General features: G+C 46.6%; 4 protein-coding genes and 2 pseudogenes across 18 annotated transcripts; 2 read left to right on the forward strand and 4 right to left on the reverse strand.

Moving 5' to 3' along the window:
• Positions 1-2357: 2357 nt before the first annotated feature.
• Positions 2358-2916, reverse strand: LOC123455773 (annotated as a pseudogene).
• Positions 2917-19443: 16527 nt separating this feature from the next.
• Positions 19444-43157, reverse strand: Znf25 (zinc finger protein 25). Of its 7 annotated transcripts, none has more exons than XM_045137309.1 (7): positions 43114-43131; positions 32183-32275; positions 31960-32075; positions 27039-27165; positions 26648-26743; positions 23312-23375; positions 19444-22800 (listed from the first exon to the last, which is right to left on the reverse strand). In XM_045137309.1, exons 3-7 carry the CDS (start codon positions 31972-31974, stop codon positions 21735-21737), a joined length of 1368 nt encoding a protein of 455 aa, XP_044993244.1. In that variant the 5' UTR covers positions 31975-32075; positions 32183-32275; positions 43114-43131; the 3' UTR covers positions 19444-21734. The 7 variants fall into 7 exon arrangements, with proteins under 7 accessions (XP_044993244.1, XP_044993240.1, XP_044993243.1 ...); XM_045137305.1 differs by having other exon boundaries at positions 32183-32285; positions 43054-43123; XM_045137308.1 differs by lacking the exon at positions 43114-43131 and adding an exon at positions 42715-42869.
• Positions 43158-44007: 850 nt separating this feature from the next.
• On the forward strand, positions 44008-47402 carry LOC101601772 (annotated as a pseudogene).
• Positions 47403-60752: 13350 nt separating this feature from the next.
• On the reverse strand, positions 60753-154917 carry LOC101601485 (ankyrin repeat domain-containing protein 26). Of its 2 annotated transcripts, XM_045137294.1 has the most exons (33): positions 154610-154917; positions 150244-150358; positions 149741-149914; positions 143782-143888; positions 140521-140585; positions 137510-137543; positions 134474-134546; positions 133113-133173; positions 132868-133022; positions 128722-128848; positions 128257-128312; positions 124412-124505; positions 123110-123202; positions 122516-122544; positions 122355-122427; positions 119481-119548; positions 115733-115890; positions 113477-113522; positions 113231-113372; positions 108519-108732; positions 97888-98071; positions 96604-96741; positions 95030-95986; positions 92942-93094; positions 90840-90910; positions 90243-90336; positions 82621-82733; positions 81143-81272; positions 74311-74601; positions 73269-73483; positions 70544-70772; positions 62429-62474; positions 60753-61013 (listed from the first exon to the last, which is right to left on the reverse strand). In XM_045137294.1, the coding sequence occupies exons 1-33, from the start codon at positions 154849-154851 to the stop codon at positions 60880-60882; spliced, it is 4881 nt and encodes a 1626-aa protein (XP_044993229.1). In that variant the 5' UTR covers positions 154852-154917; the 3' UTR covers positions 60753-60879. The 2 variants fall into 2 exon arrangements, with proteins under 2 accessions (XP_044993229.1, XP_044993230.1); XM_045137295.1 differs by lacking the exon at positions 70544-70772 and having other exon boundaries at positions 60877-61013.
• A 41346-nt stretch (positions 154918-196263) lies between these two features.
• On the reverse strand, positions 196264-865807 carry Cacna1c (calcium voltage-gated channel subunit alpha1 C). 6 transcript variants are annotated; one of them, XM_045137293.1, is made up of 49 exons: positions 865698-865807; positions 794326-794647; positions 790214-790319; positions 444023-444162; positions 435430-435569; positions 403590-403748; positions 396004-396200; positions 387731-387834; positions 379359-379531; positions 343512-343602; positions 336190-336216; positions 328411-328571; positions 327253-327478; positions 319412-319619; positions 318152-318272; positions 306846-306960; positions 305989-306109; positions 305820-305889; positions 300423-300555; positions 299754-299883; positions 298284-298343; positions 298057-298116; positions 293592-293698; positions 289680-289767; positions 288620-288727; positions 287851-287903; positions 287445-287591; positions 285523-285724; positions 283004-283162; positions 282280-282390; positions 257633-257716; positions 256932-257015; positions 242489-242521; positions 239331-239459; positions 234563-234628; positions 233362-233453; positions 224894-225059; positions 224266-224393; positions 223625-223721; positions 221355-221457; positions 214458-214559; positions 212293-212420; positions 211652-211786; positions 209833-210185; positions 206264-206392; positions 202081-202187; positions 201374-201477; positions 199044-199379; positions 196264-196575 (listed from the first exon to the last, which is right to left on the reverse strand). In XM_045137293.1, exons 1-49 carry the CDS (start codon positions 865744-865746, stop codon positions 196264-196266), a joined length of 6576 nt encoding a protein of 2191 aa, XP_044993228.1. In that variant the 5' UTR covers positions 865747-865807. The 6 variants fall into 6 exon arrangements, with proteins under 6 accessions (XP_044993228.1, XP_044993224.1, XP_044993226.1 ...); XM_045137289.1 differs by lacking the exons at positions 257633-257716; positions 298284-298343; positions 387731-387834 and adding an exon at positions 388133-388236; XM_045137291.1 differs by lacking the exons at positions 256932-257015; positions 298284-298343; positions 387731-387834 and adding an exon at positions 388133-388236.
• A 62452-nt stretch (positions 865808-928259) lies between these two features.
• On the forward strand, positions 928260-986878 carry Dcp1b (decapping mRNA 1B). Of its 3 annotated transcripts, XM_045137302.1 has the most exons (9): positions 928260-928417; positions 934318-934358; positions 938656-938783; positions 970680-970746; positions 972728-972863; positions 977650-977775; positions 979134-979853; positions 983671-983919; positions 986744-986878. In XM_045137302.1, exons 1-9 carry the CDS (start codon positions 928271-928273, stop codon positions 986822-986824), a joined length of 1695 nt encoding a protein of 564 aa, XP_044993237.1. In that variant the 5' UTR covers positions 928260-928270; the 3' UTR covers positions 986825-986878. The 3 variants fall into 3 exon arrangements, with proteins under 3 accessions (XP_044993237.1, XP_044993238.1, XP_044993239.1); XM_045137303.1 differs by lacking the exon at positions 977650-977775; XM_045137304.1 differs by lacking the exon at positions 938656-938783.
• The last annotated feature ends 19479 nt before the right edge of the window (positions 986879-1006357 follow it).

A 1006357-nucleotide genomic window follows, 5' to 3' on the forward strand; every position in this document is an offset into this window, starting at 1 on the left:
GCTCACTCTGGGAGAAGGACTTCCTCCTTCAGTGAATCCTTCCTGGAATCAACCTCAGAGACCCACCCTAAAGGGATGTCTGTGGATTACTAAACAGATCAAGTTGACACCTTAACCATCACAAGTCCACCCCTAGTCAACTTGACACCAAACCATATCTCCTTAAATCATCCTTAATTTCCAAATGAAAATAATAACAAGCTCATAATTCCACCTAACATGGTATAACTATCCCACATACAAATGGAAATGCATAATCTTTTCCCCCATACAAAGCAAGGCTCCTAGAGGAATGCTTAGTCTCTAATATAATAGGTCTAATATAAATTCAACAACAGTTAGCTGGTGATATAATCTTAATATTGGGGCTGGAGAGATGGCTTAGCGGTTAAGCGCTTGCCTGTGAAGCCTAAGGACCCCGGTTCGAGGCTCGGTTCCCCAGGTCCCACGTTAGCCAGATGCACAAGGGGGCGCACGCGTCTGGAGTTCGTTTGCAGAGGCTGGAGGCCCTGGCGTGCCCATTCTCTCTCTCTCCCTCTATCTGTCTTTCTCTCTGTGTCTGTCGCTCTCAAATAAATAAATAAATAAATTAAAAAAAAAATATTGGTGTAGTTATGGATAAACACACTGTATCAAGGTAGGGCAGAAACATGGCAATTACAGTCCTCATTTTTGTAACTGGTCACATGCCCTTAGCTGGAATTTGTAACTACCTTCTTCTACTACCCATTCTGTATTTTCTCCACCTTCACCAAGCACCTCAGCAGGTCTTGGTTCTTTACCTGGAGGACTGACCTATACCTTCATTCCTGAAGGATCTGGGCCATTTACCACACTTCCTCAATTGGGTTGTTGCAGTTGTCCACTGACTTTGACAACAGGGCATGGTAACACTAAGAGATACCCTAAAGGATCTCCTTCACTCCAGACATACTCTTCCTTACCTCCATTGTGGAGGAGCAGTGCAATTTCCCCCTGGTAGTCTGGATCAATCACCTCTGCTATCACTGTAGCTCCTTTCTCAGCCTGTTCACTCAAGGGCATCAGGAGCCCAAAGTGGTCAGGGGAAGTCTCAGCTTCCAGTTCAATGGAATGTTCTTTGTGCCTCCTGGCAAAAGCACTCACCCCTCTGGAACCAAGACCTCTAGTCCAGCAAAGCATAAGATTGTGGGAATAGGAAGCAAAAATTTGTCTAGTGGGTCACTTGGGATGATGGTAACTGGACCATTCCCATTTCCACCCCTTGATTCTTGGACCCATGAATCGGGCTATAGGAGAAACAACACCATATATAGGAAGCTGATTCAGCCTGCTGGAGGACACTCCTAGTTGGTGCTGTAGCTGTTTCTTTAAAAGGCCATTTCACTGTTCTATCAAGCCAGCTGCCTCAGGATGGTGGGGCACATGGTAAGACCAGTGGATCCCATAATCATGAGCCCACTGCCATACTTCCTTGGTGGTGAAGTGAGTTCCCTGGTCAGAAGCAATGCTATGTGGAATGCCATGATGGTGGATAAAGCATTCTGTAAGCCCATGGACGGTAGTTTTGGCAGAAGAACTAAGTGCAGGAAAGGCAAATGCATACCCAGAATAAGTGTCTGTTCCAGTAAGGACAAAACGCTGCCCTGTCCATGATGGAAGTGGTCCCATGTAGTCAACCTGCCACCAAGTTGCTGGCTGGCCACCCTGCAGAATGCTGCCATATTGGGGGCTCAGAGTTGGTCTCTGCTGCTGGCAAATTTGGCACTCAGCAGCAGCTGTAGCCAGGTCAGCCTTAGTCAGTGGAAGTGCATGTTGTTGGGCCCATGCATAGCCTGCATCCCTGCCACCATGGCCACTTTGTTCATGGGTCCATTGGGCAATTACAGGTATGGCTGAGGAAAGAGGTTGACCACTATCCACAGAATGCTCAGCTTAGCTGCTTGGTTATTAAAGTCATCCTTTGATGAGGTCACCTTCTGATGAGCATTAACATGGACCCAAGTATCTTTGTATCCTTTGCCCATTCAGAGTTCTATCCACATACACCTTCCCCAAACATCCTTCTCACCAATTTTCTTTTTTTTAATTAAAATTTTTTATTGACAACTTCCATAATTGTAAACATTATCCATTGGTAATTCCCTCCCTTACCCCACTTTCCCCTTTGAAACTCCACTCTCCATCATATCTCCTCCCCATTTCAGTCTCTCTTTTATTTATTTTTTTACTTCTTGTCCCAGGCATTTTTTTAAATTTTTAATAAAACAACCTCACATTTATTGTCACACAGTAACAACATAAGGGCCATCAAAACACTATGAACAAATGTTTCAGAATTATACTGCCAACAGAAGACACCCCCAAAAAATATCTTGTGTTCTCATCTTCTCACTTCTCATTTCTAGTTGGAAACACTTTGTAGCAGGGTAATATTATCTCCCTTCAACATGATCCAACCCAGTTGTTTTCTTGACTTTGTTTTAAAATGAATTTCTTTTGCATCATCTAACATGAGGTTCATGTACTCATCAAAACCAATAATACATCCCTCTATCCGCATATTCCCTTGCTCATAGAGCCACACCTGAATCTGAGATCTCCTTCCTTTGTAGTGGTTTTTCTTCAAATTCTCCAAATCAACCAAACGCATCTTATGACCTGGCTTAAAGTGACTGGCTTTTATATTCCAATGTTTCAGTGTAGTCTCCAGTGTTCTATTATCAACACCAACAAAAGGAGTAATACTCAAATGCCATGATAATGTCCACAGGTAATACTGTGAAATTAATAATTGAGTGCTTGCAAGACAATTCTATGCATGCCCGGAGCTCAGATATTCAGCTTTTAAAATATATTTTGCAAGTATCTGAAGATCAAGTTGATGGGCTGCACCATCACTTTCTGCACCTTCAGGCCCTGGCCACGGTACGCCATGGCAGAACCTGTCACAAAGACCACACATATCCACTAACGCCGAGGAAAGCAACTTCCTGAACCTTTTTTTTTTTTTTTTTAATTGCAGAGTGACCATCTTTGTGTGATGGACTTTGATTTAACATGAAGGTTGAATTTATATCTAGACTGTGGTCTCCAAAACTTACAAACTACCTACCTCTCTTTTATTTTTATGTCATGATCTTTTCCTCCTATTTATGATGGTCTTATGTAGGTAGTGTCAGGCACTGTGAAGTCATGGATATCCAGGCCATTTTGTGTCTGGAGGAGCACGTTGTAAGGAGTCCTACCCTTCCTTTGGCTCTTACATTCTTTCTGTCAACTCTTCTGCAATGTACCCTGAGCCTTGGAAGGTGTGATAGAGATATCTCAGTGTTAAGCACTCCTCTGTCACTTCTTCTCATCACCATGGTGCCTTCTGAGTCATTACAAGGTCACTGCCATCTGAAAACAAAAGCTTCGCTAACCAAAATTGAGAGTAATATTAATATATGGGTATGAACATTAAGAGAAGTGCTAGTGGGCAGTTTGGTGAGCATAATATATACATGTAGCTAGACAGCAGCAGACATTACATCCCTAGGGCTCATGACTACCCCTGTTGTAGGTTTTCAGTATCAGGGTTGTATTCCCTCCCATGGAGCAGGCCTCCAGTCAAATTTGAGGGTGTTTGGTTTCCCTCACAACAGACATGCCACTCTTGTACCTGTTGGCTCATTTGGCCTGGCTGGCCAACTCACCATTTTCCAACTGTGCTCCTTCCAAGTCCTGGACCATCCAGCCAAACCATTGGCCACAGCCCATGAATCAGTGTATAACCGCACATCTGGTCATTTTTCCTTCCAAGCAAAATGCAAACCCATGTGCACTGCCCAAAGTTCTGCCCATTGTGAAGACTTCCCTTCACCACAGTCCTTCAGAGTTGTCCCAGAAAGGGGCTGTAATGCTGCAGCTGTCCGTGTCTGGGCAGTGCCTGCATAACGTGCTGAACCATCTGTAAACCATGCCCTAGATCTCTCCTCCTCAGTCAGTTGATCATAGGGCACACCCCATGATGCCATAGGTGCATGCTTGGGGACAGAAGGCGTTGTAACTGGAGTAGAAACCACGGGCATGTGGGCAACTTCCTCATGTAACCTACTTGTGCCTTCAGGGCCTGCTCGAGCCTGATCACATCTATACCACTTCCACTTGCTGATGGACTGCTGCTGCTGTGTGCATCACACTTCATGGCCTTGAGGGTCAGACAACACCCAGCTCATAATGGGCAGCTCAGGTCGCATAGTAACTTGACGGCCCATTGTCAAGCATTCAGTTCCTACTAAGGCCCAATAGCAGGCCAAGAGCTGTCTCTCTAAAGGGGGAATAATTGTCTGCAGATGAGATCAGGGCCTTGCTCCAGAATCCCAAAGTTCTCCACTGTGATTCACCTAGAGGGGCCTGCCAAAGACTCCAAACGGGATCCCTGTCCACCACTGACACCTCAAATACCGTCGGATCTGCTGGATTATATGGCCTGTGGGGCAGAGTAGCCTGCACAGCAGCCTGGACCTGTTGAAGAGCCTTCTCTTGTTCTGGGCCCCACTGAAAACTAGTAGTTTTCTGAGTCACTTGGTATAGAGGATAGAGTAACACACCCAAGTGAGGAATGTGCCATCTCTTTCTTAGTGGTAGGAGAGGCCAGGTGTAACAACTTACCCTTCACCTTAGAAGAAATATGCCTGCATGCCCCATACCACTGAATTCCTAGAAGTTTCACTGAGGTGGAAGGTCCTTGAATTTTGGATGACTTTATTTCCCATCCCCTGATGCACATGTACAGTCCAGCAACTCCAGAGTGGTTGCCACTGCCTGCTCATTTGATCCAATCAGCATAATGTCAATGATATAATGGACCAACAAGACACCTTGTGGAAGGGACCTATCTTCTGGATGCTCCCATTGTGGGAGCAAAGATGAGTTTACATGGCAAATCCACTCCAGCATCCCAAGTTCTATGTGCTTTTTAATCCCTCCATCAACATTAAGCCCAGGGATATCAGGCAGCTCGAGCTCATTCACAGTAGGCCATCTTTGGATCCATACTTCAGCCAACCAATCAAATAAACTCTTGACACCCCTTCCAAGTGCATGAGCTGCAGTGTTAAATCTAAAATCTCTGTTCAATGGGTGTCTATTTCAGTAAATTCAGCCAGATCTAATCTTATGTTCCTTCCTCCATCATCCTACACCGCTAAAATCCATTCCCCACGCTTCTGCCGGTACAAGTTAGAAAGCTCCTGAAATTCTTTAGGGGGGGGTGCCTCACCTCCTCTTGAGTCACACTTTCTATCTCACCTTTAGTGGCCTGCCTAGTCTTGCCTCTGGCCTAGAGGCAAAGATGGGTGGGCATCAAGGAGTAACTTAAGGGCATGGGGGTGGGGTGGGGGTCATATTTTCATGCAAAACAACTTCTGCAGAATCTGAGAGTTCAGTGTTCCCAGATTCTTCAGGGTCTTCCCACACATTACCATCCCAAGTCATAGGATCCCACGCTTTTCCAATCAGTGCCCTCACTTCTGATAGCCCTGTGAGGTTGGGATTTGAGCTTCATGTTGCAGTCAGAATTGCATTGCTGGCAGAAAACGCCTGACCAAGAGCAGCTTGTGGGAAAAAAAGGTTTATTTTGGAGAGGAAGCTCCATGATGGCAGGCACACAACAGCGTGAGCAGAGGGTGGACATCATCTCCTCACCAACATCAGACGGACAACAGCAACAGGAGAATGTGCCCAACACTGGCAAGGAGGAGCTGGCTATAAAACCCATAAGCGGGCTGGAGAGATGGTTTAGCAGTTAAGCACTTGCCTGTAAAGCCTAAGGACCCCAGTTCGAGGCTTGATTCCCCAAGATCCACGTTAGCCAGATGCACATGGGGACGTATGCATCTGGAATTTGTTTGCAGTGGCTGGAGGCCCTGGAGTGCCCATTTGATCCTTCTCTCTCTCTCTGCCTCTTTCTCTCTCTGTTGCTCTCAAATAAATAAATAAATAAATAAATAAATAAAACAAACAAACAAAAAAAAAGCCTTCCCTCAATAATACACTGCCACCAGAAGGCATTAGTTCCCAGATCTCCATCAGCTGGGAACCTAGCATTCAGAACATCTAGGGTTATGGGAGACACCTGAATCAAACTGCTACACTTCCAACACCTACCAGCCTGTGTTCAATTCCCCAGAGTCCATGCAAAGCCAGACACAAAGTGGCACATGAATTTGAAGTACATTCACAGTAGCAAAAGAATTTGCATGCCCATACAGACACATGCAAGTAAATGAAATACATTTTTAAGCCAAAGAGAAATAAGAATTCAAAAGCTAAGCTGGGCGTGGTGGCGCACGCCTTTAATCCCAGCACTTGGGAGGCAGAGGTAGGAGGATCGCCATGAGTTCAAGGCCACCCTGAGATGACAGAGTTAATTCCAGGTCAGCCTGGACCAGAGTGAGACCCTACCTCGAAAAACCAAAAAAAAAAAAAAAAAAAAATTCAAAAGCTAAACCAGGGAGCTCAAGTGCCTTATGCCTGTAGACCACATGACCTTCAAGGTGACTGTTTGGAAGGAGCCCAAGAACTAAAAGGCACTGAGGCACAGCACCTTGCCAGAGCATTCATGCCAATATGCCTTCGCGTGTCTCCCAACATGATATAGTCTACAGCTCAGTGTATGCTGAGACTGAGTTCAGATAATGCCTGTTCCCTGCCCACTGAGCTGCTACAACTGCCCAGCCGAAATATTCTAATGGAGACCATCCAAACCACACATGCTCACCGTGTGGCTCTTGCCCTCTACATATGCAGAAGAAACACTGCAGGTAGGGTTCATATTCGTTCTCTCTGCCAACCTCTCTTCTTTCTCTGCAAGGTCATTCCAATGCCCAAAATGCCAGGCACATAATATGCGGGGGCTATGTATAGTCGCTGACTCCACTCTTGTACTAGTGGAATGTTACTCTGGAGCTTGGCTGATGAGTTCCAGAGAGCCTTTTTCCTCATCTGTGGAAGAGTCTTGGATGACGCTGTATGTAATGGGAAGTAGAATTAATTGCTTTCTTATTTCTTTTAAATTTTAGACATCTATACAATGGATTTTTATCATAACTCACCCTCATATTACCTTCTCTTTCCTCTTCCTACTTCTGCTGCCCCTCCTTCTTTCCCAATGATCCTCCTCATAAATTTATGTCTTTTTTGTTTGTGACCCACTGGGTTTAACTAGGGTGACTTGAATGCGTAAAGTCGGAGGGCCGTACCACTGAAATGAATGAATGACTCTTCCCTGGTGACACGTAACTGGCAATAACTCTTCAGAAAAGTGTGGGGTCTCTTGAGAGTGCAATCACCATGTCACGTTGAGAAACAACATTTCACAGTATTACTCCCCATCCTCTTGCTGCCCCTTCTTCCCCTTGATGTTCCCCTGGTCTTGGAAAGGGTTATATAGCTGTCCTCTTTTTTTTATTGATTTATTTGGGAGAGAGAGAAAGAGGCAGAGAGAGAGAGAGAGAGAGAGAGAGAGCAAGGGAGAGAGAATATGGGCGCACTAGTACCTCCAGCTGCTGCAAGCAAACTCCAGATGCATGCACAACCGGGTGCATCTGGCTTACATGGGTACTGGGGAATCAAACCTAGGTCCTTTGACTTTGCAGGCAAGTGTCTTAACTGCTAAGCCATCTCTCTAGACCCAGATGTCCTGAATAGAGGTGAACCTTCAATAGTCACATTATCTACTGCTCACTACATAAAGAAGATTCTCTAATCAAGGCTGAGAGCAAATATATATATTTGTATACACACACACACACACCTGGAAAGCAATTTGACAAAATGTCTATTTAAAACTGGGTGTGGGGCTGGAGAGATGACTTATTTAAGGTGCTTGCCTGCAAAGCCAAAGGACCCAGGTTCGATTCCCCAGGACCCACGTAAGCCAGATGCACAGAGGGCACATACATCTGGAGTTCGTTTGCAATGGCTGGAGGCCCTGGCGTGCCCCCCCCCCCCGTCTTTCTCCCTATTTCTGTATCTCCTTCTCTGAAATAAATAAAATAGTTTTAAAAAACCTGGGTGTGGTGGCACATGCCTTTAGTCCCAGCACTTGAGAGGCAGAGGTAGGCAGATTGCTGTGAGTTCAAGGCCATCGTAAGACTACATAGTGAATTCCAGGTCAGCCTGAGCTAGAAAGTGAGACCTTACCTTGAAAAACAAAAAACAAAAACAAAAAAGTCTATTCAGTAAAACAAAAGTTGTAGGTTCCCCTCTAGGGCTCATGACCTCCTCAGCCATGAGCTTCTGACCAGGTTTATAGAACCAGGCATGGAATTCTTACTATAGAATTGTCCTCAAATCCAATCAGAAGTCAGTTGATCACCTTCGTGACAGTCATGTCACTGTTGTTTCAGTGGACGTACCTTACCTGGAAAGCTAGTATTATAGCATGCAATGTACACAGCATAGCAAGACCATGGGTGACTTTGCTTCTCCAACAGCCTGCATAGCACTTTCTAGCACTGCAAAAGCTAGCCAGCAGAGACAAAGCTTCCAACCAAGTTCCAGTTTGCTTTCTCTATGCCTTGTTGTCAAAGTGTATGATTGATATCTTCAGCAGTAGGATCCTGCCATCTAGTTCTAGTGGGCAAATATGAGAAATAGCATTTAGTATTTTGGGACCTCCCAGACCAACAATTCATAGGAAGGTATCCCACACCTGGCATTGGCATTTCTGTTTCATAATTATGATTTCTGAAGTATTGTTGACTCATATATGGTACCGCCATTCAAACTTGTCTGTCTTTGTGTTTATTTTTGAGGCATGGTCTCACTCTAGCCTGGAATTCAATATATAGCCAAAAATGGCCTCAAACTCACAGTGATTCTATCAACTCAGCCTTTCAAGTACTGAGATTATAGGCATGAGCCACCATGCCAGGTTTCGCAAAATCTTAAATTATATATTTTAGTTAGCTTATAAAGCAATAAAATTCAATATGGTATTTTAGAATCCTTATGTTTGATTACCCCTCCTCAATGCCATCCTTTCCCCCACTTCCCTGTTCCCATTTCCATTTAAACATCACCACCACTGCCCCTCCTTTACACTCTCATGGACATGCATTTCATTATTCTCTCCTAAAGACCTTTTTTCCCCCTCCCTGTCATTGCTCCATTCTTGCTTCCTGGCCTCTATAGATGCTCACTCTGACTTAAGTACAGAAATACGAAAAAGCTGGGAGTCACATGTGAGGGAGAACATATGACGTTTTTATCTCTGGGTTTGGGTTACCACGCTCTGTATAATATTTTCCAGGTTTACCTATTTTTCCTATGCATTTAATAATTTTCATCTTGCTTTACAGGTAGATAAAATTCCACTGTGCATATGTGCCACATTTTCATCATTTATCAGTTGCTGAGCATCTAGGCTGATTCTATTTCCTATGTATTGTGAATAGAGCAACAGTAAACATGGATGTGCAAGTTCTTATTCTTTAACTCTAATATAAATGTAAAGTACTTTCAAAATTACTCTGAAAATTTACTCTTGATGACCTATTGTTACTTAATTCCTCCTTTCTCCCAAGTTCCCTGGATCGGCACATCTGTGACCTGTTATTTTACCTTTTTCAGATTTTTTATTTTTTTGAGGTAGGGTCTCACTCTACCCCAGGCTGATCTGGACTTCACTATAGAGTCTCAGGGTGGCCTTGAGCTCAAAGCAATCCTCCTACTTCTGCCTCCTGAGTGCTGTGATTAAATGTGTGTCACTACACCCAGCTCAGATTTTTTTAGGTTATTTGTGTTCACATATGTGTGCTTACATGTGTGCATGCACTTGTGTGTGTATGTTTTCCAGGGTGTCTTGCCGCTGCAAACAAATACCAGATGCATGTACCACTTTTTGCATCCACTTTTTTTGTGTGTGTGTGTGGGGGGAGGTTATGCCTGTGTCCTGAGAAGTTGTGCAGGGTTGCTTTGCATAGAAATGGACTGGTGTGAGCAGAGGGATATGGCACAGGAAGAAAAATCTTTGGGTGAACTGCTTCCTGTTCAGCTGCAATTAAGAGATTACAACCTTTGAGATTGCTCCAGCTGACCTGCACTGGGATAACAGGAAGAATGCAGACTCTTTGGAAGGGGCCCGAGTGCTCAAGGAATGTCCTGTTCTTCAAATCTGCTTTATTCCCCCCTGGATTAACAAATTGGCACCCTACCTGGTATTGTGGAGTATAAGGAATGCTGAAAAGAGAGGGTCATTGAGTTTGCATCACAGTCTTGTATTTTGGAAATGGTCATGGGCAGTGTGAAGCAGGTTTGCTGGATGCCTGCATGGAGACGCCATGGGGACATTGTCTCAGCTTGATTTTCCCAGGGCTTTTGTATACTAGGAAAGCACTGTTCCACTGAGTTCCTCCCTCAACCAAAGTTCCTATTTCCATTGTTTTAAAGCTATACACAGAGTTGAAGTTATAGAATTGCATGGTAATTTTTTTAAGGTAGGGTCTTACACTAGCCTAGGCTGACTTGAAACTTACTCTGTAGCCCAGGCTAGCCTCAAACTCATAGCAGTTCTCCTACCTCTGCTTCCTGAGTTCTGGGATTAAAGGTGTGTATGACCATGCCCTGCTGGCAACTTTATTTTAATTGTTTAAATAGTAGACTGATGTTTTCTTTCTTTATGTGGTATGGTGTGTGTGTGTGTGTGTGCTGGCATGTGTGAGCCACAGTGCCATACGTGGAGATCAGGGGACAATTTTCTGGGTGGTCTTTGCCTTCTACTTTGTTAGTGGCAAGATCTCTCTTTGTTTCTTGTCTGTCCTTTCATGGGCTTCTGGGAAATTCTCTTGTTTCTGCCTCCTTTCTTATAGGTTGTGGTAGTTTGAATATGATAATTCAAATGTATGGTTCCACAGACTTAGGTGTGTAACATGGGTCTTCAGCCCTCGGCTGGAAGAGGAGTCACTGGGGGCAGGTCCCGGGGAAGATCTGCACTCCAGCCTAGAGGTGTGGGGAGTGCAGCTTGAGCTCTGGTAGTTCACTCTTGCTGGTGTGGGTGTTTATTTGCTGCAGTTGTTTCTCTGTGCTTGGATGTATGGAAGTGAGCAGCTTCTCCCACTATTGATGAAGTCTCCCCTGGATTTAGTGAGCCTTCAATAAACCCTTCCCCCCATAAACTGTGTCTTGTTGGATGTTTGTCCCAGCCATGAGGTATTGACTATAAGATCATTTCACTGGGATTATAGGAGCCTGACACAGCTTATGGCTGTTCTATGGGTTCTGGGAATGAGAATGTAGACAGTCAGAGCTGCACAGCAAGTGCTTATCAATGGAGCCACTTCCCAAGCCCTGCATTCACATTCTTTTGAAGAGTTACCATGTTATTTCCCATAGTGATTTTGAGGCAGGATAAAAAAGACAGGGAAAAATCTGGGACATGACAAAGGAGTAGGATCCTCCCCACCACCACCACCTGAGTCTGGTTGAAACCTCTTGACAGCTGTGAAGCAGGAATGTGAAAACAATTAAAAACTGCTTAAGGCCTTTATCCCTTCCCACCTGTAAATCTGCGGTTTTCTAGGAATCTCACTAGCAACCCCATTTACAGGGAAAGGATGTGCACTAAACCCCTTGTGTGAAACTACGGCTGTTGGTTTTATGTTATTAGATTGTAGCAACTTTGGAGCCACCCTTTAATCTCACTTATCAAAACAAAGAAGGCAGGGTCCCCTAGAAACCCATAAAAGAATGGGATCCCAAAAGACTTCTATATTCTGTATTCTTACATGTAGCCACCAGCAGGACACTCGAGAATCCCACACTCGGACAAACCCACATGCACGCTCTCGGGTGTGCTTTCGTTTTCTTCCTGAGTACTTTTTCTAGTGTCTTTAGTTAAATCAACTCTACTACTTTATCCCAGCTTTTCCTGGAATTCTTTTCAATGTTGGAACTACAAATCCTGGGTTTAACCTAAGTTGGGGGGGGGGTCCCTAAAAGTCTGGGAGAAGTCCTCACATTATTAATAGTGACAGGATGGAACCCTGTCTTGTCCCCATAGCACTGATATTTTGGGGGCTTGTCCAGGATCCATCGGTTGGTAAAGCTCCTTCACCACTGCTTCTGTTGATCAATATTCTTGGCTTGTATATTATCTGGGAATCTTTGCTTCTGTTTTTTTTTTTTTTTTTTTTTTTTTGTTCTATATATTGTTTTTTGGTTTATTTTTTCCGAGGTAGGGTTTCACTCTAGCCCAGGCTGACCTGGAATTCACTCTGTCATCTCAGGGTGGCCTTGAACTCATGGCGATCCTCCTACCTCTGCCTCCCGAGTGCTGGGATTAAAGGCGTGCGCCACCACGCCCGGCTATGTTCTATATATTGTTAATAAATGCCACTGGCACCAAAGATATCCTCTAGTCATCTCTACTCCATTCCTCAATCCCATGAAATAGTACAGTGCTTTGCAAAAGGACATCATTATAGGGCTGTTCCTCCCAAATGTCCTTAGCCACGCCCTTGCCTCCCACAGGGCAATCTGGCACAGAGCTGGAGAGCTGCTCCTGAAAGCAGCAGATCCTGAATCCAAAACACATTAGACGCGGCCACTTCTAAAACCTCTCCTGACCTTAAAAGGCACTCTGTTCTTCTTTCCTTGCCGATATCTCGAAGACACTGCGACTCCTATTTTACCTCTCTGAAGATGACAGCCTTAGGCAAATAAAACTGCCTTCTAAATACTGTTCTACCAGTTCTCCATTTAGGGAAATCTTAACATGGACAGCTAGACTTTCCCCTTGTGAGACTCATCTACTGTCTTCGATTGTGGGTCCTTACTAGGTGATATTTTGGTGAAGGGTCTTTCTTCTATATCTTTAAAAGGCAATACGGGGGCTGGAGAGATGGCTTAGTGGTTAAGCGCTTGCCTGTGAAGCCTAAGGACCCCGGTTCGAGGCTCGGTTCCCCAGGTCCCACGTTAGCCAGATGCACAAGGGGGCACACGCGTCTGGAGTTCGTTTGCAGAGGCTGGAAGCCCTGGCGCGCCCATTCTCTCTCTCTCCCTCTATCTGTCTTTCTCTCTGTGTCTGTTGCTCTCAAATAAATAAATAAATAAATTTTTTTAAAAAGGCAATATGGGTAAATTTAGACTCCAGGTGAGCAAGAGCACCAGAGCCCTCTATGCTCTCCCACCTGACCATGCCTGGACTAGGTCTGGGGTTCGGGAACCACCTCCTGTCATGGTAATTGCAGACACCTCGGGAATGAGGACAGGAAAATGCCACCTCTCACAGACCTTTATCTAAACAAATACCCTGGCAGGACTGTTTCTGTCCTCACACAACCGCTCTCTGGCCCTCTCTTGCTCTTATCGTTGCTCTCATGCTCTCCCTGGTCTGCTGTGCACAGCCCCCCTTTCTGACTCCCCCTTCCCTTCTTCTCTCTCCTCTCTCACCAATTTCAATAAAGTCTTAAACTCAATAAACCATTTGTTTCAGTGCCTTTATTTCCGTTGCAGTCAGGTTCACATTGCTGGCAAAAAATCACCCAACCAAGAGCAGCTTTTGGGATGAAAAGGGGTTTATTTTGGCTTACGGTCTCAAGGGGAAGCTCCATGATGGCAAGGGGAAATGATGGCATGGGCAGAGGGTAGACATCACCCCCTGGTCAGCATAAGGTGGACAATACCAACAGGGGAGTGTGCCAAACACTGGCAAGGGGATACTGGCTATAATACCCATAATCCAGCCTCCAATAATACACTGCCTCCAGGAGGTGTTAATTCCCAAGCTCCATCAGCTGGGAACCTAGCATTCAGAACACCTAAGTTTATGGGGGACACCTGAATCAAACCACCACATTCCACCCCTGGCCCCATGAACTGATAACCATCCATGATGTAAAATGCAATGCATTCACCCAACTTTAAAAATCTCCATAGTTTTTATCACATCCAATGTTCAAATATCCCCATAGTCCAAAGTCTTTTCACTGACTCATAATACCAAAAATAAACCAAAAAAACCCATAATGACCCAGAATAAACACTCACACTGCAAAAAATGGCATTGGGCATAGCAAAGAAATATTCAACAATACAAGATTTAAACAGGGCAAACATCAAACTCTGTACGTTCAAGTCCAACAACTCTAGCCAGTGACAAGTCTCCAGGTCCAATAACTATAACCAGAAAAAAGTCTTTGGGGTTCCAATCTTGCCCCTCCAGCAAGGTACTCACAGTCCTGGGAAACTTCATCAGGGGCCGGCAGCTCTCCTTGGCAGCCATCTCATGGTCCTGGCATCTACACTGGGTCTCCAAACCTCACAATCCATAGTTCTTACTGCATTTAGTTCTTTCAGCTCTGACCAGAATAGTGTATCAAGCTGTACGTACAGCACTGCAAGGCATCTCTTAGACTAAGGTTTCAAATTCTTCCACATTTCTCTAGAAAATCAGCTCCAAAAGGTCAAAGCCACAAAGTCAGGTGTCCAGCAGCACAATCCCACTCCTTGGTACCAATGTCACTGTTGCAGTCAGGTTTGTATTGCTGGCAGAAATCACCCAGCCAAGAGCAGCTTTTTGGGAAAAGGTCTATTTTGGCTTACAGACTCGAGGGGAAGCTCCATAATGGCAGGGGGAAATGATGCCTTGAACAGAGGGTGGACATCACCCCATGGCCAGCATAAGGTGGACAATAGCAGCAGAAAAATGTGCCAAACACTGGCAAGGGGAAACTGGCTATAACACCCATAGCCCGCCCCCAACAACACACTCCCTCCAGGAGGCATTAATTCCCAAATCTCCATCAGCTGGGAACCTAGCGTTCAGAACACCTGAGTTGATGGGAGACACCTGAACCAAACCAGCGCAGCAGGCTTGACAAGAAAGTACCTTTAACCACTGAGCCATCTCCCTAGCCCAGAATTTTGGTGTTGTTGTCATACAAACAAAAGCACAGCACATTCTGTGGATTGAGATTTAAACAGAGACAAACCTGTCTAGAAAATATTTTCATAATCTTCAAAAACTTATGTGAATACTCATATAAATAAAAAAGAATAAACGATCACAAATTCATTACAGTAGAATTTAATAAATATAAAATATAAAGCAGAAAGCACAGGGCTGGAGAGATGGCTCAGCAATTAAGGTGCTTGCCTGCAAAGCCAAAGGACCGAGGTTCAACTCCCTAGGACCCACATAAAGCCAGATGCAGAAGGTGGTGGCACATGCCCTGGAGTTCATTTATAATGATGTCTGGAGGCCCTGGTGTGCCCATATTCTCTCTCTCTCTAACTCTCTGCATCTTCCTCAAATAATTAAAAAGAAAAAGAAATAAAAAGAAACTAGAAAGCATATACTAGGTCTAAAAGTTTAATACTTTTCATACAAATATGATTTCAATTTTGTATGCATATATTATTCAACTGTCAATATATGAAATATAATTACAAAGAAATATTGTATATGCTACATGTTCATATGCCATATATTCCCACTCATATCCATTCATCATCACCTTTCTAAAATGTCATTATTTGGCTTATAATCTGCACCTCTTCAACCACCTGTACTCTAATAAAATACAAAAAGACTGTTAGTGAAAAGATCTTTTTATTGTCTGAAAATTTCTTTTTTTTTTTTCATCCAGGTTATGCCAGGCATGGTGGAGCACACCTTTAATCCCAGCACGCAGGACGTAGAAATAAAAGTTTCAGGTCACCCTAGGTGTTGCAGTCTGGTTTGCATTGCTGGGAGAAATCACCCAACCAAGAGCAGCTTCTGGAAAAAAGAGGTTTATTTTGGCTTATAGACTCGAGGGGAAGCGCTACAATAGCAAGGGAAAAGGATGGCATGAGCAGAGGGTGGACATCACATCCTGGCCAACATCAGGTGCACAACAGGAACAGGAGACTGTGCCAAACACTGGCAAGGGGAAACTGGCTATAACTTCCATAAGCCCACCCCCCAACAATACACTGCCTCCAAGGAGGCATTAATTCCTAAATCTCCATCAGCTGGGAACCTCGCATTCAGAACACCTAAGTTTAGGGGGGGGCACATGAATCAAACTGCCACATTTCGCCCCTGGCCCCATGAACTGATAACCATTCATGATGTAAAATGCAATGTATTCATCCAACTTTAAAAATCCCTATAGTTTTTATCACTCTTAATGATGTTCAGACATTCCCATATGAAAGGCCTTTTAACTGAGCCATAATACCAAAAAATGCCCCCTAAAAAGCCCACGATGGCATAGAATAAGCATGCACACTGCAAAAGATGGCACTGGGCATAGCAAAGAAATATTCAACCAATACAAGATTAAACAGGGCAAACACCAAACTCTGTAGCTTCAAGTCCAACAACTCTAGCTATTGACAAATCTCCAAGTCTGATAATTCTAACCAGCTACAAGTCTCTGGAGTTCCAATTCCATTCCTCCAGCTAGGATTCTCACAGTCCTGGAAATTTCATCTGGGCCAGTAACTTTCCTTAGCAGCCGCCTCATGGTCCCGGCATCTCTACTGGGTCTCCATGCAGGCATCCAGCAAACCTGCTTCCCACTGCCCATGGCCGTTTCCAAAACACAAGACCAAGTTGCAAACTCAATGACCCTGTCTTTTCTGCATTTCTTATACTCCCCAATACCAGGTAGGGTGCCTATTTGTTGATCTAGGGGGGAATAAAGCAGACTTTGAAGAACAAGGACAATTTCTTGAGCATTAAGGCCCTTCAAAAAGAGTCTGCATTCTTCCTGTTACCCCAGACTCAAAGGTTGTAATCTCTGAATTGCAACTTGAACGGCCAGCAGTTCACCCAATGATTTCATTTTTTCTGTGTCATATCCCTCTGCACACACTAGTCCATTTCTATGCACTGCAGCTCTGCACAACTCCTCAGGACATGGGCATAATAGCAAGCATCTCACACAAACTGTTTCTAGCCCAGTCCAGGCAAAGCTCTTTCTCACCCTCACAAGCAAAACCTTACAGACCACAGTTCTTACTGCATTCAGGTCTTTCAACTCTGACCAGAATAGTCCATCGAGCTGTTCTTACAACACTGCAAGATGTCTCTTAGGTCAAGGTTTCAAATCCTTCCACATTCCCATTGAAAATGGGCTCAAAAAGGCCAAAGCCACATAGTCAGGTGTCTAGCAGCAACACCATTCTCAGTACCAACTTACTGTTGTACTCAGGTTCACATTGCTGGTAGAAATCACCTGACCAAGAGCAGCTTTTAGGAGAAAAGGGCTTATTTTGGCTTACAGACTCAAGGGGAAGCTCCATGATAGTAGGGGAATATGATGGCATGAGCAGAGGGTGGACATCACCCCCTGGCCAACATAAGGTAGACAATAGGAACAGGAGAGTGTGTCAAACACTGGCAAGGGGACACTGGCTATCATACCTATAAGTCCCCTAACAATACACTGCCTCTAGGAGGTGTTAATTCTCAAATCTCCATCAGCTGGAAACATAGCATTCAAAACACCTAAGTTTATGGGGATATACCTGAATCAAACCACCACACTAGGCTAGAGTGAGACCCTATCTCAAAAGCACAAAAGAAAACAAATCCAAGTTAGTCATTTAAGACTGAGTTTGTAAGAATTGATTAATTTAGTGAACAAATATTTACTAAATACCCATTGTGGGGTATACAAAAATATATAAGAACTGGTACCAGCCTTGAGATCTATCATTTTTAATCTTACTATGTATCCCTGACTGGCCTCAAACTCATGGCAACCCCTCTGCCTCAGCCTCCTATGGGCCACCATCAAAGTATTTAGATTAGATGGAAAGTGACAGGTATGAATACCTGGGACAATGGAGAAAGGGTAAGTATCAGAGGAGGAGGGGGCGGTGGGACTACTTGACTTTGGGCAAGGCTTTAAAGGTTGGGTGGGGGGGTCTTGCCTGGCTTAGAGGAATAAGGACTAGATGCAAGTTATGTAGTATTTGTCTGTGGATAAACTGAATTCTCTCTTTTATTTATTCCCCCTGGGCATTTGTCAAAGCCTGTCCATCTACTGGTAGGCTGGGCTGTGGGGGCTAAGAAAGCTGCCCTCAGACCCACTGGATAGCTTGAGTTTCTTCATGGCCTACCTTCAAACTAGCCCAGTGCTTTTTTGCATGATGGTTAGGTCCAGGACAAGGGGGAGTTGCCCTAGTTCCTAAAGGGAAGCCCTGGAACTTCTGCCCCATTCTTCTCAGCCCAAACAAGCCACAGGCCAGATCAGACTCAAGGGTGTGAATAAGAATTCCCCCTCTTAGAAACAGAATGGCATGAGAGAAGGAACTGGTGTGACGCACTGGCCATCACACTAAACAGTGGAGGATGCTTCTTGTACATAACTAACAAAGTGTGAAATAATATGAGGTTTTTGGGAAATAGAGGATTGGTGGGCATTTGAAAGCAGTAGTGTTGAGAGACTGATTTTCATCTGTAAAAGCATGATCACTGAACCAAGGCTGTAACCAACTTGGTAACATCCAAAACATGGTCAGAAAGGCTACAATGTCACAGTTTGGTATGGTGCGCTGGTTTGAATTGGGTGTCCCCAATAAACTCATGACTTTTGAATGCTTGGTTTCCAGCTAAGGAAATTTGGGAGGTGGAGCCTTGCCGGAGATGGCGCATTGCTGGGATGAACGGTGAGGTAGCCTTAGCTTGCCAGTGTTCATTGGCATACTTTCTTGCTGCTGTTTTCTACTGCTGTGGCAGAGGTGATGTCCAGCCTCTGCTCATGCCATGCTTTCTCTGTGACATCACAAAGCTTTCTCTCAGGCCTGTAAGCCAAAATAAATCCATTTCTCCCATAAGCTGCTTCTGGCTGGGTTCTTTATCCTGGCAACAAGAAAGAAACTGCAACACATGCCTATAAGCACGTTTACTTATGAGTGTGTCCAATTTACCACTGCCAGTGTCTCACTGCTTGTCTTTGATCAATTTTCATGGCTACTAATTTATGTCTCGAGACTATGGTCAAAATATTTTCTCAGGCTTGAATTTGGAGTATAGGAACATTTGTTCTCATCAGCTAGCTTGGGAATGGATAAAAGCTAACATTTGAAGAACAAGTTCTGCTAAATGGGTATTTCAGTCATAACATCATAAAGTCAGAAATGGTTTAAGAAGCTGGATGATGCACACTTTTAATCCGAGCACTCAGGAGGCAGAGATAGGAGGACTGATATGAGTTTGAGGTCACCCTGAGACCACATAGTGAATTCCAGGTCAGCCTAGGCTATAGGGAAACTCCACTGCGAAACACCAAAAAAAAATTAAGTCAAATACCATTTAATATATGTAGCATAGGTAATCATTTTATAAGTTACTAGCTAATGGAGTCAGGTATTAAATAGTTTTTACTGTTAATTTATATAAGTTAAATATGACACAGATGAAACCTTATGAGAGGATAGTAAGGAAATGATAAAATAAAGAGACAATTAGCCATTGACTTGGAAGAAGATAAATGTGGCGTCAACTAAAAATTCATCTTATTTTAGACAAATTTTATTTCTTATATTTGCTACATTTCAACAGGAAATTAATTTTGATGGTATAACAAGTCAGCAAGTAAAAAACATGTTTCTTTGGGAAAAATACTTAAAGTGTAGGCTTTCATCATATAAATATAATGCACACAGTAAACACGCTACACAGAAATCACTCACTCCCATATTGTTGTACGTATTATACTTGACACACATAGCATTTACGAAAATCTACTTTTATACCATTTGCAACATTTTCAGCTGAGTAATGGAAAGCGTATGCTGTAAAGTGCCTTGTGGTGAACGTCTTAGGTACTGTGGGCCACGTGGTCTCTGCCACTACGCGCAGTTCTGTTGGAAAGCAGACGCAGGCCAAACATAAACAAATGGGTTTGTTTACATTGGTGCTTTCAAAGTGCTTTATTCATGGACACTGAAGTTTTCATGCCATACAATCTTTCTGGGTTACAAAACACTCTTTCATTTTTTTTCCCCCCAGTCCTGTACTAATATAAAACTATAAAATGGGCAGTGGATCTTGCTGATGGAGTGTGGTTCACCAACCCTTGGCCTTTACCTGCTCAGAATCTGCTACTGAGTCCCGGTAGGGAAACGAACAACCAAACCGAGTGAAGGCACTAACAGCAAGGGGGTGGGGAAATAAATGTTGGCTTAGCAACATTTTCTTTTCACCACATACTTCAGGAAATACAAATCGGAATAACAATAACATCTAACATATACTTCTTATGTTTTATAGACGCTGTTCTAAGTGCTTTGAAAATAGCAACCTATTTCAAGATTAAAGCAATTCTAAGAGGCTACCATCACTACTCATACGTGAAAGGAAGGTAAGGCACAGCGTGGCTGAGCCGCATGCCCAGGCTGGAGTCCGGGTCGAAGCGGCGGGAGCCGTTAGCTACTAGGCAGACAAGAAATGCAAGAACAGTTTGGGCTCTGCTACAAAACACAGATCATCCTATACCCTGTGACAACATCAATGGCAAGATAACTATTACTATTTTCATCTGTTTCAGAAACAGCTGAAATTTTTTGCTAAAAATAAATGTGTCCCTAATTCAAAATTTAACTGATCACAAGATAACTGAATTTTTTAAAAAATCAGTTTCTTATTGAAGGGTTGGTTTACTAACAAGTGCTAGGAAATAGAAAGGTTCATTATTATTTCAAAGATTACACATCGATAAATATAGTAACACTATTAATAATAGGCATTGTAGACATGAGGTGGCACATTTTCTCACACGTAACACCGACTAGACTAGGGACAAATGTCTTCCTGTGTACAGTGATGGGCAGGCACTACATGCAACTCAAGCATTTGAAGATTTTGTTTTACAGAATACTCACAGGCACATTGCCTACGTACCAAAGCCTTCACTGATGCTTCCTGATTATCTTGGCTGGACATTCGTAAGTTTCGATAATTATTTCTTTAGAAGAAACACAAACATTGGGACCAGTAACATCACTTGTAGTGTAACTGCACATCCTAGTACAAAATTCTTTGAATTCTTGTTGGTAGTACTCCAAATATTTAAAATATCTGTAAAGGTACAGTGTAAGTGCTAATGATATGATTGGCAGTCAATGAGACATCAACAAATGCTCGATAAAGGCTTCCATTTTTGTTGCAATCTTTGCACTTATTCCTCTTGAGTCCTCTAAGATGAATGTAACTCACATGGAATGGTTTCTGAAAATTCAAGGTACCCACAGGAGTTTCTCATGTATTTGCACTGGTTGGATGTAGTGCTAGATGCCCTAATAGAAAACTTGGCATTCCTTTAACTTACTCCTTGTGCTCTGGGTTATTTATATATTGTATAAAGTACGATTTCTGAAATAAAGTTCCTTTTATGCTTTACAAATTTGTATAATTTCTTCCATCCATGTCTCCCAATATTTAGTAAAGTCTACTGTGTTATAATTACATAATAAGTTTACATATTACTTTCTGTGCATTTGCTGATAATTCTATAAGGAAAACTTTATGACTCAAACTTTTTCCTTTTGATGAGATTTTTCTTTTGTATGAATTATAAACCTCCCCCCCCCCACCTTGGTTTTTTGAGGTAGAGTCTTTCTCTAGCACAGGCTGACCTGGAATTACTCTCAGGCTGACCTCGAACCCACAACAACCCTCCTACCTCAGTCTCCTGAATGCCATCACATGCAGATCCTGTATGAATTATGATAGAAAGGTTAATTCCCACAGAAAGCCTGAGCCCATATCACTTACGAGCCTTTTCCTTCTGGGTATGTGTCTTCTGATGGGAAGTGAGTTGTGACTTCTGGATAAAGGTTTCCCCACACTCCTGACACTCATAGGGTTTCTCCCCTGTGTGTTTTCTCTGATGTATAATAAAATGTGACTTCTGAGAAAAGGATTTCCCACAGTCCTTGCATTTATAGGGTTTCTCTCCTGTGTGAGTCCTTTGATGTAACCTGAGGACTGAATTCACAGAGAAAGATTTCCCACACTCGGTGCACTCATAAGGCTTCTCCCCGGTGTGCTTTCTCTGATGCTTGGTGAGGTCTGACTTATAGTAAAAGGTTTTCCCGCATTTGTTACACTCAAAGGGTTTCTCCCCCGTGTGTGTGCGCTGATGGACCGTGAGGGCCGACTTCTGATAGAAGCACTTCTGACACTCCTTGCATTTGTAGGGTTTCTCCCCTGTGTGAGTTCTCTGGTGGGTTTTGAGGTGTGAATTTCGGGAGAAAAGTTTCCCGCACTCCTTACATTTGTAGGGTTTCTCCCCTGTGTGTGTCCTCTGATGGACTGTGAGGTGTGACTTCTGAGAAAAGTAATTCCCACATTCCTTACACTGAAAGGGTTTCTCCCCTGTGTGTGTCTTCTGGTGCACCAAGAGGTATGCCTTCACATAGAAGAACTTCCCGCACTCAGTGCACTCATAGGGTTTCTCCCCCGTGTGTGTTTTCTGGTGTTCCGTGAGGTGTGGTTTCTGGTAGAAGGATTTGTCACACTGATCACATGCATAGGGCTTCTCCCCAGCATGGGTTCTCAGATGTCTACTGAGAGATGACAGGTGGTAGAAAATTTTGTTACATTCTTTACATGCGTAAGTTTTCTCCCTGGTGTGAACTTTCTGATGAATTGTGAGGTCTTCGTTTTTGTAGAAGGATTCACCACACTTCTCGCACTTGAAGGACTTCTTGGTGTGTGTCTCCTGGTGCGCCGTGAGGGCAGACTTGTAGCAGAAGATTTTCCCGCATTTGTTACACTCGTAGCTTTCTTCCTGTCGATAAGTTTTCTTTTGTCTTGTGGTTTCCCCTTTCCTAGAAAGTTCAGAATTCATTAGTGTATAGCGATTTTAAGGCTTGTATGTACTGTATATTCTCTGAGTAACTCTGGTGGCTGTTAGAGATATTCCTAGGTCCATTTGACTCATAAGCTTTATCCAATGCGAATATACACTGTATTAAGCGTTTATTAATTAGCATATGTTAAGTCTGATATACACTGTGACTTAACATTTGATATGAGACTTCCCCTACATTATAGTCTCAGGATTTCTCAACTCTTTAACTCTACTTCCTATAATGAAATTTCCTTTAATCTGTAGTTCAAACAAAAAATCAAAAGATAACTATGAAATTTGAGTCTCCTGATTGTAAATAAGTCTCTCTTAAAAAGAACATTCCTATTTGGAATGTATTCTTTGAGATTTAGTCCAGTGTTATTTTTCTCCCATTGAATGCTCAATACATCTCCTTACTTTCAGTACCCCAGGCAAGACTGCTCCCTCCTTATAAAGCTTCCCTCTTAAATATTAATTCTTGAACTTGCCTTGAATTTCCAGCTCGGTTTTCCTTGCGTCTGGCTCCAATGTTACGCTTATTGTTTAGGTGTTCTACAAAGGAATGAATATTTAATATGTTATGTTTATTGGCTTGATTGGTATTAGGCCAACCTACCAAACTAAAAGAGCTCTCAAATGTAAATTCCCTCTAGCCAACTGCTTTAGAAAAAAACTAACAAAGACCAAAAGTTTCATAGCAGGTAGGAAGGAATCTGGTTGTATTTCTAGGCACTTCGAGCACCGCTATCAATATCACTTTAGGAACTTGGCAGTGCAAGATGAGACAAAAGAGAAAAAAACATGGAGCAAAATACAAAAAATATTGATGAACAGGAATGTAGGAATCAGAAAATTGGATATGGAAAATTAGTTGACAAGTTATATTTAGTGGATATACTGGGGGGAAATCAGATGCAGGACTAAGATATATTCTTAAACTTAGGTTACTATGTCACAAGGTTCCTAGTACAATAGTACTGCATTCCAAGGCCCCTAATGGATGCCAGAAACTACAGAGAGTACTGAACTGTATAAACTATGGATTTCCCCCGTAGATGTAAATGTGTATCCTAGACTTTCACCTCATTACTTAAAGGAAGCATTTAAGGTTTCACTTTGGCGCAACTAAAATGTCTAGGATCATTACTTTTGTGCTTTAGGAACATCAGCAAGTAAAACACAAGATTTCTTCCACATAAGCACTGTGAACCCCTAACTAATTTGTCTGAAAACCAAGATGGCTGCTAAGTGACTAATGCCACACAGTATGAATATTCTGGAAAAACAGATTACTCATGTTTAGGAAAGGACAAAGTGGTCCTCCTATAGCATGCTACTTAGAATGGCACACAATTTTGAATTTATGAATTATGTCTTTCTATAATTTTATATTAAATACTTTCACAGTGCAGTTGGCCATGGATAACTAAAGCCACCCAAAATAAAACTGCAAATGGGTAGGGGTTACTGTAGTAAGCAATAAATAAGCTTGTACTCTACTTCTTTTCCAGTCAGAACAATCTAGATGTCAACACTAAAAGTGAATTTCTCAGAACATCTATTTCCCCATGTGCAGAAAATTCCTATTGCTTAGGAGTAATGTTCACCAGAACACGAGGACCTAAGAACACATATGTTCAGAAGGAAATATTTTTTAAGTCATAGAGACAGCTATCTATATGTGGATAAATTCCCAGTTGTAGGATTAGAGATTTCCACTTTTGAATTTATCTTGACCACCAAAGCCCACATTTCCAAAGCATCATTGTCAATGATTCAACAAATTTTGAATTCTGCTTTTACATCTTGGTTACTACATGTAAGTTACTACATGATCCTTGAAAATTAGATTATTTATCACAGTTCTACAAGTCAGGTGAAGTGGTCAATCCCTGTAATCTTAGGAGGCTGAAACAGGAGGGCTGCTGTGAGTTCAAGGGTAGCCTAATCCTCCTACCTCACTACCACCTCCCCCCGGCCCTGAATGCTGGGATTAAAGGCATGCACCACCACACCTGGTTTATACTTTGGATTTTTAAAAGGGCTAAATCCTTGTAAGACTTTTTAGAAAAAACTTAGAGCAAAAAAAGCAGACATCTCACCGGGCATGGTGGCACACAGCTTTAATCCTAGCATTTAGGAGGCAGAGGTAGGATGATTGCCATGAGTTCGAGGCCACCCTGAGACTACATAGTGAAGTTCAGGTCAGCCTGGGCTAGAGTGAGACCCTACCTCAAAAAAAAAAAAAGAAAGAAAAAAGAGTAGACGTCTCATTCAAAATTCATTCTTTCAACAAATATTTAGGGAGCAAATAAAATATACCAGACATTGCACATCAGCACAAATCCTAAGATACATGAACATGAATAACATTAACAGAAGCAGGTGAGATTCCCTTGCTGTTCTAGTACTCCAAATAAGGAGCAGTAGTTTGTAGGAAGAATTACCAGTGTTTTGTGTTAAGGACAAACACACATAGAAAGAAACGCCACTCTGCTGCAATAAATATAACTGATGAGCAGTGTAATGGTGTGTAATCTGAATTCAGAGTTGAGATGGTGCCAATAACTGAGTCATCTTGTTAAAGGGAAAAAATGAGAGAGATTGTGTTAAAGGTATTTCTAAATCAAGATTGCTACATACTTTCTCTAATGGTAGGGATTAGCTGAGAAGTTTAAAGAAAAAGACAAAAATCTGAGGCAAAACTAAGGATTACATTTATATATAGGAAAGAAAAATAAATCTGGCTTAGGAATCTCTGACAAAAGGGTTGGAGAGATGGCTCAGTGGTTAAGGTGCTTGCCTACAAAGCCTAAGGACTGGGGTTCAGTTCTCCAGTACCCACACAGAGCCTGGTACAAGCATCTGGAGTTCATTTGCGGTGGCTAGAGACCCTGGTATGTTCAATATCTCTCTCTCTCTCTCTCTCTCTCTCTCTCTCCCTCTCTCTCTCTTTCTCTCTTTCCCTGCCTCGGTCTCTGTGGTAGTTTGATCTAGGTGCTTCCTCATAAACTTAGGGGTTCTGAATGCTAGGTTCCCAGCTGATGTAGATTTGGGAATTAATGCCTCCTGGAGGGAGTGTATTGTTGGGGGTGGGTTTATGGGTGTTATAGCCAGTGTCCCCTTCCAGTGTTTGGCACACTGTCCTGCTGATGTTGTCCACCTTATGTTGGCCAGGGGGTGATGTTCACCCTCTGTTCATGCCATTATTTTTCACTGCCATCATGGAACTTTCCCTCAAGCCTGTAAGCCAAAATAAACCTCTTTTTTTCCAGAAGCTGCTCTTCGTTGGGTGATTTCAACCAGCCATGAGAACCCGATGCAGCAGTCTCTTTCTCACTGTCTCTCAATAAGTAGATAAATAAATAGTACTTTTAAAAGAGAATGTCTGACAAAAGAGGAAGTTAGGGCTGGAGAGATGGCTTAGCGGTTAAGCGCTTGCCTGTGAAGCCTAAGGACCCCGGTTCGAGGCTCGGTTCCCCAGGTCCCACGTTAGCCAGATGCACAAGGGGGCGCATGCGTCTGGAGTTCGTTTGCAGAGGCTGGAAGCCCTGACGTGCCCATTCTCTCTCTCTCCCTCTATCTGTCTTTCTCTCTGTGTCTGTCGCTCTCAAATAAATAAATAAAAAAATTTAAAAAAAAAAGAGGAAGTTAAATGGAGAAATGAAAATTGATGTGATCTTGGTTTCCAACATGGGCAGGTCAAGGACCTTCACTCCTTTCTAGAACTACAGAAGATTGTGAGATTGCTGGGAAAACATTTTAAAGCACTTGCGGCCTCCACTGGCTCTCTAGTGACGTGGGTGAGGGTTCCTGTGACTCACCAGTGGGGCTCCTGCGTGGAAACTCCACCTCCGATACCCATGGCTCTTTCCCTTGCCTCAGCTTTAAGATCAAATTTGGCTTACTGACACGATAACCTGTTAGTGCAAAAGAAATGATGACAATTGCTTAGAATTGAAGGACTCTGAAGGGTAGAGCATCAGGACAAACGTGGACGGGCTCCCTCGTGCTTAGCAAATTCATTATTTATTTGTTATTTCAACGGGGAGATGTAGGGATACAAATATTTTTTTCTGGTTCCAAAAACAGATTAACTTTGATGCCCTCCCCCACCCCCCGTTCCACACAACCTTATAGAGAATTTACATGTTCTGGCAACTGGGCAAAGAAGCACAAACCAGTGGGAGTTACTGAGAGGGAAGTTTTCCTTACCCACGGACACCAGGTGACTATAGTTCTCCAGCATCACATCCTTATACAGGGTCTTCTGAGCAGGAGTCAGTAATTTCCATTCTGACTTGGAGAATTCCACAGTAACATCCTTTAATGTCACAGGGCCCTGAAACAGTAAATTAAATTGAATATGAAGTGGGGACAAGGAGGTGCAAAGGCTGGAGATGTGGCTCAGGGTAGTGCCTGCCTTAAAATGTGCAATGGAGCGATGGCTTAGCAGTCAAGTGCTTGCTGGTGAAGCCTAAGGACCCCGGTTCAAAGCTTGATTCCCCAGGACCCACATTTGCCAGATGCACAAGGGGGCACGTGCATCTGGAGTTCGTTTGCAGTGGCTGGAGGCCCTGGTGTGCCCATTCTCTCTCTCTCTATCTGCCTCTTTCTCTCTCTGTTTGTTGCTCTCAAAAAAATAAACAAAAAAAAATTTTTTTAATGTGCAAGGCCCTGTATTCAATCCCCAAGACGACAAGGAACAAAGGTCAGGCATCCAGCTCATGCTTACCCTCCCAACACTAGAAAGGCTGAGATACGGAGGGGCTCTACAAGTTCAAGGCCAACCAGGGATACACCATGAATTGCAGATCAGTCTGGACTACAAAGTGAGACCCCCATCTCGAAAAATAAAACAAAACACCCATCAAAAACTAGTCTATTGTTCTGGAGAGATGGCTTAGAGGTTAAGGTATCTGCCTGCAAAACCAAATGACCCTGGTTTGATTCCCCAGAACCCACGTTAGGCAGATGCACAAGGCAGCACAAGCATCTGGAGTTTGTTTGCAGTGGTTGGAGGCCCTGGTGCATCCATTCTCTCTCTCTCTCTCTCCCTCTCTCTCTCTCTCTCTCTCTGCCTCTTTTTCTCTCTCTCAAATAAACAAGTAAATAAAATATGTTTTTTTTAAAAAAATAGTATATTAAACTAGGTCTATTTGTTTATATTTACTGTAGGGAGTTACTACATTGCTAAGTCTGTGCCCTGTATTGTACATTGATATTTGTTCCATACATATTTACTAAGTGACACTCTGGGCCTGCGACTCTGGTGGACATACAAAGTGAATGCAGCAATCATGTCTTTTGTCAAAGAGCTTCTATTCTGATGGAAAGGCAAAGATGGAAATGCTTGCCAGCAATATGTGTAGCAAGTGCTTATGTGGAAATATGTACAATGTTATGTGTAGTGCTTTGATTCAAGTTTGATTTCACCCATAAACTTATGTGTTCTGAATGCTAGGTCCCCAGCCAGTGGCAATTTGGGAATTGATGCCCCCTGGAGGCAGGGCATTGTTGGGGATGGGCTTATGGGTGTAATAGCCAGACCCCTTGCCTGTGTTTGGCACACTCTCCTGTTGCGGTTGTCCACCTGATGTTGGCCAAAGACGGTGTCTGCTCTCTGCTCATGCCATCATTTCCCCTTCCCTCATGGAACCTCCCCTTGAGCCTGTAAGCCAAAATAGCTCTTTTCCTCCCATAAATTGATCTGATCAGGTGTTTTCTGCCAGCAGTGTGAAGCTGACTGCAACATTATGCAATTACTAATTTTAAACCACATTCTTCAAAACTGGGTATAAGCCGGGTGTGGCGGCACATGCCTTTAATCCCAGCACTCAGGAGGCAGAGGTAGGAGGATCACTGTGAGTTTAAGGCCACCCTGAGACTACATAGTGAATTCCAGGTCAGCCTGGGCTAGAGTGATCCCCTACCTCAAAAAAACAAAAAAGAAAAACCAAAAAAAAAAAAAAAAAAAAAACCCAAACAAACAAAACCCTGGGTATAAATGACCTTTTGGGTGTTCAATAATCACACTTGGAGGCTAAAGCCAATGTAGATATACAATGTAGCTAAAAGGACTGCTAATATTTTGACCCATGCCACTGGGTCACCTGGGTCTCAGGGAACCAAAGAATGGCAGGACTTGTAAAAGGGGCCATGTAGCTCTGGCAAGTCCTCTTGGGCAGATAGGACACTGAGGCCCCACAAGTTGGTCTCCAGCCAGTGCACAGTCCACAGTCCACAGGGAGGAGGGTCCAGTCAAAGGAGAATGTCCTCAGTGCCTCCAAGGGAGTACCTGGTCAACAAGAGCCCAAGCCTTCCGAGCAGATGGCACAACTTGTCGAGGAACCCCAAAGGAGCCAAAGGGGGCTCCTCTTAAGTGCCCAAGAGTGACCTCTAATGAGGCTCAACTGACCTTACCAGAAGAAAGGAAAATGGTTAATTTATGGCCACCCGCAGGGTTTTAACACCCAGCTGGATAGTATAACCAAAGAATCCAATGACAGGCCATAATACAGCACACAGAGAACTAGACTGGACTCTAAATAGGGACAAACAGGGCCTGGGGAGATGGCTCAGTGGGTAAGGACGCTTACTGTGCAAACATGAGGTCCTGAGTCTGGCCTGAGGGGTATCCAGGCCACACATGGCTGAAACCCCAGTCCTGATGGGGGGTGAGGATAATAGAACTATTGGGGCTCGCTGGCTAACCAGTCTTGCCAACAACGGAAGCTCTAGATTCAGGGAGAGCTTCTATCATAAGGAAACAAGGTGGAAGAGGATAGAGGATGAAATCCAACGTTCTCTTCTGGCATTTTCACATATGCACATGAGGTACACATGTTGGCATACACCATTCTCACACACACACACATCGGAAAAATATAAAGAGATGAACAATGATTCAGGCCTTACGGACCTCCCTATTAAACCCTGAGTGTGGGTCACCCACATGCCAGGTAGGACAATTATTCTCACCCTAGCTATAACACAAAGATAAGTTCCATTTCTAAATCAGACAGTAACTATAACCTTACACTAGGTTTTGGTTTGTTTCTTTTTAGGCATTCTTTACATGACATGTACTCAGTGATTATAACCTCATAATATTTTTATAATTCTTTTGGGGGGTTTCGAGGTAGGGTATCACTCTAGCCCAGGCTGACCTGGAATTGTCTATGGAGTTTCAGGGTGGCCTCGAACTCATGGTGATCCTCCTACCTCTGCCACCCAAGTTCTGGAATTAAAGGCATATGCCACCATGCCCACCTTTATTTTTATAAAATTTTTTTTTTGGGGGGGGGTTCAAGGTACAGTCTCACTCTAGCCCAAGCTGACCAAGAATTCACTATGGAGTCTCAGGGTGGCCTTGAAATCATGGCAATCCTCCTACCTCTGCCTCTCTAGTGCTGGGATTAAAGGCGTGCGCCACCACACCTGGCACTATTTTTATAATTTTTAAAAAGTATTTTGTCATTGTAGGAAGAGAGAAAGGGAGAGAGAGACAGAATGGGCCTGCCAGGACCTCCTACCACTGCAGATGAACTCCAGGCACATGTGCCACTTTGTGCATCTGGCTTTACCTGGGTACAGGAAATCAAACCCAGGCGGTCAGGCTTTGTAAGCAAGTGCCTTTAACCACTGAGCAATCTCTCCAGCCCCAATATTTTCCTTTTAATTTATTTTTTAAATATATTTTCAAACTTTATTTATTTGAGAGAGGGAGGGAGAGAAAGAGGCAGAGAGAGGGAGAGAGAGAATGGGCGTGTCAGGGCCTCCAGCCACTGCAAACAAACTCCAGACACATGCGCCCCCTTGTGCATCTGGCTTACATGGGTCCTGGGGAATCAAACTGGAGTCCTTTGGTTTTACAGGCAAATGCCTTAACCACTAAGCCCCTTAATTTATTTTAAAAAATATTTTATTCTTATTTATTTATTTGAGAGAGAGATAGATTTAGAAATAGGCAGGTAGAGAGAGAAAGAGAATGGATGTGCCAGAGCCTCCAGCCACTGTGAACAAACTTCAGATACATTCACTCCCTTGTGTATCTGGCTTATATGGGTCCTGGGGAGTCAAACATGGGTCCTTTGGCTTTGCAGGCAAATGTCTTAACTGCTAAGCCCTCTCTCTAGCTTTTTCCTTTTAATTTAGTCCACCATTAGATACCTTATTGGAATTTTCCTTTTTAAAAAAATATATTTTATTTATTTATTTATTTATTTATTTGAGAGAGTGAAAGGGAGAGACAGAGGGAGAATGGGCACACCAGGGTCTCCAGCCACTGCAAATGAACTCCAGATGCATGCACCCCCTTGTGCATCTGGTTTACATGGATCCTGGAGAATTGAACCAGGATCCTTTGGCTTTGCAGGCGAATGCCTTAACCAATAAGCTATTTTTCCAGCCTGGATTTTTTTTTTAATGTTTTGTTATAGCATCAGTATGTAACTATGACTATGTGCTTTAAAAATGTTACCCTGGTACTGAAGATCTAGTCAAAAGCCTATGGCTGGGAAGGGCATAGGCCCTAGGTGGAGTAACGACTTCCTGTTGTTTGGCTTATAGGCTTGAGGGGGAAGCTCCATCATGGCAGAGAAAATGAGCAGAGGGTGGACATCACCTCCTGGCCCACATAAGGTGGACAACAGGAACAAGAGAATATTCCAAACACTGCCAAGGGGAAACCAGCTATAAAACCCATAAGTCTGCCCCCAACAACACTCTGCCTCCAGGAGGCTTTAATTTCTAATTGCCATCAGCTGGGGAGACTAGCATTCAGAATACCTAAGTTTATGAGGGACACCCGAATCAAACCACCACACTTCATCTACTTAAAAAGTATTTTATTTATTTATTTGAGAGAGAGGAGAAGGAGAGAAGAGGGGAAGATGGGTGCACCAGGGCTTCTAACCACTGCAGATCAACTCCAGACACATGTGCCACTTGGTTCATCGGGCTTTATGTACGTACTGGGAAATCAAACCTGGGTCCTTGGGCTTTGCAGGCAAGTGCCTTAACTGATGTCATCTCTCCAACTGTTCAATTTCTTTTGAGAATGGGATTTTAAACTATTACTACTTTTCTAGCACACATAGAATGAAACAAAGTGAGGGTTGCATAAATGACTTACCTTGAACTTCTTCATTTTTGGTTCTTTGGAAAGGGTTCCTATCCCTGAAAGCCAGAGCAGGAAAAGTTGGAAGAGTGGATTCAAAAGAAACCATGGGTCCCAGCTCTCGCAATCACCTGTGAGAAATGTTCACATGACATTTTAGTATGGCATAAGCCTTTGGGTAAATTTCCCTCTGGCTCATTTAGAAGGAATAAGAAGGACCGTGTTGAAATATGCCTACCTGTCCATTGATGAATTTGTTTAGCTTGAGGGCTGGAGATGAATAGATGAATGTGACACAATCTTGATGAGCCTGTGACATTTTTGTCTCCAGCTAAACATTTCTTAAAGATATTATTATTTACAAGGAGGGAGGTATAGAGAGAGAGAAAGAGAGAGAGAGAGAAGGAATGAGAATGAGTGGGTGCAACAGAGCCTCTTGACACGGCAAACAAACTCCAGATGCATGTGCCACGTTGTGCATCTGGCTTAATGTAGTTACTTGGGAATCAAACCCAGGCTGTCAAGCTTTGCAAGCAAGCTCCTTTAACCATTGAGCCCTCTCTCCAGCCCTCAATCTAAACATTTTTTAAATGAAATCTTTATTGATAAATACTTCACACAGCACACAATTTGTCCATTTACACAATTCAGTGGGTCCTTTCTAATTTTTATTATGTGTTTGTACAAAAGAACATGTATATGCGTGTGTGTGTGTGTGTGTGTGTGTGTGTATGATGTGTCCATGACCCTGCACATGCCACAGCACACATGCGGAAGTAAAAGTACAGCCTTAGGATATTTCTTCTCTGCTTTCACCTTCTTTGAAGACAGAGTCCCTTTTGCCACTGCTGCTGCGTGGGAGGTTCTAGATTCCCCTGGCTCTGCCTCCCACTGTCACACATGAAGGAGATAGTATGTCAGAAATTCAATATACTACTGGTGAAAGCCGAGAGGTCTGCCAGGAGCCAGCCCCCGGCTACCTTGAGAACCCCAGGGGAGTCAGATGCCTGGCTGGTGATCTTGGACAAAAGGAGATTACACTTGCTAATGCTTCTCCCTTCCCCTCTCCTTGAACATGAAAACCTCCCTGGCCCTGTGCTGGGGTGGGGGGGGGCACTTCACATTTCCAGAGTCTCTGCTGCTGAGGTGTGAATTGTCTACAATTAGACTCTCCTCCAATAGTCTGATTCCTCTGTCTTAGATATTCACACTTGTCTCCGTCTTTTTCTAACAACACGCACATTGGAATTAGAAATGTCTGAATCACTTTGTGTCCAGCTGTACGTGGGTGCTGAGTCATGGCTGGCAGGCTTACAAGCAAGCAGCGTTAAGTGCTGAGCCATCTCCCAGCCCGCAGTTCAACGGTTGTTAGTGCAGCATATTCACAGTATTGTGAAGCCATTCCCACTTTCATCTTAGACCACTTTTGATCACTTCATGCAGGTATAAAACAAAACATCACGATCATATTCGCCTCATTACCATGGTATCTCTCTTCTGCTGACCCTCTTCTTCCCAAGTAGTCCCTCTCCTTCCTTCTATGTTGTGTGCGTGTGCGTGTGCGTGTGCGTGTGTGTGTGTGTGCAGGTCTTGCGAAGGCAGCTATGGTGGCTGTGTGTTCATGATTGCAACAGCCATGTCACACCCAGAAGACTGCTCCTCACCCTTCAGCTCTTACAATCTTTCCATTCCCTTTCTGTAGCATTCCCTGGGCCTTTGAAGGGGCGAGAAAGATATCCCGTTTAAGGGCTGAGTACTCAACAGTTAGTTATTCTCAACACTTTGACCAGTTTAATAGTCTCTGCAATAACCAGCATCTACTACCAAAAGGAGGGTTTTTTTATTATTTTTTTTAAATATATTTTTTAAATTATTTATTTATTTATTTGAGAGCGACAGACACAGAGAGAAAGACAGATAGAGGGAGAGAGAGAGAATGGGCGCGCCAGGGCTTCCAGCCTCTGCAAACGAACTCCAGACGCATGCGCCCCCTTGTGCATCTGGCTAACGTGGGACCTGGGGAACTGAGCCTCGAACCGGGGTCCTTAGGCTTCACAGGCAAGCGCTTAACCGCTAAGCCATCTCTCCAGCCCGGAGGTTTTTTTTGACCAAAGGTGAGAGCAACATAAGTCTGTGGAGCTGACTCCGTGTTGCTAAACATTTCCACTGGCTCTTGAAGAACATATGTGTCGGTTCACTGATTAGCTATGAGTCTGTTCACAAAAAAACTGAACTCTTCAACACTGATTAGTTCAAAAAAGAGGTACCGACTTCCGGTTAAGATGGCGGCGTAGGTACCACGCCAAAACAGCCTGGGGGGGGAGACCAAAAAAAACTCAGCAAAATACACACTTTTACTAAAAAGTGAGGTGTATAGGAAGTTGAGGCGGCAGCGGAGAAGTAGAAGAGTTATAGAGCATCCAGAGCCTGCACAGGCGGGAACAGCGGCTCCGGGCCGCTCGACTACCCGCCGCAACCGCGGAACGGCAGAAAACCGCCGGACCCTCGGCTCGAGCCGCAGGACAAGCCAGGTGCGGGATTTTCCCCTCACACCGCGCTCTCCGCAACTCGGGAAACGTGAGGGGAGAGCGGCAGCGAGCAACGGAGGGAGGAGCAGACCGCGAAGTAAAAGCACACGTGGAGAAACGATACAACCAGAACAGCGCGGCTCCCTCCCCTCCCCTGCCGCCTGAACCCAGCTCCAGCGAACACAGCAGCGGCCCGGGACCCGGCCACGCCAACTTGGGCTGACGGCGGGACCCAAGCAGGAGCAGAATTTGGCAGCAACTTCAGCGGCTCCAGCACCGGTACCAGTGGCCCCAGCAGCAGCGGACCCAGGAGCGGCAGCGGTGACAGATCCCGCAGCAGCGACTTCGGGGGAGCAGCACCGGTGGACACGGCAACGGCAGCTTCAGCAGCGGTGGGGGCTCCGGGGGTGGCGCCTACAACAGCTGCAGAGACGGCGGCAGCGGCTCGGTTTGCCCCGTAGGAAAAGCAAGTGCCCAGCTCCAGAAATCAGAACAGCAGCCCGACGACCCAGGCAGCAACTTGACTGAGACCACAATCACCCAAGGTAACTGGGATTGCACCAGGGAAGGGTCTCACTTGGTCACAAGCTGACTTGGATACCTCAACAGACCAGAAATCTAAACCTCTTTGTTGATAGAGGATCTGGTCATTATAATAACTACTCTTGCATACATACTCGGGGCTGTTTTTGATGGAATGGGTACAGTGTTTACCTAAATTTTAGAATCTACCAGTATATTATTCCACTACCTTAAGGTCCTACCCTGAAAATATATTACACCAAATCAATTGATACAGCTAAGAATACACAGCTAGCTAGAAAATCCAAGCATTCACTTAATCCAAGATGCAAAAATATATACATTATAACACAAGAAACACTAAAAAGCAAGACGATATAAATCCACCTAAAAGTATTAATGCATCAGAAATGTCCTCCAGTTAGAAAGAGTTAGAGGAAATGCCTGAGAAAGAGTTCAAAAGAATAATTATAAATATGTTCAAAGAGGTCAAAGAACACATGAAAACAATCAAAGAAGAAATCAAAGAGGAAATCAAAGAGGAAATCAAAGGAATCAAAGAAGAGGCAGGACACCAATTTAATGAAATAAAGAAGGCAATACAAGACATAAATAGAGAAATAGAAATAATAAAGAAAAACCAGTCAGAATTACTAGCAATGAAGAACACAGTTAATGAAATAAAAAACTCTGTAGAAAATCTCACCAGTAGGATGGATGAGGGAGAAGACAGAATATCTAAGCTAGAAGATCAGGTGGCAGACCTAATGCAGTCCAACAAAGAGAAAGACAAACTTATAGAAAAGTATGAGTGGGAATTTCAAGATATTCGGGACACTATGAAAAGATCCAATATAAGAATTCAGGGCATAGTAGAAGGAGAAGAATTCCACTCCAGAGGCATAGTAGGCATCTTCAACAAAATCATAGAGGAAAATTTTCCCCAAATTGGGAAAGAGGTGCCAATACAGATACAGGAAGCCTTTAGAACCCCAGCCAGACAAAACCCAGAAAGAAACTCTCCTCGCCATATTATACTCAAACTTCCAAACACACAAACCAAAGAAAAAATATTGAAAGCAGTTAGAGAGAAAAATCAAGTTACCTACAAAAGCAAGCCCATCAGGATTACAGCAGATTATTCAACACAAACTTTTAAAGCCAGAAGGGCCTGGAGTGATATATTCCAAGTTCTGAAAGATAACAACTGTCAACCAAGGTTACTTTATCCTGCAAAGTTATCCATCCAAATAGATGGAGAAATAAAGACATTCCATGACAAAAGCAGGTTAAAGGAATATCTGAAGACAAAACCAGCTCTACAGAAAATACTTGATAGAATCCTCCATGCTGAACAAAAGGAAAAGCACACATATAAGGAACCTAGAAAAAACCAGCCATACTCAAATACCAGTTAACAGAAGAGAGCACAGGTAGAACAAGTAACACACACACACACACACAAATGGCAAACATAAATACACACCTTTCAATAATATCTCTTAATATCAACGGTCTCAATGCCCCAACGAAAAGACATAGATTTGCAGACTGGGTTAAAAAGCAGGATCCTACAATTTGTTGTCTTCAAGAAACTCACCTTTCTACAAAGGATAGACATTATCTTAGGGTGAAAGGTTGGAAGACGGTGTTTCAAGCAAATGGGCCTAGAAAACAAGCAGGGGTTGCTATCCTAATATCAGACAGGGTGGACTTTAGTCCGAAGTTAGTCAAAAAAGATAAGGAAGGTCACTTTATATTGATTAAGGGCACACTCCAACAGGAGGACATTACAATCCTAAACATATATGCACCTAACATGGGGGCTCCCAAATTCGTCAAACAAACACTATTAGAACTAAGGTCACAGATAACACCAAACACGGTGGTGGTGGGTGACTTTAACACCCCACTCTCATCAATTGACAGGTCATCCAGGGAAAGAATAAACAGAGAGGCATCTGGACTAAATGAGGTCATAGAAGATATGGACCTAACAGATATATACAGGACATTTCATCCAAAGGCTGCAGAATATACATTCTTTTCAGCAGCACATGGAACATTCTCTAAAATAGACCATATATTAGGACACAAAGCAAATCTTAACAAATTCAGGAAAATTGAAATAATTCCTTGCATTCTATCTGACCACAATGGAATTAAACTACAAATCAGTAGCAAGAAAGGCTACAGAGCATACACAAAATCATGGAAGCTAAACAATACACTACTAAATGATGAGTGGGTCAATGAAGAAATCAAAAAGGAAATCAAAAAATTTATAGAGTCAAATGATAATGAGAACACAACATACCAAAATCTCTGGGACACAATGAAGGCAGTTCTAAGAGGTAAATTTATAGCCTTAAGTGCCTATATTAAGAAATTAGAAAGGTCGCAAGTAAACGACCTAATGCTTCGCCTTAAAGCCTTGGAAAAAGAAGAACAAGGCAAACCAAAAAGTAGTAGACGGGAAGAAATAATAAAGATTAGGGCAGAAATTAATGAAATAGAAACAAAAAGAACAATCCAAAGAATTAATGAAACAAAGAGTTGGTTCTTTGAAAGGATAAACAAGATTGATAAACCCTTAGCAAATCTGACCAAAAGAAAGAGAGAAGAGACACAAATTAATAAAATCAGAGATGAACAAGGTAACATCACAACAGATTCCAGAGAAATTCAAAAAATTATAGGGACATACTATAAAAGCATATACTCCACAAAGTATGAAAATCTGAAAGAAATGGATGATTTCCTTGATCTATATGACCTACCTAAATTAAATCAAAATGAGATTAATCACTTAAATAGACCTATAACAAACATGGAGATCCGAGCAGTTATCAATAATCTCCCAACTAAAAAAAGCCCAGGCCCGGATGGATTCACTGCTGAATTTTACCAGACTTTTAAGGAAGAGCTAACACCATTGCTTCTTAAGCTTTTCCAGGAAATAGAAAAAGAAGGAATCCTACCAAACTCCTTCTATGAGGCCAGCATCACCCTGATACCAAAACCAGGCAAAGATAGAACAAAAAAAGAAAATTACAGACCAATCTCCCTCATGAACATAGATGCAAAAATTCTCAACAAAATATTGGCAAACAGAATACAAGAGTATATCAAAAAGATCATTCACCCTGACCAAGTAGGCTTTATCCCAGAGATGCAGGGATGGTTCAACATACGCAAATCTATAAATGTAATACATCACATAAATGGGTTGAAGGACAAAAACCACATGATCATCTCATTAGATGCAGAGAAAGCATTTGACAAAATCCAACATCCCTTCATGATAAAAGTCCTACAGAGACTGGGAATAGAAGGAACATATCTCAATATAATAAAGGCTATTTATGACAAGCCTACAGCCAACATATTACTAAATGGGGAAAAACTGGAAGCTTTTCCACTAAAATCAGGAACAAGACAAGGGTGTCCACTGTCTCCACTTCTATTTAATATAGTTTTGGAAGTCTTAGCCATAGCAATAAGGCAAGAGACACACATAAAAGGGATACAAATTGGAAAGGAAGAAATCAAGTTATCACTATTTGCAGATGACATGATTCTATACATAAAGGACCCTAAAGACTCTACTAGCAAGCTGTTAGAGCTAATCAAAACCTACAGCAATGTAGCAGGATACAAAATAAATACACAGAAATCAGTAGCCTTCATATATGCTAACAACAAACACACAGAGGATGAAATCAGAGAATCACTCCCATTCACAATTGCATCAAAAAAAATAAAATACCTTGGAATAAACCTAACTAAGGAAGTAAAGAATCTATACAATGAGAACTTTAAGACACTCAAGCGAGAAATTGCAGAAGACACTAGAAAGTGGAGAAACATCCCTTGTTCCTGGCTTGGAAGAATCAATATCGTGAAAATGGCAATCTTACCTAAAGCAATCTACACATTTAATGCAATCCCTATCAAAATTCCAAAGGCTTTCTTCATGGAAATAGAAAAAACAATCCAAAAATTCATTTGGAATCATAAAAAACCTCGAATATCTAAAATAATACTGAGCAACAAAAAAGAGGCTGGTGGTATCACCATACCTGATTTTAACCTATACTACAGAGCCATAGTAACAAAAACAGCATGGTACTGGCACAAAAACAGACATGTAGATCAGTGGAACAGAATAGAGGACCCAGATGTAAGCCCAAGTAGCTATAGCCACCTGATATTCGATAAAAACGCCAAAAATACTCATTGGAGAAGAGACAGCCTCTTCAGCAAATGGTGTTTTGAAAACTGGATTAATATCTGCAGAAGGATGAAAATAGATTCTTCTCTCTCGCCATGCACAAGAATTAAGTCCAAATGGATTAAAGACCTTAACATCAGACCGGAAACTTTGAAACTGCTAGAGGAAAAAGTAGGGGAAACCCTCCAACATATTGGTCTTGGCAAAGACTTTCTGAATACAACCCCAATTGCTCAGGCAATAAAACCACAGATTAACCACTGGGACCTAATGAAATTACAAAGATTTTGCACCGCAAAGGACACAGTGAAAAAAGCAAAGAGGCAACCTACAGAATGGGAAAAAATCTTCGCCAGCTATATATCTGATAAAGGATTAATATCTAGGATATACAAAGAACTCAAAAAGTTAACTAATAAGGAATCAAACAGGCCAATCAAAAAATGGGCTAAGGAGCTAAATAGAGAGTTCTCAAAGGAAGAAATACGAATGGCATATAAGCACCTAAAAAAATGTTCTACGTCACTAGTCATCAGGGAAATGCAGATTAAAACTACATTGAGATTCCATCTCACTCCTGTCAGATTGGCCACCATCATGAAAACAAATGATCATAAATGTTGGCGGGGATGTGGAAAAAAAGGAACCCTTCTGCACTGCTGGTGGGAATGCAATCTGGTCCAGCCATTGTGGAAAACAGTGTGGAGGTTCCTAAAGCAGCTAGAGATTGATCTACCATATGACCCAGCTATAGCGCTCCTAGGCATATATCCAAAGGACTCATCTCATTTCCTTAGAAGTACATGCTCAACCATGTTTATTGCTGCTCAATTTATAATAGCTGGGAAATGGAACCAGCCTAGATGTCCCTCAACAGATGAGTGGATAATGAAGATGAGGTACATTTATACAATGGAGTTCTACTCAGCGGTAAAGAAAAATGAAGTTATGAAATTTGCAGAAAAATGGATGGACCTGGAAAGTATTATACTAAGTCAGGTAACCCAGGCCCAGAAAGCCAAGCGCCACATGTTCTCCCTCATATGGGGATCCTAGCTACAGATGACTGGGCTTCTGTGTGAGAATGAAAATACTTAGTAGCAGAGGCCAGTAAGTTGAAAAGGAGACATAAAGGGTGGAGAAAGGAAGGGAGGAGGATACTTAATAGGTTGATATTGTATATATGTAATTACAATGATTGTAATGGGGAGGTAATATGATTGAGAATGGAATTTCAAACGGGAAAGTGTGGGGGTGGGGAGGGAGGGAATTACCATGGGATATATTTTATAATCATGGAAAATGTTAATAAAAATTTAAAAAAAAAAAAAAAAAAAAAAAAAAAAAAAAAAGAGGTACCATATATTCCAACCTATGAAACCTATGTCTGGCACTACAAAAAAAAAAAGAGCTACATGTGCTTCAAAGTCAGCAGGTTTGGGGACCATATCAGAGATCATCAAGGCCTAGTTACAATTTGACCCCAGACCCAGCCTAAGTAGTGACTCTGAATTCTATCTGCATTTGTGCCCGTGAGGCACCCCATCCACTCTCCTGCGGCAGGAGGGAGGCACTCACCTGCAGTGCCCAGGGCAGAACGGTGGGTCCCACTCCATCACTCTTCTGCCCATGCTTGTTTGAACCAATCTTACTGATACCCGAGCTGGCTGCTTTTTATCAGCTGGAGCGATTCCCTGGTTTCAGCTCCCTTGTTGGATTGGGGTCACAGGTGCACATGGCCACATCTAGCTGTTTAGGTGGGTTCAGGCCCTCATGCTTTCACAGGAAGCACTCTTAACCTCTGAGCTATCTCTCCAGCCCTAATTCCTTCTCATTTTAAGGGTAACAGTGCTGGAGAGATGGCTCAGTGATCAAAGGTGCTTGCTTGTAAAAATTAGAGATTGGAGCTGGGCATGGTGGCTCATGTCTTTAATCCCAGCACTTGGGAAGCAGAGGTAGGAAGAGCACATATAGCTTTTTTTTTTTTTTTTTTTTTTTTTTTAGGTAGGGTCTCACTTTGGCCAAGGCTGACCTAGAACTCACTATGTAGTTTCAGGGTGGCCTCGAACACACAGAGATCCTCCTACCTCTGCCTCCCGAGTGCTGGGATTAAAGGCTTGCACATGTAGCTTTTAAAACTCGCAATTTGAAGTCAGATGTGGTGGTGCACACTTCTAATCCCAGCACCAAAGAGGCTGAGGTAGGAGGATGGCAAGTTCAAGACCAGACTGGACTAATTTAATTAGCTAATTAATTCACAGTTTGATACCATAATCCCCAGACAGGTACTTCATGGTGCAGTTAGAGAAAATGAGGTGTTTTACTTCTAAGTTTCTTTTTTTTTTTTCCAAAAAATAGTTTTAAACTATTTCTTAATTTATTTATTTGAAAGTGAGAGAAACAGGGAGAGAGAGAAAGAATTGACACTCCAGGGCCTCCAGCCATTGCAGACAAACTCCACATGCATGTGCCACCTTGTGTATCTGGCTTAGGTGGGTCCTGGGGAATTGAACCTGGGTCCTTTGGCTTTGCAGGCAAGCCATCTCTCCAACCTTAAAGTTCTTTTTATAATAAGCAGAAACCACTTCCAGCCAGCCTGTTGCTTATAAGAGGCCTAACTGATAAGCCCAGATACCAACAAGCCAATCACAGACATTAGGTTGTCACTCCATAAGAGGGAGCAGAGATGAGCTGTGTTTTCTTCTTTTCAAAAAGAAAATCTGTCTCGGCTAGGCATGGTGGCACACACTTACAATCCAGCACAGGAGAGGATGAGATCGGAAGATTATCAGTCCCAGGACAGACTGGGACTGCATAGCAAGATGCTGTCATAATAATAGTAATAATAATAATAAAAATATCTCTCATTCTCCTCTCCAGAATTTAACCTTCCTCGGTAAAATTTACCAGTGATTTGTCAAACTACAGCTTCAAGTAACAACGTGTTCAACAATCTGCTGAGAGGCTGAGACACGGTCAGATCACACTTCACCTCGGTGTTTTGGTGGCGCTCAGGGCAACTGTTGTGTTAATGCAACCAAGTCTGCTCTTAGTGTAAGATCACACACAGAGGGAAACAATGAAGACTTCAAAACCCATCTTCTCATACTGAGTAAATCAGATTCTCTCTCAACTTGCAGTGGTACTATACATACATATATATATATATATATATATATACACACACATACATACATACATGTATACATATACATACATATATATGTGTATATATATATATATATATATATATATATATATATATATATATATAGATAGAGAGAGAGAGAGAGAGAGAGAGAGAGAGAGAGAGAGGTGATGACCAGATGTGTAGGTGCACTCCTTGAATCCCATCACTTGAGAGGCCGAGGTAGGAGGATAAAAAAAAAAAAAAGAAGGAGGAGGTGATTACAAGCAGCAGAAAGGATGGTTGTGGTGACGAAATTGCACAAACACAACAGGCAGTCAACGAGAAACGCAGCTCACCTTTACCGATTCCCTGTCGCACTTTCAAAATCCACTACCCTATTCCTTACAGCCCACGACCCTCCAGGTTCGTCTGTGGCCCTTGACAGCTGTGGCATATTAAAGCAGCCCTCCGCCTGGGACGCTGGCTCTGCGTCCCGGGCGCGCTGAGCAGCCGCCCAGCTGACCGGCCAGGGCTCCACGTCACCAGCCTCCGGGGGTTCCCCCTCTGCCCCCGCGCCCCGGCCCCGCGCAGGCCTCCCAGGCCGCCCCTCGCCGCACCGGGACTTGACAGCTCCGCTCCGGCCCCTGGGATCGAACCCGTCACCTCCCCGCCCCGCCCGAGGCCGCCACACACACCTGCTGCAGCGCGGCGCGCGGCCCGGACCCCGCCCGAGACGCCCCGACACCCAGGCGCACCGATGCCCAGGCCCGTTCTCGACCCCCGCCCGAGGCGAAGGACAAAACCCCGCTACTGACAGGCGAGGCGGCTCTGCCCATGCGCGGAGCCATCCTCGCTCCAGAACTACGTTGCCCAGAAGCCTCTGCGGCGACTCCGTCTGGCTTGATGGCAATGAGGTTCGGCTTCGACCTAAGGCCAAAGCGTAGCTGGTGGGCGGCGCCCCTCCGGGCCTGGTCCTTTCAAAGGATAATTGATTAGGACTGGCAGTCAGCGCCCCGGGCTGGAAAAGAAATTGTTGCAATGAATATTGATGGGTCATTGAAGTACTTGAAACTTGGTACCCAGTCCAAAGAACCTAGCAGCTTTGTCCCGGGTCCATAATTTTTACAACTAAGGAAATAATACGCGATACATGTAATGCACTAGAAAATATGTATAGTATATAAGCGTAAAGAGCCGACACGGGGGCTGGGGGGATTCAAGTGTCTCTGTCACACATATTGTTTCCTGATGGGAGGGAGGATGCTTAATTTTTTAAAAACATTTTATTAACTATTTTCATACATGTACATAATGTATTTTGATCATCCCCCCATATATTTGTGTGTGTGTGTGTATGTGTGTATAGAGAGAAAGGGAGTGAGTTTTGTTTTTTCGAGGTAGGGTCTCACTCTGGCCCAGGCTGTAGACTCAAGATGGCCTCGAACTCACAGCAATCCTCCTACCTCTGCCTCCTGAGTGCTGGTATTAAAGGTGTGCGCCACCATGCCCGGCTCCCAAAAATATGTTTTTAAAATTATCCTATTGGTATAGAGTACAATGACTATCTTTTCAGTAAGGAAGATATACTGTGTATAGAAAACAAATTATGTTCCCCAGAAATTAGTTTCCAAGGAGGGGAGCACTTGCCCATGTGGTTGTCTGAAGGGAATGGTGACATATTTAAGGCGGCTGATCACCTGCAGGAATTCACTCTGGCTCTGAACAGGTACCCATGGTCCATTTTTCACCTGGAACAAGTAGAGTGGCCTGTAAGAGTCCCAGGACAGACAATGTCCTGAACGGACTGATGGCTCAACCCAGGCAACAGTGACTTCACTGAGGTCATTGAACAGAACACAGGCCATGTGAAGCAACCCATTCGTCTATTTCAACAAGGCCAGGTGGGCTACCTGCATGCAGGCCCTTCTGCACATAACTGGACTCGGTTTTACAGCCTGATCACCAACCACTGCTTGATGGGGAAGAAGCTTTCTACCTGATACTCTACCTCTCCATTTCACATGACAGTTACTACTTAGACCAGTTCCGGCTCCCTCTATTATTCCCTCTGTGACGGCTGTCGTAGAGCAAGTGAAACATCAGATCAGTCACGGCTGTGCGCCACGGGGTCACGTATAAACAGCACTCAGCCTGGGCCTTACAAGGATTCCTCTTGGACCAGCACAAGAAGTTCTTTGTCCAACAGTGCCTTCTGGTAATATCAATGCCCAACTAGAAGAGGTTGGGGAAGATCTGGGCATTGGGGAACTGATTGAAAAAAAAAAAAAACCCAAAACTGAGAGAACTCCAGGATCTGCACCTGATTGAGAAAAAGAGTGTCCTGGCCCTATCTCTAAAGCAGCTTTGGCTATAGGTAGAGATCTTGCCAGCCTATGTTCCAGCAAGCATTGCTAAAATAAAGATCCTCTTTGTTGGAGAACCTGTTTGGGATGTTTGAAAATCAAAACGTGAGCCTTGCTGGGCGTAGTGGCACACACCTTTAATCTCAACACTTGGGAGGTATTGCTGTGAGTTCGAGGCCACCCTGAGACTACATAGTGAATTCCAAGTCAGCCTGAGCTGGAGCAAGATCCAACCTCAAGAAAAAAAAAAAAGGGCGGAGGGCTGGAGAGATGACTTAGCAGTTAAGGCGTATGCCTGCGAAGCCTAAGGACCCTGGTTCGATTCTCCAGGTCCCATGTGAGCCAGATAGATGCACAAGGTGGCACATGTGTCTGGAGTTCATTTGCAGTGGCTGGAGGCCCTGGTGCACCCATTCTTTCTCTCACTCTTTCTGTCTCTAATAAATGAATAAAAATAAATCTTTAAAAGAAGAAAAGAAAAGAAAGCGAGCCTGACTAGAAGGGGTCCATCTGGAAGAAGCAGGAGGACACTTTGTCGCAGGCTGCACTGGCTCAAGCAGCCACCGCTTGGTGCACTTGGCGCAGGCAGTGGATCCAATCCTGAGGACTGGAGCTGAGGATCTCCGGAAGCTGATGGAGAAGAGTCAAATTTATGGGTCAGATGAAGTTCATTAAAGACTTCCACCTTCTGCAATAAGGACAAATGGATGAGGCTTTAATAGGCCCATCTGAACATGTTTTTTTTAAAAGTCCCTACTGGAGCCTGGTGTGGTGGCACACACCTTTAATTCCAGCACTTGGGGGGGGGAGGGGGACAGAGAGGTAGGAGGATTGCCATGAGTTCGAGGCCACACTGAGACTACAGTTAATTCCAGGTCAGCCTGGGCCAGAGTGAGACTCTACCTCAAAAAGCCAAATAAATAAATAAATAAATAAAATTAAAAGTCCCTACTTAAGTAACAGAACATGCTATGAATGTGGTCTTTCAATGGTCAGCACTCAAGGTATTTCTAGATTAACAACCTTTACCCTCTGTCAATTGACAATTGAGAATCATGGAAAGGAACGCAGAGATGCTATTCAGACAAAAGAAGAGGCCATTCTTAAGACCCTCTCCTACCTCTTGGAAGCCACTAGATTGTGATGTGGTCTGTACACATTCTCCTCATCCCAGTTATTTTGGAAAAAGTATAACATTATTTATGAGTCTTTACTGCATGTGCGCCATGTCCAAGCTGAACTGCACTGCTGGGCCCCACACATGCAGTGTAAGCTCCTCAACTGCAAGCAGACTGTTGCAGTCAAGTGGTACCTAAGGAATCACATGGCATTCTTCCATTTCTTTTTCAAGGTAGGGTCTCACTCTAGCCCAGGCTGATGTGGAATTTACTATATAGTCTTGCGGTGGCTTTGAACTCATGGCAATCCTCCTCCATCTGCCTCCTGAGTGCTGGGATTAAAGGGATGTGCCAGTACACCCAGCTTTCACATGACATTCTTGGTAGATAACCTTAAACACTGTCCCCAGATAGACATTCTAGAGTCACATTCTCACAGCTGCTTTATTAAATCAATTCTACCCAGGACCTTGACAGCATTCAATTAGCTTAGAACCATTTTGTAAGCAATTTGCTGCTCAACCCTTTATGTTTCTGAACACATACCTCACTGCCTAAATGAAGTCCTCAGATCCCTGTCACATTTTTTGCTCAGTGATGTCAGAACCTGGGCTGTCCACATGAGCTTGGAGCTGTGGAGATGAGCATGGAGGTGTCCAGATGAGTGTGGACCTGTCCAGATGAGCGTGAAGCTGCACAGATGAGCATGGAGGTGTCCAGATGATCGTGGAGCTGTCCAGATGAGGATGGAGCTGTCCAAATGAGGATGGAGCTGTCGAGATGAGCATGGAGCTGTCCAAATGAGGATGGAACTGTCCAGATAAGGATGAAGCTGTCCAGATAAGGATGGAGCTGTCCAGATAAGGTTGGAGCTGTCCAGATAAGGATGGAGCTGTCCAGATGAGGATGGAGCTGTCGAGATTGAGTGTGGAGGTGTCCAGATAAGGGTGGAGCTGTCCAGATAAGGTTGGAGCTGTCCAGATAAGGATGGAGCTGTTGAGATAAGCGTGGAGGTGTCCAGATAAGGGTGGAGCTGTCAGGATGATCATGGAGCTGTCCAGATGAGGATGGAGCTGTCCAACTGAGGATGGAGCTGTCAAGATGAGCGTGGTGGTGTCCAGCTGAGGATGAAGCTGTCCAGATGAGGATGGAGCTGTCCAGATAAGGGTGGAGCTGTCCAGATAAGGGTGGAGCTGTCCAGATAAAGGTGGAGCTGTCCAGATGAGGACTGAGCTGTCCAGATAAGGATGGAGCTGTCCAGATGAGGATGGAGCTGTTGAGATGAACATGGAGGTGTCCAGATAAGGGTGGAGCTGTCCAGATAAGGGTGGCGCTGTCAAGATGAGCGTGGAGCCATCCTCGGTGTCCAGATGAATGTGGAGCTGCACAGATGAGCATGGAGCTGTGCAGATGAACATGGAACTGTACAACTCAGCATGCTTGTCAAGGGCTTTGGTCACCAGCTTTCACTATTGTTCACGATTTTCACTAGGATTAAGAATCACATTAACTCATATTTGGCTCCAACTACTGTTAAGACTAGATCATAAAAAATATATCTAAGCTGATGGAACTCTGCGAAGTTTGGGATGTGAAGACTCTTGTTCATAAAATGAAATAAGCCAATTTTATCTGGTTCTCAAGTCTGTTGGGATTCAATCCTATTCTGTAGCCGCTCACCACACGTCTGCAGCTTGGTAAGAAGGATGCATCTTTTCTTCTGTAAGCAAGCCAGAGATCAGTTCCTTCACATCATTCCCATAAGGAAGGTCACGTCCCCATAATAGGGACATTCTGAACTTGACCAACAAGGAGAACAGTGTAGTCAGCCATCTCTCTGCTGAACATGCAACAGCTCTTGGATCCTTTACATGGAGACATCTGTTGGAAGTGTTTATTTATGTGACAGTGGTTTATTAAGCATCTACTCTTTACCTGGGTACCATTCAAGATTGAGAGATATATCAGCAAACAATAGGGATCAGAAAATTCATATTTTCAGCTTTGGTTCATATGTAGAAAGAATTCTTCTTATAAATAAGTCAGCTTCTAGATGTTACTTCCAAGTTATAAAGACACAGATAAAACAGGCTTCTTCTGTATCTGTACCAAATAAATACACAGATCAATTCTTCCTTCAGAAACTTATAATCAAGAGCCTCTGATTCTCAAGGACCTTCCACATTGTGAACCTAAAGTTCTAATTGTCTCAGTCCACTCAAAGGGCAATTATAGCTAATACAATAAACATCAAATTGCTGAGCTTTAGAGAGTGACAATAGCCCCACCTTAGACAGATCACAGAAGTTCTCATATAGTCCAGCCATCACTGACAACCATTGAAAATCATATCAAAGTGAACAAAATAAGTGCTCATTAAACAACTTCTTCAAACTGGAAAAGAATACAGTGTTCTGGCCTAAGCTTTTAGTCACTGAAACTAGCCTTCATCTATATTTTCTATTATCATTGATACCTTAATCCCTGTAGTTGTTGACTAAAAATGATCCTATCCATTGTTACCTCTTAAGAAAGGGCTGTCAAAGTATGACCAGCTGCATTATCCCGAAGTACACATACACACACGAGAGAGAGAGAGAGAGAGAGAGAGAGAGAGAGAGAGAGAGAGAGAGAGAGAGAGAGAGAGAGAAGTTTCCAATCAAAATAACTAAATAAATACTTTCATAATACAATTAAAGCATATAGATAGATGTTAACAGGGTGAGTCATAGTTCTCACTTCAAAGGGAATAAGGATTTCTTCTGAGCCAGGCATGGTGGTGCACACCCTTAATCCAAGCACTCAAGGGGAAGAAGTAGGTGGATTGCTGTGAGTCCGAGGCCACCCTGAGATTTCATAGTAAATTCCAAGTTGGCCTCGGTTAGAGTGAGACCCTACTTTTATTTATTTATTTATTGTTTTTGTTCTTTTTTTTTTTTTTGGTTAGGGTCTCACTCTGGTCCAGGCTGACCTGGAATTAACTCTGTAGTCTCAGGGTGGCCTTGAACTCACGGCGATCCTCCTACCTCTGCCTCCCGAGTGCTGGGATTAAAGGTGTGTGCCACAATGCCCAGCTTATTTTTTGTTTTTTTGAGGTAGAGTCTCACTCTAGTCCAGGCTGACCTGGAATTCACTCTGTAGTCTCAGGGTGGCCTCGAACTCATGGTGATCCTCCTACCTCTGCCTCCTGAGTGCTGGGATTAAAGGCGTGTGCCACCATGCCTGGCTCATAACCCTACTTTTAAAAACCAGAAAAAAAAAACCAATTTCTTCTGGAGCCAAATATGAGTCATCACAGCCCACAAACCCAGATATGGGTTACTCCAAATCCACTTTCTAGCATGGTAACAGCTTCATAAAATTCTTTATAGTGACATAATAAAGAGAGTCATAAATCAAGACACTTTTCAGATACACTGGTGGAAACCTCAAGTAGGTGGATGAAAGCAAAGTAGGGAAAGCTGATGAAAACCTTAGCTTTTGTGTTGGTGGAAGCTAATGATCTGTTAGTACATTCCCAAAGGTTTACCAAAAAACCCACAGAGGTGGACAATAAATGATTATTAGGGGGACGAAAACTATCCCAGGCTAACTTGGCTCTGAACATGTAATGTTTGGTCTCTCCAAAGTCCTAGAAGTTCTAACCAGTTGATCAGCTTTGTTCAAAGTACATGCAGATGCTTTCCAAGAATTTTAGCCCACACAGCTGTAAAATATACACATATATGCATATAAGTTATCAGAGCTTTTAAGGGTCAAAGCCTGGGCTCTGGGAGTTCTAATGAGCTAGGCTCTCCCACTGACCTTACCTAAGTCATTTTAAGGAAGCACAGTGAAAAGCAGAGAAAGGAAAATAAATCAATGTGGGAACGTTGAAAGTAGGAACAAGAGAAGAGATATAGTGACCCTTCCCCCGCCCCCCCCCCCACGTGCATCTTCAGAGTCCTGACATGAGGCTTACGTTTAAATAGAGGGCAAGAGGAATGCATGACAAAGCACGCTGAGTGTCAAATTAACAAGGGGTGGACTTGTGGGAGCGAACTTGTATTATCAAATTGATTGTGTCCAGATGTGGTCCCATCCGTCACTGTACATCATCTCAACTCCTGGCTCCAGGCTGCCAGTCTGTCTTAGAAGTTGTCAGCACTGTGAGATCTTTCTCCAGGAATTAAGCGCTCCCTTTGAACAGCATCATGACCCCAGTCTTTTCTTTTCCCAGCATGGAACTCCTTGTATTTGGAACTTGACCCAGTGACTTGTGATATCTTTTTTTTTTTTTTTTAAGATTTTACTTTTATTTATTTATTAATAAGAGACAGAGAGAGGGAGGGAGGGAGAGAGTGAGAATGGGCGCACCAGGGCCTCTAGCCACTGCAAACGAACTCCAGGTGCATGAGCCCCCTTGTGCATCTGGTTAACGTGGGACCTGGAGAATCAAACCGGGGTCCTTAAGGTTTTGCAGGTATGTGCCTTAACCACTAAGTCACCTCCCCAGCCCGACTTGTGATATCTTATGCAAACATCTAAAGCCTAACTCCTAATGGTCCACGGTACTTGGCTTGTTGCTGCAACAAAATACCTGGTAAAAAGCATCTTAAGGGAGGAGGGTCCATTTTAGCTTATAGCTTGAGAGGACACCGTTCTCCATAGTGAGGAAGACGTGGTGACTGAGGCATAAAGCAGCTGATCACGTGCAGCCCATGGTCTGGAAGCAGGCGGGAATGAAGGCTGGTGCTCACCAAGCTCCCTCCTCTTGCTTCAGTTCAGGTCCCAGTCCATGGAACGATGCTACCCACAGCTAGGGTGTGTTTTCCCACCTTCATTACCCTAATCAGAGGCTTGTATCCTTGGTAATTCTTTAATTTTTTTTTTTTTGGTTTTTGGAGGTAGGGTCTCACTCTAGCCCAGGCTGACCTAGAATTCACCCTGTATTCTCAGGGTGGCCTCGAAGTCACAGCAATCCTCCTACTTCTGCCTACCTCACAGGGGTTAAAGGCGTGCACCACCACAGCCAGCTTCACTTCTTTAATTTTAGAAAGTATTTTAGCCGGGTGTGGTGGCACACGCCTTTCCAGCACTCGGGAGGCAGAGGTAGGAGGATCGCCGTGAGTTCGAGGCCACCCTGAGACTACATAGTGAATTCCAGGTCAGCCTGGGCCAGAGTGAGACCCTACCTCCAAAAACCAAAAAATAAAAAAAAAAAAAGACAAAAAAAATATTTTATTTTTATTTATTTATTTGGGAGATAGAGATACAGAAATAGAGAGGGAGGGGGGAAGGGAGGGAGAAACGGGGGGAGGGAGGGAGAGAATGCCCACACCAGGGCCTCCAGCCACTGCAAATGGACTCCAGATGCATGTGCCCCCTTGTGCATCTGGCTTATATGGGTCCTGGGGAGTTGAACATGGGTCCTTTGGCTTTGCAGGCAAGTGCCTTAACTGCTAAGCCATCTGTCCAGCCCCCTTGGTAATTCTTCATACAACCGAGTTGACAATTGAGATAAATCATTAAAGAGATAAATCATCTTGCCAATTTGACATCCAAACATATCACTTTAATCCATAACCTTCAGTGCCATAGATTCATGGCCATCTACCTCATAATGCGAAAATATACTCAGTCCAACTTCAAAAGTCCCCGTACTTGGTTGGAGGGATGGCTTAACAGTTAAGGTGTTTGCCTGCAAAGCCAAAGGACCCAGGTTCAATTCCCCAGGACCTACGTAAGCCAGATGCACATGGGGACATGTGTATCTGGAGTTTGCTTACAGTGGCTGGAGGCCCTGGCACACCCATTCTCCCCTCTCTTCCTCTCTTTTTCTAAATAAATAAAAATAAATTTAAAAAATATATATATATTGGGTTTTCAAGGTAGGGTCTCCCTCTAGCTCAGGCTGACCTGGAATTCACTGTGTATTCTCAGGATGGCCTCTAACTCATGGCGATCCTCCAACCTCTGCCTCCCGAGTGCTGGGATTAAAGGCGTGCGCCACCACGCCCAGCTAATAAAATATTTTTTTAAAGTCCCCATAGTCTTTAACAGTGTCAACACTGTTCAGAAGTACAAAATGTCGTCTGAGACTCAAAGGCATAGCTCAGTTGAGAGTCCCTGCACAACGGATAACAAGGACAGACTCCAGTAGGCAAGACGGCAGAGGAAGCATTCCCATCCGGAAGGGAGGAGTGGGACCACAGTGAGGAACACCTGGACCAAAGCAAGACTTGAGCCCAGCAGGGAAGACACCCCATCCCTGGCTGTGTGTCCTGCATCTGGGGCTCATGATGGGATCATGGGACTCTGCAGGGCTTGCCTTGCCACGCCTTCCCCAGCTCAGCTTCACGCAGCACGTGCCGCCTCTCTCGGGACAGCTCCGCTCCACACCTGCACCCTGGTGTCTCTGCGTCCCGAGACCTCCACTGCAACTTGGGCTTCACGTCCACAGCTTCATTGAGTGGCCTCCCAGGACATCTCTAAAGGGAACAGGACCCTGGCACACATTGTGTGGCCCTAGCGGCTCTCTGGCACTGCGGTGACAACCCATGATCTTCTCAATCCTTCAACGCTGTGCCTGCAAAAGCAGTACTACCTTGACAACGCTGCCAGGGTCTGTCTTCCCAGCTCAGCTCACCTAATCTGAAGACCCCTCACAGACATGCCCAGAGGCTTGTCTCCTTGGCCACTGTGGATTCAGTCAAGTGGACCCTTGATAGCAGCTATCACAGGACCTGAATGGACACCCTCAAAGGGGATAACTGGTAATGTAAGATGTCCTGCCTAACAGGACCAGTAGCTGGCCTGTCTTCTCGGACGTAGACCCCGCCTCAAATGGCCCATGAGCTAAGATCTGGTAATCTCCCCCTCAATACCTCCTCTCAGAAACTCACCATAATTCTTTCTAAGGGAACTGGCCCGCTGCAGCTGTACCATAGTGCAGTCAATGAATTGATTACTTCTTCCTTTACCTTGCCTTTTTAATTTTTTTTGATAAATTCCTTTTTATCCCATGCATCATGGCCTGTCACCATTATCCATGCATGGCATGTGTGTGTTTACACATATATACATGGATACGTAGCACCTTTATAGATGGCAGTAATTGGAAAAATTTTGTAAAACAAAATTTGTTTCCACACAATCAATTTATTTTTGAAAAACATTAAAACCTCATAGGAAATTCACTAATAACTTTGCAAAGATAGAAAGTCACTTTTTTTTTTTTTTTTTTTTTTTTTGGTTTTCAAGGTAAGGTCTTGCTCTAGCCCAGGCTGACCTGGAATTTACTACATAGTCTCAGGGTGGCCTTGAACTCCCAGTGAGCCTCCTGAGTACTGGGATTAAAGGTGTGAGCCACCACACCCAGCAAAAGTCACATTTTTTACATAAAGAAGCACAATCCATCATATCTCCTCAAGGTTAAAGATAACACCCTTGGGCTGGAAAGATGGCTCAGTGGTTAAAGGTGTTTGCTTGCAAAGCCTTCCAGTCTGGATTGAATTCCCCAGAAGCTACTTAAAGCCAGAGGCACAAAGTAGCACATGCATTTGCAGTTAGTTTGCAAAGGCAGGAGGCCCTGGTGCACCCCTACTCTTTCTCATAAACAAACAAATAAAATTTTGTTTGAGGCAAGCCCAACATATTGGCCTTTTTATGAGGGGCGGGGTGGGGGGATTGGCGTGCCAGGGCCTCCAGCCACTGTAATTGAACTCCAGATGTGTGCAGCGTCTTGTGCACATGTGCTACTTTCTGCGTCTGGCTTCTGTGGGATCTGGGGAGTTGAACATGGGTCCTTAGACTTTGCAGGCACATGCTAAGCTATCTCTCCAGCCCTAAATAAGTATTTTAAAAAGCTAACATCCTCAAATGAGATGACCTGACAATATTATTTGCTATACCTAAATCATCCTAAATTTTCAAGCTCCTTGGAATATCCATCTTAGTTTATTGCCTTTATCTATATGAATAGTAGTTTTCCAAATGGCAGTGACAACATGTGCCCACTGTCAGTGGCAGTGGGCACAGCCCTTGGGCACAGGTCTTGGACACAGATCCATGTTGCCTCCTTCAGCAGCCTGAGGAGTTCTTTTCAGAACTACTATTCAGGTAAAGATAGTGTTCTTCACTTTTCCATAGAACATAATGTCAGGATGAGTCAGTAGGAAGTGTAATAGGAATTTAAGATTTCTTATGTTTTATTATTTTATTTTATTAAACTAGACTACATCAGTCCACTTTCATACAAGTATATAATTGGGGCATATCTCCCTTCACACCCCACTGCCCTCTTTCTCACTGCTCTACTGTCCTGTAGGTACCCTTTGTTCCTCTAGACAGTTACACTTCTACTTTTTTTAAAAAAAAATATTTATTTGAGAGTGAAAGAGAGAGAGAGAGAGGCAGATAGAGAATGAGCACGCCAGGGGCTCCAGCCACTGCAAACGAATTCCAGATGCATGTGCCCCCTTGTGCATCTGGCTAACATGGGTCCTGGGGAATCGAGCCTCAAACTGGGGTTCTTAGGCTTCATAGGCAAGTGCTTAACCACTAAGTCATCTCTCCAGCCCTACACTTCTACTTTTATGTTATCTTTACATACGTGACTTAAATATCCAGAAAACTGAGGACCCACACAAGAGATAAAATTTGCAATTTTGTCTTTCTGAGGCTAACTTTGCTTTGTCTCTTACAAGTATCTTCAGTCGGGCTGGAAAGATGGCTTAGTTAGTGGTTAAGCGCCTACCTGGGAAACTGAAGGACCCCGGTTCGAGGTTCGATTCCCCAGGACCCACGTTAGGCAGATGCACAAGGGGGTGCACGCATCTGGAGTTCGTTTGCAGTGGCTGGAGGCCCTGGCGTGCCCATTCTCTATCTCTCTCTGCCTCTTTCTCTGTCACTCATAAATAAAAAGTAACAAGTATCTTCATTCCTGCCAGGGAAGTTATATTTTCCCCACTCGGTTTTAACACCTCTAGTTGGAGCTATAGAATATCTAATCAGATTGAAGTAGTAAACTCCTCCTGTGATGGTTTGATTCAGGTGTCCCCCATAAACTGAGGTGTTTTGAATGCTAGGTTCCCAGCTAAGGGAGATTTGGGAATTAATGCCTCCTGGAGGCAGTGTATTGTTGGGGGTGAGCTTATGGGTGATATAGCCAGTTTCCCCTTGCCAGTGTCTGGCACACTCTTCTGTTGCTGTTGTCCACCTGATGTTGGCCAGGGGGTGATGTCCACCCTCTGCTCATGCCATTGTTTTTCCCTGCCATCGTGGAGCTTCCCCCTTCAGCCCGTGAGCCAAAACAAACCTCTTTTTTTTTTTTTTTTTTTCCCCACAAGCTGCTCTTGGTTGGGTGATTTCTACCAGCAATGAGAACCTGACTGCAACACCTCCCAACCAAAAAAGTCCAGGCCCAGATAGAGTCACTGCTTAGATCTACAAAACCTTTATAGAAGAACTGAAATAAGTGCTAATTTCATAAAATTGAGAAGGAAGGACTGCTCCCTAACTCCTTCTATGAAGACAGCATGAACTAATACCAAAGCCAGACAGAGTCACAACAAGAAAAGAAAATTAAGAGACCAGGCTGGAGAGATAGCTTAATGGTTAAGGCACTTGCCTGAAAAGCCTAAGGACCCACATTCAACTCTCCAGATCCCACCTAAGCCAGACGCACAAGGTGACACAAGCATGTAAGGTAGCAAACGTGCACAAGGGGGCATGTATGTCTGGAGTTCGATTACAGTGGCTGGAGGACCTGGCGTGCAAAAGGCCAGTCAGTCTGTTGGGCTGGCCTCAAAAAAAAAAGTAAAAAAAAAAAAAAAAATTAGAGACCAATATCCATGATGAACTTAGATGCAAAATTTCTCAATAAAGTTCTTGCGAACCAAGTACAAGAACACATCCAAAATATCATCTACGTTAATCAGTTCATTCCCAGAGATGCAGGGCTGGTTCAACATATGAAAATCAATAAATGTATCATATAACTAGACTTAAGGACAGAAAACACGATCATCTCAATGTAGATGTAGGAAAGGTCTTTGACAAACTATAACATCCCTCCATGATAAAAAATACTGGAGAGCCGGGTGTGGTGATGCATCCCTTTAATCCCAGCACTCGGGAGGCAGAGGTAGGAGGATCACTGTGAGTCCGAGGCCACCCTGAGACTACATAGTGAATTCCAGGTCAGCCTAAGCCAGAGTGAGACCCTACCTCAAAAACTCACCCCCCCCCCATCAAAAGTGAATGACTTCTACATAAAAACCCTGAGTAAGTAAACTGAGGAAGACAAAAAAAAGCAGAGACCTCCCATGCTCATGGACTGGAAAGTTCATACTGTCAAAATGGCCAAAAGCAATATGCAGATTCTATGCAATTCCAATCCAAATCCAGCACAATTCTTCACAGAAATAGAAAAAATAATCTCGAGATTCAGATGGAAGCAAAAAACCAAAAATCTTTTCAGTATAAAGAATACTGCTGGTGGTATCGAGTCTCCCACCTTCCTCACAGCTCCACCCAGTGACCTCACAGGGTGTCCTTGCAGGGACCTTGGCCCCAAGGCTGACTGCAATCTCACTGGCTCCTGGAACCATGGTTGGACTCAAGGATCTTACATTTCCTTTGTTTGTCTTAGTTCCAGTATCAGTAGTAGATGGGTAACATGGTCACATTTGTAACATCAGGGAGGATAAACCTTGAGGAGCTGGAAACTCCAGTATTCTTCATTCATGCCTCCTCCTTCCTAAAGAGCCAGCTCTCTTCTTACTGTCCCAGTGCGCGGGCATCTGGCCTATCTGCAATGGTGGTAATTCTTAAAACAGTTGCAGCTGAAGTGGCCCCAGTCTATGTGCCCACATTTTTCCTATGCTAAACTTCCCATTTCTCACATCCTTCTGCTCTATACTTTCCTTTACCAAACACATAATTCGTCACTTTTTTTTTTTAATTTTATTTATTTATTTGAGAGCGACAGACACAGAGAGAAAGACAGATAGAGGGAGAGAGAGAGAATGGGCGCGCCAGGGCTTCCAGCCACTACAAACGAACTGCAGACGCGTGCGCCCCCTTGTGCATCTGGCTAACGTGGGACTTGGGGAACTGAGCCTCGAACCGGGGTCCTTAGGCTTCACAGGCAAGTGCTTAACCGCTAAGCCATCTCTCCAGCCCAATTCGTCCCTTTTAAATTCAACTTTGCTCACATTCTCAGGACATGGGCAGAACAGAGCCGGCTTCACAAGAACACACCGACTGCCTCCTGCCTAGCCCTGGCAGTCCTCTTTCCCCTCTAAAACCGATGTGCTAAGCCTCTGGTTTACACTTCTCTGCATTTAGGTCTTTGAAGCACCAATTGCCACTCTAGTCCAAAGTGTCAAATCCATATTTCTCCTGCAAACCAGTTCCAAAAGGCCAAAAAACCACATGGTCAGGTTCATCACAGCAATGATCCCATTTCTCAAAACCAATTTTCTATAGCAGTGTTTTCATAAAAAAAGTAACAAGGCACCACAAAGCCTCTATAGCTTGGTGTAAATAGTTGGCAGCAAAAATGGGCAGCAGCAGGGCTAGAGATGGCTTAGTGGTTAAGCGCTTGCCTATGAAGCTTAAGGACCCTGGTTCGAGGCTTGATTCCCCAGGACCCATGCTAGCCAGATGCACAAGAGGGTGCACGCGTCTGGAGTTCATTTGCAGTGGATGGAGACCCTGGTGTGCCCATTCTCTATCTCTCTTTCTCTCCCTCTCTAATAAATAAAGTGAACAAAAAATATTTTTAAAAAATGGGCAGCAGCATCCACATGGTGTTTCTTAAAAGCATATTTTATTTATTTATTTGAGAAAGCGAGAGAAAGAATGGGTGTGCCAGGGCCTCCAGTCACTGCAAACTCCAGACACATGTGCCCCTTGTGCATCTGGCTTACAAGGGTCCTATAGAGTTGAACCCAGATCCTTTGGCTTTGCTGGAAAATGCCTTAACTGGTAAGCCATCTCTCCAGCCCCCCCCCCCCATGGTGCTGTTTTTTCAAGGCATGAAAGAATCAAGGTTGAAAGAGTCAGTGTCCTACTGCATGGTTTCAGAGAACACTGAGGGCGAGCATTGTGAGGCAGGGTCTGATTCCTGCTAGGAGGCCTAAGTTGCAATGGAGACCCCAAGATGTTGGGGATCCCAGGACCCTGGGATGTCTGCCATGGAAAGCTGATGGCTCAGTGGGGCTAGCCCAAGGGAGAGGAAGCAGAGAAGTGAGGTTACCCAAGTCCTTGAAGAGGATGTCACCATAAGTCCCACAGACCAGACATACAGCTGCAGGATTTGGTGCTTGCCCCGCTGAGTGCCAGTGACGCTTTGTTCCAGTATTTCTTTGTTATGCCCCCATTCTTACCTCTCGGAATGGGAACTCTTACTCTGTATCATTTTGGGTTGGAAGTATATGATTTTCATTTTGCAGGAGGTCTCAGTTAAATGATTTCCTCAAGTCTCAGAAGAACCTGGACTTTTGAACAGTGTTAGGATGGCTAAGGACTTCTGAAATCAGATTGAGTGAATTTTGCATCATGAGCTAACCATGTGGGTTACGGGGTTGGAGGTCAGGGGAGGAATGCTGGGGCTTCACTGTTAAGATGCCTCCCAGAGGTCCTGTGTCCAATCACTTGGTCCCCAGCTGCTGGTGCTACTTAGGAAGGATGTAGAACCTTCAGGAGGTGGAGCCTTGGTGGGAGAAGTGAGTCCCTGAGGCTATGTCTTCCTCACTTCTGCTTCTTGACTGAGGATACAATGGACTATATCCCCTGCAGCAGTAAGCTGATTAATCTGTGGTTTTATTGCCTGAGCAATTGGGGTTGTATTCAGAAAGTCTTTGCCAAGACCAATATGTTGGAGGGTTTCCCCTACTTTTTCCTCTAGCAGTTTCAGAGTTTCAGGTCTGATGTTAAGGTCTTTAATCCATTTGGACTTAATTCTTGTGCATGGCGAGAGAGAAGAATCTATTTTCATTCTTCTGCAGATATATATCCAGTTTTCCCAACACCATTTGCTAAAGAGGCTGTCTTTTCTCCATTGAGTATTTTGGGCATTTTTATTGAATATCATGTGGCTATAGCTACTTGGGCTTACATCTGGGTCCTCTATTCTGGAGCAGTAAGCTGAAACAAACTCTTTTAAGTTTCTTTTGTCCAGTGTTTAGTCACAAGAAGAGTAATACAGTGGGGAAGTTAGGAAGCAGGATGGAGAGGCAGCCGGTTACATTGGTGATACTCAGCTTACTTTCTCCTTTTTTATACAGTCCACGACCCCAGCCAATGGAATGGTGCCCATGTTTATGGTCGGTCTTCCCACCTCAGTTTTCTAGTTTAGGAACTTCTTCAAAGCCAGGTCAGGAGGTTTTCTTCCATTATGATTCTAAATCTCATAAAGTCGGGCTGATTAAGCATCACAGTTCTTCACCAATGAAATGGGAGTAACACATACAATTGGCATCATTAGAAAAAGAAGTTATAGAGTTGGAAGTGTAGTTAAATGATAGAGTGAATGCATATAGAATACACTGAGTTATCAGATGGCACCCTATAAATCTGTATATTTAGAAGAGTAAAAACAAAAACAAGTGCTAAAAAAAAAAAAAAAAACAATCTCCCCCCCCCCCCCAAAAACTACAATGAATTACCTGGAGCTGGAAACAGTAACTCATGACTTTAACTACCCTTTGGTATAGACATATAGATGAATACAAGCATACACATGCATTATGTATAAAAACCTGTTAGCCACAGCAACCCAGGAGCAATCACAGCACAATTTCAGCATGCAGACCCACTAAAATGGACCTCAGATCAAGACAAAGACTCAGCTTGAAATACCTGCCATTGGTAAAATATGAGGACCAAATAAGCTTTTCCTCCATTATTCCTTTTTGTTTTATTAGCAATACAGAAGGAATGAAATAAAACCCACCTTTTGTTAATCATCACAATTTGACTTAGGCATGAATCATCAGTGAAATGCTAAACCTGGCAGGTAAAGGTGAAAAGCATCATCAGGTATTCACAGACTCCCAAAGTCTCTCCACATAACATATTCAAGAAATGTAAAAGGTAAATGACAACTTTGCCAAAAGACCAACCCAGCCCATACTCCTCCATGGAACCACGTGACTGTACTTACATTCGTATTTCCCTGAGGCCGAGGCCCCAAAGCCTGAGGTCCTAGAAGCCACTTATACTTCTGGGATTCTATGCACAGTTCTTACCGTGTGGGCTCCCTCAACATGGCTCTCCTTACTTCACGAAGCCAGGAGGATCTGTCAAAGCAGCAGGAATGTGCAATGCAGAGAACTCAAATGTTAGGTGACACTCTTGTCCAACTGACATAACCTGAATCCAGTCAGGAGGAAGCCTCATAACAAATTGAAAATTACAAAATACTGAACTTATGCCATTTCAAAACAAATACAAAAATCAAAGAAAGGGGCTGGAGAGATATCTCAGTGGTTAAGGCACTTGCTTGCAAAGCCTGACAACCCAGGCTTGATTCCCCAGTACCCACGTCAAGCCAGATGCACAAAGCGGTGCCTGCATATGGAGTTCGTTTGCAGAGACTAGAGGTCCTGTTGTGGCCATTCTCACTCTGCTTCTCTCTCTTCTGTCTCACTCTGTGTGCAAATAAATAAAGTATCAATGAAAACTTGCTTGTCAGGCTTAAACAGCTGACATCTGGGCATTTCATTATGTAAAATTCAGTTATATACTGAATAATACTTATAAAGTGTGTTTAAAGTTTAAAATCAGTAAAAGTTTATTAGTTTTTATAATACATATATTCAGTTTTCACATACATTTAATAGGAAACAATTAAAATATAGAAACAGTTTAATAAATAATTTTAAGATCATATATATTAGTGTATATACAAAATAATGGGTTTTATTACATCATCTTTACAGATACACACTTACATCATACTTAAAAAGCCTTCACTCTCTCTGTCCTACTCCCCTTCCCTCTGATCCCTCCCCAAATAGTTCCACTTCTATTTTCATGTCTTGTTTGAAATTTAGAAGATCATATATTTTTTCATCAAAATGTCTGGATGCTCTTGCGATTCTTCTGACGGAAGATCTGGGCTGGATTTAGTAGCAGACCCAAGGGGAGAAGCTCGAAGGAATCCACATTCAAGCTCAGCAGTGGCTGGAAAGAAAGAATCACATTCTTTATCTCAAAGACATCAGTTAACTAAGCATGAGTCAGTGAAAATAGTTAGGAGCCCTTCCAGTGTTACCGTAGTAAGAATAGAAAACAGGTGTGTACAACTCCAATACAAAATCATGACTGCGTACTTGAACATGGACTCACCACCACTGGGACCAAGTATCAAAGCGTCCAGATGACTTGTTGTTTAGTCAATAGCCGTCCGCAAAAGGTGCGCACCAGCAGCACTCGCGCGACACGAGGAGGGCGGTGCAGGCCACTCGCCAGCGTGAGCCTGCGCTGCAGGAAGCCGCGGGGCTCGGGGGAGACCCCAGTGACGGGGGCTCGCTCCCAAGCACAGCGCACTGTACTTAGGGGACCCGAGCACGAGGGCACTGTGCTTGGGGTGAACCTGGTGACCGGGCACTTGACCACACAAGGGTGACCTCTGAGTGTGACCTGCCACTTGTAAAAACCAAAACAAACCTTGGCTGGGCATACTGACAAATGCCTGTAATCCTGGCATTTGGGAAGTTGAGTCAAGATTGTGAGTTCATGGCTGGCATGGAATGCAGAATGAGTTCAAAGCCAGTCAGGGAGAAACAGTCTACACAGCAGCAGTCAAAATCCCAACACCAGACAAAAAGGCAGTCTCCCTACAGTCACAGACACTATGGAGGTGTGCTGTGGTCACCGTGGATCCACACAGAAGGGGAAACGACCGCTAAGTTTCCTGACAACATTTTGGTCATCTGGTGGGGCTGAGCTGTGAGCTGCCACTGCAGGCTGAGGGAAGCAGCACGACGGAAAGGGAGCACGCTCGGACGGAACGACTCGGGGAACCGTTAGCGGCCTAGTTTGGCTAGAAGCTAGACCGGAAGGGTAAGTGGGAAGTACAAGATAAGGTTGAATAACTTGACAACCATCAAATCATGTTTTTATTCCATACTATAACATTTGGAACTTTTCCTAAGGGCAATAGCTAAACCAATGGCAAAGTAAATGACAAGACTTCTAAAATGGCACCTGTCAGGTGACACGCTGTGAAGTGGAACTGCTTAACCTCAGCTACATGAGTCTGCTTTATCTGGCCATGAAGCAACAAGGTGACCAGGCCCGTGTTTCCCAAGGAGAGCACAGAGCGCAGGCTGCGAGCTTCCCAGGAATGGCAGACCTGAATACAGTGCTGAGCCAGGGGAAAGGGCAGAAAGACTCTGAGTTTCTCAAAAGTCTGTGAACATAAATAAATGTGCAGCAAGCCTATCATTCACTAGAAAAGCTTGTTTTCACACTTGATGTAATAAAATATTTAATGTAGAACCTAATCACAAAGCAAAGGAAAGGGACAGCATTTGACATTTACAGCTTATTGCAGAAATCAATTTAAATTTAATCCGTACATTTTGGCAACATACCTTCTTTTAGTTCTCTAGTTATGCTTTTTTCCAACTCCCGCTGCATCTAAAACAAGATAAATATTGCTTATAATATTTATTTTTTAAATTTATTTATTTGTTTGCAAGCAGAAAGAGAGAGGGGGGAGAGACAAGAGGGAGAGAGACAAACTCTAGATGCATGCACCACTTATTCGTGCATCTGGCTTTATGTGGGTACTGGGGAATAGAACTTGGGTCATTAGGCTTTGCAGCCAAGTGCCTTAATGGCTGAGCCATCTCTCCAGCCCACTTATGCTATTTAAATTAAATAAGAAACATTATCATGGGAATGATATGGCACTTAGAAAATATGGTCTTTAAGGAACTTTTTTTTTTCTTAAGTAAGGAACATTTTTAAGCTTATATCAAACTTTTTTTTTTTTTTTTTTTGAGGTAGGTTCTCACTCTAGCCCAGGCTGACCTAGAATTCACTATGTTGTCTCAGGGTGGCCTTGAACTCATGGCGATCCTCCTACCTCTGCCTCCCGAGCATTGAGATTAAAGGTGAGTGCCATCACACCCAGTGATGACTGTTTTTAAAAAGTCATATAACTAGGGGCTGGAGGGATGGCTCAGCAGTTTGCTTGCAAATCCTGACTGCCTGGGTTTGACTCCCCAGTACACATGTAAAGCCAGATGCACAAACTGGCGCATGTGCCTGGAGTTTGGTTCGTGGCAGGAGATACTGGCATGCCTATACAACACTCATATGTTCTGTCAAATAAATCAAAATCACATAACTATTATAAAGTCCTATTAATATTATATTCAGGTTACAGAGAACATGCATATTTAATGCTGCTTAGATTAATCTAATAAAAAGTACAATTAATATTTATTTATTTTTTTATGAGAGAGAGCCAGCGAGATGGGGGAAGGAGGAGAACTGGTGCACCAGGGCCTCCAGCCACTGTAATAAAACTGCAGACGCGTGTGCCACCTTGTGCACATGTTTGACCTTGTGTGCCTGCAGCACTTGCATTTGGCTTACGTGGGACCTGGAGAATCAAACCTGAGTCCTTAGGCTTTGCAGGCAAGCACCTTAACTGCTAAGCCACCTCTCCAGCTTTATTTATCCATTTAAACACACATTTCAGAAGAGTGATATTTACCTTATTAATACAAAACACACACAAAATCCAACTCCTATCTTACACCTTGTGATTTTCAGCAAAACTCTGCCCCTTATAATTGGTCAGTTTTTCCTTCAAATGAATTTTCTATTAAAAAATTAACATAGATATTGTATACTATTAATATTTCAGCACAGACTTCTAAATACAAAATGAAAAATAAAGTAATATTGTCCTAATGCCATGTGAAAATTCTACGGGCAAAAGACTGACTATGCTATCAAGATCATGACCAAACATGGAGATAAGTTTTCTAAGAAACTTACTGGTAAACTGGGCATGGTCCATGCCTTTAATCCCAGCATTTTAAGGGCTGAGGGAGGGGGATTACCGTGAGTTCAAGGCCATGATAGGGCCACAGAATGAGTTCTAGGTCAGCTTGGACTAGTATCACTCTTTGTCTCAAAACAAAACTTTCCATTTAAAAAAAAAAAAAAACCCAGGAAAATAAAGGGTAGACTTAATTTTCACTCTTGAGCTTCTTTGATTCATGATTTTCTAGAATTAAAAACAAGAAAAACAGCTGGGCATGGTGGCACATGCCATTCATTTCAGCACTCGAGAAGCAGAAGCAGGAGGATCTCTGAGTTTGAGGCCAGCCTGGGACTACAGAGTGAGACCCAGGTCAGCCTGAGCTAGCGTGAGACCCTACCTTGACAAAATCTAACACAAAACACAGGAAGAACAATACGCAGCTCTTTAATTCTAACGCTGACGTCTTTTCGGAAGGCAAAGCCCTATTTTAAAAACATCTGACCAATTAGCTATCTACTTAATTACGTACTGTTAAGAATGCTTCCAGTTACACTGCAAGTATCTCCATGTGCACTGTTTTTATTTATTTTGTACAAAAGCTATTCTCTTACTAATGCCTCAAATTGTAATTTGTGGTGGTAATGACATCATGATGATACCAGATGCCTTTACAAGGTTTAAGAGTGAAGTCACGGCTGGAGAGATGGCATAGCAGTTAAGGCGTTTGCCTGCAAAGCCAAAGGACCTTGGTTCAGTTCCCCAGGACCCCACGTAAGCCAGATGCACAAGGTGGTGGATGTGTCTGGAGTTTGTTTGCAGTGGCTGGTGTGCCCATTCTCTCTCTTTCTCTCTCTCAAATAAATGAATAAAAACTTTTTTTTTTTTTAAAAGAGTGAAGACAGATTTCTGACAGCTTTCCCATTTCGAGAGACTTTTTCTCTTATCATTTGTGACAAGTGTATCACAGAAACATTTCGTAAAAGTAACAGTTAATTCCAGGGTGAGAGAAGCAGCTGAAAGGTAGAGTGTTTGACCAGCACACACACAGCCTTGGGTTCAACGACCACGCCATAAGACAACAAGGCAGAATCAACAATGGCACCAACCAGAAACCCTCCTGTGTGACAACTTGACACTAGATAAGGGTTCCTTGAAAACCTTCAGTTAAAGAACTTAATATTACTACTGACAAATGCTATGTAAAATGGCAACCACACTTCTACAACACTTAAGCAATTATCAGTGCAATGTTACCTTTCTCCTCAAAGCTCTTCTAAATAGGAACTTCCTATATATTTTGTTCATATCGTATATCTACATACCTTCATAATACTTAAATTCTGCTTAGATAAAAAATGAAATACCACTTAAATATTATTTACTTTTGTACTTTTAAAAACATTCCCTTTTCTTTGGTGCTTAAAACTGAATTCAGGGTCTCTCACACATTAAACAAACATGCACTCTACCACTGAGCTACAACTCCAGCCCTATACTTAAGGCATAGTAACTATCTAGAACATAACGTGTGGGCTGGAGAGGTGGCTTAGCGGTTAAGGCACTTATCTGCAAAGACAAAGGACCCAAGTTTGATCCCCAGGACCTACCTAAGCCAGGTGCACAAGGTGGTGTGTGCCTGGAGTTCTTCTGCAGTGGCTGAAGGCCCTGGCATGCCCATTCTCTCATTCTATTTGCTTCTTTCTTTCTCTACCTATCTCTCTCAAATAAATAAATAAATAAATAAATAAATAAATAAATAAATAAATAAATAAATAAATAAATAAATGAATGAATGAATAAAAATGTATTTTAACAAAAGAAAACAATGTAGCATAACAATTCCAGTCAAGGTCATTTTTCCCTTTCAGTACCAAGAATTAGGTACTACTATGGCTTTTTTAAGCAAATTGGTTTTAGTTGATGTTCCCCCTTCTTTCCCCTCTCCTTCCTGGGTTCAGATCACATGTTTGCCCTCCTTGCCTTCTCCACTTCCTTGGCACCACCTTTTACCTTCCCTTGTTCCCCTTCTAGTGTTTTAGGCTTTACCCACATTTAATCCCATTTACCTTCCGATCCTGGCACATAATGCTAGAAACTGTTGCTCACATGTGCTGGGTGCTATCCACAGTGAGTCAGTGGGAATGAACCTGTGAGAACTTTCAGATCGACAGACTTGTGTAAAGTAAGCTTCCTGCGGAGTCTCCTGACCCGAGATACGCTGTGATATCCCTTGTGGGTAGGGGACTGAAACTTCCACAGAAGGACATGCTGTGCCTCGAACTCTGACGGGATGTGGAAAGCCCACCGCCTGAGGACTGTGATCCCGACGGGGCTGGGCTCTGGGCAGTGGTGGAGGGCACTGCTGTCTCTAGCTTACAGCTTCTTGCCTCGGCTCTGCAGTGCTCCTCGGTGCTCAGCGCTGCTCTGGCTTTGCCTTTCGCTGCTTAGGACTCTCTCTTTCCCCCGATTCCCTGGGCTGCACCACAGAGCTCATCTGCTGAGACATTTGTGGCAATCCAGCACATGGGGTGGGACTGGCGAGGCTGTTTGGGCCTGGGACGGTTGGGCTTGGGAGTTGGCTATGGGCCCAGGGTGGTCACTGCAAACTGTCTATGGCTGCGGGCATTTGGGGGCCGCCATGTGTATTCACGCTGACAAATATTAAATGACTGCTTATAAATCCCCTATTTTTCCATTGCCACACAGCTTCCTTATATTTCCCTTAATAGAAATGCAGACCTGGCCTTTAGGAACACGGCTTAATATGATGCTTGGTACGAGTTATGAAAGGAAAGATGGGAAAAATGTTTTGGTGACACTAAGCATCGTCCTAGTCTGTTAGACAAAGGCTCAAGGGCGTTTGAAGAGCACAGAGAACAGCGAGGGGAAGTAAGACTGCAAGCCAGGCATGGTGGCACACATCTGTGAGCGCAGTGCCCTAGAAAGCGGAGGCACAGCCTGCACTGCAGAGAGATCCTGTCACAAAACAAACTCCCGAGACCCTCCTCAATGTTGCCAGAAGAGAAAAATTTCCAAAGTTGTTAGTCTTCGTTTGATGTTTAACATTAACTTGAAATCTATATTAGCTCTTTATGAAGGAAAATACTTAATAACTCTTCCTTCCTTTTAGTTATTATTTTTAGTTGAGTATTATTTCAGATGGTAGAGAAATTTTAAGCTAGCCTTCATAAGGGGAGCATGTCTGCAACTTCATTCATATTTTTCAGTTTATCAAAAATATAGGAAAATAGGGCTAAGGACATGGCTCAGCAGTTAAAGATGCTTGCTTGCAAAGCTGGACTTACTTCCCCAGCACTCACATAAAGCCAGAGGCACAAGGGGGCCATGCATCTGGAGCTTGTTTGCAGAGGTAAAGGGCCTTCGTCTGCCTAGTCTATCTTTATAAATGAATACTTTTTTTAATTGAGAAAGGCATGAAAGTTGGAAAAAATAATCCCTAATTCCTACAAAAGGCACAACCAAGGCTCAGAGATAATTATAGCTTGGGTGAGGTCAAGAACAGACTGTCAGTTTTATTCCTAAGGCTGGGTTTCTTTTTTTTTTTTTTTAAATTTTTTTTAAATTTTTTATTTATTTATTTGAGAGTGACAGACACAGAGAGAAAGACAGATAGAGGGAGAGAGAGAGAATGGGCGCGCCAGGGCTTCCAGCCTCTGCAAACGAACTCCAGACGCGTGCGCCCCCTTGTGCATCTGGCTAACGTGGGACCTGGGGATCCGAGCCTCGAACTGGGGTCCTTAGGGTTCACAGGCAAGCGCTTAACCGCTAAGCCATCTCTCCAGCCCAAGGCTGGGTTTCTATATTTCAGGATTTCATTTCAGGTTTAAAATGTAGCACAAAGACCATGTGCTTGTAAAACATTATCATGTAGCTCAATAGTGCTTTCACATGAGATATAAAAACATAACTCTCTAATAAACTCCAAGTGTAAAGTTGTAATTAAAAATAAAGCAATTCAAATATTATTCCTATGTTAAGTACCCTCAATTTATACAGTACAAAAAATCTAAACCACATAACAGAAAATCTTAACAGAAAAATTTTAGGTGACCCAAACTGAAATTAAGAAAATTCTTCCTTAAGACAAAACCAAATCTATAATCCCAGCATGCCTAAGCCGAGATGGGAAGCAGAGACGGGAAACCTTCTGGAAGCTTGTGGACCAACTAGGCTGGTGAATGAGGCGGTGAAACACGAGAGGCCCTGCTTTTCAAAGAGGTGGAGGTAAGGACCGAGATCTCAGCTTGTCCTTGAGCTCCAAACATGCACAGTGGGGTGTGCACCTGTGCTCACACATGTACATGCATAACAACACGCGCCACGGGGTGTGCACCTGCACACACACACATACATGCATAACAACACGCGCCACGGGGTGTGCACCTGCACACACACACGCACATGCATAACAACACGCGCCACGGGGTGTGCACCTGTATTCACAGACACACATGCACATGTATCATATACACACATAACATGCACCATGGGGTGTGCACCTGTGCTCACACACACATCATAGCACACACACAAAAATTTTACAAGAACTTGTTTCTGGAAGCAGGGTAGAATGGCCTAGTGGATAAATGCTTGCCTTTCAAGCATGAGGACAGAGTTTGGATACCCAGCACTCACACAGATGCTAGACGGGCATGGTGGTCACCTGTAATCCCAGCCCTCAGGAGGTGGAGGAAAGGGATCCACAAGGCAAACTGGCTGCTAGACGGGCATGGTGGTCACCTGTAATCCCAGCCCTCAGGAGGTGGAGGAAAGGGATCCACAAGGCAAACTGACTCAGTGGACTAGCTGAGTGGGTGAGCGGGAGCCCGCTCAGTCAGAGACTCTACTTCACTCAATCAAGAGTAACTGAGGGAGGCCGGGAGTGGTGGCGCACGCCTTTAATCCCAGCACTCAGGAGGCAGAGGGGGGGGATCATCATGAGTTCGAGGCCACCCTGAGACCACAGTGAACTCCAGGTCAGCCTGGGCCAGAGTGAGACTCTACCTTGAAAAACCGGAAGAGTAACTGAGGGGCTGGAGAGATGGCTTTGCGGTTAAGGCTCTTGCCTGTGAAGACCAAGGACCCAGATTGACTCTCCAGAACCCACGTAAGCCAGATACACAAGGTGACACACGTGCACGAGGCGGTGCATGCATCTGGAGTTCGCTTGCAGTGGCTAAGGCCCTGGCGCTCCCGTCTCTCAAACTCTCATAAAAACCAGAGTGACTGAGGAAGACAACCGATGTCAACCCTCCACACTACATACACATACATGTGCACTCATGCAAAGTACGCCTACACACGTATGAATACACATGCACACACACTACACACATCTACATATGCAAAACAGAACTCTTCTTTCTCTAGCTACCTTGCATATTTTTTTACCAATTTCTCATCATATATTGGGGCAAACAAAGACTTGGGCTTAATTTCAATTATAATTTAAATGTAGGCAAAAATGATAAAGAGCCTTCATTTCCCTTTATGTTCTCATTAGTTTCCTTTTGAGAGGTGAGAAGGTTTACCTGAGAGGCGATGAATTATCAGTTACAGTGATCCAGTCTGCCACTGCTGAGATCACTTTCAGATCGTCAGAAATGGGTTCTTGCTAGGAGTGAAACCACGTGGTGGGAGGGGATATGGAGCTGTACATGGGATTCTGAAGGGGAAGACGAGGGCTGATTTGTTAGGAGCTGTTAGACAAAGGCTCTTTTTTTTTTTCTTTAAAGAGGCAGAGAGAGAGCGGGGGTGGGGGGGCATGCCAGGGACTCCAGCCATTGCAAATGAACTCCAGACAAATGTGCCACCTTGTGCATCTGGCTTACATGGGTCCTGGGGAATTGAACTGAGGTCCTTTGGCATTGTAGGTAAATGCCTTAATCACTAAACCATCTCTCTAGGCCCTAGACAAAGACTCTTTGACATCACTGCCACCTTAGCCATTAGTCATTCAAGTGAAGCCAAGATAGAGACATAAGTTAACTCAGTCTAGATTAAAAAACTATTATAATAGCATTAAACATAGTAGAGCAATAAACACATTTTATAAAAACTGAAATTAAAGATATCATGAACAAAACAGTAATATACACATATACAAGCACATATACACACATCGTAACACACACCACAGGATGTGCACCTGTACTCACGCATGTACACGCATCATAACACACACCACAGGAAAGTGGAGAAACATTTTAATGTAAAACTAAAATTAAAACATTACACATTTAATTAATGAAAAGCAATTACCACAGATTCCTTTCAGTAATAAATAACCTCGTATGGTTAAATGTTTAGATCTCACGGCTCACCTGTGGCTAGGAGTGGGAAACATGGCAGTGCGGGAAGTCACTTAGCAGGTGTGCCGCAGCACCTCCAAGCACACCTTGAGTTACAGGTGGCCATTTTCATTTCGCAAATCTGCTTTGAGCAGAGTGTTTACAAGAAACTTACAATGAACTGGTTTAGTAAACTTTATTAAACAAAACAAATGAGTTACCTATTAAAAATGAGAGCTCCAGGTATTTCAAAATTAGTAAATTTTGTTTTCTTTACTAACACTGATTACTGTACTGTTATGATGCGTTAAGTCACTGAAGTAGCTCAGTATAGACCAGCAATAAGTATTATATCAGAAATCTGAAATCCAAACCAACTAGATGATATGACTAACCTGGGTCAGGTAGTTCTCTATTCTTTTATTTGATGGCTGTAGGTTTGAGGTAGGAACCACCAAGTTTTCTCTTGGAATAAAACTTCCCTTGTATACCAAACCATTATGAAGATTTCCAATACAAGGGCATTCGACCACAGGCCTTGTACTCAGAGTGCTGAGGAGAGATCTGTTCTGCTGCTCCTCTAGGAGGAGTTTGGCACTGGTCTCCTCTAGCTTCTCACTAGTCCTGGGAAGATTACAAAAGGAAAATACTCAGTGTCTGTATTATCAGATTATATATATTATAATTTCCCTAAATAATTTCTATATTATATGCATTTAAAAAGTTCCATATGTAGGCTGGAGAGATGGCTTAGCGGTTAAGTGCTTGCCTGTGAAGCCTAAGGACCCTGGTTCGAGGCTCGGTTCCCCAGGTCCCACGTTAGCCAGATGCACAAGGGGGCGCACGCGTCTGGAGTTCGTTTGCAGAGGCTGGAAGCCCTGGTGCGCCCATTCTCTCTCTCTCCCCCTATCTGTCTTTCTCTCTGTGTCTGTTGCTCTCAAATAAATAAATAAAAAAAATTAAAAAAAAAATAAATAAAAACTTTCTAAAAAAATAAATAAATAAATAAAAAGTTCCATATGAGTGAATGAAATTTCCCAAACACTGTCTTAACACAGAAAATAAGTTAGAGAGCACCCACCAGAAATCACAGGTTTAAAATTATTCTCCAGAAGTACATATAGGAGGAGTCCTGACTGACAGGCAACTCAAACAAAGTGGGAGGGATAACAACAGTTGTTAAGGGGCCCGAGTTGAAGGCTCGCAAAGCATGCCGCCCATCTCTCTCTTGTTATGGGATCCAGTGTCACAAAAGTGAGACCACTGATTCATGAGACCACTGACTCATGTGAGGCAAAGTTTTATGGGGCTGGAGAGATGGCTTAGTGGTAAAGGTGTTTGCGTGCAACTGGTTTGATTTTCCAGGACTCACGTAAGCCGGATGCACAAGGGGATGCATGCATCTGGAGTTCATTTGCAGTGGCTGGCACACCCATTCTTCCCTTCTCTCTCTTTCTCTCAAATAAATAAATAAAATATAAAAAGAAGTTTAGAAAAAAGATAGAAAAGAAAAAGAAAAAAGAAACTGGTACACCAGGTCTGCATCCCACAGGTCAGGATTTCAGGGTGCAGCCTTGAGCTGCTGGGAGTGTCAGCTTTTACTGGAAAAAAACCAAGATGTTCATTGTAAAAACAGGAAGGAAGTCAAAACACAAAGTTAGGTGGAACCGAGGCAAGAAACATTCTATGCGATGTATCACAAAGGTATTCAGAAACAGAGAGGTGCAGGAAGGTCAGGGGTCATCCCATTTCTTAGACAACAGAAAACACCTGCATTTTGCCTTAAGGCTAAAACTTCTCCTGTATCTGTCAGGAAGATCACCTTGGGTGGTGGCCTCCACTGCGTGTGCATAAGGCAAGGGCTGCTCAGGAGGATGTTTCACCAGGTCTGCTGTGTCCCTTACATGCCATTTTCCACTCTCTCTCAAATAAATGACTAAATAACAATATTTTTTAAAAATGGTTGTCAATATGTGCAGACTAACAAATACACTGCCGCCTTCCTTCTGGGAAGGCTCTGCTTGTGATCCGAGGACATCGTTGGAAACACTTGTGCTTATGTGTAGCATGATGGATGCATAACATGTCTCACTAGAGACACTGCTTTAACATGAATAAATACACAAAAGCATTATGTTTTGCTCCTTGAATACATGTCATTTAAAAAACAAAAGGAATATTTGGAAAGACTTGAATTTAGCAAGCCAGTTTTGGGATTAAAAACCATGCTTCAAAAGCATTTTTAGCTGGGCGTGGTGGGACACGCCTTTAGCCCCAGCACTTGGGAGGGGGATTACCATGGGTTTGAGGCCACCTTGAGATTACAGAGTGAATTCCAGGTCAGCCTGGGCTAGAAAAAGATCCTGCCTTAAAAATTTTTTTTTAAATTAGAAATAAATAAATAAAAATAAAAAAGTTTTGCTCTGTCTAGTAGGAGAAATTAAGCATTTGACACCAAAAAGTAATTCAGAATAATAATCTTTCTTGGAAAATAAAATAGGTAAGCTGGTAAACTGAAAAAACAAACCGAAGCAGCTCGAAGGCAGTGAACTCATATCATTACCGAGGCATCAGACGCAGGGCCTGTCCTTTAACCTTTCACAACCCCCTACACATTGACCAAGGAGCTCTTTTTAAACATGTTGAAAATTACACTTTCCTTTAGTCTTGTGTTAACATTTCCCTATATCACAAGTATACCTTTATTTAAATTAGAAAAACTGTGAATTACAGTTTGCCTCCAGTAATCTCCAGTGGTAATTCCAAAGATCACTATCAGGTCAAATATAATTATTAGAGGACTCCCTGAAGACTGAGTTGTAATCTCCTCCCATTCCCCTCCCTAACAGTTCAACTTATTAATATTTCTATGTGAGGGAATTCAGACAAGCAATTCTAAAATAGTACAACTGTCATTATAGAAGTTTAACTATATGAGAACAAAAAATATATACAATTACCCTGCACTAATGTTTTAAAGTTTACTTGCTAACATATATTTTCTAAAATTATATTGCCTTAGTTAGCTTTCATATCCTATTCATCTCATAAACCTCATTAAAAATTATGCTGTAGACAAATTAGTGAGCTTATTTTCTATGATTCTATGTTATAACTTACTTGTTTAGTTTACTTGACAGTGACTTCCTTATTCTGAATTCTTCTACATGGAGTTGCTTATACTTTTCTAGTTCGAATTTATGAAAATCTTCTTGAGCTTTCATTTTAGCGAGTTCAGATTCCAGGTCTTTAATTCTTAGTTCCATCTGGTTTCTTATTGAAGCATTGTTATTCTCTCTTAACTGTTCTAAGCTTTCTTGAGATGTTGCTTGTGTCTGAAGAAAATTAAAAAGATATACTCTTAAAAAATTGTTACACAAATAACTGCATATTTGTTGCCTTTAGCTTTTTTTTTTAGTTCACAGACCAATTTTATGTGAAAATAGATGCTGATGTTGTAACATGGAATGTTTATCAACTATATTAATTATGAATTTATATTAATTATGAATTTAAAAATAATCTTTTTCTTCTGTATTTACTTATTTTCAGTCCTGAGAATCAAACCCAGGGCCTGATACATACTGGATGAACACTACCATGAACTGTAACCCCAGTAATGTATTCCAACAACAAAATCTGTTCAAAAACTTAAAAACTGAATGGTATAGCTTAATAACAACTCAAGAATATGGTGTGTTTTCTAAATCACAATGCTTCTTTTCCTTTTAATAATCTTATTTTATGCTAACTAGCTTAAAAGTTCAAGTCACATGATTCTCTATTTTTCAAAAAAATATCTATTTCTTTATGAGAAAGAGACAGAGAGAAAGAGAGAATGGGCACTCTAGCCACTACATACGAACTCCAGACACACGTGCCCTCTTGTGCATCTGGCTTACGTGGGTCCTGGGGTATCGAACCTGGGTCCTTAGGCTTCACAGGCCAATCCTGTAACCGCTATGCCATTTTCCCAGTCCCCATGATTCTCTATTTTAAAAGATCAATTGAATTATAATAATAATGAACACAAATACTTAGAAACTGATGCCACCTTTCCTCTAAAATCTATGGAAGAAACTGTACAGGAGAAATATACAGGAGTGTACCCTAAGTGTCATTAGCATTGAGATGCACTAAAGTGAATTACAAATAAATTAACCTGTAGAAAGAGATTGACTTGCTTTAGCTTTTCCACTAGATCTTGTTTTGCTCTTTCTTCAACTTCCCGTTTATAGTGTTCTACTTGTCCGTATTCTATCATATTTTCTTCTATGTGGCTTTTGAGGTTTACCACTTCTTGTTCCAATTTCTTTTTATTCTTCTCTAGTTTTTCACATTTCTTTTGTACAGTTTTCATAGACAGCAATTCCTGTTGAAGAAGCTGATTTCTTTTATCCAGATGGAGATATTTTGAAGATGTGGTTTCTAGTTTTGCTGTGAGGTCATCAACCTGCATGAAGAGAACAATGTCATTGCTAGCAAAGAAAGATGGCCAAGACCAGTGCAGTATTGAGCTAATTAGGAAAGGTCAGTTATAATAAAATGCAATCTGCACTGGTTTCTTAGAATGTGTGGCCCCTCAATTACTCAGAAAATCAATACTTTATGGCCAAGAGTCACAAAAAATTCTTTACAATGATTATTTAGTCACAAAACCTTAGCACTAATTTTAGATTTGTTTTTACACGATTGTTTTATATTTTGTTTTCAAAATGACTCCTTAAGTCAACACCTAGTAGAAAGTCCAGTAGAAAGTTATTCCTTCCTCCATCTTAACTTCCCATAATTTTTTCTAAATATTTAATTTTTACTTATTTATTTTACACAGGGAAAGATGCAGAATGAGAGTGAGAGAGAGAGACAGACACTGCATCTTTTCTTTTAGACTAGTTAGCGAGTGCAGCAGAAAGGACCTAGGAAAGAGCCTAAAGGCCTACCAGGGGAAGCTTGGGGCCTGTTGTAATTAACTTCTTTTTTTTTTTTTAAATTTTTTATTTATTTATTTGAGAGTGACAGACACAGAGAGAAGGACAGATAGAGGGAGAGAGAGAGAATGGGCGCGCCAGGGCTTCCAGCCTCTGCAAACGAACTCCAGACGCGTGCGCCCCCTTGTGCATCTGGTTAACGTGGGACCTGGGGAACCGAGCCTCGAACTGGGGTCCTTAGGCTTCACAGGCAAGCGCTTAACCGCTAAGCCATCTCTCCAGTCCTGTAATTAACTTCTTGTTGCTGGCAGCAAGTACCAGACCTTAAATAGTTTATGGGAGGAAAGGGCTTATTTTGGCTGACAGACTCAAGGGGGAGCTCCACGATGGCAGGGGACACGTGACACGAGTGTGTTGACACAACCTCCTGGCCAACATCAACAGGCGTGCCTGCCAAACTCTGTGAAGAAGAAATCTGTCTATACAGCCATGAGCCCATCCCCACTCACTGGCCCCCAGAGGATCCAGTTCCCGCACTGCCACCAGCTGAGGACCAAGCATCTGACCACGTAAATTTATGGGGACACCTGAATCAACAGCCACTGTGCCCCTGAAAAAACCTGACAGCAATAAATGATTCTGAATCCTTGGAGAATTGCTGTTGCAGAGTGGCTGGAAGTAACACTGACATGAGCTACACTGAAGAAAGACCTCCAGACATACAGGGACTAAAACGAGGCTCAACGCCTTTCTCTTAATTGCAGCCAGTCCACATGCCAAATTGCCATAATGCTAAAATCAGTGTCACCTAAGGGAAGATCAAATCCAGGCACTTACCTGGTCAAATTATGAGGCAAACAACATGACTGTAAAACCAGTTACTAACACTTCCAAATGACTTAAGGTGGCGCCTCATATTTTTTAAGACTTTTTTTTTTTTTTTTTTTTTTTTTTTTTGAGGTAGGGTCTTGCTCTAGCCCAGTCTGACCTGGAACTCACTATGTAGTCTCAGGCTGGCTTCGAACTCACAGTGATCCTCCTTCCTCTGCCTCTTGAGTGCTGGGATTAAAGGTGTGTGCCACCACACCCAGCTCTACTTAAGATCCTTAAGGGCACAAAATTCTCAAGGGTACTGTCTGAAAGCTTATCTCAAAAGATTGTGAGGGCTGGAGAGATAGCTTAGTGGTTAAGGCATTATGAGATTTAAGGATCCAGGTTCAACTCCCCAGATCCCACATAAGCCAGAAACACAAGGTGACGTGTGTGCAAGGTCGCACATGTGCACAAGGTGGCGCACATGTGCACAAGGTGGCGCACATGTCTGGAATTTGGTCATAGTGGCTGGAGGCCCCGGGGCATCAATTCTCTCTCATAAGTAAACAATCTAATGGGCTTGCCTCCTAAAAAAGATTGGTTAAAATGGTCTCTAGTGGGCTGGAGGGATGGCTTAGTGATTAAGGTGCTTGCCTACAAAGCCAAAGGGCCCAGGTTTGATTCCTCAGGACCCACATAAGCCAGATGCATAGGGTGGTGCACGCGTCTGGAGTTTGTTTGCAGTGGCTGGAGGCCCGGGCGCGCCCATTCTCTCTTACTCTATCTGCCCCCTTTTCTCTCTGTCTCTCACAAATAAATAAAAATAAATTTTAGAGCCAGGCGTGGTGGCACACACCTTTAATCCTAGCACTCAGGAGGCAGAGGTAGGAGGACTGCCACTGTGAGTTTGAAGCCAGCCTGAGAAAAACAAACAAAAATCAAAACAAAACAAAATTTAAAAAGAATCTACTAATGATGTGAATCCCAATCAAGTTTATAGAAAACTCAAAGTTCTAAAAAGAAATGCAGAAACAAAAACATTGTTTGCAAGACTAGATTAAAAGAGACAGACCCAGACAGTAAAACTGGAAAGAGAGCGAGCGAGGGGCCTTGAGCCTCAGAGGCTCTGGGAGAACAAAGCAGACTAATGACAGGACGCAGGGCAGATAGGCCATTTCTTTTGAAAAGCACAAAACACATAGCTCAGGGGCAGAGGAGAGTCAGAGATCAGGACTAATTCTTTTTATTCCTTAAAATATTTTATTTACTTATTTGCAAGCAGAGACAGAGGAGAGAAAAAGAAAGGGAAAGGGTATGCCAGGGCCTTCAGCCGCTGTAAACTCCAGACACATATGCCATTTTGTGCGTCAGGCTTTATGTGGGTACTGGGAATCCAGGTCATCAGGCTTTGCAAGCAAGTGCCGTAATGGCTGAGCCATCTCTCCAGCCCTGGAACTAAATTTTAATCAAAGAAGAGGAAGCCACAGAACAGTTTCCCCTTGGTTTTGGCAATCTGGCATGATTATGAGGTGGATGGTAGATAACTTGTCTCTAGTTTTGAAGACTTTGTAAGAAGAGAAACTGTGTTTGATTACTCCAATAATGACAATCTAGGGTCTAATAAGATGGAAAGATCTTATATTTCAAGCCAGAGCCTGATATCATATGAACAGACTTATGGTGGGCATTGAGGGAAAAATAAATTATATGTATTTTATACATATAATACATTTTTAATTTATTTATTTGAGAGAGAGAGAGAGGCACATAGAGAAGGAGGGAGAGAGAATAGGCATGCTAGGGCTTCTAGCTGCTGCAAATGAACTCCAGACGCATGTGCCACCTTGTACATCTGGCTTACATGTATCCTGGGGAATTGAATCTAGGTCCTTTGGTTGTTCAGGCAAGGACCTTAACTGCTAAGCTATCTCTCCAGTACCAATAATTATATATATGTATGTTTGTGTGTGCATGCCAGGGCCTCCAACCACTGCAAACAAACTCTGGACGCTTGCACCAACTTGTGCACTTGGCTTATGTGGGTACTGGGTACTCAAACCTGGGTCTTTAGGCTTCACAGGCAAGCACCTTAACCACTAAGCCATCTCTCCAGCCTACATACACCCTGTTTTTTATTTTCCTAACCAAGGCCCAAACTCAGTCCATATTCTACAGAGTACACCACACACATCCTGCTTCTGCCTTACAAGTGGACAGAAAGAGAAAAAAAGAAGGTTTAATAAACATCTCCCACAGAAATCTGCCACTTATCTGGTTTTAAATATGCTCAGTTCCCAAACAAAAAGGGGTGCCAAGAAGAAAAGGGAACACGAGGAGACAGAGCAGACGACCCCTGCTGGTGGCTGAGAAAGGCAGAAAGGTGGAGGGCAGGCGAGGCACGGTTAAAGCGGGAAAATGGAACACTGCTCCGCGCACCCACCCAGAATCCTGGGCAATGCACCAGAAAGGAGATAGGTGTTTGGGGTGTTTTTGAACACTGCAGAGTCATTCTTGGCCTTTGATTGGGCTGTAACCCAGGAGAAGGCAGAGCTCCTGTAATACGGCGCTTAGGAGAAGGAAAGAAGGCAAAGTGTGTAAAACAGGAGGGGTCCTCAGCAGTTAATTCCAAAACTAACATTTTTAAATTAAAAAAGAACGAACGAAAAAGAATGGACTCTTATTTGTACTAGACTGATTTTATATCATGTCAAGGAGTCAACAGGGAATAATCTGGCCATCAGCAAAACACCCATTCTCTCTATCTGCCTCATTCTCTCTCTCAAATACATAAAAGAGTTACAACTAAAGTTGGACACCCACCCAATACCACAGGTAAAAACAGCTAAATATAAGAAGCTAGAAAACTCTTAGGAAAAAAAGTAGGTTTTGTGTGTGTGTGTGTTGGTACACATGTACATACACGTATGTATGCATGTATGTGTAGGCCAGAGGACCACCTCTGGCGTGGTTCCTCAAGAAGCCTATCATTATCATTACCTCACTCAGCTGTAACTCACTAAGGAGGCTAGACTGGCTGGCCAGCGACACCCAGGGATCCACCTCTCTGCTCCCTTAGCACTGGGCTTACAAAAGGAGGCACACACAGCTGTTTAATGTGGGTTCCAGAGTGAATTCATGCTTGTGTGGTTTGACGGTTAACTCTCTTATGGTCAACTTGACAGGATTTAGCATCACCATGAAAAAAGATTTCAAGGGGATGACCTGAAGGACAGTCTAGCTGAAGTTAGCTGAGGTGGGAGGACCCATCCTGAGTGTGGGTGGCACCAGTCCTTGGGCAGCGGTCCTCGACTGAGTAAACACGAGAAGGCGAGCTGAGCGGCAGCCTACATCACCATTTGCTCCTGTGGACCTAATTCAAGCTCCGGCCACTGCGTCCCTCCTGCCATGGGAGACTACGATCTTGAACTGTAAACCAGAAAATGAGCTTTTCCTTCCTTCAAACTGCTTCCTGTCACAGACCTTTGGTCACAGTAATGACAAAATAACAAATACACACACCATTCACTTTACAAGCTATACTCTCTCCCCAGCCCAAATCTAAGTCTTTGTGATTAGATTTGACACTTTTTTTGGAAAGGCTGAGGGTGGCATACGCCTTCAATGCCAGCACTCGGGAGGCAAAGGTAGGAGGACTGCTGTGAGCTCCAGGCCAATCTGAGACTAGGATGAATTGTAGGTCAGCCTGGGCTAAAGCAAGACCCTGCCTCAAAAACAAAACAAAACAAACAACAACAAAAAGATATGGCAATTAAAATATTATCAAGTAGAAAGGGTGGAGAAAGGAAGGGAGGAGGATACTTAATAGGCTGATATTGTATATATGTAATTACAATGATTGTAATGGGGAGGTAATATGATGGAGAATGGAATTTCAAACAGGAAAGTGTGGGGGTGGGGAGGGAGGGAATTACCATGGGATATATTTTATAATCATGGAAAATGTTAATAAAAATTAAAAAAAATTATCAAGTAGGACAATGGGCGTGGTGGCGCATGCCTTTAATCCCAGCACTCGGGAGGCAGAGGTAGGAGGATTGCCGTGAGTTCAAGGCCACCCTGAGACGACAGAGTGAATTCCAGGTCAGCCTGGACTAGGGTGAGAACCTACCTCGAAAAACCAAAAACAAACAAACAAACAAAATTATTAAGTAGGGTAGACTTTATCAAAATTAAATATGGTTGTGTTGAAAAGACACCCTCAGCAAGCTGAGTAGCAAGAAATATTTGAAAGTCATGTATTTAATAAGATACATGCTGTATCTACAATATATAAAGGACTCTTATACTAAAAAAAAAATTAAAAAAACCATAAACACAATTTGAAATAAAGCCCTTAAAGAGACACTTCTCCAGATACACAAATAATCACAGGGAACACAACGAAAACCACAACCAAATGCCAGTCACACCATTATGATCAAGTATCGCCGGGATGTGGAGAAGTAGACCCCTCACAGGGCGTTGCTGGATTCCAATGGGAAGTAGCCACTTCGGAAATACTGATAGCTCTGGCTTCCACGCGCCTCTGCAGATACGAGCACTGAGCCGAGAGAAATGAAGGCGTGAGGGCGTGCGAGCCAACAGCTGGGCTGGCACAGGGTTGCTAGTAATTACCAGAGTGGAAGCCACCCAAAGCCCGCCAGGTGATGGCGGGTGGACAAGATGCATGCTCACCCCACAGGACAGTGTCCAGCACCAGGACACCCAATGCTGACCCTTCCTACACCAGACATGAGCCGTGACAGTGCAAGGTTGAGTGAAAAAGGCCAGGCCACACATCGTGGGCTCCACGCCCAGGAAACGTCCAGAATAGATAAATGCAGAGACAAAGTAGGCTGTTGAGAAAGGTACAGGGTTCCTTTGTAAAGTGATAGAAATATTCTAAAATTGTGGTGGCTGTTTAATTCTGTGAATATAGTAAAAAGACATCCAATGAATTAAATGGTATATTAATTATGTTTCAACAAAGCTGCTACAAAAAAAAAAAAAAAAGAAAGAACAAAAACAGGATTTGGTACTTGTGATTTGGGATCATGTAATGCTAAATTACAGCCAGAATTCAAGACAAGAGAAAAGCCCCAGTATGGCCTCTTAATAGGAAAAAAAAAAAAAAGCATAATTTTTACTGATACCAAGTCTATAAAATTTTTACAAATTCATGGCTTAATGCATTCATAGACTTACAGTACCCAAAATCAAGTGAATTTTGGTCCCAGATTTGATTAAAATTACCTTGTTTATTAGCACATTAATTGGAATATCCATTTCCAATTGACTGGTTTTAATATCTTGACGGAAACTAAGCTCTCTGCTTTCATATTCATTTAACTTCTTTTCTGCCGTTTTTAAGAGCTTCTTAAATCTGTAAAAATGTACATATTAAGTGAAGCTTTTAAAGAGTAAATATTAATAACTGTTTATAAATACACTGTTATCATATAAAAGAAAAAAATTTAAATGATGATCCTCCCTCATTTGTTTCAATCTAACATTTGAAAGTATTCTAATGAAATTACAATCTTAGGTAAATCTGCCATTTATATATGGAATAAATAAATGTAAGGATAAAGAATTAACACTGTAACCATATATAGAATACTTACAATTAATATCCATTAACATATTCTATGCACATAAAGTATTTAAAGTATATAATATATTCTTATGTTACAGAAAATACTTCTCTTACATATTAGCTATAACCTAGAGATCAGTAATAACCAAAGGGAAGAATGAAGAGAAACATATATGAACACATTAAGCAGATACAAAAAATACACTTTGATCCCTTCTGACCATTGTTTACAAGAAGGAAAGAAAAGAAGCTCAAAAAAATTCAAGGACAAGAAATGTAGTTCCAGGCTGGAAGGATGGTGTAGCAGATAAGGCGCTTGCCTGCAAAGCCTAAGAGCCCATGTTAGACTTTCCAGATTCCACATAAGTCAGATGTATAAAGGTGAGGCAAGTGCAAGATCACACACGCCCACTAGGTGGTGCAAGTGTCTAGAATTTGATTTCAGTGGTTGAGGCCCTGGCGTGCCAATCCTCTCTGACTCACTAAAAAATAAAAAAACAAAAAAAGAAATAAATGTAGTTCAGTAAATGCTTGACATGTCCAATGGTCCAATGCCCTGAGTTCAAATTAAAAGTAGATAAAGAGTACAGATTTAAATGTACTTTTTAAAAGGATTTAATTTTATTTATTTATTTGAGAGAGAAGTGGGGGGGGGGGGAAGGGCACACCAGGGCCACTAGCCACTGCAGATGAATTCTAGATACATGCACCACCTTGTGCAACTGGTTTGCTGGGTACTGGGGCATCGAACTTGGGTTCTTAGGCTTGGCAGGCAAGCAATGTCTCCAGCCCTAAATGTAATATTCTGACATTCAAAAATGTTTCTGCCAGGCATGGTAGCACACACCTTTAATTACAGCACTCAGGAGGCAGAGGTGGAAGGATCGCCATGAGTTTGAAGCCACCCTGAGACTACACAGTGAATTCCAGGTCACCCTGGACTAGAGTGAGACCCTACCTTAAAACAACAGAAACTTTCAGACTGTGGTCCAAGTTTTTGAAGTAAATTTTAAATCAGAGTAGAGTAAGTGGTTTAATTATGACAGGAAAATACAAAATGAATTTGTATTTGGGTTTTAGTAAAATTAGATCAACTAACAAATAGTTGAAAAGATTTGAAATATTAACACACTACCCAGTCAGCTCTTTTTCCAGTTCCTCATTTTTCTTCTGTTCTTCACCTAAATTACATTCCAAAGATTGCTTCAATTCAGTAAGTCTCTTCAGTTGCTCCTTATCATCTTCAGACTGGAAAACAGAAAATTATTCCTAAAAATCTATAGAGTCTAAATCTTTTTAAAAAAATTCTATTTTTTTTAGCGAGGAGTGGTGGTATATATCCCTGTAATCCCAGCACTTCAAAGGCTGAGGTAGGAAGATCACTGTGAGTTTGAGACTAACGTGGGCTCCAGAGTGACTTCTAGGTCAGTCTGGGCTAGAGTAAGGCCCTGTCTCAAAAAAAATTTTTTTTTTCAGGAGCTCATACATAATAATTAGATAGGTTTATAATCCTGATGCCAATATGGACTGTAATGGCTAATTTGTCAACTAACTGACAAGATCCACTTGGGGATGGATTACTGACATGCACCTCTGTGTGTTTCTGTGATGACTTTCCGGTCCTTTGGCTTTGCAGGCAAGCACATTAACTGCTAAGCCATCTCTCCAGCCCATAAGCCTTTTCCTTAAGGTGCTATTTGTCAGGTAAATTTGGTCCCAGTGAGAGGGAGGTAGAGTTAGGGTGATGATCCCTGAAGGTGAAAAGTGCAGGGAAGTTTGCACTTGCTAAAAATCAAAGATGATCCAACTTATCTCTTGCCTAGTTCCCCAGACCTGTTTTTCCACAAACAGCCAGGATCCCTCCCAGGAGGGAGGTCTTTCATAGGATTTAACCACTGTGGTTGGTCAAGTTCAGTCCCTGGAACTTGGTGTCAGGCTAACCTTTCTGAGTCGGCCCCGAGCCCTAACCAACCAGCTGTCCTCCCGTTCACCTGAGCCAGAAGACAGCCCGCCTCCAATAAGAGGTTATAAAGACCTTTGCAAGGGGAGGGCAGGCTCTCTGATCACTTGGGAACTTCCAGGTGGGCGAGTTTTTCCATGGGCTGGGTTCAGCCCAGGCCCAGGCCGGAGGGCCCTCTAGTCCTTACACTCCGCATGCGATCTTTATCCCCTCCAGCTCCCCACATGGCAGGAGCGCACTGAACTTTCTTTTCTTTCCACGCTTTTTTCCAGGCCCTCCATGTGGGATCTCTAGCCACCTAGGTGCCTTTCCCTGGCTCTGTACTTTCTTCAATAAACATAATAATTTCTTTCTTTCTTTCTTTTTTTTGGCTTTTAGAGGTAGGATCTTGCCCTAGCCCAGGCTGACCTGGAATTCACTATGTAGCCTCAGGATGGCCTCGAACTCACAGTGCTCCTCCTACCTCTGCTTCCCGAGTGCTGGGATTAAAGGCGTGCACCACCACGCCCAGCTGGTACACATAATAATTTAATAATTATCCTTCTCAGTCTTTTTTAATCTAATTCTTTGATTATAAATTAGAAGCAAACCTAGGGTTTAGGGTACAAGGACTTTCCTGAATCCTTAGCACCATGTTACAACAGCAATGAGTACAGCATCTAATACAAAAAACCTAGTACCAAGAAGTAGGGCCACTGCTGTGATAAAACTACCATGTGGTTTGTAGGAAATTATTCGTGGGAAAAATGTAAATTTGGGACTTTGGGCTACAGAAGCTCTACGATGCTATAAGCAGAGCGTAAGGAGTGAGTCTAGCAGGGGATTAGCAGATCGGATTGCTGACAGAAACACGGACAGTGGTGTCAGCAGGGATGAGGACTCTACAGGGAGCTGGGCGAGAAGCAGTTCATGTGAGTTCTGACAAGAATTGGGCTGCATTCTGCCATGTCATGAGAACTTGAGTGAGGTTGAATTTGATGGTAATGGACTAATTTATTCAGCAGAGAAAATCTCAAGACAGCACAACAATCAAACTGTCACATATTTATGTCTGTTTTTATATGCATCTACACTGAAAGAGAGCAAAAAGATTTTAAAAGTGAAGTTTAGACAGGAGAGGTTCGTGAAGTAGTTAAAGATTCTGGGTATGGAGACTGGCACTAAGAACACATGGTAGTTGGTAAGAAGTGAAGGAGACGAGGGAGAACTTCAGTCTGCGCTGGACAACAGAAAAGGTCCCCAGAGGGCGTCAACTCTCCACCCACTGAAGGACGCATTGTTTCCAAAGGAGGAGGCCTCAGAAGGGGTTCCCTATACAAGACAGCTGCCTAGGAAAGTGTTTCTCAGACTCAGCAACCAAGGCACCCAGATTCACTGCCTCCCGGCCCCAGGTGGGCTAAGCTCCAGCCCGGCCAACGGAAGGAGCGGGCAGCTCCGTCAACACAGAGCCGCTTTTGCAGGCGTGGGAGAAGCGCGGCTGAGGCGGTCGCGGCATTCTGCTGCATGGTTCCAGGGAAGTTTGCGACAGACGTCGTACAGTGGCCTCGCAGTAGAACCAGATCAGAACTGCCTGTCACCAGGAGGGAAGATCCCGCACAGAGACAGTGTGCAGAGATCCACGGAGGTCCAGACAGGGGCCAACGTCAGTACAGTCAGCTCACCTCCACCTCTCACCGTCCACACCTAACCCGCTTTCAACACCCAACATCATCTCAGCAGACCAGCTTGGTCCCGGCTTTTCCTTTGCCCCCTACTGCTGCCTTGGGTGCATATTTTGTACTGTTTTAGTTTTGAGTGCTGTTGTTGTTGTTCTTGTTTTTTGAGTCAGGGTCTCGCTCTAACTCAGGCTGACCTGGAATTCACTATGTAGTCTCAGGGTGGCCTCGAACTCTCGGCAATCCTCCCACCCCTGCCTCCCAAGTGCTGGGATAAAGGCGTGCACCACCACACCCGGCTCTTGCTTTGTTTTATGTAAATCAATAAATTAAATTCATCACATCTGTGGACTGAAGGATAGAAGGCATGTAATCAACTGATTTAGAAAAGGCCTGTGACAAAATCCAACATCCTTTTCATAATCAAAATCCTGGAAAGTCTAGGGATGAAAGAAATACATCTGAGCATGACAAGGTTATATACAATAAATTCATAACCAACAACATGCTAGATGGAGAAAAGCTCAAGGTCTCCCCATGAAGGGGAGGGCCTCATTCTCTCCACTCCCTGACAACACAGCACTTCAAGTCCTAGCTACAGCACAACATGAGAGACGGAAATGAAAGAGACATAAACAGAAGAGAGCGAAGCTAAGGTATCCTTATTTGCAGATACATCATTTTATAGTTTAGAAACTGAAGATTATACTAGACAACTCCTAGACTTGATACACTTTCAACAAAATAGCAGGATATAAAATTAACATATAAAAACTAGTATCTTTCTTACATACCAATGACAGCTGTACAGAGAAAGAGATCATGGAAAAAGTCCCATTTACAATAGCCTCAAAAAAAAAAAAAAACATGGGCTGGAGAGATGGCTTAGCGGTTAAGCGCTTGCCTGTGAAGCCTAAGGACCCCAGTTTGAGCCTCAACTCCCCAGGACCCACATTCCAGATGCACAAGGGGGCGCATGTGTCTGGAGTTCGTTTGCAGAGGCTGGAGGCCCTGGCATGCCCATTTTCTCTCTGCCTCTTTCTCTGTCTTTCATTCTCAAATAAGTAAATAAAACAAACAAACAAACAAAAAAAAAAAGTCATGTAATCTTGGAATAAACCTTACTAAGGACGTGAAAGACCCCTACAATGAAAACTTTGAAACACAGAAGAGACTGAGACCTTCAGAAAGTTAACGCTGTGGAAATGGCCATCCTACCAAAAGCCATCTACAAATGCAATGCAATCCCAATCAACACGCTGGGTCTACTCTTCACAGAAAAAGCCATCTACAAATACAATGCAATCCCAAACAACATGCTGGTTCTACTCTTCACAGAAAAAGCCATCTACAGATGCAATGCAACCCCAATCCACACGCAGCACTGCTCTTCCCAGAAAAAGCCATCTACAAATGCAGTGCAATCCCAATCAACACGCAGCTCTACTCTTCACAGAAAAAGCCATCTACAGATGCAATGCAACCCTAATCAACATGCCAGCACTGCTCTTCACAGAAAAAGCCATCTACAGATGCAATGCAATCCCAATCAACACGCCAGCTCTACTGTTCACAGAAAAAGCCATCTACAACTGCAGTGCAATCCCAATCAACACTCAGCACTGCTCTTCACAAAAAAAGCCATCTATAGATGCAATGCAACCCCAATCCACACGCAGCACTGCTCTTCACAGAAAAAGCCATCTACAGATGCAATGCAATCCCAATCAACACGCAGCTCTATTCTTCACAGAAAAAGCCATCTACAAATGCAATGCAACCCTAATCAACAGGCTAGCTCTACTCTTCACAGAAAAAGCCATCTACAGATGCAATGCAATCCCAATCAACACACTAACACTACTCTTCACAGAAAAAGGAAAAAGCAACCTTAAAATTCCTGTGGTTGCACAAAAGAACCCAGTCAAAGCAACCATGAGCAGCAAGAACGCCGCTGGAGGCATCACCAGACCTGATTTCAAGGCACACCGCAGAGCCACGGCAAGGAAAACAGGATGGCGCTGGCAGATAAGCAGACATGTGGAGCCGTGGATAGAACACAGGACCCAGGTTCCAGTCCAGGCCACTATTACCACTTGATTTTTTTGTTGATAAAGATACCAAAAATACACCCTGGGGAAGAGAGAGCATCTTCAATAAACGGTGCTGGGAAAACAGATATCTATATATAGAAGAACGAAGACAGTTGCATAAAAATCAACTCTAGCACGCATGCCTTTAATCCCAGCACTTGGGAGGCAGAGGTTGAGTTCGAGGCCATCCTGAGACTACAGAGTGAATTCTTGGACAGCCTGGGCTGGAGTAAGACCCTACCTCACTCAATAAGCCAATCAACCAACCAACCAAAGACAAAATTAAAAAAAAAAAAACAAAAAAACCTCCAAATGGATTCTGTCTCACTCTGGTCAGATGTCTACCATCAAGAAAACAAATGACAACAAATGTTGGTGGGGCGAGAGGGACCCTGCATCACTGATGGTGAGAATTCAAGTTGGTAATGTAACCATTATGGAGGTGAGTGTAGAAGTTTCTAAAAATGACCCAGCTATATTACCCCTGGCCATATACCGTAAGAATTCTACACTCTGCTACAGACGTACCTGCTCATCCACGTTCACTGCTGCCCTGCTCACAAACTCTAGGCAATGAGATCTGCCCAGATGCCCTTCAACTGATGACTGGATTATGAACATACAATACCCATGAAAAATGGAATTCTGAAATTTGCAGGAAAGTGGGTGGGATGGAAGAGTATATTTAGTAAGGCTTAGAAACATAAATGTCACATGTTCCTTTTCATATGTAGATCCTAGCTTTGAATTTCCAGTGATGTGTGCACATGTTGGGAGTGAGTGTTAAGAGGTCTGGAGGTTAGGAAGGGGACAGGGGAGGAGGGTGTAAAGAGTTTTTGTGGGAGGATATCAGAATACATGTGATATAAAAATATAAGAAAAAAGACAAAATGATAAAAAAAATATATGGGAAGGAAAGGTTTAAACAATGAGGAAGGGGAGAAGAAGGAGAAAAGGGGGTAGTGGGAATATGAACCAAAACTAAGGATGAATGAATAAGCCATATGGAAGCCTACTAGCTGGTTAGCCTATTTAAAATATAAATTAAAGGAAACGTGAACCAATGGTCCCTATATTAGTGGATAAAGCGAGCACCCCAAACCATATACTATTAACTGCAAATTCCAGTGTCAAGGTTAAGATTACCTGCATCCATGAGTTAGTTGTTGATCAGACAGGTCACAGGCCACTAAAACAATTAGGCTATTGTCGGTGCCCTTAGCTACACACCATAACTAGATGGTAAGTCTTTACTCCTGAAGACACACCACACTTGGTTTTCTGGACATACAGAAATTAAGTTGGAACCTAACGAGGTATTTTCTCCCTATTGGCTACACCATTATTCATGCTGGAAGGTGCTATGTAAGCTGCTGTGGGAGAAAAATCATCAAGAGTCCCGCCCAGACGTGCGCCCTGTGTGCTCCACAACTGACCTACCAGGCCAGTGTCCACAGTGGCATGACTGTTAGGGGAGTAACCAACAACTTCCCAATGGAATTTCCTGTCTGCTCAACAGGAGGTTATTCTTGAGTAGCACTATAATCCAAGAGCCTGTGGCTAGGGACACAGGCCCAGGGAGAGAATCACTACTATGCTAAGCTAATGGACAGGATTTCAAACTGTCCTCTAAATATTTATGCAGAGATGCATAGTTGGCAAAAAAATATCTATGGTGTGCTCAGCCTTAAAAAAGACATCTAGCCGGGCGTGGTGGCACACGCCTTTAATCCCAGCACTCGGGAGGCAGAGGTAGGAGGATTGCCGTGAGTTCGAGGCCACCCTGAGACTCCATAGTGAATTCCAGGTCAGCCTGGGCTGCAGTAAGACCCTACCTCGGGGGGGGGGTGGGGAAGACATCTAGAGCCGGGCTTGGTGGCGCACGCCTTTAATCCCAGCACCCGGAAGGCAGAGGCAGGAAGATCGCCAGAAGTTTGAGACTACAGAGTGAATTCCAGGTCAGTCTGGGCTAGTGAGACCCCACCTCGAAAAGAAAAGGACATCTAAACCACATCCTCCAAGGCGCAGGCAACCTCATGGGAGAGGACAGAAAGAATGCAAGGGCAGGAGGACGAGGAGGAGGGCTGTGGAATGCTGTCTTCTGGATACGACGTGGCCATTAGTCATGAACTCACATCACAGCAGCTGTGGTTTCCTGCACAAGCCTGAACCTGTCAGTATTTCAGTCATGGGTCGGATCAGGGAATGGCTCGTAAAATCCCACATCCCCCAGACGGTAGCCAGGAGTGCTGGGGGAGAAGCAGCCATGCTCTTTAGTGATGTAGCCAATGGTAATTTGCCTATACTCCAGTAAATACGCTCACATCTATGTTCATGTGAACGACCCTAATTTAACACAGTAGGTTAAGGAAAAAAAAGTTATAAAAGTCAGATGGGGATGAATTGGGAAGACTGGGAGGGAGGTAAGAAGGCAATTGATGGAAAATATGATCAAAATACATTACATACATATATGAAAATATCAAAAAAAGGAAGTTATCATTTAACAAAAAGTATCACATATTTTTTTTTTAATTAAAATCTTACTCCTTGGCTGAGGAGATGGTTTTGCTAAGTGATAGTTGTGCAAGTGTGAGGACCCGAGTTCCAACCCCTAGCGCCCGTGTCATGTCTATGCTGGGTGGGCACTGTGGCCACCTACAATCTCGGTGCTGGGGAGGCAGAGACAGGACCCTCAGGACCAGCGCCCTAGCTGGACTAGCCCCGTCAGTGAGCCCTGGGTTCAGGGGAGAGGCTGTCTCTAGACACGGAGGGGAGCGATCAAGACCTACCCAGTGTCAGCCTCTGGCCTCCACGTGCACACCTACACACACACACACACACACACACACACACACACAACTCACTACTGCATGAATTCAGTCAATTCCTCCTACAATGTCAAGGACCTGCACTCCTAGTGGCAAGCAGTACGCACATGAACACAACAAGGTGACGTTTCACAGTGCCTCTAACCTTTCTACACACTCGTACAGAATTAAAGAAACTTCCTTCCAGCATAAAAGAAATCAGTGAGAGAATTACTTACCAAATTTATGCTTAACAGACTTTTCTGGAGTTGTTCAATTTTCCCTGCTTGTTTTTTTACTGTAGTTTTCAACTTGGAATTTTCAAGTTCAACCCTAAAATGTATATTAAAAACAATTATTTCTTTTTTGTTTTTGTTTTTTGAGGTAGGGTCTCACTCTAGCCCAGGCCAACCTGGAATTCATTATGTAGTCTCAGGGTGGCCTCGAACTCATGGTGATCCTCCTATCTCTGCCTCCCCAGTGCTGGGATTAAAGACGTGCACCACCATGCCCAGCTTGTAAACAATTATTTCTGACAGATGGATTTGAAAAATGCCACATAATTGCTGATAAATGAGTCATTACAGAAAACTAAGTTTTTAAAAGCAGAGATGATAGTAGCCACATGTTTTTAGTTTTATGACTAACGTGTACAAACTACACGTCTTTTTTTGTGTGTGTGTGTGGTGCTGCGGTCACACCCAGGGCCCCACACGGGCTTCACATTAAGTAGCGTTTAAGTCAGCTAGAGTTTACTCATTACTGACAGAACTGCTGTACTACATGGCTTATTTGCATTATAAATACTCTAATAATCTTGACGTTTCTCATTATACTTGTGCAATTGGTCCTGTGTCTTCTCGGTGCACCGCACGGCCTCTGCGTGTTGATCCCGGGCTTCCTGCAACTAAAATGAAGAGTTTAAGAGCCTTCACGAATGATCCGTAACAGACACGCGCGCGTCGTGCTGGCGTCTTGCTAGAACGCAGGCAGGCACACCCCTCATCTGCGTAGCGTTTACAGCACTCAGGCGAGCTGCAGCCAAGTTACCGGAGCTGCTGCAGCAGGGCTAGGGCTCACAAGAACTAGCATATGTTATCTGGCCCTTTGTAGAAAAGCTCATTCACACTTGCTCTATGATGAAACATAGGATTCTTGAGACAACACAGATAAAACAGGGGGAAAGATGCATTCATATTTCTAATTCTCAACATCACCTCAGGTTTGATTTCAAAAATACACGCACCCATATGCACGTGAGCACACACTGCCAGTTATGATGAAAATGTGTGGCTTTAATGACAATTAATTGTCCTATGAAGCAGTCTCAGCGGCAGCACATCCACACAGAAGCCAGAATCCCTGGTTCTCAATCCCAGCTGGACCATTCACTAGCTCTGTGGCTCTGAGCAAACTGACTTTCTGCATCTCCATTTTTTCACTCATGAAGTAAGCGGCAGTTAACAGTTTCTACCTCACTGGATTATTGGGAAGATTAAATTAGGGACTATACATAAAGCTCTTGAAGAGAACACAATAGAGTGAGTGATATATCTGCTAATTATTGTTATTTGGTTTTTCGAGGTAGGGTCTCACTCTAGCGCAGCCTGACCTGGAATTCACTAGGTAGTCTCAGGGTGGCCTGGAACTCACGGCGATCCACCTACCACTGCCTCCCTCCCGAGTGCGGGGATTAAAGGCGTGCACCATCATGCCCGGCTATTTTTGTATTTTATTCCAACAAAACTTTGTATTTTAGGCGAGTGGTGTGTCGATGGACGAGGTCTGTATCAGTTGTACTGACTCACTCTTCCCACTACTGCGTGTGACAGCACACAAGACGACCGAGGCCAGAACACACCGCCAGTACTGAAGCAAAAACGACACCTCGTGCGTCAAGAAGTGACCGACACAGCCAGCAGACCAGTGGCTTTAGAACATGTGGCTCTTCCCAGCAACAACTGGTGCGTGAGGCGGCACTCCAATGACTATATGAAGATTATGTGGTACAGCTTATCAGAACAGCTGCAGCCACAGATCTCAGTTGGTCAAGTTCTAAAAGCCCAGCTTTTTTTTTTTTTTCAGAGTGAGAAAAATACGAACATTTGATGGAACATTTCTCCTCTATCTTTCCATCTTATATGTAATTCCTCAAAATATATTTAGAACAAAAGTCATGCTATGGGGGAAAGTACTTGCACCTGAGAGTCTGGATCCCCAGCATCCCCGTGTGCAGAGGTAAACACCCGTAACCCCAGCTCTGGGGAGGCGGAGACAAGAGGATCCCTGGTATTTGCTGGCTAGCTACTCTAGCTGAATGGGTGAGCTCCAGATAAAGTGACGAGCTAGGCATCGTGGCGCACACCTTTAATCCTAGCACTCAGGAGGCACAGGTAGGAGGATTGCTGTGAGTTCAAGACCACCCTGCGACTACATAGTGAATTCCAGGTCAGCCTGGTCTAGAGTGAGACCCTACCTCAAAACACAAAAATAAATAAATAAAGTGACAAGCATTTAAGAAGATACCTGATGTTGATCACTGGCCTCCACATGCACATGAACATCCTCTCTCCACATACACAAGATCAAGTGTGCATGCACACAGACAAGGGAATAAACTAATCTTCTTGAACTTTCCAAGAAAAAGTATCCAGATTTAATCTGCCTGGCCTCAATAGCAGTAGAAATATCACTAAAACATACTGACTAACATTAAAAAAAGTCTCTCAACTTCTATAAGGAGTGAAGTATAGTTTTCAACTTTCCTCAGGATACTTTAAGGAAAGCCATACAAAATTACAGATTGGAGCTGTATAAGTGCATTATAAAGATAATAAAATTACAGTGAAAATACAAAAGAAAACTGTCTTAAACACTTTGTTGTTTAAATGGCTGACATGTTAAATTAACATGGTGGCATGTTAAATTTCATACATACTTGACTTCCAAGTTGACTTAATTTCTTCTTTAAATCTCGTGTTTCCTCTTCTAAATTAATGCGGTGATGTGATGTAATTTCTAGTGAAGCCTCTGACATAGATTGTTTTTTCAGAGTATCAGCCAGTTCTTGTTGAAGCTCTCTCACTACTACCTGATAAAATATTTATTTTATGCACATCATCAAAATATTTTAGGAATATTTAACTCTCACATACACTCTAAAGCAAAGCACCACATACAGTAGTTCGTCTTTTCCTCATGCTTAGGTAAGGACTAATTAATCACACTCATGTTACACAGACAATACATTGAGCCTTCTAGCCATACCGCCAATGATCTACATTCATGGATTTACAACATTTAACAACTCTTTAGAAATAAGTAGCTATTGATTATGATAAATTATACACAGTGGTACACGTTCTCTCTCTCTCTCTCTTCTCCCTCTTTCCTCCCCTACTCATTTCTTTATTCCTTTCTTTCAGGCAAGGTCTCACTAGGTGGCCTAGCTAACTTCAATTTCATGGCAATTCTTTGGGCTCTGCCTCTCAAGCGCTAGGCTTAAAGGTATTGAGCCACCACGCGCAAGACTTTTTTTCTCTTTAAACTAGAGGCTCAATTTAAATTAAATCCTCTTCTCAAATCCTTCCAATAGATTCCTATCTTAGACTCAAAGTAAGGTCCTAGGAGATGCAGCCTTTGCCTCTCTTCCTGACCTCAACATCTACAACTCTGTCTGCTACTAACTGCATGCCTACTTTGCATAGGAATCCTTACATTCTTCGTTTGGAAACGCAGATTCATTCAATGACAAACTAAAAATTCAAACCACCTACAATTATTTCTGTATTGCACAAAGTTATACCCTTTACATGACAGTAATCAATCCTTCAAAAGTAGGAGCAAGTTATTTGTAAAAATGTTTAATAAACTGTAATCAAATCAATATGGCTTTGTTGACACTCACCATATTTATTCTAAATTATAGTTTAATGAAAAGTAGATGTCTTCAGAGTTAAAAGATCATAAGAATGTGTACTTTGAGACAAATATTTTCATGTAAGTATTGTGCAATAACCGACTGCACTACTGGAGCTCTGAGACAAATATTTTCAGACAAACTGACATGAAGAAGGCAAAATAGTAATAATATAAACACATGAAAAGCTATTGAAGGAAAAGCATTGCATCTACACTTTACTTTGCCAGTGGAACCCGAAATCAATGATCAAAACATACCACTTTACTAAAACATGATTTCAAATACTTATTTTAGGTATGAATAATTCCATTTATCTGTTTCATCGCGTTCTAAAATTTGGTGACATAAACATATTTAAATTAGTTCAGTGCTGGGTGTGAAGCTCAGTGGTATGACGGTGCTCATTGTGCTCAAGGCTTGGGTTCAATTCCCAGGACCCTAACAAAGCAAAACCAAAAGTCCTCTCGAAAACCACCCATTTGTGTAGAATAAAACATTACTAATCTCTCTCTCTCTCTCAATCTCTCTCTCAGCAGTTTATTTACTTAAACTCCAGATGCATGTACCATCTGTGTGCATGTGCAATCTTGCACACTTGCATCACCTTGTGCACCTGGCTTATGTGGGATTTGGAGAGTTGAACATGGGTCTTTAGGCTTTGCAGGCAAGCGCCCTAACCATTAAGCTATCTCCCCAGCCCAATTAACAGTTTTTAAGTCAAGATTTCAAAAGCAACAACATGTGTTTACTTAAGTATCTACCAGATTTAAAATAAAATTCTCTTACCTACAGTAGTATGCTGCTTAAAGCATTCAAAAATTTAATTTAAACACAATTACACATATTTTGAATTATAGTATGATATTTCAAAGAATGCATACAGTGTGTAACATCAGTTCAGGGTGCTAGGATACCTCAAACACGGCTGATTTCCTTGTGATGGGAATAAGGTCTAAGCTGTGTTTACTGCAAACCTGGTATGTTTCTGAGCAGATATAGCAAATGTATGTAAGTTCAGCAAAATTCAACAGTTAGCCCGAATGAAATACTCCTCTAAATTTACTTCTAGGAAGTTAAAAAATTTTTTTCTTTCCTGATACTTACTTCTCTTTCCGTTTTCTCGTTTTCATATTGATGCACTCTTTCTTTCAAGTGATTACATTCATTGATTAACTCCTTATTCCTGTCTTCGAGCATCAGATTTTGTTTTTCCCGCTCGGCTTGGAGCTTTTTCATCAGATCGCGAAACTGGTCTTGGATATTAACTACGGTCTTGTCTTTCCTGTCAACCTTGCTGTGCGCCTCATCCAGCTGCTGTCGCAGCAACGTGTTCTCACTGTGTAGTAGAGACAGTCTCTCCTCGATGGATTCCTGCTTTCCAATGTACTTGTTCACCTTTCCTTGTTCATTCTGATACAAGTGCTCAACCTCCTTCATTTGGCACTGTGCTTGGCTCAGGTCTCTTTGTACGTGTTTTAAAACCAAAGTCTTTTCTCTAAGAGCGTCTCTTGCATGGTGAAACTCAATTTCTAGACTATTGAATTTTCTTTCAGTTTTAGACAGCTGTTGGGAAAGGACCTCATTGTTATCTTTTAGGTTAGATATATCAAAATTCATCTTGTCCTGCAAACGACACCACTCATCTTTTGCTCTTTGGAAAGCAATTTCTAGGTCTCTCTTTGATGTCTGACTTTCACCATGGTCGTGTACAGCAGAAGCCAGTCTGGAACGGTAGGACTCAATTTCTGTTTCCAGTCTCTCTTTATTTTGTTTTTCATTCTCCAGCTTAGAACTCAGCAATGCATTCTCAGCTGTCAAAACACTGAACTGCCTATTGTATTGAAATACTGTTTTTGTAAAGGTTTCTTCTTTCAGCTTCATTGCCCTTTGGAGGTTTTCATTCTTTTCATTTGCACTCTCAATATCCTCCAGATATTTCTTTTCCTTTTCCTGGTTATGGTTTTTTATTGTGTCTATTTCCAGTCTTAACATGGCAATTTCATCCTGCAACTTGTAATTTTTATGCAATAGATCTTTTTCTTTTTCATGGCTAACCGAAACCTAAGCAAAACAAGAGATATTTAGAGAGAACTCAGTGTGATTACATAACACAATTTTCTAGAAAATTAAAGAACAGCATGTACAATAAAACAATGAAAGGGTTACAGTATATATAGTCTGGAAAAACTGGATCTAAACTTCAAGCTTATACACTATAAATTTATAAAAGTTAACAGATTAAAGACTGAATTTATAAAGGCAAAGGTATCATAGTTTTACAGAAACCCATCACTGGAAAAGCATTTCTTGTCAGGTGTGGGGACGCATACCTTTCATCCCAGCACTTGTAATGCAGAGGTATAAGGGCTGCCATGATAGTTGGTTTGAAAGTAGGTACAAAAAGATAAAGTAGGCACAAAAAAGACAGCGATAGTTGGTTTAAAAGTAGGTACAAAACTAAATACAAACACATTCTGAAAACAACTAAAGAAAATATCTTATTTGGGCATGGTGGCGTATGTCTTCAATCCCAACACTGGGAAGGCTGAGGTAGGAGGATCACCATGAGTTCGAGACCACCCTGAGACTACATAGTGAATTCCAGGTCAGCCTGGGCTAGAGTGAGACCCTACCTCGAAAATAAAACTAAACAAAAAACAAGAAAGAAAAGAAAATACCTCAGACGTCATCCTTCTCTGCGCCGTTTCTATCTCCTGCTGTTTGCAGAGGTGATTTGCCAGGATCCCATCTTGCAGCAGCCTTGCGTTCTGCTCCCGAGAAAGTTGTCTCTGAGTTTCATTTCGCTCCTCTACAACCTGGAAACAGTTCATTACTCTCATACCACTGTATCTATGGGGGTAGGGGGCTTCTAGCCTTAGAACTTGGGGAAAAAAAAAAAACTCAAGAGGAAATAGTCTATTAAAACACAAGGACCGAGCTGCAGAGATGGCTTAGCGGTTAAGGCATCTGCCTGTGAAACTTAAGGACCTGGGTTCCATTCCCCGGTACCCATGTAAAGCCAGATGCACAAGGTGGCACATGTATCTGGAGTTCGTATGTAGTGGCTGGAGAGGCCCTGGCACATCCATTCTCTATCTCCTTCTTCCTTATTCTCTCTCACCATCTTTCAAATAAACAAATAAAATAATTTTAAAACACAAGGACTTTAGTCTCACATGCATTACTCAAATTTTAACTGAACAAATTATACCTAACTTTGTCAGAAAAAAATTAAAATATTGTAAATAGAGTTTTGTTACTTTTAATGGGTTTGCATGTACGAGTTTTTTTCAATCAATTTCAGGCTCTGACAGCTGAAAGTTCCCGAGTGCACAGAGGCACCCGTAGTGTTGGCTGGCGAAGACCGAGCCCACCAAGGGCCAGCGCTGAGCAGGAAGAATCCTCCCACATGTGCCCAGTGCGGAGGAAGCCAGGCGGGCCTGGAAGGCTAGTACCAGCTCTCGGAGACCTTGCCCAAGAGCAGAGGCCCCAGCTGGTACCAGGAGCCCCCAGGGAATGGGAAGGTTTCCTAGCCTGCCCTGTTCCTCCCGTCTTCTCTCCCGACGGGACAAAGTCTGGGAAAGCCCTTCCGTATCCAGGATGTGCTCCAGCAAGCCCACTGGGAGATCCTCAGTAGCATGCTAGCTTGTAATTTTGAGAAGACGTCAATGAATTGTTATTTTAATGATGAAAGTCAACTTACCTTCCATTCTGTCTTTCAGCAAAGATATTAAGAGTCCAAGGGTCACAATAAACAATTTTAGTTATACATGTTATAATTTAGTTTAAGGGTGAGACACCATCAATCAACAATGTGCTGCATGCACAACGGTGGTGAACCACCAGCCTGTATAATGATGAAACTGCCTGGCCAATCATCATTAGGTCATTCTCATCATTAGAGGTCATATGATAATAGCCCCTCTTCACACACATGAAATGTTTAACAGAGATTAATGTACCTGGTTCAAGTTATCTTTCACAGTCTTCAGCTCCATGTCTAGTGCCCTAAGAGAGATTTCAAGTTGTTGCTTCACTTCCACTTCTTTATTATATTGCTCCTCCTTTTTTCTAAACTGTTCCATAATCTTGTCATAAAGTTGGTCAGCACTTCTTCTCTTTTCGCCTTCTTGTTTCAATGCAAATCTGAAGTTAAATGAGCTCATCTTAAAATTGTTTTTAGAAAATGAACTGTGTTATCAGCATTTTCAGAGACTAATACAATTTCTATTACTGTTCAACATTTTTCCTTTTCTATTACTCATGATTCTGCTACTTTACTCTTATTTATTCATTTTTGTTTATTTTTATTTATTTATTTGAGAGTTATAGGCAGACAGAGAGAGAAAGAGGCAGATAGAGAGGGAGAGAATAGATGCGCCACTGCAAATGAACTCCAGATGCGTGCGCCCCCTGTGCATCTGGCTTATGTGGGTCCTGGGGAATCAGGCCTCGAACTGGGGTCCTTAGGCTTTACAGGCAAGCACTTAACCACTAAGCCATCTCTCCAGCCCTGCTTCAATCTCTTTAAGGTCATTTATTCTTTTTGTGCCTATGTGCGTAGGAGCACGTGGGGGAGAAAACTGCATACATGTACACATGTATGTGGAGCTTACAGGCTGACCCTGGGTGTCCCTACCACTCTCTACCTTACTCTTCGAGACGGTCTCTCTCTAAACCTGGAGCTTACCAAGCTGGCTAGCACAGCTAAGCCAGTGAGCGGGAATTTCCTGCATCTGCATGTTCAGAGAATGGGCACTCACCAACATGCATAGAATTTTTCTAAAACACCGTTTTATTGGCAATTACATCCTTCACACACCTAAACGATACCTGGCTTTTTTATGTGGGTGCCAGGGATCCAAATTCAGGTCCTCATGCTCCCACGGCAAGCAGGCCATCTCCCCAGCCTCAGGCATCTGCCCTTTGTGAGACTAAGGGGAGAACCACCTCTTAAATGGTAACTTTCTAGGGCCCTGAAAAGTATTACAGAAAAGAAATTTTGGAATCATTCAGCAAAGTTACACATCAAAAGTTGCCTTCTTTACACAGTTGTAATGACATCTCAAAACAGGTATTTTAAACAATTTCAAAAGCTGCATTTTCACAAAGTACCTAACTTCACTAGAAATAAACTTTTATCTTCATGAAATACTATGGGTGCCCCTAAGAATGACGTGCAGTTAAGAGAGCACCTTCGGGTGTCTCCCATGTAACACGCCTGCATATCACTGTAATTCAAGACCAGGCTAAGGAATCTAAAATTTATGACCAAACTTTCCATGCATCTTTGGTTGCCACAACTTCAATGAACCTTATTTTTTAAAATGTATTTCTATTTTATTTATTTGCAAGCAGAGGGAGTAAGGATGCATCAGGATCTCTTTCCACTGCAAAGAAACTATCGATGCATGTGCTACTTTGTGCATGTGGCCTCACATGGGCACTAGGGAACTGAACCAGGGCCAGCAGCCTTTTCAAGTAAGCACCTTTAAACCATGGAGTCATTTCCCAGTGTTTTATGCATTCAGAATAAGACAGGGTCTTAAATAATGATTAATAAGCTCTTTCAATGGTGAATATTTAATTTTATCTGTGTATGAATGATACTGAATAAATTGATGAGTAACCACTTTTCATTTTATTTTGTATTTAATTTATGCTAAAGATAAAAGTGGAAGACCTGGGAGTGGCTGCTCACGCCCGCAACCCCAGCTCTTGGGAGATGGAGGTAAGAGGATCGCTATGAGCTGGAAGCCAGCCTGGAACAGTCTTAGACTGACTACAGGGTGGCTTGGGCTAGAAATGAGACCCATCTGGGAAAGTCGGCGGAGCTGCGTCTGTTTGACTAGGTGAAGAAGGTCAGAATAAGAAAAAATAAGACCGTTCCAAAGACAGAGCTTTGGAAAGTGACTGGCCAAGGCAGACAGGACACAGAAGGGCACAAAAAACCAAGGCTCACGCACTGGAAAGCAGTCAGCCCCGTCAAACCACTCAGAAGAAAAACCGTCCTCTGAAAGGGGTCACAGTGGTCCCAGTGACCCGAGACTGGCAGCCCTGCCCTCAGGACAGGCCCACAGCCCTCACCAGCCTCAACCCAGTGCAGTACTGACGAGAGAGCAGCTCCTCAGCAGATGGGGGACAAATCCTTCCTGCCACTCTGGCTTCATGACAGTAACGGCCTGTCATCCTGACAGGGCACCTGTGGTTTAAAAAGCTACACTGGGGGCTTGAGAACAGGGAACAAGCGCAGTTGGGGTGCTTGAACTTAACCTGCTAAAACCCTAGAGTGACAGAAGACCTGGGCAAGTAAGAGGGTTGCAGAGGCTTTAGGCCTGGACCAGAATGTGACCCTGACTCCAGACAACAACAACAAAACATACTTTTGCTTTTATTCCTCTTCATACATTCACCTAACTTATTCTTGCCCTTTCTCCCATTATTAGAATTTTTAAAAATTTTCCTTCTTTTCTGATATTTTTTCTGTTTATGTCCTCTGTGTTCCCACCTTAAAGAAACCCTGTATTTCACTTGTATGTGACTTTATGTTATTATTTTTGCATTTTTTATTGGCGAGAGAGAGAGAGAGAGAGAGAGAGAGAGAGAGAGAGAGAGAGAGAGAGAGAGAGATACGGGGGAGGGAGACACAACTCGCACGTCAGGATGTCGAGCCACTGTAATCGACTTCCAGGCGCATGCGCCACCTTTGTACATCTGGCTTAAGTGGAACCCGGAGAGTTGAACATGTGTCCTTAGGCTTCACAGGCAAGCACCTTAACCGCTAAGCCATCTCTCCAACCTGACTTTATCTTTTAATTTTAAACCTTATGTTCTCATTCTTTCCTCTCCTTATATTTATTTAATCTTACCTTTTTGAACTTTCTCATTATTGGAAAACTATTTTTGGTTTGTCTTTCATTTTTACTTTTTCTAAAGTCTCTCATTTTTTCTTCTCTTCCCTTCCGTAATATTCTATATTCCTCTTTTACCTTTCAATTATTTAACCTTATTTCATTTCTAATTTCCCTGTTCCTCCTTTCTCCTTTTATCTCATTCATCTATGAAGTTAAAACTTACTCAAGGTAAATATGAAGTAATAAGTGAGAGAAAGGACATTTGGTATTAGTTTTGTAAACTACCATTTAATGATCATTAGTGACATATTAGTGGACATAAGATTATTTTAATGTGTGATGCTATGGCTTTCACAGAAGTTTGTTTTCTCTGAGTTGTATTATGAATCAAGTCTATAACAGTAGACCACTAAATAAGATCCTCAAAACTCAAAGACATATTTATACCAACAGACACACAAATCACAACATAGGAACACAAGAAACACGACAGCCAGGCTGCAGGATTCCTGTAAAAGATAGCACTCTCCAAACTACTGAATTAAAGATACTGAAATAGATGAAATGTCAGGTGACGATTCCAAAACTTACTACTAAAATGATCAATAATCGCAAAGGGCACAAACCAGCACATAAGAGGCCTTCAGAGCCCCCAAAATATACATATTAAATACTTTAAGGGAAAAAAAAGTGTCAGTGTACCTACAAAAGCAAATACGTGGACAACTGTGAAAGTCTAAAGGTCAGGAAGTATGGAACACCACGTTTCATACCATGACAGTGAGTGACTGACAACCAACGCTGCAACATCCTGCCAGCCCCCCTCACAAAATTGAGGGACACTTATGCACCTTTCAAGACCAGCGCAAACGAAGGCATGCACAAGCACCTAGCAGAAGACGCCTGCATGGGCTCCATGCGCAGAGAAGAAAGGCAGATCCAGTCATGAGAGCACAGGAAGGAGTGAATGACTAGGAATGAGCAGAAGAACTAAGGAGAGAGAAGAAACCCATCATGTTCACACAAGCCAGCATACTTCTAAAGTGAGGACAATAGAAAGGAAAGAACCAACAGTAATCTACCCAACCTGAAGAGTACACAATAAAATTACTCAAATTAGTAAATACCTTAAATAAGAACCTTAAATGTAAGTGGCCTCAACTCATCATTAAAGAGACAAAGACTGCTTAGTGGATTGAAATAAAATAAAATAAAACCAAGATTGAACTGTTTCCTCACTGGTAATGATACCTGCAGACTGAGACAATTGACCTATAGAGCTATAAAGCATAGCTGTTCTCATATGTGACACAGGAGACTTCAAACCAAGGTTAGTCATAAGAGATGAGGAAGGCTATTAAATATTAATAAAGTGAACAACGTATCCAGAAGATGTAACAATTGTAAATAGATGTGAGTCGAACGTTAAGGATCAATTTTATAAAGCAAACACTAATGGGTACAAAAGGTTAGTGAGGTTCTGATAAAAACGAGTGATTTCAGTATCCCACTGCTGGACAGGTTATCCAAGACGAAAGTCAACAAAGAAACTTCAGAGTTGACTTACGTTCTAGGATGATGGAAATTAACATACACTCAGAGTACTCCATCTAGTAGATCTGAAATACATCTGTTTTCACCAGCCCACGGAATCACCTCTCAAATGCACGAGCTGGGGAGATAGCAAAGTCCGTAAAGTGCCTGCCTCACAACCGTGAGGATGAGTTTGATTCCCATTATGCATGTAAATAATGCCAGGGCTGGGGGCACACGCCTGTGATCCCACGGCACTGGGGAGGCCCAGACCCACGGATCCCGCAGCTCTCTGGCCACTAGTGTAGTCTAACTGTAAGCTCCAGGACACTGAGAGTCCCTGCTTTAAAGAGAGGTGGGCAGTTCCTGAGAATGACACCCCAAGTTGTCTTATAACCTCCGAACATGCACACACGTGTGCCCCACACATAAGAAGATGTATACAAACAAGAAACGCAGGGGTTGGAGAGACAGCTTAGCGGTTAAGGCGCTTGCCTGTGAAGCCTGACGACCAAGGTTACATTCCCTAGTACCCAGTGCATGTGTCCAGAGTTTGTTCTCAGTGGCTGGAGGCCCTGGCATGCCCATTCTCTCTCACATAAGTAAATAGGTTAAGTAAAACATATAAAATGGTTTTTAAAACAGAAATGCAAAAAAAAAAAAAAAAAAACCCAAACCTCCACAATTAAAATGAATCACATTCTAGGCAACATGTAAATACTCATAAATACAAAAGAATCAAAATAATTTCTTAAGGGCTGGAGGGATGGGTTAGTGGTTAAGGCATTTGCCTGCAAAGCCAAAGGACCCTAGTTTGATTCCCCAGGACCCATGTTAGCCAGATGCACAAGGAGGCGTATGTGTCTGGAGTTCGTCTGCAGTGGCTGGAAGCCCTGGCGTGCCCATTCTCTTTCTCTCTAAGTCTCTCTAATAAATAAAACTTTAAAAAAAAAAAAAAAGAAAGAAAGAAAAATAAAAATAATCATTTCTAAAAAATTTTATGACAGCATAGTGGAGAAAAACTAGAAGCCAATGAGAATCTAGAGAGATGACAAATACTTGGAGACTACAGAATACACTTTTTCTTTTTCAAAGGTGCAGACATCCTTTATCGGTTGCAACAGTAACTGAAGAAAGGGAACACATCAGTGATTGTCCCTGGGCCAGCATCCCCACATGTCACTGCTGCTGTCCAACAGCAAGAACATACTCCTAGCTGGGTGTGGTGGCGCACGCCTTTAATCCCAGCACTCGGGAGGCAGAGGTAGGAGGATCGCCGTGTGTTTGAGGCCACCCTGAGACTACATAGTGAATTCCAGGTCAGCCTGAGCCAGAGTGAGACCCTGCCTCAGAAAACAAAAACACTCCTGAGTGTTCAGTGGATCACTGAAGAAATTAAGGATGAAATTTAAAAATTTCTAGAAATCAAATGGAAATGAAACACAACATACCAGAACTTTTGGGATACTACTACGGCAAAATGAAGAGGAAGTGTACAACACTTAAACTGACAATTCAGAAAGATTTCAAATAACCTCGTGAAGTACTTCAAGTCTTGTTGGGGGGGATCAGAGCAGAAATTAGTGAAAGAGACCAAAAGAATAATACATAGAATCACTCAAAGAAGAAATTGATTCACTGGAAAAATAAACAAAATTGACAAAGTAACCAGAAGAGGGAGAGATGATCCAAATTAATAAAGATCTGAAAACAGGGGGCATCCTACAGATTTCAACACCATTCAGAGGTTTAAGATAGAAGAACTTCCCCCCACCTCCAAACTGGAAAATGTAGAAGAAATGGATAAATTCCTAGCCACATATGACCTACAAAAATGAAATCAAGGAGATATTAGTCACTCAAATAGATTCATAATAAAGAATTTGGTTGGAGCAGTAATAAAACATTTCACAAACAAAATCCAAGGAATGGATGGAGTTACCAAATTCTGCCAAATATTAAAGGAAGAACTAAAACCAATATTCCCCAAACTGTTCCACAAGTTAGCAAGGGAGGGCACATTGCCACACTCATTCTATGAAGCCTGCATTACTCTCACAGTGAAGTCAGAAAACAACACAGTAATAACCACAGTCCAATTTCCCTGATGAACACTGGATGCAAAAATTTTCAGTAAGTACTGGCAAACTGAATTAAAGAATGCATTAGGGCCTGGGCAAATGGCTTAGCAGTTTAGGCACTTGCCTGTGAAGCTTAAGGGCCCAGTCAACTCTCCAGAATCCACATAAGCCAGACACACAAAGGTGATGCACGCATACAAGGTGGCACACACATCTGGAGTTCAACTGCAGTGGGTAGAGACCCTGGCATGCCAATTCTCTTTCCCTCTCTCATTAAAAAAAAAGGATACCTTAGGAAGATCATACACAATGGCCAGATTTGTTCAGCCCAGGGGCATAAGGTTGGTTCAATACTCAAATCACCAAATGTAACAGATGTGATCCTATATTTAAAAGATCTTGCAGACTCCACCAGACAATTATTACACCTGATATATACTTTTAGCAAACTAGGAGGATACAAAATCAATATCCAAAAATCAGTAGTCATTCTATGTAATGAACTTCATGAAGAAGAAATCAATTATAAAAAATTGTCACATTCATAATAGTTTAAAAAACAACAGCTCAGAATAGGTGGGGAGATGGCTCAGCAGCCAGAGGCACTTGCTTACAAAGCCCTGGCCTGGGTCAGTACCCCAGCAACCATGTAGAGCCAGACACACAAAGTGGTACAGGAGCCTGGAGTTCATTTCCAGCGGCAAGAGACCCTGGCATACCCAGACTCTTTCTCTCTCCTTTGCTCTTGTTCATAAATAAATAAATACCTTAGGAATGAAGCCAGAAAAGGTGAAAGAGCTCTACAATGAAAACTTTAAGACAGTGAAGATAGAAATTGCAAAGATACTAGAAAGATCTCCAAAGCTCATGGATTGGCAGAATTTAGTGAAAATGGATATTTTACCAAAAGGTATTTGTAGATTAAATACATTCTCCACAAAAAATTCCAAAGATATTCTCCAGGGAACTAAAAAAAAAATATTTTTAATTCATATGGAAGCACAAAGGACCCCAAAGGACCCCAAAAGACAAAGCAATCCTAAGCAGAAATACCAATTCTGGAGGTATCACAGCACCTAATTTCAAGTTACACTAGAGCCCTAAAAACAAGTACTACATGGTACAACCTGTCACAAGAGAAGGGTAAACCAATGAGATATAATAAAGTCTCAGTAGTAAACTCATAAGCTATGGCCACATAATTCTTGACATTATGTCAGAAATATACATTGAAGGATAGACATCGTCTTCGGGAAATGGTGTCAGGAAACTGGATAACTACATACAGAAAAAGGGAACTAGATTCATCTCTCTTACCCTAAACAAAAATCAAGTCAACCTTCACCAAAGACCATAATGCAGAACAAGACACTGAAATTGCTACAGGAAAACACAGGCAAAGCATAATCATAAGGAAAGACTTTCTGAAAAGGGCAGGAAATGATCCCTATAACTGATAAGTGGGAGGACATGAAAGTAAAAACATGTACTGCATAGCACAGCAGTCACTAAAGTGAAGAGGCAGCCTACAGAATGGGAAATAATCTGCCAACTACACTCGAAACAAGCAATGACTATACACACTATGCTATATAAACAAGTACAAAAGTTAAATAATACCCAACTGACAAGTAGGATAATTAACATACAGTTTTCAAAAGAAGAAATACAAATAGTCAATGAATATTTGAAAAAGTATCTGACACCATGAGCTATCAACAAATTCAATGCTTTGAGATTCTGGCTCATTCCAGTCAAAATGGTCAACGAAACAAGTGACAGTGAACGTGGTAAGGTGTTGGGCCCTGAAAGGCCCAGGCGTGAGGCCTAGTGGAACTTCCTGAGCCTAGCTAAAGTTTGGCGACCTGTCTCTGGCCAGCTATGACTCAGCAGGATGCCTAAGGGCTTCTGGCCTGCTACTTCCTCGTGGTAATTATAATTACCATTTCAATAGTTAAAGTTTACTATTGGCCCTTACCTCTTCTCCCACCCTAAAATCCCCGCCTTCATCCCCAACATGATATAGGCAACTGCTCAGAGTAATAAAGCAAGTTGTTCCTGCATTGCAAAGACTCCCGACTCAGTGTGGTTTTTCTCCGGTGGCCAGGAGAGGTTTCTGAGTCGTCCGACGCTCATCATCCCCTCAACCCCTAGGGAGGAACCAGCAGGCCTGGTCCTTCCCTCGGCACTACCTGTGCGGGAAGGAGCCCCACAGTAAGGATGTCAAGGGGAACAGCCACAGTGGAAATCAGTATGCAGGTGTTTCAGAAAACCGAAAACAGAGCCACCAGGGAACCCAGGCTTACCACCCTTGGGTCTGTATCTAAACTACTACAAGCCACATTCTCCAAAAAACACCACATATCCATGATTACTGCTTCACTGCTCACAACAGTTAAGACATGGAACCGGCCTAGATTTCCATCAACAGATGAATGGATAAAGAATGTCCACACATATACATAGGATTTTTATCCAGCCATAATGAAAAATGAAATGATGACATTTTCAGGAAAATGGGTAGATCTGGTGACCATTAAATGCAAGAGGCCACACTCACAAAGACAGATGCATGTTTTCCCTTGTGTGGAACCTAGATTTAAATTGTACACGTGTGTCTGTGTGTTGTGACAGTTGAAAGTGGACCATGGATGAGAAGGAAGAGACCTTAAAGGGGGCGGGGTGGGGGAGGAAGGGTAACAGAGTAAGTGTGACAGGATGTGGTACTCAGAGGAAGGATGGGAGCCAACAATGCCGGGGCTCGCGGGATGAAGGGGCACAGGGCAGGAAGAGACGAGTAAGACTGAAGTATAATGACATACAGGTACGCGATGACAGAATGAAACCGATTACTTTAACGGCCACAGTAAAATATCAGGAAATCAAGAAAGCTTTTGCGCAGGGTGCTGCTCAGTGTTGGAGTGGGTGCTCACCATGTACAAGTGGCCAGGTTCAATTCCCAGCTCTACAAAACCAAACTCAAATATTATGTATTGAGAACAACGCCATTCATTCGCCGTGGGACTGTGTATTAACATGAACCGTGTCGCCTGGCTATGGCCATGCAAGCTTGTAATCCTATCACTTGGAAGCTCAGGCAAGAAGATCACAAATTGGAAGCCAGTGTAAGCTACACAGGCATCCTGCTATGTCAAAAACAAAAAAACTAGGTGTGGTGGCTCACACCTTTCATCCCAGCCCTTGAGAGGCCGAGGTAGGAGGATTGCAATGAGTCCAAGTCAGCCCGGGCTACAGAGTGAATTACAGGTCAGTTGGGCTAGAGTAAGACCTTGCCTCAAATAATAATAATAATAATAATCCTACAAAATTAGCTATTTTAAAACGTTTCAAGATATGGACTGGAGAGATGGCTTAATGGTTAAGGCACTTGCCTGTGAAGCCTAAGGACCAACGTTCAATTTGCCAGGTCCCATGTAAGCCAGATGCACATGGTGGCATGTGTGTCTGATGTTTGTCTGCAGTGGCTAGAGGCCCTGGAGTGCCCATTCTCTCAAAAAGAAAAAAAAGTTTCAACATATTAACCAAATAATTCATATTTAAGAATTTATTAAAAATTAGAAATACAGAAAACACTTTATACAAATGCTCCTTACAGCATTAATTCTAATACAATGAACAGTCTTAAAATACTATTATTTGCTAAATAGTGAAATTTCTATTATGTTTCTATATAGCCATTAAAATTTTCTTTTGAAGAATATGTGTTTAATAACTAGAATAATTCACAATTAAAAATTTATATTAGGTTGAGGAGATGGTCAGCAGTTACAGGCACATGTTTGCAAAGCCTGCTGGCCCGGGGTTCAATTCCCTAGCTGCCCATGTAAAGCCAGACGCACAAAGTGGAACATGCATCTGGAGTTTGTTTGCAGCAGTAAGAGGCCCTAGTGTGTTCATTCTCTCTCTCCTTCCCTCCCAAATAAATAAATAAATGAAAACAAAATTGCCTTATGTCATTTCCAAGAATTTGACACCTCAAAAGACTAACAAATTTTCTCCCTGCAAAAACTCCGCGAGGCAAGTCAGCACAGTGAGAACTTCCTACACGTATCCATGGTGGGAGGTAAGCAGCGTAAATAATGCTCTAACCGAAAGATGCCATACCTCAGACTGGAAAGCTCTTGCTCCCATTCCACTTTCTCGTGCTCTAACTGGGATTTTGCTTCTTTTGTTTCTGACAGCTCCTTCTGCACTTCACTGACCTTACATCCCATTCTTTTAATCTTTCCTCTGAGTAGTTCACAGTGGCTTTTGGTAACTTCTATCAACCTTCTGTATGAGTGAACTGCATCTCGGACTTTCAATAGGCTCACAATATCTGAATCAGGGAGAAAACAAGATACAAAATGAAACAGAAATACTTTATGTAAAGGACTACATCTTCTTTTACTGAATCCCTTCTTTCCAACTCATCTCTCTTCTATGTTGATGTCATAATTTCCCCCCTCCTAATATGCAGGTCTTGTGTAGGTAGCTTCAGCCATGGTGAGGTCATGAATCAAGACCATTCTGTGTCTAGAAGGCAGCACCCCTCCCTTCCTTTGACTCTTACATTCTTTCTGCCCCCTCTTCCACAATGATCCCTGAGATGTGAAGGACTCCACACCTCACATTTACCCGACAAAGAAACGTATGCCAGTGCCTACAATGTGGAACACGTTCTGATAAGCTCTGCAGATAAAACAAATGTGCTCCTTGTTCAACTATAGCTTAATAAGAAAATGTGGGCTACATCCACAGTGGGATTTTATTTTGCCATAAAAAAAATGAAATCATGTCATTTGCAGGAAAATGGGCAGACTGACGATCACCTTGCTGAGTGACTAAGCTAGGCTCATCGAGTCCTATGTGCCATGTTTCCTTGCATCTGTGGAAACCAGATTTAAAACGAAAAGCAAAGACAGACAGACAGACATGAGAACAGAAAGAAGACTAGTAGGGAACTAGAAAGAGACTGGCAGGAGGCCAGGGGGATGGAAAGCACAATGGTATCACTGTCTCCAAAGTAAGTGATGCAGCTGGATAGAAATCACACAAAGAAGCAAGTCTCTTGTACATCTATACACACTAACCACTAGTGGCTTTCATAGTGCGGGAAGGTGCTATGTAGGCTGCCGGGGAGAGAAAAGCCAACAGGATTGCCCAGTACAACGTGTGTTCTGTGAAACTGGCCTACCAGGCAAAGTGTGACATAGTACAACGGTAGCATGGCCGTTAAGGGGTAATCAGACTCTCTGAGACTGAATTTGAGGTGCTCTCCATGGGAGGAATTCATGCCTAAAATTATTAACTCGGTCAAATGACTACAGCAGGGGAGGTCAAAGACCCTCAGAGGAAGGCTATTAATATTGATTTGCTAAATCGATATGCTGTGCCTGTCAAACTGCTTTTTAAATATTTATGTTTATTAGTGGTGCTCTCAGTGTGGGTCGGAGAAACCTCTTTTGCAGCTGGGTGGTTACTGCAGGCACTCACAACTGGTCAAAACGCTGAGAATGAGTGACGGCTGAGTGCTCATACTTATTAAATAGGACATCTGTATCACTCCCCCCAAGGCTCAGGGAACATCACAGATGGGGAGGAGCACTATGGAATGCTGCCCTCTGGACATGACACGGGACTGCATGCATAAACTCACAGCAGTTCTGGTTATCTACACAATTAGGCCAGTACACATTTTGTCATGGCTGGGGGAGGCCTCATGAGTCCCCACTTCTTCCTAAGGAGCTGTTGGCAGTTAATGGTTGCAGAGGGAAAGGAAGACATTTTTTTCCGTGGTGCAGCTATTGGTAAGTTACCCATGCTCTGGTAAATAAGCACTCCATCCTCATGCAAGTCACTCTCTTAAAAAACAAAGACAAGAAAGAGGGGGACTAGTTAAGAAGCTGGCAGTGAGAGGGGAACAAGAGGTACTGAGGGGTAAGTACGATCCAAATACATCTGTGGTGGTTTGAAAGTGGAATGTCCCCCATAGCCTCACATGTTTGTCCTTAAGCCTTGTGAGAGCTCCAATGGCTGTCCCCCAATAAATTCAGGAGTTCATTCACGGTTGTAATTTAGATCTCTAGCTGCCTGGCTGGAGAAGGGGTCACTGTGGGCTGATGCTAGGCGGATCTGAATTCTAGCCCACGACATGCAGAGTGCTTGAGCTCTGCCTGGGGTCCCTGAAGGACGCTTGTTGCTTGCTTATGTCGCTGGTGGTGGTTTCTCTCTCCCTGTGGATTTGGAGTAGGGGGCCAGCTTCTTTCACCATTAGGAAACTTTCGTGGATCTGTAAGCTTCAAATAAACCCTTTCTTCCCCCATAAACTGTGTCTGGTTTGTAGGTTAATCATAGCCACGTGAGGCAGACTGCTCCAAGCCTCAGACTTAATCCTCAGCTGGTACAACTTTTGTGAGGTATAACCTCAATAAAGGAGGTATGTCACTGGGGAGAGGCCTTTGGATTTGGGTATTTTTAAATTTTTAAAAAAATTTATTTGAGAGAGAGAGAGAGAGAAAGAAAATGAGCACACCAGGGCCTCAAGCTGCTGCAATCAAACTCCAGATGCATGTGCTACCTTGTGCATTTGGCTTACATGAGTCCTGGGGAATCGAACCTGGGTCCTTTGGCTTTGCAGGCAAGCACCTTAACCGCTAAGCCATTCCTCTAGCCCAGCCTTGGGATCTTATAATCAAGCCCACTAGCTCCTCCTCGCTGCTGATGTCTGAAGATGTGAGCCAGCTCTGCTCTGCCATGCTTCCCCTGCTATGGTGAGACTGCCCCTTGAAACTATAAGCTGAAATAAACCCTCTCCTCCCACGAGATGTTTCTGGTTGGGTGTTTTACTGAGCAACAAGAAGGCAACGATTACACTATTATATACATAGATAAAATTGACAAATAAATTAAATTTAAAAAATTAACATTTTTTAGAAGATGGAAAAAGAAGTGTCCCCCCCCAAAAAACCCGACTGAGCTGGAATGCCTATTATTTATACATAAGTACATGCTATAGCAAAAGCTACTACTTGTAATAAACAGTCATGTCATAATTATAAAGCATTCAATCAATCAAGAAGACACATAATCTTGATTCCTTATGCACCAATAACTTCAGAATACATGCTGCAAAAACTGAAAGAACTGCATATATATATATATGTAATGAAGGAAGAATATACAGTATAATAACCTCTTAGACTCATCAAAAACCTATTTTTTTTTTTAAATGCAAAAGACTTAAAAAAAGATGGTTCACCAAAAAGACCTGTCAGAGTCAGGCGTTATGGTGTACACCTTTACTCCCAGCACTCAGGAGACTGAGGTAGGAGGACCGCTAAGAGTTCGAGGCCAGCCTGAGACTACATGGTGAATTCCACGTCAGCTGGGCTAGAGTGAGACTCTACCTCGAAAAACAAAACAAAACAAAAACAAACAAGAAAGACCCATCAATGGAAACTAAGCATACGGAAAAACACTTAACATATTTGTCATTGGTGTAATATACATTAATACTGTAATGATATGCCCATTAGAACAGATAGAACTTAAAAAAAACTGATTACAGGCTGTTTGTGAAGATGAGAAACTGGAACTATCATATACTATGGATGGGAATGGAAAATGGTACAAATGCTTTGGAAAACAATTTGTTAATTTCTTAACAAGAAAGCATAGAAGAATGAGGAGACTTTCATGAGTAATGGATTTGTTAACCACTTTATTACAGTGATTAAATATGTGTTAGGCCAGGCATGGTGATACACACCTTTAATCACAGTACTCAAGAGGCAGAAATAGGAGGATCACTGTGAGGTGGAGGTCAGCCTGGGACTATAAAGTGAGTTCAAGGTCAGCCTGGGCTAGAGTGAGACACTACTTCAAAAAACCAAAAACAGGGGCTGGAGAGATGGCTTAGCGGTTAAGGTGCTTGCCTGCAAAGCCTAAGAACTCATACTCAAGTCTCCAGGTCCCTTGTAGGCAGATGCACACTGATGCAAGCACACAATGTTGCCCATGTACACAAGGGGTGCACATGCATTTAGAGTTCATCTGTAGTGGCTAAAATCCATGGCACACTCACTCTCTCTCTACCAAAAAAAAGGAGGCCAGTGTGGTGGCACACGCCTTTAATCCCAGCACTTGGGAGGCAGAGGTAGGAGGATTGCTGTGAGCTCAAGGCCACCCTGAGACTCCATACTGAATTCCAGATCTGCCTAGGCTAGTGTGAGGCCCTACCTCAAAAAATATATACAAAACCCCCCATGTGCTAGTACATGTCAAAACTTACTAAAATGTCCCTGCATATATCAAAAACACGTCGGTCCAGCTCTGAAAAAGAGCTACCCTCACAGCTCCAAGAATGCACCAATGAGAGAGTGAGTGGAACACAGAGTGCAGATGGTAAACCTGGGTAAGGGAAGGGGTACACAGGCTGTAAGCAAACAGATCAAATCTGAATCGTTTAAAGCATCTAATGATGGTTTCAGATGAGAACCTGTTTTCAGGAGGCGGGACAGTGTAGCAGGGAAAAACTTCTCCAATCACGCCGTTCTCTAGGTGGCGGGCATGCAGCCGCACTGGACAAGGGCGAAGGCCCAGGAGGAGAGCAGAGTCAACAAAGACTGTGTCACTCTCACTAAGGAAAGTCCACAGGGAACGCTGGCTGACAGTGCCCAGTGGTCCTCGTCCTACTTGATTTAACATGAAGCAGGGTACTGACATGTGGCGCTGCATCACACAGCAATCCGTGTTCTATGACGAGAGCCAGGCAGCGTGAGCAGAGGTTACGGTAACACACATGGGACGGCCTTCAACGCAGACAGGAATCTTACCTTTACACTCCGTTCTAAGCTGCTCAATTAGCAGCAAAATACTTTCATAGTTAGGGTAAGGCAGTTCACAATCCTCAGAGGCTGTCTCAGATGATTGAGTCAAGTCATCAGAGTCCTCCACAGCACATGTTTGCTTCCTGACCTGCAAAATGAATACGATTTCAAAATATCCCCAAATATTTATACCACATATTAAATGAACAGAAGTGGTAATTACCCATTTTTGTATATAAGCAGAACAGGTACCTTGTTTTTTATCTTGTTATTTTTATTGGATGTTTTCCTTGTGGGTCTAAAAACAAAAATATAAAAACCCTCTGAGATTAAGTATGTAAAATATAAAGAACATTTCTTTTTATATAAAATCTGTGCATTTATCCTTTAATATGTCCTATTAATAAAGCTTATAGGCCATTCAAAATATAAGACACAGTAAGAGACAAAAAATAATATTACTAATTTTATAAGAATAAAGTTAAACTTATAGTCAACTTTCTGGCAGTCTAAGCAAAAGGAAAAACACGTTTTGCCTTACTGGATAGAAAGAAATATATCGTTTGTTGTTGTTACTGTCATTTAAAAAATTATTTATTTATTTACAAGCAGAGAGTTGTTGAAAGAAGAGAGACAGAGAGAATGGGTGTGCCAGGGCTTCCAGCCACTGCAAATGAACTCCAGATGCATGTATCATCTTGTGCTCCTGGCTTTTTGTGGGTATGGGGAAAATGATCAGGTCTTTAGGCATTGAAGGCAAACACCTTAATAGCCGAGCCATCACTCCAGCCCTCATTCTTAATAAAAACAAGCTTTTTTGGTCACTAAACCCCATATGGAAAAATATATTTAAGTCTTCATATGAGGAAAACACTTTCTGGATTTTTTTTTTTTTTTTTTTTTTGGTGAGACATGGTTTCACTCTGCAGAGTAGGTCTAGGATTCACTATGTGGTACAGGCTGGTCTTAAATTTAGGGCAATCCCTTTGCCTCAGACTCTCAGATGCTGGGGTCAGAAGCATGAGCTGCCCTGGTCAGCATGGAAACTTTCCAATGATGAGACAGAAGGCTTGGTTTTTGAGATCTACTTTGTGGTCACTATGTGGTACTGTAAGCACTGTTCATGTACTGAACTCATTTTGGCCTCAGAGCAATTCTGTGAGGAGACAAAGATGGAAGGCACTTGAACAAAACAGAAAACTAGGCAAAGAGAAGCCAGCTGTCCCAGCCTGTACTGAGAGTCAGCGGCAGACTTAGAACTTAAACCTAGGAACGGGGCACACAAGATACAAATAATATTTAGGGCTGGAGGGATGGCTTAGCTTGCCTGCAAAGCCAAAGGACCCAGGCTCGATTCCCCAGGACCCACGTAAGCCAGATGCACAAGTGACAGCATGCGTCTGGAGTTCCTTTACAGTGGTTGGGGGCCCTAGTGTGCCCATTCTCTCTCTGTCTCTTTCTCTCTCTCTCAGTAAATACATAAATACGTAAATAAAAAAGAAGAAAAAAATGGTAATTTTGTAGGCAACAGGGATACTGTAGCAGGTGACTTCTTTCTGCAACTCAGCAGATGTTACAAGCATTATGACAAAATTTACTCAAGATATAGCATTAAACTAAATGCGTTAAATACACTTTTAACCATGAAAGAATGAATATTCCATAGATTTAGTTACATTTTTAAAAAGTTGCACACTATACTCTTTTATGAATATGTTAACCCAATTATCTCTTTATTAAGTATCTGGATTATTTTCAACTTTCCTTTTTAAAATAGTTTTGCTTACTTGCAAGAGTGAGCGTGTGTGCATTTGTGTAGAAGTGTGGGAGTGCCAGGGTGTCCTGAAACTGCAAACAAAAGCCAAAGAAGGCAGGCACAAGTGCCCGGCTTTATGTGGATGGAAGCGTTGGAACTGAGCCTGCAGGTTTTGCAAGCAAGGGCTTCTAACCACCGTGCAATCTCCTCAGCCCTGTTTTCAACTTTTGATATGATGCTATAATACAAATCCCTAAGATATGTTACGTTTCTATGACTACAGTTAACATTTAAGTTATCTACATAAACACATCATGTATTTATCTACTATGTGTTATATACAACATACAAATATCAAATTACTAACAACGAGTGCATACATATGCTTGAAAGACATGTTTTCCTGTCCCAGAAAGATTCAACCCTAGAAACGAAGGTACTAAAGGAACAGTATATTTGAAATTATGATACATGTTGTTATCAAATCACCCTCAAAAAACACCAATTTCATTTGCCAACAGTGCATGAGAATATCTTTTTCCTTACCTTTGCCAATCTTGGTCATTATGTTAATATCTACTAACATGATTGAAATAATTGCATCTCATTATTGATGTTTTCTGACAACGAGCAGAGGATAAATATTCCTAATATCAGCATAAAATTTGTTAACCAAGAACAGAAGCTGAGGTTACAGTTGGTTTTACAGGACAGTAGTAATTACCTACTGGTAAACATCGCCACAGCCATACCTCTCATGCTCTTCCTTCTCCTTCACAGGAAACTGCTGGCCGTCAGTTTTTCCACCCTCTTCACTCAAGCCCTCGTCAGTGGCGCCAGCAGCGGGAGCACCGGCGTGCAGGTTTTCAGATAGTTCCACATCACTACCTTTGTACTGGTTTGCTTCAACCTTTAATGAAGGGTTGATACTAAGCATCACTTGCTTTCCAATCAGAAGAGCTTTTTTGTTTTCATGATTTTATCACTTAGCAATTTAACTGTCATGATTTTCATCCAAAAATATTTTTGGGTCTACTTTAAATTTATTATACAAGTCACTGAACTTTTGTAAATTATTCTTCACTTTTATATGAGTGAAAGACACAGAATTTCCAAAAACTTGAAAAAAGGTCATTCTTTTTTAAAAAATGTGTTTCTGTAAAATTTATTTGACATAAAGAAAGAGGCAGAGAGAGTGAGAGTAAGAGAGAGAGTGAGAGAGAGAGGGAATGAGAATGGGCACTCCAGGGCATCCAGTCACTGCAAACGAACTCCAGACGCATGCACCACCTTGTGCATCTGGCTTACGTGGGTCCTGGAGAACCAAACCTGGGTCCTTTGGCTTTGTAGGCAAGCGCCTTGATTACTAAGCCATCCCTTCAGCCCCAAAAGGTCATTCTTTTTTTTTTTTTTTTTATAAATTTTTATTTTATTTATTTATTTGAGAGCGACAGACACAGAGAGAAAGACAGAGAGAGGGAGAGAGAGAGAACGGGCGCGCCAGGACTTCCAGCCACTGCAAACGAACTCCAGATGCGTGCGCCCCCTTGTGCATCTGGCTAACGTGGGACCTGGGGAACCGAGCCTCGAACCGGGGTCCTTAGGCTTCACAGGCAAGCGCTTAACCGCTAAGCCATCTCTCCAGCCCAACCAAAAGGTCATTCTTTAAAATGTGTTCTAACTGGATGTTGTAGCCCGTGCCTTTAAATCCTAGCACTCAGGAGGCTGAGGTAGGAGGACCACTATGAGATCAAGGCCAGGGTGAATTCCAGGTCAGCCAGGAGTAGTGAGACTCTACCTACTCAACCACACAAATGTCTCCTTTCTTTTCACTACCTGGATTTGACAATGAAGAGTCAGATGTTAAAAATGTCAGACAGTGCGCTTCAGGAATGAAGGAAGCGCCCCTTTCAGCACTGAGCTACTCTTTCATCTAGTGCCTTTGACAGCCATGTTTTCCTTTGGACCCTGAACACCAACAAAGTAAGGGGGCCCAGTGAAATACGTAAGCTCCAGTTTGCTGCAGTCTGTGGAGCAGGGAGAAAGTCATGAGCTGCTGCCGTGGAATTCTGGCAAATGAGACGCAGGCACACTCAGTAGCCATGACCATGAAAATTTAAAACCCAAAGACATATAAGTAACGCCTACATTAGCCCCATTATCTACTTAAATGAGGAAAGACAAAACAATTCATTGAAAGTTCTAGGTGACATTACCTAGAAAGTTAGGGCACCAAAACAGGTGCGACTGGGCTGGAAAGAGGGCTCAGTGGTTGAGCATTTGCCATGCCAGCATAAGGACCGGAGTTTGATCCCCAGCACCGTGCAAAAAGGCCCGTGTGGCCTTACACGCCTGTCACCCCAGGGCTGGGGGCACAGGGGCAGGAGGACTGCGGGGCTTCCTTGCTCAGCCGTCTAACCAAGAAAAGGTGGGTCAGCGAGAGACTGCCTCAAGAAAACAAGGCAGGGAAGTAACAGAGGAGGACCCTGGCATGCTCCTCTGGCTTCCACATGTGTGTACACATGTGTGCATATACCAGCCCTCACCCACACAGCACACAGTACACATGCACCAAAAAATTTAAAGAGAAAAACTAAAGAGATGCTATAATTCAAAATGTTCAATCAGATAGATGCATCAAATTGATTAGAAAAATTAAGAGTGTGATTTTAGCAAACAATTTCAATGCCTTTCTGGGGTACAGAAAAGTTCATATACGAACGAACAGTTCTAGATGTTTTATCTATAAAACTCAGTGTACTTCGGAACTTAGCTTTTTACTTTGGATTCAAATAATAAATTTCTGGGGCTGGAAAGATGGCTTAACGGTTAAGATGTTTGCCTGCAAAGTCAGGTTCCATTCGCCAGGACCCACGTAAGCCAGATCCTCAAGGTGGCTCATGTGTTTGGAGTTCGTTTGTAGGCGGCTGGAGGCCCTGGCACTCCCATTCTCTCTCTGCCTCTTTCCCTCTCAAATAAATAAATCAAAATAAAATAAATACTAAATTTCTGGCTGAGGTTTATGCAACTCATTTGCTAAAAATCACACATGCAGCTGGGTATAATGGCACATGCCTACAATCCCAGCATTTGGGGCGCTGAGGTAGGAGGACCACCACAAGTTTGAGGCCAGCCTGGGCTACAGAGTGAGTTCTAGGTTAGCCTGAGAGAGTTAAGACCCTGCTTCCAAAAAAAAAAAAAAAAAACAAACAAACACATGTCAAAACTTACCAATGTTTACGAAACAATATAAAGTAAATGACTGCTTCAGCAGAGGCATTTGCGACTAATGATTAAAAAAACCCAAAATGTGTGGAAGTATATCCTTGCTAAAAGTGTTCATATTGGAATTATACAAGGTCCAGTGGCTTGAGTAGGAAATTTTTCAAATGCAAATGAATGGATTAGTTTGGCTGGAAGTACCTGTTTCAACTGTCTTGCCTGGATACACTTATCTCCCTTCTTACTCTCTGCTTCCTTCCTATTATTTCTTATTGTAGTGTTTAAACAAATGCAATTTATCCTTAAGCAAATGAGGAGAAACAAAAACAGAAACCACCTAGAGCTCATTACATTTATTTTAGCAATGACGACTAAGTTTATCTTGGTGCAGAAGATCACATGGTCTAGGGCTAAATGAGTTTCCCAGGTCATCTGCCACTTAGAAGATTCAGAGATAGCCTAGAGAAGATTACGGAATAAAGCTTATAAGAATGGTTTTCTTGATTCCTATTATTTAGATAGCATAATTATTTATAGGTACAATTTCCTACTTAGATAATCCTGTTTTATACATGAGGTTCTCATACACAGAAAATTGGAATATAATAAACAGTAAAACCAAAAACATGCTGGGTATGGTGGCAACCACCTTTAGTACCAGCACTTGGAAGGCAGAGGGAGGAGGATCGCTGTAAGTTCAGGGCCAGCCTCAGACTATACATTCCAAGTCAGCTGGTCTAGAGTAAGACCCTACCTCGAACCCCTGACCCCCACAAAAAACCCACAAGAACCCCAAAATGGTACTAAGTGAACTTTGACCTCTTTTTGAAGCCCTTCTTTCTCCAAAGCCAGGCACTCTGTGTGACATGTCTACGCCACCATTAACCTTTGCCTGTCCTGCCGTGTGTCTTCATTTACACATACTTTCATTTGTCTGCCATTGGGGGTAGAGAACTCATATTCTAATCACACACCGTGGCTTCGCAGACAAGTTGTGTACTGGCTGTCTTTGCTTATAATGTCTTTGACAACAGAAGTGCTGTGTCATTTTATCTTAATCATATGAATCATTTCTAGGAGGCAAGTTGTCCCCAAACCAAGAAGGCTTTTAGTGCATAGGATTTAGATATGGTTTAAGATAATTTTAAAATTAAATATAGAAGTGTAACCTACTGATCCTGACAGGGAGCCTGAAGACAATGTCATTAAGCCTATGCAAATTACTAAAGCAAGAAGCATCGCACTGAACTAGGAACTGAAAGGTAGCTTCTCAAGTACCTGTAGCTGGCTACTGTCACTGCCGCTCAGCCTTCTTTGCTCTTCTGATGACATTTCTATGTCCGGTTCTGCTGACATACACAAGGATTCAGTTAAACTGCTTAGAACAATTAGACAAAAATCAAGACTTTATAAAAACAGGTAAAAAGAAAACTCTACTTTCTCAACTGTTTGAGTTAAGCTTAATCTTTAGGTAATTACTTACTTTAAAAAAATACTTCTAATTATCTAAAACTTCTACAAATCTCTTAGAGAGAGCAGCTGTTCATATCCATGCAGATAAACATCTCAAAGTTTCGCACACTTGGGCCGTCAGAGAAAAAAACTTAAAATTACCAGAGCATCCTAAATTCATATTGCACACTATTGCGTCTTACAACAGTATCATTTAAACAACCCACTAACTAAATGAATGGTTTCCAAAATTACTGCTACATATTACACCTTTAATTTGGCACACACATTTATTACATTGAAAATCCACTATTTTGATGAATTTTGCCAGGGTCATGTGCGACCTTACGCTTGCCTCACCTTTGTGCATCTGGCTTATGTAGGCCCTGAAGAGTTGAACATGGGTCCTCAGGCTGAGCAGGCCTAACTGCTAAGCCATCTCTCCAGCCTTTTTTTCCCATCTTCTAAGACTCGGTCTACTATGTGAATTCTTCCCTGATTATGCTCTCCTCCCTAGACAAACGGGCATTGCTTCTTTTGGGATACCTTAATACTTCTCATCCTCTGCATCGTGATCTCTACCATGCAACTTGTAATCGGTTTCCTTTGCATGCATCTCCTTTGTGCTCCTATACTGGAGGGGACAATCTTTTAAAGCACCTTTCTATGGACAACCGTTTATTTATGACATGCAATAATTAACTGAGCTCTTAAGTATTAGGCACCAGGGTTAAAGAATTTAAATGAAGGGAAAAGCTGAGAGTGGTGGCACACACCTTTAATCCCAGCACTCAGGAGGCTGTGAATTCCAGGCCAGCCACAGACTACATCGTGAACTCCAGGTCGGCCTGGGCTAGAGTGAGACCCTACCTTGAAAAACTAAAAAAGAATTTAAATGAAGGGGACCAGGGATGACTTTTCTAAAGAATGAAGACCCAAACTGAGGGAATGTTCCCAGAAAAAAAAGTACTAGGGCTGGAGAGATGACTTAGAAGTTAAGGTACTTGCCTGCGAAGCCTAAGGACCCAAGTTCGATTCCCCAGAACCCACGTAAGCACATGGTGGCAAATGCATCTGCAGTTTGTTTGCAGTGGCTAGAGGCCCTGGTGTGCCCATTCCCTCTCTAATAAATAAAATTTAAAAAAAAATACTAGGATGTAACATTATCAATGTATAAATTAAAATGAAAAATGTAGAAATCTGAACTCTTAGACAACTATAATCTAATTACAAAAGGTAGCAAATGAAATGTGCTATGAACTACTTGAGTTATTTAAGTAGTTTGAGTTTATTTTGTCAGAGTCATACTCAGTCCACAAAGCAAGAGGAGCACACCCCGTTATGTGTAACCCTGGTGAAGGCAGCCATCTACGCATACATTAGTATGCTTCCGCTTCATATCCTCCTAGCTGGAGAGAACTCATTTGTCCCTAGGGCTAAGGAAGAAGAAATGAGTCACTTGTATGGCTAAGTTCCTTGATATGCAACATTCAGGCACTAACTAGTATAAGAGGTGACTGGTGATCTGTGAACACGCTGATGTGACAGGTCAGGGAAATGACAAGCTGTGCACTGTGACACCATCTGTTACTACAGACCTGACCTAAGAGCACCGAGTTAACTGGTAGATAAATTAGAGGGAGTTAATCAATATGCTGAGTGTCGCCTCAGAATTAAAACTGACTTCCTTTTTTTTTTTTTTTAAAACAGATAGAATTCCATTATTTTGCCTGGGCTCGCTGCAAACCTCTAGTTCCACACTATCGTCCAGGCTCAGGCTCCTCAGAGGGTGGAACGGCACACAGTCATGCACCGCTAAGCATGATAGGATTTTTGTGTTTTTAAATGAAACAGTGCTTCTTAAAAGCCAATGCTCCTTATGAACTCTTGACTAGTCATTAAGCCAAACTGTCATGTTTACGCTAAACACTAGCTGAAACAAAATTCTGATTTTGTCATTTACACGGTGCTCTGGTTAGAGGAAGAAGACAAATGTTTTGTTAAAACACAAGTTGACTTTTGTTGATGTTGAGTTGAGGTAGGGTCTCACTTTGATGTAGGCTGACCTGGAATCCACCTTGTAGCCCCAGGCTGGCCTTGAACTCACAGCAATCTTCCTACCTCAGGCTCCTGAGCTGGTAATAAAAGCAGCAGCTATCACACCTGGTACCAATAGGCATTTTTAAACTTTGGGGGAAAAAATATTAAAATCTCATGATTAACTGCTATAAATCCCTAGCAAGTACAGGAATCTGAACTGGAAACAACAGGGTACTGACACATAAAGGGAGGCATATCTGAGTAAAAGCTTCATCAAAAAAGCCCTTTTCATGTATGTAAATACAGTTTTAAAATACAGACACCATATGTCCAACCAATCTGGGCAAGTGCTTTAGAGTGAGAGCACTGTAAACGTTTCTAACACTGTAGTATGCTCCCGCACCCCAGAATACCGCACAATTGGGCTGCAGGGATGGCTTAGCAGTTAAGGCGTCTGCCTGCAAAGCCAAAGGACCCAGGTTCGATCCCCCATGTTAGCCAGATGCGCAAGGGGGTGGGGGAATGCATGTGTCTGGAGTTCGTTTGCAGTGGCTGGAGGCCCTGACACGCCCACTCTCACTTTCTCTCCCTCTTTCTGTCAAATAAATAAGTAAACAAAAGTAAAATATTTTTTTAAAACAAGAATATTGTACAATTTACCTGACCGGCACGTCTGCACATCCTTCATTCCTACTGCTTTAGTCAGAACAGAATGCTTCATTTCATTGGAGCACTAGACGGGTTTTGAAAGAAGACATTTAACAAATGTATATTTTACAAAATCAGTAGCTGATAATTCAATATGAAAATACAGTTATTACCTCCTTGTCAGGGTATTTTTCGAGAGTCTCTACAAAACAAGAGGAATGCCGTGTCAGTTATATGCAAGTCTGATGACGCCAACCGTGTGCGCATGCGGTTAGCACGAAGCCGCCCCTCATCCTTCCTTTGGAGATGCTTAGTTCACCCACCCTGCTCTGTTAGGACATCATGACAAAAATGCATGAAGACAAAAACATGGGGTCAAGTTTAGTAGAACATGCAGCCTATATGACAGAAGTGAGATGTTTCCAGCGACCACAGCTAAGTGCGCAGTTGCCAGTGGGAGCATGCTGATTGACAGAAGAGTAATCTTTAATCAATGGAGCAAATCATGGCCTTTAGGACAATGTAAAGGTTGATGGTAAAACATTAATAGCACATATCTTCAATGTAACACACCAGGACGTGTGATGCATTATACTACAAGTATCTATCCTGTCTATGAACTGCTCTATAATTTAGAAAGGACAAAGTTGTGAAACTAGTTCATGGAATGCCTCATTCACTTAGTAGCAAAGAAAATGTTCTAAGTGGACAGGCTTAGGCACATACTTGTAGAATAATATAGAACAAAAACAGCCATTTTTCCATACCCATGTGAGCTACTGGTATGCCTACATTTCTTGAATCCTCTAGTTTAGCCAAGTTTCTTGATCCACTCATGCAAGAAGGTATATAACCCACATCTAAGAAATAATGTATAATGAGCTTTGAATATTAAGATGATTATCAAAAAAGGAAAAGTAAACATTTGTCAGAAGTACTAAATATTAACCTCATATTCCAAAATTGGTTCAATGTTGGGCTAGAGAGATGGCTTAGCAATTAAGGTGCTTGCCTGCAATGTCTAAGGACCCAGGCTCGATTCTTCAGGTCCCACGTAAGCCAGACACACATAGTGGCGCATCTGGAGCTTGTTTGCAGTGGCTAGAGGTGCTGGTGTGCCCATTCTCACTCTCTCTGTCTCAAATAAATAAAACTAAATTTTGAAAAATTGGTTCAATGTTTATTAAAATAACAATTATAGGGCTAAAAGGATAGCGAGGTTAAGGTGCTTGTCTGCAAAGCCAAAGCACCCAGATCCGAGTCCCCAAGAGCCATGTAACGCTTATGCACAAGGTGCATGCACCTGAGTTCGTTTACAGTGGCTGGAGGGCCTGACATGCCCATTCTCTCTCTGTCTCTCTCTGCTTCTATCTCTCTCAAATAAATAAAAAATATTCTAAAAAATAAGAATTATAATATTCAGGGAATAAACTGGAACAGCTCATTTCTAAAATTAGTTTGGTTTAGTTGTCTGTATTAGTCTTTAATAGATTTTCCTGAAACAATTTATTGAAAAATTAGCTATACTTTTTTTTTTTTTTTTTGGTTTTTTGAGGTAGGGTCTCACTCTAGCCCAGGCTGACCTGGAATTAACTCTGTAGTCTCAGGGTGGCCTCAAACTCATGGCGATCCTCCTACCTCTGCCTCCCCAAGTGCTGGGATTAAAGGCATGCGCCACCACGCCCGTCTTAGCATCTGTCTTATGTGAGATCTGGGGATTAGAACTTGGGTCCTTAGGCTTCACAGGCAAGTGCTTACTTAACTGCTAAGTCATGTCTCCAGCCCATTCTCTGCCTTTTTAATTCTTCATTCATTCTTCTTTCCAAACTTTTCTCAGTCTTAATAGAGTCTTGAAACAGAACTAACAATGTGGGGTACTTAGTGCTTAGTGGCACTCTAAGTTTGTTGCCAAACATTCTAAGATATGTACAACTTACTACCATTTCACTTCACATTTTCCTAAACAGTGCACTAAATAGGCATTTTCCTTTGGCTAATACAATGTATCAGTGCTCATATTTTAAATAAACATCATGTCAAATGACTTTAAATATAAATACAGCTCTTACCTTCTACTTGTCCATTCACTATACTTTCTCCTTTGTGATCTGCAGTCAGAGACACATGACCTACACAATTCAGTGGAGGACTCTCAGAAACACTCTGTTAAAATGAGCACCAAGATACATAAATGTTTCCCAATCACTTTCTAAGATGGTATCCTAGTATCTAAGTATCTAATCCTACTTTTGAGTCTCTATGAAACATAAAAGGACATCTTAAAAACATACATATGTTAACACATTCTATTAAGACAACTTGTTGCAATAAAGCATTAAAAATTTAAAACACAGCCTGGGCTAGCAAGACCCACCTTGAAAAATTTTAAAAATAAATAAATAAAAATATAAAATGCTTCCAATGACAGTAATTCAGTGTCAAAGTAAAAACTTCGGAGACAGGGGAGATGAATCGATGGGAAAGACCACTTGTACAAGCACAATGACCTGAGTGTGATTCCCAGAACCCACATTAAAAGAAAGCCAAATATAGGGCCAGGGAGATGGCTCAGCTGTTAAAGGCACTTGTTTGCAAAGGCTGATGGCTGTAGTTCAATTTTTCAGGACCCACATAAAGCCAGATGCACAATGTGCTGCATGTGTGTGGAATTTGTTTGTAATGGGAGGAGACCCTAGTGCACCCATACTTATTCTTTCTTACATAAATAACAATATTTATTTATTTTTTCAAGATAGGGTCTCACTCTAGCCCAAACTGACCTAGAACTCACTCTATAGCTCCAGCTGGCCTTGAACTCACAGCGATTATCCTATCTTAGCCTCCTGAGTACTGAGATTAAAGGTGTGCACCACTATGCCTGGCCTAAGAAAATATACATTTTTTTTTATCCATTTTTTCAAAGTTTATTTTATTTGAGGGTAACAGACAGATAGAAAGAGGCAGCAAGAAGAGAGAGAGAGAATGGGCACTCCAGGGCCTCCAGCCACTGCAAACGAACTCCAGATGCATGTGCCCCCTTGTGCATCTGGCTTACATGAGTCCTGGGGAATCAAGCCTCAATCTGTGGTTCTTAGTCTTCACAGGCAAGTGCTTAACCGCTAAGCCATCTCTCCTGCCTGAATATATATATATTTTAAAAGCCAGGAGTTATTGTACATGTGACCCTAGTGCTCAAGGGCTGTAGACACTGTGTGCTGTTTGCTTGTTGTTCTGGCCTATCATTATAAAATTAAGCCCTCATTGCTAACTGCCTAGGACATACAAAAACTTCTTCAAGGGCAGGACAGTTAAAATCTCAGGAACATCTGGAGCACCAAATCACTTTTTCCGGCAGGTTATCTGAATTAATAAGTTTACTGAAACTTACAATTTCCAAATTGGAAATCTGTGTTATTCACCTTTCAACTTGCCCATTCTTTCTTTACACTATTTCTATTTTACTGTCCTTAGGTTTTGTTTTGGTTTTTTTTTAATGATAAGAGAGAGGATTGGCACACTAGGGCCTCTAGACACTGCAATCAAACCCCAGACACGTGTGCCCCCTTATGTGCATGTGTGACATTTCATGCTTGCATCACTGTGCCTGGCTTACGTAGGACCTGGAGAGTCAAACATGAGTCCTTAGGTTTCGCAGGCAAGTGCCTTAACCATTAAGCCATCTCTCCAACCCTACCCTTAGGTTTTAAGAAAAGATCTCAATATTCATTAGGTCTGCTCAGTGGGAGGGAACTCACACCTAGTACTGAGAACCAAGTCACAATCTTAAGCATAGGAAGGCCACAGGCTCTAGAGAGAAGCACCCACTCTTCTTTGGCTAGGAAGAGGGCATGCCAACAAACAGTCTCTTAAATAACTATGCTTAACCCTTGATCCATGCTGCTCTCTGTCTTGGTTGGAGAATCTGCTTTTTCTTATTTTAACAGATGGTAGCAAATACTGGGGAGAACCAACATCCATCAATATGACAAGAAAAGACAGATAGTGACTACCTAGCATGAGATGTGTCATCTCTATCACATCTGCCAGGGCCAGAGGATGTGGTGACTGGAACTCAAGGCCTGTTCTCACTCAGGGAGATGGCAATGCCACTGAGGAGACTAGAAAGTCATTAAAGGAGAAATTCAGAGGATACAGAAAGCTCAACGCTAAAGGAGACTTATAATGCCTGTGCCCACCAAGGCTCAGGAACATTGTGGAAGATGGGATGGAAGAGAGGGGGAAGACTGTGAGAACCACAAGGTGGGAAGGAATATCTGAGTCATTGCTCCCCCTCCCCACATTGACTGGTGCATTCCCCACTCCACAGTGGATACCAATAACCCCACTGAGGGCCCTCAGTTGAATAGGGGCTAGGGAGAGGGGAGAAAGAATATAACCCAGTGGGAATATGACCAATACGTGACAGTTCATAATAATTAAAAAAAATTGAAGACTACTGAGATCATTGTGCCATATATTTGTGAAAATATTCTATAGTTAATGAAAATGTTTTGTATTTATTGCCACAATTGTCCATTACCCATACCTTTATGGCACAATAAGGTCACTGATCTTCAAACAGGTTAAATTTTCTGCCACAATTCCATGACTTAATGCCAGGAGCATATACTAACATGTTGTTGACTATGTTGGTCCATTTGTCACTACCTGAAATTCCTAAGAGTCATCATTATTGATAAAATAATTCAAGTGTGGATTCCATACATATACATATGTATATTTATGTATATGTATGCATATATATACACATACTTATATATGTACACACAGTGCATTTCCTTTTTAAAAATGCTTTCTACTTAGCAAAAGACAAATTAAATCAAAACTGAGGTGAATCCACAAATGTACTATTTCTCATTCTTTTCTTTCTCCTAATATTTTCCTTGAAGACTTATACTTGACAACTCAGATAATGTACTTTAAGGTCCCACTAATTATTACAGCTCAGAACTCACAGTGTCAAGTTTCTCTCTAATCTCACAGTACCTTTTACATACCTAATCTACCATAGAATCACTCAGATCATAGATTTGCCTAAAAAGAATTATTTAGTCCCATAATCCAAGCTGACTCCTTGTGACTTCTAAGTCTTGGTTTTTCTTCACACTGTCTATACTGGCAGCATTAAATGAATTGTGAAAATTAGCAGAATTGTACTATGCAGCACTGCTTAGCATACAATTACTTTGTTAATTATAGGTTAAAAAATGTGATATAATCCTTCACAGGCATGTGCAGAAGTGAGAAAGTAAACTGAGATTCTTTTAATGTTTTAGCATGACTCAATGATTACCTGAAAAGTAACAACAGATGGGCTGGGGAAATGGCTCTGTGAATAAAGCACTTGCTGCTCAAGTGCTTGGACCACAGTGTGGATCCTGAGCTCCCCCACACGAATACCAGGTGGAGGATCCCCCTGGGACCCCAGCACTCGAAAAGCCAAGCCCGAGCATCGCTGGGGCAGGCTGGCTGGCTAGACGAGCCCCAAGAGCCTGAGCTCTGGGTTCAAGCAAGGTGGAAAGTGATCAAGGCAGGCATAAGACATCACACTCTACCCTCTGCATGCACGCACACATGTATATAACAACACGCAAATGTGCACAACGAAAACCGTATACAAAGAAAATACCTCAGAGCTGGAGAGATGGCTTAGCAGTTAAGCACTTTGCCTGTGAAACCTAAGGACCCCGGTTCAAGGCTCAATTCCCCAGGACCCACGTTAGCCAGAAGCACACGGGGGCGCACACGTCTGGAGTTTGTTTGCAGTGGCTGGAGGCCCTGGCATGCCCATTCTCTCCTTCTCTCTCTCTCTGCCTCTTTCTCTCTGTGTCTGTCACTGTCAAATAACTAAAAATAATAAACAACAGAATTTTTTTTTTAAAAAAGAAGATACCTCAGAATCCCATGGTGATTCTTCATCTTCTCCTAAGCCCAGTGCAGACATCATTTCTATAAAATGAACCATACACACTTTAATGACAGCACGGGTCACTGTAAATTTTAAACTCATATGTATCATCTCTATGAAATTACAGTAAGATAAAGATAATAGTGAAAAACAATTTCAGAGGACTGAAGCAGTTTCAAAAAATGTATTTTTTAATGAATATTATTTTTGGATCTATACACTGCAGTTATTTATTTATTTATTTGTTTATTTTTTATTTTGAGGTTGGGTCTCACTTTAGCCCAGGCTGACCTGGAACTCACTATGTAGTCTCAGGGTGGCCTTGAACTCAAGACAATCCTCATACCTCTACCTCCTGAGTGCTGGGATTAAAGGCGTGCGCCACCATGCCCGGCCTATACTGTAGTTTTTTGTAATAGTATTTAAACAGAAAAATTTTCACTCACTCACCACTTTTGTTATTTTTGTGTGTTTCATCAGCATTAGTCACACTGCCATTATTTGGCTGCTCTCGTGAAGCACTTTCAATATTAGCACCATTTTCTTCTTTTCTAACTGCTGGCTCAGTTGTTTCTTCCTTGAAAAAAGAGAAAAAAATTAAAATCTAGTCCAACCAGGCGTGGTGGTGCACGCCTTTAATCTGAGCACTCAGGAGGCAGAGGTAGGAGGATTGCCATTAGTTCGAGGCCACCCTGAGACTACTCAAAAAACAAAACAAAGGTAACGTTACCCTGGAAGCAATGTAAACATAGATCAAAGTAGTAAGGGGGAAAAGGATTATAAAAGAGTATTTCAAGTATTTCAAAATAGTGGGTAGGAAAGTGAATCCTGGTTTAAAAAAAAAAGATGAAAACTGGTAAGCAGACAGAAAATACAGAATTTGGTAAGTACCTTGATTGTGAATTGAGAAAAAGTGTGCATCCTTTTGTTGTTGTTGTTGTTGATTTTTATTTATTTATTTATTTGAAAATGACAGAGAAAGAGGCAGATAAAGAATGGGTGTGCCAGGACCTCCAGCCACTGCAAATGAACTCCAGACATGTGTGCCGCCTTGTGCATTTGGCTAACGTGGGTCCTGGGGAATTGAGCCTTTAACCTGAGTCTTTAGGCTTCACAGGCAAGAGCTTAACCATTAAGCCATCTCTCCAGCCCTTTTTTTTGTTTTTTTTGAGGTAGGGTCTCACTCTAGCTCAGGCTGACCTGGAATTCACTATGTAGTCTCAGGATGTCCTAGAACTCATGGTGATCCTCCTACCTCTGCCTTCCAAGTGCTGGGATTAAAGGCAAGCACCACCACACCTGGCGTGAACTGAGGAAAGGCTGGAAGGCAGGGTTTCTCCAAATTCAGCATTTCGATGCTATTTACTACTTAGTGAAAACAGATGAAACAGCAGAGTCAGGCTGTGATTACAGTTGTACATCGGCGTGCCACGGATCTGAACTCCGGTTCTCTTGCTTGTGTGGAGAGGGGCACTGAGTCATCTCCCTAGCTCCAAGGAGAAAGTTTTAAACAATAAATTGCTAGAATTTTAAATCGGAAGCCAGATTTTTTTTTTAATTTTTGTTTTTATTTATTTATTTATTTGAGAGTGACAGACACAGAAAGACAGATAGAGGGAGAGGGAGAGAATGGGCGCGCCAGGGCTTCCAGCCTCTGCAAACGAACTCCAGACGCGTGCGCCCCCTTGTGCATCTGGCTAACGTGGGACCTGGGGAACTGAGCCTCGAACCGGAGTCCTTAGGCTTCACAGGCAAGCGCTTAACCGCTAAGCTATCTCTCCAGCCCCAGAAGCCAGATTTTATGTAGTACACCTGTGGTCCCATTTATTTGAGAAGCTAAACAGAAAGATTGAGTGAGCTCAAAAGTTCGAGGCCAGACTGGAACAACATAATAAGGCACCTGACTGAAAAAAAAAAAAAAAAGTAAAATTGTAGATGCAATGTGATTACAGAATTTTCTTTTATGAACCAGGTATTAATCAAGAAATGTGAAATAATATTTTAAAATTTATAATAGGGCTGGAGAGATGGCTCAGTGGTTAAGGTGCTTCCCTAAGAAACCTAAAGACATGGGTTCGGTCTGTAAGTCAGATGCAAAAGGTGGCACATGCATCTGGAGTTCATCTGCAGTGGCTAGAGGCCCTGGTGTGCCCACTCTCCCTCCCTCTCTACCTAATTAAATAAATAAAAAGATTTTAAAAACACCCACCAGCCCAGAAAAAGCAGTGCCTTCAAAAAAAAAAAAAAAATTCACATGGCTTTTCCATTTACGTACAAATTATAGAGTGTTCATACTATACACAATAGTAGTTAATAATTGGAGAAAAGATCTAGGACATGGTGCCACACAACTATAATCCTAGCACCTGGAAGACAGAGGAAGGAGGATCACTGTCAGTTCGAGGCCAGCCTGGGACCACAGAGTAAGTGCCCAGTCAGCCTGGACTGCACTAAGACCCTACCTCAAAAAGAGGGGGTATCATTATTTAAGTTTAAGATAGTCTTAAAATAGTATCATTTATTTAATTTGTGTGTGTGTGTGTGTGTGTGTGTGTGTGTGTGCATGCACACACGTGTGCTACCACTGAAAACAAATGCCTGATGCTTGCCCTTCATTTTGCATCTGGCTTTTGGGTGCTGAGAAATCAAAACCTGGGCCAGCAGGCTTTGCATGTAAGTGCCTTTCACCTCTGAGCCATCTCCTAGCCTCAAGTTTAAGATCTTTATGTCTTCAAATACTGTTCAAATGTTTGCCAGTCAGAATCCAATATTCACATGGAAAGAGAAGAGAACAAAAAACAAAGTCAGGGCTGGAGAGATGGCTTAGCGGTTAAGCGCTTGCCTGTGAAGCCTAAGGACCCCGGTTCGAGGCTCGGTTCCCCAGGTCCCACGTTAGCCAGATGCACAAGGGGGCGCACGCGTCTGGAGTTCGTTTGCAGAGGCTGGAAGCCCTGGCGCGCCCATTCTCTCTTTCTCCCTCTATCTGTCTTTCTCTCTGAGTCTGTCGCTCTCAAATAAATAAATAAAAAAATTTAAAAAAAAACAAGGTCAGGGCTGGAGAGATGGCTTAGCGGTTAAGCGCTTGCCTGTGAAGCCTAAGGACCCCGGTTCGAGGCTTGATTCCCCAGGACCCATGTTAGCCAGATCCACAAGGGGTGCACGTGTCTAGAGTTCATTTTCAGTGGGTGGAGGCCCTATGCGCCCATACTCTCTCTCTTTCTCTCTCTATCTGCCTCTTTTTCTCTCTGTTGCTCTCAAATAAATAAAAATGAACAAAAAAAATTTTTTTTAAGTCATCAAAAAGATTCTTGAGTCTTAAAAATCGAAGAATTTACTTGAAAGAGTTAATTAATAATGAGGTAAAGGGCTCAGGGTATGCCAGAGTAGCAAGAGTGCTTGCCCAGTACGTGGTGAGCCTGGGGTCCAACACCTAGGAAAATAAAAAATTTCTAAAAGTAATACATTAAATAAAGTAAAAATTATATTCCACATAATTTTCTATATTTTATTGGCAAACCTTCCTTATTTAGTTGGCAGGAAAGTTGTTTTAGAAACAATCAAGTTTGGCCTGCAGAGATGGCTTAGCAGTTAAGGCACTTGCCTACGAAGCCTAAGGACCCACGTTCAAATCTCCAGTAGCCACATTAAGCTAGATGCACAAGGTGGTGCATGCATCTGGAGTTCCTTTGCAGTAGCTAGAGACCCTGATGTACGCATTCCTTTTTCTTCCTATTTCTCTCTCAAATAAATAATTATTTAAATATATAGGGATATATTTAGAAAAAAGAAATCACCAAGTTTGATTTCATTCATTTGGTATGTATATAACATATGTGTGTCCATTATAGGAAAATATAAACCAAAATGGCTCCAGAAAGAAATAATTTCTATATAACTTCCCTTAAGAACTTCATAGCAAGATATTTATTTTCTCATTTAATGGATATAAATGAGAAGTCCTGTTTCAGGTTCATGGTGTGAGAATTCTATCTAGCATGCCCTAGTGACATTCCCAGTAACACAAAATAAATCAAATAAAATATACCCCCACAAGTAATTACAACAAAAGGTACTCATTTATGTAACTGGAAATTTCAATTAATGAAAAGGTAAAATGAAAAACTTTATTGGATTTTCTTTTACTCTCAGAATCACCTAAACCAGTTACTTATTTTACACCCAAATTGTAAGATAAATTAGTCAATTAAGGATCCACCAAATGCTAAGTTAGGAACTATAAGAGCAAAAGTCAAGTATTAGTAACTCATAATAATCCTACAAAGACCTGAAAACAGATGGTACTCTGTATTATCTATGAACAAAATTTTCCTAGACTAAATACAAGATACCACTTGATTTAATTTCATACAAGGACCGAATTTCCTTTAAATTACTAATACCACAAGGAGTTACTAAAAAAAAAAAAAAACCACAAAAAAACCTAGGATGTTTTATGATTTAGTTTCTGCTGTGGCTTAACAGTATTTTTGCTTCTAATGTCTTTCATCAGATACATTTAATGTATTCAACCACGATAATGAGGAGTATTTGAAAAAATGCACAGGAAAAAGGTTTTTAAAAACCTTAAGGTCTTACCGTTGGGTCAAGTGGTTGAAAGGAAGGAACAGAAAAGCTTGGGGCTCTGACTGAGGTCTCAGGAAGGACTTCATCTGCATCTTCGTTTTCACTATTAGAATTGCTGTTGTTAAACACCATTCTATTTTCCAGTTTCCCAAAGCCATGTTTTGATTCTGTAACAATCAAACAAGGTAGATCACATGAAAATATTTGACATTTAAAGTCAGTGAGTGACATGAGAACAGGGTCTTCAAACAGCTTACGGTTTTTCCGAGACTGCTGAGCAGCAGTCCATAACTCCGTTAAGTTCACTTTGGGGACATTCTAGGAGAAAAGAAAAAAAGTTTTATGGATAATAAGTATTAAACTTTATGAAATAATGTTAATATTCATGGTACTGCTTCTACATGATCTAACACAAAGAACAAAGATCAGCCGGGCGTGGTGGCGCACGCCTTTAATCCCAGCACTCGGGAGGCAGAGGTAGGAGGATCGCCGTGAGTTCAAGGCCACCCTGAGACTACAGAGTTAATTCCAGGTCAGCCTGGACCAGAGTGAGACACTACCTCGAAAAACCAAAAAAAAAAGAACAAAGATCAACGAATCCTTCAGATACACATTTAATACGAACTCTGCCAATTACCAATCTGCATATCTTCATGGATAACGATCATCAGAGTGGATGGAAATATCATCAAAATGTTATTCCTGGGCTGGGGAGATGGACCAGAGGTGAAACGAACCTGCTTGCAAAGCCTGAAGTTCAATTCCCCAGAACCCACATAAAGCCAGATGCACAAAGTGGCACACGGCTCTGGAGTTCATTTGCAGCGGCTGGAAGCCCTGGTGTGCCTAACTCTCTCTGCCTCTTTTTCAAGTAAATAAAATTTTAAAATGGTGTATGTCTACTATTATGGTAGTTTACATACAGAACCAGGGACAGAGAAAAAAACTTACCTAAAATCTGTATCATAGAGAAAATAAAACTTTATCAAGAAAAAAAACAAAAATAACTACTTAGTGTGTTATAATCTTGAAACATAAGGGGCCAGGGAGATTTCCTGACTACTGTATTCAGTAGGTGAACCCATTAAAAACTGTTATGTACATTGCAAAAGTCACGTTCCTATCTAATTCTTGACCAAATTTCATAGTTTCTCCTGTTGTGGGAAAGCTTTTCTTGATGTAATTTTCCTGTCATCATGTATTTTCCAGCCCATTCTCTTTTTTAGCCCTTATGACCTCAAAGAATTTACCAGTCCTGTGGTATTTACCAAAGTAAAAGCACAAGTAAACTAATTATAGTTCTATAAAATGCTTTCTGCTGTCCAATATTGCACATAAAACACTGAATGCTAGACCACCACTAAATTTTAAGAGTCAACACTGGACTGGAGGGATGGCTTTGTAGCTAAGGCACTTGCCTACAAAGCCAAAGGACCCAGGTTCAATTCCCCAGTACCCCTGTACACAAGGTGGTGCATGCATCTGGAGATTGTTTGCAGTGGCTAGAGGCCCTGGTATGCCCATCCTCTCTCTATCTGCCTCTTTTTCTCTTTCTCAAATAAATAAACAAAATTACAAATAATAGTAATAATAATAATTTCACAAAACAGCACTTTACCTTGGTATCAAAATTATAGTCATCTTCATCTGATGTAGGCCAGGGGTCACCAGGACCAGGTGTGTTGGAAAGCCTTAGAACAAAAATATACAAAAAAAAAAAAAAAAAGGGTGAATTTAATTTTTAAAAGAAATCTGGTAAAAAAAAACAAAGCAACAACTTATATGTTAAATGTTTCTTGAGTGACATGAATAAAACTTGACCTACTGTCAAAAAGTATTATCTTTGCCTGTTTCCACTTCTGCTCTAAAAATTGAGAGTCAAAAATGCCAGGACTGAAGAGATGGCCCAGTGGTTAGGCACCTGGCTACAAAGCCTAAGGACCCAGGCTCACTTCCTCAGTACCCACATAGGGCACATGCACCTCGGGTTCATCTGCAATGAGTCAAGGCCCTGGAAGGCCCATTCTCTGTCTCTCTCAAATAAATAAATAAATGAAATATCTAAACAATATATCAAAATGGGGCTGGAGAGATGGTTCAGTGGTTAAGGCTCTTGCCTGAAAAGCCTAGTGACACTGGTTCGATTCCCTAATACCCACGTAGAGCCAGATCACGAAGTAGAGCATATATCTGGAGTTCATCTGCAGGGGCTGGAGTCCCTGTCACAACCATTCTCTCTGTCTCTCCCTGCTTGCAAATACATAAAGGTATTTTTTTTTAAATCAGTATAAAAGTCAATATACTTAATTTTTTAAAAAATTGTCTGTCACTGGGCTCAAGAAATAGCTTAGCAGTTAAGGCACTTGCCTGAAAAGACAAACAAACAAACAAAAAAGACCAAGGGCCCAGGTTCTATTCCCCTCATCTCATGTAAGCCAGGTGTATAAGATGGCACACATACCTTGAGTTCATTTGCAGTGATTAGAAGACCTGGCATAGCCATTGTCTTTATCTGCCACTTTCTCTCTTCCTCCCTTTCTCTCTCAAATAAATAAATTAATTTTTTTTAATTGCCTGTCACAAAAGGCTGTACTAAAAATTTTTTTAAACTATTTTTTATTGTTTATTCTTATTTATTTGAGTGCGACAGAGACAGAAAGAGGCAGGGAGAGAGAGAGAGAGAGAGAGAATGGACGCGACAGGGCCTCCAGCCTCTGCAAACGAACTCCAGATGCGTGCATCCCTTATGCCTCTGCCTAACATGGGTCCTGGGGAATCAAGCCTTGAACCGGCGTCCTTAGGCTTCATAGGCAAGTGCTTAAATGCTAAGCCATCTCTCCAGCCCTGTACTAAAAATTTAATTAGTGTCTGACATAACTTTCTACCAGAATTGAAATGAATCTGATAACCTGAAACAGGGTGAAGAGGTACACTGTGTCGTTCAAATAAACTAGGCAACTCAAAAATTATGTCTTAGCAGTTAAAAGCTCTTCTTGTAAAGCCTGCCACTACAGGTTCGATTCCACAGTAACCACGTAAAGCCAGACACACAAATTGGCACGTAAATCTGGAGTTTGTGTGCAGTAGCGAGAGGCCTTGGAGTACCCTTGCCTTCTCTGTCTGTCTCTCTCATGTCTCTGTCTCCATCAAATAAAATAAATAAATAATTAAAAAATCATGTCCTAAGTTCTCTTCAGTATGGACACCACCAGTATGTCGAGCACAACATAAAATGGCTTGGTGGTGCAAAAGCCTATAATCCAAGCACTCAGAAAGGGGAGACAGAAGGATCGGAAGTTCAAGGTCCTACTCAGCTACATAGTGAGATTAAAGATATTCTGAACTAATTAAAATCATGTATCAAAAGAGAGAGAGAGAAAGAAGCTGCCTAGATGGAGCACCCCGTCAGGCGTCCCTCTGTACATGCTCGCCCCTCAGTTTCAGGCGCGGGCTTACCTACAGAGCAGAGACCCCAAGGAAAGCACCCTCGGTCTTCCCCTTCCCCGGAGGCCTCGTGCGTCACTGCGTTCAGCTGGCGCAGGAGGCGCCTGACATCTAAGGTGGGGCTCTGATAACCTCACGTGCCTTCCCTTGTGGGTTATTCCAGCTGCTTCTGATAAGAGCTGGCAGCAGTGGTTTACTGCTTTTAATGAGGAGGAATTTTGCCGTACAACAGATTGGAATAATGAGGTACTGGTTACCACTGCAACTGTCAAAAACATTAGGAACATGGGTTGGATTGCTCAGTGGTTGAAGGTGCTTGCCTGCAAAGCTTGAGAGCCCAGGTTCAATTCCCCAGTACCCATATAAAGCCAGGTGCCAAGTGGCACATGCATCTGGAGTTCATTTGCAGTAGCAAGAGGCCCTGGGCCCATTCTCCCCCTTCTCTGCCTCTATCTGGTTACAAATAAATAAATTAGGATAATCTCTCGGAACATAACTGGGCTTCTCAAAAACAAACAAACAAACAAAACCCCAACTTTCAATCAGGCTGGAGAGATGGCTTAGCAGGTGAGACACTTGCGAAGCCTAAGGACTCATGTTTGACCCTCCAGGTCCCACTGAAGCCAGACACACAGTGACGCAGGCACACAAGGTTGCACACGTGCAGATGGGCGCACACGCACCTGGAGCTTGACAGCAGTGGCTAGGCCCTGGTATACCAATTCTATCTATCTCTCTCACAAAAAACAAACAAACAAACAAAAACAAAAAACTTGCAACCAAAGTTAATCTACAAGTATACTTGATTTCCTGAATGGATCTCATATGGACCTACATCTTGATGCCAGTTCTTCACAGGTCACTATCAATCTATGCAGAGTGGAACAAGAGTAGATTAACGAGGCCAGGAGGAGTGATGGGCAAATCATGGGTGAGCTACCTGCTACTTATGGAAACATGGGCCAATTAGTCAACCTTTCTGAATGACAGTTATCTAATTAGTTAAAAGGAAGAAATAAAGGGAGGAAGAGAAAGTGGGAGGGAAAGAGAGGTAACAGAACTAATATTTTGCAAAGTTCCTGAGATCCCTATAAGAAATAACAAACACTAATCACATCACATGATACAAGTATACAGCCTACAGTAGGGCACTCAACAGATCTCAGTTCTTGTCTGCGCATGCCCTGCTTAATTGGCGTAGCTTACTTACCTGCTTAAAGAGCCGTCCTCAGAACTCTTATCCACTGTGAAGAAAAGTGTGAAGTACATTTTAAATCAACAATAGAAAATGTAAAATAACACTATATGAGGCTTAATGTTTTCTTAGAAATATTTGCTTGCAATCACACTTAAGATAGCATCCTAGAAGGAATACTAGTAATGCTATTTATATGGAATGAATCCATTAATTGACACAACATTCTTCCTTTGTATGCAAAACTCTGACACCTAAAAATACACTGATATGCAAAAATTATGGCCATAATCCTAACTGAACACTATCATATCAAACTGGCAGAAAACGGAATCACTAGTAGAAGTGTTTTATAAAATGATAATCTCAAACAAAAGCAGAATTTTTCTGGACTAATGGCACAACGATCACTTATAGGAGAGTACTTATTTTGTTATGACACACCACAGCTTCTCCATATTTTCAGTCACAACTGTTCAACTTAGGGCGAAAAGCCTCACTACAAAGCTCGATCTCAAGAACTGAGCTCGGCATCCTGGCAAACACGGAAAGAGAGCGACAAGGGCCTGTCCCAACGCTCCAGCCGTCAGTGGAGAGGAGCGCAGCAGAAACCAGGGTGCTCACCCTCCTAACCCTCTTCTGGGGGAAATATTAAAGCGTTCTAAGGGTCTGGAGAGATGGCCCAGCAGGTGAACACGCTTGCTTGTGAAGCCTGCTACCTCAGATTCGATTCCCAGTTTCCATGTTAAGCCCGATGCACAAAAAGCTCTCTTAATTCTAGCTATTTCTCTACCTTACATGTGTATGCAAACAACGCTCCAACATCCTCTGCCATTTTACTTCCCTTGGGCCAAACCAATGGGGGGGGGGACAACTTGGGAATTTACTCAACTTTAATGAAAACTAGCACTCTGTACACTAACGTAAAAAAAAAAAATCATAGGAGCGAGGTATCCAACCTGACCTCTACCTTGTAGTCAGAGAAAAGCAGCACTGGGAAAGGAAGAAGCAACATGTTTCCAGTGAGTACTATCTGAGATTTTAAAAAATGCATAGAAAGAAAACTATTCATGAAAGCTTTTAGGATATGCTAAGAGTTGGCTTTCCTGTTAAGAGAAAAAAAACCTTTTTTTTTTACTTCATGAAAAATAACAACAACAAAACAAACAAACAAGACCAGAGTGCACCTTGGCACTTTCCATAGCAAAAGCCCTGCTTATGGAAGCCAGCGCTGGGGCTGCAGCTCAGGAGGAGCAGCTTGCCTGCAAGGAGACACGGGCTGGGCATGCTCAGTGGTGAGGGCGAGGACAGGAAACACCTTCAACAGCTCCACTCAGTTACCTGGGCACCTTAGTATCTCAAACGCTGAAAACATATTCAATGTATTACTCCCTCCATAGGATGACTGGGGACAAAGTAAACCCCACAGACAGTAAAATAAAGTAATGGTTGGCAGGGGAGAGAAGCTGGGGTGCAATGAATGAATGCAGAGCGAGGTATATGCAGAACAGTGACACTATGCTGACCAGGTCACTACAATGTCAAAGACATATCATACATTTGCCTAAAGCCTCAGAACCTGATCACAAGATGTCAATGGAGGCTTATACATTTCCACATCTATAAAGGTGGGGGGACGGCTGTAAAGGTGGCGGGATGGCTCTGCAGTGGTAGCACCTGGAGGCGAAGTTTGTTGGCCCAGGTTCAATTCCCAGCATCCACATAAAGCTGGGTGCAAAGAAACACATTAAAATCAAACAAAGAAGGCTGGAGAGATGGCTCAGCACTTAAAGCACTTGCCTACAATGCCTGATGGCCCAGGTTTGATTCTCCAGTACTCACACAAAGCCAGATGCATAAAGTGGCCCGTCAATCTGGAGCTTGTTTGCAGTGGCTAGAGGCCTGGTGCACCCATCTCTCACTCTGTCTCTCCCTCTCTTTCTTTATTTCTGTGTTCGCAACAATTTTTTTTTTTTTTCCCCCCGAGGTAGGGTCTCACTCTGGCTCAGGCTGACCTGGAATTCACTATGTAGTCTCAGGATACCCTCAAACTCTTGGCGATCCTCCTACCCCTGCCTCCCGAGTGCTGGGATTAAAGGCGTGCAACACCATGCCTGGCTGCAACAAATATTTTTTTTTTTAATTTTTTTAAGGTCATGACTATAATGGAGGCACAAGTATATGGGAAACTTTATGTAGCTTCCTCTTAGTTTTGCTGAGAACATCAAAGTTCCCTAAAATCTGAAGTTACTGAAGGGCAAGATATAGCCTAGTTGTAAATCATGCTCAGCATGCATAAGCCCTGAATTCCATTCCCAGCACTAAAAAAAAAAAAATAAAAAAAAAATAAAAAAATAAATTACTCATTAAGAAGAGTACTTAATAGCTGGACAGGGTGGTGCACGCCTTTAATCCCAGCACTCAGGAGGCAGAGGTAGTAGGATCGCCATGAGCTCCAGGCCACCCTGAGACTCCATAGTGAATTCCAGGTCAGCCTGGGCCAGAGTGAGACCCTACCTTGAAAAACAAAAAAAAAAAAAAAAAAAAAAAAAAAAAAGAAAAAGAAAAGAGAAGAGTACTTATGACAAAACTATCCCTATCATTTCATTTCACCTTTATAACATAAAATATATTCATATATAATTAAATTTTCTAACGATATGTATATTGGGACTGGAGAGATGGCTTAGTGGTTAAGGCGCTTGTCTGCAAAGCCAAAGGACCCAGGCTCAATTCTCTAGGACTCATGTAAGCCAGATGCACACAGTGGCGCACGCATCTGGAGTTTGTTTGCAGTGGCTGGAGGTCCTAGCACACACTTTCTCTCGCTCTCTATCTGCCTCTTTATTTCTCTCTCTCTCAAATAAATGAGTAAATAAGAAAAAAATGTTTTAAACCTCATCAAAATAATAGACTATGAGTACTGTCTACTAAATTGAAGTGCTCATACACACACAAATGCTCTTAACCTTCACATTTATCTAGGGCAAGACCACAAAGAGTTAAGTCTTTCTCAGAAATCTTACCTGAATTGCTATCCTCAGAATTTTTCAGTGCCTGTTCTTCACAGTCAAAACGTAGTTGCCTGTTACTAAGCATAAAAAAATTGAAAAAAACCTGCTATTTGAATCCTGAGCTGAAAAACCATTTATAAAGTAGATTAATTTCAGACAGTATCAGAGCTAATTTTAGAACTTTATCACATGCAATCAGATATCATACGCTCAAGCTTTAGTCTGCTTCTAGGTTAAGAGGAGGAGGAGGTGAAAGAGTCATGAACTGCAGGCAGTGTGGGTGACAGCAGCCAGCTCTGCGTTCTGCATAGGTCATCCTTATAGGCTGAATGCCACCCTCGAAAAATTAAAGGGTTCTGTGCTTTAGTTTACCAGGCTTTTATGAAGATGCAACAGTATTTTTAAAACTGCACAAATAGCAAAATAATGGAATAATTTGTTCTTTAGTGCTCAGTTATTTTGGAATCCCAAGTGTCTTGTCACAGCTTCTAATAATGTTGCCCTTATCATAAAATACTGTCTTAACCTGGGTGTGGAGGCTCATACCTGTAATTCCAGCACTCTGAGGCTGTCATAAAAGGATCATCATGAATTCTAGGTTATCCTGGGCTTCAGAATGAATTCCAGGTCAACCTGGGCTAGAGTAATACCCTGTCTCAAGAACCTAGCAGAGGGCTAGAGAGATGGCTGAGCAGTTGAGGCACTTGCCTGCAAAGCCTAAGGACCCATGTTCAATCTCTCTCCAGATCCCACATAAGCACCAAGGTGAGGTAAGCACATTCCCACTAGGTGGCACAAGTATCTGGCGTTTCATTAAGTGGCGGAGGCCCTAGCACACCAATTCGCTCTCTTTCTTGGTCTCTCTAAATAAATAAATAAATGAGTAATAATAATAATAATAAAGCAATTAAAATTTAAAAAAATCTAAAAGAATAAAAATTAAAAAGTTAAGTCTTGATTTGGTTATTAGCTACTTTGTTCTTGGTGATTATTCTACTCAAGCCAAACCTGCTCCTTAATAATTTCAAACTAAATTTACTGGTAAATATATTATCTCATTAAGTTGGATAACATAATTGTCTCACATCACTGAACTAACCAATGATATCCAGGGCAGAAAACAAGCATTGTGGCCTGGCTTAGACTAGTACTATTCTTTCTCTATCTAAACAAACTAAACCGCACAAAGTTTCAGTGAATAGTCTCCATCTCTAGCTTTATCTCTATATGACAATAAAAACAAATTTCTCAGCCAGGTGTGGTGGCACGTGCCTTTAATTCCAGCACTAGGGAGGCAGAGGTAGGAGGACCGCTGTGAGTTTGAGGCCACCCTGAGACTACATAGTGAATTCAAGGTCAGCCTGGGCTAGATGAGACCCTACCTCGAAAAACAAAAACAAAAAAATCTCTCTTAAACATAAATACTGATGAGTCATTACTTGAACTTTAGTCTTTTTAATTCATTTATTTATTTGACAGAGAGAGAGAGAAAGAGGCAGATGGAGAGAAATGGAATTAAAGGCATGCGCCACCACGCCTGAATCCAACTTTAATCTTTTTAAAGCAAGTGATCTACTTTACATGGAGGGAGTTCATCTTAAAGGGAAAATATTTTTTAAAACTGAGGCAGAGATGCAGGTAGCCTTGGTAAATAATAATAATAATAATAATAATAATAATAATAATAATAATATGTTGGTTTATTTATTTCTAAGGAGAGAGAGGAAGGGGGAATGGGTGGGCCAGGGCCTTTTGCCAGTGCAGATGAATTCCAGACATACGCAACACTTGGTACACCTGGCTTTATGTGGGTACTGGGGAATTGATCCCAGGCTGTCAGACTTTAACAAGTAAGCACCTTTAACTACTGGGCAAACTCTCCAGCTCCCAGCTTGAGAAATTCTTACTACTATGAAAGGAAAAACGTCACTTGAGTGACCAACTAAACATTGGTACTCATTCTGGGAAGGGTTATATGGAATCTATAATTAAAAACAAAAGAAGAAGAAAAGAAGGTGGTTCTGGTAGGAAGGATGAAAGGTAACAACGTTGCCATCCTGCAATAATATTTAGACCTATCAGATTGTTCGGAATGATCCCACTAATATTTATTTGTAGAACGGATAATGAAAAGCTTCAAAGAAAATGTAATGGTTAACAATCCCAATAATCTTGAATATGTCCTGAACTGAATTATGTATGTACATATATGTAAACACAGTCTTAAGTCACCCTTCAATGATACTGTAAGCTCTTTTCATATGAGAAAGCATACTTTGTGATAAGTCATTTTCCAGATATTATACACCTAGTGAAGGAAAAGCTAGGTGTTGAACCCAGTCTTGTGTGACTCTAAAACCTATCTTTTCCCTTTATTATCCCCCAATGGCTTATTTTCATTAAAGGAAAAGATTATCCATTTAAGTTTATCTTTTTTTTCCTCTGGTCATGCTAATTGAAAAGAACATCAAAATACATTATAAGTTAAACAGAGAAAAAAATGAACAGTGAGTAGTACTAACTATTAGACACATAGATAATTTAATGTCAATATTCTTCAAAGAAAGCAATTTAAAACAAAAAGCTACTGAAAAGGTAATAAAGGCCATTAATAAAAAGCTTAATAAGTGCCAGGTATAGTGGCGCACACCTTTAATCCCAGTACTAGGGACGCAGAAGTAGGAGGATTGCCATGAGTTTGAGGCCACCCTGAGACTACAGAGTAGATTCCAGGTCAGCCTGGGCTAGAGTGAGACCCTACCACAAAAAACAAAAAACAAAACAACAACAAAAAGGCTTAATAAGTGGCTGGAGAGATGGTTTAGCAGTTAAGGCACTTGCCTGCAAAGCCAAAGAACCCAGGTTCAATTCACCAAGACCCACGTAAGCCAGATGCACAAGATGGCGCATTTGTAGGGAATTTGTTTACAGTAGCTGAAGGCCCTGGTGCTTAACGATAATAATAATAATAAAGCTTAATTAAGTTCAATACTGAATTTAAAACAAACTAAAAGTCAGTACTTTGAGTATGGATCCCATACAGTTACTATAAGACCACAGTATCAACAAAATAAAGTTATAAAACCTCAGTCATTATAAAAGGGAATATGAGTTCTTCTACTTGTTCTTTGGGTGGCCAAAGTGAAAAACTGCTTTTCTAGCCAACTAATGGTGCTTGTTGAAGCTTTCAGTGTCTATGAGTGATTAAGGTCAGCCTTACTCCCACTTGTGTTTCTGACGAGAGACTGCTAGCACTCTAGAACACTACTGTACCTGCCCAGCTTGTCAGCGACGTAAGTCTTTGTTCTCCTCTTTACTAAAAAGTCCATGATATGGTGTTTGTTTTCCTTTACAGCAAGTAACAGTGCTGTGAGGTCATCCTATAAAACAAAAGCCATTTATAATTCCCAAAATTACTTTTTTTTTTCAACTGAACTGAAAAACTGTATAACTGGTCCCATGACCATAAACTTTTAATATAGAAAATAAACAAAGGCAGTTTCTCTCTCCCTATCTTTCTCTAAGGCCTTGCTGCCAAATGCCACTCCTCCCTTACTACAGTCCTCTCACAGCTCCGTTCAAGCATCTCAGGGGTTCTGCAAATCCTAGCCCATATTAGAAAATTTCCAATGGTATGCTTCTCAGGGGCAGTGTTGGTATCTTACATTTCAATAGTTCTGACAGAGTAGTAAAGGTCTGAAGCAAGTTACTGAATTAATAAGCTAAATGATCATCTCTAGAGCAGAGTTTCTCAACCTAAATTCCTAAGTTTTTACTTTTCTAGAAGTACCAGTCTGCGACAGAAGATTCCGTGAGCATCTGTGTAGTAACACAATTCTGTGTACACCTAGCACCATAAAAATCTCTAACTTAATCCTTATTCAAAAATACTTTTTAGTGGTGAACATTGACATTTGAGGAATAAGTTTCAGGGATTTAGATTTGAAATCTTTACAATAATGTGGAAGTTTCCTCTAGGTTAAACAAACCAGCTTGGTTCTCTTTTATATACAGAGCCAGGATCCCAGAACCAAATGTCACATACTTCTTCCTGCTCCATTGAGTCACAAGAAACTGACTCTGAATCAAAAGACCCAAACTTCAAATGAACTTTCACTGCTTATTAATAAGTGGCCCATGAGTTTTCTCTTATTAGAAGATGAAAGGTTTTGTTTTCTGTTAGGAAGCATTATTAGAAAAGGTTAATCTTGCTCACAATGATAATCCTGAGTATCCTGGTGTACAGCTACTTTTTTAAAAACATATTTTTTAAAAATTTATTTGAGAGAGAGAGAGAAAGAAAATGGGCGCACCAGGGGCTCCAGATGCTGCAAATGAACTCCAGACACATGCACCACTTTGTGCATCTGGTTTACGTGAATCCTGGGGAATTGAACCTGGGTCCTTTGGCTTTGCAGGTAAGCACCTTAACCACTAAACAATTCTCCAGACCCACATCTACTTTTCATTTGTTATTGTGATTCCACTTTAGTCGTGAATTAATAATTTCTTATTTTGAAAAAACATAAACCACAAATAAAAATACAACATTTTAACATAAGAATTACTGGAATAGGAGATGAAGTGAAGACAAACACTAAAAGCAATGAGAGCTGAAGAGATGGCTTAGTGGTCAAGGTGCTTGTGTGCAAAACCTAAGGACCCAGGTTCAATTCCTCAGCACCCACGTAAGCCAGATGCACAAGGTGGTCCATGCATGTGGAGCTCATCTGCAGTGACTAGAGGTCCTGATGCACCCATTCTCTCTCTATCTGCCTCTTCCTCTCTCTAAAATAAATAAATATTTCTTTAAAAAAGCATATAGAATCTATTCAATGAAATTATAGTGGTAATTTTCACAAATCAAGAGAGAAGGCATTTAGAACCCCAATAGACAGGGTAAGAGATGACCTCTTAATGACATACCCAAGATGTCAAAAACACAAAACAAACATACAGTGCTAAAAAAAATATGAGAAAAACACCAACTGGCTTTCAAAGACAAACATATCAGATCTCTCATCAGTAATCTTTAGCTAGAAAAGTATAATGTATTTCATTCTTTAAAAGAAAATAATCGCCAACCAAGATTGCTATATCTAGCAAAGCTATCTTTTATTTGCAAGCAGCGGTATGGGGGTGGGGCAGGGGCGGCAATCGGTGCGCCAGGGCAATGAACTCCAGGTGCATGCACCACACTTCGTGTATCTGACTTATGTGGGTATTGGGGAAGCGAACTTGGGCCATCAGGCTTTGCTAGGCCCTAATGCACCCATTCTATGTGCCTCTTTCTCTCTCTCCCTCTCTCTCTCCAATAACTATTTTTTTTAATAAAATTCTACCTCCTAAAAGGCAGACCAAATGGCTGAATCTTCACTAGACCCTTACAGGAAACACCTGAACTACAAGACACTGGAGAGGGTAGGATCAAGACTAACCTAAATCTTCTACATCTTCCTTCCCTCCCTCTCCCCCTTCCCCCCCTCACCTCTCTAACTCTTGTGTATTAGTTATGTTTTTCCTCATTTTCTTAGTGGGCACTGACCTGTAACCCCCACTACCAGCATGGGGCAATCATCCACAATGAGCTTTTGATCAGAGACACCTACAAGGTTTCCTAAAGCAATGACAGACTTGTCAGAGTACTTGATGACCCACCAAAGGTCAGTGGTAAGACCCTTTTGCTGCAGACTCCATATGCAGCTGACACATAAAATCGAACGACATGGCTGGAAGCCAGGAGAGAGTCAGTCCCCAGACAGTCAGCGTGTCTAGTGCCAGAAGGTGCTACATGGGCGACTGGGGGAAATGACCAATATCTGTCCAAGCAACTCATGGTCTAACCTAATTAGCAACAAATAACCTGGTGTGATGCCCACATAAGTGCAATAGTGGCACACAGCCATGGTGGGGAACCAACTGCTCTTGATTTGGCTAACTGATCCCCTCAGTGGTATGAGACCCATAGCTGGAGCTGGGAAACAAGTCAGAACCATATCCAAACATAAGCCCACTCTCCAATATCAAGCTATCATTAATCATGGGGTACATGAGGGCCTACACCTATTAAACCCTCTATCAAAAAAGTAAGTATTATCTCAATTTTACGGGTGCTAACTTACTCTCTGTTGGAGAATCTGCTTCTCTTTTTCAGATAGATGCAGATCCTAAGGAGAGAGCTGCCCCAACATACCTCAAAAGGGGCCCGACTGAAACTAAGGACAATTGGCAAAACAAGGAAGGGTGCTGTTTTCCTGATGATCCAGATGCCAGCACAAAGGGGAAGGAGACCAACACAGAGAAAAATCAACTCCTACCAAATCAGAGAGCCAGAGCCTCAGAGGCCCCCAACACCTCAGCACTGAAGCAGACCAAAAATGAACCCAACATGGCTCAGGGAAATTTTGCGGAAGAGGGGGCGGAAAGAATGTCAGAGCCACATATTGAGTCAAGATATGCAGAGACATTTTTCGTACCAATAACTGTGGGCTAACTCCACAATGCATGGCCCATATACCTCAACAAGGAGGGACCAATGGGAGGGGGTAGGTCATGGATGAACCTAAACAATGGTACCAAACTGCCTGTATTTGCTGAAAAGAAAACTAACTAATAAATTAAATTTAAAATAAAGAAAGCAATTACAGATATAATGTAAACACTATGAAAAGCTCAATAACATTCCTCACAGAAATAGAAAAAAAAAATTCCTAAAATTTGTATGGATGCAGAAAAGACCTTGATGGTCAAAAGCAATCTGTACCCCCCCCCAAAAAAAATATGCTGCAGGTTTCATCATACCTGGTCTCAAGTTATACCAAAGAGGCATAGCAGAATAGCATGGAACTGTCACAAAAACAGGCAGGTAAACCAACAGAACAGAATAGAGGACATAGTAAGAAACCTATACAGTTACAGCCACCTGTCAAAAACATACATTGCAGAAAAGTGAGGCTCTTAAGCAAACGGTGTCTACATGAAACTAAACACCTACTTCTTATCCTGCAAAAAACTCAATTCAAAGTAGATCAAAGATCTTAATGTGGGGCTGGAGAAATGTCAACAGTTAAAGGCACTCTCCTGCAAGGTTTAAAGGGCTGGCTTTGATTCCCCAGTACTCACATAGAGCCATATGCACAAAATAATGCATGTGTCTGGAGTTCATATGCAGTGGCAGGAGGCCCTGGTGTGCCCATATTCATTCTTTGTTTCTCTCTCAAATAAATAAATAAAAATATATTTTTTTTAAATCTTGCCTTTAATTCCAGCTCTCTGGGAGGCAGAGGTAGGAGGATTACTGTGAGTTTGAGGCCACCCTGAGACTATATAGTGAGTTCCAGCCTGAGCTAGAGTGAGACCCTGCCTTGGAAAACCACAAAACAAAACAAAAATATCAATAAGTGGGCTAATGAACAAAATAAATAGTTCTCAAAAGAAAAAAAATTACAAATAGCCAATAAATATTTAGACAAGTGTTCAACGTTCTTAGCCCTCAGGAAAGGTTTTCAACTTTCATTTTACCACCAGTCAGAACAGCTATCATCACAAAAAAAAACCACAACCAATGCTAGTGAGAATGTGGGGATATTAAAGAGGTTGTCTTTTCTCCAATATATGGGGAAAGAGGAATTCCTACACACTGCTGGGAATCTAAACTTAGGTACTCGTTGTGGATAGCAGTATGGAGGTTTCTCAAAACACTGAAAACAGAACTACCCAGATGACCCAGCTACAATAACCACTCTTGGAGCTACACCTCAGAGAAACACACCAGAGATACTTGCACCTCCACACTTACTCCTACAACCATCACAACAGCTAGAAAATGGGGCCAGCCTGGACTCCCATCAATAGATGGACGGATAAAGAAAATATGGTGCATATACACACGGGAATTCCATCCTGCCATAAAGAAAAATGAAATCATGGTATCTGAAGGAAAATGGGTGGAACTGCAGATCATTATGTTAAGTGCATTAAGCCAGATTCAGACAAATGCCATGTCTTCCTCATATGTAGAATCTAGGTTTAAAATTATATGTGTATGGGTCACAAAACTAGACAGAGAATCTCGAGAGGGAAGGAAGAAATCCTAAGGAAAAAGGGAAAGGGTAATGGGCTACACGTGACGTGAATGCACAATGAACGCAGGGGGAAGAAGGGAACCAACCAGATTGGTACTGGGAGGTTCATGGGAAGGAAGGCAGCTGCAGAGGGAGCCGAATTAGAAGAGTAAAATTATATATAGCATAATGTATATATTATATATATAGCATATATGCAGATCACATTACACACACACACACACACACACACACACACACATTAAAGTCATGACTTTGTATACTAAATTGTACTTTAGGATTGGAAAGATGGCTCAGTGGTTAAAGCACTTGCCTATCATGCCTAAAGACCCAGGTTCAAATACGAATACTCATGTAAAACCAGATGCACAAGGTGGCACATGTGTCTGGAGTTCGTCTGTGGTAGCTAGAGGCCCTGGTGTGCCCATTCTCTCTCTCTCTGTCTCTCTTGCTCTCAAATAAATAAATAATAAAGATACTTTGAGGGACCCACCACAGTGAGGCAGTGGCCTTGCCTTCACAACACTATGTATTTAAAAAAATATGTACTTTATGGGAGAGGAATGAAAAAAGAGAAAAAAAAACACAATGGTTCATCCATAAATTATTTTTTGCATAATGAAAGAATCTTTAAGGGGCAATGCTACTTAAATTTTTATTCCATCAATGGATTAAACCACTGATTAGGTCCAGAGCCTCCTGTATCCCTCAGACACACAGAGGTGTGCTTTACAAATCTCCTAAGCACTTCTCAATCCAATCATGATGAAAATTAACAACAAACATCACGGGGCTGAGGAGATGGACGGTGGCTAAAGGTGCTTGCTTGCAAAGCCTGCTAGCCTGAGTTCCGTTCTCACAGATGCAAAATGGCACGTGCACCTGTGATCCCAGTGTGTCTAAGACAATGAGAGGCAGAGCCAGGAGAACCCTACAGCTAAACACTCACAGGCCAGGTAATCTGACCCTTTGTGCAATAGCAAGAGACCCTGTCTCATACTAGTTGGAGCACAGAAACCTCAAGCTGTCCTGACCTCCCACATGTGCCGTGGCGAGCCACACGCACACACACATGCACTCACACACATGAATAACCATCATAGCATATCACTGCTGTATGTACTGTTTATAAGTTGGTTGATCGATACCTTGTTTTTTGCTTCTAAGTTTGCACTGTGTGCAAGCAGTTTGGCAGCTATTGATGCGTTGTCGCTGTACACAGCATAGTGGAGAGCAGTGTTGCCGCTGGCGTCCGTAACATCTGGGCTGGCACCATGTTCTAGCAGGATAGTCGCACATTCCTCTTCTTGGCATTGTATAGCCTGTGGCATTGCACCGAGAAATGTAAATTTAGGAATTCAAAATAAGTATTTTATAGCTCTTACTGATACATTTGAATGAAATAAACTCAGTTTTGTCCTAAGCATTTAAATCAAAGCCATCTCAGACTAAACACTGGGTAGTTTTTTTTTTGTTTTGTTTTTGTTTTTCCAGGTAGGGTTTCACTCTAGTCCAGGCTGACCTGGAATTCACTATGTAGTCTCATGGTGGTCTCGAACTCACAGCTATTGTCCTACCTCTGCCTCCCGAGTGCTGGGATTAAAGCATGCGCCACCACACTGGGCTTAACAGTTGGCAGTTTTATACATACCTTCATCAGAGGTGTTCTGCTCTCACTGTCATAGGCATCAATCTCACACTTCCTCTCTACTAGAAGAGTCACCACTTCCGGATGGCCAAAGGCACAGGCAAAATGTAGAGCAGTCCTACGAAAATGAGAGGGTTTTGTAGGAAATTAAGAGACCACCATCTCAAAATGCACCGCATGCTATTGTAGACACTAAACAGCATGAAATTCTCCTCTTCAAAATAAGCATTCAAGTTTCTCGTAAGAAACATACAATTATTCATTAGCCGTTATCACTCGCCACATGAATGGAAGCCACACCTATTTGATTTCTATGTGCTTGGTACCGGAGACGAGGCAGGACTCACACTCTGAGCAAGTGCTCTACCGCCTGGCTTCGATCCTAGCCCCCAGCAGTCTGTTTCTACAGAAGGAATATTGCCTTTGGATTTCACTCAGCTGGGGCTTGAGTCCTCCTTTGGTATCTTCCACTTGTCAGTTGCCACTGCGCCTCCCGACGCTTCAGTTTCCCTGCCCCCAAGAATGGCGACTGAACATGGCAGTCACCTCACAGGAGCGTCTATACAAAATATTCAGGACACTTTCTAACACCAGAAGTGTAGTGACTGTAGACTTTATGACCATTACTAGTACTTAAAGTACTTAACAAAGGCAACATTATAATGAAGCAAAATAATGTAATTATAGCTACTTTGAGAATTTTTTTTTTTTTTTTTGGTTTTTCAAGGTAGGGTCTCACACTAGTCCAGGCTGACCTGGAATTCACTCTGTCTCAGGGTGGCCTTGAACTCACAGCGACCCTTCTACCTCTGCTTCCCGAGTGCTGGGATTAAAGGTGTGCACCACCACGCCCGGCACTAAATTTTTAAAATAATGTATTTCAATAAGTATAGCATGGTTTTTTTTTTTTTTTTTTTTTTTTTGGTTTTTCAAGGTAGGGTTTCACTCTAGTACAGGCTGACCTGGAATTCACTATGTAGTCTCAGGGTGGCCTTGAACTCATGGTGATCCTCCTACCTCTGCCTCCCAAGTGCTGGGATTAAAAGAGTGTGCCACCACACCCGGCTTTTTCCTCACATTTTAACACCTGTAACATTGGAATGTCACTTATTGCAACTGTAAATGACAACATTAATTTTTGTTGTTGTTGTTGTTTTTTCAAGGTAGGGTCTTACTGTAGCCCAGGCTGAGCTGGAGTTCACTATGTAGTCTCAGGGTGGCCTTAAACTCAAAGCAATCCTCCTACCTCCCCTCCCGAGTGCTGGGATTAAAGGCATGCTCCACCATGCCCAGCAAAATTTTTATCTTAATACATGAAATAAAGTCACCACACAATCCACACCTTATGTTAAATGAAATACTATACATAATAAATAACAGAACCATGGCAAGCCAAGAAGTCACATAGATAGCAATTACATAAATGTTACATCTTAAAAGCATATGGGTAAAGAGGGTTGAATAAGAACAACAAACAGTCTGGGTTAAAATGAAAATTCAAGAGGCTTTCTCCATATGACTTCTTGAATGAGAAGTGTCAAAGTAACAAAGGACAGACTTTACTCCGAAGAGGAAAGAACAGGAAAAGCACTAGAATCAAGAAGGAGGTGGCAGAAGAGCTGAGAAGCGTGGAGAAACAGAGAAGCAGAAAACAGCCTGTGACTGTCACCACAGGTCCTCGGGAGAAGGGAAACCCTTTAAAGCCACAACCACAGGATAGATAAATCAGACATTCTTGGAGAAAGCAGAATGGTGGCCTGACCACAAAACAAGCTTTAAATCTAGTGATGGTGGGGGACTTCCTATGACAGTGATGCCTCCTGTGACATAGGACAGCACTGGAGAAGAAATCTATTTTACCTCACAGCCAGACACTATGTTAAAAGGGGGCCTACTGTTGTAAGAATGGACTGCTCTGGGTTCCTGGAGAAGAGGTGCAATTGCAATTCAGGAAGCGTGGGGGATACCAAGCCACAGTGTCTGGGCAGTAGACAGCCACAAGAAACACTTGTGGAGTGAGAGGGGTTTAACTGACACGTGATCTAGGGCTGTGAAGGAAACGGTGGGTAGGGAGCAAAACCTATCAACTGAAGATTCATTTTGAAGCGCATGGCCATCAGATTACTCAACCTCTAGTGTATGGTCTGCTTCAAAGAGCCCAGGTGCACTGGACCCTTAGATATCCACTGCATCCTCTCCCCCACCCTATGGGGTGACTCATGAATCTGAATCTGAAGGCACGAAGACCCCCCAGACAGACATCTGGGTTCTCTTGCTTCTCCCCTCCACTACAGAGCTCCAGGCATGGTTAGCCTCCTCCTTTTCTGACACACTCACAGGACAAGCCTGAGCGTGGACATCTGCCACAAACTGTGGGACAAGAGCTCGGTAACAAGTGGTACCCTGTCCAACCCACAGGCAGCAAAGGCAATGGTGGCTAGCAGCCACTCCACCTATTGAAGAAAATTTTTATTTATTTGAGAGAGAATGAGGCACAGGAAGAGAGAGAGAATGGGCGCGCCAGGGCCTCCAGCTACTGCAGGCAAACTCCAGATGCATGTGGCACCATGTGCAGCTGGCTGACATGGGCCCTGAGGAATCAAACCAAGGTCCTTTGGCTTTGCAGGCAAGCACCTTAACCACTAAACCATCTCTCCAGCCCCAAAGAAGAGTTTAAAGAGAAAGCAGCAAGGAAGCTCTCAACTGACCCTTTTTTTTTTAAAATTTATTTATTTGAGAGCGACACAGAAAGATAGATAGAGGGAGAGAGAGAGAATGGGCGCGCCAGGGCTTCCAGCCTCTGCAAACGAACTCCAGACGCGTGCGCCCCCTTGTGCATCTGGCTAACGTGGGACCTGGGGAACCGAGCCTCGAACCGGGGTCCTTAGGCTTCACAGGCAAGCGCTTAACCGCTAAGCCATCTCTCCAGCCCTCAACTGACCCTTGACCAGGCCAGCCCTCAGCCCATATGTGGCACTAGCCAAAATAAGGCTGTCACTGTGATGTGGGTTTTTGTTGTTGTTTATTTTTATTTACTTATTTGAGAGCAACAGACAAAAAGGCAGAGAGAGAGAAAGAATGGGCACACCAGGGCCTCCAGCCAGTGCAAACTCCAGATGCACGCGCCCCCTTGTGCATCTGGCTTACGTGGGTCCTGGGAAATCGAGTCTCAAACCAGGGTCCTTAGGCTTCACAAGCAAGTGCATAACCACTAAGCCATCTCTGCAGCCCCGTTTTTTATTTCTTTTTAAAATTTTCACTGAGTAGTACTAAGGACTAAGCCCTCAAGAAAAGGAGACATGCATCACAATAGATACACAACTACAAACTTAAAAGCAAGAAATATCAGGGTGGAGAGGTGGTTCAGCGGTTAAAGGCACATGCCTACAAAGCCTGCCCACCCAGGTTCAATTCCCCGGTACCCACATAAATCCAGATGCAAAAAGTGGTACATGCATTTAGAGTTGGAGTTCCTCTACAACAGCAAGAGGCCACGAAACACTTTCTTTTCTTTCTTTTTTCCGCCTGCTCTCTCTAGTAAATAGATAAAAGAATTTTTAAAACCTTGATATTCTTATTTATGTAAAAAAAATTTACATTTTGGCAATGAGTCTTCTTATTCAAGTACATGAAACTATCGTCCCACTTCAAAGTTTATTTTGTTAGACAATTCTTCCAAGAACATATTCACATAGGTGTACGTTAATATGAAATGAATATGGCATATTATTTGGAGAATTCTTAACCCTGAAGTTACGTTATGGGAATTTTCTCTGTATTTTTTTACAACGTATCTAACGTGTTTTAAATGTGCGTATAGAAAATAAAAAAGGTGTAAGTTAATTTCGTTAGTTAAATCACTTTGAAATAGCCAGTGAAATGCTGGATAATGAGATTATACGTGAATCAGGACGGGCTTAAGATCTTTTTATTTACTTATTGGTGTGGGTGTATGTGTCGTGGAGGAGAGAGGACAACTTTCGGGTATCAGCCCCAACCTTCTACCTCCTTTGAGGCAGGTTCCCTTTGCCAGCTGCAGGGATGCTGGGTTGACAGAAGCCCGCCACGACTTCATCTTTTCACACGTAGTCTGGGGATCAGAACTAAAAAAAAAAAAAAAAAAAAAAAAACCCGAGCTAAAAAAGAAAAAAAAAAAAAAAAGGGATAATTTTGTTTTGCAGCTCGTTAAAGACCTGGGCGCCAGACCCGTCACGGTCTGTGCGCAAAGTGCAAGTGGTGGGTGCCGCGGTGGAAGAGAGCCGAGCATCCTCAGCGAAAGGCGACGCGGCCCCTCGCCGGCCTTCCGGCCCTACGCCGAGGTGCAGGTGTCCCGGTCCCGGTCCCAGGCGGGAGCAGGAGCCCCCGTTACCTGTCCTTCTTGTCCCGGTCGTTCACGCCACTCTTGCCCAGGATGAGGGCGTGCTGGACTTTGGCCACGTCTCCCGCGCACGCAGCCTTGTGGATCTTGCCCAGATCCTTGTCTTGGACCGGGTACCTGGGCTGCGGGGAGCTCGCGGCGCCCTCGCGCCCGAAGCCCACGCAGTTGCTCCGCAGCCGGCCGGGCGCCAGGGGCGAGGGGCCCTTACTCCTGGAGCCGAAGATCTTCCTCATGGCCGAGGCTGGCGGGTGCCCCCGGAAAACCACCTCCCCTAGTCCCGCCGCAGCGTCTCCATGGGGAGCACGCGCCGCAGCTTGGCGTGGTTTCTTTCAGAGTACGATAATCGCCGACCCACGTTGCTAAACGCAACCACGCGCGAGCGCGTGCGCAGAAACGCCCGGCCGCTAAGGGGTGGGCGTGTGAGGCCCCGGCTCCGCGGTCTCTGAGGCCGGGCCACGCATGCGTAGAAAGGCCCGACAGCTAAGGGTGCCCAGTGCGCATGTCTCCGAGGATGGGCAGCCTGGACTCGCTTCCTGCTTGCGTCGGGAGTACGGTAGCCGGCAGGGGCCGTTCCCCTGTGGACTCTGCCCGAGTGTCGCCTGCTTGCAGAGGTCCACGGTCTGTCAGCCCGGGCTGGCGGAGCAGCCTCGGCTTTCCCGCGTCCGTGGTTGTTTTTCGGCAGGGGCTGGAGCCTTGTGGAGCAGTTGCGGTGGGGGACGGGTTATATAGGGGGCTCAGCCTTCCTGCCTCGACTTCCCCGGCTGCTGTTTGTCACCGCGGCGGTGCCTGGATTCTGCGACGTCGGGAGCTGAGGGCGAACCAAGCGGTCCGCGCACCCTCCCCTGCTTTAGCAGCTGTTGGGCAGGAAGGCTTTGCATGGGGGAGAAAGGGTGTTTGCATAAGGTTGTCGTTGGGAAAGAGAGACGGAAGTCGCTTTTCCAAGCTGTGAGAGCCTTTAATTTGCCGACCCATTAAAGTCGGTTGGGAGTTGGTGGTTGTGTAGAGGAGTCGGTGTTAGAATTACACAAATGGGTGAAATATGAGAAGAAATGGTACACGTTTCGGGGGGGGGGCAAGATGAAACCAGAATGACCTTAAAATTTTGGTTTAAGACTTGGAAATAGTAATTTTTAAAAATTGTTTTGGTTTATTTTTATTTATTTATTTATTTGAGAGCAACAGACAGACAAAGAAAGAAAGGCAGAGAGAGAATGGGCGCGCCAGGGCTTCCAGCCTCTGCAAACGAACTCCAGACGCGTGCGCCCCCTTGTGCATCTGGCTAACGTGGGTCCTGGGGAATACAGCCTCGAACCAGGATTCTTGGGCTTCAGAGGCAAGCCCTTAACCTCTAAGCCGTCTCTCCAGCCCGGCAAGAGTAATTTCTTAATAAACTGTTTCCTACAGTGAACTAATTTAAAGTATCTGCTTTGGAAGGTTTTAATAATGGTTTGATTATTGTGGGCTCAACAATATGAGCAGAGAGAGTGTGGGCATACCAGGGCAAATTAACTCTAGACGCCACCTTTATACATCTGGCTTTACATGGGTACTGGGGAATGGAACTCAGGCTGGCATTTGCCAAGCAAGCGCCTTTAACAGCTCAGCCATCGACACAGCCCTCAGTTTTTCCACAAGAAAAGTTATATTTATTACTCTTTGATATTTTTAGTTATTTGCAAGCAGAGAGAAAGGTGGAGAGAAGAGAGACAGAAAGAGAGAGTGGGCTAACCAGACAGAGCCTCCACCTGCTGCAGATGAACTCATTGCATGTGCCGCTTTGTGGGTGGGTACTGGGGCATCCAACACGGGTCTTTAGGCTTTGCAGGCAAGCATCTTAACCGCTGAGCCATTTCTCCAGCCCTTTTACTCTTCTTTTTAAAAAAAGTTTTATTTATTTATTTTAATTTGAGAGAGAGAGAAAGAATGGGCACGCCAGGGCCTCCATGCCACTGCAAAGGAACTGGAGACGAATGTGCCACTTTGTGCATCTGGCTTACATGGGTCCTGCGGAATTGAACGGAAGTCCTTTGGCGTTGCAGGCAAACGCCTTAACCGCTAAGCCATCTCTCCAGCCCCCCCCCCACCTTTTACTCTTATATATATAATTTTTAAAAATTATTTATTTATTTTTAAATATTTATTTATTTATTTATTTATTTGAGAGCAGCAGAAAGAGGGAGAGAGAGAAAATGGACGCGCCAGGGCTTCCAGCCTCTGCAAACGAACTCCAGACGCGTGCGCCCCCCTGTGCATCTGGCTAACGTGGGACCTGGGGAACCGAGCCTCGAACCGGGTCCTTAGGCTTCACAGGCAAGCGCTTGACCACTAAGCCATCTCTCCAGCCCCCTTTTACTCTTTTTTTGAAACAGTGTTTTATGCTGTAGTCCAGGCTGCCCTGGAATTCACTTTGTAGCCCAGACTGGCCTCTAACCCACATTGACCCTCTTGCCTCAGCCTTGGGGTGCAGGCATTACAGGCGCAATTCAACCACTCCTGACTCTATAACATTTCTCTGTGATTTCCTTAGGATCTTTTACTCTCCATTACAAATAGACTAGTTTGCTGTTGAGATGGGTTACATTTGTATTGATGTGTCATTTGTACGTCATTAAATCATCTATTGTAAAGCTCCGTGTACTTGTTTCTTCCGGTCTTGATTTGTGCTTTTGTGGCCATGTTTCTAATAGATACTACGGTTTTTATCATTGTTAATGGCGCGCCATTTCCTTTTCTAACAAAATTTCCTAATATCAATCAAGAAATTGCTGGGCATGGTGGTGCATGCCTTTAATCCCAGCACTTGGGAGGCAGAGGTAGGAGGATTACCGTGAGTTCGAGGCTACCCTGAGAATACAGAGTGAATTCCAGGTCAGACTGGGTTAGGGTGAGACCCTACCTCAAAAAAAAAAAAAAAAAAAAGGAAAGAAAGAAAGGAAAAGAAAATTTAAAGAAATTGCCTTATTTTATCTTCTATCTGTATAACCACTGCAAATCTAAAATACTGGTGATGATGTTTACAGATGTCTTGAGTGAAAATTATATAACAAAGCCATTTTACAAACTTTTTAAATTTTTGTTTTAGAAATAGTGATAGTCATATTTGTTGTTCCTTTCCATTTCTAGTATCTTTATTAGAAATATTAAATATTTTAATATTGGGCTTAAATATTTAAGTATTCTACATTTTTCTTCCCACAACTATTGAGATGACCCCAAGGATTTTTTTCCTATCTGAAACATTAACATTTTCCTCCCTGAAGTTGTTAACAGGGAACCCTGTTGGCACAGTTGGTTAGCGCACAGTACTTACGCGGAAATGTTAAGAGGACATATGCACTGCCCAAAGTTCTGTGCAATATGGAGAATTGACCACTCCTTCAAGGTAGTTCCAGAAAGGGGCTGTAATGTTGCAGCTGTCCGCTTCTGGAAGGTGCCTGCGTATGTTGTACAACCAACCGTCTGTACACCATGTCCTCTCCTCAGTCAGTTGGTCATAGGGCACAGCCCATGACGTCATAGGCGCATGCTTGGGGACAGAAGGCACTGTGACAGGAGTAGGACCCATAGGCATTTGGGCAACTCCCTCACGTAACTTACTCCGTGCCTTCGCAATGTGCATAGGCCCAGTCATGTAGATGGCACTTTCATTGGATAACGAACCCCCTTTCTGCACATCCAACCGCTTTCCTGGTGGGTCAAACAACAGCTTATGATGGGCAGCTCAGGTCACCTGGTTACTTAGTGGCCCATCATCAAGTGTTTAGTTTCTACTAAGGCCCAATAGCAGGCCACAAGCTATCTCCTGAAGAGAAAATAGTTGTCTGTAATGATGGCCTATTTAGACTTTTGCTACAAAATGTCAAGGGCCTCTGTTGTGATTTACCTGTGGGCTCCACAAACAGCATCCGTGCCTGCCACTGACGCCTCAAATACCCCTGGAGTGCTCGCTCATAGGGCCCAAGTGGTATAGCAGCCTGGACCTGTTGAAGAACCTCCCTTTCTGGGCCCCATGCAAACTAAGCACTTTTCTGAGTCCTTTGGTATTTAGGCTGGAGTAACACAACCAAGGGAGGAAAGTGCTCCCTCCAAAATCCAAAGAAGCCCACTAGGCATCGTGCCTCTTTCTTGTTGGTAGGAGGGGCCAGGTACAACATGGTCTTCGTGGAAGGAATATCTCGGCAGGCCCCACACCGCTGGACTCCTAGAAATTTTAAGTAGAAGGCCCTTGAGTTTTGATTGGATTTATTTCCCAGCCTCTGATATGCATATGTTATTCCAGCAACCCCAGAGAGGCTGTTACTTTCCGCTTACTTGATCCAAAAAGCATAAAATCATTACCACAGTAGACCAACATGCTATCTTGTGGACGGGACAGGCAATCAAGATCCCTGTGAGCTAAGTTATTACATGGGGCTACAGAAGTAATATAACCCTGAGGTAAAACAGTAAATGAGTTCTGCTGGCCTTGCCACCTGAAAGCAAAGGGCATCTGGTGGTCTTTGTGGGTGGGTATGGAGAAGAAAGCATTAGCTAGATTAATAGCTGCATACAAAGAACCAGGGGACGTGTTAATCTTCTGAAGTAAGGAAACCACATCTGGTACTGCATCTGTAACTGGAGCTAGTGATTAAGTTTCAGATTCTCAACTGTCCCTTCCTTGACTGTCTTCTGAACATGCCAAAGAGCACTGACAGGAGATGTGGTGGGAACCACAACCCCTGCCTATTTCAAGTTCTTTCTGCTGTCACTAATCTCTGCCGACTGTTTTCCCTGGTAGAGATAGCTCATGTGGCTTCCCAACCACTATAGCTCTCACTTCACAGATTAGGGAACCAATATGGGAACTCTACTGACTTCTAAGAACACTTACCCGGATTATGCATTGTGGGACCAGTGAAATCACCAGACAGGACAGTGTGAGAACCCGGTAGCTGCTCATTCCACCAGGTCAGATGCCTCAGCAGTCCCAGTCTGGCACCGGAGGCCTGGGGGATTCCTGGAGAGCTGATGTTTTACAATCCATGTTGATGAAGTTGGGTTCCAAATGCTTGAATAGGTTAATAGCAACAGGGTAGATGCACACACCAGAAAGCAGCATGGGCCAACAGGTAAAAAGCTCTGTCTTGGGCTGGAGAGATGGCTTAGAGGTTAAGTGCTTGCCTGTGAAGCCTAAGGACCCCGGTTCGAGGCTCGGTTCCCAGGTCCCACGTTAGCCAGATGCACAAGGGGGCACACGCGTCTGGAGTTCGTTTGCAGAGGCTGGAAGCCCTGGCGCGTCCATTCTCTCTCTCTCCCTCTATCTGTCTTTCTCTCTGTGTCTGTCGCTCTCAAATAAATAAAAATTAAAAATTAAAAAAAAAGCTCTTCTTCTGAATCTTTTTTTTTTTTTTTTTTTGAGGTAGAGTCTCACTGTAGCCCAGGCTGACCTGGCATTCACTCTGTAGTTTCAGGGTGGCCTCGAACTCACGGTGATCCTCCTACCTCTACCTCCCAAGTGCTGCAATTAAAGGTGTGCACCACCACGCCCGGGTTCTGAATCTTCTTTATTTGTAATCCACCTCCACTGCTCACTTTGGAGGAAAGCCTTCCTAAGTCCATCAACCCTTCCTGGACACACTCCCACAGACCCACCCAAGAAGCAGAAGCAGGTCTCTTACTTGATTCTACTTTTTTTTGTTTTGTTTTGTTTTTCGAGGTAGGGTCTCACTCTGGCTCAGGCTGACCTGGAATTCACTATGTAGTCTCAGGGTGGCCTCGAACACACAGCGAACCTCCTACCTCTGCCTCCTGAGTGCTGGGATTAAAGGCATGCGCCACCACGCCCGGCCCTGATTCTTCTTTAAAAAGAAAAATTATATGACAGAAAGAGAAAAGGCATAGAGAGAGGAAGGGGGAGGGTGCACCAAGGCTTCTAGTCGCTGCATATGAACTCCAGATGCATGTGCTACCTTGTGGCTCTGGCTTACATGGGTTCTGGGAAATCAAATCTGGGTCAAGTGCCTTAACCACCAAGTCATCTCTCCAGCCCTCGTACTTGGTTCTTACTCTGATCAACTTGACAATAGAATTTAACCCTCATAGTACAGAATTTTCTATCACTCCATGAAATATTTATCACTAAGTTCTTTCAAGAATGCAAGAAATAAACACATTCACAGGCTTCCAAAACATTGTTTCCCAAAGGTTCTAATGCCTGGAAACAGAATTTTTCAACAAAAGGAATTTAGAACTATCTGCCTAGCAAATAAAAATGTGTTGGTCCTGGAAGGAAAATTCGCCTCATATACTATACTTTTTCATTGGATGCAAAAAGTGAAGGTGGTCTTTGACCTCTGAGGCTATTAGTTGGTAAAAGCCTAAATCGGGTCTCTTTTTCAAGTAGATAACTTATTGGAAAGAAGCACATGAATTTCCCTCATTGACTCCAAGGAGGAAAGTTGATCTTAGCTTTCTGGTTGTATCATTTTGCAAAGGTCAAAACCAGAACCTTTTTTTTGCAAAGATAACGTACATGGGCAGCTCACACAGAGAACTGGGGTTACATGAAACATTCATCATGAACTCCGTTCCCTCAAGGAATGCAGGAGATAAATCTAGTTACATGTTTCCAAACATATCAATTTTTAAATTATCTCTAACATGATTTTTCCAAAACTGAAAAATAGCACTTTAAAACATTAAAGAATACTTGCTTAGGAAATAAAGTATCTTGATTCTGGATGGAAGATTCACCTCACTCTAACTTCTCTCATTTAATGCAAGAAGTAAAAACTGTATTAGGCTTTTTAGGGTGCTGTTTTATAAAAGCTTATAAATTTCTCCTTTTAAAAAAAAAATCCTGTGTGGGGCTGGAGAGATGGCTTAGTGGTTAAGATGCTTGCCTGCAAAGCCACAGGACCCAGGTTCAATTCTCTAGAACCCATGTAAGCCAGATTCATAAGGTAGCACATGCATCTAGAGTCATTTGCAGTGGCCAATTGCCCTGGCATGCCTATTCTCTCCCTCTCTCTCTCTCTTTGCCTTTCTCTCTCTCAAACAAACAAACAAAAATAAATTTTGTTTTTTGGTTTTTCGAGGTAGGGTCTCACTCTGGCTCAGGCTGACCTGGAATTCACTATGTAGTCTCAGGGTGGCCTCAAACTCACGGCGATCCTCCTACCTCTGCCTTCCAAGTGCTGGGATTAAAGGCATGCACCACCACGCCCCACAAAAATAAAATATTTTTTAAAATCCTGTATGTGTGTATATATACCAGAGCCTCTTGTTGCTGCAAAGAAACACCACTTTTTGTGTCTAGCTTACATGGGAGGTTTGGGAATTGAACCCTGGCTAGTAGGCTTTTCAAGGAAGTACCTTTAACTGCTGAGACATCTTTTTTTTTTTTTTTGCATAGAGTGTATCTTTGGACAGAGCTCTAAGAACAGGCTACATAGAGAGCTCTATGTGTTAAGGTTCCATTAAAGATTAATCAACAGTGAAATCCTGTTAAGGAATGCAGATACTAAATACAGTCAGAGGCTTTCTAACACGTTTTCTTCATCACTGCAACATAGCTTTTTCATAGTGGAGCAATGTATTTTTTTTTCTTTTTTTGGTTTTTCGAGGTAGGGTCTCATTCTGGCCCAGGCTGGCCTGGAATTAACTATGTAGTCTCAGGGTGGCCTTGAACTCTCAGCGATCCTCCTACCTCTGCCTCCCAAGTGCTGGAATTAAAGGCGTGCGCCATCATGCCCAGCTATATATTTTTTTCTTTTTTCTTTTCTTTTTTTTTTTTTTTTTTGGTTTTTTGAGGTAGGGTCTCACTCTGGCTCAGACTGACCTGGAATTCACTATGGAGTCTCAGGGTGGCCTTGAACTCACGGTGATCCTCCTACCTCTGCCTCCCGAGTGCTGGGATTAAAGGCTTGCGCCACCATGCCCGGTCCAGCTATATTTTTAAAACACTAAGCAATACTTTATCAAGATACAAAAGATGTTGGGCTGGAGAGATGGCGTAGGGGTTAAAACACTTGCCTGCAAAACCCGAGGACCCAGGTTCAAACTCTCCAGATCCCATGTAAGCCAGACACACAAGGTGATGCAAACACACCAGGTCACACCTGCACATAAGGTCGCACATGCACCTGGAGTTTGATTGTTTGTAGTGGCTGGAGGCCCTGACGTGCCAATTCTCTCTCTCTCTCTCTCATAAAAGGAATTACAAAAAAACAAGTTTTTTTTAAAAAAAAGATACTGATCCCGGTAAAAAGATTCACCTCACACAATCTTTTCTCATCAAATGCACAAAGGAAAGATGATCCTAGACTTCTCCAAGTGTTATTTTTGTAAAGGCCTCACACAAAGCTCTTGTCATGTAAGGATACCACGGGCAGCCCCATTAAGGATGGGAATGCATAGATAACAGTATTGCTGAGTCATCATGAAGGTTCTGTAGGAAATAAACACTGTTGCAGGCTTCCAAACACACCAGCTCAAACATGCTTCTTTCCAACAGGAATATTTCCATGGGAGAATAAATGAGTTGATCCCGAAAGGAGCATTCGCCTCAGAGTAACAGGTCATGGAGGGAATGAAGGAAGGGAAGACAATATCGGGTTTCAGAGAGCATCGTTCTGTAAAAGCCTAAAAATGACCTCTACTTACAGAGAACAGCAACAATGGAGGAATATGCAGTTGGTGCAGGGGGCCGAATTGACTGCGGCTCTATGAACTGTTCATCACCGTAGCAGTTCTCTTCTTGTTGTTGAGACAAAACACACCATCAGGAGCAGCGGATGAAAGACTTTATTTTGACTTACAGTTTGGAGGGCAAGTCTTACAGTAGCAAGGAAAGTGCAAGCAGGAAGCCAGCTCCCATCACATGTCCGTTGGGAGGAAGCAGCAAGAGTGTGCACCTAGCACTGGCCAGGAGAGCTATAAAGTCAGAAGGCCTGTCCCAATGACCCACCATAGCAAGGTTATGCTTCTCAAACACCCCTCAACTTTCCCAAATTACCCGCAGCTAGGGACCAAGTATTTAAAACACATGAGGCTATGATCTTATATTCAAACAACCACAGGGGTCACTAACTTTCCTCAAAAATGCAAGAGATAGGGCTGGAGGCAGATGGCTTAGCGGTTAAGGCGCTTGCGTGCAAAGCCAAAGGACAGAGGTTCGATTCCCCAGGACCCACGTTAGCCAGATACACAAGGGGGCGCAAGTGTCTGGAGTTTGTTTGCAGTGGCTGGAGGTCCTGGCATGTGCCTGTTCTCTCTCTCTCCCTCTTTCTCTGTCAAATAAAAATAAATAAGTAAATAAAAATATTAAAAAATGCAAGAGATAAACATTCACAATGTTAGAAAAACTTAGCTCAACTGCAGAGGCAGGCTTTATTCAGCAAAATCTGAGGAGGGCTCTGGCCAGGCAGGTCATAAGCAACTTCCCTTAGAGACTAGAGAATACTTGTGGGGCAGTGTGTATGTGTGTGTGGGTCATTGGAAATCTTTGGTTGCAGGGTGGCCCACCTTTTCTCCGGGCTTGGGCCACTTCCAGGTAAGGATAATCAGACAGTTGTTTTGGGTCACTCCAGGGTAGTGATAATGGGGATGGATGGTCTGGGTGGGATGGTTGGGTCACTTTTGGAAAACAATTACAATGAAATGGCATATCAAAAGTCCCAAAATGGAGACATTCTGGTTCTAACACACAAGCTTCCAAAATACTGTTTGTTTATTTTTTTAAATTGCTCTAACATCGTTCTTATCACATCTGAAAACAGAATTTCTCAATGTTAAGAAATATTTGCTTAAGGAATAAAATGTGTTGATCCTGGAATAGAAACTTCACCCCACACTGTTTTCTCATGGGGTGCAAGAAGCTAAGGCAGTCTTAGACCTCTGAGACTGCTCCCTGGTGAAGGCCTAAAATAGGCCTCTTCAAATAGAGAACTTCTTGGAAAGATACATATCAATTTCTCTCGTTGACTCCAAGGAAGAAAGTCAATCCTACCTTTCTAGTTACGTTCTTTTGGAAAGGTCAAGAAGAAAACCTGTTTTTGAGCTGGGCATGGTGGTGCACGCATTTAATCCCAGCACTTAGGAGGCAGAGGTAGGAGGATCGTGTGAGTTAGAGGCCACCCTAAAGACTACATAGTGAATTTCAGGTCAGTCTGGACTAGAGTAGACCCTACCTTGAACCCCACCCCCGTGACAAAAAAAAAAAACAACACCTTTTTAAGGTGATAACTTAGGGAGAAACATTAAGGACAGGTTCCATGGAGAACAGTATGGGCTGAGGTTACATGAAAGACTTATCATGGATCAAGTTCTCTCAAGGAATTCCAGAAATAAAGCCATGGGCTTTGGAACTTACCACATATATATATATATATATATATATATATATATGTATGTATGTATATATGTATATTTTTTGGTATATATATTTTTAATCAACTCTAATATGCCTTGTTCCAAAGCCAAAACCAGCATCTATTCAAATTTATTTTTTATTCTTTCATACATGCATTTTGGTTTTGCCCCTGTGCTAGCTTGAATCAGATGTCCCCCATGAACACATGTGTTTTCAGTGCCTGATCCCCAGCTTCTGACGATTTGGGAGGTGGAGCCCTGGTGGAGGAGGTGTGATGCCGGGGCAGGCTGTACGATGTTCTAGCCAGCACTCCTCATTGCTAGAGTTCAGTTCACTCTCCTGCTGCTGATTTCCCCCTACTGTGGCAGAGGTGATGTCCAGTCTCTGCTCATCCCATGCTGTCCCCATCATGAAGCTTCCCCTCCAGACTGTAAGCCAAAATAAACAGCTTCCCTCCCTCCCATCCACTGCTTTTAGTCAGGTGCTTTATCCCAGCAAGGAGAAGGTGACGACAACATCCCAATAATTACCCTCTCATCCCTCTCCCATTCCACTAAAACTCTTCTTACCAATTATACCAAACTACTTCCATGCTTTTTTTTTCTTTTAACTCACTGAATTCAAATTAGCTTTGCTTGCATGAGCATGGGTAGGAAGTTATTTGCTGGACATGGGCAAATTATCAGTGACTACGCTATTGAAAAACATGACAGGAGAGATGGCTTAGCGGTTAAGGTGTTTGCCTGCAAAGTCAAAGGACCCAAGTTCGATTCCCCAGGACCCACATAAGCCAGGTGCACAGGGGGCGCATGTGTCTGGAGTTCATTCGCAGTGGCTGGAGGCCCTGGCACATCCATTCTCTCTCTTCCTCTCTCTCAAGTAAATAAATAAATAATTTTTTTTAGAAGAAAAACGTGGCACTCTTCTCCCAGCAACTATTTACTGCCATGAGCTACCCTAGGAGATGTGGGGGTCTTATGAAGCCCTCCCCATTCATGATGAGATATTGACAGGCTCCCTCTTGTACAGGAAACCACAGCTGCTGTGAGTTCATGAGTGTAATGGCTATGTCATGTCCAGGAGACAGTATTTCACAGCCATCCTATGCATCCTCTTGCTCCTAAATTCTTTAAAAAAAATTTTTTTTTGTTTATATTTATTTATTTAAGAGTGACAGACAAAGAGGCAGATAGAGAGAGAACAGGCACGCCAGGGCCCCCAACCATTGCAAATGAATTCCAGATACATGATCCACCTTGTGTAGCTCTACCTCTGCCTCCCGAGTGCTGGGATTAAAGGCGTGTGCCACCACGCCCGACCTGGAAGTATTTTTTTTTTGGATCTAAGAAGTTCTTTCTGTAGCAGAAACCCACATGTATCAACAATGAGAAATGTTTGTTTAGCAAATAGACAAAATGTGTTGACCTTGGAAGGAAGACTCAAAGTTCTAACACAGGGCCGTTTTCACACGCAGGGTTCCTTGTTCCTGCCAATCTACCTTGCACTATTTGAGAGAACTGATTTTATGATGTATTTTACAAGAAACCTCAGCAAGCCTGTTTTATCTATTTAGGTATTAAAGTGTCTGCCTCAATGCTCAACTTGTATAAAAAAAATCCAGTTTTAGGTTTTCACATAAAGGTACCTTAGCAATTGGGGAGATAGCTCAGAGGTTAAGAGCATTTGCTACGAGCCTAAGGGCCTGAGACAGCCTGAGTTTGATTCTCCAGAACCCATGTAAGAATCTGGATGTGACCATGAACATCTCTGCCCCTAGACCTGGGACTCTCTGACCCCAAAATAGCAGCTCTGAGTTGAACCTATGTCAAAGAAACAGGCAGATGAGCAAAGAAAAGGAAGACACTCATTTTCTCTTCTGCCCTCCATGCGTGTGTACATGGAGTGCATGCATCTGCACACACGTGTCACCTCACATACCACGCCACACACACTCTTTCACTTTTTTTTTGTTTGTTTTTTAATTACACTTAAAATCTCATGTTGTCTATCCTTTTTTTTTTTTTTTTTCGTTTTTTGAGGTAGGGTCTCACTCTAGCCCAGTCTGACCTGGATTTCACTGTGCAATCTCAGGGTGGCCTTGAACTCACAGCAATCCTCCTACTTCTACCTCCCGAGTGCTGGGATTAAAGGCATGCACCCACCATGCCCAGCTAATGTCTATCCTTTTTTGCATTCAGTGAGAAATATCAGTGTAAAGTAAATTTCCCTTCTGAGATCAATACTTTGTCTTTTCTCCGCATGTAATCCTTGCTAAGTGCCATGTTTTCAGAAGTGAAAAGCAATACGCTACCGCATTTGAAAAGAATGGGCTGCTCAGAAGTCTGCTGACTGGCTTTATCTCTGGTATTCTTTGAGAATTTACTTTGTTATATAGTTTACAGGGTACATTGGCACACTTTTTTTTCTCTCTGCACTATATGGCCTTAATGTTTCTAAACTAGGCAGTCAAAGTGTGAATGTCTCTTATTCCACGCCTTACAAAATAATCCAACGTGGCTAAGCTTGATTTTTCCTGTTCTATGCAATCAGAGATGTCTCTGAGGTGAATGCTCCTTTCCAAGCTAATATTTCCTGTTTCTTAAGCACATAATCCTCACTGAGTAAAATCACTTTGTAAGCAAGGAAGACAAACATTATTGAGTGTATATACCAGGACCACAGCATCTACACGAGACAGTCACCACCAGAAATGATTCAGTTCTAGGGCCTTATAAAATAATAGTTCCACAGGCCCAAGATTGCTGCTCTTCTGCTCGGTGAGGTAAATCTCTGGGAGGTGACTCTTTCATAGGCAGTCAGACTTTTCTGTTCACTAAGCACATAATCCTTAATGAGTAAAAAAAATAAAAATAAAAATAAAACAAAAAATAGAAAACACTTTTCTCCAAGTGAGAACACGCCTGTGTGAGCCTATGGAAAACAAGGTATTTTTAAGCTTCTGTCTTTTTCTCTTCCCTTCCTTGACAAAACTTTGTTTGTGATGGAGTTTATAAAGAATCAGAGCACATTTTGGGGGGCTATACACCAGGACTTTAGTGTTTCTACCACTGACATGCACTGGGTCAATCATGGCCACTTAAGATGTCTGCAGGACACTCAGCATTGTGATTGCCTTTTCTTCTTTGACATGATCAGAGAAGTCAGTGACTGGTGAATATTCCTTTCATAAGCAATATTTTCCTTTTCCTAAGCATTTGAGCCACACTCTATAAGAACATGGTTGGGGGGGGGTGAAATGAGCATGAGAGAGCCTTGTGCAGAAAAGTGTTCGTGATGTAGCATTCATGAAACTTTTAGCACACGTCCTTAAACTACACTGCCTCGGTGTTTCTAGATTCTCAGCATGTGAAATCTGCTGTTTTATGACTACACAAAGCCATCAGCTCAAGTGGCTAAGATTGTCTTCTCTTCTTTACTCTGAACATTTCAGAACAACTTTCTGTTTCTTAAGGACATACTCCTTCCTGAATGAAAATGGTCTTCAAGAAAACACCATAGTCTTGTTTGTGTGTATCACTTCCACAGTACATCAAAACTAGACATGTTAGCCAGGCACGGTGGTGCACGCCATTCATCCCAGCACCTGAGAGGCAGAGGTAGGAGGATTGCCATGAGTTCAAGGCCAGCCTGAGACAACATAGTGAGTTAGCCTAGGCTAGAGTGAGACCCTACCTTGAAAAAGAAAAATTAATTAATTAAAAAATTAATTAAAATAAATAAACAAGCAAACAAAAAAAAAAAAACCCTACATGTTCAACCTTCATAGTGGTTCATCTCTAGGGTTTTATTTTTATTTATTTATTTATTTTTGGTTTTTCAAGGTAGGGTCTCACTCTGGCTCAGGCTGACCTGGAATTAACTCTGTAGTCTCAGGGTGGCCTTGAACTCATGGCGATCCTCCTACCTCTGCCTCCCGAGTGCTGGGATTAAAGGCGTGTGCCACCACGCCCGGCTCTAGGGCTTTATTGATACTTGATGGCTGTCTCAGAGGTGCAAGACTGCAGCTCTTCGGCTCAGTGAGAGAAGTCCCTGTGGGGGAAATTTTCCACGCAGAGTCAACATCCTGGTGCCTGGGCACACAGGCCTTGGTGAGTGGAGCCCTTGGTAAAAGAGGTGTTCAGAAGCTCGACACTGCTTCTGTATCTTGCATGCCTTGAGAGAATGAGTTTGTGGCGGAGTGAACAAATACATCAGGTCATTAGTGCTTCTGCCATTGAAAGGCACAAGGCAGGTGATGCTCAGCTGAAGACATTCACGAAACACCTGGACTCCCAAGATAATTTCGTTTTCTTTAGCACAGTGAGGCAAGTCAGTGACAGCCAAGCCTTCCTTCACAATCAGCATTTCTTCTTTCCTAAATACTTGATTATGCTATATAAGAACTCTGTTTCTGAGAGTGAAATGCATACAAAAGCCCATGAATAAAACAACTTTATCAGAAAAAATGTGTTTTCCTCATGCATCCTTCAATATTTAGTTTGTTATTTAGTGTTCATAGAACCTCAGCATACATCTTTGTCTAGAGTGTAAGACCTTAGTGTTTCTAAACTTGAAGTTTGCCCTGTGAAAGTCCTCTGTTTATTCATGTACAAAAATCTGATTCTCATTCATCTCAGCCAGCCAAGGTTGCCTTTTCTTCTTTACGCAATGAGAGAAGTCTCTGTGGGGTGAATCTTCCTATCAGAGTAGTATCTTCATTAAGCACATAATGGTTATTGAGTAAAAAGAATTTATAAGAAAATGGGATGGAGAGATGGCTTAGTGGTTAAAGCATTTGCCCACAAAGCCTAAGGACCCAGGTTCGATTCCCCAGGACCCACGTAAGCCAAATGCACAGGTGGCACATGTGTCTGGAGATTGTTTTCAGTGGCTGGAGGCCCTGGCATGCCCATTCTCCCTCTCTCTTCTCTCTCTTAAATAAATAAATAAATAAAATATTTTTAAAAGAGTTTATAGGAAAACAGCAACCATATTCTTTTTTAAAAAATTTTTATTAACATTTTTCTATGATTATAAAAAAATATCCCATGGTAATTACCACCCTCCCCACCCCCACACTTTCCCCTTTAAAATTTCATTCTCCATCATATTACCTCCCCATCTCAATCATTGTACTTATATATATACAATATCAACCTATCCAGTACCCTCCTCCCTTCCTTTCTCTTCCCTTTATGTCTCCTTTTTAACTTACTGGCCTCTGCTACTAAGTATTTTCGTTCTCACGCAGAAACCCAATCATCTGTAGCTAGGATCCACATATGAGAGAGAACATGTGGCGCTTGGCTTTCTGGGCCTGGGTTACCTCACTTAGTATAGTCCTTTCCAGGTCCATCCATGTTTCTGCAAATTTCATAATTTCATTTTTCTTTACCGCTGAGTAGAACTCCATTGTATAAATGTGCCACATCTTCATTATCCACTCATCAGTTGAGGGACATCTAGGCTGGTTCCATTTCCCAGCTATTATAAATTGAGCAGCAATAAACATGGTAGAGCATGTACTTCTAAGGAAATGAGATGAGTCCTTAGGATATATGCCTAGGAGCGCTATAGCTGGGTCATAAGCAACCATATTCTTGTATGTAGTGCTTCACAAGTAGACATTCACCACCTGTAGCATCCAGTCCTAAGGCTTCTCTGAATAACAACTTCATAGGCCCAAGACTGCTTGCTAGACGAGGGACTTCTCTGGAGATGACTCTTCCATCCACAGTCGACATTTTGTTTCTTAAGCACACAATCCTTAGTGAGTAAAATGCTTTTGTCAAGAGTGGAAAGATAGCCATTAGAGCTCATGATAAACAAGACACTTTGAAACTTTATTTTTTATATTTCCTGACAGAAGTTAGTTTATGATGGAGTTTGCAAAGAGCCTCAGCACAGCGTCTCCTCTGTACCCCAAGTCGTTAGTACTTGTGCCACTGACACGTGCAAAGAACACACACGCACAAGCCCAAGATTACTGCTTTCCCCTACACAATGGGCAAAGTCGGTGACGGGTGGATCTCCTTTTCGGAATTTGTATTTTCTCTTTCCTAAGCTTTTGATCTGTGCTGTGTAAGGATGCTGGTTTTGCAGTTGAAGGGAAATACATACAGCCTTTGAAAGAAAATGGGTTCTGACCCAGAAAGCTGCACATGACCACAAAAACCAGGGGCGCATAGCCTGGTAAAGTTTCTGACGATCCACTGCTCTGAAGAATATTGAGACGGCCCCTTCACAGGGAGAGGCAAGGGAAACTGAACGTCTGGTAGTCTGTTTTAGTCCTTTGGAGGCAATATGTATACCAACCTTGGCCCAAATCATCATAAAGCTGACAGTGTTGGTTTAGAGTCAGGATAAGGAAAGTCCTGTGTCAAGTGTGGGCTATATTATTCTAGTTATCTTTTTTTTTAAATTATTTGAGAGTGACAGACAGAGAGAGAAAGAGGGAGAGAGAGAGACAGAGACAGAGAAAGAGAGAGAGAGAGAATGGGTGCGCCAGGGCTTCTAGCCACTGCAAACGAACTCCAGACACGTGTGCCCCCTTGTGCATCTGGCAAACATGGGTCCTGGGGAATAGAGCCTCGAACCTGGGTCCTTAGGCTTCATAGGCAAGCGCTTAACCACTAAGCCATCTCTCCAGCCCTCTAGTTATCTTCTTACCCGCATGATCTAATGATTCTTGTAAGGGGCTACAGAAAATAATAATGTGGTTGTAGCTTCCAGCAAGAACAGCACAGCCTATTCGGTAACTCAGACCAGGTCTCCAGACAGACCTAGAGGGTGTTTAAGTCAGGCTTTAGAGGACCTTCCTTTCACAGGGTTAGATACTATATATTTTAGGCCAAACGTGCCTCTGTTATAACTACCCAGTTTTTCTTAAAAAAAAAAAAATCTTATTGACAACGTCCATAAGTGGAGACAATAAATCATGATAATTCCTCCCCACCACCCCGTTTACCTCCTCCCAAATTCACCCTTCACTGAATCCCCTCTTTTCAATTAGTCTGTATTTTATTTTGATGTCATTATTTTTTCCTCTTCCATTATGAAGGTCTTGTGTAGGCAGTCTCAGGACCTGTGAGGTCATGATTATAAAAGCCATTATGTGTGTGGAAGACAGCATTAGAAGCAGTCCTACCCTTCTTTTGGCTTTTGCAGTCTTTCTGCCACCTGTTTTGCAATGGACTGTGAGCCTTGGAGGATGTGATAGAGTTGTCTTACTTAGTGTTGAACATTGTCACTCATTCTCAGCAGTTTGGTCAGTTTTGGGTCACCTCATTAGTCACCACCATCTGAACACAAAAGGTTCTCTAGCTAAAAGGGAGAGTAGCATTAACACATGGGCATAAACCTATGTGTTTAGATGGCAGTTTAATGGGCATAATTATTCATTTATACAGACAACAGTAGTCATTACTAACCCTCGGGCTTATGATTTTCCTGGCCATAGGTTTCTGACTAGATTTTCAGTACCGGGCATGTATTCCCTCACCTGGAGCAGGCCTCTGGTCAAATCTGAATACAGTTGGTTTCCCCCATGACAGACATGCCACTATTGCACTGTTGGCCCATTTGGTCTAGGTGGGACTACTTTCAGGGTCTACTGCTGGTTGACACCATTGGTTTCTTCTCTCTCCCCAAAAAGCTGAATGCTACATAGCTCTTTCCAGCATTCTGACAGCTAGCCAACAGGGGTGGTTTTCAGCTCAGCTCCAGCTTGATTTCTCAGTGCCCTGCAGCCCCAGCGTGTGAAGGCTTCAACAATAGGAACTTACCATCTAGCTCTGGTAGGCAATAAAGAGCTTTGGCAACGCCCTGTAATGTTTCTGGGGCATCAGGGGCCTTCCTGACCAACAACTCACCGGAAGGTTTCCCACCCCAGCACTAACATTTTTCTAGTAACAGTCTATGACTTCTGGGTGCCCCATAGGATGCTTCTGCCCAAGCTCTCTTTTTTAAACATACAGATTATTGGCCAGCAAAGAAGTAGGTTTCCATATGGCTTATTCATAACATCTTCAATTTTGATTAGCCCTTCTCCCACCTCTCCCCGCTTCCATCCCTTCCTGTGATTCCACTCAGACCATCTTCCTGTGATTCCACTCAGACCATCTTCCTGTGATTCCACTCAGACCATCTTCCTGTGATTCCACTCAGACCATCTTCCTGTGATTCCACTCAGACCATCTTCCTGTGATTCCACTCAGACCATCTTCCTGTGATTCCACTCAGACCATCTTCCTGTGATTCCACTCAGACCATCTTCCTGTGATTCCACTCAGACCATCTTCCTGTGATTCCACTCAGACCATCTTCCTGTGATTCCACTCAGACCATCTTCCTGTGATTCCACTCAGACCATCTTCCTGTGATTCCACTCAGACCATCCCATCCCCGTATTCTACCCCTCTTCTTACATACACGCTATTCTCCCCCCAAGCCCTCCCCCTCACCTTCCCTCATAGCCCCTCTCTAACTTCCTGGATTCTACTACTGACTTTTACTCAAACACACATACAAATCTAAATATTTCAAGCTAGGACCCGCCTATGAGAGAGAAGATGTGGCATTTGAGTTTCTGGGACTGGTTGCCTTACTTACTATAGTCCTTTTCAGATCCATCCATGCCCCTGCAAATTTCATAATTTCATTTTTCTTTATAGCTGAAAAAGCCCTGCTATGTAAATGTACCACAACTTCATTATCCATTCATCAGCTGAGGGGCATCTAGGCTGGTTCCATTTCCCAGCTGTTGTGAACTGAGCAGCAATAAACACGGATGAGGAAGCATCTGTATAGAAATGGGTAGAGTCCTTAGTGTATATGCCAAGCAATTATATAGTCTCATATAGCTGGATTATGTGGCAAATTTAGGCCAAGATCACTGAAACTCACTCTGTAGTTCCAGGATGGCCTTCAACTCACAGCAATCCTCCTACCTCTGCCTCCCAAGTGCTGGGATTAAAGGCCTGGGCCACCACACCTGGCTTACAACATGTTTTTAGATGTTTATTGGCTATCTGTATGTCTTCTTTTGAGAACTCTATATTCAGTTCCATAACCCGTTTTTACTGGTTGTTTGATTTCTTATTGTTTAGCAACTACTCAGTTTTGATGCTACAGTAGAGAGATGGCCACAGACAATAATATATAAATGGATTAGTATGGCTTCATTCCAATAAAATGACATTTATAAGGTAAGCAGAGGTTTGTTTATTGACTCCCAATCCAGACCTGGCAGTATTTCAGTCAGTTGTACATTTACTTTTTTGATTTTGTCATTGTGGTAGTTTGAATTTATGGCCCCCCAATAGACTCTAACTTTGATTCTCCACTGCCTGACTAGAAGAGGTGGTATTTGTCGGCAGATCCTGGTGTCCAGCCCTAAGAGGCTACTGGGGCAGATCTGTTTCCAGCTTAAAGGTACGCAGAGTGCTTGAGCTCTGCCTGGGGTTCCCGGACTGTGCTGGCTTGTGGCGCTTGTGGTGGTCTTTCTCTCTGGGTGGATTTGGAAAAGGGGGCCAGCTTCTTCCGCCATTGTGGAACTTCCCCCGGATCTGTAAGTTTCAATAAATACCTTCCTCCCATACACTGTGCCAGGTTTGGAAGTTCTCCCCAGCAACATGAAGGTGATCATGACAGTCATCAACTAACCACTTTGTCACATGCCTATGGAGCAAAGCAATCTGATCACCCATATGCCCCTGCTGGCCCCTATAATAAGCATGGCTGGTTTTAGTTCACTCTATGATCAACTCCACTGAAATCAGCATGGAGTCTCAGGGGGTCCTACCCAGGCACTCTATGAGCACCCAGAGTTTTAAAGGCTTTGTGTTCCTTCATCTGTGTGCCTTTCAATGTCTTGGTGGAGGGAAGGCTTCTCCAGCCTTCTCAGTGAATATGGCTGCATGCTACATGCCAGTATTCCTATTAACAAGCATGTGGAGCCCTTCACTCACACCACGTCTCTGAAACACTGGCATCGCCAAGTTTCTGCCACCCCCAAGGGCATATCTAATGACATCTGAAAGCTCTACTCCATGTGTCCATAAGTGAAGTTGGCCCAACAGTGTTGTATCCCACTCTCCTTGGTCTGTTTCTGCCAATATTTAGATTAGATAAGCCTTGTGATAATCTCAGGGACTGAACCGTATGCATCTAAGTCTTTGGAGTATGTTAAGGGGGCTCCAGTTGTGCAGTCACTTAGCGCGTGCTGCTTACATGACGTAAGCTAAGACTGGACCTAAGCTGTGGACTCCAGCAAAAAGAGGGAATCATGGGTTCCTCCAGAAGAGTGAACATATTTTCATAGTCTTCTCACCCAGTAGTCATCACAAGGTTCTTCTACAAAAGAAGGCTAGCTATGGCAGTACCTGGCTTGCATTATCAAGGGATGCTCAGTGTGACATTAAGATTTGGGGGTTTTCCGGTTTGAATCCTTCTGGAAATCCCAATCCCAAGTTCCAAGGCCTCCTTATTTCTCAGCTGAGGCTCTAGCATGAACACAAAGAATGGACTTAGGCCATGACTTTGACTGCTGCTGGAGACGTTGACTTGCGCTGATTTTTCAGAAGGCAGCTTGAGTTTGTCCTTTCCTTTCTGAAAGTGCTGCGCTCACTCAGGAAGCGACTCCATATCACAGTCCGTGCTGCGCCATCATCATTGCCATAGCACCCAAGTTCAGCAGCCCCGGGGCTCATGGGGCATCTGTTTCACTTGGAGCTTTACCACAGCCAGGAACAGGTGGTGATCTCATTACTCGGAGTGGCACTGTATGCCCTCGTGAGCATCCCGTTTCCCACTGGAGGAACTCAGCACTGCCCTCCAGCCCTAACACAAGATGACCCATTTCTTTTTTTTTTTTTAATTTGTTTGAGAGCAACAGACAGAGAGAAAAAGAAGGAGAGAGAGAGAGAGAGAGAGAGAGAGAGGGAGGGAGGGAGGGAATGGGCACACTAGGGCCTCCAGCCACTGCAAACAAACTTCAGATGCGTGCATCCCCTTGTGCATCTGGCTAACGTGGGTCCTGGGGAATCGAGCCTCGACCCAGGGTCCTTAGGCTTCACAGGCAAGCGCTTAACTGCTAAGCCATCTTGCCAGCCCAAGACAACCCATTTCTAAATTACATCTCCGGTTTGTCTTCTCAGATCCCTTCCACTGTCATTTTTTTTTTTAAATCAGGGTCCATATTTATTTATTTGAGAGAGAGAGAAAAAAGAAGAAAGAAAATGGGCATGCCAGGGCCTTGTGTCACTGAAAAAGAACTCCAATAACATGTACCACCTTGTTCATCCAGCTCTACATGGGTACTGGGGAACTGGAACCCAAGTCATTGGGCTTTGTAAGCAAGTGGCCTTTAGCCACTGAGACATCTCTCCATCCCTGAACAGGAAAAATTTTAATATAAGGAATTGTAACCTGAAAAGATCATTATCAAATCAGAAGTAGTGAATGCAAAGATCAGATCCTGCAGTGACTTAGGAAGGAACTGAGAACCTTGAAGATGCTTTCTCTCCACCCAGCTCAGGCAGATCCAGTCCTGCTTGGAGAATAATGGCTACGGAAGGAGCACGCAGCCTGTCGGGGGTAAATAAACTTGCCAGGACTCAGGGGCCAGGATGGACCCAGAGTGACCCATTGGGTGGAGGAAAAATGCTGGAAGGCATTGCAGGATGAAGCAGGTCTGCAGGGTCTACAGACATGAGTGCGGCGGGCATTCTGATACCACTGCCCAGCTGTCATGCCAAAAATGAGCACAGCCGTGTTGAAAAGGAAGTCCCTGTATTCTGAAATGGTCCTACAGTGTCTCTTCATTGCTCTCTGTTGTCAACATGCTACTGATAATGAGCCGGCTGGCAAAGGAGACATGTTATAGGGTCAAGCTCCAGTACCCAGCATTATATATCTACTGCAAATCTTGTGCACGAGATGACAGCTTCTGTGAGATCGTAAATGGAACAACCACTTCACGTCCACCAGCGAGCATTCCGAAGCCCTTTTCCCCATCCTCTGGCTCTGACATTCTCCCACAATGTTCCCTGAGCCTTGGAGGGCATAATAGAGCACTAGACAGTTAGTAGAATCTTTTGAAACATGATTTTTAAAAACTTTATTGACAACCTCCATATATATATATATAGATAGATAGATAGATAGATAGATAGATAGATAGATAGATAGACAGACAATATATGTGATCATAATTCCCTCCCACAAATCTTTCTTTTCCTCTTCCCAAATCCCCCCTCCACTGAACCCATTCTTCTTTCCACCTAATACGTCTTATGTTATGATGCCATGACCTCCTTTCTCCTATTCTGCAAGTCTGTGTAGGTAGCATCAGCCACTGCGAGGTCATGAATGCCGCGGCCACTTTGTGTCTGGAAGACAGTATTGCAAAGCACTCCTCCCCTTCCTTTGGCTCTCCATTCTTTTTTTTTTTTAATTTTATTTATTTATTTATTTATTTGAGAGCGACAGACACAGAGAGAAAGACAGATAGAGGGAGATAGAGAATGGGCGCGCCAGGGCTTCCAGCCTCTGCAAACGAACTCCAGACGCGTGCGCCCCCTTGTGCATCTGGCTAACGTGGGACCTGGGGAACCGAGCCTCGAACTGGGGTCCTTAGGCTTCACAGGCAAGCGCTTAACCGCTAAGCCATCTCTCCAGCCCGGCTCTCCATTCTTTCTACCACCTCCACCACAATGGTTTCTGAGCCTTAGAGTGTTACCAAGATGGCAAACTTTGTGATGAGCACTCCACTGTCAATTCTTCTCAGCACTTTGATAATTTTTTACTCTCCCCAGTGGTCACCGTTATCTGAAAAGAGAAGTTTCTCTAACAACAAGTGAGAGTAACATTAATATATGGGCATAAACAGGCATTTAGAGGGCACTTTGGTGCATATAATATATCCATTTATCCAGACAACAGTAGTAGTTACCCCCACCCCTCCACCACTAAGGCTTATGACCTTCCCAGCCATAGGCTTTTAAAAAAAGATTTATTTATTAGAGACAGAGAGAAAGAGAGAGAAGAGAATGAGAATGGGCACACCAGGGCCTCTAGCCACTGCAAACGAACTCCAGATGCATGTGCCACCATGTGCATCTGGCTCACGTGGGACACAGAGAATTGAACCTGGGTCCTTAGGCTTCCTAGGCATGTGCCTTAACTGTTAAGCCATCTTTCCAGCCCTAGCCATAGGCATGTGGAATCTGCAGCAATAAGGTCTTACCATCTAATTCTGGTGGGCAACCAAGAGCTTTGGCGATAGCCTGTAATGTTTGGGTGACATCATGGGCTTCCCTGGCCAACAATTGGCTGGAAGGTATTGCACCCCGGCACTGAAATTTTCTTGTAACAATCTATGGCTTCTGGGCACAGCACTGTCCAACCCACAGGATGCTTTTATCCAAACTCTCTCTCTTTCTTAACATATTTATTACTAGCTAGTGAAGAAGTGGGCTTCTGTATGGCTTATTCATAACACACACACACACACACACACACACACACACACACACACACACACATATATTTTGGTTTTTTGAGGTAGGGTCTCCCTCTAGCCCCGGCTGACCTGGAATTCACTATGTAGTCTCAGGGTGGCCTCGAACTCAAGGCAATCCTCTTACCTCTGCCTCCTGAGTGTTGGGATTAAAGGCGTGCACCACCTGCCCGGCTTGTTAATAATATTTTAAAATTTTGATTAAGCCTCTTCCCACACACTCCTGTTTTCCATCCCCTCCCCAGACCCCCTATTTAAACCACTTTACCCCCAATAATCTACCCTTCTAGATATATATGTTGTATCCTTCCCTTAAATCTGTCCTTCTCCCCCCTCCCCTTTCCAGCTTTCTGGCCTCTACTACTAACTTTTACTTCACAAACTAACATAAACATTTGTAGCTAGGATCCACATATGATAGAGAACGTGTAGTGTTTGGTTTTCTGGTCCTAGGTTACCTCACTTCATATAATATTTTCCAGGCCCATTCATTTCCTGGAAAAGTTCATAATTTTATTTTTACAGCTGAATAAAATTACATTGTATAAATGTACCACATCTTCATTATCCATTCGTCAGTTGAAGGCTGGTTCCATTTCCTAGCTATTGTGAACAGAGCAGCAATAAACATGGATGAGCAAGCACCTCTATAGTAATGCATAGATGCCTTAGGGTATATGTCAAGGAGTGGTATATCTGTGTCACATGGTAAGCCTAATTTTAGCTGTTTTGGGAAACTCCATACCAATTTCCACAATGGCTGTACCAGGTTACATTCCCACCAACAATGGAGAAGGGTTCCTCTTTTTCCACACCCTCATCAGCATTTATTGTCATTTGATTGCCTGGTGATAGCCATTCTGACAGGAGTGAGATGGAATCTCAAAGTAGTTTTAATTTGCATTTCCCAGATAGCTAAGGATGTACAAGATGTTTTTAGATGCTTATTGGCCATCTGTTTTTCTTCTTTTGAGAACACTCTAGTCACTTTTATACTCCACTTTTTTAAAAAGTATTTTACATTATTTTTATTTATTTATTTGAGAGAGAGAGAGAATGGGCATGCCAGGGCTGCCCACCACTGCAAATGAACTCCAGATGCCCATGCCCCCTTGTACATCTGGCTTACATGAGTCCGGGAGAATCGAACCTGGATCCTTTGGCTTTGTAGGCAAACACAAACACCTTAATCGCTAAGCTATCTCTCCAGTCCTATAGTCCACTTTTTGATTGGATGGTTTGATGTCGCCACTTTCTTCTTCTTCTTCTCCTCCTCCTCCTCTTCTTTTTTTCTGGAGGTAGTGTCCCACTCTAGCTCAGGCTAACCTGGAATTCACTATGTAGTCTCAGGGTTGCCTTGAACTCATGGTGATCTTCCTACTTCTGCCTCCTGAGTGCTGGGATTAAAGGCATGTGCCACCACGCCTGGCTTGATGTCTTCTTATTTTAGCTTTTTAAAAAGAAATTCTTTGTATATAATCCTAGATATTAATCCTATGTCAGATGTATAGCTGGCAAAGATTTTCTCCCATTCTTTATTTTATTTTATTTGTTTCTCCTATTCTGTAGGTTGCCTCTTTGCTCTATTCACAGTATCTTTGCTGCACAAAAGCTTTTTAACTTCATGAGGTCCAAGTGGTTGATTAAGGGTTTTTCTTTTTTTCCAGAGCAACTGGAGTTAGGTCAATGTTTAAGTGCTTCCCCTATATTTTTTCTCCAGCAATTTCAGAGTTTCAGGTCTGATATTAAGATCCTTGATCCATTTGGACTTGAGTCTTGTGCATGGAGAGATAAGGATCATTTTCATCCTTTTACATATAGATATCCGGTTTTCCCAGCACCATTTGTTAAAGAGGCTGTCTTTTCTCCAATGACTATTTTTTCTGTCATTTTTTTGGTCAAAAATCAAATGGCTATAGTGGCCTAGGTTTACATCTGGGTCCTTTATTCTGTTGCATTAATCTACATGTCTGTTTTTATGTGAGTACCATGCTGTTTTTGTTACTATGGCTCTGTAGTATATCTTAAAATTAGGTATGGTGATACCACCAGTCTTATTTTTGTTTCTCAGAATTGGTCTTGGCTATTCAAGGTTTTTTGTGCTTCCAAATGAATTTTAGGATTTTGTTTTCTATCTCTGTCAAGAATGCCATTGGAATTTTGATGAGGATTGCATTCAATGTATAGATTACTTTTGTTTAAATTTGACATTTTCACAATATTGATTCTTCCAATACAAGAACATGGGATGTCTTTCCATTTCCTAGTGTCTTCTGCAATTTCTGTCTTGAGTGTTTTAAAGTTTTCATTGTAGAGATCTTTCACTTCCTTGGTTAGGATTATTCCAAGGTACTTTTTTTATTTGAAGCAATTGTGAATGAGAATGTTTTCCTGATTTAATCTTTGGCATGTTTGTTGTTAATATATAGGAAGGGTCCTTATTTCTGTGTGTTAATTTCATATCCTGCTACATTGCTCAGTGTTTATCAGCCCTAACAGTTTGCTGGTACAGTCTTTAGGGTCCCTTATATATAGAATCATATCATCTGCAAATAATGATAACTTATCTCTTCCTTTCCAATTTGTATTCCTTTTATTTGTGTCTCTTACATTGTTGCTATAGCTAAGGCCTCCAGTATTATATTAAATAAAAGTGGGGACAGTGGACACCCTTGTCTTGTTCCTAATTTTAGTGGAAAAACTTCAAGCTTATCTCCATTTAGTATAATGTTAGCTGTAGGTTTGTCATAAATAGCCTTTATTGTGTTTAGATATGTTCTTTTTATTCCCAGCTTCTTTTGGACTTTCACCATGAAGATTTCTTGGATTTTGTCAAATGCCTTTTCTGCATCTATTGAGATGATCATGTGATTTTGTCCTCCACTCCATTTATATGGTATATTATATTTATCAATTTGTGTACGTTTACCATCCCTGAATCTCTGGAATAAAACCTACTTGGTCGGGGTGAATGATCTTTCCAGTGTATTCTTTTTTATTTTTATTATATTTTATTATTTTTAGAGGCAGCGAGAGAGAGAGACAGAGAGAGAGAGAGGGAGAAAGACAGAGAGAGAATTGGCACACCAGGGCCTTAGCCACTGCAATCAAACTCCAAACACTTGCTCCACCTAATGGGCATGTGCGACCTTGTGCTTGCCTCACCTTTGTATGTCTGGCTTATGTGGGATCTAGAGAGTCCAGCATGTGTTCTTAGGCTCTGCAGGCAAGTAACTTAACTTCTCAGCCATCTTTCTAGCCTTCTGATGTATTCTTGTATTATGTTTGTCAGTATTTTGTTGAGAATTTTTGCATCTATGTTCATGAGGGAGGATCATCTGTAATTTTCTTTTTTTTTTTGTTCTATCTTTGTCTGGTTTGGGGATCAGGGTAATGCTAGCTTCGTGGAAGGAGTTTGGTAGTATTCCTTCCTTTTCTATTTTACAGGAAATTTTGAGTTGTATTGGTGTTAATTCTTCCATGAGTGAATCCACCTAGGTCATTACTTTTGTTAGTTGAGAGTTTTTTTTTTTTTTTTTTTTTTTTATAACTGCTTTGATCTCCATGCTTGTTATAGGTCAGCACTTGGGAGGCAGAGGTAGGAGGATCGCTGTGAGTTCAAGGCTGCTCTGAGACTACATAGTTAATTCCAGGTCAACCTGGACCATAGTGAGACCCTACCTCAAAAAAACCAAAAAAAAAAAAAAAAAGGTAAATTGTTTATCTTGGGCTGGGGAAATGGCTTAGCAGTTAAGGCACTTGCCTGCAAAGCCTAAGGACCCTGGTTTGATTTCCCGGGACCCACACAAGCCAGATGCACAAGGGGGTGCATGCATCTGGAGTTCTTTTACAGTGGCTAGAAGCCCTAGTGTACCCATTCTCTCTTTCTCTATATATGCCTCTTCCTCCCTCTCTCTCTCAAATAAATGAATAAATAAATAAATAAATAAATTATAAAAGATTATAAATGGTTTATCTCATCTTGACTTAATTTTGGTAGGTCATGTAAATCTAGGAAATTGTCCATTTCTTTCAGATTTTCAAAGTTAGCGGAGTATATATATATGTTCTTAAAATATGTCCTTATGATTTTCTGAATTTCATTGGCATCTGTTGTAATGATGCCTTTTTCATATCTTATTTTATTAATTTGTGTTTCTTCTCTTTCTTTTAGTAAGATTTGCTAAGGGTTTATCCATTTTGTTTATCCTCTCAAAGAACCAACTCTTCATTTTACTGATTCTTTGTACTGTTTTTGTTGTCGTTGTTTCTGTTTCATTTATTTTTGCTCTAAACTTTAATCATTTCTTCCTGTCCACTGATTTTTGGTTTACCTTGTTCTTCTTTTTTCCAAGGTCTTAAATGAAGCATTAAGTTGTGTACTTGTGACCTTTCTAACTTCTTTTTATTTTATTTATTTATTTATTTTGGTTTTCTGAGGTAGGGTCTTACTCTAGCTCAGGCTGACTTGGAATTCATTATGTTGTCGCAGGGTGGCCTCGAACTCACTATGATCCTTTTATCTCTGCCTCCTGAGTGCTGGGATTAAAGGTGTGCACCACCATGCCCGGCTTTAATTTCTAATTTCTTAATATAGGCCCTTAAAGCTGTAAATTTCTCTGTCCCAAAAAGTTTTGGTATGTTGCATCAACATTATTATTTGATTCCATGAATTTTTTGTTTTCCTTCTTGATTTCTTCAGTGACCCATCATCATTCAGTGATGTACTGTTTAGTTTCTATGATTTTGTGTATGCTCTACAGTTTTGGGTTTTTTTTTTTTTTTTGCTGTCGATTTGTAGTGTAATCCCATTGTGATTGGATAGAGTACAAGGAACTATTTCAGTTTTTCTTTACTTGTCAAGGATTGCTTTGTGTCATAATATAGGGTCTACTTTAGAGAATGTTCTTTGTGCTGCTGAAATGAATGTGTGTATTCTGCAGCATTTGATATCATAGAAAAATGAGCCTAGCAGATATACATAGAACATTCCATCAAATGTTGCAGATATTTATCTTTTAGAAGCTATTGAAGCTGGTGTGGTGGTACAGGCCTTTAATCCCAGCACTCGGGAGGCAAAAGTAGGAGGATGGCCGTGAGTTCAAGGCCAGCCTGGGATTAAGGGTTCCAAGTCAGCCTGGGCTAGAGTGAGACTCTACCTCAAAAAAAAAAAAAAAAAAAAAAAAAAAGGAAAGAAAGAAACTAAGAAAAAATTTAGTTTTAATTTGTGACCTAACATAAATTCTGCTCCAGAAAATGTATCCTATGTACTTGAGAAAAATGTGTCTGCTATTGTTATTGAATAATGTGTATTTTGTATACCTGCCATAAATAATTGGTTTACTATAAACCTTCTACTTAAATGTCTTCTTTATGGTTATTCTAGTAATTCTTGAGAGTAGGGTACTGAAATCTCCAAGTATTACTGTATTCCCTTGAATTCTGTCAAATTTTATTTCCTCTATCTTGAAGATCTGTTATTAGGTGTATAACTTTATAATGACTATATTTACTTGCTCGGTGGAGATTTTATTAGCATATTTCTCTTTTGTAACCTCATTTTTCACATAAAGTCTATTTTTTCTAGTGTTAGCATAGTCACCTCTGCTCTCTTTATTATTATTTTCAACAACTACTTTTTGCTGCCAATTACTTTCAGTCTATTTGTGTCCTTAGGTCTCAAGAGAGTCTCTTGCAGACTGCATAAAATTGGCTCATGTTTCTAAAAAATCCATCATATGAATCTCTGCTTCTTGACTGGACACTTTAGTTCATTTAAATTTAAATTTTGTAACAGAGCTGGCTCAGAGGTTATAAACGCTTGCTTGCAAGACCTGCCAGCCTGGGTTCAATTCCCCAGCGACCCACATAAAGCCAAATACACAAAGTGGCACATGTGTCTGGAGTTTCTTTCCAGCAGCAAGAGGCTCAGGTGCACTCATGCACTCTCTCATAAATAAATAAATATTTAAAGACGTAATTACCCTTTTGAAGAGATTCAAATCATTTTGCTATTTATTTTCTATTTTTCATACAGCTTTTTATCTCTTAAACTATTTTTACTTATTTTTTGTTTTTGAGAGAGGAGAGAGAAGAAGGGCCTCCAGCCCTTGCAATCGAACTCCAGATGTTTGTGCCACCTAGTGGGCATGTGTGACCTTGTGCAATTGCATCACCTTGTGCATCTGGCTTACGTGGGATCTGGAGAGTAGAACCTGGGTCCTTAGGCTTCGCAGGCAAGCACCTTAACCACTAAGCCATTTCTCCAGCCCCTCTTTTAAACTTAAAAAAAATTGAGACACAGTGCTCCTGTGTAGCCTACACTGTTCTCAACCTCCTTCCTCTGCTTCATGGAGTATTGGGGTCACAGGTGTGCACCGCTGCCCCACCTGAATCTCACAGCTCTTTTTTCCTCTATTTTTTTTTGCATTAATGTCTTTTTTTTTCTTTTTCTTTTTCTTTTTCTTTTCTTTTCTTTCTTTCTTTTTTTTTTTTTTTTGAGATAGGGTCTCATTCTAACTCAGGCTTAACCTGAAATTCACTCTGTATTCTCAGGGTGGCCTCGAACTCATGGCGATCCTCCTAACTCTGCCTCCGGAGTGCTGAGATTAAAGGAGTGTGCCACCCACGCTTGGCTTGGTTTTCAAAATAGTAACACATATTCTTTTCTCGTTTTCTTTTGAGTATATTTTATAATCATTTCCCATGTGGTTACTATGGGGATTAACATCCTAACATTAAAGCACCCTAATTTGAATTAATGTGAATTTAATTTCAATAATGTACATGAATTATGTTCCTTTTCAATTTTATCCCTACCTTCTCAGGTTGTCGATGGCACAGGTTACATCTGCCCTGAAATGTAAACCACTAATTATTTTAAATACCTCAGTCTCTTAAATTATGTAGAAAAGAAAATGTAGAGTCATAAGCCAAAGTTATGGTGATCCTAGCATTTAGCATCATGTCAAAAGTAGAACAATACAAAGTAAAGAGGAGTCTATGCAGAGGCAAGCCCTCACCTTTATTGGGATCTGCATGTCTGCATGCAGCTTTGAGTGCCTGTCTGGTGTGCAGGACCTAGCATTTAAATGATCTGGTAGTGATTGAAGTCCCTCAGATTTCATTTATCTGGAATTGTTTTAAATCCTCCCTTGCTTTAGGAAGTCAGTTGTATCCTGCGGTGGTTGTGCCCACCTATGACCCTAGCACTTAGGAGGCAGAGGCAGGAGGATAGTGAGCTTGAGGCCAGGCTGGAGTACAGGGTGGCCTCGAAATCACTGTGACCCTCCTACCTCTGCCTCTCAAGTGCTGGGATTAATGGTGTGTGCCACCACACCTGGCTTTTATTTTTTTAAAGACGGTGGGTTGACTGTTTTTTTAAACATTCATTTATTTATTATCTTATCTGCATGTATGTCAGAGAGACAAAGAGAGGGGGGGTCTGTTATCATAGATGCTTCCACTACTTTTTTTTTTTTTTTTTTTGCATCAGGCTTACATGAGAAGCTTGAGAATTGAACATGGCTGGCAGACTTTGTAAACATTGCTCTTAATACTGAGCATCTTTTCCTTGACAGTTCCTTTTGTTTTATTTTGTTTTTTGGTGTGGGGGGGTCTCGCTCTAGCCCAGGCTGCCCTGGAATTCACTATGTGGTCTCAGGGTGCTCTCGAACTCATGGTGATCCTCCTACCTCTGCCTCCCAGTGCTGGGATTCAAGACATGCGCCACCACGCCCGACCATTGTTTTCTTTTTAGCACATTGAAACTGTCAAGCCATGACCTTCTGGCCTCCAAAATTTCTGATGAAAACTGTGTTATTAGTCATATTGAAAATCTCTTGTGGGTTACTTCTCTCTTATGACTGCTTTTAGGATTCTATCTTTGTCTTTCAGAAGTTTATTTATAATGAAGCTCAAGGTGAGGTGTTTTTTTTTTTTTTGAGTATATATCTTGGAGTTTGTGGAACTTCTATTTATATTTATACAGACTGTATTAATTAGCACTATTTTATATTAGTGTCTTTAACCAAATTTGGGAAGTTTTTAGTTTTTGTTCTTTCAAACAATCTCTCTGTCCCTTCTTTGTTTTGCCTTTTGGGGTGCCCATAACAGATGTGTCTGTCAGCTTCATGGTGTCCCACAAAGTCTGTACACTTTTATCTTTGTTCTTTTTGTCCTTCATACTCAATAATTGTGTTCAGCTCTCTGTGTGCCAGTTTACTGATTATTATTATTATTTTTTGCTTGCTCAAATCTGCCTTTGATCTCCCAGTGAATTTTTAAGTTCTTGTACTGTTTGGTTACATAATTATGATGTCTTTCTTTGTAGATCCTCTATCTCTTGATTTCCGTTTTTAAATTTTTTTTTTTTACTTGTTTTTATTTTAGACAGAAAGGGAGGGAGAGAGAGAGAGAGAGAGAGAGACTAGGTATGCCAGCTCCTCTTGTACATATGGCTTACGTGGGACCTGGAGAATCAAACCTGGCTCCTTAGGCTTTGAAGGTAAGGGCCTTAACCATTAAGTCATCTGTCCAGCCCTTGATTTCCATTTTGTACAGAATTGTCTTCACTTCCTCCATGTTATCTCCTAGGTTTTTTTTTTTTTTTTTTTGGTTTTTCGAGGTAGGGTCTCACTCTAGCCCAGGCTGACCTGGAATTCACTCTGTAGTTCTAGGCTGGTCTGGAACACACAACAATCCTCCTGAGTGCTAAGATTAAAGGAGTGTGCCAGCCATGCCTGGCTTCTTTTAGTTTTTAGATCACTTACATAGCTGTTTAAAAGTCTTTGCTTAGTAGCTCAGTTGTTTGATTTTGCCTATTAGTGGGCCTTGCTTGCCTGTTTCTTGGTTATGTTTCGTGATATTTTTTTTCTTGTTGCAAAATGAACATTTGAATCTAATGTAAATAGAAATCAGATGCCTCCCCCTTTGTTGCTTTTCTGGCGTGTGTGTGTGTGTGTGTGTGTGTGTGTAGTGTGTGCATGTGTGTATGAGTGTTCATGTGTATGCCTGCACACGTGTGTGCATGGAGGTGCTGGAGGACAGAGGTTGACATGGACTATCGATCTCAGTTGCTCGTTCTCCATTGGAGTTTTGGAGAAAGGGTCTCCCAGCGAGCACAGAACTCACTGATTCCACTAGACCAGTCAGTCATCCCCCGAGATCTGCCCATCTCCACCTCCCCAGCTCCGGGATTGCAAGTGTGCACCACCACACCCACCATTTCACATGGTTTCTGGGGCTACTTCTGTGTTTGCACTTCTGTGGTTACAAGCGCACTGTGTTCTTAGTACGCATCCCTGACATTTGGGGGCTTGTGTGTGTGTGTGTGTGTGTCCACTGTGGTCTCCCCAAGCCCTACACAAGCTGCTTCTGAGGTGCTCTGCTACCTGTAATGTGCAGCTGCTAGTGGGCTTAAAGCTGGACTTGAACAACATGAGGCAGAATTCACTGTTCAAATACCCCTGTGGAAGTTTCAAGCCTTCGACAGACTCCAGAGTTCAAAAGAGTTACAGTGAGACCGAGTCTGACAGGGCAGATTTCTGGTACTGCTTACTCTGCCATCTTCCCAGAATTCCCTGGGACATTTAAAAAAAATCTGTATTTATTTATTCACATGTGTGTGTGTGTGGGGGGGGAGGAGTGTGCTAGAGTCTCCTGCTTCTGTGAACAAACACCAGGCACCTGCAGCCACTTTTTGCATCAGGTTTTAGGTGGGGTGGCTGGGGGATTGAACCCAGGCCAACAGACTTTGTGAGTAAGTGCATTTGACCACTGAGCAATCTTCCCAGGCCCTGGACAGGTGTTACTGTTTTGTTTTGTTTTTTTTTAACACGGGTAATTCTTCTGGAATTTTTGGCTGAGCAAACATAAGTTATAATAATAGCAAATCTTGCCTTTTACAATAACCTTCACCTTATTTACCCATTTCTTCCATCCCTCTTGTAGTCCTTCCTTCCTTTTTTTTTTTTAAGGTAGGGTCTCACTGTAGCACTGGCTTACCTGGAATTCACTATGTAGTCTCAGGGTGGCCTCGAACTCATGGCGATCCTCCTACCTCTTACCTCCCAAGTGCTGGGATTAAAGGCGTGCGCCACCATGCCCAGCCCTCCTTCCTTTTTTAATCTTCCTTCATCCAAACCAAATTTAATCTTTTCTCAATTCTCTAAGGGACACCACTTCTATTTTCTGGGATATTCATTTAATTTCTTCTGTTTTGGCCATTCTTTTCCCCATTAACCCATTCATTAGCAGGAAGAAGTAAACAATGAAAATAATTGTGGTTACGAAGTGAGGTAGCATATCTGATTCAGATCTCCTATATTTGCTCTAGCCCTGCTCCACTCTGGAGTATCTGAGGCAATTGAGGGGTGAGTATGTCTCCCTGTGACCTGAAAGAAATAGGAGGAAATTAGAAATATGGAAGAGGGAAGATACTGATTAAACGGAGATAGACATTGTTAAGAAATTTATTTGCAATTCTTGTTTTTTGCAGTTTTGTTTGTTTTTTTTTAAATAACATCATTCCTTGGATAAAAATGCAATCTTACAGGAATATACAGTAGCGTCTCACACAGAGATGACCCTGAACTCTCCTTGAAGGTTTTCCCTTCTAGATTCCCTTGGCCTTGCTCGAGGGGGAGAAGGCGCAGCAGGTGGGGCCTTTGACAACAGGAGTTTTCAACAATTACAAACTGTACAACAATATTTACAACAGACTGGTGTCGTGGAGCCTGGAGGGGCAGGTGTGGAGTGTGCAGATGTGTGTGTGTGTGCGCGCGTGTGCGTGCGTGCGCGCGCAAAACAATAGGCATGTCTTTTTCATACTTTTCTGGGAACAGGCATGACATGTGACACATTGGGTTGGGACGTGAAGGTAGGCTGAGGGGAGGCACGGGGAGAGGAGGGAGGCAGGGCGTGTTAGCTGGACCCTTGTGCATGGAGTTTTGCTTGGTAGCACTGGAAGGTTAAAATTGGAACAGCAACATCCTACGAGTAATCCACATCCCAGTGCTTCACTCCTTGGGGAATCTGTCGTTCTAGTTCTTTATATAAATGTGTGCCTTCCCACAGGTGGGTCTCAACTATTACCATCACAGATATGTCCACATCCAGCTCTTCCTGTCATCCATGGCCTATGTCTGGGGGTGAAGCAGTGGGGAGATAGCCTGTGTCCAGGCAGGTTTTGCAGGAAGGCTGGGAGGTGGACCTCACATTTGGGGGGTGGGTTGTAGCTGATGGGTGATGGGCGCTACAGAAGGAGAAAGGTGCCCGTAGCATTGGGACCACTGTGGCAGAGGAACCTTCTGCACAGAGCTGCCTGCTTACAGACCATCTCTCCCGGACTCCCAGGCTTTCCCTATCACGCCCAGCTTTTAAATTCAGTGCCGTTTCTCCTTGCTGGAAAGTCTTATTGGAAGGTAGGGTGGACTTGGAACCAAAACCCATCCTTTCTGTCCCTCTTAACGACAGAAAGGTGCCCTGACTGTGTCTGAGACACTCTCCTTGGGTTCCCTGGTCAAGTGACCCATGCTTATCCTGCTGCCCACTCCCTTTCTTCTTCCTTATCCTCCTGATCATAAATTCAAGGACTACCAGAATTCTCTCCAAGCCCAAAGGGGAAGTGAGCCCATTCTATTTCACTTCTTCACTTAATCTCTGAAGGTAGGAATCACCTTCAGAGCCAAGCATATTGTCACTCTGGAGGCTGAGGCAGGAAGATCTTTTAAAGCTGAAGGCCAGTGTGGGCAAGTTAGTGAAACCTTGTCTCAAAATAAAAACTGCTGGAGAAATGGTTTAGTGCTAAAGAGCCTGCCTCACACGCATGGGGCCTCAGGTTAACTCCCCAGTACGAAAACAAATTTACCCTCTTTGCGCCAGGCTACATAAGCACATAAGTGGCCGGTCACATATTCTGTAAGCCTCACACACCAAATCACTTAGATTCCTGAGAATTGTAGTGTGTGGGTTGCCCATGGGTGGGGAGGGCAGGGATTCACACCTCCACGGTAGGAGGACTCTGATGTAAGGGGAAAGGACTTGGCTCTGTTGACGTGACATTTTAAGATTTTGTTGAGTTAGCTGGTCTTGTCTTTCTTATTGTTAGCATAGACTTGAGAGAAATGTAACAGGAAAAAAAAAAGTCCCAACGTAGACTCTCCTCTCATCTCAGGACTGCACTGATTTCTAGTGGTCCTCTATTTGACTGAATTTCAAATTCCCTTCAGAGAGGGATTAACAAGTTTTCCTAACATACCTGAAAGACCGGGGGCTTCACCATCTCATGTGCTGTGGATCAGACCTCATCAGAGAATGGGAGCAAAAAGTGACAGCGTCTTCCCACCATGGGTAGTAATGATTTCATGATACTGAGCTCTGTGGGTTACATTTCCACCTAAGGAAGTTTCTTAGGTTCTTTCATGTGTCCCTCAACAAAGTCTTCTCTGATATGGAAAGGTTACAATGGCGAGACCAACCCTGATGCTTTAAGATCTCCCTCTCTTTCTCTCCTTTTCTCTTTCTCTCTGGGCATTATTCAGATTATCACTAATCTGTTACACTGGTTCCTGGTGCCACGACTGTTTCATTGCTTTAAAATAATTAAAAGAAATTGAGGCTATGGGCTGGAGAGGTGGCTTAGTGGTTAAGCACTTGCCTGTGAAGCCTAAGAACCCCGGTTCAAGGCTTGATTCCCCAGGACCCATGTTAGCCAGATGCACAAGGGGGTGCACGCATCTGGAGTTCATTTGCCGTGGCTGATGGCCCTGGCGTGCCCATTCTCTCTCTCTCTCTCTCTGCCTCTTTCTCTCTGTCTGTCACTCTCAAATAAATAAATAAAAATAAACAACAACAAAAAAATTAAAAAAAAAGAGAAAATGAGGCTAAAAGCAGAAGTGGCTTAACAGTCTGTCCTCTCTGGGTTGAGGCAGGGGGAAGGGCGACAACTGTCCAGGCACCCCCCCACAAGACAGCTGCAGGAGAATGACCCAGGCTTCACCTACTGTCTCTCCACTGGGACCTCCAGAGGGTCTTTTTCATAGTGAGGGCAGGGCCACACCTCATGTCCAGCCAGCTCAGCTGAGTGAGCTGGGGATTCCAAGACAAGGTTCGAATTTTATCTTTCTCACCTTCCAAAGCAGATCCCAGAAGCAACAGTTTCTCCCATGGGCCACATCAGGTGACTGGATGGCTTTTCACATGATGGGAGCTGGGACATCCTTTCCTTGTCCCCGTTTCTCTCCTGTTCCCTCTGAACTGACACTTGCCCCAGAGCCAGGACTTCATTAAGAAACAGAATTGGCACCTGGCGTGGTGGCCCACGTCTTTAATCCTAGCACTCAGGAGGCTGAGGTAAGAGGACCACTATGAGTTTAAGGACCCCTGGGGCTACAGAGTGAGTTCCAGGTCATCCTGGGCTAGAGGAGATCCTACTTTGAACCCCCCCCCCAAAAAACACCTAACAACAATAAAAACAGAATTAGCTAGGACACTCACAGCAATTTTTCACTACCCTGGGGTTTAAATAGCTCATCTGAAAGTAAGTCAGACAGCCTTCTCTTTTTGTCTGCTTGCTGGATGTTTTCTAAGTCCTGAATGAAACCATCTAAGTCATTCCAGGTTCCAAATGGAAGAGCCAGAATTTTGTTTCAAGCTTTACCTTATCTTTGTTCAGTTTCCCTGCCTGCAATATAGTCACATCCTTTGGCTGACTTCCAGGCTATTCCTACTTCTCAGCTATGTGCTGACTCTGAAATACTCCTGTGACTGTCATGTTCATCTGGTGGTCTGGAGTTCAGGGATGGTCACCTGCCCTCTACAGAAATACCTGGATATGGAACCAGGGAACCAGAAGAGGTAAAAGCCACAGCCTTGACCCTGACCTTGGATTCCTAGACAGAAGACTGCCTGTCATGTAAAGAAGGAAGTATCATTAATGGCTTCTGAATCAAAACAGGAAAATGTTTGTGAATCAAATAAAGACATAGGAAAGTCTCTCTCCTTTAACCTCAAGATACAAAAGAACCTTTTAGTGTCAGGCAAAGGAGCTCTGTCTGTGCAGCGTAGCCATGCACATGAAAAATCATTATTAGGGTATGGAAATAAAAGAAGCAGAGTGAGTCTGAAGAGAGATGAAAATGGCTTAAAAAAAAAAACAAAAACAAACAGAAGCAAATGACCTGTACTCCTTCACATCTTTTTGGTCCTCAGCTGAGGGCTGATTGCCTCCTGCAAGAAGGCTATAGACGCTTTATTCTATTTAAGACGGCCATGGGGGAAAATCCCCCTTTCGGTTCAGAATAAGACCGCCCATGTGAGCGTTGTTCACGGTCTTCACCACTCATTGTTCCTCTGTTGTGGTCCCAGGCATCATGTGTCAATCTTACACCAAGCGCTCACGGGGTCAAGCTCAGACAGACCCTGTCTTGAAGACAGGTTTTCACTCACACCTCCTTTCCTTCCAAAGGCAAGGGACCGGTGTCCCTATTGACCATTCTTACAGGGTTCAGCTGTGGGAAGACTGCTCTGATCTTCTTAGCCATAAAGTGGCCTGTGAGTGTGTGTGTGAAGAGCTGGGGAACCACACTAGGCAGGTCCCTAGGAGGAGCTGGGAGGAGCTCAGTCTGTAGCCTATGCCACTGGCCAACGGATTTGTAGATCAGAGGTTCCAAAGGAAGACAAGAGACCGCACGAGACTATGCATGCGTGCGTGTACGTCTCCCACCTAGGGGTCAAAATGTCCAGCAAGAACCAGATATTTAGTCAAAGAGCTCCCCTCTCCATCATAACGGAAGTCTTAGCACAGTGGTAGAAATGTGGGGAAACTGGACAAAAGATAACAATCTTCCTTTCTAGAAACCCTTGTTGCTGCAAAGGAAGCTCAACATTGGGTGGATGGTGTGTGGAAATCCAAGGAGAAATATTCCCTTTAGACTCTGCCTAATCTGGGAGCTTTGGGCACACCTTTCTTGCATTTTCATCATGAGCCCACGGGAGCGGACTCGTCTTTATTGGGAAACGAATGGTCTTTGGCTGGAATTACTAGCAGGCTCACGTAAACTCCAAGAAAGGCTGGGGGCGCCCTGGGACTGCCAGTTAGTCAGTGGGGGAATTCTGGGTGGATGGCTGGTTTCTGTTTCCTCCAAAGACTCCCTTTTCAGTCATTGCAGTGATGCTGATAGTGAATGCCTATGAGCCTGAGATGCCCCCTCCCCTACACACACAGTGTTTCCTCCATCCCTGTGAGCTCCTGATGCCATCTCCCTTTCCCAGGTCCCTGCCTTCACTGCCTGTCTGTCTGTCTGTCTGGAGGGGATCCTGCCTTCAAAGAAGTGAGGCCCCCATGAGAGTCACTTCTACTAGGACCAAGGCTCCAGTCAGCTTTCTCTAGTCTGTGGTATCTGTGGGTGGGTATATCATGTGTGACTCGTGAATATTCCTTCTCTGACCTTCATCCTCTCCATTACTACTGTGGAAACCAGAAGTGTGTGCTGTGGGAGTGCCTAGGAAAGCCAGTCTCCTCTCCCTCAGATTGCTGGTGCCTCACCACATGATCAGAGAGAACTGCAGCAGAGGGCAGCGAGCTGAAGACCCACGTAAAATACATCTGATTTTCCCAAAGCAAGAGGTGGGGAGTCAATCCATATACCTACCATAGGATGTTGGGCAGTGTGAGGGAAATGGCAACAAACACAAGATATGCAAAACAGTAATAGGCAAACCTGCCTGTGGGAAGCAGAGTGACCAACTTTCACCAGGGATGCCTTCATTCATTATGCAAATTAAAGACAAAAAACCCCAAAAAACAAAACAAAACAAAAAAACATTCCCTCTCCAACCGACCACATACAGAAAAGCACTTGAGAGTTCAAAGGTAAAGCTTGTCACACTCCAAATACAAAATGATTTACTTTACATGCAGCAAAATATACAAGAAGTGAATTCAAAAACAAACTTAATTCATTATATTCGCTTGGCACAATTGCAATTCAGTTTTAAAAAAATATTTGAAAAATACTGAAACTGACCTGAATTCAAGTATAACGGTTTCTTCAACAGAAACATTATCAATGCAATAAAACATTACACGGAATAGATTGAAACAAGATGTTTTCTTGAAGTTTTCCCTTAAGTTTTGTGGTTTTTTTTTTTTAAAAATACAGTTTTAATGCTGACACAACTCACAATTGTATTTTTAAATGAATATTATTGCATTGTTTTTGCATATCTTGTGGGACAGAAAATGCAAAGTTACTGATTCTCGTTTCAGAAGCAGAAGCAGACAGTGGTTTGTTTTTGCTTTCAAATGGCCCCAGATTCAGACCGCCCTGCAGTCAGACGAGAAAGGGGGAGACCCACCGACTTCATTCCTGCACAGGACACACGGCACGGGTGCACATACACACGGACACACCCCACTGCGGACACACACGTGGGACACACACTCTCTTTCCTCTCTCCTGCACTCAACAGACGTCCAGCATACAAGGAGCCCAGCCCAATCACCCAAGTGTGCAACATTGTATCAAACGCGTCGCCAGTGACCTGCAAAATCACACAGCCTGGCCAAACCGGAAATAAAATTGCTGCTACCTAAGGAAATTATAACAAGTCGTGGGGAGTACGCCGAGGCCGGTACAACTTTCCTTCGGCGCGATTTGTATTGAATCCTTCCTCCGTGGAAAATGGGTTGTTGTTGTTGGGGGTGATGGTGTGTGGGGGGGGGGGCGCGGGGAAGGAAAGGAAACCGTAACGTTGAAAGAATAAAAACCAAATCTGCCTTACATACACGCAAGTGAAAACAGTTAAGTGTAGCTACAGTTTGTAAACGCTCTTCTTCCCTCCCCCCCGGGAAAGCACACCAAATTAAAAATTATAATAATGATAAAGTAAGAGACTACCACCCCCCCTGCACCGGCTCAAAAAAAAAAAAAAAAAAAAGACCAAACCCCAGAAAAACTGTAACATGCTGTCAAGAAACCCATCAAATCATGAAACCCAGAGCGCGCAGCAGCAGTGGGCACCGAGGTGGGGGGGGTGGGGGAGCCCAGGAGGGACCCCGAGGTCGGCGTGCAGCCGGGCCCCGGGGCAGGGATGCTCCAGGTGGGCGCCCTGCGGTGGGGAACCAGGGGAGAGGGTTGGGGGGGGTGGCTCCTGGCTGCAGCCTCCGTAGATCCCTGGGACAGCTTCCCCACCCCCACCACCCCGACATTCCCGGCTCTAGGGAGACAGCCAGGCTCCGACAGAACATGTGCAAAATGACTGTTTATACAAGTAAAGGTGAAGACACCCGTGGGCTTCAGGGGTTCTCCGGCCGCGGGGTGGGGGTGGGGGTGGGGGTGGGGGACGGGGAAGATGCTCGGCGCCTGGTCCTCTGCATCCCTCCCTCCCTCCGTCCGTCCGTCCGTCCGTGGGGTGGGGGTGGGGGGAGGAGCCCGCGGACTCTGCACATCGCCCCGGCTCTGCGGCCAGTCCCGCCCCGGACAGCGCGGTGAAGGATGGGGGAAAACGCTGTTCGGTTGAAACCTCCAGGTCACGAGAACAGTGAGGCACTTCTGAAACGAACCCATTAGTAACATTGAAACGAATAAAAGGAAGAAAGAAAGAAAAAAGGAAAACAAAACAAAACAAAATTTACAAAAAAAAAATGCAAAAAAAAAAAATCAGAACACACACACACATACACACACACACACACCAAAAAAAAAAAAAAAAATTAAAAAAAAATAAAAATCACAAAAACCCACACAAGCCTCGCGCGGCCCGCGCCGGCGACTACAGGCTGCTGACGTAGGCCCGGCTGCCGTCCCGCACCGCCGCCTCCTCGCCGCGGGCCCGGCCCGGCGCGCACGCGCAGCTCTCGTCCTCCGCGCCCCGCCGCGCCGCGCCCGGCCCCGGGTCCCTGCGGCGCACGAAAGGTAAGAGGGTGCCGTTGGGGCTCGGCTGCGCTCCCCCACTGAGGATGTTGTCCGCGGCATTCTCCATCTCCTCGATCGTCATGTCGCAGGCGTCGGCCAGCTCCTGGGTGGTGACCTCGAGGAACTTGGGATCTTGAGCAAACTGCCCCAGTCCTTCCGAAATCAAGACCTGCCGAGAACCGAGGGGGGGGGGGGTCGGGGGTGGGGAGAGGTTAGATGTGCGGGTGCAGGCGTGCACACGGGTGCGTGTGGGATTGTATGCGTGTGTGTGCGACCAGGATGCACACGAGAAGATATATATATATATGTGTGTGTGTGTGTGTATACATATATATATATATATGTATGTATATATATACACATAAACATACATATACATATATATACATACATATATATACACATACATATATGCATATATGCATATATGCATATATACATATATATATATATACATATATACATATATACATATATACATATATACATATATATATATATATATATATATATATATAGACGTGGGGGGGGACACCGGGGGCCAAAAAAGAAATGAGGATGCGGGCTAGAGAGATGGCTTAGCCTGTTAAGGCGCATGTGCGCGGAGCCTAAGGACCCAGGTTCGAGTCTCTGTGTCCCATGTAAGCCGGATGCGCAGGGTGGCCCACGTGTCTGGAGCTCCTTTTGCAATGGCTGGAGGCCCTGGCGTACCCATTTTCTCTCTCTCCCTCTCTCGCAAATAAATTAATAAATAAATAATAAATCTGCAGTGGCTGGAGGCCCTGGCGTGCCCATTCTCTCTCTCTCTCCCTCTGTCTCAAATAAATTAATAAATAAATAATAAATCTGCAGTGGCTGGAGGTCCTGGAGCGTCCATTCTCTCTCTCTCTCCCTCTCTCTGTCACAAATAACTAAATAAATAATAAATCTTAAAAAAAAAAGAAATGGGGATGTGCAGACCGCAGGAGAAAATTTTAGGCCCGACTGTTGGAAAAACACATGGAACACAGAAACACGTGGCTCCTGGAGAGGCGGCGGGGCTGTGCTGTGCTCTGCTGTGTCCCAGGCCTTTGCTCCTCACAAACTCTTCCCAGGACCCTTCAGTCTCCTTTGAGGACAGTATCAATGTGTTCCCCTCACCCCCACTCCTGGACAGCCGTCTGCCTTTCCAGGCCTTCAGATCCTCCAGGACGATGTATGGAAGCCACAGCCTGTGCTTTGGACAGCCGCAGGGGGTCCCCGACCTTTCTCCCTGCCAGCCTGTGTAACCACCGAGGCAGAGTGGGAGGAGATGGCCGCGTGTGGGGTGGCACCTCTTTCTTTCCTTCCCACCTGCATTCCTGTCTCCCTTTAACCTTGCTGGAGCTGTCTTCAGAGCCCCTGCTTAATTCCTCTCTCTGCTCTTACCACAGTGGGATCTTGTGGGTTTTCAAGCTGCCTCCCTGTCCTTTCACTGTCCACAGCCAGCCAGGAGACCCCCAGAGAGATTTGTGAGATAAACGAGGGACCATTAAACCCAAACACAGCAGCAGCAGCAGCAGCAGCGTTTCAGAGTTAAAGTGACCCGAGAGGCCAAGGGATTGAACTCCTTCCCCCAGCCCAGCCCCGGGAGCCTGACCCCATTACAATGTGCTATGATGGGGCTACAACTTTTTTGTTTTGTTTTGTTTTTTCGAGGTAGGGTCTCGCTCTAGCCCAGGCTGACCTGGAATTCACTATGGAGTCTCAGGGTGGCCTCGAACTCATGGCAATCCTCCTACCTCTGCCTCTCGAGTGCTGGGATTAAAGGCATGCGCCACCACACCTGGCTTGGGGTGTGGGGAGGGCTACAACCTTATAGGACGGTTCCCTCAGGTGGGGAGAGTCGGGCCGGCAAAGTGTTCCCTTTTATGAGCTGAACTCCACTACTTATCTGGCTGGGAGGTTTGCTCTAGGCCTTCCTACATTGTCCCCCACTTCCTGCCCAGGTCAGTGATAGCTCCCCAAGCTTCCTCATCACAGGGCACAGCCACCTTTCCCTCTATGCTTGCTCCTCCAACCCCCTCCCCCTGGTTCTATGAACCGGTTTCTAGAGACCTTGTCATCTTCCTTTGGGTTTGTTCCAGTTTGCCAAAGGCCCCTAAAATGCCCTGCAAGGACTGTAGTGGATGCTGTGATGGGACACTGAAATCTCTCTTGCCTTAGGGGAGGAGGAGGAACTGAGGCCCCGAGAGGAGATGTGAACTCACCCACTGGTACAACAGAATCACCTGTCACATTGGACAGATTTCCAAGGCTCCAGGGTGATTCTCCTGAGCAGTGTGGACCCTGGAGCCCTCCAGAGTAGGAACCTGGCCCTGGTGCATGTGAGCACTGGGAGCAGGCACAGCATGCTGGTGCCTTTGCATAGTAGGCCTGCCACGGAATACCCTACTTTCTCCCTTGGCACCACACCCAGCCGTTAACATCTTTTGGGCCTGTGAGGTCACGACTGTCAGTTTCTACAGGCCACGCCATCCTTCTGCGGGGTCTCCCCAGATCACACTCCGGACTGACACCCAATCTACTTGGGAAGGAGCCGGGTGCTCCCTTCTCCGTACCAAGTACCAAGGCCCCTTGCTGCCGTGGGCATCTCCCTCCCCGAAAGCTTGGACTCACCGCTTCCACTAGGCTGCTGGCACTGCCATGGAACTGTCTCCCCGGAGACCCAGCCTGGCTGGGGACAGTGAGGGAGACAGGCCGGGCTCTCCGGACCGTGCTGCTGTCCCCACCACAGGCGGTGGCCTCCTCGGACCAAGAGCTGCAGTGAATGGACGGGAAGCTGCTGTTGAGTTTCTCGTTGGACTCAGCCCCCTCCAACTGCAAGGTGGGGATGGGCTGTGGGGGCCTGCCCCGGCTGCCCAGGGTGGCGGGAGGCGTGGGGCACGGCCTGGTGAACGTGGTGGGGGGATGGCTTCTCTGGAGGAGGGGGCTCAGACCCGCCACTGCCAACACCTGTGGACACAAGGAGCAAGACTTACCAGGCGAGATCAGCTCCCTGCCTTCCGGCCACATTTGGAGTTAGCGTGTGTTAACTCCTGCCTGGAATTCATGCAGCCTGCGTCCTCTCTTACAGAGTCCTGGTATAAGATTCAATAACCCTCCGATTTGTTTTACGAGCATTTCCGGCTGAAGGGATGGTTTCTTTGGTTTCAGAAACCTGCACTTGAGTGTGATCGTCTGCCTTGTCGATGGCTCTACCTGTGATCAGTTATCTGTGAATTCGGTCACTCTTGGTTTTCTCATCAGAACAGAAAGGACGACACTGCTCATATTATTCGTAGAGCCAGAAAACTACCAAAGCCCTATATATCCATCTCCCTATGGGGCCAGTGTGAAGTCAAGTAAGGCTTGTGAAGTACAGGGTCCCTCATAAAAATCTAGAAAAAGAGCAAAACAATAACCCCAGGAATTGTTTTAATGTTTACTCTGCGTTAGGCCATTAATAATAACATCCTGCCAATATCCAGCTCAGCCTGTCTTTGAACACCTGTTCACTCCTAAGAGTGCAGCATCACAACTGAAGATTTGACTTGCATGGTTGCCTCCTCTATCCCTACATAGTCAGGAGCCTCCCGAGGGAAGGGCCGACGGCCAGTACCAGCGACTTTCTCAACAGTGCCCGCTTGCTTAGACGTGGGGGAGACGAAGGCTGTGTGGTGGGAAAGCCTGTCTCGGAGAGTCAGAGGGGACAAGAACACCACCCCATCAGTCGAACAAGACAAAAGGGCACAAAGAGGGACCTAAGAAAACTTTCTTGCCTACCAGCATGAGAACAAAACTAACTTGGAGAACCAGTTCAGAATAACTCACACAGCACCCCCGCACCCCCACCCCCTGGCCACCCTGCTCTCCCTGGTTTCTGAAGATTCCCCAGCTTCTACGTGCCTGGAGGTCTAAGGGAAGTCTGTGTAAAGCTGTGTTCTGAATGTCGGCAAGTCCAGGACAATTGTCCCTATTTAGGAGTGCCCTAGCCTTTGAGCTGGATTGATATTAGTTTAAGTCACCATGGTCATATCACTCTCATTACGAGCTTTGATTGACGTGGTTCAAGGCCTACAAAAAATGATTACACAAAGGTGGTGCATGCCTCTGGAGCTTGTTGGCAGCGGCTGGAGGCCCTGTTGTACCCGTTCTCTCATTATCTCTCTTTCATTCTCTCTCTTGCTCTCTCAGATAAATAAATACGAATAAAATTTTAAAAATTATTGCACGCATAGGCCAATGGCAAGGGAGTTTATAATTAATAAGTAAAAAGCTAGATTCTCATTTGCCAGGAGATGATACACTGGCATGTTGATTTAAGTTTTTACTTGTTCTAAAATACCAAGAATGGCATCAATACTGGTGTTTGTGATTTCTCGATCTCAACCATCTCAGGATATAGTTCATCTACCGAGTCTCCCTGAATCTGTTCCTTTTCTCCTTGGATACCATTCCCTATTCTCTCTCCTTCTCTCTGAGACAAGGTCTCTCAAGGCAGTCTAGGCTGGCCTTGAATTTAATCCTCTTCCCTAAGTCTTCCCAATGCTTCAATTACAAGCACGTACCACCAAGCCCAGCATTCCCTACGCTTAGCCATGTTGCTGGCAGCGATGGCATTGTTCCTGTGTTCCAGTGGAAGGACTGTCTCTAAGGTCAGTTTCCAGGTGCCGTCAAAGCCCAGGTATGTCCCCATCTGGCTCCGTGCACATAGCGTAAGCTAGTATGTGGGGAGGGGACACCTGTGCCGTGCAAAAAGAGAGCACAGGAGTCCCGTAGCTTCTAGTCAGTATCATGCAAGGAGTTCCTACTCACCAGGATTTCGTAGGGTCTTACCCCGCAGCATCACAGACCTGCGGGGCATCTACGGAAGCATGGGTGGCTCTACCCAGGGGGTTTGTCGAGCCGGGGCTGGGATGTTCAGTGGTCTGAGACAAGAAAGTGGCTAGTCCTTAGGTGTGGGTTACCTGATGATGAACCAGATGCAAGGGCAGGACTGTCTTCTGAGAGATATCTCCACCTGGGTTCTTTTGTCGCTTCAGACACTCCAGGTGGAAAGAGGCCCTTCGACCTGCAAAGCCAGCCATGGAACCAGGATCAGGGCGGCATGTGATGATATTGGGTCTGTAATGACTTTGCTACAGTTTGGATCTGAAATGTGTGCCAGAGGCCAAGTAATTAAAGGTTTAGTCCCTAGATGGGTGGAGACTTGTGGAAGGTTTTAGATCATGGGAATGTGTCCTTGCAGGAAATTGTGGGACACTGGTTTGTTCCTGTCTATCTTTTTGCATTCCTCACCAGGAGGTAGAGGGCACATTCCCCACCCTCCATGATGCGCCACCTTGCCACTGGACCAGAAGCATCTGTCTTGTCTTAAAATCGATTATCTCAGCTATTTTGTTACAGTTAAAGTTGACCAACATAGGGTCATAGCAAGATGGGGGGCAAGGGTTACTGTCAGCGCAGCTCTCCCTCACCCCTCGCCTTGTCTCTGAGACCCACTGAGTCAGCTCCCTCCCGGCCAGATCTGCCTTTGAGATTCTGTCCTTGTTGCTTCGCAAATCTGCCCAGGTCGTCCAGAGAGGTTGTCTGAGGCAGGCCACCACAGCGTCTCAGTTGTCCCTAGGTCGCTCCTTACTGCTCTCCACATCTGGAGAGCAAGGCGTGGACTTACCTAGCGAGGCGGAACGCAGGAAGCCCCTCTTTGGAGATGGCTGCATCTCCTTCTTGTCCCCCTCTGGAGACGTCAGCTGTCGATTTTCATCATCCTGGTAGGAGAGCCTGGAACAGAGAGAACCTTTGGGACTTGTTCCTGGAGGCTGGCTGACAGGACCACTGTCCTCCCCCCCCCCCAAAAAAAAGAAGCTTTCATTTTCTTTAGTGAAGGCAGCCCCCTCTTTTGTACTTGCATGTAGGTGTGGGGGCAGGGCAGGGAGGCAGGGGCAGGTAGCAGGAATGTCTGCTCTGCTCTCTGGCACCACGGTTAATATACCAGGCCAGTTAGTTGGAAGCAGGGGTTGGGGTGGGAGTGGGTCTTATCTCTTTGTGCAAAGCTTGACCAGGAGCCTTAATGATGTCTTTTCCATGATGAGAATTGGAACTCAGGGCCTCATGCATGCTAGGCAAGTGCTTCAGCCCAAACCCCGAGCCTTGCATTTCTGATATGAGGTAGTGGAGGCTCTCTTGGGCACAGAGAAAGTTGGAAAAAATTCTAGGCCCTCAACGTTCTATAAGGAGTGGTTTAGTGCTTGTCTTTACACTGGCTCGTGCTATGCACCATGGCCACATTTAATGCTATTCAAACATATCCATTACTCCGCATGTCTTTCCTGCCCTACCACGCCTTCGCCATTAAGAACACATAAGCCGGGCTGGAGAGATGGCTTAGTGGTTAAGGCGCTTGCCTGCGAAGCCAAAGGACCCATGTTTCACTCTCCAGATCCCACATAAGCCAGATGCATAAAGGTGAGGCAAGCACAAGGTCACACATGCCCACTAGGTGGCACAAGTGTGTGGAGTTCAATCTCAGTGGCTGAGGCCCTGGCGTGCCAAGCCAATTTTCTCTCTCTCATTCTCTTTCTCTAAAAAAAAAAAAAAAAAAAAGAATACCAAAGCTATTGCCTGTAACAGTCAGGCAGTCATCTAGTCAGTCAGCAAAAAACAGAGCAGTTGCAGACCTTAGGGGCTTCTTTTTAAATATATATATTTTTATTTGGGCGGGGGAGAAAAGAAGAAGAAGAGGAGGAAGAGGAGGAGAAGGAGGAGAATGTGCATGCCAGGGCCTTCAGCCACTGCGAATGAACTCCAGACACATGTGCCCCCCTTGTGCACGTGAGCAACTCTGCATGCTTGCTGGCTACGTGGGACCTGGAGATTCGAACTTGAGTCCTCAGGCTTCACAGGCAAGCACCTTAACTGCTAAGCTATCTCTCCAGCCTGAGTTACAGTTTCTATACCCTCAGTATTCACAGACATACCTAGCTAAGTAGCACACTCCTTCATTTCACGCCATCACTCTCTGATGCTTTCTATTCTACTGTCCTCTGTGGTATTTCACAGCAGTGTCTGGGAAGTACAGCCGTATTGCCACTGCAGTGTTACAGGTGAGAACACAGACTAAGCCCAGTATTATCCTTGACACACGTTTAAAAAATATATATGTATATATATATATATATTTTATTTATTTGAGAGCAACAGACAGAGAGAGAAAGACAGAGAGAGAGAGGGAGAATGGGCGTGCCAGGGCCTCCAGCCACTGCAAACGAACTCCAGACGCATGCGCCCCCTGTGCATCTGGCTAACTTGGGTCCTGGGGAATCGAGCCTCGAACCGGGGTCCTTAGGCTTCACAGGCGAGCGCTTAACCGCTAAGGCATCTCTCCAGCCCTAAAAAATATATTTTTAAAATTTGTTCTTGCAGTGTTGGGGATAGTACCTGGGGTCTTATGCCTGTTAGGCATGTCTTTTTGTTGTTGTTGAATCCATCCCTGTTCCTAGCATAGGGGTCCTAACGATTTATAAATGCGCAAGGGAGTTTGTGGACTGAAACCCTCACATACATATGCCACTGGGTCCTGCTTTCACTCCGAACAAGCACACCCTCCCTCTCATCGAAATCCCTGCTCTTCTAGACATGGAATACTCCATGTCACCCTTGTTGCTTAGTCTGGTATACATGCTTGTGTCCCTCAGAGTTGGCGCCATTCTGTGGGCAACTGGTTGGCAATGTCCCACATCATCTCCCTCTTCTGTGATCTTCCAGCTCTCCTGAGTAGCTGGTAAAATTTCCTTGGGTGCAAAGCTGGTTGATTGATGGCCAGTAGAGCTTCTTGGGTAGGCCAAGTATTCAGCAAGGGCAAGAGCCCCTCCACATGCACCTTTCCTACCTTCCAAAAGCACGCGAGGCTGGCACGTCCTCATAGTAAGGAGCTTTAAGAAAAGGTTCTGAAAACGGATCTCTGTGACTCCTTTGAATGTCACCCGGAGTCACGAACACATTTTCCAAAGACTCTCGGTAGGCACATGTGTAGCCAGGTTGCTACAAATGTTTCATAAAACAGTACTCATCTTTGCACATTTAATGCATGCTGACATTTTCTACTGTCCTATGCTATTATTTTAATAATTATCACTAGTTTAATTGTACATTTATGGGCACTTCAAACAAGACCTTTGATGAAACATTTGTTTAAGTAAATGTAAGTATGTGTGCATACAGTGTGTCATGAGCAAGTCAGAGTAGTTGACTTCCATTTCCTTAAACATTAAAAAGTTTGGGGGCTGGAGAGATGGCTTAGTGGTTAAGGGAGTTTCCTGCAAAGCCAAAGGACCCGAGTTCAATTCCCCAGGACCCACATTAGCCAGATACACCAGGGAGGGGGCGCATGCATCTGGAGTTCATTTGCAGTAGCTAGAGGCCCTGGTGTGCCCATTCTCTCTCTCTCTCTCTACCTGCCTATTTCTCTCTCAAATAAATAAAGAAAAAGAAAATTTAAAAATACTGGCAAACTTATTTATGAGGCACAGTGTGATATTTCAACAGAGGTAAATGATACATAATGGATATCTCTGTCTTTTTACTATTATTTTCTGTTGGTACCTTTAAGCTCCTCTTTTCTAGTTATTCCTATAATATATGTATCCAACTCTTCAAAGCCCTGGCTGGGCTGGGGAGATAGCTCATTTGGTACAGTGCTTGCCTTTCTACTGGGAGGACCCCAGAGCCCATCTTAAAAAATTTAAAAAGCTGGGCGTGGTGACCTGTGTTTGTAATCTCAGAGCAGGGGAGGAGGTGGAGACCTGGGCTCGCTGGCCCATGCGTCTAGCCTATCTTGCAAATTCCAGGTCAGGGAGAGACCCTGGCCCAGAAAGAAAAGTGGAAGGCGCATGAGGAAAGACACCTGAGTTCCTCTTCTGGCCTCCACATATATGTGCACACACCACGCATGTGTACCCCACCCCACAAAGCACACCCTCTGACTAATGGATCTAGAGCTACACCTGAACTTCAGATGAAGACCTGGCACCACCCAGATGTGCCAACAGTGCCCTCTGCTGGGCCGTTTTAAAAAGAAGCCCTCTGATGAAACACTCATTTAAGCACCAGTCTGTCTGTATACCCTGTGTACGACCATTGGTTGCAGCCCCCAGAGTTTCAAGAAGTGACGTTTTTATAACTTTCCTGGAAACATTTTTTTTTTTTTGAGGCAGGCCAGGCTATGGAGGGGATCCTGGACAGATGGTATCTATTTGCTGTTGGGCACTGCCAGGCACAAGCTAGAGACTTCAGGAGACGGGCCTGAGCTGCCAGGCATGGCTAAGGATCCCCGGCCTATAGGAGGCCACGCCCTCTCCAAGCCTGGCACACTTGAATTTAGGCTCTGTCCATAGCCCTGTACCCTTTGGCCAGTTGCTTAGGAAACTCCTTATCAGCCTTCGCATAGCCCATCCCTCTGAGACCCTAGATCACCTGACCCCACCCACCCCAGCCATTGCCTACGTGCTAGAATCAATGTCCCTATATGCTAATTAGGCATCAGAAATAAACTTGGTACATCCAATCCCCTTAGGATCCTCCTCTGCACCCTCAGATGCTTATAGACCCATTTTCCCTGACAATAAACCGAGAGGAATGTTCACACCGAAATCCCTCCCGAAAGTCCTTTACTTTCGCGAGCTCAACCACCCCGGTTGCCTGGGCACCTTCGCGGGACTGCAGATGGCAGTGAAGCAAGAATCCAGGAATCCACAATTTGCTACCATCTAGCCCCAGGACAGGCACCCTGGGAAAGGCCTCGGTCTCCCCGCCCTCCCCCCCCCCCCCCGGGGCGGCCTGGCCAGGGGGCTGGAGCTCACATCTCTGTGGCCAGCAGGCTGGGCTCACTGCAGCACTCGGCATCTTCATCCATCCGAACGTTGCAGGCTCTGCCCGGAAATGGCTCCTCCCGGCTCGCCATGCTTCTCTGGCTCTCACAGGAGAGGCACCTGCGGTGTCCAGGGTGAAGACAGGTTACGGGGGACCTTGCTGCTGTAGGATTCACGGGCCACGGAGGACCGATCCCAACTCACCTCGGGCGCTGGCCCAAGACGTTTAGCCCACCCCGTGCCTCAAGTTTCCTCCCCTGTAGCACTGAAGTAATACAACGCCTTGCCTGACTCAGGGGCAGGTTGTAACAAATGCAAAAACAACAGCCCAGACAGTGTTTGGAAGAGTGCGAAAGACTGTGTGTTTAGAAGAGGCGTTCTGCACCATGCCATACAGGGCAGCACAGGTTAACAGACAGTTGGGCCTCTGGGCAGCTGGTTGACTCAGTGGACAAGTCCTTGGCGTCATATTTGGTGCATCTTTGGTTCGGATGCGGAAGAAAAGGCACAGAGAGAAGCCGCTTCACTGGGAGGGGCTGTTCTGAGCAGAGGGAGGGAGGCTGAGCGCTTGCTGAATCTGGCTTTGTCCTAAGCTTCAGAGCCCTGCGTACCTGGATGCACTTTGGACCAGAATGTTGTCCCCTTCTAGTCATTTCTTTTGCTTTAGCCAAGTGCTCCTCCTTTTCCTGCCTATACGTGGCTCAATACTTCCCTCCAGGTCTATTCCTATAGACGCTGCATGCCTGGGGGTCTACTCTCTCAGACTACGAGCCCATCTGGGATGATCCCAATTTTAACTGCTGGAGCCAAGTGCTGGGCAGGTGCCAGGCCTAGGAGAAGCCCAGGCAGGGCCCCGGGCAGTGTTCTCTGGGGGTCGTCTTTGGATTGCCGCCATGCCCCAGTCGGAGGTGGCAAACTGCTATGCCAAGCCAGCCTTTTAGAGCCGTGGGGAGGCTCTGGTCAGGGAAGGTTGTAAAAACGTGCTTTGGTATGGTGTGAACGGGAGACGGAGCAGGTGTCAGGCGGGCAACACCGCTCTCCGGGGAAGCTCGGTGCGCAGGTCTCACAAAACCAGAGGCAGCGCTGGACCACCCCTCTGCTTCGGGGGTAGACGGGAAGGAAGCCTGGCTGTGTCTCCTCTTCACTCGGTTGAAGCTTAGCACCCCAAGCTTTTATTTTTTTTATTTATATTTATTTGTTAAAGACAGAGGGTGGCTGCTTTCATGTGAGCCAAGGAAAGACAAGCCAACCCTAGCGAAAGCCTGTCTTTCTCTCAGGTCTAACCTGTTTCTACACCTAGCAATCCAGGGTTCAAGTGTTTAGTATCAAGTAAATTTTGCCTCAGATGGACTCCAGGTGGTTAGAGCATCTTTCCCCAGTGATCCTGCACACCGCTCTTTCTGCAATCCGGGGACCACCGCAGCGTTTCCCAAGTGTTTTAAAGCATAATTGTAGGAACATTACCGTTCAGAAGGAAGGTCAGTGGGGTCTATGCATGTTGTAAGATAATGAGTGTTTACAGCCACCGTCTCCTAACAGGAAAACTCATCCAGGAGTGGCTGGTGTGTAGACTTCAGACTCTGCTAAGTGCTTTTAGGTGGCTTACAATGTTTTAAAGATTTTAAAAGATGTGTAAGGGTAAGTTTGCAGCTATAATGGAGAGGCTGTGTATCTTCTGAAGTGACAAAACCCACGCTGAAATTTCAAAAGAAATACATTGTAATAATGCTGTCGTAAGTAACGTTTTCATGACTGCCTGTTTTCTATATCAACACAGTCATTGCGGGGAATATCCAGAGCATTATCATTGCTTAGCCATTGAATTAGAACATTGTTAGTGGAAATTGGAAAATTTATTTGTGACCTTCTGCAGAATTCATTTATTCTATTTCCTATATTTGCTGAAGCTAATAAAAGTTTTCAAACCAAAAAAAAAAAAAAAAAAGACAGAGGGTGGGAAAGAGAGAATGGGCACACCAGGGCCTCTAGCCACTGCAAACGAGCTCCAGACGCATGCACCACCATGTGCGTCTGGTTTACATGGGACTTGGAGAATCAAACCTGGGTCCTCAGGCGTCACAGGCCATGCCATTTGTATGTGCCATGTGTCACTAACAGGTGCCGTGGTGGGAGAAAAGAGAGTCCTGGTGTCTCCTCCCCTGCTTTTTCCTAAAATTCATTCTCTCATTTAATCTAGGACCAAGTTTAATAGGAACATACCTCTGAGGGGGCAATTTTTTTTTTTTTACTTGAGGTATTAGTAATGGATATAAACAGCCTTGGTTGTTAAGAAGAGGTTTTGGTACAAGGGAGAAGGTGACATTATTAGGAATGAATCTTCACAGGTGGTGGCGGAGGTGTAGGGTTGGAGAAAAGAGTTGATCCATCAAAAAAAAAAAAAAAAGGCAAGAGCAAAGTGCTTCATCTTCATAATCTTTTCTATGCTAAGCCAGCCTTTCTAACCAGCACTCAAAATCCAGTGCCCTGTGCTTCAGAGATGTCCCCAGGTCTCCTGAGTCCAAGGGCTCACTGCCGTTGGGTGGTTCAAGCAGCTAGTCTTCCAGAGAGTACTGGAGATGCGCTGATGGCCAAGATGACTCGCCTGCCATCCGGTGTTTAAATGACGCGGTTCCCATAGTGCAGTGGGTCTCACGTTTGCCTCACAGACATTGGGATGTGTAGGCTATGGGGGACTTGCACGTGGCCGCACGAAAATGGGACACTAGGCAAGTATGCTAACTCCTCCGATGGAAGTAGCATCCAGACACCTGACCAGAAAGACACGAGAGATTCTGAATTATGTTCTGAGCTGTAGAACTGGACAAAAGGCAATCTCTCCAAGAACCTGGCAAGCTGGGGACTCTGTCCCGTCTGCTGTTGGAAGAGCAGCCCCGTTGAGGGTGTGATGAGGTGCATGCAGCATCTTCTTCCTCCCTGGCCCAGGGAGCCTGGAGCTGCTGAAATGTGCAGGGAAGGAACCTCTGCACAGGCCCAGGCTGCACTTCCTGGGGTCTAGATGCAGCTCCGATTGTCCCTGGCATTTCATAGCAGTGCGTCTTCCAGCACGAAGCAGTGAGAAGGAGCAAAGAACTTAAAGACATGGTCAAGACCCCAGGAGCCATTCTGCCCTAGTGCTACGGAGAACGTGCACTAAACCCCAAATGCCCATCCTGGTGGTAAGGGGAGCTAGGAAGAAGTCATGTATGCATCCTCCCATCTCAACTGAGCAAAAGGCCAGGTTTGGGAAGAGACCTGGGGAAAGGGCGAGGGATGGGTTCTGTAGTATAGCCTCGAGCCACACATCCCAAGAGAGTCACAGGCCCACATGCTCAGGAGGGTTGAGAGAGGAGAGAGAGGCAAAGAGATTCGTCAGAAGTGTAACTTCCCAGCAGCATCACCCTGCTTATCCTCCACATGCCCGTCATGTCTGAACTGGAGCAGGACTTGGCACCTCTGGGGCACCAGCCTCCGCGGAAGCCGAGGCTGCAAAGTCCCTCTGTTCTGGTGGCCGGGCTGTGTGAGGCCCACGCCTGGGCTCTGATGCCCAACCTCCTGCTTACCTGTTGGAGCTGAGCTTGCATGCCGCCTCGTGGCCCCGGAGGACGGGAGATAAGTGAGGCCCGTGGTCCTCCACCGTGCCGGCAATGCCGGAGTAGCCGGTGGGAGGGAGGAGGCGGCCCAGGGCAGTGTTGTTGGCATTGTTGATGTTGGCATTGGAGCCGGTGGACGAGTAGCTGCTGGGTGTGAAAGTGGAGTCCACGAGTTTCTCATGGGATGGTGACTCCGTGTCACCTTGGTTGTTTCCTGTCTTATTGATGTGCAGTGGGCGCTGCGTGGTGAAAGTCTGGGGGAAGGTGCTCCGGCTGTCGCTGGGGTAGTAGCTGACATGGTTGCCAAACAGGCCCCCGGCCCTCTACAGGGAAGACAGAAAGGTAGGTGGAAAAAGCCCCCTCAATGATGCCCCCCCCCCCTTTCTGTGAGAAGCCTCACATGATGATGATGGTTGAGAAGCACAGGCCATGGGAAACCAGTTTTCCTTCAGAGAGAGAGACACATAATCCGGGTACACACAGAAGGAGAGACCCAGGCCCTCAAGTTTCCATGGCCTCCCTTAATTAATTGATGGACAAATGATGAGGGACAGGAGCTCCCTCCCTTGTGAAAACTGAGGCAGGCAGGAGGCTGCTAATGTGAGACCCTCCCTGGCAGTTCCCAGTGAAGCCCTGGAGACTCCAGTTGGATTTCAGGGACAAGTCTGGGATGGCCAACCGTCACAGCAGCCAGCTGCTGAGCTTGGCAGAGCTTATTGTAAGAACTGAGGGTTGGGGAGAGGAGCTGCAAGTTGACAGCCAGATCTTAAAGAATGAAATCCAAATGGCTCATAAAGCTACGAATCGTGTTGGTCAAATGGAATAGGAAGTAAGAATGAACAATCCACTGCCTCGACATCGTGAGTGCCTTTCCCCCGGGAGATTCTTCAAGATTCCAAATCAGGAGCAAGTGTTTTCCTTGTCCTGGAAGCAGTTTATGAGCCTGGTCTAATCCTTGCTATCAGGGTGACCCTGTGTTTTGGTGACAACCTTGGCTTCTGGGGTCTGGAGGGAGGGGTTACCCTGGTGCTGCGCTCCTGAGGCCATTCAGTGATGGTGGTGAGGATGAGGATGTGTGGGTGGCCATGGCAAGGAGGCCTGCACTTCGTGCCCTGCGTGCTCCATAGCTTAGGGGCCACACTTGGGACCTGGGGCAGGTGAGAACAGAGCCGTGGGACTACTCTGGCTAGTGGCCCCGCCCCTGCTGGACAAGGCGTTTCATCCAGGTGCCTTTGGGCTGAGGCAGGTTAACGAATTCTACATTGCGGCTCAGCCCTGGATAATTTCCCCACTGCCCCTGATGGCCAGCCTTAGTTTCCAGGAACGGAGGAAGGTTGCGGGGGGCCACTGTGACCTAGATGTCACATGCTCCATCTCAACGGGACAAATGACCCTGCTGCCACATGAGAACCCAGACCCAACATGGCCAGTTCTCCTGATTTTTTTTTTTTTCAAGAAAAAGCTAGAAGTTTGTATTTTTACCTGAATGTACCAGATGTTCAACAATTAATGAACAAAATAGGCCTTCCGATTAGGTCTGGCCTAGGATCCCACGCTGCACCTTCTAATGGAGAAGTTTCTCCTAGGAAACTTTGTTCTTAGGAATAGGTTCCTCTCCTTCCATGAGGGGACATCTAAATGGGAAGTGCTTGGAACCTGCCACAGAGGTCAGTTCCCCTCCCGCCCCCCCCCCCGCCCCCCCCCCTGGGGCTTTCTTGGCAGAAAACCAGCCCAGTGCTGCTGTTCCTTCAGACTGGCCTTTGTGAAGAACGCTAGTCACGGCACCTACCCTGAAGATGTCATCTTCAGAGGCAGCAGACACAGCCTCCTTCATGGCCTTGTCCAACTCTTCCTCAGCAGTCAGATCTCCAGAGATGGCCCGACGGATCTCAGGCCCGATGTCATGCAGCGTGCGCAGGCCGGCCTGGAACCCAAAGGGACCCATGAAGACCCTTGGTTCCGCCCATAGAACTTCCAGCCAACCAGCACCTTGGCACCTCTCTTCAAGCCTCCTGCCCCTCAGCTTGTCTACCAGGCAGCTGGGTCTCCTTGCCAAGGGACAGGCTTCCCTGTGACATCTCTTTATCACCCCCAGGGTGGAAGAATCCACTCATCGATCCAGAAGGAATAGAGATTATCAGGCATTAAGAGCTGTTTCAAGAACCCTAGCAATGCTCCCGAGGTGCAGAGGCTGGGAAAACAGCAAGGACTATTGAGGGCAGTGTGTGGGCACAAAGGCCAGAGAAGAAGGCATGTATCACCTTCCCTCCTATCCACCCTTGGGCAGGCTTTGAGCTCTCAGGGACTTTCCTTGTGAAGGGTCCTGGCCTCCAGCTGCCTGGAGAGACTTGAACCCTAGCTAAGGTCAGAGAGATAGATGACCAGGACCTTTAGCTGCCGGCCTGTCCCTCCCCGCCCCCAGCCCCTCACCTGAAGGGACAGAGCATTCCTCTGTGAAGGCTTGCCCACCAGCCCCTGCTCTTTGCGTTTCTTGAATTTCCGGAAGTACTCTTGGATCAGGAAAGTAGCATAAAATTTGCCGACTGTGACCTCATCATCTGAGACATACAGAAAGGAAAAAGAATTGGGTGATTCCACTGTAGTTTCTTCTTTTTTTTTTTTAGCACCTAAAATTTCTTTAATATTGTAGCTTTAATTTTTTAAATTTTTATTAGCATTTTCCATGATTATAAAAAAATTCCATGTTAATTCCCTCCCTCCCCCCCACACTTTCCCCTTTGAAATTCCATTCTCTATCATATTACCTCTCCATCATAATCATTGTATTTACATATATACAATGTCAACCTTATTTTTTATTTTTGTTTTTTCAAGGTAAGATCTCACTCTATCCCAGGCTGACCTGGAATTCACTATGGAGTCTCAGAGTGGCCTTGAACTCACAGTGATCCTCCTATCTCTGCCTCCCCAGTGCTGGGATTAAAGAAGTGTGCCACCATGGCTGGTTGTAGTTTTGATTTTTTTTTTTTTAGGTTAATGGAGGAAACGTATGTAAGAAGGTATATGGTAAAAAGTTTTCTACCCATCTCCTATCCGCTTACTTTCCACCGTCTAGTAACTAACCTTATTATTAGTTTCCTGAATACTTTTCCAGAAATTCTTTATGAAAATATATTCTTGGGCTGGAGAGATGGCTTAGCAGTTATAGCACTTGCCTGAGAAGCCTTAGGACCCAGGTTTGATTCCCCAGATCCTACCTATGTAAGCTAGAGGCACAAGGCGGTGCTAGCATCTGGAGTTTGCTTATGGTGGCTGGAGGCACTGGCGTGCCCATTCTCTGTCTCTCTATCTGCCTCTCTCTCAGTCTTTCTCATAAATAAATAAATTCTTATTCTGATTTTATTTTGAGACAGGGTCTAGGCTGGCTTTCCACTTCAGCCTTCTGATCAGTATACGCTACCATGTCTGCTTTTTTCTCCCACCCCCCCCCCAATAAAAAGGCAGACTATTGGCAAGATTATTTTTCACCTTGCTTCCCCTCCTGCCCCCCATGAATGGTGACCCTTTGCTAACCGTTGGTAGCTAACGCAAAAGTGACTTTGCTGACTCTCGCTCGGCTCCAGTGGTCATCAAACGACAATTCCCCTAACTGCAAACACAGTTCTATTTCAAGAGGGGTTTGGGGGGGGGGAGCTGGTGGAAGAAGGCCCTTCCTCCTATTGAAGTTGGGGGGTTTCCTTCAAGTCTGGCAGACTGGTCTATCAGACGCTGTGTCCCTGATGGGCTCGGTACTCAAGCTTACACATGACCAAGTCTGTGTCTCGAGGATGGGGAATGAGCCGGGCACGAGGGGAGCTCTGAGACCCCAGGTGAATGTGACTCCTTCCTCTGTCTCCTGTTGTCCGTGAAAGGGACAAAGGCTGGGTTGTCTCAGAGTTCTTGGTATATAATGATATATCTTGATATATAATGTCCCTTGAGCATTGCCAACTCCACAGCAGTAATGGGCCTTCCTTTCCACTTGGGAAGTGGGTCTCAAACAGGGGGGGGTGGATGTCAATTATTAAGGAAGCTTCAGCAATGTATGAGGTGTGACAGTTAAAATAAGTAATACACGTAATATACTTCAGAATGACAAAGGGTTGACAATATTCAACACTGTCTTGCTTCCTTGCAACACAGTTACTGGTTTTAATGGCTCACATCAGTTACTACAACTTTTTGTATAATTTTACTGAATAATTTAAATATTGGACACCTTTGCTCTCAACACACCTTATGTTAAAGAACTCTATTAATGCTGGAAATCACTGTAGGAAGGTTGCCTATGATTTTCACATGGGATCATAGGAGGAGCAATATAAAGCACTTGTTGTAAACATGGTCTTTGGCTTAATCGGCATGAGAAATTCTGCTCTGAGAAGAGCGAAGATAATGGCAAAAGATGGGAGGGCTCTCAGGGGACTTTTCTTCCAAGGGACTAGAGCTATCCCAGAGCAGTTAGCCCAGTGACTAATGGGGAAAACCTACATATTGTGGAGTTCCCATTCAAGTTCTTTCTCTAAGTTCTCTAAGTTGCATCAAAGGACTTTCCTGTCCCCATATGCAACTGTGGGATTGCAGGGAGCACTCACCACCTGCAGGGGGCACCACCTGGTCCAGGAGCTTCATGCTGGTCCGTTTCCAGATCTTCTTGATGATAGCCCTGAGTTCCTCATTGGCTTGTTCCAGGTTCCCTGAAGGAAGGGGTTGCAGGCTGAAAACATCCCCTGCATACAGTAGGAAGCCACCAATGGTGGCCTTAGCACTACATTTCCTTCCCCTCTTGCCTTTTCCTCCCCAGTCTTTCACGTCAGCTCTTTTCTCTTTTCCTTTCTTTCTCTCTTTGTTTTGTTTGTTTTTGTATTTCGAGGGAGGGTCTCACTCTAGCTCAGGCTGACCTGGAATTCACTCTGTAGTCTCAGGGTGGCCTCGAACTCTCGGCGATCCTCCTACTTCTGCCTCCCAAGTGCTGGGATTAAAGGCGTGCGCCACCACGCCCGGCTCCTTTCTTTCTCTCTTTTTACTTTCTCCTTCCCTGTCACGCCCCTGCCCTATGCCATCTTTTCTCCCCCACCTGTCATTCAGCCCAACCTGTGGTTCTCCCCTCCTCCTCCCCCAAGTTGCTTTTCTACGCCATCCTTCCTTCCCCACCTGTCACTCAGGTCCACCTGTAGTGCTTCCATTCCCCTGGCCCAAATTGCTTTTGCACTCAGGTAGCCCTTGGAGCCAGGGAGCCTGTAGCCACTCACTTCTTAGCTAGGGCACTAATCATCTTCACTGAGCAGAAAACAGGGAGGGCCGATGAAGGAAGAATAATCCATGCCTCGCCCCCCAACCCCCTGACATCACGCAGGGGCACATCTGTGTCCACAGGAGCTCTGCCCCAGTCTGCCATGGGGAGAAGTAAGATGTAAGAGTGGAGGCAGGAACCAGAAGACGTGAGCTCTTGTGGATTGAACTTCCTTTGGAAAGTCAGGCTTTTCCCTCCACTGGTGAATCAGGGTTTATCAGGTGCGTGTCCCGTGCAGCACAGGGGACATAGGTCTTACAGTGGTGGAGAAGGAGAACTAAGAAACAGCTGTGGCAGGTGTGCCAGACAGGATCCCAGTGGGCTCCCCAAAACACCTGCCCTTCCCCACCAGTGCTCACAGCTCTGCACAATCCCTACGGGGGAGGAGGATGTTACACCTGTAGTGGTTGGCTTACAAAAAAAAAAAAAAAGCAGAAGAGGAAGCCAGAGAGGTGGGCCCTGGCCGGCCTGGAAGAATGCGCCCTGGGAATGACATGAGGACGGCGGTCGCTCAGTGCCGAGTGTTCCCCAGCTGCGGGACAGCTAGCCAGAAGGTAAGTGAGGACTGCAGACCCACAGTGGCAGGAGATGAACTCAACCCGTGACTTGGGTGAGCCTGGAGGCGGCATCTTTCCTAGAGCCTCCAATGGGGAGCACAGCAAGACTGGTGTCCTGAGGTTAGTTTTGGGGTGCCCCACGCAGAGCACCCAGCTACTCCATAGCTGGACTTCTCATACTGGATTATTACTTTTATTTATTTATTTATTTATTGAGAGAGAGAGAATTGGCACACCAGGGCCTCAGCCACTGCAAACAAACTCCAGACGCTTGCGCCACCTAGTGGACATGTGCAACCTTGCGCTTGCCTCACCTTTGTGCATCTGGCTCATGTGGGATCTGGAGAGTCGAAACATGGGTCCTCAGGTTTTACAGGCAAGCGCTTTAACTGCTAAGCCATCTCTCCAGCCCATTGGATTATTGAGTTAATAACTGGCTGTTGTTTGAAGCAGGAGAATGTGTGGTGATTTGCCCTGTGGCAATGGTAAAGACACTCAGGCCACAGCTTCCGTCACCCCATGGCAGGTGACGGGGACTGGTGTGAGCACTGGGTCAGATGGCTTGAGGAGCACGGGCAGCAATGGGGAGGAGGACAACCTGAGGTTGTCACTGCAGAATCCAATTCAAGTCACAGCGGATGCCAACACACCCCTGGGCTCTAACAGAGGCTCCTAATGGTGAAGATGGTTTATGGCTGCTGCTGCTGTTGCTGCTGCTGCTGCTGCTGCTTCTTCTCCTTCTTCTTCTCCTCCTCCTCCTCCTCCTTCTTCCTCCTCCTCCTCCTCCTCCCCCCCTCCTCTTCTTCTTGTCCTTGTCCTTGTCCTTCTTCTTCCGTCTGAGATAAGAGTTGTCTGTGTAGCTCAAAATGGCCTCAAACCTATGATCCTCCTGCCTCGGGCTTCCGAGTGTCTGGATTACAGGCATGTGCCGCCCTTCTGGGAAGGTCAGTGGTTTCAGACACAGCCAGCGAAAGAATCCTGACTAAATAATGTTCAAATAAACTCATCATTGATACAGGGTTAGGTAGAGTGTCCCCCAAATTCATGCCTACCTGGAACCTATCTAGAAATAGAGTGCCCCCCAGATTTATGTCTACCTTGAGCTCACCTAGAAATAAGGTCTACGCAGATGTAACTGCTTATGATGTGGTCACACTGTGTTCGGATAGACCACAGATCAAATGTGACTGGTGTCCTCAGAATAAGAGAAGACCCACAGAGGCTCGCAGGGTGAAGAGAGAGGTAGACACTAGAGGGTTTGCAGCAGGAGCCACTGGAGGGCACGGGGTGCCTGTGACTACAGGAAACCAGAGGAAGACGGGGGACGCATTGTCTCTCCAGGGCCTCCAGGAGAAGCACCTTTTGTCTACAAGTGAGCGGCTCTCCTGAACTGTGCGGGGAAACAAGTTTCTGATCACTTGTTGTGTCAGACTCTGGAAATGAACATTCTTTTAGGCCTTGATTTATTCTCAGAATGATCTATGTCGCTGTGGAACGTCCCTGGCAATTGCTTCCTATCAGTGTTGTGTAATCCGTCCTCAAAAATGAAACATTTAAGTCTTAGGAAGTGAACAACTCACAAGTCTCAGACAGCTCCTCAGTTTACAAGGCTCACGAGGCCTCCTCTGTATGTAACACAAGCTGGAAATAGCTGCTGGGGAGAGGAGACTGTGCCATCAGCCAAGCCACCTGCAGGGCACGCGGGCAGGCAGACAGGCGCCATCAGGGACCAGCACTGGTAAGACGTCACCCATGTTGCGGTGGGCTCTTCAGCAGTGCAGCTGCCTTTGAGTCATGGGTACCCCTGTAAGAAATCCCTCTCCTGGCATTCTGTGAACATCCCAGTAAATTCACTGTGTCTCCAGGTTGCACTTTGTTACTTTGGTCTGTCACTGGTGTCCCGTGTCTGGGGTGAACGTTCATGGCTTTGCAGGAAAAGTTAGCATAGCATAACAATTGTGTCAAGTTGTTTTGCTTTTGTTCTTTTGTTCTCAGTGCTGAGGATTGAGCTCTGGGCCGTGCGTGTGCTAGGTGAGTGTATCACTGGGCTACACACCCAGCCCTAATCCAAGGGTTTTAAAACATCTCTCGGTATTCCAACAGACGAGAGCTCTGGTTCTCACGATACTTTTCAGTTCCACATGCAAGAACCTGGAAGGTGAGGACTAATATGCTTTATCCTTAAAAATTGCAATGTATGGGGCTGGAGAGATGGCTTAGCGGTTAAGCACTTGCCTGTGAAGCCTAAGGACCCCGGTTCGAGGCTCGATTCCCCAGGACCCACGTTAGCCAGATGCACAAGGGGAGTTCATTTGCAGTGGTTGGAGGCCCTGGTGCGCCCATTCTCTATCTGTCTATTTCTCTCTCTGTCTGTCGCTATCAAATAAATAAATAAAAATAAACAAAAAAATTTTAAAAAGTTGCAATGTTTTCTCAAATTTCTTCTAAGAACATGCCTTTGTCTCACAGTCTTACATAACAAGTTCACAGAAGGTCTGTTTTTAATGAGTTCTGGGACATTACAAGGCCCTTGGTGGCTATTCTGAAGTCTTTGCATTTTGAAGTTTTCTCTTTTAATTCTTGACTTGCCTGCGTGGCTCGGCAGCTGGCTCCTCTCCTATTCTTGGGAGTTTCCACTTCCACAACAGCGGCTGTGTGTGATTACTTGACAGCCCCTCTGCATCGCTGCCCCTTACTGGCATCATTTTGTTGGTATCTGGTTTGTCTGGACAGTGAACATTCAGCACTGCCAAATCTTGGCATCGGTGCATGAGCGGTTTTTTTTTTTTAATTGTTGCTTTTGTTCCTTTATTGGAGCCACAGCTCACATCATTAATTTTTTAAAATTATTTATTTATTTGAGAGCGACAGACACAGAGAGCAAGACAGATAGAGGGAGAGAGAGAGAATGGGCGCGCCAGGGCTTCCAGCCTCTGCCAACGAACTCCAGACGCGTGCGCCCCCTTGTGCATCTGGCTAACGTGGGACCTGGGGAACCGAGCCTCGAACCGGGGTCCTTAAGCTTCACGGGCAAGCGCTTAACCGCTAAGCCATCTCTCCAGCCCTCACATCATTAATTTATACCAAGCTTTAAGTACTATGATCTATTCCTCCAGTGATCACCCTGTCTTCACTCCTTGGAAAAGCAAGTCCTTTCCAGAAGAGGACTGTAATAACACCCACAGTGGAAAAGCTGGAAAGGACAGGGCTCGGGAGATGGCTCCACGGATAAAGTGTTGCCAACTCAAGCTAGGGTCCCTGAGTTCAACTCCCAGACCCCACGTGGAAAGCCAGAAGCCACGTGGTCTTCGGTCATCCCAGCATGTTGATGGCAAGATGGGAGTCAGAGACACGGACACACGCACACACACATGAACACGCAAACATGCACAAATAAGTGATAAAATTAAGAATTTTTAAAAGGTGGAAGGAACAGAGCTAAAGGAAGACGGTTCCACTACACAGTGATATCCACACTGATATAGTAAACTTGCTTCCAGTTTTCTTCTGTTATGTGCACATGCGCATTAAACATCCACACTAATCTCACACTGAGTCCTCGTACTGGCTACTCATGATGTATTTCTCAGCCTTTGCGCTTGTTTTGGTTTTATTTATTTTTTTAAATGTTAGCTCATTATTGTGACATGTATCTTGCCGGAATGATTTCCAGTCTTCTCATTTCTTTCATTTCTATTACTCTCTGGAAGGGTTTATCTGAAAGAAGGTACCACTCTAGGTGACTCAGTGGATTAAATTCCAGATGGCACCACCTTCCTTTATTTTAAAAATGTCTCAAAATGAGTGTTTTTTTTTTTTTTTAAAGTAGGGTCTCCCTCTAGGCCAGGTTGGAATTCACTATGTAGCCTCAGGGTGGGCTCGAACCCACAGCAACAATCCTACCTCTCTGCCTCCCATGTGCTGGGCTTAAAGGGATGTGCCACCATGCTTGGCTACAAATGTCAAAAGGAAATGAGACAGAATGTTGTGTCTTCTTGGACCTGCTACAGAGGGCACCTTCCATGGTATGAAGAGAACACTGGCTGGACGCCCAGGGTTAAGTGGTGTCAAACTCTAGTTTACATGTGAGATGTCTATGCAGCCGGTTCTAAGTGCAGCTTTGCAGACACATCCTCGGACATCTGGATTTCCAGATGCATCTGATGCTCACTTGGCCTTTGGAAGCCCTCACGGCCCATTCTGAGCCTGGTGTTCTTTGACCACACTCTAGGGAGCACCATAGCAGGCTGGAGGCCCTTGGAGAGTGCTAACATCTTCTTGGGTGCGCTGCATGCAACCTTTTGCATAGCAGTTGGTCAATACTGACCAGTGAGCGCCACGTGACCTTTGCCAGGGCAGCTGCTCACCTGCGGGCACCTATGTGCAAACTAGAGGTGGAAGTTCCCAGGGCTTAAGGTCTGAGTGGTGCTGTATAAGTGGGACCTTCACATTCGCCAATGTACGTAATGGACCTCACTGTACTTACGGCTCGTCACTAGAGCCCCTTCCCAGCTTAGGTCTCTCTAGTTTCAAAAGAGACTCCAATGCTTGGGAGACCCATTCGTAGCCATTATAAGTCCAGTATTGACATGGTACACTTGGTCCTGCTGCAGGTGACAATCACCTCTTTTAATATTTTATACCCTAGGCCTTCAAAAGATCCTCAGGGGCTGAAGAGATGGCTTAGTAGTTAAGCACTTCCTGTGAAGCTAAGGACCCTGGTTCAAGGCTTGATTCCCCAGGACGCATGTAAGCCAGATGCACAAGGTGGGGCATGCATCTGGAGTTTGTTTGCAGTGGCTGGAGGCCCTGGTGCACCCATTCTCTCTCTCTCTCTCTCTCTCTCTCTCTCTCTCTCTATCTGTCTGTCTCTTTCTCTTTCTGTCTGTCACTTGCAAATAAATAAAAATAAACAAAAAAATTTCAAGGGCTGGAGAGATGGCTTAGCGGTTAAGCGCTTGCCTGTGAAGCCTAAGGACCCCGGTTTGAGGCTCGGTTGCCCAGGTCCCAAGTTAGCCAGATGCACCAGAGGGCACACGCGTCTGGAGTTCGTTTGCAGAGGCTGGAAGCCCTGGCGCGCCCATTCTCTCTCTCTCCCTCTATCTGTCTTTTTCTCTGTGTCTGTCGCTCTCAAATAAATAAATAAAAAAATAAAAAAAATAAAAAAAATTTTTCAAAAGATTATCAGGGGCTGGAGGAATGGCTTAATGGTTAAGGTGTTTGCCTACAAAGTCAAAGGACCCAGGTTCAGTTCCCCAGGACCCATGTTAGCCAGATGCATAAGGGGGCGCATGCATCTGGAGTTTGTTTGCAGTAGCTGGAGGCCCTGGAGTACCCATTCTCTCTTTCTCTCTCCCTCTTTCTCTGTCAAATAAATAAATAAAACAATAAATAAAAATAGATTTAAAAGATCATCAGTATAACTCTTAGAGTTTGATGGAAAGGAAAATAAATAAGCTATGAGCAGGGAGACCGATCAAGAAGCAAAGGCAATGCCAGCGTGCCAGACCTCTTGGAGGCTCAGAGAACATGTTGTCAGTGTCTTGGGGGGCACCGATGCTGCGTGGACCAGAACATCTCTGGTGGGATTCCTCCCCAGTGCCCCCCATTCCCACTTGCCAGTGGTCCAAAAGGGACCTTACCTTCTGTTTTGATCCTCAGGGCTGTCCTGACCAGGGCAAACAAGGTGGCGTTGAACATGACTGTCCCATCACTGTTCAGCGGCATGTTCATGGAAACCAGGCGCTGGAGAGGAAGGGAGACAGAGCTGTAGAAACAGCAGGGCAAGAAGCTGGGAGGGTCCCAGAGACGAGGATGGGTGTGTTGGGGTGGGATGGGCGTGAACTTAGTCACTACAACATTTCAAAACCATTGTTTTCTTTCACTTTCTAAAAAATACCTTTGACACATGCTGGGTCACTATAAACACAGACATTGCCTACCTATAACTGATGGCCAGCCCCACAACGCAAGACCCATATTCCCCAACAAGGAGGGTCCCTGTGAGAGACAGGGAGAAGGCTAACGATGGTACCAACATGGCTGTATACACAAACTAGTAAAAAAAAAAATAAAATATATATATCTTTATCTTTGAGAGAGGGGAAGGGAGAGAATGGGTGCACCAGGGCCTCTAAGCCACTGTAAATGAACTCCAGACGCATGTGCCACCTTGTGCATCTGGCTTACGTGGGTCCTGGAAAATTGAACCTGGATCCTTTGGCTTTGCAGGCAAGCACATTAACTGCTAAGTCATCTCTCCAGCCCATTTCAGAAACTGTCAGGGAGAAGCTGGCTCTGTGGTAAGTACCTTTCCCCCCTCCACTGGTCCCCCCCCCCGACTCCTTAGACACTTATTTCCACAAAGAGGTGCTAGTCACCCAGACTTCTCTGCTTGTCTGCTCAGACTTAGGCATGGGTACGATCTCTGCAAGCAGTAGTGAGTGGCTGTGTGCCAGGCACTTCCTGCGATCCACCTGTCAGGAGGCACTCTCCAGTTCCCAAAGGAATACAAGGAGGCTTGTGTAGGGGGCAAAGTACACCCTTGTTCTGCTTAGTGACACATATACCTCTGCCTCAACCTGAACCCCAAGCTAGCTGGCCCAGGCAGGATGGCATTATTCTCCTCCACCCCTCGAAACAGGTGCCCCTGGGGTGCCACAAACACACATTAGGTCGTCAGGAGGAAGCAGCATGACTGCGCCTCGCTACGGCTATGATGCCATCCTTTAAATATTTTTTCATTTATTTATTTGAGAGAGAGAGAACAAAAGGAATAATCATGTCAGGCCCTTCAACTGCGTCTGGCTGATGTGGGTCCTGGGGAATTGAACCTGGGTCCTTTGGCTTTGCAGGCAAGCACCTTAACTGCTAAGCCATCCCTCCAGCCTAATGCCATCCTTTAGATGACATTGAGGTCTTTCTTTATGTTTGTCTTTTTGCCATACTTTCCCTAATAACAGGCTTGTTCTGACCCTCATGGACACTGTTTTAAAAAGCTTAAAGCCTAGCTCTCAGCCCACTCAGGCTGGTCTAGAGGTCATAGTGCATATACTTTAGCCCCCTCTAGGTGGCACTGATCTCACATCTGATTTGCACTTCTGTTAGTGTGCACGAGTACGTGTGTGTGTGTGTGTGTGTGTGTGTGTGTGTGTGTGTGAAGAGCAGAGCCTGGGACTCAAACTTAATGGCGCTCACTTTCAGGGTCAAGCAGGAAGCATGCTTATCAGAATCTAATGTGTTTGTTTTAATCTCTTTTGGGTCATAGACTCCAAGTGACGTGTCCTGGCCTAGGTAAAGTTTGCGTTTGCGTGGGATTTTTATGGCTCCTCAGATCCCGAAAGCCTGTCTAGCAGCCCTCTAACTTCAGAGAAAGAACTCCTTATCCCTCATCCTACGTGAGGAAGTCTGTCAGGATGCCTGGCTGGTGTGGCCTGATGGGCTGAATAAGTCCTTTATTAAAACAGGACACACGTCTCCCTCCTTGGGATTTGAGGCATTCATTCTCTTATTCTTAACAGAGTAAAAAAAAAAAAAAAAATTTAGACCTGGAAGGATCTTTAAAAGATAATCTAGGGCTGGTGGTATGGCTTAGCAGTTAAAGGTGTTTGCTTGCAAAGCTGAAGGACCCAGGTTCAATTCCCCGGGACCCATGTTAGCCAAATGCACAAGGTGCTGCATGTGTCTGGAGTTTGCAGTGGCCGGAGGCCCTGGTGCACTCATTCTTTTTCTCTCTCTCCCCCACCTTTCTCTCTATCAAAGTAATTAAAAAAAGATAATCTGGCTCATACTTGTTTTCTTAAGTACCTAAAATCAAGCATCACTTCCTGACAAGGTCACAGAGACAAGGAGGTATCTTGCCTCCTATCTTTGCTATTTTTTCCCCCAGAAACCCAAGTAGGTCATCTCTTACTTTGCAGGCCACACGGTGAGGACACAGCTTCCCAAACCCCAAGGGAGGCTGAATTCGCCGCAGCAGGGTCACCACGTCTAGGTGTTTGATTCTACCTCTAGAGGAGGAAGGAGGAGAACAGTCAGGGGGTTAGGACTCACTCACTGGGGGTGGGGGGCCCCAGAGGGACCCTCCCCATGGGGTGGCATGCTGACCAAACCCTGTGCAGGGCAGAATTGCATGCTAAAACTCCAAAACCAGTATACACACTACAATTTTAATGAAGAACTTTGTTATGCTCAAGGTGGAAGGGTACAATTAAATTCCAATATGTATTTAATAATAATAATAAAAAATAATAACTATCTGTCCAAAAGGCATTTAGGGAATACCAAAGGTGATTGATAAATAAGTCTTCTTACACCCGAGGGCAGGATGGGATTGAAGTCTTCCTGGCCTAAAATTCTCAATACAAGCACTACTGGCGACTCTTTAAGTATCCAGGCCAGTCAGAGGTACCTGGTCTCCTTGCGCTGGCCCTCAGTCCTTCACCCTGGGTCTGGTGCAGGCCAGTGCTTTAGTTAAGCCCACCCCATGCTGACCCATCCTGCACCTCTCTGACAGGGTCAGCTCAGAGTCAGGATTTCCCCCAGGACACTTACTTGGCCTCCGGGTCATACTCTGCCCAGATTCTTTTAAATTCGTCCAGATGATGGGGACCAAGGATGGACCAGTCCCTTGTCAGGTAGTCAAAGTTGTCCATGATGACAGCTACAAAGAGGTTGATGATCTGCAGGGAATAGTGAGCACGTTGAGGTGTTCTCCGAGCATCCTACACCCTTGCCACCGCCAGCCACCTCGTTAGGCAGCGCTCAGGCAGGGCGGGAGCCAACATTCCTAAACACGGCAATTTGCCAGCATTTGAAGCACTAACTGCTAAAACTTGAGCCTCTTGGAATGTGTCCCTGCGCCCTTGAACATCGTGAGGGATCAAGCCCCACGGGTGGACTGGACAGCACCTTTTGTAACAAACCGCCAAGGACAGAGTAGCTTTATGGGGCCGGGTTTCCCTTACTCCCGAGTAAGGCCTCAAAAGCCTAGAAAAGTCCTGTAGGACAATGCCACCATGGACATAGCCAAGGATGGCCGAAAAGGAGGTTGGCTGAGTTGCCCCGGGCCGAGGTGGCCAGCCCTTCTTAGTGGAGAGGCATCGCTAGGAACATGGTGCTCTCTAATGGGCTCCTTGCCGTGTCTGCACACCCCCCCATCCCCCTGAGCCCCAAGACTTGCCAGGAAAGCGCACAGCATGTAGAAGCTGATGAAATAGAGCACGGCAAAGCTGCTGCCACAGGGCGTCTCCGCCTCCGTGCTGTTGCTGGGCTCCGACTCCGGCGCGCACTTTTTGCCCGGCATACAGGCCAGCATGATGTCTTGCCAGGCCTCCCCTGTGGCACACCTGGACGAGAGAGACGATCCAGAGTCCCATCCCAGCTGACTGCTGTCACCCGCACAGTGAAACAGCCCTCGGCCTCCTTCCCCCCCCCCGCCGGCAGGAGCTACCGAAAGGAACTTGGCGTCTGGCATTCTCGGAATGCTGACATGATCACTAAATGCAAGTTTAAAGCATGATCTTGCACGTTTTAAAACTCTACGTACACCCCAAGTGTCTGAAAAGCTTGCTCTTGTTTACCCATGTGAAGTTTTTAGATTTAGCTGTTGGGACATATTTTATTTTTGGTTTTTCGAAGTAGGGTTTCACTCTAGCTCAGGCTGACCTGGAATTCACTATGGAGCCTCAGGGTGGCCTCGAACTCATGATGATCCTCCTACCTCTGCGTCTCGAGTGCTGGGATTAAGGCGTGCGCCATCACACCCGGCTATTTTGGACATATTTTAGTGTAGATTCATTTCATTTCATTGCTATACAGGTGTCTATGAATGCATCATTACAAATCAAGCATGGCTCTAGGATGGGTAGGTTTCTCTAAATATATATATATATTTATTTATATTATAAATATAGCATATTTATATTTATAATATAAATAAATTATAAAAAATAAGTATAGCATATTTATATTCATAATATAAATAAATTATATATATAAATATGCTATATTTATAATATATTTATATATTATATATTTTTATTTATTTTATATTTTAATTTTATATTTTATTTTATAAATTTATTAATATTTATATATCATACAATATATAAATATGAATATTTATATTTATAATAGAAATAAATTATATATAAATGTGCTATATCTATAATATATTTATATATTATATATTTTTATTTATTTTATATTTTAATTTTAATTATATTTTATATTTTATATTTTAATTTTATATACTTATTATGTATTTATTTTAAATAGTTATTAATATTTACATATTATATAAATATGCTATATTTATATTTATAATATAAATAATCATTATATTAATTATACTAACATATATTTTATTATTGTTATAAATATATTATATATTTATTTATTTACTTAATTTATGAGCGTGAGAGAAAATTGGTGTGCCAGGGACTCTAGCTACTGTAATCGGGTTCCAGATGTGTGTGACATCTTGTGCGCATGTGTGACCTCGTACGGACACATCACCCTGTGCAGCTGGCTTATGTGGAGTCTGGGGAGCTAAACCTGGCTCCTTAGGCTTCACAGGCGAGTGCCTTAACTGCTGAGCCATCTCTCCAGCCCAAGATTTTTTTTTTTTTTGCTATTACAATTATACTGCAGTGAGCACGCAGGTCTATGTTTTGGGTGTCAGCTTAGAATGGCCAGGTGAAGAAGGCGCTTCATGCCTTCATTCCTCTCAGCCAGACGTCCTTCACTAGTGTCATCAAAGACACACCGGCTCTTGCTGTCAGTGAACTTTAAATACTGTTGCTCCTTGGTGGCATGAAATGATACTTCACTGCTATGTCAACTTGGCGGGACTATGGCAATGGCTCGGTGGATAAGACATTCACCTCTCAAGCTGGAGGACCCGAGTTCAATCCCAAGCCTCCACGTAAAAAGTCAGACACTGACATTGAGACGGGAGGGGGGGGAAGGGGAATTGCCCGGGGGGCTCATGGTGAGTGTAGCAAGAGAAAGAAAACAGTAGCAGAGAAGAGACTCCAGAGAGACAAACCCTGCCTCAAGTGAAGTGGGACAGGCGAGGACAACCCAAAAGCTGTCCTCCACATTGCACATACATGAACATGCACGGATAAACATCAAAGTAAAGATTACTGGTTTGGGATTTTGATTTTTATCAAATCAATTGAATAGTATGCGCATACTTTTGTTCGCCTAACTCAAGAGTGATGCGTCTTCTTATTCGTTTGGCAAGTCCTTGATATTTTTATATGAATCACGTTGTGTTTATGTCTTATAAATGTCTCACTCCAGTCCATGGCTCATCTTCAGCTTTAGGACGAGTCTAAGCTTTTAATTTTTTTTTAAATTTTTTTTTGGTTCATTATTTATTTATTTATTTGAGAGCGACAGACATAGAGAGAAAGACAGATAGAGGGAGAGAGAGAGAATGGGCGCGCCAGGGCTTCCAGCCTCTGCAAACGAACTCCAGGCACGTGCGCCCCCTTGTGCATCTGGCTAACGTGGGACCTGGGGAACTGAGCCTCGAATCGGGGTCCTTAGGCTTCACAGGCAAGCGCTTAACCGCTAAGCCATCTCTCCAGCCCCTAAGCTTTTAATTTTAATGTGTTGAAAGTCATAATTTTTTACTCTGTGCCTTTAAGATCTCATTTTAAAGAGCCAGCCCTATTCAAGACATTCTCTTTTATGTTCTTTTAAAGCTTCATCTTCATCTTATTTATTTATTTTTTAATTTTTCGAAGTTGGGTCTCGCTCTAGCCCAGGCTGACCTGAAATTCACTCCGTAGTCTCAGGCTGGCCTTGATCTCACAGCGATCCTCCTACCTCTGCCTCCCATGTGCTGGGATTAAAGGTGTGCGCCATCATGCCCAGATTTTTAAAGCTTCTTTTTAATGAAAATTTTATTTTATTTTGTTATTTAAGGAGCTAATCAAGTATTGAACAATGTATTTTATTTTATTCTGTTTAATTTTTTAAATTAATTCTGAACTTTACTGTGTAAAATACTGTAATCATATCACATCTTAGCCATATTCCTATTGGGTTACAGTCTTGTAACCTCTCTTACCCACTCCCATTCCACAGAGGGTCCTCTTCAGTGGGGTCACTGGTATTCACCGTGGGGCTGTGAATGCATCAGCCAGTCTCTGTGGTGGCTAGGGGACAATGCCTCAGGATACTCCTTCCCACCTTTAGTGTTCAGCTGTCTGTATCTCTGAATTTCTGTAAAGCTTCTCAAGTTTGTCACAATATTTTGGGATTTATTCTTTTTTTTTTTTTTTTTTTTTGGTTTTTCGAGGTAGGGTCTCACTCTAGCCCAGGCTGACCTGGAATTCGCTATGGAGTCTCAGGGTGGCCTCGAACTCACGGCGATCCTCCTACCTCTGCCTCCCGAGTGCTGGGATTAAAGGCGTGCGCCACCACGCCCGGCGGGATTTATTCTTATACATGGTAGAACTATGTGTTTATCTTTCTGTGTAAATAGTGAACTTGCTTCAAACTATCTACTAAATGATACATTTTTTTTTACCTTTTGATTAGAAATAGCTATACTGATATAAATTTTATTTCCACTGATGTTTGGATTTGGGGCTAGCCTTTTCATTGTATCCCATGGCTTTATCTGCCTATGGGCTGAGGTACCTCATTATGCTAACTATTTCACAGCACATCATTTCTCTTCTTCTAGAAGAGTGCGTTTTGGCTTGCTGTTCTTCCACAATTGCCTTAATTCAATTTCTTCTTTCAGTTCCTACATCCATTAGAGTCAGATTATCAAATTCTATGAATTATACTGTGCAGAGATGAACTAAAATGGCATTAAAATATAAGTTGGTACCGGGGAGATAGGTCAGTGGGTAAGAGTGCTTGCCGCACAACCATGAAGGCCCGAGAAGGCCTGACTCACCCTGAGTTCGATTCACCAGCATCCATTTAAAAAGCAGGGTGTGGTCACACATGTCTGTGACCTCAGTTCTATGGGGAGCAGAAGGCAGAGAATTGCTGGGGCTTGCTGTGCAGCCAGCCTGACTGAAAATCGCAGCTCCACGTTCAGTGAGAGACTGCCTCCAGGAAGCGCATGGATGAACAATAGAGGAGGACTCCTGACATGTTCCTCTGGCCTCTGCATGCATGCACATGGAGTGCACGCATCTGTGTGCACACATGTGCATATACCACACAACACTGCACACACACTACTCCATCCACACACCACACCACACATACAACACACACAAATATAGATTAACTAGGGGGTCTTGATACTTCTATGATAGAAATCCTCTCTGCCATAAACATGGGCTTATCTCTCCATTTCCTGGGGACTTATTTTATGTTTTAAATAAAATTTTCTAGGTATCCTACATACATACATACATACATACATACATATGAATGACAGAGAAAGGGAGGGAGAGAGAGAATGGGTGCACCAGGGCCTCCAGCCACTGCAAACGAACTTCATATGCATGCACCACCTTGTGCATCTGGCTTACGTGGGTCCTGAGAATAGAACCTAGGTCTGTAGGCTTCATAGGCAAGTGCCTTAACTGCTAAGCCATCTCTCCAGCTCCATTTTCTTCAATTCTTATCCTTTGATTTATTCTCCTCATATTTTGCATTGGATAAAATTTGCAATGTTCTATTGATTAGCAAATGTGATAGCATCAGATCTTGTCTATCACGTTTACTAACTAGTCATTCTAAGATAGTGATTCTTTTTTTTTAAAGATTTTATTTTTATTATTTATTTTTGGAGACAGAAAGAGAGAGAGAGAGAGAGAGAGAGAGAGAGAGAGAGAGAGAGAGAGAATGGGTGAGCCGGGGCCTCTGGCCACTGCAAACGAACTCCAGATGTTGGCACTATGATGTGCATCTGGCTTATGTGAGACCTGGAGAATTGAACCTTAGGCTTCACAGGCATGTGCCTTAACCACTAAGCCATCTCTCCAGTCAGATAGTGATTTCTTTTCTTGACAGATCTCTTACCTTACTGGTGCTATTCACTGTGACAAGGTTTATTTGCTTGGATTTTCTAATTAGATTAACATGTTGTCTTCAAATAATGTCAGTATGCCTATACATTTTAATGTTTATTACCTCTTTTTTATTTTTTCAGTTTTTTCAGGGTAGGATATCGCTCTAGCCCAGGCTGACCTGGAACCTGCTCTATAGTTCACGCTGGCCTTGAACTCACAGTGCTTCTCCTACCTCTGCATCCTGAGTGCTGAGATTAAAAGCATGTGCCACCATGCCAGGCTGTTTATTACTTCTTGCTTTGCCAAATATATTGGAATAAATTTGTTAGAGAACTCTCTCTCTTTGTTCTTTAGCCCACGTTTTGATTGTGCTATTTAGTTCTTTGTATGTGCTGCATATTAATTCTCCAGTAGGAATATTGCTGGCCAAAATATTCTTCCATTTTATATGCTATCTCTTCACTCAGTTAACTGTCTACATCATCATACAAAAGCTTTTTAATTTCATGAGGTCCCTTTTATTGGTTGTTAACTTTATTTCCTGGGTGTCCAGCGTCCTATTCGGAAAGTTTTTACTCATATTTATAAATTGAAGAGTTTTTCTCTATTTTTTTTTCTTGTAGTTTCAAAGTTCCAGGTCTCATGTTAAGGTCTTTGATCCATTTGGAGTTGATTTTTGTGCATGTGGAATCCAGTTTTCTCAGCACCACTTTAACAAGAGGTTGTCTTTTCTACAAAGAGTATTTTTGTCAAAAAGCAGGCAGCTTTAGCTGTGTTAAAACTGAGCTAATGTCAGGGGTTTCTATTCTGTTCCATGATCTGTGTACTGTTGCGTCAGCATCATGCTATTTTGTGACTATGGCTTTGTCACACAGCTTGAAATCAGGCATGGTGACCTTCCCACCATATTTATTCTGATCAGGATTGGTCTTTTGTGCCTCCAGGAGAATTTTAAGATTTTTTTTTTCCTATTTATGTGAAAATTGGCATTGGAACTTTAAAGAGGATGACACTGAATTTGTAAATTGCACATGGTAAGATAACCATTTTCATAATGAATTCTTCCAAACCATTAGCATTGGAGATCTTTATATCTAATAGCTCTAATATTTTTTTCTCTTTTTCATGTCCCTAGGTAGGGTTATTCCAATTTTTTTTTTTTTGAGGAAACAGAACCAAGCTGCTTCCTATATTTCTTCTTCAGCTTGTTAATGATATATATATATGAATAGATAAATAAATATATATTAAAATATATTTACATATTTATTTATTTGAGAGAGAGGGAGAGAGAGAAAGAGAGAATGAGCTCACCAGGGTCTATTGACACTGCAAACAAACTCCAGATGCATATGTTACTTTGTGCAGCTGGGTTACATGGACACTGGGCCTGGACTAGCAGGCTTTGCGAGCAAGCACGTTATCCATTGAGCACCCCCTTTAGCCCAAGGCTATAGATACTTTGCATGTTAATTTTGTCATCTGCCACTTTGATGAAAGTGTTTATCAGTTCTAGCAGTTTTCTGGTGGAGTCTTTAAGGTCTCTGATATATAAAATCATATCATATGAAAATAAGGACCCATTGATTTTTTTTCCCTTTCCTATTTGTATCCCTTTTATTTGCTTCTCGTATCTTATTTCTGTGGCTAAGACTTCTTACACTATATTAAACAAAAATGGAGAGAGTAAACACCCTTGCTGTACTCCTGTATTTACTGGAAATGCTTTGAGTTCTTCCTCACCTTGTGTAATGTTGACTATAGGTTTATAGTATATAGCCTTTATTATGTTGGTATATATGCTCCTCCTAGCCCCAATTTCTTCAGGACTTCTCTCATGAAGGGATGCTGAATTCTATCAAAAGCCTTTTCTGAATCAATTGAGATGATCAAGTGCTGTCTTTCTTTATTGCTTTGTGTATGTTGAGCAATCCCTGCCTCTCTGGAACAAATACAGCCAACTTGATCATGATGAGTGATCTTCTGATATATTCTTGCACTGTTTGTAAGTACTTTATTGAGAATTTTTACATCTGTATTCACCAGGGTGACTGATTGATAATTTCCTTTCTTGTTATATCTTCACTCAGTTTTGGTATCAGGATAATACTGGCTTCTTAAGAGGGGTATGAAAGTGTTCCTTCCTTTCCTGCTTCATGAAATAGTTTGAGAAGCATTGGTGTTAGAGCTTCTTTTTCTTCCTTCCTTCCTTCCTTCCTTTCTTTCTTCCTTTCTTTCTTCTTCTTCTTTTTTTTTTTTTGGTTTTTCGAGGTGGGGTTTTGCTCTAGCCCAGGCTGACCTGGAATTCACTCTGTAGCCTCAGAGTAGCCTTGAACTCACAGTGATCCTCTTACACCTGCCTCCCAAGTGCTGGGATTAACGGTGTCCGCCACCATGCCAGGGTAAGAAATCTTTTGTTACTGCTTCAATTTCACTGCTTGCTATAGATCGGTTTAAATGGCTTCTTCTTGATTTAATTTGGGGAGGCCATATGCATGAGTAAATTTATATTCCTTTCAGATTTTCCAATTTAGTGTGGTACATGTTTTTAAGGTATGTCCTGGGGCTGGAGAAATGGCTCAGTCATTAAAAGCACCTGCTTGCAAAGCCTGCCAGCCTGGGTTTTGTTCCCTAGAATCCCTGTCAAGCCAGATGAATGTGGCACATGCATCTGTGATCCTAGCGCACATAAAACAATGGGAGGCAGAGCCAGGAAAATCTAGGTCACAGGCCAGCGAGTCTGGCAGTTCATCTGCAGTGACAAGAGACCCTGTCTCAAAGAAGGGATAGCACCTCAACTGCTAAGCCATCTCTCCAGCACCTTTTTAAAAATTCTTTTTTAAGTTTGTTTTTTCAGGTAGATTTTTTAATGTGGCGCTTAGAGCTATGAAAATTTTCTCTTAGAACAGCTTTAATTGTATTGTGTAAGTTTTGGTATGTTGTGTTTTCATTTTAATTCGTTTCTAGGAATTTTTTTGATTTCTTTTTTGGCTTCCTCAATGACCCTTCAACATTCTATAGTGTATTATCTAATTTCTATGAGTTTGTATATACTCTATAGCTTCCCTTGGTGTTGACTTTTATTGCACTGTGATCAGATATAATACAAGGAATCATTTTAATTTCCCCCAATGTATTACACTTTGCTTTGTGTTCTGACAGACGGTCTGTTTCAAGAAGGTTCCATGGGCTTCTAAGAAGAATGTGCACCATGGAGTGTTTAGATGATATATTCTATAGATATTTAAGTCTAATTAATGGATAATGTCATTCCATTCAGATGTTTCTCCATTTACTTTTGGCCTGGGTGATCTGTCAATTGGTGAGAAGGGGGAACTGAAGTCACTCACTATTATTGGTTAATCTGTACCTTTATCTCCAATAGTGTTTGTTTTCTGCAATGGTGCATCTTTCGCGTATATATTTAGAATTATAACGTCTTCTTGGTGGGCTGTGTCCCTAATCAGTATGAAGTGACCTTTTTTTTTCTCTCTCTCTCTCTTCTGATGAGTTTTGGTTTAGTCGATTTTGTCAGATATTAGAACAGTGACACCTGCCTGTTTCGTGGTCTCATTTGCTCGGGAAACATTTTCTCGCCCTTTCACCTAAGGCCACCCCGCAGGCTCCCGTGCCCTCGTCCTCACAGACGCACCTGAAGAGCAGCAGTACAGCCTGGGGGAAGGTCTGGAAGTTGTTGTTTCTGTTGATCTCGGTGGTATCATTCAGGGCAATCTTCCCAAAGACCTGGCGGGGGCGGGGGGACAGAGGAATTCGGGGATCAGGTGGAAGAGGGTCCTAGTCTGCAGCCACCGTCCAACAGCGTCCCCTGCCACAGGAACTCTGGGCGCAGCTGGTCTACGTGCCAACAGCTTCCTAGAGAGACATGCCGTCCCCCTTGCCCCGCACCACTACCCTGTCATGGACACATGTAAGAAGAGATGTGCCCTCAGCCTTCAGGCGAGGTCCCCGGCCCAGGGGAAGCAGAGGTGGAGAGTCAGCGCATGGTTGCCAAGGACGCTCTGGGCGGCAACCAGGACTATCGCTTTCTCTCCACGTTACCCCAGCGCACGGTTGGTTCTTGGATGCTGGAGTGATATGGAATGAGTGATCCAGGGCTAGGGCGAGCCCGATTCTTCCACGGCATCAGAGGCCTCTTTGTTTCCCCCGGTTTTCTAAAGCTATGTGTATGCTATAATCAGCCTCCCTGTATCAGATGTCAAGGCCGTGGTTTGAAGCTAGAAGGGTTTTTTTTTTTTTTTTTTCCTCGTGAGCTTCTGGATCATTCCGTAATGAGCAAATTAGGGATTTTACTTAAGGAGCTCCTGGTTGGTATGCACAGGTACTGCCCCATAGAACTTGAGAGGACTCATCTAGAGCCCAGTAGGGGATGTGGTGTGGGGATGGAGAAAGGGAAACAGCTCCTCTGGGAGGGAGGCTCCTAGCAGGGAGGGGGAGCCTTCTTCCTGTTCTGTTCTCCAAATCAGACACATCAGGTGTGGATAGAGCAGGGGATGCTGGTGGAATACACCCCCCCTTTCTGCTGTCTCCAAGAAGAGGCTGTTCTTGTCCTGACCCCCACTGCATGAATTGGGAGTCTTCCCCTCCGTGACTGTGGAATCTGGGCCTGCTACTGCAGGGCAGGAGGGAGGCTGTCTGAGCTGACTCTTGCCCAGGGCCTGCAGCCCATGCTATTTGGGAAGTTCCAGTTCTTTGGACCCTGAAGGACAGGCAGGCAGGAAAGCTAGAGGGAAGGAGGGAGGGAGAGAGGAAAGGAGGGAGGCAAGGACTTTGATGCTACAGGCAGTGTAAAGACCCAAGGGGGAGACACTGAAGACCATGGGGAGGACACCCACCTGCATGCCGATCACTGCATAGATGAAGAATAGCATCACAATCAGAAGGGCCACGTAGGGCAGGGCCTGGAGAAAGCAAAGGGGGACCATGAGGCCCAGGACAGGCTGGCTGGATCGTCTCTCAAGAAGCAAGCACTGGGGCTGGAGAGATGGCTTAGCGGTTAAGCGCTTGCCTGTGAAGCCTAAGGACCCAGGTTTGAGGCTCCAGGACCCACGTTAGCCAGATGCACCAGGGGGTGCACGCATCTGGAGTTCGTTTGCAGTGGCTGGAAGCCCTGGCACACCCATTCTCTCTCTCTCTCTGCCTCTTTCTCTCTCTGTCACTCTCAAATAACTAAATAAAAATGAGCAAAAAATTTAAAAAAAAGAAGCAAGCACTGGTGTCTCCGATTCTGTAGCTATCAGCTGCTGCCTGGCTAAGGGAGGCTGAGCACCTGAGCAGGAGAAATGGGCACTGGCTTCTCCCCAGGATGGGAAGTGTCTGTCGTCACCATGGAGAAAGGGAATGTATCATGGGGCACAGTGCCCACCAGACAAGCAAAGAGTTCCTAGGCACTTATTTATTTTGTATTATGAAGCTGGGGTGATGGGGGGGGGAGTGGAGTGCAGGGCTTCATACATGCCAACCAAGCACTCCACCACTGAGCCACACCCGCGTCCTAATCTGGGGTTTTGAGGCCGAGGCTGCAGGATGGTGGAAGTCGCATGGTATTTCCGCAGGTTCCTAACTGAACCAGGATGGAGAGCAGAGCAGGGGCCACGCAGAAGGGGACTGCAGTCGCTGCAGAGGAGGGTGGAGGAGGCAACTTATACCCTGTCTTTACACAGCCAGCAGTGGAGGAAAGGAGCAGCCCAGAGCCATTGCCTCGAAAACACCGAACAGGAAAATTATAAAAGATCATAGGTTCATACCCCGTCCCTCCCACGTGCTCTCTCTGGTAGCTTAGGTGCATTCCTTACCTTCTCTGAATCACAGTTTCCCTATTTGAATTATGGGAATAATCCTAATTAATAATCACCTCTTACGGGGTTGTGGCGTGTAGCTGACTTGAGACTTACAAAGTGCTTAGAGCAATGCCTCGCACACAGTTGGGTTTGCACGTGTTTTGCTCACTCAACCTATCCACCTGGCAGCTCCGAAGAATTAAGATGGCCACGTCTGAGGAGGCACCGTGGGCCTCAATACTTTTTGCGGGATCAGGGGATCCAGGCACGCTGGCTAAGGAGGTATGTTGCCCATACACCAGTAGATGGCATGGAGAGATGGCACTGCTCCAAGTTCCTTTTGTCACGGTCACTCTAGACACTTCCCATCAGAGGGTAATGGCAAGGGTGCCTTAGGGACCAAGATAGGATCATGCCGCTCCCCGATCCTGCTTCTGCTCCCATTAGGACAGAGGGTTCAAGCCCTAGAAAGCTTGATCCCCTCTCCTGTGGCTAAGAAGGGATCTGCGTAGAGAGCTGTGTGGGCTGGGGCATGCTTAGAGGAACACTAGTTTTGTGTGTAGCCTGGCTTGGTGATGTCCAGCAGAGAACTTCGGGTGGCCCTGGCTATGCCTTTGAGAAGGGACTTCAAACAGGGCAAGGTAAGGAGCCATCCAGTACTTGTCCTCTGGGTATAACCACAGGTATAGGCATACCTGGATAGAGACTCACCACACACCCTGGGAGATACTGGACTGGCCAGGGCAGGGGCACAGCAAAACATCCTTCAGTGTCTGGGGAAGTCTGAGTGGACGTGCATGGGAGCAGAAGCTGGCTTCAGTGAGGTCTGAGGGGCATCAGCATGGCCAGGGGCTTCCTATGGAGGGAATTTCTCACATGGGCAATCCTGTGCCCCTATGAAAGGCCTGTTTTCCTGAGGTGGAATGACCAGGATCTCTGAGAGCTTGGCTAGAGGAGTAACAGGTAGGGTCTTCAGATAGAGCTGAAACACTGTGAGGTTTCCCCAATTTGTTCATTCCACGAGGCAACCGGGTCTAGTACATGCTTTTGGGAAGTGTGGGCTCAGTAAGCCCTGGATTTGTTTTTTTTTCAGGCAGGGTCTCCCTCTAGCCCAGGCTGATCTGGAATTCACCCTGTAGTCTCAGGGTGGCCTCAAACTCCCGGCAGTCCTCCGACCTCTGCCTCTCAAGTGCTGGGATTGAAGGCGTGCGCCACCACGCCAGGCTGAGTCCTGGCTTTAGGAAACTACAGCTCTGCTGCCACCACCTCCCTTCAGAATGAGGCAAGTGGGCACCATCATGCTGCTGTCACACGCAAAGGGAGAGCCAGCCCCACATCTGCATCCTGGGCTACAGATCCTTCCTTCCTCGTCTGCTCCTGGGAGCACTGGAGGTCGTCCCTCTGACTATAGGGAGGAGCATGACTACCTGGAGCACTAGAGGTCATCCTTGCACTGTGGGGAGAGGCATGACTACCTGGAGCACTGGAGGTCGTCCTCCTGCACTGTGGGGAGAGGCATGACTACCTGGAGCACTGGAGGTCGTCCCTGCACTGTGAGGAGAGGCATGACTACCTGGAGCACTGGAGGTCGTCCTCCTGCACTGTGGGGAGAGGCATGACTACCTGGAGCACTGGAGGTCGTCCCTGCACTGTGGGGAGAGGCATGACTACCTGGAGCACTGGAGGTCGTCCTCCTGCACTGTGGGGAGAGGCATGACTACCTGGAGCACTGGAGGTTGTCCCTGCACTGTGGGGAGAGGCATGACTACCTGGAGCACTGGAGGTCGTCCTCCTGCACTGTGGGGAGAGGCATGACTACCTGGAGCACTGGAGGTCATCCCTGCACTGTGGGGAGAGGCAAGACTACCTGGAGCACTGGAGGTCATCCCTGCACTGTGGGGAGAGGCATGACTACCTGGAGCACTGGAGGTCGTCCCCCTGCACTGTGGGGAGAGGGATGACTACCTGGAGCACTGGAGGTCGTCCTCCTGCACTGTGGGGAGAGGCATGACTACCTGGAGCACTGGAGGTCGTCCCTGCGCTGTGGGGAGAGGCATGACTACCTGGAGCACTGGAGGTCGTCCCTGCACTGTGGGGAGAGGGATGACTACCTGGAGCACTGGAGGTCGTCCCTGCGCTGTGGGGAGAGGCATGACTACCTGGAGCACTGGAGGTCATCCTTGCACTGTGGGGAGAGGCATGACTACCTGGAGCACTGGAGGTCGTCCTCCTGCACTGTGGGGAGAGGCATGACTACCTGGAGCACTGGAGGTCGTCCTCCTGCACTGTGGGGAGAGGCATGACTACCTGGAGCACTGGAGGTCATCCTCCTGCACTGTGGGGAGAGGCATGACTACCTGGAGCACTGGAGGTCGTCCTCCTGCACTGTGGGGAGAGGGATGACTACCTGGAGCACTGGAGGTCATCCCTGCACTGTGGGGAGAGGGATGACTACCTGGAGCACTGGAGGTCGTCCCTGCACTGTGGGGAGAGGCATGACTACCTGGAGCACTGGAGGTCGTCCTCCTGCACTGTGGGGAGAGGGATGACTACCTGGAGCACTGGAGGTCGTCCCTGCGCTGTGGGGAGTGGCATGACTACCTGGAGCACTGGAGGTCGTCCCTGCACTGTGGGGAGAGGGATGACTATCTGGAGCACTGGAGGTCATCCCTGCACTGTGGGGAGCAGCATGACTACCTGGAGCACTGGAGGTCGTCCTCCTGCACTGTGGGGAGAGGCATGACTACCTGGAGCACTGGAGGTCGTCCTCCTGCACTGTGGGGAGAGGCATGACTACCTGGAGCACTGGAGGTCGTCCTCCTGCACTGTGGGGAGAGGCATGACTACCTGGAGCACTGGAGGTTGTCCCTGCACTGTGGGGAGAGGCATGACTACCTGGAGCACTGGAGGTCGTCCCCCTGCACTGTGGGGAGAGGGATGACTACCTGGAGCACTGGAGGTCGTCCTCCTGCACTGTGGGGAGAGGCATGACTACCTGGAGCACTGGAGGTCGTCCCCCTGCACTGTGGGGAGAGGCATGACTACCTGGAGCACTGGAGGTCGTCCTCCTGCACTGTGGGGAGAGGCATGACTACCTGGAGCACTGGAGGTCGTCCCTGCACTGTGGGGAGCGGCATGACTACCTGGAGCACTGGAGGTCGTCCCCCTGCACTGTGGGGAGAGGCATGACTACCTGGAGCACTGGAGGTCGTCCTCCTGCACTGTGGGGAGAGGCATGACTACCTGGAGCACTGGAGGTCGTCCCTGCACTGTGGGGAGAGGGATGACTACCTGGAGCACTGGAGGTCGTCCCTGCACTGTGGGGAGAGGGATGACTACCTGGAGCACTGGAGGTCATCCCTGCACTGTGGGGAGAGGCATGACTACCTGGAGCACTGGAGGTCGTCCCTGCACTGTGGGGAGAGGCATGACTACCTGGAGCACTGGAGGTCGTCCTCCTGCACTGTGGGGAGAGGCATGACTACCTGGAGCACTGGAGGTCGTCCCTGCTCTGTGGGGAGCGGCATGACTACCTGGAGCACTGGAGGTCATCCCTGCACTGTGGGGAGAGGCATGACTACCTGGAGCACTGGAGGTCGTCCCTGCACTGTGGGGAGAGGGATGACTACCTGGAGCACTGGAGGTCGTCCCTGCACTGTGGGGAGAGGCATGACTACCTGGAGCACTGGAGGTGGTCCCTGCGCTGTGGGGAGAGGCATGACTACCTGGGGCACTGGAGTCGTCCCTCTGCGCTGTGGGGAGAGGCATGACTACCTGGAGCACTGGAGTCGTCCCTCTGCACTGTGGGGAGCGGCATGACTACCTGGAAGGACTTGATGAAGGTCCACAGCAGCGTCCGGATGCCTTCCCCGCGGCTCAGCAGCTTCACCAGGCGCATGACGCGGAAGAGGCGGAAAAAGGTGATGGAGATGCGGGAGTTCTCCTCTGCGCTCTGGAAGCCATTGGCAATGGGAGGTGCAGTTAACACAGCAGGGGGGGGGGTGCAGGTAGGAGGAGGCACTCTGAGAAACACAGCCCTTGGCTGAGAGGAGGTTAGCCAGGGTAGGGTCAGCTGCACTAGACTCTCCCCTCGGGTCTTCCACCCCTGGTTCAAGGTGGGAGGATGGCATCTACCTCTGTCTGTCAGCAGGGCAGCCCAAGGTCTCTGCAGAGACCCAGCCCTGAACCCGTGGCCCTCGTTTCCACCCTCCTCATTCCTAGCTCTTCTTCTAGCAAAGGTTTTGGGCTCTAGTTCCAGAGCCACTGCCATAGGAGTCCCCTGCCCTTTCCTGGTCTGAAGAAGTGGTTCAGCCTCTCCCATCTGCTCTGCCAAGGCTTCTGCTCCCAGTGGGACAAGGCTCCATCGAAGGAGGCTAGATGGTGATGGCTCCTGCCCGAGCCGTCTGTGAGCCTGCGTCATTTCTATTAACTCCGCCCACCTCCCACCACCCTGCTTTGAGTGGCTGCAGGGGAAGGGCTGGCAGTGGGGGGAGGGGGGCTGCTTTGTGCCCAGAGGGTGGCTGGCCACAGCCATGCCTCCTTGTATGATCTGGAGCTGCTGCCCTGGCACTGCCCTCAGTTTAGGACCCTAGGAGGCTGGTAACTCCCCTGGACTCAGGAGCCTAAGACCTAGAGGGAATAGGGGTGTATTGGGCAGGGTGAGACATGAGAGGCATCCCATGCAGAGAGCTCAGAAAAGGCTGAGCCTGCTATACAAAAACCAAGGGGAACTGCTATTCAGGTTAGATCATCTACTTGTGTGGAGCCCTGATGGAAGGGAAGGAAAGGAAAGCGGACGGCATGGAGACCAGGGGGAGCTGAGGCAGGCGTCTGGGCTGGCGGGGATCTGTGGCTTAAGGTTCACCCTTGGCTTCTGGGCCTAGAGAGGCTTCGAGAGATGCAGACCTGTGCCTGACCAGGGCTCTGGGGTGGCTGGGTTGCCCTGTCACCTTCTACCTTCAGTTCTGAGAATAACAATGACTGGCTACCTCTTTGGCCCTCTTGCCCATGTGGGCAACTGGCTTCACTGAAGGTCCCTGAGAGCTGGTAGGAGACCCCTGTCCCTTCTCTAGAGCCAGTGCAGCCCACCCAGTCCCCGCTGATACCAGAACCAGGAGAGAAGGGACCCTAGACTTTCCTGTTACGGCTCCCTTCCCCCCAGCTCCTCAAGGAAGGTGGGGACTTGGGTGGTTTGGTCTCCCTTCCCTTTCACTTTTCCTAACTTTTACTTGTCGTTTTCGGATCAAGACCTCCTTGACAATGTCATATTATCTGCCCCCTGCAACAACCCCTAGCACTAAAGCCCCGAAGCTTCCTAGGCCCCCTTCCGCTCTTCCCCCATGGCCTGTTCTGACCGTTCCTGGGGGCTGGACGGGTTCACGTCACTCCTATCTGGAGGAGTAAATATAAGGAAGTTCAAGGATTTAGGACTATGCAAGAGGCAACATGGCAGAGTGACCAAATATTTAACTACCATGTCAGTGACCCCCAGGGAGATAGGACAGTTTGGAGACAGACTGTCCAGGTCAGGGCTGCCTTCCACCCTGAGAAGGCTCTAGAGAAATCAAGCCTTAGTTTTCAGACCCTCGAGGAAGGATGAGAGTGAAAACATTTCCTCGGTTTCAAAATCTGAGCTGCCTCATTTCGTCTTAGGGCTCCATGTGGTGGGCAAGCAAACATGTGAGGACTGGAGGGGAAGCCCCTAAAACTCAGAAAGAGGGGGCTTCAGGCAGTCACCCTGGTGGTCCTAGCCACTGCGCTGAAAGTCTTCGACCACCTTAATGTCTGCGTGGCTACCATGTGTGTTCTTTCTTTTCTTAGAAGAAGGGTTTTTTTCCCCAGAAGAGCACTTGGCAATCTTAGGGTTTTCATGCCTGCTGTCCGTTCTACCAAATTTGAGGAAAGAGGGGGAAAAAAAAAGAGCAAACTCAAGTGGGGAGTTATGAGCTGCAGCTGTGAAACATTTGCCAAGGTGATGCTCCTTGGACTTCTGGATCTGATGAGACATGAGTAGTGTGAACTCTTCGCTGACTTTCAGAACCCACCACCGCCCCTCCTTACCAACGCTGCTCTGGAAGAAGAAACACGTCCCCATTGCGATGGGACAGTTTTCTCTGTCACTCTAGTGATGATGATGGTGGTGGTGATTCAGTAAGGAGGCAGACTCAGGGCTGTTCCTGTGTTGCATGGTCACAGCCTCTTCCTCGGAAGCCTTCTGGCCAAGGTGGGCTGCTACAGGGATCACCACTAACCTAATCAATCTACCCTCCCAGGGCTGTTCCAAGGAGACGGCAGGGTCACATGAAGAGTTAGCACTACCACCCAACCAAAAGAAATTGTAGACTTGTACCTCGGGGGTGGTCTAACGGGATTGCTTTTCCTACCTCCTGCCCATTGCAGAAAAGTGGGTCTAGTCTAAATGGAATGAACTTAAGGAATTTAGAAATGTGTTAGGGTCAGAGCTAGAGTGGAAAGAGGAAAGACTCAACCCTCATACCTCAACAAACCCCGGTGTATGCCCCACACAGCCTTTTATGCAAGCTCACGGGAGGCTGCTAGTTCTAGATGCTGACCAGAAGGAAGCGAGCTGCCCTTCCTTCTTCCTTGCCTGCATCTTTCCTCCTCTCCTGGATCCCTTATCATAGTTCCAACAGGTACCCTTTACAATTGCCTTACATTTGATTAAACCCAGGGTCCTCGGGATATTTAACAGGAAATAGCCTAGGGGTCCAGTTCTCTCCCAGTGGATCATGGTGAACTACCACCCGAAGGAAGCTTGGCGGGGTAGAGGAACACCACCACACACAGTCTTTCGTAGCTCACAGGAGCACAGGCAGGCAAGGCACAAATGGACATAGTGGCCACATGCAACGGGAGCCAGGGCGGACTCCCTGAGACTCTGGAGGCTGGGGTAGTTAAGAAGGGGGGTGGCTAGAGGGGGATCATGGAAGCTGGGAGTGTGGTCTGGAGGGTTGATCTTACCATAGAGGGAGAACATTGGGTATGTTCAGCTGGCTTTAAAGAAAGGCAGACAGAGATAAGCTGTAATGAGTCTCCAACGAAGATGCCCGGTTATTCTAGGTCTCGGCTAACTCAGGTGCAACACAGTGTAAAAGGAAACAAGTGAAAGCAATGCACGAGCCGGGGCCTGGCGGGGCGGCTGGGCCAGGGGCTGTGTGTCAGTGGGCTTCTTGGCCAACAAGAACCCTCAGGATCCTCCTGAACTACTTGTTGACTGCCTCTGGCCAAGAATTAAATAACTCACCCCCACTATCGATGGGAGGGTGAGGTCTGGGTTTATAGATAGGAGCTTTTTTTTTTTTTTTTTCATTTTGAGTTAGCCTGTGTCCTAAGCTAACCCTCAGGCTGTCCCACCTTCCACACTTTATTCAGAGAGCGCTGGGACGAAGCCAAGTTTATGCCACCCCTGGGTTCGCTCTCACACAGTTAGGCAGAGGAGCGCCCATGGCTTCAGTCCAGGTTAGGGAAGGCTGAAATAACTGTCGCTGAGGAGGATCTAAGGATTGGGGGGGGGGTGGCCTCTACCTCCCCAGGAGGAAATTGTTCTCAAAGCTTAGGCACAGGCCAGGGATGGGCTTGCTTTGCCATACAGAAGTCCGGAAGTGTGTGTGAGTTGGGGGGACCCTTGGCCATGGTCACGGAACAGTGAGCGTTGAATTGCTTTTTCATCCTGACGGCCTTGCGCCTAATTTAGGATATTATCACTAGTGCCCTCCCCCCACTCCAAGAAGTTGTTCTCCTAGGACAGACGGCTGAACTTGTATTTTTGGGGGGTGGCCCTCAGGAGACACCCCGACTTTGGGATCTAGCGCTCAGCCTGGGCTGTTAGTGGTAATCTTTCCTCTCTACTTTCAGATGTTGCTCCTGTGTTTGTTTTTAAGACACAAACAGGGACAGGTGGAATGGAAATTTTGAAGGACAGAGATGTCCACAAATAGACATTTGCCTGTAGCCTGAAACATCTTTCTTGTTAACACAATTAAGCCAATTCCTTTTTTTTTCTTTAATTTCCCATACAGTGTGTGTGTGTGGGGGGGGGCTTCTTTGTGGGGAATGGTGTGGACACAGGGTGATGGGAGGGAAGAAGAATGGGCCTGTTCCAGTCTTTACAGACCACACTCTATGTCTCGGTTTCTACTTCATGGGGACTGCCGGCTGCTAGCTGCCAGGTCATCCACATACCTGGAAGGGTGGGGTGGCTATTTTGGATATTGGGTATATTTTGGATTTGGATATCAGACTAATATTGAAGAGAGAGAGAGAGAGAGAGAGAGAGAGAGAGAGAGAGAGAGAGAGAGACAGAGACACATACACACAGATCCATCCACACACATAGCAATCTTGTCCAAGCACCCAAGTCCCCTTCCCAGTGGTGTGAGAGAGCTGCCATTATGATCAGCCCAGCAGGTATCTCTGCTCCCTACCTCTGAGGCTGGTCCAGGGCTTTGGACCCTATATTAATAGAAAAGAAGTCCTATGCCTCTGGAGAGTCATGAGCGGAGAACGGGAGCGCTGCAGGGAGGCAATCAGCACTGTGGGCAATGCCAGGAGTTGCTCGGTCTTGGGGCTGGCCTGAGCCACTGCTTCCTTTCTAGGATCGCCCTAAAAAGTGGTCACAGGCATGTGTAACTCCCAAGGAGCCCCAGGAGTAAGTGCTTAAAGGGCTTTCTGGGCCAATCTCATCCAGAATAAGACCAAGGATAGAGATTTCAGAGAGCTCACCAGCTGGCGTTGCCCCCACTGAACCCACCTCTGGCCGTTAAAAAGAAATAACCCAGTTGATTGCTTGAAAAGTCAGAATACTTCATTGAAGCTTGTAAAGCATTCATCTTAGCTATCTTTCCTCTTGATGCTTTTTTACTTAGCCTTTTGTTACTTCCATCAAAGGTTTCGTCTGCCCTTATTTTACTTTAAGATTTACTTGATGACTCATATTTACATATCATATTTTACCTCAGGATTTAGCTTGAGTCTGATCATCTTGATTCTTAGTTCATTGTTTTGATCAAATAACACACACTTGTTTGATGGTCCCTAGGTCTTCACAAGAAGGGAAAAGACTTCACAGGAGCACAGAAGGGAAGATGAGGACTCTCTGGGATCTGCATGCCAGGTTCCCCAGCCCAAGTAATGGCAACTTTCCACAGAAAATTGAGAAACTCATGGGCTTTTTAGTGAGCCTTAAAGGCCATTCTGTTTAGAGAGCTTTATTTTATTTTTATTTTTATTTACTTACTTGACAGAGAAAGAGGGAGGGAGGGAGGGAGAGAGAGAGAGAAAAAAGAGAGAGAGAGAGAGAGGGAGAGAGAGAGAGAGAGAGAGGGAGAGAATGGGCACATCAGGGCCTCCAGCCACTGTAAACGAACTCCAGACACTTGCGCCCCCTTGTGCATCTGGCTAACATGGGTCCTGGGGAATTGAACGTGGGTCCTTTGGCTTTGCAGGCAAATGCCTTAACCACTAAGCAATCCCTTAAGCCCTGTTTAGAGAGTTTTTGACTGGCTGGAGTAATGATATGTTTACAGGATCCATAGTCTCAATAATAAATGACTGTTCATCAGTGAACAAGTTCTAGGTGAGAAGAAACCTAGGAATCCCTGGAGGGTGATCCCTCGACGGCTCTGCATGGCCACCCGAGTCTTAAGTATCTGCCTAGCTGCAAGGGGAATCCCTTACGGACCTAGAAGGGCAGTTGCAACCATGCCATAGGATATTGATGGCACCCCAAGCTTAGCACTTGAAACCCAGAGACAGGCTGCCTTCTTGGCCACTTTCTTCATGAACTCCTCATACCATGGGTTAAGAATTACCTAGCACAAGTTCTAGTTCTGGATCTAAACTCAAACTGGAATGCTGGAGCAACAATCTCTGACCCTCTCCCAGATTTTCACCCAGTTCCTATGGGATATAGTTCCATCATCTATGGAATTCCAGATGGAAAATGGTGGTAAGATTGCTTGAAGATTCATCTATAATCCTGCAGACCCTTTATTCCCCTTCTATAGGGAGCCAGAGAGCTCCCCCCAGCCCAAACATGTTTACTGACCCCACTATGGGGAGCCAGAGAACTCCTTCCTAAACCAGACATACTTACTTCCCCCTCTATAGGGAGCCAGAGAGCTCCCCCCAGCCCAAACATACTTACTTACCCCACTATGGGGAGCCAGAGAACTCCTTCCTAAACCAGACATACTTACTTCCCCCTCTATGGGGAGCCAGAGAGCTCCTTCCTAAACCAAACACACTGGCTGGTTTTTAACATGACAGTCTCTATAATGTTGAGTACTACACTCATTTTTGAGCAGCTAGCTCTTTCAAGGTTGTTTTCTCATGACACGGCCATTCTCAAGGATGTCAACATATTTGCATGTTTAACTTACTCTTTTTGTGCCTTTAGTACGGGGGAAATGAAGTGATTTCCACTCTGAGGCACATGGGGGGTACACTTTATGGAGTCCTAGCTAATGTCTTCAGGCCAAGTTCAAATGGGAAGCAAAACTGAATTCTTGTATCCCTGTGGCGATGGGAATTAGCATTAGGTTGCTAACAAGGGATCTTGGGAACACTGTTTTTCTGAATGAAACTCGGTGGGCAAGGCTTTTATTTCTACAGTCACTCTTCCCGCTCACCAGCATGCAGGCTCTTAACTACACTGAGCGGCCGAGAGGAGACTCTCAGAGGCCAGCGCAGGAAGAGCAGGCAGAGAGCTCCCCCGTGAGGATGGCAGCCAGGGTCCTTGACATTGCTTCCCAATGGCTATGCCACATCTCCAGAGGAAGATTTAAAAGGCAGCTGGGAAATAGCTCTGCACTTCCAAGTTCCTAATAGACAAGATGTGGGAACAACTTAAAACACCCATCACCTGATGAGTAGATAAAGAAAATGGAACCCATCTCCTCAGTGAGATAGTACTGAGTCATAAAAATAATGAAATCATGTCATTCGTAACAACATGGATGGTTTAGTGGTCAGCCAGCCACAGAAAGACAAGTACCAGCTGATGTCACTCACATGTGGATTATTAAAAAAAAAAACCTGATTTCATCCAAGTGAAGAGTAGAATGTGTTTGGCAGAGGCTGGGGTCACTAGATGAAGGAGGGGGCGGGGAGGGATGATCAAATTATAGTTAGGAATGAGACGCTTTGAGGTACGATTGCACTGTAGCAAATTGATAAATGTTTGAGGAAACCTGGTTTAAACATTACATAATGGATATAAATATTGGACATTCCATGGTACTCCATCAATATACACAACTTTTTTTTTTTTTTTTTTTTTTGGTTTTTCAAGGTAGGGTCTCATTCTAGCCCAGGCTGACCTGGAATTCACTATGGAGTCTCAGGGTGGCCTTGAACTCTCGGCAATTCTCTTACCTCTGCCTCCCAAGTGCTGGGATTAAAGGCGTGCGCCACCACGCCCAGTTTACAACTTTTATGTTTTGTTTTAATCAGTTAAAATTTAAAAAACTCTCTTTATCTGATAAAATATTTAAATTATTTAAAAAAGCTAGGGGTAAGGATCACTGGGGATCAGAGGTTGGGCAGTAGGTAGCCAGGTTAGAAAACAAATACTGTCTTCCAGGATATCCCCTTGGGACCAAGACTAGAGAGCAACTTGAAGGGATTGTGTATCATGGCCCATTTTAGTTCCCAAGGTGACACGGAGGTAAGTCACCTCCCCGCGGCAGGAATCATGGGCTTCTAGACACAGGACATCTTGCACATGGCTGGCTGCCAGCAGGTGAGGTTAAAGGCATGGGTGTGGGAGTCTCTGTTATATCCTCTTATAAGACGCACATCTCAGTAACTGAAGCTGGAGAGAGTCTACAGATGTCAAATATTAGAGGCTGGAGAGGGCAACAGTGAAGGGGAAGGTTCTTCAAACTATTAGCTTAAAGTGGAATGAAGCGGTTACCGCGCTGGGGTAGACGTCCTTGGCTTTAAGATCTAAGAGCTCAAATAAGAAATACAGGTGGCTGCAAGCAGAATTCTCATTTTTTTGGTTCTGGCATGAACAGAGATGGAGCTAGATCTGTGGAGGGCCACTGGGCAGAGAAAGAAGATGCAGAGGGCTAGAGGGCTGGCTTAGCGGTTAAGGCGTTTGCCTGCAAAGCCAAAGGATCCAGGTTCGATTCCCCATGACCCACGTAAGCCAGAGGCACAAGGGGGCGCACGCGTCTGGAGTTTGTTTGCAGTGGCTGGAGGCCCTGGCGCGCCCATTCTCTGTCTCTCCCTCCCTCTTTCTATCTGTCAAATAAATAAATAAAAATGAAATATTTTAAAGAAAGAAGATGCAGAAGGACTGGGCGAGGTGGGGGTTGGGCAAAGGACAAGAAAGGGCAGAAGGTAACAGAGTATGCAGGAGAAGGAGCCAATGGCCAGCATGCAGGAAGCCCGGAGCAAAAGTTTAGCCAGAAGAACCCCCTTCCGTATTTTGGTTCTGCCAGATACCACCATGCTGAGAGCCCTAAACTCCCCCCGAGGGTCTTCGCCCCAAGAGAACTGGTGGGGAGGCTCGGGGGACGGAGCATGCGGGCTCCTAGACGTGCCTTATTCTGTCTTCTTACGCTAAAGGAGGCTGGTGGCTGTGACAGACCTAGGAACACCATGACCAGCTGGCACAGTGTTCTCGCGAGTCACTTGTTACTTGTCTGCCCCAAACACACACTGAACGATACTGATGCCCAGATTGTTGGAGGATGTCATCCGCTGGGAAGGACAGCCAGAAGCTAGTCATTTAGCCAGCAAACAAATAACAAACCCATGGCCAGAATGAACGAAATCAGCAGTGTCCCTGTGTTGGGAAGGGTTGGAGGAGAGACCAGGCGGAGGATGGAGAAGAAAAACAGACAGAGGGTAAGGCAAAGGCAGGGAGACTCCAGCATGAAATTAGGAAATAGTAAAACAAACAAACAAACAAAAAAAGCAGGTGATTTCTTAGTCCAGAGCTCTAAATACGAGGGGAAATGGCATCTAGCAAAGTCATTGTACTTTTGCAGAGGGCTCTGACGTCACATAGCATGCCAAGGCCTGTAAGGGTGAACTGAAAGGCCCTGGAGACAGAGCGAAGCCAGGCACGACTGTTTCCTTTGGCTTTTCTATTTCACGAGAGAGCACGGGTCTGTGAGGGTGGTCCAAGTGATGAAACTCAGTAAGAAAGTTACAGGTAAATGGGGAAAAGTAAAGAGGCCCCGGGCAGAAGGCAAGAGGGCAAGGCGGCCATGGTGTGTCAGGCCTTCATTGGGACATTCAGGTGACTTAATACAGTCGAATTAAGAACTCAAATCAGGATAGGAAGCATTTCTTACATAAGCCTTCCTGTTCAAGCCTGCTCAATCCCACAGCTTCGAAGAACCCTTCCTGGCACCAGGCTACTCTGACAGGCCCGTCTCTCGGTCCACCTACTGCATCTGACCTCCGAGGGCTCCATGGCCGCTGTCCACTTAGCAAACCTCGGGGGACTCTGAGCTCCTCGCAATTCCGTTTCCAACTGGGCTGCTTGGAGTGAGATGCAGAGTCTCATTTCTGGGATGGAGTGTGACCGCTTAGCTGTCAACGGCCGGCTTTCTTTCTAAGCAGAAGGGGAAGCTGTCTTTGTAGGACCTTAAGGAGGATCCAGCTTAGGAAGCACCCCCAAAAATATCCTCTCACTTTGAAGCCATGTTGCCTCACATGTACTAAACTTTTTTATTTTTTTGAGGCAAGGTCTCACTCTAGCTCAGGAGGACCTGGGATTCACTATGCAGTCAGGGTGGTCTCGAACTCATGGAGATCCTCCTACCTCTGCCTCCCGAGTGTTGGGATTAAGCGTGTGCCACCATGCCTGGCCTGCACTAAACTTTTTAAGCTTTAGGCTGATCATTGCTTTCTTCTCTTTTTATTATTTATTTATTTTTAAATATTTTATTTCTATTTATTTATTATTTGACAGAGAAAGGGGGGGGAGAGAGAGTGAATGGGCACGCCAAGCCTCCAGCCACTGTAAACCAACTCCAGATGCATGCGCCCCCTTGTGCATCTGGCTAACGTGGGTCCTGGGAATTGAACCAGGGTCCTTTGACTTTGCAGGCAAGCGCCTTAACTGCTAAGCCATCCCTCCAGCCCATATTTATTTTTATTTTTTATTTGAGAGAGAGGGAGAGAGAACACACACCAGGGCCTTCAGCCACTGCAAACCAACTCCAGACGCGTGCGCCCCTTGTGCGCAGGTTTGCGCTTTTGTCAGTGTGGGTCTGGCTTACGTGGGACCTGGAGTTTCGAGCACGAGTTTTTAGCCTTCACAGGCAAACACCTTGACCTCTAAAGCCATCTCTCCAGCCCTCCCTTCTTCCCTTTAAGCATAGCTTACCAATTCATGACCATCTTAGTGCGAATCAGCGTATTAGAATTGCTTCATTGTGAGACAAGACACTTGGTAGCATTTGTTTCTTGGTGGTGGTGGGGGCGGTGGTGGTGAAGGGAGGTAATAAAATTAATAAGCTGGAAGGGAGCATCGGTGGCAACAGAAGGAGGGATACAGGATGTGTAAAGAGTGGGCTCTTAATTCAATGCAATGGAAAGAGGAGGTGTAGGGAGAAGTGTCACCCACTCAGCTGTCTCCACAGAACAGCCTTAATCTGTACACCCAGAAGGAGCTCAGGCCTAATCAGCAACTCTCACCTAGATTATGGTGGTCCCAGCACCCACGTGAGCCCTTTGCTAACCACACTGCATTGAGTCGGGGACCCAGTTCTGGGTTGGCTTCGCTGTGTTAAAGCTGTGAAGACCAGCACATTGCATTCCTGCTTCTGGTTTTCTATGTCCCCCCCTACAGCATGCGCCCCAGGCCCTGCCACAGAGGAGCCATTCACCGCTTACGTGAGGAAGATGGCTTGTGTCCAACGTGGTGGGCTCACGAACATTCTAGGATGAGTCCACTCTTTGGACCCTATTTTCCACCAATGACCCCACAGACTGTACTGGAAGCTCTGTTTAACATGCCTCCCTCATACCTATTTGGTCTCGTCTCTTATGGCAGGGGCAGGAAGGGGAGACTTGGGCTTTAAGGCGTGTTCAGAGACAGCTGGGCCGGTGGCCCCACTAAGCTCTATGGCTTAAAGGATGGAGGTGGGGCCGAGAGGAAGGTGGCTTTTCAGATTCACCCTGAGGGCTGGACACATGGCGGGCGGGCAGTCTCCATGCCCACAGCTGGTTTCCTTTCTGCACTGTCACAGAACCCAAGGTCAGGGCAGGAGCCGACAAGCCTCACTATTTTATGAGGAGCTAGCAAGGGTCAATTAGTGATTAAGGAGTCGTGCCTACTGGTGCGTGGTGGAGAAACGCCAAGATGCACCAGCTTGGGGGCAGGGGGCCGCTGCTCTGGAAGCTCGGGGCCAGCACTCTGCCATGTCTGTTCTTAGTTTTGTCCTGCAGCTGGTCCCAGACAACCCTGCCATACAACTGCCTCCCTTAAATGTGCCTCCCCTAATTCTCTCTCAGAGTGCAGATGTCAGCCAGCAAGGAAGGGCAAGCTGTCCTCGTCCTTGTCCCCAGGACCCTGTTGATTAGGACCATTGGTGCAGGGTGCAGACTAGCTGTTGTGCGAGCATTCCAAGGCGTCCTGGTCACCCATGGCCCAGGACAAGCACAGGGATGTTGATAAGTAGCTCTGAGTCTGTCAGCTGCGGGAAGACATCAGGTGAAGACCTTTAGAGTGGCAGAAGTCACTAATTCCTACTGCCGGGCAATGCCATGTAGGCACATGGACTTAGCCAGTGGGTTCTGTGACAGCAACAGCTGGAGTCCCAGGTAAAATGGCTTGTCAGCCACCGGCGATGTGACTTGGGGCAGAATATTCATGGCTTCCTTGTGTGCAGGACCGTCAGTCCGCTGATGACTCGATCCCATCACGTGCGTCACGTGTGTAATGTGCTTGGCATGACTCTTTCTTATGGTATCCTTTCCTCTTCCCTTCCTTCTGACCAGGCAAGGTCATAGCCAGTGGCATTAAGACTTAGTTTATTTATTGATTTATTTATTTTTCTCTTCTGGTCACTTCTGTGAACCAGCACCTTGCACCTAGAAAATCCTTCCACGTATCCTCCTCTGAATTTGCTTAGATGCCTCCTGTGGCCAGCGTTTTCTCCCCGACCCCCCCCCCACCCCCAAAACCATCTCAATGCATGTGAATTTCACCCAAGTGTTCTCTCCCTCTCCTGCTTCTGTGAAGTCCCCATAGGAAGCCAAGTGCCACGAGGCCCTGAGATCTTCAGGAGAGGGACAAGGGACACCTACCTCAAGCGATTAGAAAACGTACCCTTTTTAGATCATGTACAGTGGCAGCTGCAAGAGATTCTCACTCTTCTCCACTCAACCCCCATAGCATGCAAGGAAACTGAGGCGCAGAGAACTGGGTTGGCTGCTGGAAGGCAACTGGTTTTGTAGGGTGAGGCTGCAAAGCGTAACCACAGCTTTTTAATGTACAATAATGTGGGGAACTGGGTCTCCTAGCACTTCCCACTCTTCCAAACTCCTTCTAAGGCAGAACAAAGAATTCCGAAAGGCTGTCAGCCACTGTCCCCCCCCAAGTAACTGTCACTTGGGAGCTCAGGGAGTGGTTTCGGATGATATCAGAACTTTATGAATAACATGGTATCTCTGGGTTATACGTTACGGGCAGGGCAGGGAGGCAGTCTTGTTTAGAGGCAGGGTTTTTGAGAGGATGTGACTTAAAGATCTTAGACAGATCTCTTATGTGAGCTTAAGAAGCCACTGCTATAGATGTCACACACTTTGACAGACGAGGAAGTGATGTCCTAGGGCGTTTTGGTCACAGAAAAAAAGCAACGCTCAACAATTTGCCAGTTTTCTGCCTTTACAAAGCTCAGCCTTTACTTTCTGCACACTCCTCTCGTGCCTTGGGTGACAATGCGTTTGTCGTGTCTGTTTATGAGCCACTAGGGGAGCGTCCCAGGAGGCATGGAGGAGGCTGAGAGGAGACAGAATATAAAGGGTAGGCTAACAAAGACTTTCTTATTCAGAAAATTAAAAACAGAAACAAAGCCCTCTGTAGTTAATTAAAGGGGGAAATTACAGTAAGGAAAGTTTTGAAAACTGACTGCTGTTTGTACCCTGGTGTGTGTGTGTGTGGTGGGGAGTGTGAGATCTGCCTGCTAATCGCAGGGCATTATGGGTTCACGGCTAGAGACGCCCTGGCCTCGGACAGGGGTGCAGTCCTCAGGAGCAAGTCTAGGAAGGAAGGGGCGACTTCTCCACTGTTACCTTCACCACCGGTGTCTGAGTGAAATGCCCTCAGCTAAGGCAAAATTAAATGAGAGAAAAGCAAAAATGAGACATCAATTAAAGAAAAAAAAAACAGGGCTGGAGAGATGGCTTAGTGGTGAAAGCATTTGACTGCAAAGCCAAAGGACCCAGGTTCGATTACCCAGGACCCACGTTAGCCAGATGCACAAGGGGGCACACGCATCAGGAGTTCCTTTGCAGTGGCTAGAGGCCCTGGTGTGCCCCATTCTCTCTCTCTTTCTCCCCCTCTTTCTCTGTTAAATAAGTAAATGAATAAATAAAACAATGTAAGGGCCTTTTTAAAAATCTTCCCTTGTTCCTGGATTGGAAGAATCAATATTGTGAAAATGGCAATCTTACCAAAAGCAATCTACACATTTAATGCAATCACTATCAAAATTCCAAAGGCATTCTTCGTGGAAATAGAAAAAACAATCCAAAAATTCATTTGGAATCACAAAAAACACCTAGAATATCTAAAATAATACTGAGCAACAAAAGTAGGGCTGGTGGTATCACCATACCTGATTTTAACCTATACTACAGAGCCATAGTAATAAAAACAGCGTGGTACTGACACAAAAGCAGACATGTAATCAGTGGAACAGAATAGAGGACCCAGATGTATGTCCAGGTAGCTATAGCCACCTGATATTCTATAAAAGTGCCAAAAATACTCATTGGAGAAAAGACAGACTCTTCAGCAAATGGTGTTGGGAAAACTGGATATATATCTGTAGAAGGATGAAAATAGATTCTTCTCTCTTGCCATGCACAAGAATTAAGTCCAAATGGATTAAAGACCTTAACATCAGACCTGAAACTCTGAAACTGCTAGAGGCAAAAGTAGGGGAAACCCTTCAACATATTGGTCATGGCAAAGACTTTCTGAATACAACCCAAATTGCTCACACAATAATACCACAGATTAATCACTGGGACCTCATGAAATTACAAAGATTTTGCACTGCAAAGGACACAGTGAAAAAAGTAGAGGCAGCCTACAGAATGGGAAAAAACCTTTGCCAGCTATATATCTGATAGAGGATTAATATCGAGGATATACAAAGAACTCAAAAAGTTAAATAATAAGGAATCAAGCCAATCAAACAATGGGTTATGGAGCTAAAGAGAGCATTCTCAAAGGAAGAAATATGAATGACATATAAGCATCTAAAAAGATGTTCTATGTCACTAGTTATCAGGGAAATGCAGATTAAAACTACATTGAGATTCCATCTCACTCCTGTCAGATTGGCAACCATCATGAAAATAAATGATCATAAATGCTGGCAGGGATATGGAAAAAGAGGAACCCTTCTACACTGCTGGTGGGAATGCAATCTGGTCCAGCCATTGTGGAAATCAGTGTGGAGGTTCCTAAAACAGCTAAAGATTGATCTTCCATATGACCCAGCTATAGCACTCCTAGGCACATATCCTAAGGACTCATCTCATTTCCTTAGAAGTACGTGCTCAACCATGTTTATTGCTGCTCAATTTATAATAGCTGGGAAATGGAACCAGCCTAGATGTCCCTCAACTGATGAGTGGATATTTATACAATGGAGTTCTACTGGGAAATGGAACCAGCTTAGATGTCTCTCAACTGATGAGTGGATATTTATACAATGGAATTCTACTCAGTGGTAAAGAAAAATGAAGTTATGAAATTTGCAGAAAAATGGATGGATCTGGAAAGGATTATACTAAGTGAGGTAACTCAGGCCCAGAAAACTAAGTGCCACATGTTCTCCCTCATCTGTGGATCCTAGCTACTGATGATTGAGCTTCTGCATGAGAAGGAAAATACTTACTAGCAGAGGCCTGTAAGTTAAAAAGGAGATATAAAGGGAAGAGAAAGGAAGGGAGGAGGGTACTTAATAGGTTGGTATTGTATATATGTAAGTACAATGACTGAGATGGGGAGGTAATATGATGAAGAATGGAATTTCAAAGGGGAAAGTGCGGGGGGGGGGGATGGATAGGTATTACCATGGGATATTTTTTATAATTATGGGAAATGTTAATAAAAATTGTGAAAAACAATCTTCCCTCCCTTATCCCTCACAGTCATTTTTCCTGTAGAAATGTCATATCCTAGAGCATATATACATATCTGTATATACACATACATACATTATATATAGACATATATTTGCTTTGTGAGATAACACGGCAGGGTGAGAGCTATGGGCCTTGCCGACAGCAAAAGAATCTCAAAGGCAGTTCCGGGACTGCAGCGGACCCTCTGCTGTCCTAAGAAGGAAGTTATTTGTCATCCTGTATTCTCCTGCCATGGGGCTCTGCGTCCGTCTGCAAAGATGGTCATGTGGATCTGCACTGCTGACTGTAGATGGCTGAGCCCATGCCTCAGTCTCCTCTGCTCTCTTCATAGCACCTCAGGGCAGAGCAGTGCCCAACACCAGCACTAAACACAGAGCTCTGGCCTTTCAATTCCTAGCTGGAACAGTGCCGAGAATATAATCTAGGGCTCACACAGAGCCCTCGATTACAAAACTGGGAATCTACTCAGACAGGGAAGATGTTCAGAGCATTTGTGGAAAACTGATTTCGTCTGAACTGTCAGAGGGTTTACTGGAAGGATTTAAGCCTGAGGGTATGTACACACACACACACACACACACACACACACACACACACACAGAGAGAGAGAGAGAGAGAGAGAGAGAGACAAAGACAACCTGTGGTTCTCAGAGACAGAGGGGAAACTGAGGCTGGAGCTACTGGGCAAGTAAGGGGCTGGGCAATGGGACAAGGGAAGGGGCGTATGGAAAGTCTAACAGTCTCCTTCCCAAACCCAGTGGTTGGAAGGGGAGCAAATAGAGGTGTCTAATCAGCGGGAACTGGACTGATGAGAAATATGTCAGATTAGTCAATTCAGTAACTAGGGAATGAGCCAGGGTACATGGGGAGATGGGATGCTCAACGAATGGCAAGGGAGTTTCAACCATCTTGTATGAAAAACTCTAAAACATCTGCTCTGTGCTGTTATTCAATGGTTCTGTGCATAAAGTTTTATGTAAACATTCTCAAGTCTCAATCATAGAAAATAATGACAAAAATTAAAACAACACATGTTAAGGACTAGCTGCAAGAGAGCTTGCCTATAGTTAAAGAGAGAAGATTTAAACATGCCAGGTAACAAGACATGTGCAAGGACCAGAAGGAACTGCATAGGAGGAGGCAGCTCTGGGGAGGGAAGTGGGGGCATGGAGCAAAAGGCTGGCATCCGCTTGAGGCCAGGGAGTCAGGGCAGGTTATGAGGGATGGGGGTGGCAGAAGGAGGGAGGTCAGGCAGGTGCACAATCATTCCTTGTGTGGTGTGAGGCGTTCACATGGAACTTGCTTCCATGGCAATGAGGAAAAAAAAAAAAACAAAAAAACACCAGAAGAGCTCTCAGGAAATCACCCAACCATGAGAGAAGGGAGGACAAGCAAGTGTCCAAACATGATCAGTTCTTGTCTCTTCCATAGGGTCCAGGATGGGCCAAGCTGCCTGCATGGGCTGCTGTTCTTCAATTCAAACAGGGCCCGTCCCACTTAAAGGGAACCAGGCGGTTCCTGGGAGAGGTGAGGCTATGGTTGGCAGTGCCAGGCAAAGTCCTAGGCTCACCTCAGGGCGTTCCGCTCTGAGAGCGCTCCTTTCCAAGACGTATGGGGACAGAAAAGGCAACGGAGAAAAGTTGTGTCTAGAGATGAGGGGTTAGGGAAGATTTGAGTCCCAGCCTCAGAGGCTGCCCAGAAGTTGTAAAGAGCCCTTCATTTTCCCACTCCATAATTCACATAGCTGCATCCTCCTAGACAGCGTGAGTCATGCCAGGCTGATTGTAAAGGGAGAGAGAAAAAGATGCAGCGACAAACACAAAAGAAAGACTTAATGTGTTCTGGAAATTAAAAAAATAAATAAACGAGCAAATACAATCTCAAAGCAATAAGAAAAAAAAAAAACATTTGAACTAATTTAAACAAACCAAAATAAAAATAAGGCTGTGGGACAGAGAAAATTTAAAAAAAATATGAAGGACAAAAATAAAGCAGGGAGAGAGAGACGGATGTTAGAGCAGGCGGGGCCAGCTGGGGACAGACGCCATGTACTTACGTGTACCTCGGTGATTGCTATATCAACAATGCTACCCACAACAATCAAGGCGTCAAATGTATTCCATGCATCACAGAAATAGTGCTGCATGGGGCAGAGAAGCCAGGAAAGAGAGAAGGGGGAACAAACCAACAACAGAGGAGAAAACAAAACAAAGGGAGGAGGGAAAATGAAAAAAAAAAAAAGAGGCATGAAAGGAGAGAAGAGGAAAAAAAAAATGAGAAAAGAAAGAGGTTACGTGGGCATTTTAAACACTCTCTTACCACTCTACAGTTCTGGCAGCTCAAACCTGGGCAACCTGGTTTTCACAAGGTGGAGGGGCCTGATAGAAGCTGGGTTAGTTCCAAGGTCGGCGGGCTGAAGCCGCCGGCAGGCAGCTGGGCGCTGGCCCAACCAACACGCAGCCTTCTCTCCTCCTTTCCATCAACTCCGGGCCCTTGGGCCCAGCGCAGCCAAGGCAGAGCTGGGACAAGTGGAAAAAAAGAAGGACAAACTCCCACTTTTTTTCCCCCACAAGACGACGGCAGGTTCAATAAAAAAAGCATGACTGGAGGCGGGTAAAATCAGAAAATTAAAAACAAAAAAGAAAAAAACATAAAAGAAGGTAAACAGAGAGAGAGAGAGAGTGTGTGAGCGAGGAGCAGAGGAGGCAGAAGAGGAGGAAGGATGAGGGTCCCTGGGGAGGGCAGAGTGATACTCACATTAGTTTCACTGAGAATGACATCAATTATGCTCCCAATCACGATGAGGAAGTCAAAAACATTCCAGGGATCACTAAAGTAACCCTACATGAGGGAGGGGCAGGCAGGATGGGGATTAGAAAGGAATATTAGACAGACAAGAACAGAGCAACATCACCACCAGAATCATTGTCCAGGAACCTTAAGTGCAGCTGCTGGGGGTTCCAAACATGCCCATCTGGGTCCGAAGCCTGCTTGGGAGCAGCGGAGAGGCATCCGGGTTCAACCCTCCTTCCCTGTCTTGCTTGAGTCACATGGCCCCCATCCTACAGTCCAGCCCACCTCTCAGCCTCTTCCACAGAGGCTCCTGATACTTCCCAGCAGGGCAAAAATGGGCATGGGCACAGGACTGAGTGAGCGAGACCCTGGCACAGGAGTGTGGCTGGGCTCTTTCCTGTCTGGGTCTTTTCTGGAGATGTTCTATTGCCCCAGTTCTCTCCATTCACGGGCGGGGGGGGTGCCTGTCCAGGGGGCCGGGGAGATGTGGGACTGAACATTTGAAGTCACTTGGCTGTGGGAGTGGTAGCAAATCTCAGAGACAGCTGGACGGAACCACTGCGACAATGCCCCCGGTAACCTAGGCACTGGACAGGTGGAATCAGGGCATCTCTGTCCTGCCAAGATGGTCCAGTGGAAAAGAGGCAGATGGAGGTATCTGTGAGTCTAGGAAGGTTCCTTACAGTGATCACAGAGACAGCTCTTAAGTACCTGCCAGGGCTCCTTGATGGAAGGGTTCATGAAACGCACATGGCATTTTTTTTTGGTCAGGGACTTTCTTTGGCACAGGTTTGCTAAGGCCAGCTCGGTGGGGGTGGAGACACTAGCTTCTTAAAAAGGGAAGAAAGACAGTTGGGTCTTGGAAGGGAGGTTCTGGTACATGGGTTTTAGCTGTTTTCCAACTTTTTTTTTTTTTTTTGGAAGAGAGAAGAGAGGAGCATTCCTGAAGGACTTTTTGACATACGTGGTCTACTGTTCGACTCAACTGTCCCAGGTGTCCAGAGGGTTCTAAGCTCCTGGGTGAGCAGAAGCTTTTCAAAGAGCAGATGGGGTTCTGGGGTTCCAACTATTTGCCTCTCAACCCACGCTCCACAGTCCTCTAGGGCACCTGAGCCAAAGCTCAGGAAACTGCAGTGACAGGACAGTCATAACCTCCCTTGGCAGAGAATAAGGACTCAGACTAGGGAGAAAGAACATTTGTTCCTTTGGTTTCCCAGGGAGTGCCCTGTACAGTGGGCAAAACAGCAGTGGGCACATTTGCTCAGTAGAGCCATGGCTTTATTCTTTGAGCTCCCAGGAGATGAAGCCTGGAGGGTTTGGAAACTGGAAGAGTCCTCAAGGGGGTTCCTGGTTCTCCCCTGCACTCTCCAAGGCTGCAATACTCTTGCTTTCTTTTTCTTTCTTTCTTTCTTTCTTTCTTTCTTTCTTTCTTTCTTTCTTTCTTTCTTTCTTTCTTTTTCTCTTTATTTTTTTTTTTTTACTGACAACAGTAGAGCCCGTGTTCTGCCATTTCCTTCTGACTCTATCTAGTTCCCTGAGCTTCCCCATTTCCCGGCCATCTCTCTTCCCAGAGGAACTGCAGGACATGCTGTCCCAGGGCTGTTATTCTTAGAGCAGGAGGTCAGGCCAACAGGGAAAGGGGCCTCTCTGTTCCCAGGCACTTCTGCCCAAAGAAAACCTGTGCTGCCCGGCCCTGGAGGCTTTGGGCAGCCAGACTGGGGCCATCGCTGGCCAGAGTGCAGGTCAGGTGAGGGTCAGCCTGAGTCATAGGCAAGATCTAGATAACTTTCTGGAGCAGCTGTCTTGAGTCTCACAGACCTCTGAGATAGATGGGGGACTTTCTTCTTCCACTTAAGTCGTATGCTCTGAGCAGGACATTACCAGTCCCCTCCTGGGATCTCAGACATCACTCGCAGGGTGGGAAACACTGAAATAGGGGAGGGAGGGGCAGGTGTGAAGATCTCAGATGGACTGTTCCTATGTGTGTGCTTGACAACAGAATTGTAGGAAATGCTGGGGACTGTATCTATATGTGAAAAACAAAACAAACCAAAACTCTCTTTGAGGGCAAAGCTATTTCCGAAGGCAACAGGAGGGAGATCAAGGCAGGGATGTGAGAGGAGAAAGAAACAGGAGCAGAACCGAGGGCTGCTCAGCACCAACCTAGAAAACGTAGTAACCAGATGTTATTGAGGGATGGGACAGGAGGAGAGAGAGAAGGGTGGGAATCTCAGGGTTCAAGGAAGGAAGAGGAGCTGGAGTCTCTTCATCCACCAAAGACCTGAAACAGAATGGGTGGACGGCCACATGGTCTGCAGCACCTCTGAGGAAGGAAGCGAGGTGAAGGACAGAAGGGAGAAAAGCAGAGAGCAGAGCACAGGCTACGTGTTGGAAAACAGATATACACACACGGTTAATCCACTGATGAACACCCGGGGGAGGGGCTGGGACTTAAAGGGACTCTGTCAGCCTCCAGGCTGTCCACCCCTATTCATTCTGTCTCTTAGACTTCTTTGTTATTTGTTAGATAGAAAGAAATGAGACAGTCAATTTTGAATCACAGCCTTCCCCCACCCCACCCACTGGCCAAGGCTGCATATCACTGGCCAGGCACATTGGGATTATTCATGTCTCATGGCTGCCTTTCTCAGGCTCTGCTGCCAGAGAGTTGCATTGATTTCTCTCTCAATCTCCTCTGAGAAGCTACCTGGTGATCGTCACTGGCTACAGAAACCAGCTAGTGCCCTTGTCACCAGGAGGGCCTGGGGATCCAGCCGTGGGAGAGGCATGAGCAGCTGGGATTTGGGGTGGTGGAGCAACTCCAGGAGGATGAAGAGACCCTTTAAGGGCAGCTTTTCACCGTGCACCCACTTTCCATCCCTCTGTCCCGCAGCCCAGCCGTCCTCCTAGCTGGACCTTGCAGTGGTTTCAGATCCAGCTTTCGGGTCTCCATTCCCTCTGCCATCGTCCTCCTCCTCCTCCTCCCATGACTTCCACAAGCACCTTCTACTGTTTCACACCAGTTCCCGAGACAAAGCCCACATCTGTCGTTTTGGTTAGCACCTGGCCAAGTCCTTGTATGAGGGAATCTGGGAGGAATATTTTTTCCCCCTCCCCTCTTTAGAGTATAACACCTTAGTGTTTTGTTTCTTTTGTATGCTACATCCACATTGACATTTATACACACAGACTATTTTTTCCCCCCACCTTTCTTTTATTTTTTTGTTCTAGAAATCATTAGTAATTGGGGTTTGGGATAAGAATGAGAAAATGCATGGTCCTTTTCTCTTATAAAATCAGTTTAACTAGGAACCAGCTTGTACGTGTCACTCATACTTTCTCTGGTGACCGGTTCCAAATGGTCAGAAAGTCATGGCTGGAGAGGGTTTTCCTGGCTCTCCTCGAGTTGGCAAACCAAACCTCTTGCTGTCCAGTTCCTCAGAACCAGTGGGGAAGGGCACGCAGGGAGAAGAGTGTCTGCACAAACGTAAGCCTTTCCTTGCTGTCCTGACATGTACGGACTGCGTACCTTCCCCTTTCAAATCCCCTGTCACTGCAAATGTGTTCAGAAGAGGGGCCTCTGCTCTGGCCAAGCTAGGGGAGGATTGGTGTGAGTGACCACCCCCCCACTCAGTGCTAATCTGTCCCCCTAACACTGCTCAATCCCCCTCCTCCCACTGACTGGAGCTGCTGGGTAACAGAAGCCTAATGGACATTTGCTTCAGCAAATCATTTCAGGAAGAAAAATGGTTTTAAAAGTATCATTTGATGCATTGCATATTGCAAGAATTTTTGGATGTTTTCCTCTTTGGGGTTATCTGGGCCCTGACTCAACTCCATCACTGCACGTATTCCAAGTTGGAGGAGGCAACTATGTCAAGAGCATGATCTCTGGAGATGCACTGGTTCAAATCCCACTGTCACTCCTTAGCTGAGTAACGATGAGTCAGCTTTTCATTACTGAGACAAAGAACCTGTGAGAACTTAATGACGGCAAAGGTTAATTTTGGCTCATGGTTTCAGTCCACGGTCACTTGTCTCTTCCTCTACTTTGGGCTTGTCAGGTGAGGTGGCACATCATGGTGGAGGTGTTGTCGCCTCTGGCAGTCAAGCAAAGAAAAACAGGAAGGGTCCCTCCACCTCCTTCAAGTCCATTCCCAATGTCCTAAATTCCTTCAACTGGTTCTCGCCTCTCAGAGCTTCCACTGTCTTCCAATACAGTCATGGGCTGGGGACCATGGCTTCAACTCAGGATATTGGAGACATTTAAGGTCTAAACAATAACCTTAATGCTGAGCAAACAGCTTAAACTCTCTGTGCTGGTTTTGCCATGTGGAAAGTGAGATTGATTACAACGTTGAAGTGAGGTTTACGTGATATCATTCACAAATAAATCGCTTAGACCTGGGCCTGCTATGAGGCAGTTCTAAATAATCTATGGTTTGCTATTGAAACTAGATCAGGGCTGTCCAACCCACATGCCATGGGCCACATGCAGCCCAGGATAGCTCTTCATAGCGCCATGCACAGAATCACAAACATCCATCGTTTATCCGTGACTCTTTCATAACTCGTTGTGTGGTCCTTGAGTGCCGGCTTTACAGATGACCATGTTATGTTGCAATGTCACACAAAATGAACATGCTGGCTCCTGCTATTTGCATGCATGCATAGCTCCAATGTTACAGTGGTGTTCAGCGTCTAGGGTGTTATCTTCCAAGTGCAAACAGTGAAATTAACACCGCGTTACATGTGTTTGTGGCAGCTGGTGAATGAAATGCAGCGATTATCAGTAATGCAAATGATGGATGCTTTGTGGCACTGAAAACTCAGGTCTAAGTGTCTCCTTCACATTTCTCTGGCAGCTGAGATGTGCAAGGGCCCAAACCTAACTTTCCATCTTCATATCTATAAACTTCTGTAATAAAATAGCCCCTTGTCTGTTATCATTCTTTAATTTAAGCATAGGTTCTATAGACTCTCAAAAGAAAACAACCCCCCCCCACAAAAAGAATAATGATGGCCAAAGAAAGACTATTCAATGAAGTGAACAAATGGCTCATTCTTGTTGAGGTGAACAGACTCTCTGCTTACTTTGTAGAGAATCTGTAAAAGTTATTAAAGGCTATTACTTGAAAAAGGTATTTCATGCAAAAAACAGGCTGCCAAATTTGGTGTCAAGGATTTTGTTGTAAGGACAAAAATTGAAGGACCGGAAAAAGTCTTTCTCAAAATTCTTCATTGAATTTGCAACTCAGATTCTTCTTGTATAAGCTAGATATCTGATAGTATGTTTAATACAAACAAACCAAAACTATTAACTGTTGGCAAGTTTATCAAGTTTACGTGGCAGCTGTAATATGCCCTGAAAAAAAGATGGTGCATCTCTCAAGCCAATTCATTTCTCTAGACTGTAGACAGGGGAACTGACAAAGTTGGGCAATCTATCAAACAAAAGTTTGGAGAACAGAGCCACTAATTTTAACGTTTATGCTTTGGTGACAGATGGCAACACTGACATTACAAATACAGCTTGAATTGCCATTTTTATTAGAGGTCTGATGGTGAAAACAATGTCACTGGAATGGCTTCTTTAGTGCCACTCTAAGACACAACTGACTCAAGGAGTCTATATGATACAGTAAAAACAACAAAGAGATTTTCTATGTCCATTGTCACTGTATCTGCAATATGTACTAATGGCACCCCAGCAATCGCAAGTTAACAAGAGGAGCCTGTGGGGTAGAAGATGGTGTAGTTGCTGCCAAGACTCATGTTTAATTATCACTGTATAGTATGTCATGAAAAATTAAGTAGAAAGCCTTAAAAGTAGACAAAGGCATTCAAATTGTCATCAGGACTGTGAATTTCAAGACTGTGCATAAAGGTGAGTCACAAGGTGTACATGGTTCTAGAGATGGGCTGAGATGGGAAATAGGATGAAATTCCTATATTGAAGGCTGAAGGCCAATGTACAGACCTGAAGATAGACTGTGGTTTGCAGTGAAGACTCACACGTGTTTTGGATATACCAGGACTATGCAAAGGCTACTGTGGAGCACTTGCTGACTCGGGATGGAGGTTTGCCCTGGCTACTCAGCCTAGCTGGGAAGATGGACATTAAAAATCCAGGGAATGTTGTCATTGGTTATGGATGTTGGACCTGAACTACAGGTATTTGATGTTTACCTGAAGGCTACTGATATTGTATCGGTCTAGTGTCTCCTTGATAGGCCTTTTGGAGATGGAAATGTTTACTTTATGCCATTATGTGTAGGAAGTAGGTAACTTGTTTTAATTTTACAGGACTGACAGTTAAGAGACACTCTTGAATCTCAGATGAGACTTGGGACTTTGAAATAGTCTCAAAGATGGTAAAGATGGTCTGGAGAGATGGCTTTGTGGTTAATGCACTTGCCTGAGAAGCCGAAGGACCTAGGTTCGATTCTCCAGGACCCACATAGGCCAGATGCACAAGGTGGCGCATCCATCTGGAGTTTGTTTGCAGTGGCTAGAGGCCCTGGTGCACACCCATTCTTTCTCACTCTTTCTACCTGCCTCTTTGTATCTCTCTCTCATAAATAAATAAATAATAAATACAAAGATGGTAAAGATTATGGGAACCTTTCAAGTTGGACTGCATGCAATTTGCATTGTGATATGCCCATGAGCCTATAGGGGATAGGGGCGGAATGAGGTGGTTTAAACGTGAATATTTGTTCCTTACAGCTTCAGGTATTTTTTTTTTAATTTTATTTATTTATTTATTTGAGAGTGACAGACACAGAGAGAAAGACAGATAGAGGAAGAGAGAGAGAATGGGCGCGCCAGGGCTTCCAGCCTCTGCAAATGAACTCCAGACGCGTGCGCCCCCTTGTGCATCTGGCTAACGGACCTGGGGAACCGAGCCTCGAACCGGGGTCCTTAGGCTTCATAGGCCAGCGCTTAACTGCTAAGCCATCTCTCCAGCCCAGCTTCAGGTATTTTTTAAAATTATGGTTAAACTTCTTGTTCAAGACTCCAGCAACCTGTTAGAGGGGGAGGGTCACTGGGGGCAGATCTGATTCCAGACCAAAGGTATAGAAAGGCATTTGAGCTCTGGCTGTGCTTGCTTGTGGTGCTGGCTGCTGGCTTGTGTTTTACTTGCTGCAGTTCTCTCTCTCTCTCTCTCTCTCTCTCTCTCTCTCTCTCTCTGCTTGGATGTATGGAAATAAGCAGCTCTTTCTGCCATTGGTGGAACTTACCCTGGATCCGTAAGCCTGCAGTAAACCTGTTCCTCCTGTAAACTGCATCTGGTTTGATGTTTATTCTAGCAATGTGGAACTGACTACATAGTTGAATTCTTTAAATTAAAAAAATATTATTTTTTGGTTTGTCAAGGTAGGGTTTTACTCTAGCCCAGACTGACCTGGAATTCACTATGTAGTCCCAGAGTGACCTTGAACTCACCACAATCCTCCTACCTCTGCCTCCCGAGTGCTGGGATTAAAGGCGTGCGCCACCATGACCGGCTCTCCTTAACTTTTATAATAACAATAATAATAATAAAACCAATGAAGTTTTATTGCTTAGATATGATCATTTTTCTTATTACAGGTCACAAACTTGGCATTTGCCTGCTAATTTTAAGTCATTCTGGGTTGGGCCTCCCTTAATTAGGGTAATTAGATATGGAATTGTGGGCTATTTGTGGTGAAAGAATTCCTGCATCTTGAATCATGAATCCTGTTAGCCTTTGTGTAGTTATTGTTGATCAGTTCTCATCAATGTTTGTATATTTAATGTGTAGCTCAAGACCAGGCTTCATCCAGTGTGGCCCAAAGAAGCCAAAGGACAAAGGCTCCTGAGTTAGAGCTAATCTGCCTCCCTCCTAGGTAAGTAGCAGAAAAACACAGTTTTGGTGTGGGACCCATAAGAGGAAAAAGAAAAGCCAAATATGGGGAAGAGAGAAAGGAAGGGAAGGGCAGGGCAGGAGATCTTGAGCTCTTCTTTTATCTGTTTCTAAGGCTCTGTCTGCTCATCCTCTGGTCACTAATATGAAGATGCTCTTGAATGACACCTGGCTGGTCCCATTAACATTATGCAGATGGTCATGGCTTAATTTTGTCAGATTCTACCTACTGTAGACAGTAAACTGCCATATTTTAGAAAGCACTACTCAAACTAAGCAAGACATAGTCACTCTTCCTTGGGCTAGAGGGCTGGGCTATCAGGTGGGCCCATCTTCCATCTCTGATCCAGAGAGCACAACCATTATGGGAAAAGGCTTGTAGATGCGTGCCTGTGCTCCTGAACTACGGATCCTGTTTCTCCTCTGTCCAGAGCACACTCCTCCTCTGTGATCTTGTTGGAAGCTGCATGAGCTTCACGACAGGTAGTGGTAAGAAGGAATCCACAGGAAGATCCACACACGCTTTCACTGATGTACCAGGATCATGTTGTGCGATCTTCGAAATTTTAAGGTAAAAAGAATGATGTCCTTGCCTTTATTTGTTCTTTTTTTCTCTCTCTCTTCTGTTCCCTTCATTATCAATCTTAGATGGATCTGTCGCAGAGAAAGCCAAGCAAAGAAATACAGAGCACACCAGAACACACCCCTGGTGTCCAAGAGGAAAGCTGACTCATCTCAGTCAATCTATGGCCACTGACCCAGGACGATTCCCTCCTGAGGCCAGACCAGCACTGAAAAGCTACTTGAGCCAAAATTAAAAGTAAGGGTTCTGGCCTTAAAACAGAGAGGCAGAAAGGCCAGAGAATGGTGAGAAAACTGGATATACAAGACACGGAAATGGCAGAAACACACAGGAGCCACAGAAATGCAAAAACAGACAAGAAAAACCAAAGGGGGGAGATGGTATTGGTGGGAAGGGTCATTTAAGCTAGATAGTGGGCAAAGGAGAGGTGGACACACAGATGGTAGAAAGCAGGGGTAATGAGAGAGAAGCAATGGAACTTTAAGAGAGAAGAAAAGAGGACAGCAGAGGGAGAGAGAGGGAGAAGAGGAAGAGCAGAGGGGTTTCGCTGAAAGTGGGATCCTAGGGGTGGGTTCCAGGGCTCTGAAACGACCTTGCAACTCAGGGAAAAGAAATTTTAGTCAACACGAAATCAGAGGGAGTAATCAAGGCCTCTTGGTAGAGGCAGGGCCTAACATAGAAGGGGCAAAAGATGGCCTCTACTAGACCTACGGCGAGGGTCTTGAAAGAGAGTGAAGCCTCTCTCTGGCTTGGGGGAGCAAGGGTTTGGAGAAGGGCGTGAGGCAGGCTATAAGATGACACAGAGGGGCCACGATTGGTGGGAGGCAGCACCCAGGTCCTGGAAACACTAATCTTTCTGGGCCCTGGCTGTGGAGCTGAGAGGTTGGGAGACTGGCTGGAATAGGGCGAGGTGTTCAATGCAGGCAAGCAGTGGCAGAAGCCATGGCAAAGTGTCAACGTGTCTGTAAAGAGCTGATCCCTCATCATGAACTCAGCGGTAACTGACACCAAGCAGAGATAATATAAATCATGTTACATGCGGGTGCCACTTAGCCCTAACGGTAATCATGGAGATTAGCGGAGTCTAATGGAGAGGGCATAACAGCACACACAGCTGCTGGGGGTTTCTGCCTTCCCGTCAGCTCAAATCGTCCGGGGTCATCCCACACAGCCATCTACTGCAGGACAAGGGACAGGAGCAGGCCAGGGGCCGGGGCTGTGCCCTGGAAATAGGAGACCCCAGATAGGTGTTGGTGGCAGGGTTGCTTTCAGCGTGTCTGGAAGACTGTGTCAGCAAGGATGCACTTTTTTCCCAGACACCTTCTGCTCCAAGTTTTCCTCCCCATGAACGTTTGTTTATCTTGTCAACACACAGTGAGGGTTATTAGGAGCTGAGAAATATGCAAAGCTGGGTGCACAGACCTGAATGAACCCCCACAACAAGAAACCCACCTACTAGAGCAAGTGGAACTGAGGGCTATGGACTATAGTGGGAGCCTCTGCTTAATTTTTTTAAAAAATATTTATTTACTTGATACACAGAGAGAAAGAGGGGGAGAGAGAGAGAGAGGGAGAGAGCGAGTGAGCATGCCAGGGCCTCTAGCCACTGCAAAGGAACTCCAGACACATGCATTACCCTGTGCATCTGGCTTTTGTGGGTCCTGGGGAATCAAACCTGGGTCCTTTGGCCTTTACAGCTAAGTGCCTTAACCGCTAAGGCATCTCTCCAGCCCTTCTGCCTTAGTTCTATCTGAGCGCACTAGGGGATCCCAGTAGCTGATTTTCATTAGTCATGCTAGGATAAATGAGTCGATTTCTGCAAAGGTCTACTCTCATATTAAGGTGTTGGATGCTGGATTCCTGGATCAAGACAAGGCAGCATGCACGTGGTGCTGTGTAGAAAGGCAACTTCAAGTTCGAGTGCACAGCACGCCACCATGCAGCCATTGAAGAAGAGGCAGAGGACAAGTAGCTTTGGGAGTGGGTAGAACAAAGAAGGACAGAGCACTTCTTCTGAGCTGGAAGGAGCCTGGACCTGTGGCAGCCTTGTAAGTCATTGCTCCAGTGGTTCAGGCTCTGGGGGAGCCTTCCTCAGATTAGACAGGTCTTCTCCTGCTCGGTACCATTCACCAGCTCCCCTCCCCCCCATTCTACCCTATCATCCCCTTTCCCCAGGCTCCGTGCCTCCCCTGACTTCACAGCCATTCCTTTCCTAAGGGACAGGCATGACCCAAGCGAGCTCCTTGGTATCGGATGCTTGCACCAGCTCTGTGAATAACAGGAGAATGACGTGAGGGACCACGTCGTTTTCAGAGATGAGCCTCGGGCAATGTGGGCAAGTTATCTGGGCCTCAGCTTCCCTACCTGCAACTTAGGAATGACAGTACATGCCCCCAGGGCTTGGGAGGATTGTGTGACTATGTGCATGTGCGCGGTCTGGTGCTGAGGATGTGATCGGTGCCTACTGGCTGTAACTGCCCCTGAGCCAACGAAGGCCCTTCCTGCCCCTGAACAAGGAGGATGGACTGCAGGGCAGGTGCCCTGCTGGGGTTTCTGCTTTGCGTGGGTTGAGTTCATGCCATAATGCCTTCTAGGTTTGGGAATTCCTCTTTGCTCCCAATGGCCCCGTGTGTTCCAATTTCTTTTCTAGTGGCAGGGATACAGACAGGGAACCACAGTGTACTTTCCCACCAAGCTATTACCCAGTGTGAATAATTTCCCCCATCAAATAATTAAACGTAATAGCTAATGCTACCTTTCTCACAAGAAGGCTTTATACAAGTCACGTAATTATTATTATTATTATTATTTTTATCATTCATGGTAAAAGCACCAGGCAGGAAAGAAAGCTGTCACAATGTTTTAACAACGTGTAAATCTCTGGGCACAAGAGCTGTGCTGGGGAGGCCCCTCCTGAGGAGCACATTTGTGCCTGTCTACTGAGTACTGTGCGTATCAGGTACCCGTGGGCACACCACAAATAAACAATAATCAGGGGCATGCTGGTTCCCCAATCAGCTGGCTGCTAGGAAATACACGCGGGTTGGCTATACATTCACAGGCCTCTGGGCTCTGCTGGTAGGTTGTGACAGAGTGGTTGGAGCATGTCGTGAACAGTGTCCCTTCTGCCTCTTTCCCATTTCATTCCCCTTAAGTGGTATGTGTGGCGTGTTTAGGAGCCCAAGGAATCCATCGATGGAGGAAGGCACTGTGGCTTTTAATAGTTTGGAGGAGCAGATTTCAACTGAACTTGAAGTCCCAACTTCAGCCCAAGGCTGTGGTTCCCACTCACAGCCTTCAGGGGGCACTCTAGAACTCTGCAGAGCATCCTGGTGATCCCTGGAGGCAAAGCTGGCATTTCGTGTTTAGTGGGTGGGAACAGGGACACTGCTGGGCAGCCACAATTTCCATTGTCACTCCTAGGACTTCCGGCCTTGTATCTTTGCTTGTTCATTGTCCTCTGCTTTTGTGGGGAATGACCATTCTACTAAACACAAACTTTTTTTTCAAGGGGCTCATGTATGTTTTGATATGAAAATCAAAGAAGCCAAGGAGGTATCATAAAACACCTGAAACAAAATGGAGGTCCAGAAAACATGTCTAGGTGTCCACACAGGTTACAAAAGCAACCATTCATATTAGCTCCTAAAGTTTATGAAGATGAATTTTCTACGTCAGTGTGGAAATATGAAGTCCCAGAGTCCTATGGGTACATCTTGGGCTTCCTGGTCTCCCCTCCCCCAGCCTTGCCATTCTACTCACACAGCTGCTCAGCCTAAGAGGCGGCAGTTCATCTGGCTGAGGCCAGCTTGCCATTCAGCCTCAGTCCCCTCCTCCCTGCCTTCTTCTCAGGGTCCGAATATACCTAATATACCTCCAAGATCAAACCCTCTTCAACTTAGCTGAACTGCAGGATCAGTCCCTCCTACCCAGGGACACGAGACGCATTTCAGCGATCTTCGATTTCTTGTCTTCATCCTCATTTATGATTAACCACAGGGAGAGCCATTGCCACACTGACCTCACTTCATCTGCACCAATGCACTTAAGTTTCTGGCAGGGTCTAGACAGCTCCTTATCTTGTCCCCACACAAGAGCGTTCCTCACCAAGCAAGGAGCACTCTCATCCAAAAGACCCCACCCAATGGCTCGTCAGGGCACGTCAGCCCACACATAAGGCCATAAAGGGCTGTGTGTTCTGGCCTCTGTAAACTGGTCACAACTCCCATAACAAATTGAGTTTGCCCCTCCCCCAAAGCTTTGCTCTTCCTTCTACTTGCAACGTTCCTGTGGTTCCTTTTCAACTTCAAGGATCCAAGCTGTGCCTTCCTGACACTGTATGGAAACAGATGTCCCTTCCCCCACTGCTCTCCTGACACTGTAAACAGACGTCCCTTCCCCCACTGCTCTCCTGACACTGTAAACAGACGTCCCTTCCCCCACTGCTCTCCTGACACTGTAAACAGAGGTCCCTTCCCCCACTGCTCTCCTGACACTGTAAACAGAGGTCCCTTCCCCCACTGCTCTCCTGACACTGTAAACAGAGGTCCCTTCCCCCACTGCTCTCCTGACACTGTAAACAGAGGACCCTTCCCCCACTGCTCTCCTGACACTGTAAACAGAGGTCCCTTCCCCCACTGCTCTCCTGACACTGTAAACAGACGTCCCTTCCCCCACTGCTCTCCTGACACTGTAAATAGACGTCCCTTCCCCCACTGCTCTCCTAACACTGTAAACAGAGGTCCCTTCCGCCCTAGTCTGCTTCCCTTATAGCACTCAGCATCTCACCACTCCAACCCCCTTACATATTTGAGATACTTCCTGCCCTGTATTGTGATCCTGTAAAAATGGCATCCTTTACATCATCAAGGTGCTCAGAAAGTCTTAACAGAGCTGCTTGTAAGAGCAGCCTAGAAGAGAGACAGCGTAGTGTGAAGGTGTCAGGTCAGTATGGAGCCTCTTAGAGCAGTGAGCAATAGTTTCGAGATTTCTATATTACTGGATGATTATTTTCTCTAACAGCAACGCTCTCTTTCTTTTCCTTGTTTTTCAGTTCCATGATTTATTTATTCGTTCATGCATGCATGCATTACACTTTAACTGAGTGCCTTTCATGGGACATAATATGAATGCAAAATAGGTCCTGTATTCAAAGAACTCAGCAATCTGACTTGGTATTCACAATTTTTAGAGTGTGTGTGTTTAAAGTGGGAGATTTTAATACTTGTTTCATGAATTGAATGAGACAAAGAGAGACATAAAGCTCATTGTCTGATAGACACTTAAAAGTGTATGTTTTCTTATTCCATCCTTAGCTTTCAGATGCCATGTAATCTTTGATGTAGGAATAGGATCTGTAAAAATAAAGTAGCCAGTGTGTTCACTGACGGCTTCTTTTAGCTGGAATGCATGGCATGGCAAACCCAACCAAACCAGGCAGCCTGAGCTCTCCTGTCTGCCTCTCATCCATTACCAGGAGCACTGCCTTGGTGTGTTGAGTGCTCTGTTCAGTATTTGTTGCTTTCTTGGTAACTATTAGCCTGCAGCAAAACACTAGCCAAACACCACACGAGCAGAGCGTTCTTGAAATAAGTTACATGAAGAATGACAGCGGCCCAGGGACACAAAAAGAGAAAAATTTGTGCAAAAAAAGCTGGAATCTGGTGGCAGTTGCCACAGGAAAAGGTGAGTGATCATTTCAGACCTTCGCAAAGAGGCTGATGCTATGTCTTACACAACCCAACTTCAAGGGTGCATGAAGTTATGAAATCACGTCATACTATGCTGTAGTTAGGGTCTTGAACGACTTAGTTGTTTCCTGGCCACTGTGGCACTATTGGAAGGAGGTGGAACTTTCAAAGACAGACCCTGATGGAAGAAATTCAGGTCACTGAGCATATTTTTGAAGGGAATTTTGGTAGGGTGAATGGATGTCCCCCCAATAGATTCAGGAGTTTGTTAAAGCTTGTAATTTAGACCTCCAGCCATCTGGATGGAGGAGGTGTTACTTACTGTGGGCAGATCCTAAGGTCCAGCTCTAAGGTGTGTGTGTGAGTGGGGGGGGGGGGGGAGGAGGCATCTGAAAATTTCAGCCAAAGATATGCAAATTGGTGGTGTTTTGTCTAGAATTCCTGGAGTGCTCTTGCTTATGGTGGTGGTGGCTACTTTTCTCTCTCTGCATGGACCCGTGGAAGGGGGCCAGCTCCTTCTGTGATTATGGAACTTCTCTATCTGTAACCTTCAATTAATCCCTTCCTCCACAATTGTGCCTGGCTTGGACATGCATCCCAGCAACACGAGGCTGACTGTGACAGAATTGGTACCAGAGTGTGCGGATTTGCTGAGATGAATCTGACCATGTGGGTTTTTGTTTTTAAATTTTTGCAGAATCCAACCAACAAATATTTGTTCAATGTATGAATAAAATTGGATTTTGGATTTTGGGAAACTGTGTGATAGAGGGATGGGAAACCTACTGTTTGCAAGTGAAGTTGCTTTCTGGAGTGGTAAACCAAGTATTATGTATTATTCTGATAGAGTTTGAAAATGCTAAGTGTAGAAAGGATTGTTTTGGAAGTTTGGCCTATGAACTTTCTAAGGGGAAGGAAAGACTTCAGAGGACTTTGTTGGAACTGGGCTACTGGAATGAGGGTTGGCTGCATTCTGCTACCCAGGCCCAGACAGTTTGAGGTTAAATTTGTAGTGGAGTGATGTGCTTGGTTAAAGATATGGGATTGAGTGAAATAAGATTTAAAACTAGGAACCCTCTAAGAAGTTTAAAATTTACAGGCACAGAGACTGAGACGGTTTTAGGTTACTGACACTGCTATTATCAAACACATTAGCAATCTTAGGGAAGATGGCCTGACTTCTTTACATTAAAATAAGGGAGAGAATGCCTGAGGTGATTCTACCCAGGAAGACCAAATGGTAGGAATGCAAACTCATTTGAAAGGAGATGACTGAAAAAAAGGAATATTGCTGAATCCTGCACACCTGCTATTGGTTTGGGAAGCATGAAAAAAGTGTGGAGTGTGTCATGATGTGCACAGGGTTCCGGGAGCCACTGCTGAGACATGGCATGAGGTAGGACGTGATGACCCGAAGGAAGAGCCTGGAGAAGCTGTTGGAAGATGAACCATGGTTTGCATGGAGACCTGAAGATGTTTTGGATATATCAGGACTGTTCAAGGGCTACATGGGAGACTGTTGGGCTGGGATGGAAGTTTTCCCTGGCTATTCAGCCCAGCTGTGGAGGGGTGGGGGTAGAATTGGAAAATCCAGAGACTGTTAGTCACTGGTTATGATATCAGACTTGAACTTCAGATGTTTGATGTTTGCTTGATGGTCACTGAGTTTGCACTGTTCAAGCTTCTCCTTGTTATGCCTTATAGCAGTTGGAGATGTTTACTCTGTTGAAAGTTTATATCTTATTTGATTTTACAGGACACACCGCTAAGAGACCATCTTAAATTGAAGATGAGACTTGGAATTTGAAACTATCTTTTTTTTTTTTTTTTTTTTTTATGGGGTGGAAGGCAGGCAAATAACATAGCCAGCTTCTCTTTTTTTTTTAATTTTTATTTATTTATTTGAGAGCGACAGACACAGAGAGAAAGACAGATAGAGGGAGAGAGAGAGAATGGGCGCGCCAGGGCTTCCAGCCTCTGCAAATGAACTCCAGACGCGTGCGCCCCCTTGTGCATCTGGCTAACGTGGGACCTGGGGAACCGAGCCTCGAACCGGGGTCCTTAGGCTTCACAGGCAAGAGCTTAACCGCTAAGCCATCTCTCCAGCCCTGAAACTATCTTAAGTTGGTAAAGACTGTGGGGACCTTTGAAGTTGGACCAAATACAACTCACAATGTAGATGGTTAGGAATCTACTGGGGCCAGAGGCAGAACGTGGTAGCTGAATGTATGTCCACCAATAGATTCAGGAGTTTATTAAAGCTTGTAATTTAGATCTACCTTGGCTGGAGGAGGTGTCACTGTGGGTGGATCCTAGGGTCCATCTCTAAGGTGTGTGTGTATGAGGGGTGGGGTGGATCTGGAATTTTCAGCCAAAGATATGCAAAGTGTCTAGAGGTCCTGGAGTGCTCTTGCTTATGGTGGTAGTGGTTGCTTTTCTCTCTCTGCATGGACCTGTGAAAGGGGCCCAGCTTCTTGGGCCATTATGGAACTTCCCCTGTATCTGTAACCTTCAACAAATCCCTTTCTCCATAGCTATGCCTGGTTTGGAAGTTCATCCCAGCAACAGGAGGCTGACTGCAACAGGATATATTGGGACCTAGTCCCTTCCTGTCTCTCTATTTGCTTCCCAGATGTCTCAGAGTAAGCTGCCTTTTTACCACGTGCTCCCACCATGATACGCTGCCTTCCCACAAGCCCAAATGCAGTGTGGCCAAACTGACCACGAACTGGAACCCTCACAAGCATGAGCCAAATCTTCTGAGGAATGTGATCTCAGAGGTAGACAGTTAACATGTACTGTGGTCACGGTTGATATCTGGCTAAAGGGATAGAATAAATGAGCTCAGACTGCAATTGTAAAGGACCACAAACAAACAGGGCAGGATATAGCTTGAGGTGATGTTTCTTTTGCCCTGGGTCATGGGTGCCCCAGTCTTTGGCATCCTGCTAAGTATCACATGGGCAGCATGATCTTAAATCTTACTTTATCCATGTGACCTCGTATGGCCTCACCACTGTGCCAGTGTCTTCCTGTTTTACAGAGAAATAGTCACCTGGGGAAGGAGTGCTTGTGTGAGTTTCTTAATCCCTTCTTACTGGCTCCTCACTGCTAGCATGTTCAGGGTGAAGCTGGGGTGGGGTTCAGGATTCTTGGACTCCCATCAACCAGAGTCTTCTCTCTTTGTGGGATGTGGGTGCAACGGAAAGATAGGCAGAGAAATCATGTGACATTTGCTTTGCAGAAAACTAAACCATCACAAAAACTGTGCAGAAATGCATGGCTAACTTAACATTGTTGGATGGCAATTACTGCCAAGCGGTGCACTTATAGATAGAAACACAGTTGGAGAGAAAGTAGATTTCAACCAGTAATGTGATTATCTGGTGAAAACAAACCAAATTTGTAGAAGATTCTCAGCCCCAAAAGGGAAATAGCTCTCACTGTGTCCTTCTATATAAGCTGTCTCATTTTCCTCTTCTCTTCTGGTTCTTCACTAGTGAGGTAGAGCCTCAAAATGCCTTTGAATCACATATAGGAGAGAGAGAGTGTGTATAGAAGCTGGAGTTCATCCTGTTTGGGGGTGGGCACCAGTCCAGTACAATGGTGTTGAGAATCGTGCCTGCAGAATATGTCTGGCCCCTACCTGCTGGTTGTCCGGTGGGATTAGAAGGGAATGTTCTTCCTACTGTGGCCACTCATCCTTCCCCCATGATTCTAGGGGCTAGGTAAGACGTTGGTGGCATTTGCTAGACTTCTCTTGAAGCTGACCACCAGCTTCTTTAATACAGGTCCACGCAATCTCCTCTCCCCTGGCTATGTCAAAGGGATAGCATGGAGGAGCCTGTCCTTTGGTACTACCTTCTACTTATCACACAGGGCACAGAGAACATGCAATATTTGTCTCCAAATTAGTACCCTGGTCTGAGTAGAAAAGCAGGATCGGTTCCTTGTTGGTTAAGAATAAAATGGATGGGGTGGGGAGATGGATCAGTGGTCAAAGGCACTTGCTTGCAAAGCCTGATGGCCCAGGTTCAATTCTCTAGTACCCACATGAGCCAGATGCACAAAGTGGTGCATGTGTCTGGAGTTCGTTTGCAGTGGCTGGAGGCCCTGGCACACCCATACTCACTCGTTATCTCTCTCTGTCTGTCTTTTTCAGTCTCTCTCTCTCAAATAAACAAAAGATATATAAAAAATAAAAATAAAATAGAATGGAAAATGTATTACTAGGCTTGGGCCTGAACTGTCTGCTAAGGTTGTCCTCCCAGCCTCTCCACCAGCTCAGTGAGTATTGGGACCTTGGACCCTTTCCTAGACTCAGCTCCCTCCTGGAGATAAGAACTCCGTCACATAAACCAGTGGTTCCACATCTGCATAAAAGCAGACCCTTAGCCTCAGAAGTTCTCTTTGCACCCACAAGGCATGGATATATGGAGCGCAGCATCCTCAGTTGTGTGAGGAATGCTATTTTCCAAAGAGAAACCAGGTGCTAGCTCTTTGAGGAAAGAAGTTTCTAGGCTAGGACAGAGCCAAAGGAGTCGACATAGAAACTGGGCTGTGATTGTCTCTGCCACAGGACGCGCACTCCACAGCTGTGCTGTGCATTCTCATTACCTACTCTTGCCTCTTAGGTCTCTGATGTATCAGCTTTGAGTCCAGCCCAGTTCCCACCTGTCCCTTTGACACAAGCCCTGTGAAGTCAGCTGGCAGTGACACACTCTGCCTTTTCCACATCCTCAGGGAATTCCCCCACTATCTCTGTCTTTGGCACGGCTTACACACTCACTCATGTCAGAGATGATGACAGCTTTCTGACAACAGGGAATACAGAGAAGAGCTTGCTCTGGAAGCCACTGGAAGCCCTGAGACACACCGCACCCCACAGCATGCCTGGGTAGAAGAGAGTAGCGGCCATTGTGCTGGGAAGTCTGCGGTCACAGATCTCCTCTCCAGGATCCGAGCATTTCAGGAACAGCCTGGCCTTGGCTGGTCACGAGGAGCAGTGGAGAGCCTCAGGTTCTTTCTTCACTTAATCTGACTGCTGGGGATGTTGGGGAGACCAAGGCAGAGTGCCATACCATGCAGAGTGCCTCCACAGAGAATTCATGGGATCATCCTGAAGCAGACCTCCTGCTAGGTATGACTCTTCCTCACTTCCAGCCAAAACACTTGAAGAAGTCATGAGGAACCAACTCTGCCAGCTTCCACCAACTGCTAAGCTTACTGCTTTTGCTTCTCTGTCTTGAGAGGGCACAGCCACTCAAATAAGATCCCGAAGCTGACAAAACAGGGCAGCAGCAGACTTTGTGCCCTACCTTTAACTGGTACTCTGGGGCTGGAGAGATGGCTTAGCCGTTAAGGAGCTTTCCTGCAAAGTCTAAGGGCCCATATTCAACTCTCCAGATCCCACATAAGCCAGACGCACAAAGGTGAGGCAAGTGCAAAGTCACACATGCCCACTAGGTGGTGCAAGTGTCTGGAGTTTGATTACAGTGGCTGAGGCCCTGTCACACCAATTCTCTTTCTAAAAAAAAAAAATGAAAGATTTAATTAATACTCTGGAATTCTTAGCCATGCCCTCTTTGTGGACGCAGGCAGAAGTCCTAGCTCCAGATGGGTGAGAGGGTTTCTTGTGAGGATGCTGGGCCTAGTAGAAGCCAGACCAAGTGAGACAGTCTGGGGAAATGATGTGGTGAGGTTTCTCTCCCCTTCCCCCTTCTGGAATCAAGGCCATTGGGAAGCAAGGGTCTTGCTAGGTACTGAAATGGACAAGAACCAGGTTTTGCACTCTATTGAAAGAGCCAGACAAGAGCCAGGTGAGGGATTCTAGATCTCAGATTCCAGGGTCACTAAAGATTCCAAAATGCTAGCCAGGAAAATCTATTCAGAAGTCTGATGGGTGGGAAGCTGCTGTCTTCTCTGAGACTCTTCAGAGATGAAGAAGGGTGATGAGGCACGAGTGTGGAGGCCCAGGAGCACTCTCTGCCTTCCTTAGGCCCAGGTGAGCCTGGACAGAATCTCCAGGAGAAGATCCTCAGGATTTGTAGCTGCCAAGGACTGGAAAGATAGCTCCAGGGAAGGCTGGGGGAACATAATACTTGGGGGGGGGGGCGTCCCCAGAGCAAGAGGCTGCCTTATCTGGTCACAGAGTATACATTATATATGAGTGCATTTGTGACAGGTACAGAAAGAAAAGGGTGGTGAGGCAGATCTTGTGGCTTCACAGCGGTGAGGGGAGGAAGGGGTGCTGCCGAAGCCGGGACAGACAGACAAGATGCCAGCACCTGGCATGGAGCATGGGAAAGGAACATGCCCAGGACTGTGCCGCCCAACACAGTAGCTACCAGTCACATGTGCTTACATTTATATAAAACTTACATTAACCAAGATAAGCAATCCCTAAAAGTTAGTTCCTCAGCGTACCAACCACACGTCAAGCGTCTGATGCCATAGGAGATTAGTGGCTGCAGCCTGGCATACAGGCAGTGTCTCAATTGTGGCAGAGGGCACGGAGGCACAGAGTGACCTCAAGGCTCCATTGCATCACGTGGTGCTGAATCCTGACCGGGTTGAGAAGTGCCTGGGAGGTTAGTGAAATGCACCTTGGGTGTGTCTATGAGGGTGTTTCCAAGACCATCCGATGATAAAGGTCTGACTCAATCAATCCATGCTTTAATCCACTGACAGATTCAAAATGTGAATAGGCTCAGGAGGTGGTGGAAGGGGGAGTCTGCTTGGAAGAAGTGGACACTGGGTGCATGCCTTTAAAGACACACCTTGCCAGTGGCTCTTTCTATATTCCTTTGTCTGTTTTCTGTCTGCCACGAGGCTAAACTACTCTGCCCCGCCACACCCTCCCCACCACAATGGACTGACAGCTCTAAAAGCTAGAGTAAAACAAGTCTTTCCTTCCTTAAGAGGTCTCATCAGGTCACAGCAGCTATAAAGCTAATTAACATACATCCTTTTGGTTTGAAATGCTTTTAGGTCCCAATCTGTCTTGCAATGTGAGAGAGACCCCAAGGCTTCAGGGGCTCTTATTTAAGAAGCTGGGGCCAGGAGGGCTAATGGGTGGCCTTAACTTTGGTTCTATTGCTCTTTCTCTCTCTCTCTGGCTCCTCCTCAAGGAGATGGGTCAAGGCTTTGATCATAGACAGCCACCAGCATCACAACCCTCCCTTCAGGACTGACTATGTCCCGAAAGGACACAGCCCCACGGGGATGCCTCTAGCCATGACAGGGGTTGAAGGGTTGTTGATGAGCCTCAGAAGAGAACCTCTACACTCCCCAGCCCACACAGGAACCCAGAGGAGGAAGAGTGGTTAGGAACCTGCCATTAGCAGCACCCCTGCCTTCCTGGGCAGACCAACTTTGCTGGAGAGAAGTCTGAAGTGCTAAATTCATTATCAGCTCAACTTGTCTTCTCGTCCTTGGTCATCCATTGTCAACAAGTCCCAGGCCAGTTAAGTGGCGCCGGCATCCCTGGCTCACAAGCCTGCACTTGAAGAAGCATCTTTGGCCTCCCTCTCTCCATCAGGCCCTGTGTTGCCCTCCACAGTGAGGTCAAACCGTCAGGGTCAGCATGGGTGGAAACCTTGAACTCCAGGCTCATCCTGTCATCCCCAAGGGGTCTATTGTGTGCATATGTGTCCCCCTTCTTCCTGCCCTTCTCTTCCAGATAGAATCTCATTAATAAGCTTGTGGAGGGATGGGAGTGAGGAAGGCGCATAACTAGCAGGTTTAGAATTCTAATTGGGATTGTGCTGAATATATAGATCAGTACAAGGGGATTATCATCATCATCATTATTATATTCTTAGTAAGACTGAATTTTCCAATTCATGAACATGTCTCTTGAGAAATGAAGAAACCAGGAACATCAAGCTAACCAAGGGATAGACAGACCCACCCATCGATCAGAGAGATGAGGAAGACATGGTGAAGAAAACCCAAGCAGAGATACTTCCAGATGCCTCATTCTCGACTGTGAAAAATGCCCGAATGCTGACATCTGGATGTTGGGTGTCCCCCAAAGGCCCACGTGGCTAAGTGCCCAGCGTGGGGTCTAGAGGATGGAAGTTAGGCTGTGGGGCATGCATCCTGGGAAAGGAGTGTGGCATTCAAGCCTGTGTTGTTTTCCTGCTTTCTGGAGGCAGACATGGCTGTCTGGCTCCTACATATGCTGCTACCATGATGTGCCACCATCCACCGCCCTTGCTGGCACTGAGCTGGCCAAGGCAGCATGCCCTTGAACATCCAAAACTGTGTTACAAGTCAGTAGATTCACATATTTTGTAGTTATAATGCCAGGATGACTAATGCATGCAGCGTCTATCTCCTTGCTACCTAACTGTCCTGGCACAGAGAACATATATATCAGAATAGGTGAAATTAAATGTCCAGAATAGACTCTTACTTAATGGTGAGCTATGGAAGCTGTTGTTTCACATCCGTCAGAAGAAGCCACTGGTTCTTGGACACGCTTAAGCTACATATTTCTCTCTTGTGTTTCAAAAGGTTTCCACTTGTTTCTCTGCCTGACCATTTGTCCTCAAGGAAGAACACAGCTCAGAGAGGGCGCAAGGGGCCTCTTTCAACTAGCCAGTTATCTCTTGTGAGCCACAACAGTGGCCTTCACTGACCTATCACAAGTCCCTTTAGGGAACGTCTAGAAAATATCCCTTCTCCTTTCTCCTAAACTCCAGATTGACCCTGGCTTGTGAGAAGCAAATGGTCTCTGGATAGCTCTCGTCTTTCTCTAGGAAAACTCTCTCACAAGTTTTGCTCCATCTTTCTCATGACAGAAAACCAGGTATTGATGAAAACAGGAAGCACTTTATGACTTAGGCCACTCCAGTCGGTCACTCCCCATGTCATGACTCACGAGGTAAAAGCAATGCCCACCTCCCACGAGGGGCTAAAAATCTCAACCCTTCAACCCTCCTGTTCTCCTGGCCTGCTGCAGCTGTGGGCGGTGTTCCCATCAGGACCTCTGAGCCTGGGGTCTGGAACAAGCGCCCCGCAGGAGGTGGCTACGACAACTTGGTGATACTCTCTCTAAGGTCAGGACATAATTTATTCCCAACTGAGACTGGCCTTGCAAGGGAACATGTCGAAGAGCACATTTGCCGGGAGGAGAAGTGGTCCTGACCTCTCCTTGACAAGGGGCTGTTTGCAGGGAGCGCGGCCCCGTGTCCCCACAGAGACGTTCCTGATGGACAGGAAGAATCAGCGCTGCGTGAGTAGTCTGCGTCATCTTATAAGCACGTGTGTAAGGCTGCTTCCTTCTTCTTGAGAAGTACCCAGCAGAGCAGGCGACATGGGGACATGCCCGGGGGCCGCTCCGTGTCAGAGAATACACCATACGTACTAGAGCTCAGCCCAGCTCTGCCTATTAATAACAGTGTGGCTGATACTAGACACCTCACTTCCTTTCTCCTTACATTGGGGATGCTAACAGCTAAGGAGGAATCCCATGCCCAGAGCATCCTAGAATAAACAAAACTTTTAACATGTGATATATAGCCTGGGACTCATCTTTTCTCTCTTCCCCCTCTTCTCTTTTTCTGTGTTGAATCTGGTACAGCCAGTCAAGGATAGGAGGAGAAAGCTTAGAGAGCTGGGGAAATGTTCCCAAGCCTGTAATTATAATTCCCCAGACCTTCACAGGAGGTACTGCGGTAGTCACAGCAGACGTGGAGGTGTGTACTCTATGAAGTAACTGCCAGTCCCTGGTCAGTAGATGCCAGAGGTCCTGGTCCATGTGTAGAGACCAAGGATGGCAGGCACTCCTGCCCCAGGTCTGCCGCCGTGCGGGTGGGGTGGGGCTTGTAAGGAAAGGCATCAGTGATGCAAAGTGACAAGGGGTACAGCCTTTCCGATCCTGCCACATTCAGCCAGTGGTTCTAACCTTCCCTGACAAGGAGTGACAGAAATCTGCAAGCAAACTGTTATTCCTAAACTGGAGGGCATTGGGATGCTTTGCCTCAAAGAAGGCCACAGGAAGTGCTCCTGGGCTGGAGCCCCGCAGGGGTCCCGAGCAAACTCAGCTCTGCATGAACTTCTCACACGCACACGTGGTCTTGTAGAACCAATGAAGTAGGAGGAGGAGAGAACAAACAAGGGTCCTGCCTGGATCTGAGGCTGGCCCAGGAGAGGTTTGGTTTGCCAGGCTGTGGGGAATGGGAGAAGGCCTGTGACTGAGCTCACAGGGGAGCCATGGATCAATGCACGGAAGGATCTCCTTCCTGTGAGTCCCAGTTTATGGTCAGAACTTTGAGTTGAGGTAGCGTTTCAAGGAGTTGGCCTGGTTCAGCTCTTGGCCTTTGGAGCTGCTGGGGTACTTTTCACTCGAGAAGGGATGGCCCTTCACTGGTTTCTACCCCAACCCCCCTCTTTTAGCAAACACCCACCCACCCTCTTCAGCTCTTTCTCAGAGGCCTACCTTGGGTTTGAAGGCAATGAGCTTGAGGATCATCTCCACAGTGAAGAGCCCAGTGAAAAGCATGTTGAGTATGTTCATGGCAATTTTGAACAGGCAGCTCTGGCCATAGTGCTGTGTGGAAGGAGAAGGTGGGGAACCATGAACATGAGGCTCCAACTTCTTGTCGCGTTTGTACGGGAGCCTTCTCGGACCCCCTCATTGAAGAAGAACTTCCTTGAACTAGCCTCCCAGAAGAGGCTGACCGCCACTCCTTGGGCAGTCATGTGGACTCTGGAGACCCTGTAAGTTCTTCCCTTTCCTCTCATCTCTGGCAACAGGGGTGGCAAAAGTCTAAATTCCTGCTCTGATGGGTGTGATGGCTTCAGAAGGCTTTGAGCACTTGAGAGCCTTGGTATGAGCTGAACTTTCTATAGACTGAGGTGTTGAATCCATCTCCATACTCCATGCCTTACTCGGATGAACACCCCAGCTCACTCTCTGAGCTCTCTGCTTCTACTGCCTCTCTGTTATCAAGCCAGGGGGCTTAGGAGTTCTTAGGAAGTGTTCTAGGGGAGATGCACAAGTAGAAAGAGACAACTGATTTCTCTAGCTCTTCTGCTTTGTCCACCTCCCTTAGCTACACACAGGTGATGAGCTGGGTTGGCCCTGCAGATCCTTCACTGCACATCACACCTCAGTGTCCTTCCTAAGCAACACTGTGGAGCCAGGTCTCCTGTGGACTAACCTGCATGGCCAGGCAGATGGTGTTTAGCAGGATGAGGACGAACATCAGGTACTCGAAGTAGGTGGAGTTGACCACGTACCACACTTTGTATTGGTGCTGGTTCTTGGGGATGTACCTCCGCAGAGGCCTGGCCTTGAGGGCGTATTCCACACACTGTCGCTGGGAGGAGCAAAGGGAGAAGTTGGGGGTGGGGGGACATGAGGGAGGGAGGGTTAGTTACCTGGATACTGGGGGTGGATGCCAATGAAGGGTGAGATATGTGTGAAACTACATCATGCCATGGGGCTCACAGGTTTGAGTTGTAACTTGGAGCATGATTTGATTTTTCCATCACTCTTTTAAGGAGGGAGAAAGTCCCTTCTGGTCAAACATAATGTAGATTGCAAGCATGGAGCTAAATCTTCTTTTAAAATATTTTATTTATTTATTTGAGAGAGAGAGAAAGAGAGAGAGAATGGGCACACCAGGGCATGTAGCCGCTGTAAACGAACTCCAGATGCATGTGCCCCCTTGTGTATCTGGCTTACGTGGGTCCTGGGGAATCGAACCGGGATCCTTTGGCTTTGCAGGCAAATGCTTTAACCGCTAAGCCATCTTTCCAGCCCTATCTTCTTTTTGTCAAACTTGGTAATGCCTGGTGTACTGCTCAGCATGCATTTGACTCTTGTTACATATTGATTGACTGACAGCTGCTCTTCTCATTGATTAAGTGCCACACCACAGATTCTCTGTTGGAGTGTCTCTTGCCTCAATTTTTTCTTTTCTATCCTAAGTCCATAAGGAAGTTATCTGGCAGGATCTATAAGGTCAGAGGACACAATTCACTGACAGGGGAGGCTCTCGAGGTTATTGATTCTTGGGCCTCCAGCAAAGGTCAGTTCATCACTGGACCCAGATTCTCAAAGCAGGAGCTAGCAAGTCACTCTAGCCGACTTCATCCTCAGCACCATGTCCAAACCCTAAGCCCTGCCGACTTGACCTGATCTTCCACCTCTACCACCACGGACCAGATGCTAGACCAGGCTTTGCACATGCCCCTGCCCTTCTTCTCGCCTTGCTTTCGACACAGAGTCTACCCGGCAGCCAGGATGATGACTCCGTACCTAAGCAGCAAACTTCAAAGCCCATGGGGTGGGGCTGGGGTCTAGCTCCCCTGGCTTGAGGGGAGCTGAGCCTCCCCTTGAGCTGGCCCTTATTCAGAACATGTCTCCATGTGGCTTCTTCCCACTGGGAAATGCAGAAGCAGGTGACCTTGAGGACCACATTTCTCATGTCTCACTCAGGGAGCTGCCAGCTCATTCCCACAAGCTAACAGAACACACCCCAGTCCTGGGGATCACCATGTCACACCCACCAAAGCCTCTCTTCTACCCCCACCTCTGCTCAGGCCTCTTGCTCTGTTTTGAAAACAATCCATCTGAGTGGTTCCCTAAAGCCATGTTCCTTTCCACCCCAAGGGCTCCCTCCCTCACTGTTCGAGTTTCTCTCTTCTTTTATTTATTTATTTATTTTTGTTTTTTCAAGGTAGGGTCTCACTCTAGCCCAGGCTGCCCTGGAATTCACTATGGAGTCTCAGGGTGGCCTCGAACTCACGAACTCCTCCTTGCTTCTGCCTCCTGAGTGCCTGGCTCATTCTCTCTTCTGTGTCAATGTGCCAGCCTACCTGGGTACATTCTAACTTGTAACTTCTAGCAAGGACGCAGATTTCTTTTCCCCACAGAGCCTATTGTAGAGCATCTTTAAGTAGAAGCTTAACAAATATTTGCTGGCTGAATACATTTGCTAGACATAGGATTTATAGGGATTTGGTGTCTGCCAGGTCTGGGAAATGCAGGATTTGCATTTCTTTTCTTCTTCTCAGTTAATTCTATTTTATTTTATTTTTGCACGTGTTTAGGTATGTGGTAAGCATGTTCATATGTGGGTGGATGCACATATATATGCCTGTGCACATGCATATGGTGGTCAATGTGGGGTGTCTTACTCAATCGCTCACTACTAATTTATTTTTCTTTTCTCTCTCTCTCTCTCTTTTTTTTTTCCTTTTTGGTTTTCCAAGGTAGAGTCTCGCTCTAGCTCAGGCTGACCTGGAATTCACTATGGAGTCTTAGGGTGGCCTCGAATTCACGGTGGTCCTCCTACCTCTGCCTCCCCTCCCCCCACCCCAGTGCTCGGATTAAAGGCGTGTGCCACCACGCCCCCGGCTCCACCATCTTAATTTCTGAGATAAGAGCTCCTTGCCCTCACCAATTCAGCTAGATTAGCTAGCCAGCAAGCCCCAAGGACCTGGTCTCTGCTTCCCCAGTGTTGGGATGACTGGTATGTGCTGTGAGATCATTAGGATCCCCATTTCTCCTTCAGGAAGATAGGAGGCTCTTTTGTGTTGGAGCAGTGGATTAGGGACCTTGGTATCCACTTAGACTCTCTTCTGGGTGGGCCCTGGGCTTCCCACTGCTGCCGTTCCTTGCACGGGCCCTGTGTCCCTCCTCATCTCCCTCCTACCCTTCCCTGGAAGCTACCTGGTTCTTGTCCAGCTCACAGTTCTTGTACTCTTGCTCTCCCTGCTCCTGGAAAGTGACAATGACGAAACCCACGAAGATGTTCATCATGAAGAAGGCGATGATGATGATGTAGATGATGAAGAAGATGGAGATCTCCACACGGTAGTTGTAAATGGGGCCCTTGTCTTCTGTGTGGGAGTCAATGGAGCGATAAAGCAGCCTGTGGGAGGAGAAAGACCAATAGGGGGAACTGGAGAAGCAGCGTCACCCCCGTGGGATGATGGTTCCACCGCTCCCATGGACCCCTGTGATCTAGGGAGAACAGCTCCAGGCAGGAGCCATGTGGTCTTGCTTCAAGTCCAATGTGGCCTTGGGCAAACCACTGGACTTCTTTGGGACTCAGAGTCTTCATGTATCAAGTGAAGAAAAGAACCCCCTCCCCCCACTTCCTCACCTTACAGAACAGTTGACAGAATGTACACGGCAGTGTTTCAAAACTGCCAAGAGCCATTTGACTGTAACATGCATCACTGAGCTCAATTTCAAATGCAGAAATATTGGTAAATATTGAAACAGCTTTGCAAACTAGCATGGATTTAGAGGTGATGAGACCAACATAAAAAAATAAATATGAGAGAAAAATATCCATTTAGATAAAATGATACCAGTGTGGCCTTGCTTATTCAGACCATCCACAATGGTTTGGATCATCCTTAACAATAGTGGTTCGGTTCAGGTGTCCCCCATAACCTTAAGTGTTCTGAACCCTAGGCTCCCAGCTGATGAAGACTGGGGAATTTAACACCACCCGGAGGCAGTGTATTGTTGGGGGCGGGCTTATGGGCGTTATAGCCAGTTTCCCCTTCCAGTGTTTGGCACACTCTCCTGTTGCTATTGTCCATCTGATGTTGGCCAGAGGGTGATGTCCACCTTCTGCTCATGCCATCATTTTCCCCTGCCATCGTGGAGCTTCCCCTCGATCCTGTAAGCCAAAATAACTCAATTCCCCCTGCCCCAGAAGCTGCTCTTGTTCGGGTGATTTGTGCCAGCAGTGCGAACCTGACCGCCACTGTTTGTATCTGTATGCCCCGCATTTGGGTCTGGGCCGTGTGCCGCACTGAGCTGTCACTCCTCAAGGGCCAGGATGAGCCCCCCCCCTTCCTTGGTAACATGTACGCTACGTGGCTATTCTCTAGGCGTTGCTTACATACTGCCGTAGGATAACTGCCGCCCCCACCTGCCCAGAGAGTGGAAGTAAAGAGGACCCAACGGACAAGCTGCCTGCTCTGGGCAGTGCTGTGTGGTGACCAGAGGGCTGGTCCAGGAGGAAAGAGCATCACCTCCACTGGGGAACTGGAGGCCAGGCTTTCATCTCCTTTACTTTGCACTGTCCGTGAAGACCAGGCTATCTCCAACGAGCCTGGCACACAGACTAGTCAGAAACCCTCCCTGCCCTCGTCTGCCTTCATCCATGTCAGCTGCACACTGGAACTGGTGATACAAAACCATGGTGACCAAAAGGACGCTCTCCCTATCACTCCACGCCCTAATGCCACAAGGGTGAAAGCAACCCTGGCCCCCCACCCCCGCTGACTCTGTGGCTGCCGCTGAGCTTAGGAAGGGGAGTGAAAAAAAAATATCGCTCAGCTAGGTCGGAATTTCTGAAACATTTGTGGTTGGCGGGGGGGGGGGGGCACAGTTCAGCAGTAGAACACGTGCCTAGAATGTACACGACCCCAGGTTAGGCCCTCAGTGCCACCGCACGCGTTGGCACCTTTTACAAGAAGAGTCTGTGCTTCTCAGCGATCGCGTCCGCTGAGACTGCAGGGAGAGGTCACACGTGTGATGGCGGCGGGGGGGGGGGGGAACCTCAGAGGATTAACAAGATTTGGGCAAGCAGATCAGTGGGTGGCCCATGTCCAGGTGGCGTGCCTACTCACTCTGGCCACCCCTCGAAGGTGGAGACGGTGAAAAGGGCCATCATGGCCGCCAGCACGTTGTCAAAGTCAAACTTGCTGTTCTCCCAGCTGCGGGGCTGGATGATGGGGTGGTCAACCTCCCCGTCTTTATATGTGATGTAGTTCCCCCTGAGAGAAGAGAGGAACAGTGAATCCCGTGGGATCCTATTCCCATTCACACCGGACCCACCGCCAGGGACTCAGCTGAGACCACGCCATTCCGGCCATCTTAAGGACCTCAGAGGGCAGAACCTCGGGGAGTCGATAATGTGCCGTGTCACATCAGTGAGATCAGACTATTACGGGGCCAGAGGACAGCCCTCCCTCCTCTCTCAGCAAGCCACCAACCTCCCCTAGAATTAACTGGCGTCGGCTCACTTAAACTCACTTGCACTCTGCCTCCGTCTGTTTGGAACTATCTGAGCAACTGTAGAGCTTTCCCTGGAAGACAGAACAGCGTGATTAGAGATGTTCTTCAATCGGTGGCTCCATCAGAAGGTGATGAATGAGGGTGTCTGCAGCCCAACGGAGCGCACGACAGATCCAGACCCATGGAACGACTCGCACGCGCAGGAGCAGCAGTGAGTGGAGAGGCTCGGAGCTGTAAGAGCCACTGAAAGTCAAACCAGGGGGCTGCGACGTGTGGGACCTGGACTCTCCACGGAGATCTTGGGAGGGCAGAGGGAGTGAAGCTGCACTGGGAGGGAGAGGTTTGTGGGAGGAGGCCAGGGGGGAGTTTGAACAGGGGGAGAGGCAGAGGAAGAGTGTTTCAGGTGGGAGAACAGCAGAGCTAAAGGGATGAAGAAAGAGCAGAAGACAGCAGCCAGGCCCTGGCCTCGGGCCGCCTGGTGAAGGCTGCGTGAGATGATGCCATTGCTAGTCACTACTGCTGCGGGTCTCAAGCCAGGGAACAGACACACGGGGGCCAGGGGATGGAAGTCATCTGAAAAGAAGGACCGCCACTGCAGGACAGGCACTGTGGGAGGGGGTCTTCAGCTGGATGGGACAGAGCCTCCTTTCTGCTCCTTCCCTGACTGGGGAGCTTGAGTTGGTCACCCTGGCCCTGTGTCTGACACAGGCTGCTGCCCTCCCAGGTGTCTGTCAGCTTCCTCTCCTGGGATTGCCGATGTGGGGGAAGGAGGCGGAGCACATCTTACCTTGAAGAGCTGGACCCCAATGCAGGCAAACATGAACTGCAGCAGCGTGGTGACAATTACAATGTTCCCTATGGTCCGGATGGCTACGAACACACACTGAACCACGTGCTGCGGAGGGAAGGGGACAGGGCCTCAGACTGAGCAGCCTTGAGTCAAGCCTGGAGCCTCTTCAAGGAAGCCGAGCGGGCAGCCTTTCTGCTGCAAGGGGACAAACCAGGCTAAATAACCTTCCCAGAGTGATGAGACTCAGAATGCCAAGTCCATCCCCCTTGGGCTCTGGGTCACTACAGAGATTCACAACTTCCTAGCCTCCTGTCTGACAGTTGTGACAGGACCAAATTTAGTCTGGCGATTGACTCAAAAATGACTTCTCGGCTGGGGGTGGTGGACACGCCTTTAATCCCAGCACTCGGGAGGCAGAGGTAGGAGGATCACTGTGAGTTCGAGGCCACCCTGAGACTACATAGTGAATTCCAGGTCAGCCTGGGCTAGAGCGAGACCCTACCTTTAAAAAAAAAAAGACTTCTCCCTTGTCTTAACTCTTTGAGTCTTAGCTAGGTGGAATACCTTGTCATATCTGCCTGCTGACTCAGACAAGGGATGAATGAGTTACATTCAACCACCTTCAGACAACTTTTGGGAACCTGATATTAGCTTTATTCCATCTTGTACAACCCCTTTACATTAGGAGGGCAGACACCTTTCTGAGGGTCTCGTCCCCTCTCTGTCTACAGAGAACAAACATATTTCTTTGCTTATGTTGTCTCGGTGCAAATCTTTGCTTCTTGAGACCCTGGACTCAGTTTCCTTCTAATCTGTGGCGGGCATCCAGGAACCTCCACACCATGTAGGGGCATGCATTTTATGTAGGGAACTGCCTTTAGAAAAGTTTTGCTTAGGCACTCAGGCCATTTGAGTGACTCCAACCTGGCAAACATCTGGCCTGACCATTATCTGTTCCTTCTAGCCTATTCCTCATCTCAGCTGAGTTTCCACCAACCAGCAGGGTGGTGGATGGTTACTGGGTTGAAGGCTGCCCACCCAGACCCTCCTAGCTCACCTTTAGCCCCTTTGCCCGGTTGATGGCCCTCAAGGGTCTGAGGACTCGCAGAACTCGCAGGATCTTCACGACGTTGATGGCACTGGACCTGGGGGCGGAACAGGCAGGCGGTGAGCTGCCACGCTTGTGTTACATCGAGGTGTGACACAGGGAGATGGGTCCTGGCTGCGTGGCCCCAGGAAAACTCAAGTAAATGTAGACAGGTCTTTGCGATCTTTTATTCCTGTCTCCCATCTTTAATGGCTTGCTTGTGACACTTGAACTTTCTTGATCGTGAGTAAATGACACACAAAAAAGGTCAGGGGTAAAGCTTGCCTTAGTATTCCTGAGGTTTTGTTTTGATCCCTAGGACCAAGACAGGTAGGAAGGACGCACAAAAAGCAAGGTAATAGGAATTGCTAGCACACTACAATGTGTAACTGGAAGGGTGTCTGCAGTGTCAAAGGAAGGCCAGTGAGATCAAGATAGACCTGGTCCACCAGCCAAATTATCCAGGACACATTTCTTAACTTTTCTGAGCCCCAGATCCTTCATCTGTAAAATGGGGCAGTAATTAGCTCATACGGTTGTTCCAGAGATTGGAGAAGGATGTATGCGTGCTGTGTAGGAGTGAGCATGAAATCCTTATGAGTGCAGTAATAGTGGTTTTCGTTCTGGTCCGCTGCAAGCATCATTGTACTATACTCAGAAAGACTCCATTCATGGTGGAGGTTCAGGCCTGATGGAGGCGGCGGGTATTGGGAATGGACTTCTGAGGTGTCTCTAAACAATTCTCATACCATCACCTCTACAAGTGTATATGAGTCCTGCCCTGGTTCATGACATACTCAGGCTTCCAAGAAACAGCGGTGTCTACATATGTCAGAGCTTCTCAGAGCCCCAGGACTATGGCCGCTTCCTGGTGGAAAGAGGGCTTCAGGGGACAGGCACCCCCACCCCACATAAGTCCCTCAGCAAGATGGCTGGATGGTTTCCATCCATCCAACCCAGGTGGAGCTCACTGACTATACTTGGCTAGCAATCAACCCGGAAGTATAGCCTGGCCTCCTGGACACTATCTGTTTGAGGTATCTCCTCCTGCACTGGACAAGAGGTCTCAAACCTGCCTTGGAACCTAAAGAGTCCACCGCATTGGTAAGTGTTTTGCTCTTTCACAGGTCAGGAGAGAGCTAGAGCAAAGATCCAACTTCTCCGGCTTATGGATCTCTGTTCCACAAGATCCGAAGGGCACTGACAGGCATTGCTGTCACCGAGTCTCTTCCCACAGCACCTTGGAGAGTGGGCGGTGTGCACTGAATCGCAGTGGAAGGGAGTTAAGGCAGATGGCAGGGGCGGGGGGGGGAGGGGGCGTGAGAAGACAAAAAGGAGGAATTGTTAGTTCAAAGTGAAAGTGACTTAGTGGTAGAACAGTACTGGGTATTTCGTGTTCGTACTGGGACTCCTGGACCTGCAGAAGAAGGTGTACTATAACAGGAGTGGGTTAATATGATTGATAATAACAGAAAAGGGCCTCGTTCCCATGGTCCCCAGCTCATCCTAGAGATTGACCTTGAACCAACCTTGGGAAGAAAGACCCAAGACTCTCTAGGATGCCAGACTTTCTCTGCTATTGTTATAACCTTGAGCGAGTCTATCATCCTGAACCTCAAATTTCCTATCTATGAGTTATAATGGCATTAACCCTGCCTCCCTCATTAAGTGTGTGTGTGTGTTATGAAAGAATGAAATTATGAAGGTGCTTTGAAAGTCAAGTGTAAGGTTAACAAGCTCAGCTGTCAGAATGGTAGAAACTCAGAATCAGGTTCCTTTATGCCTGCGTCAGGTTTGTAACTAGACTGCAGGTGAATGCTCTGGGAAGTTCTTTTTTTTGTTTGTTTTTGTTTTTTGAGGTAGGGTCTCACTCTAGTCCAGGCTGACCTGGAATTCACTATGGAGTCTCAGGGTGGCCTCGAACTCACGGCGATCCTCCTACCTCTGCCTCCCGAGTGCTGGGATTAAAGTCGTGCGCCACCACGCCCGGCTCTGGGAAGGTTTTACAACTCAGAATAGGTCCTAGTCCAAAACTCTAGGGATAGACCTAGGCAAATATCATTTTTCACAAAAAGTTATGTATTTACTTACTTGCACGTGTGTGTGTGAGCATGCATGCATGGTGTGTGTGTGTGCGCGTGCTAGGGTATTTTACCACTGCAAACCAACACCAGATGCTTGCACTACATTTATTTTTTTAGTTTTTCGAGGTAGGGTCTCACTCTAGTCCAAGCTGACCTGGAATTCACTACGTAGTCTCAGGGTGGCCTCGAACTCACAGCGATCCTCCTACCCCTGCCTCCCGAGTGCTGGGATTAAAGGTGTGCACTGCCACGCCCGGCTTTTGCACTGCATGTTTGCATCGAGCACCCAGCTTATGTGGATGGCTTGAAAAGTGAACCCAGGGCCAGCAGCCTTTGCATGAAGATACACTTCTAACTGCCGGACCATCTTTCGAGCCTCCAAATATCATTTTAAAAAATATATGCATTTGTTGGTGCATCTGCGTGTGGAGGAAATGTGCGGGTGCAGGCACCTGGGTGCCACAGTGCACATGTGGCCATCAGGGGACAACTTTTGAGTGCTGGTTCTCATCTTCCACCTTGCCTGAGGCAGGATCTCTTGTTCACCAGGCTAGCTGGTCCAAGAACTTCTGGGAAATTCTCCTGTTTCTGCCTCTCGTTTTGCCGTAGGTGTGCTGGGGTTACACGAGCCCACCATAGCTGCTTCCTAGCTTTTCACATGACGTGTGGAGATCCAAACTCACATCTGCACACTTGCGCAGCAAAAACTTGATCCACTGAGCTTTCTTCCCAGCCCAAATGTCATTAAAGAAAAAAAAAGGGCTGGAGAGAGATGGCTTAGCAATTAAGCGCTTGCCTGTGAAGCCTAAGGATCCTGGTTTGAGGCTCAATTTCCCAAGACCCAAGTTAGCCAGATGCACAAGGGGGCGCACGCCTCTGGAGTTCATTTGCGGTGGCTGGAGGCGCATGCCCATTCTCTCTCTCTCTCTCTCTGTCTCCTTCTCTCCCTCCTTCTCTCTGTTGCTCTCAAATAAATAAATAAAAATCAACAAAAAAAATTAAAAACAACTACCCAGTGGATTCCTCTGTGTAAGACTGACAATCTGTAGTCTGTCTGTCTGTCTCCCTCTTATCTTTCCATAACACACACACACACACACACACACACACACACACACACGCGCGCGCGCGCGCGCGCACGCACACACACACAGATGGTACCTTGACTGAAGAGAGGTGACAGAAAGGGAATGGGGCTGGGCTGGACGATCAAGGTAAGTCATGACAATGAAAGGCTTTAATAGTTGTGGGGCAGCCGAGGGCCCTAAGTATACGTTGGAAGAAGAGTCAGGGAGGTACTGTACAGGACCTGACCTTGATTGTCATGACCAAATGCAGAACTTTTAACATATTTCCCTGGATCAACATACCCCTAAATGTCACATTATGTAGGGCATGGGTCTGGGAAAGTAAGTGAGGTCTGGTGGTGCAGGCCTATTGTCCCAGCTATTTAGAGGCTAAAACAGGAAGATGGTAAGTTAAGGTCCAGCCTGGGCAACTAAGTGAAATCACGTCTCAGGAGTGGAACGCTTGCCTAGCACGTTTGAGTTCAAACCCAACGTTGCAAAAAGGGGCAGAAGGAGGAGAAGGATGAGGGAGGGAGAAGGGAGGAGCAGGGATCTGGGGAGCAGAAGGGGAGGGAAAGGAGTTGCCATGGATTACAGCTTCCGATGCCCTGCCCCATTCCAGTCCCAGTGACACTGAGGTGGCCCTGCAAGAGGGCCTTCCTGGGTTTGTCCTCTGTGACACCCAGACTTCGCTGCTTGTCCCTAACTCGAGTTGAGAGAGCCCTACTCACTGGATGCCAAAGGAGATGAGGGACACGCTGACCACCAGCAGGTCCAGGATGTTGAAGTAATTTCGGCAGAAAGAGCCCTTGTGCAGGAAAGCCCCATATGCAGTCATCTGCAGGGAGGCACAGAGAACACGAGTGAGTGACACGCCAAGACGCCAGGCTCCGCAGACCCTGTCCCGCCCGTCTACCCTCATCTGGGGGCGACAGAAAAGACTGGAGGCTCTACAGGCATTCATTCAGCCGCCCAGGAACGACCCAGCTCGGGATGTCTGCGTGGTTTCTACGACTGCTGGACTACGCCACACTCTCTGTCCTAGAGCCCTTTCAAATGCGCCCCTCCCTGCCTCGCTAATGTCCCACTGTCCCTCACCCAAGGCCAACATGGTCCCATTCCTACAAGGCTGCCACCACTTAAGCTAGGTTCCCCTGTGCACAGAGCTCTCAATCTCCTCTCCAAATTCGCTTTACCCCCAGGGCCGGAGCGTACCCAGAAGTGTGGCCAACCACCCTGCTTTGCCCCAAACTCAGTTGGCTTTGCCACCGTGAGGTCCCACACCTCAGGAAAACCCTGTCTTAGGCAGCTGGGACGGTATGTCACCTTAGTGCCCAGTGAGAAGTTCTGTCAATAACTGTCGATCATCCTGCTACTCCCTGGCCTCAAACAGTACTTAGGATCTCTGTCAAGCTCAATGCTATGGTCTGGCTTCTAGATTGATCTGGGGCTAGTTCAAAGGTGACAGGTAGGCTCAGAGGAATGGCGTGGTGAAGAATACAAGCTCTGGGGCTGGAGAGATGGCTTAGCGGTTAAGCGCTTGCCTGTGAAGCCTAAGGACCCCGGTTCGAGGCTCGGTTCCCCAGGTCCCACGTTAGCCAAATGCACAAGGGGGCGCACGCATCTGGAGTTCGTTTGCAGAGGCTGGAAGCCCTAGCGCGCCCATTCTCTCTCTCTCCCTCTATCTGTCTTTCTCTCTGTGTCTGTCACTCTCAAATAAATAAATTTAAAAAAAAAAAAAAAGAATACAAGCTCTGGGCCCAGTCTACTTGGGTGGGCTCAAATCCCAATCCCACTGTATTTTGTGTGACCTCATGCAAGAGACTTAAATAACCTGTGCCTCACTTTTCCTTATCTGAAAATGAGGTTAAGCGTGATAAGCTGGCACGTGGTTGTGCTCATCCGTGGACTGATTACAGATGAACCACTTAGAGCCCGTTCCTGCACGTGGGAAGCTCCGGGTATGTGTCCTTTACCACTGCAGTTGGGGTTGGAATTCTGGATTGTTTCTGGATAAGGAAGCTGAGGGTTGTGACCTATAAAGTGGAGGTGATATTTCATGTCTTAGGGTTCACACAGGAACACAAAGTGGATATCCTCTGAGAGCTTTCAAACATAATCACATGTCAGCTGAACGGTTACTGTTGTAGGGTCTGACTAAGATCTCCTCCCAGAGAGATTGTAGAAAGCTGTTGTTCACTGCATGTGTTAGCCGATGGCTGTCCTCTCCCATTTTCTGACTGAAGTAAGCCTCAGGATGAGGATGTAAAAGGCCACAGGCCATGATGCATCTGCCCAAGGAAAAAGTTTGGAGCTGACCATCGAGAGGCTGACTTCAGCTTCCTGGTCATCTGTGGTCCAGTTTTTCTCTTTGGAAACACAGCGTGCCCAGGGTGGTGTTCCCAAAGGTGAAGTCAAAAGCAAACACCAGGATAAATTGGCAAAAAAAAAAAAAAAAAGTTCTTGCGACCTACTTCTCATTTATCTCCCGGAGCAGGGGACCACAGGGGACTTGGGCACTTGGGCTTTGCAGCAGTTTTTAGAAGCAGGGAGGTTACATAAAAGGTTGTGGGGAGACAGGGCTATAGATATCTCCCAAAGGCCTGCCAGCTGGAAGGTTCACTGCCCTGTGTCTCTGTGAAGTCCTGGGCCTCAGGGGCCAGGCCTGAGTGGCTCTCACAGCTGACACTGTGCCCTGGCTTAGCCACCTACTTGAGTCTCATAGAAGACATCGGATCTGTGCCTTCTTGCTACTGGCTTGAGTCTTTTGGGGCCCTGCCACGGGCTCCACCAGAGTCCTTTGTACCGGGGAAAGAGCACTCCTTAGACGGGGGACAGTGTGCCTTGGAAGAGCAATTTCTGTCCCTCGGCTTTGGGTCTTTTGGTCAGGGGACCCTAGAAGTAAACTGGTGCTTTAGAAAATGTGTTTTTGTTGGGGGGGGGGGCAAAGGACACATATCCAAGCGTGGTCAGAATGAGAATGACCATTTGAGAAAGGACAAGTGGTTGCTTGCAAAGGGGAGGGGACCTTTATCTGAAAGCTACGTGTGGCATTCAGAGCACCGGAAAAGGCCAGGTCGGGGACCCTATGCCGATGCTCTTCGACCTTGTTTTGCTGGTTGTCACCCACTTGGTCCTGCTTTCCTGAGAGCTTTAAGCCTTTACCTAGGAAAGGCCTTGGGGTTAGGGGACGCTTTTCTGAGGGGGGAAGGCTCTCTAGTTTTCTGCATTGGAGGGGCAGCCATCCCCACCCAACCCCAGGCAATTTGCCTTTCAAGGCACTCTTCTCATTATGAACCATCTCTTAAATCTTGTCTCTATGGTTGCTTCTTCCCCTCTCTCCTGGGCATCTTTCAGGCCAGCCAGCATGGTCCTACCTGCACTGCATTTCTCTTTTTAAGGACAAACAGCCCCAGACCCTTCGACAGTTCCTCCCAGGCATCCTTGCTGCTTGGGCCACGGCGCAATGCCGGGCTGTGCAGACAGACCCGTGAGAAGGAGGCGGACTGAGAATGGCGGGGTGGGGGGTGGTACTCAGAAGCACAGTGAGCATAAAAGAGATTGGAGGAGGCAAAGGGAAGAAGTGGGGGTGGGGAAGGCCTTGCCATGGCAGTACTTGCAGAGACCTCCTTTCTGCTTGCATGGCAATCTTGAAGAAAAGAGCACCATTGAAACCCTCACAGGAAAAGTCGGCATGGGGTCCTGAGAACTGAGCTGCTCTTACCTTGGGAAAGATCTCTGGGAGCCAGGGTGTGCCCGCCCCCCTCCCCGAGTCTAGTGTCCAGGAGAAAGGCAGCTCACCATGGAAAAGGGCTCCTCAAAGCAGTGCGTCGGAATGCAAGCTCTGGGTGCCCACTTCCCCGGCAGGAGCTGGGGTTTGGCCAGATCTACTCTTCCTTGAGCAGAAGAGAAAAAGCCAAGCCACACTCTTGGTGAGCAATGGGAGACGGGTATGCCAAGTGAGCTTGGTGGAAGTCGGGGGAGAGGGGACGGGCAAGGACATGGTGGGAGGCACACAGAAACTGCCCCCTCAAGTTATCTTTGGATGTGACAGAAAGGTGATGTCCACTGAGGGCTGGGCATGATGTAAGCACATCATCAGGAATGACAGGGCCTGTAGCTGGCCCTGACACAGAGTGGACATCAGCTTGTGTCAGCCTCCTGGGGTGGGGGGGACAAGGGAGGCTGAGCTTCTCAAGGAGGGGGGGCGGGGCATCCAAGCAAGAACCCAGAAGTGCTCAAGCTGAAGCCTGTTTTCAGATCCTGGACCCCCTCCTCTTCTATGCAAGGGGGCCACCTGCCTTGCTCAGAGGGAAGTCTTCCTCTTCCTGACCTGAGGCTACAGGAGATCAGCAAGGTCGTGTACTGCTTTATAAGTGCAGACATACACTGGGCCAGACATAGAGATGACTTCTCTCCTGGGAGTGTTGCTTAGACACGGGCTCTGTCTGGTTGCAGGGTCACCATGGGGCAGCATGTCCACCGAGCTGCACAGGGCTAGCCACAGGCCCGGCCACGGTGCTCATGTTCTGAACGGCACCCTGTTCTCTCTAAGCTCTTCACCTGCTTGTCCAGACAGTTCCCCTTCCCTGTGACCAGGGCGTCACAATAAAGCTTGTCATCGGGTCACCTCGGGGTGGGAAGCATTCTCTAGTTATGTGCTGTCAGGTCACAGTTGGGACACTGAGCTTCTACCCTTGCCTCAGGTCCACAGTTATTACTTTACACACTTTGCCCCGATGTCTGCCTCGGTCATGAAGAAGTCCCCCAAAGACAAGGGCCAAAATGACTTTCCCTCCTGCTACAGAGCTTTTGCCCTTTCGGAGTTAATGTGGCATTTCCCCTGGGCAGGAGGAGGAAAGGAGAATTCCAGGCTGTCAACTGACTGAAGAAGGTACACATGAGCACAGGTGTGGGGCGCTGCTGATAGCTCCAGTACCCAGCCAGTGATGGGATGGTACCCATGGCGACACGGCCAGTGTGCGTCCCTTCCAAGGCCCAGAGGTCTTTCTGGTGGGCTAAGGACAGGAGTGCCATAGGGTGGAGTCCTGGGTTCTGAGCTTGGGCACAGTGACAGCCTGAAGTGAGGGTACCAGAGTCAAAGAGAGAGTAAAGGAAACAGGAGAGAGAGAGAGAGAGAGAGAGAGAGAGAGAGAGAGAGAGAGAGAGAGAGAGGCATTGCTCAGGGGGTATTACCTTAAGGATAATTTCTAATGTAAAGATACTAGTGAAGACATAGTCTGCATTGCCTAGGATCTGAAAAATAAGCAGAATTGGATTAGTGGCTCAGAGAGTGCACCCGACACCAACCGGAGCGTGTGTGTTAGCGACAGGACAGGCAGCAGCAGAGAGCTGGGGCGGAGGAGGAAGGAAGAGCGAGAACGAGACAGAGAGAGAGAACGGGAGCGGGGATGGGGCTTTACCTTCAGAGCAATTTCAATGGTGAAAATGGTAGTGAAAACAATGTCAAAATAAAACAGAATCTGCAAAACAAAAAGAAACAGGATGGGGCGGGTGGCGAAAGGAACACAGGCAGGGTGGGGAGGGAGGTCAGTGGATGTTCCGCCAGAAAAGAACCAGCACTTCAAAACCAGGCCCGCTCCCGCACGCCACCAGAGCCTTTCCACGTGGAGAGGGTGGGAAGGACTTGGGGAGGACAAGTGGCACTTCTCAGCATTGCTCCTGCGTGGGGCTAGTGCAGATAGCTCAGCGGGTCCAGGTAGGAGTCCTCAGACAGGTGTGGGTATGGTGCAGATCGGGTGTAAGGGGCAGGAGGACTTCCTGAGCCTGAGCAGGTACCGGGTCTAGGCAGCATCCGCTCGGATGCCTCTCTCAACAATCCAATTTCTTTTTCTCTATTTATTTCTTTACTTGAGGTAGGGTCTCACTCTAGCCCAGGCTGACCTGGAATTCACTACGGAATCTCAGGCTGGCCTCGAACTCACGGCGATCCTCCTACCTCTGCCTCCCAAGTGCTGGGATTAAAGGCGTGCGCCACCACACCCGGCAATAATCCAATTTCTTTATAAACCCAAGTCAGATCACTGGGGTGCAGGGCAAAAGGCAGAAAGACTGGATTTCTTTTGGGATTGCCAGTCAAAATGCTTAATCCACATTGGTGTGTAGGGACTAGCTACATACTATGTTGGAGGAACTCTGCATTAATGTCATGGCCCTTGCACTTTGGTCAGGAAGTCTCCCAAGTTAGCTTCGGCTGAGGACAGGCCCACAGGATATGATGCTTGATTCTACCCAGCGGGTCAGCACTGTGATCATTCCTCCTGACCTCAGCAAGGCAGCCTGGGACCAAGCAGGCTCTCAGCAATGAGCATGTTGTCACAGGCGTGGCTTCAGAGGAGGGCCACCCTTCTTCATGCCTAATGTGATTTGATAAATCTCTGGGGGTTTGAGAGATGGTAATTTTTACTCTAGTTTTTAATGCTGTTCACCAGCGCCTTGGGTCTCTCCAAACTTAGATTTACTTGATCAAAGATGACCGAGGCTCTTTCAGATAAGGTCAGCCTTACCATTGGCACCTAGCTGCCAATGCAGCCTCCTGGTCAGAGGACCTGGGAGCAGGGCAGGCAGTTAGTGGGTACATGTGACTAGGTGACAGGCGACTTAAGCTTCTTGGGGAACATCCACAGACTGTAACAAGAACGCCTGACCATTGTCAGTTATCCAACCAGTCAGAGGCATTGGGGCACACGCTCACTTGCTTGGGGTCCCAGGATGAGTTTTCTATGAAAGCCCTCATGTCTTGAGTAAATGTTCACTGTGCACTACTTAGGAGATTCAGAACAGGCTCCTGACTGAACAGAGGTGTCAGCAGCAGAAGCTGTGGGCCTGTTCTGCTCCCAGGAAGGTAAGGCACGGAGGACAAGGGCGCATACATGATTCCTGAAGGAGGTGTGCTGCACGGGGTCCTCGGCAGCCAGGGAGATGCTGCTGAGCAGAATGAAGAAGAGGATCAGGTTGGTGAAGATGGTGTTGTTGACGATGCGGTGGCACTGGAGGCGGAACCTGTGGGCAAGGAGGGTGGGGAGAGCCACGTGAGGAGGGAAGGCATTGCCTGTCTCAGGAGCCTTGCCCCAAAGGCCATCTGATATACAGCAGGAGCTTAAGACACTGTTTAACTTTTTAAACTTTGCGTTTTCTTTTTCTTTCTTTCTTTTTTTTTTCTTTTGGTTGTTCGAGGTAGAGTCTCACTCTAGCTCAGGCTGACCTGGAATTCACCATGGAGTCTCAGGGTGGCCTCGAACTTACGGCGATCCTCCTACCCCTGCCTCCCGTGTGCTGGGATTAAAGGCGTGCGCCACCATGCCCAGCTTATTGACATTTTCTTAAGTTACATGGACAGTAAATTATCATGAATAGGAATGGTTTGCACGCTTAAAAATTGGGGAGAAGAGTAACTGCAGAGCATCTGACTTCAATCCAGTTCTCCTTTCTAACGGAGCCTCTCTTCACACGAGCTGTGGAGAGTGGGGCGTATCTGGGTTTACCCTTCAGGTTCAGATCCTAGAGGGAGCTGAGGCCCCCTCCCCCACCATTTCACACACCTGTTGTTGGGGCTGAATATAAAAAATGCACTGGCTTCTGGCATGGGCACGGCCTTTTCCTTAAGGTGCAGCTCAGAAAGGGGCCGAGGGCGTGGCCCCACAGGCATCTCTGGCTCTTCCTCATCTTCCTCTCCTATGAGAGAGAGAGAGAGAGAGAGAGAGAGAGAGAGAGAGAGAGAGAGAGAAGGTTTTCAAAAGCTCCACCACTCACTCTCACTACCTGACCACCACGTACTTCCTTCTAGACACCTTCCTTCCACAGCATCAGGATAATCACGGTTTGTTTCTGAGCTATCGTGTGCTAACCCAGGCAGATGTTTTGCTCTGTCCCAGGAGGCGGGGAGAAGATAGGTTTTCAGAGCCCACCTCTGTTAGAGAGGGATTTTGCTGGAAGTACATAGTAGTGTGTGTGTGTGGAGGGGTGGGGGGGAAACAATGTGTTCCAGTTTTCCCAAACTGTTCTGGTTTGACAAGGGAGATTCTCACATACCAGGACACACTCTAGTCCTGGACAAACTGGGATGGTTGATCATTGTTTAGGAGGGGCTGGAAAAGAGGACGGGTGAGCCCAAACACTGCCCATGTCACCTGTCCATCTTAGCTGCAGTCGGGAAAAAGGAAAGGCTTAGTCAGCTTTCGGAATGCCTTCCAGACAACCCCATTCTTGAAACTTCTATGAATTACAACCCTACACTTTCCCCCATATCAATTCCCAGAAATCATGTGGACCAGGCAAAGCAGGGCACTAGCGATGACCACAGCTGGCCCCTCATCGCAGGAGCTCCTCTGTCCTAGCCAAAGCACAGCGCGGGGAGACCAAAGTCAAACGATTCACTCTTTTGCCCGTAGCACACCGTCTGTGGAAGGAAGCACTTACCATGGCCTGGACAAATGCACTTAGAAACGCACAGCCTGGGCAAGTGACAGGGAAGCGTGGATCAACCCTACAGCCAAATGGTTATCATCCAAATCATTACTGGGTCGCTTTCTGAATATGCACCTTGTATGTAGGCTTCCTGTGTCTCAGTTTCTCCTTCTGGGATGGAGTTAGGGTCACGGTACACAGATGCCTCAGCACGGTGTGTGGCATGCAGCAGATGCCCAGAGAGGGCCCGCTGATCTCACTGGCATCTTAGGACTGATCCTGAGCCTTGTGGGCTGTTCTCCTCACAAAGTGTCCACTCAGATCCAATTATTTCTGGCCGCTCACGCAGAGGGGTTGACTGGTATTCCTCACAAAAGTTATGCAGACCCAGAACCCCAGAGCACAGCCAGCCGCCCTTCACCCCCTTGCTAGTGCTCTCCCCGGGTGAGCCGCCCTCACCTCCCTCCCTGCACGGCGGACAGTCATGCCACTGCCCGGCAGCAGCACCCTTCACCCTCCTCTGCAGAGTGCCTGCCCTCCAAGGAACCACATTCCTATGACTCCTGACAGCAGTCACGTTCTCTGTGTCTGATTTTCAGGGTGTCTGCCCTGATCACTGAGGAAGGAGGCGTCAAGCTTGGCATGTAAGAGCCCTGAGAGTTTTGATGATTAAATGTCTATGCTTTCATAGGGAAAGGAGCCACATACTTCCACCACCGATGAACTCCCTTGCCACGAGGGCAAAGCAGCGCCACCAGCTGGGCGTGGACTACAGCTTCTGAAACTGAACCCAAGTAAGTCTTTAGAACTCCCTGTAAGGTCATTACCTTGGGCACTTGATCTCAGGGATGGGAAAGTTGACTAATAGAAAAGGCAAAGCTGTGTGAGGGACCAAGAGAAATGAAGGTAAGGGTTTACAGGTGGCTGGAGAGGGTCCCTATGACCTCTGGGATGGACAGCCTCAGAAAAAACTGGGGCTCCTCAGAATGTGGGAAGAGCTTTTCTGTCTTGCAGCACAAGCATTGCAAACCCACGGACAGCTCCGCACCGGGCCAAAGGCACCGACTGATGATGGCCCGTGTGGGATACGCTTTTGTTAGTCTTTTGTTCTCGTGGGCATATCCTCCCATACTTCATCAGGGCAGCAAAGAAAAGCCAGGATTCCATTTTCTGCAATTGCAGATGATGGTCATAGATGAAATACGCCTGCCACCCCCTTTGCCATACAGAACGGGCGGGTCTGAGCCTGGCTGTGGAGGCACAAGGGCTCTCTGGTGTGATCTGTCTCCACTGTCTGCAGGGAGCTGCATCCTGGAGGACAGAAGGGCTTGTGGCAGATCTTTCTCAGGGCCCAGAGGGTTCGCCTTCTGTCTTTCTATTTAAACTGTCAGCATATACATAGGAGTAAAGCGAGCGACCCTTCCTCTACCTGCCTTCAACACTGATTGCCTGATCTAATTTTCCTTATCTCCCCTGTTTCCATTAGGAACATTTTTTTGAAGTAACTTCTAAATATTTCAGACTCCAGCGATAGCTTTTTTTTTTTAATTTAAAAGCAAGCTACTGAGCAGAATTATTATTATTATTTTTTAATTTCATGGTTCAAACTCAGATCATATACATTAAGTATTATGGAAAGTCCATTACGATTCAAGATTCTGTAAGCCCCCTTTCTTTCGAGGACCCTTCCCCCCGGAAGTCTTCCTATATTTCTTTAATCTACTTTTGCCCTGCTTAAAAAGATTTCCACATTTCATCAGAATTTGGAGAATCACAACTTAGCTAATTTTGCTTGTCAACATCAAAATGTGGGTAGCAAATTTGATAGCGACATTAACAGCTGTTAGTGTTTTTACCCTTAGGGTTGAGATTACACCTTTTGCATAAGTCTCCCTAAGTTGTACTTAATCACCAAAAACATCAGAGCCACTGGAACCAAGCACTGCGTCATCAGGATTGGTGACAGCAAAAATGCATCATTGGGTTTAAAGACTGGGAAATAGAGGGGAGGTCCTGTACTACATTTTACATCTCAAAAATAGCAAATGTCTTAGCAGCTTAATTTTTTTAAAAATATTTTATTTTTATGTATTTATTTATTTATTTATTTGACAGAGAAAGAGGGAGGAGAGAGAACGAATGGGCGCACCAGGGCCTCCAGCCACTGCAAACGAACTCCGGATGCGTGCATCCCCTGTGCATCTGGCTAACGTGGGTCCTGGGGCATTGCATCCGGGTCCTTTGGTTCAATTCCCCAGTACCTACGTTAGCCAGATGCACAAGGTGGCGCATGCATCTGGGTACTGGGAGATTGTCTGCAATGGCTGGAAGCCCTGGCACACCCATCCTCTCTTTCTCGCTCTCTCTCTCTGCCTCTTTTCCTCTCTCAAATAAATAAATAATAAATAAATTAATTAATTCAAAATAAAACATGTACTAATTGGAGGTGTTTCCTGCAAGCACAGCCACCATGTTGCATTTCATAACTTCACCACCGTTTTGGTTCTAAACGCGCAGCAAGCACATTCTGCACCGTGCACCAACGCCACAAACACTGCCTGAAACACCTTAGTTCGGATTAAGATGGCTGTGTATTATGAACCGTGTGCAAAGTCTTCTGCTGTTAGAGAAACATAATGGTTTAGTTAAGGAAACTTTTTTTTTTTTTTTTTTTTTTTTGGTTTTTCGAGGTAGGGTCTCACTCTGGCTCAGGCTGACCTGGAATTTACTATGTAGTCTCAGGGTGGCCTCGAACTCTCGGTGATCCTCCTACCTCTGCCTCCCGAGTGCTGGGATTAAAGGCGTGCGCCACCACGCCCGGCTCAAAACCAGTATTTTCTTACCATCATTCCTTACATTAAGTATCACATTAGTATATCTCTGGATTACGTTAGCATGTTTGACCTGAAGAAAATGTATTTGAATTGCTGACTTCAGCATCATTAAAAAAAAAAAAAAAATGGTTAGGGCTGGAGAGATTGCTCGGCAGTTAAGATGCTTGCCTGGAGAGCCTAAGGACCCAAATTGGGTTACCCAGGACCCACATAAAACCAGATGCACAACATGCATCTAGAGTTCATTTGCAGTGGCTAGAAGCTCTGGCATACCCATTCTGTCCTCTCTCTCTTAAATAAATAAATGAACAAAATATCAAAAACTTGTTACATGAAAAACAAAACCCATGCAAAAAGTTCTTAAATGAATTTTGTCTTGGAATTAGGACAGAATTTCCAATAATTTCTGAATATGGCCCTAAACATTCTTCTGTTATTTTGTATTAAGTATGTATGTGGATTAGTCTTTTTTTTTTTTTTTTTTTTTTTTTTTTTTTTTTGGTTTTTTGAGGTAGGGTCTCGCTGTAGCCCTGGCTGACCTGGAATTCACTATGTAGTATCAGGGTGGCCTTGAACTCATGGCAATCCTCCAACCTCTGCCTCCCAAGTGCCGGGATTAAAGGCGTGCACCACCATACCCAGCTTTAAGTATGTATGTGAAGTAGCATCCTCAACATCGATGATCATAAAATGATAATATCAATTCTTAAAAATGATGAAGATGTTCTGTGTCCTGCTGTATCAAACATTTGGCCAAAATTTAACTCTTCACATAAAAATAAGCAAGCATCTCCATCCTATTAATGTGCAAATTTGCCTTAGTCTTTAATAGATAGTAAAGTTATATATATATGTATATAAACAAAGAATTCTTTTAAAAGATCTTTAAGATCTATTATCAGTAAATGTTTTACTTGTAAGCCTGCTTTATATACCTTTGTACCTGGAGTCACATAATAATTTCTTGGGTGAGAAGGGCTCACCAATAGAAAAAGTTCACGAGCCTTGGGATAGAGGGAGGCTGAATAACAGACCCAAACCTGGGTAGAAAGAAGGCATAACAAGCCCTAGGGTTCCATAGCACAGTTTTGGGGGGCCTTTAACTCACAACAACCTATCATTTAGTTTAAGAAGAACTGAAAACAAAAACAAAACTAAAAACGTGGCACATAAAGGTTTTAAAAATAGGGAGACAGAAATGCTAACCACTTGAATGTGTATATATATATAGATAGATAGATAGATAGATATAGATATAGATATAGATATAGATATGTATGTATACTATGCACAAATATCAGCAATTATTACCTGTTAATCAAGAATTTACACATTGCTTAAGAAGAAATGTGAGCTACCTTTTGCACATGCTATACATGTATTGAATTATTATTTGTGGGGAACTGAATTTACCTCATGGATATTTTTGCAATTAAAATAATAACTTAAAATAATAAGTAAAGTAATTGAAATGCTAAGAAGCCCTGCTCAAATATGATCTTACCTCTCTTGCTAGTATTATGAGATGGAAGCTGGTAGTTCTTAAATGCAGACATGAGATGTTTAGCAGCGTGAGGTACTTGTGGGGGAAAGTCACAGTTCCTATCACCAGTGCTTAGCCATTCCCACACGGCTATTTTGCGGCTGGCTCTCTACCCCTGACCTCCCAATCTCAGGATCCGGTCATGCAACTGGTACCTGTGGCATCTGGGTTGGAGTAGGGACCTTTATCCTCGTTTTCACTGGGCTGGAGCTCATCTATGTTGATCTAGGCAGACAAGGAAGAAGGGGTTGAGGGGGTCTTGAAGCTCATTATAGTTAGCGGTCGTGTTCCAAAGCACATCTTTGTCCCCGGGCAGCTCCTCACCTTGGTGGTGGGTGGGGACTCTCCGTCAGCAGTAATAGACTTCAGCTCAATCTTCTCCTCCTTAGTCTCCTCCCGTGCCGGCTTCTCCACCACCTCCTGTTTCTTCTCCGGGCTGGAAGTCCTGGCCGGTCAGCAGGATGAAAGAACAGAAGAGTGGATGTTCACTAGCATGACAGGGCCAGGGTGGACAAGACCTGCTGTGATCTGAGGACAGCAGGAGCGGAGAGCCGCGGGATCTACGCCCATCAGACTTTCCCAGGGCACATCGCATGCACGGCTCTGTCCTACGTGCCGCAGGGCTGAGATATCCCTGGACTTGTCTCGCACCCAGTTGGCCTCTTTCAGAACCTCAGTCAATCCTCTCCCTAAACCAGAGGATTCTTGGTCCCTGGAGGGTCTCTGCTCAGTACTCAGCAGAGGCGCAACATGCGACAGTCCTGGATTGATGCTGACGGAACACAACGCAGGGCCCATCTTGCCTCCCCACACACTGATGGGGTCCAAAAAAGCACAGTCTGAGCCTTGACTCTGTTTCCTTCTGGAAGCTGACTTTCTCTTCTCCCCTCTTTATATACCAAATGCTCCCCTTTCCAAAGGAGGACCCTTTCATTTCCTAGGCAGGTAGGAAAGGGCAACTTTTTTTTTTTTTTTTTTTTTACAGATACTACATTTCACAACAACCCCCTGCCCCTTAGATTCCAGAATAATGCCTAGGAGCAGAGAATGATGCCCAAAAGTACTATAGGAAGGCTGACCCCCATGCCTAACAGAATGGCTCACTGGGCGAGCACCCAGCCTCCCTACCACCAGTGGGAATGGCCTTCCAGAACTGGGGCTAGCTAAGCTTAGAAGGTTACCTGGCCAGCTTCTTTCTCTCCTTCTCTTCTTCTTCTTCCTTTTGGGCAGAGGTAAGGCTTTCAGCATCAGCCAGGTTGTCCACAGCAATGGCCAAGAACACATTCAGTAGGATATCTGTTTGTGTCCATTCTTAAAGAAAATGACCTTGGCCTTGGGAAGCTTGATAGGCAGTGTTCAGAGCATAGCCATGTTCCTCCCCACCCCCTCTTTCCCCATTGCTGCACTCACTATCTGGAGTTTTTAAAGTGTTTTTTCTTTTTTGAGGTAAGGTCTCTCTCTAGCCCAGGCTGACTTGGAATTCACTATGGAGTCTCAGGGTGGCCTTGAGCTCACGGCAATCTTCCCACCTCTGCCACCCGAGTGCTGTGATTAAAGGCGTGCGCCACCACGCCTGGTTTTAGAGTGGTTTTTAAGTGGCTGGCTTATAGGTGGAATCAGGTTGGGCATGAGGTATCGGCCTTGGCTTGCTTTTCAATTGCTGGGGTTCAATTGCTGAGAAGAAGGCATGATGTCTATAGCAGAATGGAGAATGCTCTTGAGAGCCATTCATTAAAACTGACCACCGAGAAGACAACCTGTTTTCTCTGCCCGCTCTTCATGTAATCCTGCACATACAGACGCCCTTGGAGGGTCCGGCTAGAGCTGGTCAGGCCTGGAGAGTTCTCACTGAAGCAGCATTCCCAACCTTACCAGCCCCAACTCACACACCAACGCAAGCACGATAGGTCTGAGAACCTTGGAACAAAGAAATTATAGCTAGAAAAGTCTTAAAGTTGGTCAAGTCTAATATAAATCCATGAGTATCCATAAATTCACACCCTTTCTCATATGGAGAAGCTGAAGACTTGCAGGTTGGAGGGCTTGTCCAAAGAGGGTACTGGATACTTCACCCTTGAACCCTGGAACATGGGAAGAGCTTTGCACACATTTTTTCCCCCAGTTAAACTCACAGTGACTCCGCAAGCAGTGCTTACATGATTCAACTCCAAGCTCAGTATCCTTTATCAGAAATGCTTGGGACCAGAAGTGTTTTAAACGTTGATGCTTGGGAATATATGCATATACATTCTAATTTCTCTCGGAGATGGGATGCAAACCTAAACACAAAGGACATTTAGGTTGCATATCTACCTTAACACAGATCTTGATGGCAATTTTATATAAAGTTTGATAAATTTTGTGCTTGAGAGGTTTATAGTATGGAATTTTCCACGTACAGTGACCTACAGGCATTCCAAAAGATCCCAATACTAGGCTACTGGATTACGGGTGCTCAAGGTGTATGTTGCCCCACAGACACTAAGGAGAGCCTGATGTATTGGAGGTCATCTAGCTGGTAAATGTACACTTTGCCTGCAGGTGACATAGTGCCTTTTGTGGTTGTTGATTAGATAATTTTAACTCTTGCTACCAGCTTTTATAAGTGAATGTCATATAATTTGATCATAATCCCATCCCATTACTTTCTTTTGTACCCTCTCCCCAACCCCCTTCCACTGAACTCCTTCTCCTTTACAAATAGTCCTTCTATTTTTATGCCATTTTCTTTTTTTCCTTTCCTTTCCTTTCCTTTCCTTTCCTTTCCTTTCCTTTCCTTTCCTTTCCTTTCCTTTCCTTTCCTTTCCTTTCCTTTCCTTTCCTTTCCTTTCCTTTCCTTTCCTTTCCTTTCCTTTCCTTTCCTTTCCTTTCCTTTCCTTCCCTTCCCTTCCCTTCCCTTCCCTTCCCTTCCCTTCCCTTCCCTCCTCCTTCCCTCCTTCCCTCCTTCCCTCCTTCCCTCCTTCCCTCCCTCCCTCCTCCTTTCCTCCCTCCCTCCCTCCCTCCTCCCTCCCTCCCTCCTCCCTCCCTCCCTCCTTCCTTCCTTCCTTCCTTCCTTCCTTCCTTCCTTCCTTTCTTTTTAGGTAGGGTCTCACTCTAGCCCAGGATGACCTGGAATTCACTATGTAGTCTCAGCCTGGCCTCAAATTCACAGCAATCCTCCTACCTCTGCCTTCTGAGTGCTGGGATTAAAAGCTTGTGCCACCATGCCCAGTCTTGATGTCTTTTTTTGTTGTTCATTTTTATTTATTTATTTGAGAGCGACAGACAGGCAGAGAGAGAAAGAGGATGAGAGATAGAGAGAGTGGGCACACCAGGGCCTCCAGCCACTGCAAACAAACCCCAAATGTGTGCGCCCCCTTGTGCATCTGGCTAACGTGGGTCCTGGGGAATAGAGCCTCAAACCAGGGTCCTTAGGCTTCACAGGCAAGCACTTAACTGCTGAGCCATCTCTCCAGCCCAATGTCTTATTTTTTTCTCTTCTGCTATTCACGTTAAAATGGTAATGGGTTCAATATTGTGCAGGTTTTATAATGACAATAGCAGCTGCTATAAATTGATGAATGCAATGGTTGCTTCTTGTCCAGAGGATAGTGCCTCAAAGTGTTCATCCCCCATCCTCTGGCTCTTACATCCTTTCTGCGCCGTCTTCTACCTGAACCTTGGAGACTATGGTAGGATAGAGATGACTCATTTAGTGATGAGCACTCCTCAGTAATTTATTCTCAATACTCATCAGCTTTCAGTTCCCCCAGTACCCACTACCATCTGCTAAAAGAAGCTCCTCTGACCGGAGGTGAGTCTAACACTAATCTGTGGCCATAAATGAAGTATATGGGCACATAAGTATTTAAAGAGAAATTTGATGAGCACAACATATTCATTTAGTCAAATGATAGTAGTGGCTCCCTCTTAAGACTTTATGACCTCCCCAGCCACAGGCTTTTGGCTAGGTTTCCAGTACCAGGCATGAAATTCCTCCAGACCTCAAATCCAATCGAGAGAGCAGTTGGTTAGCTCCAAAACAGTCATGCCACTATTGCACAGAGAGCACATCTTGCCTGGATGGCTGGTTGTGTAGCACTCAGGATAGATCCACTGTTGGCTAAGACTGTTGATGCCTCTTCTCCCCTAGCAGCCCTGCTCCGCCCTTTCCAGCATTAGGACAGCTAGTCAGCGGGGCAGAAGCTTCCAGCCCAGTTCCAGTTTGATTATTCAGTGTCCTGGAACCACAGAGTCTTGCTGTCAAGTTCTGGTGGGTATAGCCAAGAGCCTTGGCAATAGCTGCATTATTTTGGTGGCCTGTGGGACCTCAACTACTCACTGGTTGGGACCCCAGACCTGACACTATGGATTCCCTTCAACAACTTATAGCTTCAGAAAGTAGCATTATCCACCCTCACAGGAAGTTCTTGCCCAAACTCTCTTTTTGTAAAAAAGTACATATATATTAATTATATATTTCAATTATCTAAGAAAGAGATAGGTTTCCTTATAGCTTTTCTATAGTGTCTTTAGATTTGATTAACCCTCCCCACAGCCTTTCCTATCCTTCAATTTCTTCCCCTCATCCCACTTAACCATTTCCACCCCAGTATTACACCCTCTACCTACACGTCCACTGCCCCCTTCTCTTAAGCCCTTCCCCTCATAGCTCTTCTCTAGCTTCCTGGCCTTTATTTTCTTACTCTGACTTACAAACAAATCTAAAAGCTCAAAGTCTGTATGTGACAGACAACATGCAGCATTTCTCTTTATCAGCCTGGGTTACTTCACTTAGTATAAAATTTTCCAGATCCATGCATTTTCCTATGAATTTCATTTTTCTTTGCAACTGACTAAACTCCATTGTGTAAATGTATGTCTTCATTATCCACTCATCAGCTGATGGGCATTTGAGACTGATTCCATTTCTTAGCTATTGTGAATACAGCAGCAATAAATATGGATGAGTAAGTATCCTCTACAGTAAAGTAGGCAGTGCTTAGGATATATGCCCCGCAGTGGCATCGCTGGGTCAGATGGTAGATCTTTTTTGGCTTTTTGAGAGACCTCTACACTAATTTCCATGAAGGCTGTACTGGTTTACATTCTTTCTAAGAGTGAATAAAGGTTCCTCTTCCCCCACACCCTCACCAGCATTTATTTCATTTTTTTGATGAGAACCATTCTGGCAGGGGAGAGATAGAATCTCAGAGTTGGTTTAATTTGCATTTTTCTTATGGCTAAAATTGTTGAACATTTTTTTTTAAAAGATGTCTATTAGCCATTTGAATTTCTTCTTTTGAGAACTCTCTGTTCAGTTCCATGCCCCCCCCCTTTTTGTTGGTTTTTCGAGGTAGGGTCTCACTTTAGCTCAGGCTGACCTGGAACTCACTATGTAGTCTCAGGGTAGCTTTGAACTCAGAGCGATCCTCCTACCTCTGCCTCCCGAGTGCTGGGATTAAAGGTGTGTGCCACCACGCCTGGCTATAGCCTATTTTTTGATTGGGGTGTTTAATTTTTTTATTGTTTAGTTTTTTTGAGTTCTTTGTATATTCTAGATATTAATCCTCTGTCCCATTCTGTAGGTTGCCTCTTAACATGGTTGATGGTTTCCATAGCAGTGTGGAAGTTTTTTAGTCTCGTGAGGTTGATTGTTTGCCCTGTTTCCTAGAAAACCAGGGTACTGTTCAGAAAGCCTTTTCCTATGCCTTGACATGGTCTCTACTTTCTCCTCTCATCCTTTCAGGGCTTGGGTCTGACACTGAGGTCTTTGGTCCATTCAGAGTTGACTTTTGTGAGAGATAATGGTCTGGTCCCATTTTTCTACATACGTATCCAATTTTGCCAGTACCATTGTTGAAAATGTCTTTTCTCCAATGTGTGCTTTTGACATCCTTGTCAAAAATCAGGTGGCTATAGTTATATGGACTCACATCTGTTCCCACTTTTCTATTTCATTGGTCTACATGTCTGTTCTTGTGCCAGTCTCACGCTGTTTTTGTTAGAGTTTAATTACCATGACTCTGATATGGTGTTACTCCATCAATACTCTTTTGCCGAGGGCTGTTTTGGCTATCCTTTTGTCTTTCGATACGAATTTTAAGGTTATTTTGTCTACTTCTGAGAAGAACTGCACTGGGGTTTTGATTGGGATTGCAGTGAATCATGTATTGCTTTTTGCAGAATGGCTATTTTCACAATATTAATTCCAATCCACGAGTAGAGGAGATGTTTCCATCTTTTGGTATCTTCTCAATTTCTTTCTTCAATGTTTTAAGGTTTTCATTGTACAGGTCTTTCACTTTCTTGGTTATAAATATTCCAAGATACTTAGTTGTTCTGTGGTTATTGTGAATAGGTCTGTTCCCTGATTCTCATTATGTTTGCCATATGTACATATGGCTACCACTGGGCATGGTGGCACATGCTTTTAATCCCAGCATTTGGGAGGCAGAGGTAGGAGGATCTCTATGAGTTCAATGCCAGCCTGAGAGTACAGAGTGAGTTCCAGGTCAGCCTGGGCTACAGCAAGACTCAAAACACCAAAAAAAAAAAAAAAACCTACTGATTTCTGTGTGCTGTTGTTGTTGTTGTTATTATTATTATTATTATTATTATTATTATTATTATTATTGAGGTAGAGTCTTATTCTAGCCCAGGCTGACCTGGAACTTACTCTGTACTTCCAGGCTGGCTTTAAAGTCACAGTGATCCTCCTATGGGATTAAAGGTGTGCGCCATCACACCTGACTTGGGTGTCAACTTTTTTTTTTTTTTTCTGTTTATTTTGCTGAAAGTGTTTATCAGCTTTAGGAGTTTTCTGGTAGAGTCTTTAGTGTCTCATACATAGAATCATATCTGAAAATAAGGATACTTTGTTTTCTTCCTTTCCAATTAGTATCCCTTTCGTTCCTTTCCCTTTTCTTTTTGCTCTAGCTCAGATTTCAAGCAGTATGCTAAATAGCAGGGGAGAGATCTTCTTGTCTGTATCCATTTAGTATGATGCTGCTATAGGTTTGTGGTGGATAGCCTTTATTATGTTGAGATGTGTGCCCTCCATCCCTAGTCTTTCCACTGTTTTTTTTTTTAATATTTTTTGTTTATTTATTTATTTGAGAGCGACAGACACAGAGAGAAAGACAGATAGAGGAAGAGAGAGAGAATGGGCGCGCCAGGGCTTCCAGCCACTGCAAACGAACTCCAGATGCGTGTGCCCCCTTGTGCATCTGGCTAACGTGGGACCTGGGGAAGCGAGCCTCGAACCGGGGTCCTTAGGCTTCACAGGCAAGCGCTTAACCGCTAAGCTTTTTTTTTTTTAATCATAAAATGGTGTTGGATTTTGTCAAAGGTCTTTTCTGTATTGAGATGGTCATGTGATTTCTGCCCTTGAGTCTATTGATGCATTACATTTACTGATTTAAGTATGTCGAGATTTCCTTGCTTCTCTGGGGTCAAGTTTGCTAGACTGAGATTGCTGATCTTTTTGATATGTTCTTGAATTTGGTTTGCAAGTATTTTATGGAGAATTTTCACATTTATGTTTCTTCAGGGATATTGGCCTATAGTGTTCTTTTTTTTGCTGGTTTTGTTATTAGTATAAATTCTGGCTTCATAGAAGGAGGAACATTTCCTCATTTTTTCTTTTATGGAATTATCTGAGAAGTAGTAATTTCAGTTCTTCCTTTAAAGGTCTGAGAATTCTACATGGAACCCATCTGCACCTGGACTTCAGGATGGGAAGTGTTTTTTTTTGTTTCAATCTTCTGGCTTGTTATAGGTCATTTAAACCTTAATCTTTATTTCACTTTGGTAGGTCATGTGGATCTAGAAAATCATCCATTTATTTTATATATATATATATTTTTTTTTGGTTTTTCGAGGTAGGGTCTCACTCTGGCTCAGGCTGACCTGGAATTCACTATGTAGTCTCAGGGTGGCCTCGAACTCTTGGTGATCCTCCTACCTCTGCCTCCCGAGTGCTGGGATTAAAGGCGTGCGCCACCACGCCCAGCTCTTATATTTTCAATTTGGTGAGATATAGAGTTTTTAAAAAACATTTTATTTATTTATTTGACAGATAAAGAGGGAGAAGGCGAGAGAGAGGGGGGGGGAGGGAGGGGGAGAGAGAGATTGAGAGAATGGGCATGCTAGGGCCTCCAGCCACTGCAAATGAACTATGGACACGTGTGCCCTCTTGTGCATCTGGCTACAGTGGGTCCTGGGAAATCAAACCAGGGTCCTTTGACTTTGAAGGCAAACGCATTAACTGCTAAGCCATCCCTCCAGCCCAGGTTCTTGAAGTACATCCTCATGATTCTTCCAATTTCATTAGTGTCTATTGTAATGTTCTCTGTTGGTTTGGGTCTTCTCTCTATTTTATTTGTTTTTTTTTTTATACTAAGAACTTTAATATGTGAACATACAGTAATTTGACCATGTTCCCATCCCTTTATCCTCCTTTGGCCCCTCTTCCCTGCCCCTATCCCCTGAAGAACCTCCTCTTAAAAGGTAGTTCTTCTTCTGTTTTGTTTTTTAGTTCTTTTTGTCCTCCTCCATCCTCAATGTCCAAATACTGATGATCTCTGAACTGTGCTGGTCTTGTGGGGGTACTGGTAACCAGTGTGGGATCATGAACGTACCAGTTGGTTCCTGTTGGGAGGACAGTGCCCCAAAGTTCACACTGTGAGGCTCTTAGATGCTTTTTGCCCCTTCTTCTGCCATGTTGCCTCAGCCTTGGAGTGTGTGGTAGAAATCTCCTTTAGTGTTGAACTCTTGACAGTCTCTAGCTGTCTGCTTTGATGAGTTTTGAGTATTCTCAGACCTCAGTGTCCGTAGAGACCGTGTTCAGGCTAGCTGTGACAGCAACACTCATATTCTTTCTGGGTTTGTCTTTTGGGTATTTTGGCTAAGGGTTTGTTGATCTTGTTTTTCAAAGAACCAACTCTTTGTTTCATCAATTCTTTTTATTGTTTTTTTTTTTTTAATCTCCATTTTATTGATTTCTGCCTTCTTTCTTTTCATCTTGTACTTTTTGTGTTTGGTTTGCTCTTGTTTTTCCAGAGCCTTCAGGTGCATCATTATGTTATTTATCTGCGAGCTCTCTGTTTACATAATATAGTCACTTTTGAGCTATAAACCTCTTGGGACTGTCATCATTGTGTCCCATGGTTCTGGTATATTCTGTTTCCATTTTCACTCAGTTATAGGAACTTTTTGACTTTCTTTCTGCTTTCTTTGATGACCCATTCATTATTATTATATGCATTGTTTAATCTCCAGAATTTGCATATTTTCTTCAGTTGTCCTTGTTTACATTTCTAGCTTTATTGCATTGTGGTCAGATAAAATACAAGGAGTTACTTCAATTTCCCTAAACCTGTTGAGACTGGTTTTGTGTCCCAAAATATGTGATCTATTTTAAAGTAAGTTCTATGGGCTGCTGGAAGAAGATGAATTCTGTAGTATTTGGATGAAATGTTTTGTAAATGTCTGTTAGGTCAATTTGACTGATCATGTCTTTTTACTCCATTGCTTGTTTTTTGTTTTTGTTTTTTTTTGTTTCTTTGCCCAGATAGCATGGTGTTTTTTTTTGTTGTTGTTGTTGTTTTTTTTTTTTTGTGAAAGTGAAGTGTTGAGGTCATCTACTGTTACTGTATTGAGATTTCTCTCTGTCTTTATCTTTAGTAGGATTTGTTTTATGTAAAATTAGGTGCATCTCTGTTTGGTACATACATGTTTGTAATTGTTATATCTTCTTGGTAGATTTTTCCTTTGACCAATATGAAATAATCTTTATCTCTTCTGATTAATTGTGGTTTGAAGTTTATTTGTTATATATCAAAATGGCAACACCTGCTTGTTTCCTGGTTCCATTTGCTTGGAATATCTTTTTCCATCCTTTCATCCTAACATGGTATCTATTGTTAATAGTAAAGTAAGTTTCTTAAAGACAGCAAAAGGATGGGTCCTGTTTTTTTTTTTTTTTTTCAGCCTATTAGCTTGTGTATTTCGATTGGGGAATTGGTACCAATAATATTCAGAGTTATTATTGAAAAGTGTTGTGCCGGTGGTTTGGGGTATTTGGTGCTCTCATAACCTGGATTTTCCTAACAACCATTCTAGCATTGGTTATCATTTTTCTACCTTGTAACCTCTTAGGTGTGTTTATCCTTCTCTTCAATGCAAACTCCTCTATCCAGTGTCCTCTGTGGGGCTAGGTTAGTGCTCATGAGTTCCTTTAGCCTGCTTTTATCATGAAAATCTTTTCTTTCTCCTTTCATTATGAGAAATAATTTTGTTGGGTATGGTTATTTGGGTTGGCAGCCATGGCCTCTCAATATTTAAAATACATCCTGTCAAGCCCTTCTCACTTTTAGTTTCTACTGAGAAATCAGCTGTTGTTCCAATGGACTTGCCTTTACGTGGCTAGCCCTTACAACTTTGAGCATTTTGTTCTGTGTATTTAGTGACTTCACTATGATATGAGATGGGGACTCTTTTGTGGTCTTGCCCATTTGGTGTTCGATATTCCTCTTGTACCCAAATGGGTATCTCTTTAAATCTTCTTCTGTAAGTTTTTGAAAGTATTTTCTATTTTTAATATTTGTGCCTATTCCCATTATTGAACATCTAATCTTCTCATGGTATCCTGAATAACTCTCATGTTACATTCAAATGTTTTTTTTTTAACTTGTCAATGGTTCTGATCAATTAATCCAATTTGTCTTCAAGTCCTGATATTCTGTTTTCCACTTGATTCATTCTATTGTCTCTTCGTTTGACTTGTATTTTTTATTTACAGCTTAATCTCAGTTTGGGTTTTCTTCAGGATTCCTATCCCTTTATTGAGTCCCATTTTTATATTCTGGTTTGACTTTCTCATTTCATCTGTTGTATTCTTTGGAATTCATTTCGGCATTTATTTATGTCCTTTTTAGATTTATTCAGGATTTCATTCATGCATTTACACATATCTTCTTTGAAAACATTGATAACAATTCTTTTGAATTCTCTGTCTGGAGTTTCCTCTAAGTAGCTCTCAAGGATATTGTCTATTGCGATATTGGCAGTTCTTGAGGGAGACATATTGATTTGGCTTTGTTTTGTTTTGTTTTGAGGTCGAGTTTCACTCTAGTCCAGGCTGACCTGGAATTCACTATGTAGTCTCAGGGTGGCCTCGAACTCATGGTGATCCTCCTACCTCTGCCTCCTGAGTGCTGGGATTAAAGGCGTGCGCCACCACGCCCGGCTTGGTTTGGCTTTTTATGTTACCTGTTTGTGTTGAGACTTATTCATCGGAACATAGTGGGCTGGCCATGGTTTTCCGCACAGCTGTGTAAGGCGAGTGATTGGAATGCTGATTGTGGTTGGTTTGTTTGCGTTCACCTGTCTTTGCTCTGCTCTGCGGGGCTCAGAGTCTCGCCTTGGACATACTTAGCGTTGCTTCCTGTATGAGGTAGCTGCTGCGACCTCAGTCTGGTGGCAGCTGTTTTTCAACTCACGCATGAGTTCCTGGCTCTACAGTAAACACATTGGCTGCCCAGAGAGGGGAAGGAAGAAATGCTTAAGGAGGAGCTGAGTGCCAGAACTCATAAACTCATTTGCTTATCCCCACATGTTGGCACTTTGATGCCTGGGGTCTGGGGGGCAGGGGGGAGGGAGCAGCTGAGTGCCCAGTCTCACAAATTCACATTCAATCCTGGCCCAACTGGTGGAATTTCATGCCCAGGGTGGAGAGGAAGGGATGCCCGGGAGCAGCTGAGCCCCTGAACTTAGGTACTCATGTGCACACCCCAGCTGCCAGGGCTCTCTCTCTCGCTCTCTCTCTCGCTCTCTCTTTTTTTTTTTTTTTTCGGAAGTATCTAAAACTGAGATCTCACTCACTCAAGTCTTAGGTCATGTTGTCATTAGCCTCTGGGCTCACTCTATCAAGGGTTGAGAAGAAGGTTCTAGAACTCGAGGCCCCAGGGATCTGCTCTTGAATTGGATCAGGGAGGGGATGCCAGGTTTGCTTGGGATCTGTCCAGCTTAGCCTGTAACTATACCCTCAACACCAGCTTCAGAAGGAGGGGGCTGATCAACGCACAAGGAGATCTGAGCTCCAGAGGGGCTAGGGTGCCCATCTCCAGACACGACCGCACCCTGGTTTATGAGCGGCTTCACAGGCCAAAATTCCCCGGGGGTGGGGGGCTTCAGACACCTATATTACGAACAGAGCCAGACACCTATATTACGAACAGAGCGTACTTCTTAGAGAAGGGCGATACCGCAGCACGAAAGTGTTCAGGGACACATCATGACTGTCTTCTCTGTCCCAGCTGCACAACACGCTCAGACCCCCTGGCTAATGTGGTTCTAGGCTAAGCCACACTTCCTCCCAAGAGCAGTCTTGCCTGGCCCGCCTGGGGCCCAGTGGATAGGCAGCCACAGCTGAGCCCCAGCCAGGGCCCGCAGGGAAACACCTACTGTGCTGTGGACTGAGGGGGTGGGCAGCAGTAAAGGATACAATTTCCACAGATGAAGAGGATGATGAAGTAAATACAGACTAACATCCCTGGAAAAGAGGGGCCGCCATAAGCCATGATCCCATCATACATCACCGAATTCCAGTCCTCCCCGGTCAGGATCTGAATGACACATTCCCACCAATAAGGGACACAGCGTTAGACCAACAGCAAACGTCCAGACTCCCCTGCCCTGCCCCACTGTGTTAAGCCTAATGTCCCAAATAACCTTTCCATCGTTCTCCCTCTACCTATTCCCTGATTCTCTTCAGGGGTTATCAGCCTGGACAAGTTTGCTCTTATCTATAGACACAGGGTTTGGCTACTGAGAAATACTATTAAGAGGGACTGACAAGGCTCTGTGGTCAACATATGCCCCACTTTCCACACACAGTATAAAAGATGACCACCATTAGCTCCCTGGGCACAGATGTCAGGGCCCTTTACAGCTGGGAAAGCATTCCTAGAGACAGTGACGGGCTGCGACCATTTGTACCAAACATCGGTCAGTTGATACTATCATTAAGATTTTTAGAAACATCCACCTATCATTCAGCCTTATCTATAAACAAGTCTACTTTTAAACTTAAATTAAGTGCTATTCTTGCTTTGCTGCAAGCCAAAATATCCATGAAAGCCCAGCCAGTCATATCACTTCCCAGAGGCAAGGACGGTGGGGAGGGAAAACAATCTCCCAACAAGAGCTTTTCTTCCTGTCTGTTTTGGGCATTCATACAGTTTACCTGGCTCAAGTGTGCCATGGGCAAGCAAATCTTTTCAAACCACTCAGACATTTTTGTTTGTTTGTTTTGTTTGTGTGTTTGGTTTTCAAGGTAGGGTCTCACTTTAGTCCAAGTTGACCTGGAATTCATATATGACTATATGACTTCAGGGTGGCCTCGAACTCATGGCGATCCTCCTACCTCTGCCTCCCGAGTGCTGGGATTAAAGGCGTGCACCATCACGCCCGGCTCCAGACTGGTTTTTTTTTTTTTTTTTTTTTAATCAATAGTCAACCCATCTCTGGAGTTCCAAGGGGTTGGGGATTGGGTACAAGAAAGTATAGGAAGAGCTCAACATTCCCAGGACGTATACCCTTCAGTGCTAAATCTAGGCTGGCCTTGTGCCCCGTGGAAAGATGATCCTCTCTCACCAACTTTTCAAGGCTCCTTCTTGTCCCAGCCCCTTGACCACTGAACTACCCATCCCGCCCCCCCCCCCCCGCCCCGCCGGCCAGAATCCCGGCAGAGAAGAGTCCATACCTGGAAGACAGTGAGGAGCGACTGCGGGAAGTTATCGAAGGTACTCCTGCGGGTCTGCATCTCATCAAAGTTGAACTTCCCTCCGAAGAGCTGCATGCCCAGCAGGGAGAAGATGATGATGAAGAGGAAAAGGAGCAGCAGCAGGGAGGCGATGGAGCGCACGGAGTTCAGCAAGGACGCCACCAGGTTGCTCAGGGAGTTCCAGTACCTGGGGACACACAGGGGGGTCAGCTGCCTCTCCCTGGCCCCTCCCCTTCCATCAGCCCTCTCGCAACGCGCCCCTGCTGAGTGTAAGTCAAGGCTCCGCTCCCTGCCTTCTCCCTTTCCTGGGGGTTAGGGGTGGGGTGGTGGTGTGAACTGGACTCACAATCAGTGTGTGGAGCTGTAAATTCAGGCCCCAGGATCAGAAATGGGCAACAATGAAGAGAGGAGGCTCAGGGGGCCAGGAGTTCCCACCAGCTCTGCCAGATGCTGGCTGCTCATAGGCCCTTGGAAAAGTCACTTAGCTTCCCTTTTTTCCTGCCTCTCTGTCTGGAAAGAAATAGAGATAACAGGAGTGTGTACTTTGTTAGGTTAGTGGGAAGATAAGTCCCTCCCTCCGTTCCAAAAAAAAAAAGTGCACAGTTGATAAAAGTTTATAATTATTGTTAACACTCTTGGTCTGTAACAGGGAAAAGAAGTCCCTTCCCCCACCAGTAATGTCTATCTGAGTGCATTCAAGCAGCAGCTGTCTCAGGGAGGCAGGAATCAGGCCAGCTCTGGAAAGAAAAGGGGGTACTGCCTGGTGAAGTTGGGGCCCAGATATCTTTATTTTTAATGAGCATCCCATAGGATTCTGACTATCGTGGATTACAATAAACCCATCATACTGCTGGGGACAGCTCCAAGCAAGAGTCCTCTAGGAGTTGGGTGGGGAGCCCCACCATGAGCAACGATAGGCTTTAGAGGGATCCTTGTAAAAGAGAGCCCTGTGCCCTATGGTCACCGAGCCTCTGCCTTATAAACAGAGGCTCAGGGGAACCCCTCCCCCCCTTTTTTTTTTCTCAAAAAGGGAATCTATTACTGGCTATTGGATGTGGCTTGGGTTCCTGTGTGAAGGGCAGTTCAGGATCATGAAATGCATTGTAGCAAAAGGCACATCGCCTAGTGTGGAGGGAAGCATATTCAAGAACAGAAAAAGGGCTGGAGAGATGGCTTAGTGGTTAAGCGCTTGCCTGTGAAGCCTAAGGACCCCGGTTCGAGGCTCGGTTCCCCAGGTCCCACGTTAGCCAGGTGCACAAGGGGGCGCACGCGTCTGGAGTTCGTTTGCAGAGGCTGGAAGCCCTGGCGCGCCCATTCTCTCTCTCTCCCTCTATCTGTCTTTCTCTCTGTGTCTGTCGCTCTCAAATAAATAAATAAAAAATTAAAAAAAAAAAAGAACAGAAAAAGCTCCTTTCCCCACAGCTGTACCTCTGGCCTGCTATTCTTCCAGAATGTGTTTCTCATACCGCCCCCCCCCACCCCGCCATTCCCAATCCCTTCAAGGAACTGTGCTTGCTGCTGAGGGGTCCTGTCTCTTCAGAGGGAGGTCCAAGTGACAGACACAGGTGGACAAAGAGTTTGGATGGAAATATGAGGAAATATGAGCTCCTTCCCAATCTAGGGCCTGTAGGGTCCTCTCTTTCATGAACTCCAGCTTTCCTACCTGCCAGCCTCCATTTGCAGAATACTTGTATACATTTATCTGTAACTGCTTTCTAAATGCTTTCCGATGTTTTTCATTCAAGACAATCTTGCGCCAAAATAGCCACTGAGTTTTGGAGGTTTCCCCATCAATATTTATTCTCTAATAAATACTTTGACGTGACCACAGCTCAGAGGAGGCCTTGCTGGTTTGTCTTGCTTCATGTCACAGCAAACCATAAATAGATCAAACGGTTAGAGTAGTATGTGAGGTTTTCCAATAGGACCCTGGTTTTGGGGGATACACCTGACTCTGATATTATCTTAAGGTGAACCAGGTCCATTACAGCTGGGATGAAGTAACTTATGTTCTAACCCATGAACACGTTCTTTCTGACCCAAACTGCAAGATCCATTAGTCTGGTGCCATCAGGACCACCCTTCCATCAGTAAGTCCTGTAATAAGTGGTGCCGTGTGTAACCCTAATCTGCTTCTTTTCTCAGTCTCACAGCACCTTGGGGCCAGTGCTCATACACTAGGACTGGGCCATTCTGAACACCCTGCCTGCGTGTCAGGCTGCCTAGAGCCCCTGTAGGGGAGAGGAGGCAGTGATCTGCTTAAAGCAAGAAGTAAGACCAATCTTGGGAGTTGGAACCCCTTCCCTGATTACACTGAAGGGTGCTCCCCCAAACCTGCCAGGAGGTAGTTTATGGTATCCTAAATGCCTTTTCTCAGGTCCTACTGGGATCCTGAAATCACCCTCTGTGGTGCTGGGGCTTGGGTGGTTCACATGTAATCAGTGCACTATTTGTCAATGAGCAGCTCTTTTGGAACCAGTAACTTTAAAGCATTTTGATAACAAGAACATCTGCATGTGGATTGAGTTCACAGGCTTCCTGTGAGATCTTCTGTGTGTTTGACTGTCATGGGATCATCTTGAAAAGTCACAGTGTCCATGTAGGTCAGAGTCTTACTTTCCATGAGGTAGCCAGACACGAGAATACAGCAGGCAAGAACCAAGGCTCAGCTATATCTGACAGCCACGGGGCCCCTCGAGGGAGCCAGATAAGGAAGCCCTGGATTCCAGAGAGCCAGACGGTATGAGGAGGAAGTCTGGCAGAGTAGAATAGATAAGGAGGCAGTGAGTAAGGGTGAGGCAGAAGACATATTTGATCCAGGGTCCCTCAAACACCAGGGAAGAGAAGCGTGTGACAGGTCACAGTCACTGGGAGCTCCCCTAGACATGAAGATGGTAGATGGTGAACACTGGAGGAGACAGTGGCAGGCTTATGGTCAAGAGGGTTGGCCATGGACAAATGCTAGTTAAAAGAGAATGTCTCCAGTGCTCCCCATGATGCCCTGGTTCCCCCCCCCCCACCCAAAGGGCTATCCTTGGAAAGTTTTGGGTCCCTGGAGCAAGGAGATGATGGCTCTCCACAAGAGTATAGGATCTCCTGTGTGTCCTCTGCCCCACATCAGGAAATGACAACAGCAGGGAGCAGCCTTCATTGTCCCTTACCCCATGGCAAGAAATCCCAGAGATCTATCTTCAAAACAAATCCTGACTCTGGCCACCTCCCCTTGTCCCCATCACCTAGCCCTGGCCACCGGTCTCTCTCATTTGGATTTCTGGAACCGGCTTGCCTGCCTTGATTCTGACTCCCCATAACAATTTTTTCACACCAAAGCAGGAAGAGGGTCCCCGTACAATATGAGCCATCACAGCACTTCAGCCTTCAACCGCTTTCTTTCCTACTTGGCAGAAAAGCCCAGTTCCTCAGGAGGGGCGGTGAGCCCACTGGGGTCTGGCCCTCCTCAGCCACTGCCTCCTGGCTCCCGTGCTTTCCTCCCTTCCTTCGCTCCAGTTATGCGAACTTGACTACTTCCACCACTTCCAGACACCCTGCTGGATGGGCCCTTGCTGTTTATTCCACTGACCCATGTGGGTCTCTAACAGGAAGTGGCATGTGGGGCTGGAGAGATGGCTTGGTGGTCAAGGCGTTTGTCTGCAAAGCCAAAGGACCCTGGTTCGATTCCCCAGGACCCACGTTAGCCAGATGCACAAGGGGGCATATGCATCTGGAGTTCGGGTTTGCAGTGGCTGGAGTCCCTGGCACGCCCATTCCCTCTCCCTCTCTCTGTCTCTTTCTCTCTCTTCAATAAATAAATTATATATATATATATTTAATATATATTTAATATATATATATATATTTAAAAAGAAAGTGGCATGTGGTACCTTTAGGTCCTACACAGAGTAAACTTTCCTGACCTCCACTTCAGCTCCTGTTCTACTTTGTTAAAAATTTTCCAATTTCACCTTCAGATAAACATTTATTTATTTATTTATCTTTGCTCAGAGTCTGTTTTCATGAAGTCCATGGGGGAGGGAAGTCACACGTGTTATTTGCATCCCTAGTCCTCTGAGAAGTGCTTGCCCCACAGAAGGTGACCACGATTTTGTTGAGTGGATGAATGACTGAATTTTACTATAATGTAACATGTTTACACGGGACAATCGGTGTGCCCTGTGGCCCGATATACATGCATGCATGCACACATACATGATGCATGCATGCATGTTGTGGGGTGGGAGCAAGCATAGGGATAGGGGGACCGCTTATGCACGCACCTGAGCCGAACAGAGGGTCAGCCAAATTCTGTGGTGGGGCTACCTGTGTATTTTCCATGGTATTTCCATTGCCATCGTGTCCCTTACATCCGTGGATGGGGAATTTCTGAGACTCCCACCTGTTCCATTGCCAGGCCATACATCAGGTTTGCCCTACGGTAAATGAGGTGGCCACGGCTTTGAAGCCCTTAGGGTACACTTTGAGGAGAACAATGTGCACATGTAACCCCATGCAGAAGAGCTCTCATACCGTTGGCTCAAAATCTTTGCTTTTTCATTTTATTTGAGAGAGAGAGAGAGGGAGAGAGAGAGGGAGATAGTGAGGGAGAATAATACAGAGAGAGAGGATGGACACGCCAAGACCTTCAGCCTCTGCACCACCTTGTGCATCTGGCTTACATGGGTCCTGGGGAATCAAACCTGGATCTTTGGCTTCACAGGCAAATGCCTTAACCACCAAGCCATCTCTCCAGCCCTGGCTCAAAATCTTAATGGCACTAGGTTGAAAGGCATGGGCCAGACTCTGATGAGGAGCTGACTGTGGTGGCCAAGTCCATAGCACTAGGCCACCGTCTGTGGCATTTTGCATGGTCATGGGCTTAGATAATGTCAAGACAAGGGTTGGCGGTGGGCGGGGGGGGGGGGCGGAGGGGGGCTCGCCATGCTATTTATAGTTTGTTTTCAATTGAATTTTACTTCCCTTCAAGGGGCAAAGTGGAGTTGTGCCCGAGGCTGGCCTGACACCTGTACCTTAGGAGCTAAAGAGCTGAGCTGGAGCAAGTGGCTTTGGCATGATGAGTATGCCTTGGAACAGATGGCTACACGGAGGAACACACTCTGGGGAACTGAGAGGCATGGCCAGGACCCTGCTGTGTCAAGAACGCTAGCAGGTTTCAAGGAGAGCTGATGTCTGAGGCTGCATGCTGCAGCTGAGAGTGGGACCCAGGTGGGGGCTTCACTGTGGCTAATACTGTCACACCCGGAGGCGTCCTGATGGCGGTTTTGGAGTGAAGGGTAACAGGAGAGGCCATTTAGCTTTTCTTGCTTGCAAACTCTCCCAGTGCTAATGCCCAAAGATGTTACTGCTGAACCTTGGTCTACAGCTGACTTGCCCCAGAACCATTCTCTTTCTAGGATGATAGCTGGTGGTAGGCCAGAAGGATTAATAGCATACCAGTCATCCAGGGAGGTTTTGATCCTAACTAATTAAAAAAAATAACATACATGCATTCACACATGAAAAACAATAAAAGAGCTTTGGAAAACAAAGACTTATGTCACTGGCCACAGACCTTGTGGAGAACCTGGGGTAGCCACGCTCCTCTGGTCAGAACAAGGCACGTATCCCAGATACAGAGTATAAGCCCAGTGCTGGTGGCTCAAAACCACACTGGTGCTCCCATGGCCCTCTGCCCCACCACTCTGGGCATCAATGTGTTTTAAAAGTATTATTTATTTATTTATGAGGGAGAGGGAGAGAGAGAGTGACAGAGAGAGGGGAGAGAATATAAGCGCACCAGCTCCAACCACTGCAAACGAACTCCAGATGCATGCACCACCTTGTGCATCTGGCTTGCGTGGGTCCTAGGGATTAGGATCTTGGTCCTTTGGCTTTGCAGGTAAGCACCTTAACTGCTAAGCCATCTGTCCAGTCCCAACGTTTCTTTTTCATTCTCCTGTTCTCTGCACCATCATGCCAGTATGTGTTCCTGACTACCTGTCCCCATTCACCCAGATCACTGTTTTCCCCTTTAACTATGGTGCCCCCGAGGCATCTGACTGGATCAAGTTCCTGCTGCCAGCGAGTAAGGGCACTAAAGAAAGCTAGGGAAACAGTTTAGACTAGAGGAGAGGACATGATGGAGGAGAATGTTGTAAGGAGTCCTACCCTGCCTTTGGCTCTTACATTCTTTCTGCCAAGGAGAGGTAGGCCTTTTTATGACTTCCTTAGTGAGTTCTTCCAGGTTCAAGAGTCATGATCACTTCTTCAAACTCGAGCACAAAAGTGCTTCAGTATGTAAATAGCGACATGACCTCCTGAAATATTCTTCAAGAGGATTTGAAAGGCAGAAATGTACTTGTATAATGGAAGGACCATATATAGGTGACCCTTCTCAACACTCCATTGAGACTGTCCACAGTGTCTGTTCCCAGCACATACTCTGGAAACTTACTAGTTACTGAAATGTTCTGAACTTACAAGTCTGGGGTTGGAGTCAGGTTTGCAGGCAGCATGGGATTCCCTAGCAGTCAGTACTCTGCATGCATAGCCTGTCTTGTATTTTCCTTACTACATTTCAGATTGTACGTTTCAAATGTATAGATTTCAAGACACTTGGAGACTTGAAAAGATGTAACTTCCTATTAGGTAATGGAATTATTTTTGCTTATAGATATTTCAAAATCTGAAAATACCATCAGTCCTTCTTGTACAGAGAGGGGCTATAGGAAACTTCCCGGTCAAGACAGATTTTAAAAAGTGGTTCCTTGGTATTGTTTTCACTTCCAGAAGAAAAAATAATTACTGATTAAGAGAATAAATGGTCAATTTCTTCAAGATACTATAATACCAACTGGCAGTAAAATCTCTTTTCTATAGGCACCTAAAATGCAAAACTGCTAACACAGGGAACTTTCTTTTGAGAATTATTTAAGAGGCAGTGAAAATCCCAAGTTAAAAAGATAGCATTTACCAGGCCCCCAGCAGAAGCAAGTGGAATCAGCAACTCTCTAACAAACAAGCGTGCAAAAATCCTTTAGGTTCTAGCTCAGGGCAAGCTTAGCCTGTCAGCCCTCCAGTTCACAGGGTGGTCAGGAGAAAATAAAGTAAACACCAGCACGCGTCTCTCTCCCTGCTTCCTGACTGTTGAAGCTATATGACCGGCTGCCTCACACTGCCACAGCCCTGCCTTCCCCGCCACGGTGAACTGTATCCTTCTTAAACTGTGACCCGACATAAAGCCTTCCATAAGCTGTCCTTGTCAGGTGTTTTGTCACAGCAACGGGAAAATTAAGTCACAATTACAACCACAGTGGACAAGGGTTCCACTTTCTGTTTTCTCCAAAACACTTAATACTATTATTTTTTTTTTTCTTAAATAGTATCCTTACTAATAGGTGTATTTATCTGACTTTGGGGGAGGAAAAAGGTTGACTAAGCCACTTTTTTCTACTTGCCTTGAATTGACAATTTCTCAACCTCCAGAAGCGATCTGTGACTTTGAGGTAGAATCAACACAGGGGCTGATCAAGCAAAGGCTAGATTTCTGTGATGGTTTTAAGAAACCATTCCAGCTGCCTACCTCTGGACTTGCTTACATGGCTGAGTAAGTACCAGTGAGTCAAATGACAAGGGTTAGCGGGCAGAAGCATTTCTGAGTAGCATGCCGCCTAAACGAATCACAGCTTCCCTTTGTGCTGTGTACGAGCAGAGGTTAGAAACTTCTCGAAATAGCACCTTGCATCCTACCCAGGCCCATCCTTCTTGGCCTTCCAGAAGACTTCTCCCAAGTCCATCCCCCAAAAAGGAAAAGAGGGCCCACACACCTGGTGATCTTAAAGATCCGGAGCAGCCGCACACATCTCAGCACCGAGATGCCCAGGGGAGACATGATCTTGGTCTCTACCAGGATGGTCTCCAGGATGCCCCCACACACGATGAAGCAGTCAAAGCGGTTGAAGAGGGACACGAAATAGGCCTGCAGGCCCAGGCTGTACATCTTCAAAAGCATCTCCGCAGTGAAGAGGGCCAGCAGTGCCTTATTGGCCGTGTCTGGTAGGTGCAGGAGCAGGTGGGACCCAAGCAGGGGGCCGAGCAGAGGCAAAGAGGAGAGAGGAGAGCACAGTCACTGTCATGGCTGGACAAAAAGATCCCACCTCTCTTCCTTCTCTTCCTCCCCCCTTCACCCCAGGACCTCTCCCAGCCACTCCTGAAAGCACCCCTGGGGTAAACCAAGAGGAAGGGGCATCCCATAACGATCGTCATGAGAGCCGTCAACATCTCATCTACCATGCCTCACTCTATACAGCAGCTCTGTGAGGTTTCACACGGTTAGTATTAAACCCAATGTTTTTGAGATAAAACAGGATGTTCAGAAGATTGAGTTGCCTAAGCCAATGGCCAAGTCGGGGCCAGGCTATCTGCATCTGGTCTTCCCTCCCAGAAGCCCTCAGAACCCATGCCACATTTCTTTGACCCCTTTGATAGGTTATTGATATTCTCCTAGGGGGTCCAGGCAAGGTGACAAGTCCCTGCTAACTCTCTCCGACTAGTTCTCTGTGTCTGGAGAGGTCACTTTCTGCCTGCATCTTCTTGTGGTCTGAGATAGACCACCTGGTAATACCACCTATTAAGTAAAGCCTAAGGAATAGAAAAATCCCTTCTGGGAGTTGGTAGTCAAAGATCTGAGAAAGCCAGACAAGCTATCACGTCCTTGACAGTGGGCCCCAGTAGTAAGTGTGGAGGCAGACAGATGGTTGGGGCCATAGCAGGGGATTCCTGTCTGTTTGTAACAAGACTCTTCACTTTACTGTGGGGCCTGAAAGCTTCCCCGTGGAGGTTCTAGCACGGAACCAGCAGAGAGGAACAGTTTCCAGCTACTGGACCGTTAACCTTCCGTGAGCGGTGAGTCCCTCCTGGGGACCCAAGGCTGAGTTAGCAAGAGGGGACGGGACCACGCTGGGGACGGGGAGTGGGCTGCTCACCTTGCACTTCTGTGAGCCAGTGGGGCTGGTTGTAATGTTCGGAGGCAATGGTGAGCGTATTGAGGAACACGAGAAAGATCACAAGCCAGTAGAAGACATTGGACTTGACCGCGGCACGGCACTTTCTTCTGCAGAAGCGGTTCCACCTGCGCCAGTAGCGGCTGGAAAGTGGGCAGAAAAGGAGAAGCATGGGATTGGCTGGGAGATGCAGGGTTCTGCCAGGGAGAAGCACGCCTGGTGGCTTTTCACCTATCACTGATCTGGCCATCCTAGTTTCTGGGGGCTGAATGCATTTAAATACTCGAAAAGATATCACGGGCACCTTTTAAAGTTCCCCGGCTGGTTATAATATGTAACGATGATTGAGTGCCATTAAGCTGGATGATCCCAAAGCAACTCTCCCATTTTATGATTCTGGGGTAGAAAGGTCCACAGCTTGTCTCCAGTTTCATCCAATTCATTAAGGAACTACATTTAACTACGTTAGTCACTCAACAGACAACGTGTTCAATAGCTGCTGCACTTCACTGGGCAGGTAGAGGGAGAGAGGCTGCAGAGAGCCTCACCAGAGACTGCCACGTGCAGAACCCCATGGCCAGATTTGATATCAGAAAACCAAACACTCTGCGTATCCGGCCACACTATAAGCTTCTAGGTTAAGGTAGAATGAGGAAGTCTGTTTTGGCTGTCTGGACTAGAGGAAGTGATGGGGCGGGGGCGGGGAAGGATAATGAACAGGCAGAGCGGACTGAGAGGAAGGCACAGAAGGGGCTGCCAATCTGGAGCGATCTGACAGTGTGGCAGCCTCTGCCAACCAAGAGCCAGGGGAGGGTGCTCTGGGGAGTGAGGAGAAGGGAGGGGCACTTGCCTCGAGCTGACCGGGCGTGTATGCAGACAGACTGACAAGGCATAGGAACGCTGAGCCCCAGAAAAGCCAAACTAGGGCCGAATCTTAATGCAACAGTCATGGATAAGCGCATTTTCCCATATCGCTACCTCTGTTTCCACCTCCCTAGTCTAGCCAGACAGTCCTCTAAACAAGCATGCTCACAGCAGAGACATTTGAACCACGTATTGCAACCCACGAGTGGGTATCTAACGGGTCACGACTGGCACAGAAAAGGGGAATAGGATGAAAAGTATCACAATGCATCTTGCAGCAAAATAAAAAAAAAATCAGCAGTGGGAAATCATCAAATAAAATCTTTAGGCTGTGTGTGTGTGTGTGTGTGTGTGTGTGTGTGTGTGTGTGTGTTAGGATGTAAAATCTGGTCTTCCACTTAAGGGTAATGGAAGCGAATAACAATCCAATACAAACAATCCATCTTTGTCGTGACTCCATATCTGCCATCGTCTGGTTAGAGATAACCATAAAAAGAAAATTTTAGTCATTTTCTCCATGGGATTATTCTGTAAAGCACCATGTGAAAGGTTTGATTAGCCCGCGGGGTCATGTAGCATCATGTGCAAACATGCCTGAAATGGCCATGGGACTGGCTGCGTGTGTTCTGTGATCGGGCCCCCAGCCTTAGTCCTCTACTCCTGGGGGGAGGTGGTGATGAAGAAGGGAGAGCCTTCTGATGTCACCCGTTCCAGTTCCATAGGCCAAGGCCAGCTTGCATTTCTTTCCTTTCTTTTTTTTTAATATATATATAGAGAATTGGCACACCAGGCCTCAGCCACTGCAGTCCAACTCCAGATGCTTGCGCCACCTAGTGGGCATGTGCGACCTTGTGTTTGTGTCACGTTTGTGCATGTGGCTTACGTGGGATCTGGAGAGAGATTGAACTGGGGTCCTTAGGCTTCGCAGGCAAGAGCCTTAACAGCTAAGCCATCTCTCCAGCCCCCAGTTTGCAGTTTGGGGCCCCAGGGGTCCCTCCACTCACACCGGCTTGGCTTCACCCATGTCTCCAATGCTGTCATTTTTCTCCCTAGTCTCTATAGAAGAGCCTGTTCACTGAGCCTTGGCTGGAGTCTATGCTGAGCTTGGGAGAACGAGGGACGCTCAGACCTGCATTCTGCCTTGACTGCAGGAAGAAGTCCAGATTGGGCCTGAAAGGTGGAGGGAAGGGGGATCGAGGTGGGTGATGTTCTGGTCTGACCTGTCCGTCCCTGCCTTTGGGACATTCCGTTACTGCTTGAAGAAAGCCCACTATGCAGAAAAGAGAAACCATGTTGCCAGGTAATTCCTTTTCCAAATACACTTTGGGGATAATTGAAGACTTCCAGACATCAAGGTGGAGAGAGGTTGAGGGAAGGGGACAATGAGTTCCAGGCAGTTGTGGTGAGGGATGGCCTGAGCTTGGTACTCAGCAGTCCTGTCTCGCCAGGACACTATTCAGCTTCTAGAGAAATCTGGTAAAGTGACTTTTTTCCCAGACAAATTAATTTTTAGGACACACTGATTTAATAATTTACAATTTCCTTGTAAAGATTATGTTTCAAATTTATAATACCACATTGTAAAAGTCACTGATAACTTCCATAAAGAGTCCAAAGTAATCAAGGTTGATTTTTTTTTTTTTAAATGCAGTGGATAGGAACTGATCGGAACTGTCAGGTTCATATGGGAAACTTGACCAAGGCTCTCTCTTCCAAATTTGGGGGTGGTAGATGTGGGGTGCTCTAAGGTCAGGCCTGTCACATGGGTCTGGTACCATTCTGTGAGGCTGCTCCTTCTCAAAGCGGGTCTGGAAAGTCACATGGAGCTGGGCTGGGGTGGGGGTAATTACTGTCTAGAGAAAGTATTTAAAGATAATTATACACCTCCCACTCTTCAAAATATAGCTTTGCTTGACAACTGGTTTCCTGGCAACCCTTCCTACTGTATAACAGATGTAATAGTTCATTAGAATGTGTAAACTATTTGTGTTTACACGTGCACGGAGGATATCAACATCAAATGATAAAACAGGGAGGAGCCCTTCTCTTCACATGAGGGAGACACCATTTACTCTCGAAATGGAACATTCCATATGGAACGCGGTGGCAGCTGCGCTCTGCCTCCTCCCCCTGGGCTCACCTTTCCTTCCCCCAGCTGGGGACCTTGATCTTGCCTTTTCAGCCACATAGAAAGAGTTCCCTCTCAACAGTTTAGGTCATCGCCATTTGTTTCCATCGTCTAGGTCCTGCCCACCCTTAAGGCTCAACTCAAGTCCCAGCATCTCCAACAGGGACTCTAGTCTCCTAACCTCGTCTCCCTACCCTTCAGCACCTGTTTATATCACTTATTTTATTTATTTTTTGATTTTTCGAGGTAGGGTCTCACTCTAGCCCAGGCTGACCAGGAATTCACTATGTAGTCTCAGGGTGGCCTCAAACTCACGGCGATCCTCCTACCTCTGCCTCCCGAGTGCTGGGATTAAAGGCGTGCGCCACCACGCCTGGCTTATATCACTTATTTTTTAAAAAAGATTTTATTTTTATTTATTTAATAGAGACAGAGAGAGAATGGGGGAGAGAGAGAGAAAAAAAAATGGGCCCCACCAGGGCCTCCAGCCACTGCAAACAAACTCCAGACAAATGTGCTGCCATGTGCATCTGGCTTACATGGGACCTGGAGTATTGAATCTGGGTCTTTTGGCTTTGCAAGCAAGTGCCTTAACCACTAAGCCATCCCTCCAGCCCAACATCACTTATTTTTTGTTGTAGGGTCCACACTTGTTAAATCCCAACTATGGACAAGGGAAGATAGTAACAGTTAATAGATACAGTCCTTGTGTACACAAAACCCACCCAGGGGACAGAGCAGCAGGAAAGGACACTTATTAGAATAGGCTAAATGCTGGAGAGTTCTGTGACTGTGTGCCCCCTGGCACGTCTTAGCTAGCCATGGAAGGATGAGGGGCTGCTCCCAGGGTGGGGGATGATCATTGCCTTACATCATCAGTTAACTTTTACTTTTATGGCTCCTGCCTCTCTAATTAGGTCACCCGATCCACAAGGGGCAGGGCTTCTGCTCTTCTACTTTGTTATAGATTTTGCATAATCCATCTCACGCGGCAGGGCAGATCACCGGAGCGACAGAGACACACTCTGCAAATCTAACTCCGTGAGAAAGAGGGGGCTCAGGACCTCCAGCGTCTTCAACCCAGGAAGGAGGGTGGGAGTGGAGAGAGGAAAGTGCCCCTTAAATATTTTTGTCTGGTGCCACACTGCTGACGGGCATCTACAGCAGTACTGGCCATGAAAATAATGGATGCACCAGGCAGTCCAGTGGCTGGAGTCCGTTCCCATCCTTTCTTTCACAGAACTAAGAACAAACAGCAAAGAAATTCATTGAATTTAATTCTTTTATGAGTAATAGCCTGAAGATGGGTTACTAGAGATTGGAGTGCACTGAGACTATACCTCTTTGCTTACAGCTTGACAGAAGTACAGGGATCTTTCTGAAACCTGGGCCCAGCATGCTTACAGTTTTGAACTCTGTGAGCTTTGCTCAGAACCCTGCATAGTGACCTTCCAGAAATTCCAACAGGCTACCAGGCCAATTCTTTAGGTTGTAAAAGTTGGAATCATTGATTACATATCTGTTTTCAACCTAGCCTGCACAATGAACCCCAAACACAGCAGATTCCTTATTTTGCCCAATTCCTTTACGTGGAAACCCGGATGACCAAGGGAGTGGATGTCTTAGTATTATCTCACATTAAAAGTTTATTGGCTTGCCAATTTTCCCCTTATAAGCTATGTCCTAATAATTCTTTCAAATAAACCATGACCTTGTATCATTCTGTCTTGCACACACAATGAGCCTGTTTGAAGCTCAAAGACTATAACTGTCATTGTTAAATGACTTCACTTACAAGAACTATTTGGAAAACTTTTATAATTCTGGCAGCACCTTGAATCTCTTGCCAGCCTCATATACCAGATACCATGAGTGGGCTGGTGGGTAAGCAGTCACTGGGTGATATTGCTTACAACGTCTAGAGTCACACGTTGAAGTGATGTTTTCACTACACTGGTTTAAATCAAAGTTATTATTTCCTGCTAATTCTTGGTACTTCCTTAACAGGGATAACAGAAAAAATTTTCAAAGCACATACGTGGCTTGCCTCCTACTTCTATGCAATAGCACGTGTCTTGCTGTTTCCTCTGTGTCTGTGACCGAAGAAGCAATGCAGATGCAGAGTCTAATCTACCTGCCCGGGCCTGACCCGTAGGACGGCCCAGGCTGCTCCTGAGCTGTGACGCTTGGCGCTCTCTAAGCCTCCGGTTCTGTCTACGGACGGGTTTCATATCAAACTACCAGCAACAAGCAATGAGCCACTGGGAATAGAACACAAGTCCATTCTCCACACTGTTCCTGCATGGTTAGGTGGCAGCTACGGGGGAGAAGCCCTTACAGGGGTTAGAAATGAGCCCCGTGGCTGGGAGGCAGCAGGCTGGACAAGGTGGGCTAAAGAAGGTTCCAGGCTTCCGCAGATTTCTCATTTTCAAGAGCACACCTCACTCTACAGACCACTGGAGTAAATGCAATGTTTTTACTCTTGGGATCAATTTCTAACTTGAGAGTGTCCCCCAACCCCAAGTGTGTGACCTTCCCTTTCATCTTCCATCCTCGGTGATTCTCTCATTTGCATGTCTTAAGCATAGGATTTAGAAGACATTTATACTGTGTCTTTAAAATATTTTTTTATTATCTTATTGAGTGGGGGGCTTGGAACTATTAAGAGTACCTCATGCTTTCTCAGCGTACACTTGTCAAATTTGCTGTTTTGTTTGAATGCTCCTCAAATCTGCAATCTTATCAATGCAAGGTGTTTCATACATTTACTCATCCACTCAGCGACTATTTCCTAAGGCTTTATTATGTGCCACCTCTCCACATGGTCGAGATCATGTAGTAAAATCTAGGTGGTGTTGAGAGAACAATTCTTATTTCTAGAGCTTTCATTTAATAAGATCCAGGTGTGCCTAGTCCCATATTTTTCTTAAATATCTTTTTATTTTATTTTTTTTCGGGGGGGGGTGTGGAATTAGCACATCAGGGCCTCAGCCACTGCAACTGAACTCCAGACATTTGTACCACCTAGTGGACATGTATGACTTGTGTCACCTTTGTGCGTCTGGCTTACGTGGGATCTGGAGAGTTGAACATGGTACTTAGGTTTTGCAAGCACGCACCTTAACCATAAGCCATCTGTCCAGCCCAGCCCCAGATTTTAAAAGTAGATCTTAGTTTGAGAAAAAGAGGAAGGGGAGGAAAGTCAGGATATTCTAGACCCAATGGAGCATGAGGGAAAGAAGGTATTTTAAGTGGAATAGAGTCAGATACCAGAGTCCTCATTTAATCTAGCACTTGGGCACCGAGCCCCACTAAGTTAGGAGGACTGCTTAGAAACAGGAAGATGTCATGGGGAGGTGCAGAGGCTTGGGTGTAGGTTCTGTAGGCTCTGGGAGAATGTCCTTCTTTAGCTTCCCACTCTGTCTTGCTGGTGTGGACAGAGTGCTGGTTTGCAGGTGGGTAGAGGGCCTGCTTGGGAACTTCTGGTCTTGGGAGCATATTTATAGAGTGAGGTAGGGCCTGGCAGGGTGAGGAGAGGCAGAGCCCAAAGTGGAAAGTTCAAGAGAGCGTGGGGATCACAGAGCAGATGCAAGGAGCTTAAGACCGGAAGCAAATGGAACTGGTTGGCCAAACCAGGTGGACCTGCCACACGTCAGAGCTGGCAAGTCAGGAGGACTTACGAGCATTCGGGATCTTTCTCACCAGGCTTTGATTCTGGGATTTTAGAGCTCTTCACTGCCTACGTTCAGACCCACCTTACAGAGTCACTAGGGAGAAAAGCTGAGCAACTCCATGTGCCAATCTCCAGGACTGTTTAAAACAAACCAGTGCCAAACACTCAGCTGGACTAGTTTAGTATCACTTATACTTCCTGCTATAAACTAGGGAGGCTATAGGAAGGTAAGACTATGTTATGAAAACTAAATGGCTAAGGTTTTTTTTGGGGGGTGGTGGCGCTACGAGTTGTTGGAGCCAACTCACAGTCCCGCCCTATGCAAATATCCAATGATACATTCAGGGAACACACAGGGTTAACAGGTAAGAGCTGGGCAGGTACCGAGTTAGACTCAAGTGTAGACAAAGCCCAGTGGCCGTGATAGATGTCCCTGCAAGCCAGTAACAGGAGCATAAAACAGTAAGTGCTAGTGACATCTGTAAAGCCTGTGGAGTGGGGGTCAGGGGACAGTGATTTGACCCCCTTGGGAGTGTGCTGAGGACGCCACAGGTGATGTAACCTCTGGGCTCCCTAACAAGTCTGAGTTCTCCAGACGAAGGCATGCACGGTGATTTAGGTGGAGGAAAAGTTTGACGAAAAGGCTTCCGTGTGCAAGCCAAAGGCACACGGCAGGCTGAATTCTCTGGAATGTTCTGGCATCCTGTCAAAGTTAGTGACATAGGCTTACGTGATTTCTGTAATCCTCCAAGTTCATTTCATTTCGCCCCATGAACATGGAGCAGGTCAAATAGCAGCAAGTGTTCACGTGTTCGTTTTAACTGGACTTCATTTTATGAGGGAGTTAGACACACCTGCCTTCAGTCTTGTGGGCACTGCCCAAAGACTTACAGCCCAAAGAACCAACAAGTCCTAACCCCTGAATTGCTTCTTTCCATAGACTCATGAGCCCCCCTCAAGGTAACCCTACATAAAGGAAGCAGTTATGTCCCTAACTGGCAAGGGTTATGTTGCTCACACAATGTGGCAGTCGAGGATCGAGCTGGTGGGGTGGGGAGGGAAGGAAGGAGAGTGCTTATATACGTAGATCACTCACCTGAACTTGGATTTGGAGATCCGGTGGCTGGAACAGAAAAAGAAAATATTAGCAAAGAACAGACACTTCCTTCCACGTAAGGAATTGTTAATCAGTCCCGGAGGACTCTGAAATCTCCCAGCCCATGTACGTGGGCACTGGCAGGATGTGCAACACAGAGCCTGCAGAGAGAGAACATTCTGCGTGTTTGAGTGTGGCTGGCCCAGCCGACATCTCTAAGGCTGGCGTCTTCTAGGTGTGGATGACCCTCACTGGAGACGGAGGGAGGTCTGGGAAGAGCTCCATGGCAGACAGAAAGCCTCTCCTACGGACAGGAAGACTCACCACCAGAAAAAACTCATGCCAGTGCCGACTTCAGTACTGTTTGCTGACACAGGCCACGTGAGCCAGCTGGAAATGCACAGGCCACCAATGTGCCTGCCCAAGAGCTGCTCACTAGGCAGAAAGAAAGGGCCCTGGATTCGGAGGTGAAACTCTTAACGCTGAAGTCATGGGCATCCCTAAAGCCTTGGAGAAATAGCCCCCCCCCAAAAAAAAATAAGAAAGGAAAATAAAGAGAGCGCCAGGCTTTGTGTCGCATGCCTTTAATCCTAGCACTCGGGAGGCAGAAGTTGAATTGCCATGAGTTCAAGGCCACCTTGAGACTACACAGTGAATTCCAGGTCAGCCTGAGTTAGAATGAGACCCTACCTTAGAAAACCAAAAAACAAACAAGACGAAACAAAACAAAATTAAAGAAGAGAAATTTGGGTAGAATTGTAGGAAAGGTAGGCTGGTGATGGCGACAGCCCCTTCAAAGGGTTGTCACACAGGAGAGTTCCAGAAAGGCGGAACTTTCCACAAGCCCTGCGACCACCTAGTTCCCCGAGGACAGGGTCCAAGGCGACTGTGAGGACATGGGAGGTGGGGAGAGGAGGCCAAGAGAGAGGCTGCTCAGTGAGAAGCTTGAAAGAGGGAGGAAGGAGGGAGGGCGTGGGCACTGGAGAGGAGAGGTTTGAAGGCATGCACTGGCTTGGCTTGGGTGCCAAGAGAAAGACGAGCGCAGGCGAGATGGCACGTGGAATGGCAGCACTCAAAGGGACACAGAGAAGGACAGGATGCAAGTGTAAGGTGACGGCGGTGAGAGAGAATGTGTGGCGTGGGAAGCAAACAAGACAGAGGCATCGGAAGCCATGTCCCAGCCAGGCACCAAGTGAGCTCTAGCACATAGCAAGAAAACACCAATCCCTCTCGTTATTTTTTTTTTAATTTAAATTTAAAAAAAAACCCTAAATGATATGACAGGTGGCAAAGCCATCATGCATGAGATAATTATATCTCTGGGGCACTGAGTAGAGCCAAGTGCCTTTACTGCTTTGAATTGTTAGCCAATAACCTTTTCCCACCCCCCAAAGACTGCCTGCTAGGCTTAGAGGAGTTAATCACATGTTAACCAAGTGTGTGGGAGGGGGGGCCAAGAGCCAAGGGTAGCCTATCTATTTGGAGCTACCGTTGAACAAATGGTTCTAGCTGCTAAATGGGTGACGGGGACATGGGCAACGCTTCTAAGACAGGGCCATGCTAAGTTTAGTGTCCAGGGTTGCTTTTGGGCAACTGCCTTATCCTGTGGTTAAACTTTCAGCCCCAAGGGCGCCTGAGTCTGGTTGTCCCAGGTCTTCAGGAAGGAGGTCTCTGGTGTGTGATTCATCTCTGAACACTTGTCTCTCTCACTGCCAGTGGGCTCTTAGACACTCCCCCATGGGGGACTCATTTTCTCCTTAGAGCATCCAGGGAAATTATTCTGAGGAGTGGGCTGTGAGAAGATCACGCTGAGTGACTGTGGCGGAGTCTTGTTCATGCCTGACCAGTGACTCTGGATCCGCTTAAGCATTGTGCCAAGCTGAACTGGAGGAAATGGGACATGTCTGTCAACTCCCACCTGGCTTTACATCCTGATGTCTAAGCGTGGACACCAAGGATAAGAAGGTTTCTTGTTCACAGGGGCTTGTGAGCATGACTTTAGGTTTTCTGGGCCTAAAACATTCGTCCTTTTTTTTTTTTTTCTTTTTCTTTTCTTCAACACTGGTACACTTCACAGGCAATCATCAGCAATGTGCAATACCCGGTACTTAAGGAGGTGGTCATTAGAGTCACATTTAGCTGGAGATTAGGGAGACTCCAGCTCCTGGGAGTGTCGGGCTTGGGTCCTCTGTACTCTTGTTTGGAGAGGCACAGGGGCCTACTTGATGAAAATGCATGAACACTCTGCTTGGGCATCTGCTTCCCCTGTGGGCAAAATAAGCCAGGGATCACTGAGCACCTTGCAATCGCAGCTCCAGCCATGGCCCCGGGGTGGGTTAGCCTTTGGCATATCTGGTTCCCACTGACACTTGAAATCTGTGCAAGCTGTAGATTTCTCAGAACTGCCGAACCCTACAGTGTACCCCAACGGGCATATGCAGCTTGCAAAGACCCCGAGTTTCTGCATTTAACATTTGTATTCATGCGAGGCACTATTCCCCCCACCCCACCTCATGTCTCAAGTGGATTTGTGAAGAACAAACCAAGGCTGGTAACTAGGCAACACATGAGACAGTCCCCCAACTCTCCACCGGCTTGGAAAAGAGATTCATTCACCTCTAGGCACGCCTTCTGCCCAGGCCTCTGGGACAAACTGTGAAGACCAGAATCCCTTCCTTCACTGATTTGGACATTCAAAATTAGAAGCCAACCCAGATCCTTCCTTGTTCAGCTTAGCTATTCAATCGGTATTGGCCACTCTTTGACAAATATTTGAACTACTTTAGGAGCCATTGATATTTTCAGCCTCTCTTCCCTTCTTCAAGTGTTAAGTATCGTGTGTTTACTACCTGCCGTGGAGACAGTTTTTCCTTGACTTGCCTCCGTTTTTGTGCCTCTAACACAGTCAGGTAGAATTGCAATCCTCATCAGTGCGGACAAGTCTGACTCAGCTTCTCAACTCTTCAGCACCTGCTGTTACTACAAGAAAGGGCACATTCTGGGCCTTGCCCCCTGCCCAGCCCTGCCCCACCTAGGGGGCACTGAGCCGACTGCTCTCCGTGTCTGGCTTGAGCCTCCGTTGCTGGTTCCTCCTATGTTTCGTGGGACCCAGGCCTTCCCAGTCACTTGTTATTTTTTTTCCCCCAGGGCTCCCAGGCAAATGCTAAGTAAGACTTGACGTCCAGTGCTCAGCTGGGCTCCGGTCACACGCATGTGGCTCTCGGCATAAGACAGATCACTCTACCTCACCTGGTTTGAGTGCTTCTAGGCTACAAAACCGACTGAAAATACACTGACTTGTTCCATGAGGTCAAGTCCACATTGATGGTGTCGGTCTCCACCGTAGGCATTGCTGCGCATCTAATGATCCTTTAACAAACCCGCTCGTTTGTATCTTCCACGCTATGACTCAATTTTCCCCCATGTTCTGTCCTCATCCTTTGAGAGGGAGAGAGTGGGTCTTATCAGGGTGACTTCCGTCGATGACCAGTGACCACTCATAATTCCGTATTCGTTATGGAACCATAAGATTTGTGAGCCAGGAAGGACCTTCATGCCATGTGGACACCTGGTGTGATTTCTCAAGTGGCAGGATGCATTATTTAGGTATCACCTCACGTGGAGCATAATATGTCAAGGAGACGCAAGTGGCCCCTTTGAAGCGGCCCCTGCAGGCAGTTGGCTTGCCATCCTGGCTTCTGCTAGAACCAATGGTCCTTCCAGCCCCTTTGCTCTCAAGCTGAACCTCAGAGAGGATGCTTGGCCAAGGTCATGGGGTCGGGCCGGGGGGGTCCTGATGCCAGATCATTTTCATGTTCCAGGGCACAGGTATGTTCCTTTCTGTGCTTTTCTTTTCAGCTGCTGCCTTGCGCTCCAAGACGGTCCTGGTGCAGTTAAAGGCGGCCCTTCATCCTTCCTGCTGCCTCGGCCTTCCCTCTCTGGCTTCCCTCTCCCCTCGCATGATCTCGCTGCTTTAATGGGCATCCTCTGTTGACATACTGCCCCCTCTTCCTTGATGAGACTGGCTCCTAGAATGGCGCTATAGGACATACTGACTGTCCATTCTTTCTGTCCCCACATTGCAACTTTGGCCTGGTCCTCTGTCTTCTCAGAACTGGGCAGCCACGGTGGCCACTTCATTGGTGCACCATTCTCTTTGCTATTTTTTTGTTTTTTTCCTAATGCCAAAGTAGTTCTTCAAGAGTACAAAACTAACCACGTCAGTCTTCCCACATGGCTCCAGTAACTTCTCACCCTCTCATGATCTGCAGGGCCTGCCTCACCGTCCCTCACACATGCAGCTGCCCCGCCTGGCCTGGGATCCTGTTGGTGCCTCTGATGGAAACCCTTTTCCTTACATTTCACCTCAGTAATTTATGCTCCCCCTAAGCTGTCAGCTTAATTTTTAATTCTTCAAGGAAGCTTTCCCTTAACCTGCCCATCTAAGCCTCTGCAACTGAACAGACGTTCTATTTACTTTCCCATGAAAACACTTACCCCAGCTTCTAACCGAGCTCTTATTTGTTCCGGGCCCCTTCCATACTACAGCATCAACTCCAGGGAGACGGTGGCACTCTTCTGAATGGCTGTGATGCCCACCACCCAGCACCAGGCTGGGTACTGCCACGATGGTTCTCACAGAAACGGATGTCCTGACGTCTCCCTCTCCCGGCTTCTGATGGGTCTTAACTATTTTGTTTGCTTCATCCTATTCCATGTGTCAGCTTTGGTTTCCTGTCTCCTACACGTCTGTGAGCAGCAACTCCTGGCCTAACCTCACGGAGGCTGTCGAGCGCCAGTTTTCCTCTGCTCAGACCTGCCCCTCATACCTCCACATCTCGCTGTCCACATAACACCTGCAGATCCTTCAGGCTGGGCCCTTACTTCAAATTTTTACCTCAGCCTCGTTGTCATTTTCTCTTCATAGACATTAGTGTTCTTTAGTCTTCATAGATATTGGCCTTCTTTATCCCCTTCCTCTGCCCACTGCCTCCTCCTCAAGAAAGCATCACGTTATGGTGCTTTCCTTGTCACTCCTCTGTCCCCCCCCCCCCCCGCCCACCAGGCACCAGCTTTCTCTCCATGTGCAAGTCCCCATCTGGACCTCATTTTAGGACACAAGACTTTAACTGGAAGCTTGAGAAATACCAGTCTCGCTGTGCCCTTAGCTTGCTCTGTTCCCATGCCACTTCTTAATCACATGCTAGTCTGGTAGGAACAGGGAGGCAAGAAGATGGAGAAGAGACCACCGTTTATTAAGTGCATAGCATAATTCCGGCACCGTGGTTGTGCATGCTGTATGCAGAATGGATGCAGCAGACCCGGAAGGCAGAGGACTAACGGCAACCACGTCCATAGACCACCTGAGGCCTGTGGAGAGCCTCCTCCTAGGCATGCCCGGCATCCTGACACTGTGGCATGATGCTGTCATTTCTCTCCATAAAGTTCACACTCCGAAGCTGGGAGTGAGTGGGGTGGCTCAGGTCTTTAATCCCAGCACGTGGGAGGCTAAGGCAAGAGTGTCAGAATGAGTTCTCTGCGTGCCGGCGCTACAGGACTGAGTTCTATCTAGGTCAGCCTGGGTTGGGGTGAAACCGTGTTAAAATAAAATAAAACCTACCAAAGTTTATATTCTAGAACTGAAGAATCAAGTTACAAATCTCTCTCTCTCTCTCTCTCTCTCTCTCTCACACACACACACACATACATAATCTCATAATGTTTTAAGTACATTTTCTTGTGTTGAGCTGCATTCATATCTATGCTGTGACAGATGTGACCAGTGGATTGTGGGTGGGCCACACCTGGTTGGGGTGATCAGTGTCCCTCCAGCGTTGCAAAAATCTTGATCATATTCTCTCATCCCAACCCCCACCCACCACCTTAATGACTAGCACACAGAAGGTCCTAGGAACTTAGACTACAAGGATCCCATCCGCCTGCCCCTAGCATTGCTATCTGGGGCCAACTTCCTGAAAATCAAATGCTTGTTCTTTACAATTCCAAAGGAAGAAGAGAGGGAAAAGGCTGGGATTGCTGCTTTAAAAAAATGTAATTAGCACCATATTTTAACAACATTTTGACAATAACTACTTTCCAACATGCTGAGAAATCTGCAGGGCAGACTCCCTGTGGCCACAGTCACAGTGAGGGTGGCAGTGGCCCCGTGTCCCCTGGAAGCTCAGCCATGCTCACGTCCCTGCCCCGGGTCGCAGGTGTGCTCAGGGCTGCCTGCCTGCAGCTACCTTGGAGAGGGGCTGGATCTGCATGGCTATGAGCCGTGCCATCCAAGAAGGGGCTCCTTCCCCAAGCCAGCATTTAGAAATGCATGGGATTTGGGCTGATCCCACACATGGCCTTCTGTTGGCAATTCCAGCCAGGGGTTGAGATGAGTTTACAGTGGTTGTACCCATGGCCATAGGAAAAGCCGACGTCGCCTTCCAAATCGGAGCCTGGATGGCCTCGGAGGCCTTGTTTCAAGACCGCAGGGCTACCTGACTGCAAACCTGCTTAAACTCGGCTCTGCTTCCCGAGACACTGATCATTGCATTGATTTTGCTTGTTTCAGCAACTAAGTCATTTCCCCTCCCCACCGTTCACTTTGGGAGGGGGTATCACACAGAGATGACTGGTTTCTGAAACATGACTATGATAATCCATGTATGAACTTCTCCCTCGGATTCCCAGCCCTTCTCCCTTCAGCCTGTCCCAGGTCAAGGACAACGCCCTGAAGTCAGGGTCTAGTACTTGGCCTCAGGAAGAGAGGAGGGTCTGGCTGGAGGATGGGCTGTGATGACCTAGGCTAAGCACAGGCCGGCATCTAGCCACTCAAGGTGGTATGTCAGGCGCCGACTTCCTCATTAGAAGGGAAGCTTCACAGGACAGTGGGCTCGTTATCCGGCAGTGTGGTGCATCATCTGTTGGTTTTTCTTCCAGACCACACTTATCAGAATGGAAAGGGTAGCCTGCTGGACCCAGGGACCTGAGCTCTTGTGAGAGGGGTGAGGGAATGGGGAAGAAATAGAGATCAAAACACCTCCCTGTCATAAAGCATTCAACATCTGGGTCAGCTCCTCAAAGGAGTGCTGAAACACCTTTGATTTAAACCCTACCACGGTGCGTGCTCCCCCCTAGGGTGCTTTTCTCCCCACATGGGGGGGCACACGTTGTTACTCAAGGTTCTGATCCTGCCCCTGAAGCAAGGAGCCAGATCATTCCCACCAGCTTCCTGGTGCGCGCGTGCGCATACACACACGCACGCACGCACGCACGGACGCACACCCCGGGAAGGAGCTGGTGCTAGATTCGCCGTGCCTACTCACGCCAGTCTCGCCCCGCAGTTTTCACCCTCGATGTCACCTCCAGCCACGTTCTCAGTGTTGACGGACTCCGTCTCGCTTGTGGGCATGCTCACTGTGAGTCACAAGGATGCAGGAAGGCGTCGAGGGTGGGGAGAGAAAGGGAAACAGAAGAACATTAGTATACTACATGCCATTTTGGCCCAGTGCTGGCTGGGCACCATCTGCTGGTCCATCTGTGAAGGCTGGGCCCTGGCATTGCCTTGCCAAGGCAGGGGGCTCCTTTACTGATGCCTGTCACTTATCTATGGGAAGACTGTTGCCAAGGACACTGTAAATGAGTGGGGATAGAGGAGGGGATTTGGCGATCAGAACACTTTATAGTACATGTCTGGAAAAGACTGGGTGTTTCCTTCCTTCCTTCCTTCCTTCCTTCCTTCCTTCCTTCCTTCCTTCCTTCCTTTCTTCCTTCCTTTCTTTCTTTTTTTCTGTCCACAACTTCAGAACATCAGAAAAGCACTAGGAACTTTCCAACTGCATCTACTAGTTACCACAGGGAGGGAGGCTCACGTAAGACTTTACCTCCCTTCCTTCTCCTACTGACTCTAAGGGCTCCACTCTCGAAACAAAAGTCCAGCTTGGATTCGCCTGGGCCGACTTCCAGATGGACCCGAGGACTTCCTTGTCCTTTGGCTCATGTTGCATCCTGACACGGTGACAATCTAGGGCCCTGCCTGAAGTGCTGAGCTTGGGGTGAAGGGCCTCTGCCAGGCTCAGGTGCTAAGCCCCACGCAGCATTGAGGGCAGTGGGAACGCAGGAGCCTAAGTATAGGATCCAGAGAGTCAAACATAAAAAAGGCCTTGAAGAGAGTTTGCAGGGACATCTGCTCCCCTCCAAACAGTCCCGGCATTCCTATCTCTAAGGGGCACAAGCCACATGTTTCCACAAGGGCCAGCCAGCCTGTTCAACCTCTGGCACCAAGGCTGGATTGCCAGGCAAAAGGGAGGTTTCTTGATTAGAAACCTTAGCATGGTGGCCTAGAGGAGGCTTTCGTTTAGTATTACTCTATTATTCTTCTAAGTGTAACTCAAACAGCTCTTTATCACTTTCTGTCACCATGTTAATGTGATAGGAATTAGCCTCAGCTTTAAAAAAAATATATATATTTTTTTTGAGGCACGATTTTGCTAAGCTCAGGCTGCCCTTGAACTTACAATCCTTCTGCCTCACCCTGCTGAGTGCTGGGCTTAGAGGTGAGTGCCATCACGCCTAGTGTGCTCCTTGGTTTTGCCCATACATTTTCTTTAGGGTGGTCTGGTTAAGCTCTCCTCCCAGAATAGAGCTCATCTGGTCAGAAAAATCACAACCCCTCAGCAGCCACCGTGCCCACAATTAGTGAGGGGATGGCACTGGTTGATGGATGTGGGCTTTCCCTAACTTTCTTCTATTTTAGATGAAGTGAAACCAAATGGATGAGAAGAGAATCATCTTAGGAACATGGAAGAGACGGACAGGAAGCCCTTTGACTCGCCATGTGTTTGGCTATCACATGAACAAAATCTCTCTAACCTAGGCTTCCTCAATTCCTCAAAAACAAAACAAAACAAAAAAAAACAATGCAGACATCATCTCATGGACTCTGATGGCTGAATGTGACTTAAGGAACTATCTAGCTCTACCAAGTTCCCTCACTTCACAGGAGGGATGTGATGGTCAGGGATATATGGTGTGTCTGGGAAGGACTGAGGATGGGGCACAAGGGCCATGTCCTATCGCTCTGATTTGTCCCAGTGTTGGCCAAGTCTCTCTCCTGTACCTAGGGGAGTTAATGACCAGGAAGCCGAGCGGAACTCTGGTTGCACCACGGGAGAGTGTTGAACAGCTCAATCAGCAGGGTGAGTTTTCCAGCATGTATTTCATTACAGACCAAGGTCTGAAGATAGGACCAGTTCTTTGGAATGGCTTAGCACCGGGAGCTGGAAAGTTGGACCTTTGGAGCTTTCTAAAAGCCTTGATCAATCCACACTAAGAAAGAAATCATGACAGTGTGGAACCTTCTGACTTTCAGTTTATCTATTTCTAGCCAACTCTATGACCTTAGGTGTCTTTGACTCTTTAGGCCTCACTGTTAGAAGGGCCAAGCTACATGTAGAAGGCCACCCGACTTTTGAGACACTTGGCTCCCAGACAGTCCTTTGTGTATAAGGTATGGTGTGACAGTGGCATTCCTAGCCTTGGAGAGATAACAAGATTAGAACCAAGCAAACATGGGCCTTAAGAGTAAGTATATTTTCTAAAGTCAAGGCACTGCTGGCACTGGTACCAACTTTGACATTATGAGTGACCTTGATGTCGGCTGACACTATCCAAAGGAATGATTGCATCTTCCATTGAGGAATGGCTGTTGACTCCTGATGGCTTTACACATAGAAGGAGATGTGGAGAGTCACCGTCCCCTTACAGAAACACACACGGACACAAGTACCAACACGTATCACAAACACGTGAGCACCAAGAGAAACCACCCTCCCATCCAGTCTGAGAGAGTCCACACACATGTACGCACACAGCACAGGGGACATTACCATGGGTTTCTGTGGAGTGACTAAACCAAGCAAACTTCCCTTTCTTCTGATCAAGCAAGCCCGCCGGAGCGCCTCCTTTCACACACCAGACGGTCAGTGTCAAGAACGGGAAGCAGACATCAACAGAACATGCAGTCAGTCAGCCACCGGCAAAAGAAACAATCCAGTGTTCACATAGAACATCCGTTTTCATATCCAAAAATTAACCAAAAAAAAAAGATTAAAAATCACAAACCAAAATGTATAAGCAAACATAACAAAATAGAACCAATCCCCCAAATCACAAGTATTAACAACACAAAACAAATGATGGGCCCTGAGTTAAAAGCAATGGTGGCCTCGAGGAGGAACTCTGGTCTACACTGAAACATCTATCTAGATACTTGGAGAAAGACCTTCCCACCACTCCAGGAGGCTGTCTCTTGTTCCCGTGCTCTTTGAGGAAAGTGTCCTTTCCACAGGGCCAGATGAGGAACTGATCAAAATGAATATCTGGGGTTGGAGAGATGGCTTAGCGGTTAAGGTGCATGCCTGTGAAGCCTAAGGACCCAGGTTCGATTCTCCAGATGCCAAGTAAGCCAGATGCACATGTTGGCACATGCGTCTGCCCATATTCTCTCTCCTTCTCTGTCTCAAATAAAGAAATAATAAATCTGTGGGGGAAAAATTAGTATCTGTCTTCACCCCCTTCTGGCGGCGGAGTGGCTCACTTCTCCAGCCTGTTGCAGGGAACTCAACGGAGTCCTTCTCATATACACCTGGATGGTGGCATTTAGGCATCGATCTACTTGCCCCTCTGTCCCGCTCATTCATTCATTTTCATTCAGTAAAACCCCATCCAGTGCCTGAGTTCTGGTCACCCAACACACATATGCATCTTCTTTACTTCAGATTTCCCAAATGCTTGTCTTTATCGTTATTCTTTATGTGCTAGGTAAGCATTTCATATAATTTTTTTGAGGTGCTGTGAACTGAACCTATGGCTTCACGTATGCTAGAAAAGTGCTCTCCCGATTAGCTATATTCCCAGCCATCGCTTAGTTTTCTATTTTCATAGTGCATTTCCTATTCTGTTTTCTGTTTTCTTTTTCTTTTCTTTTTTGTTTTCTGAGGTGGGGTCTCCCTCTGGCCCAGGCTGACCTGGAATTCACTATGGAGTCTCATGGTGGCCTCAAACTCATGGCGATCCTCCTACCTCTGCCTCCCGAGTGCTGGTATTAAAGGCGTGCGCCACTGCACCGGCTTTCTGTTTTCTTTTCAAGGGAGATAACCAGAGAGTCTGACTGGGGTACAAAGGTAGCTAAACTCCCTTTTGGTATCTACTTTTCACAAGCGTTAAGCTCCCTGTCCATGGGTAACTTTTAAATTTTTAAACAAATTTTTAAAATTTATTTATTTGCAAGCAGAGAGAGAGAGAGAGAGAGAGAGAGAGAGAGAGAGAGAGAGAGAGAGAGAGAGAGGGAAGAGAGACAGAGAGAAAATGGGCATGCCAGGGCTTCCAGCCACTGCAATGAACTCCAGACGCGTGCGCCCCCTTGTGCATCTGGCTAACATGGGTCCTGGGGAATCGAGCCTTGAACCAGGGTCCTTGGGCTTCACAGGCAAGTGCTTAACCCACTAAGCCATCTCACCAGCCCCCATGGGTAACTTTTTAAGGAGCTATATACAGAACACTCTAGTCCAGTCTGGGTTATAGCTCAAGAGGAGGGGGTTCAAGGAAAGCGGGAAGGACTTTCCTTCTGCATGGGAATGGGGAGGGCTGTGCTCTGCAATGACCCCTAATTCTTGATAGCCAATGCTTTAGGCAATTCCTCAGAGAGAGCATGCCTCTGCTTCATTTGCTAATGCTCTTACTAGTACGCCTCTGCGAGGCTGCAGGAGCAGCTGCTGGCAATGAGTAACGTGTGTGGCATAGTCACAATGTATGGCAGTGGATGGGAGGTGGTAAGTCAGCCGTCGGTCTTTCAGAGAGATTTGTGCTGTGATGACGAAACAGGTCAGAGGTTCGTCTGTTCTGGCGCGCAGCATGGAGGTCTTGTGGCTTCCTTTCACTTTTCTTTCCTTGGAACTCCGACTGTGGCTGAGGAACTTCTTTGAACATTCCTTGCTAGTGGGGATGCTGAAGAGTGGCTTATCTAAGGAAGGGGTCGGGCTAATTTCCAACCTGTAGAAAGAACCGTGTCTCTAGCATATTCATCTTTAAAACACAAAGCGTGGAATAGACAGAATCAGTGCTTGTTCTTTTTTTTTTTTTTTCTCCTCCTCAAATATCATATATGAGAACAGTAGCAAGAGTGAGTTGGCCCTCATTTTTCTTTCTGGAGAAAGGTACGTCTCGGTTTAGAACAATGACAAGCACTAAAGCAAGTGTCCCATGCAGACTTTGTTTCCTATGGACGTGTGGAAGGGTAATAGAAAGCTGGAGGGATGGCTTAGCTGTTAAGGCATTTGTCTGAAAAGCCAAAGGATCCAGGTTCGATTCCCCAGAACTCACATAAGCCAGATGTACAAGCTGGCACATGCATCTGGAGTTCGTTTGCAGTGGCTAGAGGCCCTGGTGTGCCCTTTCTCTCTCTCTGTGACTCTCAAATGAATAAATTTATATCTAAAAAAGAAAGCTGCCCATCATAAAGTGTCTGTCTGCTTGTGTGGTTGATAGAAGGGAACAAAGGCTCTGGTAAGTGGCTGAAAGACCAGAACACTGAGACCTGACAAACAGCGGCTTTACCCAGCATTTTATGGGACGTTAAGAATGACCCGTTTCGTTCAGTTTTGGTAATAACTACACGGTCATCTTTCAAAGCCACAGGAAGAGCTTGTTAAGTACATGGCCATGTATTTAACACGTGACAGACACTGGCCAGGCTAGTCGCTCATGGTGTAGAGATTCTGTAGTCCAGTGCATGGGTGACAGAGTCTCCATTTGACCTTATCTCTGGTATAGGTCACTTATCCAAGGGCTCCTGGCTAAAATGCCTGGAAGAGGCATTTGTGATCATTTATCCCATAAGCATATGGGGGAAAATAATAACTGAAGATGGGAGTTTGTGTCCTTGTCAGTAAAGGATTAGACAATGACGTGATAGTTTGTTTCCTTACAGTGAACTTCCTGTCCACTGAGTGTCCAAGTCACTGAAGTTTAGAATCACAAAGGCTGAACACTTATCCCGCAAGTGAGAAGGAAAGCTGATGTCCTCAATGAGCTGGCTGGAAACTAAGGCTGGTGGATGACAGAGAACTCAGGAGCCAGGCACTCCATTTCAATCTAGTACCCTTGGAAGGGAAGCGTTGAGTATGCTTCTCCAGACAAGGTCAGAATGATGCCTCTCTGAAGTGTGGTGGGGTTTTAAAGGAGGGTGCTGAAGAATCCAGAGAGGGTGCCTCTTTTCCGCCCTTTACTTCATTGCCACAAGATACTGTGGTCAAATGTGGGTTTCTGGGCTATCCTGCTCCTTGGCTTCTGATAAGAAGATTACAAAAAAATTTTAAAAAAAGATTTCTTTGGAAGAATAATTGGGGCTGAAGAGATGGCTTAGCAGTTAAGGCATTTGCCTGCAAAGCCAAAGGACCTTGGTTTGATTCCCCAGGACCCACATTAGCCAGATGCACAAGGGGTTGCACGCATCTGGAGTTCATTTACAAGGCTGGAGGCCCTGGCACACCCATTCTCTCTCGTGTTTCGGGCTCGCAGGCCACCCGGCGGTTCGAACCAGGATCCTTTGGCAACAGAGTCCAAGGCTCTAAGCGCTAAGCCATTTCCCAGTTCCCCCATTCTCTCTCTTTCTCTCTGCCTGCCTATTTCTGTAGCTCTCTCTCTCTCAAATAAATAAATAAAAATAAAGTATTTTTTTTAAAAAGAAAGAATAATTGATCAGTTACTTTCTTGTTTCTGGGACAAAATACTAGAACAGAGGCATCTTAAGGAAGGAAAAGGTAAGTTTCCCCTTACAGTTTCAACGGGAAGTCCGTCATGGCGGGGAAAGTGTGGCAGGAGCAGACAGTAAGGCCCTATCCTCACATCAGCACGGGAGAAGCAGAGCAGAGCAGCCAATGCAGAACACATGGCTAGCCTTCTCCTTTTTATAAAGCTCAGGAATCCACTGCAAGGTGCTGCCCATAGTTAAGGTGAGTCCTCCCACTTCATTTATGTAATCTAGAAAATCCCTTACAGATATGACCAAAAAGATTTGTTTCCATGGTGATTTTAAATCCTATCAAGTTGGCAACCAGAAACTAACCATCACAAGTCCATTCCTTGTAAACCTGACATTCAAACATAACCCTTTAAAGCCATAACCTTCCAATCCTTGTCCCTATAGGTTTACGGCTAGCTCATGATGCAAAATGCACTCAGTGTAATTTTAAAAGTTCCCTTAGTCTTTAACAGTACTGACACTTTAAAAGTTTAAGTGCAAAGTCTCTTCTGCGGTTCAGACAAGCACCTAGTAACCAAATGGTGACTAGAAAATAAATATATAATAAGTAATTTTCTCCATAAGATAAATTTTCTCCATGGGATAATGTGAAACTGGAAACCAAACGAATTACACAAGGCGAGGAATGTGATGTGTAAACTGGTGTATTCTTGGATATTTGGGCTTATGAACTATCCGAGGGGCCTTTGTTCTGAGCTATGAGACTCTGCCATGAGACACCATGTTGTGTTTTTGAGGAATGGTGGCACTGCTCATCTGGCCAGCCTTTCTGCAGCCATAGTCAACAGAAAACAAGGAGGTGTATCGCTCACTGCCTTTATTTCCCCTTGTCGGAAACAAATTCTCCATAAAATGAAAGAGTTATCTCTGGACAGATCCTTATGAAAAAAAAAAAATCTCCAGGTGGTGGACCTGTCCCAGGCTGGGCCAGTGTGTCCTTTAAAAGAAATTAAGATTTTGTTTAGCCACCCACAATGCCAACATAATGTAATACATGTATCCAAAGATGGACAAACCCATCTACACGAATTAAAAAATGACCTCATGATGGCAGCTAATGTTCTATAGCACATAGGATAACCATGGTGAACAACAATTAATTATCTCAAAACAGGAAGCCTGGGGTGGGGGACTACTTCTGCTAGCCCAGCATATGGGAGTGGATGTAGGCATATTGCAAGAGGCCCACTTAGAGGCCAGACTAAGCCCTGTCTCAAGGAAAAAAGGTAGAAACAAAAAACAACCTCTTTATTTTATTTAGAGTATTTGCAACACAAAGAAATGACATATGTCTGAAGTGACAGATATGCCAGTTACCTGATGTCACACTCATACATTGTGTATTTGAGTAGAAATGTCACACTTGATCCAATAAATATGTTTAATTTATGTGCCAAAAACATGACTTCAGAAAGGGTTTTGGCCAACGTTTGAGAATCATAGCAATTTGGATGTTACTAAGGAAGGGAAAGATGGGATAATCACTTAGCAATAAGTCCATAAAGGAATAGCAAGATTGTGAGTATCATATGTCTTTATTTTCTCTCTCTCCTCCTCCCTTTCTTCCCATTCTTGAGGCCATGAGGAGACAGAGGGAGAGCCAGTCACTTATAAGCCTACGCCTCCCGTCTCATGCACCATGGCCAACTGAGAGGCATCAGAAGATGTGAAATGGATTTGAGACCTTTGGTCACTTCTGAAAGCTCTGACTTTGTCTTCAGGGATGGGCTTTGAAAGGTCTTTGTGTGGATGGCAAGAACAGACAGCTTCTCCTGAGATTTACTAAGAGAACGACCAGTATTTATTTTGTGATATAGCTGGTAGGTCATTATCCAAACTGAGAGAACTAACCTATTATCAACTTTTCACAGCCCCTGTTGGGAGAGACTTGACCCCTTGGACCAGATGTCTCTGGAAGTCAGGGAGAGGGCTTAGCCTCCACCCTGAGCTTCCCTGCGAGGTGAAATGCTGGAAGCTACAAGGGCGAGTGTGGGTCACTAGCCTGCTGGGTTCATATTTCTCAGGAACACACTCTTCTGCATGGGGCCCGCCTGTACTGCTTTCTTGGCCAGATACCAATTTTCTACATTTATTTTTAAAATGATATAGCTAACATCTATTTTCCCAAGATCCTCATGGGAATATGACTTTCAAGAAAAATAATTCCTTACGTCCTGCCTCATAGAGTCCACTTCTGGTGATCTGGCCATCTCGTCTGATATGGGTTGAATGATGCTGTCTAGGAATCTATACACTGATGCCCAAAGTGATGGCTGAAGTCCTGTGACCAATCTAAGAACATGATCTTTAAAGAGGTAATTAAAGTAAAAGGGAGGTTGTGGGGGTGGGCCCTAATCTGATATGACTAGAGTCCTAATAATAAGAAATTTGGAGAGAGATGGAATGAAGACCATGTAAAGAAATAGGGGGCAGACAACATTATAAATCAAGGAGAGAGGCCTGGAATGGACTCCCAACCCCAGGAAGAGCCAATCCTGCCTGCACATTGATCTCAGACTCCAGTCTCTGGAGTCTTTATTTATTTATTTTTTTAAATTTCTATCATTAAATTCTACAATACTTTGTTTGTTGACACTACCTATTCAGCCCTAGTTCCTGAAGAGCTCCCCATCCAAGTTGGGCTGCCTTTCTTTTTGTCTATCAATGTGCCACATGCTGGCTCTGGGCATCTGTGCACAGGGCACCACATGCCACTCCCTCCTCTGGGAGGGTCTGACTCTCTCCCACAAACTCCAAACAAGAGACAGCATATCACAGTCCTTGGGCCAAGTGCAGCCTGCCACTTATTTCTGTGACTAAAGAAAGACCTCGCTGTGGCCATCGTCCTGGTGATATTCCATGGCCACTTCCACTTTAGAGAGCAAAACTGAAGGGCTGTGGGAGGCACTGTGGGGTCCACAAAGCCAAGAATGCTTACTACCTAGTTCTTCACTGGCAGAGTTCTAATCCCCCATCTACTCAGTTCTCATCTGTTTCTGGAGGCTCAGTTCTAATCTCTGCCCATCGAGCCCTTTATTCTCCTCTCCTAGAACACTGGGTCATTGAAAATCTGAAATAAAAACCTCGATGTGGGCTAGACAGAGAGCTCAGTCAGTAAAGTGCTTTCCTTGCAAGCATCAGGACCTGAGTTCATTTCCTAGAACCTACATTAAAAAACAAACAAACAAACAACCACCTTGTAACCTCAGTACTGTGTTTAGCCCCCTTGTCAAGCTCCAGAGTACTGACAGGCAGCATTCAACATGTCCTTTGTCTTCCACCTGTGCCTGCGTGTGTGCATGTGCTTGTGCAAACACACACACACAATCCCCTAGATGCCAGTTTTTGTCCCATTCTCTCTTAACCAAGTGACTCCAGGTAAGTTACTTCATTTTTTCGGAGCCTACACTTCCTCTTTCACAAAAGACGACCATGATATTCTTTTCCCAAAGAACTTTTGGTAAAGGTTCAGTGAAATGATATTGTTTAAGTTTTTTGTTTATTTATTTATTTGAGAGAGACAGACAGAGAGAGAAAGTGGCAGAGAGAGAGAATGCGCGCGCCAGGGTCTCCAGCCGCTGCAAACAAATTCCAGACACATGCGCCCCTTGTGCATCTGGTTAATGTGGGTCCTGGAGAATAGAGCCTCGAACTGAGATCCTCAGGCTTCACAGGCAAGCGCTTAATGGCTAAGCCATCTCTCCAGCCCGTGAAACAATATTTTAAAAAAATAAGTTGTAGGAAGCTGGGGATAAGGCTCAGTGGTGAAAAGTGTTTGCTTATGAAAACCTATTGGCCTGGGTTCAATTCCCCAGTAAAGCCAGATGCACAAAGCTGTGCGTGCACCTGGAGTTATTTGCAAGAGGCCCTAACACACCCAGTCTCATTCTCTCTCTCTCCTTAGAAATAAATAAGTAAATAATTTAAGTATGTTGCAACACGGTAAATGCCATAAATATTTGCTAATATTACCTCCTAATTTTAAACTGTTTTCCTTCAAGTTTTTTTTTTTTTTCATCACAAGTACTAGATATATCTCCCTGAGTAAATTAACCTTTATCTTGGCATTCTCTAGACTCCTAGTCTGGCTGTTTGGAATCACAGAAGCAAAGCTTTGCACTGCCCCAGTCCTCAGGACACTCCCGTATATCCTTTGTCCTGGACTCCAGGAGCCTGACCTTTGAGAGGCACATCAAAGGGTCCTTCCCTAAGGCTTCCCAGTGGGAAGCACAAGCAAGGTGTATGTGGGTAGACCTGTGGGAAAGGGGGAGATTCCTCATTCTTCTGACTGTGGGCTAGGGCTGGAGGACACTGGCTACACTGCCAAAAAGCCATGAGTCTGACCATGTGGCCCTCTGCATACAGCTGTCCTCTCTGCCTCTGGAAATGGCTCCCTCAACTATACCTTCAGGCTTATAGAAACAGCTCCCGTAGCTGCTATCCTAGGGCGTGCCATGCCCCTTCCTGCCTTCCTCATACCTTGCCCACGTCTCCATCACACCGCACTTTAAACCACCCTGTCTAGCAGTACCCTTTGTTCTCTGTGAGGACCTGACGGTTGCACCCTAGGGTGTAATGCAAGGATGTGGATTCCCAGCTGCTTGCAGGGCAAGCTAGTATGCTGCAATGACTGGCCATGGGTTCAGGGCTTCCTTAGCCACTCCAGGACAACTGGCTGAAATGAAGGACAAGAACTTATGGAGTGTGGCAGGGACCACATGAACCCAGGCAGGGCAGAAGTAGTCACGCTGACTGTGGTCTGGGTCCCCGAAACTCTCTTCGGAGAGCTATGGTATGTCCCAGCTGATTTCCATTTCTCTTGAAGTCTTCTTCAAGCACCTTGGAAAGTTGTTTTCACCACTTTATGTTTGATTGCTAGAGCATATAACCACAGTGACTCACACCGAACAGGCCTGTGCCCAACGTGGCATCCTAGAGACCTCCCTATTCACCAAGTCTAGGCAACATCAATCAAGGTCATTCTGACATTGGCCTTGCTGTCAAATAGCTCCAAAGCACTGCTGTGTCTTGTGCCCTTCCTTGGATTCATGGATAAGGTGATCAGGATGACAAGCAGAAAAAGCCTCTCTTAAGAAAGCGGGAATGGGAAGAAGAAAATCAGGTTGTAAAGAAATAGAAAAGAGGCGGTGAGAGAAAAAAGAAGCCAAAGTAAGCAAAGGGAAAGTCAGGTGACAGTAGCCTGCCTAAAATGGTCCTGGACAAAGGTACCGCCTGCTTCTAGAACCTTCTCAACAACTTCATGCCAGCCCAGGTCCAGCTTGGCTTTCTCTACACAAGCAATTAAAACCAGGTTAATTTCGAGCCATCAATAAGTAAACATAAAACAGGATTAAATATTAAGAAGCCAAACACGGTTAGACTCCTTAAAAAGGCTCAACGTGAGTGTGATGGGTCGCCATTGTGGTTATGATTGCTGCTGTGAGCTGGGAGGGGGCATAAATGACCACCCCGGGTCTGCAGCCCTAACAGGGGGAAGAAAGCCAAGGTCATTGTGATCTCAGCAGGCCATAAACATGCAGCGCTCACAAACAGACAATTCCTCTCCAGCACTGTGGCACCATGGAGGCATCACCCTTTCATCTCCGAGGCTGAGGATGGAGCCGGGGAGGAGGAGGAGGCAGAGAGGAAGCTCGGCGGAACCAGACAAGCTTCTTAATGCGGGTACCTGAGTCTTTTCCCCGTCCCACCACGAGCATGCCCATTAGGGGTGACAGGGTCAGGCTCTCGGGGAGCACGGGAGAAATGGTGTGTGACAATACAGAATCTCTCCACAGTCACCAGGCTTGCTGCAGCTCTGGGGGATGAGATTTGCACAGATCCTCCTCTGCAAACAGGTCACGGGCTCCTTCTGTAGATCTCTGTCAACCTAGTTCATTCAGTCACAAAGATCCTTCTAGGTGGGGGAGGGAGGATCCTTTAGACATGCTTTTTCTTGCTCTCAGGGTTTAGCAGTAGGCACCACCCACAAGACACGATGTGAAAGAGAAGGATGCGTACCCCGAACTTCTCCAGCTGTATGCAAGAACGTCTCCATAAATTTCGTTCCCTCCAGCGCGTGAGACAGTCAGTTCTGTCTTCATCCTAACGGGTCAGCTCTGTGTCTCATTGGTTACGTGCCAGCCACTCCTGCTCGTATCTCACAGGCACGAGCTGAGACCACCACGGGAGAGGCATTGCGGGGGCCCATTTTATAGAGGTGGAAACTGAGGCTTGGGAAATTCAGTCGCTTATCCAAAGCAAGCAGCTAATTAATATCCAGGATTAAACCAAGGTAGATCTAGAAGTCTATTGTTAGCTACTGTGTGTATCTGATGGATTGATAAATCCCTAACCATGAGAGGGATAAGGGTCCTGTGGACCCCTGGGAGGAGGAGGGACTAGTTGTGCAGGCTGTAATTCTGTGAGAGGATGTCTCTCTCTCTTTTTTAAAGTACATTTGTTTATTTATTTATGAGAGAGAGAGAGAAAGATAGAGCAGATAGAGAGAATGTGCATGCCAGGGCCTCTAACCACTGCAACTGAACGACAGATGCATGAGCCACCTTGTGCATCTGGCTTATGTGGGACCTGGGGAATCGAACCTAGGTCCTTTGGCTTTGCAGGCAAGCGCCTTAACTGCTAAGCCATCTCTCTAGCCCGGGAGGTCCCTTATTTGATGATATTGCCAGAACTTCCCTGCCAGCAACTCCATGATCACAGAGGGGATAGGAAGTATAGAGGCATACTCAGAAGACTGTTCTCTGGAGCCCGGGCCTGAGTCTGAGACCCGCCTGTGACAGTTTGGAGCTGTGTGACACGCCATGACACGTCTTCCTCTTAAAGGCTCAGCTTTCCCAGTATAAAATGAGATTGTAATCATACCAGAAATACACAATCAAGACAGGCATGCAAGGTTGTAGGCTGGTTTTCCATTTTGGTACAGAGAGGGTTGGTAACTTGCCTAGGGCCATATAGCTAGGTATTGGTGAATTTCACCAAGCACCCCTCCCCCTGCTGCCCCATGAATAACTTTGTACTGGGACTTTCTCACTGAACTCAGTATCAAGTCCTAGGAAATATATGAACCTCTTTCCACCTTGTGGGGGGCTGTCTCCCTGTTTACTGCTGTGCTCACTACCCTGTGGGGGTGAAAAGCTCGAGATGGTCAGAAAGGTACCACAGTTGAGCACAGACCCCAGGCTCCCTCCCTGACCTTGAACTTCCAAGTCCCATGGCTGATGAGGCTCTCTCGAACTTTGCCTGCCTTCTGTTGATCTCAGCAGCTACAGAGTCAGATTCCGCCTGCTTTTCTGCGGGCTCAGTCACTGCCTTCGCTGCTGCATGCCGCCTGCAAGCCAAATGACCCTGTACTGATTTCCTACAAGGAGGTGCTTGGGGCCCAATACTGGCTAGAAGGTCTGGAGACACTCAGAGAGGGACATCATCATCAGCTGCTCTGTAGAAGTGACTCAAACTTGTCTCCTCTCGAGCTATGTGTAGACTACAGCCTCACAGTGTTTGGCTGCTGTCTGTGGCATCTATGTGAAATGAGCCTTTTTTTTTTTTTTAAATTCCTGCTCACACCCCATGCTGCCTCTTCAGCCCCTTGTCATGAACGAGTTCATGGGCAGCTGTCAGCCTACTAGCCAGCCTGGCCCTCCCTGGGGGTGTGCGTGGACTCACTAAGCATGGCCCCTTAAAAAACCACATGCACGTCATGCATGGGATGAAGGCTCTCTCTGCATCGCATGGAGAGAGCCAGGGAGGCCAAGCCTCCCTCTCTGGACCAGCCAGGCTCCATTAGGACAGGAGTTCAACTCTCAAGACGATGTCTAAAGAAGGCAGCCACCGAATGGCCTGGATATCCATGACCTCACAGTGCCTGACACTACCTACACAAGACCATCATAAGAGGAGGAAAAGATCATGACATCAAAATAAAAGAGAGACTGATTGAGATGGGAAGGGGATATGATGGAGAATGGAATTTCCAAGGGGAAAAAGGGGGGGGGGCTAAAGGAGGATATCACCATGGGATATTTTTTATAATCATGGAAAATGTTAATAAAAATTGAGAAAAAGAAAAAAGGCAGCCACCAAAGTTGAATCCTGGGGCGACGGAGGCCTACGGGTCATGTTCCGTGACTTACCAAGAACTGTCACTTGGAAGGGTTTGCCCTGGGAAACAGTGTCCAGAAGGCCAGTCACTCCTCCCTGTAGTCTCTTCACACAGGGGGACAGAGAGCCGTTGCTCTACAAGGCAACAGCATCAAAGGAGAACAGGGGGAGATTTTTCCCTAATGGAGGAAATACTTTAGGAGCCATGCGAGGTTACGCACTGCTCATTGCTGGAAGCCTTCAAGCAAAGCACAGATGAGCAGTGCCCGGCGGGCTTGGGGGAGCGTCCGAAAGATTCTTCTGCTTTTGGGAAAAGGACTGAACATGGCAAGAAAGGACAGCTGTGGTCTGAAGGAGGACTGGTCCAGGTGACACTGAAGGGACAGGCTTTGGACACACAGACAAGGGGCGGCTGCATGAACCCTATCTTCTCAATTCAGGATGTCAAACCCTCCACTTGCTTCTCAAGGCCTTTCGTCGCCTGGCCCTGCTACATCCATCGGCCTCAGTTTCCACATTTCAGCGTTCTTCCTCTGATACAGACACTCGGCCTCACACTTCACCTACAGAATAGGCCACGCACGGCCTCAGGACAGCTGCTCAGGCTGTGCAACAAGGCCACCGCACTTTGTCCTGCTGTCCCCTTGTAAGTTCCTGGGCTCCACCACGCGTACAAGGCCTCTTAGCCAGAGCCGTACTGTCTATATGATCACGGGGGGTTCTGATTTTCATCCCAAGACACAGGTACAGCTCTGTTCCTTACAAAGAGACCATGTGGTGGCGAAGACTTCTTATAACGCTGCGTCATCTGTGCTCGTGGTCACCTGGGGAGAGAGCCACAGATGGCGTGTCCATTCACAAGCACAGAAAGGTGGGGGGGCTTGAGAGGAGATGTCGAGCCTGCGAGGGACCTGAACGGGCTTCTTCGTTCTCTGTTCTCTGCCGCCCCCCCATCCGTCTCCACTCTGACACTTGCTATCAAATGACAAAAAGGCAGTGGAGGCTGCTGAGCTGCCTCTCCACCTCCACGCTCGCTGTCTCCTCTCCCTCGCTGAGCTTTCACGTCCAAGGAAGCTTCCAGCGGCAAAGCCACCTCCAAAGCCGCCGTACCACCCGCCCACTGGATTTCTACATGCGAATGCATCAAGAGAACTGAGGAGGGACACAAACACCCCAAATCTGGCTTTCTTTTGCTTGCACTCCCTGCCCGGAGAAGGGGATGAGCCAGCACCTCGGACACAGAGGCCAGGCCAACACTGATTCATTCATTCCCCTGTTTCTTCAGAGCTGGAGGCAGGAACCCCGCCTTCCTCCGTCTGTGCTAAGACATGCACACTGGTAGGTGGCGGCTGCCCCAGAGAGCTGTGGCTAAAGGTGTTCCACAGATACTGGCAAGGAGAACGGGACCCAGGCCGTGCAAAGAGAGCAGATAGCTTTCACAGAGGACAGCGTCAGCTGGAGTGCCCTCCTAAACAGCCTCTTTCCCAAGGTTCTCCTCTTGGAGTAAGAAATGGAATCCTCCCATTTCACCCTCACATTTAAAAAAAATTTTGAGTTTTTGAAGAGAGCGAGATAGACACACACACACACACACACACACACACACACACACACACAGAAGGACCTCAGCCACTGCAATAGAATGCTAGGCACTTGCACCACCTAGTGGTCATGTGCGACCTAGTGCCTGCCTCACCTTTGTGTGTCTGGCTTCTGTGGGATCTGGAGAGTCAAACATGGGTCCTTTGGCTTTACAGGCAAACCGCACAGCCATCTCTCCAGCCCTCCCCTCCCCTTAGATCGCTCCTATGGTTTCCCAGGGGAGTTGGACTGTTGGAGGGGATAGTTGTTCTCCTCTCAGAAGACAAATGAGTTTTGATACCTACAGAACAGCAGGTGAGAGGCCTTGATGTCACCCGTTTCTGGCTGCCTGGGTATGCTGCTCTTGTTTGGCTCTCCTGGGCTTCTGTGAGGTTCCGTGCTGTGGGCTCAAGCCCACTGGAAGGAAGGAAGAGATTCAGGGTGTGGCTTAGGGACAGATAGAGTCTTGGCTGTGGTGAGTGGGATATAGGATGGCTCTTCAAGGAAGGCAGGAGAGGGCTGATATTTTCTGGCATGCAGACATTAGTGAACATCTGGACACCTTGGGCAGATTCTAACAGCTCTGTTTATTGCTTTTGCCCCTTGCAGCCTTGCAGGAGTAGTAGCTATGAGGATAGCTAGTGAATAGGTACAAAGACAAGGAAGGAAAGCAGGAAGGAGACCACACCCTTCCTTTTCCTAAATCAGGTTGCTCAGCCTCCTGAGTAGCTGGGACTCGAGCCACCAGCTGCCATGCCTGGCCAGTTCATCTCAGCACTACTGTGAAAAATAAAGAGGGGCCTCGTTGCAGATGGGAGTAACCAAGCACAGAAGTCATCCCCCGAGGAGGAGAGAGGGGATGCGCGGCAGGTGGGAAGGCGTGGAGGAGGACGATGGGGAGGACTGGAGGACACCCTAGAACGGCCCAAGCAGGAGCGCGGAGCCGCCCTGTGCACTTCAAGACTGACTCGCTGAGTGGAGTCGGCGGCGCCGTGACAGCTCAGAGCTTCCAGCCAAGGGCCACGCTGTTGGGGGACCGACAGAGAAGAGGCAGGAGATGTGGAAGGAGCAGAATCACAGGTGAGAGGGCGGGCACTGCAAAGCAATTAGCAGGGGTGATTAGCCATGCAAGGCCGATCGATGGCACCATCAACAGTCACAAAACATCTCAAACCAACTTGTGGAAGTTCCACAGCCATGGGCCTCAGCTGAGGAGGAGGAGGAGGAGGAAGAAGAGGAGTATTTTTCACAATGGGGGGGTGCCCAAGCCTTTGCTGCCCAGCCAAGAGGGGGACGGGAACCACATATAAAATGAGGACGTACCCTCTCTGGGCCAGCTAACATCCGTTCAAGAATACAGGACTCGGGCTGGAGAGATGGCTTAGCGGTTAAGCGCTTGTCTGTGAAGCCTAAGGACTCCGGTTCGAGGCTCAATTCCCCAGGACCCACGTAAGCCAGATGCACAAGGGGGCGTGTGCATCTGGAATTCGTTTGCAGTGGCTGAAGGCCCTGGCATGCCCATTCTCTCTCTATATATATATCTGCCTCTTTCTGTCTGTCTGTCCCTCTCAAATAAATAAATAAAAGTAAACATAATTATTTAAAGAATATGGACTCTACGAAAAAGTGTCAGAAGGAACATCAACGGGGATGGAAGACTCAAGGATTTAGAGAAAAACTGAAGTGGTTTACATATTACTTTTCTAGATGAGGAAGTGGGGGTCCAGAGAGGGAAGGGTGGTCTAAGGTTGTCACGTTCTCACTGGAGCCATGACAAGGACTCTGTAGGACTTCTCTTCATCTTTCCTTCCACCTGGCCTCCCTGGTCTGCTGGGGTGACCGTGTTCTGTGCTCTCTTTCTCCATCCTGCCTGGGCAAAGACACGGAGGAGGACGGGTTCTGGAGTCTAAATGCATGGGGTGTGACTGGGGCGGAGCCAGTGTTGGCTTCCTGTTAGGAAGTCGTCTGGTCTTAGGCAAAATTATCTGAAGCACTCGCCTGAAAATGGAGATGATCGGGCTGGAGAGATGGCTTAGCGGTTAAGCGCTTGCCTGTGAAGACTAAGGACCCCGGTTCGAGGCTCGATTCCCCAGGACCCATGTCAGCCAGATGCACAAGGGGGCACATGCGTCTGGAGTTCGTTTTCAGTGGCTGGAAGTCCTGGTGTGCCCATTCTTTCTCTTTCTCTCTCTCTGTCGCTCTCAAATAAATAAATAAAAATAAACAAACAAAATAAAATAAATGGAGATGATCATATTTCATGGTCCTCCAAGCCAGTTCTGGATGCGTGGAGAACTCACCACACCGGGCCATGCAAAGTCAAGTGGAGCCAGGCGTGGCGGTGCACGCCTTTAATCCCAGCACTTGGGAAGGCAGAGGTAGGAGGATCGCCGTGAGTTGGAGGCCACCCTGAGTCTACATAGTGAGTTCCAGGTCAGCCTGGGCTAGATTGAGACACTACCTTGAAAAAAAAAAAAAGAAAGAAAGTCGAGTGCAGGCCGCAGGGAAGAACCTCAAGAGTAGCTGCTTTGTACCTCAAAGGCCAGCGGGAGTCTGAGCACCTTGTGAGGGGTGTGTGTCAAAGCCAACCCCACGAATGGCTGGAGCTGCCTCCATCCCGACTGGAGTCATCTGCTTCCCGGATGCATTCACCACTGCTGTCATTCTCACTGTGAAATACCCGCGAAGCTCCTACTGTGTGCTCAAGGAAACATACCCTGATGTGGTTCCTGTCCCGGACACGCTCGTTACAAGGTAGTTTACAAAACCTCACTAAGCATGAGTAGTCATGAAGAGTAGTTGAAAGATGGCTGCTTGACCTTCCTATTGTACCTCTTGAAACTTTTTCCTTCCTTCCTTCCCTCTTTTCTTTTTCTTTTTTTAGTTTTATGATTTTATTTGACACTCAGAAGTTATTGACTGTCTGTAGACTTTTGTTTGTTTGTTTGTTTTAGTTTTTCGAGGTAGGGTCTCACTCTAGCCCAGGCTGGCCTGGAATTCACCATGGAGTCTCAGGGTGGCCTTGAACTCACGGAGATCCTCCTACCTCTGCCTCCCGAGTGCTGGGATTAAAGGCATGCGCCACCACGCCCGGCTGTCTGTGGACTTTTGAATGGGGTAACAGGGACACAGGTCACTGAAGTATAAAGCTTGATTGGTGAATCTTCATCCTCACCCCGTGTTCTGGAGTTGTACAGGGATATGATACGGGACATTCCTTATTCCTTTGGCCCAGATGGCTCTGTTGATCCTGGTGCCCAGGGGCACATCTGGAGTCCCCACCTCCTTCATGACAAACTTCCGGCTCTCTTTGAGGGCTCGAGGGGCCGGCTTCTTGAAGCCTGCCCCATGGCTGCTCTGTGAGCGCTGATGGCGTGGTCTCGGGTCACCACCCCTTGCTGGTGACCAAACAACCCTCCTCCTTCTCCCACCCCTCTTTGCAGGAGCCATTCTGCTAGGCCCGAGATGGAAAGGAAGCGCGTGAGGGATTATGGGAGGGATTCCTTCTTTCTTTGTTGAGGACAAAAAATAAAATAAAATCTCTCTTTTGTCTCAAACTCACAATTTGCCAATCCTGCTGTAATCTCCCAAGTGTGCCATCACACATGGATTGAATTCTTTGTTTTTTAACCCTAAGCCAAGCCAAGGCCATGCCAGGGATAGTACTCTGGTTTCTTAGCCTGCTCTCTGTCATGTCAAAGTTAGTCCTGTGTGACTACAATGGGACTCTGTTGTGGGCCATCTGGCCTTTCTTTGGCTACTCAGAGAGGTCAAGCTAAAATCTCAGGAAGGCGACTTCCAAAGACTCCTGTATTTTAACTAAAAAGAGGCTTAGCTTCTATGTACCAGTCATACCAGGAGCAGAGCAGAGCAACATGGAGCCTCAGCTCTGGCTTTGTATTACATAGATACGGTCTGAGCACATTTTTCAATATGCAACAATCGAGTTAGCCTAATGACAAATGCCATTCTCAGCCATCGCCAGAGCAACATGCCATTTCCATTAGGAGTAATGTTTCCTGGCCAGAATAAGACATGGAAAATAATTTTTTGGTTACCAACAATCCCCTTCAGTTTCACTGATCTGATTAAACTTAACTACGGAAAGAAGAATTGACAAATTAGATGCTGTTTCTCTATTTATTACCAAAGTGGTCGCTTTCCACTCCGTCCAGGAGGGCACAGTGGAGGTCTCATTAGGTCTCAGCTGGTGAAAACACTCACTCCATAAGTTTGCACCGCAGCCAGCAAATGAAACAGGCATTATGCTGAGGGCCGTGCACCGGATGAAATCAAACCTCTGCCCCTTTGAAGAGAGCTGACCTTTCCAATCCTTAAATGTGCTCAGCTTTCCCGGCCCTAACGAAGCAAGCAAGCATTTATTCTCACTCCTCTCTTAACCATTTGCTGACCGCTATTCTTGGCTGGCCTACCCAAGACAGAAGAATGTGAGGAATATTTCCAACCCTTTCCTTGACACATTTGAGGAAGAAAGGGGAGAAAGGGCATATATTGAAGAACGGTATCGTAGACTAGCATGGTCCTCCTGAAGAAGTGAAGAAGAAATGTTGCCCTAGGAACGGTTAATTTGCATGTCTGGCTCATTATATTTTCTCTGCCTCACCAGATCTAACCTGATCTGGTTTTCGAACTAACAGAGAGACAAGCAGGCCCCAAATCAGCTGCCCCTGAGGGCAGGAGTCTGAGAGTTTCTAAGCCAAGGCCACACGCTGCTTTCTGTCCATATTCGTGGTCACCTGTACTTTTATCTAGGTGCCACTGCTGGGCTTACAGAGACAGAGATCCTGCTGTAAGAATGCACGTTCCAGTAAATGAAGCTGGACAGATTCACATACAGGTTGAAGTCCTCTGGGGGCTCACTGGAGCGAATTATGATGCTTCAGAGTAGGGACACTGGGGTCAAGAGGGGAGCAGGGTTGAAGCCAGGAAGCGGGGCTGGGCTTCCTGTGCAGAGAGGTTCGGATATATACAGGCTCCTCAGAAGGAGGAGCTGCCTTTTGGGTAGCAGGTTGTCAGGGAGAAGTGTGCAGTAACAAAAGAAAAAACCCTATGCAATAACAGGAGTCTAGAGATGGCAGGATTCTAGATGCTCTTGAGTGCCACAGAGGTCTGATGGAGCAGGATGACCATGGCAGATTTGACCCAGACTTGTAGGGTTAACGCTAACAATGTGTATCACCAGGACTCGGGGCGAGTCACCAGAGCTGGCAGAGATTTTGCACTTGTCTGATCTTGCTCCCTTCATGAACCACTGAGGCACTTGGGAGAGGCAAGTTGCAGATTAGTTCCTAAGTGGGGTCTGGAGGGTCTGCTGCCCAATTTCCTCAACTTCCTGCTAGTTTCACTCTATCACGTGGTATTCGGACCTCAAACCTCAACATCCCAGTGGGGAATCATTTACTCCACATTTCTATACTCTCAGTTCACTGAATCAAGGAGAAGGACTTGGACTCATAGAACGAGTTAAGGGATTGTGGACATTTTAGGTCATGTGAATGGTTTTCTACCCTCTATCAGGCTCCAGAGGAAGGGCTGCAATTTTCAGCCAAGTTTTGGGATCTTCCCGAGGGAAACCCAGGCGTTTTTCCTAATTTTTTTGGCAATGGAATCCCTAATTTCTTCATCCATGCATCAAAGCAGAGTGACCTTGGGGCCAAAGGCTCTTTACCACTAATTGACCTTCATGCCCAGCACCTGTCCGGCCCCTGCCTCCGCGGCACACATCCGACCAAGTTCCCACTCTGGGCTGGATGCAGCCAGCTTCAGCAGATAGTAATAGACACAGGAAGCGTATAATGAAGGTTCCCAACAATACAGGGGTGCTGTGGGGCCGAGGAGCTAGCTTAGTCAGTAAAGGGCTTGTGCAAGCGTGAAGACCTAGGTTTGGATCCCCAGCACCCACATCAGAGCCAGGTGTGGGGGTGTGCGCCTGTAATCCCAGCACTTGGGAGGCAGATACAGGAGAATGCCCAGGGCTCATTGGCTAGGCCAATGGGTGAGCTCTAGGTTCAGTGAGAGACTCCATATCAAAACCAAACAAGGTAGGGAGTGATTGAGGGAAGGTATCCAAGGTTGACGTCTGGCTTCCACGCACATGTGCACAAGCACACACGTGTAAGCCAAATAAATACACTACAAACATGCATACACATTGCAGGCACGCCACACACAAAAAGCAAAAGAGAAAAAGAGAGATCCTTGATTTCTTCACATCTGCACTCTCTCTCTCTCTCTCTCTCTCTCGTGAGTGTGTGTGTGTGTGTGTGTGTGTGTGTGTGTGTGTGTGTGATTTGCAAAAGATTTTTGTGTATGCAATAGCTGGCCTGATACTGGACACTGTGATCGGATTTCATGAGTCACTGACAAGATATAAGGATTGAATCTCTGATTTGAAGCTGCTTCTTTTCATAAACCATCTCCCCCTGCGCACGAGCCTGTCGGGCACATAAAGTAAGGTTCTTTGACCTTGGCATCCATTGTCAAGGCCGTTCAAGTCTACTAATCACGTGAGCACAAAGCAGGCGGCTGCGGTAACTCTCCCAACTCCTCCTATGAGGCGCTGGCTTCCCAGACACTGAAGTCCTTAGAGCGAGGCATTTAGTCAAATTCAGGTTTGATGACTCATTTTTACAGCATGATTTAAAAGGTAGCTCCTCTTACCCAGACAGTTTAATAAAAATGTCTTAATATTCTTACTATTCGGTAAATAAACTAAAACAAATAAACTAAAACTCAAGAACTTTATCAGAACTCAAGTGCGTGGTTTTAGAAAGGATAGACTTTCAAACTTCCATCAAAGTTTATCTATGCCGTGTATGACGGCTCATGTCTATAATCCCAGCACTTGGAAGGCAGATATGGGAGGATCAGGAGTTCAAGACCACCCTGGGCTACACAAGCCTTTGTTTTAATCTGTTATTTGCCCAGTGAATCAGTCTTGCAGATCTGTGATAGGGTCAGTCTGATAAATGAATATGAGCCAAGTCTAAATTGCAATAAATGCTTTTTTTTTTTTTCTAAGGGCTAAACTTTGATTTCCTTTCCCCACCAGATCCCCTATACATTGGCTTGGGTTTACCCTGACAACCTCACAAGAGTCCATCTATCCATGATGGCTGCTTTGAAACTCAAGGTTCTCTAGGCAACCTTGTTTTTCCTTTTGTCCTTTGCTTGGAGGACACTTAGTTGTGACTGTCAATGAAAGAGTGGTCCTGCTGGTGGAGTCAAGCTAGGAGCAAGAAGGGGATGTTTATGGCCTTTTCACCAAAGTCCTAGTTTAAGTTCAAAGTCAGGTTAAGAAGAGAATAAAACAGTCCTTCCTGCTTGGAAGGCCCTCGCCCAGCTCCTGGTATGTATGCCACCTTTGATTTTGTTTACTTGTTTATTTTTTAAATTTATTTATTTGAGAGTGACAGACAGAGAGGAGGCAGAGAGAGAGAGAGAGAGAGACAGAGAGAGAGAGAGAGAGAGAGAGAGAGAGAGAGAGGGAGGGAGGGAGAGAGAGAGAGGGAGAGAATGGGCACGCCAGGGCTTCCAGCCACTGAAAACGAACTCCAGATGCTTGTGCATCTGGCTAATGTGGGTCCTGGGGAATCGAGCCTCGAACCGGGGTCCTTAGGCTTCACAATCAAGTGCTTAACCGCCAAGCCATCTCTCCACGCCTGTATGCCACCTTTGAGCATGTCCTGTGACTCTTAGAATTGAACTGTGCGTGAATCTCCCAAAGAAACCGAGTTTGTAGCATTGTAAGCTGGGAGATCAATCCAGTTGGGTGTCACCTGGGCCTGAAAAAGCAGCACCAACACAGGTCAAGAGTGGCTGGCAGGGTATTCCTGGAGGATGAGGACCAAACTGAGAGACCTGGGAACCTGACATGGCTGCAGAAGGAAGGTAGATACTGGCTCAGGGATAGAATGACAGGTTAAATGTGCCAACGACATAGACCCCCACCTTCCATGGGGCCACCCCTTTTATAGAGCAACCCACTGAAACAGATTCGCCCGTTTCTCACCAGGCTTGGTCCTTTCCCTCTTGCCATGGCTACACAACAAAGGTACTGAAAGACAGCAGGCTGGTGCTCACAGCAAGTTTACCACTATTGGGCTGGAGAGATGGCTTAGTGGTTAAGCACTTGCCTGTGAAGCCTAAGGACCCTGGTTCGAGGCTTGGTTCCCCAGGACCCACGTTAGCCAGATGCACAAGGGGGCGCACGCGTCTGGAGTTCGTTTGCAGAGGCTGGAAGCCCTGGCGCGCCCATTCTCTCTCTCTCCCTCTATCTGTCTTTCTCTCTGTGTCTGTCACTCTCAAATAAAAATTAAAAAAATTATTTTAAAAAAAAAGTTTACTGCTATTGGGCTGGAGAGACGGCTTAGCGGTTAAGCGCTCGCCTATGAAGCCTATGGACCCCGGTTCGAGGCTCGGTTCCCCAGGTCCCACGTTAGCCAGATGCACAAGGGGGCGCACGCGTCTGGAGTTCGTTTGCAGAGGCTGGAAGCCCTGGCGCGCCCATTCTCTCTCTCTCCCTCTGTCTTTCTCTCTGTGTCTGTTGCTCTCAAATAAATAAATAAAAAATGAACAAAAAAAATATTAAAAAAAAAAAGTTTACCGCTATTTAAGAGGAACAGAGTCTTATGGGACTCTATGGCCATCACCAGAGGAATGTGTTTCTGTGAGGCGAAGAAAACCTGAAGGATGGATTGTCAATACTGTGTTTGGTGTTGGTGCTCATATACATATATACTTGGTTTTTCAAGGTAGGGTCTCACTCTAGCCCAGGCTGACCTAGAATTCACTATGTAGTCTCAGGGTGGCCTCAAACTCACAGCGATCCTCCTACCTCTGCTTCCCGAGTGCTGGGATTAAAGGCGTGCGCCTCCACGCCCAACTTTCTTTCCTTCTTTCTTTCTTTTTTGAATAGGACACTGAGTCATGAGTGAGATAGAGTCCCTTAGAATTCTATATGAACACCTTTTAGGATACAGGTAGTGCTGGACTGAAACAGGCCTTTGTACGGCAAGGGGGAAAAGGACCAGGACAGTTTCCACCATTGCACAAACAGGACAAACCAGGCATGTAGCTACTGCAATGTGGGGTATTTATCCCCAGACTCCAGAAGCATGCAGGCCTGAACTCTGTCCTGGACGACCCGAGTCTCCTTTCCAACCCACACCCCGACTGACTCTCACTGAGCGTCAGCGGGCTCTTGGCTGGGCTCCCTGCCCCATCTCTCTATTTCCAACACACTTTCCATGCTCTTGGGCTGCCTGACAATTACCTTGAACTTTGCTATTTCTCTGCTTAAATCTCACTGGTGACACTCACTCCTAGGGCAAAGTCCTAATCTGGGTCCCTTTGGGAGCATAGTCTTCCTTTCTATATACTTTCATTTTCTTTCCTTTTTTTGTATGTCTACAACGTTGCCTATAGTTCTCCCCGCCAGCTTAACATGTCCTTCCTCTATTTTTTGGCTGTGTGAACTTCTGCCATTCTGTGGCTATGCGTCCACACAGCCGTGGTTCTACTGCCCCGCCACCCCGGCCACCTAGCTCCATCGTTTCCCAGCCTCCTGGAAACTTAGCTGGCAGGGGTCCTGGCCAGTGAAATACAAACAGAAGGGGACAGCCACACTTCCAGGCCTGGCTTCCCGATCCTCCAGCCCTTCAACCTTCCCTCTTCTGGGCAGATGCAGAGGGGGTAAGTGGGACCCGAGGTCCAGAATGACACAGCTATGAGAGGGCACCCTAGTGTCTGAGGGCTGTGGAGCCTCTCCTTCCCTCCCACCACACCCAGCCCCCCCCGACACTGTGTGGTGAGATTGGGTTCCAGGCTGGCCCTGGGTCTTGCCTAGGCTAAGCTTATGCTTACAACAAATTACCATCTCCAGCCCCACACGATTTTTAAAAATTCAAACTCATACCCTCTTGTGTTATAACTTAAAATTTGCTTTCCTTACTGCCTTCTTTCGCCCTTTCTTCTCCTTTCCTCTGTCCACTCTGCTTCGCATGCTGACAGAGAACAGTTAGGAGACCTCTCTGACTATGGATACGGGGTCCCCACTCTTACCCCCCCCCCAGCTGGGGAAGAGGGACACTCACATTAACAATGGCGAGGACAGCGGGAGAGAAGGGGAGGTCGTACGGAATCAGCAAAACTGGGCTCAAGGCCTACTTAACTCAGCGACTTCCAAGCTACATGGCATAAGCAAATGAGCTTTTATGAATCTCAGTTTCCCCCTTTACAAGATGGGACTAACGGTGCCCACACGAGACACTCTGAGATGGTCTGTTCTGCTCTCTTTTCACGTCCCCTGTGCATTCTGCCTCTTCCCTCCAGCCAGGGAGCGTCCACAGGGGGCCGATACGTGTCCACTCCCCAGCCTCCAAATGCCAACATTGCCGTCGATGAGCTCCAAGACCACTGCTTCTCCTCGGGGAGAGGGTTGCAAGAGGAAGCCCAACTTTGTTCTATCAACCCTCCAGCTTTCGACGTCTTAAAATTGCCTTTCGTCCTTTCTATTCCACACTGTTAACCACAATAGCCCCTCTGGCTTGTCATGGGTACAGCTAAGGCTATAAAAAAAAAGGATATCTGGCTAACCAAGTAAGAATGCCAGGCCATGAAATGAAAGTTCTCTTTAATTCAAACAGGATTCAACTCAATCCCATATCCCCTGCAGGGAGCCTATTCCATATAAACCACTGTCCTGGATACTGAGTGAGAGGCTGAATGAATCAGGAGGAGGTGTGGGTTCTGAGAGGGAGCGGCCAGGACCGTGCTTAGTCAGGTGTCAAGAAGAGCTGTCTTTGCTGACCTGGGAGGTTGGCAGTAGCCAGCAAGGGGAGGGAGAAGGGGTTTCAAATAGAGGCAGGTCTGCTTGCATGAAGGTCTAGAAACATGGAAGAAACAGGCACGCTTGGAAAGCAAGAAGCAGTCTGATTCTGCTACAAGGAATAATAAGTGAGGTGATCCGAGCTGGTGTATGGGACGCCTCAGAGATGCCTGGGGTACCAAGAAGATAAGTTCAAGTTTCATTCTGTAGTCAAGAGGAGACTTCTGAAAACTCACGATCAAGAAACAGCACTGGCGGCCCTGAAATATTCCCTTTCCTACGTGAAGCAGGTTGTCTGAGAGTGAGGATGGAGAACCGGGGTCTAGGGAGGCAGCTGCTTGGAGAGCATGGTTGGGAGGAACCCATCAGGAGGGCGGTAGTTGCTGGTCCCCGTGGAGGAAGGATGGGGCAGGGAAGAGGGAGGCTCTGAGAGGAGGGAGGGCAGCTGAGACCTCTGCGAGGGGCCTGGGTAACTGAGACCTTGGTGATGTCCTGGAGAGAGAAGTAGCCTGGTTGGGCTGGAGTTCTGTCAGAAAGACAGAACCCACTCCCCTTCAGGAACTGGGAAGCAGAGTGTCCAGGCTTGCCTCCCTGTTCAAGAGTCTCGCTCACGTGGGGCAGTATAACAGTCAATGGCCTGCTTTCTCTCTCCTCTGCTGGGTGCTTGGCCACTGTGGTAGCTTGAATGTATGACCCCCATAGACTCGGGCACTTTAAGATTTATTTTCATTTATTTATTAGGGAGAGAGAGAGAGGGAGAGAATGGGCATGCCAGGCCCTCCAGTCCCTGCAAACAAACTCCACATGCATGCACCACCATGTGCATCTGGCCTACGTGGGACCTGGAGAATCAAACCTGGGTTCTTAGGCTTTGCAGGCAAGTGCCTTACCCTCCAAGCCATTTCTCCAGCCCCATAGACCTGGGTATTTTATTAAAGCTTGTAACTTGGGTCTCCAGAAGCCTGGCTGGAGGAGGTGTCACTGGGGGGTGGATCCCGGGATCCAGCCTAAAGTTTGGGTGTGGATCTGAATTCCAGCCCAAATGTACGCAGAGAGGTGATTTAGGATTGTTGGAGGGCAAAAGTATCCATGAATGGAAATGGTTTTGAAAGGAAGTCATTAATGTTGCAATCAGAAGTCACTTCTGAACCGATAGGACAATCAGCCTACCCAAGTTCAGGGATGACCTGATCTCACCCATTGTGTCAGATCCAGGGCAAGGGGAAGAGGCTTTGCCAAGTTCATTCATGGCATTGTGTCCATTTGACTTATATGTGCTACAATGTTCTCAAATCTTGTACTGTGTCAGGCAGTAGGTAGCTCATCAAAGGGCCCTTAGGGTAACCTAGAAAACAGATACAGAAAGAGGTCTTTATAACTGTGCAAACTAGGTGGGGGCCATGCTCAGGTACTGGGGGTACAGTGGGGGGGGCAGTGCTTCTGCCTGGGGCATCTGGGAAAGTGTTTCTGAGCAGCCCCACGATGTGGTGGTGTGGAGGGCATGGACAGGGAATCATAGGAACTTGGATCGGGCAGATGGCAAATTAATCCAGAGTGTTGGTTCTCATCTGGGGCTCCTATTCCCTCACTCAATGTCTGAGGCAACTTTCTAGAGTTTTAGGGCTCTTATTAGAGCTACTGGGACACCTAAGAGCTGAATCCGGGCATCTGCCTTCAGGTAGCAATCAAGATGGGGTCACAGTGACCCTCCACAGCATAATCACGTAAGAGTGCTCGGCAAGAAGAGAACTGGGGGAAACAACGGATGCAGAACATTTCTTCTCTTGAAATATGAGCCAGATCTATCGTGGTGGAAAGTGGACTGGAGGCCCGCTCCATGGGAGGGAATACATCCCTGAAAACTTAAAACAGGGGTAGTCATGAGTCCTAGGGGTATAACATCTGCTGATGTCTGGATAAATGTATATACTATGCTTATCAAACTGCCCAGTAAGCACTGCTCTTAATATTCATACCCTTATATTAATGCTACTCTCACTTTGGGTAGAGAATCTTCTCTTTTCAGATGGCAGTGACCTTGGGACAACTCAGAAGGTATCATAGTGCTGGAAAGAAGTGACTGGAGTACTGAGTAACATCTTGATCACAGCTTCCAAGGCTCAGGGTCTAATGTAGAAGAGGTGGCAGAAAGAGTGTAAGAGCCAAAGGAAGGGTAGGACTCTTTACAACATGCTCCCTCCAGACATAAAATGGCCTGGATATCCATGACCTCATAGTGCCTGACACTACCTACACGAGACCATCATAAGAGGAGGAAAAGATCATGACATCAAAATAAAAGAGAGACTGATTGAGATGGGGAGGGGATATGATGGAGAATGGAATTTCAAAGGGGAAAGTGGTGGGGGGGGCGAAAGGTATTACCATGGGATATTTTTTATAATCATGGAAAATGTTAATAAAAATTGAGGAAAAAAAAAAAAAGAAATATGAGCCAGAGATGCTTGATGGAATTCTGTCACCAATGGAGACTTGCAGCTAACCCTGGTCACTGGCTAGGTCCAGGAAGTGCTGGCTGTATTTACCTTTTTATAAATAATTGTAAGATCAGGGCTGGTGAGATGGCTTAGCAATTAAGGCACACACCTGCAAAGCCTAAGGACCCAGGTTTGATTCTCCAGGTCCCACATAAGCCAGTGACACATGCACCTGGAGTTCGTTTTCAGTGGCTAGAGGTCTTGGCGTGCCCATTCTCTCTCTCCCTCTCTCTGTCTCTAATAAATAAAAAATAAAATATTTTAAAACAATAATGATTGTGAGGTCAAATGACTATGTATGTATGTGCTCTTGACACGTACTTAACGTACATCAATGATATTCAGATTACTGCCTGGAAGCCACATGGGGCCCTTCATGGGCAGCCTGCAGCTCTCCTAGGCCCTCAAGTTTTTATATTTCCATAATGCATTATCCTGGGTCCTGCTGGGTACGCAGCAGGCATGTGGCTCTGTTGGTTACTGATGATTGCAGAAGAGGCTCCAGAGTCATATAACTGAATACCACGGGTACACATAAGCAACCTTGCTTATCTATGTGAAAATCCAATGTTTGATTCTACTGTCTGTCTGTCTTTATATGCCCATCTCCACAAACGTGTGTCACAGGGCAAAGTTTAGAAGACTGAGACTATACTTAAGTCGTTCTAATGATATGAGAGTTTTCCATATAAGTAGACATTTAATAAATGTACTTTTATCTTGAGAGGAGAAGGAAAAAATAATGGAGGAATTCTTGTCTTTCTGTCTATAGCTTCCTCTCCTAATGCCTTCTATCAAATTTGATCTGGGAGCTTGACCATGGACTCTGACCTTGGAGTAGAGGACATCACCAATGGCAATTCACTCTATGCAGTGACAATAGTTTTGCAATCAATGGCTACAGGGAAAGCAGAAGCCCTTGGTGGGGTGGCCAGACCTCAACATTGTCCTTAGTTTTTACCACATAGGAAAGGAGCTTGGACACCAAGACCATTGTGGAAGCTCTGAGAGGACATGCCCTTTGTTTTTGTTTGTTTTGTTTTGTCTCACTCCAGCCCAGGCTGACTTGGAATTACTCTGAGTTTCAGGGTGGCCTTGAACTCATGGCGATCATCCTACTTCTGCTGCCCGAGTGCTGGGATTAAAGGCGTGCGCCACCATGCCTGGCTCCTTTCTTTTTTTTTTTTTTTAAAAATATTTTATCTATTTATTTATTTTGAGAGAGAGAAAAAAAGAGGCAGATAGAGAGAGAATGGGCACATCAGGGCCTCTAGCCACTGTAAAGGAACTCCAGACGCATGCGCCACCTTGTATGTCTGACTTTATGTGAGTACCAGAGAGTTGAACCTCAGTTCCTTGGCTTTGCCAGCAAGGGCCTTAAGCACTAAACCATCTCTCCAATACCGCCATGTCCCTTTCTTGCTGATCTTCCCCTGTGTGAACTTGGGATGGTTCTTGAGCACCACATCCTCCATAAGCAGTTGCTGTGGCAAGGTCCGGGGCTGACCTGGCTGTAGATGGGGACACAGAGAAGGGCTGGGTTCCATCTACTGCTCTTGGTAGGGCCCAGGCACTTTGGGCTGGCTGTGCGTGTCTCCTCCTCTGGCTTGTGTTGTCTTAGGAAAGCCTGCGTCCCCAAGTGGCTGGCAGCCAGGCCATGGCCAGGGGTGGGCAGGAAGCCTGACTCTTAAAATCCTGAAGAGTGAGCCTGATTTGCCACTTAGGGTCAGTCCAGCACCCCCCCAAGCAGCTCTCCTCAAGGACCCAGGACCCTCATCTACAGTCCAACTACAGGTCTAGTCCTCACCTCATATGGCATTACGGTCACCCTTTACTCTGGTTTTCTTCCTAGCTCCCTTTCCAAGGCTTTTCTTATCACCCCAATTTCCAAACTCTCATTCTAGTGTTTGGACCTCACCTCATTTCTGTTTACCCTCCCCACTCCCCACCATTGATCTAACCCAGATAAATGAGTTTTAAATTCCTATGTTGAACTCCCAAATTACATCTCAGTCCCACAGGTTTCCTGTGGACTTGCTCACATATTCACCATCTCATTTTGCACGTCTCATGAGCATTTTAAACTTAAAGGTCTGAGTTGGCTTTCTCCATATTCCCCCCCCCCCCCCGATACCCGCTGGGCTCTGTTTTCTTTATATCAGTATATGGCAATTCCATTTGTATATGGACTTGGAATAAACTTGGTTGTTTTTTTCTTCTCTCTCTCTCTCTGTCTCTTCTCTCTTATCTCATATTTGATCAATCAGCAAATAAGGTCATCCTGATCACCTCAATTATTGTCTAGATAAAGACCATCACCCCCAGGACACCCTCCCAGGGGTCCGCACCTCCTGACCATCTCCACTCCGTTCTGCGTGTGGCAGACACAGGGATCCCGCTAAGAGCATGTCAGATCATTTCACCTCTCTTCTCAAAACTTTCAATGGCCACTTGGCTCACTTCCAGCTGCAGTCCAAGCTCTCGTGTTGACTGATTTTGTGATCTACTGCCGGCTTCCCTTGTATCCCTTCCTACCACTTTCTTCCTCATTCATTTTCCCCTCCACCTCCATCTCACTGCATTAGAAAGGCCAGCCATGCTCCTGCCTAGAGGCCTTTTCATTGCCCATACATCTACCTGGAATGCTATTCACTTTTAAATATTTTTTATTTTTATTATTTATTTATTTGAGAGTGATAGACACAGAGAGAGAAAAAGGAGAGAGAGAGAGAGAATGAGAGAGAGAGAGAGAGAGCCAGGGCCTCCAGTCACTGCAAACAAACTTCAGACGAGTGCGTCCCCTTGTGCATCTGGCTAACGTGGGTCCTGGGGAATCGAGCCTTGAACTAGGGTTCTTAGGCTTCACAGGCAAGTGCTTAACCACTAAGCCATCTCTCCAGCCCTGCTACTCACTCTTAAATCTCTATTCTGATGCCACCTTTTCAGTAGGGCATTCCATGATCACCCCATTTAACACGACAACCTTGCAGCACATCGCTTTAACATACTACTTAATTTATTCTCTCCTTCACCCCACCCGCTCTTTTTCCTTCCTTCCCTTCCCCCTTCTAAAAGTTCCACAAGGGAGGAGGTAAGAGCTATTTTGTTAATTGCTATATCACCAGTGCCAACAACAGTGCCTAGTAGAGAACAGGCCTTTAATTTGTGGAGGGATGGATAGATAAAAAGACAGACACACAGATGGAAGGATAGATAGGTTGGCTGAATTCTATGCTTATATACCATTTCACATTTATATGTAGTTTTCTTCATTTACTCCAATATTTTCAAGCAAGGCCTCTCAACTCTGTGCTTTCTCTCTGTTACCATCCAATCTCTCATCCTACTTTCTCAGTGGCTTAGTAGCTTTTTCTAGGGTAATTGATTGGGCTTCACTTACATAAGCTCAGCTACTGTGAAGTGACGTGCCACTGAATTTTCCCCACATTGTATGCAGCCAGCTCGGGCTCCAGTGAACTTGCACTATTGCAAAGAGTTTGTCAAAGCTGTGAGGAAACAATCATACCTTTTTTTTTTTTTTCTTAAAAGACAACTTCATTTTGTAGGTGTCTGGAAAGAACTGGGAAATATCCCAATTCTATAATCTTTTAAAAGACATTTCAAGAGCCAGTTCTACAGCAATTAAAACACACATCTAATTCATGGCAGTATTTCTTCCTTTGTATTTATTTCCAATGGCAAGTCATGCAGTCCTAAAGATAAGAACATCAATTCTGGGGCTGGAGAGATGGCTTAACAGTTAAGCACTTGCCTGTGAAGCCTAAGGACCCTTAGGTTCGAGGCTTGATTCCCCAGGACCCACGTTAGCCAGATGCACAAGGGGGCGCATGCGTCTGGAGTTCGTTGGCAATGGCTGGAGGCCCTGGCGCGCCCATTCTCTCTCTGTCTGCCTATTTCTCTCTGTGTCTGTCATTCTCAAGTAAATAAATAAAAATAAATGACAAAAAAATTTAAAAGCTTCATTCTAAAAAAAAAAAAAAAAAGAACATCAATTCTAAGCCACAGACTTGGCTTTTCTGCCAGTCTATGAGGCTGGGGTTTACTTAATAATTAATCCATATCAGCTCCAGTTGTCTTGGGCTTCCCCAATGGGCACAGCCCTATGGATCCTGCCCAGCTCTGTTGCCAAGTCTCATTCCCTTTCACATGTGGCTGATTGACTTTGCAAACCATGCTTCTTTGGATCTTTGCTCCCCTGCCCCCCATCTCCCTGGAACTGTCCCTGCAGCATTGCCATTCACAAAGGAGCCAGGTCCCACGCCAGACCTCCTAGGACAAGGCCGGCTAAAGACCCCAAAGGTTCCTCTCGCCATCAGGAAGCAGCGCAAGGGGATGGGTGAGTCTGACATTATCCATATTTGCTTTTCAGGAAATCTTGGCAGATACCATCTACCAGGATGGGCCATTCTGTGTGCTCTTCTCAGGGCCTGGCCAGAGATGTGGGGTGGTGGATGGGTCTATCGGTGTGCTCTTCTCCATCAGGAAGGAAGGCTCCATGCTGGGAACTCTCCCTGGCATTTACTCTTTAGCGGACGTGGTCGAGGAACAGCAAGATTCCCTTGGAGAGTCCTGCTATAGTTATTGCATCACCGTGTGTCCCTGTGGACGGACACTGGCTGTCATTCAGTGGTGCGTGTTTCTAACACCATGCTAGGAGCAAGCTCACCCCTGTTATTCCTAAATGAGGGCAGAGCGAGACCTGGGACGTCAGCAACTATTTTTGGAAGTCAGCTTCTCTGCGGCTCACAAGACGATTGACTTATTTGCCATACTTCCCAGTGCTACAAGCTAATCGACTACACCGCAGCTCCATCTGTACTAGAAGCCAGAAGTCACATGGTTTTCCAGAAGAGCCCTCAATGGCATCGTTGCTTCTTGTTATGATCCACCAAAGGCCCCATCTTTTCAAATTACTTAAAACTACCTAGTGGAGCATGAAAGCCTCCTTAGGTTATTAAATTATGTTGATACCAATCTTTTGTGGTTTACGTGGTTTAATTTCGTATTTGCACCTTGAGCGGAGCTCTCGGGAAAGGAGCAGTTGACAGATTTATTACGTCAGTCTTTGGAATGAGGAAGCAGAGGGTCTCCTGGCACCTTTGTTTATCTTCTTCTTCCACTTGTACCTTCTTGTGCCGGGGCTCTTTTCACGTCCCTCTCTGCTTGGGGGACAGACCCCGTCTTCCTGCCCTCCCTCCCGAGGCTCCACACAGTAAATGTTCTTGGTTGGCTCTTTGACCTGCCTGCTTCCTTCACTACTCTAGACGGTCAGCTCAGGGTTTTGGAATCTGTTTTCTAAGTCAGGCTTGAGAAGACAGACATGTACCTACTCAAAACAGCAAAGAGAGACACTGAACACAGAACGAGAAGACCAGTGTGGTTCGTCCATAGAGGTCAAGGGCACAGGAGACAAACACAGTAGACAGACTGTCTCAGACTCACCAAGCATCACAATCCCAGGGGGGGTTGTTGTTAATCACAGGGGGCTGGGCTTTACCCCAGGGTTCCGAGTCAGTGGGTTTGGACAGAGCCCAAGAGTTAGAATTTCTACCGAGCTCCAGAGGGTACAGATGCCACTGGCAGCCTAGGAACGCCCACGTGGAGAACCACTGGGCTAGTCTCACTAAAGTCTGAACCTCCATGATTATTTTAAAATACTTGTAAGTCAACTATTGCTCTCCCTTAATATCCCAGGGCTAGCCTATCCAGGAATCTGACAAGAAACCCCAGAAGAAGGGATTGGGATCCGTGTCTATAATCTGTCTTCTATGGAATCCCTCTGGGGCTTCTCCAACCTTTCCTAGAAGCACATCCCCCAGCTTCTTGGAAATAACCTACTTAATGAGAAACCTTTGCCTCCTTTCCTCAGCAGAAAGCTCAGAAGCATCTGGAAGTTTCTTGCCGAGGAAGGGAGAGCCAGTCCTGCCCTGGTACAGTTTCCAAGGCAGCTGGCTGGTGGGATGTGGGCCCCTCTGGAGCAGGGAGCCTGCAGCTGCCTCCAGAGGGAGAGCCTGCGAGGGGAGCGCTTCTGATTCTCCTTAGCAGCTCAACTCTCTCTTCAGGTCAAAGATCGTGACAAGCCTGTGACGTTTTCTGGTTAACCGGCAATCATTTCCCATCCACCCCGAGGAGAGGAGCAAATCACTGGGAGGAATGTTACTCCGGGAAGACAAACTATGGGCTGCAAAGAAAGGTTAGCGCCGAACACTTCTGCTGACCCGCTGCTGCCTCCCATGATCTCCCATCATCACCCAGCCAAAGACGTGGAACCCCCGCTGCTCACTGTTGCGGGGCTTCTCTTCGTCCATGCCCTCGTCCTCGTTCTCGGGATCGATGTCTTCGGCCTGGGTGATCCAGTCCAGGTAGCCTTTGAGATCCTCTTCCAGCTGCTGCTTCTCTCGCAGCTTTTGGAAATCCCCTCGAGCCTTGGCCTTCTCCCTCTCTTTGGAAAACTCTCTGGAGAAAGAGGAGGGAGACATAAGGGAAGAGGGAGAGGGAGGGAGAGAGAGAAAGAGAGAGAAAGAGAGAGGTGCAGGGTGGGAAGTTATAGGGGAGGGACAACCAGGAGAGATGGAGGCAAGGGGAGATAAAGCAGGTCTTAATGGTTTTGTGCTGAGAACCCTGCCCACGTGCCCCTCTCGCCCTAGACAGCTGTCTCCTTTGCCCAGTTCTGTCCTGGCTCCCACACAGCACCTAGAGGGCAGTCTTGACACAAGCCCCGTGAGTCTAAGGGGATGGGGGCTGTTAATTTCCACCTTCTCCCCCTAGATCATGGCCATGGGCTTTGACTGTTAATAATGGCTATTCTCCAAATATCTGGAAACCCCTTTCAAACTGTGATTATAAACCCCCCTTATAGCAGTCAAGGGACATGCGTTTTCACTTTACCTGAGATTTGGTGACACTTTAAAAAAAAATCACAAAGGTTCCTCACTCACACTGGGCCCTCAGAGCCAACCGAGTCTGTCTCTCCCCAACTCTGGCTTCAGCAATGTCGCCCTGGGAGCTTAAGAGCCACCATGCTTAGAATATTTGCACTATGAAAAGTGGTCAATGCCACTGACCAGGGATTTTTCCCCTGAGGGCCAACTATTTCAATATTTACCAGTACCTTAGTGGCTGTGGGGGGAGCGGGGTCCCTGGAGATTTGATCACCTCAATCTAGTTGTCAGTTGTCATGGCTACAGTTCACCCTACCTCTTAGCATGCCTGGAGGGAGTTCAATCCAGGGAAGTTTCCTTCCCACATAGACACTAATAAGGATTCCAAACACAAGAAAATGTCCTGGGGATGCCCTTTGTGTTAGACCACACTGAGAATAGGAAAAAAAAAATCCATAAAATGAAGATGATATCAGAGTTAAATGATGCAGTTTAAAGTAATAGTAAGTAGATACTGCGTAGTTGGCCTGGAGTTTTCTGGAAGGGCAATTTGAGAAACTTCTACAGAATGACTATTTCTTTTCTTTTAAAAAAATTTTTAAATTAGCTTATTTATTTGCCAGGAGGGGGATGGGAGGGAGAATGGGCAGGCCAGGTCCCTAGCCACTGCAAATGAGCTCCAGATGCATGCACCACTTTGTGAATTTGGTTTACGTGGATCCTGGGGAATTGAACCCAGATTGTTAGGCTTTGCAGGCAAGTGTCTTTTAACTGCTGAGCCATCTCTCCAGCTCTATTTCTTTTCTATTGTCTATGACTTGGTCCTTATTTTCGTCTCTGAGTTTGAATTTACTCTCGGAGCAAGGGTTTGCTTCCATAGCACGTCTGTGCCTCTCCTTCCCAGACGGGTGGGCACGAGGGTTTGGTCTTTTGAAACATGGTCTCTGGGGAAATGAGACCCTTGGTGGTTGGTGGTGTGAGAGACATGGGCAGGCGCGTGTATTCTTTTATGTCTTGATTAGTTTCCGGACATCATTCTTGCTTCTCTCCTCAGCAAAGACTTGGTTCAGGACAACAGGCTGTGGAAACCATTCCCTCCAGAGTTTGTGCACAAGCCATGCATTCTAGAGGAAAGATGCATTGGAGGCAAGGATGTTGCCAATGAACCTTAGGAAAACAAAAGGCTCAGTCAAGTCCCCTGTCACCACATCCTGCCCACCCTGTGTTTGCACTGGAAGAAGGTTCCAGTGCTCAAGATTTTCATGGTGAAATGGGGCCGGGGGGAGGGGCCCAGGAGGAGTCCAGGGAATGTTTTAATTGGGAGGATGTTGGGGCTCTCAAGCTAATGAGTTCCCTTCAACTGCTGCCTTAATGGTGCTCTGGTTTGGATTGGATTTGCTTCTTAAATTTGATTGAATCCAATTCTAATTGGATTGAACTTGCTGTTCCTTGGGCTTCCTGCCAACAAGCAGATACCTTCATTTCCTTCCCGGGGAACTTTGTGCCAAGGAAAAGGGGCGAGATTAACAGATCACAATGCAGCCGGGAGCCTGGGCTTTTTGCCTTGCTCCTGCCCAGCTTTTGCTGTTGGTAGGCATGGAAAAGATGTCGGCCTTTTGCCCTGACCTCTTGCCTTACACTGGGCGAAGCCTTTCCTGGCCTTGACGTGACTTTCCGCAGTTTCTGAGGACACCTTCCTCCCTAGGCCAATCAGCTCCAAAACTTGCACCTCAAGTACCCTCTGTGACAGCCTCTCTGCCTGCTCCCACCTGCTTTCCTATCCCCTTTACCCTGCAGTGGGTTTGCCAAGAGCTTCCTTTAGCTCCTCTGTAGATTTTGCAGAGGGTTCAAACTTTGGTTACGAAACATCTACCCGCCCTTCTTTTGGAGCCGAGAGAAAAGGACTGGGAACCAGCTAGCGTGAGGAAGTGGTTCCGGTCCTGTTTTACAGCATCTCACTCTTGGAGTCAAAGCTCGCCATCCCTACACCCAGACCTATGGGGAGCTAAACATCCATGGGGAACAAAGGAGAAGGAAATCCCCAGATGTTTCTGAGGGGTCTTTATACGTTCTCTCTCATGTAGAAGAAAGACGTAGTAAAGCAGAGGCACTAGAAAAGTGGCCCATGCTGCAGAGCTTCGTGGGGTTCCATTGGATGCATAGGGTGGGGACACACAGCCAGGCTGTGGCTAGAGGGCTAAAGTGAAGGTAAGCTATTATTTCAATACCAGGTCACATGGGGGGGGGGCGCTGGATGACAGTGCCTGGCTCTGTCTCCTCACCCGGGTGGCAGTCATGTGCCTGGTCTCAGGATTGAGCTAATGTAGACATGAGGCCCCAGCCTGATGGGCTGCGCCTTGCCCAGGGACTGGAAAGACAATCATTCACCACCATGGGATCTGGCGCGAGGCAGGGATGCACCTGTCGCCAGCAATGGCCAACATAAAAAGTGAGGTGGGAGGGGTTGATGGATTGGGGAATCTAAACAACGCCCTTTGAAAACCAGTATCGAGTGGATATTCAGTAATGCTCTTATTTGTGGGTTTGCTGAAATTTGTTTGTCATCCCCCAAATCAATTAACTGTTGAACTTTCACAGTCATCTGCGGAATGTGCGCAGCATGCTCTTCCCCTACCAAAAATAAATAAATAATAATAAAAACCTCACACATTTCCAGCAGCTGAGGTCGAACAAGACAGCCCTCTTTCCTTGATTCTGTTCTCACGATGTAAACAAATGCTCTTTTTGGGCTCACTTTATTTAGTGCCACGTCTTTTGCATTTTTCTGTGCTTTTTATGGGCAATTTTTACTGTTTAAGACGGCCCCAAGCATAGTTCTGAAGAGCAGCCGAGTGTTCTGAAATGCAAGCAGGCAGTGATGTGCCTTACAGAGAAAAGATGCATGTTGGATAAGCTTGTTCAGGCATGAGCTACCGTGCTGTTGGCCAGGAGTTTAACATTAATGAATCAGTGATACCAAATAAGGCATTTTTTTAAGTGAAAACACACTTAAAGCTATGTTTTCATTGATTGTATAAGGTGACCGCACTCTCACTTGCAGGAATCTAACCTGGTGTTTCTTCGCCTAGGGTCAGTGTCCAGCATTCACTGATTCAGTGTTCACATGGCCTGGCAGAAAATAGCCTCTGCCAAGGATGAGAATCCGCTCTGGATGGCCACCTCTCCTGCTCCCTCCTGTGACCTGTGTTGGCCTCTGCTTGTCTTGGCATCACATCTTAACAATGGTGCCATGTTCCAGATAGACTTTCAAGTTCTGAAACTCCTACCCATCATGACCTCTGCCTTTTGAGGCAACAGACATACCCACCTCCCAATGTGAAAAAAAAAGGACGGGACCCAGGTAAGAGACTTCAGGTGAAGACACATGCCCAAAGCACCCACGTTTGCAATCACCAAATCAAAAAGCACCCAGGGCTGGAGAGATGGCTTAGCGGTTAAGCGCTTGCCTGTGAAGCCTAAGGACCCCGGTTCGAGGCTCGATTCCCCAGGACCCACGTTAGCCAGATGCACAAGGGGGCACACGCGTCTGGAGTTCGTTTGCAGTGGCTGGAGGCCCTGGAGCGCCCATTCTCTCTCTCTCTGTCTCTATCTGCCTCTTTCTCTGTCTGTCTGTCACTCCCAAATAAATAAATAATTTTTTAAAAAGCACCCAGATTCTAAGGTACAGACTCCTGTCCCCTACTGCAATTCATGTGTAATTTCAAAATTCATTGTCAATGCTGCCATCTTAATTCTCATGGGCTGAGCTTTCTGGAAGAGAGAGTGACTGTCGTTCACCTATTATCTGTGCTGTCCACACTAATGCCAGGCCCGTGGCTCGCACAGGGCTGATGTGAGGATCACATGGAAGCTGTGTGAAAAAAAAAAACAACAAAACTCAAGAGTTGCATAGTCTTCGCACTGACTGTCTGCATTCCTGTCAGAGATGCAGTGTTCTGGGTGTGACAGGGTTCCAGATAAAGGATGCCAAACGCCCAGGTGACAAAAGCCTTGAAATGTTGACCTTCATAAACGGAAACTTTATAAAATGCCATTCCCTATCTTCATGGGCAGAGCCCACTTTATTTAAGCTTTCTTTGCCGAGTAAAGGATATAATGTACGAGGGTGAGTGGCTGCTTAACTCGATGGCCACAGGGTTCTGACGCACACACCCTTCGACCACAGGACTCTAAATGTCAGCGCTGCTCACCAAGTCACTCTGCTTCCCTCATGGCTGGTTAAGTCCTTCAGGGATGCCAGGCCCCTACTGACCAACCTGCCCGGCTGGGGCTGCCCTGTAGCGTCTTTGCAGGTTTTCTTTTTGGGGCATTTTCTGTCCCCGGGCTGGGTCCAGGAACCCTGCCTGTGGATTGCTTCAGCTGCCACTCCATTCCCTTCTTGCCTGTAGCTTTCACTTCTGGTCTTTATCTCCCCAGTTCCTGTAGTTTACCAATCCCGGATCAAACACTCAAGTGGGATGGGACTTGGGAGTTAGGGGTGGACGCTGTGGATTCACAATGCTCAGGTCAGCCCTCCATCCTTTCTTTTTTCACAAGTTAGAATGAATATAGTTTTATTTATTTAATTTTTTTTTTTTTTTTTTTTTTGGTTTTTCGAGGTAGGGTCTCACTCTAGCCCAGGCTGACCTGGAATTCACTCTGTAGTCTCAGGGTGGCCTCGAACTCACGGCGATCCTCCTACCTCTACCTCCCGAGTGCTGGGATTAAAGGCGTGCGCCACCATGCCTGGCTTGTTTCCTCTTTTAAACGTCTCCTTCTCCTCCTTTGCAGAATGGAGACAAGAGTGGCATTAGCTCAGGCTGGAGGGATGGCTTAGTGGTTAAGGCGTTTGTCTGCAAAGCCCAAGGACCTTGGTTTAATTCCTCAGGACCCACGTAAGCCAGGTGCACAAGGGGGTGCCTGCATCTGGAGTTCGTTTGCAGTGGCTGGAGGCCCTGGTGCACCCATTCTCTCTCCCTCTCTATCTGCTTCTTTCTCTAACAACAACAAAAAAGGGCGGCGCTAGCTTATGAAACTGCTTCACGCATTACTGAATTGATGTATGTAAAATCCAGAGCCCAGGCCCTGAGCTGATGACTGTCCATGTGATAGGTAAGTTCATTCCATGGCCTCTGAGACTTTCCTGAATGCACTGGAAGACAGGCCTAATTGTAGCACAGCTGATGAATGAGAGGGTGTTGGCTGCATTCTTGTGGTGACTGTGGTGACATCAAAATGCTGACTCAAAACCATGACCGGAGCATGTGGTCAGCCAACCTTGCCTACAGCTCCGTTACTGCAAGGAGTCATTCCGAGTGGCCAGCCACTAGAAAACGTCCGAAAGGGTAGCTTGACTGCTCATGGACACCTGCTTCTCTGGGCAGAAGGCTCATCAAGGATTCTGGAGCTGTAAGGAGCAGGCTGCAGCTCTGGGAATGATCAGGTGCTGGAAGGCTCCAGAACAGACCACGTGTGGATTCAGGCTCACGGGTTTAGAGCCCCCATGTTCCTGACCCGTGTCAACTAAGTAGCTGGCTAGCTACCTAATTAACTAACTAACTACTTTCAACATCATTAAGCAAAGGGTTTGGGGGTAAGGTGATTATGCACACCTATCCTCCTTTGACGTAAATGAGACCAACGCGTGGCTTCAAAATGACTTTTCCTCCAACACCAACAGCTGTTCTTTTTATTTCTCTGATTTGACACCATCAGGTTGGTCGCTTCTCTGGGAGGGACAAGAAGAGCTATGGGCTAGAGGAGGGGCCTTTGTGGGCTAGTCCACATTCTCCCCATCAGAATCCTGGAGGAATTTAATACTGTCAGATTTGGTCTCTAACCTTTGACAGAAGAAAGTGGAAATGCCTTGTTGTTTTCCAAGGCCGGGAGCTCTGGGCTATGTCACAGTCCAGGCTCACTCAATGCTTATCCACTGGCTAGTGATGAGGAGACAGGAGCCAGGCTAAGCCAAAGTTCTGCTCTCGGGTCTGCTGATGGCCAGCAAAGTGACATCTCTGGGCTCACGTCACTCATCTTTAAAAGGAACATTAAAGCAGTTCTAGCTTCAGTTGTTCCGTTCAATAACTTCATGTACGCTGACTATAGATGAGTCACTGTGCTTTATGGGAACTATTTCCATCACTACAACCACCTCTCAGTTGTCATTATCTTCATTTTTTTTTTTTTTTTTTTTGTGATGGGGAAACAAAGGTTTTAAAAGGTGCAGTTGCCCAACATTATGCAGAGCTGGGAGAGCCAAATTTCTGTCTTGAATTGGGATAATTAGGTTGATTTTTCCCTCTAAGATTCACCCACATTATAAACACAGGGCTATTTTCTTGTGTTGGAATATAAAACATGAAACCCCTCAACCCTCCAGGCAGCTAACCAAAGGCTTAATTCTACTCTTTTCTTTTTCACCCTGGTCTCCTATGTGGCCTCACCTTGGCAAAAGGCAAGATGTCATTCAGGGCCATGGGAGGTGTAGGGGGGGGGAGTAGAGTCTTTTTCTCACCCCGTTGCAGACTGAAGCCCATGCCCTGCATTACGATGTGACAGAAGACTGAGCGCCATCCCAGTCTGGACTGACAGTGGCCTCCCCCCTCCTGCCTGAACTGCTTTCTGTATTAAGTCCCTAAGTGCCTGCAAAACTGTGAGACTATCTGGCCTGTCCAAGCAAAGCAGAACCTGCCCTCCCCCACCCCACCCCGGTCTGCAGCCAAGTCAGCAGCGTAGGTCACCCACGAGAGGGTCAGAGAGCCCTCAGGAGCATTAAGGTTTCAGGCTTTGGCAGGGCTGGCATGGTCTGGTGAAGACAACGGTGGCTAGGGAAAGAGCTAGGCTCTCCCTGGTGAGAAGGTGGCTGTTGTTGGGAAGCCACTGGATGTCCCAGTCGTGAACCACGCTGTCACCTCTAAGCTTATCTGAGCAAGGGCTAAAAGCAGGTCGTTCATACTTGTAGCATCGAGCTAGACTTAAAAGAAGAAAAGAATCCATCTCATGTGTAAATTACCTGTGGCTTTAAACAAGTTAATGTCCTTTGTATTCAGAAGAAAAAAGTCGGTGATGGATTGCTTGGTCAAGGGGTGAGAATGGAGGAGAGACTTTTCCATCTGCATTGGTTTGCATACATACATGTGTATATGCAGAGGGCTTGGGTTTTGTTTCGTTATTATTGGTGCTGGTGCTTTTTTTGTTTGTTTGTTTGTTTTCTGTGTTGGGGATAGGACCCAGAACCTGTATCTACCTAGCCCTACCCCCATTTTTCTTAGATTTTTAAGCCAAATTCTTTCAGCTTTGGCCTGTTTGCTGAATAAAAATAATTTGAAATCATAATTGGCTCAAGAGATCTGCAAGGCTGAGGTTGTGAAGGTGTGAATTCTCCTCAGAGTCCTGTTTCTGAGACCTTTCCACTCAAATTCTTACTGCACTGCTTTTGAGGCTCATTTAGTAAGCCACAAGAAGAAGCCTTCTTGCCTGGCTCAGTAGCTGCTGGGTATGGGTGGGAGTGGGGGGGCTTGGTGAGGGAAAACAAGGACAGGGTGTCTCCTTGCCAGGGGCCACCACCCACACACTAATGGGTTCACTCCTGTGCATCTGACCTTTTCCACAGCCAGGCCAAAGACCTTCACTTCAAAGCTCCTGAGTGACCCCCCCCCCCACTTTATCATAGGTTCATCAGAGCTAGAAACAGAAGAGTGCCAGGAATAGCAGAAAGAATAAATAAAAATAAGTGGAAAAAAAAATCAAGACCTTTTTCCTTGGTCCTGCTTACCCGCTAAGAACACCGAGAACCAAGTTAAGTACAAAAAATGACCCTATGATGATTAGTGTAACAAAATAGATCCAGGGCCAGTCCCTTCCTACGGCATCATTGACCTGGAAGAATGGAATGATAGTTAGTGAGGCACACACACACGGCAACCGAGCATGGCCGAGTACCAGCCGCTGGCTCCCGGATGCTGAGCCAAGCAGCATGGGACCCCCCGGGGATCCTTGAGATGAAACTCAGACGCCAAATAGCCTGCCCGGCCAATAGTCAGAATCTGTGGTTGGATAGAGACTTTTTCTTTTCTGTTTTCCTGGGATTGTTAGGGTCCTGTCTCGGAGGATCCTAGTGGAACCTGGGACCTTGCTCGGCTGCATTGTAAAAACAACATAGAAGCATTCAGCTTACCCGCTCAACACACCGAGAACCAGATTTAGAACGAAAAAGGATCCAAAGATGACCAGACTGACAAAATACACCCAAGGCAACTCATAGCCCATAGCGTCCTGCATCTGGAAAGACGAAGGAGAGTTAGGACAGAGGCAGCAAAGTGAGGTCAAGCGAGAGGCTCATAAGAGGGAGGAGGAAGAGATCGACAGAAGGTGTGGGGCAGAACGTGGCCTCTTGGTTTGGTTGACGTGGCTCAGGAGCTAACGCTACCCTTGGCTTCCTTCCAGTTCAAAAATCCTTCCCTGAGGCCTTGATCTGAGCTGGGAAGGACTTCCCTCAGAAGGAGTCTTGCCTGTCTCTCTCTCTCTCTGATGTTTCATTTGCTAGAAAAGAAATAGTTTTCAATGCAGTCATCCTAGGAGATGGGTCACCTCTAAACTAAGCAGTTTCTTCAACCTGGGATGAGATTAGCTCAGCTGGGTTTACGTGGACATTAAACCTTAAGATGTACCTGGGGTAAGCCTGACCTTGGGTTCTGAAGTGGATCAACTGACAAGGCTGGGGAATGAAGGCTTGCAATACACGTGAGGACTAGCTCTTCCCGAAGAGCTTGCTACCCAGATGCCAGGCATGCCCAGGCTTGTTAAGGTTCAGCCTCAGCATTTCACAAGCAAACAGGTCAGGAAAGGCAGTCTATGCATCTGAGAAGGGAACTTGGGCCTGACACCACCTTAGACAGAAGTGATCCTTAGCTCGTAACTGATGGACTGAGGGAGACACTCCATGTAAGTTGAAAATCTCTGTAGGGGTTTGAGGTATACCAAGACTTTGGCACTGTGGAGAGCTCAATGTACACATCCCTTCCCAACACCAAGGTTGGCGACTTTCTGTTGATAGCATGTCATTAGCCATGGTGGAAGTCTGGATTTTTTTGTTGTTGTTGTTTTGTTTTTGTTTTCTGAGGGAGGAGGTAGGGTCTCACTCTAGCTCAGGCTGACCTGGACTTTACTATGTAGTCTCAGGGTGGCCTCGAACTCACGGTGATCCTTCTACCTCTGCATCCCGAGTGCTGCGATTAAAGGCATGCGCCACCACACCGGGCCATGGTAGAAGTGTTAACAACACAGATAGGGGCAAACAACATCAATTGACTATTATATATATTTTTTTTATCCTCTACTTCTTGAAGCGGTTGTCAGACATTTCCAGCACACCTCTTGCTGAAGAGAGTGTGAAGAGGAGATGGATTCTGATTTAGCTTCTTAAATATTTTCTTCTGGTGATTTCCAAGCAGACTAAATAAAGTTTAGTCCTAGATTCCTAAAAAAACAAAATGAAGCCCGAGATGGTCTTTGTGAAATTAGCTTATATATAAAACCCCCAATTCCTAAAATACCAGCTTCTGGATTCTTATATAGGCAGTCTTACAGTGTGACCTCACACCCAGCGCCACCAGGAGCTCACGGAGAAACATTCATACTTGGCCCCACCCTGAAACTCTGGGGGTGGCTCCAGCAAGCCATTGTCACAAGTGCCCAAGGAAGCACACCAGAGTTTGAGCACCACTAATCCACAGAGCTCTCTCCAGAGCTCCCAGCTGTATCTGCAAGGACATAATAGATGCTCTGCTTCTCCACAGTCCTCCCCAGCTGTGGACAGCAATGTCCTAAGGCCACCAGCCAGGGCCACAAGGGAGAACCAACAGAGCAGAATCCTGTGCCCTGTCCCCAAGTTAGGATCTCACTGGGGTTCATATATCTGTATTGTAATGGTAGTCAATCCACTGAGGGGTGCTAAAATTTGATAACTGCGGCCTTGATTTGATTTCTACCCACCTGCTTCGACTGAGTTACAGCTGTGCTGGGACATCAGGGCTTAGGGTCCTTAAGTCCCAGACGCTGAGAAGCCTTATCTACTAGCTGAAGTGTGGGGGCAAATATTGTGTTCTTAGTGTGCAGTGACCAAAGACTGAGGAGTCCTGAGAGACCTGCCTGCTCTGATCGGCTTGCTTTTTTGTTTGTTTTGTTTTGTTATTTTGGTCAGAGAAAGTTCACCAAATGTGGTCACAGAGCATTGTGCAAAAATTATGCCTATGGCTCACTGGTTTGAACTGAGTTAGTGAGGAAGCGTTCCCAACATCTCTCCACTAAACACGTCACATCAAAACTCAACTTAACATGGGCTTATCTGGGCGGTAAGTTCCATGAAGAAAGGTGGCTTTGGTTTATTTGGTTCCCTAGTGAATGCCATGTTCCTGGAATAGTGTCGTGCATTTGACAGGCACTCAGTCAATGCTTATTGAGTGAAGGGACACACTTAAAGATGTGCCAGGCTGTGTGCTATAAGTAGGAAGCCCTTGTTAGCAGGGGAGACAAGGGCAAAAAGCGACCATAAAGACACAGTGGTAGATGTGTTCGCAGGAGCAAGGGCAGAAGACTGAGACATGGGCCAGATCAGACAGGGGTGTGTGGACCTTACACAGCAGAGTCACCGAAGGCAGAGGGAGCTATGGTGAAGGAAGGAAGCCCAGAGTCCAAGGACTCTGTGACAGCAAGGGAAGTTTCCTAGGAACCTGGCCATTAGTAGAAACCAAGTACCCAGCTGGGAAGCCTGGCTGTGAGCTGGAGGATTTTTCTCGGTGGAGGAACGCGGCGTACCCGGCAAAGCCACAGTTGTTGGCGGAGATGGGATTCATGGGTCACAGGGAACCAGGGCCTTTCCTTTGACCAGGAAGAACGAGCCAAACCAAGAATCAGAACCAGAGTAGCGGCGGGGACATCCGGTGCGTCTTCACACGGGGGGGGGGGGGGGGGCTTGGGTAAGCAAACGCAGCCAATTCAAGCAGGGACAGGAGTTGAGAAATGGGAAGACAGGAAGCCATGTGGCCCAGCCAGGGTGGTCCTATCATGCCGGGACCTGCACTTCTCACTGTGACATGGGCTTATGCACTAGCCTTTGCCTGCCCTTAAGTGGTCATATAACGTTCATATTTATTCAGCAGGTGTGTACTGAGTGACTGGGACGTGTAAGATGTGTGTGCTATACTGGACCTTGGGGCGCAGTAAAAGAACAGGGTGGAAAACAGCCCTAGCTGGTGGGGGGATGGGGGAAACTGAGGACTTGCTTCCACGGTAGCTTGGACCCTGTGTCCTGAGTGTTCTTGTGGCTTTTCCTGTGCAATTCCATCCTGTTAACGTAAGTTACAAAGAGTCCCTTCCTTTCCTTCTGTAATTTAGAGGACCGGTGCTTCTGTCCTATTGGAGGAGGGTGGGTAGGTCAGGAAGAGAGGATGCACACACCACCCTAACCCTAACTGCCCCAGGGTGCTGACCTCCTGGAGCTCATGCCCTAATTCCATCTTGCTCGATCTGACCCAACCCCAAGGGCAGCAGAGTGGCCCAAGGCTTGTCCTGAGAGAGCTGGACTGTCCTGCACAGCTTCCTTTGACTCCCTCCTGGACCGTAGACCCCTCCCACACGACAGGTGGGGGCCAGAGGCTCCAGCCAGCCATGGCATGCGCACTGTGGCCCAGCCACATGGAGCAGCCTCCAGAGCCTGGACAGATGGTGAGTGGGAGGAAGAGCTGGCTAGCCTCCTCCAGTTCCCTAGAATGGATCCCTGGGTCCTCACACTCCAAACTTCACCAAAATAAATAAATAATAAATGAATAAATAAATACATAAAAATAGTCCATTCCTCCAGGCCGCACAAACCCAAAGGCCTCAGAGATTCCCTTGGCCCCTGATTGGTTTGTGGGTCCTTTCTTCTGGGTCACAGAAAGAAAATGGCTTCAGCTTCATCAAGGACCCCAGTGAGGGAGCTACAGGGCCTGCCGACCATCTGCTGACTCACAGACAAAAAGGAAGATATGGAGGAACCTCGGGCTTTCTCCCTCTCCTGTTCTTCTACATTTCCTTTCTTGGTCCCTTCCTTGGCTACGGGAAAGTTATTTTAGAGGTTCAAGGCAGATGAGAGGTGGGGTGGCGGAAGATGAGCAACCACAAAACTTCCCTGAGGGAACATTGTCCAGACACTGGGCACACAGCACTCGGGAGTACTGAGGGTGATTCCTCGGTCTACAAGGAAAATACCCCCTTTGTTTTCACCCCCTCTCTCCTCTCTCTCTCTCTCTCTCCCTCCCACCTGCTTTCAGGGCAGACTGGGTGGAAAGCACACAGCCCTCCCGACTGACTCTGACTTAGGATTAGACTGAAGTGCTGACATTATCTTTATGAGGCGAAGAACTGAAGAATAAGGAGAAAGAGAGGGAAGAGCAGGAGATGGAGGAGGAGGAGGAAGAGGAGAAAGAGAGGTTGAGGAGGAGGAAGAGAAGAAGGAGCCAGGACTTTCAAAGCAACTCAGCTTATCAGGACCCGTATGTGGAGGTGCAAACAGGACAGGTCTTCTCAAATCAGTGGGCTAGATGCTCCTTAGATCTATAATAAAGAAAGCCATGTGGCTTCCCTCAGGCAGGCAGGAGGTACCCTGGTGCCAATGGTCTATGCCTACAGGCCTGAGAATTCAGTGGGACCCCTGCCTTTGCTGAAATCCACAGCTTTCCCATCCAGGACCTGCAGACAGAACACAGAGAATACTGCATGGAAAACATCAGGAAACCTGCCTGAAACCAACATCTAACTCTTTGAAATGGATCCTTATAACTTCCTAGGGCACAAAGGAGCCTCATAACTTCCTTGGACTTTCTGAGCTCAAACGTGCACCCGAACGGCCTGGTGAGCCTCCGCCGCAGACACTGAGGTCCTGACTTGGGAGCTTTCAGTGGCATGATTTGGCTGCAGTTTGAGTGATTTTATATCTAGAAAGCTCCGTGTTTGATGCTAAAACATTGAGATCTGAGAGGCTGTGGTTTAGTGATATAGGCAAGGAGGAGGAATGACTAAGGAAAAGAAAGGAAGAAGGGGGGAAAAATGGGAAAGAGGGAAGAGAAAGGTCCAAGTAATTAGAGGAGTTGCTTAATAGCAAGAACATTGGGCTGGGAGGTGCCTTGATCATGTATAACCAAGCCGGAAGTATGACCTCACTTTGAGGGGTGGGTGTGTGTGTGTGTAACTCATACACACCACACACACACACACACACACACACACACGGCCATCTTGAAAAGGTGCTGGGGAAGTCAGCGTGAAGCATTTCCCTGGATGTCAGGGCCTCTGGGCCTCTGACAGTTCTTCTGTCCCTAGCCTGAGCTCAGTCACATGCCCTGGGGAAGGAGGGACAACGGCTGAGAGAAGTTGGCAGTCACTGTTGCGTGCCTTTCCCCATTGTCCACTCTGGCTGTCACCTGGAGACCGTCTGTCTCCTGGGGGTCAAGTCTGGCTGGTGTGGTTATCAGTGGCTTGCTGTGGGGGAGAGAGATGGGGTGATGAGAGAAGGTCACAAAAGTGCACCAGGGCCATCAGCAAAGTAAGTTGTACCTAGTTCCTCCATTCCCTCACTTGTCCTCAATGTGATGCCACGGTGGGCATTTCCCTTTGAACTGAAGGCGGGGGCTGGAGGCTCCTGCTTGAGCCCAGTCTTGTGGTCTACGTCCCACAGGTGGAAACTATTTACAAAGGGACCTTTCTGTCCTTGGCCCTTCAGAGTTGGAAGATAGAAAGTCCTTCCTGAAGGACCAGTTAGGACCACTCAGGAAGCCAATGTGCTCTGCTGAGTAGAATGCACTAAGTCGAACACGGAGTAAAGTAAATCCAAATTTCTCCCTTTGTCTTTAAATTATACAAAACCAGTTTTTTATTCAGCACAAGCCTGAGAATGTTTTCTAATATTTCACTTTAGTTTGAGACCAATGGGCTATGACCATCTATGTCTGGACCACCATGTCCTCTGTTGACAGGTCACAACTCTGCCCTGACATGGTCTGCGGTGATCACCAGCGTTCAGATAAGAACCCAGTTTTTTTTTTTTTTTCCCCCTCTGGACTGTGTGGTTGTTTGGCTGAACTGGATCTTGTTCATCATATTCATGATCGACTGACTCATCAGTGCCCAGAGGACACTGGCTTGCAAGAACACTCTGTAAACATATGTTAGGTCCAAGGTATTTGGACAGGTTCCAAGCCGTCATTTATAAAGAAGTACAAACTTCATAGAAACATAGGGCTCTTGCATGTCAACTGTAACATCAAGGTTGGGAAGAAGGGGTTTATGTGTGTGTGTGTGTGTGTGTGTGTGTGTGTGTGTGTGTGTGTGTGTGTGTGTATCCTGTGTACATGTATGTGGAAGCTGTCAAGCATCCTCCTCTATCTATATCTCTCCTTGAGCCTCACTGAACTCAGAGCTGCCATTTTTGGCCTGACTGGATGACCAGCAAGCCCCAGCAATTCTTTGGCATCTGCTTCTCACAGGACTGGGGTTAAAGCTGTGAACAGCCACACCCTGGTGTTTGCATGGGTGCTACGGAATTGAACTCGGACTGAATCCTGGACCTCTCAGCTCCTCACGCTTGGGTGGCAAGACCCGTTGCCTACCAAGCTATCTCCCCAGCCCAAGATAGAATTCTTGAACTAACAGGCATGGTGCTAATAAAAACATCAAAAAGCCATACTACTGGGAAGCTCTGATACAGCTGCCCTTTGGTGCCAGGAGAAGTCAGTACCTTTCTCAGCCTTGTTTCTTCTCCCTGGCAGCGGCACATGTGGGCAAGGCTCTTGTTTCTTTTCACCCATCCTGCGCTCATGTGTGGACACTGGTGAGAAGGCTCTTGAAGTGTTTTCACCATGGCCAAATGAATTTGGCTGTTTGTGAAACTTGGGAAGGGTGATACTTCTCAAGGCTGGCAACACGCTTTTTCCAGCCAAATTCTGAAGAGTACCACTAGATTCTGGCAAGTCATTTTTTGTGCTAAAGTAAGAGATACTGCAAAGAAGATATTTTTTGCAGTTTTTTTTATAAAACAAATAATAGACTTGACTCTGCTGGAATGAAGACAGCTCAAGTTCAGTGTGTGTATTTGCCAATGGAGGAGACATGTCTGACAGTTCAAGAGCAGAAAGGTTGGCAGAGCTGTGGTGGCTGCTGGATTATGAGGAGTATCTTTAAAATAAAATGAAACATTCTATGGATGAGTTAGCGCTCAAGAAGTGAGATTTTTTGTTTGTTTTTTTGAGGTAGAGTCTCACTCTAGCTCAGACTCTCCTGGACTTCACTACGTAGTCTCAGGGTGGCCTTGAACTCATGGTGATCCTCCTACCTCTGCCTCCCGAGTGCTGGGATTAAAGGCGTGCGCCACTATACCCAGCAAGAAGTGAAATTTTAAAATATGCACATATAGCCAGTAGAATCATTGGCTATCACTGGGAAGGATGGCAATACGTTTGCCTGTTGGAGTATTCAGATATGTTAAGAACAATGGGAGAATAAAAACATAATAGCATGTTATAATGTTGCACATTGCAACAAAAAAAGTGTGTGTGTGTGTGTGTGTGTGTGTGTGTGTGTGTGCAGTTTCTCTGTAGGAGACCAGGCCTGGCTTTTCTTTGAGGAATCAAAGTTCTGCCTGGAGGTCTTTGTGGGGGTTGGTAGGAAAAGTTTAAGCAAATAAGGGGACTCCAGGACAGGAAGGAGAGCTATGCTGAGCCCTCAAGCCAGCTGTGGTCACTGGCTGCATGATCCACACATGCTTAGCACACTAAGGTGACCCCCTCTAAGTCCAAGGGACAGGGAGAGGGGACTCATGAAGGTAACCATGTTGTGCTTTGCTTTACAGGAAAGACCTATAAGACATCAGACACTTGTGCTTCATGTGCGTGTGTACGTGTGTATGTGTGTGTGTGTGTGTGTGTCCCAACGTCATGGGGAAGACAGGAAGGGAAATACCCAGAGAGGCCTGTGGTCTCGGCACCCCTGCCCTCTCGGGGCCCGTCCGCATACCCAGTAGAGCACGTCCGTCCAGCCCTCCATGGTGATGCACTGGAACACCGTGAGCATGGCGAAGGCAAAGTTGTCGAAGTTGGTGATGCCGTGCTTGGGCCCATCCCAGCCGGGCTTGCACACGGTCCCGTTCTGACACTGCCGCCCGTGTCCCGTCTCCAGGGCGCAGGGGGAAGGGTCCTCTTCTGCTGGGACGTCTCCACCACCGTGAGAAGAAAGCCGGGGGGGGGGGGCAATGGGCAGACAAGGAAGAAAAGGAGTTAGAGAGAAAAGTGACAGGGTGAGGCTGACGGGTGACCACAGCGGCGCCAGAACAAGGTCCCCCACTCCACAACACAAAGGGGGTTATCATTTCATTTCACCAGCTTAGACGGTCAATTCTCTCAACTACACGTTGTAAAAATGAGACTCCACGTAAACCTCAGCCATTGATTTCATGCCAGGTGTTGCTTCCTCTGTTGTGGAATGGCATCACAGTCAAGTAGCCCATCCGAAAGTAATAATGGAACAGTCACCTCAAGTGGAAACTTCTGGAAAGTGGAAGTCGAAATGGGGAATTCCCAAAAGTTTGTGAAGGTGAGGATCTTACACCTCTAGAAAGGAATGGCAACCACCAACCAAAGGCTGCCTCTTAGAACAGTGAAAACACAACCCCAAAGAGAGAATTTGCCCACGACTCATCATTTACAGACAATTAGCCACCCAGGATCTTTTCTTCTTTTACGAGGATCTGAAAACTATCACAGTGTGTGATTATTTTGCCCATAGGGAAACGGGCTTGGTATAAAACGCTATTGGCTAGATGGCTGCTGCTGTTTGTGGTTTCTCATTTAATTCTCTTTGCTCTGGAGAGGAAGCAAGGCAGCGAAAAGTTAACCCTTAACCTGAGAAATAATTTTTGGGGGAATAGAATGGAGCACTAGGGCTGAAAAATGTGTGCTGGGATCTTCCTGGGGATGGTGGTAGTAGCTTCCATTTCCTCCTCTCCATCAGCCCCCACCATCCCTGTGTGCATATGGTCCATCCTTTCTCCTGTTCCCAACTCCTAACAATCCACTCTGCTTTATGTCTTTTCAGCATGGCTTCCCTTGAGTCTTCACACAAATAAGACACACAGTGTGTGTGGCTCTCTATGCCGTTCTTCCTTGCTTAAGAGTGTTTCTGAGTTCACTGGCAGTGTTGCATATTTCAGCCTCATCTGCGCCTATGTATTGCTGAGCAATGTCTTTCATTGTATGTTTTACCCATTCTCCAGCTGATGGGTATTTGGATCACTTCCAGATTTAGCCTGTTTTGAATGAAGCTGCTTCCTGACTTGGTGGTGGCCTGGTGCTATAATCAGTGGCCAAAGTGATGGGTCTGCATTACTGATCTCCGAGCTGTCTGAGGACAGGAAGTGCCCACATCATTTCCCATGCAGGAGCTGGATGCCAGGGGCTTCGTATGAAGGTAGCTGAACAGAACGGCACCTACTTGCCACTTTGTATGAGTTTTGAAATTGCAAAAATTTTACAGATTTCGTTGTGGAGCTGTTAAAAAGAGAGAAATTTAAAAAAAAATCCTGGGCTGGAGAGATGGCTTAGTGGTTAAGGTGCTTGCCTGTGAAGCCTAGGGAGTCGTTTTCGACTCTTGAGGTCCCGTGTAAAACAGACGCATAAGGTGACGCAAGCACGCAGGGTTGCGCATGCACCCAAGAGGGTGTGCGTGTCTGGAGTTCAACTGCAGTGGCTGGAGGCCCTGGCACGCCAATTCTCGATCTCTCCCTCTCTCTTTCTCATAAAAAAATTTTTAAAGTGAATCGCAAACCTAAATAATAGATTAAAAATAGCAGAGCACCTAAAAATGAGAGCTGGGAGCCTAGAAAACTAAGAACCAACTAGATCATAAATTTTGTTTTGTTCTTGCAAAACCAGGCAAAAAAGGGAGAGACACATTATTTCTTGTGTGTGTGTGTGTGTGTGTGTGTGTGTGTGTGTGTGTGATAAAGATACCTCTCGTCTTCACAGCTTGCCCTGAGTTCTCAGTTCTTAAAACAGCAGAAATAAGGAAAGGAGGGGCCAGCTCTGAGCATCCTTAGGAAAGAAAACATATTTGGGGATTTTATAAGTATGTGTTAAAAGAAAATGGCACCAAGAGGCAGGGATCTCATGAATAAAGGAGGAAGATACGCTTCAGGAAGATTATCCACGGGCTCAAGGGCTGCTCTGTTATTTTAAATCTGCCTTGAACAATAAAAAAAAATTGTAGAACAATTAAGAAGCAATGATGATCCAGTAAGAATAAGTATCTATCAAAAGCACTAAAGGGAACACACACAGGCCAGCGGTCCTAATGACATGGTGAGGGGAGTTAGCTTAGCCATGAAGATGTGTTAGTTTTCCTTCGCAGAGTCGTGAAGCCCTGGGAAGGAAAACAGGAATGTGAGGAGGGAGAACCAAAGTCATGTGGGGGCTGGCCATTGAAAAACAGAATGGGAGAGACTGGTCAACGTGGAAAGTTCAAATTAAGCCTTTGGTGAAGTAAAGAGTTTTAGAAATGGAGTCAATATCAGTAAGAAGTGAGATCCTGGGGGAGTTTCAGGCAGGATTCCAAGAAGAAATCACCAAGACAACATCAACTGCATTTTTTTTTTATTTTTTTTTTTTTTTTAGGGCCTAACATGAAGGACAGACTAGAATGAGGGTGATTTCATTGCCAACTAATTCTGTGGCGGTCTCTGGGGTAATTATCGTGAGAGGGAGGGCAGTTGAGAATGCCCTGGCTCCACAACCACTGCACAGATGGACAACCAGAAACAAGAGATAATGGCACACGGCAGTGTATCCACTAAGAGGGCACCTTGAACAAGCCCTGGGGCTGGGGAACATGGCCTCTTCTGAGGCCATCGCCAGTGGGGACTGGCCGTGGGAAGGGTGGCCTTAATGACAGAGTGACGGCTCACTATCTGGCCCTGTGTTTTCCTTGTATGGACTCTTAAAGGGAACATATATTCTCAAGTTTAGAAGTCTGTGAAATTAAATATCAAAATTCTCAAAAGGATAACTTCAGCCCATTAAAAAGATGCCATGAAGCTGTGGCATACACGCCTTGAATCCCAGCACTTGGGAGGCAGAGGTTAGAGGTTTGCCGTTAGTTTGAGGGCAGCCTAGGACTACAGAGTAAGTATAGTAAAAATCCTACCTGAAAAACACACACACACACACACACACACACACACACAAACAAATAAGATAACGTGGACTCACCAAGCACTTTGGTGTGTTTATGGTAATTAAATCCAAAGTCTAAAATTTACAAAACAGGGCTGGAGAGATGGCTTAGTGGTTGAGCGCTTGCCTGTGAAGCCTAAGAACCCGGGTTGGAGGCTCGATTCTCCAGGACCCACGTTAGCCAGATGCACAAGGGGGCGCATGCATCTGGAGTTCGTTTGCAGTGGCTGGAGGTCCTGGCATGCCCATTCTCTCTCTATCTCTTATCTGCCTCTTTCTCTCTCTGTGTCCATTGCTTTCAAATAAATAAATAAAAATTTTAAAAAATTAAAAATTTACAAAACAAGAGACCATTCGCCACTCCAAAGGTCCTTCTCTATGGCCGTATTGATCTCGGTGGATTCTCTCCCTCACTGGAGTTATTCACCTTGTGGGTGGTCAGATGGAGCTCTCTTGGGAGCAGTGGAGAATCCCTGGGTTATGAGCTGACAGGAGGAAAAGGAAGGGAAAGAGAAGAGCTAACTGCAATCTTCCAGAAGCCAGGCTACTACAGCCAGAAGCCCTTGGCTCTGTTCCAGCAGGGACTCTAGCCTGGTGTGGCCCCTTTCCTGTGGGGCACTGCTCTCATTATTTCCTAATGCCCTGGCTTACTTAGTTTCTACCATCAAAGCTTACTATTTTTTTTTTTTTTAACCATCAAAGCTTACTTTCCAGAACTTTCTGGATAAAAGTCAAAACCCCACCACACAAATGACAGCGAGTGCTGTGTTAGGAAGCAGGGGTTTATTATTATTTTTTTCACAGTCCTAGCTACTATCAAGTACAAAACGACCCTAAGGTGGTCACCCCGGTAAGTAGGGCCATGCCTATTCAACATTCTCAAGGCTGAGGGGGACTTCAGTCCGGAAAGAAGCTTTCCAGGGGGCCTCTGGCCATGCCGTAGGGAGATGTGCCCATCACGTTCCCTTTCTCTATGACATTCACCATTTTCTTGTCATTCAAGGTCTCTGAAGCCTGGTAAAAACTCCCATGGCAGTAATGGTTATTTAGTTATCTTTCCTCACAGCCTTGCAGGACCCATTCCAGCAGCAGACGACAGACATGTTTTTGCAATTTTCCCATTATTATGACAGAAATTATTTGTGGGGTTTGGAGCAGTTTTCTATGGCTTGGTGGTAAACCAGCAATTGCTGCCTTTGGTTCCTTGACACACTTTCTCATCATTTCATTGGTGAGAGTACCCCACCAGTCAAAGCCAAATAAAAGGGGCATCTTGGAGACTGTGTCTCTGACATACAGGTACAATGGGTCACTGATCATTTCCATATTACTCATGTTATAGTCAGCTCATAAGGAGCTCCAACCAAGCCACACGCTTAATACAAGTTATATAGGTTATTTTGTAAGTTATATATCAATGAATGTCTTCCCTTAATTCAAATCCTTCCTTTTGCTCAATTTGGTCATTGATGCATGGCTTGGCATTTCTTTAAATAAGGTTAAATAGCTCAGAATTTTAGTTGAAGGCCAGCCACAGCTGGTTCTTTTCATTAAAAATTATATCTTCCAATATGATAACAAATGTTATACAATTACAATCCAGGTAATTTGAAATTTCTCTTGAGAGTGGATAGTTTCTTCTTCAACAGAATCACCATTAAGAAATGTGAAGGGCATGAGCCCTAGGGGTGTAATGTCTGCTAGTTTCTGGATAAATGTATATACTGTGCTCACCATACTGCCTGGTAAGCACCACTCTTAATGTTCTTGCCCATATGTTAACGCTATTCTCACTTTTGGTTAGAGAAGCTTCTCTTTTCAGATGGCAGTGACCTTGGGATGACTCAGAAGACACTATAGTGCTGAGAAGAAGTGACAGAGGGGTGCTCAGCACTGAAACATCTTTATCACACCTTCCAAGGGTCAGGGTCCATTGCGGAAGAGGTGGCAGGAAGAATGTAAGAGCCAAAGGAAGGGTAGGACTCCTTACAACGTGCTCCCCCAGACACAAAATGGCCTGGATATCCATGACCTCACAGTGCCTGACACTACCTACACAAGACCGTCATAATGGGAGGAAAAGATGATGCCATCGAAATAAAAGAGAGGCTGACTGAGAGGCGGAGGGGTCGTGGGGATACGATGGAGAGTGGAGTTGCGATGGGGAAAGTGGTGGGGAGGGAATTTCCATGGGATATTATTTACAATCATGGAAGTTGTCAATTAAAAACAAGGGTGAAGGCGCCGAGGCGATGGCTCGGTGGGTAAGACCACTGGCTGGGCAAGCATGAAGACCTGAGTGTGGGTCACAGCATTCATCTAAGAAGCCAGGCAGGGGCTGGAGAGATGGCGTAGCGGTTAAGCGCTTGCCTGTGAAGCCTAAGGACCCCGGTTTGAGGCTCGGTTCCCCAGGACCCACGTTAGCCAGATGCACGAGGGGGCGCACGCGTCTGGAGTTCGTTTGCAGAGGCTGGAGGCCCTGGCGCGCCCATTCTCTCTCTCTCCCTCTACCTGTCTTTCTCTCTGTGTGTGTCGCTCTCAAATAAATAAATAATTAATTAAAAAAAAAGAAGCCAGGCAGGTTTGTGAATGCCTGTACCCCCAGCGCTTTTCACAGGGGGCAGGGATAGAAGAATCATCACTGGGGCTCACTGGTCATCCAGGTAACAGAAAAACAGTAACAGTGGGAGCCTCTATCTCAGGAAAACACGGCATAACAATGACAGCATGGGGCATCTGTCATACTCCTCTGGCCTCTGCATATGTGTGCGTGAGGTACACGCAGTTCATGCACACTTACCAGGGGCAGGAGAAATGTTTCCATTTGTGTATGTGTGCTGTGTGTACATATGTGTGTATTACACTACTGTATGTGTCTGTTTAAGAGAGACTAACGGAGAGAGATACGGGATATGATGGAGAGTGCACTTGTAAATGGGAAAATGGGGGAGGGAATTATCATGGTTTATTGTCTGTAAGTATAGACATTGTCAATAAAAATTATGCATAAAAAAAGCTTTGTAGGGCTGGAGAGATGGCTTAGCGGTTAAGCGCTTGCTTGTGAAGCCTAAGGACCCCTGCTCGAGGTTTGTTTCCCCAGGACCCACATTAGCCAGATGCACAAGAGGGCGCACGTGTCTGGAGTTCGTATGTAGTGGCTGGAAGCACTGGCGCGCCCATTCTCTCTATTTCTCTCTATCTGCCTCTTTCTCTGTCTGTTGCTGTCAAATAAATAAATAAATAAAATTAAAATAAAAAGCTTTGTCAATTCCTTGTTTCAGCGGATTTTGAAAGGTCAAGCTGAACATTGGTCACTTAAGGCAGAAGATTGTATCCTGCAAACCAAAACTCGGGTGCCACTCAGAGCCAGCATTGCTCATTAAATACAATGACTTGAGAAAGGAACAGGAAGACTGAAGTCTCAGCAAAGCAAGACGGATGGTCGTGATATGGAGCTCAACCTCTCTGAGGAACAGATGTTTGCTTGGTAGCAAGGGGGTAGTTCCAGGCTGGCCCCTTTATGGTCTCTGGGACAGGGAGGGCATGGGGGCTTCTGCCTATGAATAGAGAAAACAGCAACGCAAGGGGCAGCCGTGAGATGGAAGACTTCGGGTGATGATGGAAGGTGGGGTTGCTGCCTTCCTGAAGGGCTGTGACGTGCGCTCCATCGATAAGGTGCACACACCTGCATCAGTTAACACCGACATCTCCAACACTTAGGGCTGGATTCAAGAGTGACAGATTGATGAAAGGTAGGTTCTTAATCCTTTCAATGTTATCCCAATTAAATCAGTGCCCAGAAACACTAGACAAAGCTTACATGTGCTGTTGGAACAGGGAACTACTGCGGTGAAGACAGACTTGGAAATGAGAGAGAAAGGGTGTTGAGTACTGCCCCTGTGGTCACTCATGGTCTTGAAGCATGGGGGGGGGGGGAGCCCCAGGGAGGGCAGGGGCCTGCAAGCAAAGAAGCTATGAGGCCAGGGGCAGCCTTGTGGTGGTTTGAGTGGCAAGTGTCTCTCATAGCATCATATGTCTGTGCTTAAGCCTCATACTTGATCCCCAACTGGTGGGAACCTTTGGGAGGTGGAGCCTTGCTGGAGGAGGTGTGTCACCAGAGATAGGCTTTGGGATTGTACAGTCCAGTCCAGCCTGCCACCAGAGACTCTGCTTCCTTCCTGCTGGTGACAAGATGGGATGCTGTCTGCCTGTTCCATGCCTTCCCCTTCACGGAGCAACCTCCCCTCAAGTATAAACCAGAAATCAACCCCCTTCCCTCCATTAAGCTGCTTCGGGTTGGGGGTCTTGTCCCAGCAATGACGAGGTCACTGCTTACAGGCCTCCTGTACTTCCGGCGCCCACAGAGCCTCCTCTTACCTGTTATGCCCTCTTGGTTGTAGCACGTCTTGTGCATCTTCCCCATGAACAGCTCCAGGCCGATGATGGCATAAATGATGATGACGAACAGTACGAGCAGGGCAATGTGCAGCAGAGGCACCATGGCCTTGATGATGGAGTTCAGGACCACCTGGAGACCTGCGCGACACAGAACGCTCAACGGTAACAGACAGCCGCCGAACCTCCGTCTGCTCTCCTGAGCCACTGCTGCCTCGGGGCTGGGGGGGCAGTGTCACGCTGACAAGATCTCCTGTCGTCTCCTCAGCAACTCACATCGGGGACCACACGCCCCGCATCTGAGGTGCAGGAGTGGGGGATCGAGATCACAGACAACGAATGGCGGAGCAAAGGTCGAAATCTCGGTCAGCCTGACTCCCGGAGAAACATCCGAATGAGAGGGCTGGCAGATGTTTTGTTTCCAAGGGGGGAAGAACATGTTGTTTTCATCCCTAACCAACAAGATTTTTAAGCAGCCCATCTCAGAGACACCCTAGTGACTTTCTTCTACAGCAGAGCTCAGCACCGTGAATGCACCGTGACTACCCACAGCCATACGATCTGAGCCATCTCTCAGGCTTCTTCACGGAGGATTACTAGAGTCTAGTCAGAAACGACCTGGTGAGTCACTTGCAGTGAGGAAATCACCTTACCAGCAGGATATTTCTGGAGATGTCGCGGCAGGGTCATAAGGCATAGCTCTGAAGGTACTGTGTTTTGGGGATTGAGGGGATCAAAGTGTTTTTATGTAATTCTACCAGAGGACATGTTATCTGAACGTTGTCCCTTCACTCAAAACTCCATAGTAGGGGATTTTCTCGTTTGATAGTACTCAGTTTACAGCTGAAGAAAGTTCTAAAAACATATGGTGGTGATGGTTACGCTGTAATGTGAACCTATAGAACCTATATTTCAAAGTGGTTCAAAGTGGCAAACTTTGTCTTGTATGTACTACCACAATAAATTTTTAAAATATTTTTGTTTATTTGAGAGCAACAGACAGAGAGAGTAAGAGGCAGAGAGAGAATGAGAATGGGCATGTCAGGGCCTCCAGCCACTGCGAACCATCTCCAGATACGTGCGCCCCTTTGTGCATCTGGCTAATGTGGGTCCTGGGGAATCGAGCCTTGAACTGGGGTCCTTAGGCTTCACAGGCAAGCGCTTAACCACTAAGCTATCTCTCCAGCACCACAATAATTTAAAATATATATATATATATATATATATATATATATATATATATATATATATATATGTACTTGGTAAAAGAGCAAATGACAAACCCTGTGGAGAATATGTGTCTTGCCAGGGTACCCAAAATTAATAGGATTGCTCTGTACAGCAGGAAAAAGGAGAAAGAAAGGCACGTAGAGATTTCACCAAGGCTAACACACCAGAAATGGTACAAGGAGAGGGGTGTTGCAAGCCCTTTGTTTGCAAATGGTGGGGAGGTGGTACCAGCAGATTACTCTCAGCCCCAGGATAATTCCTTGTGTGTTTCTCTCGAACAGTGAGGGAGCCCGCACCCCGGGGAAGCAGTGTGGAGAGGACAGCTGAGCAAAACATCATGCTGTGGGCTCCTCTGGCATACGCACTATATAGCAAAGCCTCCCCTGGACCCCACATGTGGCTGGCTCACAGGTAAGTGTTTTTACTGGACTTGGAAACCTCCCCACTGTCCTCTGGCCCCAATCGCTGAAGTCCTTTCCCTTCCTGGAGCCCAGGGAGTTCCTCTTTGGCACTTTACAGCCCCTCCCCCCTTTCCTGGGTAAGCCACAGCTAGCCACTTTGCCCAGCTCCAAGGCATCACTGGTGTTCTGAGCTGTGGTCCACTGGTTTTCATGAGGCTAGTTAGAAACATTCTCTCCAGCCATTAAGCCAAGCTGGGCAGAAAGGCAAAAAAAAAAGGAAAGCTGGAATAATTGTACCTGTGAATTAACGTGAGCGCTTTGCAGACTCCTGTTAGAATAAGATGTTTTCAGATGCAAGTGATTCCATTAATTAGCAAGTTGCATACACATTAGTGCTGATGTCTGCGAGCCATGAAGAAGGCGGAGCTGTGAGGCAGCTCTCAGAAGCAGTTGATGGGGAAGCCTGTTGGGTGTTCCTCACAAGCCTGGAGCCCCCATACCTGGCTGCCAGGCCACCAGTGAGGGGGTCTTCTTGGGGCTCCAGTGTCATAGACTTAAGTGGCAAGAAACAGCAGGGTAACACACACAGATACCTTGAGAGGAGCTTTGTTCTAGGCTGTCTCCAGAAAAGACACCGGAGGCCTTCAAAACTTTTTAATTTTTTTTTGTTCATTTTTATTTATTTATTTGAGAGTGACAGAGAGAGAAAGAGGCAGAGAGAGAGAGAGAGAGAGAGAGAGAGAGAGAGAGAGAGAGAGAGAATGGGCACACCAGGGCTTCCAGCCGCTGCAAACAAACTCCAGACATGTGCGGCCCCATGTGCATCTGGCTAACGTGGGTCCTGGAGAATCGAGCCTCGAACCAGGGTCCTTAGGCTTCACAGGCAAGCGCTTAACCACTAAGCCATCTCTCCAGCCCCCTTCAAAACTTTTAATGACCTCCTTTCCCTCAGAAAAGTGTCCCTCAAGGCTCTGTAGAAGCCATTCCACCCACCTTTCCACACAGTCCTAGCCCCTGCCTGTCTGGGCTCCAGTCAAACAGCACGTCTTTAAAACTCAGATATGCCTCGGTCACGTGCCACAGACTGGTGGACTGCCCGCATGATGATGGTCCCACAGGATCATAACGGCACTGCCTGCTGACATTCTATCTGCCATAACATCACTGTGCAAGATATTCAGTCCTCACTGTGGTGCTGCCAGCGATGTGAAAGTGTGACGCGTGCAGCTATGGACAGGGTGTAATACTTGCAGGTAAGGAGAGACATCGATGTGGCTGGGTTATGTATTTTCTGTCCTATGCTTTTTACCTCAGTTGTGCAGGTTCATTGTACACAGTGTGTTGTGTGGTGCTGACAGGGCCCTCGACATCTTGTGTTTATTGCATCTCTGCATCAAGATGCCACGTCGCTTAAGAGGCCACATCTAGTGACCGACCTAAGGCGTCAAGGTGTATGTAAGGGCACTGCATTAAGTTCCCAATGATGGAGTCACCTAACAGAATCCTTCTCTTTTTTTTTAATTTATTTTTTATTTGCATTTTCCATGATTATAAAAAAAATCCCATGTTAATTCCCTCCCTCCCCCCCCACACTTTCCCCTTTGAAATTCCATTCTCTATCATATTACCTCCCCGTCTCAATCATTGTACTTACATATATACAATATCAACCTATTAAGTACCCTCCTCCCTTCCTTTCTCTTCCCTTTATGTCTCCTTTTTAACTTACTGGCCTCTGCTACTAAGTATTTTCATTCTCACGCAGAAGCCCAGTCATCTGTAGCTAGGATCCACATATGAGAGAGAACATGTGGCGCTTGGCTTTCTGGGCCTGGGTTACCTCACTTAGTATAATCCTTTCCAGGTCCATCCATTTTTCTGCAAATTTCATAACTTCATTTTTCTTTACCGCTGAGTAGAACTCCATTGTATAAATGTGCCACATCTTCATTATCCACTCATCTGTTGAGGGACATCTAGGCTGGTTCCATTTCCTAGCTATTATAAATTGAGCAGCAATAAACATGGTTGAGCACGTACTTCTAAGGAAATGAGATGATTCCTTTGGATATATGCCTAGGAGTGCTATAGCTGGGTCATATGGAAGATCAATCTTTAGCTGTTTTAGGAACCTCCACACTGATTTCCACAATGGCTGGACCAGATTGCATTCCCACCAGCAGTGTAGAAGGGTTCCTCTTTTTCCACATCCCCACCAACATTTATGATCATTTGTTTTCATGATGGTGGCCAATCTGACAGGGGTGAGTGGAATCTCAATGTAGTTTTAATCTGCATTTCCCTGATGACTAGTGACGTAGAACATTTTTTTAGATGCTTATATGCCATCCGTATTTCTTCCTTTGAGAACTCTCTATTTAGTTCCATAGCCCATTTTTTGATTGGCTTGTTTGATTCCTTATTATTTAATTTTTTGAGTTCTTTGTATATCCTAGATATTAATCCTCTATCAGATATATAGCTGGCGAAGATTTTTTCCCATTCTGTAGGTTGCCTCTTTGCTTTTTCACTGTGTCCTTTGCAGTGCAAAATCTTTGTAATTTCATGAGGTCCCAGTGATTAATCTGTGGTTTTATTGCCTGAGCAATTGGGGTTGTATTCAGAAAGTAAGGGCACTGCAGTATGTTCCCAATGATGGAGTCACCTAACGGAATCCTTCTCTTATATGCCTTCCTGGAACCATTTGCTTCTCTTTGGAGCATTCACTTTGAAGGGTGGTTTTGCAATGGCGACATACCTGTCTCTGTCAGGTATGGTGGTCCAGGCCTGTCATTCCAGCACTGGAGAGACTGAGGTGGAAGGAGGATTGTGAATATGAGGCCAGCCTGAGCTACAGAGGGAGTTCCAGGACAGCCTGGGACGAAGTGAAACCCTGCCTCAAGCAAACCAACAAACATACAAACAAAAAACATATCTAGGCTGGGCGTGGTGGCGCATGCCTTTAATACCAGCACTTGGGGAGGCAAAGGTAGGAGGAAAGGCCATGAGGTCAAGGCCACCCTGAGACTACATGGTGAACTCGAGGTCAGCCTGGGCTAGAGCGAGGCCCTGCCTCAAAATAAATAAATAAATCACTTAATTAAAAGCCATATCTATCTTTCAGCTGAGATGGAGTTCTGTGAAAACAGACTGTGCCTGCTGTTTGTAGTTTTGAGGCTAAGGCTTGCCTGGGCAGAGTATCTACTGGCTACTCAGTAAATATTTACTGAAGGTGTGACTAACAGGTCACTTGAGTAATTGCTGTTGCCCCCGTGTTGGGCTCTGAGGCAGTGGAGAGTCTGATTCACAGCTGGTGTGGGACAGGAAGGTGATTTGCATTGATGTCGAGGGTCCTGTCAGCACCACACAGCACACTGTGTACAGTGAACCTTGTGCATCTGGCACCAGGCAGGGCCGAACGGGAGTTGCAGCCATCCGTGGGCAACGCCGCTAAGCTCTGTTCCTCATATTCCTGCCTTGGTTGGTAGTGGCCACCCCACCAACCTGAATAGCCAGGCCAGAAGGGGTGTTCTCCAGACTCCCCTCCAATCAGTTTTCTGTCAGCCTCCCTCTGGGCTACTACTTGACATGCTGCTGCATAGCACTGTCCTCCAAACATAAGAGCCATTGTCATCTCCATAAGCAGCAGTGACTCCTAGCAACAGACCCTCAAACGAAAGTGGGCCCATTGGTGCCATCTCACAGAGATATGGGATGGGGGGAGTTGTTGGATCCCTACCTGGGGTATCAGCTACTCCCTTCCATACCTTGCTGGCAGCTGTATATAATTATATATATATCATGTGACCTCAGGAGGTACTATAGTATGGGGAAGATTAACTGGAGGAGGGACTCCATCTCTGCAGCCGTAGAGAAGTCATCATCTGCACTCGATGAGACCTTGCAGAGGTTTGGCTTTGGGTCACCCACATTCCTATAAACATTCCCTTACTGTGTTCCGTAAGTAAGCCCATTAATCTCATTGGTTTCCCCAACTGAACTTCGGTGGTATTGTACCTTGGTCTGTCATTGGTGTCCTATCTGAGGCGAGCAGACATTTCCTCATTATTCTTCATGGAAAAGTTTACATAACATATGCATAAGTTATTTGCTATGTAAATAGCACGTGCTAATTATAGAGAAAATAGGAAATACTTATGAAAGAGTTATTAGAAAACACGGGGTGAGGGGAAGCACTCCTAATTTCCCCCCTGCCATCCACCACTGCCCAGAGATCTTCTCCATTAGCCTGTCATGTCTATTTGGGGGCATTTCAGCCCATGATTGGCCCCCTCTCAATATCCCCTTAGCCATTCAGTTAACTGGCCTCCCTGCTTCATGGATCCCCTGTCCTCCCACAGTTACATTCTTCTTACTAAAGGAAATACTGGAATGTCACTTCTAAAACCATCCAGATAATTCTCTGTCACCTACAGGTCAAGTTCATTTCCTCCTTCCTTCCCTAGTCTGGCACCTACAGTTCCTAGTTTCCTATTACGTTCCAGCAATGTGCTCTATCATCTGGGGGTCCCTGGCTTCACGTGTCTCCATCTTGACCCAGGCTAGGCCTCTGCCTAGAACGCTGACTCACTGCCTGTCCCACCCAGAACTGGAGGCTTGTCGCGTCCTAATCCCGTGTGTCAGGCACGCAGCAGAGCTCAGCTCAGTGTCCACAGAGTGCCACAGCAAAGTAAGCACAAGCAACCTTTTAAAACAATGTTTTCGTTTATTTTTATTTATTTGAGACCAGCAGACAGACAGAGAACAAGGCAGAGAGAGAAGGAGAGAGAGAGAGATTGGATGGGTGCACCAGGGCCTCCAGCCACTGCAAATGAACTCCAGATGCATGCGCCACCTTGTGCATCTGGCTTACGTGGGTCCTAGAGAATCAAGCCTTGAACTGGGGTCTTTAGGATTCACAGGCATGTGCTTAACCTCTAAGCCAGGCACCTCTTGATAACAACAGAACAGCAATGAAGAATTCTGGGAACGGGTCATCAATCACTCTATCATTACAAGAAACTGACTGTGCTTCATCAGATAAGAGTCAGGGAACAGGAAAAGGACACAGACTCGGGGGTGATATCAATAATTTCCACATGATTTAAGTGGGCTAGTTTGAAGAAGGGAGTGATTAAGGATTCTTGCATGACCATGGACTGGAACGAGACTGATTAGGAAATATCCAGAAAGACTTGGGTACTACACAAACAGAAGCTTTCAAGAAACAGACCTGGGCTGGAGAGATGGCTTAGCGGTTAAGCGCTTGCCTATGAAGCCTATGGACCCCGGTTCGAGGCTCGGTTCCCCAGGTCCCACGTTAGCCAGATGCACAAGGGGGCGCACGCGTCTGGAGTTCGTTTGCAGAGGCTGGAAGCCCTGGCGCGCCCATTCTCTCTCTCTCCCTCTATCTGTCTTTCTCTCTGTGTCTGTTGCTCTCAAATAAATAAATAAAAAAATGAACAAAAAAAATATTTAAAAAAAAAAAAGAAAAGAAACAGACCTATTTGTAGGTGGAGCGGGTTTTTTTTTAAGATTTTATTTTTATTTATTTATTACAGACAGAATTGAGGGATGGCGGGAGAGAGTGAGAAGTGTTTTTTCATTTTTTTAAAGAGGCATTCAGTTTGCCACCCTCGGGTCAGTTTATTTATCCACTGAATGACTTCTTGAGGAAGGGCTTGGTGGGGAGTGCCAGACTCTGGAGAAAGGATTGATTTTTCAATACCAATGTCCCTGTAGTCTCTTTACTCTTTTTTTAAAAAAAAAATTTATTTTTATTTACTTATTTCACAGAGAAAGAGGGAGAGAGAGAGAGAGAGAGAGAATGGGCGTGCCAGGGCCTTCAGCCACTGCAAACAAACTCCAGACGTGTGCGCCCCCTTGTGCATCTGACTAACGTGGGTCCTGGGGAATCGAACCTGGGTCCTTTACTGTTCTTGTTCCGAGAACTTCCCAGGCAAAGTACAACTGCCATTGCTGTGCTCAGATCACTCCATTTCCTCTGGGTCCCAACCCTGTGAGGTAGGTAACTGTGACGGACCACAGCTAACGGAGGAGAAAAGTGGGTCCAGAGATGAGACGTGATCTTCCTACAAGTGCACGATTGGTGGGTGGTGCCACGGGGCTCAGGACCAAGCCGTGTGGCTTCAGAACCGGTGGGCGTGGTCACTGTGGCACATGTCTCCCGTGCTGTCACAGGTAACTTCTCGTTGCTGGGACAAACACCCAACCGGAAGCAGCGGATGGGAGGAAAAGGTTCGTTTCAGGCTTACAGATTCTAAGGGAGGCTTCGCCAGTGTGGAAGAGGCTGGCTCCCTTCATCATGTTGCCACAGCAGAGACAGCAGCCGGCGCCGGTGAGCATGAGCTGGCTCTGAACAAGCACCCAAGGGCTGGGCTCAAGATCCGCCCCCAGTGATGCAGGCCCGGCAGGGCTCCACCATTGGAGACGAAGTAGGAAGCTTAATCAAAAGTACGCATGCTATGGTGGCCATTCACAATGGACCGGCCATCCACGTCCTTCACACTGGTGAACGCAAACTCCAAGATCTGCGTCCACAGAAAGCATCTTCTGAGAAGGTAGAATCTAGGGCAGCAGCTGTTTCCAGGAGATCCCAGATGTTCACAGGTCAGTCAGTTCGGGGAAACACTCCAAGGTTCCCCACGCTCTCGTCATGGCCCACCTGGAATGGCAGGAGCTGGTGCATTGGACCCAAATCTGTCCTATCCATCTATTAACGTAGTGACTGGCTCATAGCCGTCTCAGAAACTGCTTTCCTACCTCATGTGCTGATTTCGAAAACACGGGGACAAGCCTTTGCCGGGTATGGTGGTATATGCCTTTAATCTCAGCACTCGAGGGCAGACCTAAGAGGATCACCATGAGCTCAAGGCCGCCCTGAGATTATATAGTGAATCCCAGGTCAGTCTACCTCAAAAAATTAAATTAAATTAAATTAAACAAAACAGGGACATGCCTCTACCTAGGTGTTCTGTCCAAATAGACCAAGCTTGGATTGATGCTCAATTGCCAAGCCTTCTTCAGGGGTCGGCTGCTCATTCAAGCCATGGTGAGGCAACGGCCCTAAAATGGCCTTGAGAACACAGGACCGTCATCAACTGTGCACAGGAGGATTAGCCCAGTTCCAACCCCGAATCAGGCTGGGAACTCTGACAGATGCATGCGGTACTTACAGGGATGAGAGAATAGTACATTTGTTATTCTATCTATCTATCTATCTATCTATCTATCTATCTATCTATCTCTATTGCTGGAAATTTGGAAACATGAAGGTTCACATCAAATCATCTACAAATCTAGTCTTTGCTAATTTGCATTCATGATAGGTGACTTCTTGGTGGATAGAAATACTGCTGAATGCCTGGTTGCCGGGCAGACCTTCCAGGGAAACAGACTTTTTGGCAGAAGCAGGTTTACATGCTGGGCCTGGGGAGAGGATGGTGCTGAAGCTAGCTGTTACGTATGGCCTTTGCTTGTCCACTTCTTCTGTGTTGTGAGGCCCTGAGCAAAAATGCCTGCATGTCCTCTGGGGTTCAAGTTGAAAAGTTAGGGAAGAAGATCCTTGTATATAAATCATCCTGTGTTTTCTTAAAAGAGCATCAGAAACCATCGGCTGTGAAAAACAAAACCAGCCCCTTTTGTTAAGAAAATGCTGAGATTAGCACAGGCTGACTGCCCTTGGTATGTCCGTGACCCTTGATACATAGCTCCCAGTGCACACAGGCTGGGCAGACCCCCATTTCTGTTTTATGGAAGAGCGCCTCCCCAAGCCATTCTTTAGTGTCAAATCATATCAAGGCATTTGAAGATGGCTTCGGAGTAAGAGCCTGAAACAAGAGGAGAATGAGACTTCCTGGGAGAAGAGGTAACAAGTAGAAATGCTTTTTCTGCTCCAGAGCCAGAGGTTGGGGCTCTGCTCTTTCCATGGGAATCCCAGTCCGTGCTTCCCTCTTCTGAATTCTTATGAGGGCGCTGTGGTCTCAGATGGCAGGGGATGGCAGAAATCACTGCAGCCTCCCGAACCAGAGCTCCTTGCTGTTAGCTTGACTCCACATTGACTCACAGCCGTTTTCCTTTTTTTGTTGGTGGCTGGGAATGCATATATCACGTGCCAAACTATTCAGCTGGATGGCTTCAGTCCAGCCTTAGGAAAGCAGTACAAATGACCTACTAAGAAGCAGAGCTGTCGTTGGGCATGGTGGTGTGCGCCTTTAATCCCAGCACTTGGGAGGCAGAAGTAGGAGGATCACCAAGAGTTTGAGGCTACCCTGAGACTCCATAGTGAATTCCAGGTCAGCCTGAGCCAGAGCGAGACCCTACCTCAAAAAACCCAAATAATAATAATAAAATAAAATAAAATAAAAGAAGCAGAGCTGAGAGTCACTGAACTAACTAAGATGGACCCCTGCATCCAATGCTGCAGTATGACAGGTGTGAACAGCCCAGTATGGATTTTTCTCTGACAGTGTGACCTCTGCCATTATTATTTCTGCCTTGCTGGCACCCTTGGGGTCATTGGTGGCCTCTCACTGGTCAGTCCCAGACTTTACTTCCACCACCCTCTCCTTGGCCTATTTGTTCATGATTACACCCTTCTTTTCAAAACTAGTCTCTCCTTGTCTCCACAATAATATTGCTATAGCTTGGTTTCACCTGCTCACTAATTCTCCACACATTTTCCCTGCTGTCCCCCAAACCCCTCCAAATCTGACCCAAAGATGCAGGCGTGTTTGCAAGCAGCTTCCAGCTAGATGGTGAGACAGACGTGGAGACAGCTGACTGAAAAGTTAGCTAACTGCATTTTCAAGAGTTACAGAGGAAGATCTGTAGACACACAAGAGAAAGAGAGAGAGAAAGAGAGAGAGAGAGAGAGAGAGAGAGAGAGAGAGAGGAGACTAACAAACCTGGGAAAACACAAACGTCTCCAGAGGAAGAGGAGCTATTAGAAAGAGGAAGGTTCTCTCTCTCTCTTCTGCTCCCTAAGTGGCCATCTGAGCTACTCACCAGTCCTCTGTCTGTGCTAGAAAGTTCATTTCCTTCACTGAGAGAACAACAGTCACCACCAAGCAGAGTCCAAACCTACGCTGATACCTTCTTTGCCCTGTCGTCTGAATTTAAGTCATGCTTCTCCATGAGATACATGTACTGTGATATCCCATCATCTCATTATATTCAAGGACCTAAATGTGAGTCCATCTTCTCCATGAAACCAAGTCTCCATGAGGCTGAAAACCTGCATTCACTCCTGGCCTGTCTCCTCACCAAATGCCAGTAATCCAGCCAAAAAGAACATCTGCCATTGCTATGGTGTCTGCTGTACCCCCTGTGTTCTTAACTATATCTTGCCAGGATTGGTGGGCAGAATGTCCTGTCTTAGACCCACACGATTCTGCACCCTTGCCCATGACTTCTCCCTAAATGCTGCTTCCATCACACCACTGTGCAGCCCAGAAATTCTCCCCCGCCCCAGACAGCTGCTCCCAAATCCTCTGCTACAAGATTTGCACACAGGACATATAAAGCTTACTTGCAGAAAGGTTCGAATACCAGGACATTAGGTTCTGTCAACGAACACGTCAAATAATCAACTTAAAATCATTCCAGGTACTCCCTCTTTCTACACCGACATGTGGTGGTTAAATTCTGTTGTGAATTTAATCAGATTAGAAATCAAATAGCAGACACGCCTCTGGGGTGGGCCTGTGAAGGGGTTTCCTGGAAGGATTTATGGAGGAAGATCTTCTCCCAGGATGGGTGGCCCAGAGAATCTCCCAGAGAAGACTGTCCTTTGGCCTGGATGTCTGGGCTACTTGATGGTGCATGGATCCACCCTGTTGCTGCTGTAGTTCATGGACACTGGAGGCTGGCCTTATCAGCCTTCCCACGTGGACTGCAGACCAGTGGCTCTCTGGGACTCCTCCAGTCTCTAGCTCTGGATTGGGACAGCAGAGATATCCAGCCTCATGGACTAAGAAGCTACCAGGTTCCCAGACTCTCCAGTCTGCAGACAGCCACTGTTGGGCTGCCCAGACTGTATCCTGTGAGCCAATCCCATAAATCTCCTTTGAAATACATATTCCTTCCATCAATTCTGAGTGGGAGAGTGGTGACCTGGAAGAGGCAGCAACTCCCTAAACCTGAAGAGGGGAGTGGAGAGAACGATGGAAGGGCCGTGGTAATACCCTTTGGGGAAGGACATGAGCAAGACCCTTGGCGACGCCCTCCTCCTTCCTGTATGGCTCTCTATCTACTGAACCAAACTGGAAGCTAGTGGGCAAGGCAGCCTTTCGATAATGAGGCCTACGGTTTGCGCCCCTGGCCAGACAGCAGAAAGCCAATGAGGTGTGGCAAAGAGACGATCTCTGGCAGAGAGACAAGAGCATGGGAGGAGCATCTGCCTTTCCACGTGCCACCATCGTCATTCCAAGCCAACAGGAGTTCCTCTTTTAGGAGACCTTCTGTCCTATAAGCCAGTAACTTCCTTCTTGGGAAGGAGGAAAGGGCTGGTGACCCAATAACAAACAGTCTCTGACCCTAACTCACCAGGTTCTCGTCTCTCTAAGATTCACCTGAGTGTAGAGTAGATGCTTCTCTCGGCACTGATGGCTGTGACAACTGCTATCATCGTCATCATCATCGTCGATTACAGCTATCGACCCATACTTATTTCTGATCTACAAGAACCTGTTTGGACTCTCTTGAGAGTACAGCTGTGCTGTGCCTCACAAAATCACATCCTATTATTTCCTTTAGCTAATGGGGCAGTAGACACTTTTGGTCTCACCAGCCTAATGCCTTCTGAAAGAAATGGGGCTGGAGCTAGAAATGGAGAGAGAGAGAGAGAGAGAGAGATCCTTTGGCTTGAGGAGTAACTTTGCCATATCAAGTTTTGGGCTGCCTGGTATATTCTCCGCAAGTGTCTGGATAGTTTTCCTTAAGTTGAAAAGGCTAGAATCTTTTTTTAAATTACTTATTTCTTTATTTACGTGTGCGGGTGGGTACATCGTGGCAGTTGCGTGCGTTGGAGGAGTTCTCTGTGCTGTACTTCCTGCGGAGACGGGGTCCCTTGCCGTGTTACAAGAGTCTAGTCTGGCCTGTGAGTCTGGTCGGCAAGTCTGGTCTGTTGGCTTTTGATTTCTTCTTGCTCTTCCCTGCATTGTCATAGGTGCACTGAATCACAGAGGCCCGGGGCCACTTTGAGTCTGGCTTTACATGGGTGCTGGAGGATCGAACCCTGGTCTGCATGTTTTGCAAGCCAGCACGTTTCCAGCCCCTAAGGTTAAGATTTTTGCATGTTCTCATTTGGGTATCCCTGTCCATTTAGAGATGCTCATTTATTTATAATCTCATCCTTCAACTCCATTACATTTCTGCATTCCGCAGAGGTTTTGCTACACGCTGAGGGAGAGCTGAGCCCTTGGGAAGGAAGGTGGTTACACTGCTGCCTTGCGAGATAGAAACATTGGGAGTCATTCAAGTTCCACCTTCAGGGTTTTTTTTTCTTTTTAATATTGACAACATGGGGTTAGAAAGAGAAGCCAAAGAAAATTATATGAAAGAAATCCTGGTGTTAGAAGAAAATAAAATATGGCATAATGGAAAGATGGTATGAAGCAAATAGCAGCTGTGAAGCTATACTTCCTCAGGACTGGGCATTAAATGTTCTATGTACACCCTTCCATCAAATTTCCCAGCAGGGCCTGGAGAGGTGGCTCAGGAGCTAAAGGCACTTGCTAACAAAGCCGGATGGCCAGGGTTCAATTCCCTGGTACCCACATAAAGTCAAATGCACAAAGGGGCACATGTGTCTGGACTTTGTATGCAGTGGCAGGAAGTCCTGGTATGCCTATTATCTGTCTCTCTCTCTCTCTCTCTCTCTCTTTTCTCTCCCTTTGTCTCTCTCTCTCTCTCAAATAAATATACAAAATATTAAAAATATTTTTCAACAGGGAAGAAGAAGGGGTTTGGTTCTAGTAGGAAGGAGACAAGAGAAGGTAATGAAGTGCCAATATGGTCAAAATACTTGCCTATGAATGAAAATGTCAAAACCAAAAGAAAAAATGATTTATATAAAATCCAGGTTCAATTCTCTGGTATCCATGTGAGCCAGATGCACAAGGTAGCATATGCATCTGGAGGTCCTGTGCAGTGGCTGAAGGCTCTGGTGCACCCATTCTCTCTCTCTCTCTCTCTCTCAAATAAATAAAGTAATAAATTAAAAAATATTAAATATATATTTATATATTTATTTAAAAGAGAGAGAAGGATAGGCAGACAGAGAGAATAGGCATGCCAGGGCCTCCTGCCACTGCTAACAAACTCTAGACACATGCACCGCCTTGTGCCTCTGGCTTACATGGGGGCTGGGGAATTGAACCTGGGTCCTTAGGCTTCACAGGCAAGCACATTAACTGCTAAGACATCTCTCAAGCCCATAAAATCAAAAAACATATTTTACTATAATCTTTATACACATGAATGAATGGAGGTATAGTTAAAACAGATAACTGGGGCTGGAGAGATGGCTTAGTGGTTAAGCGCTCGCCTGTGAAGCCTAAGGACCCCGGTTCAAGGCTCGGTTCCCCAGGTCCCACGTTAGCCAGATGCACAAGGGGGCGCACGCGTCTGGAGTTCGTTTGCAGAGGCTGGAAGCCCTGGTGTGCCCATTCTCTCTCTCTCCCTCTATCTGTCTTTCTCTCTGTGTCTGTCGCTCTCAAATAAATAAATAAAAAAATTTAAAAAAAACCCAAACAGATAACTCACCCAAGACTGCACATCTGCTAAATGGTACAACTGACATTGAAAAATCAAAACTGTAAAACTTGTACTCCTTAGCAACTATCTAGACAAAATTGACAAATACACTGCACAAAAGCCTCCTCTACCCTGTGCCATGACAGCTGTCTGCCCTCAACAGTGTCTGTCTCCTAACAGTTTGTAATCCACTGGAAGTCAAGATGTGTTATCCCTTCACACCTCTGCGTTACTGTCTTCCTGTCATGCGCAGGACAGAAGCAGATCTCTTTGGCACCTGCTAGTGATATGGATCCCTCTTATTCTTTTTAGGAGGTTTTGAGGAAGGGTGTCACTCTAGTCCTGGCTGATCTGGCTCTCAATCTGTATCCCCGGACTGGCCTTGAACTCACGGTGAACCTCCTACCTCAGCCTCTGGAGTGCTAGGATTAAAAGCACGAGCCACCACGCTCAACGTCTTCTTCTTCTAACCTTATAGGTAAAACTATGAACTATAATACTATAATATACATATAGACAACTGTTAAAAGTAAACTTGTTACAGGGCTGGAGAGATGGCTTGGCAGTTAAGGCGTTTGCCTCTGGAGCCAAAGGACCGCAGTTTGATTCCCCAGGACCCACGCAAGCCAGATGCACAAGGTGGCACATGCGTCTGGAGTTTGTTTACAGTGGCTGAAAACCCTGGTGCTTCCATTCCGCCTCTCTGTCTCCATCTTTCTATCTCTGTCAAATAAATAAAATAAAATAGAACAAGCACTTTTTAAAAAAAGTGAACATGTTACAGTGTATGATAAGCCACAAGAGAGATAGCTATGGAACTATCATAGAGTGAGTTGTAGACCATCAGACATCAGATGTCGATCTACAGACAGCCTTCACTTTGGAGCAATCAACGTAGAAATTCCCTTGACACTTTCCCGTTACCTTCACCAACAGAAGGGAATCAGGTTGGTGAATAAGTGGACATATGCTAGAAAGCAGGATGTTGTCTGGGCCAGATGTTGACTAGAGTTCTTGGAGCAAAAGTTCTGGAGGGTAGGTGTCTGCCGAGTGATCGCCTATGATAAGGTTAGACGGCAGGGTATGCACAGTGGTCTGGTTTGCATTCATCACAGATTCTCACTTTTCCTCAGAAAAGTATAAAAGGTATAGCTTTGGGGAAAGCTGCAAATTTTCGCCATGGTTGTGGTAGCAAATAAAATGTACTCACTGCAGTTATCAGTGTTACATTGAGTCACTATGTTGCCCTGCTCTCTATAGCTATTCTTTCCAACTTTTTTTTATTTATTTATTTATTTGAGAGCGACAGACACAGAGAGAAAGACAGATAGAGGGAGAGAGAGAGAATGGGTGCGCCAGGGCTTCCAGCCTCTGCAAGCGAACTCCAGACGCGTGCACCCCCTTGTGCATCTGGCTAACGTGGGACCTGGGGAACCGAGCCTCGAACCGGGGTCCTTAGGCTTCACAGGCAAGCGCTTAACCGCTAAGCCATCTCTCCAGCCCTCTTTCCAACTTTTAAATGCAAGCAACTCACAGCTTGCTTTTCCCCCAGCTGAGGTAGCGTGTAATAGAGAACTGTGCTCATTTGCTACTTGCCTTGAATGCAGCCCTCATCGTCAGTCCCTTGTCCTGTGTAACTCAAACCAAATGTTCTTGAGCTTCCAGAGGTACTTGTGTCAGAATGAGTAACCTTTTGACTCAAGTCACTAATGCATTTCCAGGGATTCCAGCACCGGCCAACTTTTCATAGGGGGAAATCCCCAAACATTAGCCTGAGTTTAAAAATCCATGGATTTTTAGATTTGTGGGAAATACACCAAGCTATTTCATCTTCTGCCACTGACAAATCAAGTCACTTTTGGGGTTTAGTGTTCAACATCTTTAAAATGAGGTCACTGTATGAGAAATCTCACTTTGATTCTAAAAGTTGCTAGGTTGTTGTTTGGTTGTTTCCAAATATCTTAATAAAAGAAATTCTAGTCCCTTTCATTCCTCCGGTCACTACTATGCCTTAAGTACAATACATCTTCAGTAAATGTGTAACAAATAATATACAGCACATAATGTGTGGGGAAATAACTATTATTTGCCAATATATTAATCCTTCACTTTGTGCTTTAAAAATCAAGTATACTTCCATTTCCATACATTTTTGGAATAACACGTACCAGACTAAACTCTCCCCATAAGCATATTTTAAAAGTGCAAGAAATAGGACTGGAAGGATGGCTTAGCCGTTAAGGCATTTGCCTGCAAAGCCAAAGGACCCAGTTTCAATTCCCCAGGACCCACGTAAACCTGATGCACAAGGTGGCCCATGCATCTGCAGTTTGTTTGCAGTGGCTGTAGACCCCGGCGTGCCCATTCTCTCTATCTCTTTGTCTCTCTGTGTCTCAAATAAACACACACACAAAATATTTTTTAAAGTACAGGAAATATGAGGTAACTGTTTGGTGAAATACTTAAATGCAATCTGTGAGAGAATACATGAGCACCATCCAGCTCCTGGCTTCTGACCGGGGACAGTTTCCTGGCTGACACACAGTGATCTAGAGTCTACCAGACCACTGCTGTCTGCTGAGCTGAGCAGGACCAAGGCAGGCCAGCACTTGGGTAACTGAAGTGGTTTGGTGGGGCATCACAAAAGAGGAAGTTAAGCAAATAAGCAATCCTAAAAAGTTGTGTGACACATTGCCATAGCTTTGGAGCAGATTATGTGTCAGAGAGCAGCCACTAGGGATGTGAGAGCAGAAAGGAGGCACCCACAGGCTCACCAGCACCCTGAGGTGGGGGTTCCAGCCATCTCAGAAGGAGAGATATACTTAGCATGTCAGTGACACCCTGGACATCCAATTCCAACAGCAGAAAGGGCATAGTTCAAGAGTAAGAACTTTACAGTAAGATGTATTCTAAACCCACTCTTACAAAGTCTAACAAGGTCTGAAGGAGAAATGGAATCTGAATGGGTTGCAGGTGTTGGGTTTTCAATTGGTTTTCATCAACAAGCATACAACCAAGTCCACACAAACTCACAAAGTAAGCTTGCCTGCTGAAGATTAAGATGCCAGAGTCCTGAGTCTCTGCAACATATTACACAGGAGTGCAACACTCACTTAAAAAAATCACTAGATAGGTAAAGAAACAGGAGAGTGTTATGCACAGCCAATAAAACAATAAGAAGTAGAAAATGAGATTGTTTGGATGTTAGACTTGGCATACATGTACTTTAAAAGTTAATACAGGGCTAGAGAGATGGCTTAGCAGTTAAGGCGCTTGCCTGCTAAACCTAAGGACCCAGGTCCGAATTCTCCAGTACCCACATAAACCAGATGCACAGCACATGCACCCGGAGTTTGTTTGCAGTGGCTAGAGACCCTATAGCGCCCATTCTCTCTCTCTCTCTCTTTCTCTCAAATAAATAATTTTAAAAATTTAAAGTTGTTACATATACATTTATATGAAAGGAAAATACCCAATGAAATAATGTGTATATGGTGTTAACGAGGAAACAAAATAATTCCACATATAAGTAGAAGCTATAAAAGAGAACCAAATGGAAATCCTATAGTTGAAATTTAATCAAGCTGAAAGCTGAAATGCAAATTCACTGAATAAATTCAACAGAGACAGAGACAGCAGAAGAAAAATGAGTGAATCGGGATGACATACATATGTGCATTTTAAGTCTGTGATAGTTAATCTTTGGTTGTGAACTTGACAGAATGTAGTATCACCATGTGGTGAAAAATTCCCTGGGCATGTCTGTGAGGGGTTTTCTAGATTAGGTTAATTAAGGTGGAAAGAAAGACCTGCCTTAGCTGTGTGCAACGCTATCCCACAGGCTGAGGCCCCACAATGAATAAGAAGTGGAAAGCAAGCTGAGCATCAGCGTTCATGCCTCTGTCCTTTCTCCTCCCTTCCTGTGGATGCAATGTGACCAGTTGCCTCCCCTTCCTGTTGTCAGGCCTCCTCGGCCACAGAGAACTGTAACCTTGAAATGTAAGCTGAAATAACCCCTTCTTAAATTGCTTTTGTTGGGTATTTTGTTGCAGCAATGATCCCACATAAGCCAGATGCACAAAGGTGAGGCAAGTGCAAGGTCACACATGGCAACTAGGTGGCCCAAGCATCTGGAGTTTGATTTCAGTGGCTGAGGCTCTTGTGTGCCAATTCTCACTCTCCCTCTAAAATAAAAATAATTAACATAGTTACAGAAAAATAAGAACAAGAGAGGAACTGAAAAATAAGATTTGAAAATCAATAACCAAATCTAGCTTTGTACATTTGAGGAAACCACCAACTATGGATGGATGTTAAGAGCTCAGCAGACTCCAAGAAGGACAAACATGATGTGGTTTCCTTACGCACAACAAGGCACATCAAAGTCAAATGTCTGCAGCAAGATTGGAAGGAAGATCTTGAGAAGTCAATGAGAAAAAGAAACATAGTCAAGGGAGCCATGATAAGAATATCAGTGACATATCATTGAAGACGAGCGAGGCCAGGAGAAAATGGCACAACATATTTAAAGTTACAGGTGTGTGTCATAGATGGTAAGGATGTTTTCAGATAAGTAAAAGCTGAGATTGTTCAGCGGTAGCAGCAGACCTGCCTTTTAGAAATGCAGTGTGGTATTCTTTAATATGTAGGGAACAGTGCCAGAAGGAAAGCACCAGAAATGGCAAATAAAAAAGGCAAATGCAAAAGACTGTTTTTCACTTTTCGCTCATAATTTACTTAAAAGACAGCTGGCTGTTTAATGTAAAAACGGTGACACTGGGTGTGGTTTATAATCTATGTGCAAAGTAAGAGACGTTTAATAACCACACAGACAAGGGGTTCTAAGTCAAATTGCACTATTATAAAATTGTAAGGTTACTATAGATTTAAGGTGGGTGAATTTCAGTGAATATAATTTGTACCTCAGCAAAGTTGCTCCAGTTTGGATCTTAAATGCCTCCCGGGTGCCCATGCATCACTGAAGGGTTCATCCCCAGGGTGACAGCATTGGGAAATAGTGAAAGCTTTAAGAAGTGAGGCCTAGTGCGATGTCTTCAGGTCACTGGGTATGCTTGTGGTTGGGGGGGGGGGGTTGTGGGACTCTTCCTCTCTCCCTTTCACTCTCTGACCATGACACAAAGACTGTGCTGTGGGCTCCCCACCATCATGCCGCCTGGCCACAGGTCCAGAGGCTGGAGAGATGGCTTAGCAGTTAAGCGCTTGCCTGTGAAGCCTAAGGACCTCGGTTCAAGGCTCGATTCCCCAGAACCACGTAAGCCAGATGCATAAGTAGGTGCACATGTCTGGAGTTTGTTTGCAATGGCTGGAGGCCCTGGCGTACCCATTCTTTCTCTCTCTCTCTCTCTCTCTCTCTCTCCCAATTTCTCTCTCTATCTCTGTTGCTCTCACATAAATAAATAAAATAAATAAACGAAAATTCAAAAATAGGAGTAGGGCTGGAGGGATGGCTTAGTGGTTAAGGTGTTTGCCTGCAAAGCCAAAGGACCCAGGTTTGATTCCCCAGAACCCAGGCTAGCCAGGAAGAAAATGAACCCAAAAGCAAAAAGAATACAGGGCTCATGTTTTCTGTCTGAATCTCACTCTCTCCTCCTTTTTCTTCCCAGTACTTACAGAGTGTGGGTCACTGACAAGCCTGAGTGGCCTTTATTGTCACTGGTTTTTATTAGGTATTTGTCACTCGGCTGTTGGCAGCTTTTGTATGTTTGACATCTCCAGGTAAGGGCCAGGCACCGAAGACAGTCAAGTTTAAGTTTCGAGGTCTCACTGGGCTCTTGTGATGATATGTCTGCTGGCATAGTCCTAAACTCACAACCACTGCCTAAGATGTGCCCACTGTGGTGGTTTGAGTCAGGTGTCCACCATAGGCTTAGGTGTTCTGAATGCTAGGTTCCCAGCTGATGGAGATTTGGGAATTAATGCCTCCTGGAGAGAGTGTATTGTTGGGGGTGGGCTTATGGGTGTTATAGCCAGTTGCCCCATGTCAGTGTTTGGCACACTCTCCTGTTGCTATGGTCCACTTTATGTTGGCCAAGTGGTGATGTCCACTCTCTGGTCATGCCATTGTTTTCCCCTGCCATCATGGAGCTTCCCCCTTCGAGCCTGAAAGCCAAAATAAACCTATTTTTCCCAGAAGCTGCTTTTGGTTGGGTGATTTCTACCAGCAATGCAAACCTGACCGCAACACCCGCTGACTTACTGAGTGGCATACTCTCCTACTTTTGAACTATCTGGTTGCCTCTGTCTCAGGAACTGAAGACTGAAGGGATTCATCCAAGGTCACATCTTCGCAGTGACCACCTGAGGTCTGGAATTAGTGATTCAAAAAGAATTCTCAGGCAACTGTGTTCTCTATAGTCAAAGAATAAGATGAAAGTACTTTGAGGGACCTAAGACACTATCATATACCCTGACCCTCTCATTTACAGATGAGGAAGCTGACAGTTAATGGAGACATGACAAAGTCAAGTGGCACATGGATCCCACCTCCCCTCACCTGCAAGCCCAGAGTGAGCCCGACTTCAACACTAGTCCCAACAGTGCCATTTCTCAGCAGCTCATCAGTTCCTGCAAACCCTCGGGACACAGTGGACCAGGCTCCGACCATCGGCCGTCCTCATTCTCCCTGGTGGGCTGGGCGGCACTGTGGATCCTCTGTTGGGGTGACCCAGCTCATCGCACGGGAGCCTGTTTCTCTCCACCAGAAGCAGTTGGTACCCATTTCCTTGCATTTCTTAGGGGGGGGGAACCATTTGTGCCTGTCTATAAAATAGGGGAAATGTTCCTGTTTCTTGGTCGCTGGGCTGGTTCACTAGCTAAACAAGCTCGGAGGATTTACCCTGAGGCTCTGCTGCATTGGGAGGGTGGCAGCCCTGTGACCATCACCTACCTAAGTGTTCTCAAGTCAAAGCAAGCATCATTGCTGGGCGAGCATCCTTGCTCCACAGTGTGACTTGGCCATTGGTGGGGTTCATTTTTTAATAACTGTTGTGTTCTTTTTAATCCTGCTCTACCAAATACTACGTTCCTAGTCTGGTCATACACTATTATTGAATTACTTCTCAGTAAAACTCCAGACCAGCAGAGACAAGAATTCTGAGATGCCCGCTGCGTGGGCTCACCGACTTTGCCGTCTTGGGGTCATCTTTCTTTCTTATTCATGGTTGCGGTGGCTTATTGGGGGGTGGACTTAAGAGACATAGCTTTTCCTTATTTGTAGTACAGCGGCTATGAATCACAGTTTGCAGACAGAAGCTGAGGTACAGAAGAAAGCAGGGAAACAGTGGGCAGAAGAGCTGCCACAGGGACACCTGGAAGGCAGAGGGACCAAAGCTGCCTAGCCGAGGAAAGTGTGGGGCACAGGAAAGGGCTATCTGCAGTGACAGCCCAGGAGTCCCCTGCCCGTGACACGGGAAGGAGCAAGCTTTAATCCCTCCTTGCAGCCATGGAAGGGGCTGGGGAACTGGGGCTTGGGTGTGGGGGGCCTTATTCTAAGTTCTGTTCTGCCAAGGCCACACCAAAGCCAGAGCCAGCTCAGGGTTCCTTGGAACAAAGCAAGCCCGAGGAGATGCATGGGAACTTTCCCCAGGTGACAGCTACTGTGTAGGACGTGGAGAAGCCACCCTGGTCACAGCTAACCTCTGGAGCTCTGTGAGGACAATGCCCTGCAGCTATTTCCTGCCACGAGGTAGGCGGGCACAGAAGTGGTATGCTGGGTGTGGGGGTAAGCACCAATGTGTACCAAGGCCCTGTGGGCTCCACACTGAGAGCCCATCTTGGTGTAGGAACTAAGTGCCATCTGCTGCCATCAGGGAGCTCTGCGACGATTTTGGGCAGGTCTTTGAACTCGCTGGCCGCAGCCGTTTCATCTCAGTGGTGGGCCCTTAATTGGATCAGGTACCCGCAGTTGGCTCCCAATTAGACATTCCAACTCAGACAGAGGCCTGGAAGAAGGGGGCTGCTTCCTGGGGAGAATGGGTAGAAGAGGCACCCTGGGCTATGATGCAGAGGATGCCCGAGTAGACACCAGTAGGTAGGAAGAGTCTGAGAGGTCATGTGAGGAAGGGACAGTGAACGGGTGGCCCTCCACACAACCCTGTGTCCTCTCTAAGTAGCTTCGCAAGAGAACCCACGTGTGGGCGAATGACCCAATGGTGTGTAAGATCCTTCGCAAAAGAAAGGATGATAAAGGCAGAGAAAGCAAATTACAAGAGGTGGGGAGGAAGAGGGTGCCATTCAAGGAGATGAGAGACATCAGGTACAGGCAGGGTGAGTGCTGATGGAAGGAGAGGCGCAGAGTCCAGCCAATGCCCTCCAAGACACGGGCAGGGCAGCACTCCAAAAGGAGAACCTACTGCTGGTCAACCATGCTGGTGCCCTCTGCCCATTGCCTGTGCTCGCGGGCATCGCCTGTGGTCTTCCTGGGGCCAAATCACAGTCACTTGGATTAGAGGTGCTTGAAAGGTGGTGATGGGGACAGTGATGTGACAGATTTGAACCTCTGCTCTGACCCAGGGACCTTTTCTGACACTCGGGTTTTCTTCAGAAGCCATCAATTAAAGGGCCAAGTTACATGATACTGAGACTCTAGGCAGACTTGGCTTCATCCAGCCGGAAATGATAAGGTATCCTGAAAGTCAATTCCAGGCTTAGCACAGATTGAGCAACCCTGGGCCTGAAAGCCCCTGCCTGGGAGCAGTGACAGACACGATAAATCAACTGCGGCTCACTGAAAATAAGCAAACTCTAGGCAGGAGAGCAGAGCTGCCGATGGGCCATGAAAGTGTGGGGGAAGAAAGGAAAGTTGTTTTCAGTGGCTCTAACACCCTCCCCCCAAAACATCTGGCTGCGAGTAGTGTGTGCTCATCAGTGTGGCCACATCAGTGGTTACTAGTGCCCAGGAGGGGAAAGCCTGCTCTGGAAGGAAGTACAGCGTCTCAACGTAAGTTTGGTTCTTTGTAAATCTGAGCACACAGGAAGTTTGTGTGGGCGTGAGCGTGTGTAATGGTTGTGATGTGATACGTGTGTGTGTGTGTGTGTGTGGTGTGTGTGTGTGTGTGTGCAGGTGTGGTACCCCCTGATCATGCATGAAGGCTGGAAGAGAACATCTGAAACGCCCTCCACTGCTCATGTGTTTGTTTCCCCAAGGTGTCTCCACCAATTCCACAGCTTCGGCAGATGCCCAAGATCCAGCAGTCCTCCCGTCTCTGGTCCCCATAGGACTGGCATGATAGCCGCGTGTGGCCATGCCCAGCTATTTAGGAGGATTCCGAGGAACTGAACTTAGCATTCTCAGTGCAGGGAGCACTCCTGACCACTGAGCCATCTCCAGTCCCGTGCTTGTGTAGTGAGCACTCCTGACCACCGAGCCATCTCTAGCCCTATGTTGTGCAGGGAGCACTCCTGACCACTGAGCCATCTCTAGCCCTATGTTGTGCAGGGAGCCCTCGTGACCACTGAGCCATCTCCAGTCCTGTGCTTGTGTAGTGAGCACTCCTGACCACTGAGCCATCTGTTTTGCAGCAGCATCTTTAATAACTCAGGGATACTGTGTCAGTCACTTTCTGTCACTACGACACAATGCCCGAGATAATGAACTTCAGGGAGAAAGGGCTATTTGGCTCATGGTTGCCTGGCCTTTTGCTCCGGGCCTGTGGCCACACAAGACACAATGTGGGAAGAACGTGGCAGAGCCCGTTCACCTGTGGCAACTGGGAAGCAAGGGGAGAAAGGAAGCACCGAGATTCCGCTGTCCCCTTCAAGCGTGTGACCCCAGTGACTTCAGTTCCTTCTGCCAGGCCCCACCTGCCAGTTCCATCACTTCCCATCAGTGCCATAGGCTGGGAACTAAGGCTTTGCTAAAAGAATTTGTTTATATTACAAATGTCTCTCCAAACAACAGTGAGCAAAAAAATGTTGGGCATTGTGCAACATGGGCTCGAATGGCGTCTTGCTCTGTAGGGTGTGGGGTGCCCCAGGCATGGCCTCTGGAGTAGAAACTGCAGACGGGGGCTGGGGGGGGAGGCATCTGTGCTGGCATCCTCAATGGTTTCCCAAACAGCTCTCTCACGCTTTCCCGTTCTCTCTCTCCCTCTCTCTCTCACACGCGCGCACATCTTTGAAGCATTTCTAGTACAAAGAATGGCAAAGGCTACTTAGAGAACTGCCCATGCCCGTGGCACCCAGTGCCCTCAGACTGCTCCCTCTTCACCCCTCACTAGCCATTCACTGCCTTGTCAGTGGTGGAACTGATCTATACACATTTAGGTGGTGGTCAGGGCTCTGTCTTGGGGACCCAAACAAATTAGGACCCTGGAAGTCCTCCCACGTCCATCCCTGACTCTTTTCCGAAGCCACACAGATTTAGCTCCAGTATGTCCTTCTTCATAAGCCATTTCCAGGCTGACGTAGCCCCTGGGGGGGGGGGCTTTTATATTAAAACCCTTTTCATCATTTACATGAAGCAAGATAAGTAATCCTACCAGAGACTTGGCTACTCTTGTCTCGGGTTGCCGTGTGACTTAAATGGTCTCTTGCCTTAAAAGTGAACCTTTCTTCCCTTGATGGTGACATCATTGTACCTATACGCATTTATCTATACCTATCATATGTCGACACCTATCTAACATATATCTATATTTATCTATATTGTCAGTGCTCTTTCTTATCTGTCACAAATACTTTTCTGCAACTTTCATCCTGGAAGAGCTAATACTTAAAATTCCGATATTAGGAAAAAGAAAAGCAACCCACCTCCCATAAGACGACTTCTAAGCATTTGTGCATCGTAACAGGTGAGTAGTGCATCATCTTTACCTCTGTCCCACTGCCTGGTGTAGTGAGTGCCAGGCTTCCAGAAAGTGCTCCCTAGATGGTCACGCTGAGGGAGGGTGGCTGTGTGTTTCTTGCTGTGGATGCAGACATTGAATACTTTCCCCCATTAAATCTAGTCTGGGCTGCTCTGAGTTTTGGCAAAGGTCTCAGGATCCTAAAAGATACTTTCTCACCTCATGCTGTTGGCTCCCTTGGTTCAGTGCAGCCTTTGAAGGTCTTCTCTAAGGGGACTCGTTGGGTTACATGAAAAGGAAGAAATGACCCCTTCCTTACTGTTGTTCAAGCAGGCATACTTGCTGCATGCACACTATAAATTCTGAACCACAGTTCTCCATATTCATTGCTTGCATCGGTCACGTAATGCTTCTTGATGAGTGTAACTAATCCTCTAGTACCCTATATATGCCTCATACTCCCCTGCTGGGGCAAAGTGGAGGCCTCGCAAGAGGAGAGACTGATTTCTTTTACCATGGAAAAAGCTCTCCAAATAAAAGCAACCACATGCTTCAGTCACAGGGAATTTCACTGTGAGCAGTCTGATTTTCATCATAATCAGCTTGATAAGCTTTCTGCATGCCTCTCCAAGGGCCATGCTGTGCACATTTCTGACAACCTCCTGGAATCTCACTCCTTGCTTGTCCTTCAAAAGCCATTCCAAATGCCACCCTCTCCTCTGCCCCCACTCCCACAGGTATGGCATTCCCAAAGTTGACGTGCGATAGTACTTATTCTCTCTTGCCCAAAATCTCTTGGCAGCACTAATGTTTATTTTATCTATCGTTTTAGGAATTTTTTTTCTACTATGCTAAGATCTTTGAGAACATGCTCAGCAACTTATTCACATCTGTCTCTTCAACGACGGCCAGAGACTTCTCCTGTAAAGCGGGTACTCACAAATCGGGTTGAACAACCTGATTGCTGACTGAGGGACTCTCACAGTTACCTCTCCCTAAGCATAATCTGTGATCGAGTGGCACTTAGTACATATAAAGGCATTTAAAAGAGAATGGCAGCTTCTTCTGTTCCTAACACGTGTGATTTAGAGTTTGTTTTGGGCAGCTTCACATTGCTGGGATGAACAGCTAAACCGGGCAGGCACAGTTTGGGGGAGGAAGGAATGTCGTTCAAGTTTACAGATCCTGGGGAAAGTTCCATCTATGGTGGAAGAAACTGGCTCCTGTTCATAAATCCAAGCAGAAAGAAAAACTGCAGCAAATAAAATACTACCACACACACACACACACACACACACACACACACACACACTCACAGGCAGCAAGCCCCTGCAGAGCTCACACCGCTCTCTTACACCTCTGGGCAAGAATTCAGATCCACCTGCGGGCAGGGCGACATCTTAGGGCTGGACTCCAGGATTCACCCCCCAGTGACACCTCCAGCTAGGCGGCTACAGACCCAAGTTACAAGCTTTAACAAAACACTGGAGTCCACGGGGGACATACATTCGAACAACCACAGAGCTGTGGGTCTCAGAAACCAGGCACTTGACCTTGGTTACTAGAAACAGCACCCGATATGCCTGCTCATCAGTTCTGTCTGTTTGTACAGCTCACACAATCGTCACAGAGATCAAGTAAGATGGAGGACTCCAGACGGGTAAATAAAGCACTTTACATACGAGTGTCTTTCAGCATCTGTAGCCTCTGGTGAGCTGGGCAGTCTTAGCCACCGTTTGTGACTACGTCACACACCATGAGGGCCCAGCAATGATGTCTGCATTTTTCTACCACTACCGGTGTTTAAGATGCACCTGAAGTGACGAGCAATGAAATAAATAAATAACCTGTGTAGCGGGGTACAGATGGCAAGTGTGAAGATTAAGAGAAGAATGGATCATAAGATGTGGGGGAGCGTGGCTGACCCAGGGCGGCAGTGACAGCCCAGGAGGAAGATGACATCTTAGCAGAGACTGGAGGGGGTAAGGGGCCCACAGAAGTAGTGGCATCTGCAAAGGCCCTTTCTGGGAAGAGAGCTTGGAGGACGGGAGGAGCAGCAAGGGAGCCTCGGGGCGTGGGAGAGGGGAAACGTGTGTGGAGGCAAGGGAAGAGGAAAGTGTGAGAATGGAGCCTATGACTCTCACTGTGGATTTAAAAAAAAAATTATTTATTTATTTGAGCGTGGCAGAAAGACAGAGAGAGAAAGGCAGGTAGAGAGAGAGAGAGAATGGGTGCTCCAGGGCCTCCAGCCGCTGCAAGCGAACTCCAGACACATACGCCACCTTGTGCAACTGGCTTACGTGGGTCCTGGAGAACTGAGCCTTGAACTGCAGTACTTAGGCTTCACAGGCGAGCGCTTAACCGCTAAGCCATCTCTCCAGCCCCTCACTGTGGATTTTTTGAGTGCCTCAGGGTTTTAAGCAGGGTAAGGACACGGTTTGATTTGTGTTTCAAGAGGACCATGTGGACTGCTGTGCTCAGCTTAGGCTGGGACTGGGGACGCAGTGGAGGCAGAGAATCTTGTTTAGGCGAGAGCTGCTGTTGACTGGCAAGGAAGTAAGGGCGACGTACTGAGAAACAGATTTCTTGAAAACTTAGAAGCTGACAGAATTTTCTGATAGAGGCAGAGAAAAAGAAGCCAAAAGCTCTTTGGCCCAAGTGGCTGGGAAGATGTGCTGACATCCAGTGAAGTGGGACAAGAATCTGGGAAGCTGGAGAGCGGTTTCAGAGGAATGCTCCGTTCGTGACACTCACTGGGTATCTGACAAGAGGACCAGGGCGAGCGGCTGAGTGCGGAAGTCTGGAGCTCAGGACCCTCAGCTGAACCTCATTAGAAGAAAAGCAAGTGACATTTATTGTCAGGAACCTGGAAGGGACAGGAACACTAGAGAGGAGCTATGAAGACTGAGCCTGGAACTCTTCGGTGTTACAAAGGTAAGAAAGGAGTGGGAGACCAGAAATTACAAGAGGGAAAACCACAGGAAGGGCAGGGAACCAAGGAAGAACTGTACCCCAGAAACCAAGTGGAAGCATGGCTCAAAGACAAGGGAGAGCTGGTTATGCAGAGCTCCCCAGTGCCACGGACAGGTCACAGACAGGTCAAGGTCCATGCCTTCAAGAAAGGTCCATTGGATCCAGACCTGGAAGGACACACACACAAACAATGTTTGGCATCACAGCGGGTTAGAAATGCTGGCTGGAGTGGATTCGGGAGAGAGCCGGAGGCCAAAGGGCAGCAGCCACAGAGAGAGGCAGCTCTTGGGAGTTTTGCTGAAAACACAAAAGAAGACAAAGGTTTGGATGAGGGCTCTGCAGTGAAGGCAGTTGTTTGCGAAGCCCGCTGGCCTAGACTTGATTCCTCAGTACCTTCATGAAGCCAGATGCACAAAGCGGTGCGTGCATCATCTGGAATTCAGTTACAGTGGCAAGAGACCCTGACACATCCCTATTCACTCCTCCCCAACTTTCTCTTTCTGCTTGCAAATAAATGCATATTTATTTTTAAAGACAAACTAAGGCTACGAGAAGTGGAAGAAAGAGGTATCCAGTTAATCCATGCACTTGGTCACCTCGGCCTCATTCTTCACTGTTTAAAAAGTTGCAAGGAAACTACACCTCTGAGAAAAGGCAAAGGAATAGGTTAAGCCTTTTCTTGAAGCTCAGAGAGGAGCCGCTCTTTTTTATTGGTGAGCCACCAAATACAACACCCCTCAACATAAGCTCAGAGCTATAGCAAGGCTGCCCACCACTGAAAACCTCAATGCCATCCTATTCCTGAACTGCATAGCGGGCAACATTAGGGCTTCCGGTCTGAGGAGCTCGGTTAGGCTGTCATCTTCCCCAGGAGGAAGTCCCAAGCCCCCCGCCCCGCCCCCCAACCTCTTCAGGACCGCTGTGTACGCCTGTCATCCTTTCCCTGCAGGTGGAGGCAAGGCATGTGCTTTGGGAAGTCCCTTCTTCAGGGAGCCCCCAGCTACTCTATGTTACCCAGTTCCCCCTGAAACGCGCTGAAGCATGAGCAGTGGTTCTCGCTAAGAATTCCTGTGCTAATTGCTGCCATGATCCTGTTGACGTCTCAACTTCTCTGTGGAAGGTGGCACTCTCTGTTCACAGCCACTTGTCCATGTTTCTTATGCAGGTATGCCAACCCACGGGGGAATGATTCCACGACCTGCTGCTTCCAGACACCAAATCCCCTTGTAGGAATAGTATATTTACCTCTGATCTATTTACCTCTCCCGTTTGCTTTAAATCACCTCTAGATGACTTGTGATACCAAACACGATGTACACACGATCTAAACAGCTGTGCAAGATGGAGGGAGGGGTGCTAAGACAGTCTGTGTTCTGTCGGGACATAATTTTTCTTAACATTTTCCATCAGCAGTTGGTTGAAGCCTCAGATGAAGATCCATGAGCCTGAAGGGCCACCTATACTTCTTGGTCCCATCACCTTTGAGGTTGGCTGTGTTGCTACGTTGGTCAATGGAATTCGAGAAGCTGTGAAGTGAGCTCCCCGCACCTTCCCTGAACAGCTAGCTAGCTTCCTCAGGCCTACACAGGTGGGTAATTATGCAGCAATCGAGAGACCTGTGAAGCCGGAAGGCTGTAGCTGACCAGCTCCCTCATGGACCTCAAGTCAGATGTACATATGTCTGCTTGCAGGCCACGTGGCATGTGGCCTCATCTGCTCCCGCAACAAAAGCTGAGCCACGCTGCTCTTGTATGAGCTGCCACAGTCCTCCGGGGCAATAAGCTCTAACACCTCCCACAATGTGACAGGTGCTGGGCCTCTAATGAGAATGTAAGTCACAGACCGTGAGAGTCATCATGTCCGTGTAGCCTTGTGGCAGTGTTGACAAATAGTTTCTATCACGGATAGTACACTGTGTGTACTATCGTAAGTTTGTTACAACGTGCTCCTCCAGACACAAAATGACCTGGATGCCCAAGACCTCACAGTGCCTGACACTGCCTACACAAGACCATCATAATAGGAGGAAAAGAAGATAACATCAAAATAAAAGAGAGACTGATTGAGAGGGGGAGGGGATATGATGGAGAGTGGAGTTTCAAAGGGGAAAGTGGAGGGAGGGGAGGGAATTACTATGGTATATTGTTTGCAGTCATGGAAGTTGTCAATAAAAAAATAAACAAATAAAAAACAAAGTCACTCCTACCCTCCCTTCTCCTCAATCTATCAAGTTATGCAAGACTAACTAAGAACATCCAAACCATCACAAAAATGGAATTGGTTACAGGCCATCACATGTACCGTTCTTATTCCTAAGCATCCTGGAATGGCCAAGGTCAAGTAGAGAATGCTCGCTCTAATTGTGTCTGTCAGGCTTAGCTCTCTACAATCTCAGCCCAGGGACTCTCCCCTGCAAAGGAAAGAGCACAGCTTCCAGCTTTCACTTAGTTAGTAAATTCCGTGACTCAGGCTAGCACCCCAATCTAAGCACTGCACAGAAATTTGGGACAATATAAGGCATAATTCTGGCCTTTAAGGGGCCTTTACTCTAACTGAAGAAACAGGAGGTATATATAAAAATATAAGGCAACCAAGCCCTTAATTGTTTCAAGGAAGTTGGCATGGCAAGAAAAGAAGCTGGGGTTGGCAAGTGGGGGCCCTAGTCTATCCCGGGCTCTGCTGCTAGTTAATTAAAGTCATAGTAAACTCCTTTCCCCCATCTGCACATACACATATAAGACACTTGATAGAATCCTTCCCGGCGTCTTATGCCTCCAGGAATCAATCACCAAGTAGCACCCGTACAACCAGGGGTTTGGGACAGATAGCACAGGCATGGAGGGCGGTGTGCTCAGAGGAGACCTCTGGTCCCCTGCCCCCCATCTCCACACGAGCCACGGGTTGCAGAACTGCCCTGAGGTGTAAAATCTCAAGCCCAGAGCTCTTCCCTGGTATCACAGATGCTGCAGGGCGAGGGAGGAGGAGTCCTCCGGATATTGCCACCCCAGGAGTGGACGGGCTAGGGTGTGCCCGTGGCCTCGGGCACTTACATGGAGGGAGGAAGTAGTGCTTTCTATGTGGTACCCCTCCACAGCACCATCGCCAGTCCAGAGAACTGAATCCCAGCCCTTGGGAGAAACCAGTTCACGGATGGCCAGTGTCAGGGGTCTGTAGAGAGCCCCACGCCCTGGAATGCCCCGCTGGATGTGGGAGGAGGAAAAATGGCAAGAAGCTTTAGGGAATGGCCAGTGTTGCTTTCTTGATGGTCTCTGTAAAAATACAGCAAGGGGCGTTTGTCTCACAGGCCCAAACTGTGTTAATCTCCTGGCTTCCCAGCTGCACACTTGTTCAATCCCAGCCTGGCCTGTGGGGGGTGCCAGAGGCCGAGGGACCGCAGTTTCTCTGCAGGCTGCCTTCCCCTGGCTGTGTGACTACCCGAACTTTCTCCAGGTACCCCCAGAAGCTGAGCTTCCTGTGTCTGATTGCATCTGCATCAGAATTTCAGTTCTTTAAGACAAAAGGCCCCTCCAATTCACAGGGAAGCAGGTTCCTTTGCAAAGTGCTCCAGACACTTCAGCAAAGGGGAAGAGGGATGGCAAGGTAACAATCATCACTAGGAACAAGCACTTTACTTACTTGGGACTCCGGACACCAGCCGCAGGGGGCGCAGCACGCGGAAAGCCCTCAGCGCCTTGACGTCAAATCCAGCCCCTTTCCCTCCTAGAGCGTTGGCCCCATCCGCTTTGGTCGCTTGCTCTAAAATGGCACTGAAAAGCCTAGAAGAAAGCAGGAAGAGGCGCCATCAGGACCATGACTGGTTGCGCAGCTGGGCTCCAATCACAGAGCACAGTCTGGAGTCACAGAGTTTGCCCCAGGCGTGGCTGCCGATGTCCCACAAAGGGTTGCAGGTTGACATTTCGTTAGCGAGGGTATCACCAAGCAAGGGGAAGGGTCCCCCACAGCCCACAGAGGACTGAGGGAGGCGAGGGTGTGAGCAGACTTGGCTTTGCAAGAAATCAGAGTCTTGGCACAAGTGTAAAGGCAGAGGGAGTCATTTGGGGGGCCCCTCATCACTGCTATGAACTGCAGCTTCCGTCAGTGCAGGGGACCGTGTACTCTCCCCCGCTGCCCACCCCTTCCTCCTGATGACCCCTGTGTTTGATCTGTTCCAGGGTACACCTAAATGGGGACTCAAAAGCATGTGAAGGCGCAGTGTGACAGAAAGCTGACAGGATCATGAAGCACAGTGAAGGTCACTGAGCCCTAGAAGGCATCTGATTTGGGGACGGGCAAGAGCCCAGTGCATAGGCTTAGGGAAGCATGGGAGAGGCTGAAGACGGGAGAGAAAGCTGTGTCCAAAAGAAAAACAGCACAGGTCACGTGAGCTGGGTGAGTTATAAACTTTTCTAGTAGCCACACAGCAAAAGCATTAGCAGAGCTGGGCACGGTGGCACATGCCTTTAGCCCCAGCACTCGCGAGGTTGAAATAGGAGGGCAGCTATGAGTTCTAGGCCAGCTGGGGTGGACAGAGTGAGTTCCAGGTCAGCCTGGGCTAGAGTGAGACTCTCTGCCTTGAAAAAACAAAAGTATCAACAGGTGAAATTATCTGTGACGCTATATCTGTGATTGTTATTATGTTTATTTGATTTATGTAAGTGCGCGTACATAAGCATACGTGTGCATGGGCGCACTAGGGCCTCTTGCTGCTGCAAATAAATTCCACACCCAGGTGCCACTTTTTGTGCCAGGCTTGATGTGAGTATCAGGGTATTGAACCCAGGCTGGCAGGCTTTTATAAGCGAGTGCCTTTAAACATCTGAACCATCATCCCAGCCCCTGATAACTATATTCTGACCTAGCCCAACGTTGCCAAAACATATCATCGCAATGCGTAATTAATACAAATCAGAGACGCTTGTCATTATTTGTTCGGTGCTTATATCTGCACCACGCTGTATCTTTTCACTTACAGCACATCTCAGTTCACATAAGAAAAGTTGTGGGTTCTGTGGCCACCCACTTGTGGCTAGTGGCTACCTAAAGGGCAGCTCTTTGGAGGAAGTTTGCAGAAAATGTGAGCACAGGGAAACAGATGCTTAACGGGAAATGCGTGGGAAGCCAATAAAGTGTAGCTGGAGGGACGTGAATCATCTGTCAGCAAGAAAGGCTGGTGTGTACAAGTGAGAGGGTATGGCTGTGAAGAACGGGTGTCATTCAGAAGGCAGGAAGGCAACGGACGGCATCGCGACGGTGCTGGCCCTCGGCAGGGCAGGGAAAGGGCACGTGCGTGCCTTCATGTAGGAGGGCAGAGGGAAGTGCCTGCTTTCTCTCAGAGACGCAGCCAGGCACATTATAAAGGTACTGGTGTGGTGCCCCTGCTCCATGACAGTTCTCTGCACCTCTCCTCAGGTTGAAAGGGGCTCCAAGGGCATCGGCTAGAAAGCTGAAGCAAGGGGCGTCCTGGAAGTGACCAGGCACGTAGAGCTGTGGCCGGATCACCTAAGAAAGTGCAGCCAACATGCAGCGGGGCCAAGAGGGAGCAGAGTTGGGTATTACCCAAGACTGCTTTCAGGCTGGTGGTCGCGGGTGGGAAGTGAGACTCAGTTCAGCCTCGCCTAGTTCTCTACCCCCTCAGGTGCCATAAAGATCTCCATCTAGTTGTATTTGATGTAGGTCTGTGTGTTTCCAGGTGAGTGAGACGCATGGAGAAAGGAACGGGGAAGCCCAGTGTCTGTGCCAGTGTAAGGCAGTGATGGCCAAGTGTGGTCCTAAGCCGACCAGCAGGTAGAGGGCATGTGGTGTGGGGGGCAGTGGAGAGGGCACAGAGGGAAGGCGGCAGGATGGATGAGCTGTTGGAGTGAGGGTGTAAGGGTTTCAAGTTAGCTGGAAGGAAGCAGTGTGGTTAGGAGGAGGTTAGCTGCAACACTCCAAGGCTGGCAAGGTCATGGCAGGAATACTGGCTGTAGCCACTGGAGGGAGGGGGTGGCCGAGACAGGGGAGGGCACCTGGGAGCTGAGAAAGGAGTGCTAGGGACAGTTTGGGGTGAATAGAGAGCTGACACCGTCGAGGTGCAAAGCGGGGGATGGCTACTCAACGTTGAGTATGGAGCTATGATCACGTGTGGGTCTGATGGCACAAGGGCTTCTGGGGACAACAGAGGAGGGACCCAAAAGGGAAACAAGGAAGCATCGCCCACGGTCGCCACCCAGTGGAGTGAAGTCCTTGAGACAGAAAGGACCTGCTTCTTCTCCATGTGTCGAGGAGAGCCTGAAAGGGAAGGAGGCAACAGAAAATATAGCTGAGTGAGCCACCTGTTTGCAATAAAGTTTTATTGGATGTAGTTCTATTCACTCATTTACATATTGCTTTTTTTTCCCCCCTGCTGTGTGACAGACCTGCAGTAAGGACGTAGCTCTCGTGCTGAACATTACATCTGGCTCTTTCTAGGTAATGTCTGCAGACCTCTGGATAGATGGGATGGGGGCGGGGGGGCGGACACAGTGTCCTGAAGTCTCAGGAGTGAGGGAAAGAGAGGGAAGGTTTGGGCGTGAGGGTGCATGGTAAGTGATGACCTGGAATTCTAGGCTTTTGGCAGCAATCAAAGAAAAATATGAAACAGAGCAGCATGGGCAACCTCAGTCCTTTTTACCTAGAGAGGACTCTACCAGTTCTTGTGAGCAGAATGTGGTGGTTGGAATATCTGTATTTGCGGGGCCCGGGGTGACGAAGGAAGCCCTGTATGAGAACTGGGTTCCTGTACCACAGGCTAGTGATGGCCAGAGCAACAAGCTTGAGCCCCTCAAATAACTCATACCCCAGGGAACTGGTCCCAAGATCAGGGGTCCGGGTGCACCTGAGGGCTTCACTTTGCAGGTGTCCGGAGTCAGGAAAGGCCAGACAACAAGTGACTTGGTCTGGATAAGGGATTTCAAACTGTCCCCCATGGCCACGGAGGCAGCTCCAGCAGCAAGGCCACAGCTGGGTGGCCAAGATCCTGTGCTTCTGCGGTGGATGCCAGAGCATGGCTGCTCTCTTCCCTCCTTCATGTGCTGCCTCGGGGTAAGACTTGGAACCTGGACTCTACCTAGAAGCGGCTGCGTCTCTACTGTGCCTAAGGCCCGAGGTCCAACCCCAGCACACCCACATACTCAAAAAAACAAAAGAGACAGAGAGAGAGTTTGGCAGTCTTGGTCAGACCAGATCCAAAGCACTCTGGCCCTGGCTCTTTCCCTCCGCTTGGCAATCTGGAGTTTCATATGTTGGACTTCCATGCCCTGAATCCCAGGCAGAAGGTGACTTGAGGAGTGGGTCCAAAAGGGGAAAGTTCTTTCTACTGAAATCTAGATTCCTGAAACCTGAGAAAATGGAGACCGGTTTGCAGTGGTCAGACAACATTGCAAATCCAAACCAGATTTTGTTCCCACTGTTTCCTGGAAGAGAGAAATATGCTTGGTGGAGGACAGGATGTTCACAAAATATTAGTTAGTGAAAGAAGCAGTTATTTGAGACTTTCTTCTCTTTATATCCCTACCCCAGCTCGGGGAATTTATTTTTTTCCCCTTTAAGGGTCTGCTTTTAATTTTGGTAGGTTGGGAAATTCACACAGGGTGCAGGAAGTGTTCCTGGCTCACAGTACCATTCATTGTACACCGACGAGGGCAGAGGCTGTGGGTGAGACACTCTTTGTGTCCCTGGTTCCCAAGGGCTGGGCTCTCATGTGGTGCTTGGCTGGGTGCGATGGGCAGTTCTGCGGACTCTAGGGCTGGAGACATGGCTTAGCGGTTAAGCGCTTGCCTATGAAACCTAAGCACCCGGATTCGAGGCTCGATTCCCCAGGACCCCCGTTAGCCAGATGCACAAGGGGGCGCACGTGTCTGGAGTTTGTTTGCAGTGGCTGGAAGCCCTGGCACACCCATTCTCTCACCCTCCCTCTCTCCCTCTCTCTCTCTCTCTCTCTCTGTCACTCTCAAATAAATAAATAAAAATGAACAACAAAAAATAAAAAAAATAAAAAGAAAGCAGACTCTTGAGGGCCCCAAGAATCAGAGGAGATGGGGGGGGCATTCTGAGGACTCGTGCCTGGGGCATAAATCATTTGGGGAGCCCAAGCCCGTCGCTCCAGATGTCAAGTCGCTGTGACCATCACTTGCCTGTGGTACAGGAGCCCAGTCTTGATACAGGGCTTCCTCCGTGACCTCAGGCCCCACGCATGAAGATATTCCAACCACCACGTTCTGTTGACAAGGATTGGCAGGATCCCTTCTAGGTAAAAAGGACTGAGGTTGCCCATGCTGTGTCTTTTCCCACCATACTATGAGGGCACTGGGAATGCAGAGAAGGCTTTATGGCTGGGTTAGGATGTCCTGAGTAGGAACCTCATGGAGAAGCCCTCAGCTTTGGGTTGGGCAGGAGGGTGTCTCACAGAGGCCTCTGAAATTCCCTTGCCATTCACTCACTTGCTGCTTCTTCACAGTGGACCAAGGAAGCTCTCCTCTTTGGGGAATGAAAGGCCTCTGGTCACGTGACACCAGACGGCAATCAGAGACTAGGCTGGCGCCCTAGAGCAGGTAGCAAGCCCCCCCCCCCCGCCCCCACTTCTCAGGGCAAGTCAGACTCCCGCAGGTTCGTGGGAGGTTCTAAGAAACCTTCCTTCTAGCCACTAGGGAGGAAGACACAGGGGAGCAGGTTTCCTAATAGACATTACTGTAAAGGGGCATAAAAAAAAAAAAGGAATTGTTGCTGCAGGCGTGATGGCGCACGTCTTTAATTCCAGCACTCGAGAGACAGAGGTAGGAGGATCGCCATGAGTTCGAGCCCACCCTGAGACTACATAGTGAATTCTAGGTTAGCCTGGGCCAGAGTGAGACCCTACCTTGAGAAAAAAAAAAAAAAAGGAATTGTCTGGAGAGAGGCAGAGAACCACCCCTAGTAGGGATCTGTTTCTAGTTGGAAGGACAGGCTGAGATTTAGACTGGATGAAAAGCCCCTATGACTGATTCTCCTGAAGAAGAAAATCTAGCTGCCAAATATGGCCTCATGGGAGATCAAGGAGGAAATCACAGCCCCAAGAGATACAGTGGGCCCCAAGCTGAGCAACCATTAGCCTCATAACCCCTGTGGTTATGATGCTCCGGTGCTTAGAAGAGACTAAGGCTGGAAACTGTACCCTCTTGACCCTGACCTCAGAGAGAAGACAGGAACCTGGCTGAACCCATGCAAAGCTGGCCTGGTAAATTGGGAGGAACCTTAGTCTAAGGGATGAAATGAGGCCAAATGAGGAGTAGACAGGCGAGTGTAGACCAGTGGTTCACAGCCTCCTGTGGCCTGGGCGGGAAAGTGCCTGCCGTCCCTCCTGGGACTCCTGTCTCAGGTTCCCCCGCTAGGTCTTGTCTCCATTTCCAATTTTCAGCCACCCCCATGAGTGGGCAGAGTGTGTGGTAAAATTACACGTTTTCCACAAGCAAGAGAAGAAATGCAGTGCTGCCTAAGACAAAAGGGACGTGCAGGTCACGCCTGGGCCTTGGAACATTAGCTTGCATTCCCGAGGCTCTGGTTAATGCCACAGCCTCTTAGGAGATCCAAGGCCTGGAGAAAGATCCGAATTTCAAAGGGTCTAGGAGCATTAGGAACAACTCCCTTCAGAACTGCTGCAGAGGTTCTCTGAGCTCATTCAGGAGAGACAGAGAGAGAGAGAAAGAAAGAAAGGACACACCAGGGCCTCCAGCCACTGCAAAGGAACTACAGACGCATGAGCCCCCTTGTGCATCTGGCTTATGTGGGGTCCTGGGGAAGAAAACCTGGGTCCTTAAGTTTTATAAGCCAGCACCTTAACTGCTAAACCATCTCTTCAGCCCCACTTATACCTTTCTTGTTTTAAAATATCTTTATTTATTTGTACACACACATGCACACAAAGAGAGGGAGAGAGAATGGGTGTGCCAGGGACTCTAGCCACTGCAAACTCCAGATGCATAAGCCACTTTGTGTATCTGGCTTTATGTGACTAGTGGGGAATCAAACCCAGGTCATTAGGTTTTGCAGGCAAGAGCCTTAACCACTGAGCAGTCCCTCCAGGCCTCATTCAGGCCTTTGTTTAATTGTTCTATGTCAATGCTCACGGAAGTAGAAGGAGTGACATCCCTCCTGTAACTGCATCCTTCCTCAACCTCTAGGCCAGATCTGTACCTAGCCAATAACTAGTGACATTAGTATTGCATGTGTCTCCCAAGTTCATGTGGTCAAGGGGTCACTGAACTGGCCAGGCCACAGGAGACAGAACAGAGGAAGCCCTAACCCTTAGGAGCTATATAGATGGCTGAGGACAAGGAAATCACTTACGACGACTTTCTTTGTTCCTGTGATATTTCCTACCATCGAGACAAGGATCCCCAGAGATGAAGAGCGAGCAGTGAGTATTCTAGGTATCTCCACCAGGGTGGCACAAAAGAATTTGTCAAGAAGAGACTCCTGGGCTGGAGGGAGGGATTAGTGGTTAAGTCGTATGCCTGCGAAGCCTAAGGACCCAGGTTTGATTCTCCAGGTCCTAGGTAAGCCAGATGCACATGGTGGTGCAAGCGTCTGGAGTTCGTTTGCAGTGGCTAGAGGCCCTGGCACACCCATTCTCTCTCTCTCTCTCTCCGTCTCTAATAAATAAATAAAAATAAATCTTCAAAGAAAAAAAGACTCCTAGGATAAGAGTCTCCTGATATCCCATCAGAATTAAGGAGAATAAGTACAGGGTGAGCACCGTGGAAGAGGTTATCCGGCTCTCAGTAAGTACTAGGTTAGCTCAGAGGAACCAGCCTGAGGTCGTGGTGGAAGCTGCCATACAGGTGGTCCCTTTACAAAACAAACAAGTCGTTAGACCTTCGTCTCGATAAATTAAACTTCACACAGCACATGAAGGTCTATTAGGCACAAGTATCCTTTAGTGGACCTTTATCAGAAGTCAATAACTTCCTGGTAAGGAGATCATGCCTTCCACCTTTTACCGAAGATTCCTAACACTGCACTGTCTCTCACTGATGCGGAACAGTGTGTTTGGGAAAGAGGCTTCTGGTCTTTGGTTATCCATCACCTCAGCCAGCCTTTCAGGGTTCCTTGTTTCCTTTGCTTCACTCAGCCTTCTTGAGCAGTCTGGTTTTGTGGGCCACTGCCCGAGGCCAGCCGTGGAGATGAGGATAGGGTCGGGATAGCATGTCGAAACATCCTACAAACCAGAGCCCGGGAGCGCAGGGCATGGCCCTACTGTGCCTCGCGAGCATGGACAGGATGTTTCCAGCAGGCAGACTAACTGCTCAGGGGTGCTGTAGAGAAATGCTTAGGGAGCTGCTGGATCAGATGTAGTTGAGGAGGGAATAAAAGTCCAAGCAGAGGGCTGGAGAGATGGCTTAACTATTAAGGTGTTCGCCTGCGAAGCCAAAGGACTCAGGTTCGAATCCCCAGGACCTACGTAAGCCAGATGCACAAGGTGGTGCATGTGTTTAGACTTTACTTACATTAGCTAGAGGCCCTGGTGTGCCCATTCTCTCTCTCTCTCAAATAAATAAAATAAATTTTTTTTATTTATTTATTTTGGTTTTTCGAGGTAAGGTCTCACTCTGATCCAGGCTGACTTGGAATTAACTATGTAGTTTCAGGGTGGCCTTGAACTCTCAGCAATCCTCCAACCTCGGCCTCCTGAGTGCTTGGATTAAAGGCGTGCGCCACCATGCCTGGCCTCTAAGTTTTAAAATTTTTTCAAAAGAAAATCAAAGCAGAAAAATTGCTTCAGTTGCAAACAGAATGTTGTTTCGAGTCAGAGTGCTCAGATTTGTGCGTGCATGTGCATCCGTGCATGTGAATACACACGTTTCTCTGTATGTATATGTGTATATGTGTGTATGCGCACACTTGTCTGTGAAGTTATGTCACTGATGTTCCTGGCAGTGGTGGTGAGGGGTACTCTTAGGTGATTTCTCCCTTGAGAGAAAGTCTGAATGTAAAGTGATTGCAAATTTTTTTAAATTTTATTTTATGTACATTATAACAGGTTACGCTGTCTAATCCCTGTGCCCCAGTTCCTGTTACCCTGGGGGCCCTCCTCAGTGGAGTTAAGGTATTTTAATAGATCCTTTCATTGTTCCTGGATGCAAGAACAGTGAGAACGAAATCAAGGAGGCAGGGCTACGGGAAGAGAGAAGAGCAGGTAGAGCCAGCGGGGGGGAAGCAGAGAGGCGGCTGTACTTACCCCACAACCACAATTATAAAGTCCAGTAAGTTCCAACCGTTGCGGAGGTAAGCGTTGGGGTGAAAGAGAAGACCATAGGCGATTACTTTTAAAAATGCTTCCACGGTAAAAATGATGAGAAAGAGATATTCCACTCGTTCCTAGGAAACAAAAAAATAGAAAAGACAGAAATATAAAACACGAGGTCAGGGATTTGGAAAGGTTCTGGAGCAGCGGACCTCAGCTACAGTCACAGCAAGAGGATGCCAATCACAGCTCGCGTGCGCAGAGGCAGTGTCAGGAGAGCCCATCTCCTGGCGACATAGCACGCCGGTCATTACACTCTGTGGTCATGAAATGGCCTAGCGATGTACCTTGCAGAGGATGACCCCATAGCTGGCCAACCATGCCCACAGGTGGAAGAGGCTGCTGCCCTCTAGGGTAGGACTAGAGAGAAATGGGGTGGGAGCTCCAAGCTAAACTGGCAAATCTACAACCCATGCCACCGTTAGAGCTTTAACTCACAGAGGAGGTGAAGGAAGGAATTTTCCTTTTGGTCTTCAAATGTCCCCGTTAAGAAGATAAATTAGGATAGTATAAATCTTCACGTTTTGTTTCTGAAAAGTCTCACGTAACCACTAGCCAGGTTTTTGATGGCACTTCATAAGGAGAACTCCTGATGCCTTGATGTAGCAGAAAACAATGCCAGCGGGGGGTGGGGGGACAAAGCAGAATCCCAGGAGGGCTCTGGTAACAAGCTCCGGGGGTAACAGATCAGGTTCCTGGCAGGGAGCTAACGACTACACCCCACCCCCCCAAAGGACCAGCAAACACACGAAGTCATCAAGACACTGATCACATCAACAGTGGCCCAAACACAGGCAACCCGCTTCCGTATGCGGATCTGGACATTGGAGATCTTTTTTTTGGGGGGGGGCACAGAGAGGGAAATAACCACTCTATCCAAAGACACAGAAGAGATGAGCAGGAAAACAAATAAATGAACGAATGCAGTGGGGCGGGGCGGGTACTGAGCAGTGAGTATTAGGGGCTCCCTCCCCCACCCTCTATGCCATCAGCGCTGTGCACTGAAGCGTGCTGTGTTTGTCCTTGGAGCCCACGTTCAACAGGACAGGCCTTTGGCTCAGGCAGAGCCAGTCAACTCCCTCTGCTTATCTTCATGCCTCCTTTGTCACTGACTGCTTGACTCTTCCCTCCCCTGTGCAGAGAGCCTCAGCGCCCCCCACCACTGGAGATGTCTAGATGGCTTCCTGCCCCATCTTTCTCAAGCTGCCTCTCCCTGGAGCCACAGAACACTCCCAGGTGCAAAGCAGGGCAGATCTGTCCACGGCCTCCAGCAAGAGCTCAGCTAAGGCTCCCATCCTCATTTTCCCTCCTCAACCAGGTCATGGGAAGCTCACTGAAGACCTTCGGGTCTCCCCCACTCAACAGCCACCCACCAGGGAGGAACACTACCCACAGAAGTCTGCTTCCTCACGCCTGGCCAGCTGGGATGGTTCTCTGAGGAGCCCAGTGGGAGACCAGGACAGGTTTCAAGTGGCCCCAGACACTCTTCCTGGCCTCCAGACATTTGGCAAGCACCAGCCTCACTGAGCCAGCTCTGGGCAAGGTAGTTGGAGGCTGCAAAGTTGAAAAAAAAAAAAACCACCAACTGCTGACTCTAACTCTCACTCAGACCTGCTAAAGTAGGGCTCCTGGCTTTGGAGCTTAGCAATATGCCATCTTGACAATGCCAGATGTGTCTGAGACACCTTGGAGAACCACTGGCCCATGTCCTGGTGAAGGCCCAGGTCAGGCAGGGACAGCGGAATGGAGTGGACGGGTCAGATTCGACAGTAACTCGGAGCCGACTTTGCTTTACTTCCTACAAAGTTGGTTTGGGGATATGGGCCGCCTTGCGGTTGTGAGCAGGAACAATCCAATATACATGGGATTGTCAACCTCCCCACATTAAGATGCTCTGGACCACGGCATGTGCCAGGAAGTACTGAAGGGAAAAGCATGTCACAGAAGGTTCCACAAAACCTGAAGATGCTGAGTGAAGGTGACAGAATGAGCCATCAAACAGCCACTCCGCCCATGTCCTCACCATCCTGTAATAGTTCAGAGCTTTTAGGTGTAGCACCAGATGACAGAGCCACCCCCTTCTATGCCCCTGAAAACTTTCCCTTGGTCGGAGATGGAATGAGAAGGGAAGAAAACTAAAGAGAAACATGTACAACTTGGGCACCACTAGATGTCAGGTGCTGTCATATGTTCATACATGTGCTTCTTAGTTGTACATTTTCATTCACTTACCTATCATCCATCTATCCATCCACCCATCTATTTCATTCATCGGTGCATGCAACTGTTCATCAGTGAATTCGTCCTTTTATCTATCCCTTCATCCCTATATAAATACATATATATGCATACATTCATGCACCTTTTCATTTATTCATCCATCCATCCCTCTATGCAAGAGGCACATAGAATGAGAGAGAGCTTGAGAATGGTTGCCACCTTGTGCAGCTGGCTTACGTGGGTCCTGGGGAATTGAATCTGGGTCCTTTGGCTTTCATATGTTTCATATTGGTGACAAGTGTGTTACAACCACATCATGAAACTGACCCTGGAGTCCCCTCCTGGCTGTCTGGACAATAAGCTCTCTGGGGACAGATAGCACTCAGGCTCAGACTTCACCTAACCTGAACCCCCCCCCCCCCGCCCTACCCCACCCCAATGTAGAACAGAAAAGGACCAAAGACTTAGAAGACACTGTATGCAGAGCAACTCGGATTCCCAGACAGCTCCAATCAGCAGCTAGCACCCTTGCTCTAGACTGCCTGGCATCAAACAGTCTGTTTGTCCTCATATCCACAGGCTGCTTTCCCATGCTTATCTGTGCTATGAAAAGAGAAAAGGGCACACCCCCCCCCCACTGAGGTGCAGATCTCAGGTTTGTGCATCCTGGACGTGTCACACTCCTCTGTGAGACGGGAGGATGGGGCGGGGATCTGTCTTCTCTTACTGAACACCGGCCTGTGGAAAAGTAGTCCCAACAAAGCCTATTCCTTGCTCTGTCCCATGTGGCGGAATCAGAGCTTCAGTCAGATAGTCACAAACGGGTTTATGCATGCTGCCGGGTACCAGCGATTTGAGGGAAAGGCCTCCAGAATGTGGGGCTCAGTGGTTAGATGTGACAGAGCTGGGGCGTGCTGCATGCCTGAGGCTGGGGCAGTGGGCAGGTGGTGCCCGGGCGGCAAGCACGGTGGGCAACGGAAGAACTTGCCAATGTTCGGATGGCAGCTGAATCTGGAAGGATGGAGGTTAGGAAGTGGGAGTTCAGGGACAGAGGGCAGACCGGGAAGAAGGAGATAGGAGAACAACCAAGGAGGAAATCAAAGATTTTATTCAGATGGGGCACAGGGCGTTGAGGAAGCAGACCCATGAGGGTGGCAGGACCAAGACGGCCAGGAGCTTTGTGGGTTATCAGTTACTTTCCTTGTTGTTGTGACAAAACACTTAACAAAAGCAGCTTAATGGTGAAGGGTGTACAGTTCGAGGGGATGCAGGACATGGTGACAGGAGCACGAAGCAGTTGGTCACGCTGCCCCTGTACCCCAAAACAGAGAGTGAAGAATGCTGGTGTTCAGACAGCTTTCCCCCTTTTTAAATTTATCCCAGGACCCCAACACATGGCACAGGGCTACCCATAGTTAGGGCCAGTCTTACTGCTTCCATTCACCTCCTTCAAGACACGTCTACAAGGTGACCTCCTAGGTGACTCCAAATCTTGTCAAGCTGACAACCAAGATTAAGCATCGCAAGTTCACCCCTTGCCAAGTTGACATTCAAACATATCACTTTTAAGGCGAAGCCTTTCACTGCTAACCCTCCCGCATAGATTTACGGTCGGTCATTGAATGCATTCCGTCCAACTTCGTAAGTCCCCAAAGTCTTTAACAGTTCCAATTCTGTTCAAAAGTGTAAATGCAGTCTCTTTTGAGACTCAAACAAACTCTTCAGTGTGAGCTCCTGCAACATCAGGAAACAAGTAACCGGGCTGGGGTGACAGCTAAACAGTTCAAACGTGCTTGCTCGCTGACCAGGGTTTGGTGTTCCTCAGTGCCCACACAAAGCTGGATGCAAGCTGGCACACACTCCTGTAACCCCAGTGTGCCTACGGCCATGGGAGGCAAAGCCAGGAGAACTGGAAGCTCACCACCAGTGGCCATAAGAAAGATCCTATCTCTTGGGCTGGAGAGATGGCTTAGCGGTTAAGTGCTTGCCTGTGAAGCCTAAGGACCCCGGTTCGAGGCTGGGTTTCCCAGGACCCACGTTAGCCAGATGCACAAGGGGGCGCACGCGTCTGGAGTTCGTTTGCAGAGGCTGGAAGCCCTGGCACGCCCATTCTCTCTCTCTCCCTCTGTCTGTCTTTCTCTCTGTGTCTGTCGCTCTCAAATAAATTAAAAAAAAAAAAAGAAAGATCCTATCTCAGGGCTGGAGGGATGGCTTAGTGATTATAAGGTGCTTGTTGGGCAAAGCCAAAGGACCCAGATTCAATTCCCCAGGACCCACGTAAGCCAGCTGCACAAGGTGGCAACCATTCTCAAGCTCTCTCTCATTCTTTGTGCCTCTTGCACGCTCTCTCTTATAAATAAATAAATAAATATCTTTTTTTTTTTTTAAAAAAGGAAAGATCCTGTTTCAAAGCATGTAGGAGAAGAAAACAAAAATCCACCATGAGGTCGTCTTCTTTATTCTACATGTGGACTGTGGCAAGCACATGTCTGTATACAAATGTACCTTACACACACACACATACACAAAAAAAAATGGGGGAAAAAAAACAAAACCAAGCTACATACTGCCAATACGCAATGGCATAGAGTAAACATTGCCAATCAAAAAGCAGTAGATCAGAACCAAAAGCAAGACTGGAACCTAGCGCAGAAAATTCCAAGTGTTTCAGTTCCACATCCAACATCTGAGGTTCATGATGGAAACATCTGGGCTCTAGATCAGCTCTGTAGCTCTGCTGCCTTCAGCACACATAACCTCTCTCTCGGGCAGCTCCAGTCCATGCGTTTTTCCTAGCCAACATCCCGCAGCTCTGGCATCTCCAGCATCCTGAGGTTTCCACTGTGACTCAAGGTTCACCCTCATAGCTTTACCCAGCGGCTTCTCAAAACCTCCTTGTCAGGACTCTTGATACGATCACATACCGCCTGGCCTCGATAGCTTGCTGGAACTGTGGAAAGAGACTCCATGACTCTCTCGGTCTTTCTTGTCTTCAGAACCACTACCAGGTGCCACGTTCCACTGCCAGTGCATGATTTGGCCTATAATGTCTGTGTCTTGGTTGCCAGATGTGTGCAAACATTTTCCTAGACAGTTGTTTCTTTGAGCGGGGAACCACTTCTGTAGCTTTCTCCACATTCTCCATTCTGGTTCTCTCCTTTCAAAATTTTTTTCATTCTTATAAGCTAGAACCTTCAGTCAATAAGTGGGCCTTGCCCTTAAAGCCTGCCTTCCCTTCCTTTCCTCCCTCCCTCCCTCCCTCCCTCCCTCCCTCCCTCCCTCCCTCTTTCTTTCTTTCTTTCTTTCTTTCTTTCTTTCTTTCTTTCTTTCTTTCTTTCTTTCTTTCTTTCTTTCTTTCTTCTTTCTTGGGTCTCACTCTAGCCCAGGCTGACCTGGAACTCATCTGCAGTCTCAGGCGGGCCTCAAGCTCACAGTGATCCTCCTAACTCTGCCTCCTGAGTGCTGTGATTAGAGGCATGCACCACCATACCCAGTTAGAACACCACTTGTTCTTTTTTGTAATATTTTATTTATTTGCTTGTGGGGGGAAGATATATAGAGATGATGGGAATGTCAGGGCCTCCAGCCACTGCAAACAAACTCCAGATGCATGCGCCACTTTGTGCATCTGGCGTTAGATAGGTACTGGATAATCAAACTCGGGTCCTTTGCAGGCATGTGCCTTAACTGCTAAACGTCCTCTCCAGCCCCTGGAGCACCTTTTCTGGTGCCCAGTATAGAGCACAGGGCTATTCTTTAACAGTCACAGTTGCTTTCTCAGCACGCTTCTTGTGGGAATCTTGAAACATGCTCATATTTCTTTTGTTGTCAAGCCTTACATCTTCCATATCTTTCCGTTTCGCATGTTTCCCTCTCTCACAGTAGCCATGTCATAGCCTGAAGGCTGTCCTGCCTTGAAGTTTCCCACGACCAAACAAATTAGGCTATTACCTTTAAATTCAATTTCACTCAAGTTCTCAGGACACGGGCAGAATGCAATCAGTCTCTTTGCCATAATGTTACACGAACTGCCTCTAGCCAAGTTCCTGATAGAGTCCTTATTCCCCTCTGAAACCTCATGAGCTGAGCCTCCACTGTCGGCATTTCTTTAGTGATTCTGACATCCCAAATTCCCAGAAGAATGGTCCGTTAAGATCTTCTCACAGTACCCTAGGTCTTTTCTATTCCAAAGTTTCAGACTCTTCCCCATTCCTTTCCCAAACCAGCTCCAAAAAAACTATGAACTACGTTGGGTGGGGGTATCACAGCAACAAGCTCACTTCTCAACAACAATGTTCTGTGTTACTTCTTCTTTGTTGCTGAATAAAATATCTGACAAAAGCAACTTTAGAATGTAGGGTTTAGGGCTGGAGATATGGCTTGGCAGTTATGGTGCTTGCCTGTGAATCCTAAGAACTCATGTTCACATCTCCAGGTCCCACGTAGCCAGACACACAGTGATGCAAGCATGCAATGCCACACATGCGCACAAGGGGGCACATGCATCAAGTTCATTCGCAGCAGCTGAAGGCCCTGGTATGCCCATTATCATGTAGGGCTTATTTCAGCTTACAGTTCAAGGGGAAAGAGGAATTGCTAATATTCATTTGTACATCCATTCCATCTAAAACCTCATTTCAGGAAGCCAGGAAGGGCCTTTCATGTTCTGGCAGAAGTGACAGGATCCTGCTTAAAATCATGGAGTCACGTATAGCTGGTCTAATTAAGCTCTTCCATGAACAAAACTAGGTCACAGAGAAGAGACTAAACCAGGGATGTCCAGGACCAGGATGATGATAGGAAGTTGGGTTTCCTGGCCTCCCACCTAAAGATCTGTTCAGCTGGCCCTGAGTGCCTGAAAAGCCTTTCTCACTGCTTCCCTGCTTAATTCCAAAGATTGGGTACAGACCCCTTGTGCTGAGTTGTATAAAGGTATTGGTCAGAGCCGAAAGGGTCCAGGAGACTATTAGCTGCAGTTCAGATAAGAACCCTGAGGAGAGGCAGCTGCTTACTGATGACGAGCCCGAGACCCAGTCATGGGACAGCGTATGAGTGTGAAGTCTTAACCAAACATTGCGAAGTCAGTCTGTGCCTTCTGACCCTAGGGGCATGAACGCCCTTACAGAATTACAGAATTAAAAAAAAAAAAAAAAGTAAGTGAAGCTGTCTGCTAGATTCCTTCAAAGCATGCATTGCCATAGAAACACCTGAGGGCCCAAAGGGATGAGTGGAGATCAAATTTGTCCAAGACTATTCTGGCGGACGCAAATGTGCCTACGGGCCCTGAGGCCACACTCCTTCACCTCACTGGACCTCAGTTCTGAGGCCAGAGGGCTATTGTGCCTGCCTGGCTTGCCTGCCTGGATCTTGACTGGCACAGAGTTTCTGAGGGCTGCGTCATTAAGTTCATCACGCAAGTGGGCCCATTCTGTGATCCTGGGACCTTGGAAATGTCAAGTGCCAGCTTAGGTAAGCCAAAATCCCCACTGTCACTGTCTGAGTAGGGCTGGAAAGTAGGTAGGGATAGACACGTATAGAGCTAACGCACAGGCTCTTGGATCTGCAAGTGCCTCAGGTGACTCCCTTGAGCTCCATTCGCACCCTGTTGCTGTAAGCATGGTGGATAACGCCCTGCTTGAGTACGGGCTGGGTGGTGGCCTGGGAGTCGGACCCTGCTTTCTTCCTATCACTTTCCCTTGCAACCCAATACCACTTTTCCTTCATTGCCACCTTTTCTTTTTTCTTATTTATTTATTTGAGAGCAACAGACAGAGAGAGGAAGAGGCAGAGAGAAAGAGAGAGAGAGAGAGAGAGAGAATGGGGGCGCCAGGGCCTCCAGCCACTACAAACGAACTCCAGACGAGTGCGCCCCCTTGTGCATCTGGCTAACGTGGGTCCTGGGGAATCGAGCCTCGAACCGGGGTCCTTAGGCTTCACAGGCAAGCGCTTAACCGCTAAGCCATCTCTCCAGCCCCACTGCCACCTTTTCGATTGCCACCTGCTCTCACTGGTCACTTCCTAGCCACCCTACTGGCAGCTTCGAGCCCATGTTCCCATTCAAGACTGAAATATCTAGAAGAGCTGAGTGGGAAGGGTCCTGGGTACATACTGCAGGGATCAGTGTGGGATTTCTTCATTTTCCATGGATCTTATCATTTACATATGTCTTCCCTGTCCAACTACAACATAAGCTCCCAGAGGACACAGACAGGGATGCGTTGAGATCAACAACCCATAATCGTGATTCTGGTGCCAAGTAGCTGTGTGTCTTTGACAGATCGCTTTACTTCTCTGGATCTGTTTCCTCATACACAAAAGAAATGGTCTATAGTGTTTTGATCATTATTTTATTTTTGAAATTATTTCATTTTAATTTTTTTGATTTGCAAGCAGAGAGCGAGAGAGAGAGATGCACAGCAAGAGAATGGGCTCACCAGGGCCTGTAGCCACTGCAAACGAACTCCAGATGCATGTGCCCCTTGTGCATCTGGCTTACGTGGGTCTTGAGGAAACAAACCTGGGTCCTTTGGCCTTGCAGGTAAATGCCTTAACCGCTAAGCCATCTCTCCAGCTCCTCTTTTTTTAAATGAAAAAAAAGTTAATTATTTGTGCGTGAGGGGGTGTTCGTATGAGCACGCATGTGCATGCTGTTGACATGTGTGTTGTTGGCATGCCAGGATTTCTTTCAGATACAAACTCTAGGAGCCACTTTGTGTCCAGCTTTATGTGGGTGCTGAGGAACTGACGCCAACTGGTTGACCTTGCAAGCAAGTACTTCAACTGCTGAGCCATCTTCCCAGCGTTTTAATCTTATCTCCACTCCAGTTGAACATTTCAGAAATAAATAAGTTTCGAAGCTAAAATAAATAAGGCGTGGAACAGTATGAGAAGGGAAAAGGTTAAGTGGGAGGGGCCAAAATGTATACATACATGAAATTGTCAAAAAATTAGAAAATAGCAATTTAAGGAAAAAAATCTTAGGCTGGAGAGATGACTTAGTAGTTCAGATACTTGCCTGCCAAACCTAAGGACCAAGGTTTGATTCCCTAGTACCCACGTAAATCAGATGCACAAAGTGGTGCATGTGTCTGGAGTTCACTTGCAATGACTAATGGCCCTGTGCTCTCTCTCTCTCTCTCTCTCTTTCTGCCTCTTTTTCTCTCTAATAAATAAATGAAATAATTTTTTAATCTTTTAAAAAAGTTTTTATTTTTATTTATTTGAGAGCTATAGAGAGAGAGGGAGAGAGAAAGAGAAGAAGAAAGAGAGAGAGAGAGAGAGAGAGAGAGAGAGAGAGGGAGAGAATGGGTCTCCAGCCACTGTAAACGAACTCCAGATGCATGTACCACCTTGTACATCTGGTTTACATGGGTCCTGGGGAATAAAGCCTCGAACCAGGGTCCTTAGGCTTCACAGGCAAGCACTTAACCACTAAGCCATCTCTCCAGCCCAAAATAAAATATTTTTTTAAAAAAATAAAATACAAACCAAGTGCAGTGGCACATGCCTTTAATCCCAGCACTCGGGAGGCAGAGGTAGGAGGATCTCCATGAGTTCAAGGCCACTCTGAGACCACATAATTCCAGGTCAGCCTGGACCCGATGAGACCTTACCTCAAAAAATAAAATAACATAACATAAAATAAAATCTATAGAGCTGCACCCTGGCTTAAGCTTCCCAGGCTGTGGAGGGCATAGGGAAGGCAGTGGTGGAGCTCTTGAAGGCTAACATTGGCATGCTAGCTCAGTCTGAGGCGCCTGACCTAGCAGAATGAAGCACAGGGAGCCAGTCTGGTGGGATATGAACAGAAGCTACACACAGAACCCACCAGGCTCTTCACAACTTCATATACTAGGTTCTGCCCAGGATGGTTTGTGAAGAGGGACAACTGCTTTTGTTTCCTTATAGCGTGGAACCCCACTGCTAAAGTCTCTCCGAGTCCTAGGAAAAGTAAGGATGGTGATAAATATCACGTAAGTTCCAAGGAGTTCATGAACTCCACCATTAGCTTACTGGTATTTACACACTAGGGAACTCATGAGCTGTGCCAGGGACGGTTTCCTAGGATGGGAACAGTCAAGGGGGAGGGGGAGTAGGCTATTCACGTATGAGTGCTTCTGAAGCACACACTTATCTGGGGGAGCTGAGAGGTGCTGGATGCTGCCCCACAGCGGAGATCTGCCATGTGACAGACCCCAGGTTGAGAATTTACACCCAGAGAGCCTGTGGGCACCAACTTAAATTTATGTAAGTGCATTTATTAAAGCTGCCAAGAACTCTTTGCTAAGCAAGATGGATGAGAAACCCGGTTGCACAATTTCATCTTGGTACAAAGCACAAAGACACGAAATACCATAACACACTGTGTGCTATAGTCCAGATCATTGCATGACTTAACCCTTCAACCAAACCTCTAAACACAGTCTTCTGTCTACTCCCCAGCCAAGAGACCAAAAAGCAGACAGCACACCTCAGCTCCACACTCTCCAAGTCTTCTCTAGTGCATCCATTCCGTGACATAAATCCTTTCCGAGGTCTGCTCTGCCTTGGTCCCAAGCTCGTACTCTTGGGACGCTGGTGGCCTTGTGCAAGATATGAGAGGGGAAGAACAAAGGCCCACAATCCCATGCCACTCTTTACAGAAGGGAAGGGCCCATCCAGGCCCATAGCTGTCTAGGTGGGGAACGAGAGTGTAGCTGTGATTGTCGGTGCACTGACAGAAGCCCCGAGTTAGTGACCATATGGCCACCACCAGACAAAGGGCTACCTCCAAGCATGGCCGGCAGGGTGGGCAGTGGAGACCCCCACGTTGAAATCCTCGCCCTTCCTTGGGTCTCCACTAGTGCCTGAAGTACAGCAAGGAGAGGCCCTCCTTCCATCCAGACAGAGAGGGAGAAACAGAATGCGGAATATACACCTGGAGGAATATATATTTATATATAATTTAATTTAAGATTATATATATTATATACTTACGTATATATAATCTTAAAAAGGAGTGAAATTCTTACCTACTCTACAGGATGGAGGAATCATTTCCAGTCTAAGAAACCCACTACAAAAGAATGAAAACCATGTGATTCCACTTGTGTGAAATACCCAAAAGCAAATTTACAGAAGAAGGTACCAGGGGCCGGAGGATTGGAGAAGGGTGGAGCGTGGGTTGATGTTTAATGGCTGCAGAGTTTCAGCTTAGGGGAATGATGATCCTTAGGAACAGCAGTGGACAACATTGTGAAGGCACTTGCCTCTCCCGACTTGAACGTTTACCCATGGCCAGAATAGCAAATATTATGTTACGTATTGTTTTTGCTGCTGTGACAAGGGAAAGAAGTTTTCTTCAGGATCTTCAGTGCTTCCTAGTCCTCAGGGGTCTTCATCTAAAGTCCTAACGTGTCAGCCCCAGCCCAGCAGGGACTAATTCCTAAGAGGTGGCAGCCATCTTGGGATGGGCAGCCTGGGCAGATGTGGGGCACTGGCATTGGGAAAAATATAAGGGGTGAGGGCGGGTTGTTTCCATGGCCTCACATAGAAGCCTCATTCATGAGGTGCCTAGTGGTTCAGACAGTCCAGCCTTCTCCACAGGACATTATTGTAAAGGACAAAGGGACGGGGGATAAGCCATTTAATAGCCCAAGAGTAAGGCAGCCTTAAAAAGAACAAGAACAATGTTGTTTATTGAGGGCAGGCAGTAGGCGCTTGGGTAAGTTGAAAAATATGCTAGTTTCACTGACTTTACAATAGCTTAGTTGAAAACAAAACAAATAACAGAATCCTTTCTTTTTTAAAAAATATTTTATTTTTCTTTCTTTATTTGACAGAGAAAGAGGGAGAAAGAGAGAGAGAGAGGGAAAGAGAGAAAGAGAATGGGTATGTTAAGGCTTCCAGCCACTGCAAACAAACTCCAGACACTTGCGTGTCCTTGTGCAGCTGGCTAACGTGGGTCCTGGGGAATCGAGCCTGGGTCCTTTGGCTTTGCAAGCAAATGCCTTAACCGCTAAGCCATTCCTCCAGCCCAACAAAATTCTTTTTATTACTCAGTGCTGGCCCATGATGCAAACTTGAAGCGACTGCAGTTCCCTCCATATGTGTCTCTTTCCCCAGGGATGCGTCTAGCCTCGGCGCCCAGGATCGGCAGGGAGGTGAGGGGGCTCCCCTCAGAGTGTGAGTAGCTGACCCCCCCTGCTTGCCGCTGCCTCAGGCCTGGTATTTCTCCCCGAAGTCTCTTTCCCTGATGGAGAAACAGCCACAGCCCCTTCTCTCCGAGGTGAAGCCTTCTTTGTGGTAATGGGAGACAAAACATTGTCAAGCGGGGCTGGGTGATACCTGGCGGCATTGCAGTGGCCCAGTGACCTGGGCCCTGGAGAGTGATCGGTAATTTCCCAACTGGGCAGAGGATGTGGCTGAGGCCTTCGGCTCTCTACTGTCCACCTCCCTTTGAGGTGACCAACACCAGCCCAGGGAGATAAGTCCCTTCTCTGTCTATCCTACTGTGAACCCCAATTTTAGGTCTCATCCTTGGCTTATGATACAGCAACTTCCTGCCTTGTTCACACCCTACAAGTGGGTTCCCGCCTCCTTGGGCTGGGTGGTCTCACTGCTCCGAAGCCTTGAATGGCTTCAAGACGCATCACAATCCGACCACAGCCTTGACAACCTGGTGTTGCAGTGCACCAAAGGTTCGCCACCCACAGAGCAGACGAGCTGCGTGCACAAGCCCCGTCTCCCAGAGCCCCCTTCTCCCCCTTCCCCACCCGCCTCCTCTGTGTCAAGGGCAACGGGCCCCTCTTGGGACTGCAGCAGCCTGTCCTTGCAGCATCTTCAGCGCCCACCCGACATGCGGGTGGCCCTTTCCTCACAGGGACACTGCATTTGCAGGGCAGAGGCAAAAACTACCTTTGTCGCCTTTAGCTCATGGATGTCTTTAAATGAAAGTAAAGGATGAGCAGGACAAAGGACTGTGGAGGACTCATACCCACCACATAATCTTTTTAGACTCCTGCTTTTCCCCAGGGAGACGAGAAGCATTAGACAGGCCCTTGGGTCACCTTGAGAATGAGAAGTCACAGAGCTGTCGCTCAAATGGTAGCTGCTGTCTCGCACAGACACACACACCGTTGGTAGTTCGCACACGGTAGCTAACGGAGCGCAACTTCGTTGAGTAGGCACATGCCTTCTGCCCTGGTGGCCCCGGTGGCCCCCTCCAGAGGCCCCGGAAGCTGCCTGTACCCACAGAACTTCTGCTGAGGGGGTGTGGTCGGCAGCTCTGATCTGCTGCCTAATCCACCTTGGCTTTATCAGCTGACCTTTCAACTCTAAGTGGTGACACAGTCCTGTCTCACTTCAACAATGACAGCAACAAAAACTATGCTTTCTGTTATCAAAGTCACTTGAAGACAAAAATCTCTCTGCATTCTGTTTCCATGTGTTCTGACTGTTCATGTGACTTTCGCTCCTCAGCCCCTCTACAGATGGGAACAAGTTCCATTCTGGTGTCAGACACCCTGTGTAGACACTCTGTGTAGAGCATGGTTGGCTGTAAACCAACTACAGCTCTTGTTCCGTGGATCCCCTTTCTTGCCACTGGCTGTGGCATGTGATCCAACCCTACGGTACCAAGGAGTTTTCTGACTGATCCCAAAAGAGAGAGGCTCTGTAGTTGGCCATGTCCATGTCTATACAGGAAGCTGACGTGCACTTGGGACCCTGCTGAGGGCAGGAGCAAGGATATGGGTGAGAAGATGTGGGGTGTTGGGGGGCAGGGGCGTTTAAGGAAAGTTGTTGAGTCTGGCAGGTTAACTTTGAAGCTGCCCTAATTGAGGGCTCCTTTATGTGAGACTGTCCTCACTGGAAGCCGTTCTGCAATCAGGTTTACCGGAGAGGCGCCCTCACCCTCATCCTCAAGTCTCTTTGCTCATTGTCTGACCAGTACTTCCCTCCTGCATTCATCACAGATAGCCCACAGCACACTAAATCTCAGCTCATGGCGCATGGGAAAAGGCAAGCGCATATAACCATGGGGAGGGAGGGCGGAGACTGATGACTGTCTGTCTCCCTGTTGACTCTCAGCTGTGTTTAAGATGCCTGCTTCAGATTATAGTCAGACTAGATCTCTAGCAATTGGCCCAAAGCACCATTAGGATCGGCCCGCGGGCCTCCTGGCCTCTCGCTGCACCACATGATTGGCAGTGGAGGACAAGCTGCAAGAGGCAGAAACTTAGGCTACAGTCCTCCAAGCAGCCAGAGTGGGAGGCAGGGATTAGCCCTTCCACTGTCCCACTGTCAAATGCCTGGGGACGAGGGACACGTGCCCATGGACCTGGCGTCTATCATGTTGAATGGGTGTTTTCTTATCTTCTAAGGGTGAAGACATTTCTAAACAAGGAACAGTCTAGAATTTCATACTGAGCACTTTCTGTCTACTAAGATCTTACAGGGCCGGAGGGATGGCTTAGCGGTTAAGGTGTTTGCCTGTAAAGCCAAAGGACCCTGGTTCGGTTCTCCAGGACCCCACGTTAGCCGGATGCACAAGGGGGCACGTGCGTCTGGAGTTCACGTTGCCAGTGGCTAGAGGCCCTGGTGCACCCATCCTCTCTCTCTCTTTTTCCTCTGTCAAATAAATAAATAAATAAAAATAAAATATTTTTACAAAGATTTTATAAAGATTCTTTCGTCCTGGTCTAACAGGCCCTACCTCTCTGCCTCTTGTTTCCTTCCCAGTGCCAGAGCTCCAGTTAAAAGGCTTAATTCCCCATGTCTCTACTTCTATCCTGGCCACGGGGCAGCCGTATCCAGGCCCCTGGAAAGGGTTTCTCTGCTTTCGCCAGGCCTGTGACCTCTGAAACCAGTGCGGCCAATCTTTCTGCTCATTTTGGTCATTGGCATCAGGGTGTATGGCACGTATGCCAAGTTTTCCCAATGCAGCAGGTGACCCAGACCCAACTCACGCCAGGAGCGCAAATGCTCTGAGGGTTGAAGCTACGAACGTGTCTTCCGCGCCTCCCTGACGCTTTGTACAGGAGCAGCGATGCCCAGGACCCCCCAGGATGGAAGCTGAAGATGACTAAAAGTCACCAAGCTTGATGACTCAGCCCTGGCCTCTGTCGCACACCCGTGGCTTGCCACACTGGACAAGCGTGCTTTCATGTCTCTGCTTGTGTCCCCTGAGTGCACATGGTATGCAACTCCAGGCACAGAGGGAGGTGGCTTCCTTCCTCAGCAACTTGCCCCGCCCCCCACAGAATGAATTAAACAGGAAACTTATTATCAACAACATGGAGAATATGGACGGGGGTGGAGTGGGGGGGGTGATCCTGAGGGGAAAGAGGTGAAGGACGGCAGCTGTAAGTACCACACATTTTCTCTCACACGTGGAGACTAAGATAGCTGACCCTGCAGAAGAGACTGGAGCAGTCGCTAGAGACTAGGAGGAAAAGGGAAGGGAGGAAGCCAGGGAATCGGTGCCGACACGTTCTGAGTTCTGCTCTTATAGCGTAGCAAGGTGACTGGGGCCCACATCCACGTATGATGTGCTTTGAAGCACATGGAAAAGGGGTCTGAGTGGTCCCGACTCACCACGTTAGCATTTGGAGGTAGGGATAATAGTCACTCTGATTTGATTATTATGCCTGACATGCATGCTTAGAAATTACTGAACTGCAGAAACACCATATATAAGTTAAACAATCAAAGGGCATGTTTCCTCTGCCCTCTAGGGCCTCACGGTCCACAGGGGGCCACGGCAGTATATCATGCAGACAAATAATCATGCAGGGGCCACACGTGGGCTTCTGCAAATACTGTGGACACCAGAAGTGCGGGACTGGGAGAAAGGGTGGATTTGTGGAGGCCTGTGGCTGGGCGCATGATGCGTGCCAGTTGAGCCTTGGTGGCTTGGGGGAATCTCCATGCCGGCAATGAGGTTCCCTGGGACACTCGAGGGGCAGAGAACTTTTTGCCAGAGTTTGCGCTGTGGAACAACAAACCAGGTAGAGATGGGAAGGCTTACATTACACCAAGTCTTGAGTGGTGGTCTAGAGTCCATATTTTACACTAAGGGTATTATAGCAAGGACTCGAGAGCCATGGCGACTTGAGCTGGTGATGGTTTATGACCAAGGGGTAACAGGTGAGTTACAATATTTAAGAAGAGAAATAGGAAATGCAAGGCTTGGATGGCCTAGATGGGGAGAACCCACTGCAGGAATACAGGGGTAATGTGGTGACAGCTGGAATCATAGAGGGGAGAGAAAAAGAGGAGGGCTTCGCTGCCTGTTCCTGTGGTTTCTCGGCAGACCGCTTTTTCTGAGCCTCACTTTGCTTGTGTGTAGAATGGGAACGATACAGCCCACCTAATAGAGATGTTGGGAACTTGAAGAAATTTAAGTAATACTTGTGAGATCTTTTGTAATGGTCAAAGGGCTGCATAAGTCGTTATTGTAAAAGTAAGGAAAAAAAGATGGGGCTGGAGGGATGGCTTAGCGGTTAAGGCGTTTGCCTGCAAAGCCAAAGGACCCCGGTTCAATTCTCCAGGACCCATGCAAGCCAGATGCACAAGGGGGCGCATACCTCTGGAGTCCATTTGCAGTAGCTGGAGGCCCTGGCACACACAGTCTCTCTCTCTCTCAAATAAATAAATAAATAAAATATATATTTTTAAAAAAAAATAGGTAAGTAAAAAGGAGAAAATACCTCAAGCAGACTCCTCAGGCAAGACAAAATATGGACAGGAGAGTGACTTTCCCCCAGGTCAGAGGAGACAGGGCAGCCACCCAGAGTAGAGCTGATACCTGCTGGCCTCTCTCTGACGCTGGTCTCAGCTGCCCAGTCCCCACTGTGGGATCAGAGTGCAGGTGAGGCGTGGGGAATCGGAGTTAACTAAGGCGTTCCCTCCACAGCTGGGGCAGGTCTTCAGGGTGAAAAAGCCCCCTTCCCACTCCCCTCCAGAGTCCCCTCCCCTCCAGCAGCACAGGTTCGGTCAGTCTTCTTGGGGCACCCTCCCTCCGTTCCCCACTGTGGCAGGTCAGCGAATGAATGTGGTGACCGCTCTCCGTCTATCTGCGACCACAGGCGACCTAAAAAGAGCCACACCAGTCCTTTCACCCCAGGCACTGTGCCTCAGCACAGGCTCCTCTCGGAGCTGGCTGCTGCCTCTTCTGAAGGCAGATCTAATTTAAAACATATTTTTTTTTTGTAAGCTGTAAACAGTCATAATTTTGGCTTTTTTTTTTGTGGGTCTCTCCTTTCCCTTATAAAAATGGGCCAGCTCTCCCTGCTGATCCATTCAATCACAGCGATAGAAAACAGAAAGCAGAAAAAAGAAAAATGCGGAGCTATGCCCTTCAAGAGTGCCTTTAGGAAAGGTGACTCGTGCTCTCTTTCTCGGGGAACCTTGGCAGAGGGTGGCTGAGTCTCAGGTTGTTCTCCCAGATGAAGATGAAATTTTGTTAGGAAATCTTAAGGTCTGGAACTCCAGAGACCACATGCCAGGACCACAGTATTCACCCCGATGTTGACTGAGCCCTGTGGTAGGGTCACTGTTGCAGGGCAGCAGGACCACCACCATCATACCATCTTCTGTGGCCTCTCTGGTCACCGTCACAGCAGGAGCGTGGAGCAGTGACCTGAACTTGGGCCAGCCAAGCTGAACTCCCGAACCCCGGTCCATGCGGCCCACCAGGCCCCGGGCTCAGCGGTTCACACATAGATGTTTTCACTTCCAGGAGGTGGGTCGGCTTGTCACTCAAATTTAACAGGACCGGAGGACAGGTCTGACAGCTGCCCCTGCTACAGTGACCTCACCACATGGTGCATCACCCTGTGTGGCTGGATCCCATGTGGTCTGTGACATTAATTCTTCCTCTGGAAATACAGCCAGGCAAAGAGTACGATAGAGATGCACCCATACCATCCTGCAAGTTAGAAAGGCGGGCTCTAATTCCAGTCTCACTGATGTCCGGGGAGAGGTCACAAAGCCTCTGCAACTCTTTTTTTTTTCTTTTAAAAATCCATGAAATAAAGGGGCTCCTTTATATCAGTAGTTCTTAAACTTGGATTCTCTCACAGACGTCTGGACATGTCCCGGGGCTTCGTGGATCCCCATCCCAGGTCCGCTGAGCCCGAGCCTTCGGGGGACGACCTGGGGATCAAAACTTCTGAACATGCCGGGCGTGGTGATGCATGCCTTTAATCCCAGCACTCGGGAGGCAGAGGTAGGAGGATCGCCATGAGTTCGAGGCCACCCTAAGAATACATAGTGAATTCCAGGTCAGCCTGAGCCAGAGTGAGACCCTACCTCGAAAAACCAAAACCAAAACAAACAAACAAAAAAACTTCTGAACACGTGCTTGGATGCGTGGGGTGTGGAGAAAGAGGCTGCCCACAGCGGGCACTGGGTGGCACGGTCGGTGGTGAGTGGTGTTCAGGTGAGAGGCGCTGGGAAACAAGAAGCCACCGAGGGCGGGCAGGGTGGTGGGTCCTGTTCTCAGCCATCAGCCTGTGGTGACTGGATGACTAGCTTTGTGTTGAGATAGAAAAGGCTGCCTGGGGGGGGGGGGGCTGGAGAAATGGCTCAGCGGTTAAGGCGTTTGCCTGCGAAGCCAAAGGACCCAGCTTCGATTCCTCAGGACCCACGTAAGCCAGATGCACAAGGGGGCGCATGTGTCTGGAGTTCGTTTGCAGTGGCTGGAGGCCCTGGCGTACCCATTCTCTCTCTCTCTCTCTCTCTCTTCTATCTCTCTCTCTGCTTGCAAACAAATAAATAATTTTTAAAAAGAAAAGAAAGGCTGTGTGTATTCCCAGGCACTGGTATCTGAACATCCAGGTCACTACACACCCTGGAAGACAGACACAGCAAGCAGTGACTGAAGAACAGGGGGCAGGAGCACTCTAATTTAAAGGTAGAAAGGAGAAAGCAAGCAGTGTTAACCAGGCGTGGACTATGTGTCAGGCCAGCACTGATCCCTTGCCTTCCTGGCTCCCCCCAGGGCTGGGTCAGGGAGGAGCAAGCGGGGAAGTGCTCTGGATGGGGAGCAAACCCAGGACACAGTGAGGGTAAGTTCTTTATGGCAAACAGTCCCCTAAACTGGGGGCAAAGACCAGATCAGACCATGAATCCAGCTATCTGGGCTGCTCTGCCGTCAACTAATTGCACATCTTTAATCAGGACATTTAGTGTTTCGCCTTCTCGTTGGAAATAATTGTCACCCTGCTGACTTTTGGAATGCACCTTAGCAGCAAGTCCAGGATAAGGGAGGACCATTGCTTGTTACTGTCTGAATGTCTGTGTCCCGCCCCTCCAGTTCATTGTTACAACACTCGCCCCCCCCCAACACACACACCCAGGCTAATGATATTGGGAGACAGGGACTTGAAGAGGCAATTAGATCATGAGAGAGGAACCCAAAAGGGAGCCCAGAAAGCTAGCTCACCTCTTCCAAAATGTACCTTGTATCAAATACCCATCAAGGAGCCGGGTCTGGTGGCGTTCGCCTTTAATCCCAGCACTCAGAAGGCAGAGGCAGGAGGACTGCCGTGAGTTGGAGGCCACCCTGAGGCTACATAGTGAATTCCAGGTCAGCCTGAGCTAGAATGAGACCCTGCCTCGAAAAACCAAAAAATAAAAAATAAAAAAATAAATAAAAAAGCAATCAAGGAAGCAGGTCCTCCCCTTACCAGACACCAAATCTGCCACATCTTGAGCCCATCACTGTGAGACACACATTACCATTGTCAATACGTCAGCTGATGGGACCCTATGATAGCGGTGGGGGATGGACTGGCACGGCTCAGATCTCTTGCCTTGTGCAATGGCTCTGCTGCCCAGTACCTAAGATGGTGGGGGGGGGATGCTGCTGGTCCCAAAGTGCATAAAGTAGTGTGAGGCACTTGGGTGCATGGGGGTGAGCAGAAGGCTTGGACTCCATCAAATGGTTCCCAGAACTTCCCACAGGTTTCTGCACGTGACACATAGAGCCACCTCCCAGACAACGGGGAAGATAGGCTGATCCAGGGGCTGCTGCTTGGAGGCTATCAAGGACATTTGTTACACCAGTTCATCTTGTCACTTTAAGCAGTGAGGGAGAGAAGGGGATTTTCATCCTCATGCGAAAGAGGAAGAAACCAAAACAGACCCAGCTGGTCTACCGTGAGGCAAAGGCTTACCTCCAAGCTTCCTTGATTTCAAAGTCAGTGTCCACCTGCTCCATCACTCACAGAGGCACTGCTCCTTCCCAGCCCCCACTTGATACAGAGTCCAGGCCTATGCTGTTGGAATAGCCTCCCCCTCCCCAAATCCATGTCCTTTCTAGAACCTCAAAATGTGAGCTTATTTGGAAACGGGGTCACTGCCGATCTAAACTAGCTAAAGCGAGACGTTGCGGTTACCTTCTCGGCACGGGGCAAACACGGACCAGAAGCTGTTTATGAGATGAAAGGATTTATTTCAGGCTTACCCAGCCCGTGACAAGTTCTGTCCCAGCAGAAGGAGCTGGCTCCCTCCAGCAGGTATCCCCAGCAGAGTCAGAGAAAAACCAACACCAGCAAGGACCAAGAGCCACAGCTCAAACTGTCTCTGAAGACACCTTAGGGATGGACTCAAAGATCCACCCCCAGCGAGACTTCCCCCGGCTGGCTGCTGGAGACTCAGGGAGGAAGCTTAGTCTTAGACCTCGGGCCATGGGGGACATACGTTCACATTCAAACCACTGCATGAGGTCCAACTGGAGTAGGGGTCCCTGATCCAATGTGCTGACAGCCTTTCCAGAAAGAGAGAAGCCACATGCTGACGGTGGCAGAGACTTGCAGAAGCAATGCCTCCGCAAGGAGTGCCGAGGTTGCTGGCCATGGCCAAAGCTAAAAGAGAAGCACAGTCTGATTGTACTGAGCTCTCCTCTCTCAGCTTTAATCACATTTGCAGCCACTCAGGGACATGCCACTGGAGCCTGGGTCAGGGCACGGAGAAGAGGATGTCTGGCACCTGCTGTGACTGGTGAGAGCTGAGCTCTCCTCTGAGCCAGCCCTGTGGCTGGGCTAGCCTGTGACTCCAGGTCTGTCTCACCAGTGGTCCGTGGTACTCGAAGCCCTCCCCAGAGCCTCTGAGGCTGTGCATGCTGCAGAGAACCCAGCAATGGGGAGGAAAAGCCCTTTGCCACTGGGGAGGCAGCTGTCTCCGTAGCAGGATCAGCCCACTTCAAAAACAGAAATAAAAGGCTGGCGACGTAGATCAGCTGGTAAGGGCCCTTGCTTGCAAAGCCTGCCAGACTGGGTTCAATTCCCTCGCTACCCCTATAAAGCCAGACACACACAAAAAAGTGGACCACGATACACCTGGCATTTGTTTGCAGCCAACAAGAGACCCTGGCATGCTCATGCACACATGTATGGGAATAAATAAATAAATAAATGCATTTTTAAGGTTGTTTTACTTTTGGTGTGAATGTTAGCTTTCCAATTTTTTTTTTTCAAAGAGTGAACACCATGTAAGTGCCACGGCCAAGCAACGGCACTGTAGCAGAAGCAGGCACTGAAGGCTTCCTGGAAGAGGCGCTGTGGACACTGAATTCTGGGGAGAGTAGGACAGAAAGGTGAAGGGTGGGGTAGACACCATGGGCAGAAGAAGACAAGTTTGCCCAGGTGTGGACACAGGATCTGCTGACGTGGAAATTCACAGGGGTTGGCACAGAGGCTAGAAAAGAGGTAGAGGGGGCTGGAGAGATGGCTTAGCGGTTAAGCGCTTGCCTGTGAAGCCTAAGGACCCCGGTTCAAGGCTCGGTTCCCCAGGTGCCACGTTAGCCAGATGCACAAGGGGGCGCACGCGTCTGGAGTTCGTTTACAGTGGCTGGAAGCCCTGGCGCGCCCATTCTCTCTCTCTCCCTCTATCTGTCTTTCTCCCTGTGTCTGTCACTCTCAAATAAATAAATAAATAAATAAACAAAAAATAAAAATAAAAAAAATTAAAAAAAAAAAAGAAAAGAGTTAGAGGTTTGATCAGGAAGTGCTTCATATTATCTGCCACAGGTCTTTTAAAAACTATACTTTTTATTAACTTTTAAATTTTTATTTATTTATTAGAGACAGAGAGAAGGGAGAGAGATAGAAGGAGAATGGGCACTCCAGGGCCTCTAGCCACAAACTCCAGACGCATGTGCCACCATATGCATCTGGCTTACATGGGACCTGGAGAATTGAACCTGGGTCCTTAGGCTTCACAGGCATGTGCCTTAACCGCTAAGCCATCTCCAGCCCTTAATTATTTTTTTTCTAATTTTTATTGATTTATTTGAAAGTGACAGACAGAGAAAGAGGCAGATAGAGAGAGAGAGAGAATGGGCACACCAGGGCCTCCAGCCACTGCAAATGAACTCCAGACGTGTGTGCCACCTTGTGCATCTGGCTTACATGGGACCTGGAGAATCAAACCTGGGTCCTTAGGCTTCACAGGCAATCGCTTAACTGCTAAACCACCTCTCAGCCCAGTTATGTTTTTAAGTAAGTTAAACTATGTCCTCTCCCATATCCCTGTTTCCCTGCAAACCTTCCTCACTAGGGTTATTGGTGGTCCTTGTGCCACAAGCATTTGAGTTCCATTCTGCAGGCAGTGTTGGGTCAATACCACACAAGTCAACCTTGGGGGAATCTTTTGCAGGTAGACTGAAAGCAGGTTTGCAGTTTTGCAGTTTGAATAACACAATACGGCTTTTTCTCTGAAAGTTGGAAGCTCAGAAGAGATGGACAGGGCTTGATAAAGTAAGGAGCAGACAGTGGGATCATGCCTGATCACAAGTGCTATTCTGCACACATGTTCACTCCTCACTCACACCTGCCCTCAATTGTGCCCTTTCTATGCAATCACATTAAAAAAAAAAAGTTTTATCTATTTATTTGAGAGACACACACACAGAGAGAAAGAGAAAGAGAGAAATAGATAGCTAGGGAGAATAGATGTGCCAGGGCCTGTAGCCGCTGCAAACAAACTCCAGCTGCATGTGCCACCTTGTGCATCTGGCTTTACATGGGTACTGGGGAATCAAACTCAGGTCCTTGGGCTCTGAAGGCAATTGCCTTAACCACTGATTCATCTCTCCAGCCCTCTGATTACATTTAGACACAGCTGTTCCTGTTGTACTCAATCTAAACATAAAAATGAATAATTTACTCAGGATTTTGGGGTCTTTAGCTCCTCAGTCTTTGATGACTCCTGTGTCAGATAAAAATATGATCAAATACATTTTTTATGTTTTAAGAAAACAAAAGAATTTAAGATACATATGTCTCAACACATGCTGCCCTTTCTGGGAGCTTGCTTTTGTCAGGTAGCCTCCCTTGACTGCACAGCCTGGCAGCAAGCTACTTACTTCTCCTTGCTGGGAACCCGTGACTTAAGTACTCCAGTGACCCTGGGAACTAGCAAGACAGCAAAAGAAGCCTTAGGGACAGACACAGGCTTGCAAACTTTTTATACTGCCAAGTAGAAATGTTAAAAATAACAAAGACCATTTATTATCCCATCTTATTTTATGAAAGGAGAAACTTCCAGAATAAAGAGCTGTTGGCCACCTCCCTGACGGATGGTCCTCATTACACACGTACACACACTGCATTCTTTCTGTTTTTCTAAGTGAGCTGCAAATGAACCTTCTCTGAGGACAGACACAGACCACAGACCGCCACAATTTCTGGCTCAATACATACTTCTTATGTCCTAAGAACTAAGAATCAGCACCTACATTGAACGTTTTGCAAATGTTGATTGGCTGATTACAAATTCAGTGGGGTATTGCAATGCTGCAGGTCCATAGGTAAATTATCTTGGACTATCTTGACTGCTTGACTAGCCATCTATCTCCCACCTCTGTGTGATCTAAGATACTATGACTGTTAGGTGAATTCTTTGGGAATGGATGAACAGACCCTTAGCTTCCACCATCCAAGAGCTAATAAAGTCATTGGTTTGCATCTAAGTCTATAGATACCTAAAGCAGACATTCCCCTGTTTCACTAGAACCTGTCTACATGATGTTTCCACCAGTGTATTTGAAAACTATTTTGACTTATGATTTCATTTCAATCTGTTACTATAAAAAATGTCATGAAAGCTGGGCATGGTGGTGCACATCTTTAATCTTAGCCCTTGAGAGGCAGAGGTAGGAGGATCACCGTGAGTTCAATGCCACCCTGAGATTACATAGTGAATTCCAGGTCAGCCTGAGCTAGAGTGAGATGCTGCCTTGAAAAACTAAAAAAAAAAAAGAAAAAAAAAAAGTCATGAAACTGTTAGCCTGTAAGAATATGGAATGTGGTATGTTCCTGGTCCACGGTCACTCCTACTTGTCTTCAGAACAATCTCTTATTCTCCTTGAGATGAGACCCATGTCTTTACAATTAACAGTCCCTTCCACCAAGGCAGCTTTTGTTTTAGCACCCAGTTCACTCAACCCACCCAGGAAAGATGGCAGAAATGGCTACAGTGAAATCTAGGTGTGATGGTGCATACCTATGATTCCAGCACTCCAGAGGCTGAGGGGAGAGGATTGTGTGTTTGGGGCCAGTCTGGACTGTACAGTGAGACCCGTCAGGAGTCAGGATCTGTCCCTTCACTTATTGAAGCTGAGCTGGGCTCTCTCACATGTTATTTGGCCCATAGGACACTGTGAAAGTTACATAACCTAGTATGTAATTGAAGCCTTGGGCTCTTACGGCTCTATAGCTTGTCTCACAGGAACAAGCTTAGGGGGCATGCTAGAGGTTGAGGGGGTAGGCTCCTAGTCACCCCAGTCCCAGCCCACCAGTTTACCGCAGACATCTGATGATCAGCCCAGCCAAGCCCTCTGCACTGCCATGCCAGAGCCAGAAAACCTGCCCAGCTGAGCCCAATCTCAATGACCAACTTGTAGAAATATGAACTAATAGATAGCTGTTGTTTAAAGCCACTGTATATGGTGGGGAGGGGCATTCTTCATATGGTCCAAACTAGCAGAAACACCATCTTTCCAGCCATAATTAGCACAGATCTTCTATACCCTCCCCTGTCTTTCAAATACAAGTTGGGCTTTCCCATGTCTAAGAATTCACCTAAATTATCCGCACATCTATAATATCCGCTTCCTCAATCTTCAGGTTTTATCCATTTTTATTTTTGGCCTATGTATGTGTGTGTGGTGTGTGAACATATACATATACATGTCTGTATGCATGTGGACACGTGTGTGTGTGTCTGTGGGTGGGTGTGTACATATGTGTACGTGTCATGACATCGGGTCTCTTTCTCAGCCAGGCTCCACCTCGTGTGTTGAGTCAGGATCTCTCACTGAACCTGGAGTTTACCAACTCATCTAGATTAGCTAGAGAGCAGGTCCCAGGACTCCTCCTGTCTACATCTCCTCAGCACTGGGATTACAGACACATCCCACAGTTCCCAGCTTTTTACATGGGTGCTGGGGATCCAGACCCAGTTCCTCACATTTGTGCAGCAAGTGCCTTGCCCACTGGGCCCTCTCCCCAGCACCTTCATACATTTCCCAAGGCTCAGGTTTCCTTATCTATGTAAACTTCTTGGGTCTCAACCACATACTGATCACCTTGTGGCATTTCTGGCTTCCTGTCATCATTTATTTTTCATAGCATTTCTAACTGGCTTAGCAGATGTTGCTTTCTTAGTTAGATTGCCAGTTGTGGCAGTTTAAATGAAATGTCCCCTACGGGCTCATGCGTTTTGAATATTTGGTCCCAAGCTGGTGGTAATTTGGGAACAACATAACGGGTTCTTTGGGAGGTGGAGCCTTGCGAGAGGAGGTGTGTCGGGTCTTAGGGGTGGGTCTTAGGATTTGGTAATACAGCTGAGCTTTCCAGAGGTAGCTTAGTTCACTCTTGCTGCTTCCTCACAGCTGATAAGATGTGACATCCTGCTGTCTGCTCTGCCATGCCTTCTCCACCATGGTGAAATTTCTCCTCAAAACTGTAAGCCAAAATAAAACCTTTGCTTGCATAAGCTGCTTCTGGTCAGGTGTTTTGTCCCAGCAATGAGAAGGTGTCTGCTACACCAGTCTCTCAAGAACAAAGACTTGTTCTATATTCAGACAGTGTCTCACAGATTGGTATAGTTTTTGCATGTTAACTGATGAGAACTGACAATCCCACGGGGACATGGACCCTGACAAGCTAGTTCAGCTCTCCCCAGTATCTTCTTACCTAGCTGTGGGCTGCATTGTGTTGCCCAGGGCTTTCCTACCGTGTCTACATTCATTCTCAGCCCCATAGCAAAGGAGTTTGAGAACACAGGGACAGGTCACTGCTCCTCCCCATATACACAAGACTCTCCTAGAAACATCACAGAGGCACCCTAGCCCAAAGCAAGTAAAACCTCCCTTGCCAAACTATGACTTCCCAAGTTGGTTAGGGATTTCCTGAGCCCCTCCCCCCTCAAACTTTCCCTTTTCCTTCCTGTGACCTTTCATTTGTCCCAGGTAGGAACATTGGATAATTCAGGATTCCTGTGCCTTTGGGCCTTTCACTAAGGTCTTTCAAGTGAACTACAAAGCTTTGAGGGGAAAACAGATAAAAAGCTTAGCATTGCAAATGAGGAGAGCTCAACACAGGGTAGGGAAAAAAGCAGGCATATTTAAAGCAGAGACCTGCGGCTGAGGTTAGACTGTGCAAGTCCAGGCCAGCAGCCTTGCTCCACCCCCTGGCTTGCTGTTCTTATGTGGCCAAGAAAAAGTCAAGGGCAGGGGTTTTGCGGTCGTCCCTTTCTCCCCCAGCTCCTGATGGCCTGAGCTCCGCCTGTGCCTCACATGCACCCTCAGTGAGCAGGTTTTCCCGCCGGCTTGATTGGTTTATTTTCTAATACCAAAGATAATAAATGTCATATTAAGAAACTCTGAGATAAGGCTAGAGAGATGGCTTAGCAGTTAATCACTGGCCTGTGAAGCCTAAGGACCCTGGTTCGAGGCTCAATTCCCCAGGACCCACTTTAGCCAGATGCGCATGGGGGGCACACGCATCTGGAGTTCGTTTGCAGTGGCTGGAGGCCCTGGCGCGCCCATTCGCTCTCTATATATGTATATATACCTCTCTCTCTCTCTCTCTCTCTCTCACTCTCTCACTCTCAAATAAATAAATAAATAAAACTGAACAAAAAATTTTAAGAAACTCTGAGCCAGAAGCTTCTTTCTTTCAGATGGTCGTGACCACTGAGGAGACTCGAAAACTCATCAGTGTGCTGAGAAGAAGCGACGGTCGGGTGTTCAGCACTAAATGAGACATCTCTATCACATTCTCCAATGCTCAGGGACCATCCTGGGAATGAAAGAGAACCTGACCCTCCGGTCATTGAAGGACAATGACCTAGGGAAGATGACACAGGAAAGCAACCCAGACTCCTCACCGCTGTCCATCCTCAATCCTTCACCTCAGAGTGCCGCCTCCTACGAAGGACCCCCGGCACATGCTGTTGCTGAGCCAGCATGATGGCTTTCCTTGCTGGGTCCCCCCAAAACTGCACTCCCAGCAGCTACTGCTGACCCGTCAACACCCCCACAAGTTAACACTGTTTTGTTCCCCATGCGTGTGATATAGCCAGCCAGATAAAATGGCTTTTAAACGGGGACCTTTGTGAGAATGAAAAGGGAGCTAGCTCTATTAATAGTCACGTAGGGATTCGGTGGAAAGGGGGTGAACCGCAAAATATGGTTACCCTGATGATACTTCAGGGATTGTCCTGGTTCAGTCATTCTTTTGATGGCTCTTGGTTCTTAGAGGGTAGAAGAGCTCATAGCCTGATTTGGTGACAAGCTTGTTGGAACGACCTTCTGATGAGGAGGAACGAAAGAGGAAGAAACGAAACCCTTTTGGGTAAGGAATGATAAAGGTACACCACTGGTTCATAGGTTGCTTTGCAAAAGCAACATAACATCAAGATATTTTCCCTCCTTTTAAAAAAGTTATTTTTTATTTATGAGAGAGAGAGAGAGAGAGAGAGTGATTGAGAGAATGGGCACACGAGGACCTCCTTGCTGCTACAAACAAACTTCAGATAAATGTACCACTTTGTGCATCTTGGTTTACCTGGGTTCTAGGGAATCAACCCCAGGCTGTCAGGGTTTGAAAACAAGCGCTTTCAACCTCTGAGCCATCTCCCAGCCCCTCCCTCCTTACTTTCCTTCCCTCCACTGGCCCAGGACAGCTCGGGGCTCAGCGACTTCCCACTGGAAAGCCATGCGTATCTATTCCGCGATCCCCGCCCGTCTTCCCTTCTCTTCTTTTTTTATGCTAAATAATTGTCTCTATAGTTGTTTAATTAGCCAATTATGAATGTGTTCAGGCATCTTAAGGATGTTTACCCAGTAATTACATGGGCTGCTTTTGATTTCTGCTTTGGAAGATTAATGGACTCTTTATTTCTAGATGTCAAAATTGAAAACGGGAAGGTTTAGTTAGTGACAAAAGTTCTCTGAGCAGAGGAACAGAGAATGGTTTTCTGTTCTGGGTAAGCTTACCATGTCTGAGCAAGGACATTGGGCAGAGAGTCAAACCCATACCCACACGAGAGGCAAGGCAGGAATATGGTTCTGTGGGTAAGGCAGGTCTTCTCCTGCTCTCCATGGTCCTATTGCACTGTGCCCCCAGACAGCTGTTTCCCATCATGTCTTCCAACAGAGTTTGAAATAAAGAGATTTAATGATGGGAAACACCAACTGGAGACACTTCTAACCAGAATTGCTTCTGATTTCCTTATTTGATGTAGCTACTGTTTTCTAGTGTTGGGGAATGGAACCCAGCGCCTTACACATAATCTACATTGAGCAGCATCCTTTAAGTTTTATTTTAGTTTATTTTGCTATATGATCTTATCATCATTATTATTCGCTAGGAATTAAACCAGGGTTTTGTGCATGCAGGCAAATGTTTTTATCACTGAACTGTACCACAAGCCCTTTTTTTTTTTTCACTTTTATTTTGAAGCAGGGTCTCACTAGGTTGCTCAAACAGGTTTTGAACTTGTGATCCCCTGCTTCAGCCTGCCAAGTATCTTGGATATCTTGGATTACAGGCCTGTACCATCAGGCCAGACTTCCAATTTGCTTTCAAATATTGAATGTCTTCCCCCCCACCTTGTCCTTAATTTTTCTCTTTTATGAAACAAAATTTTTTAAAAGTTACATAACTTTTGGGTGAACTAGAAAGATTATCCCATAAAAATGTTTGAAATTCCAATTAACCACAGAAAAAAATATTACAACTCTAGCAAGCTTTGTTTGGCCTTAAGTTTCTGACCCTTTGGGTTTAACGTATGAAAACTCTTAATAGTGACACTCTCCCCTCACCTTGGGCCCTGTCACCTGCATCGAGGCAGAGAGTACCAGCCCTGGCATGAGGTTAGAACAGCTGGTCAGAGTACAGCCCGGATGAGTGGCGTCCCTTCACTGGGACACCAGCTCTGACTAATGAAGGTCACCGAATCAGCCCCTCCTGCTCTTTCCACCACCTCCAACATTCCAGCCAGGGCAAGGGACAGGCAGAGTCTCCCTTGGCCAAGCCCTTGCATAAACTGACAGTGAGAGCCAAGAGGAAAGCAGTTCCTAGGAGGAGAACACAGAAGCCAGCTTGGGAGTGAGTCGGGGGGGGGGGTGGTAGCTGAGGACGCCACTAAAATTCCTTTCTCCCCCGCTTAACACTCTCTCCATTAAGTGACCCTTGCCTACCAGAATGCACACATTCTATTCTGACTGTCACTAGGTACCATGTCCAGCTGCGTCATCCTGGCACACAGAGGGTAAAACATGGCAAAGCGGCCGACTAGGAAAAGGCTGGCAGCATCCATCCAGAGCAAGGCTGAGTAAGTTAAGGCTGAATTGGAGCCTGTGGGAGCTGCAGAGATGGCTAGGAAGTAACCATGCACACGCAGGCTCGGGGGCTATGGCCCCCACCAGGACATGTCTGTGAACATGCAGCCCAGCCAGGCTGCCTTTCTCCAGCACAGCTGGTTTCGGAAACTCTTTGAGATGAAGAACTGGACCACGCCTGCCTTCACAGAGGTCCACTGCATGCCTGCTGCGGGGGTTCTTTGAGCCCCCAAAGCAGAACACGACACAAATCTGAATTTGTTTATGCAGGAAGAAGGTCTGGCACCCTGGACAGCCTTGGAAAATTCTAGGCTGTGTGATCCTTGACTGTGCCCTAACAAGCCCAGTTGGCCTGCTCTCTAGTTCCCCTCCTCACACCATGCAGATTCTGTAAGTTCAGAGGTCATATGTCACTTAGACCTCATCTCCCCTGCAGCTCTGCACTTGAGTTTGGATTTGGTGCAAACCTACACCCATTACCCACCTTCCTCTGCAGCACTATTTTGACTCCACTCATGAATTCAGAAGCCATGGGACCCCTGTGCCCACTCCCCGGGTCACCCACTGCAATGCTAAGACTCCATAGATAAGATCAGAGTTCATGACAACCCTCATGCCTACTCCCATTCTCCCACCCACTCTGCTGCTAGAATGCCACCCATGAACTCAGAGACTTTGGAACCCTCACGCCTGTACCCTGCCCACTGTGTGGCCTCTGCTCATGAGGTCAAGGGCCATGTAACACCTGCCTCTGCTCCCAATGACCTCCAGCGCTATGTATACCCTGGATTCTGAGGCTACAGAATGCATGAGACCACCGTCTCCTGACACACACACACACACACACACCCCTTCCACAAAACACTGCACAGACCTTGGTCTGTGAAGTCACTGGCCATGTACACCCCACCTAGCTCAGCTGGGATCACCTCAGCTACTTCTATGGATCAGCACTGGTGCCTCCATGACTGAACTCCAAACTACAAGTTAAGCCAAGCCAAGACCAATTAAGATGAGGAAACACCAAGTACCAATATAAATGCTCACTCAACACAGATATGCCAGGAAGACTTAACCAAGGAACTAAGTTCAGACACACAAGTCCCAAGGCAAAAACAGATGTAATGGTACTCCAAGACATGCCTCCTTCAGAAATGACCATAGTAATTATATAGTAATAATACCCCACAAGCTCAAACTAGACAAAACTCCAGGAAAAAGCCCCCAAAATTCAAAGAAGACACAATAAACTCCTGAAAGAGGGCAAAGATGATCTCCTGAGGAAATTCCAAGAGACCACAAACAGTTGAATGAAATAAGGAAGTCAATTCAGGATATGCAAATAGAATTGAATAAGGAGCTAGAAATACTGGAGGGGAAAAAAGAAAACAACCTAACAACTGAAATGATACTGGAAATGAAAATTCAGTAAATCAAATAAGTCCAATGGAAAGCTATACCAATTTAATAAATCATGTAGAATACAGAATATCAGGGCTTGAATACAAGGTACAAGAGTTATATCATTCAGTCAAAGTATCATAAAAGTATGAATAGAACATATAAGATCTTTGGAACACAATGAAAAGACCAAATCTATAAATTACAGGCATAGAAGAAGAATTTCATGCCAAATGCATAAAAATATTTTTCTATAAGTTCATAGAAGAAATTTCCAAATCAAAGAGAAGCCCATCCAGGTACAAGAGGCATACAAAACACCAAATAGACAGGGCCAGTAAAGAGACAGACACAACAACAACCACCAAAATTGCCAATAAACATAGTTGCACAAATTCCCAATAAAATATTTGTAAACTAAGCCGGGCGTGGTGGCGCATGCCTTTAATCCCAGCACTTGGGAGGCAGAGGTAGGAGGATCGCCATGAGTTCGAGGCCACCCTGAGGCTACATAGTGAATTCCAGGTCAGCCTGGGCTAGAGTGAGACCTTACCTCGAAAAGAAAAAAAGAAAAAAAAATTTGTAAACTAAATTCAAGAACATATCACAAAGATCATTCACCATAATCAAGTTGGCTTCATCTCAGATGCAGAGATATAAAACATACATAAATCAATAAATTTAATTCATCACAAGGATGGAAATTACACAATCATTTCAAAAATGCAGAACATGTCTTTAAAATCCAACATCCAGTCATAACAAAAAGCCCTAGAAAGACCAGGACTAATATACAACAAACTAGAGCCAAAATTATGCTAAATGGAAAAAAAAAAAAAACCCACCTTGACATCAAGGGTATTCACTGTCCCCACTTTTATTCACCATAATGCCTGAAATGTTAGCTCAATAAGAATAAGAGCAGAGAAGGAAGTAAAAGGAATACAGAGGTGAGAACAGCACTGATCTATAAGCATAAATATAAATATATTTATAAATATATTAGAGGGCAATTTCATGGGAACAAAATGTCCATTATGACCTTCCCAGCCATAGACTTTTGAGTAAGTGTTTAGTGTTAGGCATGAATTCTCTCCTGTGGAGAGAGCCTCAAATCCAATCGGGTGTAGGAGGTATGAAAAATATAAATAAAAAGACATTAAGGGTTGGAGAGATGGCTTAGCGGTTAAGCGCTTGCCTGTGAAGCCTAAGGACCCCGGTTCGAGGCTCAGTTCCCCAGGTCCCACATTAGCCAGATGCACAAGGGGGCGCACGCACCTGGAGTTCGTTTGCAGAGGCTGGAAGCCCTGGTGCGCCCATTCTCTCTTTCTCCCTCTATCTGTCTTTCTCTCTGTGTCTGTCGCTCTCAAATAAATAAATTAAAAATTAAAAGATAAATAAATAAATAAAAAAGACATTAAAGTAGAAGAGGAACTGGTTAGAAAGAAAGAAGAGGAAAGGGGATAGGGAAGGAGTACAAGAGAAGGTAATGGGGGGAGATTATGATCAAATTATATATATATATATATGTGTGTGTGTGTATATATATATATATTTACACACATATATATATACACATATATGTATATATATACATATACATATACATATACATATATACATATACATATACATATATACACATATACATATACATATATACATATACATATCTACATATATATATACACATATATACATATACATATATACATATATATATACATATGTATATATGTATATATATATATATATATATATACACATACATACATACATATATATATATATATATATGTATGTAAAAGTCCAACAATTTTAAAAGGGATACAAATAGGAATGGAAAAAGTCAAAGTATGCTTATTTGCTGATGATATGTGTGGTGGTTTGATTCAGGTGTCCCCCATAAACTTAGGTGTTCTGAATGCTAGGTTCCCAGCTGTTGGAGATTTGTGAGTTAACACCACTGTTAGAGGCAGTGTATTGTTGGGGGCAGGCTTATGGGTATTATAGCCAGTTTCCCCTTGCCAGTGTTTGGCACACTGTCCTGTTGCTACTGCTGCCTGGCGTGGTGGTGTATATGTTGGCCAGGAGGTGATGTCCACCCTCTGCTCATTGCATCGTTTCCCCCTGCTATCATGGAGCTTCCCCTCGAGTTTATAAACCAAAATAAACCCCCTTTTCCCAAAAGCTGCTCTTGGTTGGGTGATTTCTGCCAGCAGTGTGAACCCGACTGCAACAATATGATTCTTTATATAAGAGATCTTAAAAGACTCCATAAGAAAACTCTACCTAGAGCTGTTAAACATTTTCAGCACAGTAGTAGGATACCAATCAACATAAAAAATAGGTAGCTCTCCTATACACCAATGGTGCACTGAGAAAGAGACCAGCGAAATAATCCCATTCATGATAGTCTTAAAAAGACTACCCTGGGATAAATCTAACTCAGGGAAATGAAAGAATTCTTTAGTGAAAACTATAAAACATTAAAGAAAGAAACTGAGGAAGACAATAGAAGATGGAAAGCTCTCCCATGCTCAGGGATTGGAAGAACTGATATTGTGAAAATTGTCATCCTACCAAAAGGAGTCAACACAGCCAACACATCACAGCTCAAATTCCAGTACCATTCTTCACAAAAATAAGTGGGGGAAAAATCTTAACATACATATGGGAACACAAAAGACCCCAAATAGCTAAAGTAATCCTGAGCAAAAAGAAAATTGTTATAAGTATCAACACACCTGAATTCAAGTTACACTACAGAGCCATAGTAATAAAAACAGCAACACACACACACACACACACACACACGATATGTAGATCAATGGGATAAAATAGAGGACCCAGAAATAAGTTCATGCTCTAAGCATAGCTTAATAGGCCATTGTGGTGGGAATTTAGAAGAGCCGAAGGCTGAGGACAACATGGACAATTGGATGCCTTGCTCATGAAGTTTCCAAGTGAAATACAGACTCCACTGGGAACTGGGCTAGATGTACTGTATGTGATAGTCTGGCAAAGAATCTAGATGTGTATTTTGCCCGTGTCCTAACAACTTGAGCGCAGTTGAATGTGAGAGTAATGGAATACCATTTGGTAGAGGGAATTTTAAGACAGAGACGCCTCCGATCTGTGGTTTGGCTTCCCTTGGCTGCTCTCACTCAGATCTGCAATGAAGAGGGGAAGGAGGGAAACAGCATTGGAGGATGGGGAGGAGTGCTGTGGAATCTGTCATCTGGGCAGGGCATGGCCACTGCATTCATGAACTCACAGAAGCCATGATGATCTGCACAAGACATGGACAGCATAGGACCAGCCAACATCCTTTCATAGATGGGGGCACACATGAGGACCCTCCCCTCCCTGAGGAGCTACTGGCAGTTAACGTTTGCTAGGGGAGAGAAGGTCATTCTCTTTAGTGGTGTAGCCACTGGTACGTGGTAGGAATCCAGTGAGAGCACTGGAGGGATGAGGGAGGGTAATTGGGATGGCACATGATTAAAATGTAAAATATGCATGGAACTGTCAAAGGACAAATAAAAAATACCCAATGAAACATCAGTGAAAAGGGCTCCTGGTATTTCACTTTACTTGTAGGAGGTGCCCTACACCCTTTTGGATGGTTCTGTGCCTAGAGACTGTTTCTTTCTCTTCCAACTATCCTCCTCCCCTCTGAATCCCAGTGCTCAGAGTTTGGCTGGCTGCCTTCCGCTCATCTCTAAAAGGGCAAAAGTGTGATGTGGGTGGAAATTGTTTTCCAAAATCCTCTGATTCCCCCTCCAACCCTACCTCAGTCAGCCCCTCTTCTTCAAAACCTGCTCTCAGGAAGGATTTGATCTTCGTAACTTCCACCCAGTTGTGAAATTAAATTTTAGAAATTCCTCTTCCCAGGGTAAGTGAATTGGCATGTTTATGTGTCTGTACCATCTGAAATGTGGAAATGCCCCTTCTGGAAGTAAAAGGATGCATCATGTAGTGGACACGTGGAATATTTTGGGGGACTCAATGAGTCTGAATCAAGAAATTTGGGGCTTTCTGCTATGAGAGGGTAACAGAGACCACCAACATTGGGAAACTTTAAACAAGCTAACTGGTCCATCTTCAGAGGTGGTGTCAACTGGGACCAGGGCACCAGCATTTTTTAAAAAAACACCCTACAGGACTGAAACAGAAGTCAGAGAGGAGACCTCCAACGTAGCCATGCTCCTGGAGGAGAGGTCGATGGCAGTAGCCAGGTGCGGTTTCGAAGGGGACCATCCAAGGAGCCCACTGGGTAACACTGACGGATCAGAATGCTGGATACAAGGAGGGTTGTCCCCAGGGAGGCTCCATTTGGCTCCATGTCAGATTGGCTTGAACTCATCCTTGCTTGAGGGTCTGACTCCCAACATTCTGTGAAGTGCCCTCCACGCCACATGCATCAGCTATATGATGCTTGTGTGAAGTGTGTGTATGCACATGCGTTTTCAAAAGGAAAAGGAGCCTGTCAGTCCAAAGGAGTATCTTGCAGCAGGAGGCCTACGGCAGAGAAACGAGGAGTTTGGGTTGGAAACCAAGCATGGCCTCTCACTGGCCAGAGAACTCTGACTCACCTCCAGGCTCTCTGCCTTGAAGTCCTCATTTGCAAAGGGCCCTAGTGGTGACATCTTTTGTCACAGGTTAGTGATACCAATGCACACTGGCTTTCCTCCTCCTAAAGCTTTAGTACGGGGAGCCAAGTTGCCACGGACAACTTCTGATGCAACATTTCAAAGGTGGGGATGAGCCGTTGTCACCAGAGTCTATGAGGAGGCACAGCGCCAGGATGGGAGGAGAGAGATCCTGAGCTATACCCCAGCCCCACGTAAACCTGCCCTGCCTCCCACAAGCACTTTCTCACGTGAGCCATGTCCGGCTCCTCAAAGAGGCTAGAAAGAAAAGCCGACAGTGGGCACAAGAGTCACTAAGAGCATCAGGGAGGACACAGCAGGGAGGCGACAGGCCCAAGGCATGTAGAAGACGTCCACTGAGCAAGAGAGCCGCAAAGGAGAAACAGCATGAGGCAGGGGGCAATGGTGGCAGCAACGGTGTGGTGAAGCCAGCTGTGCCCTAGTGAGACCCACCGGGCTGTGCTTGGACTACCATGAAGCCAGGCTCCGCCTTCTCCTGCTGCTGCTGCTCCTGATTTCCCCCAAGCTTGGAGGAGTTACCGCAGATGTCCATTTAGGAGAAAAGTGCTTATTCTACTGTGTTGCTTACACCAAGATAGTGACCGGCCTTCAGCGGCTGGAGCGCCGTGACAAGAGCCAGGGTCAGATGAGGAAGCTGGGCAAGAAAATGTGGCTGCGGCTATTGAGCCACCATCCAGTGGCTGACCATCCTTGCAGAAGAAACGGGATGGAAGATTAAAAGAAAGACTACTGAAAACCACCAAGGAGGAAAACTGGAAAACACAAAGGAAGACAAAAAAACAAAAACAAAAGCAAAAAAAAAAAAAAAAATGTGAGGTAGCCAGGGAAGGAGGAAACACAGGAAAGACAACAGGTGTTAGACACCAGGGCTTTAGGTTTCCATGCCACAATACTCCTGGGTGTCTGCACAACGCAGTGACAGGGCTACCCAGGTTACCAGGATGGCACGGAGTGCTCAGCTCCGATCTCCACTGCCCCAGTTCCTCAGTGCCTTGCAGCAGAGGTCTGGTGGGCATGAATTCTGCTCATCCCTGATGAGTACCTGACTCTACGATCCCAACAGGTATTCTGAGGTGGTGAGCACCCTCTGGTGCCTGTGAGCTCTGGCTCTCTGGTGCCTTCTTTGGAGAAAGAGAGTTTGTGACCTGAACACCTCTGCCCAATGGCACCCAGGGTCATCCTTGTCATTTGACCTCTCTTTGGCTAAAAGTTACACCTGTGACTCAAGGCTGCCCACACTCAGTGAAAGGTAAAATAGGCTCCCAAAACTCCAGACTTCACAAAGATTTAAGAAAAAAAAAAAAAAGTGAAGCCGGACACGGTGGCGCATGCCTTTAATCCCAACACTCGGGAGGCAGAGGTAGGAGGATCGCCTTGAGCTTGAGGCCACCCTGAGACTCCATAGTGAATTCCAGGTCAGCCTGGACCAGAGTGAGACCCTACCTTGAAACCCCTCCCCCCCAAAAAATAAAAAATAAAATAAAATAAAAAAGTGTCTCCGGCTAGAGAGGTGGTTCAGCAGTTAGGGGCACTGCCTACGCAAGTGGGAGCGCCTGAGGGCACCTGAACTGCCCGACTTTAATTCTCCAGATCCCATGTAAAAAAAAAAAAAAAGGCTGGAGAGATGGCTTAGCAGTTAAGAGCTTGCCTGTGAAGCCCAAGGACCCCGGTTCGAGGCTTGATTCCCCAGGACCCACGTTAGCCAGATGCACAAGGGGGTGCACGTGTCTGGAGTTCGTTTGCAGTGGCTAGAAGCCCTGGTGCGCTCACTCTCCTCTTTCTCTGCCTCTTTCTCTCTCTCTGTCTGTCACTCTCAAATAAATACATAAAAATAAGCAAAAAATTTTTTTTAAAAAGCCAGGCGTGGTAGCGCATACCTTTAATCCCATCTCTTGGGAGGCAGAGGTAGGAGGATCACTGTGAGTTCGAGGCTACCCTGAGACTTCATAGTGAATTCCAAGCCAGCCTGGGCTAGAGTGAGACCCTACCTCAAAAAACAAAAACAAAACAAAACAAGGGGGGCATGACCATACACGTTTGCTCCACCCTGCAGTGGAGCAGAGATGCGAAGAGAATCGCTGGGGCCCCACAAGCTGGGGAAACAGCCAAGAGAGACTCTGGCTCAGAAACAAGACCAAGTCAGTGGAGGGGTGATGGAGCAGGGCACCCTATGTTCAACTCTGGCCACCACAGGCCACAGGCGAGTATACGGGGTGCTGCATGAACACATGCACATGCACAGTACATGCATATAACATACGCATGCACTTAAGCAAAAAAAAAAAAAAAGGTGTCTTTGCTACAGAATTTCTCAAAGCCTTTGCAGGCTGGTGTGCCCTGGGCGCTGGAGAGGGATAGGCTGGAGTGTGGACAGAGGAGCATTGTTTATAACCTCAGGACAATTATTCCTTCCCATCTCAAAGGACAACGGCTTTCCCAAGGCCAGAGAATGGGAAGCGCTGCCCTATGTAAAGGATCCCCGTGGAGTGGAACCTTCCCAGAGCCTTCTTCCTTTTGGTCCTCCAGCCTCACTGGCTGCCCAACAAACACAGGGGATTAAAATCCGGTCATCTGCAGGAAGCTGCTGTCCTTCTCTGGGCTGGTTAGGACCTCTGGATGGCCTCAGTAAAATGCGTACTGCCAAGCTCAGAACCAGGAGGGATCTTGGAAAGCTTGCCTGTGTAGGTGGAAGGCCTTTTAAAGAGAAACTCTAAAAATGACAGGAACAGAGGCCCTGTACCCAGAGTGACTGCCAAGTTAAGGGAAGAACAAATCAAATAATTCCAATAGGGGTAACAGTGTTGATCCCATCTTACAGACAAGGCGAGCTGAGCTTAGAGAAGTCAAGCAACTTAGCCAAGGCCCCAGAGCGAGCACAGGATGGATGTGAACCCTGGCCAGTTCCACTCAGAGTCCCGTTCCCTTTGTCTTGGGTCCTACGACATCTCTTTCCTACTAGGAACTGTTCACAGTAGGGAGACACAGTGGCGGGGGGGGTGTAATGTAAAAATTCAAGACTCTTTGCTTCTAAAACATTTAGGGTCTCTCTGGAGAGGAAACCCTTGTATTCAAATGAGGAGAGAACAAAACAATGCCCAGGACAGAGAGAAGGAAGCAGGTCTCCGCTTGGTAAGGGCAGCTGCATGCAAGGCCCATACTTGGTCTAGGCCTTAAGGAGCTAGAAAGTTCCCATAGCTGACAGGGCCAGAAAGGGCCTTCACATGAAAGGAATACTGTGCGCAAGCAAAAACGCAGGGGTGGTGGCGGGAGCAAGGTGGCTTCATTGTCCATGTGGAGTTGAGAGAGGGGCACTGGGGTTGGCAGAAATGGGGAGAGGGTCCAGCTAAAGCGACTGTGCTTCTCCACAGCCTGGCAATTTGGCAGTGCCATGGCGAGTGGTCCACAGTCAGGAGGAGGCTTTCAAACGGCACGTCACAGTATGAACACTCGTCAAAGCTTTTAGACCAATAAACTAACCTTTCCATCTCGTTCTGCTTTTTGGCGGGAGTGATAGACAGATTGGAATGACAGTTCCCGCAGCAAAGAGGAAGAGTGGCTAGTGCTCTGCGTGTGTGTGTGGGGGGGTGTCACTCACCATCATCACATTTTTCCCCCATCCATCTATCCAACCTTTTCCAAAAACTCACCGAGTGATTCCAAGAACTCACTGACTTGATGGCCGTTTTCCGCCAACCCATTAACTCATATTATCCATCTCACCTTCATTCTGAGCTACCAGCTTTGGATGCAGTGGCCCGCTTTTCATTCTTTTCTGAGATACCTGCTCTTAATAGTTCCACAGAGTGCACTGGTTCCCTACTCAATAAATGAGAGAACGTGCAGCTCAGGGGTTGGTTTTCTCTACAGCACAGTGCCCTCCTTTGAATCACAACTGCTTGAAAACTCATTAAATCCGCACTTAAGTAGCTATTTACACAGGGATCAAGAGACTTACTTACTCTCTAGTTCAAAAAAGTTGAAATGGTTTGTGGGACGCTTGATCTGGTCTGGAGATGGCCAAATTTAATTGGGTAAATGGCAGAGACGGGGCCTGAATGTGGGTCTCCTAACTAACACCTCATGGTTCTCTCCTCTTAAGTCCTGAAGCAGATATGCAGCCAAGCTTGCAGCCTGCAGGGTTGCTGTTAGACAGCTTGTCTCCTGGCCGGGCCAAGGTGTTCACAGATTCTCCTTTTCCCAGGGACTAGCTGAAGCAGTCACATCTAATAGGCACTGTCCCTTGCCCCAGGACATCATAAGACACCACACTTCATGGAGTACAGCACCACACACCTCAGTGCCTGACCTGTTTCTCTAAGACCCCTCTAGGAAGCTTTCACAATACAGGAGGTCCTTTGAGCACATGCCTAAAAGAGAGAGAGAGAGAGACTGACACCCATCATTTCCCTCATGTTCCCTTTAAGGATGGTTCTCCAATTCTACACTAATAACAAGGTCAGCCAAATCTCAACCTCGGTGACAAGTGCCATTAACTGTCCAAGAAACAATGCCATGGGAGGCAAGTATCTTCAGGATGCCAGGCTCAGATGGAGATCAGAGTGGTAGCAATAGTGATGTGGCAATTGGAACCTTCTGTTTGCTCTCGTCCAGGTCCCCAAGACCAACCTAAGAGTCTTTCCTAGGCTAGCTTGGATGAGAGGTGGCCACAGAGGGTGCTGGAACCTAATCAGAGCTCCAGCTGCCAGAATGGCTGGATGTATCTGCGCCCTGAGCTCATCTTGCAATGAAGCCTGATTGAATGTGGGGCTGACCATGTGGGGACACTCCAGGGAAAGCTGCTGGTGGGACAACTAATCTGCACACTCTTGTACCACGATCAGTAAAGGATCAGAATAATGATAACCGAGTCTCGTGGCCAAGAGGGGTGTGAAGACATCACCTGTGCCAGGCTGTGTCACGGGCGAGAGGGGTGTGAAGACAACACCTGTGCCAGGCTGTGTCACGGGCGAGAGGGGTGTGAGGACAACACCTGTGCCAGGCTGGCATTCACTGCGAGCCCAGCATGAGCACACAGCTGGCTTCGTCTGCTATGTTTCTGGCTGGCCAGCAGCATTTAAACACAGACGATCTACTTCTTTATCCTGCCCTGACCCTAGGGAACATGACGATGGTCAGGCCCCAAATGAGGAGAAGGACCTGCAGGGTCTGTCACAAGGGCAAGGACACTCTGAAAGCCGTCAGCAGCGAAGACTGCTGAAGCAGATTCCCTGACTGCTGTCCCCTTCTCCATACCTGAGCTCCCCCTCTTAGGGAGCATCCACAGGAGTCAGCCAGGCTGCTGTGCAGAGACGGCAAGCAGGCCACTTCAGGATCATGGGGAATCGAGCGCCGAGGAGCTGCATGGCACAATTCCAGCCCAGCTGTCTCCTCCTTGAAGTCCAATGTAGCCCCTCTATAGAAAAATCTCTGGCTCTCTACACTACAGATATCTGTGGCTTCCTGTATAATGTTTGTCTTTCTCTGTCTTTCATTTGGTGTACCAATGTCTAAGTCGACTTTTCCAGCAAAAATTGGTGTTAGTGAAGTGTTGGTCAATGTATCTGAAAGAGGCTCTGGCATAGAACTGGAAAAACAAGAAAATGGGTCAGAGATAATTGTTTTCCTTAAAGGCATTAAAGAAAGTCAGGCACGGAGTACAGTACACTCAGGAGGAAACAATGAACCTCCTGGAACAATGTAAAAATTGTTCTATGACTAATTTTTCTGAATGGTGGCAATTGCAGCAAATTATGACTCTTCACCAAGAATCCTTACAGGAAACACAACCAAGGTCAGAAAGAGTTCAATGGGGGGACCAAAGTCTAAGTATTGGAGGGATGTGAAAAGGAAAATTCAAAATAAATGATTGGGGGATAAATGGGTTTATTGGATCAGTGATTAATGGTGGGAACCCCATTTTGTAGTTGTTTTGTCTCTCACCTTTAATATAGTAATTGAAAGTAGGAGCTCAGGAACTCACAAGTGCTTGACCACACATACATGGGGAAAGTGTGAAAATAGTTAATCATGATAGGGGCCTGACGACTTTACTTGAGGTGAATAATTATGGGATTACTGGATATAAAGAAATAGCAAAAAGTTTCAATGAATTCTGTGGAACTGTACCTTTCTTGAAGTTTGCTCTTGCATGACATGATCAGAAAATAAAAGACTGGGCTGGAGAGATGGCTTAGCTGTTATGACCTTGCCTATGAAGCCTAAGGACCCCGGTTCGAGGCTCAATTCCCCAGGACCCACGTTAGCCAGATGCACAAGGGGGCGCACACATCTGGAGTTTGTCTGCAGTGGCTAGAAGCCCTGGCACGCCCATTCTCTCTCTCTCTCTCTCTCTCTGCCTCTTTCTCTGTCTGTCGCTCTCAAATAAATAAATAAAAATAAACCAAAAAACATTTTTCAAAAAAAAAAAACAAAAACAAAGGAAAGCAAAGACTGAGGCTAAGAGCTGTGGCAGCAGAGAGAGATGGAGAAACTCAGCTGCCTTCAGCATTAGCCTGTCAGCTTGCACCAGAACTTGACTTTGAGTCATGATTGCGCCGTTCCCTTTCACACCTCTCTTCGGGGACCCTCCTTCCAAGCCAGGGCTGGACCCTGCTATTGCTGGGTTGAGGCTGACTGGGCACACTCAAACAGTTCCTATGCCCCTGAGGTTCTGCTCCGAGGCCAGGTGAATGCCAACAAGACCAAGGGAGAGCTGATGGGACAGGAGCTGTGTGCAGTGCTGCCCAGGGCCCAAGTCCTGCTCCTGCTGAGGGGCCCCTGGCCTGCAGCCTCAGGGACCTTGAGATGAGAGTGGGGGTGGGGGAGGGGGAAGGTCCTGCAGCTTGGGTGCCTGGGCCTGAGCTCAGGACCAAGCCAGAAGGAGAAGGTTGCTCTGGCTCCCAGAAAGGTTTTTCCTGGCTCCACACAAGAGCCCTAAGAGAGACCAGTACCTAATTCCTCCCACCTGTGACCCCTGAATTCTACCCATCTCCCAGATGAAGGAAAACAAGACAGTCTAGCTCCTTCACCAAGCAGCGCAGTCTCTCTGCTCTTGGCTTTTCTGTTCGGGATGGATTCAGAGGCAAAGCCGGGGGGAGCACAGGGTGGGCCTGGGGAGACAGTTCTCTGGGTTAATGGCCCCATCCACCTCAAAGGGCTATGAAAGCTTAGTCACACAGCTATTTGCCTTAGTGCACTTGGGGACTTCTGGGGCATTAGTTTGAAAGGTCATGGGCAGGGCTGGCTCCTGAAGCAGCCCTAGACAGCCCAGCAGGGGCTCTCGGCTGCCTCCAGGGAGTTCCACACAAGGCCAGGAGTTTAAGGAAGGGCAAGGACACCCTTCCTGCCTCACTCCTCTGAGTTCGTCCCAGCTCACCGAGCCACACAAAGGCTGCTGAAGATGTGAGGAGAGGCCATGCTCTGTCATTTGTTCCCAGCAGGAACTAGGATGGCGTCGTCTCCAGCCCCAGTCCCCTCAACTGCTTTGTCCCCAAAGATCCCTGGCTGTGCTTCTGAGTGGGACCTGAGTTTCCACAAGATGCCAGGGCAAGGGCTGCTCCCATGGCCGTCTGGCCAGCACTCCCTAGGGCAGGAGCTACCCTGGAATGCCAACCCTGACATCCCTTCTTCCTTCCCTCAGTGAAAGACCCTGTGTCAAAAAAAAAAAAAAAAAAAGAATGTGGATGTCTGGAGAGATGGCTTAGTGGTTAAAGCATTTGCCTGTGAAACCTAAGGACCCAGGTTCAATTCCCCAGTGCCCACATAAGCCAGATGCATGAGTTGAGGATATTGGGAAGAGGTGGGCTTTGCTGAGGGAAGTTGAAAACACTCAGGACAGGCACCTGTGGACCCTGGAGTGCACCACGGTGGTGGCGTATGTGCTAACCAGACCCTTCCCAACAGGGTGGGACAGGCCTCACAGAGAGCTGCAGGAGGAGAAGGGAGAGGGAGATTGACGCTGTGGTAGAAGGCACAAGGAGAAATGAAGGATAGGAACCATCTCAACAGCTGCAGTAAACTCCTGGGAAACACACATATGCACACGCACACACAAGCACACACGCTCAAGCACACATGCTCGTGCACGTGTGCGTGCGCACACACACACACACACACACACACACACACACACACTCCCCAATACACCCAGTCCAGATGCTTTCACTCTGGGCATACTTTTGCTGGCTCACTTTTGGCTTCCTTTGCACGGAAGAATGCATGGAAATTTATATATACACACACACTGGGGTTTTCTTTCTTTCTTTCTTTTTTTCTTTCTTTCTTTCTTTCTTTCTTTCTTTCTTTCTTTCTTTCTTTCTTTCTTTCTTTCTTTCTTTCTTTCTTTTGGGGAGGTTGTTCTTCAAGATAGGGTCTCACTCTAGCCCAGGCTAACCTGGAATACACTATGGAGTCTCAGGATGGCCTCAAATTCACGGCGACCCTCCTACCTCTGCCTCCCGAGTGCTGGCATTAAAGGCGTGTGCCACCACGCCCAGTACGCCGGGGTTATTCCTTACAACAAGCATCCTCACTGCCATCAGGGATGAGGCACAGTAGGCTCTTTGACAGATGATGTCTTTTTTTTTTTTTTTGGAATAGGGTGGTGGGGCTGCTTCAAGGTGCCCTGCAGTGAGTGAAGAGGGTGCAAGATCCTGCAATCACCATGCATGGTGACTGGCCTAGCTACACCGCTCTGGAGAATGACCCTGCTCCTCTAGCAAGAGTCTAAGAGACGCGGGATGAATAGCAACCCCATCGGAGGCTGGCGGCCTCACCTAAGCGCAGTCTGAGAGCAAGACGCTGCCAGCGGGCTGAGACCGGGCAGCGCAGCGAGAAGAGGGCAGAGGGCCCACAGTGTGCCACACTGTAACAGGAAGTCCGGGTTCACAGTCCTGTCCTCTACCACACCCTTCCCCAGTTCCCCCTTCCTCCCTCTCCTGCCTGCTCCTTTTCCTTCGCCAGCTTGCTTCTTTCTCTTCCCTACCCTGACACCATTCTGCTCAGCACACCCCAGTCACTTCCACGGCTGCCTCCCGCCCGCAGATGCATTTTGCACAAAGGAATGGAGAGAGCACGGGCGACCTGATATATGGGATCCCTGCAGCAGTGGGGATGGAGGGTGCAGAGGGGGAGATCGGGCGAGGATCCTAAAGGAAGCAAGAAAACAGAAAAAGGCCCCGGCACTCAAGGATCAGCGTAACTCCGAGGGAAGTGTGCCCGCACGTCTCTGATGGCGTGCATGCGACGCTCAGCACAATGGGCAAAGAAAATTGAAAGTATGGGCAAAAGGCTGAAAACGCGAGTCTCAATGAAAATTCCACGCATACTGTCCACGCTCTGTGCATGGATATCCATCAGTATATTGTCTCCAGGGAGCCAGAGTATGGTGACACCTCTTTTCTCCCCCCAGTCTCTCTGACTTCAGTAGAGGCAGGCAGCCTGAGCACAAAGACGGCTATGACAGGAGGCCAGAGGAAGGGCAGGAAAGGAACATTTTGGCAGACGACAATGCACTACTTGCTGGACGGTATACTGTCCCTCCGGAGATGTTTGGAAATAGTCATGCGAGATTTCAACACAGGATCCTTTGTCTATGAAAACTGAAGATGGGTTTTGTTTCAGGTACAAGCCAAGTTCGATCTTTCTCAGTACCCGTTTAAATATAGCCTGATTTAAAGTGGTCTCTGAGCCCATAACCCAACAAGCCCTTGGCAACAGGAAGGAGAGCCAGGAAGACCCAGAAACTCACAGTGGCAAAACGAAAGACCCTGTGTCAAAAAAAAAAGAAAAGAATGTGGGGGTCTGGAGAGATGGCTTAGTGGTTAAAGCATTTGCCTGTGAAACCTAAGGACTCAGGTTCAATTTCCCAATGCCCTCATAAGCCAGATGCATGAGGTGGCACATGCATCCAGAGTTCATTTACAGTGGCTGGAGGTCCTATTCCCATCCTCTCTCTGTCTTTCTCTCTCTCTCTCTCTGTCTCAAATAAATAAATTAAATTTAAATTTAAATTTTAAAAAGGTAGAAGGAGAGGAATTCCCTGAGGTTGTCATCTGAACTCCACATGTGCACTTTGGTGTGCACACCCATACCCACATCATCACATATATATATATACACACACACACGTATACACATACATGCATACCAGTAAAAAAAAATAAAATGAGGGCTGGAGAGATGGATTAGCAGTTAAGGCACATACCTGCGAAGCCTAAGGACCCATGTTCAATTTCCTAGGACCCCCCACACATACCTGCTCATATACAACACCATCCACACTGCACATACAAACACCACACCACCCATGCATGCAACAAACAAAATAAGTAAGATGATTCAAAAAAGTAAAATGAATCCCAAGAGAATTCAAGACCCTAGGAATAAAGCTCGAAGGGAGAGAGGTGCTGTTGTCTGGTGTGTTGCGGAGCCTTCCCAAGGACTGGGAGGACGTCAGAGGCTCCCGCTAGCGCTGGGCACCCCTGGCTGGCTGTAGGTCAAAGACCAAGAAAGCAGCTGGCTTTAGGTGAGGACATCCTGGCCAGTGAACACCTTATAAGATCTACAAATGCATTCCACACAGTAAGTGGGGCAGGCCGGCATTAAAGGCCCCACCTCATGAACACAGCCCCAGACGCAGAGACGGTGAATGTCTTGCTTGGGAACTCGCCACTAGTGACAGAGTGAGACCTGGCCTTATGCCTTTTGCTTTCTCCATCTTCATGTGGCTCTCAGTACTCTCCACCTTCTTCTCTAGCTCCCCGAGCCCCACGCCAGCCTCCAGAAGCACACGGAACTGCCTCTTCAAATGGAGGGTGCACGTGGCAATCTACTCTCACTACATTATGGTCCCAGAGCCCCAGGATCAGGAGAGGCTGCACAGACAATGTCTGGTACAGTCCCAGCCAATAAATTGGCAGTCCAGAAATGCTAGGGGCTGCTTGTCTACTTAGCCAGCCTCGGTGAAATCTCGAGTCCAGACTAGAGATCAAGTTCTCCTCAGGCAGAGCATTCCAGTGTTAGCAAGGAACACCGCTGAGCTTCTGAGAGCCAGGAAGTTGGTGGAGTGCCGGGCCAGATGCCTAGAAATGCCACTCACATAGATGGCAGACCTAGGAGATTGTACATCATGGCTTTAAGCAATGGGCTCCATCTCATGTTCCTAAGGCTCTCCCCGGATCTGGAGCCTTCTTTAAGCAACAAGGAAGTAGGTGACTCTCTCCCTCCCTCTCTCTCTCTGTCTTTCTCTCTCTTTCTCTCTGTCTTTCTCTCTCTCTCTCTCTCTCTCTCTCTCTCTGTCTTTCTCTCTCTCTCACACACACACACATCATATACATACATACAAAGATAACCAAGCAAAAGAAACCTGTAGCTAGCTATGGTGATAAACACCTATAATCCCAGCACCTGGGAGGCAAGAGGATCACCTGGAGTTTGAAGGCAACTGGTCCACATAGTAAGTCACAGGTTATCAAGGGCTACATAGTAAGAACCTATCTAAAAGCACAAAACCAAACAAGCCAAACCCCTGCGCTATTCATCTTTAAGATGGTGGGGAAAGCCTTACTCTGAAGCCATGGGTTGGTGTGGGTGAGTCCCGAGGCCAGAGATGAGTCACATTCCCGTCTCCCCACCACCATAGTGAGCTCTTGGTCAAGAAGGTCCATGAGACAACCCCCCCCCCAAAAAAAAACAATGCAGGCCATTGCCAAACCCTTGGTTACCCACCCAAACGAGACGGTAAGACCCTCCCTGTTTTCTTTTTTGAAAACACCACAGGCTTTGGTTGTAGGATAGAGAAATCAAACAAACTAAGATGGAAGGCATCTCCCTGCTAGCTAGCTGCCGGGGTGCCAAAGGTGCCTCATAAGCTGCTGGAGGAGAAAATCATCCACTGTCTAAACAAGCAGTGCATCCTGCAAGCTGCAAAATCAGCCAGCCAGACAAGCTGTACACAGTGGTGCAATAGTAGCACCAGGCTATGGGGATCGTCAACTTCTCTTTGACTGGGGGAAGCTCCATTCGGCAGGAAGGAACTTACGCCCGGTACTAAGCAATGAGTGAAAAGTCTGACTTAGAAGGTCATAGGCCCCAGAGAAAAGCTTCCACTGTCCTCTGGCTAAACAGAGGTGTTACACCCATCAAAAGTCCTTCAAAGTGGGCTGGAGAGATGGCTTAGCGGTTAAGCGCTTGCCTGTGAAGCCTAAGGACCCCTGTTCGAGGCTCGGTTCCCCAGGTCCCACGTTAGCCAGATGCACAAGGAGGCGCACGCGTCTGGAGTTCGTTTGCAGAGGCTGGAAGCCCTGGCGCGCCCATTCTCTCTCTCTCCCTCTATCTGTCTTTCTCCTGTGTCTGTCGCTCTCAAATAAATAAATAAAAAAATTTTAAAAAAAGTCCTTCAAAGTGTGTATGTTTGAGCCCCTTGATTAATGCTATTCTCACTTTTGGTTAGAGAAACTTCTTTTTACAAATGGTGGTGAATACCAGAGAGACCCAGGACTCATCAAAATGACAAGAAATAGAAAGGCCAGGGCCTATCCCTGGATGACTCTCTGTCTCACCCATATGGGTTCAGGGCACAGTACCGAGGTAGTCCCAGAAAGAATATGAGTGCTGCTCTCCCTTCCCTGCCAGCCAGAGAACTACCTCTGTGGAGATGGTGGTAGATGCTCAGGAGACTCCAACCTCTTCAAATTACAGAATAAGAAAAGGTCAAAAGCTTACAAAGCTGGACATGGTGGCACACACCTTTAATCCCAACACTTGGGAGGCAAAGGTAGTAGGATTGCCATGGTTCGAAGCCACCCTGAGACTACAGAGTAAATTCCAGGTCAGCCTGGGCTAGAGTAACATCTTACCTCAAAAAAAAAAAAAAAAAAAAAAAAAAAAAGCCAAAAACACCCACAAACGCTCAACACTAAAGAAGATGATTTCTACATGCCCTCCAAGGCTCAGAACACATTGCAGAAGAGGGGTCAGAAAGAATTGGTCACTGATACAAGAGCAGCATGGTTCTAGCCCATCAGCATTTTAACATGGATGGTGGTGGACCAAAGGCGGAAGACAATGAAACAGAGAAAGGGCTACCTTGAAAGAGGAAGGACCCAGGGGACAGGAGGTGGGAGACAGAAGGAAGAAAAAAAGGGTAAATGGATGGAAATGTGATAAAAATTACTGTAGGCTCATATATTAAAGTTCTCAATAAAATGAAACAGCTTAACTGTTTCTTGGTAGGTTGTGTTTTGAATCAAAGTCGTTGTGAAGCTAGAAACTCATTTGATTCAGTGCTGACCAGAACACCAGAAAAATGCCGAATGAGTATTTTGAGATGCCTAGAAGATGTGGAGGAAGATGGTACAAAAATGAGAAGGGCAGGGGCTGGAGGGATGGCTTAGCGGTTAAGAAACTTGACTGCAAAGCCAAAGGACCTCAGTTCAATCCCCCAGGACGCACGTAAGCTGGACACACAAGGGGGCACACGCATCTGGAGCTCATTTGCAGTGGCTGGAGGCCCTGCTGTGCCCATTCTCTCTCTCTCAAATAAATAAATAAAAATATTTTTTTAAAAATAAGAAGGGCAGAGTCTTTAATCCCAGCACTTCGGAGACAGAGGTAAGAGGATCGCAGTGAGTTCGAGGCCACCCTGAGACTTCTGACTGAATTCCAGGTCAGAGTGGGCTAAAACGATAGCCTACCTCAAAAACCAAAAACCAAAAACCAAAAAAAAAAAAAAAAGCAGAAGGGCAAACTTTAGCCCTTTCCTCACACAAAACCACCACTTCTGTCCCCCAGTCTGACAATGCTGACCATGAAAGTTCTAGTGACTCATGCAGTAGGACAAGGCTATGGCCACAATAAACAGGCCCCAGGTTCAGATCCAACAGTGCTTCAGACATCCTATAGGCTTAGCTACGAGAGTCCTCACATGTCATCAGCAGGGCCCCGAACGGCTGGTTCTGCGCTCAGCCTTGCGCTGGGCCTGGAGCCGGAGGTGGGAGGGCAGCCTTCCTCATGGGCAGCGCGCCCACAGGGGCTGAAGGTGCAAGACCCATGCATGTGTGCCAGGGTGATCCCACCCTGTACCTGAACCCGAGGTGACACCAGGAGTACCGCGTGACTCTGAGGGGGCTGTTGGAAGCGGTCCGGAAGAGACTTAAGGCAGGCCGAAGGGGAGAAGGTTTGAAGGGAGGACTGGCATCCAAGTCACAAGGGCAGGGGAGAACTCCCTGGAAGTTAACATTCCAGACAGGTACCGGGGGCAGAAGGCAGGCAGGGGGAGGCATAGCCCTGAACTTGGGAGCAGGCGACAAGCTTACTAACAAATGCAGCTGATGAATCTGCATCCTTTGCTGGCCAGCAAGTCAGGAATCGAAGGTAGACAGATCTTTGCCCGGGTACCAGGAAGGCTCTCACAGCTGCTTTGCAGAAAGAGCCCAGGTTAGGAGCCTACCTCTTTGCCTGGCTTCTTCATCTCTACACCACGAGGCAGATAGCAAGAAGCCCCTTTCATGGAGGTGGCAACTGAGGCCCAGGAAAGTTAAGTAACTTGCCTACAAGATGAGTCACGTGGGATCCAAACGCAGCCTTCAATCTCAAGTGACAGCTCGCTGTTGTAAGTGCTTTGTGTCAGGTGACTAGGGTACAGATGAGGTCACGAAGGTTCCATGAGGCCAAGTCACACAGAACAGCACTTAAGAGTGGGTGGTGGAGCCACCCTCTGACTCAGGTCCTTGTGACTCCACATCTTGTGTTTTTAATCATGTAGCAGATCGGTGGTCAGTCACGGGCCAGCCGCACAGGCTCTCTCCACAGGAGCCACCTCAGGTCAGTGTCATGTTTTGCTATTCTCATTGCTGTGTCCCTCACTCAGAGTAAGCCTTGTCTCAGGGGAGACGGGGAGAGACACAAAGGAATCCCAAGACTGTACTGGACCCCACCCCCCCAGGCCCTAGGAGCCATCATACGGCTCTCGTCTCTGTGAAATGGGCTTATGCCAAACTGTGTAAGGGAGGAGTGAGAGCCTATGTGGTATGAGGCCCTTCGCCCAGTTCCATATAGCAGTTTCAGGACCCCACTGCCACCGCTAGGAAGCAGGATTTCTAAAAACTGGGCCATGGATGCTGCAAGACTCCCTGTTTAAATCCCGTACAAAGGGACTCAAACCCCTGATGCATAAAAACAGACGCTGGCAATAAATGTCTGGAACAGCCGTGAGGCGGGAAGGGCAGGGCTCAGATCCTGAACCGTCTATTCTACTAATGAAGCACCCGAGGGCAGAAACTCGACTCTAGTAAAACAAGCTAAGCTCCGCCTGGTAGAGTCCCCGCTTCCTGAGGGCTGCGGCAGTGACAGGAGCCAGGGCACCGAGGCAGCGCCTTAGTCATTGCTGGCAGGCATCCTGAAAATCTCCAAGCACCCCAGACACATCTGCCCTATGCTCATCTTCAAGCTGAATCCAGATGCTCTGGCTGGAGTGTCAAGCAGAAGGCCAGAGGGCTTGCAGTGGGTCCTGTGACCCTCGGTGGGAAATCCACGGGGCAGGTGGGGCTGGGCAGCAACCCCCCCCCCCATCTGTCCTCTGGATTCTATTAATACCAGTGATTCTGAGAAGGCTCTGGACGCCCTGATACTTTTAATACGAAGAAGGACAAATCACTCAATGCTGAAGATTTTGCTGTTGACTCTGGCCATTGAACAAGAAGGAACCCTTGGGGGGCTGGGGAAATGGCTTAGTGGTTACAGCATTTGCCTGTAAAGCCTAATGTCCTGGGTTTGATTCCCCAGGACCCACATTAGGCCAGATGCACAAGGGGGCGCGTGTGTCTGGAGTTCCTATGCCGTGGCTGGAAGCCCTGGCATGCACATTCTCTCTTTCTCTCTATCTGTCTCTCCCAGCACTCAGGAGGCAGAGGTAGGAGGATTGCTGTGAGTTTGAGGCCACCCTGAAACTCCATAGTGAATTCCAGGTCAGCCTGGGCTAGAGTGAGACCCTACCTCTAAAAACCAAAAAAAAAAAAAAAAGAGAAGAAGAAGAAAGAAAAAAGGAACCCTTGTCAGGTAGGGTGAGAAGACCTTCTGGAACCTTCTGCAGCAAATCCCCAGACCTTTGCAAGGACTTTGCTTTCCTTACCTAATACTTATACTGTTGGACCTGAAAATCCAGCCTGGGCTCCAGGCTGAGTAGCTGTCTGCCCATACCACGCTGCCTGGGGCCATGGTGCTGGCCTGACTGGCCCCATCTGACCAGCAGGGGAGCATGGGTTCGGTGTGGCCGTGGGCAGAGGTGCCTCTCAACCCAGCATGGCTATAGGTCATGTCCACTTCCTCACTTCAACCTGTCCCTTGAGGCTATTGCCAAGTACGCAAATAATCCCCATTCTAATCGATGTCAGCAATGACATAATTGGCCTTCCTCTGGATACCAGAATAGTATGTTTTCTTTTTAAACAAATTAGTCATTTATTTGCCCATGTGTGTGGAAGGGCGAGGCCTCTTGACACTGCCGATGAACGCTAGACACTTGTACCATTTTTTGCATCCGGTAAATGGGTGGCTTGAGAATTGAGCCCATCACTGGAAGGTCTGGCAAGCAAGTGTCTTTAATCACTGAGCAATCTTCCCAGCTCCCCCCACCCTCCACAATATAGCACATATGTGGTGCTTTGAATATAAAATGTCCCCCATAGTCTCATGTATTTATGATTAAGCCTCACACTTAATCTACAGGTGGTGGAGCCTTTGGTAAGTGGGGTTATTGCTGAAGGAAGTGTGTCACCAGGGTCAAGAAACCTTGGGATTTTATAATCCAGCCCCACTTGCCAGTGTAATTGCTCTCACTGCTTCCTCGTTGTGGATGTGACAAGATGTGACATCCAGCTGCCTGCGTGTGTCATGTTTTCTGTGCCATGATGAAACTTTCCCTTGAAAGTGTAAATCAGAAATAAACCCTCTCGCCTGGGTGCAGCCCTCCCACATGGAGAGTGGGTGGCTGTGATTGATTGCCACGTGTGCCCTAGAGAACTGACCCGGCCTTGGCAGCCCCACCACCTTGTCTCTGCCAAGGCCTGTTCCCTCCCTTAGAAATGTGAGCCAAAGCTGGGAGTGGAGGTGCACATCTTTAATGCGAGCACTCGGGAGGCAGAGCTAGGAGGATCGCCATGAGTTCAAGGCCGGCCTGAGACCACATAGTGAATTCCAGGTCACCCTGGGCTAGAAAGAAACCCTACCCCAGAGGAAAACCAAAGAAAAAAGAGATAAACTCTTTCCTTCTGTAAGTTGCTTTTGCTTTTTTTTGACTCAGGAACAAGAAGATTACTGCTGAAATGTTCACTGTCATCTGTAACAACCCTGCTTTGCGTGGTGACAGCAGAGTGACCCACCTTGGTTGACCTCCTGCCCCCAATACAGAGCATGTGTTTGGAAATATTTTGTCAATGTGACAACTTCACATGTAAAGATGAATTTAAAAACTTACTGCTTTTATAAAACAAACTTCACAGAGTAAAACAACAAAATTGTTGGGGTGTATGTGCATATAGTATGGTGTGTCTATGCATGTGCATATAGATGCGTGTGCCCCGTGCACACGTGGGGAGTACGGAGAACATCGGGCGAACTTCTCTGTGGTTCTACCCTGTTGTTTCCTTGAGATGGAATCTCTCACTGAACCCAGAGCTGCTGTTCATTTTTCCTGGCTGACCAGTAAGGCCCAGTGATTCTCAAGTCTCTGCCCAGTACAGGCCTGGGCTTACAGGCATGTATGGCCACACCCAGTTCTTCACAGACATGATCGGGATAAACTCAGGCCAGCTCAAGCTGTCCTACTTACGCAGCAAGAGACTCACCCACTGAGCTGAGCCATGTTCCCAGCCCCCACAAGGTCAAAGCCAACATGGTCTTCTTGACTAGAGGGTTCACAGGAGGTGTTAGGGATCCCCTGGGGAGGGGATCTGTTTAGGGGAGCTCTCAAAGCCCTAATTAGACTCAGCTACTGGGCAGGCAATGCTGAAGAGCCATGTCTCTAGAAAGACAAGTGAAAGAGTACATGAATTCCTCTGTAGTATATAACTGAGAGTCCCTTCCTCCTGTTTTGCAAATGTCAAATAGCCCCGTTCCTTCTCAGGGTCACTCTGGCTGGCCTGAGTTTATCTCAACCCCTGGGCAGATCATGGAGATTCAAGAGCGGCAGCCACAGTGGCCAGGCTAAAAGGCCTCTTGGACTAGCTGTGGACAGACTGTTGCTACTGTGACCAAATAACGGACAACACTCCCATCAGGAAGGAAGGATTTATTTTGCTCACAGTTTCATGTGTTTTGGGCCACAGTGGTAGGGAGTACAAGAAACAAGGGGAATTGTGACGGAAAAGCCAAGACATGCCCACCCCCACCCCCTGTGACCTAGTTCCTCCATCGAAGGACCCCCCTGCTCACAGTTCTACTCCCTCCCAAAAGTCTATTCAAGGCTCAAGTCCACCAATGGATTAAACTTTAATTAAGTCACAGTCTTCATAATCTAGTCACCTCACCTCTGGAAATGGCCTCACAGACATACCCTAAAGTTGTGCTTTACTGATTGCCAGGGCATTGTTCAGTACAAGTTGATCATCAAGATTAACCATCAAACTATCCCTTTGCCCCCCCCATACTTCAAAGCACCCCTCCCCCTCTCCTCCTGCCTCTCAGAACACCTGCAGGACAGACATGCTAGCCTTGCAACTAACTGCCCTCAACTAACTCTTTTTCCTTCTTCTCCCAAACACGAGCTCTACTGGGACAGGACATAGAATTCTCAAAAAGGCTCCAGGTTGGGTTGGAGAGATGGCTTAGCGGTTAAGGCATTTGCCTGAAAAACCAAAGGACCCTGGTTCGATTCCCTGGGATCCACGGAAGCCAGATGCACAAGGGGCGCATGCGTCTGGAGTTCGTTTGCAGTGGCTGGAAGCCTTGGTGAGCCCATGCTCTCTCTCGAATAAATAAATAAATAAAAAGAAAATAAATAAAAATTACAAAGGCTCCAGGTTCAAAAACCAGCAAGACTCTTCCTGCTAACACCAATACCACTCCCTTGCAGTGGGGTGTTTCGAGCCTCGCTGGTTTTATAGTTCCTATGCCTACCAAAAGTCAATGCTTAGTGTATTGAGCTCACACTTCATGCGAGACACTTTGTTCACCGGCATTCTCCGCAAACGCGAGTTTACTACCACTCAGAGAGCCATGGACTGGCGAAGGGCCATGCAGGCAATCAACAGTAATAAGCGCTTAAATACAGGCGAGCCACCTCCGAAGTTTGAGTCTCTCTGTTGGCACCACCTCAGAACCACTCCTGGACCCTGCCGCAGCATCCCTAACTGACCCCTAATACAGAAAGCCCCCTGAAGGCTCCGCACAGCTTCCATGAAGTGACTATGGCTGGGGTGGCCTGTCACTCAGATGAGCTCCCACGCGTACTCACAAAATCTGACACAAGCATAGTGAACTAGTCCCTAGATTTCTTAAAGTTCCAAACAGATAAGCCACACAAAACCAGAAAAATGTTCCCTGTTTGTACTTCTTGGATCGAACATCCACCATCAACCATGTTGAAACCTGGAAATAACTGTGAGTTAGCATGGTGATTCTTTATTATTATTATTATTTGAGAGAGAGAGAGAGAAAGAGAGTGAATGGGCATACCAGGGCCTTTAGCCACTCCAAACAAAACAGGGAGGAGGATACTTAATAGGTTGATATTGTATATATGTAATTACAATGATTGTAATGGGGAGGTAATATGATGGAGAATGGAATTTCAAATGGGAAAGTGTGGGGGTGGGGAGGGAGGGAATTACCATGGGATATATTTTATAATCATGGAAAATGTTAATAAAAATTAAAACAAAAAAACCCATGCTCATGTGCCACCTTGTGCATCTGGCTTTAGGTGGGTACTGGGAAACTGAACCCAGCTCCTTAGGTTTTGCAGGCAAGTGCCCTAATTGCTGAGCCATCTCTCCAGGCCCAGCATGGTGATTCATAACTCAAATCTCCTGTTGACCCTTAGGAAGTAGCTTGTGACCATGGTGCAGTTTTAAGCAAAACTATGCATGTACATAGCTATGTTTTCTCAGGGAAGAAAGCTTTAATCAAATATGCCAGAAAGTTCATCAACATGATTACAGACTACTGCCGGGTGAGACAGCCGTACGTAGGCTCTGAAGTATCCAGGTATGCAGTTGAGGCATTGCAGCAGCCTTCGCAGGTCTCCTGTCCCAAATTCTGAGGGACCAGATTCCTAGGCTGAGACTCTTCAACAGTTTGCTTTTATTAAGTGTTCACGTACTTCTGAATGGAACGGTTCAGCCAAGCTTGGACCCATGCCTTTGGAAAACCACTATTGAAACATTAAATAGTATGAGAGGCCCAGCTCATGCCAGAGTTCTGTGCCAGGAGGAAGCTGCTATGAGGCCACAGGCTGGGGACTGCTGGAGTCCCAGAAAATTTAATAGGTGGTGACAGGGCTAGTCCTAGTGATAACAACAGACCCTGTTCACAGGGGCCCTGGGTTTCAAGAGTTGTGACTGGGAGGACCACAAGACCCAGGCAGCAAGCCACTGCTTGGCTGATTCCAAGCTCAAAACCTTCCCCAGGGGCTGGGGAGATGGATCAGTGGTTAAGGCACTTGCTTGAAAAGCACAGGTGCCCAGGTTCAATTCCCCACGTTCAAATGCAGAGTATCACACGCATCTGGAGTTCATCTGCAGTGGCTAGAGGTCCTGACACACCCATATTCTCTCTCTCTCTCCTTGCAAATTAATTCATTGAAAAAAGTGCCTCAGGCCAAAAGACCCCCATCAGGCCTGCCCTAAGTCATGAGTTCATCTGGATAGCTTTTCTGTCTCCAAGCACAGAAGGGAGAAATAATCCCCCACCTTCTTGGATAGACATGTACACCCTCCAACGAGGGAGTGAGCTGGGGACAGCTTTGTTGATGACATATATAGTGATAATTAATTTGCAGATGTTTCGACATTTCCCCCTTGTGATGCCTCTCTTTGGTGTCTCTTCTTTCAGAACACCCACAGACCCATATCTGCAACCCAATACAGGCAGAACCTAGGAAGGAACCCTACGCCCCAAAGCATAGAAGCCCTATATATGCAAGTAGGAAGTTGGGCCCAAAGTCTGAGACTGTACAAAAGCTATCATTCACATGTCCTTTTTTTTTTTTTTTTTTTTTTTTTTTGGTTTTTCAAGGTAGGGTCTCACACTAGTCCAGCCTGACCTGGAATTCACTATGGAGTCTCAGGGTGGCCTCAAACTCTCGGCAATGCTCCTACCTCTGCCTCCTGAGTACTGGATTAAAGGCGTACACCACCACGCCCAGCTCACATACCTTTTAACCGGCCTGCAACTCTGTTGCCTAAATTCAATGTCAGAAGAGCAGACCGTAAGGGAGGGCCCCCTCGGCTCTGGTGAGCCTTCGGAACCTACTTATTGGGGACCTTGACAAATTGCTATCTGAAAATGGGGACCCTAATACCAGTTCCTGGCTCATGCAGGTTTGGTAAGATGCATGTCAGCACATACCATAGCTCTCAGTGGGAGACAGATTTTGGCAGGAGAGCGGCTTGTGTGGCTCGGGCCGGCGCTGAGGTAAATGCAAAAGAGAGAGTGGAGTTCAGCGTCCTGCCTACTGCCTGCCTTTCCCAAATCACAAGTTTTATGGATGGGCCCTGAGCTTTCTCCCCATGAGGAATATGAGGGAGACTTCAGATCAACAGGAAAGATGCAGCTATTCCCAGAAAATCCATCCAATAAGAGCACACAGATTCCTGCTGGGGGGTGGGAAGGGAGGACTGTCTGGTTCCTCTTTACTTAGCTAAGAAAAATCAAAACTGGAGGGGGGTGCTGGAGGGATGGCTCAGCAGTTAAGGCATTTGTCTGCAAAGCCAAAGGACCCAGGTTCAATTCCCCAGGACCCACGTTAGCCAGATGCACAAGGGCGCACATGCGCCTGGAGTTCATTGGCAGTGGCCCTGGCCGCCCATTCTCTCTCTCTCTCTCCCCCTCTTTCTCTGTCAAATAACTAAATAAATAAAAATAAAATATTGTTTTTAAATCTGGGAATATGATGTGAGAATATCACTAAGAAATAAAAACATAAAACAATATAAAAAGCACAGAATTCAGCAAAGCTTCCCAGTAGACTGGACTTGCAGATGGAACTTACGGCATATCTACACGTAGGTACAGATGACACCCTGTCACTGAGGCAGGCTGGGTTGGTACTGCTTGTTGCATTTTTTTTCTCTACTTTTTAGCCCTTCCTGCTCTGTTCCACCAACTTCCCCCAAGTGGTTAAGTGGTTCTCTCCATTGGATGGGCCCTGGAGAGAAGCCCTCCAGAATCCCCCGAAGTTTCCCAGCATTGACAACTCTTCATTGACATGTTCAGAAAATGGGGTAACATCATTTCCACCAACAGAGAAGAGGGCGGTTCTCTCCAGAAAGTGCCAGATTTTGTAATTTTTTTTATACAGAAGATTTAATGTTTGAAGGTGTAACTGGAGAGCCTCAGATTTATTCTTCCTCTTCCAAAGAATGGGGGAATTTTTATTTTATCAGTCACACCTTTCCCCAGGCCTTAGATTCTAATGTCTGTATTTATCATGGCCTCATACAAGTTTATCCTGTGAGGTGAGGCAGCAGCCTGAGCCACATTCACACCAGAGAGAAACCTTATCAGGAGCAGAAAGAGGGTAACACAGGACTGCACAACCCTGGACTCCAAATAAACCACCAATGACTTTGTCTTGGAGTTGTGGAAAACTGTATAGCTTCTCTCCCAGTCTCGCTTCTTGGTCAAATTCAGATTGTCACCCTTCCCCATAGAGCTGTGCATGGTAAAGCTTCAGATCTTTTGCTCTAATAGGTAAGAAAACCAAGATCCAACAAGACTTTAAACTTGAGAGAACAGGGAGCCAAATAGCTGCAGGAGGGGCGCATAGGTTACAGGCATTTGAATAACACTGCAAGGACTTTTTCTTCCTCTTCTACAGGTGAGAAGTAGGTTCAAAGGAGTTTAGTGGCTTGCCCCAGACATAAAGCAAGGAGCGGAGGAAAGCTGTAATGACCTTCTCACTACTGGGACAAACACCCTACCAAAAGCAGATGATGGGAGGAAAGGTTTTATTTTGGCTTACAGACTTGAGGGGAAGCTCCATGATGGCAGGGGAAAGCACAGCATGAGCAGAAGATGCACATCACCTCTCTCCCAGCAGGTAGAAACAGCAACAGGAGAGTGAGCTGAACTCTAGCAAAGGGGAGCTGGCTATAACACCCATAAATCTGCCCCTACCAAACAACAAACCCCTCCAAAAAGGCTCCACCTCGTAAGTTGTCATCAGCTGGGAACCAAGCATTCGAAACCCATGGTGTCTATGGAGTTGTGGTAGTTTGAATGGATGTCCCCCAAGAGATTCAGGAGTTTATTAAAGCTTGTAACTTAGATCTTCACAGCCTTGGCTGGAGGAGGTGTCCCAGTGGGAAGATCCTGGGGTCCAGCCCTAAGGTGTTCATGAGGGTGGGTTCCAGTCTAAGGTGTGCAGAGCGCTGGAGCTCTGCCTGGGGTTCCTGGAGTGTTCTTGTGCTGCTGGTGGCATTGCTCTCTGTGTGAACCTGTGAAGGGGTAACAACTTCTTCTTCCATTATGGAAGCTCCCCTGGACCTGTAAGCTTCGATAAATTCTGTTCCTTCCATAAACGGTGCCAGGTTTGGAAATTCATCCTAGCAACATGAAACTGGCTACAACAGAATTGGCACCAGAGGGTGGGTTGCTACTGTGCAATGAGTCTGACCTTGTGGATTTTGGTCTTTTGGAACTTTTGTTTTGGAGGAGTGGGCATGGGCTCGGTACTTGCCACTGAAGATGCCTTCGGGAGCGGTAAGCCAAGTTTTATGAACTATTCTGGTGGGCATGCTAAGTGCAGAGAGAACTGTATTTGGAGGCTCTGCTTATGAGCTTTCTGGGGGAAGGAAAGATGGCAGAGGACTCCAGCATAAAGGGATGGCTGTGTTCGGCTGCCCAAGGTTAAATCTGTAGTGGACTGATGTGGTTGGCCAAAGATATGTAACTGAGAGATAGAAGATTTAAAATTGGAGAAATTCAAACAAGTTTAGAATTTACAGGCTGAGAGACTGGTTTTAGGTTTACTGAAGTTGCTATTTTCAAATACGTTAGCAATCTTAAGGAAGATGACCCAAGTACTTTACACTGAAGCAGTGGAAAGAATGCCTGAGGAAAGATTGAGCATGTTTGAAAGAAGTTGACTAAAAGGAAAGAAACCTGCTCTTCAAGGTCATGACTTATTTAGTCCCTGAATTAAGAACACAGCTGTGTCCAACACACCTGGTATTGGTTTTAGAACCATGACAAAAAATGTGAAGAATGGGTCATGAAGGTTCCAGAAGCCACTGCTGAGACACAAGTGAGAAAGGGTGCGATGACCCTGATTGGCCAGTGAAGCCTTTGGAAGATGGACTGTGGTTTGTCATAGAGACCCAAGAAAGTTTTGACATACCAGGACTATGCAAGGGCTACCATGGAGTGCTGCTGACTCGGGATGGATGTTTTCCCCAGCTAGTCAGCCCGGCTAGAGGGGCAGTATTGGAAAATCCACAGATGGTCAGTCACTGGTTTAGATATTGGACTTGAACTACAGATATTTGATGTTTGCTTGATAGTTACTGAGTTTGCATTAGTCTAGTCCTTCCTTATTAGGCCTTTAAGCAGTTGGAAATGTTTACTCTGTGCCTTTATATATTGAAAGTATATAACTTGTTTTGATTTTACAGAACTCACAGCTAAGAGGCAATCTTAAATCTCGGATGAGACTTGGAAATTTGGGATTTTCTTCAGTTGGTAAGGCCTATGGGGACCTTTGAAGTTGGACTGAATACAATTTATTTACAATTAGATGGCAATGAATCCGTTGGGGGACCAAGGACAGAATGAGATAGTAAGAACGGATGTCATCCAATAGTTTCAGGAATTTATTAAAACTTGTAATTTAGATTTCCAGCCTTGGCTGGAGGAGGTGTCACTGTAGGTGGATCTCGGGGTGTTACTTAAGGAGAATCTAAATTCCAGCCTAAGGTATGCAAGGTGTTTTGAGCTCTGTCTGGGGTTCCTGGAGTGTGCTTGTTTATGGTGCTGCTGGTGGTATTTCTCTCTGCAGTGAACTTGTGATTGAGTTCCAGCTTCCTCTGCCATTGTGAAACTTCCCTTGGATCTGGAAGCTTCAATAAATCCCATTCCTCCCATAAACAGCCTGGTTTGGAAGCTCCCCCCAGTCACATGACACTGGCTGCCACGGGGAGGGGGTACACCTAATTCAAGCCACCACAAGATAAGATCTGGGCTCCTGTGTACTAGCTTACTACTGGGGAATGGAGATGCCCAGTAGTCCAGCTGAGCACAAGCACATTGTCCATGGCTAGAGCTGGCTTGCCCCTCCTTGGCTCAGCCGGTGATCACCTGAAGAGGCCTCCTCAGCCACGCTGCATGTTCTCCTGTCTGCCAGGCGTCTTTGACTATGACAGCGTCTAGTAGTCTTGCCTCTACTAGTAAGCTCAGGTTTCGGTAGAGGCTGGGGTTGCATCCTTAATGCCTGGCTGTGAGGCAGGGCAGCGCACTGCATGTGTGGCTAACTTGGGAGAATCTGCAAGAGTGAGCTTTGGCTAAAGGGAAGGAGGCTGTCTGTGGGCCTGGAAAGTAGCAAGCATTTCGCTGCACCCACACTAAAAGGCTAATAACCGACCGATGCCACAGAGTCTAACGGATGCTCAGGTAATTCCAGGAATCTGAGTAATATAGTAAAGACCCTGGCTGTTCCTTAAGAAATGCTCTCTAATGGACACGTTCTGCTAAGTGTACCCCTGCACACACCCGCGTGTGATGAGACCAACCCTGAGGTGATTCAGTCACTGTGCTCACAGATAAAGGCTAGCACCTCTGGTGGTGGCAGAAGCTGGCAAATGAGTCCTTGTCCCAGTGGGAACCAGACACTTTCCCTGGCCTGAGTTCAAATCCTGTCGCACACAGAATCATGCAAAACAAAGAAAGAAGGCTGTTGCCTTTTATAACGCAAGTCTCTTGGAGACATAAGATCATCCAAAAGGTAGGGGTGAATGGGCAAGTGGCTTAGGGAGAAATGAAAAGTGGGCTCTCTGCCTTGGCTGACTCAATGGTCTCTCAGAAACACACCACCTATGGATGCACCCAGGGAGCTGGGAAGTCAGATGTTCATTCTTCCTGTTGCTGACAAGGCCTGCTTCAGGAACCAAGAAGGCAGGTGGAAAACTAGTAAAGCCCCCATATCTTCCTAGGAGAGGCTGCATTGCCAAGTCTTCCTAATGAGAGTGCATCTTTAAAAGAGAAGAAGTTAAGTTAGTGTAGCTATGCAAAGGTTAATTATTATGATGGAAATAGTTACGGTGGTAGCTAGGAAAAAGACTATGAATAGATACTTGTCAGAAATATCCCACGTATTTACATTTCTCTCTTTCTCTTTTGCTTTACATCATGGAAAAAAATTTATTAAAGGCCACTGTCTGGGAAAATGTTGACTTTAAACTGATCAGAGTTTTTCAGCCTATTTGATAAAAAATATCCCCTGGCTCTCTTTGCTTTAGAATTGGATCTGGAAACAGATAACACAGATATCATGTTCGATTTTAAACAGCAGGGCTGGGAAGACAAAGGACTATGCTGGGGTCTCGGGCAAGGCTGCCTCTCTGAGCTCCTTGAGGCAGTGGGAAAGCTCTGCATCTGGGCTATCCAATATGGAAGCCACTGCCCATGTGGCCACCAAGCATTTGACACACTGCCAGTGCCACTGAGGAGCTGGACTTTAAATTTTCTTACTTTCTCTCGGTCTTTTTTTTTTTTTTTTGAGGCAGAGCTTTACTCTAGACCAGGCTGACCTGGAACTCGCTCTGAAGCCCAGACTGACTTCCAACTCACAGCAATCCTACTTCTGCCTCCGAAGTGCTGGGACAATAGGTGTGAGCCACTCGCATGGTAACTTTCACTTAATTTTAATTAATTTGACCTTAAGCAGCAACATTTGGCTAGTGGCCAGTTCCACTGAATAGCACAGATATAGGAGGCTAAAAAAAAATTGATGCTTTCCTTTTACTAATACTCAGAGTAGATATTCTTTGTCACTGTAAAAATGGACTTTATTAAAACTTCATTAACCTGAAAAAGGAAATTCTTTACATGAAGCTCATCTTCTCTTCTCAAACTTCCCACTCCTTTATCACAGATCTTACTCCACCTTTTATCAGAACCCTTCTTCTGAAGTTCTCCAAGTGACCACTTACTTCTGAAACTTAGCAGCGGCTTTTTGGTCATCTCTAGTGTCACCAAGCATCCTCCTCCTCTAGCCCTTTCCTCTCTCCTAGCCTCCCTGAGAATCCATTTGGTTCGCCCCTGCCCACACCACCCATCAGGTTATCCCTACTGAGCAGCAGTCCACGGGAGCAGACAATTCCCAAAAACCAACCCTGGGTTCCCAAGTTTCTTACTGGCCACTTGTTTCCTGAGTGAACACGTGCCTGCTTTTAAACATTCCACTGATGAATCAGTGCTTCTGATGTGGTTCTGTCCCTAACCCCAGGCCCGCAGGTGGCAACTCTTTACAGTGGGCGGGCGCATCTCCGTGCAGATGTACCGCAAGCTCCTAAATACGTGCCTCCAACAGCCTCCCGTGATGCCAGGGCCACAGTGTCTCCTCTGTGGAGGATTGTCTCTGAGTTAGCTTCCCTCCTTTCAGTTGATCCCTAATATAGCTGCAAGTGTGTGTGTGTGTGTGTGTGTGTGTGTGTGTGTATACCACATTTTAGCATGTCACAGCCCTCTGTGAAACCTTATACACACACACACAAACAGTGCCTCCAAAGTGTTTAACCTTTTCCTAGAGCCCTGAGCCATTTGCCAGCGTGTTTACCCAATCTTCATGTTATCCCCGCTCCTTACGGTCTTAGCTTGCCAGCTTGTCACCGATATACCAAATATCCGAGGAAAGATCCATCTATAAGGGGGAGGGTTTGTGTTGGCTCACAGTTTCCGTTTCAGAGCAGAGTGCCCGACTCTATCACGTTGGACCTGTGGCAGCTCAGGATACCACGGCAGAAGCATGTGGTAGATGTGAAATGCTCACCTCGTGGTGGTCAGAGAGCAGAGAGAGAAACAAGAAGGGTCAAGGTCCCAGCATCTCCTTTGAGGGCACGGTCACTTCCCATGACCCACCACCTTCTAAAAGTGCCACAGATATAGGAGCAAACCTTTAGCATGGGGACCTTTGGGGGGGCACTTCCAAATGACAGTGCTCTTTAAAAGTCTCACAGCTCCTCCTCTGATTCTCAAGTCCTTCTAACTTAGTCACTTCTGCTTCATTCCCAAAGCAGTATGCGCATAAAGCTACTGCCTGGCAAAACTTAGCAAAGCGAATTGTGGCAAATTTTATGTATGTCTCTTCCCCAACAGACTTAAATATGTCTCTCTCTCTCTCTCTGTGTATGTGTGTGTGTGTGTGTGTGTGTGTGTGTGTATGGGCACACATATACATATATACTTATGTATTTATGAGAAGGAGGTAGAGAATAGGTGAGTCAGGGCCACTAGGCACTGTAAACAACTCCATGCGCCACCATGTACATCTAGCTTACATGGCTTCTTGGGAACTAAACCTGGGCCTTCAGGTTTTTCAAGCAACCACCTTTAACCACCGAGCCATCTCTCCAGACACTCCAAACAAATTTTTTTAAATTTTTTTTTAAAAAAATTTTTTGGTTTATTTTTATTTACTTATTTGAGAGCGACAGACAGAGAAAGAGGCAGAGAGAGTGAGAGAGAATGGGCACGCCAGGGCCTCCAGCCACTGCAGATGAATTCCAGATGCGTGCGCCCCCTTGTGCATCTGGCTAACGTGGGACCTGGGGAATGGAGCCTCGAACCGGGGTCCTTAGGCTTCCAGGCAAACGCTTAACCGCTAAGCCATCTCTCCGGCCCTCCAAACAAATTTTTAAGGCAAGGACTTTATCTCATTCACCTTTGGTTCCAGTAGGTAGAATAATCCTATTAGTCTTTTGGTTACAAAGCCTGGGTGCAGGGAGTCTTTCATGAAAATGGAAACTCTCTGGAAGTAAACAAAGGGTCAGATGACCTCTTCATTACAACTCCAGGAATAAGCTACAAGTATTCTTAAAATTAATTAATTAATTAATTAATTAATTTGCAAGCAGAGATGAGAGAGACAGACAGAACGAACAGGCATACCAGGGCCTCCAGCTGCTGACAACAAACTCCAGATGCAAACGTCACTTTGTGTATCTGGCTTTACGGGGCCACTAGGGAACCCAGGTCATGAGGCCTTGCAGGCAAGTGCCCTAACCGCTGAACCATCTCTCCAGCCCTCTAAAAGTATTCTTGAAAGAAGCTACCGTAAAAAATTCAGCCACTTTAATTTCCTCAACCTGGGAATAAGAGACACCATAGGGAGATTTTCTGTAAATACCGATAAATGAGAAATAGGACAGGAAGAAGCTAGACATGAATATTGTAGGCAGGCAGAACTTTGACGAGGAAAGAGAGGAGCAACAGAATGATCCGAGACCACAGGGGTTAAGGAGAACGTGAGTGGGTGTGCAAGAGACAACGGGTTGTGAACACACTGATGCTGCCTCCCAGAGGCCGGTGGCAGAAGGCTCATTTAACAAAGTACATCTGTCAGTGGAAAGAAAGCTGAAGGCCCAGAGTAGAGACAATTAGGAAGCAATGACTAGCCTGCAGAAGCAGCCATCGAGAGGAGGAAAACCCAGAAACATCCCTAGCTGTTTATCAGGTGAGACATGGGCAGTTATAAAGTGACGCGTGGCACTGGTTACTTTAGAAGATCATTCTCCTTTATCCTCAGAGGGCCGGATCTTCTCTTCCCTCGCCAGATTCACTCTCCTACTTAAACAGAAAACAGCCCTTATCTCAAAACTGTTCTCTTACCCCTCTCCGTCCCCATCTGGTGTCCTGAGGGAGTCCTGAGCGTTTGTGTCTAGGGTCACACCTCTACTTACTCAGAACAGTGGGCCTGGCCTCCACAGGCATCCAGTGACATGTTTACCAGGGTCCACCATGCGTCTGAATGCGGACCTCACAAGAACATGGGAGACTGATCACCCCTCACCACGGCCTTTACCTTCCAGGATGCCACAGGCAACTGGCTTTCTCTATACCTCTCTGCGCACTCCACCTCATCCATTATCAGCACTTTCTAATTTGGCCACTTAATAAATGTGATGTCCTGGGAAGTTCTAGGCCCTCTCACTCTAGTCACTCTTTTCCAGACAATGCACCTGTAGTTTCTGTTACTCCTCACAAGCTGATGAACCCAATCTACATTTCTGTCCCACATCTCTCTCCTCTGAGTTCAATATCCACCCACCCACCCATCTAACTGCCCCCTCTGTGACCAATGTAGCTTTCCTCATAAAACACTAATAATTTTATCAACCTAAAGATGAGCCAAGAATCCATCAGCTGTACCCAGAGATGCCACAGACACAACCAACAATACCGACCGAGATGAATCACAGACTAACCAGCTCTTTAGGCCTCTCCTCAGGATCTCCATCACCCTTCATTTTCACTGCCAAAGTTAGTCATCACGTTCCATGACCCTGCTTCTTAGTGTTCCCCACAATCTATGGAAGTATAGTTAACAACAACAACAAAAAAAAAAACTATAGGCACCTGAGGTGCATGTCTTGGTATTTTGGTATCTGTATACATTGTGAAGTGGTTGTCATAAGTCATTCACATATGATATTCATCCCCTATGTGGTAGCAGTGATACAAACACTTATGAGTTAGTCTCAGAAAATTTCAAGCATTTCCTTTTCCTGGCTAGTTTCCATGCCACACGTTGGCTGTCTGGAACGTAGTCATCTTATAACTCAACGTTTGTCCCATGTTTTCCCCCAACCACTTTTCCACTGCTTCTATGAGGCCAAGTTGCCACTGCAAACGAACTCCAGAGACATGCACTGCTTCGTGTATCTGGCTTTACATGGGTACTGGTAAATCAAACCCAGGCCATCAGGCTTTGCAAGCAAGTGCCTTTAACTGCTGAGCCCTCTCTCCAGCCTGAGGTTGACTTCGTTAGGTTCCACGAGAAAGTGTGGTATGCCCTAGTTTTTGGATCCGTTCCTTTGCATCCATCCCCACAGCCTCTTCTCTGCGAAAAGCATCATCTATTATTCGGCCTCTCCCAGACCACTGCTCTGTGTATTCTAATAAAGATCTGAGGGAGGTGCTTCTTTGAGTTCTGCTGTGAGGATGTCTCACTGCTCTGACCTCTTTCAGTCTAGACCTCTGAGGATGATTTTCAAAGATCTTGTCCTTGTCCCCTGACTGAGTCTCCAAGTCAGCTGTCCTCACTCACCCCTCCAGGCTACGCACCGGCGTCTTTCTGCTCTATAATGCTGCTGAGATCCCCTGGCCCTGGAGCCCTCACACAGGATCTTCTAGTTAAATGGAATACCTTGCACCTTCTTCTTTGCCTCAGCAGTCAGCCCCAGGTTTCCCTTCGCTGGGGCATCTTCGCAAAGGCAGCAGGAAGGAGAGCCCTGTGCAGGATGAAGTGCTGGGTTGAGTTTGAAAGATGAACAGGAACACTTCATTCACGTAAGGAGGCAATGGGTGTCTAGGCAGAAGTATCACCAAGCACAACGATTAAGAGTAACATGATTGGGCTGGAGAGATGGCTTAGTGGTTAAGTGCTTGCCTGTGAAGCCTGAGGACCCCAGTTCGAGGCTCAATTCCCCAGGACCCACGTTAGCCAGATGCACAAGGGGGTCATGCATCTGGAGTTTGTTTGCAGTGGCAGGAGACCCTGGTGCGCCCATTCTCTCTCTTTCTCTCTATGTCTCTCTCAAATAAATTTTTTAAAACCCTTTAAAAAACAACAACAAAAACCTTTTAAGAATAACACGATGTATTGGGGCTACCACAGGTGGTTGTGGGTAGCTGGATGGAAGAAAGCTGATGTAGGAGACAGAGTTTCTTAGAGATGCAATGAGATGACGGGGTTGCAGAGACAGCTTAGCGGTTAAGGCGCTTGCCTGTAAAGCCCAAAGGACCCCGGTTCGATTCCCCAGGACCCACGTAATCCAGAAGCACAAGGTGGCATATGGGTCTAGAGTTCGTTTGCAGTGGCTGGAGACCCTAGTGCATCTATTCTCTCTCTCCCCTTTCTCCCCCCACCCTGTGTCTTTCTTTCTCTCAAATAAATAAATAAAAATAAAAGAGATGAGGGAGGAAGACAGGAGCCAGATCCTGGTTGGAGCTTTTCAACTCTGACTCCCCATTAGAATCAACTGGGGGAGGGGGAATCTTTAAAATTACGTCCAGCTCTAAGCCCCGCCTAGACGTGTAAATGTTTGATGACGGTGTGCACAGATGCACGCATGTGTGTTTGAGTATACATGCATGCATGTGCATGAGCATGGACTGATCTGCAGCACGTGACGCTTTTCACCGTGGCCAGCTTTAAGCCATGGATGAGCTGTCACTGAAGCAGGACTGAGGACACAGAAAGCAGTAGCACACTATTAGAAGATCTGTCACCCTCAAACTCCACCAAGAAGCAGCATAGCACATTCACAGAGAGCAGGGCTTTGTCCCTGCCTGTCCTGGGTAGCCAAGCCAGTGTGGAGTCTGGGCAGGCCACATCCACAAAATGAGGCAGAGATCATAGATCCCTCCAGTCTTTTCCAGCCAGAGACTAGTTCTACCCCCTCCCCCCGCCCCACACACACACACTTCAGTTTGCTAGTATCATCTCTCTCTTAACTTCCTCTGTGACTCACACTACAACCTGTTATGGGCAGAAAGGCTCATTTGTTCCACGAATCCAGACTGCATCTGTTTTCAGCTAACAAAATCAATGTCCAGCCTTAAGCAAGGTGCTGTTTTGTTGCTCCAACGCACTCTCTTTTCTCAGCCTTAGAACTGACCGTTGCTAGCTCCTTCCCTGATGGCATCAGAGAGGTCTCATTAAATGGGACATGGGACACAGATGTACCTTTTCGGTAATCGCTCTTGCAGGAAATTCCAAACAGCAAAAATGGATTTGCTAAGCCTGGCAGTAAGGTTTAATTCAGATCACAGTGCAATTTCTCCAGAAGTCTTAGAAACGCTCCTGCTAGAGTTTGCCTGTCTCTGCAATGTCTCTCATTGCAGGTTTTAATTTTCCATGCTACTTACTCTCTCAGCTTCCTACTTTGCTCAGGGAAGGAAAAGTGCAGGATTGCATAGGGCAGAAGGAGGAGGGCATACACACAAAAGGAGCAAGAGAGCCTGGGGTAGAGAAACAGCTGTGCTTTGCAAAGGAAAATTATCCAGTGTAAAAAAAAAATCTACTTGCACACGCATGTGTGCATGTATGTGTGTGTAAAGGGAAAGGCACTAAGGTCTCTTGCTGTACAAACAAATGTCTGTCCAGCTTCATAGCTGCAGAATTGAACGCAGGCCAGCAGCCTTTGCAAGCAAGCACCAAGCCATCTCCCCAGCGCCACCACCCAGGTTTTGTTAGAAAGAAAAGTGCTCGGGAAACTTCTAACTGGACGTACTTTTGCTAAAACCCTTTCTGAATTCTCTGCCCAGTTCCCCAAGAAGAGCAGGAGAACCTCAAGATTGCAGCACAGAATCATGAGGAGGCAAGAGCCCCAAGGAACAACTTGACAGAAAGCATGAAAGTTGCACAACTGGGTAAACTGAGGAAGAAGACAGGAGAACCACAAAGATAGATGATCTCTGAACATACGAGGAACTCTGGACTAATAGCGAGATGGCTCAGAGGTTAAAGCTGCGTGTCTGAAGATAAGAAGAACTCCCACAGAGACAGTGATAAGCTACTGTCCAGTAGGGGACCAGAAGGGTCCTTGCGCTGGACGGAGGAAGCGCGCTTGGTGAGCTGCTAGCTTGTGTGGTTGGTGGAGACAGGCAAGAAAGTTTGCTTGTCTGAAGGGGTTTTAAAACACTCAAGTAGGGGTGGCAATACTATGACCTCCTTAGGTCCTGGTACTTTAAGGATCAGTGACTTCTCTGATCATTAGCACCTCTGATAGAAGGTACCCAGAGGCTGCTCATGAACAGCTCTGCTGAATCATTGAAGGGGGACTGGCTCCGCCTCCTCCCCTCACTGGCCCATTCTGCAGGACATCTTCATCCTGTATGGAATTTCTGCAAGGGCCACTGGAGCTAGAGACACTTCAGTTGGGTTTTGTTCCTTTTGTTTGGAGACCATGGTCAACAGTAGTCAAGGGAGCTTGCACCAAAACCTCTGAAGCGGGGAGAATCGCTCCACCTCTCTTCCTGTTTAGCTGATCGTATGAGGTAGTTGTTACCACAGAAAGAGGACTGGCACACCCAGTTCCCTCCACAATACCACCCCCGTTTAGTGGAGGAGAGAGCTAACTGTACAACTTGCCTGTGTCACACACACAGAGCACACGCCACAGTTAGCTGCTGACAGTATTGGGACCTGAACACAGATTGCAAGCTGGTTCTAGCTTGATCCTACCATTAAGAGAAACTGCTCCTCTTACCCGCTGGTGGCCCAGAGCTATGCCGTTTCACATTCTGGATGACCAGTGATGACCCCCTGTCCCGCTCCTGTGGAACTCAAAGGACCTGCTGCAAGGAGACTAAATAAGTCAGTTGATCTCCAGGTTTGCGACGAGCATTATTCTAAGTCAGTCACTTCCACGCTGGTGCAAGCTCCCTTTACATGCTGGTAGGATATTTCCTTATTTAATGAGCCAGTAAAGGAATGGCTGGGGCAAAATACACAATGGGATTTGCCAAGTTAGGAGTCTTCTTTTTAGAGTAGGTGGCTCATTTTAACTCTTAGCACGTGCAATAGCGGCACTTACGTATCTCGGTGTTCATATCCCCAACACCTGTGTGAGCCCCCAGTTCTATCCATCATGTGACTCAGACACAAGTGGTGCAGAAGTGGGCAGAAGAGTTGCTGATTAAGATCAAGGTGTTCTGGGGCTGGAGAGATGGCTTAGCGGTTAAGCGCTTGCCTGTGAAGCCTAAGGACCCCGGTTCGAGGCTCGGTTCCCCAGGTCCCACGTTAGCCAGATGCACAAGGGGGCGCACGCGTCTGGAGTTTGTTTGCAGAGGCTGGAAGCCCTGGCGCGCCCATTCTCTCTCTCTCCCTCTACCTGTCTTTCTCTCTGTGTCTGTCGCTCTCAAATAAAAAAAAAAAAATTAAAAAAAAAAGATCAAGGTGTTCTGGATAAGACAGATTTACAAAATAAATGGACACATGCTTCTGTGTTAAAGAATTAAATTAAATCTCATGGGCCAAGGTGGTTTGAATAGATGGCCCCCAATATATTCAGTGTTTTATTAGTTTGTAGTTTGGATCGGCTGCCACCTCACAGGAGGATGTATCACTAGGTGGATCTTAAGGTGTGGTGGTGGGTTTTAAATTCCAATCTAAAGAAAGGAGAAGTGCCTAGTTCCACCTGGGGCTCCTGAAGTGTGTTTTGTGGCTTTTGGCTTTTCGCTTCTCTCTCTCTCTGTCTTTCTCTCTCTGCTCGGATCTGTGAAAGCAGACTAGCTTCTTCTGCCATTATGGAACTTCCCCTGGATCTGTAAGCTTCAGTAAATATCACTTCCTCTGTAACTGTGCCTGGTCTGGAAGTTCATCTCAGAGAACCTGGAGCTGTCCCCCACATGGGCTCTGAGCATTTCCATGGAATGCTGAGAGAAAGCACTACTGCTGAGGTATTTGCAAGCACTCTAATGTGATATAAAAATATTCATGGTTCCTGGGGATGGACAAAGCTCATCTCATAGTGGCCAGCAGGCAGGGGAAATGCAGGAAGGGACTGACATCCGGGACACCCTTCAGAGGCATGCCTCCAATGACTTAACTTCCTCTTGCCAAGCCCCTTTGCCTCCCAGGAGCCCTACAGGCTAGAGACCAAGGTGGCAGCTCATGGGCCTTTGGGGGTTGTTGAAGATGTGAACCAAAGGGAGCAGTTGGACTGAAGCATGGAGTCTTGAGAGACCTATTGTATGTCAGAAGCTGAGAGCTTCCCTGGCTGCTGCTGCCCGACCATTTCATCAGCTTCTGGATGACAAATGCCCATACCGGCAGCTTGACGCCTCTACACATAATACATGATGAACTTCAGTTAGAAGTCTGAAACTGGGGCGGGAGAGATGGCTTCACAGTTAAGGCGTTTGCCTGCAAAGCCAAAGGACCCAGGTTCCATGGGTCCCCAGGACCCATGTTAGCCAGATGCATAAGGGGGCACACGTGTCTGGAGTTCCTTTGCAGTGGCTGGAGGCCCTGGCATCCCCATTCTCTCTCTCTCTGTCTATATATATATATATATATATATATATATGTGTGTGTGTGTGTGTGTGTGTGTGTGTGTGTGTGTGTGTGTGTATGTATTTTAAAGTCTGGAACTGAAGACACAACCATTTCCCAGCTAAGTGCAGAGACACTCTGGCATTCTACTTACAAAGCCATCTCTGCACCTGGCTGGAGGCAAACTTAACTCCAAGAGAGACTCGGGCCATCCCTGGCAATTGATCTCCCAGAATCCTCCCTGATTCTCCAGCCCTCAAAAAGACCATTGTTTCCATTTTCTCCCAGCATACTTCCAAGTGCTCGGGGTGAGCCTCTCGTGCATTTCTAACAGCCAAGTTCATTATTAATAATGCTTCCGGCACTCTGTGGGTCACTCTGTCTGAGTGCAGGCTCTAAGATGTGTGCGCTCGGGATGGCTGAGTTCTCTCCCCCCGGCCCCGCCCCACCAAGTGCCCGACTTAGGGAGTCTGACTTAGTTCTCCATCACAAGCAAACCACTTAGGGAGCCCAGCAGCAGACACAGTCTTCAGGGTTAGTCTCCAAATTCATAGGCATGATATGGAGGATGACCCGGCAAAGAAGTCAGGCTTCTCGAGGCTGATGCAGAGGAGGTAGGGAAACTGTAGCCATCTATTTGAGGAACAGTGCTGGAGCCCAGTTGGTCAATTCCTTTAAAGTAAGGCTAATTTGTACAGCGTTTCTAACCTAACCACCCATCACTTGTCTCCACATTCCAATACCAGGTATGACTGAGTGGACACAGTGCATCAGGTCCAGCAGCCATCAACTGGCAGAGCAAGATGGACCCTTGTGTAGTGTGGACCCCTTCAAGAATCAGAAGCTGATTGAGTAAAGGAAAGGTGGAGGGAGGGCTAATCAAAATCTAAGAGTATGCAAATAAATCATATGGAATCCTGTGGTTTCGGACAATGGAACACTCAGGAGCCATAGATTGTTGTTAGAAAATTTTCAGCGCCAGGGTTGGGATACCTCCAGTGAGTTGTTGGCCAGGGAGGTCCCTGATGCCCCCAAAACATTATAGGCCATTGCCAAGGCCCTTGATTTCCCACCAGGAATAGATGGTAAGGCCCTATTGCTGAAGACTTCACATACTTGGGCTGCAAGGCCACTGAGAAATCCTGCTGGAACTGAGCTGATAACCTCCTCCATGTAGACCAGCTGACAGAAAACTGGAAGAAGCCATTCTAATGCAGTTCAATGGGGGAAAGAGATACCACCAGTGAAGATACTCAACAGTGGACACTGCAAGCCATATAATTGGCCAGCCAGCCCAAATGAGCCAATGGGTGCAATAGTGGCACGTCTGTCGTGGTGGAAAACAACTGCTCTCCAATTAGACTGGAGGCTCGCTCCATGGGGGGAAACACAACCCTGATACTGAAAACTTAAAACAGGGGTAGTCATGAGCCCTAGGGGTGTAACATCTGCTGATGTCTGGAAAAATGTATATAGTATGCTTATCAAACTGCCCAGTAAGCATTTCTCTTAATATTTATACCCTCATATTAATGCTACTCTCACTTTGGGTTGAAAATCTTCTCTTTTCAGATGGCAGTGACTTTGTGATGACTCAGAAAATATCATAGTGCTGGAAAGAAGTGACTGGAGTACTGAGTAACATCTCGATCACACCTTCCAAGGCTCAGGGTCTAATGCGGAAGAGGTGGCGGAAAGAATGTAAGAGCCAAAGGAAGGGTAGGGCTCCTTACAATGTGCTCCCTCCAGACATAAAATGGCCTGGATATCCATGACCTCACAGTGCCTGACACTACCTACACAAGACCATCATAAGAGGAGGAAAAGATCATGACATCAAAATAAAAGAGAGACTGATTGAGATGGGGAGGGGATATGGAATTTCGAAGGGGAAAGTGGGGGGATGAGGGAGGGTATTACCATGAGATACTTTTTATAATCATGGAAAATGTTAATAAAAATTGAGAAAAAAAGAAATAAATAAGGCTTTAAAGACGGTGTTTTTATCAAGAAAAAAACAAAAGGAATCAGAAGTTAGCAATGGACTTTGTATAAGCACATAAATCCAGGAACTGCAAGGACCCTTTGAAGCCCAGTTCAGGCACAAAAGTTTTGGTTTAATGTTCTCCCACCTTCTTTTACCCATAAATGACATAGCAGGGGGGTAGGGCACCCAGGGGGGCTTTTCCCCACCCCAGGCGGCCACGCTGAGGGCCTCTGCTGCAGGAGTTCACAGCAGGTCCACACAGGCTCTCAGAACTCAGACCACTGAAGGGCCCAGGCCGCTGGAAACTGCTCCTCTTCCTCCAATACCTTAGTCCTGGCCCGTCTCCCACTGTGCTGGGAGAAAGCCTCAGGCTAGGCTCCAAGGGAGGCCGACCGCTCCAGCCTCAGGGTACCATCCATCTTAACTTGCTATAATGAGGACACTCCCTCACCCCAAGTGGGGCTCCCAAAGAGGCTGGCCGTGTTATTTAAGGCTTTATCTCTCTGCAAATGACAAATGCGGAGAGCACAGTCCTGGGAAAGTTAATTAGTATTATCATGTCTTTAATTCTAATGTTGCTCACTGGCAGAGCTCTTCCGTGCCAGCTTTCAGCTCAGAACAAACCTGGGATATCCATTGGGACAAGTCCCACTGTAGCAGAGGCTTCTCGTGTGCCAAAAAAGCGGGGGGGGGGGGGGGGGGGCAGCGTCCCTGCTTGGGGGCTGAGGAATCTGGAGAGTGAGGCTGTTGGGTGAGGGACTTCCTCAGTGTGGAAGGCCCCAGAGTCCTGATTCCTGGCAGAGATGATCAGAGAACTGGAAGGAAAAATGTTTCGGGCACCTTGATTGAGATAGGATAACATATTGGAAACTGCCCCAAACGGCTTGTGTGTATGTTATACAGGGATGAAAAGGACTTGAAGAAACATCAGTCTATTACAGATCTAGTTTATAAAAGAAAGCAAGAGCTCCCAAAGGGTTGGAAAAAAAAATCAATTGAGTACAGCTACTTAGAGAGCAATGAATGGTTGCTACTCACCCTGCCTAAATGCTCTTCTGCCCGCTCCTGTCATTCCAACCTTTTGGAAACCTTTTTTGGAAACTCTATTTGTATCCTGTGGCCATTGTCTAGAGGCTGGGGACGCAGCTCCACTGGTCCCGTGCTTGCCTGCCATGCACAGAGCCCTGGCTGTGACCCTCAGAGGTGGGTGTCCTCAGTGGTCGGGAGGCTCAAAGATCAAGGGCATCCTCGGCTACATAGGGAACTCGAGGCTAGCCTGGGCTACATGAGATGCTATGTAAAATATGAACCAACATAATGTAGCAGACAGCTTCAGGTTCACTGAGATGAACTTCTAGACCAGGCACAGTTATGGAGGAGGGGATATTTATTAAAGCCTACAGATCCAGGGGAAGTTTTATAAACAGTAGAAGAAGTTGGCCTGCCTTCATAGGACCAAGCAGAGAGAGAAGTACAAGCCTAAAAACCAAAAGCCACACAGCATACTTCAGGAATTCCAGCTAGGCACACTTTGCATATCTTTAGATTGAAACCTGAAACCTACCACCACACCTTAAGATCCACACAGTGACATTGCCTCCAGCCAGGTGTCTGCAGATACAAACTACAAACAACTGAATATATTGGGGGCCATCTATTCTATTCGAACCACCACACATAACAAAATGCCAATGTCCAGATAAGGCTTTGTAGTCACCCAGACTGGAGAATAGCTCCTGTAAAGAAACGGACAGCTTACTTGAACACTGAGAAACCAGGTCCAGAAAGTGCCATCCGAGTAGCCAAGTCTGTTCTGCATGAAGTATGCCTGGCAGTGCGGGAAACTGATTTGACTATTCAGGGGTTGGAGGGGCAGGGGTAGGGCAACCAACCTCCCCTCCCCCGCCCAAAAGAAGCATCCTGGCATAGTGGAGGGCTTTCTGTGACTGGCAAGGAGGTGCTCAGGGTCACGTCCTCCATGCCTCTGCATGGACGAGCCGTGTGACCTTGGGTGAGTCCCCTCCAGTCCTCCAGGTTAGATTTTCTTGTCCATAGGATGGGCACTGGATGGGACAATCTCTGTGACTCAGGAGGTCTCACACCCTGCGGAGCAGGCCAAAGCAAAGCCATTCCGTTTGGGTCTGCCACCTGTTTCCTCTTTCCCTCACACTTTTAACCACACATCTTCTCCCTTCCCCCCCTCCCCTGCCAGCCCCGAGCGAGTAAAATTCTCAAGGTTAAAAGCTTTTTCCACTTATGCTAAAACGTGGAAGAGGAAAGTGGTGAGGAGATGCGAACAGTTACTTAAGATTTCTCTAAAATGCTGAAGGAGCTAAATAAAGGGCTTGTGATTATCAGTCCGGGACAGCCTATCATCACTGTTGCATGGACAAATTGTATTGCATGTCAGAGCGCAAGGAAGACGCACAATAATTTATCAGTCAGGACCCAGAAAATTGTACAGTACGCGAGCCGCTGCAACCCCACGCGTTCCTGCCTCACTGTCCTCCCCACTGTTAAAGGGACAGTGCCAAGAGATGCCCCAACTTAGGCCCTAATTAAAAGAAACACGTTATTAAATTCCAAAACGAGGGCTAGAGAGATCGCTTTCGTGGTTAAGGCACTTGCCGGCAAAGCCAAAGGACCCAAGTTCAACTCCCCAGGACCCACGTAAGCCAGATGCACAAGGTGGCGCATGGGTCTGGAGTTTGTTTGCAGGGGGTGGAAGCCCTGATGTGCCCATTCTCTCTCCATCTGCCTCTTTCTCTTTCTCTCTCTCTCCCTCAAATAAATAAATAAATACAAATAAAAAATATTTTTTAAAAACCCAAAATGAATAGCAATATCTCTGTGACATTTATCAGGAAACACAAGAAGGACACAATATTTCCACCCCTCCATCTGCTTTCTTCTTCTCTCTTAGGGTTTCTTATCACTTTCTAGCTAGTTCCCTAAACAAGATCATAAAGCAAGCAAGCAAACAAGCAACAATAGAAAATAACAACTAAACTTGTACAGCAAACACAAAATTGGCCAGGAAAACATGAGTGAAATGGATTGTGATGTCTTATTTAAAAAACAAAACATGGGCTGGAGAGATGGCTTAGCGGTTAAGCGCTTGCCTGTGAAGCCTAAGGACCCCGGTTCGAGGCTCGATTCCCCAGGACCCACGTTAGTCAGATGCACAAGGGGGCGCACACGTCTGGAGTTCACTTGCAGTGGCTGGAGGCCCTAGTGTGCCCATTCTCTCTCTCTCTCTCTCTGTCGCTCTCAAATAAATAAATAAAAATAAACAAAAAAATTAAAAAACAAAGCACAACACAGCAAAATAAAACACAATCCCACAAACTCACTCAAAGGAACCAGGAGCCTAAATGCTCAGGGACACAGGCGGAGTGGCTGCCCAATGGGAAGGTGTCCTGTTACCCCATGGAAAGGTGTATTCTGTCACTGACAGTATTTAAAGTTGCCACAGTGTGTTGCCAAGAAGCAGGCCAGTCTTCTGTCACTTTGATTATTGTTTTTAGATTCTCCATAGACAAATAGGTCCCTAATGCCCACAGAGGGTAGATGGTACCCGCCAGCCTGTCCCTGGAACACCCTTGAATGTATTAGTTTGCCTAATGTGGTAAGCTGGATGACTGGAGGGTTCCCAGAGTAAGGAAGGCAGTTGGTTTCATGGGAAACACGTATGTGTGTTTGGGTGGGTGGGTATGTGTGCGTGGATACACGTGTAAGTACACATGTTGGGAGGCAGAGGTTAGTACCGAGCGTCTTCCTCAACCACTCTTCACTTTATTCACTGAGGCAGGATCTCTCACCCAAATGCAGAGCACGCGGTTTTAGCTAGTCTAGCTCGCCAGTTTGCCTTAGGCGTCCCGTCTCCACCTCCCAAGCACTGGGGCTGCAGGTGAGCTGCCTTGTTCACTCGGCGTTTACACGGGTGTTGGAAACGTCAGCTCTTGTCTCTGTGTCACGTGGTTAAGTACTTTAATCTACTGAGCCATCTTTCCAGCCCCCAAAGTAATTAAAAAAAACTGGCAGGGTGTGGTGGCGCACGTCTTTAACCTCAGCACTCGGGAGGCAGAGGTAGGAGGATCACCACAAGTTCGAGGCCACCCTGAGACTCCATAGTGAATTCCAGGTCAGCCTGAGCTAGACTGGACCCTTACCTCAAAACAAAACAAACAAACAAGCAAAAAACCCTGCAGACTGGAGAGAGGCCCCTGAATCTGTTCATCTGCCAGGTCTTCCAGCCCACCCCCACGGAGGGCCCTGCAGACAGGAAGACACTCCAAACCCTTAGGAACTGCTCCTGGATTCCCGAACTTGTGGTCCTGGGGCTCTCTTGAACTTGGGAGCTCACTCCTCAAACCTGGCAGTCCCCCATCACCAGGTGGTTCCTCCTTGGGTGTTACCATCACAGTCATTGATGGGCACAGAAGCTCAAAGAAGGTCAGGTGGTTTCCATGAGCTGTTGCAGAGGAGCAACTGTGCCAGCTCTGCAGGGCACACTCCTCACCTGATGCCCCCCCCATATCTCCCATCCATCAGGACCACCAGAATCGACAACACACAGACCATTCAGCTCTTATCCTGGCTCCGCTGGGGCCCTTGGGACTGTGCCCTGCTAGAGACAGAGAGACTCCTGCATGACGCACAGAGAGTCTGTCCCCTGCTCTCAGGTTGGCACACGGAGTCAGTAAGAACTCGAAGATGGACATACTTGTTGTCACTAACTGTGAACTTGGGCCAGACACAAAATGTTTGTAAGCTTCACTTTGCTCAGCTGCAAAATGGGGCAATACCCTCCTCCACTTTCAAGTAAGCAACGAGGACCGTATGTATAAGGAACACAATCTGGAGTCCGGCAGTCTCTGGTTGCATTGGACTTGAACTGCAGAAGTTTGATGTTTGTTTCATGGTGGTTGAGTTTGCATTGCTTTACTCTCTCCTTGCTATGCCTTATACCAGTTGAAAATGTTTACTCTGTGCCTTTATGTGTTGGAAGTATTTAACTTGTTTGATTTTACAGGACTTGCTATCTTAAATTGGTCAAGACTGTGGGGACCTTTGAAATTGAACTGAGTACAAGTTACAACGTGTGATGGTTATAAATCTATTGGGGGCCAGGGGTGGAATATGGTGGTTTGAATAGACGGCCCCCCAATATATTCAGTGTTTTTTATTAGTTTGTAGTTTGCATCCACAGCCACCTGGCTGGAGTCAATGTCACTGGGTGGATCTTAAGGCGTGGTGATGGGTTTGCGATTTCATAAAGATGCAAAGTGTGTCTAGCTGGATTTCCTGAAGTGTGCTGTGCTGTGTGGCGTTTGGCTTTTAGGCTTGTGCTCCTCTCTCTGTGTTTGGTCCTGTGAAAGCAGGCCAGCTTCTTCTGCCATCTTAGCACTTCCCCTGGGTCTGTAAGCTTCAATAAACCCCTTCCTCCATAACTGTGCCTGGTCCGGAAGTTCATCTTGGTGAACCTAGAGCTGTCTGCTACAGAAGTTGGAGGACCTGTGGCTTCAGTGAAGGAAGCAGTGACAATTTTTCAGCATTCCCTGACTGTGACCCCTCCCACCAACCGAAATGGCAGTTCCAAGGGTAACCCATCATAAACTAAACCCAAAGCCCAGCACATGAGGGTATTGCTTCTGCGCAGTAGGGCAGTGGCATGCAGGAGGCCAGGTGAGATGGGGAGAGCAACATTGCCCAAGAAACCAGGCCTGAGGCTGCAGCTTGGGCAGGATGGCGCCCTCACCCCAGTGGCTCAGCCAAGGTCTCCTACCATCCAGAAGAAATGGAATTCACAAGTAGAAGGAGCTCTGGAGAGGTGTGAGAGTGTGTGTTTGTGTGTGTGTGGGGGGGGTGCTGAATGCTCTCAAAACCCCTGTTTCTCAGTGGAACCCACAGCTACTGCTGGAAATGAAATGCTAAGTGTGGGTTCCCAGGACAGCCCATTTAATTTCTCCTTTTGTTGGCTGGGGCCCAGCCCTCTCTCCTCCTTCAGTTCCCCCCCTCCGCCCCCACCTCAAATATCTCACCAGCTGGGGAGCTGCCCCACCCCTAATTATTACCCCCGAGGCTGCCAAGATGCATCTCCACCCCCGCAGAGGGTGGCCGTGGAGTGATAATGGCAGCAGCAGGTGGCCCTGCAGAAAAGGCCAGATCCTCTCTCGGTGATTACTGTCATCCAGTCTCCAGCCAGGCAGGCAGGGCGCCTCCACTTGTGGGAACTGCGGGGCCTCTCTGGGGACACAGGTGGAGGTCCCCGGGGGTTTCTGGGCAGAAAGGTAGAAAGAACCCCATCGCCAGTGCTAGCCACACATAGGACTGGTCAGCCCAGAGCCATGGACACCTGTTAGAGCTTAGTGTCACAGTGATCTCCGGTGGTCATGCTCTTGACACCTTCCCCCTCTGCCACAGCCGGCAGGGTCCAGCCACCTGGGCTTTCTCAAAAGGTCAGGGCAACGCTTTTGAAGGAAGTGATGTGAATCTTTTCAGCTTTAGTGCAACATTCTTTGTACATTTACTTGTCCATCTGTCCTTGAGCTCATCACCCATGCAGCTGTCCATCCAGTATATATATGTAATTTATTTATTTATTTGAGAGAGAGAGAAAGAGGCAGAGAGGAAGAGAGAGGGGGTGATAGAATGGGCGCACCAGGGCCTCCAGCCATTGCAAATGAATTCCAGATGTATGCGCCCCCTTATGCACCTGGCTTACGTGGGACCTGGAGAATCGAACCGGGATCCTTTGGCTTTGCAGGCAATCGCCTTAACCGCTAAGCCATCCCTCCAGCACCCCTCCCATCTATTTTTGTTGTTGTTGAGAACCTTGTACATCACCATACTTCACTGTGCACTGGAGACTCAAAAGCAGAGACTTACTACTCTTTAATTCCCCGAAATGCCCAGCACAAGACTCACGGGGGCATCACACCCATGCTTTTAGAAGGGCTGCCCCAAGTCTGACAAGGAGTACTTTCCCGGACAAAGGGAGCTCAGATGTTCCTCACAAACCTGGGACTTACGCTCGACTTCTGTGCAGCGGCCTCTCTGCTGCAGTGGCTGACTCGTAAGGCAGATGCGTGGTCTGCGATTCCCGCAGGCCCTGACCTACGGGTTCTGCTAGGGCCAGATGTGGTAAATGACACTCTGCCCTGCTTGATGGGCTTTTCCACCCGTCCTCACCTCACCGGCTGCTTGGTTCCTAACAGTATTAGGTTAAGGTTAATCTATGATCCTGCAGGTGAGAAGGGCCTGATGGACTTCATTCCTTTCCACCCAACACTACCTGTAGGCAGTGCCGTCACCCTGAGTCACCCAAGCTCTAGGTAGGAGCACAAGACTGGAGAAGCCTGCCAATCATAGCCTTCCTAGGAGAAAGAAAGGCACCTTACATACACGTATAGCAAGCCAAAGACTCAGTTCAATAACAGAAATGACAATGACAAAAAGCACCCTCAAGATATAATGTACCAAAAGGAAAGGGCCAGTAAAAAGTGCAGGTGACAATTCCAATATACACCACCAAGAGAAAAAAAGGGAAATACTTCAAAAAGGCAATGTCATCTCTCTCTGTCTCTTTCAAATAAATAAATAATAATTAAAAATACAAAAAAAATTTAAAGGGCTGGAGGGATGGCTTAGCAGTTAAGGTGCTTGCCTGCAAAGCCAAAGGACTCAGGTTCGATTCCCCAGGACCCGCATAAGCCAGATGCACAAGGGGGCGCACGTGTCTGGAGTTTGTTTGCAGTGGCTGGAGGCCCTGGTGTGCCCATTCTCTCCCTCTGCCTCTGTCTCTTTCAAATAAATAAATAATAATAATAATAAATACAAGAAATGCAACGTAACCGAATGGATATGAAGAGGGGCTGAAATCAGTGGCTACGGCCTCGAGCTCCCGCAGCCTGGCTCTTTCACTCTGTAGAGGAAGCGGGGGTTTGGCTAGATTAAGGCAAAGGCCTTGCTCACGGTCCCACAGAGACATTACACCCTTTGCTCCCCGTGCTAGGCCTGTGCTGCTTATGAGGCCCTACCTGTACCTTACATGTCATGGGTCTCCAAGGGTCTCTGTGGAGAGCCAGGAGGATACCATCCCTTTGGGCAGCTGAGCACAGCTTGGAGCTGCCCAGAGGGAAGGACAGCAGATTAGAATGAAGCCAGAAACTGGGTCCCTGTTCAAGCTCTGACTCTTCCCAGGCCACGGATCCTAAATCAATCACATATCACCTCTCCCCGGTTTCTTCAGCTGAAAAATCAGGGAAGCAAAGTTTAAAGCCAGACATGGCTGGTGATGGCATATACTCAGGAGCCAGAAGCAGGAGGATCAAGAGTTCGAGCCCAGGCTGCACAGTATGACCCTTTTCTCAGAAAGCCCACAACAGGGCTGGGAAGCTGGCTCAGCGGATAAAGCACCTGAGTTCAGACCCTCTAGACTCCATGTAAGAGCCAGAAGCTGTGGTGGGCTTCTGTAATCCCACTGTGCTGAAAGTGAGAGGCGAGGTGGAGGCAAGAGCATTTCCCAGAAGCTTGCAGAGACTCCACCTCGAAACAACATGCATGGGCTGGGAAGAACCTACTGGAAAGTTGTCCTCTGACCCCCACAGGCACACTGTGGCACATATGTGCCTACACTCAACACACACAAACCACACTCTGAATAAGTCATAAAACAACATAAAATAAAGCTGGAAGCCCTTTATGATTGTAACTGCGTGGGTCCCAGACAACACTGGCTAACTCCGGGACACAGTCCCAATTTACCCAACTTCTTTCCTGAAGGTTCCCCTACCTCCCATCAGCACCATGGGCTGGGGACCAACTCTTCAGCACATACGTGAGCCTTTGGGGGACGTTCAAGAGTCACACAATCATTCTGTCTTGCCATGGGACGCCCTCTGCCATGTGATGGTACAGCAAGAAGGCCCACAGCAGATGTCAGGCAAATTCCAACACTGGGCTAAATAACGCTGCATTTATTTTTTAATCTATCTATTTATTTATTTATTTTTACAAATTACCCAGACTGTGGTATTCAGTTACAGCAACAGAACACAAACCACCAATTTGGACGGGAAAGAAAATGTGATTAAGAAATGCCAATGGTGGGGCTGGAGAGATGGCTTAGCGGTTAAGCACTTGCCTGTGAAGCCTAAGGACCCCGGTTCGAGGCTAGATTCCCCAGGTCCCACGTTAGCCAGATGCACAAGGGGGTGCACGCATCTGGAATTCGTCTGCAGTGGCTGGAAGCCCTGGCGCACCCATTCTCTCTCTCTCTCTCTCTCTCTCTCTCTCTCTCTCTCTCTCTCTCTACCTCTTTCTCTGTCTGTCGCTTTCAAATAAATAAATAAAAATAAAAAAAAAAACAAAAAAAATTTTAAAGAAATGCCAATGGGCAGCTTTAATGAGGTGATTTTAAAAAAATTAGGGATTCCAGGCCAGGTGCGGTGGTGCACGCCTTTAATCCCAGCACTTGGGAGACAGAGATAGGAGGCTTGCCATGAATTTGAGGCCACCCTGAGAGTACAGGGTAAATTCCAGGACAGCCTGGGCTACAGCAAAACCCTGCCTTGAAAAATCAAAAAACAAAAAAGAAAAGAAAAGAAATTGTGAATCCTGTGCTTCCCTTCTAAAATACGGTCACTGGCTCCACACGAGTCTCCGAAGATCTACTCTCTCCTCCTGGCTGGCAAGAGCTGCGGATGTGGCTCCTGGCCTTACTCCAGCCTCCCCTCACCGCCCTGCCTGCCAATGCTCCCTGGGACGCTCTTTTTCTAGCTTGTCCTAGGACAAGCTCCTCTGTCCACATCAGGTACCCTCCCCGTGTGTCACTGGTACAGCGCACTCAGCCTGCAGCTTACTCATGACTATCAGGTCATCTATCACGTCCCTGCGGGTCCCCTATTCGAATGCAGGTGTCAGCAGAGATGAAACAGCAGAGAGAGGCCAGGACACAGCCGGGCACAGTGGATGTGTATGAAACGCGTGGACAGCGAAGCGTGAGGAATTCATGGAAAAAACCTCGTGGGTGTCTTCCATAAGGGACACTGTAAGGCACTCCAGGAAACACTTGGGACCAGTGATCTTCTTTCACGCCAAACGTTCTTATTTTACATTTTTGGTCACTAATGGCTTCTAAAGACCAGCCTGATTCTCTCGTGTTAGGAAGAATTCGAATTAACTACAATCACTTATTCTGCCAGAAACTGAGATCATGAATGTATCTCAAAGCCCCAGGCCAGCTATGCACAGGAAACACAAATGAGTTGACATCTTTTATTTCTTTGATAAGTTGAGGAGGTTCTCCAAGATGGACTCAGCTGGCCTCTCCCGTGACTGCTCCCACATCCATGTGTCAACATTGTTAAGAAGCCTCCACCCCATCAGTGAGCTGCCCTCACTCCAATTGCTTCCCAGTCTGTGCACCTAAATGGACTTCCCGGCAGCTGGCCAGACCCCATGGGGAGCCCCACAGGGACAACTGGCATGCCAATGGGGTGCTGGCCTTGGAGCAGAAAGGATAAGTCACAATGAAATCTGATGAAGACACTAAAGTAAGGCTGGAGCGATGGCTTAGTGGTTAAGGCACTTGCCTGCAAAGCAAAGGACCTAGCATTGATTCCCCAGGACCCACATAGGCCAGGTTCACAAAGTGGCGCAAGCACCTGGAGTTCATTTATAGCAGCTGGAGGCCCTGCTGTGCCCATTCTTTCTCTCTTTCTCTCTCTGCCTCTTTCTCTCTCAAATAAATAGAATAAACTATTTTTTTTTAAAGACACTAGAGTAATCTTTTTTTTTTTTTTTGTCAATTGCCAAAGAAAGAGAGCATGCTTCTAGTAATATCATCACTCAGATTATTCCAGTGATGTTGGGGCGTGGAGGGCAGGCAGAAAGACTGCGTGCGCTGCGAGAAAACATATAGTTCAGTGTCCCTGTGCCATCAATCCTGGACAAACCACAACTTGGGTTGTGCCAGTGGGATGAGGTGTACCAAGTCAAGTTGACATTGCTATGGAAACCAGATTCCTCCCCAGCACCATGGCGACAGACTCTAAAGTATGTTAAGCACATGGTCTACTCATACTTCACACCATAAGCTGGAAAGAGAGCAGCCAGATGTGTGTGTGTGTGTGTGTGTGTGTGTGTGTGTGTGTGTGTGTGTGTGGAGGGAGGGTGCACACGTGGATATTTTCCTAAACCCATTAGCTGAAAACTTAAGCACCCAAGGCTCAGTTTGAATGAAGATGATCACAGGGATCCCCCATCTTTGTGGCAATTCCTCCCAGACACTGAGAATCACTCTACCAAACTCTGTGGTTTTCCACATGAGCCCGCACCAACATCTGCTGCTATCAGAACAAGGGGCTTCAGAGATGAAGGCTTCCTTTCCAGGCCGGGAAAGTAGAAAATGACAACCAGGCAGCCATGACGCTGTGGACTGGGATTCTGGCTCCTCCTGAGTTTCTTGGTGATAAAGCACTTCCCCACCGACTGAGAACAGCTCCAGTCCAGAGAATGGTAACGTGCCTGCTCCCCCAGATCCCTGATGACCAACACTGATGACTCTGGCCTGGTGGTAAGGGTGGCCATGTGGTCAAGGGCAAGAGCGTGGCTTTTCAGATGTACAAGGTGGCACATGCAGCTGGAGTTTGTTTGCAGCGGCTAGAGGCCCTGGCCCAATACCCATTTTCTCTCTCTCTCTCTCCTTCACATCTCTCTCTCTCTCTCAAATAAGTAAATAAATCATTTTTTTTTTTAAAGAATGTGGCTTTTCAAGAATGGGCTATAAACAGCCCGCAGCATAATTTGACAAATAGCAGTAACATCCAGGAGTCAGAGATAAGAAAGCTGGGAAGCCCTCAGCCACGTGTCTCTAAGACATATAGACGGGCTTTCTATACCATTAAGCCTCATTATAGGCTTCGGAAACCTCCTTATTTGTTACTATTACCCTGGAGCAGTGTGTCTCAGAGAGCTCATTAAAAGTGAAAATCGCCGGGCGTGGCAGCGCACACCTCTGATCCCACCACTCAGGAGGCAGAGGCAGGAGGATCGCCGTGAGTTCGAGGCCACCCTGAGACTACATAGTGAATGGTCAGCCTGAGCTAGCGTGAAACTTTACCTCACAAAAACAAAAACAACCAAAAAAGCGAACATCTGGGCCCCACTCTAGCCCTGAGACTCAAACTGTGGACTGAGTCCACGAGTCTGTTTAAACAAGCTTGCTGGGTGAGTATGCCGCAAACCGGAGTTGAGTGCAGCCCACGGGCCTTGAGAAACCTGTGTAACCTTCTGTGTTTGCTTCTTTCTTCTGCCTGCCTGGCCTCCAGTCAGTCACTGGTAGGACTGTAGGACCGTAGACTCTTCCAGGTTGCGAGGGGATGTCGGGCTTTCCCTCCCTAAGTACGCTGTTTGTCCCATGATGAACACTTGACTTTTCCACACATGACCTTTGCCTCTCTAACAACCACCTAGGAACTTCTCACAGCCACTCACACTTGCTTCCTTGTGACAATCACACACACACACACACACACATTATATGAAATCAGTTTTCTTCTCTCCAGGTTAAACACCCCAGGTCCCTTTAAATATACAACAGGGATCCCAGTGGTCCCTTGGGCTCTTTCACTACCTGCCACCAGCTGGAGAGGAGAACTTCTAAAAACAGAGCACAACATCCCATCACCCAGCCCAGGGCACAAAATTCCCCTGGTCATTTCCCAATTATTCGCTAATGAAGTCCTTTTTCTTTTTTTTTTTTTTTAATTTTATTTATTTATTTATTTGAGAGTGACAGACACAGAGAGAAAGACAGATAGAGGCAGAGAGAGAGAATGGGCGCGCCAGGGCTTCCAGCCTCTGCAAACGAACTCCAGACGCGTGCGCCCCCTTGTGCATCTGGCTAACGTGGGACCTGGGGAATTGAGCCTCGAACCGGGGTCCTTAGGCTTCACAGGCAAGCGCTTAACCGCTAAGCCATCTCTCCAGCCCATGAAGTCCTTTTTCATGTCTGTCTTTTGAACTTGAGCACATCATTTTACATTTTTTTTATATTTTTTTGGTTCATTTTTATTTATTTATTTATTTGAGAGAGAGAGAGTAAGAGGCAGAGAAAGAGAGAGAATGGGTGCACCAGGGCCTCCAGCCACTGCAAACGAACTCCAGATGCATGCGTCCCCTTGTGCATCTGGCTAACATGGGTCCTGGGGAATCCAGCCTCGAACCAGAGTTCTTAGGCTTCACAGGCAAGCACTTAACTGCTAAGCCATCTCTCCAGCCCTACATTTTTTTAATAATAAAATTCATCTCATTGGTCCTGGTCTATTTTATTCATAAACAGTTTCAATGTATTTTATACCAATTCAAAATACATTATGCATAATTATTTTCCTTTTTATTATACTATCCATATGATTTCTGTTTTACTATTAATGTAAAATGAGTATTCAACTTGTTTACCTAAAAGCAATTTTTATTATCCCACATGAATCACAACAGTCATCTATTTAAACCCTCTCCTTTGACACTAATTTCTTTCTGATTTTTTTTTGGTTATGCATAATGCTGCAATGAATATCATTATGTACTAAAATATAAATCTTTTTCTGTTTTCTTAGCTCAGATTCCTAGAAGGAAAGTTATTGGTAAAGGATAGAAATATTTCCAAGATTTTGATACACTGTATCAACATAATACATGTATTATTTCCAAAAGGTTATATTATTTTTATTTTGACCTTTGTATATGACACCTATTTTATCATATTCCCTGCTGCTGTCACTAGTCTAAAACAATTCTTGTCAACCGAATAAGTAAAAAATGGCACCATACTTAAATGTCTATCTGTTTTTTTATTTAAAATATTTTACTCATGTGACTTGAATTTTAATCTTTCTGTAAAATACGTAACTTAGATAAAGATGTTATATGTGTATCTTTTCTTCAGATACCAGATTTGATATACATGTTGTAACATAGATGTGTAGACAGTGGATCCTGGATGGAACTGGCTTATTGAGAAGAATAGAATTCTGCATGAGGACTTAAATCCAAACCTGTGTCATTTATCTATTTGAGAGAGAGAATGAAAATGGGTGCGCCAGGGCCCCTAGCCACTGCAAACAAGCTCCAGACGCATGTGCCACCTTGTGCATCTGCCATAATGTGGGTCTTGGAGAATCGAACCTAGGTCCTTAGGCTTTAAGGCAAGTGTCTTAACCGCTTAGCCATCTCTCCAGCCCTCTATCTGCTTTAATAGTAAGTTAATTTAAAAATCTGTTTATGTATATATTGACCCACGTGTGGGCACAGATTTTGTGAATAAATCTGCTCATGTCCCTTACCACACTAGGGGACAGTGTCTAGCAATACTGACCCCAGCCGTTCCTTGTGTAGAGGAAGGTCTTCTCTGTTTCTTTTCCCTTGTTTTTATGCTTGAAAAGACCTCTTCAGTGCTCTGAGCAGTTAACAGCCTCTCCTCATTCTGACAGCGTCTATTTGCACGTGTAGCTCTTCAGTTCCTCTGTAACTGGTTTTGGCTTCCTGCACCAGAGTGGTACGGAACACAGTTTTCTTCCTAAATACTTGAGAATCCAGCACCTTCCACCGGACTCTGCTGCTTGCTTTCTGGTAGGTTCGCAGGAACCCTTAAAGATGACGCATCCTAATGTTAATTGTGAGGTGCTTTTGTGGTACATAAACTGTAGGTCATTTCAAACTGGTTATGGAAGGGAGACTGGCCCTGTCTTGTGGTGCAAGCATGCGCAATTTGCCACCGCGGGGTGGGGGGGGGGAGGGGATGTGGATTTCTGGCTGGTTTTGAACTGATGTCAGCTGATGTCTCGGGCCACTCCTAAAACGGTGCTGCTCTTACACGGAAAGCGACTTGGGACACATCTCCTTTCACAAATGTTATTCTTCGCGCCAGCAGCTGTCGCTGCTGAAACTCGCTGCTCCGTTTCATGCTCATCCGGCAATCCGCCACCCGCACCTCTGCTCCCTCCAGTAGCGCACTTTCTATTACACGCGGAGTCCTTTCCTCTCACGACCTCACAGGGCTTTCTTGGTAAATTCTGTTTATTCTTCCAGATAAACACTTATACTCTTTTTGCCAAGTGCCCTCCTTCTTCCCACTTTCCATCTCTCTCACACACACAGACACACACAAAAGAAAAACAACCAAAAAAGCAACTACCCCCCAATAATCAAAACCACAAAATACCTTGAGCTGTTAATTAGGATTATTTTACATCATAAATTCATTTGGGACTATGCAACATCTTTATAAGACTTAGTTTTTCCTATAATAGTATGACATGTTTCTCTTTGCCCAAATGATTTTTTTTAAATTAAATTTAGTTGTATCATCTAGTTCCCATGCATTTAAGAATATTTCCCCAATGAATTTTTTTTAAGTTTTGTAATTGCTGTAAGTAGAAATTGTTTTCCCTTGTATTTCTAAGTGGCCATTTTTGTTTTGTTTTGATTTTTTTTTTTTTTTTTTTGGTTTTTCGAGGTGGGTCTCACTCTAGCTCAGGCTGACCTGGAATTCACTATGGAGTCTCAGGGTGCCCTCGAACTCACAGCAATCCTCCTACCTCTGCCTCCCGAGTGCTGGGATTAAAGGCGTGCACCACCAGGCCCGGCTTAAAATTTTTAAACTTAATTTTTTTTTTTTTTGTTTAATTTTACTTATTTGAGAGCAACAGAGAGAGAGAGAAAGAGGCACATAGAGAGAGAGAATGGGTGTGGCAGGGCCTACAGCCACTGCAAACCGAACTCCAGATGCTTGCGCCCCCTTGTGCATCTGGCTAACGTGGGTCCTGGAGAATCAAGCCTCGAACCGGGGTCCTCAGGCTTCACAAACAAGTGCTTAACCGCTAAGCCTTCTCTCCAGCCCAAATTTTTAAACATTTTTAAAATTTACTTATTTGAGAGAGCAAGAGGCAGACAGAGAAAAAAAGTTATTTAAAAAAATTTAAAAAATTCTAGGACTACCCCAATTGCTCAGGCAATAAAACCACAAATTAACCACTGGGACCTAATGAAATTACAAAGATTTTGCACCGCAAAGGACACAGTGAAAAAAGCAAAGAGGCAACCTACAGAATGGGAAAAAATCTTCGCCAGCTATATATCTGATAGAGGATTAATATCTAGGATATACAAAGAACTCAAAAAGTTAAATAATAAGGAATCAAACAAGCCAATCAAAAAATGGGCTATGGAGCTAAATAGAGCATTCTCAAAGGAAGAAATACGAATGGCATATAAGCATCTAAAAAATGTTCTACGTCACTAGTCATCAGGGAAATGCAGATTAAAACTACATTGAGATTCCATCTCACTCCTGTCAGATTGGCCACCATCATGAAAACAAATGATCATAAATGTTGGCGGGGATGTGGAAAAAAAGGAACCCTTCTGCACTGCTGGTGGGAATGCAATCTGGTCCAGCCATTGTGGAAAACAGTGTGGAGGTTCCTAAAGCAGCTAGAGATTGATCTACCATATGACCCAGCTATAGCACTCCTAGGCATATATCCAAAGGACTCATCTCATTTCCTTAGAAGTACATGCTCAACCATGTTTATTGCTGCTCAATTTATAATAGCTGGGAAATGGAACCAGCCTAGATGTCCCTCAACAGATGAGTGGATAATGAAGATGTGGCACATTTATACAATGGAGTTCTACTCAGCGGTAAAGAAAAACGAAGTTATGAAATTTGCAGAAAAATGGATGGACCTGGAAAGTATTATACTAAGTCAGGTAACCCAGGCCCAGAAAGCCAAGCGCCACATGTTCTCTCTCATATGTGGATCCTAGCTACAGATGACTGGGCTTCTGCGTGAGAATGAAAATACTTAGTAGCAGAGGCCAGTAAGTTAAAAAGGAGACATAAAGGGTAGAGAAAGGAAGGGAGGAGGATACTTAATAGGTTGATATTGTATATATGTAATTACAATGATTGTAATGGGGAGGTAATATGATGGAGAATGGAATTTCAAATGGGAAAGTGTGGGGGTGGGGAGGGAGGGAATTACCATGGGATATATTTTATAATCATGGAAAATGTTAATAAAAATTTTTTTAAAAAGGGGGGGGAGGGGAACCCTCTTGAATCTACCAGTAAGAACACAAAGAAGGACTGGAGAGATGGCTTAGCAGTTAAGGCACTTGCTAGAGAAGCCTAACAACCCAGGTTCGACTCTCCAGTACCCACATAAGCCAGATGCATAAGATGGCACATGCCTCTGGAGTTCGTTTGCAGTGGCTCAAGGCCCTGGCATGCCCATTATTTCCCTGTCTCTCTCAAATAAATAAATAAAATAAAACTTTAAATTATTAAAAAAAAATTCTAGGACTGCAATCATATTGTTTGCAAGTATTAACAATTCTGTCTCTTCCTTTCTATTCTCTGAATCACTGTATCATTTGCCTTTTAAAATGCCAGTCAGCAATGGTTCTACAGTGTATATACCATTTTTGTTCTTGACTTTAAAGAGAATATTTCTGGGATTTATCACTAAATATCTGCTCTTAAGACAGATATTTTTTATCCTATTAAGTATCATTCCATTTTTACTCTATGGAGTTTTACTTAAATGAGATATTGGATTTTTATTGCATGGTGCATTTTTTTAGTGACATATTGATATAACCTATCATAGTAATAAATTTCCCCATATCAAATAGTCCTTGAGGTCATTGGATGTATCGTACCACTTAATTTAATTTTAATTTTGCTGTTTCACTTGTGTGTATATGTAAAACTGTTCTAAAATTCTTGCTCTCTGTCCGTGTGTGTGTGTGTGTGTGTGTGTGTGTGTCGCTGCAGAGAGAACTCAGGGCCTCACACCCAATAGGTGAGAACTCTTCTCCCTGAGTCACATCCCCAGTCAGTCCTCTGCTTTATATTTTGTTAACTACAGCACAGTTATTTTAGTAGTAATAGTAATATGATTGATACAAAGTCTAATTTGTTGTTCACTTTTCATTTTCTTTCTTTCTTTCTTTCTTTTTTTTTTTTTTTGGTTTTTCTAGGTAGGGTCTTACTCTAGCCCAGGCTGACCTGGTATTCACTATGGAGTCTCAGGGTGGCCTTGAACTCACAGCACTCCTCCTACATCTGCCTCCCGAGTGCTGAGATTAAAGGCATGCACCACCATGCCCAGCACACTTTTCATTTTTCTATGTAATCCTTAGAGAAATTATTTCTTTGTGAGGGTCAGGGATATTCAGTAAGTCTTATGCAGCCTCACAACATATCAGTGGCAAGAGAAAGGACTGGCTTGCAGGTGTCTGATCCCACAGCCTGTTCTTATTATGCCCTGGCTCTATCAAATTGTCTTCACAATCACTGCTGGTGTATTTTATTCTATCTTAGGGCCCTTAGCTTTGATTCATCTCGGTCACGTGGGACATTAAGGACTAACTGACGCATGCAGAGGACATGCGTGGTTTACTTTCTGAGACCTTGCTTGTCTTGAGAGCATTTTCCTACCAGTCACAGCACATCCGTCCGGTACTCTGGGGCTGTCAAAGGCAGCTGCAAGTAGTGTAGGCAGGAATGTGCCCCTTAGAGAGCCTTCCCCCACACCCCAAGACATTCTCTTCACTGCCCCTGGTCACCAGCTTCAGCTGCTCGGAAGAGCAGTGCTATTTTCTTTGGAAGTTCTTAGGAAGCAAATCGTACATGTCTCCTCTCCTGTTTGTGTTAAGTGGGAGCCGGCGACAATTTTGTAAACTGCCCCCCCCCACCCCCAGTGGTCATTTCTCTTTACCTTCTACAAATTTTAGTAACTTTCATTGTGCAGTATTGTGAAGGCAGTTCACATGAGATGTGGGAACCGTCTTTACTCTAACCTAACTCACCCTGAGTCTTAGCATACATGACTCCCGTTCACCACAAGACTCCAGAGAAGTTAGCCTGTCGATGATGAATGGAACCTTCTAGGCTTCTTTCTCTATCCCTACATATGAATCCCATCTAACTCATACACAGATCAAGTTGCAGAGGGTAGAAAGAACAAAATTTGTGAAGGTTCTGGAATATGGGGAGGATGGGCAAAGGGTCTCAATGCTGGGAAGGCAGCAAGTAATTACTCCTACCCAGGGGAGTTAGAGCAGACTTGGGGAGAGCTCACCATGGAGGGGGTGTTTGCAGACAGACAAGTAACACTTACTCCACAGCCAGAGCTGCTGTTCTAAGCACACACCGGTAAATTTGAAAGGAACTGTGGGTATTGTTAGTCATAAAACTATGATATTTTCTTTAAAATTATTTGCTAACATTATGATAACTGAAATTTACCAACGTTGGAATACAGAAATCATATAAAGGGGGTAAAGCATTCTTCTGGTGATTTCTAAGGTCTTCCCTCAACATAGTGGCAGGCTCCACAGGTGGATTTCTGGGCAACACCAGGCTTCCTTTCGGGAAGTATTCCGAGCTATCCGGTATAATCCTCACAGACAGTCCTCGGCATAGCCAACCAAGGAGGGGACATGACCCCTGGGTTAGAGGAGCCAGGATGGCTCCTGGCTGGGACAGTGGACCTTTGAAAGCTGGGCGGGGTACTTGTGGGACCTGAGAGTCACTCCTGGTAGGCGGAGTCACTCATCCTCATTGCTGACAGTCACTCACCTCTGGACCATGGGTACATGCGACATCAGCCTGGCGCAGCAGCCAGAAGACCATCTATGGCTTCCACAGGGTGAGAAACCACCTCTCGCCAGGCAGCCCACCCCCGGGCAGGAGGGACGTGTCATACGCTTGCCAGGCAGAGCAATGGCCACAGGCAGAGTTTGAGTCGGGTCCATGAACACGTCGGGGCACGGCTGTCCCCGACCTTCCCTTTCCTGCTTCCCCACACCACCTGGAGCTTCCCCCAGAGAGCAGGAACGCTGGTCCCATCTGATCCGTGCTCTCCTGCAGAAGACCTTCCCCTGCAACCCTGTTTCCTTTCCAGCAGCACTGAGTCCCAACTACACATTCCACATGAGTGGTTAAGCCAGTTGGCTTCCAGAAGAGCCCAGTCCAGATGGAAAGGACACACGCACACACACACACACACACACACACACACACACACACACACACACACACCACATGCACACACTGTGGAAGAGCAGGCCAGCCCTGAGCTCCGTGGTCTTGAAATAAGCTCAGTGAAATGCCAAGGGCCGGCTGGAACAGCTTGGTGGGCCCCACGAATGAGGAAGGACTTCAGTGGTCCAAAGGTGCACAATAGGCAGGATTTGGAGGAGTAAAAAGGGGATGCATCCCAGCGACTGGGCCAGCAAGCACGGTCCCTCAGCCCAGTCTAAGAAAGACCCTTCGGTCCTACTGAACCTGTCAATGCTGGCACCTCCCGTGCTTGCTGCATGGCACCAGTCCAGGACACGGAGATGCCACCAGCCTATCTGGAGACCCTGAAGAGTGGGGGCTGCAATGCATTGATGTGTACTTCCCCATAGCCACAGCAAAGACAATTGGACTGGGACATGTGAGCAAACAACCACCACTGTAAGGTTCCTACTGTGTGCTATGTGTTAAGTCAGTGTACATATACATATAATATATATATATATGAAACGTAATGTTTAATGAGTAGTCTGCGTATCAGTCATTCTCGTTATGATCCCAAAATACCTGAGAGAATCACTTAAAAGCTTATGGTCTTAGAGGCCCCGTCCATGCAGATCATGGCAACAGCAACGGGAGACAAAGCAAGCTGTTCATCTCAGGGTAGACAGAAGCAGAGAAGTGAGGAGGGGACCCAGGACCAGGTACAGCCTTCAAAGAGACACTCGCAGCGACCCACTTCCCCCGGCTACAGCCTACATCCTGAACCTTCCAGAACCTCACCAAACAGGACTTAGCCGGAGACTAAGTGTTCAAAGCAAGCGCGCACGGGGAGCATGTCAGATTCAAACCATAGCATTTTGTGAGGTGGAGATCTTTATCCTAATTACAAATGAAGAAACTGAGACCTAAGAGGACTGTCACTCAATCGAGGTCACGGTTAATTCGGGGTAGAGCTCTATATTACACTTTGTCTATCTAAAATCTGCGTCCTCCCCAAGCTAGGCTATTGCAGGTCCCTGTACCCCTGAGCAACTCAACCACAGCTGTTTTCCTTTGACCTTAGTTCTCACCATCTACTAAGCCCGGAAACACAGAGTATCTATTAGGAATTGGGTAAGATGTATAAATCAAATGACAAGTAATCATAGCTTAATTTTCTGTCAAAGGAAATCTGTCCAAAGGGAGACAGTGTCAGCATTGGGTGGCAGCCCCATGGCTATTGAGTCTGCTTTGAGCTTCTCTTCGTCAGGACTCCTTACCTGGCAGCAGACAGTATACATTCTCTAGCCTGTGTCTCTCAGGCACAGGAAAGTACTTGGGCATCTGGTGTTTTCCCTACACGTAGTAATTTGTCCCAAGTAAGTTCTGCTCTTAAGGAGGAAGGCGAGGGTAGACACAGAGCTGGGAAATTTCCTTAAACAATTCCACTTTTTTTTTCAACTACTAGGATGAACCTAGTCCCCAAGAGATCAGAAGTAATGGTAACAATTGCCATTGGAGCTTCCCCCCCCCACCCCACACACACTTTAATACTTCAATAACCTGGAGCACACTGGGGAAAATGCAAGCGAGGATCCTGGGAAGATGGCTCAGTGGTTAAAGGTTTCTGTGTGCAAAACCTGCCTGCCCACATTCCATTTCCCACAACCCACTTAAAAGTGTGACACACAGTGTCGTGGAAGTCCGTGATCCCAGCGTACCTACAACAATGAGAGGCACAGCCAGGAGAATCTGAAGAGACCAGAGAAGGTGGAACCCGGACCACTCGCTCCTCTGACCACCACGCATGCGTCATGGCGCACATGTACACACACACACAGATAAATAATAAGTTGTTCTCAAAGATGTCCAGGAGAAGCCAGGCATGGTGGCTCATGCTTTCAATCCTCAGGTAGGAGGATTGCCACGAGTTCAAGACCATCCTGAGTATACATAATGAATCCCAGGTCAGCCTGGGCTATATCCAGACCCTACCTTGGAAAAAAAAAAAAAAGACCAGAAGATAACTTGTTAACCCCTCCCCCAGTATTCCTATTATCCCTCCCAATAATACTCTTTGATTAAGATGAAACACATAAAATATAACCAAAAAAAAAGTTGTTTCAAGGCCAAAGAACAGAATCCATATTTTGGTATACTGTCACCAAGTGGCAGAAAACCTTGCCCGTAGTCCCATGCAATAGGCAACAGGCTTCTACCTAAACTGGGTTCATTAGAGCTGGGTTTACCAATGTGTTCTTTCTCATCCATCCTGGCCCTGCCCCCCAAACAAGTAAAGAATGGGAAAGCAGGAGAACCCACAGTTTAAAACCCATCCCATCACGGAAGACGACACTGAGCGGACTTTATCCTCCCTGGGATCTTCGAAGCCGTTCTTCAATCAGTAGTCCACAGAGGTGGAGCTCATGACATTAAGCCATCTCCTAGTCCGCTGTCTGCTTCTCCGGAAGAAGGAAGAAGAAACTGTGTCTGAGACCTAAAATCCCTGCTTAGATCACGGGAGACACCGCACTTGACTCCCAGCTCTTCCCGTTCCAGCCCTTTGGACCAATGCCACCCAGCAGCAGAACCTCCACACAGTTGCTGCCTTAGTGTTATGGTGTGACAATCCATACAGGGAATGGATTTTTTTTTTTCCCCAGCACTTCTGTGTTCATGCTAAGAGGAGGCCCAAGAGCCCTTCAGAACCACCTGGCAGCTCTGGTTTATTCTGGGTCCGTTCCTATGAGCCAAAAGAGACACTGGAGGGAGTCGCCGGGGAAGCTACGATCTGGGCTCTTGGAGAGCCCACGGGTGGAGAACTTGCTGGATGTGGCACAGGTGGCAGGAGACATTTAGTGAGCTGTTTGTCTCTTTTCACCCAGCTGGCCCCGTAGTTCTCATGTAAGCGAGCTTTCTTAACACTATAGTAAATATATAAGACCATTACCTTTGAAGAGAAAAAGCTTATCTGGGCCACTCTGGGCGGTTCCAGTCTACAGTGAGTTGCCCCGTAACTTCTGGGTACGCAGCGAGGCAGCATATCACTGCGGGAGCGCGTGGCAGACCCAAGCCACCCACTCGGGTCAGGAAGGCAAAATGAAGATGAGATAAGGGTCCTACAGCCCTCTCCAAGGAAGGCCTCCAATGGCCTAGACTTCCCACTAGACCTCAGCCCTTAAAGACTCCACTGCCTCCCAACAGCGCCACCCTGAAGACCAAATCTTCAATATATGGGCCTTTGGGGGAGGTGGGGGGGGGACATTTAAGACCCAAATCATAGCAATGCTCAATGAGTGAGACCTAAGTTTACTCTGAGGGATGTGGGAACCAAATCCCTGGACTTCTAGAAATTCTAAACGAGGAAGTCTATGCTAAGAAACTTTCCTTCCTTCCTCCCTTCCTTCCTCCCTTCCTTCCTTCCTTCCTTCCTTCCTTCCTTCCTTCCTTCCTTCCTTCCTCCCTTCCTCCCTCCCTCCTTCCCTCCCTCCCATCTATCTATTTGCACATGTCACCATGCCAGGAAACTACCTTTGTCGTGTACCCATGTACCCCAGGAGATTTTTTTTTTTTTAATTTGAGAGCGACAGACACAGAGAGAAAGACAGATAGAGGGAGGGAGAGAGAGACAATGGGCGCGCCAGGGCTTCCAGCCTCTGTAAACGAACTCCAGACGCGTGCGCCCCCTTGTGCATCTGGCTAACGTGGGACCTGGGGAACCGAGCCTCGAACCGGGGTTCTTAGGCTTCACAGGCAAGCGCCTAACCGCTAAGCCATCTCTCCAGCCCCCCCCCCAGGAGATTTTGATCCTGCCATCCCCATTCTAGTGTCTATCTCACTCTAAGGGCATGATTGCTTGATGCAAAGTTCCCCTCTTCCTCCTCTGCTGTATGGGCAAACCTTAAAAGCAGTGTCCCTGCAGCCCGGCGGGCCGTCCCCCTGCAGTCTGCTCTCCAGGTCAGAGCCAATGGGCAGCCAGCCAGTCTCCAGCCAGCACAGCCCCACCCTCCACGGGGCCCAGAGCTTCTTTCTAGTCACCTGTCAGTCTTGTCTCCCTCACCTCTCACCTGAAGGAAGGCCCCGGTTTCCAACCCATCAGTCATTTCCACGTTTTTCTCTAAGTGTTCTCCAAGTTCTCTCTGGGCCTGACTTGTCTTTGTTCCCAATTCTTGAACAGTTTGTGTCTTGTGATATTAAAGAGAGAGATAGAAGAGAAAAAAGAAGAAGAACTCCTGCTCTGAAAGAATTCAAAGGCTATTTTGACAGGATTAATTTAAGAAACCTCCACATGGCATGCCAGCCATCCAGGAAAGAGGGCAGGTTGCATAAGAAGGCCTGAGAAAGGTACTAGTCGATACCTCATCGTCTCCACGGCAACAGGCTCCCGAAGTTTCCTGAGTGCCTGCTTAGGCAGCAAGACCTTTCAGGCTGAAGGTCCACGCACCGGCCATCAGAAAGCAGGAAGGACTACTGAGGCCTCCTGAGGATTCCGGGAACAAGGGGCAGGATGGGCTGGCAAGTATAGACCATCCAAGGAGGCTCCAAAACATGGAAGGGAACCTGAGAGCCTAAGATCAGCTGGAGAAGCGCAGAGACGGTGGCCCATCCACGAGTTCTGGTGACAGCAGCGTCAGTTAACCTTGAGCAGAAATGCACCGCTGAGAGGATTTTAAGAGGCACAAAAGGCCTTCTCAAGGGTAGGACATGAAAAGTCAGTTGAGCGGAGAGGAAGGGCGAGAGAAAGCGAAGAGTGGAATACAAAAAGGGACAGAGCGCGGTGTCAGTTACAGACCTATTTTCTCTGCGAAGCAGGAAGAAATGGAGACAACAGAAGGGAAAGAGGGCAGAGGAAGGGCAGGGAGATACAGGAAGAACTGGTCTGGACTTTGCAGCCTCGGGGGACCTGCGACATCTGCTTACACGCCAGGCATAGTGAGACTATAGACCTTGCAAAGCAGTGAAGGCCAGTGGCCTAGAACTCTAAACGTCTAGAGATGACCTCACAAGACATCCCCATGGGCAGTACACTGTCCCCACCCTCCAACAAACTGCCCCTAGCCAAGTGCACTGAGTACCCCGTAACACATTTCTTTCTCTCTCTTTATTTTTTGAGGTAGAGTCTCACTCTAGCCCAGGCTGACCTGGAATTCCCTCTGAAGTCTCAGGGTGGCCTTGAACTCATGGCCATCCTCCTACCTCTGCCTACCGAGTTGCTGGGACTAAAGGTGTGCACCACCACGGTTTTTCCAACAAAACGGGCATCTGTTAGCTATGAGTGGCTAAGGCAATGGGTACTTTGATTTGGATAGTACAGTCAGTTCCTAGCACTGCTCTTACTTACTAGGTGTGTCCCTGAACATGTCTGTAAATCCTAGCCTCTGTCCCCGTGGTCCAGCAGATGGAAAGAGCTGTAATAAGACTGAAGAGAAATGATGTCACATGGCAAGAAATGGGAGCTGAACAGGAGCGCCTGTATCCCCTTCTGAAAATACGTATGCGCATATGTATATATACGGCATATATGTGTATACGTATGTCTGTCCGTGGAGTCACCTGCTGTACTCTTTTCTCAAATAGGAGAAGAAATGCTGTGTGTGGACATGCCATATGCCACACTGCTAAATCCGCAGCAGGAGAGGCTGGTAGATTCCGTTGCGGTTCCTTCGCTCAGGAAACAAATTAAACAAGCAAGCCCCAAGTAGACAGAGACCTCTCTCCTCCCTTTGGCTCAAACACAAACCCTGGGCCAATAGCTAATTTTGTTTATTAGCCGCCTTTGTTCCCTGATGAGTCATTATGAACAGCTGGAGAGGGAATTACTCACCTTGACAGAAGGGAATAGTGAGCCTCCGAGATATGTCACTTAGGGAGAAAAGAACCTCTTCATATTCAGGATGAACCAAACGAAATAGGTCCCGAGTTAAACACATCTTGATGAGGGCCAAGAAAGAGAACAGCTTTATTTGCCTTCGTAACAGCCCCTGTGCCACCGACACCCCCCTCCCCCCGGTTTCTGGGCAGCTCTATTCTCTAGTAGCGAATTCCATCAAGACGTAGAAATGGCAGGTGCCTCGGAGCCAAGCCCTTCTCCTGTAATTTTAGACCTGCTGGGAGTGGAGCTGGGGAACGGCAGGGTGTTCTGGAGGCAACAGAAAATCTAATCTTGCAAAGAAGACAAGCCCAGTTCTAATCCTGTCTGTGAGAAACACAAGAAGCCTAGAACTCACTCGTTGTATCGCCAGGGCAACTTAGCATGCCCAGGCGAAGCCAGAGCCCGTGCAAAGGTTGCAAGATGCGGGGAAGGCTGCGCTTGTGAGATGCCCGGAAGAGAAGGAGGACGATTGCCCGGAAGAGGAGGAAGAAGCCCTTGTTCGAGAACAGGCAAGGCACTGTTTCCCAGTGTGTGAGCGGCACAGAAGCAACGCAGCCGTAACCCCTGCAGTCTTTGGAAGGCAGCGCATGGGATGACCTCGTCTCGCCCTGCCTGCTTCTAATGATCCCCACATCCAAATCAGGTCCCTGAACCTGCAGGTCAGAGCCAGACTGCTGGCTAGAATGAGCCGGCCAAAACACGGGACATCTGCCTCTCCGTTGCAGCTTTGGGCCTCGCCTCAGCTCCCCAAAGCAGGGCACTCCTCAAGGCATGCCCAGTGTGCCAGCGTCGGGGGCAGAAGGATGGGGCCTGGGGCTCTGGTGCCTGCCCTGCCCTGCCCCTCACACGCTTAACGTCATGAATACTCCATTCCCAGGCAAGAATGCTGGGCAGTTCTGCCTCCCGCCCCCCAACTTCTCTTAGGACGGGTTCCAGATGGCTCTGTACTTTTCCAACCTACTGCAAGAGAGAGAGTTACGCAGTGGTAGTTCTGAGTCCCATCTTCTTTGGGGGTGACAAGATTAGAGAATTACCCTCAGGGTCACAGAGTCACCTGCTAACTGAGGAGCGGGGCCTCTTCACTGCCCAGATCATTAGACCTGCTGGGGAACTTGCTCTGGGACACCATGTGGCCTGGAGCTGGGCCCCTGGTGTGCTTCCTGACAAGACACAGAGGAAAGACCAAAAGTTGTCCCCTGCAATGGTTACATCTGCTAAATGACGTGTGGGCCAGCTAGGTTTGATTCCATTGGATTCGTTTTTAACTAAATGGATTCAATTCCTCCCTGTTTACTGAGTATTCAACTCAGTGTCCTATCTTCCTCTAGCTCCTGAGGGATGGGGGTGGAGGGGTGGGACAGTGGATCAAAGCAAGGCACAGTGGCAATGTCCTTCCACATCACAGCATGATCACAGCACACGTGGAGACACAGGGGTCCTCCCAAAACAGTACCCCTCGACCTCTCCACCTTGGCATGATTGGCATGTGGGGCCAAACAAAGCTAGGTTGGGAGACCGGCCTGTGCACTGCAGGCTGGATGGCAGCCCCCGTAGCACCCGCTCACTAGACGACAGAGCTGACTCTTATCTGTTGCCAGGTGTCTTGGGGGTCTGGGAGCATAACTGCCCCTGTTGCAAACCAGTGCTGTTAAGTAGGAGGGTGAAATACTATTGACTTCATGACAGAAGAATAAAAGAGACCAATGAGGGCCGGAGAGATGGCTTAGTGGTTAAGGCGCTTGCCTGCAAAGCCTGAGGACTCAGGTTCGATTTTCCAGGTCCCACATAAGCCACATGCACAAGGTGGCACACGCATCTGGACTTTATTTGTAGGGGCTGGAGACCCTGGTGCACCCATTCTCTCCCTCTCTATCTCTCTCTTTCCCTCCCTCTCTCTGTCGCTAATAAATAAGTAAATCATTAAGAGAGAGAGAGACCAATAACACACTGTGACCAGGGCAGGCTTCATAGATGAAATGACATTGGGCTGGACTTAACAGTGAAGTATTTTAACAAGGTCTATTTTTATTTTTAACAAGAAACACTAAAACATGAGGAAATACCAGAGCCTGGTGTCACAGGGTCATGGTATAACCTGCAAAGCACAGGGAGATTCTGAAAACCCTCCAAGTGGTGACTGCCAGCTGGTGGGTCTTGAGAATAAGTGGGTGCAGAGCACCATGAGGCATCAGCGTTCACTACAGGAGCAGAGAAGGTCCTGGGGGGAATGGACTGGAGTTTTCAATATTTTACCACACGAGATGTCCAGATTGTCCTAGGTCAACTAAATACTGGTCCACGCATCCCTCTTTGCAAAAGGACGGAGATCAAAGCATCACCCAGCCTAAGAGGAATGCTGGAAACCGCTCTGATCTGACGACGATGAAAGCCTTTCTGAGACTGGGTTGGGGGACAGGGCTGGGCTGGGCATACTGATGGCAGAATCAGCAGAAGGTAAGTAGGACAGACACTGAGGGGCGAGGGACAAAGGAGAGGAGCCCACTGTGCTAATGTGGGGCACCATCCAGCTGGGCGGCTTGCTATGCCGCCCCCCCACTCCATGCCCCAGGATCTCTTTTCTTTCAGGCCCCCGGGCCTGCCTTGGTGCACATCTGGTTTATACAGATTTGCTCACCCAAATGACAACTAGCAGGTCAAGATTATTTGGGCTGAAGTGGACGCAGAGAGCAGCAGCTAGGGAAGCGAGGCACAGCGCAGCGTCAAGGCCAATCTCATTAAAAGCAGGTGTTACACCAGCTGCTGTGCACAATTCCTCAGGGTACTCAGGAGAAAAAAAAAAACATAATTATTACCCATCCTGTGAGCAAGAGTCTCCCTGGTGGCCAGGACAAAGGATGGACCCCATTTCTGTTGTTGTCCATGCTGGAGGCCTCTATAATGATCCACTTCCCGTAACCCAAGCATGGCTCAAGAAAGCGCATGTTCAGGAAGACATCTTCCCTTTCAAAGACAGGTTCAACCAGACGCTGACTAGCTCCCTGGTCCCTTTTCAAACGACCCCATCCTCTCCAGGCTTTCCAAATGGGACTGCAACTGTAGCAGTCTCTCTGCGTTAGCAGCTCTTCTAGAGATCTGAATCAACACAACTCTATATGGTGGATGGAGAGCAGCCTTGAGATGCTAGAGGAGCCACAAAGCCCACCTCTGGGCTGATGCAGCCTGGGCCCACTGTGGCAGGCGCAGGCAGAAAGCAGGATTTAAGGAGCAGTGTCCTAAGGGGCAGGAGGCTCTGGCAGCTTAATTGTGCAATGTGGATATAAAAGGAAGGCATCCAAATGTTTGGAAGCTCCTGGAGAAGAGATTTTATCCAGTTCTTCCCAGCAACGCTCCATGCCCCTTGTTGTGGTCCAGAAGTGACCTCCCTATCCTGCTGTCTTATGGCCCACCAGATGTCTTTCCAGACTCTCTCTGAACCCCTATGAACACAGTAGCCAGATGAACCACACCTGACCTTTCACATCACCTTTCCAAATGCAGACCCCAGTGGGATGCTGAAACAGTGATCTGGAAGCCAGGAACCAGAGGGATGGCTCCCCTCCATGTTGGCCTTCTACACCCCACTGCTCTCCACGTAGCCAGTCCCGTCCCCGCAGGATAGATCCAAGCACAATTTCTGGCACAGGCCAGCTCCAGGCCTCTAATGTGTCCCATTTCAAATGCCTTCCCCTCAAACCTCGACCATAGCTGATGCGCAGTTCATACCCTACTTCCTCCGGTATGCTGTCTGACCCCTAACACCACAGGGGCACTTGGCAAATCCAAGGGCAGAGGCTCTGGATCTGCTCCTCCAGGGCTCTCTGGGCAACAAGCTGACCAGAGCAAACCTTAAAGGTTTTCTCTCCCTCTTTATCCCATGCTTTGGGCTAGGATCTCTGTCCAGAGAGGGGATAGGTGGGAAAGAAGTCCTTGCCCATCCCATACGTCTCCAAGGTTTGGTTCAGGTTTCAGAGGTTCCTGCCTACCACCACCTTTGCTAAGACAGCAGCTTTCAACATCCCAGTTGAATTAACGCGGTCCTCCTCTAAACACCGCCCGTGTGCCTTGTGCCGAAGCAGACCTCTCCACGGGGCCCAGTTTCATGCATGACAGTGTCCATCCTTCTGGGGAACCCCCCCCCCCCAGTGTCTAAGTCCCACCGTTCCTCCTAACCACAATGTCAGACACAACGAAAATTCTAGGCAGAAGAGCATAGCAGAGATGTGAGAACTCTTCCTCTTTTGGTGCGGCACACCTCATTTTGCTTACCAATTATTTACTTTGAGCCTTTCCATTTTCTTCCTTAACTTAAAACAAACAACAACAAAAAAGAAGCCTGGTGTGGTGGCGCAGGCCTTTAATCCCAGCACTTGGGAGGCAGAGGTAAGAGGATCACTATGAGTTCGAGACTAGATAGTGAAGTGAATTCCAGGTCAGCCTGGGCTAGAGTAAAACCATACCTTAAGGGAAAAAAAAAGATTCCAATTGACCCAGCACTGGGGACTCTCTAGGCAGTCTGTTAAAACCCCCCATTCAAGAGTCCAGCCCAAACTGCTACCATATTCTAAAACTGCTGAGTGAGGACTTCGTCCTTCCCAAACCCGGCTGCCGCTCCTGCAGGACTAGAGAACTTTGTCTGGTGGCATCCTGACCCCCCCAGCCTTCTCACTGTCCTCACTGTCCTCACTGTTGGCTCTGGTGCTGAACGGCAGTGTCACCCCGAGTGGGCTACTACCCTCTTTCTGGAGCCCAGTTTTCCGTGGCGAAAGACAACGAGATTGGGAAAGGTAACTTAACAATATTTTCTGGGACCACCATCCTTCCTTTCAGCGTGGGTCTGGGCATGGCCATTTTAGTCACTGAGTTAGGCTAGCTAAACTCCAAATTTAATACTCTCAGGTAAAGCCCGTGTCTAGGAGGCATTCCATCATCCACATATTTAGAAACTGGGCTGACTTCAAAGGGAGGTTTTTCTATAGAAATCTGGATGTTGACATTATTGGGTCACATGTATCCACATGCTTTCCTCCCACCCCACCCCACCCCCCAGTTCTGGAGATGGAACTTGGAGCCCCACACACCCACAGTCCACTTAGTGTGGGGTGTTCAGGCAGAAGCAATCTCAGGATGTGTATTTTTCCCAGGGTTACTCAGTTCCTGAGAAAGAAGTCTTCCTCTTGGGCAATAACCAGCTCCTTCTCCAAGGTGTTCAATGTTTTGGTCCCTCTGGAAGCAAGCCTCACATGTGGAAGGCAGCCAGAAACATGAGCCAAACATCCTCTGGATGCCTTATAAGTGTCCCCGGATCAATTCAGTGCCTATTCTTGTGCAGACTACTCACTCTCCCCTGGTTCCTGAGCCCCATTTTCATGGGGGAGACTCTATGCAACTACAAACCAGGCAAGAAGACATGGTAATCACCAGGAAGAAAAAGGAAGGTTCTGCGAGTGCCATCACTTCCACGTTTGGGCTGCCTGGTTAAGTTGCTGGGAAGTTGTGTGATTGAGTCATGGGCTACAAACCACTCTGCATCACAAGGTCTGGATCTCTGGTGACCAGGACTCAGGATGCTGGCCTGCCCTTAAGGGCAGGTCTGTACTGCCGCTGGGGAGCGGAAGCCCAGAACCTCTCAGCTGTACCTGGTCCTCTGAGACCCTCCTGCCCTAGGGCTGTCATCCTGGCAGCCACTCCTTTCACAAGAGGCAAGGGAGATGGAACACAGGACAGGGCGTGGTCACCACCTCCCTGTGGTTCCTATAGGACATAGTTCTTTGGATAAGCCCCCCTGTGTGTGGACTCACATTGGCCTCTCCATGCAGGCACCAAAAGCTGTTGCCAATAGTCCTAAGGCAAAACCCTCCCATCTAGGCCCTTGCTCACAGGGTCCAGACCCATCTTGAGCACCTGGTATGAGGGCTGAGACCCCAGCCATCCATAAGCTCGTCTGCCTGGAGCAGGAAGGAGGGGGGAAGCAATGGGTAAGGTGTGCTCCCAAAGAATGAACTTGCTGTCCCGTGGAAGATGGCCAGGGGCATCGCTCAGGGTCCTGAACCGAGGTGTAGATAAAGAAGAGCTGTGGGGTATGGCCACATGGATGGAATTCAGGTCATGGAATCCCCCCCCCAAAAAAAACCAACCCTTCCAGGCCTGCACTGTAGAGCTAGCCCCAATGGCTCCTGGGTTCCTGTCCTTTGAAAGCCTCTGATCTCTGGATCCTCTTGCCTCTGAGGAGTCCCTTGGTAAACAGCACAGGACTCTGAGGCCCAAAGACCACTGACTTGGCGATTGGAGTCTTGCTATTTTCATTGCCTTGCTTGAAACTTTGCACAGAGCTCGTAGGAAAACGCACGGAGCCTGATGTTTGGTCCCATCTAGCTCCAGCTGGCATCAACTCGGCAGCTGGTAGAAGGCTTGTGGATCTACCTTCAACGTGAATGGCACCATGGAATCTGTGCTTGGGCTCAGCATCCAGATGTTACGGGCAAACAACCATGGGGCCGTCTGGAAGGTGGGCTGCCGAGGTGCTTCTCAGTGATGAGGCAAGAAAGGGGGCACTCACTGGCTCCCTCACACTTTCGTTGCTGACCCACCACAGAAACCCCGGAGAATGCGCGAGGAGGAACACCAGGGAGCAGAGAACTGCAGCACCGTGGGAGGGGGGCTGAGCAGGTGTGCGATCCTACAGAAAAGAGGTGCTCCCCTCAGTGGAACAAGCCAGCTAACTCTGAATCCTGCGGGGTCTGCAGTACCAGCCGGAGGAAGCGGGATCACAAGGAACCGGCATTCTATGTAGAGGAGGGGAGACGGTAGCAATCACTCCAGAAGTGAGGGGGCTCTAGCCACGAAACTTCAACACAAGTCACAGGCACACTGCTTCCTGTGTACTTCTGTCATGCCCGGGTGGTCTCCCTGCGCATATCAGAATATCAGAATACAGAATATCAAGGCTTGCTGTCCATACCACGTTTGACTCCTAACTTCTGGAGTCAACTTTATTTTTTGTTCATTTTATTTATTTATTTATTTGAGAGTGATAGAGAGAGAGAAAGAGACAGAGAGAGAGATTGAGAACGGGTGCGCCAGGGCCTCCAGCCACTGCAAACAAACTCCAGATGCGTGCGCCCCCTCGTGCATCTGGCTAATGTGGGTCCTGGGGAACCGAGCCTCGAACCGGCGTCCTTAGGCTTCACAGGCAAGCGCTTAACCACTAAGCCATCTCTCCAGCCCTGAAGTCAACTTTTAAGGTCTTCCCGTCACCTCCCAGTTAGCTTGCCGAACCACCCTCTGCCATCCTGGAAGATGAAGGGAGTCACTCCAGGCCTTGGTGGATCGATGACCGTAAGGTGCAAATTACGACACAGTCAGAGACGCCAAGGAAGCGTCAGGAGAGCCCCAGCTATTCTGACACACTCAATCTCCACCTGCACCCACAAATTTAAAAAGTAGCAAGTCCAGTGCCCTAAAGTCCTGCAGCGTGAGACGTGTGAGATGTAAAGCTTCTCCCAGGCCTGGGGAATGGGGGGAGATCAGTCCACGCAGAGAGACAAGGGCTGCCTCAGCCAGCCGGGCCACAGCCATCATCACCTCAAATGTGAGCCAGGCCTTGGGAAAGTGTACAGAGAGCCTGGGGGCTTCCTGAGAGCCCCTCTAGAACGGTGCCAGGCTGTGTGCATCCTAAATACTCTTAAATCCTCCCACCACCACGTGGCTGAGACCTTTCATGAGCTAAGCCCAGACATCAAAGGCAATTACTGGGGATTTCATGTCACCGCACGGTGCCCTTAGGGTGGAGGTCAGTCTGCTTCTCTCTCTCTTTCTCCCTCTACGTCCTCTAGTCCTTGGACTCTGGCCAAACAAAGAATGGAAGACCATGAGGTTCAAGCATATAAACACCATACCTCGGGTCCTCTTGGGATGTCAAGGACAGACAGTCATGGGAACAATATGACCCAGTTGGGCAATCACCTCCATGTCATTGTTTAGAAATTAACAATTTCTATGGGCCAGTCTCCATTATCCTTCGGGAAAAAAACCTAGCAGTTCATTTGCATAAGGAGACAAAAAAAATCATCTTGTAATTAAATGAGCAGTCTTCAAAATTAAGCAGACTGTTTCAGAAGGCCTTAGCACTTTCTAGCCAGGGCCTCGGGGAGGTTATTTGAAGCAGGCTACATCACTCATGTTTATTACCAGTGGCATTCAGGCGTTCACAGAATCTAACTTCTAGACCTGCAATGGTGACTGAGTTCATACATGTAGCATTTTGTATTTACCCAAGCATCTGAACTATGATATGTTTCAGGACAGGTTAGTGAGCGGCTACCATCCTAATCTGTCAAGAATCTCTTACTACCTTGGTCCTTCCTACAATAGGGCCCCAAACATCCCTATGATTCAACTTAACTGTCAGGCAGGTGAAGCCAAGTTGTACCTGCAGTGGTATCTGTGCCCAGCACCACCTGGTTCGAATGCCATTCCTGGCCCTGGAGACTCCCATAGGCTCTCCCTTATAACCTCTGTGTACTCAGAAACACTTCTGACAGCCTTCCTCCTATCCCCAGAGAATAGAGCCTTGGGAGCACCAGAGGTTCCCACAATCCACTGACAAGGAGGGAGCCCCTGCTCAGCCGTTTCCTGGTCGTGATTGAGCGGTGCATTTCCGCTGCAGATTATTCAAACCCAGAGACACAACAGACAACTTGACCCTGCATGGTTCCCAGCTTCATTTCTAGGCCAGAGATGTGTGGGAAAGGCTGGGATCGACATCTGCACTCTGTGAGGTTTGGAAAATGCCAGAGCTTGTCCCTTGGGGGGCCACAGCACATGCTCATAAAAGTATTTCTTAAAGATGCAGAGACCAAATCTATTTAATTCCCTCCTCCCGGTTGGTAATCACTATCTTTTTAAAAACTTTTTTTGTTTATTATTTATTTATTTATTTATTTGAGAGCAACAGACAGAGAGAAAGATGGAGGGAGAGAGAGAGAGAGAAAGAGAGAGGGAGATGGAGAGAATGGGTGCACCAGGGCTTTCAGCCACTGCAGATGAACTCCAGTCACGTGTGCCCCCTTGTGCATCTGGCTAACGTGGGTCCTGGGGAGTTGAGCCTTGGACCGGGGTCCTTAGGCTTCACAGGCAAGCGCTTAACCACTAAGCCATCTCTCCAGCCCTGGTAATCACTATCTTGATGGGACAAGTAGCAAGCACAGCCTTGAAGCTGAAAGAAGTGTGCTCGAACCCCAATCCTGCTTCCAGCTGTGGGGTGTCACGCAAGTTCCGGAAGCATCACCTGGGGTGGGATATGAAGCTGGGCCATCGAGAGCGCCACCCCAGGGCCACTGCAGAGCCAGCAGCCAAGAATGGGCAGAGGGAGGGTGTGTGGATTGTACACATTCATATGCACCGGGTTATATAATTAACACTCAGGCAAAACCAGTTGAATATAAATGTCAAAAGGGTACTGCCTGGCTTACATGTTTTACATGTCTGTGGTGTAAACACACGAAACTTTCCAGGAAAATGCTGTGAAAATGCATTAAGAAACACGCACACACCATTCCGTTTAGCAGATGGGTAGTTTTCAACATATCCCACTGACTTTGTTTACCTGGGCCATACCAGGTACACCGTCTAAAAGCAAGTAGCAATTAGACTTTGAAAAGCGTGACTGTGAGATCTCACAAAGGCATTCTGAGCAAATTGGATCTCTTAAAAGATTTCAAGAAATTCTGGACAGCCTAGTAGATGTCAGTAAAGATAATTCTATGATCAGGGCAGCGGTTGCCCCTTAAAGGTACTACCCAAGGAACTGAAGATTTTCAGAGCTTCCTGTGCGATCCACCTAATTGTGTGGATAGGTGGCATGGCCTTCCCGATCTCTAACACTGGCACCAAGTGACCACAGAGTGAGGCAGGAGACAAGCCTTGCTGTGTGCAAAAAGAAACAGACTCCTAGTAGAGTGCAAACCTTGTCTGGTTTATGCAGACGTCTTTGAAACTTAGGTTTCTTTTTCTTTGTGGTATTTGTGCGGTTCCCCAGAAAACACACGGTATCTGTCTTTCTGAATTTGGCTTCTTTCATTTAACATGATGTTCTCCAGTTCTGACCATTTTGCTGTAAGTGGCAGCAGCTCTCAGTTTTTTCTATCTTAAAAACACTTCAGGGCTGGAGAGATGGCTTAGCGGTTAAGCGCTTGCCTGTGAAGCCTAAGGACCCCAGTTCGAGGCTCAATTCCCCAGGACCCACGTTAGCCAGATGCAAAAGGTGGTGCATGCATCTGGAGTTCGTCTGCAGTGGCTGGAGGCCCTGGCATGCCCATTCTCTCTCTTTCTCTATCTGCCTCTTTCTCTCTCTGTCTGTCACTCTCAAATAAATAAATAAAAATAATAAACAACAACAAAAAATCTTCACATGTATACGAAGCACATTTTTAAAAAATTCATTCAGCGAGCAGTGATGGACTGATGGGCTGATTCCATAGCTATGCAAAAAGGTGACAAAATAAGCATGTAGTGTCTCTTTGGTGTGCTTATTTAACTTCCTGTAGACATAGACCTAGACATGGGATAGGTGGATCATATGGTAGATCTACTTTTTTTTTTTTTTGAGGTAGGGTCTCACTCTAGCCCACGCTGACCTGGAATTCACTATGGAGTCTCAGGGTGGCCTCGAACTCACGGCGATCCTCCTCCCTCTGCCTCCCAAGTGCTGGGATTAAAGGTGTGCACCACCACACACCTGGCTTAGATCTACTTTTCAAAAAATGTATTTTATTTATTTCTTTATTTCAGAGGGAGAAGGAGCCACAGAGAGAGGGAAGGAGAGAATGGGCACGCCAAGGCCTCCAGCCACTGCAAACAAACCCTAGATGCACGCACCCCCTTGTGCATCTGGCTTACGTGGGACCTGGAGAATCGAACTGGAGTCCTTTGGCTTCTCAGGCAAACGCCTTAACCACTAAGCCATCTCTCCAGCCCCAATGTGTGGCCCAGGCTGGCCTCAAACTCCTGATCCTCCTGCCTCCACCTCATCAGCAATATCGTGCCAGTGTGCACCACCACAACCACCTGGAGCTACTTCTAATTTCTGGACGAGCTTCTTGTCTGTCCTGTTCTCCATGAAGGCTGTGCTGATAGCTCCCTCTCCAGCCAGCTGCCAAACTGGTCGCCTACAGCCACGTAAGTGACGCCCCAAGACTCATCTTTCCCAGGAAGCCTTATCTAATTCTCATGATAGATCCTGTAATCCTCCCAACATATTCCCCAGACCCCGCTCTCCTCAAGTCATCTGCAGGAGATTTTTTTTTTAAATTTTTTGTTTATTTTTACTTATTTGAGAGCGACAGAGAGAGAGAGAGAAAGAGGCAGATAGAGAGAGAATGGGCACGCCAGGGCTTCCAGCCTCTGCAAATGAACTCCAGACGCATGCGCCCCCTTGTGCATCTGGCTAACGTGGGGCCTGGGGAACCGAGCCTCGAACCGGGGTCCTTAGGCTTCACAGGCCAGCCCTGATGGAAGATTTTAAACAAAATGGTGCGGGCTGGAGAGATGGCTTAGCGGTTAAGCGCCTGCCTGTGAAGCCTAAGGACCCTGGTTCGAGGCTCGATTCCCCAGGACCCACGTAGGCCAGACGCACAAGGAGGCGCATGTATCTGGAGTTTATTTGCAGTGGCTAGAGGCCCTGATGCGCCCATTCTCTCTCTCTCTCTCTCTCTCTCTCTCTCTCTCTCTCTCTCTCTCTCTCTCTCTTTCTGTTGCTCTCAAATAAATAAAAATTAAAAAGTAAACAACAATGGTGCACTTGGAAAGTGTGAAGTCAATCTGTAAGACGTTTTTTAGCATAGCCAGTCACACTGACAATAGAGAGAGTGAACACCTCTGGCTACACAGCCAAGAGGCCTGCCATGAAAATCCAGCCAAGTGCTCACAAAGACTGATTCCATGTAAGGGCAAAGGATTCTGGGCCATCGGTGAGACAGAGCGTCACATGATTCCCCATAGCGCTGGTGTTCACGGCACTGGGCAGCATCAAAAAAGATTGTTTTACACTTGATACACTCTGTCCAAGGAGGCAGAGAAGTGCTTCATCCAGGAAAAAAATCTATCAGAGCCCAGTAATCGACACAGACCTGACGAAGAGCACCAAAAAAAACCACGACTTTTTGGGCTGGAGAGATGGCTTAGCGGTTAAGTGCTTGCCTGTGAAGCCTAAGGACCCCGGTTCGAGGCTTGGCTCCCCAGGTCCCACGTTAGCCAGATGCACAAGGGGGCGCACGTGTCTGGAGTTCGTTTGCAGAGGCTGGAAGCCCTGGTGCGCCCATTCTCTCTTTCTCCCTCTATCTGTCTTTCTCTCTGTGTCTGTCACTCTCAAATAAATAAATTTAAAAAAAAATTAAAAAAACCCTGACTTTTTAAGTGCCTTCAGCACCTCTGATGTGCTACATATGGCGCTATTCACGATCCAGAGCTTAGAGAGAAACTCTGTTCGCACAACTGCCTATTATCCCATCAGTAAATGTTTGTTGGTCGACTGAAACAGTGGATGAACAAGTCCCCATGGAAAAATTTACAAAGGGCTAGAAACACAGAGCTCAAGACAGGATTAACTCTGTTTCTAAGTGGCAGGGCAGGGCAGGGGAAAGGAAGGGGACCAGGATGAGCACGGGGGCACGCTTCCAGAACGCTCTCTCACTGAGGTGCGCAGGGCATGCTGGAAGTGTCACTGAACAAGTTCCGGCATTCTGCAACCTCTCAGATGATACTTGCTGGTGGGACCAAGCTTCCTAATGACAGTTTCCAAGTGGCTGATAATTTTTTTCCCTTTTTTGGTTTTTCGAGGTAGGGTCTCACTCTAACCCAGGCTGACTTGGAATTCACTATGTTGTCTCAGGGTGGCCTCGAACTCACGGTGATCCTCCTACCTCTGCCTCCCCGAGTGCTGGCATTAAAGGCGTGTGCCACCACGCCCGGCTTTTTCAAGTGGTTAATATTTAATGAGCCATTCTACTTCTGGAATATGTGCAAATACTCTGTTTGAGTTCCACCCCTCCCCTCCCTCCCAACAAATGGCTGGGCCTGTCATGGTTCTCATGGGTGAAGCAGGAAGCCAGGCCTGAGAGGATGGGCTCTGGATGTACCTCCACCGAGGACATCAGCTAGGTGCAGCCCTGGAGAGGAATGAGGTCGTCGGGAGTCGCGCATATGAGCCGCATGAAACCGACAGACAGGCGCAAGGATTGACTTAGGTCCAGCCATAGTTCGTTAGCAGCTCTACAGGCGGGTCTTGAGTTGTGTTTGTAAAGAGTGAGTGTTGGTTTAGAAAACATTTGCTAATACGGAATCCTGTTTGTTTGTTGTTCTCCTTTCAGATGAGCGATGATGGTGCCCAGCCAGCTGGCGCGGCTGCGGAGGACCAGAACTCGCATTTTGCAGTGGCGGATCGGATGTAGACATGCAAACAGAGCAAAGGGCACAGCTTTCCACCTATAAGTCCCATTGTGGGAATCCATTCTCGGGAACCCTAACTTCAGAAGCAGATGCATGATTTGTGACATATGATGTAAGTCACACAGGTGTACAGAAAGAGTAGGTTTTCTTCAGTGCTGACAGCTAGTGCAAATGACCTCAGTGGATTAGGTACGTTACGGTATCTTCACGTAACCCAGTCTTTAGCATGATAGTCATACTACAGTTAATGCCACAGAAGAATATTCAGGGTCTATAATTTTAAAAAAAGCTCATGGGTTGGAGAGATGGCTTAGCAGTTGAGGCGCTTCCCTGTGAAGCCTAAGGACCCAGGTTCGATTCCCCAGTATCCATGTAAGCCAGATGCACAGGGTGGCACATGTGCCTGGAGTTCATTTGCACTAGGCTAGAGGCCCTGGCATGTCCATTCATTCTCTCTCTTTCTCTCTCTCTCTCTCTGCTTCTTTTTCTTTCTTTCTCTCAAATGAATAAAATATTTAAAAAATAAAAGACATGTTTAAAAGAAGAAAAGAAAAAACTTGAATTACATAGCAGATTACATACATGTAGCAGAACTTTTTAAAAGTATGTTTTCAATGTTTGTCTGACAAACACTGGCATATGTACATAAAATACATACTGTCCCTGAAATCTGGGATTATACATCATTTCTTTCTTTTTAAAATGTTTTTTGAGTAATTATTGAGGATGACTTGTGTGATGATGATTTTTAAAATTTCTCTCTCCCTCTTTTTTTTTTTTTGGTTTTTTGAGGTAGGGTCTCACTCTAGCCCCGGCTGACCTGGAAGTCAATATGGAGTCTCAGGGTGGCCTCAAACTCATGGGGATCCTCCTACCTCTGACCCACCCCAGGTGCTGGGATTAAATGCGTGAGCCACCACGCCCAGCTTAAATTACTCTTTTATATTGCTCATATGCAAGGGACAAAAAGAGAAAAATGCTTTTTCATAAAGCAATTTGTAATTCATAGTGAGATGCTCACCTTAGTCCATAAAACCTACGAGAGAATTAAGAAAGATGAAGAGCCAGGAGTGATGGTGCACGCCTTTAATCCCAGCACTCGGGAGGCAGAGGTAGGAGGATCTCCGAGAGTTCGAGGCCACCCTGAGACCACATAGTGAATTCCAGGTCAGCCTGAGCCAGAGACCCTACCTCGAAAAACATAAAAAAAAAAAAGAAAGAAAGAAAGAAAGATGAAGACACTGGAACAAATTGGCAGGAATTGAGGGAAAGGGATGGAGTAGTTGAAAGAAGGTACAAGGTAAAGGAGGATTTCCTTAATTTCTTTTAAAAATATTTATTTTTATTTATTTGAGAGAGAAAGAGGCCGATAAAGAGAGACAGGATGGGCACACCAGGGCCTTCAGCCCCTGCAAATGAACTTCAGATGCATGCACCACCATGTGCATCTGGCTTACGTTGGTGCTGGGAAGTTGAACCTGGGTCCTTGGGCTTCACAGGCAAGTGCCTTACCTGCTAAGCCATCTCTCCAGCCTCCTTCATTTCTTTGGTACCCCCACCCTGTTTCCAGGGAGTCCTGGAAGCCTCTGGGCGTATGATCAAAGCCTCATGTTTCTTGAGCTCTGGTCCATGCTTGGTGACCCGTCACTCATTGCTCCCAAGTTACTCACTCCGAACTCCCACACACTATCTCCTCAGGCCCCATCAATCTCCATCAATAGAATGGCATCTTCCAGAATAGTGCAGAAGAGCCACCTATGGTAACCATGGATACTGAAGGAAGGTGACATGCTCCTACTATACCAATGACCACGGCAGGAGGATGGGCATATTTCTGGCATGAAGAGCTCTCTCGACGCCAACACACCTTGAGTAATTAAAAAATCAACACCATTTTCCACTGGCAATCTTATGTCAAGCTATCCCTGGCTCACAGGGTGCCCATCTTGGACACGGCTAGTTCTTGGCTCATGGCAATGCTGTGCTGCCCAGACAGAAACCTGTCTCGTTCACCGAAGGACTCTGGCTTACTGACTTAGAAGGGAATTGCTGCTAGCCAACTGCCTCTTGCCAGACATACAGAAGAAAACAGCATCCTCCTGCCCTCCATCTGACCAACCCCACAGTCTGAAGTGAACCATGGCATGGTCCAACCAAGTCAAGACTACTGCGGAGAACAGAACAAATATGCTGGTGGCTCTGGGTGGAGGGGTGTGATGAAAGTCCTCACTGCTTGGACCCACACCTGAAAGAGTCATTCTAGTGCTGAGTCAGGAAAAGGAAACCTGGTGGCCGCGAGACAGACACTGCAGAGTGCTGAGACCAGAGGCAGAGAGAAGACCTGGTGTTTGAGAGATGGGTGTTTGACCAAAGCTTTCAGAGCAGGCAGCCATGGGCAGTTTCTCTCTCTGGAGTGGGGAATCTCAGCGAGTGGCCTTGTTTACCCACCATGCCCTGGAGAAGACTCCTCTGGGCAGCCACTGTCATGGGTGAATGGCGCACGGTAACCTGCCCTCGGGCCTCCGCAGGCTGCTGCGGAGAGCTTGGGAGAACGGGTGTGTTAAAAGCCCTTTGTTAAATTGTAGAGTGCTATACAAATGTTAGCTATTATTATTAAATGGCTGAAACAGTATTTTGTCAGCAGCTTAGTTCTGCTCAGTTGAATCCTGAGCTCCAAGCATTTTTACCAAAGACCAAACAGGACTTTGTTATTTAGGGAATAAATTCAAGAGCTGTCACGGAACACTGGAGAATCTAAACAACAGCTAACAACACAACTATTAAGCTTCCAGATAAACACCTTCACTCTGGTGGGCTAGGGGTAGGTAAGTATAATTCCTGGGACCCTTGAGTTCACATCCAGACAGGGTCTCATCCCTAATGGGGGTCTTGACTCCAAAAGGGATCTGGGAGGTAGGTACTACAAAGGGGGAAGAGGTTCTCACATGGCCAAGTACAGTGATGTTGGCTTCGTCTGTGTTGGCTTGCCTTGGGGTTTACTAAATATACACATATAGATGGGAGGGTGGATGAATTGGGTATATAGAAGAGATGGATGGAAGAATGGATGGTGGGTAGATAACTGGAAGATGGATTGGTGGGTGGATGGATAAATGGGTGGTTAAGTGGGTGGGTGAGTAGATGCATGGCTGTGTGGGTGGGCAGGTGGCTATATGTCTAACTGAATAGGTGGATGGGTGCATTGGTGGGTGAATGGCTAGATGTCTGTGTAGATAAATGGATGGGTGATGCCTAGCAGGAGAGATAGGTGGGTAGATGGCTGCATGTCTGAATAAGCAGATGGGTGCCTGGATAGGTGGATAAACACCCTTGTCTTCTGTTTCTTTCTCTCTCTCTCTCTCTTTATTTATTTGACAGAGAAATAGGGAGAGAGACAGAGAAAAAGAGAATGGGCACGCCAGGGCCTCCAGCCACTACAGACGAACTCCAGACGCATGCAACCCCCCACCCTTGCATCTGGCTTACGTGGGTCCTGGGGAATCGAACCTGGATCCTTTGGCTTTGCAGGCAAACACCTTAACCACCAAGCCATCCCTCCAGCCCTCTTCTGCTCTCTTGTCTTTCTGCTTCGTTGTACGAGGGTGCAGGTGCATAGATGCCATGGTGTGCACGTGGTGTGCGGGTGTGAGTTGGCCCACTCCTTCCACTCTGCCAAGGTTCTCCAGCTGTTGGCAGCGTTGCACTCCAGGCTGGCTGGTCTGCCCGCTTCCGGGAATTCCACCTCCCATCCACCTCCCATCTTGCCGTAGGTGTGCTGAGACTGCAGATGCTTGTGCTCCTGCATCTGGTGGGTTCTGGGGATCCAGACATTCTGCCTGTGGCATGTGCATGCGTGTTCATATATGTACATGCGGGTACATGCATGTGGAGGCCAGAGGTTGATATCAAGTGTCTTCTTCAGTTGCGTTCCACTCTATTTTTGTGAGATGGTCTCACACTGAACCGAGAGCTTACCAATTCAACTACACAGCTACCAGCACCCCCCGAGGACGTGCCTCTCTCTGCTCCCCAGTGCTAAGATCATAGGTGCACGATGCTACACCTAGCTTTTACGTGGTGCTGGAAACTAAGCTCAGGTTCCCGTGTTTACATGGCAAGCCCTTTGCTCCCGGAACCATTTCCCTTACCTCCAGTTTATTTCTCTTAAAATATGTGTGTGTGTGTGTGTGTGTGTGTGTGTGTGTGTGTGTGTGTATGTATAATTTCTTCCTTGTATCCCTCACCTGTCTCAACGCCTGCTCTCCATTTGCTCCTTTGACCCATGTGGAAGCTGTTCTGTTAATTCCCAAAGCTGATGAGACCCAGAAATCTCTCCCCCAGGCTTCCAGGAAGGGCTTTCGGGGAGAAGGAAATAGCTAATTAATTGACCCAGTTCCAAGCCAGCAGCTCAGGCTCCTCTTTGGGTATGAGAAGAGAATTTTCAGGGGTGAAGAGAAAGAACCTTCCCAGAAGGGCAATAGGTTTCTATTTAAACATCTGTTTTCATTTACTTTTTTTTTTTTTTCTTTCATTAAGCACAAAAGCTCTGCTTTAAATCCTCACCTCCTGGTGATCAGACTATTCTTGCTCTGAGTCACCCATCTCTGGGCAGCCAGACCTTCTGACTCACGGGAGGATGAAGTCTTGGGTTCACAATACCACAAAGCTGCTAAATATAGGAATCATGTACCTGGGCCCCAAAATAGGACAGTGACAAACACGACTCTTTAATAGAACTGTTGCCCTATTACATAAAAAATCAAATGAGGACCAGGCTTGTCCTTGTTCGTATCGCCTTAAATTGAATAAAACCATCTCCGGCCAGTCCTCTGGAAAGCAGCAAGACAGATAGACGCAGCTCACAGAAAGAGAGGGGCCAGGATCGTAATGATTGTACCTAACACAGTCAGGCTGCTTTTTATTAGGAAGTTCTATGTCGTAATCAGTGCAGGGACATCTTCAGTGCGGCGATGGGCAGTGAAGCCTCCATCCACGCTTGGGTTGTTTCTCCCTTGAGAATCAATGTAGCTGAAAATAGTTTGGGAAACTGTAACTGAGAAACAAATGAGTAGCGTTTTCTCTCTCTCTTTCTCTGTCTGTGCATGTGTATCGTCTTATCATAATTCCTTTCTGGTCTTTTGAGGTTCTTATATTAAAATTATATATTTTTTTCCATATTGATAAAATCTATACCTGAGTAACCTTAGTTTGTTTTTTTTTTTACTTACTGTTTTATGGAAAAATATTGGTATGTTTCTGTGTTTCGCACCCACTGTGAGAACTTGCTTCCTTCTGATCTGGGTTCTAGCGTTAGCCACGAGACTTGGCTGGCAAGGCCTCTCTTAATCCCAGCCCAAACTACCACGAGGTGGGCAGATGTCACCACTTGGGTCTTCTGGGGAGACTTCTGTGCTCAGGGTAAAATGCTCACAGGGAGTGGATCCCAGTGGATCCCGATGCCTAACCGCTTGATTGCACGTCACCTAGATGTAGGAATAAATGCATCCAAAGGAAAAGAAATAGAGCTGACTTGATTCCCAGGGACAGGCGGCAGCCAAAATGCAGACACCAAGCTCTGTGGGTAGAAGGCTACTCACAGAAAACCCTTCCATCTTCCCGTATGGCGACACAACAATGTCTCAGGTGACTTTTTAGCTAAGGAAGGATCGCCTCAGTCTAGCACCAGGAGGAAAGAAATGCCTAGTAACATACAAATATGCAGCTGGTTATTTTCACTGTGTTTATAATTCCCAGGCCATGGGTATCACTGGGTCATAGGTCGTAAGTCATGGAGGCCACCTGAAGAACCCAGCCTATGATAAAAGGCTGCTGGGTAAGAAAGAAGATGGCAGGGGACATGTCACACGGGCTGTCTGGGGAGAAGGACAGTGCTAAGATATGCACCTGAGCTGGATGTCTCCTTGGAGCATTTGGATAGGTCTGTGGAGGTACAGCAAGTGAGGGGTCTGGAAAAGCAGCTTTGGTATGTAAAGCACACAGTGATAACTATGAAATCAAAAGCATGACATTATCATTGAAGTGGGAGGGAAAAAATTGCTGAGAGTCGATTGTGACAGGCCTTTGGCATCTGCCATGTCATTTGAAGCTTGCATTCATACAATGAGATAGTTTATTATGATCTTTAAATAATAACAATAATAATAATTAAAAGTTCATTGGAAGTCACACAACTATAAAACAGGGATATCAGGGCTGGAGAGATGGCTCAGTGGTCAAGGCGCTTGCCTGAGAAGCTCAAGAACCCACGTTTGAATCTCCAGGTTTCACGCAAGCCAGACATTAGTGCTGCAAGAGTTGCAATGTCACACATGTGCACAAGGGGGCGCACGTGTCTGGTGTTCGTTTGCAGCAGCTGACGGCCCTGGCATGCCCATTCTCTCTCTCTCTTTCTCTCTCTCTGTCTCTCGCTCTCTCTCTCTCTCAAGGCAAATAAATAAAAAGATTTAAAAAAAAAAGAAAGGGACATCAGCATTTGAGCGATAATTTTCCAGGAGTCAAAGCCCACTGTTACCTCTCCACAGCACTGCTCCTCCCTTGGGAACCTTCCCAAGTCAGATGGGAGTTGAGGCATCTTAATCAACCAACGAAATATCTGTTTGAATTTAGAATAAGTTCCTTTGCTAAAGTTTTTTTTTTTAATCAGGATATATATTAATTTTACATAATGGGTTTGATGGCATTTCATACATGCCTATAATGTACTTGGATTATATTCACCCCATCACCCTCTGTCTTACCCCTCTCCCATTCCCAATCAGGCCCCTTCTACTTGCACATCTTTTTTCCCCCTTTTCTTTGGTAGTGAACTGAGTTTGATTAGTATCACTTACAGAAGCATAGGTAATTTCCAGTGGTTATGTTGCTGAAGAAAATGTCTCTCCACCAGCAACCATTAACTTGCCTATAAATTCTCAGGGAGCGGTGGGGCCTCATTAGCCCCTCTGCCCTTCCTGAGAGAATGCTCACGTGCCTAAGCTTGTGCAAGTCTATGCAAGCTACCACAGCTGCTCCGAGAGTGTTCAAAGGGGTAATGGCCATGTGCTGCCCAGAGGACAGCAATACACAACCCCTTCCTCTGACTCATGTTCCTTCTGCCTCCTCTTCCATTATGTTCCTTGACCTTAAGCAGGGTAAACAGATGTCCCACTTAGGGCTGAGAGGGAATGAAATCTTTTGACTCAACCCTTGGCAACTTACCCCCCTCCTACCCCCCATCTTGGCAACTTCTAATTGCTTTTAACTCACCTTGGACCCAACAGTGTCATTACTGTGAGCTGCTAAGTGCCAACTTACAGTAATCAGTGGCACCTTCACCTGAGGGTGGCACAGGAAGTGTTAAGAGTGGCTGATGAGGAATTCCAGCTTTTTTTTTCACCAGTGGGGGCAACCTCAGGGAGAAGAAATTACAACTAGGGAGAAACCACATCGTATGTGGCCCTAGGGTTGGACAACAGAGATCTACCTGGCCAGCATAATCCCTGTTTGCAGAAGAAGAAGAGCCTGGAAGAAGACTGGCCTGTCAGCAACGACAGCAGGTGAAGACTTTCTCAGCCTCAGTGTCCTCTCCTACAGGTGGGAATTTCTGTCCTTTCTCACCACGTTCTCGTGACAAGCTAATAGACATGTCGGATGGCTGAAAGGAACTACGTGTCTATGAGGCACACTTTCTGTCTCTGTGAAGTTTATTTCTGTCCTTACATCCTGTCAAGAAGGTTTCCGAATGCCAAATACATGCATGCCTCCTGCACATTTACGAGTGACCGGAGGAAGACAAGGGACAATGGGGAGCTTGCTGTTGCCTGAACGCTCAAGAAATCACCTTTGGAGGTAGAGTGGACAATATGTTCATGTTTCCTACCTGCCCACTTTGCTTTCCCCGTTGGGTGAGGAAATCCAAGAAAAATATAGGGAAGGATGCTTGGTACTTAATACCCTTGAGCAGACAGGGACAGAGAGGGGACACAGACAAGCCGACCAGTCAGGATCCAGGATCGCGGCACAAGGACAGGCTCGGTCTCCTACTTGGTGCTGATGAGCGGAGTCGGGGGTGGGGGGTCTTTAGGAGGCAGGGTCTAGTGGAAAGAAGTTGGCTCGCTGGGGCCCTGCTGTGCAGCGGATTGCCGAATTCTAGCCAATCCTCCCGCTCTCTGCTCTGTCTTCCTAGCCATGAAATGAGTCGTTTTGCTCTGTAAGCTGATCTCAGGGATGGGTTACCACCATGGCAAGCTGATGAACACAGCCATCCAACCCCACTTTGAATCTTAGCCTCACCTCTGGTTCCACGTGGGCCCTGGCATGTTGTTTCGTCTCTCCAGTTGTCAGTTCAATTCCTCCCTCCACTGAAGACTGGATGGGATTCTGCAGCCACACTCCGCACAGTCCCCGTGGCCTCAGCAACCCCATTCAGGTCCCCCACAAAATCCCATCCCCTCACAAGCCGGTACCAGAACGAATCACGAATGTTTTCTTTGGATAAGGGACGGTGCTAAAAGTTATGAATGTTCCCAGAGTCCTCAGTACAAATCGTCAAGTTGCGTTCCAGAAAACAATCTGGCCCCGCTGCTCCTGTCAGCAGAGCTCAGGGGGCCCTCCTTCACCCTCACACCCTTACTCCGCCCACCGATTATCATTTCCCTTGTGCTTTTGCATGCATTTATTGGGAAATCATTTCTGACTTGTGGAAAAGTCGCAAGAGTTGTAAAAAACTCACTCCCGCACACTTCACCTGACTGCCCCAGGGTTAACATTTTGCCATTTTTGATCCATCTCTTTCAGAACAAAGGAGTAGAGATGTGCATATGGAATAGACACATATACATAAATGCATATATATGTGTTCTGAATCACCTAATATTAAGTTCCAACCATGAAGCCCTTTTATACCAGGATGTCATGAGAACAAACAAATATTTGTGAAGCCTAAGGACCCAGGGTTGATTCCCCAGGACCCACATAAGCCTGATGCACAAAGTGGCACATATAACTGGAGCTTGTTTGTAGTGGCTGGAGGCCTTGGCATGCCCATTAAATCTCTCTCTCTCTCTCTCTCAGTCTCTCTCAATATCTCTCTCTCTCTCTCTCTCTCTCTCTCTATCTATATACATATCTACATATATGTATATGTATATATATGCATATATATGCATATACATATATATATATGTATGTATATATTTCTCTCTGTGTCAAATAAATCATTATTTAAATATCAGTTTAAGGGAGCTGGAGAGATAGGTTAGTGGTTAAGGCATTTGCTGAAAAAAATCAAAGGACCCCGGCTTAATTCCCCAGGACCCACGTAAGCCACATGCTCAAGGGGACACATGCGTCTGGAGTTCGTTTGCAGTAGCCAGAGGCCCTGGCGTGCCCATTCTCTCTCTCATAAATAAATAAAATATATTTTTTTTAAAAACTCAGTTTAAGGGAGAAAGGATTTAGTTCAGCTTACAGTTCCAGGTTACAGTGTCTTGGTGGGAATGGGGTGTGGTGGCAGGAGCTGTTCTCAAATAATGTGATTAGCAAATTCAAAAATTAACATTTGACCAACTGCCCTTTAATTGGACTGGAGGCCTGCTCAATGGGAGGGAATACATCCCTGGTACTGAAAACTTAAAACAGGGGTAGTCATGAGCCCTAGGGGTGTAACATCTGCTGCTGTCTGGCTAAATGTATATACTATGCTCATCAAACTGCCCAATAAGCATTTCTCTTAATGTTCATACCTATATGTTAATGCTACTCTCTCTCACTTTTGGTAGAGAATCTTCTCTTTTCAGATGGCAGTGACCTTGGGGTGACTCTGAAGGCATCATGGTGCTGGGAAGAAGTGATAGGAGTGCTCAGTACTGCAATATCTCTCACACCTTCCAAGGCTCAGGGTCTATTGCTGAAGAGGTAGAGGAAAGAATGTAAGAGCCAAAGGAAGGGTAGGACTCTTAACAATGTGTTCCTCCAGACACAAAATGACCTGGATATCCATGACCTCACAGTGCCTGCCACTACGTATACAAGACCATCATAAGAGGAAGAAAAGATCATGACATCAAAATAAAACAGAGATTGATTGAGAGGGGGAAGGGATATGATGGAGAATGGAGTTTCAAAGGGGAAAGTGGGGGGAGGGAGGGCATTACCATGGGATATTGTTTACAATCATGGAAGTTGTTAATAAAAAAAATAAATTAACATTTGAGAGCCAGGCATGGTGGCACACGCCTTTAATCCCAGCACCCAGGAGGCAGAGGGAGGAGGATCACCATGAGTTGGAGGCCACCCTGAGACTACATAGTGAATTCCAGGTCAGCCTGGGCTAGAGCGAGACCCTACCTGGAAAAAAAAAAAAAAACCAACCTTGAGATAACATGGTTATCTATTCTGTGGACCTTAACTTTCCCCCTTTGCCCTTTATAACTAAAAGGAAAAAGATAGCATAGGGATCAATCAAAGAGCCTGCATTACATTGAGCTGTTTACTTATCTGACCTTCTTTAATATGGAACAGCTCCCCTGGCTCTGCCTTTCATGACTATGGCATTTTGGAAAAGGACAAACTGGGATACTGGTAGACTTTCCTTTAGTTTGGGCCTACTGATGTTTCTTTGTGATTAGATGAAGATTGTATTCTTGCAGCAAGATAAGCACAGGAATGCCACTGTGTGTGTGTCTCAGGGTGTGACATCAGGAGCTGGTGTCTCCTGAAAGGTTAACTTGGTCGTTTGGTTAGAGTATGGTATCTGTTCTCCACTGAAAGGTTACTCTGATGCCACCTATGAGCTGTCAACTTAGGATTTAGAATCACCAATGAGGGGCTATCTTGATTAGGTAAACTGAGGCAGAAAGACCGACCTTACCTGTGAGTAGAGCTCTGGACTGTATCAAAGGGGGGAAGAAGCTTAGCCCCAGCCTTTTTCCTCATTGTTGGACTGGATGTGACTAGCTCTTGCCACCACACCTTCTCCACCGTGATACTGTAACCTGCAGCTACAAGCTAAAATAAATCCTTCCTTCCTCAAACTGATTTAAAAAAAAATGATTTACTTGACAGAGAGAGAAAGAGGCAGATATATATGTAGAGAGAGAGAAAGTTGATGGACATGCCAGGGCCTCCAGCCACTGCTAACAAACTCCAGACGTATGTGCCACTTTGTGCATCTGGCTTAGGTGGGTACTGGGGGAATCGAACCTGGTGTCCTTAGGTTTCACAAGCAAGCGCCTTAACCACTAAGCCATCTTTCCCCTTAAACTGGTTTTTGTCAAGTATTGTGTCTCAATGATCGGAAATTGACTAATGCACGATTACTATTCAATAATCTCTGCAAACATCCTCTTCCTCAGTGAAGCTTCAGCACACATTGACAATCCTTTTGAAGCATGGGATGGCGATCAGGGGGTGACATCCTAACTCATTACTCTGTTGTATTTGTTAGTAGCATTGGGATCTGAGGTGAAGTTTTCCTTATTCTCCTCCATTATCATTATATTATTACAACTTATATCAATACAGACACATAGACTCTCCAATCCAGTGTGTGAATGTCATCATTCCTCTCAAGGTTCTACATTGTCTGAGATTTAGCCAGTAGGTCCTTGGAATTGGATTCTGGGTCCTTTGGCACCACCGATCCTCCCGGGAGCACCGCTTTCTTACACCAGATGTTGCAAGCGGGTCTCTGTGCTGACCTTGACTTTGATTTCTTTCTTTTTTTTTTAATTAATTAATTAATTTATTTATTTGAGAGCGACAGACACAGAGAGAAAGACAGATAGAGGGAGAGAGAGAGAATGGGCGCGCCAGGGCTTCCAGCCTCTGCAAACGAACTCCAGACGCATGCGCCCCCTTGTGCATCTGGCTAACGTGGGACCTGGGGAACCGAGCCTCGAACAGGGGTCCTTAGGCTTCACAGGCAAGCACTTAACCGCTAAGCCATCTCTCCAGCCCGCCTTTGGTTTCTTTTAATGGAGAACATTGTAAAGGAACCAACAGCTGGATGTTAGATCTCTGCTGCTGGAGGAGTATGAAGACTTCTCAGACCTTTCCTCAACTATTCAGGAAAAGAATATATGTAGGTACCTACCTAATCACACATATCTGAATATATAATATGGATGCACACCCATAATCATAGAAGTATATTTTTAAATCAGAATTAAAAAAAAAAAAAGCTATAACCGAGAGCTGGGGAGATGGCTCAGTCGTTCAAGGCACTTGCTGCAAAGGCTGCCAGCCCAGGTTCCATTCCCCAGATCCCATGTGAAGCCATTGCACAAACTGGTACACGGGTCTGGAGTTCCTTTATGGTGGCAAAAGGCTCTGGCATGCCCATATTCACTTATTCTCTCTCTCTATCTCTTTCTCCCTCTCCCAAATAAATAAAAATGACAACTGAGGGCTGGAGAGAGGGTCCCAGCACTTAAGGCACTTGCCTGCAAAGCCTAAGGACCCATTTTCTTTTTGTAAAATATTTTGTTTATCTTTATTTATTTATTTGAGAGCCACAGACAGGGGAAGAGGCAGAGAGAGAGAGAAAGAGAGAGAGGCTAACACGGGTCCTAGGGGATGGAGCCTCGAACCGGGGTTTCTACACTTAAAAGCGTCTGAAATAGTACTTAGTACAGGGAAGAGTGTAAGCAAGGTTAGACCCTACTTTTAGTATTGTTTCGTGGTTTTAAATGGAAGACTTCACAGGCAAGCGCGTAACCACTAAGCCATCTCTCCAGCCCCTAAGGACCCATTTTTGACTCCCCAGATCCCACGTAAGCCAGATGCACAGGGTGATGCATGCACAAGGTTGCACCAGGCACACAAGGTGGTGCGCGTCCAGAGTTCCATTACAGTGACTGGAGGCCCAGCGTGCCATTTCTCTCTCTCTGGGTCTTGCTGGCTCATGCTCTTTCTCATAAAAAGGCCAGCCTGTTAGGCTTGTCTCAAAAAAAAAAACCCAAATGATAACTGAGGTTTAGTGTTTTCCTACATGTAGACCAGGGCATTGAATGGATCCTTTGCCTATTTACATACCAGAGTTTTATATTCTTGCTTGAGGCATATTTTTAATATAGATATTAAGAAAATATATCTACAGTAAATGCCCAAATTTACTGGTTGTTCCTTTATTTCTCACGGAGAGATTTCTAATATTGTGAATCTGAAACTATCATTAGCATTTGTAATTTCTTCCATTGTTTGGAGCTATTTATCTCCACCCTCAGCCAGAGACTTGCTATTCCCTTTTATTTTCTTCTTTTTCCATCAATCTATTTAATTAGCTTGGAATATACTGTGGCAAACTGTATGAAATGAGGATCTAAACTGTTTTAGTATTTTTTTTTCTCAAATAGCTAACCAATTGTCTTAGCCCCATGTATTATATAACCCTTCCCTTCATCACTGATTTATCTTGTTGTTTTTAGAAATTGCTTTTGGTATCTCCATCTGGCCAAGTGGTTTTTAGAAAGGTTTCAGGGTAAAACTGTTCTTCTCTCCTAATCTTACATAATTTAGAACCTTGGGGGGAAAAAAAATCACATACTAGCTAAGCATTTTGGCCTCTGGATTTAAATGCAGCCCGTAGCTCTCTTACCTGTACAATGGGAACAATAATGGTTCCTTCCTTTGTGGGGCCATCACAAGGATTAAAGGGTTTCTACACTTAAAAGCGTCTGAAATAGTACTTAGTACAGGGAAGAGTGTAAGCAAGGTTAGACCCTATTTTTAGTATTGTTTCGTGGTTTTAAATGGAAGCCCTGTAGTCCTCAGATGGAGCAGAGAGGTTCAGATATACAAGATGATTTTCCCAAAACCACACACCCTAGCTCTCCAAACCACATGTCTCCCACTGACAAGTGAGTCTCTTCCAACAGCTTCCACTCAGATCAGATCCCATCACTCATGCTTTTATCTTATACAAATTCTATTATCACCATGCTGGGTGGGTTCGTCAAGTTCCAAGACATGTGTTTTTGCAAAGACCATGGACCCTCATGCAAACTCACTCAGGTCCCACCTGGGCCCCAAGTGTTTAGTCACTACAAAGACCGTGCCAGGAAAATCACAACCTCCTAACAGCATTCTTAGTCTTGGGCCTCTTGTTCTTTTTTTTGGGGGGGGGTTTGTTTGTCTAATATTTTTATTTATTGATTTGAGAGAGAGATAGAGAAAGAGAGAGAATAGGCAATGCCAGGGCCTCTAGCCTCAGAGGCATGCACCGGCTTGTGCATCTGGCTTACGTGGGTACTGGGGAATCGGACCGAGGTCCTTTGGCTTTGCAGGCAAGCGTGTTAACAGCTAAGCCGTCTCTGCAGCCCGAGGCCTCTTGTTCTTAACCCTATGCCTCATTCCTTGCCAGCACGTGGGACTGTGTCTTCCCTGTGCTCAAAGCCCTCTGCCACATGTTCCTCACCACACAACCACACACCCCACATCCATAGCTGGCCAACGGAACTGATCTTTTCAGTGATGCTCACTAACATCAAGATGTAAGGATGGTTCTTGGTGGGAGAAGACTTGGACAATCTGAAGTGATATGTGAGGATAGGCGATATGGCGTGTGCAGGACAGGAGAGGCTCGCTCAAAGGGAGACATAAAATACAAATGTTTGTTAATGAGAGCAGCACCATACCCAACCCCAGTGACCATGGGACACTGTGTGGCGGGTGCAGACACTGTACAGGAAGGGAGCACACGGCCACACTGAGCTTTGAGTATGCCACAAGGCTATTATAATATTAAGCGTAGCACCCCATTCCCACTAGTTGACTACAGAGTCCCATGTGTTTGAAAATTGTAATACTAGGCTGGAGAGATGGCTTAGCGGTTAAGCGCTTGCCTGTGAAGCCTAAGGACCCCGGTTCGAGGCTCGATTTCCGAGGACCCACGTTAGCCAGATGCACAAGGGGGCGCACGCGTCTGGAGTTCGTTTGCAGCGGCTAGAAACCCTGGCGCGCCCATTCTCTCTCTCTCTGTCTCTATCTGCCTCTTTCTCTGTCTGTCATTCTCAAATAAATAAAATAAAACAAAAATAATTTTTTTAAAAAAGAAAACTGTTAATCCACTCAGCAAAACCATTCCAACATTATATACAAGAAAAAAAAAAGAGAGAGATGATTCTGGGAGACAAGGTGGGTGGAGACCGGAAGGCAGAAATATCTCAGCGGCACTTAGCAGGAGCTATGGCCGAGAGGCCAGGAGATAGTGCACAGCAACCCACATTCAGGGGTCCTTGGCTTCCCCCATCAGGGCCAGGAGGCAGCATGCTCTGTAAATATTCACACAGCTGTTCTCGCAGCCGAACAAACCAAGCAGTAAAACCAGAGCAGAAATGACAGGATGCAGTATTTACTTTCACCTGATGGGTATGTAAACACATTCCCCTTAGGCTCCGCGCTGCTCTCTAAGTGGTTCTGCGGAGACCGCACGCTGCTTGTGGATAAGGAAGATGCGCGGCTGGGCCAGGCGTGGCCTCTGGGTGCCCAGGGCGAGCGGAGACCGCGCGGGGGGCTGGGGCTCCCTGCTCAGCTGCTCTGGCTGATGAACCGCCGCACCTTCGGGCTCAGTGAGAGACTGCCTCGAGGAAATAAAGTGGGCCAGTGACGGGGAGGACGTCGAATGTTCACCTCTGGCTTCCACATATACATGTTCCGAACAATCGCACACTTGCGTGCACACAAAAGAATAATTAAAAATAAAATATAAAAAGAAGATGAATCAAGAGCTAAAAGTGATCTAATGGGAGCGGATGCCGTAAAAAGTCACCATCTAGTCTTAAGTACTGGACACACCAAGGTGGCAAATACACAGTCCAAGTCCTTTGCTGATTCAGTGCTCAGCTTCTGTAAAACCTATTTTTTAAAAAATTATTTTAATTTCCTTTATGTTATTTTGGTTTTTAGAGGTAGGGTCTCACTGTAGCTCAGGCTGACCTAGAATTTACTCTGTAGTCTCAGGGTGGCCTCGAACTCACGGCGATCCTCCCACTCTGCCTCCTGAGTGCTGGGATTAAAGGCGTGCGCCACCACGCCCGATCTGCATGCTAGCTTGAGTAGTGACAACTCACTTGCGTTCACTTTGGTTTCTCCTGAGACCTTTCCAAGGAGGACGGGGCAAGAGCAGACATCGGACAGAGTGGGCTGTGTTTATCGCTGGGCCTGACTAATCTGTCTCTACCTTCAACTCATGACAGCATACAGTCTGGGGTCAGACCTATGTGAGAACTTGGCACGAACTAAGATGAAGGGGCTGGAGAGATGGCTTAGCGGTTAAGCGCTTGCCTGTGAAGCCTAAGGACCCCGGTTCGAGGCTCGATTTCCCCAGGACCTGTTAGCCAGATGCACAAGGGGGCACACACGTCTGGAGTTTGTTTGCAGTGGCGGGAGACCCTGGTGCACCCATCTCTCTCTCTCTCTCTGCCTCTTTCTCTCTCTGTCTGTCGCTCTCAAATAACTAAATAAAAATAAACAAGTTTTTTTTTTTTTTTTTTTTAATGAAGGAAGGGGCAAAACACTGTTCACAGTGCCTTCAGTGCTACAATGTCATCTTGAGAACTTAGGTCAAATCTCAGGGAGCTGGGGGCGGGGGGCGCTATCTCCAGAAGATGTCCGGGATGCTTAGACAACTCTTCAGAGTTCAAGGATTCTTCAGAGGGTAAAGCATTCCTGCCAGTGAGTGCCCTCTGCCCACTGCAGAGAACACAGCAGCTCTGTCTCTGACTGACAAGACTACCCGAGCTTGGCCTGGTGGCACAGGCCTGTGTCACCAGCTACTCAGGAGCTGAGGCGGCAGGACTGGAAGTTGGATTTCTGCTTGTGCTAAATAGTAAGACCGAGGGCTGGAGAGATGGCTTAGCGGTTAAGCGCTTGCCTGTGAAGCCTAAGGACCCCGGTTCGAGGCTCGGTTCCCCAGGTCCCACGTTAGCCAGATGCACAAGGGGGCGCACGCGTCTGGAGTTCGTTTGCAGAGGCTGGAAGCCCTGGCGCGCCCATTCTCTCTCTCTCCCTCTACCTGTCTTTCTCTCTGTGTCTGTCGCTCTCAAATTAAAAAAAAAAAAAAAATTTAAATAGTAAGACCGAGTCTCGGTAGAAAAGCAAAACAAACAAATGAACAACAAGAAGAAAGAGGTCGCTGCCAAGTGCCTGCCAGCAGGCGTAAGACTCTCGGGCCCTCCCCCCCTGCCCCAGGGAGTAGGGCTTGGAGAGACTTCACTTTTGAGTGAAGTTCTGTCGAAACTGATACCCAGCGGCTGGAGAGACGGCTTAGGGGTTAAGCGCTTGCCTGTGAAGCCTAAGGACCCCAGTTCGAGGCTCGATTCCCCAGGACCCACGTTAGCCAGATGCATAAGGGGGCGCACGCGTCTGGAGTTCGTTTGCACTCTCTCTCTATTGGCCTCTTTCTTTCTCTGTCTGTCGCTTTCAAATAAATAAAATAAAATAAAATAAAATAAAATAAAATAAAATAAAATAAAATAAAATAAAATAAAATAAACTGATACCCAGGGCTGGAGAGATGGCTTAGCAGTTAAGATGCTTTCCTGTGAAGCCTAAGGACCCATATTCTACTCTCCAGGTCGCATGTAAGCCAGACACACAAGGTGACACAAGCTGGCGAGGTCACACATGCACACAAGGTGGCACACGGGGCTGGAGTTCGATTACAGTGGCTGGAGGCCCGAGCGTGCCAATTCTCTCTCTCTCTCTCTCCCTGTCTCACACACAGACAAAAAGGCCATTCTGTTGGGCTTGCCTCAAAAAAAAAAATAATAATTGATACCCTATGTAGGGCATCTAGTGTGTTTTCCACAGGTGAAGGATGAGGGAAGGTAAAAATCTCACTTTCCAGTGACTGTTTTACTTAATAAGTACTTATAAAAAAAAAAATGAACTCAATTTTCATCTTACCATGACAAGGCAACAATTCCAAGATCACTATCTTCCTTCCAATAAACTGTTGATTATCCCCAACTCCATCCATTTCCTAGTCATGCTTAAACCAGCAGCATTACAAGATGAGCTCAGCCAGTCAGATTCGCACATCCACAGCGCCTGCATGCCCCACACCGATGCCTGCAGAACTGCCTCGGGTCTATTTAGAAACGGATGCGGCATGACAGTCATCTGGTCAAAAACTGTCACCGCATGGTGGAATACAATGAACTCAGAGCCACAGAGGTAGTTCTTGGCCAGATCCCAGATATCCCCAATGCCACGAAGAAGCTCCATCTTTTCTGAGTAGAAGTTGGAGCCTAGATACCCTTATTGCTCAGCTGGACGCTGGCTGGTCAGCTACACACGTCTAATGGTGTGCATCTCTGTGTAGATTCTCAAAGGAGTCATTGTTAACTGCAGAGGATGTATAAGGGTACTGAAAACACAAAAGGAGAAGGTATCCAACATCCAGCACCCAAATCCCAAAGGGGTCTTTCTGGGCTTCCTTTCTGACAATTAAACAAAATAGAACCCTGGAGGCTCACAGTCTGCTCTACACAGTTTCCAAAGGCAAGGCGTTTCCAGCTCACTAGCTAGTCATGTTGCTGATGGTCCAAGAGAGCAACTAGAGCATTGGCCATCCACACACCTTACCGGCAAAGGGAGAAAAAAGGCAAGGATGGACACTAGAAGATGAGAAATACATCTGTCACAGCTCTACAGAGAATGTGTTCACTAAATCCTGGGGCTCCAAGCCCGTGCACACGTTTAGAAAGCTTCCCGGAGCTTGCTGAGAGGCCCATCCTGGCTAAGGATAATTAGACTAGATTAAGTCTCCGCCATGAGCCATTCTGAGGCACAAGAAATGAAGTACCCTGCTAAACTTAGCTTCCTGCAGTAAATCCAGTGCACTGATCCATGAAGCAAAGCCTTGAAAATCAGAGGAGCCACAGGATGTATCCTGAGAGCTACGGCATGTTCACTAGGACACACCGCTCACAGTGAGCTGATGAGGCAGGGGATCAGGGCACAGGGTGCCTGATGAAATGCGTGGAAAATAGCCTTTGTCAAGGTGCAACGGGGTGGTCTCTCCACGGGGCTGGGGGCCCCCGCCTAAGTTTCAAGGGGATGCTGGACTGGCTTCTCCGGGGAGAAGAAGGATCTTGGGGGTGTTTACATCCCTGTGACTCAGCCTCTTGGGGCAGTCATAGAACCTCCTTCCTCCTTGGTTTTCTCGTCTCTAAAAACAGAGATAGCAATCCCCTGTGCGCAGGGCAGTGGGGAAGACTTGAGTGACTAATGCAGACATACCCACCATATGCCATACGCCTGGCTCGTAGCAGTTACCCACAAGTCTCTTCCTCCCTGGAATTACCAGGTGGAGAGCACAGCCAGACACCCCCTTCCATCCATCCCTGGCAGCCCCACGGGGGAGGTGGATTTATGGAGGCCTGGTCATTTTTCTTTCCATGTTTTTTTTTTAACAATCTTGAGGTCCAAGAGCAATTCTGCCCGAGCTCATCTGGTAGCCAGGCTTCCAAGGTCAAAGGCACCTAACAGCCTTTGGGGCAGACGAGCCGCTTCAGGGAAAATGCAGGTGGAGGGAGCACAGGGTGGAAGGGAGTGGTGAGCTGAAGCTACCCAGGTGCACAGGGAAGTGGTCTCAGGGGGAAAGAAAAACAGCAGGGACTCCAGCGTGACATGTAGGTACCTGCTGGGATGGCACTAGGCAAAGCTTCCAGGCAGACAGGATAGCAAATCCCTCCTTGGCCCAGAGAAATGAGAGCATGGGAAAGGTTAAGGGCCAAAGAACGTAGATGTGTGCTTCTTCCGGCCCTCCGCATGCCCGCTGCCCAGGCAAGCCCACCCTTGCTCCTGGAGGATGCTGTCACATTTCCGGACTTGAAGAGAGAGACAGCAACGGTCCTCTGGACGTTAGGGTCACAGACAGCCAGCTGGCTTGTTTTCAAAACAGAAATGTCTACGGGGCTCCCTAACCCACACGCTGGATCAAGTGCAGCTCTGTCCCGGGAGTGGGAGAGTGGCCCCTCCTATCTCCTGGGCTCGGTTGCTGTCTTCTCCAGCCCTTGCTCCACACTGTAGGGCTCCGCTGAGGGCAGGAGGAAGCCCCGATCCTAAAGACAGAAGGGCCATCCCCACCCCGGGCCCTGTTCCACAGACCTGCTGATGGGAGACGCCCAGAAAACCTGCCAAACTGACTTGCCACTGTACTTTTTTCTGATGACATCTAAGTCGTCTGGAGTCAGTGCACTAGATCTCCACAAAGTCCTGGTCAAAATTATCAGCCAGTCCCAGGGGAGGGACCCAGGAGTCCCTTTTGTTAAAACGCTACAAACAGCCAGGTGTATCAGTTACTTTCATTGGTAGGGAAAAATAACCAGCCAGAAACAGCTCATGGGAGTAAAAAGGGTCTAATTTGCTGACAGTTCTGAAAGGAAGTTTCATCGCGGTGAGGAAGGCGTGGAAGGCCAGATCAGGAAGCTGAGGTCACATCTCACCACCAGCAGGAGGCAGGTAGAAAGAAAAGGAAGTGGCACTGGGCTCAAAAACCTCAAGCCCCCCTCCCAATGACCCACTTCCTCAGCAAGGCTCCACCTTCCAAAGGTTCTACCTCCCAATGGTTCCACAGCCTTGCCAAACAGCACCAAATGCTGGGGATCAAGCATTCAAACACATGAGCTTATGGGGGACAATTTACATTTAAACCTCCACATCAGGTGAGCTGATGTCACTCACATAGGATGGAAATACCAGGTCTGGTCTTTTGAGGGCCACCAAGAGATAGGCCCAGGGGCAGAATGCTCAGAGTAGAGGGTCAGTGAGGGAAAGTGGTGGGTGTGACTGGGACCAGCTGAGATCCAATCTGTTTGGTTATGTCCCCCATCCCCCCCCCCAGTGCCCCACTTTACCCCTGGACTCTGTTCTTCTTGTTCAACAAAGCGCTCCCACTGCATTGCCCCAGGTTATTATGTAAGTGGAGCCAATGATGGTGACGCATGGTGATGCAGGCTCACGCAACCACAGGGAGGGCACACCCCTGAAGTTTGCTACCAATGAAGGCGCCATGATTTCTTAAAGTAAATTTTCTGGATTGTGAGCGTAAAGATCGAAACTCCACCATTTCCCTGGACATTGGTTTACAGACAAGAGGGAACAAGGCTTGCCAAAAAGGAAAAAGGAAAAAAAAAAAAATAAAGAGCTGAACTGGGAATTTCTAGCTTTACATGTGTGTGTGTGTGTGTGTGTGTGTGTGTGTGTGTGTATCTATGTGTGTGAATGTGTGTGTATGTGTATATATGTGTGTATATCTGTGTGTGTGTGTGTGTGTGTGTGTGTGTGTGTGCGTGCAAGAGGAGAAAAAGGAACCAGTGGGACAGAAGGTGAGGAGAGAGGCAAGGGATCGACTCCAGACACAGCCAAGGCTCCTGAGGTCTCTGCTCTCATTCTCTCAGAGGAGGCCGCCCCCTCTCTAGTTTCTTGAGAGCTGGCTCAAGGGTAAACACAATCCCACAGTGTGAGCGATGCATGGATCAGCTCCACACGCGCCTGGGGCCTCCTGCCTCTCCTGGCCACAGGTAATCTTCTCAGGTGGAAGAACCATCATTATTTAAATTTTCCAAAGGTCCTTTAATCTGGAAGTGGCTCCAAGGCTCCTGTGACCTCTCTGATCACCCAGCCATCCACCTTGGGAAAGAATGGGCCTGCCTCAGGGTCTTGGGCGAAAGCCTCCCTTCATCACCAGAATGGGTAGGTACATCAACGTCAGAGATAATTTGCAAAAATAAACCGGCGCACACATAGCTGTAAGGTGATGGCACTGACCAAGAGAAATGCTTGATGATGACCTACGAATGAATGCACGTTGGCTGTCGAACAAAAGGATGGCCTGGCAGCAGCATCTACATCTGTGGGCCTGGCCATGTGGGACCGTCTCCCAGGAGCTCCGCCCCTAGCTTCCAGGGGAAGATGGTATGCACAAACCCACCTGAGCACTTCAGGATGCAAAGCGAACTGGACCCGCACTTTTCCTTTGAACCAGGGGACCACCTCCCATCACGTGGCCAGATGGCTCATTCCTGCTGCAGGGTCTCTGCACAAGCGGGTCCTGTGTCTGGAAAGATCACTGCAGGGCCAGTCCGTTGACTTCATTTAAGCCTCAGGTCAAAGGTCATCTTCCCAGACAGCACTCATCCATCTCCAGCCTACATAATTTTCCTTCTTCATAGCACATAGCACTATCTCAACTCAGTTTGTGTTTTCACTATCCTCCTTGGTTATCACACCCTCCCACCCAACATGCTCACACATGGCGTGATATGTAAGCTCTATCTAGTCACGGCTCTACCCCCAGATCCTAAAGTGGTTCACGCTGGACCCCCAGTAGCTACTCAGCATTTACTGACTCATCAGGACTGAGTAGCTATGCCCTCACCATCCCGTCAGCGTCGTGAGATAGTCCAGGTCCCACACTGCACAGGTGAGAATTTGGCCTGGTCTGATACAATCGGCTAGGAAGAGGCTGCAAAGCCACATTCCCTTAACTAGGGACAGACAGCAGAAATCACCCCGGCTCAGCGGTTGCTTCTCCCACAGCATCCCTGGAAGCCAAGAAAGAGGCTCTTAGATGGCCAGGGAGGCCGGAGAAGCTCAGAAGGCTGAGCAGCTGCTGGTTCAGAAAATAATTCTGGGGGCTGGAGAGATGACTTAACCATTGAGACAGTTTGCCTGCAAAGCCAAAGGACCCAGATTCAACTCCCCAGGACCCATGTAAGCCAGATGCACAAGGGGGCACATGTGTCTGGATTTCGTTTGCAGTGGCTGGAGGCCCTGGAGTGCCCATTCTCTATCTGTCTCTTTCTCTTTCCCTCTCAAATAAATATGAAAAAAATAAATCAAATAAAATTTAAAAAAGAAAACAATTCTGGCTGTAAGGGGCACTGTAGCCACTGTGAAACAACTGTCTCTGAGTCTGAAGGAAGAAGCCGGGCCTCCTACCCTTTCCCCCAGCAACACGACACTGTAAATGTGCCCGCACGTCGCAGCCTCAGCCATCAGTGACCATAGATCAGCTGCCGCCTCAGTGTCCTTGTCCTCAAAGCCACTTCTATTAGCCGAGAGTTTCAGGGGAGATGGAAGAGCCAGCTCTCACTTACGGCCTACGACTGAGGTCCAGTGGACTGAGCAATGTTGTTCCAGTCCGTTCCTCCCCTCTGGAGCCTTGGTCCCCATACCTGACCCAGGCTGGACACCTGAGCTGCGAATCCCATACAGTGCTTATCCTAAGTGCCCCAGGGTGGCCGCCTCAGAGGGAGGCCGTGGTGACACACAGAGAAAGAACCATACTGAGTCCAAGTGAAGGAACTCCAGGGAAACCAGCCACCATCTCCCCCTTTCCCCAGATGGCTTTGCAGCCCCATGGTGTCCACGCAAGCACCAGCAATGGGAAGCCAAGGAGCTGAGCACAATGGTGACCAGTTCATCTGGCTCAGTGTGAGAATAATGATTTAGGGATCTGTTTCTATCTCTCAGATAGCAAGTGCATATGCTGCTGGAAGAGATGTTGGGATTGGGGTCCCTGTGTTCTTTCTTTTTTTCCACTAAAATGTATATTCATAAATGTACGTATCTAGCTACATATACAGTCAACAAAAGGGAATAAAAGTAAACAAGGCCGACCAGCAGCCATAACACATAGACCACAGGCTTCTCTAAGCCGCAGAAATGAAGTCGAGACAGAGATGGGATAAGGAAGGCTATGTCTCCCAGAACCTGACCTCCACAAGCTGAACCACTGAAAAGCCAATTGTCCCTCTCGCTTTGGAGTTGAGGGCCCAGGGATAAGTTAACAAGGTGGCTTGTCCCTGAGCTGGGGGCCACATCCTGCAGTCTGAGCCATGGGCCGGTTAGAAGTAGAGTCCTGAGTGAAAGGACATCTTTGAGAAGGGAAAGGAAACCTATGAGGGTCAGCTAGTGCTGCGGTTACCTCCTCATGGCTGGACAAACGCCTGGCCAGAAGCAGATGATGGGAGAAAAGGGTTTATTTCAGAATGACAGATTTCAGAGGAAGCTTCATCATGGTGGAGGAACCTGGCTCATTGCGTCCACAGCAGGGAGAGAAAAAGCAAAACAAAACAACAACAACCAAAAAAAAAGCCAGACGTGGTGGTGCATGCTTTTAATCCCAGCACTCAGGAGGCAGAGGTAGGAGGATCGCTGAGAGTTTGAGGCCAGCCTGAGACTCCACAGTGAATTCCAGGTCAGCCTGGGCTACAGTGAGACCCTACCTCAAAAAAAAAAAGAGAGAGAGAGAGAGAGAGAAAGAAAAGAAGGAAGGAAGGAAGGAAGGAAGGAAGGAAGGAAGGAAGGAAGGAAGGAAGGAAGGAAAGAAGGAAAGACAAACAGCCAGAGCACAAATTGGGTCTCTATACACCTACTAGGGCTGGACTCAAGATCCACTCCCAGTGACACACCTCCCCCAGCAGGGCTCTGCCTGTTGCAGACTTAAGGAAGCTTAATCTTAACTAAAATTACCCCAGACTATGGGAAACATATATTTACATTCAAACCACCACAATGAAATCAGGAGATCAGCCTTCAGGGCTGGAGAGATGGCCCAGCAATTAAGGCACTTGCCTGCAAAGTCTGATGGACTCAGGTTCGATTCCCCAGTACCCGTGTAAATCCAGATGCACAAAGTGGCGCAGGCATCTGGAGTTCATTTGCAGTGGCTACAGGCCCTGGTGTGCCCATCTCTCCCTCCTCTCTTCTTGCAAATAAGTAAAAATATATTTTTTAAAAAAGGTGAAGAGCTGGAGAGATGGCTTAGTGATTAAGGCGCTTGCCTGAGAAGCCTAAGGATCCAGGTTCAACTCCCTCAAATCTACGTAAGCCAGATGCACAAAGTGATACATGTGCACAGACTGTGCGGCCGCATAAGGTGGCACATGCGTCTGGAGTTCATCTGCAGTGGCTAAGGCCCTGGTGCACCAATTCTCTCTCTCATAAGTAAAATAAAAAAGGAAAACAAAAGAGACCAGCCTCCAGCAAACCTCCCAGGAGACTATGGGGTCCGGAGACTCATACTTTAAGTGGCAGGGTCTGTTGACCATACCAGAATAGCTCATGGGGTTTTTGTACTCCAATGCCAAATGCCTCAGACATGAGGAATGAGTTGAAAATTCCTGTGGCAAAGGGGGGGGGGAGTTGTGGGGGGAAGGCTCGACTGAGCTGTCCCCAGGCTCTGGTCACTTCCTTCAGATGCTCCCATAACTTTCCTTCTGAGGACAGGTGTGGCTTGTCCTATCCCAACACGGTTCCTTTGGTCCCTAATATTTGCATACACCCAATCAAATTAGAACGGACAGGTCCAGCAAACCAAAGAATACAGGAAATATTCTAAGAAGAAGGTCTGCCTAGGGAGTGGTGTAATGTGCCCAAAGTGAGCAGCCAATGGGGTCACCAGACACAATAATCTTTTCCCACATCCCCTCAGGCCAGAGTCTATGACGCACACACGGTGCTGGGTCTTAGGGAGGTCTTACCACGCCACGGGCCTCACATTTGCAGAAAGAGCTGGTGGAGACATGGCATAGCTCTAGAGTCTTCGAAAGCACTCCTAACATCACAAAAGGGACCCACTTTCTGAGCTCCTTTGTCTTCAGCGCTAGAGAAAGCTTGAAAGGAGGAGGTCACCATGGGATCACTTCCCTCTGAAAAGCCTTCTCTGGACAGTGACTGGAAGCCTCAAACTTGGAAATGGGCTGCTCTGTGCCGGACTCAGAGGCCGTGGCTGGATAGGCAACGGCTGGTAGAAGGGTGGTATGTGGCACCTCTCTTTCCCCTGACATGTACCCTGAGGTCAACGGCATTTTTTCCCAATGTCCTTGGATCTATCTGTCCCTAATCTTAGTTGCTTGCCCTGGAAGCAACTATAGCTGAAGATCAGGTGTTGGTCATGGCTCAGCAGGACCAGCCTGTGTGCCCAGGGGAGTTCTCACTGTCACCTTGATCCAAGTCATCCTTTCAGTGTCTACAGAGTAAGTGGCTCCCTCTGACTTGCTGTCACCTGTCAAGACTCTAATTAGGCTCCATGGTTTTAACACAACCATCACGGGCTCCAGAAGGGAAGGACAGAGGTGAGGGACCTCCACATCACTCCTTCAATTAGGCCAGAACAGCTCTGTACTTTCCCAACCCCAGGCCTGTGATTGCAAGGCGGCTTCTGTTCCCCAAGACACGGGAGCCCCGCCCCACAGCAGAACCGGAGCACAGTTCCTCGGGCTGCTGTCCCCAGCCACTCTGCACTAATTAAAACAGGATGTCAGTATTTATTCCTTAGCATGAGTTGAAATCACAGACATCGCCTCTCCTAAGGCTGGTTCAGTTTGATTATGAAACAAAGGGGCAGTGTGCTATTCTGTAGGCACTCCTGAAGTCTCTCCACCCTGCACGGAACAGCAAGAGGCCTGGGCACTGCAGCTGGCTTCTGTCCGTCCTGCCTTCCCAGATCCAGTCATCAGCCAAGTCCTCCTGGGACTGCCCTGGACCACAGTGCTCAGTGCCTCTGGTCCATGGTTTGTAGGTGATTGGTCCCTCAAGGTTCATGCGTCAGAAGCATGGACCCCAGTGTGGCACTGTGAGGGTGCTAGGAACTTTAAGAGTTGGGACCCAGCGGAAAGTGACCAGAAGGCATTGACGTAGCGTTCACGAGATTCTGACCAGTTCTTACCAGTTGTTAAAAGAGCAAGCTGAAGGCTGGAAGGATGGCTTAGAGGCTAAAGCATAGTTTGCCTGCAAAGCCAAAAGACCCAGGTTCGATTCCCCAGGACCCACATTAGCCAGATGCACAAGGAGATGCACGTGTCTGGAGTTTGTTTGCAGTGGCTGGAAGCCATGGTGCACCCATTCTCTCTCTCTCTCTCTCCCTCTGTCAAATAAATAAATAAAATATTTTTAAAAAAGAGCAAGCTGAGCCCTCCTTCTGTCTCTGCTCCTGTCTCAATGTAATATGTCAGTCCACATCCCATGAGCTCACCATATGATATTTATTCTTTCTGACTCCAAAACCATGAGCTTCATGTTTTTCTTTATACATAACCCAGTCTCAAGTATTTTGTGACAGAAACAGTCTGAATTAATATGTACTCTGAGACATTTCCTCACCTCAGCTGAATCCCAACATAGCAAACACTTGTTTACGAAATTCTTTTCTTTCTTTATGCGAGAGAGCGAGAGCAAGCGCGCACGTGACAGAGAACTGGTGTGCCAGGGCCTCCAGCCACTGTAATCCAACCCCAGACGCGTGTGCCGCCTTGCGTGCTTGCGTGTGTCACCCAGTGCATCTGGCTTACAAGGGACCTGGAGAGTTGAACATGGGTCCTGAGGCTTCACAGGCAAGCGTCTTCACCTCTAAGCCATCTCTCTAGCCTGCCAAGTTCTTGTTATTTATTTATTTATTTATTTTTTAAATAGCTTCATTTTTTTTTAAATAGTTTAACAGTTGTGATGGTACACATTCTATAAACTTACTGCGTTATCTGTATTTCAATATGAAATATTGAAATATTCAATAATATCTGTAGTACTGCAGTGTTTGAAGCACTTTGTGACTGCTCTGAAGAGCTCGCTTCATCTTGCAAAAACTGAAATTCTGTCCCACTTACAAGACTAGCTCAGCGTTCCCCTCTCCTCCCCCCGCCCTCCCCGCCATCCTGATAACCATCGTTCTCCTCCTGCCTCTACCAAGCTGACTACGTCAGTCACCTTGCTCACTTAGCATAATGTCCTCAAGGGTCACCACACCACACATGTTGTCGCATGGGTCAGGACTTCCTTTTAAAAGCTGCGTAATATTTCATTGTATGCGTACACTCCTTTGCTTATTCACCCATCAGTGGACGACACTTGGACAACTTTTGCCATTTGCCTATTATAAATGCAGATGCTTTGAGAATCCACTTTCAATTATTTGGGCTAGATGCCAGGAAGTGGAATGGATGGAACAAATGGCAATTCTATTCTTTTTTTTTTTTTCTGGCCTTGCACTATTTTCCATTGTGGCTGCGTCACTTTACATTCCCACCAGCCACATGCAAGTGTTCCAATTTCTCCACGTCGTTTCCCACCGTTGATTTCTGTTTCTTGTTTGGTTTCGGTTTTTGTTTGTTTGTTCATTTTTTAAATTTATTTGAGAGCGGCGGACACAGAGAGAGAGAGAATGGGCGCATCAGGGCCTCCAGCCACTACAAACGAACTCCAGATGCATGCGCACCCTTGTGCATCTGACTGCCGTGGGTCCTGGGAAATCGAGCCTCGAACTGGGGTCCTCAGGCTTCACAGGCAAGCGCTTAACTGCTAAGCCATCTCTCCAGGCCGCGGTTTCGGTTTCTGAATGGCAGCCATGTTAACAGGTGCGAGAATAATGCACTTGTAAGCTTCAGGCACTACACTGGGCGTCGGGGCTTGCGTGATCTCATTTTAAACGACAAAGCCAAAACTATAGCAACTTTCTCCCCCGTGACACTCACTCTCCGCGTGGATCTGTGTGGCTTCCACTGCACACCAGCTCTTCACAGCACTTGCGCACGCATGTGCCACTCGACAGTCACGCAGGGTCCCACGGGGCCTTGCCATAGCACATGTGGTGGCATCTTCTGTTGGTGAACTTGTGAGCTGAGGCCCCTCTTTGAGGCCAGGGGCCAGGGAGGGTCGTCTCTGGGACCTGAAGCTCAACGACTGTGTATAGATACTCCTCTCCATGGCCCGAGGCCAAGCCTGCATCTTAACACAAGACCACCAAGGCTTTCCAAAATAAACTCTTTATTTTTTAAAAAAATATTTTATTTATTTGAGACAGAGAGAGAGAGAGCATGGGCACACCAGGGCCTCCAGCCACAACAAATGAACTGCAGATACATGCGCCTCCTTGTGCATCTGGCTTACGTGGGTCCTGGGGAATCAAACCGGGGTCCTTTGGCTTTGCAAGCAAATGCCTTAGCCACTAAGCCATCTTCTCCAGAAACTGGACAAACTCTTGAGCTATGACACAGCCCTCACTGAGCATGTGAAATGGACACAAAGCAGGCAGCCTGGAGAGCTAGCCTGCCTGTGTCCACACCTGCACAGAGCAGATGCCTCACAGGTGTTTACTACAACCACAAGCATAACCAACAGCTGCCAACGTTCACCACTTTGCCTGCACCTTACCCACACGCTGATTTCATCTCGGAACGGTCGGCTGAGGTAGACATGGTTAGCCACATTTTATAGATGAGGGAAGTGAAATCTCAGCGAAGGACAGGCCCTCCCCCCCACCCCCAACCCCAGGCATCAGGTCTAAGAGACATCGAAGAGAGAAGTTGATTCATGACTGCACTGACTTGTCACCTCCCTGCGTATCCTGGCTTTAGGTACCTGTCCCACATTGCCAGACAATGAACAGACCCTGGAGCTGGTTCTCTTACTGGAGACTTCTGGGATAAAGCCCAGGATCCCCAATATCTGTGAACAACAGACCTGTCATTGGACGTTGGTTATGATGGTAAGGATTACTGTTACTCTGAGGATTAATCAAGTCTACAGGGGCCAGGAGAACCTCGGTATCTGAGTAATGTCACCTCTCTACTGTGCTTGCCAGTCTAGCAGACTCCTTCTCATAGTTGGGGCAAAACACCTGGCCAGAAGCAGCTTATGGGGGGAAAATGGTTTATTATCAGCTTGTACTTTTGAGAGGTGTCACTGTGCCGGGGAAAGCATGACATCAACAGAGAGCTGGTGTGACGTCAGCAGAAGGATGAACAAGAGTGAGCCCACCTTACGCCCAGTGAGGCTAGACCAAGAAAACCTCAGAGTCCACCCCCAGTTACAGGCCTCTTCCAGCAAGGCTCCGCCCCTCAAAGGCGCTACCAGCCGGGGATAAAGTCCGAGGTTTAATCACAAACACATGAAACTACTGGGGACATTTTACATGCAAATCACCACAGCCAATTAGAACAGCCTCCTATGGTTTCGTGAAATTAAGGGACTTGGGGCTAACAGCCATGTCTCCTCTGTGAGATCTAAGAGAAAAAAAAAGTCTACAGATTTCTCTTCTGAGGAAGCAACTGAAGCTAATTGTATCTGGAAAGTATTCACTCATGCATTTATTTGTTCAGTCAACTCTTCCCATCCGCCTAAAATAGAGCCTCAGACTTGATCTTTGTGCAAGTGATAGATTTTTCTTTGTTCTCAAGCTGTCCCTCGGGCTCTTCAGAGGAGGAGGGACAGTTTGAGGACAACTGCAGCTTCAGGCTCCGTGCTAGGCAAGGGGCACAGAGCTCCACCTTTGTCTATTTCCTTAAGAAAAGGTGCCTATGGCCTGGAGGGCCAGGGGAGCTCATTCCTTTGTACTCAGAGGTCAAGTGCATTGACAACAGGATTTCTTAACTAAGAAAGGTGGGTCACCAGAATGAAAAGAAATCCACTGGTGTGTGCCATGCTCACCCACCAGGGCATCCATCAGTCTAGCTGACGAATGCTGGCCCAATGTCATCAATTTAATCTCGAGCAAACACTCCGTCCTCTCCCCTTCCCGTATTATTGGCACAAAGGCAAAGTGGACAGCTACAGATGCCGTCCATCAAAGGAATGCTGGGGCGCCATGCCTTCCCGTTGCATTTCTTGCCTCCTTCTATGCGGGGAGAACTTGGTTGCAAAACCACTTTGTAAAACTGGCAATAGCAAAGCTAATTACGCCGGCATTCCCTGTGACCCAGTGACGCCACCCCTAGGACTGGCACTTGACTCAAGGGTATGCGTACGTACGTTTACTATTAAAATGATGCCAACAGCAATGCCAGTCTTGGCTAATTTGTGTTTCCCAAGGACTCCTGAGTTAAACGCTTACTTCTTAGGAAGGCATTACTTGGTGGCGGTTAGGAGATGGAGCCTGCTTGGAAGCATCCTGACCAATGGGAGGAAACCTGTAAGGACGCTGGCGGGTGTGGGGGGATGGGGGGTGGGGGGACTCCTCCTCCCCTTTCTCTTGGTTCTGGCCATGAGGTGAATAGTTTTGCTCCATTATGCATCCGCCACCAAAGCTGGGATACAAGTCCAAAGAGGCCAACTACCCAAATATGAGCCCAAATAAGCATTTCCTCTTTGTAAGCTGATTTTCTCAGCTTTCTTGTAGCAACAAGTAACTGACATAAATCTCCATCATAAGGAGAAGGGGTAAAACACTGTGGCTTGTTAGATGTCTGACAGAACATTGTACACCAATGAATGTGAACAAACAAGTGACAAAGACAGGTAACAATGTAATATATATATATATATGTATTGTTTTTTCAAGGTAGGGTCTCGCTGTAGCCCAGGCTGACCTGAAATTCATTCTGTAGTCTCAGAATGGCCTCAAACTCATGGTGAACCTCCTACCTCTGCCTTCTAAGTGCTGGGATTAAAGGCATGTGCCACCACACCTGGCTAAAAATATATGTATTTATGAGTTGATTAACATGAAGTACAAAAGCAAGCAGAAATGGTCTCTGTGTGGGCTAGAGAGGTGACTTAGAAGTTAAGGCACTTGCCTGCTAAGCCTAAGGACCCAGGTTTGATTCCCCAGTAACCATGTAAGCCAGATGCACAAGGCGGCACATGAATATGGAGTTCATTAGCAGTGGCTGGAGGCCCTGGCACACCCATTCTTTCTCTCTGCCTCTTCCGCTCTCTCACTCACTCTCTCTCTCTCTCTCTATCACACACACAAATTAATAAATACAATATTTTTAAAAAAGAAATGGTCTGTGCAGTTAGAAGCCAGGACAGTGGTCCCCAGTAAAGGGGAGTGGACACAAGTACTGGGAGAGGTTTGTGTGCTTGATAGCAGGCTGTGGCCACGGCGCCGTGCGAGCCGGCTAGGCAGTCAGGCAGCTGTACCTGAAAAGTCTACATCCTGCCCCTGCACATCACTGAAGCTTATGTTTCAAGCTTCCTTTTTGGAAGAAGAGGGGGTGGTTTTGAGGCAGGTTCTCACTCTGTCCAGCTCAGACTGACCTGGAATTCATTATGGAGTCTCAGGGTGGCCTCGAACTCACGGCAATCCTCCTACCTCTGCCTCCCAGAGTGCTGGGATTAAAGGCATGCACCCACCACCCCCGGCTCTAATAAGTTTCCATCTTAAAGTAGCAAACCCAGGCAGGATGTAGGGGATTTTGAGCCCTCCAAACCCTCAGTATGATTAAAAAAACAAACAAAACAAAAAAACAAAAAAAAAAACATTGGTCACCACGGAGGGTCAGAGAACTCGTTACTTTTCTCATCACAGTGACCAGAAGAGTTTATTTTGTCTCACAGTTCAAAGGGTGAAACCCATGCTTACAGGGAAGCATGGCAAGAGGCGTGGCTTGTTCCCAGGCACCTGCCAAGAAGGGGGGGGTGCCAGCGCCCAGCTTTCTCCTCCCCTTTGAATTTCATCTGGATCTCAGCCCACAGGACGGAGCCACCCATATTCCCTCCTCAGTGAATCTTCTCCGGAAATGCTCTTAGAGACCCACCCACAGACGTGCCTCCTAGGTGATGCCCAGTCCAGTCAAGATGACAAGGAAGATTTTACCACCACAGATGGCATCTGAGTGGCAGTGAGGGTCCAGGGGACAAAAGCCAGCAGAGCTCCACTCTCAGAAAACACAGGCTCCTCCGAGCAGACGAGGGCAGGAGGCAGGGTACCATGTAGCTTTTCTAAACCGTCCACGTGTTAGACCATTGTCATGGCCTCTTTGTCTCAGCCTCAAAGAGACCAAGACAGAGAAGAAAGTAGGCAAGGAGGGTTAGGGATATGTAGTTCAGTGGTAGAGCGCTTGTCTAGCATTCATGAGGCCCTGGGGTCATTCCCTGGTGCTGAACAGAAAGGAGTAGGCAGTACAAAAAGGACAGAGGCCTGAAGAAAGACAGTGTCCACAGATCGCAGCTCAGGGCTGCACTCCCTGAGCTGAGGCAGCGAACAGAGCCTATTGATTCTGTAGCCACAAGAAGAATCCGCGACCTGTGATGGAGTTGCTCTGATGGTAATTATTTCCTGATCAGACAGGGAGGCGATAGATCATCTCAGGGGAGGCTCTTTAATTGAAAAACTGCCAGTAGATAAAAAGCAGTAAGAGGCTTTTCAGCTGCAAGCCTACTTCGCTCAGCCCTGAGTACTGTCATCTCGGCCAATACACTAACTGCCTTACCACCTCGCCAAGGGACACTCCTGGGCCTCTCAGCACCCTCTTGACAGACCTCTTCCCTGAGGGAGAAGGGAGTCAGCACCTTTTCCACTGGAGGCAAAGGGCCTGACTCCTTTGAGACCAGGAAATCCACTCCCCTTAAGAACCCTAGAGAAGCCAGCCGTTGTGGGGGGGGGGGGTTGGTGGAACATTCCTTTAATCCCAGGCTGAGGTAGGAGGATCACTGTGAGTTCAAGGCCAGCCTGGAACTACAGAGTGCGTTTCAGGTCAGCCTGGACTTGAGTGAGATCCTATCTAAAAAAAAAAAAAGCAAATGAACCGATGAAAGCAAGAACCATCCAGAACCACTCTTATTACTAGGGCTGAGGGGGGCGGGAATTGTTCAGGCCACTTCCTTGTCCAAAGACCTCCCAGCTATCCTAGAGAATTCTAGAAGAAACTGAGCTCAAGGGCCCCACTTTACACTGTGAGCAGCTTGGAGGCAAGGTTTTGGATGGAGTGGAGGTTAGATCTGGATCTCCACTCACAGTGATGTCTGAGGTCACCAGCCACCTCCCAGATGGAGCCCACAGAGTGTGCCAGCCACCCACCACGTGCCATGGGCCTTGCTACCCTTCCAGCCTTGGGAACAAGGTGGAAAAATAGCTGGCCGGTGACAATTAGAACTATCTTGGGTTACCATGGCCAACTAATGGTTCACTATGACAGAAAAGGAGGGTCACTGTGCTCCTGGGCCAATTCTGGCCAACACTACCTTCCAGCTATAAAATACAGCGCTACAACATGGGTGAAGACACAGACCACCCAGCGAGGAAAGGAGTCAGGTAGAAATTTGGGATTCAAGCCTCACCAGCAAGTGCGCTGATCCCAGGATAATTAATCATAGTGAGGCTGAGACTGGTGGTAAATTTCTGGGTGTAAAGTTCGCCTGACTGCGGAATTGGGGAATCCCTTGCTCAACAGTTATTCATGTAGAAACCTCGGTGGGTTTGGGGTGATCACAAGCTTTGTCCAACATATGAGTGATGTGGTTGACGTCAACGCTGGGTGACACTGGGGGACATAAGGAAGTGAGGACAGGGCTGGAGAGATGGCTTAGCGGTTAAGGCGCTTGCCTCCAAAACCAAAGGACCTTGGTTCGATTCCCCAGGACCCCATACACCAGATGCACAAAGTGGTGCCTGCATCTGGAGTTGATTTGCAGTGGCTGGAGGCCCTGGCGTGCCCATTCTCTCTCTCTCTCTGCCTCTTTCCCTATCTCAAATAAAGTAAAAAAGGAAGCAAGGACAGAGCAGATAATAAAATAACTCTGTTTCCTTCTCTAAGCAGACCATTATTGTGTTTGATTCTGGAGTTGCCCTAAAACCCACTGCATTCCCAGAGCAGACACTCAGGATAAGAGACAGAGGAAGCCAGTCCCAGGAAGATCACCTGCAGGAGTGAGAGTGGACAGGAAGAGAACGCCGTTGCCAGTGCTCAAAGAATTACTGCAACAGGAGCTGGTATCGTATCTGGGTAAGATCAGAATGCAGAATGACGGTCCAGGGCACACGGTAGCTTGTGGCAGTGCTTCACTTTATTATTATTATTATTATTATTATTATTTCCACAGTTAGAGCTTCTGCAACAGACAAGTTCGTACTTCTGCACGTTGTTGCAGTCAGGTTCGCATTGCTGGTAGAAATCACCCGGCGAAGAGCAGCTTGTGGGAAAAAGAGGTTTATTTGCGCGTAGAGACTCGAGGGGAAGCTCCATGATGGCAGGAAAAATGACGGCATGAGCAGAGGGTGGACATCACCCTCTGGCCCACATAACGTGGACAACAGCAGCAGGACAGTGTGCCAAACACTGGCAAGGGGACACTGGCTATAACACCCATAATCCCGCCCCCAACAATACACTGCTTCCAGGAGGTGTTCATTCCCAAATCTCCATCAGCTGGAAACCTAGCATTCAGAACCCCTAAGGTTTATGGGGGACAGCTGAACCAAACCACCACAGCACTTAAGAACGTGGAGCCCACCTTTTCCTGTAGGAGTTACAAGCTGGCGTCCAGGGTCCCTTGTGGTGGTTACAGTCAGCGTGGATTTCGCTACAGTTCGCATCTGGAATGGCGCTCAAAGGCCTGTGCGTGGACGGCTTCGTCCCTGGGGTGTGAGAGTGGGAGCTAATGAGCGAAGTTAGGTCCTCGGGGCGGGGGTGGCGCAGGCCTTTGAAGGGGATGGTCTCTTCCTCACGCTCTCCGCTTGCCAGCCCACGGGGTGGGTCACTGCCTGGCCACAAGCCTCCCCCCCACCTCCATGCTGCGCTGCTTCGCCTGAGACCCAAAGCAACGGGACCACTTTATTCCTCCAAAACCTAGAAGTCAGTTGCCTTGGATGTTTTGTTACACTGACAGAAAACGGTGAACGTGCATGCCACCACTTCCTCTGGTTCTGTTAGTATTCTTGTCCAAGAGTCACCATTCATAAGCCCACAGGTGCACTTGAGGGATTACTCAGCTCCGGGGAGGGGGATAGTTTTCAGGTATGTTCCTGACATCGCGTGGAACACTTCCCAGGAAGCTATGACATCACCCTCATGTACTACATCTTAGGAGGAGAAGAATTTTCCAGGAATTCTCAGGGTTTGCATAATCCGAAAGAACCTTTACGGTCTGAATATCCCTGTCATTTAATTCAGGGGAGATATACATAAAATTCGCCATTTCAACTAATTTTAAATTTGTACCTCGGTGACATTAAGCACTCTTGCACTGTTAGTTTTTGAATGCCATCATAAGTTTAAAAATCACCCTCACAGGCTATTTCTAGTTTTATCAGCCAAATACTAGATGCCACGGGCTTCTCTGCCCGCCTGCCCATGTGCAAACCCCATTCCTGGTTAAATAAGCTTCTGACAAGGAAACTCGTGCGCCTGTGGTTGGTTCCGTGGCCATGTCCTACTGGCTACTGGCAGACAGGACAGCGTAGTGGCCCCTTCTTAGGCTGGACTGCTGACCACCCTGGGGAAGGATTCAGGTCCCATCCTAGAACATTCCTTTCAGAAGGCAGAGGAGGGGCTTCATTTGAAGGTTCCTGCAGTTGGTCTGCCTGGCTTTAGTGCTAATGCAAACAGTTAACTGGAGCCTTGCAGGCCTCCTTGGAGTGTGTGTGTGTGTGTGTGTGTGTGTGTATACATACATATATATATATATATATATGTATATATATATTTAATTCAGTATACATCTTGCAATGTTTACATTCCAAATTACCTTCAAGTCAGAAGTATTCAACCCAGAGCCGCAGTTTGGGGGGGGGGCAATAAAATTCCATCGGTCACTGCTTCCAGCGTCTGGAAGCCATTAGCTGAAACAATCCAAGTTTGCTCTTGGGGGTGAAGTGACATAGCTCTCCTCAAGCTGAAGTGACACAGCTCTCCTTGAGCTGCGGACACAGGAGAGAAGATGGCTGCATCCACAGGGGTGGGGGTGTTTGCAGATGCCTAGCATCAAAGAAGTCTTGGGCAAGGCCCAGAGGAAAAGGGGCATCAGGGCTAGATTTCCACATGCTGCATATGCTGTCCTAGACACCAGCTCTGGGTTCTGCTGAAGATCAAGCCATTTTCCCTGATGTCTCCCAAATGCACAGGGCCCGTGGCGCGTTTCACACGCTGTGAACAGGATCCCGGTGGAGGGAAGGGCCCTGTGAGGGGAAGGCGCCTCACTGCTCTGCAGTCCATCCTCCTGCCTCTAGGCTGAGCTACGTGTCATAAACCGCAGGCTTCCATTTGCCTATCATTTGTCTCTTCAATTCTCAGGAATCAGGGCAGGCCAGTGTGAAAAAGACTTCAAATGTGCTCCTTTGGAAGTCAGATTTCCAAATGAGTCAACAACACCAAAGGGTTTGCAGCGTCTCTTTGAACAAATCAAAACTTCATGTTAATCCTGTTATTTTTCCATGTCATTTTCCTCCCACTCGTTGAAAAGCGAGCTGCATTTGTTGGTGATACATTTCAAGAATGCTGTGTTCTCACATTCTGACTGGGAGCCGGGCTGGTATGCTATACCCTCTTTCCAGTTCAGGAAATGCAGGGAAAAGCATCGAAGCCCCTGATGTCAAATAGACGTGGAGGAGGCCACAGTCTCCATGCATATAAAGCAATGGTAACCGACCTCGTAGGGTGGGGCTCTCATCATTGCGAAGGACTCCACACACCAAGTAATACATATGTGGCATCGAGACGGTGAGCTGGGGACTAGGCCACCAGGTCTCTGATTATAGATGCCCTGCGGCTGCCAGGCTGACTCCTGCTGAAACCCTAAGAGCAGCCCCCAGAGAGCTTGAGAAATGCCAGAAACTCCTGTCTACGGTCTCGGGGCCCCTTCGTACACTGTGTCTCTCCAAGTCTTCGTTCCTTCTCTGCTGCGCCCTAAGACACCAGAAGGTGAGGACCACGTTTACAGAAGCTTTGTGTGCCGGGCAGTAGCTGGGCTGTCAAGAGGCGCTAAGTGGGCTGGAGAGATGGCTTAGCGGTTAAGCGCTTGCCTGTGAAGCCTAAGGACCCCGGTTCGAGGCTCGGTTCCCCAGGTCCCACGTTAGCCAGATGCACAAGGGGTGCATGCGTCTGGAGTTCGTTGGCAAAGGCTGGTAGCCCTGGTGCGCCCATTCTCTCTTTCTCCCTCTATCTGTCTTTCTCTCTGTGTCTGTCACTCTCAAATAAATAAATAAAATTTTTTTAAAAAAATTTTAAAAAAGAGGCGCTAAGTATTTTTTATTTGTGTCTTATTTTCTTCACAGTTTTGTTGTGCTCCCAACGTTACTGAGGCAGCATTTGATAAACGAAAATGATGTATACAGTAGATCCACCCTCCTCTGTAGAAAATATGTCCAAAGCCCACCAGTGAATACATATCACTGCGGACAGCACCACATTCTTTATGTGCTGTTTTCTCCTATAGCAGACTTTTATAAATTAAGGCTTGCAAATTCACAAATTACTGTTTTTCACAACAACAACTATGGATCTTAACAATCTAAGTAGAGGAGGCGTTTTCCCCTGACCTCCCTGGTTCATGCATTCTACCTTGTGACTTACAGGAAAAGCTCAATAGCCTCATCATTCCCATTGTCAGCCTCATTACTCTTACAGTCCAGGGCCACTTTCAAGAAAAAATAAGTGCTGCTTAAACACAAGCATTGTGGTACTTTTAGAGTCGATCTGATCACCAAGAGGGCCAGGAAGTGACTAAAGGACGGGTAACACACACCACATAGACACTCTGCACACCCCGAGAGGGACAAGGAGTGAAATTCCATCTTGCTCCTCAGAACAGCATCCAAAAACTCATAAATTCTCATTTCTGGAATTTTTTCATTTAATCCCTTTGGACCATGGATACCATGGAAAGCGAAAACATAGCTACAAAGCTGCCTTATTTAAGGCAGACAATGAGATGAAGAGGTATATTGCTTATCACAGTCAAGCTGATTAATACATCTACCACCTCACAGTTGCCTTTGTATGTGTGTGTGTGTGTGTGTGTGTGTATGTGTGTGTTTCAATAGACTCGTTAAGATATTCTTTCAGCAAATTTCCAGCTTTATTTTATTCTTGTACCACCCAATTAACCTCTATTATACCCTCCCCTCCCATTAACACCCTTCTTCAAAATTAATTCCAAATCTACTTAACATGCCTATGTTTGTAGACCACTGAGCTAAATGAGGGTCCCTTGAACGAGCATGGGTAAGAGGTTATTTACTGGAGTACAGCAAATTATCAGGGGCTACTCCACTGCAAAACATGGCTTCCCTTCCCCACTAGCAGCCATTAGCTAGTCTGAGAGGTGTAGGGTCTTATAAGATCCTCCTCCATCCACAATGAAATAGTGAAGGCTCAATCTTGTGCAAAAAAAAAAGAAAATCACAGCTGCTGTGAGATCATGAGTGTAATGGCATGCTGTATCCAGAATACCACACTGCCCTGCCCTTCGACCCATGCTTTTGCTCTTACATTTAAAAAAAAAAAATTATTTGTTTGTTTAAGAGAGAGAGAGAAAGATAGAAAGAGAATGGGTACACTAAGGCATCTAGCCACTGCAAACCAACTCCAGACACATGTACCGCTTTGTGCATCCGGCTTACATGGGTCCTGGGGGATCGAACCTGGGTCCTTTGGCTTTGCAAGTGAGTGCCTTAACCACTAAGCCATCTCTCCATCCCTCTTACATTTTTTTTTCTACCTCCTCTTCTGCAGCCTTGAAGGGGGTGGTCTCAATGACTTGTTTAGGGCCGAGCTCAAAATAGTTACATATTCTCAGTTTTTCCAGCTGTGCATCTCTGCATTAACCTCTGCTTACTGTAGAAAGAAACTCCTGTGATTGAGGCTCAGAGCAGCACTAATCTATGGGAAAACACACAAATCTTTAGAAGGAAGCTTGATATACTGTCTGTTTAGCATAGGTTGCCATGCTAAAGCATTGTTGCTAATAGGTTACCCTTTTGGGCCTATGTCCCTAGCCATATGCTTTGGGCCAGTTTACAGTACTCAGCATGAATTCCCTGTTGTGGAGCAGGTCTCAAATGTAATAAGTAAGTGGTTAGTTCCTCCCTCCCTCAACAGTCATGACACTAGTCCATCAGAGGGTACAATGGTGGAGCAAACAGAGTCCACAACGACGCAGGACTGTTGAGTTTTCCCCTCCAGCAGCCTGCGCAGCACCTTCCAACACGAGGAAAACCAGCCAGCAAGGAGGAAGCTTCCAGCTCAATTTCTCTACCTCCTACAACGGAAGGATGTGGCGTCCTCAACAATAGGGATTCACCATCTAGTTTCTGTGAGCCACAAAGAGAAATGGCAGCAGCCTGTCGTATTTCAGGAGCCTCCTTGGCCTCCCTGATGAAGAATTCACTGGGTGGTAGTTCACCCACGGCACAGGAGTTTTCAATCAATAACCTGTGGCTTCTGGGAACAGCTTTATCCACCCATGTAGGAGACCTTTGCTTCAGTTGTTTTTTTGTTTGGTTTTTTGAGGTAGGGGCTCACTCTGGTCCAGGCTGACCTAGAATTCACTATGTAGTCTCAGGGTGCCCTCAAACTCATGGCGATCCTCCTACCTCTGCCTCCCAAATGCTGGGATTAAAGGCGTGCGCCACCATGCTCAGCTGTGTTTTTTTATTATTATTATTTATGTTTTAAATTGGTTTACCAACTAGTAGGTTTCCATATGGCTTAATCATATGTTTTTAGTTATGGTTCATCCTCCACCTCTCCCTTTCTGTTCCCATTTCCCCATCCCCACTTAAACCTTTCCCTCCCACTATTATCCCCTCGACTTCAATATCACATGTGTTGTACTATCTCCCTGTAATTCCTCTCTTCCTTGCCACCCGCCCCCCATGGTACCCTTCTAGCTTCCCTTCCTGGCCTCTACATACACTCCAACTTATTCACACAAATCTAGAAATTTGAAGCTAGGATCTGCATAAGAAAGAGAACATGCGACACGTGTTTTGAGCCAAGGTCTCCTCACGCAGTAGGTTTTTGTTCCCCCAGGTCCAACGGTTTGCCTACAAGTTTCATAGTTTCGTTTTTCTATGCAGATGAATAAAACTCCATTGTGTGCGTGTACCACAGCTTCACAATGGACTCGGGATCTAGGCAGCTTCCTTTTCCTAGCTATTATAAACAAAGCAATGATAAATATCGAGTTAGTATCTCTGTAGACGAGTACAGAGTCCTTAGCATATGCTCAGGAGTGGAATGGGTGGATCATATGGCAGTCCTATTTTTCTTGCCGCCTGTTGAGAAATCGCCACACTGAGGCTCATAATTGCTGCACCGGATTCCATCAATAAATAATGAGTAAAGGTCCATTTTGGCCCCCACCCTCACCAGCATTTGTTTGCTTGATACCATTCTGCCCGCAGTGAGAGGAAACCCCAAAGCAGTTTTTGACTGGCATTTCCCTGGAGGTGAAGGATGTTAAGTAAACAACTAAAAGAATATTTACTAGCCATTTGTATTTCTTCATTTGAGAGCTCTCTGTTCAGTAATATAGCCCTGTTTTTGATCAGATTGCTTGTTTTCTTGATGGTTACTTTGAGCTCTGTGTACTCTGGGTGAGCACCCTTTGTCAGGTGTGTAGCTGGCAAGGCTTTTTCTCTTGTTCAGTCGGGCCATCTCTTCACTCCATTGACTGTATCCTTTGCTGTGCAGAAACCTTTTAATTTCATGTGTCCCCCAATTGTAAACTGTTGACCTTATTTTCTGGGCATTTGGAGTCCCATTCAAAAAATTCTTTCTTAAGCCAATATCTCGTAGGGTACTCCCTTACTTTCTTCTTTGGCAGTTCCAGAATCTCAGGTCTTATATTGAGGTTTTTGATCCATTCGGAATTGGGTATTTTTGTGCAGGATGAGAGATAAGTATCTAGTTTCATTCTTTCACTATAGATAACCAGTTTTCCCAGCACCCCTTGTGAAAGATAGCATCACTTCTCTAGTGTGCATTTTTGGCCTCTTTGTGAAAAATCAAGTGGTTATAGTTGCATGGACTGATACCAAGTCCTGTCCTCTATTCCACTGATCTACGTGGTGGTTTTGTGCCAGTGACACGCTTGTTTTATAAGCAAGCATATATATGGTATAACTTGACATGAGGTATAGGGTACGTCTAGCAGGATTCTTTTTATTCTAGATTATGTGGTGACTTATATTTATTGATTTGCAAATGCTGAACTGTCCCTGAATTTGGTCTATAATTTTATTTTGTGTGTGTGTGTGTGTGTGTGTTTGTCATCACCTGGCTTTGGCTTATTGGTTTCATAGTAAGAGCTTGGGAGCATCCCTTCCCTTCCTATTTTATGGAATAATTTGAAAAGTTTTAGTTTTTTTTTTTTTTTTTTTTAAGGTCTGGTAGAATTCTGCAATGAATCCACATGGACTTGGAATTTTTTTAATTGGGAGTTTTTTTTAAAAAATTACTACTTCAATCTCATTACTTGTTACAGATCCGTTTAAATTATTGATCTCATCTTGGCATCTAGAAATTCATCCATTTCCTTTGGATTATCCACTTTGGTATAATATGATTTAAATATATATATATCCTTATGATTTTGTTTAATGTCTCAATTTTCATCCCTAACTTGATTAATTTAGGTCTTTCTCTTTCCTTTGGTTTATTTAGCTAAGATCTGTCAATCTTGTTCATCTTTTCAAAGAGCCAACTTTTTCATTGTGTTGTTTCTTTGTATTTTGTTTTTGATTTCTACTTCATTAATTTCTGTCTGATCTTAATTATTTCTTCTGTGTACTGTTTTGGGGTACAGTTTGTTCTCGTGTTTCCCAGGTTTTAAGGTGCATTACTACTTTGTTTCTTTGAGATCTCCCTGTTTTTTAAATGTAGGCACTTAGAGCTATAAACTTCCGTCTTTGTACTATCTTCACTGCCCCCCCCCCTTAGGTTTTGTTATATTGTCTCTGACTTTATATCCAGAAGCATTTATTTATGAAATTTGGTACACCTGTGTGTGGTGCATGCATATATATTTAGAACTGTAATGTCCTCTTGTTACCTTAGTCAGTATGAAGCAGCCATCATCTTTATCTCTTTTGAATAATTTTGGTTTGAATTCTATTTTATAAGATGAGATAGTAACATCTGTTTATTCCGTAGTTTCATTTGCTCAGAATATTTTTTTCCATCCTTGCAGCCTAAGATATTGTCTGTCTTCCCTTGTGAGATGTGCTTCTTGGAGACAACAAAAAGATGGATCCTGTTTTCTAATCCAGTCTGCTAGTAAGTGTCTTTTGACTGGGGAATTGGAATCTTTAGTACCAAGGTTGTTAATGAGAGGCATGTGTTGATTCCTGTCATTTTGTACTATGTGGTGTTTTCTTACTTCTCAACTTCTTAACTGCTGTCCTAGCATCATTAATTTTTCCATTCCAGCTTCTTGGATGTGTTTATCCTTCTCTTCACTCAGAAAATATCCCTTCTAGTATTCTCTGTAGAGCTAGCTTGGTAGTCATAAATTCCTCTAGCCTACTTTTATTGTGGAAAGTTTATTTTTCTCCTTCAATTCTGACTGATAGTTTTGCCAGGTATGGTAATAGTCTGGGTGGGCAGCTGTGGTCTTTGAGGATTTAAAATACAACATCCAAGTGCTTGTGGCTCTCAAAGTTTCCATTAAAAATCAACTGTTAGCCGGGTGTGGTGGTGCACACCTCTAATCCCAGCACTCGGGAGGCAGAGGTAGGAGGATTGCTGTGAGTTCAAGGCCACCCTGAGACTACATAGTGAATTCCAGGTCAGCGTGGGCTAGAGTGAGACCCTGCCTTGATAAACAAAACAAAACAACAACAACAAAAAATTAACTGTTATTCTGATGTGCCTGCCCTTTCTATGTGACCTGGTATGTTCAATACTCTTTCTTTACTCCGTATATTTAGTATTTTAACTCTGATGTAAAATGGGGTGTTTCTTTTCTGGTCCTGTCTACTGAAGTGTTCTAGATGCCTTTTGTACCTGGATGAGAATTGCTTTCCCAAGATTTTAGAAATTTTCTGATATTACTGTATTAAAGATAAATATTCTCTATTTCTCTGGCATGGTTTTCTTTTTCCTTCTTCTCTACCCACAACTCATAGATTTGGTCTGTCTCATGATTGTAAATTCTCTGTTTGTGTATTTTGATAAATGTGTTGTTTTCCTTCCTGAGGCATACCAATTCCTTTACCTGATCTTTAAGCCCTGGTATTCTGTTCTCCTGTGATCCATCCTATTGCTGAGGCTTCCCACCGAGCTCTCCATAGGACTTCCTGCATTTTTCTTAATTGCCAGCATTGTTTCACGTTGTTTTTTTCTTCAGTATGCCTATCTGCCTATTGAATTCCTGTTCATCTTTTCCATTGACTCCCTTATGTGATCGAGCTGATTACCTGCTTTCTCTCAGCATTCTTTCGTTCTTTGCACATATTTATCAATATTCTTTTGAGTTCTTTCCTGGAATTTTATCTTAGAGTCTGTCATCAGATGCCACGACTCTGGGATTAGTACATTTTGGAAGAGACTGTCTTTATTTTTCATATTATTTGGAGGTTTTTTTTTGTGTATGTGTGTGTTGAGACTTGGGATCAGAGGATAGAACGCTGGTTGATTTACAAAAAAAATAGGTCACCTTTCTTCTTTCAGTGGGTATGTTTGCTGTGGTCAGGGAGAACTAGCTTGTAGTCAGATTGAGGTGTCCTTCTCTTCCATTAGACTGATGTTCAGGGCACCAAGCTCTATTCCCAGTCCTCCCCTTTGAGTAGCATATGGCCTGTAACAATGGTCAAGCCACCATGAAACTAGTCTATGGTAAAACAATCACCTCCTCAGTGCTGATCATCTTCGAGAGTAGAGGGACACGGATAATATTATATGCACTAATATATTAGCTGTTGTGAGTTTGTAAGGACAGAAAAAAGAAAAAGAAGGGCAAACTCCACAGGACAAGCAGCACTGGGACAAAGCAGAGAACGTGAAGGAGAGGAACCTGCATAGAGGGGGGTCTTTAGGAACAATAAAAATAAATAAATAAATAAAGCCAGGTGGCACACACCTTTAATCCCAGCACTTGGGAGGCAGAGGTAGGAGGATCGCCGTGAGTTCAAGGCCACCCTGAGACTACAGAGTGAATTCCAGGTCAGCTGGAACTAGAGTGAGACCCTACCTCGAAAAAAAAAAAAAAAAAGTTACGGGGCGGACAAGAGAAATTTGCTAGATAGACTAAAGAAAGCGGTACCGGTTTGCTATCGTACTGTAACGGGAAGCAATAGTGGGCAAAAGTAGTAGAGCAGGCCCCCCTGGCTGGCTAGGATGGCACTGAATGTTCAAAACATAAGTATACAGGGAGAGCGACCTGGATAGAAATACAGGATTTGACGGTCTTGTCTGTACTTCCTCAGCTCCTAGAATTCTGCTTCTTCTGCTGGGACTCCCTCTCTTCCTTGAGGATGGGCAATTCCCTTCTACCTTGGTGTGTTAGTTCTGCAATGAGGCCACAACACAGGGCTCTGTAGCAAGCTTCCCTTTCTCTGCAGAAATCCATAGTCCTGAGGTGTTCCTTGCTGGAGAATTCTCCCGCTGCCATCCAACCCATCCCAGCAGTGCCTGGGAGGGGAGCTTTCTCTGAACTGTGGTAGGACAGAGAGAGGGATTGTGTGTGGGGGATGGAAGTCACTTAATTTCAAATTTCCAGCCCCCTCATCTGGTGATTAGCTGCATGCTGCCGGGGACCTTTCAATGTCAGACTTGATTTTCCAGTACGACCAGGCAATGGAGCCCCTAGGTGAGTTTCTCTGGGCTGAGGGCTCAAGGCACTTGTTGAATATGCCAGGTGCAGCTGTAGTCTGAGACCCAGATCTCCATGTTCCTGGGTTGTTTTGGGTTTTTTTTTTTGTTGTTGTTGTTTTGTTTGTTTTATTTCATTTTGGTATTCTTTTGTGGTTTTTCTGAAGTTCTTCAATGGCTTTCTTTGGAGTAGAATGAATCTATTAATTCTTGTTTTGGTTTTTCTGCTTCTCTGGCTCACACTAAGGCTGCGTCTATGTTATCTTACTCAGAAGTCACCCGCCATCCAGTGACCTTGGGACAACTCAGAAGGTATCATGGTGCTGGAAAGAAGTGACCGCAGTGCTCAGTACTGCAATATCTCTATCACACCTGCCAAGGCTCAGGGTCTATTGCAGATGTGTGAGAAAGAATGTAAGAGCCAAAGGAAGGGTAGGACTCCTTACAACGTGCTCCCTCCAGACACAAAATGGCCTGACCTCACAGTGCCTGACACTACCTACATAAGACTGTCATAAGAGGAGGAAAAGATCATGACATCAAAATAAAAGAGAGGCTGATTGAGAAGGGGAGGGGATATGATGGAGAATGGAGTTTCAAAGGGGAAATTTGGGGGACGGAGGGTATTACCATGGGATATTTTTCATAATCATGGAAGTTGTTAATAAAAATTTGAAAAAAAAAAAGAAGTCATCCACCATCAAATTTCAAGCATATGATAATATGATACACTAAGTACAGTCACTGTGATGGACACTAGATCTCCATAAAATTAATCCTATAACTGAAAATGTTCTATGTGCAGTACTGGGGATTGAACCTAGGATACCTTGTGCATGCTAGACATGCACTCGACCACAAAACTACCTCTCCAGTCCTCTTTTTTACTTTCCATTTGGATAAAGGGTGTCATGGAGTTGTCTAGGCTGGCCCTGAAGTCTATTGCTCAGGCAGGCCTTGAACTTGCCATTTTCCTGCCTCAGCTTCCAGAGTGGCTAGGATTTGCAGGCCTGTACTAGCGAGCGTGGCTTGAACATTGATGCCGTTTGAACAAGCACACTCCCCATTTCCCTCCCCACTCCCAGCCCGACCCTAGCAACCACCATTCTGGGTTCTGTTTCTGAGTGAGACACCTTTCGAGCCCACGCATAAACAATTTGACTTTTTGTGTCTGGCTTATTTCACTTAACAGTTTCATCCAGGTTTGCTCACATTGTTACCAATGGGAAGATTTTCTTCTTAAGACCGAATAGTCACATCTTCGGTACCATGTAAAAGCTACGGTCTCTTTCCCCGTTCTTCTCTTGACAGACTGGTGGACTGTTTCTGGAGTCTGGCTTTCGTGACTAGTGCTATAATGAACCTGTGAGTCCTGGTGTCTCTCTGTGGATACCTACACAATTTCCTTTCCCCATATACACAGAAATAGGGTTGCTGTGGTAGTTATATTTTTAATTATTTTTAGCAATTTCCATAATGTTTCCATAATGGCTGTATAACTTACATTTCCAACAGTGTGCAAGGGTTCTCTTTCTTCCACACTCTTCCCTCACCAGCGTTTCTTATATTATTTACTTACTTATTTATTTTTTGTTGATGGCCACCCTATCAGATATGAGGTGGTACACCACTGTGGTTTCAATTTGCTTTTCCTAATGATTCGTGACGCTGACCATCTTCCCTGTTCTTATCTGGACGTGTGTATGACGTCTACAGGAAAATGTCCACTCTGGTCCTCTGCCCATCTTTTTAATCAACTATTCCCCTGAATAGCCCCACATAGGCAAAATGATCTGAGCCACGGGGTGTGGGGCGGGGGATGCCGGCAGGAGGGTGTGCTAGTGATAGATGCAGATTCCCAGCTTCTACCTTGGGCCTCCTCAAAACGCAATCCCTGCAGACAGCGACGGAACTCCTTCCTCAAATAGCCCCTGTGAGAGGAGCCTGTGAAGCTCCCACAGCTCTGGTCTGCATGCCTACTTTATCAGAGTTTGCAGCAGAGAGCCATTGTACTGGTCTCGGGACTGAAGTCCACTCCGTGAGTGGGATGCAAGGAATAGGAATCCGCGCCTAGTGCCTTGTAGAGACTGACCACATTCACATGCACTGGGGCTGGTAGAGTCTCTCGAGGCTGCAGGTTCCGCGGCATAGAAACCACGCTCCGTGCAGAGCTGAATGGAGAGGAAGAACCTCTCCCGGGTGATGGTCCCTGGATCCACCCCTCACAGCCTTGGGCTTTCAAAGTGGATGGCTCCTTAAGTTTTAGGGGTTTAAAAAAAAAAAAAAAAGCCCTGCTGCCCAGTAAACTCTGGAAGGCACAGCTCAAGGGCACATACCTCTGGCCCTGCGGGTGGAAACGGATTAAAACACCCCTTGGAGAGCGTCTACGGGAGGCCACCTTGCAGCTGTGCACGTCCTGAGGCTACAACCCAGGAGCACAGGGGAGGGAAGGCAGCAGACAGCTTACCACCTTACCACAGGGCAGACATGGAGGGCGGTTGGCAGGATGGCTCCAGATAACGGCTGAGAGCAGGGAAGGTACCGAGAGAAGCTCTGAGCCGCCAAGTGACCAGAGAGGTCCAGGCTTCCTTTACATCTAGTCACTGGGCAAGAGACCCTATCTGGTCGCCCATTACTGCAGAGCCAATGGGCCGTGTTTTGACTCATTCTCTCTTCGAGGGACATTTGTGTAGCAAGGTCCTTAATAAAACCCCATGGAAAATCAAATTGTTCAGCCTGTTTTTAAGGCAGCACACCCTCAACATTTGTTGTTGATTTTTTTGTCTGTTTGTTTGATGAGTACACACTTAAAATTTATTTATTATTCATTTACTTATGAGAGTCAGAGAGAGCGCATGGGTACGCCAGTCTCTTACTGCTGCCAAACGAACCCCAGATGTATGTACCTGCCACTTTGTGTATCTGGCTTTACATGGGTCCTATTGAAAGGGATCCAGGACTTCAGGCTTTACAGGCAAGAACCTTTGACCACAGAGCCACCTCCTCCGCCCCACAATTTTTACAGCTACCATGTACCCCTTACTCTCTGAGACACAATCTGTGATCTACAGAGCTGCCATTTCAGAAGTGCCGGAAGAGGGAAGGTTTGGAGAAACAATTAACGGTTTGAAAACTTAGAGGTGAGGAACGGCAGAAGAGTTATTCTTAGAGCTTGCTCCCCCCCCCCTTTAGCTTCATATTATTGTACACAGGCTAGGTACGCAGCTTTTTGAAATTGTGGGCATGATATTGTCACCTACAGATGTGCTGGCTGTGCAGAATAAAAGGACAAGTGGACTTCGCCTGCACAAGTCAAACTAATTACGTGTGAGGACTCACCAGGCTCCCTGAGTCTGCTGTCCACGGGGATCTGCATGCAGGACAGAGACCCTCCCGTTATGCGTGCCTTCGGGCCCCTCTGCTGGTCGCCCTGAGGGTACCATGCAGGCTGAAAGCGAGTCTTGTCTGTTCATTCCGAGTTTCCTACCCTGCACTGGAGGCCGAGGAACATCCGTTCGCAGGGAACAACCACATTCCAGGAAGGTTCTAGAGAATAATCACACTTCCAGATGGTTCTAAAATCCCTCTGTCACCTCCTAGCCACGTGTCACCCAGGATGGGCAGCATATTGGGTCCTTTATAGAAAAGGCTATATGGAATGGCCAAAGACATGGGCCGAGAGTGTGTGGGCCCAAACCCTGACCTAGTTACCCAAAGTGATTTAACATCTAGAAAGTTCCATAACCTCTTTGTGGTTTGGTTTCTTCAACTGGGTAAATGGGGAAAAACAATATGAGGGTAAAATGAGAAAACAGAAGTGATATGTTTACAGGAGTGCTTGGGGCATGGTGAGGGCTAGAAAGATTATTATTATTATTATTAACAATATTATTAACATGACCCACACCTGGGCCTGCTAGGAGTCGGTGAGGGATGTTCACGGGGGAAGTAGCTGGGCTCAGCAGCCTGAGCTGTGTCTGAACCTCTACAAATGTGCCTAGTGGAGCACAGGTGGGATGAAGGGGAGAGCATTCCAAGTAACCCCACCAGTGGGAGGAATGACGGGACACACGGTGTCAGCAGGAAAAGGAACACCTATTGGGAGCCAGAAGGTCTGAGCTCCGTGTCACACTCCATCATGAACTTTGCTTTGTGTCTGGGAACAATTCTCTGATCCTTCATGAACCTCAGCTGCCTCCTGCATAAAATGATGGGGTTAATGAAGCCGTGTCAGTGTCCCTCTTAGGCCCCTGGCACAGAGAGAGGGGGGAGGTGATAGAAAAGGCCAAACTGAGCCAAGAAATAGCCCTGCGGCTCGTGCATCTGTGTGCGGGATGGGGGACCAAGCAAGATGGATGCTCAGATGCCTCCTTTTATCCCGGCCAAGGCGCCTCTGCACAGTGAATTCTCTGAGCAAGCTCAGGATGGTGCCAACAACGAGGCAGTTTTTCTGAAAACACAGACTCGCTGCCGTGTGTCCACCGCATGCTGTGGTCGACCAAGGAGAGTTTCTGGTAGTTTCTGAGAACAAAGCGCTGGGAGGCCCAAGCCCCTGGGGGTAGCTGCTTCTGTAGTTCACCCCCTGGCTCAGCTCCTGGCGCCCGGCAAACAAACCTCGCCTTCTCTGTGCACTTGGAGAAACCGGGGCGGCCTTTCTGACTGTGCATCAGTGCGGGGGGCAGAAGGCTTGTTCCTGAGGAGGACGTGACACCCTAAGAGCCTTTCAGCAACTTACTGAGGGACCAATAACCATTCTGCTATCTGTGCCTGGACAAAGGGGGAGGGAGGCAGGGGGGATGCTTTTCTGGACCCTCAGTTACAGAAGAGATGGCACTGTCTCTCCCAGCTCCGTGAACCCTGCTTATGGGATAGACCAGCGACAGCACCGGGAACAGAACGTGGCACAATAGAGGTGACGTCATATACTCAGAAAACCTCCTACTAGGAGTCTTTCTGAAGCTCTCGGCCGGTACATCAGACGTGGGATTTGTGGGTGCATTGCTGCCTTAGAAAAAGGACCATCTGCTTGCCCGGGGGAGCTCTGAGGTTCACATTCTCCTACGCCAGGTCACTCCAGATTTCTTCTAGGGCCCTGTACCCTTCTCAGTGACCCGCCACTGCTTCATGCATAAAAGGACGTGCATGGCACACACCCCGGCTAGCAGTTCTGCAGACCCTCTCTCTTTCACGTTCGTTCCACTTCTAAGTTCTGAGCCCTTGCAAACATCTCTCACCTGTCCTCATGTGAACTCTAAGAGAGTTCTGACAGAGATGACAAAGTCCCTCCCCCGCCCGCACCCCCAAGACAGGCGACAGGCAGTGAGGAGGGCGGAGCTGCTCGCCCTCACCACCCGCCCTTGCTTGCTCAGAGGGACCACCCATGCGTGGGAAAGATAAGCAGCCCTCCGTACTCGCTCAACTTCTGTCCCCACTGTCCGGTCCAGAGAGGAGCTAGGGACCTGTCTCTTCCCCCAGAGTGGCTCACTCCTCAGCCTGAGGGAGTCATCTGGCTTCCCAGGCTTCCTTCCACCATACCACGGGTTCCTCGGTGGGAATTTAACCTTGGAGCTTCTGCCTCATGTGGTCACCTAGCATGCGCAGACAGATGCACAGGTGGGCTCTGCTGTGAGCAAGAAAGCTCTGTGTTGAAGTCCCCGCCCTAGCACAGCAGGAAGTGACTATACCTCAAAGGCAGGATGTGTAAAGGGTCATCAAGTTAACTGAGGACATTAGGGCCGACCTGTTTAATGGGGCTGCTGTTCTCTTCAGAAGGCGATGCCTGGAGAGAGACAGACATAAAGAGGGAAGGTGATGTGAAGATACAAAGGGAAGGTGACCATCTACAAGCCAAGAAGAGTCTTCAGAGCTGTGGGACAATCAACTTCGGGGAAGTCACGGGTTCAGCAGTACTTGGTTCTGGCAACCCTGGCAAGCTAATGCCCAAGGCAGTAAAACAGAAGACCATTAGCCCTGACTCTGAACCATGCTCCCCCCTGAGGCAGGGGCCATGACCTTCACCAGTTTAATGCTCAAAGTTCACAAGCCAGAGGCTTATCTCCATCCTTGGCTGGACGTGAGCAGATGGAGAAGGAGAAACGAGGAGACAGGTCGGAAGCAGGGCGTTGTCATGACAGAGGGTCCCTAGTGATGGTCGTCACGTGGTGATGCTCTTAGCACTGGACCCGCTGCCCTGAGGCATGAAGAGCCAGCTCTGTTTTGCTCTGTGGCTTCTCCACGGCACCACAAGGACACCCTGCACCTATGAAGCACCTGGGAATGGAATGAAGTCCTCATCACTGTGCAGACGCCGAGACCAGCCTGGGCTGCACATTCAGCCTGCAGCCCCGGCACCAAGGTAGAGCCGTGCGTCTGCTGGCCCTAAATTAGAAACCAAAGGCCCAAGAAATAAAACAGACCAAAATACCATTCTTCTCATGAGGGAATATTTACTGAATAGTTTATATATACTGAATGAACCTTATGTAAGAGTCAACATGTTCAAAGCACTAAAAATAGGTCCGGATTCATTCTGGAGAAGAACTATTGATGTATTTAACCCTTCAAAAGAAAGAGCAGACATGCCAGGGAAGGGAAGTGGCCATTCTTTCCCTGCACGTGGCTCTCATGCCACATCAATACTGGCTTACTAGGGGACATGAGAGGACAGAGGCCACCAGCACAGGAAGGGCAACTGCAGCCGGAAAGGTAGGCTTTCAGAGCCCAGGACTGCTAAAGAGGAGCATTTAAGAACAGGTGGCTTTGGCATCTCCACTCTCTTCCTCTGTTCCTAACCACACAGACTGGGACTCTTCATCCTTGAGGAGATATCTTCATGTTGCTTGGACAAAGCACCCAACCAAAAGTAGCTGATGGGAGGGAGGTTTTTGATTTGGCTTGCAGTCTCAAGGGGAAGCTCCATGATGGCGGGGAAATCATGGCATGAGCAGGGGCTGGACGTCACCTCTGCCACAGCAGGTGTATTACCGAGGCAGGAGAGTGAGCCAAACTCTGGCCAGGGGAACTGGCTATTATAAAACCTCTGAGCCCATCTCAACAGCACGCCTCCTCCGGCAAGGCTCTGCCTTCCAACTAGCCATTGGCTGGGGAACCAAACATTCAAAGCGCATAAGTTCATAGGGGGGACACCTGATCCAAACCACCACAATCTAAAGCCCCAAGAGTAGCAGTCACCAGTCCAGGGCCTAGAAGGATGCATGGGTTCAACAGCCACGATGGAGGCCTCCTAGCAGGAATCCGGTGTTCATCCCCTGGAGTGCAGAGGTGGGCCGGACTTCAGTTCACAGATACTAGTCAATCGCAAAGCTCACTCTGTCTCAAAAGCAGGATCTTTCTCAGAAACTCAGAACAGCAGTCCCATTAAACGGGTCGGCCCTAATGTCCTTAGTTAACTTGATGACCCTTTACACATCCTGCCTTTGAAGTATAGTCACATAAGTACACCACGGTTTATAACCACTTTCCTTCTAAATCCATTTGATCATACTCATTTTGTAAACTTACTGTATCTGAAACAAACATGCAATGTCTTCAAAACTAAATCCCTTTTCTGTTAAAGAGCCTATCTGTAAGTCCCTGCTCATCCTGAATGCTAAACTGATTAAAACCAAACATGAGGGGCTGGAGAGATGGCTTAGTGGTTAAACGCTTGCCTGTGAAGCCTAAGGACCCTGGTTCGAGGCTCGATTCCCTGGGACCCACGTTAGCCAGATGCACAAGGGGGCGCACGCGTCTGGAGTTCGTTTGCAGAGGCTGGAAGCCCTGGTGCACCCATTCTCTCTCTCTCTCTCTCTCTCTCTCTCTATGTGCCTCTTTCTCTCTCTGTCTGTTGCTCTCAAATAAATAAATAAAAATTAACAAAAAAATTAGAAAAAACAAACAAACATGAGGCACCAGGGAAATGACTCAGCAGGTAAGAGCGCTTGTGCGTCATAAGAATGAGGGCCTGAGGCCATCTGAGTTAGCCCCACAGCACCCATCTACCCAGAGGAACGTGCTCACATGTGCCCGAACCGCAGGCCCGCGGGAAGATGGGATAGGAGAATTGCTGCAGCCCACCAGCCTCATCAGCCAGTCTGACCAAAAACAGTAGTTTCAAGTTCAGTGAGGGATTCTGTCTCAAGGAAACAAGCAAAAGAATGACAGAGGACACCCAGCATTCTTGGGCCATGCACCACACACACATCATACCACATAGTACCCAAGTAAAAACTTGGGACAAGTAGTTGGAGTCAACAGAGATCTCTCCAGTGTCTAGGGCCTGTGTTCTGAGAGAGACAGGCCAAGAAATGCTCCTCTTCCCCCTGCCCTGAAGTGTCTCAAAACATCACAGGTGCTGAGGGGAAAACGATGTGGTTTCCACAAGCTCATGCCTCATTTCTTTTCTTTTCTTTCTTTATTTTTTTTAGATAGGGTCTCAGTTTAGCCCACACTGACCTGGAACTCCATGCTGTAGTCCCAGGCTGGCCTTGAACTCACAGTGATGATCCCTCCTACTTCTACCACCCAAGTGCTGGGATTAAAGGCATGTGCCACTGTGCTGGGCTTTCCATAGGCTCATTTCTGCAGGCACACTTGAGCATGAAAATCAGCCCACTTCCCTGACCTGGATTAAATCATGGACCCAGATCTTCTTGGGAAATGATTCTGTGTTCTATTCTCCGCTGCTGACTCTAAATGAAGATCTTAACTGATAATCAATCCTAGGGGATAAAAACTAACCAGGTTATTTATTTATTTTTTAGTCTAATTGAAGACCAAAAAAGGTTAAAGATCCACAGATAGCAAAACAGAGCATAGTCTTCTGGGGCAGGGGATGTACTGACTCCCCCGCCCCTAAGTGCTGGCAGAGGCCGCTTGCTTGCTCTTTTTGTTCCCTACCCCAGTGGCCTGGCCCTAGAGATGAGCGCCGCCTTCTCCCTTCCCCATGGTTCTGGGAAGTGCTGGGCCCACAGCTTGCACTCACCCAGCATGAGGATATGTTCACAGTAAGACTGGAGACAGATGCCTGAGCAGCACGGTATCCACAGGGCAGCCCGATCAAGATGCCCTGATCAGAAGTGTCTGTAGCCCGAAGGGAAAGAAATCCACACGGCTGGTCCCAGGCATCTGGCTGCGTTGTGCATTCATAGCTATGGTCACTCCTTTCTCAAAAGGCTGCTCTGAGCCTTCCTTGGCCGCCCGTTGGTTTTGGATTTGCGTGCCATGCCCTGACTCTCCCCAGACACTTTCAGGACTCATCTGGTTCTTCTCCTTCAGTCCTTCAGCCCAGGAGAGCCCTGGCGACACGTTCAGCACCAGTGGCATGTTTAATTACACATCTGCTCACTCTGCTCCTTTCTTCACGGGCCTCTCTGTGCTCCCAGACCAGACTGCCAAGGCCTGAGGGAGGCGACATCCCTGTTATCTGGGACGCTGGCTGCACAGCTGAGCAAGCAGGAGACACGATGGCAGAGGTGTGCTGATTGATCTGTCGTAAACCGTAATCATGACCTCACTGTTTCCCCAAGAAGGGCTTTTATTCCTAACAAGCATTTTGTTTGTTTGTTTTTGTTTGTGTTTGTGTTTTTCAAGGGTCTCCCTCTAACCCAGGCTGACCTGGAATTCACTATGTAGGCTCTCGGGATGGCCTTGAACTCATGACGATCCCCTATCTCTGCCTCCCGAGTGCTGGGATTGAAGGCGTGCGCCACCATGCCTGGCTCTAACAAGCGTGTTTTGAATGTGACACTTAAAATCTTACTTCAGTTCTTCCCCAGAGAAGTTTTTGGTTCAAGGTGAAAAACAACTTTACCCCCCTTTCAATTTTACATGGGCCTCAGGCTTCCGGGACAGAATTATTTATGCCAATTCTAACATCCTGTAAGTTTCTCTTAAAATCTGTCACTTCTATCTGAGTCTTTGATTGGTGGGGACATGATGTTGGGGGACACTAAACATCTACGGTTTGCCCAACATTCTACGTGCATTACATTATTTAAGCCCTCAGAACACTTTTATGAAACACGTACCACTGCAGTTTCTACTTTCACAAAAGCTGAGCTCACGTCTTGGAGAGGCGACGTGGCCTTGTGTAGGTACCATCACTTGTCAGATTTCTACCTGGTGGACCTCAGAATCACTAGGCAACCAAAAGGAAAAAGCCATTTTCCTACACAATGAGGACTGTCCTCCTCTCCCCGTGTTTCTGAATCTGTCATCTGGGAAGCTTTAGTTGGTACAATAGCTAATAGCAATAGAAACCCGGGTAAACATTCCTCACTTCTGTCCATAAGGATCCCAGTTCAGAAAATCAGTGTGGGCCCTGGGAGTCCATGTTTACCCAAGGTCACTGGGTGAGTGTGATGGCCATTTGGGATTGAGAAGCTCTGATCACGCATGTGCCCTCTCTGCCCACAGCTCTGAAGCAGGCCACACGTACGTGTGACTTAGGGGGGTCTCCAGCACAGGAAATAGGCGGGAGTGGCAGCCCTTCTTTCTTCTTCTCTCTCCGCCTACACTGGAAGCTGCATTTACTTTAGCCCTGTGGGCTTCAACCCTGACTGAAAGAACTTTTAAAACAACAACAACAAATAATAAACAGAACTTTGTGGAGCAGAGGAAGCAAAGGGAGAGGTGGGCCTGAGCTGTGACATCTGCATTTTCAAAGGCTCCCCAGTAAGTATACAAGACTTGTCTGTTTTAGAATGAAAGACTCTGGCTATTCAACCTTGGCCTTTGAAACTTCCTTTCACATATAAACAACCTGAGCAGAGACTCAACGAACAGTTCAGCTCATCTCAACACCAAAAACACAAAAATGTTCAGTGCCCCAAGGAGCTCAGGTCAGCTTCATTAGGATGAGCAAATAAAAGAGGATGTGTGTTCCCTCCACCACCACACCTAAAAAGCCAAATCCCTAAGAGAAGGTGTCATTCTTTTAAAAAATATATTATTTATTTATTTATTTATTTATTTACTTATTTATTTATTTAGCAGAGAAAGAGGGAGAGAGACAGAGAGAGAGAATGGGCATGCCAGGGCTTCCAGCCACTGCAAACGAATTCCAGATGCTTGCGCCCCCTTGTGCATTTGGCTAACGTGGGTCCTGGGGAATCGAACCTCGGTCCTTTGGCTTTGCAGGCAAACACCTTAACCACTAAGCCATCCCTCCAGCCCCAGAAGGTGTCATTCTTTTTTTTAAAATTATTTATTTATTATTTATTTGAGAGTGACAGACACAGAGAGAAAGACAGATAGAGGAAGAGGGAGAGAATGGGCGCGCCAGGGCTTCCAGCCTCTGCAAACGAACTCCAGATGCATACGCCCCCTTGTGCATCTGGCTAACGTGGGACCTGGGGAACCGAGCCTCGAACCGGGGTCCTTAGGCTTCACAGGCAAGCGCTTAACCGCTAAGCCATCTCTCCAGCCCAGAAGGTGTCATTCTTAAAGTGAATGTCCCCCTATGCTGCTCCAAGAAGTCCAATCTGGGAGGGTCTGGGGGTTCGCTGATGGGTCACTATAGTCCAAAGAGGAGAGCCGAGTTCTCTAGGTCCCCACGGAGCCAGTGATGACCAGAACCACTTGATCCAGTGGCTTATGGATGGCCCCACGGCCAGCACCAGTTAGTCTAAGTCTTCCAGACTCAGTGTGATTTTGCTGGAGAGAGAGAAAGAGAGAAAGAAAGAGAGAGAAAGAATGGGCATGCCAGGACCTTCCAGCTGCTGTGAACGAACTCCAGATGCTTGTGCCCCCTTGTGCACGCGTGGGACATTTCAAGCTTGCATCACTGTGCGTCTGGCTATGTAGGACCTGGAGATTTGAACATGAGTTCTTAGGCTTTGCAGGCAAGCACCTTAACTGCTAAGCCATCTCTCCAGCCCAGCTTTAAAAAATACATAAATAATTTTTATGGACAAATTCCTAAGTATAGACAATAAATCACGGTAATTCTCTTTCCCCACTTTCCCCCTTTGCAACTCCACTCTCTATCATATCCCCTCCCCCTCTCAATCAGTCTGCCTTTTATTTTGATGTCATCATCTTTTCCTCTCATTATGAGGGTCTTGTGTAGGTAGTGTCAGGCACTGTGAGGTCATGGATATCCAGGCCATTTTGTGTCTGGAGGAGCACGTTGTAAGGAGTCCTACCCTTCCTTTGGCTCTTTCCACCATCTCTTCTGCAATGGACCCTGAGCCTTGGAAGATGAGATAGAGATGTTTCAGTGCTGAGCACTCCTCTGTCACTTCTTCTCAGCACTATGGTATCTTCTGCAAACTCAGCTTTTTGCTTTCCCAATACCAAGTGATCACTGATGCCTCTGTCACCTGAGGGAAACTTGAATTTAAAATTCCAGCCCTAATCATGAGATGAGATGAGCATTTTGTTCCTTGTTAAACAGCCCAGTGGCCCTCTCTGGGCACTTATGCACAGCAGGCAGGGGACTATACTCTTTCTACCGATTTCCCCCTTGATTTATGTATTGCAACAGCCCACAGAGCAGCAGGAAGGATTAGCTGTGTGTTCTTCAAGTGGAGAAGCAGCCATTAAGAAGTTAGGCCCCAGGGTCACAATAGCACAACAGAGTATTTGAACCAAAGCCATTACCTGTAATGGCATCACCCCTATAGACACTGCCCAGCTAAGAAGGGGGCATATTTTGAAAGAACTACTCAGGCCCTAAAACAGAAAATATAACTCCTTTGGGCAGTTTCCTCTTCTTTCTTCTCACTTACATGCACGTGAGTAATATGTGTGTGTTTCTTGGAACAGGTTAGAATGTGGACACACATCTGAGTATATCTAATAATTATAAACAGATATAATTACACACATGTTATATACGTAGGCAGATGAATGGGGTGCTAGGAAATATTCGTGTAGGTGATATAGAGGAATACACATACACACATGTTTGTGGTGTTTGGTTCGGGTGGACCCCGTAAACTTACATGGTCTGGATGCTAGGTTCCCCAGCTGATGGTAATTAGAAAATAAAGCCTCCTGGAGGCTGTGTACTGTAGAGGGCGGGCTTATGGGCATTATAGCCAGTTTCCCCATGCCAGTGTTTGGCACACTCTCCTGTTCCTGCTGTCTACCCTATGTGGGTCAGGGAGTGATGGCCACTCTCTGCTCATGCCATCGTTTTCTCCTGCCATCATGGAGCTTCCCCTTGAGCCTGTAAGCCAAAATAAACCTCTTTTTCCCACAAGCCACTCTTAGTTGACACTACCAGCAATGCAAATCTGACTGTGACAATGTACCTAGGTTCATGTTTATATAGGCAGAAGAAAGAGCCTAAGATCATCAAAGATGTACCCTCGATGACTTAAATGTCACAACATCACTCATAAAATTCCTAAACATGCTTTGAGGCTTTAGCAGTGGCGGGAAGAAAACACATCTGGATTTTTTTTGTGAGAGACAGAAACAGTCCCTTGGGTGTTCTGTCCCCTCTCTTGTCTATTCTTTCAGGAGGATTTTCTCAGGCATCTCACTGTCTCCGAGGAACTTAAATAACAGCCATGATAACAGCACCCATAGATCAAGTCAACGCACTTGCCCACAAATGACAGCCTGCAACTCTATAGCGGCTATGTGCCTGCCAAAGCCCACACCACACTGTCAATGAAACAGTAAGTCTTTAAAATGCCTCTGGCCCATGCTGTCCTCAGCCAGGCCACTCTACTTCTGGATTGTGTGTCTTCTCTCCAGGAAGCAAATGAGAGCTGAGGTCAGGGGGATGGTGGGAGGCTGAACTGATTCCACGATGTTTGCAAACATACCCAGATGTTTTGCCCTTTATCATGAGCATCTGCCTCCCACAATCTGAGGGATACATCTCCAAGGCCAGAGCCAGACCTGATGGACAGAAAGCTACTTTCCAAGTCCTTCTCCATGTCCACTCTGTGGTTTCTGTGGGCTTATGGGATCTGTGATGACGTGATGATGACCAATGCTAGCGAACTGGACTTTTCTCTTTTCCTGGGGGGTTAAGAATAACAGGTTCGAACCGGGCGTGGTGGCGCACGCCTTTAATCCCAGCACTCGGGAGGCAGAAGTAGGAGGGTTGCCGTGAGTTTGAGGCCACCCTGAGACTACATAGTGAATACCAGGTCAGCCTGGGCCAGAGTGAGACCCTACCTCGAAAAAAAAATAAATAAATAACAGGCTCAAAGTGAAGTGGCACATTTCAAACACAGTGCATTTACAAGGAAGAGAAGCTTCCATCTCATGTGGATGTCTTCCTGTGGCAGGATCACAGACCCTCGCCCAATATTACTTTACATCGCCCATGCCCCTGGCTCCCCTTGGCTTCCCCTTCCGTGTGGCGGCGGGTTTAGACAGTACAGCTGTGCTGTGACATCTTCAAGAGGAGGCGGGAACAGTGGAGCAGCTGGGGCAGGGCAGTCTCAATGAAGGGCATTTAGAATTGCTCCTTGGGTTGACACTGGAAGGGAGAGAAAATCTGGGCTTGCACCCCTTTGGACCCCAGTAATTTCCCTTCAAGGCGCCCAGAGGCCCTGGGTCTTACATTTCCCAAGGATCCAGAAGATCAAGTACTAAAGTCCAAAGTCAAGGCAAAGTTCCCCCAAAGATCAGGTGCTTTTGTTCCCTGTGACTTCCCTTTTGGACCCGTGAGGCTTCAGTGTCGCAGAACCCTATCAGCCATGGATGGTTTGCAGCCAGAGGTTCCGGCTTCCTCCAGCTCTAGGGGGAAAGAGCTGTCCCCTCCCCCACCCAGCTTTACAGCTGAGCGACTACTCTTCGTGACCATTAGTGCCGAGTGGCCATCGTGTCCCCGCTATATTAGCATGGATGAACGCTTGTGCTCATTCCTCACCTGTCAGCCTTCCTCTCCCCCACGCCCTCCCCGTTTTTCTCATCTTTACTCTAAGGCCCAAGGCACAAGTCATCCATTTTGATGACACCTGCTCAGCAGCCTCATTTCTCTGGCCACTCTGGTGGGTGACAGACATCCCTTCCCATTCTCCTTGCCTGGGCGAGGCGCGGTCACGGGAACAAAACAACAGGAGCCTCCCGCTCCGAGCGAGGGCGCGTGCGCAGAAGTCGGGCTTGACATGACCCCGGTGAGCCTGGCCAAGGTCTGCCACTTCTTGGTCACCTGCATGGTGGAGGCAGTGGCAACCCATGCGTGCTTGTGTTCTGCGGCATAATTTGTGACTGCAGTGGGCATAGTATGGCATTGAACCATCGGCCACGAGGGCACGGAAGGTACTGGTATCATTTTGAAACCCTGACGTCTCTTAATATCGTCTGTCATCTTTTTGGCGCCCACAGATTTATCCTTAACAACACACATTCATGGAATGGCTGCTACTTTAGGAGGAGGGGAGGGGAGGGTAATGAAGCTGGGGACAATCATCACATGGTCAGGTCCCTGGAAAAGTGACCGGGGAGCACGCTTGTTTAACTGACCTCCTGGGCTGGGAGTGAGTGACATCAGGAATGAGCAAGGCTCAGTCAGGTCTGGAGGCTGGGCGCCCCACCTACTGCTGGATTCTCTGCTAGTCCACTGGTGAGAGAAGGTGACTCTCAGTCTGGATTAGGGTGCCTAAGATGCTGCTGTAATGCCAAGGAAGGGCGCTTGTACCATGAGAACTAACGAAGCTTCTTAAGCCAAGAGTTCTCATGGCCTTCCCTGGCCATGGGCAGGGCTTGGTTTCATTCACAGAGGTTCTTCCTTCCTGTGTCACAGCCCCCCTTTCTGCTCCCCTGGGTCTTCTTCTCCCTTCCATCATTTCTCTGGGTACTCAAGGCTTCTGAAATTCTGACCAAAGTTAAATACTGCGCCCCTTTCCCACACCAGGAGTCTCTATCCCAGCTTCTCACACACTGGGGGCCCTGGTATGGGTGATGGTCCTTCTTCCGCCAGGTCCTACCACCACTCATTCCCAAAATAAATCCTCCTTACCTCTAAGTCTCAGCTCAAATAAACTCCCTGCCCAAGCAGAAAGAACTCCCTCTCCTTCAGATTATTCATATGTACAATTCATGGATACATCAACTGAGAACTCATTTTTCAATTCCTTTGAATGTCTCTGTCTTTCTATGAATGGCGGAAACCCCTGATTTATGGGTATTGTTGTACTTCACATTCTCTTGAATTACCAGCACACGATGAGAGCTGGTTCACATTGTTTTTCTGTTAATAAATAGTTAAATGAGCAAATTAGTATAAAAGAAGATTTATTAGAGCTCACCATCACCTCGAGAAAAAGTAAATTATTAGTACACATACGTAATGCTGCCTGGGCTGAGGCAACTGTCAAGTAATGATATGCAGTGCCTTCCTGACTCCTCCCGAACCCCACCCAGCCAGGCAGCAGGGCAGAACAGCCTCTCCCCCGACAGACTGTGAAGGGCCAAAGGCCCTCTCTGTCTCTCACCCTGTCATCCACTGCGTCCATGACCTTTTTCATAGTCTCTTCCCAAACATACCTCCTTCACCCCAAAAACGTTATTAAAAGAACTGAAGACTCTGCTTGGGAACCTCTCTCTGTTCTTCCACCACACCCTGCTCCCCCACCCCCCAAAAAGAAATCTGCCTCCATGTCTCTCAATCAAACTCGCACCAGAATCTTACAATAATGTAGCACAAACAATTGGCTGAGTTCAGAGCGATTGTAACTCATTAGTCATTCATCAGACACTCACTGCTTAGTACATTCGCGAGCCACTGTTAGGTTCCGGTAGGTTATAAGTATGACAAACACTCAAGCTGATCTGGAAAATAAAGAACGCGTGTATCATAAAATAAACAAGCCAAAGCAAGCCATTCTAAAGACCCCGCTGCAAAAACTCTAGGTTTTAGAAGCATTCGTGGAGTCGAGGGCTTGGAAGATGTTAACTCCACCAACACTATTGGGTCATTCTAGATAGTTTATTCCACTGCCTGCAGACACAACCCCTCTTAGGCCCCGCCTCACCATCAGATGAGACCCCTTCACATCGACACAAGCCTGTTGGTTACAAGTGCAGAAGAGATTTTTCTAGATGGGGAATAGTTTGCTCAGGTCTATTCCAGCAACCTCTGTGTGATGTACAACACAGTCCGGGGCCATTTTGTTGTTCTATTTATTTATTTATTTAACAGGGAAAGAAGGAGGGCCACTGCAAACGAACTCCAGACACGTGTGCCCCCTTGTGCATCTGGCTAATGTGGCTCCTGGGGAATAGAACCTGGGTCCTTTGGCTTTGCAAGCAAATGCCTTAATCGCTAAGCCATCCCTCCAGCCCACCCCCCACCATTTTGTTGTTCTTAAAGGGGATTTAACACCACCACCAATTTACTGCAACGACACTTAAAAGCATGCAGACTGTAACTTGGGCACCAGGCGGGGGAGAAGAGCAGGAGCGGAGTGATGAGAGAAAGCTGTTAGGACAGTGCCCCATGGACTTGACGCAAGGGTGCAAGTACAGTGGGGTTTGGACTCTAAGAACGCATTCCCACTTGGACTCTCCCCATTAAGGAAAGGACCTGACAAAACCCAGGAAGGTGCCAGGCCAACTAAAGAAGGTGGCTTTGATAACATATGCTCCCATCCCCCCTCCCCGCCGCCACTTACATGTGCCCATCTCTGGTGTCTTCAGGCCCTTGTTTGTCCCCTCAACCTACCTGCTACGGCCACACAGCACAGGCACTCAGATAGTAGCTCACTGGCCACAGAGGGTGTCTGATAGGGTCAACAACTTGAGCAAGGGCAATATACAGATGGGGCTGAATCCTCCCAAAGACCAGGCAGAGGCCACAGTGTGTCTCCTCCTCGTCCCCAGGAGGTAGGTCTGCCCCATGGGGTTCCATGGGCTTCACCCTATGCTCATGGACCATAAGCTAATCTAGTCTCATCCACCTAGAAACAAGTCCAAGTGAAGCAAGTCTCCTTCAGCTTCCAGAAGCTGCCACCAGACACGTCACTCAGTAGCGCTACACGCTGGTCTCTCTCCCATTTCCTGTTGTGCAGAACGCTTCGTCGCTGGCCTGGCTGACTGGGCAGGTCCCTGAGCCCCAGATCACAGCAGAACACGGCGGGACCACAGTGGACAATGGCCTTCTCGTTCCGAAACGGCTTTCAAACGAACTCTCAGGACCAAAGGTTGCTCTGCTCACTGGTGTGGGTCTCTCCCATCTCCTCCTGGCTCGTGGGGACATCTAGAATCGCTCTGTCATGCAGGAAGCAAGTGATACCTGAGGTTACAGTGCCTTGGGGGGCCTTCACCTCTGTTGCTTCGAGGGCAGGAGAAAGCAAATGTGTGGCAGCTTGAGCTACCCTGAGAAGGTGTGTGCAAACGCGCCCCTCAGAAGTCACCTAAGGCGTCTACCACAGCCAAGCCCTGCGTTCTCCACAGCAGGATGATTCAGTGACAGGTTTTAAGAAAACCACACTTCTGTTAAGACAAGACCGAACAGTCTCCCGATTCTATCATCTTGTTTACAAACATCTCCTTTTGAAGTAATCAAAACAATTGCAACTCCACCAGTTACCTTCCTTCCTGCTCATCCAAGAAGCAGGTCTCAAAGCTTGCAGTTCCCAGATGCTACCAGTAGGTGGTGGCGGCATATTCTATGTGTGGGCTGCAGAGGGAGCCAAGGGCCCTTTGAGAAATCCCCATCTGGTCTGATCACTGTCTCTGTGGCTGTTTCTGAGTTTGAGAATCCTCATTAAACAACTGCTCCATTTCCAGACTCTTTTTTTTTTTTTTGCTTCCAATGTAAGTCTTTTTTTAATTATTACTTTTATTTTCATAAGGGCTACCATTTTAAATGCCTCCTCTGCCAGCCACACTAGCTGTGCTTTATCTATTTGTAATCTGAGGAAGAACTCTATGATGCACTCATCACTGCCTCATATCACACAGGAAGCGGGACTCAGACAGTCTAAGCGCGCTGCACACATGGTTGGCAAATCGTCAGACTCGGGACTGAACTCCAGTCTACAGAGCATCCATACTGTGAACTCCTCCCACTTTTCCTGGAGAGCTTGGCTTATGCAGGGAATGCACTTAGCAGGTCAGGAGAGGCACTCTTAAGAGTGAAGAAAGGATCCCCGTGTCCCACAGATCCTGTCACCGCCCTGTCCCATCTCACAGCCCTGTAACACGAACAGCTGCTCCTGAAAAGGCCAACCACACACCCTGGCATAAAGTCCTTGACTCTTCTCACTCCTGTGACACTCAGTTGAACAGCTCAGAATCCAGCAGGAAGACCCTGGGAGAGAAATCCCGGCCATGTTTCCTTAATGAAGTTGGGCACAAACTCTCCACCCAACGGTCGAACTAACCACGCCCTTACCCCAGCTTTCCTCCCTGCCTTGGGATCATCGGCCCAGGTCTTCATGGTTAGAAAAGGAAATCCCTTGGCCCAGCTCATTTCTTTGTTCCAAAGAGGGCACTTTGTCTGCCTTGCACCAAACCTTTCTCTCATTTCATCTTTCCAAGGAATCTGGGGCTCCAAAGTTTCCCCCAGGGAACGGATGAGGCTTCCCAACCCCCACCCCACAAAAAAGGCATCTCATGTCTTTCTGAAAACATGTACCTGCCTACTGCACCATGGAGGCCCCGAAGACAGCGCCCTTGTTCCACCCCTCCCCTTGGTTATACGCTGCCATGCTATCCACTGAAGGAGCAGCTGCTGGCCAGAAGGCCCTCCGCCGCGGCCGCCTTTCCACCTGTCCTCGCTTACCCGCCTGCAGACTTCAGCTCTGCAAGGCCACTTAAAACATTAACTCTTCGGCGTGAGGGGCAGCTGGTCCTAAGTGACCAAGAAGCTGCCCAGAAACTGGCTTCATTTTTTATTTTTTTTTTCTGAAGGTGAGGGAAAAGTCGAAGCAGAGCAGGGCGGTGGGGACACCGGGAAGGGGACAGCTGTATCCAGCATTGCAGCCGACCAGCAGCGCAATGGCGGATGAATGTGTCACCTGCTTCCAGCTCTGCAGAACCCCCTTCACGTTCAAAGCAAGAGAACTGGACCCGTCCAGACACGGCCATTTGGTGATCCCGTGTGATCCGATACAAATGTCCTCTGATCGGTAAAGAGTAACTTGAGCTGGGTGTGAGAATACAATGCCCCAAATTGGAAAAGCTCTTCTTTTGTAAACAAAAACAGAATTTCTGGGTTTAGTCACCTAGGATCCCAAGACATCATCTCCTGCACTCAGGCACCCTGGAGCATCCTTCACGTGGCCGAGGCAGACGGCCTCTGACAGAGCAGCATCTCCCAGCAGACAGAGAACCACTGCTGACTCCCTGTACCCAGCAAGTGCTTGCTCCAACATTCATTGCATGGATGAATTTCCATTATATAGGTCTTATTTCCTTAATAGACCAGGGACCAGGCAGCAAGAGCACATTTAATAGATTCTTCCGTTTTTCTCGACCTCTTTCCTCTGGATTTTCATAGAAAATTGGGTTTCCAATCATTTTCTCAGTGTTGACTTTTGTCCAACAAGGTTGCCCCGGGAGGCAGCTAGCTTCCTTCCTCCATCTGCACCCTCCCTGGACAGTCAAGCAAACTCCAGATGGCCACTTGACACAGCCTCTCAAAGGCAGACATTTCACTTGCTGATGGCCATGAGTTCTTCTTTTCCAATAAATAAATAAATAAATAAATAAATCTTGATTGTTCACAAAAGCTAGAACTCCCTCTATCCTGGCTACAGCCACATACAGCAAGAGAGGTGCTCCAACACTTCCCAGAATGCCTTGCTTCCCCCATACTCAGCCCACCACCCAGGGAACATCTCCTCAGAGTGTTCACGCTGGGTGCAGAATTAACGAAAGGCATTGAATCCCTCTGAAGCCCTCGTTCTCCAGTCTGGTCTACTCTGCATGAAGGAATCTCTCAGCAGCCTGGGAGCCTGGCATTTCTCTATCCTCACAGGCAGGCCAAGGCGAGGAACAGAGTTTTAGTCGCAATTCACCTTCCCTGCATGTGTGGCCTTGCCGTTTCCACTGTAGTTTCCAGACCACACATGCATATGTGAGGTTCCTGTTGTCTGCTAGCAGCAGCAATAGCTCTGCCCAGGAGTGCTATACCGGCTGAGCCCAGTGGCGGGGCCTACAGACCCACTGGGCTTCAGGCCCATAGCCTGGTGATTAATCTGATCCTGCTTCTTCACATGGGTAGTAGAACACAGCTATGAAACTGGGAGGGCTCCTGTTGGAGACCAGCAGAAGGGAGACGTGGACCCACTAAGGACACAACATGCTGGACACAAGGAAAGTTCTCCGTCCCGCAGCCAAACTGGGTGGAAAGAGACACTCCAATACCTTGTAAAACAGACCTTCAAGAAACACATGTCAAGCCACAGAAAAAGCTGACTTTGAGGAAAACAGAATAAGAAACACTCTAGGTGGGGACCATTAATCTACTCCAAAGCCACTAACTATGCTTCCAAAAGCCAGAGCCAGTGGGTTGATTGGTTCCTGAACTGCTCGGGAAGAGAATCTACAGGAAGGCTTTAAGACATACAGAGTGCGGGTAACAGGCCACCGTTGGATATTTAGCCCGAAAACACCACCTTCAGAAGGGATGGGCTAGAGGAGTCAGAAGGCTTGGGGTTAATGACATCACTCTAGAAAACCCGCAATGGAAGAGAAAAGGGGGCGCTTAATGACTGGCCCTCTCAAAAGGAAAATGACTGATTTTTTTCAAGCTCCCTTTCCTTTTATTATTATTATCATTATTATCATTTTCAAAGCTAGTTATGGAACCTAGGCCTCACACATGCTAGGCAAGTCCTCTATGACTAAATCTACTATGCCTGATAGGTCAATGATTAAATATATATATATATATATATATATATATATATATATATATATATATATATATATATATATATTGAATCCCTCTGAAGCCCTCGTTCTCCAGTTTGGCCTACTCTGCATGAAGGAATCTCTCAGCAGCCTGGGAGCCCGGCATTTCTCTATCCTCACAGGCAGGCCAAGGCGAGAAACAGAGTTTTAGTCATATATATATATTTGATAGAGTATGGGTATACCAGACCTTCTGCTGCAAACAAACTCCATATGCATGAGCTAATCTGTGCCTCTGGCTTTAAGTGGGCACTGGGAATTGAACCCTGGATTTATAAGCAAGTACCTTTAACCACTGAGCCATCTCCCTGGTCCAACCACTGGAAATTCTGAAGGGCCCTGCCGCTCAACCAGTGCCTGAACAATCTAACTAGTAAACACATACCAAAACCAGTTCCTAGCTATCCACATGGTCACCTGGGGAATTAAGAACAGTTCTCATGCTTAGGCCACATCTGCAGACATTCCGATCCAGTCGCCCACCGCTGCAGTGATTCTCAAAGCCTGGCCCCAGGCCAGGTCAGCCTGACTGTAAACTGATTAGAAATGCAGATCCCCAGGCCCTGTTCCAGAGCCTCAGAAACCTATACTCCAACAAATTCTCCAGGTAACTTGAGAGCTGATGGTCTAGCGTGGACCGTAGCGCCTTCTTGTTCAATGATCCTAGGTAGATGTGATGTGTGGCCACAAGTAATTTAAAGAAGCATAGGGTCGCTTGCAGAAGATCACTTCTGGCCTCAGAGTCACTTCTCATCGGACACGACCACCTGAGGACCATGTAGGCTGAAGTGGTCCTCCAGGGCATCCTCTCTCTCCATGGCCTTAGCCTTTCTAAATACCTAAGACAGATAAGCCACATTCACTTTCAAACTGCCCTGTTTCTTGTGAAAGTGTAGTCTGCACAGCGCTGCCTCAAGGGACACTGGCCACTTATGAGTGACAGCCCGTGTGGGTATGCATGCTTCGACCATGGCAAGAATGATCAGGAATGATTCTCTTCTTGAGGAGGTCAAGTGAGAAGGGAATCCACTCCCAGGTAACCCCAATCCTAGAACATCCTTTGGGAAGAAGGGAGAGAATGGGGTAAAAGTGCCAGAAAACTTTAAGCTACCTATATAATGTCAACACCTGTGATCCTAGCTACTCAAGACGCTAAGTAAGTCGGGAGGAAAGCTCAAACCTGGAGTTCAAATCCAGCCTGGGCAAAGTAACGAAACTTCGTGTCAAGGCACCAAGAAACCATAGCGGGCGGGGGATAGAGAACCAGTGTATTAAGCCCAGCAGATGTCTGAATGGCAGAGCGCCCCCTGTGCTCCGGGGGAGGCTGTTGCAAGACTTCTTTCAGCTGTATCACAATGCCTGCACTATGCATGGGTCACTGCGCCCAATCAGCCATGCAGCATTTAAATTATTTCTATGACTCCCATCCTCAACATTTGGATTTTATCCTCAGAAAACCAGAATTTAAATCTGCTTAAGGGCTGGGGAGATGGCTCAGCTGTTAAGGTGCTTGCCTATGAAGCCTAAGGACCCAGGTTCGACTCCCTGGAGACCACATAAGCCAGACGCACAAGGTCGTGCATACACGCAAGGTTACACATGCACACAACGTGGCGTGTGCATCTGCAGTTCAACTGCAATGGCTAGAGGCCCTGGCCCACCAATTCTCTCTCTCTCTCATAAAAAACAATCTGCTTAAAGTTCTGCTGGGATCCCTGTGTACTTGGGGCAAAGGTATAAGGGAGAATCACTACCAACTTTTGTCCTGGAAAATGTCCCCGAGACACATTTTTCTAAAGAGCAATTTGTTATCATGTTCTGAGTATCACTCAGTGAGAGAGAAAAAGCATAGCAAAAGAGTAAATGCCATTTCCCTGACCACAGTCCCTCTGAGCAGCTCCTGGAAATCCTGACATCCAGGTTACATCATCATTATTTTTCCCCTGCATCCCTGTAGCTAGTGAGCTTTCACACAAGAGCAGTACCACCCTCCATTACTGCAACTCCGGCACAATGTCTGGTACAATCCATGATTGTTAGGGGCCGTCGCGGAAGCCAAAGAAACTGCAAAATACCTCCTGCTGGGTAGGCAACCCACATTATCTGTGAAGTCTTGCCCATAGTGTGTTGGTGGCTGGCCCTTGCCTACAGACACTGGCCCTTTCTTTCTGGCATCCCGATTCATGTGGGATGGGGTTCAGTACACCCCACAAAGAATGCAGTGCTAGAAATACCAGAGTATAGGCCATCCTCGAGCCCCCTTTATCAAAAAGCAGGAGATTCCTATTTCTAGTTCTCTCCCCATGCAAAAAGATAGCCAGGCCTGTTCTCAGACCTTTGTGAGCTGTGACCCCAGTTCTACATTCAAAGGCAAATGGACTGGTCTTGTCTCAAGGCTCTTTGCAAGAAAAAAAAAAAAAAAAAGGAGATAAGAAAAAACAAAATGACCAGTGCAAATCTTGAAGAGTCAAGTTCATGGTAACTCATTTCTTGCCAGCCACTATCAGCGATTCCCCTTTAAAATTTAGCTGGAGTCAGACCCTGTGGGCCTCCGTAGGCATCCACCTCCCAGCTATAAAGTGAGGCTGCTGGAGCTCTAAAAGGTGATGGCTTTAACACATCAAACACTTAAGGCTCCATCTCTTGTGACAAACGAGCAAATGTCGTCTTCCGTGCCACATTCTTTGGGCTGACTCTCCAGTGACTGTTTCCCGGCCTCCAAGAGAAGTCTGGCCTTGGAGGAGCATCCCCGCAACAGGTTGAGAGCCGAGCAGAAACGATGTCGGATAAGAGCTCTGGGACGCGGAGGGGAGCCGTGGGGGAGCGGGGTGGGGGCGGGGGGAGGGGGGCGGCGGAGCCCAGGAAGGAAATCTCGTCTACTGTCAGCGTTGAGTACTCCCACCTCGGCTCCAGAACACAGTCTCTCCCAGAACTGTATCAAGTCATTTGAGGTAAGGCGTGGGGCTTGCCAGGAGAGCTTCTGAGCATGGACTGTGCCAGGCTGTGCCAGGACAGGCCTGAAGAAGGACAGCGGAGCTGGGTTCTGCCCCACCTTGTAACCTTCCCATCACGGTGGCTCGCTCTCGGCTTCCCACGGGGTAACACTACATAAAAGGTTCAGACTTGAGAGATCCTAGGAAGGCGGAATGCTCATTGGGGATAATGCATTCAGGGATGACTGAAGAGGTAGTGACAGCTTTAAATTTTGTTTGTTTATTTATTTATTTATTTATTTCAGAGTGACAGTCAGAGAGAGAAAGAGGCAGAGAGAGAGACAGAGAATGGCATGCCAGGACCTCCAGCCACTGCAAACGAACTCCAGACACGTGCGCCCCCTTGTGCATCTGGCTAACGTGGGTCCTGGGGAATCGAGCCTCGAACCAGGGTCCTGAGGCTTGACAGGCAAGCGCTTAACAGCTAAGCCATCTCTCCAGCCCTAGTGACAGCTTTTAGAGAGCTTTGGGCCAGTACTTAGAGGAGGTCACTCTGCCATAGCTCCCCCAGGGCAACATAGACAAGCCAGGCCCACAGGAACAAGATCTCCACCCTGCCCCAGTCCCTGTCTCTCCAGGAGGGCTCCCATCAGGAGGCCATGCTGTGGCTGTCCTGGCAATGTAGGCATGTTTTGAGAAAATGTAAGTTTGGGGATCACTGGTGCATAGAAGCTCGTTGTCACCTCACTGCAGATTCTCACCACTCCAGCAAGGGTGAACTGATGCTGCCTGTAGCTCAGGCAGGCAGGACGGTAGGCCGGCAGATAAAATAGGGTGCCCTATGGGCTGGAGAGATGGCTTAGCGGTTAAGCGCTTGGCTGTGAAGCCTAAGGACCCCGTTTCGAGGCTCGGTTCCCCAGGTCCCACGTTAGCCAGATGCACAAGGGGGCGCACGTGTCTGGAGTTCGTTTGCAGTGGCTGGAAGCCCTGGCGCACCCATTCTCTCTTTCTCCCTCTATCTGTCTTTCTCTCTGTGTCTGTTGCTCTCAAATAAATAAATAAATAAAGGACAAAAAAATATTTTAAAAAAATAGGGTGCCCTAGAGTGCAAGGCCCTGAATTATGGTCACTTACAAAACAATGCTAATGGCTGGCGTGTGTACAAGTCTAACATAGCGAGTCTCATTTTGATGATCCTTAAAAAAAAAAATTTTTTTTTTTTTTTTTTTTTTTTTTGATTCTGAGAGGAAGATGGGTATAGCCCATTCCCTCCCTGAAATGTTGACAGTTAACAGTACGTAAGAGGGCAGTGTGCCCAGTCTGGACAACTGTTCCTTGCTGCATCCTGGGGTCCCTATGTCCCCTTGCTATCTCTGCCTTTCAGCAGTTCTTCTCATTCATTTCATCTTGGCAGTAGCCTCTTGTGTAATTGAAACCACAAGAAACTTTTTTGTTTGGCTTCAAATTCAGAAGAAATTCCAGTAACTCAGTTCTACTACTTAAAAAAAAAAAATTAAGAGTTTTGCTCTAGAGAATTCAGTTTTCTTCCCTCAAGGACAAACGCTCACCAATAAATGCATTTTTGCCAACTCCCCCCGCCCCCAGCTTGCAAGTAAGTACAGCTCAGCAGCGAGAGGGCTAAGGTCCCTGCCCCGACAGAGCCTGGGAAGATGTGCCTCGGAGGGAGCCCCCACTGTGGCTTTTCCTCGTGGGCAGGCAGGAAGGAGCTTGAGATGAAAGCCTGACCCTAGACCCTCCTCCAGCTTCCCTATGGCCCAGATCTAGGAGCTGTGAACATGCTTCACACCAGGGTTAGGATGAGAACGTGGAAAGTGGACTCCACCACATGGGCCACAAAGGACTTGGCTCTGTGTGCCCCGGGCTCTTCCTGTTCCAAATAAGGGTTCAAATTGGTGGCAGCGGCATCCCCTGGGAGCTCCAGATGTGACATCCTGGCTTCCCATTCTGGATCTAATGAGTCAGAATCGGCATTTTGGTGGAGACTTCCGGGGGGGGGGGGGCACACAGAGTCTGAAAGGCACGTCCTGAGAAGAGAGGCAGGGACCCCGATGCAAATTGTGTGGGTGCTGCTGTCTGTCAGGCTGTTCGGTACTATGGAGCTTCCTATGTAGGACCCCTGCTTCAGTGCGCATGCGGGATAGACCATCTGTGTTCTCCTGGGCTGGGCCCGGCCTAGTACAAGAGGCCATGGTCTTCCATAGTGGAGGTGAAAGCTCTCACTCTTCTTAGCCCAACGTTTAGTGACCTCAGGCTGCATTTTCAGTAGGATCCTGTGGCTCTCATTGGTTTGCTAACTGGCCATCCTTTTTCCTCCTCTTGTGAGTGACATATATATATATATATGGCCCCTCCACTATAAAAGCTAAAAAGAGATAAACACTTTGCCCTTGCTTGCCACTATATGCAACTATTTGTACATATTCTGGCAGCAACATAAAGAAGTAGCCTTACTGGTCCAAACAGCTTCCTTCTAGCTGCACGGGTCAGAGTACAAAACTCCAGGGCCACTACAGAGCAGAGTTATTGTATTCAAACATATATTTAGCAAGACCCTCCCGAGGGATAGTCAGCTACCACTGAAGTTCAGGAAACATTATCTTCGGAAGGCTTCTGGGAAAACGGAGCGCAGAACGTGGCGGACACCACGCCTTCCTTGTCATTGCTCCCTCGGATGTGGACATGACGCCCAAAGCCGCATCCATCACGCGGATGTGGAAGTGAGGCGCGGAGTTGATCCACCCCCCTTCTTGCAGGCAGCCACGAGGAAAGAAGCTTGGTGTGGAAAACTGACAGGGCTAGGAGGAGAAAGTTAGGAAGGGACAACGGGGCTTGGGTTCTTGGCGGCATCCCGAGCCGCCGAGGCTGCATCCATGTTTAAGAACTCTGTGACTCAAAGCGGACATAAGCCTGATATGTTCTCAAGTCCTCCAGCACAAGCAGAGAGAGGTCTCGAAGCCGTCCCCGAGGCTGAAGAAATCCAAAATCTACTGAGACTTGACACGGACTGACTGCCAACTGTCCTGTCCCCTCGGGGTGGCAGAAGGAGCAGCAGCTGTCCTGGACAGCATGTACATAGCCATGCGATTAGTCCTCCACCTCGGGCCCTGCACAGGGCACGGCTCTGTCTCTCTCAAATACACATCTGTGGGGGCGCAGGGTGTGTGTGTTGGGGGGGACCACAGTGACCTCTTAAGTCACTGCATAGGCAGGGCTTTCTAGCCCTGAGGGCGGCCACCCTCCTCCTCAGCCACCAACTCATGGAGGTTGTGGACACCTTTGGCTCACAGGCTTGTCCACGTTTGAAGAGAGGGAATTAGAGAGAGTGGGTTGCCATCCGGTCTCTGAAGTGTAAAGTCATGGAAAGTCCAGCAGAGCTAACCCCTAGCCTCAAATGACCCCTCTCCAGTCTGGCTGGGAGACAGGAGCTCTGTGCTGGGCTTAAAAATCATAATCAAATTAGACAAATCTACCTAGATGGAAAGAAGGGGAGGAGGGAGAGAGGAAGAGAAGAAAGGAAGAACACAGGAAGAGAGGGAAGGTATATGTGGCAAAACTGAAAAAGACTAGTAAACATGAAGGAACAATAAGAAACCATCTAAAATGATGTAGGGAGGAAGATGAAACAGAATAAAAGGGCACAAGCTGGGCACGGTGGCGCATGTCTTTAATCTCAGCACTAGGGAGGTAGAGGTAGAGGTAGAAGGATCAGGATCAATGTGAGTTGAGGCCAGCCTGAGACTGTGTAGTGAATTCCAGGTCAGCCTGGGCCAGAGACCCTACCTGAAGAAAAAGAAAGAAAGAAAGAAAGAAAGAAAGAAAGAGAGAGAGAGAGAGAGAGAGAGAGAGAGAGAGAGAGAGAGAAAGAAAGAAAGAAAGAAAGAAAGAAAGAAAGAAAGAAAGAAAGAAAGAAAGAAGAAACAGAGAGAAAAAAGGAAGAAAGAGACAAAAGAGGAAACGAGGTTAGGAGAGACAGCTTAGCAGTTAAGGCACTTGCCTGGGAAGCCTAAGGACCTAGATTTGATTCCACAGGACCTACATAAGCCAGATGCACAAGGTGGCACAGGTGTGTGGAGTTCATTTGCAACAGCTAGAGGCCCTGGAGCACCCATTTGCACACATGCTCTCTCTCTCTCTCTCTCTCTCTCTCTCTCAAATAAATAATTTTTTTTAAAAAAGAGCACAGTTTGCCCCCTTCAAGTTGGATAATACATGTAGATTTGGAGTCACCACAGGAATGGTGGGAGAATGTGAAAATAGCAGAGCGATTTTACAAGTTTAACTTTAGAAATACCCAGCCCTCGGTGTAAAGCTTAACGATGGCTAAGCAGTACGGAACCACACAAGGCACATAACCAGACTGCTCAAAGCAGAGAAAAATGTACCAAGGAGCCACAGCCCAAAGATGCATTTATGCGTTCCTATCAGGAGCCACCAGCAACAAGGCAGGAGAGCCAGTAAAGACGACGGCCTACAACGCCGAGACAGGAAGGAGTCACCTTGGAATTCTATGCCAAGTCAAAACATCTTTCAAAAATAGAGGCTTTCCTCTCCAGAAATACAAAAGGTAAAAAGTATTCGTGGCCAGCAGATCCACGTTATAAGAAATATTAAAGGAAGTCTTTAGGGTGCTGGGGGGTATGGCTCAGCACTTGTAGGCCCAGGCTTGTAACGCCTGCCAGCCAGGGTTTGGTCTCCCGACACCCACATACAGCCAGACGCACAAAGTGGTGTTTGTATCTGCAGTTCATATATAGCCCCATTCTCTCTCAAATAAATAAGTAAGAAACCAAAGGCATCTTTAAATAGATGAAAACACTAGGTGGATGTTAAAAATGAACAATATCAAAAATGACAGCTACACAGGCAAGAATATATAAATTTTCCACCAAAACCAAGAACTAATTGCCTGAATAGAATTATCACCAATGTATCCTCAAGTTTATAACTCATAAAGGGCATGGATGGCAGCCCCAGCAGAAAGACCTGGAAGGGTGACCTTGAGCATGTTATTATAAAACTTCTATGTGACACACGAAATGGCATGATAACTGTTGTATTAAGAACACATGCTATGAAGCTTAGAGCAATGTTAAAATAACAAAAAAAAAAATTGGCTAATAAGTTAACAAAAGACAGAAAATGGAATAATAAAAGTAGTCCAAAGGGGGAAGAAATAAACAGGAACAGGAACGGCTGCACGCTAATAATAACATTAAATGCAAATGGGATAAATACTTCAATTAGAAGCCAGACAATGGTTGTCAGGTTGGATGAAAGAGCAAGATCCAATTACATGCTGCTTATCAGAAACCCACTTTAAACACAAGGACAATGAGGTTAAAAGTAAAAGGTTAGAAGCTAAATAATACTAACTCAATTCAAAGGCAATCACTATTAGATAAAGTAGATTCCAGAGCACAGAATATCAGTAGGGATAAAGTCTGTTCACAAGACAGAGAAGCAGCTGTGGTCCAGGCGTGGGCTGGGTCCCCCAAGGACTCACTGGGATTGGAGACGTGGTCTAAAGGGCTGTGCTATGGGGGGGCATTGTAACTCTGGGAGCAGTGTCTGGTCATGGGTCATTGGGAATTTCTCATAGGACCCATGTGACAGTTTTCATGAGAGAGCTGATATCCAAGAAGGAAGGCTTCTTTTCTATTCATGGCCTCTCTGTCCCTACTAGAGATAAGACTCCTATAGGCTCGTATAAGGAGGCCTTGCCATCATTTATTCCCCCTCACCAGAGGTCCAACCAATGGAGTCCTCTGTTCTGCCCAATCTAGGACTTTGGGCCTCCAAAACTAGAAGCTAGGCTAGAGAGATGACTTCGTGGTTAAGGCACTCGCCTGCAAATCCAATGGATCCCCGTTGGACTCTCCAGGACCCAAGTAAGCCAGATGCACAAGGTGCATGCGTCTGGAGTTCGTTTGCAGTGGCTAGAGGCCCTGGTGTGCCCATTCTCTCTTTTGATCACACTCTCTCTCTCTCTCTCTCTCTCTCTCTCTCTCTCTCTCCCTCCTTCTCTCTCTCAAATAAATAAATAAAATATATTTTAAAAAGAGAAAGAGAAAAAAAAGAAAATATCCATTTTTAAGGGGCAACCCTTAAAAAGAACAAAAACTACAAGGTAAACAAATCTTGGTAACTTCGCTGCTTCTAATTTTTTTTTAACTTATTTTATTTATTGAGAGAAAGAGAGTGTGAGAGAGAAGCAGGTAGGTAGAATGGGCCCACCAGGACCTCCAGCCACTGCAAACCCCAGACGCGTGCGCCACCTTGTGCATCTGGCTTTACGTGGGTCCTGGGGAATCGAACTGGGGTCCTTTGGCTTTGCAGGCAAAGTGTTCAACCGCCAAGCCATCTCTGCAGGCCTGCCTCTAATATTTTGTTAACAGTGGCAAAAAGCTGACTGATGCAGGACAATTATTGAAGAGCACTTGTTAATGGAACCTCAAAATGACCGCACTGAGGGAAACTTCCAAGCAGAAAACAGCGCACACTGCACCTGCCCATGTCACAGGACTATGGAAAGATGGGAGCCTGGAGAGTGGCCGAGGTGATGGTGTCAAGTGGGTGTGCACATGACAAAGAGTTCTCACAGTATACACTTGATATATGTACAGTTTGTACACCTCAGTGGAATGGCTTTTTAAATGTGGAAGAAAGGCTAGGGAGACAGCTCAGCCAGTAAGGTGCTTGCCTTCTAAGCATGAGGGCCTAAATCTGATCCCTTGTACCTACAAAATTAGTGGCACTTGCTTGTAATCCCAGTGCTGGTTGGGGAGCCAGAGTCAGGCAGACCCCAGGGGCTTGCTGGCCAGCTAGTTTAGAATTTTGAGGCACTGAGAGACCTCATTTTAAATTATGTTTCTGGGCTGGAGAGATGGCCTAGCGGTTAAGCACTTGCCTGTGAAGCCTAAGGACCCTGGTTCAAGGCTCGAATCCCCAGGACCCACGTTAGCCAGACGCACAGGGGGCGCATGCATCTGGAGTTCGTTTGCAGTGGCTGGAAGCCCTGGTGCGCCCATTCTCTCTCTCTCTCTGCCTCTTTCTCTGTCTGTCACTCTCAAATAAACAAATAAAAATGAACAAAAAAAAATTTTAAAAATGATGTTTCTGAGGAAGAACACCCAAGGTTGTCTTCAAATGTACACTTCCACCCACACACATATGTCTCTCTTTCTTTCTCTCTCTTCCACACAGACACACACACACACACACTCTTAAATATGTAAAAATAAACAAAATATTTAGAGACCCACAGACCTAAAGTAATGAATTTTACTGAATATATAAAGACAACATCTTCCAAAAATACATGGTAGAGGATGCAGTGAAGGCACTTTGCCTGTGAAGCCTAAGAACTCAGGTTCAAATCTCCCGGTCCCACGTAGCCAGACACACAGTGGCACAAGCAAGCAATGTCACACTTGTGTCACAAGGGCCACACATGTCAAGTTTGTTTGCAGCAGCTGAAGGCCCTGGTGTGCTCATTCTCTCTCTCTCTCTCTCTCTCAAAATAATACTAATAAAAATACATGGTAAAGAGGCTGAGGAGATGGCTCAGTAGATAAAATGCTTGCCATGTAAGCATGAGGACCCGAGTTCAGATCCTCAGCACCCACATAAATGCTGGCCATGGTGGTATGTGCTTGCCACCCCAACACTTGGGAGGCAGAGACAAAAGGATCCCAAGGCAAGCTGGCTAGTTAGTCTAACAAGTGAGCTGTGGGTTCAGTGAGAGGCCCTGCCTTAATTATTAAGGTAGAGAATGATACATGGAGACACCTGATGTGGACTTCCAGTCTCCACACCTGGGAAACGCATGCACATGTACCCACACACATACGAATCTGTGTGCATGCATGCATGCATATCTCTCTCTCTCTCTCTCTCTCTCTCTCTCTCTCTCTCTCTCTCTCTCACACACACACACACACACACACACACACACACACAAAATGAATAAATGAAAGAGTAGATATAAACACCAGAAGAGAACATATTGATGTTTGGTGACTAGAGCCTCTGCTCAGTTCCTACAGGAATTAAAACCAAAGCCTTGTATCCTAAGCAGTTAAGCAGCCAGGACAGAGGTCTCTGATTGTGTGGCACCAGCAAGCTGGCAGAGTGAGGCTGCGTCCTTGCTGCAGCCTTGTGGCATGTCAGATGCTCTGATGCCAGTGTCTGGGTCAGCCCCAGTCCTAGCCAACGCAGGGATGTTAGGTAACCCCTCACTGTGATCCCATTAAAGGAGGGTCTCCGTGTAGAGCAAAGTATCCACAGAACCCTCTGTTTTGTGATCTCTGGGTTCGAGTGCACCAAAGACCAAACCTAGCAATAAAGTGTTAGAAGAAAGTAAGACCATCTGGGGTGAGCAGTGGGGTGGAGAGAGAGAGCAGAGGACAGAAACACCCCTTGTTGGTACAAGGAGGCAGGAGGTGGGGACAGAAGGTTCCCCAGCTTCTTGGGACATTGCTTGATGGAGTCTCAGAAGAGAAGGACTCCTGACTGCCACACAGGGCACTGAAGAGGGATGCAGTTGGGCTCTCCTCTGAGAGACCTTCACAGAAACACACAGCACTTGGTGGGACCCACCATCATTGCCTGAGACCACCTCACATTCTGAGCAGGGCTGGGGCTACAGGTGGTTCAGAGCTACAGAGTTTAAAAAAAAAATCTGATGTCTAGAAACAAGAAATAAAATTTCCCTGGACCCTCACAGTGGGGTACATGTAATTGTCCGTGTGTGGTTTTTTATGTGTATCTGTCATATGCTTATGCACCAGAAGTAGAGAAAGATGGATTAGCCTACCTGTTTACAGGACGTGATCTTATGGAGATATTGTCAGGAGCAACTGTTGACACAGGTGCTTCTGAGCAATGACTCAGGGTCGCTGCTTTGGTTTCTACCTACAGAAGGGAACAGTCATAATAAACGTCCCCAGTGGTGTGGAGAAGCACTGACGCCTCAGAGTGTTCCAGTTAGTGTCAAGGCTATGCAGAGGCTAACTAGCATTTCTAATGCAGGGCATAGTCCATGATCAGAATGATCTGGAATGCCATTTTTCTAGTGACTGTGAGGTGCTAAGGTAGGCTATGCAGAGGTGCCCGGCTTTACAGAGTCCAGGTGGTTTCACGGAGTAACTGGAGTTGAGGTTGGAGACCTTCTCTGGTCCGTCTGGTCCCCTGCCTTCCGGATTTGGGCAGCCAGTCTCCACACAACTGCCTCTATCCCTAGTCTACCTCAGCTGAACTTCCCTTTCCTAAGTGACAAACGTTTTCTTCTTTCTCCAAAGATCTCTTCACTCAGAAAAAAAGATTCCATTGGGAACCGCCGGGACTTCACAGTGCTAGTTTCTGCTTGAAGTCATTCTGCTGAACAGGGGTACGTGGGGGGGGGGGCACCTGCCCTGGCCACCGAGCTGAAAGTTTTCCCACTACAACCTGTGGGGCTCTAAGCATCCTACAGACATAGGCGCCTAAGGGCCTTCCTGAGCAACCAGGAGCTCAGAGGGCGGGTCACCCTTCCTCCTCATGCACCTGGCTGCAGAAAATGTAGCTGGAAGACAGGAAAACACAGCTGTTTCCTCTGGGCTGGAATAACCACTGTCACCTCCAATCAGAGCGGCTATGGCAAATACGGCCCGTGGGCATTCCCTTCCTAAGAAGCTGAGGAGGTGCCCGGGAGAGATAGACAACTGCCAGGGTGGGACTCAGGCATGTCGCTGCCAGGGCACTCTTCATTGGTACACGTTTCTGTCTGTTGTCCATGATGCCAATGGGATTCTTCAGTGGTGTACGTGCCTGAAGGTGTCCAGAGAACGTTCCAGAGAGCTTCAGTGGTATAGCTGCCTTTGAGTCACCCATGTTCCTCCACATAATGCCAATAAACTCACTGCTCCACCAAGGTGGAGTTGAACGGAATCACCTCTTTGGCATACTGGCGCCCTCTGCATCAGAGGCAGACGGTTATTTCTTCAGGCAAAGATGGGACTCTCAGGCAATGAGATTATTTGCTAGTCTCTGGCCTTCTCCAAAGTTAATACCATAATAGTAGAAATCCCAGAGAAGGGGCAGACCCCCAAACTCCCAGCCCCTGCTTACTGTCTTCCATAGCTGTGTGAGCAGCTCCATCTGTAGACACTCCGCCTGTGTGTCCTGAGCACCCCACGTCTCTCCTCCAGACCTGCTTCTCCTCTAGATAACGGAGCCACCTGAGCCTCCTTTGAAGTTAACATTCTGGTTTCCAGAGTGTCCATTGTGAGTGACCTCCTCTCCTTGGGGGAGGGGGGCTGTGAAGAACCCATCCCCAGAAGTCTGGGGCCCCTCCCCCTCCAAGACCAACAGAGGACCCACGCAGGACCCTAGCCTGACCACGGGAAAAGGCTGTAACAAAGCGTGGGCATGAGAGGGCCAGCTTCTCTCAAAAGATGATCCAAGGACGGGGCAGGGTTGAGGCTGACAGGGATCAAATCCACGTTCCTCCAGATGGAGGCAGCCGGTTCATGGTGGGAACTACAGGGTCACGCAGCTATGAGCAGGAATGGGGTGGGGAAACTGTCTGAGGATGAAAGGGAAGATGGGGCACCTGCGGGGGGCAGGGGGGGGGATGGCAGGAAGAGAGCAGAGAGGTCTGGTGAGGGAGGACTTGGAGACACCACGGAGCAATCTGGTTCAGGCGGCAGGTTCACTAGACACCAACACGGAAGTGAGTTTTCTGGACTACACACCCTGAAAGACTGCCAGGGCAGACAGACAGACAGAGAGCCTGGCCTACATAAACCGAGCAAAAGAGATAAAAGCCAATACGTGTTGGGTTTACAGGGAGCTGACGGCTGGGAGCTCACAGGACAGCCATGACATACCCGATGTACCACAGCAACCGATCTCCGAGCAGATCAAAACAAATCAGAAAACAAAACCATCCTGACAGCAGAGGAACGTAGAGACTGTGAAGAGATCACTGCAGTCCTGTCTCCCCGCCGCCCCCCGCCCCCCGCCCCCGCCGCCCGTTTCACTGAGTCTCTGCTGCCATTAGTGCATGGAGTCACAGCTGTCACTCCATCAAGAAGCTGTGTACACCCAGGGAAGGGCACCGAGTGTGCTAGCTGGGCATGTCGCCTTATACCAGGTTGCCTGGGAGGCCATCTACTGGCAGGGGCGTTGCTCCTTTCCCCAACACTTAGGACTGGAGCCATGAAGGTCACCTCATGCCAGCCAGGGGCCACTGTACCAGAGAGCCCTCTTCGGTTTCCAGGAGCTCTTTCAAGTGAGCCCACTGCATCAAACCTGCTCTGTGACCTGGAGCAGCAGTCTGGAGCCAGATGGGCCTGGGTTGGAACCCAGGTCTACTGACTGACACCGAGTCAGGCCGCCTTGGTAAGATCCTTGAATTCTATAGACATCAGTCTCCCCACGGAAGGCAGGCTATTCAAATGTCGGCGGTGGGCAGTTACGCGGATCATTATGAACCACACATACGACCACTAATTGCCGGATCCTTGGACTACAGGCCAGCGGTGGCTTAGGAAGAGGCCTGAGGCGTTGGCACTGTCCTGGGATGTGTCTCCAGGGGACAGAAGGGATGGATATATCCCATTCCGGACTGCAGTGTGCCTTCTAGTTCCCAGGGAGAAACATGCAGCTTTGGAACATAGCCAGGCACCTCAGAAGTGAACAGTTGAGATGCTCAAGATTTCTCTCTCTTTTTTGAGTGTATTGGTGTGTGTGCGCGCGTGCGTGCGTGCGTGTGTGTGTGTGTGTGTGTGTGTGTGTATACACACGTGTGTGAAAGACAGAGGACAATTTTTTTTAATTTTTTTTTTTTTTATTTGAGAGCAACAGACACAGAGAGAAAGACAGATAGAGGGAGAGAGAGAGAATGGGCGCGCCAGGGCTTCCAGCCTCTGCAAACGAACTCCAGACGCGTGCGCCCCCTTGTGCATCTGGCTAACGTGGGACCTGGGGAACTGAGCCTCGAACCGGGGTCCTTAGGCTTCACAGGCAGGCGCTTAACCGCTAAGCCGTCTCTCCAGCCCCAGAGGACAATTTTGAATGGTGTCCCTCAGTTGACCTCATGTGCCACATAACTTTTTTTTGGTTGTTTTTCTTTTTTGAGACAAGTTCTGTCACTGAGAGTCGCTCACTGACCTGGAACTTGCTAGCCAGTAAGCTCCAGGGTTCCACCCGTCTCTATCTCTCAAGCACTGGGATTATAAGATCGTGCTGGCCTGGCTTGTTTTTTTTTTTTTATCTTGCGTTCTGGGGGTTGAACTCAGGTCCTCATGACTTGAGCTGTCTGTACACTCCCCAGGACTTTTCTTATTGAAACTCTTCAGGATTTTTCTCATCTTCTGAAGGGATGCAGGGTCTCCCCAGGGCCTTGTGAGGTGGCTGCCGGGTGTGGAGCTTAAAATAGAACTCACAGAGCACAGTGACCCTCACTGCCACGGGGTGTGGGGGGGGGAGAATCTACATGGGACGCATCCCAAGGCCTTGGCCCTCGACAACCATCACTGTCCTCAACCTGCGTGTGACCTTGAATCGCACTTAAAAACCACCTTCTAACACCAGCGCCGAGAGAGCTCGCTGGGTGCTGTAGAGAATTCAGATGAACCAGCCCTGCCTACTGGAAGCTGGCATGTCAAGGTAATAACCAGTCATCAGGGTCCTGCCAATGTCAAGGACAAATCCTTCACACAAGGGCTTGTCAGGCATTCACAGGGACGGAAACAGAATCTCCTTGAGCTGGGGTCAAATCCTGCAAAGGTAGGGGGCCACCTCCAAAAGGGCGCTAGGTGTATCCTTTAGACTTTCAAGGTCTTCTTAGCTCACGGGAGTCTTGCAGAGCTCCTGAAACACCCCTCTTCTCTCTGGCCTTTCTTTGCCACATGACTCTAAGAGGCCAAGTCTCTTCTTCCAGGTTTACTCTGACTCGATTCTCAGAAATGATCAAGCCTGTCTCACCACCTCCCAAAGATGCATCACACCCTAGTGGCACTGGCTGGGCTGAGGGTACCAGTCCAGCTCCTGGGATGCACACAGTCACCTTTCAGGACTCCATTTCTTCTCCACCAGCCCTGGGCCTCCTTGGAGTTGTTGACACTTAAAATTGAGGTGAATTCAAAAAGTCTCTGGGCAAATAACCCTTCAGAACTGAGCTCTAGGAAATAAGCAAAAGCATGGAAGTTGTCAATGACTTCTATTTATTTATTTATTTATTTTAGAGAGAGGGGGACAGAGGGACACACGGGGGGGGGGGGAAGAGAGAGAGAGAGAGAGAGAGAGAATTGGCGTGCCAGGGTCTCAGCCATTACAATTGAACTCCAGACGCTTGTGCCACCTAGTGGGCATGTGTGGCCTTGCACTTGCCTCACCTTGGTGCATCTGGATCTGAAGAATCAAACATGGGGTCCTTAGGCTTCCCCAGGGCAAGCGCCTTAATCGCTAAGCCATCTCCCCAGCCCTTTTATTTATTTATTTTTTAGGTCAATAACTTAAAAAAAAAAAGAGGATCAAGCTTCCCAAAAAGGGGATAAACATCCAAGTCTCCTTGCCAGTCTTTAAGTTGATTTCTTCGCACTGTGAACAAGTAACATATTCTGCTTGGCTTCCCAGTCAAGCTACAGTGAGTCAAGGAAGAGAGAGGCTTTGAGGATGGGAACCAAGAACACCAGGCGGGGCCAGTTTGGATGCCACCTCAGCGTAGGCAGAAAGGGAGCCAGGAGCTCAGAAGGTAAGGGTAGGCAGCACTTCCTGGGAGAACAAGAACAAGCTGGAATCTAGAGGAAAGACTGGCCCTCCAGCTGACAATGGGCAACGGCAATGCAGGCGGAGCAGGGGAAAGGGAGAAGGCTTGGCACAAAGAGCAGGCGAGGATGCAGACCGCATCTCCAAACGAGCAACTCACTGAAGGTTGTGAGGTAGGTGTCAGCCTGATCAAAGAAGTGCTTGTTGGCTGGGCGCAGTGACGCACACCTTTAATCCTAGCATTCTCTCAGGAGGCAGAGGTAGGAGGATTGCCGTGTGTTCAAGGTTGCCCTGAAACTATATAGTGAATTCCAGGTCAGCTTGGGCTACCTCAAAAACAAACAAACAAACAAACAACAACGAAGAAAAAGAAATGGAAGTACAGTGTGGAAACCCAGCTGAAGGAGAAACCAGTTTCCCTAATTCTTTTTTTTTTTTTAATCAGAATAGGGCTGGAGAGATGGCTTAGCGGTTAAGCGCTTGCCTGTGAAGCCTAAGGACCCCAGTTGGAGGCTCGATTCCCCTGGAGCCACATTAGCCAGGTGCACAAGGGGGCATACGCGTCTGGAGTTCATTTGCAGCGGCTAGAGGCCCTGGGGTGCCCATTCTCTGTCTCTCTCTCTCTCTCTGCCTCTTTCTCTGTCGCTCTAAAATAAATAAATCAATTAATTTTTAAAAATCAGACTAGCCAGGCATGGTGGCACAGAGGTAGAAGGATTGCCATGAGTTCGAGGCCACCCTGAGAGTACATAGTGAATTCCAGGTCAGCCTGGGCTAGAGTAAAACCCTACCTCAAAAAAAAAACAAAAAAGAAAGAAAAGAAAAGAAAGAAGGAAGGAAGGAAGGAAGGAAGGAAGGAAGGAAGGAAGGAAGGAAGGAAGGAAGGAAGGAAGGAAGGGAGAGAGAGAGGAAAGGAAAGAAATGCTTAGGGGAATGGTGGCCTCACCAGCGTCCCATCTCTCCTGAGTCCTGCAAGGATACACTCCCGGCACTGCTGTGAAAAGCAAGAGCAGCAAGCGCAGGCGGCTGTGCTCAGCATCCAATGCCATTTAACTCTCACCCATCCCCTCTCGCAAAGGCCACTCCTGTCCCTGTGCTTACACGTTGGGGAGTTGAGGACCGGTGCCGCTGAATGGGTAACAGCCAGCTGAGAACAGGCCTGGCGCTTCAGGCTGCCTGACTTGACTGTAGGGTCAGGTTGTTACCTGCATCCCTTGCCTCCACAGGCTCTGTTGATGACAACAGGGGGAGCAGGGAGCACCCGCTCTAAACGCTGCACCTTGGACTTAACCCCCACAGGTTTCCTTCCACGTAGGACGAATGCAAAAGAGGGTGCACTTCCCTCGGGCCCCCGGAAGCTGCGAGTTAAGAGTCCACCCCGGGAGCGTGGTGCCCGCCACTCAAACGGGGTTCCTGTGGGAATCAGAAGGTGTGGGTGATGATGCTTTTTGCTTGCTGCCTGGAGGTCAGTTCTGAAGGAAGGCTTGCCCAGAGCTGCTAGAAGCCTTCTAGACAGGTCAGGGCAATGGGAGTCATGGACTCCTGAACAAGGCCCCAGGCTCCATGAAGCAAAGCGCTGCTAAGGGTCAAGCCAGGAAGACAGGGCGTGTGAAAAGAAACAGCATCTGTAACTACCCTAAACAGGGCCTGAGGGGCCTGGAGGAGGAGCCACGGGGCCATCAGACTGGCAAATCCCAGTGGCGCACCCCTTTCATTCTCAGCACTCCGGAGGCATAGGTAGGAGGACTGCCGTGAGTTCGAGGCCACCCTGAGTCAACATAGAGAATTCTAGGTCAGCCTGGGCTAGAGTAAGATCCCACCTCAAAAAAACCAAACCAAAACAAACAAACAAAAAAACAACCGTTGGCAAATCCCTATCTGGCCTGTCTTCTCCAACCTGGCCATGTGATGCTGCCAAATATGCTAATCAGTTCACATGGATTAAGGCTTCACCAAGAGAACAATTTGCATAACGACATACAGCTAACAGGAACCCTGTTGATTTTGCAAGTCCCCAGCCTACCTCAGCCCATGTGCCACTGAGTCCAGTGACTCTCCTTCTGCCTGAGCTCACACCCTCTTTGGCCACAGGCCCTGAATGACTGCAGCCCTCCTCTGCAGAAGACTTCATTTTCCCTGTGGGTTCTGTGACCTTGCTCCTGTAAGGCCCATTCATCCACTCTCACCAGAGGCTCAAGCTGTGTCCCGAGACTGACCACCTTGTGCCAGTGTATCAAGCTAAGAGCCGTCACTGAGGCTCTGGAACTCCTGTGCCCCCTGGGAGCTGTGAATCCTTGGACATAATGGTGGTGTGTGGGGGTCACTCCTGAAGAATGGTCATAAAGGGCTCAAACCTTGGCCTTAGAATGCTGCTGGCTCAGAAAAGACATTACAGAAGTGCATGATGGCGTGTTCGATGTGTTTTGTAAAGACGACGCTCGAATCTTGGGGACGAAGCAATTTGAAAGTATGTGACGGCCCTTCTCAGGATGGGCCACTACATAAACTCTGACTCCTTGTCAGCAGAGTGTCTTCTTGCCAACCTATTCCTCCTTGGTCTATGGCCTGTTGCTGGGTCCCCTGGCACTCTGGCTTCAGGGTAGTTCAGCCAATGAGAAGCCCTGGTAGGACAGCCATTAATTTGGTGGCACGTTTTTGGTAGTGACCAGTTTCTACCTTCCCTCTGCCCCCAGCATCCCATCCAGCTCCCTTACGATCCCAACAACACAACCTTCTGTCCTTACACCCGTGGGCCTGGGTGGCTAATGACGCCCCTCTGCCCTGGCACCTCACTGTCCTATCCTATTCTATATACTTTCTGTAAAGATGCCCTTTGATGGGCTGGAGAGATGGCTTAGTGGTTAAGCATTTGCCTGTGACGCCTACGGAACCCGGTTCGAGGCTCGATTCCCCAGGACCCACGTTAGCCAGATGCACAAGGGGACGCACACATCTGGAGTTCATTTGCAGTGGCTGGAGGCCCTGATGCACCCATTGTCTCTCTGTCTCTCTCTCTCTCTGCCTCTTTCTTTGTCTGTCGCTCTCAAATAAATAAACAAAAATAAACAACAACAAAAAAGGATGCCCTTTGAGTTTACTTTATGTACAGAGTCCCGCATCCTATTGTGATGGCCACAGGACACCGAAGGCCCCGTGTGGCATCCAGTTAAGGAGCGGTCCTCCACAGGAGGCAGAACAACCATGGTGAGGAGCTGACCCCTCGCTCCCACAGCAGGGGCTGTAGCCAACTCTGGACTAAAAAAACACAGTTCTGCTCGCATTTCTCCAACTCTGCATGACACCATCTGCTATCCAGAGGACGCCTTGTGCTTCTAATCCTGAACCCAAGGCCTCAGAATTCCTCTCCCCTCTGCCACAGTCAGGGTCCTCATTGTTGCTGCCGCCAGCAGCACCAGCAGCAGCAGCAGCAGCAGCAGGCGCCTGGCTGTGGACGGCAGCATGGGAAAGGGCTCGTCCAGCTGCTTTCTTGCAGCCAGTCTGTAACTCAGCCCCTAACTCCCACCGCTCCTTTCCTGCTTGGGGATTTGCATTGCCTCCGGCCTCCGGAGAACGTGGTTTGCATATTGAAATCATTCTGCTCATTGCTCTTCCTTCCCTGGGTAGAAGTGGAGGCACAGTGTCTTGATAAACTCTGGGTATTTAATCGCATGTCCACCCCCGACCCCCATTCAACACAGAGGCTTCAGGCACATACTACGAAGGCAGCCTAGAGAAAGCTAGCTCCTGGGGCCGAAGAGATGGCTTCATGGTTAGGGCGTTTGCCTTCAAAGCCAAAGGATCTCAGTTCGATTCCCCAGCACCCACGTAAGCCAGATGCACAAGATGGCACATGCGTCTAGAGTTCGTTTGCAGTGGCTGGAGGCCCTGGCATGCCCATTCTCTCCCTCTCTGTCTGCCTATTTTCCTCTCTCAAATACATAGCTAAATTTAAAAGAAAGAAAGAAAGAAAGAAAAAAACCTAGTTCCCAAAACACATAAGTGTTGAGCAGGAGAATAAAGCCACTAAGGAGGGACACTTCCTTGCACAAGACCCCCAAGTCTGCCAGGTCAGAGTTTACCCAGAATGCTCAGCGTGAATGTGCGCTGTCACATTGAGTGGGACAGCAAGGACCATTCCGTTCTTTCTCGTGCCTTTTCTGGAACTAAATCATCTTTGGCATATGGTGTTTCTAGCCATGGTCTCCCAGGGAAACCTCCCCAGTGCCTAGCAACCTCCAGCCCCAGGGAGTCCTCGCCTGGTCCGCTGTTCCCCCAGCCCATTCCCCCAGGGAACTCACAGGGAGAGGCCTCAGAGAAGCTGTCCTAAGGCAGTGGACACCATGGAGTCTGAATGTCCCTTCCCACGGAGCCCCTGACACCCCTACAAGCACAAGGTGACCCCACAGCTCCTAGCCTACCTGGAGACATCTCTTTCAAAGCTTCCTTACTGAAAAGGAAACGGTTTTCCAAAGCCCAGGCGGGTGCTCTACACAATCCCCAGAATGAGGAGCTGCGGGGTGGGTTCCTGAGGGTCCCCTGCCCTGGGCTTCTCAGACACACCTGTCTGGCCCTCAGCCCACCCCCACCATTCCTTCCGGGGGCACCAAGTCAACTTCCTCCTACCTTCTTCCTTTTCCAGAAACCACCTCATTAAAATTTTTTTTGGAGCAAGTTAAGGTTCAATGAAAACAAACTGGTCCTTGCAAAATGCACAGGCTGTTCAGAGGTGGAGGGCCATATGGTTGTTATTGCAGCAGAGAATCAAAGATCCTAAAAGCCTGTTTCTCACACAACAACAACAACAATGTTGGGGGTGGCACCTAAACCTTTCCTAAACACCCTTGTCTTCATTCTTTTTTACATGCAATCAATCCTGAGCAGTGTCAGATGTTTAGCGGGCCAACTGAGACTAAAGGAATAGTCAGGGTTGGTGACAGGAACCAGATGACAAGATTTCCCCAGAATCGCAGAGGACACCCCCGCCCCCCCCCCCCCCCAGAGATGCCACTCTGAAAGAATTCTGAAGTTAGAGGCACTGTAGCCTCGGAGGCAGAAAGAGAAAGAGGGGAGGGACACACGCACGTTCTCAGATCGCCTGCTCAGGGGCAAAACCCCTGGGCCATGGGTTTTCAGTTTTTCTGGTTCAATTCGCTCCCTTGGATAATCCCAGGCCACAACTAAGCATTCCTCCAGGTTGCTAGCCTCCCTCAGCATGTTTTCCATCTGTACAATGGAAGCTGGAATGCCCATCTGTAGGCCGCCGTGCGGGTAATGATACAATTCACTTCACTTCACTGGTGTGTGGGGTACAGCCAGCAAGTGCCAGTCCTGCCCACACCCTGTTCCCAAACTTCCCAGGAAGCTCTCACTCATACCGTGCCACACAGCTTGCCCACCCTGTTTGCAGTCGGGAGGCAAGGCTCATTGCTGACTCCTCTCAGCCTCATTTCACTCGTATTGTGCATGTGGGTGATAAATGTAGCTACAGGTTGAAGATGTTTAATCCAAGAACTGGAAACGTGAGATGCTCCCAAGTTCATTTTGAATGCTGGCTCGATGACCCAAGTGGAGAATTCCACGCCTGACTTCATGGGATGGGTCAGTTTGTAACGCCGCCACATCCCTTCCGTCAGCTTTGTGAATAAGGTTGTGTGTGAAGCATAAATGAGTTTGTGCCAGAGGACTTGAGTCTTATTCTCAAGATCTCTCTTTATGGCTTTGCAAATATTCAAAACCCCAAATCAGAAACACACTAGTCCCAAGCACTTTGTGTGGGTCATTCAACTATACTTCAAAAAAAAATTATTTATTTATTTCTTTGAGGGCGCAGAGAGAGAGAGAGAAAAGGGGAGCACCCAGGCCTCCAGCCACTGCAACAAACTCCAGATGCATGCACCTCCTTGTGCATCTGGCTTACGTGGGTTCTAGGGAATCAATCCTTGAGCGGGGTCTTTAGGCTTCACAGGCAAGCGCTTAATGGGAAAGCCATCTCTCCAGCCCATCAACCTATACTTAATGTGCCTGCTGTGGAGGGAAAAGAGAAGCCATAGGCCACTCCCACCATGACTCTTTGTGAGCAGATGCAGAGAGCCAGGTGCCAGGTGCCAGGTGGGGCTTCAGGACATGGCAGTGGGCACACACCTAGAAGAAGACGGAGTGGTCAGAGGGATGCTAGACAAAACAGCAAAGGTCTAGGCTGGGGAGATTGCTCAGCGGTTAAAGGCACTTGCTTGCAAAGCCTGCTGGAATGGGTTCAACTCTTCAGTACCCAGGGAAGCAGAACACAGAAAGTTGCACAAGCATCTAGTGATAATTTGCAGTGGCAATAGGTCCTGGCATGCCCATGAATGAACACACACACACACACGTGCAAATAAATATTTTAAAAAATTAGCCAGGGGCTGGAGGGATGGTTTAGTGGTTAAGGCATTTGTCTGCAAAGCCAAAGGACCCAGGTTCGATTCCCCAGGACCCATGTTAGCCAGCTACACAAGAGGGCGCACACATCTGGAGTTCGTTTGCAGTGACCCAGAGGCCCTGGTGCTCCCATTCTCTCTCTCTCTCCCTCCCTTTCTTTCTCTCTCTATCTCTCTCTCCCTCCCTCTTTCTCTGACAAGTAAATAAATAATAAAATTTTTAAAAAATTAGCCAGGTATGGTGGTGCATGCCTTTAATCCCAGCACTTGGGAGGCAGTGGTACGAGGATCATCATGAGTTCAAGGCCACCCTGAGACTACATAGTGAATTACAGATCAGCCTGAGCTACAGTGAGACCCTACCTCAAAATAAATAAATAAATAAATAAAATCAAACAAACAACAACAAAAACCAGTGACAGCCATGCAAAGCCACACAAGACTGAAGATTCTGCTTCCTTCCACGGAAGCTTAAAGAAGAAAAGGTGTGAAGGTCCCAGACCCTAATAAGAATTCAGTAAACAATAGACGCTCTGGTCCCCCTGGGCTACCAGTAACAGAGGGACAAAGGGAAGCTTAGAACAGGAGTCACATTCCTCCAGGGGGCACTGCCTGCAGGGAGCTGGGGATGCAACTTAGAGTTGGTCCCTTTCCCCTTCTCCTGGGTCCCTTGTCCTCAGGGACCATATGTAAACTCCATGATTTCCTAAGAGCGCCACACTCTCTTACTGGATCCTTATTGTTATGTTCATTGAAATGGAAAGACCTTGTTTTCATCTGCTTTCTGCTAAGGAAATTGAGGCCCAAGTTCACTCACTCAGTACACCAGAGTTTAATCCACATTTACAACTTCTCTCAGACTCCAACATGCCTTCCACAAAGAGACCGGGAGCCATGGCGCACACCTTTAATCCCAGCGCTCACTCTTTCGCCTCTTCTTTAAGAAGCAGAAGTAAGAGGATCGCTATGAGTTCGAGGCCACCCTGAGACTACGTAGTAAATTCCAGGTCAGCCTGAGCTAGAATGAGACCCTACCTTGAAAGCCCAAAAACAAAGGGAGACAGAGAGAGCCAGGACACAAACCTATTATGTCAGTCTTGTCAGCAGCCACCCCAAGGCCTGAACTCCATCAAACAGGTGTGCCAGGGGGCACAGGAGGGCCGCGGGTGGGAGAAGTGTGAGAGCAGGAAGCAGAGGTTGGAGTGCGCCCAAGGCCCCCTGTGCCCTGGACCAATATGCCTAGCTTAATTACTCCTGGCTCTGGCCAGTTGCTGGTGCTCCAACTCAGATTTCTATCACGATAACAAGGCCATATGCTCCTATAACCAGCAGCCCAGCACCATTTCCAAAGCCAGCGTACCCCCACGGGCTCATACTGGAGGCACAGGAAAGGGGGAATGGGAGGCTGTTTGGGAGGAAGCAGGCCACCACGGGGGTCCCTGATGACACACGCGCACGGTGCCCTTGTGACTTTGCATTCCTTCGGGCAGCCTGTGTTTTAGAGCCCTCGGATAGCGGCTCAGGAGAACCGCTTCTCTTGTTCACAGAGCCCAAGCATGAGGCATTCCGCTCATCAGATTGCCAAGCTACGGTGTGGGTGTTCCGATGCCATCGCTGCCCAGACGCAGTGCAGCGAGGGAGCAGATACGGAGATAAACAGCACAAGTTCTTTTAGAAATCCACAGGGAACAGGAAGACCTCCAGCGAGCACGCTACCTCCGAGCCCACCCACTTCTCCCTTTGTGTAGCAGAGGCCCAAGGTGGGTGGGAAAATCACGGGGGGCACAGGGAGGGAAGGGAAGAGCCCGAAGACCCAGGCGGTCCCCTCCTCACTTCTGGGCTCATTCCAGCGCTCCCGAGGGTGCTCTCTGACATCTCTAGGAGACAATGGCCTTCAGCTAAGCCGCTGCGCTATCTGCAGCCAGTATTCCTCAGAAGGATCTAGAGCCACTGCCGAATGAGAGAGGTTGGATTACCTCGACAGAAGGGATGAGTGTGTGGGGAGGGGATACAGCAGGGAACAAGACTTCCTGGTACTTGGTCACGGTCGACCTCTGTCACCCCTGCAGGTGACGAAGGAAGCAGGGGAGACAGGATGTACACACGGGGCATCTTGTCTCCTTGCTGTGGACAGGGGCACTAAGCAAGCATGGGTTTTGTGCCTGAAATACGGGTGAACTGGGTGCCCAGGTTCCAAACTCTGCCATCCAGAACTATTAGTTGGAAACTGAGAGTGGAGCTCTTCACCAGCACAGCCAGATAGCCGTGTCATTGACGGTCCCCTCCTCAGGTCCGTGCAGCTTCCCTGTGGCTCTGCCCGCTTCCAGAGAGGCCAAGAGCCTCCCACCATGCCAGTGCAGATGCTGATCTTCCGACTCACTGTCCTGGAATCCCTGCTATTGTTGCCTAATTCTCCAGGTCACTCAAGGGCAAGAATGACCTCAGCTCTTCACACAGGCATCCTAGAGCCAACCTTTAAGGAGAAATCCAGAGGCTGAAGGTACAGTCTAGAAAAAGGCAGCTCAGACGGGGTGCTAGAACAGAGATTTTTTTTTTTTTTTTAGTTTCAAAGCAAAGAACTGGCGGGGGGATGGGGGTTGGTCAGGCCAGAGGAAGTAACACGGAGCCAGGTGGAGGTGGGTCTGGCAGAGAGGAAGATGAGTGTGGTGCAAAGCTAAGGTCCTCACAGAGAGCCCAGGGCAGAGCAGAGCCAAAGGGCAGCCCGCTTCACATAAGCCCTTCCTTGATGGAGTGCTGCCTGCTGAGTGGATTCACGCTCATGCAGTCCACAGCTGGACTGTCAAAGGGGATAGGTAATCTGAGGCCCACCATTCATTCATTCATTCATTCATTCTTAGTCTTGCAACAAAGAGTCCAAATAGAGGAAGGCCAAGGTAAATGCACAATTACAAGGGTTTATTAATTAGCCTTAGGTCATGAAGCTTCTTAGTCATCAAGTCACAACAGTGTGGACCTCACTCTTAAAGTATTTTATTTATTTATTTGAGACACAGAGAGAGAGAAAAAAGGAAAAGGAGAAAAAGAAAGAAAGTGAAAGTGAACATGTGCACAAGGGGCCTCCAGCCACTGCAAACGAACTCCAGACACATGCGCCACCTTATGCATCTGGCTTGCGTGGGTCCTGGGGAATCGAACCTAGGTCCTTATTCTTCACAGGTGAATGCCTTCACTGCTAGGCCATCTCCCCAGCCCAGACCTCACTCTTACTGTGGAAAGAAGAAAGGGTCGGGCAGGACTATGACTCTCTGTGGCCCCTGTTGGTTAGTACAACCTAACCAAGGCCCAGTCCCATCTTCCTGATAACCTGTGGTTCCCTGAACTTAGGCCCAGGAAGACAGAGCCAGAGGGCTGGCCTGAGAGATAGCACTCAGCTCTGCTTCTGAAGGCCCAAGGCCCAACCAGAAGCAAGCCTTGGTCTCTCAGAGATCACAATCACAAGGCTGTAGAGATGGCTTAGTGGTTAAGGTACTTGCCTGCAAAGCCAAAGGACCTCAGTTCGATTCCCCAGGACCCACATAAGCCAGATGCACAAGGTGGCACATGCATCTGGAGTTCGTTTGCAGTGGCTGGAGACCCTGGCGTGCCCATTCTCTCCCTCTCTCTCCCTCCCTCTCCCTCTTTCCCTCTGTCAAATAAATAAGTAAATAAAAATAAAATATCAAAAAGAAATCACAATGACAGTGCATCCACTGCAATTCAGCGTCTTTCGTCCCACTCCCAAGAGTGATCCTTTTGGAAGTAAAGCTTTGAGCACCATCTCCTATTGATAGTGCAGAAGAAACTCGTCAGTACCAGCAGGGACAAGGATGGTCCTGTCAGCGGCTCTGCTGGTCCAGGTTAGGGGCTGGCTTTCAAATAGCCTTTCACTCATGCACCCGACCCAAGGGTGGGGCTTGGCCTAGCAAGAACCACTGCTGTTTTTGCTCTCATTTGAATTTCCTGGTCCCATCCTTTCCTCACTCCCTCCAGCTCAAATCTCTCCAATCAGCCTCACTGGGGACTCCTCAGACCTAATCCAACTCCTCAACTCCTAGTAACTTATAGCCACCCCCTGTCCATCTCAGATAAGGGTTACTTACCACCCTTCTAATGGTCTAAGCCAAGTTCAGGGGTAATATTCTTCATCTTACATCTAACATCCAATAAGTCAGCCAATCATTTCACTGTGCCCCTAACACAAATCGAAAAATCTTACAGCTCTGTGCACCCCCACCCTTAATGCCTGTTCAAGTTATTAACAGCTGCCTCCTGGGTTACAAATATGACCTCCTGGGTTATAGATCTGACCTCCCGGGTTACAGATCTGACATCCTGGGTTACAGATCTGTTTTTCCCTCCAAGATTACTGGTCTGGCCTTCTCAGTTATAGATCTGCCCTTCTAGATTACTGATCCGCCAGTCTCCAGGGTTGTATTTCTGGCCTGTTGGGTCACAGATCTGGCCACCTGATTTACAGAGATAGCTAGCTGGGTTACAGATCTGGCCACCTGGGTTACAGATATGACCTCCTGGGTTACAGATCTGGCCAGCTGGGTTACAGGTCTAGCCTCCTGGGTTACAGATCTGGCCTCCTGGCTTGATCATCATGTGTCTATAGAAGCTCTCCAGTGATTCCCCCTTAAAACATAAATAAAATCATGTTTTCTCTTTTCCTTAAAAACCTCTGTGGCTTCTTACTTTGCCTCCCTAAGTACAAGCCACAGTGACTTATAAGGTCCCTAAGTGTTCCCTCCTCTCTTCCTCATTGCCCTAATCTCAAAGGACTCTGCTCCAACCACACCTGCCTTTCTCCAAATTCACCTGACACATGCTCTTTCCTGGGCCCTTGAATGTCCTTTTGCCAGATATCTGCAGAACTCAACTCCATCACCCCTTACCAGTCTTTGTTCAGCATTCATCTTCTCCATGGGACTTTCTCTGATCCCTCTATTTAAAAATTATAGCCTTGGGCTGGAGAGATGGCTTAGCAGTTAAGCACTTGCCTGTGAAGCCTAAGGACCCTGGTTCAAGGCTCGATTCCCCAGGACCCACGTTAGTTAGATGCACAAGGGGGCGCACACATCTGGAGTTCGTTTGCAGTGGCTGGAGGCCCTGGCGGCCCATTCTCTTTCTCTCCCCCCCTCTCTCTATCTGCCTCTCTCTGTGTCTGTCGCTCTCAAATAAATAAAGAAAATTAAAAAAAAAATTATAGCCTCATCCAGAACACCTACCTCCTCCCTCCACTTGGTTCACTTCTATATCTAATCTTATATGTTTATTTTTCCTGTTTTCACCTTCCCTTTATTTCTTTTCCTCCCTGTACAAGCTTCCTGAGGGCAAGAATTTTTGTGGGGCGTGTTTACTGATATAACTGCTGAGGCACCGTCCACAGAAATGTGACCCGACAAACACACTTGACAAGTATTTGAGTGAACAGCACCTCCCACTGCCTGTAGACCCTCAGAGAAGGGTTAACAAAAGCAGGGGGGGAGGTCACCTTCCAGACCTACTCTCTGCTCCTCACTCTTCATTGCTGCCACTAACGCTCTGTATTCTTGGCATCTGCCCCACGTTTCAGGAGCCAGCATCGAGCTGGTTCCCGGCCACCTTTCTGTCTTCAACCTCGGGCTGACTCTGGCTCCGCCGCTAGACGACTGAAGCCATCGGCCGAGTCAGGTGACTGTCCTTTGTCCTCAACCTATGGCCACGGATGCAGGGTCGGCTACAAGAGAAGACTGGACTTACTCTGTAAGGTGGAGCCCTTGCTCTCGTTTATTCTTTCCCTTAATGGGATATAAGGGGGAAACAGATTGTGACTCGAAACACACCAGGTGTTTAATCGATGGCTAAGTGGAAACCCTTCCAAACCGCGTGCCAACACAGCAGCTTGCTGCGGCTTTCAGCCCACTGCTTGCATTATGACTTCGGGAGTCCAAAAAAAAAAAAAAAAAAAAAAGGGCAAGGGGAAGGTGGCTGGGAATGCCAGCTGACTGTCATATGGCTTGCAGGTCTCCTAGTGGGAGACCAAAGTGCTGGACTCTGCTGGATTCTAAGCTCCTACCTAGGTCGCCCCGTAAACATCCAAGCCCCCTGCATAGCCCTCGGCAAGGCCCTGCCATTGCAAAGACATAGATGGACGTAGCTGCCTCTCTACCCTCCCCTCCCGCTCCAAGACAAGAGATCCAGGTTAAGAGCCTGCTCCTGCACTGACTCACTGAGTGACCACACCGCATCTCCGGCTCCCAAGGACACCAAGGAGACAAGATGAAGACAAGGCGAGAGATGAGAGCTTTGCTTCCCGGGAGGGAAGGTGACCAGGTGACATCTAGTTAAAATCATTTGCATATCAGGGCACGTGTACTCAGCCGATGCTGCCATTGCAGCCTGAGACATGAGCGGGGACTTGCAGGGCTGCTGTTGACCAGAGAAGATGGGGGACCACTCTGTAGTGGCCATAGACCATTTGACAGGGACCCTTCTAGAAGCTGGTCCTCTAACTCCCTGCAATGTTATGTCTGCTTGTTCATGGTAGCATTCACAATCATTTCTTTATCTAAAGATTTTTATTTATTTCTAAGGGGAGGAAGAGAGAACGAGAGAACAAAAGACAGAGTAAGGATGGATACGCCGGTGCCTCTTGGCACCGCGTGCAAACTCTAGATGCAGTGTACCACGTGGTGCATCTGGCGTTATGGAGTACTAGGAATCGAACTTTACATGGGAACTAGGGCCGTCAGGCATTGCAAGTAAGCCCTTTAACCTCTGAGCCATCTCTCCAGCCTGACAATATTTTCTTATTCAGTGATTATCACATACAAGGCTTAATACTTGCCATGAGAAGCCCAGCGTGGTGGCGCACGCCTTTAATCCCAGCACTCGGGAGGCAGAGGTAGGAGGATCACCGCAAGTTCGAGGCCACCCTGAGACAACATAGTAAATTCCAGGTCAACCTGGGCTACAGCGAGACCCTGCCCTGGGGGAGGGGGGGAAGCCCATGACAACTTTGTTCACTCTTAGTTTTCCACTCCAGTACATCAGAGCAACTCTACTGAAGAAAAAAAAAAAATCCAGCTTACATCTTTGACCATCAACTTGTGAGGGACTGACTGGTTGGTTATTTGGCTTCAAGACAAAGACATTTTCATTTTCATTCACTTTCGTAATACCATCAGTAATCCCACAAATCCTGTAGAATGTGTGTACTCTTCTCCACACAATCAGCTAGGAAGGGATATCTTTAAAGTGCATCCTTAATAAGTTATAACATCCCATACTTGTCTTTCTACGCCTGACTTCTTTCACTTAACATAATGCCCTCCAGTTATTACTGGTGTTGTTGCAGATGACAGAATCCCATTTTAAGGCTGGATAATTAATATTCCACTGTGCATATATGCCATGTTGTCTTCATTTACCCATTGACAGATGCACAGTCTGGTTCTATATCATGGCCATGTAAATAATGCTGCAGCAAATACACAAGTGCAGAGTTCTTTGACATAATGATGTCATTGGGGGAGAAATCTTAGTTTTATGGATCTCAGGTTCCACATGTGAATAAGAAGAATATAATGATGTCTTCCTCAAAATATTATGAGACAAATTTGTTTTATCTTACCATATATTTTTAACTAAAAAAAATGAGGTTTCTTTCAATTTACTAGACATCTTCTCATTACCTCTAACTGGTGAACCAGCACCTCTTACCAATTCATTTTACATTCAAAAAAATTTATAAAACGTCATCAAATTATTAGTAAGTTTGGGCTGGAGAGAATGCTTAGTGGTTAAAGTGCTTGCTTGCAAAGCCAAAGGACCCAGGTTCAATTCCCCAGAAAAGCCAGATACACATGATGGTGCCTGCTTCTGGAGTTTGTTTTCAGTGGCTTGAGGCCCTGGTGTGCCTATTCATTTTCATTCCTCTCTCTTTTCTCAAATAAATAAATAAAATATATTTTTTAAATTGTTAAATTTTTCTGGGATGTAACTCACTTGCAGCATAATTGCTTAACATATACGGGGCACTAGATTCTATCTCTAACACAGAAAATAATGGTTAAATTCTTTTTTTTTTCAAAAATATATACATACCCAAAGCATAGTTCAAATATCCTGGCTAATCACAAATAGTGACCTATGTTTTCTGGCAGTTAAGCTGAAGAAGAAAATTATTCCACAACTCTCATTATCTAGAAGCAAAAACCAAACAGGTTCCTCAAAATAACAAGATGAGATAATGTATGTGAAAGCTTAGTAAATAAGCAGAAATAAGATATCATTATTAAGGCTCAAGGAAAAGGCAGGACATGAGCTTACTGCTCTGGTTTGACAGGACAGACTCAAAACACACCCAGTAGAGGGATTTCATACAAACAAAGTCTTCCTTTATTTTCTTTCTCATTCCTAGGGCTGAATTCTCAAAGTAACCTGTGCTCTGCCAACCAGGAGCTTATTTCTGAAAGCAGTTCTAGGGTGCTCCCAGAGAAAGATGACAAGATGGGGGATGGCAGTCCTAACGATGCAGCTCATCCTTACGACGCTCCTAAGATCTGGGAGGACTGGTCACCCTTTGCTTTGATGGGGGACATCTCAGTCCTCAAACTTTTTATGTTAAGTGTGCATGGAGCTTGCTAAAAATGCACATTCCCAGGTTCAAGCCTCAGGTATATGTTGGTGTGATAGTTCTGAGGCAGGGCACAGAGATTTGGGCACAAAACCCTCTTCTCCGACCCCACCCGTGACCCATGTACAAGCAACGAGAAACACTGAACATCACCATAATACAGGTGAGTGGATTCAAGTTTAATTCTGTTTAATATCATGTCTGTAGAGCCAATCATATTGCGCAGCACTCAAGACAGCCCTCAGGAGTCTGGCTTATCCCAAATACTGCCTTGAATAAAGGATGTGATCAGGGTGACCCTCTGGTCCTCCAAAGGCCATATTGTCACACAGTAACTAGGAAGTGCCCTTCCCAGCTCTGGCCCATCTGCTGAGAGTTCCAAATGAGGAAGTCAACATCTTGATTGGCACTTCCCTCTGCTCTGCCGGACACCGTCTGGATCCACACCACCTGACAACTTATCCTCCTGAAGGTGCAGACAGGCAAAATCAAATGGCAGATGGGCTTGACGGCCCTCCACACGCCGCACCCTCGTAGGACCAGACCCAGGCCAGCCCTATCCAGGCGACAGCACTCCCTGCTCCGGAGGTTTCTTTCTCTAGCAGCATGCTGAGCCCTCACTCCTCCTCTCCCTTCCCCCCACTCTCTGGGCCTCCCAGACCTCAGGAAGACCAATGGGCAACCAGTGCCTTCCTGAACGTTCTATAGATGGCAGACAGAGGAAAGCTGACTTGCACAAGGTCCTACAGAGGGTCATCTGGGCTCTCTGCATCAAGTCACTACGTCCATATAGCCAAAACGCCTTCCCACATGTGGCAGTCAGACCACAGTAACTTAAGGCTGGGATCCCCTTTCTTGCATCAGAGGCCTCCTCTCTCCAGCTAAGCTGGGCACCCACTCATTTCAAAGCACTTGCAGGTAGACCGCTCCTCAGCTGCTCGTCAAAGTGGGCTGCCAATGGGACATCTTCCTCTCGACAGTTCTCAAGGTGGGGATGGGGCATATCACAATCCCAGAGGCATTTCTTCCACATCCATCTTCCTCCTTCCCCAGAGACCTTGATGATGCAACTGGCCCGACTTTAGCCCTCATCCATAACACATTACCAAGTACAGGTACCAGAATGGAGTTTTCCTTTTCCCATGTTTTCCAGGGCAGGAATCACAGCCCAAGGCAGAAAGGGGAAATGGCAGGAGAAGCCCTGACCCTGGACAAGCAATGCTGAGGGTGAGAAACCAAATGCCCTATGTCAGTTCAGCGTGGTCTGAATGAGAAAGAGACCGAGAACCCAGCAACAGCCTCATGCTGGCTTCTCTCACTCCGGCTTCCACACCTGTGCTTTCTAAATGGCAAACAGAAAGGACAGGGTTACTAAGAGTTCACCCACAGATCTCAAGATAAAGGTAGACGGGCTGTATCAGAGAGGAATCAAGCGAAGAGGTTCACATCCACACCTAATCCTCACGCTATAGCCTCCACAGCCCCTTGGCAACAGTCCTGTGCCCTGTTGGGGTTCCCTTCTGTCCCATCCGTACCAACACTATCTTCGGGCTCCCCAGGGGTGAGGCTCACAGGATCAGTAAAGCTCCAGAAAAACAGCTTATTGGTATTCACAGTTGCATGAGAGCAATTATACCTCCACAGGGCACACCTTGGCGAATTTGTGGCCCCGCCATTTTTTTTTTTTTTTTTTTTACTTTAAGTGTGGCCCAGCTTACTGCGGGAATGCTCTGATAGGGTGAGCCCATGGGTGGTGCCTCAATGCTCACTGCCTGCACTTACTGACACCATCCTCGCTGATCTGCCTCCACTTCCTCTGCACTCAGCACACAGCTCTCACTTCTCTCTCAGCTCTAAAACTTTCTCTCTATATTCTTGTAAATCATGCATAAGAGATAGGAGGTTTCCTACCATGCGTTAAACTTATAAGCTGCTTCCAAAGAGATAAAAGGACTGGTCTTTTGTTGTTGTTCCTGTGTTTTTTTGTTGTTGTTGTTGTTGTTTGTTTGTGTTTTTCAAAGTAGGGTCTTCCTCTGGCCCAGGCTGACCTGGAATTCACTATGTAGTCTCAGGGTGGCCTCGAACTCACGGCGATCCTCCTATCTCTGCCTCCCGAGCGCTTGAATTAAAGGCGTGTGCCGGCACCCCCAGCAAAGTTTTTTTTTTTGGGGGGGGGGAAGGAGTGGTCTTAATGGAATCTATATAACAGGCATGTTTTAGACTTTAGAATGAACTTTCCGACATCTCTGTAAGTATACGGGAGGAAAAGGACAGGACCAGCGCATACGGAGAACTCAGTTGGGGCAAATGTGGGATCTCAAACAATCCTCATGGCTTCCTAAGAGGCAGGCGGCAGTAGCTTTGAAAAGGAAAGAGAGCTATAGACGTGTTGTTTTCCTTTCCAGAAATAATGGCATTGTCTGACTGGAGTGTGCCTGGGGCTTTGGGTAGTGGCCAGTACATAATAGTCCTTTCTACCCTTTGTAAGTTCAGAACCAATTAATAAATAAGACATAGGAGGCACAAAGGTTGCAACAGACTAAAAGCTTTATTACAAATTCTAAGATGGAAGCGGCTTAGATGAACTTCAAGGGGCCTGGTCATATTTCAACTACAATTAAATCCAGTCGCCCCAGCGTTACAAGGAGGCACTTCCTAGCCCTTCGCCACAGGGCCAGAGCTAGCCCCCAAGAACTTGGTGAGTTCTTCTTTGGAAATAAGTAAATTCAACAGAGAGTCCCAGGAAGAGCTAAGCCAGAGCTCAATCAGCATACTTTCCTTGTAGAAAATTCCCTAGCCCTCCTCAAGGCAGGAGCAGGGGGCAGGGGGACTACTCCTTTGGAGAGGGGTGGCCAAGCAAGTTTCCAAGTTAGCTTGACTGTACAGGGAAAGTCAAACAAGGCTAATCAGTGGCGGGCCAAGCACTGTACACCTCCAAGGGATGACCCACAACGAGCCGAGAAGGTAGAAATAAATGGGAAGGTGTCTGAGCTTAAAAGAAAAAAGGGTTTGATGCACAGACAGACCTGTCATAAGACGCAGCACACCACGTACAATGTCTCTTGTCTGTTCTGTAGTTGCTCTATGTGGACCTAGGTGACTCTCTTGAGACAAACCAGGCCCTCACCACTCGCAGGTGACATGGGCATCACAGAACGTTGCCCTGGCCCCTGCATCTTGAGAGGTGGCAGCATCGCACCCAGGACAAGCCGTAGGTCACGCAGGGCGCCCCCCCCCCCCGCTTCCCAAGAAGCTGGGGGTCCTCTTCCAACCCCGTCCACCTCAGCACTTGCTCCCTCCTTCATTCATCTTCTTCTTTTGGGACAGTCCCAAAGCCCCCAGGGGTTTGTGTATAACATCTGAGCCGATAATTTGAAAGGACTTTGGCCGCAGTCACATCACAGAGACCACTTTATTTAAACCAGGCCTTTTTTGGACTTTCTGTTGCCTGCCGGTGCAGTGCGTATTCTCACACACAAGGGGTGGAGGGGGGTGGAGAGTTGGGGGGCTGCAAAGATCATAAGCTGCCTCATGGATAACATCCACGCAAGCGGCCAACCCTGGTGGAAAGACATTGTAATTAATCGGGGTGCCAGTTCTCCCTTTAACTGCAGCAGGCACCAAGCCAACTTGATTTAGAGGCTCTTTCGGAGCTCCAGTAGATATTTCACAAATAATTAAAAAAAAAAAAGTTAACAGCAGGATGGACATGGAGTCGGCTGCATAATTCTCTCACCAGGCAGCCTTCATTCACGGCGCCCACAGACTCGGGTTGGTTCACGCAGCCGGCCGCTGGGCTCAGCCCGCTGCAGAGGAGTGAGTGAATTTCATGGGGGTCAAGTCACGGGAAGAGGAAGGTTTCATTAGCCCCTGCCTCCCAGATGATGTCAAAACCCAGGGCTAGAGAATATGGAAATGACTGAGCCCCGCTGGACCAAGTGCCGGGATACCATTCGAAGCCCACGTCCCCCTAGCTACACCCCCCCCCCGCCCCAGTCCCCACTTCGACTTGGCTCTAATCTCCAACATGTTTTCACTTTATGGAGACTAGGAAGATTCCATCATTTGAAGAACTCCAGGGCAGCTGTTTCTGATTATTGGTCTAAGAGACTCATAACCTCGGGGCAATTTTTGGTTACAGAGCAATTTATTATTTTTTTTTTCTACCCACCAGAAACTATGTACGTTCACTCGATGGGACCACGTCCGGGCTTGCCCAGGCCCCGGGTCAGGAAGGTTGGTAGGGGGGACAGCTCAGCTGCAGCTGCGCCACATGCCTAACCACCAGGACAACCAGCTCCTCTTCGGAGGTGTGACTGGATGAGCTCAAACTGCCCCGCTTGTACGTTTCTACTGGAAATCTCAGAGCCATTTTCTTGCCTTACGGCATCCAACTGTCATTACAAAGGGGCTTTGAGAAAGGTCAGCTGTGTCCTTTCACCTCATTGTCCTACAGAGCTGGATGTTGCTCTACCAGCCATTGGCTTTCTGCCCCTGTGCCCAACGCCAGCCTTGAGAGACCTACTGGATGAGCCATCTTCTCAACTGAGACTGGCCCTCCCTCAGCCCTGTGGCTCCCTTGCTGCCCCGAGGCTCCTCAGAGGCATTCAGGAGTGATCCTTGATACCATGTAGACAGGCAGGGAAGGACCACATACCGAAACACGTCACGCAACACACCAACACACACGCCCGCATACGCACACACGACACCCCTGCCCACCTTTCCCGAATGACCTGGCTGACGCTGACTGATACTCCACAGATGAGCAGGGCCGACTCAACGCAAACCATCCTTCTCCTCTGCCTCAGGGGATGCACTGAAAGTTACTCTAAGTACATGGTACGGTAGATGTAACTGTGGTGGTTGGGATGATCTCTTTCCCAAAACAAATCCCCACAAGGACAAGGTAGTCAGTGTCAACTGATTAAGGAGAGGAAGCTTCCAGGCCAAATATGAAAAAGTACCCTTAATATTCTCACTATCCTCTCTCCTCCACTGACAGCAAACCTCTATGGCACACAGGATTCCCCTAGCAGCCAGAAAAGAAACATTCCACACAGCCAGAATCACTGGTCAGTGTGACGTTGCTGTGGCTGTCACCACCATGCTGAGGGCAGGAGTGAAACAGGGCACACGCGGCTGGAGAGATGGCACAGTGGTTAAAGTGCTGCCTTGCAAAGCCTGATGGCCTGGGTTTGATTCCCAGTACCCATGTAAAGCCAGATCGATGCACAAAGTAGTGTATATATCTAGAGTTCATTAGCAATAGCAAGAGGCCCTAATGCACCCTCCTCCACCCTGCTTGCAAATAAATAAATAAATAAACAGAATATTTTAAGAAAACAGGACATATGTTTCCTTAGCACACCAGAAATGCTATGTAATAGGCACTAAATTAAGCTGGAGCTAATCAAATGCAGCACCAGTAGTTATTGCCAAAAAGTCGTTCTATGCATTGGGACCTGTTACATGCCAGACATTGAGCCAGGTGCTTCTAACACTGCCTCCCCCAAAGTCCCCCAAAGACTGTAGTATTATCATGATGCTCAGTTCGGAGAAAACGGGATTGAGGGCTGATGCCACTTGTTCAAGTCCCCGAGTCAATAAACATCACCACAATTCCACCTCAGTCTTGACCTCTCCAGGGCCAGCCCGTCCCCTCTCTGCACGGCGTGGCCAGGAACACGGCCCTGTCCCGCCTCGGGCTCTCTTCTCTACACGTGCAGCTGCATGCTGCTCTCTTCCAGGGTTCATCCGCACTGAGCCCTTTGGGCCAGGTCGCAGCGCTGCACTGCCTTGGGGTTAACCACGTCCTTGAAGGAGATATGGAACTCCCAGCCCCTCCTGTTCCTTCTCTCTCTGCTTCCAGGCCACCAGCAAGTGAGCGTTTTCTCCTGCATGTGCTCCTGCAATGGTAACACTGTGCCAACTGCAAGCCCAAAGCTACAGCATTGAAACCTTTGAGCCTCAGACACTTTGATCATAACACCAGAAAATCAACTAACAGCGATAACCTTCTGAACACCATCGCTCATGTCAACCCTGTCACTCCCTGTGTCATCCCCTTCTGCCCCCATCGTCTTTTCAAGCTAAGCACCGAGTGCTCAGTGAAGCCCTCGGAGATCATGGGTCCCTCCATCCCCCTCCCCAGACGGCAATGTTGATTAGAGCACAGCTTAAGTTCTGGGCTATGTCAGAGATGGAGGCGGAAGGCCGGAGACCCAGCATGGACGCGGGAGCCATGCGGGCTGGATGCTCACAGCAGGGCCTGCACCGCTCCTGGGACGCAAACGCTCAACTCCTCTGCGCCTCCGCTTTCTCTCCCGTGAAATGCGGCTCCTCGCGGTACCTGGTCCACAGAGTTACATCACCGCGTCAAGTGCCCAGCATGTAGGAAGCATGGTAGGACGTCCATTATCATTACAACTTGCTCCAAGAAGGGCCACGTGGTCCAGAGGGGTGAGAGAAACAGTACTCCGGAAGCTACCGTTCAAAAAGCCTCATCCAAGCCCAGCCATCCTCAGCAGATCACTTTTCTGCTTACATTCTGCCTTGGCCTCTCGTCTACGGAATTGGGTCCATACCCCTCTGCTGGACAGCCAAGGCCTGCGCAATGTGCCTCCTCAGCCCAGCTCTGTCCAGCCAGCCCCACGCCCCACGGCCGGTTCCCAATGTACAAAGCTGAGGTTTCACGCCCACTGAGCAACAGGCCGTGCGCACCGGATACACAGCTTTGCAGAGGCCCACAGTCCCTTATCGAAACTCAGGGCCAAATGCATTTCAATTTTGTCTTCAGGTTTTAGAAAAACAGATTTGTGCATATATGACATGTAACACGACAGCATGGTGAAGGACCCCTGTGCCAACAGGCCGCCCACGTGTCACTTGCTGACAGGGCTTGTTTGGAAGCATTTTTGACACGAGGTGAACATCACAGATGTTCTCACACAGACAGGGTCAGCCACCATGTGGCCTCCCGACGGGATCGAGAGACGCATAAACATGAGATGGCTCAAGCCTTGCTGGTGCTTCCTTCTGCCCTTCCCTAAGACACTTGCATTTTGAAAGGAATAAATAGCTGGGCAGTCATCTGGGCAAGTTAATGGAGTCTACAGTCCATGAGAAAAGCCCAGAGGGACTGAAGCAGAAGAAGTTGAGATATAGGCCTTGGACTCCAACTTTATTTTATTTTTTTTTTGGGGGGGGGGGAGTTCGAGGCAGGATTTCACTCTGGTCCAGGCTGACCTGGAATTCACTATGGAATCTCAGGGTGGCCCCGATCTCACAGTGATCCTCCTACCTCTGCCTCCTGAGTGCTGGGATTAAAGACGTGCATCACCACACCCAGTTTGGACTCCAATCTTGGTTTACAGTTCTCTGCTAAGGGGTCAGTTCATTAGGTGTCAGTTCATGGCTAGGCTTCTGCACAGTTCTGCCTCTCTTGCAATGGACCAGGACCTACTTTTCTCTTCCAGAACCTTTAGCCTCCTACGTTTATAGTAAGGCACTTGCTGCAAGATTCTTGGAGCCACAGTCTTGACTAATTCCATGGTAAAAGACCTTTGGCTTCCCAGTACAAGATATTGATACCAGCGGCCAGCAGGCGGGTCCTTCTTGGTGGAATATATAACTAGGAGCTGAGAAGACAGGTGTACCAAGGCAGAAGTGAAAGTTTATTGACAGAAAAGTTCTCTCCTACATAGTGAGGGGTCCCAACTGAGTTACTGTGGAGTTCAAAGGGGATCAGGTATTTATTGCTTTGGAATATCTCACCCATTCCCTCCCTAATCCTTGGAATGGTCTTCAGGAGTGTAGGCTCTGTTCTGCTTGTGACAGGATCCCATCCCTTGGTCCATGCAGGAGTTAGGGGGTAGGGGAAGATCCAGAACTGATGCTAGCCGACTATGCAGGGGAGATCCAAGATTCAAGCCCCAGGGGATGTCTGAGCCTGGATGTGGGAGTCTTAGTATCATTCAGGAACAAAGAACTGGAATTGAACTGTGTGGGGGAGATCTGAACCTGGGGCCTGGTGTCATCTGGGAACCAGGGACCTGAACGGAACCGCTGGGCACTAAGCCACATGAGCCTGGAAGCTCAGCCATCCCTCTAGCCCTTTCTTTCTCCTCTTAAACCAGCAATGGCAGAGCACTCCAACCCTACCGCAGAGTTCTTGCAAAGATCAAATGAAATCGTTCGTACAAAATGACTCAGAAACCCTAAGCCAGGCAACTGTTTAATAGTACAGTGTTGGGCTGGAGAGATGGCTTAGTGGTTAAGCGCTTGCCTGTGAAGCCTAAGGACGCCGGTTCAAGGCTCGGTTCCCCAGGTCCCACGTTAGCCAGATGCACAAGGGGGCACACGCGTCTGGAGTTCGTTTGCAGTGGCTGGAGGCCCTGGCGTGCCCATTCTCTCTCTCTCCCTCTATCTGCCTCTTTCTCTCTGTCACTCTCAAATAAATAAATAAAAATATTTTAAAAAAATAGTACAGTGTTAATAAACCAATGGCATTATCACCCTCACTTACACATGAGGAAACTGAGGATGGCAGCAAAAGAAGGGCAAGGGCCTGGGGCCTCAGCCTTTGGCCAAGGTCTTCCCACGGCATGATGACCTCTGCTCATGAGGATAAGAGCCGCACCATGCCCACGCACAGTTCGCCACAGAAAGCCAGCAGGCCACTGTGATATACAGACAGATGTTACTTGACTGGTGTAAAGTTTTTCTTTTTGAGCTAACATTTAAGAAATAGTTGGTTTCAAAGCTGGGCGTGGTGGCACACGCCTTTAATTCCAGCACTCGGGAGGCAGGGGTAGGAGGATGGCCATGAATTCAAGGCCACCCTGAGACTACAGAGTTAATTCCAGGCCAGCCTGGACCAAAATGAGACCCTACCTCATGGATTGGAGGCCCGCTCCATGGAGTGGAACACATCCCTGATACTGAAAATTTAAAACAGGGGTAGTCATGAGCCCTAGGGGTGTAACATCTGCTGATGTCTGGAAAAATGTATATACTATGCTTATCAAACTGCCCAGTAAGCACTTCTCTTAATGTTCACACCTTTATATTAATGCTACTCTCACTTTGGGTAGAGAATCTTCTCTTTTCAGATGATAGTGACCTTGGGATGACTTCAGAAGGTATCATAGTGCTGGAAAGAAGTGACTGGAGTACTGACTAACATCTCGATCACACCTTCCAAGGCTCAGGGTCTAATGCGGAAGAGGTGGCAGAAAGAATGTAAGAGCCAAAGGAAGGGTAGGACTCCTTACAACGTGCTCCCTCCAGACATAAAATGGCCTGGATATCCATGACCTCATAGTGCCTGACACTACTTACACAAGACCATCATAAGAGGAGGAAAAGATCATGACATCAAAATAAAAGAGAGACTGATTGAGATGGGGAGGGGATATGATGGAGAATGGAATTTCAAAAGGGATAGTGGGGGGTATTACCATGGAATATTTTTTATAATCATGGAAAATGTTAATAAAAATTGAGGAAAGAAAGAAAGAAAGAAAGAAAGAAAGAAAGAAAGAAAGAAAGAAAGAAAGAAAGAAAGAAAGAGGGTTTCAGGCTGGAGAGGTGGCTTAGCAATTAAGGTGCTTGCTTGCAAAGGTTTTAAAGGACCCATGTTCAATTTCCCAGTACCCACATAAGCCAGATGCACAAGGTGGCACATGCATCAAGAGTTCATTTTCAGCAGCTGAAGACCATGGTGCACCATTCTCTCCCTCACTTCTCTCTCTCTCTCTCTCTACCTGCCTGTTTCTCTCTCTCTCAAATAAATCAAAATAATTTTAAAAAAGAGAAAGACTTTGGGACTGGAGAGATGACTTAGTGGTTAAGGCACTTGCCTGCAAAGCCAAAGGACCCAGGTTCAATTCCCTAGTACCCATGTAAGCCACATGCACAGGAGGCACATGCATCTGGAGTTTGTTTGCAGTGGCTAGAGGTCCTGGCACACCCATTCTCTCTCTAACTCCTCTTTATTCTTTCTCTCTCTTTCTCTGTTTGCAAATAAATAAAATACACATCTTTTTTTTTAAGAGGGCTAGAGGGATGGTTTAGCAGTTAAAGTGCTTGCCTGAAAAGCCAAAGGACCTAGGTTCAGCTCCCCAGGATCCACATAAGCCAGATGTGCAAGGTGGTACATGCATCTGGAGTTCCTCTGCAGTGGCTAAAGACCCTTGTATGCCCATTCTCTCTCTCCCTCTTTCTCTCTGTTAAATAAATAAATAAAATATTTTTTTAGAAAAAGAAATAGTAGGTTTCATTGGTGCATTTATGACCTCATAGTGACTTGTCATCACCTGCAGAAAACCTGCAAAATATTAGACTCATCAACGTATCATTACAAATGATGGAGAAGGACAATTTAAAAAAAAGACATTGAGGTAGAAGAGGGACTAGTCAGAAAGAAGGGGGTCACTGGAGGGGGAGAAGCAAGAGGGGGCAAAAGAAGGTAATAGGAGGGAATGAGGATTAAAATATATGATGTACATGCATGAAAATTGTCAATTTAAAAAGTTTTTTTTTTTAAAAAAAAAAAAAGGAAATAGTATGTTTCACATAAAATCCAGATCTCCAACCTTAAACGAGGCAGAACTGTTAAGGTGCGTTCGTAACAATGGACTCACACTCCCTAATGGCAACAATCTGCTGTGGCTGCCACCTTTTGGGAACAGGAGTCCTTCAGTTTGCCATCCTCCCCTCATATTCTATTGTATCTCCAACATTGTATCCTGGATGGATGTTGCATGTGACAATGGAAACGAGTCATTAAAGTGTAACTCTGATTCCCGGCAGGGACTCCTACATTGCTCAAAGAGCAGGGAGGTGACCAGGTCGGAGGACCAGCAATCCAGGCCCCTGAGGCAGCGGTCTGAGTGCTGCTGAGGAGGAGAGGGCCCCAAAATGGTCAAAGATGGGAGGAAGTGGGAGGCAGTGGGCGGCCGAAACCGGCCTCCTGCGTCACTTACTGATTACCAGGCAGGGCTGAACAGTCAACGAAAGAAGGCATCACATGCCTGGGTAAGTGCCCATCGCAGAAGCCAGCTGGCAAAGTCATTGCAAGGTGCCTGGGGAGCAGGAGACCCGGGCTGCTTGCGGCGCATTGAGACCTTCCAGAAGCTCTTTGCTTCTTCAGCCGCTGTCATGAGGCTCGGTTCTGAGAGTCTAAGCGGTCCCCACCACCCTTGCCGAACAGCCTGCCATGAACGCCCCAGATGGAGGAGGGCTCTGGCAGGGACCCCACCTACCTCAGGAAAGTGACAGTCTCTTCACTCACGCAGAGTTTGCTAGATTTCTAAATGGCATTCCAAGTTTGCTACCCTCCACACTTTTCATTACTAATCACCTCACAAAGGACCATGTTGTGTTTTGTTTTTTTTCTGAATGGGGGAAATTTCTGCCTGTAATTTCCTGTAGCCTCCTGACAAGAATGCAATGATTCTAAAGAAACACTTGCCGAGTGTGGTGGCGCACGCCTTTAATCCCAGCACTCGGGAGGCAGAGGCAGGAGGATCACCATGAGTTCGAGGCCACCCTGAGACTACAGAGTTAATTCCAGGTCAGCCTGGACCAGAGTGATATCCTACCTCGAAAAACCAAACAATAAAAAAAATTAAAGAGACACTTGTGTCACTTCCTATGGGACTATTTTGAACCCCAATAAACTGAAATTTCCCCAAGAATTTTATTTGGGGAGAATAAAATAGGATGAAACTCTGGGGCCAGCCAGGGAGAAACTTATCTCCAGGAAAGAGATGTGCAACTTGTAGAACCATCTTACTGCAAAAGATACTGAAACTGAGAAAATGCTGGGGGTGGGGGGAGGTGAGAATGTACCTTTGAGACGGCTTAGGAGTGGCAGGAATCTGAAAGTGAAAGTGAGCCGGGCGTGGTGGCGCATGCCTTTAATCCCAGCACTCAGGAGGCAGAGGTAGGAGGATTGCCATGAGTTCAAGGCCACCCTGAGATGACAGAGTTCATTCCAGGTCAGCCTGGACCAGAGTGAGACCCTACCTCGAAAAACCAAAAAAAAAAAAAAAAAAAAAAAAAAAGTGAGAAATGTCCTTGAGCCTGTAGGGAGAGAATCTATGTCATCCTTACCCCCCAAAGAAGTTCTTACAGCTTCCACTTTGCCAGATGTTAGAAATGTTAGAACTGCCTGGTTTGGTGGCCAACGCCTTTAAGTCCCAGTACTTGTGAAGCTGAAATAGGAGGATCACCATGAGTTGAGACCAGCCTGGGGCTACAGAGTAGGTTCCAAGTCAGTCTGGACTCCAGTGAGACCCTAAGGAGTAGAGGGAATGTCAAAGATCTGGCTCTCCCTGATCTTGTCTTCCCTAAATGAGTTCCCTTTTTCCAGAAAAGATAAGACTGCACCCTTTCCTGGAGGATTAAGACCTGGGAAGGGGCTTGGGAGATGGATCACCAGCTAAAGTCACTTAACTTGCAAAGCCTGAAGGCTCAGGTTTGATTCCTCAGTACCCACATAAAGCCAGATGCACAAAGTGGCATGTGTGTCTGGAGTTTGTTTATAGTGGCAAAAGGCCTGGCACCGGGTCATTCTCTCCTCTCTCTCTCTCTCTCTCTCTCTCTCTTTCTCTCTATCTCTCTCACACACTCTCTCAAATAAATAAATAAAATAAATAAATAAATAAATAAATAAATAAATAAATAAGAAAGAGTCCTGGGAAGATTTCCACTTTCCCAGAAAACATGACCCTTACCTAGATACCCGGAGTTGGGGCTGAACTAGCCAATTCAGGCCCCATCCAGACAACTCCCTTAAAAGACCCCTGTTTGGGTCTCCAAGTGGGCTTTCCCGGTTTACAAGAACCTCTTTTCCTCCTCTGTGGGCAGTGGTCTTCTTTCCTCCTCTTACGCTCTGTGAGCTTTATGTCTAGAAAGCCCCATAATCTTTCTATATTTTATCCTCCACTCTGCGGGCTTCGTTCATTGAAATTCCTAGACACCTAGAGGCCACGAATTCAGTGGAAGCTTTGTGTGGCCTTGAGCGGCAGTTCTTGAGTCACTGCCCACCCAAGAGCCAAGAAAGGCTCTGACTTTCCCAATTCCTGCATCACCTTGACCAGGACTGCTTAGTTATGCTTAGCTCTGGCCCTTTATATAAGCCTAAACCTCATGTTAAGATGACACTCAAAGATGGACATACAGTAGAGGTCACTAGACCTCTTTGTCCCTTTCCTCAATGTGGCTGCACTGAATAAATCTGCTTTTCACTATTAGTTGTCCTTTTAACAAATATTTTATTTTTTGCTGGGCATGGTGGCACACGCCATTAATCCCAGCACTCAGGAGGCAGAGGTAGGAGGATTGCCATGAGTTCAAGGCTACCCTGAGACTCCATAGTGAATTCCAGGTCAGCCTGCGCTAGAGTGAAACCCTACCTCGGAAAACCAAAAAAAAAAAAAAAAAAAATACATATATATATATATATATACACACACACATATATATGTATGTATGTATGTGTATATGTATGTGTGTGTGTATATATATATATATATACACACACACACACTATTTTTATTGCCAGGCATGGTGGCGCACACTTTTATCCCAGCACTCGGGAGGCAGGGGTAGGAGGATCACCGTGAGTTTGAGGCCACCCTGAGACTACATAGGGAATTCCAAATCAGCCTGGGCTAGAGTGAAACCCTACCTTGAAAAGCCAAAAAATATATTTATTTATTTATTGACAGAGAAAGAGAGAGAATGTGCATGCCAGGGCCTCCAGCCACTGCAAACAAACTCCAGATGCATGCACCCTCTTGTGCATCTGGCTAACTTGGGTCCTGGGAAATTGAACCAGGGTCCTTTGGCCTTGCAGGCAAACCGCTAAGCCACCTTTCCAGTTCCCCCATTCTTCCAGTGACCCCCTTTTTAAATGCATTTATTAAAGGGAGAGAGGAAGAGACAAAGAGACAGAATGGGTGTTCCAGGGCCTCTAGCCATTGCAAACAAACTCCAGCTGCATGCTCCACCTTGTGCATCTGGCTTACATCTGGGGGATCGAACCTGGATCCTTAGGCTTCACAGGCAAGCGCTTAACCTCTAAGCCATCTCTCCAGCCCTAATTGTGCCTTTAAATGCACTGCTGAGGATGGTTGGCTGACCCTAGCCCTAACTGCAGTACTAACACACTGAGGAAAACAACCACAGCAACAGCAGGAGATTCCTGAGTCAGTGGATTCGGTGACGCGATGGCAGCTTCCAGCTCCACTAAAGACTGGAAGGCAAACCGGGCAAGGAGTTATCATCCAAGCTATTCGTGTTTCATGCAGCGATGCTCTAATGATTCAATTAGCATTGATTCTTCAGCAGCAACAATATCTTTCGACTGATCCAGCAATTTAGCACTCACTGTTGATTGATATAATTCCTACGAGTAATAAAGCAGTTTGAGAGAAATTTAATTCCTCATAAATCACTTTCTAAGACTTTGAAGTTTTGACCTCACTCACAGTTTTATTTCTTCCCTACCCATGAGGACCACAGTACCCTTCATGCTAGGTGCCTAGTGATGCCCTGCCTCACTGGTTATGATGTGGGCCAGATCTTCCCTGTCCCTTGCCTGGGCCCTGCCAGCCTTTCTTGCCCCTGCAGATGCTCCAAAGGCCCAGCCAGAAGGACAGATGGGTATAATTGCTGAGCCCAGGTGAACAGCCCTTGGGCAGTCAGCCTCTGTGCCCTAGGGACACTGCGCTAAGATTGGCAACCATAAGAGTCTCAGAATCCCTACCCATTTCCTCCTGTCCCAACCTAGGTCTGGGACTCTCCGAAGCTACCTTCTACTACAATAGCTGAGTTTTCAACGGGTGTGTCTTCTCCACACCCCGTATGCTTAGACTAGGTCTGAGGCCTTAGGCCTCTACTTACTATTGTAAGAGTTTTTAAATTTTATATTTATTTATTTGTTAGAGAGAGAATGAGAATGAGAATGGGTGTGCCAGGGCCTCTAGCCACTGCAAATAAACCCCAGATGCATTGTGCCACCACGTGCATCTTGGCTTACGTGGGACCTGGAGAATCAAACCGGGGTCCTTAGGCTTCGCAGGCATGCGCCTTAACCGCTAAGCCATCTCTCCAGCCCTTACTATTGTAATTAACTAAACCTTCCTGCACCAATCTCCTCCATCACCTCAGTTGACTCAAAATCTCACTTGCTCAGAGTTCAACAAAGGGTCCAGCCAGCCTGGCTACTGCCGTCAACCCTCCCCCACCCCCCATGCAGCAGTACACGCCTTCCTCCTTTCCTCCCTTCCCATCGGAGGATTTAAAACCCCCCTCCCCTTCTATTAGAAAGTTCTGAGTTGGTTGCCTTCCGCCTGATCGCTTTGCTCCAGGTCCTGGTTCTGATCCTCCATCCGCCTTCTTCTTCGCTATGATTCTCAGTCCCCCTTCTTGCTCTGAACCCTGCCACTCTCTCCCTGCTGTTAAAGAAAACTGTGGGTCCAGGACACTTGTGTGCCTCAGAGTCCTCTATTGCAATCCCCAAATCAGACAGAAATGAAGCAGGACGTTCGGGGGGCAGAATAGGATGCTGGTGGGAAGGAAGAGGGGCAGGCCAAAACAGAAGGGAACAAAGATGGGCTGGGGAAACAGCACCTACGAGAGAAAACCTGAGTTTCTTGGGAGGGCAACAAAAACCCCACAGCTGGTGAGAGGTGCCATGGAATGCACAGTCTTGGGGACATCAGGGGCTAAGCATACTCTCCAAATTGCCCTGCTATGGCTCCCAGGACTCTTTCTGGGGGAAAATGAGTGTGCAGGGGGGAAATGCATGGAAGGTAAATCTCTGGGGTTGGGAATTAAGAGTCATCCCAGTTCTCGCTGCCAAGAAGAATGCAGTGACCAGTGGATCCTGGTGGATGGAACTAAAACCATTTGCTCTGCACGTTACTACCCCCAAGCAGTTCTGCTTCTGTTTTAATGACCACTCTGATGACCACCTTCTCCACAGCTCTTTTCCCTTCACCCTGCCCACTTACGCTCCAAGTTCCTGCCACGAACCACAACTTCCATACTTTCAAGAGCTACTACGTTGGAGACACGAGGCAGTGGAATGATTCATGCATATTTCATTTAGTCCTCTCTGCCCTCCCCTTCTGTATTCCACATTCTTACCCCTCAAACACCTCTACTGGTATAAAGGTGACAGTGATAGGCATAAATATTGAAGACTTAAAGCACTAAATGCAGTTTTAATGCTGTTCTTATCTGTGTATTCTTTTATGTAAAGTGATGCCGGCACAAGCATTCCCCTAGGATGGGGAAACAAAGGCACAAGTTGAAGCAACCTGACTAAAGACATTTAATGAGCAGAGGAACAGAGCTAGTCAAAATAAAAATGTCTGACTTCCAAAACCAGAGTCAGAGGTCTCAGCATCTCTCTGGATCAATTCCCATATGTCTACCACAGCCTTTCTCTACACTCATTGCAAGAATGAGCTTCTTAAAAAAATGTTTTACATGTATTTTATTTTTGACTTTTTTTTTTCGAGGTAGAGTTTTGCTCTACCCAGACCGACCTGGAATTCACTATGTAGTCTCAGTTCTCGAGCTCACAGCGATCCTCCTACCTCTGCCTCTCAAGTGTGGGATCAAAGGTGTGGGCCATCAAGGCCGGCTTGTTTTGGACACTTTAATACATATATACAATGCATTTTGATCTCACTTTGCTCAGTGACCCTCTCTTATTCTCCTTTCCATTAAAGCCCTTCTTTTCCCCATTTGATCCCCATCTTACTCTCATGACTTTGTTTTGTTTTATGCTGTCTTGTGCTTTATCCACTGAGCTAAACAAGAGCAATGTGCATGCTCATAGACGGTAATGCACACTGGTGAAGACACAGCATCTTTAACAAACGGTGCTGGGAAAACCGGATATCTACATAGAGAAGAACAGCTCTACCTCTCACCCTGCACGAAGTGCAACTCCAAATGGATCAAAGACTGCATTGTAAGACCAGCCCAGTGAAATTGCAAATGGAAAAAGCGGGGACTACACCGCAAGATACAGGTGTAAGTAAGGTTAGCTATTGAAAAATGGAATCACACCAAATTCAAAAGCTTTTGTTCAGGGGCTGGAGAGATGGCTTAGTGGTTAAACGCTTGCCTATGAAGCCTAAGGACCCCTGTTTGAGGCTGGATTCCCCAGGGCCCACGTAAGCCAGATACACAATGAGACGCATGCGTCTGGAGTTCCTTTGCAGTGGCTGGAGGCCCTGGTGCAGCCGTTCTCTCTCTCTCTCTCTCTCTCTCTCTCCTTCTTTCTCCATCAAATAAATAAATAAAAATAAACAAAAAAAATATTTCTTCAAAAAAGCTTTGTTCAGCACAGGAAATGGTCAACCAAGTGAAAAGGCTGCCCCCAGAATGGGGGGGGGGATCTTTTCCAACTATACATCTGACAGATGATTAATGTCTAGAATGTACAAATAATTCAAAAAACTAAACATCAAGAAAACAAACAACCCATTTAAAAAATGGGCTCTAGAACTGAACAGAAAGTTCTCAAAGACAGGAATATAAGTGACTAATATTTTTTAAAGTGCTCAACACCCTTTGCCATCAGGGAAATGCAAATTAAAACCACTTTGAAATTCCTTCTATTTCTCAAAAAAAGAAAAAAAGAAAAGAAAAGAAAAAAAGACAACAAATGCTGGCCAGGGTGTGGGGCAAGAGCAACCCTTATTCACTGTTGGTGGGAATGCGCATGGGTGTGGCCATTATGGAAATCGGAATGAAGGTTTCTCAAAAAGCTAAAAATAGAACCGCCTTTCAATCCACTTATACCACTCCTGGTTATATAGCCTGAAGACTGCACTCTACTTCAGAGAAACTTGTTCATCCATATTTATTGCTACTCTATTCACAATACCTAGGAAGCTTAGATGCCCATCTAATGATGAATGGATAATGAAGATGTAGGATATATATTACAGTTTTATTCAGCTGTATAAAACTGATGAAAGCTGCAGGGAAATGGACGGAACTGGAATAAAAAAATCATAGTGAAAGAGGTAGTCCAGGCTCAGAAACTAAAAGGTAGCATGTTCTCACATATGCACCTCCTAGCTTTGAAGTTATAGGTTAATTGGTATTAAGTCGGAATGAGTGTCTGTAGAGACCAGAAAACTAAAAAGGAGGGGACATACATAAAGGGGGGAAAGCTCCAGTGAGGTAGGAGAACCCCTGGGGAATCTTTTTTAAATAATGCCTGTAGACCTGACCAACTACCCAGAAGACCAAGTTACACTGATTCTTCTACTCTAAGAGTGCAGGACGCAGCCGGGCATGATGGAGCACGCCTTTAATCCCAGCACTCAGGAGGCAGAGGTAGGAGGATCGTCATGTTCAAGACCACCCTGAGACAGCATAGTGAATTCCTGGTGGGCCTGGGTTAAAGCGAGACCCCACTTTGAAAAAACAAAAACAAAAACAAACAAACAAAAAAAAAAGAGTGCAAGATGCTTCGAGTTACGTGTGTATAAGTACAGTCAGTATTAACTTGGTCCTTCAGGACCCATCATACTCATTAGAGCTACCTGTTGGTTTTGCCTCACAAGGAAGGTACACTAACTGTTCCGCTGTCTCTTAAGACTCAACAAGCTATTGGCAGAATTCCTCCCCAAACTCCCCAGCCCCAAACCATTTAGCCATTGCCACCATAATCATTATAATAGAATATGACAGACTTATGGGTTTGCAGCTCAGAACCGTATTTAAGGTAATTATGAGGAAGTGTGCTTTTCTGTCATACTCCGGTTATCTCTAAATTCAGTGGAAATATATCTTTTTCTCCATAAGGTTTAGTGCCATCATTTCTGTTGGAATGAGCATGTCAAATTCACCTAGGAACCTCAACACGTCTTCACAGGAAATAGATTTTGGCTTGTAGATGCATTGTGTTTACTGTTGTGGCCGGTTCCACATCGCTGGGATGAACATCCATCCACGCACAAATTATGGGAGGAAGAGATTTCTCTCAAGCTTACAGATCCAAGGGAAGTTCCATCAGAGGTGGGAGAAGCTGGCCCCTCTTCTTTCACCGATCCAAGCAGAGAAGCACAATGGTGCATCCAGCACCACAGCAACCACAAGTCGCCAGAGCTCCAAAAACTGCTCTCTCCACGTCTCTTGGCTAGAATCCAGATCCACCCCCAAACACAGCTTAGGGTGGACCCCAGGATCTACCCACAGTAACACCACCTTCAGCAGGCTGCTGGAGACTTAAACAGGAAGCTTAACTTTAATCAAAAGTATCTGAGGCCGTGGGGGATGTAGATTCGCATTCAAACCACCACCTTTACTAACTACTCTGTTTGCTGTGGCCACAAACATTCTTTGTGCATAATCATTTCCCAGTTTCCAATATGCAGGCCATACTCCCATACTACTGCCTTGATAAGAACCAGAACAACGAGTTTTGGAGCCGGCAGTACTGCTTGAATTTAAAATAAACTTAAACAAAAAGCACAACTAAGAAGCTGGGCGTGGTGGCGCATGCCTTTAATTCCAGCACTCTGGAAGAAGAGGAAGGAAGATCGGGATCGGTGTGAGTTCCAGGCCAGCCTGAGGCTACGTAGTGAATTTCCAGCTCAGCCTGGGCTAGAGTGAGATCCTACCTTGAGAAAAACCAAAAATGAAACAAACAAACAAACAAAAAGCACAAATAGGCACAGCAGTGAAAATTGCATTTATCACTTTTGGTTTTCAATATTAGTACTTATCACTATCATTGAGCATCGTGAAAATGTTCCAAGGTGGGCATATAAGAGCAGGGATGAGAAGAGAAGCAGTGTGGACCTTAACGCTGACTGTTCATTTGTTACTCAATGCTCTCTCAAAGAATGCTCTTTCCCAAACTTGTGCTTAGCTATTTCCCTAGCTGTGTGTGTGTGTCCGGGGGGACGGTACTGATTTCTAGAAGCTTGGATGTTAAAATGAAGAATAAGATAGGATTAATGTAGCTGCGCCAAGTTCTTTCTCAGGTCACTTCTTCAGATAACATCAAGAAAAATGGGGTTCCACTGGCATCAGGAGAGTCCATCTTTCCTGCCTGTGGGGCAGTGCCTCAGAGGAGGCTATTTTACTCCTGGGAGTGGAGGCTTTTGTTCCTTCTTAGATTTGGCGCGGTCCTCTTGAAAATTCTCCTCCTGGAAGGAATCTGAGAGACATCTAGTGCCGGGGAATGCAGCTCAGCCCAGACTTTCCTTCCTAGTGAGCAGCGGCAGGAGGATCACCATGTATGTACTGATGGGTCATCCGCGGTGGTTATTGCATCAAACATTAGACCATCTCACAGATATCATTGGAGAGGAACAGTGCTTCCCTGACGATGCCATACAACTGAGATGGATAAAATAACCTCACTGTCATGTCCTGATCAGAGACCACCAGCCAAAAAAAAAAGTAAAAATAAATAAATAAAAGGCAGATAGAAGAAAGATGGCTCCAAATGACGAGGGAGATTTTTTTGCATCAACAAATCCGGAAGGCTTTTTGTCTTCACTGGTTCCACACATTAGCGTTAACATTCCCCAAGAAGCCACCATATGGCAAGGTTTGGTCACCCCAGCCCATTAACTACTGGACTTGCCATATACCCCATACCAGCAGTAAGCAGATGAACCAAAATATTGACACATTCACGCAGCAAGACTCCGCGGTAGTGATCCACCAGAACTCAAAGGAGAAGAACAAGAGGATCCCGAGGCACTGCAGCAATCTCATGACGACTGGAGGTTTAGGGCAAGAAAGGCCCAGGAGGCTGATCTCAGGCTTCCGGGGAGGAACAGAGATTTGGAGGGTCTGAACCCTTCCGCCAGTGGAAGCGCCCCACAGCAGGGAGAAGACGTAGACCTAGTGTGGCCGCCAAGGACACCGCTCGCTCACCCCCCCATTTTCAGATCTTGGCTCAATTCAGTTACGCGCTCTACTCAGGTTGCTGGGCGCACTCAAAAAAAAAAAAAAAAAATCAACAGTTGCCATGGAGACTCTGCTTTGTGATGGAATCCAATGTTGTATCTGATCTCTTTTACACTACCAGGGTATGTCTGAGAGAACTGTTTATGATGGTAACTCAGATAATATATATAGGGCTAAAAATATCCCAAGAGTGCCAACCATGTTAAACCCAATAAAATAACCAATGCAAAAGATCACTGGCAAAAATGCATAAAGTGAGGGGTAAGAGGGGTGTAATCTTACCATGTTGCAGTCAAGTCTGAGTAAAATTAGTCTTCAAGGAAAAAATTAATCACTTGCTGCTACTATGGTTCGTGTTTTTTTCTCCAGTACTCTGCTCATACAAGTCTTATTGGCTTATTACTCTATTGTTTATAATGCCATCTAGTAAATGCATGATTAAAAACAACCTGACAGGCTGGAGAGATGGCTTAGCAGTTGAGATTCTTGTCTGAGGAGCCTAAGGACCCAGGTTCGATTCCCCAGTACCCACATAAACCAGATGCACATGGTGGTGCATGCGTCTGGAGTTTGTTTGCATTGGCTGGAGACTGGCATGCTCATTTTCTCTTTCTCTCTCTGCACCATATATATATATATATATATATATATATACACATACATATACATACATACATACACACACACACACACACACACACAATCTGACTATAAGACAAAATGGTCTACTAAGGCTTTCTTACTAAGCACCCACTCCACCCCGCCCCCGTCAGCCACATCCGCATCCTGTAGGAGCTGATGGAAGAGAGACTCTCAGCCCCACCCCACATCTGCTGAGTCACCATCCATGTTTCACCACAGTCACAAGTCCCAAATCCCAAATGATTCACACACACAATGGGGTTGAAGTGTCCTAAGAGGCATTGCGAATTCTCATCTGAAAAACCCCGGGGGCTGGGAAAGAATGGAACCTACGTTCTTGAGAGGATGACTGTGTTATTGCAGGATGGCCTCTAAGGCTACACGGCCTGGCATCACTCCAGAAGCAAATGCTGATGAGAAAAATAATTCAACTCTTGGATAATTGAATATTCTCATTCACAAAACAAGGATAGTATCTCCTGGTTCTCAGGGTCCTGTTGAGCACTGAATGAGTTCCCATATGTAAGGCTCTCAGAACCGTGCCAATCTTGCCATTATACCACAGCTGTCCTTCAGTAACTGAAAATGGTTACCGAGTCCTCTAAGGATATCAAAATCCATGGATATCCAGGACTTAAGAAGCATAATACTCGAACTTTTTTTTTTTTTTTTTTGGTTTTTCGAGGTAGGATCTCACTCTGGCTCAGGCTGACTTGGAATTCACTATGTAGTCTCAGGGTGGCCTCAAACTCACAGCGATCCTCCTACCTCTGCCTCCCGTGTGCTGGGATTAAAGGCGTGCACCACCACGCCCGGCAGTACTCGAATTTTTGAGACCACGTCCTCTCATGCATCTCAAATCCTCTATAGATGACTTATACGACCTATGTAAATGCCTCAAAAATCAGCGTTATGCAATATTGTTCAAGGGAAAAGTGACAAGAAGTCTCTACATGTTCAGTAGAGATGGACTTTTAGGTTTATTATTATTATTAGCAACATATTCCATATGGATACATCATGTGTTGGTACCCTCTTTTCCTTGCACCTATGAGATAGACTTTTTATACAAACTTTTTTTCGACTGGTGGTTGGTTGCATCTGTGCATGCCAAATATCCAGCAGACAGACAGAAAGATGGATATGAAGGGGAACTGACTAACGGATCCAGAAGTGGTTTCTACACGGCTATGCTCCTGACCACTTCCGATAGAACTGGCAGACAAGTCCTTTGTGAAGCACTCATCCCGTCAGCCTCATTGCACGTGTGTGAATCTCCCCATCTGACGCGCTCCCCCCCATCCCAAGGAGACACATAGATACACCCTATAGAGCACCACACTTCACCCCACCAGAGCCCTGAGTAAACTCACTTCACCCTGAGTGGTCCTATGGGGATGCTGTTCTGTCATGTGAGTGAGGCAGATCAGTTCTCCATGATGAACTGTTGTCTCTCCCTCTCCCCTACCAGAACAACAAAAAGCTCAAGATAAACCAGTAATTTAAAAAGACCTTCTTCATGATCTTTAGGGTGACTCAGTCAGCCTCAAGTGGCTTCCATAATTAACACCCACAGTGCAGGGTTTGGGGCAAAGTCCAGCTGCTGAGCTGGGTGTGAAGGGGAAAAAACCCGAGGCTGGGTCAAGGCCATTTATTTGTTTTATTTTCCTGACATGATAGCTCCGGCGGTGTGGGCTTGTCACCGTAGAATGGACTGGGTTAATTGGGGATTTCTGTGGAATCAGAGTCCTGAGCCATAGGGGGAGAGGGAAAACATGAGAGCCGTGCCATCCCTCCCACAGATTCCCCAGGGAGCGGACTGCAATCTAGTGTAGAAACAACCAGCAAGTGAAGGACGAACATTTAGAAAACTAAGGAAGAATGCAGCCGCAATCCTTCCCCTGAAGAGAGTTTGCATGGCACCGTGGGTCCCCTGGTAGGGTGACTTAAACAGGCCACTTTCCTTGGAATCAGCCATGCTTGGGTATCAAAGTTTCTATGGCAAACAGCATCTATGATTTTTTTCAGGATTCTTTCTTTTGTTGTTTCCATTGTGTTGACTGAATCAGGGCCCCTGGGTGGGTTTACCCACCCCCCGCCCTCCTCCTCTACAAGGTCTCTTACTTTTAATTAAAATAGTTGAGTTATGTAGGTCAGCTAATTAAAAATTCTCAAGGACAGGCCAATGCATTACATGCAGTAAAGACCTACAAGGCACTTCTCTCAACTGGATTTCATGTATTAAAATGCAAGCACGTGGGCTGGAGAGATGGCTTAGTGGTTAAGCGCTTGCCTGTGAAGCCTAAGGACCCCGGTTCGAGGCTTGATTCTCCAGGACCCACGTTAGCCAGATGCACAAGGGGGTGCACGTGTCTGGAGTTCCTTTACAGTGGCTGGAAGCCCTGGCGCAACCATTCTCTCTCTCTCTCTCTCTCTCTCTCTCTCTCTCTCTCTCTATCATCTATCTATCTATCTCTCTATATCTGTCTCTTTCTCTCTCTGTTACTCTCAAATAAATAAATAAAAATGAAAAAAATTAAAATGCAAGCATGTGGATTTTGTGGAGAGCTTCAGTATTAAAAAAAAAAAAAAAAAAAAAAGCAATGGTAATACCAAAAAAGTCATTTCTATCCTTTCTTTGGCCCCTGATTGCCAACAGGCCACCATATAGGCACGACTCTGCCCTGCCAATGAACAGACATTTGGTTGCCCATCTCTGACAGCAGCGTCTCTGGCACATCTGGCAAACAGATTCCTGGACTCACCTTTGCCTTTCAAGGCAAATTCAGGTGATCCCTACTGTTTTCAGGTTCCGACCACAGGGCGCACGGCAACCAACTTGACCTCAGCCCAACGTCTCCTTCCGCCCGTGAGCAGCAAGAGGCCCGAGAGCCTGTGTGGTGCGCTTTGCATGCTGAGAACACGCATTTGCTCAATGACACAAAGGCATCATTTAACAGATGCCAGAAAGACACAGACAGGAAGAGAGAGCCGGCCTCAACATGCATTTTCCAGATCCCACCACTCCCTAAAGAAAGGAGGCGACAAAAAGCTTCCAGGCAACCGCCCAGCCCAAAAGAGCTGCACTGTCCACCTGATAGGAGGCTCCATGCCAGGCTTGTATTTCTGGAATCTGCAATTAATTAATTCTTCATCCATTTATGATTTTAAAAATTCTAAAAGACAAGGCGAGCACCTGGTGAATGAGCAGAGCGCTGGAGTAACGCCGGGTGAAAGAGGTGGGAGTGGAGACAGGCAGAGGACAGGTAGGACCAGCTCAGGTCACGCCACTCTGAAAGAGGTGGGTGTGAAGACAGGCAGAGGACAGGCACAGACCAGCTCAGATCACACCACTCTGAACCGCCGTTAGCCTGCATCGCGATGTGCGCTCCGTGTGCAGGGTAGACCTCTGAGTCTGAATGGAACCTCTGAAGACAATGCTACCGCAGAGGTCACTTGAAGTCCAGAGGGTATAAAACGGAGCACCCCCCGCCCCAGCCCCAGAGGAGGAGGAAAGCACTGGCAAGGGAGCCTGAGCAGGCTGGCAGCATTCTGTCCTGCCAGCAGCCTCGGATCCCCCAAACGTCAGCCAAGTCCCAGGCCACGTCCTCAGCCTCCTTGAATGAAGCCTAAAGATGCTAACTGAAGTGCCACACGCACGTTGTGGGCAAAAGGCACTGAATGGCACAAAGGGCACCATGCTTGGGTGAGGCCCCCTTCCCATTCTAACCATTCTGGATCCTGAAATGAAAATGAACCCCTTCCCACCCCTAACTGAATGGACCAAGTTGGAAAATATGGAATGATCTGAAGCAAGTTCTCTTGATATGTAGCAACCGAGAAAAGGAGCGATGCAGCCAAATTTCACAGCAGAGGCCGCACTTTAAATTCCTCAAGGGGGCTGAGGAGATGGCTCAGTGGTTAAGTACGCTTCCTACACAAACATGAAGAGCTAAGGGGACCTGAGATGGCCCGAGTTCAAATCTCCACAACCCACATAAACAACTGGATATGACCACGGACATCTGTAATCCCAGTCCTGTGGCGATCAGAGGCCAGGGGCTAGCACATGGTAAGCTCTGCAACCAGTAATGGACTCTGAGGCAAGGAAAAATCGGAAGGTGAATGACAGAGGAGGGTCTCTTCTGGCTAACACAGGCAAGTGCACAGGGCTCCACATCAGCTCATACATGTATGTGCCTATCACACACACACACACACACACACACACACACACACACACACACACACCGCCCATATGCAAAATAAAATAAAAGAAAGTCCTTAAGGGCAAAACTTTGCTGATAGATGCCATCATGAGCCCTGGCAAAGAGCATGCCCTCAACACGGATGTAACAAGGGCACTGGGGAGAGAAGAGCAATGGTTTGTGACTTTAACCCAGTGTTGCAGTCAGGTTCGAGGCTCAATTCCCCAGGACCCACGTTAGCCAGATGCACAAGGGGGCGCACGCATCTGGAGTTCGTTTGCAGTGGCTGGAGGCCCTGGCGCACCCATTCTCCCTCTCTCTCTCTCTCTCTCTCTCTCTTTCTCTTTCTCTCTTCCTCCCTCCTTCTCTCTGTCTGTCGCTCTCAAATAAATAAATAAAAATAAAAACAAATTAAAAAAAAAGAAACTGAACAACAAAAGCAACACCACTACACTGAGTTAGCCCCGCTGCACCCCAGCCTAAAATGTGTGGCGGCGCACAACTTTAATCCCAGCACTCGGGAGGCAGAGGCAGGAGGATCGCCGTGAGTTCAAGGCCACCCTGAGACTACATAGTGAATTCCAGGTCAGCCTGGGCTAGAGTGAGACCCTACCTTGAAAAACCAACAAAATAAATAAATAAAATAAATAATGATGCTGCTATCAATTACTCACTGACTAGCTATAGAACGGGAAGAAACAACAGCTCTTCCTATCAGAATTCCCATTCCTAGACACGGAAAGAAAGGAGACAATAGAAAAAACAAATCCACGTGAGGCGCGCAGCACAGTGACTGTAACTTGCAGGCAAGATCCACTGATGAATACTAAAATCACGCGTGAAAGCCTGACGAGAAACAGGACGTTCGCAAAGCCTCAAGCTATCTCCCCAAGGGTGTGTATTAGCAAAGAGAACACATTCACAGTGAACCAATGCAACAGGCACCGACCATCACCAGGGAGGAAGGGCATGAGCGCCATACCAAGATACTGTGTTTTTCTACTGCCAGGATGCACTTTGAAGGGCACATCACCCCTGCAATACTCAAAAACATGTACTCAGTATGCAAAAGACACACGCTCTCAATCCAATCATGAGAAAATAAACCAGATCGGTCTACGGTCTTCAAAAGTATCAAGGTCATAAAAATAAAGGGAGACAGAGCCTCGGTCCCAGGGGGAGGAGACCAGGGAAGACATAGGAGAGGTGATAACTAAAGGCCACGTAGAGCCTTAGATTGGATCTTGGGCCAAAAGCATGATGAACGTGGAAAAACTGGTAAAAATCGCAAAGAAGCCACACATCGAACTGAGCGTCTGACTGGCCGGCATAAATTTCTCAGGTTTGGTCATTTCATTGCATGTGCAGGTGTGTTTGTATGTGCATTCACAGAGGCCAGAGGTCAATGTCGGCTGTCTTCCTCTGTCACGCCTCACCTTACCTTGAGACAAGGTCTCTCACTAACCCTGTAACATATCATCCCCATTCAGCTAGACAAGCCAGTCGGCATCCCTCCCTGAGGATCCAGCACTGGGATTCCAGACAGATGCCATCACACCTAGCATTTTTTTGTTTGTTTGTGTGTTTCTGTTTTTAATGTTTATTTGTTTGAGAGCGACAGACAGAAAGAGGGAGAGAGACCGACAGACAGAGAAAGAGAGAGAGAGAGAGAATGGGTGCACCAGGGCCTCCAGCCACTGCAAACAAACTCCAGATGCGTGTGCCCCTTGTGCATCTGACTTACGTGGGTCCTGGGGAATCAAGCCTCAAACTGAGGTCCTTAGGCTTCCCAGGCAAGCGCTTAACCACTAAGCCATCTCTCCAGTCCTACATCTAGCACTGTTATATAAGTCCTGGAGATTTGAACTTAGGTGCTCCGGCTTGTACATCAAGCACTCTCTGACGAGCCATCTCCCTAGTTCTCATAATTTTATTATGGTCCTGCAAGATGTTAATCATAGAGGAATCCAGATGAAGGGTTTATGAGAATTCTGCATTAGCCAACAACTTTTATGCAAGCATAAAATTATTTCAAACACAAAACGAAAAAGGAGTCAGGCTGACCAAATAGTGTGCTTATGGATCCAGTAAGTGAAAAAGACAGGCTGAGCATTCTTAGGTCCTGCGTCCCAGCTCTGTACCCAACAGTAGCGTATACTGACCCTACTCACACACTGAGCAGCTCTCAGTGTGGTTCTAAAGTCTGCTTTAGTCACACAATTAGAATCCAAACCAAAACCCTATCTGTGGGCCAGAGAGATGGCTGAGTGGTTAAGGCACTTGCCTGCGAAGCCTAAGGACCCATGTTTGACTCTTCGGATCCCACATAAGCCAGACATACCAGGTGACGCAAGTGCAAGGTCACACATGCACATAAGGTGGTACATGTGTCTGGAGTTCACTTACAGTGGCTGGAGGCTCTGACATGTCAAGTCTCAATCTCTCTCTCTCACTAAAAACAAAACCAACAACAAACCTATCTGTAACCTCCAGTCACTCACTTGTTGCTCTTGACTCGGTTCTGTCATAGTCAAGGTGGAGAAATGGTGGGGTCCCTACCCCACTACACCAGGCCTATCAGGAAGATGAACAAATTGAACTGCGTGGAAAGGTTTTGAAAATCATAAAAGCACTATGTAACTGTAACTGTCTTACGATTCACATCTTCCAAACGTTCTCTTTCCATTGTGTTCAGAACTGATGGCTTCAATGAGAACTGTTCACCAATCAGACCCGTTCAGCTTCAAAGATCACTACATACTTACAAGGCATCCACGATGTTCAAGACACTGGATTAGATGCTATTGTGAATATTAAAATTGAATCCGTGTGTCTCTGGCTTTAATGAGTTTCCAGGCTTTGGAAGGGAGATGGTGATATATCATCAATAAATTACAACATAAAACACGGAATGGAAGTGGCCAGCAGCCTGGCAGGTATCCCATGTGGGTTTGCGGAAGAAGGACTTAAGCCAGCTTCTCTTTCCCGTTCTGACAACAAAATTCCTTCATGCATACTTGTGCATGTGATTTCCAAAAACACCCCTCACAAAATTCCACACAGTAAATTTAAAAAAAAAAAAAAAGAACTACAAGGCTGACGAGTAAGGCCCCAGAGTCAGCAGCCTCAGACAGGATAATGAATGGCCCCAGCTCGATCTTCTGAGTAACAGACTTTGAGTAAGGAAGGTTCTTAGCTTCTGTTATTTCCCTGCAAAATGGGCATGAAAATGTACTGACCTCACCGACTTCTTACAAAGACTGAAGGAGCCAATACAAACCAAGTATTTAGAACAGGATCCTGCACTGCACAAGGGTTACTTCTTGTTTTTTTATTGTCTTGGGGAAATCTACTATGATTTTGCGATTGATAGTAAAAGGAACACACACACAAATACGTATGTGTGTTATCAAAACAGAAAGTTCTAGTTGTAAAGTTTTCTTTGCTGCAGAAAGGGCCAGCTCTCTTTTGCCCACCTCCCCCCCACCCACAGCCCCAAGAAGAGTGTCAATCAACAGTGGAGTGTGTTGGTTTGAACAGGAAATGTCCCCTATAGCCTCATGGATTTGTGATTAAGCCTCATACCTGACCCCCAGCAGTTGGAGCCTTTGGTAGGGTCACGAGAGGTGGGCGTTAGGGTTTATCAGCTTGGCTCACTCTTGCCGCCTCCTTCCAGCTGATGCAACAAGACGTGACCCCCTGGCTGTCTGATCTGCTGCGTCTTCCCTGCCACGATGGAGCTTCCTGTCAAGACTGTGATCTAAATGAACCCTTTCCTTCTGCAAAGTGCTTCTGGTCGGGCGTTTTGTTCCAGCCATGAGCAGGTAACTATGCCGGGGAGACTGATCTACTCCAAGGCTTCTGGGCATTGGGTGGTTGTGTGACTGCTGTCCAGTCCTGAGGCGCTGAGGTGGCATGCTAGAACTTCAGGGTCTTGGATTCTTCTGGATGGAACTGAGTCAAACTTACATGTGACTTCTCACTGCTGGTGACAGAGCTTCTAGATCTCGGCTTCCCACGCGCCTAAGAACACAGGGAGAGTAAGGTCCCTTCTGACTGCCCTCAGGACGTCCAGCGGCCCGTGTCAGCCCTACAGTAATGAGAAGCATCCAGAGCAGGAACCGAGGAGGGCCAAACCCATGATCCAAGCCAGACTTCTCCAGCCTCTCCCTCCTGCTGTCCACTATCACTTGACCTTCTGACCAGAGGTGACCACCATCTTCAGCATACACAGGAGTCCTCTGAGCCGTGGCTGGGTCCACGCACATTGTGCGCATGCACATGCAGTGCCCTCATGTGGTTTCTCTCCTTGCTGTCACGGTCACCCTTTTATAACATGGCATGCCCACGTCACTCCTTAGCTAAGCTCAAAGTCACCATGGACCCACAGCCTCTGTTGTCTGTAGCCTCTGCTCCCCTCCCAGCCCGGGCTTCAGCTGCTCCTGACATGTTGCCTCCCCTGCTATAGCGGGGGTATTACTTCTGGGTGTTGACCCTCAAAATCCCCCCAGTGTCACCTGTCACCCCACAGGACTCTGCCCATGTGCAAACATCCCTCTGTGTAGCTTTCCCCCTTATTTTTATTTAAAACATAAACCTGCACCCACACCCTACATTCCCCTACCTGATTTTTCACATGGCATTGATCCATACGGTCTTATCTAGGTGTTGTCTATCTCCACTAAAGCTTAAGTCCCCCACAGGTAGGGCCTTGGGGCTGTTCTCTTACCATATTGAGTACCACCTAGAGCAGATACTGTGAGGAATCCCTGATGGATAAGGAAGGATGGAATTTTTAAATCTCTATCTGCATGTGCAAACACACACGTGTAGCTATTCCCGTGTAAGCACAGGTGAAGAGGCATTGCACTCAGCACGAATGCCTACTGGGTCACCTCAATGAGGCGGTGAGAAGTGTACAACGCCACGTCATTAAGACAAAGAAGGCAAACCTTGGGTTTTATGCAATGTGTAGGAGGGAGCCACAAGAACCATTGATCTGTAAGTTCTAAAACCTTCATGAGGTTGGATCATTGACATAGTGCCCTTCAAGGGGATTGTGGGATGCCAGTCTCCTCTTTGGCTCCCAGCCATGGAGTGGGTACCTTCCTCCACCTCATGCCCGCACATCATGTACCTTGCCACAGATCCAATGCAACAGAGCCAAGCAACCATGTAGTGAAGCCTCCAAAACTATGAGCTCAAGTAAACCTTCCCTCTTTTGAAGTTTTCTTTCTTTCTTTTTCCCCCTGAGGTAGGGTCTCACTCTAGCCCAGGCTGACCTGGAATTCACTCTGTGGTCTCAGGGTGGCCCCGAAATCTCTGTGATCCCTCCTACCTCTGCCTCCCGAGTGCTGGGATTCAAAGTGTGTGCCACCGTGCCCGGCTCTCTTTTGAAGTCATTATCTCAAGTATTTTGTTATAGTGATGGAGAGTTGAGCAACAACACTCATCCATCTTGAAAGGTAATTTTTAAAATGTTAAATAAATCAAATTACTGACAGGATGCTATAAACTATGAAAGAAACATAATAGCAAGCTAGCTTATTTTCACTGCCGCTCTAAAAAGGAGTGTGTGTGTGTGTGTGTGTGTGTGTGTGTGTGTGAGAGAGAGAGAGAGAGAGAGAGGGAGAGAGGGAGAGAGAGAGGAAGAGAGAGAAAGAGATCAGCATACTTTTAGGGTCAGCTTTTCTGAAAAAAAAAAAGCCAGGGGATTATCTGATAAATGACTTAAGGTACTATCCCCTCCTCCCACCATTAGGAAAATGATTGGCATTCTTGTGTCAGAGGCTCACCTTTCAGGTGTCTAGTTGATGCGAAAGGCAGTGTAACAGTCCAGCGATAGCCTTTCTGTGTCTGTCTGGCTCCCTGGGGCCTCCCCCAGGTCCAGTTTGATTTGGCTCTCTTCTCACAAAGTCCCACAGTTCCACGCAGACGCATAGTGTGGTGCCTGCTATTTTACTGAGGCCTCTCTAAAACAAGGTCCTAAGCCTCAGTATCTCATTCTTAGAGGGACGACGAGCTGGTGACAGAGACAAGACATCAGAATCCTAGGCAGAAGTCTCCAAAGGACTTCCCCTGTGCCCCTCTTTTACGGTCTCCTAGCTCAGGTCCCAGCGGACAACATTTGGCAATTCTATTCACATGAAACAAGACTTAGTTCTACCCACACGAGAGCTTCCAGATCCATTTATCTGTGGATTATTTGAGGAGAGCAGACTCCTTTCTGTGTCTGTTCTTGTTAGCTATTGACGCTGCTGTTTTTATGTGACATGAAATGGAACATTCGCGCGAATGTTCTCCCAAGTTGCTCAGTTTCTGCCTCTTAAAGAAGGTATTGGAATATATACTACAGCAGCCAGGCAGGGCTCCAGTCTTCATAATTCTCTTTGTGTAACACGCGTAAGTGCTGAGTAAGTGTTTCTTTAATGAAACGGCTGTTGAAGGAGTTGCACACATTATCTTACTCACAGTGGGGATGGCCTGGCAAAGGGAGCAGTGCCTCTCAGAGGGAAAAACAAAGGCACAGGAGATACAGCGAGGCAGGTGAGATCACACCCTTCACCTGGGACAGCTAAGGTTTATTCGTTCACCGTGGAAAGAAGAAAGAGGAAGAGAGGGTGAACAAAAAAAAGCCATTTACCCAAATATCCAGGTTCTCCAGACCTGAAAAATTTGGGTGTGACGAAAAGCATTTTATAAACTCTGCTAGAAGAAAAACTGCCCCGACTGTTGGCTCAAGTGCATGCTATCTCTTTCAGCCAAACATCAGAAAATCACTTTGCAACAAGCAAACATTACATGATCATCCCCTAGTGACAGCCCCGGCTATGGCAGAGTGGTGTTTACATGAGACCTCCTGCCTTCTCACCCCAATGTGCTTTTTAATTTAACTACCTCCAGCACCGAGCTGCGCGTATATAGGAAAACAGCCAATTTGCCCTTGCTTCATCCAGAAATGGATGGAAAATTATGCAAGTGCCCAAGATGCCAGAATGGGCTGAAAGAAGAACTTGGTCTCTAAAGTCACTTTTAAAACCAAGACTCAGGCTGGTCACTCATTCTCTACTGCATATTAAACTACAGTGGAACTGACCATCCCTGGTACACCTCAAGTGGACAAGCAGGACAGGTGTCTGGAAAGAGGGGGGGCATGCAGAAGGGGGAAGAGAAGGCTGACACGTTGTAATCTGGATGCTTGTGTCACAGAACGCTGGACAACTATGTTTAATTGCCCTGCCAAAGGAGCTCAGAAGTTCTATGATACAGATACAGGGGTGTGACTTGCTCACACAGATGAGGCTCCCTTCCTCAACAAGGGTGCTCATAACCTCTGTATTTATTATGGTAAGAAACTTCATCTCTGAGCTTTCAATTGTGAACAGCATTTAGTACAACTGCAAGGAAATATCCCAGGGGCAACATAGGGTCCATCACAAGAAATCAACCAGGAATCAAGAGGCCAATCTATCGTCTAAAAGGCAAAGGGGGCGGGGAAAGGGGTCCTTACCATCTCTACCTGCCAAGGTGCCTACCACCCCAAGTCTCATCTCAAATATTTTTTAATTCATTATAGGTCTTTAAATATATTTTTATTTTTATTTATTTATTTGACATAGAGACAGAGGCAGAGAGAGAAGGAGAGAGAGAGAGAATGGGCACACCAGGGCCTCCAACCACTGCAAATGAACTCCAGATGCACGCACCACCTTGTTCATCTGGCTTACGTGGGTCCTGGGGAATTAAACCTGGGTCATTTGGCTTTGCAGGCAAGCACCTTACCCACTAAGCAATCACCCCAGCCCTCAAATATTAAATATAACTTATTTTGCTCTGATTTCTCCAAACAGATATTCTCTCCTTTCTTTAAACTCCCAAAGGCTTTTCTGAGCATATCTTCCATGAGTGCATCATAATCTGATGAGGGTTGAAGATATCTGTCCACGTAAGACAAAATTATTTATATATTGTTGTTCACTCAAAAATTATTTTAGGGGGCCAGGCACAGTGGCTCACATTTTTAACCCCAGCACTTAGGAGGCAAGAGGTAAGAGGCTTGCCATGAGTTCAAGGCCACCCTGAGACTACATAGTGAATTACAGGTCAGTTTGGTATACAGGGAGACCCTACCCAGAAAATACCCCAAGGAAAAAAAAAATTTTGGACTAGAGAGATGGCTCAGCAATAAAGACCACTTCCTGTGTTGAGCATGAGGGCCTGAGGAGAACTGAGAGACTAGTTCAAGGTTGATCCCCACCCCATGCCCTGCCAGGTCCCACATAAACAGCTGGGCATGGCCACACATGTCTGTAAGCCAGTCCCATGACGGAGCAGAGACCTGAGATTCACCAGAGCATTAAAACGCATATATACATGCACACTAAAAAAACCAGCAAGCTCCAGGATCAGTAAGAGACTGGCTCAGATAAGAATGGGCAGAAGATGGGCTAGAGGGATGGCTTAGCGGGTAAGGCCTTTGCCTGCAAAGCCAAAGGACCCAGGTTCAACTCCCCAGGACCCGCTTTAGCCAGATGCACAAGGGGGCGCACACGTCTGGAGTTCATTTACAGTGGCTGGAGGCCCTGGCATTCCCATTCACTCTCTTTCTTTTTCTCTCTGTCAAATAAATAAATAAAAATAAAAATAAAAATATTGAAATAAAAGTTTAAAAAAAAAAAAGAATGGGCAGAAGAGCGATGGGGCGGGACGCCTGAAGTCAGCTCAAGCCACCGCGGAAGACAGACCCACCATGGGCAAGTGCACAGGCCACACATGCCCCCACACACACACACACATACAGGCAAAATACCAAAGCAAGTATTTGTTGTTGAATCTTTTTTTAAAAAAATTTATTGTTGTTCATTTTTATTTATTTATTTGAGAGTGACAGAAAGAGACAGATAGAGGGAGAGAGAGAAAATGGGTATGCCAGGGCCTCCAGCCACTGCAAACGAACTCCAGACACGTGCACCCCCTTGTGCATCTGGCTAGCATGGGTCCTGGGGAATCGAACCTCGAACCGGGGTCCTTAGGCTTCACGGGCAAGCGCTTAATCGTGAAGCCATCCTTTCAGCTCTATTTGTTGAATTCTTGATATAGACCTTAAGCTTGAAAAAATAATGATATATATAGATTTCTTGAGGGAAGAAACCATGACTTGCTCATTTTTTACTCCCAGTAGCAGCTGCTAGTAATAGAAAATTAATTTGATATAAGGTAAGAAAATGGAGGAGTTTAAAGCCTGGGAGGTAAAGAGTTCTCGTCCTGGGACAGGGATTTTTTTTTTTTTTAGCTTTGTGACCTTGATTGTCATTTAACTTGTTTCCTAATCCGTGAAATGGGTACAGCAATGTTCTCAGACCTACAGAATTACTACTGCAGGGGTTGATGCATGTGACGCACTTGCCACTGGGCTCACCCAGGACACATGCCCATCAACAGCAGTGACACCACTGTCACCGTCCCTCCTGAACATCTTACAACAGGGAGGTCGGGAGGCCCGCCACTGCAGAAAGATGGCAAGTGTCACATCACAGGCTACTGTACGACTGCCGATCAGCAGCTCTCACCAGTCAGCTTCTCCTTTTAGGGTCAGAAGGCACTGCTGACCACTAGCGTCGTTTCCAATAAGGCACTTCACCCCACGCAGAGTCACATGTCTGGTAACTGGCATGTGAGGTATTTTCTATGTCATATTGGAGCAGAAAAATAAACCTCAAAGGTCAGCCAGGCCCGGCCGCTTCGTCTTCCTTTTCCTCCTCTACCACATCTTAAGACTTGTTCTCCAGAGAGCTTTTCTCCAGAGGGAAACGCATCCTTAGACATCTGCAGTGTGGGCCCATGCTCAAGACAGTCCGAGTCCTGCAGATAGACAGATGTACAAGCCTGCAAAACTAAGGGTTTGAACTAGTAAGTATCTGCCAAGATATTCAGGATTTCTGGGCTTTCCACCAGATGATAGTGACCAGGGTCCCTTAGGAAGTAAACATCTTGGGAGCTGAGGCTATTGCCCTCTGGGAGAGTACTTGCTAGCATTTGTGAGGGCCTGGGCTTAATCCTTAGAGCTGAGACGGAAGGATGGAAGGAAGGAAAGAAAGAAAGAGAGAGAGGGAGGGAGGGAGAGAGGAAGGGAGGGAGGAAGGAAGGGAAGAGAGAGAAAGAAAGAAAGAAAGAAAGAGAGAGAAGAAGAAGGAGGAGGAGGGAGGGAATGAGGGAAGGAAAGGAGGAAGGAAGGAAGGAAGGAAGGAAGGAAGGAAGGAAGGAAGGAAGGAAGGAAGGAAAGAAGGAAGGAAGGAAGGAAGGAAGGAAAGAAGGAAGGAAGGGAAGGAGGGAGGAAAAAAGAAAGAAAGAAGAAAAAAGGAGGGAGGGAGGAAGGAAAAGAAAGAGAAGAAAGAGGATAAAGGGAAGAAGGAAGGAAGGAGGGAAGAAGGAAAGAAGGGAGAAGAAAGGAAGGAAGGGGTGGGACAGATGGAGATGGAGGGAGAAAGTGAGGAGGGACAGAATATGTCTACCTTCAATGGAGAGCCAGTGTGTAACACACACACGCATGCATGTGTGCATGCACACACACACACACACACACACACACACACACACAGCTCCAGTCCTGTGCAGGTTTATTCCAACAGGTTTCCCCATGAAAGCACAGCTGACCAGCAGCTCCCAGGCGTTCTCGGGGTGGCAGTAGATGCTCCACGTGGGGCTCGCTAAGGAAAAAGTGCACCTCAGGAAAAGCTGCCAGGGTAGGACCAACACACCACGCCTCACTGCTATGTTGTTGCAGACACACATACAAAAGGATCTCACACACACACACACACACACACTGTGAGTGATCCACCCCAAGCTACTTGTGCTCACAGTCAAGGCTATGTGAAGACTTAGACACTGGAATATTATTTACATTGGGCTTATCCTAAAATATATATATATATATTTTTTTGTTTCCGAGCATCTAATCCTTAGAACAATTGTTGCCATCTTCTGGGCACTTCTACAAACTGAAGAAACCAACAGCCTATGTTAGAGGTTAAGCACCATTTGTCAGACCAAAAACTAGATGTGACAGAGGTGGGTCCAATGCTCCCTTCAACACAGACTCTGAAACAAGGCGACCCCTAAGGAGGGCAGCTTACTGAGAAGCACCTGGGCCTCACCGGTATAGTCACCTTTCAGATTTACCCCCAAGCACAAAAACGACCCTGGTGCACCGTTCTCCTCTCTCTATCTGCCTCTCTCTCTCTCAAATAAATAAATAATATTTTTTAAAACAGAATACCACAAGCATGCTATAGGCAGTGTTTGTGTATACCTGACTTGTTTCCATGGGGTAAAATTCTATGGAATATCTGAGCCAAAATATCATGAACATTCTTTTTTTTAAAATTTTTATTTATTTATTTGAGAGCAACAGACACAGAGAGAAAGACAGATAGAGGGAGAGAGAGAGAATGGGCGCGCCAGGGCTTCCAGCCTCTGCAAACGAACTCCAGACGCGTGCGCCCCCTTGTGCATCTGGCTAACGTGGGACCTGGGGAACCGAGCCTCGAACCGGGGTCCTTAGGCTTCACAGGCAAGCGCTTAACCGCTAAGCCATCTCTCCAGCCCTCATGAACATTCTTGATACTTTTGTACCTATTATCAAACTGTCCTCCAAAGTGAGCTCTTTATGCTTCCACCAACTGTCTATGAGAATGTCCAAGCCCTTGATACATTCATGCACACAACCGGCACTGATTGATCGTGGGCCAACAGCCCACTGCTCGCCTCCTTGCCTAGCACGCCCTGCCTAGTAGCTGCCTCTAGAGCACATGCCTTTCATCTGATGGGAAAGTGTTTGTCCATCTGCCCCACCTCCACTGACTGCAGCTGGAGCCGGCCTCTACCCCTCCCACCCGGATGGCTTCCCATCTGGCCTGTCACCCCTTGCCAAACGCATCTCCCAATCCACAGCCAGAGCGATCATTGAAAAAGAAGAGAAACAAACGTGTCACCTCCCTGCCTGCCACATTCTATCCTCTGTCTACCCGCCAGCATTGCCCACCTGCCGTGCTGTGTGCCCGGTTTGCTTGTCCTCTCCCTTTTTAACATCTTTTTTTTTTTTTAATTTTATTTTTATTTTTTTTTTAATTTATTTATTTGAGAGCGACAGACATAGAGAGAAAGACAGATAGAGGGAGAGAGAGAATGGGCGCGCCAGGGCTTCCAGCCTCTGCAAACGAACTCCAGATGCGTGCGCCCCCTTGTGCATCTGGCTAACGTGGGACCTGGAGAACCGAGCCTCGAACCGGGGTCCTTAGGCTTCACAGGCAAGCGCTTAACCGCTAAGCCATCTCTCCAGCCCTAACATCTTTTTTTATAAGTTTTTCTTTCATGTATTTATTTGAGAGAGAAAAGGAGAAGGAGAGAGAAAGGGGCAGATAGAGAATGGGCACATCGGGGCCTCCCGCCACTGCAAACGAACTCCACACACACGCGCCCCCTTGTGCGTGTGGTTTACGTGGGTCCTGGGGAATTGAACCTGGGTCCTTTGGCTCTGCAGGCTAATGTCTTAACCACTAAGCCATCTCTCCAGCCCTGAACATTTTTATTTTTAGTTGACACCATAACTATACATATTTACAGGGACTCAGTGTGGCAGTCCAATGCATGTATGCAGGGTATAATGATCAGATTAGTGTTGCTGGCATCTCTATCACCTCAGGCATGTTAGAGCATTCAAAAGCCTTTCTAGCAGCTCTCTTGAAATATTTAATTAATGGTCATCACCCATGGTTATCCTAGCAGACTATTGACACCGTTAAGATTTATTCCTCTTTGCAGCTGCATCTGAGTCCTGCTTTTGTGTTTCTGATACACACCAAGGCTGCCCTGCCTCAAGGTCTTTGTGCTTGCTGTTCTCTTGCAAGCTCATCTTTTATGCAAGCTTAGCTCCTTCGTGTCTTCCAGGCCTCAGAGGGCCCTTTCATGGTCAGCAATTAAAGTAACTCCTTCCCCACAGTCACGCTATCCTATCACCCTATTAGTCTGGGTGTATTTTTTTTTTTTAATCACATCTATGGTAACAGTAAGATCTCTTACTTACTTGCACCTAGAATGGTATTTCCTGTCCCCTCCCAGGCACAGAGACTCCTGCTCACTGGGCATCACCTGTGTGGACCCAGCAGTATGGCCCAGTCTCCCAGTAAAACACTTGTCAAATGGATGAATGCTCAGGAAAAAGGAACTAGTTTCAGAAATGCCCTCGCCCAGCGCAGGATTAAAGCTTAGTCTAGTGTGAAACACACGACCAGCTGCCTTCCAGAACAAGTGAGAAAGACAAGAGACACTCGAGCAGTGAGAAGCTGAGACGCTGAGACTAGGAGGGACTGCCGATCCCTGTCAGGTGTATGGGCCTCTCAGACCTATACCCGAGATCTGGGAAAAGGCAGCCAAGTTCAAGGCTGCCTTCCTTTAACACCGCAAAACAAGATCTGATGAGCAGACCCCTGAAGAGATGTCCTTTACCTGGTCACCTCAGGATGGAACGATGATTTGACTAGAAGAAATTACAATGTATTTGAAAACGAATGAGAATGTCTTCTCAGTTATTTTCATATTAAAAGTGTTGTTTATTTTTTTTAACCTTTAAAAAATTTGTTTATTTGCAAGCAGAGAGAGACAGACAGAAGACACACACACACACACACACACACACACACACACACACAGAATATGCACGCCAGGGCCTCTAGCCACTGCAGACGAACTCCAGACACAGGTGCCATGTTGTACATCTGGTTTTACTTGAGTACTGGGGAATCGAACTTAGGTTGTTAGGTTTGTAGGCAAGTGCCTAAACAGCTAAGTCATCTCTCCAGCCCAAGTTCTATTTGTTTAAATAAGCTATGAAGAAAACATCATAACTATTTCTCAGGATTTTTTTTTTTCTTTTTGGAAGTAGGGTATCACTCTAGCCCATGATGACCTGGAATTCACTAAGTAGTCTCAGGCTAGACTTGAACTCAGTGATCCTCCTACCTCTGCCTCCCAAGGGCTGCGATTAAAGGAATGCAGCACTACTCTTGGCTATTTCTCAGGATTTTAAGAACCAACATATTAATAAGATAAAAATATTTTAATTTTATTGATTTAAGATTAACATATTAAAAAGATGAAAAATTTAAGTTTTTGAAAATGTGTATGTCACACCTCTAGCTTACAAACAGAATAGGGGGTATCCATTCCGAGCTCAACAGTCACTCAACCCCTGTGCATACAAATGCCCCCCATGGCAGACAAAAGCAAGATCTAGACTAGCTGCCTATCCTGAGGCAGCATTCTAGCAGGCCTAGCCCATATGTTATCCTATCTATGTGATAACTCACCACTCTCTGCAGTGTCCTTTCCCCCGACTGATACAGATAATGAAAGCAAAGGTCAAAGTCAGAATTAGAGCATATGTCTATCTGACTGCAAACATATGTTCTTTTGCAGAGTGGAGAAACACAGAGGACTACAAAGTAAAGAGCACTGTACCAGATCTTATGAGGTCCCACTTGCCCCCATCGTGGGCTGATTCTGAGTACAGACTGCAACATAGCAATACACCTCAGCTCTCCTTCACCAGTCACTAGAACACACGGCTCCAAACACACCCTCAGCTCTCCCTCACCAGTCACTGGAACACACAGCTCCATATAAATCCTCAACTCTCCTTCCCCAGTCACTACAACACAGTTCTATACACACCCTCGGCTCTCCCTCACCATTCACTAGACCACACACCTTCATATACATCGTCAGCTCTCCCTCATCATTCACTAGACCACACACCTTCATATACACCCTCAGCTCTCCCTCACCAGTCACTAGATCACACACCTTCATATACATCTCAGCTTTCCCTCACCAATCACTAGACCACACAGCTACAAGTATATCCTTGATCTCTCAGAACCTTAATTTCCTCATCTGGAAACTCTTTCCCTATATAACAAAGCATACAGTATATGAGAGAAGCAGTTTCCATGGCTTCTGAAAGAAGCCCTCCCAGTCATTTATTATCTCCAGTGAAAAGGGCTACAGTGGAGAGCAGTGGTCTGCAGCTCCCTTGAACAAGACACTGGACACAGTGAGTTTGGGTCCATTTTCATTTATAGCCCAAGAAAGACAAAAACCAAGCACTTGCTCTCTAGTCAGTCACGTCAATGAGAAGAGCCCTAGGATGGAGTTAGAACCCTGTTTGCAGATGCAATGAGACCATCAGTTTTGATATGACTGCATTTGGAATGTAGGAGACACACCTATTGTATGTGTAAGAGGGTATCTCCAGGGAGTTTATCTGAGACAGGGAGAGACTTGCCCTGAATTTGGGCAGCACTATCCCATGGGCTGAAGTTGTGAACTGAATAAAATGGGGAAAGGGGAAAAGCCAGCTGAGCATCAGATTTCATCTCCCTTTGCTTCTTTTTTAAAATTTCTTATTTGTTTATTTATTAGAGAGGGGGAGACGAAGAGATGGAGGGAAGGAGGGAAGGATGGAAGAAGAGAGGGGGAGAGAGAGAGAATGGATACCCCAGTACCTCCAGCCACTGCAAATGAGCTCCAGATGTATGCGCCCCCTTGTCATCTGGCTTATGTGGGTTCTGGAGAACCAAACCTGGCTCCTTAAGTTCAGCAGGCAAGCAACTTAACCAGTAAGCCATCTCTCCAAGCCCTCTCTTTGCTTCTTGATTGTGGACTTCTCAGCCTCCCATTGCCAATACCTTCTCTGGACCACAAATCTCTCCTCAAACCATGAGCCAAAATAAACCCTTCCTTCCCTCAGTGGCTTTTGTCGGGTATTTTGTCACAGTAAGGAGGAAAGGAACACAATAGGTCTCTGCTTCAGTGAGAGCGCTGAGAGCAACAAGAAGGCGGAAGAGGGAAGAAGGACTTTGACGTCACACTAAAGACAGCAGTAGAGTCAGGAAGGAAAGGAGGAGGGGAAGAGACAGGGCAATGTGGAAGGGATGCAGCGTGGTAGCCTGTTGCCCAAACCCCACACGGCCTGTGAGCCCTGCAAGACACAGGGCACAGAAGATGTAGCCCAACACCACTACGCTTGCGAACCTCAGCAAGGCGACAGCAGTCTGGGAGACAGCCTCCCCCAGGCCGGCCAGCATTGCGGAATCTACCCAGGACAGGATCCAGGTTCCGGAGTGAAAGCCTTCCTTCTGCATGCCCTGCACACAAATGCTTAGCACCCATTTTAAAACCCACAGATGATTCCCACTGCCACACCCAGCATCTTCTTTTATTCAAAGAGTGCTTCTCAGGCTGGACTGTGGAAACACAAGCACACACACACACACACACACACACACACACACACACACACACACACACACACACTGTGGTGGTTTGATTCAGGTGTCCTCCATAACCTGTTCTAAATGCTAGGTTCCCAGCTGATGGAGATTTGGGAATGAACACCTCCTAGAGGCAGTGTATTGTTGGGGACAGGCTTATGGGTGTTATAACCAGTGTCCCCTTGCCAGTGTTTGGCATACTCTCCTGTTGCCGTTGCCCACCTGATGTTGGCCAGGGGGTGACATCCACCCTCTGCTTATGTCATCATTTTCCTCTGCCATCATGGGGCTTCCCTTTGAGTCTATAAGCCAAAATAAACCCTTCTTTTCCCCCAAAAGCTGCTCTTGGTTGGGTGATTTCCGCCAGTAGTGTGAACCTGACTACAGCACACACACACACACACACAGAGAGAGAGAGAGAGAGAGAGAGAGAGAGAGAGAGAGAGAGAGACAGAGAGAGCTTGCCCAAGGTTATTGGGCACTGAATAGTGAGCCCTTGGCCAGCAGCTTCCAGATAAAGAAAAGAAACTGAATGGTTCAGCTGTTCTGCTCAACTTACAGCAGACCTAAGGAACCCGACAAAAACATTTCTTTCTTTCTTTTTTTTTTTTTTAAATTTTTTATTTATTAATTTGAGAGCGATAGACACAGAGAGAAAGACAGGTAGAGGGAGAGAGAGAGAATGGGCACGCCAGGGCTTCCAGCCTCTGCAAACGAACTCCAGACGCGTGCGCCCCCTTGTGCATCTGGCTAACGTGGGACCTGGGGAACCGAGCCTCGAACCGGGGTCCTTAGGCTTCACAGGCAAGCGCTTAACCGCTAAGCCATCTCTCCAGCCCATTTCTTTCTTTTATTGTTCTAACAAAACCTGATATTCTTACAAATACACACACACACACACACACACACACACACATATGTTACATATTGCATTAGCCCAGACTTTGTACTTCCCAGAGTGAAATTAAACATAGCATTGTGTTTGGACCAAGGCCCCTAGCTTGATTTTCCTCCCCAGAACTACCACACAGACCTCTCACCCGACAGTTAAAAGATGAACTGGATTTAGAATTTCTTTCATGTCCCCAACAGCCCACCTGCTTCCTGTGCCAGGGCAAGCACTACAGGAGCTGTAAAGGGAAATCTGGCCATTGTCCCAAGCACAGTCCTCGGAGGGCACATTCCTCTCTTACTCAGGCAACGAGAACATGGGCCTGCCTGTTCCATAGGCAATCAATTGCCCAAGAGAAAACCACAAGTTTATTTATTTATTTAAGCAAAAGAGAGAGAGAGAGGCACATAGACAGAGAGAATTGGCAAGACAGGGCTTCCAGCCACTGAAAATAAACTCCAGATGCACGCACCACCTTGTGCTTTACATGGGTACTGGGGAATCGAACCTGGGTCCGTTGGCTTTGCAGGCAAGTAAGTGCCTTAGACGCTAAGCCGTCCCTCCAGCCCAACATGGGTTCTTCATGGAGCTGCTTGCTTTTGCACAGGAGAGGAGTGTCTTGAGATGTGGTTGCAAGCTGTTGGATACACTGATGAGCCACCACTGCCAGGAAGTCTGGGAAGCTCATGGCTAGCTACATTTGTTGGGCATACTCTACACGCTCTGCATCACCTCAGGGGGGAAAGGTGGTGGAAGCAAAGTTGGCAGGGCAAGTGAGTGAGTGGACTCTAGAAGCCCTAATGTCCAATGCGGATGCAGACACTGAGCCCCCCCCCCCCACGGACACTCACACAAAATGACCATAACAGCAACAAGTGACAGTTCTTAAAAGTCAAAAAAAGAAGCCTGGGTGGTGCATTCCTTTAATCCCAGCACTTGGGAGACAGAGGTAGGAGGATCGCTGTGAGTTCAAGGCTAGCCTGGGACTACCGAGGAAATTCTAGGCCAGCCTGGGATACAACGAGACCCTACCTCAAAAAAACCACACACGCACACACACAAAAAAAAGTCTAAACAGGGCTGGAGAGATGGCTTAGCGGTTAAGGTGTTTGCCTGAAAAGCCAGAGGATCCCGGTTCAACTCTCCAGGACCCATGTAAGCCAGATGCACATGCATCTGGAGTTCGTTTGCAGCACCTGGAGGCCCTGGCCTGGCATGTCCATTCTCTCTCTCTCTCTCTCTTTTTCTGTCTCACTCTCTCAAATAAATAAACAAAATAAAAATATTCTAAAAAGAAAAGAAAGTCTCCACAAAGGAGACAATGAGTAAATGCCTGTGAGCACCCCTTAAGGTGTCCATGAAATCAGAGCTCCCGTCACCTAAAGGCCCAAATAGGTGCCGGGCAATGTAGCTTATCCACAATTTCCAAAGCAGCCCTCAAGTGCGGAAGCTCAGGCACAAGTCAGGCTGAGGGTCCTGTAGGCCATGACCACCACAAGTGTGCCTAGAGCCCAGGTCAGTCAGACGCCAAGCCTGACCATCTCATGTGACTCATCTAACACACCATCTCCTCTCTCCTGGAATACAGCCACATCCGGAAGAAACAAGCACGAAACCAAAGCAAAGTCCCAGTGAAAACTCACTTGCAAAGAGCCAAAGTTTTACCATGAGCAGGAAGAAATAGTCTGTCTAAATACTAAGATGTGATTTTTCCCTAAGTTGTATCATTTCTAAGTATCTTCTTCTTCAAAGTATTAAAATAACATCATTCTTGGGCTGGAGAAATGGCTTAGCAATTAAGGTATTTGCCTGTGAAGCCAAAGGACCCAGGTTCAATTCCCCAGGACCCACCTAAGCCAGACGCACAAGGGGGCGCACACATCTGGAGTTCATTTGCAGTGGCTGGAGGTCCTGGCATGCCCATTCTCTCTCTTGTTCTGTCTCTCTCTCTCTCTCTCTCTCTCTCTCTCTCTGATTTCAAATAAATAAATAAAATTAAAAAAAACTGAAAACAAGTAAATAAAAAAAGAATACCATTCTTAATCTGAAATTAAATTTCAGTTGTGCTAAATGCACACAACATCAGTCTGCGATCTTCCTTGCTCTTAGGCTCACATATCACACGTCATGGTGGCACCTTGCAAAGAAGAACTCCTGCACCTGTGAACCCCAATCCACTTCCCTCAGTGCCTGCAGGCCACCATTCTGCTTTTCGTCACCATGATTTTGCTTCTTCTAAAACTTGCATAAATGAAATCATTTCCCCTTTTGTGACTGGCTTGCTTTAAGCAGCTAAAACATGCTTTAAACATTTTTTTAAATTTATTTGAGAAAGAGAGAAAGGCAAGACAAATAGAGGGAGAGAGAGAGAAGAGAGAATGAACACACCAGGGCCTCCAGCCACTGCAAACGAACTCCAGCCATATGTGCCACCTTGTGCATGTGGATTACATGAGTACTGGGGAATCGAACCTGCGTCCTTAGGCTTCGCAGACAAGCACCTTAACCCCTAAGCCATCTCTTCAGGCCTAATTTTTTTTTAATTTGTTTTGTTTTATCGAGGTAGGGTTTTACTCTAACCCATGCTGACCTGGAATTAATTATGTAGTCTCAGGGTGGCCTCAAATTCATGGCGATCCTCCTACCTCTGCCTCCAGAGTGCTGGGATTAAAGGCGTGCGTCACCACGCCCAGCTTAATTTATATTTTTATTTATTTATTTGTAGGAGCACTTGCCAATGCGAATGCACACCAGGCACTTACACCACTTTTCTTTATGTGAGTAGCTGGGGAGTTTAACCTGGGCCAGCAGGCTTTGCAAGCACTGAGACTTCTCTCCAGCTCCCAAGCAGGTTAACTTTTAAAATCCAAAAATACATTTTCCAGAATGTACATTGTAGATTAAAATCAGAATATGTCTTCTACTGCTGCCAGTCTGACAAACAGAGCAAGTTCCTTATTGAGGCCAGCATCTTTTTTTTCTTTCTTTCTTTCCCTTTTCTTTTCGCCTTTATCTTTTAGCGTCTTTACACCAGTGGTTCTCAAACTGGCTATGCTAAATTAGAGCCACCTCAAGCACCTCTACAAGAAGCCCTAGTGCCGCAATGAGCTCTGAATCGAAGTCCTGTAAGAAGACGCAAAGGAAATGGGCATGTTAAAAATAGTTTTATTTGGGCTGAGAAAAATAGCTTAGCAGTTAAAGCATTTGCCTGCTAAGCCTAAGGACCCAGGTTCGATTCGCCAGGTCCCACGTAAGCCAGATGCACAAAGGGGCGCATGCTTCTTGAGTTTGTTTGCAATGGCTGGATGCCCTGACGTGCCCATTCTCTCTTTCTCGGCCTCTTCCTCTCTCTCTCTCTCTCAAATAAATAAAGAAATAAAATATTTTTTTAAAAATAGTTTTATTTATTTGCAGAGAGAGAGAGAGAAAGTAGAGCATCAGAGCCTCTAGCCACTGCAAACAAACTGCAGATGCGTGCGCCTCTTTGTACCCCTGGCTAATTTACATTGGTATTGGGGAATTGAACCCAGCCTGTAGGCTTTGCAAGCAAGCGCCTTTAACTACTGAACCAGTTCTCCAACTAGGAAATGGGTCCTTTGAAGAAGCTTCCAAGATTATTCTAATAAAGAGACAGGAATGTGACCAATGTTGTAAACCCTCTTGTGGGGCCTCGAGACTTAGGAGATCTCTAGCACGTGAGTGACTTCTTTCCTCATTAAAACCTAAGGAGGCTTGGTATAAAAGACAATTACTCCCATTGCCGCTAGTTGAATTTCAGCAGAGAAAGCAACTCCACCCTTAGCTGTCTCCTCCAGCGGAGCGTGATCTCTTTGTGCAGTGACAGCTCTCTCTTTACAAGGAAGAACATGGAGATGACTAGGCAGGTAGGCTGGGATGTCTACTCAGTCCACAAGGTGACTATAATCTGGTCTTTAAGGCATCAGGGGGCAGCTAGAGAGCCCAGGTACTTAAAGACACAGAAACAGCTGTGGTCATAACCCATGGTTTGCCCGCTGCACCTGGCATTACCCTGCCCAGACTGCCTTCACTCTCACCCAGGCTCCCGTCTTAACTGGGAATTTGGTTGTCGTTGCTAAGGTCCTGTCCAGTTTCTTCTGCTTGTTTGCCCTCTGGGTGTGGTGCTACTATTCGACAATCTAAGGCGCACCTAGGGGACACACATGCTATCTTTGGCAGTTGGGTTGATGGTAGGAGTGAGGTCCACAAAAGGGCAGCACTGTGACCTCAGAAATGAGAGGGTTCTAAACATCTCTCTCAGAAGTCTCAGAGCCGAAGTGCACATGACACTGGCCAGTTCAGGGCATGTATACCAGGACGGCTCCATCCACTCATCTCAGGCTCTTCTACCTCCTCAGGAAACAAACAGGACATCTGGAGCCACAGCAGCAGCCTTAAGTGGCCATGGACTGGCCTACTGAGGACCAGAGGACACAGCACTTTGGGGGTCTGCCCATCCACCCCAGAGACGTCATCTGAGGAGCTGGGTCATCTCAAAGTCCCTACAAGAGACAGACTTCAAGGTCCCCGTGGGTCCATGTAACTATTGGTGTAAAAGAGTGTCTAGCTGTCACTGGAGGAAAGACGGTGGGGTTAAGCGACTAGAAAGATCATGAGCTGGAGGAGTAAAGAGTGTAGCGTTGATCTGCAAAGAAGCCAAGCGAAGCAGGAGAAGGGAAGCTGTTCACATCTCCTCTTCAGTACCTTCTAGGAAGGGTGAGCCCTTTCTGCCCATTTTCTAGGTTAAAAGAAAAGTAAAAATATAAGGAATGGAGTTCAAATGAAGCCCACAAAAAATACACCCTGCGTGCTAATCAGAATTTGATGCTCCTGGGTTAGCACCAGGCCACTGGGAGGAGGGCAGAGAGCTGGATACCACGGGCAGCATCTATGGAATGGTCCTCCAGCCTTGGCCTCTGGTTGCAACTCAGTTCCAAGCATCACGTGACTGAGAAGATACAAGGATATCCTCAGGCAGACAGGGTCAAACTGCAGCTAAAGGACTTTTTGAGGTCTTATGGTGTAAAATTCCATATTTAAAACTGATATTTAAAAAAAAAAAAACTCTTTTAGGGTACTAGGGAGAGAGCTGAGTGGATAAGAGCCCTTGGTATAGAGTCACAAAAACTTCTGAGCTCAGTCCCAGGCACCCACATAAAAAGCAGAGCATGGGGCTGGAGAAATGGCCTAGCGGTTAAGCGCTTGCCTGTGAAGCCTAGGGACCCCGGTTCGAGGCTTGGTTCCCCAGGACCCACGTTAGCCAGATGCACAAGGGGGCGCACGCGTCTGGAGTTCATTTTCAGCGGCTGGAGGCCCTGGGGCGCCCATTCTCTTTCTCTCTCTCTCTCTCTCTGCCTCTTTCTCTCTCTATCACTCTCAAATAAATAAAATTAAATTAAAATTAAAAAAAAAAAAGCAAAGCATGTTTGCACCTACAAGCCTCGTGCCAAGAGGGCTGGAGACAGGAGGGTCACTGGGGTTCAGGGGTCAGCCAGTCTGGCTGGACAGTGAAAGGTTCAGGCTGAGTTAAGAGAGTCCAGCTCAAGGAAATAAGGTGGGAGAGTGACAGAAGACCTGACATCCCCCTCCGACCTCTATGTCCACACATATAGGTGAACACCACACACACACACACACACACACACACACACACACACACATCACATCACATATACTACACACACATTCCCCCATGCCTCTGTTTTCTTTTGTGATTGTTGGTTTGATTTGGATTCTTCACTGTGGTTATTTATTTTTTTTTCTTTTTTTTCATTTTAAAATTACGTATTTTCTTTTCTTTTTGTGTTGTTGTTACAGCAGTTATAGTCTTATATTCCCTCCCACTTTCCCTGAGGGCTCTCCACAGTAAGTGCTCACTATTATTGGTGTCACTGTTGGGTAAGCATGGTCCATTTAGTCTCTGGTGGGGGCCACTGGGGTTATCTTTGAAGCAGGGTCTCTCACTCTAGACCAGGGTGACCTCAAGAGTCAAAAAACATGCTGGCCTCAAATTCACAGTGACCCTTCTACCACAGCCTCTGGGATGTTTGAATTAAGTTGAAATAAGTGTGAGCCACCAGACCTGGCTAAAAACCCTATTTTAATGATGAGAAAAAGTCATGTATTATGACCATGATGATAATCATTATTTATTATTATTAACCAGTCACTAGGTTTTCTTAAGCTTATTTCACAATGAATTGTTTTGAGGCTAGCCCAACAGACTAGCTTTTTCTTTATGAAAGCGAGAGCAAGAGTGAGAGAGAAAGAGAGAGAACCGGCATGCCAGGGCCTCAAGACACTGTAATCACACTCCAGACATGTGTGCCACCTTGTGCGCATGTGCAACTTTGTACACTTGTGTCACCTTGTGCATCTGGCTTACATGGGACCTGGAGAGTAGAACATGGGTCCTTAGGCTTTGCAGGCAAGCGCCTTAACTGCTAAGCCATCTCTCCAGGCCCACAATGAATTTTTTTGAGTTGTCCACTGAAAAAGAATCATTAATTATGTATCAACACAGAGCATTTTTCACAGACACATTGGTAAGGGGGGAATCAAACATGCTGGACAGAATATCTAAGTGTTCGCATCACGAGTTTCAACATCAGTGTGCTCACCTGACAGATCTGGAAAGCCGGGGACAAGAGGGATGTTTCACTAAGTCCATATTTAAATTTTTTTGTTCATTTTTTATTTATTTGAGAGTGACAGGGAGAGAGAGAGAGAAAGAGGCAGATGGAGAGAGAGAGAGAATGGGTGTGCCAGGGCTTCCAGCCTCTGCAAACGAACTCCAGGCACACTCCCTTATGCATCTGGCTAACGTGGGTCCTGGGGAATCGAGCCTTGAACCGGGGTCCTTAGGTTTCACAGGCAAGTGCTTAACCACTAAGCCATCTCTCCAGCCCCACTAAGTCCATTTTTAATTGCATACTGTGTGAATGGGCTACTTTTAAAAACGGAAAATGTAAGAGAACTGTTGCAGTCAGCTCCACGTTGCTGAGACAAGCATCCAACCAGGCACAGGTTAGGGCAGGACGGGTGCATTTCCGGTGTATGGATCTGGGGCAAGTTCCACCAATGGCAGAAGCTGTTTCCTCCCAAGCACAAAGAAGAAAACTACAGCAAGCAAACACCAACACCAGCAAACACAAGCTCAAACTTCTCTCTCCACACCTTTGGGCTAGAGTCAAGATCCACCCGAAGCCGGGTGTGGTGACACATGCCTTTAGTCCCAGCACTTGTGAGGCAGAGGTAGGAGGATGGCTGTGAGTTCAAGGCCACCCTGGGACTACATAGTGAATTCCAGGTTAGCCTGGGCTAGAGCGAGACCCTACCTTTAAAAACAGAACAACAAGATCTGTCCCAAACACACCTTAGGGCTGCACTCCAGGATCCAGTGATACCTTCTCCAGCAGGCTGCTAGAGAATTAAGCAGAAAACCTAACCTTAATCAAAAATAACTGAAGTAGGCCTGGAGGGATGGCTTAGAGGTTAAGACATTTGCCTGCAAAGCCGAAGGACCCAGGTTCGATTCCCCAGGACCCATGTTAGCCAGATGTTTAAGGGGGCACATGCATAAGGAGTTTGTCTTCAGTGGCTGGAGGACCTGGTGTGCCCAATCTCTCCATCTCTCTCTTTCTCTCTCTCTCTCCCCCTCCCTCTTCCTCTTTCAAATAAATAAAAATATAATAAAAATAACTGAGGTAGTACTGGAGAGATTACTGAGTGGTTAAAATGCTTGCCTAATGACCCAGGTTCAATTCCCTAGTACCCATGTAAAGCCAGATGCACAAAAGTGGCACATGAGATTGGATTTTTTTTTTTTTTTTTTGCAGTGGCTGAAAGCTTTGGCATGACCATTCTCTCTGTCTGTCTGTCTCTCTTCTCTCTGTCACTTTCTCTTACCAATAAATTAATTTTAAAAATACCTGAGGCAGCTGGGCATGGTGGCACATGCCTTTAATCCCAGCACTTGGCAGGCAAACGTAGGAGGATTGCCAAGAGTTCAAGGCCAGCCTGAGACTACGGAGTAAATTCCGGGTCAGCCTGGGCTAGAGCGAGACATTCATTACCTTGAAAAAAAAAATTCCAATACCTGAGGCTATGGGGGACATAGATTCACATTCAAAGCACCCTAAGAACTATTACTCTGCACAAGAAAGAAGTAAAGGGGGAGCACACACTGCTGAGAACTCTGCATGAGCTAGCGGGAGTCTCCAAGTGGCAGTGTGACCCCGTCTTCCTGGTCCAGCGGAGCAGCTGTGCCAGGGAGCTCGGGTCGTGGGAAGCAGTCCGGGGCATCGAGGTGTGGCCCCAGGGAGCACTGGCTCCAGCGCTCATCACTGAACCTTGCAGTGCTCCCCTCAAGACAGCCGGCATGGCTTTGAGGCGCCTCTCTGGAGGTGACAGTCACAGTGGCTGCGCTGCTTGGTGACACAGCACCCTTCATCCAAAGAGTACAAATGACTCAGGCATGCTCTTGAGGCCCCAAGGCCAGCCCCAGAAGAAGAAAGAAGCCCCAAGGGCATGGACTGTGAGCCCACGCAGGCTCTCACACAGCGGGGATAGGTAGGATCTACGTGGGCTCTACTTCACGTCCCCTCCATCACTCTCAGACGACCCTGGCAGATGTTCAACCTCTCTGCTCCCATGTTTCCCTCTTTGTCACTCAGAATCATAGTATCCCTTGCTTCAGAAGATTCGAAGGTAAGTTGACGAATTAGCTGATAATAAGAACAAATATTTTGGGAACCATGGCTTTACTCTGGAAAACCTCCTCAGGCACCGCACGCACAGTGTCCTGGTGGAAAGGATTGCAAGGATGAGGCTCCTAGGTGCAGCAAGTCACCCACATCATAGAACTGCTGACTGAGATCCCAGGACACCTCACACACCCCGACTGAGCAGCACTGACCATAAGGGCCACCAGGATTTCAGGTACTGCTTGCTTCAAATGGGAAGCACAAAGAGACCAGAGCAGACTGGCTGCTCCTTCTCACGGGTTACTGTAAAGCAACAAAGAGCAGAGGAGGTAGATTGGAGACTAGGAAGTGGGGTGAGTCATTGACTTTCAGCCTAGGGGTGGGGTGCAGGTCATCACTGTGAGCGCCGATCTCTCCAATAGCAACAGTGAAGGGCCCAGAGCCTGAGGACTGTCTGTGTAAGGTCTGGCTCAAACACTGAGGGACTCAGCAGGAATAACCACTTCCTCAGCCTGTGAAGGCTCAAGCCACTGGGAGGCAGGGTGTTGAGAAGCTGATGGGCCCCGTATGTAAACAGAGACACAGGTCCCTTGTGGGCACTATCTCCATTCCTTTGTGACTGGACCTGGGAGACCTATTGGAGGGCCAGAGAATTTAGCACCTAAACCCTGGATGGCCAGAAAGAAAGCTGCTACAGTGTCTGTCACAGAGCACTGGGTAGGGAAACACACAGAGAGAGCTTCACTCATTAACATTGGTGTTGCCATGACAATAAGCTGTTGCCAGGTAGCAGCGAACTAGGAGAAGAGTGAGAATTAGCAAAGCCTAAAAATAAAGCTGTTATGTTTCTTCTCTGTCTAGATGTCCATGGGTAACAGGCAGTAAGCTCACCTCCTCCTTTTCACCCAGCCCACTCTATGACCAGCCCACCGTGGCCTGACCCTGGAAGGCCACAAGGCAGACCTAGTCCAGACAAGAGCAGCTGGCACAGGGACCCAGGCATCTGACCACATTTGAAAGCACCAGGAAAACTCGGAGCAAGTCCACAGAGCTCGTTCTCTCCCTCAGGAGATTGCTGGCCTTGACTGCTAACCTCAGCTCCAGACTGGAGCAGCAATCGCCCTGGCTTGTCCACGGCTCTGCTCCCAGAGATGGGAACTGGCAGGGGTCCCTCCTGGCTGACCACTCTCCTCTTGGAAACTGCTCAATGAGGTCCATGCCCCGGAGGCAACCGTGGAGTCTGAGGCTTACGGCTTCTCTCTTTTATAGCTCCACTGCCACCCAGAAGCCCCGCTGGTGAGTGATAACAGTCATAGTAATAAACAATCACAGTAACTGGGAGATATCTTTGAAACACGTTCTCTTCTGGGTCTTTCGGATTGGGTTTTGGTTACAGAGACAGCATGTGCCCAGCCATCACACATCTCCTGTGTCCTTTGCCACTCCACCACCACTAGATTGAGTTACAGGATGGCACCAATCACCGTTACTTGGTCATCCTTCTGTTCCCCAAGACATGCCACCGGAGGGCAGGATAAACACAGTGAAGGAAAGAGGGAGGGTGGAAGAGGTGCCGGGCTCCAAAATTGCAGGCATTCCTGATAAAATAGCAGAGATGTTCAGCAGTAGTGCCGTGAGGCCTAAGTGAAGAGCTTCTCTTTTTGAATTTCTAAGCTCTGTATTCTAAGAGCAAAATCTTACTCCCAATGCAGGGGTCTACCCTCCATCAGGGGAGTTATCATGTACGTAGAGGTATCCCACATTGGGCAGATATGAAGCAGACCAGATGATTCAAAACCAAAGCTTTGGTGACAATACTTCCCTTCCCAATAAGCCATGATCAAAATTTTCTCAGGCATACAACCTGATCTAAAGTATCATCGGCTCAATTCACATGGCAGGTTTACAGATTTGCACATGTGTCCTGAGAGAAGCAGTTAGTCCAAGTCCCCGGTTCCTTTCCCTACAAACCACATTCGCCCTGAATGTTGTCTTCCCACCACTGTTTCCCACTACTGCTGAGCGCGTGCAAGCCATGGCTGCTTTCCACGCCGCTGGGAAATGCAGGTACTTAGGAAACTGAATCCACTGTTTCTCTCTCTACTGCCCCAGGAAATATTAACCCACAGAAAAGGGAGAGTTGTTTCTTTGCTCTTTGTTCTGGATATTGGATAATAAATAGATTGTTCTTAATCCAATTCTCAAGTTCCCCAAGTTTGGGCAAGTGACTTAGAGGTAGTGTGGAAAATGATGATCGAAATGGCTAACGCACTAGGGATCTGAGAGAAAGCCCGCTCCACTGTGTTCCCAAATCCCAACCTCTAAGCAACACCATTCCTGTAAGTTTGGTTCTTGCTCTCCATTTACCAGCTGAGAAAATTATGAAGATGAGCAAGACTGTTAGCATTAAAGAAACTACCCCAGGGGCCTGGAGAGATGGTTCAGGACTTAAGGCACTTGCCTGCAAAGCTTAACGACCTGGGTTCAGTTCCCAAGTACCCATGTAAAGCCAGATGCACAAAATGGTGCGTGCATCTGGAGTTCGTCTGCAGTGGCTGCAGAACCAGGCATGCGCATCCTCTTTCTCTCTCTAATAAATAAATAAATAAAGCCACCATAGTGGCTCATAATTTTATGAATGTACAGCAACAATAGCTATTGCTAAAAAAAAAAAGTACAATGGTCTTCTCTTAGTACTGTCTGGGTGCTAAGGGGAGGTTCCAGAGACGCCCCTTCTCCGCCAATGCAAGATAGCCCCGGGCCTGTGCTGGCAAAGCCCTGTGTTCACAGAACTAATGTCCTCAACCAAGCAATCTATCAGCACTGTTGGGCTATGATCACCACGCACTCAGACAGGGGGTAGCGTCTTGTCAACCATGAAACCCCTCCCTAGCTCTGCTGGCCTTCAGCGGAACCCTGGGAGGACTTCTGACAAAGTGGATCTGCTGAGGGACACACTCTGTCCCTGAAAGACTAAAGGCACATTCGTGCCAACCTCTGCCTTGGTCTCTGGGTCATCCCCTTGACCACAGAGCAAGGAAAGTGGGTCCCAACGCTGACTGGAGAACGGGATGATCTTGAATGGTCTGTGCTCTTTTATCTTTATCTATTTATTTATTTATTTATTTATTCATTTAATTAATTTATTTATTTTGGTCTGTGTTCTGTTCTGCTAAAACACACCGTGACAGACAGTTGTTCCGTCAGGAAACCCCCACCTTGATACACAGGAGCACGACGTGTCACCTCGACGTACTTGTGCATCTTCCTAATGGACGACACAAAAATCTCAGGTTCAGCTGCTACTTCAGAAAAAGACAAGAGTGTGCTGTCACCTAGCAGGTGGTCAGGAAACACACGTGAGAGCAACGGAGTACAAGGACATTAACGGGAGCCTTCTCTAATTGTCACGGTTGCTTGGCTCCTGACTTGCAGATCATACGACATGAGCCACGGGTATAAACACAAGTGCCAGGTGAACTGGGCTGAAAGGTCCTCTTAGCCTGAGCGTCCCCACTGGTTTCCCGAGCTCAGGATAGAGGTGGCACCATCAACCCCAGGCTTCTTCATAGGAGAGGGGACCTACAAGCTACTGAATGTCCTCAAAGAAAGCCCTCTTAACCTTCCTCCCACATGACAATGTGCACCACTTTTTCAGGTCACCACATTAGCCCACCCCTTCCTCGATGCTCAACTATGCCTTATGTCCCACCATGGTCCCCTTGAAACGATGTCCAGTAGTCCTAAGGAAGCTGTTCGAACAGGTGCCCCATGAAGTCAGACTCCCTCCTCGCCCCGCCTTCCCCCTTGAACAGAGAAATCTGCTTTCATACTCTGCACCTCTCATTTTTAGAAAGGGGTTGAAAATCTAAATCCTCCCATTTCCTTACCCTATCCTCACTCCTCTCCCCCTCTCTCCTCACCCTCTTTCCTCCTCTTCTGTGAGACATGTGTTACTCAATTTTTTTTGTTCATTTTTTATTAATTTATTTGAGAGTGACAGAGAGAGAGAAAGAGACAAAGAGAGAGAGATTGAGAAATGGCGCGCCAGGGCTTCCAGCCACTGCAAACGAACTCCAGACACGTGCGCCCCCTTGTGCATCTGGCTAACGGGGGACCTGGGGAACCGAGCCTTGAACCGGGGTCCTTAGGCTTCACAGGCAAACGCTTAACCACTAAGCCATCTCTCCAGCCCATGTTACTCAATTTTATGTAGTGTGACTGCTACGTCTCTTACCTACTCACGTCACCAAACACATACACACACACACACTGTATGAGTATGCAGCACTTAAAAATAACTGGATTTTTAAGCCTTCTGGTTTTAGTTGAGAATTTGATCTGGGTACTAGATAGACACGGGCTCTAAAGAAAATGGAGAAACAACAATTTCAAGGAAACGTAAGGATCACTTTGGTGACTCTGGTGGGTGTTTTTCTTTTTTAACGCAAGAGATTCCCCCCTTTAGGAATTACTAGCACCCTTCCAAGGATGCTTCCCACAGGTGACTTTTCTGACACTCAAGACAGGAGCCTTGGAACTCAGTTCCTTGTGTTTATAAAATACAGTCTTTATGCTTGGCCCACAGAGGTGGTCAACAACTACCAAAGGGCAGCTAACAACTTGACAGGGCAGCACCCGTTCAGTGGAGCAGCCCCAACATGCTTCACACACACACACACACACACACACACACACACACACACAGGTGCAGCCGTTTCTCTCCTGAGAACCATCAAATGTCAGGCACATGACAGCTCCTCCTCCCGGTGAAGGTCTTCTTACTACAGTCTGCAAACACATACTCCAAGCCTTCTGCTCAGGGTCTCGTGTCTGCTTCACTTTGGTTTGCTTTCAAACTAAATTGATTTATAGAGTGGATGCTTGCAAAATAAAAAAAAAAAAAAAGAAAAATCTTCAAGGAACTTGATTATTGTTTTCATGAATATTCATATGTCTCCAATAAAGCCAAGATGTCAGCGAGTCGTATATGATGTGTTACTTGTTACTGGCAGGGGACTTGGAAAGTCTAAGAACCAGCGGCGACTGTATACGTAATAGCCACAACAGAATGGAATGGACGCTGCCGCTGAGGAGCCCCCTGGCCTGTCCACGCCCTTTGTCTGCTGGGCATGGGACAAGGTGGGGACACTGGACACAGCACGTGTAGTTGCCTGGTTTCTTAGGACAGACAAATGACATTTGAACTTCACCAGGCTACCCACCCCTGGGCTCGAATGTGGGTCTGTCTTAGTTGTTTTGTGTGGTAAGGGCCCATGGACATGAAATAAGTCATCTTTGCACTTTTGCATGGGTGGTGAATGGCCCTTTCCCTAAGCTTCTGGAATGTTCCTCTCTGCTCAGCTGCTGTCTCTGAACCCTCAGGGGGGCCTCACAAGGAGTGCTCTATGGGACCCTATCAAGATATGACCTTCCTGATAAGACCATCTCACCCAACATGACCATCCAGCCAAAGCCAGGATGGCTCTCATGAATATCTATAATCTCCCTTGTGATGAACTATTCTTTCAGCAGACTATAACTTCCCTAGCTTAGCTGCCAACTAGCCAGGGTTTCACAGAAGAAAACTGGGGTGACCACCTTCTGTCTTGAATGTTCCCCTGCTGATCACCTCAGATCTCACACAGAGCATGGCTACATTCTAGGTGCTTAAGGAATGCCCACTGATGAAATTTCTTTTTTAAAAATTTTTATTTATTTGAGTCAGAGCAACAGAGACAGAGAGAGAGAGAGAGAGAGAGAGAATGGGTGCGTCAGGGCTTCCAGCCACAACAAATGAACCCCAGATGCCTGCAGCCCCTTGTGCATCTGGCTAACATGGATCCTGGGGAATCGAACCTGGGTCCTTTGGCTTCTCAGGCAAGCGCCTTAACCGCTAAACCATCCCTCCAGCCCTCTCTGAAGAAAGTTCTAAGGTCTGAAATCTTTAGCTATGACTTCCACGGTTGTTGCCACCCTGTCCAGGCCCTCTGCTAGTATGAGACCTACAGGAATTGATGCCTTCCATACAACCTTTCTGCCCTCCCCCACGTCCAGCAATTCTTTCCTCTTTTTTCCAAATTTCACAGAATCGGTAGACGGCACTGTCTACCCCAACACTCTGACTGATTAGCCATAATGTGTAATTTGTTACGTTCCCATGTGAAAGTTCAATTCTCGCTGTTTTCCTGTCGCCCTAACTAAACCATTCAGTTTTTAAAGACAAGGACATGGCATGTTGACAATCCTTTTCTGATGTTCCTGGAAATGCTAATCTATTTGCTAGCATTTTGAAAGGGAAGAACTATAAAGCATTAAACTTCATCCTCAAACCAATTTTAAAAGCATTACCAAAAATACACTTATAATGTATTTTCTAAAATGTAAATTACAGTAAAATACTTTTTATACAGTATCACATAACTCACATAAATGATCACAATGGATATAAAGGGCCTAAAATTTACTCCTTGATCTCTCATTTGAATGTACAGATGTGTTGGCTGGTTTCTCCTGCCCTTTATGAAGGCCTGAGGGATGAGATATTTTTCTAGGAAGAACGACAGGCAGAGGAAGGGAAGGGGGATAAGTTGGGTGCTTATAAGGTGGGAAAACAGGCTGGCTTTGCAAGTCCTGCAACATGGATGGCCAAGACCCCTTACCTTGGGAAGGACTGCACGCTCTTCAAATATTGGCCCAGACACATCCCCAGTGCATTATTACATACAGCACGTTTCAAAGAAACTCATGTAAGTGTATAAGTGATTTTTTTAAAATGTTTTACCAATGTATTTGAAATGCAACTCAAGACTTTCTTTAAAATGTTCTATTGAGGTTGGGGGTCATAATTTAAATTTTGTCTAATATAAACATCAAGTTAAATCATTTTATTTAGTGCTGTGTATGAAATATGAAGGGTATTTTAAAAACCAAGATGTAAGAAACAGTTTGCAGGATAAATGTGCACTTCTGCTAAAAACTCTTACAGCCAGAATGAAATGAGGAGTGCCTATGTGTGTACGGCAGGCACCCAGGGACTGAGCAAGGGGTCCAGATGATGACTGTAGGTTGAAGAAGCATAAGAAACAGTAAACTGGGGCTGGAGAGATGGCTTAGTGGTTAAGGCACTTGCCTACAAAGCCTAACGATCCAGGTTCAATTCCCCAGTTCCCATGTAAAGCCAGGTGCACAGAGTGGCACATGCAGCTGGAGTTCATTCGCAGTGGCTAAAGGCCCTGGTGTGCCCATTCTCTCTGTTTCTCTTCTCTCTCTCTGCTTGCCAATAAATTAATAAATAATTTTTTAAAAAAGAAACATTAAACTGTCCATTCAGGAGAGTGAGGTCCTTATACTTGGGACTCTCTGCGAGGAGGTACTGGGGTCGGTAAGAAAGGACACACATCATCTCGTTTGATATTCACACGAGGAAATGATAAGGAGGAAACCCCCATAAACAAACAAGTGCTTCACAATGGCTGGTGCTCTGAGTTCCCAGAATCCAGAACCATGAGCTACAAATTTGTTGTTTATGGGGTACCCCGTCTATGGTGTCCCATCGCAGCTGCCCAGAGAGACTGAGGGCACCAACTTGCTGTCTCCTTCTTGCTTCAAGAACATGCCCCCCCCACACACACACACACAGGACAACCACCTCTGGCTGTCCATCCAGCATCAATATCTCACGTGGCATCACCATGCTAAATACCCAGGATACTGCAAGGATGCCAACTCCTGCTGCGTACCATGTGCTGAGCACAACAGACAACCACGCAAACAGCTACAGAGTGACAGCTGTAAGTGCCAGGGAGACAAAAGCTCATCGGTTCAGGTCAAGGGGGAAAATGAAAGGCTCAGCGCGAGAAACCAGTAAAGCCTTTCCGAATGAAGGGACAGGTACCCAGATCAGAAGAAAGACACTGAGAGGGTCACTGGGGGAGCCCACCTCCTACCTACAGCTCAGCTACCTGACACCTCCCAAATCTCTGTTCCTCTAACTTTGCTCCCCATGTGGAAATGCAATGCACCCTGGCCACTCCCACTCCAGGGATCAGGGGACAGCCCACCACACCGCACACAGAGCCTTCCCATCCTCACGTGGCATGGTTTGGCCACATCCTTTAAAAGGCCCAGAGGAATACATTCCTTCTAGGAAGACTAGCGAGTGGAAAGAGAAAAGGGAAGAGGACTGGAGAGATGGCTTAGCAGTTAAGCACTTGCCTGTGAAGCCTAAGGACCCCAGTTCAAGGCTCAATTCCCCAGGACCCACGTTAGCCAGATGCAGAAGGGGGCACACGCATCTGGAGTTCATTTGCAGTGCCGGGAGGCCCTGGTGTGCCCATTCCCTCTTTCTTTCTGCCTATTTCTCTCTGTCTGTCACTCTTAAATAAATAAATAAAAATTAAAAAAAAAAAAAAAGAAAGGGAGAAGGGAAGAGAACCTGGAGCCTTGTGTAGTGGAAAAGCACATTGGTTTTGCAAATAAATCCTCCAAAACCTGTGTTTAAGACCCTTCTCCCTTGGGAAAGAGTGAATGTCCTCTGGGGCAGGCTGTGACTGTGCGTATGCATGTGTGGAGTTTTAAATAAGATTTCAGAAGAAGTGTAACCGTCTGTTTCTGATTCATTCATAAACTTACCAAATTATTGTTTTGCAATCCCCATTTGATGTTCAAGAAACAGCCCAGCCTCCCTCACCCTACTTCCCCCCCTTTGAAGTGGCAGCTGCACAGACATCACATGGCCCGCACTGAGCCCGGGGCTCTGTCCCTGAGGTCTGACAAGAAGCAGACCCTTGAAGTCACAACACCCCATTCCGTTCCCCTGGGCTCTGTTTAGCAAGCTGTCTGGTGTGAAGATTATTCCCTAATTACATACCCCAAAGGGCCAGCGTGAGGAGAGAGGTGGGAGAGTGAGGGAGACTCGGTCAAGGCCCATGTCACTCGGGCACGAGGCAAAGCTGCAGCATGTTGGCAGCCAGGTGGCCGCAAAGGGTGCCCACTCTCCAATCCAAGCAGGGCTGGTGGGGGCCCTGGGGGCAGCGGGACATACGATGATAGGAACTCTGGAGCTGTGACGCCGCTAGCTCTGTGTCTCACAGATGTTCTCTACCAGAGCTTTCGCCCCTCAGAGCAGCCACAAGAGGCAAATGGGGCCCACTTCTGGCTGTCATGATACCTGGGTGAGGACATGAACAAGGAAAAGGGCCAACGGTTCTAAACAACCTTCAATGAGTCCTGGCCAAAACCCGCAAACAGCGCCCCAACTAAGAGATGTTACACCCAACTGAGAGATGCTACAAGAAGTCCAAAGCCTACACCTGCTTCCTGTAGCGGCACTGGGGAAGACTACACCAGAGCCGGGGGGCAGCAGACCAGGGTCCCACCCCATTCTCCCGGCGCTAGCCCGCTGCTTCTGTGGCTTGGTGGTCTGAGCCATTTGGAGGCGCATTTCCCATAATGGGATAGACCACATACGCTCCGTTTCAGAGAAGGGACTTTCTGAATAGCCCAAGAAATGCTGATAGGATCCCCATGGTGATCACAAGGGCAAAAGCATCCTTTTGCAGGCTGACAGTCACTAAAGATTAGCATTTCAGAAGCAAGCTGTCTCTTAATGATAAACAATGTTTGTCTTGGACTGGGACATGAGGGGGCCCTTGCCAGGCAGACCCCCAATCCATGGGCTTCACTGCACCCCACACTGATAGAAGAAAAGATGATAGAGCTTGGAAGATACTCAGAAAACATTTTTAAGTTGATGAAGGCTCCAAGGGTAGTATTGGGTGGGATACTTTCCCATGGGGAGGCACACCTCCCTTCCTTCCCTGTTGGGGATATCAAGAAGAAACGGGTGATGCCCAGATGGCAGGATCGTTAAGGACCAAGAAGATAACTGAAGGTCCTCTAGACCCAAAATAACTCCTGTATGTGCTAAATGTGTGAGCTGTCTTTCGGTGATCCGGGTGAAATATTCTGCTGGGTGAAGTGATAAATGACTGCTCTGAATAGATCTTTGGCTCTCATGCAAGTTCTGAGAGAAAAACCTTAAGGTGCACAAGCGTACCATGGGGAAAAGGAACACAGCGTTGGGGAAGCAGAAAGAAGACACCAATGGAGGCCAGGTGAGCGTCAAGGGCGTGCAGGGTTCAGGCTGTGAGGCACTGGGCACGGCACGTTGTAGCTTGTCCTCATTCACAAAAGAGGAGGGCTGAACTGGATGGTAATGAGGGCTTTTTCAACTCCCGAACTCTGAAAGCCACCCAACGTATCTTCACCGGTCAGATCACGCAAGGGGACAGAGGGTCCAAGATCAGCATTATCACCATTTCCCTCACTTCATCTTATAAAGAAAGAACCATACTGACATGTGTGCTGCCACTACATTGTCTGGGGGGGGGGGGGGTGACAAGAAACAATGTTTGCGCCTGTTCAGGACAGATGCAACTTTGTCAAATATTTTCAGTCTGCACTTGGTTGAATCTGAGACTTGGAGCCCACATATAAAAGGGCCAATTATGTTCGCAAAGGATCAGAGTGTGTGTGTGTGTGTGTGTGTGTGTGTGTGTGTTTATTTGTTTCTACATGATACTGACCTTCCTTGTAGGTATGGTTATATAGTGAAGTTCTTTATTGTTGCCTGGAACTTGAAAACCAAAAAGGAAGCCTGGGCCCATCTATCCACTCATCCTCACTGTAACTTTCTAAACTTTTAAAAAAATATATATTTATTTACTTGAGATGAAAAGAGAGGGCAGATAGAGGGAGAGAATGGGCGCACCAGGGCCTCTAGCCACTGCAAAGGAACTCCAGACGCATGCGCCCCCCCCCCCTTGTGCATCTGGCTCACGTGGGTCCCGGGGAATCGAACTGGAGCCCTTAGGCTTCGCAGGCAAGCGCCTTAATGGTTTTAAGCCATCTCTCCAGCCCAACGTGACTTTCTACAAGTACTGGCTGAGAGCATGCGCTGGCGGAGGCAGAGGGCAACCTCCACAAAGTCAGTACAGTGCTGTCACCTCAGGTGACAGGAAGGGCTACGAGAGGAAGAAGACGGGCCACACGACTCTCACGAGTGAGGAGCGAGTGGAGAAGGGGCTTTCACGCAGGTGGCGGGCGAAGGCCCTGGTGCCGGCAACGTTTGCACTGGGAGCCGGTAGGGGAGGAAATAAGCAGGCAACATCTGTGGTCTGTGGAGGGACGGTCTACGCCGAGCAAACGGGCCAAAGGCCCTGGCTCCTCGGGCACCAACAGAGCCAAAGTGTGGCAGGGAGGGGTGGAGACGAGCAGAGGGCACTGAGGGGACGCTGGCAGAGCCCATTGGAGCACGAGATTTCCATCAAGCAACTGCACTTCTCCCTGGGAGCCAGAAAGGGCACACTTGGGCTGGGGAGATGGCTTAGCGGTTAAGGCCCTTGTCTGCAAAGCCAAAGGACCCAAGTTCGATTCCCCAGGACCCACGTAAGTCAGATGCACAAGGGGGCGCATGCATCTGGAGTTCGTTTGCAGCAGCTGGAAGTTTCCTCTCTCTCTCTCTCTCAATCTCTTCCTCTCTGCTTCTCTCTCTCCTTCCTCTCAAATAAGCAAATAAAAATATTTTTAAAACTTAAAAAAAAAAACAAACAGAAAGGGCACACTTAAAACCCACTACAAGCTCTCAGCACTCATACAGGCCAGCACTCACACTTCAGGAAAAGCCTAGAAGGCAGTTCTGGCTACCAGACCGTAATATTGTACTGAGACAGATGAAAAACATCTCCATGGACTGCAACAAAGAACGCAAGCCCCACCAGCCACTTCCAAGAACGTTCTGTGGGAAGTTTCCCCATCCTCCTCCTAGATCCAGAACCTCCGTGAGCCTCGCCCAAGCACAGCCTGGAAGCCACCAGGGAGAGGGCAAAAGACCTCAGACATTGCACAAATCTGCCTGGTCCCTCAAACCTGGCTCAAAGCTTTGTAGCTTGACAGTGGAGAAGCTCATTAACGTGGTGCAACGGTGAGATTTACACCCCCCCCCACACACACACACACATACACACATACGTGTGCAGCCTACAATACACGGAGCTGTAATTAACTGTTAAATGGTGAGTCATCCTGAGGCCCAAGGAACACTTTTAAATAGCTCAAAGGGGAGGCCTCTGGTTCCAGGAAGACAAGGAGTCTCCTGGCCACAAAAATCAGCAGCTTCCTCAGGAGTCATCTCTCTCTCTCTGAGGAGGAAGAAACTGGAGAGGTGCCAGGAGGTAAGAGATGGGTAGCGGGCAGGCAGCGTTCTTGCCGCAGCAGGGGCCATGCTTCCAGAGTGGAGACTGAGTCACAGGGACAGAGGCTAACACTGGAGTGCTGGCCCTCCCCGGACAGCCTTGCTCCTGTCTGGAACTCCTCATCACCCTCTCCTAGCCTGGCAAGCCCACTAACCTGAAGGACGTCTCACTCAAGGGTAGAGGGCATTTCCAAATGACAGCCTTCAGCTCGTAAAACAATCCATTTAGGAGGAAATAATTTGAATTTAAACTTACTAAACCCAGAAAATGTCAACCAGGAGCAGATTCCTAATGAAACTGAGACTTGTTGCGGAAAAGATCTTAATGTTGCTTGCCACACACTTGGCTTTCCTTCACTGAATCGACTTACCCTGTTTGTTTATAGAAGTTCAGGTTCCTTTAAGCAATCCACAAAACTTCCAGGTTTTGAAATGAGCAAAATTAATTTCAGTTTGGTGCTTCTGGTTACAACTAATTATTCCCATTTGATTCTATTCAATAATTACTTAAATATGAGAAACATGGAAAAAATTTCACTTATCGGAATGATTTAGGAAGAGGACTGATGATTAAAATTAAGTCACTGAAAACTTCCTATCCATAATAGGTTTTTATTACCCAATAAAGAATTACATTATATCACTGAACCTTAATTTTTAAGTCAATGGGAAATAGACTGTGTCAGATTTTTCCAGGGTAGAATTTGTTTTTAAATTGCTTAGCACTCTGGATTTAATTGGCCAAGGAGAGACTTGAGGTACAGCAAGACGGGAGGAGACAGAGCACCCGAGGTTCATCTAGAGGAGACAACGTACTCTCTCCAGCGTCACCTCTCAGTCTCAATGCAGAGAACCACAGTGACAGCTGGGGAGGTAGCTTTTTTCAGGTTGTTATGTGTGAGGTCTGAACAAGGTTAGGCCCCCCGACACATGCTCGTGGCTTGGAGAGCGTGAGTCCCCAACCTGAGGTCAGGATTGTGCCCCTGAAATCAAGGGGCAGGAGGGGGGCCTGGGGCCAGCCCTGGCTAATGCAGAGTGGGCTATGGGAGCAGCGGTGGACATAGGATTGCTGACCTGGAAAGGGTTAAAAAACACTTTGTTCAATAGCCAGTGACCATGCGTTCTGACCAAAACAGTCAAAGGCTTCTGGCCTGCTCAGAACCACAGACCCCTGTGGGCTTTCTCTTCCTAACACCCATCCTGCCCCTCATGGCTCTGGGCCAGCAGGTGTGTGTGGTTTGAGAAACACAGGAAATGGTGTTCCCAGAACACAGGGGTGCATACAACACAACACTGACCACCATGTGACTGTCACTTCCCCTGGATGGTCCTACAGACAAAGTGGTCTCTCGCTCCTTCCTCACACCTCTCCACCAGACTAAAGATTATCAGGACAGTTTGTACTTTGGTAGAAATGTGTTTTCTAGCAAGATTTGCTGCAGGTTTTTCTTCTAAGGTGATTCAAGACAGAAGGAGTATATAGCGGTAATTCTCTATTATTTATCTGCAAAAAAAAAAAAAAAAAAAATTCCTTCCACTAGGACTCATGACAACTTTATAATGTTACAGCTAAGTTTTGTTACAGGCCAGCTTAGAAAACTAAATGCCGCCGGGCGTGGTGACGCACGCCTTTAATCCCAGCACTTGGGAGGCAGAGGTAAGAGGATTGCCATGAGTTCAAGGACACCCTGAGACTACAGAGTGATTGCCAGGTCAGCCTGAGCTAGAGTGAGACCCTACCTCGAAAAAGCAAAAAAAAGAAAAGAAAACTAAATGCCAATTATAGTTTTCTAAATTTGAAAGACCAACTTAATAATGAATGAAAGAACTGTTCAAAGGCTAGAAATTATCCATAAATTATTTTTGTGTGGGGGAAAAAAACTCAAAATATCTTAGCTATCAAAACTCATTGAGTCTTTCATCACACTTAAGCTAGGAAATCCTCCCCCTTTTGTCCCTTCTATACAGATATAGAGATACAGATGCAGAAAATAGAGAAGGAGCGAGGGATCCTGAACTCCTTATTATTCCCACTAAGAAAGCAGTTAACTATTAGGACAAGCTGGCAGATCACAGGGGCTCAGGCAAGAAAAGCTTCATAAGCCTTGAGAAAGCTCCAGAGCCCTTGTTCGGGCATAAGGCAGCGAAGCAGCCTCTGCCCTTCTCATTTCAAACACAAACATGTCTCAAGATAAACTGCATCCATTTCATCAAGACTGCTAAAGCAAGCGTTGTTGGAAGAGAAGCTAAAAGGTCCTCACGGGCGCTGCATTCCTAAAGCAAGCTCGACTCTGCCAAGACCCGCTCCTGAAGACACACAGCCGGCTCTGGATTGGCAGGTGTGGCCTGGGCGGAGAGTCCCCAGAAGCTGGGGCCGGACAGCCCTGACAGGCCTCTTTCTGCCAAGGACTGGAGCTTCCAGTGACTCCAAAACATAGCCAAAGAGTGCACTTAATAGTCACTGGGGTCCCTTTCCACACCTAACATGGGTTTTTTTTTAAATTTTTTATTTATTTATTTGAGAGCGACAGACACAGAGAGAAAGACAGATAGAGGGAGAGAGAGAGAATGGGCGCGCCAGGGCTTCCAGCCTCTGCAAACGAACTCCAGACGCATGCGCCCCCTTGTGCATCTGCCTAACGTGGGACCTGGGGAACCGAGCCTCGAACCAGGGTCCTTAGGCTTCACAGGCAAGCGCTTAACCACTAAGCCATCTCTCCAGCCCCTAACATGGGTTTTGTGGGCAGGAAGAGTCATAGATTCAGACATTCTCTATCACAAGCAGGTCTGAACTGCAGAGTACAGTCAGAGATACATAACCTTGTAGTCCCCTAAACAGCCAGGTAAAGTGCCAGGGTGAAGGAGACAGACCCTGAGGACACTCAACACCTACCAAAGCAGAGATCCAGAGGCTCCTAAGAGCTCATCACTGAGGGAGACTTCAAACTCACCCATCACGGCTCAGGGAATTTTGCAGAAGAAGAGGCAGAAAGATTGAAAGAACCACAGGTTATGACATCATGCCCAGAGGCATTCCCTCCCCCAAAAATAAATGACTGCTGCTCCCACAACACATAACCCACAACCCCGTAGGGAATACCTGCAACCCCACTGAGGAGCGACTCCAACAGAATGGGGGCAGGAACGAGGGAAAAGAGGGTACCAACATATGCTATATCCATACGAAACATCTTGCTAATAATAATACTAAACATTTAAAAAAGTTAAAAAGTGACATTCCTGAAACTGTCATATTATCTCAATATATCTATTTTTAAAACTATTGCTATCCCCTGAAGTACAAGAATTTAAGCTATTGTATATTGAATATTATCATTTTAATATGATAATCTTGTCACAATAAAAAGTGATTTAGTTATAAAAGAAACAATTTAGTAAAATATACAAGATATAGTTTCATACCATTTTTTAGTCATCTGTAACATACTTTTAGATGACTGCATAGGTTTCCACAGTACAGGTAGAACAATTTATTTAACTATGTTTAGTTCTATGCTTATATGTTTTGCCCATAATTGTTTATTCATTAATTACTTTAGTATATATAAATCAGAGAGGAACACTGTACATTTGCCCATAATCTTATTCTAAAATCGCAGTATGGACTTGCTAGTTGAAAGATTGTGTCTCATATGTACTGTGAAACTCATTGATCGGAATGATTAAGTATTTTGTACTTTTACTCAAAATAAGCGTGATTATATTCTTGAATTTAGAAGGATCATAATTAATTTGTGAAAATTAATTTCTGTTCTGTTATAGATGCTTTGAAATTTTAAATATAATCTTGTTCACCAATTAATTAAAAAAAAGGTCAGGTAAAATTTATGTTCCTGTTTTCTTGAAGATTCTAGTCCATCTGTCCCCTTACCCCTATGCCAACCTCAGAATGGTTTTTTAAATTTCATTCAATGTGTCTGAGACTAGAAGACATTTTGACAGAAGGCATTCATTTTTCTTATGGTAACAATGTATTTGAAAGAAAGGTTTTTCTGAAGGAATGTTGCTAGAAATTATCATAGGGCAATTAGATCATTCCTTTATCATAGGAGAAACAGACCCCACAGTAGCAGTAGTGGGACAGCCCAAACCCAAGTGTGACCACACACACACACACACACACACACACACACACACACACACACACACCTTCCTTTCAGGAAAGTATATTTGCCTCATTTTCAAAACAATATTAGAGCACATTCCCTATTTTAGTAACTTGAGACTTTCTCCCAGATCCCATTGTAGCCAAAAAAGTTTGCTCTTGGGAATAAAATATCCCCAGTGTCTTCAAAAGACCTTAATTTGGCCAGTGGTCTTGTTTTGTCTGGTGATGGGATTTTCAGATTCTCTTTCAGGCTATAAGGTAAATCCTAACAAATAAAAAAAAATAAACCACTGTGCGCCTAGTGGGAACAAGAAACCCAGGGGCTCCTCCCTGAATGTCCCATGGCAGGCCAGGCCTCTGGGGATACATATCCCTGCATGGGACAATGGAAGAGAGCCAGAAGGAACATCTGTGGTAGTGGGAAAAAGCTGATTGGAACCAACAAAGCCCCAAGTGCCTCCAGCCACTGCCACATCGGGTTCTCCATGGAGAAAGCAAATGAGAAACGCGTACAAAAAGAAGGGAAGGGGCTGGAGAGATGGCTTAGCGGTTAAGCGCTTGCCTATGAAGCCTAAGGACACCGGTTCGAGGCTCGGTTCCCCAGGTCCCATGTTAGCCAGATGCACAAGGGGGCGCACGCGTCTGGAGTTCGCTTGCAGAGGCTGGAAGCCCTGGCGCGCCCATTCTCTCTCTCTCCCTCTATCTGTCTTTCTCTCTGTGCCTGTCGCTCTCAAATAAATAAATAAAAAATTTTAAAAAAAATCCCAGAGAAGGAACAACCCCAACACAGAAAGCAAGTTTATCAGCAATATAAGTTCAATGCTAACTGGTAAACACTACGAAATGGCTGTTGAGGGAGGAGAAGATGGGGTAGGAAGAGAAGGAGCGCATGCGTAATGCTGTGGCACTGTGGGGACCAACAGAGAGGAGCTGACCCCTGACAGGAAGCAACAGCCTCTTTTCCCCCTGGGGTCCAGCTGTGGCTAAAACACTGTGATCAAAGGCGAAGCCCTATGTCAGGTGAGGGTGACCAGATGAGGGCACAGTGTGTGTAGAGGTAAGGCTATTCACTAAGGAAGCTGAGTCAGAGACCTATTAGCACTACTTCAATGCCAAGAAGGATATCATGGTGAACAGGGCACAGTTCCCCTCTCTGATGGCAAGAAGACAAGCAGCAGATAGGTGAAGGCAAACAGCTCTAAGAAAACTCCTCTCACAAGGAGACGTCCGCACTGGTATCCCAGCTCTGTCAAGCCAGGCACAGGTTGGTTGGCCTCAGACATGCCAAGGCTGCCGTAAAAGGGCCCCTCTTTGTCAGGTGGGCATAGGAAGCCCTCTGTGGCTCAGATAGCAGAAAATTGCAGAGGAGTAAAAAGGCTTCAATCCAAGTGGTCTGTGGTAGTTAATTTTCATTATCTGCTTGACTAGATTCAGACACACCTCTGGGTGTCTAAATAAGGGTGTTTCCACAGAGGTGATTAAAAAAGAAAAAAAAAAAACAGAACATTTATCACGACTGACAGCCAAAATTTTCAAGTTGAACCGGAGGCTCGAACAACCGCCGGCTTGGGCGTAGGTGGTGTTCCTGCACAGAACCCATACCTGAATCTGAGATGTGCAATGTTTGAGGGTCTCATGGTGCCCAGTTCCTGGAGTATTTCGCCTCTTAGCCTTGGTGCTCCGGTTACACTTTCTCTCGCCCTTGGCAGGGTACCCGCATTTGCCACCGGTCAGCTTCCGAAGGTGGTGGACCTTAGGGCCACGGCAGTGGCACAAAGAGCGCGTCTGACCTGTGATGCTTTCCAAACGACGGCAGTAATGCCACCTTCGCCAGCATGCTTCTGTCGCCGAGACCGAAGGTCCACAGAGGTTTAATGGAGCCCGGGAGACTCCCCCTCCCCACCCCCTCCCCCCGTAAGCGGGTTATTCCATTCTGTGCACGGGTATATCGGGCAGAACGCAAAGGGAGCTGGTGAATTGGAGCATCAGCGCTCATCTTTCTCCGCTTCCTGAAAGCGGGCACAACGCATCCAGCTGCCCCACACTCCTTCCGTGACCACAGCCGCTCTGACACCACACCTCCCCTCCCGTGGCGGACGGTACCCTCAAACTGTGAGCCGGAAGAGACCCTTCCTCCCTTAAGTTGCTTTTGTAAGGGATTTTTTTTTTTCACAGCAAGAAAAGTAACTACTAAGGAGACCAACACAGAGAAAAATCAACTCCTACCAAATCAGAGAGCCAGAGCCTCAGAGGCCCCCAACACCTCAGCACTGAAGCAGACCAAAAATGAACCCAACATGGCTCAGGGAAATTTTACGGAAGAGGGGGCGGAAAGAATGTCAGAGCCACATGTTGGGTCATGATTTGCAGACACATTTATCATACCAACAACTGTGGGCTAACTCCACAATGCACGACCCATTTACATCAACAAGGAGGGTCCAATGGGAGGGGGTAGATCATAGATGAGCCTAAACAATGGTACCAAACTGCCTGTATTTGCTGAAAAGAAAACTAATAAATTAAATTAAAAAAAGAAAAGAAAAGAAAAGTAACTACTATATGGCTCTTGCTCAATCCAGACAACCTGCTTACAAAGTGCCCGGCGTTCTCTCACCAGCCGTCTAAGCCCCCTGCCTCAGGGCGAATACATGGAGAACCTTCCTTTGTCTAGCTCCTTCTTTGGGATCCCTCAGCAGAGTACTTGCTACAGGGAGATGAGTTTCAACCAGTCATCTAAGCAGGGTCAGTAAGCCCCAGCTGCGTGGGAGGGGGTGGGCCCCTCTGCATGCCTCCCTCACTCCAGGCAGGCAGCTTCTCCTGGTGGGAACTGGCAAGGGGAACCCGCGTAGAGCCACATCTGAACTCACTGGGAAGGGGACCTGGTTGAAACAGACAGCTGCTAGAAAAGGGTCTCCTCCCATTTCTGTCTGATGCACTCAACTCTGACTTCTGAATAAAGAGGACAAAGGCGTGTCCTCTTGAGAAATCACACAGCACAGGGTTAAGGGTTAGTTCCGCTCAGATCTGGCTGGTTTCGCTCCATCACGCACTCCATGGCTGCCCAATACAACTCTCTCACTCTCTCTCTCTCTGTACGTATGAAAGAGGAAGGGAGAGAATGAGAGGCAGGGAAGGGAGAGAAAGGAGAGACAAAGGGACAGAGAGAAGTATGAGAACTATCTTTTTAAAAATATTTTATTTTATTTTATTTGAGAGAAAGAGAGAGCAAGAATGGGCGCACCAGGGCCTCCAGCCACTGCAAATGAACTCCAGATGCACGTGCTACCTTCTGCATGTGGCTAACATGGGTCCTGGGGAATCGAACCTGGGTTCTTTGGCTTTGCAGGCTTAGCCTTAACTGCTAAGCCATTCCTCCAGCCTGAGAGCAATCTTTAAATCAAGGACCTACTAGGTTCCTTGTTACACATTTCCATAATTTATCCTAATTCTCGTATCCACCCTGCATTTTTTTTCACCCTGCAATTTTCGGTAGCAATATTCCCATTTTACAGAAAATAAAACTGAGCTTTAATGAAGTCAAATGTAAGAAACGAAAAAAAAAAAAGAACAACCTCCGTTTCCTCCTCCTATAACAGTGTTAGACTTTGAAGGAATGAGCAAGTAAACTCAGATGTTCCTTGCCCTGGCTGACCGAGAGAGGCCAACCCTGCAGGAGACACATTGAGCCCAAAGGCACATCCTCGGACATTCAGAAGACTCAAAGCTGAGCTTAGGGTAGAGTCTGGACTCTTACCTTGTCTGCAGAATGAAATGAGGCTGGGGGTCATAGTTATGCAGGACCAGCAAAGGGGAGCAAAGGAAAAAATAAGAAATAGGGCCTGAGAGATGGCTTAGAGGCTAAGGTGCTTCCCTGCAATGCCGAAGGACCCAGGTTCGATTCCCCAGGAATCACGTAAAGCCGGGTGCACAGGTGGTACATGTGTCTGGAGTGGAAGGGGTAGGACGGTCCACGAAAGAAACAATTAAGTCCATGTCTGGTCAATCCAGGCCAGAGAAGGCACAGGAGAGAGGGGAGAAGGAGGGACAGAAGATGGAGAGAGGAAAACAGAGAAAGAGTCAGTACTGGTGTTCCCAGTAGTGACCATGGAAGGCAAGTCCCCCTTTCAAAGAGGGATGTGGGTTCAGGACCAAAGTGGACACCTGGGCCACTATGGAGCAGGCCAACGTATGCCACTGTGACCTGAGGGGCCGCCCACATGTGAAAAGATGGCTTCTTTTGTTTGACCACTCTCAAGTACACCACTCCCACACCCTGCTTCTTTGCCAGGCAAGCCCTGCCTGGCCCTTAGCACTCACCGTGGCCGGCGCCTCTCATCTCCCCAGGGTGAACGAGTTGGTTCTTTGCAGTGGAGCATCACTGAAACACTCCGGCTCCTAGCTGGATTCCATTCCCATCTCCCTGGAGGAGGCAGGCCATGGATGAAATTCCACCAGAGTATAGATTCCCCGGCCTGTGCCCTCAAACTTGAGAAGGACCTTCTGAACCCCCTTTTGGTCCCTTATCTGTCAGCTAGTTAAACAACAAGGGGGCACAGCAGAGCTGCAAGGCAGAAAAACCCTAGGGCTCCGAGTAATCCCTATTTCCACCCCGATAATGCGGGCCTGGCTGTGATACAGAGCAAGATACAGACCGTTCTCCTGTGAATGTACTAAGATTTGGGGACATCTGTTACCACAGCTAGGCCCGTAAACTAATAAACTCTCTCCCAAAGTTCTCACAGTCATTAGCTCATCTTCTTCCAGTCCTCCTTGTCTTCCTGGTGGTACTTTCATTTCAAAACGGAAATGCTTGTTTCCCACCCTATCACGTCCTCCAAGAAAAGAAAAGTATTGCATTTATTCTGTATGCATATGTATTCGTTACATGGATAGTGAATGCTCGAGTGTATGACAGCTCAGCTGAGCCAACATAAGCTACAGTATCCTTAAAAAAAAATTAGGGGGCTGGAGAGATGGCTTAGCGGTTAAGCGCTTGCCTATTAAGCCTAAGGACCCTGGTTCGAGGCTCGGTTCCCCAGGTCCCACGTTAGCCAGATGCACAAGGGGGCGCACGTGTCTGGAGTTCGTTTGCAGAGGCTGGAAGCCCTGGCACGCCCATTCTCTCTCTCTCCCTCTATCTGTCTTTCTCTCTGTGTCTCTCGCTCTCAAAATAAATAAATAAAAATTTCAAAAAAAATTAGGGCTGGAGAGATGACTTAGCGGTTAAGTGCTTGCCTGTGAAGCCTAAGAACCCCAATTCAAGGCTCAGTTCCCCAGGGCCCATGTTAGCCAGATGCACAAGGGGGCGCACGCATCTGGAGTTCGTTTGCAGTGGCTGGAAGGCCTGGCACACCCATTCTCTCCCTCTCTCTCTCTTTCTCTCTCTCTCTCTCTCTATTAGCCTCATTCTCTCTCTGTCTGTTGCTGTCAAATAAATAAATAAAACAAAAAAATTAAAGTAAAACCAAGGGCAGACTCAACACCAGTTAAGCCCTAGATGGAAGAAGGAAGATATCTGGAAAACACGGCAGGGTTGGGAGCGTGGGATGGGAAAGCCTCCCCCCCTCAGAACTGCAGGTTCCCACGAAGCAGGCACACTTTTGAGTGACAAACCCTACCTGGGAGAATTCTGGCTAGCAGGAATTTCTCATAGTGCTGCATCCTACAGTATTTTCAAATCTTTTGTTTCAATCGATTGGCAGTGTCTAAACACAGCATTTCACAAAGAAGTAAAATATTACTAATTGGGCAATAAGGAATAAGACAGTGTCATTTTATGGTAATGCATTAGGCACGAAGCCCTCCCTCTTTCAAATAAATGTTAAAGGAATTCACATCATCTCATTTACTGCAGAAAGGGGATCTTGTTCCATCCACAATGAGTAATTTCTTGCGGGATGTGTTTTTCCCTTAATGGAATGGCCCAGCGACAGGTCATCTGGTCTTAAGAAGTTCTGGTGGCCGGACCCAAAGAGCGCAGTCTCACCATGACTACATAGCCACAGTGGGGCCCTCCCCTGTTCTCTTGTCTGACTTCCAGGCTCCGTGTTTGACTTCCCTATAGGAAACTGCCTTGGGTTTTCTCGTGAGGTGTTTTCCTCCTCCTTCTCCTTCACATGCCACTCATTACAGAAGCTCTTAGCGAGTGTGTCGCTTTAACAGGGATGTCACACTTTCATGATGTTTGATTGGGTCTTTCTTGTGCTGGGATGAAGTCACTATGACTGATGATAGCTAAATTTTCCCTTTCCCCCACTGGTTCCCTTTCAGTGTGTGATAGTTTCCCAGATGGTCTGTGGCCTTCTGAAAGGGTTTCCATCCCTTGGAAGCTGGGCCTGGTCCCCTTGACCTGATAACGTTGGCTCCTAAACAAGAAGCCATGACATCCCCATGCGGCAGTGACTTCCTGCCTCTGGGGACCAGACCCTTCAGCGTATCTAGTGGAGTCAGAGCTTTCTCAAGGCAAGCCAGCTCTCATCCCAAACACAGCTCCTCCCGTCCCTCTGTTCACACTGGTGTTCAGCGTCTTCATACCTGGGCTGAAAGGTGGCCCTGTTCGAGAACCACGCATGTACCCCACGCTGGACCCACGCAACAGTTCTGACCAGAAGAGCCATCCCCTCTCTCCCACATCACTTCTTTAGCCTGCTCTTGGGAAAACATGAGCTAGTTGATACACTCATGTTTGGAATTTTTATCCTCCCTCCTTCCAAAGTATTTATGACATCCAATTCATATCCATCTTCTCAGAGAACACTTCCATATTAGCTTTCTATTGCTGTGATGAAGCACCCATGATAACCGACTTAGACATTTTGGGTCACACAGTTCCAAGGTTTTAGCCCATGGTCAGTTGGCTCTATCGTTCTGAGTCTGTGGTAAAGGCAGTATGTCGTGGTGGAAGGGCATGGTAGAACAAAGCTGTATGTCTCGTGGCAGGTAGAAAGCAAAGAGAAACAGGAAATGGCCAGAATCCCAAGATCCTCTGCAAAGACACACTCCCAATAACCTAACTTCCTCCCACTAAGTCCCACCTCTTAAAGGTTCCACCACCTCCCAGTAGCTCCGTAGGATGGGGACCAACCCCCCCTTAATACATGAGACCTTGAGTAACATTTCAGATCCAAACCCTAGCCATGTCTCACATTTGATAGTTGCAAAAACATTACAAAAGAATCCTAGAGTCTGGGAGCCTGTTATAATCTAGGCCTAGAAACTGAGATAGGACTCTACACTCCAGAGATGAGGTGGATGGAATAAAAGAAATTGAATCCATCAGATGTGCTAGGTTGATGTCTGTGTTGATGAGCTTCCCATTGTCCTATAAATAAACAACAAAACTACACTAAGTCTAATAGGAATAGAAAACTGCAAAATCAAAATGAATATTCAACTCAAGATCTACAACACATTTTTGTCGACTAGTCAAATGCAGCTCAGTTTCCTGATAGTTACTTGTTAATGTCATGGAGTTTATATCAAAAGACCAAAGTGAATAATGTACTTATTTTGTCTTTAGTAAAACTCAGCCTTATAAAAATACAACCATGCCTTCTAGTTTCATTTTAGCAAACGGGTTCTATGTTTTAAATAGATTCTGTCTGAGGTGGGATGTAGGTACATTGTAAGATGATTGGTGTGCTATAGGGCACAGTTAACAAATGCCAGGGAGCCCTAGGCTTTTTCAGGCCTGAAACAACCAAAGAAGATAACAGGTGTCAGCTCAGTAGGCCCTTAGGGAGCCATGTCCTTAGAAAGTTGTTTTTTTTTTGGGGGGGGGGGAGCTGAGTGGAAAGACTCCCTTTCAGGCCCCTTGCTCTTTGTCTAGGTACCTGCTTTCTCTGACAGGGGTTCCTTCCATGGACCTGGGCCATGCCCAATGTTGCAGTTAATTTCTCATTGCTGGGATAAAGCACCCAACCAAACACAGCTGATAGAAGGGAAGCTTTTTAATATTTTGGCTTACAGTCTTAAGGGGAAGCTCCCTGGTGGCAAGGGAAAGATGGTAGAGTAGACTGGACATCACCTCCTTGCCACAGCAGGTAGAAAGCAGCAGCAAGAGAGTCAGCCAAACTAACACTGGCAAGCTAGGGGTTAATAAGCCTTCGCACCAACACCTATTCTCCAGCAACCAGCAAGACTTTACCTCCCAAACTGCCATCAGCTGGAAACCCAAACATTTACATTCATGGGGGACCTCTAATTCAAATCACCACACCCAGGCTGTTGTGATGCCTTCATCAGAGAAAAAATAAATTAAAAAAAAAAACACCAGGCCTCACACTTCCCTACCAGAACAATTCTTCCACTCTGAGAGAGGACAGTCTCTAGGAACGGCCAGGAAGGAATAAACTTGGTCATGGTGCAGATGTTTGGCTTTGGAAGCAGGGAAGGGTTTTCGTCCCTCACTGTCTCTCCTCCAAGGAGAGGATGCCCAAGGAGAAGCTCTGTCGTTCCAAATGCAGATCGTGATGTTAACTAGCACAACAGCTGGAGTCCTCCCTCTCAGGATGAGTGGCTGCCATGGAGAAGGCAGCTTCTCAGAGGGCAGAGGAGGGTGGCCTCACCTTTGTGTGCCTGGATTACGTAGGACCTGGGGAGAGATCGAACATGGGTTCTTCCCTGTGACTCTGTATCTCAGAGTCTATGTTTCCAGAGCCTCGCATCTAGAATTCTCCATGTCTTTCTCTTCCCTCTTCATTTCTTTGTAATATCAACTTAAATATCGGAGGTGTGGCTAAAGTGCAAGACACTGGGTTCAAGCCTAGAACCACACACACACACACACACACATACACACACACACACACACACAGAGAGAGAGAGAGAGAGAGAGAAAGCAAAAACCGGTATATAAATGAGATCCAAGTTCTCTTGGGTAGTGGGTACACTGAATGGCTCCCTCTGCACCAGTGGTATCTCCTCATGGCCTACCACCACTCTATTGGGACTTCACTGCCCACCAACTGAGGGCTTGTGGGGCAGGCCCCTACCCTAACCCAGATGCCCTATCTGGGATACTGGTTTTACCTCCCATATAAAAGTACAGTTGAGGTTGGAGAAGGCCCAGAAGGAAACAGCCAAGGCTACATGCTCAGAACCTTATAGACAAGGAAAAAGGCGTAGTTAAAACTTCCTCAGCTCTCACCAGTCATGGGCTAAGCAGCCCTCCTACACTGAGGTGCAGCCTGAAAGGCGGCCCTACCAGGAGCACCACAGCCTGCAGCAGTGTGTCAAGGGGGCCAATGGCAAAGGACGGCCTCTGTCACAGACACAGACCTCCTCCCAGTCTGGAGGCTGGAGGCCTGAAGTCAGAGCGTGCGCAGGACAGGCTCCATATGAAGCTTCTCTCCTTGGCTTGTAGATGAGGGTCTTGTCCCCCCCGCTAGAATGCAAGCTCCATGAGGGCAGGGCTCTTCACTGCACTTACGGAGCCCACAACGATGCCTGACACATGGGAAACAAGCAGGAGAGATTTGCTACACAAATGGCCAAGCTACATGGAGAGACGCTCAAAGGCATACACTGACTTCCATATTAGAGACGTGGCTCATGGCAAGGCCACCCCACTTTCAAGTCAATGTGCTCTACACCCTCAAGTCTTCCCCCAAAACAGAAAAATCAATACAAGCTTACCGTAAAGCTATCAGTTACCCACAGCGACCAGAAACAGCCGGGAATCCCTATCCATTCAGTAAGCTACCAGAGGGTCAAGCAGGGGAAGGCAAAGTTCTCCCACCATGAGTTTACTAAGAGTATAGACACAAGTCAAAACGCCCAGGTCTCCTGAAGAACAGATGCCCTCAGCTACAACTTGGAGCCAGGATTCCACTGCTGCTGGCTTTGCCCCGACGCACCTGAAGCTCCTTCACAGTGGCCACATAGCCACTCTGGCGTCTGGCGTGCCAGGGAATCAGAAGCAGCTGGCAGTGGAGGTGGAGTGGAAAGGACATTCTTTGGTGACAAGGAATGGACCAATTAGGAAAATTACAAAAGCTTTCAGACTAGGCACAGGCTGGTTCTTTCTGTCTCTTTCACTCAGGCGTAATTAGCCAACGGATTTTACATTCACCAGAAGCAGTCTAAAACATTCTCCATGTCAACTTTTCACACTGGCTACAAGCAAGTACCTCTGGAGACAGGTGATGAGCAACCTTGATTTCTCCAATTACTTACCCAGCTTCAGAACCCTGACCAGTTACCTGGGGATGTCCTGCAGTGAGGGCCTCGCCACTTCCTAAGTCCACGCTGTCCACAACCGTGAGTCTGTAAGCTTAAGCTTTGTGGTGTCATGAAGCCCTGAGACTCTGGTGAACATAGGGGGTTCTCCAGAAAAGAATGGATGTACCCATCTTTGGGCACAAGTGGCCCCCTATACTATACACAGTGGTTTAGGTCAGGAGTTTTCAACTTTAGATGATACATAAAATAGACACCACACTTCATATTTTGAATTTTAAATATATGCCCTTTTATTAAATTTTGTTTTATATTGCGTTTTATGCGTGTTGGGATTTCATGCAAGAGAACAACTCTGGGCATTCCCAGCACTTACATGGGTACTAGTGATTATGGACACTGGTGATCAAGGAATTCTAGAGATCGTGGACACTGGTGATTGTAGACACTTGGGATCATGGAGTCTAGTAATCACAAATACTAGAGATCATAGACACCGGTGACTGAACACTTGTGACTGCCAATTCTAGTGATCATGGATACTAGGAATCATGGATCCTGGTGGTCATGGACATTATTGATCATGAAATCTAGAGATCATGACACTGGTGATCGTGAACACTAGAGATTGTGATCTAGTGATCACAAGTGATCATGGATCCTAGCTACCATGGATTCTAGTGATCATGGATACTGTTGATTACTGACACAAGTGATTGTGTATTCTAGTGATCATGAATTCTGGAGATTGTGGGCACCAGTGACCAGGTATCCCAGTGGCTGTGGACACTATTGATCATGGGTACTCATGATTTTGGATCCTAGAGATCACTAGTGTCCATGATCACTGGAGTCCAAGATCACTATTGTCCAGAATCGCTAAGATCCACAATCACTAGGGTTGAGATAATGGACACCAGAGATCATGGACACTAAAGATTGTGGACACTAGGGACCTTGGACCCTAGTGATTGTGGACAGTAGAGATCATGGACACTGGTGATCATGGGTATTAATGATGATGCACACCAGGGATTTAACTCAGGTCCTCATGTTTGAGAAGCTAGCATCTTGCCAACGGAGCTGTCTTCCCAACCCCCAAATTTTGATCTTTTCTCAAGCTCATGATATTTGATCTCATCCGCCTCCAGATTCTAGGTAACAAGCAACAAGTGACAGTGACCCAAGGTTACAAGGGGAACTGACCAACACTCTACATTGTGCTATGTGGCTGAATGAGGAGGTACGGTTGGCTGGGTGTCTTTGATGCATTTTTCAACTTAAGAGATTTTTGACTTTCAATGGTTTGAGACATAAGCCCATGTGCCTTGAGGAACATCTGGGTGTTTTTAGCAGGTTGACCAAACTGGACGTGTGTCAGAATCACTTATGCAGCATATACGACTCCTACGCAGCCCTTTCCCACCAGTGTATGGAACTTTCTAGTTCAGAAGTCAGTCCTGGTAACCGAAATCCAGCTGATCTATGGCCTGGGAGCAGGTCTGTGAGAACTCATGATGTCAGGGAAAGGATCTTCACTTTCCTTCAAAATCAGGAGAGGGGAACCTTCTTTTGTTTTCCCTGAATTATTTCATTCAAACTGCCCTCACAGACATATAAAGGAGATTTCCCACATTTTAATAAGAAGGACTTGAGGCTAGGAGACTAAAGGACCTGTGAGGTTACCCAGCCTGTAGCAGGCTGATTTCAAAGTGCCCCCTTGTAAGACGGCATCATCAAATCCCACCCCACTGGGGTCTGCTGCTTCTGGGAAAGCACCCTTCTCTGCTGCTATGGGCTTTGTGTGTATGTGCCACAAGGCTCTCTGCACTATGTCATTGTTGCCTTCTCACATCCTTGTGTTCCCTTAGACTAGGAGGCATGAATCAGTCCTTGGCACAGTTCATGTCCACAGTAGGCCCTGGACAGATGCCTTGTGAAACTGACAGGAAGGAAGGAAGCATGGGACCAAGCTGGCCGCTTCCCCTGTAGAAACTTCGCTGGAGAAGTCATTTTCCTGGAATGGTTTTGGATTTCGTGACCTCCGTATTGTAAGACCCCAGTGACACACCTGTGCCTCATCTATATGCTAAGAGCATAAAACCTCTGCAATGGTGAGCAGATTCCAAGTGTCGAAGTGGAATAGGAGGGCAAAAACAAACAAACAAACCAAAAAGGAAACTCAGAAAAAGCATTGGGGGTGGGCCTTAGTGGAGGAAGAAATAAGACTGCATGGTACAGGGACCTATCAACGTGACAATCCCCGAGACAATGCATTCATCTTCTGGCTTACAGAAAACTGATGCCTGGACTTAACCTCAGCCACTCAAATGAACTAACGTAGGTACTTCTTGTTGGAGATGCTAAAGAAGTCTGTGTGTCTGAGTTAAGGATCATCTTTTTTGTTCCCCCAGAAAGAAACATACATCAACCGGCCAACTCCTTCCTGGTATTAAAATTCCTTGTTTGAGGGGCTGGAGAGATGGCTTAGTGGTTAAGCGCTTGCCTGTGAAGCCTAAGGACCCCAGTTAGAGGCTCGATTCCCCAGGACTCACGCTAGCCTGATGCACAAGGGGGTGCACACGTCTGGAGTTCACTTGCAGTGAGAGGCCTTGGCATGCCCATTCCCTCTCTCTCTCTCCCTCTCTCTCTCTCTCTCTCCCTCTTTCTTTCACTGCCTGTCACTCTCAAATAAATAAAAAATGAATAAAATATTAAAAGTCCTTGTTGAGGGCTAGAGAGATTGCTTAGTGGTTAAGGCATTTGCCTGCAAAGCCAAAGGACCCAGGTTCTATTCCCCAGGACCCACGTTAGCCAGATGCACAAGGGGGCGCATGTGTCTGGAGTTCACTTGCAGTGACTGGAGGCCTTGGCATGCCCATTCTCTCTCTCTTTCTCTCTCCTCTCTCTCTCTCTCTCTCTCTCTTTCTCGCTCTCTCCAATAAATAAAATAAAAATGTTTGAAAAAATTCCTTGTGTAAATGCTTTCAGGGCTGGGGAGCTTGTAGCCTCTCCACGCGACCCATTTCTGAACATCTCCTAAGGTCTGGCTCAGTGTTCCATCAACAAGTAACTCAGATCCAGCTTCCTCACTCCTTACAGGGCCCCAAGGAAGGACATCTTCCTGCCAGGTCCTCAGTTCCTCAGCACAGGCCCTAAGCACTGTGCGTCTTGCAACAGGCTCCTCCGTGCTCCAAGCATCAGTGCTCTAGTCTATAGAGTGGTAACAAGCCTATCTACCCATGGGGCTACGGTGGGGATTAAACGATGAACTGTAATTAAAAGATCCCATGTGCATCAGTCTCTCCACCTATAACAACTTCAAAACACTCCTTCTCTGCCCCTGGCCTACACGCCATTCATCACCTTGGGATTACACCATATCAGCCCACATTCCAACAGGTTAAAATAACTTTTATTTATCTATTTGAGAAACAGAGACAAAGAGAATGGGCACACCAGGGCCTCCAGCCACTGCAAAAGAACTCCAGATGCGTGCGCCCCCTTGTGCATCTGGCTAACGTGGGTCCTGGGGAATCGTACCCGGGTCTTTTGGCTTTGCAGGCAAGTGCCTTAACTGCTAAGCCATCCCTCCAGTCCAACGAGGCTAAAATAAAATGTTTGTCTCCATAAGCTGTCACTCTGGCTTTGGTAACTGTCATCATGGTTGTAGGTTCTGTCACATAAGAACCCTTCTGACCTCACGCTCCCCTCTGGTTGCTGACCTCCAGTCTCGGGCGCAGTCCTGGTTCACTGTGAGCACTGGGCCCAGGTTCCCCGAGTAAATGAAACCAGGTCTTTGGTACAGAGGGCTCTTCCAGAACGCAGGCTCTGCAACGCTCCTGCTCTACACCGAGCCCTGGACACACACACTTGCCACCCAGCATCACTCAGTAGACACCAGGTGTGTAAGCAAGTCCACGGTTCCATCTGGCTTCAACCTGGTTCTGAAAATGCTGGTAGAAGCCGGTCTGTGGCTCCGCAGCCAGTCCTATTCACCCAGCTTTGCCACCACCCTGGCAGAACGAATCAGCACTCTGGATAGTCCAGGGTGCTCCCTGCTCTCAGCTTATCCACCTCAGTCACAGGCCCCAAATTCCCATCGAACCCCGACCTAGAAGAAGAACCCACCAAGACCTAGATAAACATGAACAGAGGATTCAGCAGCCTCTCCTTCCAAGTGACTCACTCCCGAGTTCCATTCTCCACTGACTCATACCGCCAGGACACATGCCTCCCGAGCAGGCAGGAGGGCTCCATGCCAGCAATGCCATGCTCAGGCCCTGCCAGGCCCTTTCCTAGTGGATACAAAAACTGGAAATACCATCCTGGCGGGGTTTTTTTCCCCACCTACCTCATCCCAAGTGGTGCAAGTGTCTGGTGCTTGTTTGCATGTTTGTAGTAAAAAAAGAGACCCTGGCACACCCATCCACACACAGATAGATGAGAGAGAGAGAGAGAGAGAGAGAGAGAGAGAGAGAGAGAGAGAGAGAGAAAGAGAGAGAGAAAGAGAGATGGAGATAGATGATTGATAGATAGAATACACATACATACATACATACATACATACCAGATAGATAGACATATTAGACAGATGATAGACACATACATACATAGACATAGATAGTAGATGAGAGAGATGATAGATAGATAGGTAGGTAGGTAGGTAGGTAGGTAGGTAGATAGATAGATAGGATAGATAGATTGATGCATATGTACATATATACATAACATAATAGATAGACAGATGATAGATAGATTGACACATACATACATACGATAGAAATAATAGATGAGAGAGAGAGAGAGATGATAGATAGTTACATACATACATGCATATATACATGCATACATACGTATATGACATCTTGTATTAAAGGGTAGGGAGGGAAGCATTAAAGACCAAGCTCAGAAAGATCCTTCTCTCTGCTGCCAAAGTCAAACTGTGGGAGATTTCATGCAACAGGGGCAGAGGAAGGCGTGTGGCAGCGGCCAGCTCTCGGGCATGTGCCCCGGCCGTGGTGTGTACAGCCACTTGGAGAGTCAAAGGCAGGGAGTCAGGAGGTCCTGAGAGCGGGCGCTAGAGTCAAAGGCACGTGGAACAAGCACGCATGTCCCCAGAGCCCCCAGGCTCGCTACAGGGAAGCCTGAACCGCTCCTCTGGAACCAGTTTCCTCACTGCTCGTTATCCACTTCCTTGCTTCAGTCACATCTGCTCCTGTCTCTGAACATCTTTGTTGTTTAAATCCCTTCCAATTTACGCGTTCAGGTCTGGAGCCAATTTTCTATCCACATTCCGATCATTGTAGTCAGTCTCTAATGTCACAATTCCTCCCAAAGCACTTCATGGGGCAACTGGTTAGGTTACCCCAAAGGTCCTTTAAATCTCAGTCTACAGCTTGCTTACACCCAGTGGTGCATACCTATAGTCCGAGCTATGTGGAAAAGGACTGCTTGAGCCAGGAGTTCGAGGCCAGCTTGGACAAGCATAGAAAATACCCCATCTCAAAAGAAAATAAAAATCTCTGGTTCTAGGATGATGACTTTAACTTTGTGATTTTTCTTTTAGAAGCACAATCAGGCACCTGGCTTATGAGTTCAGGTCACTGGCATGCTATCCATCAGGCCAGGAATATTCCCAGGTCCTTAATAAAGCACTGCTCTTTCTTCCATACCGTGCCCCAGTTCTAGTATGCAGAATGCCTGAAATGGCCATATGTGCCTGGAGGTACTAGAAAACACTTCACTTTTTATAAAAGGCTTTGGATTCTATATCATCAAACATCCATTTTAATGCTTTTTTTTTTAGCCCATTAGCTCTAAAGTACAGATGCTTTTAGATTTATGATGAAATTACACCATGATAAATTCCATACTAAGTTGAAAATATTGTAAGTCAAAATGTGCTTAATTCACCTTATCCACTAAACATCACAGCTTAGCTCAGCCTACCTATAATGCGCCCAAAAACTAGCAAAATCATCTAGCATAAAGGCCAATTTTGTCATAGAGTACAACTTACCAAATGCCTGTTACCAAAAACCAGAGGCAAGCCAGCACCCTGTGTAAGGGGTTCAGCCTGAGATCTTAGAGCTCATAGGGGCCGGTGGTCAGCTGTCACTACCCAGCCTCGCTGGCAGATCATAGTGCGTATTGCCAGCCTCAGAGAGATCAACATTCAACAGTGGAAGTAAGGTCTTGACTGAGTGTGTGTCATGTTCACTCCATTGTAAAATCAAAAGCCTATGCCGAGGACTCTCTGTGTCAGACTTTTCTACCCACAGGAAAGGCTCTCATGTCTGCTTACCTGTTTCTCTCGCAGGTCAAAATAGAAACACACCCACGGGTCCTAGTCAGAGACTCCGCTCCTGGAGGTGCACCACGGGCATCCTGCTGAGACCCAGGGCATCTGCCGGTGGCAAAAATGCTCACAGACTTCTACTACCAGGGCTTAAGTTTCCAACTTCCTAGACACAGGCCATAAGACACTTGCTTAGATTCCAACTCAGATCCTTTGGCAAGTCATCCATGCATGCCTGGGTTGTCTGAAGAACCCAAGCCTACACTCAACACCAACTCCAAGCAGGATCCATCCCATGTGACAAACGAGATTAGCACTTCCTATAAGTCTGCCTAAGGAAAACAGTAAGCAGACCATGGCCTGTCCAGACACCCTGTGAACTCTGGTTCTGTCCCCTCCCAGCAGCACCTGGCTCTTTCAGTGGCCTCCCGGAGCAAGAATTTCATCTCCCTCCTGCTAAGCCGAAATTGTTGGTAGCCATAAGGTCTGTTGCACAACCAATATGCTTGCTACTCCCCTTAAGCAAGAAACTGCCCTTTAGTGAGAGGCTGAGGATCCAAAACATGATAGCCCCTCTATGGCCAGATGCAGAGTTGTTTACTGACAGGCAGATCACCTCCAGTTTCCCTTACAAGGAGGAAAGCCTGACTCAGACGACATCTTCCAGCTCTCAAGTCTAACCTCATTTCTGTCCTTATCTGTCTACATTCCTCTCTCCATGCAGCCAGACAGATCCTTGAAAAAAAAAAAAAACTTAGGGGCTAAAGAGATGACTCAGTGGTGGTTAAATGCACCTGCTGGCAAAGCTTGATGACCCAGGTTCAATTCCCCAGTGCCGACATAAATCTAGATACACAATGTGGCACGTGTGCTCAGAGTTTATTTGCAGTGGCAAGAGACTCTGGTACACATTCATCCAGTCAGATTATTCACGCCTCTACTTGTCAATCCCCCAGCAGCAGTCCATCACATCCCAGGAAGAATCCAAAGCCCTCAAAATGACCTACAAGTCCTATGATTGCACTCACCCTGCCTCTCTGACCACGTCTCCTACTAACATCCCCTTTGCTTGCACCACAGCAGGCTGGTCCCATGTGGGCCACCACCCAGGCTTACTCCCCCTCTCAGCCAGTGCTGACAAGCTCTGTTCCAACAATTTTGCGCTTGTTTCAAAAGGTGGGCTTCTCATGGCTTTTCCTGATCCAATTTAAAATTGCCAGACTGGGCTGGAGAGATGGCTTAGTGGTTAAGGTGTTGCCTGCAAATCCCAAAGCCCTAGGTTTGATTCCCCAAGACCCGTGTTAGCCAGATGCACAAGGGGGCGCGTGCATATGGAGTTTGTTTGCAGTGGCTAGAGACCCTGGCATACACATTCTCTCTCTCTCTCTCTCTCTCTCTCCCTCTCTCTCTTTCTCTCTCTCTCTCTCTCTCTCTCTCTGTGTGTGTGTGTGTGTCTCACTCTTTCTCTCTCAAATAAATAAATAAATAAACATGAAATATTTTTTTAATTGCAAGAACATTGCAGGGAGCTCCACACTGCTGGAACAAACATCCAGCCAGACACAGTATATGGGAGGAAAGGGTTCATTTCAGGCTTACAGAGTTAAGAGGAGTACTGAAGAGATTGCTCAGTGGTTAAGGTGCTTTGTTTGCAAAGCCTAAGGACTTGGGTCTGATCTCCAGTATCTACATAAAGCCAGATGCACAAAGTGGCAAATGCATCTGGAGTTTGTTTGCCATGGCTAGAGGCCCTAGCATGCCCATTCTCTCCCAATCTCTCTCCCCCCACCTCTCTCAAATGAACAAAACTAAATAAACAAAATGTTTTTTAAAAGTTCAGGGGAAACTCCATCACTGACCGAAGAAGCTGCTTGCTTCTCTACATCTAAGCACAAAGAGACCACCAAACCACCAGCAAGCCTCCCCCAAAGCAGCAAGCACTAAGTGCCAGCACCAAGAACAGCCAGACTGCTCTCTCAGACCTTTGGGCTGGAATTCAGATCCAACCCCCCCAAACACACCTGAAAGCTGGACTCCAAGATCCACCCCCAGTGACGTCTCCTCTAGCTGGGCAGCTGGAGACCCAAGTTACAAGCTTAATAAGACACCTCAGTCTATGGGGCCATACATTTACACTATCACCTTCAAACAACCACAAAGACCAAACCTTTACCCTTCCAGCAATCCCCAGACCACTGCCCTGCCATAGTTTTCTATATAACTCACCAACCAACTTAATATAGAATCTGGCTTGTGTACATCTCATCTTCCTCCTCTAGAATGCAAGTCCTGAAAAGTGGGGATCTAAATCATTGTGTTCACTGCTGGGCCACTGATATTTAGACCAATGCCAAGCACACGATTAGAACTCAATAAATGCCAATTGGACCGATTGATTGAAACCACTCCTCCTTGGCTAGGTCAGGAAGACTCGGCCTGCAAATTTCTGAACTTCGAGTATATGGGAAACCTTCTGCTACAGAAACATCCCTAAGTGGGACTTCAGGAAATAAAAGTAAAATTCAAAGAATGCAGAACAGCCCCACTCACCCGTCACTTCTGCCAGGGTCCCTGCTTCCTGTCCCATGTAAGGCCACACATCTGCCTCTCCTGCTTCCTGCCCCTTGGGTGCCTCCCACGTCGAAATAAATTGTAGTAAATCTGTGCATTTGCATGGAAAGTATTAAAACTCATTCTTGGATTGTCTGCCAAGGGAGCATAAAGAGTAACGTTTTATTGATTCCCAAGGCCTTAAAAAATAGATGTTATTGTCTCCTGTTTCCCAGGTGAGGAAACTAAAGGACAGAGGATTGGGCAGGTTTCCAAGCCACTGAGCTAACGCTAATGTCCAGTGCGGGCCTGGTGCTCATTGCACCTCAGGCGTCGCTCCACGTGGTCACATCCCTCGTCCCCACCACAGCTACAAGGGAGGTGTAACCACTTCCTCACTTCATTGAAAACTGAGGTGCAAACCTAGTCAGGCAGGAGGGGTGGACAGGCTCTTGTCCCGTGACAAGGAGGATGGAGGACTCGGAAGGGGAGAGAGTCCCCTCTTTGCAGAAGACACCTGGTAACCCTGAGCATTGCACGGCTCCCACTAGTGAATGGCACTGCACATGCCCAGGGTGCCCCGAGGCCCCCACTTGCCTAAGCCAGTCTGTGCATACCTGTTCTCACATTATTGTTACCAGTATCTCAAAGAAGAAGGATGATAAATTATATAATCACCTTAATTACAGGCTCTGACGGAGGAAGAGATGCACAAAACAGCCAAATCACTACTGAATAAATGATTCCTAGAGAAGTCTTTTGGGAAAGATGTCACCCACCCTGCCCCCCGGGCGGATGATCACTCCACCCTTCACTTGAACACCATCACCATCGTCATGTTGCCCTGTTCTCTCTTTGAGAGATGCCAGTCTCCCGACCATCACCACCTCTGTCACTCCAAGCTCGTTACTCCCTGAATAATCCCACTACCCACTCCACTTTCACCTCCCACATCTAGACCGTAAGGCCCTGGCAAAGCTCCCTCTTATTCCCTCTCCACCCCACCCTGTGTCCTCTCTCCAGACAAGGCTTATCAGGACAAGTCTATTCTGATTTTTCTCTGCTCTTGTCAGGCTGTAGGATATAATTATAGTCAGTCCCTTATTATGCCTCCTTCCCTCACTACGGCAGTGAAAACTCTGTGTCCCTAGTCCTATGACTATTTTGAAATATTACTGGGAGGGCTGGAGAGATTGCTTAGTGGTTAGGTGTTTGCCTGCAAAGCCAAAGGACCCAGGTTCGATTCCCCAGGACCCACATAAGCCAGATGCATAAGGGGCACATGCTTCTGGAGTTTGTTTGCAGTGGCTGGAGGCCTCAGCAGGCCCATTCTCTCCCTCTCTCTCTCTCCCTCTTTCTCTGTCAAATAAAAAATTAAATAAATAAAAATATTAAAAAATATATATGTATATAAAAACATATTGCTGGGAAAGACCAGCTCTCTTTATGAAGTCAGAGGCTTAAATGGGGAGGACTTTTAAGCCTTTTCTTCAAATCTGAAGCCATTTCCCCAGCTTCTCTGTGGGTTTTCCTTTATCACTAAGTTTGAGTTAGTAGAACATTTAGGCATTCATTTTCATGCTTGAATTCTGAGCTCTTCAGAAGAAAAGAAGACATAAAATTGTGAGATTTTATTGTCATCATTACTAATATTAATTTTTACAGCTAATATAATTTGTTGCTGATTCATTGCAACCATATGGCACCTATTGGACAAGCACATTACTGCTTAATTAGAGGACCAAGAGCTCTTGGTGATGTGACAAGAATCTAGAAATGCTGCCTCTGAGGTGACGTTACGTGGAACATGGCCTGTGGCTCAGAGTTAGAAGGGCTGCAACAGTAAAGCCCAGGGGGAGACAAGCGTCCCTTTGGCTCTTCCACGGACTCCAGTGATGAAGTAATTACCTTTATTGGCCTGTGCTAAGTTTCCACATTCCTCTGCACCATGGCATACAATGATTCGTTTGGTGTTACAGTGGCCCTAACCAATATTTCAAATAAATCTAATATTTAGGTGACCTAACACAAGAGATCTTTTCTTGCTCACAAACCAAAGTGTCACAGTAAGCTACAAATCAACCGGGCAGACACGATATACCCATGGGCGTATAACAGTGGCACATAAATTATGGGAGTAATCAACTGCTCTAATTGAATATGAGACCTGATACGTGGGAAGGAATTCAAGCCTGGTACTAAGAGCAAAGTCAAAAGCCTGTGGTTTGGAAGGTCATAGACTCTAGAGAGAAGCTTCGGCTACTCTTTGCCTAAATGGAGGCATTATGCCCATCAAAAAGCCTTCCAAATATATACATATGTTTAGCCCTTTTGATTAATGCTATTCTCACTTTCAGTTAGAAAACCTACTTTTGTACAGATGGTGGTAAATACCAAGGGGACCCATGACTCATCAAAATGACAAGAAGAGAAAGTTAAGTGCCTGACAATGGACCCAGGCACCTCTATAACTCCCACCAGGGCCCGGGAAACACTGCAGAGGAAGGGATAGATTAAATATGAGTGCTGCTCTCACTGCTGGCCAGAGACCCTTCTCTATGGAGCCGGCAATAGACACAGAAGAGACTCAAAAGTCACTGAAACAGAAAATAAGAAGCTGTCAAGAGCTCAACACTAAAGGAGATTTCCATGTTGCAAAAAAGGGGCTGAAAGTGTGTAAGAGCCACATAGGGCAGAAGGTGTACCGAGAGGCGCTGCCATTCCGACACAAACTGACAGGGGCACTCATGACCCCACGGGGATCACTGGTGCCCTACAAAACCTGCACCGGGGCTGGAGAGATGGCGTAGCGGTTAAGCGCTTGCCTGTGAAGCCTAAGGACCCCGGTTCGAGGCTCGGTTCCCCAGGTCCCACAATAGCCAGATGCACAAGGGGGTGCACGCGTCTGGAGTTCGTTTGCAGAGGCTGGAAGCCCTGGCGCGCCCATTCTCTCTCTCTCCCTCTATCTGTCTTTCTCTCTGTGTCTGTCGCTCTCAAATAAATAAAAATAAAAAAATTTAAAAAAAAACCTGCACTGTTCTGAGCACACAAAGATGTGGAAATAGAGGACAGAGATGAGCAACAGGAATGAGATAACAAAGCAGAGGAAAGAGTACCTTAAATAAAATAATAATAATAATAATTTTTAAAAAACGTACCTTGAAAGAGGAGGACCTCAGTGTAACAGTGGTGAGGGAAGGAACAGAAGAGGACAAATTACAGTATGCTCATGGATTAAAGTTCCCAATCATTTAAAAAAAAATAAAAGAGGAAATAACAGAAAAGAAGATCCCTAAATGTGACCTTAATAAAACTAAAAATAATTAACACGTACATAAATTTATCTGAAAAGCAATTTTAGAAACTGTTTTCAATTTAGCCAACTTTCTTCCGAAGTTTGAGTGACCAGAGCATTCACCATACTTTGTCCATGAAGGGTTTCCTCTTTTTTTCCTCTCTCCCTTTTTCCTTCTTCACAGTATTTTATATATATATATATATTGGTTTTTTTGAGGTAGGGTCTCACTCTAGCCCAGACTGACCTGGAATTCACTATGCAGTCTCATGGTGGCCTTGAACTCATGGCGATCCTCCTACCTCTGCCTCCCCAGTGCTGGGATTAAAGGTGTGCACCACCATACCTGGCTTCACAGTATTAAAAGTCATAATCTCAGATGTTTCAACAAAATAAATGTGATAAGATAAACATTCACTGCAAAAAGTTACTCACTGGTTGACCACCTGACAGCATTTAGAGTCACCATGGAAACATATCTATTGGCATGTCAGTTGGGAATTTTTCAAATTAGATTAGTTGAGGTGGGAAGTTCCATCCTAAGTGTGCGTGGTGCCATGCCACAGGCTGAAGGGTCCTGAGCTGTATAGAAAGGAGACCTCCAGCTGAGCTCCCGCTGAGCAGTTGCAGCCACTTTTCCCCTGCTGATGTGATGATGTAACACTGGCTTCTTGCTCCTGCCACACTTTCTCCACCACGATTCAATTAAAGAAAAATAAAAGGTATTGCCGTCGCCCACATGCTGGTCTTACCCGCCTCAGTTGCCACGAACCTTTGCTGTTCCCTCTACACATGATGACCTTCCACCCAGGTCCATGCAGAGGAGCTCTTCTTTGTCACAAAGGCCCATTGGGAACTCCCTCAAGAAAGATTCCCTCCTACGCAAAGTAATCACATGCCCCAGACATGCTCCATATCTCCCTGTGTTCTTCAAAGCATTTTTGGGCATTTGAGAGACTCTAATTTCACTTGTTTACCTCACTTCTCTCTCGCTCTTTTTCTTTCTACTAACACTTGAGCCTTCTCTATATATCATTCACGTCAGCCAGCACTGCCAAACCAATGGGCATTCAGCAAATGGGGAAAAGGGATGAAGTGGATAAGAAGAAAGAAGCTCAAGTAATTTATTCATGGTCATCTACTCGGGAAGTGACAGAGAAGACCCTGGTCTGTAAGCTTCACCACCATGAGCTCTTCTCCCGTGGCTGCTCTGCAGAGGAACGTAGGCCTGTGGCCTGCCCTTCCCTAGTGGCCATGATATACAGTCAGCTGTGCCCACTCCATTTGCCAGCTGGCTGGAGCAGTGACTCATGAGAACAGAGGTCCCAGGCTCAGTTTCTCTCAGACCAGCGTGGCTCAATTCCAAAGCAAGTTCTTTTCCATCAGAGACACATCTAACTCTGGCCAGACGGGGACAGAACTTATGACCTTATGACTCTGTCAGGTCATCCTGCTCCTTGGCCAGCCTCACCCACTTGGGATACCTCAGGGAAAAGCCATGTGTTAAATAACCTTAGCCCTCAGGGCCACGTGCAACTTTCCCTGGTGTCACACAGAGGACCAGCTATTCTCTCTTCTCCCAAGTGGGGGCTGATGCCACTCCAGTCAGAAGGAAGGTCACCAAATACTCATCAGAAACCCCTTGCGGGCTTGGCAAGCTTTCCAGAATCAGAGGCCTGGTATGCAGTGGGAGCCTCACTCCCTTTTGGCAGACTACCCATCTGCCTCCAGGCTGTCCACTCCAGCCTGTTGATCTTCCATGGTGCTCGAAGTTCTTCATCTCCATCCCCGCTGGATGTGGGAGGAGGGAAAGCCAAACGCAGGCAGAACGGTGGAACTCGGGTCTGCTTCCATTCTCCACAGCTTGCAGGCTTCTCAGCCACACTTGGCTCCCCAGGGAAGTAGCCAGGAGTCTCCTATCTCACCCCCCTAGTTCTCCAGCTGGAACATGATGTCTTTAAGATGGTGACTCACGTTCACAGTGAAAACTGACTAATTATTTTGATCCTCTTGAAGTCACTTGCCTCATTAGTGAAGACTCTCCATCCTGGGCCAAGACCCAGTACCGAAGCAAGCTTGGCTTACTCAACCAAACATGAAGCAGCAGGGCAGCCGGGCCACTTCTCTCTTTCAATTGTGTTTCAGCTCCTATCTCTCTTGTTCTAAAGTGAGATATTTTTTCCCCCCTCCAGGGCTTGTCATCACATGAGGAAAAGATGTCCCCTTTCTCAAAGCTCTGATCATACTGAAGTCACATTAAGAAAGAACAAGACTGAGCTAAAAATTTTACAGCCAAAAGAAAAAAATAAATGCAAAGAACCCTAAAATGATTCAGCCCTGCCTGGCCAGACAAAAGTCAGGGGAGAGAGTCACAAACTGCCAATCACAGCCAGGCCCCAGCTTTCATTTCGTGGGCATTTACTGTGTCTACACACGCCGCCCACTGCTTAGGAACAAAGGCATAACAAAGCAGTCCTGCCAAAACTCAGATGGGGAGACTGCCTGCTTGCTATTCGCCCTTGTGGACCTCTTTGCCTCTCTTTCTGTCTTCCTTCTCCCTACCACCCCTTCTCTTTGTTTCTGCCCACCCCCCACGAAAACTAACCCGCATGACCCAGTTTTGCTGTCCATGGGTCCCAGATGCACCCGCATGAACAAGTTACTACGCTTTCTTAATCACTTTCTTTCAATAGAGCGGGTCTTTGTAGATAGAAAAGCCTTGAAGGGGGTGCTTGACCCCCAGCTGAGCTACTGCGATGGCAGAAGAAACGTACACACAAGCAGGAGAACGGCTTGGAACAGGCCTCAGAGCATACCTAACTGCTTCCGCCACAGCCCATCAGCAGGACCCCACAAATGTGTTGTGTGATCTGGCCTGGGCATTCAATGCCACGGGCATATTCTCACACTCTCTGGTACTTCCAAGGAATCTAAGAGTAGCCAATATGGACGGTTGCACTGTGTCTACAAACTCAGCTTGCAGTGCAGAAAGCCACACGACCAAGAAATATGAGCAGAAATATAGGCCTCCAAGGGATGAGGTCTGTCATCCTAGTCATTTGAATCAGCTGAGGCCAAGCCCAGATATTTTGTAAACAGCAAAACCATAGTACTCGTTGACTCCAGACTGGGCACACAACAGAAACAAGTTTTAGAATCGCATAAGAAATATTTTGTGCATGGAAATGAAAAGGCAAGAAGGTGAGCTGGAGAGATGGCTTAGCAGTTAAGGTGCTGGCCTGCAAAGCCTAAGGGCTCATGGTCGACTCTCCAGGTCCCATGTAAGCCAGACGCAGAGTGACACAAGTGTGCAAGGTCACACGTGTGCACAAGGGGGCACACACATCTGGAGTTTGATTGCAGTGGCTGGAGGCCCTGGCATGCCCATTCTCTCTTTCTCCCTCCCTGTCTCTGTCTCTCTCTCTCTCTCTCTCTCACACACACACACACACACACACACACACACACACACACACAGACACACACACATAAATAAGGCAGTCTGGGCTGGAGACATGGCTTAGTAGTTAAGGCACCTGCCTGCAAAGCCAAAGGACCCAGGTTTGATTCCCCAGGACCCATGTAATCCAGATGCACATGGTGGCACATGCATCTGGAGTTGGTTTACAGTGGTTGGATGCCCTGGTGTGTTCTTGCTCTCTCTTTCTCTCTCCTTCTCTCTCTCTCTCTCTCTCTCTCTCTCCTCTCAACCTCTTTCTCTCTCTCAAATAAATAAATATTTTTAAAAGGCAGTCTGTTGGGCTTGCCTCAAAAACAAAAAACGCAAGAAGGTTAATTCCCCAGTGACTACTCCAGGTTTATACTCTGAAGAAAACCTCAGCTTCCACACATGCTAACAGAGTTCATAGAAAGTGTATTCCTACTGCTCCAGCTTCCAACATCCAGGGGTCATGGCTGCTGTAAGATCAACTTCCAAGGCAATGAGCTAGCTCTTTAAGCACCGCGAGCCCACTGAGGCAGATCACTCGGGGCCCTGCTGAAGTTAGCTGCTAGAGCTCTCCCTCCTCAGCAAGAAGTGACAGCTTCTCAGAGGGTCCCCCCACCATGACTCAGAGCAAGGCAACTCAGGAGCCCTCCGCTGTCCAGCAAGCCTGCGGAGGGGAGGCAGCTTTTCTACTGAGTCACAGCCAGCAATTGATATATGTCTTTACACTGCCTCCAGCAGCCCCTGGGGATCTCAGGGGTCTATAGATGACTGCACACCCACTCTTTCCAATTCCAGCACTGCCACTGCATTCCCATGAACCATCTCCTCAAAGAGGACTTGGGGTGGCGGGGGGAGGGGACAAAAAGCCAGATTAATAGTAGCTGTGACATCAAACACATCTGTACTGACACAGGCAGTCTGAAGCAGGAGCTAGGGAAATTTAAAACCTGTTCACTCACCTATGGTTGAGTTCATATTGCTTTTTGCTTATTTCTTTAATTTATTCATAAGCCAAACAATACCACCAGTTTTGTTCTTCTATCTATCTATCTATCTATCTATCTATCTATCTATCTATCTTCTATTTATTTATTTATTGGCTAATGACATCAGCTAAAGGGTAAGCTCAAAGGTCTGTGTTTAGGGTTCTGCAAAATGCTCCCCGTAGGGAACTCCCAGCTTCAAGAAGACCAAATACAGATCTTAATAGGAAGATATTAATCATCAACTTGTCAAACTCTCATCTTAGATAAAGCTGAGCTTACCCACCAGTCTCCAGCTGTCTCTCTACTTTTTCTAACTTGTGCTTCATACAAATGCCAAGCAATGCTTCTGAGACACAGTTCTGATCCTGACGCTGCTGTGATTAAAGCTCCCATCACAACACCTGGGATAAAGCTCACGTTACTTGGGGTAACAGACTCTTGATGACCTGGCCTCTACCTTCCTCTAAACTGTGGGTCCTTCCAGTTCCTTGCAACACACACATACTCCCCTCCAACCATACAGAATGACTCATAGTTCTTCAAATATTCTTGTGGGAATTTTGTTTGCAATATCCTAAGGTGGATTATATTGGACCTCTGAACATAATCATTATAGAATTACTGCTCAACAAAACTTATAAATAACTACATTTGTAGTGGAAAAAAAAAAAAAAAACAACCAAACAAACTAGGGAAGGAGAGCTCCTGGTTAAGTTTTCTGGGCTTCAAAGGTTTTTTTTGTTTTTTGTTTTTTTTTTTCCTCAAGAACTGGTTCCAATTAGCACTATTTAGAATGGCTAAAACTAGACAGAAACCGCAGAACCAAAAGATCAAGTTTGGGGCAGTTAGAAAATAAGAAATATCGAGAGTATCAGAAGGGGAGCCCCAAATTCTGTATATAAATTCCATCCAAATTTCTGGCAGACTCTTGGGCCACAAAAACAGGGAGCGTATTCTATGCAACATGCTAAGGTTAGTAGATCTGATCAGAAATTTCAGCTTCTGCCCACGATGATATACATTATAAAACTTTTTGGCTCAATTCAGTAAAGGTAAATGTCTGTTAAAATTTTTCTTAAAAATGGGTTTGAGAAATGGCTTAGTAGTTAAGGCACTCCTCTGCAAAGCCAAAGGACTCAAGTTTGATTCCTCAGGACCCACGTAAGCAAGATGTACGAGGTGGCTCTTATGTCTGGAGTTTATTTGCAGTGACTATAGGCACTGGTGTGCCCATTCGCTCTCTCTCTCTCTCTCTCTCCCTTTCTCTGTCTTTCTCTCTCTCTCTCTCTCTCTCCCTCTTTCTCACTCTCAGATAAATAAATAAAAAATAATGAAATTAATTAATTAACCCTTCAGAGGAATAAGATAGAATCACTGACAATGTTCTTAATATAATCCAAATTACTAGACACAGTAAAATATAGTACATACTTAAGAGAATAGGTAACCGATGGAGACCAACCCTGAGATGACTCAGTTAACAGAAAAAGGTTGTCATCCATGCAACGCCCCTACTAGCATCTGCTTGTCCCTTCACTGGATACCTCTTACTGATCTTATGTCAGATATCAACTCCTCCAGGAAACCAACCTATCCTGCCTCATTACTCCTGGCCACTCAGGAGCTTGCTATCTGTATTGTTACTTTCTTATACCTCCTTCAACTTTCTTAAGGGTGAGGAGTGGATCATTTTTGTCCATAACATCAATGTACCACACAGAGTTGATGGCAAACATAGGCTGAAGGAATGGAGCAACAATAAAGTAAAACCAAGGATGCTATTAAAAGCTTGAGTATCACTGGTCCATGGTTACCCCCTGTATGTTGTTCTCGTGGTCTTGAAAACGATGGGTTCTTAATACCGTGTGTGACGTAGGTTATGATTTGTGATGAGGAGGATAAGGATACTTAAGAGCAGAGACCTGGGCACATCCTACCTATTCTTAAAAGCAGAAATCTACCGACTACTCCTCTCCCAGATACTCCTGCTCCTAAGACAAATCTTACTCCTTCACAATTACCAGCTCCAACATGCCGAACAACCTTAAACAATGAACATAATTAGAAACTTCTACTGAGTACTCCCTTGGCTTTGGCCAGGTACCGTGGTAAGACTAAACAGTACGAACTCACTTAATTCTCTTAGCAACTCTACAAGGGTGGCAATGTTATTTTATCATTTTACATATGACAAAACTAAGACTATTGGTAAGATTGTTTTCAAGGTTAGGAATTGGTGAGCTCCTGTGCCCACCATACTATAGAAAGAAAAAAAGAAAGGGTTTGAAAACAATCTTTTTCCCTTTTGTTTTGGATATTTCATGGGTATATCACTTCCAATTTAAAGAGGCATTTGGGGGCTAGAGTGATGGCTTTGTCATTAAGGTGACTGCCTGTGAAGCCTAAGGACCCAGGACCATATCCAAGTAAAGTATCCATGTAAAGCCAGATGCACAAGGTGACGCACATGTCTGGAGTTGGTTTGCAGTGGTTGGAGGCCCTGGCATGCCCTCTCTCTTTCTCTCTCTCAAATAAATAAATAATTTTAAAAAAGAACAGGGGCTAGAGAGATGGCTTAGTAGTTAAAGTGCTTGCCAGCAAAGCCAAAGGGCCCAGATTTGATTCCCCAGTGCCCACTTTATCCAGTAAAGCCAGATGCACAAGGTGGCTTGTGTGTCTGGAGTTTGTTTGCAGTGGCTACAGTGGCTACAGGCTCTGGAACTCCCATTCTGGTTTTTTGGGTTTTTTTTTTTTTTTTTTTTTTTTTTTTTTTGGTTTTTCAAGGTAGGGTCTCACTCTAGACCACACTGACCTGGAACTCACTATGTAGTCTCAAACTCACAGCGATGCTCCTACCTCTGCCTCCCAAGTGCTGGGATTAAAGGCATGTGGTACCACGCCCAGCATAAACTTTTTAGAGACTAAAAAAGTTTTTTGTCACCTTGCTAAAGCCAGGTGATGCCCACCCTACCTTAGATACTTCCTTTCAGGTGGCAAGGCTCAAGTGTCCATGGTTAGTCAATGACTTCCTTAGCATCTCAAAGCAAGACACAATGAGAACTTCTGTGTCAAATTTAAAGTCTTTCCTCTTGCTTACTTATAGTACCAGGCTACCCTCCAATTGTAATAGCAGAGGTTTAACTGCTTAAATACAGAGCAGTTGGAAAAGCAAAGAAAGGACCACAGTGGTTCTTGCTGCTTTGGGGACAAATTGGAGAATGTCTCCTTAGCAAAACACTACAAGAATGAGATGTCTAATCAAAATGGTTTCTTCACTTTGAACCTGTTCTATTTTGCACCCTTGGGTTAAGAAGCAAAGGCCTGCCTGTAATTTATTTGCACTGGCAGGAAACACGAATGACTGCTTGAATCACTCACCAACAATCAGAGGCGCCAGAGAGCCAATCCATGTTTATCTCTCCCGATTCCACAAACCACAGAACTCTATTAAAACCCTATGATGTGCATAATTAGCATGGCTAGTGTTCTTATTAGAACTGAAATGATTTTCTCAAATCCTGACACCTCTTATTAAAATGATAAAGGCATTGTCTTACAATTCAAATAGTGTGCAGGTCATGAAATGCTCACTGGAGGGTTAGAAGACACACTTCTGGGCTTTCTACGCTCTCCTCCATTATGACAATTATAATTGTGACTGTCACCGCTGTGTGTGGGACACTCACACTAAGTGTGCAACACACAGGTGTTACCTTACTGAGTCCTGGATTGCCTTGTGAGGCTAGTGTTGTAACTCCCTGTTTCTCATGAGAAGGGCACTGATAACAAGTACTGTGGTCAGGGTGGCATGATTAATAAGCTGTGAGGCTAGGACTTACCCCTGAATTTGTCTGACTCCTGATCTGTACTTCTAAACATTGCACTTCTCTCCATCTCCTCTATTACCTCCCTCTGGTAGTACAAAGAAAACTTTTTTAAAAAATTTAAAATATTTATTTATTCTATTTTATTTATTTATTTAAGACAGAAAAGAGGCAGGGAAAGAGAGAGAGAATGGGCATGCCCGAGCCTCTAGCCACTGAAAACCAACTCCAGACACATGCGCTACCTTGAGCGTTTGACTTATGTGGGTTCTGGGGAATCGAATCTGGTTCATTTGGCTTTGTGGGCAAGTGCCTTACACACTAAGTCCAAGAAAACTTTTTTTTTTTTTTTTTTTTTGGTTTTTTTCAAGGTTAGGGTTTCACTCTAGCCCAGGCTGACCTGAAATTCACTATGGAGTCTCAAGGAGGCCTCAAACTCATGGCAATCCTTCTACCTCTACCTCCCGAGTGCTGGGATTAAAGGCGTGCACCACCATGCCCGGCAAGGAAACTTTTTAAAAAATATTTTATTTTTATTTATGTATTTATTTAACCAGAGAAAGAGGGGGAACAGATAGAGCGAGAGAATGGGCGCGCCAGGGCTTCCAGCCACTGCAAACAAACTCCAGACACGTGGGCCCCCTTGTGCATCTGGCTAACATGGGTCCTGGGGACTCGAACCTGGGTCATTTGGCTTTGCAGGCAAATGCCTTAACCGCTAAGCCATCCCTCCAGCCCAGAAAACTTTTTTTTAAGTTCCATACATCTAAGTCATAGGAGCAGATGACAAGCCAAAGACAGACTAACCAGTTGCCATGTAGTGCATTCGGGCAGACACAAACAGTGACCTATCCTGATTCTTCTGCATTGGTTCTAGTAAAGCCCATTCACTCTACCTCCTTCAACTCACAAACAAGGACTGTGAAGTGCCCCGGAAGAGATGGGATGGGCCTCGGGCTGCAGAGGCGATCCCGGTTCCTAGCTGTGCTTCACCAATGAGTATGCCTGCACACCCCGGCTCCGTGAGACAGACAGGACAGACATTAGTCCGGATCAGCCCGAACGAGTGCCCAGGAAGCAGTTGTTGCCCCGCTCTTGTGTCTGCAGGGAGGAGGGCTGCCTGGAGGAAGCAGGTCTTTCAGGCAAGCAGAGATGAGACAGACAGAGGGAAGGGGAGCGTTGCCGACTGCGAGGGTGGAATGAAAACCAAACAGCTTGATTAACCACAGCAAGACAGTAGAGATACTGGCTTTCCAGTGAGCAAGCCTAGAGGGAAAAGATGGAACCCTTGATTTCGCACACCGGGCAGAGTGAACACTTCACTTCTTTGGGAGCCCGAGAAGCTAGCCCTGGATGCAGGTGAAACCAGTTACGTTTCCTATCAGCCACAAACAGCCCTTGCTTTGCACTGGGGTCCTGACACTAACAAGCCATCCTCACCACTGGGGTGCTCTGTCTGAGGCCAGAGTCACTGCAAATCCAACCCAAACTCTGATTCCGGCTGCGGTAAACAAGTTTGCTGAACTCTCCAGGCACCTGGACCAGGCTTGGAAACAATCCTGCACCCTCTTTTCTCTGGGGACCTTCACTAACATCTGAAAGCCATTTTCTTCACGACCCTCACTAAAATAGAAACAGATATTCCCGCTGTGATGTCTTCCATCGAGGATTACAAAAAGTCTTGTCTCCAGACCATCGGCGGTGGCGCGGAAACACCCTTAACAGGGGACGCTGGTGGCTTGTGCTGCCCCCTCAGCTGCCAGCTTTATGAACTTAGCATGGCACCTTCGATCCTTTTCCTTATTGGGAGAGTCTCAGCCCACAGGCGTCGCAAGCTATGACAGGACTCATAAAGCTTATGGGAAAGAAAGTCCTGTCAGTTTTAAGCACTATGCGGACTTCAGTCATCCTCCTTTAAGTCGGAATACTCACGAGTTGTCTGCATGCAGGGGCACGTGATGGGCAAGAGGTTTTTTTCTACTTTGCCAGGGTCTTCCAAGAAGGCCACAGCTTTGGGTTGGCTCTGGATGGAGAAAGCCGCAAAAGCACCAAGACAAGGAACTTCCGTCTCAGCAGAGGTCCATGTTGACTGCACCCACTTTAATGCTGGGACATACAAAGGGACATTGCTAATAACAGGTGCCTTCTTTCTAGAAAGGCCCTCGGAGGCCAGACGGCATGCGGTGGCTCTGCTGTGCGCCGTTTCTACCTCTCGGGTGACGGAAGCCAGTCCTCCCCTGACCTTGTTTTGACCTTGTGCTGTTAATGCAGGACACTTCCACCCGCTCTCTACCTGTTACGGGGCTCCTGTTATTAGGTACTCCCACGGACATGCTCTCTGAGCTTGCTTGAATTTTGTTTGTTTGCTTTGCTTTTCTGTTTCTGTGGATAGAAAGAAATAACAGACCCTTTCCCTCATTGCTACTCTATCTGTGGAAAGAAAACCGGGTGGGGTCTGTGGCTGCACAGGGCACTCATTCAGTCTGGGCGAAAGGATGGATCACCCGTGTGCACAGCCATCTGCTGAGACTCGGGGAGGGGAGCGGGAAAACTGGGCACGGGAAGTGATGGGCACCAGAGCTCACATGCCTCTCTAAGAACGGGGACCACCTGCTTCTTCTTTGGGGAGGGTTCTCTGGAGATAAGGGAAGATGGGTGGATGGGAGAATCTTAAGACCGGAATTAAGTCGTCAACCCCTAACACTTGCACAAACCTGCAAAATAAACCTTTTTATTAGTGTCTGTAGTGCGCATACGTAAGCTCATACAAGTTCCTGTGTGTGTGTGTGTGAACACCTGGGATTGCGAATGCACGCACATACGCACATGCAAAGTGACAGGGCCAGAGGTTGATGTTAGATGTCTTCCTCGGTCACTGTCCAGCTTATTTGTTGAGACAGGGCCCCTCATGAAAACAAAAGTGCACCGGTCCGGCCAGTGGGGCTATCCAGTTGGCCCCTGGAGAATCCCCTTCCCAAGTGCTGGAATTACAGCAATGGGGTGTGCTACATTTACACTCAGGTCCTCACACTTACACGCCAAGCACTCTATGAACGGAACCATTTCTCCAGCCCGAAAACAATTATTTTTATCCTCATCTTTTCAGATGAGCAAACTAAGGCGTGCATATAAATAAACTGAAGTCAGTGACCTCACAATCTGGTTGGAAATATGAAATAGGGACATATCAAAACAAGCTTAGAAAAAATAAAAACACCAAGGGCCAGAGTCTGTGGCAACAGCTTGAACTGGGGGCCTCAGGGTTTGGGGAATGTTTACTGAGTGCTTCTGCGCCCAACGCTCAACATCACAAAACAAGTCCCAGTGTTCCTGCTCCAAGTCACTCAGGAGGTAAATGGCTATCAAAGTCCTATACACAGCCTCCAGCTCCCGCTGGAACTGCCAGAGGCCGGAGGGTGCCCTTTGTTTGCCAAGCCTATCAGTCTATAGGCGACATGGTGTCCCAGAAAAGTGCAAGTGACTTTTACAAAGCAAGAAAGTAGGCCATGATCTCCATCATTTTTTATGGTTTGAGACTCCAGTTCCCTGTGGGCTAATTTGCCGTGCTGGAGCATTTATCTCTGCCGCCAGGATCTGCCTGGTGGAGTCTGGATTGCCCAGAGGTGACACACTGGGGGTATCTCATACAGCAACGCCCTCACCTCAGGCCAGCAAAATGACGAGGCAGACCAACAAAGCTGATCTTCAGGGCTCTCACACTGCACTGTGCGCGTCCTGATCGGCACCCCCTGATCTTTGTACCCCAGGCTCTCCCCTTTCTCTGGGGTCCAACAGGAGTGAGGCTCCACATCTCTTTACTCCCAAAGGCCCCTTTTACTTTTTTTTAAATCACCCCAGCACCATTCACAAGATGCTATCCACAAATAATAAGCCACCGCCTGTGACAGATAGTCTGTGCTCCCATTCTCGTATTTACAAAGAGGGACGGCCACCAAGCCAAGTATCTGATCAGCATAGACGAAGCTTCCACACCAGGTCAGCAGGGAAAACACACATTCAACTGAAAGCGAAGAAACTTGACACCGCCATTACTCTCTGCAGCGCTAGCGGGGACAAATGGGCCATCTCCATTAGGAGATGTGAAATATTAAAAAGAGCTCTCTCGCCTCTATTATGCTCTTTGTGAGATGCTTGGGTGTGTGAACTCCAGGTTGGAAATTACTATGATAATGAGGCATAGTATTTTTTTTTCCTCTCAAGGGCATTTATACTTCCCTAAAATTCCAATATCCTTCAAGACTCGAAGTATTAAATCTCAATTAGATTTCAGATAACACAATTGAAAGCATTAGGAGGGGAGAAGGCTATAATGGGCCCATTCTGCCTGGTGTCAGAGCTACTTTTGAGAGTACGGTGGGTGGGGGGGGATCGTTGGTTCACTAAAGAATGAGGAGCAGGAGGGAGGAGGCGGGGCACACCTGAGTCACACTGCCACGCTCATGCACCTGTTAAGGATCTACTTACTACGTGTTTGGGCACTGTGTTTAGCAAATAAATCACTGGCTGCACCTTCAAGAGATTTATGAGTAGGGCATGCTTCTCCCCAGTAGGAAAAAAAAGTAAATGCCTCAGCCTCGACTACCTGCTCTGGAAGAGTCCGAAGCACAGCTGAAATGTCCCGAAACTTCATTGAAGACACGGCCACACCCTTTGGAAAATTAGAACTACTGGACAGGAAGTCACTAATTCCTGAAACTTAGAGCTCACCAAGAACAGGTGCAATGAAAAGTAGAGGGGGGGGGTCGTCGAAAAAATAAATGACCTGGGCTGAAGAGATGGCTTAGCGGTTAAGCGCTTGCCTGTGAAGCCTAAGGACCCCGGTTCGAGGCTCGGTTCCCCAGGTCCCACATTAGCCAGATGCAAAAGGGGGCGCACGCGTCTGGAGTTCATTTGCAGTGGCTGGAAGCCCTGGCGTGCCCATTCCCTCTCTCTCCCTCTATCTGTCTTTCTCTCTGTGTCTGTCGCTCTCAAATAAATAAATAAAAAATTAAAAGAAAAAAGAAATGACCAAAAAGCACACAAACCGGGCGTGGTGGCACACGCCTTTAATCCCAGCACTCAGGAGGCAGGGGTAGGAGAATCACTGTGAGTTCAAGGCCACCCTGAGACTACATATTGAATTCCAAGTCAGCCTGAGCTACAGTAAGACCCTACCTAGAGAAACATTTTAAAAAATTTTATAAAGCACACAAGTACCCCCCCACAATAAACAAAAATAAGATCTGTAGGATAAATGAATGAGCAACAAAGGACTCATTAATGTTAAGTAATTCCAAAGGAGATAGCCACTTCTCAGCAAGAAGCTATGAATTCATTCTGCTTTTTTTTTTTAATCTATTAGAGATCTAAATAAAAATCAAATAACTCTGAAAGGCTCATTAGAAAAAAAAAATTACAGTTTTCTTATTTGATGGTTTATCTTCATTATCAACTTGACTTGATTTAGAGTCACCACGGAAACACAAATCTCTGGGTGTATCTATGAGAAAGGTTTAGCTGAGGTAGGAAGACCCACTCAGAATGAGGAAGGCCCCATTCCAAGGGCTAGGGTGCCGACCTGTATTAAAAAGGAGAAAATGAGCTTAGCACGCGCATTCCTTTCTCAGTTTCCTGACTGCAGAATCACTTCAGCTTCCTGCCACCATGCCTTTCCTGGCATGACAGACTATACCCTCAACCTGTACACCAAAATAAACCCTTCTTCCGCTGAGTTGGTCACATGATGAGAAAGTAATTCATAAACTCTCCTAAGTCCCATTTTCCTTCCCTAACCAACCTCTTTCATTTGGCACTGAATTTTGTTTTTACATAAGATGATTGTTTGTGATTTTCAGTTTATTCTCCATTATGGAAGGCAAGGACTTAAGTTTTCTCACACCTCTTTTTCTTCCTCCCCAGGCTATGTCCCATGGACTTAAACTTGTGTGTTTTGTTTTATCACCTCAGCTGGGGAAAATCTCTTTTCACAGATCCTGTTTGTTCCTCTCCTAGGTCGGAGCCCCTTTTTATGAACTCTGTGTTGCCCTTGGCTCAAATCCTCCTCATAGCAAAGAACTTTCTCCAGTATCTCACTGTTATAGATTTGTAATAATCTGAAAAGGATATGTTCTACATTTTTTTGCTTGAGTGATAGTTCAGCTGGGCATAAAATTCTCAATTGGAAATCACTTCCTTCCACAACTCTGAGGATATTGCCTTATTGTCTTGTAGCTTTCTGTGCTCTTGTTAAATCTTTTGCAATCATTTTCTTCTTCCCAGAAACTTGTAATATTGCTCAACTGTCCCTACCTTTCTGAATTTTTACAGTGATGCACCTTACTGTTAGTCTGTTCATTCGTGTGTACAATGCCTTTCTGCTCCAAGAAATGTCCACTGGCAATTTCCTCCCCTCTATTTTTTCATTCATCTCTTACTGGAACTCCTAGTAATAAGATATTAGATTTCTTGCTTAAGTTATCTAATTGTCATTATTTTTTCTACTTTTTTTCCATGTCTGACTTGTTGGTTTTTTTTTGCCCTTTCCTAGAGATTATTTGGTTTTGATTTGTAAACATCCACAGTCTTCAGAGATCATAGTTGGGAGAGGGGTTGAGATGCAATCTCATTCTATAGCCCAAGATGTTCTGAACTCATATGCAATTCATGCTGGCCTTGAACTCATGGCAATCCATCTCCCAAGTTTTGAGATTATAAACATGAGTCACTACACATGGCTATGAACCACATTTTTTGTTTGTTTGTTTTTCAAGGTAGGGTCTCACTTTTTCTCAGGCTGACCTGGATTTCACTATGTAGTCTCAGGGTGGCCTCGAACTCACGGTGATCCTCCTACCTCTGCCTCCCAAGTGCTGGGATTTAACATGCACCACCATGTCTGGCCTATGAATCACATTTTTAATTTCCAAGTATTCCTTTTTGTTTACTCAATGTTCCTTTGATAGGACATCCCTCTTCCACTTCAAGGAGGCAATATTTTCTCTTTCTAAAGAAGCAGAAATAAATTTTTCTCTCTCTCTCTCTCTTTTTTTTTTTGTTTCTTTCTTGCTCTAAATAAGCATTCTTTGCTTGTTCATGTTGGCTTTTACTTTAATTTTGTAGGCCTTCTTGGATATTTAAGAATCTTTGGTCATGTTTAAGAGTGAAATAGTAAAATCTCCATAGGATACACTGAATGGCAGGTGGGACTCATCCCTAGGCTGCTCTACAACATCCTGGTCTGGTTTTGTGGGATGGGTCTTGGTATACTTCTGCTGTCTTCTGTAGGCTGAGCCCCTCTGCTAGAGGGTGGGTTCTAAGATTTTGCCTATGCTTTACTGGACTGTGGACAGCCCTCCCCCACCTGGGAGACAGCTCAGCAGAGGCAGCAGAAGCCTAATCAGTTCAGAGAGGCACTGCTTCCTGCCCACTAGAGAGTAACACTCCAGCCTTTAGCTAAAGTGGAGAAGGGCACTAGCTACCAATAATGGGAGTTCAACCTGGGCTCTAATTAGTTCTTAAAACAATTCTCCAATTTCTTAAGCCTCATTTCAGCCCCTGTCTAAATAAAGAAATGCCCCGTGTCACCAATTCCCAAAACGTGTGGGATTATGAGCTGCCTGCTCTACTGTATCTGAATTTTCCCCCTCATCTTGAGATTCAGCTACCTTATACATGCAAAGTAAGTTACTGGCTGACCATCTACTCTCCATCTTCCAAAATACTATGGTCAGGACCTGGGGAGAGAGTTCAGTTTATAAAGTCCTTGCCTCACAAGCCTGAGGACCTGAGTTGGATCCCCAGAACCCACATCGATTCAATCCAGGTATGGGTTGAGCACCTGAAGTCTCTGGAGCACTGCAATCACGGAAAGAAGATGAAGGCAGATTCCTGAAGCTTGCTGGCTAACCAGGCTAGTCTAATTGCTGAGCTGTTGGATGAAATTCCTGGGGGTGATACCTGAGGTTGTCCTCTGGTTTACAAACAATACACACACACACACACATGCATACATAAATGCTCACATGTGTGCCTATACACATATACACAAGCATGCACACTTCACACATTAAAAAAATATATACTGTTGTTGAAGCTGGAGAGATGGCTTAGCAGTTAAGGCACTTGCCTGAGAAGCTTAAGGACCCAGGTTCGACTCCCCAGAACCCACATAAACCAGATTCACAAAGTGATGCGTGAGCACAGGTTGCGTATGCATACAAGGTGGCACATGTGCCCGGAATTTGTTGGCAGTGGCTAAGGCCCTGGCATGCCAATTCTCTCTCTCTCTCTCTCATAAATAATAAAGAAAAACAGCAGCCACTGCTGCTGATGTACAAAAAAAGTAGAAGCTCCTGACACGTTCAAGACTCTGCTCTAAACTTAACTTGCCACTGTGGCCGAGGAATGATGTGTTGCACAGCGAAATGGACGTGGGCACTGCTTTGGAAAAGGTGAGAAATAACTTCCTCCACACAGCCTGGCCTGGGGACTTCTGCACACATGACCCCACCTGTCCTGAGTCTACGTGGAAAAACCTGCTATCACAGGACCCAGGTATGAAACACCAGATTGACTCACAGCCAGTCATAACAGAAAGCTACAGGCTGATTTGTAGTATGATGTTAGTACAAGAAGCCACACCTGAGTGGAGTAGCTGCTTATTGTTAGAAAAGGAAAGGAAAGGCTGGACAGATGGCTTAGTGGGTTAAGGCGCTTGCCTACAAAGCCAAAGGGACCCACCCAGGTTCAATTCCCCAGGACCCACGTAAGCCAGATGCACAAGGTGGCATATGCGTCTGGAGTTTGTTTGCAGTGGCTGGAAGCCCTGGTGTGCCCATTCTCTCTCTCCTCTCTCAAATAGATAAATAAATATTAAAAATATTTTTTTTAAAGAAAGAAAAGGAAAGGAACAGAAATAGCGCCTCACACCGCCAGCTGCTTCTCCTGCCTCTACAACCCATTTACTTGTTGCTTTAACAAACTTCCCCCATCAGACCTGTTGCTGCTGCTACAGACAACACTGCCGCCGCTGGCAGGTAGCAGGAGAACCGTCTCAAGGGCCTCTTCCAGGGAACTTCCTACAAAAGCCACATTCACTGAGGATCTTATGAAAGGACCCCATGGTGACGGCTACACCCCAAATGGCCTTTGGTATTCCAACATGGAACCCAAAAACTGTACCTGAGAATGAGGCACAAGCTCCAAAAAATTGCTCCAGCCAGCACACACACACACACACACACACACACACACAAAACAGCTAGCTGCCTGTCAACTTAATGACAGTGACAGCAGCTAGAAGCTCATCCCCGCCATCCCCAGCTCCCAGAACAGAATCAACGAACTCGGCGAGTGAGTTCACACCAGGATGGCTCCCAGAATCTCAAGAAGGACTTGACCGGTGAAAAAGGCAGATGAGAAAAGAGAGAAAGAGAGAGAGATTGAGCATGCAGGGCCTCCAGCTGCTGCAAACGAACTCCAGATGTGTGCGCCACTTTCTGCATCCGGCTTACGTGGGTCCTAGGGAATCGAACCGGGGTCCTTTGGCTTTGCAAGCAAGCGCCTTAACCGCTAAGCCATCTCTCCAGCCCCCAGTCAGTTTTAATATTCCTAAATCTCCTCCAGAGCTCATTCCTCCACTACAGCTATTCCTTCTTTATGTAATACCCAAGGTCAATTTAGTGAGCCAGCCCAGTCACCCACTGTTCTGGCCTTATATCATTTCTCTCTGTATTCCCCCCCTCCACCTTTTGTCTATTCACTTTCCTTTTTCTTCTCCCAAAGAACAAAGACTGGCCTGGTTTGCAGGGTCTCTATAGCTCGACCTCCCAAGAGATGAGGCTGTTCTACATTACCTCACTGAGTATCTTTACACCTGCCTTTTCAATCCAGCTTTAAGAAAATTCCATCCCCCATTCTTTGCCTGTACAGTCCCCTCTTATATCTATGTTCCCATCCCCCACTTCCTATCTATCAAACTACCCCTAATCACCAGTACCACCATGCTTATGTCTTCTTTTTATTTCTTTCTGTGTATACTCACAATTACTAGTCCAGCACACACAGTAATACCATTGTTCTTCACTCCCTAAAACAACTGGTACTTAAAGGGTGCTTATTTTGTAGTCAACTGCTACTCTGTACTCCTCCTAGTGGGTAGACTTATGGATAGTGACTATTTTTTTCAAACAGCACTCGACTCTCAAGAAAGAACTAGGGATAAGGCCTGGCGCCCTGGCAGACGGAAACATCACTTTAGTGCTACCACAGCCTCATCCCTCCTGAACAGTGCAAACACGGCCAGTGAAAGAAGAAAGTCCATGTGAAATAACCCTCAACCAGTGAACTAACCACAGATGGGGACATCCTAAAATAAAGGCACAATTGACATGAAAACGATCACACACACACACACACACACACACACACACACAAAACAACTCAATGAAGGCCTAGGAAAATAACTCAGGGGTTAAAGGCACATGTTTGGAAGGCTGTTCCTTGGTTCAATTCCTCAGTATCCACACAAAATCAGACACAAAGTGGTGTATGGCCTGGAGTTCATTTGCAGTAGCAAGAGATTTTTGGCAAATCCAAACACACACATACATATATGTACACACATACACGTATAAATATTTTTTAAGAATCTAGCCTTGAAAAACAATGGACACATTGAATACAGAATGCTGAAAGTTTCCTTAAACATGCTCTAGGGTACCACTATTTTTTATCTTCAGTTTGAAAATTTCCTTAAACATGCTCTAGGGTAACACTACTTTTTATCTTTAGCTAGCATACACTGGATTCAATCCTTAGCTCCACACAAAAAGAAAAGATGTACAAATCATAAAGCTAGCTAGCCCTTTAAATGTTCTTGGTTTCTGGCTCCTTGTTTGAGAGGGAATAACACTGTGATCCCAAAATCCTAAACAACGCTGACACCCTAACTCTTACTGACTGCTGGCTGCCATAAAACACGGGTTTCAGTGTTGTCCGTTTTCACATTGGTTTGACTATGTGTGCACACCAGTAACTGCAGACAGAGACTTGCATCCGTGTTTCATAATAGCAGCAACTGAAAAAAAATCCTACTTCTGGTACGCATAGGTGGACACCATACCAACCTCCCAGGAAAGCAGGCTGTATCTCTAGAGGACCTCGAACTGCCTTAGCAACCTTCCTGGGGGATGCCACATCCTGGGGAGTCTCGTCAGCATGGCTCTGATCGTCAGGAAGCGTCCTCCAGTCCTGCAGGAGGAGCTCTGACTCACGGCAAGGCTGGCACAGAAAACTAAGGACGCGGCCAGAAACAAGACGAGGAACTCTGGCCTTTGGCACTGCGGAGGAGGAGGGAGGCAGCTTGGGCAGGTGCGATCAGATTGAGGGAACCTTCTGGGCTTTATTTTCTCTGTACCTCCAAAGTGTCTAAGTAAGCCCTCGGTGTTTTCTGCCATGAAGCCAAGATTCTCAGCCAGGCATGGGCTGCCCATCAAGGCATCTATCTGCATCTTAGGCCTGTCCTCACTGATCTGTGGTGGCCTGAGGGCTAGGTCCCCTCTTGGTGCAGACTGCAGCTACCTTGACAGACAGGACAGGAAGTGGGAGGGGGAGCAGGCAGCTCTATAACCTGGAAGACTTTGACCTCTGACCCGACCTTTGATTGGCAGCCAACCAGGAGGTTCCTGATGGGCAGCTATTTGCTGTTCAGTCCTGGCCAGTCTCGTCAGAGCAGGGCTGGAGGAGGCAAGCTTCTTTGTTGTTTGGAAGTAGGGCCCTGTTACTGAGACGGGGTCACCAAGCCTCCTTTCATCAGGAAGAACACAAACTTTTTAAATAGAAAGGCTAAGGGGCAACACTTCACTGGGAAAGCGTATTGTAGAGTTTTACAAAGGACGTTTCCACAGTCAGAGAAAAGCCCTCAGGATTGTCCTCGGGGGTAAAAGAAGATAAAGTATGACTGTTTTTCTTGATTTTTTAAAAGAAACTTCTACTCGGATGTTGGAGAGCAGGGAACAGAGTCCAGGCAAGAGTCGAGAAAGTTCCAAGGATGGTGGAATGTACAAATGACCTGGTGCCTGGAGGGTTACAGGGCTGTTATCCATGTCATCATTTAGCTTCACCAAACAGCTACCCTTTGTTTTCAGTGGCAGGAATGAACCTAGAGCTTCCCTCCCAGACATCAAGCCAATGAGGTACCACTGAGCTGCACCCTAGTGTCCTGCAAAGCACATTTCAACTATCTAACTCACAATCTATGCCTGTGTGCCTCACCTCCCGGTCATGAAAGGCGAGGTGGTAGATGGTATTTGGCACAGGCCCTATCCCACTGAGCCTAACCTGGAAGGAAAAGGGACAATTACAGTTCGGTTGCCGCTGGTTGGATGTTGGAGCCGCTATTCCGGTTTCTGGAACTAACTCTATGGCCTCCGCTTCCGCTTGGGAGTTTGCCACGGCTTGAAAGTTTCAGCAGAATCAAGTTACGGGATTGATTATTCAATACAAAAAAAAAAAGAAAAAGCCACAGGAAACTTATCTCCGGGAGCTCCATCAAAATTTCCAGACATAAAATGGCCTGGATATCCATGACCTCATAGTGCCTGACACTACCTACACAAGACCATCATAAGAGGAGGAAAAGATCATGACATCAAAAGGAAAAGAGAGACTGATTGAGATGGGGAGGGGATATGATGGAGAGTGGAGTTTCAAAAGGGTAAATGGGGGGAGGGAGGGTATTACCATGGGGTATTTTTTATAGTCATGGAAGGTTGCTGCTCAAGTCTACAGTGATCCTACATGGCACATCGTGCCATTGCATTCACGCCAGCAGGAAAGAAGGGAACGCCTTAAGGGTATGCCTGGGAAGCTGTATACATCCCTTCTACTGAGCGCCCTGCCACCCCCAGAAGACGGTCACACTGCCACACTCAACTACAGGGAGGGTGAAAACTGCCACGCTTCATAGCAGGCAATCATGTAGTCAGCTGAAACCTCCGTTACTATGGAAGATGCAGACAGCAGATCCTGTCACGAGAGGAGCTGTCACGTTCTTTTGTATGACTACCATAAACTGTGTGCCGTGACGGGGGTCTGTGAGCACGTGGCCCTCTGGAGAGCTGTGCGTCTGACTGCAATCAGCAATAAGAGATTAACTCCCCAACTTCTCATATGAAGCAGGGCATTGAGCACAGAGGGTTCAAAGTCTGAGGACCAGGCTGGAGAGATGGCTCAGCAGTTAAGGCACTTGCCTGAAAAGGCTGAAGACCAGGGTTTTATTCCCCAGTACCCATGTAGGTCAGATGGTGCATGCATCTGGAGTTTGTGGGCAGTGGCTACAGGCCCTGACACATCCATTCTCTGTCTCTATCTCTCATTCTCTCTCAAATAAATAAATAAATAAATTTTTTTAAAAGTCTGAGCAGGCAAGATCAGTGTAAGTTACTCAAGGGTTATAACACCCTTGCTAGGTTCAGGTCTCTCAGAAGCAGGCCACAACCCTAGAACATTGCAGGTTAGGTGACTCGGCAGGTGACAAACTATGAAAATGAGCCCTTGCGCAAGTTTTGGCTCATCACCCCATGCAGCAAGACAGATTCCAGAGGGTCCCCTGGCCTGTGTGTTTCAGATGGAAGGCGACAGGCTGGGAATATGTCTCCCAGAGTGGCCTGGTGTCACCTCAACTCTTCTGTGGCAGTCTCGTCACAGTGGAGGTCAAGATGAGGCTCATAACTCCCTTCTTCATCAATACAAAACCAACTTCTCACAAACCTGGCTCTCCTCCCAGCTCAGCAGCTCATTCTAAGTTAAGAGCTTGCTCTCGGGCTGGGACATACCCAGTCTCCTGACCAGATCCCTTAGCTTGGCTACCGAAATGGATGTGACAAGGGACCCAGTCCAAAGCCAGTGAGTCTTTTATGCAGACTTGCTCCTGAAAAAGGAAAGACTATTTTTGGGTTCTGCTACTCCAAACCTATGTAAATGTCTCCAGTGTGATGAATGCAGCTTTCAAGCCACATTTAAAAATGTCCTCAGCCAGAGATCCCAAACTCCATTTTCTAGCGACTGCTGGTCAGTCAGCAATGCAGACACAAAGATACTGACCATGGCAAATGTGGCTTCCGTTGTACTTGAACTTGAGAAAAATCTGATAGCCTCAATTTCCTCATCTTCTGCAGTAAGGAAACTAAATTAGCTGCCAGTCATGTTTTCTCTTAGCTTCAACCATTCTACAAGCCTGAGTTTCTGCCACAGGAGTTTGGCTGCAACCACAAGAATTGCATACCACTCACAGAGTCTCGTAAACAAAGCACAGGGATTCAATTAAAATTCATGAATTCTTTGAGTATTCTTGCCTTCTCCATAAGTGGCAAAGACGGACCTCAGTAAAGCCAGCCAGAATAACCAACCAAAACAAGAAAAGCACAGGGGATAGAAAGCAAGGGCCTGTTTCAGGCCCTTGACCCCTGCCCAAAAGGGACATTTGTCACTGAGCTACCGTGCCAAGAGGCATACTCCAAGTGCACCCTACATGAACTGTCACTGGATAGTAGCCTATGAAAATGTCATTAGAACAAGAAAACGAGAGGGGGGGAGATAGTTCGCCACCTCTACCTCTCAAAGAAAGAAACTGCAAATTCAAATTCAGGGAGGTAAGTTTTTATTGTGTCATTGTCTTTTAAACACCCATTTAAATAAACAGACACTGCAGGTAGCCCACGCATGGCTTTTGCCAAAGATTCCCTCATCGGGACTCAGAGGGAGTGAAATCAGCCTCCCCTAAGAATCCAGAGAGAGAGAGAAAAAAAAAGTTTGGCTGCTAGCAAGGCTGCTTGGCAGCATATCTGGAAATGAAGGGGGTAGAACGCTGAGAAATGAAGGGGTCTTCTGCTCCTCACCCCCCCCCCCCCCGGTAGAGACCCCATGCTGGGAGCAGGGAACTCACCTCTGTTCTAGGGCTCACAGGGGCGTTAGAAGGCTGGAGGCTGCAGACAGCGCTCTCACTGCTCTGGGATTCTGTTGGCTAGTGGGTTGATGGGTAAGCTGTCTTCTGCCACACAGTAGTCCTTCTAAAGACCGAGGAGGAGGATTCCCGTTCTGTTCACACTGCAGCTGACCCTGACATCCACCTGCAAACTCCCCTCCTGCCCAAACCAGGACTCAGCACCCACCTCACCAACGTGGACAGTTCCCGCGCTGATGAACAAGAAAACGGGTCCCTTTCCAGAGGCTGCTACCCAGGCAGATCCCATTGGCTCTGTGGCCCAGGCTCCTTGCTGGACCCCCTACCGCATCCCACGGGGTCTGTGCTCCTGGTTATGTGACCGGCTCCTTACCTTGCTTCCTGTCTCTGCCCAGTCCTCACTCAGAAGCTTCAAGCTCTGCCTGCCATCAACATTCCTGCGTCCCTCACTTGCTGACATTCCAATTCAGCAGACTGGCTCCTCACCAGCCCCCCATTTCGGGATGTCCACCAGCCTGGGGCACGTGCTCGTGGAAAGCTTCCCTCCTTACCTGAGGCTAGCTCGCTTGAGGCTAGGTCTTCCCTCGGCTAAAAGAAATCCCTCAACCACTGCATTTCAGCCATCTTTCTCAAAACTAGTACGGGTCCCAAGAAAATTCTGGTGTAGCAGATAGTTAATAAGCAGTGGGGAAAGTTAAGATGTGTTAGCTTTCTGTCACTCTAACAAACACTGGCGGAAAGTAATCTTCAAAGACAGCGGTTCCCTCCAGCTCATAGCTTGGGAGGTTGGAATCCATGACTGAGTGGCCCCATCACTTGGAGTGTGTGATAAGCAGCGCATCGCAGCAGAAAAAAAAAAAAAAAAGCATTTATCTTACAAGCCAGGGCAAAAAGAGCCGAGGGAGCTAGGGCCTCACTGCCCCTCCCTTTCAAAGACATATTCCCAATGACCTCAAGAATTACCACTAAGGGGCTGAAGGGATGGCTTAGTGGCTAAGGCATTTGCCTGCAAAGCCAAAGGATCTAGGTTCAATTCCCCAGGACTCACGTTAGCCAGATGCACAAGGGGGCACACGCATCTGGAGTTCAACTGCAGTGGCTAGAGGCCCTGGTGCGCCCATGCTCGCTCTCTCTCTCTCTCTCTCTCTCTCTCTCTCTCTCTCTCCCCTTCTTTCTCAGTCAAATAAATAAATAAAAGAATTCCCACTAGGCCCTGATCTCAAAGGTCCCCACCATCTCCCAAGAGCACCACTTGGCAGACATTTAGGTCAAGACGGTGGCACTGTGAAACACCTGAGAAGGCAAATAGTCTGTTCCGTGCGACTCAGAAGCCCTGCCACCAAGACCTCCCTAGACTCCATCTTTCTGAAACGTTATTAATAGAAACAAGTGTCGCGATCCAAATTCAGTGGGCCTTGGGCTTTGAAGTGGGTCCAGAAGATGGGGCCATGGCATTTCCCATGGTATTTAACCAGGCCTCCCTCTTTCAGCTCCGAGCCCAGGATGGACACACACCCAGCTGGATTCTTCACACTGACTTGGCGTGAGGCTGAAGGGATGCATTCACGGGTGTACTTCCACAGGATCCAAAGAGCAAAACACTGGCTCTCAGGATGGGCCGTGCAGCCCTTTCCTCCCTCAACTTCAGATACCCAAGCACCATCCGTGAGCCCTCGGTGCAAGCAAGCTTATCAAGTTTCTACTTCATTCCACACAAGCCCAAAAGTCACCTTGTAAGGCTTCTTCAATTTCCAAGGTAACCCTCATCCCTCCCCAAAATGTGCTCAGACTACATCTGAAAAAAATAATCTATACAAAGTATCACCAGAAAGGCCAAAAAGAAATTGTTAGGACTAGACCAGACAGGATGCAAAGCAAGAGATCTAGCGACTTCCACCTGGAATGGTACAATATAAAGACCCAGGAGGCCCAGGTACAAAGAGACAGTCTGCACTCTCTGGGAAGGGGGCTTGTTTAATCTCTCCTGAGGTTTCAGACACCAGAACATTCATCTGTCTTCCCCAATTCCTTTTTATGTCATTATCTGAAGTAGACATGGATGCAAAAAAAAAAAAAATTCCAAGCACTAGAGAGAACAAGGCTTGTATGATTTGAATCACATTGAATTTGGTTCAATTCAGGATCCTCCAATTCCTACCTCTGTGGTCCTAAGCTAGATCACTTTGCCTCTGAATTATTTGATTGTAAGTGAGAGCAGAAAAGCAAAAAAGAAAAAAACACTTTACTTGCAGAGTTGTAACAAGGATTGAAAATTACAAACTCAGAGTTCATGGCACATACTCTAGAATTGAACTAGTGGCTGATATTTGTATAATTAAAAGTAATTGGGAACTAAAGAGAAAATGTGACACAGAATCCATGGACTGTAATGAGCTCCCCAAAATTGGGAGCCTGACCTGACTACAGAGGAGGTTCAGTGAAATGCACAAATGGGAACACATGTGGTCTTTGAAAAGTGGCTGGAAGACAGATTCAAATGCTTCCTTGCCTAAGCATGGGATCAATAGCTCCATGGCAGGTCTCTGCAGTGCAAGAGTTTAATACAAAAGGCTTCCAGAAAGGAGAGCTCAGGTCACATGAAGTTCCCTGGAAATTTCTGCAGCCACGCTGGTCACTGGGTTGCTGCAGAATGATATACCTGGGCTTCTCCCACCTCCATTTATAGCCTCTTAGAGACTTCTCCATTACTCTAGGATACTATTTTTCCCCAAACTTCAGAGGACTCAGCAGGGTGTGTGTGTGTGTGTGTGTGTGTGTGTGTGTGTGTGTGTGTGTACATGCACGTGCAAATGAACAATAACAGGGTCCTAGAGGTTGCATAAATCCCTGCTCCCAACATCCTCCTAACTACAGCCAGATGTGCCCGTGGCATGCTGCTTTCCAGTGGGATTCTGCACACCGGTGCTAATCCCGGGATTAGGAGTCAAGAACATGATTCACATCGGAGAAAATCTGCTGCTTGCTTGATTATCAAAGCCAGTCCCCATTGGTTTGCGATGGTGGGAAGTGATCTGCTTCCACTGGGCAATGCTCCCTTCCTCTCCCTCCAGTCTACTCAGAGAATTCTTAATTGTTTCCTTTTACATTTTAGTATCTGTGGACGTACCCTTCCTCTTCCTCTCTTTCTCTCTCCTGTTCTCCAGTTAAATCCGAGTTTCTGAGGATTTTATTTTTTCACCATCTGCTCCTTACCTTTCTGCCTTCTCTATCCACAGCTGAGTTGATGGAAAGTAACATCTGTCATAAATCTAGGACCCTGGAGAATATTTCATACTAGGGCATTTTGGGGATGCCCCATACCAATAAATCCAGGTCTGCTTTGCCCAAATGTGACATCTTGCTCCCCAAAGCTACAGTTATTCCCCCCCACCCCCCGCCCACTGTATAAGGTCACACAGATACAAGCTGGCTGGAGGGCACTCTGGCCTGGCCCACACAGCAAGATTTTCATCCACTTTCGTTAAACCTCCAGGGCTGTTCCTAACTTCTCTCTGTTCAGCCCCATTGCTGAAAGTTAAGTTGCTCAATCCCTTTGAAGTTTCCAGAACACAAAGCAAGCAGGTCAAGACACCGGGGTTTTGCCACCACTCTTCGTACTGTTTATCATTTCCTGAGGCCGTCCTCAGCCTGAAGCCCTGAGCTTTACAGACCAAGAGCTAGAAACAGAGACGGGGACACAGCCAGCAGAGAGGTGTAACCAACTTCCCTGATAATGGAGCCATGAGTTTCCAGAGAGGACTGTGGCCCCTTCTACCTGAATGCATGCATACTCTCTCTTCCAAGCCTCCCTTCTGGCTCTTTCTCCCACCTGCCCCACCCCCACACATTCAGCAATTGGTTGAGGTCACATTAACCCTGAGCCATTCACCTTGAATGACTCAGGGCCTGGAAAAACAAAAACTCATGGCCAGATCCCTACACAAAACCCCTTCTGCAAAAGAAAGGAAGGCTATCTGTCCATCTGGGGTAGTTGAAGTTTTACCCACTGGAGAGGTAATGGTAAGGAGGGACTGAGAGTGGAAAGCAATCTTTTCAGGCTTTCAAACTGAAGGCTGCCCATCAGCAGAAGCCTAGAAAGCCTTTCTGGCTAGAACGCCATGCCTTTGAGGCTTTTCTCAAGAAATCTCAGGCCCCGGCAGAACCCACTCTGGCTTCCACAATATAACATCCAGCACTTCCCCGCTCTGTCCCCAGCAGTGAATGTGCTACAGGAGCCTATCTTCTCTCACCAAGTATCTGGACATCCTGAACAAAGCATACTGGCACATCCCTTGCCACAGGCAGCACGCTGCTCAATAAATACACATTTCATTAATGACAGTCTGAAGATGACTGGATTCTTATGTTGGTGACAGCCAAGTTCAAGGGCCTTTACCCAACGAAGACTTTTCAAACGTCAGCCTTAGAAGGTCACAACAAGAAAGACCCAGAAGGGCTGGAGAGATGGCTTAGCGGTTAAGCGCTTGCCTGTGAAGCCTAAGGACCCCGGTTCGAGGCTCGGTTCCCCAGGTCCCACGTTAGCCAGATGCACAAGGGGGCGCACGCGTCTGGAGTTCGTTTGCAGAGGCTGGAAGCCCTGGCGCGCCCATTCTCTCTCTCTCCCTCTATCTGTCTTTCTCTCTGTGTCTGTCGCTCTCAAATAAATAAATAAATAAAATTTAAAAAAGAAAAAAAAGAAAAAAAGAAAGACCCAGAAACTACCTCATCTACCACTTCCCCTTTCTGCCACCTGATCATGGCTCCTCCAGTGCCAAACGATGTTCTGGCCTTGCCTAGCATGGCCATCTATCAAAACATACCCTGGGGGCTGGGGAGATGGCTTAGCACTTAAGGCACTTGCCTGCAAAGCCAAAGGACCCGGGTTCGATTCCCCAGGTCCCACGTTAGCCAGATGCACAAGGGGGCGCATGCGTCTGTAGTTCGTTTGCAGTGGCTGGAGGCCCTGGCACGCCCATTCTCTCTCTCTCTTTCTCTCTCTCTCATAAATAAATAAAATATATATATTTTTAAAAATACCCAGATACCCAGCTCCGAAACAGCACCGGTGGTATCGCGGCCTCTTCTTTCCTCCTCATCCCAGGTGCTGAATTAGCAGCGCCCAATCATGAAAATAACAGTAGTTTCCATTTGAATAATGCTGCACAAAAAATTTTAAAGTGCTTTTAAGAGTATCATCTCTAGTGAGATGTTTCTCACAAAAGCTTGTAGTTAAGTAGGTGTAATTAAGCCTAAGTAACAGATGGAAACTGAGTTTCCGAAGGCTAACGGACCTGCCCCGGGGCGCCCAGCCAGGTCAGCATTTCTGTTCCCACCAACTCTCTTTCTTCTGCAATCTGGAGCCTCTCCAGGTTCCTCAAAGAACCATTAGCAAGAAGTGATTATTAAGGAAATTGAGACAAGAAAGAGAAAATGCCGGGAAAGCCCACACCTTGCCATCCACCAAACCCCAGGCTTGGTGTGAAATGTGACCTTGTCAGGCATGGGAGCAGATCGCCTACTGTCCTCACTGTGAGGTTTGGGTCTGCAATACACAGGATCCAGACACAGTTTCTTGGGCGCAGGATTTTATTTTCTTGTCAGGAGAAAATGACGGGATCCAACGTGGAAAGGGGCAAGGCTTCAGAACACGAATCGAGGGGTGGGGGGACCCGGGCCTCGTACAGGACGCGAGGGACCTGACGGGGCGTTGAATATCCATGACTCGGGCCCATCTGGTCAAGTTATGTGACCCACCTACCGAACTCCTTTGGGGGTGTGAAACGTCATCTGCGGCTCCGTCTCCAACCCTGTCTGGACACCTGCTCCTTTGAAGGCTGGTGGCAGATCACTGGCTGCCTATTCTATCCTTGGGACGGACCCTACATTCCTCACCGTAGCTCCAGGACCAGCCTGCCCAGCCCTGCCCCCATCTCCCACCCCTCTTCACCCGACTGCAGGCGCAACAGAAGCTCCAAGCCCCTCTGACCACCAAATCCTGGCCAGGATGTCCCCTGTGTGCGGGTTCCTCCCCACGTCCTCGCCCACACTGGCTCCCCTTCCTTCCCACATCTCTTCCCAGGTTCCACCTTCTCAGAGAACCACACACTCTAAGTAATCCTCACTCTCTCGCCTCTTCAACCTTCTTCTCTGTGGTGTTGACGAAGCCTTGAGACTGTCTTGCTCACTACTCTGCCTACCTAGTTACTGGTGGCATCTCAGAACTGAGACTGCACGAGAATAGAGACCTTGCATTCTTTTTCATCCTAGCATTCTTGTATTTTTATGAATACTTGGCACTTCCAGTACCTGGCCATGATGCATAGCCACCGTCCATTGAGCATTTACGGAATCGGTGCTTATAGGAATACGCTGCCGCCCAGTCCAGTGGCACATTATGGGGCAAAGAGTCACAGATGGCCAAAATATGAAAGAACCACCCTTAACCACACTGCCTCCTAGACAAACAAAGGGCCACAGAAGCAGAGACACGGACCTGAGATCACTTAGCAAGTGTCCATGGGTCAGAAGTACCAGCCTGGCATGACAGGGCCCTCTGCCCAGATAGCTCTAGGATGAAGCTGGCTCCCCTGGCTGTGCACTCCTCTGGATCTGGGGCCCTTTCCAAACTCTCTAGGGCTGCTGACAAAGCTAGGCTTGCCTCTCACTTCCGGTCAGCATCTGGAGGCCATGCTCAGATGACCACTACTAAGCCCCTCCATTGTCAAAAAGCCAGCAACAGAAAATCCCCCAGAATTTTGCATCTTTTTTTTCCGCCAGAATCAGCTTGGACCCTTTTAAGGAAACATCTGATCAGGTCAGAACCCTCTCTTTTTTTTCCTTTCTTAAAGCTCAATGTGGCACCCAGTAAAACCTAACCATGGCAACCGTCACCCAGCTCCTTCACAGGATCAGCCAAACTCAAGGGAGGGAGGTCATGAGTCATGGATCTCCTTGGAACTCAGCCTCCCGTTCTAGGCTGGCATGCTGGGCCAGTGGCACCTCTGCACACCAAGACGAACCATCCCCAGCTGCTCTTCTCACTTCCCTCCTCCCAGACCCCACTCAGAACCTCCTCTGAAGCCTGTAGCCTAGGAGGGAGGGAGGGAGGGAGGGAGAAGAGGAAGGAGGGCGGGCGCCCCCAGAGAACACAAGCGTGATTCTGCCCGGGATGCTGTTCCACATGGCCACACCTGCAGGAGCCAGTGGCAGTTGAAAGGACTCGGAGGCCAGCTAAGGGGTCGTCCCTTTCTGAACACTCTTTGTTGTTGTTTTATTTTTATTTATTTGAGAGTGACAGAGAGAGAAAGAGACAGAGAGAGAGAATGGGCACGCCAGGGTCTCCAGCCACTGCAAATGAACTCCAGACACGTGCGCCCCCTTGTGTATCTGGCTAACGTGGGTACTGGGGAATCGAGCCTCGAACCAGGGTCCTTAGGCTTCACAGGCAAGCGCTTAACCGCTAAGCAATCTCTCCAGCCCTCTGAATACTCTTTGGAATGCCCCCTCAGCTAGACAGGGAAAGTGGAAGGAACTCTGGCGTGCTGAAGTCTTCCACATACCCACACTTGATAATCTGGCTAAACAGGGACTCAGACCTTCCATATCTTCCTTCGTAAGCCCAGCTCAGCAGCAGCCCAGCTACATGGCATGCTGTGTCCAGGCTAGCCCTAAAGCGCATACCCGCATGCCTGCGCTCTGCTTTCCTTACCTAACCGGACTCTGCTGGCATGAGCCGTTCTGAGGCGTGAGCTCAGGCTCCCAGTGAGGCCTAATCCAGCCATGAGAGCCACATCGTTTCTGATCATATCTTCAAAAGCCCCTGCCCCCCCCAAAAAAGAGGTCTCATCTAGGACATACCCAACCTTCTTCTTCTTCTTCTTAGAGCACTACCCTGTTTCTGATGACTTGAAGAGGCCAGAAAGAGGAGTCTTGCCCAAGCCAGAATAGTTCTCAGCGTGGGCCCAATAGGCAGAGAGGACCTTGCTATCATTTCTGTGTCTGGCAATAGTGCTCAAGAAACCGTGGGCTACACTCAGTGGCTCCAACGCTAAACCGGGCCCAGAAGAAACAAGAACCAAGTCTCCATCTCAGGGGCTGCCCACATGTAGGAGGGACGGTCACTCCAACCTGAAGCGTAGGGAGAAACCTACCAGCACCCACTTTCCCAGATCTAGCCCTCTAGCCAGCTCCCCAGCGGGCAAGTGACAGCCACACCACTCACCACCCATTTCTGAAAGGTCAGGAACTAAATTTGGAACTTGGCTTTTAGTCTTCTTACATCGCTAAGTTATCTGGAGGCTAAGGGAAAAGGTTCATGGAAGAATGTGCCAGAAACACGGAGTAAACATTTTAGAGACAGAGTATCTGTGCGGTTTGAATAAGAGTGGTGATCTCTGTTATGGCGGCACACCCTACATTTATGGGCACTTTGCGTCTTTTCAAGCATTTGCGTACATCCTCTCATCCCACTTGTGGCTCACTTAAGTATTATCTGCGTTTCACTGCGGAAAACTCTAAAATCCAGGGAAGCAAGGTGACAATGCTTTGCTGCTAGTCAGACGCCAGGGCCGTGGCATTCAGCTCAGCACCATCTATCGCACACGTGGCCTGCCAGGAGCCGTGGCTCGGCGGTACTTTCACGTTACCAGAGGAACCCGGGGTGCTCAGACGCCTCCTCAAAAATGCACCTTACCGCATGAGAATGCCATGGCATATCACCTTCACACCATGAAAGGTAAGGGACCTTAAGGCTATGTGCCTGGGACTAGGGTGCCCTCCAAGTCCCCTGCCCGATGAGCCCAGGACCCCCCACCAGGTTCCAAGAAGACTTGGAGCTCATGTGCAGAGTTCTCGGGACCAACTCCTCTACACGCTTCTGGTCCTAAGTTTACCTTAGGAAATCAGGCTGATTCTGGGTACCCCCTCAACGAAACCAGGGATGTTTTCTCTACTTAAGAAGAGCCCTGGGCCCTGTAGGGGTGAAGAGTTCGGCTAACACAAGTCATCAGTCTCTGGGAAAGCGGAACCTCCAAGCCAAGCCCACCTTCCCAAGTGACAGCGGATGAAGAAGACTGCTCCAAGGTCTCTCCTGGTGTCAGGCAAGGGGCTCCGTGGGCTGCTCTGGGAGGCTCACAGGAGCAGCCTGGCCCGAGGAGCTCCCCTCCCAGCAGAACTGCCGCCCCTCCTCCGGTGCCCCTGGTAATAAGAGACCATCGTGTAGAAACGCACGTTAGACGAGGGCACACGAATTAAAGCACCACATTCCAAGCGGACACCCTCCCTCCAACACCTCGGGGAGGCCGTGCTTGGCAGCAGTGCACAGACTCGGGAGCCATCCACACGGGCAGGGCCTCGGTGGGCACTGTTCTGCTTTCTTGCCCGAGACGTCGGGCAAGCTGGGCTTTCCCTAGGCTTCTTCCTGCTCGTCTTTAAAGGGGAAAAAAATGCATACAATTATCACATCGCAGTAAAAACGTAAGTAAACAAGCGTTGGGGATGAGTGTAATTATAACAGAGGTCTGGTGGAGTTGTTGAAAAGACTAAATGAGTTAACACATGTCATGTACTTAGAGCCGTGCCAACAGTGGGAATGCTGACATAGAAGTTGTTGAGAGGCGTGGAGCCAAGTGCCTCGGTCACAAGGGACCAGGGAGAACAGAGGGCACAAAGGAGGGGAGGGAACTGACAAGCCAAAATCAATGGTATCAAGTCCCTCAAGCTAACACACTTTAGTCATCCATGAACCCTCCAGAAACATCTTACTCCTACTTTGCACATAACTAGAAGGGACTCGATGACATGTTCACCAAGTCCATAGGACAGGAGCAAGTGAAAAAGGGGGATACTGTAACAGCAGACCCCAAATCTGTCAGACCATAACATTCTAAGACACGCTGGACCATCTACTGTGTCCCAACGGCTTCACGGTGTTATTGGAGGTCCGACAGTTGGATTTTCTTAATGATGATGTCGTCCAATGAAGAACGGAATATGCTCAGAATTTTTTCTATTAGGAATCTAAAGATTTATATTTTATATTCTAGAAACTATTCAAGTGTACTTAAATGTCAAGGAGTTTGGTATGTGAAAAGGGTTCCCATATATAAGGGGTGAATTTATATGAAATATTTTCCCCAGGGTGAATAAACATGAGTTAAAAAAAAAAAAAAAACAGAGCAAGAGGTGTCACCATATTTAGACTTCAGAGTATCACCTCCTTTCCTTCCATCCATGGGCAAATGCGGAGCAGAGCAGGCATCCCTTCCTCCAGCTAAATATTTAGTATATAAACACTGAGTCAAACAATTGCTTCAGGCACCCTGAAGGTTGAGACCATTAAATTAAGCTCAAATGTACAAAAGAACGTGTCATCCCATTAACACCATCATGGTCCTAACAGGCATCTGGGCTGGCGCTCTCCTGCCCCTGCCCCTGCCCTGCCTCGCCCCATCCTAGCCTGACATCCAGCTCCGCCCTTCCTCCAGATGCACAGCTCTTGGGGCAAATATCTTTAAACCCCCATGCTTTTCCAGCGCAGCGTCTGCAAGTTGTGATCTGAGGGATCCCCCTCCAGGAGCTATGGTGACAGTAAAAGCTGGGGAGGTTACACTTCCACTGCCTGGTCCAGATTTACTAAAACTTGTTTGTTTTCATTTGGCATGTCTGGCTTTTTCAAGATACCTTTTCACACCTGCCTCGCTGGATCCTCACAGAAGCCCTACTCATGAGGAGGATGGAGCAGAGAACCCACACTGCGGACTTATTCCCTAAGTCATTTTACTTCTCTGGGATGTCATTTCATTATCTACAATAAAAGGACAATGCCTGGCAGGGTTTGGGCCACTTATCGAGAGTCACATACATCACTAGCCAAGGCTCAAGGAATCCTACCATGAGCGAGATGAGGAAAGTATCCACTCTAACGAGACAAATAAAAACAAATTAAAAATTGAGAAATTGTAAATAATACATGCAAAGCACTAAGAAATGGTGCTTAGAGGTGATTACTATGACCACACGGGGGTGACATTCCTTCTGCCCAAAGACCAACAGTGCAGATCTTTCTCTCAGGTCAATGACTCCAACCCTGTCTCCTACCCAACTTAAAAAAAAAAATCTGGGGTTGGAAGGATGGCTTAGCAATTAAGGCACTTTCTGGCAAAGCCAAAGGACCTAGATTTGATTGCCCAGGACCCCACATAAGCCAGATGCACAAGGGGGCACATGCATCTAGAGTCTGTTTGCAGTGGCTGGAGGCCCTAGTGCACCCATGCTCAATCTCTCACCCTCTTTCTCTGTGTCAAATAAATAAGTAAAAATAAAATATTGATTTTAAAAATCTTGGGCTTGAGAGATGTCTTAGCAGTTAAGCGTTTGCCTGTAAAGCCTAAGGACCTCAGTTCGAGGCTTGATTCCCCAGGACCCACGTTAGCCAGATGCACAAGGGGGCGCACGCGTCTGGAGTTCGTTTGCAGTGCCGGGAGGCCCTGGTGCGCCCATTCTCTCTCTCTATCTGCCTCTTTCTCTGTCTGTAGCTCTCAAATAAATAAATAAAAACAAACAAAAAATTAAAAATAATAAATATTAAAGTTATCTTTAAAAAAATCTCTGGGTGTGTGTGCACGCATATGTACACACACGTGTGTGCTGCACCCACATGCACATGCCCTGGCATATGTTAGAAGGTGAGCAGGTAACTTCAGTGTTGGTCCTCACCGTCTGCCTTGGTTAAGTCAGGGTCTCTTTGTTGTTCTCCACTTGTCAGCCAGGCTGGCTGTCCACAAGTTCCTGGGGGTTCTCCTGCCTCTGCCTCCCATCTCCTTGTAGAAGTGTGAGGATGGCAGGTGCTCGCTACTGCATCCAGCTTTACCTGGGCTCTGGGAATCTGAACTTGGATCCTCATGCTTGTGCAGCAAGTGTTTGAGCCATCGAGCCACCTCCCCAGTCCTTGCACAGCTTTTCATTATTTACTAGAGGCAGAGAAATGGTCAGAGTACGGGCACACCAGGGCCTCCAGCCACTGCAAACTGACTCCACATGCATGTGCCACCTTGTGCATCCAGCTTACGTGGGATCTGGAGAATCGAACCTGAGTCCTTCGGCTTTGTAGGCAAGTGCCTTAACTGCCAAGCCATCTCTCCAGCCCCCCTCTTGCATGGCTTTTAAGACATTCTCCCACCCAGTTTCCATCAGACCTGTTTACTGAGAATCCCAGGTGCATTGGTTCAGGGTTTCTCTCACCTAAAAACAAGCTCTCCTCTGCTGCCCTCTGTAGCCCCATGTCACCTCACTGGCATCATCAAGAGGTGTCAGAGGTAACGCAGGAACCGCTTGGCTCATCACCATAGTTACCCAGTGTTTTCCCTTCGAGCGTGCAAAGTGAGTGTGTCCACCACGTTAGGGTGACCCACAGATGGTGGCAATAAAGCTCACCTACTATGATCATTACTGTGCATGCATTTCTGCCAGGCAAACGGAGGGGAATGGCATCATCAGCCCCTTCTCAGAGCTGGCCCACAGCACTCAGACTCACCTCGGGACTTGAGATAGTCCAAACGTAGGCCTCTACACATGGTGTCTTTAACTTAGCACTGCCTGGGAATGGGGACACTCTCTGGGTCCCTGAGCTGACTGGCTAGTGGCCACAGAAGCAATGCTCCCCAGGCTACCCAGGGTTCTCTTTCTGAGACTCCCTCCCTATACATCAGAAAATCCAGGTGACTCCCCCACTTCCACCTTGTTCTAGCCACACAACCATCCTCTACATTAGAGTGGCTAGGAGGCAGACTTCTGGTCTCCTCCGTGCCCTTCTGAGGCAGAAGCCAGCCTGAGTTATTGAGGATCCTGACATGCCCCCAAGGACCTGGGAGGGGGACCTTTGGCCTCAGCTCTTGAGTTCTAAAGGACAGACATATCTGCAGCATCAGGAATGGCTCTATCCATCTCACACACATATCACTGGTGAACCTTCACAAGTTAAGAGTGCAAATTTTTTTAAATTTATTTTTATTTATTTATTTGAAAGTGACAGAGAAAGAGGCAGAGAGAGAGAAAGAGAGAGAATGGGCACACCAGGGCCTCCAGCCACTGCAAACGAACTCCAGATGCATGCGCCACCTTGTGCATCTGGTTTACGTGGATGCTGGGGAATCAAGCCTTGAACCAGGGTCCTTAGGCTTCACAGGCAAGCGCTTAACTGCTAAGCCATCTCTCCAGCCCTAGAGTGCAAAATTTAATTGCCCCCAAATTTACAGCAGTGCAGGGGAATATAATGATGTCTCAAGCTTTTACCCTTCTCATCTTTCCCTCCCGTCTCCAACTCCACCCAGAGCCTGGCTCTTGCCCAGGAAGTATATGATATTGTCCTCCACACCAGGTCAAATGACAATATAGTCTCTTAATAATACAACTCCAAGCAAGTCTTTGTGAACTTTGGAGTTTGCAGAAAGCCAGGAGATTGTACACACAATAGGTTGTCTCGGCTGGCAGGGGCTGTTCACTGGGCACTATAGAATCTACCTACTGAGTAACAGTTGTTGGACAAGTGGGCTCACAGTGACTGTGTTATAAATGACGCAATGCATAGTGGGTGGTGTGCCCAACACCAGGACTGTGACTAATAAAGAACACATCACAGGCTCAGCTTCATACTAGTATGAAGGCCCATTTCATAGTAGTATGAAAAAAAAAAAAGATAGCAAAGGTGACGGATTTAAGTGCAAAAATGTATGCTGGATGGAGCATGAGACACAGAAACTTGTATTTCAGTGAGGGAACAATCTTAAAAATAAAAATAACAAGCCTGGCATGGTGGCACATGTCTTTAATCCCAGCACTTGGTAGGCAGTGGTAGGAGGATCGCTGTTAGTTTGGGGCCACCCAGAGACTATGGAGTGAATTTCAGATCAGCCTGAGCTAGAGTGAAGCCCTACCTTGAAAATAATAATAATAATAACAACGGTCTATTCTGAATTGCTTTTCATCTCTTAAAAAGAAAAAGTAACTGGGCTTGAGAGAATGGCCTTTGCTGTTAAGGCATTTGTCTGCAAAGCCTGAGAGACCAGGTCAAATTCCCCAGGACCCACAAAAGCCAGATGTACAAGGGGGGCGCATGTATCTGGAGTTCCTTTATGGTGGCTGGAGGCCCTGGCATACCCATTCTCAACCCCTCTCCCTCTCTCTCTCTCTCTCTCTCAAATAAATAAATAAAATATATTTTTTAAAAAGAAAAGTAACCAAAGGGTTAGAGATGTAAATCCCATAAACAGGCTAGAAAATGGATAAAAGATGGAGAGCTACAAGAGGGGCCCAGAGCAGGAGCAGGCGCCCACGAGAGTTTGTGAGTTCCGGGCTGGGGTGAAAAGGCTTCGCTAAGTCAATTGCTCTTGCACCCAACAGACTGGAAACGTCTCGGCAGCTGACGTGTGTTACCTTCCTGTTTGGCTCCTAGAGGAAGAAGGTACACCGCGGGAAGTTGTATGAAAACAGAAACAACCTGTGTAGGGATCTGGAGGCAGAGATGCTCATTCAATAGAGAACCTCTTAGACCACTCTCTCGGCCAGCAGGGCATTGTCCCCTGCTTCAGGATCCACCCGAGAATCTATCAGAAATACAGTCTGCAGGGGCCCCCCTAGAGACACACAGAACCAGGATCTCTAGGGCAGACCTGGGAACGTGCATTTGAGCCACTCCCCATGAGCTCCTCCCAGCAGCTTGAGAATCATGGACTCATCTCAGTCTCTCCTTTGCTGTGGCTCTGGCATGGCAATTCCTTATTAAAACAAACAGGTCAGGGGCTGGAGAGATGGCTTAACGGTTAAGCGCTTGCCTGTGAAGCCCAAGGACCCCAGTTCGAGGCTCAATTCCCCAGGACTCACGTTAGCCAGATGCACAAGGGGGCACATGCGTCTGGAGTTTGTTTGCAGTGGCTGGAGGCCCTGGCATGCCCATTCTCTCTCTCTCTGTCCCTCTCCCCCGCCCCACTCTTTCTCCCTCTTTCTCTCTCGATCTGTCGCTCTCACATAAATAAAAATAAACAACAAAAAAATTTTAAAAATCAACAGGTTACAAATCTCCTGGGGGGAGTGCGGATCTCAAGCTTCATTTCTGGGATAATGAACAGTTTGGCCAGGGAACCCATTTGGCCACAGAGCCTCAGTAAGCAGTTGCAGCCCAGCCACTGTGTCGAGGCAGGCGTGGTACGTGCTCACACCAAAATCCTCTTCCACTTTCTTTCTTTCCACTGAGCTCAGCTCTCCAGCCAGGCTGATGCTCTGGTCACCAACCTTGAGTTGCTGTACTGATGAGCCTGACCCCCAGCCTGTCTCTCCTGGGAGCTCTTCAATTCCCTGTGTCCTTGGCCTCCGAGGCCCTACGCAGCAAGTTTAAATCCCGCCTCTGGACCCAGACCTGCACCAGGTTCTTCTTGTTTGTTTTTCTTAAGGGAGGGGGGTGGTTCAAGGTAGGGTCTCACTCTAACCCAGGCTGACCTGGAATTCACATTGGAGTCTCAGGGTGGCCTCGAATTTACAGCGATCCTCCTACATCTGCCTCCCCAGTGCTGGGATTAAAGGCGTGCGCCACCACGCCCGGCACCAGGTTCTTTCTTTGCTCCGCTTTCTCTGACATTCTGCAGCCAGCAGCCCCGGCTGGGACCTTGTGCTCCTCACACTGTCCCCTGTGGCACCCAGGCCCTGGGCTCCTTCCTCTTGTTCTCCTCCTACCTTCCCAATCTCTCACGTCATCGCAAGCTGAGCCTGAGCCCCTGGCTCTAGAACGAATGCCCAGAGGCATCTCTATCCAAACACTAGGAGCTCTTCACTAATCACCCATCTTGTCTATCACCCGTCCCTCCCACCCCCCTCGTCTCACATGTGATCTTCTTCCTGGTCACTCTGGCTCACGGCGCATGGTACCCACATCACCGTGCTAAAGCCACAGCATCCAGCCAGCCACAGAAGCAGGACATTTCACCTCTGAAATCCACCATCCCCTCTCGGTCCCTACCGTCACGGTCAGCTGGGTCTTGGCAAAGTTTCCTTTTCACTTCACAAACACAGAAGCTCCACGTGATGCATCTCACTCTACAAGAGCCTTCTCCTGCCATTAAAGACTCTAGGGACTACTTGATGTCACAGTTAAGTCCGGCTGTAGCCATCAACCAAAAGGCCCAGCACCCCACCGTGAAGAGCACGATCACAAGCCTTTACACACGTGTGTACCACAGACTTGACACAGCTCTTGTGACCTAGCAATTACCTCTTGTAAGACCTTTTCCTATTCATAAACAACTAGCCATGTGCCATCTTCCCTGCTTGTGACAATGTCTGTCACTTTAGGTCTCCCAAATGCAGTCCCTGGCTCTTGGCATGAATATTTGCCAAATGACCGCAAAAGCTCATATGCACCCATGCCAGGGAGAGCCCGGAAGGAGGACACCAGAAGAAAGGTTTCCATGACAGTCTAGGCAGAAGGCAACACTCACCACGGGGAATGGACAGGATGATAACAGTAGTAACACTCAGCATTGCACTGGAGGGATGGCTTAGTGGTTAAGGTGCTTGCCTGCAAAGCCAAAGGACCCAGGTTCTATTCTCCAAGACCCAGGTAAGCCAGATGCACAAGGTGGCACATGTATCTGGAGTTCTTTTGCAGTGGCTAGAGGCCCTGGCACACCCATTCTCTCTCTCTCTCTCTCACTCTCTCCCTTTCTGCCTCTTTCTCTCTCCCTCTCTCAAATAAATGAATAAAAATAAAAATATTTTTTAAAAACTTGGAGCCGGGAAAGAAAGTCCTGGGAATGAAGTCCCCAAAGAGAGGCCTTCCTTCTGCATAGGAAAACAGACATGTTGCCCATGAGGAGAGACAGGAACGAAAAACGAGAGAGCCAGTATATAACTGCTGGTAGTGGGCCTGTCAATGGAGGGAGAAAAACTAAAGGCCAAAAGAAACAAGGTAATGAGTTTGGAAAGCCATTTTTTGTCAAGGTAAGATACTGCAGAGGAAAAAGCTCAGGCCAGGACACTTTCCGGGGCTCTGCCACATGCAGAGCACTCCAGCCTCCCCACCTAGGGTGAAGTCTGATTGGTTTAGGGGTTCTGGAATCCCCACTGGCTGCCTCCCCCCACCACCATCCAGTCAGTGGCACCTCCCCCCAGGCCAGGAATGACAGGCCTGAATGCAGAGAGTAAAAGGTCAGATCACAGAAGTTTCAGGGAATCATTTGCATGTCAAAAACTTACCCATCCTTGGGCTGGGGAAATGGCTTAGTGGTTAGGGTGCTTGCCTGTGAAGCCTAAGGACCACGGATGGTTCAATTCCCCAGGACCCACATAAGCCAAATATACAAGGGGTGCATGCATCTGGAGTTTGTTTGCAGTGGCTAGAGGCCCCGGCGTGCTCATTCTCTCTTTCTCTCTATCTGCCTCTCTCTCTCAAATAAATAAATAAAAATACGTTTTTAAAAACTTCACCCATCGGGGCTGGAGAGATGGCTTAGCGGTTAAGCGCTTGCCTGTGAAGCCTAAGGACCCCGGTTCGAGGCTCGGTTCCCCAGGTCCCACGTTAGCCAGATGCACAAGGGGGCGCACGCGTCTGGAGTTCGTTTGCAGTGGCTGGAGGCCCTGGCGGGCCCATTCTCTCTCTCTCTCTCTTTCCCTCTCAAATAAATAAATAAAAATAAACAAAAAAATTATAAATTAAAAAAAATTCACCCACCCTGAGTACTTGATTAGATGGCTTTTCAGAAAGTTCTAGCTTTAGGACTCTTCCATCATTCTCTGGCATTATTTAAAACCAAGTGCCATCCCTTCATCATCTGCATCCGGCCATCCCCAGAACAAGTTCAACGCAGACCCCTTCTTCTCCCCCACCGGCCCCTCCGCCTCACACAGAGGCAGGGTTGAGGGTGTCAGCCTGCGCAGGGTTTCTCTGCGGGCAGCGACTCCAGTGGGCCTGCCAACCCTCCTGGGAACAGTGGGTGGCTGTCCCATTGCTTAGACAAACCAGACTCGGCTCTGCCTGGGCTGAGGAGTGCACTGGCCTCAGAGCAGACATGGACTTGGCTTGGAAGCAGACCCGCCCTTCAGACCACCGCAGTACCACAGGGCGCTCTTCAGAACGGCAATAGGGGGTGTGGGGCGGGGGGCGTATGGAAGGAGCTCCAGACACGGGGTGCCACTTCGCTTATGATTCTGTCATAGAAGCCCCCTGGTTAAGAGAGAAAGTCACACCTCTAACAGCTACACAGACTGCATGGACTAAAGCGAAAACCCTCTGCACACCAGCTCGAGCCATGTTATCAGTCAGCACTGGGACCTTGCCATCAATCTGTCCCCAGCACATGGCCTCACGCTAACAGCTGCAGCATCTACACACGCACACGCACACACACACACACACACCTTATCCATCCAACACATGTCTGTGGCTAATTGCAAAAGCTGAGGAAGTGTCAGAGAACTCTAAAACATGTATCAGATTTCTTTGGAAATGTCAAAGGTTAAGATAAAACAGGTTCTGACCCAACTGCAGGAAGGAAAAGCCCTAATCTCCCTACTTGGCCTAAACCGATCTCATCTAACAATTCTATGCTGCTAATTAGGAGGAACCCATGACAGAGAAGATGGTGGCCTCGGTGACCAAACGCACTGTGGGGAAATCACAGGGAGAGCAGCACTGTGTCGGCAGAGGAGGGGAAGAGACAAGATTTCTCTGCGGGTTTGTGGTAGAACACTCCAGGCGGCCCCTGCGCTGCCAAGTGCATTCCAGGACCTTTTCTTTTTTTTCCTCACATGCCCAGACGAGGGAAGGCCTTCACATTTGCAATGACTTCACACTCAGCCAAAAGTAAACATGCTCTCCGCTTTTTCCATGGACAAATCCTAACCTCAATTTGCCAGGGTTGGCCTCTCTGCAAATCAAAATGGAAAGCCGCCTTTCCCAAGAAAATAAAACCGTTTTAACTCAATAATACCTCTTGGCTGAAAAAGGAAAACTTTCCTAAAAGCTTCCTAGAAATTATTTATCATGCCATCGTGCAGAAATGCTGCAATCACGCAAGCAGGCCCCACCAATACAACACAGACACTCAAAATACACATGACACACGATCCAAGAACGCCCGCTCCGGCAGACACCTGCACTCAAGACTCAGGCGGCGCATTTGCTGCGCTGCGCGGGATCACGCACGTGGGCAAAACGAGCCCGCCACCACCGAGGCCTGATTGGAATATTCTTTGTGAAAACACCCTGTGATAAGCCAGGTGCTGATTTGAATAGAGAGCAAAATGGCCCCGAAGATCCGAGCTATTCCACACTTGGCTCCTGTGAAACACGTATCTCTCTTCACTTGCACATGCCAGTGTGCTCCAAGCACAATTTTCCATCAAGTAGTAAGAAGTCGCAGAGACTCAAGACTTACCAAGTTGGAGTTGGTGGCATTGGAGTCATCCTCTGGGAAGGGAATGTAGATCGCTAAGGCCACACAATTGGCAAAAATAGTCAGCAAAATAATTATTTCAAACGGTCTGAGGAAGGAGTTAAGGAAGTGAATGGCACAGTTAAGTGAAACAAACATGCATCTATATATTTCTTTAATGAATCAAAGATTCGTAAGAATTTCTGTTTAAACAATGCATTCCAAGCCCCTTGTATTCTGAGAAGAAACACATGCCTTTTTAAGTGCTTCTAGTGTGGCCCCGCCAAAATTTTTTCCTAATATGTCAAGAGCGCTGGAGGCCAGTCGTGTGCCAGAGTAAACACAGATTTCTAAAAATGTCTTCCCCTTCTTTTATTTATTCAGATCGCACTTGACTTCATTTTCCCTCGTGTGTGCTTCAAGTGCAAGGGCCGTGCTGGCCCTAGGAAGGGTCTCCCAGCACCTCATTTCCCTGAGGCTCATCAGGGGGCCCTAAGCAGGCCTAGAAGGGGACAGTGATGGAATGAGGTTTTTAAGGGATGTAGCCTTTAATGGAACTTTCTAGATTTTACTTTTCAGTCTTTGAAAGTGAGGTTCAGAGTGTTCTACGTGTTGGAGGCTCGGGACCTCCCCCCACCCCCCCCACCCCCGGCACACACACACACAGAGTACAGCAAGCTGCGTGCTGTGGATTCAGAGAGGGCAACCTTCTCGCCCCGGCCGCAGGTTTAGCTCCACGTGGGACGCAGGCACCCAGCTCTGCGGAAGCCCTGGCTCTAGCGTGCAAGGCTCAAGGAGCTGGTTCTCCTGGCTTGTAGACTGATGGTCTAGGGTCCAGAGAAACAGCCCAGGGCTGACGGCACCACCAGCAGTGCGTACTCTAAGGTTCCCATGTCATGACATCTTCATGGTAACACCAAGGCTGGTCACACCCACCGCTCAGCAGTGAGCTAATGTGACACGGCTCCTCCACTGAGACCCGCCCCATACTCACTACTGAAGCCAGAACAAGGAACTGCACAGGAAGACCTAACCTATGCTCCCACGCACTCTACCCCACTGCCAAGTTCCTAGCATCCTTTACGGAGTCTAAATGGGAGGAGAGAGACAGAGGAGAGACATCACCGGGTGAAGGGATCAAGCAGAAGTGACAAACTGGAAAACAGAAAGAGATTCTAAAGATTTTTCTGATTCAAGCCTCTGAGGCCCACAGAGACTAAGAAATGTCTCCAAGGCCCCACAGTGGGTGAATGGCCATCCAGTAAAATCAGATTCCCTGACCACCACGTCCAGTGCCTCACCTCATACCAGGGTGGGCCAGGGCAGAGCTCAGCAACTAGGATCTGGGTGATTAACCTTCATGATGGGTCCCCCAGAAGTCCCAGACACAGCTGAGGTGACTGGTAAAAGGTGTCATTGTCTACCTGTGTCTTAGGACCTACAAGATAGCCTATAGGGCTGTCCCAACCTGCCCCCTTTATACACATGGACAGAGCATCTGCCAAAGACCCCCCCCCCCCCAGTGAGCAAGGTGCACAGATGGACACAGGACCCAGACCAAGCAATGGGCTCATCCCTCACAGCCTGCTGCCCTGAGGTGGCCAGGAGCCAGTGGCACTGGGGACAGAAGCTGATGGACAGAGGTGACAGCAAGGACAGGAGCCATCACTCATCCGGTGTTCTCATTCAGGCCCTGTGACAACTGTACTCCAGACACCTACCATGGATGAACAGTGAGTCCCACTAATACGGTAGGAAACTGAGGCACAGAACGGTTACACATTAATGCGTCCACTGTCAAAGAACTGGTGCTTAGGATGGGACCCAGATCCGGGAAACTGCCTAAACAGTCAACGTAGAGGACCACGGTGCGCTATCTACCCTAGCGGGGTTAGCTCTCCTATTGCATCTCCTCTTCCTTCCTAATTCTGCCCCCACCTCTCAGGATGGTGCCCTCAGTCCAGGTTGCTCAGCTCCATTCTTGCTGCATTATGGTGCCCTGTTCATTCTTACGATGCCCTGTGGGGAAAGGACCACAGGAAGTCAGCTGAGCCAGCCATCCGCTCTTCAGATGTCACCACACTCTAACCGAGGCAGACTAGCCTGGGGTGTCTCAAGGGCTGACGCCCACTCCCCAAAAGGCAACTAGCTTATCACCTTACACTAGAACACAGACCTGACCCTGGAGCACACCATGTATAAAGAAGACAACCAGGGGCTGGGGAAATGGCTTAGCCGTTAAGGCGTTTGCCTGTGAAGCCTAAGGACCCCGGTTCGATTCCCTAGGACCCATGTAAGCCAGATGCACAAAGGGCACATGTGTCTGGAGTTCATTTGCAGTGGCTGGAGGCCCTGGCGTGCCCATTCTCCCCCACCCCCCTTTCTCTCTTTCTCTCTCACAAATAAATAAAATATTGGGAAAAAAACTTATTTTTAAAAAAAGACAACCAGGCAAATAGGAATAATCACAGCTGAGAACCAGGAGAGCCCAGGGGAGCCCAGTTACTCATGTCACCCCAGAAGGACCAGATCGTCTATGAGACGGCCAGGTTCCACCTTTTCAAGAGCTGACTGGTCATTACACTCAGCTAGCAGTCTCCTCACCTGAGTTCTAGGATTTCAGTCCTGTCTGTCCCTGAAAACACGAGAGTTGAATCATCGTGTACAACTCATTTCATTCCTGATGAGAGTCTGGGATAGACCAATATGTCTTTAAGACCTTTTCCAATCTAATCCCATGATGCTCATATGTTAAGGGCCTACGTCTATAGTGAGAGCCCAGGCTTTCAAAGTCATGTTTTCTGAGGGACCCTGCACTGGCCTCGATATGCCCTAAGTAGATCTGTGTTTATGCTAGACAAAGCTCCCAACTTTGGCTAGTCTCACCTGGAGAGCTTTGAAAACTGCCTGCATGGGGCTCAGACACCGAGAAGTTGATAAAAGTTTCCAGATAATTCCAACACAGACCCTGAGCGGAGAACCTCTGTGCTCCAGCCCAGAGCCAAGAGCCAGGCCCACTGACCACCGTGCTCTTATACATCTCTTGGCCCTTTCACCCTGCAGAGAGGTGAGCTCTTGAGCCCCCCTAGCACCATGCCTTAGGAAGGAAAGAAAGTTATGAAGACTCGTACAGTGATGAGCAATCCCAGGTAAGCTCAGCTAACAAGCTTGTATTTCACACTGACCATGCACTCATTTTCTCTAAGGTCTCTTATGACAGGTTGAATATTCCCTCTCCAAAATGCCTGAGACCTGGGAGTGTTTCAGTCTTCAATTTTCTTTGGATTTTGTGATATTTGCGCACACACACACACATAAGAAACCTGGGCTGGAGAGATGGCTTAGCGGTTACGCGCTTGCCTGTGAAGCCTAAGGACCCCGGTTCGAGGCTCGGTTCCCCAGGTCCCACGTTAGCCAGATGCACAAGGGGGCGCACGCGTCTGGAGTTCGTTTGCAGAGGCTGGAAGCCCTGGCGCGCCCATTCTCTCCCTCTCCCTTTATGTGTCTTTCTCTCTGTGTCTGTCGCTCTCAAATAAATAAATAAAATATTTAAAAAAAAAAAAAAAAGAAACCTTAGTGGTAGGACCCAAGTCTGGACATGAAATATACTTATTTTCTACACATACCTTATACACACAACCAGCAATATTTCTATTCAAAATGAAGACACACTACCTGTCACATGAGGTCAGGTGTCACATGAGGCAACCCGTCACATGAGGTCAGGTGTCACATGAGGCAACCCCGTCACATGAGGTCAGGTGTGACATTTCCCCACTTGTGGCATCATGTCAACATTCCCAAGTTTTAGATTCTTTGGAACAATTCAGATGTCAGATTTTTAGATTAGGGCCATTCGAGCTGTATATGAGATGGTGAGTGCCCGGGGGAGAGGGGTACTGGTCAGTTTGAAATATCAACAAATTCCCGAGCATTGTCCTCAGAGACGGTTAACTCTTGGAGCCTAGGGAAGGGCCTAGAAGTCTAACTTGCCCAGGCGCAGCGCGACGCCTGTGTGTACGGGCTGAGCATTGATGATACCAGTCCACAGCTGCTAAGCTCTAGGTGCAGGACCTAGAAACACCCCCCACCCCAGCCCAGAGCCCAAAGGATATTTCCATTCGACGATGCTTATACACGCCCTCCTGATGGGATTCTTCAAGGTGAGGCAGAGCAGGGCGCGGGGAGGCCGGGTGGCGGTCGTGCCGCCTTGTTTCTTGGGTTTCCCATACTGCTGCCGCTTCCGCTGTGTGGAGCTGACTGTGGAGATGGTCGTGTTGGCAGCACTGCCCATCAACTTCGCCTGCCGGGCAGCATCGATGGCCGCCTGCCAGGACAGCGCTGCCCCGGGGGTGGGGATGTGCTCAGGGGCAAGCCCCGCAGCTGCGTTGGTATTCATGTTGGCATGGGCTGGCCGTGGGCTCCCATAGTTGGAACCTGCACCAAGAGAAAGGACAACAGTTAAGGCAGTGGGAATAGGAACTCTAGGGACACATTTTTTTTTATTCCCAATGCAATTTTGTAATAAGTTTTTTTTTTTAAATAAAAGGTCTTCTTTCCAGCCACCGGGTGGTAACATGTGGAAACGCCAGTGTACAATGCCAAGAAGTGAAACCAAGAAATCTATGTGGCTGAGTGACCTCAGACGTGTCATTCTCCTCTCTGGTGTCACTGCTTTGTCTCAGGGAGACAAGAGATGAGACCTGCGCCTTGCAGTATGCGTGGGACTTTTCAGTACTGGGCTAGGGAGAAAGGAAACTTCAGGAAATAAAAAATGAAACTGCTCAACAGCTATGCCTTCAAACATATATGTATAAAGAACGCCCAAAGGAAAGGATGTTAGATAGAAAAGAATGGCTGTGTAAAGAAAGTAAGGAAGAATGGGCTGGAGGGATGGCTTAGCAGTTAAGCGCTTGCCTGTGAAGCCTAAGGACCCTGGTTCGAGGCTCGATTCCCCAGGACCCACGTTAGCCAGATGCACAAGGGGGCACACGCACCTGGAGTTCGTCTGCAGTGGCTGGAAGCCCTGGTGCACCCATTCTCTCTCTCTCTCTCTCTCTCCCTCTCTGCCTCTTTCTCTCTCTGTCGCTCTCAAATAAATAAATAAAAATAAAAAAATTTAAATAAAAAAGAAAGTAAGGAAGAAAACCAGGACAAGGTCCAGGGATAAAAGAGAGTGAAAAATGAATGAGTGGGTGAGTGATTATAGGGTATTAGTTCACAAACTGACAACGCCAATATACAGCCCATTAAAGGGCACAGCTCACTGATTGTGTCCTCAGATCTGCAAACATGAGCGCAGCCACAAAGCGAGGGAGTCAGAGCAAAGCAGGGTTTCCTTTCACCAGTGTCATAACTTAGAAGTTGAATTTCCCCCCTACGAGGCCCATGCGTTAACAGGCAGGGTCTCTAGGAAGACACTATTGGGAGGCAGCAGAACCTTGTAGGAAGTCTTCAGGGCACGGGAGTTGTCACGGAAGAGGACAGTGGCATCCCAGGCTCTTCCTCTTCCTGAGGGAGGCGAGCGCTTTGCCTCCGCTGTGCCCTCCTATCAGGATGTGCTCCTCTGCCCCAGACCCACAGTGATGGGTCCATTCGATCATGGATTGGAACTCCAAAATGGTACACCCCGAAAGACCTGTTTCTCTCTGTACGGTGACCATCTCACTCGTTTGTTACAGCAATGGAAGGCTGACCAACACAGTACGTCAAACCCATCTGCATGGTGAGTGCTGAATGGGGGGTAAGTCTTTACATCAGGTGGGCAAATTCTTTGACACCTAACATCCTTCTCATTAAGAAGATGTAGCCCTTCCTCTTGAGGTCGGTTGGCCTTTGGTGACTGATAAAACCTAGCAGAATGAATATCACGTGACTACCAAGGTTAGGTTTAAAGCAACACCATGTCGTAGCCACCTGATGGTGATTCTTGAAGAGGCCATCCACACGGTGAGGGAGCCAAGCTCCTCAGAGGAACTACACGGAGGGGGAGATTCCTGGTCAGCCCTCAGCTGTAAAGCTGCCATCTGACTGTCACATCATGAGAACGCCTATGCCGGAACTACGCCAAGCCAAGGGTTTCCTGAATTCCTGACTCAGAAACTATAAGAGACAAGGAGGCACTTATAATTGTGCATCACTTGGTTTAAGGGTAATGTGTTATATAGCATTTAACATCCAGGAAACGGAGCTGTGTGTAGCAAATGCTGTAGACAGCTTGGGTCAGAGGGCACTGTCAGGAGGAAATGTGATTAGAAATTGGCAAAATCCTAGCAGTTAAGGTGTTGGCCTGAAAAGCCAAAGGACCTCTGTTCAGCTCTCCAGGACCCACATAAGCCAGATGCACAAGGTGGTGCATGTGTCTGGAGTTCATTTACAGTGGCTGGAGACCCTGGTGTGCCCTTTCTCTCCATCTTCCTCCTTTCTGTCTCAAATAAATAAATATTAAAAAAAAATAGGGCTGGAGAGATGGCTTAGCAGTTAAGAGCTTGCCTATGAAGCCTAAGGACCCCGGTTCAAGGCTCGATTCACCAGGACCCACGTTAGCCAGATGCACAAGGGGGTGCATGCTTCTGGAGTTCGTTTGCAGTGGCTGGAGGCCCTGGCACATCCATTCTCTCTCTGTCTCTTTCTCTCTCTGTTGCTCTCAAATAAATAAGAATAAGCAAAAAAAAGTTTTAAAAAAACATAAATAGGACTGGAGGAATGGCTTAGCGGTTAAAGCATTTGCCCGCAAAGCCAAAGGACCCAGGTTTAATTCCCAAGGACCCACATTAGCCAGATGCACAAAGGGGCACATGCATCTGGAGTTTGTTTGCAGTGGCTGGAGGCCCAGGCACATCCATTCGCTCTCTCTTTCTCTCTCTCTCTCTCTCTCTCTCCCCCTCTCAAATAAATAAATAAAACAAAAATATTTTTTTTAAAAATCAAACCAGGCATGATGGCACATGCATTTAATCCCAGGATCGCTCTGAGTTCGAGGCCACCCTGAGATTACATAGTGAATTCCAGGTCAGCCTGAGCTAGAATGAGACCCTACCTCTAAAAACAAACAACAAAAAAAATCAGCAAAATCTAGCAGGGAGGTGGGGGGGGGGGCACCTGAGTGCAGACGGCCATCTGCTCTGGCTTAAAGCCAGTGAAACCATGAAGACAGACCCAAAAACACAGCAGACGCCCTCCAACCTGGTGAGCCACATGCCTCACCTTGGAGTCTGTGAGGTTTGCCAAATGATCACCTCAACCTGTCACCTCCCAGAGAAGATACATGAGCTTGACAGCTGTTGTTACCAGTCACCTTGCCAGGTGCAAGAGGATTGAGAAGAGCCACGGGAAGTGGGATGCTACCGTGAGAAGCGAAGGGCAGGGAGGGGCTGGTGCTCGGGACATAGCAGAGGACGAGCAGCAACGCAGCTGCACCCGGCCCCTCCCCAAAGGGCTTCTCGCTCCGAGCACACACGGTCCTGCCAAGGAGCTGCTGAGCCCAAAGTCTGCCCTTTCCTCACCTATGGCTTCCCCCATCCACTGGTAGATGCTCAGTGCTGACCACCCCCCCCCAGCCCACTCTTATGTTGGGCTCATCCTTCTAGATCTGAGCTCTAAGAGATCTTCGCTTCCCGTGTGACCTTAAAACTTGCCATTCCCTGCTCCATCCCTATCCGCCCCCCAATAGCCTGTGCAGAGTACATTGCTTAGCTTAGCCCCATCACACCCCTGAGTTCCAAGACCCTGTTAAGGGCACACAGCCCAGCTTAGTCCCAAAAGCATGTCAAGAGCCCAAGGCCTAGCTGGGCTTGTCGGAAGATCCTCACCCTAGAGTTTTCCCAGAGTAAAACCTCAGTACCACGGGATTCCTATAGACAGTCACGTCTGAGGTGTCTTTAGTCTGCACTACACTAGGTGAGGCAGGCGTGGCCTCCGGAGGTTAGCCTCCACAAGGGCTGTCCCTCCAGGCCGAGCATAGCCTTCCCTTTTCCAAGCCATTTTCCTTCACTGCTTAGCATCTGCTCAGCTGAGTTGGACCTCTGTTTCATGCAACCAAAACAAAACAAAAACAAAAAACAACCAACATGCTTGTTTAGAACTCAAAGCTTATAGCTGCTAGATTCCAAAGTCTAGGTCGTTCCCATCACAGCAGTGAGACCATAATAAATTTCAACCGTTACCCTAAAAATGCCAGTGAAGGGATTTTGAGACTTCTCTGAGCACAACAGAAAAGCTTATCATGACAAATTAGCATTGCCTCCCAAGGTCACAGAGGGTGGGAAATGGAAAATACACAGACACCACATACTTGCTACCCACTGGATACCAAGGAAGCACATCAGGTCTCCTTTTGTACCAGCTGTCAACGGCCACCTGCACTACTGCCATCTGGTCCCTGTGGCAATAGACTTCAGCCTCACTCCGCAGGGCTTGGAAAAAGTGCCTCTGCTGTGTCCACTTCTTGGCCATACCCCCCAATATGCTCCTGACTCTTGCCTGACCACACATTCCCTTCACCTCCTCCCTCTCTCTGCCCAGTAGCTCCAGGCAGCTGCCGTGCCTCAGAGGCAGAGCATATTATCCAGAATATCAGGATCATGGAAAAGAGACCCTTCCTAGACAGAAGTGCCCAGTCACTGCAGCCTGCCTGCTCTCACCATGGACATTGTCAGCATAAAGCAAAGAAGGCTGGGACGCGGGCTTTCTCATAAAAGCCCAAGGGGGCAGGGCGGGCGACTGGAAGATGGCTTAACAACGAAGGCACTTGTCTGCAAAGCCAAAGGATCCAGGTTCTATTCCCCAGGACCCAAAAGTGGCACATGCATCTGGAGTTCATCTACGGTGGCTAGAGACCCTGGTGTGCTAATATTCTCTCTCTCTCTCTCTCTCTCTCTCTCTCTCTTTCTCTCTCCTTTCTCCCTCTCTCCCAAATAAATAAATAAATAATCATAATAAAAAAAAATTCAAAACCCAAGGAGGAAGCCGAGAGTGTGGGGGTGGATTCAGTCAAGGCACCTGAAGCAGAACTGCTCGCTTAAGCTGCAAGATGAGTGTCTACACCCAACACACAAGCAAACAAAGGAGGACATGACTCGTTCATGTCACACCATGAGACAATGGAAGATTTCTACAGCCCTCGGGACTCCTGTGAACTGCCGGGCTACACTGTCGTCTCCTGGGCTTTCTCATATGCTCCGCACACATGCACACGTGTGTGCCCACAGGCACAGTGACACCACACACACCGCCTCCTGGGCTTCACGGACCTTAAGCAGAGGGCATACCTTTCCATATTGAATGGACAGTATGCCCATACTAAAAGCCCCCGTGAGGACTCTCAAGGCACCTCCCAGGTGGCGCATAGTGAAAAGCACCCCTGTTCCCACCAGGTACAAAAAGTACAAAGTGACCGTGTCTCCACTCTTACTTAGCTCACCAGCATGGGCTGGAAGGTTACTCTGCTCCATTCATCCTACAGCGTACCATCTTGGCTTCGTGATAAGACTGAACCAACGGGCTGGAGAGATGGCTTAGTGGTTGAGGCACTTGCCTGCAAAGCCAAAAGATCCCGGCTCGACTCTCCAGGACCCATGTAAGCCAGATGCACAAGGGGGCGCATACATTTGGAGTCTGTCTGTGTTGGCTGGAGACCCTGGTGCACCCATTCATGTCCTCTCTCTCTCTCTCTCCCTCTCTCTCTCTCCCTTTCCCCACTCTCAAATAAATAAATAAAATATATTTTCTAAAAAACTGAACAGACGGTTTTAGCTCTTGGACTAACTACTTTCCCTCACATCCATAAAAGAAATCATATTCCCCCGTCAGTCTTAAAGGTCCCAACTGTCAACACACGGCAAAGCCTCACACTAGACCCGAGTCGACAGCCTGCATCCCGTTCTCACTAGCTGCACAGGCTTATGCCAAGCACTTCCATGGGCTTTGTTGGGACAACTCTTGGGAATCTCCAGCATACAAAGCACATCCACTTCCACAAGGTATCCTCTGCACCCTGAACACGAGGCAGGGCATCCCTGAGCAGGCTGTTGCTGCGTCTAGAGCCAAGAGGCAGTTCTGATGGCCTCACAGGCTGACTCCCAAGTACCCTCCATGCAGGCCCTTCTTTATCTTGGGATCGCTTTCTAGAACACTATGATCTTTGTGGAGTAACTATCTGGAGACACCACATGTTAACAGGCCTGGTGTTGCGGGGGGGAGCAGGATGCCAACTTCTCCCCAGCCAGAAGACAAGAAAACAGCTGTCCAGGGTCATGGCTATAGCCTCGGATGGATCAAGGGCATCACAGCTGGGCGCACACAGGAAGGACCGGGTGTGGGCTCTGGGGATGCACCTCAAAGCCGCCTTGATCTCAGCTTCTCCAAGTCCCTTTTCCTCCTAGACCTGAGCTCGGGGTGTGTCACCAGGTGACCCACAATGACGGCCACAAACCCCAATAGTCAGGAACCTGGAGTAAAAAAAAAAAAGAGTCTGGACCCAGGGTAACACCGTGAAGGTAGGACAGGCCACCGTGTTTCCCTGAGGGCTTCTGTTTGCACGAAATAACCACCCAATGCAGGGACCAATTTTCAAATTATAAGGCTGATTCAAAGCTCTGCCTCTTGGCTGCCAGCTGAACTGATGCCACGAGCTAAGTCTGCTCTGGCTCCATTCTTCCCGGGCTATCTCCACGGATGCTCTCATCCCTCACCAAGTTCCAGAGTGGCAGCTCGGCTGGCCAGGCCACAAGCAAACAGGTAGGAGTGCCGTAGCAGCAGCTTCTCCCAGACCTGAGAAAACGATTCCCCCTTGGTCAAATGGCTCAGCTCCCTTGAAGACAGCTGTACCCCCCCCCATCGACTGCACAGAGGCGCTCCTCTTCTCAGGGGAGCTGGGACCAACTACTCAGGCCCACAATATGCTCCCCTACAAGGGGGCCCAGTGAGGAGAAGGGTGCAGGCTTCCTCAGTCACCCTTAAGTACGGCTTTTCTTAGGGACAGAGAAGGTGTTCAGTGATGAGATACTGAATGTTTTTCCCCCACCATCCAGAAAATATTCAACATCTATTGCCAATGGCAACGGTAGGATACGCATAATTGTTGCCATGATTTGCTCCCTAAGCGTCCTCCAAAGGCCTCTATGCTAAAGATTTGGTCTTCATCCCGCGGACGCTGTTGCTAGGTGGCGAACCTTTAGGAGATGGGGCCCAGTGGGATAAATCTTGAATCATCTGGGGAATGTCCTTGGGCAATACTGAAACCCCATTCTTTCCATCTTTTTGTTATCCAGTCACCATGAGATAAAACGTTTGCTCAGGCCACAAACTCCAGTCATGACCTTGTGCCTTGCCACAGGTCCAACAGCGATGGGAAACTGACCATGGGCTGAAACTTCCCAAGCTGCGGGCCGAAGGACCCCTCTACTCCTTATAGGCACACGGCCCCAGGTACTGTGTTGCAGTGACACAAAAGTGACTGGTACAAAAGCAGATCACAGGCAAATGCTAGTGACCCTGATGGAGTCTGCTTTTCCAGTTTTTCGTGGATGAGGTGGGTGGGAAGGGAAGCTCTGAGGAAAGACTGGTGAACAGTGATTTCTGCCTCCCATGCCGCCACCACAGGGCAGGCCCAGAAATGGTGCAGGAGGCCCAACCGTCCTCTCATTTCCAAGCTTCCCTATCCCGAAGCCAATCTCCACTTGCGGAGACCTTTCAGAACCATGTATCACGAGTCAGGCTCTCATTCTCCTACTTAAATCCCTCAAAACTCCAAACCCATCGCCATGGTCCCTGAGCCGTGGGTAGGGCTGGCCCAGCTCCATGTCTCTGAGCTCACTCCATGCCTCTCTTGGCCTGGTCTGGTTCCATCCAGACGTCGTGGCCGCTTTTCATCCCTCAAACACGCCTGGCTCTCGTGTCCACCATGTAGAATGTTCTTCCCTCTGTTCTTTGCTTGGTAATTCTCTCCCATGCTTCGGGCCCAGGCTTAAACAAATCCTCCTTAACACTGCTAACCCAAGGAAGTAGAACTCAACCAAAGGCTGCCAGAAGTCACCTCCCCTCCCTCTTCCATACCATCCTTCAGTAAAGATGCCCAGACCCTGAGAAACATCAAGGGACCCTTAATGAGTCCCAGATGGGGAAAAATTGTGACGTTTCAACAGCATGACCTGTCACTGCAGTTCTCTGCCATGAACAGAGCAAGACTCTCCTTATGAACACCTTGGTGACTCAGAGAGGAGGCAGCTTACCCCAGGAAGAGGAGAAATGCAAATGAATAAATGTCCTGTCCAAGTCAAAGGCAAACCCTCCTCTCAGACCAGAGTCACCTAAGACCCTTGAAAAGGCCTTCTGACTTCCGCATCTGTCATCCCACCATGGTGTCAAGGGCCCTACATTTCCCCCTAAGGAGAGCAGCATCTAGCCAGAAACAGGAGGTGCACTTCACTGAACCACAGCAGATCTAGTAACTCGAAAGCAGAGGTCCCTGTCCCCCACCCACCACACACATACACACAACTGGAGAAGAACCTGTCTCCTGGTCTTGGATCAGCCAAGACTCTGTCCATCTCCAGCTTAGGGATGCTCAACCGCAGATGGACCCAATGAGCCGTGCAAGGGTCAACCCATGACAGGAGGCGACAGGCAGATTGGCCAACTTGGCACCTCCTCCAGCCTCTGTCTACTGTTTCCCTGAACTGAACTGCAGAGACAGAAATCTGAGATAAATCTCAGGCTCCCTGACGCTGCAATTCCCAACGCAGCGCTGGAACCAGCCAGTCAAAACCTGAACTGAAACCCAGCCAGGTGGGGCAGGGAAGCATTCATCGGTACAGGGTTGGCCAAGCCCTGCTTGATCCCTGACCTGTGGGGAAAAAAAGCCATGTACTCCCTAGAGCAGGCCTTAGCACTGGCCAGCAGTTCTTCCAGATCCCTAAGAAAACCTGAGTCACAGTTCCTTCAACCTGCTGTATGATGCTGTTCTGGACATTTTTCCTGTAAGCCCAGCCCAGAGTCTATTCCCCAAACCCTTCCAAAGCTCCTCAGTTCCTCTATTAGGTTCCTTTCTTCCTAAGATGGATCCAGCAATTTGACCAGCAATATGCTATGTAATACATTGCATCTATATATAAATGTATATATACAATGTTGTTGTGTTATCTGATTTTTGTTTGATTTTTTTTTTAGACAGGGTCTCACTCTGTCTGGCCTGGAACTCACTATGTGGCCCAGGATAGCCTCCAACTCAGGGCAGTGTTTCAGCCTCAGCCACCTGGGTACTGGGATTTTAGCACAAGCTACAATACCTAGTTCCAATGTAACTTTTTTTTTTTAAGCAGTGGAAAGATGGCTGGAGAGATGGATTCATGGTTAAGGCACTTGCCTGCAAAGCCATAGCACCCATGTTCGATGCCCTAGGACCCACATAAGCCAGATGCACAAGGTGGTGCACATGTGTCTGGAGTTCATTTGCTGAGGCTGGAGGCCCAGGCATACCCATTCTCTCTCTCTCTCTCTCTCTCTCTCTCTCTCTCTCTCTTTCTCTCTCTCTCTCTCCCTCTCTCTCATAAACAAAATACATTTAAAGTAGTGGAGAGAACATGGTGAGTTGGGAGACAGGAGTTAGGAAAAGAGATAAGAAAAATCTTGATTTCAAACTGAACAAAAGGAAAGAAGGGATGTTAAGGGACAAGGGCATCTGTGGTGTCTCCCCAGCTAGAAGAACCGACGCTACTAAACACAAGACCTGTGTGTGGCAGGAGGAAAGGCAGTGGAGACCCTGAGCCCTTCCTGCACCACATTAACCAAAAAAGCGGGTTGAGCTGCCAGCCCCCCGTACTTTCCAAGCCCCAGTACGCCAAGCCCTAACAGGGAGCCCACGGAAGGCATGCCATCTGCTCCTGACCAAAGCCAACTTTTCACGGCTAGAGAGCCCCAGTCATAATGCGGTTTCACCATTGGTGAGTGACATCAGTGAGCAGGAGGAGGAAGAAAACAATCTGACAGATGCGCACGGCTAAATCAGAGGCTTCCACCACTGAGCGGAAGCCCCAATAACGGTGACATCTCTCTCCCACCTCATCCAAGGCGTGGAGGAGACGGAGATCTCGACCCCTGGCTATCTGCACTAAAGGCACCAACCACCACCTGGTGTCAGACTTATAGTCCGTCCCCCCCCCCAGGAAGTCACTACTGAAACCCAGCCTGCGCTGTGAAACAATGAGGGTGTCGCTGCCTGGGGACAGACATCATCGGGCCAGGAAAGCTGAAAGTCCTTCAGCTTAGCTGGTGTCTCAGCAGCCTGGCACAATTCCGAAGCCCAGCAGAGCTCAGTCTCCACAGAAGCCTGAGCACAAGTGGCAATTGGTAGGCACCCAGCACATGGGCGGGGGGGGGGGGTGGGGTTTGCAGGAAAACCTCACGGATCGTGAGCCACGTTCAAAAGTGTCTGGGAAGGAGCCGCCAGGGCAATGCCAAGGAGTCTTATAAACCGGTGCGCCTGCCTTGTCCAGGTGTGTCCGTCACTCTGTTAAGCGCATGACTGCTTCCCCCATCAGAAAGAGGTCCCGCTGGCATCGTACTCTCCAGAACCCAAACCAGCCTGAAAGCGTGGGATGTGCGATAAAAACGTGAAGGGGCAATGAATCCAAGCTCCAGACACAATTGTCTCTAGACTTTTCCCCTCGTGTTAACCACTGACCCCTTTGCCCCATGACACAGGGGTCAGGCTGAGGGTACGTGCCTCTTCCAACCTCAAAGGAAAGGAAAGAGCACCCTGCCAGGGCGGTTGTCAGGGCAGCCACCTTCCTGGCTGCCACCTGGGAGGGTGGGCTAGTAGGAGACCACTGGGCTAGCCCCTGCTCACCCTGCCCGTTTGCGGTCTCCGAATGAGGTGGGCAGGGTATTTGTGGGAGCCAGAAGTAGCCTCTTGAAGTCCCTTTTGTCCCTCTGAATGCCCAGTCCCATGGCCCTGAGTGACTCAGCAGAAAATTCACAGACTCCACAGACCCCAGCACCTTGGGGCTGCCGGGAGCGCTGGCATTAGTGCCACCTCGGCTCCCGCAGCCTTGCCTTGCCCAGTAGCTGAGCCCCGCACTGCCCAGCACCTCCTCCGCGGGGCCAGAGGCGGCGCAGTCTGGTGGGCTGGCTGCAGGGAAACAATTTAGAAAAGTTGATGAGTGTCGCTGAGAAAAGTCTAGCGCTGGAGAAGGAGCTCAGTGATTTAAGGTGCTTGCCTGCAAAGCCTCAGAATCCAGGTTTGATTCCCCAGTACCCCACATAAGCCAGATGCTCAAGGTGACACATGCCATCTGGAGTTTTGTTTTCGGTAGCTAGAAGCCCTGGCTCACCTGTTCTCTCCCTCTCTCTATCTCTCTCTATCTATCTATATATCAAATAAATATTTTTTTAAGAAAAGAAATACCTAAGCAAGGCATGGTGGCACACGCCTTTAATCCCAGCACTTGAGAGGCAGAGGTAGGAGGATCGCAATGAGTTCGAGGCCACCCTGAGACTATGTAGTGAGTTCCAGGTCAGCCTGGGCTACAGCAAGACCCTACCTACAAAAAAAAAAGAAAGAAAGAAAGAAAGAAAGAAAGAAAGAAAGAAAGAAAGAAAGAAAGAAAGAAAGATCTAAATACGTAGGGGCTGGAAAGATGGCTCCGCGGATAAGAAACTTTGCTATGCAAGCATAAGGACCTGAGTTCAATCCCCAACAACCATGTAAAAAGCCAGGCGTGGCTAACATGTGCCTGTAACTCCGGCGCCGAGGGGGCTTGGAGGCTCCAATCACCGGGGCTCACTGGTCAGCTTGTCTAACTGAAAAGCAGTAAGCTCCAGGTTCAGTGAGAAAGCCTATCTCTTGGGCTTGGAGAGATGGTTTAGTGGTTATGGTGCTTGCCTGCGAAGCCTGAGGGCCCAGGTTCAACTCTCCAGAACCCACATAAGCCAGACACACAAAGTGATGCGTGTGCACAAATGGCACTTAAGCACAGGGTGGCACACACATCTGGAGTTCGTTTGCAGTGGCTAAGGCCCTGGCATGCCAATTCTCTCTCTCTCATAAAATATAATTAATATAATATAATATAATATAATATAATATAATATAATATAATGAAGCCTATCTCAGGGAAATAAAGCAAATGAGTGACAGAGGACAGTCAAAGTCCTCCTCTGGCTTTTGTACATGTGCACATGGGGTGTGTGCATCTCCAAACACCACACATGCATATACCACACATACTGCAGGTGTGCACACACACGGACACGCACACGCAAATAAATAAAACCTCTAGAACAGCCTTTCCTCTCCAAAGCCATCCTAAAACACAAACCCAGGACTCAGTCCAAGTCATTCTCCACAGTGTGAGATGATCCCTGCATACCCAAAAGATAGGATTTTTAGAAAGGCTTAAAAATTGTATTTGGGGGGGGGGGCTGGAGAGATGGCTTGCCTGTGAAGCCTAAGGACCCCAGAGCGAGGCTCGATTCCCCAGGACCCCACGTCAGCCAGATGCACAGGGGGACACATGCATCTAGAGTTGGTTTGCAGCAGCTGGAGACCCTGGTATGCCCATTCTCTCTCTCTTTCTCTCTCTCTCTCCCTCTTTCTCTCTGTCTGTCTGTTGCTTTCAAATAAATAAAAACTAAAAATAATTCTTTTATATTTTGGGGTTGGAGTTTGGGAGATGGTTCAGCAACTATAAGTGCTTGCTTGCAAAGCCTGCCAGCCTTGGGATTCAATTCCCCAACACCCGCACGAAGCCGGATGCAAAGCAGCACACGCATCTGCAGTCCCAATGCATCCGTGACAACGGGAGGCAGAGCCAGGAGAATCTGAATCTCCTGAGCCAACGAGTCTGACAGTCTGCGGTCTGGCAGTTCGTCTGCAGTGGCCAAAGACCTCGTCTCAAAGAAGGTGCAGCACAGGCGCCCAAGGCTGGCCTCTGACCTCCACAGGAGCGCTTGTGGGACGTGTGCCCCCAACACACACAAATAAATAAACACATTTTGAAAAAACATCACATAGTATAAAGTAATTGTTCACAGAATATTAAAAACTCAGGGCTGGAGAGATGGCTTAGTGGTTAAGGCGTTTGCCTGCAAAGCCAAAGGATCCCGGTTCAATTCCCCAGGACCCACGTAAGCCAGATGCACAGGGGGGCGCCTGGAGTTTGTTTGCAGTGGCTGGAGGCCCTGATGTGCCATTCTCTCTCTCTCCCTTTCTCACTCTCAAATAAATAAATAAAATATTTTTTTTTAGGGCTGGAGAGATGGCTTAGCGGTTAAGCGCTTGCCTGTGAAGCCTAAGGACCCCGGTTCGAGGCTCGGTTCCCCAGGTTCCACGTTAGCCAGATGCACAAGGGGGCGCACGCGTCTGGAGTTCGTTTGCAGTGCTGGAAGCCCTGGCACGCCCATTCTCTCTCTCTCTCTCTCTCTCTATCTGCCTCTCTCTCTGTGTCTGTCGCTCTCAAATAAATAAATAAAAAATTTAAAAAATATATTTTTTAAGTCAGTAACAGAGTCATACACACACACATAAAATAGGGCCTCAATTATATGAAAGGTAATTTTTTTATAGAAGAAAGACTAAAAGGAAAGACATAAAAAATATTATTAGAGGGAACTGAGGAGATGGTCCAGTGAGGAACGCACTTGCCTTGCAAGCATAAGGACCCGAGTTCAGATTCCTAATATTCCTAATATTCACATAAAATACCAAGCGTCTATAATGTCTATAATCCCAGAACTGGGAAAGCAGAGACAGATGGATCCTCAAGTCTTCCTGGCTAGTCAGGGCTTAGTTAGAGACCTTGCCTCAAAAAATAAGATGGAAGTTGGGCGTGGTGGCGCACGCCTTTAATCCCAGCACTCGGGACGCAGAGGTAGGAGGATCACCGTGAGTTCGAGGCCACCCTGAGACTACATAGTGAATTTCAGGTCAGCCTGGACTAGAGTAAGACCCTACCTCAAAAAAAAAAAAAAAGATGGAAAGCAACTGAAAAAGACACCAGATGTTGACCCACACATGCATAATCTTGAGATGCTATTATGGTTCAGATAAATGTTCCCCAAAGATCCACGTGTTGAATATTGTCACAGCCAGTGGTGCTATAAGAAGGTGGGCCCTTTAAAAGGTAGGAGCTGTGGGGCTGGAGAAATGGCTTAGTGGTGAGGTTGCTTGCCTGCAAAGCCTAAGGACTCCAGTTCAATTCCCCAGGACCCACGTAAGCCAGATGCCCATGGCAGCGCATGCGTCTGGAGTTTGTTTGCAGCGGCTAGAAGCCCTGGCATCCCAATTATCATTTTCTCTCTATCTGCCTCTTTCTCTCCTTTCTCTCTCTCAAATAAAGAAATAGATTAAAAAAAAATTTTTATAAAAGGTAGGAGCTGTGGAAGGAAGTTCAAACACCAGGAATGTGCTCCTAAAGGAGATATGGGGACCCTAGCCCCTTCTTGTCTTATTTTTCTTTGCTCCGCAGCCATAATGAGGTAAGCAGCCTCTCCACCATGTGCTCCTGGCATGAATCACACTGTGCCTCCACAGCTCCTAAACAACGCCATGGCCTGAGACCTGTGGATCCCGAGCCAAAATGGCCCCACGCTCAGGCCCCTGACCCTGCCAATTATCAAGTGATGGAATCTTCAAACCTCAGCCCAGCGCTGGGTAAAGCAGGAGTGACGATGCCTCCCTTGCAAGAGAACTGTGAAGACTACATGAGAGTGTTTCTGAACATTGCACCGAAAGATCAACTGCTATTAGTAAAACTCACCCCAGAGAGCCACAGAGAGATCCTCAGGGCACCAAAGAAGAATAATGCCAATCAGAAAAGTGGAATAAATATGAAAGCTGTTTTATTTGTTTTTAAATTAAACTTTTTCCCTAAAGCTCATCCTCTGGGTTAAGCAACCATCTCTTAAAAACTTGCTGAATTAAGGGCTGGATGGATTGCTTAGTGGTTAAGGCATTTGCCTTAAGAGCCAAGAGACCCAGGTTCAATTCCCCAGGACCCAAGTTAGCCAGATGCACAAGGGGGCACATGCATCTGGAGTTCGTTTGCAGTGGCTGGAGGCCCTAGCATGCCCATTCATTCTCTCTCTCTCTCCCTCTTTCTCTGTCAAAAAATAAATAAATAAGTAAAAATAATTTTTTTTTTAATTTCTGCATTAAGCTGGGCATGGTGACACATACCTTTAATTCCAGCACCCGAGAGGCAGATGTAGGAGGATTGCCATGAGTTCGAGGCCACCCTGAGACTACGTAGTGAATGCCAGGTCAGCCTGGGCTACAGAGAGACCCTACCTCAGGGTGGGTGGGGGAGGCCGCAGTCCACACACAAGGATTAATGGCACAGTTTGTGAGAATTCCGAATACAGACAGCTCCAAAGAACCGACAAAACGATGCTCCATCTCCCAGGAGCTTCCTAGGGAAGACTCTGAAACATCTCCACTACCAGGACTGCACGGCACCTGAGGGAGGGTTTCTACCCCTCACCCTCACACCCTGCAAGATAAGCAGACACAAACAGAGCTGCAAAAGCCTGCTGGCCCTACCACCAAACGCCTCTCGTTCTCACTAGGCAGGAAAAGGAAACCACATTCACTTCTTCATCCCCGTTCCAGGCCATTTCATAATGATGCTTTGAGCAAAGTACAATACTCCTGTCATTTACAATAGCTAAAGCCACTCATCTCATTAACCCCCACCCCAAACCTCTGCCAGACGCAGCAGGCAAGGTGGAAAGCAACCAAAACATACCTAGGCCTCTCCTGAGGCCACCACCGCCTGCCTGGTGAATAGTAAGCTCTATATAGATTTAGGGCTGTCCAGACTCTTCTCTGACTGTGGTAGAAGCTTAGAACTCTGAGTTCCCAGTCCCAGCTCCTTCCCCTCTGTTGTGTTCACTGAAGCGAGTTCCCTCCTGCGCTCTCCTCTTCCCTTCCACTTCATTTTCTCCATCTTGAGCTCACCTGGGTCATGGTTTACTGCAGAGCCCACAAAGCCACAGGAAGCTTGCTGCACTCCCACTAGGATTCCTATCATCAGCATTATAAAGTCACAGCAAAGAAGACCAGGACCGTCATATATGTCTAGTTGGCAGTGGGAAATGGTGCAGCTACTGTGGAAAACATGAAAGTCCCTCTCCCCCGCCCCCTCAAAAATAGGAATCATAGATTCAGGTGTTTCCTAGCCACTGACAACCTACTGGAAGCCAGGCTCTGTCCTGGGTGCTAGGGATACAAAGACGATCATACCATGGCCTCAAGGACTTCAGAGCTTAAAGCAACTACCCAAGTCAGCGTTTAATAACTGGGTAAAGATTTAGAGAAAGTGCTGTGAATAATCAAAAAAATGCGCTAAGGCCTCATCCAAAAATAACACAAATTATACAGGTGGCTGCCTGCGACAGTCATGAATGCTACTCCACTGCTTTTCTTCCTGGATGAAGCAGGAAAGAGTGGGAAGAGGCAGGTCAGGTCACAGAGAGGGGAGAAGCCCAGAGACAAGCCGCTAGAGATGTCCCAAAGCCAAGGATGGTTCATCTCCCAAGTAGAGCACACGCCTGGGGGAACCGGAACCACGCATAACTAACACTCATATAAGTCAGCTTTGTTTGCTTTTAATTACCCACCTACCAAGATTTCCAGTTTGCTTATTTTGGGTTATTATTTTCCTTCCAGGGATTAAAAAAAAATTGATATCCTTTCTTAAAATTTACATATCAATTAGTGTATGACTCAGTAATTCCACTTGTGTGCATATACCAAAAATTATTTTTTAAAAAAATTTTTTTAATTTATTTATTTGAGAGCGACAGACACAGAGAGAAAGATAGAGGGAGAGAGAGAGAATGGGCGCGCCAGGGCTTCCAGCCTCTGCAAACGAACTCCAGACGCGTGCGCCCCCTTGTGCATCTGGCTAACGTGGGACCTGGGGAACCGAGCCTCGAACCGGGGTCCTTAGGCTTCATAGGCAAGCACTTAACCGCTAAGACATCTCTCCAGCCCACCAAAAATTATTAAAGAAATCAGTGTTCATAATAACATTATTCACAAAAGACAAAAACAAAAAAAGAGCTTGACCCATATGTTCACCAAGGATTAAGAGGGCAAACAGCCTGTGGCATACACTGGAATATGATTCAGTCTTAAAAAGGGAGGAGAGTCTGACATATGCTACACCATGCTGGAAAACATGATGCTAGGTAAAACAAGCCAGGTATAGTAGAACTAACATGGTAGTGTTCCACTTCTGAGGTGCCTAGAACAGTCTAGAGTGCAGAATGTAGTCGGGGCCGGAGGGTAGGATAAATGGAAAGCTCATACACAGAGTCGTGGCTTCAGATGGAAAAGCTCTGGAGATAATCTGTGGCTCACGACCTGATCAAGCCACTGAACCTTACACTTTAAAAGGGTTACGTTGAGCACAGCGACACATGCCCTGTCGTTCCAATACTCAGGAGGCCGGAGCAGGAGAGTTGCAAGATCAAGGCTAGTCCGGGCTATTTCAGTGAGACCCTAGCTCAAAGGAAAAAAAAAAAAAATGTTAAAACTATAATTCTGTGTCATATGCATGGATTTAACTATAACAAAAATAACGTGTTTTTTTTAATTTTTATTTATTTATTTATTTGAGAGCAACAGACTCAGAGAGAAAGACGATAGAGGGAGAGAGAGAGAATGGGCGCGCCAGGGCTTCCAGCCACTGCAAACAAACTCCAGACGCGTGCGCCCCCTTGTGCATCTGGCTAATGTGGGACCTGGGGAACCGAGCCTCGAACCGGGGTCCTTAGGCTTCACAGGCCAGCGCTTAACCGCTAAGCCATCTCTCCAGCCCGACGTTTTTTTTGTTTTTTGTTTTTTATTATTATTATTTATTTATTTGAGAGTGACAGACAGAGAGAGAAAGAGACAGATAGAGGGAGAATGGGCACGCCAGGGCCTCCAGCCACTGCAAACGAACTCCAGATGCGTGCGACCCCTTGTGCATCTGGCTAACGTGGGTCCTGGGGAATCGAGCCTCGAACCGGGGTCCTTAGGCTTCACAGGCAAGTGCCTAACTGCTAAGCCATCTCTCCAGCCCAAAAATAATGTTTTTAAGCCAAAAAGTGTTGCACTTGACGGGGGGGGGGGGGGGGGGACTTGTAGAACATCCTAAGGAAGGAAATGTGAGGATGGAACTGCCCTTGGGAAAAGGAACAAGAAGGGGGGAAGCTTCCCGTCTAAAGACGCACAAGCCATCCTTCTGGTAGGGATGACAGGGGAATCTAGACCAGTGGAGAAGGAGATGAGGGGCAGGCCCAGTCTCTGCCCTTCATGAGCACTTCATCGGAGCTCTCAGTACTAACACAGGCCCTCAGAAGGATGCAAAGAATTCTGCTCATAAATTGCTTCCAAATATCAAATAAATCACACACGCAGATGCACAAACATGCCTTCACAACTGAGTAAAACCAGACTCATGGCCAACCAAATTCACCTCGTTTCCGCAAGCACCATTAAATACCAGGCATCAGCGCCTCGGCTGGGAGAGACAGGGGTCTGATCAGCCAGACCAAACCTACACCTCCCTGACTTCACTTGAGCCCAAAGCCACCTTCGGTACAGCCACTTTGCAGCTCTGGCTGGCCCACAGCAGGTGCCAAAAGAATACAATCACATTGCCGTATGTTCATGGATTAAAGTTCTATAATAATCACAGTCATAATAATAGGAGGAAGAAGAGAAGAAACGCCCGTTCAGCTCAACATTCTGAGAGCATAAAATCAGGAAACAGGTGACATCACTGTCATTGCTGACAGCGCGCTGAGGCAGACACACATGACCCTGTCCAGTGAGATCCAGGCTAGTGTCTCCTGCCCTCCAACTTCTCTGGCATGCAAAATCCAGGGTCTGATGGATGCCATGTGTTTGATTGTCAACTTGACAGGATTTAGAATCATAATAGGAGCAAAACTTTGAGCACGTCTGTGAGGTATTCTTTAGATTATGTTACATGAAAATCCACCCTCAATGAGGGAGGTCCTGCTGGGATTGAGCAGCAGCACCCTCCTCTCCCTCTCTCTGCTTCCTGACTGTGGACAGGATGTGACCAGCTGCTTCCATCTCCTGCCGCCATGCCTCCGCTGCTTAATGGACTATGCCCTCGGAATAAACCTTCCCTTCCTTATGCTGTCTCTTGTCACAAGAAAGTAACGAATGTATCACACAGCTCAGGAAACTCTTGTGTGTTCTCACTCCACCCACATACGTCTCCTATCCTTTCTAGACCTGAGCTGCCCTTTCTCTTCCTTCGTTTTTCCAGGTACTTTCTGGATCCAGCCATATCTGGCCCTTCTCCTCCAACAACCCTTTCTCCTTGGAAGACTAAAGTATCTGGTGGCTTCATCCTTCGGTGTGGCCAAGGCTTGGGACAATGGAAGCCACCAAGAGGGCCTTTGAGATTCAAGTCCCCAACTTAGGCCAAGGGCACGCCACTGCTACCCAGCTCTTCTTCAGGCTGAGCTGCTTGGAAATTCCAAGTCAAAAATCTGAAAGAAGGGAGAGGTGAGAACAGGCACTGTTGAGATGAATCTAGGGGTGCAATGGCCACTACTGCTCTTCATCTCAGAACAGCACCAGAACTCACACCGCAGAAGCCTATAAAACTTTGTCTATGTTCCTTTCCTCTGGCTACAGTGGCTACAGCCCCCTGCTAATCAGGAGGGCCATAGTCTTTAAGACAACTTGGATCTGATTTTGTCCTATGAAGACAGCAAAAGAAACATCAGGCATGTAGCATGTGGGATGTGGAAACTTGGACTTTTAGGGGGACAGGACTACAAATGATAATGTCAGCCACCTCCCCAAGGGGAGTGGTGAAAGTCACAGATGAGGATCACATAAAGCCCCAAGGGTCCGCCACTTGCTGGCCCTGCAGCCCACGCACTTTGCTAAAGAGAGTTTGAAGACGCTACAAGCCCTTGCAATGCAGTGTCTTCCAAGGCCGCTGTGGGCCAGCGCTTGGTATTGCTCTGTGCGGTTGAAAGTGGCTGAGTTCGGGGGCTCCAGAAATGAAGGAAAACTCAGAGAAGGCCTGAGCTCAGGTAGGCCTTTTGTGTCCCAACAAGGACCAGTCCAGTGTTAACTGCCACCTCACATTTTCGCTGGGGCACACGTGGTTTCAGCTGTCCCCACTCGGGAACACTCCCTCTGGAGTCACTTTTGAGCACAGCTGGGTACCTAGATCTCTTCCTCCCTCTCTGTTTACGTGACTCTGAGCAAAGCCAACTCTGCCACGTGCCAAGTCATCTTATCTACAAATGCACACTGCCCTGGCATTCACAGATCCCAGAATTCCAATGTTGGGGAGGGCAGAAAAGCTTACAGTTCAGAACCAACATGCTACCAAAGGAAATCAGCCTCCCCAGATGGATCTGGAGGTCCCTCCCTCACTCCCACCCCTTTACATGCTGATACCTAGTTGACTTTGCGAAGTCCCTGCTGAATGTGGCAGGTACCTCCTGGGAGGTGTCTTGAGGCACAGGACTCCCTAAAAGTGAAGGGCAACACCTGGCATTCCTACTGCACCCAGCTTTAAACAGCACTGATACACAAGTGCTCCCCGGCCCTCCCTGGGGGTTCCTTTCAGGAGCACCACCCAGTGGAATCAGGATTGCCTACTCTGTGCACCACAGGAGGCTGAAGATGCCCTTGCTTTCAGGACAAAGCACAGAGGACTCAATACAGCCTTGGTTCTAGCACTCGAGAAGCTGGAAAAGGGAGATATGACGTAAGCACACAACAAAGAGACAGGCTGCTTTAAGGAAGTGTGGATGGCGGGAGGTGGCTGGAGAGATGGCTTAGTGGTAAGGCATTTGCCTGCAAAGCCAAAGGACCCTGGTTTGAGTCCCCAGGACCCACGTTAGCCAGATGTACAAGGGGGCGCATGCATCTGGATTCATTTGCAGTGGCTGGAGGCCCCGGCGCACCCATTCCCCCACCCTTCCTCCTCCTCCTTTCTCTGTAAAGAAAGAAAAAAAGGAAGGAAGGAAGAGTGGATCTGTGGCCAGCACTCAAGATGCCAAGTCCCTGCCTTGACTTTCCCATGGAGCCAACCACAGCCTAGGAACTGTGAGAGACACCGCTGTGCAAGGTAGTCCCCTGCTCCAGGAGCCACGGCCTACTGGGAAGGACCTGTCACAGCTGCACACACACACACGGGTGACTACCCATCCAGGGACCTTGCTCTTTCAGTCTGTGACTAAATTTGGATCTAAAACCAAAACAGTCAAGGCCAGATTAGCAGGAAGGTTAGCTCTAGGCAGGATGGCTTTCTGAAGCTTGGTTAAAACAGAGCTCGGAACCATGCCCTCTCCAAACTGACCCAGCACCTGGGTGCCTAGCTGCTTCCTCCTCACCACCCATGGCTCCCACACCCCACTGCCAAAGGCCCTAAGTTCAGGTATGCCTTTGAGTATGTGGGGGGGGGGGAGTATGTGGTGTGGTGTGTGATGTGTACAGACATGTGTATGTGTAGATGTGCCTCATGTACATGCATGCAGAGGCTCATCGGTCTGTTTTCCTAAGACAGGGTCTCTCCCTTAACACTAAAGCCAGTGTCCATCAGCAAGCCATAGCAATCCTCCGCTGTCCCCTCCCTACAGACTAGGGTGACAGGTGCACCTGGCCATGCCCAGCTTTTGCCATAGATTCTGGGGAGTTGAACTTGAGGATCTCCAGCCCAAGAGGCCTTAAGCAGCAAGCATTTTTAACCGCTGAGCCATCTCCCCAATCAGCATGTTCAACTTTTTTTTTTGTTAAGACATAGTGAGAGCGAGTAAGAGAGAGAATTGGTGCACCAGGGCCTCAGCCACTGCAACTGAACTCCAGACATGTGCACACCTAGTGTGCATGTGCGACCTTACGCCGGTCTCACCTTTGTGCGTCTGGCTTACGTGGAACCTGGACAGATTGAACAGAGGTCCTTCGGCTTTGCAGGCCTTAACCACTAAGCCATCTCTTCAGCCCACAGTCAACCTTTTTAACAGTACATCACAAAATCTTCAGCATTCAGAGTTCATGTTCTAGAACCATGCAGTTGAGTTACAAATTATACATATGGCAAAAAAAAAAAGCTTCCAATTTATGTTGGCTTTTCTTCATAGCTATTCTAGGCCATATGGCACCCATGACCATGGGTTGGACACACCTGAGAGGTAAAGGGAAGTATGCAGGAGGTGTGGTGGAAAAATGTGCTTTGGAATAAGGCATCCAATTATTAGACTAACCTCACCTCGGGTTGAGTCTCGACTCCACTTTATAGCTACAGAATCTTCCCTAAATTAACCTCTTAGGTCCTCAACACCATTATCAATAAAATTGGAGCAATATAGCATAAGGATTAAATCAATATAACATAAAGGTTAAACCAGGGCGTTAGTGCTCATGCCTACCTCCTAAAGAGTAACTTATTATATACAGTTCCACCAAACTGGCACAGAGACAAAGTCACGTCCTTTCGTCCCCAGACTCAACAGGATGCCAGTCCCCACACAGGAGCGCTAGACCACCAGTCTAGAAGTCCCAAAGAGAAGAAAGCTCACCTACGCAGCCTTTCCCTTCAACGTCACACCCAGAGCTGAGCCGCAGGACTTCCCCACTTAAGGCAGCACCCCATCACAGCCTCCCCACAAAATGGGTTACAGGCCATCCAAGTCACAGGGGGGCACATTTCCATTTGGCCAGCAGTTTACAAAATGTGTTACTTTATCAGGCATGAACTACAGGATAATCCAATCTCCTATGAAGATGCCTCGCTAGTTACATTCAACCAGGTTGTGCTTACAGAGTGCGTCCATTAGATGCAAGGGACTCTGTGTAGGACCTGAAGTCGGTGGGTAGGCAACAGAGCAGTGCCTTGCCGTCCTCCATCCCTGCTATTCCTGTCTTCCTTTTAATTACCTTGAACCCAGGAGGCAGACTACCAAAGCCTCAAGCCTTCCTCTCCTACCCTGTCAAGGCAGCTTAATCTCCCCATGAGCTGAAGGGAGAAAACGTCATGAAGACACCAAACAAGAAGTGGTAGAGGAGAAGGCCACAGCTGAGAGGGCACCTGCCATGCCATCATCCCCCTTTGTGGGTAAGGGCACTGGGCACAGAGGAAGCCAGCCTCCTGACATAGACTCCAGTCAGTCCAAGGGCAAGCCACACTCGAGCCCCGGACTCCAGATCCATGAATCCAGGGTGAAGGGTGACGTCTGAGGCTGAGAGGTGTGGAATCAGAGACCTCCCAACCGAGCAGAGGCTCAGTGAGATGACTGGGTAAGGACCCCAAGTCCCCAAGGCTGTCCATGTCCCAGTCCCTGTCCTCACTATTCACGTAGGTCTGATTATAACCACCTGAGTCCTTACCAGGAACAGGAGAGAAGAGAGAAGCTATGGTGCTGGCCCGGCAGATGGAAAGGGGCAGCCTCGAGAGGCTGGAGAAGGGAGAAACCTGACTCCTCCCTCCAGCTCCTAGAAGGGAGGCAGGTCTTACAGACCACGTGAGGAGACATCTGCCCCTCAGACATGAAAGATAATAAAATTGTTTTTGTTTGGTCTTTTGCTTTTTGCTTTTGTTTTGATTTTGAGGCAAGCCCGACAAACTGGCCTTGCTTTTTTTTAAATGAGAGAGAGTGGGCACACCAGGGTCTCCAGCCACTGCCATGGAACTCCAGACTCATGCACCACCTTTGTGCATGTGTGACCTTGTGTGCTTGCGGCTGGCTTACATGAGACCTGGACAGTAGAATGTGGGTCCCGAGGCTTCGCAGGCAAGTGCTGTCACCGCTAAGCCATCTCTCCAGCCCACAACTGTGTTTATTTAATAAATAAAATAGTAAATGTACAGTCTATGGTGATTTGTTACGGCAGCAATGGGAAACAGACACCCCACACCTCATCTATGTAAAGTCGTCACACACTGAGACGCAGCATAGGGACGCAGAGTCCCATCGTCAAGGGACACTGATCACATGACCAGAGGGAAGGAATACTCTGTCCTTTAAGGACTTTTGAGCAGACAGCGCCTGCCCCGTTTCTGCTTCTGAGACAGAGCTAGACTGGCCATTCCTGCTGCCTGAGGAGAAAACAGAACAGAAAGATTCCCAGTTGTGATTTAAAATGGGGCAAAAGGGCTGAGGTACAGCTCAGGGGTAGAGCACATGCGCAGGAGGCTCTGGGCTGATCCCTATAAGTGGGAAAAAAAAAAAAAAACACTTTCTTTTGAAAGGGCATTTCTCCAAATGTAATATACAAATTACCGATATCACAAAGAACTACAAATCAATACTACGCTGAGTTACGACCTCACACCTAATAAGGTGGGTGCTATTATCAAAAGAGGAAAAAAAAAAAAAACAAGTGTTGGTGAGGCTGTGGAGAAATTGGAACCCTTGTGTAGTGTTGGTGGGAATGTGAAGTGATACAACTGCTTTGAAAAATATATGGCAGTTCCTCCAAAAATTAAAAATAGAGTTACTCTATGATGCAGCAGTCTCACGTCTGGCTACGAATCCAAAAGAGCCGATAGCAGGAATGTGCACCTCTGTGTTCATCTGACAGCGAAGAGGTGAAAGCAATTCCAAATGTCCCATCAATGAAAGAGCCAACCACATGAGGCCAAATGCATAGGAGGGAACACCGTTCTTTAATAGCAATAGAACACTGGCAACGCTATGAGATAGATGAACTGAGGACATTACCATAAATGTCACAAGCCAGTCACAAAAGAGCCCAAGACTGTGGGACACCTACAGTAATCACCCTCATAGAAGCAAGAAGTAGAGTGGAGGTTTCAGGGGCTACAGGAGAGGGAAGGGGGTTGTTTAAGGAGACAGAGTTTTACTTTTCCAGGATGGAAATTTTCGGGTGTTATTTCACAACCATGTGAATATAGTTAACACTACTTACACTTGAAATGATTCAAATGGTAAAGTTTAGGCTAAGTATTCCTTACTACAATAGAAAATTATTTTGCAATTTAAGTCTCTGGGTATATAACAAACAGTCTTGAAGACTCTTGTAACGCAGCCAGAGCCACCTGATGCCCAAATGCACCACCACCTGCTTCATTTAAGACTTCATCTGCCCAGAGAGCAGGGTTTCTCAAGGGCACTGTGTCTCACCACTCCGAATACCTCACATGGCACACAGCTTCACACATGGCACGGCTCAGTGAACATTGACTGAGTTCAGTTTTTCCAAAGTGTGGCCTTTACTTCCTGCTGACAAATTCCATTTCTCCAAAACACCAGTTCCAACTTTCACCGTGCCTGACCCCAAGCCGGGGGAGGGGGGGGTAGAGATGAAGAGGGGCTGGAGGCACATGGCACCTGCTCAGCCTGCCCATGGCACGGGGTCATTACTGTGTGCGCTCACATCACACCATCCTCCAGCCCCTCCCCAGCCTTTCTCGCGGGCATATTAAGCAAGTGAACCCCAAGGGCATGGGGCCCAAAATGAACACAGGATGACTCAGCGGGAACAGGGAACAGCTTCGGCGTGATCCAACTCAACAAGTGCACAGTCTCAGCCCAGCACACTCCCAGAAGTTCGCGTGCACATCTGTAGCACAGGCTGGGCACTTGGCACCATTCTGACTCACGGACAGTAGCTGAGCACCAGCCCTGAGTCGGCCTGGTGCTGCAGAGCCGCGGAGGCCTCCTCAACACCACAATCACATAAAATAACCACTCCAACTAAACCACACCAGCTGAGAAGTTGGCTTCTCTGCACACAGCTCAGCCAGCTTGCGGACAGCAGAAGGTCCTGCTCTTTCAGTCTGCCAGATCCCTGAAATGCCAGCGTGAACTTACTTATTCAGTGGGCAGGAACCAACGACGGAGAACACATCTGAAACGGGGTGCCTTTCTGAAGTTCTTGCAAGAATACAAGCTAATTCTTACAGACATCGCTATGGACCAAACCTGGTCTCACAACCGTGCGTGTGTTCACCTAGCCGAGCCTCATAGATGGGCATTTGGGTTGATTTGGATGTATGTCTTCCACAGCCTCATGCATTTGATATTAAACCTCACACTCAATCCCCAGATGGCTGAGCCTTCGGGAAGTGAAGCCTTGCTGGAGGAGATATGTCGCTGTGGGCAGGACTTGGAACATTCTAGCCCAGCCCCACCTGCCACATTGAGCTCTCTCTGTCTTGACTGCCTCCCTGTTGGTATGAGAAGATGTGATGCTCGGCTGCCTGTTCCTGCCACGCTTTCCCGACCATAACCAGAAATCATCCCTTTCCCTCCATAAGCTGTTTCTGGTCCAGTGGTTTTTTTTTATTTTTTTTTAATTATTTATTTATTTGAGAGCGACAGACACAGAGAGAAAGACAGATAGAGGGAGAGAGAGAGAATGGGCGCGCCAGGGCTTCCAGCCTCTGCAAACAAACTCCAGACGCGTGCGCCCCCTTGTGCATCTGGCTAACGTGGAACCTGGGGAACCGAGCCTCGAACCGGGGTCCTTAGGCTTCACAGGCAAGCGCTTAACCGCTAAGCCATCTCTCCAGCCCTGGTCCAGTGTTTTGTCCCAGCAACAAGAAGGTAACTGCTCCAGCATTATCCTTCAGCCATTTCACAGATAAAAAGCTTGAGCCTTTAACCCCAGCACTTGGGAGGCAGAGGTAGGAGAATTCGAGTTCGAGGCCACCCTGAGAATACAGAGTGAATTCCAGGTCAGCCTGGGCTAGAGTGAGACCCTATCTCAAAAAACAAAACCAAAAGCCTGAGGCACAGAAGAATTGACTAACTTGCCCTGAAAGCAAACCAAGCAGCATGACAATGGAGAGCGTGCTTGAACCTCCCTCACAGCTTTAGCTCCCCGGCTTACAGGTCAGGGCTTCAGGCACCCTCCCTGCTCTCCCAGCAGAGTGGTATTTCAGAGGAGAGAAGCAAAAGAGCAAAGACCAAACCCAAGGGCTCTGGAGCCCACAGAAGTCTGGATGAGAGGCTCAGAAACACAGCCTGGGAGCCCAGGGCTCTGCAACAGCAAGCTGTTAGCACTCCCTCCTCTAGATGCAAGTTCCAGAGTCCGTGGATCCACAGTGTCCAGTCTCCCGGCAGGTGGACGCGGCCATGTAACAACATCCTGGCCAACGAAACGTGAGCAGAAAAGCAGTGTCTGGGCCAGACCCAAGACCCTCCCACAACCAACCCTGTAAGCCTTTCCCTGTCTCTGTACCCCAGCCAGTGGAGAAGACTCTGACCACCTAAGAGGGCACAGCCACAGGATGAAAGTGACCAGGGTCACTGAGTCACCATGAGGAACAACAACCGACTGTCCCAGGCTGTGACGTACCTTCGAAAAATCAACTTTCACTGTGGGAAGTCAAGGAGATCTGGGAGCTTCTTTTTTTTAATTTTTTTTTTGTTTATTTTATTTATTTGAGAGAGGCAGAGAGAGAAAGAGACAGACAGAGAGAGAGAGAGAGAGAGAGAGAGAATGGGCAAGCCAGGGCTTCCAGGAACTGCAAACGATCTCCAGACACGTGCGCCCCCTTGTGCATCTGGCTAACGTGGGTTCTGGGGAACTGAGCCTTGAACCAGAGTCCTTAGGCTTCACAGGCAAGTGCTTAAATGCTAAGCCATTTCTCCAGCCCTGGGAGCTTCTCGTTAGAGCTAGTATCCTTCCCTCACTAGCACAGGGCAAGAGAAACAAACTTAGCACCAAGCCAGCACAATGATATCCAACAAGCCTTGGATGGTTTAAAATCAGGTGGCTTTAAAACGCCTATGGGAATAAAGTCTCCTCACCGTCCAAGTCCCTCTCTCCCTGTCCTTCTAGGATCACAAGGCCACTACATCAAAGAATGCCACAGCCACAGAGTCATAAAGTGTTGCTGAGAGGGGAAATTAATGAGCACTCGGTCTAGGTTAATTAGAAACAGGAAGGCTCCTAACAGCTGTGTAGGCATGACAGGTCTGAGCCTGAAGGTGGGTGACATGGTACAAGGAGGAAGAATCTTTAAGACTTAATGTAACTACCTATGCAATGAGAAGAAGACAAAAAAAAAATTGTTGAGAATAGCTCCCAGGATTCTGTCATGGCTGCATGGTTAATAGCTTCATGAATTAGCATTCCCAGAAAGAGAAGAGTTCTCAAGGGCGAGTGATTAACTAGAAGCATTCTGGGCTATCCAGAAAACCATTAAGAAATATGGTAACTAGAGAAGCGTGTGTGGACTAGAATATGAAGCCAGAAAGGCCGCATCTCACCATGGACCTTCCGCAATGGGCACACCTCCATCACCCAAATGGTCACCAGCAAGAGAGTCAGGAACAGAATGCCCAACACTAGTGGCGACAAGACGCTCAGGTAGATCTGGTGACAGCCACACACATCCACAGATCCACTGAATCTGGGCTCAAGCACAAGGGCACTGAGTCATGGGTGTGCTTCTGCTGGAAAGGCCTCTGCTCGTGTGACCCAGGGCTCTCTCCTTTTGAACGCTGTTACGTGAACTCTTTCCTGAGGAGATGCTGATAAGCAGTTGCTCCCCATAGACAGGGCACCCCCAACAGACTAAAATCTGAATCTACCAAAGATCCCCCTAATGAATCAACAAATTTATTGGGTTTCCCTACAGAGCATGTGTTACTTACAAGGGGGTTACTTACAAGAGTGTGGATGCTCTCAGAGCAGCCATAGCATCAAAAAACTCACATCTGGGGCTGGAGAGATGGCTTAGCGGTTAAGTGCTTGCCTGTGAAGCCTAAGGACCCCGGTTTGAGGCTTGGTTCTCCAGGTCCCACGTTAGCCAGATGCACAAGGGGGCGCACGCATCTGGAGTTCGTTTGCAGAGGCTGGAAGCCCTGGCGCACCCATTCTCTCTCTCCCTCTATCTGTCTTTCTCTCTATGTCTGTCGCTCTCAAATAAATAAATAAAAAAAATTAAAAAAAAAAAAACTCACATCCTCGGGCTGGAGAGATGGCTTGGTGGTTAAGGAGCTTGCCTACAAAACCAACGGATCCTGGTTTGGTTCTCCAGGACCCACGTAGCCCATGCACGAGGGGGCGCATGCATCTGGAGTTCATTTGCAGTGGCTGGAGGCTCTGGTGTGCCCATTCTCTGCCTCTCTTTCTCTCTCTCAAATAAATAAATAAATAAATAAACTCATATCCTAGCCGGGCATGGTAGTGCACACCTTTAATCCCAGCACTTGGGAGGCAGAGGTAGGAGGATCCCCGTGAGTTCAAGGCCACCCTGAGACTACAGAGTGAATTCCAGACCAGCCTCGGGCAACAGTGAGACCCTACCTCAAAAAGCCAAAAAGAGCCTCGCATTCTAGCATGGACACTGACGTCTTCATAGCTGCTGAGACAGAGCAACCCATACCTTGACCTTCTACCCTCTCTATACTCTGCCTCTCCGAAACCATGAAACCTCCTACGTCGCTGCACACAGATGGTAAGATCCCAGGTAAAGGGTCTGATGGCCCTACCCATTCATTCTACAGGGGAACATCAACAGGCCCCATTTCCAAGTCTCTGGTGAGCAACCACAGCTGCTTTGGGTAACAAGTGTTTTCTCTCGGTGGACCAAGTCTCACACATACACACACACACACACACACACACACACAAAAATCCTAAATTAAAATTTTGAAGAAAAAAATAATGCTCAATTATTCTGCTGACACAAATCTATAAGAAACAGCTAGCAAGCTGGAAGGCTGAATGAAGATTCAAATGACCTCTACATGCAGAAGCCATGGCCCAAATTGACAAGATGAAGTAGGTTAGGCATTCATCAAGGCCTACACTTGGATGAGAAAGTCACGCTGTCCAAACAAGAGGGCAGCACGAATGCCAGCTTATCCACAATGCGTGCAATGGGAACCCTGGGGTTATAAGACTCCAACTCAAATGAGTCAACAGTACAGTTCACTTGGCAAAAAAGGAAAATACCATTTCTGCCTCCTTATTCTGCACCCAAAACTGGGAATAAAGGAAGAAGCAGGCCGGACACTTGGCATAAAGCAGCACACAGCTAAAGCCTGGCCCTCGTAGGCTTCGACAGGATCACTGACTGAGCAGTGGGGACCAGAAGAGGAGCAGGACAAGTGAGGAGGAGGAGGCCATGAAAGAACTTAGATTAGGAAGGGGGAGGGCAGGAAGCTAGAATACGTGCTTAGAAAGAACGTGATAGCTGAGCTGGGCTGGAGAGATGGCTTAGCGGTTAAGGTGTTTGCCCGTGAAGCTTAAGGACCCAGGTTCAATTCCCCCATGCCCATGTAAGCCAGACGCACAAGGTGGTCCATGCATCCGGAGTTCGTTTGCAGTGGCTAGAGAGGCCCTGGAGTGCCCATTCATGCTCACTCGCTCTCTCTCTTTAAAATAAACTTTATTTATTTTTTTTTTTTTTTTGAAAAAGGAAATTGGTAGTTTCTGCAAGAAGCTGAAAGCTAAAGAAAATGGAGAAATGGATCCTGTCGATTACAGGATGGAAAATCCCTAGTTGTTATAAGAAGGCACTCTTAAGCCTGGGAAGATGGTTCAGCAGTTAAAGACGCTTGCTTGAAAGCCTGCCGGCCTAGATTCAATTCCCACGCAGCCCATGTAGGCCAGACACATATCTATCTGGTGATCAGTTGCAAAGGTAAGAGGCCCTGGTGAACCCATATACCTACATGTGCAAATAAATTGGTTATTTTCTTTTTTTACAAAAAGAAAGAGCATTTAAAATAGAAATACTATTTGAAGCTATAGCAGCTGCTGTCTGAAGACAGTGAGATCCTCGTCCCTGAAATTATTACCTGGAAACTCAACATCTTTTTAAGAATACGAAGCCAAGGCTAGATTCACACTGGGTAGGAGTCTAGTTTGGGTCTCAGCTTTAGGATTTCAAAAACCAGTAACACCTCTTTTTTTCACTGTGCAAGAAATGTTCAAGTATCAGCTAACATCTACTATGGCACACAAAGAAAAGACATCTTAACACCAAGGAGCTGATTAGATATACCATCAGCCAAAAGAACAATTCTTTCTACTACACAAATCCAGCCATGAACACAGCACACCTACTTCTTCGAACTCTGTGATGAGCAGAAGATCCATTCATCACAGTCTTGCCTGTCTTACTCAGTGCCTTCTTCCGGGTGTCCAGCATTCAGCAGGCACTCAATAAATATTTGCCCTATGAATGACAAATGAGCGCATGCACTTAATTTATAAAGGACTGGCTTCCGTGGAGTCCAAAAGCCTCATCATTGATTAATATTTATTGAAACTCTTGTCATTCCTGGCACTGAAGTATGGCACAGCAAGGGCCTTTAACTTTCCAAAGCCCATCTTTCGAGCACTGACTGTAAGTAACAATGCCTCAAGTCTGCACTGTCTGAAGGTTCGCAAAGCTCCTCTCGGTCTTTACAGGGAGAAGCAAACGCCATCAGTTTCCAACTGGAGTAGCCGAGGACCCACAGCCTCACCGAGACCACATCCGAGAGGGCCGATGGTGTGAAAGCCCTGACCCAGCTTCCCGTGGCCTGGTGAAGGCTGCTTCCACCCGCCTCAGCTGTCTCCCTAGGGTTCGTACCTCCAGATCCTCCAACCACAGCCCTGGGAAGTCAAGAGGTTCTGCCTTACTCACAAAAGCCCCAAACACCACAGGCCTCAACAGCACAGGCTGCTATGGCAATGCTGGGTGGGAGCTGCAGCCAGGGCGCTCGAGGGGAAGCAGAGACCGGAGGAGCCCACGGCTTCCATAAGCAGCAAAGCCAAGAGCCTTTGTTTGCCTTTACTACACCATCTGTCCCCAGGCCCACCGGCACTGGTGATTTCACTGAGGATCTCCGCTAGCATGAATTCTGTCTCAGGCCTGCCCAGATGCACCAAGAAAAACCCTCAGAAGAACGATGACAATATGTGGAAAGTCAACCGCGCTCAGAACTCCATTTGAGCCAGGTCACAATGGAGCCATCCAATTAACTGTTTCACCCGGAAACTAACTGGCAATTCAGAAAACCAAACAGCACAGTGCATGATCAAACAAACCCAAGGAGCAAAAATCAAATAACAGCAAAAAAGGAAAACCCTGTTCCACATGCTTAACCAGTCAATTTAGAGTGTGTATGCATGTGAGAGTATACATATGCTTAAATGTATATGTGTGTGCTCTCTTGGCACCTTTTCTCCAGGTAATTAGCAACCCCGGGCACTGGTTCTCTCACAGACAGTTCCTTGACTGGGAAAAAAAAAAAAAAATCCAAACTCCAAATTCCGTGGTCCAGAACACGGTGGGGCATCTCTGCACGGCAGGATCACAGTCCAAAAGCATCCTGAGCAGATGGCAAAGGCAGATGCGTACCAGAGGGAGAAGAGAAGATGCGCTCCAGTGTTACGATCATTCCTGCATTTCTTAGCAACACGGTGCTGGAGATGCAGCACCAAAAAAATGTGAGACAACAAGCCCAGGCTTGTTCAAATCAAAACAAAGATCAAGGACGTGCAGCTGATCTATAAGAAACATGGATCAACACCGCAAGGGCAGCACCAGGTCCAAATAAGACAAGTGCCACCAACCAAGACCAAAGGGAAGGGTTCGTTCCACATAAAAGGAATACAAGGCCAACGTCTGACTCTTCCAGAAAGACATGTCCCCAGAGCAGGGGAGTGCCCAGAGCACGGCAGGGGCTTTGAAAGGCCTGAAACAGAACACGCTTTCATCGCTATACCGACATGGGACCCAGGCATTTTTAATCTCAGCTCAGCTTGATTCACCCACGTATATCAACCATACTCTATTGTTCATTATTTTCAGCACCGGGTACAAAAGCAAACAGACTCCTGTTTTCTTACCTCTCAAAATATTGCTTTTCCCATATGGTCACCGTGAGACCAGATGAAATAACATAAATGAGACACCTTGCACATAGTAAGAACTCAGTATATGCTAGCTGTTACACTATAAATAATGATGGTGTCCAAAGACAATGTCTGGGTAGTTCCCTCTCTCTCTCTCTCTCTCTCTCTCTCTCTCTCTCTCTCTCTCTCTTTCTTTTGATTTGTAAGTATTTTAAATAGTAGTTCATTAACCCTCTGGAAAATACCAAGACCTTGGAACGCATTCAATTCTGAAGTTTGCACTCAGCCCAGCTCATTCTGACCTTCCACTTTATTGCGGTGGTTCATATTCAAAACTATCTTAGTTTTGAAGCATTCTGAACCATAGCCTTCTTTAAAAGAAAACGAAGCTCTCCTTTCAAAGTGTGCCCCTTGGTAGCTGTTGAAGCAAGGATCCAGTGACAGGTGAACATTGGCAGTCTTCTGTCTATATGAAAAAGTCTCTTCGTCCGAATTCTTGAGCGCTAACCTAGCTGTGTACACAGAGCTCCAGTTTGAAATTCACTGGGCCCTTTGAAGCTACCACCGCCTTGCCCTCTGATCTCTGCTGTGCTGGGGCAGATACACTGGGGGAAGGGAATCCGCCTCCTCTGCCTGGCCTAGGCTTGCTTCACTTTGATATTTAAGTTGTTTTCCATGTTGGAAGAGATACTTTTAATTACCCATTCCAAACTCAATTCACTATTACAACCTAAAAAGTAATACCATTCTTAAACTTTGAAATACTCTGGCCATCTGATTCTAAACTGGTGCCTTTTCATCAGTCTTAAAACAGCCTAGAATTCCATGAAAATCTATATGTAGGGAATCTTTACACTCTTTCCTGCAAGTCTTTCTGTTCTCTTTCATATATGCAACACTCTAGATCCCTTTGCTGTTTTCTAGGCCATTTCCTCAGATCTAGCTTACATCGATTTTATCTTCTGCTAGGATGTTTTTTAATTTAAATACATTTTTATGTGACTGAGGAAATGATCAGCGGTTTTATACTCTCTTTCTAAAGTAATTTTTTATCGTTTAAGTTCATTCTTCAGAGTCGAGAAAACGCTTTGTAATATAAAGGGAAATAACTTATCCAAATATTCCACATTTGTGGACATTCATTTTGCTTAATGTTTTTTTTTTCTTTTGCTTCTCAAAGGCAGTATAATAACCACCGCATTGCCTATAAATTTGCATATTCTTTGTTGTTCATCTTACTGTGGCCCTGGTTCCCGAGAATTAACGATCTAGGCTGAAAAGTCAATAGTGAATTGTCTTCCATTACATGTTGTCACATCGCATGCTAAAAAGCATGTAACAAACAACGATTCTACCAGCTACGTATGTTCACCATCCCACCTTGTGAACCTGTTGGTACTTTTAAAACTTTGTTAGTCCTGTGGGTGAAGCAGGTATTCATTGTTACTTTAACTCCTTTCCACAGCTGCCGCTTTGATTTGAGTTTGTTTACTTAGCTAACAATCTCATACATGTATGTACACAGTATATTTGAATCATATTCACCCCCATTATCTTCTCATGTCCCCCATCACCTCTTCTGGTCCTCATGCTGCCTTACCTGAATCCCTTCCTGTTCCCAGGTAGTTCCCTCCTACATTCAAGTCTTTTGTTTTTCTTTTAACACAATGAGTTTCATGAGCATGAGTTGTTCCAGAACCATGGGCAGCTGACCAGTGGCTATACTGTTGAAAACGTTTCCTCCTCACCCAGCAACCACTAACTGCTCCTCAAGGAGGAGTGGGGCTTCATGATACCCTGCCCATCTATGACAGAATGTTAACTAGCCCAGTCTTGTGACGATCTTGTAGAGATGACCACAGCTGCTGCGAGTCTGTAAGTACAACAGCCAAGTTATGTCCAGAAGACAGTGTCCCCCTTTTCCCACACATCACCAGCACTTGTGAGTCTCTGTTCTCTGTGACAGCCATTCTGACTAGTGAAATGGAAACTCAAAGTACTTTTAATTTTCACTTCCCTGACGCTGACAATATTGAACTCTTTTATAAATACTTATTGGCCATTTGTATTTCTTCTTTTGAGAAGATTCTGTTTGGTTCCATAGACCATTTTATGATTGGGCTCTTTGTCTTCATGTTGTTTACTTTTTGAGTTCTTTGTATATTCTAGGTATTAACCCAATGCCAGACGTACAGTTGGAAAAGCTTCTTCCCATTCTGTAGGTTGACTCTTCACTATACTAACAGTTTCCCTCGCTGAAGAGAAGCTTTTTAATTACATGAGGGGACTGTTGCAGTTACTTTCTCATTACTGAGATAAACATTCAACCAGAAGTAGCTTATGGGACGCAAGGGAGTATTTCAAGCTTATAGATTCCACAGGAAGCTTCACCATGGTACATCATACATGCACAGCAGAGACATCAGCCAGCACCAACAAGTACGAGTTGACTCCAAATACTCACCTAGGTCTAGACTCATGATCTTCTCTCAGCAACACACCTCCTCCAACAGTGATCTACCTGCTGCAGACTAAGTAGAAAGCTTAGACAAAAAAAAAACAAAAACTGAAACTATGGGGCTATTTACATTCAAACCGCTTCCCATGGCCTTATAGACTCATGATCATTTCACAATGCAAAATGCACTCAGTCCAACTTCAAAAGTCCCTATAGTCTTTACCAGCTTTCACTCTGTTCAAAATCTCAAAGTCTCATCTGAGATTCAAGACTGTCTCTTAACTGTGAGACTTGTAAAATCAAAACACAAGTTATATACTTCCAACACACAATGGCACAGAGTAAGCAGTCCCACTGGGGGAAAAAAAAAGAAGACATAATAAGGAGAGACTGGACCAATGCAAAAACAATAACCAGCAGGCAGGCAAATATCAAACATCTGCACTTCCAAGTCTGGCATCTGTAACCAGTGACAGAGTCTCTGGGTTTGCAATTCTACCCTTCCAGCTGAGCTTCTCACAGCCCTGGAAAAACTCCATCCCAAGCCTGGAAGCTTTCCTGAGCAGCCATCCACAGTCCTGGCATCTCTAAACTCCTTGAATCTCCATTGCAACCCACAGTTTATCTTTACAGCTCAATAGAATGGTGTTACTGGGTCTCCACACAGGTATTTCAACTCTGCTTCACAATGCCTGGAACCATTTGCAATTTATGAACCACTCCCCTGCATTTTTCATGCTTCTAAAACCAGTACCAGGTGGGCGGAATAACAAAACATACCAGTCTACTACTTTTAAACTGAACTTTGCTCAAATTCTCAGGGCGTGGACAGAACTCAGCCAGCCTTTCCACCAGTAGTCCAGCTCTAATAAAGTTCTTTTCTTCCCCTTTGAAACTTCATAAGCCAAGCCTTCACAGTCCACAATTCTCTATGAATTTAGTACTTTCAAGCTCTCACCAGAATAGTCCATAAAGCTCTACTGACAATACTACAAGGCTTCTCCAATTCAAAATACCAAATCCTTCCTCCCACAATCACATTCCAAAAGATCAAAAACCACACGGTCAGATTCATTGCAGCAATGACCCCACTTCTGGTACCAATTTTCTTGTTGCAGTTACTTTCCTGTTGCTGGATAAATACCCAACCCAAAGCAGCATATGGGGAGAAAGGGATTATTTCAGACTTACAAATTCCAGGGGAAGCTTCAGCATGGTAGGAGAAGCTCGATCACTTCATCTTACATCCACAGCAGAGAAAGACAACAGCCAGAACTAGCAACCATGAGCTGACTCTGAACACACACCTAGGGTTGGACTTAAGATCCTCTCCCAGTGACACACCTCCTCCAGCAGGGATCCACCTACTGGAAACTAAGTAGGAAGCTTAATAGAAACTACTTGAGGCTAGGGGATCATTTATATTCAAACAACCGCAGTGATCTTTGTCAATTGTTGGCCTTATTTCCTAAACAACCAAAGTGCTACTCAGAAAGTCCTTTACCTGTATGTTTTTTAACTTTTTATTAACAATTTTCATACGTATATGTAGCATATTTTGGTCATAATGCCCTCATATTACATTCTTTTGTTACACCTACATCTCAAAGTGTCTTTCCTACTTTGTTCTCTAGCAGTCTCAGGTCTTACATTAAGATCCATTCAGAGTTGACTCTTGTACATGGAAAGAGATAAAGATCTAGTTTCAGTCTTCTACATATTCCCAGTGTCCAAGGACCATTTGTTCAAGAGGCTATCTTTTCTCAAATGAGTATTTTTGGTATTTTGCCATAAATCAGGTGTCTGAAGCTATATGGGTTTATATTTATTTATTTATTAATCATTATTATTATTGTTGTTGTTTTTCAAGGTAGAGTCTCACTCTAGTCCAGGCTGACCTGGAATTCACTATGTAGTCTCAGGGCAGCCTCAAACTCATGGTGATCCTCCTATTTCTGCCTCCCAGGTGCTGGGATTAAAGGAGTGTGCCATCACGCCCAGCTACATGGGTTTATGTCTGGAACTTCTACTCTGTTCCCTTCTACTCTGTTCCACTGATCTCATGTCTGTTTTGTGCCAGTTTCAAGCTATTTTTTGTTAGTATGGCTCTGCACTAAAACCTTAAATGAGGTATGGTGATACCTCCAGCATTATGTTCACACCCATTCAGGATTGTTTTGCCTATCTGAGGTCTTTTGTGCTTCCAAATGAATTCTATATGGGTTGTTTATCTTCTATTTCTGTGAAGAACAGCATTGGAATTTTGATGGGTATTACACTGGAATCTGTACATTACTTTGGTAAAATGGTCATTTTTAGTAATAACAGTTCTTTCAATCCTCGTGCATGGAATATCTTTCTATTTCCTAGTATCTCCTTCAATTTCTCTTGAGTGCATTAAAGTTTTCATTGTAGAGGCCTTTCACTTCTTTGGTTATATTTATTCCATATTTTTGTGGTAATTATGAAAGGACTATTCTCTGATTTCTTCCTCAACATGTTTATTATTGGTATCTAAGACAGATACTTTTGTGCTCATATTAATTTTGTGTCCTGCCACCTTATAAAAAGGTGTTCATCAGTCCTATAAGTTTTCTGGTGGAATCTTTTGTATCTCTTAGGTATAACATCATATCTTCAGCAAAAAAAAAAAAAAATGACATTTTGAATTATTTCCTTTTATTTGTGTCCTTTTCATGTGCTTCTCTTATTTTATTGCTCTAGCTAACACTTCCAGTGTTATACAGAATAAAGGGGAGAAAGTGGGCACACTTGTCTTGTTCCTGATTTTAGTAAAAGTGCTTTTGAGTTTTTCCCCATTTTGCATAATGCTGACTACAGGTCTGTCATGCATAGTATTTATTATGTGTTCTAGTCAGCTCCACAATGCAGGAATTATTATCCAAACCAGACAGTTTGTGGGAGAAAGAAATTTATTTCAAGCTTATAGATCCACGGGAAGTTCCATTAATGGCAAAGGAAGCTGGGTCTCTCTCATAGATCCAAGCACAGAGACACAACCAAACAGCCAGAAAACATCAAAGTAATAGGTAGAACCCTACAAGAACCCACACTGTTATCCATACTCTTGGACTGGAATCAGATCCACCCCCAAACTTACCTTTGCACTGGACCCCAGGATCTGCACCCAGTGACACCTCCTCCATCCAGGCAAGTGGAAACCCAAGTTACAAGCTTTACTAAGACACCTGAGCCTATGGAGGACATACATTCAAACTACTATATTATGTTAAGATATGTTACTTCTGTTCTGTTTATTCAGGACTTTTATCATAAAGGGATGCTGAATCTTGTTGAAAGCCTTTTCTGTATTTATTGGAATGATCTCATAATTTCTTTTGGTTGTTGCCGTTGTTTTTTGTGTTTGCTTGTTTGTTTGTTTGTGGTAGGGTTTCACTCTAGCTCAGGCTGACCTGGAATTCACTATGTAGTTTCAGGGTGGCCTCAAACTCGTGGCGACCCTCCTAGCTCTGCCTCCCGAGTGCTGGGATTGAAGGTGTGCACCACCATGCCCGACTGATCTCGTAGTTTCTGTTCTTTAGAGTTCATTTATATGATGTGTTGCATTTATTATTTTGCACATGTTACAACTCTCTGCAACTCTGGAATAAAGCCAACTTGATCATGGTGAATGATCTTTTTTCATGTGTTCCTGTGTTTGGTTTAAAAGGATTGGTTGAAAATATTTGCAAGTATGTTCATCAGGGAGAATTGTCCACAATTTTCTTTTCTTATTGTTTTTGTGCCCTTATCTGGCTTTGGTAAAGGATAATACTGGCTGTGTAAATGGAGTTTTCTACTATTTCTTCCTTTCCTATTTTGTGGAGTAGTTTGAGAAGCACTGTTGTTAGTTCTTTAAATGTCTGGCAAAATTCACCAGTGAAATCCATCTGAGCCTGGAAATTTTTTAGTTGGCAGACCTTTTTTATTACTACTTCAATCTCACTGCTTGTTGTAGAAATATTTAAATTGCCTATCTCATGTTGGTTTAATTTTGGTAGATTGTATATATTTAGAAGTTTATCCATTTCGTTTAGATTTTCCATTTTAGTGGAGTATAAATTTTTAATGTATGGTCATATAATTTTTTTAATTGTTATTTATTTATTTGAGAGGGAGAAGAGGCAGGTAGAGAAAGAGAGGGAGCAGGGAAAGAATGGACGCTCCAGGGCATCCAGCCACTGCAAGTGAACTCCAGATACATGTGCCACCTTGTGCATCTGGCTTATATGGGTCTTGAGGAGTCAAACCTGGGTCCTTTGGCTTTGCAGGCAAGAGCCTTAACCACTAAGCCATCTCTTCAGCCCACCATATAATTTTTTTAAATTTCACTGGCATTAATTACAATGGCTCCCATTTCATCTCTAATCTTATTAATTTGAATCTTCTTCTTCTTTTGGTTAATCTGGCTAAGAGCATGTCAATCTTATTTATTCTTTCAAAGAACTTGTTTCCTTGTTTCACAGATTCTTAGTATGTTTTCACAGCCATTTCATAAATTTCTGCCCTGATCTTAATTATTTCTTCTATCTACTAATTTGGGGTTTGGCTTGCTTTTGTTTTTCTAAGGCTCTAAGGTGTATCAATAAATTATTTGAGATTTCTCTGATTTCTTAATGTAGGCACTTAGAGTTATAAATTTCCCTCTTAGGATTGCTTACATCGCATCCAATATGTTTGAGTATGTTATGCTTTCATTATCATTCAATATCATGATTGTTTTATTTCCTGCTTGATTTCTCTAATAGTGTGTTGCTTAATCGGCAAGAATTTGTATATACTATACGAGTTCTCTATTGCCAATTTCTACTTTGATTCCATTGGGATCAGAGAGAAGACAAGTAGTTGTTTTAATTTTCTTGCATTTGTTAATATTTGTTTTGTTCCCTAATATCTAATCTATTTTAGAGAAAGTTCCATAGCCTACTGAGAAGAATGTGCATTCTGCAATGTTTAGATGGACTATTTTGTAGGTGTCTGTTGAGCCCGTTTTATCTATCGTACAATTTAATCAAGATGTTTCTTCTCTCTTGGTTTCTTAGTGGTGTTGCCTATCAATTGGTGAGAGTTATGTACTGAAGTCACCATTACTATTGTGCTAGCATCAACCCGTGACTTTACATCTAGTAGTATTTGTTCTAAGAAATAGACGCCTGTGTTAAGTGCATATGTGTGCAATGTTCTCTTGACAGATTGTTCCTGCAATTAGTATAAAATGACCTTCTTTATCTCTTCCGACTAGTTTTATTTGAAGTCTATTTTGTCAGCTATTAGAACAGTAACACCTGCTCATTTCCTAGCCCTGTTTGCTTGAAATACCTTTTTTTCCATACTTCCGCCATAAGGTAGCCTTTGTCTCTTACCTTAGAATAAAAAAATTGAAGGATCCTATCTTTTAGTCTATTCTGCTAGCCTGTAACTTTTGATTGGGGAATTTACATCATTTATATTGAGTTATTACTGAAAGATATATATCTAAAAGTACAAAGAGGCCTTTTTTCACATCTTCTCTTATTTTTATATGGTACTGTTACTTTATAGTTTTATCTATTTCTTCAGTCTCTTCAATTGTTATAAGCAGATGTTTTATAGTGTCTTCAAACTGTCTTGTTATTTGAGTTCTTTGAGTAGTGTTTCTGTTTCTTACATCTGCTGACTCTCTCTCAGAGCAGTTAATTTTGTTATGAAGGTTTTTGTTTTGTACTTGTTAGCTCACCATCAGTCAGGATTGCTTGTTTTATGAAAGTTTAAAAGACCATGAGCTGAAAGTGTGCTACACTTCTTGGTATTTATTCTTGAAGAGTCCTTTATTCTAGACCTAGATTTTTGCTTTACTTTTCAAGTGAAGTAAAAATCACATAAACATAAATTTGCCATTACTACAAGACTGAACTATTGTGTCTTCTCAAAAATCATTATTTCAATCTAAGGTAAGCCCCCTTAGCTTTGGGCAAGGGCTCCATTCTAGCTCCATCAATCTCAGAGGCCTGAAGCCATATGGTTCTTACCCAACCCCACACTCCCAAGTCAGATACCCTACATCCAGTTCAAGTGATGTGCCAACCTAAACCCAGGGCACAAAGTTCTCACCAACCAATCACTGACAAAGTCACAGGCACAGCTACTCATTGTCCCCAGATTAAATTTTCCTACTGATTGTAGAGGATGCACAACTTACATTAACTATTTAACCCGTCCAGCAGGCGGGTCTGTGGACTATACGTTGTTTGATTAACTATTTAACCCCTCCAGCAAGCAGGTTGGCTTCCACTGGCCACCAAGCCACAGCCCAATTGCCACAACCCATAAGCGCCCATAGCCCAACTAATCCAGGCTATAACAGCATGTCTTGCCCCAGCCAGAGCTTTGTCCTAGTTCAATGGGAATTTGTCCCAAGTTCCACTTCTCAATTCCCCTTTCAGAGCGCGCAGCAGAACCAGAGAACAAAGCCAGGTATCGTTCAAACACAAGCCACTGTTCATGCAGAGGTGCGCTAGGCCCTCCAAACAGGGTGGCCCACTTAAAGGTCCTATTATATAAGCAGATATCTCTTAAACTGGGTCATCTCATGAAAAATAGCAACGGTCCAATACAGGTGAAGTTACTCTATGAACAACAGAATCGATTTTGAAGAAAACCAAAGGCAAGTGAGCACATGGCGACCCTTCCTCTGTCATTGGAAAACCTGCTTTGTCTAATGAGTGGCAATACTTTTGGTTGACAAAAAAAGGGGGGGGAGGAGAGTAGAGACAGAAAAGTACTCTACAGAGCAGTGAGCAGCGGGCTCCACAAAAGCAATGCCTCCACCCTGATGGCTGCATGCAGGCCCCTTCCTTTATTATGCCCCCTCGGAAGGCCATCAGAGCAAGAACACTAAGCATCTGCAACATTCGAAAGTAAAAACAGACCCTCTCGATACAGCCTTGGCATGCTTCTGCTCGAAACTCGATGAGAATCAGAAAGGTAACATCTGCAGGTAGGCGGGGGAAAATAACAACAAACCAACAGAGAGCTTGCAACATGTGAGGGAAAGACTGTGAGAGGTAAAGTGATCTTCTCTTCATGTCAGAAGACGCCGATCTGGGCTAGTCTTTTACTTCAGAGCAGACTGTGACCATCCCAAGCTGATCAAGGAAGACCCTCAAAGAAGCTGTGTGGCTCAGGCTAACCCCGTGTCCCTGGGAAAAGAGCCATGTGTCGACCAAGAATCAGCCCAAGCGTTTTCTTCCTGACCCCTCCCTGACTCTGATCTCCGAGCATGCACATAAACACATCTGACAGTCTCTGGAGACTGTGTCTAAATATACCCACCCCTGTTTACACTAAAATGGATTCCCTGGCTGTTCTCACTATGTGGTGCAGGAAGGCTCAAGTACAACCCTGGCACTCCGGGTCCCCAGAGGCACCCCAAAACTCTGGGCCCTGACCCTAGCTGCTCCACATGATGGCTGGGACCAGGACATGTCCATCACTTCCATGAGGACCCACATTCCTAACAGAACTTTCCTGGGGGGGGGGGCCGGTCTTTCCCCCACAGCATCCACAAGCTTCCTCAGCCTGCAGATTTAAGCAGCCCAGAAACTTTCAAAAGCCCAACACCAAACTATCCATGAGGCAAAATGGTATAATCATGAAAGGGCTTTACTCAGGAGCCAGGGCTCAGAAAACATGTCCTTTAGGATCAAATTCCACTGTTGCTGCTTATGAACTGTGATCGAGGAAAATGACTTAGGACCTGGTGGCACACGCCTCTCTAATCCCAGCACTCTGGAGGCAGAGGTAGGAGGAGCGCCGTGAGTTCGAGGCCAGCCTGAGACTACATGGTGAACTCCAGGTCAGCCTCGACTAGAGTGAGACCCTCCCTCAAAAAAAGAAAAAGAGAAGAAATAAATAAATAAAAAGTAGGTCCAGCTCCCGTAAGACAGAGGTAAAGATTATGTGAAATAAGCTGTGAGGCATTTAGTACCCACTGGGAGACACCCTGTGCCTGCCCCCACCAGCAGCTGCCCCCTTGCAGGACTGAGAGCTCCACATTCCAGACTTTCCCCTTCTTCAGAATGACCTCCACACCGAGACATTACAATCACCAGGGTCCTCAGCTATAGAAATAAACTCAAATGCAGGCCTGGACTAAGTGGAGGGAAAGTTATCATAACCAAAGGAATGCATTAAGGGACTCCCACCCCAAGAGCTGATTTATGTTAAGTAAACGCTCCATGTCTCTGGCAGTAAGCACTTGAGCTCTCTTCGTAGCCGTGACATTTAAATGCGTGGCTTGCTCAGTCCCCCCTTTGGGTGTTGGCAGATTGAAAAGCACATCCGAAGCAACACACTCAAGAAAGCCTAATATGGCCAAGCTCAGGCCACTCCAGGTACACCACAAGGTGCCCCACCACCACCATGGGTGCCAGAGATGGTGAGGGGTGACTCACAGCATTAGCTAACAACTTCAGGGCATGAATGGCTATGGGCTATTTTCATTTCTAAACAAAACTTTCCATCCTATAAACCCAAGATTTTATAGAAGCGGTAAGGTCTAATTCATCAGCTTATGGCAAAATGGGCAGCCTCTTAAGCAGGGAATAGATAGCTATTTTGAGTCACTGTACCAGCAACACAACCCTGCCCAGAAGTACTTCACCAACCAATAGCCTGGAAATTTCCACCCTTCAAGGAGACCCCAGAGAGGTCACAGAGAGTTCCGGCTAAGCAAGGAGTCCAAGGTCACCAGCACCTGCTCCTGACTACCATGGAATCTACAAGCGAGTCAGATCATCTTAGTATGTTTTCCACCTACACCAGAAACAAAGCTGTCAATGGGGGGAAAGCAAGGCAATATGTGTGATGTGTCTCAGTGAAAAACACTGAGAAATTACATGAAAACTATAAACTAGCCGGGCGTGGTGGCTCACGCCTTTAATCCCAGCACTCAGGAGGCAGAGGTAGGAGGATCGCCGTGAGCTCGAGGCCAGCCTGAGACTACATAATGAATTTCAGGTCAGCCTGGGACAGAGCAAGACCCTACCTCAGAAAACCAAAAAACAAAAAAAAAAGAAAGAAAGAAAGAAAGAAAGAAAGAAAGAAAGAAAGAAAGAAAGAAAGAACTATACTAATTCATTGGGAATTAGAAGCTCTTAGATTTTAATTCACCTTTCCAAATGCGTCCATAATTTACCCACCTCACTGAATAAATGATGAAATATAGAATATTTTAAAGTCTACGGTATACCAAGCATTTCACTGTTCATCACATTGGCTACTTGTTGCTAGGCAGTTTCCCCTGCTAGGCAGACAGATAGGAATAAAGAGCCCTAGGTAAATAGCTCTGTTCTGATTTTTATTAATATTTTATTTTAATTTATTTATTGATGTGACAGAGAGAAAGAGAGAGAGAATGGGTGCGCCAGGGCCTCCAGCCACTGCAAACAAACTCCAGACGCATGCACCCCCTTGTGCATCTGGCTAATGTGGATCCTGGGGAATCGAACCTGGGTCCTTCGCCTTTGCAGGCAAACACCTTAGCTGCTAAGCCATCCCTCCAGCCCAACAATTCTGTTCTTTAACTTGGTACATCTTGCATGTTGCAAGACTGTGATCTAAAATGGCAAAGAGGGTGGCTAATTTGTTGGTCCTTCTTTGCTGAATGGGTGAGCTTTCTAGCCACGGTGCCCACTTGGCGGGCTTTCTGGCCCCTGCACAGTACAAGATGCAGTGTGGACCATTCAATGCCCTCATCTTTGTCTGAGATAACCAGTTAGGGCAATGGGCAGGCAGTGAGGCGTCCCTCCACCAATAAAGGCTTGGCACTCCTGGGGTGAAGGGCATCCAACCCTGGATCAGGAGGAGTCTGTGTTCTCTCTACCTCTTTTTTTTTTAAATTTTTATTTATTTATTTGAGACCGACAGACACAGAGAGAAAGACAGATAGAGGGAGAGAGAGAGAATGGGTCCTTAGGCTTCACAGGCAAGCGCTTAACCGCTAAGCCATCTCTCCAGCCCCTCTCTCTACCTCTTTTCCTTTCACTTTAAATTAATTTTGCTCTGCTTTACCTCTTACACTTTTTTCTGCCTTTTCATTCTTTAAGTGGTGGAGAAAATGAACCCAACCCCTAGATGGTAAGAATTGTATTAACCAGGTGTGAAAAATACAAATAAACAACTCTCTAACACCACCCAGAAAAGTCAGAATTGGTAGATAAGTTTCCTGTCTTCCCTGACCTCCATCCTGTCTGTGGCAATCTCAGGAACTTAGGGATCTATAACCAGTTGTGAATCTACCCAGGACATGAAACCTATCTGCCTTCCTTTACCCTCTGCCCCATTTAATTTGAAACCACAGGCTCCGTAGAATCACCCATAGTCAAATTTTTAGTCTTAGAAATTCTTTCAACTTACTTGCTGATGCCTCAAATTGCTGTAGAGGAGACAGAATCTTTCATTTCACATTAGAGAAAAGGCTGAACATGCACATACTTCAGCGAGAAGATAAAATGACTTAACGTCATATAAAAATGTAAACAGACCACTCCAGCCTACCTCTGAGCAGGGCCCAGGTGGCCCTGCCTCTCCCAGAGGAGGCTTAGCTGCATCCTTTAAAGAACAGCTCTCCTCCTGCCGGCCTCTCTACCGCACAGTGGACCTCAAAGGACAGTCAAGCTCATCTAAGGCACACCCAGGCCTTTCAGAAGGAGCAATCGCCCACTCTGAGAAGCCTTTTCCTCCTCCCCCCTGTGGGAAAGGAAAGAGAAAGGCCTCGGGTTCCTAAGTCAAGTGAGGATGACATAAGTAGGTCCCACAGCAACAGAAAGCACACAGGTGACATAAGAACCAGAGGAGAAACTCAGCAGCCAAGGGGGGCCTGTCAACGCCCTCCATGCTACCACACCAAAAACTGCTGGACTGCTGGACTAGATGTTAGTAAATCGGGTGCTCGACTGGCTTGGGAAAACACGCAGACTAGAGCTGTGAACCCTGCAGAACCTTCGGAGTCTGGAGGGTCCGCCCACTTCCTTCCCATGTGACCGTAACAAGCGACACCACTGAGAAAATCTAGGGCCACACCGGCCAGTGGCCTTCGCCCATCTGCTTCCTTCATCAGTGTGCCCAGCATTCAAACTGTCTGCTAGCTAGCAGCACTTAATGCCTGGCTGTCAAAATTAGTCATGCTAATTTATGTCTCTGCCACTGGCTACTACGATGTCACACGCAGTAAGCACTCATGTAATATGGGCGAGTGACCAGACATTGACAACTGAGAGAATGTCCTGTCTTTGGCTCCCTGAGTGAAGACACAGAACGAATCACCCTGAATAATCTGAATTAACTTACCTAACAGAGACCTAAATCTATACAGTTTAGCTGGGAAATGGAATGTGTTAAAGACTTGGCGCCCCAGCTTGGCACTATCAGAAGGTGGAAGAAACTGTGAGGAAAGGCCTAATGGCAAATTTTAGGTCACTGGGAATATATCCTTGCAGGAGATATACCGGCCTCGCCCAGTACCCCAGCCACTCCCTCTCCCTCTTCCTCCTGGCTGGCCATGCAAGGAGTACTCTGCCTCTCACGTTTCCCAATATGCAGCATCACCAGTGGCTCCCAATCAAGAACTATGCAGCCAACTGAACTCCAAACCTTCCAAACTATGAGCCAAAATCTTTTTCTTTCTTTTTTTTTTTTTAATTATTTATTTATTTATTTGAGAGCGGCAGACACAGAGAGAAAGACAGATAGAGGAAGAGAGAGAGAATGGGCGCGCCAGGGCTTCCAGCCTCTGCAAACGAACTCCAGACGCGTGCGCCCCCTTGTGCATCTGGCTAACGTGGGACCTGGGGAACCGAGCCTCGAACCGGGGTCCTTAGGCTTCACAGGCAAGCGCTTAACCACTAAGCCATCTCTCCAGCCCCAAAATCTTTTTCTTTATGGAATTATTATCTCAGCCATTTATTACAGTAGCACCTACTATTCCAAATGTATATTTTAATGCAGACCTAGTGGGTGTGTTTTGTGTTGCGTGTGTGTATAGCATTGTGGAGTGGTGTATGCACATGTGTGCAAATGTGCACGCCCCATGCACAAACATGTGGCACTCAGGAAAACATCAAGTGTCATTTTCTATCACTCATCTGCGTTTCCTTACGACAGAACTTAGCATTGCCATTTTTACAGTCAAACTGGCTGACCAGTGAACCCCAGTGATTCTATAGTCTCCACTCCCCACAGGACTGGGGTTACAGATGTGCGCGGGCATGCCCAGCTGTTTACGCGCATGCCAGGGACTTGAACTCAGGACGAATCAGGACCTCATGCTCCTACATCAAGTGCCCTTGCCTGCTGAGCCATCTCCCCCAACCCGTGTAACGGGATAATGATGCGCTAACAAAGCACACTGTTAAAATAGTTTGTAAGCAAGGAAATCCTCCCAGACAGACTAGAACTCACTATGTATGGTCAAGGAGGTGAATTGCTAAACATCATATTATATTGGTCTGTGAGCTTCTTACAAGCACAGTTTCAGACACCCAGTTCTCAGCCAACCAAATGGAGCACTTCTCAGAATCCCATCCTCATAAGATGCATCATAAGATGCTTTTGGGACAGGTCCATCGTCACTATCTCTCCGTGGTCTTCAAAGCACCCTTGTGAGAAAGGCAAGGGATTCCAACAGCCTCAGCAAAGAGAGAAGGTAACTGTTGAGCAATAATCTAAAATACAGCTAGCAAGGCCAGGGCATGTGGGGCTGGCTTCAGGTCCAGGAGCCACTGCAGACTTAGAGGGTCTGCATGTGACAAGAGACCTAACTAACTGCAGGACACCACAAAGCAGGGTCATGACTGAGGCCCTGGTATAAAGCTAGAACCCAGAGCTACTCCTGGTTCTGCAGTTCTGAATCTTCCGCCCACCTTCCCAGAAAAAGATAAGGGAAATACAGACAAGCAGATAGGCTGCGACTTTTCCTGCTGTCTCAGAATCCTGCCTGAAGTCCCCAGACTAAGAATGATCACTAGAGGCACCAACTACATACTTCATCTCTCCATCACCCACCCGGTGCATACCAACACAGGGCTAGACATAGAGTCCAGAAGGGACAAAGTATGGGCCAGAGAGCCTTCACATCACCCTTCTCTCTAGCCAAGGACACGGGCCCCGTGGAAAGAACCTCCGGGACAGGGATGTCACAATGAAGAGACCAGCCTGTCACCCCTTGTCTGACGTCTACCAAAACGGGACCTATAAGCCTCCCCTCAAAGATACCAGAGCATAGCCATATTCTTGGAACACCCTGGCCTATGCCTTGCGGTCTGGAGGATATGTTGGAGGTTATGCCAGGATGAAACCCACGTCTTACCAGGTGAGCTCGTCACAGAGCTGCAACAGCCTGTGGCTCCAGCTTCTAACCAAATATGGTGTGCTTGGCCATGCCGGTTAGAGTGCAGGAGGGCAGTCAGCAGTGAGCCACTGCTACGTGTGACGCCTAAGAAGGCTGCCTCTCACGGGAGGTTTAAGGGTCAGTAGAAGCCTGGCAGAGATGCCATCACCATGGTACTGGGCAACATGAAGGAATCAGGGAGAGAGCCTTCAGAGAATCCACCAAGGTGATCTAAGGAAGAGCCACAGCAGGCAGGTGGCATCCGGCCGATACTAGGCACAAAAAGAGCTCCCAGGGGATACACTGTGGCTAGCGGTCCTCTGAGTGTGTCCCCCACCCACCCCACCCCCACCAACCCACCTCCCCAAGCCGGCAGAAGAGCTAGAAGGAGCCTTGACTCTTCCTTACCCAACCCTGAAGCCATGGCAAGGCCTGAGGGAACCTATTGAATATGAAATGTAAGCTTGTGGCAGACTAGACGGAACTGTTTAGTGTCTGCAAAATGAGTCCTCATTATTGAAACGAGACTGCTCAATCATGGGATGTGAGTAGGAAGTTAAGTCAGGCCTGACGTCATAGCAAAGAATGGGAAAGGGGGAGCTTACAGAAAGGGTGTGAACACGCAGTTGTAGAAAAGTCTAAGCCGCTTCTTGACATACACTGAAATCGACTACTCTGCATACATGTTCCCTAATCTCTAGGGTGTGAACACATTCTTCTCAGGGCAAATCAAAGCACTATTGTGCTAGAACTCTCCAAGTCAAGAAGCAAACCTTCAAAAGTTTCCAAACCAGGAGGAGGGAGGGTGGGTGGACTGCTGGAGGCCAGTGCAAAGCAGTAGGGGCATACCTCCTCCAAAGCTCGCTGTGCTCAGAATGCCCCTGGGCACAAAGTGCCAGGAAGATGGGAATCGTTCGGCATGCTCATGGCACAGAAAGGAATGACCCACAATCTACAAATGTCTGTGGAGCCCACAGGAATATAACTGCTCTCCAAGAGCCAAAGTTCATAAAACAATGTGTTTAGGCCAGGCGTGGTGGCGTACGCCTTTAATCCCAGCCCTCGGGAGGCAGAGGTAGGAGGATCACTGTGAGTTAGAAGCCATCCTGACAGTACAGAATGAATTTCAGGTCAGCCTGGGCTAGAGTGAGACCTTACCTCGAAAAACCAAAAAAAAAGAAAGAAAAGAAAAGAAAATGAGAGGACCAGGGAGATGGCTCAGTGGTTAAAGAGGTTGGCCCAGGTTCAATTCCACAGCACCCACATAAAGCAGCTTCAAAGTGGCACGTGCATCTGTGATCCCAACACGCCTATGGCAACGGGAGATGCGGTCTGGAGAACCTAACACTCATGGGTCAGCCAGTCTGTCGTTCGTTTGCAATAGGAAGAGACCTCGTGTCAGAGAAGATGGAGCACAGACCCATCGAAGTTGTCCTCTAGCCTCTACATGTGTGTCATAGTACACACATGCATGCACACACATACACGCATGGGCACACACACATACATACACACACAATTTTAATTTTTTGTTTATTTTTATTTATTTATTTGAAAGTGACAGTGAGAAAGAGAGAGAGAGAAAGAGGCAGAAAGAGAGAGAGAATGGGAGTGCCAGGGCCTCCAGCCACTGCAAACGAACTCCAGACGTGTGCACCCCTTTGTGCATCTGGCTAACGTGGAGCCTGGGGAATTGAGCCTCGAACCGGGGTCCTTAGGCTTCACAGGCAAGCATTTAACCACTAAGCCATCTCTCCAGACCCCAACACAATTTTAAAAAGATATGAGAAGTTTCCAGAGCTGATGAGAAATAGTAGTTACTCTCACTTAATCCAAGTAAGCTTTCAACAAACCTATGTATTTCACACAACTCTATAAAACTGCATTACACTAAAGACTATAAGAGAGAATCTTTTTTTTTATGTACGTATTTATTTATTTATGAGAGAGAGAATGGGCACGTGGGGGCCTCTAGCCATTGCAAATTAACTCCGGATGGGAACTGAACCTGGGACCTTTGGCTTTTGCAGGCAAGCACCTTCACCGCTAAGCCATCTCTCCAGCCCTCACAAAGTATCTTTTTTAACGCATCAGCACAGCATTGACAGTAGACTTTTCGTTGGAAATAACGGGGTTCAGGAGACAATGGAATATCCTTAAGTTGTCAAAAGACAATAGTCGCTGGCAGTTTCTGTACCTGTTTAAATCACCGTTCAAGAGTCCTGGGGCGATGACTCAGCAGCTAAGAGCACTTCTCCTGCAAGCATGAAGGCCCGAGAGGCTTGAGAGACTGCTGGAGTTTGCTCCTTAGGACCCACGTAAACAGCTGGGTATGAACGCGTGCAACTATAAACCCCGTCCCACGAGGAAGCAGATACCCAAGAATTACTGGAGCATGCAGACAAAAAAAGGGGGGGTGAGCAAGCTCAAGGATCAGTAAGAGACTCCAGCTCAAGTACGAATAGGCAGAAGAGTAATGGAATTCTTCCCAACGTTCAGGTCCAGCCACTACAGGTGATCCCACCCTGCCACAAAAGTTGGCAGGGGGTCCAGCATGAGCAAATTACACGTGCAAACACCACACACACGCGCGTGCGCATGCGCACGCACGAACAAATTTTGAAAAGAGTAAAACCCGGCAGCTGGGCCTGGTGGGATAGGCCTGTGATCCCAGCCACCCAGCAGGTTTAGACGGGAACATTACAAGACTAGCTTGGGTAATTTAGCAAGACCCTGTCTCAAAACAGAAAGAAAGAAAGAAAGAAAAAAACAGAGGTGGCATTGGAGTTATAACGCAGTGGAAGCATGCATGAAGCCTCGGGTTCAATCAGCATAAACAAATTAAAAATAAAAAAAGAAAGAAACAGAGTGAAGAACTTTATTATTCATAGGTCACTGATAAGAGAGCTACAAAATATCAAAATATATGTATTAAGGAAGAAACCCAGTGGGGAAAAAGAAGGGTGAAAGATAAAGAAATTTGTCTTCCCAGGATGGGAGTGTCGCTCAGTCAGTAAGTGTTTGCCTTGAAAGCATGAGGACCTAAGTTCAATGCCCAGAATGTGTAAAAAAAAAAGGGGGGGGGAGGGGACTGGAGAGATAGCTTAGTGGTTAAACGCTTGCCCATGAAATCTAAGGACCCAGGTTCAATTCCCCAGGACCCATGTAAGCCAGACGCATAAGGTGGCATAAGCACCTTTAGTTTGTTTGCAGTGGCTGGAGGTCCTGGCATGTATGCCCATTCCTTCCCTCTCCCTTTCTCTCTCACTCTCTCATAAATAAACTAATTAATTTTTTTAAATTATTTTAAAGAAAGCCAGGCATGACGGCATGAACTTGAAACCTCAGCATTCAGCACTGAGGAGATGGAGACAGACAAACCCCTAGGGCTTACTGGTCAGCAAATCTAGCCTAGTTGGCAAGCTCCAGGCTATTCAGAGACGCTGTCTCAAAAGTAGTTGGTGCCTGAGGAACAATACCCCCAAGTCATCATCTGGCCTACACACAAACACACACACAAAAATAATAACAGTCCTGCCCAAACTAAGAACTGGCTATGAGTTCTTAGCCACCACTACCGCATGTATGGTAAATTAGCATCTCCAAGTCAGCCCCCTTCAATACTTTCATACACCAGTCAGTGTAGACACACGAGACAGTCCCTTTAAAGCCCCAGGCCCTCTGGCATCATTTTGAAAGTCACAGAAAGATGTTTTACACGCTCCCTGCTCTCCCACAAAATACTTGTTCTTAGTGTAAACTCAGCTAAGGAATATTCTTGCAGCCTCAGAGCTCACATTAAAATTTCCCGGTGCCTTTGACTGTACAAAGGGGACCAGACGCACTTTTCTCCTCCTGCATTTTAGTCCATCCCTTCACCATTCTCAAGTAATAGTCATCTGTTGATCTATGAGTGTATCTCTCTGCTGGCAAATAAATAAACACATAAAATATTTTTTAAAATAAAATGCATCTATCATCTCAAAACAAGAAGTGAGAGTCCTTCTAAGAGTAGCTGTCCTTGTTCCAAGACATGGCTGCATCTGTGATAACATGCTTTTTGGGGTTTCAAACAGCCACACTGCTCTCCCCTCCTTACATTCTGCTAACTCCTCACACGTAAGAATGTATGTTGCATGCACATGCAAACCTGCATGCTGATCAAAGAACCAATGAGCATGTGACCAAGTTTGAGAACTCAGAGTCCTGGGCTTAGAATTTCTGTTCTTGTGCTTCTGGACTTAAACAACACAAGTTGAAAGACCTTCACTGCCATTTTGTCCTTTCCCTTTCTTTTTCTTTTTAAATTTAATTTAATTTACTTATTTGCGAGAAAGAGAGAAACAGTTAGAGAGAGGTAAATAGATTGGGCAGACCAGAGCCTCTAGCTACTATAAACAAACTCCAGACACATGTGCCACCTTGTGCACCTGGCTTATGTGGGTATGGGGAATTGAGTCAAACCTATATCCTTAAGCTTTGCAGGCAAGTGCCTTAACCGCTAAGCCATTTCTACAGCCCTGTATTTTTTTTTCTTTTCAATTTGATTTTTTTTGTTGTTGTTTATTTTTATTTATTTATTTGAGAGTGACAGAGAGAAAGAGGCAAAGAGAGAGAAAGAATGGGCATGCCAGGGCCTCCAGCCACTGCAAACGAACTCCAGATGTATGCACCCCCTTGTGCATCTGGCCAACATGGGTCCTGGGTAATCGAGCCTCGAACCGGGGTCCTTAGGCTTCACAGGCAAGAGCTTAACCGCTAAGCCATCTCTCCAGCCCTCAATTTGCTTCTTGAGACAAGGTCTCCCTAGGTAGTCCAAACTGCCATGGGACTCTGGCCCTCCTGCCTCAGCCTCCACAGTACTAAGATTGCAGGCCTGAACTACCACACCTGGCTTGTCCCCTCCCTTTCAACCTAATGGCCTAAGCATAACCATTTAGCAGGTACCGTGCTGTGCTGGTCCAGAGGCCAAAGGTGTCCAAACTGACTGGTGCTATCCCAGGATGCCCCTGGTTCTCTAGGAAAGCCCACTGCAGGCATCCAGCTAAACCCTCTGCTTCTCTCCCCACGGGGACCCTGCCCATCCCTTGGCTTCTCTCAAGCCAAACACATTTTTATTCGAGTCACTGCCTTTTTCTGGATTTCTTTTTTCCTTTGCCTTACGAAAGCCAAGCCAAACCCAAAGAAATGCCAAAGTCCAGACATCCATAGCATGACAGCAGCTGGAATGGGGAAAAATTGTCCATCTGGACCCAGAGTTCATTCCACAACTGATACCTTCAGACAAAAACATTTCATTATGCCCAAGTTTCACCAGCGTGAAAAAAAGGGGGGGGGAAATACCAAAGTGTTGTACTGTCCCAACCCAGCACAAGATACAGTTGGGTCAGCACTGCCCTCGAGGGTCATCAGAGTAAGGCTAAAACTCTGCAAGTAAAATTCCAGATGAGTCCAGACAGGGTGAGATGGTGGCTGCCTACTGGCCAAGCAGCTCCCAGAAGGGCTGTCAAAACGCAGTGCTCCTGGGCAAAGCGGTTAGACATCCATGGCTACTCCCTAGCCAAGAATTCAGAAAAAAAAAAAAGAAGAAGAAGAAGAAAAGGCTCTGAGGCCACTGGGCTGTGAATGCCTCTTACAATGGGCTTATACTTCTCTCCAGACCACGTGCAGACTGGCTTCTGCAATGAGATGTCAATATTCTTTATCATATGAACACAAAGCTGGTCTCCATCGGACCCAGAGGGACGCTGGCCAGTGAAGAGAACTGGATGGATAGGCAGGCACAGGCCTCCCCAACTCGGAGAAACCAGCTTTGACAGCTGACAGAGTTCTCGCTCTTTCAGAGGAAAGCTTCCCACCCAGTAATGAAGCTGGCTCTCCCACACGTGACGGGGACAGAGGCAGGATGTGGGGGTACCTCCTAACCCCAGAACCAAGCAGCAAAATGTATTTTTTATGGCATCCCAAGAGTGATGTCACCCCTGGATCCCAAAACTCACACTTTTCATGAAACATCCCAGATACCATATTTTTGCAGGAGAAAAACTAAGTGTCCAGCTTGGCATTTTTAGGTGGCCCATAACATCTTGACTGCAGGGTTATAAAGAGATAAGGATAAAGAAAAAATAATAACAATAAAATGCTTTTATTCTCGGGAATTTAATATTCTTCTATAATTATAAGTACAAAATTACAAGGCTCCAACTCCACCTAAGCTAATGGGCTCTCCAGAAAGCCAGTATCACAGGTTAAAAGCTGGGACAGTGTGGGGCTGCAGAGATGGCTTAGCAGTTAAGCGCTTGCCTGTGGAAGCCTAAGGACCCCAGTTCGAGGTTCGATTCCCTGGGCCCCACGGTAGCCAGATGCACAAGGGGGCGCACGCGTCTGGAGCTCGTTTGCAGTGGCTGGAGGCCCTGGCGCGCCCATTCCTTCTCTCTCTCTCCCTCCCTCCCTCCCCCTCCTCCTTCCCTCTTTCTATGTCTGTCGCTCTCAAATAAATAAAAACAAACAAAAAACGTTTTAAGCGGGGACAGTGTGGACAGGGGTCAGGGGGCAACATGAGGATGCCAGGCAAAACACGGGGAGAAGCCATTTCCAGAAGAGGACCCTCCGAGTGACACATCCCACACTCCTTAGCTCTATTCTCTGCTGTCATGGCATGCCTGAGGCTAGCAGGGCAAGGTCTCTTTTGTCCACAGTGCCCAAGACATCACATGACGAGCCTGTTTTCTGGCATCGACCCCTACCAGTTCTCTGGTCACCTGCTTCTTTCCATCTGCATCCCGAACACAGCCTCAGTTCTCTGGGCCATGCACCCTCTGCCTCAGTTTCAATGTTCTTCTGAAAACACCCAGGAGCCAGTGATGTTTGTATTCACGTGCCTGCACGTAAACACTCACACACACACATACAAACACACACACACACACACACACCCTTCTCCACCACTAAGCCTATCTACACCGGGCAGCTTTCCATGACGATAACAAATGTCCTGAGGTAAATAACTTACAAAGAGAAAAGGTTTATTTGGGCAATCAGGTATGAGGAGGTTTGGGTCCATGGTCAGTTAGCCCATTATTTCTGGCCTGTGGCAGAGCAGCATAATCAGCTCACCTCACAGCCAAGAAGTCAAAAAGAAGGGGCCAGGTACCTAGTATCCCCTTGGAGGGCATGCCCCCACCGACTCAAAGACCTCCCCCTAGGCTTGCCTCTTAAAGGTACTTCCCAATCATGTCACCGGGGAGCAACCTTTAACAATCGGACCTTTGGTGGTAGAGACGTAAGGTTCAAACTACAACGCTACCCTCCTTAAACTGCCACCATCCTGCCAACGAGGCTTACCATCTTCTAGTCCAGGCTTCCCAACAAGAGCCCTCCTGACCTGTATGCCCACTCAGAGCTCAAGGGGCTACCTCGCTATTCCAATGACAGAACAGGGGCAGAGTGGAGAGCTCACACTCCTCAGCTCCTGCCAACATGATTTGGTCCTGAGACCTCCACTCCACAAGCCACCTCAACTGACCCCAGGCAAGCACCCTAATTTCCCCAGCCTATAGCTCTAGCTGTCTTGTGTCCTGAGTCCTTTGCCCAGCTAGCCTGAGTACTACCTATCTTACTTGGCCACACAGTTCTGGGGAGCTTTTTTCTAGAAGTGTAGATCAGTGCTGGGACCTAACGCAACTGGCTTCCAAGCTTCCCTAGGGACTTGAGAAGCCTTCGTCATCTCTCTGGATGTCTCTAGAGGTCCCTTTAATTATAATCACTCTGCTCTCTGGGGTTCAGCTGTACCCCAGCTGCCCTATCTCTTCAGAACCAGCATCCCTCCCTAAGGCTCTTGATGTCCCAGCTTCCAGCATTTTCGACAATGCCATTCCTCATCCTGGGTTAGCTCATGTATATGTGAAAGCAGACTCCTGCCTTTTCAAGTTTAGCCTCCACTCCTATCTGAGCAGCTACCTACTACTTTCTCCCAGATCTGCTTCATCAAAAAGCCAGGCTGGAGAGATGGCTTAGCGGTTAAGCACTTGCCTTATGAAGCCTAAGGACTCCGGTTCGAGGCTAGATTCCCCAGGACCCATGTAAGCCAGATGCACAAGAGGGCACATGCATCTGGAGTTTGTTTGCTGTGGTTGGAGGCCCTGGCATGTCCATTCTCTATCTATCTATCTACATCTTTCTCTCTGTGTCTGTTGCTTTCAAATAAATAAATAAAAATAAACAACAAATAAAAAGCCTCTTGTTGGGGCTGGAGAGATGGCTTAGCAGTTATGGCACTTGCCTGCAAAGCCAAAGGACCCAGGTTCAATTCCCTAGGACCCACATAAGCTGGGTGTGTATGTATCGAGTTTTTGGCAGCAGCTGGAGGCCCTGGCGTGCCCATTCATTCCCTCCCCACCATCAAAATAAATAAAAAAGCAAATAAAAAACACTTTCAAAAAGCCCCCTCTCGGGCTGGAGAGATGGCTTAGCGGTTAAGCGCTTGCCTGTGAAGCCTAAGGACCCCGGTTCGAGGCTCGGTTCCCCAGGTCCCACGTTAGCCAGATGCACAAGGGGGCGCACGCATCTGGAGTTCGTTTGCAGAGGCTGGAAGCCCTGGTGCGCCCATTCTCTCTCTCTCCCTCTATCTGTCTTTCTCTCTGTGTCTGTTGCTCTCAAATAAATAAATAAATAAATAAAAATAAATTTAAAAAAAAAAAAAGCCCCTTCTCACCTTTCTAACCACCCCGGTGCCTCTGCTTTCATCCATTGCCAAAGCTCTTCAAAGACTGGTGCCTGCCTGCTTCCTCCAAGCCTCAGCAGTGAGGTGTTGGACTGGAAAGCATCTCTGACCTCAAACGCTGCCAATGCCCAAGTGATGTCCACATCATCAGATCCAGTGGCTTTTCTCAGCTCTCCTTTTCTCTTCCATCCTCTCTGACCAACACTAACAGCAGCAGGCTCCTGAAACATTATCTCACCTTGACCCTGCTACAGCAAAGCTCTTCCCTGCCCCCAGACCACCGACTCCATGTCTGCCACCTCTTCCTCTTCCTTTCTAGAAAGGACGCCATCTCCACTCTGCATCATTCCTCCCCTGTTCTCCAGCAATATTAACGTTCCCCTAGCTTCAACTATCACCTTCTTAAAAAAGACCTCTACTCTGGGCTGGAGAGATTGCTTAGTTGTTAAGGCACTTGCCTGCAAAGCCAAAGGACCTTGGTTTGATTCCCCAGGACCCACGTAAGCCAGATGCACAAGGGGGAGCATGTGTCTGGAGTTCGTTTGCAGTGGCTGGAGGCCCTGGCATGCCCATTCTCTCTCTCTTTCTCTCCCTCTCTCTCTCTCTCTTTCTCTCTCTCTCAAATAAAAATTAAATTTAAAAAGTTTTTTAACAAAAGAACTCTATTCTGCATATATACTGAGCTTCTTCTATTTGGTGTTCAAATATATACTTTATTCTTCCATTCTTGACACGATCAAGGGTCTCCTGTAGCTGTGAATTTGGGAAACCGCTCTGTCCCTCTCTTGCCTGGACAACACCATGTGCCTCAGAAATGGCCTCCACTTACAGCCCTAACAGCCTGCCTCACCTTGATCACATCAGTCCCTCACTGATTTAAATGGCCCTTGATTATCTACCGCCTGAGAGCAAACACTCCAGCTTCACTGAGGGTCCTTCAAACGTCATCACCCCTGCCCGCCCCACTTCTCCTCTTCCTGGCACATACAGAACCTGGGTACCCGCCATACTCAACTCACTGTTCCTCTAAAACTCAAGGCTTGTGCCATTAACATGTTATTCCTCCTTCTGCTGAGAATATTCGCTCCTCTCCTCTGCCCCATTCTGTCCAACTGTTAAGGTTCCAGCCACCTCCCTCATACTTGTTTCTCTAGAGGACCGCATCTGACCCTTCTCTAAGGAACCATCACCTTTGGCCCCCTGTAACATCAAGCCCACCCTGTCTCTTCACACAGCTGTGGAGTCCCCGCGTCAGCGTATGTGGCTACATGTCTTTCCTAGTGAAGGAAAAGATGCTTATGAGCCTGTGACCTTTCTGAAGGGCCTCTTGAGGCCAGAGATCCTGCAAGCAAACTGCCTTGCAGGAAACAGATGCCCCTTAGCTTTGTGTTGGTGACTAACCATTCCATTCTGGGTGGGAATGGGAGCATTGTTTAGGCCTGTTCTCATCACAACTGGCCCCACATACCTCATTTTCAGAGACATTTCATAGGCAATTTATCTTGAAAGGGCTACTTATCCCCTGGTCTTTCAGATAGCTGGGCATAGGTCAACATTTTTGCCTTTTGTTTTATTTATTTATTTTTAATTTTTGCCTTTTAGATAACCGAAAAGCAGAAGTCCAAGATCCTGGCCGCTGCAGAAAAAAACAGGAGCTTTGAGTCACTGGAATCTACTTGGGTGCCCAGGATGCCTCCTGCCACCAGACACGGCGACTAGAACTCTGACCTCATGGAAATCCCAAGCAGCCTTCTAGCCCCGAGCAGGGACCCGGTGCACCTGTGCGCAAGCACCCAGATGGAGGTGAAGGCAGAACGCACCACGTGGAACACACCACAGGAGGGCCAAACCACACGCGGGGCCACTCATCACAATCTGCACACCACACTCTGCTGTGAGGACGCAGCCGAGGCAGCAAGGAGTGCTCACTTCTTCCTCATCAGCCAAGTTCAACCCGTGAGAGCAGAAGGAAAATGATTACGCACAACAGCGTACCCAACTTCAGAAAGCAGCTTCCGCAGTGACCAGCCAGGCCGTCCACACACAGCCAAAGACCTAGTTCCCTTGCTCCGTCAGCTCCGCTCTCCTCGGTGCCTTCCTCTTTTTCCAATCGCTGAGCATGGATCAGGTGAGAGCTCCAACTTTCTGTTTCCCTCACAGGCAGCCTTATGGCTAGGGGCAGAAATCCCTCATCAGACCTGCAGAGATGGCTTAGCGGCCAAGGTATTTATTTGCCTGCAAAGCCAAAGGATCCCGGCTCGACTCTCTAGGACCCACGTAAGCCAGGTGCACAAGGGGGCACATGCATCTGGAGTTCATTTGCAGTGGCTGGAGGCCCTGGTGCACCCATTCTCTCTTTCTCTCTCTCGAATAAATAGATAAAATATTTTTAAAGTTCATTTAACAAAATAAATCATCAACCAGGTCATACTGTTACCCTCAGCCAAAGCAGACACACGCAGCTCACTGATAAGCTTACCATCCCATATGCCATAGGACAGGCCCACAGCGGAAACTGGGGGAGCCAAAAGGTAGTGGCAGTTAACAGCCAGAACGTGGGCTTAGCAGGGGAGGATAGAGCGAGGCTCCACAGCAGCTGTCACAGGAGACCAGGCCTTCAGCTCTTCATTCCAAAGGATTCCAAAGGACAACATTTGCCCAAGAGAGGCAGGCAACTTCATAAAGTAAATCTGAGTGAGGCTCCATGAGGCTCCACTAAAGTAGTTGTCCCCAGAATTTCGCAATTCTTCTCTACATGGAGTGCTACAGTTTGGGTCTGAGATGTCTCCAAAGGTCCTGATGTTGAAGGTTTGGTCCTCAGTCTGCCACACTACTGGGAGTTGTCAAAAGCCTGGAGGCCGGGCGTGGTAAGAGAAGTTAGGCCACCGGAAGTGTACTCTGGAAAGGGGTACTGGGATTCCAACCCCGGTTTTTACTCCTTGCTTCCTGGCTGTTATGAAGTGAGAGGCTTTGATTCTATACCCACTCTCTGCCATGACATGCTGTTCGCCAGAGACCCCCAAAACAGTGCAACCAACAGACCATGGAATAAAGTCTCTGAAACTGTGAGCCAAAATAAACCTTCCTCCTCATAAATCGATAACCTCAGGTATCTTGCTACAGTACTTGAGAACTAACACATGAAGAAATGATAAACCAAAATGTTTCAACATTCCAACAGACATGAGTTTAATCCTTGTTCAATTCAGCACATTGCTTGAGATCTTTGATCCTCGATTTCCCAACATATTATTGTGAATATTCAGAAGATTGGTACAAAGAAGCTGTAAGTATGGCTCAGAGATGAGAGGTGCTTTCATGTAAAGCTTGCCAGCCCAGGGTTCAGTTCCCAAGCCACCCATGTAAGGCTGACACAAAAAGTGGGGGACTGCTTGGTTTCCCACCAGGAATAGATGGTAAGACCTTATTGCTGAAGACTCCACATACTTGGGCTGCAAGGCCACTGAGAAATCCTTTGGAACTGAGCTGATAGCCTCCTCCATGTAGACCAGCTGACAGAAAGCTAGAAGAAGCCATTCTGCATGCAGTTCAGTGGGAGAAAGAGAAAACACCAGTGAAGATACTCAACAGTGGACACTGCAAGCCTTATATTTGGCCAGCCAGCCCAAATGAGCCAATGAGTACAACAGTGGCACGTCTGTCATGGTGGAAACCAACTGCCCTCTAATTGGACTGGAGGCCTGCTCCATGGGAGGGAAAATATCCCTGATACTGAAAACTTAAAAGGGGGGTAGTCATGAGCCCTAGGGGTGTAATGTCTGCTGCTCTCTGGCTAAATGTATATACTATGCTTATCAAACTGCCCAGTAAGCACTTCTCTTAATGTTCATACCCTTATATTAATGCTACTCTCACTTTTGGTTAGAGAAGCTTTTCTTTTCAAATGGCATTGATCTTGGGATGACTCAGAAGGCACCATGATGCTGAGAAGTGACAGAGGAATGCTCAGCACTGAAACATCTCTATCACACCTTCCAAGGCCCAGGGTCCATTGCAAAAGATGTGGTGGAAAGAATGCAAGAGCCAAAGGAAGGCCAGGGTGCCTTACAACATGCTCCTCCAGACACAAAATGGCCTGGATATCCATGACCTCACAGTGCCTGACACTACCTACACAAGACTGTCATAAGAGGAAGAAAAGGCCATGACATCAAAATAAAAGAGAGACTGATTGAGATGGGGAGGGGATATGATGGGGAGTGGAGTTTCAAAGGGGAAAATGGGGACAGGGAGGGAATTACCATGGGATACTTTTTATAATCATGGAAGTTGTTAATAAAAAAATTTTGAAAAAAAAGGTGGAGGGCTGGAGGACGTCCACCAAAGTGGATTACTAATGTAAGAATGAAATAAACACATGTTGCACAAATATTACTACCTAAGGTATACTAGTTATTCAATAAATGATAGTCACTACTCTTGGCCCATGCTAAAAATATTTGAAAAAATAGGCGTACTTTGGTACATATTCCCCCCCTTAAATAAACGTTAAAACATAGGTTGTTCTGCAGATTATAGTAGGGTCTAGAAGCAGAGCAAGGTACAAATTAGAATGCAAGCGCCTCCCAGGATACGTTTTGATGAGATTATTTTTATTTGGGGAAATTAAAGGCTAATCCTGCCATTTCAAGTGGACATTTAAGCCCTTTCCTGTTTTGATGTGTCTCAAAGCACCATATGCCACTGTTACTTCTCTTTATCTACAAACCTCCAGCACTACCGCTATTAAAAAACAAATTGGGTCTGCTTCCCGAAGCCAAGATTTGTTTTTCAGAACAAAGTTGTCCAGGCAGTCTGTCCTTCTGTCCGGGGCAGTTATGAGGAGATCTGAGGAAGTCATGCTGGGAAGGAACAAGCAGTGTTCGTTTTCCCAGGTGGTGTCCTCTGCTTCAAATGTGTACGTTTTCTGCGCCCTTTGCAAAAGACTGGCCCGTTTGGCTTTGAACTGGAAGCTGGGAGGGGGGACCACGTGTCGTGGTCTGTGAGAAGGTGGGGGCGGCAGGCAGTGTAAAGACACCTGTCCCACAGGTCTGGCCCCTGGAGTGGGAACAACAGTGCAGATGGTGCCTCAGTGCTGGGATCCCACTGGCCATGGGTAAAACTGACAGTTGTCAGGGAAACCACTAGACTGTCTAAATGTCAAAATACCAGTCCTATCTTGACTGATGCTTTACTTCCTCCTTGGTTATTCTGGCATCAACCAGCTCAGACTCTTGTTTTTACATTTTCATCTTACAATTTTTTTTGAATAATGGCAGCCCTCCAACACACCTGGGAAGCGCTGAAACGCGGTGAACGTTGTTTTAAGGTGTTGCTTTCTCAAACTCTGGTACTCTACCCTTGTGTGGAGAAAAACCAATCCCTGACGCTTGCTCCTCACTCTTTTATATGAAGCACCCTGCCTGAGGACCCTTTATCTTTATTTTATGGACGAGGAAACTTGAGGCGATGAGAATGCCACCTTCAAAACTCTTAGAGAGAGCCTGAGAGATGGCTCATGGGTCAAAGGCACTTGCTTGTAAGCTTGCAGGCCCAAGTTAGAGACCCCCAATGCCCACGCAAAGCCAGATTCCAAAGCGGCGCATTTGTCTGTGATCCTGGTGCACCCAGAGAAATGGGAGGTGAAGTTGAAAGAATCTGGAAGTTCATGGCCAGCTAGACTGGTGCATACAGCAGCAAAACAATGAGAGACCCTACCTCAAAGAAAGAAGGAAGGAATAGCCAGGCGCCTTTAACCTCGGAACCCTAGGAGGCTGAGGTAGGAAGATCACTGTGAGTTCGAGGGCAGCCTGAGACTACCTAGTGAATTCCAGGTCAGCCTGGGCAAGACCCTACCTTGAAAAACCAAAAGAGGACTGGAGAGATGGCCTAAGGACCCAGGTTCAATTCTCCAGGTCCCACGTTAGCCAGATGCACATGGTGACACATGCATCCAGAGTTTGTTTGCAGTGGCTGGAGGCCTAGATGCGCCCATTTCACTCTCTATCTCTCTCTTTCTCCCTCTCTCTGTCTCTAATAAATAAATAAATAAAAATAAATTTAAAAAAAAAAGAAAGAAAAAAGTAGAAGAAGAATTAGAAAGGAGCAAATAAACATTTTAAGGTTGTTCTCACAGGCACCATGCATGCCCATACACACATCCACACACACGTGCACAGATGCGCAGATACACATGCACACAATAAAGTTTTTAAACATCTCAGAGAAACAAATCAAGTCAAGGAATATGCCCCAAATCACTCTGTAGCCATAGCCTTCTTTGTATTTAATTATTCATGTTAATTTACCACCTAACATAACTTTAAAAGGCAGATGACCATTGTAAAAGAAAAAAAAATAGAAGACTGAACAGGACACAATGGCTAAAGTAAATCAAGCTTAACTGCTAATAAGTCATCACTTGTGCTCACAAGCAATACGGGGAGAATGTCCACTTACTGTCCGGTTTGGGGCTTGAGTCTGTAGGACAAGAGACAAGACTGCTTTTTTTTTAGCCGGGTTCCAGCAGGTAGCACTAAGTGTGGCTAAGTGTATTGAAATAAGCCCCTGTTGGGAATTTGACAACCTGCATATTTCATGAAATGATGGCCACACTGTGGCTTCCTCCAGGGAGCTCAAAGGTCACATCTCTGTGCATGGGTTTGGCTTGTGCCTCTCTCTTAATGAGAGACCAGCCTCAAAGACCTCTTAGATCCCAGGGAGACAAAGCAGCACCCGAAAGACGACAGGGTCAACGACAGAATCCAGGTGACTTTTCTCCCCCTGCCTAGGACAGCATTCTGTACATGGCTCAGGAAGAGGGAAGAGGTCCTTGCAGACCAACCCTGGTAAGTGAATAGGAGGAAGCTTGTGGTCATTCCACAGCAGCCTGTCCTCTGGCCAACAGCCACCTACAAGTCCCTACCCTGGAGCTAACCTGCTTCTCTGTCCTGGCTGACCACAGGCTGAGCAGCCCACAAGGGACCCTAACAGCTGGACAAGCAGAGCTCCACATGCTGGCCCAGCTGGGCCTCTCTTCCCCACCTCCTAAGGGAAACTGGACAGCCAAATGAGCTGAGGGCTTAAGAGAAGTGGAAAAATGAAAACAGAACATCTGTTGAGGGAAGAACACATAATAGTAAATGTGGTGGGCATTTCTGTGGATGTAAGTAAACTTTCACTCTGTAGTTTAAGAATTTTTTTTTTTTTTGAGGCAAGCCCAACAGACTGGCCTTTTTGTTGTTGTTTTTTCAAGGTAGGGTCTCACTCTAGCCCAGGCTGACCTGGAATTCACTGTGGAGTCTCAGGGTGGCCTTGAACTCACAGCAATCCTCCTACCTCTGCTTCCCAAGTGTTGGGATTAAAGGTGTACGCCACCACGCCCAGCCAGACTGGCCTTTTTTATGAGAGAGAGATGGAACGTGAAAGCAACAGAGAGAGAGAAAGAATTGGCACACCAGGGCTTCGAGCCGTGTGCACCATCTTGTGCTTCTGGCTTATGTGGGATCTGGGGAGCTGAACATAGGCCCTTCGGCTTCACAGGCAAGTGCCTTAACCACTAAGCCATCTCTCCAGCCCAGAAATTATTTTGTAAAACATTCCAGTGATAGATTCCTTCCACCCACCCTCCAACTCCATTCCTAAATCTATCATCTCAAACATTAGTTTAATACAGAGCAAAGGTGGAGGCCGGCAGTGCGAAAGGAGACACAAAAGTTCGCTACACAAAGCTCAACCCAAAACCCTAAGCAGTGCTCTCAGGATACCCCAGCAATTTCCGGGGGGGGGCCAGGAAGAGGCAGGGGGAACAGAGCCTCAAAACAGGTTTCTACCGACATCCAGTTCAAGGGGCTCTTTTAGAGCCTCTATTTTCTCAGCTAGAAATGGAAATTTGTCCCCAAGGCTCCTAAATACTCTGAGCCTAGAAAGTAAACTCCAGAAAAGACATCGCATTTCTCCCGTGATCGACAAGCCTTTCTGAGAACATGAGTCTGGAAACTCCCCCCACCCCCACGTAACAAGCACACACGCGTGCACACACACACACACACACACACGCACGCACGCAACACCCACAGAGCGCACGTGTACACACACAGCCTAAGCCCAGTTCACAGCGGAGGCAACTGTGTCCCAGAGTGCCATTGTGTGCAGTTTTAGGAGAGCAGGGCTTGAGGGGTGCTTACCAGCCACCCCTGCTCTCATCATCCTCTGCCAAAAGCCAGCACAGCTAGTTCCTTCAGCTCCCTCGGGAAAGAAGGCAGGACCTATTTTAAACCTTTATCTGACTCTCAAAGGCCCAGGCCCAGATTTAACCTCCTCATAGTTCCTTAACTCGGTTCTTGAGTCCAAGTCCACAAGCAGTGGCTGAGACCCCCGTGGACCTGGGCCCCCAAGCTCCCCACGGACGGCCGCTTTCCCTCGTGACTTGTGCCCCTGATGCCCTAAGCCCCACTGGATTTGCTTACACACACACACACACACACACACACACACACACACACACATGCTGGAATTAAAGCAAGGCTCTAGAAGGTCCCAAGGTCCCCGTGTTCAGCAGGGAAAGAGGACAAGGGAGAGATCGCTCTACTCCACTTGTTGCCACGGCAAGCATCTGCCTCCGAGAGTCTCCGAACTGGGAGAACAGCAGAGATATGCCGAGGCCTCCCGGCCTGCGCGGACATGGGGTCAGCAAAGCCTGGGTGTGGGCACACAGAAGCCACCCGCGAATCAAACCTCTCCGAAATGCTCCAGCCATCGCTGTGCCCGCCCTCCGTTCTGCTCTGTCTGCAATGGGCCCAACTGGAACTGGGCTTTAAAACTGCCCTGAAAATATCCTATTTTCCCCTGAAGGAATCCTGTCACTGTCCTGTCGCTACTACTTGGTCAGGGACCTACCCTTAAGCTATTGGAAACGGGTGCTGATACTAAATTATTTTAGGACTGACAGTCATAACTCTGAGGACTGTCATTAGCAGAATACTGAGCCCTTGTGTGGCTATGTGTTTAGTACCTGATAGTCTGTGAAACAATTCCCCATACATTTTTCTTTATTTTTTTTTTTATTTATTACAGAGAGATGAAGAGGGAAGAGAGAGAGAATGGGTGCACCAGGGCCTTCAGCCACTGCATACGATCCAGACATATGTGCCCCTTTGTGCATCTGGCTTATGTGGGTTCTGGGGAATTGAACCTGAGTCCTTTGGCTTTGCAGGCAAGTACTTTAACTGCTAAGCCATTTCCCCAACCCTTTTTCTTTCTTTTTTTTTTTTAAATCAGTTCTGCTATCCTTCACAGTGCCCAACATTAACCTAGACAATAAAGAGGGTAGGCTCTAGAAGCAGTCTAAATTGTGATTATTTTGCAGGTCAGTCTTGTTACTCTCCCAGGCATGTTTTCCCCAGCAAGCCCTAAACTTCCTTTTTTTTTTGCTTTGTTTTTCAAGGTGGGGTCTCACTCTAGCCCAGGCCGACCTGGAATTCACTATGTAGTCTCAGGATGGCCTCAAACTCCTACCTCTGCCTCCCAGGTGCTGGGATTAAAGGCGTGCGCCACCACACCCAGCACCCTGGGCTTTCTTTAATGCCTCCTGGAAGTGAAGTTACCTTCTGTATTCCTCAGGAGGAATGAGCTGGTGTGGTGTGCTGTGGTGTGACCCCTACTTCCTGCATTCCCCCAGAGCTGCAACACCAGGTGAAAAGAATTACCGTCACAGCAAGTGCCACCAGGTACTCACCCCTTCTTAACTCAGTGAGCAGGTCTCCTCAGACCCCAGAGAACTGGCCCACAACAACTCAAAGACCAAAGAAAACAGAGGTAGAGAAGAGAACACTGCGAGATGGAAAACAGCACTGAAAATCAGAACCAGTCCCAGTGACTTCCTAAGCGAGGTCTCCGGAGCCTTTCTGCTTTTGCCCAGCAGAACACAGCAGAAGAAACCAGCTGTGAAGTGTGCCAGGTTGTGCTTGTGGTCTTTCCCCCTTAGAAGTCAGGGGCGATGACGTCTTGCCTTAGAGCTACTGATGGGCTTGGTAACCTCACAGGTCAGCATCTCCACATCCCCAACTTCAGGATGCCTCAGACTTGCTCGGCTTAGACACCATGGCCTCTCTGGTTCCTAAACCATCCCTCTCAAATCCAGGAGGAAAACAACATGTGGTCATGATCTGTTCAGTCATCCACCCAAAGACTCCCTCAAGGCTCTGCGGGATGCTGTCTTTTAGGCCCTTTGCACCAAAGCTGACAACGTATGAATGGGCAGCAGCGGAAGCACAGCTCCTAAGTTCTTACAGGAAATCATCTCCATTCTCCTCAAGGTCTTTCCTCACCTGACGGGACCTGGAGCCCCTGGCCTGACTCCTAAGCCCTGTAGTGCCACCTACTGGAAGAGGTAGATTCCTCAAACACAACCCGGTCTTGGGTCTGTGTCCAAGCAGGAGTGCGTGCCATCATGCATCCGGCACCTGGAATGACCAGGGGCCTATGACCCAAAGATCAGCAAGGCCTCAAAATCTCCACTCAGTATTCCTTCAGCACCCCCCACACACACACACACACTCCCAATCATTCTTCTTCATAGATCTCACCTGAGGAAGTTTTGAGATGAGGAGATCAGAGCCCTAAACCATCTCCAAGACTCTGAGGAGACGGCTCCACGGGATCAGTGTGGTTCATCACTGCATTGGCCAAGCACTAACTTTGTGGCATCTACTCTTCCAGAACAAGTCTCCACTTCATATCAGGAGGCTCATATCACGTACATCCCTCCGTGCAATGCCCTGGGTCACTGAGGTACACTAGGGGTCTGTGGGAGCTGCTTCCAGTAGCTTCTCCAATTCTCTGTGTGTATGTGTGCATGCATGCACTCAAGAGGAATGATGAATAATGCTCATCGATTTTCTTATATCTCATAATGATACAATGAAAAGCACCTGACCATTATTACCAGGAGCAGCATTCAGAACTCAAGAGCTCCTCTTTTCCAGCCTCTTCCATGCGGCATGCAGACAGAGAGGCTGACGTCAAGCGTCCTCTGCGCTGCCCAGGCCGAGGGGCAAGTGTGCCGCTCTACAACCGTTTGAAAGGAGTTAATGATGGCCAGCGTGTTATTACTGTATTACGATGGTAACTATTCTGTTGTACAGCTGCGTAGCTAAAAGGAAAAAAAAAAAAGCATAGTGTGTTTTCCATGTCCAGGACATGTTTTCTCTTCTCTGCCTTGTCTCCGGCAGATAAGGGACATTGTGATATTTTATGTGTTCAATGGCTGACTATTAAGAAACTCATTTGCTAGCCGGAGCTGCAATGGAAAAATCATTCCAGAAAAGTGGGAGGTTAGCACGGGCGGGCACCAAAGGTGAGGAAAAGTTTGTGTGTGTCACCCTCAGCCTGAGGTCCTTCGCTCTACTTCCAGAGAGTCTCAAGATCCTGGTCTGTGGCCTGACCCCTGGGCACATGCGCGCGCACGCGCGCACACACACACACACACACACACACACACACACACACCACTGAAAAACTGGAGAGAAGGGGCGCGTTTCTCAACATCTCCAAGCCAGTGAGAAGGAGAGAAAGCACAGCCCAGCGACCTGGTAACTTCTTTGGTTCTCCACTCTGATTGGTCACTAATCAGGTTGTTCATCTGAGGTCACCCTTTGCCTCCCCCCTCCCCTTCTCTTGGCCTCCTGAAACTCTAGCCCCCAACTATGGTTCATTACCCCCATGAGCTGCTAAGCCAACCACCTCTTCCTTTGTAAATATTCACACTCTTCCCTCTACCACCTTCCTCCTCCCCAAATAAGCCCAGGCCATTCCAACCAATCGAGGAAGACGGGCGGGGGGGGGGGAGACAGGGGGGCATGGGGACCCTGCTGCTTCTTCACCTGAGAATCGCGTCTAGGGATGGAGGCAAAACTGCTCCTGTGAGTTATATAACCATGCAGCTCTGAGGGATAGAGCAGCATCCAGGTTGCTATAGTGCTCGTTGGCTTTCTGCTGGAAAGGTAGAGCTCCTGGCCACCATTCCCTCTTCCTGCATCCTTCCCCTACAGCCTTCTCTTGAACCTGCAGGGCCTCGGTGCATCTTGCATTCAATATCTGCTCCCTGCACGGGGGCGGGGGGGGGGGCGTCTTGGAGGTAATGTTGGGGAGACAGGAAAAAAAGGCCAAAAGAAAGGAGTGGGGTAAGGAAGTGAGCTAAGAAGAGGTTTATCCTACACTTGAAAGAGTCCTTGCAAACTACTTAAAACAATCCTTATATGAACATACCTATTATTACCACAGTGTGTGGCCTTTGGTAGTAATAGTTGGGACAGTATTACCGAGCTCTCCTTTGCTAAGTTCCTTAACCGAGGACATGGGTAGAACCCAAGAGAGTTAGTCCGCCCTCACTCTTCAAAAATATCACCCTTTCTTGTGTGTCTCATCCCTTCCCTCCCTCCCTCCCTCCTAATCCAACCATGACTTCATCAAGCCAGGAAAGGGGCAGAGGACTGGCAGGGAACAGAGGTAACCAGGTAGGCAGACTCAGAGATAGTGGCTGCCCTTATGACCCCAGAACCCTGAATCGCCCTAGGACCCATGCCCCTAAACAAGTCTTTCTTCCAGAAGGAGGCTGAAAATGCACATTACCACCCAGGTTGGGAAGCAGGGAAGCAGTTGGCCCCACATCAGCTTCAGGGTGGAGGAAGACCAGGTGGTGAGCACCCGGCAGCCCCAGGCTGGGGGGAAAAAAAAAAAAAAAGCAATGGCCCACTTCCAAATGGTGAAGATGGGGCAAAAGGAGGGAAAAGGCCGGACACTGGGCCTAGAGACTCCTTCCATCAGGCTGGACTTAGGAAGATAGCTGAGAAGTATCCTAGCCACCAACTGTAAAGAGCATTCTGGGGAAGATATGAAGAGGGGCCGTGCAGGTGTGGGGGGGGGGGAGTTCAACGAAGCCCACACCCAAAGGAGTAGAAAACTCCTTTGGTGAAGAGTCATCTGGGGAATGCAAATATGTCAACAGGACCACCCCATCCACACTTCATCATGTTAATCGCCCGCAGCAAGGTCAAAAACAATAACTTGTCAGTATGGGAAAGGGGACGGACAGAGAGAAAGTTTCCAGGAAGTAGGGCTCTAGCTGCAAACCTTTCACCATCACTGGGGGAGTTGGTGATACTCTATGCCCAGCATGAAAATGCTCAGAGAACCAGTAGGCAGTAGTGTGGAGCCTTGGCGAGCTAGTCACACCCTTTTCATGATTTCCTTAAAACATGAAGAAAAAAAAAAACCCCACAGCAAAGCCCACGCACCGCCAAGGCTTCTAACCGCTTCAATCCTCAGGTGTGAGCCCACTCGGGTGTGTAGATGGGAACCCACGAAGCGTGGGCGCGCCTGGGGTCAATGGCCACGGAGAGGTGGATAGTGTAAAGGGGGTGCCGCGGGGAGAGGAGGAGGAGGGAAGAGGAAGGTGCGCTGAGCCTCACATCTGCATCCGCCGCCCCCCACCCGCGACCTGGACCACGCTGCCCAGGGCAGCGGCGGGCGAAGGAGTGGACGCGGGCCCGCGGGTGTGGGATGTGGGGTGTTGGGTGGGTTTGATGGGGAGAGGTGGGGGTTGGAGGCCCGGGCCAGCCTGGCGATGGGGAATCGCGGGCGAGCTGGGCGAGGGAGCCCCGCATCCAGGGCTCCCGGGGTTGGAGGCGCGGGTTCTCCCTTCTCTCCTCCCCGGGGCTCCGCGGCCGGGCTTTCAAGGCAAGAGGCTAGAAAGCCAGGCAGCAGCGGCAGCAGCGGACGCCGAGGGGGGGAACTTTCCCCCCTCGCCTGGAATCTCATAGGAAACACATGCCGTGCAAGAGCCAGGCCCGGGAAGGGGGGAAGGCGCTGGGCATCGTGCCCCCCTCGTGCCCGCTCGCTCCCCCGCGCGCCCTGTTGGCGCCCGTCGACGCGCACGCAGAGCCCCGGCCGGCCCGAAGGAGCCCCGAACCGCGGGAGAGCCGGAGCGGGAGCTGGGCGAGGAGGCGGGGAGCCGGGGCGCGGCTGCAGGGGTCCCCCCGCACCCCACCACCACCACCACCAGCAGCAGCAGCAACAGCAGCAGCACCTCACCCCGAGGCTTACCTTGGTGGTTTTCCTCTGGAATGTACATCCTTGTGCTTTCATTGACCATTGACCAAAAAAAAAAAAAAAAAAAAAAAGCTGCTTGGAAAGGAGAAGCCACAAAGAGGAAGCAATGCAAAAAAAAAAAGAAGAAGAAGAAAAAAGAAAAAGAGAAAAAAAAAAAACACCCCCGAGCAGGTCTGGACGAATCCCTCCTCCGAGGTCGCCGGCTTTTCGTGCAAACCGAGGGCAGCCGTTGGATTCCGCAGTGGTTCTTCTTCGTTTCCCTCCCCTCCTCTCCACACACACACCGTCGGCTGATTTTGATTTTTTTTTTTTTAGTATTATTTTTTTTTTTACCTGATCCCCATTATTGCATCGAACACCAAAAACTGCTGCTTGCCCCTGCCGCCTCCTTTCGTGAAATTGTAAAGCATCCTTCAGTTACATCCGGGCCCCTTCCAAGAAATTTAGCACCGCACCTCTGGCGGCCACACCATTTGAAGAAAAAAATAATAATAAAAAAATAATGAAAAATAAATAAATAATGATCATTAATCAATGGAGAGAGAGAAAGAGAGAGAGAGGCACGGCGAGGGGAGAAAAAAAAAAAAAAAAGGAGGCGAGCAAGAGCGAGAGCGCAGAGCCGAGGCGCGGGGCGTCCCCCAGGCCGCCAGGGGGCCGAAGCGTCTGCGCGCGCCCGCCCGCCCGCCCCGGGGCGTAGTGGCTCCCCAGGCCCCCCTGGCCCCGGCCGGCCAGCCTTCAGCGCGGTTCGGCAGCGAAGGCGCCCGCCCGCTCGCCCGTCCGCGCGCCCGCCCGCCCGCAAAACTCCGGGACGACGGCAAGCCGGCTGCAAGCGCGCCAGCGCCAGCGCCGCTCCGGGCCGCGCCGAGCCGAGCCGAGCCGAGCGCCGTTCTGGCAAGCGGAGCTGTTTCTGCAGAGGCAGCGAGAGGGAGACACCGGGCGCGAGAGCGCGTCCTCCTCCTCCTCCTCCTCCTCCTCCTCCTCCACCTCCTCCTGCTCCTGCCTCCTCCTCCTCCTCTGCGCCCGCCCGCCCGGCGCGCCGGAGCAGACGCGCTGAAAGCTTCCAGATGTGGCGGCGGCGGCGGCGGCTGCTGCTGCTGCGCCCGCCCGCGCGCCCGCCCGCCCGAGACCCCCGGCCTGCATGACGTCCCGCGAGCAGCAAGCCCGGGGGGGGGGGGGGGGGGGGGCGTGGGGAGAGAAAAGGGGAGAGGGGCGCGGTGTCTGGACGCGGACACACCCCCGGGCACCCCTTCTCTCCTCTCTCTCTCTCTCTCTCTCTCTCTTTCTCTCCCCGTTCTCCTCTCTAAACCCCCTCCTCCTCCTCCAGCCCGCCGAACCTCACGAAGGCCTCTTCTGCGAGTGGTATTTCCAAGGAGAGGGAATTTTACAATTTTTTTTTTCTTAACCCCCAACTCCCAAGCCTCTTTCAGATCGGGAGGTGGGGGGGTGGGGGTGGGGAGGCGCTGAACGAAACGGGAGAAATGAGCTGGGGAGGGGGTGTTGTGCCACGATTCTGTCGCATCAATTACAAATCAGGGCGGTTGTGTAGAAGGGACAGGCGAGGGGCCAGAGAAAGAGAGAGACAGGGAAAATAAAAATTAAGACAAAAATCCAGAGGAGGAGCCTCATGGGTAAGGCGGCCCGTGGTGCCCAGATGTTTGAACATCCGGATTAGTAGAGCCAGGTTTGCTGGTTGGGGGGGGGGGGGGGGGAAGGGCAGGCATGCACGTGTTTTTTTTGCCGGCATACCCTTACCTACTTCTCTCAATTATTTCTGCCACCCTTGGCAGGGAACTGTGTGCAGCACAGATTTCCATCACTCATTGCAGCCACAGCAAGACCCATTGCACCCCCTGCAGGCCCAGCTCCTCACATGGGGCCCTCTGAGGGGGTGAGGGAAGAGGGTAGAGGAAACTAGACCTAGTTAGCAGCCCTAAAACCCTCCTCACTTCTGTCCCCGCGTTCCTTGGGTGGCCTTATCCATCCTGAATCAGGCTTTCAGCAACAGCCTATGTCAAGTGTAGAGGTCTCCAGTCTAGACCTTTCTCCGGAATCGCAGACTCCAGCCAACCTGACCTTTACGTTTCAGTGTGTCTAACAGACTATTCAAACCTCTCATATTCAAGACTTACTTTTCGCACTGCCTTTCCAGGCTCAGTTGATCAAGTCAAAAACCGCGGTCAGTTTCTCTTGTCACCCCATATTTATGCACCAAGACCTTGGGATGAGCGTGGTTCCCTGCCACTCTCTAAGGCTGAGCCCACGTTCTGTACCTGGCGTTCTGCAGCAGCTGGTCTCCTAGTCACCCTCCTCCCCTCACCTGCCCAGGTATATTCTCAACACAACTGGAGGGATCCATTTCTCATTGCTGGGACAAACACCCAATCAGCAGCAGCTTAGCTGAGGAAAGGGTTTATTTCAGGCTTGCAGATTCCAGGGAAAGTTCCGCCATGGTGGAAGAAAATGGACTCACTTCAGCATCCAGGAGAGAGAAAGAGAGCGAGACAGACAGCCAGCACCCGCAAGCACAAACAGCCAGAGCTTAAGCTGGCTTTCAACACACCTGGTAGAGTTGAACTCAACATCCGCCTCCCCCCCCCCCCAGTGACACCTCCTCCAGAGTTCTGCCTGCTAGAGACTTAACTAGGAAGCTTAATGTTAATCAAAAATCCCTGAGACTATGGGAGACATATATTTATATTCATACTCCTCCAGACCCTGCAGTGGACCCTGTATAACTTACTGAAAGTCACCGTGGCATACAAGGACCTAAGGAATGACTCCTACTGTTTACCCCTTGCTCCATCAGGGTGAACTCCTCAAACACTCCAAGAAAGAGCCCTTCCTTGCTTGCACACATTTGATGCCCTCCAGCCCTCTGGTCTAAGTGTCTCTCGTGCCTACACTGCTCCTTCCCTACGCCCCTACTTTGAGACGCGTTGGCCTCCTTGGAAAACTTGCTCGAACCCCACCCTGATGAAGTTCATCCCAACCTCACCCTAAGTAAACACTTTAACCTGCCAGCTCTCACTAGCACGCCCTGACTCCTTGCACTCTGCTTTTCACACAGTATTTAATCCCTGGCCAACACGCTGTATAGCTTGTTCATTCATTTGTTTTGTTTACCCCGTCTGTAATAATACACACTAGTTGAAATCTCATCCATCGCGTTCACCAGCGCAGAGAGCAATGTCTGTTAGGTAGTGCGTGTGTATAAGTGTACGATGAGTGAATAAGTGAATGAGTGTCCAGGAAGCTTTCAGGAATGCTACAGCTCAGTGTATCATGTCCAGATGACTCCCTGGCCTCTGGTGGGACCCGCAGCTCCTCCCTTTCCTTTGTGTAGTGGTTTGGGCACTCGATTAAAATGCAAGTGCTCCAGAAAAGCTATTGAGCTTTAGTGCTCATTTTCATTCTGACATCAGTAATGGTCTAGAGTGGTTTGGGGAGGGAAGGAGCTTCAAGAGAAAGCTGATCTCTTGGCCACCCTGGTGTGTGCATTCTCAACCTTCATCCTCAGAGGAAAAAAAAAAAAATCAGATATGATGCCTACTGGGGTAAGGAGAGGGCTAGATTATAGGCCTTCATTTCAGGGACCGATGTAGTTGATTGTATAAGCCAATAGTAAAAGGTGTTTGTGGGGCTGGAGGGATGGCTTAGCGGTTAAAGCATTTGCCTGCAAAGCCAAAGGACCCAGGTTCGATTCCCCAGGGCCCACGTAAGGCAGCTGCACAAGGGGGTGCAAGCATCTGGAGTTCGTTTGCAGTGGCTGGAAGCCCTGATGCGTCCATCCTCCCTCCCTCCCTCTCTCTCTCTCTCTATCTCTCTCTCTCTCTCTCTCTCTCTCTCTATCAAATACATAAATAAATAAAAATAAAATATTTTTTAAAATATGGTTGCGTCCCCACTGCACACTGTGGCATACGAACAGGGATGGCTAATACGGTCAAGCATTCCCTGGCGGCCACTGGTTAATACTCTTCAGGCATTTCCTCATTGACTCCTCGTTCCACACCATACAGTGACCATTATTGTCATCCTTATTTCACAGATGGGGAAACTGAGACTCTGGTTAGCCATGACCAGGAGCACCATTATACCAGCTGGCATAATGAGAGCTGGGACTCAGCCCAGGGGAAACCGACCCTGAACCCAGGCCCCTGGCATTGATTCTACTGTCTCGAGAGGGTGGCCAAGTGTAACCTGGAAGGAGTAAGGGCTGAGGGAGATGAACGGTTTGCATCGACAGCTCACTGGGTGATTTAAGAAACGAGTTTATGTGTGTTAGGGGAAATCACAGGCTGAGCTGATAGATTGATTTTTTTTTTCTATACGTAGGCACTGTATAACTCTAGCAAGTAAATATTACCTTTGTGCATCTTTAGTTTCATTTTTCACTTCTCTCTTCAGCTGTGAAATAGGCTTTTTCCCTTTCCAGAGAAAGGTGTTTCCGAAATAGTTGCTCTTGCAATGTACACCCGTATCCTGGCGTCTAACTTTGGAACCTAACCCTTGGCATTGTTTTCCAAGGTAAGAAACTCCCCGCACCACGAGGAGACTGTTTGGAAGCATGGTGCGGGCATGTGGGAGGTGGTGGGGGCAGAGGAAAAAGCTGGCCGCTCTAGCACTACGGGGGCTAACCTTTCTCCTCCCTCTCCCCCAGTCCTCCGTTGTGCCAGCTTTTCCACATGGCACTGGATGTGTACACATGACACCCCCAAACCCCCATACACCTCTTGCATCCTAAGGAGGAGATCTGTGCTCCTTCCTCCACAAAACGCTTGGTGCGTGTGGACACTCAGAGTCAGTTTGGTGCTTGATTTCCTCTGGACAAGATTCCTCTCTGTGACCACAACTATTTCCTTTGGAAGCAATTAAGAGTGCAGTGAATTAGCTAATTACAGTGTGTTTGTAAAAGTGGAAAAACTTGGAAACAATCTAAACACAAAATCTCTGTGCAAAAATGTTGGTTAAATAATACGATTGCAAAACATTCCAAGAGCCTCGCATGGATGAAGTCATTTGTTCCTCGGGGCAGCCCTGTAGAGAAAGTACCGCTAGACCCATTTTACAGGGGGAGAAACTAAAAGCAAGAAGATTCGTTCACTTACCCGTGTTTTCACAGCTGACAAGTGTGGAAAATTGAACCCTAAACAGCCTAACTTTAGCATCTGTTCTCTTAGCCAGTCCGTGAATAAATCAATAAGCCTCATTAATATAAGGAAACCCAACACACATGAATTATATCAAAAAGGAATATATGTGGCCTGGGAAAGACCATCCAAAGGGAAAAAAACAGCTACAAAATATCATAATGTATGGTTCCATTTTTAAAATTGACATGTGCATACTTGAACAAAGACTGCAGAGGGTCACACCTAAATATTGACAGCTGCTCCCTTGGGGATCTGAGACTTATAGGTAAGTTGGGGTTTTTTGTTTGTTTGTTTGTTTGTTTTGGTTTTTCGAGGTAGGGTCTCACTCTGGTTCAGGCTGGCCTGGAATTAATTATGTAGTCTCAGGGTGGCCTCAAACTCTCGGTGATCCTCCTACCTCTGCCTCCCGAGTGCTGGGATTAAAGGCATGCGCCACCACACCCAGCTATAGGTAAGTTTTTTTATTTTCACTTTTTTTTTTTTCTCCTTGTCTGTCCAGAGATGTGGAGAGCTAAGATCTTGGGCGGGCATTCTGTGGGCAGCTACACTCCAGGCACAAAGGCTGGGATCCCACCTCTAAGGAAACTATCTGGATTAGTTCTCCTATCTAGCCACAAGTTGCTGCCCCCTCCACTTGAAATCCACTCAACTCTCAAGTCGTTACCCGCCTGCAGAAATTTCCAATCCAGTGTCTCAAGCCCAACGGCACCATACTGTCCTTTCTCAATCCAAAGTCCGCAGCCAGGGGCAGCGAGGTGATGGGTGCAGTTTGACACCGGCATCCTCTGACACTGGCATCCTCGGACTTCACTGCGTTCTTTAAATTCCTAACCTAGGGCTGGAGAGATGGCTTAGCGGTTAAGCGCTTGCCTGTGAAGCCTAAGGACCCCGGTTCGAGGCTCTGTTCCCCAGGTCCCACGTTAGCCAGATGCACAAGGGGGCGCACGCGTCTGGAGTTCGTTTGCAGAGGCTGGAAGCCCTGGCGCGCCCATTCTCTCTCTCTCCCTCTACCTGTCTTTCTCTCTGTGTCTATCGCTCTCAAATTAATAAATAAAAAATTTAAAAAAAAAAAATTCCTAACCTATGGGATTGCCTGGGTGAGCATCTCAAACCAGACAACAGTGACTGGCAAACCAAAAGTTAGAAGGGATGAATGTGAAGGTCCAACAAGCTGTCTTTTTACCTCTGCTGAGGGCCCCCTAAGGCCCTGCTCTGTCAGAGGAACGCCCATGTGGTAGCTCTGCATTTGGTCAACTTAGCTGCGGTGAAGCCAATTTTTCCAGTATTGCCTTTCCTGTGTGGCCCCAGGCTAGGATTGTCCACAATCGGTATTCGGGAATCATTGAAAGGTGGAAGTAGGCTGGAGAGATGGCTTAGCGGTTAAGGCATTTGCCTGCAAAGCCAAAGGACCTAGGTTCGATTCCCCAGCACCCACATAAGCCAGATGCTCAAGGTGGCGCATGCGCCTGGAGTTTGTTTGCAGTGGCTAATGGTCCTGGTGTGCTCATTCTCTCCCTCTCTCTCTCTCTCTCTCTCAGTTTCTCTCTCAAATAAATAAATAAAATTTAGTGGAAGTAAAGTAACAGTTCTCATGCCATGAAGGTCAGCGTGTGTGCGTTTCCACCAAGCTACTGGCTTACCCTGTAGAGGGACCCACTGCTCCTCCAACTCTGCTTCCTTCTGCTTCCTCCTCTTCCTCCTTGTTCAGCTACTCTGAGCCCTGGGCAAAGCACACAGCCAGCCTTGCAGAGAGGGTTCCAAGTTAGTTTAAAGCCAGGTCAGAAGTGGTGAGAGAGAAAGAGAGATTCTGGTGTCCACCTCTGGCCCTGATGACCCGCAGTAACCTCCGACCTATCACGGCACGCAGAAACAGCAGCCTCCCATCAGTTCTCTCCCAGCCCTACAGGTGGGCCAGGTACGTCCTTCTACATCATACGTGCTGGGACTATCTCCTCAGTCAAACCTAGACGACGTGGCAGTATCATGTTTCCCTCTCTGTCAAGTTCCTAGGAATGCTAGTGCCTAGCACAAAGTCGTTGAATGACTGAGTGCCATCGTTTAATGTCACCTATTAAATTAGCTGTCAGCTTTCAGCCCAGCCAAGAGCCGACTCCTAAGAAACAGGGCAGGTAAAGAACTGAGTTCTTCCTTATATGAGCTATAGGAAAAGGGACACCTGACCTTACCACCTCCCCCAATGCCTAGTTTATACAGAATGGAGGTAATTATGAAACTCAAATCCATAGAGTATTTGAATTAAATGAGATCATCCAGGTGACATGTGTGGTACTTGCAATGTGCTCATTTAACATCCCTCATTCCCATGAAGCACCACCTGAGGGCCTGCTCCGTTCTCTGAACTCACCAAAGTCCTACTAGAGATTTTGCATGTTCAAAATGACAGCTAAGGGCTGGAGAGATGGCTTAGTGGTTAAGCGCTTGCCTGTGAAGCCTAAGGACCCCGGTTCGAGGCTCGGTTCCCCAGGTCCCACGTTAGCCAGATGCACAAGGGGGTGCACGCGTCTGGAGTTTGTTTGCAGTGGCTGGAGGCCCTGGCGCGCCCATTCTCTCTCTCTCCCTCTATCTGTCTTTCTCTCTGTGTCTGTCGCTCTCAAATAAATAAATAAATAAAATATTTTTTAAAAATGACAGCTAAGAAGCTAACTGTCATTCTTTTCAATAGTGAAAAGCAAAAGAGAGAGAGAGAGAGAGAGAGAGATTTGTTCAATGTGGCAGCTCACTCTTGAAAGAGAGACAAAGAGATCCAGTGACTGCCCCCTCCAACCCACCTTGCTCAACTCCATCTTTGGGGTCCTGATCTGAAGTTTAAGTAGTGGGCCAGAGGTGTGCATAAATAATCACTCCTGGTCAAAGTGTGGCCCTACCCATGATTGTCCAGGTTCCTGTCTCTGCTGGAAGGTAGTGTGACAAGCTGCCAGCCCTATGTGAAATCTCTCTGCCAAAGCAAGTTTCCCCTTGGACTAGGACAAGGATTCAGCCTTTCCTTTCCACAGCATGAAATTCCTGGGGAAATTTCAATTTCTTGGGTTCATTGTTTGAGTAATCTGATATCAAAGGGAAGGTACTACCTTCCTTCCTGCCACACCCGTTACCGAGCTGGCCCATAGGAGATGTACCAGTTTCTAGTGTGAAAAAGCAGCGGTTATGACAAAGAGGTTGACATTTTTGCCTGATCAAGAAATGATAGGCTTGGGCTGGAGGGATGGCTTAGAGGTTAACGCGTTTGCCTGCAAAGCCAAAGGACCCAGGTTCGATTCCCCCCAGGACCCACGTAAGCCAGATGCATAAGGGGGCTCATGCGTCTGGAGTTCATTTGCAGTGGCTGGAGGCCCTGGCACGCCCATTCTCTACCTCTGTCTTTCTCTCTCTCTCTCTGCCTCTTTCTCTCTATCAAATAAAAAAATTAAAAAAATATTTTTTAAAAATTAAAAAAAAAAAGAAATGATAGGCTTGGAATTTACTCAGTTCTACACAAGTCCAGAGGATGCGCACAGCCCACTACAACACAAGGCATTTCAGATCCTACAGCTAAAGCAGAATTGAAAGAAGGGCTCCATAATCTACGAGAAGATGTCAGATCCCCTGCTGGTCAAGCTCTCCCTTATGTCACATCTAAACCTTGTCCCCTGCGCCCTTCATGTAGAAGTAACAGGGAAGACCAGATCTGGCTAATATCAGGGCTCTCTCAATATATATGTATTTATGTATGTATGTGTGTGTATATGTGTGTGTGTGTGTGTGTGTGTGTTAAATTTAGGAACTGCCCGTCCTGGTGAGCAAAGCCATATACCATGTATGAATTCAGAGCAGACCAGCAATTCACATAACTACCCTACACCCCTACCTGTTCATGTGCAAGGTGAGGTTCGGTGGTCTCCACTCCTCTGAGTCTCTGCAAAAGGAAGCGGATACTAAGGGAAGAGCTAAATCATTACAGTAATATACTGACTGATTACGTATTAAGGTCCTGAGGGGGTTTGCTTCAGGGCTCAGTGGCAGGTGAATGGGGAGCAAGAGAAGGTAACGGAAGGATGTTATAGGAGATTATGATCAAAATACGTTACGTACGTGTATGAAAATCATCAATACAAAGAGGAAGCCATTCCCACATGAACTCATTAATTCACTTCCTGGGATTCCCACACCAAATTGCCACTAATCAGTTGGTTCAAATAACAGAAATTTATCCTCTTACTTCTTTGGTAGCTGCAGGTTCAAAACCAGGTGGGTTCGTGCACCTTTCAAGGACTCCAGGGAGGACTCATTGCTTCAATATCAGCCAGCTGGCAGTATTCCTTGACGTATGATCACATCAGCCCCCCATCACTACCTCTGGGGTCACATTGCCCTCTCCTCTCTTGACTGTCAAATCTCCTTCAGTTTCACTCTTTTATGAATATTTTATTTTTACTTATTTATTTATTTGAGAAAGAGAGGGAGGGACAGAGACAGAAAAGAGGCAGAGAGAGAGAATGAGCGTGTCAGGACCTCCAGCCACTGCAAACGAGCTCCAGACGCATGTGCTACCTTGTGTATTTGGCTTACTTGGGTCCTGGGGAATCGAACCTGGGTCTTTTGGCTTTGTGGGCAAGTGCCTTAACTGCTAAGCCATCTCTCCAGCCCGAGCTTCACTCTCACGACGGCACCTGTCACTGGACTTAGGAGTCATCAAAAAATCCAAGTTGACTTCTTAATCTCAAGATCCTGAAGTTAGCTATACCTCTGCAAAGACCCTGCTCCAAGTAAGCTGACATTCACATGTTCTGTGGAGTCACATTCCCATAGGCACACACTGGGGGAGACCATCATTCACACAACCCATCATACTATCCTAACCTACACGAATGAATGATCCCTCACCCACTTCCCTCTGAATTTCAATCTAACACAATGAAACTGCAGACTCTTTCTCTCCCTCCCTCCCCCTGCCCTCTGTTACTTTACTTATGAAACTGAAATTATGACTATGCCAAGACTTGACTGAGTAGTCAATGAGTCTATCATAGTCGCTGAACTCTGGACAGTACTCCCCAATATTTCTCTCAATCAAGTACAAGACTTTGGAATTGTTTTGTTTTGTTTTGTCTTTGGGTCTGTGTGTAGTATGTGGTATGTGTGTTGTGTGTGTATGTGTGTCTGTGTTGCCATGTATGCATGACATGTGCTGATGGAGAAAAAACGGTGGAAGACCCTACATCCATCTCTCACCTGCCAGTCTTCTTATTATAGAGGTCCAGCAATGCTCAGGTCTGCGCTCGCCACAGGGCTGAGGTTACAGAGGGCCGTGGCCACACCCAGCTGTTTTCGCGGGTCCTGGAGATTCTAACTCAGGCAGTCACAGGTCCTCTCCAGCCCGAGTGTCTGGTTTTCAAGTGGAATGCTTTGATACTTAAAGAAGTGAAGTAAACTTGCCAGGCCAAGCCAGCCAGGAGTGGACCTGACTTCAAACCCTGTAGGCCATTCTGCCGCATCACCTCCCTGACTGACTCCTCTACTTTGGTCATAGTTCCCTCCACTTACCGGCACAAGACAGAAAACGTGTCTTCAGGGCTGAAGAGGTGGCTTAGCAGTTAAGGCACCTGACTGCAAAGCGCAAGGACCCAGGTTCTATTCCCTAGTACCCACATAAGCCAGATGCACAAGGTAATACATGCATCTGGAGTTTGTTTGCAGTGGCTAAGGCCATGTAACACCCATTCTCTCTCTCCCTCTCTCCCAAATAAATTTTAAAAAGTTAAAAGCTTTAGAGAAAATGTGTTCTCAAAGGAAGCTTCAAAATGTTCCCTTTGATATGTCTTCCAGAGCCTTCCTTTACAAACCAGCTTGATAACTGTTCTCTCCTTTTCTCTTATCCTTCTTTGAATGCATTCTAAGTTCTCTGAAACTTTCAACCCAGTCCTGAGGTTAAAGCCCTCTCTCTAGCCATCAGAAACCAGCTCTCTGCTCTTGCTCTAACCACAACCCTCCCTTCCTAGTTCATCTGGCACCCAGTCTGCGATGTCTTCCCTCTCTAACCCCTGGTTCTTCTGAACTATGGCAAAAAGCAGGTGACAGTTCAGATTGCCTTTGTTCTTACACCTGTTCCTTCCCAATGACCTCTTGTGTGCACCCTTCGGAGAATTCCCTCCTGGCCTAGAATTATGTGTAGCCTAAAAATTTTTTGGTTCTTAATGAAACATAGTTCAGATAGCCCTTTGCCTAATAACATTTCACTCAGGCCCTCTCATTAGTTCCTTAAAAGTTCTTTTTCAAAATGATTCTTTTCTGATTACAGATTCTAAGGATCTTTAATAAAGATACCCTTGAGCCGGGTGTGGTGATGCACACCCTTAATCCCAGCTCTCAGGAGGCAGAGGTAGGAGGATCACCATGAGTTTGAGGCCACCTGGAGACTCCATAGTGAATTCCAGGTTAGCCTGGGCTAGAGTAAGACCCTACCTCAAAAACATAATAATAAATAAATAAATAAATAAATAAATAGGGCTGGAGAGATGGCTTAGCGGTTAAGCACTTACCTGTGAAGCCTAAGGACCCCGGTTCGAGGCTCCATTCCCCAGGTCCCACGTTAGCCAGATGCACAAGGGGGCGCACGCATCTGGAATTCATCTGCAGTGGCTGGAGGCCCTGGCGTGCCTATTCTCTCTCTCTCTCTCTCTCTCTCTCTCACACTCTCTCTCTCTGTGCCTCTTTCTCTGTCTGTCGCTCTCAAATAAGTAAATAAAAAATAAATAAATAAATAAATAAATATACCCTTGACCAGCCTGCACCAGTCCTATCCCTGTGTCAAATATAAAAGCATGCAAGCTACACTGGTGGAATAATTCCAAATTGTTACATTACCCAAACCCAAATGAATGCCCTATAATTAATTAACACTTAGTCCTAGTTCACTTTATCTTTCAAGCTGTTGATTAGGCTACTTTCCAAGCCAAGGGAGGAGGAGGCATTACAACTAATCATTATGAGCCTCAGAGGGAGGCTTCATAATGCATCAGGACAGGAACATAGCAAGAGAAATCAAAGGCCAGACATAGGCCACAGAAGGACACCTGCTTAGTGGTGACTCTAAGTAATGTGCCAAATGCCATCCAGTATGGGGGGGGGGGGCAAGGTGGTACCTGGGGAATCAAGGACTTAGTGGAAGTTTCAAGTGTAGCAAAACATTCCCAACAGTCTCCTTACATGACCTTGTGAGCACGGAGGTCACAGCCTCGCTTGAAGGCCGAGTGTCATGTTTCAAAATCTACTACTTTTGCCTCTTTCTGTAGCAGATTCTAATTTTCTACCCTTTTCATGTCTGGTTCAACCCATGTCACTATTTTTTTTTTGTAGTGAATATAATTTTACTTTGTAGTATTAATCACTAACCCTTAATATTTATTTCCCCTCAAACTGACCAGTTGTCTAAAGTGCTACCCAGTGCCCTTCCCAGCCAGCCTGCCTTGAGACATCACTTTTGGACAAATTCTGCTAATGAAATGTTAGTAGAAATGACAGGTATCACTTCCTGGTGACGTCATTTTTTTTTTTTCCAAACTGCAATTATCCTATCTCTTCTTTTGCTGCCTACTTCAAATGGTACAGCCATAATGCGGAGAGGCACCCATCAACCTGGAACCCAGGCTGGCTTTGCAAAGCAGAATTTCCCACGGACCTGTGGTAGACATACAGTGTGATCAAGAAATGATGATTAAGGCCAGGCGTGGTGGCACACGCCTTTAATCCCAGCACTGGGGAGACAGAGGTAGGAGGATCACCATGAGTTTGAGGCCACCCTGAGACTACAGAGTGAATTCCAGGTCAGCCTGGGCTAGAGTGAAACGGCTACCTCAAAAAAACAAAAAAGAAAGAAAGAAATGAGGAAAGGAAGGAAGAAAGAAAAGAAATGACAATTAAATATGATGCCCCTAGAATCTGAAAGTCATTGTCATTGTCCTTTCTGACTAACAGACTGGAATAAATCAACAACTTTCTCTGTGTGTGACCGATGTGCAGTGAGAGTTAACTAAGTTCCAATTGTTAAATTAACTTCCATTCTAATCAGAGTGATGCATCAGTCAATGTTTATAACTCCTAAGAGGACAGGTTGCAACCATAACCATGTGACACGCTTATTTTGAGAATATTTATCTAATTTGTGTAGCATAGGAGGTGTTATTACTTCTGGGTAAATCTGTAGTCGTATCATCACAACAGATTACGTGGCTGAAATACCCTAAAACACATTTCTCTCTTTAAAAAATCGGCTGGAAATGTCTCCGTTTGGGGTAAGTAGCTTGTACAAACTATTCTCACATGGAGGAATCAAGAGCCGTGATAACAGCTTCCCAAATGAGCCTGGCAAGCAGAGTGATCAGAACCTATCCAGGCTAGTGTGCAAGGAGCCTTCTTGCTATAGATGATGGTTGAATCCATTTCCACACGCCCAACCTTCAGGTATGTCTCACATTAGGCATGGGGAAAGGACAACCCGAGGAAAAGTCCAAATCCACTGGCAGCTTCTCCTTGCTCTCACAGACACCTTTCTCCGACACTGCCAAAGGCAGGCATGTCTGCCACGTGCCCACCTCCTCCCATGGTCCATATCCCTATGCTAGTGCCTGAGAACACCAGAGAGAGAGAGATACAGCATTCCAGAATGCCTCCTTAACCAGACACCACACCCCCTCCAATTATCTACCTGTCTAAAAGAGATGTTTGCATTATTGTTTAAATATTATAGTGATAATTTTTGCAGCTCGTGATGTGGCTACATTCTTTTGCTCAATTATGCATTAGTAATATTTGTGACAAAGCAGTGGTAACTAGAGACTAGGGAATAAGAGAGGGGAGGAAGGAGAGAGATTACATAGCAGGTAGCCACATGCAGTTAGGTAGAAGGAATTAGCTCTAGTGCTTCATGGCACGGTATGGGAACTAGTGTCTAGAACTTATGACACATTCCAAAATCACTAGAGGAGCACAAAGGTTCTTCAACACATAGAAATTGTAAATATTTGAGGAGATGGAAATGCTAATTAAGCTGATTTGATCATTACATGCTGTACGCATGTATCCGGTGATCATGCGGTACCACATAAACATGTGCAAATTAAAATGAAGTGCAGGACTGGAGAGATGGCTTAGCGGTTAAGCGCTTGCCTGTGAAGCCTAAGGACCCCGGTTCGAGGCTCGGTTCCCCAGGTCCCACGTTAGCCAGATGCACAAGGGGGTGCACACGTCTGGAGTTCGTTTGCAGAGGCTGGAAGCCCTGGCGCGCCCATTCTCTCTCTCTCCCTCTAACTGTCTTTCTCTCTGTCTGTCACTCTCAAATAAATAAATAAATAAATAAATTTTTAAAAAATAAAATGAAGTGCAAAAAATGGAAGGATATTGACTCCAAAACCGGATATACAGAGCCTTACAATCACAGAAAAAAAAAATAATTTCAATTTCTATATTCTTTTTGATGCAGAGAAGTTTAATAGTATGCTCAATGACTTTCAAGCACAAAGACATCTTGTATTAAGGTAAAATTTTAAAGAGGAAGTAGAATATAAATGTTTCCAAGGAGAAAAGCAAATGTTGCACATCTTTAACTGCTGAAAATAGGGGTTTCATATATTTTTGAAAAGATAATAGAAGGTAGGTAACTATGGTGCTCATATCTCGCCGGAAACTTTTAAAATAATAGTGCAACATTTTTATTTTAAAACTGTCAAGATTTACAAAGCACAAGAAATTGCATCCTTTTCAACCACTTAAACCTATAAAAAAAATTTTTTTTTGGATATTAACTTGAAAAATATCTGAGGTGTGTACTTTCTCAAAACCGGGTGAGGGGGGAGATGCAAGCAAATCGGCCTAGAAGCTCCAAATTCAGCACAGCTGGCGGTCTGGAAGGCCCCTGGTCAGCTGCAGGTTGGGGCTGTGGCCGCCCCTGAGCATCACCCGGGATTCTGCTGTGCCTGGGGAAGGCTGGGATCCCAGACCTTGACCTGTGAGCAAATGCTTGCGTGAAGCAAACACCTCTGGTTTCTCATTCTCACTCTGTCTTCTTTCCCCAAGATGGCCCAGACCATTTTTGACTTCCCTTGTCAAGGTTGTTAATCTCCTCGAGATCTTTTAAAAGTATCATTCCGGTACCCATTATCCCCCAAAGACATGCAGGACATCCTCAGGATGCTGCCACCCATGCGCTCCCAGGTAGCCCTTGGGACCCAGGTTACTCCTGTTTTATTCCATGGCAGAACCAGTCCACTTTAAAGTAGCTTTTTAATCCAGAAAGGCCAAACCAAGCCAATACTAAAATTTCACTGCCTGCATCTACGCTTTCAAAGATTTAATTTTCTCAGTCTCCAAATTCTTTCAGTTTGGCCTTCCCCCAGGATTCGCTGGACAGATCTAGATGGACTGTACTTTTGTTTACAGTGGAGAAGTCAAAGGTCAGACATCAGGATGGATTCTGGGTTCATAGCTTGTATTTATCACTGTCTGGCTTATTTTCTGAGTATTATTCCCTTCAACTATAAACTGGGGAACTCTAAAGGATGGATCTAGGTACATAATAAAATATTAGTATGAAAATGCTTGGGAAGAAAAGTATAGAAATAGTAAGCTATTTATTACTAGAATGATGAACTTTTCCATGTCTCAAATAACAGTCTCATAGCGCCCAATAACTATTCCTGGTCCTACCTAACTACCATTAGCTACAAGTCTAACAGTTGGTCACCAATTTTTTTCCTTTTTTTGTTCAAGGTAGGGTTTCACTCTAGCTCAGGCTGACCTGGAATTCACTATGTAGTCTCAGGGTGGCCTCAAATTCATGGCGATCCTCTCACCTCTGCCTCTCAAGGGCTGGGATTAAAGGCGTGCGCCACCATGCCTGGCTGGTCACCAGTTCTTATAAGAACCCACAGCTTGAAGAAAGGGTATTTGAAACCAATTCAGAAATGGAAGGCGAGGGTATTTAATACCTCCACTGTGCCAGCTTACCTCTTACATTACCATAGCCAAACTGCCAAATTTATCCCCCCCCCCAAAAATATGAAAATTAAAGTTCAACAATTTTATCTAAGTGACCATTTGATTTTGAAATTTTCCCTTAAAACTCCTAAGGTAAATCCAGGAGTGTGGGAAATAGCTAGCTTAGGTTAGTTATTGGCTGCCACACCTAGGCATTTGGCAAGGCCCCGCCCATGGCACATTCTGAGACAGCAGAGCAGCAAGCTCCGTTCCTTGAGATGGAGCGACGGCGCCCAGGCGTGGGGAATAGGGGATTAAAAGCATTTCCCATCTGCCGTCTTCTGTTAAATGATCTTGATTATTTCTGTCCAAGCTCAAGATCTGCTGGTTTGGTCCCACACTGACAAAGTCATGGCTGTGCCACCAGTGAAACAGGACGGACCAAACTGCTTACAAGTGGAGTGGAGAAATGACATCTTGAGGCAAATGTCTGGTAATGTCATGTGTTCAGTAGCGTTCAGGTAAGCAAACGGCTTTTTACCATCTCCCATCGCCTTTTTTTGTTTGTTTGTTTGTTTATTTGACAGTGACAGAGAGAGGAAGAGGCAGAGAGAGAGAGAGAGAGAGAGAATGGGCGCACCAGGGCCTCCATCCACTGCAAACAAACTCCAGACGCGTGCACCCCCTTGTGCATCTGGCTAACGTGGGTCCTGGGGAATCAAGCCTTGAACCGGGGTCCTTAGGCTTCACAGGCAAGCGCTTAACCACTAAGCCATCTCTTCAGCCCCTACCACCTCCTCTTTGCATGTACATCCCACACCATTCTTTACATGGGCTTTGCTCGCGCATTGGCACCCAACACCAACATGCTGCTCCATGCGAACTAAGCTACAATCCCCAGGCCGGCACAGGGGTGCTCCTCCTCCTCCTCAGAGTCCAGAGTTATTCCTTCTCCCTACTCACACCAACCTATCAGCCTTCCTCCTTTGCATGTCATCCTTTAAGGCCTAGTTCAAGAGTCATAGGTTGGGAGCTAGAGAGATGGCTTAGTGGTTCAAGCACCTGCCTGCAAAGCCAAAGGACCTCGGTTGAATTCTCTAGAACCCATGTAAGCCAGATGCACAAGGGGGTGCATGCATCTGGAGTTCGTTTGCAGTGGCTGGAGGCCCTTGTGCCCCCATTCTCTTTCTCTCCCCCCCCCCCACTTTCTTGCAAATAAATATAAAACTATATAAAAAGAAGTTTTTAAGCCAAGTGTGGTGGTGCACGCCTTAAATCCCAGCACTTAGGAGGCAGAGGTAGGAAGATCTCAATGAGTTCGAGGCCACTCTGAGACTACATAGTGAATTCCAGGTCAGCCTGGGCTAGAGTGAGACCCTACCTCAAAAAAAAAAACAAACAAAAAAAGTTTTTAAGAGTCATAGGTTGGACTTCTCTTCCTCTCTGCTCTCAAAGAAACTTAGAGTTTCTTTGGCCAGGGCTCTGGTCACATTGCTGTGGACATTGGTTTACTTCCTGTATCCCCAACTAGATTTTGAGCAACTTAAGGGGAAGACCCACATCGTCTATGTACCTTAGAAGTTCTTTTACCAAACATGATATCTGGCTACAGAAAGTGCTTGGTGAGGGCTGGAGAGATGGCTTAGCGGTTAAGCGCTTGCCTGTGAAGCCTAAGGACCCCGGTTCGAGGCTCGGTTCCCCAGGTCCCACGTTAGCCAGATGCACAAGGGGGCGCACGCGTCTGGAGTTCGTTTGCAGAGGCTGGAAGCCCTGGCGCGCCCATTCTCTCTCTCTCCCTCTATCTGTCTTTCTCTCTGTGTCTGTTGCTCTCAAATAAATAAATTAAAAAATATAAAAAAAAAAAGAAAGTGCTTGGTGAAAATTGAGGAATGAATGAACCAATGAATGAATGAACTCTCTAACAGTCCCTGGAGATGACAGAGAGTTAATTCAAAGGCATACATTGCTCGTGGTACGATTTCAGGCACATTTCAGGCTGGTAATGGAGAAAATTTTGGGGACCAAGAGACCTGCCCTACTTCCTTCAATCATTTCACAGACGTGTCTACATGAAAGACTGGCCTTGAGCTGGTAGATAATGTTCCTAAGAAATCTCCCTAGGAGGTGACCAAGAGAATTAGTTCAAAGGGAGGTTGTCCTCTCGTCATTGTTCAGCGAGTTACTTAGCTAAACAGATCCTGTGCTGGGGGGCTGGGTCTCTGCACCAATGCTTTGACTTACTTTTCCGTTAAGAGGGAGGCAGAGGTAGGAGGAGCGCCGTGAGTTCGAGGCCACCCTGAGACTCCATAGTGAATTCCAGGTCAGCCTGGGCTAGAGTAAGACCCTACCTTGAAAACCCCAAAAGGAAAAGTAAAAAGAAGCATATGTGTTGTGCAAGAGCCCCAAAGACCACCAATGACAACCTCTGCCTTTTGCAAGACCTACCCACAAAAGGTGTATTTACTTGCCTAAGGCTCGCAGTCCTTACTTTTATACCTAGACTTGTCCATTTCCCCTCCTTTGCTTCTGTCTTTTACAAAAGTGACAAGAAGTGATGTCCCTCTAAACATGAGGGCCTGAGACAGCCAGGACATTGCTGGGAAGATGGCTTGGATCCCTGAAACATAACTTGGGATGAAAAAAAAAAAAGACATATCCAGCAATTTTTTTTAAAAAGGTGAAATGTCACACAAATCAGACCTTCCCTTACAATGAGTGGAAATAAACCCTTGAAACTCACAGTCATCTGTGCACCAGCTGCTGGACACGTGTCTTGCAGCCTGTTCAACCTGGGTCCAAGCTATCTCCAGGGACAGTTCTGGAATCACAGCCCAGCAGCCCTTTACTTGCCGTGATTCTTTGGCTTATCAAAGCACTCCTTGAGAGCCGGGTGTGGTGGCGCACGCCTTTAATCCCAGCACTAAGGAGGCAGAGGTAGGAGGATCGCTGTGAGTTCGAGGCCACCCTGAGACTACAGAGTCAGCCTGGGTTAGAGCAAGACCCTACCTCGGAGAGGTGGGGGGGGGGGGGACACTCCTTGACTAAATGGCTTATTTTGAAAAAACTTCGCATGTCAACTTTGCAAGCATATGTCATGACAACAAAGATACGAAAATAATACCTGAAAAGCAGTTCTCAGAGTTTACTGACTGTGAGCAACAAGGAAGCTTCTTAAGCTGAAAAGTTGGGGGCACCCTTTTCAGGGGAGGCCCTGCTGTTATGATATTGCATTAAGTACATACCCACTCAGGGTCAGATATGTGATTAGAAAAGTCACAATACCTTGATACCTTGGGTATCAAGAGGCTCCATCAGAGGGCCACAATGACTCAAATTCTGTGAATGGAAATGTAATATTTAGGTTAAGCAGTGATTCACTAAGTATCCTATTTTAAGAGTGCAATATCCTTTTGAGAAAGAATTCCTCACGTTTCTAAGTCACAGCAACTCAAAAGGAGCTATTCTGTCCTGGCTCTCCTCTCTGGTATGTAAGGGCCTGCGTCCTATCCAGGGCACAGTCTCTGTGATTATTTCTCTGGCTGCTTTGGCACGTGTTTAGGGGAACAAGGATGGGGATGGAGAAAGAAGGAAACTGGAATGAAAGAAAATAATATGAGGAGGTAGTTGCTGTGTTCCCAAAGAAGATTTTTGCAGCTCCCAAACTTTGCCTCAGCTGACACACACAGGGTCCACCTCAAAGACCCTGTGTTCCAGTGATTTAGCTCAGTCAGCCTCAAACTTTAACTTGCCAGATCATCACCCAGGGAATCATTGAAAACACAGATTCTGGCTCAGTATGCCTGCAGTTCTTGCAGTTGATGGTGATGTAGCCAGTTCCCTACACTGTATTTGGTAAGTGGCAGTGAGATGTGTGATGATGGTGATGGTTATTTTTGATTGTCAATTTGATTGGCTTGAAAAATTCCTGGGGGATCGATGAGATGCACCCCAAAGGTTTGCCCGTGTTGCCATTTTTCAGAGACGATTAGATATGAGGTCTCTGATCTAGCCAGTGGACTAGTTCCTGTAATGACATTTCTAGAAGGTGGGGAAAGGCAGGAGGCCTGGGTGGAGGGAGTAAGTTCCAGGGGGACTGTCCCTCAGGACCATACCTCAGCCTGGCCCCTTCCTGTGTGCTCCTTTTCCCTGCTTCCCATCCGTCAAGAAGTGACCACCGGCCTCTATCATGGGGTCCTGCTACCATGGTGATCTTTCCAAGTGCAATGGGGCCAAGCCACCATATGCTGAACCTCCAAAATCCCAGGCACAAGAGAAAAGGGCTCTCTTGAGGTTGTTCCATCAGGCGTCTGGCGATGAGCGCAAGACAAGCTAAGTAGTATAAGGGCTTCACTGAAGGTCCAAGTGTCTTCAGAATCCAGAGCCAAAGGCAATCCCTGCCCGCTGGTATCTGGTCAGAACCAGCTCTTCAGTGTAGCCTTCCTAATCCACACAAGCTGGGAGCATTACCCCTTCCCAAGAGAGTCACATCTGCATTGGGACCATCCCATTCTCAGACCACTGTGCCTCCAGAGTCTCAGGGTAATTTTAGGAAGCCTTTGAACTAGAGTGAGTTGCATCCTGGGTTCACTTTAGCCCCCGGCTGACTCTGAAATACCATGAGCATTGTCATCCGTGACAGTGGGTCCAGAGTGGGGCAGAGTTTGATGCCATCAGGCAATTGCCATACAGGCAAATCCCACTGCCTCATGTTGACATGTGCAGAAGATTAAAATTCCTCACCGGCCTACTCAACAATGAAGCCTTTCTCCTTTAAAGAGCTCAGGGAGGCAAGGGTATACGGTGACAGGCAGATGAAGGTGTCTCATGACAGGAGCCAGTCACTGGAAGACCTGTACCTGCTCTTACGTGAGGACAGGGTCCAGGGCTCAGCGAGCTTTGACTCGTGGAATTTTGCCCAGGATGAACAAGGCAGCTCTTCCACAAACAAGGTAACCAATGCCATACACCCCGACTCTCAAGACGCCCCGACTCTCAAGACACACGCACCCAAGGTGGAAGGCAGGACATTTCACCGAAAACGGGCACGAAGTCATCCCTGTCGTGAGATCCCTCTAACTTCCTGGGTGGAGAATGTGCTTTGGTTCCCGGCAGACCCGTCTCCCAAGGGCTACCCAGGATCTTCTTAGGCTAAAACCACTCTCTGCTATCTACGGACCCAGCAAGGCCTCTGCGGCCTTTTTCCTTTCTCCCGGTCAGGAGCTGAGTGACCAACTGAAAGTGCTGCCCTTCCCTAGTGTTTACTTTTCAAAGCTAGCAGACCACGGGACAAGATCCAATTGGCCGTGCAATGTCCTCTGGGCCTGGAGGTAAGGCGGCACCCTCAAAAGAACATGCCATCCCATTCTTGCATAATAACCAGCAAAAGAGGTGGGGGCTGACCTCTAACAGGCCGAGCAGAGTGGCCCGCAGCCTCTCCTCCCTGAATGTCCATTCTTCCCTGTCTCCATGTCTCTACCTGAGAGGCGTCCTGGATCAGATCTGGGCGGCACTGCTTCAAAGCTCGGCTGTGCAGCCAAGCATTGTTAACTCCACAAAGCCATGAATGCACAGGATCCCAATACAGCGCTTTCATGTGGGAAGTCACAGCTTGGGGAGCTGGAAGAGGCCTTGAGAACCATCCCCAACTCAACCCCTTGTTTATCAGCAAAGAAAATAAACCCCAAAGGGTGTTAAAATGGATGACTCCCAAGACGGCAAAATTAAGACCAGAATCCTCCTCCTCCCCCGAAGCGGGAGACCTGCAGAGTCTACCCTCAAGGAAAAAGACTTAAATCCCAGCCAGGGAGGTTTAGAACAGGCATGAAGAACTTGCAATGAAGACGAGTAAATACTAGAACAGACAGCCACAGGGAACTGTGAAATCGCCCTCCCTGGAGACCTGTTAAAATAGGACAGTGAACCTTCTGTCTGGGATGGTTTAAGTACAGTCCTGCCTCAGAGATAAGAAAATGATGAGCCGATCCCCCCGAGTACCACATTTTGGGGGATGAATACATGTGCATCTCAGGTTGAATCTTAGTACATCCCCGCTGAGATTCCGATGAATCCTCACTGTTGAAAGGGTAAGGAGGCCACAGGGCTCTGACTTAGGTGGGAAGGTCTTTGTTTATGCTATGGGTTCCTGGTGGGCCAGGGAAAGGCGGGGGCCAGATAAGAGAAATAGAGATACCCATTTCCCAGGATCCCAGGGATGCCTTGAAACACCTCCTTACTCACTCCCTGCCATGTGACAACAGACTGCCACTGTTGTGGGCAGAACCAAGGACTCCAGCAAACACAGGCACACAGCACCCTGCTGGGTTTCCAACAGTAAAGCATACCACCCAGTAGGAGGAGAAAACAGTTTCCCTGAATTCTAGAAAGAAAGAAAGAAAGAGAGAGGGAGGGAGGGAGGGAGGGAGGGAGGGAGGGAGGGAGGGAGGGAGGGAGGGAAGGAAGAAGGAAGGAAGGAAGGAAGGAAGGAAGGAAGGAAGGAAGGAAGGAAGGAAGGAAAGAAAGAAAGAAAGAAAGAAAGAAAGAAAGAAAGAAAGAAAGAAAGAAAGAAAGAAAGAAAGAAAGACAGAAAGACAGAAAGACAGAAAGAAAGAAAAAGAAAAAGCCAGAAAGGCTCTGGCCAAGTGAAACTATCAGGCTCCAGCTCCTTCTCAGGACTTAAGCTGGGCGCTTTGGAGCAGCAGAGACGTTGCCTTGGAACTGCCCCCAGCATCATGGGTTGAGGCAGAAGAAAGGACCTGCCCTGTGAGACAGGCAGGCCTCCATCTCCTGAACGGGGCACACCACTGAGTGGACAACCTGGTTAGTTGAAGGTAAAATCTGAGTCACCACTTCTCAGAGAAAAGCCCTCTGTCTCACTCTCTCACTCTCTCACTCTCTCTCTGTCCTCTCTCTCTCTCTCTCTCTCTCTCTCTCTCTCTCTCTCTTCCCCCCCTCTCTCTTCTTGTTAACTTGAAAAACAATGGGTTTTAAAATGACACCCACACATTGATAGTGATATATATTCATTGTACTTTGCTTATATTCACTCCTTTCTGCTCCCCATCCCTCCGTATCATTTTTCACTGGCTGGCCTCCTTCCTCCCCTGAAATAGTTCCTTCTTCTACTTTCATTTGTGTGTGTGTGTGTTGAAATCTAGATTTTGTATTTGTATATGAGAACAAACACATGATATTTGTCTTTCTGGGTCTGTCTTGTTTTGCTTAGTGTGACAATCTCCCTTTCTGTTCACTGAGAGATCTCTTTATGCTTCACCTTGTTAGCTCCTAAGTTGGATTAGGTGCCCCACATTGTCCTATACTTTCCAAATGAGGTTTATACGTAGGATTAAAATCACCTCTTTGCATGTGTCTCTGCCCTTCTGCCCATAGATTCATCCCAACCCCACACCCAGGACTCAGGATGGGACCTGGGGCCTTGCGCATGCTAGGCAAGCACTCTGTTACTGGACTGCGTCACCAGCATGAATAGACGATTTGGAACTGCGTCTCCAGGGGCTGACGTATAGGAGGCACTCAGAAAAGTATTTCTTGAAGCAGCCACTGAATGAATGTAAGGCTGTGAACTTAATAACGCTAGGTGACGTGTTATTCCCAAGTAATGTTGACCTAGCACACCAACCTCTTTGCACTTGTATATTTGGGGGCTTCTGGGTTTACAGCAAGGATAAAAGGGGGGGTCATTAGAGCATCCTATAATGTCAAATGTCCCCACCAGTCCTTAGCCCTGGCCTCAGAGAGCTGGCGACCAGACTGCTGCTGGTGGTCACCCTTGAACTTGGAGATGACTCAGACGTTGTCTTGCCTGTGGCTCCGCTGGTCCTCTGGCATCGCACACAGGACGCGTTTCCTCTCGTACACACAACCACACATGGAAGGAGCATTGCCTTTGATTCTCCAGAGACTTAAGTTTGAACCTTCGCTTTTCTACCCCATGAAGTGTGTGACTTTGGGCAAGTCATGGGACCTGTCCTGGCCTTGGTGCCATCATCTTTGCAACGGGAACACCCCTACCCTGGGGTGGTTGGACTCAGATGTGTTTTGGAATGCTTGATCCCTTGCAACTTGGGAGGTGGAAACCTTGCTTGCAGGACTGGATGTTGTTGGGGGCGGGCCTTGAGGGTGATTAGTCCCGGCTGGCCAGAGTTAGGGGGCTCACTCTCCTGCTGCCGTTGTGGATTGTGATGTCTGGCCTCTGCTCACAATGTGTTTTCTCTGATGTCATGAATCTTCCCCTTAACACTTTAAGCCAAAATAAATCATTTTCCCCCACCAGCTGCTTTGGGTTGGGTGTTTTTATCCCAGCGATGAGAAGGTACGTCCAATAACTGGTGAGAGGACTACCCATGGGAAATAAGGGGCTGCACAAGCGAAGACACCCTGGTTCCCCAGCAGTTCTCAGGGCAGCTGGGAGTGCCGTGAGTGGCCTGGGCTCCGGGTCGCCCTGCTCCCAGCTCCCTGGTGGTTCATGTGGGGTGGCTGGGACCCTGCAGGCATGTGGCATGGAGGAGAACCAGGATATATCAAGACATCAAGAAGAGAGAACCTGGGCTGGAGAGATGGCTTAGCAGTTAAGTGCTTGCCTGTGAAGCCTAAGGATCCCGGTTCGAGGCTCGGTTCCCCAGGACCCACGTTAGCCAGATGCACAAGGGGGTGCATGCTTCTGGAGTTCGTTTGCAGAGGCTGGAGGCCCTGGTGTGCCCATTCTCTCTCTCTCCCTCTATCTGTCTTTCTCCCTGGGTCTGTCGCTCTAAAAATTATTTTAAAAAAAGAAGAAGAAGAAGAGAGAACCGACTACCAGGAGACGGGTCACCTCCACGTTACCTGCCCCAGCCCGGAAGCCATTTCAGGGGAAGGAGTGACACAAAAAGACTGTCACTGCTAGCCTGAAAAACCAGTGCCAGGGAAATGGAAGCTCTGTGGTCACTCACACCCCATCAAAATAGAGAGCCAGAGTCCACAGAGAAAGCATCACTAAATCAGATCTCTCCCTCTCTTGCCCACCAGAGCTCAGAGAACATCACGTAAGAGGGGGAGCAGCATGAGACAGCATGCTTCCCCATCCCTGCAGAGACTGGCCCTCAGCAGAGTTACGGCAGGGAGAGGAGGTCCCTGTGTGCAACCTTCTAATTAAAAAAAAAAAATCAATAAGGGGCTGCAGAGATGGCTTGGTGGTTAAGGTGCTTGCCTGCAAAGCCAAAGGATCCCTGTTTGATTCCCCAGGACCCATGTAAGCAGACACACAAAGTGGCACATGAGTCTGGAGTTTTTCTGCAGTGGCTGGATGTCCTGGCATGCCCGTTTTTTCTCTCTCTCTCTCTCAAATAAGTAAATAAATAAAATATGTTTAAAAAATCAATAAATAAAAATGTTGAAGACACTCAAAATTAATATTGTTTTAATATAGTTAATGAAACTTCCTCCCCTCCCCAGGACCTTTCCTCTCCAGGCCAAAACACAAGGTGCTTTTAATCCTTGCACCCTCAACTCTCCTTCCTTATTAGCATTTTTCTCCAAACATAGCCCCGGAGACAAGTACACCACCCAGGACTGTGTGACTAGTGCAACGCAAACCATGTCGCCTCCAGAGGGACGCTCTGCTCTGCTGACAGCTCCTTCGCTCCTTTAGCTTCTGCTGCTGCCCCTCCAGAGATGGCTCTTCTCCCGGATGAGGTGGTTACTGGAGCTATGACTGGGGGAGGGTGGGGCTCCAAATTCGGGGGCAGGGTGCTGTCATTTTGTTCTTTTCTATTTCAGCATGAGAGATCACCAGTTAGCTCTGTCCTGTCGACTATAATGTGAGTCATATGCAGAGTTCTGAAAGCAATACCCTATACCTCAAAGGAACCAGGTAAGACCTCAGGAGGATTTAGCAAGAAGGAACAAGGTGAAGCTCAATTGGCCAGGGGGCGGGGTGGGGGTTACAGTGGCTGGGCGTGGTGGTGCGCGCCTTTCATCCCAGCACTCAGGAGGCAGAGGTAGGAAGATCGCTGCGAGTTCAAGGCCACCCTGAGACTCCACAGTGAATTCCAGCCTGGGCTAGAGTGAAATCCTACCTTGATAAACCAAAACAAAGTACATAAGAAAGAAAGAAAGGTACAGCAGACATTTGTGTTGAAGGTATAAAACTAGCTTGAGTTTGGAGAGAAAATGTCTGATGATAAAGCATCTGGTGCCCATGTATTTCCCCCTCCTCATTCCAGACAGATTTTGCTGAGAGCAGTTTTAGGCAGGTACCTATGTTGGGAACCAAGCGAATGACCCAGCTGGACACAGAGTGAGCTCTGGCAGCCGTGGGGGAGATCCAGCCCCCGCATCCTTCAGCATCCTCTGTCAGTTGAGGATGAGGAGCCCAAGCCCTCATCAGGCCAGCAGGACTTGCCCAGGGGCGGTCTGGCTCCATTCATATTCCAGGCCCATGCTCCTAAGCAGTGCTGTGGGTTCCTTGACATTCTCCTCCACCACCCCCGCCAGTAGTTTAAAGCCAGCACCATTAGACTGGAAAAGCTTACGTTTTCACCCAAAAGGTTCTCAAAGAGCAAGCCAGGCATTGTGGGGGAGGGGGGGAATGATTTATAGGGCAAAAGATTCTCTCTCCTGACATGTTATTATTTCCAACACAAGGGCTTTACGCAATTGTTCAAGCAGACCTAGTTCTATAAATATTTCTGATTTGAAAAGCCACATTCACATCCTCTACTTCAAAACCCAGGCCTGGGATGGCAGCAGCAGCGTCTCAGGGATGTGGAACTACACGGAATCACAGAGCGATTGTTTACATCAGCCCCTGGTGTTCCGAGCCACTAGTTCATCATTCAGAGGACACAACAAGGTCGCTAATAAACACCACTGAACTGTGTCCCCTTTCACGAGTTCTGCATTAAGAAAAAAAGTTGCAGACCCAACGAACACCAAACAAGTGTAATGGATTGGTTTAATTCACATCTGAGCACCTCACAAACACAGCCACCTGATAACATTCCTATTTCCAGTGGGGTTTTGTGCTTGTCAGTGATTCTGGAACATCACCCGTCTTCACTTCAACTCCAACTGTAGTAAAGATGCGTTTGGTGGTCCAGTTAGTAAGGAAAGCAGAAGACAAGATACTAACTTCGTTTTTGAGCTTTTTTTTTTTTTTTCCTCAGAGCAAAAGACGCCATTCTCCACATGTTTGTCCATAAGCATGAGCCTCTGGCCAGCTGCGCCAAAAAGTGCTGGGGCACTCAGAATTCTTGGATTTGGAGTAGTCTGGGCATCGGGATATTTAAACACCCCCAGTGAATCTATTTTGCATCGAGAACCTTTACCGTGTGGTAAAGAGAGCAGGAGATGGAGGAGGCTGAAACCCGAGCAGAATGACGTGTGGCTCTTCTGCCACAGTGAAAAAGGGTAGAATAAAAATTAACCCAACCTCCCTTCTTTCCTTCAAAAGAAAGACACAGGACAGGAAGGAAGGACTGGACACAGCAAAGCTATCTTCTGGAAAGGTTTTTGGACATCCAAACTCGCCACACTGCCCCCAAAAGCACACTGCCTCCTCAGGGCACTGCCCACTGCCCATGCTGCCCACTCCTGGCCCTGACCTCTTGATGCCCTGTCCCCTCTATCAGAATGAGGCCCACTGTTTTTTGTTTGTTTTTCAGGCAGAATCCCCTACCCCAGACCTCTCACTCAGGCCATACTGCAAATTGAGGTGAATTCCTTGCTTGGGTCCCCCAATATCTGGAAAGAACTAGACTAGGTTGTCCCCCTTCGGGGACAAGTTTTACTGGAGAGGGGAGACATTCCCTCGCAGCACAGGGAACAAAGAGAAAGTCCAGGACAAAGCTTGCTTCATGACCTAACGTGTAATCAGGGTGGCGGCTCCCCGCCTTCCACCTACCTCCCTCTGATGTTTCCTTGACGCTTTCTGCTTCAGCAAACTTCCCTGAGTTCAAGCCTGGGACAACCGTGCCTGCCCCGCGGCCCAACCATGCAGCCCCGTGAATGATGACCACACCCTGGTCCCTTCTGGAAGCCCTTCTGCCTTGCTGGGACCTATGCTTGGGTTCCAGAAAGATCAGCACAGCCAAGAGCACATCTGGGGTCCCTGGGAAAGACCAGGCCCCACAGCATCCAAGTGAGGGTCAGAAGATCACTATAGCAAAACAGAGGCAACCTATCGGTTTGGCACAGAAAATAAACTGCTAGTAAAATAACCCATGAGGCTCTCAGCTTCTGAGAGTAAGAGATTAAAACAAGACAAAAAAAAAAAATTATGTTGGGCTGGAGAGATGGCTTAGTGGCTAAGTGCTTGCCTGTGAAGCCTAACGATCCTGGTTCGACTCTCGATTCCCCAGGACCCACGTTAGCCAGATGCACAAGGCAGCGCATGCGTCTGGAATTTGTCTGCAGTGGCTGGAAGCCCTGGCGTGCCCATTCTCTCTCTCTCTCTGCCTCTGTCTGTCGCTCTCAAATAAATAAATTAAATTAAACCAAAAAATTTTTAAAAATTATGTTGACCAAGAGTTTATCTTAAACAATATTCCTCTAACTGATGTGAACATGCATGGGAAGGAAGAGGCTGTAACTCATCCCGAGGAAGGCCCACAGAGTCCTCAGTATTGTGGCCATGCTCAAAAGAGCTCACAGGCCTGGTTCATATGGTGATTTTGCTGTTTTTAAAAGACCACTGGGGCTGGAGAGATGGCTTAGCGGTTAAGATGTTTGCCTGCAAAGCCAAAGGATCTGGGTTCAACTCTCCAGGACCCATGTAAGCCACATGCACAAGGGGCACATGCATCTGGAGTTCGTTTACAGTGGCAGAAGGCCCTGGCATGACCATTCTCTCCCTCCCTCTCTCTCTCTCTCTCTCTCTACTTCTACTAACTCTCAAATAAATAAATAAAATTAGAGGTCCATCTTTGGGGCTGGAGGAATGGCTTGGAGGTTAAGGTGTTTGCCTGCAAAGCCAAAGCACCCAGGTTTGATTCCACAGGACCCACATGAGCCAGATGCACAAATTGGCACGTGTATCTGGAGTTTGTTTGTGGCAGCTGGTCTCTCTCAAATAAATAAATAAATAAATAATTAAAAAAAAAAAGAAGTCCATCTTTATTGACAAGGTTCTACCCTATTAATAAAAAGAACACTTCAGCATTACTAAGTGGTGCTGTGACATATTGCCCTGATTAGACACCACTGCCAGGACCGCATGGGCCACGTGTCTACAGGGCTCAGGGTTCTTTGTTGCTCATGTGGGACCACTGCCAAAGCTGGCAATAGTGAGGACAGGCTTACTGGGCCACCACATGCAGCGTACACAAACCCAAGTGTCCTTTGGGACCAAATCACCCAGGGCGCTGACATACCTTCTACAAGCTGTAGCCACAGACACCTGAGTACAAGGTGGATCTGACTGACAGGCAGGGAGATTCACAAGCAGACTCCGCGGGTACACCAGGTAGCTGACCTGAGACACTGGAGACGCGTTCGCGACGGGACGCGCTTCAGTGTCAACGTCTGAAATCGAGGGACAGGAGCGAGCCACAGCGCGACAGCAGGCTGCGGTAGAGTCAGCCTCAGGAAGTGGTGGGGACAAAGGAAAAGAACGGCAGACCTTGAGCAAAATTTCAGCATAAAAGCTATGAAAAGGAATGAAATATTGATTTATGTCACAATGTGGAGGAATTTTGAAAACATTATGCTAAGTAAAATGAGTAACACACACAAGTTCATATATTGTATTTCATTTATATGAAAAATCCAGACTAGGTAAATCCATAGAGACAGGGGGGAAAAAAAAAAAAAAGCCAGAACAGTGGCTGACAGAGACTGAGATGAGGCAGCGATGTGAATGAGTTCTTAGTGGATCCGGGATGTCCTCGGGGTTCATTCAAAAAAAAAAAAAGAAAAGTAGAGGCAGTGGTGATGGTTGTACAACACGGTGAATGTGCTGCGTGTCACTCCATTGAATCAAAGTTTAATTTTACATTAAATGAACATCAGTTCAAAACATCAATGTAACATAAACATATTGGTACCATGAGTGACAAATGGTTTTTTTTTTTTAATTATTTTATTTATTTATTTGAGAGTGACAGAGAGAGAGAGAGGACAGATAGAGGGAGAGAGAGAGAATGGGCGCGCCAGGGCTTCCAGCCTCTGCAAACGAACTCCAGACGCGTGCGCCCCCCTTGTGCATCTGGCTAACGTGGGACCTGGGGAACCGAGCCTCGAACCGGGGTCCTTAGGCTTCACAGGCAAGCATTTAACCGCTAAGCCATCTCTCCAGCCCACAAATGGGTTTTTTTTGTTTGTTTGTTTTTGTTTTTCGAGGTAGGGTCTCATTTTAGCCCAGGCTGACCTGGAATTCACTGTGTAGTCTCAGGGTGGCCTCGAACTCACGGTGATCCTCCCACCTCGGCCTCCCAAGTGCTGGGATTAAAGGGGTGCGCCACCATGCCCGGCTTGTGACAAATCGTTTTGATAGTACATGCTTGTGTTGGGCATTTCTTCTTCTCACCCTTCCATTTGGAAAACCTTATAGAACTAAGCAAGTCACTTCCAACCAGATCTATTTATTTGCAATATAAGGCAAGCTCCTAGTTTACTGTCTAATCATATTATATTCCCCTCCACCCTCATGCTCAAGGCTTGAACAGATAGGAAAGATGTGACTGTCACCTGCACCAAAGACAGAATGCAAGGGAATCAACACATGACAAGGCAGCCAAGAAGTCCCAGGGATTGAAAGGGCTTAATGATGCAATTTTTTGTTGTTTTTTTTTTCGAGGCAGGGTCTTAACTCTAGCTCAGGCTGACCTGGAATTCACTGTGTAGTCTCAGGGTGGCCTCGAACCCTCAGCAATCCTCCTACCTCTGCCTCCCGAGTGCTGGGATAAAAGGCATGTGCCACCATGCCCAGCTTAAATTTTTGGAAGTAAGTATTCACTGGGAATGTACTACTTGCCATACATGGCTTCCAGTTCCACATATGAGCTGACTGACTCCATCCTGACCGCAGCCATGGCAGACAAGAGGCTGAGCTATAGGACGGCCATAGAGCTCATGGAAGACGGAACCAAGATCTGAGCACAGCAAGTCTAAATTCCTGGTTCACATTCTTAACTCTATACTCTGCAGTCCCTCTATGGAGAGGATGTTTTGTTTGAAGTTTTATTTTAGTCCTAAGATTGATGCAGATAGGGTCATTCTGGTCTTGGCTAAATCAAGAAACTCAGTACCTCGTGGGAAAGTGAAAATTGCTGGCTGGCCTGGGAGACAGAAGGTTCATGATCTAGACACATCTTAGTCTGGTATGGAGAGCAGATTGCAGGACCTCCCTGTCTCTCAGTGTGTTCTACAAAATAAGTTTACACTCGGGAGACAGAGGCAGGAGGATCACCGTGAGTTCGAGGCCACCCTGAGACTACAGAGTGAATTGTGAATTTCATGTCAGGCTGAGCTAGAGTGACACCCTACCTTGAAAAAAAAAAAACATCTATATATATATATGGAAGCTGCAGGAGGTCGATAGTTTTTCCAAACTCATTTAGAAGTCTAGTCTCTAAAGAGATCAAAATGTGTTACTGCTCTGGCTTAAGGTAGAGGAGGCAGGATTACAGAGCCCTCCCTCCTGACAAGTAATTCCTGAAACACCATTCTGGAATCCCTTTGGTCTTGGAACACAGTCACAATCAAACCTAAACATTTTTTAACTCAAAAAATTCAAATTCTATATCTTGAGTGATTGCTTCACACTGGGAAGACCAATACTGTCCCCTTCACTTTGCCCAGAGACACCTGATGGACTGGAGGATTTAAGCAGTGAAGGTAAAATCCCAGGTAAAAGGTAACAAAGTGACACTCTTGAGGACAAGTAAGGGTGTTCAACACCCCGACCTTTCCAGGGCTTGGTACACCTCTCAGTTGCTCCGGGTTACCAGTCTGTCAGAGCCCTCCCAGGAGACAGGCTGCTCCGCTCTTCAGATGCGGATTCTCTGTACATAGCTCTTGTCAGTAAGCTGAGGCTTGTGTCCACAAGATAATGCCACATAATTCTTTATAAAACCCTCTGAGTCCTCACTCCAGCCCCAGTCAAACTTAGGGTCAAAGCATCAGGAGGGGCACTGGAAAGATAACTTAGCTGTTAAGGTGCTTGCCTGCAAAGCCAAAGGCACCAGGTTCAAGTCCCCAAAACCCACATAAGCCAGATACACATGGTGGCGCATGCATCTGGAGTTTGTTGCAGTGGCTGGAGGCCCTGGTGTGCACATTCTCTATTTGCCTCCTCCACCCTCTCTCTCTCTCTCTCTCAAATGAATAAATAATTTAGAAAAAAAACAACCATCAGGGATGGAGATATGGCTTAGTGGTTAAGGTGCTTGCCTGCAAAGCCAAAGGACCCTGGTTTAACTCATTCCCCAGGACTCACATAAGTGAGATGAACAACGTGGCGCATGCATCTGGAGTTTGTTTTCAGTGGCTAAAGGTCCTGCTTCCATGCTCGCTCACTCTCTCTCTCTCTCTCCTTCTCTCTTAAAAAAAAGAAAATTAAAAATGAAAATACAAAAAGCGTCAGCATGATGGTATGAGTTTCTTTTGTTTGTTCCAGAATGATCCACCAGCAAAAATCTCCATCTCCAAGGAAGGTTCTGTGTTCTCAGTGTCTACACTTGGGCCGCTGCAGAGCAAGAGACGTGTTACCCAACTGCCATCCATGATGCGCTGCTCTGGACAGAGGACAGTCCATCACCCAGAGGCCCCAAACCAAAACAGAAATTTATTAATATCAGCCATAATGTAAAGGTAATTCATTTTCAGTATCTGGGATCCAAGAAGACCAGCAGATAAGCTGGTAAGCATTTAGGTTTACAACAATGGAGGTAAACAAATAGAGGAGGGATAAGAGAGAGAAAGGTGGAGAGAAGAAAGATTGATCTCTTTTGGAAACATTGCAGCATCGAAACCAATTAACAATAACAACAAAAATGTCACGTGACTCTAGAAACTGGCAAGCAAGAAGGAAGAGATAGTCTTCTAAGCCCTCTTGTCCAGCCATTTGGGTGGCATATACCACCCAAGAGCAAACCAAGAAAACTATACCAGGAAATACGGTTCTTTTTTTTCTATATGCCTCTCCTCGCTGTTTTGCTGCTGGCCTAGAAACAACAGTTTGAGTTCAGTAAAATATCATAGTGGTTTTCTTTGAGAAATGACAAAGAATTAGAAAAATTACTTTCTACTATTTTTAAAACCCTCAAAACTTGAAAGCTTTAGGTCCTTTAAAATATGATAGGGTATGAATTTTGACCATGTCCTCTCAAAAACATGCACTCCCCAAGACATCCCAAACAGCATTGGTACAAAGCTCCTCTGGCCACCAACTAGACTGACCAGAACGGCCAAGGTGTTACATGCCCCACAATGGATTCTCATTATTTTCTGAATAACTATCTTGAAAATGAAGAGACACCTAGGCTTCAGGGTCACTATTATCAGAAACAAAATAGTTACCAAAATACACCCTTATCTGTGATATTTAAAAAATCAATCCAGCCAGGCGTGGTGGTGCACGCCTTTGATCCCAGCACTCGGGAGGCAGAGGTAGGAGGATCACTGTGAGTTCAAGGCCACCCTGAGACTACATAGTGAATTCCAGGTCAGCCTGGGCTAGAGTGAGACTCTACCTCGAAAAAAGAAAATCAATCCATGTTCATCCATACCCAAGCAAGACATGGGAGCATGACCTGGAAGTCCTCAGGCTTACTGGAGGCATGGTCTTAAGGAGATAATGGCACCCCTGGCCTTTCCTCTTTGTTTTACTTTCTGGCTATGAGGCAAACAGTTTTGCTCTGCCACACGCTCTCCACCATGATGCACTGCCTTGCTACAGACCCAAAAGTGATGGGACAATCAATCATGGACCAGAACCTCAGAATTACGAGTCAAAACGTTCCGTGTTGATTATGTCAAGCATTCATTGTAACAACGCAAAACTGACTGATACACTATGATAGCCGATGAATCCATAGCCTCCCGTCTCAGGATGTCACAGACAAACGCTTTGGCGATGGTGCTTAATAGTCAGAGCCCTAAGTGGAAGCCGGGAGAACAGCCCATGTACAATTTCCTATAATGAGCTTCCAGAGGCCTGGGCAGGCTGCATATCACGCTGACACTGTGCTCACAAGGCAGTAAATGAAAAGACCTCAGCAATTACCTCCCGACTGATTGTAAGCCTGTTTACTTGGAGCCAAGAGAAAGAAACTCAAACATCGTCCATTCCTCAACATAAAGCTTCACAAATGCCTGGAATGGACACTGAGGGTAGGCCTTGGCCACTGCTTATTCTTTTTTTTTTTTTTAATTATTTATTTATTTGAGAGAGACAGAGAGAGAAAGAGACAGAGAGAGAGAGAGAGTGGGTGCGCCAGAGCCTCCAGCCTCTGCAAACGAACTCCAGATGCATTGCACCCCCTTGCGCATCTGGCTAACATGGGTCCTGGGGAAATCAAGCCTCGAACCGGGGTCCTTAGACTTCACAGGCAAGGGCTTAACTGGTAAACCATCTCTCCAGCCCGGCCACTGCCTATTCTGACTTCCTCAATCTGATCTATCAAGGTTTCCTGCTCCATTGCAGGAATCCCCCCCGCCCCCCGCCCCCATACCCAGATTCCCTCCTGCCTCTTTGGAGGAATGCCTAATTCAAGTGGAGCCTAGCGTGCAATAACGGAGCAGGGCGACAGGCTGCAAAGAAGGGTCTGGCAGTCACGAGTGAAGCTGCCCTGACCAAGCTGGGCCAACAGAAATGACTGGAAGCAGAGTTGGGGAGCACTTTCCCTGCCTCTGCCAGGGCACCAGTACCTGGACAGTGCAGCTGTCCTGTCCCTCACTGCCATTTGTGTGACGCCTGCATTCCTCATGGATGTAACAAGTTGAGAAGTACCAAGGAGAAAGAGAGAGAGGAGAAAAGAAGAGAGAGAGAGAGAGAGAGAGAGAAAGACCAGAGCACGCATGAGCCAGCGAGGAAGCTCTCACCCGACGGGTAGAGGCCTCTCCTCGGGAAATCCTTGAGACTTTCTGTTCCTGCCAACTCCTATGCCATGCCTGTAAATGTCATTGGACAAGAGCTATGGTGTCCAAGGAATAGAAAGTGGCACAAACCAAAAATGTGAAAGTGTCCTTGACGAAATTAAGCCTGTCCCCCCAAGCGTGGCATTGGAGATGCCAGGAAGGAAAGCCCCCTTCACACCTATGTCCCTCAACCCCGCAATCCCCCCACCCCGTGAGCTGTGGAGGCATGGGTCTTGGCCTGGGTTCTGAAGGTGATTCAAACACTTAGTAACCTGAAGAATTGTAGAATGCCAGTCACAGTAGGCCACCAAAAAGGGGATTATTTATCAATGTGATTGCTTTCTTCCCTGTTCCTTGCTCTAATAGGTCCAGAACAAGATGATAGTTTGGGGTCTCAGTGCAAAATAAAAATGCAGGGCTTATGACGTTGGAGAGATGGATCAGCTGTTAAGGCACTTGCCTATGAAGCCTAATAACTTGAGTTTGATGTCCCAGGACCCACATAAAGCTGGATACACAAAGTGGGGCATGCATCTGGAGTTCGTTGGCAGCAGCTGGAGGCCCTGGCGTGTGCATTCTCTGTCTCTATCTGTAGTATAGCACAAAATAGACTAAGACAACATGGCTTGTATGCAAATCTCAAGTGCTCTGGCTGCAATTGCTGTAGAAAACTCTGATCAAGTTACTGCATCTTTCTGATGCTCAGCTTCCTCAACTGTAAGATAGAAATGGCAACACAGAAAATGCATACAAACTGGGCCTGGTTGCACAGGCTTGTAATCCCAGATGAGGAGGCTTAGGCACCAGTAATGTCAAGGTCTGCCTCGGCTACAAAGTGAGTTCAAGGCCAGCCTGGGCAACTCAGTAAGACCTTATCTCAAAGAAATCTACTCAGTTAGTTAGTTAGTTAGTTAGTTAGTTATTTGAGAGAGAGAGAAAAGGAGAGAATGGGTACAACAGGGCCTCCAGCCACTGCAAATGAACTCCAAAGACACATGCACCACTGTGTGCATCTGGCTTATATAGGTCCTGGGGAATCAAACCTGGGTCCTTAGGCTTTGCATCAAGTGCCTTGACCACTAAGAATATCTTTCCAGCCCCCCTCCAAATTTTAAAACAAATGAAAATGGGAGAGGCTAGGAATGTTGTTTAGTAAGTGGAACACTTCTCTTGCATATATGCAAGACTTAGGAACAATCCCCAGTACCAAAAAAAGAAAGTATACAAAGCTGTTGACATGAATAAAATCAGCAATTATCAGTTTGTTATTATTGTCAAGTATGGATCTGTTCATAAAGAAATGTCCTGAATTATTATCAGCGATTAGCAAACTAGGTACCCAAAAATGAAATTACAATTAGAGAACATGCCCTGGGAACTATTCTGTGAAAGTCTTCTTGAGTATGGCCCCAAGAAGTTACTCCCAGCCAGAGTAGAAATTATTGGTAGACAAAATGCAAGTTCCACACAGGGAAGAATATTCTGTCATGCCATCTGTGGAGAGAATCTAATGAGTTCTCCATTTCCAAGGACATCCAAGGAGGCTGAGCCACCACCTTGTCAAGATGCAGAGCAAATTTATGTATTAGGCAGATGGCATTCAAGTTCTCTCCCATCCCGAGATTCTATAGCTTCAGCAGCGTAGCAGTGCTTCGATTCTGTAGCGACAGTGACTAATTTTATTCCTTCCATGGCCCTCCACCAAGTCAGCCTTCTGTCTTCCCTCCTTTTCCTGCTCAACCAATTCCACGGCAGCCAAGCACACATCCAGATTCAGGAAGCCTGGGCATTTCTTCTTGCGCATGCCCTCTGTGGGCCTTCCACAGTCCACCTATGGCACTTGCCCAGAACTTTCTACTCTCATTCCATACTTCCTGCCGGCTTAGGAGATTGGAAAAAGAAGGAGCTTACATAGTACTACAGAGCCCAGGTTCAGAGATTAAAAAAATGATGGCACCTGAGTTAGTCCTGCTTACTGGATGGTGATTCTAAGCCGATGAATTTCCTTGAGTCTCATGATTTGATCTGAAAAAAATCTGGATATCAGTACCTGCTTCATAGAATTGTTCTGAGGACGCTTGTGGATGACAGGGTCCTATTTCTGCGTTTTGTTCAGTTTCTAAGAGGAAAATGTGTGTTATGTATATATGTGCACCTGAGAGAGGGAGAGAAAGAGTACTTTGAAAGAATATGTCATTTTACATTTGTCTTTAACAGCAGTGTGAAGATTGTTCTCCATGTTCATACCATAGTGCTGCTTGGTAAATAACAGAAAAAGAAAGGGCAAAATGGCTTCTCCCTGCAGAAAGTTTAAGAACTTAAGAAATAAATAGAAACAATACCATTTTACCACTGATATCTAAAAATGTCATCAAGTGGTAAATGTTTAATATACGTAGGTGCCTTGTTCACCTTAAATAACATTTAACATATCATGGGCACTGTGAGCAAGTCAAATAGATTCTACTTTTGATCCTCGGTCATCCTGACCTCTCTCCTGTGCTCAACTACAGATCATTGTATCCCACACCATCCTAGGGCCTTTGAAGATGTATAGCTTACACCCAGAGCAATGACTGGGAAGCCACTGTCACCTGGTTCGTCCCCTTCAGTAGTATCCCTAGGAATCCTATCTAATGAGTGGTGAGAGAGATGTTCTACACCCTTGTTGGCAATGATTAAGAGAGAGCCCACCTTTGCTTTAAAATAAATTAAGGTTTGGGGGCCACTGCTTCACTGGTTTCATCTATTTGCATGTTTTTCTTTAAAGTCAGTCAAGGAAATAAACCCCAATAGTATGGTAAGGAAAACTCTTTCATTTTACTATAAGGTTCTATTTCAATGTAAAGTTTCGGTTATAAAACATTATTTTCCATATCCGAAGTCAAGTTCTCTGTCCCTCAGTTAAACTGAATTGCCTTTTCTTCACCAAGCAATTATGCCATGCGTATGGAGATAGAAAGCCCGAGTTATCTCCGTAGTGTCAACACTGATGTGGGCAGTGCCCATGCTCAGCTCCATCTCAGGTGATGGGCCAAGTCTGGATCATGGCCGTGAACTTCGTTTTTCTTCACTCCTTCATCCCACCACCTCCCACATCCCTGCTTTCTTCTCCTACTACTAGCGTCCTTGCGCCAACTTACACTAGCTTGTGAGAGAAGATGGTTAAAACTGAAGAAATTTTATGAGCCAATTGTTAAACATAGCCATTATCAAAATGAAATTATGGGGCTGGAGACATGGCTTAGTGGTTAAGGCACTTGCCTGAAAAGGCAAAGGACCCAGGTTTGATTCCCTAGGACCCACGTAAGCCAGATGCACAAACATGGCACATGCATCTGGAGTTCATTTGCAGTGGCTGGAGGCCCTGGTGTGCCTGTTCTTTCTCTCAATAGGCATCTCTCTGTCTCTCTTATGTATCTCAAAAATTATTATTTTTTTTAAATTTTTTATTTATTTATTTGAGAGCGACAGACACAGAGAGAAAGACAGGTAGAGGGAGAGAGAGAGAATGGGTGCGCCAGGGCTTCCACCCACTGCAAACAAACTCCAGATGCGTGTACCCCCTTGTGCATCTGGCTAACGTGGGATCTGGGGAACCGAGCCTCGAACCAGGGTCCTTAGGCTTCACAGGCAAGTGCTTAACCGCTAAACCATCTTTTCAGCCTGTCAAAAATTATTTTTAAAAAACTAAATTATGTAGGACTTTCAGGTAGGATGGCAGTAGAGTAGCCACACCAAACAGATGAAGCCAGGAAAGATCCTCTCCTCACCATATTATAATTAAACTACTAAACACACAAGCCAAAGAAAGTATATTGAAAGCAGTTAGAGAGAAGCATCAAGTCACTTATAAAGGCAAGCCCATCAGGATCACAGCAGATTACTAAAACACAAACTCTAAAAGCCAAATGGGCTTGGAATGATGTATTGCAAGTTCTAAAAAATAGCAACTGTCAACCAAGATTACTTTATCCAGAAAAGCTATCCATCCAAATTGATAGAGAAATAAGGACATTCCACAACAAAAACAGGCTAAAGGAATATATGACCACTAAGCCAGTTGTATAGAAAATACTTGAAAGGATCCTTCATAGTAAAGAGAAAGAAAAGCACACACATAAGGCAATAGGAAAAAAATAAACCATACTCAAATAATAATTAATAAAAGAGAGTAAAGGAAAAACAGGAAGAACTATAAAACAAGGAGAATGGCAATAACAAATACATAACTTTCAATAATAACTCTTAATAGCAATGACCTCAATGCCCCAACCAAAAGACACAGGCTATTGCCTCCCAGAAATTCACCTCACCATAAAAGATAGACACTATCTTAGGGTGAAAGGATAGAAAATGGTATTTCAAGCAAATGGGTCTAGAAAACAAACAGATACCACTATCCTAATATCTGGATAGACTTCAAACCAACATTAGTTAGGAAAGATAAAGATGGTCACTATATAGAGAGTAAAGGAACAATTCAACAGGAAGACATTATAATTCTAAACATATATGCACCTAACATGGGGGCTCCCAATGTCATCAAACAAATACTGTTAGACTTAAGGTCACAGATAACACCAGGCACAATTGCAGTTGGTAAATTCATACCCCACTGTTATCAACTGACAGGTCACCCCATCAAAAAATAGAGAGGTATCTGGATTAAATGAGGTCACAGAACAAATGGACCTGACAGCTACAGAACATTCCATCCAAATGCTGCAGAATACACATTCCTTTCAGCAGCACATGGAACATTCTCTGAAACAAACGATATAATAGGACACAAAGCAAATCTTAACAAATACAGAAAAACTGAAATAACTCCTTGTACTTTATCTGGTCAAGGAGGATTAAACTACAAATCAAAAACAAGAAAAACTATAGAGCACACACAAAATAATGACATTACTGAATGATGAATGGGTCATTGAAGAAATCAAAAAGGAAATTAAAAATTCCTAGAATTAAATTATAATGATAACACAACATACCAAAACCTTTGGGACATAATGAAGTCAGTCTAAGAGGGAAATTTATAGCTTTAAAGGCCTATATTAAGAAATGAAGATGTGGCACATTTATACAATGGAGTTCTACTCTGCGGTAAAGAAAAATGAAGTTATGAAATTTGCAGAAAAATGGATGGATCTGAAAAGGATTATACTAAGTGAGGTAACCCAGGCCCAGAAAGGCAAGCGCCACATGTTCTCCCTCATATGTGGATCCTAGCTACAGATGATTGGGCTTCTGCGTGAGAAGGAAAATACTTAGTAGCAGAGGCCAGTAAGTTAAAAAGGAGATATAAAGGGAAGAAAAAGGAAGGGAGGAGAGTACTTAATAGGTTGGTATTGTATATATATAAGTACAATGATTGAGATGGGGAGGTAATATGACGGAGAATGGAATTTCAAAAGGAAAAGTCGGGGGGGGGAGGGTATTACCATGGGATATTTTTTATAATCATGGAAAATGTTAATAAAAATTGTGAAAAGAAAAAAATTAAAAATAAAATAAACAACAAGAAAAAAAAGAAATTAGAAAGGTTGCAAGTAAACACTGTAATGCTTTACCTTAAGGCCTCTGAAATAGAAGAACAAACCAACCAAAAATCAATAGATGGGAAGAAATAATAAATATTAGGGCAGAAATCAATGAAATAAAAACAAAAATATAAAGAATTAATGAAACAAGGAGTTGGTTCTTTAGAAAGGATAAACAAGATTGATAAACCCTTAGCAAGTCCAACTGAAAGAATGAGAGAAGAGATATAAATCAATACAATGAGATGGGGAAAGTCACCATTATAATAGATACCAAAGAAATTTAGAAAATCATAAGGACATATTTTAAGAACACATATATATACCCCACTAAATTTGAAAATCTAAAAGAAATGGGCAATTTCCTATATTTACATGACCTACCAAAATTAAATAAAGATGAGATAAACTATTTAAATGAACTATAGCAAGTAGAGAGACCAAAGTAATTGTGAAAGATATCTCCCAACTAAAAAAGAGCCCAGGCCAAGATGGATTCACTGGTAAGTTTTAACAGACCTTCATGGAAGAACTAACACCAATGTTTTTCTCAATCTCTTCCATAAAATAGAAAAGGAAGGAATTCTACCACAAACTCCTTCTACAAAGCCAGCATTACCCTGATACTAAAACCAGACAAAGACAGAACAAAAGAAGAAAATTACAGACTAATCTCTCTCATGAACATAGAAACAAAAATTCTCAATAAAATATTTGCAAATTGAATACAAGACTATGTCAAAAAGGTCATTCACCCCAACCAAGTCGGGTTTATCCCAGCAATGGCAGGATGGTTCAACATATGAAAATCAATAAATGTAAAACAGTATATAAATGGACTGAAGGACAAAAGTCACGTGATCACCTCAATAGATGCAGAAAAGGCATTTGAATAATCCAACATCCCTTCATGGTAAAAGTCCTAAAGAAACTGAGAATGGAAGGAACATATCTCAACATAATAAAGACTATTTATGACAAACCTACAGCCAACATAAATACTAAATGGGGAAGAACTTGAAACTTTCCCACTACAGTCAGGAGCAAGACAAGGGTGTCCACTGTCCCCACTTTTATTTAATACAGTACTGGAAGTCTTAGCTATAGCAATAAGGCAAGAAACGCACATAAAAGGGATACAAGCCGGGCGTGGTGGTGCACACCTTTAATCCCAGCACTTGGGAGGCAGAGGTAGGAGGATCGCCGTGTGTTCGAGGCCAACCTGAGACTACATAGTGAATTCCAGGTCAGCCTGAGCTACAGTGAGACCCTACCTCGAAAAACCAAAAAAAAAGGGGGGGGGATACAAATTGGAAAGGAAGAGATCAAATTATCATTTTTACAGATAACATGATTCTATACATAAAGGACCCTAAGGACTCTACCAGCAAACTGTTAAAGCTGATAAACACATTTAGCAATGTAGCATTGCTACATATTTTGTAGGACACAAAATAAACACATAGAAATCCAGTAGCCTTCCTATATACTAACAACAACATGCTGAGGATGAAATCAAGGAATCAATCCCACTCACAGTTGCCTCAAAAGAATAGAGTGCCTTGGAATAAACCTAACCAAGGAAGTGAAAGATCACTACAATGAAAACTTTAAAACACTCAAGACAGAAATTTCAGATGACACTATGAAATGGAAAGACATCCCATGTTCTTAGGTTGGAAGAATCAATGTTGTGAAAATGTCAATCTTACCAAAAGCCATCTACACATTTAATGCATGCCCCTCAAAATTCCAATGGCATTCTTCATGGAAATAGAAAGAAAACAATTCTAAAATTAATTTGGAAGCACAAAAAAAAAAATCTTGAATAGCCAGAACAATTTTGAGCAACAAAAATAAGTCTGGTTGTATCATCATACCTGATTTTAAGTTATATTACAAAGCCATAGTAACAAAAACAGCATGGTACAAGCACAAAGACAGACATATAGATCAATGGAACAGAATAGAGGATCCAGATGTAAGTTCAGGCAGCTACAGCCACCTGGTACTGAAAACTTAGTCAAAAGCTTATGGTGGGGGAGGTCATAAGCCCTAGGAGTGTAATGCCTGCTTCTGTCTGACTAAATTCATATACTATGCTCACCAAACTGCCCTGTAGGCACTTTTCTTAATGTTCATACCCATATATTAATGCTACTCTCACTTTTGGTTAGAGAATCTTCTCTTTTCAGATGGTGGCGACCACTGGGATGACCCAAAAGACACCATAGTGCTGAGAAGAAGTTACAGATGAGTATTCAGCACTGAACTTTTAAGGCTCAGGGTCCATTGTGGAAGAGGTGGCAGAAAGAATGTAAGAGCCACAACCATGTTTATTGCTGCTCAATTTATAATAGCTGGGAAATGGAACCAGCCTAGATGTCCCTCAACAGATGAGTGGATAATGAAGATGTGGCACATTTATACAATGGAGTTCTACTCTGCGGTAAAGAAAAATGAAGTTATGAAATTTGCAGAAAAATGGATGGACCTGGAAAGTATTATACTAAGTGAGGTAACCCAGGCCCAGAAAGCCAAGCGCCACATGTTCTCTCTCATATGTGGATCCTAGCTACAGATGACTGGGCTTCTGCGTGAGAATGAAAGTACTTAGTAGCAGAGGCCAGTAAGTTGAAAAGGAGACATAAAGGGTGGAGAAAGGAAGGGAGGAGGATACTTAATAGGTTGATATTGTATATATGTAATTACAATGATTGTAATGGGGAGGTAATATGATGGAGAACAGAATTTCAAATGGGAAAGTGTGGGGGTGGGGAGGGAGGGAATTACCATGGGATATATTTTATAATCATGGAAAATGTTAATAAAAATTAAAAAAAAAAAAGAATGTAAGAGCCAAAGGAAGGGTAGGACTCCTTACAACGTGCTCCCCCCAGGCACAAAATGGCCTGGATATCCATGACCTCACAGTGCCTGACACTACCTACACAAGACCATCATAATAGGAGGAAAAGATGATGACATCAAAATAAAAGAGAGACTGATTGAGGGAGGGAGTAGATATGGTAGAGGGTGGATTTGTGAAGGGAAAAGTGGGGGAGGGGAGGAAATTATCATGGGTTATTGTATAATTATGGAAATTGTTAATAAAAAAGTTTAAAAACTAAATTATGTAAATTTATGATCAATTGAACTATTTCAGAAACAAAGGGGCTAACTACTAAAAATCTCATTACTTGCTGATTATTTTACTACATTTTACCATAGTCTTTGTTCTCAAAGTGGCATTCGACTTTTTGTGTTCGTAGGGTGGCACATTAAATAATGGTTTGCTATTGCACAACTCTTACTACCACTGACTTTCATGCTGAGATTGTGAAGCCAAGTCATAACAAGATTATTTACAAGGTGAGCCAACATTACATATCAGGGCTTAACTTCCTGTTGCTCTAATTGTTTAGGGCATGGATCTACAAACAGCCAGGAGACTGTTTTTTTTTTTAAATATTTTATTATTTATTTATTTATTAGAGAGAAAGAGAGAGAATGGGCGTGCCAGGGCCTGCAGCCACTGCAAACAAACTCCAGATACACACGCCCCCTTGTGCATCTGGCTTACATAGATCCTGGGGAATTGAACCTGGGCCCTTTGGCTTTGCAGGCCACTTTGCCTTAACCACTATGCCATCTCTCCAGCCCCAAGAGACTGTTTTTATATGTTAAGTGTTATCAAAAAAAAAAAAAATTCAGAACTTCACTTTGATGGAAAAATCATATTGTCTTGAGTCAGTTTGGAAGGTAAATCATGATTCTTCTATTGGTTGTCCTATGCCTGAGAGCCAAACTGTGGGCCTCCAGTCAACTCCTCTTGGCTTCTCCTCTCTCCTTACTGACAACGATGTGCCAGGCAGTAGGGCTCCACTGGAAACTGCACTGGACAGAGCCCACGGCAAATGGAACCCAGTCATCTCACCATCAGGGTCACATCAGTGCCACAGAACCAATAACAGTACAAATGTTTTGATGACTAGAAGCATTAGATTTTTAAAAAATGAAAAAAAAGATACACTGACTAAAGTCATCTTCACATCACAATCTTCAGTGGATGTTTAGCAATGAAGTAGGTAATTGGACCAATTTAAGTACTCAGACTCCCTTTGTTCTCCCCTTTATGGGAAAAAGAAAAAATTATGTGAGAGCTTAAAGATCTACACTGCCCTGGTTATCTGGGTCAGTATAAAAGCTAACTGCATGCTTTCATTCTTTTCAAGAATGTCTCTGTGCCATTCTTTAAAAAAAAAAAAAAACTTGTTTATTTTTATTTATTTATTTGAGAACGACAGACAGAGAGAGAAAGAAGCAGATAGAGAGAATGGGCACGCCAGGGCCTCCAGCAACTGCAAACGAACTCCAGACGCATGCCCCCCCTTGTGCATCTGACTAAAGTGGGTCCTGGGGAATCGAGCCTCAAACTGGGGTCCTCAGACTTCACAGGCAAGTGCTTAACTGCTAAGCCATCTCTCCAGCCCATCTCTGTCCCATTCTGAAACCAATAAATGCCTGAGTTCTTAAAGGCCTTATTATCCTTATTTAAGGCCAATCTATAAGAACCACTGGGATTCTTGAAATGTTTACCAAGAGGGTAACAATGAAATCCCACAACTGAAAACAAGCAGAAGCAACACATTTCAGTTCGTTGCTCGCTTCTCTTTCTTTCCCCATGTGCCAGGGATCGGGCAGACACCCGCCATCAGAGGTGAGTTGGGCCCTCTGCGCTGCCACTCCATTCCAACAGATTACCCTGCCTCTGGCCTCACAGTGCTTTCAACATTGTAGACAGAGCTATCTTTCTGACACAAAGCTGTAATGTCTCTCTTTGAAAACCTGCCACTGCTTTTTCCAGTGCCTAGAGAATGTACTCCAAATTCCCAAAATCCAGAGCATATCCCAGAAGGCCCCTAGCCTCCCAGTTCCAGGATTAGTTAGATCCTTAACGAACATGGGGTTTCTAAATCAGTGGTTCTCCAACTTTGATGTGTGTCATAATCTGGGGCCTTCAAAAACATTCGCAGCCAAGTCACATCCGTATCATTTGACATCTGAGGGTGAAGCAGCACTCAGCACCTTAGGTAATATCAAATCATAATGTCGTTTGGGTTACCCAGGTTGCTTGTCCTCAGAAAAACTGTTTAAAGCTTACTATCATAAGACTGGAGGGATGGCTTAACAGTTAAGGCATTTGCCTGCAAAGTCAAAGGACCCAGGTTCAATTCTCCAAGACCTGTGTTAGCCAGATGCACAAGGGGGCGCACACATCTGGAATTTGCTTGCAGTGTCTGGGGGCCTTGGTGCGCCCATTCCCTCTCTCTCTCTCTCTCTCTCTCTCTCTCTCTCTCTCTCTCTCTCCTCCTTTCTCTCTCTCTCCCTCTTTCTCTGTCAAATAAATCAATAAAAATATTTTCTAAAAAAACTCACTATCATAGCAAATGCATTGTACACTTTAGTAGTGCTTCTATATTAAACTATGTTTTGGCAATGGCAGAAATCAAACCAAGGGTCTTGTGCCAACTAAGTAAGAGCTATGCCACTGAGATACATCTCCAAGACTCCTCCATTAGTGTAAGATCCTAGAAGGTAGGGTCTATATTTACATTTGATGCACTCTTGATGCTTATATAGTGTTTAGTGCCTAATAGGCACTCCACAGATATTTACTAATCAAGAAAAAAATGAACTAATAAATAAGTAAATGAATGCTGCCAAGTGAAAGATACTTAGTGAGGCTCAAGTTTAGGGCCCTTAAAATAATACTCTTTAGGGACCAGAGAGATGGCTTAGTGGCTTAAGGTGTTTACTTGCGAAGCCTAAGGACTCAGGTTCAATTCCCCAGTACCCACATAAGCCAGATTCACAAGGTAGTGTATGTGTCTGCTCTGTATTAGTTGGGAAATAAAGTCATTCGTGTCTTTTATGTTTTTTGTTTTTTTTTATAGAGGGAATCCTTATCTTCCACTGAATTTCTCACCTTGAGAAGCCTTGCCTGGAAGCCAAGAATTCTGAAGTCCAGTCCTATATATCATTGCCATGCATCAAGGTCAGTCACAAATACATTTTTAAAAAGTATGCTATGTCCAGCATACTTTACTTGAATTTTTTTATTCCACCCTCTATAACCATCCTACCAAGTAGCTATTATTAGTGAACCTAATCTGATGGAGAAAAAAAAATAGCAGTTTGCACAGACATGTGAATTGCTCAAGTTCCATCAGATTCAAACCCAGACAGGAAGCTGGCTCTTGAGGGAGAAATTGCCAAGCATGCTGTCCAATGGCTCCCACCCAGGCTACAGCTAGGATCATTTTGAAATTTGCCAAAGACCCAATCTCTGAGTCTGACTAACTTGTCCACATGAGCTGCTGTCGCTGGTACTTGTTTATAAACAACTTCCAGCAAACCCCGTGTAAAGCCACGGATGAGAACTGTGACTCCAGATCTGTCTGTTCTGAGCTGATACGACCATTGAAAAGACACTGCTTCTTGAACTGCAGCTTCTCTACAAAGAAGTGGCTGAAACCAATTGGTTTAGCCACAGTGCTACCTTGAGTGCCTGGAAGTTCTCCCCCATTCTTCCTCCACCCCAACCTCAGGGCCCCGCAAAGAAGGGTTCCTAGAGCCCCATGTGTGCCTCACTTAGCATTCCCCTGGACCTCACAGCCTCTAGGAGAAGAGAACTGGGCTGTGATAAGCGGAGCAAAAGCTGCATGGCTCCTTTTATGTGGATTAAGTGTGGTTTGACAGACAATATGCCTTGCTGGTCCTACATGAGGCTAACCTTCCAGCTTAACCACCAAGCCATCTCTCCAGCCCCTCCATGCTTTTCTTCACAAGAACAAACAAACTGGGCTGGAGAGATGGCTTAGCGGTTAAGCGCTGGCCTGTGAAGCCTAAGGACCCTGGTTCGAGGCTCGGTTCCCCAGGTCCCACGTTAGCCAGATGCACAAGGGGGCGCACGCGTCTGGAGTTCGTTTGCAGAGGCTGGAAGCCCTGATGCGCTCATTCTCTCTCCCTCTATCTGTCTTTCTCTCTGTGTCTGTCGCTCTCAAATAAATAAATAAAAAATGAACAAAAAGTATTTAAAAAAAAAAAGAATAAACAAACCCAAATAGTTTGAGATTTTTTTTAAATAAGCATATTAATGCTAAAGGCCTTGGGCAGTAGCCCTGTTGGCATTCTGGGGCTGGTCACTGCTTCCTAAGAGTCTCCAGCAAGGGTTGAGGCACTGGGGAAGGACTACTTATTACTACCAGGAAATGTGGAAACACCCTGTCCTTTCATCTTTAATCACCTCTAGGAAAACAATGCTGTGTCAGATGTTATCCACAGAGAAATTATAGCCACCTCTGGACTCTCAGATCCTGCTTTTAAAGCCTCAGATTTCATTATATCAAAACACTTAATGTTTTTTCAAGAGCTCTTTCAGCATTATTCGTAAGTCACAAAAATAAATGTTATCATCTTATTACAGATAAGAACTGGTGTGGTTTCTGCATGATTCTTTTTTGTTGTTGTTTATTTTTTTATTTATTTATTTGAGAGTGACACAGAGAGAGAGAGAGAGAGAGAGAGAGAGGGAAGGAGGCAGGCAGAGAGCAAGAGAGAGAATGGGCACACCAGGGCTTCCAGCCACTGCAAATGAACTCCAGACGCGTGCGCCCCCTTGTGCATCTGGCTAACGTGGGTCCTGGGGAATCGAGCCTCGAACTGGGGTCCTTAGGCTTCATAGGCAAGCGCTTAACCGCTAAGCCACTTCTCCAGCCCTGATTCTTTTTTTTTTTTTATAACCACATAGACAGGGAAGCTGCCTTCCAACCTGAAGGCTAGGACCACTGCCTACCAGCCCTCCCTCTAAGAACAGCCGGAGTCGTACAACCTCCACGTGCAGATTGGCATTTGGACTTTTCATGTAGTGTTCCCTGGGTCACGGTGCCCAAGGACATCACGTAGATAATGTCAGAGCCTGAGCTGGGTGTGGTGGCACAAGCCTTTAATCCCAGCACTCGGGAGGCAGATGTAGGAGGATCGTCGTGAGTTCAAGGCCACCCTAAGACTACATAGTAAATTCCAGATCAACCTGGGCTAGAGTGAGACCCTACCTCAAAAAACCAAAACAAACAAAAAAGTCAGAGCCTGACAATGGTGATAATCACATTACCACACCCAGTAGTCAACAGGAAAAGAAGAGCAATAATTCTACTCATTGCAAGACAATGCAATTAACTGCCAGGTTTTCTTCTGGAAGTCACTATGCCTCTCTTGCCCAGGATATAAATCTTACGATTACTGGGAACAGTGGTCAATGACCCATCATTCTACTGAGCACTTTATATTCAAAACACTTCACAGGCATCATGCCATTTAGTTCTCACAACAGCCCTAAAGTTCGGGACTATTATTGCCTCAATTTTATAGCTGAAGAGACTGAGAACCAGGGTTTGCAGAGCCCTCCCAAGGTTACAGAGCTAGGAGGAAATGGAGCCAAGAGCTAGACCTGGGTCCCTTGGAGTCTGAAATTCATTGTCTCCAGAAAAGAATGGCATTGGCAGCAGTTTAGTCACCTTCTTGTTGCTGAGAGCAGGTGTTTACCTGACCAGAAGCAGCTTGTGGAAGGAGTTTATGCCAGCTTCCAGTTTCAAGGGGAAGTTTCATCATGGTGGGGGGAAAGAATACCGTGTCTCCAAGGCAGCAGGGAGGAAGTGGAGAGCATGAGGTTGCTCTGACCATTTTGTGGGGCTGGACTAATCCACCTCAGATTCCTCCCCCACGGACACATCTCGTCAAGGCTCTGGCAGCTTGGGATGTAGAATGAAGCTTAATCACAAACACATGAGAGTGAGGGAAACGCTTCATATTCAGAACACCACCACATTACCCCCTCCGACTAAAATTCTCTGTGGTTTAGGGAGGTGGAAGGAATTCTAAATCCAAGAAAAATCAGTCAACTGAGATTATTAGGAAATATTTCTGGTCACTAAGGTATCTCCAAAGCACAAGACCAAAATTAAAAGCGACTTAAGGGCTGGAGGGACGGCTTAGCGGTTAAGGCGTTTGTCTGCAAAGCCAAAGGACCCAGGTTCAATTCCCCAGGACCCATGTAAGCCAGCTGCACAGGAGTTCTGGAGTTCTCATTTGCTGTGGCTGGAGGCCCTGGTGCACCCATTCTCTCTCTCTCTCCCTCTCTCTCTCTCTCTCTCTCTGTCAAATAAATAAATAAATATTTTTTAAGAGACTTAAGTGGCCCTGAAGAAGAAATACAAGCAGACCACTTACAGTGGCTCTCTAGAGAAGACCAGGTCTCCTTTTCTGGAACTTCCTCATATCAAATACTGTCTTCCTTAAGCCCCTGTGGTGTCCCTGCCTCGCCCTCCCTTCTTTCCCCCTCCCTCCTTCCCTTCCTTCCTGGCCGGTGCATCACACTGAACCTCTAATTCTACATTATATTTTTATTGTTCATCATTTTTAACTATACAGTCTTTTGTCTTCTCAATTAAATTTTAAATTCCCTGAGAACAGAAACTGGCATTCCTATGTTGTCACCCTTCTGATCTACTATGCTTTTATGGCATGCACAAATTGGATGCCTACTGGGCATTATGAGATTCTTAGCATAACTTATTTACTGATTGATTTAAATAATATGGACCAGAAAGCTTTTTCTATAAAAGTGGTGCACGCCTTTGATCCCAGCACTCGGAGGCAGAAGTAGGAGGATTGCCGTGAGTTCGAGGCCACCCTGAGACTCCATAGTGAAATCCAGGTCAGCCTGGGCTAGAGTGAGACCCTGCCTTGAAAAACCAAAAAGAAAAAAAAAAACTACTTTAGGCTTTCAATAACATATGGTTTCTGTTGCAACTATTCAATGCTGCTGATGTAGGGTGGAAGCAGAAAGGGTCAAAACATGGTGCGTAGTTGTGTCCCAATAAAACTTGATTTACAAAACAAGTAGAGGGCCAGATTTGGCGTGGGCTATGGTAAGGCAACTCAACATAGACCACTGATGATGGGCTTGGGGTACCAGACAGGAAATCCTGTTCACTGTCCACATTACAGCAGGCGGATTCTGTACCTGCCCCTTATAACTTCAGCCCCCAAAGTTTCCACCATTCAACTCCCGACTTCTGACCAAACAAAGTATTTTTCTTCATGTGTGCATCTGTGTGTGAGTGGAGGCCAAGAGATAATCTTGGGTGTCATTCCCCAGCAGCACCCTCCATCTTGTTTGAGACAATGTCCCGCATTGACATGTAATTTGCCAGGTAGGTTAAACCGGCTTGTTTCGCCCTCCCCAGTGCTGGGATCACAGGCATGCGGCACTATGCCTGGCTCGGTTTACGTGGGTTCTGACTATCAACCTCGGGTCCCCGTGCTTGCCGGACAAGCACTTTGCCGACAGAGCTCTCTCTCTCTCTAGCCCCAAACCAGGTATTTTTCAAAAGCCTTTCAACTTAGACCTAGGATCCATTCCATATATTTGGCAGTTCAACTTCCAAGCTTTACATATCAGCTTAAAAGGATAAAATAAGGCTGGAGAGATTGCCTCGTAGTTAAAGCACTTGCCTACAAGGTTTCAGACACAGGTTCAATTCCCCAGTACCCACTTAAAGCCAGCTGCACAAAGTGGCACAAGCATCTAGAGTTCATTTGCAGGGGCTAGGGGCCCAGGCGCACCCAGATTTTTTTTCTCTCTCTCTCCCCTGGCAAATAAATAACTTTTTAATTTTTAATTTTTATTTATTTATTAGAGACAGAGAGATAGAGAGGGAGAGAATAGGCACACCAGGGCCTGTAGCCACTGCGGACGAACTCCAGACACATGTGCCATCTTCTGCATCTGACTTTTCGTGGGGCCTGGAGAATCAAGCCTGGGTCCTTAGGCTTTTCAGACAAGTGCCTTAACCACTACGCCATCTCTCCAGCCCAAGTAAATAACTTTTTAAAAAAATATATAAAAATAAGACTGAGCTCCAGTGAGACCCTACCTTGAGGAACCAAAAAATAAATAAAAATAAATCTTAAATGAAAGGCTAACACAGTAGGTTGTCACAACAACTAGTAATTAGAAAACCAGCCAAACACATTCCACTGGGAGTCCCAGACATGGCGCCAGACCACCTGAAATATGCTGTCACCTCACCTGGGTTAGAAATTCAGAAGAGAAAGAGAGAAAGAAAGAAAGAGAGAGAGAGAGAGGGAGGGAGGGAGGGAGGGAGGGAGGGAGGGAGGGAGGAAGGAAGGAGGAAAGAAGGAAAGGAGGAAGGAAGGAAGGAAGGAGGGAGGGAGGGAAGGAAGGAAAGAGAGAGTGAAAAAGAAAGAAAGAAAGAAAGAAAGAAAGAAAGAAAGAAAGAAAGAAAGAAAGAAAGAAAGAAAGAAAGAAGAAAGAAGGAAGGAAGGAAGGAAGGAAGGAAGGAAGGAAGGAAGTAAGTAAGGAAGGAAGGAAAGAAAGGAAGAAAGAAAGAAAGGCCAGTCAATCTGGCAGACAGCCTCCCAGAGTATGGCCAGAGTGAGGGTCTCTTCCTCTCCACAGCAACTGTTTTCCTTGAGATGAGACATCGCAGCCAAGGAGAGGGAAGCAGCTCATTTTTGCTCAAAGCATTCTGAATGTAACAGCAAGACATCCTGACAGATTTCAGCTCCGACCTACTTCCACTGATACGTTTCTGTGAGTAGATTGTTCCGCCCTGTCGCCAGGCTTTTCTATATGTTTGTAAAGATTTGATATTAACAGAGGACCTCAGAAGTCGGAGCTGGGAAGTCCCCTTCTAATTAACCCCTTTGATTCCACGTGGAAGTAGGGTGACAAGCTCAGAGCTGTGGAGCATTTGCTCAAACCAGACAGTCATACAACCCATCCGATCCCCCTGTGACGCTGGTGCTGTGATGATGAGTTAACATGAAGGACACTGTGGTGACAACTTCTAGAACCTTCACTCTGCCCCACGATTAGACTTTTGTAGGTAAAATTAGACACATTAGACGGCTTAGTGGTGAAGGCATTTGCCTGCAAAGCCAAAGGATCTTGGTTCAGTTCCCCAGTACCCATGGAAACCAGATGTACCAGGTGGCACATGCATCTGGAATTCGTTTGCAGTGGCTGGAAGCCCTGGCATGCCATTCTCTCTCTCTCTCTCTCCCTTTCCCTCTCTCAAATACATAAATAAAAATAAAATAATTTGCAGAATTAGCCACATTATATACCATCCTCGGTGATGCGACAAGAGTGCTTTCTGAGGCATGGTGGGCCACCTGGACACATGTTCCAGTGATCCTCCCTTGATATATAGCATGCATAAAGCAGGGACATTTACCTTCTAGACTCTCACTCCTCCCTTTCCACTTCATTTCCTCCCTCTTAGGAGTCAAGCCACTGGTCGATTATGATCAAGAATCATGGATGTAAATTACCACCATTAGGTCTTTGCATTTTGAACCAATTCATCTCTTCATGCGGAATTAACGGTACTTTCTCATGCCTTAAGAGTATTCTAGGCATCGTGAAGCATCTCAAAAGATGTTGTTATTGTAGAGAGCCTATAAGCCCATTAAACCTTCACCTTACCCATGAAAATGTCAGTAACATTAGTAGAGTTTATGGCACTAATGGCAAAGGAGCCAGAGAGATCCGAAGAAGATGCACATTTCTGATTTCCACGGCTCCCGGGGCTCAGCCTTCTCCAGGTCGGGTTAGGAGAGATCTAGTCCACGATTGCTGGGCCCAGACTAGAGACACCCTGGACCCTTTCTGTAGCTTGCCTCCTACCCTGACCAAAGCCCATCTGCCAGATATCCCTCTTCTTCTTCACATCCCTAGGTGGTCACCCACATCTGCCCCTCTCATTCTGCTCTGTCTCCCGAGTGCTCATCTTCCTCTTAACTCCTTTGCCCAACTCACACACATAGAGCCATGCTTCCTACCTTGATCCTTCTTCAGTGAAGTTTCTGATACGCAGGTGTTAGCTTGGGTCCTGTACTTATAAAAAAAACAAAAATCCTGGAACTGAGCCACCCTGGGAATGAGTGTGTTCCTTGTCATGCATTCAGGACTTTTTTGAGATGATTTGAACATTGTCTGAGTAACTGAGTGAAAGAATCTTTTCTGGCCTGCTATTAAAAATAATAATACAAGGCCAGGCGTGGTGGTGCATGCCTTTAATTCCAGCACTTGGGAGGCAGAGGTAGGAGGATTGCCATGAGTTCGAGGCCACCCTGAGACTACATAGTGAATTCCAGGTCAGCCTGAGCTAGAGTGAGACCCTGCCTCGAAAACCCCAAAATAAATAAATAAATAATAACACTGGGCCAGTGGCACGATGGATCACACATCTGACCGTGGATCAGAAATAATACTACTAGTCTACAGCCCGAATGTGCCAGCTCATGTCTGATCTCAGATACTAAGTGGGACAGGCCTGGCTAGTACCTGAATGGGAGAAATAATAATAGCAATGATATCTCAATAGCACCACTTTTAAACTGAAGTTAGAATGGTGACGGCATCAATGATGATGATACCACTAGTAATAATGGTATCTTTTATGGGTAGAGCAGTTTTCAGGTTGCCACGCTCAGGCGCATTTCCTCACTTGATCTCATTTGCCTTGTGAAATCGGGAGAGCAGATATTAGGAAACCGAAGCAGATATGAGGTCACGCTTTGAAGTTCCCATAGATATAAAGAGGTGAAACTATTTTCCCTTTTTAGGGGAAGGAGTGCTTTCTACTGTGCCTTTTCCTTAAGAAATAAGTGAGCCATTCAATGAATGCCAGTAACGCAATGCTTAAAAGTGGTTATCTTCTAGGGGCAAAAGGTAACTCTTCGTTCCTAACCATCCTTTGAACTGAAATTCCTAGCAGCAGGGCAGCTCATGGAGATGGCCCAGACTGAGCACAGGAGCTGTAAGCGGTGTTAGAATCAACAACTCCCACAGCAGCCTGAAGCTTCTCTTCTCACCTACAACCACACTGTATATTTGTATTTTAGAATTATTCTGACAGAAAAAGTTGGTCTATATGTGTATACATGCTATGGAGACAGACTTTTTTTGGTCTTAACCTTATTTTTAAACAATTTCAACATTTTAACTTCTTACAAATTCCTTGTGTGATTAGGTGGCAAGTTTTGTCTTGGTACTTGCAGTAGTACAAAAATCCCAGGCCCGGGGCTTCAGAGATGGCTTAGCAGTTAAGGCGCATGCCTGCGAAACCTAAGGACCCAGGTTTGATTCTCCAGGTCCCACACAAGCCAGATGTACGTGGTGGCACACGCATCTGGAGTGTGTTTGCAGTGGCTGGAGGCCCTGACGCACCCATTCTTACACACACACACTCTCTCCCTCTCTCTGTCTCTAATAAATAGAAATAAAATCTTTTTTAAAAAAAATCCCTGGCCCATACATTATTTTTTATCATGCTACAAACTTATTCTGAATCGTAGTACCCAGCTATAAAACTAGGCATTGGCATATATTTAATCTCATAATGACAATTGCAAGACAGTTGTGAGACCTTTGGACACAATGCTTGCTCCAAGCACCATGCTGAGGCTTGTGAAGACACAGAGGAAGAGACAGGCATGGGGGCTGAAAGGCATTTGTCTGTATGAAGTGGTCAAGACTGTGGGGCTGGAGAGATGGCTTAGCGGTTAAGCGCTTGCCTGTGAAGCCTAAGGACCCCGGTTCGAGGCTCGGTTTCCCCAGGTCCCACGTTAGCCAGATGCACAAGGGGGCGCACGCGTCTGGAGTTCATTTGCAGAGGCTGGAAGCCCTGGCGCACCCATTCTCTCTCTCTCCCTCTATCTGTCTTTCTCTCTGTGTCTGTCGCTCTCAAATAAATAAATTAAAAAAAAAAACGTTTAAAAAATATATATGGGAAGTCAACTAACTCCAAGTTTAGTTCAACAGAATAAGTCTTAACTGAATCTTTGTGATACACAAGGAATTGGACAAAATGGTAAGGAAGGTATAAAAATTTAAAAATAATAATAATAAGCAGGGCTGGAGAGATGGCTCAGCAGTTAAGGCACTTGCATGCAAAGCCTACGGACCAGGGTTTGATTCCCCTGTACCCATGTAAAGCCATGTGCACAAAGTGGTGGATGCATCTGAAATTCATCTGCAGTGGCTAGAGGCCCTGCCACACACATTCTCATTTTCTCTCTCTCTCTCTCTCTCTTTTTCTCTCTCCTTGCAAATAAATAAATATTTTTTAAATAAACAAACACATACAAAATAAAAAAGTATTCTATGAGGCTACTATTTGCTCCTTTCTTCTTATCTGCCAAAAAAACCTCTAAGCTAAACTTGTACAAATGTAAAAAAAAACAAAAAAAAAAACCCTGTTTTTAAATTAGACTTCCTGTAACAATTCTCTTTTATCATGGTGACTCATATTTTGTTTCTTTTAGAACAGGGAAAACTATATATACATTAAAATGATAACGTAAATCATTAAAATTCAGGGCAGAATGGGTTAAGTACCACAAGAAAAGAGAGCAAGAGTGCACTGAGGCTTAAGAGGAGAGGGTTTGGTGGAGAAGGTGAGCTTTCTGGGATGAGATTATTCAAAGCTAAGGGACAAGGTGGCAAAGGAGCAGACGTGACAACATCCAAGGTACGCAGGAGGAGATGCTCAGACACAGGAAGGTAGGACAAGAGATGAGGAACTTCCTTTAATACTTCCAACATAGGAAAAGGAACCCTTCCTGAGGATGACACTGGTGTACCGTTGAATGCTTGAGTTGCTCGTGGTCCTGCTCCTTGTGGAGACGGGCCTGGGAATGACATGGGCCCATCCTTCAGCACAGACACAAACGTAAGTCCTGGAAAACAGATGAACGCATCTCATGGAGTAAGCTCTTAATTAAGTGCTCCGTGACTGTGGCCATCCAGGTCACAACTGATAAGGCATTCGGTATTTTTATGAACATTTCAGGTATTACAATGGCCAAGTGTGTTAGCTGATTTCTCTAGTGAACTCAAAGCAATATGTTCCTTGAAGGCCCAAATTTGTTCTTTACGTGGGAAGATTTTTAAACATGGAAAGACTGAGCAATTAAGACAAAAATGGTCTGTGGAAGGGTTGTGGAGCTTAGGGCCAAAGCTTGGGGGAAAAGAAAGCAGTGTCCCATTGTGCACATGAGGGAAATACAAAGCAAAATTTGTGGGCTCATTCCACATGAGCAAAAGCAGAAGAGCGAATGAAGGAAGGTTCTCAGACCAGCTCAGGAGTTAACCATAAAACTCTCCATTGCCCACCTGACACATTAAGCTTGCTTTTAGAGGTAGGCAGTCAGGAGCCCAGAGAGCTCTGGACACCAAAAACAAGCCTGCAGACTAACCATCCAGTCAGCTTTGCCTGGCTGCTCAGCTTGGGTAGTACTGTGCTTTTAAAACTGCAAGTCACAATCCTTTTTATTTTTTCATATTCTTTTTCATTTTTATTTATTTGCAAGCAGAGATAGAAAGAGAGAGAGACAGCATGAGAGAATGGGCACACCAGGGCCTCCAACCACTGCAAACAAACTCCAGATGTATGCGCCACCTTGTGCATCTGGCTTTATGTGGGTACTTGGGGAATCAAACCCTGGTCATTAGGCTTTGTAGGCAAGTACCTTAGCCGTGGAGCCATCTCTCCAGCCCCAACATCACATTTTAAATATTTTATTTATTTGAGAGAGAGAGAGACAGACCAGACAGACAGACAATGGGACAATAGGTGTCCCTGGCTTCTAACCACTGAAAACAAACTCCAGACTCATGTGCCACCTTGTACATCTGGTTTTACATGGGTACTGGAGAATCAAATCCTGGTCATTAGTCTTTTCAGGCAAGCACCTTAACCATGGAGCTATCTCTCCAGCCCTCATAATTCTTTTTTTTTTTTGATCATGAAATTAACTCAAGAGAGTCATAGAAAGTATTTTACAAAATGAAGTACATTGGGCTAGAGGGATGGCTTAGCAGTTAAGGCATTTGCCTGCAAAGCCAAAGGACCCAGGTTAGCCAGATGCACAAGGGAGTGCATGCATCTGGAGTTTGTTTGCAGTGGCTGGAAGCCCTGGCACGCCCATTCTCTCTCTCCCTCCCTCTATCCCTCCCTTTCCCCCTTCCCCTTTCTCTGTTAAATAAATAAAATATTTTTTAAAAAATGAAGTATATTGCTACAGTTACCTTCTTGTTGCAGGGACAACCAACCAACCAGAAACAGCTCATGGGAGGAAAGGACTTATTTTGGCTTACAGTCTCGAGGGGAAGCTCCATGATATCAGGGGAAAATATGGCATGAGCAGATGCTGGATACCACCTCCTTACCAGCAGCAGGTAGAAACGGCTGCAGGAGAGCGATCCACTTTCTGGCAGAGGGGAGCTGGCTAAACCATCCCTAAGCCCACTCCCAGCAACACACCTCTGCCGGCAAGGTTCTGTCTCCCTAATTTCCATCATCTGGGATCAAGCATTTAGAACACATAAATTTATGGAGGACACCTAATTCAAACCACCTTATACTTACATACATATACACACATAAATACATACAGACGCCTATCTATCTATGCTTATCTATGTCTACTTATCTACTTATGGTACTCAACATTGTTTGATGAAAGGTTTTTGTTGTTGTTGTTTGAGATAGGGTCTCACTCTAGCCTAGACTGACCTGAAACTAACTTTGTAGTTTCAAGCTGGCATCAAACTCACTGTGAACCTCCTACCTCTGCCTCCCAAGTGCCTGTGCCACCATGCCCAGAAACACTTTTAGTTAATATCAAATACAAACATATAATGTATGTCCTGGGTAAGATTACAAATGAGCCTCAGGCCCATTAAAAAAAAAAAAAACTTCTGGAAGCCCCTGTCATGTTCTCCACTGAAAGGCTAGGCTTAGAGTTGATAAGACAAATAATTCAAATAAAGCTTAATCAAGAATGTCAACAAAAGGAAAACAATAACTAAATAATATGTTGGGGCAGGGGAGATGCTCAGCAGTTAAAAGTGCTTGCTGGGCTGGAGAGATGGCTCAGCGGTTAAGCGCTTGCCTGTGAAGCCTAAGGACCCCGGTTCGAGGCTCGCTTTCCCAGGTCCCACGTTAGCCAGATGCACAAGGGGGCGCACGCGTCTGGAGTTCGTTTGCAGAGGCTGGAAGCCCTGGCGCGCCCATTCTCTCTCTCTCCCTCTATCTGTCTTTTTCTCTGTCTGTCGCTCTCCAATAAAAATAAATAAATAAATAAAAATTTTAAAAAAAAGTGCTTGCTGCACAAGCATGAGGGCCCAAGACAGACTGAGATCACCCAAGTTCCATTTCTCAACACCCACGTAAACAGCTGGGCATGATCATTCATGCCCGTAACCTTGGGGCAGATGGCAGAGACCAGAGAATCGCTAAGGCTCGCTGATCAATACAACAGCAAAAACAGCAGCTCTGGGTTGAGTGAGTTTCCAGGAAACAGGTAAATGAGCAAAAAGAGGAGGATACTCAATATTCTCTGGCCTCCACACGTATGCACACACAACATGCACATCTGCACACACATGTGCACACACATATCACACACATGTGCACACACATATCACACACTGTACATACCACATACACTGTACAAAACATACCCCCCAAAATGATATTGCAACTTTTTGCTTTGAGAAACTACATGTGCCCTACATATTTCTGTATCAATTAGGTCAGATTTTATGAATATGGATGATGGTTTCTTTCTTAAAAAATACTTATTTATTCAGATATTTGAGAGGAGAGGAGAGAGGATGGGCACACCAGGGCCTCCAGCCACTGCAAATGATTCCAGACTCATGTACCACCTTGTGCATCTGGCTTACATGGGTCCTGGGGGATCAAACCTGGGTCCTTAGGCCAAGCTATCTCTCCAGCCCAGTCGATGGTTTCTTAGTACTAAGCAAATGACTTATACCAGTGGTTCTCAACTTTTTAGTCTCAAGACTTCTTTTTTACTCTTAAAATTATCAAAAACTGTGCTGGAGAGATGGCTTAGCGGTTAAGCGCTTGCCTGTGAAGCCTAAGGACCCCGGTTCGAGGCTTGGTTCCCCAGGTCCCACGTTAGCCAGATGCACAAGGGGGCGCACGTGTCTGGAGTTTGTTTGCAGAGGCTGGAAGCCCTGGCGCGCCCATTCTCTCTCCCTCTATCTGTCTTTCTCTCTGTGTCTGTCGCTCTCAAATAAATAAATAAATAATTTAAAAAAAAAGAATTTTAAAATTATCAAAAACTCCTTCAAATGATTTTTGTTTACGTGAGTTATTCTACCCACAGATATTTGCTATATTGGGAATTAAACTGTAACTTTAAGAGCAGTCGTTCATTCATTTAAAGTAGAAATAACAAACTGGGTATAGTGGTGCACATCTACTCCAAACACGTGGGAGGTGGAATCAGGAGGATCAGGAGTTCAAGGTCGCTCTCAGCTACACAGTGAGTTCAAGGTCAGCCTGAACTACATAAAACCCTGTCTCAAAAACACATATACAAATTAAAATTAAAAAATGACATAAAGATAAAGCTATCAAATATAAATATCAGGCCAGCCATGGTGGGGCATGCCTTTAATCCTAGCACTTGGGAGGCCCACATAGGAGGGTCACCATGAGTTTGAGGCCAAACTGAGACTATGTAGAGAATTCTAGGTCAGCCTGGGCTAGAGTGAGACCCTACCTCAAAAAACAAAAAAATAAAATAAAAATAAATATATATATCAGTGACTTGTATTTAGAAAAATAGTTATTTTACCCCAATAAAAATGAGAAAAATATCATTATTTTAATTTTGCTGTAGCTAAATAGAAAACGAGATTCTTATACCTGTCTCTGCCTACATTTGCTATTCTTTATGTTTCATACATATGAACAAACCCAACCTCACAAAGGCCACGTAGTTGGACAAGAGGTTCATACATGTCTCAATGCCCTTTTCAAACAATTGTAAATAATATATTTTGATGACACATCAAAAATTGATAAATGGTAGGTTCTCAAAGGTCAGTTACCTGTGCTATATGGAATTCTGTCAATATTTTATAGTCTGTGGTACATCCACCTTATCTCTTGCCTATGCATGATGGTGTGACATCAGACACTTGGCCATTTGGAAAAATATTGAGTCACTGAGCTAAGGAGAGAGAGAGAGCTCTCAAATGTTGATTTTCCATCAATTATTTTTAAAGTACATTCATTAATATCACCACTGATCTCATTTAAAAAAAAAACTTTACATGTTGAGACACTGCAAAGCTCATAGTACAGGCATATACATTTCTAAACTAATTCTCATTTTGACATCTCAAAAAGTCTCAGTGGCCAATAATAATGATTATTCCTTGCTCTTCCGGAAGTGACAAACAAACTTGAATTTTGGAAAAATTCCCTTCTTAACACCTATCTGAATAACCATAGTTTGCCCATCTTTCTTTCAAGTAAAACTAGCGCTCTGTGGAAAAACACGAGGCTGGTGGTTATGGCACATGCCTGTAACCCCAGCACTAGTGAGGTGGAGGCAGTAGGATCACCAGATTGAGGTTCACCATAGATACATAAAACCTCCCAAAACCCACAAAAAAGTAAATATATATATATATATATCCGACTAATTCAGCAAAATTCAAGTGCATAAGAGGGAAATACGGCACTTCGGCATGCAACAGCTGGGCTTTAACATACTTTCTATTCCCCCGCCAAAAATTGTACTACGAAGCATACCTAAGGATTAAATATTAATGAAAGTCATCATTTTATCAAATGCCGCATCACGTGACACTTGGCTGGGCTGCTGTGGGCAGGACTACACCGACCTGGTTCCTGGGGAGAGAACCAGCAGTTTTACTCACCGCGCTTTGTGCCCCGCCCACGCACGAGTCATCACCGTGCAGCGCAGGTCCCCAGAAAGGGTCGTAACCTCCCCCTCCCCACACACCCAGGGGCCTTGGGGAACCACACTTAAGAGTTCAGTTACTGGGCTGGAGAGATGGCTTAGAACTTAAGGCACCTGCCTTCAAAGCCTAAGGACCCAGGTTCGATTCCCCAGAACCATTAAGCCTGATGCACAAGGGGGCGCACGCGTCTGGAGTTCTTTTGCAGTGGCTGGAGGCCCTGGCGCGCCCATTCTCTCCCTCCTCCCCCCCCCCCTGTCTATATATATATATTTGCCCCCCCCCCCCCCCGTCTCTATCTCTCTCTCCTTCTCTTGCTCTCTGCCACTGTCTCTGATAAACAAAATACCAAAAAAATGCAGGTCAAGAGACGGCTTAGTGGGTAAGGCGCTTGCATTCAAAGCCAAAGTACCCAGGTTCGATTCCCGAAGTCCCATGTAAGCCAGTTGCACACGGTGGTGCATGCATCTGGAGTGCGTTTGCTGGGCTAGAGGCCCTGGTGTGTCCATTTTCTCTCTCTTTCTCTCCCTCAAATAAATAGATAAAATATTTTTAATAAAACAGTTCAGAGTTATTGATGCCTAAGACTAATTAGGTCATCAAAGCTTCAGAGAAGAGATACTGCAAGGCGTCGATCACATCCAAGAAGTGAAGGCTCCTGAGCGCATAGTGCAGATGGGGGCGGGGGGAATCCAGAACAGAAAATCCTACTCCGCGGCGCAAGCCTTGGGCTCGTCGTTGCCTCAGCGACGATCCTAGGCGGGAGGGGCGCTGTCATCGACTAGCGATGCCTCGCGACGGCCGGCGGGAGCCGGAAGCCCCCCGCCCGCCCCGCCCCCTGCGGTCGCGCGCCCGCTCGCCCGCTCGCTCGCTCGGCAGTCGATTGACGAGCCTTCCTGGACGTGGAAGGCGGGCGGAAATATGGCGGCCTCGGCGGGCTCCGTGCCGGGCAAGGGGCGCGACATCAGCCTGGCGGCCCTGCAGCGCCATGACCCCTACATCAACAGCATCGTGGACGTGGCCAGCCAGGTGGCTCTGTACACCTTCGGCCATCGAGCTAACGAGTGGGTGCGTGCGGGCGAGGCGAGGCGGGCGGGCCGGCGCCGGGCGCAGGTGTAGGGAGGCGGGCTTGGCCGCACGTCGGTCGGGGGACGCGGAGACCCGAGGCTCCCCACGCGGGCCGAGCGAGCAGTTCTGGCGCGGTCTAGATGGTCCGGCCGTCGCTCACCCCCCCCCCCCCCCACAGTCGGGGAGAAGAAGCTCAAGTCTTTCAGTGCGCATCCAATGATAGCTGGCGTCGGAGCCTTTTGATCTCGGGAACCCCCCGCGTGGTGGGGGGGGGGGCGTCAGGCAGCCCCTGTAATGGGATGAAGTTTAGATAGAACGCAGGAGGGATGGTCCACCCGCGAGCCTCGGGCACAGCAGCCCATTCTGGTCATCTTGAAATCTAGCGCCCTGAGTGTACAGACATCACTTATTATTTTTTTCCCCCTTTCCTCATGGTGATTTTTATAGTGAATAACACTCATCTGCCCTTACTTTTTAAATAAGCGTCCACAGCAGTGCCCAGAACAGCCCGAAAAGATTTCCGATGATTGATGTGTGGTCTTCCAGTTCACAAACAAGCATCAACATTTAAGCCAGAAAAGTTTGCATGTTGAACTAACACATGGTTCTTAAACACATTAAAAGAACCTTCTTACCTCAAACATAGGTATTGAACAGGTTGTAGAATAATGACTGGAAACACTTGATGACAAAAAGAATAATTTTGGGGTTGGAGATGTAGCTCAGTGGATCACTTGCCTAGCTTGGGCGAGCTCCCAGGTTCTCTCCCCATCTCCACCAAGATAAACAAGATGGGGGGCATGGGAGAAATTCTTAACCAAGTGAGGCCAGGAATGTTGGTCTATTCTGAGTAGCCAAACCCAAAAGGAAAACGTGCAGAACTCTAATACTCAGTGTTTCTACAACAAAAGTGTACATTAGCCTGATGACCAAAAGGCTGCATTTCCTAGTTACCAGAGGATATTACAACTTGGGTCTTCATAGAAAAGGCATGAGCAATAAAGATGATTTCCTCTGTGGTATCATGTACACCTATATTTGTATGTAGAGATGTTCTAGAGCTGACTGTTCCACTGGTCTATAGAAAGGTAATGTAACTGTGAAGGTAATACTGAAGTAGAGAGAACAGGACCGAGAAGGTAAGACTTCCATAAGGGATTCAATACGCAGCTCAGTCTAGAAGGTCCTGAGTTGTTAATGTATAGAGCAGAGCGTTTCTCAAGAAATAACAAGTTTCCTAGTTTCATGTGTGACAGAAGACACCTTTTGAAATCCCTACCAAGATTTATTGATGTCCAGTGAAGCTCATCAACAGAAGCTTAGCAAACATGTCACAGTGCATTATTTACAGGAGTATGTTTGCCTGCTTCCTGGACTTAATTCATTCAACAAAAGGTCATGCTTTTCAAAGTACTCCTCTTCAAGGATGTGGTTGCCTGGCAAACAAAAGAGAGAGAGAGACAGACAGACACAGACCCAATTCAACAGCAGAGCACTCATTGGAGCAAGCAGGTTGACACTTCTGTCTCTCCCTGCCATCACTCAGGCCTCAGGATGGGAGCCTTTTGAATACAAGCCTAATAGGAAGTATACAAAGGGCAGAGGAGAAAAGAAGGCAAGAAGGCAGATGGGATGTGGACAAACAATACTTACTACACTGAAAATAGATGGCAGGGATGCAGAGCAATCAGTAATGAAGGGTGAGCTCAAAAAGAGGCTGGGGATGGACCTGAGTAGTAGACGCGTGCTTATCATGCATACAGCCCCGGGTGCAATCCCTAGCACACAAAAGAAAATGCAATAAGAAGGGTGATACTTTGACTGAAATATAAATTTTAGAGCTTTAAAAATATATATATATATTTATTTACAAGCATAGAGAAGAGAAACAGACACATGCAGATAATGAGCGTGCCAGGGCCTCCAGTTGCTGCGTGAACTCCAGATGTATGCACTACTTTGCACATCTGGCTTACATGGGTACTGGGGAATTGAACCCAGGTCACCCATGCTTGGCAGGCAAGCACCTTAACTGCTAAGCAATGTCTCCAGCCCTAAAACTACTTTAAAAGATTTCTAATGTATTTTAACTATGTATAATAGACAGGGGAGAAGGAGAAAGAGAATGGGTGCACCATGGCCTATAGATACTACAAATGAATTCAGACTCATGTGCCACCATGTGCATCTGGCTTATGTGGGATCTGGAGAATCAGCCCTGGGTCCTTACACAGGCAAGCACCTTAACCACTAGGCCATCTCTCCAGTGCTACTTTTTTTTTTTTGGCCAGGAAAGAAGGCTTCTTCCTATGTGACAATGAAAGACTAACCCTGCTTCCCACCTTTCAAACCTCACACCATTTGCACTTAGCTGGATTTTGCCCCCCAGGTGGCAACTGGAATGGCAGTGTCGGGAGACTCTTTACACTGAGGATGAGGGTGTTGGTGATGTAAGTCCTACAATGCATAGGCATTGATTGATCTAGTCCAGAGCACCAGCGGTACTAAGTCTGAGACACTGTCTTAGAGCCACTGGTGACCCACATTTCCAACCAAAAGATTCAAGGTTTTCTGTGTATCTCAGTAACTCCATTGTGTGCATGTGTACATGTATGTGCAAGTGCATATGTGTTCATATTATAAAGTGTCTTCCTCAGTTGCTCTCTACCATTTAAAAAAATATATTTTTTATTTATTTGTGAGAGAAAGTGGCAGGTAGAAAGAGAATGGGTACTCCATGGCCTCCAGCCACTGCAGATGAACTCCAAAAGCATGCACTACATTATGCATCTGGCTTACGTGGGTTTTGGGGAATTGAACCTGGGTCGTAGGCTTCACAGGCAAGAGCCTTAACCATTAAACAATCTCTCCAGCCTTGTACCTTCTTTTTAAACTTTTGTTGTTGTTGTTCTTGTTTTTTTGTTTCTCAAGGTAGGGTCTCACTCTAGCTCAGGCTGACCTGGAATTCACTATGTAGTCTCAGGGCTGGTCTCAAACTCATGGTGATCCTCCTACTTCTGCCTCCCGAGTGCTGGGATTAAAGGTGCGCGCCACCATGCCCGGCACTAATTTTTTTTAAATTGAGACTCTAATACATGTCCACCCCTTTTAAGGCACAGCCTCTTGCTGAACCTAGATCTTACCCATTCACCTATACTAGGTTGCTAGCAAACCCTAGAGATCCTTCTGGGTCTGCCTCCCCAGTACTGAGGTTACAGACAGTGCCATCATACCCTGCTTTCATTTGGGTGCTAGGGACCCAAAGTCAGGTCCTTATTCTGACATGGCAAGCCTTGTACCCACTGAGCCATCTCCTCAGCCCCAGTAATTCAGTTTTCACAAGTGTAGCACACCACATCCAAACTCTGGAGAACAAAGAGTTGGAGAGAGAGCTCATTGACATGCTTGCATTGCAGGTGTGAAGGATATATGGGAGTACCCCCGAATCTAAATAAAAACACTGGGGAGACAGACATGAGGACCCTTGGGGCTCAGTGACTAGCCAGTCTAGCTTATTTGGTGAGCTCCAGGCCAGTGCCTGCCTCAGAGGAGGTGTATTCCTGAGGATATCTGGTCTCCACACTCCACATGCATGTGCATACACACATATTAAACGAAGAAAACCTCTGGATAATGAGACCTAGCTATTTGATAGTGTTGGACACTTCAGAGGTGGCTGTCCTGCTTACATGCATCATGAAGAGAAACAGCTTTGGAAATGTAAATTGTTTGAGTTAGAGAAATCAGGAAAATTGAGATTGCTTTGAATTGTTTCAAATGGGCCAAGTCCTATAATTAGACCATGTGTGTATGTCTGTCTGTCTGTCTGTCTGTCTGTCTGTACAAGACAGTTCATTACAGAAGAAGGGTGAGGGGTAATGACCAGAAGTCATTACAGAGGAAAACAGTCTCATGGAGATTATAAGTTCCAGTAATTTGTAAAACAGCTTTATTTGTACTCTACTTTGTTATTTTGCATCCTGATCTGCTTTTAGGAGTACTTTGATTTCATAGCTGTCATGTTACATCATTAAATTGTACTTTTAAAGTTAAGCTACAACGCTATAGGCCTGTGAACTAACAGGTCCCTTTTATTTGGAGAATCTCAGAAAGATGTAATAAAATCCTGTTTTAACTATTAGCCGCAGTTCTGGACTTTGCAGAAAGGAAAAAGAAAAAAAAATCTGGCTGTCTTTAGATAACTATGGCCAGACCAGGAAAAAAAATGTGTTTGAGCTGGATCAGCCATAACAACAGAAATTAATATTTTCAAAGCTCTTTTATCCAAGTTAGAGCTCTTAAATTTTTTTTTTCATTAAAAGATCTGAGCAGTTCCATTTTCAATGAAAAAAGTGAAACAGAACAATAAACAAATTGTCCCAGTATGATCTGGCACATTTCCCTTCAGGCCCATATTGCAATTATTGACCCATAATTCCTCCTCATAATGGGCTCGGAGCAAAGCTGAGGGTTAATTGTTTTTATGAGTTATAATAGTTCAAGAAGCATGTCTTTTGCAATTCTAAATTATTCAAAACTGAAATGTTTTTGTTTCTGAAGTAAAGAGAATTTCTGTTACATCAAGGAAAAAGAAAAAAGTGAGTAGCAGTCAGATTAAGTGTGATGATATATATAATTGCCTTGATTTACGGTGACAAAATAGAAGGTCCAGGGTCACATACTGGAAGGCAAGAAACTGTTTTAGCCTTGTGTCCAGGTACCTTGAATGTACTAAGGTACCTCAGAGCCCTGACTCTTGCACCTGAATCATCAGTGTGATGTACATTTTAGCAAAAAAAAAAAAAAAAAAAAAAAAGTCAAAGGCATTGTGAACTATTAAACACTTGCCAGCCAAACTGATTCGGCTCTAAGTGGATTTGTCCAAGAGTACATTTGCCAGGTTTAGTTGGTGTTCCTGATCTGGGGACCATGCTAAGAGACCTGCCACACTGTCACCAGAAAAATCATTGAAATGACTTGACCATGTCAAAGAATGACACTTTCATTTCTGTTTAAAAAAAAAAGGTTGTTTGGATGTTACACTTTTTCTTAAAGTGCATCTTTCACCAAAATTAGAGTATTTAGTTTTAAATGATTTGATAATGAATAGTAATAAAATATTGAGGGCTGAAATAGAACAGTGCATTGCTGAAGCTAAGTGATGTGAGTAACGAAGGCAGATTTTAAATTCTGAATTGTTAATTCAATGCTCCCCTGGTAAAGAAGTGTGATGTGTGCTATGCTGGTGAGCTGGGAGCCTGGTTCCTTCCTCTGAGGAAATGGAGAAGGAGCGCCAAGTGAACTCCATGAACTTTCCTTTTAAATCTGCCCTTCCCCGCCCCAGCTTTTTCAGACAGTTCTGGAGTCCTAACTTGGTAAAACTTCTGTCTAACATTTCAAAAGTCTTGGACCAAAATGTGACTCTTAAGTATTTCATGCCAAGAAGGTGATTTATTCACTTGGAAACTACAGCATAGTTGCCTTTGTATCTAGCAGTAAAAGTACAGTTATTGACAGATCATCTGTTCTCCAAGTGACAAGATGTAACAAGAAAAAATGAACACAAAACATGAAGAGTAATGAAGTATAAAAAGTGATTTGGGGCAGCTTGCTAGGTGCGCGGTTTGGTGGACGGAGAAGGCCGCCCTCTTAGAAGGCATACCTTTGCTGTTTGGGTGAACTATATACCACCCACCTTGTGTTGGACAAGAGTGGTCATGCCAGCCTTGCTGCTCACTCAGCAGGGCCACGGCTGCTCCCTGGCAGCCAGCCTCGTGTGGTGCTGGGTCTGTCACTTTGAAGCTGGGGGCAGTTCCCGTTGTATTCTGTAACAAGTTTGTGTTCTCCACTTCTGAATGAAGAGCACATACAGATGGTGTGTATTTGCTTCTGTTTTGTAGGAGAAGACTGACGTGGAAGGAACCTTATTTGTTTATACAAGGTAAGAGTATTTTATTTTTAGAAAGAGACGGTCTTTAAAATAATATTTTAGCTCCGTTTTGTTACTTCTGTGAAGGCAGTTTTATTTCACAGAAGTACAACAGCCAAATCTTTGTCCGAAATTGCTAGTCGGCAAGGAGAAGGGAATGCCGCCTAATGTTTTCTGATGAGTACTAGTTTTAGGAGATTATTTAAACTTCCCTACCCATGAACTTAAATCTTTGTGTCCTGTTTAATATTGCATGCTTATTCTTTTATTCACGTGTGTATTTCAGAATTCTCTAATGCTGTGAACTAGCAAAGATCTAGAAGTACGCTATTAGGAGCATTAAGTTATTTAATCAGCATTAGGAGAGGGTTCTGTGGATTTATCTTTGCTTATGACCTAAATAAAAGCTGCTCTTAAATCACAGGTGTCTCTTGTTCCTTTGGTGTCTAGTTAATAAAGTACATTTCAGGATTTACTTAATAGGTTCATACTTTTAGTCACTTCTGTTTGGTTTTACTCATTTTATTTTCTCTCTCTCTTTTTTTTTTTGAGGTAGGGTCTCACTCTAGCTCAGGCTGACCTGGAATTCACTATGGAGTCTCAGGGTGGCCTCGAACTCACGGTGACCCACCTCCCTCTGCCTCTGCTAGGATTAAAGGCATGCACCACCACACCTGGCTCTGTTTTGTTTTGTTTTTGAGGCAGGGCCTAAAACTCTCTTTGTTGCCCAGACATCTTGAATACACTGCAATCCTAGTAGCTCAGCTTCCGAAGTGCTAGGATTAAAGGTGTAAGCCACCACACCTGGCTTTTAGTCATTTAGTTTTTTACCAAATACTGTTAGTACTCACAGAGACCCACGGTATATACATTTTGTCTTAATAGCTACATTTTTATTCAATAAAATGCCTGGTAAATCTTACTACCTTCAATCGGAGTGCAAAGATGAGATACAGAAGTCTAGTCTAGCCGGGCCGACCGCTGAGTGTAGGAAAGCACTTGCTGTACAGGTGTGACGGTCTGCGTTTGGATCCCTGGGAACCGTGTAAAGCTGAACGTGGCTGCAAGCCTCTGTGGTCCCAGCCCCGCTGTGGTGAGATGGGAAGTAGAGACAGGAGAATCCCTGGGAGCAAGGGGGCCAGCCGCAGTGGGTTCGCAGTGGTCAGCAAGAGACACTGCCTCAGCGTGCAGCGTGAGGACTGACACGTGGGGTCCTCCGACCTCCACGTGTGCACCCAGAAATAATTTTTAGCATATTCCCATCTTGAGATAACAGTTTCACTGGGGAAATGGGCAACTCATGGGTATGTTTTCTTTACATATGTTGCACATATTTTTATACATCTATTCACATGTAAAATAACACAATATAGGTTCCTGCTGATGGGTTATATGCAATGAATGGGCTGCATTGGTTGTGGAAATCTTGGCAGGATGCATTAGTCTCGAGCTGAGCTTCAAGAGCAGGTCATAATGGGACTTGCTAAGAGGAGAGGGATTGGCAGTCTCCACGGGAAGAAGGGCAGAACCAGAGACCTGGACCCTCCTGTGTAAAGGGGTTAGTGAGGGAGACAGTTTCTTGTGTAGAGGTTTTCAGTGTAGTAGAACCACAGACTAAGAATTTGGAAGTTTATCTTCCTAGCAGTAGGGAGTTAGTGTAGGTTTTTTGAATAAGAAGATGCTTAACACAGTTACAAGGAAATGCATGAGGAGAGTCAGTATCTTAACATCAGGAGATGTTCTAAAAGAAATTGGAGCTGGGAAGGATGGTAAGAAAATGATGATTGCCATGGGCTAATGGTTGGACTCTAGAAAAATCAGCCATGACATAACATAATAAAAGCAGAACTAGAGCAGTGCAGAGATGCCAGCTGGCTCAGTACCTGAGAGTGGCGGAGTGCGCGCAGGGCCGTGGTGCCGTGTTGGCTGTGGGCAGAAGTTCTGTTGCGTGAAGGTAACAGGAGTAGATAGGAGAATGGATGGCCAGGCCACCAAACTGTGTAACAAGGAGGTCAGCTTGTTCCGTCTCTGAAAAGTGGTGTGAATACTTCAAGAACCATCGGCATACCCAGCCATAGTCAGTTCCCAAACAATCCAGAAGCACCAAGTGAGCTTATTCAGTAGAATAAGAGTACTCTTGAGATCTAAAGAGAAAACTAGACATGCATGCATGTGCTCTTGCACAAGAACTTTGAGAAGGAAAGAAAAGATGCCTTAACATGTATTAGTGATGATTTTAAAAACCTTTACTGCTGCTTTTGGGCACAGAAGAATAACATTATACAAATACCATTTCTTTTGTACCCAAACAAAATGTAGCTTTGTATTTTCAAGTGACTTCTGAGTATAGTCCAGGTATACTTAATGTAGTGGTTAATTAAACAGAAAACAAAAATCCTCTCCCATTTCTTAATCTCTTCCTCCACACTAACTCCTGAAAAAGAGGGGCCTGCCGTCCTCACCCGGTCCACACATACTCCCCTCCTGCCAGGTCCTGCTCTAGTGAGATATTTTCTCAGTGGGGAACGGCAGGAAAATCCAGAGTAGTTTCACTTGCAGGTAATAGAGCTGCCTATGACACATTGTGACTTCTCTCAAAAAGTGATTTTAGTGCAGCTGGTGCCTTCATTTACTGAGCCTGCTGCATAAACTGTGAACTGGGATAGTCCCCAAACCATTAAGGCTATGAGACTTGTGTTGTGGTAATACACTGAAGATAGAAAATCCCTTACTTTCTTAGTACCCCCCTTCCTGGGTCTGTGGGTTTATGGAGACACCCACTGATGGTTTCTGAGCTGGACATTCAGAGATCCCTGTCAGTTTTAGGATTATCGTGATTATTTCTTGTATTGACTATGCCTACCCCACTCTTTATAAAATACACTCGGCAAAGATTGAATCCCATCAACTTAAACCTTGGAGATTATATGATATTTTTCCCCCCAAGGTAGGGTCTCACTCTAGTCTAACCTGATCTAGAATTCACTATGCAGTCTCAGGATGGTCTTGAACTCACAATGGTCCTCTTACCTCTGCCTCCCAAGTGTTGGGATTAAAGACATGCGCCACCACACCTGGCTGACATTGGAGACATTAGAAGAAAATTCTGAAGTGGCCAAATAGCTGTTTTGCTTCCTTATCAATATCAAATAGTTAAAAGTGAAATAAAACTAAGTTATACTTTTTGTTGTTCATGACATTTCTGTGGGTTTGTTAATAATTCTAGCACCCTAATTTAAATAAGTAAATTCTTTTCACTTCTATTTTAATGTATATGTGGTATTTCATTTGCCACCAGAAGTTGCTCAGCTGAATTACAATGTGGCTGACACCCCACAGCAAATAAATGTACAATTTTCTTTTCTTTTTTTTTTTTTTTTTTCAAGGTAGGGTCTCACTCTGGCTCAGGCTGACCTGGAATTCACTCTGTATTCTCAGGCTGGCCTCGAACTCAGCGATCCTCCTACCTCTGCCTCCCTAGTGCTGGGATTAAAGGCGTGCGCCACCACGCCTGGCCTCATTTTTTTTTTTTGGAGTAGCGTCTTACTGTAGCCCGGTGTGACCTGGAACTCTGGTAGCTCTGGCTGTCTTCAAACTCACTGTAGTCCTTCTAGGTCAGCCCTCCGAGTGCTGGGATTTCAGGCATGCGCCACTGTGCCTGCCTAATGTGCAGTAATGGTTACCGTTCATACTCCGTATAATACATGTCCTTGCCTGAAAGAGGAAGCATTCAAGGCTTCTCAACTGCAGGGAAAGACATAACCAAAGGAGGTCTTCATTGAGATAACTTATAGCGGCATATTCATGAAGCTGTTTGTTTTATACTGAAGAAAACAAAGTATCTGTCCTTTGGGCCTTTATATAATAAAACATTTAGTTTATAGTTTGTCATACAAGCTCATTGGCCAGAGTCATTTCATTTCTCTGAGATCCTCTAGTCTCTCAGTTTGAGGCCAACGCTTACTCTCTGTGTGGACTTAGCATTGACTTTAACTGTGAGCAGAGAGGGAAGAGACAAGGGCTTAGTCAGAAGACTGCAGAGGAACCCCTTTTAAAAGTACCAGGTTTTTACGAAGCAGGGAAGACAAGATAGGTGTACCTACGCAGTCTACACACATTCACACAAAGTCCTTCAGTACTGCATAGGAGTTAGCGGGTAATGATGCCAGGAGTGAAGAAATTCCACGTTACGAGTGGACAGCGTGCTTGGAACCCCTGCTCACTGAAAGGTTGGAAGATGCTTCCGAGCGTGGCGGCACTGCAGGCTGACACACTGAGCGAATTGTCTTTTCCCCATTGTGGTTTTCAGGTCTGCTTCTCCAAAGCACGGATTCACCATTATGAATAGGCTGAGCATGGAAAACAGAACTGAGCCCATTACTAAAGACCTGGACTTCCAGCTCCAGGACCCTTTCCTTCTCTACAGAAATGCCAGATGTGAGTCTCTTAATACAGTGGGTAGTTGTATTTCTGAAGCTTGGCGGCGTGTCTGAAACTGCAGTCTGTCTTGTCTGTGTGTAGTATCGGCGACTAAGTTAGCATTTGTTAGCTTGGAAATGATTTGTTGGAAAAGTTCAAGTGAAAAGTTGTTAAGCCCTGTCTAGAGCAGCTGTCCTGTTTGTACTGTGAACTCATCACTGATCGCAAGCCCGAGCTGGCATGAGGGAGGCAAGTGTTTGTCAGGCGATGGCAGAGGGGCACATAGGCGGTGCCACTGAACACAGACGATTCAGCTAGCGGTGTGTTTTTCTCCTCTCACCGTGCACACTGATAGCTTTCAAAAGAGAGGACCTATATTTTTGAAGGACTATCTTTTGAATACATAGTAGATGAAATACTAAAATTCCAAGTTTTTTCTTAAAAGCTTCTTAACCCTTTGTAATGTTGAAGTTACAGGAAATAACCAAATGGTCCTTGACAGACTTGAGATGAAGCAGTTGCCTACTTAGTATTCTGCCCGCACTGCGTTCTTGGGCCTGACTGATCTGACACTTGTGTTAACCCAGAGGGAGACTGGAACAATGGCTGAGTGTGGAGCCCACTCCTCACGTAGAATGCCAGGCGTGGAGGCAGAGACTGGGGTCTCCCTGGCTAGCTGATCTAGCCCACTGTGAGCTCAAGGCACGGCGAGAGACGCTGTCCCAAAGAATAAGGTGGAGAGTGACCAAGGGAAACCCTTGACATCCACCGCTGGCCTCCATACACAGACCATCAAACATGCACGTGCAACATACACACAATGACAAAACTGTAGATCAGGGGCGTCTCTACCATCGAGCGCAGGCAGCAGCATAACGCTCAGTAGGTAAGTGTGCGTTCACTGAAGCTTTGTGGATAACTTTCAGAAAGGCTTTGCAGTTAAGCAACGTTTCTACTCTTTAAGAGTTAATTTCCCCATTATATGCTATTCATTGCCGTTTTAATAATGGAATACAAGTAATTTTTACAGCAATCCCAATGATTGTTTTGAACTACATGTAACATCATTGTACAACATTAAGTACGATGCTATATTTACTTCTAGTTCATATAATCTAATTGTTATGGTAAGTGGTCACCCTAATATTTAAACAATACAGTTAAGTGTTTATGAGAAAAAAAAGTTGACGCTATTGAAATTGTAACTTGAGTTACCAAAATGATAGGTCCTATGAAAAGTGTCCCAATATTTTTTTAAAATGCTGTTTCTTCCATTTCTTTGCTGACAGATACACTTGTTAGTTGTATTATACTGTTTGAATTGCTTGTGTGCTAATAGTTACATCAGCTTTTATTTTCTTTTGTAAGACTGTTCTATGTCTAATAAGCATACAAATAAATCCTAATAGAGTAACAACAAAAATAAATGAAGAGTAAATAAGTATTAGTAACTTATTATCATCATTCTTTGTTGCTTTTATTTTGGATATTTGGTCTAGTCAGTAAGATATTAACTTTAAATTTTTAGGCTGGGCATGGTGGCACACCCTTTAATCCCAGCACTTGGGAGGCAGAGGTAGGGAGATCACTGTGAGTTCAAGGCCATCCAGAGACTACATAGTGAATTTCAGGTCATCCTGGACTAGAGTGAGACCCTACCTCGAAAAAAGAAAAAAAAACTTTAAATTTTTATATATACATACCTACATACATACATACGTCCTTAATGATTGGTTTTGAGAATACCTTTCCTAAGTCCAAGTCCCACAGGGACTGTCCAGGGGAAATGTTGTCTCGGGTTAATTCACGGGAAGCCTCACGTTGACTCTCAGCAGCTACTGCTGGTTGTTGACCGCTTGGAATATGACTTGTCTGAATTGAGCTATGTTGTATGTGTAAATATGTGTTATGTTTTTAAGAGACAGCACAAAAGAAAAAGAATGTTTTAAAAATACTCATAATTTTATATTGAAGTGATAATATTTTGGATATATTGAGCTAAATAAAATATATTATTAAATTTACTTTCACCTGTTTCTTTGTATTGTTTTGATTTACAATTACATCTGCAGGTCACATTTGTGATTTTTCTGTTGGTTAGCATTTGTTCATTTTCCCCTATATTCATCCCTTTTTTCAGTTTCATGATCAGAATCTTGTAGGCAGACATTTTCACTGCCATTTGCAGACGAGGAAAGCAGAGGCTCAGGGGAGTGATGGAGCTGCACGCAGGCCCCAGGACCTGGGTCCCTGCTCCTCGTCTGACCCCTGTGCTCAGTGCGTGTGGGCGTTTAGGCTGTCACTGCACTGCAAGTGTGATTGTAATATGCTTCTGTGTAAAAACTGACAGCAGTTGAACAGAGAATGGAAGGAAATGAATATCTGTGTTCACTCTTGTAGGTTCATTTTGTTCCTTTAATATCTGATTATCTTCCAATCATTGGGGTTTAACTTGTCTATATGTAGAAGGCCTTTTCAGTCTATTATCAAAGATACTCAGAAGATACCATACATACATCATAGTCCTAGATATCTCTTAAATGTTTATTTTTTGTACATATGTGTGACGTATGGTGCGGGTGTGTATGAGTTTGTATGTGTGTGTGGGTATGTATGAGTCCATACACATGCGTGTTTTGTACGTGTGTGTCTGAGTCCATATGTGTGTGCATGCACATGTGTGCGTGTGTATATGAGTTCGTACGTGTGTGCGTGCGTGTGTGTGTGTGTGTGTGTGTGTGTGTGTGTGTGTGTGTGTGTGTGTGGAGGCCAGAGGTTGACACTTGAGCATCTTCAGTTGCTCACCACCCTATTTATTGATTTTTTTTTTATGAGAGAGAGAAAATGGGTGCACCAGGGCCGTGGCCACTGCAAACAAACTCCATATGGACGCGGCACTGTGTGCAATGCGCAACCTCTGTAAATGCATCATCTTGTGCATCTGGCTTAACGTGGGTTCTGGGGAGTCAAACCCAGGTCCTTAGGCTTGCAGGCAAGCACCTTAACCACTAAGCCATCTCTCCAGCCCCTTACTGCCCTATTTAATGAGACAGGGTGTCTCACTGAACCCAGTCCTTGTGGATTTGGCTAGTGTAGCCAGTTTGCTCTCGGGATATGCCTGCCTCTGCCTTCCTGGTGCTGGGAATAGAGGCATTTCTTGAGAACTCTGAGTATCCAAACTCTAGTCCTCACAGTGCTGTAGCAAGCACTTTACAAACTGATCCACCTCCCCAGTCCTCACATATTTTCTACAACTCAGCTATTCTATGTAATAACTGCATGTGGCTTTCATCTTCTCTGATGCCCCATTGGACGAAGAGCCCAGCTCCGCTCTGGGTTGATTTTATAAGAAGACTGTCTCCTCAGGATCTGCACAGTCCAGAGTCTCTGGAGGCTTTTGGCATTGCATGTGGCTACATACATCATGACATCATGAGCTATGTCTGTGTTTTGGAATAAAGTGAAGCTGGTTCATGTTCATGGTTAGTTTTCTCACAGAATTTTGTAGACTGATTAGGTGAAGAACAAAATTGGTGCCACCTATAATTATCTCTCTGTTGAAGTGGATGAATCAAGAAAACCAAAATAAAGAAGTAAAAAAAAAAATTGTAAATACTCTTCATTTAATTAGCAAAGAAAAAAATACCTTTGATAATTGACTTTGCATTTCAATGAAACATAAGAGATTATATTATTATAGAGAAGGGTTTGTAGTCTAACCGTATTGTACTTTATTATGAGAAGTGACCTAAATGTGCTTTAGAAAGCAAATAGGAAAAATAAAATAAAAAGCAAATAGGGTAGCTGTTAACTTTAGGGCGAGGGAGGTAGCCCAAGTTTGATTGCCTAGTACTCCCATAAAGCTGGGCATAGAGTGGCGCACGTGTCCCTGACACCGGCGTGCTTATGGAAATGGAGACCACAGCCAAGAGAATCCAAAAACTCATGGGTCAGCTAGACTGGCATAAATGAAACAAGTAAAACCAAAAAGCAACAAGGGAGACTGGCTCAAGCAAAGAAGAAAAAGAGGACAGACATACACTCTGAGCTTGTTCTCAGACATGTACTGTACCCAGACACACAATATACACATAATTTTTAAAAATTCAGGGCAAGCTGAGCGTGGTGGTGCACACCTTTAATCCCAGCACTCTGGCGCAGAGGTAGGAGGATTGCCATGAGTTTGAGGCTACCCTGAGACTACATAGTGAGTGAATTCCAGGTCAGCCTGGGCTAGATCGAGACCCAAAAAAAAAAAAAAAAAAAAATCAGGGCAAAATTTGCCCATTCATTTATTCATTCATTTTATAAACATTGCCAAACACTGTGTCAGACTTTTTATATCTTGTCTCACTTCTATATCATAACGTTTCTTAGAAATGTCATGATTCCTGTTTGGTAAATGAGGATACTGAAGTTGAAGAGGTTTGAAGAGTGAAAGACCAGCTTCAGGCCAAAGCAATAAAAATGTTAGCAATGAAAAACGTATTTGAGCAAAGTGAACTTTTTAACCTGGGCATGGTGGCGCATACCTTTCATCCCAGCACTCGGGAGGCTGAGATAGCAAGATCGCTGTGAGCTCAAGGCTAGCCTGGGCTGCAGAGTGAGTTCACTTTTGGCCCAAGCTAGAACAAGATCCTGCCACCAAAAAAACAAAAACAACGGGCTGAAGAAATGGCTCTGTGGTTAGGTGCTTATTTGCAGAGCCTAATAATCTGAGTTTGATTCCCCAGTACCCACATAAAGCAAGTTGTAACAAAGGGGCCCATGCGTCTGGTTCTGTTTGCAGTGGCTGGGGGCCCTGGCATGCCCATTCTCATTGTCTCCGCTTGCAAATGAAACAACAAAAGCAGAATTACTTAGTGATTTTGAGTATGCTACAAAGTTTAAACAGCAAGTTTCTATTAAAACTGAGGATCTGTGTATCTCAGGCATTGGAAAAGGAAGCTGTCAGGCTAGGGGATGGCTTGGTGGTTAAAGGCACTTGCTTACCAGACCAGGTTCAGTTCCCCAGTCACCCACATAAATCCAGACAGGTATTTCTTTGCAGCAACTAGATAACCTGGTACCCCCCCCCCACACACACACATGCAAATAAATAAATGAATAATTTTTTTTTAAAAAAGAGACTCAAAAGCTAACATAACAAAAAACTAGATTTGATCATTTATTTTATGTTATTCCCCTATAAGACCCATATGTTTCTTCTCTATGTCACAACTAAATAAGATGTTAATGTTTGGAAATATATTTTGAGATATATATTTTTTCTAAATGTAATGCTTAAGCTAAGTTATAAACAGTGATAACAGATTTCAGAGCCAGGACATACCAAATGCATGATCGTCTATGGTTACTGGTTTAGAATGAAATGTATTTCGTTGCAGAATAAGCCTGGAGTTTAGAATGAATCAGAACAGGAAAATTTAAAAAGATTTGAACTGAATAAAAAATGAAAATGCAACACACCAGATGCAACCAAAGTGGAGCTTAGAAGGAAATTTATAGCATCAAATACTTACTAGAAAAAAAGAAAGGTCTCAAAACACTTCAGCTTCCACATTAAGAAAATAGAAGAACAAATTAGACCCGAAGCAAGTAGAAGGAATAAAATAAAAGCAAAATCCAATAAAATATAAAACAGAAACAATGGAGAGAATTAGTGAAACCAGAAGCTGTAAAGAGTTAGGAAACGGTCCATACATGGCCAGGCCAGTGAAGAGGAAGAGGAAGAGGACAAGGATTTGCAGTGTTGGGAATGAATGGGCCATCTGCAGCTGTCAGAGGATAGTGAAGAAATGCCATGAAGCATTCCACGACTGCCAGCTTCACAACCAGATGGAAGGAAGGAATTCGTGCTGGTGAAAATAACAAATCACAAATACTCACTCAAGAAAAGTTGGCCAACTTGAATAGTACAATGTCTACTAAATGTGTGTACTAAAACCTTGTAACAAAGAAAATTCCAGGTTCAGATAGTCTTACTGGCTTCTGCCGAACATTTAAGGAAGAAATAATCCCAATGGCACAGCAGCTCATCCAGGAAAGTGAAAGGAGGAAATATTCCCCAATTCATCTTATGAATGTGGCATTGTCCTGATATAAAAACAAGACACATTTCGGGCTGGAGAGATGGCTTAGCTGTTAAGGTGCTTGCCTACAAAGCCTAAGGACCCCAATTCAGTTCTCCAGTTTCCACATAAGCCAGATGCACATGGTAGCACATGCATCTGTTTGCAGTGGCTAGAGGCCCTGGCACACCCATTCTCACTCTTTGTCTCTCCCTCTCTCTGTCTCTAATAAATAAAGAGAAATAAAATCTTAAAAAAGACATTACAATAATTCTATGAATACAGATACAGATGTATTCAACAGAATGCTAGCAAATAACGTCTGTAGCAACATTACACACAGCAGCCAAGTGGTAGAAAACCCTGGTATCTTATCAGTGTGACGTGATCTATATATGCAATGGACTATTATTCAGTCTCCAAAATGGATAAAATTGCAAGATATGCTTCAACATGAATGTACTGCATAGACTACTAAGTGAGTGAATAGGCCAGTTTCAAAAAGACAAGTGTTAAGCCAGGCATGGCAGCACATGCCTTTAATCCCAGCACTGGGGAGGCAGAGGTAGGATCACCATGAGTTCGAGGTCACCCTGAGACTACCAGATCAGCCTGGGCTAGAGTGCAACTACCTCGGGGGGGGGGGGGAGACAAGTATTGAATGAGAACATAGCCACTTACATGAGCATGCAGTCAAGTTCCTATTACATAATCACCCATGTGAGAACATAGCCGCTTACATGAGAATGCAGTCAAGTTCCTATTACATAATCACCCATGTGAGAACATAGCCACTTACATGAGGATGCAGTCAAGTTCCTATTACATAATCACCCATGTGAGAACATAGCCACTTACATGAGGATGCAGTCAAGTTCCTATTACATAATCACCCATGTGAGAACATAGCCACTTACATGAGGATGCAGTCAAGTTCCTATTACATAATCACCCATGTGAGAACATAGCCACTTACATGAGAATGCAGTCAAGTTCCTATTACATAATCACCCATGTGAGAACATAGCCACTTACATGAGGATGCAGTCAAGTTCCTATTACATAATCACCCATGTGAGAACATAGCCACTTACATGAGGATGCAGTCAAGTTCCTATTACATAATCACCCATGTGAGAACATAGCCACTTACATGAGAATGCAGTCAAGTTCCTATTACATAATCACCCATGTGAGAACATAGCCACTTACATGAGGATGCAGTCAAGTTCCTATTACATAATCACCCATGTGAGAACATAGCCACTTACATGAGGATGCAGTCAAGTTCCTATTACATAATCACCCATGTGAGAACATAGCCACTTACATGAGGATGCAGTCAAGTTCCTATTACATAATCACCCATGTGAGAACATAGCCACTTACATGAGGATGCAGTCAAGTTCCTATTACATAATCACCCATGTGAGAACATAGCCACTTACATGAGGATGCAGTCAAGTTCCTATTACATAATCACCCATGTGAGAACATAGCCACTTACATGAGGATGCAGTCAAGTTCCTATTGTATAATCACCGACGTGAGAACATAGCCACTTACATGAGGATGCAGTCAAGTTCCTATTACATAATCACCCATGTGAGAACATAGCCACTTACATGAGAATGCAGTCAAGTTCCTATTACATAATCACCCATGTGAGAACATAGCCACTTACATGAGGATGCAGTCAAGTTCCTATTGTATAATCACCGACGTGAGAACATAGTCAAACTCAGAGAACCAGAAGGTAGAATAAAGGTGAGTGTCAGGGAAGGGAGAATGGGGAATTAGCAATTAGAGGACATGTATTTTGGGGTGAGGAAAACAGTTCTGGAGATGGATGGTTGTGGTGGCTGCAATACCACTGAATTTAATCAGAGGGTAAATTTTGTGTTTTTTTTTTTAAATAATTTATAGTATAATTACATACACAGAGGGTAGGGCAGAATAGGAAGCCCCAGCAGCAAAACCTGGGAAATGAAAGAGGCAAGATAACGCACTCTCTTATTTGGCAAGAGACAAGATCTATAAATGAGTTCAAGACAGGTGAGATCCCCACCAAGGAGAGGCAGAGAGCTGCTTCCCAGTGCCAGTCGGCTCCTGCTGGCCACAGGGGAGGACTTCTCCCTCACATCAGCCATTCCCTGCCTGCACCAGCAAAATCCACGGACACTTCGAGGAAGAAGGGCTTCTCCACACACACACCAGCATTGCAAAACCAGAAGAACCTGAGCAAGAGGATGGAGCCAAGCTCCCTAAGACCACCATCAGACCTGTACATGAATTTACTAAGCCAAAACTTCTCTCCTGTATGCCAAGAACTTGGGAACACAGAGATTATGAGGCCAACGACTCTTGTGTGTCACCCAGCACAGCCCAGCTGAGACAAGCCAAGGAGACAACTGTTCTCACAACCCAAGGTATGTGAGACAGAAACTCACTCCACAAGGTAACCACATTTACTTCCACTGGGCCACTGCGTACCTCACAGCTGCTTCTCTAGAAGCAAATCACACCTTCCATATCGGGGCAGGTTGCTAAAGAAAATGTCACAGGAAGGAGAGAGCTCCAACCTCATCCCACCAAGGCAGAAATGCTGACTTTTTTTTTATCTGATGGATTTTTTTTTTTTAATTTTTTTAAATTTATTTATTTGAGAGCGACAGACACAGGGAGAAAGACAGATAGAGGGAGAGAGAGAGAATGGGCGCACCAGGGCTTCCAGCCTCTGCAAACGAACTCCAGACGCGTGTGCCCCCTTGTGCATCTGGCTAACGTGGGACCTGGGGAACCGAGCCTCGAACCGGGGTCCTTAGGCTTCACAGGCAAGCGCTTAACCGCTAAGCCATCTCTCCAGCCCTGATGGATATTTAGTACACTTGGCCCATCTTGATCATTTGTGTGTTAAGGTTAACTTCTGTCACTGTTGCAGTCCGGTTTGCATTGCTGGTAGAAATCACCCAGCCAAGAGTAGCTTCTGGGAAAAAGAGATTTATTTTGGCTTACAGGCTCAAGGGGAAGCTCCACGATGGCAGGGGAAAACGATGGCATGAGCAGAGGGTGGACATCACCCCCTGGCCAAAGTAAGGTAGACCACAGCAACAGGAGGGTGTGCCAAACACTGGCACAGGGAACCTGTCTATAAAGCCCATAAGCCCGCCCCTGACAATACACTCCCTCCAGGAGGCATTAATTCCCAAATATCCATCAGCTGGGAACCTAGCATTCAGAACACCTAAGTTTATGGGGACACCTGAATCAAACCACCATAGTCACTTTCGGGTTTTTTTTACTCTTTTAGTGCTTCTGGGTTTTTTTTTTTGTTGTTGTTTGTTTTTATCATCTCCACTCTTGCATGGATATTCCTTGATGGCTTTGTGTGTTTATGTATTGCTCAGTTAGAGTTTGGGTTTGCTTTGTGTTTTTCTCTACCAGTCTACTATTGTGGTCTGTGTACTGTCCTTTTCATGCATAATTCATGTACTTTCCCCCTTTCCATCCTCTTCATGGTCTATTCTCCCTCTCCTCTCCTCTTTATGCTTCATAATTACAGTTTCCCATAACCTTACCAAATCTGCGGAACCTAACAGATCCCAATTTATCTCTCCCAGATACTTTTGCCATCTTTCTCAGGGTTAACCCTAGTCCCCATCCTAACTCACATTAAATCCCTCCCACTTCTAAGTAACCGAAATCCATGATAATAACTCCTCACCCGCCTTGTCCGTTAATCTACCATCAGGTCAAATTGACCTTTGTGGTTGACTCTCTGACGTTTGCAGAGCAGGCACAGTCACCAGCTGTGCTCACATCCGCTGTTCTCTTCTTGCTCTGGGAATAACATGGGGCCACACCAGACACCTGGAGCTCTTAGACTGAGGCTGTAACTGAGGAACTATAAAGCTAAGAACGTAGCTGATAAAACAACAGCAAACCTTAGCAATGAAATAACCCGAGATGCAAAAATCTCAACATAGTAATATAAGAAACATGAAGATTCAAGGCAACAAAACCCCCCAAAAAATATGAATCCCATAATATTAGCCTCTAGTGAGGGTGTTAGATAAAATGCCAGAGAATGCATGATTATGAGTATATTCAAAGGAATCAAAAACAAAGAAAAGAAAACAAACTCCTGAAGGAATGCCAAGGGAATGCAGAAAATAACATGAATGAATAAAAAGGTTGATATGAGTAAGGAGATTGAAATGCTGAAGAAAAATCAATCTGAAATATTGGAAATGAAAATAAAACAAAACAAAAAACAGTCAAATATTACCTTCATAGGAAGCCTTACCAAGAGAATACTTCAAGAGGACTGGAGAGATGGCTTAGTGGTTAAGCACTTGCCTGTGAAGCCTAAGGACCCCGGCTCAAGGTCAATTACCCAGGACCCATGTCAGCCAAATGCACAAGGGGGCACACATATCTGGAGTTTGTTTGCAGTGGCTGGAGGCCCTGGCGTGCCCACTCTCTCTCTCCCTCTTTCTCTCTGTCTGTTGCTCTCAAATAAGTAAATAAAAATTTTTAAAGTTAAAGAATGGCTCAAGAAGAAGACAGAATATTTCAGCTTGAAGACAAAATGGGAAAAATTAGAACATTCCAACATAAGAAAGTTACATTAATAAGAAGGTGTGAGCTGGACATACAAGAAATTCAGGACACTATGAACAGTACAAAGAGGTCAAATATAAGAATTCTTGGCATAGAAGGAGAAGAATATCAAATCTAAAAGCATGGCAAGTATTTTAAACAAAATAATAGAAGAAAGTTTCCCCAAATTAGGAAACAAACGCCAGTATAGATACAGGAGGCGTTTTGAATGCCAGACAAGGCCCAAAGGGAAGCCACCCTCATCATAATCCAGAAACTAAGGCATGCCCAGACCAACGGACGGATGTTGAAAGCGGCAAGAAGGGAACACCGCCTCACCTCTAAGGGCAAGCCTATTACATTACAGATTTCTCAGCAGAAACTTTAAAAAGCCGGGAGAGCAAGTTCTTTTTTATTTTATTTATTTGTTTATTTGAGAGAGAGAGGAAGAGGCAGAGAGAAAGAATGGGCGCACCAGGGCCTCCAGCTACTGCATACGAACCCCAGGCACATGTGCCCCCTTGTGCATCTGGCTTACGTGGGTCCTGGGGAATTGAACTGGGGTCCTCAGGCTTCACAGGCAAATGCCTTAACCTCTAAGCCATTTCCCCAGCCCCTATTTTGAGTTCTTAAAGACAACCCCCAACCCAGGCTACTATACCCTGCAAAGCTATCTGTCATAACTGAAGGAGAAAGAACTTATTCTGATAAAAAACAGGCTAAAGGAATTTATGACCATCAAGACAGCTCTACAGGAAATATTTGAAGGAATCCTTCAGACAGAAGGGAAGGAATACTACATGCATGAGGCCACAGGAAAGAACACACCACGCCTGAATAACAATGAATGGAAGAGAAGAGTAGAAAACCGAGAACTCCAAAATCAATAAGAATGATAGAAATTAATACACACCTTTCATTGTCTCTGAGTATATATGTTCCCAGTTCTCCAGTCAAAAGACAGAGATGGCCTGGAGAGATGGCTTAGCAGTTAAGGTGCTTGCCTGTGAAGCCTAAGGACCTATGTTCGACTCTCCAGGTCCCACGTAAGCCAGACACGGGTGACACAAGCACAAAGGTCACACGTGTGCACAAGGTGGCACAAGCATCTGGTTAGATTACAGTGGCTGGAGGCCCTGGTGTGCCGATTCTCTCTCTCATAAAAAAAAAAAAAAAGACAGAGATTAGCAGAATGAATCAAAAGGCAGGATCCTTCTCTGTTACCTCCAAGAAGCACACCTTTCTATCAAAGGGAGATGGTACATTAGAGTAAAACACTAGAGAATGATAGGACTGATCAACAAGCAGGTGTTGCTGTTCTGATGTCTGACAAGATAGACTTCAGACCAACATGAATCAGAAGAGACAAGGTCCCGTCATATTGATGTAGATTCCTACATTCCAACAAGAGGATATTGCATTCTAAGCATATATGCACCAAACATGGGTGTACCTGGTTTCATTTAAAAAACACTACTAGATGTAAAGTCACAGATTGACCCAGCACAATAATTTATACCCCACTCTTACCAACTGACAGGTCATCTGAGCAAAAAATTTAAAAAAATAAAGCCGGGTGTGGTGGTGCACACCTTTAATCCCAGCACTCAGGAGACAGAGGTAGGAGGATTGCCATGAGTTTGAGGCCACCCTGAGACTACCTAGTGAATTCCAGGTCAGTCTGGGCCAGAGTGAGACCCTATCTCAAAAAGAGAGAGAGAGAGAGAAGCACTCGTATTAAGAGACATCATAGAACAAATGAACGTAACACACATCTACAGAACATTCCATCCAAACATCGCCGAATAAACACTGTTTTCAGAAGTGCATGAGACTTTTGAATTCTATCTAATGGCAATGGGATAAAACTACAAGTAAATAGCAAAGGAGACTAAGAACATGCACAAACTCATGAAAATTAAACAGTACACTACTGAATGATGAATGGGTCATTGAACAAACCAAGTAGGAAAAATGTCCTAGAAGCAGGGCTGGAGAGATGGCTCAGCAGTTAGGGCACTTGTCTACAAAGCATAAAGACCCAGTGCAGTTCCCTGTACCCACATAAAGCCAAATACACAGAGTGGCGCATGCATCTGGAGTTTATTTGCAGTGGCTGGAGCCCTAGCATGTCCATTCTCTCTGTCTCTCTAGAATATCTCTCTGCTTGCAAATAAATAAATAATTTTTTTAATTTCTAGAATCAAATGATAATGAAAATACAAGATACCAAAACCTATGGAATACAATGAAAGCAGTCCCAAGAGAATAATTTATAGCTCTAAGTGCCTCCATTAAGCAGTTAGAGGTCTGGGGCTGGAGAGATAGATGGCTTAGCGGTTAAGCACTTGCCTGTGAAGCCTAAGGACCCTGGTTCGAGGCTCAATTCCCCAGAACCTATGTAAGCCAGTTGCACAAGGGAGCGTATGCATCTGAAATTAGTTTGCAGTGGCTGGGGTGCCCATTCTCTCTGTATCTATCTGCCTCTTTCTCTCTCTGATGTTGCTCTCAAATAAATAAACCAATGAAATTGGAGGAGTTACGTAATGCTACACCTTAAGGCCTTGGAAAAAGAACAGTGAAACCAAACATCAGTAGGTAGAAAGAAATAAAAATCAGTGCAGAAACACACACACACAAAGAATCAGCGAAACAAAAGAGTTGGTTCTTGAAAAGGATAAACAAGATGGATAAGCCCTTGGCAAAACTGACAAAAGAAAAATAAAAAGGGCTGGAGAGATGGCTTAGTGGTTAAGCGCTTGCTTGTGAAGCCTAAGGACCCTGGTTTGAGGCTCAACTCCCCAGGACCCACGTTAGCCAGATGCACAAGGGGGCACATGCGTCTAGAGTTTGTGCACAGTGGCTGGAGGCCCTGGTGCACCCATTCTCTCTCTCTCTCTCTGCCTCTTTCTCTCTGTGTCTGTCGCTCTCAAATAAATAAATGAACAAAAATAAAATTTTAAAGAAAGAAAAATGATAGATCCAAATTATAAAATTAGAAGTGAAGCTGGGCATGGAGGTACACGCCTTTAATCCCAGCACTTGGGAGGCAGAGGTAGGAGGATAGCCTTGAGTTTGAGGCCACCCTGAGACTACATAGGGAATTCCAGGTCAGCCTGGGCTAGAGTGAGACCCTACCTCATAAAAAAAAAAAAAAAAAAAAAAAGAGGTGAAAAGGATAATGTTAGAACAGACACCAGTGAAATTAGTCAACCATAAGGACGTACCTTAAAGACGCTACACTACATTGGAGAATCTAAAAGAAAACGATGAACTTCTATATGTATATATGACCTATCAAAATTAAAGCAAGATGGGGCTGGAGAGATGGCTTAGCAGTTAAGCGCTTGCCTGTGAAGCCTAAGGACCCCGGTTCGAGGCTCGGTTCCCCAGGTCCCACGTTAGCCAGATGCACAAGGGGGCGCACGCGTCTGGAGTTCGTTTGCAGTGGCTGGAAGCCCTGGCGCGCCCATTCTCTCTCTTTCCCTCTATCTGTCTTTCTCTCTGTGTCTGTCACTCTCAAATAAATAAATAAATAAAAATTTAAAAAAAAAATTAAAGCAAGATGAGATAAACTATTTAAACAGACCTATAACAAGCTCTGAGACCAAAGCAAGTATAAAAAACACACACACAAAAAAAAATCCATGCCCCGATGAATTCACTAATGAATTCTACCAAATTGTCACAGAACTAACACACACCAATGCTTCTCACACTTTTCCATAAAATAGAAAAGGAAGGAATCCTGCCAAACTCTTTTTACAAAGCCAGCATTACCCTGATAACAAAACCAGACAAAGACACACACACACACAAAAAAAAGACCAATCTCCCTCACGAACACAGATGCAAAACTTCTCAACAAAATATGGCAAACCGAATATAGGAGCACATCACAAACATCACCCACTCAAGTGGGTTTTATTACAGAGCTGTGGGGATGGTTCAACATATTCCAATCAATAAATGTATTATACCATATAAACGGACTCAAGGACAAATGTCACATGATCATCTCAGTAGATGTGGGAAAGGCATTTGACAAAATCCAACATCCCTTCATGGTAAAAGTCCTACAGAAATGGAATAGAATGAACATACCTCAACATAACAAAGGCAAACCTATAAATAACAAACCTATAGCCAGCATTGGACTAAATGGGGAAAAGATCAAAGTATTTTCACTAAAAACCAAGCAGAGAGAGAATGGGCATGCCAAGACCTTCGGTCACTGCAAATAAATTCCATATGCATCTGTCACTTTGTGCACCTGGCGTTACGTGGGTGCTGGGGAATTGAACCCAGGTTGTTAGACTTTGCAGACAAGCACTTTAGCCACTGAGCCATCTCTCCAGCCCAAAATTGTGTGTGATCTTTTTGAGGCAGGTCTTGCTCTAGCCTAGGCTAACCTGGAATACACTCTAGTCTCAGGGTAATCTCAAACTCATGGCGATCCTCCTATCTGTAGTATTGGAAGCCGTAAGCTACAGCAATAAGACAGACACAGATAAAAGTGAAACAAATAGGAAAGAAAGGAATCGAATTACCATCATTTATAGACAATACAATTTCCATAAGGGACCCTAAAGGTTACCAGAAAACTTAGAGCTGATAAATACTTTCAACAAAGTAGCAGTATATAAAATTAACACAGAAATCATTAAGTTCCCTATATACAAACAACAAACATGCTTTTAATAAAACCAGGGAAACAATCCCATGATCAGTTGCCTCCGAAAACAAACAAAAAAGCACCTTGGAATAAACTTAGTCATGGAAGTGAAAGACCTCTACACTAAAAACTTTAAAACGCTCAAGAGAGAAATTGCACAAGACACCAGGAAATGGAAAGACATCCCTGCTCATGGGTTGAAAGAACCAGTAAAAAAAAAAAAAAGTCTCTAAAAACTCATTTGGAAGCACAGAACACCTGAGATGGTCAAATTAATCCTCAGCAAATAAATAAGGCTGCTGGTACACATAACCTGCTAAGAGGAAAAAGTCTTCTGATTTCAAGATATGTTACAGAGCCATAGTAACAAAACACATTCTTGTAGGCTGGAGAGATGGCTTAGCAGTTAAGACACTTGCCTGTGAAGCCAAAAGACCCAGGTTCAATTCTCCAGTACCCACGTAAGCCAGATGCACAAGGTGGCACATGCACCTGGAGTTCTTTCACAGTGACTAGAGGCTGTGGCACACCCATTCTCTCTCAGTTTATCTGCCTCTTTCTCTCCCTCTCTCAAATGAATAATAAATAAACAAAATATTTAAAAAAAAAAAAAAACAGTATAGGCCAGCAATAGACCCTAAAAGCAATACAAGTTAGCCAGGCAAGATGTGCTCACTGGGGCACTAGTGGACTGCTATGGAGGTAACCAACTGTTTTTGTTTGTTTGTTTTTGCTGGGTGTGGTAGCACATGCCTGTAGGAGAGAGAGAGAATTGGTGCACCAGGGCCTCTAGCCACTGGAATCGAATTCCAAATGTGTATGCCCCTTTGTACACATTCACGGCCTTGCACTTGTATCACCTTGGGCATCAGGCTTACATGGGATCTGGGGAGTTGAGCATGGGTCCTTAGGCTTTAGAGGCAAGTGTCTTAACCGCTAAGCCATCTCTCTAGCCCTTACTCTTTTTTAATATTTATTTATTTATTTAAGAGAGAGACAGAGGCAAATAGAGAGAATGGGCACGCCAGAGCCTCAAGCCCACTACAAATGAACTCCAGACGCATGTGCCCCCTTGTGGCATCTGGCTTACGTGGCCACTGGAGAATTGAACCTGGGTCCCTTAGGCATCACAAGTGCCTTAACTGCTAAGCCATCACTCCAGCCCAACAACTGGTTTCTGATTGGATTTCAGACCCACCCACTTCATGGGAGAGAATTCATGCCTGGCACTAAATGATGCAGCGAAAAGCCTTCGGTGGGGGAGATTCATAGGTGCTGGGAGGGAAGCTACTGCTGTGGTCTGGTGAACGCATACCCTGTGCCTATCAAATTGCCCTCTTATGTGCTTACGTACGTTTCTGCCCATAGATTAGTGCTGCTCTCACCTTGGTCAGAGAAGCTTCTTTTTGAACTTAGTAATGGCTACTGAGGAGGCTTTAAAAGTCAAGGGCTGAGAAGTAACTGAGTAAGACATCTGTGTCATCACCTGCACGGCTCAGGGCACGTTGGAGAAGAGCGAGCAGAAAGCGCGTGGTTGCCGGAGGACGGGGAGGCGTGCTGTGGAGCACTGTCCGCTGGACATAATTAAAGTGGCTGTTGTGTTCATAACCTGCTGTTTCCTGCCCAACATCTGCACCATACTGAGCCCATTAACACGCCGTTGCGGATGGTGGAGGAAGACAGAGTCCATCAAAGTAGAACAGAAGAGGGACTAGCTAGAAAGAAGAGGTTCAGTCGAAGACGTGGGAGAGGCAGGACAAGAGAAGACGATGGGAGAGGATTATGATCAAAATACATGATGTGCATATAGGAAAATTATCATTGAAAAATCTAATGCCCAAGCCAGGTGTGGTGGCTCACGCCTTTAATCCCATCACTGGGGAGGCAGAGGTAGGAGGATCGCTGTGAGTTCGAGGCCACCCTGAGACTCCATAGTGAATTCCAGGTCAGCCTGGGCTAGAGTGAGACCCTACCTCGAAAAACCAAAAAACAAACAAACAAACAAAAAAACAAAACAAAACTCTAATGCCCTAGAAATTAAGCAGAGCAACCAGAGTTTATTTTGCAAACATCGTGCTGGAGAGTAGACTTGCTGTTGCATAGCAGTGTTTATTATTTATTTATTTATGTATTGGTTTTTCAAGGTAGGGTCTCGCTGTAGCCCTGGCTGACCTGGAATTCACTATGTACCCTCAGAGTGGCCTCGAACTCACAGCGATCCTCCTACCTCTGCCTCCCCAGTCCTGGGATTAAAGGTGTGCGCCACCACGCCCAGCTGCATGGCCGTGTTTATAAAGCTGGAGTGTTGAGTGTCTCTGGAACAGGCAAAGCTTTTAGGTGACGTGTTGCTGAGTGGTCCTATGTGGTGATGTTTAACTAAGAAAACGTTTTTTTCATGGAGTAAAAACAGGGAAGGAGATGGCCTTAGCTGAGTACTTAGTAGGTAGTCTTGGGAATTTCTCACAGAAGCTCTCTTCTAGCTAGATGCTCAAGGGAGAAAATAGGGTCCTAAGCTATTTATTTTCTAGAATTTCAGAAAAATGAGAGTATATGGTGGGTGGGTGAATTAAAAGTACAATGATATGTATACATAAAAATGTCATAATGAACTCATTATTTCATATGCTAACTAAACAATTAATTTTTAAAAGATTATATTGGTGGAAAATAGAATAATTTGAATCAAAAAGTCCAAAACATGAATGGAAACATGACACTCAGAAAATTCAGATATTTGATTTTCAATCACTTCTCAGATTGTGAGCTCAGATCAGGTGAAGATTTTGAATTTTTAGTTTGGAGATGCACAAGTGACATGTCTGTGAATATTCCAACATTAAGAAAACTAAAATCTGAATCACTTTGGTCTCAAGCATTATAGATAAGGGACATTTATCCAGTAGTTAATTTAAAAAAAACAAACAAACAGGGGACTGGGGAAATGGCCTAGAGGTTATGACATTGGCCTTCAAAGCCTAAGGACCTGGATTCGATTCCCCAGGACCCACATAAGCCAGATGCACAATGGGGCACCTGTGTCTGAAGTTCGTATGTAGTGGCTAGAGGCCTTGGTGTGCCCATTCTCTCTTTCTCCCTATCTGTCTCTTTCTCTCTCATAAATAAATAAATAAAATATATTTTAAAAAACAAATATACTCTGCTAGTCTTTAAGTCAGACTGTCTTTACTTCTCTCTCTCTCTCTGTCTCTCTGTCTGTCTCTCATCCCATGCCATCCCATCCCATTCCCTCTCTCTCATACACTGCTGCAAGTTGAAGCCAGGCCTTTGCTGGAGATCAGAAGTGCAGAGGTAAACAGGACAGTTCCTCCTCTTGCTAGCTTTACTTACGTTGTGTCTTACATAGAACATTTCCCACTTTCTCTAGTAGTCTGCAGGTCTTAGCACATTGTGTTCTTCCTGTCTCCCTCCTGCCTTAGTTTTTTTTTTGCAGTAAGTGTGCCTAGTTAAATACTTTTTAAAAAAAATTATTCATTTATTTATTTATTTATTTGAGAGAGTGAGAAAGGGAAAGAGGGAGAGAGAAAATGGGCACGCTAGGGGCTCCAGCCACTGCAAACAGACTCCAGACACATGCACCGCCTTGTGTATCTGGCTTACATGGGCCGTGGGGAATTGAACTGAGGTCCTTTGGCTTTGCAGGCAAACACCTTAACCGCTAAGCTATCTCTCCAGCCCCTAGTCAAATACTTTTAATGAGTGCTGAATGTTTTTATTATATTTCTTTATTCAAAGCAGTTCATAAAAGTTAACCAAATATTTCAGAACTGTTTCTTTAGTCTTTTTCTTGTTGCCATATTAGTCAACAGGTATTTTAAACAACAACAGTACCTTAAGTATTGTGTGGTTCTTTTTTTTTTTTTTAATTTATTTATTTGAGAGTGACAGACACAGAGAGAAAGACAGATAGAGGGTGAGAGAGAGAGAATGGGCGCGCCAGGGCTTCCAGCCTCTGCAGACGAACTCCAGACGCGTGCGCCCCCTTGTGCATCTGGCTAACGTGGGACCTGGGGAACCGAGCCTCGAACCGGGGTCCTTAGGCTTCACAGGCCAGCGCTTAACCGCTAAGCCATCTCTCCAGCCCTTGTGTGGTTCTTGTGTAGAAACTCCAAGCACTAAATAATTTGAGCAGCTTACAGAGGAACCACTCTGCTCCTCCAGGTTAATTGTAAAGATAGTAGTAACATTTCCCTAAAAGTTCCTAGAAGGGATTATGAGTTATGAAAATGGCATATATCCATCATGAGATAATTGGCAATACTAGGAAGAGTTATATTATATTATTATATTATGGAAAATGTTGGGAATAAGATGATATATGTGACATGACTATAACTATTATTTATAAAATTTCAGTGAAATTCTAAAGCCCATCTAGGCATGATGACCATTAATTTCTATTGGGTACTAGATCAGGTCAGGAATCACATGAGACATGACTCTTGGGCAGGTCTCTGAGGGGCTTCCAGGATGGATTAGCTGAGGGGAGAAGGCCCTGAAGAAGTGACCCTGTCCTCTGCCTGCCTCCGCCCCTTGCCGGCGAGCACATCCGCTCTGTTGCTGCCATCCTGCGTGGACGTGGGAAGCCACTCCAGCCTTCCAGCAGAGTCTGAAGACCAGCAGCTCTCCAGGAATCCTCCAGGCCTTCGGCCAGGTTGGGACAGCTGAAGCGTCTGTCCTTGTGGACGGAGAAGCTACCAGGTTCTCAGACGCTCCAGGCTGCAGACAGCCATCGTCGGACTGCCCAGCCTGTGTCGGGGAAGCCAGTCTCATAAATCCCCTTAGTGATGCACATTCATTCCATTGGTTCTGTTCCTCTAGAAGACTCTAAAACAGCCTGTTTCCTTCATGTTATTATTTTTTAATTTACTTTATTTCCAAGGAAAGAGAGAGAATGGCCATGCCAGGACTTGTAGCCTGTGTAAACAAACTCCAGATGCATGCACTACTTTGTGTTCCTGGCTTTACTTGGGTCCTGGGGTATCAAACCCCAGTTGTTAGGCTTTGCAGGAAAGCGCCTTAACCACTGAACTATCTCTCCAGCCCACTCCCCCCCCCACTCCCCCCACCCCGCTTTATTTTTATCTTACTGAGATAATTGTGTTGTTCCCAGGCAGAAGCTTGATATCTGCAATAATAATAACAATAGCATGCCATTTTCTTCTGGGTCCACCTAGCAATATCAGATCCTCAATAACTTTGATGTTTCATGTTCAGTCAGAATAGGGACCCTACCCAATCTTGAGCTCCTACTGTGTATAATAGGTGTTTCCTCTGTAACCTTCAAGGACTCTGTACTTTTAAATAAATTTTTGAATTGTTTTTGTTTATTTATTTGCACATGGCCTCTTACGACTACAAATGAACACCAAACACTTGCGCCACTTTCTGCATCCAGCTTACATGGGTGGCTTGGGAATTGAATCCCAGGCCAGCAGGCTTTGCAAGTAAGTGCCTTTATCCACTGAGCCATCTTCTCAGCCCCTACGTATTTCTTTTCTGTTTATTTTTTTATTTTTATTTATTTATTTGAGAGCAACAGGCAAAGAGAGAAAGAGGCAGATAGAGAATGGGCATACCAGGGCCTCTAGCCACTGCAAACATACTCCAGATGCATGTGCCACCTTGTGCATCTGGCTTACATAGGTCCTAGGGAATTGAGCCTTGAACAAGAGACCTTAGGCTTTGCAGGCAAGCACCTAACTGGTAAGTCACCTCTCCACCCCCCCCCCACTATGTACTTCTTAATAAAAATGAAAAAAACAAGGCCACTGAAACTTAAAACTCATACTGTGGTCACTGAATTTCATTTTGTGTCTTTAAACCTCCTTCGCAATTCAGAGTGAAAACCTGACCCCTTCCTTGCGCTCCATTGCGTAGAGAGCTGATGTGCTGAACATATGACTAAGGATTGTATGTCTCCTACGGCTCAAGAGATGGAACTTGTTGCTCTGACCTTAAATCCAGAATTATCTTTTTGTTCTCCTCGTCAGTGTTTTGCTCATGCTGAAAGGAGAGTGTTTATTTAAAGAACTGGCATTCTGTCAATTCTAGAAGGCTCTGGTAAACCTAAAGTAAGACAAAATTGCACTTCTCAGCCTGGAAACATCTCTGTATGTCATCGTTTTGGATTGCTACTTGTGACATCTGGTAGCTCCTTGAAACCCACGTATACAAGCATATCACCCAGGCAAGCCACACTTCTCTGACCCTGACCACGCAGCCTAATGACCTCTATACTTCCGTAATAGCGGGATGGTTAGGGGATTCACGTAGGACCTTCCATGAGTTTAATTTAATACATACACATCGCTAAGCTTACTCAGCATAAAAGTTTGGCATGCTCGGATGGGGAAGAACCCATGAGACAGAATCATACATGGTGATAGGCAGCTACTGTGTGGAGTTAAATCTAAGTGAAGTCATTTCTGCTTTATCCTGAGCCCTACAAGCTGAGTCATTTCTGTGATTCTTGGCACTAAGGAAATAAACATCCATGTAGTAATACTATTTGGATTCATGCACTGCATTTGTGGCTTGAAGTTGTATGGTATTGTATATTTGTGTTTGAGAGATCCCAATTTGGCATGGTAGAATCCTAAATTTTGGCAGAGGAAAACTGGATTCTAGAAGATGTTCTTAAATGCTTTATAAGTGAAGCATCGTTCAGTGTCCTTGCCCCAACATAAAGTAAGTACAATTATGGCTATACTGAGTGCTTGTGCATATGAGTTTACATTCTATTTCTTTGTTACTGAAGTTTGTCTAAAAATCTCTTACAAAAAAGTGCCAAATAATCAAGTTCTAGAATCAAGGTTCTTGGGTGAAGAACAAGATTCTGTGCGTAAAGAAGGAATGTTCATAGTTGTCCATATTCATAAGGATTTTGGAGAAAGAAAAGTAATTAGGGGCTAGTGAAATGGCTTAGTGGTTAAGGCATCTGCCTGCAAAGCCTAAGGACCTCGGTTTGATTCCCCAGGACCCACATAAGCCAGATACAAAGGAGGTGCATGCATCTGGAGTTTGTTTGCAGTGGCTAAAGGCCTTGGCACACCCATTTTCTCTTTCTTTCTACCTGCCTCTCTCTCTCTCTCTCTCAAATAACTTAATTAAATTTTTAAAAAGTAATTAGAAGCCAGGCATGGTGGCGCACGCCTTTAATCCCAGCACTCGAGAAGCAGAGGTAGGAGAGTCGCTGTGAGTTCAAGGCCACCTTGAGACTACATAGTTAATTCCAGGTCAGCCTGGACCAGACTGAGACCCTACCTCGAAAAACCAAAAAAAAAAAAAAAAAAAAAGAAGTAATTAGGTTATGTCGACTTGATCAGGTTATGAATCTAGTAAAAGATGTGCCTCTTGGAACCCTGAGGGCTTTTCCAGGAAAGACTGATTGCGGGACTTCCTCCAGAGTGGGCAGTCCTTCCACTGGTGGGCTCTCTAAGAGAAGCTCCAAGGGAATACAGGGTGCCTTGCCTGGGCACCCCAGTGCTACTCGCGGGCGCATGCATCTACCCTGCTGCCACCCCCTTTGCAGACGTCAGAACCCAGCTCCACCAGCCTCCCAATGTGGATTTGAAGACCAGCAGCTCTCAGGAAGCCTCCAGGGTTTCAGTGCCAGACTGGGACAGCTGGGGCGTCCAGCCTCGTGGACTGAGCGGCTACCAGGTGCTCTGGCTCTCCATTCTGCAGACAGCCATTGTTGGACTGCCCAGCCCTTATCCTGTAAGCTAATCTCATAAATCCACTGAATATATATATATATGTATATATATAATATTTATATAATATGTATATATTTATACACACACACACACACATATTCATTCTTTCAGTAATCTTCCTGTAGAGAATCCTAACTGACATAGGCTATGACTGGTGTTAGAATTATTCCATGTATGACTTATGAGTTCTCCTTTCAGAGTACAATCAAAATATGATTTAGCTGTTTATGACATAAAGGATTTGGGAACAGTGGTGTCTACTGTAGCCATATTCATTATGAAGTGAAAAAAGTAGAGGCTCTAATTCACTTTTCTTCCATCAGGAAGTAATCACTGGACTGGCTAGATAGTTTTGGTTTTGTTTTGTTTTTTTAATTTTTCTTCTGTGTTAGGGTCTTGCACTATCCCAAGTTGGCCTAGAATTCACTGTGGATCACTGTGAAGTGATCCTATTACCTCTGCCTCCCGAGTGCTGTGCATGCACCACCATGCCTGGCTGGCTAGATAGCTTTTGTGCAGAGTCTTAGAAGCTTTTCAGTGACACATTGGCTATTTTCAGCAAAGCTGTTCCTAACCTCGTTAAACACTCAGTGAAATCATCCAATCAAAAATATGGTGAAGTCTGTTCTTTGAACACATTTTTGAACTGTAGAAATACTCTGTTTTAGCCAAGCGTGGTGACTCATGCCCATAATCTCAGTAAATGGGAGACTGAGGCAGGATTATCCAGGAGCTCAAGGCCAGCCTCAGCTACATAGCAAGTTTGAGACCATTCAGGGATACATGAAACCCTAGCTCAAAAATCTGCAAAACAAATAACATGTTTAGCTTAAATATACTCTTCTGACAACTTCAATTCTCATCTACCCCCCCCCCAAAAAAAGACTAGATTTATTTTCCTTTATTAAGATTCATTGAAGATGTGTATTATTGGAATAATTGATATATTTAAGGTAATTTAAGTACGGAAGCTCAAGATTGCTATTACCACACATGACTAGCATGTGAATATCATAGTTGTCTGTTAGATCCAGGTCCTATTGTATTCTGTCCTGTGTTTATTCATAAGCAAGAGAAATGTTGCACTCTTTGGACTCTCAATTGCCAGTAGGAATAAGTAGTCAGGAAAAATGGCAGGTTGTAGTTATAACAAACACACATAAATGGAATACAGTAGTCTCTGCTTATTGCTCGAGCAATAGAATATATGATCTCTGGAAACTCCTCATGACAAAGTCCCTTCAAATTACCTATATCCAATAATATGAAGTGTTTGAAGCCAAGAGAATTCTTACTGTAGTTAGAACACAAGGGTCCTTGTGAGGAAGAGCCCCATGCTGCTGCCTCTGGTAGAGTGCATCTGTGGGCAGGGGACTCTTGCATAAATGATGGGTCAGTGCTGTCTAATGAAGCCATGACTGATACTAGCAGCAACAGGGATTACCAGCGGCATGTGGTCTTTGACTGCAGTTCAACTCAGCAAAAACTTGTTGACTGTCTACCACATGCTGCTTGCTATGCTGGATACACTAATGAAGTCCTCCCTTCCAGAAGCTTATAAGCTAATGTAGGAAACAGACGCGTAAACAAGAGTATATAAAAAGACCGTATGCACAGAGAAAGTGTTGGAAGTCTATCCCTAGAAGTGTGAGAGGAAGTCTAGGTCTTCGATGAATAGGAGCTCAGAGACAGGGCATGTTTCAAGGAAGCCCTGATTGATGGCTGTGTCCTGAGAGATTGGGAAATTTATCAGCACGATTATGAACAAAATGGAGACCTACTTTAGTGACCAACAAATAAGTTGGTCACTAAATAACAAATAAGAATAAGTTGTTTCTATTTTAGTGTTATTAACCGTGGATTTCCTGCTTCCCATATTTTTTAGAAGTTTCTTTAGTCTGCTTAGTTTCTTAAAGGAACTTTCCACCAAGACAAATAAAATGAGGGAGTTAGTATATAATGAAGATTAGGGGTTAATAGCAGACTTTAAGGTCTCCAGTTGGGAAGTGACAAGCTTAGGAAGGTCTAATGGCACATGTTGTGTTCGTAAAAACTTTCTAAAAGATAAACTCATCTTTTACTTTGAAGGTACTAAATTCTCTTTGATAGTTGGAAAATATATATTAATTTAACCCAAATTAATATGATGCTTTCGTTACCAAATTTTTATTTGTCTTTAGTGGCACTAACTTTCTAATAAAGCTAATTTATTTGGAAAGGGGAGACTGCTTTTACTGGCCAGGTTTTTTACTGTTTGCTCCCAAATGCTCATGAACGTTAGTTGCCCACTAAGTAGCAACTGCGAGCCTTCCAGTATCCTGAGATCATGGGATGGAGACTGCTGATTTGTGAGGTGCAGTAAAGCGATGTCATCTGAAAAGAACCAGACCGGCGGCCAAAGATAACAGTGCTATGTGGCCACTCTGCGGCCAGTGAAGATTTTGTTTCACCAGATGTGTCCGTGTTTGGTCAGTAAAGCGGCGTGGAAGGCGAATGAACAGACATCGCTTGAAAGGCACTAAAGAACATGCCGAAGGGACGGGGGTTTGGCGCCCACATTCCAGCGGGGTAGAAGTATAGTCAGCACAGAGCCAGCCAGGCCCGGCCTCGCTTCCCATCTAAGGAGGCCGAGCGGGCAGGCCAGCCGCCAGTGCTGCTCTCCAGCGCGCTGCCCCAAGCCCCGCCGGCGCTGCGAGCCTCTCTGTCTCTCTCCTCCCTTCGCCTCCCTCCCTTCCCCACATGCTCATTTTCTTTCCTTCTTGCTTTCTTCCTCTGAGAGTCTATAAAAGCCCTAGAGTAAAAAAGACTAATTCGCCAGACGTAGCGGCGCACACCTTTAATCCCAGCATTTAGGAGGCAGAGGGGGGAGGATCACCCTGAGTTCAAGGCCAGCCTGAGACTACATAGTGAATTCTAGGTCAACCCAGACTTCAGCAAGACTCGACCTCAAAACACCAAAAAAAAAAAAAAAAAAAAGAGAGAGAGAGAGAGAGAGAGAAAGAAAGCTGGGCATGGTGGTGCATGCCTTTAATCCCAGCACTTGGGAGGCAGAGGTATGAGTTTGAGGCCACACACTACATAGTGAATTCCAGCTCAGCTTGAGCTACAGTGAGATCCTACCTCAAAAAAAAAAAAAGAAAAGACTAATTTCATGTAATCCCAGTACATGCACGAGAGGCAGAAGTGAGGATTGCCCAGGCTTCCTGGTGATTACTAGGCCAGCCTGGGCTACACAGCAAGACCTTGTCTTAAAACAAAACAAAACTAATTCCAGTCTTTCATAATCAAGCCTAGAAAAGACTTTATGCATTTAAGGGTGGCAGAGGAACATGTTTTCAAGAAAACAGATTGAATCCTGGACAGTGACATTGTGAGACCACAGTCCCGGTTTTGACATGGGTCTCGGAGCTGCAGACTTCCTTCCTTTTCTAAAGTATCCTGTGGTCTCTGAGAAAGGTGGGTGCCACGTATGCACGGGCCACCAGCTGCTAAATTGTCATCCTTAGTGTGGTCAGCTGTACAACAACTTGAACTGGGTAAGTGGGATAATGGATTAGAAATACTGTTTACTCCAGTTATGTCATTAGAGGATATTATACTTACTCAAGAAAGACCATGAAGTGAATGGAGTTTGAAGGAATTTTCTAAATATTGGTTTACCCTCAAATGCTCATAAGAGATTTGTGTAACTTATTACTGTCATGTTTTCCCCATATTTCCTAGTTAAACAAAAGAGAGAGAGAGAGAGCTGACAGGTTTCCAAGACAAACACATTTCCATATCCTTTGACAGGATTCAGGGAAGGGAGAGAGTGCGGGCTGCCTGCGGGGCCCAAGCAGGCAAAGTCAGCCCGGTCTGCTTGTTTCAAGTTTGCCGCTTACATCCCACGGACCAGCTGCACGGGTGTATGCCTTCTTCATAAATTTTATGCAGCTACTACTTAAATCCTTATGAAATGATTTGGAATCGTATTAGAATTAGTATTTGGAGTAAAATATAGAACCAAATGACAAATGTCTCAAAAGGCAATAGGTATGCTGAATAGAAACTTTTACAGGCTCATAAGCAGGATGGGCATGTCCTCAAAGCTTTTCTCCAAAATGAACCACCATGCTGTGCTGAAAAGAGTTAGAGGGTTCCAAGTGAAAATGTGTGTTTAAGTGACAGTTATAATGGCTTTAATGACCCCTTAATTGACCTATTAAAACTGGATTGTCTTTCAGTTTTTCCACTGAAGAAAATGCCATTGTTGAGTACAGTTCACTTGTTCACTCTATGCTCTGTATACCCTTGCAAAGTTCAGACATGAAATTTTGCTCTCCTGGATCGTACAGAATTAAAAGGAAAGGAGGAGTGAGATCTTTTACCATGTCAAGACTATATGCATCACTGTTACCTCAAACCCCTTCTTCAGGGGACATCTTCCAAGAATGGCGTCCAGGACAGCGCAGTGTTAGGCAGAACTTCACAACTGTGCTATTGAAAGTCCCGATTACACAAAGAGGATTGCTTAGAGCGAGATGGAAGAGAGCGCCTTCTAGACGCCTTACTCTCTGGAGTAACCCCACCACCACCACCACCACCGTATGCTTGTCCTAGTCGCTATCCATTTTGGGGTTTCTTACCTCCGGGAGACAAGTAGAAAGAGTCGAGCTGAACTTCATGTCCCACTGTGCCCTTGAACTTCCCTTCTGTTTCTGCAGACAGGCGGCTGGAAAGTGGCTGGTACGGGGGCGTGGAGGGCTGGACGAAGGCTCGGATCATTGGGAGTCTCAGTTGTGTATGAATACCTTGACTTCACAACTACACAAACACTCCTTTTGTGATCGCTTCTCCTTGTACTTTTTTAAAACTCGGAAACGATTTCTGTAGCCACATTTGAGGGCAACAGAGGTCTTCTCGGCTCTGTTCACTCGGCTTCGAATTCGGGTCCTTGCGGCGTGAGAGTTCTGAAAGCACACCTCCCTGCCTGGCTCTTCTGTGCTGCACCTCCGTCTCTGCTGCTCCGCTCAGCGTGCGGGGTCAGGCCCTCCCCGAGTGGCCCCGCAGAGCCCCTGGATGGAAATGTGAAGCCAGTGGCTTCTGTCAGCCCGTCAGCTCATCACCTCCCAGAGGCATGACGGGCTCTGGTCTTTATATATCACCACAAGTTGCTCTGGCACAGCCTCTTGTATGGACGAGTGATAGGCGTGGCTGGGGGTGGGAGAACCAGGGCCCCTGGTGCAGAGAATTTCAGCTGGAATGTGCAGCTCAAGGTGCAAAACTATTTTAGGGAGAAAAAAAAAAAGTTAGGTTTGGCCCTCCGTTCTATCTTAGGGCCACCTTTTAGTAGCCGAGAATGCTGTCAGCCCTGTGTTGTGTCTTCCCTCCCCTAGCTACTTAAACCTCACATTCCAACTAAATAATAACTGAAGAGTTAGTTCAGAATGATACCATTTTCGTTTTTTTTTTAACATTTTTTTTTAATTTTTTTTTTATTTGAGAGCGACAGACACAGAGAGAAAGACAGGTAGAGGGAGAGAGAGAGAATGGGCGCGCCAGGGCTTCCAGCCTCTGCAAACGAACTCCAGACGCGTGCGCCCCCTTGTGCATCTGGCTAACGTGGGACCTGGGGAACCGAGCCTCGAACCGGGGTCCTTAGGCTTCACAGGCAAGCGCTTAACCACTACGCCATCTCTCCAGCCCCCATTTTCGTTTTTAAGCTATATTGCTTTATGGATAAATGGTTGGGTCTAAAAGAAAATTTCATGTTCTCGATGACAATGACAAACCGGTTTTTCCCTTTCTGCTTTGACATTTTAAGGTCTTTCGTCTACTCGCCGTCCCCCAAACAAACCTGTGTGGGAGCCACGTCATGGTAATCATGATGTCAGGCTGCTTTTGTATTTGGAGCAACATGTTTCCTTGGCATCCTGCCCTTGTGAAAATCTAGTTTCTTATGTCACATGTCACTCATGAAGAGAAGCATGACACCCAAACCGTTTGTCACTACGGCCTTCTAGCAGTCCCCCTGTAGCACCTTGCTCAGCCATGGGACCTTGAGTTTCTTGGTGACATTGTGTCTTCTTCTTTCTCTGCCACCTTTCTCCTTTGATCATTTTGGAACACTGGGTGTCCGAGGAAGGAAAGTCTTCACTGTGACAAGCTCCTGGGATTGCCACCCAAAGCCGAGCCCCGAGCACCCAGAACACACATTTATCAAGTGGCGGAGCACCAGTGTGCCAGTCTGATCTTGGTACAAGAAGTGTGCCAGTCTGATCTTGGTACAAGAACAGGCGGGTGGAAGACGTGGTGTGGCAAGTCTAGGGAGTCCCGGCCGAATGACTCCCGGTCGATGGGATATGGCCCTGAATTTGAAGTTCCAGGAACACATTTAGTAACCTTGAGATGAAAGAATCTTGTTTTGATAGAAAAGTGCTCAATAGGGCTGGAGGGATGGCTTGGCGGTTAAGGCACTTGCCTGCAAAGCCAAAGGACTCAGGTTTGGTTCCCCAGGATCCACATAAGCCAGAGGTACAAGGTGCCACATGATTCTGGAGTTCTTTGCAGCAGCTGAAGGCTCTGGCATACCCATTCTCTCTCCCTATCTCTCAAATAAATAAAATCTTTTAAAAAGGAAGAAAAGGGCTGGAGAGATGGCTTAGCAGTTAAGGTGATCTCCTGCAAAGCCAGAGGACCTAGGTTTGATTCCTCAAGACCCACATAAGCCAGATGCACAAGATGGCGCATGCACCTGGAGTTCTTTTGCAGTGGCCAGAGGCCCTAGAGTGCCCATTCTCTCTGACTCTCTCCCTCTCCCTCTCCCTCTCCCTCTCTCTCTCTCCCTCTCTCTCAAATAAATAAATAAATTTTTTTTTTAAAAAAAAAGAGGAAAGTGCTCATAAAAGAGCAGTGCCTTCGGAACACTGATGTCCTCACTCTCTTCGATGCGCTGAGGAGGAGTATTTCTCCTGGAGAGGGTGCCTCAGGGCAGATAAAACTGGGGCTTTTCTCCCACTTTCCCCTTCTCATGTGAGGATCCCACAAGCACTCAATTATTGCAAAGACAAGTTTAACTCTGAGCACTCTTGACAAGTTAGTAATTCATAAGGTGCCTGTTCTAAGATATTTGTCTCATATGCCATTGAAAGGACAGTTCCTGTTATCTTTCAATGTTCAGATCATTACTATCATACGTCTTTGGGTGTTGATGAGGCAAGTGGGGGAAAAGAATAGTTAGAAAATCAAAGCTGTCTTCGTGACAAAAATGTACAATTAAATGTTTGGAAAGTTTACATTTTGTAAATGTTATCCTTTTACAGTATTTTTGTTGGTTTTCATTGCTCTCTCATAATATTGCTGATATTTTCAATGAAGATTGTAAAGATGCACATGTAGTACATGTGTTATTTACACGCAACGAGATCATCAACTAGATATTCAAAAATGGGTTCTGCAACTATTTCATTCAGCCCAGTACAAAAGTGATAGAGCTAGGCACATACTAAATTTCTTTATCTTTTTAAAGGTCTTCAGCTTTTTTTTTTCTTTTTTTCTTCCTTTCTTTCTTTTTTTCCCCTGAGGTAGGGTCTCGCTCTAGCCCAGGCTGACCTGGAATTCACTATGTAGTCTCAGAGTGGCCTCGAACTCACAGCGATCCTCTTACCTCTGCCTCCCGAGAGCTGGGATTAAAGGCATGTACCACCATGTTTGGTGGTCTTCTGCTTTTTTAAAAATATTTTATTTATTTGAGGAGGGGGGGAGAAAGAGAAGAGAGAGAGAGAGAGAATATGGGCATGCCAGAGCCTCTTGCTACTGTAAAAGAACTCCAGATGCATGTGCCACTTTGTACAGCTGGCTTTACATGGATACTGAGGTATTGAACTGGGACTGGCAGACTTTACAAGCAAGCAACTTTAACCACTGAGACATCTCTCTGGCCCACATACTAAATTTAGTGTGCAACTGATTGGGGAAAAATAATCATTAAATGAATTAATTAGAGCTATATTATACCACATGTCTTTTTGTTACTAAATGATTAAATCTTTTAACATTTGTACATTTTCTGCATAGATATTTTTAAGTGAGATTTATTATTAAAATGTGTTTCCCAGTTCCCTATTCTAACAGCTCATAAAGACAATGTTTCAGTTAACATATTTCTGACAGAAAGAGAGGGTTTAAGGTTTCTAGACATAATTTTAGCATCAGGTTTCTGAATAGTTCAAAATAAAAATGAAATGTTTGTGAAATGTGCAAATGGCATAGAGAAACAATAGTGTCTCATAGCCGAGAAGTTTAGAAATACTGATTTCATTTTCAATCTGTATTCACTTGTTGAAGGAGCATTTAACAAATGCCTGTTCAATTATGCTGCTATATTTTTAAGGAAAACAGACTTCATTCTCTCTCTCTCTCCCTCTCTCTCCCTCTCTCTCTCTCTCTCTCTCTCTCTCTCTCTAACTTGTGTGTGCGTATACAAAACCACCAAGATTTCCAATGTCATATTTTTAAGTTTTAACTCTAATGACTGGTTTCATTTATCTAATAATTTTAAATGAGCTGGGCACAATGGTGTACGCCTTTAATCCCAGCACTCAGGAGGCAGAGGTAGGAGGATCACCGTGAGTTCGAGGCCACCCTGAGACTACATAGTGCATTTCAGGTCAGACTGGACTAGAGTAAAACTCTACTTTGAAAAACCCCAGTAACAATAATAATAATAATAATAATAATAATTTTTAATGAATGGATTCAATACAGAAATTATTATGTATTTTATCCACTGAGATTCTGTGTATTGTGTGGCTTTACAGATGCTCCTAACTTGGTGTGTTTTTTACAGTGTCCATATATGGAATTTGGTTTTATGATAAGGAAGAATGCCAAAGAATTGCAGAACTTATGAAAAAGTAAGTGCCCAAGAGGCTAAATGTTTTTCAGGACCGGGTGCTTTTGTCTGTATTTTAAAGTGTGTGCAGCGACTCCGTAATCTTCACAGGAAGCGTACCATGGTGTCATCTCCACCATGCTCAACGAACACCTGGCACTACTTAATAAATGGAAAGAAAGCTGAGAACGGGCTTGCTGTTCTTTCCCTAGGTCTGCCTTCCGCAGTGATCCAGCTCACTTTTCTGTCCATGTGAAATGGATGACAGTTGTCCTTGCCATTTACTTTTCGCTGTTCTCAGGTAGCATCTCGCTCTATCCCAGATTGACCTAGAACTCAACTGTGTAGCCCATGCTGGCCTCAAACTCCTGAGTACTGGAATGAAAGGTGTGAGCCACTTTGACTTGGTATTTCTTAACATGTAGAACCATCCAGAAAGCCTGCTTCAGATCTTCCAAGACCGTCCACCCCCCCACACACACACTTCCTTCCTGCCCTAAACACTTTCCTTTCAACTACGAGTGAATGTTTAAGGAGGTGGGAATTCCCCCATGCCTCCGACATGGAGTACCTAGGACAGTCTTTAGCTCTCATCTCCGGAAACGTCTGAGTTCATGTTAGTTTAGTTATCGGTGTGCTCTGAGTCTCATTCCCTCTCTCCCTCCTCTCCTCATTAGTCTCTTTCATTTAGTCTCATGGTAGAAAGCACCTATGCTCTGGTTCTGGAAACTTCACTGCCATCTGACTTTTCCACTCCTGGCTTCTAGGTTTGCACTGGAGGGAGATACAGGTCAGATTGGTGGACTCTGACCAGTTCAGGGCCTCGCTGCTCACTGTGAACCAGTCACTGAATGTGCTGTCCGTGGAATGGGCAAGAGCCCCAAAATCCAGGCCATTTCCCACTCATGCTGCATGCCCGCCCTGTGCGCACAATGCCGACCCAGAGCTGGCCCAGCTCTAAATCCAGGGCAGTGAAGTGAAAAAGCGACCCCCAAAGAAATGAAAACTGGGAGGTGCTTTTGGTTTTTAATAAGTAAAATTGACTCCTGAAAATCTTACTGTGTAAGCCAATTTTAAGCAGCTAGCTCAAGTTGCAGGTGGTGATTAAATGTGTTCAAGCTGGTGTTTACCAACATAACAACTAGTTCCCAGAATATTCATGTCATTGTAAATTGTGCAGTGGATAATAATAGCAGGATTTCATATAGATTTAAAAAAATACACCCTGTAGTTCAGCCAAGAGGCCTTGGTAGACCGTCAGCACTCTGCAGTAATAGCCTGACAGCTCAGGCAGGAAATTGATTGCTGATTTGTGTGGATTCATATCTTTTCCCCAGTTCGAAGTAAACCTCTCGGTAAATTCTTGCTTCTTATTTAGCATAAACTCCATGGCATTAATCAAAGATTTTGAGGTGAAATTCAAAGAACAGGGAAAAAGGTATATTTCTTGATGTCTCCTTGGAGCGCGTCAGGCAGTATGGCCAAAGTTAAGACTTCCGTGTCCCTGAACTGCCAGAAAACAGCAGGGTTTGGGGTGACGTTCAACCTTGCTTGACCTCAAGGCATTCAGTGCTCAGGAGGAAGGGCCCTCGGCAAGGCCGTTCCTGTCCGCTTGAGCTTGAGCATTCTAAACAGGGCTTCCTCCACAATCAGTCAACGACTCGGCCATAGTAAAGCAGGTTCCGCCCTGCACACTCACAGCAGCGCTGGGTAACACCTCCCCCAACAAGTAGGACTGTGTCAGTAACTTTGGACAGAAAACAAGTGGGATGGGATTGGGTCTACAGGTCACAGCCTGCCAACCCGTACTCTTGACTCGTGTGTATGGCCAGTGGACTCCACTCAAGACCACAGCTCTCGTTTTTCTGCTTTAAGTACCTAACCAATCTTTTTTTTCTAAGTTGGTTACAGTAGAATAAAAACAGGTGAGATCTCAGATAGTTTTAGAAACCATTGACATGGACTTAGTTTTTCTGATGTGCGTCTTTCCCTGTTTTCCCCAGCCTAACTCAGTACGAGCAGTTAAAAGCCTGTCAGGGAGCTCGATCGGAAGTCTCCCCCATGACCTTCAGCTCAGGAGAGGGCCGAGAAGTAGACATCCTGCAGATGCTCACCAAGGCCAAAGATGAGTACACAAAGGTAAGCCCTTGCTCTTCTTTGACCGCAGTGAGAAAGTCACCATTGAGAAGGACTCTGGGCTTGTCCAAAGACAAGTTAATCAAAACAAAATATATTTGCTTTTAGTGGGTTCATTAGATGGTTCCTTTTTTTAAATATAATAAAAGTTAGCCCAAAATATCAATAGCTTTCATACACAGTATCCATTAGAAGATGTGCTAGAAGAGCTGACTGCATTTACAGTAGTGACTAATTACATGAAATCCCTTCACGTAAAATTCTCAAGTCAGTCTTGGTGGTGGTATATGCCTGGAATCCCAGCTTTTGAAGCTCAAGCCAAGCTCATGTTCCAGATCAGCCTGAGCTGTATAGAGTCCCTGTCTCAAAAACAAAACAGAGGGCTGGAGAGATGGCTTAGCGGTTAAGCGCTTGCCTGTGAAGCCTAAGGACCCCGGTTCGAGGCTCAGTTCCCCAGGTCCCACGTTAGCCAGATGCACAAGGGGGCGAACGCGTCTGGAGTTCGTTTGCAGAGGCTGGAAGCCCTGGCGCACCCATTCTCTCTCTCTCCCTCTATCTGTCTTTCTCTCTATGTCTGTCGCTCTCAAATAAATAAATAAAAAATGAACAAAAAAAATTTAAAAAAAAACCAGAACAACACACAAACAAACAAACAAAAAAAAAACAGTGTAAAAGTAGTCTTGAATACTTACAATATATGTCCCATTCTTGTTTAAGAAATGAGAAGCCTGGGACTGGAGAAATGGCTTAGCAATTAAGGCACATGCCTATGAAGCTTAAGGATCCAGGTTCGATTCTCCAGGTCCCACGTAAGCCAGATGCACATGGTGGTACCTGCGTCTGGAGTTTGTTTGCGGTGGCTGGAGGCCCTGACGTGCCCATTCTCTCTCCCCCTCCCCTCTTCTCTCTGTCTCTAATAAGTAAATAAATAGAAATAAATTTTTTTGAAAAATGAGAAGACTGAACATAAAGGTCTCACTTCTCTCTATACATTTGGGGTCATCCCGAAACAAATACCACTGGTTTCTTTTCTTCTTTTCCTGAGCAGACAAGATGTTTATCAGGTTCATGTGGAGAGATATACAAGAAGGGAAAAAACTAGATCCCTGCAGAAAGCAGCAGTGGTGGCAGGAGGTGAGGTGGGAGCTGGATGGCGCAGAGGTGGAAGGCTCAGTCACGTTCTACTGATGGTAAACATGGGTCACAAACACTTAAGAGAGCGTGGATTGCTGGTATTCACCACACACTGATAGGCCAATGGGAGAGGTGGAAGGCCAGAATTAGATCCAATTATATACGAAATTTAGGATGTGATAAAGGTAACTATTTTAAATCAGTTATTAAGGATAGATATTTTTTAGGGCTGGAGAGGTGGCTTAGTAGTTAAGGCATTTGTCTGCCAAGCCAAAGGACCTCAGTTTGATTCCCCAGGACCCACGTAAGCCAGATGCACAAGGAGGCGCATGTGTCTGGAGTTTGTTTGTAGTAGCTGGAGGCCCTGGCGCCCCCATTCTATCTCTCTGTCTCTCTGTGTCTGTCTCTCTCTCTCAAGTAAGTAAATAAATAAAAATAAAGTTTAAAAAAAGAATAGATTTTTAAATAAATAGTGCTAAAGCAACTAGGGCTTATTTAGAAATGTACAAAATTGAAACTGTACCTCAAACCACATACCAGGATAAATACCAAAGGAAATAGAAACTCTAGTTCCAGTAGAAAACTTATTTGGATTTGTTTGCAATCTAAGAAAAGGGAAGTCTTCCTGACTGTATCTTAATACCTCAAACCAATTAATTTCAACTATAAAAAAGTGATTTTGTTGTTGTTGTTGTTTTGAGGCCAGGTCTCACTCTAGCTCTAGCTGACCTGGAACTCTGTAGTCCCAGGCTGACCTCAATCTCACAGCAATCCTCCTGCCTCTACTTCCCAAGTGCAGGGATTAAATGTGTGCACCACCATTCCTGACAAAAAAAAAAAAAAGCAACATAACAATTGAGAAAGAAATTTTTTTCATGTGTACACAGTTATCTGAGCCCAGGCCTGTATCCTTGAGTTCTAATTCAGCAGCTGAGCTGGAAAACACCTTGGAAACTGTGGGCTCTGGATGCACAATCTGGCGCCTGTCACTCAGGCCGTGTCAGAGGCAGTGGGAGGGCTTCATGAATCATCCCATGTTAGCAACTACCTAGTTGGCCAGATTAACGGGTAATATAGTGAATCAGTATTTGAAATGATGAGGCTTGTCTCTTTATGAAAATGTAATTTATAGTGAGTGGTTTGGAATACTTCATTTAAATTATTCTGTTTATGCAAGAAGTCATCTAATTAAGATGATGTTAGTAATTTTTAAATTAGTGATTTGCATCAACTTTACCTTTTTGGAAGTATTTTAAAAACTCTCCCTACTCTAGTCCAGATGTGTTATTTCTATGATTATTTATCAGTAAAGCTTATTAGATTGTTCATTTTTAAACTCTTCCACTTTAAGTAATCTATTTTAATCCATGTTAAGTAATTTTAAGTAATCAGTGATCTAAGAGTTTATGGGTCCTCTGGGTTGATGTTGGTGGTAATACTGTATGGGACTGAATGAAGCAAGAAAACTTAAATTTGTAATTGACTTCTACCCAAGTGTTGTAATTACCTTCTTGTTGGTGGAATAAAGCACCTGACCAAAAATGTTAATGTTGCAGCTAGTTTCTTGTCGCTGGCACAAAGCACACAGTCAGGAGCAGCTGATAGGAGGAAAGGGTTGATTTTGGCTTACAGGCTCAAGGGGAAGCTCCATGATGGCAGGGAAAGCAATGGCACGAGCAGAAGCTGGATATTGCCCCCTGGCCAACATCAGGTGGACAATAGCAACAGTAGAGTGTGCCAAACACTGGCGAGAGGAAACAGTACGCTGCCTCCAGGAGGCGTTAATTCCCAAATCTCCATCAGCTGGGAACCTAGCATTCAGAACACCTGAGTTTATGGGGAACACCTGAATCAAACCAGCACATAAGATGTTGCAGTTACCTTCCTGTGGCTGAAATAAAGCACTTGACCAAAAGCAGGTGATGGCAGGGAAGTTTTTTATTTCGGCTTACAGTCTCAAGATCTTACTAATGGCAGGGGAAACATGGCATGAGCAGAGGCTGGACATCTCTTCCGCAGCGTCAGGGGGAAACAGCAGTAAGAGAGTAAGCCAAACTCTGGCAAAGGGGAGCTGGCTACAACATCTCTGAGCCTGGCCCTCGGCAACACACCTCCTCCAGCAAGGCTCCACCTCCCACATGGCCTCTACCTGTGGACCAAGCACTCAAAATGCATGAGTTCATGAGAGACATCTGATTCAGACAGCTAAATTCTGCCCTGCCCTTGGTCCCCATAAACTGATGACCATCCATGATGTAAAATGCAATGCATTTAGTCCATCTTTAAAAGTCCCCAAGTCTTTATCAGTCCCAACACTGTTCGAACAACCCCATAGTCCAAGGTCTCCTAAAGCCAAAAACACATACTGGCACAGAGTAAGCATTCACACTGCAGAAGATGGCATCGTAAGGAAAGACTGAACCAATGCAAGTGTGAAACAAACAGTGAACATCAAATTCTGTATCTCCCAATCCTGATATCTGTACCCAGCGATGAAGTTTATGGGGCTCCAGTTCCACCCCTTTAGCTGGGCTGCTCGCAGCCTGGGGAGAACTCCACCCCGAGCCAGCAGCTGTTCTTGATAACTGTTCTGTAGTCCAGTTCCAAAAGTTCTGAGGTCTCCACTTCAACGCCCAGCTAATCCTCCTGGCTCCATCAGCCTCCATGCATGGGCTTCAACTGCCTCATATTATCCAATGGCTGTTTCCAAAATACAAACTCTGGTGCAATACCTTGAGGCTGAGACTTGAAGTAGCATTGCAAGTCAGCCAATCATACAGTGAGGGCTAGGGTTCCATTTTCTGTAACTTGAGCCCTGTGGTGCCTAGAGAGTAGAGTATCTCTCCAAGATGCACGCCAGAAACCTTCAGATCATGTATGTCAGTCTTGAGTTGGGAATTTTTCTTTCTGAGCTTCCGCTTTTCCCTTAATAGTTTATCCAGAGATGTTAGAAGCAACCAACCAGCATCATTTGTCTTACTTTCCCATAAATATTCAAAAATTTTAGATACAGAGTCACTAAATCACTTACTCTTTACAAAAAAAAATGACTCAGGATTATCAAATCTGTCTCACAGTTCTTTAAATAGTTCAGTCAGGCATGGTGGCACACACCTTTAGTCCCAGCACTTGGGAGGCAGAGGTAGGAGGATCACTGTGAGTTCGAGGCCATTCTGAGACTACATAGTGAATTCCAGGTCAGCCCAGGCCAGAGCAAAATCCTACCTGGGAAAACCGAAAGAAAAAAAAAAGTTCACACCGTGGATTAAGCACTCTGCTTTTTAGCAGTAAAGCTTTTAGTAGCTCTAAACTTGGAGTGCCAGCCCCAGATAACACCAAGCCTACTAGAGAACCCAACCTTACCATTCTGGTTCTGTAGAACCACAACCCCCCTCCAAGCGAGACCCCACCTCCCCAATTGCCCCCACCCAAGGGCCATGCATTCGTAACATAGGAGTTTATGGGGGACATCGACTCAAGCCAGCACACAGGGAAAGGGGCCATCCTTTTTGCATGAAATCCATAAAATGATGAGAAACAAGAAGCTAAAAGTGGGCATTCTTTAAAAAGCATGTTTACATCAGTAATAAAAAATATATACATGCATGAAAGTTTTGAAAATGGAAAGATAATCTTTAAATTGTTTCCATTTCAGTGTAAAACCTGTTCTGAGCCAAAACAGATAACCAGTTCTGCCATTTATGACAACCCTAATCTCATCAAACCAATCCCCATGAAACCTAGTGACAACCGGCAGCAGCGAATCCCTCTGCCTGGCCAGGTATGAGTCCTCTGCTTTTCACCCACGGCATCTCTAGAGTCCTCAACGAGCTTTACCCAAGAGCAGCAGGGGGAGGGTTTGGCGCTGAGGAAGGAGGCTCAGGGTCCGTCCAAGAAAGAGAGGTTTCCTGCTGCCGAGTACTATATTACTGCTACCTCGCTCTTCCTAGAAGAAGAGCTTCTATTACCACATGCCATGCCCATAGCCCGTGGACTGGAACGCTGAAGATCATGTCTTTTAAAAACAACAGATGCTGCTGACATCGTCCGAGACAGACACATTACATACTAGATGCCCATTCCTCTGGAGTCGGCTGCTCCTAAGACCGTGGACGCATAATAGAACGTAACATTTCCGAGCACCTCTCTGTACCGGCCACAGTGCCAGTGTATGGCATGGGGTACCTGTTCAGAACAGTCTCGGAGCCAGGGAGTAGTAACCCCCACAGCCTGGGCTTGTTGGCACGTTTGCAATAGAAATATAAATATTAAAGAAGCTTGTGTAGCGCTGTGTGTAGAATGTGTTAATCAGAACAGTACAGCAGTGATAAATCTTGCTAATTTGCAGAGCGCATTAGTAATTGTAAATGTAATGTAGCTCTGTCGTTTTATCATGGTTATTTCTAAAAATTTTTTTTCCAAAGAATTAGTTTAGATCAGTCCTGAAATTGAACATGAGCCAAAAGATGTAAAATAAAAGTCTTCTACTGAATTTTGCAAAAAAAAGGAACTTTTCTAATTTCTCTTAGCTCTTTTAAAATTGCTTTCCATGAGAATTTTATGTTCAGTTTTAATAGAGGAACCAGACTACATTGACTTTCAGATGCAGTGTATGTTCTCACACAAAAGGGGAGCAGCCTCAAGAGGTAAGGCTGACACAGAATGACGGTAGTTTAAAAGCCACTGGTACACAGATGAAAATATCAAGTTAAATTAAATGACTTCTTTCCTTCCAGGCCTAGGCTTCTATAATTCAGTGAAAAGCTACAAGGAACCCACAAATCCTGGTGTCCTGTGTATTTTCAGTACCACTGCATTCAGCAACCCTAGGTGGACCCTTGCTATAGGGATGGGTACTTTGCAGTTCATATAATTTTGTACCCCAATCTGTGAGCCACAGGCCCCTCAAAATCACATCCCATTTTATCATCTGACCAGATGCTACAATAATCTTGGGCCTATGAGGGGAGAATACTGTACAACTGTAAAAGTCTTTAAGTTTTCCAAGTTCATATTTTTTCATCTTTTGTAATTGATCCTTTCTAAATAAGTAAATAACCATCAAGTAAGATATGTCCCCCCCCCTCATATCAAAATTTTATGTGCACCCTTTTTCAGACATGCTTTTTTTTCTTCTAGGCCTTAGACCCTGAGCCCAAACACCTATCCTTAAAAGCCCTGTTTGGGAAGCACGACAGAGCTCCCTGTCAGGAAGCTGTGGGCCCCCCACGGACCTTCTACCACCACCACCACCACTACCATCACCATCACCAGCAGCAGCAGCAGCAGCGAGAGAAGCTTCTGGTTCAGCACGGGCTCTCGTGCTCCCTACCCTGCGAGGAAGCCAGCAGGCTCTCTCCCCCCGCCGAGAAGCAGCTCTGCCCAGCCATTCGGAAACTCATAGTCAGGAACCCCGAGCAGCCCCCGCCAGAAGAGGGTGGCAGGCCCAGGGCTGCGCAGGGTCTTCCTCCGGGACCCGTGCACCCAGGAGCCTGGAGCGCCGGGACGTCGCCCGGCCCGCGCAGCCCCTGCGGGAGCCGGCACCTGCTAGCCCAGCTCCAGAGCCCCAGCGGTGGCCTTGCGCGGGGCGAGGGACCCCGGGCCGCGGAGAAGGAGCAGGGCGCGCCGCCAGGGCCGGCTCTGGCCCTCTCTGGCAGCCAGGAGAGCAGCCCCAGGGTCGTCCACCCTCAAGAGCTGCTCAGGAAGCTGCAGGCCGTGCAGCAGGAGCAGCAGCTGCAGGCAGGTCCTCGGCCGGCCTTGGCGGCCAGGTTTCCCGTGGCGGCACAGGACTCAAGGAGCGGGAAGCCCTCGGAGGCCTGGGTGGGCCGAGCAGCTGGCACCGAGAACCCCCTGCAGCAGGTAAAGACCTACTAGGGTCTACTGGGGAGACACTTCTCCAGGAGCGCCCCACGCACCCGCTTCTGCTTAGGACAGGCCCCCCCAAGCCCCTCTGTGCACCTCCTCGCCCGTCACTCTGCAAAGAGCCACTTCGCCTGGCTTAGCAGCCTGGCGCTCCCTTCCCTTGTAGTTAGTTTTGTACCACCAGAGACATGGAAAAACCCTCTACTCTGTGCCCATGGTGGTCTATGGCAGTCTGCGCCAATGTCGTGGATGGCAAACAGCTATCTGCCTCCTGGTGTTCTTTGCCTGGTCTGTTACTGCTTGCCTTGGTGCTAGTGACTGTTTTGAGCACTTCCTACATGCTAGGCAGGCACCGTGGTGCGCAGGAGTGGAGAAAGCAAACTCTTTTCTCTCCAGCCTGCAACGCTGTAGGCTTTTTTTTTTCTTTCTTTTTTTTTTTTGAGGTAGGGTCTCACTCTAGCCCAGGCTGGCCTCACAACAATCCTCTTACCTCAGCCTCCATGCACCATGACACCAGGCCTTTTTAAAATTATTTTTTATTATTTTTATTTTATTTGTTTACTTGAGAGAGCGAGAAAGAAAGGCAGAGAGAGAATGGGCATGCCATGGCCTCCAGCCACTGTAAACAAACTCCAGACACATGCATCACCTTGCGCATGGCACGTCTGGCCCGCGTGGGTCCTGGGGAATCAAACTGAGGGCCTTTGGCTTTGCAAGCAAATCTCTTAACCTCTAAGCCATCTCTCCAGCCCTATTTTTTAAAAAATATTTTATTTGTATTTATTTATTGGAGAGAGAGGAAGAGTCAGAGAGAGAGAATGGACATGCTAGAGCCTCCAGCCATTGCAAACGAACTCCAGACACATGCACCACCTTGAGCCTCTGGCTTACGTGGGTCCTGGGGAATCGAATCTGGGTCCTTTGGCTTTGCAGGCAAGTGCCTTAGCCACTAAAGCCATCTCCCCAGCCTTAAATTATTTTTTATTTGGTGGGTGTGATGGCACACGCCTTTAATCCTAGCACTGGGGAGGCAGAGGTAGGAGGATCACCATGAGTTCAAGGCCACCCTGAGACTACACAGTGAATTGTAATCAGCCTGGGCTAGAGCAACACCCTACCTTGAAAAACCAAATAACATCTTTAAAATATATATTTTTTTAATTTATTGGCAAGGAGAGAAAGAATGAGAATGGGTGCACCAGGGCCTCCTGCCACTACAAATGAACTCCAGATGCATGCACCACTTTGTGCTTCTGGCTTTATTGAATACTGGGGTGAACCTGGCTCAGCTGGCTTTGCAAGTAATTCCTTTAACCACTGAGCCATCTCTCCATTCCTCCTCTAGATTCTCGAAGTAAACAGAAAAAAACATATTCAAGCTAGAGCTGGGGGCTAGGGAATGGCTCTGTGGGTAAGAGCACTGGCTGCATATGCATGAGGACCAGGGGGCACCTCGTTTGCCTGGAGTCAATTCCCCAGCTTCCCTGTAAACCTCTGAGTGTGGCCACGCATGCCCGTGAGCCCAGTTCCCCAGGGTGCCAAGAGCAGAGTATCACTGGGGCTCACTGGTCAGTGCTGGGTTCAGTGGTTCTGTCTCGGGAAACAAGCAGAAGACAGAGGACTAGACACCTACGTGTACTTCTCACCTCCACTTTGCAGGCACAAGCTACCAGAGAGTGGAGCATAGTGTCACCTCTAGAAATAGTTCATGCTTCTGGGAAGATGGTTCTCAGTACCTGAGGCCATGAGAAAGTCACCTGCCTGTGGTGACATCTGGAGGTCTGACCAAATTTGTTTCCTTTTGAATTGGCCCAGATTCACTGAAAATGCACTGGGTTTAAAGATCACGTCATGGTAGGAGGGCAGGGAAGACAGCTTAGTAGGAAAAGTGCTTGCCTTCCAAGCATAAGGACTTGAGCTTAATCTCAAATACCCATGCAGAAATGCCAGGCGTGCACCTATAATCTCCTTGCTGGGGAGGCAGAGACAGGAGAATCCCTGGAGCTTGCTGGCTAACCAATCTAGCTTAACTGGTGAGCTCCAAGCCACTGATAGACACTGTCTCAAAAAGAAGTGGCCAGTGTCCCTGAAAGTAATGCCCGAGGTTGTCTGCTAGTCTCCACTTTCACACACACACGCGAACATACAAATTTGCAGCACACCACACACACACACACACACACACACACACACACACACACACATATACACATGCAAAGAAACAAAAGAAAGGCCAGAAGTTCTCTCTACTTATTATATACATGTTTCCATGGGTCTTTTTTCAAAATATATTATTATTTATTTATTTGAGAGGGAGAGGAAGAAGTAGATAGAAAGAATAGGCATATAGGGCCTCCAGCCACTGCAAACAAACTCCAGGCGCACGCGCCACTTTCTGCATCTGGCTTACGTGGGTCCTGGAGAATTGAACTCCAGCCCATAGACTTCGTAGGCAAGCATCTCAACTCCCAAACCATCTCCGCAGCCCCCATGGGTCTTTTTGACATGTTTTGTGACATAGCTCGTCACAGCTCCTCAGAAATTGTTCGCTTTTGTAGAGTAAAAGCCAGGATCATGCCCTAGTTTTAGATATGTGAGCCCTAGTCAAATGCAGTCCTTCTACCAAACAAATGACTGATATCTCATCCTCACCTCCACTGCAATGCCACACTGGCCCTCCTTTTTATAATATCTGCATTGGGGTTTCTTTTTGGTAATCTAAAATCAGAAAATCAGGGTTAATAGTCTGACTTAAATGTCTGCGTACACAAATCTTTTTTTTTTTTTTTTTTCTTTTCAGTTCTCACAAATGTCAAGAGCCAAATAAGGAAAGGGTACATTCTGTCAGCCCACACTGTGCTCTTCCTAATGCTGGGACTCCTCCTCCGGGGAGCGTCAGCTCTTAGCACCTCTCGGATAGCAAACATGGAAAGCTAAAAGAAACAACAGCCCACCTACCTCTAGGCCATTTTCTGTCTGTCCCAAGACTACAAGGCAGCGATGCTAAAACTCTTGCTACTTCAAAACCGCTGCTTCTCTGCTGCCCATCTTGTGAGTGTTGGGACTCTTGGAGACAGAGAAAAACTCCTTTTTCTTACCTAAGTTTTCAACACATGGTAGCCGTAGGAGTCAGTCAAACCTAAGCTATGTCACTTGCATAACTGGAAAAGCCATTGGAAAACTTGTTTTTAGGCCTGCCAGCCAACTGACTTAGATAGGTTCACCAAACTGGTCACAGTGCGCCAAGTTCCATATAACCCATGTCCCCTGTCCCATGGCCCATCCACCCCCACCCCGGCCTGTAAAATCTTGCTCTCTGCAGGCAGGCAGGTCCTTCGGGGAAGGACCAGAAGGGCCAGATTCACAAATCACAGTTCCTCCTAGTGACCGAAAGGAAGGCAGAGGGCCCCTGTCCTTGGAGAGGCAGGTCCCGGGGTCACGTTTGCCCCTGACAAGCACGTGCAGGCACTCCTGTGAGTGGTGGGAGACGGCGTAGTGAGCAGCTAGCGCTTGCTGAGGCCAGCAGTCTTAAATGTGTGCTGCCAAATAATGAAGATAAGCCGGAAAAGCATCTCCCTCTGAAGCCAGGCTTCTTGTAAAACAGGCACAGACTCAGCACACCGTTCCAGCTTAGGGATTGCTAAGGACGATGCCCAGAGCAAGCAGGGGCTAGTTACCTGTCAGCTTCGCCCACCCAGGAAACAGTTTCCACTGAACACCCCATACCATGATTGCGAGCAGGGCCTCTTGATTTCCTTGCATTTTGTGGGGTGCCCCTAACCCTCCCTTCTCTGCATGTCTTTGCCGTGAGCAGGTTGACTCACCAAAGTGCATCCCTCCTCCAGTGGCTCCTTCTCTTCTCGTGCCCCCCATGGTCTTCACACAGCCCACCTGTGCTCTGCTGAGGGACCCTGATAGCAGACTCATGACCCTGGGAGGCCAGGGACCGCCTGCTGCCTCCCCCAACCCCCTCCTGCCTCTGCAGAGCTGGGAGCCCTCCGCCGCGACTGGCAAGCCCCTCTCCAGGATGCAGCTCCAGGAGGCCCTGCTGAACCTTGTCCAGGTGAGACTTGCCGACTCCTAGCCCATTCCACTCAGATCACACTGTCCCAGGACTCTGTACGTTGACTTGGACATTGCACTTCTGTCCCTTCCATTCTGTGGACCTTTCGCTTCTCCCCGTAGTCTGGATTTTGTCTTCCTAATGCACCGATAGTAGTCACTCAGGCCAAGACCTCTGGCCTGAAGTCTCCTGTCAGGATATGGCCACCATGACAGACTGTTAGCTGTGCCGGCTTCGCACTCGTCAGCTTAACAGCCCCCGTGGTTCTGAGCTCGGGTGAACCAGACAATACTTAGAACACTTAAGTGTGGCCTCTGGCGTCTCAACCCTTCAAGGAATTCGTAATTTGGGGCCTCCAAGCTGCCACCTGTCAGAAAAGAAAGCAGCATGCATTGAGGAGTTAAGCAGTCACCCAGGGTATGCTGGGACCTCGGTGTTGGAAAGGGTCAGAGGGCCATCTTGGGCACGCTGTAGTCATAAGCGCCCACGAGCAGCTGGAACAAGAAAGTAGGAGAGGGCTGGAGAGATGGCTTAGCAGTTAAGCGCTTGCCTGTGAAGCCTAAGCATCCCGGTTCAAGGCTCGATTCTCTAGGACCCACGTTAGCCAGATGCACAAGGGGGCGCATGCGTCTGGAGTTAATTTGCAGTGGCCAGAGGCCCTGGCGTGCCCATTCTGTCTCTCTCTTTATCTGCCTCTTTCTCTCTCTCTGTCTGTCGCTTTCAAATAAATAAAAATAAACAAAAAAATAATAATAAAAGTAGGAGACAGGGAAGCAAGTACCCAGCCGTGACTGCTGCTGGTACAGCTTACAGATGGTTTGAAGCCTGCCAATTAATTAGGACAGGGCAGGATAAGAGGACTTCTTGTCGGTGCCGTTTCGCCTGACCTGTCTCTGAAACAAAGTAGTCTAAGCTGACACTTAGAGCTTTGTGTCTTGTACGACTTTAAGCTCCTCACATGTACTAACTCCTTCAGTCCTTATACAAGATATCGATCTGATTCTACAGATAAGGAAACTAAAGCTGTGGCAGACCTAATATCACACAGCCAGCAAGCAAGCAGAGCCGGGGTCACGCTGGGCTTCAGAGTACCCCTGGCCCCTGCACTGCCTGCAGAGGAGACCACAGAATGTTCTGGGCCTGGCTTGCATGCGGCAGAGCACACCACAGCGTGATGGTAGGCTTTAAGCCTCATCGATGCAAATGCCTCAGCTAATGTGTTTAGGAATCTAGTCGTAAGCAGTCTTTGAAGAAAGTGCTCGCAATACTTTGCTTAAGCATCAAATGGCTGCTGGAGAACATATTGTCTCCTCCTACGTTGGCCATGGATCTCTATTAGTGAAAACGGTTAAGATGGCATATTTTAGAGCAAATGAAAAAAAAAAAAAATGGGGCTGGAAGCCAGCACCTTACTTTAGAAGCATAATGGCACTCTGGTGTAAATAAGATGGGCAGGTGATTGAGCCTTCCTAAGTTATAAATCACGAATTCACAAATAAGTATTAGGATAAAATAATTCACCTTTGAAAACTACTCATGGTAAATTCAAAAGAATTTAGAGTAAGCATCTGCAAACTTCTTTACCATAAACAGTGGGGGGAAAGAAACTATTTAGTTTGGATTTTAAAGACCCTTACTTTTCCTGGCTCATTCCTTTCAGCTAGCACGGGCCTAAGACTGTATGTTGTGGCTTAGACCCTGCGCCCCTCTTCCTCCTCTTCTCTGTGGACATTTCACCTCTCTGCGTGGTCTGGACCTGGCTCTTCCTCCTGCCTGTTGGAAGTCACTCTGACCACTCGCGTGAAGTCTTCTTTGTTCAGACATGGTCTCACACACCCGGCGGTTTCCTACTTGTAGGAAGAACAGGGATGACCTGTGGTAAAAGAGAAGGGCTAATGGGGCATGTGGAATGTGTGAGGGCCACTGAGCCTTTGCAGGATCTGAGAGGAAGGGAAAGCCTCCAGCATTAAGACCCAAGAAAGCCACTGACTAGACCTGGGGTTCTCTCCCAGCATTTAGCCAGGCAGAGCTCAGGACTACTGATCTCTCAGCTGCCCATTCACCAAGGTGAAAAACCTGCTGTTTATGGGAAGAATCATGACGGCTTTGATAAGGTGCCAGTGGAGCATGCTGTAGGTAAAATCCTGATTAAAGCCAACGATAATGCACAAACACTATGGGACCTTTCAGAGCTACTATTAAACTCCAGAGCTGGGGAGGTGGCTTGGTGGGTAAAAGCACTTGTCGCACACGCATGGGGGTCTGAGAGGGCCAGGGTTTAAATCTTCATCACCCATGGAAACAGACGGCGTGGCCCCCTCACATGTCTGTAACCCAGTTCTATAGAAGCAGAGGCCAGAGAACAGCTGACTGTTTTCCTCTGGCCTCCACACATGTTCGTGGGCTGTGCATATGTACACATACACGTGCATACATACAACACACACACACCTCCTAAACCAGTACTGAGGTGGCATGACCTGTATCATTTTTTTTCCCAACTCATCCTTCTTGTAGCTGAGCCAGTTTATTTATGTGTGAGCCGTGATGTCCTGTGGCTTGGCTTCCCGCTTACACTGAGCGTCGTGAGCGTGGGCTTGTTCACATTCTGACCATGAAAACCCATCTCCGTCCCAGCCTTGCCTCCAGCCCACTTAATGCCCACACTTGCAGGCACACCCCGCCAGCTGTCAGCACAAGCCAGCAGGGATGAGCCACTTAGTACCAAGGCCAGTAGACCAGCTGAGCTACAGGCAGGAAGCCTTGGCTTTTGCCACTCAGATTTAACAGTCCCTTGTGTCTGTCTGTTGGCTTTATTTTCCAGAATGACGACAACTTCTTAAGCATAATCTACGAAGCCTATCTCTTCACTGTGACACAAGCGCCCGCCAGGAAGACCTCGTAACTGACACGTGAAAGCAAACGTGTGACACAACATGTTTCTCCCTTTTTAGCAAAGTATGGTAATAAAAGTAATGTTTTTGTACAATTACATTTCTTTTGGGCTTTTTTTAAATATTTCTGTTTAAGAATCGCATCCTTCAGCACACTTGTTACTAAGAATGGAGTAGGTAGAAACCTTTACTCAGGTCACATAGTGAATGCCAAGATTAATTTTCTTGCATTTATGAGGCCATTTTAAGAAGAATCGGGCTGTCAGTGGGAAGGGCCGGTCTATTAATGGCTGTTTATTAATAGCTCAGGGTGTTGAGAGATCAATGTCCTGGTGCTGGGCTCTGTGTGCCATGGTCCCTGACAACCACCAGGGGACAGTGTCACTCCACGTTTACCTGTGAAGGCTTTGGAACTAACGAAGCCTTTTCTTTATAAAGCTCCAAATTTGGCATGGTGACCTGAGTCTTTGGAGGGATGCTATGTCTAGAGCATTTCTAGCTGGTTTCCAGAAGAAAGCTGTTCTGAAGGTCAACAGGGGCCCAGACTCTGCCAGCGCTCATGCTTCTGAGCTCAGGCTATTGCTTTTGGACCCGGACTGCAGAACCTGCCTGCCTACCTGTGCCTCCGGCCAGACACTGTTAGAAAAGTGTGCTGGAGGTGGGGTCACTGGAGACCACCGACCAGGGACTGAAGGACAAGAATTCCTCAAGCTCTGCTGCCTGCTACAGACCGATTTTGATAGCCGTGCTCACGGAGAGGAGAAGCTTCAACCTAGAAGAAAGGTGAAGGGTCCCTGCCAGGCTGCCAAGCCGTGGAGGCCGCAAAGGATCTGCATGAAAATGAGCCACCGCTGAGTATTAATCAGCCATGAACAAAGCTTTTCTATCCCCTCCCCGCCCCGCCCCCAGCCCGTAAGCCTTGTCCCACCAAAGCTCCGCATCTCTAAGCACTGTTCATTCTTCCGCCACCAAAAGATCTAGACTCATGCTTAGAAGACAAGTTCTTCTTCATTTTGCAGAGAAGTTAAAATAGACTTGGAGAGGAAAAAATGGGGGGCCAGGCATGGTGGCGCACGCCTTTAATCACAGCACTCGGGAGGCAGAGGTAGGAGGATTGCTGTGAGTTCGAGGCCACTCCACAGTGAATTCCAGGTCAGCCTGGGCTAGAGTGAGACCCTACCTCGAAAAATAAAAAAGGTTTCCTTACAGCTTCTGACACCCATTCTTTTTTTTTTTAATTTTATTTTTATTTGAGAGCGACAGACACAGAGAGAAAGACAGATAGAGGGAGAGAGAGAGAATGGGCGCGCCAGGGCTTCCAGCCCCTGCAAACGAACTCCAGACACGTGCGCCCCCTTGTGCATCTGGCTAACGTGGGACCTGGGGAACCGAGCCTCGAACCAGGGTCCTTAGGCTTCACAGGCAAGCGCTTAACCGCTAAGCCATCTCTCCAGCCCTGACACCCATTCTTGAACTTGAAACTTCTGACCTCTGCGCAGCCTCACTGACAGCAAGGAGGCCTAGGATGCCACCTCGTGTCTCCTGAGTGGGAGGGCACTTTTCCCCATGGAGCAAGGGAGGGCCGAACAGAAGGTGACTTATCCTGATCTCTTGCTATGCACTGTGCTATCTCTGACACTGGGAAGAGTTCTTTTGTTCCTCTCATGCCTCCCACGTCATCCAGTATTGGGATGAACATATGTGTATCTCTCAGAAACCTGACATTAGTTAATTACGTGCATGCCTGTGCATTCTTCTAAAGAGAGAGAGAGACACAACGAGGCACGTGTGGCTCTGTTACACTGCAATGAGTGGTAACAGTGTCACTTTGGCAACACATATACTAAAACTGGGACCAAATTAGGACTGTAGATATAGCTTGGTGATAGCACTGGCCTAGCATACACAAGGCCTGGCTTTGAACTCTAGCATCACCAAAAAAAAAAAAAAAGTGATGCTATATTTAGCCACTGGCCAATCTTTAAAAATAATCTGTGAGGCCAGGCATGGTGGCACACGCCTTTAATCCCAGCACTCGGGAGGCAAAGGTAGGAGGATCGCTGTGAGTTCGAGGCCACCCTGAGACTCCGTAGTGAATTGCAGGTCAGCCTGGACTAGAGTGAAACCCTACCTCGAAAAACCAAAATATATATATATATATATATATATATATATATATATGTATGTATGTATGTATGTATGTATGTATGTATGTATATATCTGTGAGGGCTGGGGATATAGTTCAGTGGAAGTGAATAAATAAGTGAATGTGAAGTGATAGAAGAGAAAAAGAAAAGCTCTTTAATCGCATACTTGGAGTTGCTTCTCTAGGCAGGGGGAGATGAATTCCATTCTTCGCACGTCTGCCGGGCCCGCGGTAGTGAATGGCTAATCATGACGGCGCTCATTGGCTCATTGAGTGACAAGGAGCCATCACAGCACGTGATGCAGCACGTGCTGATGTGACTGAGGACTCTGCCCAAGCCTGCCATTGCCACATGGTGCACAGGCTCCCCTCGGGCCTTTTTAGGTCAACGCCACAGAAACCTGTGTTGAAAAATGATGCCTTTTCCCTATCTCACCCTCAGCTGGAATAAATCACTTTAAGAGACAGGCCCAATTCATTTAGACCAAACACGGTCCCCTCTACAGGGCAGCTGGGCGCGGGGTGCTGACGTCTTCTCCAGCCAGCGGGCGAGAGCTGCTTCATTCAAGGTCATTCTGTAGGGGATCGGGCAGGCAATGCATTAAAAGGGGTATCTAAGCCACCCAAGGGTAAACATCATGGCTAGGTTAACTTTTCCTCTTCCCACTTTCCTTCTAAATTCAAATTCCGGGGGTCACAGCCTTTGTTCCAGGTCGGCCCCGGGCAGCAGTTTTACCCTTCTTGAATTTCAGCTGGAGCCCTGTGCTATGTGGGTAAAGACAGCTTCGCCCACTGCAATTGGCTGTCACCTTGCAGAGTGAGGGGAGGGCGCACGGCCTGGAGTAGAGGATGGGGAGGCAGCACGAGCTTGAGTCAGCACCTGCCTTTGGCTCCTGGACATTCATGAGAGGAGAGGCCCTCTCAGGGTGCAGAGGAGTTACAGGGTCGCACGTGTCCTGCCACCTGCAGGCCTTGTGTCCAGCGCAGCAGCCGTTGGGAGGGGCCCGCAGCAGATGGAGGAAGGTCCCAGGCTGTGGCACTGTGTGCCTGAGGCCACCTTTTACCGTATGGTCTTCTCGCCTGACTTCTCCATCAGTGCAGTGCCAGCAGCAACATCGACCCGCAGAGGAAGCCCCTCCAGCTCGGTGAGACACAGATGACCCCTCCCAGAGCTGATCCTGCCCTGTGTTCAAGTGTGATCTGTTTCTCGTGCTATCGCAGCATACCTGAAGCGAATCCACTTCGAGGAGCTTTTGCTTTGGAGCACGCTTTCCAAGGGTTCGGCACCCGGCTCGTCGCTGGCTGCCTCACTGGCTTTGGCCCTGTGGGGAGGCAGCACGTCATGGTGGGAGCAGGTGACGGAGCAAAGCTGGTTGTGTTGTGGCAGCCAGGAAGCAAAGAGGAAGAGGGGGTCCAGCGTTCTCCTCAAAGCACTCCCTCAGAACCTCACACTCTCCACCACTCCCCGGGACTGTCACACGCCGGCAGCCAAGGCCTGTAGCCTTGGGGGACGGGGGACATTTCAGACCACAGCTATAGCAAGCACCATTTTTACTTGCCAAGCCAGGGAAAGCAGCACTCTTATAGGGTGTACAGACCCCAGATGTTCTGAAGATGCACCCCACAGTCTCCCTACTTAGGCCAGGCAAAGAGACCGTTGCAGCGGGAGGGAAACCTGTGACACTAAGCATCTTCAAGAACCCCTGGTGTGAGTGGCCTGCCCTGGCTGCAGATGCTCAGCTACTTGACAACTGGCGTTTTTCAACCCGTTGGAAAGCTGAGCCCAGGCTGGGAAGATGGCTTAGCGGTTCAGCGCTTACCTGTGAAGCCTAAGGACCCTGGCTCGAGGCTCAATTCCCCAGGACCCACGTTAGCCAGATGCACAAGGGGGCGCACGCGTCTGGAGTTCGTTTGCAGTGGCTGGAGGCCCTGGTGCGCCCATTCTCTCTCTGTGTGTGTCTGCCTCTTTCTATGTTGCTCTCAAATAAAAAAATAAAAAATATTAAAAAAAGAAAAAAAGAAAGCTAAGCCCAAGGCAACATGGTCATAGGCTAAAGGGTCTGCCCCAAGGACACAAGTTGCTAGCCTCTCCCTGCTTTACAGACAGGATACAATTTTCCTCCTCAGAATAAGAAAGTGGCAAATCAGAAAAGACCAGGCCTTCCCCCCCCCCAACCCAAGAAACTCCAACCCTGAGTACTTCAGCCCTCTCTTGTTCTTGAAAGTTGTTAGGAGAATCCAACCGATCACACTTGTGGAGGCTCTTTCTCCAGCTCAAGTGGTACTAAGAATCATGTTAAAAGGAGCAATCAGGGCTGGAGAAATGGCTTAGCAGTTGAGCACTTGCCTGTGAAGCCTAAGGACCCCAGTTCGAGTCTCAACTCCCCAGGACCCATGTTAGCCAGATGCACAAGGGGGCACACGCGTCTGGAGTTTGTTTTCAGTGGCTGGAGGCCCTGGTGTGCCCATTCTCTCCCTCTGTGTGCCTCTTTCTATGTCTGTTGCTCTCAAATAAATAAATAAAAAACAACAGCAAAAAAAGAAAATAAAAGAGGGCTGGAGAGATGGCTTAGCGGTTAAGCGCTTGCCTGTGAAGCCTAAGGACCCCGGTTCGAGGCTCGGTTCCCCAGGTCCCACGTTAGCCAGATGCACAAGGGGGCGCACGCGTCTGGAGTTCGTTTGCAGAGGCTGGAAGCCCTGGCGCGCCCATTCTCTCTCTCCCTCTATTTGTCTTTCTCTCTGTCTGTCGCTCTCAAATAAATTAAAAAAAAAAAAAGAGCAATCAGCCCCAGGCTTAGTAGGCTCAGCCATTTAGCAGAAGAGCAAACAGAGCTGGCAGCCAGCTCCTTGTTTACAGGGTGGAATAAGACAGGGCTTGGAGAGGTGGGGGGGGGGGGCGGGTAGTTTTAAGATGTGAGGCTCCAGGCTCCATGGATAAACTGACTGCTCTCTCATTGCGGCAAAGAAGACATTTGCAAACAATGCCTGCTCTAACCAGACACTGGCCTCTTGTCCAAGGAGTTGGCCTGCCTCCTGGCTTTGGAGACATCTTAAGGTTACCCTGTCATTGGCAACCAGCAGCTTTGTAGCTGTGCTTTGTCATGTCAGGTTGGCTGGCTGTGCATATATTGGCGAGCCTCCTCTGTTTCTCTGAATACTTGATTTTTCAGATTGCGAATGTTTGGCACCCCACCCCCTCTTAAAATCAGGGAGTGAGATGGGGTGGATTACAAATGCTTGGTGTGTTTAACCCAGCCTTGCTCAGCCAGACAGATTTTCCCCAAATTGGGTTCTGAGTAATGCTTTCCAACAGCTGAGAACTGCGAGGAAAGTACACAAATAAAAACTGTGCGTACAGACTGCAGTGTTGAACACCGCAGGGGAGGCGAGGAGCGGACGGCTGTCGGGAACGAGCGTCCTGCAAGGGGCGAGCGCACGCGGCTGAGATCGCACGCGGCTGACCGATGAAGCCCCAGGGCTGCTCGCTGCGGAAAGGAAGGAACTCGAAGCTCTGCAAGCTGACTGAAGAGCAGGGCAGGGCGGAAGTCAAAGACGCCCTAACGAGGCACGAGAAGGGGTTGTGAAGTCTCCCAGAAGTCTGAGGGACAAGGGGACATGTGGTCAGTATGGGTGGACAAGCCAGGGTCGAGCGAGCATCCCGTTGATGGGAGACTCGGAGGTGGCCCTCCCTCAATGTGGTTGGTGGGAGCCCAGTTTCACAGACACCGGGCAGCATGGGTGTGGGCATTCCCCGTGGCCTGTGCGCACGTGCCAGCCTCGCTGCAAGTCCACTCTCTTCCCCAGAGGTCTGACCTCACCTACCACCACCTGTCTGGAGGGTGGCACGTTCTAGGGCTCAGGACCAGGATCTCCATTACCATGGCGTCCTTATCCCAAGTGATGCCACGCAAAGGGCACTGCACTTTGAGTCGCAATGGCCTGGACGCTAGTGACACCACCTGTCTCCTCCTCACCATGAGCACTCGAATTGTCTGTAGGCCTTTCACAAGCACATACAACTAACTGCCAGTCACCTCAAGGCATTCATGCTCCACAGCGGTATTCTTTTTTTAAATATTTTATTTTTATTTATGCAGTAGAGAGAATAGGCATGCCAGGACCTCTAGCCCCTGCAAACGAACTTCACGTGCTTATGCCACCTTGTGTGGGATCTGGGGAGTCGAACCTGGGTCCCACAGGCTTCGCAGGCAAGTGCCTTAACCACTAAGCCATCTCCCCAACCCCACAGCGGTATTCTTTTTATTTTTTGGGAGTAGGGGGTGGAGTGGGGGAAGAAGGGGTTTATCTCAGGCTTACAAAATTCAGGGGTAACTCCATCAATGGTGGAAGAAGCTGGCTCCCTTTCATAGATACAAGCAGAGAGACACCATGAAATAGTCGGCACCACTGATACCAGCCAGAATGAACCATCAGAGCTGTAACTGCTCTGCACGCATCTAGTAGGCCTGGACTAAAGATCCGCCCTCAGACACACCTTAGGGCTGGACTCCAAGGTCCAAAGCCAGCGGCGCTTCCCTCCTCCAGCAGGACTCCATCCGTGGATGACTCAAGTGTCAAGCCTGAGATTATGGGGCCATGCCTTCAAACCACCACAGCGGCAGAGCGCCTGCCTGGCGTTCACAAGGCTTTGACTTCACAGGTGGCTTTTTCCACCTGATTGAAACATCCTTTCCTGGAGAGAAGGAGGAGGCTCATAAAATGTACAAGGAACCGTACAGCTCAGGAAACCTAAGAGGCCTCCTGCCAGAGGTTACCAACTGTAACTGTAAACTGTACCCTGGATCCTCTGGCTGCAGTTTGGGCAGGAGCAAGGGGTGCTGCAGTGTTGGGGAGACACCAGCCATGCTGGGGGGCGAGGGGGAGGACTGACGGAGCTGCCCCAGTCACCCATGCTGGGTGGGCTGATCATCCATGCTCCTGGAAATAACCAGTCACATCAGTGGTTCCTCAGGAGAGAATTGCATGGAACCATTTGCAGTCATTACCTTCTCTGTTTGCTGTGGGTCGGTCTTTCATTGCTGCTCCCCTAAAAGGCACACTGAGCAGGGGGTGTTCCTCCTTTAGCCTGGCAAAGAAAGGAAGAGAAAGAGAAAGAAAATAGAAAAGAAGGAAAAGAGAATGAGGAATAGGAAAAAGGGAAGAATAACTCCAGGGAGTCCCAGCCCTCCCTGAATCTCCCTGTAGGAGTTGCGCGCAACTTGCTGGTTGGAGCCTCTCCGGGCGATCGTTTACTACTTCTAAAACCTTGGTGAGGGGCCTTGTAGAATGATCCATTCGCTCTCTCTCTCTCTCTCTCTCTCTCTCTTTTTTTCCTGAGGTGGGGTCTCACTCTAACCCAGACTGACCTGTAGCTTCAGTCTGGCCTTGAACTCACAGCAGTCTTGCCACCTCAACTTCCCGAGTTGCTGGGATTAAAAGCTTTCTGGATTTATTTACCTCCCGAGTCTCTTGAGCTTCCCTCCTCCCTGAAGCCAGGGGGAATGTTTCCAGTCAGAGGAACTTGCATTTTTTCTTAATTGACAACTTCCATGATAATTCCCTTCTCCTTTCCCCTTCACAAATCCACCCTCCATTGTATCCCCTCCCCCTCTCAATTAGTCTGTCTTTTATTTTGATGTCATCATCTTTTCCTCCTTTCATAAGGTGCTTGTATAGATAGTACCAGGTACTGGGAGGTCATGGATATCGAGGCTGTTTTCTGTGTGGAAGATTGCACTGTAAGCAATCCAACCCTTCCTTTAGCTGTTATATGCTTTCTGTCACCCCTTCCACCATGGACCCTGAGCCTTGGACGGTGTGATTGCGATGTCTCAGCGTTGAACACTCCATAGTCACTTGTTCTCAGCACTATGGTGCCTTTTGAGTCATCCCAGTGGTCACCACCATCTGAAAAGAGAAATTTTTCTAACCAAAAGTGAGAGCAGCATTAATATACGGTTATGAACATTAAGAACAGTGCTTATAGGGCAGTTTGGTGAGCATAATGTATGCATTTAGCCAGACACCAGCAGGCTACTCCCCTAGGGCTCATGACCTCCCCCACCATAGGCTCTTGATTAGGTTTTCAGTATCATGCATGTATTCGCTCCCGTGGAGCGGGCCTCCAGTCCAATTAGAGAGCAGCTGGTTCCCCCATAACAGACATGCCACTATTGAACTATTGCTCATTTGGCCTGGCGGGCTAAACGTAAGGCCTGCAGTGTCCCCTGTTGTTTATCTCCACAGAGCAGTGTTCCCATTGACAGCAGTCCTGGGGAATGTGCCATACTCAGCCTCAAAGCTGTGGGACAGCCCAACTTTTCCTACCTGTCACTTAATTTTCTCATGAATCCTTCCAGAATTATTTGTGATGATACCTTTTTTTTTTTTTTTTCTCGAGGTAGGCTCTCACTCTAGCCCAGGCTGACCTAGAATTCACTACGGAGTCTCAGGGTGGCCTCGAACTCACAGCGATCCTCCTACCTCTGCCTCCCGAGTGCTGGGATTAAAGGCGAGTGCCGGGCTGGAGAGATGGCTTAGCGGTTAAGCGCTTGCCTGTGAAGCCTAAGAATCCCGGTTCGAGGCTCGGTTCCCCAGGTCCCACGTTAGCCAGATGCACAAGGGGGCGCACGAGTCTGGAGTTCGTTTGCAGTGGCTGGAAGCCCTGGCACGCCCATTCTCTCCCTCTCCCTCTATCTGTCTTTCTCTCTGTGTCTGTCGCTCTCAAATAATAAATAAATAAATAATGGACAAAAAAAAATTTATTTAAAGGCGAGCGCCACCATACCCAGCTTCTTTGTGATGCTTTTGTATTGTCTGCCCCTAGCATTTCTCCAGGGGCATGAGTTCCTTGAATTTTATTCCTCACTGTATAACTAGTACCACCCTGGTACGCCCAAAGGCTCAGACACAGACTATGCATAAACACCAAACGCCGAAAGGACAGAGGACCAAGCCCCACGTCCTCAGTGGACCTCCCTACCCATCACACTGCCATCACCTTGATCAAAGTCAGCGACTGGCTTTCAGTTTGCGGAAGCTTTCCATCCTCCTCAGTACCTTCCCCAGCCCTCCCGGTCTTCCTTCACTCAAAAGGAGTCCGAGGAATACACCTCGTACAGCCTTAGATAACCAGAAAGTATATCTGCCTTTTTTTAAAATGAGAGAGAAGATTGCCATGCCAGGGCCTCTAGCCACAGTCGAACTCCAGAGACATGGGCCACCTTGTGCACATGCGCAACCTTGCGCATGCATCACCTTGTGCGTCTGGCTTACGTGGGATCTGGGGAACCAAACACAGATCCTTAGGCTCCATAGGCAAGCACCTTAGTCTCTAAGCCATCCCTCCAGCCCCATATCTGTCTTCTGTGCACTCAAATGAGCTGCATTCTATAAGCTCTTTGCCGTACATCAGCTCTGAATCTACTCCATCTTATTTGTGGCATCTGTCTGCATGGAGGCCTCTAGCACAGGCTGTGGCTGGCCCCAGCGACACCTCGCAGTCTAGGCTGAAGGGAGACTACAAGACAACATCATAAGGACAATAATTGCTAGGCCTGGGATATTATGGGGCAGCAGATACCAGAGAGGTTCAGTGGTTGTGACAGGTTTCTACCACTGTCAGAAACTCAAGAAAACCAGCTGAGGAGGAAGAAGGGTTTCTGGGGTGTTTCCACCCCTTGTAGGCTGGCTCTGTTGCTGTGGGCCTGTAACCAATCTCACAGTTACCATCATGGCAGCCACAGCACTGCTGAAGGAAGCCAGTGAGGGCACGAAGGGTCTGGTTCTGCTGCACACACTGCCTCTCCTTGGGCGGGTGATACCTCAGGCCTGTGTCTTCATCAGTGAACCTAGAGGTCTTCAAGATCCGTTCTCATAACTCACCTTCTACACAGTGCCTTTGGCCAAGGTCCATGATGAGGGTGGAGGAACAGAGGGCCAGCCACCGGAGCAAGAAGTCTAGGTTCCCCGGCCCTGGCAAACAACCTCTCAGGGTCCTCTCCCAAAACACTGTGAGCACGTGATTGCTGGATGCCAGCAAGGCCCTCCAATCCCCTAATGGTCTTGTCACCCAACACATCCTTCCTGGAAGCACCTGGCCACCCCATCTGCTCTTCCAGGCTGGCACCAAACTCCCTCCACCTGCCCGAGCTGCCATCTCCTCTGTTCTTTGCCTTGGGATATGGAGAGGGGAGGCTAGGATCCAGGGACACTTCCATCCCCTACCCCACACTTGGCTGCCCTTAGAGCCCTGTGCCCCCTCTGCATATGAACAGCCAGGCACAAGGGAGTAACCTCCTGCAGATGAGACATGGGGGCCAGGAGCTATGGGGTATGGTTGGGTTTTGTGGGTGACCTGCTGCCTGACCCTTTTCCCCACGCCAGACATCAGTTTCTGCATTTGGAGAGTAAGGAGAGGACTTGATAATGAAGCACGGGCCTTTGCAGTTGCAGACCCGGAATCTGGGAATACACTTGATGACTTTAGACAACTGCTAGTCCAGGGGATGACCCTGATTCGGGGATCCCGGGAAGCCTTCTTCCCGCTCCTGCTCTCTATCACGCCCCACTCTGATGAGGAAAAGGAAGAATGATCTGCCCCTGGCATGGCTCCTGGTTAGAGCTTTAGAACACTTTGGGGGGGGTGGATTTTGCCATGGACAGAAGCCCTTAAGTTCCTCAAATGCAAGGACGCCAGAAAGCGAAGCCCTCTTTCTTCTCAGGGGCCATCTTGTTCATCAGCAGGCAACCACGTGATTCATCCTAACTGGGATCCTTCTGAGTGTGAACTGTAAGCGGTGGCACCAGGCACACCCGTAGGCTGGCTGCACACGTCACCATGGACCTCCAGCCCCAGGAACCTCCTCCCTCGGCCATGAAATTAGCAGCACCTTAGGCCAAACGACGGCCTCAAGAAACTTCAGACCAGCGGTTCCCTCTCAAGCTGGAAGCCCGTGTCATTGCTTTGTTACCTGTGTGGCAAAAGTCAGGCTATACAAACACCATGAAGCATCTTCCTCAGCTGGAGAAAGAATTGGGCAAGATGGTTTTAGGGATGCTTTGTTTTTCTTCTCAACATTCAGTCCCATATCTGTTTGGATCCTTCCTTTTTGGCTAAGATGTAATGTCAGGAAGGTCATCACCAACAGTGGCCCTCAGTCTCCAGCGAAGAATGGCTGTCACTGTCTCCACTACCACCTGGAGGCAGCCCCTCCAGGTCAGGGCAGGTATGCTTGGGATCACGGTGGGCGGCTCTGCAGTCCCATCCAGCTCTGCCATCCGCTAGACCTGAGTTCCTTCCTTTTCTAGGCCTCCCTTGGAAAGCGCAGCGTGAGCTCTCCATAGAAAAGCCATGTGCAGAGAGTTCAGAGCCAGTGCATGTGGGAGCAGCTGCGTGGCCCCTGCCTGCTCCTCTCTAGTGCCCTGAGTACTCAGGGTGGTACAAAGATGACTGTGACCAAAGGCGCTGTATAGGGTGTGAGTATGAGAATGGATTTGAAGGATCCTGTGGTTCATTGACGAAGACAACAGGCCCGAGGTGTAACCCGCCCAAGGAGAGGCAGTGCGTGCGGCAGAACCGGACCCTTCGTGCGCATGGCCCTCAGTAGCTTCCTTCAACTCCTTTTAGCTCAGATGCTCCCCCAACACCAACCTCGCTCTGCTCGCACCTCGAGTGCAGTCATTAGTCTTCCCTTAGAGGCCTGGGTTTATTTATAAAGCTGCTGCTTCTAGCATCTGAACGCATTAATTACAGGCATTAATTAAGGAAGGTACCAGCAAGCTCAGGAGGAAAGAAGGAAGAGTTGGGGAACTCACTGAAGTACCAGTTAATCTTGCTGAGTGCCTCCCTTATTTATTTATTTGTTTGTTTTTTTACTTATTTTTTCAAAGTAGGGTTTCACTCTAGCCCAGGCTGACCTAGAATTCACTCTGTAGTCTCAGGGTGGCCTCGAACTCAAGGCAATCATCCTACCTCTGCCTCCCGAGTGCTGGGATCAAAGGAGTGCGCCACCATGCCCGGCTTATTTTTGTTTTTGTTTAATTTCTCAATCACTCCCGAACACAAATGCATACACGCACACATTCACACACATACACATACATCCATGTACACACACTCAGATACATTCATCATGTTCATATACACCTATGCACACCCACGCTCACATACAGGCACATTCACTTACCCATTCATATGAATTCATGTACAGTGCTCATATACACACACACATTCATACGCATGTACATAGATAGGCACACACGTTCCATGACAGACCTCTACCACCTTCACCTTGGGCACCCCTAGACTCTCCCCTGTAGCTTTGCACACACCAGTTGTGCCCAGTGGACGCTCTGCAGACAAAGGGAGATGTCACTTTGCACAACCCTTTACCTCTGCCCCCTCCTCTAAAACCTCCACTCTTGAGTGTCCTGCGCCCTCTGAAGTGGAGAGCCTTCGTATCTGTTTTTCCCATTACGCTGGGAAGGGCTTGAGAGCCAGGACCAAGAAGGGGGGCAGTTCAGGAGCCCTGCTGGAGCACCGCTTCGGAATACCGGCGCTGCCCTAACAAAATGCCACTGGCTGGACTCCTTAAACAATGAAGTACTGTCTGAACAGGTCTAGAGGCCAGAAGTCCAAGATCACGGCTTTGGCAGGGCTGGTCCCTTCCGCGGCCAAAGAAGAAGAATCTGTTCTGGGCCACTCCCACACGTGGCATCTGGCTGGCATCTGGTATTCCGTGCTTGGCAAAGCACCAGTCATCTCTCCATCTGCACACATCACACTCCCTTTTTAAAAACTATTTTACTTATTTATTTGTACGTGATAGAGAAAGACAGAGAGGAAGAGGCACATAGAGACAAAATGGGCACGCCAAAGCCTCCAGCCACTGCAAACGAACTCCGGACGCGTGCGCCCCCTGGTGCACCTGGGTTACGGTTTAGGGCCATGTGCACGAAGGGCCGGGTTCAGCCGCGCGCGCTGCCTCTCGTTGCGCAGGTTACATCTTGGGCCTGTGTCTTCATCAGCGAATCATGGGGTCTTCAAGATCCGTTCTCATACTCACGTTCTACGCAGTGCCTTTGGCCAGAGTCAGCTGTACAAGGAAACCACCTTAAGTCATATCTCCAGCCCCTACACTCCCTCTTGCTGTGTCCAGTGTCCCCTTCCCATAAGGACATGTTGGATGAGGCCACACTCTAGTGTAGTATGCCCTAACTTTAACTAATGAGGGGAAGGGTTGAACAATGTGACGGTTCAAGAACCTTGTTTCCAAATAAGGCCACCCTGGGGCACCATGGGCCAGGACTTTACTATGTGCACCGGGGAGGGGCAATTCAACGCCAGCAACCATGTACTTACTCTTCTGGTCGTTTCTGCCATCATGGTTCGTTGCAGTTGCCTGATACCCTCACCTTGTCTTCTCACAAGACTTTCAGAATCAAGCAATTCCTTGCCAAGAAACAAAAGCAAAACCGTCCCATTCCCCATTGGATTCAGTGACAACGGGTCACAAAATCAGGTACAACTCCAAGAGAAGACGCTGGAGGAGAACTGAGCTGGGTGTGCAAGAATTTGCACACTGGTGCAGTTACTCGCGTCAAATCATGGTCAATGATGGATTCTGCCAAACAGAGCCCATAATGTCTGCACTGCGGAGACTTCTGCATGTTAAGTTTGAATCTAATTTTACTCTCTAACTAATCTGCATGGATGTGTTGGTCCAAAAATAAATATGCAAATCCTTTTGAAGGGAAAAAAAATGCTGGGCCTGGAAAGATGGCTTAGTGGTTGAGGCATTTACCTGCAAAGCCAAAGGACACAGGTTCAATTCCCCAGGACCCATGTAAGCCAGATGCACAAGGGGACACATGCATCTGGAGTTCGTTTGCAGTGGCTGGAGGCCCTGGTGCGCCCATTCTCTCTCTATCTGCTTCTTTCTGTCTCTCTCAAATAAATAAATAAAAATGAAACATTTAAAATAATAATTTTTATAAGTAGCTTTAAAGTATATTAAAGTTTATGATCAGCTTGTGTCGGTGGTGTTGTGTTATGAATTTGATTTTGCTTCTTCTCCCATCAAATGCTCCATTTCTACTTTTAAAAAATTGTTTAGGGTTGGGCTGGAGAGATGGCTTAGCAGTTAAGTGCTTGCCTGTGAAGCCTAAGGACCCCAGCTCGAGGCTCGGTTCCCCAGGACCCACGTTAGCCAGATGCACAAGGGGGCACACGCGTCTGGAGTTCGTTTGCAGTGGCTGGAAGCCCTGACGCGCCCATTCTCAATCTCTCTCTCTCTCTCTCTCTCTCTCTCTCTCTCTCTCTCTCTCTCTCTCTGTCACTCTCAAATAAAATAAATTAAAAAAATTGTTTAGGGCTGGAGAGATGGCTTAGCAGTTAAGCGCTTGCCTGTGAAGCCTAAGGACCCCAGTTCGAGGCTCGGTTCCCCAGGACCCACATAAGCCAGGTGCACAAGGTGGCGCATGGGTCTGGAGTGCGTTTGCAGTGGCTGGAAGCCCTGGTGCACCCATTCTCTCTCTCTCTCTCTTTCTCTCTTTCTCTCTGTCTCTCTGCCTCTTTCTCTCTGTCTTTCTGTCTGTGTCTGTCGCTCTCAAATAAATAAATAAATAAATGAACAAAAAATATTTTAAAAATTTTTATTAGATATGGACATATGCAGTATGTAAACAACATATGTTGGTACCATCCTTTCCCTCATCCCTGCCCCTTTTCTGAGGATCTACATCCTCATTGGGGATGCAGGTCAACCCTATGGGAGGGAGAGGCAATGTTTCAGTGCAAAATGTCCTAACTTGTGGCTCTGACAATCTTTCTGCCCCCTCTTCCATAAAATTCCCTGGGCCATGCTGGGAGCATTTTAAGTCTACTTCAGTGATGGGCACTTAGTAGCCTCTGGATCTCTGTCTTGGTAGGTGTTGAGTGTCCTCAGTGTCTATCTCCTACGCCCTTGTGCTGATAACAGATTCACCAAGAAAGCAGCACTCTTGCTCATGTCCCCAATTCCTCTGTGGTTTCAGCTGGGGCCAGGGTGGAGTGCACTGGGTCATTTATCACCTCAGGTCCAGCTCCCATCTGAAAAAGAAATGACATGACTTTTAGGAGCTCTGTGCTATGAACTAGAGATGAAATAAAAACACCAAAGAATATGTTTCTTACCATATCACAAGAGCAGGCCTCATTCCTCCATGCTTGCTGAGCACCTCTATGTGCAGGTGTCTAGGCACTGGGAAGAGAGCAACAGTGCCCCCTGCAGGAGGAGGCGGGCGCTGTGTCAGCTTTATGCTGTTGTGGAACACTGGACATAAACAGAAGGAGGGAACATCCGTTTTGACTCATGGTTTCAGGCCCTGGTGTGTTGGCTCTGAGGGTGTTGGCCTGTGACAAGGCAGAACTCCACAGTGGGAGCAGGAACCAGAGCACAGCTGCTCACTTCGTGTCCACCAGAAAGCACAGAGTCAAGGGGCTGAGGTCCCAATATCCCCTTGACGGACAAGCCCTCAGTGACCTGGTTTCCACCTCGCTTCCTAAGGCTTCACCGCCTCCCAGCTAGGTTAGTGACCAAGCTGTTAACACATGGACCCTTGAAAGGCATCTAAGATGAAAACCATCACAAATACTCAGCATGAGAGGTGAATAAAATATAAATTATGGGGCTGGGGAGATGGCTTAGTGGTTAAGGCACTTGCCTGTGAAGCCTAAGGAACCAGGCTCAATTCACCAGGACCCACAGAAGCCGGACGCACAAGATGATACAAGCATGCAAGGTCACACAGGCACACAAGGTGGCGCACATGTCTGGAGTTCGATTACAGTAGCTGGAGGCCCTGGCACACCAATTCGCTCTCGCTCTCTCACATCAAAAAAAGGCCAGTCTGTTGGGCTTGCCTCAAAATAAATAAATCAATATATACATACATACATATATGCATACATACATACATACATATATATGAGGTATGTCAGAGACATGCCAAGAAATAATATTAAGTGAGGAATAGGAGGTGCTAAATGGGGCCATGTTTTTGTTGTTGTTGTTGTTGTTCAAGGTAGGGTCTCACTCTAGTCCGGGCTGACCTGGGATTCACTATGTAGTCTCAGGATGGCCTTGAACTCATGGTAATCCTCCTACCTCTGCCTCCCAAGTGCTGGGATTAAAGGTGTGCACAACCCTGCCTGGATTTTTAAAGCTTTTTGGAGGGCAGGTTGGGGGGAGTTATGTTTTTAAAGGGTGTAGGAAAGATCTCCTTAGAAAGACAAGTGAATACAGACCTGAAGAAGCACAAAGTCAGGGCCACATGGGCATGTGGGCTTAAGGGAACGGTCACAAGGCCTTGAGGGGTAGGGGCATGGTCCTGTCCGTGTGTGTAAACAGCATTCTAAACCCAGGGAGCATTTGCTGCTTCTCTCTTAATTCTTGATCCCTTCATCCCATGTATGTTGTGCCTGGATCGTCACTGGCCAGAAGAGACAGAGCCAGTGTATATACCACAAGCAGCCTGAATGCATTGCTTGCATATACCTGTCCTCTCTCCTCCCCCCGCCATCCCCCATCCCCGGCCTCCATTCCAGCAGACTTCAAGTTTTCAGGAATCCCCTGTGTGGAGATATTCTTTTCATCTGGTAGAGCACAGCCCAGCCCGGGAGGTAATCATAATCACTGTCGCCTAGTCATAAAAGCCCCATTCCCGGCCACCTCCAGCGTGGGCACAGAATGCTATCAGCTGAAGTCTTTTGGGTGGCTTCTGCAGTGGGTGTCTGTCAGTGAGAAAATAGATCTACAGGAACAATTAGCCACTCTTCCCCATCCAGATGATACCCTGTGTGTGTGTGGTGCCTGGAGAAATGGCAGCAGCCATCTGGACAGTCCAAAACACCCAGGGTGGCGGGGAAGGGTGATGGAAGGAGCTTGGATCTTTTGGTGACATCTTTACCTGCATCACCAAACTCTGAGACATAGGCATAAAATGTGCAGACATATGTGTGTGTGTGCTTATATGCATGTGTGTGTGCACTTGCATTTCAGTATATGTGTGCATTTGCCTTGTGCATACATGTATGTGTGTTCATGCATGTGTGGACGGGGTCCTGCAGTCCGATCAGCAGCAATTTGCTTACATCTTCATGTCTTCCTCTTGTTAAAAGTGAAAGCTGGGGCTAGAGAGATGGCTTAGCAGTTAGGGCACTTGCCTGCGGAGCCTAAGAACTCATGTTCAAATCTCCAGGTCCTACGTTAGCCAGATGCACAAAGGTGAGGCAAGCGCAAGGTCGCACACGCTCAGTAGGTGGTGGAAGCATCTGGAGTTTGATTTCAGTGGCTGAGGTCCTGGCATGCCAATTCTCTCTCTCCAAAATTAAAAAAAAATAGAAAAATAAAATTTAATTAAAAAAAAAAAGAGTAAAAGCTGGATGACAGGGGTGCATAGAAGGGGTGGAATCTGATAGTGTTGTCTCCTCTTCAGCGTTCTAGAGCATAGCCCCTGGCCTTCATTGAGGGGGGTGCTGGAAAAACCGGAAGGAGCACTGGCTGGGAGGAAGAGGAGAACCCAGCCCCCAGGGAAGGTGTACATTTTACTCCTCTTTCTTTCTTCCTTTTTATAAGTATTTTATTTTTTTGATTTATTTATTTAACAGAGAAATAGGGGGAAAGAGAAAGAGAGAATGGGCGCACCAGGGCCTCCAGCCACTGCAAACGAACTCCAGATGCATGTGCTCCTTGTGCGTCTGGCTAACGTGGGTCCTGGGGAATTGAACCAGGGTCCTTTGATTTTTGCAGGCAAACATCTTAACCACTAAGCCATCCCTCCAGTCCTTCTTTTTTTATATAAAAAAAATCATGGTAAAACTCATACACAATTTGCTATCTTACTATTTTTAAACATACAGCTCAATCTACTTCGACTGCTCAAGGTTTCTTACAGCCATGACCACCATCCATCTCTAGCATTCATTTCTACTTGAACACTGGGAACTAGGTCCCCAGCCACCAATAACAACTCCCCAGCCCCTGGACACCACTGTCCTAATGTCTTTCTTCCTTTTTTTATGTTGTGTGTGTGTGTGTGTGTGTGTGTGTGTGTGTGTGTGTGTTTGAAACAAGGTCTCACTTTGAACCCCAGTCTGGCACTCACCTTGCAACCCTCCTGCCTCTGCCTTCTGAGTACAGGGATGATAGGCATGCGCCACTACACCGAGCCCCACCATTCTACCTTCTGCCTCTGTGAATATGGCCACCTAGGCCCCTTATCTAAGTGACCCCATGCGATATTTGTCTTTCTGTGCCGGGCTGATTTGACTTTGTGTGTCATGTCCTCAATATCCCCACAGAAGGAGTTCCTATCTTCTTAAGGCTGAATCTCATCAAGGGGGCATGGAAACTCCAGCACTCAGCAGGCGGAGGCAAGAGGTTCAGGGGCTGCCAGATGTGCCTGAGGAGCATCAAGAAGCCATTGAGAGCCGGGCGTGGTGGCGCACACCTTTAATACCAGCACTCGGGAGGCAGAGGTAGGATTATTGCCGTGAGTTCGAGGCCACCCTGAGACTCCATAGTGAATTCCAGACCTAAAAAAAAAAAAAAAAAGAAGCCATTGAGGGTTCATCCTGTGAGTCAGGGAGAGAGAAGGGACCAGGGCAGGAAGGAAGCTAGGTCCAGCTAGTATGGGACTTCGTGGCCCACGGTTAAAACCTTTGGTTTTAATTCCTGTAGGTCAGATAGCTCCGCAGGCAAGTGCCCTAACTGCTAAGCCATCTCTCTAGCCCCAGCTTTCACTTTTAACAAGGGGGTAGAGGAAGACATGAAGATGTAAGCAAATTGCTGCTGATTGGACTGCAGGACCCCGTACACCCGTGCATGAACACACACACATGTATGCACAAGGCAAATGCACACATATACTGAAATGCAAGGGGTCTTTAGAACAGAGGAGTGATGGCATCTTACATTTTCACAGTGTCCCTCAATTGTTGCTTTAAAATACGAACTCATCAGGGGCAGGTCCATCCGGAGAGCAGCTGTCAGGCAGGCTGGAGGAGGTAAGGGGACCCCGTAAAGAGACAACTTGAGCACAGTGAACTGGCAGCAGCCCTTGGCAAGGCTAGATACAGAGGGACAGGACTGGGGCACAGTCGTAAGGAACAGCTTCTGGGTTAATGGAAGGACAGCTGCTAGTGCGCAGGTAAGGGCCCCAGACCACTAAGGGTTAAAGCAGGCCTGAGCTGCCAGGCACGGCTAACGGACCTGGACCCTGTTAACTCTGGGCCCTGAGGCTGGCGGGAGTGAGATGCCCCCCCCCCCCCACAGAACACCTGGACGTCCTGATAAGACCTAAGTTTCGCTTTTCCCAGGGCCTTGTGAATTCTTGCTGCTTGCCTAGCAAGTCCCT

Source organism: Jaculus jaculus, chromosome 18, assembly GCF_020740685.1.
Source record: "Jaculus jaculus isolate mJacJac1 chromosome 18, mJacJac1.mat.Y.cur, whole genome shotgun sequence".
Taxonomy (NCBI): domain Eukaryota; kingdom Metazoa; phylum Chordata; class Mammalia; order Rodentia; family Dipodidae; genus Jaculus; species Jaculus jaculus.

Bases quoted from the DNA above. Each gene is read 5' to 3' on its own strand.
- Znf25 (XM_045137310.1), bottom strand. The intron at 26,744-27,038 runs GTAAGGAAAACT...TTGCACTAACAG, and splicing joins TAGTCACCTGGTGTCCGTGG to GTTATCGTGTCAGTAAGCCA. The intron at 22,801-23,311 runs GCAAGTTCAAGA...TGAACTTTCTAG, and splicing joins AACCGAGCTGGAAATTCAAG to GAAAGGGGAAACCACAAGAC.
- LOC101601485 (XM_045137294.1), bottom strand. From the start codon at position 154,851: ATGAGGAAGATCTTCGGCTCCAGGAGTAAGGGCCCCTCGCCCCTGGCG. The intron at 93,095-95,029 runs GTAAGTATCAGG...ATATTTTATCAG, and splicing joins ACGAGAAAACGGAAAGAGAA to GTAGTAGTGAGAGAGCTTCA. The intron at 90,911-92,941 runs GTATGTATGAAA...TCTTCATTTTAG, and splicing joins TAAGTCAACTTGGAAGTCAA to TTGCAGGAAGCCCGGGATCA.
- Cacna1c (XM_045137293.1), bottom strand. From the start codon at position 865,746: ATGGTCAATGAAAGCACAAGGATGTACATTCCAGAGGAAAACCACCAA. The intron at 794,648-865,697 runs GTAAGCCTCGGG...CTCTTGGTGCAG, and splicing joins TCCAGAGGAAAACCACCAAG to GTTCCAACTATGGGAGCCCA. The intron at 300,556-305,819 runs GTACCAGTTGCA...TCTCTCTCATAG, and splicing joins CTCCAACCCAGATGCCACAG to GAGAGGAAGATGAGGAAGAG.
- Dcp1b (XM_045137302.1), top strand. From the start codon at position 928,271: ATGGCGGCCTCGGCGGGCTCCGTGCCGGGCAAGGGGCGCGACATCAGC. The intron at 928,418-934,317 runs GTGCGTGCGGGC...TCTGTTTTGTAG, and splicing joins GCCATCGAGCTAACGAGTGG to GAGAAGACTGACGTGGAAGG. The intron at 938,784-970,679 runs GTGAGTCTCTTA...TGTTTTTTACAG, and splicing joins TCTCTACAGAAATGCCAGAT to TGTCCATATATGGAATTTGG.